The 1,153,433-nt window shown below is 40.3% G+C and overlaps 2 protein-coding genes across 7 annotated transcripts; one reads left to right on the top strand and one right to left on the bottom strand.

The window, feature by feature from the left end:
* The first annotated feature begins 281,981 nt into the window (after positions 1-281,981).
* On the top strand, positions 281,982-782,325 carry IMPG1 (interphotoreceptor matrix proteoglycan 1). Of its 2 annotated transcripts, none has more exons than XM_063443013.1 (17): positions 281,982-282,232; positions 350,769-350,990; positions 375,038-375,204; positions 389,768-389,796; positions 411,225-411,295; positions 420,640-420,713; positions 430,421-430,570; positions 450,971-451,029; positions 489,381-489,401; positions 489,789-490,018; positions 500,420-500,490; positions 500,912-501,692; positions 648,033-648,796; positions 682,130-682,349; positions 699,890-700,100; positions 742,188-742,272; positions 781,528-782,325. In XM_063443013.1, exons 1-16 carry the CDS (start codon positions 282,166-282,168, stop codon positions 742,231-742,233), a joined length of 3,183 nt encoding a protein of 1,060 aa, XP_063299083.1. In that variant the 5' UTR covers positions 281,982-282,165; the 3' UTR covers positions 742,234-742,272; positions 781,528-782,325. The 2 variants fall into 2 exon arrangements, with proteins under 2 accessions (XP_063299083.1, XP_063299082.1); XM_063443012.1 differs by having other exon boundaries at positions 500,414-500,490.
* A 3,390-nt stretch (positions 782,326-785,715) lies between these two features.
* Positions 785,716-1,043,493, bottom strand: MYO6 (myosin VI). Of its 5 annotated transcripts, none has more exons than XM_063443007.1 (36): positions 1,043,362-1,043,493; positions 976,879-977,023; positions 975,470-975,539; positions 963,931-964,004; positions 957,356-957,485; positions 954,260-954,365; positions 951,534-951,589; positions 948,877-948,974; positions 934,277-934,441; positions 925,866-925,946; positions 917,115-917,295; positions 915,016-915,160; positions 889,669-889,826; positions 886,908-886,999; positions 861,198-861,270; positions 858,323-858,450; positions 857,469-857,564; positions 855,489-855,659; positions 853,295-853,333; positions 848,726-848,819; positions 837,091-837,221; positions 836,844-836,921; positions 834,310-834,439; positions 831,130-831,220; positions 828,251-828,401; positions 820,678-820,886; positions 820,478-820,556; positions 817,864-818,024; positions 812,938-812,979; positions 812,468-812,497; positions 799,798-799,836; positions 796,512-796,615; positions 795,395-795,526; positions 793,679-793,705; positions 788,656-788,874; positions 785,716-787,613 (listed from the first exon to the last, which is right to left on the bottom strand). In XM_063443007.1, the coding sequence occupies exons 2-36, from the start codon at positions 976,993-976,995 to the stop codon at positions 787,414-787,416; spliced, it is 3,897 nt and encodes a 1,298-aa protein (XP_063299077.1). In that variant the 5' UTR covers positions 976,996-977,023; positions 1,043,362-1,043,493; the 3' UTR covers positions 785,716-787,413. The 5 variants fall into 5 exon arrangements, with proteins under 5 accessions (XP_063299077.1, XP_063299078.1, XP_063299079.1 ...); XM_063443008.1 differs by having other exon boundaries at positions 1,043,366-1,043,493; XM_063443009.1 differs by lacking the exon at positions 793,679-793,705.
* Between the last annotated feature and the right edge of the window lie 109,940 nt (positions 1,043,494-1,153,433).

The raw sequence follows: 1,153,433 nt of genomic DNA, 5'->3' as shown, positions 1-1,153,433 counted from the left end.
GATTCCAGGTCTGCACTGATGGTTCCCAATAGTTGTGGGAAGTTAGCCCCGTATAGAAGCTTGTTGTGGGGAGTGATATTGACTCCCAAGTATTTAATGGACTTTGGCGCCCATCTGAAAGCATAATGTGCCTGTAGTCGTGCTTTGTCCACGTCTGGTAGTGTGAGATTTAATATTTCACATTTATCTATATTTATTTTAAAATTGGACAGATTACTATATTCGTCCAGGAGTCCTAATAGCGTGGGAAGGGATTTGTGTGGGTTAGCGAGTGTGAATAACAAGTCATCTGCAAATGCCGATACCTTGTACTGGAGTTTACCCACTTCTATACCCTCAACGTCCATATTGTTCCTTACTGCGTTCAATAGTGGTTCCAAACTCAGAATAAACAGCAATGGTGACAGGGGGCACCCCTGTCTTGTGCCATTTGTTATTTGGAAGGGATCAGACAATACACCATTGATCTTCAGCCTTGCTGAAGGGTGAGAGTATATTGCTTGGATCCATTGCATCCACCTTTTCCCAAAACCTAAAGCCTCCAGCGTTGACAGGAGGAAATCCCAATCCACCCTGTCAAACGCCTTTTCCGCGTCAATAGCTAATAAAATAGATGAGGCTCGGTTTCCATGGGCTCCATGTATTAGGTCGATAATCTTTGTAGTATTATCTTTGGCTTCCCGTGAGGGGACAAATCCCGCTTGATCAGGATGTATCAAGGTTGGGAGCATAGGTCTTAAACGCATTGCTAACATTTTTGTAAAAATTTTTATATCTACGTTAATTAACGAAATTGGTCTATAATTACTGCACATATCAGGATCCTTCCCGGCCTTGTGGAGAAGAGTGATATTAGCTTCCAGGCTGGGTTTGGGGATGGGCTTGTCGGGGCCTATGGAGTTAATTGCGTGTAGCAGATGGTGGCCAAGCTCCTGTATGTACGTTTTGTAATAGGTAGCTGAATAACCATCCGGACCTGGGCTCTTGCCTGCAGGGGTAGTTTTGATTGCATGTGTAAGTTCAGTGAGCGTGAAAGGTTCGTCTAGGGACTTCGATACTGCTTGGGGTAGGACTCTGTCAAATTTGTCTAGTAAGTACGCTTCTATACTAGCCTTGTCCTGAGACGATTTTGTTATGTTATAAAGTGAGTTGTAAAACTCCCTAAATGTTTTTGCTATCTCCTCGTTTGATTGTACAATATTGTGATTCGTCGTTCTAATTTGAGGGATGTAAGTTCTCACCTGTTGGCGTTTTAACGCGTTAGCCAAAAGTTTCCCGCACCTGTTCCCATGGGCATAAAAGGTTTGTTTAGTCCATACCAGTGATTTTTTAGCCTTTGATTGTAATAGGATGGACAGTTCTGACCTGAGGGATAAGAGTGTTCGGTAGACAGATTCAGACATAGAATTCTTATGTGCTTCCTCTAAGTCTTTGATATCTGCTAACAATTCTGTTTGTCTTTTAATTTTCCGCTTTTTGAGATATGATCCCCATTTTATTAATTCCCCTCTTACTACACATTTATGTGCTTCCCACTGGAGAAAAGGGGTTGTGTCTTGTGTGGCATTCTCTTTGAAATATTGGGAAATGGAGTTGGCTATAGCCTTTTTCACTGTTGTGTCCTGTAAAATTGTTGTGTTTAGCTTCCACTGACCTTTGCCTTGAGCCAAGGAAGGGATTTTAAGTTGTATATGGATCGGTGCATGGTCCGACCATGTGATATTGCCAATTGATGCTAAGGTTATTAGTGAGAGGTCTCTATGTGTGGTAAGGAAGAAGTCTATCCTTGTGTACGTGGAGGCTGATCTCGAATAGAATGTATAATCTTTTGTAGTGGGATGGAGCGCTCTCCAGCAGTCCACTAATTGATGGTTGTGTAGAAGTCGTTTGAGTTGTGTCCTAGTCGCTTGTAGATGGTTTGGGTGCCTGGCCGTGCTGTCTTTCTGGGCGTCTATAGAGATATTAAAGTCGCCTCCTATGATTAATGTCCCTGTAGTGAGTTGTTGAATTTTGTTTAGTATTCTACGGAGAGTATAGCATTGGCGCTGGTTAGGGAGGTAAACGTTCACAAATGTGACTGGAGAGTTGCTAATCAGGCCTTGCAAAATAATGTATCGGCCTGAGCCATCTATGTGATGATTGCTGTATACGAATGGTATCGTGGCTCCAATCAAAATTGCCACACCCCTAGATTTGCTTTGTGTAAAGTTGTTGTAATAAGCTTGGGGATATTTTCTGTTGGATAGTTTGGGTGCCCCCGGTCCCTTAAAGTGCGTTTCTTGCACAAAAACTACATCTGCTCGCTGACTGTGGAACTCCCTAAGTGCCATATTCCTTTTTTCAGGAGAATTAAGTCCCCGAACATTGTATGAGAGTATTTTTATAGTGTCTATTAGAGGTGTGTTTGCTGTGAGGGTGGTCATGGTAACCTTTCTTGTGGCTCTGGCCAACGTCCAGCAATAAGTAGCTTATCGGTGAATGCGAAGTAAAGAAAAGAGTAAAAATAACTAATCTAAAACGTAATATAACCAGTTAACTAGGAATTTAAAGAACTGTGATTTCTAAGTCTTGAAACCACTTATAACAATTAGTGTATCCACTAACTATCTAGGAGTCGGTGCTATATGACTTACTCCGTCAGCCTCTGTAGCTGAGTCGGGACTTCGTATCCTAAATATTACAGTCGTTAATGCACCGCTCGTAACCTTAAGCGGTTACCAGGGGTATGAGAAAATAAGTTTCGTAGAAGCAAATCATAAAATTGTGGCTTCTAATTGTATATGCCTGTTGATTTATATGTATAGTGTAACGGTTCTCTGCAACCGTTCGGATTGCACTTATATTTTAGCGCCGCCAAGCGCATGAGATGATGTGTTTGAGTTTATAAGTGAGTGGGCCAGTGAATCACACCTTTCAGTGAGGGCTGTACAATGCAGTAGTCTTATCAGAATCATATATATGAATATGACCCTCGTGCATAACATGTGCAGCTGAATATCTCTGTCCTCTTTTTTTTTTTTTTTTTGTTTTTTTTTTTTACAGTGGCAAACACTAAAATATATACAAAGAAATATAAAGCAATATAAACAAATATTGAGGGTATTTCCTTCAACCTCTTAACTGCGCCCCACACTCCCTCATAACCTTATCTACCAAAGCAACCTATACAAAAGGTAGTTTAACCCTTCAGCGCCCTCACTCCACCCCCACCCTCCCCGGTCTCCCTTTCCTCTATGTTGGATATTACTGTAAGATGCCCCACATAAAAAAGACAATGTAAGGTACAAATGCCCAATCCACACCCGGTAGTACTTGGTGAAAGGATATAATACTTGCGTCCATAGGTGCATGTACCCTCGGGGGTCGTCGTCGATGGGATTATAGTAAGTCCAAATTTGAGTCTGGGGGCATCCCTCTAGGGGGGTGTTAGGATGGGAGAGAGTTCTGTTCCGAAAGGTGTCAGTGTAGATCATAAGTTCCAGATGAAGAGTGTGCTTTTCAGGTATTGTGCCCCACTGCTTGCAGTCGGGAGGTTGGTGTGAAAGGCAGCCTTTTCCCGGGTGTCCTCCTCTTCTCCATCGTTCCCCTCCACCTAGATCGTTGAGGTAAGGCTTGTGCAGCTCCTTGCGACCATGGGTCATACCAGTCCTGGATCTCCATATGTGGAAAATCGAATGCCTTTAGAAAATCAGGCACATCTTGTATAGTTGCAATGTTGTGTTGCACCCCTTGGTGTGAGACATTTAGGGAGAACGGGTATCCCCACCGGTACCTGATGTCCTTGGCCTGGAGAGCCTGAACTATAGGCCTCAGTGCTCTCCTCCCTTGGAGCGTCTGCCATGCCAGGTCTGGGAGTATTTGTATACGGGATTCAGGTGTGTTTAAAGCTGGTGAATTCCTCGCTTGTCTAAGTATGTCCTCTTTCATGGTGTAGTAATGCACTCTGCACACTATATCCCTCGGGGTCTCTTGCGGTAATCCCCTAGGTTTCGCTGCTCGGTGTGCCCTGTCCAGTAGCAATGGAGTTTCTGGAGCCCTCTGAAGGATATTATTGAAGAGGGTTTGGAGTATGCCTTTTACATTTTCAGAGTCCCCTTGTGTCTCAGGCACTCCCCTGATACGAAGGTTGTTTCTTCTGCTCCTATTATCTAGATCTTCTGTGTGGCGCATTATCTGAATTATCTTGAATTCCTGCGCTTCTTGCCTCTGTTCAATGTTGTGTATTTTGAGCTGTATGTTGTCTCTGTCCCCTTCTAGGTCTCCCCCCCGGAGCCCTATCTGGCGTACCTCTGTGGCGACCGAAGACAGCTTCTCGTTCATGGAGGATTCCAGCTTCGCTAGCATGGATGCTATGTCCTCTTTCGAAGGTAAGATTTGTAATAAATCTTGGAGTGATGTGGGCCCAATCCGGCAGAGAGAGTCAGAGCTGGCCGGGCTTGCCGGCGGAGAGACACGTGGCGAAGATGGCGGCGCTTCAGAGTCCGTCTCTGCTAGCACTTTCACTTTGTCTCGAAAGTAACGTTCCAGATCTCCCGGTTTTTTATTGGAGACAGAGCCCGGTGTGTCCGCGGAGGCTTGCTGTTTCTTTTTATTACCCATAGTTGTATTATTTAATCGCTCGGCGGCTTAAATTAACTCGGAGGAACGGGAGCTCTGCAGAGATGCGACCGTTCACATGTAGAGTCAGGTCACGCCCCCCAGAACGACTATTTATATCACCCAAACCAGCTACCAAACTCATATCCACAATTTATGCTTCAGAGAATGTCCGACCTCAAAAACACCCTCCTTCCTACATAGCGGCGTGGGAAAAAGACATTGGAAGTCGACTCTCAGATGCTCAATGGCGACTTATCTTTGAGACACATAAAAAACTGACTCTCTGCACGACCCACTTGGAACTCGCCTGAAAAATATTATACAGATGGTATTTGGTCCCGACACGCCTCAAACATAGCTTCCCTAATGCATCTGACATTTGCTGGAGGTGTCACAAAGACAGAGGCACCATGATGCACATATGGTGGCAATGCTCGGAGCTCCAACATTATTGGCAACAAGTAGCTGACCTAACGATCAAATGCACCAACGTGCAACTACCACACCGACCTGAAACCTTTCTGCTACTCTCGCTGCCACACACACCGAAAAAATACCAAAGATATCTTGCTTACCATATTATTATAGCTGCACTAAGCGTTATTAGCAGGAAGTGGAAACAACCCCCCCCCCCCACTATCACCCAGTGTGTTAATGTAGTGGACACAAACAAAACCTACAAAACTATGGCAAGGGGCACACAGCACAAAACCTCATACTGGTCCGTAGGATGGGAAATCTGGGATGAACACAAGCCTACCCAACATGTCAGTTAAGTGATCACTATAGAAAAGTACCTACGACCTCCCGGCTAGAGGCCACAATAACTATGCATACCTCTACTGAACCAGGAGTAATCATACCTAGAACTCAAACCATGTCATCTGCCTTCCAACTGAGATTAACTGTTTCCCCCACCTTACTTCCCCTCCTTCTCCCCAGACCTATTATAGTGACTCCCACTGACCACCACACACGCATCTACACCCCGAACGAGCCTCATCTCATGAACCAAGTGATGTCAACGTCTTACCACATAAAACCAACATCACCTTTACTACATGACGCTACCCACTGACATAATATGACTATCCAAGACACAATGCGCATATACAATGTTGATATTACAATGTTTATCCAAAGCAACTTTCATCCCCCTTCTTTTTTCTTCTGTACCCCAACACACTCACAATGTACTAACGATAACTGCAAACTTTACCCACCCCCTTCTTTTCTGTATCCCAAGGAATTATGTTTCATGCCTTGAAGTGACAAAAAGAATAAAAATTGTCAAATTCAAAAAAATAACTCTGCCAGAGCATCTAAATAGCTGCAATAATGTAAATGAGCATCTACAATATAGTCTTGTTTTCTTGTTTTGGTACCCCAAAAATATAACTTAAATTGGCAACATCATACTGAACAGGAATATACTGTAGATGTAGATTTGCATTAGTACAGCTCTTTAATGGGTAAAGTTATATTAAAAACAGTAGACAATAGAAATAGTTGAATAGTTTCACAACAAAAATATTAGAGCAATTGATGACCAGGCAGCTGAACTGGGTAAATGACATTGATGTGATTTCAAGGTTGATTTTAGGTTCTTATGCATAGTATATAAGAGTGGATAAACAGACTGCTGCCACTGCATACGTTGACAGGAAGGTGAACAGATAAACTTTACTCTATTTGATCCCACTGAAAAACATATTTAAAGAAGTATAAGGAGATATTGAGTTTGGACTTTTTTAACTGGCTTCTTACACCAACTCTGTGAAGACACAAAATCCTAATACCAGGACAGCCAAGTGCAATTTGGCCTTGACTGAAATTGATAAAGTTGGACATTTAGTAATCAACTCTTTAATTATCACTTTGATGTAGGGCTGAGAACTATAAACGTAACAGTCTTGTATCCAAGTATATCACTTTGGAAGAGAGCTTTTCTGGGATTATCAACCTGTTTTATTTGACCGCACAATTAATGAGCCTTGAAAGACGGGATTTTCAAAAACTCAATTTTTTAACTGTTAAAGGGAATATCTGCTAACTAGACCCAGACACATATATGAACTAGTATGATGATAATAAACAATTTTAGCAAAAATTACCATTGCTTGTCAAAAATTTCTATTAATTAAATGATATTAATTTTTGTTCAGGATTATTTACTATATTGCAAGTTGTTAGGAACAGACCAGGAAATATTACTGTTAATGCTAAAATAATAAATAATACCGGGTAATTATTTCATATTTGACTATTTTCAGCTATATTTTGAAAAGCCTTGTTTTTTTGTGCAAAAAAGCATATATTAGTGAAAAGCATAAATTAGTGAAAAGCCCTGTTTTTTGTGCAAAAAGTCTATTTTTGTTGATATTAATGACTGGGAACTTTTGATAAAAGAAAAGTTGTATAATAATGTATGTCACATTTCAATAGTAAACAAACTTGTTTCAGTTTCTGTGTATTTTTACCTCTATATTGCTTAGCATATATATATATGACTACAACTGCACATTCATGGTATTTAAAGAATGTGTAATAGGTTGTAAACATCAAATAACTTATTTTTCACATATTGAGAATCTTCTGTATATTAGTACTTACTAAGATGTACATGTTTGTTCTTTCTACAAATATTTTGACACTCTTTATTAGTGATTTTTTTTTTTTTTATTCTTTATTTTTGTTCATGCATGAATTAACATTTAGGTCTGTTACCCCACAATAGCTGTATGAGACTGTTTGTTTGTCAACAGGTTGTAACATGGCGTAAAAAATACGGTGCACACATTTTAAGTAAAATACAGGTTAAATCAAGACGTGTCAGTGAATGAAAATACGTAAGGATTGATAAAGATATGTTTTGTAGTCTGACACGGAGTAGCTAAATACAGCAAGGTGATATGCATTGAGATTAATAGAAACAGGAATAACTTTGTGTATGTTTGCGATATCATGAGCGTAGTCGTAGTAATACAAGGTGTATGCACTGTGTGTGCCTATAGTGAGTTAGTGGAAACTAACATAGTGCATATTAGATTGGGTTACTCGCTTAATGGTTGTAGTGGAGGTTGATGCACAATGTATGCTTATGGCGAGTTGCTAAAGACAGAGATAAATATACCACAGTGTGTGCTAACTTATATGAACAGCGTGTCGGTAGTGGTTAAAGTATATGCACTGTGCATGTTTGGCCGTCGATTGTGAACTAAGTTGTATTATAAAGCATACTACAGCCTATTAATATCTGCTCTCAAGAGCATTGTGATATGTCATGCATGCTTGGTGTAGGCTGTGAAATATCCTGCTCGGCAGTCCCATGGTGTAGGTATAACCCTGTTATATGAAATCAAAATAGGTAACGCTAATGGGGCTGTGCAGGCTAATCTCTGGCTAACACATACATATGTAGGTGCAAGATATAATAAGATAGATGGTGGGGTGGATGGCCATTCACATGCTAAACATGCTAGGTAAAGCTAATAACATGCAGGTAATGCTAGGTAAGTTATCCTGGTTAATATTCAAGGTAGCGTTACCACATGCACTATACATAAGTATTAACTGCTTTGTTAAGGTTAACTAGTTGTTGAACCAACAGGTAGTCACTTGGTTGAAACAATGCCCACAGTCTATTTATCACATTTTGCTTATCTGAGTTCCGTGAGGTCGAGGCAAGATCACAGAAGTGTGGGCTAGAGTCCAGGGTGACCGTGTGGATGCGGTGGCGTGGGAGCGGGCCAGCTCTCAGTGAGGTAGAAACGTTCAGCCGACTCCTGTGATCGGTAAGGACCCGGCCTCCCCACCTAAGTCCTGGGGGGCTTCAGGGTTGCGGGTCGTGTTGTGCCGTCTGCCCCACTTCTGCATAGCTGTCGGCGTGCCCATATTGTCTGCTGCTGTAGTGGCCCGCCGGGCGGCGGTTCTCTCACTTGTTGCTTGTAAGTCTAGCTGTGAGGGTCTTAGTTGTGGGTTCTCTCGCCCTTTGGTCCACGCTCTCTCTCCCGTGCGCCGTGGTGGGGGATCTCCGTCCATGTCTCCCGCTGGTGTTAGGCCCTGCTGCCTCCCGGTCAGCCCCACGGCCGGCACTGCGGGTTCTCGTGTGGGGGGTAGCGCCTTGTTTCGTGAGGGTCGTTGGGGCCACTCGGGGTAGAGCAGGTCGTGCTCGCTGGTAGGTCCCATACTGAGGCGTGAGGGTGTACTTGACGGCGCCTAAGGTGCATGGCACTGTTTCCCTCCGTGCAGGTCTTTGGTTTCAGTTCAATCGAGGGGCCGCTTCGGAGGTGCGAGGGGGATTCCCTCCTAGGTGGCGCCGAGTCGCCAGTCGGATCCATGCCGCCACTGCTTTCATCGCCCTCTGGGCATGAAGCTTTGTCCACAGGCTGGCACAAAGCATATTGTAGAACTCCCCTGTGTTTCTGGGAGGTTTGTTAAGCGTGCGGTTCATCGAAGGCTGTGACTGCACCGCCATCTTGTTTGGGCCTGGGCTGCCCTGTCTTGCGGTAGGCGTCGTCACTTGAGCAGGCTGTGGTGCGAGAGATATCGTCTCCAGCGAGGACCGGGATATCCCCCGCCGGTCCGGGGTGGGGCAGCAGGGCAGTGTCAGGTCCACGCTTGTGAGCGGGTCCACGTGCCAGGGAGATCGGCAGTTTCCCCCAGGCTTCATGCTTCGCTCATGTATAGGCCGCATGGCCCGGTCTGGGTTTTTCTTTGTTGTTTCGGTGCTGGACCGGTATCATTTTGTTGCTCCTTCGTTTTTGGGTTGGTCTGTGGTCACCTTGTGCTGCCAGCATTAGTGGGTCGGTCAAAAATTGAGTGCTTATGCGCTGCATGGCTGGAGCTCTGAGAATGTGCGACCGGCCATCTTGGCTGTCAGGCCCCGCCCCCAGTCATTTTTAATATAGCACATCACAAGAAACAAAGGTATAAATAATAAAAGTTGTACATTTAACTCACTATGAAACTGTGCGTCAGCAATGCAGAACTTGACTGCAAATGCATGAAAATGAAACGTGGTTGAGACAAAGGAGAAAATAAATCCTTCCAATACATTGCTAGGTTATATGGATAACAGGTCTGTACTCTATATTGTAACACCTCAGATTTTAACCTGAAAATAAGGATGTGTAACACGGGTCAAGTAAGAAATAGTGACTGGGACAGATAAAGGAAGACTAATATTTACCCTGCATTCATTTAGACAGCTGCACACCCTCAAAGATTGAAACACAAAATATGGCAGGTAGAAATATGCATTTATGCACATTTGTCACGTTATAATATAAGTAATTTTAGATTTTTTTTTTACGTCTAATGCCCAGTTAATAAATTCACTGCATTCACTTTTCCTTTCATTTTTTGGGGGTTGTGAGGGATTTCTGTGCCTATATTGGATATGTAGATGAATAATTATAATTTAGATTTTATAGACCAGGGTTGCTCAAAAGGTAGATCCCCAGATGTTGCAGAACTACAGCTCCCATCATGCTTTTCATTCCATTAGAATGCCTTTAGAATGGCAAAGCATCATGGAAGCTGTAGTTTTAAAACAACTGTGGATCTTGACTTAGGACACCCCTGTTATAGACCATCTAACATTACAAAGTGTAACTAATGAGCAAATATGTCTTGTGTATTGCCTTATGACTTTGCAATTTTCTTTATATTCTTTACCTTTTGAAACATACAAAAAATGCACAGTGTTCAATGGACTTTCTTCTCTCAGAACACAATTATCAGAATCTGAAGGCTAGAGTCCCTGAGCAAAGTCTTACCTTAAGGTTTTAAAATGTTTGTGAACTGTTTAACATCTGGGATGCACCCCTGGTGGTTATTTGTGAGCACCTGTCCCTTCTCTGCTCAGACACCTTACTGAGCAGAGGAAGGAATAATTATAAGCATTGAGTTCCACTGACATTTCCAGATTATCAGTGGCCGCACATTGGGAATAAATGTATGTACTGTTCTGATTGCAGTCAACTCTGCTGTCTGACAGAAACTAAGTTTGAATAGTGCCCCTTTGAGTAGTGAATTTAGCTTGCTTATAGATTTGCTTCTAGTTCTACTGTACTTACAGTCTGCACTCTCTGCTCTGGCTAGTCTCCACATTAGACAATTTAAGCCTAGTCAGTATACAGGCTTAAGGGCTTAGTAGCAGACTTGAGCGGACACCTGGATGTTCGGGTCCGGCGGGTTCGGGATCGAACTTGACCCCAAATTTGACCCCGAACCCCATTGAAGTCAATGGGGACTCGAACTTTTGGGCACTAAAATGCCTCTAAAAAAAGTCCTGGAAAGGGCTAGAGGGCTGCAAAAGGAAGTAAAATAGGGGTAAGAGTAGGACAAGTGCCCCGCAAACAAATGTGGACAGGGAAATCACTTAAAATAACATAAAATACTTAAAATAAGCAGCCGCTTAGTAAATAACTCCCGAATTCCCACGGTATTAGGGAGCCATCTACCAAAAGGCTGAAAGACAGCGAGTAGCAGTCTAAATAACAATCTGTCCTCCCCCTCCAGCCCCATTTTAAACAGCGTGGGAAAGTTCTTTGGAATGTTCCCACGCTGTGTAAATTGACATAGAGCACTTTGATTGGTGGATTAAGTAACCAATCAGAGTGTTATGAGTCAAATTACACAGCGTGGGAAAATTCCAAAGAACTTTCCCACGCTGTGTACAATGACACAGAGCACTCTGATTGGTTAGCTTAAAATCCATCCAATCAGAGTGATCTGTGTCATTTTACACAGCGTGGGAAAGTTCTTTGGAATTTTCCCACGCTGTGTAAAATTACACAGAGCACTATGATTGGTAAGCTTGAAATCCAGCCAATCAGAGTGCTCTGTGTCATTTTATACAGCGTGGGAAAGTTCTTTGGAATTTTCCCACGCTGTGTAATTTGACTCATAACACTCTGATTGGTTACTTAATCCACCAATCAGAGTGCTCTGTGTCATTTTACACAGCGTGGGAAAATTACAAAGAACTTTCCCACGCTGTTTAAAATGGGGCCGGGGGAGAGGACAGATTGTTATATAGGGCCCCCACCTGCCACACAGATTAAGTAACCACAGAGCACTCTGATTGGTGGATTAAGTAACCAATCAGAGTGTTATGAGTCAAATTACACAGCATGGGAAAATTCCAAAGAACATTCCCACGTTGTGTAAAATGACACAGAGCACTCTGATTGGTGGATTTCATGCCAACCAATCAGAGTGATGTGACAGGTCAAGTATTTAGCCACCTGGGGGGGGGTTACATTTTTATTTAGGGCCCCCACCCGCTGCTAGGAGGTGGGGGCCATGGGGGGAGGACAGTAGGACCCCCCCCAATTTTTATTTATGGCCCCCACTCACCGCTCAGGGGTGGGGACCACGGGGGGAGGACAGTAGGTCCCCCCAACAATTTTTATTTATGGCCCCCACCAACTGCTCAGGGGTGGGGGCCAGGGAGGGCAATAGGTCCCCTCTTTAGTTTAAAAGCCCCCACTCGCGCGTCGCGGGTGGTGGCTTAGGAGGGGGGATTGCCACAGGCTGCCACAGGCTGCCACAGGCTGCCACAGGCTGCCACAGGCTGCCACAGGCTGCTCACTGTTTAATAGACATGCCCCTACTCGAGGTATAGCGAGTAGGGGCATAATTTAATAATACTAAGTAAGCAGCTTATCTAGGGGCTGGGTCACATGCTGCACTGGGCAATCACAGCCATGCCATTAGTAGGCATGGCTGTGATGGCTTCTAAGGGCACACAAGTCAAACACTTGTTGATTGGCTGCCCTGCAGCCTTTCAAAACGCATCATTAAATCGCCGAACACCGAACTCCAACGCGAACATACAATCATATGTCTGTGTTTGGGTCCTGGATCCAAAAAACATAATGTTCGGTACGAACCCGAACTTTGCGGTTTGGGTTCGCTCAACTCTACTTAGTAGTTGCTGGATATCCACCCTGCTGAATGATTTTTACATGAGGGCAGGACAAACCATAAGAGATCTGGGGTTGCAATGCAGACATAATTGCAGTTGCAGTCTGCATTACACCCCCACTTCTTTAATGTATTTCAGCACAACTAATTGCTGATAACTACAAACCGCATACATTCTCTAACTTTTGGGATCCTGTAGTTTATGATATCAGAGTCATGTGACTGAGCTCCAAGCAAACAGCCTAATGTATCTGTCTGTTGCCTGCAAAACGCGTGGCCTGAGAGAGACTAATGAAACAACAAAGAGAGCACAATGCCACAAAATGTCAAGTACTTATACTGGATTAGTAGGAAGGCTTATTCTTTACATGAATTAGATATTAAACAGCTTGAAATAAAGGGGTGGCAATGAGTTATTGTGTCACCCTATGCCTTATATTAACGATGCCCAAGTAAAAGCTACACACAGCATCTATGCAGGGAGATGGGTAGCTGGACACAACAGGCATGAGTATCAACGTTTGTGTATGGCACATATGAATGAGTGTCTATGTGTGTGCAAGTATGTGTCTATTTTCTAAGTGGATTTGTCTGTGTGCACTTAATTATGTATGTTTATATGTGATTGGTGAATTAGTTATATGTGAGACGTAAGGGTATATGCTTTTGGGTAATGTTTTGTTTTGAGAAAAGGTAACAGAACATATTGAACCAGCTCTATATAAATACATTGATTCTTTATTTGAGACTGTATCATTCTATATGCAATCAATATCGGTACCAAGATATTAATCAAATGCCACTATTAATGAAACTACAGATATTTAAATTGTAAACTGTAACTGCACATATTTAGATTTCACACATTTCCCTGGATCTCTAGGTGCTTTGCAGATGTAAGAACGTCTAATGCATTGAAAGCTAATGTATAATCACAGTTACATATATTACATAGTTACATAGTTACATGGGCTGAAAGGAAACTTTGTCCATCAAGTTTAGTCTTTCTCACAGTTTCTCACAGTTCTACTACAGCTGAAATATTTAATCTGATGGAATAACAAAGTAAGAAAAGAAACCATGTTCAGTTATTCCTATCCTTCACCTCTGTAAATTATACTTTTAAGACATGATGTGAAAGTATTTTGACAGAGTGTTCTCACAGGCTAATTGATTTGATTATAAAATTTCACGCAGCTGAATTGGATGCTAATATAAAAAGTAATTGGATGAACTGATTGGTTCTTTAAAAAAACATAATGCTTGCACATTTTAAATTTAAAAACGATGAACTCAAACATGAAATAAATAGGTTTAATAAATTGATATCCGGCAGGAGAAAAAAAAGCACAAGCACAAATTTTATATCCTGTGGGTAAAATTAAATAATTGTAAAAAAAGGTATAAAATGTATTTGAAGAAATTGTAATATTCTTAGTTACATATTTAGTGAAAGCATAACCCCCTTTAACACCTCTCCGACCGCGGATGTATCAAGTACATCCGACAAAAAACGGTCCTTAAGGACCGCTGACGTACCTGCCGAAACGGTCCTTAAGGACCGTTGACGTACCTGCCGGGCTCCATGCAGCGTCCGGCAGTTAAGCAGAGCATCGTAAGCCATCGGGCAGGCTTCCGATGCTTTGCCTGTGCTGAGTGCCTCATGGGGCTTATGGGGGTGTCCCTAGCCTGCCTTATCATAGAGGAAGGCTAGGGACATCCAATCAGCTTGCCCCTATACCAATGTTTATTCTAGCTCTGATCCCCATTTGTCTGATCAGGTCAATAATGCTCAGTGTGGATCTCCCTCCCTCACTTCACTTGTGTTTTAGTGAGAGAGGGAGAGAGATCTGTGTTTTAGGTAGAGAGATGTAGGTAGTTTTAGGTAGTTATTTGTAAAATTATGAGACTGAAAGGCTCTTTTCAGAGCCATTAACCCCCATCTTGCCAGTGATCATTATAATCACTGGCTCTTGCACAGCAGCACTTTTTTGCTGTCTGTGCATTTTGTTAGGGGTTCATTTTTTTGTGATTTTTTTTTTTTGAGACCCAAAAGCTCTTTTCAGAGCTGTTAAGCCCTATCCTGCCAGTGATCACTGTATAGATCACCGGCCCTTGCACAGCAGCATTTATTGTGCTGTTTGTGCATTTTTTTAGGGGTTAATTTTTGTTAGTGTTTTTTTGTGACAAATCACTAAGTAAAGTGATTGTGATCATGTCACAGAGGTCATATAGCGCTGAGGAGGTGTATGCCAGCCTTGAGTTAGAGTCATACTTCAACCCTGATTTTGACCTTGCCAGGTACTCAGATACATTACTAGATACAGTGTCTGCTGCTAGTGATGTATCTAGTTATGATGTATCTGTGGCTGCTAGTCCCCCTGCCAGAAGAAGACGTGGTGCTCCATCTGGCAGTACTGCTGCGGAGTGGGTGGTGCCTCATCGCCAGAGACCAGATATCCCACCCTTCACTAAAAATCCTGGCATCAATGTGAATGTCGCAGGATTTAACCCTTTAGCAGTTTATGGTGTTGTTTCTGGGTGATGATGTATTGGGGAACATTGTCGCCCAAACTAATTTATATGCCAATCAGTTCCGTGCTGGAAAGCCTGACTCTTTTTTGGCAAAGCAGCAATGGGCCCCCATCGATGTGCCAGATTTAAAAAAATTCTGGGCATTGACTATGCTGATGGGCATCATAAATAAGCCATCCATCTGCTCCTACTGGAGCAGTAGGTAGCCCCATCTGCTCTACCCCCATTTACTCGCAGTGTATATCGAGGAAGAGGTATGAAATGATTCTACATTTCATGAACTTCTGTGACAACAGCCTGTGCCCCCCTAGGGAGCATCCACAGTATGGCAGGCTGCATAAAATCCACTCCCTTGTTTTTAAAATCCCCCCTACTGCGGCAAAGCAGAATCCCCCAAAAAGATGCAGAGTCTGAGGGGGATGAGAAAAGATACCGTATATTACTGTACTGATTGCCCTGGACAGCCTGTATTCTGCATTGGGGACTGCTTCAAACAATACCGCACACTGGTCCATTTTTTTTTTTTTTACATTTGCCGTTTTTTGGGGGGCTACGTTTACCCTATGTATAGGGGGCATGGGTGTACTCAGGAGGCCTAGCAGAAAACAAACTGGAGTGTTTTCTTGCAATAACAAACAGCAGGTTTTCCTAAATCACAGTCAAAAAGCAATGTGTTTGTAAAAATAAAAACGGAAAAATTACCACCACACACTTTCTCCAATATGGGCTAGAACGGTTGCATCAAAGGCATCAAAGCACTCCATATACAATACCTCGGGGTGTCTACGTTTCAAATATATACACTTTCATGGCAATAAATAAAACTGAAGTATGTGATAAGCCCCAAACTAAGGATAGGCCTATCAGAAGAAATACTCTCAATTTCAACTCAAATTACAAGTCATACAATTGTAACTAAACATTCCCCAAATCCTGACAAAGCTATGCATGGGGGCATGGGTGTACTCAGGAGGCCTAGCAGAAAACAACCTGGAGTGTTTTTTTGCAATAACAAACAGCAGGTTCTCCTAAATCACAGTCTAAAAGCAATGTGTGTGTAAAAATGAAAATTGAAAAATTACCACCACACATTTTCTCCAATTTTTGGACTAAAACAATTGCATCAAAGTCATCAAAACACTCCATATACAATACCTTGCTGTGTCAACTTTTCAAATATATGCACGCGCATATTTCGATATCTAAAAAGGCCCCAAAAAAGAAGATAAGCAAAGAAGATATGTCAAATTTGAAAAACACATGTCAGAAGTTTGGCATTGCACCCCCCAAACAACCCAACAAAACTATGCATAGGTGGTATCATGGTACTCTCGAGAAGTTGCTGTACACATATTGGGGTTTTCTTTGGCGGTAATACCTAACAGGAGCTGAGAATCCATGCCTAAAGTCGAATGTGAGAGAAAAATAATACAAAAAAATTACTACCCAAAAGTTTGACAAAGACTGGTGGCAGAATTGGTGCAGGTAAAATGTTAAAATGCCCTAATTTGAAATACCCTAGGGTGTCTACTTTTCAAAATATATGGTTTGATGGGGGTAAATTACATTGGCCAGCTTCAAAAATGTCCCAAATGGGACATGGGTGCATGATGACCAGCTGTGAATAATCCAAGTTGGAAAACTGTAATGTGTACCTTCCAAATAAGGTATTTTAGCCCACAGAGAACCTGACAAACCTGTACATGGGTGGCATCACTGTACTCAGGAGATGTTGCTGAACACATATCGGGGTGTTCTTTGACAGTGACACCTAACAGAAGCTGAGAATCCATGCCTGAAGCTGAGAATCCATGCCTAAAGTAGAATGTGTCTGACAAATAACACAAAAAAAATGACTACCCAAAGGTTTGATAAAGCCTGGTGGTAGAATTAGTGCATGGAACGTGTTAATATACCACCATTTGAAATACCCTAGGGTGTCTACTTTTCAAAAATATATGGTTTGATGGGATTAATTTACATTAGCAGGCTTCACAAATGTCCCAAATGGGACATGGGTACATGATGACCAGCTGTGAAAATTCCAAGTTGGAAAACAGGAATGAGCACCCTCCAAATAAGGTCTTTTGACCCACAGAGAGCCAGACACACCTGTACATGGGTGGTATCACTGTACTCAGGAGATGTTGACACCGATTCTCACATGTTATTTGGCAGTAACACCTAACAGGAGCTGAGAATCCATGCCTAAAGTAGAATGTGTGTGAAAAATAACACAAAAAAATGACTACCCAAATGTTTGACAAAGCCTGGTGGTAGAATAAGTGCATGGAAAGTGTTAAAATGCCACCATTTGAAATACCCTAGGAATATGTTAACATTGGGTATTTCTACAATCAGGACAAAATTTAGAAACTATGTAGCATGGGTGTTTTTTGACGGTTGTAGATGCGCAACAGATTTTGGGGGTCAAAGTTAGAATAGGTGTGTTTTTTTTACATTTTTTCATCATATTTTATATTTTTTTATAGAAAATTATATGATATGATGAAAATAATGGTATCTTTAGAAAGACCATTTAGTGACGTAAAAATGGTATATAATATGTGTGGGTACAGTAAACGAGTAAGAGGAAAATTATAGCTAAACACAAACACCGTAGAAATGTAAAAAGAGCTCTGGTCCTTAACGGTAAGAAAATTAAAAAGTGGTCTGGTCACTAAGGGGTTAAACCATTTTAAAGTTATTGCATAAATATATGCTCCATTCCAGAGTTGTCCAAACAGTGACTCATGGACCTTAAGCAGACCACCAGGCTCTATCCTGCTTCCTGCTTTTAGTATTTTCTATTTTAACAGTGGTGGGAATTATATATGTCATGTGTGAACTAATGTTAAAATTCCAAAGACTTATAGGTAGGACCAATGAATCCTGCGAAATCTTATTAAACTACTTTGGTGATAATCCAGAGTTTCAGTTTTTTCTTAAAATTCCAGAAGGAAATCAAATAAAATGCATGCACATTTCCCTTTTTGGGGCCCTGCCCCTAAAAAAAAAAAAGTTGGTCCCAGAGGTTGTCTTCCATTTTGAAAACTAACTAGTTGTTGAAATCTGGCAGACAGAATTAAGGATGCCAGGACTAGACAGGGTACTAGGACTTACATACATTGGATATAGAAAAACATGTCCTTTTACATTATTCATCTCTACATCCACTAGTAAGATATTTCCTCCATAATCAGCCTAACAGTTTAAATTCACTGCTTTGTACAGACAACCCCTTTTTTTACATAATAAATAAAATAATAAATTAAAAAAGTTATTAGATTAGACTGTGAAAGAACTGGTGATACCATCACCTCCACTAACTATCACCAACTTGTGGCGATGTACTCTTCCATTTTGGCAATGTGTCTTAATATGATGCATAGACAAGTTAAAGAAGGGAGCACAGATGTTGGCATATAGTTTTTGTTTTTTTAAACTATATGATACATATTGTACATTGAATTTTTGCTAAAACTAGGAATTAGGTCCAGCTTAATGAGAGATACACATGTGCACAAGGGGAGCAGACTGTGAACAGGGGACTTCAGAAATCCATGATGAGATTATTGGAATATTAGATGAATGTAATTAAATGGATCCTATAGTGCCAGGAAAACAAAGTCATTTTCCCGGCACTATAGGGTTCATAGGCCCCCTCGTGCCCCCAACTCCCGCAGCGGGGAAGGGGTTAAAACTCCTTCTGCCACTTACCTGAATTCACTGGGCACTTGTCACTGGTTCAGGCTCTGCCCACGCTCCTTCTGATGTCGGCGGGGGAGACCTAATGCGCATGCACCACAATAGCTTTCCAATGGGGAAAATCTGACACTGGAAGTACATGAGGACGTCCAGCGTCAGATAACAGACCAAAAGTCTGTTATGATTCCAGAAGTGCCCCCGGTGGCTGTCTGGCAGACAGCCTGGCAGACAGCCACTGGGGGCAGTCTGGCAGACAGCCACTGGGGGCAGACTTAGAACTGCGATGTAAACATTAGTGCTGAGCAAAAATAAGTCGCAAGAGTGCACTGAGGACGGACAGCAGCTGAAATAGCCTTCCCTTCGGTGGGTCCCCGCTCAGAACTCAAGCTGGTTTTAGCTCATCTTGTGCCATTACAGAGAGAACATATCTGAAGCATATCAGACTGGTCCCATCCATACGGGCAGTCCAGATCCGAAATGCCAGCAAGTTCTCTCTGCACGAGAGACACAGCAACACCAGACGATCGTTTCAACCTTGTTAGGCATCATCAGTGAGGCATAGCTGATATCTCTCTAGGCACCGTGAGCAAGGGGTCCACGTCTGGATTACCCTTTAAAATTGTGGAGAGCAAAAATAAGTCGCAAGAGTGCACTGAGGACGGACAGCAGCTGAAATAGCCTGCCCTTTGGTGGGTCCCCGCTCAGAACTCAAGCTGCTTTTAGCTCATCTTGTGCCATTACAGAGAGAACATATCTGAAGCATATCAGACTGGTCCCACCCATACGGGCAGTCCAGATCCAAAATGCCAGCAAGTTCTCTCTGCACAAGAGACACAGCAACCCCAGACGATCGTTTCAACCTTGTTAGGCATCATCAGTGAGGCATAGCTGATATCTCTCTAGGCACCGTGAGCAAGGGGTCCACGTCTGGATTACCCTTTAAAATTGTGGAGAGCAAAAATAAGTCGCAAGAGTGCACTGAGGACGGACAGCAGCTGAAATAGCCTGCCCTTCGGTGGGTTCCCGCTCAGAACTCAAGCTGGTTTTAGCTCATCTTGTGCCATTACAGAGAGAACATATCTGAAGCATATCAGACTGGTCCCATCCATACGGGCAGTCCAGATCCGAAATGCCAGCAAGTTCTCTCTGCACGAGAGACACAGCAACACCAGACGATCGTTTCAACCTTGTTAGGCATCATCAGTGAGGCATAGCTGATATCTCTCTAGACACCGTGAGCAAAGGGTCCACGTCTGGATTACCCTTTAAAATTGTGGAGAGCAAAAATAAGTCACAAGAGTGCACTGAGGACATTAGTGCTGGTATGTTTAAGGGTCACAGCACCCAGACTACTTCAAGTGGTCTGGGTGCATACAGTGTCCCTTTAATCACAGTTGCATCTTTCATGTATGGGAATTACCACTAAAAGAATAGATAATACATCAACACATCCAGATAAAGACATTGTCAGGATTATTAGTATTGGTTAAGTATTGGTAAAAAAATTGCATGTTTTCAAAATAATACCATAGCCCCCTTGAAATAAGGGATGTTTGATCATCTATATATAATGTGATCGAGACGGATTGTGGTAACTTTAAAAAGTTACTACACCAGGTGTTTTAAATGCACCCAAATGATTAGTGAAGGTGGATAACATAAATACATAAATAGGCAAAAGAGTAACAAAACTGACATTATCTTATACTTATTCTTCTTAATGTACTGAGGTGGTTAATAGTGACCAAAACCAAAAATGGCATACACAAGTGAAACATAAAGATGTTATCAGCTATTATTTATTCTCCTGTAATCCATTTGCCTATATTTACTGACCATATGATGACATGCGGTGGAAGTCTCCTGGAAGTCTCCCTAAAAATAATATTTGAAACATTTCTATAGTAGGGGCTTTCTTCCCTGTTAGCCAGTTGTCAGATATAAATGAATACTGCACATGCCACCCTTTTATTGCCAGTTTGATGAAATCAAGTTAAAGTGTTTCATTTGTGGAAGCGACTGGTTGTGTGCAAGCACCCACTCTGTCGTTTCCAGGATGCTACTTTGTCTGAGTATTAAAAATATATATTTAATATTATTTTAATCCACACATTAGGTAGTTGTTTCAAAACATAACATAGAAATTAGATCTATATCTTCCTGAAATTAATCTTGGCCTTTGTGAATTGTGAATGACAAGTTCCTTTTACAATACAATATTGAGTGCGTAATAAAATATCCATATATGCTTTCATAAGCTGCTGCATACAATTAATCAACCTACAGGGATACCTTGAACATGCATCCCAACAGAATACATTTCTTGACATGTACACAATCCCTAATTTACATGAATAATAAATCATGCTTTACGCACACATGCAAATACAGAAAAGTCCAGTAAGCAAACAGCAGATAAATTATGTATTTAGTGGAGGTTTGATGATTTCATGATAATTAACCTATTCCTCCAGATGTCAGTATATATAGGACTTGTCAAATAGAGGTAAGTTTAATCCAAAAATTATATATATATATATATATATATATATATATATATATATATATACACAGTATGTCACAAAAGTGAGTACACCCCTCACATTTTTGTAAATATTTTATTATATCTTGGAATATATATATATATATATATTGATTGATTAATTGATTGATTGTCGAGAAATACAGGCACTCCTGGGTTTGTAGAAAGTTATTCCTTTATTGTCACAAGTAGTCAACGTTTCAGTTCTTCGTTTGGAACTTTTATCAGGACAGAACAACTTATTGTGAGAGCATTACATACAGGACAAACAAATTAGTAACATAATTAATTACTCACCACCCCAGCTGCTCCTCGTCTGGTGGGTTGGTCTCTGTGTTCCAGAGTCCAGGCACATATACACAGCACCTGGGGATCTCACCCCCGTCTGCGGCATTGTCCGCCCTGCCATTGAGTCCATCCAGTGTTGTTGCGTAACCAGAGCAACCGCCAATGCTCCTCGGCTATTGGCAGCCTGCACTCATACTGGCGCAGTTGGGAGTTTCACACCACAAGGCAGCACAAAAGGTCCGCCTAACCGCTGACGTATGCTGGGATGTGTCTCCATGACTACTGGAGCATGTCAACCTCACCAGACAGACTTTAAAAAAAATCATCAATTCACATAACAAGTCCCTATATGCAGAGGCTATAAACTATGGCATATGGACATTTTATGAAAAAAAAAACATAGGATACACAGAATACTGAGACCCACTAATTAGAGAAGAGATAGTACTGTGTGTGTATCCTATCTTTTTTTTATACTATGTCTATAGCCATAGCCCCTACTTATCATTCAGCTGGAGGTAAGAGTGCAAAAGCTTGGATATATATATATATATATATATATATATATATATATATATATATATATATATATATATATATATATATATATATATATATATATATCAAGCTTGACAAAGACTTCATTGAAATGTTGCATTGTTCCACATGTTCTAAAAGAGGTGCCTGAAGACATTGGAGTGTCTGGACCCTTTTTCTAATACTGACATTAATTATCTTCTGGGCTGGTGCTGGCCCTTGGTTCAGCTAAGCACCCTGTCTTAAGTGAATTAAGTATGGTTTCTTTTTCCATTTTTTGAAATGTATTTTGGCATATCTCCAAATTTTGGGGTTTATAATATTTCTGTAAAATCAAATAATAAGTGGTTGGAATCTTATTATAGATAGTAGAAACCACAGAACATAATACTGACAGTCACTGCATAGGTTAATAAAATATGATTTTGGAAACCACTGCCACATCACTTAATCAGTAATGCTATTAGGTTTAGTCCTTCTAGCACTTAGCATTTTAATACATTTCTGATTCAGTTTGAAGCAGAATCCCAATACATCAAAGGAAGCTTTCCAATTTCGTGTTTTCCCATATTTTTATTTACTGTAGAACGTGATTCAATAGTAAAAAAAGACAGCCTTATTATGCTACTTATATTGCAGGCAATGACTTTTTCAATAGATGAGACAGGATTTACCCTGCCAAATATGAAAAATTTTCAAGCATTGTGACTTTCAATGTTTCAAAAGCTTGCATAGCAAGGGACATATTTTTAGGAACTACTTTTTGACAATTTGCCCGTCTGTTATTCAAGAAATTGTGAATCTGATAAGAGGCATGGTATAGTAAAACAGTTTTCTGTGTCATTCTTTGATGCAGAAACAAAACTGACTTAATTCTATCTAGAAAATTGTATTCTTGTAGAATTTTGCGGATATCAACTTAATTTTGTTTTTCTTGCTTATAAATGAAACAAAACATTCACGCCTATGAGACCCTGGGTACAAGCTGGGTTTACTGGGACAAACACTCAAATCCATAGCTTTTTCTATTTTTATGACATGCTATCCTATCATATAAAAATAGAGTGAACACAGCTAAATCTATCCACTAAAAGTGAACCCAGTGGAGTACTAAACAGATAAATGTATCCACACTTACACACCTAAATACAAAGGGGGTGTGATGTTTTTACAATATTCCTAAAAAAGGAAAATAGCAAAATATGATATAGTATATCAAAACTTAAAAATTGTGTGTGTGTGTGTGTATATATATATATATATATATATATATATATATATATAAAGCCACCCTCACATGGTACGGAGCACAACATGGATAGGCTCAAATCACATTAGCAGGGATATATAAAGTAATACCAGAACCTCCTCTTTAATCTTGATTCAAAAAGCTCTCAAAAAAGGAAGAAGAAAAGACAAGATAAATAAGCAAAGTGTGATACTGTTAGGGACCAGGAACCATACAGAGACAGAATGTAGATGCAAAACACCTCTATAATAAAATAGCAAAAAGAGAAAATAGTCCAAAAGCAAAGTACAGGAGGCAAGCAAGGGTCAGACAAGCCAGAATCAGGAGAATAGAGAGAAGCGGAGTCAGGAACCAGAAATACACAGAAACAGAAACAGGACATCTTCTGGGAAACAGGAAACCACGTAAGGGCAAGGAGGTACTGGGACTTGCTGCTTAAATAGGCTGTACTGATTAGCAACAGGATGGCTACTAACAACCAGGTGAATAACCATGGCAACAGTAGTGAAATAGCTGATCATTAAAAGAAACTGAATATATCAAACACAGAGTAAGGAAAGGTTGCTGTTTAAAACAGCATAGGAACCCTGACAGATACCATATATATAATGTACAAATCCTAAGTGCAAGTGTAAGTGACTACTTAGTGGTCAATTATACTAGGCTCTCAGTGTAATGGTGTATGTGCCTTTAACGTAGCACAACCCTTCTTTACAGGAATCAGTAATCAGCAAAAATCCACTGGACTTCAACGCAGTTTAATATACTTTATTCATCATCAAAATGTAAAAAATAAAATAAAAATATTAAAATACCATTCCAAATATTAAAATACCAGTCCACTATGATTCTGCCCTGTCAGAGACATGTTTCTTCTGAAAGCTTAATCAATAGAATTGCTGTTTCCTGGTAGGCCTTCATCTGCTGTAAAGGAGGATTGTGCTCCCTTGAAGGCAAATATACCATTACACTGAGAGCCCAGTATAATTGGCTCTCAGAAAGGTGAGCTTGTGTCACTTGCACTTGCACTTAAGATTTGCACCTTATATTTATGGTATCACACTTTGCTTCTTTTTCTCATCTTTTCTTCTTTATTTTTTAAAGCCTTTTGAATCATGTTAAATAGAAGGTTCTGGTATTACCTAATGTGCCCAATGTGATTTGAGCCTATCCATGTAGGGCTCTGTACCATGTGAGTGAGGTTTATATGTGTATATACACCATTTTTAAGTATTGATATACTACACCATATTTTGCTATTTTCCTTTTTTAGTAATATTGTAATAACATTGCAACTCTCTTTGTATTTAGAAGGGTACGTTTGGATAATTATATCTTTCAGTGCAGTGTTTCCCAACCCAGTCCTCAAGGCACAACTACCAGTCCAGGATTTAAGGATTACCCATTTTTGTCTAAGGTGTTTTTTCTTTTTTTTCCAAAAACACCTTAGACAAAACTGGGTAATCCTTAAATCCTGGACTGGTAGGTGTGCCTTGAGGACCTGGTTGGGAAACACTGTTTTAGTGCTCCACTGGGTTTACTTTTAGTGGATAGATTCCACTTAGTTAACTTTATATTAATAAGATATTGTGTTTAGTTGAAGGTACTAACACGAGTGTTGGGCTGCTGTATTTTCTAGTGGTGTTTGTTTTTTTCTATATAAGCTCCTTAATTGCACTGTACACTTTCTTTTATTTTATGGTACAATGTAGAGTCCTCTTGTTCAGTGGATTGAACAGATGTCTATGTTGATTTACCTGTGCCTGGTGATCCAAGGTGTAATATAATGAAGGCTTATTATTATTATTTATATAGCGCCAGCAAATTCTGTATCGCTGTACAATGGATGGACTAACAGACACATAATTCTAAGCAGACAAATGGACGCACAGGAACAGAGGGGTTGAAGACCTTGCTCAATGAGCTTACATGCTAGAGTGGGGTATAGTGACACAAGGGGTATAAGTAGGGATAATGAAATAGGTTGCTAGAAAAGTATTCACTGAGAACTTAGTAGGTTATTTTTGACAGTTGCAGGAGAGGAGTCATGGGGGAGGGGGAGATGAAAACCCGCTAACAGTTTAAATGATATGCTTTCCTGAAGAAGTTTGTTTTCAAAGATTTTTTTGAAGGAGTGGAGACTGGGCGAAAGTCTAACAGAGAAGGGAAGGGAGTTCCAAAGAAAGAGTGAAGCCTTTGAGAAGTCTTGGAGGCGAGCATCAGATGTGGGAGTACAGACAGAGGATAAACGTAGGTCTTCATGACCATATTAACCAAATGAACAATAAAACATTAAATCCAGTGTGAATCAAAGAATAACAATACCACTAAGATTATAAGTATATAAGTATATTTTGTACCATAAGCAAAATTTCTCTCTGCTTATCTAATAACGAAAGCTCTATTTATCTTTATTTTCCTCTCCTATTTAGAGACCTATCAACCTAGAGTCATAGCCTGGCCTAATCTGGACAGTAAGCCAGTCATACAATACGTAAGTGCAGATGACGGATCATAAAATAAGCTTCCTGGATGCCGGCTGCTGCCATTTTGTCACCAATGTGTATCCCCGGTGTTGAGAATTTTAACATTTGCTAGAATTTTAGTGTATTGAATAGAATCTGCTCCTTTGGGAACTTACATGCCAATAAATTGAGTATTGTAAAACTTCTCCATGTTGAATTATTATTTTTTATACAGTGTATTATTTAAATAAATATTAGTTTCCTTTGACAATCTTCTTGCAGAAATTATGCTTTATGCAATTTTGTACATTTCCTTGCAAAGGTTGCATAATTATTTTCTTACCAGTCCGGCACATTCCTTCTTTTTGTGCCTTCGTGAAGCTGCTAAAATGTATAATCTTTATGTAATAAATTAAAGGGATGAATAATCATGTAAGTCAAGATGAATGAATCTAGCAATAGTAAAGAATTTCCAAAGCTAGCCCTTTTCACAGATCTCTGAAGCAAATTTCAAATTACTTGCTTCACCCTCCAAACATTCTGCGCTTTCCTCAAAATGATAATATAGATAATCTTCTAAATAAATATGCAGCTTTTGGTGGTTGTTTTCAGTAAATCTCTCATTTTCCATTAAATAGGATGACACTTTATATGTACACACATATTAATATTTTCTACATTTTATGAGCCAGTAAAAAAGTGCCTGAATTATATATAAAATGCTGCCAAGACATTTACCCCTTCATCGGTTATCACTGAATGACATCAGTCAATGGGGAAATATGTGAATAAACAAGTGTGCATATCAAAGCATATGAACAGATGAAGTCAAGCAAGGAAACCCCTCAGGAAAATTAACACATTTTCCCTATTTAAGTGACAGAGAACTTGATTGGACCAGATCATGGGTGTTGGTTCCTCTTTGCAATTAATGTTTTGGTTTGACAGCTGCTGACAATCATAGGCTAAGCCTATGAAATCTTTAGATTTAAGACTAGATGACCAGTGAAACTAAGAATATGATAGTTCCAGGAAGGACTGGAAAAAAAGATATACACTGGCCCCGTATGAATGTATTCTGTATACTCATATCAGAGGCAAAAGCAAAAAGGATTACATACTTGGAAAGGAAATTGATTATGCATAAAAGGAAAAATGATTTAATGATTCTGGAACACGATCTTTTAATCTAGACAATAAGAATGGTCAAATACATTTATTCACGTGATTAGGTGGAATTTGACAATACGTACTGTGTTAAAGATGCTGAGATCATAAACAAAAAGAGCACACAAAGATCAATTTGATTAATATGCAGAAATAACAAACAGAAATAACAAACACTAAATACTGGGGAGAATGCAGTGAACAAGTAGTACATATGCTGTTATTAAATCTAGACAATCAAACTGTAATGGTGCCAACTAGTGGAAATAACTGTTTAAGACCTTGTGTATGTGATATCATGGACATATTGGTGCTGATGCACACATGACTAGCATTGCATGTCTCTGGATGCAAATGAAATAGAAAGAAAGAGGGATAATGGAGAATCATGACACAACTCGGGGGAACAAGGCTACTGTTGTTATCAGGCAGTAGTATTCTATCTGCAGTGAAGGCATTGCATGGACGTCCACCCAAAGTCATGTCTGAGGTCTGCATGCAGGGCACACAATACCAATAAATTACAAAGAGCAAAACTACAGAGATTTCATAGTCTTTCTCTAAGCTCTTAGACCAGTGGCAGACAACCTTCTGCACTACAGATGTTGTGGACTATATCTCCCATGGTGCTCCTATAGCCAAAATCAAAATGCTGGCAAAGCATCAATGGAGATGTAGTTCACAATATCTGGACCGCTGAAGGTTGCCTTCTTGTCCTATAGACTAGTTGCATGTTTTCAATAGATTTAGAATAAAATGCGATCATAATTAACATTTAAAATTTAGTTCCTGCTTGCTTAAAGAGGGACTTGTTGTACAAGGTCAGGGAGAATGAAGAAATTGTGTGTCTAATGCAAAGTAACCATTAGCTTACAAATGTCATCATTGCAACATGCACACATTCTAGATACTTAAGAACATAATCCGTACATTTATCAAATTAGAGTGACTAAGTTGCTGTTGCTGCTTGAATGCATTTCATTTTGCTTTAACATATCATTCAAAGTACAGAACCTAGCCATATTGTAAAGTTATTTGAGCAGGACCATCGTCACCGCTAAATATCCCTTATATACTTGTGATGTGCTGCACAATATGTGTTTACTATATAAATGCTAATAATAATTACAACCTTAACCCTACAGCCCAACACCAAAAGTGTTCACATACAAATATTTTCAATGCAGTTATAAGTAAAGAAGCAACATTCGACTTTCTGACCCACACCATAAAATATATTGTTCAGTGGCTCTGTTACTGTATGGCACCCAGACGCCTGATGTAGTATAAGTGCTATCTCTATGAAATACTCATTAAGGACGGTGGAGGTGGGACAGAATCGCTTTAATTGTATAATGCTAACAGATACGTAGGTGGCACACTTCAATATAGTGCATATTAACCGTTTTAAGTTTGATGGCATGGACAATGGAACTTTGTAAATAATATGCCATTATTTAAGGGCTCTTAAAGACGGTTCTTTATATTTATTACTCGATTAATCTTTCTATGTTTGCCTGTGGGAATAGTGCTGCCACATGTCAGCTTATCTATTTTTCTAACTTTCAGAAGCCACATTGTGCTTGGCAGGCAACTTCATCTTTTCTTCATTGTAGAGGATGAGGGTTTATTGAGTTTGGTGCCCTACAGGGATGACTGTATTGAAAATGAAAATTCTCTGGATGTGATGTGAATGCTGTCATTCCTTTAGTGTGATTGACCCAGCCATGCATAGGCATGGATTTCCTTTAAATCTGAACTGCTGATGGTACATGAAGGGAGACCTAGATGCATAATGAAAGCTACATTTTGTTTACCAGTCCCTCATTATGTTTTATGTCAGTTCAAGTAAATAAGTTTAATAAAAGTGTTATTGTTGTTTACTGAAGAGATTCAGTTTTGCAAATCAATCAACATCGAGAAGTTCATTTACAGAACACAGGACTAAAAAGCATTGATTTTTCATTTTTTTTTTGCATTAGTTTATGAACAAAAGAAAATGTAGTTTGCATTCCCTTATCAGTCTTAACGCTAATCATAAACAATCAATTGAAGTATAGATAGATTTGTCAAACACATTTCAGATGCTTCTTCTTAGTAAAAAAAATAATAATAAGATATTCACCTTAAATTGAACTATGGCACAAATTAATTATGAAAGGAAACATGTGTGAATAATTTTGTTTTTTTTAACATTTGCCACTAAGGATATAATTTAGTTTCTGTATGATAATAGGCATAATTATTATAGCAAATATAATACAACAATATGCTAAAAAATTACGGCTCTGCTGAGGGATATGTTGATGTTTAATGAATCAATCAATAATCAATACAATCCACTGCTTTGTTTGAGAAACACAATCAACTAAAATAAACTTCTTTACACTTTCACTCCACTGGCTGTTCTTATTTAGTCATATACTACTTTGTAAAACTGGGGTTCCAGTCAGACCCAAAGAATTATTCATCAAAGTGAATTAGCATGCAGACTAATTATAATTAGTTCTTATAGGCAGCCACATCAAAATCTCCACTCAAATCATTTTTGGTTTTGAACTTGCAAGTAAAGAGCACACCAAGTCCTGCTCAACCAATCAGCAACTCCAGTCTTGCCTATATCATTCAATGTAACTTGTACCTTTAGATGTAAACTGAGAATTACAGAACTAAGAAACACCAATAATAGTTTACCACATTAAAATCTGTAAATGCATAAATTCTTAACATGCATCCTTTCCTTCTTTAGCTGAAAGACAGTGTGAGATTTTCACCACCGGCATCCAATCCTCATCTCTTAGCTCCAAGCCATTGCTCAGGACCAATTTCAAGGAGATGTGCTGGGATGACATGTTTTGCTCCTGTTGGATTCATCAGATTACTCTTAATGTTGCAGAGTGATAAAACATTAAATCTCCTTCCTCCTTTCTTTACTATAAATGAACCAATATGGCTTGCAGAGTTAAGTGTTTTTGAATAACAGCCAAAGAGGAGAAGGCTGGATTAATGCTGTGTGGAATATGTGGAGGTTATATTCAATGTTATCAATCAGTAACGTTTTGTTGTTTGTATTTTTGTTTGAGAAGCTACAAGACATTACAAGAACCTTTAAAAAATAAATAAGGAACTGCACTCAATCCCATCACACTGAGCAAGGGTGCAAGTGAACCAGGACTCAACACTAGGTCCCAGATACAATATGGAAAAAATACAAAGAGGTTCAGGCACCCCAAGGTTCAGAACTGCAATTTATTAAAACCCAATATCACACTACAATGTTTCGACTTACACAGTCTTTGTCAAGCTATCAAATACACATCCCACAAATAATTTCTAGGCACACAACATCATTCAATTAAACAATAATCAGTGTAATTGGAATAATAATTATAATTAACTTATGTGAGACATACTTATTCATAAGCAGTGTCAGTTGTGTTGGAGACTTCATATCCAATAGAAAGACTTCAAGGGAAATTAAAAAAAAAATAACAAATGATCTAAAGATAATGTACCGATAAATGGACTCTAAAAGGCATCCCCCCATAGGAACGGACCCCTCCAAACGATCGCAGCGCAACAGTTGCGCAGCCCACACACAATGTCCCAAGGAGACAAAAGACTCCACTGCGCATGCATGCGCACGGCCAACGCATGGCACCAAACACACACACACTGCTCATGTATAGAGTAAATATACTCTGTGCATGCATATATAAACTGATGCCCCAACGCTAGCATCATGTAAATACAATTGAGATAAATGTAACAGATAATTAGACGTCTCATATTGACAGATAGTCTCCCCCACAGATCACTCCTTTACAAAACAAAACAAAAATGATGTATTCCCACAGGAAGAATGTAATAATTCTGGAATTAAAATACATAACATCAGTACAATATTAGAATTGATTGAATCTTATGTTACATATCAAATAAATATTCTATCCTCATAAATCAGCAAATTAAAAACATATATAATACTTCTCTCTACCTTCCCCTGGAGTATTTGTAAATGAAATTTTCTACGTCTAGGATGTATGATGTGTGTGACTATATTTGTTTGACTTTTTTATATGGATGTAATGAAGCATGATCATATGACACTGTATGTCTTTTTCTGCATATGTGATTTGTAGAAAAATGTTTAATAAAAAATGATATTTAAACAAAAAATGATGATAACTGAAGTTAAAAGAACAAAACAAAACCAAAAACAAATGTATATAGACTATCATATTGAACAAGATCAATAACCAGAAATTATTTTACATATTAAATAAAAGAGCCCAATTGAGTCACATAAGTGTCAAGTAAAGTGCAAAGACATTAGTGCAAATATAATATCAAATTATGTATAAAAGTACAACCTATATTATTATTATTATTATTATTATAGCAATTGAATAAAATATAGGACTGATATTAAGCGTGTACAATCCTGATTAAAGTGTATAACAAGAACGAAGTGCATAACCATAATAAAGTGCCTAGGTTTTGAGAACCCTTCTTTGTATTTTATATTACAACTTCTGACATTGGTTATGACAGTCAATTATTTTCTGTTTAAGGATGAATTCTTCATTCAGATGAGAGGTACTTTGATGGGTTCCAATGTGGCTCCCATATATGTTGGCATATACATGGCCCAATGGGAAGAGAGTATCATTTATAAAAAACAACTTATTAAAAAAAATATGGTGTCAAGTATTTCCAACCACCTTTTTATCAACGTATTTAATCGACGGATTTAGTCTCATTGTGTTAAATTTATATTTCTTTTTCTTTTCTTCTTCTAATGTAAACTTGTGGACATAAAAATGTATATATAAATATCTTTTTAAATTAAGTGTAGAGTATTTCCAACCACCTTTTTATCTACATATTTAATTAACATATTTAATCTCATTGTGTTAAATTTATTTTTCTTTTCCTTTCTCCTTCTGATATAAACTTGTGCACATAAAAATTTATATATAAGTATATTTTTAAATTAATTTTGTTAAGTCTGTGCTTGTTAAACTGTCCCATTATTTTTTATAGTTGTTGTTTATAAAAACCATATATTATGAACTGTGGATAAGTGCTGTCATTGCTAGGATATATAAACATGTGTCATAAACTATAAATAGTTCTTCTAGTACCAACATAAATGAACACAAAAAAAAACCTTTAACCTTATAATCTATCACATTAATTTTGTATATGCATTGTTTTTGTCTTTCTTCTTCCTTTTCCTTTGCACCTCTATACATATATATAGCTTTAGACTTTGAATATTCACATGGATATATGTAAGTATATTTCTGATAAAAAAAACAAAAAATTGTCTCTATTCCAGCGATCTTCTTAATTTCATGTTTGAATTCTTGCTAACCAGCTCTTTGCTTCATCTACATCAGTAAAGGAGAGTCTTTCTTGTTTCCAAGTAAATTTCAAAGAAGCCGGAGTATTCCACTGGAATTTAATATCTTTTTCCTTCAAAAAGTCCATTAGCGTTGAAAAGGACTTTCTCCAAGTTCTAGTGGTGTAGGATAAATCTTGCAGAAAATATATGTCTTTGTAGGTAGAATTTGATAGAGGAATGGTACGTCTGGCTTTAATCAAGTTGTTTTTAGCTGAAAGTGAACAGAAGGTCACTATAACGTCTCTTGGAAGATATTCTGCAATTATATTGGGTTTTCGAATACGATGGAATTTTTCAATTTGAAATTCGGTTGTCTCGTGGGAGATTTCTTTGAATAAATTGCATAGATAATCTTTTCGTTTTTCCGTTGTTATATCTTCAGGTATCCCTCTTAAATTGAGTTCTCTTGATTTGTCTTCTAGTGCTGCTATTTTCTGTTCCAAGATTGAGGTTTTGTTCGTTAATAACTGCACTGTTTTATTGACTGTACCTAATTGGTTATCAACCAGTCCTAATTTATTTTCCAGTGCTTGCACTGATAAGGCAATTCTGTTAGTGTCTTGTTTGATATCTTCAAGACTTTTAAGCATATCTTGTTTTAGGGTGTTAAATTGTACTTCTAGAAAAACTTTAAGTTGTTCTTGTAGATTGTCTTTCACTGTTTCGGGAGCTAGTGATGTTCCTTGCCCCACTGGGAGATCCATATTGATGCTGGGAGTGTCCACTGAATTTGTCTAATTTTCACTTTTACGCTCTTGTATATCTTTAGAGGGGGTTGAGAAAAAACCAGACATCCTTTTTTCTGTTGGGTGTGCTGACTTATTTTCTTTCCTTTTCTCCGTGGTATTTTTTCTGGTTGCCATTTTGTTAATCTCACAGTGGTTGTTGCAAAACTGCCTTTACGTTTTCTCTCCCTTTCTTTTTCCTTTTTCCCTTTTTTTTACTTTATTTAATTGGCTTATAGAAGCCTGTGAAGTCCATCCAATTATTGTGGCGTTGTTGTAACACAGATGGTACTTTATATCATATCGATTTGTTATTGGTTTTCTGCCTTTATTTTAATAAATTTAATTGGCTTAATTAGGCTTATATGTTTACAGCTTCAATTTAACTCCCTTTTGTTGTTATTGGTGAAAGACAATACAGTGTTGAAAATTACACTGTTTCTAACTTTCAGGCTGGATAGATTGTGAATTGTATATAAATATATAACTTTACTGAGAAAAGGAAAAAAAAAAAAAAGCTTGGAACTAAAATTTAAATTCCAGACAGATTTTACTTTGTTTAAGGTACTCACAGAATTTTCACCTTCATTTCATTTATGAGTCAGCCTTTATTGCTTTTCTTTAGCACACCGACAGCAAGGACTATCAAGTGAGTCTGGTGATCATATCTTCCTTTCTTCTTTCTTTCGTTGGTCTCTTTTTCCTCTCTTGCTTGTTTTCCTCTTAGCTTTGCTTTGCTTTGATAATTAACTGACTCTAAATTGTTTGGTCAGATATTAGTCAGTTATTTAGTCAGGCCAAGACGCATATGTCTTTCCGATGTGCCTTCTGGTCACTAAACCGCCAAACCGCCGAACATACTCAGCGAGACAACCTCTCCTCCACGCTGCTCCTCTCAGTCACCGGTCTTCCGGATACGCCCACCTCCTGCACGTGTTACGTCGTCACGTACATTTTCCCTCCTGCTACCATGTACCATGAATATCTGTAGTATTCCCTAAAGATATTGGACAACAATTCAATAATTTTTATAGCAAGCTATATAATATTCCTCAAACTTTAACAGCTGAAGAAATAAAAAAATATCTGGAAAAAACTAATAAGTTTCAGCTAACAGAATTTCAAAGTGCAGAGATAAATAAAGATATAACTGATGTAGATTAATTTAGAAATAAACAAATATGTTTAAATGTCTATCTGTTCCTGTCCAAATCTGAGATGATTAAATTGTGTATACGCAGAAGTAAGTTCACACTGACACATGGAGTTCAGGTTAAAAGCACTTCAGAAAATGTAATGCCATCTAGTTGGAAAACAGTTATGCAGACCTTTTTAACCCCTTAAGGACCAAGCTTCTGGAATAAAAGGGAATCATGACATGTCACACATGTCATGTGTCCTTAAGGGGTTAAAGGCAAAATGACATCATCATTGAATATCAGATAATAACAAATAAACATCATTAATTGGATTAAATGTTATGTGACTATATCAGTGTCCACCCATCAATATTATTAATTGGCTCAGGGGTTTGAGTGACTAGCTAGGTGTCCTCCCACCAGGAGGTGGTATTGTTCTGGACAAGGGTGTGGACAGAAGGCTCAGGCGCCATCTTTCCCAGCATGAGGTTTACTCGGTGGAAAGGGGGGCTTGAGCGTCATTTTACACAGTCAGTGATGTCAGGTCTTGTGGTCAGGTGCAAGGTTCTTTTATGAATAGAACATTTCATTAGTACAGTGTTCTCATGGCCTTGGCTCTGGCCTTGGTTATACTTTGTTGCATGTTACAGGAGATTCAATAATTCCGGAGTCAGCTATGTCTTTATAGAAAATACAGTCTCTGTTCATTGTATTAAATGTTGCTGGGAAATTCTGTCATGTAATGTAGTTTTAAAATGGAGAAGTCAGGTTATGAGGACAAAATGGAGGATTTGTCACAGTATGGGGTTAAAATGGAGTTAGTGCAATAATTCAATACAGGTTCAATAAAGATTTTTAATAATTCTACATCATAACCATGGATGAAATACTGCAAGCTATAAATAATTTAGAAACGTTAAAACCCCAGGTCCAGACGGTTTCAGCAACTTATTTTATAAAACATTTAAATAATTAATTTGTCCTTATATGATCAATGCCTTTAACACGGCAGCCAAAAGAGGTTTCCTTTCAACAGAGATGTTAAAAGCAAACATTTTACCAATTTTAAAACAAAATAAAAACCCCACTGACGTAAAGAATTATCGTCCAATATCCTTGATTGACGTTGACACTAAACTGTATGCTTCAGTGCTTGCTGCTAGAGTTAAAAAACTCTTACCATTGATGATACACCAAGATCAAATAGGCTATGTCCCAGGCAGAAATTCATATACTAGCATTAGGAAAATTATCAATATTTTGGATAATGCTAATAGAAATAAGGTTCCAGTTTTGGCTCTGTCGATTGATGCTGAGAAAGCATTCGACAGAGTCAACTGGACCTATTTAGATGCCGTATTAATGCAGTATGGTCTCGATGGATGGATCAAAAAAGCCATTATGGCTCTTTATGTAAATCCATCAGCACGTACCAAAGGACCAAATATTATTGCTCCATGGTTCCAATTGAATAATGGTACGCGACAGGGGTGTCCGCTTTCCCCCTTACTGTACCTGCTTTCCATCGAACCTTTAGCTGATAAAATTAGAAATAATAAAAAAATCAATGGCTATAAAACAGCAGACATAGAACAGAAATTAAGTCTATACGCTGACGATATCTTAATCACCATGACCAATCCTGATACTTCATTGAATAATCTAATGACAGAAATCGAAAGTTATAGTAAAATATCTAATTATAAATTAAATATAAATAAATCTACGATTTTAGACATCAATTTGGATAAACAAACCAAAAATAAGATTAAAGATAGATATAATTTTCTATGGGCAGTCAACAGTATGGATTATCTGGGAGTTAAACTGACTAGAGATGTAAATAGGATTATGGAGACAAACTTTCTAGATCTATTACAAAACCTTAAAAAATCGAAGAAATTTAGAAATATCCTTTTGGGGACGAATAAATGTAATCAATTCATATGTTATTCCAAAATGGAACTATATGTTTCAGATGCTGCCATTATATATTTCAAATCACTGGTTGGAACTAATCCAGAAAAGCTTTACCCAATATATTTGGAAAGGCAAAAAACCAAGATTGAGTCAGTCAACATTATCTCAAAAATTAAGCAGAGGAGGATTAGCTTACCCCTTAATATCAAACAACTATAGAGCAGCTGTAATCCTACACATTTATAGGATGCAAATGGAAGAAAATGAAAACGAAGGATGGCATAAAATAGAACTTATAGCAGGAGGGACTCCGTGTTTGAACTGCTTAATTTGGAATACTAACAAACTCCCTTCAAAAGACTATCCCAATTCAATTTTAACACATTTAATGACTAGCTGGGCCAAAATAAAAAAAACTCTAAAAATAGAAAATAAAATCCCAAGTCATTTAAAATTGGAATTTGTGGAACAACAAGTTGCAGATATAAACCTTAAAAACTGGAAACAAGCAGGAATTTTGCGTTTGTCTCAACTATTTACAGAAGACATAATTAAAACCTTTGCTCAATTAACACAAGAATATAATCTACCATCAAAAGAGTTGTTTAATTTTCTTAGACTTAAAAGTTTTTTGATGTCACACTTAATAGTTTTAAAAGCAAGTTTAAACACAGAGATAAATATTCTCTTTAATACAAACAAAATAAATAAACCACTCTCAAAAGCTTTGATATTAAGCAAAATGTGCAATAAATAAAAAATACCATCAGCTATAGTCACTTGGAAAGAAGAATTAAACATAGATATTAACATTAGACACTGGGGTTCTTCATTGATAGAAGTTTCAAAGAATATTCATTCATTAAATTTACTAGAAACCCATTTTAAGGTATTAAACAGATGGTATCTGGTCCCAGATAAACTAAATAAAATGTATCCCACAATAAACCATTTATGTTGGAGATGCGGTATAGTCACAGGTACTTTTAAGCACATTTGGTGGGAGTGTAGTAAATTAAACAACTTGTGGAGTAAAATACAATGGTTTGTGTCTATAGTTTTGAACCTTAAGCTGAAGCTCTCTCCAGAGATCGTCCTACTCCATCTAAACTGGCCAGAAATGTTGCAGGATTTGAAAATTATTCTTATTCATCTCTTCTTAGCAGCCAAAATTGTGATTGCTAGAGGATGGAAAAATGATGGGAATGTCCTCTGGGAGCATGTCAGAGCTCAGCTTAAGTTTCAAATAAATATGGAATTAATGCTGAGCAAACAAAAACTAAGTAAAAAAACAACTGTTTGGATGAAATGTTGGGAGCTGATCAACAAAGAGAGTTCTTAATAATATTGGGGCTATCAAAAATTTTTCAATTCTTTTTTTTTCTCTAATTAAAAGTGAATCCGTGTTTGATTGTTTATACCTTGGATAATATAAATTATAAGACATTCACTCTCACCTGATATGTTTCCTCCCCTCTCTTTTGTTGCATTGTCTTGTTTATGTAGACGTGTAAGTTAAAGTATTGTCTGTTTTAGGTCAAATCTGTTAGTAATCACTGCAATGTAACGTCCTGTATGTATTGTCCTTTTGTATGAAAAAAAAGAGAAAAGAAAGGGTAACACCTTTACAATAAAGATTAAGAAAAAAAAAAAATGGTGTCAAATGGTGGCGATATATCGATGATGTGTTGGCATTGTGGTGCGGCCCATTGGAATCTCTTGTAGAGTTTTTACGTTGAAGAGCATCCGTTTATATATTTGTTCATATATACTTGTTCATATATACTATTGTTCATTTTTTTGAATTCCAATTGACATCTTTCTATTGGCTATGAAGTCTCCACCACAGCTGACACTGTTTATTAATAAGAAAGTCACATGAGTTAATTATAATTATTATTCCAATTACACTGATCATTGTTTAATTAAATGATTTTGTGTAAAACAAGTTACCTGCGCTCTCTCCTTAATCCCTATGTATTTTTAAACAAATGGAGGTTTTTTAGTCTAACCATTCACCTTGCTTCCTTGAGCCTCTGGCAAAAATCTCTAATGAGACAGAAAGGGGTAAACTTGTTTTTCTTTGGTTTTTACTATATATTGGGGCTGATGTGTACTGTAGTCATTGCAGCCGCCCAGTGATGGGAGTGAGCGCAGGACTTTTCTTTCTGAATTTGTATCCATTTTTTTTTATTACTCAGCCTTGTTGCAATGCAGCCGCCCATCCCATTTTTTTATATACACCCCTATACATTATTAACCCTTAATAGGGACCATTAAGGGTTAATAATGTATAGGGGTGTATATAAAAAATACCCCTTTCTGTCTCATTAGAGATTTTTGCCAGGGGCTCAAGGAAGCAAGGTGAATGGTTAGAGTTAGGACCCACCTAGGGGGGTCTGCCTTGACCTTGGCAGGTGGGCTCATCCTCTCATGGCCATTGGAGGTAACTAAAAAAACTCAATTTGTTTAAAAATACATAGGGATTAAGGAGAGAGCGCAGGTAACTTGTTTTTCTTTGGTTTTTACTATATATTGGGTCTGATGTGTACTGTAGTCATTGCAGCCGCCCAGTGATGGGAGTGAGCGCAGGACTTTTCTTTCTGCAAATGATTTTGTGTGTCTATAAATTATTTGTGGTATGTGTATTTGATAGATTGACAAAGCCTGTAGGTCGAAACATTGTGGTGTGACATTGGGTTTCAATAAATTGCCATTTTGAACCTTGGAGTGCCTGAACCTCTTTGTATTTTCTGCATATTACAAAAGAACAACAAATGGAGTCACGCTGCAACTATTGATAGAACCATGGAAATTGGTGAGGTGGGTTAAAGGGAGTATTATTATTATGTTATGAGAGATGGAAATTGAAGAATAAACAGATGGGTTGCACTAGATGAAGCTAAATTGAGGAGTTGTTTAAAATAAAGATAAAGTAAGAGATCAAATAGGGGAGGCTAGAGGACAATGGAAAAGAAGATGCATGAGGGAAACTGAATTAGAAAGATATAAATAATAAGCAAGGGTATGGAATAAGAATAGGAGAATGAAGATGACACTTGGAGGGGTCAGTAAGTGAAATGAGAAGGGAAATACTTAGCAAAATTGTATACAAAAAAGAGAGGGATGATTGAATATTAAAGGAGAAAGGATGAAAAGAGCAGATGGTCAAGTGGAGGAGTGGAATAAGAATGAAGAAGGAAAAACTGACATTGAATGAGGAGAGGATGTGGAACAAGTGATGGAAGAAGAAGAAATAAGGATGTGAGTATTGAGAGTTGAAATGAGAAAGGGAAATGCTAATTTATATGGAAAAGGTACTGTAGATAAAATAAAATCCAGAAGACAGAAAACAAACAATATAAATAAATGGAATAAGAAGGAGCAAATGCATAGAGTGAAATGAGAGGAGCTGTAGTAGAACAGGAAACATTGTGTCTGTGAGAGGAAGATTAGATGAACTAATATGTGAGAAGTAAAATGTTTGAGGGAAAAGGACTGGTAGGATTTGTGGTAGATATAAAACAAAAATGAGAGAAAAGAAAAAATAAAGCTACAACAGAGGTCAGTTGGTGAAATAAATCTAGGTACTGGGATAAATCAAGCTAGGGTAGATATTAGACAAAATAACTCTAGATAGGTATTTGGTGCCAACATTATGCTAGATTTGGGTGAAGAAGTACAATGGATAGCAATTAGGAGAAGGATGTTCCTTACAGACCACATCTTTCTCAAATACAAGTGGAACAAAAGGCACATGATGAGGCAAGTATTGTATAGCTACCCCACCTAGAAAATTGAAGTAAAGGATAGCCCAGGTAAAATATTCTGAGATAAAATTAGGAAGGTCAAAATAAAGTAAGAACTAGTTCAATTGGGAAACAAAATAATAAAATAAATAATATAATGTAAAAAAACAATAAAACACGTACGCATTTCGCCAACTGCTATGCTTTCTCAAAGTGTTTACTTACTTTGACTAACTTTAAGAAAGCCTAGTAGTGGGCAAAATGTGTTAGTTCCCATACTTCAATTTCCTAGGTGTAGAAGATACCACCTAAGCTTTATAGGATTGAGCAAAACTTTACTTTGCTCTCCTTTTGGGGGTATACCACTATACCACCACTATTTTCTGCTTTTACATTTCTCTGCTGGTGTATCTGTAATGCTTAAATTCAACACACTGAAAGAAAACATCTCTGACAGGCCAGAGGAAATATCCCAACAAAGGGACCAAGACCTATACCAGCATATCCATAGATGGGTATCCAGGGCCAGTGCAAGGATTTTTGGGTACATAGGCGAAGATGCCCCCCCATCTAAAAATAACATCTTCACCTATGTGCCTCTCAACCAGCCCCCCTCCCCTTCCCGTCCATTAGTGGTCCCCTCCCTTCCCCATCCCTTAGTGTTCCTCTCCCCTCCCCCTCTTTTCCCTTTCCCTTGGTGTTTCTCTCCCCTCCGTGTCCCTTGGTACAGCCCCACCCCCTTAGTGGTCACACTCCCCTTCCTGGTGTGCCTCCTACCTCTTTTGTAGCGTTGCCGAGTAGAGCAGATCCTCTACAGGAGCTTCCGTATTCTGTACCCGGCTGGACTAACAGGAAGTGCTCTCTCAGTGAGCAGCTCATGTCAGTCTGGCCTGGTACTGGAAACAGAAGCTCCTGTACCGCGCTCCGCTCCGCCATGCTACACTCAGTGGCATATGCACACTAACAGTCACACACACTCAATGACAAACACACAGACGTCACTGACAGACACAGACTCATTGATCTGACATACACTAATTCATTGACACACACGCACTGGCAGACACACACTGATTGACAGACACACTGATAGTCACACACAGACTTAATGACAAATACTCGCACTGATTTGACAGACACTCACAAACACACACTGACAGACACACTCACACTGACAAACACAATCATACACTCACATGCACACACATTCATATAATCACTCACACATACACTTACAGACACACACACTCACAGACAAACACACTCACACATACACTTAGACACACCCACTCACAGACAAACACATACACACACTCACACATACACTTACAGACACACACACTCACAGACAAACACATACACACACACATACACTTACATGACACACACTCACAGACAAACACATACACACACTCACACATACACTTACAGACATACACACTCACAGACAAACACACACACACACACTCACACATACACTTACAGACACACTCACACACACTCACACACACACACTCACACATACACTTACAGACACACACACTCACTGACAAACACAAGCACACACTCACACATACACTTACAGACACACACACTCACAGACAAACACACACACACACACACACACTCACACATAGACTTACAGACACACACTCACAGACACACACAATCACACATACACTTACAGACACACACACTCACAGACAAACACATACACACACACACACACTCACACACACACTTACACACACACACACACACACACACACACACACACACACACACACACACACACACACACACACTCACACATACACTTACAGACACACACACTCACAGACAAACACATACACACACTCACAGACAACTATGCAAACACACTCACACATACACTTACTGACACACACACACACACTCACAGACAAACTGTCACATCCTGCTCTGTTCTGCTGAGATTTCTGGCAATGGTTTCTGGTATCAAGTACTCTTTTTACAATTCTTGTTTAGTTTTTCTTGGATTTTCTGGTTTTCTATTCCATGTCTGGTTTTCTTTTTGCTGGGTTTTCTGGGTTCATTCCCTTATTCCGTTACTGGAATTCCCAGTCTCCTGGATTCCTTTATATGTTTGTTTTATGTTGCCACATCCTTCCCTTTTCCATTAATCCTTTTGTTTCAGTTGGTTCCTGCAGGCAGTTGTTTCAAGTCCACTGCCTTTTCTTTGCAGGTAAGTGCTGTGTGTGTTTTACTATTGTTTATTTAATCATGCATATCTAGGCAGTCTAGGAAACCACCTTAATTGGAGTACTTTGACATAGTGGTGGGTTGTATACATCTTGGCCATTTATGTATGTCTATATCTCCAATGTTTTACATATATAGTACTTAGTTATATCTCCTCTTGTTTTGCCTTGTATCTCTTGACTTGTTTTATTTAGTCTTGTATTCCCAGTTCATGTACAGTCCTGTCCTGCCCTGTTCTTGTTTTCCTCATGTCTTGTGCACATGTTCTGGGTTCTGCTTTCTGTCCTGATCTGGTTCTGGGTTCTCCTAGTTTTGTCTTGTTTTCTTGTATAATGTCTATTCTAGTCTTGCATTGTTTCTGTACTGGATACATATCTGCTGCAGAGCCTCCCTATTCAGATTCTGGGAGGTCTGCTTCTTGTCATCTGGCACCTGGGATCCGCAGAAGCTGCAACAGGGCCCTGGCATGTGGCCGCACAAACGCTGGTGCTCAACACCAGGGTGCGTGTGGTTAACCTGCACCAGGCCCGAATATCAAGATCAGGCATACTGGGTCCCGGTGACCGGACCTCCACCCCTAAAACAAACACACACACACACACACTCACACATACACTTATGGATGCGCTGGCCCTGCGGGTATCATACAGTCCAAGCAAATACATTTTGAACTGATTTTCAGCTCCAGAAATACCAGCAATACATAGTACCAGCAATAAAACTACTGCACTATATTTCATTTTATGTTCTTCTTATCATTTCATATCACCCTTAACCCAATTGGATTTGAGGACATTACTGAAGATGCTGCTTCCCTACATCCCATTTTAACATTTATTTAGAGCCAGAAGGAAGATACTCTGGTTTGGGAAGTCCGAGCAGGCATTGCACACACACTAGAAATCCAGTTTCTTGTACCCAGATCAGGGACAGAGCCAGCCGCAGCAGACTGAGAGTTTACTATATTTAGGAGTGCAAGTGAGGGCCAGTGGGGCTATATACAAGTTTGTGTTCCTAACCCCATAGTGTTCCTTTAAATCAAATCTGAAAAAGTAACTTCAGTTACATTGATAATGTGGAGAATGGTATGGAATTTGGAAATTGGATGTAATCATATCACTCTCAATTTCATGTACTTGACAAAATATGTAAATATATAATTGGGATGGAGGGTACAGCTAGAGTTTAACACTCTGATAGATTAATTAAATTGATATACAATCAGAGGCATTGGTAGAGATTAGCATTAAGGGTTAGAGCCTGTGGACACTGTGTCCTCTTCTGATGCCTCCCGTTTTTTCAGTACTGTCCTATCTCAAAGTTACACAGTGTATCATTCTGGTACTGTTCTATCTAATATTCTTCTTATTTTTTTTTTTACTCATTTTCATATTGAACATAGATATGACAATGACAATAAAACAATCACAGTATAAAAATGTATTGTCAATTAGATCCAAATAGTTACATAAACTTTCACATACACAGACAAATCTAAATCTTATACAAAATAACACAAAACAGAAAAAAAGGGTGCGCCTCAAAACAGATGGTAAAAGTATTAGTAATAGTCCAGATAACTTATCATAAATCCAGAATGATACAATCCACGCTTATAGGGAGGATTCTTGAAATATAAAATGGAACAAGTCTTCACGGATATGTACTTGAGATTCGGTGAAGCATATGCGGAAATAAAATAAAAAACAGGACTCCAATGGTACAGTATGTAGACAAATTAAAATAATAAAATAGTGGTGATCAGTATTACTCACACTTTGCAGAGCTAAAATCCAGCTCTGGTATTGGATGCGTGAAGTGGAATAATCCCCACTCAAGGATATGTGAAGTGGTGCTGGTTGGCAGATATATTGGACGAATCAGAAGTCCAGTGTTGGTACGGCCCAGCCCAAAATTAAAAAGAGTAAAATATAGTGCTCTCTGTTTTATGGATAAAAAGAATTTAAGAAATATGAAATGTACTCACAATATGTAGAGCAGGCTATACTGCTCGATGTAAGCATATGGGTGGTATAATCCCCACCTACGGATTCTTTGTGCTTCTTTTTTGAGTGCTGAATATCGATGTAGCCAGGTAAAAATGTATAAAATAAAAAAGAATAATAAAAAAGGAATATGGCAATAAAAATGTTTTGTGCCAAAATAATTCCTTTATTACAATATAATAAAAACAATATCTAGACGCATTTCGCCGAAAAAGGCTCCTTCAAGTAGATAATAATAAAAAGAACATAACCTGACATACATCACTGCCAATGATTTTCGACTTCAATAACAAAAGTAATGTTATGAAGAAGATTATAAAGAAACATTGGCATATATTAAAACAGGATAAGACTTTAGCTGAAATTATCCCTGACAAACCACATGTTATATTTAGAGGGGCACCCAGCTTTAAGTCTATCCTCACAAGTAACTATACTAAGCAAAAATATAGTACCCCTTCTCCTAGCCTTTCTACTTTTTTAACTAAACCCAGCAGCTTTTTCAAATGTAATAGTTGCATAGTATACAAACATACGAGTTACACTATAAAATTAAAAAAAACACCTCTTTCAAATCATAATCCACACAGAAAATATATCAGATAAAACATTTCGTTCACTGTAACACGAGAAATGTAATTTATTTATTGGAATGTCCATGTGGGCTACAATATGCTGGTATGACCACTAGGGATTTAAAAACCAGACTGGCCGAACACTGTCGAAACATCTTAAAAGGCTATGAGAATCACTCAGTGTCTAAGCATTTTTTACAGCATGGAAATAATCCAAAACATCTTAAATGCATTGGTATAGATATCTGTAATGTCCCATGGACAGGTGGAGACATAAAAAAGGTTTTAGGCAAAAAGGAAATGGAATGGGCTTACAATCTGAAAACGCTCGCCCCAAGTGGTCTTAATATAGACTGATCTTTCTAATTTTTTATAAACAAAATATTTTTAATTAAAAAAAATTCTTAATTTTTTAGTATAATTGCTATTGCTTATATCTGTACCTTCCATGCCCCTTTGCAGGGCCGGCCTTAGGCATTTGGGCGCCCTGTGCAAAAAATCTTCACAGCGCCCCCCCCTCCCCACTCCTTACCCCTTCCCACACACCCTGTCACACACACACACACACAGGCAGGCAGACAGCCATACACACACACACACACACACACACACACAAACACACTCAGGCAGTCATACACAGACAGCCACACACAAACACACACACAGACATAGAATGTGACGGCAGATAAGAACCATTCGGCCCATCTAGTCTGCCCAGACAGTCACACATAGGCAGTCACACACAAACACACACACACACAGGCAGACAGCCACACACACACACAGGCAGACAGACAGCCACACACACAGCCACACACAAACACACAGGCAGACAGCCAAACACACACACACACACACACACACTGGCAGACAGTCACACACACACACACTGGCAGACAGTCACACACACACACACACACTGGCAGTCACACACACACACGCGCAGACAGTCACACACACACGCGCAGACAGTCTCACACACACACACACACACACACACACAAACATAGGCAAACAGTCACACACACACAGGCAGACAGCCACACACACACAGTCAGACACACACACTCACTAACAGACAAACACACTCACAGACACACACTAACAGACACAGACACACACTAACATACACAGACACACACTTACATACACAGACACACCCTAACAGACACAGACACACACTAACATACACAGACACACACTAACATACACAGACACACACTAACATACACACACACACTAACAGACACAGACACACACTAACATACACAGACACACACTAACATACACACACACACACACACACTAACAGACACATACACACACTAACATACACACACACACACACACACTAACAGACACACACACTCACCCACATTAACACATTTTTTTTAAAATTTATTTAGACAACCCCCCCCCAGCCTCCTTACCTTTGGGAATGCTGGGGGGTCTCTTCCTCCCTGGTGGTCCAGTGGCTGCTGGGCTGGGCGGGCGGCTGGCGAGGGAGCACTGCGGCGCGTGAGGGAGCTGAGCATACAGCTCAGAGGAAGTGCTCCCTCGCCAGCCGCCCGCCAGCGCCGCCCGACCGCCCAGCAGCCCGCCGGCATGTCTGTTAGCCGCAAGGCTAACAAGACATTTGCCTTGGGCATTTGGGGGCGGCTTTTTTTGCCGCCCCCTGGAAAATGCCGCCCAAGGCAAATGCCTTGTTAGCATTGCGGCTAACAGACATGCCGTGTGAGCTATGCAGCCGCAGGGCGCCCCCTGCACCATGGCGCCCTGTGCGGCCGCACAGCTCGCACACCCCTAAGGCCAGCCTTGCCCCTTTGTATCAATATTTTTATTAATATTTTAGCCTAATTTCTTTGAATATAATGCTTCCATGTTTTGTATAAATTAAGTAACCATTTCTGTATTATTTATAATATATATTAATGTATATAATATAATATATATTGCCTCTTTAAGTATTCAGGTTTTACATCATGCAATCATACATATTACTGTGTATGGTTATATGTCTATTTAAAAACTCACTGTATTTAAGTGCATCCCTTTTTGTTAATATTTATTGTATATATATATATATAAGCCGTGTACTGTGTATAACATAACTCTCTGTGGCAGCCTAGCGCTGACTCTCCTCTCTGTTTTCTCCAAATCTAAACTGAAGCAGCAATGGGAAATAGTTCTCTCTCATATTATTGCAGTGAATCATTCTGACATACATTTTGACACAGGACATTGCCCTCCTACTTTTATACTAGCACTACCTTGCACCATTTTCAAGGGACAGGCATCCTTATATAATTTCAGTGACACCTCAACATACCTTTTGGCAACAGTGAAGTGACGCTGGCCTAAGCCATTTTCAGGAACACCTATTTATTATTTTTTTGACATTCTTTATTTTAACGTTTTCAAAAGTACATATTTTTTTTTAAATGGTATAAAAGTTGCCGACAATTCGGGATACAACAGTTTACTAGTAACAATGTATAGTCCAGTCATGGTAACAGCGCCCACTGCCTACCATTATTCCAGCGGGGGTTCCCTTGTTTGTTCAGGACCCCCTCCCCCAGGTTGAGCTTCAGAGACGACCCAAACCCGGGGGTCTGCTTTCTGTGTGACTGTGTCCCTGAAAGGGGGTGATAATTAAGCGTTATCGCTAATGACTGGGACGAGTGGCTTATCACCCCTTTGTGGGTCGGAGGAGGGTTCCAGCTCTCTGCCCCCCAAGCTTCTGGGGACTACTTTGCCTCTTGGCCTCCCATCCCTGGCCAGCCCTTTGCAGGGCAGGGGACCTTGTCTACAGTTAGCTGATGTGTGGGTGTTATCATGTGAGGGTTTGACTGTTCCCCCACTCCTGGCATCTCTTTCAGTGGACGAGGGGCGGTGGTGGGCGAGTGCCCTTTCGTTTATGTACGCCCCCTCCCTCCGACCCGCAAGTCACTCCTGGCCTCCCCTCCGAGTCCATTGTCTTCCGTCCTCTAAGTCACCGAGAATTTCTCTCAGGCTGGGAAAACAGGGGTATGCCATTCTCTTGTTCGTGGGGCTTATGTTTGTGGGTCTGCTTTGTTTGGAGTCACGGGAACAGTCGTTCGTTGTAAACTCGGTAACGTGAGTCAGTAGTCAAGGGCGTGTTGCAGTTGTGGTCTGTGTGGATGTTCATAGGCAAGTAGCTGTGCGTGGGTATCTGTCCAAGGGAGAGTCTACTAGGTCCATCAGTCAGTAGGTGGTCAGCGAGTTAGGGGGGGGACAAGAAAAATAAAAATAAAAATAAAAAAACGAGGAAGGAGGAAGAGTCCCACGCGTCACCAGCCAGAGCCCCACGGGTCCCTACTCAGCCACCTGTCCGGGCCCCGACGGTGTCCGCCCCGGCCCCCGCCCGGCCTCATGCACGATCCAGGGCCCCCATCTCCGAGCGTTGCGTTCCTGAGTTCCCCGTATCTCAGCCGTCAGGGACTCCATCACGAAGATCTCCTCCACCTTCGCCATCCATTGTGGCAAGGTCGGGATGTCTTTCGATTTCCACCTGGGAGGAATGAGGCTTTTGGCGGCATTGAGTAGGTGTCTTGTTATAGTTTTCTTGTAAGTGGCCAGTGGAGCCTGCGTGTGGTTGAGGAGCATGGGTAGCGGTTCAAAAGGCATGTCGGAGTCTAGTATTTCGATGAGCTTGTTGTGGATCTGTCGCCAGAAGGCCACAATCGGGGGGCACGTCCACCAGATGTGAAGGTTGTTTCCCTCATCTGCCTCGCAGCGCCAGCACATATTGGTCGGCACGATCCCCATTGCGTGGAGTCTGGTTGGGGTCCTGTACCACCCGGTCAGGAGCTTGTAGTTGAGATCTTGTATTTTGGAGCTGAGTATTCCTTGATAGGAGAGGACATGAATCTTTTTCCCATTGTTGGTCTGTGAGAGTCGTTCCGGTGGCCTGTTCCCACTTAGAGTGGAAGCGGGTCGGGGGGTCCTGTTCTGCAGCTTGGAGTAGGGAGTAGAGAGTCGAGACCCCCCTGGTTAGGTGCTCCTTGCGTGCGCAGAGGGTTTCAAACTGTGTGGAGTCCCTGTGCAGGAGATGCCTCCCCGGCAGGGCGGCGTAGAAGCGTTGCACCTGGTGGTATCGATATCTAAGGATGCCCGTAGCCTCTGGTTGGGACAGCATCTCCTCCATCGGTCTTAGTGTATTGTTGACGAGCCATGCGCAAAGGTTTTGAGCCTCACTTCCACTGAATCCCTCGATGTCTCGCAGCGTCAGGCCTCTGGCGATATCTGGGTTGTGGATGATCGGGGTCAGGGGGGACGGGTTTGTTGTAAGCCCCATCTTATACCTGAGCCTCGACCAAATCCCCAGCGTCGCCCCAATATAAGGTTGGGTCCTTAGATCACAATCTCATGTTGGGTTCTGTGTCCACGTCACTGGGGAAATTCGGCCACCTGCTTGCACTCATTCAATGTGTACCCATTGCTTGTCCGTCGTGGGGACGTGCCAGTCTATAATCCACAGGAGGTGGGTGGCTAGGTAGTAAGCTGGTAGGGACGGCAACCCCATTCCCCCTCTGTGTCTCGGGAGGATTAATTATGTATGTTTAATTCTCAGGGGGCCAGTCGCCCAGATGAACCCAGAGATTGTGGTGCGCAAGGTGCGGAAGTAAGCCGGCGGGATCGTGATTGGGATAGTTTAAAATAAGTACAATAGGCACGGTAGCAGGTTCATCTTCACTGCGCTAATGCGCCCAAACCACGTGACATACATACGTCCCCACCTCAGTAGGTCTTTGCGTAGTGTTTGGAGCATGGGGAGGACATTTTTCTGATAGAGCTGCATGGGTTCCCTCGTCAGCCATATGCCTAGGTACTTGATGCTATTTGATCACCATTTAAAGGGAAAGTTCGCTGTTAGCCTGTCCACCAGCTCCTGTGGGAGGGATAGAGGTAGTGCCTCTGATTTGTCCTGATTTAGCTTAAAATTGGAGACCGACCCATATCTAGTGAACGCGGGTAGGAGGTTAGGCAGTGTGACCGCAGGGTTACGTATGAAAAAGAGCAAATCGTCGGCATATGCGGCTACCTTATGTTCCCTGCCGCCATGGGTTATCCCCTAAATGCCCCCGTCCCATCTGACCGCCTCCAGAAATGGCTCCAGAGAGAGGGCAAACAGAAAGGGGGACAGAGGGCACCCCTGCCGCGTTCCGTTCCAGATGTCAAATGTCTGGGAGAGGACTCCATTTATGCACAGCTGTGCCTTCGCGGCCGTATAAAGAGCCAAAATCCATTTTTGGGGATTTGGGGTCCGAAGCCCATAGCCCGCAGTGTGGCTTGCAGATAGTGCCAGTCCACCTGGTCAAACGCCTTTTCGGCATCTGTTGAGAGGAGATGACCCCCCGCTGGGTGGTTTGAAAGAGGTGCATGATGTTAAGCGCCCTGACAGTGTTGTCCTTTGCCTCTCTCCCGGGGATGAATCCTGTCTGATCCGGGTGGACCAGGGTCGGAACTAGTCGGCCTATTCGCTGCGCCAGGATCTTAGCGAAGAGTCACATTTTGTTCCAGGTATTCTTGCATCAGTCTTTGTCTCCATCGTTGCGCGTGATCCGTCACTGCTGTTGGTAAGTTGTATAGCTTTGTGTAGAACTTCTTGAATTCTCCTACAATCCTGTCAGGGATCTGGGTGAGGGGACCGCTCAGCGTTTTGATCTTGGTGATTTGGCATCTCCGTCTTTTTAGTTGGAGCATCCTCGCTAACATGCGGCTACACTTGTTCGATTATTCATAAAAATGTCGGTTGGACTTTCGGAGTGCGTGGGCCAATTTATGCGACAATTGTTGTAGTTCCCCACGGGTCTCCATTAATTCCCGGTACGTGGTCTCCGATAGAGAGGCCTTGTGTTCTGTCTCGAGTTGGGCAGCCCTCTTATGTAGCTCCACGATTCGCACATTCTGTGGCTTTTTCCACGCTGTGCTGGTCTTAATAAAATGCCCCCGTACCACACACTTGTGAGCTTCCCAGCGGGTCAGCTGTGGGGTCTCTCCTGCCCTATTGTCATCTAAGTAGTGCCGCAGGACTGTTCTAGTTTCCTCGAGGGCCACTGGATCCGTTAAGAGCCGTTCATTTAGTTTCCATTGTCTGCCCTTGGGTTTATGAAGAGGCGAAGTCAGGAGGGACAGCATTGGCGAGTGGTCCGACCACGTAACGGGCAGGATGGTGCTGGTTTGCAGGAGTGAGAGGTATTCCTGTGCTATCAGTATGTAGTCGAGGCGGCTGTAGCCGCGGTGTACTGGGGAGTAATAAGTAAAGTCCCTGTTATCGGGGTGGAGGACCCGCCTGCTGTCCGCCAGGCCTGCGTCTCTGAGTGCGGCTTGTGTTGTCCTGAGGCACGACGGAGGCAATGAGCATTGTCCTTTGGAGGTGTCCACTCATGGATCCATGGGTAAGTTGAGGTCTCTGGCCACTACAAGCAGTCCCTCTCGGAATTGTTCCAGCAGTTTGAGCGTTTTGTAGATGAAATTGTGTTGCTTAGTGTTTGGTGCGTAAATGGAGGCGAATCTATCCGCGATCGTGCCCTTGAGGAATAAGTATCGCCCCAGAGGGTCCGCTTTTTCGTCCGTACAATTGAAGGGTGTGTGGCTGGCGAAAAGGATGGCCACTCCGGCTCTTTTAGCCTCCCTATGGTTCGCAAAGAACCCCTGTGGAAATCTCTGATCCCTAAGCGTGGGGCCGTTCGGACCCCGAAAATGCGTCTCTTGCAGAAATGCCACCAATGCCCTGGCCGTCCACAAAGACCGCAGCAGGTGCGACCTCCGCTCTGGGGCGTTCAGGCCCCTGACATTGTTGGACCAAAGGCACAGCGGCGCAGGGGCAAACCCCCCGGGACCTCGGCTAGCCATGAGGGCCGGCTCCAAGACGCCGGCCGGGGGGGTGAATCAGAGGGATCGTCAAGGTGGGTGGGTGAGGGGGGGGCGAGTGTCTTGGACGTGTGGGTCGAGTCTGTGGATGTTTGGTCCTCCGCTGTGGTCTTGTGTCAGAAAAAGGGGGCGGGAAACTTGTGTAACTATATACAATACCAGACTTGACTGTCTAGGGGGGGTGAGTCTGGGGGAAAACCCTCCGGTCTATTAAATAGTCTCCCCGGTCTGCACCCCATCGTAGTATATCCCACAGTTGTCTACGGGTGCGTGCACAGCCCGAGGCACAGGTCAGGGTGGTGTGTAGGCACAATTAAGCTCTCAGTAAGGATTTACTGTAGTCTATCTGCCCCTACCACTCCCTCCCACCGGCCTCCAGGCTAGTACTTCCTCTTGCCCCCCAGGGCACCGCCAAGACACCCATGGCCCCAACCCACCCCGATGTCCCCAGGGCGTAAGAAATGAGTGAGTAGCCACAGATTCGGGGGGCCGCGTGGATATGCTGCTGGTAGGTCAGCCCGTCCCCCGGAATCCCACGGGTACTGGTATCACCCTGTTCAAGGCTCAGGTGGGCATTCTGAGCTCCCACAGACCCTTCATTTATTCCCTCCCCCATCAGCCCACTCCCTGCACTGCAATTCTCGCCTCAACTCCCAGCCAACCCGACATCCGCCTCGTGCGTGTGCCCTCACCCCGTCAGCCCGCACGTGTCTCCACGTCTCTCCCCAACCCCGACCCATCCAGTGTCCCCCCAGTGCTTCCTGTAGCAGGGCTGCAGTAGTTCAGCAATCCATCACAGTCCCATTGTCTAGGATTATCGAATCCCATACCAACCCCGTGGAATCCTTAAACACTCCTTGTCCCTACTCTATCCCGGGTAGGGGGAGGGGGTGGGGGGTAGAAGGGTCAAGTGCCCATGCGGCTAGTGTCCAGCTGCCATTTCCCTCCCTACCTAAGATAGCCTATTCCCCCTAGGGCGAGGTGCTGGCCACTTCCCGGCAGTACCCCAGTACCTTAGGGCCGGCTGATGCCCGGCCCGCTCAGGCCTCACAAGTCTGCTCATTCTTCAGCCCCTCCAGGGCCACCCCACATCCTGGGTGTCCGGGCGTCCTCCCTCCGTGGCGCTGTCTGGCGGGCTTCTTCCCTTGTGCCATGCTGCGGTGCCAGCGGGATTTCCAGCAGCCAGTTGCGAATGCGGAGGTTTGGCAGCCGTAGGGCTCTGGTGATCCTGGGGACTTCCTCCGGCCAGCGGACCTGGAGCCATGCGTTCCCCTGGAGACTAAAGGGGAACCCCCATCTGTAGGTGATCCCCCTGTCTCGCAGGGTCGTGGTCAGCAGCCGAAAAGCGCATCTGGCGTCTAATGTGAGGCTGGACAGGTCTTGGTAGAACACCACCTCTGTGCCCCCGAACTGGAAGCTGTTGGAGCCTCTTGCTGCCGCCATGATCTTTTCTTTTAGGCTGTAGGAGTGTAGGCAGCACAGGACATCCCTGGGGCGGCCGTCCGCTCTTGGCGGCCCCAACGCTCTATGGATCCGGTCATACTGTATCTCTGCTGGGCAGTCCCGGCCTAGGAGCTGCTGGAACAGCGTGGTGACCGTTTCTGACAGGGGTGACTCATCTGGCTCAGGGAGGCCGCGGATCCTGATGTTGTGGCATCTGCTGCGGTTTTCCAGGTCTTCTACCTGTCTTCTGAGGGAAAGGAGCAGGTTTCCCTGGTGGGTAGTGGCCAGCTCAGCCGCCTGGTGCTGTGTGCGGCTCGCCTGGGCCTCAGTCTCTAGTGCTTCCACGTGGACCTCCACCGCCGACAGGTCGATTTCCTCGCAAACGGCCGTCCGGAGATCCTGCAGAAGGATGGAAGTATCAGCATTCCTCAACATTTGCCCTGAGATCGCGGCCAGCTCCTGCCGGATCATCGCCAGGGTGTCCTCCTGTGTGTCGCCTTCGGTGGCGCTTCCTCCCCCGGGGAGTCAGGCACCATGTTTCCCAACAGCCGAGGACTGCCGCGGGAGCCCGGGGTGGACACGTAGTCATCCAGCGTGCCGGTTTGGCAGTGTGGGGAGCCTCCCAGGGTGGCAGTCTTCCTGTTGCGGACCATTTTGGAGGGCTCCGTGAGAGAAGAGGTGCTGAGTTATCGCGGTTTAAGGGCCGGGAGGAGAGGAGCTCTATCTCTAAGCGTCCTTCACCATGCTCGGTCCGGCCACGCCCCCAACACCTATTTATTTTTGCTGTTCTGTATTACCTGTACCCTGTTGTAATCTCTTGTATTCCTTGTGTTGTTAATATTGGTTCTGACCCTACTCTGTTTAAATACTCTGATTTATGTTACCTTTTGACCTTGGCTTGCCTTTTCCTTGAGTCTATCACACCATTGTTTGAATATGTGTCTATTTGGAGATAAATATTAATTTTGAATCTATATATGCATGGTGTTATTGGACCAAGTGACCACAGAAGGTGTATAAATACACGCCAACATAATATTTTCATAAATATGTTTATAATTGGTGTGTTTGGTTTTAAGAGTGCATGCATTCTTATGACATTGAATGAGATACCACTGGTGTAATATAACTGGTGATTAAAAATGTAAGCACTTATTAAATTTGATTCATCAAAGAGTAGTTGAATTTTGAAAAAAAAAAAAAAAAATAACATTGCAGTTCACTTGGTCCTGATTAACACAGTGATATCTAAATGACCAACGGTCATATGTTACCTGTTCACATGAAATCTCTTTTTTCCATATGGACTTGTATCAGATGTTCCACTGACATAATTTAACTGTAATAAATACCTCAAACCTAACAAAATTAGAATCTCTAATGTTAATGTTTTCAGCCTTTTGTAATCAATAATGTGTTTTTACTTTATTGCATTGCAGTATATATTGAACATTATTAATTGTTGTTTGCACACCCTTCCCTGTTTCCCTGAGTGAAGGAGATGATTAATAATTTTCTAATTATAAACTTATGCTACAGACATATGGTATTGTAGCTTGCGGCAGCATGTACAAACTGTTTTAAAATAAATACAGGTCCTCCTTAGTTGTGAAAAAGACTATAAAACACATTAGTTGTCAGACATCTACCAAAAAAACAGTATCATCTGCGCTCCTCCCCACATGTTTCCTTTAATTATAAAACTTTTTTTTACAGTCAACCATGTATTGTATAATACTTTTAACATATTTTTTATCACTTTTATGATATAATATTTTAACATAAGATGGCAATGGTCTCTGATGATTCAAAATTCCTATTCAGGTTGCTGAGGTGGAAGAATTAGAATCTGTTACATAGTTATAAACCTTTCCAAAACTCTTAACTGCTTACTGAGTAGCTAATATTGTAGCCATTAGAATGCCTAAATAAAGAGCTGTTTTGGACATGCTTAAGGAATACCTTACTAATGTAGCATATGGTCTGCATTTTTTTACTGCCTTGGTATTTTGTGAACATGGTCTTCTTAAAATGACTTTTTCATTGAACATGTAATACTGTGGTTCATCTAGGAGCACACATTTTACTGTATATTAAATAATTGTACCATTATGCTCTGTAATTCCTCTTGACTTATTGACCAATGATTGTGCTGCTCTCACTCAAACACTGAAAAACTTAATATTCTGGCTTCATATTGATGATGTCTCTCAGAACTATCTATAACTGGAAACTGCAACAAAAGGTCACTGGGAAAATAGATCCACTCTCTGACCTTAATGAAATTCAGTAACTAGTCTGCAGTCCATGATATCAACTATTATAGAACCTTGACTTCAAGAGTACCTGATTTTAACAGTTATAATGATGAAAAACTCATGCCTTTGTGTCTCAACCAATAATAGTTTTTTTTCATTCTTTTACAAAAAAAAACTCAGGCATTAGTGTTTGTCCATAAACCTTGTTTTGATCATATGTATCGACTCGATCACAATGTGTCCATATCTGACAGAGCCTCCCTCCCCCAATCACGTGTGGTGTTCACTGTGAATGGGAGAGGGAGGCAACATTATTCATTAATGTTGTGCCTAATGTCTGCAAAGCCTCACCTGTACACAAATGTACACAGACGACATTATAATCTATGCTCGCAAACCAAATCTACAACAGCTTGAGGCTGTGCTCTCTACCAGTTCACAGAGGTAGAAAAGTGGATAGCGGAAAACAAACTTTTCCTACACACTGCAAAAACTGTCACAATTATCTTTGGAACAGTACCTGAATTTCATAAATTACCAAATTCCCAACTATGCAATAGAACAATATCAAATAGCACACTGAACCGTAGTCAGTTCTTTCAAATATCTAGGTTTGTTAGTAGATCCCCTAATCTATCTTTTGTCATCCACATTGAAAAACTCTCATCAAAACATTATACTAAACCAGGTGCCCTTTTCAGAAAACAAATCCTGCCTAAGCCCCATAGTAAAGAAACAGATGCTAATGTTAGTCATTGAATATGGGGATGCAGTGTGTGCACCTGCATCACAAACCCACCTCCATAACCTTTCTACATTGTATAACTCGTGACATGTTAAAAGAGCTAAACTAGCTATTGCTGAAATTCAGAGGCTCCATTCATTTTTACAGCCTTGTGTTTCAGAGATTTTCTGGGAAACTTCAACCCTAACTGAGTAGAATGCTCTGCCTCCTATAACCTCATATTCAGTACATACTTTATTTAACATACGAATATAAAAATAAAGTTGCTCAATGCTCATTTTCCTACAGAGCACTGCAATTATGGAATAACCTCACAGACACAGTCAAATCTTCATATAAATCTAAAATCATCATAAGATAAATATCGCAGCATGTCTCATTAAAAAATGCACCTGTAATCATGCGTATATTGTAGCTATTGTAACAATGCAATGTTTGTGGGCCCAGGTCATACTTGAGAAATCTTAATGTGTCTTTCCTGGTAAAATATTTTATAAATGAATAAATAAAAAGGCAATTCAAACAATCACATGATACAAAACAACCAATACATGTTCATAATATATTACCAGTAGATGAAATCTATTCATCAGTCAATATAAAATATGGTATAAAAATGTCACGTGATATGTAAGTGTCGTGTGACAAAGACAGTCAATCAACAGTAATATACAATCATGTGACAATAATATATTTATGTGGCTATAATATAGTTACATGTATTTCAGTATTGATGTGTTGTATAATGGGATCTGTACAGATGAAGCTATAATCACATGCTTCTGTGCTAACATTACTATCCCTATTAGAAATATTAGAAAATAATATATACAATGTACAATGTAATAATATAAACAATGTACTCTTGTTATGCTCCTATATTTCTGTAAAAGAGTAATGGGTATGTGTATGTGCTAGCTATACAACCCATGTTTCAAATAAATGTGAATTTATCTTTTGACTGAAATACGTGATAGTGAATAAGCGAATAGATCATTACATGCAATGTTATTATTAATATCCCAAATTAAATTTTATTTAATATTTTACTTTTCTAGTGGTTTTACAAATTGTATCATGCTTCCATCCTCATTCCTAAAACCGTTTAAATCCGTCTCCTGTTTAGTTTCTGTGAGCATAAAAGTATACACAATTCATAATGTGGTTTTGAAACAACAATATGTTTGAGTACCTGGGACATTCAGAAAGGAAACTGAAGGCTAACCAATAACATAAATGTGGAGCACAAGTTGTAAAACAAAATGTACACCATCTCTGGCGCTTCGGTTTTTGGAAGATGGTTTAAGCAGTAGTGCAACTATGCAGACACCAGAAGCCGATTTTATGTCTTTCTGTATATCTATGGTATATATAAAGATGCTGTAATTCCTACTTTCTCATGAAAAACCAAGAAGACCTTTCCTTCAGTTTATCTAAATTATGATGGTAAATTTAATTGAGGACATAGCTCATGCTACTTAAATGTATTTACTGAACTTCTTGCTTCAAAAAGATGGTCTTAAAGGGACACTACAGGCACCCAGACCACTTCTGCCCATTGGACCTTTTTTGAGCCCTGTCTTGTTCCTCAAATAATGTGTGACTCTTCTTTGTTCTGGCTTTTAGAGCTGATTTAAGCATTTTCTATAAGAGGGGCAATTTTCCCTGACAAACATGCTCTCAATCAATATTTTATTTATCCCTTGCTATAGCAAATTTTTTTGTACATACATTTTTCAGGAGGAATTAATTTTTTTTCTCTCTATTTTAGCATAAGTGAATATTATTTCTTATTATTTTCTTTATTTATTTTACAATATTGAACTATGTATAGCTACAGTTTGCTTGCAAGACTAAATATCTGACTAAAAAAAAAACAATCAGTGACAATACAACCTCTGTAATGTTAGGGGTTTATGAATATTTAAATGCAGAACACTTTCAAAATAGGGAATGAAACAGTTACCCAAGAAATTCTGCCATGTCTTCTGTGTAGGAAACTTTTTCTAAATCTGTAGCTTTAGTCTTATCCAAAATCCAATCTGACTTACCCAATTCCCCTGACCCCTCTATCCAATCCAAATACTTTTAGCCAAATGGTGATCTCAAAGCATGATGTCTTGTGGTTTTAAGACATTTTTTTAAAAAATTCTTTATTTTTGTGGGTATGCAGAATTCAAACTTGTTTTACATCAGGTGCATATATAGGAACATAGGTATACAATACCTTTAGCAGAAAAAAAAACTTTGCATATTGGAAATATTAGCACCCTTGCCAATCCACCCTTTTTTAATTTTTAAATATTCGCCTCAAAACCTCCACTCGCTTGACCAATTTAAGCAATACTGCGTGTTTGGAGGTCACTTGTATCCAGCTATATGAGCTCAGCTTTAGGATGCAGGAAATAATTTTGCGCACGAGCTCTCAGTTAACGTGCTGATAGTTCTGAGGTACTTGGCTTAAACAGTGGAGAAGGGGAGGGGGGGGAAAGGGGGGAGGATGGGGAGGGGGAGGGGGAGGGGGGGGTTGTCATCTTGTACATAATTGCCGGCTATTTGCTTACGGAGCCAGTTTCAATAGATGCAAAAACTTTACAAGTTATCAGCGATGTGCAGGTTGTCATTGGGCACATGTCAGAAAAATTAACTTGCTAGGTGAAAAGAAAAAAAAGAAGAAAAAAAAAAAAAAAAACAGTATACACACAAAGTCAGCGGGTACATCAAATGCAAGGGTTTGTACTGAGAGTCCAATTTGTGGGCCTGCAGAGGAGTGTAGCAAAGGCCAAACATGCCCACAAGAAGAGTCTCAGGTCAGGGAGCCTGTCGCCGTCTGTGCTACGGCTCTGGGAGCAAACGGGGAGACGTCCTCCATATTCCATACTTGGCGTGCGCCCACCGATGCCGCCGGCATGGAAAGTCCCAACGACTGTAAGAAGGTAGATGCTTCAGTGAGATGCGACATGGATAGCTGCTTTCCATCTTGTTCCGTCGTGAGGCGGTGTGGGCCCCATTTATATGGGATGGATTTCTCTCTGAGCTGCAAGGTAACTGGACGGAGTGTCCTGCGCCACATGAGGGTCTGTCTGGATAAGTCCCGGTATAGCGTTAGGGTATCACCCTCAAATGAAACTGTAGGTGAGCCTTTTGCCGCTCCCATTAGGGCCCCTCGGTCTGAGTCCCGGATAAATTTAATGAGCACATCTCTTGGTGCTTCCTGGGGCGCCTTGGTCGCTTTAGGGAGACGAAAGCAGGAGTCCATTCCTACTTGTTTTGCTTGTTTTGGGACTAATAACGTGGCTATGAGCCTCCTGCAATAATGTGGCAGTTCCCCGGTGCTGATTGTTTCGGGAACTCCTCTGATCCTCAAATTCCTTGCTTTGGCCTTGTCTTCCATGTTGGCCAGTTGGGCTGTCAGCTTAGCACATTGTTTTTGCAAGGAGCCTAGTGTGGTATCCGTGGCCACTTGTGCCACCCTGGTGCCTTTAAGGGACTCTTCGATGGACCCTACTCGGCTATTAAGTGTCGAGACCTCATCTCGCACTTGCGCCATGTCCGCTTCGAATATCGCTTTAATTTCTGTCACTGGCGCCTTGATGTTGGCCTTTGTAGCTGGAGCCGCGTCCCCTAGCTCGTGAGGTGGGAGGGACAAGGTTTGTGTTCTCCCGGGAGCATGAGTAGGAATAAGGTCCGAAGCACTATCCTCGTCCGAGGATTGGGAGGCATAGGCCTCTCTCGGCGCCATCTTGGCGGGCGCATGCCGTTGTGCCTGGCGCAGAAAAGTGCCTATATCTTGGGAACCGGGGTCCGGATCGGCTCGGCTCTTCTTTGTCTTTTTCCCCATGGTGTGCGGGGTTTTATGGACCAGTTTGCAGGTCCCAGAGATAGTTCTGGACGCTGAAATGTTTGGTTTAGCGGGTCTGGAACACGGAGCTGTTGTGTAGTGCGACTTGCTCGCTCAGGTGCTGGCTCCGCCCCCGGTTTTAAGACATTTTGTTACAGGAACCCAGAAGAAACACCATTGCTTTGTCAGTAAAACTAGTGCTCTAGAAAAGCACAAGACTCAGAGAAAAAGTCTAGGATACCTTTAAGATTGCTCTAAGTCCAAGATACCCCTAGTGTGCCTCTAAACAATTCTTAAAACCCTCTGCCCAAGAGTGAGGAGCAAATCAGGCTCATAAATCCTTAAAACAAATTAAAACTGTTTTTTTTCATAGTGGCTTGCCTCCAGCTGAAGATGACAGTGTATATTCTAATACATCTGCAGTTTCTGTTAAAATAAATCACAGACAATATATTCTGTAGTTCCTGAAAGTTCAGTAATTCCTTTTTTATACTTTGATCAAATTAAATACCCCAGGTCTTATAAATGGTTGCCTCCAATCTTAAAATATGTAGAAGTTTGACTCAATAAAATAAACAGCTGAGTGCCGAACCCGGAAGTGTTACTCCATGACACCGATCCAGACGGACCTCCAGGGAATTGCGGATGCTCTGGGACAGGTGAGTACCATTGTTGAATGTGACACCAAGACCAGTACTTGCTCTCAGTATAAATGGGCCATGATTTCAGAGAGAAGAAAATATACAAAATGTGATGCAAGTAAAATATAAAATTCAAAAATCTATGTATTCAGTTACATTAAGGTTAAGAAATAACAAGTGTAGTTAAAAGAATAACCATAGTAGTCATGCACATTTTGTCATTTCTGGGACCTTCTCAGGGACCATTTAAGTGCAAACACAGTGCAAAAAAATCATACAAATCCCCCCTCTCCTCGTGTCCTTTTAACTCCCCTTAATTGTCCTCATTCCACACTGATTGGTGCTTCTTTCTTCCAGCTGGATTCAATCTCTTGTTTCTGATTACCATGAACCGGCCACAATCACATCATTGCAACACTATGCATTCCAAGCGTGCTGTCCTTCTGCCAGGAGCAGAAATTATCCTCTCTTATCACCAGGTTGCTGCTGCATCAATGTCATTGCTCGGAGTGCAACAAATTTGCACTCTAAGTGTGCGTTCCACCTGACAAAACTTGATGTTTTCAGTTTTGTGATGCATTCCACTTCATTGTTTGAAAAATTCATACAGTTCTTTGAACAGACGATCATGTCTTCAAACATAAAGGTGGGATGGATATAGAGGGTTTAACATACTTAAATTTGTGTGACCTCTGTTTTGAATTCTAAATTAGTCCAGGTCTCAGCAAGTCAGGAAAGAATAAACATAAATGTCTGGGGATCATAAAAGACCCATCAAGACAAGTTGTTAGATGTTGTTTGATCTCTTACTAAAATGTTTTATCTTGCTTGTTTTTTTGTTTTTTGTTTTTAAAGATGCACTCAAAGAGCTTTCCAGCTTTCTTTTCACCAGAAGAATTTAACACAGTTATATATTGTGCCATGTTTGGTCAAAAATAAAGTCAGATGTTTGGGATCGCAATACAGTCAAAGGCTACAAAATAGATTCTTCTCTTCCTCCAGTTCAAACTTTCATTCCTCTTCCAATAAGATTTTCCAAAGGAACATCAATGGTTAGTAGATAATGAAGTTTCAGACCTTATTTCCAAAGCAATCATAGTTCAGGATTCTGATCTAAAAAGAGATACAGGCTACAGGCCAGTCACAAATTTGAAGACCCTCAATGGCTTTATGGCCCACACTCACTCCAAGATGGAATGTATTCATTTTCTGAGAGATCTTTTGAGGGCTCGGTTCAAGGTGTATTCTAAATGGGGTTAGCCAATGAGCCATTCATCTATTTTTAGATCACCTGTGATACACTTGGCATCACTGGCATGCCCCAGACCAGTGGCGTACACATGACCCATGGGGCCCCGGTGCGAAAATTGATCCGTGCCCCCCCCCCCCCCCTCGTGCTTACTCTGGGCGGGCCGGGGCAGCAACACATGGCGGCGGGCACCTGGTCGCAGGGGTTGCGACCGCGGTATGTACGCCACTGCATGCAGATGCACACACACTTAAAGGACCACTACAGACACCCAGATCACATCAGCTCAATGAAGTGGTCTGGGTGTCAGGTCCCTCTAGTTTTAACCCTGCAGCTGAAAGCATAGCAGTTTCAGAGAAACTGTTATGTTTCACTGAGGGTTAATCCAGCCTCTAGTGGCTGTCTCACTGACAGCCGCTAGAGGCACTTCCGCCATTTTAAGACACTGAACGTCCATAGGGAAGCATTGAGTAATGCTTTCCTATGGGCGGTTGAATGCATGCGCGGCTCTTGCCGTGCATGCGCATTCGGAGCTGAGAGGCGGAGGGATCCCCAGCGCCATGGGAGTCTGGCGCTGGAGAAAGGTAAGTGCTGAAGACACACACACACTCTCACGAACAAATGCATACACACTAGCTAACAGATACACACATTTACTGACAAAGACACACTCAGCGGCAGACATACATACACACTCACTTACAAAACATACACTCTCACTGACAAACACACACTCACTAACAGACATCAAACAGACTCACTAACACACACACACACAAACACACTCAGTAACAGACACACACAGTAACACTCACTAGCACACACTCTAACACAAACACACACACACACACTAACGCTCACACACACTAACACACACACACTAACACACACACACTCACACACTAACACTCACACACTAACACTCACACACTAACACTCACACACACACTAACACTCACACACACACTAACACTCACACACACACACATTAACACATGTTTTTTTTTTTTTATTTAATCCCCCCAGCCTCCTTACCTTTTGGAGTGCTGAGGGGATTCCCTGGGGTCCAGTGGTGCTGCTGGGCTCCTGGGGGGGCCGGTCACCCGGCGGGCTGGCTGGTCCTGCGGGCGCGCGAGGGAGCACTCTCCCCTGAGTGCTTCCTCTTCAGCTCCCTTGCGCGCCGCGTACTGATACCGGCGCCGGAAGATGACGTCATCACCCGGCGGCCGGCTCGTGCGCGAGGGAGCACTCTCCCCTGAGTGCTTCCTCTTCAGCTCCCTCGCGCACCAGCCGGCCGCCGGGTGTAAGCAGGGCCAGCCTCGGGGGGCCCGGAGGTGGCCGGCTCCTGGGCCCCCCAGGAGAAGAGGCTGGCCCAGAGCGTACATACCCGGTCGCAGCCGCGACCCCTGCGACCCTGGTATGTACGCCACTGCCCCAGACATCCACCAATCCACTTTCCACTTTCCACTTTCCAGATTTTATACCATCCAATGTTGGAAAGTATAGAACTTCTAAATTCTAACTTCTAGCACTCAAATGTACCGTGCATTAATTACAGGGCTATGTGATTTTTATTTATTAAAGTGTATCTACAGCCACTGAAGCATACATACAGTATTCATCAAACATTATTTTTATTTTGTGTCTATGTACACACATATATGGTCTCATATATAGACTCTTTATTAGGCACATGCAGGTAGGAACCAATTTGCATCCAGAACAGCTTGGATTCTTTGTTGCATGAATTTGACTAGGTGCTGATAATATTCCTTGGATATTTTAAACAATAATAAAAATGGACAGTCTGTGGCACGGTAAAAATAATTGTATACTGTGCCTTTCAAATATTGCACACATGGTATTAAAGGGAAATTGTCCCTTGTTTTTTTTATTTAAATCTCTGTAAGCATTTTTAAAGCACATGCAAATTCATTGTTGACCATTCCGTGTTTTTTTTTCAGGACTGCCATTTTACGTGGTATTTAATAAAATGCAGCAGTTACCCTATCAAAGTTTGCTCTCCTTTTCACATTGTAGTGACATTACTCTCCTTTGTCCAGTTATAAGCAATCATTGGCAAGAATGCATTAGGCTCATGATGTGTTAAATGCCCAGAGACCTCAGCAAACATGGCAACTCAGTGCTACCACCATTTTTAAAGATTACAAAATGATTAATTGTATTTCTTTATACCGGAAGCAATTTAAAATAGAATTGAAGTGTGGGTGGGTGTAACAAACTGTGACAGCCTGTATTTGTGAGACAAGCTATGTATGTTACTGTACTGCTTTGAGGAAATATTTAAATACATTTGATACATACCTTGTACAGGAACTGGTAAACTGACTGCAAATACAGTAATGATTGGATCCCTATGTACCGAACATCATAAACTGACTTCATTTTATTTCAGCAGTACATATTTTCACAATGTGTCCAAATAAAATGTAAAAAATCATTTTCTTATCGTCTTAACCCCATCCCTCGCTATATATATATATATATATATAAATGTATTTTTGCTTATGCCTCTCTTTTACCTTACTGTTTGCTGCAGAATTATTTTTCATATTTTAGAGAATGAAATATGTATTCCAGGGCTTAATATATTTTCTCTACATTCCACCTGCACTATGTTAGTTTTTAAGGTTACATTTCACTAATGTGTTTTAACAACAAGCTGGTGGGGATGGATGTAGGAGGGCTCCGAAAATATTGTGTGAACAGAACACCACAGGGAATATTTGCACATTGCAGTAACAGCTTGCAAACCCAAACTGAATGTAGTTATTACACTCATATGCCTTTATTATTTGTACGTTCTTTTGCCAACCTACATTGTTAAAAATGTCTCTAGTTTCCTTATAGATATCAATACAAATGTTAATTTGCCATATTGTGAGAAAACAGGTGCAATTTTTGTGTACAAGTGTTAAATGTTGGAAGATATTCTATTGGTTTCCATGGTAATTGCACTTTATTTAGTACATTAGCACAGAATAGCACCTCATTTTACATTGATAAATCTCCCCATTTATGTCTAAAACATGGCATCTCTCCTGATATCCTAGAAAGAATGAATGAATTAATGAAAAATAAAAATATGTATAATCTAATCTAATAGATAGATAGATAGATATATAGATAGATTTTGAACGTTTGTCCACTGACAAATAAATGATCAGTCTATAATTTAGTAAAAGTGAGGTGTATTTTAACTGTGAGAGACAGAATAACCCCCCCCCCCCAAAAAATCCAGAAAAACGCATGTCAAAAAAGGTATACATTGATTTGCATGTCAATGAGCAAAATAAGTATTTGATCCCCTATCAATCAGCAAGATTTCTGGCTCCCAGGTGTCTTTTATACAGGTAACAAGCTGAGGTTAGGAGCACTCTCTTAAAGGGAGTGCTCCTAATCTCAGCTCGTAACTGTATAAAGGAAGCAATAAATCAATCAATCAGATTCCAAACTCTCCACCATGGCCAAGACCAAAGAGTTGTCCAAGGATGTCAGATACAAGATTGAAGACCTACACAAGGCTGGAATGGGCTACAAGACCATCACCAAGCAGCTTGGTGTGAAGGTGACAACATTTTTTTTATATTTTTATTCTTTTGAATTTCTTTGATTTTTTTTAAGAATTTTTTTTGACTGTTTATATATTTTTTTGACCCTTTGTGTGCTTGTTTTTCTTTACTATTCACTAGAACTACTTCAAGAAAAACAAGCACACAAAGGGTCAAAAAATATATAAACAGTCAAAAAAAATTATTTCAAAAAAATATATATATAAATTGGCAACAGATCAAGCACTATATATTAGACTGTGTCTTTCTGATGCATCGATATTTCCTTTAATAAGATCCATATATCAGATATTTTTTTATGATTTATGATGACCCTGCTTTAATGCTATTTATACACTGGTATATATTTAGGTCACTAAGTCTAGAAATAACAACACCAGGCAACCAGACGTAAGTGAGAGCCAAGAGGAAATGTCCCCGAACATAGATTAGAGGGGTTCCCTGCAGGGAAATTCCCCCCGAACATAGATTAGAGAGGTTCCCTGCTCCGGAGCGTTCGTCTATGTTCTGAGAAGTTTCCCTGAACATAGACAAGCACACTAGAGCAGGGAATCCCTTAGCTTCTCACTTACCGACCAATTAGTTCTATGACCGGGTCATAGGAATGGAACCCGGTCAGTAAGTGAGGAGTGTCTGTATATTTTTATAACCACTTTTCTCATCACAATAGTGTATAAAGACTTTATTTGAATGCTGGACCAGTCTTTTTGAACACATCTCACTTTACTTTTTAATTATGTTTTTCTACACATATTTGCATTCCTTTGTTTTTGATGCACTTTGTTAGTTTGTACATTTCACCACTTTTGGGCTTTTCCTTCATGTTATCCTATGGCCTATTTCTCTCAAATATTTTTTACAAATCTATTAGAAAATACAGCAAGCTACTATGTTTGCAGTCTTTGAAAGGGAATAACCCTTAGTATAAACTGAATTAGTAGATGCAGACATTGCCCACAAGAAATTTATATACAAAAAAAAGTGCATATTAAAACATACCATTTATTTCATACATTTGAAATAGAGAGAAGATTTATTAGCTCTATGAGGAGTGAGTGATATTGTGAAAGAATGATCAATTTAAATTTTAATGGTAGCTGTATTTTAACAGTGAGAGACAGAATAACAAAAAACAAAAAAAACGCATGTCAAAAAAGTTATAAATTGATTTGCATGTCAATGAGTGAAATAACTATTTGATCCCCTATCAATCAGCAAGATTTCTGGCTCCCAGCTGTCCTATATACAGGTAACGAGCTGAGATTAGGAGCATTCTCTTAAAGGGAGTGCTCCTAATTTCAGCTTGTTACCGGTATAAAAGACACCTGTCTATAGAAGCAATCAATCAGATTTCAAAACTCTCCACCATGGTCAAGCCCAAAGAGCTGTCCAAGATTGTCAGGAACAAGATTGTAGACCTACACAAGACTGGAATGGGCTACAAGACCATCACCAAGCAGCTTGGTGAGAAGGTGACAACAGCTGGTGCGATTATTCACAAATGAAAGAAACACAAAATAACTGTCAGTCTCCCTCAGTCTGGTGCTCCATGCAAGATCTCACCTCGTGGATCATGAGAACGGTGAGAAATCACTACCCGGGAGTATCTTGTTAATGATCTCAAGGCAGCTGGGACCATAGTCACCAAGAAAACAACTGGTAACATACTACGCCGTGAAGGACTGAAATCATCGAGTTTCAATGATCATGAAAAGGTGCGGAATCACTACCCGGGAGGATCTTGTTAATGATCTCAAGGCAGCTGGGACCATAGTCACCAAGAAAACAATTGTAACACACTATGCCGTGAAGGACTGAAATCCTGCAGCGCCCACAATGTCCCCCTGCTCAAGAAAGCACATGTACAGGCCTGTCTGAAGTTTGCCAATGAGCATCTGAATGATTCAGAGGAGAACTGGGTATAAGTGTTGTGGTCTAATGAAACCAAAATCGAGGTCTTTGTCATCAACTCAACTCGCCAAGTTTGGAGGAGGAGGAATGCTGCCTTTGACACCAAGAACACCATCCCCACCATCAAACATGGAGGTGGAAACATTATCCTTTGGGGGTGTTTTTCTGCTAAGGGGACAGGACAACTGTACCGCATCAAAGGGAAGATAGTGAGGCCATGTACCATCAAATCTTGGGTGAGAACCTCCTTCCATATGCCAGGGCATTGAAAATGGTTCTTAGATGGGTATTCGAGCATGACAATGACCCAAAACACACAGCCAAGGCAACAAAGGAGTGGCTCAAGAAGAAGCACATTAAGGTCCTGGAGTGGTCTAGCCAGTCTCCAGACCTTAATCTGTGGAGGGAGCTGAAGGTTCGAGTTGCCAAACGTCAGCCTCGAAACCTCGAAACTTGAAGAGGAACTGCAAATAGTAGTGGGACAAAATCCCTCCTGAGATGTGTGCAAACCTGGTGGCCAACTACAAGAAACATCTGACCTCTGTGAGTTTTGCCACCAAGTACTACGTCGAAGGAGTCAAATACTTATTTCACTCATTGACATGCAAATCAATTTATAACTTTTTTGACATGCATTTTTCTTTTTTTATTCTGTCTCTCACTGTTAAAATACACCTACCATTAAAATTACAGACTGATCATTTCTTTGTCAGTGGGCAAACGTTTAAAATCAGCAAGGGATCAAAATACTTTTTCCCCTCACTGTATATACATATCTATCTATCTATCTATATATATACATATATATATACATATATATATATATATATATATATATATATATATATATATATATATATATATATATATATATATATATATATATATATATATTCACCAAATAGCAGTCTATGTGCAAAATTGCTGTACAACCTTTTTAAAATGAAAAGTGCTTGATGGAAAAAGATTAATGTCAGATAATTATCCATGACTGTCACATATGAGAACATTTATCTAAGCCTTTCTCAACAAATGGTTAAACCTAGCTCTTACGAATTTGATGTGCACACTGTAATCACAAACACAGCCCCTAACTTTTTGAGCATAAGTAGGTTACTGTTTGCATGTAGAAAGCATGCTGTTAATCAGTCTCTGTAAAATAATGCATTATTTCTGCTTTATTGATTTGTTCTTAATCTCTCACATGTAGTTGATCTGGAAAACTAAAACACAAGCCATATTTTTATCTTGGAAAATACTAATTGATGGGCTTCCAAGGTTTATTTTACATGTTTTTATTAATGATCTAAATATTATATTAAAAAGAGAACACATTTTGAGCACACATGTTTTATATTCACAACATGAAATATATGTGCTCATTCCTATTAATTGGTAAATACACTTAATGTAAATGGTGCAACTTGTAGTTGGCTTTATCCTTTAACTATTGAAATGTACATTTGGCTTCTACAATCAGTTTCTTAGAGAGAACCGTAAACAAGTTATTCATTAATAACAAATGTTCCTCTTGTAATGACTGCCTTGACCATTCACACTTTTGTATGGCTTGAATTCTCTTCAAGTATTACGTATACTGAGATCGATCATTAGTGCAAGATGGCAAGATAAGGTTAGATAACATTGTAATAACAATCCAAACTGAACAACCGTGTGATATAAAAGTAAATTTGAAGCCTGCACTACATGTAGACAAGCAGCTAAATATTTTTTTTTATTACTGACAATTCTCACTTTAGTGAATAACCCTGAATTAGAAAGATCAATTGAATTGCCCCTTGAGAGATAAATCTGAATAATAATAAATAATCTAAATAAAACTGATTGTGTACAGAGAATTATTAGCATTTTATGGTACCAATGCATTCAATAGTTTTTTACAATTATAGAAAGGGGATATTTGAAAGCCCTGCTCACACAAGTTTGCAATCATTGAAGTGTGCCGATATATATCATTAGGTGTCTTGCAGAAGGACTTTTACTAGTGAGCATGTCTGACCCAGTTCTAATGCAGTGACATTACCACTGCCAAGAGTTGTGAGGTGAATGATAACAAGTTTCTATTGAAGACCCCTGTACCTTTCCCTATCATCTGACTTGCAGAAATTAATAAAATGCCCGGATGTCTCCATGACCTTCACATCTCACATGTGTGTCACCACTTCAGACGCGTAGTACCCTCTAGACTGAGGTTCTCCTACTTGGTTTTCCATATATAGGTAGTGGAACTGCACTCAAACCCTCTCAGGAATCCTTAGGTGATGACCGGACCAGTCCCAGTACCAAGAAGGACCAAATATAGAATTTAAATGTAGAAAGTAATCCAGGCACTCCAAAAGTCTTCCAAAAATAGGCAATTTTATTGGACCCAAGAACCAAAATACTTGGGTACGTGCTTAGGTCCAATAAAATTGCCTATGTTTGGAAGACTTTTGGAGTGCCTAGTTGACTTTCTACATTTAAACTCCTACTTGGTTTTGTCATTGTTTCCCAGTTCTAATGCAATGACATTACCACTGCCAAGAGTTTTGAGGTGAATGATAACAAGTGTGGTTTCCATTGAAGACCCCTGTACATTTCCCTATCCTCTGACTTGCCAAAATCCATAAATTAATAAAATGCCCGGATGTCTCCATGACCTTCATATCTACACTTCAGATGCGGTAGTACCCTCTAGACTGAAGTTCTCCTACTTTTTTTTGTCTGTGTGTACCTTTGTAGTAATGTACCTGATCAGAGTAAGAAACATTATTCTGATTACCTTTCTTTTCAAATCTTCGATCCATCGAAAGTTTGAGATTTTTTTATAACGAGTCTAATGAGCCTGTAGAATTTCTGAGATGAACAATAATTATTTTTTGCTACTTCTCTTCCTCAAATACATTTTGCTAAATCAGCACTCTCTTCATATGTGATTGGCAGTAGCCATGACAAAAATCACTACTACAAACACTGCAGCTTGTAGTGAGGAGAAAGAATTCTTGAAACACTCCTGAAAGTGAAGGACATATTTTCTGAAGTACTCAGTCTGTCACCAAACAGAAAAAGTTTTCTTGCCATCTGCTCTGACAGAATCACATCATGTAATTACAGAAGTCTGATGTTGATACATTTCACCTAACTCTAGCATTTTTTTCCCCAAAATGAAGCAGTGACAAAGAAAATGTCATAAAGTCATAAATATGACAACAATATAAATTGCTGCACATTTCTCCTTAGAGGGAAAAGGAGACATATAAAATGAATAATAAAAAATGTTGCTGCAATCCTTCAATGTGCTGTAAGACTGATGCACTTATTGCGATCTGAAATAACTATTTGATTTCATAGTTGGGCAAAAGGTAAAAAAATGCTTCACAAACAAGTATAGACGATTAGGTCTCAAAAACAACAACAACAACAAAAACCCAGAACACAGTACTGAAGATTTTTTTTTTTAATTCTTTATTTTTGATGTGCATTAAAGATACATGCATGCCGGTAGTGCCACAACAGCAAATACTAGCAACTCAAAGTGAACATTAATATGGCATGAGTATAGACTGCACAATTTGTATAAATACCATGCTTGTAAGAAATGTAGCTCAGTGTATACAAGAACAAGAAAATAACATGATTGCTATGCCTGTGCCACCTTATGGACGTGTCAGCCCTGTCTGTACTAAAGATTTTAATGTAAAACATGTATATTTATAAATGTGTTAGATTATTGTGTAATGTAAATGTATTAGAATATATATATATTTGTCGTAGAAAGATCTCTTTCATATAATTTAACATTTTCTGATAATTTGTACATATATATTTGTTTGTGCAGCTATTGTATATTGTCTCATTATTTATCCATCTAAAAAAGAATACACAACACTGCAATGATTTGTAACATAATAGTCTTGTGCTGTAATCATTAGCAACATACAAGCTAAAACTAAGTATGTTGATACCTCTGGTGATATGTCAAAATATGCAATCTCTTATAGCGTTGGTGTTCAACTGGCAGCTTCTAACATGAATAAAAACAGGTTTATTCAATAAACTCAGGAGTTTATCAGATTTAATCTGAATAGAATTGTAATGAACTCCTTGTATTTCATATACTCCCTTCGTCCGCACACTTCAGAAATGCTAGAGGCTTAAGTGATTATAGCTCGTTTGCATACTACGCTGGTTCGTACTCTCCTGAAATCCTAAGGTCGTGGGAAAAATCAATCGGTTCGCATACCAAAACATCAATCAAGACTTAATGTAGGGTACAACTGTACGTGTAATGTTTTATTCCTTCCAAATGGCCTACTTATATAGACAAACCCCCAGTAGGGGGTCTCAAGCAAAGACATAATATAACACGCCCAAAACACTCCGACAACATGCCCTTGAGTCTCTTGCAGGCACTAGAGGTATAAAATATAAAACACCACTTCAGGTAAGAAAACATTAAAATATGATTTTAATGTAGTTGTTATGGCTCAAATACAGTTCCCTTAATGTCATCTATTCATCTTTATAATTTTTACGGAGGGGCCCATATTCGTAATAAATAAATGATCATGCAAAAGTTATAAATAAATACAATGTGCCTTTACCTCAAAAATGTACTTACTTCACATCTGTTTTGTTAGAGATTTACTTGTATCTAATACCTTATATATTTTTTTTTAATTTTTATAATCTTTTCAACTCGCATACATTTTTGCTTAAAACCTCTTCACTCATAGAAGAGGAAAATAGAAGTATGAATGACTATTGTGATATTATAATGCTTTGGAACTGAATTCAAAGACAAATTCATACATTATTTATTAGATACAGGTGGTCCTCAGATGTACATCAGGCTTGCTGTCATGAAAAGGTAATGTAAGTTGAATCTAACTGAGTGGAGATAAACTGATATATAAATTATAAATATGGATGTAACTTATTCACCAAGAAATGTATTATAAAATTTTACTTAAGTTATTGATCAAGGAATTGAAACTCAAGCTGCATTTTGAAATGACCATAAGCTTATGTTACCTAAATCAACAACGTATAGGATATAACTTGTTTGTTAAAGATTATTGCTACAAATAGACAATTAAACAAAATCCCATGAGAATGCAGATACATTGCATTTCTTAAGTGGAGAGGTGGGCTGCATTAATGTGTGATCAGTTATCACGTTATTAAGAAGGCATCATTATGCAACTCATGACTTTACATAGTAAAGTTGAGAACATTCTTTATACAGATATGGATTTTTGTTGTGTTATCAAGAATGATATGTTTCCTCCAAATTATTTTTATTCATATTTTCATTGCAGTCTTGTTGTACCTCTAGTATCCAAAGGATCTGATTATTGTCTAATATATTGGTTTAATTAGGTCCTTTTTAATTTAATTTGAAATTACCTATTATTGTTTATTTTACCATGTTTTGGGGCTCTTTGTGCTAAACAGAAATATTGATTCTTAAATTAGTTGCCCCTGATACAATATCTTAACTGACTTTATCTATCAGGTAAAAATAAAAAGACACATGTCTAAAAGATCACAGAATCTGTTATTCCACACACTGTTCGAGTGTACACCTTACACATTCTGTTTAACATTTTAGTTAGCATCTTTATTAAGCAAAAATTATGGAGAGAAGATAGTAGAATTTGCATGTATTCACTTTGCCACTATGAGTAGCACATTCAACTGTTCATAGTATGTTTTCTAGCAGGCATACAGTCTTGTAGGCACATGCATTGAATGTGCCCAGGTATTTAGTTAGTCTGTTGCAGTTAGTGTGTTGCAAAAGATTGTTATTAATTTAGTGTGATCCCAGCAGCCTCCTCTATGGTGGGGCGTCAAGGTGAGGTTATAGTACTAGGCGCTCTCTTTTGTAGGTATAGTTTGGATGATCTTTTTTTTTACTTTGTTCTCAACAGCAGTTTATTCTAGCAGTTTATCAGTGTATCTCTACACCAATCTTATAATTCCTGGGGGCTATTTACTTATTTTTGGTATGTAGGTGTATCAATTGTTTTAGGGAGTTCCGAGGTACTGTTATATATTAAGGCTAGTGTAGGCTATTCCTTGTTTGCTGCTCGTCACCTCTATACTTTATAGCTACTGATTTTCCTCGTTGCCATTTTTGCTTTACCTCCGCTCTGGTATCTCTTGTTTTTTTCTGTGGCTTAGTTTATGATCTACGGATATTAGGAGCGTAGAAAAATGCTAATTGATTTATTCACCTTCTTGCCGAATAGTGTGTTTTTCAATGTTCCCTTGAAAACCGTTTGGCTCATGTCCAAGTTTATTTAACATTTATCCTCATGTTTAATCTTTCAATAAAGTTATGTTTAACTATTTTATTCCATTACAACTATATTTAACTTTATCTGAACCTTGTGTCCAGTTCTATGCATTTTCTCATTTTTTGATTTATTACAGACCAGGCCCAGAACTGGTATTGAGGCATTAGTGACTTTTCTCAATGATTTCTTCCCTTTATGGGAAGACAACCATTGTAGACACACTATACTAGCACATGAAAAAATATAATATACTAAATGTATAAGCATTATGATTAAACTGCATATAGGAAGTAAAAAGAGCACATAAGTAAATAATGGAATTTATATAAAATAAAATCCACATAGAAAATACAGTCAAGAATATAAGTAAAATACATTTAAAAAAAACAAAAAAACATGCAAAATATAAAATTGCTATTTAAAAGCAACATTATCTAGTAAATTCTCTGTCTTATTAACTGTTACGGTTGCCTCCAGGCTGGCTGGAAGTTGGACCGTAGAAATGGATGCTCCTAGCGCTTACCCAAGGACCATCAGCACCGCAGCCACCATAAGCACTGCAGACTCCACGAACCACCGCTGCTGGGCTGGTATCTCGCCGTCTGCTCTGCGCCCTGGACCTACGACCAGGCTCCAGGTTCCAATAGGCGAACCTCTTCCTTCTGTCGAGCGAAGCAGGATCAGGAACAAGAGCTCTTACAAGAGCTCAGTAGCTAAGGGAGTATGAAGAGCATAGCAATCCCTGTAGTGATTATAGCTGTCCCCTACAAACATGAGTCGAGGCTGCAAGTTAGAGGGTCAGAAGAGGTCTGAGGTGCTGGAACACCCAGCCTGGTTTTTATTACCATTTTGAAAATACAGGACCACCCACAGGGCGGGACAAAACAACCAATCATACACGTACATCATTAAAACCACTCCCAGTAATTACACACAAAATCCTCCCCTATGTCTGTGATATAATTATGCTACACAAGGGATTAACATAATTATCACAGACAGTAAAAATACAGTTTTTACACAACATTCATAACTCCCAAAATATACATCACATTCGCATAAAAATACATATTCACAATCAATCCATTCAGGGGAACAACATACTCAAAAATCATACGAATTGGACCAGGGGTTCAGAAGTTAGTAAAAATGTGCATTTGACCTTCTGGAAGCATGGTTTTACAGGGCCCTCTATCCTGGAGACAATGGGGGGAAGTAATTCAATTATCCAGGACTTGAGGCAGACTCCATTAACCACATGGTTGCAAAACAACATAAAACACTTTAAAATACATAAAGTCACATTTTACACATAACACACAGACATTTCACATATCCCCAGATAGCTAGGATCTGAGCGCACAAAACTACCGAATAGCGCGCAGATCCTATTCACACAGTTCAATTGCCACGGAGCTAAAGTCTTTCCCATAGTCTTTCATTATATGAATAGGCTCCATGGCATAGCCATCTGGGGTATCACCGCTCACACAGGGCCATAGTCATAAGGAAGGAGGCTGGCAAATAGGCTTCTCCACAATCCAGGGAAGCAGGGCAATTTTTCATTTAAAGGGCCAGTTACAAATAGCGATTTGTAACACATCTCCCCTTTTGGAGGGAGACTAACCAGGCACCTGACCTTCTGTCGGTCAGTGCCTAAGTTAGTCTCGCAGCCCACCCACAAATAAACATTGGCAGAGAAGCCCCCCCACAATAAATAGTACTGGCCTGTAGGTCCCAGGTTGTAGGGTAAACATGCAGCACTCGCTGCCTTCCGGGTGCAGCTGGGCAAATAGCTGGTAGTACTTGGGGGGCAGAGGCCAGCGGCACTCTGCCCTGGTGCCAGCGCTTCTGCTGGGGGAATTGGGGCATAGTCCTGCCCGGGGGCAAAGGGAACTGTTAACCCTGGGCCCAGGTTAGAAGTTAGCTGAGGAGGGGGGAATTGGCTTACCTCCTCCTCCTGATACTCCTGCGGCCGTTGAGAAGGGAGGTCGATGCTCTCCGCTTCTTGTGGAACATGCTGCGGCTGGGGAGAGAGACCGGTTGTCTCCTCTCCCTGGAAGGCATACTCCGGCTGGGGAGGGTGGTCGATGCTCTCCCCTCCCTGTAGCTGGGTCTGCCGCTGGGGATCTGGGCCGCCTGCCCAGCATCCCTGTAGGGCCGGTAGAGAGACTGCGGTCCCATCTCCACCTGCCTGCTGGGGGTCCTCCCAGGACCATTCTATGAGGCCTGCTGCCTCGGGTATCTCTGGTTGGGGTTGGGGAAGGAGACCGGTTGTCTCTTCCCTCTGCACGGTGCACTGCCGCTGGGGAGGGAGGTCGCTGCTCTCCTCTCCCTGTAACTCAGGCTGCCGCTGGGGATCTGGGCCGCCTGCCCAGCATCCCTGTAGGGCCGGTAGAGAGACTGCGGTCCCATCTCCACCTGCCTGCTGGGGGTCCTCCCAGGACCAGTCTTTGAGGCCAGCTGCCTCGGGTACCTCTGGTTGTGGTTGGGGAAGGAGACCGGTTGTCTCTTCCCTCTGTACAGTGCACTGCCGCTGGGGAGGGAGGTCGCTGCTCTCCTCTCCCTTTAACTCACGCTGCCGCTGGGGAGGGAGGTCGTTGCTCTCCTCTCCCTGTAACTCACCCTGGGGTTGGGGATCTGGGCCGCCTGCCCAGCATCCCTGTAGGGCCGGTAGAGAGACTGCGGTCCCATCTCCACCTGCCATCGGAGGTTCCTCCCAGTATACCCCTACGATGTCCTGCCAGCTGAAGGGCTCTCGACCTGGCTCTGCTGCTGTGCTCTCCTGGGGTACCTCTGGATGCTGTGGAGGAAGGGGACCGGGTGTCTCTTCCCGGGACCCATCGATGAGGTGCTGGTACTTCCACTCAAGGTCACATTCGTTGGTGACTAGGTACCGCAGATCTGCCTCTAGGTTAATAGTTCTAGGGAGGCCCAGCTTGTCTTCCCGGTCATCAAACAGGTCCCAGAAGCGTGAATCTGTAGCCCTACCAAAGTCATCATCGTCCATATTCTCCCAGAATAGATCAGGGCCATCGTAATCCCCACACTCTGGGAATTCATACTCAGCCATCTCTGGAGCGAGCTGAGTTGCGTACCACTGTAGCGCCTGGTATGCGGTGTCGAGCCACAGTTCGTTGTATACTAGTTTCTCTAGTTTAGCTACCCACACTGGAAGGGGTTGTTTGCCCAGGAAGGGCATCCGCTCTGCCATTCGAGCCTGGATTTGCTGCTCTCGGCTGATACTACGATCTCCTCGCCAACGTTGAACTTCCTGTAGGGCTTCTTCCCACAGCTCAAATCTGGCCTCATGTCTGTACCCACACATCTCCTCTTCTGAGACTTCCCCATCTCTCCAGGATAGGAAGCCATGCAATCTGTTGAGGAACCTCTCCTCCATTTCGGCTGCTGTGCACGGACTGGCTGGCTCCATGCTGCTCAAGGTAGGGACGCTGCGCAGTGGCTAGCGTTGCCCTCAATAACTCTCATACGATACCAGTGCTGTTGGGGTGCTGCTCCTTGCGCTAGGACGCCATCCCACCGCTGCCACCAAATGTTACGGTTGCCTCCAGGCTGGCTGGAAGTTGGACCGTAGAAATGGATGCTCCTAGCGCTTACCCAAGGACCATCAGCACCGCAGCCACCATAAGCACTGCAGACTCCACGAACCACCGCTGCTGGGCTGGTATCTCGCCGTCTGCTCTGCGCCCTGGACCTACGACCAGGCTCCAGGTTCCAATAGGCGAACCTCTTCCTTCTGTCGAGCGAAGCAGGATCAGGAACAAGAGCTCTTACAAGAGCTCAGTAGCTAAGGGAGTATGAAGAGCATAGCAATCCCTGTAGTGATTATAGCTGTCCCCTACAAACATGAGTCGAGGCTGCAAGTTAGAGGGTCAGAAGAGGTCTGAGGTGCTGGAACACCCAGCCTGGTTTTTATTACCATTTTGAAAATACAGGACCACCCACAGGGCGGGACAAAACAACCAATCATACACGTACATCATTAAAACCACTCCCAGTAATTACACACAAAATCCTCCCCTATGTCTGTGATATAATTATGCTACACAAGGGATTAACATAATTATCACAGACAGTAAAAATACAGTTTTTACACAACATTCATAACTCCCAAAATATACATCACATTCGCATAAAAATACATATTCACAATCAATCCATTCAGGGGAACAACATACTCAAAAATCATACGAATTGGACCAGGGGTTCAGAAGTTAGTAAAAATGTGCATTTGACCTTCTGGAAGCATGGTTTTACAGGGCCCTCTATCCTGGAGACAATGGGGGGAAGTAATTCAATTATCCAGGACTTGAGGCAGACTCCATTAACCACATGGTTGCAAAACAACATAAAACACTTTAAAATACATAAAGTCACATTTTACACATAACACACAGACATTTCACATATCCCCAGATAGCTAGGATCTGAGCGCACAAAACTACCGAATAGCGCGCAGATCCTATTCACACAGTTCAATTGCCACGGAGCTAAAGTCTTTCCCATAGTCTTTCATTATATGAATAGGCTCCATGGCATAGCCATCTGGGGTATCACCGCTCACACAGGGCCATAGTCATAAGGAAGGAGGCTGGCAAATAGGCTTCTCCACAATCCAGGGAAGCAGGGCAATTTTTCATTTAAAGGGCCAGTTACAAATAGCGATTTGTAACATTAACCAAACCTAATGGCTATTTAAAATGAATATTAAAAATAAACCTCCAAATATTGGCATTCGTACAAAGATACCAAGGGCACACCTTAATGGGAAACTCTAATTCCAAAAATGCATATAATAGATATAATCATCTAATTTATTGTTGTAAAAATGCATTCACTATTTGCAAAAAATAAACGTACCTTTCATAAGCTGCAGAACTAGCCGCTTTAGCTAATGAATATCTACCCCATTTTGCCATTTACTTACTTTATTGCTAGTGCTGGGTATTCTCTAAGCAAATGTTTCTCAGAGAGGACAAATAACCAGTCCAAAGCTTCATATAGATGTGGGTGCAAACCACAGCATAAGGTTGATTGAAGTTAAATTCCACACGGACTATTTAGCAAATGATTGCTTTAATATTACATGCTGTCATATCCATTTTAATTCCTAGTAGCCCAAGTCAAAATCTCACTGAGCATGACCAAAGTTGTAGTCCAGCAAATGATAACCTCACTATTACATGATGTCATATCCATTTTAACTCCTAGTAGCCTCAGTCAAAATCTGAGCAGTTGTAGTTCAGCAGTGGCAAGCAAATTGTTGTATTCAATTAGATAGGATCCACTGGCGTACATACCGCGGTCGCAGGGATCGCAGCTGCGACCAGGCCCATCACTTCAGGGGGCCTGGCCGCCCTGCAGACCCCTGCGACAGGGTGCCCACCATCATCATTTCCAGCCCTGGCCTGCGCGTAAAGGCGCCGGGGCCGCATATTAAGGGGTCCATCGGGTGGTCATTTCCTGTCAGTGCTGGGCGCTTTAACAGCGCGACCGGGCCCCCTGTGATGAGATCATCACTGCTGGGAGGAAGTGACTGCATGTCACTCCTCCCAGCTAACACACAGAGCCTGCGCGGGAGGAAGAACAGGGAGTCAGAGTTGGAACTCTGACTCACATCAACCTGAGCCACCACTGGACTCCAGGAAAAGTCACCCTCCTGCACCTAAAAGGTAGGAAACAGGAGGGTGACTTAAATATTATGTGTGTGTGTGTGTGTGTTTGTTTGTATGTATGTGTCTATCTGTCTGTATGTATGTGTGCCTGTCTGTTTGTATGTATGTTTGTCTGTCAGTATATTTGTGAGCCTGTCTGTTTGTATGCATGTGTCTTTGTATGTATGTCTTGGGTGTGTGTGTGTGTGTTTGTCTGTCTGTATGCATCTGTCTGTCTGTATGTGTGTGTCTTTGTATATATGTGCGTCTGTATGTGTGTGTGTCTTTCTGTACGTATGTGTGTGTCTGTCTGTATGTGTCTGTGTCTATCTATCTGTCTGTATGTATGTGTGTGCTTGTCTGTTTTTATGTATGTATCTGTCTTTGTATGTATGTGTGTCTTGTGTGTGTGTGTGTCTGTCTGCATGCGTGTATGTGTGTGTCTGTCAGTCTCTATGTATGTGTGCCTGTCTGTCTTTATGTATGTGTGCCTGTCTGTCTGTTTGTATGTATGTATGTGTCTTGTCTGTATGTATGTGTGCCTGTCTGTTTGTATGTGTATTTGTATGTATGTTTGTCGTTAAAGATGTCGCGAACATAAAAATTTCCGTTCGCGAACAGCGAACGCGAATTTCCACAAATGTTCGCGGATGGGCGAACCGGGCGAACCGCCATAGAATTCAATAGGAAGGCGGATTTTAAAACCCACAGGGACTCTTTCTGGTCACAATAGTGATGGAAAAGTTGTTTCAAGGGGACTAACACCTGGACTGTGGCATGCCGGAGGGGGATCCATGGCAAAACTCCATAAAGGGCATAAATCACCTAACATTCCTAAATTGTTTGGAATAACATGCTTTAAAACATCAGGTATGATGTTGTATCGATCAGGTAGTGAAAGGGTTACGCCCGCTTCACAGTGACAGACCAAACTCCCCGTTTAACGCACCGCAAACAACCGCAAACAGTCCATTTGCACAACCCCCATTTGCACAACTCCCCATTTGCACAAGGTTGGATACCAAGCTAGCCATGTCCCGTTCCTGAAAGGTTCTGGGTACGTGGCCTCTGAACACTGGGTATTATTCTAGGGCCAAAGGGAATCACAGCACCACGACCACGACGGCCCCTGCGGGGTGGCCTGCCTCTGCCTGTCATTTTTTTTTTTTTGATTAGTGGTACTATGCGTGCAAGCTACTGTGACAACAGATATGTGTGGCACTGTGCACTGGCAGAGGTTGGCAGAGTAGACGCTGTAGGCCTGACACACACGCTTGCAGACAACTAACTGCTATTCAATCTATTACAGTCAAAATATATATATTTTTTTTAATGTACACTACTGTTACACCAGATATGAGTTGCACTGGTGTGACACTGTGCCCTGGCAGGCCCTGAAATGCACACGTGTGAAGGAAACTGACTGCTATTATATTACAGTCAAAAAAGTTTTTTTTTTTTTTAAATGCAAGCTATAGTGACAACAGATATGAGTGGTGGCACTGGGCAAGTGGGCACAGTATACGCTGTGAGCCTGACACACACGCTGGCAGGCAGGCAACTGCAATTAGATTACACAAAAAAAAGCAGACTGATGTTCTAGCCCTAAAAAGGGCTTTTTGGGGTGCTGTCCTTACAGCAGAGATCAGATGAGTCCTTCAGGACTGTAGTGGACATTGAATACATTAGCCTAGCTATCGATTTCCCTATTAAATCAGCAGCAGCTACACTGTCCCTCCTCTCACTAAGAATGCAGCTTCTGGGGGGCGGGGCCTAGCTGTCATGGAGGAAAGACGCACTTCGTGTGAGCTCCCTCTATATCTCACTTTAAGCAGCTATCAACAAGCGGATTTCACCCCAGAAGGGGATGACCCAGCAATGTTGCTCCTACCTGACCGACCCGACATGCTTAATAGCGGTCAGCAACTCGACAGAGTCTTACTTACCTCCGCGTGGCAAGTGTGGCCTAGTGCTCACCGGGCGGGAGAGGCGGCCGATCTCCCGATCCTGGGATGCCCAGGAGCAGTTACTTCCCGTTACCCCCTCCCTCGGACCGGTGGGGGTTATCCCGGTCCACCCGTGAGAGGCTGTCTGGAGCTAATGGACGCACAGAGCACAGAGCACAGCCGCCCAGGCTGACATACTCATCTGCAAATCTCCCAATATGGCGGCAGCCACGTGTCCTCCTGGTACCAGCAAAGCATGGCAGGATATTGAGTCTAAGCTTTAATCAATTTTGGAAGCAAATAACAAGCAGGAAGCCCCAGCAAGCTCCACCACGGCCCCAACAAGCTCCACCACAGCTAAGTGAAGCAGTCCCCATTAAAATCCACCAACGCAAAAGGCGTAGAAGATGGGACCGGAGGCACAAACAGAAATGCAGAGCCTGCCCCACATCAAGCACTCGCCTCCACCTTAAGCCACCACAATCCTGCACCGGACGTGAAGCACCACCGGGACAGATCTGACCACCCGACAAAACAAACTTCCACCACCTCAAGCCGCGAACCCGGCACTCAGTCAGAGACTTGCCTTTTTTGTTCCAGGTATCAGGGACTCCCAGGGTCTGCACCTGGCGCCCAGAAGGGATTGGATGAGCACTAGCAGTAAACAGCAGCCTGCCAAGCATGTCCCATGATAGCCGATTCTCCACACCATACCTTTGATCACATGAACTGCTCTCTGCACATTAACTAATCATAAAGTAGCAAGCATTTAAACATGTCATTATTTCACCTCCAGAAGAGTTTATTGTCGTAGTTCCTTACATGCCTTTACCTTAACCGTTCATGTATTATATTATTCACTAGTCTCATCTCATGGGGCGACTCACACTTGATTTATAACTAGTGGTGGAGCTGCTGATATAAATACACAGTTGATAACGTGCAAGCTACACCCTAAACATGACAGCCATCTTTCACAACAATGTACTGCTATATACTCCTACCCTCAATGCAACTAGCCATGATAAACGCACATTCAGCCTAGCATGCTCAAATATAACACACTTCTGTCTAAAAAAAAAAAAAAAAAGAATGCCGCTTCCGAATGAATCTAAAATGGATGCTGTCCAGGAGGTGGGAGGGTCTGGGAGGGAGGGTCTGCTGCTGATTGGCTGGAATGTGTCTGCTGACTGTGAGGTACAGGGTCAAATTTTACTCAATGATGACGAATAGGGGGCGGACCGAACATCGCATATGTTCGCTGTCTGTGGGGAACGCGAACAAGCTAGGTTCGCCAGGAACTATTCACCAGCGAACTGTTCGGGACATCTCTATTTGACGTGTGTGTGTGCGTCTGTCTGTCTGTATGTGTGTGTGACTGTCTGTTTTTATGTATGTATGCGTCTTTGTATGTGTGTGTTTCTGTCTGTCAGTATGTGTGTATGTGTGTCTGTATGTATGTGTGTCTGTCTGTTTGTTTGTATGTATGTTTGTATTGTCTGTATGTTTGTGTGCCTGTCTGTCTGTTTGTATGTATGTGTCTTTGTATGTATGTATGTGTCTGTATGTATCTGTCGTTCTGTGTGTGTCTTTGTATGTATGTGTGTGTCTGTCGGTGGAGTTAGAGGGGAGGAACAGGGAGGTGGGAACCCATGGATCAGTTTCGCACCGGGGCCCCATGGGTTATGTGTACGCCACTGATCAGATCTATATTCCCAAAATATTGTCAGCAAAATATTGCAGGGCCCTCAACCCCATCAGTTTCTGTGCATCCAACTCATCTGATTACAAGTATGTGTCTGTTAGACCACCCATTGTACAGCGCTGTAGAATTTGTTGGCACTTTATAAATAATAATAATATATGTGTTATTAAAGCCAGAAAAAACAATAGCCATATGATTTGGTAATATATGAAGATAGTTGTAATTCTAGAAAAGTTAAGGATATACATTTTGTCCATCGTTCAAGTTTTACTTACAGTATTAGTGGAGAAGGGATTTACAGTCACGCATTAGTGATACAGAATTAAGCCCTTGCAAGCAGAAAAATAAATGAAACTTTCTAGGCTAAAGTCAATGTTGCATTGCATTTCAAAACATAATTTTACACAATTATATTCATTTTTGGAATGGCACAAGGTTAATCCTTATGTGGTTATAAGTGTTATATAGTAATAAAGTCTTTATATCGCTAAGAAAGTTTTTATTCTATTACCTTCATATAACTGTAATATGGGCTCAATATCGTTTGGTTTTAACACTCAAGAATACATTTCCGTTAAACTCATAAAAAGTATATACTTTCACAATGACTGAATGCAGGTAATTTGGGATTCTTAAAGAATTCTAAGTCATTATATTACAAAACATAGTGTGGGAGCAATTATTTTGAATATAAAATCTCTAAACAAATTATCCCTTAAGATTTGGGAATTGTTATAGTATATTTAGAACAGTGATAAAATATTAAAGAAGAATTGAGAAAAAAATGTTCTTTGCAACTGAAGGCATTTGTTAAATTATAAAAAAGTTTTTTTATTAAATCAATTCTAAAAGGAAATTACAGAACTTACATAACCGGTAAAAAACAGCTTGGAATCCAAAAGTTAGACTGAAAGATTTAAAAGAACAAACAATAAATTGTAAATTTAGAAGGCTTTAATATCAATGTGTACCTGCAAACAGAAAATTAATAAATGCATAAACAACTTTTATAACAAGCAACAATAATTAAAATAGTAATATTGTTTTGGTTAGTTTTACATATTTAATATATTTGTGTGTAGCAATATTGTTAAGTAATTGTAGATTATGTTAACGTAGTATTCTTATAATCTTAATTTTAGTAATGACAGGAGGCGAGTAATTGCATTACTATCTTTACTATAAATCTCCAGCAGCACAGATCATTCAAGTTTAAACCAATCAAAAACAAGTAACATCACACATATAAGTTAGTCCAGCCCCTCAATCTCCCTCTTTCTTTGATGTGAACGGAGATAGTCAATGTAACATGAACGAAAAATTGATGAACTTGGTAAAACATTCAGGTAATTCCAAAATATAACTTTCTGTGGCTGGTGCAACTTGTCCACTTGGTAATAGGTGGTATATTATACTGAAAAGAAGAAGAAACAAGTGACACATACTTGAAGTGATCTTCATGCAATGTATATATCATAAACAGTACACCTAGTATTACAAAATTTGACTGTATTAATAAACTAGATAAACTCATCTACATATCACCAACATACGGTAAAATCTAAATCTACTATATAATACCAGATAATGTTGCTCTAAACACATAATAACCACATATAAGTGAAATGAACGACAAATATGAGAGAATATAAGAAAAAATGGGTGGAAGAAAAAAGGGGAAGGGAAATACTCGCCTCCTGTCATTACTAAAATTAAGATTATGAGTACACTACGTTAACATAATCTACAATTTTACCAAATGACAGGAGGCTTCATATTTGCATTTTTAGCGCTCATCAAGAAGAGAAACGGCTGCATGAGAAGGACGAAAAAAAAATATGAGAAAGGTATCTTCCCGACACCAATCCGCCGAACGCATGATGTTGGCGAGAGAGGCACCCAATGAAAAAGTGCGTGTAGCTGCTGGGCTGCGTACGGAATGTGCACCGAAAATGGTCTCGACACCTGCCAAGGACAAGATCCAGCGTACCCACCTAGCAAGAATGGTGGTGGACACTGGTTTATGTGGCTTGGCATATGACATGAGAAGAGGACCAGACTGGGAGCCTCGCAAAGGAGCAGTAATCTCCACATAACGCATCAACGTTTTGACCACACAAAGGTGTGGGTAAGTAGGAAAAAATGGGTAAAAACCCATATTAGAATTAATCTCGTAACCGAAAACGTCCCTTCAGGAGTAAAAGATAATCCTTCCACGTCAAATGCCCTGACATCCTCAACTCGACGGAACAATACCAAACAAAGTAACAAGGTAAGTTTCACCGAAAGTTGGCGTAAGGACAAAAATGTATTGTCTGGCCAATCCCGCAAAAAAACGCATGACATATTTTGGCATTGGTGGCCGCGACAAGCGAATCCCTCTCAGTAGTCTGCAGATCAAAGAATCCTGACCTCCCTGGTTCTGCCAGTTCTGGAACAATGCGTGCACTCTGGATCCGGTAGCCAACTGAAGAACCTTTGACGTTGTTGGTTGGTCCATGATGCAAAGAGGTCTATAATCAGTGGGCCCCTGTGTTCGAATAGAGTGTTGCAGATTGTTAAGTGGAGTCACCAGTTGCTGCTATCCCTCCAATGTCTTGAGTACCAGTCCACAGTGAGGTTGGCTATGCCCTCTGATAGAGCCTGAGAGCGAGCTCCTCCCAGGCGGCTGATATACTGGACCGCAGAAATGTTGTCCATGTGGAGTAGTATGCAGCAGTTGGACATATGACTGGCTGTGTTGCGCATGGCAAAAGAGCCTGCTATCAACTCCAGACAGTTGATGAGCAGGTCCATTTCCTCCTCTAACCAGATACAGCCTGTGGATGATCTTGCGCAATGAGCTCCCCAACCCCATAGGCTGGCGTCGGATTCCAGTACGAAGTCCAGAGTGGAGACAAATATGGCCTTCCTGTTCCAGGCCTGCATGTGGAGGAGCCATCAACAATGTTCCACGGCCGTGAGAGGTATAATTTGATCGAAAGAAAGAGTCCGGAGCGTAGGTAACATGCTTTCAAGCGTTGCATGGCTCTGTACTGTAGTGGACCCTAGCTAGAAGGCGTAGCAGGATGTGATCCATGTGAAGTACCTTCCGGACTTCCTTCCTCATGGCAGAGATCTTCTTGAGGGATGGACAGAGTGTGCAGGAGGTCGAGTCTATCTCGAATCCCAGGAATGGGACCACTTGTGAGGGTTGCAGTGCAAATTTGTCTAGGTTCACCACAAATCCTAGTGATTCAAAAAAATCCACAACCAATTTTGTGTGAGAGTTCAGGCGTGATGGGGTGTTGCAAAACAGTAGTAAATCGTCTGAGTAAATGATGCAGCTGATGCATAGTGAAAGTAATCCTCCTCCTCCCACGACCACGCCGGCAAGGACAGGACGCTTTACAGACGTGTTGTTGATGGAGGACATGCAGAGCTATTTAAGTCCTACGCATCGCCACAGCCCTTCGGGGTCCACCCTCAGAGAACGACTCGACCGACAGGTAGCAGACTACCTTGCCTTAGCTGCAGATATCGACACTTTGAGGAGCGATGAACCCCTTGACTACTGGGTGTGCAGGCTTGACCTGTGGCCTGAGCTATCCCAATTTGCGATAGAACTTCTGGCCTGCCCCGCTTCAAGTGTCCTGTCAGAAAGGACCTTCAGTGCAGCAGGAGGTATTGTCACTGAGAAGAGAAGTCGCCTAGGTCAAAAAAGTCTAGATTACCTCACCTTTATTAAGATGAATGAGGGATGGATCCCGAAGGGACTGACAGTGGGCGATACATTCGACTAAAAAAGGCCTGATGAGGGGGACTACTTAACACACCACTCCTATCTGGTGGCACATTAGATTGCACGCGCAGTGCCCCAAATTTGAAGTAGGAGGACCGACCAAGCATCTTTTTCCATTTCCCACTTCCTAAAATCAATGCCTTATATACACGTCCCTTGATAGGGGACGTAACAGGGATTAAACTGATAAGAATAGTACTACTTAACACACTACTCCTATCTGGTGGCACATTAGATTGCACGCGCAGTGCCCCAAATTTCCATCTCCCGCTTCCTGGTTGAAGGAAGAGAGACCTTCAATGACATCAGTGAGGACAAGGAACGGGACATGGCTAGCTTGGTATCCAACCTTGTGCAAATGGGGAGTTTGCGGGTTGTGCAAATGGACTGTTTGCGGTTGTTTGCGGTGCGTTAAACGGGGAGTTTGGTCTGTCACTGTGAAGCGGGTGTAACCCTTACACTACCTGATCGATACAACATCATATCTGATGTTTTAAAGCACGTTATTCCAAACAATTTAGGAATGCTAGGTGTTTTATGCCCTTTATGGATTAAGACCAGACTCTGCATCAACTATGTAATTTTCCATGGGAGTTTTGCCATGGATCCCCCTCCGGCATGCCACAGTCCAGGTGTTAGTCCCCTTGAAACAACGTTTCCATCACTATTGTGGCCAGAAAGAGTTCCTGTGGGTTTTAAAATTTGCCTGCCCATTGAAGTCTAGGGCGGTTCGCCCGGTTCGCCCGTTCGCGAACATTTGCGGAAGTTCGCGTTCGCGAACCGAAAATGTTATGTTCGCGACATCACTACCACTTGGTAAATAGGGTTGGCACCCTGCTGTTTATCTGCATAAAATTTGAAATGATCAGCCACAGTTTTGAGAGCAGAGTGAACCTTGGTCCAAGTATCATGAATAGAAGCAAGGTGGTCATCCAAAGCAGGAATAGCTGTGTCAGAGAAAACAGCCGGCAGAACAGTAGGATGACGACCGTTAATAAAGGGGCACTATAGTCACCTGAACAACTTTAGCTTAATGAATAAGTTTTGGTGTATAGAACATGCCCCTGCAGCCTCACTGCTCAATCCTCTGCCATTTAGGAGTTAAATCCCTTTGTTTATGAACCCTAGTCACACCTCCCTGCATGTGACTTGCACAGCCTTCCATAAACACTTCCTGTAAAGAGAGCCCTATTTAGGCTTTCTTTATTGCAAGTTCTGTTTAATTAGGATTTTCTTATCCCCTGCTATGTTAATAGCTTGCTAGACCCTGCAATAGCCCCCTGTATGTGATTAAAGTTCAATTTAGAGATTGAGATACAATTATTTAAGTTAAATTACATCTGTTTGAAAGTGAAACCAGTTTTTTTTTTCATGCAGTCATAGCCAGGGGAAGTGTGGCTAGGGCTGCATAAACAGAAACAAAGTGATTTAACTCCTAAATTACAGTGAATTGAGCAGTGAAATTGCAGGGGAATGATCTATACACTAAAACTGCTTTATTTAGCTAAAGAAATTTAGGTGACTATAGTGTTCCTTTAACAAAGAAAGGACATGATTAGCATTATTCCTAGCAAACGCGGCAAATGCAATTCTAATGACTGGTTAGCCCTCTCAGCCGTGCCATTGGTTTGGGGATGGTAAGAGGAAGAAAATGACAATTCAATGCCCAACTGTTTATTGAAAGCCCTCCAAAACCAAGACACAAACTGATAACCTGTGTCAGAAACAATATTGAGAGGAATGCCATGCAGCCGGGCAATTTCTCGTACAAAAATAAGAACCAGATCTTGAGAGGCAATTTTTTGAGTGGAACAAAATGAGCCATCTTAGAAAAGTGGTCAACCACCATAAGAATGGTGGTATAGCCATTAGAACTAGGAAGTTCCACAAGGAAATCCATGGACAAATTGAACCATGGAACACTAGGTACTGGAAGTGGATGCAACAACCCACAAGGAAACTTATGAGGGACCTTAGAAACTGCACAAACTGAACAGGCCTGCACATATTCCTTAACATCACTTCTGAGAGATTGCCACCAAAATGATCTCATGATTAATGCCTGGGTGTCCAGCAGTCAAGTTGTTGTGGAACACTCTCATTCTCTCTTTCACCCAATAAAAAACAAATAATTTATCTAGTGGTTTACTATATTGTGCCCGAGACTGAGCCTCCTTGATAGCACCAAGCACAGGAGAAGATAATGATAGAACAGTGGAAGCGATGATACACTCAAGTGGCACAATAGGGGATGTCTTGTGTTCCTGTACAGACTCAGTATCAAACTGTCTAGATAAGGCATACGCCTTCATGTTTTTGGGACCAGGTCTGTATGTTATAAGAAAGTTAAAGCGAGGCAGAAACAAAGACCATCTAGCCTGTCTAGAAGACAGTCGTTTAGCATCCCCTATATAAGCCAAATTCTTATGGTCAGTAATGATCAAAAGGGGATCCTTTTGTCGCCACTCTTTAAGCGCTAAGATAATGGCCAATAATTCTCTGTTGCCAATATCATAATTACTCTCTGCATTTAACCTTTGTTTAAGAAGTTCAAAAGATTCCCTAGCTTCCTTAGACCATATCCTACAACTAGCCTCCTTACGTATCATACTGGTGATGGGAGCTATCACAGAAGAGAACCCCTTGATACATCTCCTGTAATAGTTAGCAAACCCAATAAACCTTTGGATGGCTTTAGTCAGTTAGGCAATGGCCAATGTATAACAGTCTTTAGGATCCATCTGAAAATCAGAGGCAGAAATGTTATACACCAAAAACTGTACATCCATCTGATCAAACAAGCATTTTTTCCAGTTTGCAATAAAGTTTATTTTCCAGCAAAGTTTGCAAGACTTGTTTAACATGTTTGTGGTAGGTTTGAAGGTCAGGGGAATAAATAAGGATATCATTCAGGTAAACCAGGACAAATGAGTAAATTTAGTCCCTGAGTACATCATTAATAAAATCCTGGAATATGGCCAGTGCGTTGCATAGCCCGAAGGGCATAAAAAGGTACTCATAGTGCCCACTTCTAGTATTAAGTGCTGTTTTCCACTCATGATTTTCTTTAATCCTTACCAAATTGTATGCTTCTGATGTCAAGTTTAGTAAAGATACTAGCACCCTGGAGTCTATAAAACAATTTGGAAATGAGAGGAATGGGATAGGCATTCTTAACGGTTATCTTGTTTAATGCTCTGTAGTCAAAACGTAACTCTCCATCTTTTTTTCTACAAAAAAGAAGCCTGCACCAGCAGGTGAGGACAATTTACATATGTGACCCTTACTTAGGGAGTCTTTGATGTATTCTTCCGTTATTCTACTCTACTGTGGCGATAAGGCATACACTTCTCCTATAGGTGGCATAGCGCTGGGTAGCAGATTTATGAAACAGTCATATGACCTGTGAGGAGGGAGAATATAGGTCTGTCTCTTACTAAATACCTACTTTACCTACCAGTATTGTATGGGAATCCCAGGAGTCTGAGGCATTGTAGTGGGCAAAGTAATGATGCCCACTCTTTTGGTACTGGGTAATACACATCTCTCTGTACATTCTTTACCCCATTCCAGTATTTCCCCCTTTGCCCAGTCAATATGAGGATTATGCTTAGTGATCCAAGGAAATCCTAATATGATGGGACAAGAAGGAGAAGCAATTATCTGGAATGGAATGTCTTCCTTGTGTAGAGCTCCAATAGAAATGTTAATAGGCAAGGTTTCATGGGTAATCAAGGATTGAGAGAGATGCCTCCCATCAATAGCCTCAACAGCGAGAGGTGATGATCTCTCCTTGAAAGGTATTAACTGTTTTTTAACAAAATATATGTCAATGAAGTTTCCTGTTGCACCTGAGTTCATCGGGGCTTTGCATGAAAAGTTATTTTTGTTACACAGGACCATAATATCAAGGAAAAACCTATTTTGGTTGTTACCATAGGATGTATCCATTACACCTAAGACCTGTCCCCTTAAGGTTCTTAGGTACAGAAGTTTTCCGGATATATGGGACAAGCACTCCTCATGGTTCTTTTTCTACCACAGTATGGGCATAGATCCACTTTTCTCGTATATTGTCTTTCTGCCTCTGACAGTCTAGTGACCCCCAACTGTATAGGTTCGGGTTTGGACTGTGTAGGGAGGTCAGAAACAACAGGTCTGGAGAAACGAGGTGCCAGTGACATAGTCATATGTCTAGTTCCGTTTCTGGTAAATTCTCTGGTTCTTAATCTAATATCAATTTGCATAACAAATGTGATAAAGTAATTTCATTTTTAGGTAGATCTTTGACAGCAATCTCGTCCAGAATTGCTTCGGATAATCCTTTTTTAAATGCAGAGTCCAGTCCAGTCTAATAAGTCCAGTCTACCTCAGAAACCAAGGTGCGAAATTCTATGGCATAATCTGAGATAGACCGGTTCCCTTGTTGATATGCATTAGGGCAGTGGAGGCGTCATCCTCCCTGCCTAATGGTTCAAATGTTAATTTGAATTCTGCAAGGAACTCCTGGTAATCATGTGCAATACTCCTATTACTCTCCTATAACGGATTGGCCCAAGCTAAGGCTTTACCTTTAAGTTGGTTCATTAGGTAACCAATCTTAGCTCTGTCTGAGGGAAAAGAACCCAGTGAGGCCTCAAAATGATACTCAATTTGATTCAGGAATCCCCAGCATTCTTGGATATCACCATCAAAATGCAGGGGAGGAGATAGGGAGATAGTAGATGCGTTATGTACTATAGGTGGAGGTACACTAGGCAGAGGGGATGTAGTCGGAGAAAACATAGGCTGTGGATGTGCTGTTCGGGTATGTTACGGTTGCCTCCAGGCTGGCTGGAAGTTGGACTGTAGAAAGGATGCTCCTAGCGCTCACCAAAGGACCATCAGCACCGTAGACACCATAACTACTGTGTAGACACCATAAGTACTGTAGACTCCAGAAACCACCGCTGCTGGGCTAGGATCTCGCCATCTGCTATCCACCCTGGACCTACGACCAGGCTCCAGGTTCCAGTAGGTGAACCTCCTCCTTCTGTAGAGTGAAGCAGGATCAGGAACAAGAGCTCTTACAAGTAGCTAAAGGAGTATGAAGAGCATAGCAATCCCTGTAGTGATTATAGCTGTCCCCTACAAACATGAGTCAAGGCTGCAAGTTAGACGGTCAAGTCATTCTGTTTATTGGCACCCAAAGGGTTTTCTTTTATGCAGGTTTCCCTTAGATAGGACCACCCACGGGGTGTTACAAAACAACCAATAACACACGTACATTACAGAAAACACTCCCAGCAATTACACACAAAATCCTCCCCTCTGCCTGTGATATAATTATGTTACACAATGGGTTAACATGATTATCACAGACAGGAAAAATACAGTTTTTATACATACACTGTAACTTAAAAAATATACATCCAATCTTCATAAAAATTACATATTCAAACTCAGCACACTTTAAACATAAACACTCTCAATCATACAAATCCCTCCAGTAGATAAAAAGTTAGATGGAAGTCCTTTTTGACCTTAATGGTCACCTTCGTACAGCTGGGCAGTGAGCTTGGTAGCCCAATGTTAGTGAATCCACTGTGGGTGCAATAGGCTATATTCCGGCTAACTGCGGGAGGCAGAGGTTGGGACGTAGGGTCATCTACATGCGGCATATCTGGGCTAGTCTGGGCCACTTTCATCTATATGTGTGGTGGTTGACCAACGTCGGGTATCTATGTGTCAGCTGACCCAGTGGGTCCCCTTGGTGTGCACTGGGGATTTATGCCTGTATGGGGTAATATTGAGTAATATCGAGTTGCAGCGTATTTCGTGTGTGTCTACCCTGTAGCCGAGCTGACTGCATGTGGTTTCTTCTGAGCCTAATGCTGCCAATTTGTCCCACTATATGGGGTGTTACTTCTCTCCGTCCTCACCTGAAGAGCGGTGTGGGGGATATGCCTTCCCTTTGTGTCTGTGCCTGGCTGGGTGAGGGGTGCGTAAGGAAGGTTGGGGTCCTCAACCAAGTTTGATCTCTGATCAGAAGTCCATTAGGTGGGGTAGGGGTTCTGTCCCTGCTAGCACCGGTATGTATTAATGTCCCTGCCAAACTCTAGTCTAGTCAGAGGGTATCGTGTGGTTGTCTCCCTAAGTGGGACCTGGGGTTGTGACTCCGTCATGGTCCTCCCTGCACTTCGTCTGGGTGTCCTGTCCGTTTTGTCTCAACGGGTGAATAGTCATCTGCCAGAACTAAGGTGGTTGTGCAGGAGGGTGCGTGGGGAGGAAGATGCAAGAGCTGAGGGGTTAAGGGTACAGGGTAGGGGTAGCTGGTGGGTCAGTGACCCGGAGAGGGGTTATGCTGATGGGGTATGGATATTAAGGCGGGCACAACCCCCCTGGACATGAATTCCATCCATGGGTACCAGGTCAACGCACATCTGTCCGAGCATCCCTGCAGTGAGGCCATCATTATTTCCATAATGTATATATCTTCCACCCTATTTACCCATTGCTGGAAGGTGGGAGCTTCCATGCGCTTTCAGTGTGTGGGGATAAGGGTGAGCAGGTGAATGGTAAGGCCCTGTTTATATGCCTTCAGTGAAGTGTGTGTGTGTGGTTCAGTAGCATTGGCAGTGGTTGTAGTGGTAGGTCTGTGTCTGTGATTTCTCTGATGGTTCGGTTAATCATCTGCCAATATGGGACAATGCCTGGGCACGTCCACCAGATATGCAGTCCCGTTCTAATGTCAGTTCTGGATCTCCAGCAATCACCAGGTATTGATTAATGCACGTGTCGCAGGACATTGAGGTTCCTGTACCAGTACGTCAGAATTTTATAGTTACATTCCTGTTACTTTGAGCTTATGGATCCTTTATGGGTTAGCATGAAGATCTTGCTCCACTCCACTCCACTCAACTCCTGTTTCCCATTTCCATCTCTCCGTGTATCCCAGTGGGCCCTTGTCTCCATTGGTGAGGAGTGCAGAGTACAGGGTTGACACCCCATGGGTGAGGTGCTGCCTGGCTGTGCTTAGGTGTTCAAGAAACAGGAGGTGTCGGGGAAGGTGGCCGTTCCCCTTCATGGTGGAGTGGTAGGTCTTGATTTGATGATAGTGGAATCCATTGAGCTTGGTTGGTCTGCGGTCCGGCATCAAGTCTACCAGGGTTTTAAGGTTCAGTCCGCTGCTCTATTGACGCAGGTAGGTCCAGTCCATCGCCTGAAATTTTTCAGGGCACTTGGGCTCAGTCCCCCAGATAGTCTCGGGTATTTGTAATAGGTGTGAGCGGGTTGGGGGACGTGGTTAGTTGTTCGGAGAAGCACACTCCGCACCACACCCTGAGGGTGGCATGGACCATCGTACTGCCCATTCTCATGACCCCGAGTGAGGCGCCTCTTAGCCACAGCAAGGCGGGAATTTTCCCCTCTGCTTGGTGGAGTTCCATGTTCACCCATTGTTTGGTAGTTGGGCTGGCGTGCCAGTCGACCAGACGGTGTAGGTGTGCCACCTGGTAATATGTGAGTACGGATGATAGTCCCGCTCCTCCTTCGCTCTTCGGTCGCTCCAGAATCAACCTTTGTATCCATGTGGGACGCTGGTTCCACACGAAAAGCCGGATGGCTGACGTCAGAGTTTTAAAGAACATCAGCGGTATGGTTGTGGGTAGAGTCTGAAATAAATACAGTAGACGAGGCAGCACGTCCATCTTGACCGCTTTAATGCGGCCAAACCATGAAAAATACCGGGACGACCACCACCGTAGGTCCCCCTGCAGGGTCGCGAGGAGGGGGACAAAGTTCAGATGGTACATAAGCGTGAAGTCTCTTGGCAACCAGATGCCAAGGTATCGGAGTTTGGAGGAACATATCTTGAACGGGAAGTGCGCGTGGACATGGCGAGTCAGATCGGTGCCCTGTGCGATTGGCATGGTTTCCGATTTGTCTACATTAAGTTTCAGGTTGGACACCTCGCTGTACCTGTCAAACGCCTTCAGAAGGTTAGGGATCAAGATCCTTGGCTGTTCCAGGAAGAAAAGCATGTTGTCTGCGTATGCCGCCAACCGGTGCTCGTCTTTGCTCAGGCGGAACCCTGTGATACCCCGTTCCCATCTGACCACCTCGAAAAAAGGTTCAAGAGAGAGGGCAAAAAGGAGTCTCCCCTCCTTTTAGCCCTCTCATTAAAAAATTCACTTCCTAATAAAAAACGGTGGGTTGGTCTTGAACATATGATATTTGGCTGGGATCACCCATCCCTGTATATGTGGCTTCCTAAACTGCATCGACCTTTAACCATGTCAACGTCCCCTACCACCACCTACTCTTTAGGTCTATGATATAAGTTGAGGGACAGATACAACTTGTCAACATTTCTCTCCCCTTTAACTGCTCTCCTAGGGAACAAACAGTTCCCCTAAGGCCTCACAAATAGTTTTGCGCATTTTTGATGAACGGAACATCTCCCACCTGAATAATCTTTATCAAAAAAACAAAGTTATATAATACGAAGAAATCCCAGATAAATCCATCTTAACAACTTTTGGTCACTTCCTATACGTTTAAAACCAAAGCTTTACCTGAAGCCCCATTATTTAACAAGCAGGTACATCCCCATTCGAATGAGATTGCTTAGAACACACTTCAGGAAAGGACAAATTCCAGACCTCTACACAACATTGGCGACGCACACAACACAGATTTCAATCCTGTACATTTTAGTTTGGGAATCTGACTTGGGATCTCCTGATGAACTCACAGACTGGACAGGCATCTACTACTACTGCATCAATTTCCTAGCTACTGCATCAATTTCCACTTGTGTAACACATGAAGAGCAAGCCTACAAAATGGTATTCAGATGGCAATGACTGGCCATTGTACATCAATCCACTTCCAATCTATGCTGAAAAAAATGTGGAGAGATGGAAACATTTTTCCACTGCTGGTGGTCTTGCTCAAAGCTAAAACCACTATGGCTTAATATCACTGGGTACTTATAGGATGGCTATAGGTCTATAAAATCTAAGGTCTAAAATAGTAACCCAGGAACAAAATGCAAGAAAAGAGATGATACAATACATCTTTGCAGCAGACGCGTTTTGGCTATATCAGCCTTCAGTGCTTACAGACCTCCCCCACTTATGTAGTATTTATGTTATAGATGAACAGAAAACAGGTTTCTCTCATTTCTGGCCGTTAGTCCTATACACAACATCATTTCCAGCTTTTGCTGATGATGTTTTCTCTGTCTCACATACAGATGTTACTTCCTCCTCCATGGAACACATGTCTGGAATGCTGCATCACTGCAGTCCATTACGTGACGCATAACCTAACAAAACTGGTGCTCCAAATTTTCATTGAATGGATATGCATTGAAGTTCTGCACATGCACAGAAAAGCGCATTGCTTTACATTCAGCCATATCATTCAAGGGCAAATTGTGTAACTATTTATATAATGAAAAGGGCAGATTTATTTTGAATTGGCAGTATCAAAAGTATCTAATACAATAGGCATAATACGAATATGAAAAACGTGTGCTAGCACCTACTCAAAAGAATAAAAGAAAGATAAAAATTAGTTTTAAAAATCTTCTTTAAAAAATATATTTTGTATTTTACAATATATATATATATATATATATATATATATATATATATATATATATATATATATATAATTTATATTTTGGTTTTATCTGTTTATTTAGATATATGTTAATTTTTAATTATCATATTTCTTTGGGGTTTTGTATATTTTGTAAAATACAAAAATATATTTTTTAAAGAAGATTTTTAATACTAATTTTTTATCTTTCTTTTATTCTTTTGAGTAGGTGCTAGCACACGTTTTTCATATTCTATGCTAGCACACGTTTTTCATATACTAATGGTTATCTTTCTTTTAGGAATATATACTTAAAAGGAAATACAAGGGTGGAGATGTAAAAATAAAAAGTTAAAAATCTAGGATAAAATATATTTATTTTCCTTTATATAAATATAAAGACATAACATATCCATGTGTATTAATAGCAGATAGAAAACTTTAGAGTTTAAAAATTATAAAAAAGTGCAAACTCAAAATCCATTTATTTGTAAAAAGGGTATCAATATATAATTATTAAAAATCCATTTACTCTCCACTGTGACGAGACCAATCTCGCCACTGTGCATTGGAGGAGCATGGTTGCCTGCCTGCAGCCTTTTGACTATGGACCGGCATTTAAATACTTTATTTTCCTATGCAGAAAGGTCTATTTCATGTATGTCTGCCCGGGCGTTCGGTAGATTCTATCTACCGAACAAACAGCCATCTATTGGCCTACCCAGGAGCTGCGGTTAGCTGGCAGGCGCCGTTAATTGGCCGCCCAGAAGCCGGCCAGCGCCGCCAATTAACCACCCAGTAGCTGCGGTTAACCGCAGCTTAATTAACTATACCGGGTGGCTGCGGCTACGCATACTGAACACTGGATGGCAGCAGTCTGCAGTTCACACGCGGCAAGTTCATTCACGGATTTACTGAATGAACTAATTTAACCCAGATAGCTATGCCATTGAGCCTATTCATGTAATAAAGGACTTTGGCTCCATGGCAATTGAACTGTATATGTGTGGTCTGAGTGCCATTCAGTAATAATGTGCGCTCAGACCTAAGCTATCTGGGGATATGTTGCATGTCTGTATTTTATGTAATAAATGTAACCTTGTGTATTTTATTGTATTTTACTGTCTTTTTACTGCCATGTGCTTAATGGAGTTTTGCCTCTGTTATTGGAGATAATTGGATTACTTCCCAATTATCTCCAGGATAGAGAGGAGGGATTGTGAAGTCATTATGGGAGTGTTTTACTGTGTATTACGTGTTTATTGGTTGTTTTACAAAACCCAGTGGGTGGTACTAATGTTTAAGAATGTGTATATAAGAACAATAAACCCACAGCTCTGTCTGTTCCTACTTGATTCTGAAAACGGAGCCTTGTCTCGTTCTTGGGGGGAATTTATTGTATGCTTTTCCAGTTCGACTCCTAGGAGTGTAAACCTATTCATATGGTTTTTCCTATTCGGCTTTTTACGGCATTCAATGGTTTCCTGTTCGGCGGATTGGTGCCTTTGGTAGCTGCCTGTATATCTGGAAGTGCAATATCTACTAAATGGCTTTTAACCCCTTTTATGCCTGGGTGTTTCATATATCTCCTCTAGATATTTCCTACGTGTTCGGCAACTCTTTTCTTAAAGGCCCTAGTGGTAATTCCTATATATAATCTGCAAGGGCACCAGAGGAGGTATGTGACATTAGAGAATTGACACATTAATAACTGTTTAATTTTAAAAGTTTTTCCAGTTGAGAACAGGTCAAAATCTAAACGTCTGATTTTTACATGCTAAGCAAGAATAGAAAAAAGTTTAGTCATGCGCAACTGATATCAAAGTGCACACCCTGGTGCTACCACCTTTTATTAGACGGGAAATGTATAAAACACAGACGTTTTGGGCAGTAGCCCTTTATCAATGCTAATGTCCTACGCAAATTTGCAAGGATAGAAACCTCCTTCTCCTCTGAAAAAAATCACTAACCTGTCTAATGTCCTTAATGTAACTAGTAGTTAACTGCTGCTTCAGTTTCTTCACTCCTGTATAAATTATATGTGTTTTTCTCCTAAAATATCTTTAAAATTAGGGCCATTTTTAAAAATGTGCCAATATATACTTATAGCATGTTTAATCTGTTTAAAATTCCTATTATAATCTAAAATAAGAGGTTTATCTGTTTTCCCTTATTTATACATTTTATTATTGTTATTCTTTTTATTTTTTTTATTTAGAAGGGTTTTCCTATAAATTGTTTGCAATTCTTTAATACACTCATCTATTTTTTAGGGATCATACTTTTTTCTTTTAACCTAATTTTTAAAAATCATGCCTGATTATCAAATGTCTTTTTATCACCACTGTTCGTTATGCATCACCACTTAAAGGACCACTCTAGTGCCAGGAAAACATACTTGTTTTCCTGGCACTAGAGTGCCCTGAGGGTGTCCCCACCCTCAGGGTCCCCCTCCCGCCGGGCTCTGGAAAGGGGAAAGTGTTTAAACTTACCTTTTTCCAGCGGTGGGCGGGGAGCTCTCCTCCTCTGATCCTCCTCTTTTCCTCCCCGTCAGCTCAATGCGCACGCGCGGCACGAGCTGCGCACGCATTCAGACGGTCACATAGGAAAGCATTCATAATGCTTTCCTATGGACGCTTGCGTGCTCTCACTGTAATTTTCACAGTGAGAATCACGCAAGCGCCTCTAGAGGCTGTCAATGAGACAGCCACTAGAGGAAATAGGGGAAGGCTTAACCCATTCACAAACATAGCAGTTTCTCTGAAACTGCTATGTTTATGAAAAAATGGGTTAATCCTAGAAGGACCTGGCACCCAGACCACTTCATTAAGCTCAAGTGGTCTGGGTGCCTAGAGTGGTCCTTTAACGTGTTACTGGGAATACTAGCAACTGCCGTTGGGGCACTGTGAGCAATTTTGCATTGTTTTAACTCTGCACCAAAAATAAAGAACAAAAAAAAAAATAAATTTATTTTTATCACTACATTTCCTATAGAGACTTAATAATTGACATTTATATATTCTGGAACCCAGGGCTTTAATGGCATCTTGAAGTATTAATACAACAGTTTGCATCCACCTTCTTAAAAAAAGTTTTAATTTCTATCTGATTATTTTTAATATATATTTATATGTCCAAAAAGTGGATGCTCTCAAGGCTAGATGCACTAGTGAAGCTGATCCATCTATTATTACTATTCATATTATCTAAAAAAAACTTTTAAAGGTATTTTTATTTGACTGTCAAATAAAAAAAGATGTTGTCTATAAATCTGCAATAGAGGACTAAGTTATTAGACAGGATTAATTTAATACTGTCCAAAATAAATTCAGTTTGTTCTTCTTTTGTTTTATTGTTTTTTTTTTTTTTTAAATATTCAATTGCTATATTGAATTCAAGTGATATGCTAGTATATATACTAGTCACATAACAGGTTACTAGATAAAAGTTGTCTTTCAACTTAACCTTCAGAAGTAATTTTAGAAGTTAAATTGAATCTGTTGAGCATGAAGGTTGAGAAGTAAATATGTATGCACATACTCTGATAAATTACTTAAAGTGAACCCACCCCTGATACTATCAGCCTATCCTTTGGGTTCTTGGCATCCTTATGGATTTTTGGAAGGGTTCAGAATACTGCGATTCTCTGACTCACAACATCGAAATACTGGAATTCTTCTTTATTTAGAATGCCCAGTACTCTAAACCTATCCAACAATAAGGAATATTCTTTTTTTAATCATCCAGTGAGGTAATTTTCTAATTTTAAGCATGAGGATAAATAATTAAGTTGCCTTTAGATTTCTTTGTAGTAATTTTATTTGCTTTGAATTACCACACCCACACCATTGTCAGCTGGTTTTATTACAAAATTGTATCTGACTGTAACTGCTTAATGGGAAGCCTCTGTTTCACATTAAGGTTAGAACTCTTATTCTTTTTAATCTTTTTGGTCTCATCAATCACTAACCGTTAAAAAAAACAAAAACCTTCATACCTCCTTTAAATAAAGTTGTTTAGGAAAATAATTTTGATTTATTTTTCAAGGCAGTGTAAATAAAATCAATCTGAATCAATCTGAGTTCATCTATAGGTTCACCTTATGGAAATTTACTACAAAATTGTTTCACGCACAGCTTTCTTATTTATTTATGTATATATATATATATATATATATATATATATATATATATATATATATATATATATATAAATATTTTAAAGGATTCACTAAAACAGAAAGGGATTCATTTAATATCAAAATACAGTTAGAATAAAATTATATATATATATATATATATATATATATATATATATATGTATATGTATATGTATATGTATATGTATATGTATATGTATATGTATATGTATATGTATATGTATATGTATATGTATATGTATATGTATATGTATATGTATATGTATATGTATATGTATATGTATATGTATATATATATATATATATATATATATATATATATATATAAACACATACATATATATATATGTCATTTTATTCTAAATGTATATATAAATATCCAAAATGATGGCTGCACTCCTCGGACTTCATTAAAATCCCAAAAAATTATTAGATATACATTAAAAATACGATCAACGTTTCAGCCCCACTGGAGGGCTTTCCTCAGGATCGTGTATGTATTTTTTTGATCCTGAGGAAAGCCCTTTTTTGGATTTTAATGAAGTCCGAGGAGTGCAGCCATCATTTTGGATATTTATATATACAGTTAGAATAAAATTACATATACCGTATATACTCGAGTATAAGACGAGTTTTTCAGCAAATTTTTTGTGCTGAAAAACACTCACTCGTCTTATACTCGAGTCAGTTGTCTGTATTATGGCAATTTGCATTGCCATAATACAGACAAGGACCGGGGGCTGTCAGGAAGCTGTAACTTACCTTCACCGCAGCTCCTGTCAGCTCCCTTCTCTCTCCTCCGTCCGTGCAGCTCCCAGGTCAGCTCCCTCTGCAACTCTCGCGAGAGCCGTGGGGTCAGAGCGTTGCCACGGGTTACCGTGGCAACGCTCCGCACGACCGCGAGAGTTGCAGAGGGAGCTGACCTGGGAGCTGCACGGACGGAGGAGAGAGAAGGGAGCTGACAGGAGCTGCGGTGAAGGTAAGTTACAGCTTCCTGACAGCCCCCCTCCTACAGCCCATCCACTGGACCACCAGGGAGTGAGAGCCCCCCTCCCTGGCCAGCTAAGAAGCAGGGAGGGGGGACGAAAAAATAAATAAAAAAAATAATAATAATAAAAAAAAAATAATAACAACATTAAAAAAAATATATCACAATAATAATTAAATAATAATAAATAAAAATGCCCACCCCACCAATGCTCTGCACTCACACACACACACACTGCACTCACACACACTGCATTCATACACACACTCATACACACACTGCACTGCATTCATTATATACACACACTGCATTCATACACACACTCATACACACACTGCATTGCATTCATTATATACACACACTGCATTCATACACACACTCATACACACACTGCACTGCATTCATTATATACACACACTGCATTCATACACACTGCATACACGCACTGCATTCATTATATACACACACTGCATTCATACACACACTGCATACACACTGCATTCATACACACACTGCATTCATACATACACACATACACACACTGCATTCACACTGCACTCATACACACACTGCACTGCATTCATTATATACACACACTGCATACACACTGCATTCATACATACACACATACACACACTGCATTCACACTGCACTCATACACACACACTGCACTGCATTCATTATATACACACTGCACTCATATACACACACTGCACTGCACTCATATACACACACTGCACTGCATTCATTATATACACACTGCACTCATATACACACTGCACTCATATACACACTGCACTCATATACACACTGCACTCATATACACACACTGCACTCATATACACACACTGCACTCCATTCATTATATACACACTGCATTCATACACACACTGCACTCATACATACACACTGCATTCATTATATACACACTGCATTCATTATATACACACTGCACTCATATACACACACTGCACTGCATTCATTATACACACACTGCATACACACTGCACTCATACACACACTGCACTGCATTCATTATACACACACTGCACTCATGCACACACTGCACTCATATACACGCACTGCACTCATATACACGCACTGCACTCATATACACGCACTGCACTCATATACACGCACTGCACTCCATTCATTATATACACACTGCATACACACACAGCATTCATATACACACTGCATTCATACACACACACACACTGCATTCATTATATACACACACTTTAAATAAATATTAAATTAATATAATTTTTTTAGGATCTAATTTTATTTAGAAATTTACCAGTAGCTGCTGCATTTTCCACCCTAGTCTTATACTCGAGTCAATAAGTTTTCCCAGTTTTTTGGGGTAAAATTAGGGGCCTCGGCTTATATTCGGGTCGGCTTATACTCGAGTATATACGGTATATATATATATATATATATATATATATACATATGGGAAACATGGGGGGATGGTTGCACTCACCTAAACATGCTTAAATGGGGTGCTGCTGGGGGCCATATTATACAATAAATACACAAGATCCAGCACACTCTCCTATCTACTAAACAGCAACTTCAATGTCGACAGACTTTATTAGTCTGTAAAAGTTTTTTTTAAAAAACACCTAATCTAGGCAAAAAAATGGGGATTTAGTTACATTATATGATCATACATTGCATAAGCCTGCCACAACGTCAATGTACCCCATCTTTGGCAGGTCCTACTCTCACAGTCTAATGTCTGCTCTTATGAGATTAACCACTTACTTGGGAAAAAATTCCATCTGAGGCTCTCTGCAGTACAAGGCTAAATAGGGACCTGAGATGAGGCACCTGTAACAGGGAGGGGTGCAGAACCAAGGAGTTGGCTAGACTCCCAAATATATATGGGAAACATGGGGGGATGGTTGCACTCACCTAAACATGCTTAAATGGGGTGCTGCTGGGGGCCATATTATACAATAAATACACAAGATCCAGCGCACTCTCCTATCTACTAAACAGCAACTTCAATGTCGACAGACTTTATTAGTCTGTAAAAGTTTTTTTTAAAAAACACCTAATCTAGGCAAAAAAATGGGGATTTAGTTACATTATATGATCATACATTGCATAAGCCTGCCACAACGTCAATGTACCCCATCTTTGGCAGGTCCTACTCTCACAGTCTAATGTCTGCTCTTATGAGATTAACCACTTACTTGGGAAAAAATTCCATCTGAGGCTCTCTGCAGTACAAGGCTAAATAGGGACCTGAGATGAGGCACCTGTAACAGGGAGGGGTGCAGAACCAAGGAGTTGGCTAGACTCCCAAATATATATGGGAAACATGGGGGGATGGTTGCACTCACCTAAACATGCTTAAATGGGGTGCTGCTGGGGGCCATATTATACAATAAATACACAAGATCCAGCGCACTCTCCTATCTACTAAACAGCAACTTCAATGTCGACAGACTTTATTAGTCTGTAAAAGTTTTTTTTTAAAAACACCTAATCTAGGCAAAAAAATGGGGATTTAGTTACATTATATGATCATACATTGCATAAGCCTGCCACAACGTCAATGTACCCCATCTTTGGCAGGTCCTACTCTCACAGTCTAATGTCTGCTCTTATGAGATTAACCACTTACTTGGGAAAAAATTCCATCTGAGGCTCTCTGCAGTACAAGGCTAAATAGGGACCTGAGATGAGGCACCTGTAACAGGGAGGGGTGCAGAACCAAGGAGTTGGCTAGACTCCCAAATATATATGGGAAACATGGGGGGATGGTTGCACTCACCTAAACATGCTTAAATGGGGTGCTGCTGGGGGCCATATTATACAATAAATACACAAGATCCAGCGCACTCTCCTATCTACTAAACAGCAACTTCAATGTCGACAGACTTTATTAGTCTGTAAAAGTTTTTTTTAAAAAACACCTAATCTAGGCAAAAAAATGGGGATTTAGTTACATTATATGATCATACATTGCATAAGCCTGCCACAACGTCAATGTACCCCATCTTTGGCAGGTCCTACTCTCACAGTCTAATGTCTGCTCTTATGAGATTAACCACTTACTTGGGAAAAAATTCCATCTGAGGCTCTCTGCAGTACAAGGCTAAATAGGGACCTGAGATGAGGCACCTGAAACAGGGAGGGGTGCAGAACCAAGGAGTTGGCTAGACTCCCAAATATATATGGGAAACATGGGGGGATGGTTGCACTCACCTAAACATGCTTAAATGGGGTGCTGCTGGGGGCCATATTATACAATAAATACACAAGATCCAGCGCACTCTCCTATCTACTAAACAGCAACTTCAATGTCGACAGACTTTATTAGTCTGTAAAAGTTTTTTTTTAAAAACACCTAATCTAGGCAAAAAAATGGGGATTTAGTTACATTATATGATCATACATTGCATAAGCCTGCCACAACGTCAATGTACCCCATCTTTGGCAGGTCCTACTCTCACAGTCTAATGTCTGCTCTTATGAGATTAACCACTTACTTGGGAAAAAATTCCATCTGAGGCTCTCTGCAGTACAAGGCTAAATAGGGACCTGAGATGAGGCACCTGTAACAGGGAGGGGTGCAGAACCAAGGAGTTGGCTAGACTCCCAAATATATATGGGAAACATGGGGGGATGGTTGCACTCACCTAAACATGCTTAAATGGGGTGCTGCTGGGGGCCATATTATACAATAAATACACAAGATCCAGCGCACTCTCCTATCTACTAAACAGCAACTTCAATGTCGACAGACTTTATTAGTCTGTAAAAGTTTTTTTTAAAAAACACCTAATCTAGGCAAAAAAATGGGGATTTAGTTACATTATATGATCATACATTGCATAAGCCTGCCACAACGTCAATGTACCCCATCTTTGGCAGGTCCTACTCTCACAGTCTAATGTCTGCTCTTATGAGATTAACCACTTACTTGGGAAAAAATTCCATCTGAGGCTCTCTGCAGTACAAGGCTAAATAGGGACCTGAGATGAGGCACCTGTAACAGGGAGGGGTGCAGAACCAAGGAGTTGGCTAGACTCCCAAATATATATGGGAAACATGGGGGGATGGTTGCACTCACCTAAACATGCTTAAATGGGGTGCTGCTGGGGGCCATATTATACAATAAATACACAAGATCCAGCGCACTCTCCTATCTACTAAACAGCAACTTCAATGTCGACAGACTTTATTAGTCTGTAAAAGTTTTTTTTTTAAAAACACCTAATCTAGGCAAAAAAATGGGGATTTAGTTACATTATATGATCATACATTGCATAAGCCTGCCACAACGTCAATGTACCCCATCTTTGGCAGGTCCTACTCTCACAGTCTAATGTCTGCTCTTATGAGATTAACCACTTACTTGGGAAAAAATTCCATCTGAGGCTCTCTGCAGTACAAGGCTAAATAGGGACCTGAGATGAGGCACCTGTAACAGGGAGGGGTGCAGAACCAAGGAGTTGGCTAGACTCCCAAATATATATGGGAAACATGGGGGGATGGTTGCACTCACCTAAACATGCTTAAATGGGGTGCTGCTGGGGGCCATATTATACAATAAATACACAAGATCCAGCGCACTCTCCTATCTACTAAACAGCAACTTCAATGTCGACAGACTTTATTAGTCTGTAAAAGTTTTTTTTAAAAAACACCTAATCTAGGCAAAAAAATGGGGATTTAGTTACATTATATGATCATACATTGCATAAGCCTGCCACAACGTCAATGTACCCCATCTTTGGCAGGTCCTACTCTCACAGTCTAATGTCTGCTCTTATGAGATTAACCACTTACTTGGGAAAAAATTCCATCTGAGGCTCTCTGCAGTACAAGGCTAAATAGGGACCTGAGATGAGGCACCTGTAACAGGGAGGGGTGCAGAACCAAGGAGTTGGCTAGACTCCCAAATATATATGGGAAACATGGGGGGATGGTTGCACTCACCTAAACATGCTTAAATGGGGTGCTGCTGGGGGCCATATTATACAATAAATACACAAGATCCAGCGCACTCTCCTATCTACTAAACAGCAACTTCAATGTCGACAGACTTTATTAGTCTGTAAAAGTTTTTTTTTAAAAACACCTAATCTAGGCAAAAAAATGGGGATTTAGTTACATTATATGATCATACATTGCATAAGCCTGCCACAACGTCAATGTACCCCATCTTTGGCAGGTCCTACTCTCACAGTCTAATGTCTGCTCTTATGAGATTAACCACTTACTTGGGAAAAAATTCCATCTGAGGCTCTCTGCAGTACAAGGCTAAATAGGGACCTGAGATGAGGCACCTGTAACAGGGAGGGGTGCAGAACCAAGGAGTTGGCTAGACTCCCAAATATATATGGGAAACATGGGGGGATGGTTGCACTCACCTAAACATGCTTAAATGGGGTGCTGCTGGGGGCCATATTATACAATAAATACACAAGATCCAGCGCACTCTCCTATCTACTAAACAGCAACTTCAATGTCGACAGACTTTATTAGTCTGTAAAAGTTTTTTTTAAAAAACACCTAATCTAGGCAAAAAAATGGGGATTTAGTTACATTATATGATCATACATTGCATAAGCCTGCCACAACGTCAATGTACCCCATCTTTGGCAGGTCCTACTCTCACAGTCTAATGTCTGCTCTTATGAGATTAACCACTTACTTGGGAAAAAATTCCATCTGAGGCTCTCTGCAGTACAAGGCTAAATAGGGACCTGAGATGAGGCACCTGTAACAGGGAGGGGTGCAGAACCAAGGAGTTGGCTAGACTCCCAAATATATATGGGAAACATGGGGGGATGGTTGCACTCACCTAAACATGCTTAAATGGGGTGCTGCTGGGGGCCATATTATACAATAAATACACAAGATCCAGCGCACTCTCCTATCTACTAAACAGCAACTTCAATGTCGACAGACTTTATTAGTCTGTAAAAGTTTTTTTTAAAAAACACCTAATCTAGGCAAAAAAATGGGGATTTAGTTACATTATATGATCATACATTGCATAAGCCTGCCACAACGTCAATGTACCCCATCTTTGGCAGGTCCTACTCTCACAGTCTAATGTCTGCTCTTATGAGATTAACCACTTACTTGGGAAAAAATTCCATCTGAGGCTCTCTGCAGTACAAGGCTAAATAGGGACCTGAGATGAGGCACCTGTAACAGGGAGGGGTGCAGAACCAAGGAGTTGGCTAGACTCCCAAATATATATGGGAAACATGGGGGGATGGTTGCACTCACCTAAACATGCTTAAATGGGGTGCTGCTGGGGGCCATATTATACAATAAATACACAAGATCCAGCGCACTCTCCTATCTACTAAACAGCAACTTCAATGTCGACAGACTTTATTAGTCTGTAAAAGTTTTTTTTAAAAAACACCTAATCTAGGCAAAAAAATGGGGATTTAGTTACATTATATGATCATACATTGCATAAGCCTGCCACAACGTCAATGTACCCCATCTTTGGCAGGTCCTACTCTCACAGTCTAATGTCTGCTCTTATGAGATTAACCACTTACTTGGGAAAAAATTCCATCTGAGGCTCTCTGCAGTACAAGGCTAAATAGGGACCTGAGATGAGGCACCTGTAACAGGGAGGGGTGCAGAACCAAGGAGTTGGCTAGACTCCCAAATATATATGGGAAACATGGGGGGATGGTTGCACTCACCTAAACATGCTTAAATGGGGTGCTGCTGGGGGCCATATTATACAATAAATACACAAGATCCAGCGCACTCTCCTATCTACTAAACAGCAACTTCAATGTCGACAGACTTTATTAGTCTGTAAAAGTTTTTTTTTTAAAAACACCTAATCTAGGCAAAAAAATGGGGATTTAGTTACATTATATGATCATACATTGCATAAGCCTGCCACAACGTCAATGTACCCCATCTTTGGCAGGTCCTACTCTCACAGTCTAATGTCTGCTCTTATGAGATTAACCACTTACTTGGGAAAAAATTCCATCTGAGGCTCTCTGCAGTACAAGGCTAAATAGGGACCTGAGATGAGGCACCTGTAACAGGGAGGGGTGCAGAACCAAGGAGTTGGCTAGACTCCCAAATATATATGGGAAACATGGGGGGATGGTTGCACTCACCTAAACATGCTTAAATGGGGTGCTGCTGGGGGCCATATTATACAATAAATACACAAGATCCAGCGCACTCTCCTATCTACTAAACAGCAACTTCAATGTCGACAGACTTTATTAGTCTGTAAAAGTTTTTTTTAAAAAACACCTAATCTAGGCAAAAAAATGGGGATTTAGTTACATTATATGATCATACATTGCATAAGCCTGCCACAACGTCAATGTACCCCATCTTTGGCAGGTCCTACTCTCACAGTCTAATGTCTGCTCTTATGAGATTAACCACTTACTTGGGAAAAAATTCCATCTGAGGCTCTCTGCAGTACAAGGCTAAATAGGGACCTGAGATGAGGCACCTGTAACAGGGAGGGGTGCAGAACCAAGGAGTTGGCTAGACTCCCAAATATATATGGGAAACATGGGGGGATGGTTGCACTCACCTAAACATGCTTAAATGGGGTGCTGCTGGGGGCCATATTATACAATAAATACACAAGATCCAGCGCACTCTCCTATCTACTAAACAGCAACTTCAATGTCGACAGACTTTATTAGTCTGTAAAAGTTTTTTTAAAAAAACACCTAATCTAGGCAAAAAAATGGGGATTTAGTTACATTATATGATCATACATTGCATAAGCCTGCCACAACGTCAATGTACCCCATCTTTGGCAGGTCCTACTCTCACAGTCTAATGTCTGCTCTTATGAGATTAACCACTTACTTGGGAAAAAATTCCATCTGAGGCTCTCTGCAGTACAAGGCTAAATAGGGACCTGAGATGAGGCACCTGTAACAGGGAGGGGTGCAGAACCAAGGAGTTGGCTAGACTCCCAAATATATATGGGAAACATGGGGGGATGGTTGCACTCACCTAAACATGCTTAAATGGGGTGCTGCTGGGGGCCATATTATACAATAAATACACAAGATCCAGCGCACTCTCCTATCTACTAAACAGCAACTTCAATGTCGACAGACTTTATTAGTCTGTAAAAGTTTTTTTTTAAAAACACCTAATCTAGGCAAAAAAATGGGGATTTAGTTACATTATATGATCATACATTGCATAAGCCTGCCACAACGTCAATGTACCCCATCTTTGGCAGGTCCTACTCTCACAGTCTAATGTCTGCTCTTATGAGATTAACCACTTACTTGGGAAAAAATTCCATCTGAGGCTCTCTGCAGTACAAGGCTAAATAGGGACCTGAGATGAGGCACCTGTAACAGGGAGGGGTGCAGAACCAAGGAGTTGGCTAGACTCCCAAATATATATGGGAAACATGGGGGGATGGTTGCACTCACCTAAACATGCTTAAATGGGGTGCTGCTGGGGGCCATATTATACAATAAATACACAAGATCCAGCGCACTCTCCTATCTACTAAACAGCAACTTCAATGTCGACAGACTTTATTAGTCTGTAAAAGTTTTTTTTAAAAAACACCTAATCTAGGCAAAAAAATGGGGATTTAGTTACATTATATGATCATACATTGCATAAGCCTGCCACAACGTCAATGTACCCCATCTTTGGCAGGTCCTACTCTCACAGTCTAATGTCTGCTCTTATGAGATTAACCACTTACTTGGGAAAAAATTCCATCTGAGGCTCTCTGCAGTACAAGGCTAAATAGGGACCTGAGATGAGGCACCTGTAACAGGGAGGGGTGCAGAACCAAGGAGTTGGCTAGACTCCCAAATATATATGGGAAACATGGGGGGATGGTTGCACTCACCTAAACATGCTTAAATGGGGTGCTGCTGGGGGCCATATTATACAATAAATACACAAGATCCAGCGCACTCTCCTATCTACTAAACAGCAACTTCAATGTCGACAGACTTTATTAGTCTGTAAAAGTTTTTTTTAAAAAACACCTAATCTAGGCAAAAAAATGGGGATTTAGTTACATTATATGATCATACATTGCATAAGCCTGCCACAACGTCAATGTACCCCATCTTTGGCAGGTCCTACTCTCACAGTCTAATGTCTGCTCTTATGAGATTAACCACTTACTTGGGAAAAAATTCCATCTGAGGCTCTCTGCAGTACAAGGCTAAATAGGGACCTGAGATGAGGCACCTGTAACAGGGAGGGGTGCAGAACCAAGGAGTTGGCTAGACTCCCAAATATATATGGGAAACATGGGGGGATGGTTGCACTCACCTAAACATGCTTAAATGGGGTGCTGCTGGGGGCCATATTATACAATAAATACACAAGATCCAGCGCACTCTCCTATCTACTAAACAGCAACTTCAATGTCGACAGACTTTATTAGTCTGTAAAAGTTTTTTTTTAAAAAACACCTAATCTAGGCAAAAAAATGGGGATTTAGTTACATTATATGATCATACATTGCATAAGCCTGCCACAACGTCAATGTACCCCATCTTTGGCAGGTCCTACTCTCACAGTCTAATGTCTGCTCTTATGAGATTAACCACTTACTTGGGAAAAAATTCCATCTGAGGCTCTCTGCAGTACAAGGCTAAATAGGGACCTGAGATGAGGCACCTGTAACAGGGAGGGGTGCAGAACCAAGGAGTTGGCTAGACTCCCAAATATATATGGGAAACATGGGGGGATGGTTGCACTCACCTAAACATGCTTAAATGGGGTGCTGCTGGGGGCCATATTATACAATAAATACACAAGATCCAGCGCACTCTCCTATCTACTAAACAGCAACTTCAATGTCGACAGACTTTATTAGTCTGTAAAAGTTTTTTTTAAAAAACACCTAATCTAGGCAAAAAAATGGGGATTTAGTTACATTATATGATCATACATTGCATAAGCCTGCCACAACGTCAATGTACCCCATCTTTGGCAGGTCCTACTCTCACAGTCTAATGTCTGCTCTTATGAGATTAACCACTTACTTGGGAAAAAATTCCATCTGAGGCTCTCTGCAGTACAAGGCTAAATAGGGACCTGAGATGAGGCACCTGTAACAGGGAGGGGTGCAGAACCAAGGAGTTGGCTAGACTCCCAAATATATATGGGAAACATGGGGGGATGGTTGCACTCACCTAAACATGCTTAAATGGGGTGCTGCTGGGGGCCATATTATACAATAAATACACAAGATCCAGCGCACTCTCCTATCTACTAAACAGCAACTTCAATGTCGACAGACTTTATTAGTCTGTAAAAGTTTTTTTTAAAAAACACCTAATCTAGGCAAAAAAATGGGGATTTAGTTACATTATATGATCATACATTGCATAAGCCTGCCACAACGTCAATGTACCCCATCTTTGGCAGGTCCTACTCTCACAGTCTAATGTCTGCTCTTATGAGATTAACCACTTACTTGGGAAAAAATTCCATCTGAGGCTCTCTGCAGTACAAGGCTAAATAGGGACCTGAGATGAGGCACCTGTAACAGGGAGGGGTGCCGAACCAAGGAGTTGGCTAGACTCCCAAATATATATGGGAAACATGGGGGGATGGTTGCACTCACCTAAACATGCTTAAATGGGGTGCTGCTGGGGGCCATATTATACAATAAATACACAAGATCCAGCGCACTCTCCTATCTACTAAACAGCAACTTCAATGTCGACAGACTTTATTAGTCTGTAAAAGTTTTTTTTAAAAAACACCTAATCTAGGCAAAAAAATGGGGATTTAGTTACATTATATGATCATACATTGCATAAGCCTGCCACAACGTCAATGTACACCATCTTTGGCAGGTCCTACTCTCTGCACCCCTCCCTGTTACAGGTGCCTCATCTCAGGTCCCTATTTAGCCTTGTACTGCAGAGAGCCTCAGATGGAATTTTTTCCCAAGTAAGTGGTTAATCTCATAAGAGCAGACATTAGACTGTGAGAGTAGGACCTGCCAAAGATGGGGTACATTGACGTTGTGGCAGGCTTATGCAATGTATGATCATATAATGTAACTAAATCCCCATTTTTTTGCCTAGATTAGGTGTTTTTTAAAAAAAACTTTTACAGACTAATAAAGTCTGTCGACATTGAAGTTGCTGTTTAGTAGATAGGAGAGTGCGCTGGATCTTGTGTATTTATTGTATAATATGGCCCCCAGCAGCACCCCATTTAAGCATGTTTAGGTGAGTGCAACCATCCCCCCATGTTTCCCATATATATTTGGGAGTCTAGCCAACTCCTTGGTTCTGCACCCCTCCCTGTTACAGGTGCCTCATCTCAGGTCCCTATTTAGCCTTGTACTGCAGAGAGCCTCAGATGGAATTTTTTCCCAAGTAAGTGGTTAATCTCATAAGAGCAGACATTAGACTGTGAGAGTAGGACCTGCCAAAGATGGGGTACATTGACGTTGTGGCAGGCTTATGCAATGTATGATCATATAATGTAACTAAATCCCCATTTTTTTGCCTAGATTAGGTGTTTTTTAAAAAAAACTTTTACAGACTAATAAAGTCTGTCGACATTGAAGTTGCTGTTTAGTAGATAGGAGAGTGCGCTGGATCTTGTGTATTTATTGTATAATATGGCCCCCAGCAGCACCCCATTTAAGCATGTTTAGGTGAGTGCAACCATCCCCCCATGTTTCCCATATATATTTGGGAGTCTAGCCAACTCCTTGGTTCTGCACCCCTCCCTGTTACAGGTGCCTCATCTCAGGTCCCTATTTAGCCTTGTACTGCAGAGAGCCTCAGATGGAATTTTTTCCCAAGTAAGTGGTTAATCTCATAAGAGCAGACATTAGACTGTGAGAGTAGGACCTGCCAAAGATGGGGTACATTGACGTTGTGGCAGGCTTATGCAATGTATGATCATATAATGTAACTAAATCCCCATTTTTTTGCCTAGATTAGGTGTTTTTTAAAAAAAACTTTTACAGACTAATAAAGTCTGTCGACATTGAAGTTGCTGTTTAGTAGATAGGAGAGTGCGCTGGATCTTGTGTATTTATTGTATAATATGGCCCCCAGCAGCACCCCATTTAAGCATGTTTAGGTGAGTGCAACCATCCCCCCATGTTTCCCATATATATTTGGGAGTCTAGCCAACTCCTTGGTTCTGCACCCCTCCCTGTTACAGGTGCCTCATCTCAGGTCCCTATTTAGCCTTGTACTGCAGAGAGCCTCAGATGGAATTTTTTCCCAAGTAAGTGGTTAATCTCATAAGAGCAGACATTAGACTGTGAGAGTAGGACCTGCCAAAGATGGGGTACATTGACGTTGTGGCAGGCTTATGCAATGTATGATCATATAATGTAACTAAATCCCCATTTTTTTGCCTAGATTAGGTGTTTTTTTAAAAAAAACTTTTACAGACTAATAAAGTCTGTCGACATTGAAGTTGCTGTTTAGTAGATAGGAGAGTGCGCTGGATCTTGTGTATTTATTGTATAATATGGCCCCCAGCAGCACCCCATTTAAGCATGTTTAGGTGAGTGCAACCATCCCCCCATGTTTCCCATATATATTTGGGAGTCTAGCCAACTCCTTGGTTCTGCACCCCTCCCTGTTACAGGTGCCTCATCTCAGGTCCCTATTTAGCCTTGTACTGCAGAGAGCCTCAGATGGAATTTTTTCCCAAGTAAGTGGTTAATCTCATAAGAGCAGACATTAGACTGAGAGTAGGACCTGCCAAAGATGGGGTACATTGACGTTGTGGCAGGCTTATGCAATGTATGATCATATAATGTAACTAAATCCCCATTTTTTTGCCTAGATTAGGTGTTTTTTAAAAAAAACTTTTACAGACTAATAAAGTCTGTCGACATTGAAGTTGCTGTTTAGTAGATAGGAGAGTGCGCTGGATCTTGTGTATTTATTGTATAATATGGCCCCCAGCAGCACCCCATTTAAGCATGTTTAGGTGAGTGCAACCATCCCCCCCATGTTTCCCATATATATTTGGGAGTCTAGCCAACTCCTTGGTTCTGCACCCCTCCCTGTTACAGGTGCCTCATCTCAGGTCCCTATTTAGCCTTGTACTGCAGAGAGCCTCAGATGGAATTTTTTCCCAAGTAAGTGGTTAATCTCATAAGAGCAGACATTAGACTGTGAGAGTAGGACCTGCCAAAGATGGGGTACATTGACGTTGTGGCAGGCTTATGCAATGTATGATCATATAATGTAACTAAATCCCAATTTTTTTGCCTAGATTAGGTGTTTTTTAAAAAAAACTTTTACAGACTAATAAAGTCTGTCGACATTGAAGTTGCTGTTTAGTAGATAGGAGAGTGCGCTGGATCTTGTGTATTTATTATATATATACATATATATATATATATATATATATATATGTAATTTTATTCTAACTGTATTTTGATATTATATCAAAATTCATGTAGAATGAAATTTTATATAGATCTATGTATATATAAATAAATAAAAATAATACTAAAAATATATATCCATATACATAATTACATAAATAATTTTGTAAATATACACGTAGACTTCAAATATATAAATATGTATATATATATATATATATATATATATATATATATATATATATATTTAAATTCTATGTGCATATTTATGTAATATTTTTACATAATTAAGTAATTTTATTGATTGCAATTTGAGGGACCTGCCTGACAACCTAGGCCAAATGTCCTGAGAATTTAATTTGCTAGCACTGTATTTAACCCTGTAACTTTACATGACACCCTAAAAGATGTACATGGGGGTTACTGTTTTACTCAGGAGATGTTGCTGAACACAAATATTAGTGTTTCAACACAGTAAAGCATATCACATTGATGATATTGTCAGTGAAAGTAAAATTTTTGATTTTTTCACACACAAACTGCACTTTCACTGATGATCTCATTGTTGTGATATGTTTTACTGTTTTGAAACACTAATATTTGTGTTCAGCGACATATCCCGAGTATAACAGTACCCCACATGTACAAGTCTTTTAGAGTTTTTGAAAGAGTCAGGGTCAAATATAAGGCTTGATTTTCCGTTTGACTCTACATTGAAATTTTCCAGATTGGTTATGTTGCCCCCACGATGGTATACCATTTGCAAAAGAAGACAACCCAAGGCAAGTGGGGTATGTTCATACTTTTTTAGTAGCCACCAAGTCACAAACATTGGCCAAAGTTAGCGTTCATAATTGTTTTTTGCATTTTTAACACACAAACAAATATAAATGCTAACTTTGGCCAGTGTTTGTGACTAAGTGGCTACTAAAAAAGACTGGACATACCCCATATTGAGTCTACTTTAAAAAAAAATATGTACATGTGAGATGTGATTCAGATATTTATGACAGATAACAGTGTTACAATGTCACTACTGATACATTTTTAAAATATATATTTTGAAACAGCAATGTCATATTTGCACTTAGAACCCTATAGCTTGCAAAAAAAGCTAAGAACATGTTAACATTGGGTATTTCTAAACTCAGGACAAAATTTAGAAACTATTTAGCATGGGTGTATTTTGGTGGATTTGGACGCGTAACATATGTCAAAGTCCGAAAAAGATAGTTTTTTCATTTTTGTCTGAATATTTTATAAAAAAAAATATAGTAAATTATATGATATGATGAAAATAAGGGTATCTTTAGAAAGACCATTAATGGCGAGAAAAAACACTGTATATAATATGTGTGGGTACAGTAAATGAGTAAGAGGGAAATTACAGCTAAACACAAACACAGCAGAAATGTAAAAACAGCCCTGGTCCTTAACGGTAGGAAAATTGAAAAATTATCTGTCACTAAGAGGTTAAACATCTGGAATATAAACATCTATAAAAATAAACGAAATAAAGAATTTAAAAAAAAAAATCCATAATATTCCTATGCTACTATTAAAAGAAAAAAGAAAAACTGGACAGCAAAAACAAAATGACAGGGAAAAAAACAAAACCTCAAAGTAACAAAAATTAATCCATGTTGGCCTATCAAAGGCTCCAAGACTGAGCTTACATGATGGGAAAAGCCTGCACGATTTCCCATGATATGCAATCCCAGTCAGAGCATTCTCATTGGTTGGATTAAGTAACCCGCCTTATAAGGGACTTTCCAATCACGTATCCTCACTCTGCGTGGAGCCCTCAATGTGTCAACATTTCAATTTTTGTTGTTGTTAGTTTTTCTTTTTATTTTAATAAAAGTATTTATTTTTCCTGGCCATAGGTAGGGGCGCAGAGACACTATGTCCCCCTACATTATTATTTAATTTGAGTCCCAATGTAGTAATGACAGGGGCTGAACACTATGTCTCCCCCTATGTCTTTAATTAAAGCTTCACCATAGGAAGAATGGACGTTTTTTTAAATTGAAGTACATATCTAATACCCATGGGTGGGGGAACAAAGAGGTAAACAATATCCCTTTAAATTCCTAGTCCTTTATTACATTAAGCAATTAATGGCTGCTAACTGTTTAGTGCGATCATGGGGAGTATAAAACCTCTCTAGTACCAATGTACTGACACCCAGTGGCATTTATTACATTTCTTTTTTAAATAATTAGCAGGGTTAGAAATTAAATACCATTTATCCCCACCACTTCCTTTTTTTTTTTAACCAAGACTAACCAGCAAAGAGTGAAAGGTTAAAAACTAAATTGATTTGTTTGAAACATGAATATGTAAATGAAATTTGGGCAAATTACTGGTTAATGGTGCCGGCCTTTTTGGAATTCATAAGGAAATACCTTTTTGAGAGAGTGTTGCTTCAACAAACTTAAATTGGTTTTACAACTAGTGTTATTGTAAATAGGCTGACTGTTCTAACACGTGACCTGACTTGCTAAAATAAGTGTAAAATAGCTAAAAGAGAGAACAGTCAGCGTTCAGTAAAGGCATTGGTGTCTGAGTTGGTCAAATCAAGTTCAAGATGAAAGAATAGGTGTTTTTTAAAAAAAAACTAACAAAATCTGTCAGCACCGAAGTTGCTGTTTAGTGGATAAGGGAGTACGCTGGATCAAATTATTACCCTGTCCAGAGGAACCCTATTAATTACCAACAAATCTTCCATATAAGGAAATATGAAGAGACAATTATTTAAATATTTAATTTTGACTTTAGTATTTAGAAAAGAAAATATTACAGTGATAAAAAAAAGAAGGAAACAAATTTGTCAAAATGAATTATCACAATTATCAATTCTTATTATACACATACTAGAAGGATAATTGCAGTGAATGACATGTCACGTTTCATGGCAGCTTGTAATACGATTTCACATTGCAAATTTAACATATGCACATTTATATTTTGGCTCAAAAAACTTATTAAATATAATAAATAAACACATGTGTGGTAACAATGTTTTCCGAAGAGCTTTTGAAGCTGTTCAAATAGAGAAATCTTGTGTTTTCTAACAATATAAGGATCCAACTAATTACTGGGAAACTGCAAAAATATGGGAACATGACCGTGATACAGACAGCTGCTAGACACAGCCTATTATTTTTCTCAGTGCTTATCATCCTCGTCTCTAATGTGCCTCTGTCATACTTCCGAACCGAGAACACTTTCACTAAAACATATGTTTTCTATTGTCAAATGGAAACATCCATAAACAGGTTTTGCTTGTTCATTGATTTTTCTAGTGTTTGTTCTCTATTCAGAATTTAGCAAAGGAACTGCTATATTTGCAAAGTGCGTGCAATCTACAAAAGTAGGAAGTATTGTATCACTCTTCTTTTATTTATTGTAAAGTCAAGCACCTACATATGTCAGAAACTCCATCTTTGTGGTTTGTAATCATTACACTCATTTTAAAGAATGTTTTCAAAGCATTTTGATGTACTCATATCACTTATTGTAAATAATCTGACCCCATTTATATGAATAGATGGATGAGGCTTGGATATGGCTGCTATTAACATTGTATAATCCAGTAGCGTACCAAGGAGGGGGCAGGAGCACATTTCAGCCCATGTGACAGACAGAAGACGAGTGAGCAGTGTACCTCCTCTCTGCACTGGCAGTCCTTGTAATTTGTGTGTGCTTGGTCAGCATGTCATGCCCCTGTGTATTGCACCAGTTTCCTATCAGGATCAAACTGGGTTTAAAAAGCAGCCCTGAAAATGTTTTATACCCACCCAATCTTTTCACATAATACGGAGACATAAGGCATAAAAAACATACAAGTTATAACATGACTTCAAATAAACTAAACAGCTGCTTAATTTTATGCAGAAGTGAAACAGTATGCAGTCAGTATTTATTTTGACATTCAGTAATGGGACAAAACATCTGATATGTTGACTGTATAACATTATTATATACATATTGGTTTGCTAACTGTCCTTGTTTCTAAAAGTAAAGTGCCACTGGCAAACACTAGAGCACACGCTCACTGACACATTTTCATAGACATATGGTTTCACACATATAAACAAACATGCTGTTACATATAAACACACATTTTCCACTTATATACATTGTTATATACATTGTTAAACATATACACACACAGCTATTACGCATATACATGCACATGGATAAATATGCGGATATCTACACAGACACTGTTACACATATGCACACAGAAATACGCATGTACACACTCATACACTCGCAGATATATACACACAGATATACTAATATATATATATATTTGTGTTAAGGGCTCATGATAGTACAGAAGATACAAACACTGATAAGTGTAGGATGGTATTAAAAGAGCAAGTCGGTTGTGGTGTGCCGGAACCGACGATGAGGTAGGCCTGTAAATAAAGAGGGCCCACCAAGAAGAAATGTAAAGAGAAAAGGAGTTAATAATGAGGAGTGGGTGGGAGGGTGATGCAGCGCTGACCTCGAACGATATGGAGCCAGGTAAGGGGTGTCCCTTAAGTAGGGAAGAGGTGTGTCATACGCCCCTCCCACAATTACAGGCCAAAAGGCCTTAATACTTGTGTTAAGGGCTCATGATAGTACAGAAGATACAAACACTGATAAGTGTAGGATGGTATTAAAAGAGCAAGTCGGTTGTGGTGTGCCGGAACCGACGATGAGGTAGGCCTGTAAATAAAGAGGGCAAAAGTAGAAAATCTAATTTATTACATACCAGCAATATACATACTTTAACCAGACATGTCTTGAAAGGCATTTCTTACTTCTTGTACCGGGTTAGGTATGTATCTAGAGTAAGCCGATGATTTCCAGCGCCCTAGTGACTTGATAACATGAACTGGAATGTTTGCACTGGATGCTGTGGAGGCCGCTCCTATGCGGAAGGAGTGGCCCGAATAGTTAGCTGATTTGAGGCCCAGCTGTGTAAGTAAAGACCTGACGTGTGTCATAAAGGTGGTGGTAGTGAGTACCGAACCTTGTAGACTGAAAGTGGTTGAGATGGTGGTTCGTTGTTATGCTGGGTATATGAGTCCAGTAGTTTGACGGGGCTCCACCTGTTGTGAGTAGGATAGTACTTAACCTCTACTGAAAGTGCATGTTGACTGGTTTTGGAGTGAGGCAGAGTCAAGATATAATAGTCCATGTGTTTTGTTAAGTGTGAATGAAGTAGGATGTGAGTGGACTGTGTTGTGCTGATGGCGGTAAATTCTCTTGGTCTCAAGAAACCATAAACAAGGCTACGTATATGGTGGTTTTAACGATGAGGTTTGTGTTGTTGGCAAAGGGTTTAAATCTAGTGAATTGTACAAGTCTTTAAAAATATGGAAATCTATGGGTAGCCTCTGGGCCGTACGTGGGGGTTCGGATCTCTGAATACCCCTAAGGATGTTCTTAATTTGTAGGAGGACACTTGATTTGTCTGGTTGTAAAGTTAGCATGTGATGTTGGATGCCTGTCAGATATGGTTTGATTGTGTTGTATGATAGTTTGAGTTTGAGGTGGCAAAAAGAAGCAAAGCCCAACCAGGATGTCACGATGAAAGGTTGTAAGATGTTGTGTTCAGAAAGGAATCTTTAAATCAAATGAAAGCTCTATCGTAAGTTTCCCGGGTATTAGTAGACAGTGCTAATTGGGATAATGTTCTGCTATGTTGCATAATAGCATCTAGTCCATTACTAGATGGTGGAATAGTGGGGTGTTCGTGGCTGTGAGTGCGGCTGACGGGAGTATTTGACGAAAAGCCTGGAAATTAAAGCGAGACAAATTGTCAGCAGCAGTGTTACATACACCTGGAACATGAATACAAAACAAGAGAAAATTATGACATGCAGCCAGCCAAGTGAGTTTCCTCAAGAATCTCATAATAGTCAGTGATTTGGATCGGCCTTGTTTATAATGTGACAAGTTACTTGGTTGTCTGAGTAGCAACGTACAGACGAACCTGCCCATAAATGCACCCATGCCACGGCAACCGTCACGATGGGATATATCTCAAACAGAGCTGAGGTAGTGGAAAAACCCTCCAGGTCCTGAACTTCTGAAGGCCAGCTGCCCCAAAGCCATTCGTTCCTGAAAAATTGCTGCAAAACCTGTGGTAGACGCCGCGTCTGACCAAATGGTAGGTGAGGAGTCAGACAATTTTGGAAGGAACATGCTTTTACCATTCAAGGTGGTTAAAAATTTTCTCCACATAATTACGCCTGCCATGGCTTGGGTATCCAGGGGTGACCTGTGTCCATCATTTCTAAAAGTGGGAAACATGTAAAGGAGTTGTGAGATGAAAGCCCGGCCTTGAGGTATGATGCGAATGGCAAAATTCAGTGACCCAAGCAGAGACTGTAATTCTTGCGGTTGCAAGTACCGAGTTGTATGTAGAGATTATGTTGATCAGAATGTTTTCTACCTTGGGCGTGGCAGGCTAGCTTGCATGGTGGCTGAGTTTAGTATGATACCCAGGAATGTGATGAAGGTATCTGGTCCTTCAGTCTTGGTGGAGGAGACTGGGACACCCACCTGTTCGAATAGACTGATGGTTTCTTTTAGGATACTGGGAGGGGAAATATTCTCCTCGACCAGTAAGAAATCATCCAGATAATGTATAACTGTAGGGCATCTGGCTATATTTAATAAAACCAGCATAGGGTTTCGGCGAATACGTCGAAAATGGCCGGACTACTTTGGAACCTAAATGTTAAACGTGAGCAAAATAGTAGTTCCCTGCCCACTTGATACCATGCAGATGACACAGTGTAGGGTGGATAGGCAGTAACTTGAAAGCATTGTGATATCAGTCTTACTGAGCCATGCTCCGGCCCCTGCCTGCATGATAGCCGTAATGGCGTGATCTATGGTGGAATATAGCAGTGAAAATTCCTCAGAGGGTATGAGGGAGTTCAGACTAGGAGTGGCAGAGGTGTGAGGTGTTGATAGATCAATGATAAGTCTCTGTTTGTGAGATTTCCCCGTGACATTACCGATGGGGTTTGTCCGCCATGTGGTGAATCGAGGGGACTGGAAGGGCCCCCATAGGAAGTCCTCTGCCACTTCCTGGCTATGAGTGTCTCCACCGCTGTAGGGTTTGTTGTGCGGATTGTAAATTAGGACATTCCAGGATTCCGGAAGGCATGTGTATGAGGCCTGTGTGAATCCTTCTGATAGACCCGAGATAATGAATTCCACCATATGTCTATATGGATGATGTGGCAGTAATGTCGTAAGTACAGAAATGTTTATTGATGTTAAGTATAGTTTTGGTATACATTTTATTTGGACACAGATTTAGCATGTGCCCTGAAACAGATGGCTGGAGAAAGTGATTGCAACTCAACCAGTGCTGGAGGGGTCGCAGCGGCCGACCCAGCCATGGTAAGGGGTGTAGTGACCGATTCCCCAGGGGTGATACTGGCAGGCTAACTAGGCCTGAAAGGCGAAAAATTAATCTTGTTTTGTGACAGGTGAGGCCCTGCTAGTTGCCAAGTGGCTATGAGAGGCTCTGTCTATGAGTTGGCGCGAGGGGTTATTGAGGCCACCCGTCGTAGTGGCAGGAATCGTAGGCCTCTCGTGATAGTAAAAGAAAACAGGGGGAGGGAGTGACAGGTGAGGCCCTCTCTATAATATTGCGAGGCGGCTAACTCACGTGTGGCCCGATGGCGTTTGCCTCCGAAACGTTGAGGCGGGGTGTTGGCCTCGCGGACCACTAAACGATAGGCAGAAATGCCAAGAAGGGAGGTACCTATTTGGGCCTATACCCCTAACTTGCCAGTACTCTATGGCCTAGAAGAATGAAACGTATGTGAACTACAACGTGAGCAGGCTTACGTACCTGGTAGTATGTATGAAGTTTTGAGATTCGACAGGTATGAAAACCTGGATAAACCTAAAAAGGGATAGAGTGAGAATGGATCCTGTGAGACCTGTGTAATCTGTATAGGCTGGGATTAGGGCTTCTAGCAGTATGTGTGGGAGGTGTAAAATCTATGAGTATGATAGTGACATGACTGCCCATGCTTGGTGACAAGCGTTACGCTGAGTCCGATACCTGGCAGCAGGGGATTGGCCGTGTAATGTGTATATATGGAAGGTGATCAGATGATATGCATGTCCCTAAACTGATCTGGGAATGCAAGGGACTTTTTAATGTGAAGTGACAATATGCAGAATCATAAATGTTGCTGTAAAGTGACGTATGAATGTATGAACCAGAACGTGTGATTCAAAAACCGAAAGTCTTGTGAGACGTATATGCCGTGTTCTTAAATACTCGTGTTACGTCGTCTGAGTGTGTCAAGAAAAGGCCTGAGTTTGTAAATGCCATGTGAAATTATGTGAAATGACAATCTATGCAGAAAATGTTGTAACGTGACGTATGAGTGGTTGAACCAATGCGTGTGATTCAACCCGAAACCCTCTGTGGAAGGTAGGACCGTGTTCTTATATACTCGTGGTATATCGTATGAGTATGATAAGAAATGGCCTGAATAGTTAGTGCCATGTAATCGTAATGTACATGGTTGTAATAACATCATATCTCCATTATACTCTTTGAAAATAGGACCGTGTCCTTGAACTCGTGGTATGTCGTACGAGCATGACAGAAAAAGGAGCCGTAATGTAGGCTAACCATAACAGTAATATACATGTAATATCTGCATTGTAAAATAAAATAACTATTATTATTAAAACCATATATATATATATAATAAGCAAACTGAAACAAAATAGACAACCTAAGATCGTGTAAAATAAGTATTTGAAAGTTTAACCGATTACTGTGCAGGAAACGTATGATTGGTTGGATCAGTACGTGTGATTCAACCCGAGTATGCATGAAAATGAATTAAATCCTTGTGTCATGGTTAACAATAAAGAAATGAGGCCTGTAACGTAGGCTGATTTAATTGTAATGAAATGGATAATTATAAAAAAAACTCCAGTAAGCGTGGGAGTCCAATGTCTATACAGAAATGTTAGCTGGTTTCATACCCTTGATGTAATAAGTGATACCTTAAAAATAGCATGAAAATGGTCTGTCTATTTAACCAAGCAACTTTTTAACCAAATGTAAATACATGAAATGATGAAATGTAACTGACGAAAAAGATCTATGTGAATACATAGCAGAATAACCGAATCTTAGTATGAAGGGAAACAGAAGTTAGCATGAATAGCTTAACCGTATACATTTTAATGCGAACAGCAATCGTGCATAGAATATACTATGAATAAGTGCCGACCAGGAAACACAAACCGAAATGACAATCGTTTAAATGAAGCAAGGTTGGTTTTTACATGAAATGCAATAATGTCTGAGAAGCCTGTAGTACACTGAATGACCGGTAGGGGTCAGTGTGTAGGCGAAAATGCAGTGGTTCGATGGTTTGTACATGAAATGCAATAATGTCTGAGAAGCCTGTAGTACACCGAATGACCGGTAGGGGTCAGTGTGTAGGCGAAAATGCAGTGGTTCGTTGGTTTGTACATGAAATGTGATAATGTCTAAGAAGCCTGTAGTACACCCAAAGACCGGTAGGGGGTTTAAACGAATGATATGCATGAACATGCAATGGTTTTAGAACAGACTTAGACAAAATGCAGCCGTAAAGTGAGGACCTGACCCGTGCATGGTGCCGTGGGACTGATGCCTGGCATAACGGGTAGGTTGACTTACAGTTTGTGAGTCACTTGGACACCATCCACGGCGATGGATTGAAGAAAGAAGGTGGTAGGCCGGAAAAGCCTGTGGCTGGATTCCTGACACAGCTCTGCTTAAAAAACCTCATGGAGTAATCAGGTAAAATGGCGTCTGGATGACCCGGAAGTGGAAATGATGCAGCGCTGACCTCGAACGATATGGAGCCAGGTAAGGGGTGTCCCTTAAGTAGGGAAGAGGTGTGTCATACGCCCCTCCCACAATTACAGGCCAAAAGGCCTTAATACATATATACATATATGTACATATATATGTATATATACACACACACACACACATATATATATATACATATATATATATATATATATATATATATATGTATATATATATATATATATATATAAAATGAAGAAAAATACCGGCACTCTAGGTCTTCCAATATATGTAGTTTAATTTGTCAATCCAAAGTCAACGTTTCAGCCTGGTTCAGGGCTTTCATCAGGACACATATATATATATATATATATATATATATATATATATATATATATATATATATATAAAAGGAAGAAAAAAAACCCAAAAAGGGATGTCTTATATAAAGACCGCCCAGAGGGTAAATACCCAGTCCATTCTCAACAGTAGTGTAGTTGCCAAAAAAATATAAAAAAGCCTTTATTGAAATCTATTAAAAACCTGGGTTATCAGTGATGGACAGAATAATATAGGGAGAAATATGTATGGTAGGTCACTTGGCAGATATGGATTGACACATATCCTAAGGATCCCTGATACACACTGACACAGAGCAGAATAGATACTGTTCCCCCTACATAGGGTCACTTGGCAGATATGGATTGACACCTATCCTAATGATCCCTGATACACACTGACACAAATAGGGACTGTTCCCCCTACATAGGGTCACTATGTGCCTTTTTTTTGGTTTGTTTTTTGAAGCCACAGTGCAGCACCAGAAGGTCGAAAAATTAGGCATGTACACATGCCTGAAAAATTAGGTATTGTTGCAGCCGCTGCTGTGGCAGCGGCCATAAAAATTGTTGTTTGTTTCCCAGGCAGAAAGTGCCCTAAAACATTGCGGCTTGAACCCTAGTTGGTGGCGGATAAGTCACGCAAGTCAACCGGCATTCAGAGCTAAAATACAGCAGCGTGTGGACCATTTTTAGCCCAAGGCAGCTCATCTCATCAGGCCTTTTTTAGTCGAATGTATCGCCCAGTGTCAGTCCCTTCGGGATCCATCCCTCATTCATCTTAATAAAGGTGAGGTAATCTAGACTTTTTTGACCTAAGCGACTTCTCTTCTCAGTGACAATACCTCCTGCTGCACTGAAGGCCCTTTCTGACAGGACACTTGAAGCGGGGCAGGCCAGAAGTTCTATCGCAAATTGGGATAGCTCAGGCCACAGGTCAAGCCTGCACACCCAGTAGTCAAGGGGTTCATCGCTTCTCAGAGTGTCGATATCTGCAGTTAAGGCGAGGTAGTCTGCTACCTGTCGGTCGAGTCGCTCTCTGAGGGTGGATCCCGAAGGGCTGTGGCGATGCGTAGGACTTAAAAAGCTCTGCATGTCCTCCATCAACAACACGTCTTTAAAGCGTCCTGTCCTTGCCGGCGTGGTCGTGGGAGGAGGAGGATGACTTTCACCTCTTCCCCTGTTAGATTCCCGTTGTGCTGTGACATCATCCTTATACGCTGTGTAAAGCATACTTTTTAATTTATTTTGCAAATGCTGCTTCCTTTCCGACTTGTTGTAATTCGGTAACATTTCCGCCACTTTCTGCTTATACCGGGGGTCTAGTAGCATGGACACCCAGTACAGGTCGTCCTCCTTCAGCCTTTTTATACGAGGGTCCCTCAACAGGCACGACAGCATGAAAGACCCCATTTGCACAAGGTTGGATGCCGAGCTACTCATTTCCCGTTCCTCCTCCTCAGTGATGTCAATGAAGGTATGTTCTTCCCCCCAGCCACGTACAACACCACGGGTACCAAATAGGTGACAACGAGCACCCTGGGATGCCTGTTGTGGTTGGTCTTCCTCCTCCTCCTCAAAGCCACATTCCTTCTCTGACTCCTCTTCCTCACAATCCTCTTCCAGTGTTGCTGCAGGTCCAGCAAGCGATGCTGATAAGGCTGTTCCTGGTGGTGATGGTGACGACAACTCTTCCTCTTCCTCTTCACGCTCATCTACGGCCTGATCCAGCACTCTTCGCAGGGCACGCTCCAGGAAGAAAACAAATGGTATGATGTCGCTGATGGTGCCTTCAGTGCGACTGACTAGGTTTGTCACCTCCTCAAAAGGACGCATGAGCCTACAGGCATTGCTCATGAGCATCCAGTAACGTGGCAAAAAAATTCCCAGCTCCCCAGAGGCACCCCGGTCATACAAATATTCATTAATGGCTTTATCTTGTTGGAGCAGGCGGTCGAACATTAGGAGTGTTGAATTCCAACGTGTTGGGCTGTCGCAAATCAAGCGCCTCACTGGCATGTTGTTTCGCCGCTGGATATCGGCAAAGTGCGCCATGGCCGTGTAGGAACGCCTGAAATGGCCACACACCTTCCTGGCCTGCTCCAGGATGTTCTGTAAGCCTGTGTACTTGTGGCGAAACCGACCTCGCCACGTGTCCTTGGAGGGGGCTGATTGCCCGCCTCTTGCCTTTGGACTATGGACCAGACTTTATGGGAATGTGATACCCCAGATAGCCATACCATGGAGCCTATTCATATAATGAAAGACTATGGGAAAGACTTTAGCTCCATGGCAATTGTACTGTGAGAGTAGGATCTGCGCGCTATTCGGTAGTTTTGTGCGTGCAGATCCCAGCTATCTGGGGATAGGTGAAATGCCTGTGTGTTATGTGTAAATGTGACTTTATGTATTTTAAAGTGTTTTATGTTGTTTTGCAACCATGTGGTTAATGGAGTCTGCCTTTAGTCCTGGGTAATTGGATTACTTCTCCAATTAACTCCAGGGCAGAAGGGAGGAAACCAGGGTGCATTGTGGGGATGTTTTTCTGCCAGCCAGAAAGGAACAAAAGATACTTAGTAACTTTTGAACCCCTGGTCGGATTCATGCCATTTTTTAATATGTTGTTCCCCTGAATGGATTGATTGTGGATATGTATTTGTATGTGAATGTGATGTATGGTTTTAAAGTTATGAAAGTTGTGTAAAAGTATATTTTACACTGTATGCATAATGGGATTATGTGTCACACTAAGGGGAGGGGATGTGTGGGAGGTAACATCTATGTCATTGGTTCTTTTATGCCTCCCCCTCGGTGTGGCCTGTATGTGTGAGTTGGAAATAAAAGCCAGGCTGGATGAGCCAGTCCAGAGTTCCTGTTTTACCCTCAAAGTGATGTGTCGTCTCATTATTGGGGGAAGGATTTATTGCATGCTGTTCCAGTTGACTGCTAGGAGTACAAGCCTATTCGTATGGTTCCTATTCAATGGTCTACAGCATTCATATGCTTGGGAGAATTTAAAGGTTTCTCGGATTCGGTGATTGTGGTGTCTGCCAGAGTGCTTGGAGTCCTCAGGAAGCACTAGGAGCATCCATTAACGGAGGTACCAAGTCGGGGTGCCAGGCGATCCGTTACAGTACTTATGCACAAAGCGTTGTACGATCAGATTACACACATGTGCCATGCACGGCACATGTGTCAACTTGCCCAACTTCAATGCCGCCAACAAATTTTTTCCGTTGTCACAAACCACTTTGCCGATATCTAGTTGCTGCGGAGTCAGCCACTTTTCCACCTGTGCGTTCAGGGCGGACAGGAGTGCTTGTCCGGTGTGACTCTCTGCTTTCAAGCAAGTCAAACCCAAGACGGCGTGACACTGCCGTATCCGGGTTGTGGAATAGTACCTGGGGAGCTGGGGGGGTCCCGTTGATGTGGAGCAAGACGCAGCAGCAGAAGAGGACTCAGCCAAGGAGGTTATGGAAGAGGATGGAGGAGTAGAGGAGGTGGCAGCAGTCCTGCCTGCAAGTCGTGGCGGTGTGTCACCAACTCCTCTGCAGAGCCACGCATTCCATGCTTGGCAGCCGTCAGCAGGTAGGTGATATACCTGCCCTGACCATGCTTTGCACCTCATATCAGTGGTCAGATGGACCCTTGCCCCAACACTGTGTGCCAGACATGCCATTACTTCCTTTTGCACAATCGAGTACAGGTTGGGGATTGCCTTTTGTGCAAATAAATTTCGTCCGGGTACCTTCCACTGCGGTGTCCCAATAGCTACAAATTTTTTGAACGCCTCAGACTCCACCACCTTGTATGGTAAAAGCTGGCAGGCTAATAGTTCGGACAAGCCAGCTGTCAGATGCTGGGCAAGGGGGTGACTTTCTGACATTGGCTTCTTACGCTCAGACATGTCCTTGACAGACACCTGACTGTGGGCAGATGAGCGTGAACTGCTCAAGGCGGGAGACGGAGTGGCGGATGGTTGAGAGGGGGCAAGGAGGACAGCAGTGGTTGACGTGGCTGAAGATGCTGGGCCAGGAGGAGGATGGCGGCTTTGAGTTTGCGTGCTGCTTGTACTCATGTGTTGATCCCATAGGCGTTTGTTATGTGCGATCATGTGCCTATGCAAAGCAGTTGTACCTAGGTGGGTGTTGGACTTCCCACGACTCAGTTTCTTTTGGCACAGGTTGCAAATGGCATCGCTGTTGTCAGAGGCAGACACACAAAAAAATGCCACACTGCTGAGCTCTGCAATAACGGCATTCTGGTGGTGGACACAGCATGCGTTGATTGGCGTGCTGTCGGGCTGACCACGGGTGCCGATGCATGCTGTCTGACTGTGCCACTAGCTCCTTGTGATGACCTCCCCCTGCTTCCAACTCGTCTCCTCCTACTCCTCTCTGTCTCCCCATCTGAACTTTCGTCCCGTTCTTCTTCTTGCCAAGCGGGCACCCACGTGACATCCATGGACGCATCGTCATCATCAACCGCTTCACTTGTATCTGACAACTTAGCAAAGGAAGCAGCAGCGGGTACAACATCATCATCATTACACCGTACGTCCATGTGTGTAATGCTGCCTGCCTGAGACATATCCCTGTTATCTACATCCTCTGGCAATAATGGTTGCGCATCACTAATTTCTTCAAATGGATGTGTGAATAACTCCTGTGACATACCAAGTGAAGTGGCTGTGGTGCTAGTTTTGGTGGTGGCAGCAGGTGGGTGACTAGTAGCTTGAGAGGTGCCCGAAGCTAAACTGGAGGAGGATGGTGCGTCAAGGTTCTGAGCGGAAGCTGTAGAAGATTGGGTGTCCTGTGTTAGCCAGTCAACTATGTCCTCATAACTTTTCAAGTTCAGGGTACATGGCCTCTGAAAACTGGGCATTATTCTAGGGCCAAAGGGAATCACAGCACCACGACCACGATGGCCCCTGTGGGGAGGCCTGCCTTTTGGATTAGTGGTGCAAGCTACTGTGAGACCAGATATGAGTGGCACTGTGCAGTGGCAGAGGTTGGCAGAGTACACGCTGTAGGCCTGACACACCCGCTTTAAGACAACTAACTGCTATTCAATCTATAACAGTGAAAAAAGTATTTTCTTTTTAAAGGCACGCTATAGAGATACCAGATATGAGTGGCAAAGTACACTTGCAGAGGTTGGCAGAGCACACGCTGAAGGCCTGACACCCAGACGCTTGCAGACAACTAACTGCTATTAGCTTACAGTGAAAAACTTTTTTTCTTTGTAAAGGCACGCTATAGAGACATCAGATATGAGTGGCAAAGTACACTTGCAGAGGTTGGCAGAGCACACGCTGAAGGCCTGACACCTGCTTTAAGGACACTGACTGCTATTAGCTTACAGTGAAAAACTTTTTTTATTTGTAAAGGCACGCTATAGAGACACCAGATATGAGTGGCAAAGTACACTTGCAGAGGTTGGCAGAGCACACGCTGAAGGCCTGACACCCAGACGCTTGCAGACAACTAACTGCCATTAGCTTACAGTGAAAAACTTTTTTCTTTGTAAAGGCACGCTATAGAGACACCAGATATGAGTGGCAAAGTACACTTGCAGAGGTTGGCAGAGCACACGCTGAAGGCCTGACACCCAGACGCTTGCAGACAACTAACTGCTATTAGATTACAGTGAAAAACTTTTTTTCTTTGTAAAGACACGCTATAGAGACACCAGATATGAGTGGCAAAGTACACTGGCAGAGGTTGGCAGAGTACACGCTGAAGGCCTGACACCCAGACGCTTGCAGACAACTAACTGCTATTCAATCTATTACAGTGAAAAAACATTTTTTCTTTTTAAATGTCAGGCTTAAGCTATTGTGACACCAGGTATGAGTGGTGGCACTGGGCAAGTGGGCACAGTATCCACTGTGAGCCTGACACAGAAGCTGGCAGACAACTAACTGCTATTCAATCTATTAAAGTGAAAAAAAATATATATTTTTAAATGTCAAGCTTAAGCTATTGTGACACCAGATATGAGTGGTGGCACTGGGCAAGTGGGCACAGTATCCACTGTGAGCCTGGCACAGAAGCTGGCAGACAACTAACTGCTATTCAATCTATTACAGTGAAAACATTTTTTTTTCTTTTTAAATGTCAAGCTTAAGCTATTGTGACACCAGATATGAATGGTGGCACTGGGCAAGTGGGCACAATATCCACTGTGAGCCTGACACAGAAGCTGGCAGACAACTAACTGCTATTCAATCTATTACAGTGAAAACATTTTTTTCTTTTTAAATATCAAGCTTAAGCTATTGTGACACCAGATATGAGTGGTGGCACTGGGCAAGTGGGCACAGTATCCACTGTGAGCCTGACACAGAAGCTGGCAGACAGCTAGCTGCTATTCAATCTATTACAGTGAAAACATTTTTTCTTTTTAAATGTCAAGCTTAAGCTATTGTGACACCAGATATGAGTGGTGGCACTGGGCAAGTGGGCACAATATCCACTGTGAGCCTGACACAGAAGCTGGCAGACAACTAACTGCTATTCAATCTATTACAGTGAAAAAAAAATATTTTTAAATGTCAAGCTTAAGCTATTGTGACACCAGATATGAGTGGTGGCACTGGGCAAGTGGGCACAGTATCCACTGTGAGCCTGACACAGAAGCTGGCAGACAACTAACTGCTATTCAATCTATTACAGTGAATTTTTTTTTTTCTTTTTAAATGTCAAGCTTAAGCTATTGTGACACTAGATATGAGTGGTGGCACTGGGCAAGTGGGCACAGTATCCACTGTGATCCTGACACAGAAGCTGGCAAGCAGGCAACTGCAATTACATTACACAGATTGCTAGGACTTGAATCTCTCATGCAGGACCGTCTTTAACGCGGGGCAAATGGGGCAGCAGCCCCGGACCCTTTTACCTCTGGGGACCCAAGGCAGCTGCCACGTGGGCCCCGCTGCCCTCAACAACTTTCTCCCCCCAGCCCTCCCCCCATGGGCCCCCAGTGCATCCTGATCTTGGGGGCGCACACAGGGGCCCACCGGGTAGCCCATGCAGTAAGGGCCACCCGGTGGGCGTTTGTAAGCAGGGGCCCGGTCGCACTCTGTGGCCCTTTAACAGCACGACCGGACCCCTTTGCTTTTTGGCAGCATGAGAGGAAGTGACTGCCGTGAGTCACTTCCTCCCAGAGAAAGACGCGTGGGAGTGACCACACCAGGGAAGCAGAGAGGAGGGGGACTGGTCCAGACTGCCAGTCTGCAACCCCCAACAGCCTCAGCCACCACTCTGGCCACCAGGGAAGCAATCCTTCAAGGTAGGAAACGGGAGTAGACTTAAAAGTGTGAGAAGAGGTTCACATTTTTCTTGTCTGTAGTCATTGGGGTGTTTGTCATCTGCTGGTTCCCTTTCTTTTTTACATACACCCTCTCTGCTATATGTATGAGCTTTTCACCCCTGATAATTTTTCTTCTGGTTTGGATACTGTAACAGCTCTTTGAACCCAGTGATGTACACCATATTTAATCAGGATTTCATTTAAAAAGGTTTTATGTAAAGGGGAGAGGAGAAGGATTGTGTAGTGCTGGGGGAAGAACATTTGCACCATGTAAATGTATTTTGTACCATGCAGTAAGACCAATATTCCTAATATGATCCTCCTATATTCAGTTTATAAACAAGTCACTATTAACCCTGTATGTACCAGGTGTCTGAGAAAAGCATTTCACACTCTCTAACACTCAAGTTAAGAGTTAAAACAAATATAAATGCTATTTCATTACTGAAGCAAAATTCTCTACCAGTTCTGGCAAGCATCTCATGATCATTCATATATATTTCTTAGAGAAAGTCTGATACCGGAGAAACTGACGGAAGCGAAGCACAGAGAGATGGACACAGGTTTCTTCAGGAAGGAAGAGATTCTTTATTGGATCACCGATCGGGACTCAGAGGGACTAGCGTCACCAAAATACAGCAAGTTCTGAGCCCCGGACAATAGTGCAGGCTCCTTATATAGGCACATAACTCCCATATTAAGCTCCACCCGCACATTCTCTTAACCAATCAATACAAATAAGAATTAACTTCCTGTTTGACCGCATGGCTTGTCCAGCACAATGGAGGAGGGGGAATACTACATCCTGTATTCTTGCACATGCTCCGTACACTACTGATCGTATCTTGCCTCGTGCAACCAACTGATCGATACGTCAGCATATGCACGTACACATGCCACGAGGTAATCTCGGCCTACTAAATTTATTTTTACCGAGATTCCACCACATTCCCCCCTTTGATGCCTCTTGATATTTCACAATTACTTGAGGCATCACTTAACCTTGGTTTGCATACACCGCAAGTTACCTTGAACCAGACCAGACTTATCTTATGATGTGAATCTTTTAACACTCATCTTCCTGCATTGGTTCTCCCTGATCTAGAGCCTTATACTTATAAATCGCCATTATCTGTGCAGCAGCCTTCCTCTCTGCTATATTTTCTATCAGGCTTTGCACAGACCTAACTACTAAGGGTATAAGACACGGCAGGAGTAGACACAACATTAAAATCAGTAGGACTCCACCTACCACTCATACCAGCTACCAAACCAACTACTTGGATTATACCCTTTCCATACCTGAGTAGGCACATGCGCTAGTTTAACCATATGGCTAGTAAGCTCAGCTATCGCTTGCCCTTCGTCATCTATTTGAAGACAGCAATTGCTCAGGTTAAACTTCCCACATACACCTCCCTCTACTGCCAAAAGGTAATCCAAGGCTAATCTATTTTGGTAGACTGCCGTCCTCATCCTGGTGTTATGCTTCGCTAGAAGATTGAGCGCTTGTGATGTCTCGTTGGTGATAATCTCAACCACCGCCTGTAATCTTATAATTCGGTTGAGCATATAAATAGGGGTTCTGTAACCAAAGGTACCATCCTCAGCCCACGTGGCTGGCCCATAATAATCTATGATACGCTGGGGCGGCCATTCATCATCTTCCCAGGCGCCTATCTCTATGGGCCCCCTTTTCTTCCTATGATTCACATCATACACTTTAACACCTAAAGTCTCACCTGTTTCAATCGGTAACCAAAAGAAGGATGGTTTGAGCATACCCAACACACATGCCCCTTCCCAGTCCTGTGGCAACTCCGAATAGGCTTTCTTACCACAGATCCAGTACAAATTTGCTGGGGCTCTCCAGGTAGATGTGATGGATAAATCAAACCACACATCCTTTAAATTGGCGTATCTAGCAAACGGGTTAGATGGTTCTGAGACATTTGAAGCCGACCACCAAGTTGTATTCTTTGTATCATCATCATAAGCTTTTTGCCCTAGACAAGTTAATTCTCCTACAGAAGTGTTATACATTATTCCTTTCCTTGCTATGCAAACATAACCTATGATGGAGGTCTTTAATCTCCACTCAGATTTACCTCTAACACTCATATGATAATCGGTTTGTGTAGATATGAGTTGGTCAACTGCCTCAGAACCGGACATTACCTCCTTTGCTTCCCAAGGCCATTGGTCTCCCATGTTAGTACCTCCACACACATAGCAGTTGGTAACATTAAGACTACCGGCAATACTTTCAGCTAAGTCAATGAACAGGTTTTTAGCATTATGGGGGATCTTATTATCTATACTCATCTCTTCATAAAAGGAATGGTATACTTGATGAGTTTGGGAGGATACCGTATCAGTCTCTATCCCTATAAACAATACTGTCCCAGGATCTAAACCCGTCCCGTATATCTGAAACCCAAATAAATTGCCATATTTGTCTAAGAACTTGTCGGGGTTATTTATAAGTATATGGATGGGATTACATTCCATAGACTTACAATATGGGCTAGTCGGCAACTTAGTCACTATCATGTCTTTGTCTACTGTCTGTCCCCAAGTCGCCCACCCCACACAAGACCAATATGGGCAGAAGTTATAGTCTTTATTTGGGCATCTAGGACTCACATATTTATTTTTACTACTGGGACAAATATATTTATCATTAGACCCATACGTCCTCTCCCATCTAAGATCCCCACATACATTCCACGGCTTTCTACCACTCGATATCGCTTTACACGCATCAAATAGCAGAACACCCGAAGAATGTACGGATTCTAACACCGTTTTATTAATTAGGGTCCCCTGAGGATCTCCATTCCTGAGAGTCAACCAAATTGTACGAGGTTGATACTCCGGACTGAAGCACTTAGGTTCTCCTACTCCTAAATGGCACACACTATAGTCTATATTTAAGTATCTACATCTCGATACATCTCCTTTACACTCGTATTGTGAATGCCAAATTAGGGTTTGGGAAATATGGTTACATGTTCTCGTAGTCTTAATGCATACCTCACAGCTAGGAGTGTCGGTACCTCTACCTTCCTGAATATAAAAACACACATAAATAAACACTATCAAAAACACATCTTTCACCGTCATCCTCAGTCTTCGTCCGTGCGAAGGCACCTCAGCTTCCAGGATGTAAGGGCTGCAGGGAATGGAGTTCTGCTCGTCTTCACAGGAGTCCCTTCGAGACTTTCCCTGGCTTATAAACTATACGTCGGTGGGCGGACAGGCTTTATTATGGCCTTCTCACTCACGCACCAAATCCCAAAAATAATAAAATTTGTAATCCACAATAATTCCTCGTTACTCCGACTGAGTAGTGCGTTTTAACCGGATCTTGCAGGGATTCTCTGGATCTGCTGTAACTTGCCAAGAATCGACTGCTGCTGGTTTAACCCTGGAGTGATGTATCCACGGAGTCACTTCGGCTACTTTTATCGCTGTAGGGGTAGACAAAAGAACAACATAAGGACCTCTCCACTTGGGCCCTAACGGTACATTATTCCACTCTTTAATCCACACTTGATCTCCTGGATGATAACTATGAACAGGGGGATAAATATTCACAGGTAATCTATCTTGTACCCATTTCTGTACCTCCTCCATAGTCTTACCCAACTCTACAACCTGCTGCCGGGTAATTCCTTCTCCCAACTGACTCAAATCCCCCCTTAAGTTACCAAGTACGGGAGGTGGTCGCCCATACATGATTTCAAAAGGAGAGAGGCCCATCCTTCTGGTAGGGGTACTGCGGATTCGCAATAGAGCTATGGGTAAGAGAACGTTCCACTTAAGTTGGGTTTCCTGACACATTTTAGCCAACTGGTTCTTAATAGTTCTATTCATTCTCTCTACCTTACCAGAGCTCTGGGGTCTATATGCAGTATGAAGCCTCCACTTTATACCAAGCATATGAGTCAGTTGTTGTAGGCACTGATGAACAAAAGCTGGACCATTGTCCGATCCTATAGAACAGGGTAGTCCATATCGGGGTATTATTTCTCGTAGCAGGAATCTCACAACTTCTCCTGCTTTCTTTGTACGAGTAGGACATGCTTCTACCCAGCCTGAATAGGTGCACACAATTACCAGCAGGTAACGATGTCCACCCGATTTAGGCATCACTGTAAAGTCTATTTGTAGATCGGACATGGGGAGTCCCCCCATAAACTGGACTCCTGGTGGCTTTACTGGTCCTTGTCTTGCATTATTTTTAGCACACGTTACACATCTTCGTACAATGGCCTGAGTCAAGTTGGACAATCTTGGTATGTAGAAATGTTTTCTGAGAGATTCTTCAGTACTGTCTCTCCCAGAATGTGTCCCGTTATGATAATTTTGGACAATTTCTACCGCTAGTGATGCTGGTATGACTATTCTTCCATCTTCTAGCTGATACCACTTGTTCTCCAAATACTTTCCTGGTTCAGTCTTTAACCACTCCTCTTCTTGAGCTGTATAAACTGGAGTCCATTGGGACAGTGGAGTTGGTATAAGAGCAGCTATATGCCCCACATACTCCTGTCTTCCTGATTCAGCAGCACGCTTGGCTGCACTATCTGCCATCCGATTTCCCTTGGTTACATCACCATCTCCTCTCAGATGCGCTCGACAATGTATGATACCGACTTCTTTCGGTTCCCACACTGCTTCCAATAGTTGTAAGATTTCAGCTGCGTATTTGATTTCTTTGCCTTCTGAATTCAGTAGTCCTCTTTCTTTATACAAAGCTCCGTGGGCATGAGTGGTTAAAAACGCATATTTGGAGTCCGTGTAGATGTTCACTCTTAAACCTTCAGCCAATTGTAACGCTCGTGTCAGTGCTATCAATTCTGCCTTTTGTGCTGATGTTCCTTTTGCCAGTGGCCGAGCTTCTATCACCTTGTCTATTGTTGTCACTGCATATCCTGCATAGCGGATCCCTTCTTTCACATAACTACTGCCGTCGGTATAATATTGAACATCGGGGTTCTGGATGGGAAAATCACGAAGATCTGGTCTACTTGAGAATACTTCATCCATTACTTCCAAACAATCATGTTGACTTTCAGTAGGTTGTGGCAAAAGGGTAGCTGGATTTAAGGTGTTTACAGTCTCTAAATGCACTCTGGGGTTTTCACACAACATTGCTTGATACTTGGTCATACGGCTGTTACTAAACCAATGATTTCCTTTGTAATCCAACAACGTCTGTACTGCATGTGGGACTCGTACATAAAGTTCTTGACCCAGAGTGAGTTTATCGGCTTCAGCTACTAGCAGGGCGGCTGCAGCTACGGCTCTTAGACAAGGTGGAAGTCCGCTGGCCACTGCATCCAATTGCTTAGACATGTAGGCAACAGGTCTTTGCCATGATCCCAAGTACTGTGTCAATACTCCCACAGCCATCCTTCTTTGCTCGTGTACATATAAATAGAATGGTCGTGTGTGATCAGGTAGACCTAATGCTGGGGCACTCATCAAAGCCTTCTTCACATCTTCAAATGCCGTTTGCTGTTCTTGGGTCCATAAGAAGGGGTCGTGCTCTGTACCTTTGATAGCTGCGTACAGAGGTTTTGCCAGTATCGCGTAGCTGGGAATCCATATCCTACAGAAGCCTGCTGCCCCCAAGAATTCTCACACTTGTCTTCTATTCTTGGGTATTGGTATTTGGCAGACAGCTTCTTTTCTCTCTGGCCCCATAATTCTTTGACCTTCAGAGATATGGAATCCCAGATATTTGACAGTTGGCAAACACAACTGAGCCTTCTTTCTAGACACCTTGTATCCTGCCTTCCAGAGAATGTGTAGTAGATCGTGCGTTGCTTGCTGACAGATTTCTTTTGTAACTGCTGCTATCAACAAGTCATCTACATATTGTAACAATACACACTCTCCTGGGATGGACTCGAAATCCAGTAGATCTTGACTTAGGGCTGAACCAAATAGGGTAGGTGAATTTTTAAACCCTTGGGGCAGTCTTGTCCAAGTCATTTGGGCCCGTTACAGCGTTCTCCCATTGGAAAGCGAAAATACATTGACTTTCTGCGGCAATTCGGAGGCAAAAGAAGGCATCTTTGAGGTCTAAGACTGTAAAGTAAGTAGCCCCGCCCGGAATTAAAGCAAGCAGGTTATATGGATTGGGTACAACTGGATGTATACTAACAACCGCATCATTGACTGCTCTCAAGTCCTGCACAGGTCGATACTCATCTGTACCGGGCTTTTGAACAGGCAGCAATGGGGTGTTCCAGGGGGAAGTACAGAATTTTAGGATACCATACCGTATGAACTTATCCAGATAGGATTGGATGTTCTTCTTAGCCTTCTGCGGGATGTGGTATTGTCTTAGGCTCACTGGATAACCCCAAGTTTTAGTTCAATTTTTATAGGTGGAATATTGCGGGCCAGTCCTGGTGGGTTGTTCTCTGCCCAAACTCCTGGTATGTTAAATAATGTCTCATCACTCCTAGGGTTTTGGATAGTCAACGCTGTATAAAGTCGCCACTCTTCTTCCTTTGGTACGGATAATGTCATGATACCTGAAGGTCCATTAAACTTTAAAGATGTTGTTCCATTTGGTAGGAACGTAATCTGCGCTTGTAATTTTGATAGCATATCACATCCCAGCAATTGGACTGGACATTCAGGCATATAAAGGAATTGATGTTTTACTACGTGGCCTCCCAATGAACAGAGTCGACTTTTAAGAACCGGTTTTTCAGCACTTCTTCCAGTTGCTCCTATCACAGTAATAGTCCTTCCCGATGGAGGAGCAACTAGATTAGTCACCACTGAATGTTCAGCACCAGTGTCGATCATGAACGCACTCCTTTTTCCCCCTATTGATACATCGACCATAGGCTCCGCTCGACCAAGGGGGATGGAGCCCGGTCGGTATCAATAGTCCTCCATGACCGTGTCAGCCAATCCTACAAAGTCCCTACCTTCTCTATCGCGGGACCTTTGCGCTGCTGGAATATACCTGTCTTCCCTAACACTTCCTCTGTTCCCATTATTCCCTCTATTACCATTACTCCCTCCGGGGCCTCCTCTACCTCTCGCTCTGCCTCTAAAGTTTCCATAACCTATCCTAGGTCTGTCTTTCTCACACTGTTCTCTTCGAGGACACTCATTTCTCCAATGCCCTTCTTCCCTACAGTATGCGCACTGATTTCTACTTAGAGGTTCCTCATTCCATCTACTATCGCCTCTATCTGGGCCCCGTCTATCTACACCTGCGATCGCTACCGCTAGCATATCAGCCTTTTTACGCATCTTGCGCTCTTCCTCTTTCTTACTTTCTGTTTCCCTATTCATATAAACCTTATTCGCTACCTCCATTAGTTGGGTGATTGACATACCTGCAAACCCTTCTAACTTTTGTAGCTTGCGCTTAATATCTCCGTAAGCTTGGCTGACAAAGGCGGAGTTCACCATTCGGGAATTGTCTGCGTCTTCCGGATTAAAGGGGGTATACAAGCGGTATGCCTCCAATAATCGGTCATAAAAGACACTGGGCGCTTCATCACTTTTCTGAATCACCTCAACTGTCTTTGACATGTTAATAGCTTTCTTTCCTCCGGCTTTCATGCCAGCAATTATAGCGTCTCTATAGGCTCTGAGTTGAACCATATCAGCACCATTTACATTCCAATCGGGATCGGTGTTGGGATAATGTGTTGCGGCCCATGCTGATGGATTGGCTTGGTTTAAAGTACGGGCTTTATCCTCTAGTGCTTTAATGGCCGCTTGGTTAATCCTTGTCCTTTCCTCATTGTTGAATAAAGTCATTAATAACTGCTGGCAATCAGCCCATGTCGGGTTATGTGTCTGTACTATTGAGGTGAACAGATCAGTCATAGCTTGTGGTTTCTCAGTATACGAGGAATTGTGGGTCTTCCAATTTAAGAGATCGGTTGTCGTGAATGGGACATATACAAAGACTGGGTCAGCATGTGCCATTTGGCCTGCGGCATCGATATAGGCTGACCCAGGATTCAGACGAAGAGGCATCTGATAGTGTTTTAATTGTTGGGCACCGGTCAACTGTCGGGTCTGTATGGGGCTACGTGGAGGGGCATCAGTCATAGGTTCCAGTCGGGGAGAAATAGGGTATGGGGATGTGGGAGCTTGGTTTTGGGAAAAGGTTGTAAATAAAACACTTCGAGCCGAGCTAGATGAAGCTTGACCGGAAGTCTGAAGTGGCGCCAAATCAGGATATTCGTTTTTAATGGGGGTTGGTTCTGATTCCGGAAGGGGAGATTTAGTACGAGGGGGGGTGGATCCTGTACTGGAGGAGGAAGCGGAAGTGGATGGGGGTAATGAGGGGAGGGTTGCAGGACTTCCTGCATTTGCGTCACTTCCTCTTAACGGAAAGTAAGGGGGCGGCAAAGGGATCTCGGACTCAGGAGGCGTGTCCAAAATGGGCCTAACACCAGTCCTAGTGGACGAACAAGTCCTAGCTACCATGAGGCGACACTGCTCCTCGTGGCATGTCTGGAGCCATTTTGGCGAGTCATTTACGGCCTGTCTCCAACAATCAATATAAGGAAACTGGCCGTAAAGTTCAGGCCTACCCGATACAGCCACGTGTAAGCGCTGTACCAGAGTTGGATCCAAACTGCCACGTGGCGGCCATGCCGCAACCAAAGTAGGCCACTCCCTAGTACACAAAGTGACCAAACGTACAGGAGACATTTTAACCCCAAAATCACATGTCTTGAATCCCTTTTTAAAATTCTTCACCATACAACCTAAGGGATCCGGAATCGTTGACTGCGACGCACCCATACTTAACAATGGAACGTCGTCGACAACGAATACTATACATGCGTACTATTCAACAGTCACACCCGTTTCCTCTGGCAACAGCACCACGTGGTACGGTTACCAAGTGAAACGTACACAATAACACAATAAACACTCAGGGAATTCCCGTAAACACACAGCTGTTACACCAGTCACTAGATAATCAATATTATGCCCTTTGGCGTAACTATACAGTCACCCATGCTATAATTCTCTATATACGAATTACCCGTCTATAACACACCCAGTAACATCGTCTTTTACAAATAGCGGTTACAGTACGGTTAGCATAGGTCAAAGCACAAGTTAAGGTCACAATACAATTATTAGTGGTTATGGTGTTAAACATGCAATGGACGACAATGATTAGTACTTATATACAGTGTCAGTAAATATACAGGGTTATAGTACCGTGCACTATAATACAGCAACACACTATTAACACTCTCGCTAGACGGCTGAGCTCGCGCTATCTAACAAGATATACACTTTACTAAACAATCTTTATCACATTTACAATTCCCAACTAAACTATTGGCCAGTACCTTGAATGGACTACCTAAAAACAATCTACATACGTTTTGGTTAGCCACACTGCCCAATCACCATATATAGCGAGTTAGAGGACCGAATTTACACAGACGCCTCTTAGTCGCACTATCAAAAGTCTAGTGGGTTTCAAATTTACACGCCTTCCCACTTAGCCCAGATAGGATGAGAGCTAGCGAACCGAATTTACACAGACGCCGCTTAGTCTCCCGGTCCCTCCGACCTAGCGAACAAAATATACACCCTAGAACGCTAGTCTAGACAAGACACCGGTGTCCGGCTAGGGCTATTTACACCAGAGCCCCGCCTGACTAACAGAATCAAATGGTCTGACTAAAGAGCGTTCGATCGAGCGGTGCGCCTTCGCTCCTTCCCTCCGACAGAGGGGGCAGATACACAGATTCAAACCCCTTTGGGCCTACCGCACAATCGGTATACCCCTAGTGGGTTCTGCCGTCTAAAACAGCAGTTGTCTTACCTCCTCGTTCCTGAACCTGAGTTCACACTCATCGACGGGGACACCCCAGCACTTCTCACGTAGAGGCCGATGATCTCCTGGACAACAGACCAGTGGCGCCGAGACGAAGGGAGGTCCACGCAGAAGTTCAGGGGTGCAGCCGTAGAGAACGTGGGCAAAGATAGACCGTCTCACGCCTCTGCCTCTCAGCTACCGTTGAACGATGAGCTTCCCGGCCAATGCACCAAATGATACCGGAGAAACTGACGGAAGCGAAGCACAGAGAGATGGACACAGGTTTCTTCAGGAAGGAAGAGATTCTTTATTGGATCACCGATCGGGACTCAGAGGGACTAGCGTCACCAAAATACAGCAAGTTCTGAGCCCCGGACAATAGTGCAGGCTCCTTATATAGGCACATAACTCCTCCCATATTAAGCTCCACCCGCACATTCTCTTAACCAATCAATACAAATAAGAATTAACTTCCTGTTTGACCGCATGGCTTGTCCAGCACAATGGAGGAGGGGGAATACTACATCCTGTATTCTTGCACATGCTCCGTACACTACTGATCGTATCTTGCCTCGTGCAACCAACTGATCGATACGTCAGCATATGCACGTACACATGCCACGTGGTAATCTCGGCCTACTAAATTTATTTTTACCGAGATTCCACCACAAGTCCTTTATTGTTTTAATAATATTGCCATTTTATTGCAGTGTTTGCAACCTATAAGCGTCACAAATCACTTTGGGGTATTTTCACTAAACAGTGAATTTCACTGAAAAGCTAATTTGCAAATGTTCAGTCTGAAATATTCAAGCTGGGATTATGTGTAAATTGGAATATGCTATATTTGGGGCCAAAACTTTTAAAGAATTAAAGAATTCTCTGTTTTTAATTCACTGTAATTCACTGCTTAGGATATAGATCACAATGTGTTTGCTCTTCCTTTAAGGTTCTACATACATTTTTATTTTATTTTTTTTCATTTTGAAAGTAGATATCCTTTTCTCCATACAAGCAAAGTATTTACTGATAGTGGTTTTAAGCCTTCAAGTGTCAGTGTGCTCCCTGCACAATAACAAGCAGTGCACAAATAGTTAACATGTTTCTTTGTCACTTAGTGGTTAAGAGAAGGCCTGGTGAAACATTGCCTGGCAGGAACGTTTGGGGTATGTAATGTGTAGACTTAGTTGCAGTGGCTTCCAGCACTGAACAGGTTAATAAAAATGATGCAAAACAGCAGCAGGGATTTCAGTTCAGATAATAAAAAGTGCAGATTAAAGAGCAAAACTACACATTGCCCACCCATAGGCTTGGCATCGGAGTCTTCAATGCAAAGGGGAAATCTAAACATCATAGGGCTTAGCCCTATGCGTGTTTTGCAATGCATTGGGCACGCCTCTGGCACTCGAGGGGTTAACTCAGGTTTACAAAATGTCTCTCTAACCATTTCCAGTAATAAATGCAGAGCTATATGTTGCACTTAAAGGGCCACATGCTGTAAGGGACCCTCACACAACCATAAGCTTCCCAAAACCAGTTTGGATTGCAGCTTCCTTGAGATTAAAGGGACACTATAGTCACCCAGACCACTTCAGCTCAATGAAGTGGTCTGGGTGCCAGGTCCCTCAGGTTTTAACCCTTCACATGTAAACATAGCAGTTTCAGAGAATCTGCTATGTTTACATTTGGGGTTAAGCCAGCCTCTAGTGGCTGTCTTTCGGATAGCCACTAGAGGCGCATCTGCGACGCTGGAGGCGAATTTTGCCTCCATCGCACAGAGCTTCCTTAGGAAAGCATTGAGAAATGCTTTCCTATGGACACTTTGAAGTGACGTTGGACGGGGAAGCTGACGTTGGACGGAAGGAGAGGTCACCAGCGCCGAGGGAGCCTGGCGCTGGATTAAGGTAAGTGGCTGAAGGGGTTTTAACCCCTTCAGCGCCACGGGAGGGGGACCCTGAGGGTGGGGGCACCCTCAGTGCACTATAGTGTCAGGAAAACCGCTTTGTTTTCCTGACACTATAGTGATCGTTTATGTATCCACAGGATCTTGGGGACGCACATTAAGGAGGCCCACCGGGTTGCTCATGCAGTAAGGGCCACCTGGTAGGTGTTTGTAGGAAACTGAGTAGATTTAAAAGTGTGAATCTGTCAGTATGTCTGTATTTCTGTCTGTCAGTATGTCTGTGTGTCTGTCTGTGTGTCTCAGTATGTCTGACAGTGTATGTGTGTCAGTAGGTTCTATGTCTGTCAGTATGCCTGTCAGTGGGTATGTCAGTATGTCTGTCAGTGTATGTCTTTGTGTGTGTTCGTATGTCTGTCAGGATGTGTGTGTGTGTGTGTGTGTGTCAGTATGCCTGTCAGGGTATGTGTCTGTGTGTGTCAGCATGCCTCTCAGTATATATGTGTGTGTGTCAGTATGTCTGTCCGTGTGTATGTCTGTGTAAGTATGTATGTGAGAGGTGCAATTGCATGCCAGGGAGTGGGGGTGCCCAAGGGGGCCCAAGAAAATGCTTTGCCCGTGGGGCCCAAGAAAATGTTTTGCCCAGGGTCCTAGTGATATTAAAGACAGCCCTGCTCTCATGTTCATGCTCTTTATTTGTGTATTTAATTGTTTGTCTCTATGCTTTGTCTCTTATGTATTCCTAGTGCATAGCAGTGACACAATACAAATACAAGGAAATTGAGACAGAAGAATGGAGGAAAATCTTTGAGCAAAAATGCAAGATTTCCATATGTTTCAACATTTGTGAAAATAGTTACAAATCAATATCATTCTGTCAAACTACACCACATTTATCCAAACCACTCACTGGTTTGTACACAAAGATGCTCGAATCTTGAGCCCTGCATCCACATTTGATAGGTATGCAGCTTACTTGCTGAATTTTTTATTTTGTTTTTAGCTTCATCAGTGAAATTTTGGTGATGTCCATAAGTCCTGATCTAGGCCCAGGTCTCTTGAAGACTTATTTGGATTCCCTTCATCTACATTCCAAAATTCTTAATCTGTGTAGCAAAAAAGGGAAAGCACTGGATTGGCTAAAATCGTCATGGGCCAGGGCCAAATGCTGTTTTGGCCAATCAGGACATCCTCATAGAGATGCATTGAATCAATGCATCTCTATGAGGAAAATTCAGCGTCTCAGTGCAGAGCTTGGGGACGCTGAACGGCAGGGCTGCTTACTGTGCAGCCCTGAGCCAGGGAGCCCCTCCAGTGGCCATGTAAGGAGTGGCCATTTGGAGGTGTCCCTAGGCGAGATGTAAACACTGCCTTTTCTCTGAAAAGGCAGTTTTTGCATGAAAATGCCTGAAGGGAGCTATTATACTCACCAGAACAACTACATTAAGCTGTAGGTGTTCTGGTGACTATAGTGTCCCTTTATTGCTTCTTTTCTCTTATACTTTTCTCTTATACTCCTTTCTTAACTTAAAACTACAACTTTTTTTTTAAATAAATAAAAAGCTTTTCTTTCACTTTTTATTTTTCTAACTCTATTACTTTGTTCTTTGTTAACTTGAACCCACAACCTGTGCTGTGGACTTTCTTTTTTGAAATGTTTAATAGGTATACTATGAGCAGCTCTAATTTTATGTCTTATATCAGCACTCACTGTATCCTTATTATGTGCTTCACTTTATTTATTATACCTGCTTCTCTCTCTTAATAAATACATTTAAAAAATAAATAAAATAAAAAATAAGAAAATAAAAATGATGACTGGCATATGGCATGGCAGTTCATATGACCGCAACATAAACTAGCAAAATCACTGTAAGCCTACGGTTAGTCCTACTGGTCTAGATGGTAAAGAACTTCTATGACCATGATTCTTTGCCAGCCTTGAATTACTTTTAGTTCTATGAGCTACTCGTTTACCCCATAAGAAATAGGTCCGCTCATTACATTGTATTTCTGTCATGCTTAAAACAGTCAGCATAATGTACCAATAGAAATTAGCTCTGTTTTCACTTGCTTACCGTTTTATTGCATTGATCCAACAGCATTTGACATAAATTACATTACATTGTATTTCTGTCATGCTTAAAACAGTCAGCATAATGTACCAATAGAAATTAGCTCTGTTTTCACTTGCTTACCGTTTTATTGCATTGATCCAACAGCATTTGACATAAATTCCCTTACAAGTTATAGTTGACTTCAATTTGGAAAGCAAGCACAATTAACTGACATTTTTTTCAGCAATTTGATTGAGTTTTTATATATCCTATGATCATGAAAATGAAAATGATAAAGTAGTGCTGCACTAAACTCATTTTAAATTTACCATAAATAAAACAGTAAAATTAATTACTTTTAAAACATATCACAAACTTTGATGTTTACATATTTGCTTTGCCCAGAAGAATTCTAGTTTGCTATTTGGCATACAGGTTGTCAGCTTCTAAGCTGCATTACCAATCACTGATGAATCATATTATCTGTGGAAAAAAAAAAACATGATTAATCACGTTTATTTTTCTTTAGAACACTACAGTGTTTGAATGCAAATAGCTTGTAGCTTACTAAAAAGAAAGACAAATATTTGTGTAAATTATGGATATGTATTTACCAGCCAGCAAAACAATTGCAATACATTATAGAATGTCATCCATAAATGAATATCAGGAGAAGGTTGGCAAGGGGGCAGAAGTCAATTGTTATCGGGGTCAGTAGTATGAAGGGGTTGTGGGCAGCTGCTTCATAGCAACATTCTACTGCTGTAAACGTAGCAAGAAGTGAGTTGGGATGTCTATTGGCAGAACATGGCAGGAGCAAGCAAGTAGGAATAGTATAGGTATTTTGCAAGCACAGCACAGGTTTGTGCTCCCAAGACATGGACTAGCCCACTGGAATATTTAATGACAAACTGCAAACTTTGGGATGATCAGGATATCAGAATATGTACAGTGTCAATCAGTGGAGTACACACGACCCATGGGTCCCCGGTGCGTAAATTGAGCTGTGGGGTCGCAGGGCAGCGACCCCTGCGACCGCGGCATGTACGCCAGTGCATGCAGATACACATACACTTAAAGGACCACCCAGACACCCAGATCACATCAGCTCAATAAAGTGGTCTGGGTTCCAGGTACCTCTAGTTTTAACCCTGCAGCTGAAAACATAGCAGTTTCAGAGAAGATGTGTTTAAGGGTAGCTCTGGGATGTCTTGACAGTGATGATACATTAAAAGTTAGCTAATTTCAGATAAGAAAGAGACTGAAATTTGAGGGCTTGTCAGAATTTGGGAAAGCACATGCAGGTTTCCCCATTCCCTATTCCTTTCTGAATAAGCCCCTGGAGTGTTGGGAAAGGAGTCAGGGAGAAGAACTCATTCCTGTCCTTTCTTGATGCCAGAAATGACCTGTTTGCCAATTTGCAGCACAATTGCCTGTGTGTAACTAGGTCTTAGATGTGAAGAAAATCCACCTGTGATCTACCTTGACCATGACTACTGTGTCCTAGAAGGATCCAGAGTCTGTGATGTACAAGCCACAGAGAACTTCACTAAGGATAGATGACCAATGTGTATATGTGGTTTAAGGGCTAATGCTGCACTCAATAGGTCCCTTATGGAAATTAACAGGTAGTTATTAAACCCTTGTCTGGTAAAGCTGGAGTCTCCTGGTCCTGCTGTGACATCTACACTGCTCAAAAAGAACACGAATGTTATCCAAATGGTATGCTCTAACTTTGAAAATCTTCCTCTTTACTTTCCTGATTATCTCTGCACAAATTGCAGAACATTTAATTCAGCATTACTTTTTTTTTACATTACAATATTTTTTAGGGATGTGCATGGCCAAAAAATGTGGTTCGGTTCGGCATTCCGAAATTCGGCACTTCAGCAATTCAGGACTTCGGCAATTCAGCACTTCGGCAATTCGGTTCGGCACTTCCGAAATTCGGGACTTCAGGAATTTGGCACTTCAGGACTTCAGGACTTAGGGTAAGTGTAGGCTTAGGGGTAGGGTTAGGGTTAAGTTAGGGGTAAGGTTAGGGTTAGAGTTAGGTTAGGAGTAGGGTTAGGGTTAGGGCTGGGATAGGAGTAGGGTTAGGGTTGGGTCAGGAGTAGGGTTTGGGTTAGGAGTAGGGTTAGGGTTAGGATTGGGGTTAGGGCTGGGTTAGGGTTAGGGTTAGGAGTAGGGTTAGGGATATGGTAGGGTTAATATAAATACAAAAAGATAAGTCATGCGGTCACTCCCATCACTACTGGGCCGGCAGCAATGACTACAGTACACATCAGCCCAAATATATAGTAAAAACGAAAGAAAAGAAAAAGTTACCTGTGTTCTCTCCTTAATCCCTATGTATATTTAGACAAATGGCAGGGTTAAGGTTAGGAGTAGGGTTAGGGTTGGGTTAGTAGTAGGGTTAGGGTTGGGTTTGGTTAGGTTAGGATTAGGGTTAGGAGTAGGGTTAAGGTTTGGTTAGGAGTAGGGTTAGGAGTAAGGTTAGGGTTGAGTTAGGAGTAGGGTTGGGTTAGGATTAGGGTTAGGAGTAGGGTTAAGTTAGGAGTAGGGTTAGGAGTAGGGTTAGGGATAGGGTTAGAGTTGGGTTAGGGGTAGGGTTAGGTTTGGGTTAGGGTTAGTAGTAGGGTTAGGGATGGGTTAGGATTAGGGTTAGGAGTAGGGTTAGGATTAGGGTTAGGGGTAGGGTTAGAGTTAGGGTTAGGATTAGGAGTAGGGTTAGAGTTGGGTTAGGGGTAGGGTTAGGATTCGGTTAGTAATATGATTAGGGTTGGGTTAGGATAAGGGTTAGGGATTGGGTTAGGATTAGGGTTAGGAGTAGGGTTAGAGTTAGGGTTAGGATTATGGTTGGGAGTAGGGTTAGGAATTGTTATTCACATGACTATAGTTATATATATAACTTAATAATAAATCATTATTATTTATATGCATTGTTTTCTGTTTTCTTTTCTTAATATATATTTGAATTTATAAATATATACAGTAAAGCTAAAATTCTTGTTATGCATACTGTTTGATAGGAAACCATAAAGAAGTGGAAAAAAAACTCCTGACAGTGAAATTACACACCATTTACCTATTAACCTCAATTTTTTATTTTTTATTTTTTTAATTGGGGTAGCCCCCAAAATATTGGGACATATAAAAAAGACAACTCTGTTCCGCAGAGTAGCTGTTGGCATTATAGTTGCTCAGGCACTTTGTTGACTCTAGAGAACCACGGGCCAATCGCACATCCCCTTGGCGGCGACCTTGCATGCAGATGTCATCCATATCAACTTTTGCTGCCAGTTTCTGTGCCTACTATGGTGACCACAGGCAATGGGGAATCAGGGTTCCATTCCGTACCGGGACCCTGAGAAACGGCTACCACATGCAAGGAAGGCAGCAGGCGCGCAAATGACGCGGGAAGGTAGTGACGACAAATAACAATACAGGACTCTTTAGAGGCCCTGTAATTGAAATGAGATGACTTGAAATCCTTTAACTCTGATCAATTGGAGGAAAGTCTGGTGCAGAGCCACTGGCCCATGCGTGCTGCAGCTGAAACTCCACTATTGCCTGCTGCTGCTTCACAGTCTCAAGAGGCAGCGAGCGAGAGGGCCGAAGTTACGCTGCAGCGCAGACAGGCGAGCATCAGCAGGGTGACAATGCCAAAAGTGCGCACAGTCGCTACAGTGAATGTCACATCCTGTTCCAAGTTGCGGATCAATCTGATGATGGCTTCTGGTATCCAGTACTCTTTTTACTGAAACTGCATCAGGGACCTGGTATGTGGCAGCACAAACGCTGGTGCTCAACACCAGGGAGCGTGCGGTTACCCTGCACCAGATCCTGCTAATCCATTCCACACTGTGACATTAGTAGGCATGGCTGTGATGGCTTCTAAGGGCACACAAGTCAAACGCTTGTTGATTGGCTGCCCTGCAGCCTTTCAAAATGCGCCATTAAATCGCCGAACACCGAACTCCAACCCAAACATACAGTGATACGTCCGTGTTCGGATCCGGGGTCCAAAAAACCTAATGTTCGGTACGAACCCGAACTTTACAGTCCGGGTTCGCTCAACTCTAATTAGAATATACAAAATTATATTATAATATATACAATTATAAAAAAATCCAATTATAAAAATAGTGCTTATGTCCAATGTACTTTACGTTCTAAAAATGTTTGAATACTATAATCAGAAATAGCAATACTGTGCTACTTACGTAAAGTATACTTAATATTGGGTAGTGCATACTGCATACATAGATTAAGAGAAACTGATTACAATTATATAATTAATATAAAGAAACTCTATACCATATAGATGTCCCCTAACAACAATCTGAACAATCAAATATACATAAAAACAATATCATAAATAGAAATGAAACAGTTATATCATGTTATCCATCAGTCTATCATGTTATCCTATATAAGATCTTGTTAATACCCATGGACATGATAAATCAAATATAAAAGTTCTACATTGTCATAATTTATAAGATATACCCTGAATACGGACAGAATTGATTTGGGATCCCTACGAATCATGAGAAAAGGTTAACATGATTATGATAACTGGAAGCTACTCCCCCTGCACCAAAAGTTATGTCTTTTGAAAATGTTCCCGAGGATATCTATTACTTGTAACGCTTCTGTTATAATTGAATGCTGTGATCTCAAAAGTACAGCTTTGTGTATTACGTTATCTATGGCGAGGCCTGTGGGCCTTCTCTTTCATTACATTTCTTCTGTAAGCTCTCTCAAAATATTTTTTTATAAGATATCAGTTTTATATCAAATGTATAACAAATATATGTATAAGTAAATAGTGCACCACAAAAATTGTACTTTAAAACATAAAATATAAACCCAAAACATAAAATTATACAAAACATCAATATAGGTGAATTAAATCATTCACCTACAGTGCCTTACAAAAGTATTCACCCGTCTTGGCATTTTTCGTGTTTTGTTGCCTCACAACCTGGAATTAACATTGATTGTTTGAGGATTTGCATCATTTAATTTACAGAACATGCCCACAACTTTGAGGATGATTTTTTTTTTTTTTATTGTGAAGCAAACAACAAATAGGACAAAATAACAGAAAAGGTCAATGTGCATAACTATTAACCCCCCTAAAGTCAATACTTTGTAGAGCCACCTTTTGCGCAATCACAGATCCAAGTCGCTTTGGATAAGTCTCTATGAGCTTGCAACATCTTACCATTGGGATTTTTTACCATTCCTCCTTGCAAAACTGCTCCAGCTCCTTCAAGTTGGATGGTTTGCGCTTGTGAACAGCAATCTAAGTCTGACCACAGATTTTCTATTGGATTGAGGTCTGGGCTTTGACTAGGCCATTCCAACACATTTACATGTTTCCTCTTAAACCACTCAAGTGTTGCTTTAGCAGTGTGTTTGGGGTCATTGTCCTGCTCGAAGGTGAACCTCCGTCCTAGCCTCAAATCACGCACAGAGTGGTACAGGTTTTGCTCAAGACTATCCCTGTATTTAGCACCATCCATCTTTCCCTCAACTCTGACCAGTTTCCCAGTCCAGGCTGCTGAAAAACATCCTCACAGCATGATGCTGCCACCACCATGTTTCACTGTGTGGATGGTGTTCTTTGGTTAATGTGATGTGTTGGGTTTGCGCCAGACATAGCATTTTCTTTGATGGTCGAAAGGTTAAATTTTAGTCTCATCAGACCAGAGCACCTTCCTCCATACATTTTGGCGTGTTTCCCACATGCCTTTTCACAAACTCAAAACATGTCATTTTGTTTTTTGCTGAAAGTAATGACTTTCTTCTGGCCACTCTGCCATAAAGCCCAACTCTATGGAGCGTACGGCTTATTGTCGTCCTATGCAGATACTCCAGTCTCTGCTGTGGAACTCATCCAGGGTTACCGTGGGTCTCTGTGCTGTGTCTCTGATTAATACCCTCCTTGCTCAGTTTTGGTGGTCAGCCATCTCTTGGCAGGTTTGCTGTTGTGTCATGTTCTTTCCATTTGGTTATGATAGATTTGATGGTGCTCCTGGGGATCATCAAAGATTTGGATATTTTTTTATAACCTAACCCTGACTTGTTCTTCTCAACAGCATTGTCCCTTACTTGTTTGGAGAGTTCCTTGGTCTTCATGGTAGTGTTTGGTTAGTGGTGCCTCTTGCTTAGGTGTTGCAGCCCCTGGGGCCTTTCAAAAAAGGTGTGTATATATAATGACAGATCATGTGACACTTAGATTGCACACAGGTGGACATCATTTCACTAATTATGTGACTTCTGAAGGTTATTGGTTGCACCAGAGCTTTTTATGGGCTTCATAACGAAGGGGATGAATACAAACGCAAATGCCAATTTTCTGTTTTCTATTTCTGAAAAATTGTTTTATGTATATATTTTTCTCATTTCACTTAACCAACTTAGACAATTGTGTTCTGATCCATCACATAACATTCAGATTAATAAAACATTGAACTTAAGGCTGTAATTTAACAAAATAGGTAAAACGTCAAGGGGGTGAATACTTTTGCAAGGCACTGTATATTAAATCTATATAAATCAAAGTCTCAGTATAAAACAAGAATGAAACAAATTATATCAAATAGTGCAATTAATTAAATAGCACACTACATTGTTACAATTAATTAGTCCAGGTCACAAGAAAGTCTTGACCATATACTGTAAACTCCTAAAAAGAAGTATAGATAAAAAAAAATACTTAAAATGGGATGAAATACAAATAAAAATAAATGCTTCAACACCTCCCCAGTGCAAGTGAAACACAAGTTAATGTGAAAAAAATTAAATTACCCTTTTTCACTAATGGATGTAGATTTACAAGGTTCCTCAAAAAACAGAAACAAAAAAGCAAAAAATCACAAACTGCATATAATGCTGACTGGAGATAAAAATGTAGGCACCAAGGCATCCAGTGGTATGGAACAATGTAACCAGAGGGAGACCACTAAGAATTTGAAATAACAGGAAGTGTCAACACAAAAATAAACTAACTCCAACTAATAATAAATACCAAACTAGCCTTATAAGGCTACTCCCATGCCTAAGTAAGTGAGGGGATAAAGTTACTAGATACCTAATTCTGCAATATACATATAGGCTTTATTAGTCCTGGCCCTTTAATGCATAGGGTGTTAGTAGACCGCCCCTTAATTCCTGAGCAAACAGTAAAAAATGCAAAAGGGAGAAAGGTTACTGTCTAGAGGACCAGCAGCACTAATAATCAAAAGTAGGACAGATAAAGTAAAATGAAGTAGAGAAAGCCTCTCTCCCTGTTAAATTTACTAAATAGTCATAGAAGAAAATTTTTTAAGGAAAAGCTTAAATCATAACAAAAATATGTACCACACAGTGCAGTGAAGTGCCCATGTGTGTGCAAGTTAAAATTGACCCATAGGAAAGAGCCTGACGCGCGTTTCGGTGCAGTACAGGTTCACACAGAATCTTTCTGCCTTCAGACGAGAAGTGAACGACTCTGCAGAGACTGCACTGAAAGGGTGAAACAGGTTCTGCGAGGACGTTTTTTTGTAATAAATAATTTCCTCTTTTACCGAGGGAAAGAAACAAACATTTTGCACTTTAAGTAGACAGAAGCAGTTAATGTGCACATTACCTAGGTAAAGTGCGGAAAACTCTCGATTCCACACTTTAACTGAGCAAATCAGTTAATCTGCAGATTAACTAGGTAATGTGCACATTAACTGATTTCTCACTTTAACTGTAACATATATAGAAATAAATAAAAATAATATGAAATATATATATATATATATATATATATATATATCCATATACATAATTACATACATAATTCCATAAATATACATGTAGACTTCAAATATATAAATAAATATGTAAGTATATATATATATATAGACTATGTGCATATTTATGTAATATTTTACATAATTAAGCGATTTTATTGATTGCAATTTGAGAGACCTTCCTGACAACCCAGGCTTAAAGTCCAGAGAATTTAGTTTGCTAGCACTGTATTTAACCATGTAACTTTACATGACACCCTAAAACCTGTACATGGGGGGGGGGTACTGTTTTACTCGGGAGACTTTGCTAAACACAAATATTACTGTTTCAAAACAGTAAAGCATATCACAGTGATGATATTGTCAGTGAAAGTGAAGTTTTTTGAATTTTTCACACACAAATGGCACTTTCACTGATGATATAATTTTACACATTTTACTGTTTTGAAACACTAATATGCAGAGGCGGACTGAGAGAGTCATGGGCCCTCGGCCAAAATTAGGACCTGAGTCCCCTGTGATGCACCTTGTATTTGCATGTAAAGTGGATGTATGTTTCTGTGTATATTCACTGTAAGTGAATATATGTATGTCTTTGTGTGACGTGTTAGGATATTAGGATTCAAAATATATTTGATTGTATGTGCATGTAAAGTGAATGTATGTTTCTGTGTATATTTACTGTAAGTGAATATATGTATGCCTTTGTATGTCTTGTTAGGATATGAGGATTCAGAGTATCATTGAAGTGGTCTAGGTACAGTATCCCAGGTCCCTTTACCCGGCAAAGGAGGGGGGGCACTGTTACTTTCATGCACGGCAGGCGGGAGGGCCCCCTAGAGCCTCGGGCTCTTGGTCCATGGCCGATTTTCTTGAGTGCTCAGTCCGCCCCTGCTAAAATGTGTATTCAGCAAAGTCTCCTGAGCTTAACAGTCCCCCCATGTACAAGTTTTATAGTGTTTTTGAAAGTTACAGGGTCAAATATAAGGCTTAATTTTCCGTGGTTTCACATTGAAATTTGTCAGATTTTTATGTTGCCTTTGAGAGTGTATGGTAGCCAGGAATGAGAATTACCCCCAGTCTTTTTTAGTAGCCTCTCAGTCACAAACACTGGCCAAAGTTAGCGTTCATAATTGTTATTGCATTTTTAACACACACATATAAATGCTAACTTTGGCCAGTGATTGTGACTAAGTGGCTACTGAAAACACTGGACATACCCCATATTAAATACCCTTGGTTGTCTACTTTAAATATGTACATGTGAGGTGTGATTCAGAGATGTATGACAGATAACAGTGTTACAATGTCACTATTGATACATTTTAAAAATATATATTTTCAAACAGCAATGTCCTACTTGAACTTATAGCCCTAGAACATGCAAAAAAAGCTAATAACATGTTAACATTGGGTATTTCTAAACTCAGGACAAAATTTAGAAACTATTTAGCATGGGTGTTTTTTGGCGGTTGTAGATGCGTTACAGATTTTGGGGGTCAAAGTTAGAAAGAGTATGTTTTTTCAGCATATTTTATCATTTTTTTATTAGTAAATGATATGATATGATGAAAATAATGGTATCTTTAGAAATACCATTTAATGTCGAGAACAACTGTATATTATATGTATGGGTACAGTGAATGAGCAAAAGGAAAATTACAACTAAACACAAACACCACCCCTGGTCCTTAACGGTAAGAAAATTTTAAAACGCTCTGGTCACTAAGGGGTTAAATACTTGCATCTTGTGAGTTTAACTTAATAATGCAGTAACTTAATTTTAATTACAGTGTTGAACTATTTCTGCTTTTATTTCCTTTTAATGCATGCATGAAGACTCAGTCCAACAGCACGGACCGAATGACAACATTAGGATTTGATGAGCCTTTTCCCATATTTGGATATGTGAGTTTAACCTTGAAAGGATTTTAATTTAAGTCTTATGAACGTATTACACTATTTGGTCTCTTGTTTTATTTCTATGTAGATCTACCTTTGTACATCTTAGAATGGGGTGAAGTGGGTTTGGAACAAAGGTAAGCTAGAAAATAATGGTTGTTAAATGATTATCAATAATGGTTAATAATGATAAATGATTAATCTACTGTCGGGGGCTAAAGTTGTATATTTCTAAAACCACAGTATCTCTTGTTTCCCTATTTTTTTAAAAACAATATTCTTACCTCTTCAATGTTTTTTTTTTTTTTTTTTAATTGACATAAAATTCAAATGTCTTGGATTACTGTGGTGAAATTGTTTAAAATATGCAGACACACACTATGGTGAGTTTACTGCCTCTTAATGTTTCTTATGTGATATGAACATGAAGGGGTCTAGTGGTCCTGCCTATATATACACAATGTCATGGGAATCTGAAAGCACAAATCACATGACTAGAGTTACATGTAATGAGACTAGTAATTTTTTTAAATTGTTTCATTTTTACAAGTGAAGTCTAAGATTCTCATTTTCTTTACATGTATGACAGTCTCCACACTGGAAGAAGTATACATTACAGTTTTAAAATGTGTATGGGTATTCTTTTTACTTAAAATAAATGTAAGATTTTTTTCCCCTCTGAATAAAAACCTATGATTCAATAAAACATTATATTTTTTATTTTTTTTCAATTCATATTTTATTGAAAGTTTTAGATAGTTTAACATCATTATCTGTCTTATGCGTTGCATAGATTCTTATGTGACAAGTAATGTAAAACAACTAGTATACATATGGTTAGTGTATAGGTGTAGGACCATTAATGTAAAACAATTAGTAGACATATGGATAATATATATGTGGATAGGTATGCGGGGAGTGAACTCTCGTTATGTTAGCAGCAGTCCTGGGTAATAGACACATTTTCAATACATTTAATAGTGAGTCACTTAGCGAATCTGCGTTCTGGCTCCCCTTTGGCTGCAGGTGTCAGTCTCTTTAGTGTCACAGTGCCCGGTGCCTTGTTTTGCTTGTGTTTGTGGTAGAGACAGAGCTCCGGTTCCACTAGCGCATCTTCGGGCAGAGGGGTCCCTTGCTGTTGCCTTGTCGTCAGTCCTGCGTGTTGTAAGAAGCTGTCGAGGTCATCTGTTGAGGTGAGTGTGCGGCTTTCACCTGTGATGACAGTGGTGAGGGATCCATCCATGCCCCAGCGGTATCTCAGGTTAGCGTCTCTTAGTTTCTTGGTCACAGGCGCCAGTTTCCGCTTTTCAGTTAGTGCTGAAAACGGTGTATCAGGGTACACTGCTACTCTGTGGCCTTCGTGGGTCATTGTGCCTAGTTCCCTTGATCGGGTCATTATTGCGGCCCGTACGGAGATGTCCCTGGTAACAATGATGAGGTCTCTAGACGCTTCTTTGGGCACTGCTGCGGATTTTCACACCCTGAAAGCATGGTGATTTGTGCCCTGTCTGTAAGGCCTCTAATGCTCATGGCTGTCATGAGGTTGTGGACATAGGGCAGGAGCTGTGTGTCTTCCAAGTGTTCGGGGACACCTCTAAGGCGCAGGGTTTTCCGCCTGTGCCTTGCCTCTATAATAGACATCGAGCGTCTCAGGTCGCGTACCTGTAGTGTGAGCACCTGTAGATTCTGATCTGTGTCAGATAGTTTTTTGTCCCTGGTTGTCTCCCGTGTCTCCAGGTCATGGACTGTGCGGCGCACGTCCTCTACTTCTGTCTGGACCTTCTGGAGGTCCTCTTTCCAGATCTGCTGTAGGTCGAGCAGGAGCCTCTTGATATCCCCTTTTGTGGCTGGGGTCTCGTCTGCTTCATGGTCCGGCGAGCTGTCTCGGACCTCTGAGCGACGTGAGGGCAGTGAGTCCTCTTCTTCTGCGGAGGCTTCTGGTGTGTAGCAGGCCTCAGGCGCCATTTTGGGTCTTCGTGGAGGCTCAAAGGAGAGTCTAATGTCGGGCTGCTGGGGCGTAACTGAGCCCAGATTTTTTCTATTTTTCTTCCCCATAGTCTCTGTTTGGGGGTTTTGCTTGTCTCGGGTGTGTAGTTTTTATTTTTCCCGTTGTATAGGGCCGTAGTGTCTATGATTGCGAGCGGAGCTCCGTGGAGAGACGTCCGCTCGATTCAGCCGCTGGCCACGCCCCCAAAACATTATATTTTAATAAATCATCATATGTTGGACTATGCCAATTTTTCTTTATAGTCATCTTAATAGCTCAAATATTGCCTTAATAGTTTAAATGGTAATGTCTTCAAAGGCTTTGGGATTTTTTTATATTCTAGTGTTCATATTCATCTTGCCTTTTTTGTCTAAAAAGTATTTTTTTTTTTTTATCTGTTAACCTGCTTTAAAAATCATACTCATGTGCAATTCACTTTGATCATTGTAGCTGACCGTTGAGGATATTTTTCAGCTACAATGGCATTGTAAAACTCAATATGTCCATTTACGTCCACTTGTTTAAAGTTAGTTTTAGTGGTGATTATGCCTTCTTTATTAAACATATTTAAATCTAAAAACATTGACACTGGTCTTTCTGTTTTACCAAGTAAAAATGTTTAAATACTTTTTAAAATTATTGTTCTATTCCTCTCCAGATCATAAAAAGATTATCAATGTATATTCAATAGCACACAAGTTTGCCTTCATGCTCTGTTGGCCATATATAAAGGTCTTCTCAAAATGTGCCAGAAAAATATTGGCATAGATGGGGTCAAACATCGTGCCCATTGTTGCTCCCGTTACTTGCAGCAAAAAGTCTCCATTATACCAGAAATAATTGTTTACCAGTATCAGCTTTATGTCTTCCAGTAAAAAATCCACAGGAATCTGAGATATATCTGAACCAATCAAAAATTATTTTGCTGCCTCCAAACCAAGGGTATGCTGTATATGGTATATAATTATGTAACATTGCTTGTCACTAAATATGAATCATCTTGCCATGACTTTTTTTTTTTAATTCATAATACTTCTAGTGATTTTTTCAAATAAGACTTGCATTGGTCCCCTTGTGATGACCTAGCATGCCGGAAGCTAACGGCAGCTGGAAGAGACAAGGGAACATTCCGAAGCATGAGTGGATTTGCCACAGGAGGAGAAATCAGAGCCAGAGAGAGCCAGATGCAACATTCGGCAACATCCAGCGACTCTTGATGATAAACAACAGGCAAGTAATGCCTGCAACTTGTTAGTGACACTGTGCAGATATACTGGCTCCCATAAGCTCATACTGGCTTACCTCTATCTTGGGAGCAAGGTGAGCCTGTTGGGTTCCCGGTTGGGAGACAGTTGTCTAAGGAGGAGGGCGAAGGAGCATGCTGGTGCCTGGTGCTTATCCACTAGCTTTCCTTATAAAGTCTCACCCTGATACTAGTGAGTTATAATATCTATAAAACCTATAGAAGTTACAAGGCTATCCACAAGGTTATCAAGTATTTAATGTTATTTAAAGTTAACTAGCAAGTAAGCTAACTGACAAGAACTGTTTCTCCATTTTGGATAACCAGCGAGAATTAAGCATGCATTAAGCATGTACTATACATATATTAAGCACACAATAAGCAAATAGAAACTCAAACATTTAATGAAATTTAAAGAAAGTAAAAAGTAAAGAGTAAGAGAGCAAACGATTTTTTAACTCTGGAATAAATTGACTTTTTTTTTATTTAGGCGGAATGTATGCGATTGTAAATTGACAAACTGACAACTATCTCTTAGAGGAAGTTTGTTAAACTCATTGCATTAACTAATTTTATCATGACTGATAGAAAGTTTACTTTTTGAACTGCTCAAGAAATTTCTGCTATTGCTTGCTTGCATAGACTTATAAGCACGACAAGTTTATACAAATCTCTCAACTTAAACGTGTGATTCAAAGGAGACAACCTGTTCTTTGTTTCTTTGAAAAAAAATTATCTATTGGAAAAGGAAAGAAAGCCCCAAAAAATTACATGCATATTTGATTCATGAAGGTGCAGAAGTGCTAAATACAAAACAAAAAATAACAGCACCTCACCAAGCTACACATGACAAGAAGAAGAAGTTCATTTAACAGGGGCTGACATTTCTGCAACGGCTCTACTAGACAATGAAATATTCATCAATAAAATTAGATCAATAATGCAAGAACTGAGGAAAGATCTACATTCGGACATAACACAGTTAACTGAAGAATTTAACAAATCTTTAAATGACTTGGGAGAAAGAACAGAAAAATTGGAAACTAAAGTGGATGACATCACTGAAGCACACAATTCTGTAATTGCATCACAGAGCAGAATGATAGAACAAATAGAAGCATTACAAAGAAAACAAGCTGATATTGAAGACCGATCCCAATGTCAATAATATAAAAGGGACACTCCAGGCACCTAGACCTCTTCTGCCCATTGGAGTGGTCTGGGTGCCAACTCCCATCACCCTCAATCCTGCATGAGTAATTATTTCAGTTTTTATAAACTGCAATAATTACCTTGCAGGGTTAAGTCATCCTATCAGACAGCCACTAGAGGGACATCCATGTTCTTAAAACACGAAAAGTGTTTTAAACGACACTGGACGTCCTCATGCTATGCATGAGGACCTCCAGCATTGCCGAAACCACCATCGGAAAGCATTGAATAATGCTTTCCTATTGGGAGGTCTAATGTGCGTGAGAGGCTATTGCTGACGTTGGCGGAGGAGGAGCGTGGGTGTAGACTGACCCTGCACTGAGGGACATCGGCGCTGGATTAAGGTAAGTCACTGATGGGGTTTTAACGCCTTCAGCAACATAGGATGGGGGGTGGGAGGGAGGGGGCACTACAGGGTCCTGCAGTGCCAGAAGAATGGATTTGTTTTAATGGCACTAGAGAGTCCCTTTAAGATATGAGGAACATCAGACTCTATACCTGCTTCAAAATTAGAAGATTTAAAAAAAAAATATCTTGCTTGCATCATTTAAGACATACTAATACCAGAAATAATAATTGATAGGATCCACGGACTTCCAAAAAGTCCAAAAGCCCTGCCTGAAGCATCTAGTTATACCATGGTTAGAATCCATTTTTTTACCACAAGGTTAAAATCATGGCAGCAAACCGTTCTTTTATGAAAAAAAAGACAGAATAAAATGTGTCAACATCCAACTATTCCAAGACCTTTCATTCTTTACAACAAGTAAAAGTAGAGAATTCAAAGATATCACACAAGCTCTAATAAACCACAATATAAACTACAGATGGGGCTTCCCATTTAAGCTAATAGCTATAAGAAATGGAATAACCAAAGTGATATTGTCACCAGAAGGACATTACAGTACAACTACCATCTGAAGAAAAGGATGAGAAAGACAAAAACTTAGAAGATTGTCAAAAGAATGGACATCACATATAACGACACATCTAAGATCTACCCATAAAAAGAGGAAACACAGAGGCAAGACCTAGAAGCTGGAAGAACATGTGGGCAATTAAAAACAAAGAGAGAAGAACCAAAAGGGAAGGAGAAAAATAAGGAGAAGAAAAAAAAAACTTTTATCTTTTATCCCCCTCACTAGTCAATTTTTTTTCTCTCTCTGTGTGGTATACCCTCGAAAACAAATTTGTAAATATGTAAAATATGAACGAAAAAGAGGGGGAAAAGGGAAAAAGTAAAAAGTATAAAGAGAGAAATGGGAAAGGTAGGGACAGGGGAAGGAAGGGAGAAGACATGGGAAATAAGGGGGAGAAAGGAGGAAAGGAAGGAAAGATAAATAAAAGAGAAAAAAACAGAGTAACTTCATAGGGGAAGCTTTAATTTGGGTTTACCAAATGCCTCAAGGAGACAAATGGTATTAACTAAGTCTTCAAAGTGTGAGAATCTAGGACCCCAAATTAAAGGGTCAAAAGAGATACTCACACATGCTACTAGAGCACAATTGTATATAATTTTATTTTTGTATGTAATTAATGGTTTGAACTTATGATACTTAACTTTTGTGTGTTTTTTTTGGTACCCTGTTATGAACTGACAACACATTGTAAAACCGGTATCATTGGAGTGAGAGCCGAGCCAAGATATAATCTTAGAGAGGCAATAAGAACTGTTTCAGACTCTTCATACTGTATAGAACTCAAAAAAGATCTAATTCCTTCAACCTATTGTTCCTGTAAATTTGTGTAATTGTCTCCTTTATTGCTAAATCACCCCCTTTGATAATATTGTAAAGCCCAACGGACTATGCTGGCGCTATATAAATACCAGTAACAACAATAATAATAACGAATGACTCTGAATATACTGTCCATGCAGGCTACTATGGGATACAGCAGCAGAATATGATGCCTCCATAATTTGTGTACAAGAGACATATTTAACTAAAGGAAAAATCTAGGCATGTGCATGGGGAAAATTTTCAGTTCGGTTAGGCATTCCGAAATTCGGGATTTTTGCAATTCGGGACTTCAACACTTCGGAACTTCGGGAACTTCGGAACTTCGGCGCTTCAGCACTTCGGAACTTTGACACTTCGGCACTTCGACACTTTGGAAATTTGGCAACTTCGGAACTTTGGCACTTGAGCACTTCGGAACATCGGCACTTCGGAACTTCGGAACTTCGGCACTTTGGAAATTCGGCAACTTCAGCAACTTCGGCTCTTCGGAATTTCGGAATTTCAGAACTTCGGCATTTCGGAATTTCTGGACTTCGGCACTTCTATTGCAGCCGCTTAGTAGATAACTCCCTAATTCCCACGGTATTAGGGAGTTATCTACCAAAAGGCTGAAAGACCTAAATTGGTCTTTCAGCCAAATTTACTAATACTAAGTAAAAATTACTTAGCATTAGTAAATGTTGCCCCTACTCGCTATTCCGTGAGTAGGGGCATGTCTAATAAACAGTGAGCAGCCTGTGGTGGCGAAAAATTATGGGGGGGACCTATTGTCTAAATTGGAATAAGGGGGGACCTAATGTCCTCCGCCTGGCCCCCACCCCTGAGCGGTGGGTGGGGGCCCTAAATTGGAATAAGGGGGGGACCTAATGTCCTCCCCCCTAGCCCCCACCCCTGAGTTGTGTGTGGGGGTCCTCAATACTAATAAGGAGGGGGACCTAATGTCCTCCCCCCTGGCCCCCATCCCTGAGCGGCGAGTGGGGACCCTAAACACTAATAAGGGGGGACCTAATTTCCTCCGCCTGGCCCCCACCCCTGAGCGGCGGGTGGGGGCCCTAAATTGGAATAAGGGGGGGAACTAATGTCCTCCCCTAGCCCCCACCCCTGAGTTGTGGGTGGGGGTCCTCAATACTAATAAGGAGGGGGACATAATGTCCTCCCCTCTGGCCCCCACCCGTGAGCGGCAGGTGGGGGCCCTAAATTGTAATAAGAGGGGGACCTAAAGTCCTCCCCCTTGGCCCCCACCCCTGAGCGGCGGGTGGGGACACTAAATACTAATAAGGGGGGACCTAATGTCCTCCCCCTGGCCCCTCCCCTGAGCGGCGGGTGGGGGCCCTAAATTGGAATAAGGTGGGGGACCTAATGTCCTCCCCCATGGCCCCCACCCCTGAGTGGTGGGTGAGGGCCCTAAATACTAATAAGGGGGGACCTAATGTCCTCCTCCCTGGCCCCCACCCCTGAGTGGTGGGTGGGGGCCCTAAATACTAAAAAGGGGGGACCTAAGGTCCTCACCCCTGCCCCCCCCCGAGCGGCGGGTGGGGGCCCTAAATACCAATGGGGGGACCTATGGTCCTCCCCCCGGCCCCCACCCCTGAGCGGCGGGTGGGGGCCCTAAAAAAATGTGTCACCCCCTCCCCCCAAAAAAAATTATCCCCCTACCCTCCCCCCTCACCCTAAAAATAATGAGGGGGGACCTTTAACTAAGAACCTGTAAAAATTTGACTCATAGCACTCTGATTGGTTACTTAATCCACCAATCAGAGAGTTATGAGTCAAATTGCACAGCATGGAAAAATTCCAAAGAACTTTCCCACGCTGTGTAAAATGACACAGAGCACTCTGATTGGTGGATTTCAAATCAACCAATCAGAGTGCTGTGACAGGTAAATGTAGAGACTTACCTGTCAGAGTGCTCTGAGCCTAATTGCAGGGCGGGGCAAGGCTTTATAAGTCTTCCCCCACCCTGCAGCGCTCAGTCTGCGCGGAGCCCTCCATGGGTGAAGATGGATTTTTTTTTTTAGTGCGTCGGTTATTATGGCTTTTTATTTGGCCTTTTTTGGGGGCTGAAAAAAGAAGATTTTAGAAGAAAGAAAACATCGAATGGTAAGTTTTATTTTTATTTTACAGGTACTTAGTTAAAGGTGCCCCCATCATTATTTTTAGGGTGAGGGGGTTATGTAGGGGGTAATTTTTTTTGGGGGGGGGAGAGGTTGACTAGGGGTTTGGGGACCCATAGTCACCTGGGAGGGGGGTTAACATTTTTTTAGGGCCCCCACCCGCCGCTCAGTGGTGGGGGCCGGGGGGGAGGACAATAGGTCCCCCCTATTGATATTTAGGGCCCCACCCACCGCTCAGGGGTTGGGGCCAGGGGGGAGGACATTAGGTACCACCCTTATTAGTATTTAGGGCCCCCACCCACCGCTCAGGGGTGGGGCCAGGGGGGAGGAAATTAGGTCCCCTCCTTATTTTACTGTAGGGCCCCCACCCACCGCTCAGGGGTGGGGGCCAGGGGGGAGGACATTAGGACCCCCCATTTTACTGTAGGGCCCCACCCACCGCTCAGGGGTGGGGGCCAGGGGAGAGGACATTAGGTCCCCCCTTTTTAGTATTTAGGGCCCCCCACCCACCGCTCAGGGGTGGGGGCCAGGGGAGGACATTAGGTCCCCCCTTATTATAATTTAGGGCCCCCACCCACCGCTCAGGGGTGGGGGCCAGGGGGGAGGACATTAGGTCCCCCCTATTCTGATTTAGGGCCCCCACCCGCCACTCAGGGTTGGGGGCCCGAGGGGAGGACAATAGGTCCCCCCATTATTTTATATTAGGGCCCCCACCCGCCGCTCAGGGGTGGGAGCCAGGTGAGCTAATAGGTCCCTTTTTTTTTAACAGTGAGCAGCCACAGGCTGCTCACTGTTTACTAGACATGTCCGTACTCGTGGTATAGCGTGTAGGGGCATAATTTACTAATACTAAGTGATCTTTACTTAGTATTAGTAAATTTGGCTGAAAGACCAATTTAGGTCTTTCAGCCTTTTAGTAGAAAGCACCCTAATACCGTGGGAATTAGGGAGCTATCTACTTATTCATTCCTGTCATTACACTGACTGGCCAAGTAACTTACATTTTATATGAATGTATGTTACTTGATTGTTGTAAGTATTGCAAATGCTTACAGCTGAATCCTGGCTATGTTTGTATACTTTTTATTAAAAATTGTATACAATGTAACATTCTTCTTCTTTCACTGGGTAAGTATATAAGTACTTAGGCAATACTATGCTTTGGAACTTCGGTACTTCGGCACTTTGACACTTCGGAACTTCGGCACTTCGACACTTCTGAAATTCAGTAATTTCGGAACTTTGGGACCTTGGCAATTCGCCACTTCGGCAATTCGGACATTTGGAAGTACCCGAATGTCCGAATTGTCCGAAATTCGTCCGAATTCATATTCGGACCGAAACGAATTGCACATGTCTAGAAAAATCCCCTATTTTAGAAACAAAAACTATTCTACCATCATTCATTCGTTAAATATAACTAAAAAATGTGGCACCACAATGATATTTAAAAATAACTTACATTTTCAAACTTTGTCCCACTTTAAAGACCCCTCTGGTGATCTCAATATTGCATCATGTATTATAAACAGAGAAGACTTAAAGATAGCTAATATTTATTTACCACCACAGAACCCTTTTGCTTTATTATAAAAGGTATTCCGCAAGATTCCTACAGGAAGACATCACCAACTGGTTATATGCGGATATTTTAATCTAATTGTGGACACAGACTTAGATGCATCAGGATTTCAAACCCATAAGGCAGAAAAAGCAGCTCATAAAAAGGCAGGAAATTTGGAACCATAATGCAGGAACAAAATCTTTTTGATGCATGGAGCATCAGGCCTGTGTGACTACTCATATTACTCTCATGTGCCTAAAAAATATACCCGTATAGACTACTATTTTGTTAATTGTTCTTTTCTTTATAATTTAAAAAGTATAACAGTATGACCAATAACATGGTCCGACCACAGCCCTATCCTGTTGAAATTAACACTGACAAAAACATTAAGACCCTTTGTAAGCTGGAAGATGAATAATAAAATACTTCAATGGCCAGAGACAAAAAATGTAATAGATTCTGCATTGAACGAATATTTTACTGTAAACGATACTCCTGATATTGGTCCATAAGGTTTGTAGCTGGCTCACAAAGCAGTAATTAGAGTTAAATTGATATCCCATACATCATATATAGCTAAACAAAAACAAAAAAGAATTAACAGACCTTAAAATCAAATGAATAGAACTCGAAAAAATACATAAAACTAGACCTCTAGAAAACTTACAAGAAATACAATCAATCAGAACAAAGATAAACCAACAAGAATTGGAGAAAACAGAATATTATATGAGACGGTTAAAGTAACAATTTTATACAAATGGCAATAATCTTCTACTTGGGATAAAAAAAATATGACCCACAAATTATGTCGGAATTATGCTCAAAATATTACTCTTCTCTTTATAATATAAAATTATGTGCAGAAACACACCAACCAACCTCTAAAGAAATTGCTGATTACCTTTCTAATATTCAAATTGATGGAAATAATACATCTCAAACTCAAGCTTTACAAGAGCCAATCACAGAAGAGGAACTATTACAAGCCATTAAAACTTTGCCACAGGGAAGATCACTGAGCCAGGATGGGATATGAGCTTTATATTATAAACAACATTTTAATATGTTTGAAAACTACTCTGTTAGCATCTTGAACTCATGTCTTCAGGAACAATCCTGACCGAGATGTTAGAGGTACACATTGTTGCACTGCCAAAACTGGTGAAAGCCTCTATGCAGTGCAGAAATATGCATGGATCTCCCTTCCTAACAGACTATAAAATATACGCGAAGATAATAGCAGCTAGAATATCTCCCCTATTGCCTTATCTTATACAACAAGCCTCAGATGCAACCAGGAAAATAATAAACTTGATAGCTGAGGTATAAAGAAGCAAAGTCGAATGCCTTCTCATGTCACTTGATGCTGAGAAGGCACTTGACCGCTTACACTGGGATTATTGTTTCAAACTTTAATGAAATATGGTTTACCAACAGGACTCATAAAAACTATAAAAGTATTATACTCAAACCCCACGGCATTTGTACTCCTACCAGGATCTAGGTCAAATTCATGTGGGATAAGCAATGGATGTAGACAAGGTTGTCCCTTATCTCCTATCCTATATACCCTTGTTTTAAAACCCTTGGCAATTGCAATTTGAAAAGAAATTAATATAAGCGAGGTCTGCATTCCAAACATGGCTCAACAAAAACTAATACCTTTTGCAGATGCTGCATTGAAAGTATTAACTAATCCTACCCAATCTATAATATATTTAGAAAAAAGTATTACTCATTATGGGAAATTTTCCTACCATAAGGTTAATAACCAAAAAAACACAAGTTCTCCCACTGAACATTAATGAATATCAAATGTCCGACTTTAAAAAAAAAAAAAAAGTATAAAATGGATTGGAAATCAACTTATATATTCAATATTTAGGAATCCGCCTATATGCAGATTTCTCTTTTATATCTGCTCTAAATTTGAAATATGTTTGGGAGAACCTAAAAGAGCTTTTAAGATGGGGAAATATTAATATATCATGGATTGGTTGAATTGCTTCAGTTAAAATTATGATATTACGGGGGCGGAGCCTGGCTTCCGGGCTGCATGGACGTGCTGCTACAGAGCTCCTGAACGCAATGGCACAATTTGGGGCAAAAGCCCCAAAAAACAAGCACGTACAGCACCTGGAGGGTGATAGAAACGTGGGGGACACCCGGACAAAGCGAAGGATACCAGCCGTTAACCCACTGCCTACCGGGAACCGGCACCAGCAACTTGAGGCCTACTTGAGACCCTGTAGGGGAGAGGCGGCCGCTCTCCTCGCGGGGAACCCAGTGCATGGAACCCCCACGCTACTCACCTCCTACCCCCCCCCCTTTGGACCGGCGGGGGTCATCCCGGTCTGCAAAGGGTGTTCGCATCCACCAGCTATACGGGGAAGCGAGGCGGAGACAAAGCAACGCCAGCACCCACACAGCTCCTCCAAGATGGCGACAGCCGACACGCTGACTGCAAATAATGAGCTACAGCTAAAGTTGATCCGACGAGACACAGCTCGGCGCCTGAACGCGATATTCAGCCGTTTCTGGGCACAACTCAACGACCGCATAAGAGCAGCACAAAGCACTCAGGAACCTGCACAGACGGCGGGTAAGAGAGGCAGCTGGCGGCAGGGGCAGGGAGGGGAACCCTCGGGCATAGCGACAGGCAACCCACACACCCCCACACCACAGAGCCCACCCGGGCTGAAGGCCAAAAGGGAGAAACCCCGGACGCATCGTCCACAGGCAAGGAGGCGTTATCGCCGCAAGCGGCCAAAGACCAGCAGGCCCTCCATTGCCCCCGAGAGGGGAAGCAACTCAAGCTCCAGTAGTCTTCGAGTTCGTGGCACCGAGATGCAGGCCTACAAAACAGCCTGGGGCTGGAAGGATGTCACCACACTGCGCACTGCGACCGCGGCCTTCAACATCACACCAACCACCACTTACTGTCCCACAAGAGAAGGCATCGGCTGATAGAGACTATCACTGAACCAATTGTATGGCGGCAGCCTGCAGAATCCCAATGACGAACCCAAGGTGCCTTTACCACGCCACTTACCAAGCATATGGACTGTACCGGGCAGCAGGACACTCTAGAGTCACTTGAGTATACCCCAGACAACAATGAACACTTATTATGGGACTCATCCAAGGCTAACTAGTTTCTTGAAAAATATTATGTTTTGCACTGCTAGCTAGTCTCTCCCCAAATTGTTAAGGAGCTCAGCTGAATATAGCTGTGTCTGCTAAAAGTGACCCTGCTAGTTGAAATCTTTATGTATGCCTATATTAACCCTTCTGCTCCTAAGGAACTCTACATGTCTTAATGTTCTAAGCCTGTAACTAACCAGCTTGTATTTAGCTTCTATACACCTTTAAAAAATTGTGCGACACTCAGAATGCCATGTAACTGTTAACTAATAATTGTTTACAAATTACATGTGATTACTATTGTGGCATTGCTAACATGCATATGTTCTTTCGTGCACAACAAAAATAAAGAATATAAAAAAAAAAAAAAAAAAAAAATTATGATATTACCAAAGCTTTTGTATTTATTCTGAACTATTCTCATCTCATATACTATTTTATGTTAAAAGATATACAGAAATTTATAATACAATTTATACATGCAAATAAAAAAAAACAATAGTACCCAAACAACATTTTACAATACTAAAAAAGAGGGTGGATTAGGAGTACCTAATTTGATATACTACTCTGCTGCATCCTTTTTAGCCCAACCAGTATTATTTTTTTTCAGAAAAAGTGTCAGTAGCATGGGTAGACATAGAAGACTTATACCTGGACAAGGGCAGAGTGTCTCAATTGCTATGGTCACCAAATAGACTATATCTGTCAAATAAAGGTTACAGACAACTACTCACAGTTTGGAAACATGGGCAAAATTACAATAGAAACTAATGTTGCTCCAACTAGGATCACGATAAGCCTCAATAAGAACATTAGAAAATATTATTTCTGATTTTGACCTCTTAGACTGGGAGTTATTTATAAGACCGAAAAAATATTACATGGAGAAGTGATACTGACATTTTCTGAAATAAATTTAAAATTTAATATCCCTCACAAAGATTTTTATAAATACTTAAGAATAAGACACTATCTTACTACTTCAAATTTATCCTTAGAGCTGAATCTAGAGAACTCTCTAAAAAAATGCTACAACAGGCCCCAAAGGTTAGTAAACCACTGTCGATATGCTACAATAATATAATCATAGCTTCATATTAAAAAATCCTACGTATAGAAAAAGTTGGGAAAAAGAGATAGGCAAGCCATTTAAGAGGGAGAATGGGACTCCTTAGTACATTTCACTGCTAACATCTCATGCTCAACAAATCACGTGGAAGTCTCTTATAAAACCTTAACAATGTGGTATTTAATTCTTGCCCGCTTATCTCATACATATCCTAATGTTCTAAATGCATGTTGCGGTGTGGAGAGCCCGGTACATTGAGCCATATATTGGGGTCATGCATTAAAAATAATGTTGATTTGGAGAGTATTATATGATTTGATTGAATCTAAATGACACTTACAGATACATTTTATAATGGAAGTTGCAATTTTGAATAATTTTCCAACCACAATTTGTTCACATGAAAAAAAAATGTATCTTTTTTTTCTGACAGTAAAAGCTTGTATTGCCAAAAATTGGAAAAGCGAAAATACTCCAAACATAAATATTTTTACAGATATGGTACAATATACTTGCCAGATGGAATATATGGCTCATCAAGCTAGTGACACCTTTATGGTATTTAGGGAAATTTGGGGGAGAGTTCTGATAGGAGGGGAAGAGCAGATGGGGAGATGGTCGTAATTGGGCATAAGGGGACAGATAAAGGAACGGGATGAGGTGGAAAGGAAAAGATGGAGAAAGAAAATGAAATGGGAAAGGAATAAAGAAAAAAAGAAAAGGAGAGAGAAAAAGGAAAGAAAGGAGAAGAGAAAGGGGAAAGAAAAATAAAGAAACGGGAAATAACAGGATGCTAAGTTAATCTTAGTTTAAATTTAAGTTGTAATTCATATTTTGTTATATATATTTTGTTTGTTTATATGTGTTTTTCTTTTTTTATATTTGCTAATTCAAAAATCTGCAAAAAGGTGAAAAAAAATAACAAAACAAACTGTATATAATGTATTTTGGAAAAAGGAAAAAAACTCAATAAAAATATATGTTATAAAAAAAGGTAGTGAAAATTGCACTGTGAATTGCCTTTGCACAGATTAAATAACAATTTAACTGAAAAAAGAAGACTTGCATTGTTGTCCAAACCTTGAAGCAGTAAATCAACATATTCAGACAAATGACCTATTATAGATTCCCAAAATAATTGGACACCCTTGTGGGCATGTTTGTTGTTTGTGAAGCTTGGGCAAAAAATGAAAATAGGAGGCATAATTTTTAAATACTTACATTTTAAATGCTTATTCATGTTCACTTATTCTCAATCCTAAACCTTTATGCATGGACACTGTAACTTTGTCTTTAATTTAAGGGATACAATTTTTACTTTAATTTTTATATTACCGTATATACTCGAGTATAAGCCGACCCGAATATAAGCCGAGGCCCCTAATTTTACCCCCCAAAAATGGGAAAACTTATTGACTCGAGTATAAGACTAGGGTGAGAAATGCAGCAGCTACTGGTAAATTTCTAAATAAAATTAGATCCTAAAAAAAATATATTAATTGAATATTTATTTACAGTGTGTGTATAATGAATGCAGTGTGTGTGTATGAATGCAGTGTGTGTGTATGAATGCAGTGTGAGTGTATGAATGCAGTGTGAGTGTATGAGTGCAGCGTGTGTATGAATGCAGTGTGTGTATGAATGCAGTGTGTGTATGAATGCAGTGTGTGTATGAGTGCAGTGTGTGTATGAGTGCAGTGTGTGTATGAATGCAGTGTGTGTGTATGAATGCAGTGTGTGTGTATGAATGCAGTGTGAGTGTATGAATGCAGTGTGTGTGTATGAGTGCAGCGTGTGTATGAGTGCAGCGTGTGTATGAGTGCAGCGTGTGTATGAGTGCAGCGTGTGTGTATGAGTGCAGCGTGTGTGTATGAATGCACTGTGTGTATGAGTGGTGTGTGTGTGTGTGTGTATGAGTGCAGTGTGTGTGTATGAGTGCAGTGTGTGTGTATGAATGCAGTGTGTGTGTATGAATGCAGTGTGTGTGTATGAGTGGTGTGTGTGTGTGTGTGTGTGTTGCAGAGCCTTGGTGGGGGTGGGCAATTTTTTAATTTTTTTATTATTTTAATTTTTTTTATTATTATTATTTATTATTATTTTTATTTATTTAATTTAATTATTATTTATTTTTTATTATTATTTATTATTTAAATTTTTTTTATTATTACTATCTTTTTTTTTTCGCCCCCCCCTCCCTGCTTGATACATAGCAGGGAGGGGGGCTCCTTCCCTGGTGGTCCAGCATTGGCAGTTCAGTGGGGGCTGGCAGAGCTGTAACTTACCTGTCCTGCAGCTCCTGTCAGCTCTCTCCTCCTCCGCGCCGTCCGTGCAGCTCCCTCTGTCAGCTCACACTGTAAGTCTCGCGAGAGCCGCGGCTCTCGCGAGACTTACACTGGGAGCTGACCGAGGTGCTGAACGGACGGCGCGGAGGAGGAGAGAGCTGACAGGAGCTGCAGGAGAGGTAAGTAAGATCTCTGCAGCCCCCACAGCCCCATTGTCTGTATTATGGCAATGCAAATTGCATAATACAGACTATTGACTCGAGTATAAGCCGAGTTGGGGTTTTTTAGCACAGAAAATGTGCTAAAAAACTCGGCTTATACTCGAGTATATACGGTAATTGTATACTTGTCTCCCTATCAATAAGCAAACACATTGCTTCTTCATGGTGATATTGACTTCATGATTTTTATACCTCTACCTTCATTTGTAGGATTATTAATGACAGACTAATTTGACCTCCATTCCTTTAATGCTAACCAACTAGTTACTTTTTGTTTGTATTTTTGTGTGCTTTTCTATCTTCCTAAAAACATTATAAACCAGTTTTAAAGGTCTACATGGAATGGCTCTCTAGATGCTCTGGAAAGAACAAAGATGTGTTTCTCAAATGTGTATGTTTAATTCTGTGTGGCAGCTTTTTCCTGTTTATGTTCACAAAATACTTTTTTAAAACAAACTTTTCTTATGTATTCATGTAGGTCTACATACATAGAAAAATGACAGAAAATAAGGGTAAATGCTCAGAGGATGTGCCCTTAATGTCAAAACTAACAAGGTTACCACAATAGCAAATAATATCAAACACAATGTAGACAGAGTTATTAAAATATGTTTGTAAATATAGATCTTTATTGAGATGTGGTAACAATAGAATACATCCTGGTTGGACATGGAGGTCCCAAATATTCCAAATGTAAATTAAAAGAGTAAGTGAATGTAAGGCAAACTTATAATTAAAAATAATGCTTCTCACATATATTTAGAGGTTGCAACAGCAGAAAAACATGATGATGCCCATAACCTGCATCTTATAGAGTTAGCGAACCAATTTCAGCCATACATCCTCCATTCCTATTTATTGGATTACCAACACAAAAAAATGCAGTTGATGTGTTAGAAAAGCATACAGAGGTCTGAACATTACCCCTGTATAACAAATTAGAAAAGGATAAGGAGCAAGCCAGGCCGGAAGATAAAATATAATGAGGATTCAGACGCTAGTTCCTCACAGATATCAATAAGGAATTATGCCATCAGTCTCTCTTTTTTATGTAACTTTCTCCAACCCCCCCATCCTCCTCCGACAGGCCATACCCCAACATTAAATCTTCTAATCAATAACTGTATTGTTTGAGTTCAGAATGATATCAGTAGCTGGGAGCAGTAGATAAGAAAGCAGAGAGCTAAGGAGGGAGGTAAGAGAGAAAATAGAATTAGGAAGAGAGGGAAGAAGACTTCTGCAAATATCGTTAAATACTGCTAAAAATAGCTTTAAGAGCCAACATAACAATGAAAGGGGTTCTGTTTCTCCAGTATCCAATGCTGCTGAAATGTCTCCTATATTTAGTGTAAGTCAGGGGCGGACTGACCACTCGGCCAGGCTGGCTGCACAACTATGCTCTGGCTGGGGAGATCAGATCAGAAAAAGCCATAATTCGACATATTCCAGCGATAGGTTACCCCTGCAACCTATCGGACTCGAAGTATCCCCCTCTGCCTGCCCTCCACCCCCACCTTCTGAGTGAGATCTGGCAGTGATCCTGCAGCTTTTGCCAGCTCTCCTCCATGCCATGGCTGTACGGAACTCTGTGTGAGGGGAAGAGGCGGGGCTTTGGAGATGGGAAGTTATTTCACTTCCTGCCTTTCCTCTCCTGCAGAATCTGCTGAACCCTGGCAGACAGCAGGTATGTAAAACAAATCTAAGCAACTATCCACACTATACCAGCCACCTATGCCACCAATAACAATCACAGCCCCTGTGCTCCCTTCACCCAGCTCAAACCTTATGCTCCCCTTTATCCTTTCCAGCCACTATGCTTCCCTTACCCATCCCAGCCACTATGCCCCCTTTTACCCATCCCAGACACTATGCCCACTTTCACCCATAGTGTCACCCAATGTGATGTCACCAACAGACACAGAGGAAAGGTGTAATTAAACTTGCTTTATTCCTTTATTTTAATGTGGGGGCATAAGGGTTAACCAAAAAACACTGTTTTTGATTGGATTAACCCCTCAAAGTATATCTGGCCCTGTTTTGGTGGGTAGGGGAGGGAGTCAGGTGTGTGTATCAAGAATGAGACTCTCACACAGCCATTCTGGGTACTGGGTACTGCGCACATAATATCTGTGTGAGAGCTGCACAAATAGCTGCACAAATACATTGCACAAAGAGGGGGGCCCTTGATATATTGACCAAGGGCCCAGTGAGTTGTTAGTCCACCCCTGGTGTAAGTGTTCACTAGCAAGCACTGTTAGGCCTCTTGATAAGTCCATGTGGTGTAAGACACAGAAACTAGGAATCTAAGTCCAGGGTTCCATAAAGCACTGGGGCCAGGTACAGCTGAAATCCCTGAGATGCCTGAATTTGAACACCGCTCACCGCTTCATTGTGTTTTGCCCACAGAAAACTGGGCTTTCTCAACATAGGCGAGACAGCGTTCAAAAATATATTTGTATTATAGTATCTTTAAAGAAACACTGTCTAATATTCGTCATGTTTCTCATGTTTCTCAGTATTAAACTACACTGCTCAAAAAATAAAGGGACCACAAATATAACACATCCTAGATCTGAATTAATTAAATATTCTTCTGAAATACTTTGTTCTTTACATAGTTGAATGTGCTGACAACAAAATCACACAAGAATTAAAAAATGGAAATCAAATTTTTCAACCCATGGAGGTCTGGATTTGGAGTCACAATCAAAATTAAAGTGAAAAAACTAAACACTACAGGCTGATCCAACTTTGATGTAATGTCCTTAAAACAAGTCAAAATGGGGCTCAGTAGTGTGTGTGGCCTCCACGTGCCCTTATGACCTCCCTACAATGCCCGTGCATGCTCCTGATGAGGTGGCGGATGGTCTCCTGAGGGATCTCCTCCCTGACCTGGACTAAAGCATCTGCCAACTCCTGGACAGTCTGTGGTGCAACGTGACATTGGTGGATGGAGCGAGACATGATGTCCCAGATGTGCTCAATTGGATTCAGGTCTGGGGAATGGGCGGGCCAGTCCATAGCATCAATGCCTTCATCTTGCAGGAACTGCTGACACACTCCAGCCACATGAGGTCTAGCATTGTCTTGCATTAGGAGGAACCCAGGGCCAACCACACCAGCATATGGTCTCACAAGGGGTCTGAGGATCTCATCTCGGTACCTAATGGCAGTCAGGCTACCTCTGGCGAGCACATGGAGGGCAGTGCGGCCCCCAAAAGAAATGCCACCCCACACCATTACTGACCCACTGCCAAACCGGTCATGCTGGAGGATGTTGAAGGCAGCAGAACGTTCTCCACGGCGTCTCCAGACTCTGTCACGTCTGTCACATGTGCTCAGTGTGAACCTGCTTTCATCTGTGAAGAGCACAGGGCACCAGTGGGGAATTTGCCAATCTTGGTGTTTTCTGGCAAATGCCAAACGTCCTGCACGGTGTTGGGCTGTAAGCACAACCCCCACCTGTGAATATCGGGCCCTCACACCACCCTCGTGGAGTATGTTTCTGACCATTTGAGCAGACACATGCACATTTGTGGCATGCTGGAGGTCATTTTGCAGGGCTCTGGCAGTGCTCCTCCTGTTCCTCCTTGCACAAAGGCGGAGGTATCGGTCCTGCTGCTGGGTTGTTGCCCTCCTATGGCCTCCTCCACATCTCCTGATGTACTGGCCTGTCTCCTGGTAGTGCCTCCATGCTCTGGACACTACGCTGACAGACACAGCAAACCTTCTTGCCACAGCTCGCATTGATGTGCCATCCTGGATGAGCTGCACTACCTGAGCCACGTGTGTGGGTTGTAGAATCCGTCTCATGCTACCACTAGAGTGAAAGCACCACAGCATTCAAAAGTGACCAAAACATCAGCCAGGAAGAATAGGAACTGAGAAGTGGTCTGTGGTCAACACCTGCAGAACCACTCCTTTTTTCGGGGTGTCTTGCTAATTGCCTATAATTTCCAGCTGTTGTCTATCCCATTTGCAGTGTTGCTTCCTAAGTGGACAGTTTTATTTCACAGAAGTGTGATTGACTTGGAGTTACATTGTGTTGTTTAAGTGTTCCCTTTATTTTTTTTGAGCAGTGTATATTCCCTCATTGCCTTTACACATATGAATTACAAAAATAACCTTATCTTCATATCAATTAAAAACCATATGTAAAATATATTCATGTTATTTAAATACAAATGCAAGAACATATAGAGGGATCAGTGTAAATCATTTGTTCATATACCGTATATACTCAAGTATAAGCCGACCCGAATATAAGCCGAGGCCCCTAATTTTACCCCAAAAAACTGGGAAAACGTATTGACTCGAGAATAAGACTAGGGTGGGAAATGCAGCAGCTACTGGTAAATTTTAAAAAAAAATTAGATCCTAAAAAAATTATATTCATTGAATATTTATTTACAGTGTATGTATATAATGAATGCAGTGTGTGTGTATGAATGCAGTGTGTGTATGAATGAATGCAGTGTGCGTATGAATGCAGTGTGTGTGTGTGTATGAATGCAGTGTGTGTGTATGAGTGCAGTGTGTGTATGAATGCAGTGTGTGTATGAATGCAGTGTATGAATGCTGTGTGTGTATGAATGCAGTGTGTGTGTATGAATGCAGTGTGTGTATGAATGCAGTGTGTGTGTATGAATGCAGTGTGTGTGTGTGTGTGATGCAGAGTGTGATTCAGAGCCTTGGTGGGGGGGGGGGGGCATTTTTGTTATCATTTTTTAATTATTATAATTTTAATATTATTTTTTTGGTTACATTAATATATTTTTTAATTTTATTATTATTATTATTTTTGTATTATTATTAATAGTTTATTATTTATATATTTTTATTATTTTATTTTTGTCTCCCCTCCCTGCTTTTTAGCTGGCCAGGGAGGGGGGCTCTCACTCCCTGGTGGTCCAGTGGTGTACACTGTGTAGGAGGGGGCTGGCAGAGCGTTTACTTACCTCTCCTACAGCTCCTGTCAGCTCCCTCCTCCTCCGCTCCGGCCCGGTCAGCTCCCTCTGCAAATCCCAGTGTAAGTCTCTGACAGGAGCTGCAGGAGAGGTAAGTAAATGCTCTCTGCCAGCCCCCCTCCTACACAGCCCCCTGTCTGTAAATTGCCATAATACAGACATTGACTCGAGTATAAGTCGAGTTGGGGTTTTTCAGCACAAAAAATGTCCTGAAAAACTCGACTTATACTCGAGTATATACGGTATATCAAATTATTTTATATTTTAAAAATTATGTACATTGGACAAAATTATAAACGCAATACTTTTGTTTTTGCCCTAATTTTTCATGAGCTAAACTCAAAGATCTAAGACTTTTTCTATGTATAGAAAAGGACTATTTCTCTCAAATATTGTTCACGAATTTGTCTAAATCTGTGTTAGTGAGCCCTTTTCCTTTGCCGAGATAATCCATCCACCTCACAGGTGTGGCATATCAAGATGATGATTAGACAGCATGATTAATGTACAGGCGTGACTTAGGCTGGCCACAATAGAAGGCCACTCTAAAATGTGCAGTTTTACTGTATTGGGTGAACCCGGGGGGATCTGGTGGAGTCAGAAAACCAGTCAGTATCTGGTGTGACCACCATTTGCCCCACGCAGTGCAACACATCTCCTTTGCATAGAGTTGATCAGGTTGTTGATTGTGGCCTGTGGAATGTTGGTCCACTCCTCTTCAGTGGCTGTGCAATGTTGCTGGATACGTTGGATACGCTGTTGTATACACTGATCCAGAGCATCCCAAACATTCTCAATGGGTGACATGTCCGGTGAATATGCTGGCCATGCAATAATTGGGATGTTTTCAGCTTTCAGGAATTGTGTACAGATCCTTGTGGATAAATGGCACAACAATGGGCCTCAGGATCTCGTCACTGTATATCTGTGCTTTCAAAATGCCATCAATAAAACTTGTGTTCATTGTCCATAAATACGCCTGCCCATACCATGGGCCACTCATTCCACGACGCCATACATGCTGTCTGCCATTTGCCCTGTACAGTGAAAATCTGGATTAATCCGTGAAGAGAACACCTCTTCAAAGTGCCAGACGCCATCGAATGTGAGCATTTGCCCACTCAAGTTGGTTACAACGACGAACTGTAGTCAGGTCGAGACCCTGATGAGGACAATGAGCATGCAGATGAGCTTCTGTCATGTCCCTGAGCAGGACAGAGAAGAGATGATTGCCAGGGTTATTGGTTGAAACTTTATTTGTCTTTTTAGACAAAACAATTTACTTGAAAGAAATAATTAATGCAACATGACACAAACAGGATACTTCGAGAGTAAAACAGAATAAAGGCAATATGCCACAAACAGGATATCTTGAAAGTAAATGAATAAAGTATTTTATATACAAGTAGGTTTGAAGTTATTCCCAAGTAGATTAGTAGTTTGTGGAATGTCACACTGCACCCAGGTTCAGGATGATACAGGGTTGAAATAGTTAAAGCTGGTAAGTACTTTCAGTTTAATATAGTACAGGTTGCTTACAGGATTATGCAGAGTTGCAGTAGTTGAGGCAGTTAAGTATCTTCAATATGGTATTTCAAGCAGGTAAGTCTCTTCAGATTTAAATAATGCAGATAAATACAGGATGTTTTCAGGAGCCAGGATCAGAAGTTCTATGTCAGAATACTGACTTCAATGTCAAGGCCCTGTTGTGTGCAGGGTGTAGACTTATGAAGCCTCCTCATCTGTTAATACAGGTGAGGATGTTAAAGTGAGTGAAGAGATTAGTGGCTAGGGAGGCCACTAGAGGCGAAGATCATGAAGTTCACTTAAAGGGCCAGTAATAAATTAGAAAAGCCTTGCTTGTCAGTTTTAGAATCTGACAGCTTCCCTGAGACAATTTCTGACAGTTTGTGCAGAAATTCTTTAGTTATGAAAACCGTTGCCGCAGCTGTCCCGGTGGCTGGTCTCAGATGATCTTGGAGGTGATGATGCTGAATGTGGAGGTGCTGGTCTGGTGTGGTTACACGTGGTCTGCAGTTGTGAGGCCAATTGGATGTTGATATGTCATACTTGGCAAAGTGGAAGTGCTCACTAACACAGATTTAGACAGATTTGTGAACAATAATTGAAAGAAATAGGCCTTTTGAGCACATAGAAAAGGTCATTAAAAGCTCATTAAAAATGTGGGCAAAAACAAGTTCTGCATTTATAATTTTGTTCAGTGTATGTTTATTAAAATGTATTCTTATATTATAAACATATTCTCCCAACCTTATTTTTAGTATCATTTTAGTTTGGCCCAAAGAGAAGCTAATTCAATTTAAAAAAAAACAAAAAACTTTTTAAATGGCACATTATGCTCTTTAATTTAAATATATTTCCTGGTTCAGGTGATTGGAAAATAGTTATTTTACCTTATGGAGAGAGAGGGAACTATTAAAAAAAAATTGTGTTTAAAAAGTGTCTATCTGGAGCAACAGATCTTTCTTATAGTGGAAGAAACTCTTAAAACTAACTTAGGTTGAGGGGGTAAAAAAGGGCTAAAACAGGGTCTTGCATCAATATATGCCAATGTTTTTTTAAAGTTCTTAAAAAGAATAATAAAACAAAACAGTGTCTTTCACAATATCATAAAATAAAGTGCTTAAGTGAAGAAAGTGCATGTATTAGATAAAACTCTTCTTTAAAGAAAAAATGAAGTGCATGTATTTAGACACTCAAACTTCCCTTCTAGCAGTGGAGTCACCCTTAGACCTCCTTAAATCTTCAATCAATACAAAGGCAAAATATAGGGGTGGTCCAGCTAGGGAAAAAAAGATTAGCATGACATAGTGCAAAACTGTATAATCAAGTGGTGGTGTATATCAAGTGCCAATTGGCCACTCAACGTGTGAATGGCCAATTAGCATTTAATGTGCTGTTCTTGCTTTCCCTAGCTGGATCAACCTTATATATTGCATTTAAAAAAAAATTAGACTGAGCACTAAAATTAAACATTATAGGTAAATTTATATCCTTAGAAAAACCTGTTTTATTTTCCTTATCCTAAGAGGGAATTAAAAGGTCATTAAATTAACTTTATCTACAGCTTCATTAAAAAGGTGAGCATAATAGTTCTTTTCATCAAATTTAGATTTTATCTTCTCTATTTGTCCTCGACATACGGCTGGATCAGTACATTTTTCTTAATCCTCGGAAACTGTCCATAAGGGACATTGAAAAACCATGGAGGATAGTGACAGCTGGCTGTTAAAATAAAACTGTTAACATGCACGCTTTTAAAACGAGTTTTGGATTTTAAAACATTTTCTTCACCATATAGTTTCAAATCTAAAAATCAATACTATTAGAACTGTACTTGTGTATAAAAGAAAGATATTATATATATTTTTGTTTATGTAAGATAAAACACATGCTAGATTTTTACTCTCCCTGATAAAGAAGTAGTCGTCTATGAAACATTTATATAGGACTGGGTTAACTACCCAGGGATGTCCCTCCCAGATGGATTAATATTTCCAATGGGACATAAATATATTGGCAGAATTGGGTGCAAACCTAATCCCCATAGCATTACCAGTTTGTATATAAACACAATTCTGGTACTTAAAAAAAATATTAGTAAGAATAAAATGAATGCATACAAACTCTACTTGCTCCATATACATCTTGGAATCTACATATAGAGTTTGGCTAACCACTTTCATTCCTATATCATGTTTGATCACTATACAATGGTGTTCTTCCAAGAACAAGCACTAGATGAAAAAGAAAAACTGGTGGAGAAAAACTACCATGGTAAATCAAACATCACAGAAATCAAACATTCAGACAGAAACCACCTGTTAAAATATAAAAATACAGAACAAAGTAAAGCTTTTATTCTGCCTATCATTTTAGATTTTAACAAAAAAAGTTTTAAAATGAAAAATATATATAAAAAATCTCAGAAACCATCTCACCAAATACTATACTAAAAAAAAAACACACTCAAAAATGTATTTTAATCAAACCAAACTGCTTTTACAAATGCAAATGTTGTTTGGCATCCAAAAACACCAATAAAGATGACACTAAAATATCCATGTTTAGGTCAAGATATTGAATTTCTACATTGCCGAGATACATGGCAAATATTAGATCATGTTTCTTTAACGATTTTATTACCAGATACTATGAATATATTTTTTCAAGCCACTGCGCTGTTGAAAAAAGCAACGTTTTCTGCAGGCAAAACACATTTAAGCGGTGAGCATTTTGCAGATTTAGGCATCTCATGGATTTCAGCTGTACCCGGCCCCAGTGTCTTACGGAACCCTTGTCTGAGAATCCTGGCTTCTGTTTCTTACAACACACAGACTTACCTGCCCAACAGAGCAGTGCTTGTAAATTTAGACTTACACCAAATATAGGACACATTTCAACAGCATCAGTTACTGGATAAACAGAACCCCTTTTATTGTTTTATTGTCTCGTAAGGCTGTTTTAGCAGTATTTATTAATATTTGAGAACTCTATCTACATTTTTTTTATATTATTCATTATTGTGGTAACCTTGTTAGTTTTGATATTTAGGATATATATAAATACTTACACTTAATTTATGGTATTTTATGATACTAAAACTTGATGAAGATTGCATATTATTTATGTTTAATATAACTCATTTGGTGAGTGCAGTCCTTTTGGTTTTATACATAAATATATTTGGGAGTACAGACCAACGCTTGTGGCTTTGCACCCCTCCCTATCACAAGTACTTAATTTCAGGGCTATAGTTACCCTCACACTGAAGAGAACTCCAGAAGGAAGGATTTCCCAAGTGGGTAGATTAATGTTATAAAAGCAGGCATTAAGTTGCTAGGATAGAACCTGCCCCCTTAGTACACCTTGCTCCCATATCTTCCCAGGTAAATAATGCACATGCACCAAACCAACCACCTGATCTAAAAGAAAAAAATCAATTTTCTTTCACTGCTTCATTGTCCAGACATGATGCTCATATCCCCATTGAAGGCACTTTTAGTGGTGGACTGGAGTCCTCATGGGCACTCTGACCAATCTGTGGCTAAACAGCCCCATACACAGCAAATTGGAATGCATGTTCTGAGACCTTTCTATCATGACCAGATTTTTTTCATCAATTTAAGCTACAGTAGTTCTTCTGTGTTATCAAAACAGACAAGTAGCCCTCGCTGCCCACATCAATATGCCTTGGGTACCAATTAATCTGGTTGCCCTTCCATTCACACTTTTGGTAGGTTACTACATGTCGGTTTCGGCACACCACAATCGAGTTGCTTACTACTAACTCACTCCCCATATTATTCATATTACCACTAACATGCTTTCCATATTATTCATATTATTCTTATCAGCTTATTGTCCCAGACCACAAATATATATTTGCTTTGTTTAGGTAATAAAATAGTTAATGTTCCATGGAGAACCAAGGAATGTGGTCAGTGTGTTGTTGTTAATTAAGCATGTGACTTAAGAAAACATTTCCTTTTGTAATTTTTTGACTACTGGGTTCTGGTCTAACTATTCATGTATATGCATTTGTACTTGCAGCTCACAAGCAATGAATACAGTTCCAGCAAAAATTATTTAAAGAACAAAACATAAGATTATTTTTGACAGTGAGATGCTCTTTTAGATTAATTATATGTGACCTGTAATTAATTGCAATAGTACTTAGGGAAGAAACTGTCCCTTGATAGTTCTTTGTTGACCATAATGAGTGTTTATTATTAATAACATTTCCTATCTTTTTTATCAAAGTTGGTACAAAAGTACAAAGAGAATAAAAAAGGAATATTTAGAATGAATGTGCCTTGCGAGGGAATAATCATTTTAAATTATTCATGACTTAAAAGATTGCCTGCAATATGTGAGCTCCCGCTGAAGTCTTTTCTTAGGCTTTTGTGACTAATAATGCAGCCAAATAGTTTCTACATTTTTCTGTATTACAAGAAAAACATGATAGCACACAATACAATTTTAATGCTCCATGCAGTGAAGAAAGATGTTAAATAGAAGATGCATGGAATGGAGATCTCTATTTGGTCTGAACGTGAACAGAAAACCAATAAAATATGTTGCTTAAAGCATTTTATACATGTGCAAAGAATTGAAATTACTTTTTTACTTTGTTCCATGTATACTATGTTTACTCATCTATATATTATAACTGGATTTTTACACTTAAAAACATATAGCACTGGTTCAAGTTGTTTGTTTTCTGTATTGTTTTTTGTAGGAATAAAAAATGTGAGCATCTTTAATAGTCTTAAGAACATGGCTACTAAGGAGTTCACCTCCTTTCCAGATTGATTAATACAATGCCTTCAACTGAGCTTAGCAATAACAACACCAATATCCCACAACATGTAAAAAAAAACTTCTCAATACATTCTTGTCATATAGTTTTTTTTTTTTTTGTAATTCTTTATTTTTGGTGCAATGGCAACAATACAGACATTGGTAAGAATGCCACAACAGCATTTGCATAGGATAAGGTAACATTATGTACTGTCAGTGTGCTGGGCTGAGGTGAGCTCTGCACTTTTTAGTATAATGGGCTAGGTGGTTGTATCGAGAGTGTGAGCTGTGCCCTTGGTGTGGGTATTGTGAGAGGTTGACGCTACCCCTTAGGGTCTTTGGGCTATGGTTTAACCCCGGCACAAGGTGTGTGCTTGTGAATTCCCATGTCCCATGCGTGGCGTTAGGTTATGTTTGCATTTTTGTGGTAGCGTGAGGGCTGGGTTCTGTGTTTCGACTATGTGCAGGTTTATCTGGTTTGGGAGCTTGGCTATCTGAGCCTGACGGCTGTCGATAGGGGTATCTCTGCGCCCGTGTACCCATCTAGTGGTGCCTGATGGAGCTCCATGATTTTACTATGCCCTGTAACCCCAGGGCATGAATGGGGGGGGGGGGGGGGGGTAGGAGTCTGTTATCTGTGTGCGGCTTCACTACATGGCCCCCTGGCCTCGTCTGGTTCATTAAATTTGGTTTTAGTTGGGAGTGTTATGTGTAATCTGGTGCAACAGTGCAAAAGAAACTCGAACAAACAAAATATAAAATATAAACGTGATTTGTGGCTTGTGGTCACTGCAGGCTTCAGGTCGTGGGTCCTGGATGCTCGGCGGGTGGGGCCGCGTCGTTGTCGGATATTCCCAGTGTGGCCAGGAGAGCTGTGCCTTCTCCTGGGTCAGTGAGCTTATAGTAAAGTTCATCTTTAGTCACCCACAACGTTTTTGGGGTTGCCCATCTGTATGGGATGCCCGCCGTTTGCAGCGTGGATGTGATGTGGTGCATGCTCTTGCGCCAGAGTAGAGTGTCTCTGCTCAGATCCTGGAAGAAGGTAAGTCGGTGTTTTTCAAATTCATGTGGTGAGTTCCCTTTTATGGCCGACATTAGGGCTATTTTGTCCGTTAGCGACTGACATCTCAGTATAATGTCGTGTGGGGCCGTCTGTGGTGCCTGTCTTGGTTTTGCTATGCGGTATACGCCGTCGAAAGTGAATTGTTTCGCCTGCCTATTGGAAAGGAGTGAGGCCGCCAGACGCCGCACAAAATGGGGCAATTCCTCCAGTGGTACCGCTTCTGATACCCCTCTTATTTTGATATTTTTCCTCCTGCCCCTGTCGTCTAGGACATTGATTTGTCTATTAGTGTTAGCTTGCGCGGTTTGTATCTGGGTGACTGTCTCTTTTAGGGAGGTGAGGTCTTGGCGCAGGTCTCTCACCTCTTGTTCCGCGGCTTGGGTGCGGGCCGAGACCGTCTGCACCTCTGCTGCCAGCCCCTTCAGATCCGCCTGCCACATTTGCTGCAAATTTCTTTGGAGTCCAGTCAGCATTGTTTGAATGTCCCCTTTGGTTGCTGGAATTGATTCCTCAGTCGTTTGTGTGCATGTGCTATTAATAGCTGCTGTGGCCGTGCTGTGTGTGGAGTCTCCATCCTCAGACCGCTCGGGTGAGACAGCCGTGGCATTTCGGCTCTTTATCAGTGAGGGGGTTTGTAGCATGCTGCCTATATCCCTGTGCGGTATGGATGTACCTGGGGCTGGTTTGTGGGATCTCCGTCCCATTTCTTCAGGGGTGTAGAAGTCCGCCTCAGTGCTGTATGGGCTTGCTCCGAGCCACGATGTCAGCTCCCTGGGAAGAGCCTGGTCGCGTGTGCGGTAGGCCCCTGTTCCTTTGGTGCGGCGTTTCGTGCCCGATTTCTGCACGAAAGGCATCTGCGTGGTCCGCCGGGTGTCGGGGGTAAGTACCCGTTGCTTTTGACGACGGATGGGTTTTGACTTTTATTATTTTCGGCTTTTTTTGGCTCCGTTTTACCGGAGCTGCTGTAAATGGCGCCCTTCTCCTTGCGCTGCTAGCTCCGCCCCCCCTTGTCATATAGTTTTTGTTAAAGATTTTTTTCAAGTTTTTACAAACTAACAATAATGACAATTAAAAATGGCAAAGGGAACAGGGGAAAAGGGAGACCATTTTTGTGTATCTAGTCATATAAAATGTACATATGTCTTTACATTAAAAACATCAAATACACTCAGCCCAGTGAAGAATGCTTCTATATGGTGAAGCACTCACTCGAGCGGATTCAAAGGTGCTTTCAACACTTCTGGGTATTGCTGGAGAAGTACATGGCTCCAGCACTGAGCCGAGGGTCCAGAGGAGAATGCCCCCTAAGAATCGACCTCCCCGTGGGAAGTCCACCCATCGCTGGTGGCAGAAGAACATCTGGGTCTCCACCTGCGCCCAATATGGGAAAGATTCAGACTCACGCAGCTACTGAGTCTGTGGTTCACTGATCCTGCCTGGGGCCGGAGGAGGACCTCATCGCGCCTACATTGCCCTGTTATGCTCTGCAGCCTACACGATCATGTGGACATTCTGCCAAGATGAGGCATTGGCTGATTGTGGTTAGATTGCTTACTAGTAGTTCACGTGCCGCCATGTGAATGTTCCTGTTGATAAGCCACTTAAAGCATTTGCTACCTTTATTACCCCCACTCTGAGTTTATGTGATATTCCTTTGGGGCATGCAGAGTCCTAAACACCTTAACAAGTTCCAGTGCCACACTCAGCATGATGGTTATGTACCTAGTATTGTGCTAACTCGTGATAACATAACCTGTTATGCAGCTTTACTGTTTCATATAAAAATCCATGTCTATCCACCCATCTGCGAGTTTAGCCTATGTTCACATTTTAGACATGGCATTTACATATATAGCTTTTATTGCTTCTATAATTTGTTTAATAAGAAAAAAAAATGAGATGTTATTGTCCCGCAGAAGTGACAAAGTCACGACTTAGATTTTACATCATTATGTCAAGCTGTCAAACTCCAATATTATCTTGAATAATGTCTATCGTACACTATCATCTCAATAAAAAATAGATTGACAAAAACATAAAATAAATACCCAAAGTGTGTAAATTAAGAGTCCTAAGACAACATAATAATCACAACATATACATTTTAGCACAAATCTCTATTCCAAATTTACATATTACAAAAAAAATACCTTGTTTTCATGTTTTCGTTCCACTCAGTCATATTATAATTTGTGTAATAATGGTGATGGCTTTTATGCCTTTTTTTTAAAACGCTAGATTCATCAGAATGTGAACCATGATTATTTTATCAGTTTTATTTGTTGAATCTGGAAACTGTTTGAATAATTCCATTTCAGATGTGAAAGAAGTGATAGATGGGTAAACCTTCTGAATTAGTTTGCATATATCCTTCAAGAATTTGGTTAATTTAGAACATTATCGCCATATGTGAGACATTGTCTCTACACCTCCACATTCTCTCTAACATTAAGGGCCAAATTAACATAGGCATATCTTTACACTTGTCAAGATTAGTTTGCAGTGTATTTGACCGCATATATTTGATTGCACATGTTTTCATTTTTGGTCCCTGAGGAAGGGAAATGAAATGTGTAGGACCGTTGTTTATTACTATTAATTATATTTTATGCCAATAAATTCATTTTTTTACATTCGACCATTGGGAGCATGTGGACTTCCTGACTTCGGAATTGGCGTGATCACCAACAAAAGGACATACCCCCCTGATCATAGGGGAGGCACCCTGAAGGCTTTATATATACAATCAATTTTGAACAAGCTGGATCCCTGTTCTATTTTGTACCCCAAATTAACATAAAGGCTGATGGTGCTGCAGCTCCACGCCCATGCTTATGAAATAGGTCCCTTGATTTAAAGGAAGAAAATGCTCTTGCTTAAGTATGAAAACTCAGGAGGAATGTAGGGTAACAAAACTGATGTGGACTGATTGACAATGAAATTAGATAAAGTAAAACTGACTTTGTGCACTATTATTATTATTATTATTATTATTATTATTATTATTGCCAACAGATTCTGCAGCGCTTATGCAACTGCTCTTGCTGCTTCAGTCTCTCTAGTACTGTGACATGTCCCTTTCTTCTACACTCACTGCATACATCTTTTCTATATCCCAGACTGTATAACAGGAGCTTCTGTCTACTAGTAAGAAGATTAGGACCTATAACTTATATATTATTAAATTAAACTCTAGTAAACTTTGATCTAATAAACCAATTTAAAAAAAAAAATATTAAATGAATGCTTTAATGGAACTGTGTTGTTTTATCAGCCTCCATCTCTAACTATCATGGCCTGTTAGTATTTACATTCAATTTAGAGATGGAGGCAGTGTTTGTTGTGTAGTAATATTTCTGAAAATCAGAAACTACTAAACCACCAGTCAACATAAGATGTTGCAAAGTTGTTAGTTTCACCCTACTTGGTTTGTTCCTATGAAAGTTCAAATCCACATAATTTCTCCATCTCTTTCAAGTTTTGTGCGTGCATCTTGGTTGTTTTTGTACAGATTTATACTAAGGTATTAAAAAAAGGATGCTCTACATTAAAAAGCATTTTCCTCTGTTATTTTATCTAGATTGACTGTGTTTTGTGGGAATTAAACTTATAATATGACACTTCACCAAACTCCTTTACAATGGAATCATGGAATCAAGCAGGTTAATAGATTTAAACATTATTAAGTCATCCACCAATTTTGTGGACTGTATTAAACAAACAGTTATGTCTTTTATTTCAGGTGTTTGTCTTATTAATTCAGCTAAGGGTTCCATTGCCACAACAAATATTAATGGTGATAATGGACAGACAGTCCATTATCAAATGTCAGACAGTCCCCCTGCTGGTGGGAAGAATAACAAAAAATATTAGACAAGTTTAAAATTAAAATAGAAATGTAAAACATTGGTTAAAAATTTGGATGTGGTGGAACAAGTAAAAAAGGCACAGTTATGATTGCGGGTGATTTTAATTGTATTCTTGATACTTTATTGGACAAACAACTAGCTAAAAATCAAAAAATAGACAAATCCCTGAAAAGACAGGCAGCATCATTAAACAGAGTGATAAAGAAAGCAGAGTTGTTTGATTGCTGGAGATTATTCCATCCTAATGAAAAGAACGTGACGCATAGATCAATCCCGCACAACTCAGAAGCTAGGATTGATATGATCATGGGTAATCTAAATTTAATACAGGCGATGTCTACAATTTCTATCAAAAAAAGAATGTAGAGAAGACTCTGTCCGATCTTTATATAGAATTTTATAATCTTGCTAAAGCCAATAAGCAATTTTTTTCAGAGAGTAGAGCATCAGCTATTAAAATCTGCCAAGAAAAGATAAATGAACAGATTAAAAACAGGATAGAACGTAATCTAAAAAAACTTAATATTAAATATTATTACAAGAATAACCGTGTTGATTTAATGCTAACAAATAAACTAAAGAAAAAAAGGACTGAGCAAAAGATCTCCAAATTAGGAGATGGTACAAATTTTATCTATAAACCAGATGAAATTGCTAGTAAATTTAGGTCCTTTTACGAGAAGTTATATAAGTTGAATAAGTCCCCTGATATAGGCTCATTGGAGAAATACTTAGAAAAATCTAATTTGTTAAAATTATCGATTGACCAAAAGGAAAGACTTAATAGAATTATATCTCAGAATGAAGTTGAATCCGCAATTGATAAGCTTGTTAATAGAAAAGCCCCTGGTCCGGATGGATATACGAACTTGTTTTATAAGGTTTTTAAAAAACAACTCCTCCCGTTGTTAATGAAACCCTTTAATGAAATGGCGACTAAGGGGTCTGCCTCTTTAGATCTATTAAGGGCACATATCATTCCGATTTTGAAACAAGATAAAATCCCATTTGAAGTTAGTAACTATCGCCCTATTTCTTTGGTTAACGTTGGTGTTAAACTTTATGCCGCAATTTTAGCGTAACGATTAAAAATAGTATTGCCATCACTCATCCATCAGGACCAGATAGGTTTTATGGAGGGTAGGCACTCATCTAATAATACGCGTAGAGTCCTGAATTTGCTGGACTGGGCCCGGGCTGAGGGAACCCCACTCCTGACCCTGTCGGTGGATGCTGAAAAAGCCTTTGACAGGGTCGGGTGGGGGGTTTTGAGGAGAACTCTCTCACAATTTGTTTTTGAGGGGTGGTTCATGGATGCAGTTTATTCTAACCCTTCGGCTCGTATAGTAACTCGCAATATATGTTCAGACTTGTTAAGTATTAATAATGGGACAAGGCAGGGGTGTCCCCTTTCTCCCCTACTATATATTCTATCAATAGAACCTTTGGCGAATAACATCAGACAAAATTATAGGATTAAAGGAATGGGTACACAAGATGATGAATGGAAGATATGTCTGTATGCAGATGATATTTTAATTTCCATTACAGACCCCCATGTTTCTCTCCCATATTTAATGCAAGAATTTGATAACTACAGTAGTGTTTCGAACTATAGCTTGAATATGAATAAGACAATAGCTATGTCTATCAATATACAAAGAGACAAATTAACATTATTAAAGAAAGATTTTGAATGGACGGAAAAAGAGTTTCCATATTTAGGGGTGATTATATCTGTAGATACAAAAAGGACTATGGAAATAAATTTTTTTAAATTGTTAAAAGAAACTAATGCTATATTAAAAGAATGGAGAGTACATGAAATCACCTGGTGGGGAAGGATTAATACCATTAAAGCCTATATAATCCCAAAATGGGCTTATCTCTTTGGGATGCTCCCCCTCTCGATATCTACTCACTGGTTAAGCATGCTACAAAGTAGTTTCACATCTTATATATGGAGAGGTAAGAGACCAAGAATTAATACATATACCCTATCTAGGAAAGCCCAACAGGGGGGATTAGGATACCCCTTAATTTCACAAATATATCAGGCCAATATGCTGGTACATGCCAGCAATCTACAACTAAGTGATTCTAAAAATCAAGCATGGTATAAGATCGAAGCAGCTAGAATTTGATTAAATAATCTGGAATTTCTCCTTTGGAGAGAAGCAAGTCAGAATAATCAAACGGCTGAGATACCATCTCAATATCCTCTATCCTTATTACAAACACTAAGAGAATGGAATATTATAAAGAAAAAACTAAAAAATTAATAACAAACTTTATGAGAATTTGGGTTTAAGCTCTTTGGAACATTATATGTTGGAGATTAATCTAATACATTTGTATAAGGATCCTAATTATAAGATAAAAGATCTTTATAATGATCAACAATTAAAAAGCTTCGAAGTTTTGCTGGATTTACCCCCTAGAGAAATATTTAATTATCTTCGTATAAAGAGCTATCTTAAAGATAATTTATTCGTCTTAAATGGTCAAACGGGAAAACTGTTTGGGAAAATTTTCTCCGCCTCGAGGGCAAAAAAGGTGTTCTCTCTTGCGATAGAATTGATAAAACTTAAGGGCAATCCAGATATCCCTAATGCCTTAACTAAATCGGAAAATGACCTGGCAATCCCTATTTAATTTAATAGGTGGTGTAAATCTTTTATGTTGACTAAAAAAGTTATACATTGTTTGAATTTTTTAGAGACCCATACTAAAATTATGTATAGATGGTATTTGGTACCGACTAGATTAGCAAAAATATCTAACTCCAATCCATCAATTTGTTGGTAGTGTTTCCAACAAGACGGCTCTATGTTCCATATCTGGTGGGCATGTCCCAGAATTAAGCCTTTGTGGAAGATTTCATTCAATTTAATATATAGGTTTGGTGGTCCCAGATTGGAGCATAGAGCAGAAATTGCCCTCATCCATATTATGGGTGAAGAAATAAAGGATACTCAAGAAATTGTAATTATACATTGTTTACTAGCAATTAAAATTCTTATTGCAAGATTTTGGAAAAGTATCTTGATCCCTAATAGAGACCAAGTTATAGCCCTATTATTATATCAACTGGAGATGGAAAAAGGGATCATACTTATGAATGATTACCCTAATGATGATACTCTAACGTTATATTCCAATCTTGTTGATGTGACTAAAAGGCTGGTATAAAACATTTGGACAAATATAAAAGATTATACATAGATTTTTAAGACTCCTAGCAATGGAGATTATCTTCTGGGCTCTCTGACCATATACTGACCATACATTGATAATAGTGCTACTCTCTACTTATATTGTTTTTTTTTTCTTTTTCTTTCGAATATGGAACTCTCGACCTGATATTATGTGTCTTTATTTTTGACCAGTTATATTTGTCTTATATGTGTTTCCACTCTGGGTAGTGAGATTCTCTGAAATGTGATGACTCGACTTATTTATATTGTAATTCAAATTTGTATGCACTGGAAGAGTTATCTCCTAGATATTTATGATGTAAATTGGATATACCCTTTGTGTCGTAGTCCCTTCCGAGAAAGATTGTTCCTTGTCTTTTGTAATACCTTTCCAGATGGGGTACTGTAAGACATTTCTCGTGTGGTACTGTATTTTCTGTGTTGTCATTGTCTTTTTTTACTATAAAACTTAATAAAAAGATTAAAGAGAAAATTAAAATAGAAATATATATATATATATATATATATATATATATATATTATATAAATGGTTGTAATAGAAGGCTGCACTCACGGATTCCATAAAATTTTACTTTTAATCAGTCTTGTTTAAAAAGTAAATCAACGTTTCAGTCCTACTTGAGGACTTTCATCAGTTTATCCTGATGAAAGTCCTCAAGTAGGACTGAAACGTTGATTGATTTTTTAAAACAAGACTGATTAAAAGTTAAATTGCAGCCGTCTATTACAACCATTTGGATGTTTGGATGTAGTGCACCCGGTTTGGGAACTGGAGTCTGAGTGCAAGGTACAGTTTTTTGTTTTTTTATTATATATATAATATATATACATATTATATATATGTAACATCATACAAAGTGTATTTTAATATTAATATAAGTATATAAATTTGTATTAAAATACACTCAGAATGACGTTACATATATATAATATGCATATATATATATAATAGATATATACACATATATATATTATATATATATATATATATATATATATATATATATATAATATATATATGTGTATATATCTATTATATATATAATATATATATGCATATTATATATATACATATTATATATATACGTATAATTACAATAATAAATAAATAAAATAAATAAATAAAATATTGAACAAAATGTAATATAAATTATATATTCTTATGTAATTTCATTCTAACTGTATTTTGTTATTTATATATATATATATATATTGGTAACAAAATACACTTAGAATGACATTCTATATCTATCTATCTATCTATATATAAAATACAAATAACCGCAAATATATATATATATATAGATAAATACATATAATTACATAAAAGATTACATTAGTATACACGTAGAATTTAAATACCTATAAATGCATATATATGAAAATTCTACATGTATATTTAAGTAATCTTTTAACATAATTATGTAATTTGATTAATTAAAATTTGATTGACATGCCTGACAACAACAGGGAGAAAGTGCAGAGAATTTAATTTGCAAGCACTATATTTGACCCTGTAACTCTCCAAGACATCATAAAACCTGTACATAGGGGGTACTGTTTTACTCAGGAGAACTCAAATATTAGTGTTTCAAACTGGTAAAATGCATTACAATGATGATATTTTATGTAAAAGTGACGTTTTTTTCATTTTTTACAAACGAACTGCACTTTTATGGACTATATTATTGTTGTAATATGTTTTACTGTTTTAAAACACTAATATTTGTGTTTAGTGAAGTCTCCCGAAAATAACAGTACCCCCCATGTACAGGTTTTATGGTGTTTTGAAAAGTTAGAGAGTCACATATAAGGCTTGCATTTCATTTTTTTGACATTGAAATTTGCCAGATTGGTTATGTTGCCTTTGAGAGCGTATGGTAGCCCAGGAATGAGAATTACCCCCATGATGGCATACCATTTGCAAAAGTAGACAACCAAAGGTATTGCAAGTGGGGTATGTCCAGTCTTTCTTAGTAGCCACTTAGTCACAAACACTGGCCAAATATTATTTGTTTTGCTTTTTTCACACAAAAACAAATATGAACGCTAACTTTGGCCAGGGTTTGTGACTAAGTGGCTACTAAAAAAGACTAAACATACCCCACTTTCAATACCTTGGGTTGTCTACTTTTTCAAATGGTATGCCATTATGGGGCTAATTCTCATTCTTGGGCTACCACACCGTCTCAAAGGTAACATTAATAATCTGTTCCATTTGAAAATGGAACATTCTATATTTGACCCTGTAACTTTCCAAAACACCATAAACTCATCTATATAGAAAACAAACTACAAACTGTTTTCCAGGTGATACCTCACATCTTAAACAATGTTCCAAGAGGTCTCTGATAAATGTTGGATATGTGAACAGGGTAGAGGAACTCTACTACACAAAAAATTTAAAAAATAATAAATACAAATGATTAAGATAAATAGTACAGACAAAAATGTCAATTAGCCCAATAAATAGAATTTGAAAGGATTTTACAGAAAATAAGGTTATCAGGAAGACATTTTAGATTTTAGAGCAGTGTATGTTTTAAAAAGTGAAAGGAGATAAAAAAATTGAAGAATAAATAAAATAATGAGAACAAAAGAGTACTATTTATTTGCGATTTGAAAAGCTAAAAAAGTATATAATTAAAAAAAAATTAACAAACACTAGAATCTTTTATTTTTTAATGACCCTTTCTCAAAACAAATACCTCTATTTTAAGAGAAAATAAATATGGTGCATACGTAGAGTTGAGTGAACACCTGGATGTTCGGGTTCGGCAGGTTCGGCCGAACTTCAGAAAAAAGTCCGGGTTCGGGCTCGAACTTGACCCCGAACTTGACCCTGAGCCCGAACCCCATTGAAGTCAATGGGGCCCCGAACTTTTGGGCATTAAAATGCCTCTAAAAAAGTCCTGGAAAGGGCTAGAGGGCTGCAAATGGAAGTAAAATGGGGATACGAGTAGGACAAGTGCCCTGCAAACAAATGTGGATAGGGAAATCACTTAAAATAACATAAAATACATAAAAATTTAAAATATAGCTGAACCATAAAATAGCACTCGATGGAATATTTGATTTTAGCTTTGGAAGAACATAAATCAAAATCTAAAGCATGGCTGTCAGGAGGATCACCAGAATTATCCATTTGAGAGAGGGTTGGAGTGCAGGGTATTCTCTTTCATTGTTCAAACTGAGCTCAACTCCTAATGCATGGAGTAAAGGCCTTTACAAGCCTCTACTATTGTGTACATAGTTTATACTAAGTGACCCATAGGTTGAGGAGGCGGTGACTGTGGCGGTGTAGGTGGAAGCGGCGGTGGAGGAGGAGGAGGTAGCCAACACTGTTTTTTTTTTTTTAATTGGGGTAGCCCCCAAAATATTGGGACATATAAAAAAAATAAACATTTGCGGCCTGCGGTGCATTTCTTGCGGTCCAATAACGCCATCAGGTTTTTAAAACTGTCCGTCTCCACTAGACGGAATGACAGCATTTCAAAGGCCAGGAATTTTGAAATGCTGGCATTCAGGGTCAGGGATCGCAGTTGGGTAGGGGGGTACTTCATCTTTCTCTCCAGTGTTTGGGAGATGGACAGCTGAACGCTTTCATGGAACAGTGTGGAGATGCTGGACAATTGTGTACCTGGCCTATGCTGGTGCAGGAACCCACCCTCTGAGCCACTTGTGCATGACTGGCCTGATAACCGTGGAATGACCCCTCTTCCTCTTCCTCTTCCTCCTGCGCCACATCCTCTTCCAACATCGCCCAAAGCATTTATTCATGTAGACATAGAAGCGGGATAGTAAGGGTGAGAATGGTGTCATCGGCACTGGCCATGTTGGTGGAGTCCTCGAAATAGCGCAACATGGCACACAGGTCTCGCATGGAGGCCCACTCATTGGTGGTGAAGTGGTGCTGTACCACAGAGCGATTCACCCGTGCGAGCTGCAGCTTAAACTCTGCTATTACAGTCTCTCCAGCATGTGCAAGGTGGAGTTCCACCTTGTGCGCACGTCGCATATGAGGCGGTGAGCGGGAAGGCCGAAGTTCCGCTGTGGCGGTGGAGGAGGAGGTAGCCAACACTGTTTTATTTTTTTAATTGGGGTAGCCCTCAAAAAAAAAAAAAGAATAAGTGCACTTGAGTTTAACAATGGCTGGGTGAGGCCGGTATAAATGTCTATTCTGCACAAGGTACAGACAAGTCTGGTGGGATCCATGCCTGGTTCATTTTAATAAATGTGAGCTTTTCCACGTTTACCATGGACAGATGGCTGCGCTTGTCTATGATAACCTCGTGCCGATAGCACATCCACGTGACGGCGACAACGTGTTCGGATGTCTGCCCTATCAACTTTCAAAGCTATTTTCCATGCCTACCATGGTGACCACGGGTAACAGGAAATCAGGGTTCGATTCCAGAGAGGGAGCCTGAGAAATTGCTATCACATGCAAGGAAGGCAGCAGGCGCGCAAATTACCCACTCCCGACGCGGGGAGGTAGTGACGACAAATAACAATACACTACTGTTTCGAGGCCCTGTATTTGTAATGAGTCCACTTTAAATACTTTAACTTGGATCAATTGGAGGGCAAGTCTGGTGCAGAGCGACTGACCCATGCGTGCTGCTGCTGAAACTCCACTATCGCCTGCTGCTGCTAACTGAAGTTGCATCAAGGTCCTGGTATGTGGCCGCACAAACGCTGGTGCTCAACACCAGGGGGCATGTGCACCAGACCCTGCTGATCCATTCCACACTGTGACTCCTAACTTCAACATCAGACATACTGGGTCCCGGTCGTCCGACCGCCGTCCAGACAGTATCTGCGTCCCCCCTGACTGTGAAACTGTGAATGGCTCATTGAATCGTTTATGGTTCCTTTTATCGCTCCATCTGTTACTTGGATAACTGTGGGAATTCTAAAGATAATACATGCCGATGAGCGCTAGGGGACGGCCGCTCCGCTTTTGCACCCTGCTCCCTCTTATGCTGTGCTGGTGCCTCTGTGCCTCTTCCTCCAAACTGCACACGTCCCTCGCATGATCTTCATTCCAGGTTGTTTTGGTGTTCTGTATATGAAGCGATCACAATAACACTTATTTTTCACTTTTTTTAAAAAGTCTTTAGACTTTCTTGAGATGCGGTAACTAGCCAGTGTTGCACACACACACCAAATAGGAAGTGCACACCCCAAATGTACTATTAAGCAGCCCAAATTTTTTTTTAAACTGCGCTGTATTTGACAGTTCTATTTGACTCTCAGATATGAAGTGCAGGCCCCAAATGTACAATTTAGCGCCTAAAGAATTTGAATGTTTAAAAATGCGCTGTAACCACAGTATTTGACGGTTCTATTTTACTCTCAGATATGAAGTGCACCGCAGGCCGCAAATGTACTATTTAGCAGCAAAAAAATGTGAATTTTTAAAATTGTGCTGTAAGCACAGTATTTGACAGTTCTATTTGACTCTCTCAGATACAAAGCGGAGGCACCACATTGACTTTTTAGCACCTAAAGAATTTGAATGTTTTAAACTGCAATGCCACAGCAATATTTGATGATTCTATTTGACTCTCAGATATGAAGTGCAGGCACCAAATTTAACTTTTTAGCACCTAAAGAATTTGAATGTTTAAAACTGCAATGTAAGCATCCTATAATACCAGAAATAAGAGAAGAATGTTTACACCTGAAATCAATATTTTAAAGCAACATTACATCAGATTCAGATGGAGCTTTCCTACGAAGATGATTATCCAAATAGATGGAAAAATGGAGACTTTCGATCAACCAGACAAGCTAAAGACATGTTTACAGAATAAATCACTAAACTAATTTCTAATAGGGACTTTCAAGGTTTTAGGAGGAGTTAGGTAGATTAAGAGGATGGAGAGAAAGAATACTTCTTTACAAGATGAATATTCTGAAATAGGCACACCTTATGGCATAAATAGGAAAATTAAGTATGGTTGTGGGTATTTGTCAACACCAAATTAATAAGATTTAAAAGGTGATAATTTCACATGCACAGTTTCTCAATCAATATACTTGTTTACTAATTTTGGTTTACTCATATATATTTAAAGGAAATACAAGTTATGTAAGAATAAGTAAAGCAAGGTAAAATAGAAAATGAAAAGGGAAGGATGGGGGGGAGAGAGGAAAAGGGGAGAAAGAGAAAAGAGAGGCTAAATAGGCACATAAGGGGATAAAGGGTATACAACGTTTTGTTTTTTTCACAAGATGAATATTTAGACACGCTTTCTGGCATAATAAAATGCTGAAAACGGTTGTGGATGCTCACTAACTTAAAGTTAACATGATGTAAATATGATAACTTCACATGTAAATTTTTTATTATTTACTATGTGTTCACGAATTTTATGTTCATTTTTTTTTACACTTATTTAAAGAAATAATACAAGGTTGGTAAGAACACTAAAGTAAAAAGAAAGGAAAAAGGGCAATGTAGGTAGAATGAGGATTAACTTATATACCTATATATAAATATACACAATTTAAATAAAAAAAATTGAAGTAGATAAATTAAAACGACATAAATTATTTGTTAAACACTCCATAAGTGTTTTTTTCTTTTTTTTTTTCTCTCCTCCTCTGCCCCTCACCTAACATATACAATTACATACTCCTAACTACGCCTTCGGATGCTTGACCTTAATCCCCTCTTTCTGTGATGTATTCACAGATATCTCTTAATCCTCTAAGTTGGAAGATCAAGTGAACCCATGGCCATCAGCCTTGTGATCTAAATTGTTAAATGTTGTTGAAACGTCGATGTTTCATCAGAGGTTTTTATGTTGTGGTTGGTGTTGTTATTTGTATTGTTGCACTAATTGGGCTATGGTCAGTCTGAATAATATTATTTTTGTGTTTCAAACCATTTGGTACTATCGAGCTAGTATTTATCAATTCCCTGAAAGCTAATGTTGAAAATTATGTCTATAAACGTGCGAGGTCTAAATACAAGGTGGAAAAAGCAAATGCTTTACGATTCCTTGGTGTCTAACCAAATACGAATAGCCTTCCTCCAAGAAACGCACTGGTTGCGTTCTGAGTCGCTAAAATGTGTGTGTGTGGGGGGGGGGGGGGGGGCATAACTATAACCATATATATTATGCATCTCTCCTAAATAATAAAAAATCTGGAGTGGCAATTATTTTTGATTCTAACCTAAAACCTGAGGTAAAATTAATAGATAGAAACCCCTGTGGCAGGTTTCTTATAATTATCTGCAAAATAGAAACCATAACTTACACATTGGTTAACATATATCTACCAAATATTAATCCAACCGCACTGTTTTCAAAAATTCTGAATAGATTAGAAAATAAAACTATAGGCACTTTGCTGACAGCAGGTGATTTTAACTGTGTTCTCGATCCAAAAATGGACAAAAAAACACATATTCAGTTAAAGTCTGACAGCCAGTTATATAAACAATCTAAAATACTGTCTAACTTATGTGCCATGCATGGTTTATATGATGCCTGGCGGGTAACACATTCAGATTTACAGGACTTTACGCATCTGTCTAAAGTCCATAACTCGTATTCACGAATAGATTTATGTTTAGTAAAAGCCAACACATAGAAAGAAATTAATACAATTCAAATTAAAGATAACACTTGGTCTGACTATAGTTTTGTAATATTAGAAATGGGTAGGGTCTTGCAGAGATCTGTGGACTCCTGGGGAATGGACGACTCTCTCTTCAAATCTAAAATAAATCAAGATTCCATAATTAAACTCTCAAGTTTTTTTTGGCTTGAAAATTCCACTCCTGATATTTTAGACTCCACTTTATGGTCTACATATAAAGCGGTTATTAGAGGCTACCTTATTAAAATAGAAAAACAAACTAAAACTATGATAAATAGAGACCTAACAGATTTAAACATTCAATACTTTAATGTGTCCAAAATGAATAAAGATTTCCCAACCATTCAATTAAGATCAACACTTTTAGAATTACAAAAACAAATTAATTTAAAGATAGAAGAAAAGATTAGAAGAACAATTAACAAATTGAGACTAAATACTTACCATCAAAGTAATAAAGCAAATAAGAACTTAACTAAGAGATTAAAAAAGCAAAACTCAAATAATAGGGTTAATAAATTGGTTGAGGATCAAATTATATATTCCTCCCCGGAAAAAAAAATTGGACAATTATTCAATGAATTTTATAGTAAATTATACAATCTGGATACATCTTCAGATAGCCAAGATATTAAAAAATATTTGGATAATACCGATATTCCAAAAATCAACAAACAAGATTTAGCTCAACTCAATTGTGAGTTTATGGTGAATGAGGTGGAAAGAGAGATCGATAGACTTGAACTAAATAAGACCCCCGGACCGGACGGATTTAGAAATTTCTTCTATAAAGTAATGAAAAAAGAAATAACTGCCCCTTTAACGGCTCTTTTTAATGAAATGGACAAAAAAGCTAAAATGCCAAAGGAGTTGCTACAAGCCAATATCCTTCCAATACTAAAACCAAATAAAGAACCAACAGACATTAAGAACTATAGACCAATATCTTTAATTAATACAGATATGAAAATATTCGCAGCAATATTAACATGTAGATTAAAATCATTTGTGGAGAGAGTCGTTCATTCTGATCAGGTCGTTTTTTTGCCAGGTAGATCTTCTGATACCTGCACCAGAAGAATAGTGAACATTTTGGATGGTGCACTCCGTCGGGGGATTCCATTGCTGACCCTTCTCTATATCTTAACTTTAGAACCCTTAGCAATTGACATTAGGGCTAATTTGAATATCAGGGGTTTTCTAACTAACAACTTAGAAGCAAAAATATCACTTTATGCCGATGATATATTATTAACACTTACTTCTCCAGAATCCTCCCTCCCCCAAGTCTTATCTGCTATAAAAAGTTACTCTAATGTATCTAATTACAAACTTAATATATCCAAATCAATTGCTGTAACCACTAATGTCGACATCCACAGTTTAAAAGACCTGCGAGATAACTACGATTTCTTATGGTCTAGCAATGTTTTTAATTACCTGGGTGTGATAATTTCAACTCAAGTTAACGATATTATGGAAATAAATGTATTGAATCTCCTGAAATATACAAATATAAAATTAAAAGACCGAATCCTCTTGGATCGGAAGGATCAACATAATTAACGCTTACATTATACCAAAATGGTTGTATTTATTCAGAATGATTCCTCTTCAAATCCCAGATATCTGGTCAACCATGATACAATCCAGTTTTCAGAAATCCATCTGGAAATCGACAAGACCCAGAATAAGTTCTAAAGTTCTTTCTAGGAAACCCCAAAATGGAGGTTTAAATTACCCAAATATCAGAAATTGTTATTATGCTAACATCATTGGTCACATATATAAACTTCAGGTTTAATCGTTTAAAACAGACACATGGTACCAAATTGAATCCGAGGTGGTTGGAAAAGATAGACTAGAAATGTATTTATGGCTTAAAAACAAAAAAAAAAAACGACAGAATTTCTATGTAGTAAATCATTAATCCTTTCACAAATTATTAGTGCTTGGAAAATGATACAAAAAACAACAAAAAATCTCCAATAAAATAATTAAGACATGCCATCTGATTGTTTTGGAAGATAGTATCGAGGATATTTCTTTAAATAACTGGTCCAAATTTCAATGGACGATTGGGGACATCCTCCAGGATGACCAAATTTTACCTTTTGCTGATATTCAAGCCAAACTCCTTCTCCCTAACAAAGAACTCTTTTCTTATTTAAGAATTAAAAAATTATTGAATAAGTTCTTACTAAATACGTCGCCAAAAATTGATATTCTTATTCAAACCATCTTTAGATATACTAAGGTTAATAAAATTATCTCAAAAGCTACTAACTTGTTATCCATCCTTGATCAACAACCCTTAAAGATACTTGATAAATGGAAAAAATATCTTAAATATTGACATAACTGAGAAGGAATGGTGTTCGTCTCTTAAAGACACCCATAAATATATTCATTGTCAGAACTTAGTTGAATGTCAATATAAGATTATGTATAAATGGTACCTGACTCCATATAAATTAAGTAAGATGTATCCAGGTCAAATTCCTCATTGCTGGCGTTGTGGTTATTTAGAGGGAACACTCGTTCATATATGGTGGCATTGTAGTTCAGCTAAAAGTCTTTGGGAGTGGACCTTTGAAATACTTAAATGTTTATTTAATATTACAATTAAAAAAGGCCCGGATACAGCACTGCTACATTTAAATTGGAAACTTTCTTCCTCTTCTTCTAAGTGCCTTATAAACCATTGCTTTTTGGCGGTAAAGATATTAACAGCAAGACAATGGAAGTCACATCTTCTTTTCCAGAGGAGTCAGCTTGTCAATCAAATTTTATTCCAACTCCGAATGGAAAAAGATTTACCGGTCTCCTCCATACATCTTATAAATAAACAAGACCAATACATTAATTGGATTCGAATTTTGGAAAATAAATGAAATATTTATTTTTATTTTTCTCTCTTTAGATTTCGATAGATAATTACATGATAGTGATATTTTTCTTTCTATGATGTTTAGACTGACCATAGCCCATATTTATTCTGACAGCAGTTCTACAAGAAAGAATTTATCTTTTTATTAAGATATCCTCAGCTGTTTAGTTGGGGAATTATCTTATACTTTAGACTAGAACAGTTGTAATAAATGTAATAATTATATGTTGTTATTGTCACACTTGTTTTTGTCTTGTATGTAAACTGCACTATTTTGTCATATGTACGATAAAATAAGAAAACGTTTTCAATTAAAAAAAAGAGGAAAAAAAAAACAAAAAAAAGGGAAAAAAAAACAAAAACTGCAATGTAAGCACAGTATTTGACGGTTCTATTTGACTCTCAGATATGAAGTGCAGGCCCCAAATTTACTTTTTAGCACCTAAAGAATTTGAATGTTTAAAACTGCTATGTCACAGCAGTATTTGACGGTTCTATTTTTACTCTCAGATATGAACTGCAGGCCCCAAATTGACTTTTTAGCACCTAAAGAATTTGAATGTTTTAAACTGCAATGTAAGTGCAAGCACCAAATTAACTTTTTTAGCACCTAAATAATTTGAATGTTTTAAACTGCAATGTAAGCACAGTATTTGACAGTTCTTTATAGAGGCTGGGTCACATGCTGCACTGGCCAATAACAGCCATGCCATTAGCTGTGATGGCTTCTAAGGGCACATGAGTCAAACACTTGTTGATTGGCTGCCCTGCAGCCTTTCAAAATGTGCCATTAAATAGATATGTCCGTGTTCGGGTCCGGGGTCCAAAAAATGTAATGTTCGGTACGAACCCGAACTTTACAGTCCGGGTTCGCTCAACTCTATTCATACGTCACAATTGTGAAATTACAAAAAAAACTAAAGAGGATAGTTAAAGAGTTTAAATCCCACCATGATAAAAAAGGAATACAAAATATAAGAATGTATCATGTTCCACAACAATAATGCCATCTTTGTATTAAAGGAACACTATAGTCACCTAAACAACTTTAGCTTATTGAAGCAGTTTTAGTGTATAGATCACATTTTTCAGGTTTTACTGCTCAATTCACTGCTATTTAGGAGTTAAATCCCTTTGTTTCTGTTTATGCAGCCCTTACCACCCCTCCCCTGGCTATGATTGACACAGCCTGCATGAAAAAAACTGGTTTTGATTTCAATCAAATGTAATTTACCTTAAACAATTTTATCTCTTGCTCTGTAAAATAAACCTTAATCACATACAGGAGGCTCTTGCAGGGTCTAGCAAGCTATTAAGGAAATTAAGAAAATCTAAATTAAACAGAACTTGCATTAAAGAAAGGATAAACTTTAGATTACTCTTTACATGAAGTGCTTGAGGAAGGCTGTGAAAGTCACATGCAGGAAGGTGTGACTAGGGTTCATAAACAAAGTGATTTAACTCCTAAATGTCAGGGAATTGATCAGTGAGGCTGCAGGGGCATGATCTATACACCAAAACTGCTTCATTAAGCTAAAGTTGTTTTGATGACTATAGTGTCCCTTTAATGTGTCCTTGTTACTATCGCTATGCAAGAATATCAACTAGTCTTCTAAACTGAGGAAAACGTTATAAATATCCTCAAATGAATAGTGTATGATTACATTTTAAATAGTATCACAATATAAACCCAGAAGGATTCAAATTTGAAGGATTTTAATAATTAGATAGGGTAGAGTAATTTATTTTTAAAGTATTAGAAAAATAAATGCAATAGATTTTTAGATAAAATATTAAGTTACCTAGATGATTAAAAAGTGGATTTCAATTGTGCCTAATCATTAAATTCATGAGATGTCAATATCAAAAAGCAATAATCAATTACCCTAAGGTTTTTAAAGATATTGGTGGGCACCAAAACCCTATTCGGGATGAGTGAATTGAGTATTTGAGAAAGGGAAAGACACTGACACAAAGTACTTGTCAATAATCAATACAAACTTTATTGATTAACAGAGACTTAATTAGTAAGTAATAACATTTAATCTATAGTGCACATTCAGTTTAAGGAAACGGTTTAATTATCTAGATATTGAGCTTAAGTTATACATCACCATTAGAGAAGCTTGCTGCACTTGACTAAGAGAACTTTTGGCAGTCAGGCTTGAAGGGATCCTCTGTTACTGGAAATCAGCAGAATCGACAATACGCGTCTGTATTACAGGTGGGTAGTACTCCAAGCGAGTGCCAAGCTTTCTCGTCTTTTATACTTTTTTTTACCAATGCGATGTATAGTCTGTACTTTTCCATCAAGTCTCCTTATCAGTGCAGCCCAGCAAAGACCTTGCAAAAGCGTTGGATGGGACCAGCAGCTGGCCATGCTGTTCAGGCCCACAACAATACCATGCCAGGTCTGTGCGGTTAATTATCTCTTATCTAAAAGCTAGCTCTGTACTAATAATTTTATAACATGACAGTAGGCTTCATATTTGCTTAAGTCTCTCTTTACTAGAACTCCACAGCAGCACATTAACACAGAGAAAATCAACCAATCAGAAAAAAAGTTAGATACAATAAAGCTCCCCACACATAACTTCCTTTTTCTTTGCTGCTCCACATCAGTACAGGTCATAGTACCACTTCCTCCTGATCTTAGTGGGTTGCTGTGGGATTTTATATTACTGATTTCTTGTACCTTTATTGATTAACACTTATTGGTATAGTTTCCCTATAGTTGCCTATAATTCTTGTGCACTTTCTGGTCACTATTTCTATCCTTCTATTCTATTTCTATTCCTGTCATTATACTTTTCCTCTCATGTCTACATACTTAACTTTATTTCAGCCGTATTTTGCTTTTCTGTATTATTTTGTTTCTTTGGTGCTTTGTTTTGGAACTTTGTTTTCCCCTGCTCGGGACTTCAAGAGGCCTCTCCTCTGGCCTCCTCCAATTTCCCAGGCTCTCGAAGACCGCAGAGAACGTCTCCAGCATTTTCCTCAGGTAGCCGGCTGCCATCTTGGATCGCGCGCACTGGAGCAAGGTCCCGGCAGCCATTGTTTTTTCTGTTTCTTAGACTATGGGTTAATTCGACTTGTAATACTGCTTCCTTATTTGAGGGTGACCCTCTTATAAACACAACCCTATGCTGTTTTCATACCGATGCTGGTCAGTTTTTTTGTTTACCTTACAGGTTAGGTCAGTACACGATACTGACTTCATTATTAGAGGGTGAGCCCCCCATCAAAGCTCAGCCCAATGCTGATTGTTAGACTGCTTCATATAAGTTTCTTTGTTTACCCTACAGTTTACATCAGTACATGATTCCGATTTTTTATTAGTAGAGGGTGAGCCCCTCTCATTCTCTCAGCCCTACACTGATATGGATCCTAATTACATTATTAGAGAGTGAGCAGTATTGATATTTATTCTGCCTCCTGTCAGTTCTCTGTTTTGACTACAATCTGACAGTATATATTACTGACTTCTTTATTGGAGGGTGAGCCCCCGACCATTCACAGACCAATATGGATAGTTTTCTGCTTCCTGACAGGTTATTTGTTTTGTTACGGTTTATTAAAGTACATAATACTGGAGGGTGAGCCCCTCTCATGAAGACTACCTCATATCAACTGGGAAGTTGGGGGCGAGCCCCTACATTACATATTAAAGCTCAGCTTATTATATTTTATTGATTTTTATTATGAGTCCCCTGATTTCTAAGAGTGCCCCTATTTACTACTATTACTGGAAAGTATTCTGGACGAATATTACTGGGTGAGCCCCCGTTATTACAGATATGTATATAATTTACCCTAGGGGATGCTGTCTGCTACTATACAGGCCTATATTCTACACTATTTTACTGGGGGTGAACCCCGCCATCATATTATTACATATCCTGATACCTTGCCTTGCCTGGTTTTGTGCTATTTGATCTGGCTGTCACTGTTTCAGCTCCGATGATTGGCCTGCTTTGTCAGTGCCACTGTACCTGCCTACTGGATATTCTCCTGGAGGTTTTATTATTACTGGGTGAGCCCCAGTTACTACAGATATGTATATTGTTTACTCTAGCAGATGCTGTCTCCTACTATTACTGGCCTATTTTATATACTTTATTACTGGGGGGGTGCACCCAATCATATTATTACAGATCCTGGTACCTTACCTTGCCTGATATTGGCTATTTGATCTGGCTGTCACTGTTACAGCCCTATGATTGGCCTGCTTTGTCTGTGCTACTGTACCTCCCTACTGGATATCCTCGTGGAGGTTGTATTATTACTGGATGAGCCCAGTTACTACAGATATGTATATCAGATATGTATATCATTTACTCTATAATCTGCATGGCATTGATCAGACTATCACACACGGCTTTTATTTATGCCTCAGGCATTTTCTCCTGTCCGAGGAATCAGAAGATTCCAATGCCTCCAAATACAGACATACACAACCCCGCAAGTGCTACTGGACAGGGGAAGACCCACTACTCTATGTCGGAAAGTGCATGGCACACACCAAGCGCATGAAAAGACCGGAGTCTCTGGTCAGCTCTACGGTTCCTACCCAATATCTATTTGGGATAAATGGCAGGAGGAATGCTCAACCTCTGAGGATGAGGATAGCTGACAAGCTTCGGAGGTGGAGGACTCCCCCTTTGTACACGAATCATTCCCAAAAGCTTCCCTTCATTTCTCCTGCGCAACCACCTATGTCAGGTCCAAACAGCGACCTCTGCTTGGATTCGATGAGGGAAACCCCTCTTCGACCTGCATTCAATTCGTCACCCTAAGTCATCCGAAAGCTGGCTCCCGATCATTTGGCCCAGTATGTACATTACTGGACTCATAGATCCCTAGACCGGGAAGTGCACAGATGATTCGGGCTGAATGCTCAGACCATCTCTTTCCCATAAGGTCGCAATGACCCCAAAGTGCGACTTAGGAACCTACAGATACATACACACTGAACGAAGATGGGTGATGTTCCTTCATATAGATGCCGAGATTGCAGACCCTGAATTAAGAATGGGTGCCTTGGACTAGGACCTAGGCTTTGGAGAAACATTATTAAAGAATTCATGAACACATGTACTTACACACCACACTCTATAGAGCCCACTCTTCAGTGTGACGAGCATTTAATCAGAACCCATCTCGGTTTTTCTGTCTGCTACTGATAGCCTTTGGACGCTGGGAAGCCGACTTCCACATCTTTGGTCCAAAACTGTTCGCAGGTTTTTCTTTCACAAACTCAAGTTACACCGATAATTTATCAGACTGTTGCATCCTCCTGAGAATGGACACCATATTGGGATTGCATTACATCGACCGCCTTGGCGGAGCCCAGTCACATGTTACCAGGTACAGTGAATCCTCCGGCGGATTGACTTTTTCCCGGGATTGGAGGAACATTAACAACTGGCGTCTCTGTCGATCGCATTTCCATCACATCTCGCTGTCAAAGGATCCATCCAAGACAAATCCATTAGCCTCCCAGGATAAATACCAACAGAACAAGCATTGTTTGCTTTGTTGACTGAGCGTTAAAACAGCAAATATGAAGCCTCCTGTCATGTTATAAAATTGTAGATTATGCTAGTTTTAGTGTACCTATAATCTTCATTTTATTAATGACAGGAGGCGAATATTTCCCTCCCAGTTTTTTCATCCCTACCCTTGTTTGACCTCTGGTCAAAAGTTTGGGGTAATCAGGTATATATGCAACTCTGCATGTTGTTTCTGCTACCTGTCGCTTTTCATGTTACCGTTTCTTACATAGAACGGTTGGGATCTCTATACATTACAGCAATACTGTTTGTCACACTGGGTGACTGCATACTTTTTCAGAGTACATTTCATTATCTAACCAGCCTTTTCGTCTATGTTTTTCTCATTTCAGTTTATAATCTGTCCGTGGCACCACGTTTGAAATTTCCTCTCGGCTGGATGACATTGTTGGCTTCACTGCCTACAAGGACTTATGTTAAACTGCAGGGTATTCTGTTTCTTATTCTGTTCTGTCGCAGCTTGAAAGAGGATGTTATGTGTGGGGAGGGGAGCTTTATTGTATCTAACTTTTTTCTGATTGATTGATTTTCTCTGTGTTAATGGGATGCTGTGGAGTTCTAGTAAAGAGAGACTTAAGCAAATATGAAGCCTCCTGTCATTAATACAATTAAGATTATAGGTACACTAAAGCTAGCATAATCTACAATTTTATGTCAAGACATGGAGGCTCATATTGCTTATCCCTTTCTTTACTGTCCAGCAATAGCAGCAAAAAATACAAACAGTAAGAAAAAATGGTAACTATAGTGATAAGCCACTCCCATACCAAGTCCCAGTATAATAGTCAGCACCTCACCACATATTTCCTCTTTCTTTGCTGCTCCACACAAAGATAAGTACATAAAAAACTTACTATTACCTATAACTGCTTTGATTAACTATTATTTTATTACGTCTTCTTCTTATATTTACATTATTTTTACTTTATTATTTCTTATAGTAAAACTGATTTTTTTTCTCCTCTTTATTACTTCTGTTGTTGTGTTATTTGATGTTTATGTTTGTTAACTTTGAGCCCAGGGTTTCAGATCTTCCATGGGAAACTATTCCTTGCACCCCTCTCTCTTGAGCTTTACTTTGTTGCTCTTACCTCCATGTTTCCTTTATTCTCTCCTTATCTCTGCCTTTTTGGCTCTCTTCCCCCTCTCCCTGTCTGTTTGGCACCCTTTTGCGCCTGTTTTCCCCTTCTCTGTTCGGCTGACTTCATGTATGACTCAAGCCCATTCGGATAAATTCATCACGAATCTATGTCGTTCGCTAGTTTGACCGGCATATAGTACCGTTCGACTGTTTGCCGCATTCGACTATTTTGCAGCGAATGGGTTTTTGTTAGTCTGTTTCCTATATTTTTACCATTTGTTTGTTTGTTCCCAAGAAATCATCCTGTTTTGCTGAACGTTCGGTTTGCGAATTGGACGCATTCACAGGATTTTGTGCCGCGAATCTCGCGAGACTGTCAGCGGCCATTTTCTGACCTTCTTTCCTTCTTGCTCTGTGCTTCCACCTCGTGTCTCTTCCTGTCTGCCAGTCTTAGCCCTGGTAAGCTCCCCTATCTAGTCTGGAGTGATTAACTCCAACTAGCATGTACTGTTTTATTTTGTTTAGACTGTTTGTTCAGAACCAGATATTTAGTTAGTCACAGCATCCAAATGTCCAAACCTTAAGTGCCTGCCTATCCCCTTTCCCCTGGTGAGATGGACATGCCCCAGGGCTTTGGGAACCCCGCTTCCATTTCTAGCTTCCCTTCATCTACGGTTGACCCTATGTCTCTGCCTGATGAGGCTCAGTCCCTGGCGCTACAAAGCTCAGTCACTGATGCCATTATGGAAGCTATGGGCTCTATGTCCTCTGCCCTCTCCCAGACCATCTCCCAGGCTTTACTCCCACGCCCACTGGCCATAGAAAGTTTGGCCACACCAATGCACATAACATGTCGGACCTTGCAGGGGACACATCCAAAAGGCTACTGCCAAATCCAGGCACTTAAAGCCCTCTGCCTCCAAAACCCATATGACTGGTGTACCCGAGGTCACCCATGATGGCATGCCCTTATCACGGAAAAGGGCCCTACCGCGCCAGGCAGAACGGAAGTCATAGTTTTCTGGAAGTCATAGTTTTGACCGACCGTGCGCATAGTATTATGCCAAAAACAGTTCCAGGGAAATCAGTGCTTACAGTCTGTCAGGTTCGGTAGTCTTTTACATGTTTCCATGCAGGGCCCATAGTCTGTGGGCAGAAGGCTGGCAAACAGGCCCCTCTAAGAACCAGTGGAGAGATCACTTTCGCAACAGACGTGTACTTGACGGTCCCAGTGGCTGAGACGTCCAGGGTTTTATTACGCTTCCACTGGAAAGGCGACCATTGTCGCTTCACATGTCTTCCCTTTGTACTCTCGTCGGCACTCTCGTCGGCACCTTGGTGCTTCACAAAATTGGTGTACCCAGCCATGGCTTGGTTGCGCAGTCGAGGAGTTTTCGGTCGGTATCGTATCCAAGCTTTCCAGTTACTCAAGCGTTGTGTCAAGTGGCTTGTTTGCAGGAATATGAGCTTTGGATGAGTGCACGTCGTCCCCACAGCTTTTTCTCTTGATTCATCAACTATTTTCCCCTGTGTCCAGTACTACCTTGGCTCGTTGGGTGAAATGGGTGATGTCGCTGGCTGGTGTGGATATGTCCATCTTCAGTGCCCATTCTTCCCGGGGGCATCAGCCACGTCTATGGTGATTTCAGGAGCGCGTCTGGAAGACTTGATGAGGATGGCGGACTGGTCCCACGCGTCCACTTTTCGCAAATTTTATTTTCGACTGGCCCCTCATGTTTTTTCCTCGGTTATTGATCAGCTTTAAATTGAAATATGAGCCTCCATGTCTTGACATAAAATTACATGATTTTGCTATTTCATGACGAAAAGTTATGATTTTATGAAAGACACTGAGGCGAGTATTGTCCCATCCTTCTACATTTATTTAATTTGATTCTACCTGCCTGTGATTTTCTCTTTCATGTAGGATTCCTGGGTGTGGTAGGTATTTGTGCAGCACACTGTGTTTATTTTACCATTTATGCTCACATGTGACCCGGCTATGTTTTATGTTTTGTCATATGTCAATATGATGTGTCTTGGCATGCGCACTTTGGTTCAAGTACTGATTTAACCATTGGGCTCCTGTTTTTTATTTTTTCACAGGTTGATTCTGTGCTGCTTGGGGGTCTGTAGGATATGAATATCCATTTTACTATCTATCCTAGCTGTTCATATAAGGGTTAATTTGTTATTACAATTCCCAGAAAAAAATTATAATATCATTTACGAGATGACCATACTGATTACGAAATGTTCTTGTTAATTGTCCAAGATTTTGGTATTTGTAAACATCTGTTTTTTATCAAATATACGTGCGTTATATAACATAGGATATAACAAGAAACAGCTGCTCATAACTTGTGAAAAATAATCTACGTAATTAACACGCCCATATACTCATTTCCTCCCGCCCTTATTGCAATGAAGAAATATGTATAAATATAACTGTTTATCATTAACCCCTTCGCAACCGCGGACGTACAAAGTACGTCAGACAAAAAGTGGTTAACGACCTCGGACGTACCTGGTACGTCTGTGACTATTTTGAGCGCTGGAAGCTATCGTGATCGCTTCCAGCCGCTCTTAGGGCATTACATGATGCCTCGATATCGAAGCATTGTGGAATACCCCCCTACACTGCCGGGGAACCAAGTGATCGCCCCCCCTGGAGCGATCACTTCCGGGCCTGCTGCACATGGTGCCCGGCAGTGTAGGGAAGAGAATCTGAAGTCATCCCCTGGCTTCAGATTCTCTTACCCTTACTGAGTGACTCGAGGGGTTGAGGCACTCAGTAAGCATTATAAAAATAACTATATTGAAGAAAAATAAAAAAAAAAATAAAAAAAAATTACCCCTTCCCCATGTACTTACCGATCGCCGCATTCACCCGCCGGCGATCGCTCTTCTTCTTTGGGGGGATTCTTTGGACTGAGCCCAGAGAGTCCCCCCTCTCCAATTTAGGACCCCCAGGGGCCATGTGACCACTCTAAAAGAGCGATCACATGGCCCCCATAGGTGTCCACAGTATTGCCAGCAGGGGGACTGCCTGAACTGACAGACAATCCCCCTACTGGTGGAAAAGTTAAAATAATGTAAAAAACAGTTAAAATAAAGTTAATAAAAGTTTTAAAAATGTGTATATATATATATATATATATATATATATGTATATATATATGTATGTATATATGATATATATATATATATTATATCTATATATAATACGTGTATATATATCTTATATATAACATCATAACGTTATTTATAAGATATATATATATACGTGTATATATAACGTTATATTAATTTAAAATACTCACATGCATATATATAAATGTAATATATATATATAATTTTATATATTATGTATATATTATGACAAATAAATAATAATAAAAAATAAATAAACTGTAAATAATTTTAAAAAATTCTGTATATAAATATGTCATTTTATTCTCACTGTATTTTGTATATATTTAAATCAAAATACACTTAGAATTTAATTATATATATATGTCTGGATTTTTCAAATTAAGAACTTTATTTCCGTGTTGGCTAAATGAAGGCTTTTCATATACTTCATTTATATCTGATTAAACATACTGCCTTTTAGATTTACAGCACACTTTTATATATATATTAAATAAATACACCACCACTTTTTTAAAACCAAAATACGTCCCTTATGTCTTTCTTTGCAAATATACCCACTTCATGTATTGGCCTGTTTTAAGTATATATGGCTTTAAACTTCATTATAGTTATGATTGGTGCTATAAGATATGCAATAGGATTATCTATATGACTGCCATTACATTTTATTATCATTACTATTATTAGTACTATTGTCTGAAAACATCATAAGAAAACAGCAGCTTCACTAAGAAATAGCTTGTTATAAAATATCAAATGAGAATATAAAACTATATGTTTCAAAAAGGCTTTATTCAGACATAAACGTTTCAGGGCATGCCCTGATCAATGTACAACAGCATGAATCTAGTGTTTGAACAAGCAGACAAGATATAGTGGACGCGCAGGTCCCATCGTAAATTGTGTGAACAACACTCAAACTGTGTTACGTATTATACAGATATGGTATTTGAACCTATTTCACACGTTAGGGCAGCCATATGAGTGACCTGATTGCAGCTCAAGGAGAGGTATACCCATAGGTTTGTACTTTGTATCTGCCTATTGGGTTCCGTTAACATTTCCTTATCATCCCTGGGCCTCTTTCTCTTTGGGATGGTGTAGGCTATTGGTCTGGCGTTATTGATCAGCTGCTGGTCATGAGTGTGCATTATTCGTGTTGTGTGATCACATGATAGAGGTGTTTGCGTCTATTTTGATGTGTGAGTGTAGGTGAGTGACACAGCTGCTAGCAATCTCGGGTTAAGGAGGGTTGCGTCTGTTATTCAATTAGTTCAGAAATCATTATTGGGGAAGTTAGAGAGAAGATGAGTGAAAAATGAGTGAAAAAGAAGAGAAAGAGAGAGGGGGCATGGGGAGGAGGAAGCGAATTGGGGGAAGGATGGGTAATGGGTGATGTGGTGGGGCGGGGGTGTCCCATCGCCTGTGCCCATGGTGTTGCACGTATCGTACCAGCTGTCAGTCCCCATCTGTGGGGGGGGGGCGCGGGGCTCCCTGGGGCTGTAGACGGCTATTCCTATCAGGGCTTCGGTCCGCTATGTAGAGTAGCCATGGGCACCACTGTTACGGTTACCCTTAGTCTTGCTGAGAGCTGGACCGCTTAGTAGTCTGGATTCCTATTGCTGAAGAGGAGGGGAAGCTGCTGTCCAAATTATTCCATACGAGTCCTGTAAGTGTAGAATAATCCCACTAGCTATAGCACAGCTAGGATACCCTTTTGCCCACAAAACGAGTCGAGGCTGCGATTTGAGGGTCAAACAAGAACTCAGGACTGGAATACCCAGCCTGCTTTTTATTAGGATTCAGTACAGAAAGAACACACCCAGGGGGAGGCATAAAATCACCAATCCAGTACAGGGTACAACCCACACATCCCCTCCCCTCAGATAACCAGTTAACATAATTAAACGTACATTATTTTACCCAAGTTCTGGATGTACCCCAAAAACAGGGGGTACAGCTTTAAATCTGGTATCTAGTTCAGGGGACCAACATTTTTAAAAATCAGTCCATTCGGATAAATAGTTCGTGAGATACAGGGTTCCAAAGTTTTGACCGACCGCCCAGACCAACTAGCCGAAAATAGTTCCATGAGTTTTGGCCTTGCGGTCGGTCTCCGTTCGCACGGTGAAAAGACACGAAAACCTTGCCATCCATTCGAATCTTTATAGTCGCCAGACTCCCCATAGTCCATTAAGTCTTTCTACCGAACGGTGGGGTGTTCGGTAGTTTCTGTACGAATTCATGGAGGTCTGGAGGACTCAGCGGTGTTCGCCTGTTCGTGTATCCGTTTTTAGTTCCATGCGGTTACAGGCAAACACTGCTGCTCGTGTGCAAGATGGCCGCGAACACGTGTAAAGTCCCAAAATGGCGGCCACCTATTCCGAGCACAAAGAATTAGTGCAAAATCATCCGAACGGCTGCATAGGTAAAAATGGTACTTAAAGGTGCACAATAAAACCAAGGCTTCTGTAACAACCACCTCTCCACATGTTTGTCCTCGAGACCCATAAGGGTGGCCTGCATTGATTCCGCTCTATATATGTCTTCCACACGTTCCATCCATTGCCCTATCATCGGGATATTCGTTTGTTTCCAGTATAGTGGAATCAGTGCCTTGGCCGTGTTAATTAGGTGTCTGCGAATGCTCTTCCTATATGCCCCTATGGGGTCTGGCGTGGAGTGTAAGAGGACTGCCTCTGCGTTGAGGTTTCCTTCCGTCCCTAAGATTTCCCCTATTTTCTGTAGAACTTCGTCCCAGTATGGCTTAATGAGTGGGCAGTCCCACCATATGTGTAGGGGCATACCTCGCTCATCCCCACATCTCCAGCATGTGTCAGGTATATTTGGGAAGATCCTGTGTAGGCTGTCAGGCGTTCTGTACCAGAATGAAAGGAGTTTATAGTTTGTTTCTTGGTATTGGGAGCTCGATGAACATTTATGGTGTAATATGAGGATCTTATCCGATTGGGACGCGGTGAAGGATGTATCTAGCATGCGTTCCCAGCGCCTTCGGAATTGGTCGTTGTTGGTGAGGTGCCCCGTTAGCATGTGCTGGTACAATAGGGATATCGCTCTATCTAGGGTAGTCTTGCGGTCGCAGAGTGTTTCGAACCAGGTCAAGTCCCTATGTAGCTTTTCCTTGTCCGGGAGTGTCCGATAGTATGATCTGAGCTGCACATAACGGAAGGTTTGTAGGCTAGTGGGTTGGTTGCCTTCCAATAGGTCCCTCAAGGGGGTCATGCCCGTGTTGGTTAACACCCTATGTATGGGGAATGATTCCCCTTCTCCTAGGAAGGACCATGCTATCTGCGGCAGCCCTCCTCCTATCCGAAGATTGTGCTGTATCTGGGTCATCGGGCTTGGTGTTGGAGATACATGAGGAGCTCTCCTGATAGTGTCCCACGCTTTCAGTGTCTGTGCAACGGTAGAAGTTGGTTCCAGAATCATCCGCGGCATCCTCTTCGAATTCCACACCGATGCCAGAAAAGATGGGCCGATATGGTGTTTGTCTAGTTCGATCCACTGTTTATGCACCGGTTGGGTATGCCACTCCAGTACACGTTGTAGTACTGTTGCATGGTGGTAGTTCGGGGAGCGCCAGTCCCCCCCATGCTCGAGGTAAGCATAGGACGTCCTGTCGAAGTCTTGCTGTTAGGACCTGCAGTAGTGATGGTGCTGCGGTCCCTTGTTCCTTTCCCAGCTGCTGAGTATTAGTGATTATAGCTCCAGCAGGGGTAGAGATGAATACAGCTTCCCAGACAATCCTTCCCAGTAGATAGAGTATTCTTTCCCCAAACATGAGCCCAGACTTCATGAAGGGTGTAACAGAACTAAAGCTTTATTGAAACAGGCTGGCTTTTATGGGGGATCCTCCTGCAAGAGGACCTCCCAAAACAAACAAACATATTACCAATCACTGTACAGTATTTTCTTAATATACGAAGATGGGTGATGTTCCTTCATATAGATGCCGAGATTGCAGACCCTGAATTAAGAATGGGTGCCTTGGACTAGGACCTAGGCTTTGGAGAAACATTATTAAAGAATTCATGAACACATGTACTTACACACCACACTCTATAGAGCCCACTCTTCAGTGTGACGAGCATTTAATCAGAACCCATCTCGGTTTTTCTGTCTGCTACTGATAGCCTTTGGACGCTGGGAAGCCGACTTCCACATCTTTGGTCCAAAACTGTTCGCAGGTTTTTCTTTCACAAACTCAAGTTACACCGATAATTTATCAGACTGTTGCATCCTCCTGAGAATGGACACCATATTGGGATTGCATTACATCGACCGCCTTGGCGGAGCCCAGTCACATGTTACCAGGTACAGTGAATCCTCCGGCGGATTGACTTTTTCCCGGGATTGGAGGAACATTAACAACTGGCGTCTCTGTCGATCGCATTTCCATCACATCTCGCTGTCAAAGGATCCATCCAAGACAAATCCATTAGCCTCCCAGGATAAATACCAACAGAACAAGCATTGTTTGCTTTGTTGACTGAGCGTTAAAACAGCAAATATGAAGCCTCCTGTCATGTTATAAAATTGTAGATTATGCTAGTTTTAGTGTACCTATAATCTTCATTTTATTAATGACAGGAGGCGAATATTTCCCTCCCAGTTTTTTCATCCCTACCCTTGTTTGACCTCTGGTCAAAAGTTTGGGGTAATCAGGTATATATGCAACTCTGCATGTTGTTTCTGCTACCTGTCGCTTTTCATGTTACCGTTTCTTACATAGAACGGTTGGGATCTCTATACATTACAGCAATACTGTTTGTCACACTGGGTGACTGCATACTTTTTCAGAGTACATTTCATTATCTAACCAGCCTTTTCGTCTATGTTTTTCTCATTTCAGTTTATAATCTGTCCGTGGCACCACGTTTGAAATTTCCTCTCGGCTGGATGACATTGTTGGCTTCACTGCCTACAAGGACTTATGTTAAACTGCAGGGTATTCTGTTTCTTATTCTGTTCTGTCGCAGCTTGAAAGAGGATGTTATGTGTGGGGAGGGGAGCTTTATTGTATCTAACTTTTTTCTGATTGATTGATTTTCTCTGTGTTAATGGGATGCTGTGGAGTTCTAGTAAAGAGAGACTTAAGCAAATATGAAGCCTCCTGTCATTAATACAATTAAGATTATAGGTACACTAAAGCTAGCATAATCTACAATTTTATGTCAAGACATGGAGGCTCATATTGCTTATCCCTTTCTTTACTGTCCAGCAATAGCAGCAAAAAATACAAACAGTAAGAAAAAATGGTAACTATAGTGATAAGCCACTCCCATACCAAGTCCCAGTATAATAGTCAGCACCTCACCACATATTTCCTCTTTCTTTGCTGCTCCACACAAAGATAAGTACATAAAAAACTTACTATTACCTATAACTGCTTTGATTAACTATTATTTTATTACGTCTTCTTCTTATATTTACATTATTTTTACTTTATTATTTCTTATAGTAAAACTGATTTTTTTCTCCTCTTTATTACTTCTGTTGTTGTGTTATTTGATGTTTATGTTTGTTAACTTTGAGCCCAGGGTTTCAGATCTTCCATGGGAAACTATTCCTTGCACCCCTCTCTCTTGAGCTTTACTTTGTTGCTCTTACCTCCATGTTTCCTTTATTCTCTCCTTATCTCTGCCTTTTTGGCTCTCTTCCCCCTCTCCCTGTCTGTTTGGCACCCTTTTGCGCCTGTTTTCCCCTTCTCTGTTCGGCTGACTTCATGTATGACTCAAGCCCATTCGGATAAATTCATCACGAATCTATGTCGTTCGCTAGTTTGACCGGCATATAGTACCGTTCGACTGTTTGCCGCATTCGACTATTTTGCAGCGAATGGGTTTTTGTTAGTCTGTTTCCTATATTTTTACCATTTGTTTGTTTGTTCCCAAGAAATCATCCTGTTTTGCTGAACGTTCGGTTTGCGAATTGGACGCATTCACAGGATTTTGTGCCGCGAATCTCGCGAGACTGTCAGCGGCCATTTTCTGACCTTCTTTCCTTCTTGCTCTGTGCTTCCACCTCGTGTCTCTTCCTGTCTGCCAGTCTTAGCCCTGGTAAGCTCCCCTATCTAGTCTGGAGTGATTAACTCCAACTAGCATGTACTGTTTTATTTTGTTTAGACTGTTTGTTCAGAACCAGATATTTAGTTAGTCACAGCATCCAAATGTCCAAACCTTAAGTGCCTGCCTATCCCCTTTCCCCTGGTGAGATGGACATGCCCCAGGGCTTTGGGAACCCCGCTTCCATTTCTAGCTTCCCTTCATCTACGGTTGACCCTATGTCTCTGCCTGATGAGGCTCAGTCCCTGGCGCTACAAAGCTCAGTCACTGATGCCATTATGGAAGCTATGGGCTCTATGTCCTCTGCCCTCTCCCAGACCATCTCCCAGGCTTTACTCCCACGCCCACTGGCCATAGAAAGTTTGGCCACACCAATGCACATAACATGTCGGACCTTGCAGGGGACACATCCAAAAGGCTACTGCCAAATCCAGGCACTTAAAGCCCTCTGCCTCCAAAACCCATATGACTGGTGTACCCGAGGTCACCCATGATGGCATGCCCTTATCACGGAAAAGGGCCCTACCGCGCCAGGCAGAACGGAAGTCATAGTTTTCTGGAAGTCATAGTTTTGACCGACCGTGCGCATAGTATTATGCCAAAAACAGTTCCAGGGAAATCAGTGCTTACAGTCTGTCAGGTTCGGTAGTCTTTTACATGTTTCCATGCAGGGCCCATAGTCTGTGGGCAGAAGGCTGGCAAACAGGCCCCTCTAAGAACCAGTGGAGAGATCACTTTCGCAACAGACGTGTACTTGATGGTCCCAGTGGCTGAGACGTCCAGGGTTTTATTACGCTTCCACTGGAAAGGCGACCATTGTCGCTTCACATGTCTTCCCTTTGTACTCTCGTCGGCACTCTCGTCGGCACCTTGGTGCTTCACAAAATTGGTGTACCCAGCCATGGCTTGGTTGCGCAGTCGAGGAGTTTTCGGTCGGTATCGTATCCAAGCTTTCCAGTTACTCAAGCGTTGTGTCAAGTGGCTTGTTTGCAGGAATATGAGCTTTGGATGAGTGCACGTCGTCCCCACAGCTTTTTCTCTTGATTCATCAACTATTTTCCCCTGTGTCCAGTACTACCTTGGCTCGTTGGGTGAAATGGGTGATGTCGCTGGCTGGTGTGGATATGTCCATCTTCAGTGCCCATTCTTCCCGGGGGCATCAGCCACGTCTATGGTGATTTCAGGAGCGCGTCTGGAAGACTTGATGAGGATGGCGGACTGGTCCCACGCGTCCACTTTTCGCAAATTTTATTTTCGACTGGCCCCTCATGTTTTTTCCTCGGTTATTGATCAGCTTTAAATTGAAATATGAGCCTCCATGTCTTGACATAAAATTACATGATTTTGCTATTTCATGACGAAAAGTTATGATTTTATGAAAGACACTGAGGCGAGTATTGTCCCATCCTTCTACATTTATTTAATTTGATTCTACCTGCCTGTGATTTTCTCTTTCATGTAGGATTCCTGGGTGTGGTAGGTATTTGTGCAGCACACTGTGTTTATTTTACCATTTATGCTCACATGTGACCCGGCTATGTTTTATGTTTTGTCATATGTCAATATGATGTGTCTTGGCATGCGCACTTTGGTTCAAGTACTGATTTAACCATTGGGCTCCTGTTTTTTATTTTTTCACAGGTTGATTCTGTGCTGCTTGGGGGTCTGTAGGATATGAATATCCATTTTACTATCTATCCTAGCTGTTCATATAAGGGTTAATTTGTTATTACAATTCCCAGAAAAAAATTATAATATCATTTACGAGATGACCATACTGATTACGAAATGTTCTTGTTAATTGTCCAAGATTTTGGTATTTGTAAACATCTGTTTTTTATCAAATATACGTGCGTTATATAACATAGGATATAACAAGAAACAGCTGCTCATAACTTGTGAAAAATAATCTACGTAATTAACACGCCCATATACTCATTTCCTCCCGCCCTTATTGCAATGAAGAAATATGTATAAATATAACTGTTTATCATTAACCCCTTCGCAACCGCGGACGTACAAGGTACGTCAGACAAAAAGTGGTTAACGACCTCGGACGTACCTGGTACGTCTGTGACTATTTTGAGCGCTGGAAGCTATCGTGATCGCTTCCAGCCGCTCTTAGGGCATTACATGATGCCTCGATATCGAAGCATTGTGGAATACCCCCCTACACTGCCGGGGAACCAAGTGATCGCCCCCCCTGGAGCGATCACTTCCGGGCCTGCTGCACATGGTGCCCGGCAGTGTAGGGAAGAGAATCTGAAGTCATCCCCTGGCTTCAGATTCTCTTACCCTTACTGAGTGACTCGAGGGGTTGAGGCACTCAGTAAGCATTATAAAAATAACTATATTGAAGAAAAATAAAAAAAAAAATAAAAAAAAATTACCCCTTCCCCATGTACTTACCGATCGCCGCATTCACCCGCCGGCGATCGCTCTTCTTCTTTGGGGGGATTCTTTGGACTGAGCCCAGAGAGTCCCCCCTCTCCAATTTAGGACCCCCAGGGGCCATGTGACCACTCTAAAAGAGCGATCACATGGCCCCCATAGGTGTCCACAGTATTGCCAGCAGGGGGACTGCCTGAACTGACAGACAATCCCCCTACTGGTGGAAAAGTTAAAATAATGTAAAAAACAGTTAAAATAAAGTTAATAAAAGTTTTAAAAATGTGTATATATATATATATATATATGTATATATATATGTATGTATATATGATATATATATATATATATTATATCTATATATAATACGTGTATATATATCTTATATATAACATCATAACGTTATTTATAAGATATATATATATATATACGTGTATATATAACGTTATATTAATTTAAAATACTCACATGCATATATATAAATGTAATATATATATATATAATTTTATATATTATGTATATATTATGACAAATAAATAATAATAAAAAATAAATAAACTGTAAATAATTTTAAAAAATTCTGTATATAAATATGTCATTTTATTCTCACTGTATTTTGTATATATTTAAATCAAAATACACTTAGAATTTAATTATATATATATGTCTGGATTTTTCAAATTAAGAACTTTATTTCCGTGTTGGCTAAATGAAGGCTTTTCATATACTTCATTTATATCTGATTAAACATACTGCCTTTTAGATTTACAGCACACTTTTATATATATATTAAATAAATACACCACCACTTTTTTAAAACCAAAATACGTCCCTTATGTCTTTCTTTGCAAATATACCCACTTCATGTATTGGCCTGTTTTAAGTATATATGGCTTTAAACTTCATTATAGTTATGATTGGTGCTATAAGATATGCAATAGGATTATCTATATGACTGCCATTACATTTTATTATCATTACTATTATTAGTACTATTGTCTGAAAACATCATAAGAAAACAGCAGCTTCACTAAGAAATAGCTTGTTATAAAATATCAAATGAGAATATAAAACTATATGTTTCAAAAAGGCTTTATTCAGACATAAACGTTTCAGGGCATGCCCTGATCAATGTACAACAGCATGAATCTAGTGTTTGAACAAGCAGACAAGATATAGTGGACGCGCAGGTCCCATCGTAAATTGTGTGAACAACACTCAAACTGTGTTACGTATTATACAGATATGGTATTTGAACCTATTTCACACGTTAGGGCAGCCATATGAGTGACCTGATTGCAGCTCAAGGAGAGGTATACCCATAGGTTTGTACTTTGTATCTGCCTATTGGGTTCCGTTAACATTTCCTTATCATCCCTGGGCCTCTTTCTCTTTGGGATGGTGTAGGCTATTGGTCTGGCGTTATTGATCAGCTGCTGGTCATGAGTGTGCATTATTCGTGTTGTGTGATCACATGATAGAGGTGTTTGCGTCTATTTTGATGTGTGAGTGTAGGTGAGTGACACAGCTGCTAGCAATCTCGGGTTAAGGAGGGTTGCGTCTGTTATTCAATTAGTTCAGAAATCATTATTGGGGAAGTTAGAGAGAAGATGAGTGAAAAATGAGTGAAAAAGAAGAGAAAGAGAGAGGGGGCATGGGGAGGAGGAAGCGAATTGGGGGAAGGATGGGTAATGGGTGATGTGGTGGGGCGGGGGTGTCCCATCGCCTGTGCCCATGGTGTTGCACGTATCGTACCAGCTGTCAGTCCCCATCTGTGGGGGGGGGGCGCGGGGCTCCCTGGGGCTGTAGACGGCTATTCCTATCAGGGCTTCGGTCCGCTATGTAGAGTAGCCATGGGCACCACTGTTACGGTTACCCTTAGTCTTGCTGAGAGCTGGACCGCTTAGTAGTCTGGATTCCTATTGCTGAAGAGGAGGGGAAGCTGCTGTCCAAATTATTCCATACGAGTCCTGTAAGTGTAGAATAATCCCACTAGCTATAGCACAGCTAGGATACCCTTTTGCCCACAAAACGAGTCGAGGCTGCGATTTGAGGGTCAAACAAGAACTCAGGACTGGAATACCCAGCCTGCTTTTTATTAGGATTCAGTACAGAAAGAACACACCCAGGGGGAGGCATAAAATCACCAATCCAGTACAGGGTACAACCCACACATCCCCTCCCCTCAGATAACCAGTTAACATAATTAAACGTACATTATTTTACCCAAGTTCTGGATGTACCCCAAAAACAGGGGGTACAGCTTTAAATCTGGTATCTAGTTCAGGGGACCAACATTTTTAAAAATCAGTCCATTCGGATAAATAGTTCGTGAGATACAGGGTTCCAAAGTTTTGACCGACCGCCCAGACCAACTAGCCGAAAATAGTTCCATGAGTTTTGGCCTTGCGGTCGGTCTCCGTTCGCACGGTGAAAAGACACGAAAACCTTGCCATCCATTCGAATCTTTATAGTCGCCAGACTCCCCATAGTCCATTAAGTCTTTCTACCGAACGGTGGGGTGTTCGGTAGTTTCTGTACGAATTCATGGAGGTCTGGAGGACTCAGCGGTGTTCGCCTGTTCGTGTATCCGTTTTTAGTTCCATGCGGTTACAGGCAAACACTGCTGCTCGTGTGCAAGATGGCCGCGAACACGTGTAAAGTCCCAAAATGGCGGCCACCTATTCCGAGCACAAAGAATTAGTGCAAAATCATCCGAACGGCTGCATAGGTAAAAATGGTACTTAAAGGTGCACAATAAAACCAAGGCTTCTGTAACAACCACCTCTCCACATGTTTGTCCTCGAGACCCATAAGGGTGGCCTGCATTGATTCCGCTCTATATATGTCTTCCACACGTTCCATCCATTGCCCTATCATCGGGATATTCGTTTGTTTCCAGTATAGTGGAATCAGTGCCTTGGCCGTGTTAATTAGGTGTCTGCGAATGCTCTTCCTATATGCCCCTATGGGGTCTGGCGTGGAGTGTAAGAGGACTGCCTCTGCGTTGAGGTTTCCTTCCGTCCCTAAGATTTCCCCTATTTTCTGTAGAACTTCGTCCCAGTATGGCTTAATGAGTGGGCAGTCCCACCATATGTGTAGGGGCATACCTCGCTCATCCCCACATCTCCAGCATGTGTCAGGTATATTTGGGAAGATCCTGTGTAGGCTGTCAGGCGTTCTGTACCAGAATGAAAGGAGTTTATAGTTTGTTTCTTGGTATTGGGAGCTCGATGAACATTTATGGTGTAATATGAGGATCTTATCCGATTGGGACGCGGTGAAGGATGTATCTAGCATGCGTTCCCAGCGCCTTCGGAATTGGTCGTTGTTGGTGAGGTGCCCCGTTAGCATGTGCTGGTACAATAGGGATATCGCTCTATCTAGGGTAGTCTTGCGGTCGCAGAGTGTTTCGAACCAGGTCAAGTCCCTATGTAGCTTTTCCTTGTCCGGGAGTGTCCGATAGTATGATCTGAGCTGCACATAACGGAAGGTTTGTAGGCTAGTGGGTTGGTTGCCTTCCAATAGGTCCCTCAAGGGGGTCATGCCCGTGTTGGTTAACACCCTATGTATGGGGAATGATTCCCCTTCTCCTAGGAAGGACCATGCTATCTGCGGCAGCCCTCCTCCTATCCGAAGATTGTGCTGTATCTGGGTCATCGGGCTTGGTGTTGGAGATACATGAGGAGCTCTCCTGATAGTGTCCCACGCTTTCAGTGTCTGTGCAACGGTAGAAGTTGGTTCCAGAATCATCCGCGGCATCCTCTTCGAATTCCACACCGATGCCAGAAAAGATGGGCCGATATGGTGTTTGTCTAGTTCGATCCACTGTTTATGCACCGGTTGGGTATGCCACTCCAGTACACGTTGTAGTACTGTTGCATGGTGGTAGTTCGGGGAGCGCCAGTCCCCCCCATGCTCGAGGTAAGCATAGGACGTCCTGTCGAAGTCTTGCTGTTAGGACCTGCAGTAGTGATGGTGCTGCGGTCCCTTGTTCCTTTCCCAGCTGCTGAGTATTAGTGATTATAGCTCCAGCAGGGGTAGAGATGAATACAGCTTCCCAGACAATCCTTCCCAGTAGATAGAGTATTCTTTCCCCAAACATGAGCCCAGACTTCATGAAGGGTGTAACAGAACTAAAGCTTTATTGAAACAGGCTGGCTTTTATGGGGGATCCTCCTGCAAGAGGACCTCCCAAAACAAACAAACATATTACCAATCACTGTACAGTATTTTCTTAATATACGCCCTCCCTCTGCCCGGGAGATATTGAGATAAGTTAAGGAGTAAATCAATTATCTCCAGGCAGAGGACACACATTTTACCCAAAAGTTGGAACACCCCTTTCCCCACAAGGTATCCCCACAAAATACATATCCCCTGATAGCCCAGATCTGGGAGGTAAACATATCCAAATTTCACCCAGATCGGTTCAGGGGTTCTTAAAAAGTGTGGAAGTCTTGTTTTACCGACCACACACGAGGCTCCTGCCCAAAACAGTTCCACGAATTCAGCGTGTGCGGTCGGTCAATGGGGAAAAGGGCGAAAAACGGTCAAAGTACCGAAGATACCCTCCTGGCTCATAGTAGCGATTGTTCCCCTGGTCCGTACGAACATAACTACCGAATGCCGCTCTTCTGGCTGTTCGGTAAGTAGGAGAAGCGGGCGTTCGGTAGTTCTCAGCGGTACTTCGTGCGGTCGAGTGTCCGATTTTAGTTCCAGACACTCGACGACCAAGTCCTGCTGACTCGCCTCGTGCGAACAAGATGGCCGCCATTTTCTCCTCCACGTGGCGTTCGGCTATACGAACAGCGGCCACCCAGGGAACACTTAATTGTCGGTGCTTTAGATCCTAACAAGCCAGGAGGGAGGTCGGGGTTCGGTAGTTGCAAACTGCCGAACTAGTAATCCACTAGGCAGGAAAAAATGAAACAAAATACACAAAAAATAGAAGGAAAGGTCGGATGAAGTCCCCTTTTCTTCACATTACTCCCCCTTAGTTCCATGGGTCGGCAGACCCGCCTAGACCCTGCCAGGTTGGCTAGGGGATGTCCGGGTGATAGCATTAAGTGTCCAAGTCTGTCTGACGGGAAAGTCCATCAGCATTACCGTTCTGTTTGCCCGGACGGTACTGTAGTGTAAAATTGTATGGTTGCAACACTAAACTCCATTACAGCAACCGGGGATTGTCTCCAGAGACTCGGTTGAGCCAAATGAGGGGGTTGTGATCAGTCAGTAACGTAAAAGCACGGCCATAGAGGTACGGTTGAAGTTTCTTTAAGGCCCATACCAACGCCAAACATTCTTTTTCCACGGTGGCATAGCTGACCTCCCGTGGTAGTAACTTCCGACTGAGGTATGCCACCGGGTGTTCCATGCCATCTTCCCCCACCTGGCTCAGCACGGCTCCCAGCCCAAACATAGAGGCATCTGTGTGAACAAGAAATGTCTTATTAGGGTCTGGGGCCGCCAATACTGGAGCTTTGCTCAGAGCTGCCTTAAGGCTTTGGAACGCTGCTGCACACTCCGGGGACTACGATACCTGCTTGGGTAGGGCTTTTTTGGTTAGATCGGTGAGGGGCTTGGCTAAGGTGCTATACTCGGGGACAAACTTGCGGTAGTACCCTGCTGTACCTAAGAAAGCTAATACCTGGGTCTTAGTGCGGGGTTGGGGCAAATTTGCTATGGCCTCTATTTTGGCGGGCTCGGGCCGCTGCTTACCCGACCCTACCCGATGCCCTAAGTACTGGACTTCTGCCATGCCCACATGGCACTTCTCGGGTTTCAGGGTAAGGCCGGCTTCTTGTAACTTGTTAAACACCAAATTCAAGTGACCCAGGTGAGCTTCCCATGTGCCGATGTAGATGGCGATGTCATCCAAGTAGGCACATGCGAAGTCCTGCATTCCTTCCAGAAGTCGGTCCGCCATCCTTTGAAATGTAGCCGGGGCATTCTTCATCCCAAACGGCATAACCTTAAATTGGTATAGCCCGAATGGGGTGACGAATGCTGACTTAGGGATGGCGGCCGGGTCTAGCGGAATTTGCCAATAGCCTTTACACAGGTCTAGGGTAGTCAAGAAGTGTCCGCTGGCCATGCGATCGAGCAATTCGTTTATCCGTGGCATAGGGTAGGCATCCGTGATTGTCCTGTCGTTCAGTTTCCGGTAGTCAATACAGAAGCGAGTCGTGCCGTCTCGCTTTGGTACTAACACTACCGGAGACGCCCAGGGACTTTGGGAAGCCTCAATAACCCCTAGTTCGAGCATTTCTTGGAGTTCCTTCCACATGCTCGTGCGTACTGCTGCCGGTATACGATAGGGCTGTTGTCTCAAGGGGGTTTCCCCTTGGGTCTCTACCCGGTGTACTGCGGCGGAGGTGTATCCGGGTAGAGAGGAAAATAGCCCACCGTATTCCTGCAGCAGGTGCTTAGCGTCTGCCTGCTGGGGGGGTCTAGCTTGTCTCCTAACCCGACCTGTTCTACAGTCCCGGGGTTAGCTGCTAGTAGGTCCGGTAAGGGGAGTCCCTCACTATCATCCGTGGATGGGGCGCATATGGCAGCCACATCTTCCGAGCGCTCGTGTTCACATGAAAGGCTCGTCGGACCCATTCATCTGAACATTTGGCCACGATATACGTGGTATCGCTAATTTTTTCTACTATTTTAAATAGCCCCTGCCATGCGGCCTGGAGCTTGTCCTTTTTGGAAGGTCTGAGGGCTAGTACCTTTTGCCCCACTTCCAGGTTCCTATCTCTTGCCCCTTGGTCATACCACTGTTTCTGGCGTTTCTGGGCCGCCTGCAAGTTCTCCCGAACTGACTCGGTTAGGGCTTGCAGGCGGTCCGAAAACTCCAGCACGTATGGCAGGACTGGGACTCCCTCTTCTCCTGTGTTGCCCTCCCAGTGCTCCCATATGAGGTCCAGGGGTCCCCGAACATTTCTCCCGTATAGGAGTTCGAAGGGGGAGAACCCAGTGGACGCCTGAGGCACTTCCCGGTAGGCAAACAGGAGGTGAGGTAGAAACTTCTCCCATTGACCGTAGGACTCTGTGAACGCTGTGAGCATTTGTTTAAGCGTGCCGTTAAACCGTTCACAGAGTCCATTCGTCTGGGGGTGATAGGGGGAGCTAAATAATGGCTTGACCCCGCAGCTCTGCCACAACTGTTGAGTTACAGTTGCCGTGAACTGGGTCCCTTGGTCGGAAAGTATTTCCCGGGGAAAACCTACTCGGGAAAAGATCTTAACCAGAGCCTCTGCAACCGTCTCCGCCTCAATGTTGGAGAGCGCCACCGCCTCAGGGTATCTGGTGGCATAGTCCACCACCGTGAGGATGTAGCGCTTCCCGGAGGAGCTGGGTTTGCTGAGGCCCCACCAGATCCACTTCCACCCGGTAGAATGGCTCGTCAATTATAGGTAGGGATCGTAGCTTGGCCCTAGGGTGATCCCCCCTTTTTCCTATTCTTTGACAGGTATCACATGTCCTACAGTAAGACTGCAAATCTTTGGATATCCCTGGCCAGAAGAACGTCTGGGTCAGGCGGTCCTTAGTTTTCTTGATACCCAGATGTCCGGCTAGCGGGATATCATGGCTAAGCCTTAGAAGTTCTGCCCTGTATTTCCGGGGTACTACCAGCTGCCTCTTTGTAACTTGCGCTGCCCCTCTCCCCACTCCCCCTGTGACCCTGTACAGCAACCCCTTATCCCATTGGAATTCCTCGTGGGTATTACCTTCCCTGGGTGTCCCTACTGCCTTCCGGTAGCCGGCTAAGGTGGGGTCTGCTTGTTGGGTTTGGCCAAAATCTTGGGGGGTGCCCCAGAAGGGGATAGGGTTAGGGGCGGCTACGGGGTTTTCAGTTCCTACCTGTGGTTCCTCGGAGTGTGTTGGTCCAGCTCGGCGGGCTTGCGCCCTGGTAGTCACTGCACAGGCTCCAGCAGCTTCGGATTGCACCAGCTGTGAAGTCAGACAGCCCAAATCATTCCCCAACAAAACTTCCGCTGGTAGTCCCGCCATAATGCCTACTTCCATCGGCTTTGCGCCATTGCCCCAATTTAACTGTACCCGGGCGGTGGGTATCTTGTGGATGGCACCCCCGGCCACTCGTACTGCTACAGTCCTGTGGGTGCGGGCCTTGGCAGCTACGGTGTGGGGTTGTACTAGTGTAAGGGTGGCGCCCATTTCTCGGAGCGCCTCTGCTTCTTTACCGTCTATGGTGACCAACTGTCTGTGGTGGACCCGGTTGTCGACTTCGGCTTGGGCTAGGTCTACCTCATGTAGCACGGCCCACTGTTCTGAGTCGGGTGATGGCTCTTCCACAGGGGTGTGCTGATAGTGATGAGCGGCCGCCCTCGGGGTTTGTGGTGGCCGCTCCCAGCTGGTTCGGCTCCGCTGAGGGCAATGGATTTTGTAGTGCCCGGGCTGATTGCACTGGTGACATACCAGTGGAGGTCTCTGGGCAAAACCCGGCTGGGTTGTGGGGGCCACTGTGGGTGGTCTGGGGTTGGTCACAGGTCCGGGTGGTGGAGCACTGGACCTTACCAGAGGGCGGTTCCCACTTGCTTCCCCTTTGCGGCCCTCATGATGCTCATCCGCCAGCTTGGCTGCAGCTTCGATTGTAGCCGGCTTTCGGTCCCTGACCCAATCCCTGGTGTCTGCCGGGGTGTGCTCAAAAAAATGTTCAAGTAAGAAGAGTTGTAGTACCTCTTCCAATGTGGTGGCCAGGCAGTCCTGTATCCAGTTTTGGGCTGCCCGATACAGCCTAAAAGCCCATTCAGTGTAGGAGTCTCGGCCCCCTTTCCGTAATGCCCGAAATTTCTTTCTGTAAGTCTCTGGGGTCACGGCATATTTGGCTAGCAGAATTTCCTTTACCTTGGCATAGTCATGTATGGCTGTGTCAGGAACTGCTCTGTAGGCCTCTGCTGCTCGGCCTGTGAGCTTGCTGCTTAAGATCGAGGCCCACTGCTCCGATTCCAGACCCTCCAAAGCGCATTGACGTTCAAAATCCTGTAGATATGCATCAATCTCTGTTTCTCCGTCCGCAAAGCTTTTAAATGCAGCATAGTTAATTTTTCTCCGCTGCCCTCCATTTATAGATCCTGTTAGGGACGCGTTGTCTGCTTGGTTCAAGCTTGCCTGTAGGGCACTGCGTTCTGCGTTTACTTGTGCCAGGATTTGCGTTATTGCCTCAGGTGGGGGGTTCGGCCCATATAAATTATGCCTCCACATCACCTTCTGTTGGAATTCTGCTTCCTCTCGGCTGACGTCCGCCCTGCTGCTGGTTTGGTCGCCCTCCATCAGTTCTGCTATGAGGGTAGCTTTCTTCTTGTTGCCTGCCACCTGGCCTCGGGCTTCCAGTATATCTTTTAGCGTCGTCTTTTTTAGTTTCTCGTACTGCTGGGCCATTCACCAGTTGTCTCTCTGTGTTCCATTCAATCCCGTCGCTTGCCACCAGTTGTTAGGACCTGCAGTAGTGATGGTGCTGCGGTCCCTTGTTCCTTTCCCAGCTGCTATTAGTGATTATAGCTCCAGCAGGGCTAGAGATGAATACAGCTTCCCAGACAATCCTTCCCAGTAGATAGAGTATTCTTTCCCCAAACATGAGCCCAGACTTCATGAAGGGTGTAACAGAACTAAAGCTTTATTGAAACAGGCTGGCTTTTATGGGGGATCCTCCTGCAAGAGGACCTCCCAAAACAAACAAACATATTACCAATCACTGTACAGTATTTTCTTAATACACGCCCTCCCTCTGCCCGGGAGATATTGAGATAAGTTAAGGAGTAAATCAATTATCTCCAGGCAGAGGACACACATTTTACCCAAAAGTTGGAACACCCCTTTCCCCACAAGGTATCCCCACAAAATACATATCCCCTGATAGCCCTGATCTGGGAGGTAAACATATCCAAATTTCACCCGGATCGGTTCAGGGGTTCTTAAAAAGTGTGGAAGTCTTGTTTTACCGACCACTAAAACAGTTCCACGAATTCAGCGTGTGCGGTCGGTCAATGGGGAAAAGGGCGAAAAACGGTCAAAGTACCGAAGATACCCTCCTGGCTCATAGTAGCGATTGTTCCCCTGGTCCGTATGAACATAACTACCGAATGCCGCTCTTCTGGCTGTTCGGTAATTAGGAGAAGCGGGCGTTCAGTAGTTCTCAGCGGTACTTTGTGCGGTCGAGTGTCCGATTTTAGTTCCAGACACTCGCCGACCAAGTCCCGCTGACTCGCCTCGTGCGAACAAGATGGCCGCCGTTTTCTCTTCCACGTGGCGTTCGGCTATACGAACAGCGGCCACCCAGGGAACACTTAATTGTCGGTGCTTTCGATCCTAACAAGCCAGGAGGGACGTCGGGGTTCGGTAGTTGCAAATTGCCGAACTAGTAATCCACTAGGCAGGAAAAAATGAAACAAAATACACAAAAAATAGATGGAAAGGTCGGATGAAGTCCCCTTTTCTTCACACTTGCCTGTTTCCCATTCCAAACGAACTTCACCATCGCGGAGCGGAGTGACGCGAAATATGCCGTCGGTAGGGCTTGCGGGATCGTCTGATACAGATATAATAGCCGTGGTAGTATATTCATCTTGAGAATTGCGATCCGGCCGAACCACGAAATGTGTGGGTATGTCCACGTTTTCAGATCCTGTTGGATTCGGTGCAGCAATGGCAAGAAGTTTGTACGGTACATGTCACCCAGGTCTCTGGATATTGCTATACCTAGATACTGCATGTGGTTCACGCACCATCGGAATGGGAACAGTTTTTTCAGTGCGTTTACTTGGGCTGTCGGAATGGTGATGTTGAGTACTTCACATTTATTCATGTTCAATTTGAATCCTGAGACCTCTCCGTAATTCGTGATCATAGTGACTAAGTGGGGCACTGTTGCCTCCGGGTCCGTGATAAAAAATAAAAGATCATCCATGTATGCCGCGACTTTGTGTGTTGTATTACCGGTTTTGAAGCACGTGATTGCATCCGAAGTGCGCACCGCTTCTAGGAACGGTTTGAGGGCCAGGGCAAAGAGCATAGGGGAGAGTGGACACCCCTGTCTTGTCCCATTGTGGTTCGTAAAGGAATCGGTAAGCGCCCCGTTTACTCTCACCTTCGCATTGGGGCAGCAGTAGAGTGCATCAATACATTTCATCATGTTCCCACCGAAGCCCATTTCCCGAAGTGTGGCTACGAGGAATGTCCAGTCAACCCGGTCGAACGCTTTTTCCGCGTCCGTCGGCAGTAGTAGAAGCTTAACAGTTGACCTCTTCGCCAGGTGATGGATGGATTGTACTCTAAGGGTGCTGCCTCCCTCCCAGGGATGAACCCCGTCTGGTCTGGGTGGACCAGTCTCGGGAGTATTCTCCCGATTCTGGTGGATAGAATTTTGGTGAAAAGCTTCACATCCACATTCAGCAGTGAGATTGGTCTATAGCTGCTGCACAGTTCGGGGTCCTTCCCCGGTTTCGGGAGGATCGTTATAGTTGCCACCAGGGTTTCGTGTCGGAACTGGGCACCGTCTACCAAAGCGTTGAACGCGTTGGTGAGTTTCGGGAGTAGTATGGTTCAGAATTTCTTATAGTAGTCCAGGGTAAAGCCGTCAGGGCCTGGGGCTCGGCCCGTTTTGGCATTCTTGATTGCTCCTGCTACTTCCGCTTCCTTAATCGGTGTATCCAGCAACTCTGACTCCCCTTGCTGCAATCGCGTCTTCAAGTGTGATTCGATGTAGCTCCTTATTCTGTCCCGTCTGATTGCCATCTCCTCTGGGAGTGTAGGTCCCGGGATGTTGTATAACGAGGCGTAGAACGAGCGAAACTCGGCCGCTATTTTATCCGGGAATTGTGTGGTCGTGCCGTCCGACGTCCGTAGCTTATGGACCTGGGTCATGCTCTGGGGACCTCTAAGCATTCTGGCCAACAGCCTCCCTCCTTTGTTGGCGTGCTGGTAAAAGAAGGCCCTCAAGCGCTGTATAGAGCTGTAGTATCGGGTCGTCATGTGGGTATGTAGTGATCTTCGGGCTTCCAGTAATTCTTTATATGTCTCTTCGAGTTGGGAGCGTTGGTGTTTCAATTCGAGGTTATTTATGCGTGTCAGGAGATCCGTCATATGTCTCCGGGATTCTCTTTTCTTCTTAGCAGCTAAGTGTATCAGTGTGCCTCTGAGCACACTTTTGTGGGCTTCCCATATCGTGGTCGCGGAGAGATCGTCTGTCGCGTTCAGTGCGAAATAGGAAGTGAGTTCCTCGGTGACCTTTTCTTTCACCGCTGGGTCTAAGAGTAGGGAGTCTTGGAGTCGCCATGTCCAGGTGGTTGGGCGCACCCTGGGGGAGTCCATTTGTAGAGTCACAGGTCCATGGTCTGACCAGCTTGCTGATCCGATTTCTGCTTTTTGGATGGTGTCGAGGTGTTCCTGTTGGAGGAAGATATAGTCAATCCTCGCGTTTATGTATCACTGAGTAGTGGGTGTATTCCCTGTCCGCTGGGTGTATTGCGCGCCAACAGTCCACCAGCCTAAGGTTCTTAAGCGATTTCTGTATGCTTCGGAGGGCTCCATGGGAGATGCTGCTGTGTTCCGTGGACGGATCTACTAGAGGGATGAGGGGTACATTGAGGTCTCCCCCAACGATCAATGTGCCCTCTGTAAATGAGGAGAGTCTGGAGAGAGATTTACGTATGAAGTGTAATTGGTTGTTGTTTGGAGCATAGTTCGTCGCGAGTGTGTACCTACGATCCTGTATGTCTCCCTTAAGGAACAGGTATCTGCCGTTTGGGTCAACCATCAGTTCCGCTTCCTGGAACTGTAGTTTAGCATGGACGAGGACCGCCATGCCTGCCTTACGTGCAGTTTGGTGGTTGCTATGGGCCGCATTGGGATAGTGTTTGCTTTTCAACAGCGGAGCATGTCCTTCCTTAAAATGTGTTTCCTGTAGGAAAGCAATTGAGATGTGTCTAGAGGATAATTCCCGAAGGAGCTGCGATCTGCGCTCTGGGATATTTAGGCCCCTACAGTTCATGGTTGTGACGCGTAAAGGGTCAGGTGCGTAGGCCATTTGTGGTGGGTGGGAGTGGTTCACTATGTCCTTTGACAGTTTGTGTGCAGTTCCAGGGGGAGTCTGCTATCGAGTTGTATCCCGTCCCCGTAGGAGGTCTGCGGGCACGAAGGCGAGGGGGGGGAGTAATAGCGGGGAGGGTAGGGGGGGTGTTGGGTCGTAGGGAGGGTGAGGTAGGGGATAGAGAAAGGTTTGAGATGAAGTATGGAGAGACCCCTGTCTGCACGACTGTGCCGGTGGGGGTGTGAGGGTGAAGGTGGATTTTCTGTCCCCAGAGGGAGATGGTTACGGCACCTAGAGGTAGGTGTCAGAAGTCCCTCCGGCAGTCGTGTCTGTCAGAGAGTATCTAACGACCTCCAACTATCGACTCCCCTGTTCACGCGAACTTGATGGGGGTTAGTGGCCGTGCCTTTGTTTTATCACCAAATTAGGATGTGTGTACTGGTTGTCGTTTTAGGTATATAAGTCCGAGATTACCTAACGTGTGTGCCACCATCATGAGAGCATTCGAACGTCTTTTGCTTGTGTTAGTGTTAGTAATGGGCCTCATCTAGGGTCATCAGCAGCTGTCAGTATTGTTGTTGTTTGTGGCCTATCTAGTGGGTATCGTGTGGGTGCGGAGGCGTGGGTCCCACCCCGTTATATTCCTTGTTCGACCCCTCCCCTGGGGCGATAGGGTGCAAATGGCCACGAGATGATGTGGGACTATGTACAGTCAAGGGATATAGAGTTGTCGGTCGGGAGGGTGGCCAACGTAGTGTATCCAGACAAAGTAGCGGTCGGGGGTGACGTGGTTAGTCTCGGTCGGGGATTGGCGGCCGGGATCGAAATCCACATTGTGTCGAAGTTAGGTCCGGGATCGGGAACATGGGCAGGGCGGTGTCCCGGTGGGCCGTGTTTGTCGTGTGATCTACAGGGATGTTCGGCTGGGTCTGGGGGGAGGCGAGGTCACCATTAACCATCTCAATGGGGGAGTTGTCGTGGCTAGTGTCAGGGTGAACAATACAAAATGCATATGATACATCATAATACATTCCCCCCTCACCCGGACCATAGATTAGGACATATATACAGTAGGTGTAGCATTGAGTCCCCTTTACATTCCCCATAACCCCTCCTTCTGTGACTCTCCTATCCCACCCCAGCGTATCTTCTTGCAACCACATCTAGGCCTGAGGGGTATGTGGTGGTATCGTTCACGGTAACCTCTAGCTATGCCCCCTGTATCTACGGTCTATCTGCGCCAGGCACCTATTCAATGATATTCTAAATTCCCCCTCCAGCACTCCCGCATCCTCCCCCACCCCCCCATCTCAGAGCTGCTGGCCTAGGATCCTGGCTATTTGTGTCTCGCTGGATCTAAGACATCCCCTATGCAATCGTAAACAGTGCTGTGAGTCTAGTCCCCTCCCCCTGCTCCCCATATAGGCCCATAATACTTGGCCTACCCATTGTTCACCGTCCCCCCCGAACCTGTTGGTATGAGTCCTCCAGATTGAGACATCTCTGCCGGAACGGGTGTTCATACCCGGATCAGACTCTTGTGTCGGCCCAATGGAAGCTTGGTAATAGATCGGGACAGGTGAGCCGGCCCGTGGTTCCTCAGCCTCGCATGAATCCCCATGTGGCTATCACAAGCCTTCCCCCCTCCCAAACGAGTCTTGTGGTGATGCCATCCCCGTGGGCCATAAGCTATGGAGAGGTGGGTATAGGGTGGGAGTCAGCACGGCCAGGTGGGCCTTTCAAACCGGTGACCGTCAGTTCCATCTCCTGTGGTCAAAAACATGTTACGTCCCTCCCAGTCCCCACCCAAACTGTATAAGTCGCAAGGTGTGTGCACACCCTGTGGCGAAACCAACCTCGCCACTGGGCCCTGGAGAAGCCTGTTTGCTAGCCTCCTACCTACTGACTATGGCCCCTGGGTTATTTGGGGCATATTGTACTGTATATTGCTGCTACTGGCCCTTTTAACAGCATCTATGGACATATTGGGACTTTTGGGACTACTGTCCCTTTAAGACTGTGAAGCATATTCAAGTGTACTGCCTGTAATATTATATATGTATTTATAGATGTGTTAAGTTTATCCTGGGTGATTTGTATGCAGCATTCTGATTGTTCGGTAGAATCACTCCATTCAGTATATTGAGTGAAACTACCGAACAACCAGACCACCCAGGAATGAGTGTGCCTCCAATTACCGTTTGCAACAATGTTGCAAACGGGTAATTGGCAATCAGTGTAATGTATTCTTTGTCCTCTGGGTGGCCGCCATTCAGGAAACAAACACGTGGCGGCGGCCATCTTAAACTACCGAACAGCGGTGTTTTGCCGTCGAGTGTCTGGAACTAAAATCGGACACTTGACTAGGCAAACACCGCTGAGACCTCCATACTTCCAGAAATTCGTATGGAAACTACCGAATGACCCGCCGTTCGGTAGAAAGAGCCCCATAAACAAGGGAATTCATTCAAACCCTCTCCAGGCTCTATAACACAGGCAATTCGCCTGTTTTCATTCCCTTGTTTGTGACCGACCGCAGGGCCAAAATGCATGGAACTGTTTTCGGATACTTTACCCATGCGGTCGGTCAAATCTTTGGAACCCCATATCTCACGAACCATTCATCCGAATTACTTGAATTTTGGATATGTTGTCCCCCTGAATAAGGGCTATCCAGCGATGCTGGATTTAAAGGTGTACCCCCGGGTTTTGGGGTACATCCAGAACTTGGCTGAAAAAGTGTACCGGATAATTGAGTTTAATGTTATCTGAGGGGAGGGGATGTGTGGGCTGAACCATGTATGTGATTGGTTATTTTATGCCTCCCCCTGGGTGTGGCCTGTATGTAGATTAGTGTAATAAAAGCCAGGCTGGATGAGACAGTCCAGAGTTCCTGTTTTAACCTCAAAGTGATGTGTCGTCTCATTATTGGGGGAAGGATTTATTGTATGCTGTTCCAGTTGACTGCTAGGAGTACAAGCCTATTCGTATGGTTCCTATTCAATGGTCTTCAGCATTCATACGCTTGGGAGAATTTAAAGGTTTCTTGGATTCGGTGATTATGGTGTCTGCCAGAGTGCTTGGAGCCCTCAGGAAGCACTAGGAGCATCCATTAACGGAGGTACCAAGTCGGGGTGCCAGGTGATCCGTTACATTGGTGGCAGCGGTGGGATGGCGTCCTAGTGCGAGGTAAAGCAGCTCGGAGACACAGTGCGTTTGGATTTACAATTGAGGGCAACGCTAGCAGTCGTGCAGCGCCCCTGGGAGCAGACAAGTATGGAAGGTTCTGGCTCTGGAGATGATTGGCTGGCCGAGGTGAGGCAGCGAGTGGCTGAGTATGGGGATGATATACCCATGGAGACACGCCGGGTGATCTGGAACCAGGTCATGGCCGAGCGAAACACAAGGCTGGACCGAGAATTCCGGTTGGCAAAAGAGAGGAAGTATGCTCAGCAGCAGGAGCGTTACAGCAGCCGGGTAGAGGCTGCATCCGAGGAGGTTAGCCGTCTTTCCCTGAGGCGGCGGGAGGAACCCGAAGTGGGGGTCCTCATAGACTGGTCCTGTGAGGAACCACAACAGGCAGGTAGAGATGGGACCAAGGTCACTCCACCGGGATGCTGGGCAGCCGGCCCAGATCCCCAGCAGCAACCAGAGTTGCCAGGTGGGGAAGCAGGTGGCCCTTACTCACAAATGTTGAGGGGCCTCACGGATTGGTCCTGGGAAGACCCACCAATGGCAGGTGGAGATGGGACTGCGGTCTCTCTACCGGCCCTACAGGGATGCTGGGCAGTCGGCCCAGATCCCCAGCGGCAGTGTGCGTTACAGGGAGCTGAAGGTGCCGTTCTGGCTCCCCAGCGGCAGTCTACGGTGCAGGGAGAGGAGCCTGTTATCCCCTCTCCCCAGCGGTTGAAGGTGTGTAAGGGAGAGGAGTTTGTTATTCCCTCTCCCCAGCGGCAGCACAGCTCACCAAGGGGAGACAGTAAGCCCCTCACCAGCGCAGATGGGACCGTGGTCTCTGCGCCCTGCCTACAGGGAGTACAAAGGGTCAGCCCTGCTCCCCAGCGGCTGAAAGTGTGTAAGGGAGAGGAGTTTGTTACCCCCTCTCCCCAGCAGCAGCTTAGCACACCAAGGGGAGACAGTAAGCCCCACACCAGCGCAGATGGGACCGTGGTCTCTGCGCCCAAGCTACAGGGAGCTGAAGGGGCCGTCCTCCCTCCCCAGCGGCAGTGTGATTTGTTGGGAATTGGGAGCCCAGTCTCCATTCCCCAGCGGCAGGCTGAGTTACAGGGGGCAGAGGTAGTTGGTCCTACCCCCCAGCAGCAGAGTGATATGCCGGGAAGGCAGTGTGAAGTGCAGGGAGAGGAGAGCAGCGTCCTCCCTCCCCAGCGGAAGGCTGAGTTACAGGGGGCAGAGGTAGTTGGTCCTACCCCCCAGCAGCAGAGTGATATGCCGGGAAGGCAGTGTGAAGTGCAGGGAGAGGAGAGCAGCGTCCTCCCTCCCCAGCGGAAGGCTGAGTTACAGGGGGCAGAGGTAGTGGGTCCTACCCCCCAGCAGCAGCGTGATTTTTTGGGAATAGAGAGCCCAGTCTCTATTCCCCAGCAGCAGGACACTGAATTGGGAGGAGAGACAGTCGGTCTCCCTCCACAAAGACTGAAAGTAGGCATGGGAGAGGAGATTGTTACCACCTCTCCCCAGCGGCAGATCATCAATGGGCAGAGTGTTCTAATGGGAGAGGAGCTGGTTACCACCTCTCCCCAGCGGCAGCTTAATGTACCAGGGGGAGACTGTAAGCCCCACACCTGTGCAGATGGGACCGTGGTCTCTGCACTTCCAGCACAGGGGGTAGGGACGGTCGGTCCTGCCCCCCCACAACAGGGCTGTTTAGCCAAAGGGGAGACAGTCTGTCTCCAGCAGCAGAGCTGTGTAACTAAAGGGGAGACAGTCGGTCTCCAGCAGCAGAGCTGTGTAACTCAAGGGGAGACAGTCGGTCTCCAGCAGCAGAGCGGTGTAACTCAAGGGGAGACAGTCGGTCTCCAGCAGCAGAGCTGTGCAGCTAAAGGGGAGACAGTCGGTCTCCAGCAACCAGGCTCCAACCAGACTACTCCTGTAGTAGTGCTGGCACCAGGGCAGAGTACCGCTGGTCTCTGCCCACTCAGCAACCCACCAAAACAGCCTACCAGTCCCCCACACAGCCGGGGTGAGGCACCTGGACCTGGACAAGTTTTTCCATTACTCAGGTGTAGTAACCATTCATTGTGGGTGGACTGTACTGCTGTTTCTGTTTTGTGGGTGGGCTGCTGGACTAACAAGGGCACTGACCGGCAAGAGGTCAGGTACCCTGTTAGTATGTTTGGAAAAGGGGAGAAATGTGGCGAAACCAACCTCGCCACTGGGCCCTGGAGAAGCCTGTTTGCTAGCCTCCTACCTACTGACTATGGCCCCTGGGTTATTTGGGGCATATTGTACTGTATATTGCTGCTACTGGCCCTTTTAACAGCATCTATGGACATATTGGGACTTTTGGGACTACTGTCCCTTTAAGACTGTGAAGCATATTCAAGTGTACTGCCTGTAATATTATATATGTATTTATAGATGTGTTAAGTTTATCCTGGGTGATTTGTATGCAGCATTCTGATTGTTCGGTAGAATCACTCCATTCAGTATATTGAGTGAAACTACCGAACAACCAGACCACCCAGGAATGAGTGTGCCTCCAATTACCGTTTGCAACAATGTTGCAAACGGGTAATTGGCAATCAGTGTAATGTATTCTTTGTCCTCTGGGTGGCCGCCATTCAGGAAACAAACACGTGGCGGCGGCCATCTTAAACTACCGAACAGCGGTGTTTTGCCGTCGAGTGTCTGGAACTAAAATCGGACACTTGACTAGGCAAACACCGCTGAGACCTCCATACTTCCAGAAATTCGTATGGAAACTACCGAATGACCCGCCGTTCGGTAGAAAGAGCCCCATAAACAAGGGAATTCATTCAAACCCTCTCCAGGCTCTATAACACAGGCAATTCGCCTGTTTTCATTCCCTTGTTTGTGACCGACCGCAGGGCCAAAATGCATGGAACTGTTTTCGGATACTTTACCCATGCGGTCGGTCAAATCTTTGGAACCCCATATCTCACGAACCATTCATCCGAATTACTTGAATTTTGGATATGTTGTCCCCCTGAATAAGGGCTATCCAGCGATGCTGGATTTAAAGGTGTACCCCCGGGTTTTGGGGTACATCCAGAACTTGGCTGAAAAAGTGTACCGGATAATTGAGTTTAATGTTATCTGAGGGGAGGGGATGTGTGGGCTGAACCATGTATGTGATTGGTTATTTTATGCCTCCCCCTGGGTGTGGCCTGTATGTAGATTAGTGTAATAAAAGCCAGGCTGGATGAGACAGTCCAGAGTTCCTGTTTTAACCTCAAAGTGATGTGTCGTCTCATTATTGGGGGAAGGATTTATTGTATGCTGTTCCAGTTGACTGCTAGGAGTACAAGCCTATTCGTATGGTTCCTATTCAATGGTCTTCAGCATTCATACGCTTGGGAGAATTTAAAGGTTTCTTGGATTCGGTGATTATGGTGTCTGCCAGAGTGCTTGGAGCCCTCAGGAAGCACTAGGAGCATCCATTAACGGAGGTACCAAGTCGGGGTGCCAGGTGATCCGTTACACACCCCAAACATCTCGTGGAGCCGCCATCTTAAATCCGGAGGTTGTGAGCTATGGGTGGTAGCCGTGGGCTACTGCTTGCGTCCATACCATCTCGTGCAGCCGGGTCTCTAGTAGCATAGTAGAGCTGAGACCGGTGTCACCGGGTAATGGCTATTCCTCTGGGTTGGATGGGTGTGGAGGCGCATCCTGTATGCAGTTCTCCCTGGGGCCCCTCCGTGGGGTCCGCGGCTGTCTCTGGGGTCTGGGTTCTCGGTCCAGTGGTTCCAGTATCCAGTCCGGGATCGCTATGGGCGGGAGGTCCAGCCTTTGGAGGAAGCGTGGTATTTCGTCCGGCCAGCGCGCAGTGACCCATTCATTATGGTGCCTCACTTGGATGCTAAATGGGAAGCCCCATTTGTATGGGATATTGCGTTCCCTCAATGCTGTAGTGATAGGCCTGAGAGCGCGCCTAGCTTCCAGCGTGGTGGGCGAGAGGTCGTTGTACAGGGAGACCTCTGCCTCTTGATAACGCCACATGGGTTGGGTCCTGGCATGTTGCATTATGTGGTCCTTAAGGGGAAATGAGTGTAAGTAGCAGATAATGTCTCTGGGGTCCCCATTCCTGATCCTGGGTCTCGGGCCCTATGTGCCCGCTCAAAGCGTATATCTGGTGGTGCGCCGGTCCCAAGGATTTGGAGGAAGAGCCCAGTGAGCAGCTCTTCCACATTTTCCTGTCCCTCACCCTCTGGTACCCCCCTTACCCGGATGTTTGAGCGGCGGCTCCAGTTATCCAGGTCCTCTACCTGTCTGCGCAGGGCCAGCAGCATGTTGCCCTGCCTTGTCAAGGCTTTGTCTGCAGCAGATGCTTGGTACTGTGATTCTAGGGCCTTGGTTTCCAATGCCTGGATGCGTCCGCCCTGTGCCTCCATGTCTGTGCATAGGGCTGTGACCGCTGATGTGAGGGAGACCGTGAGGGTGGCTGTCAGGGACTGTAGATCGGACTTGGTGACCATATTGGCCGCCAGTCTCCTGATCTCTGCCCCAATATCGTCCAGAGTAGGCTGGTCGGGCTCCGAGCAGGAGGAAGCTGGAGAGACGGGCGCCATCTTGGATCTGTGTGCCTTGCGGCTCGGTCCCAGCGAGGTTTGCAGGAACCCGTTCATCGGTCCTGATGGCGGTGCCGGCGGTGCTGTCCTGGGGGTATGTTGGGTCTCTTGCCTTTTTGTGAATCCCATTTAGACAGGCTAGCGGGTGTCAGACGGCTAATGGTGGCTCGGCGGCGAGGAGCTCGGGCCTTACATGTCCATGCCTGTTGGACTTCAGGCCATGCCCCCTCTATATATATATGTCTATGTATAATTTCCCCTTGACAAACTAGGTACGTCCAACAAAAAACGGTTGTTAAGGACGTACGCAACAGGACATCCGTGATAGGAGCCCTGGACCGACGATCTGCATTGATCACGGTAGGGGAGGACTGCCAGAGACCCCAGCAGTCCCCCTACAGCAGCTCCGGTCACCTCAGCCCTCAATGGCCATGTTATCACCATGAACACATCACCGCAATAGGACTATAGGAGCTGCCAGCAGGGGGACTGTCTGAGCGGTCATACAGTGCTCCAGGCTGCTAAAAAAATAATAAAATAAATATATTATACATATACAAGTGGTCCTCATTTAGCAACCTACCTGTTTTACCATGGCTCGCACTTACGACCAGGCATTAGACAAACGCACCAGAGCAGGGAATCCCTCAAATCTATGTTGGGGAAATTTCCACGAACAAAGATTAGAGGGATTCCCTGCTCTGGTGCGTACGTCTATGTTCGGGGAAGTTTATCCGAACATAGACAAATGCACTAGAGCAGGGAATCCCTTAACTCCTCACTTACCGACTGATTTGTTCTACGACCAGGTCATAGGAAGGGAACCCGGTCGATAAGTGAGGAGTGTCTATATTATATATGTGTAATATGTTATAAAATAATGAAATCATTTTATAATATATTATACATATATAATGCATCTATATGATTTCATTATAAGTATACTTTGAAATATATCTCAAAATACACTTATGATGAAATCATAGATGCATTATATATGTATAATATATTATACAATGATTTATTATAATATATTATACATATATAGGAAATAAAAGTGTGTGTGTGTGTGTGTGTATATATATATATATATATATATATATATATATATATATATATATATATATATATATATATATATACAAATTAAAAAACAAAACATTTATACAAAAAAACTATAAAACCGCTAAATTTGGCCAGCATTTGTAACTAATTGGCTGCAACATAAGACTGGAAATACCCCATTTGGAATACCCTGGGTCGTCTACATTTTAAATTGGTATGCCAGGATGGGGTTATTTCCCATTACTGGGCTACCATATGGTCTCAAAAGGCAACAAAGGTCCAGCAAACCAATCTGGCAAACTAAATCGTGCAAGCCCTATATTGACCTTGTAACTTTCCAAAACACCATAAAACCTTTACATGGGGGGGTATTGTTATACTCGGGAGACTTCGTTGAACACAAATATGAGTGTTTTAAATCAGTAAAACGTTTTCCGACGATTAAATCACCAGTACTCGGGAGATGTTGCTGAACACATATTGGGGGTTTCTTTGTCAGTAACACATAAACGGAATTAAAAATCCATGCCTAAAGTACAATGTGAGAGATAAAATAACAAAATAAATAACACAAAAAAAAAATAACTATCCAAAAGTTTGACAAAGGCTGATGGTAGAATTAGTGCATGGAAAGTGTTAAAATACGACCATTTGAAATACCCTATGGTGTCTACTTTTCAAAAATATATGGTTTGATGGGGGTAAATTATATTGTCCGACTTCAAAAATGTCTCAAATGGGACATGGGTGCATGATGACTAACTGTGAAAATTCCAAGTTGGAAAACTGGAATGCGCACGCTCCAATTAAGGTTTTTAAGCCCCCAGAGAGCACGACACACCTATACATGGGTTGTATCCCTGTACTCAGGAGATGATGCTGAACACATATTGGGGTGTTCTTTGGCAGTAACCCTTAGAGTTCTCAGTACATATATTCTTAAATTGCTATGTTTCTCAAAAAAATCACCAATTATTATTATTATTGTTTTTATTTGGCATCGATTGGTGGTAAAATGGCTGTATGAAAAGATTTGAAATACCCCAGTTTTAATACCTTAGGTTGTCTTCTTTTAAAAAAATATATACATGTGAATGGTTATTCAGGTATTCCTGACAGATATCAGTGTTACAATGTAACTTCCATTAATTTAAAAAAAAAAATGCTTTGGAAATAGCAAGTGCTACTTGTGCTTATAGCCCTATAACTTTCCAAAAAAAGCTAAGAACATGCGAAAATTGGGCATTTCTTAACTCAGGACAAATTTTAGAAACTATTTAGCATAGGTGTTTTTTGGCAGTTGTAGATGCGTAGCAGATTTTGGGGGTCAAATTAAAAAAAAAGTGTGTTTTTTTAACTTTTTCATCATATTTTATAATTATTTTTATAGCAAATTATATGATATGATGAAAATAATGGTATCTTTAGAAAAAACATTTAATGGCGATAAAACCAGTATATAATATGTGTGGGTACAGTAAATGAGTAAGAGGAAAATTACAGCTAAACACAAACACCACAGAAATGTAAAAAGAGCCTTGGTCACAGCGGCAAAAAATTTTAAAAATGGCCTGGTCACTAAGGGGTTAAATGAGTTGAGTTGGATATGGAACACGTCTCTGCTTTTCATTTCCAATTTCCGGAGCTCTGTACGAGTTGGCAAACATCCATTTAATCAGAGGGTCCCGTATATAGCTGATTTATGCCCAACAAATTGGTGTCAGAAGTGGGATGCAATTGGAGACGGAAAAAAAAGGGTAAGAATCATTCATTCTTTTCCTTTTTTTGCTCCCAACTAGTGATGTCGCGAACATAAAATTTTCGGTTCGCGAACAGCGAACGCGAACTTCCGCAAATGTTCGTGAACAGGCGAACCTGGCGAACCGCCATAGACTTCCATGGGCAGGCGAATTTTAAAACCCACAGGGACTCTTTCTGGCCACAATAGTGATGGAAAAGTTGTTTCAAGTGGACTAACACCTGGACTGTGGCATGCCGGAGGGGGATCCATGGCAAAACTCCCATGGAAAATGACATAGTTGATGCAGAGTCTGGTTTTAATCCATAAAGGGCATAAATCACCTAACATTCCTAAATTGTTTGGAATAACGTGCTTTAAATCATCAGGTATGATGTTATATCGATCAGGTAGTGTAAGAGTTACACCCGCTTCAAAGTGACAGACCAAACTCCCTGTTTAACGCACCGCAAACAACCGCAAACAGTCCATTTGCACAACCGCAAACTCCCCATTTGCACAAGGTTGGATACCAAGCTAGCCATGTCCCGTTCCTTGTCCTCACTGATGTCATTGAAGGTCTCTTCCTCCACCCAGCCACGTACAACACCAAGGGTCCCCGAAAGGTGACAACAAGCCCCCTGGGACGCCTGCTGTCCTCAAAGCCACCTTCCTCCTCTGACTCCTTTTCTTCAGACTCCTCTCTCTGCATTGCCTGTCTCTGCATTATAATAAGGTGTGTTAAGTAGTACTATTCCTATCAGTTTAATCCCTGTTACGTCCCCTATCAGGGGACGTGTATATAAGGCATCGATTTTAGGAAGCGGGAGATGGAAAAAGATGCTTGGTCGGTCCTCCTACTTCAAATTTGGGGCACTGCGCGTGCAATCTAATGTGCCACCAGATAGGAGTGGTGTGTTAAGTAGTACTATTCCTATCAGTTTAATCCCTGTTACGTCCACTATCAGGGGACGTGTATATAAGGCATCGATTTTAGGAAGCGGGAGATGGAAAAAGATGCTTGGTCGGTCCTCCTACTTCAAATTTGGGGCACTGCGCGTGCAATCTAATGTGCCACCAGATAGGAGTGGTGTGTTAAGTAGTCCCCCTCATCAGGCCTTTTTTAGTCGAATGTATCGCCCACTGTCAGTCCCTTCGGGATCCATCCCTCATTCAACTTAATAAAGGTGAGGTAATCTAGACTTTTTTGACCTAGGCGACTTCTCTTCTCAGTGACAATACCTCCTGCTGCACTGAAGGTCCTTTCTGACAGGACACTTGAAGCGGGGCAGGCCAGAAGTTCTATCGCAAATTGGGATAGCTCAGGCCACAGGTCAAGCCTGCACACCCAGTAGTCAAGGGCTTCATCGCTCCTCAGAGTGTCGATATCTGCAGTTAAGGCGAGGTAGTCTGCTACCTGTCGGTCGAGTCGTTCTCTGAGGGTGGACCCCGAAGAGCTGTGGCGATGCGAAGGACTTAAAAAGCTCTGCATGTCCTCCATCAACAACATGTCTGTAAAGCGTCCTGTCCTTGCCGGCGTGGTCGTGGGAGGAGGAGGATTACTTTCACCTCTTCCCCTGTTAGATTCCCGTTGTGCTGTGACATCACCCTTATACGCTGTGTAAAGCATACTTTTTAATTGATTTTGGAACTGCTGCATCCTTTCCAACTTTCCGTAATTCGGTAACATTTTAGGCACTTTCCGCTTATACCGGGGGTCTAGTAGCGTGGACACCCAGTACAGGTTGTTCTCCTTCAGCCTTTTTATACGAGGGTCCCTCAACAGGCACGACAGCATTAAAGACCCCATTTGCACAAGGTTGGATGCCGAGCTACTTATGTCCTGTTCCTCGTCCTCAGTGATCTTGATACCGGAGAAACTGACGGAAGCCAAGCACAGAGAGATGGACACAGGTTTCTTCAGGAAGGAAGAGATTCTTTATTGGATCACCGATCGGGACTCAGAGGGACTAGCGTCACCAAAATACCACAAGTTCTGAGCCCCGGACAATAGTGCAGGCTCCTTATATAGGCATATAACTCCTCCCATATTAAGCTCCACCCGCACATTCTCTTAACCAATCAACACAAATAAGAATTAACTTCCTGTTTGACCGCATGGCCTGTCCAGCACAATGGAGGAGGGGAATACTATATCCTGTATTCTTGCACATGCTCCGTACACTACTGATCGATACGTCAGCATATGCACGTACACATGCCACGTGGTAATCTCGGCCTACTAAATTTATTTTTACCGAGATTCCACCACATTCCCCCCTTTGATGCCTCTTGATATTTTACAATTACTTGAGGCATCACTTAACCTTAGTTTTGCTTACACCGCAAGTTACCTTGAACCAGACCAGACTTATCTTATGATGTGAATCTTCAACATTCATCTTCCTGCATTGGTTCTCCTTGATCTAGAGCCTTATACTTATAAATCGCCATTATCTGTGCAGCAGCCTTCCTCTCTGCTATATTTTCTATCAGGCTTTGCACAGACCTAACTACTAAGGGTATAAGACACGGTAGGAGTAGACACAACATTAAAATCAGTAGGACTCCACCTACCACTGCCTTAAGCCCTCCAAACCACTCATACCAGCTACCAAACCAACTACTTGGATTATACCCTTTCCATACCTGAGTAGGCACATGCGCTAGTTTAACCATATGGCTAGTAAGCTCAGCTATTGCTTGCCCTTCGTCATCTATTTGAAGACAGCAATTGCTTAGGTTAAACTTCCCACATACACCTCCCTCTACTGCCAAAAGGTAATCCAAGGCTAATCTATTCTGGTATACTGCTGTCCTCATCCTAGTATTATGCTTCGCTAGGAGATTGAGCGCTTGTGATGTTTCGTTAGTAATAATCTCAACCACCGCCTGTAACCTTATAATACGGTTGAGCATATAAATAGGGGTTCTATAACCAAAGGTACCATCTTCTGCCCACGTGGCTGGCCCATAATAATCTATAATACGCTGGGGAGGCCATTCATTATCTTCCCAGGCGCCTATCTCTATGGGTCCCCTTTTCTTCCTATGATTCACATCATACACTTTAACACCTAAAGTCTCACCTGTTTCAATCGGTAACAAGAAGAAGGATGGTTTGAGCATACCCAACACACATGCCCCTTCCCAGTCCTGTGGCAACTCCGAGTAGGCTTTCTTACCACAGATCCAGTACAAATTTGCTGGGGCTCTCCAGGTAGATGTGATAGATAGGTCAAACCACACATCCTTTAAATTGGCGTATCTAGCAAACGGGTTAGATGGTTCTGAGACATTTGAAGCCGACCACCAAGTTGTATTCTTTGTATCATCATCATAAGCTTTTTGCCCTAGACAAGTTAATTCTCCTACAGAAGTATTATACATTATTCCTTTCCTTGCTATGCAAACATAACCTATGATGGAGGTCTTTAATCTCCACTCAGATTTACCTCTAACACTCATATGATAATCGGCTTGTGTAGATATTAGTTGGTCAACTGCCTCAGAACCGGACATTACCTCCTTTGCTTCCCAAGGCCATTGGTCTCCCATGTTAGTACCTCCACACACATAGCAGTTGGTAACATTAAGACTACCGGCAATACTTTCAGCTAGGTCAATGAACAGGTTTTTAGCATTATGGGGGATCTTATTATCTATACTCATCTCTTCATAAAAGGAATGGTATACTTGATGAGTCTGGGAGGATACCGTATCAGTCTCTATCCCTATAAACAATATTGTCCCAGGATCTAAACCCGTCCCGTATATTTGAAACCCAAATAAATTGCCATACTTATCTAAGAACTTGTCGGGGTTATTTATAAGTATATGGACTGGGTTGCATTCCATAGACTTACAATACGGGCTAGTCGGCAACTTAGTCACTATCATGTCCTTGTCTACTGTCTGTCCCCAAGTCGCCCACCCCACACAAGACCAATATGGGCAAAAGTTATAGTCTTTATTTGGGCATCTAGGACTCACATATTTATTTTTACTACTGGGACAAATATATTTATCGTTAGATCCATACGTCCTCTCCCATCTAAGATCTCCACATACATTCCACGGCTTTCTACCACTTGATATCGCCTTACATGCATCAAATAGCAGAACACCCGAAGAATATACGGATTCTAACACCGTCTTATTAATTAGGGTCCCCTGAGGATCTCCATTCCTGAGAGTCAACCAAATTGTACGAGGTTGATACTCTGGACTGAAGCACTTAGGTTCTCCTACTCCTAAATGGCACACACTATAGTCTATATTTAAGTATCTACATCTCGATACATCTCCTTTACACTCGTATTGTGAATGCCAAATTAGGGTTTGGGAAATATGGTTACCTGTTCTCGTAGTCTTAATGCATACCTCACAGCTAGGAGTGTCGGTACCTCTACCTTCCTGAATATAAAAACACACATAAATAAACACTATTAAAAACACATCTTTCGCCGTCATCCTCAGTCTTCGTCCGTGCGAAGGCACCTCAGCTTCCAGGTGTAAGGGCTGCAGGGAATGGAGTTCTGCTCGTCTTCACAGGTGTCCCTTCCTGGCTTATATACTATGTGTTGGTAAGCGGACAGGCTTTATTATGGCCTTCTCACTCACGCACCAAATCCCAAAAATAATAAAATTTGTAATCCACAATAGTTCCTCGTTACTCCGACTGAGTAGTACGTTTTAACCGGATCTTGCAGGGATTCTCTGGATCTGCTGTAACTTGCCAAGAATCGACTGCTGCTGGTTTAACCCTGGAGTGATGTATCCACGGAGTCACTTCGGCCACTTTTATCGCTGTAGGGGTAGACAAAAGAACAACATAAGGACCTCTCCACTTGGGCCCTAACGGTACATTATTCCACTCTTTAATCCACACTTGATCTCCTGGATGATAACTATGAACTGGGGGATAAATATTCACAGGTAATCTATCTTGTACCCATTTCTGTACCTCCTCCATAGTCTTACCCAACTCTACAACCTGCTGCCGGGTAATTCCTTCTCCCAACTGACTCAAATCCCCCCTTAAGTTACCAAGTACGGGAGGTGGTCGCCCATACATGATTTCAAAAGGAGAGAGGCCCATCCTTCTGGTAGGGGTACTGCGGATTCGCAATAGAGCTATGGGTAAGAGAACGTTCCACTTAAGTTGGGTTTCCTGACACATTTTAGCCAACTGGTTCTTAATAGTTCTATTCATTCTCTCTACCTTACCAGAACTCTGGGGTCTATATGCAGTATGAAGCCTCCACTTTATACCAAGCATATGAGTCAGTTGTTGTAGGCACTGGTGAACAAAAGCTGGACCATTGTCCGATCCTATAGAACAGGGTAGTCCATATCGGGGTATTATTTCTCGTAGCAGGAATCTCACAACTTCTCCTGCTTTCTCTGTACGAGTAGGACATGCTTCTACCCAGCCTGAATAGGTGCACACAATTACCAACAGGTAACGATGTCCACCCGATTTAGGCATCACTGTAAAGATCGGACATGGGGAGTCCCCCCATAAACTGGACTCCTGGTGGCTTTACTGGTCCTTGTCTTGCATTATTTTTAGCACACGTTACACATCTACGTACAGGCCTGAGTCAAGTTGGACAATCTTGGTATGTAGAAATGTTTCCTAAGAGATTCTTCTGTACTGTCTCTCCCAGAATGTGTCCCGTTATGATAGTTCTGGACAATTTCTACTGCTAGTGATGCTGGTATGACTATTCTTCCATCTTCTAGCTGATACCACTTGTTCTCCAAATACTTTTCCGGTTCAGTCTTTAACCACTCCTCTTCTTGAGTTGTATAAACTGGAGTCCATTGAGACAGTGGGGTTGGTATTAGAGCAGCTATATGCCCCACATACTCCTGTCTTCCTGATTCAGCGGCACGCTTAGCTGTACTGTCTGCCATCCGATTTCCCTTGGTTACATCACCATCTCCTCTCAGATGCGCTCGACAATGTATAATACCGACTTCTTTCGGCTCCCACACTGCTTCCAATAGTTGTAGGATTTCAGCTGCGTACTTGATTTCTTTGCCTTCTGAATTCAGTAGTCCTCTTTCTTTATACAAAGCTCCGTGGGCATGAGTGGTTAAAAACGCATACTTGGAGTCCGTATAGATGTTCACTCTTAAACCTTCAGCCAATTGTAACGCTCGTGTCAGTGCTATCAATTCTGCCTTTTGTGCTGATGTTCCTTTCGCCAGTGGCCGAGCTTCTATCACCTTGTCTATTGTTGTTACTGCATATCCTGCATAGCGGATCCCTTCTTTCACATAACTACTGCCGTCGGTGTAATATTGAACATCGGGGTTCTGGATGGGAAAATCACGAAGATCTGGTCTACTTGAAAATACTTCATCCATTACTTCCAAACAATCATGTTGACTTTCAGTAGGCTGTGGCAAAAGGGTAGCTGGATTTAAGGTATTTACAGTCTCTAAATGCACTCTTGGGTTTTCACACAACATTGCTTGATACTTGGTCATACGGCTATTACTAAACCAATGATTTCCTTTGTAATCCAACAACGTCTGTACTGCATGTGGGACTCGTACATAAAGTTCTTGACCCAGAGTGAGTTTATCGGCTTCAGCTACTAGCAGGGCGGCTGCAGCTACGGCTCTTAGACAAGGTGGAAGTCCGCTGGCCACTGCATCCAGTTGCTTAGACATGTAGGCAACAGGTCTTTGCCATGATCCCAAGTACTGTGTCAATACTCCCACAGCCATTCTTCTTTGCTCATGTACATACAGGTAGAATGGTTGTGTGTGATCAGGTAAACCTAATGCTGGGGCACTCATCAAAGCCTTCTTCACATCTTCAAATGCCGTTTGCTGTTCTTGAGTCCATAAGAAGGGGTCGTGCTCTGTACCTTTGATAGCTGCGTACAGAGGTTTTGCCAGTATCGCGTAGCTGGGAATCCATATCCTACAGAAGCCTGCTGCCCCCAAGAATTCTCGCACTTGTCTTCTATTCTTGGGTATTGGTATTTGGCAGACAGCTTCTTTTCTCTCTGGCCCCATAATTCTTTGACCTTCAGAGATATGGAATCCCAGATATTTGACAGTTGGCAAACACAACTGAGCCTTCTTTCTAGACACCTTGTATCCTGCCTTCCAGAGAATGTGTAGTAGATCGTGCGTTGCTTGCTGACATTTTTCTTTTGTAACTGCTGCTATCAACAAGTCATCTACATACTGTAACAATACACACTCTCCTGGGATGGACTCGAAATCCAGTAGATCTTGACTTAGAGCTGAACCAAATAGGGTAGGTGAATTTTTAAACCCTTGGGGCAGTCTTGTCCAGGTCATTTGGCGTTTTGAGCCCGTTACAGCGTTCTCCCATTGGAAAGCGAAGATACATTGACTTTCTGCGGCAATTCAGAGGCAAAAGAAGGCATCTTTGAGATCTAAGACTGTGAAGTAAGTAGCCCCGCCCGGAATTAAAGCAAGCAGGTTATATGGATTGGGCACGACTGGATGTATACTAACAACCGCATCATTGACTGCTCTCAAGTCCTGCACAGGTCGATACTCATCTGTACCGGGCTTTTGAACAGGCAGCAATGGGGTGTTCCAGGGGGAAGTACAGAATTTTAGGATACCATACCGTATGAACTTATCCAGATAAGATTGGATGTTCTTCTTAGCCTTCTGCGGGATGTGGTATTGTCTTAGGCTTACTGGATAAACCCCAAGTTTTAGTTCGATTTTAATAGGTGGAATATTGCGGGCCAGTCCTGGTGGGTTGTTCTCTGCCCAAACTCCTGGTATGTTGAATAAGGACTCATCACTCCTAGGGTTTTGGCTAGTCAACACTGTATAAAGTCGCCACTCTTCTTCCTTTGGTACGGATAAAGTCATAATACCTGAAGGTCCATTAAACTTTAAGGATGTTGTTCCATTTGGTAGGAACGTAATCTGCGCTTGTAATTTTGATAGCATATCACGTCCCAGCAATTGGACTGGACATTCAGGCATATAAAGGAATTGATGTTTTACTACGTGGCCTCCCAATGTACAGAGTCGACTTTTAAGAACCGGTTTTTCAGCACTTCTTCCAGTTGCTCCTATCACAGTAATAGTCCTTCCAGATGGAGGAGCAACTAGATTAGTCACCACTGAATGTTCAGCACCAGTGTCGATCATGAACGCACTCCTTTTTCCCCCTATTGATACATCGACCATAGGCTCCGCTCGACCAAGGGGGATGGAGCCCGGTCGGTATCAATAGTCCTCCATGACCGTGTCAGCCAATCCTACAAAGTCCCTACCTTCTCTATCGCGGGACCTTTGCGCTGCTGGAATATATCTGTCTTCCCTAACACTTCCTCTATTCCCATTACTCCCTCTATTACCATTACTCCCTCCGGGGCCTCCTCTACCTCTCGCTCTGCCTCTAAAGTTTCCATAACCTGTCCTAGGTCTGTCTCTCTCAGACTGTTCTCTTCGCGGACACTCATTTCTCCAATGCCCTTCTTCCCTACAGTAAGCGCACTGATTTCTACTTAGAGGTTCCTCATTCCATCTACTATCGCCTCTATCCGGGCCCCGTCTATCTACGCCTGCGATCGCTACCGCTAGCATATCTGCCTTTCTACGCATCTTGCGCTCTTCCTCTTTCTTACTTTCTGTTTCCCTATTCATATAAACCTTATTCGCTACCTCCATTAGTTGGGTGATGGACATACCTGCAAACCCTTCTAACTTTTGTAGCTTGCGCTTAATATCTCCGTAAGCTTGGCTGACAAAGGCGGAGTTCACCATTCGGGAATTATCTGCGTCTTCCGGATTAAAGGGGGTATACAAGCGGTATGCCTCCAATAATCGGTCATAAAAGACACTGGGCGCTTCATCGCTTTTCTGAATCACCTCAACTGTCTTCGACATGTTAATAGCTTTCTTTCCTCCTGCTTTCATGCCAGCAATTATAGCGTCTCTATAGGCTCTGAGTTGAACCATATCAGCACCATTTACATTCCAATCGGGATCGGTGTTGGGATAATGTGTTGCGGCCCATGCTGATGGATTGGCTTGGTTTAAAGTACGGGCTTTATCCTCTAGTGCTTTAATGGCCGCTTGATTAATTCTTGTCCTTTCCTCATTGTTAAATAAAGTCATTAATAACTGCTGGCAATCAGCCCATGTCGGATTATGCGTCTGTACTATTGAGGTGAACAGATCAGTCATAGCTTGTGGTTTCTCAGTATACGAGGAATTGTGGGTCTTCCAGTTTAAAAGATCGGTGGTAGTGAATGGGACATATACGAAGACTGGGTCAGCGTGTGCCATTTGACCTGCGGCATCGATATAGGCTGACCCGGGATTCAGGCGAAGAGGCATCTGATAGTGCTTTAATTGTTGGGTACCAGTCAGTTGTCGGGTTTGGATGGGGCTACGTAGAGGGGCGTCAGTCATGGGTTCCGGTCGGGGAGAGATAGGGTATGGGGATGTGGGAAGTTGGTTTTGGGAAAAGGTTGTAAATAAAACACTTCGAGTCGAGCTAGATGAAGCTTGACTGGAAGTCTGAAGTGGCGCCAAATCAGGATATTCGTTTTTAATGGGGGTTGGTTCTGATTCCGGAAGGGGAGATTTAGTACGAGGGGGGTGGATCCTGTACTGGAGGAGGATGCGGAAGTGGATGGGGGTAATGAGGGGAGGGTTGCAGGACTTCCTGCGTTTGCGTCACTTCCTCTTAACGGAAAGTAAGGGGGCGGCAAAGGGATCTCGGACTCAGGGGGCGTGTCCAAAATGGGCCTAACACCAGTCCTAGTGGACAAACAAGTCCTAGCTACCATGAGGCGACACTGCTCCTCGTGGCATGTCTGAAGCCATTTTGGCGAGTCATTTACGGCCTGTCTCCAACAATCAATATAAGGAAACTGGCCGTAAAGTTCAGGCCTACCTGATACAGCCACGTGTAAGCGCTGTACCAGAGTTGGATCCAAACTGCCACGTGGCGGCCATGCCGCAACCAAAGTAGGCCACTCCCTAGTACACAAAGTGACCAAACGTACAGGAGACATCTTAACCCCAAAATCACAAGTTTTGAATCCCTTTTTAAAATTCTTCACCATACAACCTAAGGGATCCGGAATCGTTGACTGCGACGCACCCATACTTAACAATGGAACGTCGTCGACAACGAATACTATACACGCGTACTATTCAACAATCACACCCGTTTCCTCTGGCAACAGCACCACGTGGTACAGTTACCAAGTGAAACGTACACAATAACAATAAACACTCAGGGAATTCCCGTACACACACAGCTGTTACACCAGTCACTATATAATCAATATTATGCCCTTTGGCGTAACTATACAGTCCCCCACGCTATAATTCTCTATATACGAATTACCCGTCTATAACACACCCCAGTAACATCGTCTTTTACAAATAGCGGTTACAGTACGGTTAGCATAGGTCAAAGCACAAGTTAAGGTCACAATACAATTATTAGTGGTTATGGTGTTAAAACATGCAATTGACGACAATGATTAGTACTTATATACAGTGTCAGTAAATATACAGGGTTATGGTACCGTGCACTATAATACAGCAACACACTATTAACACTCTCGCTAGACGGCTGAGCTCGCGCTATCTAACAGGATATACACTTTACTAAACAATCGTTAACACATTTACAATTCCCAACTAAACTATTGGCCAGTACCTTGAATGGACTACCTAAAAACAATCTACATACGTTTTGGTTAGCCACACTGCCCAATCACCACATATATGTAGCGAGCTAGAGGACCGAATTTACACAGACGCCTCTTAGTCGCACTATCAAAAGTCTAGTGGGTTCCAAATTTACACGCCTTCCCACTTAGCCCAGATAGATTGAGAGCTAGCGAACCGAATTTACACAGACGCCGCTTAGTCTCCCGGTCCCTCCGACCTAGCGAACAAAATATACACCCTAGAACGCTAGTCTAGACAAGACACCGGTGTCCGGCTAGGGCTATTTACACCAGAGCCCCGCCTGACTAACAAAATCAAACGGTCTGACTAAAGAGCGTTCGATCGAGCGGTGCGCCTTCGCTCCTTCCCTCCGACAGAGGGGGCAGATACACAGATTCAAAACCCCTTTGGGCCTACCGCACAATCGGTATACCCCTAGTGGGTCCTGCCGTCTAAAACAGCAGTTGTCTTACCTCCTCGTTCCTAACCCTGAGTTCACACTCATCGACGGGGACACCCCAGCACTTCTCACGTAGAGGCCGATGATCTCCTGGACAACGGCCCAGTGGCGCCGAGATGAAGGGAGGTCCACGCAGAAGTTCAGGGGTGCAGCCGTAGAGAACGTGGGCAAAGATAGACCGTCTCACGCCTCTGCCTCTCAGCTACCGTTGAACGATGAGCTTCCCGGCCAATGCACCAAATGATACCGGAGAAACTGACGGAAGCCAAGCACAGAGAGATGGACACAGGTTTCTTCAGGAAGGAAGAGATTCTTTATTGGATCACCGATCGGGACTCAGAGGGACTAGCGTCACCAAAATACCACAAGTTCTGAGCCCCGGACAATAGTGCAGGCTCCTTATATAGGCATATAACTCCTCCCATATTAAGCTCCACCCGCACATTCTCTTAACCAATCAACACAAATAAGAATTAACTTCCTGTTTGACCGCATGGCCTGTCCAGCACAATGGAGGAGGGGAATACTATATCCTGTATTCTTGCACATGCTCCGTACACTACTGATCGATACGTCAGCATATGCACGTACACATGCCACGTGGTAATCTCGGCCTACTAAATTTATTTTTACCGAGATTCCACCACAATCTCTTCCCCCCAGCCACGTAAAACACCACGGGTACCAGATAGGTGACAACGAGCACCCTGGGATGCCTGTTGTGCTTGGTCTTCCTCCTTCTCCTCAAAGCCACATTCCTCCTCTGACTCATCTTCCTCACAATCCAGGTCCAGCAAGCTTTCTGATAAGGCTGTTTCTGGTGGTGATGGTGACCACAACTCTTCCTCTTCACGCTCATCTACGGTTTGATCCAGCACTCTTCGCAGGGCACGCTCCAGGAAGAAAACAAATGGTATGATGTCACTGATGGTGCCTTCGGTGCGACTGACTATGTTTGTCACCTCCTCAGAAGGATGCATGAGCCTACAGGCATTGCGCATGAGCGTCCAGTAACGTGGCAAAAAAATTCCCAGCTCCACAGAGGCTGTCCTAGCACCCCGGTCATACAAATACTCGTTAACGGCTTTTTCTTGTTGGAGCAAGCGGTCGAACATTAGGAGTGTTGAATTCCAACGTGTCGGGCTGTCACAAATCAAGCGCCCCACTGGCATGTTGTTTCGCCGCTGGATATCGGAAAAGTGCGCCATGGCCGTGTAGGAACGCCTGAAATGCCCACACACCTTCCTGACCTGCTTAAGGACGTCCTGTAAGCCTGGGTACTTATGCACAAAGTGTTGTACGATCAGATTACACACATGTGCCATGCACGGCACATGTGTCAACTTGCCCAAATGCAATGCCGCCAACAAATTTCTTCCGTTGTCACAAACCACTTTGCCGATCTCTCTGCTTTCAGGCAAGTCAACCTCAAGACGGCGTGACACTGCCGTATCCGGGATGTGGAACAGTACCTGGGAGCTGGGGGGGTGCCGTTGATGTGGAGCAAGACGCAGCAGCAGAAGAGGACTCAGCTGAGAAGGTTATGGAAGAGGATGGAGTAGGAGGAGTAGAGGAGGTGGCAGCAGGCCTGCCTGCAAGTCGTGGCGGTGTCACCAACTCCTCTGCAGAGCCACGCATTCCATGCTTGGCAGCCGTCAGCAGGTTTACCCAATGCACAGTGTAGGTGATATACCTGCCCTGACCATGCTTTGCAGACCAGGTATCAGTGGTCAGATGGACCCTTGCCCCAACACTGTGTGCCGGACATGCCATTACTTCCTTTTGCACAATCGAGTACAGGTTGGGGATTGCCTTTTGTGCAAAGAAATTTCCGTCGTGTACCTTCCACTGCGGTGTCCCAATAGCTACAAATTTTTTTGAATGCCTCAGACTCCACTAGTTTGTATGGTAAAAGCTGGCGGGCTAAGAGTTCAGTCAAGCCAGCTGTCAGACGCCGGGCAATGGGGTGACTTTGTGACATTGGCTTCTTACGCTCAAACATGTCCTTGACAGACTCCTGACTGTGGGCAGATGAGCAGGAACTGCTCAAGGTGAGAGACAGAGGGGCGGATGGTTGAGAGGGGGCAAGGAGGACAGCAGTGGTTAACGTGGCTGAAGATGCTGGACCAGGAGGAGGATGGCGGCTTTGAGTTTGTGTGCTGCTTGTACTCATGTGTTGATCCCATAGGCATTTGTGATGTGCGATCATGTGCCTTCACAAAGCAGTTGTACCTAAGCGGGTGTTGGACTTCCCACGACTCCGTTTCTTTTGGCACAGGTTGCAAATGGCATCGCTGTTGTCAGAGGCAGACACACAAAAAAAATGCCACACTGCTGAGCTCTGAAATGACAGCATTCTGGTGGTGGCAACAGCATGCGTCGATTGGCGTGCTGTCTGGCTGACCCCGGGTTCGGATGCATGCTGTCTGACTGTGCCACTAGCTCCTTGCGACGACCTCCCCCTGCTTCCAACTCGTCTCCTCCTCCTCCTCCTCTCTGTCTCCCAATTTGAACTTTCCCCCTGTTCTTCTTCTCTTCTAGTATGTACCCACGTGACATCCACGGAAGCATCGTCATCATCAACTGCTTCACTTGTATCTGACAACTCAGCAAAGGAAGCAGCAGTGGGTACAACATCATCATCATCATCATCACACAGTATGTGTGTAATGCTGCCTGACTGAGACATATCCCTGTTATCTACATCCTCTGGCAATAATGGTTGCGCATCACTCATTTCTTCCAACTGATGTGTAAATAACTCCTCTGACATACCAAGTGAAGCGGCTGTGGTGCTAGTGTTGGTGGTGGCGGCAGGCGGGCGAGTGGTAACTTGAAAGGTGCCCGAAGCTAAGCTGGAGGAGGATGGTGCGTCGAGGTTCCGAGCGGAAGCTGTAGAAGATTGGGTGTCCTGTGTTAGCCAGTCAACTATGTCCTCAGAACTTTTCAAGTTCAGGGTACGTGGCCTCTGAACACTGGGCATTATTCTAGGGCCAAAGGGAATCACAGCACTACGACCACGACGGCCCCTGCGGGGTGGCCTGCCTCTGCCTGTCATTTTTTTTTCGATTAGTGGTACTATGCGTGCAAGCTACTGTGACAACAGATATGATTGGCACTGGTGTGACACTGTGCCCTGGCAGGCCCTGAACGCACACTCGTGAAGGAAATTGACTGCTATTATATTACAGTCCAAAAAGTTTTTTTTTTTTTTAAATGCAATCTATTGGGACACCAGTGAGTGAGTGGTGGCACTGGGCAGGCCCCGAAATGCACACGAGTGAAGGAAACTGACTGCTATTATATTACAGTCAAAAAAGTTTTGTTTTTGTTAAATGCAAGCTATTGGGACACCAGTGAGTGAGTGGTGGCACTGGGCAAGTGGGCACAGTATACGCTGTGAGCCTGACACACACGCTGGCAGACAACTAACTGCTATTCAATCTATTACAGTCAAATTTTTTTTTTTTTAAATGTACACTACTGTTACACCAGATTTGAGTTGCACTGGTGTGAAACTGTGCCCTGGCAGGCCCTGAAACGCACACTATTGAAGGAAACTGACTGCTATTATATTACAGTCCAAAAAGTTTTTTTTGTTAAATGCAAGCTATTGTGACACCAGATATGAGTGGTGGCACTGGGCAAGTGGGAACAGTATACGCTGCAAACCTGACACACACGCTTGCAGACAACTAACTGCTATTCAATCTATTACAGTCAAAATTGTATTTTCTTTTTTTTTTAAATGTACACTACTGTTACACCAGATATGAGTTGCACTGGTGTGACACTGTGCCCTGGCAGGCCCTGAAACGCACACTCATGAAGGAAACTGACTGCTATTATATTACAGTCCAAAAAGTTTAGTTTTTTTTTTTTAAATGCAAGCTATTGGGACACCAGTGGGTGAGTGGTGGCACTGGGCAGGCCCTGAAACGCACACTAGTGAAGGAAACTGACTGCTATTATTGCCAATTATGTATTTGGGTATGGGGACAATTAAATCTAAATATTTATTTTTTGGCAACTGTCCAATTTTCAGTTCTACCCAGGTCTGGACTGCTTCTGTTCGCTACCTCCCAGACCTGTAATTACATAGGGTAATCCAACAAATTTCTTAGGTTTTCCATGAATTAAAGTGGCCTCCCAGGTTAGGCAATTCTTTGTGTGCGAATTCCTTTTAAATTGGGGTACAATGAACTCACTTTCCTTTCCCCACTTGCCTCCATCCTTTCCAACAAGTCTTGCACTTGCTTGCTAATTTCACCAAGCTTTTTGAAGTTCTTTTCCAATTCCTCCCCAAATTTCCCTGGCAAGTTAACCTCTTCTCCTCCTGGCAAAAGAGATGCTATAGGAATCAAAGCAGGTAGCTTTGGTGGCTCCTTTGCCTGGGGAAAGGATTGTACTTTATCTGGCCATCCACAAGGTGTTGGAGAATCTGTCTGTCACGGCTAGTAATGTGGTCCAGCATGCAGAAACTATGTAAACATATACATAAGTAAGAAAAGGAAAATAACAGGATAGAGCGTAAACCAGACCTTAGAATGGCCGGACTAATACGCTAGAGACAGAGAATGGTCAAAGGGAAAGCCGAGGTCAAGGAAGCCAGAAAATACTCAATACCGTTTAAACAAGCCAAGTCAGGGAAACCAGAGATCAGAATAACCAGGGAAAAGCCAATATCAGGATACCAGGAAATCAGAAACACGAAAATAGCACTCTCAGGAAACCAGGAAACGGAAACCACGACAGGGCAAAGTACTGGGGTGAATTAGGGGTTTAAATACCCCTCTCTAAGCTATGATTGGTCAGAGGGCGACCTCTGACCCCAAAACGTGCGTGTGCGTTGACGTCGTGACGTCACGCACACGTTGGTATAACTCTCGGGGGCGGGGCTATCCATAGACGCGACCACGTGGTCGGCGCCATATTGGATTCGGGCGTGATGCCCGGAAGAACTGAGTGCACGGTTCCCGGCTCGCCGACGAGCAGGTAAGCTTGTGTAGTCGGTGCGGTCGTGCCGGTCGGGCACGGCCGTGAGGCTCGGCGGGCCGGTGACCGCAACACTGTCCATAGATTATTTACCTTGACTCCTTTATGAAGTCCCATTTTCTTGTGTAATCTCCAGAGAGTGGGAGTTTCTTTCCCATCAATATCCTCTTTACTTACCCTTTTTTCAGCCATTTTTTTTATACTTACCCTGTTTTCAGTATTTCCATGCTTTGGTGTCCCAGATGGTCTAAATGTTGATAAACCTGGTCTTGGGAAGCCTCCCACACCAGAGTTCTTGGGTGCCTGGGTACTGGGTGCCCAGTCTCCCAATTCTCCCAATTGCATAATGGCTTCAGTAACCAATTGCAATGTGTTTCCAGTTTGATTTATGAGCAGTGTCATTATCATCTGCTTATATGCTGGAGGGGCAGTTTTTATAATCTTATTTCTCATTTTAACTGTCACAGGCATTTCCATAAGTCTACCCAGTTGTTCTGAATTCTGGATAGCCGGTCTGACCATCTCCTGTTTCAGTTTCCTTAGTGCATCTGTCAGCCCATACCATGGTTTGTCATTATCTGGCCTGTCACTGACAGATGGATACCGCAATTTTAAACCTATCTGGACAAGCTCCAGGAGAGTGAGTGAAGCCGGATTCCTTCTATTGCGAGAGGTCCATTTAACAACATCCTCCTGACATTCTCATCCTCTGAGATAGTAGCCAACTTTGGTGAGTCTATGGCATCAAGATTTATGCCTCCTGCCCCTGTTTCAGCTAGTCTGACAACTCACTCATCCAGCGGTTCCTTTGACCGCTGTCTGAAGGTGGAAAGAATATCAGCCATCTCTTGCTGTGTATAGTCTTCCATAGAGGTCCTGCTAACTTGCCCCAGGTCAGTGTGCTCCAATTTTCTTCTGACCACAGGCAATGCATTTACCCATTTAGACTCTTCATCTGAGCTCCAGATGTTTCCATCCCAAGTTTCAGGATCCCAATCGGGTCCTACTTCTGCTAAGCACACCTGCATCTTCCTCTTGCTAATCTTATGAGTTCCAACCTTTCCCTTGGCCCTAGTTACCTTCATCACAGATTTTTGCAACAACATTTCATACAAATGCTTTTCTTTTTCTATCTGACATTTATCCTTGTGTGCCTGTCTATATGCAGTAAGTATTACCCAACTTCTTTCCTGCCATTTATCTGTTGGAATCCCTTTCAGACAAGCAAGAAGGTTAGTAGGCATTTCACTTTTTTCACATTTATAGTCACATTTACCAGTTGAACGAGCCCATTCACTTGCAATCAATGCATTTGGCTCATCTTCCCATCCGGGAATGATGGCGTCATCACTCTGTTTCTTATTCTTTTTAAACATTGTGCAAATGTCCTATGGTTTTATTAAAAGAAATAAAAATAAATTGCACTCCTTGGGGATATGTGTTCTATGTGTTTATTTAATTTAACTTGAATGTGTACTAATCCAGACACCTAGTGTCTGGCTTATTGTCTTATTCACTCAAGCCTGCCCAGGTGACTATTCTGTCTGCAGGTTTGTGTGCCCCAACCACACTGGCTTTCTACACACTCCGTGAAATGTATAGGGGCATCTATGATCGAGCCAACAATTTCACACTTTCAGGAACAGCCATTCCATTCACTTTCCCAATCTGTACTGGCTTCCAGCACCTGTTAAGCTGTGTAGGTGCACTGTTACTGACCAAGCACAATCACCTATTTGTGTCAAAAATACCCCAAGCAATCTTGTACCTGGTATTGAGCTTATTGAATTAGCAGCAATTCAGCCTTATTCAGGACGCTAGCCTGTTTAAGGGCATCGCTCCCCACACCTTTAGGGTGTATAGGCATGTCTACTGACTGAGCACAATCTTTTTAGATCGAGCAGTCACACATCAATCTTGCTCTTGCAACGTCATACAATTATTTTCAAGTTTACACAATGTTCAAAAAACCGTAATGATTGTTATCTGATCTTAAAATCTCTATAGTATATTTACTGCAGCACTCGGAAGAAACTGAAAGGTTTTAAACAGCTTTTTTCCTTTGTGACACAGCAGAAACTAAACCTCGTAAGATGTTAGTTTCACTTTCACCTTCACTCAAAATCTACATTAACAGTTCTAACAGTTTATAAACACAATTTTCTTATTTTAAACTATTCTAGCACATTCCTAGCAACTATATTTCACAATTCTCAACTCAATTTCCACTCAACCCTGCTCACAGCTCCAAAATGTTGTGCCTAATCAGTAAATCTATGAAACGCCAATATTAAAAAGCAATAATCAATTACCCTAAAGTTTTTAAAGATATTAGTGGGCACCAAAACCCTATTCAGGATTAGTGAGCTGAGTATTTGAGAAATGGAAAGGCACTGACACCAAGTACAGTGCCTTGCAAAAGTATTTACCCCCCTTGGCATTTTCCGTGTTTTGTTGCCTCACAACCTGGAATTAACATGGATTGTTTGAGGATCTGTCTCATTTAATTTACAGAACATGCCCACAACTTTGAAGATTTTTTAATTTATTTTATTGTGAAGCAAACAACAAATAGGACAAAAATAACAGAAAAAGTCAATGTGCATAACTATTCACCCCCTAAAGTCAGTACTTTGTAGAGCCCCCTTTTGTGGCAATCACAGCTCCAAGTTGCTTTGGATAAGTCTCTATGAGCTTGCCACATCTTACCACTGCGATTTTTGCCCATACCTCCTTGCAAAACTGCTCCAGCTCCTTCAAGTTGGATGGTTTGCACTTGTGAACAGCAATCTTTAAGTCTGACCACAGATTTTCTATTGGATTGAAACCTGGGCTTTGACTAGGCCATTCCTACACATTAACATGTTTCCCCTTAAAACACTCAAGTGTTGCTTTAGCAGTGTGTTTGGGGTCATTGTCCTGCTGGAAGGTGAACCTCCATCCTAGCCTCAAATCACGCACAGAGTGGTACAGGTTTTGCTCAAGAATATCCCTGCAATTTAGCACCATACATCTTTCCCTCAACTCTGACCAGTTTCCCAGTCCCGGCTGCTGAAAAACATCTCCACAGCATGATGCTGCCACCACCATGTTTCACTGTGGGGATGGTGTTCTTTGGGTGATGTGATGTGTTGGGTTTGCGCCAGACATAGCGTTTTCTTTGATGGCCGAAAAGTTAAATTTTAGTCTCATCAAACCAGAGCACCTTCCTCCATACATTTTGGGCGTCTCCCACATGCCTTTTCGCAAACTCAAAATGTGCCATTTTGTTTTTTGATGAAAGTAATGACTTTCTTCTGGCCACTCTGCCATGAAGCCCAACTTTATTGAGCATATGGCTTATTGTCGTCCTATGTACAGATACTCCAGTCTCTGCTGTGGAACTCTGCAGCTCCTCCAGGGTTACCATAGGTCTCTGTGCTGCCTCTCTGATTAATGCCCTCCTTGCCCAGTCCGTGAGTTTTGGTGGGCGGCCGTCTCTTGGTTGGCTGTTGTGCCATGTTCTTTCCTTTTTGTTATGATAGATTTGATGGTGCTCCTGGGGATCATCAAAGATTTGGATATTTTTGATAACTTTTTTTTTTTAAATCTTTATTTTGGCAGTGCTTGATCAATACAGAAGAGCTTGCATTGCCACAACAGCATATGCAAGTCGGTCAATCAACATAGTTTAACAATTAGTGGCATTGGTAGTGTGGCACATTTTTAATTTAGTACATGACTATTATAGGTAACGAGTGAAACCGGTAGTTAATGAATATACAGCTCCTGCCGTGGGGATGTAAAATATCTATGTGTGTGCAAGGCAGTGTGCTTTAGATGCCTCAAATACCAAAGAGCTATATCAAGATTGGTGTACTGGGTACATGTTAGAGAGGCCGGATCCCCCTTACTTTACCCTTAGGGTGATAGTGTTAGTAGTTCTACAGTGGGAAAGGGGGGGGAGGGGTTAACTGGGGTAGTGTATAGAGGTATATAATGAGAGGTTCAATACTATTATCACATGTGATGAGCAGTACAAAGAGAATTATAACGGTAAGCTTTTAAAGTAAATAAACATGAGAGACAACTTGACAACAGACGGTATCATGCGCACACAGTTCAGGGCACCGAAGTGGATGCTGCTTCTTTCCGTTGTGCCGCTGGTATGAATGGGCACACTGTCGATGGATTCCAGGCTACAGAGGTTGTTGGTGTCATTGATTCGGCTTGCTCTGGTAGTCGTTTATCCAATTTGAGTTTCTGTAGCGTGGCTGGAATCTCTGCTTCTTCTTGTACCTTGATGGCCCCAGTGTCCCTGGGTATTATCAGGCTTTTGGGCATGCCCCAATGGTATGGTATGTTGTGAGATAAGAGCTCTTTGGTTAGGGGGCGCAGGGACCTTCTCCAGCCCATGATGGCTTTGGAGAGATCAGGGTAGAAGGTCAGGGAATAGCCCTCAAAGTGGAGGGGGGATTTGTTGCGTGTGGCTGCTATGGGGGCGAGGCGATCTCTGCCTTGTTGGAAGCAGATGATCACGTCGTTTCCACCCTCTAGGGTGCTTGTCGTTGGTCTGGAGATCCGATGCCAGCTATCCAGTGGCATAGATTTGGCCTGCTTAGCTGTGAAGAGAGTGCTAAAAAGCCTGCGGAATAGGTGCCGTAGTTCTGTGGTCTCCACCGCGTCAGGCAGGCCGCGGACTTCGACATTCTTCCAACGCCGTTTGTCTTCTAGCGCTGTTAGCTTATCTTGCTGTTACTGGTGGGCCTTTTGCAGGGTTAGCAGCTGATGTTCTACCGTCGCTAGTCTGGTCTCATGTGCGGCCGTGTTTAGCTCTGTATTTTGTAGTCGGGCCGACACTCCGCTTATTTCCTCACGGAACGTGCCGATGTCAGCTGCAATATTGCAGCGCAGCTCTACAAGCATGTCTCTCAGTGTCTCCTCCGTAATCAGTGGCTTTGCAGGTAAGTGGGTTAATTTGGTCAGCGCCCAGGCGCCATAGTCATCCTCCTCTGACCCAGATGCCTCGCTAAACGAGTTGTACCTGTCTTCCATCTGCATCACCATTGTAGGCCTCTGCGCGGTCTGGGGCCTCCGCGGGAGATCACCAATATCTGCGGTAGCCGGGTGTCTATCCGGCTTGGATTTTTTGTTGCATCGCCCCATACTCTCGGAAGGCTTTGCTGTGTCCAGGAGTGCTCTCAGATTGACTTTTTCCGCTGTATTTCGCCTTATTTGGGACTTATTTGCACGGAGCTCAGTGCATGTTCGTCCTCTCAGTATGGCTGCTAGCTCCGCCCCATTTATTTATAACTTAACCCTGACTTGTACTTCTCAACAACATTGTCCCTTACTGGTTTGGAGATTTACTTGGTCTTCATGGCAGTGTTTGGTTAGTGGTTCCCCTTGCTTATGTGTTGCAGCCTCTGGGGCCTTTCAAAAAAGGTGTGTATATGTAATGACATATAGTGAATCATTTCACTAATTATGTGACTTCTGAAGGTAATTGGTTGCACCAGAGGGCTTCATAACAAAGGGGGTGAATACATATGCACATGCCAATTTTCTGTTTTCTATTTTTAAAAAGTAGTTTTATGCAAATATTTTTCCCATTTTACTTCACCAACTTAGACTATTGTGTTCTGATCCATCACATAAAATTCAGATTAATAAAACATTGAACTTAAGGCTGTAATGTAACAAAATAGGTACAAAGTCATGGGGGGAGAATACTTTTGCCAGGCACTGTACTTGCAAATAATCAATACAAACTTTATTGATTAACAAGACTTAATTAATTTAATAAGTAAAATTAAATGAATAAGTAATAATATTTAATCTATAGTACGCATTCAGCTTAAGGAAGCAGTTTAATTATCTAGATATTCAGCTTAAATTATACATCACCATTAGAGAAGTTTGCTGCACTCGACTCAGAGAACTTCTGGCAGTCAGGCTTGAAGGGATCCTCTCTTACTGGGAATCAGCAGAACCAGCAATACACGTCCGTATTACAGGTGGGTAGTACCCCAAGCGAGTGCCAAGTTTTCTTGACTTTTATACCTTTTTTAACAATGGGATGGATAGTCTGTACTTTTCCACCAAGTCTCCTTATCAGTGCAGCCCAGCAAAGACCTTGCAAAAGCGTTGGATGGGACCGGAAGCCGGCCAGGCTGTTCAGGCCCACCAACAATGCCATGCCAGGTCTGTGTGGTTAATTATCTCTTATCTAAAAGCTAGCTCTGTACTAATAATTATCTCATGATGGTATTCATGAGTCATTCTGATGCTGTGTTTTGTGATTTTAATAACATTTTTAGTGCTGTGTATTAATAGCTGTGGCATCCAGGCGTGCATATAGTGATACTGCCTGTGTGTGCTTATGTGCTTACCGGCACCATCTTAACTCTCTATAAGAGTTTAATTTCCTCAATAGTGATTAATCAATCATTCTTACTTAATATGGAATATTATTATCACATATAGCAAACAAAAATAGTACGTAATAATACTGGTTTTATTTATTAAAATGTATGAAATGTTAAACTGTTTTTTTATTATTGAATTGAGTGTAGACATGGATGCAAACATATTGGCATTGAGAAAGGGCTTTCACCCCAAAAATTTGCTGTTTGTACTTTGTCCTCAAATAAACTGTGTTAGCACCTGAGTGTGCACACTTATACTGGACGTGCAGGACTCCTTTTACTTTATTGTTTGTATATTACACTACTGGGACTTATTTTGTCAGACTGTTATTTTGTAGGCATATTGTTTGCCTCTACCTCACCTCATGTATAGATCTGTTTAAAATATAGATACATGGGGGTGGAGCCAGCGCTCGACAAAGAAAGACGTGGTTTAATAGAGCTTCTTGGAGGCATCTTTCAAGGTACCACATCCAGGCACTACAGACCCGATTTTTAATTGACACACATTGCCTATTGGTGTGTGGGAATCATAGGGAGGCGAACAAAGAAAAGCCGGATCTTTCAAAACCCAGTGCACAGGATACTGGGTCTTTGTTGAGAGAAAACACAAGGCCTGCAGCATGGTGCTGAGTGCAGCTTACCTTTCAATCTTCTCAGAAGATCTGAGCTTAGAGGATGCTCTGGAGGAGCTTGACAGAGGTTCCTGTGCACAGTTTGCTTCTAGAGACTAAAGGGACATGGAACTATCCACAAAAGCAAACTGTCAGAACTTACAGAACCACAATTCCCATGAAGATACTTCCAGGTACCAATGTCATTGTAAACAGAACTCTACCCGTATGCGCTGATGTCACGCTCAGCCACGTTGGGAAGCCACTGTAACTTTAAATTGCTCAGTTAATTTGCAGCCTTAAGATAATAAGTTGCCATTTAAGTTCTCTAATTGCTGACTTATTGTGAACAGGACCCCTGCTTGACTTCTCAACTCTGCTGACTTCTACAAACCTCTGGTTACCAGACTACAGGCTGAAAAAAACTCTTGATTGCTGATTCTATTTTGTTTGCCTGCTTCAGCTTGATCAAATACAAAGACAATCTGCTTGCTGCCTGTATCAGTCTCATTAATTTCAAAGATCTCCTGATATTTCCTCTGCTTATTCCATGGATAGCAACTGCCATCAATCCCTCTACAACTTTTTGGAGATTGCACCTTAACCAAAAATATATTTAAAAAATGTTTTCCTTTTTTTAGTTCAATATTTTTATAGATTTTTTTGCAAACCTGTAGTTTATTTATATTCTTAAAGTGGTATACACTACTCCCATACTCTAACTCACCCTGCATCATCGCCCAATTTTTTTATGTCTTTGGGCTTAGAGTTGACTCCCTGCCAACTGATGTCTGCCACAAAGGGAATGTCCCAGATATTTCACCATTTGTTCCTATGGCTACTTCACCCATTCCTAAACCGAGCTATGGCTCAGATGCCTCCTATGTAACAGCTCTGTACTCATGTAAAGATCTAGCCTGGCTCTCTGAGCTAATGCTGCATAATCTTGTATTATAAATGGTTGTGAATTTCTTTATTTTAGTTATTATTTACAGCCTTACCTTTGTTGAGCCTTACCATAGGTTTATTAAAAGCATGTAATATTCACTGAAACAAGTCTTTTTACCTTTAAATGTTTTACCATACCAATATCTGTGTATTTATTGAACATGTAGATAGAGAAATAAATAAAATAATATATAGAGATACAATAATATTTCTTATTAGTATTTGTTTATGCCATCTATTTTCTCTTTTTATTTTATGTATTGTTGTGTTTTATAGAAAGTTCAATAAGTGTAAGAAATAATTGTGAAATGTAAAAAATAGACTTTATTATAAGTAAGTAAGTAAATGAAAACAACTGACATTTAAAAATCAGAAGATCCCTACGGCCACCCTTCTTATACCCAATTCCAGACCCCCTTGTCCATTAAAATCCATAATGGCACCAGGCAGGGCTGCCCTCTCTCTCCGCTCCTCTTCGCCCTCTCCTTAGAACCCCTTCTACAAAAGATACGAGACACCCCGCAAATCACTGGTCTCAAGGTGAGACACACCGAATATAAGATAGCGGCTTATGCTGACGATATCCTCCTCACACTCACGAACCCAACCCAATCCATCCCTCCCCTACTGACGCTCCTGGAAAAATACGCGGCACTTTCAGGATATAAATTAAACCTAGATAAAACGGAGACACTCCCACTGGGGATCCCAGAACGCAACCTAAATAACCTCCGCTACTCACACCCATTTAAATATAACACGACTAGTATCCCATACCTCGGCATCCTCCTACCGGCCAACCCTGAATCCACATACACGCTAAACTATCCCCCCCTAATTCGACAGGCCCATACAGACCTCCTCACCTGGAACACCATGCCGAACTTGTGGATGGGCAGGATTGCCTCCATTAAAATGAATTTGCTTCCCAAATTCTTGTACCTATTCCAAACCTTACCCATCCCGATTTCCCGGGGAGACTTCAAGACACTTCAAACAAAAATAGACAACTTCATATGGTCTAACAAACAATCCAGGATAAAAAGAACCACGATGTATAAAAGCACGAAAACTGGGGGTCTGGGACTCCCCAATTTCTTAACTTACTTCCAAGCTGCACAGATATCACAAATACAACAACTACACGCCCCCCCAGGTCTTAAACTGTGGGTAGACCTCGAGCACGACCTCATGGGAGGTGACCACCCTTCACTCCTCTTTTGGATACCCAAACACTCCAGACCCGACACTCCACAAACGTCCCCAGCCCTACGCACCTCATTCCAGATATGGGACAAAATCATACTGCACTCCCACCTTGTCAACTCCCCTTCTCCCTTGACCCCACTCTTGAGAAACAAACAGGAATGGCCCCTCGAGATTTTGCACATTTTGAGGACAATGAACTCTACCGCTTCTTCCACTTCTTCCGATCCAATCAAATGCTCCACTTCCCGGATTTACCCAGAAACACACTGCTAAACACCTCAGACCACTTCAGGTTTCTCCAGATCCGTAGCTTCCTACAGAACCCCCAACACTCCGCCACGGCAACCGCTACCCTGACCCAATTCGAACGAGAATGCATACGCACCCCGGTACGCAAGGGGCAAATCTCCTCTATTTATGCCCGACTTAACTCCTCATCCCCAACAGATGCACTAGCTTACACCAAAACATGGGAAAGAGACATCGGCCCCCCCAACGACCCTTCGGACTGGTCCGATATCTGGGAAGCGACGGCATCCCTTACCGTTTGTGTTAACCATAGGGAACAGGCCTACAAAACACTTCTCCGATGGTACCTGATGCCCCTGCGGATGAAGCAAATGAAATGCTCGACCACAGACGAATGTTGGAAAGGATGTGGGGCACAAGGTACCTATATCCACGCCTGGTGGTACTGCCCACGCATAGTGCAAATTTGGTCAGAGGTGGCGGACCTGGCATCAGCCCTCCTATATACAGAGATCCCTCTTGACCCGTGGATCTGGTTATTATCTAAACCCCACGCCCCCCTATTTAGGTCACAGAACAAACTACTCGCCAAAATAGCTCTGGCCACAAGGCGCACTATAGCCGAGCAATGGGGCAACAAAAACATACCCACCCTAGACACTGCACTCAAAAAAATAGAGGAAGCCAGGGAAATGGACAAGCTCTCAGCCTTACTCCATGACACAACCCACCACCACAACAAAGTTTGGGACCCCTGGGTCATATATAGGCTGATTCATCCCTACCCATTGAGGCCGGCCACCCCCGCACCCCTCCCCCACTACCTGCTCCGAAGACCACTGCCCGGTCCTACCCTAATCCCCAAACCTCTCACCACCCCCGTACACACTCACTAGATCACTTCCGACCACTCCCCAGAGGTTTCCATTTAATTTTCCACCCTAACACGGACTACCCCTCGACCCCGAATCGCTCAGCTAGGATAAGCCCATGACACTGAACCTGCCCGGGGAGTAGATACAATGACCTGGAGTACGCCTCAGTCTTCTACCCTCACAACCGTATTTGATCACACAACAACGACAACAACACGACCCCGACAACTTCACCCACTCAACACAGGGACCCCACAAGGAACCGACACCCCCATACCTCTTCCCCCCGGTCCTAACCATCAGGCCCACACCTTCCAAAATACACCCCTTGACCACAGACCACCACTGGCGCACACTGGCACGTGCGGCCCACACCCCACCCGACATGGCCTAACTCCTAACAACATCGCACGAGCCTAGTTTCTGGGAGAACAAAAAGATCTCATTTGAACTACAGAGATGTACTTCACCCCTCCACAAACCCAACCCATCTTAGTACCCCTCTGGAAATACACACCACAAGACCACATAATGCTGTCAAAACTGAAACTCCTCTACTTAGAACACCTAACGACCCATATCTTTGGGAACGGGAATGACGACTGACCGCAACAATTAGCACTCAAAGTTATGCTAATCCAGCCTATGTGACCTAATTTCTGAAGCAATAATGATTAACTCATTGTATTGAATGGCTCGCATTTGTACCCCACCCCTCTTTTACATTCTGTATCCCTCAGATAGGGTCGAAAGACTCAAAACACTGAAAATAAAGAATTTATAAAAAAAAAATCAGAAGATCTACAAGACTGGCAGAATACTAACAAAGAAGGTATTGAAAAACAGAAAGTGTATCAGGGTTGACATCACTGGAATACAAGTAGAGACAAAAACAAGACTTGGATGCCAAACACAAGCAAGGAAGGCATTGGACATGTGCTCAGACATCTAACGTTGATGAAACACAAGTAAATATAAGCCATGGAGGACAACAAGGGATGAAAGCCAATTTAAGTGTATTTAAATGGTCTTGAATGAAGGATGGTTAGAAACTGTCTGAAGAAGCCTGTCATTATAAAGGTGAATGTATATGTTTAACCCTATAGTATGCTTTTATTGCATTATTTGTTCTTCTGTTTAATAAATTGTGAATTAGATACCTGCATTTGTCGGATCTTATGAAAAACCAAGTGATTTACACTAAAGGGAGAAGGGGGTCTCCTGGCAAATAGGCACTAAAACTAAAGTTGTGTGATCTTAGATTAAAAGCTCCACATGAAATGAGTAGGTCTTCAACTGAGTGTATTGGCATCAGACATCTGTGGGTTATATGAGTTATATTATTGTTAGTTTTCTTTATTTTATGTTTTTTAGACATTGCAGTTTGTTTTTATACACTTTTTTAATTCTGAATAAAAATAACAGTAACAAGCCATTTGTACATATTTCAGAATCTTACATTTTTGTACAAGGTGACCATTTCCAGTTTCGGAACCGTTTGTAACAATTTATCCATATTACACAGTCCTACACTTTTGTACAAAACATTATAATTAGCACAGTAACACTCCCATATACACAGTAAAATCCCTCCCCTCTATCCTGGAGATAATTGGCTTAAGTGGCTGTAGTAAACTCAATTATCTCCAGGTACAGGAAATATCTCTAAGTTAAAACTGTAACAAAAACACATTAAAATACATAACTTATGTTTCACAGAACTGAACCCCCACATGTGACATATCCCCAGATATCAGATCCCACGAACATAGTCAAATCGCCATGGGGCTCAAGTTTCTATGGAGGTCTTTTTTGACTGACCGCAGCATGGATTTCCTGCCCAAAACAGTTCCACAGAATTTGGCTGTGCGGCCGGTCTATTTCCCATGTTAAAGTCAGTTCAAATAGACGAACAACCGTTCGTGCAAATGTGAATGTTAAAGTGGCGTTCGAATTGTTGAACACCGTTCGACTCCCGTCGAAGTTCAGAGTAGGTAAAGTTCAGCGGTGTTCGTGCCATTGAGTGTCCAATTTGAGTTCCATGAATTCGGCGACTAAACACCGCTAAACGCGTTTGACTGAATTAAAATGGCCGCCGCCACGTGTTCGTATGTCGAATAGCGGCCACTTCAACTACTTCGGCACTTTGGCTGTATCTGAAGTGCCACTTCAAAGCTGCAGAACTGCTCCAATATAATTTAAAAGGGCAGAAACAGTACTTTACAATCCAATATGCCCAAATGGAGTTTTTAAAGGGCCATACATCCCAGGGACCATAGTCACAGGGCAAGAGGCTGGCAAGCAGGCCTCTCCAAATCCCAGTGACTAAGGTACTTTTGTCACAGGCACTGTTCCCCTTGATTGATTTCAAGTGAAGAGTTACCCACTATTTTAACTCTTACAGACCCTGGAGTACATTTTAGTAGAGAATTTGTATTTCACACATTAATCACAAACTAATTATAAAAATATTATTTATTGTGTCAATTAATAATAATAATAATAATAATAATAATAATAATATGTAACATGCTTGACAATAATCAGTGAATATGTAGGTATAACAGAAGTATACAATAGGGCAATGGTTTTGACACAATTACAGATAGATCAATATCCACATAGATGCAATTTCAACCAGATTACTACAGAACACTTTCTTTGTAATTAGCTAGACATTCCTTAACAGAGAACTTTTCACAGTCACAACCGCACAGCATATAGCCATACAACTTTTTTAAGTCAGTTTAAATCACACTGATTTAACTCCCTCACTACTGGCTACAATTCTGACAGGAAAAACACCTTTAATATTGCAATTAACAAATACAATATTTCTCACACCAGATCAGCTTAACCATTCCTTCTCATCCAATAACAAAAGAATAATGCTAACAGATTTTACATTGCAGTTTATTAACTTTTCTGATTAGAGATGAACTATCCCTAAATTCAGATAAGTCAATATCTCTGGACAATAGCTTGATATGCTAAACTTGGCAAATTACCAGTAAATATATTTATTCCACCTGTAGTAATGTAATGCATATTTCCTTAGCTAATTATGATTTCATTAGATTTGAAATCTGACCAGCTTTTATCTAGGTATATTTCTGCTTTTAATAAAAATGTATTAATTTAAATTAAATAAAAACAGCACACTTACCAGCTTTCTTGGTAGAAATTATTTAAGCTTGGAGATATATTCCATGAATGGTGTAAGCAAGTATGAGTAAAGAGTTGGGGAAATAGGAAGTTATCAAGAGTTCAAAGTTCCTGAATTAGTTGGAAGAGCTACAGAGGGTTAGATGTGTCTAGATTTGGGTTAATGATCAAAGACCAAAGACCTCCTTGCTTATTGCTTCAGATCTCCAACTTAAGACCCTATCTTTGGCTCTCCTCAATTGTTAAAGGAAAAGCTTCCCTAAACTTTCTTTGTCACTAATTTAACGTAGCAAATGAAATCAAGTGGTTGTATCTTTCTTACCGGTTACCATCTAAACTTTGGTCAATAGATGGTATTGTAACACAACAAGAAATTCTTGTCAGGAAGTCCAACTACCGTTTTGTATAAGGGGTTAATTGTATTTTGTGATGCTTTTGACATCACAATTGTCTTTTCTTTATTGTCCCGTCATTCAGAGATCTGTCAATCTTCAAACGATTTTCTTAGACTGACCGTCTGGTTTTTGGGCTATAAAGTAGATTTTGACACATCTTGAACCCTTTTTCACCTTCTCTTACAATGGATCTTTTTAGCAAGCTATTAAATTTTAGAAAGTAAAATCCATTACTTTTATATTATCTCTTTCTAGTAATCCTGTGGTTACACTGTCTCATTGTGTGAAACTAAATGTAGTATTTAATAATGTGACAGCATTTGATATATACGTGTTCTTTTGCACACATTGAGCTAATATTAGTTTAATAATAATGGAATTTCTTCATTGGGACTATGTCCATGAATATTCAATATTATTAACATGGGTACTATTTATATAGGATTAAACATAATTTGTGTTTAAATATATTTATTATATTTCCATATAAAAAAACATAACAATCAAGAATGTCCATGTTACAGTAGTGAATCTTAGTTTGTAAACATTTTCTTTTTGCATTATACATTAATGTTTACATGAATAACTACATATACATACAATAATGGCAATGTACAAATTATTATTTGCCACTCTTTAAAATAAGAGTAGGCTATATGACTACGGTTCCTCCAAGTTCCTATAACAAGGAGGGACTGTAATAGTTGTTCTTGTTATGCTTCTCATTGTCATAGAGGCTACACAGAATCATACACACATAAAATACAAAATAGACATCAGAACATAATATGCCTTACATACCATCTGTCGAAGGTGGAGTGGGAACCCCCTAGCATGCTGCGGATTAAAGATAATTATAGTTAGTCTATGTATATCTATCTATATATATATTTCTACCCCGCTTGTTGCAGATATATATTCTTGCAAGTAGAGCCTTATCTCTGGTCAATGTTTATGTTAGCTGCATTCCTTTTCTCAGGGTTTGAATGAATAGAGTTACAGAGAAATAAAATGTGTCTGTCTTTGCATTTCTGTTACAAAATTGAGTCACAACTGCTAAGTGGTGACTTACAGTATACATTTTTCATTTTCTTAACACAAACTATCTGCGAGTGAAATATACTGACATACTGCATTGTTATTTGATCTTGAGCGATTTATCCGTTTTGGTTATGCCATCCTCACCGCTATTTCAATTGAATAGTAGCATATTTCTTTCTGTCTCCAATTGGAAAAGCAGTTGTTTTATAAATAGATCTTTCATTGGAATTATTACTTGCTTCCAGTGTCTAGCAATCCATAATTGTGTTGCCATTAAGCAATGTGTAAGCAGTTTCTGTTTTTTTAATCAGCAGTGTACCATTAGTATAGGATTTTAAATTCTAAGTCCCAAAATTGAACTATTCTAGGGCAATTCCACCATATGTGGAACATAATTCCTTCTCATTGAAAAGACCTCCAACAAACTGAAGAGTTGGAATGGGAAATCCTGGAGAGTCTCACAGGGACCATGTACCACCTATACATGCCTTTCACTTGTGTCTCAATTATGTTAAGACAATGAATATGTTTTTTTTAAGTTTTGAGAGTATTAAGTCCCATGCGCTGTTGCTTATAGAGATAGCCATGTCTCTTTCCCACTGCTTCACACCTGAAATGTTCGGTATAAGAGTTTTCACATCTATAAACTCCATTGCCCTAGTAATAGCCATTTTTTGGTTTGTGACATTGAATGTTTTATTAAGTTGGTCAATTATATCCTTATTATCCTTTAATAAATGTTCTCTAAGAAACCCTTGGACTCAATGGTAATGAAATAATTCTCGTGGGAGGAGGATAATTTTCTGTTTCAATTTATCAAAAGAAAGAAGTTGGTTGTTATCACATATTTCACTTATGGTATAATCACTTTGTTTGATCCAACTTCTTAGATCAATGTTAGGCATAAGTGTCTCCAATATTCGAATATTAGACCCTGTGTAGATCTTGTTATTTATTTAAATCTTTATTTAAATCTTTCTTTATACCTTGCCATTCTTTCAAAGTTTGTGAAATTAATAATAATTTTTCTAAATCCTTAGTATTTTTGTTTTTCACTATTTCATTCCAAAATAGATAAGCAAGGTTGTCAGAGCCCACTCTTCTTGCTTCCAATTTATACCACGCCTGATCCTTTGAATCATTGATTTGTAATTTATGGACGTGCATAATCATGTTCGCCAGATAGATATTTCTAATTACCGGGTATCCTATTCCTCCCTGATTTAGTTTTTTGGCCAGAATCCTAGTATTTATTTGGGGTCTTTTGCTTCTCCAAATGTAATTGGTAAAACTGTATTGTACAGAATCAAGCCATTGTTTTGAAATTGCTAGAGGGAGCATCTGAAATAAATATGCCTACTTGGGGAGGATATATTATTTAATAGGATTGATTCCCCCCCACCAGGACATTACATAGTATTTCCATTCTCTTAGTAGCATATTATTATGTTTAATGAGTCTCAAAAAATCTACTTCAATAATAGCTTTTAGATCTGTGGTAAAATCAATAGCCAGGTATCGTATAGCCTTCGTAGTCCAAGTAAAATCATAATCTTTTTAAGTCTATTTAGGTTGGTAATTTCAATATTTTTAAATAGGGTTGATGTTTTATTCGTATTTTTATAGTTTGATACTAGGCTGTATCTTTTAAATTCCAGCATTAGATAGGGCAGAGAAAATATGCTTTTTCATGACTGTCACTAAAGTGATGGGCATAGAGAAATGTTATACTCAGATAGCCCTTCATGGTGTGACCTTGCAATATTTGGCTGCTTGGCTTAGCATGGTGATTGCACACTAGCTCCACTAATGCTTCCCTGTGGGATAATGATAACCTCATAGGGGAGAAGCAACAGCCGCAGCAAGAATGGCACACCTGGGGGACGTGGGATGTCTTAAGATAAGTAGTTATATTAATTATTTAAGGGGGGCTCAAACATCAAAGTAGCTAGGGAAACCAGTCTAGCATTAGAATGTTCCTTTAGGGGAATTGTTTGCAGAATGTGTAGTTAAACGCACTTAATATTCAGTGCTATCTGTATCTTCAATTGATGCCAGTTCTAGATTCTTTACTATGATTTTAATATCCAGTTTTTATTTGATTTAGTGTATCACAATATTCCAGATCATCAAAGTTAAACTTTGTTATATGATCTTTCATACTATGTATATTTTTTTTATATTTTGCATTCTTATTTTATTTTTCACACTTAAAACAGATATGTGTTTGTTTCTGTGTTATGTATATTATTTTAAATTTTACTTCAGATTTTTGTATTTTATTATTTTGTTTGTGATAGCTACTCAGATCATAATTCCTTTTGGCTTCTTTATCTGCTCTGCAGGGGATTAAAAGCTCACATGAGATAGCAATGTCAATATAAATATATTTCATGTTAATTTCCGTTTAGTTATGTGACATTTGCAGGCTGCTTATGTTTTAAGTTAAATATTTTAACAAATCCTTTCAGATTTAGCCTTAAGGTAGAATACAACTTAGTGAGTATATAGAAAATCACTTTACTGCCATTTTCCAATTACGGTAAATAAACCTATGTCTGGATATAGCAAGCGCACAATATAAATCTAAATTAGGAGCACCTGTATAATTTCATTTCAAGTATATATGTAGACAGGCTTCTTCTTTCCTTCATAAAAAAAAAAAATCTGAGTCAAACATGGATCATGATCTGATAAGAAACACTCAGTGATCCTTGTCAAAATTCATTAACCCAAAGTATAGCAAACACTGAACCATTTGCTGCTTCTATGATCGTAGCTGCTGTGTGTGATCACGTACACATGTGATTATGAGAGGTCATGTAACCCTTTCTATCACACTCTGACAAAAGCAAGTGAAAAAAACTGAATATTTGTCCTTGTAGAATTTGCACTTGTAGTTGGAGAATCAATTGTTTTTGCATAGTGGCTGTAGGGACCATCACTTGCTAACTGTGTTTGGAGAGCTCTTCACTTGTGTGACAAGTGTAGAGACCTACACCTCTTGTGTACATAGTGTAGAGACCTACACCTCTACCATGATTATAGTTATATTTACATGTACAATGTCATTGCAGAGATAATTGCTTGCATGCTGTCCAATTGTGATTGGTATTGTTGTGGCTATAATGGTGGCAAGGTTACCATCAGTGTATATATAATTCAAGCAGGAATTGTTTTCCTGTTTTGTGGCATACTTGGAAATGGCCACAACTAGATTGTTCTGCTTCTTTTGAATCAACAGCATAAAATAATAGGTTTCAAGGTTAAACCCTTAGTGACCAGACCATTTTTAAATTTACTTACCGTTAAGGACCAGGGCTGTTTTTACATTTCTTCAGTGTTTGTGTTTAGCTGTCATTTTCTTCTTACTAATTTACTTTACCCACACATATTACATACTGTTTTTCTCACAATTAAATTGTCTTTCTAAGATACCATTATTTTCATCATATCCTATAATTTACTATTAAAAAAATTATAAAATATGCCAGGCACCATGTGGGGCGCGATCACCCGGCGGCCTTGCAGTCAGAGGAGGTATTGCAGGATGCATCGACATCAAGGCATCGCTGCAATACCATTAGAGCAGCAGGAAGTGATCACGATTGCTTCCAGTGCTCAAATTTGCCGCGGACATATCAGGTAAGTCCAAGGTCGTTAACGATCATTTTTTGTCAGACATACCTGATAGTTCCACGGTCACCAAGGGGTTAAACTTGATGGGCTTTATTTTTTTCAACCTAGACTCCTATATACCTATGTAACTATACAATCATGGGAAAAAGAAATAATGCACGCTTTAAATTCTATGGTTATACATATCAGGTCATAATAACAATCATCTGTTCCTTAGCAGGTCTTAAAATTAGGTAAATACAACCTCAGATGAACAACAACACATGACATGAGTTGATTTATTTAGCAAAAAAAAAGTATACCTTACGAATCAATAGCTTGTAGAACCATCTTTAGCAGCAATAACTTGAAAAAATAATTTTCTGTATGACTTTTTCTGTTTCTCACATCGTGGTGGAGGAATTTTGGTCCACTTTTCTTTACAACATTGTTTGTTTATGCACTTCTCTTTCATGGTCCTGCCACAGCATTTTCGGTTGAGGTCTGTACTTTGACTGGGTCATTGCAACCTTGATTCTTTTTTTTTTAAGCCATTGTGCTGTAGATTTGCTAGTGTGATTGAAATCATCCTATTGCATGACCCAATATTGCCCAAGCTTGAGTTGTCAGATATTTGGCCTCACATTTGACTTGAGAACACTTTGGTGTACAGAAGAGTTCATGGTTGACTTAGTGACTGCAAGGTTCCCAGGTCTTGTGGCTCCACAATAAAGCCCACATCATCAACACTCCACCACCATGTTTGACAGTAGCTATGAGGTGTTTGTGCTGATATGCTGTGTCTGGGTTTCATCAAATGTGCATCATGGCCAAATATTTCTACTTTGGTCTCTATAGGACACTGTTACAGAAGTATTGTGGATTAATCAGATGCAACTTTGCAAACCTAAGCCTTGGTACTATGTTCTTTTTAGAGAGAAAAGGCTTTCTCCTGGTAACCCTACCAAGCAAAGTATTTTTCTAATTGTATTGTCATGAACTTTAACATTTAACATGCTAACTGAGGCATGCAGAGTCTGAGATGTTTTTTTGCTATTTCTCTTAACATTGCATGGACTGACCTTAAGGTGAATTTGCTGGGACTTCCACTCCTGGGAAAATTGGCAACTGTCCTGAATGTTTTCCACTTTTGAATAATCTTGCTCTCTGTAGAATTATGATCTATACATTGTTTGGAAATGGCCTAAAATGTCCCTGTTTGATGGGCAGCAACAATTGCTTTTCTAGGATCATTGCTGATGTCTTTCCTTCTTGGTACTGTGTTAAAACACACCTGAATGCTCCAGACCGGTGTTTATAGAGGGGGTTACCCTTGCTGATGATCATTTAATCAAGGGCATTGATTAGCAGCACCCATTTGCTTCTTAGCCTCTCAAATCCTATGGAAGCAGTGAGGGTGTACTTAGTTTTTCACACATGGCTTTTCCGTTTTGGCTTTATTTTTGTTAGATAAATCATGATACAGTGTAATATGTCATGTGTTGTCGTTCATCTGAGGTTGTATTTCCCTAATTTTAAGACGTGATAAGGAACAGCTGATTGTTATTATATCCTGATATGTAAAACCATAGAATTCAAATGTGTACATTCTTTTTCCCATGACTGCATATATATGTGTATATATGCTATGTAAGCATTACTTTTAAATATATTTGAATAAATTTTTCATATTTTATATAAAGTATTGCACTGTTCCATCCCTTATATCTGCATAACATAAATAAAATCTTTGCACCTCTTGATCAAATTTTCTCTTTGAGTGCACTATGCTAGGACACACGCTATGCTACTTCAAGTACTTCAACCACACTAATGTTCATTTGTAAAATATAGATTTTTTTCCCTGAATCTCTTTTCTCACTCTGAGAGAGACAGGATGAATTTAAAAATATCTAAAACCTATCTCCCCTGATCTGGTTTTCTCCTGGACCTAAAGGAAAAGTTCTCAAATGGAAGCATTTAATTCAATTAATTTAATTAACCATACAATATTCTAAAAAACATGCATTTTTAAAGTAAGCAATAGTTTTACTTAGGGAACTTACGGTTTGTACAGGATAGGATATGGACAATACAAATATTAACAACTTTTAAAGAAATGCTTATGTTTCTCTGAGGCATGAGGTTTTTTAAGTTTGCGTGCTTTCCACTGTACTGTTTTGCATGCAATTAATGTATTTTATTTGCATTAACACAGATGTCCATAACTTGGATTAAATACTTACAGTGAGTACTCCATATCTTCCTACTGCTTCATTGCATTCTGGATTCATTTCTAGATTACGCTCTACTCATGCTTTAGATGTACTCCTAAAGTGAGTGATGGGATTTTGAGCTGTACCAAAATTAATAAGGGCAACTAAAGGTTCTGCAACCCAAAATACGTTCTGCTGTCTGAAGAGACCATGCAAAACTCTAGTGGAACAATGGCAGAATTAATACATAAGGGTACTTACAAATTTAAAATCTAAAAATTATAAGCTATAAAACATATTTCTGTATTTAGATGTTTCATTTAATTTATATTACCACTTATTGAATATTCATTATTTCATATACGATAAAATATATATTCATTTTTGTAAATCATTTCTCTGACATTAGACTTTATGTAATTAGTTAAGTATTGAAGGTTATTATACAGGGCAGTCACTTACCACCGGGATAGATAACGAATGCTTAACAATAATTGTACAACAATAATCTGTTTGCATTTCCAGTTATTTGTTAAATGGGCAAATTAGTGTTTACAGAACATGTCACTAGGAATGACAGTGTTTATTTAATTAGGCCTTTATCACTTTAGTAGTGCATTCTCATTAGGATTAACACATGCCACTCTAGCAGGTTAATAAGATGCAGAAAGCCCTTCCAGCTGTCCCATAAGAAGGATTATGTCTGAACAGAAGATAAATTGATTACGCTAGATAAAAACACTATATGTAATGTCACTCTTCTTTCAATTAGTTCTACACAATTAATGGCCACAGATCTCCATTTTGTGAACACAACACACCGTCATCTTTGGTTTCTTCCTATTTTTATGACACTGGATTTTTATCTGTTGATTTAGTGATAAAATTAAAAAAATATATACAGATATATTTTAGTATATGGACATATCTGAATAAACATCAGCAACAATGAACTGTCGGAGTGGAGTTATACTGATTCTTATTTGCTTATCCATTCATTATTATGAAAGCAAAGGTAAGTTAACAATTACTAACATACAGTATAAAATGTTATGTTAAAACCACATTGCTAATTGTTGCATTTTCTTTTAATAACTTTAATATTTGTATTCAATGCGGGATGTGTTGAACTAAATAGACATGTTGTAGTATACAGTAATTAGTTTGCAGTGTTTGTGTATGTACATAGAAACACATGTATGATGCATGCAAATAAATCCAAATAATATTATTAACGATGAGTGAAGAGTTTAATATTGTTAAACTAAAAAATCTGATAATTTATTTTTTATCTAAATCTGTGCTCAGGCGACCTGTCCTCAAGAACATTTTATTAGTTATTATGTGAGAAATCAAACAGGTAAATTTTATATTTAAACAGATATATGAAAAAATATTATATTATATATATAAAGTTCTTAAGAGTAATCTTTCTAAAGATTACTCTTGAGAACTTTTTAACACTATTTAAGTGCATCTGGTAGACATGTAAATAAGGACTTAGGATGGTGCAGTAAGACTGAAGATTGTATATCTATAGCTTTTGCCTCAGGTTATGAGTTGTACATAAATTATGTGCATGCCATAATGAAATGCAATTATTTTAAATGAGTTAACGTATGTTTAAGTTGGTTTCTTCAAAAAAAGGATGAATTTATTATTTGGCTAAATTATTTGGCTTCTAACGTTCTTGAGGTCTTTAAAGAATATTTCAAAGGATTTTTTTAAGAATGAAGTTTGGCAAATTATTTATTTGTTTATTTCTCAGCATCTTGCTCTTGACTCTGGAATATATTATGGATAAATATATGATTCTCATTTTATTTTATTATAGTAAAATATATTATATTTAGATTATCATATAGGGTATAATATTCCTACCATTTACCCATTAATTTGCCTCAGGTGGGGGTTGAGGTGTTAAAGAATGGGTTTGGCTTTAGTTGTGCTGAGTTATCAATTAATTATTTGGGGATTGAAATTGCTAATGATGTAAGCAAAATAATGGAACTTCATTTCTTACCACTTCTTTTTTTAATAATAATGTATTATTGTTTTTTTCTTTAGTAACAAATATAAATATAAATACATATCATACGTTGCGTACATTGCATTGATATCTTACAATGTGTGCATATCAAATATAATAAATAAAGACAAAAAAGAAAACAGAGCATATACATTACAAACTCCACAATACAAAAATACAGATATACTGACAAACATGAAGACACAAGAACAAACAAAGTTGACCGCCCTATCCTATTCTTTCAACTCTTTCCTCAGATAACATAGAATTAGGTTAGATTTGCATTCCTTCAAAAATTGCCACTTAATTATTACAAAATATGTACTTTCCAATATTAGTTCTCTAGGGCCTTTATCCAATTATCCCAAATCTCATATTGTCTAATATTAATACTTAGATTGGAGGCTATTCCCCTTTCCATTTTTTATTGATTGACAATGGATGCCTTAATTTGTAACCATGAATCAATCGTTATGCTTTTCCAATTTTTTGCAATAGCCATTTTAAAGGCCATCAAAGCGTGGATCAGCAAGTCTCTCTTATCTTTAGTTAATTGTGGCAAATTTAGATGTAAAAGCAGGTTGTCTGGAGTCCACAGATAAGTTATATCCAATAATTTGTTTATATGGCCCATAAATTGGGCCCATGCTTCCTTAATTGGTGCACAATCCCACCATATATGTAATTCATTAGCTTCCTCTTTTCCGCATCTCCAGCATATAGAGGTCCCTGCCTTTGCAAATTTCTGGATTTTATTGGGGGTTATATACCATCTGTTAAGTATTTTAAAATGAGCTTATTTGTTTATTTCTCAGCATCTTGCTCTTGACTCTGGAATATATTATGGATAAATATATGATTCTCATTTTATTTTATTGTAGTAAAATATATTATATTTAGATTATCATATAGGGTATAATATTCCTACCATTTACCCATTAATTTGCCTCAGGTGGTGGTTGAGGTGTTAAAGAATGGGTTTGGCTTTAGTTGTGCTGAGTTATCAATTCATTATTTGGGGATTGAAATTGCTAATGATGTAAGCAAAATAATGGAACTTAATTTCTTACCACTTCTTAAATATACAGCTAAAAATTTCAATGAATGGAAAAAACTTGAAATATCTTGGTAGGGGCGGATTAATGTAGTAAAATCCTATATTGTTCCAAAATGGCTATATCTTTTTCGGATGGTACCGCTGCCTTGCCCAGACAGTTGGGTTACATTAGAACAATCTCTCATTAATAAATATGTCTGGATTGGGGAAAACCCCAATTGTTTATCTTTAAAAGTCAAATTAGGTGGACTGGGGGTGCCTATCTTGAAAGATTATAAAAAGGCCTGTAGTTTATCGCATGCTTTCATTACTCAGCTAAAGAGTTCTACAGTGGACATATGGAATAAAATCGAGCAAGATTTAACTCAATTTGAAGGACCCCCAGTAGAATTAGGACTCTTATTTTGGATAATTCAGACAAAACAGGTTAGTTATATCCATATACATATAGGAGGCAGCCTTTATGCGTTGAGTGAGTGCAATATAGAAATCTTTTTTCCTCTGTGCACAAACACACACAGATCAGTGTGCACTCTCTAGCATAGCCTGGCAGCTCGCATTAAGATTAAGCCCTTGTATCACGGTTACTTTGCTGCAGTCCTTGCTTCAGCTGAAGATTTGCAACATTTTCAGAGATCTATACTATGGGATCAAGTACACTTTGTTGCAGAATGTAAGAGACACAATTCTCTCTTTTTCCTCATACTCTGTTATTCCTCATATTCAGCTACCACAGAGTCCTATATCCGTTACTGTCTGGTGCCGTATTTTTAGCCCTAGCATATATATATCTAGCCTCCATATATAGACTTTATGTCTACAGAGGCATACTCTATATTTATTTAGCAGGGCTACCCTCTAGAGGCATCTATTCAGTCCCCTGTATAGACAATCTATATTTTCCTGTAGACCCTGTCTTACTTTAGCTCCCTCCCCCACAGTTTGGGTGTATAGTTGTTATGGTGTAGTAAGTTTCCTTTCCTCTATATATTTTACTGGGATCATATTTTTTTTATGATGCCCGCAATAAAGTTCATTATCTCTTAAGGTCTTCTCATCAGATACAATTGCTACTGCAGTACTACTTTCTAGTGTCCCTAAAGCCGTTCCAGCTTGGGTTCACATTTCCTTTTTCTGTATATATACAAGGGTTATGCCCTACTAGTACTGCAGACACACCCTAGTTCCCACTTTTGGGAACCTCAGCACTTCTGTGCCCTCCTTTTCTAAAACAGGGTAGTTCACTAACATTTAGTTCTAATAGCGTCACTCTAAATTATATCTTGGCTTGGTTGGTGAAAAGCAGAAAAGAGATCAATTTGTATAACAAGTTAATCCCATCTCGCCCACTGTCATATCTTGCATATTACATGCCAGACTTAAAGATACACAAGAGGTTGGATAGTGGTGTGGTAATAATAGATAATCTAATAAGTAATAATGCCTGGTCTGATTTCAATTTGTTAAGTTTGAAATATAAATTAGACTGTAATGAAGTTTTCAATTATCTTAGGATAGAAGGTTTCTGTCAGGAATTTGTCTCTAGAGAAAAATTGAATAAAATAATATTGCTTGAAAAAGTATTAAATAAATTTCTGCCGAAACAATTAATAGCTGATTGCTTACAACTTATGTTAAGAGACTTTGATAAACCTTAGAAGCAATCATTAACAAATGGCAGTCTGATTTAAATGTCCATATTAGCTGTGAACAGTGGAGGGAGGCCTTATCTTTAGTTTCTAAAAATATTCAATGTCTTAATTTAGTTGAATGACAATATAAATTGGCAAATAGATGGTATTTGGTTTCGAGTAGAATGAGTAAATGTATTCACAATCAGGATCATATTTTCTGGCGCGGCAACGCAAAAAGAGGGGACTTATATATATGGTGGGATTGTGGTCCACTTCAGCTATGTACTTCAGCTACTTCAGCTATTTGTAAGATGATATTGCACAAGACCATGATTGTTGTGTGTGTAGGATATTGTGTGTCATGTTTTGTTGCTTTTGGAGTCTTTTTTGATTTTTTTTCTCTTTTTCTTTATGTGGATACAATTATTAGGCAACTAAAAGGAAGACAAATTGATTAGCTTTGTTAACACAATCTTGTAAATGCGACAATAATATTAATATAGAAGATTTTTGCTAAATATGATTTAAGACCTTGCAAAAATACGTAACGTGTCTTCTGCTTTGTAAATGTATATGATGACGACTCTATTAATGCAATGCATTTTGTGTAAGTATTAAAATATTTAATAAAGATTATAAACAAAAAATATTCAGTACCTGTCCCTTTGGTGTTTTTAGAAAGGAGCTGGAATATTGGTGGTAGCCCAATATAGCAATAGTACCTCCCAATATTTTCTCTTGCAGTCCATGTGCTGCTGCCCTAAGATTAGGGATCCCTACATTGCGTAGCACCATGCATTGCTGATTTTAATGCCCAGTGTGACATCACACACAGTGCAGTATGGGATTTGAAAACATGCTTAAATATTGCAGTGTTGCATATAATTTAACATCAAACATTTTACCATGCAATAAAAAATGTATTCTTCAACTGCTGCTCTGGAGTGTGACTCCTATTTTTCGAGGACAGGCCAGGATACATATGTCCTAGTACAGGTTTGTGCTTGTGTGTATGTGTGCGTCAAATCATCTATGTATATGTTTGTATGTATGTATGTGCATAACCCTAGATTAAACACTAAGCGTATCTCAATTTTCAAAAATGTTGCAAACAGATGAAAAAATAATAAAAAATAAATAACAGTTGAACAAATTCAGGATAAACATAATGGTTTTGGGGACATTTATAAAACACCCATCCTTCAGTATTGTAGTTAATGATCCCTCAATCGCACTATTTTCTCATAACACATGCATTACCATTATGTATCCTTTCTGTCTTTTTTCTATATGTCTCAATAATTTAAAATACATGTACATTTGTACCTCTTCCTGTCATTCGTATATGTTAAACAGATCAGTCCTTTAACCCCTTAAGGACACATGACGTGTGTGACATGTCATGATTCCCTTTTATTCCAGAAGTTTGGTCCTTAAGGGGTTAAATACCATTAGGAATCCAAATATTAAAACCTAGTAAATGGCTACACAAGATTGTGTCATTTTGCATGTTTAGCAGATCTAGCTGAGCTTTACATGTTAAGAAGATTTATTACACTTTGCAGAAGCATGTCAGATTATGTTCAATCCCCAAAACAAAGCAAAGCCAATTTTCCAGTCACAAAAACATTGGTAAAGCAGTGTGTTAAAGAGGTCGCTATAAAACATACCTATTCAATTTAATAAAAATTGTAAAACAGTAATCTGCAATTAATATACCTACGCAACAACATGAAGTTTTGCAACTTCCTTTGCTTGGTTGTTTTTTTTTTAAATTAATTATGCAACATATACATGTAAAATTTACTTTTCGTTACTTATTTTACAATATTTTTTTTTTTCAAAGCTCTTATTTTGCCCAGCTATTAAGTCATTGGTATCCTTGAAAGATCTGGTGGTTCTGCTCTAAGTTTCATTAATGGGAAAAGATTCAGGAAAATAAATTAGATATTAAAAAAACATGAAAATGGGCCAATCAATGCTGCAAATATATACAATTTTTTTCCACAATATTTTGTGGGGACTACTTATATATATGGCAGCACAAAACTCAGGCACCCCCTCCCCCACGCACCACCCCCACCCAACCCTTCTCCCCACCCCACCTTCTAAATACACACACACATTCACTGACAGATACGCATGCACTAGCTAACAGAAACACACATACTAACAGACACACAACACACTCACTAACAGCCACACACACACTCACAGGAAAACACACTCACACTAACAGACACACACATTCACTAACAGACACACTCCCTCACTGACACACACAGACAAATACTAACAGACAAACACTAACAGACACACACACTAACAGAAACACGCACACACACTGACAAACACACTAACAGACACACACACACACTAACAGGCGCACACACACACACACTAATAGACATACACACAAACTAACAAACACACACACACACTAACAGACACACACGCACACACTAACAGACACACACACACTAACAGACATACACACACACACACACACACACTAACAGACATACACAGACACACCCACTCACATTAACACATTTTTTTTTTAATTTAACCCCCCCAGCCTCCTTACCTTTGGGAATGCTGTGGGGTTCTTCTTCTCCCTGGTGGTCCAGTGGCTGCTGGGCGGGCAGCGCTGGCGGGCCGGCGGCTGGCGAGGGAGAACTTCCCCCTGAGCTGTCTGCTCAGCTCCCTCGCGCGCCGCAGAGTGAGGCTGGGAGGCGGAGCTGGAATATGACGTCATATTCCGCCTCCCAGCCTCACTCTGCGGCGCGCGAGGGAGCTGAGCAGACCGCTCAGGGCGAAGTTCTCCCTTGCCAGCCGCCCGCCTGTGCCGTCTGCCCAGCAGCCCAGCATGTCAGTTAACCGCAAGGCTAACAAGGCATTTGCCCTGGGCATTTGGGGGCGGCATTTTTTTCCGCCCCCTGGAAAATGCCGCCCAAGGCAAATGCCTTGTTTGCATCGCGGCTAAAACTACATTTCAGCTCAGAGTTCATACAATTAACCGAGTGGCCTAAATTCAGATGAATTACAGTTCATAACAAAATGAATCTCCAAGCCTAATTAATTTTTTGTTCAAGCAGGGTCCCCATCGACATATTGTTCCTGTAAAATTTGTCAAAGTTTGTCTCATTTATTGTTAAATTCCCTCTATATAATATTGTAAAGTGCTGCAGAATAATTTGGCGCTAGATACATTATAATAACAATAACTGTTTGTTCTTTAGGAGACTAACTTATCCTATTACTAATATCGTTTTCACTTTAAAGCAAAAAAAAAAGAATCACATGATGATTGGAATTGCTGACATTAGAGGATTTGAACTGCTTATAGAATTAGGCATATTATAATGCAGAGATGTACATATCTGTCCATGTTTTATCATCATACTTAATGCACACGATCAGTACAATCAATTAGCTGTGTAACCATTAACTTTGGAAAAAAAATCTTAGTTTTTCCATTTGCACTTTTAATAAATTGGATTGTTTATATGAATAATATTATAGCAACACTGAAGTTCTGCTTTGGGAATCTGATATAATTGTTTCCATCAATAAACCACTAATGAGCCATTTTGCCATTTTTATTGTAACATGTTTTCATAAAGGACAATCGCAGGGAGGGTGATAAGGGTATTGTACAGATTACTACTGTCACTTAATTAATACTATACAGTTATCATTTTTTTTTAAGTTTGAGTGTACATTTTTTTTCAATAGTATTTTGTAGATATTTTCAATAATATACTAGCATTTCTTTTTCCAACTATTATTAAACAAAAATGTTCAAATAGATGGCTTTGAAGTGTTAAAATTTCTGTTACATAATAGAACAGATTGGTTAAAATATTGTAACAGATGTTAGTATCTACTTGATACAGTTCCTTCATAATTAGCACTTAAAGATAGGCTTATATACTATTTTGCCACATGCAGTAGGTGTGACTGAATAGATAAAGAAAACCGCTTAGCTATGCTATTTATAGGTACTTGTAAAGATCATGATGGCTTTTATAGGATTGCAACTTCCTAAAAATGTACCCAGATTTAAAATGTCATGTGACAAAACAGCTTCAGGCTATTTATGCTTATTGCAGTAATCAGTAAACACAGTTAAATATGTAAAGATCATTTTTAACAGCCTTGTACAGTATGTTAACATATCACATCAGTCAAAAAGTTTTAAAACATATTTAGCAAAAATAAAATAAGATGTATTCATTTTTAGTAAGTAGACCAAGTATATTACATATTGTGGCTTTATTTTTTTATTTATTTTTTGTCATACTTTTATTCTTGAGCTGACATTTGCACAGATAAGTAATCCTGATTGCATGGTGCTATAAAACATTGTCTCTCGACACGAATTTTATTTCAGAAAATTCAGAAATTATCATGCATTGCACTACCCCTGACCTTTCATCTAATTTACTTTCTCAGACTCACAGCTGTCTCACAGCTACTTAACTGCGGACGTCACAGCATTACCTAAAGCCTAACTTACCAGCAAACAGATCTACAAGATTTTCCACATCACTTAAACTTCACTGATTAAATTATGCAACCTGCATGATCAAGTCATTCTGTACAATAGATTGTTATTGCGTTGTTACAGAAACAACACTAGGGGAAAAGAAGCAAAACTCTGCTCATCTAAATGTATAACTGGGAATTAGTTTCAAAGACAATCTTCATATGATAGCAAGGTTCCACATTATACACGGGTTTTATATACAATCAGGGCGATGTTACACTAAATCCGGAAGTTGAATCTGTTAATGCAAAAGCAGTGTCATTTACATTGTTTACTATGTTTCCTTACAAGCTAATTCATTTCACAATAGCTGAGGAAACTCAATATAAATTGGGTATGAAGATGATGGCATTAAGCTGATATTACAACTTTGGTTTTAAATGAACAGAAGTCACATTGCAATTACAATAATTGCAATTACAAAAATTTATTGTTGTATGTGTAAAGAAAACTAAAATAAAGTAAGTAATTTAATCAGATTTTTGTTATGAAATATGAAACAATATCCTTAATTTAATTGCATTTTTTACTGTGTGACATCTGTTGTAATAGTTTTGAAATAATATTTTGAGGTATTTGATATTTATTACAGCGCCAGTCATATTAGTAAATTCTTTCTTTACTTTTAATATATTTGAAGAACGTAAAGGGACACTATAGTCACAAGAACAACTACAACCTATTGAATTTGTTCTGGTGAGTAGAATCATTACCTTCAGGATTTTTGCTGTAAACACTGCTTGTTTCAGAGAAAATGCAGTGTTTACATTACAGCCTAGTGATAACTTCACTGGCCACTCCTAAGATGTCTATTAGAGATCCTTCCTGGGTCATGGCTGCCTAAAATGCATCAAAACATTCAGTGTCTCCTCCCTCTGCATGCAGATACTGAACTTTCCTCATAGAGATGCATTGATTCAATTCATCTCTATGAGGAGATGCTGATTGGCCAGGGCTGTGTTTGAATTGTGCTGGATCTGCCCGTCTCAGCCAATCCTATGGGGAAGCATTGTGATTGGATAAGGCTACCACTTCTGATGATGTCAGCAGGCAGTGGGCAGGTCTAAAGGAAACAGGGACAAAGTAAGCAGCTGCAGACTTGAATACAAGTAAGATTTTACTATATTTAGGGAGGCATGAGGGGACCAGGGTGGCTAGATGGTGGTTTTAACCCTATAGGGTCAGAAATACATGTTTATGTTCCTGACCCTATAGTGCTCCTTTAAAAGATCCGTATTTCTAATCTGTATCATAAGACATCAATGTTTGGCATCAAACGTTGTGGAATAAATTGATTACACAATAAAAATGAATCTGTAAAACTTTAGGTATGTATGGTTGATTATAATATTTTGTCATTTCAAACAGTAACCAATAAAAAAAATGTTAATGTATAAATGTACTTAACCACTTTGAACTTAATAGGTGTTTTATATATTTGAGTCATACAAAAAACAAATAATATCCCTCTTACATTGGCTTGGAAAAAATATTTGAGACAAGGATATACGGATCACTATTTTCTCAAAATCAGTTTTTGCATTTAACAAGTTGTGATCAATAAAAAGTTCAAAGACAGTTAGATACAAAGTGTTACACTCCTTAGCAGAAGATAGCCAAAGATCACAGAAACAGATCAAAGGAGTTCTTAGAAGTGTTATCAAACTTCAATGAAATTTAGATTCTAGTAAGCTATGTTTGCTCACAAGTCTACAAGTCTATAAAATAGTAAATTCAGTGTGTGATTTTCATAACATTATTTTAAATGTTAGCGCATACATTATCCACTGATCAATTTGCTCAAGTTAAAGTAAGAAAATATCACTAAAGACAATGTTTTTAGAATTGCCAGCTGTAAACATTAAGGAGGATTTAAATGATTTGCCTTCAGCAATGATAATTCATACACATAATAACATATATTAAATAAGAGAAGACATGCATGGGAGTTCCTCTCTGCTAGTTTTCCATAACTAGCAAATTAAATTTGTTATAATAAGAACACTAAATATACAGTTAAAGTTTTATTCAAAGCATCATAACCACTACAGTCCACTTCAGTGGTAATGATGCCAGGAGTACCATGGAATCACTCCCAGTTAGGGAGGCAAATGGTATTACACTGGTTTGCCACTTATTTAGGTCCCACTAGGCAAGAGTAACGATGGATGATGGCGGAGTAATATGTGGCTTCCACAGAGCTGTAGAAGACAGATTCTGATACTGACATTCCTTTGTTGGTTCAGAGCATCAAGCTGGGAATGCCAGCCAATAAATAAGTTACTGTGCATAGGATACATGCAAAATAAATATAAGAATGCCTGGAACTCTTGTTCTGTGCTAGTTAATTCAATCTGTTGGAGATGGCTTTATATATTTGGTAGCAAGCTGCAATATCTCATACTGACACATACAAGGTTACATAAAAGGCACCATGGACACTTTAATACACTGTGGCCACAGTGCTTAAAATAACCTATTAATAACTAAAATAAAGGAAATGAGATTTTTAATAAAAAATGTATAGGTTAAAGGTGTCACGCCAATGGTGCATAATTCATTGTTGTAGTATAGAATATTGCTATTTGATGAGATTTGGGAAGTGCATACATGAATTGACTGCCTGGTAGAGGTGGTATTGTTATTTTAAGCACAAGAGGGGTTACATTTGATTGTGTAGGAATGTGATAGATTTCAGAAGGTGTAAAACATGAATTCCTCTTTTAAAGCTGCGACTCCAACCAGAGCTCTTCTGCAAGGTGAGAAATGCTGCACATGTTTTTCCTCTAAGTCTAGCTCCAATGTAAACTAGCTGTCTAATCTAACATATCCCTACATCCACTCTTAGATAGTATTTTTTTTTTATAGGCTAATGACCTAGAATTCGCGAGAACTATTGTCTTCCAGTGTCATATCCAAAAGAAACATTATATAATAACCCCCAGATGAATAATCATAGTTAGAATGAGTAAAGCACAACCTACAAAAATAATATAAATATGGCTAGTGCGGCTCAACCCCGTTGGAAGGAATAGTGAGGTCCATTGTTTTAGGTCATAAGTAGAAAGTGTGGCATATGAATGGAATAGCAAAATTGAAACAGATTCATAGATGCAGTCTTGAATTCTGTGGCAAGCACAAAGGAGGAAATAAAATCAAAAGTTTCTATTTGGATTAATGTTGGTCTGAAACACAAGTGGGAATTCACCTATTGTTGCTCTAGGTATGCCTTCTCCTCCACTTATACCACCTTAGGCTGGCTTGGAAACCTAGGATGAATACAGGAAGTGTAAATCTAATGTTTAGTGTGTAGGGGCCTAGACCTAACTTTGACACCATCTTTCCTTGCCAGAGAACCCGGGGCAGAAAATACTTTACAATCTAAGTGAGTAGTTAGGTTTTCTGTAAATTTTTCCTTTTTATTTTTAATTGTTGTTGTTGTAAATAATGTACTTGTATTTGGTGGGTTTTTATTCACATTTTCTTGGTGGTCAAAGACACCCCATTTATAAAGTGTCTTGGTAGTGTCAAACTTGAGATTAGACTGAGATTCAGATAAAATTATTTATGTTATTATTATTATTATCTCTGGTCTAGTGCAGACAAATAGTGAAGTTTGACTCTTTCACCAACAGAACCAAGTCACATGCACTCTTGGAGTAGTGTGCATTCATGACAAAGGGTACCTGGATAATTATATTGCATTAATAAATATTGAGCTTGTGGAACAAATCATTTTTTATTTTATATTTTTATTCATCAATAAATCAAATATTTATCATAGGTCAAAATTAATGGAAATTTAATAACAAAGTAAGTTTACTAGAAATGGATGTGATGGAATAATTGAGGTTGGATTACACGGTAGCAAATAATAATTTATTCTAGACTAGAAGGTAGGTAATCATGAAAAGGTAATTCATAATAAAATATAAGGGTTGTAGCTTAAGATACTTAGGCTGAGTTTTTATTATTATTATTATTATTATATTTATTATGATATTTATGATATTTATTATTATTATTATTATTATTATTATATTTATAGAGCGCCGTCAAATTCCGCAGTGCTTTACAATGGGTGGACGAACAGACATGTAGTTGTAACCAGACAAGTTGGACACACAGGAACAGAGGGGTTGAGGGCCCTAGCTTACATGCTAGAGCAGGGGTTCTCAACCTTGTCCAGGGTTTAGGGATTACCTGGGTGTGTCTAAGGTGTTTAGAAAAAGAAAGAAAAAACACCTTAGAGTCTAAGGTGTTTTTTTTCTCCCTTTTTCTAAACACCTTAGACACAACCAGGTAATCCCCAAATCCTGGACTGGTAGGGGGTCCTGAGGACTGGGTTGAGAACCCCTGTGCTAGAGGGAGTGGGGTAAAATGACACAAAAAGATAAGGATAGTAATAGACTAGTGACAGTTGCAGAAGAGGAATCAGTTGGGAGCAATTAACAGTTTAATTGATACGCGTTTATGAAGAAGTGGGTTTTTAATGATTTTTTGAAGGAGTGGTTGACTGGGTGAGCATCTAACGGAGGAGGGAAGCGAGTTCCACAGGAACGGTGCAGCCCTCGAGAAATCTTGAAGGCGAGCAACAGAGGTGGGAGTACGGACAGAAGATAGATGTAAGTCTTCAGCAGATCGTAAGGGCCTAGACGGGACATACTTGTGTATAAGGGAGGATAGATAGGTGGGAGCAGCATTATGTAGAGATTTGAAAGCAAGAACCAGAATTTTAAATTGAACTCTATATTTTATAGGAAGCCAATGTAGGGACTGACAGAAGGGTGAGGCATGGGAGGTGTGTGCGGACAGGAAGATGAGCCTCACCACCGCATTCATTATGGACTGTAACGGCGCAAGCTGGGAGCACATAAGACCACTGAGAAGTGGATTACAGTAGTCAAGGCGAGAGAGGACAGTGTAATGGACCAGCACCTTAGTCGCATCTGGCGTTAAGTAGAACGAATGCGAGCAATGTTTTTGAGATGGAAATGACAGGATTTGGTGATAGATTGAACATGAGGCTTGAAGGAGAGGTCAGAGTCAAATAGAACACCTAGGCAGTGAGCCTGCATGGTGTTGCTGATGGTAGCACTGTTGACTTGGAGGGAGACAGACACAGGAGTAACAACACTTGAGGGAGGAAAGACCAGAATTTCAGTTTTGGTCAAGTTTAGTTTAAGGAAGTGGGCAGCCATCCAGTTAGAAACAGCAGAGAGGCAGTCAGAGACACTAGTCAAGAGGGACGGGGAGAGATCAGGAGATCTATGCGGTCATCTGCATAGAAATGATATTGGAAGCCAAAGGAGCTAATGAGTTTATCAAGGGAGGCAGTATAGATGGAGAACAGTAGTGGAACAAGGACTGAACCTTGGGGGACACCAACAGAGAGGAGTTGGGGAGAAGAAGCAGAGCCAGATAAATAAACACTGAAAGAGTGCTGGGAGAGGTAGGAGGAGCACCAGGAGAGAGCAATATCTTGTAGACCGATATTGCGGAGGATGAGAAGAAGCTGTTGATGATCAACAGTGTCAAAAGCCGCAGACAGGTCAAGGAGAATTAGGATAGAGTAGTGACCACGAGATTTTGCAGTGAGTAGATAATTGGATACTTTGGTCAGTGCCGTTTCCACATAGTGCTTAGCGCGGAAACCAGACTGAAGTGGGTCTAGCAGAGAGTTTTTAGAAGATAAACTAACAAGGAACGTGCTAATTGAAATAATAATTAAAACTTATCAGCTAAATTTATTAAGTATGCATTGAGAACCTAAACTAATAAAATACAACCAAGGAGAAAGTAAACAAAATATATACAGAGAAGCTAACCTGTATTAGCTAAATATAAAATAAACAGATGAGAGGCTAACAGCTCCTACCATTCCTAATCATCAATAGCCACGCTACTTCAACAGGCTCAAAACCAAAATAACCTAAACCAACTGCAAGCTCCAAATATGAAGCAATAGTCATATGTGTTCAGTGTTGTAGAGGGACCTGGAATGCAATGTTAGTTGACTTAAAACCACAAACTATCTCATTATGGGGTTAATAAATTAAGAGACTGTGGAAACAATCATGTTAAAGATGAAACCAACACTGACAGAGAACAGTGCACTCTTTCCAGTACGTGCTTTATTTCTCTATCTCTTAACACAGCAAAACACACTATGTGCAGAGAGCAGGTGTGAAACAAAGAATAAAAGATAAAATAATTTATCTCTTATAGGATTTTCCCAGGCTGCCTCCAATGATAACAGCAACAATAGAACATTTGTACTTCCACTTAAACCAATGCAATAGGTGAAGTAATATTTAAGCACACATATACATTATGCAAGCTCAATTTCAGTGTTTCTTAATTTAAATAATTTAAAGCCACTCATACATGGCGAAAAAATGTGTTTTTTTTTTATTCACTATACACAGATTTTGTTTAAATTTAGGTCAAATTAGGTGAGTTGAATTTTAGAATTTGTCAAATGCAGCTATAGTGGCGTAAATGTTACACTCATTGTTTAGTGAAGAAATTCCTTTACATGCTATAGTGTGTGCAAATCTATAAACACATCTCAGCAGAGATGATAAAAGGAAATAAATATTGATGCACCATGCTTGGTCCCAGAAGGGTTCCTGTCCTTCTCTCTACTGATGTAAGGAAGGCCCTTTAACCCAAAATAAATGGGAATTCTTATTTTCTACCTAAACATTTATGGGCCTAGGCTTCTATAGGTATCCTAGATGAAGATTATCTATACTATTCCCATTACCACCATATCGGATTGCTTCATATTAATTACTCTTTATCCTTGCCCTTGAGTTGTTCATTGAGGAGCATACACATGGGAGACCACAAACACAAATGATGTACTTAGGTATATGACTTACTGCTAATCTTCAAGATTTATTTAACCAAAAAGATATACCCATGTTAGCTACTTTCAAGAATGACATAAAGACCATATCATGAAAGATAAACACAAATCATGGTTGGGCCTGGAGAATATAGTAAAAATGTGCTTCCTCCATCACCTTTTGTAACTGCAATTTCACACTAATTTCTTGCAAGTTCTGAATGTTGAAGCAGAAGCCGTCAGGGAGGAATCCTAGACAGAACATTGCTCAGCTACCCTTGGCTTACCTAATACTTGAGGAGGACTTTTGATTTTGGATTTGCAACACACATTATTCCCTTGCACAGCTTGTTGTAATATAGGGAAAGAGCCATTCTCCAGTGGTTATTCTATTGTGCCCATCACACAACAAGATCAGCTCATATAAGTCATGTCTGATGACAGAATTGTGCCCACGTCACGTTTGGAACGCTCAATGCATTCCAAGGGAGAAACACAGCAGAAATGATGAACTGAAAATGACAAACCGGAAGTAAAGGGAAGACGACGGATTTAAAATTAAGGGAACTCAGTTACGCATTACAACTAACTGAGGCAGCCCCATTATAGGGGTAAAACGCATTTTAGACTATTGTGGACATTTTAGGACTATACTGTACATATACTTACATGAGGTTTTTGTGCACTTTCGTTTTAAACTTACCTCAATTGACTGGACAACTTTCTAACTTAGATTCCTTCAAACACATAATTTCTTGTATATATGCTGTACTTTAAAATCAAAGGACTACGCAATTCTACGCAAGACTTTTATGATGCAAAATTAACTTATTACAGGAGAAAATGATGCACACTACTGCAGATACTCAGTGGTTTATTAAAATGGAAGAGTTCAATTCTTTGAAAGTGTTAGCATTCTCTGCAACAGAAGGAATGAAAACATATGCATTGACTTGGTCACATATATCCAAATCAGATCAACTCAATAATCATGACACCCACTGATCCTATTAATTTATGAAATCCTTATTAAATCCTAAATGTGATTTATTCATCTAAAGTTGTTTTTTCTACTTCAGAATCAGTAAAGTTCTAATTTAGTCTATTTAGTTGTTCCTTAGAAACCTTAGGAAGGTTATATTTCTAAAATAATTTAAATAGTTCCACAGAGGACTGTCTCTCAGGGAGATTATGCAGAGTAGAGTAGACGTTTTTAAAATGCCTGCCCATTTTTTTATGGATGGCAAAGAATATCCCTTCCTTGAGTTATCTGTGTGACCACTTTTTTTTGCTCTATAATTTTTTTATTTATTAGTTAGTAGTTTATCAGCTTTATTCCCTTTACAGTACCAAGTTCTCTTGAGACATTAAAGATTGTGATATGCTTTCTGGATTAAGATGTTATTAATGTGATCCCTGACAGTTATTATCTTATCACTTATTTTCTTTGAGGGGTCACTGATGCTTTCCCTCTCCAAATCATCCAGAACACTATACAGTTCAGCTAGATTCCGATTATGTCAAAAATTTTCTTGAGTGCCCAATTTGATTAGGTGGCCTAATTGTACACTTATAGGCACACCATTTTGTCAAAAATGGGATATCTGGGGATTCGTTTTCTTGAAAAAAAAAAATCAGAAGTTTCTTTGATCAGATTTAAATTCTGTTTATTTTGCAAGATATTGTAATTTTAGCTCCACTGAGATCGAGTTTTAACAATTTTGTCATTAATGACCATTATGATTGCATTATGATCTGACCAAGGGATAGTTGTAATCAGAGTTAAAAAAAAAAAAAAAAGTATTTATTTCTTTTCATTCCGGTAATTTCAGATACTCACAGGATTCGGTAAACAGTACAATCAAACAGTATAATCAGCCTTATGCTTTGGTGCAGTGGTTGCTTGTGTACAGTACAATGTCATCGCGTTACATTCAGGTTATACAGCATTAGGTACATATTTGAGACATTCTGTATATTGCAAACTAGCCCATCTAGTAGGTGGTTAAGATCCTTTGTTGTTGGTCGCTAACTCTATGGCCTACATGCCGCTCTATGTAGGTGTGCACTCTGAAGACCATTATGGAGCTGCATTTGGGTGCTTTAAGCCCCTGTGTAGTGCCTTGTCTGTGTGGACACCGGGTTTTTTCAGGAATTTTTCATCTCTGGGCTGGATTAAAGGACTCATATAGAGAGGAGAAAGAGAGAGAAAGAGAGAGGAGGACTTAATAGAGACAGGTGTAGTGCCGATGTGGGGCTTGTTAGTAGGGGTGGGGGTAGGTGGTGGTGAGAGTCCCTGTGGGTTCAACTCATTTCAGGCTGTGTTGGTGGAAGGTTTCTAGTTTGACTCCAATTTCCCTTTGTCATGGGGTTGTTACATCTGGGGCTACAGTACTTGGGTACGTCTTCCCCTTCAGCCATTCACCCCATTTGCTCCAGGCAGCTAGTCTTTTGTTCTGTCTATTAGAGCTCTCATGAGCCATGCTTTCATACTAGCTGTTGAGAGATTCCTGTTAAACCATTTCACTTATGGGGGGGTGGGGGGGGGGGGGGAGGGGTGGCGTGCTGTAGTGGATTTTCACCTCCTTGCTAAAAGCAAGTTTGCAGCTATCAATATGTGAAATGCCAGGCTCCCTTGTTATTTCGAGAGGTGGTCAGGGAACATGAACAGCAGGAAGAATTCTGCTGATCTCTGTATCGGTTTGTGTATAACTTTCTCAATTAGCTTGGCTATTTCCTCCCAGTAATGTCTGATTATTGAGCATTCCCACCACATATGTATCATTGTTCCTTTGTCAGTTGTGCATCCCCAACATTTGTCTGAGGTGTTTGGGAACATATGTGCTAACCTTGCTGGTGTTAAGTACCATCTGGTGGTTATTTTCCTAATTAATTCTACGTGAGAGCTGCATCTCATGTATTCTTTGTGTATCATAAAGGCCCCAGACCAGGCAGCACCAGATATCACATGGCTTAGCTCTTTCTCCCAGTCCATGGCATATTTAGGCATAGGGAGTCTGCCATCCCTCAGAATTGTGTCATAACAAGGTGATACTTCGAAACTTCGGAACTTCGCAACTTTGGCACTTCACTACTTACGAACTTCGTTAACTTCGACACTTTGGCACTTTGACACTTCGGAACTTCGGAAACTTCGGCACTTCGACACTTCGGAACTTCGGAATTTTGGAATTTCGGAATTTCGGAACTTCTCTTGCAGCCGCTTGGTAGATAACTCCCTAATTCTCATGGTATTAGGGAGTTATCTACTAAAAGGCTGAAAGACCTAAATTACTTACAGGTAAGTCTCTACATTTACCTGTCACATCACTCTGATTGGATAGCTTGAAATCCACCAATCAGAGAGTTATGAGTCAAATTACACAGTGTGGGAAAATTCCAAATAACTTTCCCACGCTGTGTAAAATGACACAGAGCACTCTGATTGGTGGATTTCAAGGTAACCAATCAGAGTGCTGTGACAGGTAAATGTAGAGACCTGTCAGTCTTGTCATTTACCTGTTAGAGCACTCTGATTGGATGGCTTAAACGCACCAATCAGAGTGCTCTGAGCCTAATTGCAGGGCTGGGCAATGCTTTATAAGCCTTCCCCCGCCCTGCAGAGCTCAGTCTGAGCGGAGCCCTCCATTGGTGAAGATGGATAAAAAAAAATTGCGCTCGTTTTTTTTTGTTGTTTTTGTTTTTTTAAAGTGTATCGGTTATTATGGCTTTGGTATCATACCTGTGCACGTTTTCTCTATAGTGGACATGGTTTGCACTGTGGGTGGGTTGAGAGATCCGAATTGGCTAATGGTTTGCAGTAGGGATTTCAACTGTAAATATGGTAGGCAGCCTATCTTTGGTAGACCATGTGACAGACTGAGTTGGGGAAAAGGAGTCAATCCTTCCCCGCTCCATATTTGGTGGATAAACTCTATTCCCCTGCTTTCCCATCCTCTGCTGTCAAAGGTGGGGATGTAGTATTTGAAGCATTTAAGTGGTGTAGCTAACAAGATCGGACTCCAGGAGGAGATCTTTTCGGTCATCCCATGTCTTTAGCATCAGGGCCGTGGTGGGCAGTATGTTTCACATTTGTGGTCATAGGGGATTTGGTATCCAAAATAAGCAAGAGATCCCCTATGCCAAGGACCAGTGAGACTCAATCTCCACCCAGGGGGGTTTATTTTTTGTGTCTTGAGCTGCAATGGCGTGATTGAGTAGTGTGGCTGTATGGTATGCTAGAATGTCTAGTCTGCGATTCAGCCCAACCAGAAAAGGAGTTTGTCTTTCCATTTATACATGCTTCATCGGATGTTGGAGGCTACTTTGAGGTAGTTGGCTTTGACTAGGTAATTTGGGTTCCTAGTCAGTTTTATACCCAGGTAGGTTATGTGGTCGTCTCTCCAGTCGAAGTCGTAGTGTGTTTTGATGTGTTGTCTTGTGGGCTAGATTAATTGGCATGGCCTGTGTTTTGGTCGTGTTCAGTTTGTAGTATGATAATTTGCTTTATTCTGCCAGAACATCCGTGAGTGCCGTAAGGGATATGTCAGGTTGTGTGATGGTGAGGAGGACGTTGTTTGCAAAGAGACTGAGTTTGTGTTTTTTTTTTTTTTTTTTTTAATTCTTTATTTTTGTAGTGCGAAAATTACAACAAGCTCACAATGCCACGATAGCTAATGTAAGATTTCCGGATCAGATAATGATAAAGCATTTGATACAGCTGCACATTTTTACAATATAATAAACAGGCTAAGTCTACATATGAAGATATATGATGTTAGTAAAACATGTTGCTTTTTGTCGCTAGGTTGTACCATCTTCTATGAATGTTAGAGTAAGTAAAGTAAACAGTAGTTGAAATCTACGCTTATTCAAGAATAGGCTATACATATCATGGACGTTGCGTTGCAGTGTGCTGCGACAAACACCGAGAGGTGAAGTAATAAAAAAAAAAAGCATTGAAGTAAAATAGAAAAAAAAAAAATAATGAAAACATAAGTAACATTGACATTGAGCCATTCGATGGCAAGTAGTGGAGTATTAGGCTAAACAGTTTACATCAGCGCTGAGCGTATAATTAATCATATAATGCGAGTGATATCAAAACATGCTCGATATGCCACGGTAGCTACTCCCCGCATAGTAAAAACCATCATGAAGGGTGGTTGGCCTAGCATGCAAACACCCTGCACATTTTAACCTTTTATGCAACTACATATGAAGATATATGATGTTGGTAAAACATGTTGCTTTTTGTCGCTAGGTTGTACCAGCTTCTCTGAATGTTAGAGTAAGTAAAGTAAACAGTAGTAGAAATCTACGCTTATTCAAGAATAGGCTCTACATATCATGGACGTTGCGTTGCAGTGTGCTGCGACAAACACAGAGAGGTGAAGTAATAAAAAAAAAAATAAAAAAAAAGCATTGAAGAAAAATAGGAAGAAGAAAAAAAAAAGGAAAACATAGGTAACATTGACTTGGCGCCGATCAATGGCAAGTAGTGGAGTGTTAGGCTAAACATCAGTCCTGGGAAATGACTCAAGTGAGTTTGTGGTGCTTCCGCCTGGGGATGTTCAGCCTATGCCAGTCAGTGGCTGGCCGGTAGGTTTGGTAAGCATAAGTCCACAGTGGTGTATGGGCTTGTTGGATCGGTCGGTCTCTGCTGCTCTTAGGTTCATGCTGGTGCTGGAGTATCTGGTAGTAGTTGTGAGGCATGCTGGTGGCCTTGAACTTCGGTCGGTGAACTGGCTGTCATCTGTCGCTGGTTCGTTTTGGCGGTGAGTGTTTGGAAGTCCTGTGCGGGTCCCTGGGGCTGAGGGGAAGCTGTTTTGTTGCTCGTTGTGTCTGTGAGTACAGGGCCTTCCGGTGCAGCGCTGTTTCTCCTCTGGGGCCGGGTGCTTGAGGGGGATGTGTTGCGGGGGTAGCCCCCGGATGAGTCCCTTGTGAGATTTTAGGTGACTCACCCGTGGTCGGGCTTTGAGGTGTCGTTGCTTGTTTCGGGCTTCCCGCCTCCTTCTCCCTGCTGCCCAGGTCCCCCTTGTATGTCGTTTCGGCACTGCTGGTGTCTGCTTGGGGTCTCTTGGGGCTGATGCCGCTGGGGCCTCCTCCGGGGTAACCCCACGGCTCGAGATCTTGGCCCAGAAGCTTTCGAATAGTCGGTTTAACCTCTCCGACAGTGGGATCAGGTAGGCCTCGGATGTGGAGGCCCACGTGGCTGCCGCCATGTTGTTTGCCGTTGGCCCTGCAGCGTACCTCCGTCTAGGGCTACATGCTGTGGGCGCCGGGATATCCCTCACCGGCAGGGGGGGGGAAGTGGTGTCCCAGGGAGACCTCCCGCTGTTTGGGCTGCAGACGGCTGGGGGATCGGCCGTCTCCCCTGTACCTTCTGGGTAGGCTGTGGGTAGGCCTCAGGTCTCTCTCCCGGTCGTGGACGCCCGTTTTGCTCAGGATCTCGATGCGTCCATTTCTCCATGTTGTACCCTTGTAGCTTGGGTAGGTAAGCAGTCTTTTTGTGGAGAATTGTGGGTTAATCAACGGGTTTTGGATCGTTGTGTCCGGAGCTCGTCCACAGTGCGACCGCTCTGTTCGGCGTCCAGGCTCCGCCCCAGTTTGTGTTCTTTTTGTCCTACGTGCACACCCTGTATGTCAGAATGTGCTCTAATTTAGATTGGGGGGCCAGACTTTTACGGAATTTTTTTATAATAAATGTTAGACAGCCCATCTTGGCCCGATGTTTTGTTAGCTGGGAGATTTTTTTTTATGGCAGTCTCAATTTCACCTATGGTTAACGGTTTAGATAGTAGGCATGTGCATGGGAAACATTTTCGGTTCAGTTCGGCATTACGAAATTCGGGACTTCGGCAATTCGGCACTTCGACACTTCGGAACTTCGGCAATTCAGCACTTCGACACTTCGGAACTTCACAACTTTGGCACTTCGCCACTTACGAACTTCGTTAACTTCGACACTTCGACACTTCGACACTTCGGAACTTCGGAACTTCGGAACTTCGGAACTTCGGAACTTCGGAATTTTGGAATTTCTGAACTTCTCTTGCAGCCGCTTGGTAGATAACTCCCTAATTGCAATGGTATTAGGGAGTTATCTACTAAAAGGCTGAAAGACCTAAATTACTTACAGGTAAGTCTCTACATTTACTTGTCACATCACTCTGATTGGTTAGCTTGAAATCCACCAATCAGAGAGTTATGAGTCAAATTACACAGTGTGGGAAAATTCCAAAGAACTTTCCCACGCTGTGTAAAATGACACAGAGCACTCTGATTGGTGGATTTCAAGGTAACCAATCAGAGTGCTGTGACAGGTAAATGTAGAGACTTACCTGTCAGTCTCTTCATTTACCTGTTAGAGCACTCTGATTGGATGGCTTAAACCCACCAATCAGAGTGCTCTGAGCCTAATTGCAGGACAGGGCAATGCTTTATAAGCCTTCCCCCGCCCTGCAGAGCTCAGTCTGCGCAGAGCCCTCCATTGGTGAAGATGGATAAAAAAAAATTGCGCTCGTTTTTGTTTTTGTTTTTTTTAAATTGTGTTGGTTATTATGGCTTTTCATTTGCCCTTTTTTGGGGCTAAAAAATAAGATTTTAGAAGAAAGAAAACATCAAATGGTAAGTTTACAGGTACTTAGTTAAATGGTCCCCCCTCATTATTATTTTTAGGGTGAAGGGGGTAGGTAGGGGGTTAATTTTTGGGGGGAGGGGGTGACTAGGGGTTTGGGGACCCCAAATCACCTGGGGGAGGGGGGGTTCATTTTTTATTTAGGGCCCCCACCCGCCACTCAGGAGTGGGGGCCAGGGGGAGGACATTAGGTCCCCCATTCTAATTTAGGGCCTCCACCCACCACTCAGGGGTGGGGGCCAGAGGGGAGGACACTAGTTCCCCCCCTTATTAGTTTTTAGGGCCCCCACCCACCTCTCAGGGGTGGGGGCCTGGGGGAAGGACATTAGGTCCCCCCCTCATTCTAATTTAGGGCCCACACCCACCACTCAGGGGTGGGGTCCAGGAGGGAGGACATTAGGTTCCCCCCTAATTAGTATTTAGGGCCCCCACCCACTGCTCAGGGGTGGGGGCCAGGGGAGAGGACATTAGGTCCCCAAACTCATTCTAATTTAGGGCCCCCACCCATCGCTCAATGGTGGGGGCCAGGGGTTAGGGGTTAGTTTCCCCCTCAGTCTAATTTAGGGCCCCCACCCACCACTGAGGGGTGGGGGCCAGGCCATTAGGTCTCCCCTAATTAGCATTTAGGGCCCCCACCCACTGCTCAGGGGTGGGTGCCAGGGGGAAGGATATTAGGTCCCCCCATCATTCTAATTTAGGGCTCCCACCCACCGCTCAGGGGTGGGGGCCAGGGGGAGGACATTAGGTGCCCCACCTTATTCTAATTTAGGGCCCCCACCCACTGCTCAGAGGTGGGGGCCAGGGGGAGGACAATAGGTCCTCCCTCCATTATTTTACTTTAGAGCCCCCACCTGCCGCTCAGGGGTGGGGGCCGGGGGGGAAATAGGCCCCCTCTTCAGGTTATAAGCCCCCACTCGCACGGCATGGGTGGGGGCTTGGGAGGGGGGACGTGTTTTTTGTTGTTGTTTTTTTACAGTGAGCAGCCATAGGGTGCTCACTTTTTAATAGACATAACCCTACTTGCGGTATAACGAGTAGGGGCATAATTTACTAATACTAATCATTTTTACTTATTATTAGTAAATTTGGCTAAAAGACCAATTCAGCTCTTTCAGCCTTTAGGTAGATTGCTTCCTAATACCGTGGGAATTAGGGAGTTATCTACTTATTTATTCCTGTCATTCCATTGACAGACTAAGTAACTTACATTTTATATGAATGTATGTTACTTGATTGTTGTAAGTGTTGCAAATGCTTACAGCTGAATCCTGGCTATGTTTGTATACTTTTTATTTAAACTTGTATACAGTGTAACATTCTTCTTCTTCCACTGGGTAAGTATATTAGTACTTAGGCAATACTGTACTTCGGCACTTCAGCACTTCGACACTTCGGAACTTCGGCAACTTTGGAACTTCGGCACTTCAACACCTCGGCACTTTGACACTTTGGAAATTCGGTAATTTCTGAACTTCAGGATCTCGGCTATTCGGCACTTCGACTATTTGGACATTTGGAAGTACCTGAAGTTGCCCGAAATTTGTCCAAATTCATATTCGGACCTAAAGGAATTGCACATGTCTATTAGATAGTGATTCCCTCTGGTCGGCTGAAAGCGTGGTAGTGCTGATGTGGTCTAGATAGATAGTGGATTCCCTAACTGTAGTGTGGTAGTGACCCTGATCGCTCTGTATGTTGTATAGTTTTTTGTAAAAAGAGGCAAATTCCTTGCTAATGGCCTCTGGGGAGAGTATCTTTCCGTTTCTGTCTGAGTGTATATATGGGATCCTGGCTCTAGTTTGGAAGTCTTTTAATGTGGTAGCTAGTTTTTCCCCGACTCTGTTGCCTTGAGTGTAGTGATATCATTTTAAAACTTGGAAACTTGTCTGGTGCAATTGCACCTCTTGAATACCCGATTGGATCTGCAGTATTTGTTTCCTAAGGCGTTTGGAAGATTTTAATTGGTTTTGGTTGTTCAGCTGTCCTTGAGTTTGGACTGTGAAGTTATTTTAATGTGAGCAGCCTGTTTTATGAACAGGCCACGCACAACTGCTTTGTGGGCTTGCCACAGTGTGTCTGTAGACATCGTTGGCCTGGCATTAACAGTGAAGTATTGGTCTATTTCTGTCTGCATGCATTCTGTAAATTAGGGTTTTTGGAGGAGCAATTTGTTTAGTCACCATGGGGGTTTATTTTTGAAGGCAAAGTTGTCTGCGATCGTGAGGATGACCGGAGCGTGGTTTGACCACTCAATGTTTCCTGTCTCGCAGTCTGAGATCTGTGTTAGGTGTGTGCCTTTGACGTATCATCTGTCTTGTGTAGTAATTATGTACTGATGAGTAGTATGTGTATGTTTTGTCGGATAGGTTTCTGGTACTCCAGACTTCATAGAGATTGTAGGAGTTAAAAAGGGCAGTTAGTTGTCTGGCCAACTTTGACAGTGTTTTGAGTCTCGTAGGTGTTTGTCAGATGTAGAGTCTAGTTTTGGGTCTTGGACACAGTTGAAATCTCCCTCCAAGATAAGGAAACCTTGAAGTATGCTATCGATTTTGACTAGGACCTTGATTAAAAAGTCTCACTGGTGATCATTTGGGGCATATACATTGGCAATTGAGTATTTGACATCATTGATCAGAGCTATAACTATTAAAAAGCGTCCCTGGGGTCTGCCACTTTTTTGATTAAGGGAAAGGATACTTGGCTACTGATAAGTGTTGACACCCCCTTGGATTTTGTGTTGGAGGTAGCATGGAATTGATACAGGAATTTCTTTATGCCAAAGCATTAAAGCATGGGTCAGATTTGCGGACGTGCATCTCTTGCAAACAGATAACGTCTCCCTGCCTTATTTCTTTGTAGAGAACATGTCTTTTTGAAGGGGTATTCAACCTTTTAACATTATGTGCCACTATACTCATAATGTGTGTTCGTTCGGATGTGATAAAATACCCATATAGCTGTGCTTCCCTCACCGCCGTATCTCCTGCAAAGAAAAAGGAAGAGAGGATAGAAGAAAGAAAGATAGAAGATGAAATATAACATGCCGAGCATCGTAGAAGTGAGCACTCGGGGATGACTCGGGGCTGTTCCCCATTGAGTCAGTCTAATTTGCCCTACGGCAAACAGTATTATATTTGACTGTACTGATTTTTGCACCCAGTTCCCTTTGAGGGTCAAGGTATATTGTGTGGGCTCGGCTATCCACACCCCATACAGGTGGATCCATGCACATATCAACAATATTATCAGATCCCAACTCGACTTTATATACTAGAACTAGAATTTAAAAACCTGAGATTACGCCTGGCAGATGTCTCAGAGAGGACTCCTCCCTGCAGATAGACCTAGACAAAGTCAGTGTCCCTGTGTGAAGGCGTATGTAGTGGGTATTCTCAGTCCACTATTGACAGGAGACATCTCTAGCAGTGTTTAGGGAGTCTAGTGTCAGATGGTGGATAGGCCAATCTTGGCATTGTGCATCGAGGAATACGCAGGCCGGCGCGATGACTCCCTTTTTCAACCACTCCAGAGGTTTGAGGTAGCTTCACCTGGCAGCTCTTGTAAGGGGTGCTTGAGCATCTTGAAAGATACGTGATGGAGAGAACAAAGTCTATAGAAAGCTTTGGAACTTGTGGGAAAAGCCAACAGTTGCTTGAGAGGACATGTTTCGTGTGACGGTTAGCGTCTCGCACGCTTCCATTCAGGAGACAGCGTGATAAGAACTGGGGATGCATTTGCCAGTTGTATGTCCCATTTTTGTAGGAGTTATATTCTGGCTCCTGGATTGAGTACCGTAGAGGCCTGCCCATTCCGAGTGACTATCAGCCTGGTGGGGTAACCCCATCTGTATTGGATTTGGTGTTGTCTTAGGGTGGTTGTCACTGGGGTGAAAAGTCACCATGCGACCAGTGTAGCTGGAGAGATGTCAAAAAATATTTGGATATCTTTTTAGACTTAAGCCAACGGTTTAGCTGTTCTACTGGCCCTGAGTATCTCCTCTTTAATGTGGTGATAGTGTGCGCGGAGTAGCACGTCTCTGGGTGCGGATGCTGGTGCTGCCCGCGCTTTTGCCACCCTGTGGATGCAATCAATGAGGAGCATCTGGATAGGCAAGTCAGGGCAAAGACTTTGAAACAGGCCCATAGTGAATGCCTGTAGGTCTCCCACCGCTACAGATTCCGATATCCCTCGGAGCCTCAGGTTGTTCCGGCAGGACCGGTCTTCCAGATCGGCCAGTTTGGTATTGTACAAGGACAAGTGTGCTTCTAGTTGTTGAATTTTGGCTAACATGGTATTGTGCGCGGACGCATGGGTTTCCACTTTACTTTCTAGGTGTTCTTCTGTCCTGTCTCCTATGGCTTGGATTTCTTTTTTTCAGGTCAGATATGGATGTGTGTAAGTGGGTCATAAGCATTTGTGATTGGGCATCCAGCATCTTTTGCAGAATTGATTGTGTAATCCTGCCCTCTCCCTCTTGTGTGGGGAGTAGGGGGGAACAGGAGTCCTGACTCTCTCAGGAGTCATTGTCGCCATCTTGGAGGCCTACCTGACTGGCCGACGGCATCTGCTGGTTCTTTGCGGTGAAGAAGAATGAACGGTCACCTTTCCCCTTTCCTTTGTGGTGTGACATCATTCTCCTCAAAGTTTTACCCAGTTGTGTGTGGTCGGTGGTCGAGTTGGGCTCGTTATACTTGTCTGCCTAGCACGAAGCTCTGGTCTCACGCAGCCATCTTGGTCGGCGTTCAGCTCTGCCCCCTGTAATTAGAGTTAATTTTAATCAATTTAGCCGTATCTCTCTAGGACAAAAAATAATCAATTCTGGAATATAGCTGATGGGAAAGGAAAAACAGGAGTAGTCCCTCTCTTGGGGATGGAAAAAAACGCCAAACATCACTGAGGCCATTAAGTCTCAGAATCACATTAAGGGATTTAGCAAGATTGACAATATAACTCTGATTGTCCTTTTTATTTGAACTGTTCCTATCTAATGATCCAAGAGCCAATTGAAATCTCCCAGATAGAGGACCCTCCTTACCCTCTACCAGAGAGACAGTCCTTTGTATGAACCTTATTTGGTTATTGATTTTGCATATGAGAATATGAGATCTCCCTTCCAAATCTGATTTTTGATTTAGTAATTTAAATGCAAGTGTACTGGAGATTAACCCCTTAGTGACCAGACCGTTTTTCCAATTTTCTTACCTTTAAGGACCAGGGCTCTTTTTACATTTCTGTGGTGTTTGTGTTTAGCTGTAAGTTCCCTCTTAATCATTTACTGTATCCACACATATAATATACGTTTTTTCTCGCCATTAAATGGTCTTTCTAAAGATACCATTATTTTCATTGTATCATATAATTTACTATAAAAACAATTGTAGAATATGATGAAAAAATGTAAAAAAACACACTTTTTCTAACTTTGACCCCCAAAATCTGTTACGCATCTAAAACCGCCAAAAACATCCATGTTAAATAGTTTCTAAATGTTGTCCTGAGTTTAGAAATACCCAATGTTAACATGTTCTTAGCTTTTTTGGAAAGCTTTAGGGCAATAAGTACAAGTAGCACTTAGCTACTTCCAAACCATTTTTATTTCAAAATTAACGCAAGTTACATTGTTTTTTAAAACAAGACAACCTAAGGTCTTAAACTTGGGCTATTTTGACTCTTTTCATGCAACCATTTTACCACCAATCTATGCCAAAATGTAAAAAAAATAATAATTGTTAATTGATTTTTTTTGACACACATAGCAATTTAAGAATACGTGTACAGAGAACTTTAAGGGTTGCTGCCGAAGAACACCCCAATATGTGTTCAACTACATCTCCTGAGTACAGTGATACCACCCATGTACACGTGTGTCAGGTTCTCTGGCGGCAAAAATACCTTATTTGGAGGGTGCACATTCCTGTTTTCCAACTTTGAATTTTCACAGCTGGCCATCATGCACCCATGTCCTATTTGGGACATTTTTGAAGCCGGCCAATGTAATGTACCCCCATCAAACCATAACTTTTTGAAAAGCAGACACCCAAGGGTATTTCAAATGGTGGTATTGTAACACATTCCATGCACTAATTCTACCACCAGTCTTTGTCAAACATTTGGGTAGTCATTTTTTTGTGTTATTTTTCTCTCACATTGCACTTTAGGCATGGATTTTCAATGCACACCCTAATATGTGTTTAGCAACATCTCCTGAGTACAATGATATCCCCCATGTATAGGTGTGTCAAGTTATCTGGGGCTAAAATTCCTCATTTAGAGGGTGCACATTCAGTTTTCCAACTTGGAATTTTCACAGCTGGTCATCATGCACCCATGTCCTATTTGGGAAAAAATTTTAAGCCAGCCAATGTTATTTAACCCCATCAAACCATATATTTTTGAAAAGTAGACACCCTAGGGTATTTCAAATTGTGGTATTTCCATGCACTAATTCTACCACCAGTGTTTGTCAAACTTTTGGGTAGTAATTATTGTGTGTTATTTTTCTCTCACATTGTACTTTAGTCATAGATTATCAGTTCCTGTTATGTGTTACTGACAAAGAAGAACCCAATATGTTTTCAGCAACATCTCTCGAGTATGACAGTGCCCCAATGTACAGATTTTTTTTTTTTTAATTCTTTATTTTACTTGTTCATGGAAATTTACATATAGCACACCTTGCCACAACAGCCAGAGTATGCAGAGTTGAACAAAGGTTTACGGCAGTTAGGCAGTGGAAAAAACTTTGCACATTTTTAAATTTTTTAACGCTTAACAATGAGTTATGTCTAGGCTGATTATTGATAAAAATAAGAAACTGGATTAGCTCAAAACAGGTCATAATGGTGATAGAGAACATTGCAGGCTAGTCGTTCAAGCGTACGTTACTATGTAATAGATATGCTAGTGGTTAGCTGTATCTGGCTAAACATGCTGAAATGGCTAAAGTTATTATATAAACAGGCTGTAGCTTTTTTTTTTTGTTTACTCACAATTTTTATATTCCTACTAGCTTGACTAAACAGCTCTTTTGTCAGAGTAATACTAGATAAGATAAAATAAAAGTTAAAATGAAAGTAAAAATAACAATAAAAATAACAATAATATGTGCTCAACAATGCTAGGTCAGTTGAGTTAATATAGGCATTATGTATTAGCATGGTTTGTGTACTAGCCATATCCGACTAACATATATTGTATAGATGCTCCATGCCGTGTGTGTTTAGGCTATGAGGTGTTGAGTGATGAGTAACATTGCTGTAGCTTGTTTGGTGTGTGTAAGTAAGTGTGAGGTTACTTGTATCTGTAAGCTATTACCACTGTAGGATGCGGACATGTTGTGCAGTGTAGTTAGTGGAAGCTGGTGTATGGTGTGGCAATACATTACATAGAGCTCAATTAGGTAGTAGAGTGTCCAGGTATATTATAAACATTCTAGTCCCGCTGTGTGCAGTTCCAACCCCACACTGCAGCTGCATCTCCCTGCCAGACATATCATCCGATTCCTGTACGCAGGTGGGTATAGGAGCAGTCGAGGATATACAGCAAGTCGGCTAAGCAGCCCTTTGTGGACATGGTGCCTCTTCAGCCCTGGGTCAGTGTGAGGGCTGGTACCTTCCTGCCACGAGCCTGGGGTCCTTTCAGGTCCAGAGTCTTTCCCGGCGGGCGGGTGCTTTGGGCTGTGCATGGGTCTGGCGGGTGTTGCGTCTGCGGCCCTCCGCTTGTGTGGCCGGTACCTGCGAGTCACTCCCCTCCTTGCCCTCTGTCCAGGTGGGCGATTCTTGCGAGTTGCTGGTGCTTGGCGGTTTTTAGTGCCCTTCTGAGGTTTCCCAATCCTCTTGGAGCCGCCTGCTAGTGCTGTAGGTGGGCCAGTGAGAGGTATGTCAGCAGCCAGTCTTGTGTGGGCCAGTAGCTGAGTCCAAAATTTATCAAAAATTGCGTCCAGAGAGTCTCTCACCGGTAGATTGAGGTCTGGTGATGCAGGCTGCTGCTGCTTTCCAGGAGTGTAGTCGTCGTTTATGGCCGCCATCTTAGAGGCCTGCTCCTCCAGTCCGTCGGCTGAGGTTGCCGGCTGTATCAGCAGATTAGGGACCGGGCTGGTTCTGTGTGGCGGGGACCAGGATTAATCCCCAACGGTCCAAAGGGGGGGGATGATTTGTGCTTGTCTGCGGCTCTGAGCGGCTAGCGGGAAGCGTTCCGCTTCGGATCCCGGGCATTCTGGGTGGCAAGTCAGGTATCTGCAGGTGTGCACTGGGTTCCCCTAGCTGAGTAGCCTCGTTTTGCGGGTGTTCCAGGGTTTCCCCCCCCCCCCCGCTGATTTCTGGCGTTCTGGTGTTGCGGTCTGGTGGGAGCTCGAGCAGAGCACGTCTTACTCGCTTGCTAGTCAGGCTCCGCCCCCCCAATGTACAGATTTTATGGATTTTTGCAAACTTACAGGGGTCAAATGTAGGGCTTTCCCCTTTTACATGTTTGTACATTAAAATTTGCCAGATTGGTTTGCTGGGCCTATGTTGCCTTTGAGACCGTATAGCAGCCTAGTAATGAAAATTAACCCCATCATGGCATACCATTTATAAAAGTAGACAACCCACGGTATTCAAAATGGGGTATGTACAGTCTTTTTTAGTAGCCACTTAGTCACAAACACTGGCCAAAGTTAGCGTTCATATTGGGTTTTTTTGCATTTTTTTACACAAAAACTGCACTTTTACTGGTGATTCCATAGTCATGCTAGGTTTTACTGTTTTAAAAACCCTCATATTTGTGTACAGCAAAGTCTCCCAAGTATAAAAATACCCCCCATGTACAGGTTTTATGGTGTTTTGGAAAGTTACAGGGTCAATATAGAGCTTGCCTGACTCAGTTTGCCAGATAAGTTTGCTGGGTCTGTGTTGCCTTTTGAGACCATATGGTAGCCCAGGAATGTGAAAGAACCCCATCATGGCACACCATTTTCAAATGTAGACAACCCAGGGTATTCAAAATGGGGTATGTCTATTTTTTTGTAGTGACCACTTAGTCACAAATGCTGGTCAAAGTTAGGGTTTTTATTTTTTTTATATTTATTACATGTGTGTGTATAATACGTGTGTGTATGTAATGGAAGGCACCTTGACCCCTGGCTCAAGCTACTAAGATGACCGGATGTCCAGTCTGTTTTTACTTTCATGTTATGCTTTGAACTTTTAGTCTAGTCTCGAGTGTCTGACAAGTAAGCATAAGTAAGCATACAATATGTGTGTATGTATGTGTATATATATATATACACACACACACATATACATAAAATATGTATGTGCGTGTGTATATATATATATATATATATATATATATATATATACACACACACACACACACACATTTTATTTCCTATATATGTATAATATATTATAATTAAAGCATGTTATAATATATTATATTTATATAATGCATATATATTATTTCATTATAAGTGTATTTTGAGATATGTGTATATATCTCAAAGTACACTTATAATGAAATCATATATACATTATATATGTATAATATATTATAAAATGCTTTAATTATTTTATAATATATTATACATATATAATACAGACACTCCTCACTTACCGACCGGGTTCCGTTCCTATGACGCGGTCATAGAACGAATCGTCGGTAAGTGAGGACTTAAGGGATTCCCTGCTCTGGTGCATTCGTCTATGTTCGGGGAAACTTCCCCGAACATAGACGAAACGCAACAGAGCAGGAAATCCCTCTAATCTATGTTTGAGGAAATTTCCCTACTTTTGCAGTGATGTGATCATGGTGATCACATGGCCCTGGAGGGCCGGTGTGGCTGGAGCTGCTGCAGGGGGACTGCTAGGGTCTCCGGCAGTCGCCCCCAACCAGATCGCCGTGGATCGCCGGTCCAAGTAATTCCAGGGCTTCCGATGTTGATATATATTTTTTCTTTACTCCTCTACGACATCCAGAAGAGATCATTCTACATTGTTAACTTGCAACCATTTTGGAGAGAGAATGAATCCCTAAATAATTCAGGTTTATGGCCCATTGGAAAAGACCAAGAGTATTTTATCCCATTCTTTCTTAGGATCGCAGTTTAGGGGTGGAATGTTCTTCATGTATTTCATTAAATATCTTCAGCAGATCACAAGTGGAGCCTTTCAGATACTTTTGTCTCATAGCTGAGATAATAGATGACTTACATTTAAAAGAGTAAGCATGCAATAAGGTCTTGCGAGGCTTCAGCTGGTAGAGAGTCAGGTTTCCGGATCCTGGGAATTCTTTCAATGAAGTTAATATTATTATCTCATTGGAGGCCTAGAAATTTAACATAAATTCCTCCATGTATTTCTCCAGATTCTCCCTCGAAATGATTAAAGGAATTCCTCTTATGCTATATTATTATGGCAAGATCTGTCTTCATAGTCAGCAAGTTTAGTTTTAAGCTGTTCACTCTTGTGTTCAAGTTGAGCAATCTTATCATGTTGGAAATTATACTGTAAAACTGAGTTATCCAACCTTTCTCCTAGACATTGAATTTTAGGTGTGAATTTCGACAATTCATCTTGGAATTTATCTGTTATAATATGGATCTACTTTTTAATTTTACTGATTTGTGTATTAAAACGATCATTTAAATTTTCCTGATCAAAATACTGAAGATCTTTTGTGGAAATATTGAGCACTTCCTTATTGCGTTCCTTGTCCATGGATAACAGTGGATTGCACTCTTAATTACCATGGCTTAATAAATCATGTTGTCTTGCTCTTCTAGTCATGATATCTTGTAGTGGGGAAAATAAATTAGAGAGATGTTTGTCTCCTTTTTTTATCACTTTTCTTTCCTCTTTCTTTTCTATTTTCTTGTTTAGGATTGTTTTTTTTTTTTTTTTTGTAGCCATTGCTGCTCTGTATTTGACACCACCAGATATATTTATTTGTTTATGTTCCCCTTAATAATGTGAAAAAAAAGTTGTCTGCAATTCCTGAGGCCCACGCAGCTCAATTAAACAATCACTCTACTTGTTGTGCATCTAGCAGGTTTGAACTATTTTAGAATCCAACTTTCATCATGCATAGCCGTACACAGGTTATGTGTTATAAGTTGAATTTGACAAAAATTCAGCGAGGAAAAATAGTTTGTGGAATTCAGCCTCACCCTACTCCTCCCTCCAAGATTTCAATTGTATAAAAATCTTATGGGAAAAAGCTCAAGATAGAAAAAAGATGAGTCAGCTATATGTAACAGATGTAACAGGTGTAGCATGATAAAGTGTTGGCTTCCCAATTCAGCTGGTTTGAGCTAAGTGTGAATCCGGGTTGAAATCAAATTAAATCAAACTAATTTGCCATATATTGCACCATCCCAAGTTGAGCAGGCTGTCTATCAATGTTACAGATTCCAGCAGCCTCAAGCTAAATAGTAAACCAACTCCCAGCCATGCATTGGCCAACCGGCTTATTTAGTTTGGAGGCAGAGGGCATCAGTAGGTTTCCAAAGAAGAAAACAAAAAACAAAAGTAAAACTATAAAACAACACAGACCTTTTAAAGAATACGAACAGGGCACACAATTAAAATATTGTATTCTTTTAAAAGCCACCTTTTCATAGTGCTGTGTAACGAGGAAAAGTATTTGGGATTATAAGGAGCAAATTTGTGATAAGAAAAAAAAAACAGCATCTCTGTGAAGTGCTGTAAATGCTGCAGCCACCAATCCAATATCAGTCCAACTATTATTACTCTCAGCCATCCTTATGCATGTTGACAGTGTCAGCAGTTAAATATAGCATATACATTCTATAAAGTAGTTTGGCAGATTTTGAATAAATAGCCAGAGAAAATTTAATGAGTTGATGCACAGCAAAATTTATATATGATAAAATAAACGTTGAACATTCATTTGAGAAAGTTTTAAACAAACAAAAAAATATATTTTTTTGGTTGCTTTTGCCTGCCAGTTACATTTTGATCAGAAGATCTTCCAGGGATCCCAGTATTAAAGTTCTACCTTCACAGGCTTCTTGTAGGCTCCTGCATGAACTGTTCTACTGTCAACCTTCCCCTATGTCTTTCTAAAATCAAAGTTGGGCTTTGTGTAACAGTCAGTGGGAAATTGAAGGATGGCCACCAACATTTGTATACTGCCGCAAGCTCTGTGGTGCAGGCAGCTTGTGCCCTTCTTTTTCCCACTCAAGTTGCATTCTACATAGACCAGGTGTTCTGCAACATCAGCGCAACTTGGCCTGCGTGCATGGCCACATCAACACACCCCACCACCGTGAGTCATTGTCTGTGTTTTAGAGGTTTTGGTAGTATACAGTATACTACCAAGCTTTTAGCCGCTCAAGCCATCAACTAAACAGGTGCACCAGGAGAAACAATTACCTTTCAGGCATTAATTAAAGGAACACTCAAGTCTCTTAAAGCATTTCAGCTGAGATGCCTTAGGGGTTATTGGAACACTGACTTTTCATTTTTTTTGTAATTCTTTATTTTTGCTGTGCATGAGAATACAGTCAATCTTGCTGTATCACAACAGCAAAAGCAAGCTTGGTGATAACAATAGATGTCATGGCATTTAAGAGAAACAGCACCATATTTTAATAGGAAGAAAGTTAAGTGGGGTATGCATGAGTAGACTTAGAGTTGCAAGAAAAAGTATGTGAACCCTTTGGAATGATATGGATTTCTGCACAAATTGGTCATAAAATGTGATCTGATCATCATCTAAGTGACAACAATAGACAATCACAGTCTGCTTAAACCAATAACACACAAAGAATGAAATGTTGCCATGTTTTTATTGAACACACCATGTAAACATTCACAGTGCATGTGGAAAAAGTATGTGAACCCCTAGACTAATGACATCTCCAAGAGTTAATTGGAGTGAGATGTCAGCCAACTGGAGTCCAATCAATGAGATAAGATTGGAGGTGTTGGTTACAGCTGCCCTGCCCTATAAAAAATACACACCAGTTCTGGGTTTGCTTTTCACAAGAAGCATTGCCTGATGTGAATGATACAAAAGAGAATGAAGTGTAAACCTAGGACAGAATGTCCAGGAAACACTAATGAGATACTGATCTGAGTGGCTTGTCACTTAAAATTAAAAATCATTTAATTGGTATACAAGACCATGAACTAAAATAACTGAAAATGCCGGGGGTCGCGTAACTAGTTAGCATAGAGGAGTTGACAGATTGGAAAGGATTGACAGATTGATAGCTCTTTCTCGATTCTGTGGGTGGTGGTGCATGGCCGTTCTTAGTTGGTGGAGCGATTTGTCTGGTTAATTCCGATAACGAACGAGACTCCTCCATGCTTTTTATTTTAAGTGACAAGCCACTCAGATCAGTATCTCATTAGTGTTTCCTGGACATTCTGCCCTAGGTTTACACTTCATTCTCTTTTTTTTTTTTTTTTTAAATTCTTTATTTTTGTGTGGTGGGGAAATGCCCACCGGTTTTGATGGAAATTTACAAACATTCGTTACAGAAAGTTAAAAGTAGTACAAATAATATGAATCAAACAATACAGCAAGTAATAAAACGTATTAGTCTCTCTTGGTCGGACATGTTAGCGTCTCAGGTGTATTCAGTGACAATTATTTAACACCCCTCCTGCTCGTGAGGGTCTAGATTCAGTTCAGGTAATATGTCTTGATTGCTGGTAGGCTGGGTTTAGTATGAGCAGTGTGGTGTAGGGTATTTGGGTTTAATTGTTGGCAGCTTAAACGGGCCTGGTGCATTCCGTACCGGACTGTGTACCGTGTAGCCAGGGAAGGGAAAGAATTGTTTTGTACGTGTCTGATAAGATTAAAACATAAGATCAGATATGTGCTTGTGAGACACGTCCCTGACATGGTGTACTTAGTAATTGCACTATTATAAGTCTAAGTCGGGTTGAGCGAGGGCCCGGGAGGGCAATACAACCTAGTGGGGACATATAGGTAGTGGCCATAATAAAGGGCTCCCTCTTCCCGGTCTATGTCACTGTTTAAGGCCAAGTAAAAGCCCTGTAAAGATGAGATAAGTTTGTCATATAGTATGCCCGCAGCACCTGGCACGTACATATACAGTCTCTCTGGGTTTTTGTGATAACTCAAAATTTAAACGATCTAAGCAATCATCTCTAACGATATAACAAATTACATTGCTATCAGCTCGTCTAAATATGGAACAGGTAAGAACAACATGCTTATACCCTATGCCACAACGACATGCCTCTATGTGACTAAGAGGAGTCGGGCCAGGCGTCTAACGGGCTGCCCAAGTTTTATGTTATGAGACTTTCTCGGTAATAAAACTTAAAATGAAGGAAAATGTTATAAATGTAGCCGTTGCACACTAAGTGCTGATGAGTTCTCTGTGTGAAGCACTGTAAATATGCTGCATTCCTAGCATACATCAATATGTTATCTGAGGATTGGTAGACTGGGAGTTACTGAGACGCTCATATTTAAGGAAATAAAAAAAAAAAAGAGAAGGAAGTAAAGGGGGAAAAAACGAAAATCTAAAGCATACGTATATGGCATGTTGCACCCCCAAATCCGCACTTGAAACCTCATATGACTGGAATAGACAGTCAACGGGCCTATGACATAGTCATGTTAAGCATTCTTATCTAAAGACACAACAAAGTACATTGCTATCAGCACAACCAAATATATAAAAGGTAAAAACAACAAGCGTATACTATGTACAACTACGAGATGCCTCTATGCAACATCTAAGAGGTGGCCTAGGCGTTTAACAGGCTGTACAATTTGTATGTTATAAAGCCTTCTTAATATTTAGACTGAAAATTAACTAAAAAGGTACTCATATATTCGCTGCACACCAGATGCTGACGGGCGCTCTGTGTTAAACACTTTGAATGTGCCGCATTCATGTTAAACAGTATTATGGTATCTGAGGATTGGTAGACTGATAGATACTGAGACATTCATATTTAAGAAAAATTAAAAAACATCATAAAGACTAAAATATATGTATATGGCAAATTGCCCCTCCAAGTTCACCTTTGAAGCCTCATGTGACTGGGTTAAGCAATCAAAGGGCCTATTTAGTAAAAAGAGATGTGCATATTAAGGTTTTTGGCGTATGTTATACACTGGTAGTCCCTATGGGCTTTCAAAGACATGTGAGCTGATATACTATCACTGGGACCAACATCCACATATATCACAAGAATACTAGGCAATAACACTTCATTCTCTTTTGTATCACAGTATAAGGGTTATCCCCTCTAGAGATACGATCTGGACACACTGAATTTATCCCTGATTCAAGGGATATATTCTCCTTTCTATTTCTGATGTGAATGATTCCTCGCAAAAAAAGAGCTCTCAGAAGACCTACGATTAAGAATTGTTGACTTGCATAAAGCTGGAAAGGGTTATAAAAGTATCTCCAAAAGCCTTGCTGTTCATCAGTCTGCGGTAAGGCAAATTGTCTATAAATGGAGAAAGTTCAGGACTGCTGCTACTCTCCCTAGGAGTGGCCATCCTGTAAAGATGACTGCAAGAGCACAGCGCAGACTGCTCAATGAGATGAAGAAGAATCCAAGTGTATCAGCTAAAGACTTACAAAAGTCACTGGCAAATGCTAACATCCCTGTTAGTGAATCTACAATACGTAAAACACTAAACAAGAATGTATTTCATGGAAGGATACCACAGAGGAAGCCACTGCTGTCCAAACAAAACATTGCTGCACGTTTACAGTTTGCACAAGAGCACCTGGATGTTCCACAGCAGTACTGGCAAAATATTATGTGGACAGATGAAACCAAAGTTGAGTTGTTTGGAAGAAACACACAACACTATGTGTGGCGAAAAAGAGGCACAGCCCACCAACATCAAAACCTCATCCCAACTGTGAAGTATGGTGGTGGGGGCATCATGGTTTGGGGCTGCTTTGCTGCGTCAGGGCCTGGACGGATTGCTATCATCGAAGGAAAAATGAATTCCCAAGTTTATCAAGACATTTTGTCAAAGGCCATCTTTCTACCAGCTGAAGCTCAACAGAAGATGGGTGTTGCAACAGGACAATGACCCAAAGCATAGAAGTAAATCAACAACAGAATGGCTTAAACAGAAGAAAATACGCCTTCTGAAGTGGCCCAGTCATAGTCCTGACCTCAACCCGATTAAGATGCTGTGGCATGACCTCAAGAAAGCGATTCACACCAGACATCTCAAGAATATTGCTGAACTGAAACAGTTCTGTAAAGAGGAATGGTCAAGAATTACTCCTGACCGTTGTGCACGTCTGATTTGCAACTACAGGAAATGTTTGGTTCAAGTTATTGCTGCCAAAGGAGGTTCAACCAGTTATTAAATCCAAGGATTCACATACTTTTTCCACCGGCACTGTGAATGTTTACATGGTGTGTTTATTTAAAGGAAATTAATAAACAGAAACAAATGGTGGGTTGTTAGCAACAGAGATCTATAAGCAGTGTATTGACATGTAAGAAGAGTTTCAGCCATGCGGTCAGCCTACTCCTGTTATGGGTACAATGTGATGCCAGTCGAGATCTCCAGACAGCTGGTCCAGTGCTTATAGTGTCAGCTGTAGGCTCCCTGCGATAAGCTGCTGTCCTCTCCGTCCTGCTCTCATCCTCACACGCCTCATGCTAGCCTTGGGAATGCTTAGTGCTGACGATGACTTGCCGCCTACCTTCCTTGCGGTGCATTGGTATTATCTTTGCCACCTCAGGCGAGCTATGCAGCATCGGGTGCTGCAAAGTGGTCTCAGGGGTTTTAAAACATCCCCAGGAACCGGTGAGGGTCTCCTGCCACACAGCCTCTACTAGAAGGCTAAAAACAGTGCGTCTAGCCTCTGTTTAGTGTCAGGTACTCTTCCCAGAGAGTTAGGGTTACACGCTGCTTCCACGATCTTAGATGTACCACGGTTGGGTTTGTCAAGATCTGTCGTGAAGGGCAGCTGCCGGGTGGGGTAATGGGACACCAGCTAGGTTCTTTGAAGTCCTGTCTGCGCTGCTGGGGGAGAGCGGCCTCCTCTTCCTCCAGCAGCACCCACTAGGCCCACTTGCTTATCAGTGTCTGGTAAAAAGCTTGCAGATGGTGGGAAGTGTTTCCAGGCCAGTCAGACATTTCAGTAGGTAGATTATATGCTGCCAGGTGTATAAGTATAGCTAGATCAGACAAGATGTGTCATTTAATGAGTATCTCCTGAGGAGCTCACAGTAAACACAACCAGTCACCATTACAGTTAGGCCCTGCCCCCCGACTTTTCTTTTTAATATCTTAATATATTTTTATGTAATACCATGAAATATTTTGTTTAAATCCATAAATACTGACATGTATTAAGATATTTTTCAACACCCCAGTGCTGCTATTATGCAACCATTATGTTTCAAATATTGTCTGTTCTTTCTGTCTCAGCATTTTATGTAAGGTGAAGTTGAAAAGCAAAGGACAGTTGCTAAGTAGTTTGCAATGGGTCAGATAACTATCAAATAACAATCTGACCAGAGGTTAATAAAAAATAATGAGATTTTACATTATAACATAATGATTATAGAAAGATATTAAAGATTTTTGATTTCAGTATTTCTTTAACTATGTGTCCATGCAGGCTTATTTTATGAGTTTAGATTTCAAAATAAGTTGGCACTCCTTAATGACACCTCCTCAATGTCTAACAGACATAACAGTCAGACGCAAAGGTTTTTTTGCCTCAGTTCAAAGTGATAGTGGGTGCTTATCATACAGAGTCACTGGTTTCTGGGGTGAAAGGGACAAATATTAATACCTGCCTACACTAGATCCACAATAACAATCCCTCTTAAAACCGCCCACATTTAAATCTAGTATCAAAAAGCTGCCAGCTGCAAGGCAATTTATATACAGGGCACTTCTTAATCATCATCAAATCCGTGTGAAAAACTCACAAAACATAATTTAGCAAAATAGCTAGACAATCAAAATTACTATTACAATAAACTATATGTCAAGTGGAGCACCTATCAGGAGATAAATAAAATACTTTAAAACTGAGAAGAAAAGGTGTGAAAAAAATAGGTAACCTATTACCTAGGTGTGAAACAAATAGGTAACCTATTACCAATTACAGACATAATATTGCCATATTGAATTCACTCAATATGAATTGATTTTAAACAATTACTATTAAACTGATTTTTTCAGGTAATGCGACTCCTATGACTGTCAAAGGCAGAACTTAATAAAGGAGCATTTATTAGGAACAAAAGTAGTCACTGTGCATACATACAAAATAGACAAAAAGCTAATTAATTGGAAACAAAAAAGAGCAACATCTGTCCTTCAAAGTATATGTTAATATACGTTATGATAGAGAAAAAGCAGTTAAAAGAGTATCCTTTATTAGATAAAAATGAAGAAAACTTAAACCATATAAAGGTAAGGGGGAGTGAGGTAAGATACACCTAAGTGAGAAATGTATATCAAACAATTAATAAATAAAGCGATGCTGCCTAATAGGTACCTAAGTGGCAGCACAAGACACCTAAAGAGGTGAATAATCCTAATACCGATCAGGGTACCTCACGTACTATTATCACAATTTGTAGGACGTGCTGATTATAACCACACTGCACCTATAGTTATCTCTTACTGATTTTTCTCTTACATCGCTTTACTATACCTGGTGCCCATGAAGGCACCATTCCATCTACTTTTATCTATGTCTTTAGCTCTCACAGTGTTAATGCTACCAACTTTATATATGGGCTATGGTGATTGGAATGTGCAGCTCCCAGCATTGCATTAATCTACCGTATTAGTCATTTATCTCTTGCACTACTTTGCCCATATTATTAGCCGGTTTGGCGTGCCCGCATTGTGAGCGTGGGCTTTGGGGAGTAGGTGTACGATATTGATGGAGCTTTCTGGTACACAGTATCATTTGGTCTGTGTACAGTAGTACTAGCCCGAGCGAATGTGCAGCCTTATGATCGTCTAATTATTACGTATTCTATCATGACGAGTAGGTCCTGCTAGCTCCTATTCACTACTAGCACTTTACTCTTATACCCCCATTATGAGATAACGTTTCCTGAGGGAGTTCGGTTTTAATCTGACGTTTTAATCAGTTTATTGTATTCCCCTTTCAGCATTTTGTAACACCGTTGCCAATCATCATTTGTTTTCTTATATAGCAAACTATAAACTATTTGTCATAGTTATAGACTTGTTTTTGATACACTGTTGCATCAGTGTTCATTGTGCAAATATTCACCTCTTTGTCTTGTGCTGCCACTTAGATACCTATTAGGCAGCATCGCTTTATTTATTCGTTGTTTGATATACATTTCTGACTTAGGTGTGTCTTACCTCACTTCCCCTTACCTTTATATGGTTTAAGTTTTCTTCATTGTTATCTAATAAAGGATACTCTTTTAACTGCTTTTTCTCTATCATAATGTATATTAACATATACTTTGAAGGACAGATGTTCCTCTTTTTTGTTTCCTATTAATATCATTAGGGTTACCCCCTGTTCTGTCCTTTTGGACTGTTTCTGGCCAATCATTCTCTATCAAGCTAATTAATTGCACTCACAAACCATAAATCCTAGTCACTCACTTTGCTTGTACTGTAATTGTAACTACTGTTCCAGCGAGCTCTGGTAAGAAATATGTCCAAGCCACATTTTCTCACCATGCTCAAGTCTATAACCTTTACATCTGTGAAATTGTCATAATTGATCAATTCCAAAAACACCTTACAAGACTTTCTGTGACTTAGAATAGCTGACTTCCCCAATCCCCTCAGCATTATGCATTTGTATCACAGGAGGCATGCTTATTAATCTCTAGATTATTATTATTATTATTATTATTATTATTATGTTATGGCTCTAATCAGAGTTATTGATTCTTGATGCATAATTGTTTATTAGCATAACAAAAAGGTCAGAGGTCTGCTAAGCAAAGTCACCCCGAGGGTGGGCAACCAACAGGTGTGAAGATGTATTAAACACTCCATATATAAATGTAAGGGTTCACATCTAGCCAGTATGAGACAGCTGATGAGTACAAGACAGCTGAACCCCAATGTTCAGTTCTTGAATCTCTTCTGTTTTCAGTTTACATCACCTCTCTAACAAACTTTATATCTCAGTATTATACATGTGTTAATAACACTTTTTCCAATGCCTATCTTCCACTTATCTTTATCATTCTCTCCTGGATAATGTCACAAAATCCCTTGAACTTCCATCTAACTGCTCAATTGTCATTTTGTTTAAATTCAGTCTTTCCAAGCAGGGTTTCTCTTTCCTCTATTCTACCCCTTTCAATAACAAACATTACCCTTTAAATTTCACTACTATGGAGGTATGTTTGGCTTTGACTTTTTGTTCGACCATAACATTAAACATTGAGACTCCAAATGCTTGTTTTGACCCTTGACTTACATTAATCTCCTTAAAACACATGGTACAATTTCATCACATGTCTATGCTCTTCTTTATTGTCTCCAGTATTCTGATTGGTCCTCCTATTACTTGCATTTTTCTAAGACATTCCAAAGAATATGCCACGTTTATCTTCATCATTCAATGCTCATCATTCTCCCCTTTTGTTTTTATTTTGGAATATTTACAATTACATTTTAAATCCTGATTCTTAGTTACAAATCTCTCAAATCCATATTAATATGCAGTGGGTGTTGCTGACTGTAACTGTGCCTGCCTTATGTAAGTCTTTGGATGCTGGGCAACCAATGATTAACACTATTTGTAGCATTTGGTAAATTGTTATGTAAGGATTTTGCTGCTTTTGAATGTTCTAGTCTTTCTTGTGCTTGCCCTCGTGCTTGTATCCTATTCTTCCTCTGTCTGGGTGCTAAAACATTTAAGATCTCTTTAGATCATTTTACGGGTACAAATAATTAAAGTATGAAGGTAATGAGGGGTCAATATTAAACCAAGTGTTTTGAGTTTTTTAGTAACATAGTCACTATTTATTGAATCTATAATTAATAAAGTTTCAAATATTGTCTTGTATTTCCAGTCCCCTTTCCAGTCTTCCCTGTGCGAAGGTTAGTTGCATTGAACTCAGCCTGCCTTTCCTGGTGACTAGAAGAACACAGCTGAAATCAGTTATTGTAGTACTGTTATGTACTTTTGACAAGTTAAATTGCCCAAGGCAGCATTGTATGTTTGCTTGATCTTTTTTTATTCTTCTTTCAGTAATTTAGTCTCTTTTATATTTTGTCGATAATAAAACTTTATTTTCAGAGATTTTAATCCTCTACAGTTGATTTTACAATTGATTTTTTTTCTTACTCAAAAGCAATGTTTTCTCTTTATTTATCTGTAAACCCCAATTTAAAATTGATTACCACAATATTTTAAGTCTTAGCAAATTACATTGTATTATACATTCTAAATTCATGAGGCATTCCAAACCCAGTGGTCATGTTAATCATACTTGGAAATTAATTTTGTTTTTTAAGTACATAAAATATTGCATTTTAAAATATCTGAGAATTAAAGAGAAAAAAAATGTATGTACCCACAGTGACAAATATTTAAATACAAACACAATAATATGGCATAACAATTGATGGATCTATGAAAAATGAGATTCAAAATATGTAAAAATAAATAAATAAGAAAAAATATGGAATATTGAGCATATCAAGAGGTCTGACTTGGGACCAGTTGGATGCTAGATTGCTCCAAAAGTGAAGTGGACAAGTTAAAGGGATTCTATAGTGCCAGGAAAACATAGCCATTTTCTGGCACTTTAGAATCCCTCAGTGCCCCCCTCCCTCACACCCCCTTCCTACGGAACTGAAGGGGTTAAAACTCCTTCAGTAACTTACCTGAATCCAGCGCCAGCCAGGGGGGGAGACCTAATGCGCATGTGCGGCAATGACCTTGTTTGTGTTAGGATTTCCCCATAGAAAAGCATTATTCAATGTTTTCCTATGTGAAAAAAACTGACGCTGGAGGTCCTCATGCAGAGCGTGAGGACCTCCAGCATCAGATAATGGACCAAGGGTCCGTTTCATTTCAGGAAGTCCCTCTAGTGGCTGTCTACCAGACAAGAGGAGTTAACCCCTCAGAGGTAATTATTGCAGTTTCTCTGAAACTGCAATAATTACCACTGTGGGGTTAAGGAACATGGGACATTGCATCCAGGTCACTTTAATGAGCTGAAGTGGTCTGGGTGCTTACAGTATCCCTTAAACTTGAAGAAAAGCTGGCAATTCAGTTGAATTGAGTCAGTTTCAAAGACACATATTTGCAGCAGAATATAACTATTCAGCCTTTTCATATTAGGTACATATATGCTAAAAATAAAAGAATTCACTTACCCTTCATGAGGATAAATATTTACATAGCTTGACTCTAAAATCAAAAGCTTGTCGTGCACTTCATGTGAATATTGTGTTCTCCTTTTGTTCTGAAAACAGTAATGCATTAAAACAATCAAATAGTTTAAAGAACCACTAGTCAGTCAAGCCTGTAGTTTTAACTCGACGATGTAAAAGATTTCAGTTTTTTAGAAAAAAAGAGGAGGGAGTAAGCTGTAATTTTTTAGAGATATTTAGAGAGGTAAGCAGCATTGAGGGAGCCTTGTCACTGGAATAATGTAAGTAAAATACTAAATAAAAATAAAAGTAAAAAATATAGTAATACAATACTGAACAAAAAGCCATATTTAATTGCAGCAATTTTGGTAGTTTGTAAAAAATGCTATTAAATTGTCTTTATAGCTAGGTAGGTTCTGGTTGGTGTTCTGCTCCCGTTTCTCTCTGTCATGTGTTGCCACTCTTGTATCTCTTTTGCATCTACAATTAGATACAGTTTTTGATTTTTCATCCATCCAAATGATTGAATTTTCTTCCTAGCATTTGCAGGAGGAAAAATCACATCTAAATCTGTGAGGTTCAGTGAAAGGTGAAAGTGAGATGAAGAAATGTGTATTATATTTCAGAAAAGAGAAAATTTAGATAGGTGGAACTAAGGTCTTTGCTAGTGAGAATGAGCAATGACTTGCTCACACATAAAGTCTGATGTTTATGTTTATATGCAAACTTATTAATCAGTGCAGTGCTCTTTGATTTTAAGTCATTTCAAAGAAGGTAGACTTGAGATCAGTTCTGTTACACACAATAATTTGTCTGAATTTGGGCCGATCAGGTGATTGTGAGAATTCCTCAACTCTGCGCATAAACGTACCAATATTACAAACCAACCAAAACAAGCAATGGCTCAGTATGTTCGTTTTGGATCATGATTCTGAATTCTGTCCATGGTGCCAAAACAAAAAGATGATTAATAGAAAAAATAGATGATTGATGATTAGGGGACAGTTACTAAATGTTGATTTAATTCACAGATCAAGTTTGAAGTAAGCAATAGTTGGTAAAAAATGAAGAGCAGTGAAAAAAATTAATCTCTATTTATATACAATATATTTAATAACTATAAAATATATAAATATGTAAATATAGACTTATTTTGTGCTGCCCCTTCTGTTTTTCCCTCTAATTGTTACTTTTTGATAGAAATTGATCCTGTCTTGACACTAACCAATTTTCACACCCTTTTGGTTCATCTGATTCAGTCCCTGAACCATATTTTCAATACTAAAATTATGTTGTGCCAAACTAACATTAAGCAGAAAGTCGACAGTCACAAAAAATGTCTGTTTTCTGGAAAATTAGTTTAGGCGAGCCAAATTTTAGGCGAGCCAAAGTCTAACATCAGGTCAATGGTAATATCAGAAATTATTTTACAGGGTTATTCACTAAAAGGAGTATTGTCAGTAAACCAGAGTGAATTCAAATGAGGTTATTTAGTAAAGTGAAAATGTCAAATTTAAGGCCAACATTTCCAAACTTGAAAATCAGCTATGCTTCAAATTTTGAAATTCGCTTTCAGGGTTATTCACTATAGTGAGAATTCAAAGTGATTTTCAAATTTAATGCCAAAGTAGCTGAACTGGAAGCATAGATGAATTAGAGAATATTTCCTGTTTGCTATTTTGAACTTAAATTTGAAATTCTCTTTGAATTCATTTTGAGTTCTCAGTTTAGTGAATTGTCAAACAATTCTACAGTGAAAAACACTGTATGTACCACAAGAAGTCAGATGTGGGAGTAGCTCCCAATGGTTGCCATCTAGCCAGTATTTTACCAGCAAGCTGGTGTTTGAGGCTGTGTCCAGGGCTTGCATTGCAAACAAGCAATATTTTTCTCTGATGGGACTCTGGGAGAGTGGTGAAAGAAATTAAGCCAGAATAGCCACCTTTAGTATACATGGCAGGTACAGATATTGCTATATACACACAATTACACCAATACAGATAGTAGACACACAGTGACAAACACTGCCACACTCAAAGAATACATACATTGACACACACACACAGACACAGTATGCAAAGACTGGTATACATGACACAACATAGCAACAGTATGCACACAATTAGACAATGACACACTGATATACACACACTACTATACACATACTCATTTACACAGTATGCACACACTGTTACATATAAACAATTCTACATTCGCAGTCAGCCATAGTACATTGTAAGTAGTTTATTAGTGATTTATGGAATTTTCTCCTCCATGTTTTTCTTATGTCACACCCTGAGATATTACATAACATCAGGCGATGTTGCTTTCAGTGATGCCAGGCATATAAAATTAGTTGTGTAAATTAGCATGGCCAGTATTTTTTCCCCAAAATGGTGGCAAACCTAGAGCGTAACCACTAATAAAGAAGGATATTATGTGGGTTAACCTCTGCATTAATATATATATATATATATATATATCTATATTATGGTTTTAATCATGACTATTCAATGTCATTATTATGTAAATTAAGTGTTGTGTGTATAATAAGAATTTGTAGTAATTATAGAGTTATATGAATATAATTGTTGAGAATATCAAAAGTCATGTAGGATTAGTAATGTGTTTCAGTATGGAAAAGGAATGTGATTATATGGGTAGTGATATCAGCACACTAAGATAGGGATGCAGAGAGAACATGATCTTTTAGCTAGAACAGAGCAAGGTAAGTTTTAGTTTTATTATTTTTTTTTCCATTTTGGGTTTGAAGGGAGGGATTCAGGATAGCAAAAGTTACTGTAACTAAAATACTGTCTTATTTAACCCCTTAAGACCGCAGCCAAATGTACAAGTTGTGATCCAAACAAAACGTAAACAAAACCTGGCATTTGCGCTATATGTCTGTCCAAACGTAATTCACCTCTTTCATATTAAATGCACCCACACTTATTATATATAATTTTATTCAGGAGAAACAGGGCTTTCATTTAACATCAAATATTTAGGTATGAAACATATTTTAATATGAAAAATATATATACAAATTTTCTTAGTTCTACGTGACATTTTAACTGATAGTGTCAGAATACTGTTTGCTTTTACTGCAGTAACATACACATATTTGTATTCAGCGATGTCTCACCTGTAAAACAGTAACCCCTATGTACAGGTTTTATGGTGTTTTGGGAAGTTACAGGGTCAAATATAGCACGTTACATATTTCAGTTTTTTTCACATTGAAATTCACCAGATTGGTTACGTTGCCTTTGAGACCATATGGTAGCCCAGGAATAAGAATTACCCCCATGATGGCATACCATTTGCAAAAGTAGACAACCCAAGGTATTTCAAAGGGGCATGTCCAGTCTGTTTTAGTAGCCACTTGGTCACAAACACTGGCCAAAGTTAGTGTTAATATTTGAAAATGCAAAAGACTAATTTGAACGCCAATTTTGGCCAGTGTTTGTGGCTAAGTGGCTACTAAAAAAGACTGAACATACACCATTTGCAATACCCTAGGTCGTCTACTATTGCAAATGGTATGCCATCATGGGGGTTATTTTCATTCCTGGGCTACCGTACGGTCTCAAAGGCAACCTGGTGAATTTTAATGTGAAAAAACTGAAACGTAAGCCTTATATTTGACTCTGTAATTTTTGAAAACACCATAAAACCTGTACATGAGGGGTACTGTTATACTCGGGAGACTTCGCTGAACACAAACATTATTGTTTCAAAACAGTAAAACGTATCACAACAATTATATCGTCAGTGTAAGTGCCATTTGTGGGTGAAAAATGCAAAAAATGTCACTGTCACTGACGATATCGTTGTTGTAATACATTTTACTGTTTTGAAACACTAATATTTGTGTTCAGCTAAGTCTTCCGAGTAAAACAGTACCCCCCATGTACAGTTTTTATGGTGTCTTGGAAAGTTACAGGGTTAAATATAGTGCTAGAAAATTAAATTCCCTGAACTTTCGGCCTGGGTTGTCAGGCAGGTCCTGCAAATTGTAATTAATAAAATGACCTAATTATGTAAAATTACTACATAAATATATACGTAGAATTATTATAGATATATATATATGTGTATATATATATAATTTTTTTATTATTTTTATTTATATATAGGTATATATATAGTGATATATACGTATATACTTATGTATATAAAATATACAAACCAGTGCACTCGCTTATTAACTAAACAGTGATTTCAAATCCTAAATAATACTATTTAAAAACACCTCACCTAGGTAGAAAATAATGAGGGTTTGGTTACATTATATGATCATACATTGCATAAGCCTGCTAACTGCATCAAAGTACCCCATTCTTGGCAGGTCCTACTCTAGCAGCCTAATTCTTGCTCTTATGAGATTAATCCACTTACTTGGGAAATGCTTCCTTACTGGGACTCTCTGCAAGTCAAGGCTAAATAGGATCCTGGCATGAGATACCTGTGACAGGGAGGGGTGCAAGACCCAGGGGTTGGCCTAGACCCCCACAATTATAAACAAAGTCAGGAGGGCTGCACTCACCTAAACATGCATATACTACAGGGTGCTTCTGGGACCAAAATACAAAATATACAAACCAGTGCACTGGCTTATTAACTAAACAGTGATTTCAAATCCTAAATTGTACTATTTAAAAACACCTCACCTAGGTAGAAAATAATGGGGGTTTGGTTACATTATATGATCATACATATCTTATGTATATAGATATATATTATTTCGTTCTACATGTATTTTGATATCAATATATATGTATATTAATTTTTAAATACAGTTAGAACGAAATTACGCAGGTATATATATTTTTTATCTATTTATTTTTTATTATTTTTTTTAATTTTATTTTTTTAACGTATTTCTATATTTATTTATTTTTTATTATATATAAATATATATATAATGAAAATTATATATATATTTAATCAATATCATTGTATGTGTATTTTGATATTAATATATATAGGTATAATTATGCATATATTAATACTAAACTACACTTAGACAGTGTATATGTATGTGTGTATATGTGTGTATATATACTTAGATCATATATATAATAAATGTATTTATGATCTAAGTATATATTATTTAATTTTACACTGTTTTAACATCTTTTAATTTTATTTCCAGGCAGCAGGGGGAGTAACTGTCATTACAGGCACTCCCCCTGCTGGCAATGCCTTGGACGGCTGTGCCGTCCATGTGATCGCGGGGTCCTCGCAAGGACCTCGCGATCACATGGCCCAGGGGGGCTGAAGAGGACGGAGGGGGACTCCCTGGGCTCCCAGGTAAGTCCACATACCGCGATCGTCGGCGTGAGGTCGCCGGCGACCGTGTAAGAACAAAAGATCGCAGGGCGTTCTATGCCGCCCTTTGGCGTTTAGAGCCATCTAAATAAGGATGGCATAGAACGCCCTGCGGTCTTAAGGGGTTAAAATCAAAAACAACAAATTGTATTTGGGTGGAGCAACGCTTTAAGTCTCATTAATCGTCTGCAATAATAGAAAGTAAAAAAAGGCATTAAAGTATTATTGGATCACTTAACCCCTCAGTGACCAGACCGTTTTTAAATTTTCTTACCGTTAAGGACCAGGGCTGTTTTTACATTTGCAGTGTTTGTGTTTACTTTATTTACTGTACCAACACATATTATATACCGTTTTTCTCGCCATTAAATGGTCTTTCTAAATATACCATTACTTTCATCATATCATATAATTTCCTTTAAAACAATTATAAAATATGATGAAAAAATTTAAAAAATACACTTTTTCAAAATGTGAGTCCCAAATCTGTTACGCATCTACAACTGCCAAATAACACCCCTGCTAAATAGTTTCTACATTTTATCCTGAGTTTGCTTTTTTTTTACACAAAAACTGCACTTTTAATGGTGATTTCATTATTGTTATATGTTTTACTGTTTTAAACACTGCTATTTGTGTTCAGCGATGTCTCCCGACTATAACAATACAGGCACAGGTTTTATGGTGTTTTGGAAAGTTACAAGGTCAATATAGGACTTGCCCAATTCAGTTTGCCAGATTGGTTTGCGTGGTCTATGTTGCCTTTTGAGTCCATATTGTAGCCCAGGAATGTGAATTAACCCCATCATGGCATACCATTTTCAAATGTAAACAACCCAGGGTATTGGCTTGTTTACATTTGAAAATGGTATGCCATGATGGGGTACGTCACCAATCCGGAAGGGGTTAATAGGAAGCCTACAGAAAAGCCAAATTGTAAAGCCTGCCAGTAGGAAGAACAGTCAAATAATATACCAAGGTTCTATATGTATGGATATAAGCTGGGTCAATACAGCAAAAGGACAATATACAACACTTTAGGAACACAACATTGCACCTGAAGGAGAGAAGCAAGAGAGGTGAGAATTTAAATGCAGCAACTTACTACTATTGGTCACTCTATTCGGGTGCACCCAAAATGTGTTATACCATTTTCAATGACAGAAAAGGGCAGAGCTTATAGCAGTGATTGACATGGATCCAATATAGACTCAGGTCTAGGAAAAAGAGAAATACCAAGGTAAGGACATTTATATTCAATTTAGTTTTTCAGACCTCACAAGCACGTGCTTGTTAAATATGGTAGATAAGTACCATTACAAAACCTGGAAAGTGACAGTTCCCCTTTAAACGATATAACATGTGTAGTTCCTTTTTCATTTGAGTGAGGACGTGAGGAATATCATATTGTGTTTGCACCGAGATTGTAAGTTATACACAGTTAATATCCCTTGATATATTTTCATATCAACAATTTCCTACAGGCATCAATTGCATGAGGAAGAATGTTTGATTTCTTCCATATTGATGTGTAAGGTCAACATGGTGGCAGATCCAGAGCCCAGTTTCCCAAGGGGCTGCGTAAGATGATTTAATTGCAAAGCAGATACCCACGCCTCACCCAAACAAAAACAAACAAATAATAAAAAAAAAAAACACAGTACTTCATGTTACTGTTTATTTTATTATTTTATTGCTGTGGACTGTGTGAGTACAAGGAGTTTTTGTGTAGAGTGTTAGTTTTTGTGTACATGTGAATGCAGAGATTTGTCCATGGAGACCTGGTGTATGTGTATGTTAATGCATGGGTACCGAGGCATGAAAAGGCTGTTTGGCACCAGTCACACTCAAACACACAAACTCACATACAATTACACCATTGAAAACAGACACACACACACACATTTTATACCTGCAAAACACACACAAATGTGTACACATATACACAAATACATCCTCATAAATATCTACTGAACAAACTTATAAACGGAACACTTTTGTTTTTGCCTCCATTTTTCATGAGCTGAACTCAAAGATCTAAGATTTTTTTTCTATGTACACAAAAGGCCTATTTCTCTTAAATATTGTTCACAAATCTGTGTTAGTGAGCACTTCTCCATTGCCGAGATAATCCATCCACCTCACAGGTGTGGCATATCAAGATGCCGATTAGACGGCATGATTACTGCACAGGGGTGCCTTAGACTGGCCACAAAATATTATAATTTTGTTCAGTGTATATATATACAGGGGGGAGGGAGGGGAGTGCATAAGTAGGTATATAGTTTCCATTATATTATCGTATATTGTTTTATAACAGTATTATATCGTTTGCACCTCCACCAACTAGGCTAACAATGTACTGAATACGTGACAAATTTGACAGAACTGGATCCATTTGTAATGCGCCGAAAAGTGGTCAACCAATGAATGTTACTACTGATAAAAATAAAATGTTAGTAGAAATGGCATTTGCTCAAAGTCCCAAAAATAAAAAAAAGAGAGCTTCTGGAGAGTTCTACATTTTCCTTAGATCTATGGGTCATCTAATGCATTGGCCAAGACGAATCCATAGATTATAAGATTATAAGAGGATGATCCAGATCGGCATTTACAATTCTGTGAGGCATATTTTTTTAAATCATTGTTTATTGCATTTTCTGTTTTGTTTTCCGTAGAAAAAGGAACAGGTACAGTTCAGTACATTGTCTAATTTAATAGTGTATCAGTATCTTTAAATACAATTTCTTTGTCATTGCAACATACCTGTGCATGCTTGTTCTTTAATATATGTGCGTATAAGTCTGTGTATGTGTGTATATACACTGCTCAAAAAAATAAAGGGAACACAAAAATAACACATCCTAGATCTGAATGAATTAAAAATTCTTCTGAAATACTTTGTTCTTTACATAGTTGAATGTGCTGACAACAAAATCACACAAAAATGAAAAAATGGAAATCAAATTTTTCAACCCATGGAAGTCTGGATTTGGAGTCACACTCAAAATTAAAGTGGAAAAACACACTACAGGCTGATCCAACTTTGATGTAATGTCCTTAAAACAAGTCAAAATGAGGCTCAGTAGTGTGTGTGGCCTCCACGTGCCTGTATAACCTCCCTACAACGCCTGTGCATGCTACTGATGAGGTGATGAGGGATCTCCTCCCAGACCTGGACTAAAGCATCTGCCAACTCCTGAACAGTCTGTGGTGCAACATGACGTTGGTGGAGCGAGACATGATGTCCCAGATGTGCTCATTTGGATTCAGGTCTGGGGAACGGGCGGACAAGTCCATAGCATCAATGCCTTCGTCTTGCAGTAACTGCTGACACACTCCAGCCATATGAGGTCTAGCATTGTCTGGCATTAGGAGGAACGCAGGGCCAACCGCACCAGCATATGGTCTCACAAGGGGTCTGAGGATCTCATCTCGGTACCTAATGCAGTCAGGCTACCTCTGGCGAGCACATGGAGGGCTGTACTCCACACAATTATTGACCCACTGCCAAACCGGTCATGCTGGAGGATGTTGCAGGCAGCAGAACGTTCTCCATGGTGTCTCCAGACTCTGTCACGTCTGTCACATGTGCTCAGTGTGAACCTGCTTTCATCTGTGAAGAGCACAGAGCACCAGTGGCGAATTTGCCAATCTTGGTGTTCTCTGGCAAATGCCAAACGTACTGCACAGTGTTGGGCTGTAAGCACAACCCCCACCTGTGGATGTCAGGCCCTTATACCACCCTCATGGAGTCTGTTTCTGACCGTTTGAGCAGACACATGCACATTTGAGGTCATTTTGCAGGACTCTGGCAGTACTCCTCCTGTCCCTCCTTGCACAAAGGTGGAGGTAGCGGTCCTGCTGCTGGGTTGTTGCCCTCCTATGGCCTCCTCCACGTCTCCTGATGCACTGGCCTGTCTCCTGGTAGCGCCTCCATGCTCTGGACACTATGCTGACAAACACAGCAAACCTTATTGCCACAGTTCGCATTGATGTGCCATCCTGGATGAGCTGCACTTCCTGAGCCACTTGTGTGGGTTGTAGACTCCGTCTCATGCTACCACTAGAGTGAAAGCACCACCAGCATTCAAAAGTGACCAAAACATCAGCCAGGAAGCATAGGAACTGAGAAGTGGTCTGTGGCCACCATCTGCAGAACCACTCATTTATTGGGGGTGTCTTGCTAATTGCCTATAATTTCCACCTGATGTCTATCCCATTTGCACAACAGCATGTGAAATTGATTGTCACTCAGTGTTGCTTCCTAAGTGGACAGTTTGATTTCACAGAAGTGTGATTGACTTGGAGTTACATTGTGTTGTTTAAGTGTTGCCTTTATTTTTTTGAGCAGTGTGTATGTATATATATATATATATATATATATATATATATATATATGTGTGTGTGTGTGTGTGTGTGTGCTTATTCATACATACATACATACATATATTTTGTAGTTTGTCTCGTTATGCATGCTAAAGCTAGTTTTGCCCTGCCCTACTCATCATTGTTGGTTTGTTAACTTAAATGTTATTCAACTATCTGCTTTTCTCTAAATACTTTTTCTGTTATTTATCCCCCCCCCCCCTTACTTTTTTGATACCCACCCAAATGGTCTTGCTTGACCAATGCTCATCTCCTCTGGGCATCTCCATTTTATTGCAGGCCTTTTTCGACCCTATCCTCTCTGTTTTTTCCACAGTCTGAGTTTTAAAATTTCCCTACAGCAAACCAGGACATTGCTCAGAGCCCCTGCCCTTTCCTTTACTTCCTTTGAAGTTCACACTGTCCGCCTTTTTAAGTCCACTCCTTTAACCCCTTAAGGACCAAACTTCTGGAATAAAAGGGAGTCATGACGTGTCACACACGTCATGTGTCCTTAAGGGGTTAAGATTGTCATCATCTATTGGCCTCACGGTCATCCTAGGCTATTCATTGAACACTTTTCTTCCTGGCTACCCCACTTTCTATCCTCTAGCACTCCCTCACTCATACTTGGGGACTTTAACATCCAATCAACAACCTCAATTGCCCTGATGCCTCCCGTCTGCTCTCTGCAACCTCCTCATTTGGACTCGTGCAGTTGTCTACTTCAGCAACTCATACAGCAGGAAACACTCTTGACCTCATCTTCACCAATCTATGTACCACCTCAAATCTCTCCACTGTTTAATTTCCTTTGTCTGACCACCATCTCCTAACATTTGACATTAGCATATCCTGTACCCAAATTTCACCACCCTCAACTCTTCAATTTCGCAGAAACCTCAACTGCCAAGATCTCCAGCATTTCTCCACCGAACTCCAAACTCTCCTTTTACCCATTTGCCGTAACTCTGCAACCTCACTCTACAACTCAACTCTCTCCTCTCAACTCAACATCATGGCACCTTTTCCAATTAAATGCAGCAAGTGCCCCCAATTACAACCCTAGCACACCAAGCTGACCCGTAACCTCCAAAAATGTTCTAGAACTGCTGAACGCTGCTGGAGAAAGTCTCACTTTGCATCTGACTTCCTCCCCTATAAATTTATGCTATGCTCCTACAGCCTGGCTCTCTCCACTGTAGAAGTAAATTACTTTAACACCCTCATAAGTACACTGTCCCATCAACCAAAACACCTATTTCACACTTTTGCTCCTCTTCGCCCTTTTACTCCTCCTCCTTCTACACAAACTTTGCATTTCACTTCACTGAGAAGATCTCTACAATCAGAGAAGAGATCGGTAATTGCTCTCCTTCTCCTACCAATACATCACTCAACCCCTCCACCATTCTACACTCATTCGCACCTGCTACAGCAGAAGAGGTTTATGCTCTGCTCCGGTCCTCCCACCTTTCCTTTACTTCCTTTGAAGTTCACACTGTCCGCCTTTTTAAGCCCACTCCTTTAAGATTGTCATCATACCCCCACAGCGGGAGGGGGTACCTGAGGGTGGGGGCACCCTCAGGGCCCTATAGTGCCAGGAAAATGAGTATGTTTTCCTGGCACTATAGTGGTCCTTTAATGGAAGCGAATTAGAGATAACAACACACGAAAAGGACTTGGGAATTGTTGTAGACAACAAACTATGCAACAATGTGCAATGTCAATCAGTGCCAGTAAGGTATTGCCATGCATGAAAAAGGGCATTCATCCCTCTAAATCCACCTTCCTTATTGAAATACACTGTGTTCCCTCCTCGTTGAAGCCTCTGCAGAAACTTAATTTGTTGAATTTACGATAGCACCCAGGGGAAAGTGGGCTGGATACAGCATGAAGTTATATTACCAAAAAAATTACAATGTGAGGAGACTGTTTTTTAACACAGCATCCCCACACATTGTCACTTCCACCAAACACACAATATATTGTCAACCCTTAGTCACTCACTTCCCTTCACCCTGTCCCATCACTCTCCCTTACAATCACACTCACCCCCAACATTGGCACAATCACTACCCCTCTCATCCTACCACACTAATCATGTAACACTCACATCCTCACCATGTCACACTCATACCACTTCACCCTGCCACACACCCTGTCACACTTACCGCTATTATTTTAGCCCTGCCAGGGATAATCGGCACAGCTGATTTGGTGGGGTGAATTAGAGCTGGCAGTGTGAGGTTTGCATCTCTAGCTCTAGTGGGTGTAGACCTAATTAATGGCTCTTTTGGGATATGACTGATTTATGCTTTCTTCAGCATATTGTTGCACGTGAGAAAGCAAGAATAGGTGATTGCGCAGTTAGGGTATAGTTCCACAAAATTGTAGGACCTTCCTAAGTTCTGTAAGGATAAAAGACCAAACATAGGGTAATACGTTTAGCACATATAGTACATTAACGAAGCTTGGTCAAACTCACAATTTGATGAGCATTTATAAGTTTGCTCTAAACTGTATAGGCAGAGTAAATCATTGAGATGTACACGGATCACAGGCCAGGTCCCCCAGGAGGTGTTGATAGTCCTCAGTCAGGTAAATCAGGAACCAGGTAGTCAGGCACAGGTGAAAAATGAATTTATTCTCAATATAAAATATATTTAAAAAGCACAACGCGTTTCGACCTTACACACAAGGTCTTCCTCAGGTGCATATCAAAAACAGTACCACAACATTCTTATATAGCATACATAATGGATAAAATTACTTTGCAAAACATTAACAGCTGTGTAATTGATAGTCCATCCTCTTTTACCATATAAGGAATATTTCCGGTTGAAATCAAAGATTATTTGCCTCTTCCAAGATGTCTGCTGTGTCCTTATCGGCTATGGAGGTACATCTGACCTCCCAAAGATGGCCGCACGTCCTTGCCGTCTAGTTGTAATGAGCACTTCCGGTCTCGCCCGGCTCCAGTCACGTGACTCAGCTCCGGTCACGTGATTCGAAAGGGGGGGCGTGGTTACATGGTTCATTACGCGGCCGTATGGAGGAGTAATGATAAACACAGTGTTCCCATGGGAACAGAGTCCGTTTTTCATCCGGTTATTTGTAAAGATAGAAGAGGGGAAAATGGTAGTGTTTAAATAATACACTCACATTATATAGTTTACAAAGATGATGGCTAAAATACAAAATAATAAATATTGATAAAGAGTACATATGAAACATAAAACATATTAATAATTATTAAAATAGGGAAGAGAAAATATATGAGATATAGAGGACTTGTCTAATATGCCAAATCATATAAAATATAAAGGTGATAATACTTTTAACCCCTACACCACCTGTAGGGGAGGAGGTAAAGCCAAATAAAATTGAATGAATTTCTACAGTAAATAAAAACATGTAAATAATAAACTCTATGTATAAAAAATATATATATGTTACCATATTGTAAAATAGACAGGATGAGCTAGGCATACATAATTAAGACTACATCATAATAAACCACATAGATATTATAAAATGGGACCTATCTCAAAATCAATGTTTAGCCCTTTGGGACATAGGGTATGGAGTTCGAAAATCCAGCTGGATTCTTTTTTGCTTAGATTAAATGTAATGTTCCCTCCTCTCCAATGAGTATGAACTTGTTGAATTGCTACGAATTCTAATTCATTAGGATTTGAATTATGTTTGGTTAGAAAATGATTAGATACGCTGTGATTAACAAAACCATTTCTTATATTCCTAACGTGTTCATATAGTCTAGTCTTAAAGGGTCTCGAGGTCTTACCTATGTATTGCAAGCCACAGGTGCATTGTAGTAGGTATATTACGTTTTTGGACTCACAAGTAATAAAAGAGTTGATATTATACTTTTTATTTGTTATATTAGATACAAAATTATATTTCTTTTTTGTGTCTACTTTGGTGTTCTTACAAGCATGGCAATTCCCGCAGTGATAAAAACCTTTAGTTGTCTTAGACCAAGTGTTTAAAAAGTTATTACTCTCTCCTTCCCGTTTATCTACATAGTTAGACGTTAAAAGCTGTTTAAAAATGTTTGCCCCTCTGAAGATAAACTTTGGATTATCACCAATATATTCCTGGACATCTTGGTCTTGCTTTAAAATGTTCCAATTTTTGTTTATAATCTTTTTTAATGCCCCTATATTGCTGCAATAATTGAAGACAAGCGGAATTTGTTTGTTTGACATATTGTGATCTCTCTTTCTATAGTTCAGTAATTGGGGTCTATCCAAAGTAGTTACTTTACCTATGTCTTCCACAAGTTTTTCTTCGTTATATCCTTTTTGTAAAAATTGTTGTTTTAAAATAGACGACTGTATAGTAAAATCTGCATGATCTGAGCAGTTTCTTTTAAGCCTTAAAAATTGACCCTTGGGGATATTCTGGAGCCAAGGGTCGTGATGACAGCTGCTGGTCTCTATAAAACTATTTACGTCCACTTGTTTGAAGAATGTTCGAGTCTTTAGACATTGATCAGAGACATAAATATTAAGATCTAAAAAATCTATAGTATTTGGACTTACATTCTTGGTAAGAATTATCCCCCAATCATTGTGATTTAAATAGTTAAAAAACACATTAAAATCAGCTTCAGATCCTCTCCAGATGATAAAAATGTTGTCAATGTAACGTTTGTACAGGACCAGGTTTGCATCCCAGCTATGTCCTTGGTATATAAACATATGTTCCCAAAAGGACATGAATAAATTAGCATAGCTGGGGGCAAACCTGGTCCCCATGGCCGTACCTCTAGTCTGCAGGTAAAAATCACCCACAAACCAAAAAAAATTATTAGTTAAAATCATTTCTATTCCTCTAACAATAAAATCAATTTGAATATCCAAAAACTCCTTTGTCTGCTTGAGGAAAAAAGTTACTGCCTCTATACCCTTTGGATGATCTATTATGGTATATAGGCTTGTAACATCGCAAGTGATCAATAAAAGAACTTCCTCCCATGGTTGTTCTTCTCAAATTTGCAAAAGACTCATTGAGTCTTTAAGATACGAAGGGCAGGTTTTGACTATCGGTTGGAGATAAAAATCGATAAATTGAGATAAAACAGATAAAATTGAATCAATTCCAGACACGATCGGTCTACCAGGTGGATTGGTTAGACTTTTGTGTATTTTGGGTAAAATATACATGACTGGTATTTTGGGATGTTTGGTCTGGAGGAAAGCTAGCTCATGGTCATCTAAAACTTTATTTTCAAAGCCTTCTGCTAATAGACCCTCATACTTTTTCATTATATCGATAGTTGGATTTTTACTTAGTTTCTTATAAGTTGTATTATCCTGAAGTTGTCGTTTTATCTCATTTATATAGTTATCTATGTCGAGAACTACTACCCCACCTCCCTTATCTGCTGGCTTGATTATAATACTGGGATCTTGTTTGAGGTCTTTTAGTATTCGTTTTTCTCTCAAAGTCAAGTTTTGTTGGTACTTTGAGAGAGGTTTTACACTATACAATTCTTCAAGGCACGCCTTTTCAAATACTCGCATGCTCTGTGATTTAAGGTGTAAAAAGTTGATTTTTTCTTATAATTAGTATGTATTATCCTTTTGTCAGAGGTTTCAGGTATTTGAATTTCTTGTACATTCATCTCTTGTTTATTGGAAAAAAACTTTTTTAAACAGAGCTTCCTTGTAAATCTATTTATGTCAATAAATGCCTCAAATTTATTAATTTGGCAACTAGGGGCATACTTAAATCCCTTCCTTAGAATTTTTTCTTCTATTGGTGAAAGGATCTTTTTAGATAAATTGAAAATTGTTATCTCATTAATATTGTTTTCTTTCTTACTTGATCTATTTCTCCTTCCTCTGCTTCCTCTTCTGATATCCTGTATCTTTTTGTTGGAGTTTTGTGTTGATCTACTCGTCTCCTCCAACCTTCCTCTAAAAAAACATCTCCATTTTTATCACTTGTTTCTTTGTCCCTAAAGGTCTCAAACCTGTTCCTAGTGGGGATATGAAAGGGTCTATCATAATCGTTTCTTCTTTTTTGAAATTCTCTCTTAGGTTTTGGTGAACTTGGTAGAGATGTTCTATCGGTATATTTTGGTCTATAGTGATTAGCTTTAGGAGGACTCTTCCAATGTACTTTTTCTACATATGGAAGAATCTTCTTTCTTACCTGCATGGGGGGAGGGGTTTTGGGTTCATATCTCAAATCCCTATTGGTCAAATTCCTATTAGAGTATGTTTTAGTCTCATATCTATTGTTGATTTTTTGAGGATATCTCATTTTATTAGAATCCTTGATCTGTCTGTTTGCAAAATCACTAACAGCTGTTAATGTTTTGCAAAGTAATTTTATCCATTATGTATGCTATATAAGAATGTTGTGGTACTGTTTTTGATATGCACCTGAGGAAGACCTTGTGTGTAAGGTCGAAACGCGTTGTGCTTTTTAAATATATTTTATATTGAGAATAAATTCATTTTTCACCTGTGCCTGACTACCTGGTTCCTGATTTACCTGACTGAGGACTATCAACACCTCCTGGGGGACCTGGCCTGTGATCCGTGTACATCTCAATGATTTACTCTGCCTATACAGTTTAGAGCAAACTTATAAATGCTCATCAAATTGTGAGTTTGACCAAGCTTTGTTAATGTACTATATGTGCTAAACGTATTACCCTATGTTTGGTCTTTTATCCTTACAGAACTTAGGAAGGTCCTACAATTTTGTGGAACTATACCCTAACTGCGCAATCACCTATTCTTGCTTTCTCATTTGTATATGTAAGTGTATTGAGTGACTATACACTAAGGTGTTTTTTTGCTGCATGCTACTATATTAGCACATTTTCCAACTAGCGCCATCCCTTTTCCTTTCTTTGATTTCCTATATTGTTGCACGTATTATAACATTACTAATTTATCTGCCCAGAACATTGTTTATTTATGAAAAATAACACAATAAACACAGTAATGCAAAAAATTATTTATATTGAGATATGCGACCTTTGCCTTTTCACTATTTGGAGACTGTAAATAATAAGGTCAGCACCCAGTATCCATCAGAAACGTATTGTTATTTGCATGAGACTAATGTCTGGTTTGAGGCTAAAACTATATTTACACAGATTTTTCAGCAAAGCACAATGTTATATAATGACCACTTGCAACAGTTTTATTCTCTACATGTTTTCACTCATTAACCGTTACTCTCCAAACACTATGTATAAAAGTGCTATCTTACCTAATGAATTATAAAGCAACGAAAAAGAGATATATATGAACCTCCCTTTTCCTTCCTCATGCTTTAACCCTGGAAAGATATGCATTCCTCTGCAAGGGCACCATTCCTTGCCACTGCATCTCTGTAGAGGATCTGTAAATGCTCCTTACCTCAATACATGCACAAACTACAGTAATCTTTGCAAGTAAAATGTAATGTTTTAATTCTAGTAAGGTAAGGAAATTAGACATAGAGAGAGGTACTCTAAATAGTTTGGAACTTGTAATACATGGTATAGTGCATATGGTGTATCTTTCTGCACTTACTATATGTTAGAGATTCTCCATATACCGACATTATTTTTACATTTTGATTTAAAAAAGAAGTTATGTAGCTGCATTTTCAGAAATGTCAAACAGATTATTTACAAATACCAATTGTGATGAACTGAACCTCGTCACGGGTTCTTGGAGGGGCCTGCTTGCCAGCCTCCTGCCTTAGGACTATGGCCCCTGCAATAGACCTGGCTAAAAATACTTTTAAAAGGCTCTGTGGGATTATATGGTTCGGTTTCCGAACAGCCTCACAATCCAGAGACCACCAGGGAGCTTGTTAATCCTAATTGACAGTTTGTAACACTTTCCACCGCAAGTGTTCGTCTGGGTGGCCACTGTTCGCATGAACGACCACAAGGTTGCGGCCATCTTGTTTCCGCTAACGCAGGCAGTGGTGTTTTGGTCATTGACTTCATGGAACTGTTTTCGGATACTGAAACTCCCGAACACTGCTGGACTTCCAGGATCACCTGCGTTCGGTTCTACACAACTTAGAAGGGCACTGTTCGTTGGGAATGTTCCCATGAACAAGGTGAACAAGCTCCAGGGTAAGAACATTGACTATGTTCAGTAGTTTGTTCGGTTTTTAAACTACCGAACTAGACCGACCACAAGCCCTGAGTCTCTGGAACTGTTTTGGGCATGGGACCATGCGTGCGGTCAGTCAAATTATGACTTCCAGGAAATTCCTGAACCCTTGAAACGACCTGGGTGATTTTTGGTTATGTTGGTCACCCAGATCGGGGCTATCAGGGGATGTGACGTTTGTGGGGATTTTGTTTGTTTAAAGGTATTTTTAGGGTTTAGTAAAAAATTATGTTTTCTGTGCCTGGAGATAATTGAGTTTAATACAGTGCTGACTCAATTATCTCCCAGGCACAGGGGAGGGATTTATCTATTTTGTATGGGAGGGTCCTGGACCTGAGATCCAATGTAATCGTGTGTATGTTTTAACTGTAGACTTCTCTCAGGTCCAAAGGGGCAGGCCACTTGAATGGGGGCTTGCATATAAGGCCAGTTGTGACTGCCATTAAACAGATTTGTTTTACTCTTAATGAAGTCTAGGCTCATATTTGGGGGATTGGAGAGCTATATTCACTATAGGGATTGCTATAATCACTATACTCCCTTGGATTATAACAATTGTAAGAGCAGCCTGCTTTGCTTTCTGGACTAGGAGAGGTCTACCCCCTGGAAGCTAGATCCTGGTCTTAGGTCCAGGGTGGGAGGAGTACAGCGAGACCCCAACCAAGCTGCGGCGGTTTGTGGGGTTTAAGGTAGTTATGTTGTCCTGTGCGGTGCTTATGGTACTCAAGGATTACTAGGAAGCAGCGATTGATGGAGGTACCAAGTTAGGGTGCCAAAGCTGTCCGTCACACCAAGTATAGTATTTGTCTACTTTTTTCCTACATACTGTATTTGAGAAAAACTTTACCACTTCTAGACATGAGTGACTTCTCTATCTCCTTTGTCAATGCCAGCATAAATGAGGAGAAGAGAATAGATAAGGAGCTTTCTAGCTTTTAAGAACTACCGTATATACTCGAGTATAAGCCGAGTTTTTCAGCACATTTTTTGTGCTGAAAAACCCCAACTCGGCTTATACTCGAGTCAATAGTCTGTATTATGGCAATTTGCATTGCCATAATACAGACAGGGGCTGTGGGGGCTGTCAGAGCTGTAACTTACCTCTCCTGCAGCTCCTGTCAGCTCCCTCCTCCTCCGCGCCGTCCGTTCAGCACCTCGGTCAGCTCCCAGTGTAAATCTCGCGAGAGCCGCGGCTCTCGTGAGACTTACAGTGGGAGCTGACAGAAGAGCTGACCGGACGGCGCGGAGGAGGAGGGAGCTGACAGGAGCTGCAGGAGAGGTAAGTTACAGCTCTGACAGCCCCCCTCTCCCACCCACTGAACTGCCAATGCCACTGGACCAACAGGGAAGGAGAGCCCCCCTCCATGCCATATATCAAGCAGGGAGGGGGGACGAACAAAAAATATAATAATAATAATAATAAAATAATAATAATTAAATTAAATTAAAAATAATAATAAGAAATAATAAAAAAAAAATAATTAAAGGCTCTGCAACACACACACACACACACACACATACACACACACACTGCACTCATACACACACACTGCACTCATACACACACACTGCATTCATACACACACACTGCACTCATACACACACTGCACTCATACACACACTGCACTCATACACACACACTGCATTCATACACACACACACTGCACTCATACACACACTGCACTCATACACACACTGCACTCATACACACACACTGCACTCATACACACACTGCACTCATACACACACACTGCACTCATACACACACACTGCACTCATACACACAAATTGCACTCATACACACACTGCATTCATACACACACACTGCACTCATACACACACACTGCAATCATACACACAAATTGCACTCATACACACACTGCATTCATACACACACACTGCACTCATACGCACACGCTGCATTCATACGCACACGCTGCACTCATACACACACTGCATTCATACACACACACTGCACTCATACACATTGCATTCAAACACACACTGCACTCATACACACACACTGCACTCATACACACACACTGCATTCATACATACACACTGCACTCATACACACACACACTGCAGTCATACACACTGCACTCATACACACTGCACTCACACACACTGCACTCATACACACCGCATTCACACACACTGCATTCATACACACACACTGCACTCATACACACACACTGCACTCATACACACACACACTGCTTTCATATACACACACTGCATTCATTATATACACACACTGTAAATAAATATTCAATTAGTATCATTTTTTTAGGATCTAATTTTATTTAGAAATTTACCAGTAGCTGCTGCATTTCCCACCCTACTCTTATACTCGAGTCAATAAGTTTTCCCAGTTTTTTGGGGTAAAATTAGGGGCCTCGGCTTATATTCGGGTCGGCTTATACTCGAGTATATACGGTACATCCTAAGACTTTTATCTTCCGAGGTTTAGTTCTAAAGTATATTCTACCTTTTGGCCATCCTTGAACTAGAGAATATGTGTCTGTGTCTAAATATGGATGTTTGTTGCTAATTAGGTAGGTGTGTAGCTAGGTGTGTGTGTGTGTGTGTGTGTGTGTGTGTGTGTGTGTGTGTGTGTGAAAGGCTAATTAGGTATACAGGTGTAAGTGATTAGGTGTGTGAGTTGCTAATTAAGTGCATAGCTAACTATAAAAAACTATATCACTATATAACTATAAAAGGTAATATAACAGCTAATTAGGAAAATGTGAGGTGGCTGTTGTCAATACTGTATACATATGTATGATTACATGAGTGGGATAGCTTGTGGAAGTTGGGTTTGACAGAACAGAAATGGGGACCCAATTTTAGTCTTGAAATCAGTCAGCAAAATGTCTTAGGCAAGCCTCGATTCTACAGGCAGAACCTGACATTTTATTTTAAACCAATTTTATTAGGGTGTGCCCCTCAGTTATTTCACTATCTTATTTTTTTCACATTTATATTAGGTGAATATGTATTAAAGGAATACTACAAACACCATAGTCAATACAGCCTGCCATAGTGGTTATGGTGCCAGGGTTGTACTTGTGTTCTTTTAAAGTAATTTATCATTTTGTTTTAGAACAGTTTAACAACTTAATTGGTTCCTGCTAAATTCCCACACCAGAATCATCTACTTTCAGATCACCTTACAGAGAAATCTGTGCTAAGCAGGAATATGCTCATTGAGTCAGAGCATCATTGGAGGGTTCTCAATCAATGAGGGCAGCCCTGTATAAACCATGACTTAGCTGTATGAAGACATCCGGCATCTTCTATAGGAGATCTCTAGATGTGGCGTGGCATCTATGTAAATTGTCAAATATTTGTAAAGGTTACATTGGCACTACTCACTCTTGGCATTATAATTACTTGGAGTTTTCCTTTAAATACTCAGTCACAAGACTTTTTATCTAACAAACCAAAACAGTGAGGTGTGTGTGTGTTTGTGTGCATATGTATGGAATGTGTGTATATATGGAATGACTGTGTGTTTTTTGTAGAAGTGTGGTGGCTGTAAGTGTAGAAGTTGTGTGCGTCATATCTGTTTTGTCTGTGTGATATATGTGGCAGTGTGATATGTGTATTTGGCTGTCAGTGATGTGTATGATTTGTGGGTAGCTGTGATTTATGTGGCAGTGCATGATGTTTAGGAGTGAATGTTGTATGTGTAGCTGTGAGTTATGGGTGTAGCTGTATGTGGTATGTGTATGTGGTAGCTGTGAGTGATGTGTGAGAAGCTGTTAGTGATGTTTGTGGCAGTGTGTGGGTAGTTGTGAGTGGTGTGTAGGTAGCTGTGAGTGATGTGTGTGCATTGTGTGGGTTGCTGTGAGTGATGCTTTTGATGATATGCATGTAATTGTGAGTGATGTGTGTTAAAAGAGTGTGGGTAGCCTGGTGATGTATGTATATATATATATATATATATATATATATATATATATATATATATATATATATATATATATATATATATGTTAAAACAGACAAAGATAAAGATTGCGCCAAAATAGAACAATAAAATATAATATAAAATGTAATAGGATGGGATTTAGGTATAAAAGTCTTAGCTGAACAGATCTTCTTTAGATCACATAGTCTTTAAAGTGCTTGTTCAGGAACAATGTCCTCGCTGTCCTTTCCCAAGAGGATCCGGTATTATGAAAAGATAAAACAGATAAAAAGCAAATAGCGTAGTATGTCCAATATGGTACAACAGATAATAAAAGAAGATGGTAATGCACTCACATGTATTAGAGCTATAGCGAGCTCTAGTATGAAAAGCGTACAGCGGTATAATCCCCGCTTATGGGATATGCTGCAGGCCTCTTCTTGCAAAGGTATGTTCAACACTCAAATAAAACAGAGAGAGACGACCAATAGTGCTCACTGGATAAAACAGTGTAAATAAAATACATACAAAGGTACTCACAAGAGTGGAGCAGACAGACTGCTCCTTGACAACAGCGTTGGTGGTATGATCCCCACCTCAGGATGACTTGGAGTCCAGAATGATAAAATGCCAGGTAAAAATGATAAAAAATATATAAAGTGTATTAAAAGATAATTGGCACATTAAACGGTGACCAAAAAATCTTTAATAGAATAAAATACACAATATAAATTTAAAAGGTGACCAAAAAAATCTTTAATAGAATAAAATACACAGTATAAATTTAAAAGGTGACCAAACAATCTTTAATAGAATAAAATACACAGTATAAATTTATAAATTTATACTGTGTATTTTATTCTATTAAAGATTTTTTGGTCACCTTTTATTGTGCCAATTATCTTTTAATACACTTCATATATTTTTATCATTTTTACCTGGCATTTTATCATTCTGGACTCCAAGTAATCCTGAGGTGGGGATCATACCACCAACGCTGTTGTCAAGGAGCAGTCTGTCTGCTCCACTCTTGTGAGTACCTTTGTATGTATTTTATTTACACTGTTTTATCCAGTGAGCACTATTGGTCGTCTCTCTCTGTTTTATTTGACGGTTGAACATACCTTTGCAAGAAGAGGCCTGCACCATATCCCATAAGTGGGGATTATACCGCTGTACGCTTTTCATACTAGAGCTAGCTATAGCTCTAATACATGTGAGTGCATTACCATCTTCTTTTATTATCTGTTGTACTATATTGGACATACTATGCTATTTGCTTTTTATCTGTTTTATCTTTTCATAATACCGGATCCCCTTGGGGAAGGACAGCGAGGACATGAACAAGGTTCCTGAACAAGCACTTTAAAGACTATGTGATCTAAAGAAGATCTGTTCACCTAAGACTTTTATACCTAAATCCCATCCTATTACATTTTATATTATATTTTATTGGTCTATTTTGGCGCAACCTTTATCTTTGTTTGTTTTTATTCCTGTTGTATTTGAAGGGTTTTTGAGGGATTCCCTTTAAGGGTTGTAGCCTTATTGTTATTTAGCGCTTACTCTCTTTCTTGATTTTATATATATATATATATATATATATATATATATGTATTCTAAATATAAAGATGACAAAAATGTAGTGATCCTTAATGTAATTTTTATATATTTATTACAGAAGTTGTATCTGAGTCAAGACAAACTGAAAATCTGATTACAAGTACCTCCCTACCAGATGGATTTTTAAAGATGTCAAAAGTGTCAGCACTAAGAAGACTGTTTGATTTGAAGCGACACAGAACAAAAAGGTCATCGATATTCCCAACAGGTGTCAAGGTTTGTCCTCAGGAGTCCGTGAAGCAAGTACTTGCCAGTCATCAGGCCTACTACAGATTACGAGGTAAGAAAAGAGGATCCACAGGATCCACAAATCATTCAAACACGGAAAGCAGTGACAGGATAAAGTCCCAACTCTTGATTCTTGGAAACAATGCAAGGATGGATTGTAATTAGCTGAGAAAACGTATACAAAATAGGAAGGCCAGAAAGCACCATTATACATCATTAAAGGACCACTATAGTGCCAGGAAAACAAACTTGTTTTCCTGGCACTATAGTGCCCTGAGGGTGCCCCCACCCTCCTGGCCCCCTCCCACCGGGCTGAAGTTGGAGGAAGGGGTTAAACACTTACCTTTCTCCAGCGCTGGGCTCTCTCGGCACTGGGGACTCTCCTCCTCCTTTGGACGTCATCGGCTGAATGCGCATGCGTGGCAAGAGCCGCGCGCGCATTCAGTGAGTCCATAGGAAAGCATTCTCAATGCTTTCCTATGGACACTGGCATCTTTTCACTGTGAAAATCACAGTGAGAAGCGCGGAAGCGCCTCTAGCGGCTGTCAATGAGACAGCCACTAGAGGCTGGATTAACCCTAATGTAAACATAGCAGTTTCTCTCTATCTTAGACTTGCCTTGTAATGTGTATAGATATAAATATCCCAAGCCAATCAATCACATTGCTGCGACTTAAATTTAAGCTTGAGTGCTCATTCAATACAGACTCCTCCATGGGTAAAGATGAAGTATGTGTAACGCATCACAGTTTTTAATTTTGTGAGATTTGGGTCTTTTTGTATTTTTAATAGTTTCACTGGTTTATGATCCTGTTTGGAGGTGGTCTAATGTTAAGTACAAAATACGTAATTGTCCTCTCCTCACAGTTAATATCGGGAGTAAGTAGGGGCATATCTTGGAGCAGATAGAGGCATGGGACCTCAGGCCACTGGGGGCACATGAGAGATGCCCATAATTTAGATTTATAGGCCTATGAGAATAGACATCAAATAAAGGGCCTGGAAAGTTAGACATATCCTGCCTTTATTATTTATGCTATCCACCCAGTCCATGAGGTAGAGAAAGACGAGGAAACATTATCAAGGCTAACCAGTATATTGTCTATGTACCTGCACTGTATAAATGATTTCTGTCAATATATACATTTCATTTCATGTTAATATTAATGTAAGTGTGGTCTACAATGTAACATTTTGTAATACCATGTACAAATGATAATGCCAAATGCATTTAATTAAATGAAGTATTGATTTATTGACACTGAAACATTATGTCCTTTTGAGTCTGCAGCATAGGACTTAAATGGCTGTTTCAAATTACAAAAATTGAACAAAAGAATAAAGCATATATTGTAATACAGACATAATTCACTAGAATTGTTATTTCCATTTGTTGCAATTTATAATTAGATTCACATTTGTACTCAAGAAAAATGCACATATTCTTTATTAAATGCATTATATTTAAAACACCTCATTCACTTGTTACATTAGAAAATAATTAATCCATGTTTTATGTATGAATTTTATTGCAATAGTGTATCGATTAGTTATCATTCAATTGAAATGATTAAAATCATATATTATTAAGAGAGAAACATTTGAATAATTGTACTACATAAATTGCTTTATAAAGAATTAAAATACATAGCTCGGAAGTATTTATAATTTTAATATTTATAAAGTGTTATTTTGTAGAACAGGTTTCAGTTACTATAATTAGCTGGGGTAGCAGCTGGTACATACTCATTGGTTTATAGTAGTTTTTTTTTGGCTTGAATAAAATTTTATTGGAATAACATACCATATTAACTCTTCACAGTTATGAATTAGCATCATCTCTCATACTGTTGTATTTGAAATTACCTGCTTACTTGTTCATAGTGTACACATTTCTCTTTTTTCTCTCTTGTGTAAATTAAATATTTATGTTTTCCAGAACCAGCATTTGATTTTATCTGTGATGTTTCTAGCATATAAAATGTTGCAATCTCAGAGGGTCATGAAGATTAAAATATCTTCCATTATAGAAATGTGTACAATAAAGCCTGAGAAGAATTATAAAATATTAGAAAAGAGAATACTGGAGATTGCTTGTCAAATACAAGAAGCTAACTGCCCTAAGGGACAAACCTTTATCTTGTCTTTTAACATTTGATTGGAGGATAGGTTCAATTTGGTAATAGGTAGATTTATCTTGTAAATATATCTATAAAGACGTTGGTTCATAATTTAATCAGTTTTTATACCAATGCAACTATTCAAGCATTAAGGAGAAACCATATTTTAAAAATTCAAACAATTTTATTCAAACAAATGATCTGGCCAAATCAACAGCAATTGAAGAGTTTTTCATTCCAAACAAAAATAATTTCTCACAACATACCACATAAACAGTTCAGTTTTGTTTGTTTTTTTAATATATAAACATGTTAAAAAAAATAGGAATAAGAATGGGAATACATTTAATAATATTATTTTTACTATTAGTCTTTTTAACTATCAAATCCATTGAAAAACACATTATGTCGATATTGACACTGACTATTGGAATGTAATTTGCTCTTTACATGTACTCATAATAATAATAATAATCTTCAGATAATTTAATCTATTTTTGGTGCTAGCCAAATTAGCAGATATTTTAAAATGGTGTTCCTTGTTCTGATTCCAGAGACATCCATTACATTCTGCCACAAGAAACATGTTGCTGGACAGGGGCAATGTAAAGATGAAACTATTATCAGATGAAAAGTGTACTGTCATGTAATTACAAATAAAGGGAACATTTAGTAAAAAAAAAGAATTGTAATTTTCTGTTTACCCCTTTTGTCCTGCAAAAATTAAAGAGACACTATAGGCTCCCAGACCACTTTGTCTCATTGAAGTGGTCTGGGTGCAGGGTTACTGTTCACTTAACCCTGCAAGCAGTTTTTGAGAAACCAGACAACCACCAGAGACACTTCCTACAGTCCCACGGAGTTTGACTCATTGAAACAATGCTGGGCATCTTCACACTATGCATGAGGACGTCCAGAATCCAGACAATTGAGGCAATGCTTTCCTATGGGGAAGGCCTAAATGCATGTGTGATGCACACCACACATGCACATTAAGTCATTAGGTCCCCCTATTAACTGATGTCGGCGGAGGAGAAGCATGACACAGCACAGAGGGACATCAACGCTCGAATCGGGTATGTGTAAAAGGATTACTTTCACCTCTTCCCCTGTTAGATTCCCTTTGTGCTGTGACATCACCCTTATACGCTGTGTAAAGCATACTATTTAATTTATTTTGTAACTGCTGCATCCTTTCCGACTTGCGGTAATTCGGTAACATTTCAGGCACTTTCTGCTTATACCGGGGGTCTAGTAGCGTGGACACCAAGTACAGGTCCTTCTCCTTCAGCCTTTTTAAACAGCGTATACAGGCATGACAGCATGAAAGACCCCATTTGCACAAGGTTGGATGCCGAGCTACTCATGTCCCGTTCCTCGTCCTCAGTGATCTCACTGAAGGTATGTTTTTCCCCCCAGCCATGTACAACACCACGGGTACCAGATAGGTGACAACGAGCACCCTGGGATGCCTGTTGTGGTTGGTCTTCCTCCTCCTCCTCAAAGCCACATTCCTCCTCTGACTCCTCTTCCTCACAATCCTCTTCCAGTGTTGCCGCAGGTCCAGCAAGCGATGCTGATAAGGCTGTTTCTGGTGGTGATGGTGACCGCAACTCTTCCTCTTCCTCTTCACGTATGATGTCGCTGATGGTGCCTTCGGTGCGACTGACTAGGTTTGTCACCTCCTCAAAAGGACACATGAGCCTACAGGCATTGCGCATGAGCGTCCAGTAACTTTGCAAAAAATATCCCAGCTCCGCAGAGGTTGTCCTAGCACCCCGGTCATACAAATACTCGTTAACGGCTTTTTCTTGTTGGAGCAGGTGGTCGAACATTAGGAGTGTTGAATTCCAACGTGTCGGGCTGTCGCAAATCAAGCGCCTCACTGGCATGTTGTTTCGCCGCTGGATATCTGAAAAAGTTTGCCATGGCTGTGTAGGAACACCTGAAATGGCCACACACCTTCCTGGCCTGCTTCAGGACGTCCTGTAAGCCTGGGTACTTAAGCACAAAGCATTGTACGATCAGATTACACACATGTGCCATGCACGGCACATGTGTCAACTTGCCCAAATTCAATGCCACCAACAAATTTCTTCCGTTGTCACAAACCACTTTGCCGATCTCCAGTTGGTGCGGAGTCAGCCACTGATCCACCTGTGCGTTCAGGGCGGACAGGAGTGCTGGTCCGGTGTGACTCTCTCCTTTCAGGCAAGTCAACCCCAAGACAGCGTGACACTGCCGTATCCGGGATGTGGAATAGTACCTGGGGAGCTGGGGGAGGTGCCGTTGATGTGGAGCAAGACGCAGCAGCAGAAGAGGACTCAGCCGAGGAGGTTATGGAAGAGGATGGAGTAGGAGGAGTAGAGGAGGTGGCAGCAGGCCTGCCTGCAAGTCGTGGCGGTGTCACCAACTCCTCTGCAGAGCCACGCATTCCATGCTTGGCAGCCGTCAGCAGGTTTACCCAATGCGCAATGTAGGTGATATATCTGCCCTGACCATGCTTTGCAGACCAGGTATCAGTGGTCAGACGGACCCTTGCCCAAACACTGTGTGCCAGAGATGCCATTACTTCCTTTTTCACAATCAAGTAGATGTTGGGGATTGCCTTTTGTGCAAAGAAATTTCGGCCGGGTACCTTCCACTGCGTTGTCCCAATAGCTACACATTTTTGGAATGCCTCAGACTCCACCAGCTTGTATGGTAAAAGCTGGCAGGCTAAGAGTTCAGACAAGCCAGCTGTCAGACGCTGGGCAAGGGGGTGACTTTGTGACATTGGCTTCTTACCCTCAAACATGTCCTTGACAGACACCAGACTGTGGGCAGATGAGCAGGAACTGCTCAAGGCGAGAGATGGAGTGGTGGATGGTTGAGAGGGGGCAAGGAGGACAGCAGTGGTTGACGTGGCTGAAGATGCTGGACCAGGAGGAGGATGGAGGCTTTGAGTTTGTGTGCTGCTTGTACTCATGTGTTGATACCATAGGCGTTTGTGATGTGCGATCATGAGTCTTCGCAAAGCAGTTGTACCTAGGTGGGTGTTGGACTTCCCACGACTCAGTTTCTTTTGGCACAGGTTGCAAATGGCATCGCTGTTGTCAGAGGCAGACACACAAAAAAAATGCCACACTGCTGAGCTCTGCAATGACGGCATTCTGGTGGTGGCAACAGCATGCGTTGATTGGCGTGCTGTCTGGCTGAGTGGCACTGTGCACTGGCAGAAGTTGGCCGAGTAGACGCTGTAGGCCTGACACACATGCTTACAGACAATTAACTGCTATTCAATCTATTACAGTCAAATTTTTTTTATTTTTTTTAAATGTACACTACTGTTACACCAGATATGAGTTGCACTGGTGTGACATTGTGCCCTGGCAGGCCCTGAAATGCACACGTGTGAAGGAAACTGACTGCTATTATATTACAGTCCAAAAATTTTTTTTTTGTTAAATGCAATCTATTGTGACACCAGATATGAGTGGTGGCACTGGGCAAGTGGGCACAGTATACGCTGTGAGCCTGACCCACATGCTTGCAGACAACTAACTGCTATTCAATCTATTACAGTCAAAATTGCATTTTTTTTTTAAAATGTACACTACTGTTACACCAGATATGAGTTGCACTGGTGTGACACTGTAACCTGGCAGGCCCTGAAACGCACACGTGTGAAGGAAACTGACTGCTATTATATTACAGTCAAAAAAGTTTTTTTTTGTTAAATGCAAGCTATTGTGACACCAGATATGAGTGGTGGCACTGGGCAAGTGGGCACAGTGTGCGCTGTGAGCCTGACAAACACGTGTACAGACAACTAACTGCTATTCAATCTATTACAGTCAAAATTGTATTTTATTTTTTAAATGTACACTACTGTTACACCAGATATGAGTTGCACTGGTGTGACCCTGTGCCCTGGCAGGCCCTGAAACGCACACGTGTGAAGGAAACTGACTGCTATTATATTACAGTCCAAAAAGTGTTTTTTTTGTTAAATGCAAGCTATTGTGACACCAGATATGAGTGGTGGCACTGGGCAAGTGGGCACAGTATACGCTGTGAGCCTGACCCACACGCTTGCAGACAACTAACTGCTATTCAATCTATTACAGTCAAAATTGTATTTTATTTTTTTAAATGTGCACTACTGTTACACCAGATATGAGTTGCACTGGTGTGAGACTGTGCCCTGGCAGGCCCTGAAACGCACACGTGTGAAGGAAACTGACTGCTATTATATTAGAGTCCAAAAAGTTTTTTTTTTTTTAAATGCAAGCTATTTTGACACCAGATATGAGTGGTGGCACTGGGCAAGTGGGCACATTACACTCTGTGAGCCTGACACACGCGCTGGCAGGCAGGCAACTGCAATTAGATTACACAGGAAAAAAAAAAGCAGACTGATGTTAAAGCCCTAAAAAGGGCTTTTTGGGGTTCTGTTCTCACTGCAGAGATCAGATAAATCCTTCAGGACTGTAGTGGACACTGAATACACTAGCCTAGCTATCAATTTCTCTATTAAATCAGCAGCATCACACTGTCCCTCCTCTTACTAAGAATGCAGCTTCAGAATGAATCTAAAATGGATGCTGTCCAGGAGGTGGGAGGGTCTGGGAGGGAGGGTCTGCTGCTGATTGGCTGGAATGTGTCTGCTGACTGTGAGGTACAGGGTCAAAGTTTCCTCAATGATGATGAATAGGGGGCGGACCGAACATTGCATACGTTCGCCGTCCGTGGCGAACGCGAACAAGCTATGTTCGCCAGGAACTATTCGCCAGCGAACCGTTCGGGACATCATATGGTTCCACTTTGATACTTAAACAAAAAAATATTATGTATTATGTAACCTTCACAAGCTGATTTTATAACAAGGTTTAATAGATATGCCCCTAATGTGGTTGACCCCCAGTTCCATATACAGTTGTTGAGCCAAAGCTAGGAGATTGTCGATGCTTCAATGCCCAATGCCCATGCCCTACTGCCAAGCCAGTATAACTAAAATCTTACAACTTAGGCTGGTAGGATAAATTGCTTAATGGTGTTATAAAATGGACTGATTTACTTGATACCTGATTTACTTGATACTTGATACCTGATTTACATTGTTTTTATTCATACACATACTAGAATAACATTCTTAACAATAGTAGGGGTATGCATCAGGTGATTAGGATGGAAATGAATAATTTCACAGGATCAGGTTTAGCTGATTTTACTGTTTACCTTAGACATTTCCCAAATAATTCTTGGTGTTGGAGTTTGGATTTCTCTGTCCTTTTCATTTAGTATAATAATGTACAAAAGCTTATCTTAGTGGCCTTTGTCTTCAGCTTCTTGATTTAGACTCATGGGCTAACTTATTAGCTAGACATGTGGATCGGTTACCCACTCACTTTCAGACATTAGTCAGTAAAATTACCCTGGAAGCAAGAAGGGTTTTAACATGTGATTGATAGTGAGCATTGGTGCCTCTTGAGCCATAGTTGTTAAAGTAGACAACAATCACCTTATGGAAAAGACAACCTCTTTGGTCAATTTCACTCTACCCTCACATTACAAAGTATAAAACGAGCATAACAATATCCTGTTAGCCAATTCATGACACTGTTTAATATGCTAAAGTTATCTTTAAATCTGTTTTGCAGTGGCATAACCCCTTTTTCATTCCCCCAATTTTTTTTAACCTTTATTTGACATTATTATTTGTATTATATACAATAGGGCTTTTTTCTATAATAAACATTTTTCAAGCCATTTCTTGGTATGTTTTGTGCACTATTTTAAAAAAAAATCTTTAACTGCAAAGCTTTTCATAAAGCTGCATTACTTGGAGACAACAACATGTTTTGTACTAAGGTGGAGCAGGTATATTGTAAACAAAACAACTTTACCAGATTTTTTTTTACTTTTTTAATTAGCACCTAGCTAACCCCCTAAAATTATATAAATCTATTATAGTCCTTAATTATAGAAAATAAAAATAAAAAGTTGGAAGTTGCCACACTACATAGCATATACATTGAATTAATTCAAAATATGCTTGGGCGTCCATAGGATGACATTGATCTTTGAGTAACCAAAGCGTATTCAATGATACACTGTGATTGCTTGGCTTTAACACCATGTGATTAAAAGATCGCTAAACTGATTTGTCAATGCATATAGATGGCCATATTTTCTTTCCATTTTTTATTTTTTTTCAGCAATTCAGCTGGAAGGTTGGAATTATTTTTTTAGTCCCATTTCTTTTTTAGACACAAGGATTAATTTAGTACCTCCGGGTAAGTATGTGTTTAATCTATTTTTTGTGCTGGCAAATTCAAAGATTAAAAATATATACTTACCCAAGGATTAAACTATATCATATGCAGACAGAAAGGTACATTTAAAAAAAAAAAGAAAAGAAAACTATGCCATTTCACTAAAGCTTGAAAACTGAATTAATAAATAAAATCTCTGAAGTTGTTTGAGATATAAAATAACTTTCATTCGTCTTCTTATTTCACGAGAAAGGTGATGCTTCACGCTGTGTGGATAAACATTTGCAACATTTATTTGATTATGTTTAATGTATAATTATCAACTGACAGATGAGAACTATATATAGGCATTAGCTAACTACACTGAGCGTGACAAATATATATACTTTTTTTTTTTAAATGTTGTTTTCCCCTGGAAATTAACTGGAAGTGTTTTGTGCAATATTGGTGCAAGTGTGTTTCTTTAAAAACCTTAGAAATATTTTTTTTCAAGAATGGAAAATGTGTCATTGTTTTGCTAGTGTCAACCTGCTGGATTGTTAAACAATATCTGAATTTGATATAATAGGGAAAACTGTGCATTGCCTCAAATGTGGGGACTGCCAAAGCCAGTTGAGCATATTAAGAAAAGAAAAAAAAAACCACACACTTAATTTGTGCCTTTCATAGTAATGTCTTTCATTCTTCAGACATTTGTAGAATAAAATAATAGCTCCAGTATTTCCATTAAGGTCAACATTCAGCATTTTTTTTTAAAGATTTCTTCTGCAGTCCTTCCACACTGACTGCTCAGGGTTATAAAGCTCTTTCATGAAAACACATATGATGCACCTGTTGCCACCTGTCAATACAGAAATCCCTGCGATGCTGACGCATGATTGTCTGCCTCAGGGAAAGAGATTGTTAACTTCTTTCATGTATCATTAGAATAAAAAATCTGTTACTCCATCACTCACCTCAGATGTAAAAGATGATATAACTCAATGGTCCATCATAAGAGCTTGCCTGAAGACTGGTTTTCATTCTTGAAGGTTATTGTGGGAGAAATATAGAATTTCCCAAAATTATGTTGTAAATTCATATTTTTTCAGCATCATACTTCAGATATACTCTAATTCAAAATGGCACACGTGTAGTGTGTCAAAACCTACACTTATAATATAAAATACCAAAATCTGAAATGGTGAACAAGCCTAAGGTAATTTTACAAGGCCTCCATCACTGCTAAACAACCCACTCCATGCCGTGTACTTATCTCTAACAAGGGGTGACCTACAGTTCCTCGTGAGATAGCATTGGAATAAAAAAAAATGCGATCTGGTCGCATCAACAACATTGTGGTCTTCTCTGCCACCATGATATCACAGCAGATGTGTACTTTACATCATGCATCTAACATGCCAGCTGTGTGTAATATACAGTCAGAGGAGAGACACAGCAAGCACTTTGTTTTCATGAGTAGTGTAGATTAAGGGGTAAAGAAAATTAAATTAGTAAGGGGGAGTAAGTGCGTTCCACATGTGGCCTTCTGGATGGCCACCTTAGGGTGTCCCAAGGCAGGAAAAGATCCATTAGTCACATGCTTCACCAGATGGCAGGTACCTATTCTGACAAAATACAGTGTTAGGGTGGGAGAACAGAGGTTGTGTCAAGGGAGCACTGATGCCTGCTCTTCCTCACTGCTACCTCACGCACTCTGTGGTTATGCATTTGGGGCCCACCAACTAGCACATGCACTTAGAGCAAACCCCTAACCAGAGACACTACAGGCTGTTAACACAGACCCTACATAAGTTAAGGAAATTTGAGTAGGGAGTTCTGGTCCTATGCGAGGACTTTAATCTTGCGCTGGACCCAAGGTGGGACGCCTCAGACATCTCCCACATCCCGACACAACACATATCAATGATTAAATCGCTATTATCTAGCGCCATATTGAAAAAAACAGAGGGAGTTACTACCCACGCACCAAGAAAGACTTCTAACACTACAGAGGGAACTGACCCATCTGCTCCAGACCAGATATCATAGAGACACATAGAGGCACAATGCGTTCTTCCCCCTACATGGGAATAAGAGCGGCAGACTGTTGGCACGGATTCTGGCTAAACGTAGACAGATGACGTATATTGACTACATAAGAGATAACAAGACACACCGACTGCCCACAAAGATTCAAGAGGTGATTACGCAGACCTATACTCCCTGCCATGACTGCAGACGCAGGTGGCAGACAAATATCTGCTGGACTCCATCAATAATTACATCACTGCACACACGCTGCCCTCCCTTGATAGGGAAACGGCAGACCTGCTTGACGACCCTATCACCCCTAAGGAACTGGCCATGGCAGTAAAGCAAACGAAACCTGGCAGGTGCCTAGGCCCTGCCGACCTGCCGCTGTGCTATTACAAAAACTTTGTAGACATACTCTACATACCACTTTTGGCCACATACAACGCCATCAGGGAGGGCCACAACTTTCCGAAGCAATTCCTGGCGGCACACGTCACCATTCTCCCTAAGGAGGGCAAGGACGGAGAGCACTGTGGGGAGCTACCGACCCATATCTTTCATAAATTGCGATCTCAAATGAATGACCAAAATTCTGCCCACCAGACTACAAACTCACATACCCACACTGGTGCACCCAAACCAGGTGGGGTTCGTGATGGGGAGGGAGACACGGGATAACACCATGCGTACTCTTACACTGATGCACAGAAGTGAGAGCAGCCACAGAGGCCCTCTCCTGCAATTCACCGATGCAGAGAAGGCATTGGACAGGGTATGCTGGAAATACTTTATCACACATCGGTTTGGGCCCCAAGATGCTGGGATGGATCAAGGCCCTATACACATAACCCACTGCTCAGGTGGTGGTTAATGGCACCCGCCAGGGATGCCCCCTGTCCCCGCTGCTCTTTGTCCTTGCCCTCAAACTCCTCCTGGTGGCCATCAGAAACAACCCAGACATTACGGGGGTGACAGCGGGGAACACACACCACAAGATAGCCTTGTACGCCGATGACTTACTCTTCTACATAACAAACCCGGAAGTGTCACTTCCTAACATACTAAAAGCCTTTCGCGACTTCGAAACACTGTCCAACATAAAAATAAACTCCAAATCATACATCATAAATGTTAGTGTCCCAGAACGTAGGGCAATTCCAATGCGCCAGCACTACAACTTCCAGAGGGGAACCCCCAAAAGCAGACATCTGAGCATATGGTTAACACGTAAGGAGGGAGACTTATTTAAAGAAAACTTCGCCCTGATGCACGCGAAGTTCCGCACGGACATGCAAGAGTGGGCCTACCCACACATCTCTTGGCTGGGTAGGATTCAGGTAGTCAAGATTAATTTCCTCCCACGCCTACTATACCACTTCCAAACCATCCCCATAGCAATCCCACACCCCTTTTTACCTCACTACAAACGGCCCTTGGACACTACGTCTGGAATGGGAAAAGATCCAGAATAAAACACACCCTGCTAACCCAACCAAAAGATAAGGGCAGCCTGGCGATGCCCGACTTCTCACTCTACTACAAGGCCTGCCATCTCCTAAGGATAATGGAATTGTCCAAACAGAAGGTACACAAACCATGGAAACAGGCAAAGAAGAGCAAGGTGGGCATCCACATTGCTTTGTTGCCATGGCTACCACCCAGGGCCACAGGGGGTGAGGGAGAATGCTCCTCATACATGAGAGCCACCTTACGGGTATGGCATCATGCAAAGGGAAAACACGCTATCTCCCATTGCCCCTACTCCCATTGACATACAACCCAGATTTTCCACTGTGACTGGACCCGAACGCTTTCAGAACGCTTATAGACAACCCCATACTCCAACTCAGACATGTATAATTGACAGCGGGTTTTAAGAAACTAGCTGACATGAGGGGTGATGCGAACATTACCTTTCTTATGCGACTAAAACACAAACAATTGCAGAGCTATATTGCAACACTCCCACAAGGGTCAGTCCTATCCCGGGCCCCCACCATATTCAAAAATGCCTGTCTGGAACCTGAACCATTGGCTTATGGGGTCTCCTTCATATACACTCTACTGCTGACACTCACCCCTACTGAACAGCCAAGCTTTATCGGAAAATGGGAGACGGCCCTGGAACGCACATTTGACAAGGCAGAGTGGGAAAAAAATATGTTACCTCACACACCATTGCTCTAGATTTAGCAAAACACAGGAGACAGCTTACAAACTGTTAACCTTCTGGTATCGTACTTCCTCAACACTACACAAGATCACCCCGGATCACTCCCCATTATGCTGGAGATGTGAAGAGGAGAGAGGCACACTCCTCAACATCTGGTGGGAATGCAAGAAGATCCTCCTGTTCTGGAAGGGGATACATACAATGCTAGAGTTATTCACGGAAAGTCCACCCCCCTTAAAACCCACAGAAATGCTTCTCCATTATACCAAGACCCCTAAAACCCTCTATAAGAAATCTTGCACGATCCGCATATTGCCAAATTGGTAATTCCTCAACACTGAAAACATCCGGTAACTCCGCCACCGAGGTCATAGTTCTCTAGAATGGAGGAACTAAGAGCCCTGGAGGACCTCCACTCCAGCACAGCAGGCACACACCAATCATACTTAAACATGTGGAAGTAATGGCTGCTGACGACAAAGAAGCCAGACTTTGCTGACAAGCTACGGTACTGAATGACATGGACGGACCACGGACATGACCACAACAATGATTCTGGACACCGAGGACTCCCCGATGCCCCAGAACCATCCACATGGCTTCTGAGAGTCTGTACCCTGTTTCCCCTTTCCTATTATACTCCTACACAAATACCACGGCACTAACTGAGAAACAGGGACCAGCCAGAAGGATCTGCTGCAAGGACTCTTTCGGTGCAGTAGTTTAGGAGATTCATAACATAGGAAGCCCGAGAACTGAAACAAGCATAGCAATCATAGCAGAGCATCGCAAGGTGAGATAGGGGCACCACGAGCCCATCACTGGCGGGGCAGATTAACCCAAATGCAGGCCCACCTTCTAAGACAATTGTTAACCCCTACACGGCCCTCTGGAGACCAGTGGACCCCGCACTGATATACACCTGAATTCCTGGGCTATAACCTAGTAGTAAATAATGAATTACAAACCAACAAACAAGCAACACATTGCCATTGCTATACTGAATTTTTTTTTTATTTTTTGTGTATGCAGTGTTCCTTAATTGGTATTTTGTATACATGTTGGTCTCTATGGCAACACAACTGCTGAGAAAAGCATGTTCCAGGTCTGCCCCAATTCTCCTTTTTTCTACACATTGTATTTATATACTGTTTGCTCACACTCCTTTCTTTGTTAACTAGACATGCAGCCCACATCATTGGCCAAGCTCCTTGTAGATCATGTCATAGTGTTGAGCTGATTTACCCAATGAAAACCAAGATTTCATATTTTGAATAAGATTTTCAAATGATTTTAGAGCACACATCTTCGAATTGCTGCTCATAGAGCAATGTGTTGTTACAGGGTAGTGGTACAGCACTATACGCTCTAAACTCTGCATATTGTATACTAAACCAGTGTTCAAAATTACAAGTCCTATGCTACTAGACAGGTTTAAAACTCACAAGCCACTACAAGCCTGAAGGGTGTAACAAACACTCACCAGGAGGTACATTTTAAATGTTAGGGCTGAATTTTACATGCCAATGGCTTGTCATTGAGTGGACATTTTTAGCCCTGTTTTAAACTAAACAAGGACACTTAAGATGTTGTGAGCTAAACATAATGTTTTTGGGCTGGTAAAGTAAGGTACTCAAAACAAACCCTGAACATGAAGGATATATTGCCCATATACCAATTACCAAAACCAGTGTAATGTAATGCCCAACCCAGCGGTGTAATTAAAAGCAAACTCTTATGAGCTCTATAATAAGCTGTTATGAATATTGCACCATGACAATAGTGCCATGTTCCCGCCCAGCATTTTAAATACCATTTTGACAGCACCACTTTAAAATGATGTTGTGCTCAGCTACATATTCAAATATACAATTTGCTGCTGATGCCTGTCTAAATTCTTCTAGTTTTTTGTCTGTTTTAGAGAAATTACTTTTTATGCCTTGTTGCTTACTGTCTACTTTACTATTGCTAATTCCAATTTATTTCAATATTGTAATGAAGACTTTAATGAAACATGCAAAACGTGGTGCTGTTTAATACAATACAAAATGAGTTCTTTTAGAAAACTGCACTGATGTGCAATAAAAAGTGATGAATATGTTAAATGATATCAATATAAAAGCATTTAGTCTTAAATTAATCCACACTGGATATATTAATATATTCATTTTAAAAATTGTTATCTTCATTATTACGAACTGTATTAAATGTTACAATTAAAATTTAAATATATGCTTTTAGCACATTTAGTCTCTGAGATATTTTAAAAATGAAGAGCTGCAGGAGATGAAACTATTGAAAATCGTAGGTGATACCTTATGAGCAGTGGGAGTTGTCGAGAACATACTTGAAGATAAATGTTTTTTCATATATAATACGTTTCTGAATCAAGTATACTTATCAAACTGTCTCTGTCTGCTAGGCAACTATTTAACCATTTCAGTACTGAGCACTTTTTGATTTAACAAATATTATCACAACACTGATTTTATTATTATTATTATTATGATATTTATATATTTATATATATTTATATTTAAAATATAATAGCAGTCAGTTTCCTTAACACGTGTGCGTTTCAGGGCCTGCCAGGGCACAGTGTCACACCAGTGCAACTCATATCTGGTGTAACAGTAGTGTACATTTAAAAAAAAACAAAAAACTTTTTTGACTGTGATATAATAGCAGTCAGTTTCCTTCACACGTGTGCATTTCAGGGCCTGCCAGGGCACAGTGTCACACCAGTGCAACTCATATCTGGTGTAACAGTAGTGTACATTTAAAAAAAAACCTAGAAATTTGACTGTGAAATAATATCAGTCAGTTTCCTTCACACGTGTGCGTTTCAGGGCCTGCCAGGGCACAGTGTCAAACCAGTGCAACTCATATCTGGTGTAACAGTAGTGTACATTTAAAAAAAAAAAAACAATTTTGACTGTAATAGATTGAATAGCAGTTAGTTGTCTGCAAGCGTGTGTGTCAGGCCTACAGCGTCTACTCTGCCAACTTCTGCCAGTGCACAGTGCTACTCATATCTGTTGTCACAGTAGCTTGCATGCATAGTACCACTAATCGAAAAAAAAAAATGACAGGCAGAGGCAGGCCACCCCGCAGGGGCCGTCGTGGTCGTGGTGCTGTGATTCCCTTTGGCCCTAGAATAATGGCCAGTGTTCAGAGGCCACGTACCCTGAACTCGAAAAGTTCTGAGGACATAGTTGACTGGCTAACACAGGACACCCAATCTTCTACAGCTTCCGCTCGGAACCTTGACGCACCATCCTCCTCCAGCTTAGCTTCGGGCACCTCTCAAGTTACCACTCGCCCGCCTGCTGCCACCACCAACACCAGCACCACAGCCGCTTCACTTGATCTGTGAGAGGAGTAATTTACACATCAGTTGGAAGAAATGAGTGATGCGCAACCATTATTGCCAGAGGATGTAGATAACATGGATATGTCTCAGTCAGGCAGCATTACACACATGGACGTACGGTGTGATGATGATGATGTTGTACCCGCTGCTGCTTCCTTTGCTGAGTTGTCAGATACAAGTGAGGCGGTTGATGATGATGATGCCTCCGTGGATGTCACGTGGGTGCCTGCTAGAAGAGAAGAAGAACAGGGGGAAAGTTCAGATGGGGAGACAGAGAGGAGGAGGAGCAAAGTTGGAAGCAGGGGGAGGTCGCAAGGAGCTAGTGGCACAGTCAGACAGCATGCATCGGCACCTGGGGTCAGCCAGACAGCACGCCAATCAACACATGCTGTTGCCACCACCAGAATGCTGTCATTGCAGAGCTCAGCAGTGTGGCATTTTTTTTGTGTGTCTGCCTCTGACAACAGCGATGTCATTTGCAACCTGTGCCAAAAGAAACTGAGTCGTGGGAAGTCCAACACCCACCTAGGTACAACTGCTTTGCGAAGGCACATGATCGCACATCACAAACGCCTATGGGATCAACACATGAGTACAAGCAGCACACAAACTCAAAGCCGCCATCCTCCTCCTGGTCCAGCATCCTCAGCCACGTCAACCACTGCTGTCCTCCTTGCCCCCTCTTAACCATCCGCCACTCCGTCTCTTGCCTTGAGCAGTTCCTGCTCATCTGCCCACAGTCAGGTGTCTGTCAAGGACATGTTTGAGCGTAAGAAGCCAATGTCACAAAGTCACCCCCTTGCCCGGCGTCTGACAGCTGGCTTGTCTGAACTCTTAGCCCGCCAACTTTTACCATACAAGCTGGTGGAGTCTGAGGCATTCCAAAAATTTGTAGCTATTGGGACACCGCAGTGGAAGGTACCTGGCCGAAATGTCTTTGCACAAAAGGCAATCCCCAACCTGTACTCGATTGTGAAAAAGGAAGTAGCAGTGTTGGGGCAAGGGTCCATCTGACCACTGATACCTGGTCTGCAAAGCATGGTCAGGGCAGGTATATCACCTACACTGCGCATTGGGGAAACCTGCTGATGGCTGCCAAGCATGGAATGCGTGGCTCTGCAGAGGAGTTGGTGACACCGCCACGACTTGCAGGCAGGCCTGCTGCCACCTCCTCTACTCCTCCTACTCCATCCTCTTCCATAACCTCCTCGGCTGAGTCCTCTTCTGCTGCTGCGTCTTGCTCCACATCAACGGCACCCCCCCAGCTCCCCAGGTACTATTCCACATCCCGGATACGGCAGTGTCACGCCGTCTTGGGGTTGAGTTGCCTGAAAGCAGAGAGTCACACCGGACCAGCACTCCTGTCCGCCCTGAACGCACAGGTGGATCAGTGGCTGACTCCGCACCAACCTGAGATCGGCAAAGTGGTTTGTGACAACGGAAGAAATTTGTTGGCGGCATTGAATTTGGGCAAGTTGACACATGTGCCGTGCATGGCACATGTGTGTAATCTGATCATACAACGATTTGTGCATAAGTACTCAGGCTTACAGGACGTCCTGAAGCAGGCCAGGAAGGTGTGTGGCCATTTCAGGCGTTCCTACACGGCCATGTCGCACTTTTCTGATATCTAGCGGCGAAACAACATGCCAGTGATGCGCTTGATTTGCGACAGCCCGACACGTTAGAATTCAACACTCCTAATGTTCGACCGCCTGCTCCAACAAGAAAAAGCCATTAACGACTATTTGTATGACCGAGGTGCTAGGACAGCCTCTGCGGAGCTGGGAATTTTTTTGCCACGTTACTGGACGCTCATGCGCAATGCCTGTAGGCTCATGCGTCCTTTTGAGGAGGTGACAAACCAAGTCAGTCGCAGCGAAGGCACCATCAGCGACATCATACCATTTGTTTTCTTCCTGGAACGTGCTCTGCGAAGAGTGATGGATCAGGCCGTAGATGAGTGTGAAGAGGAAGAGGAAGAGTTGTGGTCACCATCACCACCAGAAACAACCTTATCAGCATCACTTGATGGACCTGCGGCAATGCTGGAAGAGGATTGTGAGGAAGAGGAGTCAGAGGACTAATGTGGCTTTGAGGAGGAGGAGGAAGACCGACCACAACAGCCATCCCAGCGTGCTCGTTGTCACCTATCTGGTACCCGTGGTGTTGTACGTGGCTGGGTGGAAGAACATACCTTCAGTGAGATCACTGAGGACGAGGAACGGGACACGAGTAACTCGGCATCCAATCTTGTGCAAATGGGGTCTTTCATGCTGTCGTGCCTGTTGAGGGACCCTCGTATAAAAAGGCAGAAGGAGAAGGACCTGTACTTGGTGTCCACGCTACTAGACCCCCGGTATAAGCAGAAAGTGCCTGAAATGTTACCGAATTACCGCAAGTCGGAAAGGATGCAGCAGTTCCAAAATAAATTAAAAAGTATGCTTTACACAGCGTATAAGGGTGATGTCACAGCACAAAGGGAATCTAACAGGGGAAGAGGTGAAAGTAATCCTCCTCCTCCCACGACCACGACGGCAAGGACAGGACGCTTTACAGACGTGTTGTTGATGGAGGACATGCAAAGCTTTTTAAGTCCTACACATCGCCACAGCCCTTCAGGGTCCACCCTCAGAGAACGACTCGACCGACAGGTAGCAGACTACCTCGCCTTAACTGCAGATATCGACACTCTGAGGAGCGATGAACCCCTTGACTACTAGGTGTGCAGGCTTGACCTGTGGCCTGAGCTATCCCAATTTGCGATAGAACTTCTGGCCTGCCCCCGCTTCAAGTGTCCTGTCAGAAAGGACCTTCAGTGCAGCAGGAGGTATTGTCACTGAGAAGAGAAGTCGCCTAGGTCAAAAAAGTCTAGATTACCTCACCTTTATTAAGATGAATGAGGGATGGACCCCGAAGGGACTGACAGTGGGCGATACATTCGACTAAAAGAGGCCTGATGAGGGGGGCTACTTAACACACCACTCCTATCTGGTGGCACATTAGATTACACGTGCGGTGCCCCAAATTTGAAGTAGGAGGACCAACCAAGCATCTTTTTCCATCTCCCGGTTCCTAAAATCGATGCCATATACACGTCCCCTGATAGGGGACGTAACAGGGATTAGACTGATAGGAATAGTACTACTTAACACACCTTATAATAATGCAGAGAGAGGCAACTCAGAGAGAGGAGTCTGAAGAAGAGGAGTCAGAGGAGGAAGGTGCCTTTAAGAAGGTGGAAGACCAAACACAGCAGGCGTCCCAGGGGGCTTGTTGTTACCTTTCTGGGACCCTTGGTATTGTACGTGGCTGGGTGGAGGAAGAGACCTTCAATGATATCAGTGAGGACAAGGAACGGGACATGGCTAGCTTGGTATCCAACCTTGGGGAGTTTGCGGTTGTGCAAATTGACTGTTTGCGGTTATTTGCGGTGCGATAAACGGGGAGTTTGGTCTGTCACTGTGAAGCGGGCGTAACCCTTACACTACCTGATCGATACAACATCATACCTGATGTTTTAAAGCACGTTATTCCAAACAATTTAGGAATGTTAGGTGATTTATGCTCTTTATGGATTAAAACCAGACTCTGCATCAACTATGTAATTTTCCATGGGAGTTTTGCCATGGATCCACCTCCGGCATGCCACAGTCCAGGTGTTAGTCCCCTTGAAACAACTTTTCCATCACTATTGTGGCCAGAAAGAGTCCCTGTGGGTTTTAAAATTCGCCTGCCTATTGAAGTCTATTGCGGTTCGCCCGGGTCGCCCGTTCGCGAACATTTGCGGAAATTCGCGTTCGCCATTCGTGAACGGAAACTTTTATGTTTGCGACATCTCTAATAGGCACCAGAGCAGGGTATCCCTCTAATCTATGTTAAAACATGGTTAAAATAAAGATGTAAGTGATTAGTACCTACATTAAGTAGTTCCCAGAGTGCTTTTATACTCCAAATAAACGAGGAAGCACATAAGGAATAGTTTGGGTACTACAGTTTTATATGGTGAGATGATTAGTTAAAACTCTTTCTGTCCCCCTTGTTATAACATATAGTTCCAGGAATTGATTGTGTCATTGTGCAGCAGTTAATATCCAAGTGTCCATAAATACATTATCACAGCTTGTTAATGTCTTATATTTTGAACAATGTTATCCATACCAAACACAATGTACATTGTACTCTATTATAACAAGATAGAATGGAGCATTTCTAGATATCTATGGCCTTTTATGCAATAAAATAGAGTATTCCATCTTCAAACTCTTCTGAAAGACAATAGTTTCAGAGACAGACATGCCTATGAGGGCTAGGCTGTGAATTAAAGCAGCCCTAAAAAAAAATTCTATACCAGCCCAATAATGCAATAATGTCACACTACCATAGAGGTGAAAGAGATAAAGTAAAATGTAAAACTATTACTCCTACGTGAAAGTATGCACCCATAGGGATTCAAAATAAACAAAAGAGCTGCAAATGTATTATAATAAGACATGAATCTGCCTATAATCAATCTTTCAGCCCAACTACCTTGACATAGTAAGGAGAGTTTGGCAATGAGACTGAAATTGTGAATTTATGCTATTGCACAACTGTAAAAAATGAAGTTATCTTGTTTATTTTGCAGTCATATGTGTGTGCTCTTCATTTTGAATATGTTATTTGTGCACCTAGCAACAAGACTGGGCCAATAAGTGCTTGTTACATATATGGTATATGTTAATGACATTTCTGTGTGCATGATGCATATATACATGTTTATTAATATATGTGTAAATATTATAGGCATAATGTTATATCGTATTTACTTGAATCTAAAGCGCTCCTTTATTGGCAAAATAAAGTTTCCAAAATTTTAATGCGCATTAGATTTGAGTATATCTATCCCTGGAAAGAAGACGGTTCTCGCTTAACAACCATTGTAGGAATGAAACTCTGTTGAGGAGCAATTTGAGTTAGAAGGAGCTAATATAAAAAATAACTAAAAAATAATAATGCATAATGTTGTATAGTAGTATATTCTTGTACAAATGTGCATTACATTCAACAGTGAATAAATGTTTAAGCTTTCAGGTTTAAAAAATTGAGGTGCGCATTACACTTGATGGCGCATTAGATTATAGTAAAAACGGTATATCACTAATGCTCACTGTGACGTACAGAACCTCATCACGGGTGCTTGGAGGGGCCTGCTAGCCAGGCTCTTGCAAAACGACTGTGGGCCATGTCAATGACTGTAAAGACATATATTTTATTCCCCCTGGTTCGGCACTTTCTATGAAACCGAACGCTAGCTTCCTGGCGGACGTTTGCATGGACCAAACCGCAAATAGACATCAGAGGAACTTAGCCACGAATGCCTTGAACTGTTTTTTGCATGTAGACTTTGCGGTTCCCGGTCGGTCCTCCAGTGGCACTTAGCCGCGATTCTATGGAACTATTTTCGGCATGAATACTTCACGGTTCCCGGTCGAAAGCCAGCGGCACTTAGCCGCGATTCTATGGAACCGTTTTGGGCATGGGGATGTAACTTTTGTGGGGATATTATGTGTTTTAAGGTATTTTTAAGGTTTTGTAAAAATGTGTGTTTTTTGTGTTTGGAGATAATTGAGTTTAGTATAGTGCTTGACTCAATTATCTCCTAAATAAATGGGGAAGGCTTATTGTATTGTATATGGGCGTGTCCTGCATTGTAACCCTGTTGTTATTGGTTCATAATTTTGCATTGTAGTCCCCAGCAATGTCCAGATGGGCATACCCCTTGCATGGGGATTGTCATATAAGGCCAAGTGTGGCTCCTATTAAACTGAGATTTGTTTACCCCTTCATGAAGTCTTGGCTCATGTTTGGGGGATTGGAGAACTACATTCACTCTGGGGATTGCTATATCACAATACTCCCCTTATAAGAGCTGTTCCTGCTACCCTCTCTACACAAGGAGAGGTCTACCTACTGGAAGCTCGATCCTGGTCTTGGGTCCAGGGTGTGTGGAAGACACCGAGACCCGAACTAAGCTGTGGCAGTTCGTGTGGTTTACGGTGGTTATGGTGTTCCAGTACAGCGCTTATGGTGCTCGCAAATACTAGGAAGCAGCAATTGACGGAGGTACCCGGTTGGGGTGCAAGGTGGTCCGTCACACACACACATATATATATATATATATATATATATATACATGCAAATATATAAGTATATATGTATTACTGTCAGAATCACATTGTTACATTGTGTTAGCAGGATTGCTAGCAAAATGTATATTTTGAAATAAAAACCTAGAAGTCTTACTCTCACCTGTTAATCAACTCTTCCACTTGAGATACAGGGAGATCAGGTGACACAGGCAAAGTTGCGTCCCACCCCACAAAAAAATGCACCTTCACCTGTGTTTGTTTCCCCCTTCTGTGTTTCGTACCCCCTCTTTGATTGTTTTAGCCGCTTTAGTGTATCTTATCCTCCACCCCCTGTGTCTCTTTCTTCCCCAGCTCCTCTGCGTGTCTCATTTTTTCTCCCAGACCCTTCATATGTCTTATTTACCCCCCACCCCGCCATGTGTCTCATTTACCTCCAGACCCTTCTTGTGTCTCGTTCCTCCCCCAGCCAGTCTATGCATTTGTCTCATTTACCCCATATGTCTCATTTACTCATCCAGCTTTTTCATGAGTCTTAATTACCCCCTTACACCCTCCTGTGCCCACTGACCTGCATGTAGCGTGGCCAAGCGGACTGTGGTAGAGGATCTTCTGTATCCTCTATCTGATCTGACAGGAAGTGCTCTCAGTGAGAATATTCACCATCGTAGTCAGCTTGGCCACACTAAAGACACAGTCTCTCAAAACATACACTACAAATATGCACACACATATTGCACTAAAAACTGTCCCATCCACACAAACACACACATCTCCACAATAGCCTTCCTCCCACACATGCAGCCTCCAATATACATGCACAACTCCCCAAGCAGTGTGCCCAGAAACATGCAACACCAGAAATAGCCTACCGCACATATGCAAAACCACAATCAGTTACACCCCCCACACGCAAACTATACAAGTAGCATAGCTTCTCCATTATTATGCAACATCACAAGCAGCTAAGTACAAGCATCCCCACAAGCAGCCTCCACACTCACACATATGTACCATGCTCTCACAGAGAGTGTCCCTCTTATCATCCAATCATCCACTTAGTCACATTCACCATCCAATCACACCCCAGACTAGTCATATGCACTCATTCAGTCACATACACCAAACACCAAATTTACAAATATACATAAATGTGATTCTTTGTTGAGCTAATTTGCATATGCCCACCCATAATCCTTTGCAGTAGTAACATCACTGCAAATTGGAGATTAATGTGGGAAAAGCAAATCTTATTGCTTGGCTGGTGTGCAGAACTGTACTTAACAATGTATTGACTATATATATATATATATATATAAATATATATATATATATATATATATATATTATCATGGATAATTTCATGAAGGAACAACAAGTAAAAATAGTGGAATTTTATTTTCAAAATAGCAGGTCAGGTGAGAGAATAATTTAAATAGATTGCCAGATTAATTGGCCACCATGCTCACCCGAACTTTCAGCTCCCAATTAACTCCTGTGGGGATATCTGAAAGAGTGGTTGTACATGAACAAACCATGTACACTTGAGCAGCTCAAGGAGAATATCTGTGCAGAAACTTGTGCAATAGAGCCTTAAACATTAGCTTATATTATGAACAATGCAATCAACAGAGATTTGTGAGGTGGCAAATGAATCTCATTTAAAAGATAACATCTTCTGTACCTAGTCAAACACATTTTCACACCTTAAGCATTCATTGTATGTAATATCACTGAAGTTGGTAACTTGCTATATTAATTAATTAATTAATGAAAAAGTTATTGACTCCTCAAACTCTACTCTGAATTTTGTCCCACCCTATATGGGTGCATTAACTGGCTTTGGGGCAGCAAGGATGGTAAATCTGGTCCTGAACCTATGACTCTTTAAGTCAGGGTTTACTTAAAACATAGCAACATTCACATATTAGGATTAGCTTGAATTTGTGTTTCTTGACAATGATAAGCACATTATGACATCTGACTGGAGAGAACTTGTTCATATGCTTATTTTTGGTCTTTTTTCTTTCAGTCTGCCAGGAGGCTGTGTGGGAAGCATTTCGGATATTTTTGGACCGTATTCCACAGACCACAGAATACCAGCACTGGGTTGACACATGCCTACAAGAAACGTTCTGTATATTTGACATTGGGAAAAACTTTAGCAACTCCCAAGAACATTTGGACATTATTCAACAGGTAAGATTTAGCTTCAATTTCAAATAATTTTACGTTTGAATGCATTAAAATTATAGTATACGTTATCTTTTATGCTGCAGATTCCATAGTTGGTGACATGGAGATAGGTCAGACATGGTCAGTGATAAATCTGTAAATATAGAGTGTAATAGAAACTTCCAAGAAAGATTAAAAAAATAAATAAAGGAACACTGCATGCACCTACATATGTTTGGGTAAAGTGTTCAGATTCAGTTAGTAATGCTGTGTGCTATATTTTTTACTTTTATTTTTTTTTCTTATGTATGTTTTTATTAACAGAAAATTAAAAGTACAAACATGTATACATACTGATAAACATATAACAAAAGTCCATAGAGCAATCCAGGGCCGTTTGAATGAATTTGGGGGCCCCAAGAAAAATGGACATGGAAGCCCCCCTAAGCCCCCCCAACCTCCCCCCCCCCCCCCCCCACACTCACACGCGCGCAAAGCCTACAGGAACCACAGCATAGCCATACAGTTTAAGTTCGCCCACACTTTATATAAATAAAAAAGGTTTATAGTGCAAATACTGCTGTTGCATATACTGTGCATAAAACATTTTCAACAATTTGCAAAAAACACCACTGTACCATAAAATCAAATATACATTTAAAAAGTGCACAATAACTAAATCCAACATACTTAAAACACACACACTAAAATTTTTGAGTTCTCACAAACATGTGCAAATTCTCTAAAACTGCTCCACCTTACTCTCATCCCCCCCTCCCTGTGTCCTTCTTACTCCCCTCCCCCCTCCTTGTGTCCTTCTTACTCCCCTCCCCCCTCCTTGTGTCCTTCTTACTCCCCTCCCCCTCCCCATGTTTTTTTTTACTCCCCCATGTTTTTTTACTCCCCCCATGTTTTCTTTACTCCCCCCTCTCCATGTTTTTTTTACTCCCCCCTCCTCCTCCCCCTCTCCCTATGTTTATTTTTACTCCCCCCCATGTTCTTCTCAGTTGCCTCCCCTTCCTTGTAGCGTGGCCGAGCTCCTCTTCCTCCTAGCTTTCAGTCCGGCCCGGATTCAGTTTCCTGTTCCCGGCCGGACTGAAAGAAAGTGAGAACACAGTGTTGACAGGAGGAAGAGGAGCTCGGCCACGCTACAGGGAAGGGGAGGTGACGAGAGAGGCAGTGCTGCAGCTGCCTCAGGCTCTCTATAGAGTGCTCAGACGGCTGCAGCCTTATAGGAAACACCGGCTCTGCTTGGGTTCCCAGGCCAGCTCGGGGCCCCAAGCAATTGCTTGGTTTGCTTGCCCGGTAGCAACGGGCCTGGAGCAATCTACTATAGTAAAACATAAGGCAAGCGGGCAATAAGAAACAAGGTTATGCATGTGGGCAACAAGAAACAAAAGAGATAAAAGGGAAAAGCAGTTAGAGGCAAGAGAGAGTAGGGTAAGGAAGACTGAAGTGAGAGGAGATAGAGTCAATAGAGCTTGCAGGTGTAAAACTTAGTATAGTTTATATACATAGTATAGTTTAATACTCCGAGATATACAAATACGAACGAAAATATGATCCAGCTGAAAACAGATCTACAAGTAAAAAAAAGCAATACATGCATATAACAACAGTTTCTGCACTTTAAATAGTTGCACTAACAGGAAGATTTTTAAATTGTTCTATGGGTGCCTCCGATTGCATGGGGGCCAAAAGTCTTTATCGCCTTAGAATCATCTACTTCAGGAATGGAGTCAGGAAACCAGATATAGTAAAGTGAACAATTATTTTATTATAGTAGCTGTAGCGGAGTGTAATGTTAAAATCCCTGATCTCCGCTGGTTCCACAGGTAAATCCACAGTCAGCGCTGAAAAGTAAGGCAAGTTCCCAAATCCTCCCAATAACCGGACGAAACACAGTTTGGGAGTCAACTAACTGGCTTTATTCACAGCTGGCATATTTATACAGTTCCCCATGCAAGGGGTTTCCATACAGTAAATCCAGGGGATTTCTCCCATCATGCAATGTAACTTTCCCAACAGGCTGTGCTGCACGAGAAGGGTACTCTCGTGCAGCAGAACTGACAATCTGTATTAAAATAAGTTTTTTACATTCTATTCGGCAGATTTAAATGACCGAACGTTCGGCAGGTAGCTGGGACCTGAGCGCATCTTTTGGGAGAATATCGCTCAGCTCCCAGCTGAACTGACCGAACGCCGCATAAAATACACTTAGCCATCGAGTTCGGTTTAAAACTACCGAACACCAATGGGGAACACAATGTGATGAGAGCGGAACTCCCGAACGCTCTGGAAGTCCAGCGGTGTTCGTATCATTGAGTAGCCGTTTTTAGTACCAGGCACTCGACGACCGAACACCGCTGGAGAGACAAAGGATACAAGATGGCCGACCGCCGCATGGTCGGTAGTCGAACGACGGCCACCTAGGAGAGCCTTTAATTACCGATTGCAACATTGTTGCAATCGGTTAACGAGCGCCACACGACTTCTAAGTGTGTGGTCTACCTGGGGAGCCCGTGTTCGGTTGGCGAACGGCCCGGATGGCCGCAATTCGTCAAACGAAGGGTTTGTATGCTGGTAGCTTAGGGCTGCCAGCATGCGAACGGTCCTATAAAATACACACACAATATAGAAGATACAGTCCCCCCTTACAGCTTATGGACAACCTCTACATATCATAGTCCAGAAGTGGCTAGGTTTGCCACAATGCTCCCCCAGAACCAAGCCGGCATACACAGTCTGATCCCAAGGGATCGGCTTTGGGATGTCCAGGGAAGTACTCACAGATCATTTTTCAAGTTCAGTTTGTCTAGATAACCCGTCGGCGTTACCGTTTTGCTTCCCTGGGCGATAATGGATTGTAAAGTCAAAGGGCTGTAGCGCCAAACTCCAGCGCAACAGCCTGGCATTGTCCCCAGCCACACGGTTCAGCCATACCAATGGGTTGTGATCTGTGAGTAGGGAAAAGGGTTGTCCATACAAATAAGGTTGCAACTTTTTGAGGGCCCACACCACGGGCAGGCATTCTTTTTCAATGGCGGCGTAGCTTACTTCCCGGGGTAACAACTTTCGGCTCAGGTAAGCTACGGGATGTTCTCTGCCATCTGCTCCTACTTGGCTTAGCACTGCTCCCAATCCAAACATTGAAGCGCCTGTGTGAACAAGAAATCGTTTAGTTGGATCAGGAGCGGCAAGTACAGGAGCATTAGTCAAAGCAGTTTTGAGTTGTTGGAATGCCTGCTCACACTCTGGGGCCCAGATCACCTGTCGGGGAAGGTTCTTGCGGGTCAAGTCAGTCAGGGGTTTGGCCAGGGCACTGTAATTGGGCACGAATTTTCTATAGTACCCTGCGGTACCTAGGAATGCTAACACTTGCGTTTTGGTCCTGGGGGTAGGCCACTTGGCCACAGCTTCAATTTTAGCCGGCTCGGGTTTCTGCTGCCCATACCCCACCCGGTGACCCAAATACTGCACCTCTGCCATCCCAATATGGCACTTGCTGGGTTTCATGGTTAGTCCTGCCTCCCCAATACGATATAGGATGGCCCCTATATGCTGTAAGTGTTCCTCCCAGGTCTGGCTAAATATGGCAATGTCGTCTAAGTACGCACATGCATAACTTTGGAAACCGTCCAGTAGCCGATCTAACATCCGCTGAAAGGTTGCCGGGGCGTTTTTCATCCCGAATGGCATGACCCGAAATTGGTACAGGCCAAACGGGGTGACAAAGGCCGACTTCGGGATGGCATCATCGGCTAGGGGAATTTGCCAGTATCCCTTACACAAATCGATGGTAGTGAGATACCGGCCACGGGCCATCTTATCTAGCAGCTCGTCTATCCAGGGCATCGGGTAGGCATCAGACACGGTCTTGTCATTTAGCCTCCGGTAGTCGACGCAGAAACGCGTCGTGCCGTCCTTCTTAGGTACCAGCACTACCGGCGATGCCCAGGGGCTATCGGAGGGCTCGATAACCCCTAGCTGCAACATTTCGTCCAGCTCAGTTTTCATATGTGCCCTCACTGATTCGGGGACACGATATGGAGCCTGCCGTATCGGTAGCTGTCCCTGGGTTTCAACTCGGTGGGTGGCCAGCGGAGTGTACCCAGGTAAATTGGAGAAGGTAGCCCCCTTAGCTACAATCAGCGCCTGTACCTGGGCACGCTCTTGAGGGCTTAGCCGCTCCCCCAGTTGAACCCCCTTGGAGGGCTCTGTCTGTGCCTCTGGTTCTAAGAGGTCGGGTAGGGGCAGATTCTCTTGATCCTCCGAGGCAGAGGCGCATATCGCCGTCACATCCTCTATCCTCTCATGGTAGGGTTTGAGCATGTTCACGTGGAGCATGCGTCTTTTCCCTACCCCTGAGCAGGGGCCAATCACATAGGTGGTGTCACACTTCTGTTCCACCACCTGGTATGGGCCCTGCCAGATGGCCTGCAGCTTGTCGGTGCGGACTGGTTTTAAAATCAAAACCTTTTGTCCGACTTGAAAGCTGCGGTCTCTGGCCCCCCTATTGTACCAGCGGCGCTGGCGTTGTTGGGCTGCCTGGAGATTGGTGCGCACGGCCTGAGTTAGTGCCTCCACTCCATCGGGACTACTCTCCCCCTCCCAGTGCTCCCGAATTAAGTCTAGCGGGCCCCGTACCCTCCTCCCGAACAGGAGTTCAAACGGGGAAAACCCTGTGGACTCTTGGGGTACTTCTCTGTACGCGAACAGTAAATGGGGTAGGAACCTTTCCCAGTCTCTATGGGCCTCTCCAAATGTGCAGAGCATCTGTTTCAGCATACCATTAAACCTTTCGCATAGGCCATTAGACCGGGGGCGGTACGCTGAATTTACTATTGGCTTAATGCCACAGAGTTTCCATAATTGCTGGGTGACCTCGGCGGTAAACTGGGTGCCCCTATCAGATATGATCTCTTGGGGAAACCCTACTCGGGAGAATACCTTCATTAGGGCCTCTGCCACTGTTTCGGCATGAATATTGGAGAGGGCTATAGCCTCGGGATACCGGGTGGCATAGTCTACTACCATTAAGATGTATTTTTTCCCGGAGGGGCTAGGTGTTGGCAAGGGCCCCACTATATCTACGGCCACCCGACTAAAGGGTTCTTCTATGATGGGAAGGGGGCAGAGTTTGGCTTTATGTCGGTCACCCCGTTTGCCTACCCGCTGGCAGATGTCACAGGACGTGCAGTACTGTCTTACGTCCTTAGAAATCCCGGGCCAGAAGAAAGCGTGGGTCAACCTATATCGCGTACGGGTCATCCCTAGATAGCCAGACAGGGGAATATCGTGTGCAATCCTAAGCAATTCCTGCCTATACTTCTGAGGTACCACTAACTGTTTAGTCGTTACTGTGACTGACCCTCCAATTTCGCGTTCAGCAATGCGATACAGTAGCCCTTTCTCCCACATGTATCGCTCCCCCTCTGACCCTGCCTGGTCAGTGTGTACCCGGTCCCTGTATATCTGTAGCGTGGGATCTGATTTTACCTCGGCCTCAAACTTAGTCGGGGTATCCCAGGATAAACGTGTCGGGTGGGGGTCTTGGTCTCTTACCTGAGCCTCAGAGTGTGTTGGTGGAGCCATGGTGCGAGCCTGTTGCCGGGTGGTTACTGGATGGGCTTCCTGGTAGGGAGCCTGTGGAACAAAAGCAGAGGTCATCTGGCCCAAATCATTCCCCAGAACAACATCTGCCGGTAAATTCTGCATTAGTCCCACTTCTACTGTCCCCTCTCCCGCACCCCAGTTCAAATGTACTTTTGCAGTGGGTAGTCGGTACACAGCTCCCCCGGCTACCCGGACTGCCACAGATCCGCCAGTATGCGTCCCCTCGGATACCAAATGGGGTGCTATCAGGGTTAAGGTAGCTCCCGAATCCCGCAGTCCCTGAACCTCTTTCCCCTCAAGGGTTACCAGCTGCCGGTGATGCTGCCGGTTATCGGTGGCTCGGACCGACATCACTTCATGCAATATACCCAGGGGTTCCTCCGCATGAACACTCCACAACTCCTGAGTGGTTGGTTCCCTCTGATAATGGTGGGCAGCAGCCCTGGGCACCGGGTTTGGGCGCCCCTGATTCCAGGTGGGCTTGCCACGGTTTTGGGTACATTCCCGGGCCATATGCCCCCATTGTTTGCAGGAGTGGCATTGGATGTTGGCCCGCCCATTATATCTGGAAGGTGGAGGTAAATTCCCTTGGGAAGGACGAAACGGGGCTGTGTGCGCTGGAGGTGGTATAGTGCTAGGTAGTCCTGTGGGTCGGGAGTAGTTTTTGGCTATAGGTCCCTGGTGTCTCCGTGCATCAAAGTGTTGGTCGGCCAATCTAGCTGCTTCAGTTAGGGTGAGGGGTTTCCTGTCCCGCACCCATTCTTGTGTCTCAGGAGATAGTCCATTAAAAAACTGCTCCAGCAACATCAGCTGGCGTAATTCCTCCATGGTGGTGGCTTGGCTGGCTTGTATCCACCCTTGGGAGGCTTGATCTAGCTTGTGCGCCCATTCAGCGTGTGGACTCTGTTCGAGCCAGTGTGTGCTGCGGGCTGTGTGCCATTACGTATTCCTGCACATTTGCCATCACCAGATTCATCATGGCATCCGATACAGGCTGCGGCAAAAATGCTAGCCTGGTCCTCATTTCTCTCTCGTAGAGAGTTTCTTCCATGACTGCTGGGGGTGTAGCGCTGCGGGCTTGGTCTCCCTCCATCAGCTCGGCAATTAGTACTGCCTTGGTTTTGCTGCTGGCTACTTTACCCCTGGCTTCCAGTAGTTCCTTTAACGTCTGTTTCTTTAGTTTAGAATAATCCGTCTCCATTCACTTCGGCAGTCGGTTCTTTCGTTGAATTCTGCTTGCCATTCCCTTTTCTCATTCGGCAGTTGTTATTTGCACGAATTGCGCTTTTTCGGCTGTAAGGTCGGATCCCGTCGCTTGCCACCAATTGTAGCGGAGTGTAATGTTAAAATCCCCGATCTCCGCTGGTTCCACAGGTAAATCCACAGTCAGCGCTGAAAAGTAAGGCAAGTTCCCAAATCCTCCCAATAACCGGACGAAACACAGTTTGAGAGTCAACTAACTGGCTTTATTCACAGCTGGCATATTTATACAGTTCCCCATGCAAGGGGTTTCCATACAGTAAATCCAGGGGATTTCTCCCATCATGCAATGTAACTTTCCCAACAGGCTGTGCTGCACGAGAAGGATACTCCCACTAAAATGGACGATTAAGTGGATTATCCCCTCGTGCAGCAGAACTGACAATCTGTATTAAAATACGGTTTTTACATTCTATTCGGCAGATTTAAATGACCGAACGTTCGGCAGGTAGCTGGGACCTGAGCGCATCTTTTGGGAGAATACCGCTCAGCTCCCAGCTGAACTGACCGAACGCCGCATAAAATACACTTAGCCATCGAGTTCGGTTTAAAACTACCGAACACCAATGGGGAACACAATGTGATGAGAGCGGAACTCCCGAACGCTCTGGAAGTCCAGCGGTGTTCGTATCATTGAGTAGCCGTTTTTAGTACCAGGCACTCGACGACCGAACACCGCTGGAGAGACAAAGGATCCAAGATGGCCGACCGCCGCATGGTCGGTAGTCGAACGACAGCCACCTAGGAGAGCCTTGAATTACCGATTCCAACATTGTTGCAATCGGTTAACGAGCGCCACACGACTTCTAAGTGTGTGGTCTACCTGGGGAGCCCGTGTTCGGTTGGCGAACGGCCCGGATGGCCGCAATTCGGCAAACGAAGGGTTTGTATGCTGGTAGCTTAGGGCTGCCAGCATGCGAACTGTCCTATAAAATACACACACAATATAGAAGATACAGTCCCCCCTTACAGCTTATGGACAACCTCTACATATCATAGTCCAGAAGTGGCTAGGTTTGCCACAGTAGCATATAACAAACACAAATAAAAAGTAAAAATGTATTTTAAAAGGTTCTAAGGTCCTACTCGTTTTGTTCTATATAAGATCCCTCAGGGATCAAAATTGAGTAAAAACAAAGTAAAACAGATTGAATGTATACAAGCAGCCTAGAAATCCCTCCCCCACATTTCCCTTATATAGAGCTTGTCCCCAAAGTTCATTGTTGGTTCAGTGAGTGTGTATGATATCCTTGTCATGGGTTGGTTCTTCTAGAAAACTGATCACTTGTTCGTAATTAGTGTTTACCCAATATTATGGGCTCAACATGGATCGCATACGCCAACGTATTTGTTCTCCAGTCATGTCATTTACTGCAACGCACTTCTGTGCATTCCAAATACGATCTTCTGGCTTGCGTACTAATGGCTGTCCTGAGTGGTTCGAGGATTGCTCTTTGACGCACTTTTGTTAGTTACAAGAAGTGTCTTGATTTGCATTTGAACAGAAGTCCCTTTTATTGTTGTGCAGTCCAAAATCCACCATATATATGCGTTGCACTGTTGTCATCTCCAAATTTAACCAAATAGACCAAAGTTCATTAACACAATGATGAGTACAAATTGTGATCATTCTATAACAGAAATCAATCGCCTCAAAAAAAAGAAAATATATATTATAAATCATATTTTAAAAAGCATACAAAACAATCAATAATATATATATACAAGGTGAACAATACCCACACCAAAAAGTACTCATAGTGTAGTTATTTTCTGTGAATCCAAAAGGTTTCATGTTGGGCTAATCTTTTAACTCTATCCCCTCCTCAACAATAAGGTAGGATTTCCTCAAGCCCTTATTTGTTTTCCTATAATCTATTATATATCCGGTTATAAAGACATGTTTGAAAAAAATATTTAGATTTTTGATTTGTGTGATGATCCATGAGTAATTAATTGATATCCTTCTTAATAGCTAGTCTGATCTCTTTATCAATCAAATTTGTATTATATCCTTTTTGGAACCATATTTAACATGGTTTGCCTTACATTTGAAGTCCTGTGTGTGAGAGCAATTATCTCTGACCCTAGTCATTTGTTCCTTAGCAACTTCTTTCAGCTACGATTGATGATGACAGCTATATTTATGAACATAGCCATTACCATCAGTAGGCTTAAAATAACACTTAGACACTACATGATGTTTGTCAAAAGATACGGTGACATTCAAAAATATATATGTGATTTTTATTGCAAACCAATGTGAACTTCAGATTATAATCATTTAATTGTAAATACTTAACACAATCATCAAACCATATTTGTGACCCTTTACAGATAAGGATAGTGTCATCAATATACCTCCACCAGAGCACCAGGCTCTCCCTCCAATCATAATCAGGCCACATGAAAAGATCTTATTATCTCCTCATGTCAGTGTTGGCATACCTTGGGGTGAATATGGTGCCCATGGTGGTACCCGTGATTTTCAAATAAAAAGTGCCCTCAAAATAAAAATAATCATGTTTCAAAATGAATTTAACTGATGACAGAATAAAAGTTTTCTAAAATACAACTGTCATAGCTCACATAATATTCAATAGCTTCCAAGCCCAGGTCATGGCTGATGATTGTATTCAATGATGTCACATTTAATGTGGCACAAATATACTCTTCTGACCATTCAATGCTTTCTACCTATTGCAAGTAGGATATAGTATCTTTTGTATATTATCAAGCTACTTGTATACGATCGATTCTAGAGATATTAGTGGTTACAGAATCAAACGATAGGGAGCCCGGGAGAGGGGAGTAGTAAGCGTATGTGGGTCTTCGGTAAGAAATAAAAAATTAGAATTGTAGTAATTTCTTTAACCAATTTTATTTTAACATTTTGTGAAATAAGTAGTTTGAAAGCTAAATTCAACATTTTTATTAAAATTAAAGTTGAAGGATGCTGTAGGGTAATTTTCCATTATTTTGTAAGTTGTTTCATCTGCCAAAATTCTATAAGATTCCTGTAAGTAATATTGCTACTTCCTAATCACTATCCCCCCTCTCTTTTAGTTATTTTTTAAAGCACATTCTTTTAGTTAACTTATTATAAATTCTGTTTGTTTTTGGTGTCTATAAGTTTCTTAAATTCGTTATCTACTATGTTTTTAAAGCTTTCCAGAAAAGGTCCTTTACTCTGGGTGCGGTAAAAATGGGACTTGGTTTTAAATTGACTAGTATCAGAATCTACGCTCCCCTGTTCAATACATTGAGGTGGTAGGGGAAGTTTCAAAAAAAGTATTTTAATTCTTTCCATCCTTTGTTTCTTCTTGGATAGAGTTTCTATTCAAGTAAGGGGAGAGTATCGGTTGTATTATTTACAGATGTATTCACCTTATTTAAAGGTGTCCTGGAATTATGCTATTTCCTATAAGGACAACTGGGCCTCATATTTTTTTTTTTTTTTTTTTTTACTGAAAATCCTATTAATTGTAGAGATTTCATTATGAGCTTTGATATTTCTTACTTTAGTATCTGCAATTTTTTCATGCAGATTTTTAAGCTTTATTATTCTTCATTCTTATAATTTACACTCTCTAAATATACTGAGCTTGAAAATAACAGTTACACAAGATTTCATCCCATTTAAAAAAAAATGTAATTATCCAATCTGTCCATTGCAGTAAATCACATGACCGAAGGCCAAATACATAATTGGAATCAATCCGGGCTGGACCCAGAATATTGGGTAAGCAATTGGTTTTCTTGAAAAACCAAGGACAAGGATACCATTCACACTCACTGGACCACCAATGAACTTTGGACCACCAATGGACTAGCTCTATAAAAGGGGCATGTGGGGGGAGTGATTTCTAGGCTGCTTGTAGCATTTGACCTGTTTTTACACAATTTTGGTCCCTGACGAAGTTCTTATATAGAACGAAATGAGTAGGACTATGAACCTTTTTAACTATATTTCCTTTTTTTTATTTATGTTTATTATATGCTACTATAATAAGATCACTGTTCACTTTACTATATCTGGATTCCTGAGTCCGTTTCTGTGCTGGACGATTTCAAAAGGCTAATGGCTCCCCATTCTATAGGGAGGGGGGAGGGATGTGCACCTATAGAATGATTTTACATTCCATCTTCCTGTGAGTGCAACTATTAAAGTGCAGAAGCTTTATTTATATGAATTATTGCACTATGTCCTGATGTTTTTTTCTTGTAGATCTGTTTTCAGACAAATCTTAGTTTCATTTATATTTGTATATCTTGGAGTGCTAAAGATATCTAACTATGAGGTAACCTTGGGAGGCTGAATTATACAGAAAGTTAAGTTATTTTACTTTACATTTCACATATAACACTATGATATACAGACATGTACCCATTATCTGTACATTGCACACAGAAACCTACAGGCACAGTAACATGTCACACACTCGCAAGTGTGGAGGTAGCAAATTGTGGGAGGGGTGGTGTGGGGAAAGGTGACAGTGTGGGGGTGGCAGTGTGTGTGTGTTTGTAAAAGTGTGGGGGGGCAGTGTATGTGTTGGTGACAGCGTATAAACAGAGTGTGTATGTTGGTGATAGTGTGGAGGGGCAGTATGTGTGTGTTTGTGATAGTGGGAGGGGGCAGTGTGTGTTGGTGACAGTGTGGGGAGGCTGTTTTAGTGAAAAGCCTCCCCACATATACATACTTTATTTTTCTGTTATAAATTCCCTAGTGGTCCAGTTCCCTCCCTGTTGGTCCGATGTGCAGCTCTCTGGTATGCAGCTCCACCAAGTGCAGAGCTATAGGCCATGCAAGACTTCTGTCACATGGTCTGCAGCACTGCACCTGGCAGAGCTACAGACCGTAGACACTCTCTCTCAGGACAAACTGATTGGAGGGGCCCTGCACCCGGCGGCATAAAGCCACCTGGTGTCGAACCCTCAGTCATGGATCGAGGACCCGACAGCTCAGTCTACCCTAAAATGGTTTAGGTGGCTGCCTAAATCACCTAATTAGAGAGCCATTTCTGGCATGTAATGACAGGGGTGGCAAGATGCCACCCCTGTCAGAGCGGGCCCTATGGATGGACAGTGACCTATGAATGGGCCAACCCTGCAGTAAGGTATTGTCATGAATAAAAAAGGACATAAATGTTTTGGATGAAAATATAATTTTGCCTTTTTATAAATCAGTGGTAAGATTATACCTTTAATATGCTTTGCAACTTTGGGCACCTGTTCTGAATAAAGATATTATGGCACAACAAAAATTGTAGAGGGAGACTACAAAATTAACAAAAATAATTACATTTTAGTTATGAAGAAAGGTTAATAAAATGGCACCTCAGAGGGGATTTGATAACTATATAGGTAGCATAGGGAAAATATTTTTCATATGACCATTTTACACATGATATAACAAGATAAAAATGTTCTCTTTTCCCAAATTATGCAAATTTCACACACGTTCCTCTGAACTCAATCTTGCTCCAGCATTGCAAATACTTATGAGCTGGAGGCAAAATACACTGTATTCTTCCACACCAATGTGTGTAATAAAATAAAAACAATCTATTTAATTCCTTTTAATTACTAGTAAGGCATTGTTTTCTATTCTAAAGATAGAGAGGACACATTTCTCATTATGGGGAATCTGCAGTGTTATCTTTACTTAGAAGGCATTTTATCGTGTTTTAGAATGGAGCTCTTAGTAAAAAAAAACCAAATATATATATATATACATTCAAGAGTAATATCTACCTGGGCTTAAATTGAACCATTATGATTCTTGGAAAATAAGACAAGAGAGAGAAAAAAACTATTTAAAATCAAATAAATTAATAGATCATATCTTGTTACATAAATCAACAGATCTTCTAAAGTGCATGTGTACTATTTGCTATCAAAAATGAGTGAGTCAACTCTACCCCCTCTTTCATAGCATCGCCACAAGGGTGTGACGGTCGACAGTTGCCTCGTTAGATTAAAACTTACCCCACAAATGTCCCCCTGCCAATTGTGTAATTCCATTGTGAGCCAGTGGCTGTACTGACATCACTGGGTCTGTCTTATTGACTAGGCTGCCCAGGCAGACACAGTGATGGATAGTAAAACTGGTCAGAGGCTGGACGCTGTAACCTGCCACTAAAGCTCCCCCAGCCAGAGAGCAGCCATTACTTTCAGAGAGTTTGTCCATCTGCTGGCCACTGGTGCCTGTAGTACACTGCACAAGTTAAATAGTGTACGTTTCTGGTGTCAATATACACGAGGGTGCAATATCAGTGCACTCCTGCCCCCTGCCCTGTGCTTGGAGACGTCAAAGTGGGAATGGTACCACAGAAAGAAGCAGGCAGCAGTGAGTACACTTCTTGAAAAGTCGCATACACAAGTGGGAGGGATGAGCCTACTTCCTTTGCTTTCCCTAGCTCCTCTTGTAAGTGAGACTAACCCCCACCCTGTATTTGAATGGATGTGGGCATATTAAATGTGGGTAATAAGGCTTGCATGTGGGTGTAGCAAAATTTGGGAAATGCTGCATGGAATTGGTCATAGTAAAAATAATGTATAGCATGTTGGCAGTGTAGCATGAAAGTGGACAAAAAACCATGGAAGCAAACTGAAATCTGTGTAGGAAATGTGGCATTAAGTGTGCAAAAAACAAAAAGGCAAATTAAAAAATACATAGGCAATATGAAAGGATGTGGGTGTAACAAAAGGAGGGCAACTGAATAGATGTAGGAAATGTGGCATGATGTAGGAATAATAAAATGGAGGTAAACTGAAATAAACGTAGGCAGTGTGGCATGAGGGCAAAATCAAATGGAGGCAAACCAAAATGTTTGTAGGTAATTTTACATGGATGGAAATAATGAAATGTGGGCAACGTGGCATAGATGGGCATAATACAGTGTGGGGAATGTAACATGGATTATGCTGGCATAATATGATGGAGCAAACTGAAATATTTGTAGACAATGTAACACTGATAAAGCTTATCCTTAACACTGTTTGAATTTCTCTAACCCCCTCTCTCCCATACAGTCTCCTCTGAAACTCTGTCATCCTTTCTCTCTTCTCTTTTACTTTCTTTGCACTTGTCTATTTTCTCCTCATTTTTCCAGTTTCATCACTTTACTGTTATCACTAATGATTGCTAAATTTTCAATGTATGCTTTATTTTACGTATATACATGTTCTAATGGAAGCATGCCCCTATTTACAAAGTATGTTTGGGACCGCTGAAATATTGTGCTGCCATTATTCTCAATCAAAAATGTGATGATCGAACATCCTAAGAACCATTATATTTAAAATGAGCAAAGTAAAATAAATGCTGATTTAAGCAAAGTTTTATTACAAGCTACAACATTTCAATACAAGGCAATGTGAGTTATGATGCTGAATAATGCAATGCTTAATGCAAACAAAGCAGCATCTTAGGAAAAGATGCTGACCTTTTTTGGCTTAGTAAAAGTATTTTTATTGTAATTTTCTATTAAGCCTGGAAATTACAATAAGGTACAATATTTCAAATGGTAAACCAGTAATCAGCAAACTTGCTTTTAAGTATTTATCTACTTTATATAAATTTGGAAGACTTTTAAACATGCTATGTGTTCAGTATGCAAATATTAATGTATTGAAATTCCTTTGTTATATGTATATTTCCTACTGTGAAAATAGCTGGATAATAATAATAATTCTCTTTTTTTTCCAGAGAGTAAAAGAGAAGAAAGTCGTTGACAGGTAAGCATCTCATAACAACAATATGTATAATGACAGGATATATCTATACCGACTTTGAAAGCAATATAATTATTATGTAATAATTATTATGCAATTAGTGGTGTTGTCCAGGGCAATTTCATTACATAAAGTATATTCCTATGTAAACAACAAAAGAGGCAGAGATGCATAACATCACAGGTAAATGCACCTTATAAATTGTTTATCTGCTGCACCTGTCTCTGAGTTCCTTCACTGGCTTCTAATTCACAGCAAAATTAAATTCAAAATCCAACCCTGACCAACAAAGCCCTTGCCCCAGTACCTTTCCTCACTAATCAACAAATATACTGCAGCCCGCCCACTAAGAACTAACAATGACCTGCTCCTTGCAACTACTATTATCACCTCTCCATGCTAGACTGCAGGACTCTCAGGGGCCCCAGCCATCTGGAATACACCTTTCCACACTGCCTGAAGACATTCTTATTCAGGGAAGCCTACCACTCAACTCAGTAACAAACATATTCCACTTAACCAATAAATTACCTAATCTCCCTCTGATTTAACACAATTCTCACATTTGCAGTCCCCACCTCCTATTTCTCACCCCTCCTATAAATCTAGATTTCAGTAGTTCCCATGGGGATAGAACCTCAACCTATATTTGTTTGTCAAATTTTGTATTGTCTCTGATATTTTGTAACCTGTCTTTTTATTTATTGAACCCATGTTAAACACTGTGGAATGTGTTGCTGCTTTATAAATAAAGTATAATAATACAATAATAATAAAAATAGGGTGAAATAAGGAATCACTGTGTCAATATCTTGAATTAATCAATTAAAGACTGTCCAAAAACAAGGGTGCAACACAAACCAATTGCACCATGTCTCTGACCATGCACCTGACTGTGTGTGACTATGAATATTGAAGTGTGTACCTGTGTGTGTATTTGTGAGAGTATTTCTATTTGTGTATTGCTGATCTTTTGTCTGTGTTTGAGTCTATCAGCATGTCTGGAAGCATATATTTTTATGTCTGTGAGTTGGTGTATTTGCATGTGTATCTGGTTGGGTGCCAGAATGGGGGGAGGGGGAGGGGGGGGGGAGGTTACATGCAGTTGATCTCTACCTGTATTTCCCACCACCACCACCACCTCTGTGAAATAGAATAAAATGTAAAAGGTCAGCTTTTAGGGTAAGGATCTGTAACATGACTTACCCATCCTTGTGCCGGCTGTGATCCTCCACTTGAGTCGCACTCCTGCCTCTATATGGGCGGGTAAGGTATGGTCCCGCACCCTGAATTACATATCTAAGAACGCTGATCGCAACACAAGCATGTTCTTAAAGGGTCAATAGGAATCCCAAGTCACTTCTGGCTCCCATTTGTCCATGTCATTCCAGCTCCTCCATTCACACATGTTTTGGGGTTGCAGGCATGACATGGACAATCAAAAGTAACACAAAGGGTTTTGAACTTCACTGGCCCAATTTATTGTTCCCTTTTGTGGATTCTGTTCCCAGTACCCTTTAGTGTGTTTCTTGATTCCTTGTAAATATTCTGGTATTGACCTTGGCTTTGTTACTGACCCCGAGTTAATCTTTAACCCTTTCCTGTGTTGTTTGCCTGTTAGACTGAGTACTGTGTACCTGACTCTGGCTTGTTCTCGTTTTCGCTGTTACCCTGACCTCGGCCTGTATTTTGACTATGCTTTTCTCTCTGTCTAACGTTAAGTCTGGCCTCTCTAACACCCAGTAATATGTTTATTTTTCTTGTTTCGTTAATTGCTATCCTAAACTCTGCCTGTTGTGGTCTTACCTTGTGACAGGATCATATAATGGTATTTCACACTATTATGAACATGCACTGAACATATCATAATAAACTACAGGTATGTTCACTATAAAAAAAAATCCCCAGCTCACAAGAGTAGGAGAAGTGTTTTTTTTTTTTATGTCTATATTGTTCAATTCTGCTATGTTGACCTATGTAGTCAATGTCAATTATTTTATCTTCACAACTTTAGACCTTATTAGATTAGGTCCTTCACGGTAACTTGCATTGTTTGCGAAACATGGCGGTCTTGAAAAGACAGCATTTTTCATAAAGTATGGTAATATGAGATTTTCCTTTGTGGAAAACCCTATGTAGTCTGAAAACTGCATAGAAAAGCCATGTATTATATAATTGCATATGGAAATTCACATGCTGTAAAACCAGTAGCTATTACGCATAACTACATAGTCCATCCTTATTCATCAGAAACTAGTTTCAATTTAGCTGTTGGAAGGTCTTCAAAAGAGCAACATTTACGTTTTTCTAACATTTTGTTTGAAAATTATACATATTATAGCCAGATTACTTGTGAAAATGCAACATAGAAACACAATGAGCACTGGCTGTGATGTATTTTTGTATGTAAAAAGAAAACAGTGTGAATGCAGAAATATATATCTTTTATATATATATATATATATATATATATATATATATATATATATATATATCTTAGATATGAGTGCTTTCCCACATCAACTTGCTAATGCAATTTTAATTACTATTTGTGAAAAAGGGATTAATCACTATAAAACAGCAATAAATCAGAAAAGAGCTTCCAAAAGCATACCTTACAAACACCCAAAAACAAAGTGAACAAAGTAATATATGTGAAAGCATATTGAAAATCAAATACTCTAATACATAAAACACACAGTGCAGTAATAAATTATATCATATCTTTCAATATGCAAAATCAGAGAAAACAGCAAATAGTGCAATATTAAACAGAACATTGAAATGGATAAATGCATGTACAAGAGAGCAGATAAAATAAGCAAGTTGTTATTCGCTCATGCATCCTTTGGTGCGATTGGGGCATGTGTCCCACATTCTGTCAGCCATGAGCTGACGAGCGCGATATTCAAAGTCCAGAGAATACAAGACAACTTTACCTCTACGTTCCATTCAGAACATATCAAGAATGATATCAGACCTAGCATATATACACATGTATATTAATATATGTGTGTTATATTAATATGTATATGTATTGTATAAATATTATAGTCAACATAATAATTTATAACCAAAAATGCATTAATATGCATGTATATGAATATAAACAGTCCTGATAACAGCTAAGTATAACACTGTAAAAAAGCTAAATCTGTGTTTTGAACTATCCCTGATAGCTCTCCTGATGATCATAAACCTTTTTTTTTTTTTTTTTTTTTTAAATGCCTACACCCAGTTCAGTAAATCAGTAAGAATGAATGAATGAATGTTACAAAAAAAATGTCAGGTGATCAAAAGACAGGAGGAAGCAAGAGTCTTCCTTCACCATCCCTCCTACAAATAAAAATGGCAGAATGCAGTACACACACATTCATCTTCCCCCATCATGTGTGCAGGATAGAGTGTTAACATGAACAATAGTGATCTAGGGCTACTCTGAACTTACATGGCCTTTAGTCCACTGTTTGAGAGTAAATACAGTGAGGGAAAAACAAAATTTTTTACTTACCGTAAATTTATTTTTCCAGAAGATTAGAGGCAGTGCTTTACGACTGGGATTTCATCACCTAAAGCAGCGGTTCCCAAAGTGTGGGTCGCGACCCACTGGTGGGTCGCAGGGCGAGTCCCAGTGGGTCGCGCTGACCCACACATCCAGGGCCGCCGGCTAGTCAGCCCTGTATGCCGCCGGGCTCCATCCAGTCAGTCTGCCCAGCAGCTCCGGTCTGCAGCTCCGCCGGGTGCAGAGCTGCAGACCATGTGATAGAAGTCTCGCGAGCTCCCAGAGCGTTACCATGGCAACACTCTGGGAGCTCGCGAGACTTTTATTACACTGTCTGCAGCTCTGCACCCGGCGGAGCTGCAGACCGGAGTGTTAACCCACCGGACCACCAGGGAGACACTGGACACTGGACAGGGATGTCTAATGGAGGTAGGGCACACAGCCAAAACAATGCCCCCCCAATGTAACCCCTTCATCCCCTGCCCCCCATGTAACCCCTTCACTCCCTGCCCTCCCCCCATGTAACCCCTTCACTCCCTGTCCCCCATGTAACCCCTTCACCCCCTGCCCTCCCCCCAATGTAACCCCTTCACTTCCTGCCCCCCAATGTAACCTCTTCACTCCCTGCCTCCTCCCCACAATGTAACCCCTTCACCTCCTCCCCGTGTAACCCCTTCACTCCCTGCCCCCTCCTCCAATGTAACCCCTTTACTCCCTGCCCTCCCCCATGTCACCCTTTCACTCCCTGCCCTCCCCCCAATGTAACCCCTTCACTCCCTGCCCCCTCCCCACAATGTAACCCCTTCACCCCTGCCCTCCTCCCCATGTAACCCCTTCACCCCCTGCCCCCCCATGTAACCCCTTCACTCCCTGCCCTCCCCCAATGTAACCCCTTCACTCCCTGCCCTCCCCCCAATGTAACCCCTTCACTCCCTGCCCCCCATGTAACCCCTTCACTCCCTGCCCTTCCCCCCATGTAACCCCTTCACTCCCTGCCCCCCATGTAACCCCTTCACTCCCTGCCCTCCCCCCCATGTAACCCCTTCACTCCCTGTCCCCCCATGTAACCCCTTCACCCCCTGCCCTCCCCCCAATGTAACCCCTTCACTCCCTGCCCCCTCCCCACAATGTAACCCCTTCACTCCCTCCCCGTGTAACCCCTTCACTCTCTGCCCTCCCCCCAATGTAACCCCTTCACTCCCTGCCCCCTCCTCCAATGTAACCCCTTCACTCCCTGCCCTCCCCCATGTCACCCTTTCACTCCCTGCCCTCCCCCCAATGTAACCCCTTCACTCCCTGCCCCCTCCCCACAATGTAACCCCTTCACCCCTGCCCTCCTCCCCATGTAACCCCTTCACCCCCTGCCCTCCCCATGTAACCCCTTCACTCCCTGCCCTCCCCCAATGTAACCCCTTCACTCCCTGCCCCCTCCTCCAATGTAACCCCTTCACTCCCTGCCCTCCCCCCAATGTAACCCCTTCACTCCATGATTGCCATGATGTAACCTAAAGCTTATTGCCATGCTGTGCCAAGTTTATGTATTTAAAGCTGCCATGATGTTCCAATTTTATGCCTCTAAAACTGATTGCCACAATGTTCTGAATTTATGCCTCTAAAGCTGGTTGCCATGGTGTGCCAATTGTAAGCCTCTAAAACTGATTGCCATGGTGTGCCAATTGTATGCACCTAAAGTTGCCATGATGTGCCAAGTTTATACATCTAAAACTGATTGCCATGATGTACCAATTTTATGCATCTAGAGCGGATTGCTATAGTGTGCCAATTGTATGCATCTAAAGCTGACATAATGTTCCAATTGTATGCCTGTAAAGCTGATTGCTATGGTGTGCCAATTGTATGCCTGTAAAGCGGATTGCCACGGTGTGCCAATTGTATGCCTGTAAAGCTGATTGCCACAGTGTGCCAATTGTATGCATCTAAAGCGGATTGCTATAGTGTGCCAATTGTATGCCAAGTGGTTTGCCATGGTGTGCCAGTTTTATGCCTCTAAAAGTAATTGTCATGTTGTGCCAATTGTATGCCTCTAAAGCTGATTGCCATGGTGTTCACTTTGTAAAATATGCATTAAAAGCAAGTGGGTCTCGAAAAATTACCGTTTTGAAAAGTGGGTCTCGACCCATAAAAGTTTGGGAAGCCCTGACCTAGAGGGAAAAAAAAGCAGGCAATCTCCAAAACTTTTCAAGAACCTCCCCCAATTAACCTTTGGCCTTATAAATTGCTTCCTATCCAAGACATCCCCAGAAATTACAAAAGTCGAATAACGGTACCACTCAGACTATGAACAAATTTGGGGGGGAAAGTAAGTACTGCCTCTAATCTTCTGGAAAAAGAAATTTACGGTAAGTAAAAATTTTTGTTTTTCCCTTCAGATTAGAGGCAGTGCTTTACGACTGGGATCTCCAAAAGCAATCCCTTAGGGCGGGACTCAAGTCTCACTGCAAAAAATCTGCAACCAAAGTTGTATCTTCCAAGATCAACAGACCAAAGTGAGAGATGAGATCACCTCGTGGCTGTTATGAAATCGAGAGAATGTATAGCAGAAGCCCTCAGGCAACCGATCTGAACATAACTGATCGAAGGAGCTTCAATGGAGATAGGTGTTAGATGAGAAAAACTCTAACGAATGCAGACCTTCAAGGTAACGTAGACGAGAACTAAACGCCCAGGCAGTGGAATTAGAATTTCAAGACCCTAGAACGCTGTTGGGAAAAGTTAGAAAAATAATGTTAGATGGAAGATTGAGATGAATTAAAGAATCCAACTTAACTCCACTTTCTCATGCTGTAAACAGAAACTTGAAGTCCTTTGCAAAATATTTTGGGCGACTACCCCCAAGGACCTAGACTGAAAACTCAGATCAGCAAAGTAAAAAAAACCCAAAAAGAAGATCCCCTGCGGAAAAGATTCCTTGAAGATAGGAACTAACCACGAAAGAGCCTAGCAGATACTGGTGATTTGGAGACAAACCTCTGAAAATCAACTGACAACCGCAATTTGACCTTGAGGATCTCTGGCTTTAAACCATCTGCAAAGCCCATCCGGAAAAAAAAGAAAAGGTGAAACTTTGAAGCGGATGCCTGTTTTTCTAAGAACCAATATCTTAAAAAACAACACCTTCCATACTTGGACTAAATCTTGGAACAAGATCCATTGTAGTAAAAGAAATTGTCAATAATTTCCTGAGACAAAACATTATCCTTCAGTATCTGGTATACATAAACCAGGTCGTCAGCTTGAATTACAACAAATTTGAGAAGCGGTACCCTTGAGAATTCCAGGATGCCTATTTACAATTAGGGTCCCCAAAGATTCCTCCAGAAAAATTTTGATGAACGTTGAAACAGCTACTTGCCACCAAGGGAGGAAGACTATCAATCTCACCTTTTCCATCCTATAGGATCTTGGGGAATAGGGAACCAGGAGGAAACTATAGGTTAGACTGGAATTCCCATGAAAGAAAAGGAAACCAAAGCTTACGGCTCTGTCCAAGCTTGTCCAATGAAACACTTCATGCTGTTTGATCTAGAAGTCCCAGTTCCATAACTGGAAAATCAAACTCTTACTATCGTTTGGTTGAAGATCAAGGAGTATGAACCAATCTGCTTTGTATTAAATGTTGACTACTCAATGCTACAGCTAAACAGAGGAATATTAAGTTCTATGCATAAGAGAAAAGACCTAAGAAAAACTAACCCAAGCAAATCCTGAAACAAGATTATTCAAACAAGATGACCTTGTTCGTACATAATTGCTACCATGTAGAACTATCTGACCAGATCTGGATAAGATAAAACTTGGTCTCTATCTGAAAAGCAAAGAGCTATCCAGCTACCCTTCGGTCCTATTTAGTTGTATAATTACAATTTATCTCAGCTAATTTCCCTTCATCCCTATGATAACCTAGCTGAGACCTTAAGCATCAGTCGTAAAATTCTGAACGATCGATTTGAGAACTAGAACAAAAAGTAAGAACCGTCTGGCATCCTTTATTTCTGCCTGGTTCAGAAAGGAATGACCGAATTATAGGATTTTACTGCAAAAACTTATTAGCAACTGTATCTGGCCACTGAAGGACCTGTAAACAGTGCTATACCTAAAGAAGCTGAAGAGACCAAGCAGGTTCTTACAAGACGGGAACCAATATTATTTCCCAAGTATCTTGTCTACTGAAGTAGAAGAGAGTTTTCAGGTGATGATGACAGAGAGAACCACAATTTTTTTCTTCAGGGAATTACCATTCTCTGAGAGTCAAAAATCCTTGTCAAAATATTTACACCTGACCCGTTCCTTGACAAACACCAGAACTGCACACCTCCTGAAAATTGAATTATTTATCAGAAGATTGATTAGCATCCACTTGCATGCTGTAGAAACACCCTAACCTTTAGGGGCTGGTGTACAAAATTTTATTAGATGCCCCTGAGGAAGCAGAATTGTAGAGATTCAACAAATTTATTGATGGCAATATTTTGCATAGTGAGAGAATCTCAAGCGGCAATTGCCATAAGCATTTAAAAGAAAACTGCAGACAAACCTAGGCAATAAACCATCTCAGACATATCGTATCTATTTGCAGGGAACAAATTGAACCTGGTGGAACTACACCATGATCAATAGGCTTGCAGCTGTACTAGAATTTGCTTCAAGCCCAGTAACATGAGGAAGAAATACATTTCCATGAAGACTAGTTCATACAGGTTTTTTTTTTGTAAATCTGTTTTTATTGAGAATTTGTTCAAACAATCAATACATTTGTTAAGAAGATTTGCAATTTGGGACACACAGGTCTCCAACATACAGTCAGTTTGAGGGTACTATTCACATCATGTTAAGATTACTGACTAGGTCAAGGTTCAAAGTGTTAATATGATCCCCTGGTTCTTTTGGCTTGTTAGCAGAACCTTTTCCATGTCCCTCAGTCTGTACCTCTCTGCGAGGCACAGGGCATCTATCTCTGAAACTAGTGTGCGTTCCCAATTTGCGGTCCTGCCTTATCCGTTAGTTATGCTTTGGGTTCGGAGCTTGCGCTGCCAGTGTTTAGCATTTTGTCGTCCCCGCTAATGTATTATGTACCAATTTGATATGTGTTCCCTGTTATTCGATCTAATGGGGACGCGGTTGTTGCTTTCATTTGGGAAGTTATGTAAGTGATATCTAGAATGGGCAAAGGTGGCGTTCTAAGGCTTTCAGGCATCTGCCCTACTGTTTTTTTTTTTTTGCGATCTGTGCGTTATGTGTGTGTGTAAAGGATCCTGCTATCCGTGCAGGCTGATCCTTGTAGCGTCTCCCGAAATCCAAGCTGAAAAGAGTGAAGTAGTGATTATAGCTCCCAATCCCCCAAACATGAGTCGAGACTTCATGAAGGGTTAAAACGATCTGTTTATTGATGGCCAAACTCAGCCCTTTTATGATGGTCTTCCAGCAAGGACACTCCCACATGGGACCTTATGGATGACTGTAACAAAATATACAGAACCAATCAATGTACATTACAATTATTACACACACCCACCGGAAGAGTGTAACCCCTCCTCTCTATCCTGGAGATAATTAACTTAAGTGGTTGAAGAGAACCTAATTATCTCCGGGCAGAGAGAAACATATTCTTTTTATTTTATAACAAAACAGTATTAAAATATATAACTTATATTTCACCGAACATAATCCCCATATTCCACATATCCCCATATAGCTTGGATCTGAGCGCATATTATAGGCGAATAGCGCTCAGATCCCACGAACACAGTTCTCAAAAACGTCGAGCAAAGTCTAAGTTCACCAGTTGTTCGTGCAATTCAATCCGAAGAGAGAGTTCCATAACTGTAGCTACCTGGGGTCGGTAGGTCTTGGGTGAAAGAAAGTCCCGAACGGCAAGATGATTAATATGTTCGGGAGATATTATCCGTATGGACGAGGACTCGGTACTTATCAGAGGTGGGTGGCGGAATAAGTGTCCGAAAATAGTTCCATAGGATTGTTGCCTTTCCACCGCTGAGCGTTCGACGGTTTTAAAATGGCGACCGCCACGTGTTCGTCAAATGAACGAGGGCCACCATGCTTTTCGTCAATTAACTTGCAGTTAACCACAAGATCTGGGAGGTAAATGAGGGGCACACAACCTCAGTGGGAGGTCGAGTGCTTCGGTAGTTTTATTCGGTTCTTTAGTATTATACAAATTAAGCATAATACGCATGGTCAAACAAAATGCTGTTTCTGAGGCTTGTTAAACAGGGATTTCGTTACAGTGTGTATGATATGTGCCCACTGGTGGTGGGTGGATTCTGCTTGGTGAATTGTACATGTGTTGCGTCAGTTATGTGATGTGGCGCGTTTTCGGTGGGAGGTAGTAGTCCCTTCTGTACGTCAGATTTTGCTCAGTCTTACCTATTCAGAGTATGAGTGTGAGGGGAGCAGGGTTAGGTGCGGGAGGGAGATAGGGGGAGGAGAAGAGGGGATAGGGCTAGAGGGAGCAGTGTATGGTCCATGCTAAGGGGGAGTCGGAGCCCGTGCGCCGCCTCTCGGGTCCCCCCCATTCCGCGGGTATTGAGAGATATACATAAACCAGGGTTGCCATGCTTCCACGTGTTTGGTTTCCCTGCCTGTCAGGGAGGCATGGAGCGCCTCCGCACCCTGAATGTCCTCCACTCGCCTAACCCACTCCTCCTTCGTCGGGATCCCCGTCTGTTTCCAGTATGCCGGTATGGAGGCCTTAGCTGCGTTTAGCAGATGGCGCATGATCGATTTTTGTAGCTCGATATCGGTTGTTGAGAGATATGCAGGAGTGCGAGTTCCGCAGACCAGTCTGGGACTTCTCCCAGTACCAGGGATATCTCATTTTTAATCATTTCCCAGTACGGGGCTATGTCGCTACAATCCCACCAGATGTGTAGCAGTGTGCCTCTTTTTTGTTTGGCATCTCCAGCACGTTGGTGGAGTTGTTGGGAAGATTTGGTGTATCACGGTTGGCGTTCTATACCAGGAGGAAATCAATTTATAGTTAACCTCCTGGTAGTGAGAGCTCATGGAGCTCTTATGTTGCCACAGGAGTGCCTTGTCCCATTGTGGTGGTGTGAATGTTCTACCGAGCAATTCCTCCCACTGCCTTCGGAATGTGTTATTGTCCGTGCGGTCATTCGTGACTAGATGTTGGTATAGTATGGATACTGCGTGGTCCAGTCCAGAGCCTTGCTCACAGAGTTGTATCGGAGTGTAGTGAGTGCAGTCCGCGGTCTACCCTCCAGCAATGAATCCAGATCTCGGAGCCCACCATCTCCTAGGGCCCTTCATATGGGAAGATATTCTCCGTCGCCCAGGAAGCTCCACGCCCTAGCTGGCAAGCCTCCGCCTATTCTGCTATTGTGTGTCACCGGTAGAAGGGGGCTGGGTGTTGGTGAGATGTGTGGCCGTTCCCTTAGTGATTTCCAGCTGCGTAACGTTTGTGTCACCGGTCCGTCACCCACTGCTCGTTCTCTCGGGCCCTGTCCCCACCAGATCATATTTTCCAGTGTCTTTTTGTTAATTGTTTTGTCTAACGATACCCATTGCTTCTGTGTGGGTTGTGTATGCCAGTCAAGAATGCTTTGCATCACAGTGGCTTGATGATACTTTTTAAAATCCGGCAATGCCAGTCCCCCATTGGGTCTGGGGAGGCAGAGTATGTCATGCCACAATCTGGATCGTTCGCCTCGCCACGTGAAGCGTATGACTGCTGTTTTCAGGGAGGAAAAGAATGTTGCTGGTGGCGTGAGGGTTATGGTTTGCATAAGATATAGGACTCTAGGGAGCACATTAATTTTGAGCACCGCTATACGCCCGTGCCAGGTTATGTGAGGGAGAGCCCATCTAGTCAGGTCTGCAGTGATTGATTGTAGTAGAGGTTGAAAATTATGCTCATATAGTTGTCTGGGATCCGTAGGCACCCATATGCCCAAATATTTCATTTTACCATGACACCATTGAAACTCGAATTGTAATTCCAGGGCCGTATATTTATCAGTGTGCATCGTTGGTTCAGGACTTCACATTTCGTCAGATTTAGCTTGAACCCGGACAGGTTACCGAAGCGTTTGAACTCCGCGAGGAGGTTTGGCAGAGTTAAACGTGGTTGGTTGATGAAAAAAAGCAAATCATCTGTGTAAGCCGCAACTTTATGGGTCGTTCCCTGTCCCTCATAACCCCGAATATCTGAGTTCAGGTGGATTGCCTGCAGGAGTGGTTCAAGAGACAGTGCGAACAGCAGTGGGGAGAGTGGACACCCTTGTCGCGTTCTGTTTCTAATCTCAAAGTCGTCTGTCCGTGCCCCGTTGACCTTCACCGCTGCCCTCGGGTTGCTGTATATGGCGGATATCCAAGTTAAGAGCTTATGCCCCAGCCCCATCTCCCTCAGCGTGGATGACATGTACATGGCCAGCCTTAGTGGTGTGCGAGCTGTGCGGCCGTACAGGGCGCCATGGTGCAGGGGGCGCCCTGCGGCCGCATAGCTCACACGGCATGTCTGTTAGCCGCAATGCTAACAAGGCATTTGCCTTGGGCGGCATTTTCCAGGGGGCGGCAAAAAATGCCGCCCCCAAATGCCCAAGGCAAATGTCTTGTTAGCATTGCGGCTAACAGACATGCCGGGCTGCTGGGCGGTCGGGCGGCGCTGGCGGGCGGCTGGCGGCTGTTTGCTCAGCTCCCTCGCGCGCCGCACAGTGAGGCTGGGAGGCGGAGCCGGAATATGACGTCATATTCCGGCTCCCAGCCTCACTCTGCGGCGCGCGAGGGAGCTGAGCAAACAGCTCAGAGGAAGAGCTCCCTCGCCACTGGAAGAGACCCCCCCAGCATTCCCAAAGGTAAGGAGGCTGGGGGGGGGGTGTCTAAATAAATTTTAAAAAATGTGTTAATGTGGGTGAGTCTGTGTGTCTGTTAGTGTGTGTGTGTGTGTGTGTGTGTGTATGTTAGTGTGTGTCTGTGTATGTTAGTGCGTGTGTCTGTGTATGTTAGTGTGTGTCTGTGTCTGTTAGTGTGTGTGTGTGTGTATGTTAGTGTGTGTGTGTGTATGTATGTTAGTGTGTGTGTGTGTATGTTAGTGTGTGTCTGTGAGTGTGTTTGTCTGTTAGTGAGTGTGTGTGTCTGACTGTGTGTGTGTGGCTGTCTTCCTGTGTGTGTGTGACTGTTTGCCTATGTTTGTGTGTGTGTGTGTGTGTGAGACTGTCTGCGCGTGTGTGTGTGTGACTGTCTGTGCGTGTGTGTGTGTGTGTGTGACTGTCTGCGCGTGTGTGTGTGTGACTGTCTGCGCGCGTGTGTGTGTGACTGTCTGCGTGTGTGTGTGACTGTCTGCCAGTGTGTGTGTGTGTGTGTCTGTGTGTGACTGTGTGTGTGTGACTGTCTGACAGTGTGTGTTTAACTGTTTGTCTGTGTGTGTTTGACTGTTTGTGTGTGTGTGACTGTTTGTCTGTGTGTGTGTGACTGTGTGTGTGTGTGTGGCTGTTTGCCTCTGTGTGTTTGGCTGTGTGCCTGTGTGTTTGTGTGTGGCTGTGTGTGTGGCTGTCTGCCTGTGTGTGTGTGTGTGGCTGTCTGCCTGTGTGTGTGTGTGTGTTTGTGTGTGACTGCCTATGTGTGACTGTCTGGGCAGACTAAATGGGCCGAATGGTTCTTATCTGCCGTCACATTCTATGTCTGTGTGTGTGTGTTTGTGTGTGGCTGTCTGTGTATGACTGCCTGAGTGTGTTTGTGTGTGTGTGTATGGCTGTCTGACTGCCTGTGTGTGTGTGTGTGTGTGTGTGTGTGTGTGACAGGGTGTGTGGGAAGGGATGGGGGAGGGGGGGCGCTGTGTAGATTTTTTGCACAGGGCACCCAAATGCCTAAGGCCGGCCCTGGTCATGTACTGCCAGTCGACTCGGTCGGACACCTTCTCCGCGTCGGTTGACAGCAGTAGAAGGCGCTCTCCCGTTTTCCTCGCCTGATGTTGGATGGAAAAGAGACGCAGAGTGCTATCCCTCACCTCGCGTCCAGGTATGTAGCCCGTCTGGTCTGCATGGATCAGGGATGGGAGGAGAGGCTGCAGTCTGGTCGCAAGTACTTTCGTAAATAGTTTTGTGTCGACGTTTATGAGGGAGATTGGGCGATAGCTGCCGCAATTCATTGGGTCTTTTCCCGGCTTGAGTAGTACGGTTATGGTCGAGGACAGGGATCCCGGTCCGAATCTTCCACTGTCGGCCACAGCGTTTAGAGCTTTTGTGAGCCAAGGTAGGAGCTTTCCCGCAAACTTCTTAAAGTATCCTGTAGAGAAGCCATCTGGTCCCGGTGCTTTTCCAGTTTTGATATTCTTGAGGGCCGCTGCCAGTTCTTCTGAGCTGATAGGTGCGTCTAGGGCTGATGCGGAGTCCGGGTCAACCTTCTCGGTGACATTAGTGTGTAGATAGTAGTTCATTGCTGTGGCTCTATTCAGGTTGCAGTCATTCACTCCGGGTGTGGGGAGATTATAGAGGGTTTGGTAAAAGTTCTTGAACTCCTCCGCTATCTCCTGTGGGAAGGGGGAGATGGCGCCTGATGTAAGACGTAATTTACGTATCTGGGTGCGGGGCACCGTGCCCTTCAGGAGGCGTGCCAGATGTTTACCTCCTTTGTTAGCATGGGCATAGTAAAAGCCTTTGGAGTGTTGTAACGAGCGAAGGTGTTTTTTCAGTATGAGGTCCCTCAATGTTGTTCTGGCCTCTGTGAGTTCGCCGTATATCGCGTTGAGGTGGGATCTTTTGTGTTGTTGCTTCAGCGTCGAGATGGATTTATGGAATTTCGCAATCTCCTGGGTTGCTGCCTTCTTCTTCTGAGATGCAATACGTATGAGCGTTCCCCGAATTACGCTCTTGTGGGCCTCCCAAAATGTGATAGGCGAGGTTTCTGCTAGGTCATTTTCTCGGAAATAGAGATCAAGATCTTGTTAAATCTGTTCCCGTGTCAACGGGTCCAAGAGCAGTGCTTCTTCAGCCTCCAGGTCCAGGTGGAGGGTCGGAACAGAGGTGATTCCAAGTCTATTCTGACTGGGCCGTGGTCCGACCATGTAGCTGGTTCAATGGTAGCCTTTAATAGGCGAGAAAGGCCTTCTTGTTTGACGAAGAGGTAGTCGATCCATGCTTAACGGTTATGGAGAGCGGAATAATGTGTGTAATCTTTACCAGACGGGTTGAGGGTCCTCCAGCAGTCAACCAGCCCTAGCCCATTCAGCGCACGTCGAATAGATCTGATGCATCTCTGGGGGATACAGCTATGTCCCGAGGAGGAGTCCAGCGTTGGGTCTAGGGGTGCGTTAAAGTCACCCCCCACTATTAGCATGCCCTCTGCAAAGTCCCATAGTTTAGCTAATGCTCCTTTGAAAAATGAGGCTTGGCACCTGTTGGTGACATAGATAGTTGCGAGCGTGTATATTTTGTCTGCTATAATCTCCTTCAGGAATAGAAAGCGCCCTTGTGTGTCTTGGACTCGGTCCAGTTCCTGGAGTTCTAGATCTCCTGCTATTACGATGGCCACTCCGGATTTGCGGGTTGTGGGATGGTTGCAGAAATAGTTGCTCGGGTAAGATCTGTCGCGCAACTGGGGGGCTGCGCCTTCTTTAAAGTGTGTTTCCTGAAGCATCGCCACCGCGATGTGTTTCCTCTTCAGTTCCCGTTATAGGTGTGTTCTGCGTTCTGGGATATTCAGGCCCCTACAGTTAAGTGTGAGGACAGACAGTGGCGCGCTGCGGTATGCCATTCCCCCTATGGGCAGTTGGTCTTTTCCCACAAGTTCTGGTATTTGGAGACCCCCGGTTTTACAGTGGCTGCCCCGAACCCCGCACCCCCGTCACAGACCAAGAGAGAAGGGGGTTGGGTGAAAGGTTGGAAGTAGGGGGAAGTAGGTAAGAGTGGAATGGGCTGTGTTAGTGAAGGCGGTGTGGTGTGTGTACGTGTTAGTGGGTGGTACACCAGTCAGGTGAAGACCACCCCTGGGATTGTATAAATCCCGTGTCTACCCCCTCTTATTAGGAGGATACTCGTGCAGCAACTAGAGTCGTCAGGGTCCCCCTCCTCCGTCCAACTGTGTTGGTCCCCCACGGTCTAGTCGCAAGAGATTTAGCACGAGTGTGTGTTGGGATACGCAACTCTAGCACCGCCCAAAGATAAGTCAACAGATGAGAGGTGAATCCATCCGCCCCACCATGCCCCTCTCGTAACATGACAAGTATCATTACCAAGTTACATTTTCAATTAATATATACACGTAAGAAGTCATAAAAAAATGATCATAACATTGTGAAATTAAGTAAGTAGAACTGATACCAACATTCCTAGAGCCCCAACCCATGAGCGGCGCTGTGTAATTTAACTCATAACACTCTGATTGGTGGATGAAGTAACCAATCAGAGAGTTATGAGTCAAATTACACAGCGTGGGAAAATTCCACAGAACTTTCCCACGCTGTGTAAAATGACACAGAGCACTCTGATTTAGTGGCTTGAAATCCACCCAATCAGAGTGCTCTGTGTCATTTTACACAGCGTGGGAAAGATCTTTGGAATTTTCCCACGCTGTGTAAAATGACACAGAACACTCTGATTGGCTTAAACCAACCAATCAGAGTGTTCTAAGCCTAATTGCAGGGTGTGGCAAGGCTTTATAAGCCTTGACCCACCCCGCGGAGCTCAGTACGCGGCATGCCCTCGAAGGATGAAGAAGGATTAATTTTTTTTGCGCTAGTTTTTTTTTTTTTTTTTTTTTTTTTTAAGTGCGACGGTTATATTGGCTTTTTATTTGGCCTTTTGGGGGGCTGAAGAAAGAAGATTTTAGAAAAAAGAAGACATCTAATGGTAAGTTTATTTTGATTTATTTACAGGTTTTTAGCTTTTTTGACTCCCCCCTCATTATTTTTAGGGTGAGGGGGGTAGGTAGTCACCTGGGGGGACATTTTTTTAGGGCCCAACCTCAGGGGTGGGGGCTGGGGGGAGGACAATAGGTCCCCCCCTATTGGTATTTAGGGCCCCCAGCTGCCGCTCAACGGGTGGGGGCCACGGGGGAGGACATTAGGTCCCCCCCTATTGGTATTTAGGGCCCCCACCCGCCGCTCAGGGGTGGGGGCCGGGAGGGAGACATTTGTTATCTACCGTGCAGCACAGATACTTAAATTATTCAGGCTAGAGTCATTTAAGATAAAGCAAAAAGGCTTACCTTAAATGTCCTCAGAGTGTGTTGGAGGTTGGTGAGAACACACTTGCAACAGATTCTGAGTGCACCTGGCAACAGTTAGTTGCTGCTGAGTAAACAGCCTCTCTAAGTCCTGGAAACCAATATCTTGACCCCGGAGAGAAAAAAAACAAAGATATTGGTGCCTGAATTTAAAATCACATTACACATGTCCTGCATTTTGCGATTCCACAGTGGAAAAAAACATAACCTGTACGAGTGTTCCACCGCCAGGACTTCCCAGCTAGTGCCCAAATGTGCACCATCGTCTGTCCGGCACCTGGCTCGGTATAGACAGAATTAATACAACCCAGGGAGAAACAGCCGTCTGGAGTGTTAACCCTGGCTGATCTCTGAAAAAAATATTTAAAAGAAGTAGAGCCTCCAGAGCCTCAGCCCTCTCACCATACTTCTAGGGAGAAAACCTGACCTGACACCCTCCTCTGCCGGAGGCAGGCAAAGAACTGGGGATGTCTTGGGTAGGAAGCAATTTTTAAGGCCAAAGGTTAATTGGGGGAGGTTCTTGAAAAGTTTTGGAGATTGCCCGCCTGTTTTTTTCCCTCTAGGTGATGAAATCCCAGTCGTAAAGCACTGCCTCTAATCTGAAGGGAAAAAGTATTTGACCCCCTGCTGATTTTGAATGTTTGCCCACTGAAAAGGCATGATCAGTCTATAATTTTAATGGTAGGTGTATTTTAACAGTGAGAGACAGATAAAATCCAGAAAAAAACATTTAAAAAAGTTATAAATTGATTTGCACGTCAATGAGTGAAATAAGTATTTGACCCCTTCAACTTAGTACTTGGTGGCAAAACTCTTGTTGGCAAACACAGAGGTCAGACGTTTCTTGTAGCTGGCCACCAGGTTTGCACACATCTCAGGAGGGATTTTGTCCCACTCCTCTTTGCAGATCCTTTCCAAGTCATTACAGATTTTCTATGGGATCAAGGTCTAAAGCCACTCCAGGACCTTAATGTGCTTCTTCTTGAGCCATTCCTTTACTTGCCTTGGCTGTGTGTTTTGGATCATTGTCATGCTCGAATACCCATCCACGACTACCCATTTTCAATGCCCTGGCTGAGGGAAGGAGGTTCTCACCCAAGATTTGACGGTACATGGCCGCGTCCATGGTCCCTTTGATGCAGTGCAGTTGTCCCGTCCCCTTAGCAGTAAAAAACACCCCCAAAGTATAATGTTTCCACCTCCATGTATGACGGTGGGGATTGTGTTCTTGGGGTCATAGGCAGCATTCCTCCTCCTCCAAACACGGCGAGTTGAGTTGATGCCAAAGAGCTTGATTTTGGTCTCATCAGACCACAACACTTTTACCCAGTTCTCCTCTGAATCATTCAGATGTTCATTGGCAAACTTCAGACGGGCCTGTACATGTGCTTTCCTGAGAAGGGGGACCTTGTGGACGCTGCAGGATTTCAGTCCTTCACAGCTTAGTATATTACCAATTGTTTTCTTGATGACTATGGGCCCAGCTTCCTTGAGATCATTAACAAGATTCTCCTGTGTAGTTCTTAGCTGATTCCTCAACATTTTCATGATCATTGAAACTCCACATGGTGAGATCTTGCATGATCTTACATGGTGCACCAGACCGAGTGAAACTGACAGCTGTTTTGTGTTTCTTCCATTTGCGAATAATCACACCAACTGCTTTCACCTTCTCCCATTCCAGCCTTGTGTAGGTCTACACTCTTGTCCCTGACATCCTTGGACATCTCTTTTGACTTGGCCATGGTGGAAAGTTTGGAATCTGATTGATTGATTGCTTCTGTGGCAGATGTCTTTTATATAGGTAACGAGCTGAGATTAGGAGCACTCCCTTTAAGAGAGTGCTCCTAATTTCAGCTCATTACCTGTATAAAAGACACCTGGGAGACAGAAATCTTGCTGATTAATAAGGAATCAAATACGTATTTCACTCATTGACATGCAAATCAACGTATAACTTGTCTGACAAGTGTTTTTCTGGATTTTTGTTTTTGTTTTTTGTTATTCTGTCTCTCACTGTTAAAATACACCCACCATTAAACTAATAGACTGATCATTTCTTTGTCAGTGGGCAAACGTTCAAAATCAGCAATGGATCAAATGTTTTTTTTCCCTCACAGTACATGTGCTTGGAGTCCAGATAATGGCATTAAATTTTGCTGTTAAAGCTGAAGAGCTCATATGAAGAACAGACAACTGACCATTATATATTCATTGGCACTTACATTCATTACATCACAAATCTTTCAAAGCTGATTTCTTTTTAAATACTTACTAATTTCATTGTATAGTTATTCAGGCATAAATAGCAATTAAATAGAAATCTCTGAGTTGAAGAAATGAAAATAGCTACCTAACTGTGCTTCAAAGATTAAAAAGTCTATTTCTAAAGAACATCTTAATTGTAGCAAACCTGGTTCTTTAAAGTCAGTGGCAATAACTGTTTGTAGTCTTGTTTATGTTTAGTACATATATTGTGTGAAGTTTTTTCTCCAACATGACTGTTACCCATTGTGGCGAACTTGCCCTCGCCATAAGCTCCTGGAGGAGCTTACTAGTTAAGCGCCTGTTTCTTCCCCACACATATCAGGAGAGCGTCGTTCGGTACGTTTGTTCGTATGAACCATCCGAACAAATTCTACCAATCAGCCCGAGTGTGCGTTCAGTATTCCATTTGCATGGAACCCCCGCAGTTGACCGGCCAAAAGCACAAAACGCCTGGAACTTTTTGGGGCATAGGACAATGTGTGCGGCAGGTCAGAACTTCCACATGGTGGCGTTTTGGCTCTATTCGTGGGATCTGAGCACTTTTTGGATATATTGGGCGCTCAGATCCAGGCTATCCAGGGATGTATAGACAGTGGGGGTTCCTATGTGGGAAATATGTATTCTTATGTGTTTTTAATATTTTGTATTTTATGCTGAGTCACAGTGACACTGTATTTTGTGGCCCATTGTGGGTGTGTTTATGGGTGTGTTTGGGGGCATGTCACTGTGCTCAGTTTCTGTATATAAGTGAGCCATTTGGCTGGGAATAAACCGTTCTTCACCCTTTACTAAGCCTTGACTTGTGTTACTGTGGGTGATACTATGGTTACCCCTTCAGCAGTAACTATAATCACTACTCAGCAATACCTATAATCACTGGCAGCTATAATCACTCTGGAGCTATCACAACTAGGAAGGGGCAACCACAGGCGGTAGAAACCCATTTTCAAGATGGTATACCACCACACCCATTGTTAAACAAGAAGTATAAACTTAATGTAAAATGCACATAGCCAAATTTGTTCTGACATCACTTTAGGTATTTTAAGCTGTTATACTGTCACTGGATACTATATATATATATATATATATATATATATATATATATATATATATATATATATATATATATCATATATATGATTGAGCATTCTTGTATCTTCTATATATTACTTTGTGACATTTTACTCAGTTTTATTTATTGCCATTCGTCTCTCAAAAGTAAGGGAAAGAAAATAAACCTATAGAAAAACAAATAATGTGTACAATTGGCAGGTTTCTAAATTGATATTTACCACAAATCAAAAACATTTGCCATTTGTACAAAGAATTTGTTACCTTGTTCAAAAAGACTCTACGGTGTAGCACTATACATTATTTTCACAATATAGGACCTTATATATTTATTACTAAAATGATATAATATAGCATAACAAAACCTATACAATAACAAAACCTATTGTGACATCATGCAGGCTCTGTGCCACAAAAAAATATATATAATAAAAAAATACAAATAAAGAAGCAAACTGAGAAAATATATGTGACAATAAAACTAAGACCAATGCAATCCATTTTATGAAGAGCACAATGGTGTGTGGTTTTAAATGACCATTAATTTAGAACATGCTACCATTCTCTACAGTACTATTAATTGGGTGAATCAGACAAGCTTTATTTACATGATAAAGAGGTAATGGGGGTACCACTCAAAAAAAGCTTGCAATCCAAAAATCAAGCACAAAAATAGATATCAATTCCCCTGACAGGTATCTTAAGATAGCGCTCTAAATAACATAACCAGTGCAGTTGTGTTATTGACTAGAGTATCTGGACACCATGCCCTAGTTGTATGTCAAATCAGTTACAAGAGGTTTGAGAAAAATAATAGTTCTTACCTGCATTAATAATATAGAATTAGCACACCTGCATCATCACTGGCATTTTTGGTGTTGATGATTGAGAGTGCTAGGGATATGTTAGCCCGGTGATTGCAGCTTATTAATGCCATCCATTTTGAACAAATGGGCAATGATAATGCAGACATGTTCTTAATGTGGCTGATGATGGTCTCTGTGTGCCACTGAGAGCGCATTTTGTTTGACAAATTGCATCTACAGAATATGACACTAAATCAGGGGACAGTGCACAAATCCCCCAAACAACATAACCACTACACTAATCTGTAGTGGTTATATTGTTTGGTGTGTCTCGTTAAATGAGGGATGAAGGCAAATGTGATTTTTGTAAAAAAAAAAAAAAAAAGCAAAGGTTTAATCAATGGAAGCTACGGGGCAAGGTGTTTCTTTTGGGTGTTTGCCTACAAAAATGGTTAGCCAATGCACACTCATAGCTTTGTTTTGCAAAGCCTACATTGTTTTCATGAAGATGTTCACCCATGAATAAAGTTTTACATTATTTGTTTTTGTACATTATCTATTAGGAATGAAGAGATACTGAAAGAAGGTACTTCAGCTCCTGTAATTGTAGGGCAAACTGTGGCATCAACAATTGGTAAGCTCTTTAATTTATTCAGTAAGTTGTTTTTTTTTCTAAAGATTTAGATGATCATTTTTCACCAGGCTGTACTTCAAATATATGAACATATATTTCCAGTGTAAAAAATAAACTTTAACGCATAGCTTTTTTGAACTATCCCTGATTTGCCTCTTTATAAATATTGTGCTCATATATATCTATTGATGTAGATATATAGCACAAATATAGGTATAAACAAAAATACAAAACTGTAGGGTGTGCCAGGGGGTAGGGGGTGATGTATTACTAATAACAACTGAAGTAAAACAGATAATACGTGGTTAGTAAAATAATATAAAATATGTACTAAATAAAAGCAAACAAGCCAACACAGTCCAGAATGAGGTATATAGTTAAGTCTATAAGAGTTTGCCTTTATCTCCAGGTGAGTATGTTCTTCCAAATGATAGAGGTCCAGGTACATACAAGAGAAGAAAAGAGATCCAATAGTGCAACATGTTCCAAAAGTGTTAAGGTTAGAATAAAATAAAATATAATCCAAATGGCCTACTCACATGGAATAGAGCTTAAAAGTGCTTGCAGTGGTATTGTTCAGAGATTTGATGGGAGGTATAGACCAAAATGTTTCTTGTACGCAGGATATGTGAAAGTAAAAAGAAAGGTACAACAGATCTCTGTATAAAATATAGCCAGTAGGAGAAATAAAAGATTAATACTCACATTCACCTGAGCAGATATCACCGCTCACTATAATCAGCGTGGGTGGTATAATCCCCACCAAGGATGCTTTGTTAGGTCCTCACTGGGAAAATAAAAACTTGATGCCAGGTAAAAAAATAAAAGAAAAAGCCAAGGTATATGGTACTAAAATGGGTAATAAAAGATACCAAAAACCTTTATTTTGACAATTAAAATGTAAAATATATTATCCACAACGCGTTTCGCCCACAGTGGGCTTTCTCAAGTCAAAATATAGTTATGAAAATTTAACTAAGCAGGCACTGTTGAATGCAAACCTTATTGCTAATCATAAGTACACAAATAGATATAAGGAAAAAACATCCCACTAAGTTGTAGATTGCCTTACTAGTGTAAAATTAAGACACGTATTGTCAGTTTAAAGTCGTGGTTTATAAAGTGTACAAAAGAAAGAATATGGTCAAGCACGTGTACAATAGTCTCCAGCTGCTTGAAAACATATTGCCTGAAAATATTACTACCATCTATGTCAATTATCACTGGGTATGATGCCTTAATTGATTCAGAAACACCTCAAAACAGCTTTATTAATGTGGCAGAACCAGCCCCGACACTTGCCAGCCTCTTGCCCTGCGACTATGGCCCTTCGATGTATTGCCCTTCTAGGAATTGATTTGGGCATGTTGTATTGTATTATGCTGCTACTTGCCCTTTAAGAACCATCTGGGGACATATTGTGGAGTTACTGGGTGGCCACCATTTCATGTATCAGAGGCACATGGTGAGAACAATGGATGAAGCACATGGTGAGAACAATGGATGGCGGCCATTTTAACTTTTCTACACGGTGCCATCTCGCCGGTATTTGGTGCACAAAGACATCGTGCAGTAGTTTTAAACTATACAACAGGGGACACATTATACAGTAATTATTTTTCATATAGCCTGTATATGTTCTGCAGAATCTGCATTAAACTGTATCTTCCAAACTACTGAACGGATCTGGGTGAATTTTGGATATGTGGTTCACCCAGATCCCCCGGTTCTGAGGATATATATTTTTATGGGGTTATTGCATGTTTTGGGGTCCCTGTGATGGGTTTTAGAAAACTGTATTTCTCTGCCTGTGATAATTATATTACCCATTGTGTTCAGTAATCATATCACAGACAGAGGGGAGGATTTTGTGTGGGAGTGTCTGTGTGTATTGTACGGATTGATTGGTTGTATCTAAAAACCCTGTGGGCAGTACTATGTTTGTGGATTGTGAATAAAAGAGTCTGTATGTGCCAGTACAGTCAGTTCTGCTTGACCTCAAAACGAAGTGTCGTCTCGTTATTGGGGGAATTGCATTGTATGCTGATTGCCAGGAGTGTTAGCTGATTGTATGCTTTTCCTGTTCAGCTGTTTACAGCATTCACATGCTTGAGAGCATTCGTATGCTTCTCTGGTTGTGGTGTCTGCTGCAGTGCTTGGAGTCCTCAGGAAGCGCTAGGAGCATCCTTCAACTGGTCCTACTCTGACCCTTCAACTTGCTTCCTTGAGCTTCTGGCAAAGATCTCTAATGAGACAGAATGGGGTATTTTTTATATACACCCCTATATACTTATTAACCCTTAATAGGGAACACATGGGTTCCAGGTAGCTTTTTTTCTTTGGTTTTTACTATATGTATTGGAGCTGATGTGTACTGTGGTCGTTGCTGCTGCCCAGGAGTGATGGGAGCGAGCGTAGGACTTTTCGTATTGTATTTGTATTCACTTTTTGTATCACACATCTAGGTTACAATGCTGCCGCCTAGGGACGTGTTAGCCGAGAGGCAAACAAGGCATTTGCCTTGGGCTGCATTTTCCAGGGGGCGGCAAAAAAAGCCGCCCCCAAATGCCCAAGGCAAATGTCTTGTTAGCCTTGGGGCTAACAGACATGCCGGCGGGCTGCTGGGCGGTCGGGCGGCGCTGGCGGGGGCGGCTGGCGAGGGAGCACTTCCTCTGAGCTGTCTGCTCAGCTCCCTCGCGCGCCGCAGAGTGAGGCTGGGAGCCGGAATATGACATCATATTCAGGCCCCGCCTCCCAGCCTCACTCTGTGGCGCGCGAGGGAGCTGAGCAGACAGCTCAGAGGAAGTGCTCACTCGCCAGCCACCCGCCAGCACCGCCCGACCGCCCAGCAGCCACAGGACCACCAGGGAGAAAGATGATCCCCCCCAACATTCCCAAAGGTAAGGAGGCTGTTCCCTATTAAGGGTTAATAGGTATTTAGGGGTGTATATAACAAATACCCCTTCTGTCTCATTAGAGATCTTTGCCAGAAGCTCAAGGAAGCAAGTTGAAGGGTCAGAGTAGGACCCGTCTAGGGGGGTCTGCCTTGACGTTGCCCGCATTCCCTCCAGTGGCCATTGGAGTAACTAAATGACCTCCATTTGTTTAAATATACATAGGGATTAAGGAGAGAGCACAGTTAACTTATTTTGGTTTTTACTAGACGTACCAGGTATGTCCGCCAAAAAAACGGTCGACCACGGATGTACCTGGTACATCATTTACTAAATCGCTACTTAAAAATGCAAAAATAAACTAATAAAAACGCTAACTTTGGCCAGCGTTTGTGACTAAGTGGCTACTACAAAAGACTGGAAATACCCCATTAAATACCCTGGGTTGTCTACATTTGAAAATGGTATGTCATAATGGGGTTAATTCACATTCCAAAAGGTCTCATAAAGTAACATAGACCCAGCAAACCAATCTGGCAAACTGACCTGGGCAAGCCCTATATTGACCTTGTAATTTTCCAAAAGCCTTAAAACCTGTACATGAGGGGTTTTGTTATACTCGGGAGACTTTGCTGAACACAAATATGAGTGTTTAAAACAGTAAAACGTGTGACGACAATGAAATCCCCAGTAAAAGTGCAGTTTTTGTGTAGAAAAATGCCAAAAACAAATATGAACGCTAACTTTGGCAAGTGGCTACTACAAAAGATTGGACATACCCCATTTTGAATACCCTGGGTTGTCTACTTTTTCAAATGGTATGTCATGGTGGGGTTAATTTTCATTTCTGGGCTGCTATACCGTCTCAGAGGCAACATAGCCAATCTGGGAAATAGCAATTTACAAAACAGAAATTGGCAAATCTTATGTTTGACCCTGCATCTTTCCAAATCACCATAAAACCTGTACTTGAGGAATACTGTTGTACTCGTGAGACACTACTCTATACAAATAGGAGTGTTTTAGAGCAGTAAAATGTATTATACTGATAACATCATCGGTGAAATGGCAGTTTATGTGTGAACAAATGCAAAAAACAAATATAAACGCTAATTTTGGCCAGGATTTGTGACTAAGTGGCTACTAAAAAAGACTGTACATACTCCATTTTGAATACCCTTGGTTGTCTACTTATACAAATGGTACAATGGGGCAGTACACAGGCAAAGAAAAAAACAACTTTAATTTGACTATCAAAATTTATATATGAAATCCGATCTCAATGTCGGTAACAATACAATTACACAAAATCATATTTGTAATTAAAGGTGCCATCTCTACAGGTTTATAGTACGTGGAAAAACAAGGCAACTGCAGTTTGATTTTTTTTCTTTCTGCTCCATCTCTAATATTTATGTGAATATAATAGGGATTACAGACTCAATATAGTTCAAATGATGTACATAACACATATACCTTAATATAAAAATTCATGCTTTTCTAGCATCCGTTGTTGAAAATAATTGCCATTTACACTGTTTGCATGCACAACACGACAGATCAATATTATAGGATGTTACAAAATAAATGAATGCTACTGTGCCTTCTATATTTCAAAACATTCCGCAGTGTAGTCATTTCTTTGTTCTTAAATAAAATATATGTATTTAGACCCAATAGGCCTCCAGACATTGAATGTATATACTTTCATATCCAAAGGAATCATTTATCATTGTATTCACTGTGTACAAAAGTAAAATGTGGATTCTAATTTTTTTCAAGACTGTGTTGAAGTGGCTTCTGCTTAAAAAAATACAATATATTTGTTCATGACTGATATACTACATTATTCTTTCACTCGTTTAAGTGATTGAATGGCATTTCTTTTAACAAATGAATGTGTAAACAACTAATTAAAAAAAGCTGAGAATATTTTCTAATGACTCTTATTTTTTGTACCTCGAAAGAGCACTTTTATATTAGAGAGCAAAAAAAGGTCATGTTTTCAGGGCAAATATAAACATAGGCACATATATTTGTGATCCAGAAGGGAAAAATGGTTAATTAGCAAAATCGCTAAGATAGGGCCCTGGGGTTGATGTTATTTGCTTTATCCCATTTACAACTGAAGAAGGCTTGACTTCAAGTGCATAAACTGTAATATTTTCTCATGTGGCAAATAAATAATTAGCAAAACTGCTTAAAGTTAAATTAGATGAAAAAAATGTACTTTAGTTACCTTTTTGTGAATGTGTATGTTGAAGAGACACATTTTATTGCTCTATTCAGCTACATTATTTTAATACTGATATATAAATGAGTACTAAAACAGTGGCTAAAGTGACAAGCCATATTGCTTTTTTGGTAGATACCTGCATTTAACGAGCTCACTGTGTTGGAAAATTCTTAGTCATATTGATCCCTGGTTTACACTTTACAAAGCATGTTAAGACGGAACCGTTACCTCTCTGGAACGGAGAGTCCCTAGTTCCTTCACCCCTGTAAACAATATTGAAGCACTTACTCTGTATTAATCCTTCTGGCCTTGGTCTAATGAGATTTAGAACATTGTCACTTGCGAAGGCACTTCACATGGTCTCCATGCACTGGGGACACAGACAAAATGCACCCTGGATCTACTGCTCTAGACTGTTGTAGTCCAGTGAGGGACATATTCTATCTCCTAACTAGCCCAGGAATGGAAAGAGAGCCCTCTTGTGTCCAGCATGGGCAAGCTGAAAAGATCCTTTGATCTCTTCTGTCAGCTTTGGCCAAAGTCAATTAATAACCCCCAGGCGTTTGCAAAATTCCATCACAAACTGTCTTAAGGCAATTTCGATAATCTATCTTCCCACTAGCCCATGAATGGAAAGAGAGCCCTCTTGAGTCCTGCATGGGCAAGCTGAAAAGATCCTTTAATCTCTTCCGCCAGCCTCGACCAAAGTCAATTAATTCCCACTAGGCGTTTGCTAAATTACATCACAAATTGTTTTAACGCAATTTCAAATTATAGAATTCAGACAAAGCAAATATAATCACATGCGTAATATGTAGTAAAGTTATATTTACTATAAATCGTCTTAGCAGGTCAGTAACTTCTCTGATTTTTATTCCCCTAACATATGTGTGTGACATGTTCAAGATGACCTGTAACCTATAGCAACTTTATTTTACTCAAAATAACACAATAATCTAGCTTCAAGTTAAATTAACAACTTAGAAGGTGCCATATCTATTATTCAAAATAATAGGCATGTGCATGGGTAAAATTTTCGGTTCGGTTCTGCATTCCGAAATGCGGAATTTTCGCAATTTGGCACTTCAACACTTCGGCAACTTCGGAACTTCGGCATTTCGGAACTTTGGCACTTCTATTGCAGCTGCTTAGTAGATAACTCCCTAATTCCCAAGGCATTAGGGAGTTATCTACCAAAAGGCTGAAAGACCTAAATTGGTCTTTCAGACAAATTTACTAATACTAAATAAAAATTACTTAGTATTGGTCAATTTTGCCCCTACTCGCTATACCGCGAGTAGGGGAATGTCTAGTAAACAGTGAGCAGCCCGTGGCTACTCACTGTTTAAAAAAAAAACAAAAAAACAGCCCCCCCGGCGGGTGGGGGCCCTAAAGTAAAACGATGGGTGGAGACCTATTGTCCTCCCCCCGGCCCCCACCCCTGAGCGGTGGGTGGGGGCCCTAAATACTAATAAGGGGGGGAACTAATGTCTTCCTCCCTGGCCCCCACCCCTGAGCAGTGGGTGGGGGCCATACAGTAAAATAAGGGGGGGACCTAATCTCCTCCCTCCTGGCCCCCACCCCTGAGTGGCGGGTGGGGGCCCTAAATACTAATAACGGGGGGTGACCTGATGTCCTCCCCCCCTGGCCCCCACCCCTGAGCGGTGGGTGGGGCCCTAAATACTAATAAAGGGGGGGACCTAATGTCCTCCCCCCTAGGCCCCCACCCTGAGTGGCGGGTGGGGGCCCTAAATACCAATAGGGGGACCTATTGTCCTCCCCCTGGCCCCCGCCTCTGAGCGGCGGGTGGGGGTCCTAAAAAAATGTCCCCCCCAGGTGACTAGGGGTCCCCAAACCCCTAGTCACCCCCTCCCCCACCACAAAAAAATATTCCCCTACCTACCTCCCTCACCATAAAAATAATGAGGGGGGACATTTAACTAAGAACCTTTAAAAAAAATAATAACTTACCATTCAATGTTTTCTTTCTTCTAAAATCTTATTTTTTCAGCCCCAAAAAAGGCCAAATAAAAAAACATAATAACCGACGCAATAAAAAAAAAAAAAAACAACCGCAAAAAATAATAATCCTTCTTCACCCATGGAGGGCTCTGCGCAGACTGAGCTCTGCAGGGCGGGTCAAGGCTTATAAAGCCTTGCCCCGCCCTGCAATTAGGCTCAGAGCACTCTGATTGGTGGGTTTAAGCCATCCAATCAGAGTGCTCTGACAGGTAAAAGAGACTGACAGGTAAGTCTCTGTATTTACCTGTCATAGCACTCTGATTGGTTGGTTTGAAATACACCAATCAGAGTGCTCTGTGTCATTTTACACAGCGTGGGAAAGTTCTTTGGAATTTTCCCACGCTGTGTAATTTGACTCATGACTCTCTGATTGGTGGATTAAGTAACCAATCAGAGAGTTATGAGTCAAATTAAACAGCGTGGGAAAATTCCACAGAAGTTTCACACGCTGTGTAAAATGACACAGAGCACCCCGATTGGTGGATTTCAAACCAACCAATCAGAGTGCTGTGACAGGTAAATGTAGAGACTTACCTGTCAGTATCTTCATTTACCTGTCAGAGCACTCTGATTGGATGGCTTAAACCCACCAATCAGAGTGCTCTGAGCCTAATTGCAGGGCGGAGCAAGGCTTTATAAGCCTTCCCCCGCCCTGCAGAGCTCAGACTGCGCGGAGCCCTCCATGGGTGAATAAATATATATATATTTTTTAATTTATTTTTTTATTTTATTTTTTATTTTATTTTTTTATTGCGTCGGTTATTATGGTTTTTTATTTGGCCTTTTTGGGGCTGAGAAATGAAGATTTTAGAAGAAAGAAAACATCGAATGGTAAGTTTTTTTTTTTTACAGGTTCTTAGTTAAAGGTCCCCCCCTCATTATTTTTAGGTAGGGGGATCATTTTTTGGGGGGCGGGGAGGGGGTGACTAGGGGTTTGGGGACCCCTAGTCACTTGGGGGGACGGACATTTTTTTTAGGGCCCCCACCCACCGCTCAGGGGTGGGGGCCGGGGGGAGGACAATAGGTGCCTCCCCTTTATTAGTATATAGGGCCCCCACCCACCGCTCATGGGTGGGTGCCAGGCGGAAGAACATTAGGTCCCCCCCCTTATTTTACTGTAGGGCCCCCACCCACTTCTCAGGGGTGGGGGACAGGGGGGAGGACATTTGGTCCCCCCACTATTACTATTTAGGGCCCCCACCCACGGCTCAGGGGTGGGGGCCAAGGGGGAGGACATTAGGTCCCCCCTTATTATAATTTAGGGCCCCCACCCGCCGCTCGGGGGTGGGGGCTCGGCAAGGGGGACCTTTTTTTTTTTTTTAACAGTGAGCAGCCACAGGCTGCTCACTGTTTAATAGACATGCCCCTACTCGCGGTAAAGCGAGTAGGGGCATAATTTACTAATACTAAGTAATATTTACTTAGTATTAGTAAATTTGGCTGAAAGACCAATTTAGGTCTTTCAGCCTTTTAGTAGATAGCTCCCTAATGCCGTGGGAATTAGGGAGTTATCTACTTATTCATTTCTGTCATTACATTGACTGGCCAAGTAACTTACATTTTATATGAATATATGTTACTTGATTGTTGTAAGTTTTGCAAATGCTTACAGCTGAATCCTGACTATGTTTGTATACTTTTTATTTAAAATTGTATACAATGTAACATTTTTCTTCTTTCACTGGGTAAGTATATTAGTACTTAGGCAATACTGTGCTTCGGAACTTGGGCACTTTGACACTTCAGAACTTCGGCACTTCAGCACTTCAGCACTTCGGTAATTTCGGAACTTCAGGACCTCGGCAATTCGGCACTTCGGCAATTCAGACATTCGGAAGTATCCGAATGTCCGAATTGCCCGAAATTTGTCCGAATTCATATTCGGACCGAAACGAATTGCACATGTCTACAAAATAACCTAACCATCACAGAGTTGATTATTCAAAGATATCAACAAGGTTGGCATGTAACCTCCTTCTGCTAAATCATTGATTTAAAAAGCTCCCCTAATGTTTGCATAATTTGTCACTTTAAAAATTGTGTTTTCAGGATATGATATGAAGGGATCATTAAAAAATGATGTGATGCAAAAAATTACTTGGTGACATAAATTAACGGAAAAGCAAAAATTGTAATCCCTTATAGATGATATTTTTAGACTTATATAGATAACCTATTTTTTTTCCCCTCAGACCTTCATCTTCCAGACACAGCTACTGATGTCCTCTTTAATGAAATCATGAATGATACAAAGCCTTCTGTGAAGGTGAGAAAACATGTTTTGTGACTTCAAGGTTTGCGGCTAAAATATATCCATATTATATATTGCCACATGAATCATAATGTTCCATTATATATACTCTGTAGAGATAAGACAGGTAGGTACCTTTTTAAACTGGAGCACTCTTCACTGCATTATATGGTAATATAACCAAGGCCTACATCTACAAAGAAAAAAATAGTTCTTCCGTACATGACGAATACTGATAAATATGCTAAGTTGTTGATGTAATAACCCAGTTTGTGTAAATAAATGGCAGAACCCAAGCCTTGTCAGAGCTAAAATTATTATTGTTATTATGTGTTTGTAGTTGCCATTCATATGGTATAGTTGGTCAAGAAAAAAGCTCAATTCAAATAAAAAACTAATTTTTACAAGCCAGAATTCCACATGAAATCATAGATATCCAGTGCCATTTGGTATTCACTAAAAGAACTGTTATTTCCCCAATGTTGTATATTTTTATCAAAAGGAAATAGATCATCTGGCCCAGCTCAATTGTGCTAGTAAGCCAGCCTGATCACAGATCTTTAAACAGACTTACTTACATGCATAACTGATTTTAGCAGTGGTAGAGCTATTTATGCCACTTAGCAATTTGATGTGGAAATATTTAAATGCATTTGAGAATAGTAACTGCTTGCATGTTGATTTGTTTGTGTCTGTGAAACTGAATTTTTCACATGCCGCAGTTTCTCGTAGAAACATAGAAACATAGAATGTGACGGCAGATAAGAACCATTCGGCCCATCTAGTCTGCCCAATTTTCTAAATACTTTCATTAGTCTCTGGCCTTATCTTATAGTTAGGATAGCCTTATGCCTATCCCACGCATGCTTAAACTCCTTTACTGTGTTAACCTCTACCACTTCAGCTGGAAGGCTATTCCATGCATCCACTACCCTCTCAGTAAAGTAATACTTCCTGATATTATTTTAAAACCTTTGTCCCTCTAATTTAAGACTATGTCCTCTTGTTGTGGTAGTTTTTCTTCTTTTAAATATAGTCTCCTCCTTTACTGTGTTGATTCCCTTTATGTATTTAAATGTTTCTATCATATCCGGTCTCGTCTTTCCTCCAAGCTATACATGTCAAGATCCTTTAACCTTTCCTGGTAAGTTTTATCCTGCAATCCATGAACCAGTTTAGTAGCCCTTCTCTGAACTCTCTCTAAGGTATCAATATCCTTCTGAAGATACGGTCTCCAGTACTGCGTACAATACTCCAAGTGAGATCTCACCAGTGTTCTGTACAATGGCATGAACACTTCCCTCTTTCTATTGCTAATACCTCTCCCTATACAACCAAGCATTCTGCTAGCATTTCCTGCTGCTCTATTACATTGTCTGTCTACCTTTAAGTCATCAGAAATAATCACCCCTAAATCCCTTTCCTCAGATGTTGAGGTTAGGACTCTATCAAATATTTTGTACTCTGCCCTTGGGTTTTTACGTCCAAGATGCATTATCTTGCACTTATCCACATTAAATGTCAGTTGCCACAACTCTGACCATTTTTCTAGTTTACCTAAATCATTAGCCATTTGGCTTATCCCTCCTGGAACATCAACCCTGTTACATATCTTAGTATCATCAGCAAAAATACATACTTTACCATCAAGATCTTCTGCAATATCACTAATAAAAATATTAAAGAGAATGGGTCCAAGTACAGATGCCTGAGGTACCCCACTGGTGACAAGCCCAAGCTTCGAATATACTCCATTGACTACAACCCTCTGTTGCCTGTCACTCAGCCACTGCCTTCCAAACAATATTGGAATCCAAACTTAAAGATTGCAGTTTATTGATAAGCCTTCTATGTGCAACAGTGTAAAATGCCCTACTGAAATCTAGGTAAGCAATGTCTACTGCACCACCCTGATCTATAATTTTAGTTACCCAATCAAAAAAATCAATAAGATTAGTTTGGCATGATCTCCCTGAAGTAAACCCATGTTGTCTCTGATCTTGAAATCCATGTGTTTTTAGATGTTCAACAATCCTATCCTTTAACATGGTTTCCATCACTTTCCCCACTACTGAAGTAAGGCTTACTGGCCTATAGTTGCCCGACTCCTCCCTATTACCTTTCTTGTGAATGGGCACAACATTCGCCAACTTCCAATCTTCTGGCACTACTCCTGTTAACAATGATTGGTTAAATAAATGTGTTAATGGTTTTGCTAGTACACCACTAAGCTCTTTTAATAGCTTTGGGTGTATTCCATCAGGTCCCATTGACTTATTTGTCTTTACTTTTGACAGTTGAAATAGAACCTCTTCCTCTGTAAACTCATGTGTAATAAATAACTAATTTATCCTTTTTCTTAACTGAGGTCCCTCTCCTTCATTTCCATCTGTAAATACCGAACAAAATTATTAATTGAGGCAGTCAGCTAGATATAAAGAATAGCGTACTACTGAAATGTCATGAGGGCAATGGAAAATTGATGAATGACTTGTTGATGTTTGGATAGTTAGGAAATAATAATCAACTGTATAATTTTTGCTGGAAGGTCAATCAAAGACTTTATAAGTTGCAATACTTTGTGTCACAACTAGTAATGTGGTCCAGCACGCAGAACTTATGTAAACATATACATAAGTAAGAAAAGGAAAATAATAGGATAGAGCGTAAACCGGACCTTAGAATGGCCGGACTAATACGCTAGAGACAGAGAATGGTCAAAGGGAAAGCCGAGGTCAAGGAAGCCAGAAAATACTCAATACCGATAAAACAAGCCAAGTCAGGGAAACCAGAGATCAGAATAACCAGGGAAACGCCAAGGATCAGGATACCAGGAAATCAGAAACACAGAATCAGCACTCTCAGGAAACCAGGAAACTGAAACCACGACATGGCAAAGTAATGGGGAAAGCTAGGGGTTTAAATACCCCTCTCTAGGCTATGATTGGTCAGAGGGCGACCTCTGACCCCAAAACGTGCGTGTGCGTTGACGTCGTGACGTCACGCACACGTTGGTATAATTCTCGGGGGCGGGGCTAGCAATAGACGCGACCACGCGGTCGGCGCCATCTTGGATCTGGGCGCGATGCCCGGAAGAACTACGTGCGCGGTTCCCGGCTCGCCGACGAGCAGGTAAGCTCGTGTAGTCGGAGCGGTCGTGCCGGTCGGGCACGACCGTGAGGCTCGGCGGGCTGGTGACCGCAACAGTACCCCCCACTCGAAGACCGCGCACCGGGCGGGAAGGACCCGGCTTAAGAGGAAAGCGGTTGTGAAATGACCGGATAAGACGGGGCGCATGGACCCGGTCAGCAGGAACCCAACAACGTTCCTCGGGACCATAACCCTTCCAGTCAACGAGATAGGACAAGACACCTCTGGATAATTTGGAGTCCATGATAGAATGGACTTCGTATTCTTCTTGATCACCCACTACCAAGGGCGGAGGAGGAGTGGATACCCTGGTGTAGCGATTGCAAGTAAGGGGCTTGAGCAGAGACACATGGAAAGTATTCGCTATTCTCATATGAGCCGGTAGTGCCAAGGAATAGGTCACTGGATTAATACGTTGGGTAACTCGAAAGGGACCAATGTACCGAGGGGCAAATTTCATGGATGGGACCTTAAGCTTGATATGTCTTGTGGAGAGCCACACCCTGTCACCTGGAAGATAGACAGGATTAGCGCCCCGTTTCTTGTCAGCTTGGACCTTTGCTCGGAATGAGGCTTTTTGCAGAGCTGAATGGACGGAATCCCAGGTATCATGAATCGATTCTAAACGGGTGTTCAAAGCGGGGATATCTGTGTCTGAGAATGCAGAAGGTAAAACAGTGGGGTGATAACCCTGATTAACAAAGAATGGACTGTGATTAGAAGATTCATGAGTGGCATTGTTTCTGGCGAACTCAGCCATGGGTAAGAGCTCATACCAGTTAGATTGATTGGCATTTATAAAGCAACGTAAATAAGCTTCTAAAGACTGATTCGCCCTCTCTGCTGCTCCATTTGTTTGAGGGTGATATGCTGACGAAAAGGAGAGTTCGACGCCCAATTGTTTGCAAAAGGAACGCCAAAACCTAGAAACAAACTGGGTACCTCTGTCAGATACTATGTTTTTGGGTACACCGTGCAACCGAAAGATCTCTCTCAAGAATATTTGAACTAGATCTTGGGCAGATGGTAATTTTTTAAGTGGGATGAAATGTGCCATCTTCGTGAATCTATCAATAACCATAAGAACTGTATTAAACCCGTTAGAACTGGGTAGATCCACAATGAAATCCATGGCCAAGTGGGTCCATGGAGCACTAGGTATGGGCAGTGGTTGTAACAGTCCAGGAGGTGACCTAGGAGGAACTTTAGAAACGGCACATATTTGACATGCCCCAACATAATCTTTGATATCGTTTCTAAGAGCAGGCCACCAAAATCTCCTGGAGACGGCTGAGAGAGTTTTATGGACTCCAGGATGGCCCGCTGTGAGGTTGTCATGGAACAAATCTAGTACCTTCTTTCGAAACTGAGGTGACACATACAGTTTGTCCGGAGGTTTCCCCACAGGTGCCTGAGTTTGATCTGCTATTATGGCACAGAAGAGTGGAGAAGACACTTCGGAAACAGTAGTGGCAATGAGGCATTCAGGAGGTACAATAGGATATATCACCTGTTCTGGTACTTCATCTGTCTCAAACTGCCGAGAAAGTGCATCTGCCTTGGTGTTTTTAGTACCAGGCCTGTACGTAATTACGAAATTGAATCGGGAGAGGAACAATGACCACCTAGCCTGACGAGAGGACAGTCTCTTAGCGTCCCCAATATAAGCCAAATTCTTATGATCAGTAAAGATCAAAAGTGGCTCTTTGGAACCTTCCAAGAGATGCCTCCATTCCTTAAGGGCAAGTACAATGGCCAAAAGTTCCCTATTCCCTATGTCGTAATTCCTCTCTGCAGGTGTGAGTTTGCGAGAGTAAAATCCACAGGGATGTAAAGGCGTATCAGGACTTTCTCTTTGAGACAGAATGGCTCCAACTCCTGTCTCTGATGCATCCACCTCGAGGATAAATGGTTTGGATGGATCAGGATGGGTCAGGACAGGTGCTGAGGAAAATAAAAATTTTAATTGTTCAAATGCCTCTCTTGCTTCTTTGGGCCAAGATATACAATTTGCTCCTTTTTTTGTTAAATTGGTTATAGGGGAAATCACGGAGGAAAATCCCCTTATGAATTTGCGGTAGTAATTTGCAAAACCTATAAAGCGTTGAGTAGCTTTAAGGCCCTTGGGTAATGGCCACTGTAAGACTGCCTCCAGTTTGCGAGGATCCATCTGGAAACCAGACTGAGATATAACGTATCCAAGGAATTGTATCTCCGTTTGGTCAAACTGGCATTTTTCCAGTTTACAGTAAAGGCCGTTTTGTAACAGGGTTTTCAGTACAATTCTCACATGATCGTGATGTGTCTCTAGATCTGGGGAATAGATGAGAATGTCGTCCAAATACACTAGAACGAACATGTGAAGGTACTCTCTTAGGACATCGTTAATAAAATCCTGGAATACCGCTGGAGCGTTACATAATCCAAACGGCATAACCAGGTATTCGTAATGTCCCATTCTGGTGTTAAATGCGGTCTTCCATTCGTGACCGTCCTTAATCCTGACTAGATTGTATGCACTTCGGAGATCGAGCTTGGTAAAGACTCGAGCTCCCTTCAATCTGTCAAATAGCTCTGATATAAGGGGAATAGGGTAGGCGTTTTTAATGGTAATCCTATTCAAACCCCTATAATCAATACAAGGGCGTAGGTCTCCTTCTTTTTTAGAGACAAAGAAGAATCCAGCCCCGGCTGGTGAGGAGGACCTACGGATATGACCCTTTCTGAGAGCATCCTTAATATATTCCTCCAAACAAAGATTTTCCTGGGGGGACAAGGCATAGATTCCTCCCTTGGGAGGCATAGTCCCTGGTAATAAGTTTATAGTACAGTCATAAGGTCTATGAGGAGGTAACCCTTCTGACTGGACCTTGATAAATACCTCTTTCAAATCCATATACTGCTGTGGAATTTGTGTGGTCAAGGGAGGTGTAACAGGAACATTGATGGTGCCAATAGGTTGTGGGATTTGCTTAAAGCAAACACCTTTGCATCTCTCACCCCAACTCATAATCTCTCCTTCAATCCAATCCAAACGTGGATTGTGTTTCAGGAGCCAAGGAAAACCGAGTATTATCGGCACTGTAGGTGAAGATATAATTTGAAAGGTCATTTCTTCAGAATGGAGAATACCCACTGAAATAGTGATTGGCAGAGTTTCGTGTGTGATGAAAGGCTGGGTAAGAGGCCTTCCATCAATGGCCTCGACTGCTATAGGTTTCTCTTTATGTCTTAAGGGCATGAGATGTTTTGCAGAGAATTCTTTGTCTAGAAAATTCTCCGCTGCCCCAGAGTCAATCATAGCCTCACACTGAACAGTAGTGTTCTTGAAAGATAAGGTTACTTTGACAAGGAAACGGTTCTTAGTCAATTTAGGGGACATATACATCACACCTAAGGTCGGTCCCCGTACGTGCCTTAGGTGTGCAAGTTTTCCGGCCGAACCGGGCATGACGATCTTAGATGTCCCTTCTTGCCACAATACATACATAACCCCTCGTTACGTCTGTGTTGTCTCTCTGCCTCAGTGAGTTTAGCGCTACCCAATTGCATGGGTTCAGGTTCCGGAAGAGGCGTTTGGCTACTCACCACTGGGTTAGAGAAACGAGGGGCTATGGACAAATTAGAACGTCTGTTACGTTGTTTGTTTTTCTCTCTCTCTCTGAGCCGGTTATCAATGTCTATCATGTATGCAATAAACTCGTTAAGATTAACCGGAAGGTCTCTAGCTGCAGTCTCATCTTGTATACTCTCAGCTAGACCCTCAGAGAAAGCAGCCACCAGACCACTATTGGTCCAATCAACCTCAGATGCTAATGTCCTGAACTCTATTGCATAATCGGCTACAGAACGACTGCCTTGCTTGATTCTCATAAGGGCTTTGGCAGCGTTCTTCTCCCTGCCTTTAGGTTCAAACGTAGCCTTAAAGGCCGTAAGAAAAGTATTGTAATCACGGGCTACTGCGTCACCACTTTCCCATAAGGGGTTAGCCCAGGTTAAGGCCTTTCCTGTTAATTGGTTCATCAGATAGCCAATTTTCGATCTATCTGTTGGGAATGAACCTGGGGAGGCCTCAAAGTGGTATTCAATTTGGTTTAAGAAACCTCTGAATTCCTTGGAATCACCTCCATAGCGAGGGGGCGGTGACAAGGTTATGGACGGTGGTTTATGTGGTACGGGAACCACTATAGGTGGCGGAACCACAGGTGGTACCGGAGGAACCTCTAAATAGGCAGTCCTCTGGAGCAAGGTCTGAAATGCCTGGGCAAATTGGTCTAACCTGTGGTCCATATCCTCCACCCTACTCTCACATGCGATCATATGCTTGCATAGTTCTGCAGGATCCATGGCCATGTCGTAATGTCACAACTAGTAATGTGGTCCAGCACGCAGAACTTATGTAAACATATACATAAGTAAGAAAAGGAAAATAATAGGATAGAGCGTAAACCGGACCTTAGAATGGCCGGACTAATACGCTAGAGACAGAGAATGGTCAAAGGGAAAGCCGAGGTCAAGGAAGCCAGAAAATACTCAATACCGATAAAACAAGCCAAGTCAGGGAAACCAGAGATCAGAATAACCAGGGAAACGCCAAGGATCAGGATACCAGGAAATCAGAAACACAGAATCAGCACTCTCAGGAAACCAGGAAACTGAAACCACGACATGGCAAAGTAATGGGGAAAGCTAGGGGTTTAAATACCCCTCTCTAGGCTATGATTGGTCAGAGGGCGACCTCTGACCCCAAAACGTGCGTGTGCGTTGACGTCGTGACGTCACGCACACGTTGGTATAATTCTCGGGGGCGGGGCTAGCAATAGACGCGACCACGCGGTCGGCGCCATCTTGGATCTGGGCGCGATGCCCGGAAGAACTACGTGCGCGGTTCCCGGCTCGCCGACGAGCAGGTAAGCTCGTGTAGTCGGAGCGGTCGTGCCGGTCGGGCACGACCGTGAGGCTCGGCGGGCTGGTGACCGCAACACTTTGACATAAATGGACATTGTACGCAATGATAAAATGAGTTGACCTTGTTCCATTAAAATAATAGGTTAAGGAATAAAACAGTGGGCACTAGGGAATTGAAAACATGGCAAAATGTTGTCATGCCTTCTTGTTTCCCACTGTTTCTCTATGATGGACCTACATTATGAAGAGCAAAATTAAATATATGAATAAGAAAATGCTGGATGATAGGTAGTGTAATGTACGGAGTGCTTTCACAAAATGTGTTGCGTCCACACCAGGTACAAATGAAGATAATGGTTTATAATTTCTGCATACTATAATGGTAAAGTCAAGGGGTGGTTCCTCAAATGAGACAGTGAATTAAGATTACTGCAATGGTATGCCCAGTTCACTATATCTAAATCAATTTACACATTTTAGAAGTTTGATGATCCAAGTATTAGAAAGGGTTTTTCATAGTTTGTACATTTGCAAACAGGAAAAAAAAAAAATAAACAGGAAAATAAATAAATAATAGAAATGTCAGTTTTAAAGCTCATCTGTCTCTTTTCAGTATTTATGAAATACTGAATAAGACTGAATTGGAATATCACTAAACTTCTAATGGAATCTAAAGATAAAGATTCAGGAAAGCGTATAAATTAAACTGTTAGGAGGTTTCCATCCCCCCCTCTCCCCATGACTCCTCTCCTGCAACTGTCAAAATAACCTACTTAGTCCTCAGTGAAAACTTTTCTAGCAACCTATTTCGTTACCCCCACTTTTACCCTTTGTGTCACTATACCCCACTCTCTCTAGCATGTAAGCTCATTGAGCAGGGCCCTCAACCCCTCTGTTCCTGTGCGTCCACTTGTCTGGTTACAATTAATTTTCTTTTAGTCCACCTATTGTACAGCACAAATTTGCTGGGGCTATATATAAATAATAATATAATAATAATAATAAGATATAATCTTTATGAAATACTGACTAAGACTGTGTTGGAATGTCACTGAAATTCCAATGCAATCCAAAGATAAGTCTGATGTTGACAAAAGGAGGAGCTCCTCTGTTAACTGTGGTCCAATCCCTGCATCCTTCACAAATGATGGCTGTGTGATTCAGTGTTGTACTCTTGCACATACACGAGAGTATAGCACTGACATGGATCCTGGCAGCTGAAGTGTCAGGAGCTGAAGAGACATTAAGATTGCAGCGGTCGCAAGAGAGAACCGTAGGCAAGTAAAATAAAAGTGAAAAGCTTATCTGGCCTACTGGAATCTAGAAAACTAAAGGAACCTTAGAAAAGGTAACTAAAAGCACCTAGTGCTCACAATCAGATTTAACTAAATAGTAAATTATTACGTAAATAGGCCTCATTACTTACTGACAGTAATGTGGGCATTGTTAAGCATAGTATGACCCTCAAACATACACTCTAAGCAGCTTATTGACCAAGGAGTCTTTGGGTGCAGTCCTTTTAATATTTGTACCATTTGCACCTTGTAATTCTGACCGCCTAAGAAAGTCTATGTTTTGAAGATAACCTTGGAAATATGTACCATTAGCAGAAAAAAACATTTGAAAAATATAATATAGGGTTTTTTGCTACCTCTTTTTTTTAGGAATCAGACATTACTAATCTAGTTCCTGAACAACCACAACAGCAGGTAGTGGAGTTCACTGTCACGTTGAAAGATCAAGGATATACAGCTGAATTGAGTGATCCTGAGTCTCCTCAATACCAAGAACTAGCTTCTAATTTTCAACAGCAGGTCAGTAGTCATTTCTATTTATCTAATTTATTATCCGTACTGTGTTACTGAGATGACAGGAAACAGGAAATTATTAAAATGTTCACATTATCATCAATACCGTTTTTCAATGTTGACTGAATGTGAGAGGAATTCAATTGACTTTAATTGAGTTTAATAAAAGAGAAAAATAAAATGTTGATGATGTAATAAATGAAGATCCATTGTATAGAAGTGTTTCTGTAAAGTAATCTCAAAATAAATATTTTTTTGTGATATGTTTCACAGACTGGTACATGACTTTCTGTCATTTAATAAATCACATTTCTAATTTACAAGAAATATATGGTAGTTACAGGGTTATAACAGTAAACAGCATTGATTGATTGCCCAACCCGATACCATTCAATTCAAGCCTACTCACTTATTTATTTTGAATTTAAAGTACATTTTTCAAATATATAGAGAACTGTGTATTATGTGAGAGTAATGCCATAAGTGTTAAGGCACTATAGGGGTTAATGTTTAGTGTTTGTGTAGAGGTTAGTGTGCAGTGTAGGGGTTAAAGTTTAGTGAGAGTGTAGTTAATTTGCTGTTTTGTGTGACAAGGTAGTGCAGGGGTAAAGCGGCTCTGCCACCTTCTCGGGTCTTTGCTTATTTTGCAAAGACCTTAGATGGTGACTGCTCCACTTGAATGCTGTTGGCAATGGGTGCAGGGTAGTTGCAGAAGAAGTTAGGTTTTATTTACCTGAGTTTGTCCCGCAAGAGTGCCACCATTTTATTCCTTAAGGTCCTCTTCATTTTCTAATGCTTCATCTGCCCAGATGCATTGTCAAGCCCTTAGCCTCCTCGATAGACATCAGTGTTGTATCTTTTGCATGTGTAAGAATACAACACTAATGTATATGAGGATCCTGCAAGAGGCTAAGGCCTTGACAAGGCTTGACAAAAGCTCTGTCTTTTGTCAAGCATAAGAAATATACATAAGACAAAGTAGTCCCTACATTTTTTATGATAGCATTTGATTGGATTGAAATTCAGTGAAATTCCAACACAGTCTGTAGAAGCATTACATAAAGAGTTTATCTTTACTAAATGGTCATTTTTGGAGGCTGGCCAAGAGCTTTTACAGGATTACTTTACTGTAAGGGCAGCATTGGGTATTTATACAGAGATTAATGAGAACTACTGCCATGGGCAGCACCTATTTCAGTGTCTGTTTATTATTATGGAGACAACTGCACAGATAACATCCATGTAGTGTAGGATTCTAAAACACAATATAATATATATACATTTGTTAAAATAGTATCATTTAAAATACATTTTACCTTGTCATGTACACATGACACCAGCAAGAAAACTTGTAACAAACATGTAATGTGGTTAGATTAGCATAAATCTAATCATTGTTTTTATGAATATATATGGTTATTTATTTTTCAAAATTGAATCACATGCACATTATTACATGCATCACTGTGAAAGCTACAGTATGCAAACATAAAAATCCATTAACAAACCAATTCTGGATGCAGGATACATTATGGATGTTCTCCTTACCTGGACATAAGCAATATACTTCTACTGGATATATGTCCGCCACTTAGCAATGCTTTCAAGAGGGCCGAGCAATCCATTACAAGGCATGGAAATGGGAAACAATTAAGTACAAAAAAAAAAGGAAAAATGAGAACATTAACCCCTTAACTTCCATTTTTTAGTAGTACACATTTATTGTAAACATGAAATTGTACGTAAGGTGAAATCACAAGCAACAATCGTTTGAGTAGATTGCTGCTTGAGATAAAAAATAAAATTAATTTCAGAAATATTGAGAACTATACTCATCTTATATTGCTCATCTGACAGAGTCTGACATCTTATCAGTGAAGCAGAAATACAACTTCTGTCACAGAGGACTAAACATATTAATATATATTAACAAACAATATTAAAACTGCAGTGTAACCAGCTCTCCCCTTCTCCAGCCAAAAAACATGCACATAAATGGAGTTGATTAATTTAATAATTGAACTTTGCCTACATGAAAACATCTAAAATAAAAACATATATTCATATTTGACAACTGGACATATTTCTGTATGTAGTGTATTGTGTTTGAATCTGTGAGTATAAAGAGTGTATGCAGATGTTTAAATGCATACAGGATTAAAACATTTTTAGAACTGGTTAGGGTTAAGGTTTGAAATGAGTAAACATTAGAGTTAGATTGCATAGGATATTTAGAGTTAAGATGATTAAAAGCTTGAGGGTGGTTACAGCTGTGTTTCGGATTATTGAGTAGAGTGTGGTTAGATTTAGAATAAGGGTACATTGAGTGTTTGCTTTAATACTAGATTTAAAGGAACACTATTAGGTCAGTAACACAAACATGTATTCCTGATCCTATAGTGCTAAAACCACAATCTAGAACCCCATGGCCACCCCTTGCCCCCTAAATATAACAACATTTTACCTAAACCTTTATTGCATTCTGCTGCTGCTGGCTATGCCCCTAGTCTGCCTGCTTGGCTGACATCACAAATCTAATCACAATATTTTCCCATAGGAAAGCATTGGATTGGCTGAGACGGCCAAGGAGGCAGATCAGGGGCAGAGTAAGCACAGCCCTGGCCAATCAGCATCCCCTTAGAGAGATGCATGGAATCAATGCATCTCTATGAGGAAAGTTCAGTGTCTCCATGAAGAAGGTGGGAACACTCAATGTTGGTGCTGCACAGTGTGCAGTGTGCAGCACTGCCCCAGGAAACACTACTAGTAGCCAGCCATCTGAGGCGTGGTGAGTGGAGGTATCCCTAGGCTGTAATGTAAACACTGCATTTTCGCTGAAAAAATTGTGTTTACTGCAAAAACCTGAAGGGAATGATTCTACTCATGTGAACAAATAGAATAAGCTGTAGTTGTTCTGCTGATTATATTGTCCCTTTAACTTATCTTGAAAACAAGTTTTTCTTCAGGTATAGGGTCTAGTTGCTAAAATTTGTGACTAGGAAAAGAGTTTGTTTGGATTTTGAGATGGGTTAAATTTAGGAATAGGGAAAATGGTATTTAGGTTATGCTGTGTTTGAAGGGCTGTTTGCAAAGTACTCAAATCCAGTTTGCTGTAATCCAGAAACTCCCCTTTAATTGATTGTAGAGCCACATGTGCTATTACATAGTGTGCACCACTCAGTGCTGTCCTATGATATACAGTGTGAATCACTCAGTAATGTCACTGCTCCTCCTGCATTTCCTGTATGAGATGCTGTTAGTGAGCAGATTCCTTCCACTTCCTGTCCAGCCTCATACACAGACACTGGAGGAATTTGGACAGCATTGAGTTTTACAACCTCTTTAACAGTTCTTGCAGCTTTGCTATCCAGAATAGGAGGCTGAGTGGACAACAGAGGACACTGACCAAGTCACCAAGAACATATCTCTCCTAATCAACTGTGTGGGAGGATGGTGCTTGTTAAATTGAATATGTGGCGGTTTCATGTGTTTGATGGTGAGACTGTATGTAGGTTTGCCCACATGTGAAAGGGGCTGTATGTTGTGTACAATGTCTGCATGTGTGTGGAAGAAAGTGTTTGCCATATAGTGTTTATAAATAAGGACTATAGTGTGTGTTTCTGTGTGTGGATATGGGTTGTAGTGTATGAATATAATGGCTGTAGTGTATGTGCCTAGAGACTGTAATGTAGTGTGTGTTTGCATACTGTAGTATTTGTGTGTGTTAGTATAGAAACAGTACAGACCAATTGTAATGCTCCTTCCTGTAAGGCATTACAGAAATCTCTCTCTCAGATAAAGGGCTAATCTCCTGTGCTCTCAGCCTACCATTGGCTTCCGACTTGGACTGCTGTGGACAGGATTTTGAAGTGGGTCCCTGGAAGTGCTTGATTTTTTTTAATCAACTGCTCTAAAAAAAGGTTTGACAGAGTATCAAGGAAGACACCCAGGCTCATTTTGCTGTGAGATCTACTAAAATGTAATGTATGTTACAAAGCACTAAATACAAAAATAAAAAACGTTTACAGTAAATATCATTATATAGCATCTGTACTTTTGTAAACAGCTACAATTATCAACAATAGGCTTGAATATAAACTAATTATAACACTGAGTTGAATGTTTATTCATTTTGTGTTCCTCCTACCCACGCACTATGGAAAAACTCCTATGCATTATTCACACTTTTATTAATTATGATAAAAGTCCTCATCACCTCCATACAGTGCTTATACAAATTCAGGGCAGCCTTGGCCATTCACATTGTGCAAGAAACCTCATTTTAGTTTTTTTTAATTTTCTTTTCCCACACATATCCTGGGAGAACAAGATGCAGACTGCGCGATGATTTAATTTGCAAAATTAATTTAACAAGGAAACTGATAGAAATTGTAGATGCGTGAATTTTTCAGTAAAAATGAAACAGAATAATAAAATAAATAAATAAATGCCATCGCAATGTAAATTCGGGCCTGCTTCTAAAGAAATATATAGTTAGAATGGAACTTAAGGCCTAGTTGTTATGCTGCTGCCGATTTTAGGGTCTACTAAAATATTCATTGAATGATAATTGTCCTCGTAAGATAATCCCAAAGTCCCATGAGTTCTCATTTGTGAACAGAGCCTATTATCATTTTGCATCTGCCTCTTACATTGTAATCAATGCTAAAACTTTAAAGCTGACGTCGCATGAAAACTATTGACCTTAAGAAATATGGTAATATTTACCATAACGTCTAATACTTACTTTGTGTTCATTTTTGTCTTTTTCCAAAATGTGAATTTTTAATGACATTCAACCCGAGTTCATTAGTGAGCATCTGTGATTTGCAATTTTCTCAAAAAACATTTGCATATTAGAGAGTAGGATTTGTACTAATGTTTCTATTCCTTCATCCTTAGCAGAATTTTAAACAATTCTGTATTTTGCTTACATTACATTTCTCGTGAGAAAATATTATGTGTAATAGTTTGCAAAGTGTGCACAAACCTTAGATTTTTTATCACAAAACTTAATGGAAAACTCACGGGATATATTGACTTCATACTGCTAATAAATGCATAACATATCTTGTACGGATAACTTTTAAACTGAATAATTTTTAATGTAGTTAACTTTACAGAAACATTACATTATTAAAAAGGAATAAAAATTTGGTGCTCACAATTTTAAACAATCTGTGGTTTTGTGAAGATATTTTAGTTTTAAAAAAAGTTGTATTTGCATTAATTATCTTATCTGCTTAGAAAAAATATATATATAAGTAGGCCCATGTCCTACTTTGTATTGGTTAGTTATTTTTAAATTATTATATTATTATTATTATTATTATTATTAAAAACAGAACCCTGAGATGAACCCTAAGTGACACCCATTGACCATCCTGTCTTAACCACATTAATAATGTTTAAACTCCAATTTACCACAATTAGGTGTGAATTTGGCCAACCTGGAATTTAATAATAAACTAAGAACACTATGGTATGGAATTTGTGCAGGATATAATTTCAAAGGAAGAAAATTACTTAACTAAAGAATTGCTATTCTATAGCATGGAATAAAACTAGGTGAAGTTTAAAGAAGCAGTGATACTTCTCCTTAAAATGCAATCTTCTAACTAGAGAATGACATAGAACAGGGAATAAATGTCTAAAAATAAATGTGTATCTTTTTTTGTTTCCCTACTTTGTATTCCTCAGATCATCTATTTTCTCCCAAGCTACTTCTTTTGCTGCTGAAGACATTCTTTGTTTTTTACTGCTGATAATTTAAAAGTTACAACTTTGGTTGTTATGCATAGAAAGTAGAGAACAAATAAAATTAACTGGAATAGTTCCATGGTATATTTAAGATGCTACCTAAGCAATCTGTACATTATCTACTCCTCTCCCCATCTCAATATTGATAGCTTGTGTGCTGCACCATGTATCAATGGAATAACTATGGCTCCAGTGGGTAATATAACATTTGGAATGGCCAACAGTGATTGCTAAAGAGCATAATAGTTGATTTTAAGTATTGAGTTAAAAGTAATCTATTGATAGCCAATTACAATCCCTGAAATATCAGAATGGAATAATCAGTATGTAGCTAAAAGGACACTCTGGGAACATACCAAGCACCAAAAAAGTGCACTTGATTTTGACCACATAGTTACATAGCTGAAAAGACACTTGCGTCCATCAAGTTCAGCCTTCCTCACATTTGTTTTTTGCTGTTGATCCAAAAGAAGGCAAAAAAACCCCAGTTTGAAGCACTTCCAATTTTGCAACAAGGTAGGAAAAATCCTTCTTGACCCCAGAATGGCAGTCAGATTTATCCTTGGATCAAGCAGTTATTACCCTACATTGAAAGATTATATCCTTGCATATTCTGTTTTTGCAAGTATGCATCTAGTAGCTGTTTGAACATCTATTTGGACTCTGATAAAACCACTTCTTCCGGCAGAGAATTCCACATCCTTATTGTCCTTACAGTAAAAACCCTTTCCTTTGCCTTAGACAAAATCTTCTTTCTTCCAGTCTAAACGCATGACCTCAAGTCCTATGTAAAGTCCGGTTTGTGAATAGATTTCCACACAATGGTTTGTATTGGCCCCGAATATATTTGTATAATGTTATCATATCCCCTCTCAGGCGACGTTTTTCTAAACTAAATAGGTTTAAATTTGTTACCTTTCTTCATAGTAGATATGTTCCATTCCTTTTATTAATTTTGTAGCCCGCCTCTGCACTTTTTCTAGTGCCATAATATCCTTCTTTAGAACAGGTGCCCAAAATTGGACAGCATATTCAATATGTGGTCATACCAGTGATTTATAAAGAGGCAAAATTATATTCTCATCCAGAGAATGAATGCCCTTTTTCATGCATGACAATACCTTGCTGGCCTTAGCCACTGCTTCATGCATTAATTTCTTCCACATTCAAATTTCTTCTGATTTGCCCCCAAAAAAGCAGCATTCCGCATTGTAACACTGCCTGCCCCTAAACCCCACTTCCACTTTTCACAAAGTAACTTCCTTGTTAGTTAAACTCTAGTCATGTATTCAGTTTAGCCAATTGGAGATTAGTGTGAGATGAGTTGCTGACAAAACTCCTCACCACAGTCAGTCACTGTCCTCTTATTATGTGATGCTTTTCCCCTTGGCACAGCATTGATACTATACAGACAAGAGGACAGTGATTGGCTGTAGGATGGAGTCAGGTCAGCAGTTTGGCTCACACTAAATTCTTATTGGCTAAGCTACACAGTGTTTGACCTACCAATCAGAAAGATGTTTTGTGAAAACTGCAGGCATAGCTAAGCTATTCAAGAAACTCTAATGATCTTTAACTCTATGTCATATAATAAGGTAAATAAGGAAAAAATCACAAGCTCTTCTAATACATTTATCTCCGACTAACGTTGTAACTCTTAGGTCATTATATCACTTTGATTGACGTCTGAATATGTATCTGGGTATACAATTATGCTCTTTAGTGTGTAGGATGACAATTATTATCTTAAATATAGTATAGTACTCAATCAAAATGTACTTGAGCAGCTAGTCAAGATATCTCTTGACTTAGGAGAATTGCAGGGGTAAATTGATGGTGCTGCCTGAGGTATTGTATCTTTTTCATACAATTCCTCTTTAATTTCCAGTAAAAACGCTGAAGATTATACAGCAGGTACTAAATAAATATGTGTATACTTCAAAAACATTCAGGGTTAAACAATTCCCAACCATGGTAATTACTATCGGGCCCCGGTTTTAGTAAATGCCATTGAAGGGTTGAAAAATATTTTTCTTTCTACAAAGCCCTTCAAGGACACTTTGTCTTGTAAATAGCCTTAGCCAGCAGATTATATTCTGCTACTGTGTTCTTAAAAGATCCTTTTGTTAGTAGGTTAACGCTAGCTCTGACCAGGTTACTGCTACGTAAGCTTTGTAGATAAGAAAATAAATAAACATGCAATTTAGCATTTACGCCATAATGGCAAGGCCCCTCATTATGATAATATTTTTCTTTATTATGACTGCACAAACATCTCAACCTGTTATGTACACTCCTTAATCATGCATAACACGTATTGCTTAATTATGCACTGTAACGGACCGTTTCACTTACAAGAGGATAAAACCCAGTTTAGGCGATAATCCCCTTTACAGATGCACAGGCAGCTACTGCAAACACCATTCTCCCGACTGGAGACACACGAACACTGAATCCGAGAAACCTTTTAAATTCTCCCAAGCATATGAATGCTGTAGACCATTGAATAGGAACCATACGAATAGGCTTGTACTCCTAGCAGTCAACTGGAACAGCATGCAATAAATCCTTCCCCCCAATAATGAGACGACACATCACTTTGAGGGTAAAACAGGAACTCTGGACTGGCTCATCCAGCCTGGCTTTTATTTCCATCTCACACATACAGGCCACACCCAGGGGGAGGCATAAAATAACCAATGACATAGATGTTACCTCCCACACATCCCCTCCCCTTAGTGTGACACATAATCCCATTATGCATACAGTGTAAAATATACTTTTACACAACTTTCCTAACTTTAAAACCATACATCACATTCACATAAAAATACACATCCACAATCAATCCATTCAGGGGAACAACATATTAAAAAATGGCATGAATCCGACCAGGGGTTTAAAAGTTACTAAAAGTATCTTTTGTCCCTCCTGGCTGGCAGAAACACATCCCCACAATGCACCCTGGTTTCCTCCCTTCTGCCCTGGAGTTAATTGGAGAAGTAATCCAATTATCCAGGACTAGAGGCAGACTCCATTAACCACATGGTTGCAAAACGACATAAAACACTTTAAAATACATAAAGTCACATTTACACATAACACACAGACATTTCACCTATCCCCAGATAGCTGGGATCTGCGCGCACAAAACTACCAAATAGCGCGCAGATCCTACTCACACAGTACAATTGCCATGGAGCTAAAATCTTTCCCATAGTCTTTCATTATATGAATAGGCTCCATGGTATGGCTATCTGGGGTAACACATTCCCATAAAGTCTGGTCCATAGTCCAAAGGCAAGAGGCGGGCAATCAGCCCCCTCCAAGGACACGCGGCGAGGTCGGTTTCGCCACATGCACACCTCTTGCTTTGTTCTAATAAACTGGTACACCATGAACCTCCATCTTTTCTAGTGTCTCTGTTCATGGAGTACTGCCTAAGCCTTGGGTGGAGAACTTTGGCTGATAGAACTATAAGTTAGTTCTTGTGCTCACCAAGGAACATAGTTACACAGTTACATATTACATAGTTACATAGCTGAAAAGAGACTTGCGTCTATCAAGTTCAGCCTTCCTCCCAAAAGAAGGCAAAAAGCCCAGTCTGAAGCACTTCCAATTTTGCAGCAAACTAGGAAAAAAATCATTCCTGACTCCAAAATGGCAGTCAGCTATCTCCTTGGATCAAGCAGCTATTACCCCACTAATTAGAAATTATATCCCTGTATGTTATGTTGGAAGTATTTATCCAATTGCTGTTTAAACATCTGTATGGCCTCTGATAAAACCACCTCTTCAGGTAGAGAATTCCATATCCTTATTGCTCCTACTGTTAAAAAACCTTTTCTTTGCCTTAGATTAAATCTCATTTCTTCGAGCCTAAATGCATGACCTTGTGTCCTATGTATAGCCCTGTTTATGAATAGATTTCCAGATAATGGTTTGTACTGGTCCCAAATATATTTGTATAATGTTATCATATCCCCTCTCAGGCGATGTTTTTCTAAACTAAATAGGTTTCAATTTGTTAACCTTTCTTCATAGCTGATATGTTCCATTGCTTTTATTAATTTTGTAGCCCGCCTCTGCACTTTTTATAGTGCCATGATATCCTTCTTTAGAACAGGTGCCCAAAATTGCACAGCATATTCAAGGTGGCAACATTATATTTTCATCCTGAGAATGTATGCCCCTATTTATACATGACAAAACCTTACTGGCATTAGTAACTGCAGACATTGCATATTGCTGCCTATTTTGTTGTCTATAACAATTCCCAAATCCTTCTCGTGTGTGGTTACCCCTAATTCACTACTATCTAGGGTGTAAGTTGCTTGTGCATTCTTGACCCCGTAGTGCATAACTTTGCATTTCTCTATATTAGATTTAATCTGCCATTTTAGTGCCCAGTCCCCCAAGCTATCTAAATCCTTATGCAGAAAAGCAATATCCTGCTCACATTTTATTACTTTACAAAGGTTTAAGTCATCTGCAAACACTAGAACATGGCTTTCAATGCCTATTTCAAGATCATTTATTAATACCGTATATACTCGAGTATAAGCCGACCCGAATATAAGCCGAGGCCCCTAATTTTACCCCAAAAAACTGGGAAAACTTATTGACTCGAGTATAAGACTAGGGAGGGAAATGCAGCAGCTACTGGTAAATTTCTAAATAAAATTAGATCCTAAAAAAATTATATTAATTGAATATTTATTTACAGTGTGTGTATATAATGAATGCAGTGCGTGTATGAGTGCAGTGCGTGTATGAGTGCAGTGCGTGTATTAGTGCAGTGTGTGTGTATGAGTGCAGTGTGTGTGCGTATATATTAATTGAATATGTATTTCCAGTGTGTGTATATAATGAATGCAGTGTGTGTGTGTATGAGTGCAGTGTGTATGAGTGCAGTGTGTGTGAGTGCAGTGTGTGTATGAATGCAGTGTGTGTGAGTGCAGTGTGTGTATGAATGCAGTGTGTGTATGAATGCAGTGTGTGTATGAATGCAGTGTGTGTGAGTGCAGTGTGTGTGAGTGAGTGCAGTGTGTGTGAGTGCAGTGTGTGAGTGCAGTGTGTGTATATGAATGAAGTGTGAGTGTGTGTGAGTGCAGTGTGTGTGAGTGCAGTGTGTGTATATGAATGAAGTGTGAGTGTGTGTGATGCAGTGTGTGTTTGTGTATGTGTTGGTGGGGGTGGGCATTTAATATATTATTAATTATTATTTGTTTTAATTTTTTTTATATTATTATTTTTTTTATATATTATTATTTATTATTTAATTATTATTTTTTAAATTTTTTTTATATTATTATTTTTTTGTATTATTATTTATTATTTAATTATTATTATTATTTTTTTTTAATTATATTTTTTTTTCGTCCCCCCTCCCTGCTTGATACATGGCAGGGAGGGGGCTCCTTCCCTGGTGGTCCAGTGCCATTGGTAGTTCAGTGGGGGGGAGAGGGGTGCTGGCAGAGCTGTACTTACCTGTCCTGCAGCTCCTGTCAGCTCTCTCCTCCTCCGCGCGGTCTGTGCAGCTCCCTCTGTCAGCTCCCAGTGTAAGTCTCGCGAGAGCCGCGGCTCTCGCGAGACTTACACTGGGAGCTGACCGAGGTGCTGAACGGACGGCGCGGAGGAGGAGAGAGCTGACAGGAGCTGCAGGAAAGGTAAGTACAGCTCTGCCAGCCCCCCTCTCCCCCGGTCTGTATTATGGCAATGCAAATTGCCATAATACAGACTCTGACTCGAGTATAAGCCGAGTTGGGGGTTTTCAGCACAAAAAATGTGCTGAAAAACTCGGCTTATACTCGAGTATATACGGTATGTTAAATAGAAGCGGTCCCAAAACAGAACCCTGAGGGACACCGCTTACCACTTTTGTCTAGCTTCAAAATTTACCATTAATGACAACTCGTTGTACGCTATCCTTAAGCCAGTGTTCTACCCAAGAACAAAAACATTCATCAAGACCAAATTCTTTTAGTTTGAAGACTTACTTATTGTGAGGAACCGTATCAAATGCCTTGGCAAAATCCATGTAGCTCACATCCACTGCAAGCCATGATCTATACTTCAATTTACTTCTTCATGGTATGCAATTAGGTTAGTTTGACATGACCTATGTTTCATAAAACCATGCTGATTATTGCTAATAACAAAGTTCTTCCCAATGAATTCCTGAATATTATCCCTTAACAGCCCTTCAAATATTTTCCCAGTCACAGAAGTTAAACTCACGGTTCTATAATTTCCAGGCAAGGATTTTGAACCCTTTTTAAATATAGGAACGACATCTGCCTCCAATCATCTGGTACCTTACCTGAAACAAAATAATCTTGAAAGATTAAATGCAGATTTTCACTTATTTCCCCACTTAACTCCTTAAGTACTTGTGGGTCAATACATGTTCCAACAACCATTTTAATTCATTTCCCATAATGCTCTAATTGCTGGTTAGATATTGAGGATGCTCTGGTATTCCCACAAAGGCTGTGTTATTATTTTTGGTTGATGTCTCCATCTAAATTGCCCCTATGATGTAGTCCCATTTCACTCCATGTGTATTTGGCTTGGGAAAGCTGGGTACAGCTCATCAAGATTTAGTGTTATCAAGAGTTACTCCATTAGTGTTCTTGATATTGAGTGTTGAATCATTAAATGTTTCAGGATACAGCAAAATGGGGGTAGATGTAATTGGATTTTTTTTCCATGGCTTGACGACAAGTTTTCAACAGACCCAGGATCAATGGGAAATCCCTATTAAGGATTTATTTCGATATTTACAAAATCGTTCAATATTTACAAATTAGAGACTACCTTAGAAGAGATAGTAATCATCTAAGTCAAGGGGTTCTACCCTTCCACCAGATAATTTCCTTGCACACTAATATTTACATTCTATCAATTTTTGATTCTGTCAACTACCCCAGCCAAATTGTCTTACATGTCTGCATGAGAAAAGGAGTTGAAGTGTTCTTTTAATATTGATGTGTGGAATGGAGCTCTTCTTTCTAAAGTTTCTAAATGTATTACTCACTAATTCAAACAAGAGCATTTAGTTTTATTAGTATTTACTGCCAACACTACTGGTGCACATACTTCCTCTCAGTGTAATTTACGTTGCCATGGCTATAGTATGCCTGGCATATGTGCACATATTTTGGGGTTTTATCTTCTCTAGTGCAATTGTGGCACTTAATTCAAAAAAATACTTCATGTAGATGTAATTCTCCCATTTAATATTTAGGTTTTCTTATTAGGTTTTTACCCTTCATATCATAAAGGTTTTAATTCTTACTAAGCTAAATTGGGGAAATCATCTGCTATACCCACTATTTCTAAAGTACTACAGCATTTAGAACTGACTGAGAGAATGAAATATATGATATATATATATATATATATATATATAGATATAGTAATAAAACAAATGGCATGCACTCACGGTCTTCCATAGAAAAGGTTTCCTTTATTCCAAGATGTAGATCAACGTTTCACTCCTCTCAGGGACTTTTATCAGGATCAAATCAAATCAGGGACATTCATCAGTATTGTGACGAAGGCAACTTGGCCACTGGCTTTTGGAGGGGCCTGCTTGCTAGCCTCTTGCCCTGTGCGGTCGGTCAAATGTGACTTCCACAAAGCTTTTGAACCCCTGCTCTGATCTGGGTGATTTTTGGATATGTTGTTCACCCAGATCAGGGCTATCCAGAGATGTATGGGGATATGTGGTGTTTTGGGTTGTTTTCTGTGTTTTGTGAAAAATGTGTGTTTTCTGCCTGTGAGAGTTAGTCCATTGTGTTTGTTAATTGTATCACATGCAGAGGGGAGGGTTTGTGTACAGTAACTGGGAGTGTTCAAATGTAAAAACTCTGTTTTTATTGGATTGCACATTTCATGTCCTGTGCCCCACAAGGTCCATGTGGGCGGTAACCTTGTGGGGTAATACTGTATAAAAGAAGCAGCTGTACCATTAAACCTTGAGATCTGCTTAACCCTCAATACGTACCCTTGCCTCTTTATTGTAGGGAACTGCTATATTCACACTAGGGATTGCTATACTTTGTATACTCCCCTGGGCTCTAATCACTTAGCTCTTTTAAGAGCTGTTCCTGTTACGCTCTCCTGGAGGAGAGGTCTCCCCGCACACGGTCCTGAATGTCAGAGGTTGATCCAGGGTGGAAGGAAGGCAGCGAGACTCCAGTTAAGCTACGGCGATTGTGGAGTATGTGGTGGTTGTGGTGTCCGGTGCTTATAGTCCTCAGCGTCAGCTAGGAAGCGTCCGTCAATGGAGGTGCCCAGTCGGCGTGCCAGGTGATCCGTTACAAGTATGATTTGATCCTGATGAAAGCCCTGAGACCACTGAAACATTGATCTACATGTTGGAATAAAGGAAACCTTTTTCTATGGAAGACCATGAGTGCAGACCATTTGTTTTATTACTTTGTATGCTATAGCCACAGGACTGGAAACCGGCATTATATTTATATAAAAAAGGCAATTTTGTATCCTGAGTGCAAGGACTATCAGTTGTTTATACAATATATATATATATATATATATATATATATATATATATCTATATATATATATATATATATATATATATAAAACTATTGTCTCAAACGTATGTCTTAGACACTCTTTAGACTGTCGCATGATATTGGATAATAATTGGGAAGAGAAGAGGAAAAGAAAAAGAAAAGTGAGGTAAGATTAAAAAAAAAAGGGTCTGGAAAGAGAAGGAGAAAATTATAGTAGAGAAGTAAAACAGCAGCAAGGAAAAAAAAGAGAAAGAGAAAGTAAAATGAAGTGAAAGTTAATTTTCCTAGAATTTTACATGCCCCCCTTCCCTAATACCTTTTTTTTCTTGCATTTGATGTTGTAGTTTGTTTTGAAGGCTATTTAGAGAAATTATACATACATCTTGAAACTGTTAATGAGATCATTTGTAACTTTATATTAATAATACAAATTTTAATTACAATATCAACAGAAATGAAAGATGTTTTGTAAAACATTTTTTAGATATGGCTTGACCATTTTTTCAACAAATGATGTGTCCTCACAATTAAAGATTCAGTCTTATTAAAGGTTTGATGATGCTTTTTCCTTAAAAAGATGGAAGCTTTAAAAAAGCTAATGTCAAGTATTAAAGTACTTTTTGTAGTTTCAATTTTCATGAACAGAAGTACATTCTCCCAAATACCTGCAATACTACCTGTTATAGGATAGCAAGGTGGATTTTCTCCAAATTAACATAGGGCTTGTGATTTAGGTTTTATACATGAAGGATATTAAGTTTGGCAAGAACCCACAAACCACCGCACCCTAGAGCCAAGACCAGGATCTAGCTTCCAGTGGGTAGACCTCTAGACCTAGTCCAGAGAGTGAAGCAGGTTGCTCTTACAAGAGCAAGTGTTGTGATCCAAGGGAGTAAAGGGATTATAGCAACCCCCAAAGTGAATATAGCTTTCCAATCCCCCAAACATGAGCCTAGACTTCATGAAGGGTAAAATGAATCTGTTTAATGGCAGCCATAACTAGCCTTATATGCAGGTCCACACGCAAGGGGCACTCCCCCTGGACCTGAGAGTAGACTACAGTAATAACATATACACAAATTACATTGACTTTCAGGTCCAGGACACTCCCATACAAAATAGGTAAATCCCTCCCCTATGTCTGGTAGATAATTGAGTCAAGCACTGTATTAAACTCAATTATCTCCAGGCACAAAAAGCACAAATTTTTACAACCCCCCCCCCCCCCAAATTACATTAAAAAAACCCACAAAAATCACGCATATCCAAAAATCTCCCAGATCAGTTTAGGAGTCCAGGAATTTTCTGGAAGTCATAATTTGACCGACCGCTCGCATGGTCCAATGCCCAAAACAGTTCCAGAGAATCAGGGCTTGCAGTCGGTCTAGTGCGGTTGTTTAAAAATGAACCAGCTACCAAACAGAGTCAATAGTCTTACCCTGGAGCTTGATCCCCTTGATTGTGGGAACATTTCCACTGAACAGCGCCTTTCTAAGTATTGTAGAACCGAATGCAGGCAATGCTGGAAGTCCAGCTGTGTTCGGGAGTTTCTGTGTTCGTTTTCAGTTCCATGAGATTCATGCCCAAACACCGCTGCCTGCTTTCATGCGAACAAGATGGCCGCCACCTTGTGGTCGTCCATAAGAATTGTGGCCACCCAAACAAACACTTAGAACACTGCAGTGGAAATTGCTGCACAGTAGCAATTAGGCTTAACAAGCTCCGGTTCGTGCACCTGTTCGGTTCCCGAACCAAATATAAAATACCATGAACCAAGTCTGTTCACATAGTTAAAGGGCCCATAGTCTTTGGTAAGAGGCTGGCCAGCAGGCACCTCCGAGCACCAGTGACGAGGTTCAATTCCTCACACAAAGGTTCAGGCAGTGTAGTTCAAAATCATAGGATCCTGATTTTCCAATCTACTTTCGGTAGTGGGCAAAGCTTAAAAATGATGATGTTAACTGTGGGTGTTAAAAAAGATGTAGATGCTGTTTTTCAATATTTTTTGTAAATATATGAAATTGAATGTGTCAATTCTAGCCTATATTGCACTTTTAAATCAATTTCTTATAAAAACATTGCATGTCAATGTTGGTGCTTTAATATTATGCTTATGATAATTTGTTACTAATTTTTATAATATTTTTACAGTGCAATAAAGTTAAACTTTATTTATACATTTTTTATATTTACATTTGTATATTGCACAGCACTAATACAGTTATAGCATTAAACAAAATAACAATTAGTCCCTATAATATATATGATGACCACTAGATACAGTCCACTGCATTACTTTTCAAGTTACTAAAGTTAAGTAACCACTCAATAATGCAAAAGTATATAACAGCTCATTAAATATGCTGCATAGCTAATAATCTAATGTGTAACAAGATATCATGTCTCAACTGGCCAACTGCCTGTTAGATCTAATTTCCATTAACCCAAATGTTGGCTCCTAAGCGACAATACGAGAGGCATACATAATTTACAAGATGTACAGTCTATTGTACTGCATTTGCACCTCTAGGTTATATTACTGCCATATCCAATGCAAAAAATCACAGAAAAAGACACTAAACTACAGAGCAATGAAGTGTGCTGAAAAGGCTCTAGATTGCTATATTAGTTTGTAGCACAATCATTTAGAAAAAGCTATTTCATAAGTTGCAGACGAAGCAGAAATATAAACTGCTTAACTGCATGTGATCCAGATTAACCCAACATTCTAGTTACAAATCGCATCATCCCATCTGATAATGAATAGTCTCATAGTACACATAGCTTCTGTTTGATTTTATAACTGAGTTAATTAGTTTTTCACTTACCTTCTATAGAATATATCTAAACCTAAATTAGAAACATAATGTGTGCAGGGATTTAACCTGGCCAGACCTATGCCTATGCCGTCTGACCAAAGGGACACACACCAGTGATTTTAGAAAGTGGTCCCAAAACTCAGACTAAAAGAGGCATCCGTGAAGAAATCCAAATCAGAATTAGACAAGAACTCTTGCCCCCAGATAGACTCCCCATTAAAGGACAGCAGAAAGACATCCCAAACCATTAAGGTCCGTTTTCAATTCAGAGGACAGCCATACAAAATTATGAGGCTTACAGATCCCCGCCATGGCAAATTATAAATAACACTCAAGGCAAGATTGAGTTTCTCCAACAGAGACTGCATGTTCCTGAGAGTCACCTTCTTCAGAAAAAAGCGAATAGACGCCTGAAGTTCATCTAATTTGTCCAGAGGCAACTTACAAAATTTGTGGTCGGCATGTATCTCAATCCCAAGAAATGTAATCACAGACGTAGGGCCTTCTGTTTTCTCTGGAGAGAGAGGTACCGCTAAATTCCCCATAACCCAGAAAACAGTCTCCAATAAGGTAAAACAGACATTGCAGTGAGTCATAAAAAATCACCCAAATAATGGGTTATAGAGTCAACTCCCGATAAAATAAAAACAATATTAAAAACCCCATAGGTAGGCATTTGCCTACAACAAAATTAACATCAAGACAGAGGTGCCAACAGTCTGGATGAACAGAAAGCAAGCAAAAAGCCGACTTAATTTCAGTTTTTTCAATGAGGGCACCTGAAATTAACAAAATCAACGGCACAATCGAAAGCGGTATAACTTACCACACAAAGTTGCAGGTCTATTCCATCGTTCACCGATCCACTCCTAGGATGAGACAAATGAGATGTTCTTTTTTTTGGAACAAGATCCAAAGGAGATACCCAGGAATCAGGAACAGGGTAAACGCAACATTCCTATAAGCCACCACAAGGGTGAACTTGCAAAGAATGCAGATTAGCCATCACAACAAAAACTTTTCTGGAAGTAAAAGGAATGCGGAATCCAAAATAATAACTGTCATCCAAATGGGCTGAACATGACTGTTAGGTACCCCAGGATCCGGAGCACTCATGTTGAAACCTGCACATAGCACCCCATCTGCACTATCCTTCATTGTAACTCCAACGCACTCCTGACTTGTGGGCAGTCAATGAAGTGACTGGGTTAACTCTACTGGCCGCTGTCTGAAAGGGTGCAGACCTAGGTGTCGGTAAAATAGTCTTACCAGTGGTCAAAAGGTTAAGACAGAGGCTTAGGTCCTTATGATCCTAACTCAACGTTAGATGTACAGAACGACTCTGTCAAAATTGTTGGTCATAACTGAGCCAGAAGTTGCTGCCATACACCTGAAAAGCCTCCCTGATAGAGTCAAGGAGACAGAACAGACCAGAGCACTGTTCTGGAGCCTTTTTCCCCAACAACACTAGCCATAATAGCAAAAAAACATGAGTGTAACTAAAAATGGGGAATACTTCCTTCAGGGTGCTCCAGAAAGGAAGGGCCAATACCTGAAGCCATTAAATGCAAGAAAAAGAAATATCCAGGCACACATCAGGTTTCTTCTAAAAGGCAGTCTTTTTTATTTGACACAATGAAGTGGATACAACATTTCAACTCCTCTCTGAGCCTTTATTGTCTTGAGTATTCCCAATTTTTAGTGTGTGCATTACATTCAAAATCCCTCAGACACACAAAAACAAACACAGACACACATGATGGTCAGTTTTAGCCACCCTGTTTCTTACCTTTTGGATGGCTGGGACTGTTGATATTCAGAGTCGGCCTCTCCTCCGCCCCTTCCTTTTTCTTCCATGCTTCCATGCGCGGCTCAGTCTTTGTTATCTGAGAGGAAGTGGCAGGCTTTCACTCCCAGGCTGCTGATATGAGAGGGGCCAGATCGTACTGTTAAGGCACCACATGCATGACTGGGCCTCTGATTACACATGGCCATCTGCTGACCCTAAGTGAATGGGCCACCCAATCAGCCCCCTCAGCATGTGGGGCCCCGGTGCAGCTGCACCAATGGTAGTTCCACCGCTGCTCTGACTCTTCCATTCCTTCTTTCCCCTTCCTGGCTGCAAGAATATAGATTTGACCAAAAATGGGGTTGTTTCTTTGTTTGTCATAAAAATGCAACTTTAACAGGATACTCAAAAGGTTCCTTTAAGCCTATTGAATATAGAGTACATCTTTGTCTTTTTTGTTTGTATTGAAAGTTTGCAGTCAATATCTATTTTTACCACTTAACACCTAGCTGAACTAGGTGTAAAGTTTGGTGAACTATCAATTGCATTCAGCATGGTGCTAATTTTTACTGTCTAGCATGGCAACCAGGTGCTACTAAGAGTTTTTTATCTCATTAATTTCTTTGAGCAGCATTAAAAAAATATATATCAGCCACTGATTATCAGTCTTTAAGTGTTTAAGTTTTTAGCATAGAAGCAGACAGTATTCAGTAATGATAGCAAAATCTATTTTAGAATAGAAAAGAGGTGGGGGTGGCACTCTGTAATTAGAGATGCATAACAAGAGAATGGAACTCTGGCAGAGAAATGTGTTTCTCTGATCTCTGCAGATTGTAAACTAACGCTTGAGCAAAGGAAAGATTACTGTCATTTGTGAGAGAAGGGGTTAATTAATTAAACAAGTCAAAAACATGAATTAGGAGATATTTTTGTATCATCAGCTCCTGTAAAATTTTACACAAAAAAATAAAATGGATATTAAAATCCGGGCTGCTAAAAATATACAGGCTGTTTGACATGCAGCCATATGCTCACAGTAACACCATTTATGTACAGTATTTACATTCAGTTGTAAGATAAAAAAAAAAATGTTTTTTTTGTCATGTTTTATATCAAATAGTCTGCCCTTACAGCTTGAATTGTTAAAAAAAAAAGAAGCAAAAATGACACTACTCTAGAGTCAGATAAAGTAGGGTAGGTCTGGTAACCTGAATTAAGTGAGGAACCAAGAGTAAACAAAAACTGTATGAATTTGGTGAACAAATTAACATGCTCAACTTTACAGTAGCTTAAAGTCTTCGATGTCGTGAAGGAATTTTAACACACACACACCCATACAGAAACAAATACACACACACACTCACTCTGTATTGTTTTTAAAAACATATTAGTGCAATTCCTAACATACAACATTAATTCTGAGGCAATGCAAAATCTATGTTGTCATACTTGTGTCAAACAAAGTGATTATTAAAATCTGTTATTTTTATAGATGCAAAAGGTGTTTGAGAAACTACCCGGATTCAAAGATATACGGGTCCTAAGATTTAGGTAAGTGACATGTTTCAGTAATAATGTTGTCATTGCTAGCTATATATTTATTTCTAATGTGAATCCAACAAACAAGCTTTATAATAAAACAAGGTTGCAAATATGTTTATGTACGTAAAATAGTTCATGAAATATAATGCATTTACAGATACATATCAGTACAGATGAAGGTCATGTTCTCCCATGCAGTCAGTGGCGTACATACCGCGGTCGCAGGGGTTGCAGCTGCGACCGGGCCCATCCCTCCAGGGGGCCCCGCCGTATGTATGTACGTATGTATGTATGTGTGTATGTGTGTGTGTCGGGGGGAGGGAGTGGGAGGGAGTGGGAGGAAGAGGGAGGGGGAGCATGGATCAGTTTCGCACCGAGGCCCCATGGATTGTGTGTACGCGACTACCCATGTTTTCAGCAATATAGAAAATACATTCATTTTCATTCACCCAAACAGTGTAAAAACAGTTCCATTTGTCAATTTGTAGTTTGTTTATTGGAATATGTTGTTTGATCATTGATTAACTTTAAGGTTCACCATATGGACATGGAAGTCTCTATTTCAAAATATAGATAATATAAGAAGAATATGTAATAAATGGCAATCCAGTTTTAGGAATTGAACCATTGGTTTCCAAAATCTTGACTGACTTATGGAATAGCGACAATTCCTTATACCTCCGAAGGAAGCAATAGATTAAAAATGTATTAAAGTATGAAACAACATGGAATTGCCAGCATTTAAAAATGTTGGAGCCAATGCAGATTTAATGGTCAAGTTTACTGTAAATGCTTATATTTATGTATTTTCTTTTGTATATCACAATTTTTACTCATATTTACAGTGTTTTATATATTTGTATGTGTTCATAAATTCGGGAAATGTACTGTTGTGCATCACTTATGTATAACATGACAATCCTTAGAAAAAGTATTTGGATGTTTTATAAGTGCTTATGCATGTTTGTTTAGTTTTGTTATGTGTTAATATGCCTCTATTCACATGAGCCTGCTACCTCTTTCTATGCAACATTTGACTTGCTGTATTCATAGCATTGATACACTTATCCACACTACAATTATGTATTGATTTTTGTTGTGTTCTGTAATACGTCTACATACCACATGTTTCTGCTGTCATACAAACCACATTTAACTAGATGATGTCATTGTACACATGGGATTTGTGGCCTGTGTTTTTTTTTTTAAAGTGAACCTGTAATGAAAAAATGCACTTAACAGAAATCACTCCTGTATACACCATACATCACACAGATACATTGTGTTCAATGGCAAATAAATATTTAATTTCCTTCGTTCCAGCGCAGCTTTGTGGGTGTTACTCTTTGTGCAACACCCACTGCCAGACAACCCTCCTCATCACCTGCAGTCTTCTTTGATTTGCCCTGTTTTGGATGCATTCTCCTCAGTGTCATTAGCATTCTGACTTCATTGCCAGTGTACCAGTGTTGGAACGGAGCGGCATGACTATGTTTCTATACTCCCTATCCAGCTCTATAAACGCTGACTAGGGAGTTTCTATAGCACCAACATCACATGCACTATGGTTGCTATAGGTGGAGAGCAGACGGACCTTCTTTTCTGCTCTTCCTTGTCAGTCAATGCTTCAACAGTAACTTTGGTTTTGCAAATGGGTGATATAGTTTAGGCACAGTAAACATGTTCATTTATAGCCATTAATTAAATATCAAATAACTATTATCTTCACTAAGTGTACTTTCTATTAAGCTCTAACCATAGGTGTGATTTTTGAAGGTAAATCTGTGTAAATCTGGGTTATTTGTCTTCTGGAACAGTGCTTCCAACAAACATAGTCCAACCAGTGGGCAAATTGGTAAAATAGACTCAGTTGTGTAATGGTTTACTAATTTAGCTTTAAGCTAGTCAGTTCTCGCTAAAGAGGTGCGACCCTCCAATACTGACATGCACTCACCCATTGCCTGGTTTTGGATTACAAGATGATCAGTTTCAGTACCTCTCTTGTTCTATTACAGCCCCATCTCAAAGCTAATGGGATAGGGCCTTAATAGAATGGGAACCAGAAGCAGGTTCCCTTCTCATTAATCTAATATAAAGTATAAATTATTCATCCATGTTAATGTATATTTTTCAGTCTGTTTTATTATTTTTAAATATTATTAATATTATTAATATTATTATTATTATTATTATTAATGATTGTATTGCTCAAGTTCTCGCCCTACTATAAATGTAAAGGAATGCTTCTTAAGTATATTTTGAAAAACATTGCTAGCCGATTTTCAAGAGATTTTTATATTTGTCTTTTGACTTAAATACTGTACTGTTGACTTCATACATAAATGTTAAGGCAGGTGGCCAACATGCAGGCAATTTCCACATAACATGCTTTCTTTGTAATCCAGACATTAAAAACGTTTGCACCAACTGTGATGTTATACAAGTTGTTTCTATTTCAGATTGTCAGCTGCACTCTGTTTTAATGAACTTTGAGAAACTTTTTGAAATAGTACAATTGTCTAGATTTCTACAAATAGACTCTACTGCACAGCATTAGAATGTGTTTAATTAGAGTAAAAACATCATGTGCTTCATTTTTCTACCTTTTGTGTGTGTGCGTGTATATATATATATATATATATAATATCCAACAAAAAAATTGAAATGGTCTCTTTTTCTCAAGAGCTGTATCTATATATTGTGACAAACTTACTTTCCTGTGTGTGTTTGTCCAGGATCTTTTGGCAACTGCACAGCCCTCTAGGGTAAGAAAACCAGGTCAAGACAAAGTCCAGTTTCAAAAAGGCCTCTGGACTGTTTATTTTCTGTTGTTAAGAAGTAACAGTATACAATAAACAGCAAACCTTCTTTCTCCACAAAACACTTTCTTTCTCCACAAAACACTTCCCTCGCTCCATCCTGCTTTAACTGCAGTAATATAGCTGCTCACAGCCCCTACAGGTGAGGCTAATGACCTTGTTAGGCAGTGAGCCAGAACCCCTTAGAAAACCTGGGCTTGACTCATGCACAGCCACTCTGACAGTGGGTGGAGAATCGGCCCACCCTGCTCTTCCGAATACTCCACCCCAGGGACCCAAATAACAGAGGGAAAAAAAAACTACATTTAAACTTAAATGGGGCTGCATGTGCTTACCCACATGTCAGGATAGTGGCTGTGCAAAAGTCTGGGTGCCAGATATACACCTTTGACCACCATCCCCAACACTCTGTCACTATATATATATATATATATATATATATATGGTTGGCAGCCATTCCATTCCAGTATCTACATGATTGGCAGCCATTCCATTCCAGTATCTGTTGGATTTAAGCACAGGCACACCTCATTCTACTTAGCGAGGTACTGATTGTCACGAACGCCGCTGTCACCAATTTATCATGAACGCACCCTACTCTAAGAGTGTGTTGGTGAAAGGGTTAAAGTTCACTATTTGTCTGCACTAGCCTGAAAATAATGATGAAAAACCCCTTAACACCACACACACTTAACCATAATGTGATGAAACCACCATGTTTATTCAGGACTTTTAGTTTTTTTGGTTCGGTAGTTGAAACTACCGAACAATGACCACCCCCCTGACTCATTAACTTCAAAGAGAACAGTCGATTAAGTGCTCTCCCTGTGTGGCTGCCATTCGTATAGTCGATATAGGCTATCTTGTTTGCACGAAAGGAGGCAGCAGGACTTGGTCGTCTAGTGTCTGGAACTAAAATCGGACACTCGAGTTCCCAAACACCGGTCAAACTTTGCGAATGCCTGCTTCCTTTTCCCAAACAGCCAGGAGAGCGCTGTTCGGTAGTCTTGTTCCCACAAACTAGGGGAACAAATGCTGCCATGAGCCAGGGGGTACTGTTTGAGTATTTGTTCGGTTTCAAGACTTTCCGAAATAGACAGATCGCACAACCTAAATTCATGGAACTATTTCTGGGCAGAAGCCTAGTGTGCGGTCGGTCAAATTAAGACATCCATAGAATTCCAAAACCCCTGAAACGGATCTTGGTGATTTTTGGATATGTTGGTCACCCAGATCAGGGCTATCAGGGGATATAACATTTATTGGTATTTTATGTGTTTTGGGGTACTTTTTAAGTTTTATGGAAACTGTGTTTTTTTTCTGCCTGGAGATAATTCAGATATTACCGAATCTGACTCAATTATCTCCCAGGTGGACAGGAGGGATTGTGTGATATATAGGGGAGTGTCATACTTTGTTACCTTGTTGTAATTGGTTGTTAACTTTGTGTTGGAGTCCACCACAAGGTCCATGTGGTAGTGCCCCTTGCATGGGGATTTGCATAAAATCCAATGTGGCACCATTAAACTTCATTCCTGTTGTACCCTTCATCTAGTCTGGGCTGATGTTTGGGTAACTGTCTACTTGCTGGGGAGAAACTACTTGGATGCTGCATTCGTTGGAACCATTCAAATCTACACCCGAACTGCGAGCTATAATCACTCAGGCTTCAGCAGTTCGGGTGGAAATAGGCAAATGGGTATCTACCATACTAGCATTCATAACACATAATAATATAAATACTTCTATTTTAATGCTGCCACCACCAAGACAATTCATAAATGGGGTGCCTTGGTCCCCTAGGTAACATAATATAAAAGCCCACCAAATACAACTTAGCACAATATCTATGAAACTGTAAAACTCTAATTATTCTCTTCAGGTAACATGATTCTTTACCAGACAAAGGCAGAACTTAATAAAGGAGTATATATTATGAGCAAAAAATTGTCACAGTGCATACAAAAATACAGATGACAATCAAATTAGTTAAGCCAACAACGGATAAAAAAACAAAAAAGATAAAATAACATAAGTTCCAATCACTTACTCACTTAGGTTTTCCCAGGGGGTCTCTGGCAAGGAAGATGGTGACTCACTCAAAATTAGATTTTGACCCCACGCAAGTACAATACACATTTCAATATCATTGGATATATACCCTGTGGATCCCCCTCAAGTTACCAAGCCTGGCCCAGAGGTGGAGATTAGGCACACCTATAGAAACAATAAGTGACCACCCCCTTGTGTTCCAGACCAACATCAATTCATATGGAAAGTTTTGGTTCTAGCACCTCTTTTGTACTTGCCACAGAAATAATAATTGCATCTATCAATTTGTTACCATTTTTCCATTCCATAGATATGTCACACTTCTTACTTGTGACATAATATAGCGGACATCACAATCAGGGCCGGACTGGGGATACAAAGCAGCCCTGGAAAAAAAAAATCTATGCCAGCCCCATAAGTCTTGCGTCACGTATTGTCACATGTAATATGTACGGCTATGTGTTGCCATCCAAGATGATTGAGTAATATATAAACACATATATATATATATATATGTAATTTATCATCAGATCAGGGGTTCCAAATAAATTTTTCCCATGGAACACTGACATAGTGTATGAACATTTCAGCAGGAGGATCTTCAGTGCTGCTGGCTGAGGTTGGTGTGCTGCTCAGCTCTCACTGCTCCCTCTCCCTCTCCAGTTGGCGCACTCTGTGTGGGAAGAAGTGCTGTCCCTTCCTCCCAGCATCCAATACTACAGGGGTCCAGGCGCAGTTTTAGATGACCACTGCGACGGACCGGACCCCTATTTAGCGATACCCATCAGATGACCCTAACTGCTTGGGGCACCCGACGTGCAAATCGCCGTGGAAGCAAAATTTTGTTTTTGCGTAACCCTAGGGTAATTGGGAAACGCTGCATTAGATGATTGAGTAATATATATAAACACATAATATACAAGACATGCATACATATACATATATGCCTTACATATTATTGATATATATTTATTTTTCTAATATGGTGGGTAGGGGTTCTGTATCATGGGTAGGGTTGCTGTATGGGTGGGTAGGGGGGGCTGTATGGTGGGTAGGGGGAATGTGAGTAGGTAGCAGTTCTATAAGGTTGGTATGGGGACTGTGTGTGGGTAGGGGGCTGTGAGTGGGTAGGGGGGCTGTATGGTGGGTAGGGGGACTGTGAGTAGGTAGGGATTTTTTAAGGTGGGTAGGGGGACTGTGAGTGGGTAGGGGGCTGTGAGGTGGGCAGGGAAGCTGTGAGGTGGACTGTGAGGTGGGTAGGGGTTCTGTATGGTGGGTAGGGGTTCTGTATGGTGTGTAGGGGGCAGTGAGGTGGGTAGGGGGCTGTAAGGTGAGCTGACAGTGGTAGTGGGCTGTGAGGTGGACTGTGAGGTGGGTAGGGGGGCTGTGAGGTAGGTAGGGGGGCTGTGAAGCGGGCTGAGAGGTAGGTAGGGGTTTTGTGTGGTGGGTAGGTGGGCTGTGAGGTCACTTCCATCCCTTAATACACTTCTGACCCCTCCCCCTAATACACTGCTGATCCCCCTCCCCTTTCTAATACACTTCTGACCCCCCCTACCTAATGCACTTCTGACCCCCCTCCCCCTATCTAATGCACTTCTGACTCCCTCCCCACTATCCAATACACTGCTGACCCCCCTTTCCCTAATACACAGCTGCCCCCCTCCCAAATACACTGCTGTCACCCCCTCCCATATTACACAGCCGACCCCCCCCCCACACTCTCATATACTGCTGATCCCTCCCCTCCCCTAATATACTGCTGACCCCCCTCATATACTGCTGACTCCTCCCCTAATATACTGCTGACCCCCTTCCCCTCCACTTATATACTGCTGATCCCTCCCCTCCCCTAATACACTGCTGACCCCCCTCCCCTGATACACAGTTGACCCCCCCTTCCCTAATACACAGTTGTCCCCCCTCCCCTACCTTAATACACAGTTGTCCCCCCTCCCCTCCCCTAATACACAGTTGTCCCCCCTCCCCTCCCCTAATACACAGCTGTCCCCCCTCCCCTCCCCTAATACACAGTTGCCCCCCCTCCCCTCCACTAATACACAGTTGTCCCCCCTCCCCTCCCCTCGTCCTAATACACAGTTGTCCCCCCTCCCCTCCCCTCCCCTAAAACACAGTTGTTGTTCCCCTCCCCTAGTACACAGTTGTCCCCCCTCCCTGAATACACAATTGTTACCCCAATACACAATTGTTCCCCCCTCCTCTAATACACAGTTGCCCCCCCTCCCCCTATACACAGTTGTCCCCCCTCCCCTCCCCAATACACAGTTGTCCACCCAATCCCCTAATACACAGTTGTCCCCAACCCCCTATTGCAATACACAATAGGTCCCCCAACCCCCTTTATTCTTACCTGTACTAGAAGATGTAGCTCAATGGTGCAGAAGGGAAGAGATGCCGCCATGCGGTGCAGTCAGTGGAGAGCCGCCACCGCACAGCCGCCGGATGTGACGTCATATGCCGCTCACATCTGGCGGCTGACAGGAAATGTGTATGGTCTGCTCCAGCCTCCTCTGACCGCAAACAGCAGAAGCAGCGGCTGGCACGAGCGGCGGCGGTTGCGGCAGCGGCCACATGGACTAACAGGAAAAAAATATTTTCCTGTCTTGTGGCTGAGTGCAGCCACATCTCAAAGCGGCCCTAGGGCCGGCAGCCTACAGGAAAATTTCCCGGTGTCCCGGTAGGCCCGTCCGGCCCGGATGACAATCCCTTCCCAAATGGCTTAAGTTATGCAAATCATGTTTAGGCTTGATGAGAAGATTGTGCATGTCCCAGTCTAAGTATAATAAAACAAGAGGGTTAATTATTAATTTGTGGGTAAGTATTAATGTTTCTTTTGGTTATGATATTGGAACACAAGCATTCTCTTGAAGGCTAATGGCCATTAACATATCAAAGAAATGAACTATCAATTAAGAGTTTTAGGCCATATGGTCGAAGTCAGTTAGTTTACATTGGAACTAGGCATACATGCAGTTCACGTGGCACTTTCACACCTTGCAGAGGCTTTTATTAATCAAAGGATCAATTCATGTTATAAACCATCTGATACAATTTACATTAACCCCTTCTGACATCTGTCCTCTATAACTAAATTGGCCCTTCCACCTCTAACCAATTCATATATGCACTACAAAAATTACATTAAATAGCAACATTCTATAGTGCAACAATGAATTATGTACCTTGGCGTGACACTTATTATCTAAAGTAAAATTTTAAAACCACTGAAATGGTCAGCACTATCCTCTTGCAATAGGACCAGCTGATGGCAAAAACAGTGCTAGTAGTACCTCAAAAGTTATTGGAATCAAGAACATTTATTAGCCATCCCAAAAGAGTTTAAAAGTAAGATTTTTGGGGAGGAAAGGATGCTTACAAGATGTCAGTTCATAAGAACCATGTCCAGCATCAAACACTGGGGACAAAAATGCTACAGAGGTGCAGAGGACAGAAATAACTTTCCACTGACTGGAATGAACTCATTTGAATGTCACTCAACATGCATAAGATGACATCAAGTGATCTACAAAAAGAATGGCAAATGGCACCTGGGGTGAAGTGCACGGTGATAATGGTTTGAAACGGGCTTCTACGGCAGAGCTGAAGTCATGTAAAGCTAGTCTGCCAACAATGAGAAGCAGAAGCTAGGCTGAGGTTTGCAAAATACCATAAGGATTGGACCACAGTAAGGTCATTTCTGATGAGTCTAGTTTTAGCACTGTGCCCAACATCTCATTGTTTAATAAAAAACAAGAAGGGAGCCGGCAGCACCAGTGGCTGCTCGCTGTAATTTAAGACTTAATATAAATCAGTATGGGGGTCGCTATGACCCCCATATTGATAAAAAGGAGGTTAAACCCCACCGCATGCCCCTACTTGCAGCATGCCATGAGTAGTGGCATGTCGCCTAAACAATTTTAAGATTGTCACAGTCACTAGTGCTATAATGGGGGACACAGGTCCCCCCCCCATGGTGGGGATCACAAATACCTAAAATGGGGAGGGCCATATAAACAGGGAACCTTAATTAAATAAATAATAAACAGGGGATCTTAATTAAATAAATAATTTAATAATAATAACCTAATGTCCCCCACCAGGTCCCCACCCATGAGCGGCGGTTGGGGACCCTAATAAATTAAAGAGGGGACCTAATGTTTCCCCAGGTCCCCACCCATGAGTGGCAGGTGTGGACCCTAATTAAATAAATAATGAGGGGACCTAATGTCCCTCCTCTGGTCCCCACCCATGAGTGCTGGGTGGTGATTCTAATTAATTAAAGGAGGGACCAAATGCCCCCCCTGGCCCAACCCATGAGCGGCGGTTGGGGACCCTAAATAAATAATGGCGGGTACCTAATGGCCCCCAGATCCCCACCCATGAGCGGCGGGTGGGGATCCTAATTAAATAAATAATAGGGGGACCTAATGTAATAGTTTAGGGGGGGCAATAAACTAAACCTGTAAAATAAAATTTCATACTTACCATTAGATGTCTTCTCTTCTCTTAGATATATTTTCTTTCTTCAGCTGCAAAAATGGGCAAATAAAAATCCATAATATGTGTCACAACTGTTCTTTGGAATGTTCCCATGCCGTGTAATTTGACTCACAACTCTCTGATAGGTTGCTTTCTTTTTTGAAAGCAACCATCAGAGGGTTATGAGTCAAATTACACAGAAGAAGAAGACATCAAATGATAAGTATGACATTTTATTTTACAGGTTTAGTTTATTGCCGCCACCTCCCTATTATTAGGGGGCTAGGCAGGGTATTTTTATTGGGGGGGAGTGACTATGGGCTTGGGCACCCCTAGTCACTTTATTATTTGTGATCCCCACCCGCCGGTAATGGGTGGGGACCTGGGGGGGACATTGGCACTATGTCCCCCCATTTTAGGTATTTGTGTTCCCCACCATGGGGGAATATGGGGACCTGGGCCAGGTTCCCCCTTATTGCACTAGCGACTGGGTAGAAAAATTGCTGTTTAGACGAAATGCTTCTACTCGCAGCATGCTGTGAGTAGGGGCATGCAGGAGGATTTAACCTCTCTTTTATCAATATGGGGGTCATAGTGACCCTCATACTGATTTATATATTTAGTTTTGTGACAGTGAGAAGCCACTGGCTGCTCGCTGTCATTTCAAATCGGATATAAACGTATCTTGTATTAAAGTGTAAAGAATACGTTAAGAGTATGTGTAAAAAGTAGCTATTTAGATTTAAATAGCTACTTTTTCAAATTGCAACATTGTTATAGTTTTTACTTTAACTTTTGGTTACATGTACTCTTCCATCGCTCTCTATCACTTCTATATAAGATACAGATTTTTGTATCCAGTTTTAAATGACATGCTTTAAATGTTTAGGCAAAATGGGGGAGACCTGGCACAGGTAAGGGCATGTGGCAGGATTTATCCTGTGCCAGGTCCCCCCTCATTGCACTAGTGACTGGCCAGTCACTAATAGTTTTAAATTTGTTTAGGTGAAATGGGATTGTGGGAGGATTTAACCTGCCTTTTATCAATATAGGGGTCATAGTGACCCCCATACCGATCGCTGTTTAGGCAACATGTCCCTACTTGCGGCATACCGTGAGTACTGGTATGCGGGAGATTTAACCTCCCTTTTATTAATATGGGGGTCACAGGTTTAATGCAGGGGGGAGGTAGGAATAGTTTATTACAAGGAGGGAGCTGGTAGCGCTGCCAGCTCCCTCTTTGCTTTTTTTTTTTTTTTAATGGACAAAAACAAATTATTTTTTAACACATTTTGTTTGAAAACGAATGCTTTGCGGACAAAATTTGGGATTGCTGAATGAAATTTGTATTTAGTCCGAAATAATTTGTACAAAACAAAAATCTCTCTAGTGCACATGTCTATTGATTTCTGAAGTCTTCCTGAGTAAACACATTAGTATTTTGCTGTTCAACTATGAAGTTGAACTTATCTTCTAAGCATGATTTGAGGTCTGGAAACACTCCATATTTTTTTCTCATTTTGACCAGTTCTCATTTTCTGCAAATACATGCTCATCATTCGGAATTTGTGAGAAATGTGGTCAGTGGTTTATAGAATAAAACAGAAATTTTCATTGTACTCAAACACATACCTATAAATAATAATGCCAAAGGAAATTATAATGTTGCAGTGGACTCTTAATTAGCTCAAGAGATAGGTAGGTAGACAGACACTAGTGGTATAAAGTGTTATATTATTAAAATTGATAACAGGAGAAAAGATACAGAGAAATCGTGATTCTGTGAAATTATAGATAAAAGGTCTGCATTGTGGACCTCTAACTGGGACTAGACATAGGAACCATGGTCACTTTGAAATCACCGAATATCGAGTTCATCAATTGTCTGTGTTGATTTCTTACATTCTTAGTAACAGGAGACAAGTTGAAATAAAGACATAATGATTTGAGGGACACAATACCTTTTCTATGTTATGGAAATATAAGGCAAGTGCAAAGCCAGGTGATTATTAAGCCAATAATTGCTTCACTTTTGCTCAAGCTGCATATCTAGTAAAGTTCACTATATCAATATTAATAGCTGATAAATTGTATATTCCAGTTACATTGTAACAATAATTAATATTCATGGAATGCAATTCACTTTTGTCTAAAAGTGCCATTTTACTAACATTTCTAATTATAAATATAATTTACTGTGGCATACACTATTATTTATACTAATATTTTGTATTGTAAATAACTTTAATCCATTATTATTCATTAAAATAGCATGTGAAGTTAGTCAAAATATGTCCCCATTACATCAACACTATATTTTTTATTATACATTTCTAAATAGCAATGCTACATCCAATCAATTTCATGCACAATTTGTTCACATTTTTGTTTGAATACTGTGAAAAAAGAGGTCATTTAGCATCAGAGATGTGATGGGATATAAAGCAGAAAAATGTATGTTTATATAAGTAACTTCAACATTCTTTTGTACATTAAGCACGGAAAAAAAATTACTGTCTTCACACAAGATATTATGGGTAAATTAAGCTCTTGAAACATATTATGAGATCTATATTTGCTAACTGTTTATATGAAGCAATAAAAGCCAGCTAGATATATGAACATGTATCCTATTATTATTCACTCATACATCAGAGAAGGAAAATTGCATGTGCAAAGGTTGTAAAAGTCATATATAAAAAAAAAATAGTCAGTAAAATAGTCATTTTTAAAATAATAATATATTCTAACCACTATTTCTCTTTTGGTAAAATAAAATGGCATATTTAGCAATAGTTTTTTTTTCTTCCTATAAAACACCCAGTTCACTTTATTCTTGTGTTTAAATTGGCTTTTTAGGTGGATTTGTTTTAGTCATTATAAATTATAGTCTTAATTGTTTTCTATCTACATAACAGTTAAACGGTGGTAGCAGACTCTGTGCTATATGTTAAATACATGTGTAAAATGTTAGTTTGTACACATTATCCTGTTGTAAAAGTAAACAGCTTATTGAAGAGGTGTAGAAAATGCAGATTTTGAATGTATAAAAAAGGCAGAATAGGATAGTTACTTAGCATACTTAAAAACAAAAAAGCCTTTGCATCTCATTATTTCTAAAGCTGCACCCATTGCGTAGATAACAACAATTATAGGTTTTAGTTATATGCTTTTTCTAAATATTAATGATGCTTATCTACATAGGCAGCACATTTCTACACCCAGGAATTTGTTCCCTCTATCCCTGTGTTATTTTTTTTTTTTTATGTTTTATAATGTTTTAATAATTCTTATTAAATGATTGTGTGTGTCTTGTGTAGGTTGAATGTAAAAGTTGTAGAGATGTGTGAGGTGTGTGTTGTGACTGTCTGTGTGTGATGTGTGTATACTGTAGGTCACTTGTAAATCCAAACTTTTCTTTTGGATTCAAGAATATAAATAAATAAATAAGAAGGCCTAACATTCTCATACAAGTACACACATAAGAAGTCACATAGGCAATAATTTTGTACATGCACACAGGCACACACTCACAGATGCACACATACAAAAACACAGACATATACATAATACAGCATCATAGTCACACAGATACATTAACACAGATAGACAAGGATGCGTACATAAGTAAGGTTCAAAATTTCCACTCACCGCTTACCATTGGAAACTGAAAATAAAGCTATGGCAAGAAGAAATCCCCCCCTTAGTGAGTATATGATTTGCAGTGGGGCCAAACTGAGAACTAAAAGCAGCCCTGGAAAAAAATTATATGCCAGAATACCCTATATACCCTGTATAACCAGTATATCCTGCATACTCAGCATAGTGTGCAGATATAGAAGTGGAAAAGATAACTTCAAATGATTTCTCCAACGAGAAGGAAAGCACTCATAGGGCTTCAAAATAAACAGCTGCTTTTTTTTAAAACAGATATGCATTATCATATAGTCAATGTTACCCCCGCTATTAATGTATTAAGAGGCCCATTTCCCCCAGTAACTGGATGACACTCGGTTCCAGGGGTACAACGTTTGACAACCTTTATTTTGGCGCCGACCCCGCAGGGGGTCTCTATCCAACACAACACAAATCCCAGGCAGGAGGGGGCTGGGTTGCAGATAACCATCTCCGGCTCTGGGAGATACCACTAGCACACAGGGACACACATGCCAACACATTAAATACAGAGGGGTAGACTTTGGACTTGGAAGGGAAGGGGTCCCACAGATAAAACATATATTTGCAAATAGCCCCGGGTCCCATCTGGGATCCCTGCAAATAGCGGGGCTATCGGGTGTACAGAGTCCGAGATACCAGCATCTAAAGTCTGGGTCTCGAGGCTCTGTACATCCCCAGGATCAATTCCACAGTGTTGCTTGGTTTGGTCTGGTGAATTCAAACTTCGCGCCCAAACCAAGCAACGGCCAATCCGCTGAAAGGAACGAAACCAATTTGCGACAATCAGCGCTCGGGTAGGAGAGTGGTTTCGCCGCCCAATCAGAAGAAAGGGCGCGACACCTGATTGCACCAATCTGCTGAGAGGTGCAAAACCAATTCGCGCCAATCAGCACTCAGGGAGGAGAGGGGGTTCGCCGCCCAATCAGGAGAAAAGGAACAAAACCCTGTTTGAACATGCACTCCTGCTCTGATTGGTCGCCGGCTCCTTGCAGCGACCAATCAGTGCTCCCTTGGGCCGACCAACTAGGAGAATGACGCAAACCCAGTTTGAATGGGCGCTTCTTCTCCCATTGGTCGGCACAGACTTCCACGCGGGCCCTGTGGCTGCGAGACCGACTCACAGCCCCAGGGATTCCCTATCGGATGGATATCCCTACGTTGGTATCTACCTGAGAGAGCGCTTTCCTGTGCAGCCACGAGCCTAGCCTCGTAGCTCCCAGGTAGTGTTGTAAGGGTGATTATAGCTCTGTTGGGTGCGAGTAGGATGATCCCCGACACAGGGATCGAAGCCAGTGCGCACAGGCCGGTTTGGGAATGTGAATGCTCCCCCTGGTGGACATTCTGTGGTATGAACCGGTGGCCACCCAGTGGAAACATGCGCCACTTGTTTCCCTTGTGGAATGCAGTTTTCACACCTCTTTAGGGAGGTGTGAACGTTCTAACCACACGTTCGAAATGGAGTATCGAGGTGGTCCGGCGTACAGGATGATGTGCATGTGCTTTGCTGCCCAGAGACAGTTTTCTGGTGTCCTTCTAAAGAGAACATAGCTGGACGGTGAGGCAGCACCCCAAAATTGGGATTATCCTGCCGAAAGTGGTACAGTTGGGAGGCAAGCACATATTACTGTTGCTGCTAGCACTGTTATTTGTCATTTCCCTGTATTGCAATCCAATATTGTAATCTTAGGCCTGCCAATTAAAGGCAGGTGAGAGGTGCCCCAAAAGCAGTCCTCCAACTTTTCCCACGCTCAACATGCGGGGCACAGAATAAACAGGCACATTTTTTAAATAATAACAAGTAGTAACAGTCGCTTGTGTAGGTAGCTTGGTTACTATAGGCTAGGTCTATGCATTGGCAATGCTTTCGATATCTAGATAGTGTTGGCTTACAACATACATTGTGAGAACAATTAAGAATATAGTGAGATATTGACAACGTTAACTATACTAGGCTAGCTAAAGTAGGTAAGTAAGGATAAACTAGAGCCTATGCATCAAGATTACGTTAGGCTAAGTGGATTTGGTCAGTGGTTAGACAGTTAGTTAAATGTTTTGCCCCGATCTATACATTTTAGCTATGTACTGTACTGATCAAGGTGGAGTTAGACTGTTTTTAAATACAGATTCACGTTTTCCTGACATTCAGTAGGCTATACACCCTTTGTATGCTAGCAGTCACTTAAGCGCTAAATAACTAATATATGCTGTAACATCAGGCGCCAATATAGAGGCATGAACATGCCCACATGAAGCAAAATTGTCCTACCCGGAGAATGGAGGGAAGTTTGGGACGTTAAGGCTTGCGCAAGGTATGGCAAGATAAGGGGTTGCCTAGTGACTGGCCTGGTGCACTTGCTGACCCGGCTATGTATATGTCAGTGTAATGTCCATCTAGTGTTAATGTCCGCAAATAGGTTGCAAGGGAATGTTGACTTGTCCAGCGCCCTCTACGGTGCCGCGAGTCTTAAGTAGGGTTGGTGCCTCAAGCTCGCCCCTCTTGTTGCTGCTCCGGTCTTTCAGCCGATGCCCCTGCAGTGTTCGTTGGTTACTCTCGTACACAATCCATTGCTAGGTGCAGCATTGTGCTGTGGGTGTGGGGTGCTTCCCCCGCTGTGGGGTTGCCGTGAAGCCGGATGTCTGCTACCTTGCGCCCGCTGTCCAGTGGGGTCCTGGATTTTCTTGGGGGGGTTGTTGCTGTGGGCACCATGAGGTGATAACGGGTTGTGCCATTTGCCCTCTGCAGCCCTTTGCTTATGTGGCTGAGATGTTTGGCGTGGTATGTGGCTGCCTAGGGTCTCACTCCGGTGTTGCAGTTTGCGCCTTATTTTCTTTCGCCAGTGTGGGTGGCGTGTAAGGTTTACACCCCATGTGGCTCTGGGCCCAGTTTGGGGCGTCCTCAGCTGTGCCCTAGTCCGTTGCTCTTTAGGGCGAGGAGCCCTGTCTGATTGTCTTGTTGTGGGTGAGTTTGCTGTGGTACCGCCCGTCGGTGACTTTAGAGGCTGTTGTTTGACCTCCAGGCTGGCCCAGAACCGCCTGCATATGGCCTCAAACCTGGTTTAAAAGTCAAGTGCCCATTCGCTGGGGGTAAGTCGGTTTGCGCGGGTGTCTGTGACTTGGTCTTTTGACTCTAGTTTGTCAGCAGTCTGTGAGTGAGTACCTGCCTGTATCTGGCCTCCACGCTGTGCTTGTGTCTGTGGGTTTTGTTGGGGTGCGTCCACCATTTTGAGAGGCTCTTCTTCCCCATACCTTTGTGGCAGTAAGCCAGCTGGGGCCTGCTTTGTTGTCTGCTGCGGGGCGTAGGGAACCGGGATGACCCCCACCGGTCTATAGGGGGGGGGAACGGGGTCCCATGCCGAGAGTAGTTGCGCACTGTGGCCGAGGGAGAGCGGCCGTCTCTCCCGCGATATCCGCGTGCGTCTCGCTTCAGGCTAGGCCGCCGGGCCTATCTGCGGTTCTGTCGGGGTCAGTTGCAGGATTCAGGTGTCAATGTGTGCCCCCTTGGAAGCAGACCGGCCACCGGGTCTCGGTGGGTTACTCTCGGGAGGGAAATTGTCGTATAGGCGATGTTTACAGGCCGCGATGTCGGAGCTGTGGGTATACACGTCCGGTCATCTTGGCTGCCAGGCCCCGCCCCCTCTCTGCTTATATGTTTTGAACATATTAGACAGAATACCCACTGCATGCCTTTTGGCTAATCACAGAGAATATACCGGATATACTGCAGACAGTGGCAGATACAAGGGAATTCTGCTATGCAGCCTACTTGATCATGTCAGCCATCAGTATATATATATGTACCAGTTTTTGGATTCTTTGTGGTCAAAGTTTAAAGGACCACTCTAGGCACCCAGACCACTTCAGCTTAATGAAGTGGTCTGGGTGCCAGGTCCTTCTAGGGTTAACCCATTTTCTCATAAACATAGCAGTTTCAGAGAAACTGCTATGTTTGTGAATGGGTTAAGCCTTCCCCTATTTCCTCTAGTGGCTGTCTCATTGACAGCCGCTAGAGCCGCTTGCGTGATTCTCACTGTGAAAATCACAGTGAGAGCACGCAAGCGTCCATAGGAAAGCATTATGAATGCTTTCCTATGTGACCGGCTGAATGCGCGCGCAGCTCTTGCCGCGCGTGCGCATTCAGCCGACGGGGAGGAGAAGAGGAGGATCGGAGGAGGAGAGCTCCCCGCCCAGCGCTGGAAAAAGGTAAGTTTTAACCCCTTTCCTCTTTCCAGAGCCGGGCGGGAGGGGGTCCCTGAGGGTGGGGGCACCCTCAGGGCACTCTAGTGCCAGGAAAACGAGTATGTTTTCCTGGCACTAGAGTGGTCCTTTAAGCGTATTGGCTCTATAAATGATCACTGTGTGTATAGACAATGGTGAAATATATGCACAAAACAAACAAAATTGGCCAAGGCCCAATATTTCTATGAAAATCTGAACAATAACATCTCAAACCCTAGAAACTTTTGGAAAGTCATAAATAAACTACAAACTCCCCCAATCCACTCCCAACCCTCCACTGTCAAAGTGGATAATCAAACCCTGCAACTTCCTTTAGATGTAGCAAATGCCTTTAACAATTATTTTGTCAAATGCTCTTCTGCCCTGATTGCCAAGCTAATAAATGGCACACATCCTGAAACTACAAATGTGGATCAGGTCTCACTAAATTTGCAAAGTCCCAATATAGACAAGTTCATTTTTAGACTTGTACCTGTTAGTGTCATTGAAAAACATCTTAATAATCTAAAAATGAAAAAGCAGTCCGGACCTGACCAAATCCCAGCAATGCTCAGTGCGCCGGCAATTGCTAAACCCGTCGCAACTCTAATTAACGAATCCTTGGTGTCAGGATACATACCCAGACTTTGGAAGACTGCGAGAGTAGTGCCTATCCAAAAAAGTGGTGACACTACTTTGGTTTCTAACTATCGCCCTACATCATTGCTCCCGGTATTGTCCAAAATCTTAGAAAAATGTGTCCATACGCAACTATGTGAGTATTACCAACAATCAAACTATCTGACCCCTGATCAATCGGGCTTTCGCCAGAATCACTCCACTACAACTGCCCTCTTAAAAGTTTGCAATGACATCCAAACTGGCATGGAACAAGGAGACCTAACTGGAGCTATTTTCCTTGATTTTGCTAAGGCCTTTGACACAGTAGACCACAACATTCTACTGCACAAACTCAAAAACTCAGGTATTGGTGATCATTCGCTAAACTGGTTTCGATCGTATGTATCAGATCGCTCGCAATATGTGTCCATTTCTGACAGCGACTCCCTCCCTCTCCCAGTCACGTGTGGTGTTCCCCAAGGTTCCATTCTCGGCCCCCTACTATTTATATTATTTATAAAGGATCTGCCTAATGTCTGCAAATCCTCAAATGTACACATGTACGCAGATGACACGGTAATCTATGCGAGCAATTCCGATCTACCGCAGCTTGAGGCTGTGCTCCAAGACCAGTTTACAGAGGTAGAAAAGTGGATCGCAAAAAACAAACTCTTCCTGAACACTGACAAAACTGTCACAATGATCTTTGGAACAGTACCTAAATTACACAAATTACACAATTCCCACCTATCCATCAAAACAAATTCAAATGGCACACTGACCGCAGTCCACTCTTTCAAATACTTGGGTATGATGTTAGACCCCAATCTATCTTTTGGCCTGCACATAGAAAAGCTTGCATCTAAACTTTATCCAAAACTAGGGGCCCTGTACAGAAACAAATCCTGCCTAAGTCCTACAGTAAAAGAATAGATTGTACAGCAAATGCTGTTGCCAATCATTGATTATGGGGATGTAGTATATGCATCTGCATCGCAATCCCACATTAATAAACTCAATACATTGTATAACTCGTTCTGCCGATTTGTGCTACATTGTAATTACAGAACCCACCATTGTGACATGCTAAAAGAACTAAACAGGCTGTCGCTGGAATCCATATGCACCCTTCATCTTTCCAGCATTGTGTTTAAGAGCTTTTCCAGGAAACTCCCACCCTACCTGAACACAATGCTTTCCCCGGCTGTTCCCACTTCCTATAACCTCCGATCCAGTACCAACACTTTACTTAGTCTACCTCAATACAAAAAGAAAGCAGCCCGACCCTCCTTCTCCTACAGAGTACCGCAATTGAGGAATGACCTCCCGCACAATTAAAATCTTCCCTAAGCTTAACCTCCCTGGCGGTATTCCCGAGCGTGACTCGGGGTTAATTTTCACTGCCAGAAGCGGTAACCCAGAGTCACGCTCGGGGTAGATAACAGAGCCCCCGGAGGTAAGATGTACTTACCTCCGCCGCGATCCGCTTCGGGAGGACTGCCTCACAGCCCAGGCAGCCCTCCCACGGCAAATCAGGCCCCCGGGGGCCATGTGATCGCTCTCAAAGAGCGATCACATGGCCCTCTATAGCTGGCTGTGGATCTGCCAGCAGGGGGACTGTTTGAAATATCAGACAGTCCCCCTGCTGGTGGGAAGTATAAAAAAATAAATAAAAGACAAGTGTAAAAATAAATTAAATATATTTTTTTATATATATATAATATGTATATATATTATATATATAATATATATATACATATTATATATATGTCACGTCATACAAAGTGTATTTTAATATTAATTTAAGTATATATATTAATATTAAAATACACTTAGAATGACATTACATATATATAATATGTATATATATTATATATATAATAGATGTACATATATATATATATATATATATATTATATATAAATACGTATAATTAAAATAATAAATAAAATAAAATAAATAAATAAAATATTGAAACAAAATTTAATATAAATTATATATGCATATGTAATTTCATTCTAACTGTATTTTGTTATTAATATACATATATATATATATATATATATATCGGTAACAAAATACACTTAGAATGACATTCTATATATATCTATATATATATATATATATAAAATACAAATAACCGCAAATATATATATATAGATAAATACATATAATTACATAAAAGATTACATTAGTATACACGTAGAATTTAAATACCTATAAATGCATATATATTAAAATTCTACATGTATATTTAAATAATCTTTTAACGTAATTATGTGATTTGATTAATTAAAATTTGATTGACATGCCTGACAACACAGGGAGAAAGTGCAGAGAATTTAATTCGCAAGCACTATATTTGACCCTGTAACTTTCCAAAACAACATAAAACCTGTTAATGGGGGGTACTGTTGTACTCGTGAGACATCACTGATGACAAATATGTGCATTTTTTTGCAGTAAAAAAAAACAGTATTATGACATTCACAGTTAAAATGTCAGACGGAAATGCAAATTTAAAAAAAAATCTTATTTTCTCAATTTTTTTTTACTTTTATTCATAATAAATGATGTTCCATATATGAATAGTTAATGATAGATTAAAGCCCTGTTTCTCCTGAACAAAATGATATATAATAAGTGTGGGTGCATATAATTTGAAAGAGGGGAACTACGGGTGAACAGACATATAGCGCAAATTCCAGTTTTTGTTTACGTTTTGTTTTGATCAGAACGTGCACTATTGACTCCGTCCTGAAGGGGTTAACTTCTCCTTGCGATCCAGCGATGTCCCCGCGCTGTGATTGCCGGTGAGAGCCCTGGCGGATGCCTCCATCTGACTTCCTGGTTCCGTCTCTGTGAGCCGCAGAGGCTCATGGGGGCGGAACTGGGCGGGTAATTCAAATGCAAAAAAATGGTACCGCTTTTGGTACAAAATTCCTGACATAATCATACCGCCAGGGAGGTTAAAGTCCTTTAAGAGATCCCTCTCTACATACCTCAAAACAGAATGCACCTGTCAGGGTTGATTATATATTTCCTACCTGTTCTATGTTAAATTTTGTATATATTGTATATTAATATTGTTTTTGTATTTTATTGTACACTAACTGTAACAATGCAATGATTTGTGTACCCAGGACATACTTGAAAATGAGAGAAATCTCAATGTATCTTTCCTGGTAAAATATTTTATAAATAAATAAATATATATATATATATATATATATATATATATATATTTGTGTTCGGGGCATTCTCATATGATATGGAATACTCTGGTGGAGAGTAATACAACAAAAGGAAATAGTCGGTTGAGGTGTGCCGAAACCGATGTATGCTGGAGGCCAGTAAATAAAGTGGGCAAAAAGAGAAAAGCAAGATAACCATTTATTTGGTAAACATAAATACATAAACACATATACATTATTATGTAGACATCTTAATGAAAGCCCTCCTAAGCTCTTGGACTGGGTGCGGGATGTAGGTGGCGTAAGCTGCGGACTTCCAACGACCCAGTGTTTTAATGACATGAACGGGAACGTTTTGGCTAGAGGCTGTGGAGGCCGCTCCAATTCTGAAGGAGTGCCCCGAGTAGCTACTAGGGTTCAGACCAAGCCTGGTGATAAGCATTCGAACGTAAAGCATGAATTTTGCCGTGGTGAGAATGACATCGTGCAACATAAGTAGAGGCCTTGCGGGTTGTGTTGGTTTCGTTGCTAAGAAAACGTCTAGTGCTTTTACTGGGCACCAAATGTTACCCGTGGGGTAGTAGTTTATGTGGACTGGTTCCCCCATCTGACTAGTCTTAGTCTTAGGTAGAGACAGGACGTAGTAGTCTGTGTGTTTCATGAGATGTGATGTGAGGAGGCACCCTTGGCTATGTAGTTGACCACTAACGGTGAATTCTCGTGGTCTAAGAAACCCATAAAAGGCCAGATACATGGCGGCTTTAATAACCACATTAGTATTGGGTTCAAATGGTGCCTGATCGAGTAGGTTGGACAAGGATTTGAACATCTCTATGTCAATAGCCAATCTTTTGAGTGTTGATGGCCCGTCTGCCTTTGCTATACCCTTCAGTAGTGTGCGGATGGGGTATGAGGTTAAGAACCCTTTGTGGTTAGGGAAGGAGTAATACATGTGGTGTTGTATCCCCGTGAGGTAAAGCTTAATGGTGTTGTGTGAGAAATTTAACTTAAGGTGGCAAAAGGATGCAAACGCCATTAGTGACGATACCTCGAACCAGTTGGTTAGGTGATGGTCAGATATGAATCGTTTATATAGGTGAAAAGCTCTATGATATGAGTGTTGAGTGCTAGTGGACAAAGCTAATTTTGTGAGAGTGAGGCTGTGCTGGAGTAGTTCCTCTACTCCATGACAAGGTCTTGGAAGATTGGCGCTGGGGTTGCCATGCGAGCTGCTGAGGGTAGGGACCGTCTGAAAGCCTGAAATTGGGGATAGCTGGTCAGCTGCTGTATTGTATATGCCGGGAACATGAGAGCATACAATGTGAAAGTGATGGGTAGCTGCCAGCCATGTCAGTTTCCTAATGAAGTTCATAATTATCAAGGAGGAAGAGCGGCCTTTGTTGATAATGTGGCATATTGCCATGTTATCAGAGAAACAGCGTACTGACTGACCTTCCCACAACCTACACCAAGTGACAGCTGCGGCAACTATTGGGTATACCTCAAAGAGGGCCGAGTTAGTGTGAAACCCCTCGATGCCCTGTGTTTCTGTTGGCCACGTGCCCCAGAGCCAATTTGTGCCAAAAATGGCCGCATATCCCGCGGATGATGCTGCGTCTGTCCAAATGACAGGTGACTGAGAATCCAGCTGTGGAAGGAACATGCTCCTACCATTCCAGTCAGAGAGGAATTTGTACCACATCTGAAGGTCGGCAGTCGCAGGGCAGTCCAAGGATATGCGGGCATAGTCATTGGTGAAGGTGAGGAACAGGGCGAGGAGCCTGGAAATGAAAGCCCTGCCCTGGGGGATTATGCGCATGGCGAAATTTAGTGAACCCAACAGTGATTGTAGTTCCTTACGGTTGCATGACCCCCTGTGCATGTAGTGGTTAATGTCATGTAGGATATTATCAATCTTTGTACTAGGGAGGCTGGCCATCATCGTTGCTGAATCCAGCAGAATACCTAGAAAATTGATGGCTGTGTCTGGACCTTCAGTTTTGGTGGGTGATACGGGGACCCCGAGTGCGGTGAATAGTTTGACAGCTTTGTCTAGGCTACACGGGGGGTTGGTATTGGCTTCGATGAACAGGAAATCATCCGGATAGTGTATCACATTTTGGCACCTACAGGTATTAAGGAGCAGCCAACACAAAGCTTCTGCGAACGTGTCAAAGATCCTTGGACTACTCTTGGCCCCAAAAGTGAGTTTTGTGAAAAAGTAGTAGGCTTCTTGCCACTTAACTCCATGCAGGTGCCATAACGAGGGGTGTATAGGTAACAGTTTAACCCCTTAAGGACCAAACTTCTGGAATAAAAGGGAATCATGACGTGTCACACACGTCATGTGTCCTTAAGGGGTTAAAAGCATTGACTATATCCGTCTTGCTCAGCCAGGCCCCCACCCCTGCTGACCTGATAGCTGCAATAGCGTGGTCAATAGTGGAGTACTGTAAGGAAAACTCTTCAGAAGGAATCAATGAGTTTAGGCTGGGGATGGCTGAAGAGTGAGGTGCGGATAGGTCAATGATGAGCCTTTGTTTATCTGAATTTTTGCTTGAGACCAGCCCGATATGGTTAGTTCTCCAGCTGGAAAAGGGGGGATTACCAAAAGGCCCAATGACAAATCCCTGGTCCACTTCCAATTGTAGCAAGTTAGTGACTGCAGTAGGGTTATTAGTGGCTGACTGTAAATTGTGACATTCTAACACCCCTGTTGGCATGTAAATGAGCCCCGTGTGAAACCCGTGGGTGAGACCTGTGCATAAAAATTCCACCAGGTGTTTAGAGGGGTGAGAGGACAGCATGTGTTCAAATGCAAGAATGTTCACTGGAGACAAATAAGGTTTCTGAAACATTTTATTTGTGCACATGGATTTCACATGTGCCCAAAAACAGTGTGAGCACACGTGTAATAAGCGGCAAGCGCTGTAACCACAGGACCCTTCATTAAAATTGTTGCAAATTTGTGACTTGCCTAGGTACACTACCGGACGACCCAATTTGTCTCTGGTCTGTTTCTCAGCTTTAAAGGGGTGCTGTAGGGACGTGCTGGGAGCGCCGTCTGGGCAGAGAGGGCACAAATAAGCTGAGTGAGCGGGTGACGTACATTTGGCACAAGCTGGTGTCCTGAGCCCCGCAAAGTGTCTGAGGAACAATTCATTGTCCAGTTGGCTCCAATCTATCTGGATGCCATACTGGGACAATGTGGCTGACACTTTAGATGAAAAAGACTTATGATAGTCGTAAAAAGTGTAACCACCATATTTGCTACCCAGGTCCTGCAGCTTATGCATATATAAGTCCAGTTCCTCTCTCCTATGCGGATGAACTGTGCACAGGATATCCCTAAAGATACCAAAAGACAGGACAAAATCGTGAATGGTCAATTTCTTACTGAGTCTGGGGTCTCTGGCTTTTAGAACAACAGAGATGTCCCCGTAGTCGTAAGAGCGGTTTTCCACTACATCCTGGGAGGCAATGAGCAACGAGACCAAGTTAACGTCCTTGCCCTCCAGGATGTCTTTTTTAAGATTAGCCGGAACCATGTGGGCAGGGTTAATAACGTGTGCCGCTGCCTTGTTAGGTATAGGATTACCCGCTATTTCTGTGGGTATGACCGGGGATGCTACAATGAGAGGCACAGGTGGCTCTATGGTGGAGCTGCGTGCTTCCAGCCTTTCCAGTCTGTCGTTGACCTTCCCCATAGAAGAAATTAGGGAGGCAACCACAGCATGGAGAGTCGGGTCCTGGGAGCTACTAGTGCCTTCCCCCGCGTCCGTAATAAGGGTGTTTGTTCTAAGCAACTTGAACAGTTCTGCTTTCCTGGCTGTGGCCGGGAAAGGGATACTGCGTTTGCGCAACTCCGCCGTGATGCGAGGGATAGTCCACAATCTGATGGATGAGGGACTTCCTATGTCGTCCTTACGTGTCGGGGTAAGTGACCTAGCCGGGGTGCTAGGGACTGACATGTCATCACCATCGCCTGGGAGCAGAGACATACTGAAAATATGTATAGGCATTGTTGGTGGTTTGTTGGGGAATAGCCGGTAGCTAGCTAGTGCCAAATGGCGAAAAATTAAATCTAGGTTTCGTGGCAGGTGAGGCCCTGATAGTGCCAAGTGGCTAGAGAGGCTCTATCTATGAATTGGTGCGAGGGGTATGGTAACCTGCCCAGTGAAACGGGATGTTGCCTCTACAAGGGTAAGTAGGGAGGAAAAAGGGGGGGGGGTTGGTAGTGACACATGTCACCCTCTCTATATAATTGCGAGGCGGCTAACTATGATTTGGCCCGAGGGGCGTAAAGTACCTCGAAGTGGAGGATGGGAGTTGGCCTCGCGGACCTCTATGATTAAGGGGCAGAGAGTTAACTAACAAGGCCTTGTAGAAAAGAAGAGTGTGTGACCAACATACCTGCAGAAAATTGAGCACCGGTTCTGTGCAAGAGATTCGGGTGTCTCTTGAGTAGGGGGGGTTTTAGTTTAAGTGGACCGTCCAAGGTTATGCAGATTCCTGGGGGTATGAGAATTTTTAGATCATGTACTCTCGTATGGGACTTATATAAAATAGGCGTAGTTCAGGGGTGGGGGGAATAGCAGCGAAATATCACCCCCTCCCCCCCCCCCAACATACATAATGTATGGCTTAGACTCAACGTTACTATTCTACTTGCAGAATAACTCTTAATATATCTTAAAAACCAATAAGTAACCATATATGACATGTATCATTTTTTAACAAGCAAATCATACATTATATTTAAAATGTTTATAGTTTACTTTAACCAGCATCCTATTTATCAATATATGCGTAAAACACAGATGGTTTATAAAAAAAAAAATATATATATATATATATATATATATATATTACTTCATGTATGTTAATACTAATACCACATATACATATAACAGTTTGTAACCATTATTGCCTATCTATGCATAACAAATGGTGGTGGCTGGCTGAACTAAGGGTCAACCAGCAGCAGGATTTTATGAATATATATATATTACTTTATGTATGTAAATACTAATACCACATATACGGGGAGTGCAGAATTATTAGGCAAATGAGTATTTTGACCACATCATCCTCTTTATGCATGTTGTCTTACTCCAAGCTGTATAGGCTCGAAAGCCTACTACCAATTAAGCATATTAGGTGATGTGCATCTCTGTAATGAGAAGGGGTGTGGTCTAATGACATCAACACCCTATATCAGGTGTGCATAATTATTAGGCAACTTCCTTTCCTTTGGCAAAATGGGTCAAAAGAAGGACTTGACAGGCTCAGAAAAGTCAAAAATAGTGAGATATCTTGCAGAGGGATGCAGCACTCTTAAAATTGCAAAGCTTCTGAAGCGTGATCATCGAACAATCAAGCGTTTCATTCAAAATAGTCAACAGGGTCGCAAGAAGCGTGTGGAAAAACCAAGGCGCAAAATAACTGCCCATGAACTGAGAAAAGTCAAGCGTGCAGCTGCCAAGATGCCACTTGCCACCAGTTTGGCCATATTTCAGAGCTGCAACATCACTGGAGTGCCCAAAAGCACAAGGTGTGCAATACTCAGAGACATGGCCAAGGTAAGAAAGGCTGAAAGACGACCACCACTGAACAAGACACACAAGCTGAAACGTCAAGACTGGGCCAAGAAATATCTCAAGACTGATTTTTCTAAGGTTTTCTGGACTGATGAAATGAGAGTGAGTCTTGATGGGCCAGATGGATGGGCCCGTGGCTGGATTGGTAAAGGGCAGAGAGCTCCAGTCCGACTCAGACGCCAGCAAGGTGGAGGTGGAGTACTGGTTTGGGCTGGTATCATCAAAGATGAGCTTGTGGGGCCTTTTCGGGTTGAGGATGGAGTCAAGCTCAACTCCCAGTCCTACTGCCAGTTTCTGGAAGACACCTTCTTCAAGCAGTGGTACAGGAAGAAGTCTGCATCCTTCAAGAAAAACATGATTTTCATGCAGGACAATGCTCCATCACACGCGTCCAAGTACTCCACAGCATGGCTGGCAAGAAAGGGTATAAAAGAAGAAAATCTAATGACATGGCCTCCTTGTTCACCTGATCTGAACCCCATTGAGAACCTGCGGTCCATCATCAAATGTGAGATTTACAAGGAGGGAAAACAGTACACCTCTCTGAACAGTGTCTGGGAGGCTGTGGTTGCTTCTGCACGCAATGTTGATGGTGAACAGATCAAAACACTGACAGAATCCATGGATGGCAGGCTTTTGAGTGTCCTTGCAAAGAAAGGTGGCTATATTGGTCACTGATTTGTTTTTGTTTTGTTTGTGAATGTCAGAAATGTATATTTGTGAATGTTGAGATGTTATATTGGTTTCACTGGTAAAAATAAATAACTGAAATGGGTATATATTTGTTTTTAGTCAAGTTGCCTAATAATTATGCACAGTAATAGTCACCTGCACACACAGATATCCCCCTAAAATAGCTAAAACTAAAAACAAACTAATTAATATCAAATATCAAAGCTGAATATTTTTGGAAGTAGTTTTTAGTTTGTTTTTAGTTTAGTAATGTTATGCTCCAGTGCCTAAAATCCATAAAAAGGGCTGCTATAAATGCAGTGGCTGTGTCACTTGCAGCCACATGCTGACTGGAACCACATTTGCTCATCCCCACAGTGGAAAACGGATTCCTATTAACCATTATATCTCATGTAGGACCACACATGTGGTATACATGATTACATGCCCATGCGGACTATCTTACGTTGGGAAAACCGACATGACCTTAAGAGACCGGATCAGGGGACATCGTTCGGGGATAACTACAGCCTTTAGGGATCAAAGAACGGATAAACCAGTGGCCAAACATTTTTTATCAGCACAACACTACCTACCGACTCTTCGTTTTATAGCAATTGACCATGTCCCGAACCCACCAAGAGGAGGGGACAGGTCTAAGCTATTACTCCAGCGGGAAGCCTACTGGATCCACAAATTAAATACAGTGACCCCAAAAGGACTAAACGAACATCTTGTCCTCTCGATGTTTCTGTAGAGTATTTTTTATGTCCACAGGTGTTTGGACTTTGATACATTTTTCTTGATACAGTTTTGTGATACTTCTTGATATTGTTTGATACTTTGTTTCATCTTTTCTTGGTCTGTTTTTACAGACTTGGAAAATAAGCGATTCTAGTTTGATATACACTATACATTCCATGTAGCTGAAATAATAGTCATTGCGTGTACCTGTTTTGCTTTGTTCTCTTTATGTTAGATAGAGTACTATGATTCTATGGGCGTGGGGCGTTGATACTGCCAGTTGATATGCCAGGGAGTATAATTGATAATTATAGACCATACAGAGGCTTGTGCCCAATAAGAGGAAGTGGATTTCACTCTGGATGGTAAATTAGCTCCCACCCCCATACAGTAATAGTGATGATGGTATCTGATGCTTCTCCTTTAATTAACATCACATGAACATATATGTTTATAGTATAAAGTAATTGTGTTACTCTGTGCCAATTTCAGTGAACATAGAAAGATCTGATATAGTATTCTATTTGATATGTTTTGTATGTTTGCAGTTTAGTTTACTGCACCCCAGAGATCTATGTGATCTGTCTTTTATTTATTGTTTAGACTCTATTTTTTCACACATTACTCACTGCTGATGAATTTTTTGCACTTTTTGCACTTTGATGTCACTGACAGATCTTCTAGATCTCGGGATTTAAGGTAACTCTGTCCTCCATCACTGATGTTTATGTCCGATTCTCTGTTTCTGTCGTAGACAGGAACATTTGCACTGTTTGTTTGGTTGCGTAGCAACCCGGTCACATGCACTTCTGTGCAGGTCAGGTGGTAGCTCCCACGTGGTCTTTCTACTTCCGGGTACCCCGGCTTGCCGGCCACCGGATCCTTTCACTGAAGTATAGACATTGTTTGTTCGGTTGCCTTGCAACCAGGTCACCTGCACGTGCACGTGTGCACTCCTCATGGGGCTCCCTCACTTCCGGGTTCTTCAGCTGTTCGGCTGTCTGATTTTTTAATTGGTAAGCGTTATTACACTGAGATGTATATATTGCACACATTAAGTATGTTTCACTGTGATCTTGATAAAGACCCCAGAAGGGTCGAAACGTCGATTCTTTTACACAGGATTTGTATTATGATTTGATACAGTAAAGACCTTTTTTCCACGATTTAAAAGTCCTAGTGTGCTCCCTTTATTTATTATTGTATATTTGGGACGCGGGATTGCACCTAGGCAGTTTTTGATTTTTGTTTATAAATTCAGGAGGAGTGCCTTGCTTATTTATGTTTTATATATATATATATATATATATATATATATATATATATATATATATATATACACTTCGTTTGATACACAACATATATATATATATATGTTGTGGATCAAACCAAGTTTATTTGAGTATCTGCTCCCTTCCAAATTGTTACAATAAATGCGTGCACGCTTCTGAAGTAAATCACACTGAGACACAGGTATCAGGTTAATGAAAAACTTTGGAATGTTTAATCAGGGGGGCGACAAGCCCCTTATAAAGGCAAAAATACATCATATGCAAAAATGTAGATAACAGAGAGTATACATCTTTAATTGGTTAAGTTTTATCTAATGCACATCCTACAAGGCGTGATGTCACTATCATCCCGGGATTTTACTCCGGATGTAGGCGCCATCTTGTTACACGAGGTAGTTAGTCGGTGGGAGGAGGTGCCCTAGCAGCCATATTGAGTAAATATTGAATACAGGTATACACAGTAAATAGACATTTTACTATCACTAATGTATATATATATATATATATATATATATATATATATATATAAAATGATTGGAAATGATTGGAAATGACTGCACTCAAAGGACTTGTTGATAGTAAAAATAAAATATAACTTTTATTCTATATCATTTAAAAATAACGACGTTTCAGCCCCAATACATGGGCTTTCATCAGGATGGCAATGCAATACACAAATACATATAACATACTTATATAGCAAAACATATAAGGATACTAACCAGCTTCATGTGTGAGAGAACCGAAATGGCGTTCAAACTGCACGTGCAACAGTTGATCAGAGTGCCTCAACCGAAGTTGCTAGGCACTGCGTTCCATTTGGTTGCTAGGTCAGTGGAACGTAATTTCACCCACGATTGCTATGCTGTTAGATCGGTAAACACAAAGCTAGTATTGGTGTGCTGTGTGTACCGATCGTGAAATCATTCCCTTTGCCTGCTACATTCTTGCACTGTGCCTGGAATGCAATTGATACAAAGTATCAGTAGGCACCATACATCGATGTGCTGCTGCACTAACCGGATAGAGCCCTTGACAGGACTTCAGTCTGGCAGAGTGCAAATACCATCACACTCAGCCAGCATGGGTCTTCACTTCTCACAAATAGAGGGGGGATATAAGTGCCGATTGTGAGATCTTATCCTCTGCCTGCTAATTTCTGGCACTGTGCCTGGAATGCAGTTGATACAAAGTATCAGTAGGCACCATACGTGGATGTGCTGCTGCACTACCAGGATTGAGACCTTAACAGGACTTCAATCAGGCAGAGTAAAAATACCATCACACTCAGCCAGCATGGGTCTTCACTAGAGATGTCACGAACATAAAATTTTCCGTTCGCGAATGGCGAACGCGAATTTCCGCAAATGTTCGCGAACGGGCGAACCGCCATGAACTTCAATAGGCAGGTGAATTTTAAAACCCACAGGGACTCTTTCTGGCCACAATAGTGATGGAAAAGTTGTTTCAAGGGGACTAACACCTGGACTGTGGCATGCCGGAGGGGGATCCATGGCAAAACTCCCATGGAAAATTACATAGTTGATGCAGAGTCTGGTTTTAATCCATAAAGGGCATAAATCACCTAACATTCCTAAATTGTTTGGAATAACGTGCTTTAAAACATCAGGTATGATGTTGTATCGATCAGGTAGTGTAAGGGTTATGCCCGCTTCACAGTGACAGACCAAACTCCCCGTTTAACGCACCGCAAACAACCGCAAACAGTCCATTTGCACAACCGCAAACTCCACATTTGCACAAGGTTGGATACCAAGCTAGCCATGTCCCGTTCCTTGTCCTCACTGATGTCATTGAAGTTCTCTTCCTCCACCCAGCCACGTACAACACCAAGGGTCCCCGAAAGGTGACAACAAGCCCCCTGGGATGCCTGCTGTGTTTGGTCTTCCACCTCCTCAAAGCCACCTTCCTCCTCTGACTCCTCTTCTTCAGACTCCTCTCTCTGCGCTGCCTCTCTCTGCATTATTATAAGGTGTGTTAAGTAGTACTATTCCTATCAGTTTAATCCCTGTTACGTCCCCTATCAGGGGACGTGTATATGGCATCAATTTTAGGAACCGGGAGATGGAAAAAGATGCTTGGACGGTCCTCCTACTTCAAATTTGGGGCACTGCGCGTGCAATCTAATGTGCCACCAGATAGGAGTGGTGTGTTAAGTAGTACTATTCTTATCAATTTAATCCCTGTTATGTCCCCCTCATCAGGCCTTTTTTAGTTGAATGTATCGCCCACTGTCAGACCCTTCGGGATCCATCCCTCATTCATCTTAATAAAGGTGAGATAATCTAGACTTTTTTGACCTAGGTGACTTCTCTTCTCAGTGACCATACCTCCTGCTGCACTGAAGGTCCTTTCTGACAGGACACTTGAAGCGGGGCAGGCCAGAAGTTCTATCGCAAATTGGGATAGCTCAGGCCACAGGTCAAAACTGCACAACCAGTAGTCAAGGGGTTCATCGCTCTTCAGAGTGTCGATATCTGCAGTTAAGGCGAGGTAGTCTGCTACCTGTCGTTCTCTGAGGGTGGACCCCGAAGGGCTGTGGCGATGCGTAGGACTTAAAAGTTCTGCATGTCCTCCATCAACAACACGTCTGTTAAGCATCCTGTCCTTGCCGGCGTGGTCGTGGGAGGAGGATTACTTTCCCCTGTTAGATTCCCGTTGTGCTGTGACATCACCCTTATACGCTGTGTAAAGTATACTTTTTAATTTATTTGGAACTGCTGCATCCTCTCCGACTTGCGGTAATTCAGTAACATTTCAGGCACTTTCTGCTTATACCGGGGGTCTAGTAGCGTGGACACCCAGTACAGGTCGTTCTCCTTCAGACTTTTTATACAAGGGTCCCTCAACAGGCACTACAGCATGAAAGACCCCATTTGCACAAGGTTCGATGCCGAGCTACTCATGTTCTGTTCCTCGTCCTCAGTGATCTCACTGATGGTATGTTCTTCCCCCCAGCCACGTACAACACTACGGGTACCAGATAGGTGACAACGAGCACCCTGGGATGCCTGGTCTTCCTCCTCTTCCTCAAAGCCACATTCCTCCTCTGACTCCTCTTCCTCACAATCCTCTTCCAGCGTTGCCGCAGGTCCAGCAAGCTGTGCTGATAAGGCTGTTTCTGGTGGTGATGGTGACCACAACTCTTCCTCTTCACGCTCATCTACGGCCTGATCCAGCACTCTTCGCAGGGCATGCTCCAGGAAGAAAACAAATGGTATGATGTCGCTGATGGTGCCTTCGGTGCAACTGACTAGGTTTGTCACCTCCTCAAAAGGACGCGTGAGCCTACAGGCATTGCGCATGAGCGTCCAGTAACGTGGCAAAAAAAATCCCAGCTCTGCAGAGGCTGTCCTAGCACCCCGGTCATACAAATAGTCGTTAACGGCTTTTTCTTGTTGGAGCAGGCGGTCGAACATTAGGAGTGTTGAATTCCAACGTGTCAGGCTGTCGCAAATCAAGCGCCTCACTGGCATGTTGTTTCGCCGCTGGATACCTGAAAAGTGCGCCATGGCCGTGTAGAGACGCTGTTTAAGTGTATCCAAATATTATATATTGGGTAAGATTAAATTCATATTTGACTAAGATGGCTAGACATAATTACATTAAACTTTTGATTTTACAGATATAGTAGTTAAACATATTGGGTGAATACAGAAAAAAAATCCCCTAACCCATTGTTTTGAGTGAGGATAGTTCTGAAAAAACTTCCATCTAGAGCGAAAAAAATAGATGGAGGAGAGATAAATGTAGGTAATTAAATCCCACAGAAAGGGGAAAAAATACCCATAAATAGTACATTCACAGAGTCACAACAATCTATTGGTTATAATAAAGATAGATCTATAGAAACATGGACAATGACAGTTTTTCATTAAGACCTTTAGGCCACACTGTGTCTAATGTCCTAATCCAGAATGTTTCACGCTGTTACAAGAGTTTTTTTCCGATCACCACCCCGTAGCAGGGGAGGTACATGATCAATAGCTGTGAATTTGAGAGTCGGGAGTTGGTGTCCCATTGCCAAAAAATGTTTGCTTTTTTTGTCCCTGTATGCCACTCTGATATTAGACCGATGGTTCCTAATTCTTTCTCTGAGAGGTAGGTCTGTTTTCCCTATGTAGGATAATCCACATGGGCACTGCAGTTTGTATATGACAAAATCAGTCGTACATGTCAGTCTGTGACATATTTTATATTGTTTCCCTGTGTGTGGATGGAGGAAGGTTTTACTAGGAATCATATGGCCACACGTGACGCATCCCAGACATCTGTAACAGCCCACATTTGTTTGTTGTTGTTCCTTCATGTAGCAATGTGTGGGGTCCGTTTTAACTAAAAGATCACGGAGATTCTTGCCCCGCCGATAGCTCATCATAGGTGGTTGTCGGAATTCTGCTGGCAATGTTGGATCGTTGGTTAGAATATGCCAATAGGAGTCCACTGTTTCTTTCAATTTGGATGACATTGCGGTGAAGGTGCTTGGAAAAACCAATCTAGAGATATTTGAAGTGTCTCTGACGGTATTCATCTGGCATTTATCCCATGCCTGCTGTAGTATTTGATTGCTGTAGCCTCTTTCCTCAAACTTATTCCACATTTGAATGATTTGTTGTTGTGCTGTCTGGGGTTCCGAGTTATTTCTAAGTACCCTTAGGAATTGTGAATATGGTAATGAGGCTTTAAGGGGTTTCAGGTATATATATATATATATATATATATATATATATATATATATATATATATATATATATATATATATATATATATATATATAATTTAATATAATTTCCAAGTTCTAATATTAATTCATTCATTCTTATGTACATTCATCAAGATTCCGATCAACTGACCGGCACCATGTGTGGTATTTATATATCATGCAAACACAAATCATGCTCCTATGCTCCAACAATTAGCAGGCAATGTGTATGCTGCCAGAAACTGGTGTCTGGCTATACATCTTGTTTGCAGCAGTACATAATAGCAAAAGAGTGACCTGCTAAGTACTAAATATACTTACCATGAAAGGGTTAAAACTGGAGAAATCATTATAAGTTGCATTTTCAGTTAAATTTGGGGAAACAACTTGAAGTATTTATTGTGCTGAGCTATTTCAATTGCTTTTGTTTGATTTGTTCATTGAAAAAAGCTGAAAGTCTTTAATTTTTGACAATAAAACTGATTTTCAATAGGGGTTGAATAATTTTGAATACAACTGTACATGTTTAGCTGATGGTGGATTTGGCTACCCAAAGTTACTACATGGCAATTTTGCCTTTAGTCAGACTGACTCTACTAGATATCCACAATATCCATTAACTACCTTCATTACATATTGCACAACACTCTTTAAAATATTAGCAAATGTGTTTTAATCAGTGGAGACAGATTTCTCTCTGATTTAAATCTTAACATTCTGTACGGAAGACAGCACAATAAATTGCAAAATAACAAGCACTGTTAAATAATTTAGGACATCGTAATTGCAGAGATGTTTTAATGAGCTCCCAAATCAAAACCTGACCTCCACCTCACAAAAAATCCTTTTATGTACTTTACTTCCCATGGGAAAATAAATGTCCTGTTTCAAGGGAACATTAATATGTATATCAGAATTATCTCTCTTCTTGCTAGTAATATTGTAATTAATTAAAATCTTGTATGAATATGACATCCATCTCTAAACTATAGCCTTATAAATGCATGCTCTATAAAACTTGCTATGGCATTGCCATGGCTATTGCTATATCATGCATATTATCATGTTTCATTCAATTATTATGTGTTTATCTATGAGTGGAGGTTTATGGACACAGAGTGAAGACTAGGGATGTGCATGGGCAAAAAATTTGCTGAAAAATTCGGGACATCCGAAATTCGGGACTTCGGCAATTCGCATTTTGGCACTTCGGTCCAGTTCAGCACTTCTGAAATTCGGCACTTTGGCAATTCAGCCCTTCGGTTAGGTTTGGCACTTCCGAAATTCGGGACCTCGGCAGTTCGGGACTTCGGCAATTCGCATTTTGGCACTTTGGTCCGGTTCAGCACTTCTGAAATTCAGGACTTCGGCAATTCGGCACTTCGGTACTTCGGCACTTCGGTTCAGCACTTCCGAAAATTCGGGACCTCGGCACTTTGGGAATTCATGAATTAGGGACTTCGGCAATTCCCTAACCCTACCCCTAACCCTAATGAAGGGAATGATGACAGGAATCTAACCATAAACCTAACCCTAGCAGTAGGGTTAGGATTGGGGGTATGGTTAAGGGTATGAGTAAGTCTAGAGCTAGGGTTAGGGGTAAGGGTAGGGGTAGAGTTAGGGTTTGGGGTAGGGGTAGGGTTAGGGCTAGCATTAGGGTTAGGGTTAGGTTTAGGTTAGATTCCTGTCATCATTCCCTTAATTTTCTCTTCCTCTTCTGTTTTGCCACTTTTCAGAAATCCGAAGCACTTCCAAAATTCGACACTTCGGCAATTTGTTTTGGTTCTGCACTTCCGAAATTCGGCACTTCGGCAATTCGGTTTGGTTCGGCACTTCCAAATTTTGGCAATTCAGACATTCGGAAGCATCCGAATGTCCGAATTGCCGAAATTCGAGCGAATTTGAATTTGGACCGAAATGAATTGCACATGTCTAGTGAAGATCACTGTGAAGCTCGGTATGATATGTTCATATGCTGCGGTTTACTAGCTGTATCCATTTATACCTGTAGTGTAAGCCTTGGTGACTATGGACCATAGTGCTGTACAATTGAGCAAAAAGACTGTACAATAGAAACACACCAATACAAAAGGTAAAGAGCGCCCTGCCTGTGAGCTGAGACCGAGCCACTGAAGCTCCTTTACACAAAGTACTTTGCTAAATAGTCCATAAGCTTACAATCTAAATGCTAAAATACGTTGAGGCATTGAGGCAAGAGGTAGAAGCAAAGGGAATTTGGAGGTGATGACCAGAGAGAACCCAAATGATAATTGCAGCCACAGTAACATGTAAAGGAAATAAGGAAGTAATTGAGTGTGTTTGGAAAATAGCTGAAGAAGCATGCTATAAATTTAGAAGAACCCAGGGTGAGTGGTAGGAAGGAGTGGCTTAATCTTAGTGGAAATAAAATGGCTTTGTTTCTGTTAGCTGGTTTGTGGAGTGAGGCCTCAGGAATTGAGATAGACACAGCTATTTGGGGAGTTGGGGATGTAGAGCAAACATTTGATGTATACAATTGAAATATTTGCCAACCAAATTCTAACAGACAAAATATGAAAAACTATATGTAAATGAAATATTGGTGAAATACATTCACTGGAATTAAAAATAAAAAAAAAACTGCATGCACAATAACATTAAACTAAAGGAAAAATTGTAACATTGTTATAGTAAATAAATAAAAATATGGTTATGTGCATAGAATCAATCAGGTGGAGTCAGCAGGAGAGGTGGAAATTAAAAGACTCCGTTACTGTTAGCTAGTTTGTGAAATGAGGCCGTACTGAACTGGATGTAATTTGTTAAATTAATATTACATCATTGATATATATTTTGCACAGTCACCTAATGTGGCAATGCATTTCAAACATCAGTGACTAGTTTAATTTCTGATGACTTAACGTTTCTGATTACTTAAAGGACCACTATAGGCACCCAGACCACTTCAGCTTAATGAATTGGTCTGGGTGCCTGGTCCATCTAGGATTAACCCTTTCTGCTGTAAACATAGCAGTTTCAGAGAAACTGCTATGTTTACCTATGGGTTAATCCAGCCTCTAGTGTCTCATTGACAGCCGCTAGAGGCGCTTCTGCGCTTCTCAATGTGATTTTCACAGTGAGAAGACGCCAGCGTCCATAGGAAAGCATTGAGAATGCTTTCCTATGAGACTGGCTGAATGCGCGTGCGGCTCTTGCCGAGCATGCGCATTCAGCCAATGACATCAGAAGAGGGAGGAGAGTCCCAGTGCCAAGGACAGCACTGGAAAAAAGGTAAGGGATTAACCCCTTCCTTCCCCTTCAGCGCCACGGGAGTGGGACCCTGAGGGTGGGGACACCCTCAGGGCACTATAGTGCCAGGAAAACAAGTTTGTTTTCCTGGCACTATAGTGGTCCTTTAAAGGTAGGCAGACAATGTAATAGAGCAGCAGGAAATACTAGCAGAATGCTTGTATAGGGAGAGGAATTAACAGTAGAAAGAGGGAAGTGCTCATGCCATTGTACAGAACACTGGTGAGACCTCACTTGTACGCAGTACTGGAGACCCTATCTCCAGAAGGATATTGATACTTTAGAGAGAGTTCAGAGAAGGGCTACTAAACTGGTTCATGGATTGCAGGATAAAACTTACACAGAAAGGTTAAAGGAACTTAATATATATAGCTTGGAGGAAAGACGAGACAGGGGGGATATGATAGAAACATTTAAATACATAAAGGGAATTAACACAGTAAAGGAGGAGGAAGAAAAACTACCACAACAAGAGGACATAGTCTTAAATTAGAGGGGCAAAAGTTTAAAAATAATATCAGGAAGTATTACTTTACTGAGAGGGTAGTGGATGCATGGAATAGGCTTCCAGCTGAAGTGGTAGAGCTTAACACAGTAAAGGAGTTTAAGCATGCGTGGGATAGGCATAAGGCTATCCTAACTATAAGATAAGGCCAGAGACTAATGAAAGTAGTTAGAAAATTGGGCAGACTAGATGGGCTGAATGGTTCTTATCTGCTGTCACATTTTATGTTTCTATGTAATGAAACTGCAACTGGAGATGTTTTGGGACAATATTTCTCTAGATGACAGCTTCCCGTAAGGCCACAGAAAATATGCTAAAGCTAGTGTGGACTATTTCCTTTTACTGAGAATGACAATATGTTTGTAATATCTAACACTATTTTGTTAATTAAAACTAAAGTTTCGAAAATTTATTGTATCTTTTTTATTTCTTTCCTTTCCATTGTGTCAAAAAAATCAAGACAGAAGAAGGAAAAAGACGGGTAATGTGTTTACTTTACAGTAGCTTAGTATCTAAAATGGGCATGTATGTATGAAGAATGAAAAATAAAACCTGCTGATCTACTATAAGCGTATTTTTCACCGTTGCTATTAGCTAAAGTTCTACATATTCATCAATAATTTTTAATAGACAGTATTTATAAATAATCAGGCAAAGGTTTTGGAAAGATCACAAATTATTTGTTTAACATGTTTTTTTAAAAATATCTACTGTTAATTTTTAGATGAAAAGAACTGTATTTGTAGATGTATTTTTGGACAAGAAAACTAAATAATTTTGATTTTCTAAATATCTTTTGGACTGGCAACCTGAGTACAGTTCAATTTAAAGAAAATGCAATCAATATGCTTGCTTTTTCATGCTGCAGATCTGATAGCATTGTAGTGCGTTATGCTGTGGTCTTTGAAAGAGGCAGCTCTGAATCTAAAAATAACATCGAGACACCTACTATCGCATCTAACAAAGTTGAGAATGGTAACAATGAAGAGGGAAGAAAAATGTCATATACTGTCATAGAACTGCAGAACATGGTTGCCATGGCACTGAGAGATGATCGATCCCTACCTATGGACCTCCAAACACTGTGGTTTTTAGATGGTACGTAAACACATTCATTGTGGTGTATTCTGTTATAGTGTACACAGAGCAATAATAGCTAATTCTATTTTCAACTCGAAAGTTTTGTTTCTACACGTATGGTACTGATAAGGAATATTGGCAATAATCCGCAGTTCTTTTAATATGAAGATCTTCATGTATTTGCTATTGTTTTTCATTTCCTATATTTTATTTGAAAACTTGGTAATATACAACTGTATGAAAGTGTAGTTACAGATAGGAGAGAGTTTTGAAATGTCATTTTCTATAATATGATACTGGAAATAAAATAGACTTACTAGCATCACAAGAACATTTACTGCAAATAAAATAGAACATTTAATAACACTATACAGCCAAACCCTTATGCCATACTCAAACAAAAAATCTTATATACATTATGATAATAAAAAAAACAGTTATTTTATGTCACAAGGTAGCCACTAGCACATCATGAGACTATTATATCAGAGCCCAACAGGTTGCCAATTTGCAGTAGCAGCAAACTGTGAAAGAAACTTCCAAAAATCTCTTACTTTTCATTTGTAATTTACAATAGTGATGAGTGAAATAAATGAAAAGCGAAATATACAACAATTGTTACCTTTTGTCTTCTGTGCGAGTTCTTACTAAAATCCACACAAAGAAATGTCTTTATCATGCAGCCAAAACTGAAAATAAAAAAAATAAAAAAAAACTTAAAGGTGAGCAAAATGTGTTGTTCTGCTAAAAAGTTCAACAAGTAAAAACATATTTTTTTCAAAATGATGTTCTTTACTTTAGTTTTTTGTTTGTTTTTTATATTTGTTTTTTTAACTTCTCAATTCATTCTTCTATTTGTTTTTGACTAGAAATACCCCAAGTAGATTATTTTATGGTTAATGAGGGTTAATAGGACAGTTGTAAAATCATTTATTTAAACCGTGAATAGAAGGCTATTAAAGGGACACTTTAGTCACCTGAACAACTTTAGCTTAATGAAGCAATTTTGGTGTATAGAACATGCCCCTGCAGCCTCACTGCTCAATCATCTGCCATTTAGGAGTTAAATCCTAGTCACACCTCCCTGCATGTGACTTGCACAGCTTTCCATAAACACTTCCTGTAAAGAAAGCCCTATTTAGGCTTTCTTTATTGCAAGTTCTGTTTAATTAAGATTTTCTTATCCCCTGCTATGTTAATAGCTTGCTAGACTCTGCTGTATGTGATTAAAGTTAAATTTAGAGATTGAGATACAATTATTTAAGGTAAATTACATCTGTTTGAAAGTGAAACCAGTTTTTTTTTCATGCAGGCTCTGTCAATCATAGCCAGGGGAGGTGTGGCTAGGGCTGCATGAACAGAAACAAAGTGATTTAACTCCTAAATGACAGTAAATTGAGCAGTGAAATTGCAGGGGAATGATCTATACACTAAAACTGCTTTATTTAGCTAAAGTAATTTAGGTGACTATAGTGTTCCTTTAAATCATGTGATATAGTATCTGAGTACTTAAAGAGCCACTACACTTCTTTAACTCATGTTTCATTCATATATTCACTTTACTACCTGTTAGTGTCAGTACGAAGCATGTAGGAAAATCCAAGTCCCTGCCAGGCTCTCATTGCTTCCCACAGTGTGAGACCCTTCATTTTGTATGCAGTCACTACAAGTGCACTTCAACTATGACTCACTTTACTGGTGACATGCAAAAATAAAGTCTCATTGCTGTAGATATGTGTGGCCTAATAAGCTGTGGACTTTGTATAATTTGGCATGTTTGTGGATATATCTGTTTTCTCGATTTCTCATATGCAGTTGCAGACAGGTAGCATGAGTATTGCAAAAAGAGGGCAATCGGACACAAAAAGTATACCGAAGCCTTAAGGGTTAACTGGTAATCAAAACGGGGATAATCCTAATTATGTAACTGCAAACAAATGAAAAAACAACACTATATTGGTTCAAATCTCAAAAGATTACAATCATGCTATAAAACACTTTTTAGAGGTAAAAGGAAATACACTTTATTAATTCAATTTAATATAAAGAAGAAACTGAAAAAAAAACAAAAAAACTAAAAGTTTCTTGTGTCAAACATATAAGTGAAACAAGAATCACTGGTGCGTTACACTTAAACTATGAGTACATAGAGGGACACTATAGTCACCTGAACAACTTTAGCTCAATGAAGCAATTTTGGTGTTTAGAACATGCCCCTGCAGCCTCACTGCTCAATCCTCTGCCATTTAGGAGTTAAATCCCTTTGTTTATGAACCCTAGTCACACCTCCCTGCATGTGACTTGCACAGCCTTCCATAAATACTTCCTGTAAAGAGAGTCCTATTTAGGCTTTCTTTATTGCAAGTTCTGTTTAATTAAGATTGTCTTATCCCCTGCTATGTTACTAGCTTGCTAGACCCTGCAAGAGCCTCCTGTATGTGATTAAAGTTCAATTTAGAGATTGAGATACAATTATTTAAGGTAAATTACATCTGTTTGAAAGTGAAACCATTTTTTTTTCAATCAGGCTCTGTCAATCATAGCCAGGGGAGGTGTGGCTAGGGCTGCATAAACAGAAACAAAGTGATTTAACTCCTAAATGACAGTGAATTGAGCAGTGAAATTGCAGGGGAATGATCTATACACTAAGACTGCTTTATTTAGCTAAAGTAATTCAGGTGACTATAGTGTTCCTTTAACCCCTTAAGGACACATGACATGTGTGACATGGCATGATTCCCTTTTATTCCAGAAGTTTGGTCCTTAGGGGGTTAAACACTCATATAGTTGCAATCTAGTATTTCATTTTTGTTACTTCTTATTTTTGTTACTTAGCAATCTAAGCCACAAAATTGAGAGCTATCATAAGGAGCATAGTTACATTCTAGCAAATGAGTGGCCTGGATTACACAATCATCAGGTAAAAATAGAAACTGCTAGGGAAAGTCTCTACTCATTAACCCCTTAAAGACCAAACTTCTGGAATAAAAGGGAATCATGACATGTCACACATGTCATGTGTCCTTAAGGGGTTAATACAGATTTTCAGACATTAAAGTGATAGCAACTGCATTAAAGGGAAGGTATGTGATCAAAGTTTCTGAAGTAAAGTAACCTCAATCAGATAGAGGTACAGCTGCACAGATCTCCACACCCACCTACTGTCCATATATTTCTTTGGGGTGAATAAAACCTAGGGAGCTAGCAGCTAAGATATAAATATGTACAAAACTTTATTTCAAACAGAGCGCCTGTTGTAATATTCACAACTGAAATGTGGATAGGAGCAAGTCCTAATTGTACTCAGAACTCCTGTATTAATACTTCCCATCAACCTAAATAATATTAAAATATAATGTATGAGCATATAGATGGAGGGGCTCAGATGAGGTCAGTAATTAACTAACTGCTAATTCAAGATAGAGGACTCTTCCAAACCTTAGCCACCCACCTTCTGCTCCAAACTAATTCCTCCCTCCTTGAACTGCTTCTAGGCAGTCCCCATTAAAATATAATAAAAAGGTCTCCAGAATTAATCTCATTGTGGGTAAGCCTACAGAGTTCAGCTTTAAAAACAAATTAACAAAGTAACAGTGGGCCGCCAGGTTGACGCGCGATTCTGCGCAACTGCGCCTTTCTCAAGAGCCACAGAATTTTTTTTTTTTGTTATTGTTCTAGTTTATTGACCTTGTAACGGCTATAATGTTGTTAAAAAAAATGGGAGTGCTTCTAGAGAGACGCAAAAAAAATCTCAGAGTGACAAAGGTCACCATTTAGTAGCAAATCCTTTATTACTTCTTCATTTAAAACTGATATTTAAACTTGTTTTAATTTGAATATAAAAAAGCTGCTCCCATGATTCTCTGGCTATCTATTTCATTCAAAGAATCATGGGAGTTGTAGTTCAGCAACATCTGCAGGTCCAGAGTTTGGAGAACCCTGGCTTAGGAAATGAACCCCACGGAAGACGTCAACTGATTTCAGATGTCTCTAGTGTATTAAATGTATTTGCCCTATTGATGTGTCCATTTATTTTACTGCCTGTTCATATTTTGGTTTAAAGTGAGCCAGAATATTTTTATTCTCCTAGAATCTGAGAAACTTTAGCCTGCATTCATTTGTCTTCCAGAGTTAAAATACATTTTTGACCTTCTGTCACACCTGCTGGGGTGCTTGGGAATCATATGTTCCTCCCGTATTTCTTCATAGCAGCAAGAACTTAGTTCCTTAAGGTCCCTAAAGAAATATAAAAGGATGAGATAATAAATCTCCAAACTCGAGGCTAGAGCACATGTATGGGATTTATTCACTAAACAGGAAAACGTGGTCAACTGAAAACCTAATTTTCTATTTTTAAGTCAAATTAGGGGCTTTAAATATGTTTCATCATATATTTTAGCTTAGCCTAAATTTTTCCAAAATTCACTTTTTAAATAATAAATCCCTATCTGAAGGGATTCATGTAGCTATAATACGCTCATCTCAGCAAATATTTCAAAATATATAGTAATTCAAGGCTAATATACTAGAATAGTAGAATATACTAGAATAGTTTAGAATATATTGCTTTTTTGTTTGTTATATGCTTTAAACAAGGGATGCTCAAAAGGTAGATCCCCAGATGTTTTAAAACTACAACTATGCCATGTCATTCTAAAGGCATGCAAAGCATCAAAGGAGTTGTAGTTCTACAACATCTGAAGATCTACCTTTTGGGAACCCCAGTTTAAACAAATAAATAAAAATGTACCTATCTTCAAGCCAGAACATTAAGGCCCCCTGACCTGAAATGCCAACTTCAATGGATACTCTAAACACCAAAACAGGTTTAGGTTAATGAAGACCTTTTGCAACTTTAGGTTAATAGATCGTGCCCCTGCTGTCTCATTGCTTCATTCTTCATTTTTATCCCCTGCTTTGTTGATTGTACTTTAATTACCCACAAGAAAATAATAATAAATATTATTATAAATAATATAATAATAAATAATAATAAATATTTAATTAAAATGTTTGTGCAATAAAGGAAGTTTAAACATTAGAGTTTTCTTTTCAGGAAATGTTTAGCAACAAATGGACAAATGCAGGGGAGGTTTGACTAGCGCTGTATAAACAAAATTATTTCATTCCTAAATGACAGAGAATTGAGCAGTGAGACTGCAGGGGCATGACATATACACTAAGACCACTGCATTAAGCTACAGTTGTTTTGGTGCTTATGGTGTCCTTTTACATAAACATTCCAAGCACCATAACCACCATAGCACTCTGTAGTTGTTATGATGTCTCAAGTGCTCTGGTGCCCCCCTTCCCTCCTCCCCCCCCCCCCAATTAAAGTAGTCGAACCATTTGAGAACAGTTTGATTTGTTACCTGGGATCTTCCAAGCACTGAAATCCTAAAGCTATTGCTTAGATCTGAGCCATGAGATGCAGGAGCAGCTTATTGACTGAAAGCACCAGTTAATCACTTTCAGTCAATAAGCTAAGTCCTGCACTGCTGGTTTTAGCTGAGAGAGCTTCCAGGCATTTGTCGGAAGTAGTGGAGGCAGCGAGTGCCATAACTGTGTTACTTAAAGTACTGTCCAGGCTGGGTTTTCCGTGTTGGATGCAACTCGCTTGTAGATAACCAACTTGTTGTACTTACAAAGAAATAGAAAAAGGTCCAGGAACTCCAGGATACAGAAAGGCAAATTTATTGAACCCACCACCTTTCAGGTGTGAGTGGTGGTGGGTTCAATTAATTTGCCTTTCTGTATCCTGGAGTGCCTGAACCTTTTTCTATTTCTGCCTCATCAAGTATTTGGTTCCTGGTACTGGGACCGGCTTGGCTGCACCCAGATACATAGTATATGGGCATTGAGTGCATTTCCACACCCTTGTTCTTTGGTTGTACCTACAAAGAAAGTCACCTGTGATTTTAATCATTTTTTTTAGTTTTTTTTTCCATTTGGACCTCAGCCTCTTAAGAATCGCATGAGAGTCTATGCTGTCATGCAGTGCAGACTTTAAAGCTCGTTGACGTCATAGACCATTAAGCAATAAAAGTACCAAAGAGCACCAGGTATCAATGTACACCTGAGTGTTCCCTTTTTATGCCAGAACCACAATTAGTGGTCCAGACTGACAGATAAGCTAAGTGCTGCGTTCACAGTGAGTGCTCCATATAGCCCATTAAATATTTTAAAATACCATGGCTGAGCTGTGGTGTTTCTAAATGTGTTGTGTCTCCTGTCCGGGTGTCTCTGTGGAGTGTATCTCCGTGTTGCCCGGCTGCATTCAATGGCCACTTGAGCAGGCTCGAGGCAGCGTGTAGGCCGGGGATGGCAGTTTTTGCTCACCCAGTGTGATAGGCTTCTTGCGGGTATCAGATTGAACCTGGGGTCTGTCTCCGTACAGTGGTATCGGTGAATCTGACTTTGAAGTGGTCGGTATCGTCTTTTTGTGCCCTTTTCACGGGCTCAGGTCTGGAGCCTAAACAGATGGCCTCCAGCCGGCTCGGCCCCGCCCCCTTACATCAGAATATTGGATACATCGAGAGTCACCTAAGTATACTGTTTATACTGTGGTATTTGCACGTATTGATGTGTACAGAGGCCAAGTGTCCTAAATGTGCCAGCAACTTGATCAAAGGAGCCCAAGGTATCTTTCAACACCTGAGGGTGCCGTCTGCCAGCTAGGACCTCAATTTGTGGCCCTGAACTGACAAATAAGCTATGTGCAGCGCTCTCATTTTTTTTCTTTCATTTTCTTAGATTGTGTTAATATTTTGTTCATAATTTAATATTGTGTAATGTATACATATATGCTATCAAAAGATATCTCTATTTTCCCTCTAACAAATGCTATTTAATATGTATGGGTGTATTTAAACAGAAGGAGGAATTGTGATAGAATGAAGGTATGGAAAAAGTGTGAAAAAAGCCTTTTCAAAAATGTGTTGCATTTCATAAAAGACCTGAGGTCTTATCTTAATAGTCATTGTCATGTAAGAATTAGAGATGTCCCGAACGGTTTGCTGGCGAATAGTTCCTGGCGAACATAGCTTGTTCGCGTTCGCCACGGACGGCGAACATATGCGATGTTCGGTCCGCCCCCTATTCGTCATAATTGAGTAAACTTTGACCCTGTTCCTCACAGTCAGCAGACACATTCCAGCCAATCAGCAGCAGACCCTCCTTCCCAGACCCTCCCACCTCCTGGACAGCATCCATTTTAGATTCATTCTGAAGCTGCATTCTTTTTTTTTTGCGTATATCATGGCTGAGGGTATGAGTATATAGCAGTACATTGTTGTGAAAGATGGCTGTCATGTTTAGGGTGTAGCTTGCACGTTATCAACTGTGTATTTATATCAGCAGCTCCACCACTAGTTATAAATCAAGTGTGAGTCGCCCCATGAGATGATACTATTGATTAACATAATACATGAACGATGAACGGGTAAGGTAAAGGCATGTAAGGAACTACGACAATAAACTCTTTAGGAGGTGAAATAATGACATGTTTAAATGCTTGCTACTTTACGATTAGTTAATGTGCAGAGAGCAGTTCATGTGATCAAAGGCATGGTGTGGAGGATCGGCTATTGTGGGACATGCTTGGCAGGCTGCTGTTTACTGCTTGTGCTCATCCGATCCCTTCTGGACGCAAGGTGCAGACCCTGGGAGTCCCTGATACCTGGAACAACAAAGGCAAGTCTCTGGCTCAGTGCCAGGTTCACGGCTTGAGGTGGTGGAAGCTTGTTTTGTCAGGTGGTCGGATCTGCCCCGGTGGTGCTTCACGTCCGGTGCGGGATTGTGGTGGCTTAATGTGGAGGCGAGTGCTTGACGTGGGGCAGGCTTTGCATTTCTGTTTGTGCCTCCAGTCCCGTCTTCAACGCCTTTTGCGTTGGTGGATTTTAATGGGGACTGCTTCGCTTAGCTGTGGTGGAGCTTGTTGGGGCTGTGGTGGAGCTTGTTGGGGCTTCCTTCTTGTTATTTGCTTCCAAAATTGATTAAAGAGTCTGTCCAGCTTAGACTCAATATCCTGCCATGCTTTGCTGGTACCAGGAGGACACGCGGCTGCCGCCATATTGGGAGAGTCGCAGATGAGTATGTCAGCCTGGGCGGCTGTGCTCTGTGCGTCCATTAGCTCCAGACAGCCTCTCAGGGGTGGACCAGGATAACCCCCACTGGTCCGAGGAGGGGGGGGGAAACGGAGCTCCTGCCGGGAAGTAGCTGCTCCTGGTCATCCCAGGTTCGGGAGATCGGCCGCCTCTCCCGCCCGGTGACCACCAGGCCACACTTACCACGCGGAGGTAAGTAAGACTCTGTCGAGTTGCTGACTGCTATTAAGCATGTCGGGTCGGTCAGGTAGGAGCAACATTGCTGGGTCACCCCCTTCTGGGGTGAAATTCGCATGTTGATAGCTGCTTAAAGTGAGATATTGAGAGAGCTGACACGAAGTGCGTCTTTCCTCCATGACAGCTAGGCCCCGCCCCCCGGAAGCTGCATTCTTAGTGAGAGAAGGGACAGTGTAGCTGCTGCTGATTTAATAGGGAAATCGATAGCTAGGATAGTGTATTCAGTGTCCACTACAGTCCTGAAGGAATCATCTGATCTCTGCTGTAAGGACAGCACCCCAAAAAGCCCTTTTTAGGGCTAGAACATCAGTCTGCTTTTTTTTTTTTTTTCCTGTGTAATCTAATTGCAGTTACCTGTGTGTGTCAGTCAGGCTCACAGCGTATACTGTGCCCACTTGCCCAGTGCCACCACTCATATCTGGTGTCACAATAGCTTGCATTAAAAAAAAAACAAAAAAACTTTTTTGACTGTAATATAATAGCAGTCAGTTTCCTTCACACGTGTGCGTTTCAGGGCCTGCCAGGGCACAGTGTCACACCAGTGCAACTCATATCTGGTTTAACAGTAGTGTACATTAAAAAAAAAAAAAACTAGAAATTTGACTGTGAAATAATAACAGTCAGTTTCCTTCACACGTGTGCGTCTCAGGGCCTGCCAGGGCACAGTGTCACACCAGTGCAACTCATTTATGGTGTAACAGTAGTGTACATTTAAAAAAAAAATACAGGGGGCTTGTTGTTACCTTCCGGGGACCCTTGGTGTTGTACGTGGCTGGGTGGAGGAAGAGACCTTCAATGACATCAGTGAGGACAAGGAACGGGACATGGCTAGCTTGGTATCCAAACTTGTGCAAATGGGGAGTTTGCGGTTGTGCAAATGGACTGTTTGCGGTTGTTTGCGGTGCCTTAAACGGGGAGTTTGGTCTGTCACTGTGAAGCGGGCGTAATCCTTACACTACCTGATCGATACAACATCATACCTGATGTTTTAAAGCACGTTATTCCAAACAATTTAGGAATGTTAGGTGATTTTTTTCCCTTTATGGATTAAAACCAGACTCTGCATCAACTATGTAATTTTCCATGGGAGTTTTGCCATGGATCCCCCTCCGGCCTGCCACAGTCCAGGTGTTAGTCCCCTTGAAACAACTTTTCCATCACTATTGTGGCCAGAAAGAGTCCCTGTGGGTTTTAAAATTTGCCTGCCTATTGAAGTCTATGGCGGTTCGCCCGGTTCGCCCGTTCGCGAACATTTGCGGAAGTTCGCGTTCGCCATTTGCGAACGGAAAATTTTATGTTCACGACATCTCTAGTTAGAATAGATTTTTTAAAAGTTGATAGGTAAATTGACTTTTTGTTTTTAAATTATTATTTTCTAAGTGTCTGCAATCGTACAGTAATCTCACTTCTACTTTAAATCTCAGTAACTCTTCTATACTCACACATCTATTTCCTAACTACTTCCTAAGCAACTCAGTACAAATCATTAACACAGTTATTCACTAAATTATGTATTGAAAGTGAATTTCAAATTTAAGGTTTAAAATAGCTGAACTGGAAAAATGCTCTAATGCAGCTACTTCCAGCTTGGTTACTTTGACCTAAATATGAAATTCCCTTTGTATTTACTATTATTTCTCATTTTAAAGAATACGCCTGTAGATATCAATCAAATCATAGAAACATACTTAGATATAAGTCTTTGTTATTTTAAAGTGATTTAATATTTTGTTTCTTAACAATAAACATCTATTTGCACTTAATGGCTAATAAGTCACCGCATAAAGGAAAAAAAAAAAACACTATTGGACAACACTGTCCCAATCTATTTTAACTTTGTGAGATATGATAAAAGGTTGCTGTTATATTCAAATTAATGACTTCTCTAGTGCAAGAAAAGTCCCTAATGGAATAAACTATTTATCCCATGTCCCATGTGGGAAGACAACATTTGACCTTGAAATGCATTGGTGTGATGGTTATTGGATATACCTCATGGTTAAAGTGTTAAAATAACCAATAAACATGACCAGAAATATACATAAATAATGAAATCTTTTTCTTTTATTAGATCTAGATAAATCGTTGGTGAATTTTGAAAATGATGTGTCATCCCCAGCACCTACAGCTGAAATGAAGACTGATTTGGTAAATCTTATAGGTTTTGTATATGTATAGGCAGGCCTTAAATGTTGCTCACCAATGCAAGTCATAGTGTGCTCGCAAGGGAAGAAATTCTACTCACCAGGGTTAAATTTTTACTTATCAAAGGCTTGTGGTAAGTGGAAATCTTGAGTTCAGATGAAAACGTATTCTCTGAAAACGAATGCCAAAAGTCTAGTCTATATCATTTCAAGGATAATGTGTAGTCAACGGTGTGCAGTTTATAAGAAGTCATTCCAGAATATTAATGTTTCTAATTAATATACCCGAGTAATTACTTACAACACCTATTTTATATAGGTATTAGAATGTTCAACCCCTTCATAATGTAATTTTTAAATAATGCATATGCTTAAATAATCTGTATTTGCACAATTTTTTAACTAAGTTTTCCTTTCCTTTGGAGGATGAACTCTTAAATGCTGAACAACCTTTAGGTAATCCTACTTCAATAACTGAAGACAAAGATAAAGGCGACAGTTTTAATGCAATGCTGGAGAACACAGTGGAACCTGCTAAAGAACTATCAGATTCACCCGATGTCCATAATACAATTGATAGTAAAGTGGCTACTGAACCCATACAGCCATATTCTTACTCAACAAAGGAGTTTGTTCAAGAAGCTGTACAAGAATTAACTACACAACAGATACTAGTATTTATTGGTCAGAAGAGTCCCACAGTGGAGGAGAATGCTGTTGATGTTGCCAATGTTGTAAGTGAAGGTTTTACTGTGCCTTTTAGTGCTTCTGATGCCAATGATAAAATAAACATACCAGGTGAAAACTGGTTGGAGAACACGCCATCACCTCTGGACTCAGTTAACCAGATTATTCCCATAACAACTGTTAATCCTATGATAGAAAATCCTTCCTCATCCTATGTGCTTGAGGATGGAGAAGATCTTAAGAAGCACTCAGATACGACAGACTACAATGCAGTCCATATTAAGCCTCAGGAATCCATGGAAACATCTGGTGATTATCCAGTGCCAGAGAATGAACATACAGATTTTAATACAATTACTAACTCTGTAACTAGAGCAACCAGTTCACATGTAACATTGGGGACCACTGTAAATGATATGCTGTTGGATGCAAAGGAAAGCAGCACCCCCAGTTACATATCTTACATGGACGAGAAAACTTCTAAAGTGCCATTGTTAATTGAAAGTCTTCCTGGAGATGGTAAGTGAAATATACAGTGTACGATGAATGTCTGCATGTTGATAATTACTCTTCCACATGAGGCAAATTTATTAAATATCAGCTACTATTCTACTGTAAAGATTTAAATGCCAAATAACTGGTAGATCTCAACATGTATTATTATCATAGAGCAACATTGATGGGAGAAACTCATTAAGGTTTGCTATTATGCAGAATATTATTGTTTATTTGTTTTTATGTTGAATTAGTTTAATCATAGACATGATTAAACTATTCAAATTATAAGGGTAGAATAATGGATCAATGGATGAATATAGTCTGGTAAATTGGTGACTAATTAATATATAAACATATTTGATAAAAGTCCAGGAGTGCAAGTTGCTTTATGATATTAGTAACAAAAAATTAATTTAAAAAAACACTTAAAAGAACATTTAAAATTATGGCATTGTTGCACTAAGCACCATGATCACATTAATCATTTAAAGTGGTCCTGGTGCTTAGAGTCCACATGTGGAGCTTTTCACATAAAAGGTACCCATCCCTTCCTGGCATCAGAGGACAGATGTTGGCAGGTACACCCTTAGTGCCACTTTAGGTCACTAAGTGCCCTCCAGGAAGTCTCTTCTTCCACAGTTAGAGGGGTTATATCATAGATGGAGGATTGGACTTCAGGGAGACCTTAGGCATGGAATTGCAGGTCAGTGTTTGCTCTTCATCTGCGTTCAATGAAGCGTCAGCCAGTGCTGGTACAGGTAAAAATGTAAAACTGCGCATGTGTGACATCTTTAGATGCCAGTTGGTCTTTTCCCCCCACTTACTTGAACTTGTGTTGTGATTTTTAATACACATAATTTGCGCTCTTCATAGATATGTGACAATAGTATTTTAGACTAATATCATGTGACTATTTGCAATCATGTGATTATTTCTACACTTATGTTATGTGACCTTTTTAGTGGTTTTTCTATCACTCACCTATATGCACCTAATTCAAATCCACATTGTTTATTACACTCTTTTTTTGCATTATTTATCTTGACCGTAAATGTTGTACTGCTGGTTAATTTTGATGTGAATATAAGCATACTGTCACGTCTAAACTTTTGTTATGAAGGAACACAACTGCAGATTTCGTATAGTTTGAATATTTATTATAAAAAGTAAAAGGTAATGACTTTAATTCCAATTTACAGGTACTGTAGCTTTAAGTAGTAAATGATAACTGAAGTCCACAATTACAGGCACTGTAGCTTTAAGTAGTAAATGATAACTGAAGTCCACAGTTACAGGCACTGTAGCTTTAAGTAGTAAACGATAGTAAATTGCAGACACTGAATCAATAAGGAGTCTCTTAGTAGAGTTAACGGTTTAGGTGATAAGTAATTACAATAGCTGTTCCATACTTTAACTGAAGCAAGACAGATGCAGATAACTGATATGAAGTATGAGTTGAAGTTAGCTGTAACGGGATTGTTTTTACCGAAGGACTTTTGGAGACAGGTAATAACAGCTTTTAGATGCAACTCTTATCACATTGGTTTTACTTAGCTTCCGGCATATAGAACACTGGTTCCCGAGATCTCCTCAGAGGCGTATGAAGAGTGTTTAATCTTTAGTCGTGGATGAGGAGAGGTGAAGGGAACTTTGCAGAGTCTTTCAGTCCGGTCTGGTAGCAGAGGCTTTCACAACGAAGTTGTAGCCGGGTTGTGAGTAAGGAACGTAGTTCAATAATCCAGCCCTGATCAGCTGGTGCAGTCAGATTAAATAGGCAGACCGTGTCATAAAGGGGTGTGGCTAGGCTCCGTGGAACCAGGAAGTAAGAGGATACCATAGTTAAGGCATGACACATACAAAAGTTGGAAAACCTATGTGAAAGTCTGCCGCTATCTAAAAAATTGGTAATGTTACTTAAAAATACCTGTTTTTAGTTCATTAATATGGGAGGTGTTGTTATAAGATTTTTTTTCCAGGTGATTATAGGGGTCAATAGTCAGCATACGTAGATCCAATAACTTGTTTATATGAACCTATAATTAGAATGATAAGTTTCAGTATGTTCCATCAAAACATCTGTACTTTTTATCTTTGTTTGATAGGGATGCCCTTTTGGATCTGAACTGTATCTAATTAATGTTGTTGCTAACGTTCTATTTAAAGAACAAAAACTAATGGGGATAAAGGGCAACCTTAATGAGTATCCTTATGAATTGAAGCATGCCAAAGATTCTAATTTTTGATGAGCTGCCATCTAGCATAATGTACTAAATTTCATAAGACAAACATAAAGAATTAATGGTGTTGCTATTTGATTTTCTTGATATCTTTGTATGATACAGGAGGAATATTAGAATAACCAGTGCGTTTACATAATTATACATTGAATCACATATTGTTTTATACAGCTCCGAATAGAATAAAGCATTACACTTTGTCCTTTTCTACCAATGTTGGAAGGACATGAGACTGACACATTTCCAATATATGTTGCACACGCATTAAAAGAATGTGCAAAACTGTCAGTTCACAATCAAATAGATTTAGATTTTGTAGTATATTATCTGCAGAGAAATGGCTTATATACGGTACAGAAAGATCTTTGAACTTAATACAGTTATTCACTCTTACACATTGCAAGAAGTAGAAGACAGCTGAAACTTTAAGCACATCTCTATAGGGGAAACAGCGAATAATAGACAGTAACTATCACCACAGATTGGCATTTCTTTGTAATTTCTAATCTGAACTGTTATGGGCCAGGATGTGACTAATGAAATAAAAAAGTTTTAACTGTCTTGAAATCCTGCAGAGCTACAAACTCTAAAATTACCACTTATGAGATTTCCCAAGGCAACTTCCTCCTGTGCATTTTGAGTTTTAGTGCCGGAATAGAGATCGGTAGGTCAAGGTAGATTGAATTACATTGAAGCAGAGTTGGTGAGAAAGAGGTTGATAGCTTTGTAGTTTGATATAGATACATTTTAAAATTTATATAAAAGTTCCGAATAATAATTTCCGAGTACTAGATGGGGAAGAGGCAGCCAAACAATTCCTATAATATTGCTATCTATTGTTGTAGGATATATGTGGATTAATTATTATTAATTATTTATATATTATTAATTATATATATATATATATATATATATATATATATATATATATATATATATATATATATATATATATATATTGCAGTAAAGGCTTGACAATATATATAAAATATATATTAAATATATATTTTATGCCTTTACCGCAAAACCATAGTTGAAAATAAAAAAAATTATAAGTGTCAAACTTTATTGCAACATCCAGTAAAAACAATGTTCACAATACAACCTGTCAAAGCTGTCAGGGTTAGTGTAGCAGTAGCTCAGTACGAAGTAATAGGCAGCAGTAGTTAAACCAAAGAGAAGTACCAATATGGGGAAGGCAGAAGAGTACCAAGGAGCAATAGGTCGATCCAGGCAGGACAGGTTCATAACTGGGAAATCAGGCAGAAAAGTCAGGTATCAAGATTTCAAATAGTTTAAAATTGAATAATGGTTGTAGCACAAGGGACCACAATGCAACTGAGTAAAGAGCACTGGTCCAAAAGGGCAGCCCTATCAAACAAAGATAAAAAGTACAGATGTTTTGATGGAACATACTGAAACTCATCATTCTAATTATAGGTGTATTGAAACAAGTTATTGGATCTACGTATGCTGCGTATGCTACAACCATTATTCCATTTTAAACTATTTGAACTCCTGATACATATATATATATATATATATATATATACATATATATATATATATATATATATATATATATTTATATATATATATGAGAGAGAAGCATGCATGCCCCCGCACACCCTCTATTCTGTTCTGTTTTGACCTTACCACTCTTTTGCCAATCTCCCTATCTGTATCTGAATGCTCTGCATTAAGCCCAGTGATTTTAAGGAGGAAAAATAAGCAACTGCCCTGTGTATTCTATTCTGTCATTTTGAATTGAAGTCATGCATGTTGGGTCACTACGACTTATTGACACTTATTTAGCAATATCTCATTAATTAACCTCCTTTAAAGTATATGTTATATGCGTATTAAAATATCAGCCTGCCTAACCATGCATTTATCTAACTTGAATCTCATCTGTCACTTGTCTGCATTACCTTTTAAGACATCCAGATCCCACTGAAGAAAAGCAATTCCAAGTTAACAATTTTGTATATTTTTATATTATCTACAAATAGCAACTTCACTTTTGACTTGCTTATTGTAAGATCATTAATAAACAGCTAACGTAAACGTTGACACAGGATAGAACACTGAACCCAATCAACTGGAATATATTCTACTGACAGCGACTCAGTATTCAGTCCAATGTTTAGTTCATGAACAATCATTTGCATCTAAAGCTATTTCTTTCATTGTGTGCAATAAATGTATTTTAGTGAGCAATTTAATTTAATCAGATATTTATTTTTATATTATACTGATGTTTTGATTTTTAATTGTGTTATTCTTATTATGATCATTACTAAAGTAAAAAATGATTTAATAATAATAATAATAATAAGTTAAATGCAAATTAGCAAAAAAAATCCACACTGTTAATATAACTAGTGCTTTATCAGACATGTATCTTGGTCACAAATAAATAGAATCACAATGGCCTGGTCAAATCACAATAGACTTTAGACTTGTGCAGGGTGAGAAAATTTGGTTTGGTTGAACCATTTTTTCATAAAAATATAAACATTTATGCAATAAAAAACATTTTCATAAGAGTAGAAAAATGGAGGTCTGCTCAAACTGTAAAGGTGGGCCCACCCTTGAGCTACCACATTTTAATTGAAGGACCATGTACAAAAAGCGACCATGTACAAAACGTTTGCAAAAGGACATTAACTTTGATTAAGGGCTTTTGCCCAAAACTTTTGCTTTTTGTACATTGTCCTTCAAATAAAATGTGGTATACACTGGCGGACCTTTAGTGTGGGGTTACTGCAGCACTGTTCTATTGCACTTTCTATAGGATATTGTAGGCACCAGAATTACCTCTACCTGATTATTTTTGCTTTTTTTTTATAAACATTTTCAGGAGGAACAACTTTTAGCTATATGTCAGTTTGGCAGAATTTCAGTAATGAAAAACTGATTCTGGAAATCAGGAATCACACAAACAAAAAGGCCAATTGGTGTACTGCAAACTTTATACATAACATAAAATTATAATTTTTCACAAGGGGTTGGTTGTTGCACTTTTAGTAGACAAATGTGTAAAAAAAAAAGGAGAAAGAAATTCCAATGGTGGAGTATATCAGGATACTTGAATACTGTGAATATGAAAACCCACTTACATTTAATAGAGCTTCAGGTCAGCTCTGGAATTCAGGCATGGGCAGAACAATCTCCACCATGGGATATATGAGTGCATTTCTTAACAGATAAGAGTCCTCCTCAGTAGAATATTGGTATACTTAGTAATCTATTTGAAGTGCAATCACCAACCCCTTGTGAAGAACCTTCATTACTTTAGCCAAGAAGAGAGAACCTTGCAGTTTGTTGCTGCTACTTTAAATCGATAACATAATATTATGTATATATTTTGCAATAAACTTAGCTTTTTTCTGCAATTTGGAACTCAGATCAAGTGAGATAAAATAACCAATAGAGGCAAAAAGAGGAGGAGCAGTGAAACAAATCTGTGGATATATATATATATATATATATATATATATATATATACATTTTATTTTTCCCTCTGTTGCTCATTTCTCACTTGATCTGTGAATAAAATCAACATTTAAAGGGGCACTATAGTCACCAGAACAACTACAGCTTATTGAATTTGTTCAGGTGAGTAGAATCATTACCTTCAGGCTTCTTGCTGTAAACACTGTCTTTTCAGAGAAAATGCAGTGTTTACATTACAGCCTATTGATAACTTCACTGCCCACTTCTCAGATGACTGTTAGAGATCCTTCCTGGGTCATGGCTGCCTAAAATGCATCCAAACATTCAGTGTCTCCTGAACTTTACTCATAGAGATTCATTGATTCAATTCATCTCTGTGAGGAGATGCTCATTGGCCAGGGCTGTGTTTGAATCGTGCTGTCTCTGCCCCTGATCTGCCTCATTGTCAGTCTCAGCCAATCCTATGGGGAAGCACTGCAATTAGATCAGGCCACCACTTCTGATGATGTCAGCAGACTGCTTGTTTTTTTTAGACAAACAGCATGCAGATCCACGGCTTCTGGCTTGAAAACAGTTTTTGCTATATAAGATTTTGCTATATTTATAGAGGCATGAGGGTCCCAGGGTGGCTAGATGGTGGGTGTAACACTATAGGGTCAGGAATACATGTTTGTGTTCCTGGCCCTATAGTGATCCTTTAACCCCTTAAGGACCACATTTCTGGAATAAAAGGGAATCATGACATGTCACACATGTCATGTGTCCTTAAGGGGTTAATGAGAACCATTAATTATCTTTTTTCACATTAATCATCTCTTTTTTGGGCTCCACAGGTGGAATTACAAATCAAAACAAACATGTTCGGCCATTGCACGGCTTGTTTGATTTTGAGATTCAGGTAAATGGGATCAGCCCAAAATTTAATAAATTGCAGTTCGGTCCAAAACAATCTCGAAGTCTAGAAGACACTGATTTCATACCTAGAGAATGTGAACTGCAACAAATTTGTGTGCATGTCGTGCTGCTTTTACCTCACAATTGATGTAGTTTTACAATCAGAATGGATATTGTAATTGGGTGGGTAAAAAATGCTTGCAGAGAAAGTAACAAAAGATATGAGCAGCATGGGGAATGAGCTGTACAACTGCAAAGAAAAGGAATGGTATAAAATAGTGACTTTAAAGCCCTTGAAACAAATGAATCTCACAAAAGTCATATCAGGATGACCTACACTCTCATGAAGCCTAGAGATTATGCATGGAAATTGTTGCCTGTGATGTCATCAGAGACAAGAGAAAGTATTAAAGGGTCACTTTGACTCATAATATCAAACATGTCAGTCCTCAGAAGAACAAGCAAGCTAGCAACTGTATTTTTCCCAGAATCAAATTACCTTATTTTCACACAGATACGCCTGAGGTAAATCTACTCTCTTGGTAGACTAGTTACTATATTATCCACAGTGGATTTTCTACATAATAATGTTTACGGTATTTTATTTTTATTATATTTGTCCAATAAATCTAATAACTAAAATAAGTATACACACAATTACACACATAAATAGAGAAAGAGAGAAGATGCGTAACACTGAAGAGTGTTTTCGGGGGTACTGATGGATCTGTGATGGATCCAGTCTGTATTCATTACAGACTGGAGTGGGGCAATGCGGTTTTTGGGAAGACAAATTAGGAGAGGGTTACAATAATCCTTGCAGGAAATTACTAGAGCATGGACAAGCTCCTTAGTAGCATCTTGCATAAGAAAGGGGCGGATGTCGGCTATGTTTTTAAAGTGGAATCTACAGGACTTGGTAGCATGCTGGATGTGAGACCAGAATCAAGTATGACACCAAGACAGTGAGGATGGACTGATGTAGATACCACTAACTTGAAGGTAGAGTGAAAGAGGAGGATGGTTATTAGGAGGAGGAAAGACAAGGAGCTCAGTTTTAGAGAGATTTAGTTTCAGAAAGTGGGAGGACATCCAGTCAGAGATGGAAGAAATGCAAGCAGTAACCTGTTGCAGGGCAGCAGGGAAGAGGTCTGGGGAGGAGAGATATATCTGGGTGTCATCAGCGTACAGGTGGTAGTGGAATCCAAATGAGGTAATAAGTTTGCCAAAAGAGGCAGTATGAAGAAAAAATAGAAGGGGACCCAGAACAGAACATTGGGGGACTCCAACCGAGATAGGATGAAGGGAGGAGGTATTGTAATGGATCACCTGGCACCCCGACTGGGTACCTCCGTTTAACGATGCTCCTAGCACTTCCTGAGGACTCCAAGCACTCCAGCAGACACCTCCAGGCATTAGACGCAACTCAGTCCTGGGAACTCTGGAACCAAATTGGAAATTAGCTCTAGTCCTTATAAGGACTTTCCCTGGTGAATCTCCTGTAAGCTCGAACAGCAGACACAGGAGCAAATCTTCCCTCCAATAACAGGGCGACACACAGTTTTGGAGTCTAAGCAGGAACAGACTGAGCCGGGGTTTTATTGCTTCTTTTATACATATTTCTCCACAAGGTAACCACCCACGTGGCCTTGTGGAACAGCTAATCAAACACATGATAATACAGTCAGACACTCCCAGTTATGACGCACAAACCCTCCCCTCTGCCTGTGATATAATTACTGTACACAATGGGTTAACTTAATTATCACAGGCAGGAAAATACACAGTTTCATACAAAATTCCTAAAATATACATGCAATCTCCATAAAATCTCCTTCTCACATATTCTGAACCAGCATATGCGGTATACAAACATATGTCAAAATCATACACATTGGTCCAGTGGTTCACAAGTTAGGTGGAAGTCCTATTTGACCGACTGCAAGCATGGTTTTCCTGCCCAAAACAGTTCCACGGATTTAGGCTTTGCAGCCGGTCTATCTTCTCCTCTATCCTGGAGATAATTGGCTTAAGTAGGTGTTGTAACTTAATTATCTCCAGTTCAGAAAATATCTCCATTTACAACAACAGTAAAATTACATAATTCCTATTATACTGAATAGAACCCCCACATTCAACCTATCTCCAGATAGCTTGGATCTGAGCGCTTAATATATCTGAACAGCGCTCAGATCCCACAAACAGAATAAAATCGCCATGGGGTTGAAGTTTAGCAAGGGCTGATGAGAGATTGAGGAGGGACAAAGCAGCCAGTTTAAACTGGTCTGGCAGTGTCCCTGGGACAAGCCCTGCTGGAGGAACAATAGACAGGAAAAAGGGGAGGGGAAGAGGCACATTTTGGAATTAAAGGGGCAGAAAAAGTGTGTTACAATCCAATATGCCCAATTACTGTTTTTAAAGGGCCCAAACTCCCAGGGGCCATAGTCAGAAGGCAAGAGGCTGGCAAACAGGCCCCACCAAGAACCAGTGACGAGGTCACTTTCACCACAGGTATCATTAGAAAAGGAGACACTGAATGAGCATTGGGAGAGATAAGAGGAAAGCCACGAGAGGAAAATCACAGAGACCAAGTGAATGAAGAATTTGAAGAAGGAGAGCATGATCAATGGTTTTAAAGGCAGCAGAGAGGTCAAGAAGAATTAGTATGGAGTAGTGGCCTTCATGATATAGAAAGACCACACCTTGTCACGTATAATCATATGAAACTCAGAATGAAGTACTTGTACTTGCAGAAAAAAATTATAAACAAAAGTCTGATGCAAATAATCCAATTGGGGCAAGGCAGAAGCAAGAATGAAGTACAATGGTCAAAATCCAGACAGCAGAGCTTCAACAACGGTAAGGCAGTCCAAGGTCAGGTAAAACAGGAATTATGGAGATCAGGAATACAGGTAATAACAGGAAGGTAGTGCAGAACAACTGAGCAATAAAAAGCTCAGCTGTTCAAGGTTTAAATAGTGTGCAATACAAGATTTGGTGTATGGGACTGTCTTCCACTGTGGAACAATCATGAAAGTGTCCCAGGCATCTGTCGTTACCTGGGAGATGTGATCAGAGTTCATGGGTCGTGTTCCGCCTCCTCCTTTCGCACATGCACGTGGGCCTGTGTATCTTTGTCTGAGCAACGAGGCAGCGGAGATAAGTCTTGACACACCTCAGGATACGGCTGCTGGCATTTCTGCGGACAGCTTGTGTGTAAGCATGAGTTTTGAGGGATTCACAGACCTTCAGGAGTCTAAATTAGGGACAAACTTCCAAATTAGAGCCTGCTGTCCATTCTCTCCGACCTCCTGTCTCCTGCCAATATTTGCAATTTTTGCTGAATTACCGCACCACTCCCTCCCCTCCCTGGATTAGGGTGTGCATGTTCTTTGCCCGGCAATAGATTCCAAGTACTTAAAACCCTTTTTTTCAGCTTTTATTACTCCCATAAACTACCCATATACTACTAAATGGACAATATAGGCACCACTACCCATATACTACCATTGGACAATAAATTGTCCCCCAGGACCGGCCCGTCCATAGGAAAGACTGTGCAATGGCCCCCAACGGCACTTAAATAGGGGCAGCATTTTGCCACCCCGGCCTTTAGGTGCCCGGGCCACCTCTGCGGCATATATATGCAATGAAATGTAGAAAGTAATCCAGGCACTTTGTCAAAGACCTCAAGGGGTCGAAACATTTCATTTTGGTTCTTGGGTCCAATAAAAATTGCCTATCTTTTGGAACACTTTGGAGTGCCTGGATAACTTTCTACATTTCAAATTTTACATTTGGTCCTTTTGGTACTGAGACTGATCCGGTCAGCACCCAAGGATTCCAGGGTGAAGGTACAGTTCCACAACCTGTATATATATGCAATGAGTCGGCTCTCTAATCAGGCAATTTAGGCAACTGCCTAAATCGCCTTGGGACAGACTGACCCGTTGGGTCCTCGGTGAGGACCTGACACCAGGAGGGGGCCCGGTGGAATGCCCTGTGTGCCGCCAGGTGTGCAGCCCCTCCAGCAGTCTGCCCTCCGGTCTGCAGTTCCGCTGGGTGTGAGCTGCAGACCAGACTCATGAGCTTACAGAGCATTGCCGCGGGAACGTGAGGTATGCGTGGAACGTGAGGTATATGAGTGTGGGGAGGCTTGTGACAACCTCCCCAAATTCTGCCTCTCCCACTGACACCCCCATACCCTGCCTCCCCCACTGTCACCTCCATAAAATCTGTCTCCACCACTGTTATCCCCATAACCAGCCACCTTCTGCTAAGCGGTCAACCCCACACCCTGCCACCCACCATACTGTAACTGTCACCCTCACATCCTGCCACCCATCACTGTCACCCTCACACCCTCCCCCCACTATTGCCACCCCCACTCCCTGACCCCCACTCCTGTCACCTCCACACCCTGCCCCCCCACTACTGCCACCCCCACGGACAGTCATTCCAACACTGTAACTGTCACCCTCAATCTGTCAGCCCCACAGTCTGCCACCCTCACATCCTGCTCCCCACTATTGTCACCCTCACAGCCTGCCACCCACCGACCCTGCCTCCACTATACACACACACACACACTTACACCCCCACAGCCTGCCCCACACTACTGACACCTACACAGCCTGTCACCCTCACACTGTAATTGTCACTCTTACATCCTGCCACCCACCACTGTCACCCTCACATCCCAATCCCCACATAGTCACCCCCACACCTTGTCCTCCACACTGTCACCCCCACACTGTCACCCTCACACTGTCACCCTCACATCCATCCTGTCACCCCCACAGCCTGCCATCCCCCACTGTTGCCCCCACAGCATGTCACCCTCACATCCTGCTCTCCAGCACCCACCCACCGACCCTGTCTCCACTATACGCGCACACACACACACAGACCACAAAACAGACAGTGCACCCATGACACACAGATACTGCATCAAAGACACACAGACACTGCATCCACTACACATAGATATTGCATTCACTACAGACAATGCATAATATAATAGATGTTGGCGTGCTGTTGGTGGAAAAGGCATGAGGCTGAAGGCTGATAAATTCAGACTTCTGCCCCCACACCTCCACACACACACTACACAGCATAATTTGTCACTACATGACCAGGGGAACAAGTGCCCCCCCCGCCTCCCCAGCGCCCTACCAAACATACTTTGCATCCACAACAAACACTCTGCATCCACTACACAGACACTGCACCTAATACACAGCATCCACTACACAGACACTGCACCCATTACACATACACTACATCCACTACACAAATACAGACACTGCATCCAGTACACACTCTGCATCCACTACACACACACTCTCTGTATTCACTATATACATGCACACTCTGCATCTCCTACACAGACACTGCATAACGTAATGGATGTGCGTGAGGTTTGGGGGTGGGCGAGGGGCAGCATTTCATCTTTCGACCCAGGCAGCATAATGTCTTGGGCCAGCCCTGACTACCCCTCTAGTGGTTGTCTACCAGACAGCCACTAGAGGTGCTTCAGGGTCCTTAGTAGACTTTTGATATGCTATATAATGCTTTAGGCAAAGCCTATGGTTTCCATTTAATAGCTGTAGCCCTCACACGTTCTATCAAACTTTTAATTCAAGCATATATGTTATCATTACTTCTTAAAAAACTGTTCCATCTGAGAAAATCACAGTTTATTTTTATTACTATAAATATAACATGAATTTTGAACTAACAAATGGCCTCTGTTTGTTTTGGGTGTTTCAGCTGTAAATATGTATTCACACTGTGTGCTGTTTTGTTACCTTTGCCGTTAAGCAATCTGTAAATGAGCAATGTATGTCAGTAAACCATTACATTTAACTCGGTGTAATATGCATAGTATGACAATCCTATCTGACTCTTCTGAATTAAATGAGAATATACTGTGTTGGCTTCTATATAATTTTCTGGGGAATGATCAGCTTTATTACATTCATCAAACCTATGAGCAAGATAAAAGCTGACAGACTTTATTTTGTGTCTGACAGAGTTGCTGTCAGTATAAACTAGCTTTGAAGGAGGAATTTACTCAAGTGAAGGAATATCATGGAACATCAAGATTTTAATGTAAACTGGGTAATGCGTCAGGCATGATTTATACATCAGGAATTAGCTTCCATTCCAGTTATTACATATATTTAAGGAAAGGGACATTTCTGTGAAGACTATTAAATATTTGTTTATCCAGTCAAATGAAAAAGCAAATGCAGTGTAGCTGGCCTGATTTTTTTTAAATCCCATAAACAAATACCGACTGATATTTATAAAAGGGGAGTAAATAGTTTGATTGTTTTTTTGTCCATGGGCATTGATTTTTAAATGTGTTATCATTACCAGAAGGTTAAACAATCTTCTTATATATATATAAATACCTGCAATTCTAATAAAAATACTTTTATGGACACATGAGAGAGGACATGTCAGAGCCTGGCAGCCGTTGGTACTACTGTTGTTGCAAAGTGTTTACAACAACATGTAATTTGCTAGATATATTATCTATGCTGCATTGGTAATTAAATAAATACAATTAAAAAAAAAGCTCATAATGCAAGTGAAAGTGCTCCATAGAAAACTAAAAAAAACAAAATATTGTTAAGGCCAATGCTAACCAAACAAGACACCTCCAACATGTTATGTTGCTTCCATTCGCGCAAATCAAGGTCTCTAATTATAAGCTCTACACAAGTCACAGGAGTAGATAATAGAATTTGATTTTGAATATTGAGCTCTTGTTGTTTGTGTTCCACAACCTCTCAATTATTGGGTTAGTCACTCTTAAATTGTTGTAAATTCGCCTGTCACACCAAAATAAATAATAGCGTTCAATACTCCAAATGTCAGACTTCTCCATCTCCAACCAAAAAGGTCTTGAGGGGGATGAATCATCACATGCCAGGAGATGGCCCAACTTACTGGTGTTATATCATGTGAGAATGTGTGGAAAGGCAATACTGCCTTTCCGTTTCACGAAGAGTGCTTACTGAGATCCTGGGTTTCCCTTCATGCCACATATATTGATATTTTGACCAACATTCAAGTAGGGGAGCACTTGGGAAATAGTGATCACTATACGGCATCATTTAAATCAAAGCCACATAGGGTATACTAAAACATATTATTTGAAAAATGTTAATTTCAATGAGATAAGGGCAGCTTTAAAACATATTGACTAGCATAAACTCTTTATGGAAAAATACATTAAGGAGATATAGAATATATTTAAACAAATATTAGAAAGATACATTTATCCGTATGTATCATTGGGAATTAAATATAAAACAAACACATTAAAACCAAAGTGGCTTTGTGGGAAAGTAAACAAAGAATTTAAAATTGAGAATAGGGCATTCAAAACATTTAAATTAAAAGTAAGGTCACAGCTGGGTGAAGGGCAGAACCTAGAGTTAAGTAGGCTTCTATAAGATCTGCATCCGTGCGTTTCTGCTTAAGCTCCATTAGATATGCTATAAAATCAATAGGCAAAGTTGTTCTTTTTGCCATTCTGATAACCTCAGCATCTATTTTAGGAATGGAGTTCCAAGCCCTGCAATTACTATTAGCATAGGGATATACCCTTGCAGTCTTATTTATTAAGGTGTAAAGGTAGGTCTAGGAGGCTTTAGGTCCTCAAAATATCTATCTGCTTCTGATTTCTCTTCAGTTAGACAGATAGTATCTCTTATCAGGTTAATGAGCCTATCAATAGATCATGAATCCAAGGATCTGGAAGGGTGATCTACCGCCTCATCATCTTTCTCAGAGAACTCCAAATTAGAGTCTTCTTCCTGGGATGAAGAATTTGGTTCTGCTCTATGTCTCTTAGATGATCCAATCTTTTCAGAAGTAGAATTGAAATCCTCTGCTATCGCTTGGGATATCCATCTTTTTAGATCTTCGTGTTGGGGAGCTCTTTTGGAAACCCTCCACTACTTCCAGTAAACAAGCTCTGCAAAGATTTCTCCCATCTGGGACATTTATGTTGCAATTCATGCATTTGTTCTATTTTTCCTTAGCCTTCCTGGGTGGAAAGTCCAAACTTTTGTTGGGGCTGAAATAAGAGGCCATATATAAACATTACTGGCCCATACTGGCACTCTTATACTTTGACTCACCTATGTTTCCTAGATAGAGATCTTCTAGAGGCAGAAGGAGAAGCCATACTCTTATATAAGAACCTATTCTTATATAAGAGCAGATTTACAGAATTGTACAAATCTGAGATTTTTTTTTTTTTTTACCTTAAGGATTGGAATCCAAACTAAGGGCAGTCAAGAGTCCATCAAGCTTCATTCTAAGGTGGGAGAGGCTCAGACCAGAAATTCACAAGAAATGTTGGAATGACAGAATAATATCCTGTAAAGAGAGTAAAGCCTTGCTCTGTTTTGTAATATCCCAGCATTCACACACGCGGAGATATAATGGAACACACGCTATGCATTCCAAGATGTGACTTAATCGCGACAAATGAGCGCCCCAGAACAGATACTTAGCTCAGATGCGACTGGTGGGTTACACAATTGGACACAATTGGACAGATTGCATCATTAATTGAGCCCTGGAGCGAAAGCTATGTGTTCCATGACTCAACTGGGGCCAAAAACCTCAATACCATCATATTACCCAAAAACATTTGAAGGAAGCAAATATAAGGCCTTCAGGAGGAAGGGAGACAAAGTATAACTAAACAGACCCTGATTATACCCCTAATTAAGGGGTATTATACCCCTCCAAAAGCCACTGTCTCATAAGGGGAAGAAATGCCCCTGTAAGATGGGGGTAATGTTTCAAGGGTATTTTTAAAGCAAAACCAACCCCTTTTTCTCTGGAGGTAATTTATATAGGGTCATAACCTTAAGGGAGTCTGTTAAAGGAATATCTCACTTAGTAGTTCAGTTCCTAAGCTGAACTTAACCCAAGGCTGTTTATTGGGTTCTTGAAACAAAGAGAGACTTGAACTTTGTTTTGTAGACCCACAGTAAATGCAGGAGGTGGCCAAAAAAAAATGTTTACTAGGAAAGGAAAATTCCTGTTTGTTAGTCTAAGAACCGTAAGACTGTGGTGAAGCAGGGACCTTTTATACCTCTCAGTTTGTATAATTGATTTCATTAATTAATCTCCTGTGACAATTTAGGGAGGAGCTACTCATTTGTGATGCTGCCATGATTAGCCAGGAATGAGAGATTGATAGCCAAAGAGAGGAAAACCATCCCCAAATTAGTTAATGAAGACCAAGAAAGGGCAGAAATTTTAAATAACTATTTTAATACAGCATATATTTAGGAGGATCCTATTGCAAGATAAAAATTGGCAGATGGAAGAAAATTGTCAGATGTGGTTCCTATATTTAAAAAGGTTTAAAAATCTTTGGAAATTATAGACCCATGAGCTTAATTTCTGTGGTTAGGAGAGTATTTGAAGCATTATTAAGGCATAATATCCAGGAATTCATTGGGAAGAACATTATTAGTAATAATTATCATGGTTTTATGAAACATAGTTATGACCAGTATAAAGCTGAGGGTTACTGCAGTACCCAGAGAAAATCAAAATACTAACTTTTCCTCTTGTGCTGGTGACACCTCCCTCTGCAGCTCCAAGGGGGGTAAAGTAATCTACAAAAATAGAAAAAATGAGTGCAGCGCAAACAATTGCAAATGTGCACACCAAGTGCTACAAAAAGATTTATCTTCAAGGACATAAGGTACAAACGTTTTGGGTTATCCCCTTTATCAATGCATCCTTGACATGCATTGATAAAGGGGATAACCTGAAACGTTTGTACCTTATGTCCTTGAAAATATATATTTGTGGAGCACTTGGTGTGCGCATTTGCAATTGTTTGCGTTGCCCTTATTTTTTCAATTTTTATGAAACATAGGTCATTTCAAACTAACTAAATTGCATTATACAAAGAAGTAAGCCAAAGTATAGATCTGGATGTTGCAGTGGATGTGATCTACTTGGATGTTGTGTTTAAACTAAAAGAAATTGCTCTAGATTAAAATTCTTGTTCTTGAATAGCTAGAGTACAGAGAGCTGTCATTAATAGTAAATGTTCAAGCTGGATAAAAGTGGTAAGTGGTGTCCCTCAGAGTTCTGTTCTGGGTCTGCTTCTATTTAACATATTTATAAATTATCTTGAAATAGTCATTAAAAACATATTTCAGTGTTTGCATATCACACAAAACTCTGTAAAGAAATACAATGTGGGGGCGGGGGCAGACCGCTGAGCTGAGCGGTCGCAGGACAGATCAGCTCCTGCCAAATATGGCCTACTAAGCTTTAAAGTCGTGCTTTTGGAGGGAATAAATGACCATCAACTGCGTCCCTTGATATCCACGGGCTACCGGAGCTGAGGAGAGGCTTGCTCCTGGAGTTTTAGTCCCTCAGAGGTGGGGTCCCTGTGGCGTCAGGCGAGACCTCACCTGGCGGTGAGTGGAGTGGACGGCCGCCACTCCACTATCCTGCCCTACGGAGCACGCAAATCTGACGAAAATCTGCGGACCCGGTTCTGATCCCCCTCCCTTCTGGACCGGGGGTGTGATCCCGGTCCTGGCCATACGGCCTCACAGCCGCAGTCGGAAGCACCGCCGTACCAACTGACAGGCTTGAGGCCTAGATCTAAGATGGCGGGGGCCATGTGCATGGGAGCCGAGCTGTGGAGCCTGAAAGCGGACTATGGACACCATCTGGCTTGACATATAAAGTGACTAGTACCAAACGACCCAGCCCACACAGCAGCTACTATGTCCAGAGACACACCGGGCACATGGCGCCAGTAACCCAGCACGACGCACCACCCCCGTGGCATACGCTGCCGACGAGACTGCTCGCCCTTCATCTGAGCTGCGCGCTCACCGGGAGGAATCCTCCACAGCCTGCCATACCCCCAGGGAGAAGATCGAGATCCAGCGGAACCATGGGCCCACGATCCTGTTGATGGGATCAATGGTGAACAGGCGCAAGCACCCACTAAGGCCTCAGGCCAAAGATAGGCGGTCCCTGGACGAAGTGACACCATGACCCCAGGTAGAAACAGCATCTTGGTGAACTGGTGCAGGTCTCCGACCCAGCAAGGACTCAAGCTGCATCCAACACGAGAATGAACGGCATACCTTGCGGAGTGGGCTTAGGGCTTTACAGGACACTAACGAGCACTGGTCTCAGGTCCACTATGGAGACAGCAGAACTGGGGCGCATCGACCCAGGCCCAAAACGCAGCCTGGAGCACACAGGATGGCGAGCCCCGACCCACACACAGAGTTACTGCAGGAACACAACCGGACGCATCCATGGGATCCCAGGGGCCACACGGCCATACCAAGCCGGGGCACTGGCGGACAGTGCCACATGTCCCCGAGCATGGTACCCGTGCATATACCCAAGGACTGGTGCCGCCTTATAGCCTGTCAGGTTGTAGACAAACATCATTGTTAATTCTGTGCTTCATTATTTTTCTGTCTCACTACGTTGCCTGCATAAACAGGGCAGCGACACAGGGGTTAAACCCACAGTCAGTCAGCCTGCAAACATACCTACAGCGGGTTGTCATATATACCCAACACATAGGTCGCACCATACAGTCTGTGCTAGAGAGCCTTACATGCTAGACGCGCCTGCGGGCATGCCCCCCCCCCCCCCTTGCGCATATATGCTACACCTAGGTATACCCTACCCTATCTTCACATGAATGCTCGATGCCTTATCTAATTCCCCTACTCCTAGGAACGTACTAGTAATGTTAAGCGAAGCTCGAAAGTTATCTTAAAAATCGCTGCTCAATCTTGATTAATACTTCAGCAGGCTTATTGTTAGCAATGTTTGTCTATCCTCTCTGATCAATACTAGTCTCGCTCCCACTCAACAGAAACTAACTTGTAATTATCCAGGATTAAATGCATATTAAACATGAATACATTCAAGATTATTATTATGCTAAACTTGCTATTAATCCTCTGTAACGCTTAATTAATATAAAACGAGGCTGTCATTCATAGGAGATGTTGCACTGTGTCATTATGCTCCCAACCTGTATAAAAAACATACATCCCCTCTTCTTTATTCTGTACCTCCTTCAAGGCATGCCTCAATAAAAGAAAGATTTAAAAAAAAAAATACAATGTGAGCAGGATATTGCATTGCTGCAGGGGTGATTTAGATCGATTGGGGGACTGGGCACTCAAATGGCAAATAAAATTGAATGTAGAAAAATGCTAAGTTATGCACTTTGGTTAGAGAATGTACAAGCTTCTTATACAAGCTTATTACACCTTAAATGGTAGTGAATTAGAGATAACAACACACGAGAAGGATATGGGAATTGTTAAAGACAACAAACTAGGCAATAATATAATTTTGCCTTTTTATAAATCACTGATAAGACCACATCTTGAATATGCTGTGCAATTTTTGGCACCTGTTCTAAAGAAGGATAATATGGCAATAGAAAGTAGCAGAGGTGGGATACACAATTGATAAAAGAAATGGAGCGTTTTAGTTATGCAGAGAGGTTAACAAATTTAAATCTCTTTAGTTTGGAAATACGGCACCTCAGAGGGGATATGATAGTATTATACAAATATATTCGGAACCAATACAAACCATTGCCTGGAAATCTGTTCATAAGCAGGACTATACATAGGACACGAGTTCACACAGGAGATTTAATCTAAGGCAAAGTAAAGGTTTTTTTTTTTTACAGTAAGAATAATAAGGATGTGGCATTATCTGCCTGAGGAGGTGGTTATAAGAGTCTATACAAATGTTTAAACAGCAATTAGATAAATACTTGCAAAAAAATAGTATACAGGGATATACTTTTTAATTATTGGTGAAATAGCTTATTGATCCAAGGAGATATCATTCTGTGGCCAAGAAGGATTTTATTCCTAGTTTGTTTCAAAATTAGATGCTCTTCAGACAGTTTTTTTTTTTTTTGCCTTCTTTTGGATCAACAGCAAAAACAAATGGGAAAAATGCTGAACTTGATGAACACATGTCTCTTTTCAGATATGCAACTATTTAACTATGTAATATATTAAAATATCTGTCAATATATTAAATAATTTTAAAAGTTTTCAAAAATATGAATTCAAGGCTATAAGGGCCAAATTATGTGTGCTATATTTTATTACCTGGTCTGATAGATTTTTTTAATAATTGTTACGGTGGTTTATTTGTAAATTTCTTAAAAAATACTTTTTACAATGTGCTGATTCATGGAAAAAATATACTAGAACTTTAATTTGCAGTGTTGCGACATTAGCAGGGAATTATTTTGTTCTTGTATACTTATCAGTCTGAACAGAGTGATGGACAACACTCGTCTAACTCTGTATCTGAGTTAATATTCGATACAAAGCAATTTTTCTACTGTTAAGAATTCCCAGCAAGTCTCCAAGGAGTAGCAGGCATGTACGTTAATTACTTCTGTTTCGTGTAGTTTCTCACAGCAAGATCTGTTTGCTAAGAATGGGAATACAACTCATGTTGTTTTACCTTATTTTTAAAGAAAAGGACAATGGATAAAAACCCATGTTCATATCTCTAACATAATCCTATCCTACATTTGAAAGGGGATTTGTTACAACAGACAATGTTGTATTATAAGATAATAAGTAATACTTTATATATACTGGTATTACACTAATGGTTTCTGCAAAGCTAACTAGACTTGGAGATTCACTTCGTTCTAAACTGCAATTCGTCCGAATTTTGGCAAAACATGGTAGAATCACAAAACAAATAACTCACAAATCACATGTTCATTTTAATTCATGATTTGGAGTGCTGTTCATGACACCAGAAAAAAAGTGGGATGGAATGGAGTATATGCTGTTTTTGTGTGTTTTGGTGGTGGCAAATAAGACGTCTTCCCAATCATGTGGGCTGTATCTCCTGCCCAATCATGTGGGCTGTATCTCCTGACTAATCAAGAGCTGGAAGACAAATGTCAGTTTTCACAGATCCAGTGACAACTGACCAAAAGAGGGAGAAATGGAGGAGCAGTAAAACAATCTATACATCCAAGCAGGATTCTTCTAAATACTTTGAGTGCAACTACTGAGGAAGCAATACTGTGTGTTGTACTTTTGCTGTGCCTATGTGGGAGTGTAAGATAGTCTGTGTCAGTGTAGTTTGAGACTAGGTTTAGCTTACTGATGTATTTACCTAGTTAGCTACTGCATGGGGCATTTAAAACAACTTTTAGTGGGAGACAGGCGATTAAATGTGTCATTGATCCTAGCGTAAGACTAGGTTACCAATTTACAGTTTGTTAACATTTTTTTGTAGTGTTTGTAAAACATAATATATTTTCAGGTCGGCTTTCAGGCAACAATAAAAATTGAGAAAACCATTCAGACACTCAAAACAACAGGAAAACATAACTATGACTTTGCTAACATACCAGAATGACAACAATATTGCCTGACCTAATGGCTGCGCAATATCAGTCAATTTAGCTAAGTCAATTGTGCGTTGCCAAAATCACAGTATTATAGTTCAGGATTAAAAAAGAAAAAGTAAGTGAGAGAATGTTTCAATGATTGATTTCAATATATTTCCTTTGCTACCTTGTATTTTAAAAAATAGGGAGCAAGAGTAATTTAAACTTCTAAATAGGGGATTTATTAAAAACTGAAAGGAAAAAGTCAGTGGGCAATTGAAAATACACTCACCCATTCCCCCCTGACAAGTACAAAGCTTTCCCATACATCCAGTATGTAGCGTCAGTGACCATCCTTCATAGAGGGTAATAATCAGACACCAAGGGACTCAGTCAGTGAGGGAGAAATCACTATGGTGAAAGGCATTTGAGAAAAGGAAGAGCCGTAATTAGCAGAAGCAGTAATTCCATGTATTTATTAATTTTATTTTAGGTAGGCAAACTAAAGGATGGCCAAGAGCATCACCACCAGCATATTTTAGAATACTATTTCTACAAAAAGTTTATTTTTTTTAAAACTGCCACACTCAGAACAGGCTTCACTTGTGCAGTAAACAGCCACACACTCTGTATATTACTGAGGGTAGAGGATTGCAAATTTCTAATCACATGCAGTGGCACAAAAACACACTGCAAATTAAATTGTATATCTCTTACCAGAAATGTAAAAAAAAAAATCCCAAATCAGTAAAGCAATTCTAAACCTGTTAGTAAATGTGGGTGTACATGGTAGTGCCATTATGAGCTGTAAAAAATGAACTTTTGTTCCTTTTTTTTTCTGATGAGGAGTGTAACTATTCCTGTTCAAACTGCCTCATTTAACTACTGGCACTATCCTCACCACCCCCCCTGCTCTGCCTGAGGGTGGTGGTGGTAGTAGTAGTGGAGGTAGCTTTGGCGGTAGATTGTGATAACTCAGGAGAATCAGATACCGCATCAGTGAACCTGCTTCCTTCCCTAGTGCGTTCCTATTTTGCTTCTTTCCTTAGTAATATAGGGAAACTTTACTTCTTTGGTGTAATACTTTAGCCCCCACCATTTGCCCTTTTGCTGATAAAGATGTAGATTTGGATCAATTGCAATGGAAGCAGTTGTCTCACTAGCGATTACAGTAGCACTTGGTTGATGCTAATGGAAATGATCGTGGTGCCAGTACAGGTGACGTTGATGGTGGTGATCTCCAAATCTAGTGACAGATAGCCTGCTTCATTCATAATAAAAAAGCAGAAAAAATTGTACAGACCACACAGCTGCAAAAAGCAGATGTATTGAACTGCATATAACTGGAATTAATCAAGTAGTTAAAATGAAAAAATGAATAATAAAGATAGATAGATATGCTAGATATCCCTGTGAAATAATAAAGCTAAAAATTAGATAGGAATATTGTATCATATGCCCCTCCTAATAAGAATCAATATTATAGTCTATATAAGCATACTAGACACAACAATTGAGCTTTAATATGTCAGGCTCTATGTGGTCCCTGCTATATATGGTTACTGTGACTAATAAGACAAAAGAAGGGCAAAGAGGATGTATTTAAGTTAAAGACTACCACTTAATTTAAGTCTTCAAAAGGAATACTTCCAAGAAAAGGTCCAAATAGATATATGAATATATATAATGATCTCAAAATACAAAATATTGGACAAAAAGATGCAAACACAGTAGGAAGTCCAAAGGAGACTATAAGTATATGCAAAGAAAGAGGTGAAAGGATTATATAGATATCGTGATGCTTAGAGTGCTCACGGCATATCTATACACAGAATAAATAGTATGAACGGATATACAAAACAAATGTAACTAGAGTTGCTAAATTTGTAACTCAAAGTAATAGTAGCCTAAATAGCAACAATGTTTCTAGTAAGATGTAATCCGCTGGTTACATGTCAAAAACCTCCAAAAGTGGTAGAAATTAATACCTATCCATTAAAACATAGAACAGAGATGAATAGAATAATTACAGTGTCATACTGTGAATATGTGAACAAAGTGTGATGTCTAGAAAAGATAGACAAACGCCTGACGCGCGTTTCAGTGCTGTAACAAGCACCTTCGTCAGAGGCAAAAGAGCTGCTGCTCGGAATATCCTTGAAATACCCTGTGTGGTGGGTTCGTTATCCAATAGGCGTCCTCGCTCAATGAGGGGCGTGGCTAGCTTTTCGGCGCGAACATAAACCTATTCTGCATAATCTGCTCGGAAAAAAATGGGACAGGCAGAGTATACAGCTTAGAATAAGCTCCTCCCACTCTACTCCCTATGTGGAGACTAACTTAAGGCAATGTCTACTACATAGTGAGTCTTAATATGTCAAATAAGTAAATATGCCGAAATGTTATAATACTATGAATCCAAATGGGTCATGGGTATGTACTAAAAATATAATAAATAAATCAAAAATACCCATAGTGCATAGAATTAATCCAATAGGATAACGGATTCAGTATATAGATATTACCTTTGTGGTATACATACACTACATTCGTTATGCCAATAAATAAATGGTTGGCAAAAGTACCAAGGGTTCAACATTATTAATAACTATATATGAAATAATATATAGAATTAGGGTAATAGGATATATATGTTATAAGAGAGCAGACTCAAAAAGGGAAAAATAAAACATAAATAAATAAAACAACATCAAACATTATTTTAAACTACTTGTGTGTAATAATATAGTTGAATCATGTAATGCAAAGAATCATATTCTATTCAGAGATAAATGGTGTGAATGAGAAACCCTCATTAAGACCCATGGGGGAGAGGGTTTTCAATTTATAAATCCAAAGACTCTCTCTTTGTAAAAGTTTTTTGTCAAGGTCACCACCCCTCGGGCCAAGTGTAACCTTTTCAATTCCACAAAAACGTATATTTTGTGCAGAACCTCCATGGTGGAGTTTTAGATGTTTTGAAATAGGAGTATCGACTGGTCTCCTAGGGTTAACTGATGTAATATGTTCCCGTATCCTTTGTTTAAATGCACGTATGGTCTTCTCCATATAGTAACAGCACTCCCCAAGAACGTAAATCATTGAAACATTTACAAGGCATATGTGTTTGTGGAATTGAAAAGGTTACACTTGGCCCAAGGGGTGGTGACCTTGACAAAAAACTTTTACAAAGAGAGAGTCTTTGGATTTATAAATTGAAAACCCTCTCCCCCATGGGTCTTAATGAGGGTTTCTCATTCACACCATTTATCTCTGAATAGAATATGATTCTTTGCATTACATGATTCAACTATATTATTACACACAAGTAGTTTAAAATAATGTTTGATGTTGTTTTATTTATTTATGTTTTATTTTTCCCTTTTTGAGTCTGCTCTCTTATAACATATATATCCTATTACCCTAATTCTATATATTATTACATATATAGTTATTAATAATGTTGAACCCTTGGTACTTTTGCCAACCATTTATTTATTGGCATAACGAATGTAGTGTATGTATACCACAAAGATAATATCTATATACTGAATCCGCTATCCTATTGGATTAATTCTATGCACTATGGGTATTTTTGATTTATTTATTATATTTTTAGTACATACCCATGACCCATTTGGATTCATAGTATTATAACATTTTGGCATATTTACTTATTTGACATATTAAGACTCACTATGTAGTAGACATTGCCTTAAGTTAGTCTCCACATAGGGAGTAGAGTGGGAGGAGCTTATTCTAAGCTGTATACTCTGCCCGTCCCATTTTTCTCCGAGCAGATTATGCAGAATAGGTTTATTTTTGCGCCGAAAAGCTAGCCACACCCCTCATTGAGCGAGGACGCCTATTGGATAACGAACCCACCACACAGGGTATTTCAAGGATATTCCGAGGAGCAGCTCTTTTGCCTCTGACGAAGGTGATTGTTACAGCACTGAAACGCGCGTCAGGCGTTTGTCTGTCTTTTCTAGACATCACACTTTGTTCACATATTCACAGTATGACACTGTAATTATTCTATTCATCTCTGTTCTATGTTTTAATGGATAGGTATTAATTTCTACCACTTTTGGAGGTTTTTGACATGTAACCAGCGGATTACATCTTACTAGAAACATTGTTGCTATTTAGGCTACTATTACTTTGAGTTACAAATTTAGCAACTCTAATTACATTTGTTTTGTATATCCGTTCATACTATTTATTCTGTGTATAGATATGCCGTGAGCACTCTAAGCATCACGATATCTATATAATCCTTTCACCTCCTTTGGATTTCCTACTGTGTTTGCATTTTTGTGTCCAATATTTTGTATTTGTAGATCATTATATATATTCATATATCTATTTGGACCTTTTCTTGGAAGTATTCCTTTTGAAGACTTAAATTAAGTGGTAGTCTTTAACTTAAATACATCCTCTTTGCCCTTCTTTTGTCTTATTAGTCACAGTAACCATATATAGCAGGGACCACATAGAGCCTGACATATTAAAGCTCAATTGTTGTGTCTAGTATGCTTATATAGACTATAATATTAATTCTTATTAGGAGGGGCATATGATACAATATTCCAATCTATTTTTTAGCTTTATTATTTCAGAGGGATATCTAGCATATCTATCTATCTTTATTATTCATTTTTTTCATTTTTACTACTTGATTAATTCCAGTTATATGCAGTCCAATACATCTACTTTTTGCAGCTGTGTGGTCTGTATAATTTTTTCTGCTTTTTATACATAATTTGGGGTTAAGCCCCGGGAGACCTCTGGAGTCTCTAGTAGGTACTGGATAAGTCTACTGACACCGGTAATGCTGACTTTGTTAGGCGCTACATGGTAGCGGTTTACTTCTCCTATTCATAATAGTAAGGAAACTTAACAAATTTGCAAACTATTTTTAGATTTACCCCAATACAAAATGTATAATTAATGTAAGGTATGTTTTCATTTGGGGTATATCTACCAGACAGTGATTTTTATTTATTTTGTATTTGGGCAGTGGAGTGTCCAAGTGTTTATAGAAACAAAAATCCATTTATTTTTGGAGGGGGGAGTTCAGTATTTTTATTTTTTTTTTAAAGGGGAAACAAAGTCCCTTTTGCCTAGATTCAGCCACAGTGGCAGTAATTGCTTGTAAATTTTCAGAGAGGGAAAACTACCAAAATATCAATTAGAAATATTTTAATAATAATAACTAATATTTTAATAATTTAATAAATAAAATTCCAAGCTGGGGCTAAGCAAAGGGGGTAGACACTATGAAGATGATGCTTTAGCAATTCGGGCTTTGGTAGTTCATGAGAGGCTTAATCTAAATGAAGAAATAAAGGTATCATTTGTTTTATAATTTTTCATTTAATTACCGTTTTAGGAATCTTTTGCTTCCTAAAACTTTAGTTTCTAATGTTTTGCCTTTGTGTTTTTTCATGAACAGCATTACTTGACTCCCAAGAGTTATGTTGTTATTTATCCTTAGCACTTAAGTTTGTTGCACACTTAACATTAACTTAACACTAACTTGGAATCACCAATTTAGAATTTGACAGGTTTTTTGTTGTTGAATGTTTGCAAAGTAAATCCACCAAGCACCAACCCATTTTGCAACACAAACCTATTTTAGCTGGATAAAGATGTGTTACTTTACACAGTGGAAATCATTCATATCCCAATTATATTAAGACACAGCACAAAACAAGGGAGGGAGGAGAGATACATTGATCTAAGCCTAAGTAAAGACAGCAAATGTAAAAAGTTGTGTGGTTGTAAATGTTTGTATGTCAAGATGATGAACCTCCTAGACTCTCTGTGGAAAAAATAAGAATAGGAAGACAATATGAGATTAGCAACAATTAATGCACAAGGGATCAATTCATAATTTAAAAGATATACAATTCTTGTATTTTTGAAGAAGGAGCAAATACATATAGCTGCTATCCAAGAAACACATTGGAAATTAGAAGAACAAATAATACCGTATATACTCGTGCATAAGTCGATCTCATGTATAAGTCGAGTGCAGTTTTGTGACCAACAATTGTGAAATATGCTATGCCTCGTGGATAAGTCGAGGGTAAAACTTGGGGCTATGAAATTCTGTGATTTTTATAATTATATACACACACACTCATACAAACACACACTCTGCATTATACACACACACACGCATACAAACAATATGCATTATACACATACACTCATACAAACACACACTCTGCATTATGCACACACACTCATACAAACACACACTCTGCATTATATACGCACACTCATACAAACACACACTCTGCATTATACACACACACACTCATGCAAACAATCTGCATTATACACACACACTAATACAAACACGCACTCTGCATTATGCACACACACTCATAAAAAACACACACTCTGCATTATATACGCACACTCATACAAACACACACTCTGCATTATACACACATACTCATACAAACACACACTCTGCATTATATACGCACACTCTGTGTATATATAATGCAGAGTGTGTGTGTTTGTGTGAATGCAGTGTGTGTGTTTGTATGAGTGTGTGTGTATATAATGCAGAGTGTGTTTGTATGAGTGTGTGTGTTTGTATGAGTGTGTGTGTATATAATGCAGAGTGTGTGTGTATGAGTGTGTGTATATAATGCAGAGTGTGTGTTTGTATGAGTGTGTGTATATAATGCAGAGTGTGTGTTTGTATGAGTGTGTGTATATAATGCAGAGTGTGTGTTTGTATGAGTGTGTGTATATAATGCAGAGTGTGTATTTGTATGAGTGTGTGTATATAATGCAGAGTGTGTGTTTGTATGAGTGTTTGTTTGTATACATGTGTGTTTGTGTGTGTGTGTGTAGTGTGTGTGTGTGTGTGTGTGTAGTGTGTGTAGTGTGTGTGTGTGTAGTGTGTAGTGTGTGTGAACTGGGTGGGGGGAGGGCATTTTTATTATTTTACATTTTTTTATTTTAATATTTAAAAAAATATATATTTTAATATTGTAATTTTTTTATTTTAGTATTTTTTATTATTTAAAAATGTTTTAATTTTAAGATTTTAATTTATTTTATTGTAATTTTTTTTTTTATTATTTCATTTTTTTGTCCCCCCTCCCTGCTTGTTAGCTGACCAGGGAGGGGGGCTCTTATTCCCTGGTGGTCCAGTGGATGTTCTGTGCAGGAGGGGGGCTGGCAGCGAGCTGTAACTTACCTTTCCTGCAGCTCCTGTCAGCTTCCTTCTCCTCCATGCCGGTCAGCTCCCCTGTAAGTCTCGCGGTCTGAGTGCCGATATATAATTTTAGTGTGTGAAATTAACAATCAAAAATATACGTTGGCTAATATATGTGCCCCAAACCAGGCACAAGTCCCATTTATTAGAAAAGTGTTTTGCAGAATTGATCGCGTAAAAATGGGTCAAGTCATTATTATGGGAGATTTCAATTGCGTCTTAGACGCAGATTTGGGCAGAAGTCCCAAATTAAAAGGTAGTAATTATAAAAAAATAAAGATCAATGGGAAAAAAATTCTGAATTAGTCAAACAAACTGGTTTATTGGATTTTTGGAGGATATTCTATGCGAAAGAAAGAGATTGTTCATGCTTCTCTAAAACTTTCTGTTCATACTCCTGAATTGACTTAATTTTAGGTGATAGAAATTTAGCAAAACAGATTTAAAAAATCTTCATAAGAACTACAACGTGGTCAGATCACAACTCATATTAGAACTAAAAGAACAGTTTGAGAGAAGTTTGAGAGAAGCATTGAATTTGTCCTTTATAAAAAAAATTGGAATAATACCCAATAAAATGCTGTTCTTAAACTTAAACCTTGATTTGATAATCTCAATTAATTACTTTAATACAATTGGAATGCTGAAGTCTAAAAATTTTGTGGACCCCGATAAATTTTTTTTTTTTAAAAGCGAAACCCTTTATAGATCCCGATGTCCAAAAAGCCACCCGTTCTGTATGTGTGTGATCATGTTTTAAAACGGTACAGTTATTCCACTTAAACAATCTTTATTTTTCAGAACAACTAGGAATGAAATAGGAGAAACAAAATGAATTACTATTGTTCTAAAGTGCTTTGTTTAATACAGGTTTCGGAAGAGTCGTCTTGCTGTGTTAAGGTTGCAAATGGCCTCTGATAAGGGGCAGCAAATTGTAGACATATGTTATATTAAGTTGCCCTCACTTGTCAGGTCTCGGAAACCCACTTATTTTATTGCAGATGCCTCTATGATACCATGTTAAAAATTGACTAAGCATACTTATTATTATCCTATTTTATTTTAGTTATTTCACATTGTGCAGCCTATGCAAACAATGTCTAGGTCCCAACTTCAGCTTGTACACCTCTAAGAGCAAGCATTAATACTGTTTTATCACTCAAAACTATATATATATAGTATTAAAACATGAACCATCTGTGTATTAGGCTGGGGTTGTTGGGTGTGGGTATAGGTTGGAAGCTGTGGTTGTTATTGAGGAACCTGCCAGGGTGGGTCCTTGAATGCTAGCTGGGTCAGGTTCCCCTTACCACCGGGTTCTCATTTGTTTCCCTGAGCACCAGGTTCACCATTGTTACCCTTAGGTCCAGGGGAACCTCCGGGGCCTTGAGGTCCAGGAGCACCACAGGCACCAGGGAAGCCAGGGGCACCAGCAATACCAGGAGTACCAGTGGGGCCAGCTTGACCAGGAGAACCGGGTTTACCACAAGCACCTTGGGATGAACCCCTGCTATCCACAATTAAAACAGTGCCGAAGTTGCCACCTCTATAAACGTTAGACCCTTTGATCAAATCCTCTACCTCTGCCTCTAAAACGTTTCTGATTCAATCTCCTATCACCTCCCAAATGTCTTTGTCTTGCCTGCTCAGGGTCACAATGCTGTAAACCCTGTGATTGAGTAACCAAACCACACATTTATCACAATAACCATTTACACAGAATAAACTTTTAACAGCTGTATTCAGAACATATTATTGTAAGGTATACCAATTTTAGTTTGTATCAAATTTATTTAAGAGTTTCTTTTTAAAGAAGGGATCCCATACGGCCATATAACGCGTTTGACTTAAACATTTGTATAACACTTGCATGAACCAGTTGCAACATATGTACCCTGTCAATAGAATTTCTCTCTTTTACACTTATAGAACATTTGGACCAGATTACATGGTATCACCTGCATTTGTCAGACCTCTCAAAGACTCAAAATATTTTTACTACTCCATGTTAAAGGCATGGCAAAATTTTGACCGGTCAATTTGAGTTCCCAAAAGTCATAACAACACAGGTAAAAACCTTTGTCCATGGTTTTCTGATCCTACATTCCATAACCAAAAATTTAAACCCACTTCTGCACATGGGATCTAGAGTTTTGGGTCGCAATCAATAAAATCTCAGCATCCCCATACAACAATTTACAGATTTTCACAATGCTACAGAATACATACAATTTAAAGCATATACAACATATGATGTACTGTAATTACCTGTACCTGTACAAGTACATGTAGCAAGCACAAGCTAGCTTACAGCACAAAATGAAGCATGTGTTGGACTGCTGAAAATATAAATTTTGCTCTCTAATTTATAATCATCTACATATACAACATGAATTATCTGCGACGAACACACAGGGCAGAAAGAATGTGGTGTTTGAAGTTTTGAATGAAGTGACTTTTTGTCCAAATATGAAAATAAAGGGCTCATCATATAAACAATCACGTGAAAAAGTGTAGTGGGCTTATAGTACTTTTGTCCAAGTATAAAATAAAGGGCTTATTATGCAAACAAACATACATGCAGAGAAATCATGTTAGTTCTAGAATTTGTAGCCCCCCCCTTAAATAACCTCTATTTCTATCTCTTCTTCCTCTTTATCATCATCACCTTCACTTTTACTTTTGACATTCCCTTAATCATTTTATTCCCTTAATTATTATACCTGTATTGTACACCCTCAGGGCTTCAGAGGAGCTGCCCAATCCTTTCTTCCTGGGGAGGGGGTAAAAGGGAGCTTTATGGAGCAGTGGGTACTCCTTGATATTGATATTTTTTAGACTGGGAAGTACCTATTTCAAAATCACAGGCAATTAAGACTTTATGCTTAAAATCAGAGTTGCACAGTCACAGAAAATAGCACATAAAGTATCAAGCTGGAGTAATGCCAAACATCCATCATACAGGGTTTAAACAATATTCCCTTTTAACCCCTTTTTTTGTAAACCATTTTCGTCTGCAAAACCCACATGTACATTACATTACATGACAGCCTGCCAAAGGCTTGAAAATATTTTTACCACCTGCCAAAGGTGAACCTCTACCAAAGAGGAATTGTCTATCATAGACAAATGTGCACAATACTGCCTGACAAAGGCTTTCCTCCTACCCAAAGAGTCTTAAAAGTCTACCTTCGACTTAGAAAAATATCATGTCTATCAAAGACATTATGCAGTGAAAATCCCCTTTAAAACATTTTTTTTTGTTTTTTAAATATGCAAAGTGTGGAGGATGAGAGAAGGAAAAGAATAGGTGTCTGAAAGACACCACCCCTTACCTTCCGTCTCCAATTTCACCCAAACTTCTGACACCAATTTGTTGGGGATAAAATCAGCCTGGGCCCTTTGTGGCTGATGGATATTTGCCAACTCATTCAGAGCTCTGGAAATTGGAAATAAATAGCAGAGACGTGTTCAATAACCAATTCAAATTTTATTCATACATCAGTTATATTTATACCCGTTTTCATAGCAGGATGGGAGGGAGAAAAATGAGCATATGGCGTGACAATGATGATAATGACAGATTGTTTTTCACAAGTTATAAGCAGCTGTTTCTTGTTATATCGCACGTATATCTGATAAAAAACAGATATTTACAAATACCAAAATCTTGGACAATTAACAAGAACATTTCGAAATCAGTACTTTTCCCGTAACTAGGATTTTAGATAAATTTTATATCCGAGAATCGGAGATACAATTCCAAATTTATTCGCGTTTAATCAATATAAAGGAGGGATAGGATTCCCAGTTATACAGCAATACTATAAGGCCAGTATCTTCTTTCACAGTATCATCTCGCAATTGGCAGGGGCTAAACTAGAAAGGTGGTATGTGGTGGAAAAGGAACTAGCAGACGGTAAAGATCTACTAACACTTTTCTGGTTTACTCAAGAAAGAGAAACAAATAAGATTCAACCAAGATCTGACAGTGTGGTAATATAATCTATTAGAGGAATGTGGGATAAGATTTAAAAAAAGAGCAGGATTTAAAAACTGCATTATTAACATCCTGCCGATTTCAATACTGGAAAATAATATGCAAGACCTAAGATTAAATAACTGGAGGAGCGCAGGCATACAAACCATAGAAGACATAACAACAGGACCCAGGGTTAATTTGTTTGCACAAATATGTACCAATTTTGGTTTCCTAGAAACTGCGAAATTCAACTATATGAGGATTAAAAGCTATTTGAATAAAACCCTAGATAAAGAGAAATGGGAATTTAATAATACATTGGGAAACTTATTAAAAGGAAAATACATGAAAAATCTGTTAAATAAATGCAACTCGGTATTGAGACAGTTTGAGGGAGATCCGACGTTCCCTGTGGTAAGAAAATGGGAGAAAGATTTAAAAATTAAAAAAAAAATATCGATGGACAGGACTTGAATAGGGCTTGGTTAACAGTTATTAAGCGTATTAAATGTCTAAACTTAGTGGAGCTACATTTCAAGATCATTAACATAATCTATTTGGTCCCTAATCATTTAAATAAAATAGACCAGAGTATAACAAATGTATGCTGGAGATGTGAAGAGGGAGTGGGAGATTGTGTACATATTTGGTGGAGCTGCCCCCCACTAAGGGAATTTTGGAAATTGTTCCTGTCTAAAATTAAAATGGTAACTGGATCTAATTTCCCCTTTTCCCCGGAAATGTTTTTACTACACTTAAATATTCACCAATATAATTTAAATATGCAATATTTTTTTACCCACGCATTAATAGCAGCAAAGATTTCTATAGCTAGAAGGTGGAGAACTAAAACGCTACTGTATTGGTAAATTGTAAAAAATCAACTAACCTCGCAACTTAGGATGGAGGGAGGCATAAATAGAAATCTGAAGAAAAAATAAATATTTGACATAAATAAGTGGTTAAGAAAACTGACTGTGGTGGACTAACACACATAGAAGATAAGAGAAGAGAGATAGAAACAAAAGAGCAAGGAGAAAAACAAACTAAAGAAAAAAAGGGAAGAAAAAAAGAGAGGGAAGAAGGGAAAAAGAAAAGTGAAAGAAGGGAGAAAAAAAAGCTAACTCATATAGTAGAGCTAGGAATAGTAATGCAGGGGGACTAGAGAAGAGGGTTTCATCATCTTGCGTGAATGGTGTATATATTTGTTTTATGTTTTTTCGTTAATGAATAATATTAAGGTTTTCTTTTTAAACTAAATTAACGTTATATAATTAAGAAAAAGATTGGAGAAGGAAAACATTGATGATGACTAAAGTACCAATGCCTGGGATACAGGAAGTTTAAAAGAATATATGAGGCTGGTATTGTCTGAAATAAAAAAAGAGAAAAAAAAAGACAGCACAAACTTACCATCTTCATTACATCTTAATTTCATTAAGCAACTGAAGAATGGTATGGGTTGTTTTCTCCCACCCACCATCAGCAGTTGTGCCTTAATATTTAAGAGTCGAAACACCTCTTCCTCAAACATGAGGACCTATGACACCTCCACCACCATTGCCTGCAACACCAACATTATTAGAAATATTCAGCTTCGAGATACTGAGATTAGCAGTACATCCAATTCAACACAATTTTTTTTTCTTATCCTTTTATTGCTGCAATAACTTGTGCTGCTACTTCCACAGGCACAGCAGCTGCTCCTACCACAGCTTGTTATAGCTTTTTAGAGTCGCCCCCATCCCCTCCACCCCTCAGGCTGCACCTAAGGGAAAGTTCAGCACAGTCTATTTCATTGAGGTCATCAGTCACTCTTTGGTGAAGACGTAGAGTACCAAAGTAGCGTAGTCAATATCTGGTTTTGGTGGCGGTGATGAATCAATTGATTATAACTGTTTACCCATCTTTGCAGATATAACAAAATTGCTTTTGGCCCAGGAGCTACACAACTATGATGAGAATTGAAAGAGGAGAGTGTGCATAGTACAGCAACACAGTATCATCTCTCGCAGCTAGTGTGCACTCACCTCTTGCATCTTCTTCACCAATAAAAAGTCCATCTGTGTCTGCTTTGGAATTTCCCCATATAATGTGGTCAGTTGTAACATCAGCTGAACTTGATACTAGTATTTGAATTTAAAGAATGATCCAGGCACTCCAGCATATTCCAAAATGTAGGAAATCTTTATTGGAACAAGGAACCAAAAAGCAATGTTTCGACCCCTTTAGGGCCTTTGTCAGGTTTCGACCCCTTAGGGCCTTTGTCAGGCTTGACAAAGGCCCTAAGGGGTCGAAACTTTGCTTTTTGGTTCCTTGTTCCAATAAAGATTGCCTACATTTTGGAATATGCTGGAGTGCCTGGATTATTCTTTATATTCAAATGCTTCAATTGGTCCTTTTTTGGTACTGGGACTTATCCACTAGAGCACCCTGAATTCCAGACGAAGGATTGAGTGCACTTCCATCACCTACATATGGAACTTGATACTAGTGGCACAAGTAACTCACCCACTATCATTGTTACAATCAACACAACAACCAACACCACCACTATCAACATGATCATTTCATCATTACCACCACCATCAACGTTCCCATTAAAATTAATCAACCGAGTGCTTGTGTACAGGCCTGTGTTGTGCAAAGTATTAGTGTACAGGCTAGTGTTGTGCACAATGCAAATCCACCCATATCATCAGCAGACTCAAGGCAAAGGATTTAGATTACTGTACTACACCATTAAAGCAATCTTTCGGATACCTTTGAGTGCCACCAAAAAGGCCAACTTGCAAAGTACAAATTGCTCTGCAAGGAAGTGAGTAGGGGTGAATGAAGGGTCAACTCACTAGTGCTGGTATGAAAGAACATCTACAAAGACACCACAAGTCTTTTTAACTAAGAAAAAAGCAACTTACTACGGCAGGCAGCACATCCACTGATGCTGTATCTTTGTCTGAGCAGTTGACACAACTTATGATCTGCTTTACCTATCCTGCTACTACTGCCACCACACATAGGCAGAGCAGAGGGGATGGTGAGGATAGTGTCAGTATACAACCAAGGTAGGTTGGACAGGAATAGTCTCTCTCCTCTTCATCTGAAGAATTGAAAAATAAATTGAGAAATTAATGATTAACTCATGAGTGGTTCATGATTGTATATTTTATCTTTAAACCTACCAAAATTATTCCACTGATTCAAAATACATTTTTGATCTCCAAACAGTTCCTCCTAATTTGATGGAACGGACTTGTAGATGCATTTTCCGACCATTGATGTTCATACCAACTCCTCCTATTTTTTGTAACTATTATGGTCAACATAAAAAAGAATTTACACGTAATCTTAAATTAATTTCCTACCTGTGATTTTCTATACACTATAGTCACCAAAATACCTTTAGCATTATGAAGAAGTTTTTGTGTCTAAATCATGCCTCTGATTTTTAACTGCTCAATTCACTGCCTTTTAGGAGCTAAAACAATTTTGTTTCTATTCAAGCAACCCTACCCACATCTCCCCTGGCTGTAAAGGACACAGCCTGCATGAAAATAAAATGGTTTCATTTTAATCAGATGTGACTTTAAGCATCTTTATCTCCTGCTCTGTAAATTAAACTTTAAATAGCAGGAGACTCGCTACAAGCTATTAACAGAGCAGGAGATAAAACATTCAAAATTAAACAAAATTTGCAATAAAGTATGTGTAAACATTAGATGACTCTTTACCCTCTTAACAAGTGTTTAGGAAGACTTTGTACGTCACATGCAGGGTGCAGGGTGGGGTGCCTAGGGTTGCATAAACAAAGTTATTTAACTCCTGTATGGCAGTGAATTGAGCAGTAAAACAGCAGGGGCATAATCTATACACCAAAACTACTTCATTAAGCTAAACTTGATTTGGTGTCTATAGTGTACCTTTAGGTATTCCTTGAACAACTCAAGTTCCTGCTCTTTTCCTTGCCAAACAAATATAATGTAATCTATTAAACATTTCCAGAAGACCAATCTCGCCACCAGGTACCTTCATCAGATGCTCTTTCTCCCAATCTCCAAAAATAAGTTGCCGTAGCTTGGGGCAGACTTGGTTCCCATGGCCATTCCACACAGCTGCAAAAAGAATTTGCCTTCAAAAAATTAATAATTGTGATTCAAAATATATTTAGTAGAATCAAACAAAAAAATGGATATGGTGGTCATACAAAATACTATTTTCTCTAAATGTTCTACTGATTGCATGAATCCCTTTTTGATGCTCATATATAAATGTCATATCCGCACTTAAGAATAGGCTCAGGCTGTTTGATCCTCAAGATGAACAGCAGAAGGAACGCTCTCTCGTAGTTCATCCTGATAGGATAATAGCATTTATGGTCCTGAATATTTCATCCACGAATAGGAACCGCTGCCCAAGAGTTTAACTCCCAGATAGACTGGGATATATGTGTCATGGTATTGAGTTTAGATATTCCGTACTTCATAGTAGCAGGCATTATCACCCTGCCTTCCATTTAATATTGTTTCAGACAGAGGTCAGTCACCCTTAATATTAATATTTTATTAGTAAACTCAGTGAAATGCAAGTAAGTTGGAAATTACTCCAAGAAAAAAGAATTACAGAAATATATAAGGGAATAGTGATATAAAATGAGCATTTAATGTTTGTTTTAAAATATCACAATCTATCTGCTTTGTTAATCTCGAAAATCCATATTCTCTTTATGTGAAGTAATTCCTACAACATTTCCTTAGCACTAGAATAAAATAATCAAAAACGCAATATCCTTAGATACACACGTGTATGATGCTCAAAGATGCCAAAATGAATTTAAAGCATCATTCGCTCAGGCAGTTGATTTGAAGTTGCATTATGCTGGCACACTTTACTATGACAGCCAGTATAATGTGCATTAGTGTAAGTGATACTTGTGGATATGAAATTTTCATCTTTAGGTATCACAAAAGCCTGAAACATTACTTATGTTTGGAATCTAGTATCATTCTCTCCTAATGCTAAGATATACATATAATGCATTATATTTGCTAAAGGGGATGTAGTACACTTGCCTCATTAACAGCACATACAATGTTTTCTCACAATCAGAATATAATTGATGTTGTCTTACTGTCCCTTTAAAATATATATTTTTAAAATGGACTGTCTATCCCTCACAGTTGCATCAGTGGATATTTAAGTTCTGTATGGTAATTGAGTAATGATTGTGATCATGAGTGCCCATAAATAAGCATGGTTGTGCTATTTGTGTTCAACGAACATTAATAATGGCACTAACTCGAAAAAATTCAAGCCCATCATGACTAGGTGGTGCTATGGTGTTCTCTGGGTATTATTTTCACTTGTATGCCTATTCTTTCATAAAATACTTAACCAATCATTTAGATTAGATACTATTAATATAAGGATGAAAACCACCATTAGCTAACTTGATAAAAAATATAATTTTTTGTACACTTTACCAGCAGATGGTGCTCCGGTACTCTTTGCTTATTATTTCCACTGTTATTTTTAATCAGTTATCGCTGATTAAAATAATTTCCAATCACAAAGCTCTATAATTTTCAGGTAACCTTGTACTCTTTTGAAGTTTCTTTGCTCACAGCACACAGTATGCAATGCCATGAGAATTGTTTAACCATTGTTTAGTTCACAGTGTAACCTTGTATTATTTCCTCAGTGTTATTGAGTAAAAACGTGCAAGAACAATTAAAGTTAAATCCTAATATTATACAATGGACTTCCCATATAGAAATATACGCGCACAATTTAGTTCAACAAATAACCTCAGATTGTGATACAGTTGGAAGAAAGAAAATTAACATTGACTAAAATTATAATAATGTAAATATGTATATTTTATTACATAATTCTTCATTATATTATACTTTGGTTGACTTTTAAAATAATTTTCAAATATATGTTTTAGTCAGTAAGTCGCTGATTGAGATAATAAAGAGACAAATAGTCATCTCAGCAATACCAGGAAATATCAATCTATAATAAAAAATATTATAAACAAACAAATAAAATATAAAATGTCCAAATGTACTCAAGTAGTGATAGAGATATTCCTATAACCAAATAGGCAATAGCACTTCCAAGCACACTTAAAGGAACACAATAGTGTCAGGAATACAGATATGTATTCCTGACACTATAGCTGCAAAAACATATTTTAGGTGACCAGAAGTGTAAAAGTCATTTTACTCACCTTTATTCCAGCACCCTGTTGGTCTCTCTGTGGCTTGCTCTGCCCCTGCTCCACCTCCTCAGCTAAGATCATCAAAATTGATGATCTCAGCCCATCCAATGCTTTCCCGTAGGAGAGCATTTGAAGGCTATTGCTCATGCAATGCATGCATCTACTCATATAGATGCATTGAATCAAACCACCTCTATGGGGAATGTTCAGTACCTCCATGTAGACCATGGAGATGCTGAATGCCAATGCTGCACACTGTGCATCTCTGACCCAGGAAGCACCTCTAGGGGCTGTCCGAGTGACTGCCATTAGAGGTGTTCCTAGGCAGTAATGTAAACACTGCTTGAAAGGGTTAATATATCATGCTATATTAACATGTAAGCTTTAATGTTCTGCTGATCTAATATTTTCTGATCGTTTGTTGCTCTCAAAACCAACTTAACTGAACATTCTAACAGCACGTTTTCTAACAGCACTTTTTGTATCTAACAATTTTGATCCTATGCCAAATATTATAACTCCTTTTGTTTTTGTTTGTTCCCTTTCAAGGTTAAGAAGCTTTCTTTCACATTCTGTTGTATGCATAAGTTACAAGCCTATAATAACAGTATGCTAATACATAATAAACGAAAGTTGTGATTTAGGGCAGATGGGTGTCTGTCTGAATTATTGTTTCCCAAGATTGAGGGTGTGACAATCAGATTTGAATGCCAACTTGTAGCTGCAGCGTAGGAAATGTCTCCCTGGGTCAAGAAGAGAAGCCCCAACACCACATTTTCTCTGAAAAGGCAGTGTTTACATTAAAAAGCTTGCAGGCACAAGCTATAGACACCAAAACAACTACATTAAGCTTTAGTTGACCTGGTGACTATAGTGTTCCTTTAAATAGTGCTAGAAATATATTTAACTCAGCTTGGTCTCAAGCTAGTGTGAAGTTAGTATAAAGTGAGTATGAATCTAAACGATGAAACATTGTTGCAACAATCTCAAACACTTGGTGCACCAATCTTACACAAAACTTAAATTAAGCTGTTGCTATGTCTCAGATGTCTACTTAGACTATTAGGAGGATTTCAAATACATCAGTGACAAAAATCTCAACACCCACATATCAGGGAAATAGTACAGCACTCTCACATATAGTGTTAGAGATACTGAATGCTGCACTATGATCATAGTCCTCGTGGACTCAATGAGGAGTTAAACTTTACACCTTTCATTCATGAATGAGGGATCTTGTGACTTTCCTCACTGCAGTCATTAGATGCTGTTTTAGGATGTACATTAGGGATCAGCCTGCATGCCCTGATCCCAGCTAAACCTGATAACATGGAGGCAACGTGATTTATGCATCTGAGAATACAAAGATAATTCACATTTAAGGCCAAAATAGCCAAACTGGAAAAAAAATCTCTTAGCTAACTATGCTTTTCTTTCAGCTACTCTGACCTTAAATTTGAAATTCAGTTTGGATTCACTTTGAATTGTCATTTCGAGCAAATTAACCCTTTGCCTGTATACCCTTTAATTGTTTCTCAGCTTAATATAGAAGTACCTGTCATACTCATTTTCCTGTACATAATTTGAGTGGATGTTTCAGAGACAAGAAACATACTGAACTCTCAGTAGGCACAGCTGGACCCACACCAGGTGGAGCAGATGGCCTTTTTGAAATCAATCTGTTCAATCTTGTTAACCTTTCCTTAAGGTTGTACTGTGATTAGAAACGTATATCCATTCATACATACATTAAGAAATCCTGATGTGAAAATAGCATGCGGAGATAGTTTTTGCAATTAAAAATAACTATATTAATTACATTGTTCTGAAATATAAGATTATTGTATGTAACTCTGTCCTCTCTATAAATATAGATATGTCTATATAATAATTATAATAATAATAGTATAATGTCATATAACAATATGTAACAAGAAATTTAGCTCCCTGTACCCCGGCTGGGTACCTCCGCCAAGGACCGCTTCCTAGCTGGAACAGGGGACAAACCGCAGGACTTCTGCTCACAGTCGCCGTGGCTTGACTGGGATCCTGGAAACGCTCCCTCCTTGAGCCGAATGGGCAACTCACTCTATCCACCCCCAGGCACTGGACGACACTCAGTCCTGGGAGCTCTAGTCCTTAAAAGGACTTTCCCCATTGCATTCTCCACACTGGAACAGTGATTAGTGATTAGCCCTTTTCCCCTCCCAGTAACCAGATGACATATAGTTCTGGGAGTACAAGCTGGAATGTTTTAATCTGGCCAGATGGCCTGCTTTGATACAATTCTGAACATAGTTAAGCACGCCCCTGACACTCCCACACAAACAAGACAATCCCTCTTCTGGACCTGAGAGGGGACTAGTTACCAGTCCCAAATTCCTCCCCTGTGCCTGAGAGATAATTGAGTCAGGAACTGAACTAACCCAGACACAAAAAAAACACAATTCACAGACATCCCCAAAATACATTTAAAATACATAAAAACCCCACAGTTACATCCCTTGATAGCCCCGATCTGGGTGACCAACATATCCAAAAATCACCCAGATCGGTTCAGTGGTTCGGGAATTTCCTGGAAGTCTTAATTTGACCGACCACACACGAGGTTCCTGCACAAAACAGTTCCATAAAATCAGGGCTAGCGGTCGGTCTAGTTCGGTAGTTTAATACCGAACATAGTCAGTATTCTTGCCCTGGAGCTTGGTTCCCTTGTTCGTGGGAACAGTTTCCTTCTAAGTCTTGTAGAATCGAACGCAGGTGATTCTGGAAGTCCAGCGGTGTTCAGGAGTTTCAGTTCCATGAACTCGAGGACCAAGCACCGCTGCCTGCGTTCGTGTGCAGAAGATGGCCGCCACCTCATGGTCGTCCATAGGAAATGCAGCCACCCAGACGAACACCTGGTACACTGCGGTGGAAATGTCTACAAATTAGCAATTAGGCTTAACAAGCTCCTGGGTGTTCTCCGGTTCATGAGGCTGTTTGGTTCCCACACCATATAGTCCAAATACACGAACAGAGACTTTTACAGGGCACATTACAGGGCCCATAGTCTGTGGGCATGAGGCTGGCAAGCAGGCTCCTCCAGGAGCTTGTGGCAAACTCACATGGGAAGTGGAGTTTGTCACATGTGGATTGCCAGAGATTAACCAAGAAGAAGATGTTTGTGTTAGAGAGAAAAAAAATGTTTGTCATGATTATATCTGCAGTTTTCTTATTCGTTTATTGATTAATGATGCTCCTAAGAGGCTGAGTTACTCATTGTGTTTGGATTTTGCAACTTTTAAATGTAAATCCCTCAAACAGACTTTGCATTGGATCAGCAAATCCTGGACAATGTAAATGACAGCCTTGTGCATTGTCCTGCCTTCGTGGGAAGTCATTGAAAGGAGTCAGATTTCTTTAAAAAGTTGTTGTGTCACAAATTATTGTATATTTAAGATGATGGTATTGAACAGAGTATGATGCCTCTCTGGGTTAGGGGTTAAGTACCCTGGGTTAAGTGGACACAACACAAAAAAGTATTTAAACTTCATCAGACACCACTGAATTAAGGAGAAACACATAGTCATATATAAATATAAAATCTGTTTGCTTTGTTTGGTTCCCATACTCCTATCACTCTGAAATTTTTATATTTTTAGACAATGGACTTATTCCACATCTTTATTTAGACAGTCAGTTAACCTAAATAGTAGCAACCCTTAGAAAGCCCAGACAATTCTAACTTTCAAATTAAGTAAACTATAGAAAAACAGTGCAGTATAATCTAGCTGTGTAACTAACACTCCCCATTGGAACATATGTTAACCATAGTGGTATTTCAAAGCAATAGATGAGTAGCAAAAACAAGAAACACAATAATATTGTCTACAAGCTAATGCAGAGTGCTGTGTTAAATTGAAAAACAATCTACTAAGTTAAGTAAAAAGCTGTTATATAGCTATTTGAGTCTAGGTGTGAACGTATCATAAATGACTGGACTACAAGTAAGTCTTTGATGGAAAAGCACCACATTACATTGCTCGTTACTGTATTACATATCTTCTTTAGATCAAAATTAAAATTAATCTGGAGGTACAGTCTGATATTGTGACATTCTGTCGACTGGGTACCATGTTGGTGTCCCTCTGGGTGCCCTCTGTGCCTTCTGCTGTCTGTCTGTATTCTGCAGTCCCACCTCCTTTTATGGCATGTACAATGTTTACTCAATGCACACTTCTAGTGTGATGACATAATCATGGCTGTGCACGTATGTTTCAAGGGTGCAATATGATCATTGCCAATTGGAGGGTTTGTGTGCCTATAACTATCCTCTTGATTTTATGCTTGCCCTGTTGTAGTTCTCAATCTGGTAATCTGAGAGCTTGCTAATTTATATTTAATTTCTGTTTTTTTTTTTATCACTGCTTGCTTCAACCATTCTGATTTCTGTATCCCTGACCACAGCTTGCTTATCACTACTGTGTACCTCTACAATCCTTGACTTTTGGCTTGTATCTTGACTTTGCTTATTCTCTGTATTTTTACTTTAAAGGGAACACTATAGCATTAGGAATACAAATGTGCATTCCTAATGCTATAGTGCTATATACACCATTTAGGTGACGGAACTCCACGTGAGGGTATAAAGTTAACTCATTGAGAGGTAACTCACCTTGTTTTCCACGTCATGCTGCTTTGTCCACGGCTGATCCTGCCTCCTTGGCTAAGATCATCAAGCACGTTGTGCCAATCAGATGATCTCTCTGATACTGAAAGCAACTAGAGGCAAGTTAACCCTGCAAAATGGCAATGTTATCAGCTGCAGGGTCATTCAGATAAAGTGATTGGGGTGCCTATAGTGTTCCTTTAAGCTCAGCCACTCTAAGGTCTGGTAATGGGTATCTTTCTATGTCATTGTCCTGTGTGACTATTCTATGTGTTGGTTGATGACCTATGTTGACAGGTATATTTTTGGTTTACTTACTTTTTGTTTTAGTTTTGTTTTTAAATGAAGTAAGCCTCACACTCCTGATTATATGGTAGCTGCCTTTAGCATATTTTTTTGCAATGCCATTCTGAGAACCAGTATTTATTATTTATATTGGTTTTATAGAGATCCGTGAATAAATATTAAAATACTTTATTTTATTCATCTCCATGAAAGATCCTTGGAGAGATCCGCTTACATGGATTTTTTTGTAGAGATACAGTAACTCTGGAATAACTTGTATCGACGTAACAATTATTTTGTATCAAAGTTGAATGCCAAACAAGTCTATAGAGATAATAAATGTCCACCGAAGTGTAAAAGCCTTAAATATGTCAATTAAACAGTGATGAAGTAAAGCCCAAAGAGAAGGAAGTGTTTTATTGAAATGTATAAAGTTCCAAATGAAATATAATGTGGAAAATGTAATTACTGTTTCTATATCACAAGAGATTAACAAGAGATTGACAAGAGAGCAGGGAAGTGAAGTAAATGGATTTAAGATTGGAATACGTTTCATGTTCTAGAACTGTGCTTTGAATTACTAAGTAAGCCCTTTCTCAAAAAATGACACACTGCTCATCTGTGTTCTAAATCTTCCTTATATTTTAGGAACCACCAACGTATGTTTACTTAATGTGCAGAAATTATTATAATGCTTTTCTATATCGATCACTTTAAATAATAGGTCTACTGCTTAATTAGGATTGCACCTGACGTTTTCCTAAATGCATACTTACCTATACCAGACATCACTAACGGACAACAGTTCACCCTGTAGAAATACAACACTGAGATTAGATGTTCCATTTTGGAAGGGGTACTGGCTGAACAGGGTACATGACTTAGTCATTGCGAACGAATAAAGCAGCAAGCCTTTATTTGTACACAGAGAGATATCTGAAAATGTTCTGCTATTATTGAAGTGATGACATGTTGCAACTGTATTTTTTTACTATTTTCTGTATAATGTGTGAAATTTACATATATAGAAATATAGAAACATAGAATGTGACGGCAGATAAGAACCATTCGGCCCATCTAGTCTGCCCAATTTTCTAAATACTTTCATTAGTCCCTGGCCTTATCTTATAGTTAGGATAGACTTATGCCTATCCCACGCATGCTTAAACTCCTTCACTGTGTTAACCTCTACCATCTCAGCTGGAAGGCTATTCCATGCATCCACTACCCTCTCAGTAAAGTAATTACTTTCCCCACTACTGAAGTAAGGTTTACTGGCCTATAGTTGCCAGACTCCTCCCTACTACCTTTCTTGTGAATGGGCACAACATCCGCTAACTTCCAATCTTCTGGGACTACTCCTGTTAACAATGATAGGTTAAATAAATCTGTTAATGGTTTTGCTTGTACACCACTAAGCTCTTTTATTAACTTTGGGTGTATTCCAAAAGGTGACTTATTCGTCTTTACTTTTGACAGTTGAAACAGAACCTCTTCCTCTGTAAACTCATGTGTAACAAATTACTCATTTGTCCTTTTTCTTAACTGAGGCCCCTTTCCTTAATTTTCATCTTTAAATACTGAACAAAAATATTAATTGAGGCAGTCAGCTAGACCTTTATCCTCTTCTACATACCTTCCTTATTTTGTGTTTAATCTAACTAATCCTTCTTTTACTTTCCTTTTCTCATTTATGTATCTAAACATATATATTTATAGAAGGCTGGGCCTGTAGTTATGGGAGGGGCTTGATTTCCCTTCTTAAGGATGCCAGACCGCTCCTCATTATCGTTCAGTCTGGTGATTTGCATACCGTGACTTCCAGTCAGTGCAAATTGCTATTTACCTACCTTCAACTGGTGGGAACGCTTACCTGGTCCTGCAGACCCTGGTCATCCGTTTTGCTGTCTTGCAAACACTCCAGAGCCTTGACGGGACACCCATACCTGCTCCAGTCGCTTCATTAACTGATTTGTCAAAACCATGCGTCGAGCCATCTGTCGCGCCTCAGTCGCGGGCGCTCAGCATCATCCAAGCCGGCTTTATGCTTTACTCTCATTTGTATATAATTGTTTGTTTCTCTGCATTTCATGGCTATGCGAACGATTAGGCTACATTACTATCTTTTGGTTAATTCCAGCCTGTTCGTAACTCTCTTAGGTTTAGAGGGTTTTCGGGAGCATGCGCACGAATGCACTTGTTCGGCTCAATACGTATGAACACCAAGTTGTTATATTTCTCATACAGTTAATATGTGTGGGTTTTCTTTATTCTCAGGACGTTCTGTTATATACAAGGGCCATTTGTATATTTACAACCGAATGCCCTATTTTATCAGGAGGTTTTACACGACATCATATAAAATGTTTTTTTATTTTTTTTATTTTTGCAGTGCATAAAATCGATACAAGCAGGACTAGGGTGCCCCAAAGGCAGTCCTCAAGCTTTCCTCGCTTAACATGCGGGACAGATGAATGGCATGCACAATTTTATATTATAAGCAGGCTTAACGATATACATGTATAATGACATACTTGTAGTACAGTGACATGGAAGCTTTGCATAATAGTATTTCAAAAGCAGGCTTAAACATCCATTGTGTCACAGAGAGAAGAGATTAGATTGCAGGAGTAGATAAACATGCGTGTGTGTAAGCTTGAGTAGGTATGTGTGTGACATGGATATCTGCAATAAGTGATAGATGTTAAATGCGCTTCTGTGGTATTGTGTGGGAGAGGGAGATAGCATAGACACAGCCACAAACATAAATGTGTTAGAAACCCTGGTATGCATAGTCAGTGTCCGTGAGCATCTGGGCAGCGTTCATTAGTGAGCGTGGGGGGAGCCGTCCGCTTGCTGGATAATCACCCCATTCCTTCAGGTGGGAACCGTGTCTGCGGCATTGGAGGTTCACGGTGGTAGGCAGTCAGCCAGGAGTTAACCGGTTGCGCCCTCCAGCTCCGGGCCTGTAGCATGGCCGGCATCTTTTGTCCACGGATTCGGGTACCTCTGGGGGCCAGATCCTTCCCTGTCGGGACAGGCCTGGAGGCCTGTATGTTGGTGTTGCGCCACCTTCGGCGGGCCGGTCTCCGCCTGTGTGGGTGATGCGCCAGGATTGGTCCCCTGGTGGCCTGCGGTCCAGATGGGCTAGCGTGGTGAGGTGTAGGCTGCTTTATCAAGGCTTTGCCCAAGGGTAGCCCAGGCCCACTCCGGTCAACACCGCCACGTTGATCCCCTTCACTCCAGTTCTCCTGCTTCTGTTGCTGCTCTTCCGTGTGTCGGGTCTTAATTCGTGCCCAGAAGGTTTTGAACAGCTCGTTCAGGCGGGTGGTGAATGAGTCGCTTGGTTTGGGGTTGTGTTTCGGCAGCCTTTCTCCTCCACATGATTGTGCGTCCGCCATTTTAGCGTGGCGGGCTGCCTGCATACCTGGTGCGTGGTTAGTGCTGTTGTCAGCCTTTAAGGGCCACAGAAGTGTGCTGATCGAGAGTCTGTGGACCGGGATAACCCCCACCGGTCCTGGGGGGGGGAAGCAGCTGTGTGCTGCGGGCGTTGCATGTATTTACAAGCTGGGAGAGCGGCCGCCTCTCCCTTGCCCTGCTTGGCATAGGCCTCAGGCCTCGGCTCGGTCATTCCGGCGGATATGCTGGGCGTCTAAGGGTATCCCCCGGGTCGCCAGTTGCTGCGGAGCAGATTAAGTTGAGTTGGGGTTCAAGATTGGGCAGGTTGCCCCCGATTTCAGCCAGTATTCAGACCAGGGCCCAGGAGCTCATAGCATGTGCGACTGTTCAGCTCCACAGTCAGGCCACGCCCCATATAAAATGTTTTTAATTCATTGTTTCGGCTAAATACTGCTTGTTATATGTTGGCCTCTAGTGGTCAGTTTCGATATTGCATGGGTATATTTTCGAAGTTTGTCTGTTATTTCAAAGTAACAATTAATTCAGGTCTGACAAGCGCATTGCTTAATTATTTATTTTTCACATTTTATTAGTAAATCGCTTGTTTCTCTTTGTAGGTGACTAGGTTAGTGGTTATATTTATTGCGGCCACATCTGGCCATTATTTTCTATTCCTTACTGTTTATTTTCTACATTACTAGGTTATCAGAAAGTTTTAAACTTAATCATACGAAAGGTATGAAATTCTTTGTTTTGGTTAATGCTGAATGTTTACAGCACTACTATTTTATCTTATGTCTGTTCTCTACCCACAAGGAGATCCCGGGCTGGACCAGGCACATACTCCTCGTATATTTCATTATATCATTAGTTTCATTAATTAGAACTACTGCTTTCACTTGTCCCTTATACTATGCTAGTTAGGTAGGTCTGTTATAGATTATTCAGTTGGGTCCACGGGCTTTTTAGGTGGTAGGTATCTATGATTTACGACACTACCTCCTACTTATGATTAAACCTATATTCGCTACTTATCCTGTAGGCATACCAAGATATCTATATTTTTACGTAACATATCACGATTCCTACAACGTCTCATTACCGCCTAGGTATACACCTTCTTGTGTCAAACTGCATTACTGACTACTCATTCTCAGGTTTGTCAACAATTACACGTACTTATTCGATTCCTTGCCCTGCCTCCCTTAGTTTCGTTACTGACTGTCAGGGCACCAGGAGTCCATTAACTAATACTTTCTCAGGCCTGTATGCCTTACGTTAGTGGTCCCGCAAGACCAACATCCATCCTCATTCTCGGAGGTACTACGTCCATCGGCCCAACTTACAGTTAGTCACCTTGCATGGTGGCATAGATAGGGCCTCACCTGTCACTCCTATTCTATCTTATGCTTTAAAAATCACAGAGAGGCAGGCACCCCACCACAACGTCCAGTGGCCATGAAATCCCCTTGTGCCAAAGCATAGATAGAGCCTCTTAAGCTGCTTGGCATCTAGCAGAGCCTCATCCGTCACCAACCAAGTGTAATGGTTTTGGCACTTGGCAATAGCCAGTAAGCCAGTACGTTATGAAGCTATACACAACTACTTCATGTTATGTAACATATGTCAATGACAAGTAGATGGTAAGTTATGTCCCTGCCCAGCACTCCTACTGGGTCTGATACAACTTCATGCAAGGGACATAGCTAGTCGTACGCAGGGGTCAAGTCCTGGGGAATAAAGTGTGGGAATTCACTCGAGTTCCACCCCCACCCCACCACCAAAAAAACCCCAAAACTTGTATGCATATATAAACACGTACACACACACTCAGGTGCACACATACACTTACAGACACACACATACACTCACAGACACACAAAGACACACACAAACACACACACAGCCACACACACAAATTCACAGATAGACACACACACACTCACAGACACACACATACACTCCCAGACACACATATACACACCCAGACACACACATACACACCCAGACACACACACTCCCAGACACATACACACAAACACTCACAGACACCAACACACAAATACACATACATACACTCACTCCCAGACACACACTCCCAGACACATTTACACACACACACACACACACACTCCCAGACACATACACACACACACACAAACACACACACATACATACACTCACAGACACACACACTCCCAGACACATACACACACTCACAGACACACACTCCAAGACACATACACACACACTCCCAGACACATTCACATACATTCACTCACAGACACACACACTCCCAGACACACTCACTCACAGACACATACACACACACATACATACACTCACAGACACACACACTCACTCCCAGACACACACATACACACACTCCCAGACACACACATACACTCCCAGACACATACACACACACACACATACACTCACAGACACACACTCCCAGACACATACACACACACACTCCCAGACACATACACATACATACACACTCCCAGACACATACACACACTCCCAGACACACACACTCCCAGACACATACACACACACATACATACACTCACAGACACACACACTCACTCCCAGACACACACACACACACACTCCCAGACACATACACACACACTCCCAGACACATACACACACACTCCCAGACACATACACACGCACACATACATACACTCACAGACACACACAGACACATACACTCCCAGACACATACACTCCCAGACACATACATAGACTCACAGACACATACACTCCCAGACACATACATACACTCACAGACACACACTCCCAGACACACTCACTCACAGACACATACACACACACATACATACACTCACAGACACACACACTCACTCACAGACACACACTCCCAGACACATACACACACACACATACACTCACAGACACATACACACACACACTCCCAGACACACACACTCCCAGACACATACACACACACACACACACACACATACATACACTCCCAGACACATACACAAACACACACATACATACACTCCCAAACACATACACACACACATACATACACTCCCAGACACACACATATACACAAGAATTGTTGCATATTTTTTTTTAAATTAAAAATGTCCACCCAGCCTCCCTACCTGGAGAGCTGGCGTGGACCTGTCCCTGGGGTCCAGTGCAGCCGGCTCTTGTCTTACTGTCAGCTCCCTCTCGCCGCGCGGGCTGTCTACTGATGCTGGGAGCCGGAAATTATGTCATATTCCGGCTCCCAGCATCAGCAAACGGTGCGCGGCGAGAGGGAGCAGAGAGAACACAGCTCCCTCGCCGCGTCTGACAGCAAGACAAGAGCCGGCCGGGGGGGTCCTTCAGGTGGCCATTAGGCCACCTCTTGGGCCCCCCATGACAGGGGAAACACAGGGGCATTTGGGGGCGGCAATTTTTGCCGCCCCCTGAGTGCCTGCAGGACCACAAACGGGAACGGCGTTCCTGCTCTAAAAAAAGTGCAGGAACGCCGTTCCCACGTGTTCCTGCAGGACTCGAGCCCTGGTCGTACGTCTGTTGATCTTGGACTACACCTCGCATCACAGCTGAACTTTTGAATGGCACATAAGGTACCATCAACAGCTATATAAACAAAATTTTCAAATCACACACATATATATACATATATATAGCTACTGCTAAATGGGCGTTTAGAAAGGAGGCAACTGCTTAGTGTTAGAACCATGTCTAGTATTAGAAACCTACCCTGTTGTATAATTATAATAAGCAAATTTATAGAGCTTGCATGTAATTCAGTGAGACCTGCCAAATTGATGTTGTTTAAAGTTATGTGGCAGATACTATAAGGTAAAGGCAAGTTCCTTCTGTTATAATAATACTGTATTAAAGGGACACTATAGTCACCTGAACAACTTTAGCTTAATGACGCACTTTTGGTGTATTGAACATGCCCCTGCAGCCTCACTGCTCAATCCTCTGCCATTTAGGCTCTCTTTATTGCAAGTTCTGTTTAATTAAGATTTTCTTATCCCCTGCTATGTTAATAGCTTGCATAGTTCCCTGCAAGAGCCTCCTGTATGTGATTAAAGTTCAATTTAGAGATTGAGATACAAATATTTAAAGGGACACTATAGTCACCTGAACAACTTCAGCTTAATGAGGTTGTTCAGGTGAGTGCTACAGCTCCCTGCAGCCTTTTTCTTGTAAGCACTGTATTTTCTGAGAAAATGCAGTGTTTACATTGGAAGCTTGGAACACCTCTTGTTGCAGTCAATCAGACGGCCACCAGAGGGACTTCCGAGTTCAGAGGCCCTAAAAAGGCCTCACATCTGACGTATTCACGCATGGGTGAATACTTCAGACGGGCTATCAGCACACAAAGCACTGTGAACGCGCTTTGTGTGCTGAGGCTGTCAGCACTGCTGTGGGCGTGGGACGCTTTCTGGCCACAATAGTGGTTGAGGGGGGGGAGACCTACTCTCCTTCCCCCCACCGGCCCCCACCCCTGTGCGGCGGGTGGGGGCCCTAAAATTAAAAATAAGGGGGGGACCTACTGTCCCCCCCGGCCCGCCCCCCTGTGCGGCGGGTGGGGGCAATAAAATAAAAAATAAGGGGGGGACCTACTGTCCCCCCCGGCCCCCACCCCTGTGCGGCGGGTGGGGGCCCTAAAATTAACAATAAGGGGGGGACCTACTGTCCTCCCCCGGCCCCAACCCCTGAGCGGCGGGTGGGGGCCCTAAAATTATCGATAAGGGGGGACCTATTGTCCCCCCCCGGCCCCCACCCCTGAGCGGTGGGTGGGGGCCCTAAATACAAAGGGGGGGGGACCCTAGTTAACCCTTCCCCCCCAAAAAAAATTATCTCCCAACCTACCCCACTCACCCTAAAAATAATGAGGGGGGGACATTTAACTAAAAACCTTTAAAAAAAATTAGATAAAAACAACTTACCATTCGATGTTTTCTTTCTTCTAAAATCTTCTTTCTTCAGCCCCAAAAAAGGGCAAATAAAAAGCCATAATAACCGACGCAATTAAAAAAAAGAAAAGAAAAAACCGAGCGCCAAAAAAATAATCCATCTTCACCCATGGAGGGCTCCGCGCAGACTGAGCTCCGCAGGGCGGGGGAAGGCTTATAAAGCCTTGCTCCGCCCTGCAATTAGGCTAAGAACACTCTGATTGGTGGGTTTAAGCCAATTAGAGTGCTCTTTGTCATTTTACAAGCGTGGGAAAGTTCTTTGGAATTTTCCCACGCTTGTAAAATGACACAGAGCACTGTGATTGGATGGATTTCAAGCCATCCAATCACAGTGCTCTGTGTCATTTTACAAGCATGGGAAAGTTCTTTGGAATTTTCCCACGCTTGTAAAATGACACAGAGCACTGTGATTGGATGGATTTGAAGCCATCCAATCACAGTGCTCTGTGTCATTTTACAAGTGTGGGAAAATTCCAAAGAACTTTCCCACGCTTGTAAAATGACACAGAGCACTGTGATTGGATGGATTTCAAGCCATCCAATCACAGTGCTCTGTGTCATTTTACAAGCGTGGGAAAATTCCAAAGAACTTTCCCACGCTTGTAAAATGACACAGAGCACTGTGATTGGTTGGCTTGAAATCCATCCAATCACAGTGCTCTGTGTCATTTTACACAGCGTGGGAAAATTCTTTGGAATTTTCCCACGCTGTGTAAAATGACAGAGAGCACTCTGATTGGCTTAAACCAGCCAATCAGAGTGTTCTTAGCCTAATTGCAGGGAGTGGCAAGGCTTTATAAGCTTTCCCCCGCCCTGCAAAGCTCAGTCTGCGCGGAGCCCTCCATGGGTGAACATGGATTGTTTTTTTTGCGCTCGTTTTTTTTTTTTTTAAATTGCGTCGGTTATTATGGCTTTTTATTTGGCCTTTTTTGGGGCTGAAGAAAGAAGATTTTAGAAGAAAGAAAACATTGAATGGTAAGTTGTTTTTATCTCATTTTTGTTTTTTACAGGTTTTTAGTTAAAGGTCCCCCCCCTCATTATTTTTAGGGTGAGGGGGGTAGGTAGGGAGATCATTTTTTTTTTGGGAGGGAGGGTTAACTAGGGTCCCCTCCTTTGTATTTAGGGCCCCCACCTACCGCTCAGGGGTGGGGGCAAGGGGGTGTGGTGACATTCTGTCATCAAACTAACATGGTGACCAGGGGTCATGTGATCAAGTTCATGTAGATCTTTCTTACAGGGGGATAAGCTTTACCCTTTGATATGTTAAGTAGGTAATTCAATACCTTTACAAGTCAGGAGAGAGATAGCCACTCCTCTCTATCTTCATTTTCTCTCTGTTCCTTCTTGGCTGTTCTACTGAGCAGATGTGCAGACGCCATGTGCTATCTTGGTGAACCATGTTATACTCTGTTGCTTCCTTTTCTTCCTTGGTGGATGTGATGTTGAACTTGCAGCAGTGAGCCATTACTAGATGGTGAAGGCCTAACCGTGGGTGAGATCAAACGTGTGGGGAAGGGGATTACTATATAGATTGATAGATTTAAAAGGGTTGTTGCTCCGTGGGTCTGGGCTGTGTGTTTGTGATAGTATTGTGTTGTTGTCTTCTAAATAAATACCTTTTAATGTAGACGAACCTTGTGTAATATTTATATTAATTTGGTGATACACCACATATGGCGACCAACGAATTTTAGACTTCTACAAAGGTTATTTATGAGGTAATAACACATTAATAGATAGTCAGATTTACTTTTTGGGGAGGAAAAAAAAAAAAAAAAAAAAAAAAAAGTACTTTGTTTAATTATCCTCTGCATGGGAAATCCAGGGCTGATTGTGTTTGGAGTCTAGTTCAGGCCTCCATTTTAATGTACCAGATTAGGCATCAGGCCTCCATTTTAATATACCAGATTAGGCATCAGGCCTCAATTTTGGATGATGTTTCAAATATCTGAGTTGAGTTTTATTGGGTTTTTGGCTATCAGAGTACAGGCCTAGCCCTGCATTATAATAGGCTTGCATGCTGCTTCTTTTTTGTATTTGAATGCTGATTTGATTCTTTATACAAGCTTGGGCATCAGGCCTCAATTTTGAATAGAGTATTAGTCTTTTTGCGTGTTTCAAATATCTGAGTTTGTTGTGTTTAGACTACCATAGTTCAGGCCTAGTAGTTTTTAAGGCCTTCATTATCAGAGTACAGGCCTAGCCCTGCATTTTAACACACTATAGTAGGCTTCCATGCGGTTTCTTTTTGTATTCGAATGCGGATTAGTTTTTTTGTGTGTTTTCTCAGGCCTTCATTTTATTTTATTTTAATACACTACCAGCATAGGCCTCAATGTTGAACATACTATTGTTTTTTGTGTGTTTCATATATTTAAGGTTGAGTTTTGTTGTGTTTTGGCTATCATAGTACAGGCCTAAAAAAAAAAATAAAAAAAAAAATGTTTAATTTTTTTCAGGCCTGCATTTTAATACACTATAGGCTTCCATACTTTATACTTTTTTTGTGTGTCTTGAATAATCTAGTTTAGGTACCTACCCTCCAAGCCTTGCTATTATATTTTAATATGCTAATTTGGGCTAATTTACTGGTTTTGAAGTTAATTAGCAAGTATTACCTTCACCATACTAAGGTAAATATAATTTGCATTGTGTTTACATGATAAAGGTATTGGGGCTAATACAGTGTGTTGGCTACTGTTTAGCCAGGTTAACATTTACATTTTTACACTGGAGTGTGTTTAATAGAAAATGAACAGTTTGTATTTGAGGTAAATATTATGAAGTAAAGGTGCCTATGTTAGATTGTTATATGGTTGGGAATTATCATTGTGCTGAAGTTACAGTCAGGTATTTTCCAGTTCCCATCTCTTCCTTTAAGTCATTCTGTTTATTTGTAACTCCCTCCTCCTCCCCCCTACTGCACTTAAACAAAGGCAAAAGGGTGGTTTTGTGTTTTGCTTTCTGTGGGCATTTGTTGTATTGAAACTGTGAAGTTTTTTTCTTAAAAGACAAGAGTTTGTTTGAATAGGTTAATGTAATTAAGTTTCTCAAATGGTTTAATCTCTTTGGAGCCAGTTTCAGTTTTTTTTAAATTAATCCCATTGTTAAAGACTCAGGGAGAGCTCAGTTTTAAAATGTCATTTCTGGGTACTAAGTATTTTTCTGTAGAAGTACTAGAGTACTTCAAGAATGACATTGACAAACATGGTGGACCATATGAGCTTCCAGAACCAGCAGGCCCCAATTGTGGAAAATATAAAGGTTTTATGGATGTTTTGACACAGATTGTTACTAATAAAAAGTGCAATATTAAGAAAAGGAAAAGCTTGGTGGCACAAGCGGTTGTTGCTGCAATAGGGGGTTTGGCAAGCATGGTACTCGAATTGCAGCAAGCTAATTTAGTAACCACTAATAAAATGGAAGATGCTCTTGATGAAAGAAATTGTTTTAAAATAGCTGCCCTAAGAACAAACAAAATGATTGAGGGGTTGGAAAAGGAGTTAAGAGAAATAGAACAACAGAGAGATGCATATAGTGCTAAGATCACTGAACTCCAAGACCTAGTCATGGAATATAAAATGAAAATTAAAGAAAACACAAATAAATGGGATAAGGAGATTCCTAGAGTATGCCCAGGCCAGTCGTATTTTATTAAAGAACCAGTAGTGGGAACAAAACACAATGGAAATGTGCCAATTGTGAATTGTGTCCCACAAGCCCCTATAATAATAACTGAACATTTTAATGTAAGAGAAATGCCTACTAGCTTCTCTAGACAGACAAGGACTATGTCAATCACAGACAAAGATAATTTCCAGAAATGGTGGGGAAGTATGCCAACTGACGACTTTAACACCTTTACACATTGGTTTATGAGGGGAGCAAATAGAGCGAAAAAAGGAGGTCTTAACTTAGAAGAATGGACAGAACTGTTAGAATATGCTATGGGTCCTTTGGCTAGCATACTATTTGGATTTAATAACAGTGTGTCTGATCAGGCAGGAAGAATTGCTGCAACAAATTTCTATTTACTCAGCATTGAGAAAGAAATTGCGAATATTACGATGAGGCCAGCAGATGGTCCTAGAGAGGTAGCTCAAAGGATATTGTTCTGGTATACGCTACGCCAACCTCAGCAGCCTCTGGTCTTGGGCTCACCAGAACACATTGCTAAAGTAATGGAAGCCCTTCCCTGGGAGTGTCAAGAATTTGTGAGGCTTTTTGATCCAACATTAGCAGACTTAGAAATGGTACTAACTAGAGCTGACAATTGGTGGATCAAGCATCCTTCCTCAGAACAGGCCTTCTCTGTTTCAGCCATAAGAACATTCAAGGTTGACTCTGGTAGAGATATAAGTGGTAAATGGAGAAGCCAGAGGTGGGATGTACCCCAGAACAAGAGGGATAATGAGAACTGGAGACCAAAACAGGACTTTGACAAAAGATGGAGAGATCCACAGAGGGACCATAGGAATAGGGACAGTGCTAATGGAAGTAATGTAATGGGAGAGAATTGGAGAAATAGATGGGAGGGGCCTAAGGTAATCAATAATAATTGGAATAATAAAAATACCTGGGAGAGGCTAAAAAGGACAGATAATCACAATTGGGGAGAAAAACGGAGAAACAACAGGAACAGTTATTGGGAGAATAATTGGAGAAGGAACCATAGATGGGATGAGCATCAGACCAATAGACGGGACTGGGATCATTGGAGGAATAAAGAAGGGAATAGAGACTACTGGGACCTAAAGAGACAGACTGAAAGATTGGAGGCAGATGTGAAAGCACTGAGGGAACAGATGAGAGAGGAGGAAAAGATTGTTCAATTGGGGGGTCCCAGCAATCAATAACTCTCATAATTTTTGTATCTCTCTACATCTGTATGTATGTTTGTTTTTCTTTTGTTTTGATTCTTTCTCTGAGTTTTCCAGTCTCCCATATAGCTATACATTTCTAATGATGAGATCTAGTGTTCCCACAGAGCAAGGCAAAGAGGATGATGATGTGTGTCAACAGAAGATTGTGGTGGATCCTTGTTACAGGATGGATAAGTATAAGCTGTATCACAGTAGGGATGGGAGACAGGCAATGCGGGCAGAAGATACTCCAAATAAGGGAGTCAGTTTAAAAAGATTAGTCTACATTTTAATAATCCTTCTATTCTTCCAAGGTGTCCGGAACAACGGCGGCAGTGGTTTAGGCAAAGCAGGGAGTCAGGAAAAACTGGACATATTTGCAGCCCTTCTGGGAGGAATCGGAACTGGATTAAGAATATGGAATTCCGCAAATATCACATCCAGTCCTACACACTCTACAAACTCTGCCACTAGTAAATTGCACATACATACATATTTAACACACACACACACACACACATTGACCTAAATTTCTTTTTTTTTGTTTTGTTTTGTTTTTTTGACAAATTTGTATAAAATGTGAATTGACAGCCATAGGAAAGTACAGGAGAACTTATGTCGCTGAGGGAACTATTCCGGAGGGACGGTGGGTTGAATTTCTCCTGTATATCAGGTTTTTGCTCCCACTAGGTTCTCTTGTACTAGAGGGATAACTAGATACCTTTACAAGTCAGGAGAGAGATAGCCACTCCTCTCTATCTTCATTTTCTCTCTGTTCCTTCTTGGCTGTTCTACTGAGCAGATGTGCAGACGCCATGTGCTATCTTGGTGAACCATGTTATACTCTGTTGCTTCCTTTTCTTCCTTGGTGGATGTGATGTTGAACTTGCAGCAGTGAGCCATTACTAGATGGTGAAGGCCTAACCGTGGGTGAGATCAAACGTGTGGGGAAGGGGATTACTATATAGATTGATAGATTTAAAAGGGTTGTTGCTCCGTGGGTCTGGGCTGTGTGTTTGTGATAGTATTGTGTTGTTGTCTTCTAAATAAATACCTTTTAATGTAGACGAACCTTGTGTAATATTTATATTAATTTGGTGATACACCACAGGGGGGACAATAGGTCCCCCCTTATTGATAATTTTAGGGCCCCCACCTGCTGCTCAGGGGTGGGGGCCGGGGGGACAGTAGGTCCCCCCCTTATTGATAATTTTAGGGCCCCCACCCGCCGCTCAGGGGTGGGGGCTGGTGGGGACAGTAGGTCCCCCCCTTATTGATAATTTTAGGGCCCCCACCCGCCGCTCAGGGGTGGGGGCCAGGGGGGGGACAGTAGGTCCCCCCCTTATTGTGAATTTTTTGGTCCCCCACCCGCTGCACAGGGTTGGGGGCCGGGAGGGGACAATAGGTCCCAACCTTATTGATAATTTTAGGGCCCCCACCTGCCGCTCAGGGGTGGGGGCCGGGGGGGGACAGTAGGTCCCCCCCTATTGTGAATTTTAGGGCCCCCACCCGCCGCTCAGGGGTGGGGGCCGGGGGGGGACACTAAGTCCCCCCCTATTGTTAATTTTAGGGCCCCCACCCACCGCTCAGGGGTGGGGGCCAGGGGGGATAGTAGATCCCCGCCTTATTTTTAGTTTTAGGGCCCCCACCCACCGCTCAGGGGTGGGTCCGGGGGGACAGTAGGTCCCCCCTTATTGTTAGTTTTAGATAGCGAGCTGAGCTGTCAGTCAGACAGCTCAGCACGCGAATGCGCATTCCACGCACATGCGCGGTAAAGCGCTGAATTTCTTCATAGTCTATGCCGCTCTATGAAGAACGAGATTGGTGCAGCGCAAAGCCGCGCATGCGCACCACATCGCGATGACGCTTCTCTCAGAGAAGCGTCCTATTGGGCCCCGCGATTTCGTCATTTTGACGAAAAAGGGGGCGCGGCATGGCTGGGAGCTCGGCGCTGGAACGGAGGTAAGTTTTTAATATAAAAACCCTCCGAAAATTATTTTTAATCAATGAAAGTTCATATAAAAGCAAGAAGGAAGGCTGGGGGACCTGTCTTTCTTGCTTTTTTTTTTTTTATAATCTTTATTCGGAGATATCAACTCCTTTTCTTTCTTTTTTTTTACAAGGTAAACATTATTCACAAGAATAGTAAAAAACATCACATAGCAAACAGTGAGCCAAACTAACAATCGAATTCCTATTACATATAAGTAGACGAAGTAACATTGTTTGTTCTGAGCACATCCATAATTTATCTAAAATTCCCACTGTAGACAACCCCACAAACAAAAACATACAAAAAAACAGAAAACGACAAAAAAAAAAACACCAATTGGTCATATGAGGTCACACTTAATAGAAATATCAGTCTCGATCATGGACCCAAAGTATTTCAGAAGAGTATCTATAAATCACCAACAAACATCTAGCCTCCCAAGCCAGGAGTTATAGCGCTCTTGATATTTTCTATTTAATCCAGCTTCCATTTTTAATTGATATTTAATTTGTTCTTTAACTATCGACCAGGATGGCACTAACGCCATCTTCCAATACCTTGCGATAGATAATTTGGCCGCTAAAAGAATATGTAGAATAAGCGGAAGTGAATTGTAACTAGCCTGGCGGATATCTAATTGTAGAAGACACAATTGTGGTACAGGGGATAATTGAATCGTGGTGATATGTTTTATCTTAGCCAGGATCATTTTCCAAAACTTCTGTATATAACCACAATCCCACCATATATGTAAATAATTGCCACAGACCAGAAGTATTAAACTTCTTAATTTTGCTAGGTACCATATACCATCTGTTTGCAATTTTAAATTGGCATTCTACCAGATTAAGACAATGAATATGTTTATAAACCAAGTTTAACCCCTTAAGGACGCTGGACGGTTCAGGACCGTCATCGGCATTTTTCACTTGCCGACCGACGGCGGTCCTGAACCGTCCTAAATTTAAAATGTACTTACCCGATCACCGTCGTTCCCCCGGCGGCGATCGGCGTTGCTCCCGGTGTGGGGAGACTGCCTGCAGCCCAGACAGTCTCCCCATGGCGGTTTAGGACCCCTGTGGCCATGTGATCGCTCAACAGGGCGACCACATGGTCACAATAGGTGTCCTAGTCTCTGCCTGCAGGGGGACTGTCTGTGCTGACAGGCAGTCTCCCTGCAACTGTAAAATCAGAAATAAATTTAAAGTGAAAGTTAATAAAAAAAATATATTATAATATATGTGTATATATATGATATATAGACATATATTATACCTATGTAATATATGTCTATATATCATATATATATAATGTTATGCTAAGTGTATTTTTATATTAATATGTACATATATTAATATAAAAATACACTTATAATTAATTTACACACGTGTATATATATATAATATATATAATAACTATATATATTGTATATATATATTATTATAAAATACGAATAATAAATAATTTAAATTAAATTAAAAAAATTAAAAATAATAATACAAATTAAAAAAAAATTATATATCTATACGAAATTTTATTCTAACTGTATTTTGATATTAATATATATATATTTATATCAAAATACACTTAGAATGAAATTGTATATATATTTATGTATATATAAATAAATAAAAAGAATGCAAACTATTCATATGTCCATATACAAAATTACATAAATAATTATATAAATATACACGTAGACTTCAAATATATAAATATGCATATATATTTAAATTCTACGTGCGTATTTATGTAATATTTTTACATAATTAAGTTATTTTATTGATTGCAATTTAAGGGACCTGCCTGCCAACCCAGGCCGAAAGTCCAGAGAATTTAATTTGCTATCACTGTATTTTACCCTGTAACGTTCTACGACACCCTAAAACCTGTACATGGGGGGTACTGTTTTACTCGGGAGACTTCGCTGAACACAAATATTAGTGATTCAAAACAGTAAAACATATCACAGCGATGATATTGTCAGTGAAAGTGACTTTTTTTGCATTTTTCACACACAAACAGCACTTTTACTGATGATATAATTGTTGTGATACATTTTCCAGTTTTGAAACACTAATATTTGTGTTCAGCAAAGTCTCCTGAGTAGAACAGGACCCCCCATGTACAGGTTTTATAGCGTTTTTGAAAGTTACAGGGTCAAATAAATGGGTCAAATATTTTTACATTGAAAATGGCCAGGTTGGTTACGTTGCCTTTGAGAGCGTATGGTAGCCCAGGAATGAGAATTACCCCCATGATGGCATACCATTTGCAAAAGAAGACACCCCATTTGCAATACCTTGGGTTATGTCCAGTTTTTTTTAGTAACCACTTAGTCACAAACACTGGCCAAAATTAGCGTCCAATTTTGTTTTTTACTTTTTTCACACACAAACAAATATGAACGCTAACTTTGGCCAGTGTTTGCGACTAAGTGGGTACTAAAAAAGTCTGGACATACCCCATATTGAATACCCTGGGTTGTCTACTTTTAAAAAAATATGTACATGTGGGGTGTTATTTAGCAATTTATGACAGATAATAGTGTTACAATGTCACTATTGATACATTTTAAAAATGTATGTTTTGAAACCGCAATATCCTACTTGTACTTATAGCCCTATAACATGCAAAAAGCATGTAAACACTGGGTATTTTTGAACTCAGGACAACATTTTGAATCTATTTAGCAGTTTTTTTCATTCGCTTTTGTAGATGAGTAAAAGATTTTTCACATAAAATTCAAAAAACGTGTATTTTTTAAAATTTTTCAACATATTTTTTCATTTTTTTTTTAAATTAAATTACATGAGATTATATAAATAATGGTATGTAAAGAAAGCCCCTTTTGTCCTGAAAAAACAATATATAATTTGTATGGGAACAGTAAATGAGAGAGCGGAAAATTACAGCTAAACACAAACACCACAAAAGTGTCAAAAAGATGCCTGGTCGCAAATGTACAACATCGCAAAAAAAGTCCGGTCCTTAAGGGGTTAAAGCTTCTCTCCATTGTTTACAAGTAATCTGAATATCCAGGTCTTTTTGCCAGGAATTTATTATGGCTTCCAAAGGTTTATCTAGATCTTTTTGCATTAGGCTTAATCCCATAGATAATATTTTTTTAGGAGAATCTCTGTTAAGAATATTACCTAAATCTTTCAGTCGATCAGAGTTTTCTGTGGTAACATATTGATTGCAAAAACCTTTTAACCTAAGGTAACTAAAGCTCTCCTTATTATCTATTTTATATAATTGTTTTAATGTCTGAAAATCCATCCGCCCATTACTATCCATTAGATCTTGAAATTTATATATCCCCTTCTCGATCCAGCTTTTTGAATTGAAGTTGAGCATATAGTGTGATATATTCCCTAAGGGAAGGAGGGGAATTAGCTTATTGTAAAGACCTAGGGAATTTTTAATTTTCCCCCACTCTCTTAGAATATTATTCAAAACAATACTAAGTGATATGGTGTTTGGCTTATGATCGATCCTTGATTATAAGGGCCAAAAGAGCGGAGACAGATCCTCCAAGGATCCCTCAGTGGGAGTAAGATCTTGTTCTAGTTTGTACCAGATCTCATTCTTACTATCGTTTAATTGAGTAATGGCCGCGTGTGTAAAAGTCGCGGCTTTTTGATAATCCCTTAGGATAGGGACCCCCAGACACCCCATTTTCACTTTTAAGGATAAACGGCTTAGGGCTATTCTTGGAGGCTTATGTAGCCAGATAAATTTATTTAAAATGGATTGAGCTAAACGTAACCAGCTGTCTGGGCACGGTAAAGCCACCATTCTGAAAAGATAAACCCATTTTGGGATGATGTAGGACTTGATTACATTAATGCGGCCCCACCATGAGATCTCTAAGTTTTTCCATTTTTTCAATTTCTTTGCAGTAAACTTAAGAAGAGGTAAAAAGTTTAATTCCATAGTTCTATTAACGTCGTTTGAGATTTCAATTCCCAAATAGTTAAAGGATAAGTCTGCCCAATTAAATTCAAATCTTTGACTAAGACTAGCCCTCAATTCCTGAGGAAAATTCACTGCTAAAGCAGTAGATTTGTTAACATTGAGTTTATAACCTGAGTATAATGAGTATTCATCTAAACAGTTAAAAAGAGCTATTGAAGAGTTTAAAGGCTCTGTTAATGTTAATACGACATCGTCAGCGTACATTGTTAATTTAATACAGTCGTTTTTAAGATTAAGGCCTTTTATTGCTTCATTTTTCCTTATTGATAATGCTAAAGATTCTATTGTCATTAGATAGAGAAGTGGTGAGAGCGGACAGCCCTGTCTTGTCCCGTTTTTCAACGGAAAAAAATCTGAGCTGAATCCAGCCCCCATGACTTTTGCCGAGGGAGTTGAATATAAGGCCATTATTGCATTCCTTATGTTCCCTAGAAGACCAAAGGCTTGTAGGACCGCATCGAGGAAGTCCCACCTGACCCTGTCAAACGCTTTCTCTGCGTCTAGAGACAGGATCAGGAGGGGACATTTCCTCGACTGGGCCCAGTCCACTACATCTATCAAACCTCTAACATTATATACCGAAGATCTTTTAGAAATAAAACCCACTTGATCCCTATGGATTATATCCATCATAATCGTATTTAATCTACTTGCCATTATTGATGAGTAAAGTTTTAAATCTTCATTCAGCAGCGAGATAGGTCTATAATTAGTTATTAACTCTGATGATTTTTGATGTTTAAGAATAGGGATTATATTAGCCTTTAGCATCTCCGGCGGGATCTTACCCTTTACCATAAACTCATTAAAAGTATCCGTTAAACTATTTACTAAATTTTCCTTCAAAGACTTATAGAATTTATTACTAAAGCCATCCAGGCCTGGGGTCTTAGACGTTTTTAATTTATCTATAGCTTGGTTAACTTCTTCTAAATTAATAGGTTCATTCAGTTTTTGCAGTTGGGAATTCGATATTTTAGGCAGATTTAAATTCTCTAAATATTCTATTAAATTTACTGGGGATTGTCTATCCGGGAGATTATATAATTTGGTGTAAAATGATTGGAAAGCTTGGCCTATTTTTGATGGATCTAAGAGAACCTTATCCTCTTGGATAATCTTGGTTACCCTCATCTTGATTGAGTCTTTCTTCAACCTATTCGAGAGTAATTTGTCCGCTCTATTACCCTTGTAATACCATGATCTTCATAGTTTTTCTAATGAAAAATTTGCTTTCTGAATCAGTAAATCATTGATATTATCCTTAATAGTCGACAGTTTTTCAATAATATCTATGGAAGGGTTGTTCTTATTTATATACTCTAGTTTATCTAATTCTATATAGAGGTGCACAAGGTTATTAGAGTTCTTTTTTTTTTCTAGAGACCCCAACTTAATGAGGTGTCCTCGAATTGTACATTTATAAGCGCACCAGATAATAGGAAAAGATAGATCATCTTTGGTATTTTCTTCAAAAAATAAATCAGTAGTTAACTTAATTTGACTTAAGCAGTCCGGAATATTTAAAAGACGATCATTCAGTCTCCAATTAGATCTATTATCGTTCAAACCATCATCTAAAATCATTATTAACGCATTATGATCTGACCATGAAATGTTTTTAATAAAGACTTTTTTCAACATTTTTGAGATGCTTGGATCTGAGACTATCAAGTCAATCCTAGAGTATACCTGATCTGCCTGTGAGAAACACGTGAAATCATGAAGAGTGCGCCAGAGATCCAAAAGGCCCCTATTCTTTAACAAATTACTAAAGGATTTTGCTGAAATTTTTAGCTGTTTATTGTGATTATCCCTAATTAAACTTCTCCTATCTAATTCTGGGTTAAGAATACAGTTGAAGTCCCCCAGATAGATTACCATGCCCTGACTAATTCTGTCAACTTTATCCAACAATTTCCGGATGAACCTTATTGGGGCTTGATTTGGTGCATAAAGGTTCACAATCGTATACACCTTATTAATTATTTCACAGATTAATATATGATACCTGCCTTCTAGGTCCTGTATTTGGTGAATAAGTTTGAAAGCTACTCTAGAAGAAATAAGGGTAGCAACTCCTCTTTTTTTTTATCATATAAGGAGGAGGAGAAAATAAACGGGTAATCTTTAAAGTTTAAACATGACTTTCCTCTCCGTTCCCAATGTGTTTCCTGCAGCCCACAGATGGAGATAGACTCATCTTTCAGAAATTTTAGGAGGATATTGCGCTTTTGTGGTGAGTTTAAACCCCTAAGATTTAATGTTAATACTTTTATCATTGAAATACCAGTTTGAAATTTAGACAATCTCCCCTGGAACCATCATGATGAAAAAGACCAGATATGACCAAAACATAACTAAACAACAAGCACGTACAAAATACATTGAATCCCCAATGGCTCCCTGCCCTTCCTTCCATAGGAGCCATCCTTTACCCAATATTGACCGTTACCTACCAAGGTGCAGATCAATTAAACTCAACCGCGTATCGGTTGGGGGGAGCAGAAAGAAAATTATACATAATTATCAACCCGTAAGCTTCATTTATAGAGTCCATTTAAGGTACATTACATCTGTTTGAAAGTGAAACCAGTTTGTCAATCATAGCCAGGGGAGGTGTGGCTAGGGCTGCATAAACAGAAACAAAGTGATTTAACTCCTAAATGACAGTGAATTGAGCAGTGAAATTGCAGGGGAATGATCTATACACTAAAACGACTTTATTTAGCTAAAGTAGTTTAGGTGACTATAGTGTTCCTTTAAGGATATCATGGGTTAAACTATATTAGGTAAGTACATTAGCTGGTTATCAGTACATGGATAGGCCTTTCATTACAATACCATTCTGGTAGTGGCCATTAGCAGGTTAGATATAGAATTATATAACTGGTTACCCTATGAATTTTGGTTTCAGGTATCCAACTTTACATTTCATTCACGTGCATATCAAATTCAATACCTCACTCTGTTCTCCTTTACGTCTTACAAATACATTCACAACTCTGACTTTAACAAGGGGTTGTCTCTTTATGCTGACCCTTGCAAAGTCCTCCATATGCATTTAAGCATATGTTACATAACTCAGTATTCAGTATATGTTTCTGTACATTCAAGAGGTCCAACAGGATATTTACTATCTGTCTACATCTCAAGTAGACTAGAATACAGATTTCATGCATTGCAATGCAGATATGAGATATATCTATTATGCTAATAACTAGGTTAAGCCACTTCCCCCTTGTACATAGAAACTGCTATATACATTCAGGGCGAATTTCACTACTAGCACAATTCAGCTTCACATCTAAACATAAGCATCACAGCATGCCTCTTTCAGCTTACATTATTGGGGCCCTTACTAAGACATATAATTTTCTATACTATGTCCTTCAATTTGGCTCCCCTGAATTGCAGGTGTCGCAACTGACTAGATCAGGGTTATGCCTGGCTCGAAGCTATAGATAAGCATGATATACAATACACATATCTACATTTGTAAGTTTATAGGTAGGTATATGATGGGTGGGGGTGTGTGTAAGCACGTATATGTATATTTATATATATATATATATATATATATATATATATATATATATATATGTATACAGTTGCAAGAAAAAAGTATGTGAACCCTTTGGAATGATATGGTTTTCTGCACAAATTGGTCATAAAATGAGATCTGATCATCATCTAAGTCACAACAATAGACAACCACAGTCTGCTTAAACTAATAACACACAAAGAATGAAATGTTGCCATGTTTTTATTGAACACACCATGTAAACATTCACAGTGAAGGTGTAAAAAGTATGTGAACCCCTAGACTAATGACATCTCCAAGAGCTAATTGGAGTGAGATGTCAGCCAACTGGAGTCCAATCAATGAGATGAGATTGGAGGTGTTGGTTACAGCTGCCCTGCCCTATTAAAAACACACACCAGTTCTGGGTTTGCTTTTCACAAGAAGCATTGCCTGATGTGAATGATGCCTCGCACAAAAGAGCTCTCAGAAGACCTACGATTAAGAATTGTTGACTTGCATAAAGCTGGAAAGGGTTATAAAAGTATCTCCAAAAGCCTTGCTGTTCATCAGTCCACTTTAAGACAAATTGTCTATAAATGGAGAAAGTTCAGCACTGCTGCTACTCTCTCTAGGAGTGTAAAGATGACTGCAAGAGCACAGCGCAGACTGCTCAATGAGGTGAGGAAGAATCCTAGAGTGTCAGCTAAAGACTTACAAAAGTCACTGTCAAATGCTAACCTCCCTGTTAGCAAATCTACAATACGTAAAAAACTAAACAGGAATGGATTTCATGGGAGGATACCACAGAGGAAGCCACTGCTGTCCAAACAAAACATTGCTGCACGTTTACAGTTTGCACAAGAGCACCTGGATGTTCCACAGCAGTACTGGCAAAATATTCTGTGGACAGATGAAACCAAAGTTGAGTTGTTTGGAAGAAACACACAACACTATGTGTGGTGAAAAAGAGGCACAGCACACCAACATCAAAACCTCATCCCAACTGTGAAGTATGGTGGTGGGGGCATCATGGTTTGGGGCTGCTTTGCTGCGTCAGGGCCTGGACAGATTGCTATCATCGAAGGAAAAATGTATTCCCAGGTTTATCAAGACATTTTGCAGGAGAACGTAAGGCCATCAACTCAATGGAAGATGGGTGTTGCAACAGGACAATGACCCAAAGCATAGAAGTAAATCAACAACAGAATGGCTTAAACAGAAGAAAATACGCCTTCCGAAGTGACCCAGTCAGAGTCCTGACCTCAATCCGATTGAGATGCTGTGGCATGTCCTCAAGAAAGCTATTCACAACAGACATCCCAAGAATATTGCTGAACTGAAACAGTTCTGTAAAGAGGAATGGTCAAGAATTACTCATGACCGTTGTGCACGTCTGCAACTTCAAGAAACGTTTGGTTGAAGTTATTGCTGCCAAAGGAGGTTCAACCAGTTAATAAATTTAAGGGTTCACATACTTTTTCCACCTGCACTGTGAATGTTTACATGGTGTGTTTAATAAAAACATGGCAATATTTCATTCTTTGTGTGTTATTAGTTTAAGCAAACTGTGATTGTTTATTGTTGTGACTTAGATATTGTTGTCATCAGATCAGATCACATTTTATGACCAATTTGTGCAGAAATCCATATCATTCCAAAGGGTTCACATACTTTTTCTTGCAACTGTACGTGTGCTCGAGTGTATTCACACATGGTCTAGTTCATATATTTCAAACAACTGTTTTCGCTGTCATGTTGGTAATATGCGATTAGGTTATCCTCGATTCCTATTTCATAATTCAAGAGTCGTTCAATTGTTCTGGTTCACCAATGTCATACCTTACGTGTCTACATGTGCCTCGAGCAGATCTTGACATATGCAAGTCATGAGAATACTGACTTTGTCAACTGCTATTAACTACATTCTTGATATAGGACCATATCCCAGAAATTGACAACTTTGTCACTGATCACGTATCTTGTTCATCATTACAAGCTTTCTTTCGAGAGTCTACTTTTTCACCGGTTGGCTGGAATTTAATATTGTTAACAACCTTTTGAGTACTCCGGTTGATTTTACTTCTTTTTGCCACCTTTACTTAACACATTTTCAACACTACTAAATGATATTTAACAATGTTCTGTCATCTTATACATTAGAATCATGTTGTTAGGCGTTAAACATCAAGTACTTTTCTTCCACCCTCTATATTACCTGTCCTCAGATATCTTGCCGGTCACGGCCCTATCTCATTGACGTGGCACCTTTCGAACCACACACAATCATGACATAAATACTGCCACTTATTTAGCTTTTTTTGGTTCCTCAGTTCGAGAGAACTTACTTCCATGTATGTCACCTCACTAGACTACATTAAGATATCTCAACACAAGAGACAAGACCACTACGTATTACCCTTCAGCCATACAAAATCTAGCCTAATCCCTCATTACCCTACATATAAACAATGTGCCCAGTATTAATCCTGAATAATGACCCAACCTCTGTTCAAGGTTCCCCTGGACTGCTCCTACTAGCCTTACATGACAAATACTCTTGCGACAAGTACATTTCAGACTTTATCTCAGGATATCACTGCATGATCAGATTCAGGTAACTAAGCAGGTCAGTTCTTCCACATCAGTGCTGACAACCATATCACCGGGAATATTTCAGTACATATTCCTGGGACTTTGAAAATATGGAGGCCCTCCACTTACTCCAGATACTTACATCAACCTGTTCTTAAATGTATTATATAGTTACATGCTTAATTTGTAGGCTGTATAATCCTGTATGGTATATTCTTTTTGCCCTCATTTTATTACAGAGCCACCGCATCATCAGTTCTGGCACACCACCACCAATTTTTTTACTATATGTCTCATACAGGGACCTCACATACCTACTTCTAATATGCTCATTATGGTTTTTGATACCACGATCAATAATGGAAGGCTGGGCCTGTAGTTATGGGAGGGGCTTGATTTCCCTTCTTTAGGACTCCAGACCACTCCCTATTTTCGTTCAGTCTGGCGATTTGCCCCTACCACCACTCATTACGGCTTTTGATGCCACAACCTTTAGGTTCAAGGGCCTTATTATTGAATTTGATTTATATAATTTACTTCATGAATTTTAAATTTGTTCTTAGATGAATTTTTAATTTGATATGAATTACTTTCCCTTGTCTCTTTTCTCTTTTTGCTAGTAGGTGTATTTATATAACTATATATATATTTATATATTTCAGTTTAGTATCTCTTTAAGACTAAGTATGTTCTAATATATGTAATGTGTTTATGTCACTTTATCTTTGTTTGAAATATTTATTGGGACAGACATTTATTTATTATCAGTATTTGTTTGGCTGTTATTATTTTTATCATTTTCAGCCATATTTCATCCATTTTGTACAATTTATGGGATTTCACTATACAGACATTTAGGGGATCTACCCCGTTTATATGAGACTTTGGTTATCCATTTATTGCTATAAACTCCACGCCCACAATATGGGCTTTAAAAGCCAGGACCAGATACATCAGGATGTGATCTGAGGAAGCCGATTGGGCGAAACGCGTCATCACGTTCGCATACGACGTCATCACGTTATCACGTGATCGCACGGAGCTCCGAACCCGGAAGTGCCTTGCATAGTGCCACAAGCTGTAAAGACCACGGAAATTTGGTGCATTCATCTCTTGAATTGGACACTGGCCTGCTATGTGTTAAAGGGAGCTTTTTATTGGAAGAAATAAAGATCGTTTTTATTCAGCTGGCGTCCTGCTGTTTTTACTATCATCAAAGTCCTATGCTGTGGACTACATGCTGGAGAAGTTAGAGCAGACTTTTACTGCTCTTCCCTTGTGAGTTTTATTCAATTTTCTTGATTCCCTTACATAGTTTTATACAGTATTATGGTATGTTTCTTTTTCTTTTTATGTACCATATCTCCTATCTGGAATAACCGAATGCCATTTATTCTGAAACATATTTTCCTGTTGTAAGTTATTATTTTTATTTTTTCACTTGCAATTTTGCACATTTGCTATATTGGAATGTGATTATATTGGACAGACACTCCTTTTTGCACTATTTCAATGCACTAATTTGCACTTTAAATTTTTAAAGGTACAGCGCACCTTTCTATTTATATTGTTTGTACATCTGTATATGCCAGTATGTGTATCGGTGTGTCTGTATCTGTATCTGTATGTGTGTCAGTGTGTATCTGTTTCTGTATGTGCACCTGTTTGTGTGTATCTGTGTGTCTGTACATCTGTATGCGTGTCATTGTTTGCATCTGTGTCTGTGTATCTGCTTGTATGGAAGTGTGTGTATGTATGTATCTGTACAACTGTATGTGTCAGTTGTGTTTCTGTATCTGCATGTGTCAGTATGTGTATCAGTGTGTCTTAGCAACTGTATGTGTGTCAGTGTTTGGATCTGTATCCGCATGTGTATCAGTGTGTCTGTGCATGCATTTCAGTGTCTGTATCTGTGCATCTAGTGTGTGTATCTGTGTGTCTGTACATCAGTACTTGTGTCAGTTTTTGCATCTGTGTCTGTGTATCTGCATGTGTGGCATTGTGTATCTGTGTGTCTGTATATCTGTATGTATCAGTATGTGTATCTGTAGCTGCATGTGTGTCAGTGTGAGCATCAGTGTGCCTTTGCAACTGCATGTGTATCTGTATATCTACATGTGTCATCATGTGAGTCTATCTGCATGTGTGTATCTGAATGTGTGTTAGTATCTGTATGTGTGTATATGTGTGAGCATGTCATTGTTTGGATCTGTTTGTCTGTATATGTGTCAGTGTGTGCATCAGTGTCTGTGCAACTGTATGTGTGTCTGTGCATTTGCATGTGTTTCATTATTTGTATCAGTGTGTCTGTGTATCTGCATGGGTGTCTGTGTGAGTGTGTCATTGTTTGTATATGTGTGTCTGTACAACTGTATGTGTGTCAGTGTTTGCACCAGTGTGTCTGTGTATCTCTATGTGTTTGTATCTGTGTATCACCATGTGTGTCATTGTATGTATCTGTGTGGCTGTGTATTGCATGTGTGGCAGTGTTTGTATCTGTGTGTCTGTACATCTGTATGTGTGGCAGTTGATGCATCTGTTTGGGTATCTGCATGTGTGTTTACGTTTGTGTCATTGTTTGTATTTGTATGTGTGTATGTATCTGTATTTGTGGCAGTGTTTGCATTTGTATGTGTGTCAGAATATGTATCAGTGTGTCTATGCAACTGTATGTGTGTAAGTGTTTGAATCTGTTTATCTGTATGTGTGTGTTTGTATCTGTATCTGCAAGTATGTCAGTGTGTGTTTTAGTGTTTGTATCTGTGTACCTGCATGTTTGTCAGTATTTGTATCAGTGTCTGTGCATCTGTATGTGTCAGTGTTTGTATCTGCATGTGTTTGAGTGTTGGTACCTGTATCTCTGTATCTGTGTGAGTGTCATTGCTTGGATCTGTGTGTCTGTACTGTAAATCTGTATGTGTGTCAGTGTTTGTATCTATGTATCTGCCCATCAGTATAATTGTTCGTATGTATGTCTTTGTGGGATTTTCTGAATATGTATTTGCATGTGTGTCAGTGTGTATATTTGTATCTCTGTGAGCGTGTCATATCTTGGATTTGTGTGTCTGTACATCTGTATGTGTGTCAGTGTGTGTATCAGTGTCTTTGAGTGATTTTGTGTGTCTGTATCTGTATCAGTGTTTATATCTGTGTATCTGCACATGTGTCAGTGTATGTGCCTGTGTATCTGCATTTGTGTCAGTGTGTCTATCTGCACAGTGAGAAGCAGGGGGAGCTTGGAGAAGTAGAGAGAGCCTTGGGCAGAGGAGGAGCAGGGAGAGCTTGGGCAGTGGAGGAGCAGGGAGAGCATGGGGCAGAGGAGGAGCAGGGAGAGCCTGGGGCAGATGAGAAGCAGAGGGAGCAATGGGGCAGAGGAGAATCAGAGGGAGCCTGGGACAGAGGAGAAGCAGGGAGAACCTGGGACTGAAGAGAAGCAGGGAGAGCATGGGGTACAGGAGAAGCAGAGGGGGCTTGGGGCAGAGGAGACGCAGAGGGATCCTGGGGCAGAAAAACATATACATTTGAAATAATAGCAACTATTATAATGAACAAACATTTCACTAATATGAGGGGTACGATTTATGGAAATGGGCTGCCAAGGGGTACTCAATTGAAAAAAGATTGGAAACCACTGTGCTAGAGGTATAACTATAACAAAAAAAAACTGTACAATGCCTACAAGGCCTCAACAGAATGCTAGAAATGAATTGTGCAAGTGGCATGTTGCCATTTTCTATGGCATATCTCAAATAGACACCTAGCTTAAATAATCCTAAAAAGCTCAGGTTTTAATGTGTGTAAAATAATTAATGGGATTTTAAGACTACCTAGCATTAGTTCCCCAATCTCATATTGTCATTGAAGAAAGACTGAGAAGTGTGTGTGAATATTATGTTATCATTTATGGACTATCACAAGTGACAGTAATTTGAACTGATAGCATAGATTTTCCTTTCCTTGCTCTTTTGCGTGTTATTGTATGTGCTGGATATAATGCCTTTGGTCTGCTAGTGTACATTACAGAAAACAATTTATATGGTCCATATACTCTTCATTGACAGCTAGTTAAACTAAATGACTAAATGACTAAACTAAGCTAAACTACACCAGTAAAACGTCAAGCACGATAACTACTACAGTACTCTGTATTTATTATGGTATTCTGGCATCCTCCCAGAGTAAGTTGTCAAACTATTTGGGAAATTGGCCAAGACAGCACAGCTGATGCTAATAAGTGTCCCAGCACTGCTCAGTAGAGTTAATGGAAGCTTCTTGTGGGAACTTCTAGGTCCACAAGATCAAGGCTGTGACTGGTGATCCACACATCTTTACCAGATATCTACAATGTTTTTAATGTTACTTTGACACCTACCTAGAGATTGTTGCAGACTGCATACACCTTTTCATGGTAATGGTGTTCCTTGTTGGCAGTGGCCTCTTTCCGTAGGATAATGCACCATGCCACATTACACAAATTGAATATTTCAGGAATGGTTTGAGGAACATGACAAAGAGATCTAAGTGTTTTTTTGGCCTCCAAATACCCTAGATCTCAATCCTATTGAGCATTCATGGTATGTGCTGGAGGACCCACCTCGTAACTTGCAGGATGTCTTGGTGCCAGATATCACAGGACTTGGTGCTAATGTCTTGGTGCCAGATATCACAGGACATATTTAGAGGTCTTGTGGCATCCATGCCTTGACACATCATGGTTATTTTGGCAGCATGAGGGGTATATTAGGCAAGTGGTTTTAATGTTGTGGCTGATCACTCTATCTATCATTAATATGATTATTAGTATTATTTATATAGCGCCAACAAATTCCGCAGTGCTTTACAGTGGGTGGACTAACAAACGTAATTATAACTTGACAAGTTGGGCACACAGGATCAGAGGGGTTGAGGGCCCTGCTCAATGAGCTTACATGCTGGAGGGAGAAGGGTAAAGTGACACAAAAGGTAAGGATAGTATTAGAGAAGTAATGACTGTTGCAGGAGAGGAATCGGTTGGGAGTTTAATAGATATGCTTTTGTGAAGAAATTAGTTTTTAATGATTTTTTGAAGGAGTGGAGACTGGGTGAGCATCTAACAAAGAAGGGAAGGAACAGGAACAGTGCAGCCCTATAGAAGTCTGGAAGGCAAGCAGCAGAGGTGGGAGTTCCAACAGAAGATAGATGTAAGTCTTTGACAGAGCGCGGGGGCCTAGATGGGACATACATGTTTATTAGGGAGGATAGATAGGTGGTAGCAGCATTATGTAGAGATTTGAAAGCAAGAACCAGGATTTTTATTGAGCCCTATATCTTACGGGAAGCCAATAAAGAGAATTTAAGAGGGGTGAGGCGTGAGAGGTGCGGGCGGCCAGGAAGATGAGCCTCGCCACCACATTCATTATAGAAACATAGAAACATAGAAACATAGAATGTGACGGCCCATCTAGTCTGCCCAGTTTTCTAAATACTTTCATTAGTCCCTGGCATTATCTTATAGTTATGCCTATCCCACGCATGCTTAAACTCCTTTACTGTGTTAACCTCTACCACTTCAGCTGGAAGGCTATTCCATGCATCCACTACCCTCCCAGTAAAGTAATACTTCCTGATATTATTTTTAAACCTTTGTCCCTCTAATTTTAGACTATGTCCTCTGGTTGTGGTAGTTTTTCTTCTTTTAAATATAGTCTCCTCCTTTACTGTGTTGATTCCCTTTATGTATTTAAATGTTTCTATCATATCCCCCCTGTATTGTCTTTCCTCCAAGCTATACATGTTAAGATCCTTTAACCTCTCCTGGTAAGTTTTATCCTGTAATCCATGAGCCAGTTTAGTAGCCCTTCTTTGAACTCTCTCTAAGGTATCAATATCCTTCTGAAGATATGGTCTCCAGTACTGTGTACAGTACTGCAAGTGAGGTCTCACCAGTGTTCTGTACAATGGCATGAGCACTTCCCTCTTTCTACTGCTAATACCTCTCCCTATACAACCAAGCATTCTGCTAGCATTTCCTGCTGCTCTATTACATTGTCTGCCTACCTTTAAGTCCTCAGAAATAATCACCCCTAAATCCCTTTCCTCAGATGTTGAGGTTAGGACTCTATCAAATATTCTGTACTCTGCCCTTGGGTTTTTACGTCCAAGATGCACTTATCCACATTAAATGTCAGTTGCCACAACTCTGACCATTTTTCTAGTTTACCTAAATCATTTGCCATTTGGCTTATCCCTCCTGGAACATCAACCCTGTTACATCTTAGTATCATCCGCAAAAAGACACACCTTACCATCAAGACCTTCTGCAATATCACTAATAAAAATATTAAAGAGAATGGGTCCAAGTACAGATCCCTGAGGTACCCCACTGGTGACAAGCCCAAGCTTCGAATATACTCCATTGACTACAACCCTCTGTTGCCTGTCGCTCAGCCACTGCCTTACCCATTCAACAATATTGGAATCCAAACTCAAAGATTGCAGTTTATTGATAAGCCTTCTATGTGCAACAGTGTCAAAAGCCTTACTGAAATCTAGGTAAGCAATGTCTACTGCACCACCCTGATCTATAATTTTAGTTACCCAATCAAAAAAATCAATAAGATTAGTTTGGCATATATATAGAGGGCCATATCTAAAACTCAGAAATTAAAAACCCCAGGCCCAGATGGATTTTCTAATTTATTTTTCCATACTTAAAAAGATATATTAAGTGCCCAATTGGCATTAGCATTTAATAATGCGGTTCAAATAGGAAGTTTCCCTGAAGAGATGACAAGGGCAAATATGCTTCCCATTTTGAAACAAGGAAAAGATCCATCTGTAGTGTCTAGTTATCGTCCCATCTCTTTAATTAATTCAGATGTAAAAATATTCTCATCTATTCTGGCAGACCGCCTTAAGAGTATTATTAAAACGCTTATTCATAACGACCAAATAGGTTTTATACCTGATAGATGGGTGGGCTCTAATTCAAGAAGAACTATAAGCATTTTAGATAATGCCAATAAGAAACATATCCCTCTTATGACTCTAGCAGTCGATGGAGAAAAAGCTTTCGACAGGCTGAACTGGAAGTTTTTAGAACTAACTTTAGAAGCATATGGAATAGATGGATAGATGATAAGAGGAATCATGGCCCTATATAAAAACCCTTCTACTAGAATAGTAGGCCCAAACGTATGTTCCGATTGGGTACCAGTAAAAAATGGAGTGAGACAAGGGTGTCCGCTCTCACCTCTACTATACATCCTCTCAATAGAACCTCTAGCGGAAAACATTAGTAACAATGTAGATATAAAGGGATATAGAACAGGAGATAAAGAACTAAAAATTAGTCTCTATGCGGATGATATCCTTTTAACAATCACTGAGCCAATTAGATCATTGAAGTATCTAATGGAGGAAGTTAGGCGGTATAGCCAACTAGCAAATTATAAACTGAATAATGAAAAAACAGTTGTTTATGCATTTACATGGGCACCCCAGAAATTTGACTGTTTAGTAATATCTTATACGAAGAATATAGAGAGAATGATGGAAGAAAACTTTTTGAGTCTCTTAAAAAGTACAAACTTATTACTAAAGGACTGGAGGAATATGCAGATTACGTGGTGGGCCGCATTAATGTCATCAGCTCTTATGTTATCCCTAAGTGGAATTATCTATTTCAGATGATTCCACTCAGGGTTCCAGATAGCTGTTTGACGCTATTACAAAATAACTTGGAGAGCTTTATTAACAAGGGCAAGAAGAATAGAATAAATAGAAATACCTTATCACTAAAGACCAAGGAGGGAGGACTAAATTTCCCTAATATAAAATTTATATATTGGGCTAACGTGATAACGCATATGTATAGGTCCCAAACGGCGGCGGCTAAAGAAGAAAGATGGTTTAGTATTGAAATGGAAGATTTGAGACTAAAAAATATAGAGGGTATACTTTGGAATACGAAACCATTAGAGAAGATGAGGATTGATATTAAAAATAATATTATATGGGCTCAATTGCAGCCCGTTTGGGAAGAAATTAAAAATAAAATGGGTCTTAAATATACAATTTTAGATACAGCAAATCTGCGCGTAATTGAAGTCAATATGAGCGATCTTTGTTTGGATAGCTGGCGTACTCATGGAATACACAAAGTCTCGCAGATATTAGGCTCAGTCAATATATTGTCTTTTGATACTATTTTACAAAAGTATCACTTATCGCAGCGAGAGGCATTTACTTATTTGAGACTTAAATATTTTTTGCAGAAATATCTTAATAAAGATTCCGGAAAAGCTTCCATAATGATAAAACGTATATTTTCACATCAGAACGTACCGAAAGTTTTATCCAAAGCAATAGAGGTGGTAAGAAATATTAATGAGGTAGTTAGTTTTCCTCAGAAGATTAAGTGGGAAATGGATCTGAAATGTCTTCTAGAACAAGAGGAATGGTGTAAAGCTATAAATAATACCTGTCGACAGGTGCAATGTCTAAATTTAATAGAATGTTACTATAAGGTCATCTACAGATGGTATTTAGTTCCCAATAAGCTATCCCTGATGTATCCAGGGGTCTCTCCTAAGCAGTGGCGTACACACAACCCATGGGGCCCCGGTGCGAAAACTGATCCGTGGGCCCCCCCGCGCGCTTACTCTGTGCGGGCTGGGGCCGCAACACATGGCGGCGGGCACCGGGTCGCAGGGCTGCGACCTGTGTGACCGCGGTATGTACGCCAGTGCATGCATAAACACATACACTTAAAGGACCACTACAGACACCCAGATCACATCAGCTCAATTAAGTGGTCTGGGTGGGTGCCAGGTCTCTAGTTTTAACCCTGCAGCTGAAAACATGTTTCACTGAGGGTTAATCCAGCCTCTAGCGGCTGTCTCATTGACAGCCGCTAGAGGATTTTCTGCGATTCTCACTGTGAAAATCACAGTGAGAAGACGCTGAACGTCCATAGGAAAGCATTGAATAATGCTTTCCTATGGGCGGTTTGAATGCGCGCGTGGCTCTTGCCACGCATGCGCATTCGGAGCTGAGAGGCGGATCGGGGCGGAGAGATTCCCAGCGCCAAGGGAGTCCGGCGCTGGAGAAAGGTAAGTGCTTAAGACACACACACTCTCATGAACAGACGCACACATTTACTGACAGACACACACTCAGTGACAGACATACATACACACTCACTAACAGATGCACACAAACATACTCAGTAACAGACACACACACTAACACACACTCTAACACACACACACACATTAACATACACTCACACACACACTCTAAGACTAACACACACAATCTAACACTAACACACACTCACACTCACAAACACACACTAACATACACTCACACACTAACACACTCACACTATAACACACTCTAACACACTCACACACACTAACATACACTCACACACTCACAAACACACACTAACATACACTAACATACACTCACACACTAACACACTCACACTATAACACACTCTAACACACTCACACACACTAACATACACTCACACACACTAACATACAAACACACACTAACATACACTCACACTCACAAACACACACTAACATACACTCACACACACTAACAAACTCACTAACATACACTCACACACACTAACATACACTCACACACACACTAACATACACTCACACACACTAACATACACTCACATACACCAACATACACTCACACTCACAAACACATTTTTTTTTAAATCCCCCCAGCCTCCTTACCTGTGGGAGAGCTGAGGGGATTCCCTGGGGTCCAGTGGTGCTGCTGGGCTCCTGGGGGGCCGGTCACCCGGCGGGCAGTCAGGCTGGCCGGTCCTGCGGGCGCGCGAGGGAGCACTGTCTCCTGTGTGCTTCCTCTTCAGCTCCCTCGCGCGCCGCACTGATACCGGAGCCGGAAGATGACGTCATCTTCCGGCTCCGGTATCAGTGCGGTGCGCGAGGGAGCTGAAGAGGAAGCACCTAGGAGACAGTGCTCCCTCGCGCGCCCGCAGGACCGGCCAGCCGGGTGACAGCAGGGCCAGCCTCGGGGGGCCCTGAGGTGGCCGGCTCTTGGGCCCCCCAGGAGAAGAGGCTGGCCCAGTGACATACATACCGGGGTCGCAGGGCGGCCGGGCCCCCTGGTGGGCCGGGCCCGGTCGCAGCCGCGACCCCTGCGACCCCGGTATGTACGCCACTGCTCCTAAGTGTTGGAGATGTGATAAAGAGGTGGGCTCATTTACCCACATTTGGTGGAGTTGTCCAAACATCCAGAGTCCTATCAAGATTATGCTAAGATTTATAAAAGCTAATACTGGGATAGATCGAGATATGAAAGCAGAGGTAGTTCTGTTACATATGCATTGGCCAAAGATGTCATATAGTAATAGTAGCTTTATTATTCACTGTTTTACAGCATTTAAAATTATTGTTGCACGGAATTGGAAATCTAATAAGCCAATTTATTGGGATACTATTAAAGATCAAATCCATCTCCAGATGAGGATGGAAAGAGATCTGAGCATCCCATATTTGAATTCCCCTAAAAGAAGAGACCTATGGCAAAGTTGGATCGATAAAATAGAAACTTAGATTAAAATCATATGGAGATATACTAGACCTATTATCTAAGGAATAGTTAGAGCCCTGAGCGTAACGAGACTACCTCCCAGTGCCCGACCTTGCAGTTAACGGTGTAATTGTGTTTATGTATTGTAATTGTGCGGACTATGTATAGTATGTACTGGACATGTCTGGTCCTATTGTTATATGTATTTTTGTAAAAAACGAAATAAAAGAATTTATACAGAAAAAAAAAAAAAAAAAGATTAGTTTGGCATGATCTCCCTGAAGTAAACCCATGTTGTCTCTGATCTTGAAATCCATGTGTTTTTAGATGTTCAACAATCCTATCCTTTAACATGGTTTCCATCACTTTCCCCACTACTGAAGTAAGGCTTACTGGCCTATAGTTGCCCGACTCCTCCCTATTACCTTTCTTGTGAATGGGCACAACATTCGCTAACTTCCAATCTTCTGGGACTACTCCTGTTAACAATGATTGGTTAAATAAATCTGTTAATGGTTTTGCTAGTACACCACTAAGTTCTTTTAATAGCTTTGGGTGTATTCCATCAGGTCCCATTGACTTATTTGTCTTTACTTTTGACAGTTGAAATAGAACCTCTTCCTCTGTAAACTCACGTGTAATAAATTACTCATTTATCCTTTTTTTTAACAGAGGTCCATTTCCTTAATTTTCAGCTGTAAATACCGAACAAAAATATTAATTGAGGCAGTCAGCTAGACCTTTATCCTCATCTACATACCTTCCTTCTTTTGTTTTTAATCTAACTAATCCTTGTTTTACTTTTCTTTTCTCATTTATGTATCTAAAAATAGTTTTGTCCCCCTTTTTTACTGACTGTGCTATTTTCTCTTCTGTGTGTGATTTGGAAGCTCTTATAACTTGCTTAGCCTCTTTCTGCCTAATCTTATAGGTCATTCTGTCTTCCTCACTCTGGTTTTTTCTATAATTACTAAATGCTAACTTTTAGTTTTTTACTATTTTGGCCACATCTGTGGAGTACCACAGTGGTTTCTTGAATTTTTTGCTTTTACTGACAAGCCTAATGCAATTTTCTGTTGCCTTCGGTAGTGCAGCTTTTAAATAATCCCATTTATTTTGGACTCCATTTAAGTTGCTCCAGTCTGATAATGACTCATTTACACATATTCTAATTTTAGAAAAGTCTGTTTTTCTAAAGTCTAAAACTTTTGTTTTTGTGTGGTGTGACTCAGTCACTGTTCTTATATTAAACCACACTGACTGATGATCACTGGATCCTAAACTTTCACCTACAGTAATATCTGATAGCAAATCTCCATTTGTTAACACTAAATCTAGTATGGCCTCTTTACGAGTTGGCTCCTCAACGACTTGTTTTAGAGACAATCCCAGTAGGGAGTTTAGAATATGTGTGCTTCTGGCACAAGTAGCTATTTTTGTTTTCCAATTCACATCAGGAAGATTAAAGTCACCCATGGTGATAACTTCCCCCTTCATTGTCATTTTAGCTATTTCTTCAACTAGTAGATTATCTAACTCTTCAATTTGTCCTGGGGGCCTATAAATCACACCTACACGAATTACTGTGTGATTACCAAATTCTAACGTAACCCAAATGGACTCTATGTTCGTCTCACTAACCTTTATTAGGCTAGATTTTATGCTATCCTTCACATACAGGGCCACCCCTCCCCCTTTCTTGCCTTCCCTGTCTTTTCTATATAAAGAGTATCCTGATATTGCTATGTCCCAGTCATTTTTTTCATTATACCATGTCTCAGTAACAGCGACTAAATCTACACTATCAGTTGCCATTATTGCCACAAGTTTATGGATCTTATTCCCTAAACTGTGAGCATTTGTAGACATGACTCTAAGCTTATCATTTTTTAACACACTTGCTACAGGCACCTTCTGTCCTTGTTTTGGGGGACAATTGGATTGATGTTTTATCACCCTTTTGCCCCCCCCCTCCTAGTTTAAATACATCTTAGCAAAACCTCTGAACTGCTCACTGAGAACATTTGTTCCCTTTTGAGAAAGATGCAAACCATCTTTTTTGTACAGTTATTTCCATTCCAAACAGAGCTACCATGAGCAATAAAGCCAAATCCTTGCTCCCGACACCATTCACCAAGCCACAAGTTAAAGTCCCTAATACGCATCCGCCTGTCATTCTGAGTGTTATGCACAGGCAGACCTTCAGAGAATGACAGTGTGGAAGCAACCTGCCGTATATCATTGGCAAAAACACTAAAAACTTCCTTAACCTCTGAAACCTCATTGCAAGCCAAGTCATTTGTCCCTAAATGGACAAGTACATCCAATTCCCCTTCCTGCTTTGCTTGCTTAACAATATTACAGATACGTCTCCTGTCTCTGTGAGCAGTAGCTCCGGGAAGACACCTCACAAGACCACCATTGTCCATCTCCACACCTCTTATGATGGAATCCCCCAACAACAACTGCTTTCTATTAGGCCTCACCATAGTCTTCAAGCCTCTCTGCACAACACCACTAGCCTCAGTGCCTCTCTGCACAACACCACTGGCCTCAATGCCTCTCTCCACAACAGCACTAGCCTCAGTGCCTCTCTCCACAACACCTCTAGCCTCAGTGCCTCTCTCCACAACACCTCTAGCCTCAGTGCCTCTCTGCACAACACCTCTAGCCTCAGTGCCTCTCTGCACAACACCACTAGCCTCAGTGCCTCTCTGCACAACACCACTAGCCTCAGTGCCTCTCTGCACAACACCACTAGCCTCAGTGCCTCTCTGCACAACACCACTAGCCTCAGTGCCTCTCTGCACAACACCACTAGCCTCAGTGCCTCTCTGCACAACACCACTAGCCTCAGTGCCTGTCTCCATGACACCATTACACTCTGAAAGTGCAGAAAATGAATTATGTAGAACAACAGACTGTGCAATATGCCTTTTATCCACAACTCTAAGTCTACCAGATCCTACAGTAATCCATCTGCCATTCCTAGTATGTCTCTGAGGCAGTGGCTTTGAGTTTGTTTACCAGATAATTTACAAATCTCAGACTTCAAAAATACAATCTCCTGCCGCAAGATAGAGAACTGTCTACAGATTAGACAACAACTAAACCTCCAAAAAGTGGAACGCGAAACAAATGCATAGCAACTATTACACTGAACTAAGTCTGCCATTCCAATGAGATCAATTATTTAAATCAAACGCATCTTAACTTTTTATTTATCCTCCTGAATACCTCAGATTACCTCCAGTTTATCTCCAGAATATCTCCAACCACAGACACTTAGAAGCAACACTCTCCAGAATATCTCCAACCACAGACACTTAGAAGCAACACTCTCCAGAATATCTCCAACCACACACACTTAGAAGCAACACTTAGATGAAGCAACCAAGCTCTATTAGCCAAGCTACTGACAACAGCCCTTATATACTCCTAAATTCACCTCCCACTAGGAATGTTTAACACCTGGGTAGGCCTCTGCTTATTAGCAAACAATAGCTAATTTACACAGCAATCAATAGCAAGTAGCTAACTAATCAAATCAAATGCCTTATAATTGCCAACAGGAAATCAAACCATGTGCAATCAGTAACCTTTTCCTACAGATGAATCTTACCTGTAACAGTAAAAAAAGAAAACTCTTAGCACAACTCTTAGACAGTTGAAGCTTCTGTAAAACTCTCCAGAATATCTCCAACCACAGACACTTAGAAGCAACACTTAGATGAAGCAACCAAGCTCTATTAGCCAAGCTATTGACAACAGCCCTTATATACTCCTAAAATCACCTCCCACTAGGAATGTTTAACACCTGGGTAGGCCTCTGCTTATTAGCAAACAATAGCTAATTTACACAGCAATCAATAGCAAGTAGCTAACTAATCAAATCAAATGCCTTATAATTACCAACAGGAAATCAAACCTTGTGCAATCAGTAACCTTTTCCTACAGATGAATCTTACCTGTAACAGTAAAAAAGAAAACTCTTAGCACAACTCTTAGACAGTTGAAGCTTCTGTAAAACTCTCCAGAATATCTACAACCACAGACACTTAGAAGCAACACTTAGATGAAGCAACCAAGCTCTATTATAGACTGTAAAGTCGCAAGTTGGGAGCACATAAGATCCCTAAGAAGTGGATAGCTGTTTTCAAGGTGAGATAGGACAGTGGCATGGACCAGCACCTTAGCCACATCTATCGTTAAGTAGGGGCAGATGCGTACAATATTTTCAATGGAAGCGGCAGGATTTGGCTATAGACTAAACATGAGGGGGGAAGGAGAGATTGGAGTCAAAGAGAACACCTAGGCAGCGAGCCTGCGTGGTGAAGCTGATGGTAGCACCGTTGACTTGGAGGGAGACAGACACAGTAGTAGCAACAGGAAACACAACTGCTAACTGTAATAGAAAACAGAAAAGAGGGAGTCAGCCTGTTAGGCAAAAGCTCTAAAACTGGAAAGGTATAGGGATTCACCAAAAAACCTAGAAGAAAATATAGACAGATGGTGGCTACTATACAAGATAGTAACCGTTTATCCAGGAGCTAACTTAGTAGTATGAATAAAATAAATTAAATAAATAAGAATGAATAGAAAATTGGTCAAATTGGACTAAAGGATGAAAAGATAAGAATCTAAAGTGCAGGTTACGTAACGTCCTTTGATATATTTAGTATGGATTAACCCTTAATCGTATGATTTAATCGTATAATTAGACCCAGTTATGTGGGACCTAAGTGAGTAGAGAAGGCAAAAAAAGGAAATAAGATAGAATGTAACCTAAATACTCTGTTACAGAAAAAAATATAGGAATAAGTATCTATTAAGTGGATACAATAACCAAATGGTTAAAATGTGTTCACAAAGTATCCACTATTTTCTATTCAAACAAATGGTTTCTTAGAACAGCAAGAAGAAACATCCACAAGTTTTATCCAGCCAGGGTACCTGTACAGAAGAACCTACCTATCCCGGATCCCAGGCGCACTATTGACATCGCCGCGAGAGCAATGCTGTTCCCCCGAAGTGAGGCTCGAGGTGGAACGCACTGTGGAACGCACGCCGTCCTCACCGGCAACTAGGATCTGGGCAAGAGGATCACACACAGCATCCGGATCCATCCATACTTTTTAATAAGGTGGTCTTGCATTTTTTACCCAGAATAGACTGGCACCAATATTGTGGATGTGTTATTAACTTTATTTTTTGAATATTTGTTTTTTAACTATATTTTTAATAAATAATACATTTATACCTACAGTTGTTTTTAGCGATATATATTTATATTGCCTAATATAAACTAGTTTTATTGCACTAAGCCTATTCACTCTAAGAAACCATTTGTTTGAATAGAAAATAGTGGATACTTTGTGAACACATTTTAACCATTTGGTTATTGTATCCTCTTAATAGATACTTATTCCTATATTTTTTTCTGTAACTGAGTATTTAGGTTACATTCTATCTTATTTCCTTTTTTTGCCTTCTCTACTCACTTAGGTCCCACATAACTGGGTCTAATCATACGATTAAATCATACGATTAAGGGTTAATCCATACTAAATATATCAAAGGACGTTACGTAACCTGCACTTTAGATTCTTATCTTTTCATCCTTTAGTCCAATTTGACCAATTTTCTATTCATTCTTATTTATTTAATTTATTTTATTCATACTACTAAGTTAGCTCCTGGATAAACGGTTACTATCTTGTATAGTAGCCACCATCTGTCTACAGTAGTAACAACACTTGAAGGAGGAACGACCAGAAGTTCAGTTTTGGTCAAGTTTAGTTTAAGGAAGTGGGCAGCAATCTAGTTAGAAATAGCAGAAATCTATCTATCTATCTATCTATCTATCTATCTATGTAATATATATTGTGATCGGTGGAACGCAGTAAAGCGGTTTTATTTTTTAGGGGTTCTGGGGAACCATGTAAATTGCACATTGGTTTATTTGGGATAGTACATAGCATGGAACATTTGCCTAATTATGGGTCGCCCACATTTATTAAATCATTTCCCATTTCATATCACAAAATGATGGAGAGGGTATAAAATTGCATACCTGCCAGTTTATTTTCATCAATACACATGTTGCCACAATTTGGGATTTCAGTGTTGGCGACTTCCGCTGGGCATTCCTAGTTCAAACTAAATTTGGGAATACGCACTTGATTTTCTTTTTCTTTGTTCTTCTATTTCTCAATCAGATGTGAGAGGATTAGAACTCTCCTGTCCGTTTCTGTTTGCCTAAAAGCATCTGTTTTTATTATTAATATATAGTGCACTTATCTAAAAAAATATTACAAATATTTTCGGACTATAAAATAAAAAATAAATACAGATATAACAGTAATTAGTAACCTAATGTCTGTCTGTCTATCCATCTATAACATACAAAACAAAAATAAATATAACAGTAATAAATAAACCCCGCATCATTTAACAATCTTTTTCCTTTGTCTAAATGTAAATTGGGTACAACACGGAAAATATTTGAGATGTTTACCTTCTACATATTTTATGAATTCATGAAAGTTAAATTATAAACAGGATTTGGATTCAAACTTCCCCTCTCCCCCGATCCCTAAAAACAAAACGTAAAAAACAAAGCACATGCGGCTCAAAGCAACTAATTTAACCCAATCACCATCATTAAACCCTGCTACATTCCCATGTTTTTATAATGAATCTCCTTAAAGCAAAAAGGAAACAATATTGAAATGAGTTGTGTTGTCAAGCAAAATAAATTTATATATTTTTTCACACTGATTCAAATAATCATGAGACAAGCAATACTGATATCCGCAACTGTCATCACTTCCCAAGCCTCTGGTGTGTGAGCCAACAGCATATTAAAAATGTTAACATATGCAAAAAGGAAATGAAGAGATGGAAATAACTGTATTACATGCGAGCTCCTGCTAAACAATAAAATATAGCCTCAGCTGCCTGACACATCATTTGTTCTCAGGAGATGTTCAGTGAGCAGTGCAGTATTGTTCTGTATAATAACATGGTCAGAAGCTGACTGACTGGTGCTGAAGACATTATGCTGTCTCAAGCAAATTGCTCTTAGCAGAGCTGCTTAAAAATTATATTATGAAAGGCCAATGGCACCACACAAGGCTGCATTACTGTGAGTCTGGAAAGTCCTAGCTGTGACACAGTTACTAATGCAAAACTGATTGAAAGTGACACAAAGAAGTGTATGATCAAAAAAGACTATCTTTGCATAGTCATGAGGATATAATTTTTTAATAAAAATCCAGCAATATGGAAGATGTAATGTGTGTTAAAAAATCCAGCTCAAGGGGAAATTGTGTATTACTAAGATAATGTGTCACAGAAGGAGAATGGCATTGTTCCTGCAATTAGCAGGCATAACAAGGACCACAGACTAAGCTTTTGAGCCCAGGTTACCATAGATTCAGGTTACTGATGAAAATGAAGCACATTTTATATATAAGTTGGCTGGGTGATTTGTCTGTAATATATATTTACAGATCATGCTGTCCAATTGAAATCATTTTCATTTACAAAAAAAGTGTTTATGTTATAGATCGGCACAGTCTAAGGCAATACAAAACTTTGCATAGTTAGCAGTGAAATAAAAGTAACACAAATGTCAAAAAAGTAACCCCTATTTTTACTAAAATGTATAGAAAATAAAGCATAAGTTAAACAGTTTGTTTTTAGTTTCTAAAAGTGTCAATAGAAGGCAATCAGGTTGTAAAAATGTATAGAGTGATGTGTCTGTGTGTGATGTATGTGGCTGGTTGTGTGTGATGCCCTTTGACCATGTGAGCTATGAGTGGGTAGCTGTGAGTATTATATATAGATAGCTGTGTGTAAAGTGTGTGGCAGTGCATGATGCGTGGGTACTGTGTGTGGGTATGGCTGTGAGTGATGTGTGTTGCAGTTTGTGGGTGGAAGTAAGGGATATCTGTGGGTAGCTGTGAGGGATGTGTATGGATAGCTTTGATCGATGTGTATTATTGTTTGTGGATAGTAGAAAGGAATGTGGCTGTGTGTGCGCAGCTGAAGTATGTTGCTGTGGATATCAGGAATATGTGTGGGTAGCTATGAATTATGTGTGCTCTGTGTGGGTACCGGTGAGGGATGTGTGTGGGTGGCTGTAAGGGGTTTGGGCTGTGTAAATAAATAACTAAGATGTTTTTAACCCCTTTTTTTTTTTTTGGAAGGGGGTTTTGCCCCCTATTCCCCGGTGGGTCTGTGTCCTGCTCTCTATCGGTCCATTGGGCAGATCTCATTGTTTACACTTTGAGAAGGTGCAGATCACTATACATGCTCCTTTCTGTTTGGAACCATTTGGAACCATTTAAAACAGATCTACACATATCATTATTATTGTTATTATTGCCATTTATTTAGCGCCAACTGATTCTGTAGCGCTTTTCAATATTATGAGAGGGGGGGTTTAAATAGGACAATTACAAGAAAACTTACAGAAATGGTAGGTTGAAGAGGACCCTGCTCAAATGAGCTTACATTCTATAGGAGGTGGGGTACAATGGATTTGAAATGAAACAAACACGATGTGCTTTAACTGCAGACTTTCAGCTTTAATTTGAGGGTATTTACATCCAAATCAGGTGAACGGTGTAGGAATTACAACAGTTTGTATATGTGCCTCCCACTTTTCAAGGGACCAAAAGTAATGGGACAGATTAACAGTCATAAATCACACTTTCACTTTTTAATACTTGGTTGCAAATCTTTTGCAGTCAATTACAGCCTGAAGTCTGGAACGCATAGACATTACCAGACGCTGGGTTTCATCCCTAGTGATGCTCTGCCAGGCCTTTACTGTAACTGTCTTCAGTTCCTGCTGCAGGTCAGGTGATTGACTTGGCCATTGCATAACATTCCACTTCTTTCCCTTAAAAAACTCTTTGGTTGCTTTTGCAGTATGCTTCGGGTCATTGTCCATCTGCACTGTGAAACACTGTCCAATGAGTTCTGAAGCATTTGGCTGAATATGAGCAGATAATATTGCCCGAAACACTTCAGAATTCATCCTGCTGCTTTTGTCAGCAGTCACATCATCAATAAATACAAGATAACCACTTCCATTGGCAGCCATACATGCCCACGCCATGACACTACCACCACCATGCTTCACTGATGAGGTGGTATGCTTTGGATCATGAGCAGTTCCTTTCCTTCTCCATACTCTTCTCTTCCCATCACTCTGGTACAAGTTGATCTTGGTCTCATCTATCCATAGGATATTGTTCCAGAACTGTGAAGGCTTTTTAGATGTTGTTTGGCAAACTCTAATCTGGCCTTCCTGTTTTTTGAGGCTCACCAATGGTTTACATCTTGTGGTGAACCATCTGTATTCACTCTGGTGAAGTCTTCTCTTGATTGTTGACTTTGACACACATACACCTACCTCCTGGAGAGTGTTCTTGATCTGGCCAACTGTTGTGAAGGGTGTTTTCTTTACCAGGGAAATAATTATTCGGTCATCCACCACAGTTGTTTTCCGTGGTCTTCCGGGTCTTTTGGTGTTGTTGAGCTCACCGGTGCGTTCTTTCTTTTTAAGGATGTTCCAAACAGTTGATTTGGCCACACCTAGTTTTTGCTATCTCTCTGATGGGTTTGTTTTGTTTTTTTCAGCCTAATGATGGCTTGCTTCACTGATAGTGACAGCTCTTTGGATCTCATATTGAGAGTTGACAGCAACATATTCCAAATGCAAATAGCACACTTGAAATGAACTCTGGACCTTTTATCTGCTCCTTGTAAATGGGATAATGAGGGAATAACACACACCTGGCCATGGAACAGCTTAGCAGCCAATTGTCCCATTACTTTTGGTCCCTTGAAAAGTGGTAGGCACATATACAAACTGTTGTAATTCCTACACCATTCACCTGATGGGATGTAAATACCCTCAAATTAAAGCTGAAAGTTTGCAGTTAAAGCACATCATGAGCATGTAATTTCAAATCCATTGTGGTGGTGTATAGAGCCAAAAAGATTAGAATTGTGTCGATGTCCCAATATTTATGGACCTGACTGTATAAAATCCATTATAGCAGAGTTTATAAGATTAAACTAAATGCTTGCATATATCATTAATAGGTTAACATACCCTTCTGAACATGTCATCATGTCAGCCTCTCTGTCATTTTAAGATGGAGCAGCGTCTGTCTCCAAGTCTCTCCTCTGTGTCTTAACATTTAAAAGTACACCTATTTATACCTTAGGTGTCTTCATTTTAGGGTCACCATAGTTCATATATGAAAAAGTAACACTTCTTTTACTTTATTCATTTTAGGACCTCCCTTAACTTGGCAAAAATACAAGTCCATAACTAAAGGGTGTATACGTCATGAAATTTTCCTGACTTAGTTCAAGATGGCATCTTAAAGTCTGAACATCCGTATCTACTTAGGCTACCACAGTATATTGTGTACTGAAAGAGTCATAGAATAGCCTTGAAGCTTGTTTATGCATTATTGTTATTGTAATTTGTCTGGGACAAATAGGCGCAAACATAATATGCACTGTAGGTAGGTAAGATGTTATTGCTTAAAGAAACAGTTATGAAAAACAATATGTTCCATTTCTAAAACCTTGTCAGTTTGCAATATCTCTTTTTTTTGTATTCTTTATTTTTGAGTGCAGTTATTGACAGAACAACTTGCCTAGCCACAACAGCCATGGCAAAAACGTTATAGGTCACAAGCATGTGTCAGTAGAACAAATGCATTTTTTAAAATTATATAACAAGTGGTTTCCGAAGTGCAACTTTACAATGTTATGTACGGTCAGTCTGTCTAGGAGCGAGAGTAACTAGGTGGTAACTGTGATGTCTCTAGACAAGGGACTGTTAACTATTGATTTATAGCATAACTTCCTCACGGGTCGAGCATAGGTAATCTGTAGCTTAGTCGAGAGTGGTAGATAGGGGTGTCTAGTCTGGGTACACTTCTGTGTTGTCCTTGTTGGGATTGGCCCAGTTGTGCATTCCTTAAGTGTGGTATCCCCAGTTTATTCACCCGAATAGCCCGGTCCGGTGTATAGAGGTGTGCTCATAAATTATCGTGCTTATGTCAGGCTGAGGGAGTGGTTGCATATCGTGCGGGGTCTGGGCCTTATGGCCAAGATGCAGGTTGTGGATAATTAGTGTATGCATGCAAGTTTAGAACCCCCCCTGACCGAGGGGGTTGCGGGGGGAGGGTAGTGCCCGCCACTGACTGTGGTCTTGTCGTCCTCAGTCACAGTCGGCGTGTTTGCATGTTAGGTCTGTACCTGAAGGAGCTTAGATTGATTAACAATTGGTAAACTGATAACTAAAAATTCAAACAAAATAATAATGTTATAATGGTATGTGAACTAAAGTTTGTGCTTGTCAATCGTGGTTGTCCGTTCCTTGCGGGTCTGTTGCTCTTGGAACAAACGGCTTTATGGATGCGGGATCCCATGCCACCGCCGGTGCTCCCGAGGTGGGGGGGCACGTTCGGGTGTGGCAGCCCTAGGGTCTCCAGGAAGGTCGACGCTTCTGCCAAAGAGGGCAGAGTATGCACAGTCCCGCCTTGAGTCACAGTCAGGGAGCCATTCAGCCACCATCGGTAGGTCAGTCCTGCTGCACGGAGCTGTGTTGTAACCGGGCTGAATGTCTTGCGGAGAAGAAGCGTGGGCCGTGTCAGGTCCTGGTAGAATGTAAGGATCGAGTTTTCAAAGGTGAGGGGTGTTCTGCCTCTTAGTGCTGACATGATCTGGAGTTTGTCAGGTAGGGAGATGCAGCGGAGGATGACATCATGTGCCGCATTGGGATGGAGGTGAGAGGGGCTTGGGAGATGGTACACACTGTCAATTGCTACCTTCTTAGCCACTGTGTGTGGCAGGATTGTGGCCAGCAGTCTCCTGATATAGTGGGGTAACTCCTCCACTGTAGTCGTTGCGGGGATGCCCCTTATCTTGATGTGAGTACGTCTCTGGCGGTCTTCCAGTGTGGTAAGCTTAAATGATAGTGATTGTTGTTGAGTTTGAAGTATTGTTATAGAGTCCTTCACTGTAGACAGGTGGGATTGTACCTCTGTTAAGGCAGTTTCAGTGGTTTTGACTCTCTCTGATACTGCCCGGACCTCTTTTTTAAGGATGGCCGAGTCTGCTGCAAGTAATTTGTGTATTTCGGCTAAGAGGAGTTTTAGGTCCTTTTTGGTTGTCGGTAGAGATGTCGCGAACATAAAATTTTCCGTTCGCAAATGGCGAACGCGAATTTCCGCAAATGTTTGCGAACGGGCGAACCAGGCGACCCGTCATAGACTTCAACATGCAGGCGAATTTTAAAACCCACAGGGACTCTTTCTGGCCACAATAGTGATGGAAAAGTTGTTTCAAGGGGACTAACACCTGGACTGTGGCATGCCGGAGAGGGATCCATGGCAAAACTCCCATGGAAAATTACATAGTTGATGTCGGGTTTTAATCCATAAAGGGCATAAATCACCTAACATTCCTAAATTGTTTTGAATAACGTGCTTTAAAACATTAGGTATGATGTTGTATCGATCAGGTAGTGTAAGGGTTACGCCCGCTTTACAGTGACAGACCAAACTCCCCGTTTAACGCACCGCAAACAGTCCATTTGCACAACCGCAAACTCCCCATTTGCACAAGGTTGGATACCAAGCTAGCCATGTCCCGTTCCTTGTCCTCACTGATGTCATTGAAGGTCCCTTCCTCCACCCAGCCACGTACAACACCAAGGGTCCCCGAAAGGTGAAAACAAGCCCCCTGGGACGCCTGCTGTGTTTGGTCTTCCACCTCCTCAAAGCCACCTTCCTCCTCTGACTCCTCTTCTTCAGACTCCTCTCTCTGCATTCCCTCTCTCTGCATTATTATAAGGTGTGTTAAGTAAAACTATTCCTATCAGTTTAATCCCTGTTACGTCCCCTATCAGGGGACGTGTATATGGCATCGGTTTTAGGAACCGGGAGATGGAAAAAGATGCTTGGTCGGTCCTCCTACTTCAAATTTGGGGCACTGCGCGTGCAATCTAATGTGTCACCAGATAGGAGTGGTAAGTTAAGTGGTACTATTCTTATCAGTTTAATCCCTGTTACATCGCCCTCATCAGGCCTTTTTTAGTCGAATGTATTGCCCACTGTCAGTCCCTTCGGGATCCATCCCTCATTCATCTTAATCAAGGTGAGGTAATCTAGACTTTTTTGACATAGGCGACTTCTCTTCTCAGTGACAATACCTCCTGCTGCACTGAAGGTCCTTTCTGACAGGACACTTGAAGCGGGGCAGGCCAGAAGTTCTATCGCAAATTGGGATAGCTCAGGCCACAGGTCAAGCCTGCACACCCAGTAGTCAAGGAGTTCATCGCTCCTCAGAGTGTCGATATCTGCAGTTAAGGCGAGGTAGTCTGCTACCTGTCGGTCGAGTCGTTCTCTGAGGGTGGACCCCGAGGGGCTGTGGCGATGCATAGGACTTAAAAAGCTCTGCATGTCCTCCATCAACAACACGTCTGTAAAGTGTCCTGTCCTTGCCGGCGTGGTCGTGGGAGGATTACTTTCACCTCTTCCCCTGTTAGATTCCTGTTGTGCTGTGACATCCCCCTTATACTCTGTGCAAAGCATACTTTTTAATTTATTTTGGAACTGCTGCATCCTTTCCGACTTGTGGTACTTCGGTAACATTTCAGGCACTTTCTGCTTATACCGGGGGTCTAGTAGCGTGGACACCCAGTACAGGTCGTTCTCCTTCAGCCTTTTTATACGAGGGTCCCTCAACAGGCACGACAGCATGAAAGACCCCATTTGCACAAGGTTGGATGCCGAGCTACTCATGTCCCGTTCCTCGTCCTCAGTGATCTCACTGAAGGTATGTTCTTCCCCCCAGCCACGTACAACACCACGGGTACCAGATAGGTGACAACGAGCACCCTGGGATGCCTGTTGTGGTTGGTCTTCCTCCTCCTCCTCAAAGCCACATTCCTCCTCTGACTCCTCTTCCTCACAATCCTCTTCCAGCGTTGCCGCAGATCCAGCAAGCGATGCTGATAAGGCTGTTTCTGGTGGTGATGGTGACCACAACTCTTCCTCTTCCTGTTCACGCTCATCTACGGCCTGATCCAGCACTCTTCGCAGGGCACGCTCCAGGAAGAAAACAAATGGTATGATGTTGCTGATGGTGCCTTCAGTGCAACTGACTAGGTTTGTCACCTCCTCAAAAGGACGCATGAGCCTACAGGCATTGCGCATGAGCGTCCAGTAACGTGGCAAAAAAATTCCCAGCTCCGCAGAGGCTGTCCTAGTGTCAGGATCGGGACAGGGATCCAACACGCAGAGTACAAACAGGTACAGGGTACGTATACCGGTCCTTAGAATGGCCGGGCTAACGTACAGAGAGTATAGAGAATGGTCAGAGACAAGCCGAGGTCGAGGGAACGAGAAGACAGGTAAGCGAGGAACAAGCCGGGTCAAGGATAACGGAGGTAAACAGAGTAAGGAAACAAGCCGGGTCGAAACCAAAAGGATAACTGAGAAACACCAGAGCACTGTGTGACTAGACAGGCTAGAACCACGACAGGGCAATGAGCAACAGGGCGAAGTATGTTTAAATACCCTGGCTAGAGAGGATAGACACGCCTCCGACGAAACCTGATTAGTCTGTCTCGGACTGAGTGACAGGTCGTTCCGGATTGGCGTGATGACGTCGGCCTCCGGGCACCATGCTACAAAAGGAAGAGACTCCCTCGCGGCCGGCGTTTGTGTGACCGGGTCGACCGCGAGGAACAGAGGAAACATGGCGTCCGGACGGATGAACGTCTAAGTCTCTACCTCTCTCGGAGGTAGAGACTTCAGGTACCCTGACAGTACCCCCCCCCTCAGATACGCCCACCGGGCGGAAAGAACCGGGACGAGATGGAAAGCGAGAGTGATACGCCCTGCGGAGACGAGGAGCATGAACTTCCTCCTGAGGTACCCAACTCCTCTCCTCAGGACCGTATCCCTTCCAATCGACCAGATATTGTACTTTCCCCCGGGAGATACGAGAATCAATAATAGAGTTAACCTCATACTCCTCCTGACCCTCCACCTGAACAGGACAAGGAGGGGCTATTGTGGAGGAGAACCTGTTACAAATAAGAGGTTTCAGCAACGACACATGAAACGAGTTAGGGATGCGTAAGGTATCAGGAAGAGCTAGACGATACGCAACTGGATTGATACGAGACAACACCCTGTAAGGTCCAATATAACGGGGAGCGAACTTCAGGGAGGGCACCTTTAAACGGATGTTCCTCGTGCTCAACCATACCCTATCACCCGGAACAAAGAGCGGAGCCGCCCTTCTACGTTTATCAGCATGTTTCTTAACCAGCATAGAATTGTGCGTAAGGATTTGCCGAGTTTGATCCCACAACTTCCTCAAATTAGCAACATGAACATCAACCGACGGCACCCCCTGGGAAGGAGAAGCCGAAGGAAGAATAGACGGGTGAAAGCCATAATTCATGAAGAAGGGGCTTGAATGAGTAGAATCGCAAACGAGATTGTTGTGTGCAAACTCTGCCCAAGGAATCAAACCGACCCAATCATCCTGGTGTTCGGAAACAAAACATCGCAAATATTGTTCAATTTTCTGGTTGGTACGTTCAGCAGCTCCATTAGACTGAGGGTGATAGGCAGAAGAAAAGTTCAATTTGATACCAAGTTGCGAACAGAAGGACCTCCAAAAACGGGAAATAAATTGGGAACCTCTGTCAGACACAATTTGAGAGGGTATCCCATGTAGGCGAAAAATCTCCCTAGCGAATATCTCGGCCAATTCGGGAGAAGATGGAAGTTTAGGCAGAGGAATGAAGTGTGCCATCTTAGTGAATCTGTCAACCACGGTGAGGATAACAGTCTGTTTTTTAGAGATAGGTAGATCGACAATAAAGTCCATGGCCAAGCAGGACCACGGCTTCTCTGGAACTTCTAAGGGGTGCAGGAATCCACAAGGAAGCGTATGAGGTTGTTTGGTCTTAGTACAAACCTCACATGCAGCGATGAAATCTTTAGTATCCCTACGTAAAGCAGGCCACCAGAAATCCTTAGAGATCAACGCAAAAGTCTTGCGAATACCAGGATGTCCCGCCATCTTGCTGTTATGGAAACACTGCAACAGTTCCAGTTGAAGAGCAGGGGGAACGAAATGTCGACCCACAGGAGTCTGTCTAGGTGCTAAATGTTGTAGCTTAACGATCTCGGCCAGTAACGGAGAATGAATCCTGAGATTCGTATTAGCAACAATATTGCATTTCGGAACTATAGAGGAAAGTACCGGCTCAGGTACAGTAGAAGGTTCATACTGGCGAGATAAGGCATCGGCTTTAGAATTTTTTGAACCAGGTCTATAAGTCAGCACATAGTTGAAGTGAGTCAGGAATAAGGACCAACGAGCCTGCCTAGAGGACAGGCGCTTAGCCTCCCCAATGTAGGACAAGTTCTTGTGGTCCGTCAGGATAGTAATAGGGTGTAAGGTTCCCTCTAATAAATGTCTCCATTCCTTTAAGGCTTTAATGACTGCTAAGAGTTCTCTGTCGCCGATGTCATATCTGCTCTCAGGACCCGAAAGTTTCTTAGAAAAAAAACCACATGGGTGCAATGGTTTATCTACCCCCAATCTTTGTGACAGAACCGCCCCTACTCCTGTCTCAGAGGCATCGACCTCGAGCAGGAACGGTAAGGTCGTATCCGGATGGACTAGTATTGGAGCAGAAGCAAAAAGTTCTTTGAGACTCTTGAAAGCAGCTAGAGCATCAGTAGACCATGTCTTAGTATCCGCCCCTTGTTTGGTCATATTGGTGATGGGCGCAATAATAGACGAGTAGCCCTTAATGAAGCGTCTATAATAATTAGAGAAGCAATAAATCTCTGAATAGCTTTGAGTCCCTGAGGCAATGGCCAATCTAAAATAGACTGGAGTTTGTCAGGATCCATCTTAAAGCCCTCCCCAGAAATCACGTATCCAAGAAAGTCTATCTGGGTCTGGTCAAAACTGCATTTCTCAAGTTTACAGTACAAACCATGTTGTAAAAGTTTGTGTAATACCTGTCTGACTTGTCGATGGTGGGTCTCAATCTCTTTAGAGTGTATGAGTATGTCATCCAGGTAGACAATAACACAATCATGTTGAAATTCCCTAAGAACTTCGTTAATCAAATCTTGGAAAACTGCAGGTGCGTTACAGAGACCAAAAGGCATGACCGTATACTCATAATGACCATAGCGGGTATTAAACGCTGTCTTCCACTCATGGCCTTGCTGAATTCTCACCAAGTTGTACGCCCCTCTGAGGTCCAACTTGGTGAAAATCTTAGAGCCCTTTAACCGATCAAAGAGTTCTGTAATCAAGGGGATAGGATAGGCATTCCTGATGGTTATTTTATTCAACCCTCGATAATCGATACAAGGTCTGAGTGACCCATCCTTCTTCTTAACAAAAAAGAACCCAGCCCCGGCAGGAGATGAGGATCTCCTGATAAATCCCTTGTCTAAATTCTCCTGAATATACTCCTCTAAAACAGCATTCTCTTTAGTGGATAGAGGGTATACATTGCCCCTAGGAGGCATGGTACCAGGTAATAGGTTAATTTTACAATCAAAGGACCTGTGTGGAGGTAGAGTATCAGCGTTCTTTTTATCGAATACTGCCTTTAAGTCCATGTACAAAGGAGGTATCTGTCTCTCTTTAGGCTGGGTAGTAGTGTCAGGTGTGTAAATTACAGCCAAAGGGGATACCTTCCGTAAACACCTCTCCTGACAACCCTGACCCCACGAGAGTATCTCCCCTAACTCCCAATCGATAGTAGGGTTATGTCTCTTTAACCATGGATACCCCAGGACTATGGGAACGGAAGGGGACGAAATAAGCATAAGAGATATACTCTCCTCGTGTAAGATACCAACAGACAGGCTCATGGATATAGTCTCACGAGTAATAACAGGCTCGAGTAGTGGTCTACCATCAATGGCCTCAACGGCCAAGGGGATCTCTCTAAACTGGGAAGGAATAGTGTGCTTAGTGGCAAAGGCTTGATCGATAAAATTCTCAGCAGCGCCGGAATCTATCAATGCCACGGTCTTAAGTACTTCCCTCTTCCAAGTTAAAGAAACTGGTAGTAAAAGCCTGTGATTTTTGTAATTATGCGTAGAGGACAAAATAGAAACACCCAAGGCCTGTCCTCTAGAGAAACTTAGGTGCGGGCGTTTCCCGAGCGAACAGGACAATTCAGGCGTAAATGACCTCTGACTCCACAATACATACACAATCCCTCCCTTCTCCTGTACAGTCTCTCCTCTTCTGAGAGATGAGTATTGGACTCAGGACTTAGAAATGCAGGTGCTAATTTAAAGGCAGGTCTTAGGTTCCTCTCTCGAGTGTTCTGTCTTTCTCTTATACGTTCATCAATACGAGAAATGAACGAAATTAAGTCCTCTAAATTCTCTGGTAGCTCCCTAGTAGCAATTTCGTCAAGAATAACATCTGATAACCCGTTCAAGAATACATCCATATAAGCCTGTTCATTCCACTTAACTTCTGACGCCAGAGACCTGAACTCTAGTGCATAATCCACTAATGTTCGGTTCTCCTGTCTCAGGCGCAACAGTAATCTGGCTGCATTGACCTTTCTACCAGGGGGGTCAAAAGTTCTTCTAAAAGCAGCTACAAAGGCAGTATAATTGTATACCAACGGGTTATCGTTCTCCCATAATGGGTTAGCCCATCTCAGAGCTTTCTCAATGAGTAAGGTGATAATAAACCCAACCTTTGCCCTATCGGTAGGATAGGAGCGAGGTTGCAATTCAAAGTGAATGCTGATCTGGTTTAGAAAACCACGACACTTCTCAGGTGACCCACCATAACGTACAGGTGGAGTAACACGGGAAGAAGCACCTACAGTAGCTACCTCTAGGCCTGAACCTACAGAGGAAATAGGAGTAGGACGCGTCTCCTCTGGAGGATTATTAGCACGAGACAACAATGCCTGTAGTGCTAAGGCCATTTGGTCCATTCTGTGTTCCATGGCGTCAAACCTGGAATCAGAGGAACCAACCTGACTGTTTGTACCTGCAGGATCCATTGGCCCTGTCGTAAAGTCAGGATCGGGACAGGGATCCAACACGCAGAGTACAAACAGGTACAGGGTACGTATACCGGTCCTTAGAATGGCCGGGCTAACGTACAGAGAGTATAGAGAATGGTCAGAGACAAGCCGAGGTCGAGGGAACGAGAAGACAGGTAAGCGAGGAACAAGCCGGGTCAAGGATAACGGAGGTAAACAGAGTAAGGAAACAAGCCGGGTCGAAACCAAAAGGATAACTGAGAAACACCAGAGCACTGTGTGACTAGACAGGCTAGAACCACGACAGGGCAATGAGCAACAGGGCGAAGTATGTTTAAATACCCTGGCTAGAGAGGATAGACACGCCTCCGACGAAACCTGATTAGTCTGTCTCGGACTGAGTGACAGGTCGTTCCGGATTGGCGTGATGACGTCGGCCTCCGGGCACCATGCTACAAAAGGAAGAGACTCCCTCGCGGCCGGCGTTTGTGTGACCGGGTCGACCGCGAGGAACAGAGGAAACATGGCGTCCGGACGGATGAACGTCTAAGTCTCTACCTCTCTCGGAGGTAGAGACTTCAGGTACCCTGACACCTAGCACCCCGGTCATACAAATAGTCGTTAACGGCTTTTTCTTGTTGGAGCAGGCGGTCGAACATTAGGAGTGTTGAATTCCAACGTGTCGGGCTGTCGCAAATCAAGCGCCTCACTGGCATGTTGTTGCGCCGCTGGATATCTGAAAAGTGTGCCATGGCCGTGTAGGAACGCCTGAAATGGCCACACACCTTCCTGGCCTGCTTCAGGATGTCCTGTAAGCCTGGGTACTTATGCACAAAGCGTTGTACGATCAGATTACACACATGTGCCATGCACGGCACATGTGTCAACTTGCCCAAATTCAATGCCGCCAACATTTCTTCCGTTGTCACAAACAGGACGGACAGGAGTGCTGGTCCGGTGTGACTCTCTGCTTTCAGGCAAGTCAACCCCAAGACGGCGTGACACTGCCGTATCCGGGATGTGGAATAGTACCTGGGGAGCTGGGGGGGTGCCGTTGATGTGGAGCAAGATGCAGCAGCAGAAGAGGACTCAGCCGAGGAGGTTATGGAAGAGGATGGAGTAGGTGGAGTAGAGGAGGTGGCAGCAGGCCTGCCTGCAAGACATGGCGGTGTCACCAACTCCTCTGCAGAGCCACGCATTCCATGCTTGGCAGCCGTCAGCAGGTTTACCCAATGCACAGTGTAGGTGATATACCTGCCCTAACCATGCTTTGCAGACCAGGTATCAGTAGTCAGATGGACCCTTGCCCCAACACTGTGTGCCAGACATGCCATTACTTCCTTTTGCACAATCGAGTACAGGTTGGGGATTGCCTTTTGTGCAAAGAAATTTCGGCCAGGTATCTTCCACTACGGTGTCCCAATAGCTAAACATTTTTGGAACGCCTCAGACTCCACCAGCTTGTATGGTAAAAGCTGGCGGGCTAAGAATTCAAACAAGCCAGCTGTCAGATGCCGGGCAAGGGGGTGACTTAGTGACATTGGCTTCTTACGCTCAAACATGTCCTTGACAGACACCTGACTGTGGGCAGATGAGCAGGAACTGCTCAAGGCGAGAGACGGAGTGGCGGATGGTTAAGAGTGGGCAAGGAGGACAGCAGTGGTTGACGTGGCTGAAGATGCTGGACCAGGAGGAGGATGGCGGCTTTGAGTTTGTGTGCTGCTTGTACTCATGTGTTGATCCCATAGGTGTTTGTGATGTGCGATCATGTGCCTTCGCAAAGCAGTTGTACCTAGGTGGGTGTTGGACTTCCCACGACTCAGTTTCTTTTGGCACAGTTTGCAAATGGCATCACTGTTGTCAGAGGCAGACACACAAAAAAAATGCCACACTGCTGAGCTCTGCAATGACGGCATTCTGGTGGTGGCAACAGCATGCGTTGATTGGCGTGCTGTCTGGCTGACCCCGGGTGCCGATGCATGCTGTCTGACTGTGCCACTAGCTCCTTGCGACAACCTCCCCCTGCTTCCAACTCGTCTTCTCCTCCTCTCTGTCTCCCTTTCTGAACTTTCGCCCTGTTCTTCTTCTCTTCTAGCGGACACCCACGTGACATCCACGGACGCATCATCATCATCAACCACTTCACTTGTATCTGACAACTCAGCAAAGGAAGCAGCAACGGGTACAACATCATCATCATCACACCGTACGTCCATGTGTGTAATGCTGCCTGACTGAGACATATCCCTGTTATCTACATCCTCTGGCAATAATGGTTGCGCATCACTCATTTCTTAACTCCTCTGACAGATCAAGTGAAGCGGCTGTGGTGCTAGTGTTGGTGGTGGCAGGAGGTGGGCGAGTGGTAACTTGAGAGGTGCCCGAAGCTAAGCTGGAGGAGGATGGTGCGTCAAGGTTCTGAGCAGAAGCTGTAGAAGATTGGGTGTCCTGTGTTAGCCAGTCAACTATGTCCTCAGAACTTTTCGAGTTCAGGGTACGTGGCCTCTGAATACTTGGCATTATTCTAGGGCCAAAGGGAATCACAGCACCACGACCACGACAGCCCCTGCAGGGTGGCCTGCCTGTGCCTGTAATTTTTTTTTTCGTTTAGTGGTACTATGCGTGCAAGCTACTGTGACAACAGATATGAGTGGCACTGTGCACTGGCAGAAGTTGGCAGAGTAGACGCTGTAGGCCTGACACACACGTTTGCAGACAACTAACTGCTATTCAATCTATTACAGTCAAAATTGTATTTTATTTTGACATGTACACTACTGTTACACCAGATATGAGTTGCACTGGTGTGACACTGTGCCCTGGCAGGCCCTGAAACGCACACGTGTGAAGGAAACTGACTGCTATTATTTCACAGTCAAATTTCTAGGGTTTTTTTAATGTACACTACTGTTACACCAGATATGAGTTGCACTGGTATGACACTGTGCCCTGGCAGGCCCTGAAACACACACGTGTGAAAGAAACTGACTGCTATTATTTCACAGTCAAATTTCTATTTTTTTTTTTTATGTACACTACTGTTACACCAGATATGAGTTGCACTGGTGTGATAATGTGCCCTGGCAGGCCCTGAAACGCACACGTGTGAAGGAAACTGACTGCTACTATATTACAGTCAAAAAAGTTTTTTGTTTTTTTTAAATGCAAGCTATTGTGACACCAGATATGAGTGGGCAAGTGGGAACAGTATACGCTGTGAGCCTGACACACACGCTGGCAGGCAGGCAACTGCAATTAGATTACACAAAAAATACAATAAAAAAAAAAGCAGACTGATGTTCTAGCCCTAAAAATGGCTTTTTGGGGTGCTGTCCTTACAGCAGAGATCAGATGAGTCCTTCAGGACTGTAGTGGACACTGAATACACTAGCCTAGCTATCGATTTCCCTATTAAATCAGCAGCAGCTACACCGTCCCTCCTCTCACTAAGAATGCAGCTTCCGAATGAATCTAAAATGGATGCTGTCCAGGGGGTGGGAGGGTCTGGAAGGGAGGGTCTGCTGCTGATTGGCTGGAATGTGTCTGCTGACTCTGAGGTACAGGGTCAAAGTTTACTCAATGATGACGAATAGGGGCGGACCGAACATTGCATATGTTCGCCCGCCATGGTGAACGCAAACAAGCTATGTTTGCCAGGAACTATTCGCCAGCGAACTATTCGGGACAACTCTAGTTGTCGGCGCTGAGTCGTCAGCGGGTTCCTGTGACCCAGTGTCAAGGCTTACCTTGGTGGGAGTCCAGTGTGCAGAGATATGCTCACCCTTGCAATTAAACACAGGCCAAGGTGGTCAGGGAAGAACTCACCTGGCCTGTGAGTCTGTGCACGGGGGCTGTTTCAGGATAACCAGGTCGAAGTACAGACAAGGACAAGAGCAGGAGAATCGTCGTGGGTAAGCCGGAGGTCAGAGGATGCCAGAATACAGGATCAACAAGAACAAAGCCAAGGTCAGAAGCCGAAAACTAACAGGACAACAGGAACTCGAAATAACAGGAACCAGAGTCAATGAACTGACCCTGCCTTCTGGGAGAGGCAGTGTTATATACCTGGCTAACGGCCATCAGCTTCAGGTGTGCTGAGAATATTGGACCAGCCACAGATAACGGCCAGCCCCCAGTGCTGGATACAAGGCAAGATCGGAGTATGGGCAATACTTGAACTGTAAGGTGGCTTTGAGGAGAAACAACAGGCCCAGGACTGCAAAGTACCCAGGTTCAAATCCCTTGTTGGGCACTTCTGGGGCGACCTCGTCTTGCAGTCTGGATGTCGCGGCGAGAACCGTGACACCCAGCTTGTGTTGCTGGTGAGTGTCTCGAGCCTTCGGGCTCGTTATGGCACTGTTTAGTACCTTGATCCCTGTCGGGAGTGTCGCCTGCGGCAGAGGGCCTAGGTTGTGCTGGCCTTTGGAACATGGCTCCTATGTCCCTGCCATCCGTTGGGGCGTGCGTCTTTTGGGAGCGCCGACCCATGCCCGGCATTGTTGTTGGCGATGCAAGCGGTGTTTGGGTATATGGCGTCTCAGCCCTGGTCTTTGCGTTGCCTCCCAGGAGACTCTCTAGGCTTTGCAGCGTGCGGTAGGCCCCGGTTTTGTGTTTCCGTCGGGCTGACTTTGCTGGTTGAAAGCAGGCATCTATCGGTTCTGCCTGCTCTGCGGAACCTGGTCGCGTTTGTGTGGTGGCTGGATTGGGCTCGGTTCTGCAGATATCTTCTGGATTAGATTTGTATTTTAGGGAGCTTTGAGAAATGGCGTCTGGTCAGGACGATTGGTAAGCCCCGCCCCCCAGTTTGCAATATCTCTTAAACACAAACTACACAGTTTAAGAAATACAACATTTCATTCTAAAACTTGTAATATTTGCATTTGCCCATAACAGCATTAAACCAGAACCACTCCATTAAAACCTTACACCCACAGTAATACACCCACACGATGCTGTGTAATTATCTCCAAATATGGTACAAAAAAGTGGCACTTTCTTAATAAATGTGAAGGCTTATTTCCCTCTCAGTATTAAAATGAGCTCTGGATTAACAACAAAATATTGGACAAAATTAGACGTAGGGATTTTCAGGATCCCATTTGGGACTCAAGTTGCCATGGCGACACTATTTCTCTGCACAATAAACATTGCAATGGCACAAAGCTGCTATGATGCATAGTGTGACCCTATAACTACTAATATTGTTCAAGAGGTGTGGAGCTGGACAATGGTGGTCTTGTGAGATGTCTTCCTGGAGCTACTGCTCACAGAGACAGGAGACGTATTTGTAATATTGTTAAGCGAGCAAAGAAGGAAGGGGAATTGGATGTACTTTTCCATCAAGGGCTAGGATATCATTTGTTGATCTTGGTCAAATGACTTGGCTTCCAATGAGGTTTCAGAGGTAAAGGAAGTTTTTTGTGTTTTTGCCAATGATATACGGCAGGTTGCTTCCACGCTGTCTGCCTGTGCATAACACTCAGAACGACAAGTGGATGCGTATTAGGGACTTTAACTTGTGGCTTGGTAAATGGTATCAGGAGCAAGGAACTTCTGTTTAAAATGGAAATAAACTGTACAAAAAAGATGGTTTGCATCTTTCTCAAAAAGGAACAAATGTTCTCAGTGAGCCATTCAGAGGTTTTGCTAGGATGTATTTAAACGAGAGGGAGGTGGGGGGGGGGGGGGGGAATGTGATAAAACATCAATCCAATGGCCCCCAAAACAAGGACAGAAGGTGCCCGGAGCAAGTGTGTTAAATTCCCTACTGGGATTGTCTCTAAAACAAGTCATTGAGGAGCCAACTCGTAAAGAGGCCATACTAGATTGAGTGTTAACAACTGTAGGCGAAAGTTTAGGAGCAGCATTCAGTGTGGTTTAATATAAGAACAGTGACTGAGTCACACCACACAAAAAAAAAAAAAAAACACCCGGATGCCTATCACACCCACTCGAACGATGCAACCACACACCACAACACCCTGAGATATCGCTTACAGCACAGAGAGCGGCTGGAGCAGTGGTACTAGCACATGGGTTCTTGCAAAGGCCCGGGGCTGGAGGAGCGATCAACAAAGGACTCACAGCATGGCAATCACAGAGTGCAGGAGACCTCCCAATGCATCAGTTGAACAGAGACTCCACTGTCAGTATCATGACTAGATAGGGATTTATGTTCTCCTCTCAGAGCTTTTCAACAATATTGAATATTCCATGGCTAGTGTGCTAACTATGACCTAGCATGTTACCTCATGTTTTCATCTTCACACCTACTTTAAATTGTTTATCTAGCATGTCACCTAGTGTGTAAGACTTACCAGTTCCAATAGTGCCTTGCCATCGGCCCTGCAGAATATTTTCAGTAGAATAGACACGTTTATCTAACATAATTATCATGATTAGAATATTACTTGTCAGCCTAGCATGTAACCTAACATTATTCACCAGTTTCAATTGAGTCTTGCTTACCGTCCCTGTAGCGTATCCTCAGTAATTTAGACATGTCTATCTACCAGTAACATGGTAATGCATGTTACCTAACTCGACTCTACTTACTAAAAAGAATCTGTGTCGTTTAACACTTAGCATGATTAATTTGCTATATTTTTAAGCATTAACAGCACAGTTTGAGTACTCTTTAATCATTCTCTAAACTTTGCTTGTGTTAATATGCTCTATAAACTGCGCTGATCTACCTGTTAGCTACTATACATCACTGTATAGAATAAATTCATATCCCTAGCAAAGGATCATGTTAACTTTTACATAAAAAATTAGACATTCTGCTCAAGAGTTAATATGTCATATACAAAGTTGTAAAAAGTATGTGTACATTAACTCAATTTTTCCTTTCTGTACCGAAATACATAACATCTCAATAAAATAAAGATTGCCAAAAATAAATATGATAAAAAAATTCTACATTAAAGGACCACTCTAGGCATCCAGACCACTTCAGCTTAATGACGTGGTCTGGGTGCCAGGTCCAGCTAGGGTTAACCCATTTTTTTTATAAACATAGCAGTTTCAGAGAAACTGCTATGTTTATTAATGGGTTAAGCCTTCCCCCAAATCCTCTAGTGGCTGTCTCATTGACAGCCGCTAGAGGCGCTTGCGTGATTCTCACTGTGAAAATCACAGTGAGAGCACGCAAGCGTCCATAGGAAAGCATTGTAAATGCTTTCCTATGCGACCGGCTGAATACGCACGCAGCTCTTGCCGCGCGTGCGCATTCAGCCGACGGGGCGGAACGGAGGAGGATTGGAGGCAGAGAGCTCCCCGCCCAGCGCTGGAAAAAGGTAAGTTTTACCCCTTTTCCCCTTTCCAGAGCCGGGCGGGAGGGGGACCCTGAGGGTGGGGGCACACTCAGGGCACTCTAGTGCCAGGAAAACGAGTATGTTGTCCTGGCACTAGAGTGGTCCTTTAAAAAAAGATCTATAAGATTAGGCAGAAAGAGGCTAAGCAAGTTTTAAGAACTTCCCAATCACACACAGAAGCCAAATAGCACAGTCAGAAAATAAAGGGGATAAAACATTTTTTTAGATACATAAATGAGAAAAGGGAAGCAAAGCAAGGATTAGTTAGATTAAAAACAAAAGAAGGAAGGTATGTAGAAGAGGATAAAGGTCTAGCTGACTGCTACAATAAATATTTTTGTTCAGTTCAGATGAAAATGAAGGAAAGGGAAAAGGAAAAAGGACAAATGAGTCATTTATTACATGTGAGTTTACAGAGGAAGAGGTTCTATTTCAACTGCCAAAAGTAAAGACAAATAAGTCAAAGGGCCTGATGGAATACACCCAGAGTTATTAAAAGAGCTTAGTGGTGTACTAGCAAAACCATTAACAGATTTATTTAACTAATCAAACTAAATGTTAACAGGAGTAGTCACAAGAGATTGGAAGTTAGCGATTGTTGTGCCCATTCACAAGAAAGGTAATAGGGAGGAGTTGGGCAACTATGGGCCAGTAAGCCTTACTGCAGTAGTGGGGAAAGCAATGGAAACCATGTTAAAGGATAGGATTGTTGAACATCTAAAATCCCATGGATTTCAAGATCAGAAACAACATGGTTTACTTCAGGGAGATTATGCCAAACTAATCTTACTGTTTTTTTTTGATTGGGTAACTAAAATAATAGATCAGGGTGGTGCAGTAGACATTGCTTACCTACATTTCAGTAAGGCCTTTGACACTGTTGCACATAGAAGGCTTATCAATACTGCAATCTTAAAATTTGTATTGCAATATTGTTGAATGGGTAAGGCAGTGGCTGAGTGACAGGCAACAGAGGGTTGTAGTCAATGGAGTATATTCGAAGCATGGTCTTGTCACCAGTGAGGTACCTCAGGGATCTGTACTTGGACTTATTCTCTTTAATGTTTTTATTAGTGATATTGTACTAATCTTGATGGTAAGGTATGTCATTTTGCTGAAGATATGTAACAGGGTTTATGTTCCAGGAGGAATAAGCCAAATGGCAAATGATATAGGTAAACTAGAAAAAATTGTTGTGGCAGCTGACATTTATTGTGGATAAGTGCAAGATAATGCATCCTGGACATAAAGACCCAAGATCAGAGTACAGAATATTTAATATAGTCCTAACCTCAACATCTGAGGAAAAGGATTTAGGGGTATTTATTTCAGATGACTTAAAGGTAGGAGGACAATGTAATAGAGTAGCAGGATATGCTAGCAGAATGCTTGTATAGGGAGAGGTATTAGCAGTAGAAAGAGGGAAGTGTTAATGCCATTGTACAGAACACTGGTGAGACCTCACTTGGAGTATTGTACGCAGTACTGGAGACCGTATCTTCAGAAGGATATTGATACCTTAGAGAGAGTTCAGAGAAGGGCTACTAAACTGGTTCATGGATTGCAGGATAAAACTTACCAGGAAAGGTTAAAGGATCTTGACATGTATAGCTTGGAGGAAAGACGAGACAGAGGGGATATGATAGAAACATTTAAATACATAAAGGGAATCAACACAGTAAAGGAGGAGACTGTATCTAAAAGAAGAAAAACTACCACAACAAGAGGACATAGTCTTAAATTAGAGGGACAAAGGTTTAAAAATTATATCAGGGGGGGCGGAGTCTGACCGCCAAGCAGCACGGACGTGCGGGGAAAGAGCTCCCGCCGGGCGGTCAGCAATAACGCCGATACCGGCGGCCACAGAGCTCGTACACCCATCGGGGTGCGCCACCCGAGACGGGGGTGCACCACAGCACCAGAGGAACCTTTTCCTGAGCCTGTCGGAGCCTGGGGCCCGACACACGACTTGCGGCCTGCGGGAGTGGATGCCGGGGAGAGGCGGCCGCTCTCCTCGACGCCGGAACCCCGAGAGTCAATACCGGTCTCCTACCCCCCCCCCTCTGGACCGGTGGGGGTCATCCCGGTCCCTATCAGAAAAGCGGGCACAGATTGAAGCAGATAAATTCAGCTAAACAGTTGACTGAAACGGAGGGTGTCTGAGCATGCCTAAAATGGCCGCCCAACAAGGGCCAGTGAAAAAGCACACAGACAGCTACCCACACTCGCAGCACCTAGAAGCACTGGACCGACTTTGCTCGAAGTTCTATATTATACTATGCGATAGAGGGGTGCTGTACCTTCAAGCGGCTAAGATGGTCTCCTCATGGCTCCGTCCTGACACCCGCCGACGCCACTACGGAGCCCCACTGCGGGCCTTCGGGGAGGACAAGCAGACCAAACAGCACCGGCAACAACGGCGGCGGACGAAGGTACGGAGCAAATTGGGTGCATGCCACCGCTCACATGCAAATAAGAGCGGGACAGCCAGGCAGCCACAAAGCCCCGGCAAAGCACCTAGACCACCCTCAACCAGCCAGCCTATACTATGCAATCGGGGAACACAGCAACCTACCAAGCCCCAGTACAGCCTAATGCCGCACACGAACAAGCCAAAGAGGAACCCTGGCCCTCCCCAGTTACAGAGACTGTCTATCCCAAATGGCCCATATGCGGGGTCGGCTGATCCGGGACTAGACCTGGTGTGATCGTGAAAGGCATGGACGGACAATCCAATCCCAAGAAAAAACTTGCATTCATATAATATGTTAACATTTGTCGCTATGTTGCACCATATCGTTTTAACGTTTTAATGCTTTAACATACTCAGCAGGCAGAAATAATCAGCAAATCTTGTTACTGTGCCTTTAATACCCAAACAACACACAAATGTCATCTCTTGTATTAACTTGTGGAAAACACGCTAGCATGTATGTAAATTCTTGTTATACTCATGTCATTAATATAATTAATCTAGAACTGTTAAACGTTGACCGTCCTACTTTACTTTATTTTACTATTGCTAAGTTCACCGTTTAGCTATGCTTAAAAATACAAAAAATGTGCAATTCCTCATGCCACTGTCAAACTCCAGTACATCTCTTAACATGCTGATGTGGCGTATGTCGCTACCATGTAACTCCCTGCACAACAAAAATAAAGAATTCAAAAAAAAAAAAAAAAAAAAATTATATCAGGAAGTATTACTTTACTGAGAGGGTAGTGGATGCATGGAATAGCCTTCCAGCTCAAGTGGTAGAGGTTAACACAGTAAAGGAGTTTAAGCATGCGTGGGATAGGCATAAGGCTATCCTAACTATAAGATAAGGCCAGGGACTAATGAAAGTATTTAGAAAATTGGGCAGAATAGATGGGCCGAATGGTTCTTATCTGCCATCACATTCTATGTTTCTATGTAAGAAAAAAAAAAATATATATATAATCTTCAGTTTATTTATTTATTACTGGTATTTATAAAGCACCAACAGATTCCGCAGCACTGTACAATTAGTGGAGAACATACAATTGAGCTGAGTAGAATTGTAGAGGCTTGCAGTAGGGATGGTAAGAAAAAGGGGCCTAGGGAGGGAGTAGAGATAAACAGTTATATCAAGGTATTTACAGCTAGGAGTGGCAAGCATGGGGGGAGGAGTGGGAGGGGGCAAGAAACAGTTGTGATTAACAATTTAGAATTTTGCCAATCAAATCCTAACAGCCAGATTATTAATTAATGTGTGTAGCTGCAAGTACAAGATACTACAGTAGTACACTATAGATAACAATGAAAATATTATTATAAAGAAGTAATCTAGTGGTAAAGGTGAAAGAAATCCAGTGGAGCATCTTCTGAATTCCAAATTTGTACCTTAAAGCTGTACCGTTCAATTTTAGAGGCTTGCAGTAGGGATGGTATGGAAAATGGGCCTTAAAGCTGTAGTGTTTAATTGTAGAGGCTTGCAGTAGGGATGGTATGGAAAATGGGCTTTAAAGCTGTAGCGTTGAATTGTAGAGGCTTGCAGTAGGGATGCAATGGAAATGTTAAGTTTGACGCAAAAATATGTATGAGTGAAACATGTACACGTGTTTAACCCCTTAAGGACACATGACGTGTGTGACACGTCATGATTCCTTTTTATTCCAGAAGTTTGGTCCTTAAGGGGTTAAGCATGTTATTAAGTGGAGTTGCAGTATGCTGTGACAGTGCTATTAATACAGAAGCAAAGTCTAAATATCCACAAAATGCTTAAACTGTATAAACATGACATTCTCATTAACTATATCAATTTTCTACATGACACAAACATGCATTAATGGTATAAAATAATATAAGATAATTTTGTAGTTGAATATTGCAAGAAACATGATGTAATGCTATGATATATTGGGTAGTCATCTTCATTTGTAGCAGGAAAATATTTTGGCAAGCACAGAGCAATATTAACTTCTGAACTTAATGATCTGCAACAAATTACTTTAGCAAATTGTTTGATTTGTTTGAACATTTTGATAAAACAAAGTTTGTTTGAATTTTCATTCTGCTAGAGCTATATATAGATCAAATGCTATAGAAGTTGTATTAACTTTTTATATATCACGTAATGAGCCACCCACATTGTTCTCTGGCCTCTTGTGTATGCAAGGTCTCCAGAGGTAACAAACTTTGAAAAAATAAACTTTGCTGATCTGGCTTCCAAAATCAACAAGGTTTTTTTCAATAACGTCCGTACTAGCAAAACCATCCGGCTACACACGGGGCTATTTGGAATTCAATATGCAACCTGAATTTGGTCTAGATTTAACCCCTTAAGGACACATGACATGTGTGAGATGTCATGATTCCCTTTTATTCCAGAAGTTTGGTCCTTAAGGTGTTAAGCCAGACTGAACACCTCCAGAATGCTGAAATATGGACCAGATGCTTCAAATCCAAGCCTGGATTTAAAAAAAAAAAATGGTTAATTTAAAAAAAGAGGGTTAATTATGTGGCAGCTGGCACGCATTCGGCCATGGGGATGGGCCTGTGAATTAATGGGGGAGGCGTAGAAGTGAGATGTCCTTCAAATGGTTACTAGCCAACCAATCAGAGAGCTCTTGGTCATATTGCAGAGTGTGGGGAAAAATGTGGAGCAGTAAAAATAATCTAAATTTATATATTGTATATTTAATAAATATATAAATATAGATTTTCACTGCTTCTCTTCTTTTTCCCTCTTTTTATAACTTTTTCTTACTTTATATGTGAACCAAATGGCGTAAAAATTAATCTATCACTGATATGCCCAATTTCACAGCCTTTTGGTTTATCTGATTCGTTTTCAGAATCTTCTTTTCATTAGCGAAGTTTGAACAATCCGAACTGCAATATGGCCCGAAATTTGGAAAATAAGTGTTTTTTTCCACTGCATACTTTTAGCTATTCATTAAATAAACCCTGAATCATCCAGCTATACTTACAAAATGTGAAGTGGTTAGCAATTCCACAGGATGAAGCTACAACTCCCCCCCATCAGGATTGTCAAGGTTAATACAGAGATACGGGAAAGCGAATAGACAGAGCCAAGGTCAGGGAGCCAGAAACGAGAATAACCGATAAACAAGCTGAAGTCAGGAACCAAAGAAAAGACAACTACTCAGAACGCACTCTCTGGCTATAATAAACCATGACAGGGCAAGGAAGTGAGGTCAGAAGGAGGGTAATATAGGGCAAGGTGATTACTGATAGGCAGGGACAGAATTGAGGGAGGTTGTAAATAGATAGTAGCAATAGGCTACTATCTCTTTAAATTGATTTCACGTCACCCCTGCCGGTTACCTTGTGCGCGCGCATGTCCTCGGACACTTTCCCGGATGCGCGCGTGCAACGCCCGCCAGCGATCCACACCGCCCAACAGGAGAGGACGGACGGCGGGACCGGGGCGGCGCGGGACACAAGGTATGACAAGGATTACAAGTTGATCCAGCATGCAGTACTGTGTCACACCTAGGGCTAAGGATAATGTTTAACCGGACCTTAGAATGGCCGGACTTAACGTCTCCAAGAATAGTCAAAATACTTGACGAGGTCAGGGACACAGGATCAGACACAAAGAAAGCCAAAAGTCAAGCATACCAGGGAAGTCAAAACAAAGCCAAAGTCAAATACCAGAAAATCAAGATCAGGAACGCACTCTCAGATAACCATAGGCATGAAACCATGACAGGGCAATGAGCAAGAGGAGAATTGGGTTTAAATACCCCTCCTGTGGATCTGACCCCAAAAGTCATTACCAGGTTTCCATTCGCATGATTGCTGCTCAGCACAATTTTTCCTGTCAGGACAGCAAATGCCATTAACCACATTTTTATGTGCGGATGAATACGTGACACTCCCTCACCCTACAAGAAAGTGAAATATTATAGACCTTGATAACAAACTATAGTATGACATTTTTTCAATATGTTAACTAGACTTGTGTATTCAGTTTCATACCAATTCCGATGCATCCAAATTTTGAGCGACTCTGATTTGTCCAAATTCTGAAATCCAAATCACAATATGGACAAATCACAATTTTGGACAAACCAAACTTTTTTTGCTGTGTACAAATTTTATCTACACAATCATAATCCCATCATTCCAGTAAAGGTTTTCCCATTATTGGTTCCATAAAAAACAGAAGAATCTTAAGTGACACACTGAAGAAAATGTATTGACTTATAAATGGAATAATGTTTACCTTATCAAATTCAACAGCAATCGATCGGGCACCGTGACATAAAGCAAATAAAGTACACATAGGCACTGTAACACTGTATAACAGAGGAATTTATAGCACAGCTAATACACATCTACAATATGTCTAATATGTCCAATTTGAATATGCTTAACCCCTTAACGACGAGTGACTGACGAGGTCCGTCACTCAGAGGATTGCCATAACGACGAGTGACCGTTAAAATTAACCCCAGATTGCCGCGATCACGGGGTTAATGGTGCTCCGGTCTGCCTCTGTATTAGAGGCAGACCGGGAGCACCGACTTGCGCTGTCCCAGCACATGTGCCCGCTCTGACAGCATGTCAGAGCGAGCACATGTGCTGTGTATACTTACCTTCCACCTCCCTGCACTTTCGGGTTCACTGTGAAGTGCAGGGAGAAGGATCATCAGTGATCCTGCCCCCTGTTAAAAAAAAAATAAAGTTAAATTAAAATCCTTTACCCATTTTAATAAAAAAATTAACCCCTTCCCTGCCAATTGATCACTGACTACAGTGATCAATTGGCAGGGATTACTATGATCTGATTTTTTTTTAACCCCTGAGGGTTAATTCTTTTTTTTTTTAACCCTCAGGGGTTAAATTTATTTTATTAATTAATTTAAATATTTTAAAATTATAAATTTAGCTAGCTGGGGAGGGTGGAAGTTAGTGGGGAATTGGGGGATTTAGTGTTAGGCTAACTAGGGGTTAACATTAAAAAAGTTTTAAAATAAGCTTTAAAAAGTTAAAAAATTAAGTTAAAAAAGTTGTAATAACGTTTAAGTCAAAAATTAAAAAAATAAACCCTTTACCCAGTCCAAATAAAAATTAACCCCTTCTCTGCCAGTCGATCACTGCCTACAGTGATCAAAATACAGTTCACAGTATTATACTGTGATCTAATTTTTTTTAATCCTGACGATTAACTTTTATTTATTTTTTAACCCTCAGGGGTTAGATTTATTTAATTAACTAATTTAAATATTGCATAATTAAATATTTTGCTAGCTGGGGTGGGTGGGAGTCATGGGAAAATGGGGAATTTACTGTTAGTGCTGCTTACTGCTAGTTAGGGGTTAACGGTAAAAAAAAAGCTTACAAAAATGTTAAATCTGTAAAAAAAAGTTTTACGAAAGTTTAGGAAACTTTAAAAAATGAATAAGCAAAACAAAAGTTTAAAAAATAGTTTTAAAAAGTAAAAAAAGTTTTTACAAGTTAAAAAATACATTTAATAACGCTCATTACCACTACACCTGGAACAAACTGGAGAAAAAATGATCCCAAACCAAGGTTCCAAATATGCCTTTTGAATTACCCCAGGGTGTATTCTTTAATAAATAGTATGTGTTTGTGGGGAAGTTTCAATAGCCAACCATCTAAACTACTCCAAATTGGAACATGGACACAGCATAAAACTTCAACGTTAGAAAAAAACTGAATGACTGCGTCTCAAATGTGCCCCTTCAACATCCAGATATACCTGGCAAAGGTACATACGGGGGTATTGCTGTACTCAGACCACATAGCTGAGCAACATATGAATTATTATACAGTGGTAGCACACATAAGGTTTGCAAAATATACTGTGCAAACTCACTTTGTGTGTCAAAAAGGCAGCAAAAACGCTTATTACCACTACACCTGGTACAAACTAGCGGAAAAATGATCCCACGCTAAAGTTCAAAATATGCCTTTTGAAATACCCTGAGATGTCTTCTTTAAGAAATGGTATGGCTTTATGGGGTATTTGGATTATATAGCCTGGTAAAATACTCTAAAATGGGACATGGGCACAGCGTAAAAATTTAAAGTTTGAAAAAAAATGGAATGGCTGTGTCCCAAATGTATTAATTTGTAGATTTATTATAAATACATTGTATAATATTTCAGTTCAGTTGCCAACGAATAGCTACACAAAAGGTGATTATCCTGGTGTTCTACACATATACCTGGCAAAGGTACATACGGGGGTATTTTTGTACTCAGCAGACATAGCAGACATAGCTGAGCAACATATGAAGTATTATACAGTGGTAGTACACATAAGGTTTGCAAAATATACTGTGCAAACTCACTTTGTGTGTCAAAAAGGCAGAAAAAACGCTTTTTACCACTACACTTGGTACACGCTAGCAGAAAAAAGATCCCACGCTAAGGTTCAAAATATGCCTTTTGAAATACCCTGGGGTTCTACTTTAAGAAATGGTAGACCTTTGTGGGGTAGTTTGAATTTAAAACCTGCGAAGATGCTTGGAAATTGCACAGAGGCCCAGCGTCAAAATTCAAAGTTCGGTAAAAACTGATATGGCTTGGTCTCCTATATGGCACTGTAGCTTCACGAAATAGTGCCAAAGACATTCATTGGGGGTGTCTTTTTACTAAGAAGACTTAGCTGAGCATAATTTGGGGGTTTTGAAGTTAGTGGAACATATGAAATATACAAAATGCCCAGCAAAAATGCAATCCGTATGTAAAAAAAATGCCCAAAATAATTTTTTACCACATACTTTGGCATATATTGGTGGAAAAATGGGGGCATGCTAAGGCACAATATGCACCTTATGAGATACCCTGGAGTTTCTACTTTTACAAATGGTAGGCCTTTGTGGGGGTTTTATGAACAGTCAAACTGTTATAATACCCCAAATGGAAGCATAGGCTCATTAAATCCGTCTCTCAAAACTCTACTGTGAATACTGAAAAGGGCAGGTCTCCTGTATGGCACTGTAGCTTCACGAAATAGTGCCAAAGACATACAATGGGGGTGTCCTTTTACTCAGAAGACTTAGCTGAGCATAATTTCGGGGGTTTGAACTTAGTGGCACATATGAAATATACAAAATGCCAGGCAAAAATGCAATCCGTATGTAAAAAATGCACAAAATCATTTTTTACCACATACTTTCTCATATATTGGTGAAATAATGGGGGCATGTTAAGGCACAATATGCACCTTATGAGATACCCTGGAGTGTCAACTTTTACAAATGGTAGGCCTTTTTGGTTTTTATTTGAACAGTCAAACTACTATAATACCCCAAATGGAAGCATAGGCTCATTAAATCCATCGCTCAAAATTCGACTGTGAATACTGAAAAGGACAGGTCTCCTATATGGCACTGTAGCTTCACAAAATAGTGCCAAAGACATACAATGGGGGTGTCATTTTACTCAGCAGATGTAACTGAATACAAAATAAAACTTTGTACAGGAATAGCACACACCAACTTTACAAAATACACATGAGAAGTTCTTTGTTATACGTTTGTGTGCCAAAACCCCCCCAAAATACAATTTTACTCCAATATTGAGCAGAGGTTGGCGGTGAAATGGCTACGTAGAAAGTGTCAAAACAACCTTAGGTAAATAGCCTGTGGTGTCTACTTTATATAAATATATACTTTTGTGTGGCAATTTTGTTTTCTTTTATGGCTATTAAGCTTACAAGACAAACAATTCTAAAATCGCTCCACATTAAAAGTTTATTTTACTCCTTGTGCTTTGTGACCTGTAACTACCAAAAAAAACTGAAAATCCCAGACACATTATATATTCTGTAAATCAGAACAACTAAATGAATTTATTTTTAATTACTTTCCTTAACCTTCACTAATTGTGCACACATTATTATTGCAAAAACTGTAAAGAAAAAGAAAAAATTCATTTTTTTTGCATTTTTCTGTATTTTTTTTTATAATAAATAAGCATTTATGTATATATATATATATATATATATATATATATATATATATATATATATATATATATATATATATATATATATATATATATATATATATATATATATATATATATATATATATATATATATATATATATATGTTACATCAAATTAAAGCCCTTTCTGTTCTTTAAAAAAATGGTATATAATATGGGTTGGTGCAATAAATTAGTAAAATGCAAATTGCAGTTGAACGCAAACAGCAAAAAAGTGCAAAAAATGCTGTTGTCATTAAGTGAAAGACAAGCTCCTGAAGCTCTGTCCTTAAGGGGTTAAAGAAACATTATTATTATTATTATTATTATTATTATGTTATTATTTATATAGCGCCAACAAATTCCGTAGCGCTTTAGAGTGGGTGGACGAACAAACATGTAGTTGTAACCACAGAAACAGAGGGGTTGAGGGCCCTGAGCTTACATGCTAGAGGGATGGGGTAAAGTGACACAAAAGGTAAGGATAGTATTAGACTAATGACAGTTGCAAGAGAGGAATCAGTTGGGCGCTATTAACAGTTCAATTGATACGCTTTTATGAAGAAGTGGGTTTTTAATGATTTTTTGAAGGAGTGGAGACTGGGTGAGCATCTAACGATGGAGGGAAGTGAGTTCTACAGGAACGGTGCAGCCCATCAGAGGTGGGAGTACGGATAGAAGATAGACGTAAGTCTTCAGCAGAGCGTAAGGGCCTGGACAGCACATACTTGTGTATTAGGGAGGATAGATAGGTGGGAGCATTGTGTAGAGATTTTAAAGCAAGAATCAGAATTTTAAATTGAGCCCTATATCTTACAGGAAGCCAATGTAGGGACTGACAGAAGGGTGAGCCTTGGGTGGTGCGGATAGACAGGAAGATGAGCCTTGCCGCCGCATTCATTATGAACTGTAACGGAGCAAGTTGGAATTATCAAACCCCAATTGTTCCAAAAGTTGGAATTGATAAAACATACAGGCATATTAATGTGAATTTGGACCGCAACAGGTTAATGACACATATACTAACTATGATCATCACCACTGCACAATAAATAGAGTAACACAGATAAGTCAGACTTTTTATCGCAGTTAACCTTATGAACTCAGAGTACCAATTTTGAGATCAAATGAATACACATTATGAGTGAAGTTAACCTTGTTTTTAATTCAAAAAGGACTTCTAAGTATGTTGGTATTGCCAGTAGAATAGAGCTGAGACATTTTTTGATTGTGATCAAGTTGACAACAAATGAAATTCCAACAAGACTTCAAAAAAACATCACTTTATCGCTATCGTGCTGGATTAGTATTAAGACCACAGTGTTTGATATCACTATTTATGCCCATTAAATTGTAGTGGAGCTGCAAAGGGTAGTTGTAGAACACCAGGATAATCACCTTTTGTGTAGCTATTCGTTGGCAACTGAACTGAAATATTATACAATGTATTTTTAATAAATCTACAAATGAATACATTTGTTAGTCAAGAACTATGTAAAGTTCAAGGGAAATTTAGATTAAATTGGTCCCTTTAAATTATATTTTGTCTGATGAAATAGTTTCATTCTTCGTCATAGTTTTATTTGTACATAAAACACACCATAAAACAAGATGTTAACAAAAAAAATGTAAAAGAAAAATACACACGCCTACAAAATGCACAATATTACTATAATGTAGGAATTGTATAAAACACAGGGATATAGGGCAAAGGTAATTCCTAGTGAGCATTATTCAGAGTCTGGAGAAAAAAAAAATCATAGTCAAAATAAATATGTAATTATTCTATTTTTTCAATGCAAGTCTCAAAGGTAAATTAAATAAATTATAATAAAAGTGGGGATTTAACTACTGTTAAATACTAATACCAGCTATGTTTAGTAAACATATAATGTTCTAAAATCAAAAATAACTTGAGAGTTGTGGTTGGCAAGCTGTCAGATAGTAGCAGGTCTTGCAGCTATAGTTCTTATATAAAGCATATTTTGAAAGATGTGTGTGCGTGTGTGTATATATGCTGAACTGCCACAACATTAAAACCTGTCTAATATTAATTAAGTCCCCCTCATGCTGCCAAAACAGCTGTACTGCATTGAAGCATGGACTCCACAAGACCTCTGAACATGTCCTGTGGTATCTGGCACCAAGACATTAGCAGCAGATCTTTAGGTTCTGCAGGTTGTGATGCGGTGCCTCCATGGATCAGATTTGATGTTCTAGCGCATCCCACAGATACTCAATCGACTTAAGATTCAGGGAATTTGAAGAATATGGCAATGCCTTGAACTCTTTGTCATATTCCTCAAACCATTTCTGAAGTATGGCAGGTTACATTATCTTGCTTAAAGAGGCCACTGCCATCAGGAAACATCATGGCCATGAAAGAGTGTACGTGGTCTGTAACAATCTCTAGGTAATTGGTATGTGTCAAAGAAGCATGAATGCCAGGACCCAAGGTTTCCCAGTAGAACATTGCCCAGAGCATAACAATTTCTCTGCTAACCTGCCTTCTTCCATAGTGCATCCTTCTGCCTTCTCTTCCCAAGGTAAACGACACACATACACCTGACCATCTAAAAGAAAACGTGATTCATCAGACCATGCAACCTTTTCTATTGCTCCATGGTCCACATCTGATGCTCACATCCCCATTGAAGGCATTTTTGGCAATAGACAGGGAACTTTAATTTGTCTGTGGCTAAGAAGCACCAAACCCAGCAAACTAAGATGCACTGTGTGTTCACACACCTTGCTATCATGGCCATGGTTATGTTTTTCAGCAATTTGAGCTACAGTAGATCTTCTGTGTAATTGGATCAGATGGGCTAGGCTTCGGACCCCACATGCATCAATGAGCCTTGAGTGCCCATAATCCTGCCCAGTTCATTTTTGCACCACTTTTGGTAGGTACTAACCACTGCATACTGGGAATACCCAACAAGATTTACTATTTTGGAAATGATCTGACCCAATCGTCTAGCCATCACTATTTGACTCTTGTCAAAGTCACTTAGATCTTTTCCCCCATTTTTCCTTCTATGAAATTTAAGAACTGCGTGTTCACTTGCTTTTTGAAACTGTTGGTGTGAAGGTGAAAAGCATTAGTATCTAATTAGTGTTTTATACAATTTTTTTTTGTTTTGTTATTTTGGTTATAAACACAACAATTTTTTTGTCAGATCTGGACCTTCCTGTTTTTATCGCTAAAGATTTTTGCCTGGAGGATTCATACTTCAATTTCCTAGGTGGGGAAGATAGCACCACCTTCTAAATATTATTCCGTGAGAGATAGAGGGGATTTTATGTTTTATGGATAGTGTAACAGATCACCTGGCACCCCGACTGGGTACCTCAGTTGAAGGATGCTCCTAGCACTACCTGAGGACTCCAAGCACTGCAGCAGACACCATAACCACCGTAGACTCCTCCAGAGAGCAAGGCAGGAACAAGCTCTTACAAGAGCTTAGTAGTGCTTTAGCAAGGGAGTATGACAAGCATAGCAATCCCTTGTAGCAGATTCCCCCAATAAGAGATGGCACTCCAAATTGAGGATGAAGTAGAACTGAAGCTTTTAATCAAACACTCTGCTTTTATGCACATTTTACACACATAGTACTGCCCACAGGGTTTTGCAGAACAACCAATCAATATGTACAATACACTCAGACACTCCCACACAGAGGCGGCTCTCTAATTAGCTGGTTTAGGCGGCCGCCTAAGGCCTCGCGCTGTGCGGGGCCTTGCAGCCATCCAAACCGCAATAGGGCAGACTGACATGTCAGGTGCGAGGCCCCTCCTGTCAGTCTGACCGGGAGAGCCAGCCTTCAGTCTGCAGCTCCGCCGGGTGTGAGCTGCAGACTGAAGTGTCTCGCGATCTCTAGCCAATCAGAGGGTTGCTGCGGGTTACCACGGCAACGCTCTGACTGAAGATCACGAGACCTTCACCATGTGGTCTGCAGCTCCCAGCAGAGCTGCAGACCGGAGAGCCCCACTGGACCACCAGGTAGTCTGCCACCACTGGACCACCAGGGAGTCTGCCACCACTGGACCACCAGGGAAAAAGGTACCAGCCACCCCATCTGCCACCCCCCTCACCCAGTCACCCCATCTGCCACCCCACCTGTCACCCCCTCATCCTGTCACCCCATCTGCCACCCCCCTCACCCAGTCACCCCATCTGCCACCCCATCTGCCACCCCCCTCACCATGTCACCCCATCTGCGACCCCCCTCACCCTGTCACCCATCTGCTACCCTCTCACCCAGTCACCCCATCTGCCACCCCACCTGTCACCCCCTTCACCATGTCACCCCATCTGCCACCCCCCTCACCATGTCACCCCATCTGCCACCCCCTCACCCTTTCACCCCATCTGTCACCCCCTCACCCAGTCACCCCATCTGCCACCCCACCTGTCACCCCCCTCACCATGTCACGCCATCTGCCACCCCCCTCACCATGTCACCCCACCTGTCACCCCCCTCACCCTGTCACCCCATCTGCCACCCCCTCACCATGTCACCCCATCTGCCACCCCACCTGCCACCCCCTCACCATGTCACCCCATCTGCCACCCTCCTCACCCTATCACCCCATCTGCCACCCTCTCACCCAGTCACCCCATCTGCCCCCCACCTGTCACCCCCCTCACCATGTCACCCCATCTGCCAACCCCTCACCCTGTCACCCCATTTGCCACCCCCTCACCCAGTCACGCCATCTCCCACCCCACCTGTCACCCCCTCACCATGTCACCCCATCTGCCACCCCCCTCACCATGTCACCCCATCTGCCACCCCCCTCATCCTGTCACCCCATCTGCCACCCCTTCACCCAGTCACCCCATCTGCAACCCCACCTGTCAACCCCTCACCATGTCACCCCCTCACCATGTCACCCCATCTGTCACCCCCTCACCCTGTCACCCCCTCACCCAGTCACCCCATCTGTCATCCTGCCTCCCCACCTGTCACCTCCCTCACCCTGTCACCCCATCTGCCACCACCCTCACCCAGTCACCCCATCTGTCACCCTGCCACCCCACCTGTCACCCCATCTGCCATCCCCCTCACCCTGTCACCACATCTGCCACCCCACCTGTCACCCCCCTCATCCTGTCACCCCATCTGCCACCCCCCTCACCCAGTCACCCCATCTGTCACCCTGCCACCCCACCTGTCACCCCATCTGCCATCCCCCTCACCCTGTCACCGCATCTGCCACCCCACTTGTCACCCCCTCACCATGTCACCCCATTTGCCACCCCCCTCACCCTGTCACCCCATCTGCCACCCCCCTCACCCAGTCACCCCACCTTTCACCCCCTTTACCCAGTCACCCCATCTGTCACCCTGCCACCCCACCTGTCACCCCATCTGCCATCCTCCTCACCCTGTCACCCCATCTACCACCCCAGCTGTCACCCCCCTCACCCTGTCACCTCCCTCACTCTGTCACCCCACCTGTCACCCTTCTCTCACCCTGTCACCCCACTTGTCACCCCCTCTCACCCTGCCACCCCACCTGTCACCCCCTCTCACCCTGCCACCCCACCTGTCACCTAGCAAACCCATCTGTCACCCTACCTGTCACCCCCTCACCCTGCCACCCCACCTGTCACCTTCCTCACCCATTCTCACCATGCCACCTCCCTCTCACCCCCTCTCACCTTGTCACCCCACCTGTCACTCCCTCACCCTGTTACCTCCCTCTCACCCTGCCACCTCACCTGTCACCCCTTCTCACCCCACCTGTCACCCCCCTCACCCTGTCACCCCACCATTTACTCTGTCACCCACCCTGTGACCCCCACACTATGTCACCCACCCTTACTCTGTCACCTCACCCTGCCACTCCCCAAACAATATGTCACCTCCTCTCAGCCTGTCACTCCACCTCACATTGTCAGCCGCTAACACTATGTCACCCCCTCTCACCATGTCACTCCACCTCACATTGTCAACCCCTAACACTATGTCGCCCCCTCTCACCATGTCACCCCACCTCACATTATGTCACCCCCTCTCACCCTGTCACCCCACCTCACATTGTCAGCCCCTAACACTGTCACCCCACCTCACACTGTCAGCCCTTAACACTATGTCACCCCACGTCACACTCTGTCAGCCCCATCACACTCTGTCAGCCCCATCACACTCTGTCAGCCCCCTTTCACTCTGTCACCCCCCTTTCACTCTGTCACCCCCATACACTAGGACTCCCCCCTCACACACTAGGTCTCCCCCTCACACACTTGGTCTCCCCCTTGACACACTAGGTCACACCCTGTCACCCCCTGTTACTCTGTCACCCAGCCTGTGACCCCACCACACTGTCAGCCCCATCACACTCTGTCAGCCCCCTTTCACTCTGTCACCCCCCTTTCACTCTGTCACCCCCATACACTAGGACTCCCCCCTCACACACTAGGTCTCCCCCTCACACACTTGGTCTCCCCCTTGACACACTAGGTCACACCCTGTCACCCCCTGTTACTCTGTCACCCAGCCTGTGACCCCACCACACTGTCACCCACCCGTACTCTGTCACCTCACCCTGTCGCTCCCCACACACTATGTCACCCCACCTCACACTTTCACCCCCTCACACTATGTCACCCCTCTTATTCTGTCACCCACCCTCTTACTCTGACACCCCCTCTTACTCTGTTATCCACCTTCACTATGTCACCCTCCCTCTCACTCTGTCACACCCCTTTACTAATGTAACCCTCTCACACTGTCACCACCCTCATACTCTGTCACCACCCCTCACACTATGTCATTTCCCCCACACACTCTGTCACCACTCTCTGCGCACACTGACACCCCTCCATACACACTGTCTCTCCCCCCTCCCCCCCATACACGGGCACCACTCTCCGCACTCGGGCACCTCCCTTCATTCTCATTGTCAACCCTCAACACTGTGACACCCACCTCCATACACTTTGGCACCCTCCTGCTCTTTTACACTCACCCTGCCACAGTTACCCCTTTACTCACCCTGTCACCCCCTGAAGGCAATAATTATACACACTGTCATAAAACATAGCTCCGCCATAAACTCAGTGCCAAAGGCCACAGGCAGTACACAAACATACACATGCTCAGAGAAACATGCATACATATACAAGGATACTCACTGCCAGACACACAGAGGTAGACAATGCAACAATGTATACATAGACTAGCTCTCTATATACAGTGCTGCAAGCTCCCTTTTCAATATATCTACAGCTTCTTATACATACAAATCAACTGCTATTTTATCAATAATGGTGTTAGTGGGGGCCTCATGTATGAGTCTCGCCTAAGGCCTCGCCAAGTCTAGAGCTGCCATTGCTCCCACATAAAATCCTCCCCTCTGCCTGTGATATAATTACTGAACATAATGGTCTAATGTAATTATCACGGGCAGGAAAATACACAGTTTTACACAATATTCATAACTCTAAAAGTATACATCACATTCACATATCTTATATTTTCAGAATCAGCATACTCCAAATACAAACATACATCAAAATCATACAAATTGGTCCAGTGGGTCAAAAGTTAGTTGAAAGTCCCTTTGTTAGCATGGCTTGGGTGTGGTAAGCCAATACTTCCAGCATACAGAAAATAGCTCTATTCACAACAACAGTAAAAACACATAATTTTTATTATACTTAACAGAACCCCCACATTCAACCTATCCCCAGATAGCCTGGATCTGAGCACTAACTATATCCGAACAGCGCTCAGATACCACAAACACAGTCAAATCGCCAAGAGGTTAAACCATAGCAACAAGTTCCAACTGGTCTGGCAGTATCCCTGGGACAACGCCCTGCTGGAGAACAATAGACATGAAACGGGTGAGGGGCACGGGCAGAAAAAGTGTTTAAAACACAGATAGTATTATTATTATGAAATATTATATTATATGAGAATTAGTAATATAATAGTAGGTGAATGAAGGAATTAAAACAACACCTCAATCTAATTATAAAACCTGCAGATAAAGTGGAGCTGGGTATTGTAATGTTAAATAGGAATGACTATATAAAAGAGGCTAATCGGTTACTGGGGAATCAAGAATTTTATAAACCTTTAACTTTTGATCCTCCAAAAATTATTTGTTCCAAACTAACTAACTACTGTGTGGAGGCCCTTGAACTAAATCCAAATACTAATAATGAGTTAAATATTTACTCTCAGCACAAAACGGTAGACCCTTTATATACTCCATTGGTTCTGTTATAGACCTCTTACCAAGTAAATTGATTTTTATTTACAAAATTATGTTAAGCAAGTGCCATATTTTATTAAGGATTCTAGCCATCTACTAACACAATTATTTGATTTTAGATGATGCCAAGAATTTATATGGTTAACTACTGATGTTAATGTCTTATAATGTATAACAATTAAAATAATTCACACCCATTTAGAAAAATATACAGAGTAAAAAGGATATACCACCTATTGCAGATATAGATATGGTGGTTACATCTGTAAAACAAATGAGACATACATAGTGTTTTCCATATAGGTAAAAACAAACAATTGTATCATATGAGGATTGAACTCACAAGGATGGAGCCTCTTAGGCTCTATGTACTTCGCTCTCGGGTGCCTATTCAGGCTTTCGATAATTTTCAGTTGAAGACCCAGACTCCACGAATTCAAGAGTAAATAAGGGTTTATTAATTGATGAAATATTATATTAAAATATTAATAATATAGGACAAAAATAGGCAGATATATGTATAGAATACAGCGTGGTATGGTACTGCATGGTACTGCACTACCATACCACGCTGTATTCTATACATATATCTGCCTATTTTTGTCCTATATTATTAATATTTTAATATAATATTTCATCACTTAATAAACCCTTATTTATTCTTGAATTCGTGGAGTCTGGGTCTTCAACTGAAAATTATCGAAAGCCTGAATAGGCACCCGAGAGCGAAGTACATAGAGCCTAAGAGGCTCCATCCTTGTGAGTTCAATCCTCATATGATACAATTGTTTGTTTTCACCTATATGGAAAACACTATGTATGTCTCATTTGTTTTACAGATGTAACCACCATATCTATATCTGCAATAGGTGGTATATCCTTTTTACTCTGTATATTTTTCTAAGTGGGTGTGAATTATTTTAATTGTTTCACTTTACCTTTAGGTGTTAAGGGATTACACCTTTCTGTCACACTTACTTTTATTGTCTATTTTAAGTTGGAAGCGCCTACACAACTATACACCTTGTGTATATTTTGTCTTATAATGTATGCCTTATAATGCCTTATACATAAACATTCAACACAAGTTTGGTCTTGAAGCAATGAACAACTATTTATTTAATGATCCCCTATTACCCAAGTGTCAAGCAGATACTTTGATTGATTTTATTCAGTTTGCCCATCTTTATAGTTATTTTTTTTTTATTAACAATTTTATCTGCACATACAAGCAGCAACAATGGGAGAAAGTTTTGCATCCTCCTATGCCAATCTATGTCTTACTTTGAGGAATGTTATGTATGGCAAAACAAGCCATAAAGGCACAACTTGGCCTTCTATCACCACTTCGTTGATGACATTTTAATAGTTTGGTATGGGGATAATGAAGATATAAATGTTTTTTTTTTTTCCATTATATTATCATGTTCACTTCTCAAAGGGAGATCCATGAATTCAGTATTACCATATGTTACTATATTATGGATGAACAAGAAGCCAGACCAATTGGTATTAATCCAAACACTTATCAGAAGGCAGTAGATGTTAATAGCTATTTCTATTTCATCAGTGCCCACCATCCTCAGTGGATAAATAATATACCTTATAGCCAATTCATTTGCTTTAGACAAAATTGTACACACATTTATGATTTCAACAGAGAGGCTAAGGGTCTAATTAACTGGTTCATGGAAGAGGATTATCCTGAACATTTGAAAATAATTGCCTATTTGAAAGCCAGAGAAAAATGGGTTTACCCTAATTACTAATTAACTAGATAAAACAAATTATAAGGACAAAAAGACCCTTAAAAAGGAATGGAAAATCAATATAAAACTCTAAAGGCACAATACCAAAGAATATACTGGCAGTGTTTTCTAGAAGTATGAAAAGTGGTAACTAAAATAAAAATGGAAATATTAACAAAAATAATACCCAATTAAAAATATCAGGTAAAGATATGATGACACAGACCACAAAGACCGGTATTTGTGACTAAATGCAATGATGAATATCAACAGATTATAGAGACCTTAGTAAATATTGGTCCATTCTCAGAAGTGATCCATAGTTATGTCTCAACGTATCAGATATACCCCAAATCACTTTTAGGAAGGTTGCCAATCTCAAAAATATTTTAGCTCTCGCTTAACTGACAGTTGACCACTCAAAAACTGGATTAAACTTGGAAACCTTCATATGTGGTACCTCTAAATGTATAATGTATAATCACATTGACGTTTGTCTTTAATGCAACCCTCTACTGATATACTGTAGCCCAAAGGTTTACATTTAATACATGTTAAGGAATTTATATTTTGACATGCCTGTGTTGATTGCAGTATGTGGGACAGATACACTGGAAATATTTTAAATTGCTGAATCCATTAATTTCAGAGTATGTCTAGATAGGAAAGAGATCTAGACTTAAATTAAGACCCATTGGTGTACATGAGAGGTGGATTAGGCCTTCTCTCCTTCACTAAATTCTACCATGTTACACATCATCTTAGAAGCTATGATCAGCACACAGAAGCCCAATGACCTTTACTTAGGATGTGAAGAACAGTAGTACCCATTATGCCTCGTAAGCCAAGCCTACTCAACAGAAGTTAAACAAAACCTCTTACTTGTAGCCAATTTTCACATTTGGTATTCTATGCATTATAAGTACACTCACACATTGAATACCAGTTCACTGATATCCCTGTTATTTAACTTTGATTTCCCTGTAAAATTTGTGAGAATTATCCATTTTATACCCATGCACACTTTATCAACTTTCTTTAATAATAACATTTAAAATCAGTGGCTGAACTACTTACAGACTACAAAACTACTTACAGACTCCCAACCCTCTGCCATTTCCACAATACCAATATAGGCAGATTCATAATTTTTAAATAAAACACAGTTTAATGACTTACTTTAAAAGAATGAACGTCTAAGGTGACAGGTAGAAGAGAGGTATCTATTAACCAATCACTGATTGACCCATTTCCTCCCCCAGCATTTGTTCACCAGTGGACGGTAGCAGTAGACATCAACCTTTTAGAAGTCCAAAAGATCTCTATCCTAAACCTATGAACAGTTCCATGAGCCCGAAATTTGAACAATTTTAAATTAATGTGCTGGTGATATGACACACCCCACCTGCTATTGTACATATGCCATCAACATTTGAACGTTTGCTGACAGTGTGGTCAGGTTGTGGGAAAACATTTTCTTATTTAGTAAAACAGAATTCCTTTCTGGAAAAATATGCTAGACTGCCATTTTCATTTCCCCCAGCTGCAATACTTTTTCATTACAATGGGGGATATGAACAGAAGACATTGAAACCATGGAACTCACTTTCTCATAGTACAGTAGGTATGAAAAGTATTATGCAATATAGTTTCTTCGACTCTGCTACACAACCACATTTACTACTGATCCCCTTGACATGGGTTGACTGGTGGCTAATTTTCTGTCTTCTCCCTTTAAAGGAGCTATTTCCACTGTTTCCTTTCTTTACTTGTGTTTCACTCCCTTGTTTCTCATACCACTCATACTTTCAGCTATCTCCAATGTATACTGCCTTCACTTTTTCCTTAAATCTCCTTAGAAATCATCATAATCTCCTAACTGGTGCACTGTAATGGTTCATTGTGGATTATTAAACTTATACAATAAGCAGAGTTGATTAATAAGGATACATACAGGTGATACTCAAAAAATTAGAATATTGTGACAAAGTTCATTTATTTCAGTAACATAGGCGTGCGCACGGGGTGTGCCGGGTGTGCCTGGGCACACCCTAATCCCCGCGGCACGCCTGTGAGTCCTGCAGGAACGCTGTTCCTGCAGGTACTCTGCCGCCCCCAAATGCTTTCCTCCTCCTCCCCCCGTCATGGGGGGGAGCAAGAGGTGATGGACACCCGGACACCCCCCCCCCCCTCCGGTCGGGCGGCTCTCTCCATACAACAAGCGGCGAGGGAGCTGTGTGCTCTCTGCTCCCTCTCGCCGCGCGCCGTTTGCTGATAATGGGAGCCGGAATATGACGTCATATTCCGGCTCCCAGCTACAGCAGACAGCCCGCGCGGTGAGAGGGAGCAGAGAGCATACAGCTCCCTCGCCGCTTGTTGTATGGAGAGAGCCGCCCGACCCACTGGACCCCAGGGACAAGTCCACACCAGCTCTCCAGGTAGGGAGGCTGGGTGGACAATTTTTGTAAAAAATAATAATAATTTGTCAATGTGTGTGAGTGTGTGTGTCTGTGAATGTATGTATGTGTGAGTGTCTGTAAGTGTGTGTGTGTGTGTCTGTGAGTGTATGTGAATGTGTGTGTGTCTGTGAGTGTTTGTGTGTGTGTCTGTGAGTGTATGTGTCTGTAAGTGTGTGTGTATGTGTGTCTGTGAGTGTATGTGTCTGTAAGTGAGTGTGTGTCTGTGAATGTATCTGTGTGTGCCTATAAGTGTGTATGTGTGTCTGTGAATGTATGTGTGTGTGTGTCTGTGTCTGTAAGTGCGTGTGTCTGTGAATGTATGTGTGTGTCTGTGAGTGTATGTGTCTGTAAGTGAGTGTGTGTCTGTGAATGTATGTGTGTGTGCCTGTAAGTGTGTGTGTGTCTGTGAATGTATGTTGTGTGTCTGTGAATATATGTGTGTGTGTCTGAGTATGTGTGTGTGAGTGTGTGTACGCGTGTATATATATATATATATATACATATATACACACACACACACACACACACGAGTGTATATTTTTTTGGGGGGGTGGGAATCTTGGGAGAGATCCCACACTTTATTCCCCAGGACTTGACACCTGCCGGCAGGGGAGATCTCCGGATCTCCCCTGTCGGCTCATGCAGAGCTGGCGCTATCTAAGTGCCGGCTCTGCTCTTAGCCTCCATGGGCCGGCGGGGAGATCAAAGATCTACCTCACCAGCAGCATGGAGGGAGGCAGGAGAGGACCCGGGGAGCTCTAGACAGAAGCTCCACCAGGTTCCTCTCGCGAGATCTGAGCGTTGCCGCGGCAATGCTCAGATCTCGCGAGAGTGAACTCTAGGCCCGCAGGCTAGAGTTCACTCTCCCTTGGACAGCAAGGATCCCCCCTCCCTACATAAGGTAAGAAGGGAGGGGGTTATTTACTAATCTGCCCCCACCTTCACAATCCCTCCAAGCATACAGCACACACACACACAGCACCTACACACATACAGCACCCTAACACAAACAGCGCGCACACACGGCACCCTTACATACACAGCACACAAACAGCACCCTCACACACACAGCACACTAACAGCACCCTCACAAACACACACAGCTCCCTCACACAAACAGCACACTCACAAATACACGACACAAACAGCACCCTCACACACACATATCACACAAACAGCACCCTCACACACACAGCACACTAACAGGCCCCAAACACACATACACAAACACCCTCACACACAGCACACTACCAGCACCCTCACACACAGCACACAAACAGCACCCTCACACACATAGCACACTACGAACACCCACACACACACAGCGCACCAGCAGCACACACAAACAGCAGTATATGTATGTGTGTGTATGTATATATATATATATATATATATATATATATATATATATATATACATGCGGCGTGTGTTTGTGCTTTAGGGTGCACACCCTAATGCAATAGGCTGCGCACGCCTATGTTCAGTAATGCAACGTAAAAGGGGAAACTAATATATGAGATAGACGCATTACATGCAAAGCAAGATAGTTCAAGCCATGATTTGTCATAAGTGCGATGATTATGGCTTACAGCTCATGAAAACCCCAAATCCACAATCTTAGTAAATTAGAATATTGTGAAAGGTGCAATATTCTAGGCTCACAGTGTCCCACTCTAATCAGCTAAGTAAGCCATAACACCTGCAAAGGGTTTCTGAGCCTTTAAATGGTCTCTCAGTCTGGTTCAGTAGGAATCACAATTATGGGGAAGACTGCTGACCTGACAGTTGTGCAGAAAACCATCATTGACACCCTCCATAAGGAGGGAAAGCCTCAAAAGGTTTGATGTTCCCAAAGTGCTGTATCAAAGCACATTAATAGAAAGTTATGTGGAAGGGAAAAGTGTGGAAGGAAAAGGTGCACAAGCAGCAGGGATTACCCCAGCCTGGAGAGGATTGTCAGAAAAAGGCCATTCAAAAGTGTTGGGGACTTTCACAAGGAGTGGACTGAGGCTGGAGTCAGTGCATCAAGAGCCACCACACACAGACAGATCCTGGACATGGGCTTCAGATGTCAGATATTCCTCTTGTCAAGCCGCTCCTGAACAACAAACAACGTCAGAAGCGTCTTACCTAGGCTAAAAAAAAAACCCAGACCTTGTCTGTTGCTCATTGGTCCAAGGTCCTCTTTTCTGATGAGTGCAACTTTTGCATCTCATTTGGAAACCAAGGACCCAGAGTCTGGAGGAAGAATGGAGAGGCACACACTGCAAGATGATTGAAGTCCAGTGTGAAGTTTCCACAGTCTGTGTTGATTTTGGGAGCCATGTCATCTGCTGGTGTTGGTCCCCTGTGCTTCATTAAGTCCAGGGTCACTGCAGCCGTCTACCAGGAGATTTTGGAGCACTTCATGCTTCCTTCCTCAGATGAGCTTTATGGGGATGCGGACTTCATTTTCCAGCAGAACTTGGCACCTGCCCACACTGCCAGAAGCACCAAAGCCTGGTTAAATGACCATGGGATTACTGTGCTTGATTGGCCAGCAAACTCGCCTGACCTGAACCCCATAGAGACTCTATGGGGAATTGCCAAGAGAAAGACATGAGACCAAATAAAGCTTAAGGCCGCTATTGAAGCCTCCTGGTCTTCCTTAACACCTCAGCAGTGCCACAGGCTGATAATGCCACGCCGCATTGAGGCATATAACTGCTGCAAAAGGGGCCAAAACAAAATACTGAGTCCATATGCATGCTTATACTTTTCAGAGGTCTGATATTGTTCTATGTACACTCCTTGTTTTACTGATTGCATGTAATATTCTAATTTACTGAGATTGTGGATTTGGGGTTTTCATGAGCTGTAAGCCATAATCATCGCACTTATGACAAATCACGGCTTGAACTATCATTCTTTGCATGTAATGCGTCTATCTCATATATTAGTTTCCCCTTTTACGTTGCATTACTGAAATAAATGAACTTTTGCATGATATTCTAATTTTTCAAGTATCACCTGTATAAGAAGAGAGTTGACCTTATGACAAATGTCCTTCGCACTGTTTCTGTTGCATAATACTTGTGTTGACATTGTTACCTGTTATTTCCTTCATTTCCATACTGTTCTTGTCTTCATAATTGAACAAAATATACATTCAAAATAACAGAAAGTCAAAACAAATATGGAGGAAGATACACCAATAATACTTTATAAGGGGTTATAGTGAGCACAGTAACTGCAGTAGATTTACTTACTATTTAATGTATAGAATGAGGGATTTGTTATAGTGCTTTACTGAGGTAGGAGTTTGCAGTAAAATGAGACCAAAGAGAGATGAACAGAGTCAAATGTGCGACAGCAGTGCAACTCAACAGCCATGAGTTTGGTGGTTAATAGGACCTGGAAGAGTGAGGTGGAATGGAATGATGTCATGTCATGGGGGGAAATTGTATTGCAAGGATGAACTGTTGAGTAGATTTTCTAGTTTCTAGTTCCATTTTATACATTTGTAGGTGTAAGGTGACAAATGAACACGATATCCACATGTGGGTGATGATTATGTTAAAAATATAAAATACTAATGCAATTAGAAAATGTAACGGAAAAGAAGAAACTGTTGAATATTAATCTTGACATTGATTCCATTGATTGCTTTCCATGGTTTCGCTCATTTTCATAGTACCCATTTTTTTAGTGTGAGGTGTTTCTCTCTTTAACTATATGAAATCAGTATATCCGACACTAATAATTATATAGTAACCGAGTGATAACTTGAATTTAAACTGCAATGCTGCCTCTATAAAAGGACATTATTTTGTATCTTTCATTTAACCAGAGGTCAAAACTGACCATGTTTAAAGTGGCTCTGTTACCTCACACTTACCTTTCCTTGTATCTTCTTCTCTCAGAATCTGTTCTTTCCTTTCTTCATTTCTAATCTATTTCTCTATAAAACATAAGACAAGATAGGACTACTTTGTCTTCTTGTGTATTTTCCCCACGCTTGTCAATCCTGACAAAGGGTGTAGCCTAAGGCACATTTAAAACTTTGTTAGCTTGACAATTGTCAGGAATAAGAAAAATACACGAAACAGTAGTTTCTACTTTGTTTTATATTTTAAAGAGAACTAGATCAGAATTAATTAAGAAAATACGATTCTGAAAGTGGAAGAGAAGATAAATTGGAGAAAGGTAAGTTTAAGATGATAGAGACACTTTAAGATTTGTAAAACACATTATAAACATATTTAAATCATTTGCATTTATTAAACATCATCCTATCATCAGTGATAGGGTCTTTTTTTGCTCTCCAAATAGCTCTGTGCTAAGGACAGTTCTGTTTCCAATGTAAAATTAGATATTATAAGCTACAAATAAAATGTGTAATATATTTTTCTATGTAATGTTTGCACACTCAATATGTTATTGTACAATACATGTATTACTAAAGGTGGTATAAGGAGCTGATACAAATTTCTATGTGCGGTATCCCATGTTCATTTTTTATGTCACAGTTATGTTTTGTTGTCTGTTTGGTTGTTTGTTTTTTTGCTGCTTATTTACTTTGTTGAATTTTTACTACACAAATGAAAAATGGGAAGAAATAAAAACTATGGTTAAATTATATTCTGCTTTATTACCCACACCACACTTCCAATCCCCAATAAATATTCACTTTATCCTGATCCTTAATGTATACTGCATAAGTAATCCAAACACATGCAGCAAAAGGAATGAGTTTTTCTCCAATCCACTTTTGGCTGGAATGTGATTTGACAGAAGCTGATGTTTTATGTTTGGGGAGAGTGTGTGCAATCTTATCAGGCTTCACCTCTCTTTCAGAGAAATATTCAAGCATCTCAACCAAAGAACCAGTTATTTATGGTGTATTACTTTTCATAGTGCTGTATCAGAAAGTGATTTAAAAGCAATATCCATTGAATTAAATATTGGATCTCTGAAACAGATAACCGAATGAACACTTTAACCTTAGACATGGTTCCAAAAATATCTGCCACCATCGGTTACGTAAAATCTGATTTATTTTGCATGTCAAAAATATTAAGATTAAACTACACTGACTAATCTAAAGCTTAAAATGCATTATATGGTTATATGTCTAATTAATTATTATGCAGAGTTTATCCATTATATTACTGTGGTCTAGATGCTGAATGTTGTCCAAAAGTTTTTCTATACATATTAAATGCTGCATGAAGATCAGGCAATATTATATTTACATTCCTGCAGATTAATCATTTCATTAATAACACCTTAGTAGTATGGCATGCCAGTGTCAAATTTAAAGGTTTGGGGACACTGCATTGTATTATACGAACAATTAATAGTTATGTTAAAGGGAACACTATAGAGTTAGGAATGCAAACATGTAGTCCTAACATTATAGTGTCCTGTAGATGTTTTGGTGTCTGTTCCCTCACTTCCCCCTGGAGTGCTTGAGGAAGATAGATTTACTTGCCTTTTTCCCCCCGCTGTTCTTCTCTATTAGCAGCATCCCCACCTCATTGTCTGTGAAGCATTTGGAGGCTAGTGCACATGTGCAGACTTGCAACTCCATTCATATACTGCTTTATGAGCCGCATTTTATTGAATAATTGAGAATTCGGTTTGGCTCGGTTCTCAATGTGGAACTGTCTCTAGTGGCTGTCAAGAAGAACTTTGTAATGGAAACATTGCAGTTAATACAAGACATTTTGAAATGTTTAACACTGAAGTAGCACCATGATTGCAGTCAGCGCTGTTACCTGTGTCCTTCTCCTCTGCCATACAGTACAGGAAAATTAGCTTGGGCAGCTCAGCGTCAGCTAATTATCTCATACTATTACTGGCTGCCCATTGTAAGTTTCAGAACATCATGTTGTGGATGGCAAATGATAGGCTGAAACCATCAGCTGACACTCTCAGCCTATCACCAGCCACCAAAGCAAAATGTAATGAACAGCAGCTAGAGGAGGACAGATGGAGGCAGCACAGTTAGGTTCTTGGAATAGATTAGCAATTGAAAGTAAGATATCTGTAACCCCTCTTTGATCACTGTAATTTCTACTGTATCATTGGCTACCCAGTAGTTTCGATGCAGTGACTAGTAGATGGTGAGTTTTCGGGCACATGGCTGGATATATCCAGGACTCTATTTGAGTCTTAGTTGAGAGCTGATACAAGAAGTAAAAGACCCCTGCTTAACAGAGAGAGAGAGACATAGGATTGAGCCTGGCTTGATTCAATGCTCAGATGAGTGCTGGAGCATCCTGCAAGAGCGTTCCAGCAAACAGATGTAACCACCCCAAGATGCAGATCTGTGAACAGGGAAGAATTCTTAGCAGCAGTTAAAGGTGCAGGTGCTACCCTTCCTGAACTGATTGTAAAGTGGTAAGATTAAAACCTCTCCCCCTGTTTCACAATTTAAAGACATTGATCTCCAGTTTTACTGTCCTGATAAATATATATATGTATGGAACATGGGGGGGGGGGGGGGGGTGGCTGCACTCACCTGAACATGCTTAAATGGGGTGCTGCTGGGGGCCACATTATACAATAAACAAGATCCAGCGCACTCTCTTATCTACTAAACAGCAACTTCAATGTTGACAGATTTTATTAGTTTTTAAAAGGTTTAAAAGGTTTAAAAGGACCTGCCAAAGATGGGGTACATTGACGTTGTGGCAGGCTTATGCAATGTATGATCATATAATGTAACTAAATCCCCATTATTTTTTGCCTAGATAAGGTGTTTTTAAAAAAAAAACCTTTTAAAAACTAATAAAATCTGTCAACATTGAAGTTGCTGTTTAGTAGATAGGAGAGTGCGCTGGATCTTGTTTATTGTATAATGTGGCCCCCAGCAGCACCCCATTTAAGCATGTTCAGGTGAGTGCAGCCACCCCCCCCCATGTTCCATATGTATATATTTGGGAGTCTAGCCAACTCCTTGGTTTTGCACCCCTCCCTGTCACAGGTGCCTCATCTCAGGTCCCTATTTAGCCTTGTACTGCAGAGAGCCTCAGATGGAATTTTTCCCCCAAGTAAGTGGGTTAATCTCATAAGAGCAGGCATTAGACTGTGAGAGTAGGACCTGCCAAAGATGGGGTACATTGACGTTGTGGCAGGCTTATGCAATGTATGATCATATAATGTAACTAAATCCCCATTATTTTTTGCCTAGATAAGGTGTTTTTAAAAAAACCTTTTAAAAACTAATAAAATCTGTCAACATTGAAGTTGCTGTTTAGTAGATAGGAGAGTGCGCTGGATCTTGTTTATTATATATATATATATATACACACACAAAATACAGGATCCAGTGCACTCGCTTATTCACTAAACAATGCCTTAAAATCTTAGAGATTGTAACAGTTTTATTTAAAAACACCTCACCTGGGCAAAAAAATAATGGGGGGTTTAGTTAAATTATATGATCATATATTGCATAAGCCTGCCACAATGTCAATGTACCCCAGCAGCACCCTATAATGTAGCATGTTCAGGTGAGTGCAGCCCTCTAGGTGTGTGTGTGTGTGTGTGTGTGTGTATATTGATCAATAGACACTTGTTAATATAATAGTGCCCATAGATTGGTGATTTACAGTTCACTAGAATATTATACATATTCTAATCTCTATGTATACAACTAATTAATGTCTTTATTCTGTTGCTCAAGGAGAGACATGTTATTTTTTAAGTATTTTGAGGAGGACGATACAAAGTGACAGATACAGAACAATAAACAAAAAAATATCAAAAGAGCACAAATGCAAAGTAAAGACATTGCAATTTTTTTATAAATGCACAGAAACAAAAATGGAAAGACAGAGGAAGAAGGATAGAAGGGGAGAAATGTGTGGAAGAAGGTGGGGAAAAAATGGAGGAGAAAGTTCAAAGATAGTGGCAAATATCAGATGGGAGATAAGCAAACACACAGGAAAATGTTGGTGTTGCTTTAATTCTAAAATATAACTTGTGTCTATATCGTATAACATTTATTAGCACCTAAATTCCTTTTTAGCAGATGTGAAGGAATAATTTTAATTAGTTAACATAACAATACTATAACATATAGCAAAGGATGATTGCAAAATTGTATTATCTTATTCGTTAACATGATAAAACAATAGCACCGTTATATTAAAAGAGACTCTTATAGTATAATTTAAAAATCATTCAGAAACTAATATGATGCTAATATACAAATTGATAGAAAATTCAGATGACAGCAATTCATTTACTTTTCATTTTGTTCATTGCTGTATTAGGAGTATTACGGTATATACAAAAACAGGTAATAGTTGCAACTTTGTTCAGGATTGAAACATATTGAAAAAAATGTTGCATGGCTTGATTCCAGATTATATGACTATTTGATAGTTATGATAATCAAAGCATCTTAAATTTTGTAGAACTTTATTGAAAGAGACAGTGTCTTGTGTTGACATAAATGTTTTAATTATTTTCCTATATTATTACAATTAATTTTCGCAATCAATGTATTTAGAAAATTTAGCATCAGACAAGAATAAACCAGTTACACTTGAAAATATGCCAGTTGTATATTTTTCCAACTAAATGTTGAGTGGATTAGGCGTATATTTGTGTCTGGTTTGTGTGTTATTTTAATTTAAATGTGACAAATGACAATTCCCAATACATTTTACGAGTTAAAAACCCCACACCATAATTGCTCATCTGTAACTACACTGGAATATAATCCATTCTAAATAATTTGAAAAAAGCAATAGCACTCGCACAGAACCATAGAGCTCATTAAATATTGTATGATTTCTAATGATTAAACAGAACACAAATATTTGAGACCCATTTTAATTCTGGTTTTGTGAAGTGTTTTATCAGGACTGCAGTTTCAAGGACATTACATTGTTGACTTATGTTTTTATTTACAGTGGAAAATTAAATTGATGTCAGTGAATGACAATAGCCATGCTTTCTAACAGATGTCTAATTGGGTGTGAAATATATAGCAGCACATCTAAATTCTAGACGACATTCTCGATGTGTAGATGGCTGGTGTTTTGTCTAGGTGAAAGGATATCTTGAAATACATGCTACTATTTTCCCATTTCTTTTGTTTCCCTCTTTTCTAACTAAACCTTTATTAGAATGTCTTGTGTTTTACTAAATATTTTTAGCATCAAATTGATCACCTTCCTCGTTTACTTAGTTTTGATCATTGCTCATAATCAATTAACCAAATCCCTTGACATAGGATTGGTTAATTTGGATGTGCTTTGTATTTAAAGGGACACTCTACTGCCCAAATAGAATAAAACACTGTTTAGTAGATATATCCCAAATTAAAACATGCATGTATTCAATTATGCATTTTACACTGGGGGTATATCTAAAACAGCTTCCAAAAGCTGCAATTGCCTTTGCAAGCCCTCCCCTTCTTCAGCAGCCCATTCTTTTTGCAGCTGTCTAATCGCAGACTTCCTCATGCAGATTATTGAGAAGTCTTTTCAAGGCGGGTGCCCTGAGCAATTGTGTGCCTCTTGAGTTTAGCTCCACTGAGCAAATCAACCAACATGACCAATTGTCTGCTTGAAAGCTAAGGGGTCTAACAAGGTTAATTTAAAAACGTGCCAATTTCTATTGAAATCTGTACTTTTTGTAATAAGAAAACAAGAGGAATACTCTTTACACATAATTTCCCCTTAGGGAGCTGCAAAACAGGGGGTAAAAAAAATATTATCCTGCTCTTTCTTTTTTTTTTTTTTTTTTGGGTGGGGGGAGTTTAACAAAAGCACAGTAAGCACATATCTGTACTTTCCTATATCCCTCCTATATTTTTTGGTATCTGCTCCTAAACGTTCCTGCTTCATGTCTATCTTTATATTAAATGTGACAATTCCCATGTCATGCCTGCTCCATTTTTTTTTACTCATATCTTCCTACTTTGGCCCGCAAGAAATCAGAATGGAAAGGCTTGGCTGCAGATGGGGATGTAACAATAACACCAACATAATCATAGGAGTGATATCAGTTAGTGTAACTCGTATGTAAGATTTCATACACTTTCATACCAAGTTGCCTGTCAGCCAGCCATTCAGGTATCTGTACATTGAACTAATATATGCTGCATGTGTTCTTACATATCTGAGTACCAGCAGTAAAGAAATTAAATTGCTTCTTTCACACCGTTAACAGAGCTAGCTGTGAGCCCAGCATATGCATTGGCTTATCTTTCAAGTTAGCTGCCATGCTTGCCAAAATGATAGCACTGACCTTGGTCATGACAAATTATGGGAATACACTAGTATTGCTTTTTGTTTTACATCTGCACTTGTTTCACTATATGTTTAAACAAGGCATATTTTGTGACTAGGCATTGGCATAGATAAATATTGGTTTGCTGCTGGAACTTAGTTCCAATGCATGAAGCAATAATGAAAAGAAACATAGGTAACTGGAAACATATAGTCTATGGGGCAAGTACAAACAAAAGGCTTTTACTCCACAGGCTATATATGGCTATTTACCAAATTGTGAGGGACTTTCAAGTGTACGGTCAGAGCAGCCAAACTGAAAGCTTGGCTGATTTAGAGACATTTTACAGTTCAGCTATTTTGACCATAAATTTTAAATTTACTTTGTATTCGCTTTGATTTCTCACTTTATTGAATAGCCCTTTATAGTGTGGATGGTCCTACTCACACAGATAATGCAATATATGTGTACAATAGAAGAAGATTGCTAGGGTTTGTACTATTTGACATCATATCTTTCATCCGTAACATATACACAGCCTGACACAGACTTCCAGGTATGTGAACATTCCAAAAGAAGCAGACTATGTTTCCCACAACTCAAGTTGCTACCAAAGACACCCATCATGTATTATGAATATAGTAAACACTTTATCATCTAACCCTGCAGATATAAACACCTCCAGGGACATCATATATACTCATCATAGAATGGCAGCGTAGTCAACCCCTAAAATTACAGTCCACTGTGAAAAAGACCACTGCGACCTGAAGACCATTGAGTTGTTGAGCCAACAGCAGATATTTAAATGCTGTTACTAGCAAAGACTCTGCACAATTCATACCTTCTGCCTCACTCAGCTGAGGGAATTCCAAATTATCTCCTGCTGTTTTAATCCACAGAAAAATCAATGCTAGCAGCCTGAGGGCAAGGGCTCCCCTATCTTCATGCCAGCCCTCCCATGAACATAGAGGAAGAAAACCACATAAAATACACATGGATTCTGCATTAACATTGCAATTTATAAAAAGTTGTTTTTATTTTTAAAAATCAACATTGCAATACAGTTGCTAACTTAAAAATATTCAACTTTCATCAGTATTTAATTACTCTTTATGGAAGTTACTAGAAACATTTCATTTAAGGTTTAATCGTGCCAAAAACATCCAAAGCTGATTTTTATATTATCAGTTGTCATGAAACTGTTGCTATTTAATTTACTTTATCCCACCAATATCATTAAAGTTGAAAATGAAATGGACTTTGAAAAGTATTTAATGAAAACCCTAAGTCCAGATAATCTGATAGACAAGCCTTCTAATGACATATCTACAATGCAATTTTATAAATCTTTCTACTTAACTTACTTTTTCCAAGCATGCCCAATGAAGAGAATAACAAAACTGTTTCAGTGCTAATTTCAGGTACTCTACTAGAATGCTATATACCATCAAAGAGGAAGATAGGAACATGGTCAGGGATCATGTCAACATGAAGAAAATTGTTGACACAATACCTATAAAGTTTTATTATTGACAGCCCTATTAAACAATCTATAAAATAATTATAAATACATATGCATACATGAAAAAAAAATATCTAAGGGTGAGGCATCTTTGATATTCCTAGAATACCTAAGATACTAGAATATTCTAGAATATTCCTAGAATATCCCACAGAAAGGTTTGTCTTGCCATAAGACCTACTCATTTTTTGCAGCCTTGATCTGCTGATTGCATTCCTTTAGCAGTTCATCTTTGAGAGCCATTTTTTGGATGTACTTGTGGATTCTCTGTATTAAATACATGACTCTGACCTTGACACTCATCAGGCCCTTATCTCATGCCTTCTGGCTGGTGTACTGGGCCTGATTTCGGGTGAAATCCCTCCTTCATCTTGATAGCCAAGGGATCCAGCTCTTATCTTAGACAGGTTATTATTATTGCTGTGTATCTGTCTGGCAAGCTGTATATGTTGATGGCATTTATCTTTGTTCTTGCCATTGAGCTAGGATTTCAAGACCTGTCTGTCTCTCTGGATTTACTTGGATGTTGCTGTCCTCCTTGCATTTTTGTCATGGTTGCCAGGTGTTTCTGGTATCCCCGGGTACTTGCAGCTGTTCTCTATATCTCCTAATTGACCTTATTGCACTTCAAAACTTTCTGTCCCTATTTTTGTTATCATCTGCCAACAGCTATCAAGTATAAGTCTAGCCAATCAGTATGCTGCTAGGCTTTCATGTAGCATTATTAGTTTCTTTATCTAGGAGATATGGATCACGTCAGCTCCTCGTGCTGACCACCTCTTTGTTGGATATCTCCCACTGTGATGTTTACTGGTTCCTCTTCTAGAAGCATGCAGTGGTATGCATTAAGGTTTTCTAGCCACTAGGCCTTGGTGTTATGTATTGCTTAAATTCTCCAAGATGTTCTTCCAGTACTGATCCCGTCTCAACTCTGGGTGGGTCTTGGGTGACTATACATTAGATGTGGTTTTTTTTGGGGTTTTTTTTTTGTAAACAGTGCATTTATTCTGTTAGGTCCTGCTTCTCTGATGTATAAGCTCAGTTTGGTGTACAATGTCGACAGGCTGTGCTTAGCTAGAGCATCTGGTATTAGCATACCATTGCATTTCGTCAGTGTAACAGTCTCCTAGTACTCTGACTAAATACCTCAGTTACTTCATGGCTTCCTTCGCTATTTCCAGACCATCCGATATTGCCATGCTGAGTACTCTTATAGTACTCTTGATCTTGAGAGTGCTGAGATGCATATCTTGAAGTTGCCTGACCAAAATTCATAGGTGAAATGTAGTGAGTAATTATAGCCATACCCTCAAAGTATGAGTCAAGACTACATGTAGGGATCAAAACAGAACTCCCTTTATTACAGCTATAGAAACATAGAAACATAGAATGTGACGGAAGATAAGAACCATTTGGCCAATCTAGTCTGCCCAATTTTCTAAATACTTTCATTAGTCTCTGGCCTTATCTTATAGTTAGGATAGCCTTATGCCTATCCCACGCATGCTTAAACTCCTTTGCTGTGTTAACCTCTACCACTTCAGCTAGAAGGCTATTCCATGCATCCACTACTCTCTCAGTAAAGTAATACTTCCTGATATTATTTTTAAACCTTTGTCCCTCTAATTTAAGACTATGTCCTCTTGTTGTGGTAGTTTTTCTTCTTTTAAATATAGTCTCCTCCTTTAGTGTGTTGATTCCATTTATGTATTTAAATGTTTCTATCATATCCCCCATGTCTCGTCTTTCCTCCAAGCTATACATGTTAAGATCCTTTAACCTTTCCTGGTAAGTTTTATCCTGCAATCCATGAACCAGTTTAGTAGCCCTTCTCTGAACTCTCTCTAAGGTATCAATATCCTTCTGAAGATACAGTCTCCAGTACTGCGTACAATACTCCAAGTGAGGTCTCACCAGTGTTCTGTACAATGGCATGAGCAGTTCCCTCTTTTTACTTCAAATACCTCTTCCTATACAACCCCCATACAAGCTATGTAGAGGTATTTATACCAGAAGAGGATCTTTAGCATATAGATGTGTAATTAATAATATATGAAGTTCCCCATCAAGTTCTCTTCTCATAACTTCTTGTTTTTCTTGCAAAAACCAGCCCTTAGCACCAGCAAAAAACAGATACTCAGTGCAATCATATCACTCTTGTTAACAAAATATGTGGATTGGACGCAAAAGTCTTTGTTCTCTATTTGACCAACATGCCCATCAAATATAGTCCAAACAACATGAAATATACTTTTTTTTTTTAACAAATGTCCATCCCTCCCTCATCATGTGTAGTCAAATCCGTAATCAAGTAGTAGATTCAGCTTACTAACTTCCATATGTATCTTGGAGTCTTAGCCTCCGTGGTTGCCATTGTTTCTCTTTCAGCTTAACCTTGTAGTCAAGCTGCTGGAGGACCACTAATGCTGTGGCATATATAAATTTGTTGGTCTCTGTGATAATGGTGGTTGGGATTGTAGATACTGCATTAGTAACCAATGCTGACATACTGTCTGATGGAAGTTTATCTGTCATCTTTTTTATCAGCTTGCTTTTCTCTAATTATCTCTCTTGTATCTGCTGGTTTGCCATGTTGACACATGAATGATGAATTTTGGCTTCTATATCTATCTATAAGGGAATATTAAAGGACAGATGTCATTACATTTTCACTTTTTTTTAGGTTTATAACATTTACATGGCATAGGCATCTGGATACCATGAATCCGCCATTTTAGATTCAACTTCTGGTCTAGGAAATAGCGTTTCATGGAGTCTCAGAGTTGCCACAGTTGTAGAGGCCACAGTGTGTGGACCGTGATTTCCCCCACTGGTCCAGAGGGGGGGAACAGAGCCAATTCCACATATCCTTGGATGTCCAATTCGGTACAGGTAGGCAGGATAGCAGGGCAGCGGCCGTCTACCCCACTCACTGGCATGATTAGGCCTCATCGAGAAAGATATCCCTCCAAGGGACTAAAGCATTAGTTGCTAGCCTCTGAAAAAATCAATATACATCATTTAAACAAAGTAATTAAGTTTCATTAAATGTAATAAATTAAAAAAGAGAGAGAAAAAATCAATACACATCATTAAAAAGTAATTATGTTTCATTAAATGTAATAAACTTTAAAATAATGAAAAGTGAATATTTGATGACAGTTGCACTTTAAATACATATAAGAGATATATGAATCTCTGTGGTGGAGCTCTGTGAGAACAAGAAGGATGCACAAGGTTTGGTGGGAAACCAATCCATTTTCATGGATTTACCCAATATTAAAGAATAAAAACTCCCAATAGTATATAATCTTGAAAATGATAAAAAAAAATGTTCTTAAACAATCAAGCTGAAAAGTTCAATGGATAGAAGGTGACTATACCACACCTAAAGGCACATAAAACATAGAAAATTGGGATATATTGTCTAAATATCTTTAAAAAAAAAAAAAAAAAAAATATATATATATATATATATATATATATATATATATACCAGTCCCACAGTTTACAGTTTAAATGCACCTTCCAATTATTCATCGAAAATTGGTATGGATAAGTATAACAGAAAAAAAGACAACATATGTAGCAAACTGTCACAAAATTACATTGAAAATAGGGTCACAAAATTGAGACAAAGTTGCAACTGGATCTAATGCTTTAGAGATGCTGTCAAAAGCACCAACACAGAAAGTACCAAATTATGAAAAATTACCAATAACCATTAAAATAGGTCAAATGTTGATTTATATGAATTAAAACATCACTGGATCTGCAAAGAAGAAGAAAAACGTTTTGTTTGGCTGGTCTCCCTTTGCCAGAAGAAAAAAGACTCCTGGCTGGTCTCCCTTTGCCAGCTTATGAAGAAATACAAACCTCCCAAGTTTCCACAAAATAATTGTGTTTGTGCCTTATATTCAACATAAGAGCTATATGACATATTATCTATATATACTGATCAGCAACATCCAATTGCCTAATATCGTGTAGGTCTTCATCTTGCTGCTAAAACAGCTCTGATATGTCAAAACATTAACTCCACAAGACCTCTAAACATGTCCTGAGGTATCTGGCACCAATACATTAGTAGCAGATCTTTTAAGTCCTGTAAGTTGTGAGGTGGGCTCCATGGATCAGATTTGTTGTTCCAGCACATTCCACAGATGCGCAATTGGACTAAGATCTAGGGAATTTGGAGGCCAAGGCAACACCTTGAACTCTTTGTCATGTTGCTCAAACCATTCCTGAACAATTTTGCAGTGTGGCAGGGTGCATAATCCTGCTTAACCCCTTAAGGACACATGACATGTCTGACATGTCATAATTCCCTTTTGTTCCAGAAGTTTGGTCCTTAAGGGGTTAAAGAGGCCGCTGCCATCAGGGAACCCCATTGCCATGAAGATGTGTACGTATATTCATAAAAGTTTGTAGAACTGTGCACAAATGTTTTTCAAGTGATTGCAAATGCCTATTATTATATGCCCGAATGAATTGATCCATCCGGCAATTTACCTGTAGAGGCTTATTCATTGAATATAAACTCATAGATATATCACTGACAAATTGATTTGTTCAGGAGCAGATTAAAAGGCATTTGATCATTTGTACCATCTGAAATGCATTTGTGTATTGGTCTACTAAATATTATGTAACAAATTGTAATACATACCCACAGACACCACTACCAGAAAGAAAAATGCTATAACAAAAAACAAACAAACAAACAAAAAAAGGTTCCTGGGAGTGAAAAAACAAACAAAAGTGAGTTATGAAACTTAAAAACCTTAAACCTAAGAGTAATGAAAGTCTAGTAGTTAATAAGGTGAAGCCATCAACACTAATGGCTTTTTTTTTTTTTTTAAAGAGTTGTAACATTCGTGTTTACTGTACTTGTGCTAAAGTCACCCATGATGATTTTTCTGATGGGTTTTCAGTGAAATAAGTATAATGACAATAAAATGAGTATCTCTTTGACAGCAGAGTAAATATGATGAATGTGCATGATAGAAAATAATTTTCAAATTAGAATAGCCCTGGGACATTTGTCTGTTGTGCGTACCTTGCCATCCCACCTATGAATTCATTGCATATGGTAACTAGGATTTGTGATGTTAATATAAACTTATAACAATCTGATAATTTTTTGTTATTATTTGCAGGGGAGAAAAAACACATTTCCCATAAGTTAAACATAAGTGATGGCTTTTTAAATAACTCCATCTGTCTCATTTCCATGTTTTGAAATATGTTACACATGCGATTCAGTTATAAAACACATGTTTCTTTCTACTTTAACACATTTACACACATAAAATATGCTGTCTGCTATGTTTTAAGTTAAAGTGGGAATATCACTACGTGAAAAATGTCATTCAAAAAATACTTTGACTGTTCTGTTTTCACATTTCACATTTCAGGTAGCACCTTTTACTACTGTTGTCTTTATAGAAAGAGTGTTCTTGTCAAGTGACAACATAACTACACAGTTCAACAATAAATGGACATAGTATCATGAACACACAATCACATCCTAAATAAATCATATATATTTTTATTGCAGATTTTGAGATATAAATTACATTTTAAAATATTTTTTCTGCAACTGGCAATGCCGAAATTCAATTGTTTGACTAAGAGCTGTGTCCACAACCTAATGGTACTGTAACCACTACCTCTACATATATAGTGGTTATGGTGCTTAGACTGCATCTTTAACAGTCTCCATTACTTGTTGGTGATGTTGCTTTTGATTCTGTCCTTAATATTATTTACAGTTACTAATGGTTTGTGCCCAAAAGCATAAAAATGCCATGTCTGTATTGGTGTAGTTTAATAATTGTTTTCTTAACTTATTGAAATATCTAACTCCTAATCATTTACTGCAGTAATTTATACTGCAGAAATATTTGCAATTAGGTGTTTACTAAAAATAAAACTATATAAAAAAAAAAATATTTTTTTTTTATTTGCAGATGAATATCATGTCGATATGATGGAAACTTCAGGGGATTCTTCATATATTAATATTCCTACATCTACAAGTTCTTTTTCATCTCATCCACCATATTTAAATCTCAATACTATGATAACAGAAGATATATCACCGGCAGATTCGGGTTTCATTGGTACTGTTGAAACATCCCCTGCTTATCTAGATAGTTATTTATTCTCAACCACGCCAGCCTTTAATATATCACCTGTGGAAACTTCTGAACCCAGTAACCAAGCTACTCCACGTATAATTCCATTGTTCGAGGACATTACCTCCACCCCTGAACCACAAATTCCTATTCCAAGAGACAACATACTTGAATTTTCGAACACTCCGCAGCCTGTTGACAAAGTCAGTACTCAAAACGTAGATGTTTCTGCAGTTCCTGTAACACTGGGGGCAAATGATCTTCTGATAAAAACTACTGTCTTTGTAGAGCCCACTGTCATGGCACCAGTCACAATTGCTGAGGTGACTGGTGTTTCCACCGAAATATGGACTAAAATGTATGATACTAATGCAGTACCAGATATAGACTATGCTACAGATTTAGATACAATATTCAACAGCACAGACTCTTCTGCAATAGAGCATGTATCACAGAGTTCCCAAGGATCTGCTGATAAAGGAAAAGAGCTTGTTGTGTTTTTCAGCCTGAGAGTGACTAATATGCCATTTTCTGATGACCTGTTCAATAGAAGTTCTCCAGAGTATAAAGCTCTTGAACAGCAGTTCTTGCACCTGGTGAGTTAACATTAATTACTAGGAAAAAGTAGTAATCACTGCATGATTGTGATATGTCAAGGCTACAATTTAGTTGTAGTCCCAATGTGAATTTACTCCAAGCGCAATCCACTTTGTGGGTAAAATGTGATGAAAATTTCCAACAAAAAAAGCTAAAACAAGCCAAAAGGTTTAGAAAAGAGAATCTGGTATGTAATTTCAGAATGCATGTGTATTTTTATAGAACTGATTCTAATCTACCTGAACTGTAATAATATGTTATGTTTCCAACTACCCATGCAATCAATGTACTGACACATTTAATGATTACTCTGTGAAATTATTATTATTTGTATTATTATTATTATTATTATTAAAGTAATTCAATTAAAGTTTGTGGTAATGCAATATGATACTAATTCACTGGATTGTTTTCACTGTAATTTAGAAAGCCGACTCTGAATTTCAGTTCAATAATTAGAATAAGTAAAAAAAAAAAAATATATATATATATATATATATATATATATATATATATATATAAAGTATATTTGATGCAATAAAGGAATTTTCAATGTAAAAGGACCGTGAGTGCAGTTCCAGACCGCTGTTTATATATATATATATATATATATATATATATATATATATATATATATATATATATATATATATATATAAAAGAACACAGAGGTCCAACAAATCTGGGGGGACCTGCTCAGAAGACCATTCTCTAGCATAGCTATTTAAGTGTATTAGTAATTTATTTAATATTTTTTTACTATCTTTAAAGGAAGGGTGACTGTACACTATATGACACTGTACACTGCACTGTAGACATGGATCCATTAATCCCTGTAATCATATTTTAACCCTGCATCCACCTTTCATGGGATCTCTGACTGGCTCTGGTGATACTTCAACCCTTCTTTTGTGCCTGTCCTTTCAGTGTGTTATTTTTGACCCCGCTTGCCTTGACTACGCTTCTGTTCTCCTGCCCTTGTGTATTTGACCTAGTCTGTTTACTTTCCTGACTGCTTCATGTTCCAGTCATCCAGCTTATCCGACTACCTGACCCGTACACTAGTTTCTGGCTTGACACTACTGGTCTCTGTTCTCCTGACCTGTGCGTGTCTTGACTACGCCTTGGTTTCAGTGTTTCTGTTACTGGTCTGTGTCTGGTACCATGTATTTTGTATCTGTATTTTTTGTGTTTTGCATTCTTTTAATTTTGTTCCTTTCCTGGTCTGTAGCCTTCTGTAACGAACCCCTTGTGCTTCATAAAGTATGTTCGTTCGCACACTCCCGAACTGCTATAGGCTTAAGTGATTATAGCCCGTTTGCATAGTACGCTGACTCGTCCTCTCCCGAAATCCTTAGGTCATGAGAAAAATGAATTGGTTCGCCATTTTCATACCCAAACATCAGTCGAGACTTCATGAAGGGTACAACTTTAATGCTTTATTATGGACAGATGTTCCACTTTTATACACAGACCCCCAGCATAGGGTCTCCAGCAAAAGTATGGTAAAACACACCCAGGAGTCTCTGTGTCTGGGAGATAATTGAGTATACTTTGCTTAAACTAATTACCTCCCAGGCACTAGAGGTACAGCAAATAAAACATAAAACACCCCAAAATACACATAGTACACATAGGTACCCCTACAAGTATTATATCCCCAGATATCCTGGATCTGAGCGCCTAACATATCCATATAGCGCTCACATGGCTTCTGCCTAAAATAGTTCCAGAGCAAAAGTGGTAGCAGTCAGTCACTTTCGGGAGTTCCAAAATATCGAATGGTTCCCCTGGTTTATAGGTAGGGATTGTTCGCTTAGTTCGTGTGAACAATCCCACCGAATAGCGCTCTCCCGGCTTGTTGAGAATCGAAGCAGGCTTTCGTACAAACCGGTGTTTGCGGGGTCGAGTGTCCGACTTGGAGTTCCAGACACTCAACGACCACTGCCTGCTTTCAGAAGACAAGATGACCGCCGCTTTCCAGCACACATGTTGTTCGGTTATACAAACAGCAACCACACAGAGCGAGCACTTAAGTTTGTGGTTTTGAAGTTAAATGAGCCAGGTTGGGGGTCAGTGTTCGGTAGATCAATTTACTGAATACAGGGCAAATAACAAGGTCAAGGAAATACAGGGTTTTGTCACATTGTGTATTTTTTATTTTACATTTTTGTGTTTTGTATTTTTTGTATTTTGTTCCTTTCCTGGTTTCTAGCCTTCTCTTAAGCTAGTGCTGTTAATTTATAGTTCTACTTTTACATTAGCCCGGCCACTCTAGGGTCCAGTAATACACCTCTCTCTCTCTGTCTTTGCCTTTGTTAAATTGCTGACTCTCACCTTGCTTCTAAAAAGTCTCTATAATAAATGTATTTCTCGAGTAATTCTAAATGTGTCTGTTCATCTGTGTTTATGATGAATGTTTTTAGTGTTCAGTTCTGCAGGTTAAGAGCATTCACTAAGGTGAAGACAAAGAAGTGCACTGCACATTTTTTTGCAGGAATATATTTGGGACCTCTCTAGTTGTTTAAGTTGGAATGCATTTCCCCCTTTAGTAAACTCATAATTACAATCTGTTCACAGTAGACAATCTCATACTCTCAAGCAGCACTGGAAATAGCAAGCCATTACAACTATAACTATAAGAGATTAATTTTTTAACTGCTGGCTCAGGCAATAAAGAGAGAATTCACTCCAGTATCTCTAGCATCAATAAAGACAGCGCGAGTTGCCTCAGCTGGAGCTGTTACAGATTTCTTTAACTGAAGGCAGTCATAATTAATGTTTGGTAGTTCTCTGTTATATCTGGAATGTATAGCACATGCTCTTTCATTTCTCTGTCAATTTAACTAGTGGCTCTGAAACTGTGATGACACGCAAGTTAGAAAGCATGGCAGCCATCTTAAGTCAGTCAGAGTGCAGAGCAGTATTGTTGCAGAGGATGTAAACTTCTGTATTCCTGTCAGTAATAATAAGCTAATTATACAATAAGGGTGTAACAATAAAGTAGGTTATATATAACCATAAAGCATTATATCTGAAGACAAGGAGTATAGAATTCTCATCATTTCTGGCAATAAATCCAAAATATATGAAATTTAAACAGTCGTAACATGTTTAGAAATCCAAACAGAATTGCTGGAACATTCCATTAAAGAGATGGTAAACTTAATTGCAGTGAGTATATTTCATGGGAAAACCACATTGTGACAAATTAAATAAAAATGTGTCTCCACTGTATCTGGGAGAGTGGTGTGAAAATAAGGGCATTTTACATGGAATACAACACTGGGAGTTGATATATTTGTGTCCACAGTTGGAGGTCTACTTTAACACATGTGGTCAATATTAAAGCCAGATATGTGTTTCAGAAAACATGTTAATAACATGTAAAAAATACATTGATTGAAAAAGAAAAGCATGCAAGAAACGTCATTGTTTTTTAGAGCATTATCTATATAATAGATTAGAAATGCAGGTCATTTTAGTATGGGGTGTTTGTTTATCACAACCGCCTTATGTATGTTAGAGAGCCACCATAGATTTAAGTAACCCATGTATGGTTTTCTATTATATTTTATTGTTATTTTTTTCAAGAGATCATTTTTACTATTTTAAAGTCTGCCTTGAAATCTGATACTTCATTAGAGGAATAACAATCTAAACACAGTAGAAAAAATTGACAATGTTATAAAAAAATAATAGTTTGGTGTACATATGGGAATGGTCTATCAGTAATATATCAGTAATATTTAAGAGGAAATGTAAAACATGACTTAAATCTGATCCTAATATGTCCTCTCACACATGCTCATCTGAATAAAAATTTGATAGAGTGTATTTTTCCCTCAAAAAATGACATATTTATGAGAGAAGATCATTCATATTGAAGAGAAAAAGCTTTGTTCTGTCTCTGATACTTTTGGGGTCAACATAAATGTATGCAGTTTTTTCAGTTGAAAAAACTCATCCATATTCATCACAAGAAAAGGTTCAAATATGCATTTCTAACTTATTTTAAGAAAGACAAAATTAAAGACAATGAACATACACATTCTTTAAGCTAAAGACAGACTCTGAATCAATCTTGAGGCAAATATCATATTAAAACATATTTTTCAATGACAAGTATTTCCAAAATACTGAAGAGGTGTTTTTACTAAATATATTTATTTAGACTGAAAGGAGCAATCATTTAAAGGAGGGAGCCTTGTAAAAGCTGTCTAAGTAGAAAATAAACCATTTGACAATTGAAGATTATACTAGCTTTAGTGTACTAATAATCTTAATTTTAGTAATGACAGGAGGCGAATATTTGCATATCTTTCTTTACTGAAAACTCCAGCAGCATAGAAACAGTAACAACCAATCAGAGAAAAGATATGGTGCCCATAAAAGGCCCTGTCTATGACATCACTTCCTCTTTCTTTGAAGCGAAACAATAAATAGCAACAATAAACATAATCATATTACGTCAACAGTTCCACAACATATTAGAATAATCAACTCCGGTAGTTCCGTGATGTAGAGTTATGGAAGGCGAATTTTTGTCTTGATGAGAAGACGTTCACGCTGTAAGAAAAAGAAAAAGGTGAAAGGACTCTGGCGTGGTAGCTTGTCCGCATAAAATAAACATTAAGAATCTGATATACCAATGGATACTAGAATGAGTAACATATCAATATATATTAATTCTATTAATTATATTAATTCTAAAGCAATGATAATTAAGAATCTGTAAACACAACGTAATTCAAGGTACATGTCTAATTATTCAACCTATAGTCTCTCAAGCCACATATCTAAGTAGCAAACATACAACCATAACGTACTTACCTTCCTGAACATAGAGGGCATATTCAGTTCAACACGAGAAAACATGGGAGGGATCCTATAGGGTGGGAAATATTCGCCTCCTGTCATTACTAAAATTAAGATTATTAGTACACTAAAGCTAGTATAATCTTCAATTTTACCACATGACAGGAGGCTTCATATTTGCATTTTTAAAGCTTAGAATTGACCAGTGTGAAGGAAGTATGAGATGTTTGCCGAAATAGAGCGTTCTAAACGTACCCTCTCGCGCTCAAACCGCGCATCGTATAATGTCGGTTAGGGAAGCGTCGGCCGAAAAGGACTTGTGGGGCCACCGCTCCCTTGACCGAGTGGGCTCCGAAACAAGGTTCGACGCCCGCTAGATGCAATAGCCAGCGGATCCATCTGGCCAGTGTAGCGGTAGACACCTCTCCATGAGGTTCCACGTAAGAAGTCAGGAGTAGACCCGTCGCATGAATACGAAGGGGGAATGATTTCGGTATACCCCATTAGCGTTCCGACCACACCTAGTTTGGAGACTGACACAAAGTATGGGTATGACACCGAAGATGAACTGGACTTAGTTCGTCTCGATATGGTAAAGGTAATCCCGCCTGGTGTGAGAGAGAAAAAACATCCATATCGAAAGCCCTAACGTCCGTCACCCGTCTAAATAAGACGAGGCATAACAAGAGGGCTAGATTGGCTGAAAGTTGTTTTAGTGACAAACAAGGATTGTCCTGCTATTCCCCCAAGGAATCACAGCACCACATCCACCTGCCAGAGGTGTGAATACTTGGGTGCCGGGTCTCGATAATTCGGCACCCCGTAGTAGTCGACAAACCAGTGGATCTTGACCTACTGGTCCGCCCTGTACCGGAACATGCGCCACCGATATGGCAGATCCGATCACGTTGAGGGATCGATATGACTGCCCCAACGAGACCAGGTAGGACAGATAGTTAAGGATCGGTGGGGCAAGTGCGGTAAAGGGATCGGAATCCCTTTCCACCCACCAAACACTCCAGGCCGATCAGGCAGAAATATAGCATTTCCTGGTGCCAGGAGCCTGAGTCCCATCAGAGGTCTTAGTTGGGGTACTAGGTCGTGGACATTTTAGGAGGCCCTGAAATCGTCCAGTCCACTAGTGCCAGTCGTCCTTCCATGACAAAGGAGTGGGCTTCCCCTTGATGTCCCGTCCAAAGTAGAGGGAAGGTAGGGAGTGGTAGAGGGTCTCCGCGAGACGCCCCCAGGTGATCCGGGAACCACGGTTGGCATTGTCCGAGTGGTGTCATGAGCAGGAGCGATATCCTGTGTGTGCGTGTGTATCGAAGCACCCTTGCCATTGTGGAAAGCGGTTGGGTCCATTTGTATGGGTGCATCCACCACTACGCATCCGGAGGAAGAGTCAAAGATCGATTTGCCAATCCAAGTTTGCAAGTGAAGTAGTCATCATCGGAATTCCGTCCTCACTTCTGCCGACAGTGGGATCCAGTGGTCGCATGAGTGACCGGCGTGTACGTGTCTAGCCAGCAGTCGATGCATGGCCCTGTAGTGTAGTGGGTCAGGGAATATCGATTGTACAGAGGAGGAGAGGAATCCCACAATCCGGTGAGTATTCCGAGAGGAATCGTATCCAACCTTAGAGCGTGTCCGATATCCATCCGTATAGGGGTGATCTTGTCGGGGACCGACGCGGAACGTAGTTCTCCAAGTCGATGTCGAAACCGAGGAACTGACCCGACACAGATGGGGGAGCGATTTGTCTGCGTACTACCAAAAAACCCGTGGAGTCCAGAACGTGAACGTCAAATTTGACCGCAAACGTAGCCTGGATTCCAGGTACACGAGACATCGCACGTCCAAATTCGCGGATGTGAGCCCTCACCGGCTTCAGTAGCCTTGTAGGTACCACGGAGTCGTAAACTGCTGTGTTAGTCCTCATCACTGGGATCGGAGGAAAACTAGGTAGTTTAGGATAGCGGATATTGACAAGTATGTGTCCTCGGGGTCCAGATGTGTAAACCAGTCGCTATCATTCAGGAGGTCTAGTAGAAGGTTGATTTTCTCTATCCTGAAGCATTTGCATACCACGTAGGAGTTCCCTTGGTGATAGGCTGACTCACTAGTAGATGAAGTGGTTGGTGGTTCGGTTCCGCTACCGACCAGTCCTCCCAAAAACACCTTTCCCCGAAGGGGTGTGGAGGGTTTGCTTCAGCGAGGTTTGGGCTAAAGTTAGTGTGGTGGGTAAGTTCCCGCCGTCCAATAGTAGGATTTGTGATTCTGGGCCGAATACTAGTCGTTCTCACGTTCCCCTTCCTCAGATGGCGATGTCCAACGTGCGTGGTGGGTAGTAGTCTTCTTTGTCGGAAGATTGTGGTGGACAGGGTCGCGGATTCCCGGTGTTCCGTCTACTTGGTCTGTTCGATGGGCGACTTGCCTTAGACCATAGTGGCAGGGGGTGTGGGGGGTTGGAGCACTTCCCTTGCCGTTTTGACATGAAGGCTCGTGGGGCTGGGATTCGAACCCACGCCTCCAGAGAGACTGGAGCCTAAATCCAGTGCCTTAGACCGCTCGGCCACGCTATCTTGCTGCTGAGGTCTCCAGCAAGCAGTTTGGGGCAGAGTTCATAACAAGAAACCTTCTCCACTGAGGCCGCTACTGCGTCGTTTATCAATGCCTAGAAGTCCTAGGGGGTTGAGAGTGTTCTCCATGACCCGTTCTCGTCCTGTTGGGAGATAGTGGTAGTCAGTGGGAGTAGTGTTTGAGGGTCAGCACGTAGGGGTGCTAGACTCCTGGTGGCACTGGGGGTCACCCAGGTAAAGCGGCTTGAATTGCCTGCATCAGATTGTCTGAGTGTATGAAATACTCGTGTCAAGTGTAGAGGGGTCATCTCCATTGGTTTAATCCGGCCATTGGGAGCTGTGGCGTAGGCGCGATTGACCGGTAGTGCTAGTCCGGTTAGCCGGGTTCACCATAAATGCACGCTAGAGCTGTATGCACGGATGTAACTATACAGGCTTATAATAGAAGCGCGTGGGACCTGTCTCCATAAGGTCTGCAGCCGCAGGGCCCACGTGTATTCGACTGGGGTCATCCCAGGTGGTGTGCCATGGTAACCCAGAGGACACCCACATTATAATTTTTGGCACCTTACAAGTATTGCATGCATGTCTGGGGGTCACCCCAGGTGGTGTGCCATGAAAATTTACTCAGAGGACACCCACGTTCAATATGTACGCCAGGTACAGAAACTGTACAGATATGTATCCCTGTGAAGGGTACTCCGCAATACACTCAGTTCACTCATGATCCTGCCTGCAAATCGTATCCAGCAAGGTGGTACTGTTGCTTTAATGTAAAACTGCCAGGCAGTGTTTAAACATCCATATATGTATGCAGTAATCAGTGATAAAGTTGAGGCGTAGGACTTCGTGTATTCCATCGGGGTTCACCCCGGGTGGCGTGCCGTGGTAATCCAGAGGACACCCACATCAACGTAATGGTCTATGAATGACCTTGCATGCCTATCTGGGGGGTCACCCCAGGTGGTGTGCCATGAAAAATACCCAGAGGGCACCCACATCAACGTATTGGTCTATGAGTGACCTCGCAAGCATATCTGGGGGGTCACCCCAGGTGGTGTGCCATGAAAAATACCCAGAGGACACCCACATCAATGTAATGGTCTATGAATGACCTTGCATGCATATCTGGGGGGTCACCCCAGGTGGTGTGCCATGAAAAAATACCCAGAGGACACCCACATAAATTTGCACCGTCAGGTACAGTAGTATAATATGACCCTATGTAGGGTACAATAATATAATATAATATGCCCTTTGTAGGGTACAGTAATACAAAATGCCCTTTGTGGGGTATAGTGATATAGTTGATCTTGTTATAGGTACAGTATATGTTTTGTATAACAACTGTGATATTGTATGGCTTCACAATAATACATAGATTGTGTGCGTGCTCAACATATAATCATCCAGTGTAAGGCACTATGAGAGATATATCCGTGAGAATAAAAAATGTATAATTGTATCAATAAATGAATGTGCCCAGAGAGGGGAACCCCTGAAGGGGTTAATCCAGCTGCAGGGCGCGGTGATCGGGTGATTCCTGTAGGGTATAGGAAAAATATTGTGTCCCCTTTAATGCCTGCATGTAAGTATTTGTTTGACAGACACTGTTGGCAGGCACTGTGGCAAAGAAATCGCAACAGGGAAACGTTAAGAATATCAGCACACCTGATCCTCTAGCCAGTGTGTAATTACACAGCAGATTATAATATGACCCTGTGTAGGGTAATTAATCTAAATTCCCCTTGGAAGGGTACAGTATTGTCAAATCCCCTGAGGGGTGATGTAATATTCCATATGTCCCTGCAGGGACCCTTTAAGAAATATGCTCAGTATAAGGGCAGATAGAGAAACAATAGTGTCATATAGCCTTCATAAGTTTGCATGCTTGTTTTCCCTTTGCAAGGGTTATTTTACTTGGTGTAATCCTAATGCCAGTGAAAGAAGAGTTAGGGGAGGAAAAAAATGCCCTGAGGGCAATCCCCAAGCTCGTTGCGACGGTCGGGTGATTCCCAGACCGCCGTGAGGATAGGGCGGCCGTCGCGGGTCTCGCGAGCCGCGAGATCCAAGATGGCCGCCGGCCGCATGAGCAAGAACTACCCGCGGCTGCGAGCGGGCCGGAAAAAAACGCGTAAAAAGGAGAATTTAACCCCGGCTACCCCCCACCTGTCCCCACCCAGCCCCCTGTAGGTAAAGAGTGCCGGTCCACGTGGCGAGCGCGGCACAGACAGCCATGACGCCCGCGGACCGCCGCGAAAATACACAAGCACAATAAAATCACAAAAGATAACAAAACCGGTGAAGCAGGGGAACTGAATAAGGGAAAGGGAAAGGGACAGGTTATAGGTAGCAGGGTGAGAATAAAGAACAATAGATAGGTAATAAAATGATAAAAGCTGTAAATAAATAGAGAGGTAATGAATACTCTGACCTGTTGATGGCTGGAGCAGCAAAGAAAGAGGAAGTGATGTCATAGACAGGGCCTTTTATGGGCACCATATCTTTTCTCTGATTGGTTGTTACTGTTTCTATGCTGCTGGAGTTTTCAGTAAAGAAAGATATGCAAATATGAAGCCTCCTGTCATGTGGTAAAATTCCAGGTATGTTTTAGATTTACACTAAATCTATTTCTGTTAACATATAAACTAAATTTTGAATGTTGTAGTTACCACTCACAACTCTTTCTATTACGAATACATACTTTAAAATCAACCTATTTGAAATAGGTTAACCAGGTGCCACATTACCAATAAATTAATCTCATGTATCATCTAGGGTCACTGTACATCCCATTGTATTAGAAGAGGTGCCGTTATGGGTCTCATTCTGCAACTTACTGCTGCTACAGCACAATAGTTATCAGTGACAGCCAAGCATTAAATGTTCTTCTCTACTGGTTTTTACTGTAGTACTATCTAATAGTGGTACTATACCATTTATGGGAGTGTCCACAAACATAATTTCACTATAAATATAGTAACTCCAATTATAATAGGTTGATATGTATTAGATCCCCTCACAATTCAGATGACTAATTTCTGTGGCAATTTTCAGAATCAAACTGGTGTTGCTGTCTGTGACATTACTATCATGCACAAAATAACTTGTCAAGGAATAGAGTGCCATAGTGCCATATTGCACTATTGGTTTGCCTCTGTTTTTGCTTCCTTTTCATATTCTGCTATTAAGCGAAGCTACCAAGAAAGTCCCATGCCAGGACTAGAAGATCTATTGCCACCTTTAAGAATGTGCCGTACAATTTGGTATTTTTTATTCTTTTAAGTTTTAGTGTGGAATTTTTTTTTTTATATCCTGTGGGTTTTTTATTGCTCTTATTGATTTTATTGTTCTTATTATTACATACCATTGTGTTTGGAGTATTTTTTTTTGGTGCTACCTGTATATTGTTGTTTAACAAAATGACTTGAATAATAATATGGTCAGGAAACAAGGTCAGTATTATTATTATTATCATCATTTATATAGCGCCAACACATTCCACAGCGCTTTACAATGATCAATCGAGCCTACAATCTATGAGGAATGGGTAAATACACTCATCAGAAATAACAGAAATAACAGAGGAGGTAGGGATTGATGGATAAGATGCATGTGTCAAAATGGCACTGGAGGATAGGTGAAAACCTGGTGGCATGGAGTAGCAAATGCTAAAAGTAATAGGGCAGCCCTTGAAAAATCTTGCAGGTGAGAGTTGGCAATGTGGATTAAGAAATTGACACGAAAAGTGCATTTACAGAGTGAAGGGAATACAAATTGTACATTTGTTGAGTAAAGAGGAAATGTAGTGATGAGTGGAGTTAGTTATGGCTTTGTAGGCTAGCGTTAGCAGTTTGAATTGTATTCTGAATGTTACAGGAAGCCAATGTAATGATTGTGGTTGTAGCAGTTGTCAGGAAGATGAGCCTGGCTGCAACATTCATTACAGACTGAAGAGGTGCAATACGTGTATTTGGAAGGCCCATGAGTTGCAATATTCAAGTTGGAAAATGATGAGAGCATGAACAAGTGCCTTAGTTGTATCTTGAGTAAGAGAAGGGTGAATGTGGGCAATATTTTTAAGGTGAACGATACATAATTTGGAGACAATGCTAGTGGACAATGAGATTTAAAATATGCATTAGGGATGGGACTAGACAAGGGGAAAGAGATTGGACAAAGTGTTCCTTATAGTTATGGTGAAGCGAGGGGATAGTAGAAGTCTTGAGACTTCTAGCTCAGAGACAGAGGGAAATTAGTTAACAGTGGAAATTGGGACAGAATGGAAGCTGAGTATTGGAGGGGGGTAGGAAAGAGAGGGGGCTGCATTTCTAATTTGGTTGATCTTGTCAGTAAAGTGACATGCAAAATTACTAGTTGTGAGGTTAGTTAAAGGTGAAGTTGCAGTGAGGCAAAAAAGAGAGTTCAAGGTATGAAAGAGATGGTTGGGATCATGAAAGTAGGTAATTATCAGTGAGGTAAAGTCTATCTACAATTATTCTCCCGTACTGCAGAACATTGGGAAAAGTATTGCACGATACCTAACTTCCTACATTACAAATTCATGCTACTTCTGCCATCATCCTTGCTCTGTAAGAGTTCAATATAAATATGTGAATGGAAATGGGGCATGCTCTTTTTACATGTTAGATAAAACCTAGGACATCTAGGTTCTACAAGGTAAATAGACATGTCAGGCAGATAGATTTATAGATAGGAAGATAAACAGACATATTTATTCTGCTTACTGAATAGCATACTTCCCATAGACCTTAATGGAGGTATTGTTATTTAGTAAGTAGAGTAAATCTATATTCTGCTAAGAGAATATATTTTCTGTTCCTCTCTCTCTCTCTTAATTTGTTACCTTCCCAACACAGAGCACATCCAGCTTATGAAGATGGTTAGTACAGGGCTGAGGTTGTGTTGATGTAAGGTTACTGTTAAAGGGACACTATAGTCACCAAAACAACTTTAGCTTAATGAAGCAGTTTTAGTGTATAGGTTGTGCCCATGCAGTCTCACTGCTCAATTCTCTTCCATTTAGGAGTCAAATGACTTTTGTTTCTGTTTATGCAGCCCAAGACACACCTTCCCTGGTTGCTACTTACACTGGCTGCTTGAAAAAAATGGTTTCATTTTCAATCAGACATAATTTACTTTAAAAGTTATCTCCTGCTCTATAAATTAAACTTTAATTACACACACGAAGCTCCTACAGGGTCTAGCTATTAAAAGAGCAAGAAATGAAAAAAATTCTAAATAAAACAGAATTTACAATAAAGGAAGTGTAAACATTAGTTGACTCTTTACAGGAAGTGTTTAGGAAAGTTGGGTAAGTCACATGCAGGGAGGTGTATCTAGGGCTGCAGAAAAAAAAATAATTTAACTCCCAAATGACAGAGAATTGAGCAGTGAAACTGCAGGGGCATGATCTGCACACCAAAACTGCTTCATTAAGCTGAAGGTATTTTGGTGACTATAGTGTCCCTTTAACTACTACTAAAAAAGATCCTTGACATATGAGGTATTTGACAATCACAACTGATACATGAATCTAACGGTGAACAACACAATGTGCTTTATAGGGTTTAGATTATATTTACCCTCCTTTTACAAAACACAAAAGTGTATAGTGCAGCCCTAATAAGAACTTTTTTGTGCAAACAAGTCAGAGCTTACCCATAGGGTTATGCGGCATAAATGATTTTGTACAAACAAAGATTTAAAAAAAGGTATATAATAGTGAGATATTGTTAAGATGGAGTAAACAAAAATAAATATAAATGAGGGAGTCTCACACTTGTAGAGCCTTTTAAATGTTATGGCTCTGAACGTGCGGGCTTTCTGTGCCTTATTGGTGGCAACAGCATCCTTCTTCTTTATATTCTTTTAGGAACTCCAGTGGAATATATATGCAACATGAGACATAAGGTGCAGGATGTTCAGATATCAATTATACAGTAGATACAATGATCACCTTATTCTGGAGCCTATACGATACTGGCTCCAAGTTTTTCCATATTCTTGCCAGTAGTGATGTACCGAACTGTCCGCCGGCGAACAGTTCCCGGCGAACTTAGCGTGTTCGCATTCACCGCGGCGGGCAGACACATGCGCAGTTCGATCCGCCCCCTATTCGTCATCATTGGGCAAACTTTGACCCTGTGCCTCTCGGTCAGCAGACATATTCCAGCCAATCAGCAGCACTCCCTCCCTTCCACACCCTCCAACCTCCCTCCCAGCATCCATTTTCGATTCATTCGGAAGATGCATGCTTAGTGAGAGGAGGGAAAGTTTAGCTGCTGCTGATTAGATAGGGAAATTGATAGCTAGGCTAGGGTATTCAGTGTCCACTACAATCCTGAAGGACTCATCTGATCTCTGCTGTAAGGACAGCACCCCAAAAAGCCCTTTTTAGGGCTATAACATCAGGCTGCTTTTTTTTTTTTCCTGTGTAATGTAATTGCAGGTGCCTGCCTGCCAGCTTCTGTGTGAGGTTCACATTGGATACTGTGCCTATTTGCCCAGTGCCACCACTCATATCTGTTTTAACAATTGGTTAAGCTTTACATTTAAAATAAATATATTTTTTTCACTGTAATAGAAGAGCAGTTGCCTGCCTGCCAGCTTCTGTGTGAGGTTGGATGCCTTGCCCATTTGCACAGTCAGTGCCACCACTCATATCTGTTTTAACAATTGGTTAAGCTTTAGATTTAAAATAAATAATTTTTTTTCCACTGTAATAGAAGAGCAGTTGCCTACCTGCCAGCTTCTGTGACAGGTTGGATGCCTTGCCCATTTGCACAGTCAGTGCCACCACTCATATCTGTTTTAACAATTGGTTAAGCTTTAGATTTTAAATAAATCATTTTTTTCACTGTAATAGAAGAGCAGTTGCCTGCCTGCCAGCTTCTGTGTGAGGTTCACATTGGATACTGTGCCCACTAGCCCAGTGCCACCACTCATATCTGTTTTAACAATTGGTTAAGCTTTAGATTTAAAATAAATAATTTTTTTTCACTGTAATAGAAGAGCAGTTGCCTGCCTGCCAGCTTCTGTGTCAGGTTGGATGCCTTGCCCATTTGCACAGTCAGTGCCACCACTCATATCTGTTTTAACAATAGCTTAAGCTTTAGATTTTAAAGAAATCATTTTTTTTCACTGTAATAGAAGATCAGTTAGTTGTCTGCAAGCGTCTGGGTGTCAGGCCTACTTCAGCGTGTGCTCTGCAGACCTGTGCCAGCGTGCTTTGACAGTTGCCAATCATATCTGGTGTCTCTTTAGCGTGCTTTTACAAAGAAAAAAGGTTTCCAGTGTAAGCTAATAGCAGACAGTCAGTGTCCTTCAAGCGGCTCTGTCAGGCCTTCCTTCAGCGTGTGCCCTGCACAACCCTGCCAGCGTGCTTTGACAGTTGCCACTCATATCTTGTGTCTCTATAGCGTGCTTTTACAACCAAAATTTTGTTTCCACTGTAATAGAAGAGCAGTTGCCTGCCTGCCAGCTTCTGTGTGAGGTTCAAATTGGATACTGTGCCTACTTGCCCAGTGCCACCACTCATATCTGTTTTAACAATTGGTTAAGCTTTAGATTTAAAATAAATATTTTTTTTTTCACTCTAATAGAAGAGCAGTTAGTTGTCTGCAAGCGTCTGTGTTTCAGGCCTACTTCAGCGTGTGCTCTGCAGACCTGTGCCAGCGTGCTTTGACAGTTGCCACTCATATCTTGTGTCTCTATAGCGTGCTTTTACAACCAAAATTTTGTTTCCACTGTAATAGAAGAGCAGTTGCCTGCCTGCCAGCTTCTGTGTGAGGTTCACATTGGATACTGTGCCCACTAGCCCAGTGCCACCACTCATATCTGTTTTAACAATTGGTTAAGCTTTAGATTTAAAATAAATATTTTTTTTCACTGTAATAGAAGAGCAGTTAGTTGTCTGCAAGCGTCTGTGTTTCAGGCCTACTTCAGCGTGTGCTCTGCAGACCTGTGCCAGCGTGCTTTGACAGTTGCCACTCATATCTTGTGTCTCTATAGCGTGCTTTTACAACCAAAATTTTGTTTCCACTGTAATAGAAGAGCAGTTGCCTGCCTGCCAGCTTCTGTGTGAGGTTCACATTGGATACTGTGCCCACTAGCCCAGTGCCACCACTCATATCTGTTTTAACAATTGGTTAAGCTTTAGATTTAAAATAAATATTTTTTTTCACTGTAATAGAAGAGCAGTTAGTTGTCTGCAAGCGTCTGGGTGTCAGGCCTACTTCAGCGTGTGCTCTGCAGACCTGTGCCAGCGTGCTTTGACAGTTGCCACTCATATCTTGTGTCTCTATAGCGTGCTTTTACAACCAAAATTTTGTTTCCACTGTAATAGAAGAGCAGTTGCCTGCCTGCCAGCTTCTGTGTGAGGTTCACATTGGATACTGTGCCCACTAGCCCAGTGCCACCACTCATATCTGTTTTAACAATTGGTTAAGCTTTAGATTTAAAATAAATATTTTTTTTCACTGTAATAGAAGAGCAGTTAGTTGTCTGCAAGCGTCTGGGTGTCAGGCCTACTTCAGCGTGTGCTCTGCAGACCTGTGCCAGCGTGCTTTGACAGTTGCCAATCATATCTGGTGTCTCTTTAGCGTGCTTTTACAAAGAAAAAAGGTTTCCAGTGTAAGCTAATAGCAGACAGTCAGTGTCCTTCAAGCGGCTCTGTCAGGCCTTCCTTCAGCGTGTGCCCTGCACAACCCTGCCAGCGTGCTTTGACAGTTGCCACTCATATCTTGTGTCTCTATAGCGTGCTTTTACAACCAAAATTTTGTTTCCACTGTAATAGAAGAGCAGTTGCCTGCCTGCCTGCCAGCTTCTGTGTGAGGTTCACATTGGATACTGTGCCCACTAGCCCAGTGCCACCACTCATATCTGTTTTAACAATTGGTTAAGCTTTAGATTTAAAATAAATATTTTTTTTCACTGTAATAGAAGAGCAGTTAGTTGTCTGCAAGCGTCTGTGTTTCAGGCCTACTTCAGCGTGTGCTCTGCAGACCTGTGCCAGCGTGCTTTGACAGTTGTCACTCATATCTTGTGTCTCTATAGCGTGCTTTTACAACCAAAATTTTGTTTCAACTGTAATAGAAGAGCAGTTGCCTGCCAGCTTCTGTGTGAGGTTCACATTGGATACTGTGCCTATTTGCCCAGTGCCACCACTCATATCTGTTTTGACAATTGGTTAAGCTTTACATTTAAAATAAATATTTTTTTTCACTGTAATAGAAGAGCAGTTGCCTGCCTGCCAGCTTCTGTGTGAGGTTGGATGCCGTGACCATTTGCACAGTCAGTGCCACCACTCATATCTGTTTTAACAATAGCTTAAGCTTTAGATTTTAAAGAAATCATTTTTTTTCACTGTAATAGAAGATCAGTTAGTTGTCTGCAAGCGTCTGGGTGTCAGGCCTACTTCAGCGTGTGCTCTGCAGACCTGTACCAGCGTGCTTTGACAGTTGCCAATCATATCTGGTGTCTCTTTAGCATGCTTTTACAAAGAAAAAAGGTTTCCAGTGTAAGCTAATAGCAGACAGTCAGTGTCCTTCAAGCGGCTCTGTCAGGCCTTCCTTCAGCGTGTGCCCTGCACAACCCTGCCAGCGTGCTTTGACAGTTGCCACTCATATCTTGTGTCTCTATAGCGTGCTTTTACAACCAAAATTTTGTTTCCACTGTAATAGAAGAGCAGTTGCCTGCCTGCCAGCTTCTGTGTGAGGTTCACATTGGATACTGTGCCTACTTGCCCAGTGCCACCACTCATATCTGTTTTAACAATTGGTTAAGCTTTACATTTAAAATAAATATTTTTTTTTTCACTGTAATAGAAGAGCAGTTAGTTGTCTGCAAGCGTCTGTGTTTCAGGCCTACTTCAGCGTGTGCTCTGCAGACCTGTGCCAGCGTGCTTTGACAGTTGCCACTCATATCTTGTGTCTCTATAGCGTGCTTTTACAACCAAAATTTAGTTTCCACTGTAATAGAAGAGCAGTTGCCTGCCAGCTTCTGTGTGAGGTTCACATTGGATACTGTGCCTATTTGCCCAGTGCCACCACTCATATCTGTTTTGACAATTGGTTAAGCTTTACATTTAAAATAAATATTTTTTTTTCACTGTAATAGAAGAGCAGTTGCCTGCCTGCCAGCTTCTGTGTGAGGTTGGATGCCTTGCCCATTTGCACAGTCAGTGCCACCACTCATATCTGTTTTAACAATAGCTTAAGCTTTAGATTTTAAAGAAATCATTTTTTTTCACTGTAATAGAAGATCAGTTAGTTGTCTGCAAGCGTCTGGGTGTCAGGCCTACTTCAGCGTGTGCTCTGCAGACCTGTGCCAGCGTGCTTTGACAGTTGCCAATCATATCTGGTGTCTCTTTAGCATGCTTTTACAAATAAAAAAGGTTTCCAGTGTAAGCTAATAGCAGACAGTCAGTGTCCTTCAAGCGGCTCTGTCAGGCCTTCCTTCAGCGTGTGCCCTGCACAACCCTGCCAGCGTGCTTTGACAGTTGCCACTCATATCTTGTGTCTCTATAGCGTGCTTTTACAACCAAAATTTTGTTTCCACTGTAATAGAAGAGCAGTTGCCTGCCTGCCAGCTTCTGTGTGAGGTTCACATTGGATACTGTGCCTACTTGCCCAGTGCCACCACTCATATCTGTTTTAACAATTGGTTAAGCTTTACATTTAAAATAAATATTTTTTTTTCACTGTAATAGAAGAGCAGTTAGTTGTCTGCAAGCGTCTGTGTTTCAGGCCTACTTCAGCGTGTGCTCTGTAGACCTGTTCCAGCGTGCTTTGACAGTTGCCAATCATATTTGGTGTCTCTATAGCGTGCTTTTAAAACCAAAATTTGTTTTTCACTGTTATAGATTGAATAGCAGTTACTTGTCTTCAAGCGGCTCTGTCAGTCCTTCCTTCAGCGTGTGCTCTGCAGAACTGTTCCAGTGCACATTGCCAATCATATCTGGTCTCACAGTAGCTTGCACGCATAGTACCACTAATCCCCCAAAAAATGACAGGCAGAGGCAGGCCACCCCGCAGGGGCCGTCGTGGTCGTGGTGCTGTGATTCCCTTTTGCCCTAGAATAATGCCCAGTTTTCAGAAGCCACGTACCCTGAACTTGAAAAGTTCTGAGGACTTAGTTGACTGGCTAACACAGGACACCCAATCTTGTACAGCCTCCGCTCTGAACCTTGACGCACCATCCTCCTCCAGCTTAGCTTCAGGCACCTCTCAAGATAGCACTCACCCACCTGCCGCCACCACCAAAACTAGCACCACAGCCGCTTTACTTGGTATGTCAGAGGAGTTATTCACACACCCGTTTGAAGAAATGAGTGATGCGCAACCATTATTGCTAGAGGATGTAGATAACAGGGATATGTCTCAGCATTAAACACATGGAGGTACGGTGTGATGATGATGATGTTGTACCCGCTGCTGCTTCCTTTTCTGAGTTGTCAGATACAAGCAAAGCGGTTGATGATGACGATGCGTCCATGGATGTCACGTGGGTGCCCGCTCGGCAAGAAGAAGAACAGGGCGAAAGTTCAGATGGGGAGACAGAGAGGAGGAGGAGGAGACGAGTTGGAAGCAGGGGGGGGGTCGTCGCAAGGAGCTAGTGGCACAGTCAGACAGCATGCATCGGCACCCGGGGTCAGCCCGACAGCACGCCAATCAACGCATTCTGTGTCCACCACCAGAATGCCGTCATTGCAGAGCTCAGCAGTGTGGCATTTTTTTTGTGTGTCTGCCTCGGACAACAGCGATGCCATTTGCAACCTGTGCCAAAGGAAACTGAGTCGTGGGAGGTCCAACACCCACCTAGGTACAACTGCTTTGCGTAGGCACATGATCTCACATCACAAACGCCTATGGGATCAACACATGAGTACAAGCAGCACGCCTACTCTAAGCCGCCATCCTCCTCCTGGTCCAGCATCTTCAGCCATGTCAACCACTGCTGTCCTTCTTGCCCCCTCTCAACCATCCGCCACTCCGTCTCCCGCCTTGAGCAGTTCCCGCTCATCTGCCCACAGTCATGTGTCTGTCAAGGACATGTTTGAGTGTAAGAAGCCAATGTCACCAAGTCACCCCCTTGCCCAGCGTCTGACAGCTGGCTTGTCCTAACTATTAGCCCGCCAGCTTTTACCATACAATCTGGTTGAGTCTGAGGCGTTCAAAAAATTTGTAGCTATTGGGACACCGCAGTGGAAGGTACCCGGCCGGAATTTCTTTTCACAAAAGGCAATCCCCAACTTGTACTCGATTGTGCAAAAGGAAGTCATGGCATGTCTGGCACACAGTGTTGGGGCAAGGGTCCATCTTACCACTGATACCTGGTCTGCAAAGCATGGTCAGGGCAGGTATATCACCTACACTGCGCATTGGGTAAACCTGCTGACGGCTGACAAGCAAGGAATGCGTGGCATTGCAGAGGAGTTGGTGACACCGCCACGAATTGCAGGCAGTCCTGCTGCCACCTCCTCTACTCCTCCTACTCCATCCTCTTCCATAACCTCCTCGGCTGAGTCCTCTTGTGCCGCTGCTTCTTGCTCCACATCAACGGCACCCCCCCAGCTCCCCAGGTACTATTCCACATCCCTGATACGGCAGTGTCACGCCGTCTTGGGTTTGACTTGCTTGAAAGCAGAGAGTCACACCGGACAAGCACAGGTGGAAAAGTGGCTGACTCCGCAGCAACTGGATATCGGCAAAGTGGTGTGTGACAACGGAAAAAATTTGATAGCGGCATTGAAGTTGGGCAAGTTGACACATGTGCCGTGCATGGCACATGTGTGTAATCTGATCGTACAACGCTTTGTGCATAAGTACACAGGCTTACAGGACGTCCTAAAGCAGGCCAGGAAGGTGTGTGGCCATTTCAGGCGTTCCTACACGGCCATGGCTCACTTTGCCGATATCTAGCGGCGAAACAACATGCCAGTGAGGCGCTTGATTTGCGACAGCCCTACACGTTGGAATTCAACACTCCTAATGTTCGACCCCCTGCTGCAACAAGAAAAAGCTGTTAATGAATATTTGTATGACCGGGGTGCTAGGACAGCCTCTGGGGAGATGGGAATTTTTTTGCCACGTTACTGGACGCTCATGCGCAATGCCTGTAGGCTCATGCGTCCTTTTGAGGAGGTGACAAACCTAGTCAGTCGCAACGAAGGCACCATCAGCGACATCATACCATTTGTTTTCTTCATGGAGCGTGCCCTGCGAAGAGTGCTGGATCAGGCTGTAGATGAGCGTGAAGAGGAAGAGGAAGAGTTGTGGTCACCATCACCACCAGAAACAGCCTTATCAGCATCGCTTGCTGGACCTGCGGCAACGCTGGAAGAGGATTGTGAGGAAGAGGAGTCAGAGGAGGATTGTAGCTTTGAGGAGGAGGAGGAGGAGCAAGACCAAACACAACAGGCATCCCAGGGTGCTCGTTGTCACCTATCTGGTACCCGTGGTGTTGTACGTGGCTGGGGGGAAGAACATACCTTCAATGACATCAGTGAGGAGGAGGAACGGGAAATGAGTAGCTCGGCATCCAACCTTGTGCAAATGGGGTCTTTCATGCTGTCCTGCCTGTTGAGGGACCCTCGTATAAAAAGGCTGAAGGAGAACGACCTGTACTGGGTGTCCACGCTACTAGACCCCCAGTATAAGCAGAAAGTGGCGGAAATGTTACCCAATTACAACAAGTCGGAAAGGATGCACCATTTGCAAAATAAATTAAAAAGTATGCTTTACACAGCGTATAAGGGTGATGTCACAGCACAACGGGAATCTAACAGGGGGAGAGGTGGAAGTCATCCTCCTCCTCCTCCTCCCACGACCACGCCGGCAAGGACAGGATGCTTTAAAGACGTGTTGTTGATGGAGGACATGCGGACCTTTTTAAGTCCTATGCATCGCCACAGCCCTTCAGGATCCACCCTCAGAGAGCGACTCGACCGACAGGTAGCAGACTACCTCGCCTTAACTGCAGATATCGACACTCTGAGGAGCGATGAACCCCTTGACTACTGGGTGTGCAGGCTTGACCTGTGGCCTTAGCTATCCCAATTTGCGATAGAACTTCTGGCCTGCCCCGCTTCAAGTGTCCTGTCAGAAAGGACCTTCAGTGCAGCAGGAGGTATTGTCACTGAGAAGAGAAGTCGCCTAGGTCAAAAAAGTCTAGATTACCTCACCTTTATTAAGATGAATGAGGGATGGATCCCGAAGGGACTGACACTGGGCGATACATTCGATTAAAAAAGGCCTGATGAGATGAGCTGCCTTGGGCTAAAAATGGTCCACACGCTGCTGTATTTTAGCTCTGAATGACGTTTGACTTGCGTGACTTATCCGCCACCAACTAGGGTTCAAGCCGCCATGTTTTAGGGCACTTTCTGCCTGTGAAACAAACATCAATTTTTCTGGCTGCAACAATACCAAATTTTTCAGGCATGTGTACATGCCTAATTTTTAGGCCCACTGGTGCAGCACGGTGGCTTCAAAAGCCAAACCAAAAATTAAAATCCTCCAAGATGGCACCAATATACCAGTGGTCTAAGCATCTTCCCACCTTGGCCTAAAAAGGGGAGGTGATTCAACAATTAAAAATCTCTGCCATTTACACGTCCACTGATAGGAGACGCGGAAGGTATTAAACTGATATGAACAATACTCCACTCCTATCAGTAGGTCCATCCCATTGTGATTTATGCCCCCCACCCACCGCGCAGGGGTGGGGGCCGAGGGGGGAGGACAGTAGGTCACCCCATTGTGATTTATGGCCCCCACCCACCGCGCAGGGGTTGGGGAGGACAGTAGCTCCCCCCAGTGTGTATCAGGGGCTTTGAGGACAGGTGTCAATCCATACCTGCCAAGTGACCCTATGTAGGGGGAACAGTCCCTATTCTGCTCTGTGTCAGTGTGTATCAGGGGTTTTGAGGACAGGTGTCAATCCATATCTGCCAAGTGACCCTATGTAGGGGGAACAGTCCCTATTCTGCTCTGTGTCAGTGTGTATCAGGGGTTTGGAGGACAGGTGTCAATCCATATCTGCCAAGTGACCCTATGTAGGGGGAACAGTCTCTATTCTGCTCTGTGTCAGTGTTTATCAGGGGTTTTGAGGACAGGTGTCAATCCATATCTGCCAAGTGACCCTATGTAGGGGGAACAGTCTCTATTCTGCTCTGTGTCAGTGTGTATCATGGTCTCTGTGGACGGTGAACAGTCTCTATTCTGCTCTGTGTCAGTGTGTATCAGGGGTTTTGAGGACAGGTGTCAATCCATATCTGCCAAGTGACCCTATGTAGGGGGAACAGTCTCTATTCTGCTCTGTGTCAGTGTGTATCAGGGATCATTAGGATAGGTGTCAATCCATATCTGCCAAGTGACCCTATGTAGGGGGAACAGTCCCTATTCTGCTCTGTGTCAGTGTGTATCAGGGGTTTTGAGGACAGGTGTCAATCCATATCTGCCAAGTGACCCTATGTAGGGGGAACAGTCTCTATTCTGCTCTGTGTCAGTGTGTATCAGGGGTTTTGAGGACAGGTGTCAATCCATATCTGCCAAGTGACCCTATGTAGGGGGAACAGTCTCTATTCTGCTCTGTGTCAGTGTGTATCAGGGGTTTTGAGGACAGGTGTCAATCCATATCTGCCAAGTGACCCTATGTAGGGGGAACAGTCTCTATTCTGCTCTGTGTCAGTGTGTATCAGGGGTTTTGAGGACAGGTGTCAATCCATATCTGCCAAGTGACCCTATGTAGGGGGAACAGTCCCTATTCTGCTCTGTGTCAGTGTGTATCAGGGGTTTTGAGGACAGGTGTCAATCCATATCTGCCAAGTGACCCTATGTAGGGGGAACAGTCTCTATTCTGCTCTGTGTCAGTGTGTATCAGGGCTGGGCTTTGAGGACAGGTGTCAATGTTAGGTGATTTCTGCCCTTTATGGATTAAAAGCAGACTCTGCATCAACTGTGCAATTTTCCATGGGAGTTTTGCCATGGATCCCCCTATGGCATGCCACAGTCCAGGTGTTAGTCCCCTTGAAACAACTTTTCCATCACTATTGTGGCCAGAAAGAGTCCCTGTTGGTTTTAAAATTCGCCTGCCCATTGAAGTCAGGGTTCGCGACAACACTACTTGCCAGTTATGGAGTGGCAGAACCCCCTCTTTATTGGTGAAAAGAATGCTGTGCCAAAAGGACTTGTGGTATTAAAATAAATTAAAGGGACACTATAGTCACCCATACCACTTCAGCTCAATGAAGTGGTCTGGATGCCGGGTCCCTCTAGGGTTAACCCTGCCTGATGTAAACATAGCAGTTTCAGAGAAACTGCTATGTTTACATTTGGGCTTAAGCCAGCCTCTAGTGGCTGTCTTCCGGACAGCCACTAGAGGTGCATCTGCGACGCTGGAGGCATTTAATACCACCATCACACAGAGCGTCCATAGGAAAAGCATAGGAAAAGCACAGACGGGGGAGCTGACATCGGCGGGGGAGGAGAGGTAATGGTGCCCGGCGGTGGAAGAAGGTGAGTAACTGAAGAGGTTTTAACCCTTTCAGTGCCATAGTAGGGGGACCCTGAGGGTGGGGGCACCCTCAGGGTACTATAGTGTCCGGAAAACCGATGGGTTTTTCTGACACCATAGTGATCCTTTAACTTTATTGTTTAAAATTACAAATACAAAATCTCCCAATAGGAGGTAAAAGTAACAATTCTAATAGACAAAATATACTGTCCTCGGGGTCTTGGAGACGTGTTTCGCCTGGTGTACAGACTTTTTCAATCGATTGGATCGATAATTATTGGAGAACCCACAGAGTGCTATAGCTGCTAACATAATATAGCTTTTAACTTATCATTAAGGACCTTTTTTTTTACAAACAAAGAAAATCTTTTTTGATTTTAATACATTAATCTATTTTAAGTTATTAATATTTGGTTTCACTTAATGTGTAAATATTATTATTGGCAAAACTGTGAAACGCGTTTTCTTCCATGTTTTCCCATTTTTTACATTTTATTCAGATTAAGAAAGCCTCAAATTACAGAGGCTTCTCTGGTTTTTTTAAATTCTTTATTTTTCGCAGTCAACTTGTGATAGACATTGCGTGTAACATATATTCTTCAAAGCGTAACAGTTTGATCAACAATTTACATGCATTTGTTAGGGTATCATTGTTGCCTGCAATTTTTATTGTTAATAGTAAAGTGGCTCGTTACCGCCGTATACATGCCTCAAGTATTTGCTGTAATAGGTGTAGATGTCTAAGGCATGTATGGCTGTGTGTTTGCAAAAAGTGAAGGGTTAACTGGTGTGTACCTAGAGCGGACTGGACGCTATGTGAATGCAGCTCCACAGGGTTGAGTGGGTGTATGTGGATACTAGCATGGACTTGGGGTGGGAGGTAGGTGGTATTTAAGGAGCTAGTGTTCCCGGGGTAATCCCAGTCATGGCACGCTTTGGCCTGAAAGGTAGCAGAGGCGGGTAAGGTCCTTTCCTGCAATTATTGCATAGCTTAGTATATAACGTGGTATTTAAGTGGTGCATAAACAAAGGGAAATACAACAATAACTGTAAACTTATGCTTCGTCAGATGTGCAAATGCAAGAGACTGGCCCCATGAGGAGCCTGAGCCCTAAGATATAAAAAGGTAAGAGTTAAGTAAAAATATAAATAATCGCCAGAGTCAAGTAATCGCCCGGCTGGGTAAGTTTTGATTCACCGGGATGAACGGGATAGTGTTAGCTGGATCCCATGCTGTCGGTGCAGGCGCTGCAGTGTGGTTCAGGCCTAGAGTGGTCAGGGTCGCCTCAATCTCCGATGCCTCTGCCACCTTGAGCTCCGGGTTCTGATGTTGAATGATTAGGAAGCGTGTCGGGCCCCAGCGGTATTTGATACCCTTTGATGATAATATGGATGTGAGGGGGTGCAGTGTTTTCTTCCACTGTGGGGTCGGACAAGAGAGATCGGAGTAAAAGGTAATGTCCATTTCCTCGAACCGGAACGGGGGTTTTCCTCTTATTGCGCTCATGATGGCTGCCTTGTCCTGGCCATTTTGGAATTTGACCAGTAGGTCGCTGGTGTTGGAGGCGGTGGCTGATGGAGGCTTGGGGAGACTGAACATCCCATCCAGTGTGATGCCCCTTGCTTGTTTGGGAGGTAGAAGGGCTGTAAATAACCTGCGCAGAAAGTGTGGTAGTTCTGCCTGGGTAATACTGTCTATGAGACCCCTAATTTTCAGGTGTTTTCACCTTCTTTATCCTCCATGGCTGCAAGCTGGTGGCTCAGCATGTTGTGAGCTGTGGTAAGGGTGCCAATCTGTTTCTGTAACTCCAGAATGTGTGCTGCATGTGTTGTGGTGGTCTGTTCAACTGCGTTCAGGCGCCCATTGAACCCCTTAAAGTCTTCTCTAACCTGTGAGATTTCTGATGAGAGGTTTTTATCGGAGATCCTCCAGGAGGCTGGTAAGTATTTCCGTGGTGAGCGGTGATGGCCCTTTGTCTGCTGGCTGGGCAGGCTTTGGTGGCTTTATTCTCAGCTCCTCCATATTGTGGAGAGAGTAGTCTTCCGATACGTCAGAGAAATCTCCCTGGTCCACCGCCATGTCAGATCTCCCTGCACCAGGCGGCCCTCTCAGGAGGTCGCTGATATCGGCGCAGAATCTGGGTCGATCCGGTCGGTGATTTTTAGTTTTTCTCACCATCTTCTGGTAATACCTTCTGGTACTTTTTGGGGGGAATACACCCCGTGTTTCAGCTTATTTTAGGCGTTTTTCGTGCACGGCTGTCGGAGCTCAGGGAGTTTGCGACCGTTGCGGCTGAGAGCTAGCTTCTGTGTTTTAATGTGGTTCAGAAGTTGGATATTTGCATCTGTCCTTAAAGGGCTTTGCTTATTCACTTCATTTATTTGTTCCTATATTCACTCTCTTCTCACTTTCCACTGCCAAATCACTGTTAACATTTTGCTGCTGTCAAATTCAAACAGGTTTTGAGAAAAAGACAGAGGGTCTGTATTATATCTACTATTATATTCTGCATTGGTTATGGTATTTTGAGTATTTGGTGATGATTTGAATATCTATAAAACATTAACTGTTATTGCATTTCTGATCTAATACAACAATGATTATCAAACCTTTTCAGCCCAAAGCACACATCAACAATAGAATAATTTCCAAGCATACCTGTTTTTTTTTTTTTTTTTTTTACTTATTACTGTCATCAGCAGCTTATAAATGTCACATATACCTAAAATCTCACTAGAGATATATATGCACGATTACAGCCATTTTAACCCATTATTAATTTTATTAATTAATTATTAACTGTGAATTTCAATTTTAATGATGATGGATTAAAAAATAAAATGTATTGAGTGCATTCAATTAATTCAACCCTGAAATCACTGTGCATATGGTACACTTTGAGATGGCTTAAGACACACAATGTGCCACAGCAAATCTCTGCTATAGAACACTTATTGCACTCCCCCATCCCAGTGATAGAAATAATATTTTCAAAGATACATTTACCATTTGGTTCTTGCATTGCAGCTTTACTGGAACTATCTATGAAAATCTAGCACAGTATTGCACAGTATATACACTGATCAGCCACACCATTAAAATTCCTTGCATTATATCAAGTGCTCTTGTGCTCCTTAAACAGCTTTGATGTGTTAAGGCATTGACTCTACAAGACCTCCTGGGATATCTGGCAGCAAGATGTTAGCAGCAGATCTTTTAAGTCCTTCAAGTTGTGAGGTAGGGCACACATGGATTGGATTTAATGTTCCAGAAAATCCCACAGATGTTCAGTTGGATTGAAATCTGGGTATGACAACCAGAGTTTTTTTTCCACTTTCCACAAGGTTTTTGATCCACCAGGTAGGGAAAGAAGCACAGATAGAGCTCTGATGAGAGTCAAACATTGAAACAAATCGATAGCCAACTATTCTATTAATTTGCACACTTGCATTTGTGGTTGATTGGAGAAATAGTGGTTTGGTATCTGTATACATGGAAGGGGTGAACTATAACATTCTAGATGAGGTGACAAAATACATGTACAGAGGAATAGAGTAACACATCTTGCTGTAGCTGTAACTCACAGGGTCACAATTCCTGATACTATCAAACTCTTAACTCAAGCAGTTAGGGGCAGCCAAATTAAAAGAGGCAGATAAACAATATAGGAGAAAAGAGGGGCTCTGCATGTATTGTGGAAATGAAAGGCAGCTCAGAATTGATTGTCCGGTGCATCCAGGAAACTCACACTCAAGGTCACATAGGTGAGAGGCATTTAGATGTGACAGAATCGATTGCTTCTACCTTTTGCCTTGTCTTGGAAAAAGAATTCAACTTTTGATTGATTCAGGAGCAGCTAATAATTTTATAAACAAAGGTTTTGTTTAGATCTATGCAAGGGGATACCCTTGGTCAATCAAGCCATCGTAGACCCTTGTACTGTTTTAACACATGAGATTGAGTATCTGGATCTGCGTTTTGCTTTATTGCACACAGAGAGATTGTGTTTCCAGATAATTTCATCTCCCTCTTCTCCAATAGCTCTGGGTTAACTATGGTTATGTTTACATAACCCCAATGTTGATAGGAGAGTGGGGCAAATTATCACTTGAAGCTCTCTATGCCAGGAGAAGTGTGTAACTAAGGTTACACCTTTGCATTTTATTAACATTCCTACTGCTCTACTCATTAATCACTGATACCCCCTTACATCTGTTTTTATAAGAAGGAGGCAGATAAGCTACAACCATAGACACCTAAACCACCCCAGGAGAATAAAATCATGAAGGAGTATATGAAGGAGTTATTGGGAAAAGGGTTTATACGTGGGTGTTCTTCTCCGGCAGGGGCTGGTTTCTACGTGGGTGTTCTTCTCCGGCAGGGGCTGGTAGGTGTCTACGGCCCTGCATAATCAATAAAGGACTAAATATAATCACAATAAAGAATGATATACCCTATCCCCTTAGTCACAGAATTGTTTGACAGACTAAAAGGGGCTACTGTGTTTACTAAATTAGATCTTAGGGGTGCGTACAACGTGGATATAAATTAAAGAGGGACATAAATGGAAAACCACATTCAATACTAGAAGCAGACATTACTAGCATGCCGTCCTGTCTACTAGTCTCTGTAATGCTCCTGTAGTATTCTAAGATTTTATTAACCCCTTAACGCCGTTACGGCGTTCTATGCCGCCCCGCATTAAAAGGGTCCTGTGTACTCACCTCTGCCGCGATCCTCTTCTGGAGGGCTGCCTGACAGCCCAGACAGCCCTCCCCGGCAAACAAAGCCCCCGGAGGCCATGTGATCGCTCTCAAAGAGAGCCCCCTATAGCTGGCCCCCTATAGCTGGCTGTGGATCTGCCAGCAGGGGGACTGTCTAAAATGTCAGACAGTCCCCCTGCTGGTAGGAGGTGTAAAAAAAAAAAAAAAAAAAATGACATGTTTTAAATAAATTAAATGTATTTATATATATATTTATATATATATATATATATATATATATATATAATATGTATATATATCATATATATAATATATATATACATATTATATATATGTAACGTCATACAAAGTGTGTTTTAATATTAATATAAGTATATATATATATATATTATTATTATTAAAATACACTTAGAATGATGTTACATATATATAATATGTATATATATATTATATATATATAATAGATATATACACATATATTATATATATATACGTATAATTACAATAATAAATAAATAAATAAAATAAATAAATAAAATATTTTTTTTTAATTAAAATAAATTATATATACATATGTAATTTCATTCTAACTGTATTTTGTTATTAGTATATATATAGTGGTAACAAAATACACTTAGAATGACATTCTATATATATCTATCTATATATAAAATACAAATAACCACAAATATATATATATAGATAAATACATATAATTACATAAAAGATTACATTAGTATACCCGTAGAGTTTAAATACCTATAAATGCATATATATTAAAATTCTACATGTATTTTTAAGTAATTTTTTAACATAATTATGTGTTTTGATTAATTCAAATTTGATTGACATGCCTGACAACACAGGGAGATAGTGCAGAGAATTTAATTCGTAAGCACTATATTTGACCCTGTTACTCTCCAAGACACCATAAAACCTGTACATAGGGGGTACTGGTTTACTCTGGAGACTTCACTGAACTCAAATATTAGTGTTTCAAACTGGTAAATTGTATTACAACGATGATATTTTAAGTAAAAGTGATGTTTTTTGCATTTTTTACAAACAAACGTCACTTTTATGGACTATATTATTGTTGTAATATGTTTTACGGTTTTAAAACACTAATATTTGTGTTTAGTGAAGACTCCCGAGAATAACAGTACCCCCCATGTACAGGTTTTATGGTGTTGGAAAGTTAGAGAGTCACATATAAGGCTTGCATTTCATTTTTTTGACATTGAAATTTGCCAGATTGGTTATGTTGCCTTTGAGAGCGTATGGTAGCCCAGGAATGAGAATTACCCCCATGATGGCATACCATTTGCAAAAGTAGACAACCCAAGGTATTGCAAGTGGGGTATGTCTAGTCTTTCTTAGTAGCCACTTAGTCACAAACACTGGCCAAATATTCGTTTTTTGCTTTTTTCACACAAAAACAAATATGAACGCTAACTTTGGCCAGTGTTTGTGACTAAGTGTCTACTAAAAAAAAACTAAACATACCCCACTTTCAATACCTTGGGTTGTCTACTTTTTCAAATGGTATGCCATTATGGGGGTAATTCTCATTCCTGGGCTACCACACCGTCTCAAAGGTAACATTACTAATCTGGCAAATTTCAATGTGAAAATGGAACGTTCTATATTTGACCCTGTAACTTTCCAAAACACCATAAAACCTGTTAATGGGGGGTACTGTTGTACTCGTGAGACATCGCTGATTACAAATATGTGCATTTTTTGCAGTAAAAAACAGTATTATGACATTCACAGCTAAAATGTCAGACGGAAATACAAATTTAAATAAAAAATCTTTTCTCACATTTTTTTTATTTTATTTATAATAAATTATGTTCCATATATGAATAGTTAATGATAAATTAAAGCCCTGTTTCTCCTGAACAAAATGATATATAATGAGGGGGCGGAGCTACGACACAGAACTGAACGGTCGCAAGCTTGAAGTGCTCCGTAGACAGAGGCCTATCAATCGAGTCAATACCGACCCCAGCCTCAATCAAATCGATCATAACCGGACCCCCGACAACACACATAGGCATGGGTCGAAAAATAAAAAAACAGAGGCCAGACAAGCCGAAACCAGGCACCAGTATCGGTGATCTGTGGAGACAGGCACATGGCGCCTCGATGCCTAAGATGGCCGCCTATATGGAAGAAAGTTCAGATTTCTCGGACGACCAAAGTTTGGAGCCCGTGGACCCCCACCCACCTGCTACTCGTAAACCGAATCGGAACCCGACACCGGTAACCGCTAAACCGTATTCCACACCAGTCACCAAGGCCGACATGCAGGAACTGCTGGCGGGCCTGCGGAAAGATATCCAAATGGACATGGCGACGTTCCGTCAGGAGCTACAGGGACTAACGGGTTGCATAAGCACAGTGGAAAATGACTCACACAATGCACAGGCACACATCACCCAACTGCAACGAGAGGTTCACGAGCTGCAGAGACAACAAACCGCAGCAGAGCGCCGGTTTGCGGCAATGGAGGATTCCAGGCGTAACAACAACCTGAAAATCAGGGGAATAACAGAATCAATTCCTGACGCGGAGCTGCCGCATTTCCTCAGACGGCTATTAAATGCAACCCTGCCCCCTAAACAGGCGAAAGCGGTGATACCAGTTGATCTGTACCGGATCCCGAAACCAACAAAGGCACCTGTCACAGCCCCACGAGATCTGATCGTCCGATTTCAATCAGGACACGACAAGGCTACGGTACTGGGAGCCCTAAAGGGTAAAACCCCCTACAGCTTTGAAAGCCTAACACTAACCTTTTTCATAGACTTATCAGGAAGCACCTTGGCATGGCGCAAAACATTACAGCCATTCACAGTACTCCTTAGGGACCGGGGCATAACATATAGGTGGAAAGGATCGCGTACCCTAGCAGTCCTCCACGGTAACACCCCCCACCTTGTCCAGACCTTTGAGGAGGCAGCGGCCATCTTAGAGACTCTGGGTCTCCCACGAGACTCCCTGACCGGCAGTGAGCAGAGGACAGCGATCACGACGCATGTCTGGGACCCGGCCGGCACAGTCCCATTCGTACCGCGAGTACCTTCGGCAGATACCTACAGGGCAGCCACTACCTGACCTCCAGCGGCCGGACTTTATGGGGAACCCCATACCAACCTCCTGCTATAATATCACGGACTCACAACAAATGCAGTCTAACATTTATTTTTCCGTTACCTTTGTTGCACTTTCTGTTATAGGTCCTGCCTCCACTAGGCCACCCTCACCCAGGAACTGCCATTGTGCCCACGGCACACCCCTTAGATCATAGGGCGACATACCATACCTCTACGGGTACGGCACACCACAAGTATAGAGCCCCCGAACCCTGGATACCGTTCCGTATCGCTTCCCAGCGAAAAAACAGTAAACTAAGCTTATAGGTTATTCACGACATACATCGTCCTACCTAACTTACCTAGACTAACATACCGAAATGCATAGGCAGTGCCTTTACATAGCTTAACCCTGCCCACCAATCCTACTTTAGGGCTAGCGCCTATTCAGCAGGATTTCTAATGTATATAGTTTGTTGTTCATAGTTTCAGGCCTGCATACATCTGACATGCACCAACTCTTGCCATGATGCCCGACAAGCTCCACATCACACTAGTAACGTACGGCGCCCAGGTTGACAGATGGGTAGCCAATGATTTTAACGGGTACTTCGAGGTATCATGACATGAATCTAGAGACCCAAAAACACACGTTGCTGAGCAACACACCTTGGTTACCCAATATAAACTAGCTAGGCAAACACCAACCACACATTACGAAGTTATTATAGAGTTTTTCCAAGTATGCTGCACACATAACTACTTATGGCTACCTGATTGCTTAAATCTTTGACCACAACACCTAACCACTTTAACTTTGGCACACATTAGAAAAACTGAATTTGCCCATAACTTAAAAATGTGCATGCTTTTCCCTGCCAATGTTCTGATTGTTTACAAATGTGTACGCTGTTGTGGCGTTTTTGATGATGATGTGTACTCACCTGCACAACAAAAATAAAGAATTACAAAAAAAAAAAAATGATATATAATAAGTGTGGGTGCACTTAATGTGACAGAGGTGAATTACGGGTGAACAGACATATAGCGCAAATTCCAGTTTTTGTTTACGTTTTGTTTTGATCAGAACGTGCACTATTGACTCCGTCCTGAAGGGGTTAATGTTGCCATATACATTCATTTGTGATTGTGTACTTAGATCATATTCTGATTCATTCATCTGATCTTTGTACAATTTATTGCAAACACTTCTTACTAATGGCAACTACTGTAAATTGGAAAAGTGTCTGTTCATGGGTTACATGATATCTGCTTCTGGATTCAGAATGGTCATTAAGTAGTTGTCAGCAGTAAGCAGTAGAGTGGCCATTTCTTCAAGGTTTGAAACTGATAAAAAGATTAATTGGTTTTGCCAACTATACAGAAGATTCACCAAGAAATACTCAAATAAACAAGTAATATGCATATCCTCAATAAATGTTTCAGCCCCATCTGTGCCTTTCTTATGAGATTATATATATATATATTGTTTTTATAATTTGGATTTTTGAAGTTGAGGTTTTTTTGGCCTGTAATTTTGTCTCTCATTAATTTTTGTGACTTTTTTCAGCTACTCCCATACCTTCAAACCAACCTCACTGGATTTAAGCAACTTGAAATCCTAAACTTTAGGAAGGGGAGCGTGATTATAAACAGCAAGTTGAAGTTTGCTAAATCTGTGCCCTACAATGTTACAGAAGCTGTGCATTGTGTTTTGGAAGATTTCTGTAATACTGCGGCAAAACGTCTAAATCTAGAGATTGACAGCTATTCTCTGGACATTGAACCAGGTAAGGTCATGCAATTCACATATATAACCACAGCAGCTCTCAAGATACAGTATAAAAAAAAAATCTTTATACGTCACAATAAAAATGAAACCATGAATGCAGTCACATGGGCTTCTTGAATGTATCCACAACAATATTACCAAAATTAACAAAAATTAAATAGCAATTTTACAAAATGTGTAAAGAGACATACACTAAACAGGTGGTCAATAGAGGACTACCTTAGAAATTATGACAGCAAGCTGCAAAATATCACATTCCGGCTCACAGCCTCTGTCAAGGGTAAAGCACCATCTCATAAACATCGTTATATAGTATAAGTCGATAATCACATGTGGGAAAACCAATTATGACTAACCAAATTGAACAATCAGTGTACTGTAAAATATATACATTAAATATATATATATATATATATATATATATATATATATATATATATATATATATATATATATATATATATAACAATATATGTTGATTTTTTTGTTTACTGCTCCTCCTTTCTTTACACTAGTGGTCACTCCTCAACATTTAGTGGCTTCCCCTAACCACCAATCTTCTTTTTTGAAGGGGTAGGTGGGCACTGTCGGAACTCCAAATTCTGAAACAAACAAAACAGTTCATCTAATGTCCATTTAGATTGTTTTGTAATTCAACCATAGATCAAGGTTTCAGATGAATTGCCCATCACTGCAAAATTTTGACGACTTGTAATTCATTTAAAACTGAATGCCAAGTCTAGAAACTACCTTTATGAAGACATAAGAAAAAAATGTAAATGCCCTTGACCTGATTACAGACCATATAAAAGAGGTGAAAAGGCGCACACAATGAATTTGATTGTCTCCTGTAGTTAAAAAACCTATATGACATAAAAAAGAAATATCATAGTGCAGTATGTATGTACAAAAATAGATCAGGAGAGGGGGTGTTGGAAAAACTCTTTCCAGTTGGCTCTAAATTGTGGAGGCATCAAACAGAAAACCTTGCTTCAGGTAAGCATGGGTCTCAGAGAAAGACTTGCAGTTACACCTTGTTTCAGGTTAATTGAGGTTTCAAAGGTAGCTGGATGGTAGCAGCATAAAATATATCAGGAATCAAAATAATAAGGTAAAAATAACATTTATTAATATATACTTTAAAACAAATTAGAATAAAGCATAATATAGCAGCACACCATGTTTCAACTGTTAAACAGTCTTCATCGGGTGTATATGTACATTTAAAAACAAGTATTGTATATATACCCTTCCTTTTACTCTAAATTGGAATTCCACACAAATTTAATTGACAAGGGAAAGCTTATGTTTCCCTATATGTAAATAGGCAGTAAGCAATTCAGAATATAGAGGTTGTGTATTTCTAAATTCTGTGTAATTGCCAGTCCCAAGATGGAGTAGTTCTCATTAACCACTGTAGGTGTAGTCTTTTTTTTTTGTGAGGAGGGGCTATTTGCCCAATCCAGGACATGTAACCTCTCACGACCTCTCCCAAACATGGAGATGCATCTGCTACTCCCCCTCAAATCCGTCCCACCTCCGTCTGCCTCCACCAACATGGAGTCACTTCTGCTTCCTTGTCCATTCCGGCAAACTCCCCTCAAAAGAAACGGAGGTGACGCTAGCTGGGTAGCTTGTCATGATTACACCTGGCATACACCCATGTAAACTTCTTTATTTTATTCCTGCTTTATAAAATTGTTAATATTTGAAGTGAATCCTCTATCACATCGTACCAAATAAAATATTTAATGCTTACATTAATGGATATTTTTTAAAATAGTAAAATTTGTAAAGCATTTTAATTTATTATGATAAATAATATTAAAAAGATGTGTATTGGGAATATAATTACTAAGATATGGGCCAATTCATACATATGTTGACAACGTGTACTGCTCAGGCTGACATGTGAGAGTAAATTAAATAATCACTGGATGGGAACAGAAGACTTTTAGAATTGGATAAGATTTTTTAGATATTTTCTTCTGCTTTCATATTCTTTGTGTTTTTACGCTGTCGTGCACAGTGTCAGAGATTAATCTTTAATTTATTTGGTCCATAGGGACCTTAATTTGCTCAAAGCTGTTGTTATTTATTTTTATTATCCTGAGCTCATCTCTTGTTTGATATAAGTGTAATCCAAGAGCTGTTTGAGGTGTTCAGCCTTTGGTAAAGAGTAAAATCCTTCAAAGGAGTTATTTAAATAAAGTACATTATTATCCGATAATGAATGCTAATCTTTAATGCTAATGTGAATAATGCTAACATTGAATAACCATCCTAAACAATCAACGAGTGGTGTCCTTACATAACCTTTTCAAAAAATTAAATAAGAAATCTAAATGAATCATTGGTGATCTAATTGGAGATTTAAGTTCAGAATAATTAGCTGTACTAAGAGCAGGGCCGGTGCAAGGATTTTTGGGTACATAGGCGAAGATGAATTTTTCCGCCCCCCCTCCTCTAAAATTAACATCTTCACCTATGTGCCTCCTAACCAGCCCCTCCCTCTTCCCTGTCCCTTAGTGTTCCTCTCCCCCCCCCCCCTCTTTTCCCTGTCCCTTGGTGTTTCTCTCCCCTCCCCTCTCTGTCCCTTGGTGCGGTCACACTCCCCTTCCTGGTGTGCATCCTACCTGTCTTGTAGCGTTGCGGAGCAGATCCTCTACAGGAGCTTCAGTTTTCTGTACCTGCCTGGACTGACAGGAAGTGCTCTCTCAGTGAGCACTTCCTGTCAGTCTGGCCGGGTACAGGAAACAGAAGCTCCTGTACTGCGCTCCGCTCCGCCACGCTATACTCAGTGGTGTATACACACTAACAGCCACACACACTCAATGACAAACACACAGACGTCACTGACAGACACAGACTCACTGATCTGACACATATTCATTCACAGACACACACTCAATCACAAACATACTCTCACTGATTTGACAGACACTCACAAACACACACTGATAGACACACTCACACTGACAAAACACACTCATACACTGACAGACACACACATTCATACAATCATTCACAGACACACACACACTCACTCAGAAATGCATAAACACACTCACACTTACAGACACACACTCACAGACAAACACATACACACACAGACACACACTCACACATACACACACTCACACATACACACACACACACACTCACAGACAAACACATACACAGACACACATACTCACAGACAAACACATACACAGACACACACTCACAGACAAACACAAACACATACACAGACACACACACACACACACACTCACAGACAAACACATACACAGACACATACACATACACACACTCACACTCACACATACACACACACTCACAGACAAACACATACACATACACACACACTCACAGACAAACACATACACAGACACACACTCACAGACAAACACATACACACACTCACACATACACACACTCACAGACAAACACATACACAGACACAAACACTCACAAACACATACACAGACACACACTCACAGACAAACACTCACACATACACTTTCAGACACACACAATATATTAATAATATCCACCCAGCCTCCCTACCTGGAGAGCTGGCGTGGATCTGTCCCTGGGGTCCAGTGGGGCTTCAGTGCAGCGGGCGGCAGCGTTCTAATGAGAGGCGGCGAGGGAGCTCTAACCTGTCTGCTCTGCTCCCTCGCGGGCTGTCTACAGATGCCGGGAGCCGGAATATGACGTCATATTCCGGCTCCCGCAGAATCAGCAAACGGCGCGCGAGGGAGCAGAGCAGACAGGTTAGAGCTCCCTCGCCGCCTCTCATTAGAACACTGCCGCCCGCCGGGGGTCCAGAAGGTGACCTGGCAGGAGGGAGCGCTTCCCTCCTGCCGGTCACTTAAATCTGGCGTCCCCAGAGCCGGTGCGCCCTAAGGCGGCCGCCTGTGCTGCCTTATGGACACGCCGGCCCTGACTGTTAAAGGGACGCTATATTCACCAAAATAAATTTAGCCTCATGCCATTTAGGAGTCAAATCACTTTTTGTTTTAAACCCTAGGCATTACCCCTGCATGTGACTTTCACAGCTTTCCTAAACACTTCCTGTAATGAATAATCTAATATTTACACTTCCTTTATTACAAATTCTGTTTAATTCAGAATATCTTATCTCCCGCTCTGCTAATCACTTGCAATACCCCATCAGGTGCCTCCTTTATCTAATTAAAGTTAAATTTACAGAGCAATAGATACAAACTTTTAAAGTAAGTTACATCTGATTTAAAATGAAACCATATTGTTTTCATGCAGGCTGTGTCATAATGGGTGCATTATCATAAACAAATCTGATTTAACTCTCAAATGGCATTGACGTGAGATGTGAAACTTCAGAGGCATGATCTGTAAACTAAAACTGAGCAAATAAGTTATCAGTCAAAGGGAAAGCTCTGACCAATAGCTAAGGAGGGGTTACAGGGGTAGTATAGGGCTTAACCCTAAATATATAACTATCAAAAAGGAAAGGAAGTGAGGAAAGCTCCTCGTAGAAACGGGGTCCTTAATCTCACAACCACTACCCCCAATTTCAGTGTCAAAACAGTTAAAACCAAAAATAACAAAAGCTTTAATAGAACACAAATTTTATCAAATAAACACACCTACTTTATCACCCCAAAATGTGAGGATTAAAAGCAAAAAAAATGATAAAAAGCGACTGTAAATATAAACTGGCAGAACAGTGCGGCAGAGAACCTTATGGGGTACAAGCAGCAACAACAGTCACATAGATGCAACTGGTATATGAAACATCTAAACAAAGTTGCAATTGTGAGGAAACGTAGTTGCTGACAAGACCTCCCATGGAACTTCAGCCTATCTGTAATTAGTTTATGCCAGGAGACAGCAAAAGAGAGAGGGATTCTCCCAATTAAAGCAGTCCTAGGGAAAGCCAGGGTCTGGGTTTCCCTATAGCGACTTCCGATATTCCTAAGGTGTGTATGCTTATCTGTTGCCAGTTATCAAAATACCTGGTATATCTAGTGCCACCAAAGGAAAATAAATCAAAAGGATAGCGAGATCAGAAGTAGAGGAAACAAAGTAGTGTGGAAAGGGCTGAGTCTAGACAGAGCTAAGAAAGAGGCTCAGTCACCATAACAGCTACTAACTCAAAATTGTAGTAGTCCCTCTAATATAAACCTCAGACTGCGGGGTATCCAACAAGCTGTCAAAGCAGTCGACAAAAGATTGTCCAATTACAGGATCATTTCAGATAGCGTGAAACAAGCTGCCCAACGCGCGTTTCGGCGGTCTAACCGCCTTTCTCAAGGGCAAGTAGTGCATACTAAGCCTCTCCTTTCATCCCTTAAATACCCAGAAGTCCCTACCTGTTAAGTAGGGGGTGGGATTCAAAAGTACCCGCCAGCCGAGTGCGCTTGATTGAAGCTGGCGGTATGCGCATGTCCGTATCTAGTTACTGGCGCATGCGCGGGGACTTTACTTTCGTAGATGTATGTCTTCTTTTGCAGGCGCATGCGCCTGGACTTAGTCTCCGGGCAAGGCGATTAATCCACTAGAGGAGATGCGCATGTCCGTATCTAGATATTGGCACATGCGCGGGGACTCTACGTTCGTAGATGTGTGTCCTCTTTTACGCGCATGCGCCTGGACTTAATCTCCGGACGAGGCGATCAAACCACTAGAGGAGACTGATCCACTTCCTATAGAAAGTAGGTCAGCTACGTACAGCTACGTACTTTTAAAGTAAGTTACATCTGATTGAAAATGAAACCATATTGTTTTCATGCAGGCTGTGTCATAATGGGTGCATTATCATAAACAAATCTGATTTAACTCTCAAATGGCATTGACGTGAGATGTGAAACTTCAGAGGCATGATCTGTAAACTAAAACTGCTTCATTAAGCTAAAGTTATTTTGGTGACTATAGTGTCCCTTTAAGAATTATATCATTATACTTCACATGAAAATCTTTCACCAGGTAGCACTGGAGTATCCTCATTGGATCGCCTATTTTTATTACAGATGATTAGATTAGAGATATCCTAATATTTGATTGTTAGAGATATATTGTATTTATCTTTATTTATATCACTTATATCCACAACAGCAATCAAAGATTTTGGTGTGTATTCTGGGTTTTAACTCACTGAATAGAACTACAGATGGAAACTAATTCCACTAATATCTCTCAGCTAAGACTGTATAAATGTTTGTGGAATATAGTAAGTAGTGAATTTACTGAGCGGTGGAAAATACCCTCGCGCTTATAATGAATTACACTCCAAAGTAAGAAAAAGGTCAAATGACAATTACTTACATGTCATGTAATGTGAATATAGTGGTAATTATAGCCACAATTCCTGAAATGTCTTGCTACTTGTGTCCATAATGCCAGCAACCCCAGGCCTCATTTTACCATCCCAAAAACAATATTGAAGCTCTCCATTTTCCAGTAACTCCCAGTCCTATCCTCACACTCCCAAAAACAACAATACTGAAGCTCTCCATTTTTTCTCAGCACTACCCACCTCCCCTAAAGATAATAAATTAAATATGTCTAGAGTCTGTGAGACCCCAGCATTTAGCAGGTCAGTTGAATGATTCTCTTAGTCTCGTCTGTTGAACCATCAATATTTACCTATAATCCTAAATGTGCATTGGGTAAGCCAAAAATATATGCCATGTCGGAAACCAGTATACTGCCCCTATTCCCTTCATCTACCCCATGTGTAGTAGAGTGGAGGGTAATATAAAAGGTAGGGGCCTTGGAAACATTCCTGTTCCATTCCTCTACCAATGGAACAAGGTAGCATAGTATTGGGGTTAGTGTGCCACAAGATCGCTAGCCAAACAATAACAGCACTAAGAGATGTCATAATACCCACAGGGTCAGAGAGTGGCCAGTTCCTTGGTCCTACAATGTTAGCCTTCATCCCTTGGTGGTTATGGGTTTCCAAGCAAACCAATCAATTTCCCCCAAAAATGTAAATACCACATTTGCTTCCTCCTTTTAGGAATTATTACGGAGGGACGACTGTAATGCAAAACAAATAATGTAAAAAATAACTCATACTTACTTGAATGTATTCTATTTTATTTATTTTGTGAAACAAAAAAAAATATTGTCATACCTGTACTAAAATAAAAATAATGGAACCAAATCCCACAAAAAAACTGCTGTACAAAAACCTTAACAGAAAAAATTAAGAATAATCCAAGCAGCTAACTGAAATATTAGAGGCTTTTCCCCTCCATCTCCATATCCATCATAATGGTTTCCCAAGCAAAAAGTTCAAAGGTTTTATGATTGAAAATCCATATTTTCTATACATCCCTTCTCCACTCCCACCTACTGTTTCCCTCCCCCACCTATCTACCAAGAAATGTCTTTAAAAATGCCTGTTGCCTACTTTCAACAATATTTTTTTTCCTTCCATCTCCAGATTCACCATTAGGATTTCCCCAGCAAACAATGCAGTTTCGCTGTCAGTACCTCTCCTCCTCCTTTCTTTATCTTTCACAATCATGCAGATGCCTCTAATCATAACTAAGTATCTCTTAAGCCCCACTGAATATGCATATTTCCCTTGATCTCTGGCCATTACTTCAGATAAGCTCTTATGTGTCTAGTCCTCATTATTATGGCCAGTTTGGAAGCTGAAGTGTTTTCTTGCAATGCACTTTGTATAAGGGTACTGTACTTCCAAGATTGTAAACAGGGTATTCTGTCCCTTTCGTATCAAGACGTGCTCATTATTTGTCTGTATTCCCTTTATTGTACAACATTTCAGAATGGTTGACGTTATATAAATACCCATAAACAAACTATAATAAAAGGGGAAAAAAAACAATATAGACTTTGATATACACACTGTCTCCAACTTGAAAATTCTTCAGGACATTGCCACCGTTTGGCTTGCAAAGATAACCATTTACAACAAATTGACAGTCAAGCCTCACTCCCACCAGGCTTCACCAGCAATGTATAAACAGGTTATAGATCTATAAAAAAATATGTGCACCCCTTTCAAAGAAATCTCAGTTGGTATAAAAAAGTAAAAACTTCCACAATTTAACATTTTCAAAGTACTATTAGTGAGACAGCACAGATACAAAATTGCACACGTTTCACACTTCTCATTTCTGTATATTTCTCATGGATTCCCCTATGCAGTCGCCTTTGGGACACAAGATCTTTGTACTAGTGTTTCACTGTGATCATTTAAAAATACATTTTATTTCACAGATGTACTTGACAAACCGCAACAGTTCTTCCTTGATAAACAATTTGATATGATTAATACTAATAATCAATTTATCAAATAGCTACTAAACCTGCAGATGAAGGATCTTAGGGTAATGTCTATGTCTATAGTGTTTTCAAAAACACTAGCTGTAAATAGGGATTGTTGCTCGAGTGGAATTCTAGATCTGCATTTTACAAAAAATGTAGATTTCTTAGACAAATGCTTTTCATAATTAGCAGTTGTATTACTTATGTAAAACGTGTCAATGTTTAAGGAATGATTAAAATAGGGGCTGATGGAGCTGCAGCTTCAAACACATGGCCATTGATAAAAGCCCTCTTGGTTATATATATAACCAAGAGGGCTGCACTCACCTGAACATGAATACATTATATGGTGCTGCTGGGGCCAAAATATACAAAATGCACAATCCAGCGCACTCGCTTATTCACTAAACAATTATTTAAAATCTTAGAGATTGCAATAGTTTTATTTAACCTCCCTGGCGGTATGATTATGTCAGGAATTTTGTACCAAAAGCGGTACCATTTTTTTTGCATTTGAATTACCTGCCCAGTTCCGCCCCCATGAGCCTCTGCGGCTCACAGAGATAGAACCAGGAAGTCAGATGGAGGCATCCGCCGGGGCTCTCACCGGCAATCACAGCGCGGGGACATCGCTGGATCGCAAGGAGAAGTTAACCCCTTCAGGACGGAGTCAATAGTGCACGTTCTGATCAAAACAAAACGTAAACAAAAACTGGAATTTGCGCTTTATGTCTGTTCACCCGTAGTTCCCCTCTTTCAAATTATATGCACCCACACTTATTATATATCATTTTGTTCAGGAGAAACAGGGCTTTAATCTATCATTAACTATTCATATATGGAACATCATTTATTATGAATAAAAGTAAAAAAAATGTGAGAAAATAAGATTTTTTTTTAAATTTGCATTTCCGTCTGACATTTTAACTGTGAATGTCATAATACTGTTTTACTGCAAAAAAAATGCACATATTTGTACTCAGCGATGTCTCACGAGTACAACAGTACCCCCCATTAACAGGTTTTATGTTGTTTTGGAAAGTTACAGGGTCAAATATAGAACATTCCATTTTCAAATTGAAATTTGCCAGATTGGTAATGTTACCTTTGAGACGGTGTGGTAGCCCAGGAATGAGAATTACCCCCATAATGGCATACCATTTGAAAAAGTAGACAAGCCAAGGTATTGAAAGTGGGGTATGTTTAGTCTTTTTTAGTAGCCACTTAGTCACAAACACTGGCCAAAGTTAGCGTTCATATTTGTTTTTGTGTGAAAAAAGCAAAAAACGAATATTTGGCCAGTGTTTGTGACTAAGTGGCTACTAAGAAAGACTGGACATACCCCACTTGCAATACCTCGGGTTGTCTACTTTTGCAAATGGTATGCCATCATGGGGGTAATTCTCATTCCTGGGCTACCATACGCTCTCAAAGGCAACATAACCAATCTGGCAAATTTCAATGTGAAAAAAATGAAATGCAAGCCTTATATGTGACTCTCTAACTTTCCAAAACACCATAAAACCTGTACATGGGGGGTACTGTTACTCTCGGAAGACTTCACTAAACACAAATATTAGTGTTTTAAAACAGTAAAACATATTACAACAATAATATAGACCATACAAGTGCAGTTTGCTTGTAAAAAATGCAAAAAACGTCACTTTTACTTAAAATATCATCGTTGTAATACAATTTACCAGTTTGAAACACGAATATTTGAGTTCAGCGAAGTCTCCCGAGTAAAACAGTACCCCCTATGTACAGGTTTTATGGTGTCTTGGAGAGTTACAGGGTCAAATATAGTGCTTGCGAATTAAATTCTCTGCACTTTCTCCCTGTGTTGTCAGGCATGTCAATCAAATTTTAATTAATCAAATCACATAATTACGTTAAAAGATTATTTAAATATACATGTAGAATTTTAATATATATGCATTTATAGGTATTTAAATTCTACGTGTATACTAATGTAATCTTTTATGCAACTATATGTATTTATCTATATATATATATATATATATATATTTGCGGTTATTTGTATTTTATATATATATAGATATACCATATATACTCGAGTATAAGCCGACCCGAATATAAGCCGAGGCCCCTAATTTTACCCCAAAAAACTGGGAAAACTTATTGACTCGAGTATAAGACTAGGGTGAGAAATGCAGCAGCTACTGGTAAATTTCTAAATAAAATTAGATCCTAAAAAAAATATATTAATTGAATATTTATTTACAGTGTGTGTATAATGAATGCAGTGTGTGTGTATGAATGCAGTGTGTGTATGAGTGCAGCGTGTTTGTATGAGTGCAGCGTGTGTGTATGAGTGCAGCGTGTGTGTATGAGTGCAGCGTGTGTGTATGAGTGCAGTGTGCTTATGAGTGCAGAGTGTGTGTATGAATGCAGTGTGTGTGTGTGTGTGTTGCAGAGCCTTGGTGGGGGGTGGGCAATGTTTTTTTTATTTTTTTTTATTATTTTAATTTTTTTTATTATTATTTATTATTTTTTTATTTAATTTAATTATTATTATTTTTGTATTATTATTTATTATTTAATTATTATTATTTTTTTATTACTAATTTTTTTTCCGTCCCCCCTCCCTGCTTGATACATGGCAGGGAGGGGGGCTCTCCTTCCCTGGTGGTCCAGCATTGGCAGTTCAGTGGGGGGAGAGGGGGGCTGGCAGAGCTGTAACTTACCTTTCCTGCAGCTCCTGTCAGCTCTCTCCTCCTCCGCGCCGTCCGTGCAGCTCCCTCTGTCAGCTCCCAGTGTAAGTCTCGCTAGAGCCGCGGCTCTCGCGAGACTTACACTGGGAGCTGACCGAGGTGCTGAACGGATGGCGCGGAGGAGGAGAGAGCTGACAGGAGCTGCAGGAAAGGTAAGTACAGCTCTGCCAGCACCCCTCTCCCCCGGTCTGTATTATGGCAATGCAAATTGCCATAATACAGACTATTGACTCGAGTATAAGCCGAGTTGGGGTTTTTTAGCACAAAAAATGTGCTAAAAAACTCGGCTTATACTCGAGTATATACGGTATATAGAATATGTACATCTATTATATATATAATATATATACATATTATATATATGTAACGTCATTCTAAGTGTATTTTAATATTAATATATATACTTATATTAATATTAAAATACACTTTGTATGACGTTACATATATATAATATGTATATTATATATATATAATATATATACATATTATATATATATATATATAAAAATATATTTAATTTATTTTTACACTTGTCTTTTATTTTTTTTTTATACTTCCCACCAGCAGGGGGACTGTCTGATATTTCAAACAGTCCCCCTGCTGGCAGATCCACAGCCAGCTATAGAGGGCCATGTGATCGCTCTTTGAGAGCGATCACATGGCCCCCGGGGGCCTGATTTGCCGTGGGAGGGCTGCCTGGGCTGTGAGGCAGTCCTCCCGAAGCGGATCGCGGCGGAGGTAAGTACATCTTACCAGCTCCAGCTCTGTTATCTACCCCGAGCATGACTCGGGGTTACCGCTTCTGGCAGCGAAAATTAACCCCGAGTCACGCTCGGGAATACCGCCAGGGAGGTTAAAAACACCTCACCTAGGCAAAAAATAATGGGAAAAAAACAATTATCCAGGAGCTTACAGAATGCAGATGAAACTATACCATTCAACTGTACAATTTAAAGGTATACAAAATCTAAATTGTATAAATCACAAAAATTGTAACCTTATCTGTAATATTGCAAACACAGAGTACTCAGGATAGCGGAATAATGATCTATGTAGGATACTTTGATTTTGTATAGCAGCAAATAGTCCAAATGTCAATATATAAGTCCATAATTTGTTCCATAGTCTAGACCTGGGGTAGGCAACATTTGGCACTCCAGATATTGTGGACATTATACTGTAATGGCATTATGGGAGATGTAGTCCACATCCACATCTGAAGTGCCACATTTTGCCTTGTCTAGAAAAAAAAATCTAGCCGCATCCTTAAAATCTGTGTTTTGTATCATTGGTATCTGTCAAGAATAAAGTATTTTTATGCTAGATATTGTAGCAAATGTAATGTAAAATTTATATCCTAGTTCAGCAGAGGTCATGGTCATCAAAACTATATGACGTGAATCACATAGCCAGCTAAGAAGTATAAAAACCTATGTAGTTCAATATAAAGAAATGACCTTACCATCTTGAAAATATTTTTCCTCTCTAAGTTAACCCTTAGAGAGATCACCTTTAAGTCATCCATCTGATTTCTTTATTACATAGTGCTACAAATTATCTACATCCATTGCGCACTGTACACATCTTCTCTGTTCAGCTAACGAAGAGATGTTGGAAAAAAAAAGGTGTAAATAAATGCCAGCATTTCTAACTGATCCATGACCTTTAAAGCTTAACAATAATGAAAAATAAAAATGATTTGCAAGATATTTATATAATACTTGTTAGCTAATCTGTTTTTTAAACAAGGTTGGATATCATAACAAAATATATCATTGTAATGGCTCAATTCTCTGTACCTTGCTTCTCCAGGCAAATTGGGTTCTTAATAGCATCTCTTTTATTATGCTTACTCATAACAATGCCATAATTCTAAATATTTATTTAAAATCATATTAAAACAATCATACATAAATTCTTAGTCCCTATGTGCCGAGAATTAATGTTTCTTTTTCTTGTGCAAGCAATTCAATGAGAGAGCAGATTTTGAAAAAATAAAATAAAACAAAAAAGCTGTGAAACATGAACACAATAAATGTGTAATTAATAGATGCTTCAAAACATTGATATTACAAATAAGCTCTGTTGATGGATAGTGTCTTTTTTCTTGGCTTTCATTCACATAGCACAGCATAAAACATTATAAATAAAAGAAATTGGTCAATCAACGCTAGAATTTCCAAAAATGTATTCTTTAATTCTTTAATTTTCTAAAAAGGACTGATGCTATTTTTCTTGTTGGGTTGATTACAGTAGTCCAACTTTAGATTTAATAAGACTTCATTATTATGCATGCATTTCACAAGTTTCTTGAGGTTCGATCACAATGTCTTGAGGGTCATTTAGCAACTAAATAGAACAGAAATGTACAATGTGTGCTAAATTGTGCTTAATGGAGAAAGTAATGTCTGTAAAGTTTGTAATCAGCAAGAAAGCTCAGTAGAAAACACTCCAAAAAACAAAAAAGTGAGTTGTGCTCTAAATCAATAAATCCCTATATTTACATTCATATTTTTGCTGCTTCCTACTCACACTTTAACGAGCTTCTTCATCAGCTCTCCAACAAGCGCCCCACCGGAAACGGGCTATCATCTCACTTCAGATGTCTTGCTGTCCAGGCTTTCTGGGAGTTGTGTTCTTTTTACACATACTTCCATCACAATAAAGAAAGCGAAAAAATACAGAGATGGGGCCATAGCACCATTTAAAAACACAATAAGTGTGTATTACAGAGCTCACACACGTCTCACTACCATGTGCGAAAATGTCTAACTGTGAGGTGACCATATTCCACCTATATTCTCCTAGATTAGGACGTAGCTAACACCTGCCAGGCAATCATAACCATCCCATTATATTCAATTAGAATTCTAAGGCTTTCAAATTAACACATAAAATTGACTATCGTATTTTATGAATATCTATTAATTTATATATGAAGCAAAAATAAAACATACTATTATATATCAGCTGCTTTCTTCCACATATGATAATTTAATGGATACAGCTTTTGCTAATTCTGCCCAGTTTGGTTATATATAGTCTTTCTGCACTGCTTGCTTGAATATTGATATTTTCTTCCTAGTATGGTTGGGGTCTTAGTCAGTTATCAAGGATGAGTTCATGCAGAAAGGTATCGTACAGATTGATTTATTTGCTTGTACACACAGAAGTCAAAGAGCAATGGGCAATTTGGCTCAAATTCGTTGAGCACAATTACAAAATATAACATTTAACTAAAAGTCTATATTAATCCAAGTAAACTGACCAAATGAAAATTGATGTAACATTAAACAGAAGCTGATGAAATGCTCTCCAATATTATTAAGTCAAAGTCTGTGCTAATGCTTGTGTTTTAATATCGTGCTAAAGTGTCTGATCAGCAGACAGTACATCAAATAATTATAAAACAAGTTTATTTTAAGAAAACTAGATGTTGCAGTGAATAATTCAGAGTAGTTGTGATCTATCTATGGTATCCAGACATCTTGTGACTATGAGACCGTATTAATAGCTTGTCCTCATTTTCTATCCATTTCTGCTTGATCAGTAATTTTTTGCATTGTGAGGTACAATGTTATTGTAGCTTATATAACATTTATAGTTACAGTGACTGAATACAAAAATTAACCTTTACAGTATGCAGGCAGTGTCTGCCTTTTGGCTTCCATTGTTCAGTGGTTCTGGATTTGTTTACTCCACATATCTTCAAGGTGATGGATTTAATTTGTGGCGTGTGCCCATTGGTGTTCTAATTAGTCTATTTATTTATTTATCTGTGTATCTCCTTCTGGTTCACCAGTGACCAGTTCTCAATGGCCAGTGTCCCATCTGCGTATCAACGTTTTCCACCACTTGCTGTATCTTTTCAATATGAGAGCCAGGTTTAAAGTCATAACTTGCATACTTCCTTTTGCTTTTCTATCGGGTCCTGTCAGATCTACAAGTTTGGGGTTCAACAGATCATCATTTATTGAAACTACAGACTTCTGATTTGCTTAAATATGTTCACAAGCCTCATACTCTTTACACTCCAGTTATGTTGAGTCCAAGCTGCTCCAAGGAAGATGGTGGCTCAAAGGGCAGACATCAAAGCCCCCGCGGTGCTGAAATTGTAAAGCATTATTAAAAAAAAACATTTCTTTTTATGAACATGCCCTTTTAGCATCTGCCTTTCCATAGATCTTTACTCCCTAGCTAAATAATCTTTGTTAACATATCCATGAGAGTCTCAATACTGGACAACTAGGAAGGTCATGAGTCAGGGTATTACATTAAAGTAAAAAATATATCCATGCTATTGGCAGCTTTGCGTTTTCTGCACATTTGGATTTCTCTTTACCCTGCAGATGAAATGTAATGATCCAATTTCTAGGTTTTCTCTGAGATTTTAAAATCTTGTATCAGGACAAATGTCTTAAAAGCTATGGCTTACAAAGTGGGCTGGGTAAGCTGCAGTTAGAAGACCAGCAATAACTGGTATATACTGAGAGCGAAGTCATTTGTGATGTAATTAGAGTTTTCTTAGAGTACATAGAATTACTTTAGTAAGGAACCTATCTCCTTCATATTTGATTTAATTCATTAACCTGGCTATGAAGCAAGCTATTGTAACAATTTAGTTTTTTTTTTTTCCATGAAACAGTGAGTCACATTTCACCTACCTGGATGTACTATTTTAGGTTGATAAATATAATTTGGCACGCCCATTCCAATGTTTGGAAAACATTGCCTGGGCTATTTTGGGTAAACAAATCGTCACAGCTTCCTTCAATGACAATACTAGCCCACCTTTACCCTTTCAAACTTCACATTACATTTTGTGTTGCACTGGATCTCTTCCAAGCAGTGCCGCTCATGCATTTAAAGGTAAATTTCACGCAACACAACCGCTACAGCTTATAGTCCTAGTGCTAAGGGGCTATAAATAGGATACCTTGAGCATTGGTCACATTATTTTCAAACACCTGGAAGATTACCTGGCACTTAAAGCCAACTCCTCAACTTGCTGTGTCATTATGGAAAAATGTCACTTCTTAATACATTAGAGTGTTTTACTGCATTTTCCAGTACAGTTAGAGAGTTTTAGTATTGAGGTATAGGATGATGCAGCTGCACCAATATTACACAGTCTTTTTGATAAGACCAAGTCAATGTAAGCCCTTTCAGAAAGCTGTAGCGGTTATGTTGCCAGGAGTATCCTGTCACTGTTCCTCTTTAATTGGGCAAATGTTTTACAATGTTTGCCCTCTTAGCCAAGTCCTGCTGGGTGTCACTTCACCTCTGCAAGCATGCTAATGACATCTGGCATCTGTAGTTCTGATGCCAATATTGCTGCTCATTCATTGGCTGGACCATCAGCTGATCGTTCTCAGCCAATGAATGAGTGTCTGTGCATAAAACTATGAAATTTATGCCACAGGGATGCTGCCGGGTGTGGAGTTACACCTCCAGAAGCAAAGGGATTAAACTCGGTACGTGCAGTGTTTCATAGGGTAATGATGCACATACAGACTCCAAGCACCATGACCACTTCAAAGCAATGGCGCTTGGAGTAAACAATTAAAGCAAAAAAGGAAGTATACCTTTATATGTATGTGCACAAAAATTGCAACATACTCAGTTAGCCAACCTTTATCTTACTGAATGAATAGTCCTGGGACAGTGTTGTAGCCATCGCACACTTCTTCATAGATACACATAGATGTTCTTATTATTTTATGCAGTTCTCAGCAGAAAGTCAAAATCAAAGACAAAAGTAAGTCAAAATCAAAGACAAAAAATGTATCATTCAGTGGGTTCACTCAATGTATGTAAACGTATGTATATTTGTGAATGTTATAATGCACTATTTTGGTAGCTGTAGCTTCACTTTAACTAAATTAAACTGAACTCCCTAAAGCTGGAGTATCAGCATTTGTGATAGAATTGTCCATCTGGAGAGCTGAATATATTTTCTTTTGTCAGCTGGTATATGCCAAAATATAAGAAAATCATGGAACGAACAGGTGTAGCAGTGATTTGCCTGTGAGCCGTTGAATATGGTACCACTGGTTAATGCCAGATTTACTAGTTATATAAAGAGCAGTCCAAAGTATATTCATTGTTATATGTTTTTATTTTATTTTTTGTTAAATTGTATTGATCTTTGGAATGTAGAACGTCTGTGCTACATCACAACCCCAGGACTTATAAAAAAAATATATAGATTTAAAATGGTAAACTTGAAATATACCCTTTGTAGCCAAATCATTGCATTATATTATTTTAGTATTGAAAGGAATATGATCATAAAACTCAAGTCACTTAGTAGCTCAAACAGTGCTATGTAGTAGTTATGTGTTGCCAACATATTGTAGGATAATTTTACTAATCCCCATAAATACATCTGAAATTGTAGCAAAACATAAAAATGTATTTGATTTAGCTATTGGCAATTCTTCTAAGAGAAACTTTCTCTCACAGTTGTGCATGCTAGGGAACGAATTAAAATATGTTTATTGTCTTCTTACAGCTGATCAAGCAGACCCATGCAAGTTTTTGGCATGCGATGAGTTTTCTGAATGTTCAGTAAACACCTGGACAAAAGAGGCAGACTGTCTTTGTAAACCTGGTTATATAACTATTGATGGTCTCCCATGCCAAAGTATTTGTGATTTGGACCCCGATCATTGTGCAGTTGGAGAAAAATGTGACATTATCGCTGGAAGAGGAGCAGTCTGCAGGTAGCAACGTCTAAATGATTTAAAAATCAGACCTATATTTGTAGCTTTGACAGTAACAGAGAAACATATGATAATCACTAATGCGATATGTGGCCACGATTGATTGTGTCAGATAGGAACATATTTCCTTCAGCTTGAAACTCGCAGAGTAGAAAGTCTCTTGTTTCTGTGTATGACATTTCATTCAACCAAGTTTCAGCCTGCATGGAAAAAAAAACTGGTTTCACTTTCAAACAGATGTAATTTACCTTAAATAATTGTATCTCCATCTCTAAATTGAACTTTAATCACATACAGGAGGCTCTTGCAGGGTCTAGCAAGCTGTTAACATAGCAGGGGATAAGACAATCTTAATTAAACAGAACTTGCAATAAGGAAAGCCTTAATAGGGCTCTCTTTACAGGAAGTGTTTATGGAAGGCTGTGCAAGTCACATGCAGGGAGGTGTGACTAGGGTTCATAAACAAAGGGATTTAACTCCTAAATGGCAGAGGATTGAGTAGTGAAGCTGCAGGGGCATGTTCTATACACCAAAACTGCTTCATTAAGCTAAAGTTGTTCAGGTGACTATAGTGTCCCTTTAAATGCAAAACAGCTGTAATGCTAACACACGTTAATACTTCCTCATTTTATTATCTTTGTTTTCAAAGTATAAAACACCTAACACTACTTTACCATCACTCCTAACTCTACAATACTTGGAAGTTGGAACTGGCTTTAGTATGAAAATTAAAGAAATACAAAATCAGCATTAAAAGCAATACTTTATCATTAAATGAACACTTCACTGAGGAGGAGAGCCTTGTCATAAGTAGCATTCACTATTTGCCTAATGGAGATGTCAGAAGATCATACTTTTTCCATGATTGGCAGGGTATTTAAGCATATTTTATGGTGGAAAAGTAGTAGACAGTACTCAGAAATGTCTCACTGCTGGGACCCCGCCACATAAATACAAAGGAGAAAGCAAACATATTTTGACTGTGCAGTCTTCTTTCCTGTGTAAGTCACGCTCCATTTATATCCAAAGTCCCTCTCACTCTAGAAATGATAACGAAAGCAAGACGTGGAGAAGCAACGCCCTCTATTTCCCAATCCATAGCATGTACTTTGTATTCCATGTCTGTTCCAAATCCTATCCGCCAGTGTTCTACCTTAGGTCACTTACAGATCCTCTGTAGCTGTTCCAATCGTTAAATCGCCATCTTAATGGAATCTATCTAAATAGATATAACACACTGACAAATCCAATTCTACATGACACATATGAAATACACATCACATATACAGATATCATTCACTATATATGCATAACATTTATCACACATAATATGCCACAGTACAAATGTGTAATACATGGCATTTAGAACCATGGAACAGTTTGATATAAATTACCGGTGAATGAATTGGTGTTTCTTATTAAGCACAAAATCATTTGGAAACTTTTGAAAATGTTTCAAAAATCAATAAAACAGATGAATAATTGTTAGTTGACAAACATTTCATTTAACAATAATCTATACAATGAATGGTTTTATTTTATGAGCCGCTCACTATTAAATAACACTGTTACATTAGTCCCTCCAATTCAAAGGTTTGGTTTTCTTTTTCTTTTGAAAGTGCTTGAAATGGTTATTACAAAATACCGTTGCTGTGTAGAGATATGCCATGACTTGAATATGCCAATCAAGAAGATTTGTCAATACTGCAAATATAATATTAGAGCAGCATGCAAGACCACCAGTGGAGGGGGGGGGGGAGACTTATGGTTGCATAGCGTCAATACATACAGTTCTGTTGGTGCAACAGTACTGACAAGGTTATAAATAAATAGTTTGATTATTTTTACTATTTTGCAGCCCTATATTGGATATGTTTACCAACTTTAGTATATATTTACCAACTACGTTATGCTTGTCATGAATGGAAAATTCTCAGGACTGCTTTTCTTAGCAACATTAATTTTTTTTTAAGTATTGTAAATGTTAATGTAGAACATTTCTAACTACATTTCCTATAATTAAAATATAGATTATTAGGTGGTATAAACAATATGCTAACTATGTTTTGTAATGCTGTAGTCTGCAAATTTGCCATGTATAGAACAGCATATAGCAGACAGATTTATTTAATAAATCCCTTCAACTATATATTTCGTCAACCAACTAAATATGAGATTCTTCAGACCTCTAAAGTCACCTTTTCTTCATTGTGGTCCTTGTTGATGTTGCCATGACTACTGATTTTGTGCCACTTGGATCTCTATTTGTTACATGCCATCATTAACATTACTATGTGTAAATCTAGACATGTCAATCTAGACATGTCTAACATACAAAGTATGTTTTTTTTATCAGTACTCTGACAGGCCTGGGCAGAATGATGTGATTAATAATGCATATCTTACACTTGCTCTACTCATATGTGATAAATAACTAAAGACAGATTACTACAATCCATCTGATAGAATGCTTTCTCAACTGCCAAATCAAAAGCTACTATTACTGAAATAATCATCCGGTGCTTTAATCAAACTGATTTAAGGTGACGTTTTATAGTTAAAAATAAGATACAAGTAGTGTTATGAGCTAGAACTTGATGGGCATTACATAACTTTGCCAAACAACATTTTTGTTTTTCATACATTAATGCTGCTTATACAGAGAGAGAAGAGGGTAAACCATCCTTCTCACAAAGATCAATTCAGGCGAGGATAAACATTCAGTGACCTCAGCAGTCAGTCTGCATTCAGAAGCTGTGCCACAGGGGCTAATACTATGATTTCCTATGAAGATGCTTTGTATGGAAGCTTCACAAACTTTTCACACATGCACATGTGATCTTTATTGATTTATTGATTTATTTCAAAGAGCTCCACCCAGGCTCACTAACTGGGCCATGGAGAGCTAGAGTGGATCCTCTCCATTAGGTCCAGTGGGAAACTCATGGTAGCTTCCTGCAAAGCTCCCATAGACTCCTTATACAGATGCTGAGGCCAGGCTGATGTCAAATATCAGCTCCCAGTACTACCACAGTGAGCGTGAGGGAGCTGTTTTCAATGCCCCACCCAACAAGCATAATCAATTGTTGCACTATAGAATTATTGCTATTAAATGTAATGTGCACAGTCAATACATGAGTTGGTCACCTAGTAGAGATTCAGATTAGAGTTAATTTGTCAGTATAAAAATGTACTGTGTGTAAGATTAAAGGAAAAGATTTGAAAAATAAATTATCCTTTTGAAGACAGATACCCAGTGGTGTCTCTCTGTGAAATTGTACACCCATATTTCATGTAGACTTATCGTTCCCTAGACTAGTTGGTTAACATCCAATTTGCATGTCTATCTTCATAGACCTTGGCTGCTTTGATATGCTAAGTGACCGTTAGCAGTCAGGAGAAAATTCTCCTCCAAGGGGTATTAACAAAAGACAAATGAATAATCCAGAGTTGATTATTTATACCCTAGAAAAGTAATACAAACATTACTAGGTAGAGTTTGAAGGTACTGTGAAGTCTTCTGCATGTTGTAGACACAGTTGTAGATAGGAAACATAGCACATCTATGTGATTCATCATTTGCGACAAATTCACAGATGTAAGAAATATTTGTGTGGCAGTGGACAACATTTTTCTATATAGATTGGTGTTTAAAACAAACAAAAGGAGAATAGAGGAGTGGTAAGTGACCTAGATTTCCTACAGTTATGCCTTCCCCTGCCTTGTACCTCCTCTCAAGCCGGCTTGGAAATTTGAGTTGGGTAAAACGGTGTTAAATCCATGGAATGTTAATAAGCCATGTACTTACTGGAAGATAAATCTAATATGGTGTTGTATCATACAGGGAAAAAAAAAACATTACTGTACAGCTAATTGAGTATTAGGATTTTTGTTTATTTCTCCATTTTATTTATTTATTGTATTTACTTTTTTGAGACTATTATATATTTATTAATGGCATGCATGTTTGATCAGGATGACAATTTGAAAGAGCAGAGCTATGAATAAAAGATTGGACTAAGTGCGATATTCAAAGAGAAGAAAATACAAAGAGAAGTTAAAACAGTCATTATTGCATTGCCTATAATTGCAGGCTATTAACTTCTGTGTATGTGAATTGGAAGAATAGATTTGAGTAGGCTGTGTATTATCGAAAAAACTTTATACACTTTTATCATCAATTAGGTTATTTCTTTTATTATTAGATTTCATACTTTTTTTTTTTTTTGCTGTGCAAAAGATTTACAAACATGCTTACAATGCCACAACAGCACATATAAGCGTTTCAACATAAATAATATAATGGCATGTGTTAGGACTGCCCATTTTTCAATATAATAAACATGCTCAGGTATAATACATGGATGACTGATGGGCAAGTCAGCCATATTGACTCTCGGCCTAGAAGGTGAGCATTGTATCTAAAGCCTGCTGGAGTTTTCCACAGTGGTGGACAAGGTAAGTGATTGCCGCCTCTGTCGGGACTCAATCTGGGCTCAAAATGTCCTGCAGATGGCATTGAAGGCTGCAGTTAACCTGGATGCCCTTAAAAATGTCAGAGGCACTTGTGGTATGGCGGCCATCTTAGATATACCACTTGGCTTTGGGGAGTGATATCAGTGGGAATCTCTGTGCCTCTTGTGAATTAAAAGCTTACCTAATGGGGACTGGGATATCCCCCACCAGTCTGGGGGAGGGTGAATGGGATGACAGCTGTAAATATCAGAAACACTGCTTCGATCATGCCGGAAGCTTGTACTTTTTTCCCTTCCATGGGCCTCGGATCACAGTCAGACTTTAGGTAGTACAAGATGGATGCAAGTACGCTCAAAAGAACGCTCCAACCCACCGAGTCACAGATTTCTTTTAAAGGTGAAGTCATGGCTAAAAGTCAGGATTTGCCACCTGTATGTAAGGAGTACATTCAAAGCACATCTGTCCACCATACTGGCCAGGCCTCACCCCTCCATTTTATTTTTAACTGTTGGTGGTGTAACAAATTAGTGTCATCTGTTTATCCATTTTGACTATTTTTTGTTTATACTAAATATTCCTTTAATAAGTTCTGCATTTCTGCTCTGATAAAGGATCACATTACCGGAAGAGACCAATTCAGTAGTATTTTCCAACTGCCAAGATATTGTGGGTTTGTGGGTTTTTAATCTGCTTTGCTTGGGGAACCAAGGCTCTTTGTTTTATAAATTGCTTGTGTTAGGCAGGATTTTTAAAAAAAATATTATTATTTTTGATTTAGTACAGGCAAATAGTGATTATTATCTCTTTCACCCCTGCAAGCAACTTGCATGCTTGGAGTAGTGTGACACTCCATCCCACTGGTACTTTGGGAAGAGTAGGCACCTTCCATGAATTTCCTGTCCTAATGTGTTTTATACCCCACTTCCTATAGCAGTGATGGCGAACCTATGGCACGCGTGCCACAGGTGGCACGCCAGGCCCTCTCTGTGGGCACGCGGCCATAGGTCGCAATCAATGCCTACTCTGCTTCCGTGTTGGGAGGACAGGGGGATGGATCTGAGAAGCAGCTCTCCTGTCTTCACGCGAGCAATCTGTGTGGAGCATTGGCACACGTTACCATGGCAACGCTCCACACAGCATCACGCGGGCGGGAGGACGCGAGGACAGGAGAGTTGCAGGACCCCCAGGGATTTCCACCACCGGACCCCCAGGGATTTCTATGTCACCCCCCTCCTTCACAAAAGGTAAGAAGAAGGGAGGGGGTGATACAGATTGTATTAATACATTTCCAGTACTACCCCCCCACATACAGCACACACACACAGCACCCTCCCACACACACAGCACCCTCCCACACACACAGCACCCTCCCACACACACAGCACCCCCCACACACAAAGCACCCCTCTCACACTCAGCACCCCTCCCACACAAACACAGCTGACTGACACACACACAGCACCCCCCCACACACACAGCACACACACAGCACACACACAGCACCCCCTCACACACCGTACCCCCTCACACACACACACAGCACCCCCCCATACACACAGCACCCCCCACACACATACACAGCACCACCCACACACACAGCACCCCTCTCGCATGCAGCATCCCTCTCGCACACAGCACCACTCACACATACAGCACCCCTCAGAGACACACGGCACCCCTCATACACAGCACTCCACACACACTCCACACCCGTACACACAAACACATACACTGCACCCCTCAATGCAGTATGTGTGTGTGTTTGTATGTATGTATTATCCCTCCTTCACAAAAGATAAGCAGCAGGGAGGGGGGATAAAGATTGTATTAATACATTTGCAGTATTATGCCCCACACACAGCACCCCCCCCCCCCCACACACACACACACACAGCAGCCCCCCACACACACAGAACCCCCCACACACACAGCACCCCCTTAAACACACACAGCACCTCTCTCACACACAACACCCCTCCCACACACACAGCACCCCGCACACACAGCACCCCCCCACACACAGCACAAACACAGCACCCCCACACACACACAGCACAACCCTCACACACACACACACAGCACCCCACCACACACATACAGTACCCCCCCACACAGCACCCCTCTCGCACACAGCACCCCTCACACACACACACACAGCACCCCTCAGAGACACACGGCATCCCTCATACACAGCACTCCACACACACTCTGCACCCGTACACACAAACACATACACTGCACCCCTCAATGCAGTATGTGTGTGTGTTTGTGTGTATTTATTCAGCAGACTGTGTGTATGTATTCAGCATTTTGTGTGTACTCGGCAGTCTGTCTGTGTGTGTGTATTCAACAGTCTGTCTGTATGTGTATTCAGCAGTGTGTCTAATCAGCAGTCTTTATGTATTGAGCAGTCTGTGTGTGTGTGTGTGTATTTAGTGGACTGTGTGTACGTATTCAGCAGTCTGTGTGTATGTTTGTGTGCGTGCCAGTATGCAGCGGACTGTGCGCATGTATTCAGCGGACTGTGCGTGTGTCGGTGTGTATGTATTCAGCAGTCTGTGTGTATGTATTTTTTGTATGTATTACATTTGTTGGAGATACTAATACATATAAGCCTAATTTTATCTATATTATTTTAATTTTTAATTTTTTTTAAATTTAATTTTTATTCCTGTGATTTCTGTGTAGGCAGGGCCCCAGTGCACTGCTTTGCCCGGGGCCCATAATATGGCACTGGTGGGTGGGATGGAGGGCTGCGAGGGAACACTGACTTACGTGCTGCTACAGCACTGCACACACACAGTGTGCTGTGTGTGTGCTTTAACAGCACGATGACATCAGAGGTGGGAGGAAGTGACAGTCCTGGTCATGCCTCCCAGCTTACACAGAGCGCAGCCGTGTGCGTGTTTATGTGTCTGTGTGTGTGTGTGCGCGTGTGTGTGTTTTTTGTATGTATGTGTCTGTGTGTCTGTATGCCTGTGTGTATGTATGTGTGTGTGTCTGTCTGTGTATGTGTATGTGTTTGTATGTACGTGTGTGTGTGTCTGTATATGTGTCTGTGTGTGTGTGTGTTTGCATGTATGTGTCTGTATCTGTGTGTATGTGTGTGTGTATGTGTGTCTGTGTATGTGTTTGTATGTACGTGTGTGTTTGTGTCTGACTGTCTGTCTGTGTATCTGTATATGTGTGTGTGTGTGTGTGTTTGTAGGTGTGTGTGTATGTATGTTTGTATGTGTGTGTATGTATGTATGTGTGTGTGTTTGTATGTATGCCTGTATGTGTTGTAATTGATCAGAACAGGAGTCTGAATATTTGAATATCTGCCCCTTCCAAATTGTCACCAAATGCGTGCACGCTTTCCCTACAAGTTATTCACACCGGACACAAGTTGCTGGTCAATGAAAAACTTCAGGAACTGGTTTATTGATGATCAATGGAAGCCCCTTATAAAGCAATAATACGTCACAGACGTAGTCATACACAAGATAACAAAGTATAGTTCAACAATTGGCTACATAGTTTAAGGGGGTCTTAACACCATCCCACTGGGCGTGGCCTAAACGTCACATTACTACATTCCTTTACAGCCCGTCGCCATTTTATACACGTGGTGATCTCATTGTCTGAAGCGGCCATTTTAGGTGATATCAGAATATAGTAAATAGGCATTTTAGCGATATAAATTCTTGTCCATAACAGTCCCCCCTTAAAATGGCTATTTACACAAGTAACAATCATTTCCATTCCTTATACTGTCCCTAGTGAAAAATAACAAACGGCTATCACGCACATCTGTCCAAAGTAGGCCTCCATCATTTCTCTGTGAGGTTGGCCAGCTGGTAGCTGATCTACCACTTCTTCCCCACAGTTTTACCTGTTTGGAAAGACGCTGTCCCTAAGTATCTCTAACCAAAAAACTTTAGTTTTTAATACGGTGTGATTGTAAAGGTTTATGAGGAGTATCACGATTTGTGTCATCTACCTCTTGATGTAAAAAGGTTGGAGTAGTCTGATCAATCATCTGGTCTACTGTCTTCTGCACACATTTCTTGAAGCAGGGTAACACACAACAAACAAGGAAGGCCAAAATTAATATAGTGATAAAAATTGCTACACCTATCTGTGCCACGACACCTTGCCATCCAGTCATCCTTCCAAACCATCTATCCCATGGACCTTTAGCCCCAGAATTCATTTTTAACTCATCTGACAGGGTTTTTAATTTCTCTATCGCCAGAGTTACCTTACCCTTAGGGCCTGTATTATCTGGTATATACTGTCAGGGTACCTGAAGTCTCTACCTCCGAGAGAGGTAGAGACTTAGACGTTCATCCGTCCGGACGGGCTGTTTCCTCTGTTCCTCGCGGTCCATCCGGTCACGTAAACGCCGGCCGCGAGGGACTCACTTCCTTTTCTAGCATGACGTCCGGAAACCGACGTCATGACGCCAACTCGGAACGACCTGTCACTCAATCCATCAGAGACTAATCAGGACTCGTCGGAGGCGTGTCTACCCTTCCGAGCCAGGGTATTTAGACTTGCTTCTCCCATTTGCTCATTGCCCTGTCGTGGTTCTAGTCTGCCTAGTCACACAGTGCTCTTGTATTTCTGTTATCCCTTTGGTTCTGACCCGGCTTGTTTGACTTACTCTGTTTATCTCTGTTACCCTTGACCCGGCTTGTTCCTCGCTTACCTGTCTTCTCGTTCCCTCGACCTCGGCTTGTCTTTGACTATTCTCTATATTCTCCGTACGTTAGTCCGGCCATTCTAAGGTCTGGTATACGTATCCTGTACCTGTTTGTACTCTGCGTGTTGGATCCCTGTCCTGAGCCTGACATTACGACAGGGCCAATGGATCCTGCAAGTACAAACAGTCAGCTTGGTCCATCTGATCCTAGGTTCGAAGCCATGAAGCACAGAATGGATCAGATGGCGCTAGCACTACAGGCGTTATTGTCTCGTGCTAATAACCCGCCAGAGGAAACGCGTACTACTTCTATTTCTCCTGTGAGCTCAGGCCTAGAGGTAGCCACTGTAGGTGCCTCTTCTCGTATTACACCACCAGTACGTTATGGCGGCTCACCTGAGAAGTGTCGTGGTTTCCTTAACCAGATCAGTATCCACTTTGAATTACAACCTCGCTCCTATCCTACAGATAGGGCGAAGGTTGGATTTATTATCACCTTACTCATTGAGAAAGCTCTGAGATGGGCCAACCCATTATGGGAGAATGATAACCCTTTGGTATATAATTATAATGCCTTTGTAGCTGCCTTTAGAAGAACTTTTGACCCTCCTGGTAGAAAGGTCAATGCAGCTAGATTACTGTTGCGCCTGAGACAAGAGAACCGAACTCTTGTGGATTATGCACTAGAGTTCAGGTCTTTGGCGGCAGAAGTTAAGTGGAACGAGCAGGCATATATAGATGTATTTTTGAATGGGCTATCAGATGTAATCCTCGACGAGGTTGCTACTAGAGAGCTTCCTGAAAATTTGGAGGATTTAATTTCATTCATTTCTCGTATTGATGAGCGTTTAAGAGAGAGACAGAACACTCGAGAGAGGAACCTTAGACCTTCATTTAAATTAGCTCCCGCATTTCAAAGTCCTGATTCCACTACCTCACTATGTCCTGAACCTATGCAGATAGGCAATACTCACCTCTCAGAGGAGGAGAGGCAGTACAGGAGAAGGGAGGGATTATGCATGTATTGTGGAGTCAGAGGTCACCTACGCCTGAATTGTCCTAATCGTTCGGTAAACGCTCGCACCTAAGTTTCTCTAGAGGACAGGCCTTGGGTGTTTCTATTTTGTCCTCTACGCATAATTATAAAGATCACAGGCTTCTGCTACCAGTTTCTTTAACTTGGGAAAGGGGAGTACTAAGGACCATGGCTTTGATAGATTCCGGTGCTGCTGAGAATTTTATCGATCAAGCCTTTGCTACTAAACACACTATCCCATCCCAGTTAAGGGATACACCCTTGGCCGTTGAGGCCATAGATGGTAGACCTTTACTTGAGCCTGTTATCTCTCGTGAGACCATCCCAGTTAGCTTAACTGTTGGTATCTTACACGAGGAAAACTTATCGCTTATGCTTATTTCATCCCCTTCTGTTCCCATAGTCCTGGGTTACCCATGGTTAAAAAGACATAACCCTATTATTGATTGGGAGTTAGGGGAGATACTCTCATGGGGCCAGGGTTGCCAGGAGAATTGTTTACGGAGGGTTTCCCCATTGGGTGTAATTAACACACCAGGTAGTTCTACCCAGTCTACAGAGATACAGATACCGCCCCTGTACCTAGACTTAAAAGCAGTATTCGACAAAAAGAATGCTGATACTCTACCTCCACACAGGACCTTTGATTGTAAAATTAACTTACTACCTGGTACCATGCCTCCGAGGGGCAATGTGTATCCCCTATCCACTAAGGAGAATTCAGTTCTAGAGGAGTATATTCGGGAGAATCTAGACAAGGGATTCATTAGGAGATCTTCTTCTCCTGCCGGGGCTGGTTTTTTTTTGTTAAAAAGAAGGATGGTTCACTAAGACCTTGCATTGATTACCGAGGTTTGAATAAGATAACCATCAGAAATGCCTATCCGATTCCCTTGATTACCGAGCTGTTTGATCGTCTGAAAGGCTCTAAAATTTTCACCAAGTTGGACCTCAGAGGGGCATAGAACTTGGTGAGAATCCAGCAAGGACACGAGTGGAAGACAGCGTTCAATACCCGTTATGGGCATTATGAATACACGGTCATGCCTTTTGGTCTTTGTAACGCACCTGCAGTATTTCAGGATTTGATTAATGAGGTTCTTAGGGAATTTCAACATGATTGTGTTATTGTATACCAGGATGACATACTGATACACTCTAGAGAGGTTGAGACCCACCACAGACAGGTCAGAAAGGTATTACACAAACTCCTGCAACATGGCTTATACTGTAAATTGGAGAAATGTAGCTTTGACCAGTCTCAGATAGACTTTCTTGGATACGTGATTTCTGGGGAAGGCTTTAAGATGGACCCTGACAAACTCCAGTCCATTTTAGAATGGCCTTTGCCTAAGGGACTCAAGGCTATTCAGAGGTTTATTGGTTTCTCCAATTATTATAGGCGCTTCATTAAGGGATACTCTTCTATTATTGCACCGATTACCAATATGACCAGACAGGGGGCTGACACTAAGACTTGGTCTAATGAAGCTCTCGCTGCTTTCAAGACTCTCAAGGATCTTTTTGCTTCTGCTCCAATTCTAGTCCATCCTGATACGACTCTGCCGTTCCTACTCGAGGTCGATGCCTCTGAGACAGGCGTAGGGGCTGTTCTGTCGCAAAGGTTAGGGGTGGATAAACCACTACACCCTTGTGGTTTTTTTTCTAAGAAACTGTCTGGCCCTGAAAGTAGATGTGACATTGGCGACAGGGAACTCTTAGCGGTTATTATGGCCTTAAAGGAGTGGAGACATTTATTGGAGGGGACCTTACATCCTGTTACTATTCTAACGGATCACAAGAACTTGTCTTATATTGGGGAAGCTAAGCGACTGTCCGCCAGACAAGCTCGTTGGTCCTTATTCCTGACCCACTTCAATTATGTGCTTACTTATAGACCTGGTTCTAAGAACTCCAAAGCCGATGCTTTGTCTCGCCAATATGAACCTTCTACTATATCTGAACCGGTTCTTTCCTCTATAGTTCCGAAATGCAATATTGTCGCCAACACGAATCTCAGGATTCACTCTCCGTTACTTGCCGAGATCATTAAACTGCAACATCTAGCTCCTAAACAGACTCCTGAAGGTCGACGTTTCGTTCCTCCTGTTCTACAACTGGAACTGTTGCAATGTTTCCACAACAGCAAGGTGGCTGGACATCCTGGTATTCGCAAGACATGTGCTTTGATCTCGAAGGACTTCTGGTGGCCTGATTTACGGAAGGATATTAAAGATTTCATCGGTGCATGTGAGGTTTGTACTAAGACCAAGCAACCTCATATCCTTCCCTGTGGATTTCTGCACCCCTTGGAGGTTCCAGAGAAGCCATGGTCCTGTTTGGCTATGGATTTTATTGTCGATTTACCTATCTCTAAAAAACAGACTGTTATCCTTACCGTGGTTGACAGATTCACCAAGATGGCTCACTTCGTTCCGCTGCCTAAACTCCCGTCTTCTCCCGAATTGGCGGAGATATTCGCAAGGGAGATTTTTCGATTACATGGGATACCCTCCCAAATTGTATCTGACAGAGGTTCCCAATTTGTTTCCCATTTTTGGAGGTCCATCTGCTCTCAACTGGGTATCAAATTGAATTTCTCTTCTGCCTATCATCCTCTGTCTAACAGAGCTGCTGAACGCACCAATCAAAAGATTGAACAATATTTACGTTGTTTTGTTTCCGAACACCAGGACGATTGGGTTGGTTTGATTCCTTGGGCGGAGTTTGCACACAACAATCTCGTTTGTGATTCTACTCGTTCAAGCCCCTTCTTCATGAATTATGGCTTTCATCCATCTATTCTTCCTTCGGCTTCTTCTTCCCAGGGGGTGCCGTCGGTTGATGTTCATGTTGCCAATTTGAGGAAGTTGTGGGATCAGACTCGACAGATTCTTCTGCACAATTCTATGCTGGTTAAGAAACACGCTGATAAACGTAGAAAGGCGGCTCTGGTGTTTGTTCCAGGTGATAGAGTATGGTTGAGTACAAGAAACATCCGTTTAAAAGTGCCTTCCATGAAGTTCGCTCCTCGTTATATTGGACCTTACAGGGTGCTAACTCGCATTAACCCAGTTGCGTATCGTCTAGCTCTTCCAACTGCCTTACGCATCCCTAACTCATTTCATGTTTCATTGTTGAAACCACTAGTCTGTAACAGATTTTCCTCCACATCATCCTCTCCTCGCTCTGTTCAGGTGGAGGGTCAGGAGGAGTATGAGGTTAACTCTATTATCGATTCTCGAATCTCCCGGGGGAGAGTACAATATCTGGTCGATTGGAAGGGATATGGTCCTGAGGAGAGGAGTTGGGTACCTCAGGAGGATGTTCATGCTCCTCGTCTCCGCAGGGCGTTTCACTCCCGCTTCCCATCTCGTCCCGGTTCCTTCCGCCCGGTGGGCGTATCTGAGAGGGGGGGTACTGTCAGGGTACCTGAAGTCTCTACCTCCGAGAGAGGTAGAGACTTAGACGTTCATCCGTCTGGACGGGCTGTTTCCTCTGTTCCTCGCGGTCCATCCGGTCACGTAAACGCCGGCCGCGAGGGACTCACTTCCTTTTCTAGCATGACGTCCAGAAACCGACGTCATGACGCCAACTCGCAACGACCTGTCACTCAATCCATCAGAGACTAATCAGGACTCGTCGGAGGCGTGTCTACCATTCCGAGCCAGGGTATTTAGACTTGCTTCTCCCATTTGCTCATTGCCCTGTCGTGGTTCTAGTCTGCCTAGTCACACAGTGCTCTTGTATTTCTGTTATCCCTTTGGTTCTGACCCGGCTTGTTTGACTTACTCTGTTTATCTCTGTTACCCTTGACCCGGCTTGTTCCTCGCTTACCTGTCTTCTCGTTCCCTCGACCTCGGCTTGTCTTTGACTATTCTCTATATTCTCCGTACGTTAGTCCGGCCATTCTAAGGTCCGGTATACGTATCCTGTACCTGTTTGTACTCTGCGTGTTGGATCCCTGTCCCGATCCTGACATATACGTACAACAGGTCATAGTATCCGGAAGTATTTTACATACCCCTCTTTTCTCTGCCAAAATCATATCTAAGGCTATCCTATTCTGGAATGTAATTTGGGAAGTGACTTGTAGCTGTTCTGCTAATCCCTGGAGGGCATCTCTGGTATAATTTACAAACCGTTGTTGGTTATAATATATATAATTAATCCAATTCACATTTTTATTAGTCGTTATAATCGGGATTATAATTTACAAATCCTGTGGATACTTCATCTCTAGCCTTAAATTCGTCTGGCACCCCTCTTGGCACTCCTATAGAATCTATATAAATATGTGGATCAAAACTCCCCTTTACAGGATTCTCTCTTTTTGCTCTAATGGGTGGATGTAATGCACTTAAAGGGTTGTGGTATTTATCAGAAATTATGTGTATGGGCATGATTACCTTAGCCATAGCGCATTCTCCCCACCATATTCCTTCTAACCTCGTTCTTACCTTCATATCTCCACAAATCCAGTATATGTCTCCAAGAGATCTTACTTGCTGCTGGATAAAAGCTGGTGATATTGGACTATACGTAGCACAATATTTACCTGTAAAATTCCCTACAAACTCACCTACACCATCATATATACCATAGCAAGTATAATTTCCTGGATGGATATATTACAATACTATTGTCTAGCTTGATATCCTTGAGGATAATTGGGTATTCCTTGGTCCATGCCTCACACTCTCTCCGATCAGTCTTTGCTATGCTATAAAGACTTAAGACACACATCTCTATTTCTGGTGGCACATATAGAGGGACAGTACCTAAATGGGGCCTTGCCCCCCCCCCCACAAACATAACAATTAGATCTATTGTGTTTGTTAGCATTGTACCTCATCCATTCATGCCATAAATTAACATCAGAAAATCCTGTTTCTACCGCCATTGTATCTTCAAATGTAGGATTAGCTATGGCCATCATATCTTTCAGTGTCTTAATGTGTGGTTTGAGAGGATTAGTAGTCATGTGTACGGAACCTACCCATTCAGATGATTCATACATATCCCGCAAATAAAAGGTTCCTTGTTTGTTATATGTTCCACCTCCTTTCCAATACATACCCATTACATACCTTCCAGTATCTCCAGGACTAGGACGTTCTATATTTAGTGCTAATTTCATAGGTGTTGCACCCCCTGGTTTCCTAAATGTCATCCTACTCAATAGTGATTCTCAATTCTTGTCCAGTCTATCTAAAGCACTCTGTGGTTTATATCCCAAGGCCGGCCCTGTATTCCAGCCTGCTGCTTTCCATGAACTACATTCATATCCCCAATAGTCATCTGTCACGCATATGTATGGATCTTTGCTCTTAGGTATGTCTTTATATACTGTTGACAATAGTGTTGGTGGAAATGTACAATTTACAACATCACAATAGTCAAATGTAAATGTGGCTACCCGTGTACTTGAAGAATTATACTAAAATGTGAAAATATTATTGTCTTTGGTTATAGCAACTTGTTGGGCCTTCATCTGACCCAACATCAAAATCAAACACACAAAAAGCATGATATGGCAAGATCTGTGTCCTCTGGAGCTGGAACCTTCTTACAGTGTGATGCGTGTATCCAAGTGTTTTTCCCGGCCAACTTCACGGAAGTGGATGTAACTAGAAGCACTTAGAAGGGACCATCATATCTTGGTTCAAGAGTATGTTTTCTCAAAAACTTCTTGACCAAGACCCAATCGCCAAGGAGTAGATTATGAGTGCCTGTGTCTGAATCTGGATCTGAAATGGAAGAAAACACTTGGGCATGTATTTTGTTTAACACTTGAGAGAGAACTGTCACATATTTAACCATAGCATCAGACTGTAACTGAAGTTGTTGAGGAGTATAACAACCTACTCTGGGGGCTGAACCAAATAGAATTTCATAAGGGGACAAACTAAACTTCCCTCTCGGTGTGTATCTTACACTAAACAAAGCTATTGGAAGGCTTTCCGGCCAGGGCATATTAGTCTCTTGGGCCATTTTAAGCATTCTTGCCTTTAGGGTACCATTCATACGTTCTACCTTTCCACTACTCTGTGGATGATAGGGGGTATGAAATGCAAGGGTCACTCCCAGGGCTGCCCAGACTTCCTTAGTCAATATTGCAGTAAAGGCCGGGCCCTGGTCACTCTCAATTACTTCAGGAACATCATATCTACAGACGATTTCGGTAAGTAGACGCTTGGCCGTGGTCTTGGCAGTCATATTAGTAACGGGAAAAGCTTCTGGCCACCCTGAAAACACGTCCACTATGACTAAAGCATATTCCTATGGTCCACTCTTTGGCATCTGAATGTGATCCATTTGAATTCTTTGCAATGGAAATTGAGGCTTCGCTAAATGTTTAGGAGAAACTTTCTCCATTTTCCCTGGATTACACTTAGCACAAATAACACAGGATCTGCAATATTTCTTGGTCAAGGAGGTGATACCTGGAGCTTCAAAATATTTGTTAATCAGAGAATTCATAAGAGTCTTAGTGTGCTACTCCATGGGCCCATTGGACCACTGCTGGATACATGCTTTGTGGTAAGCAAAATTTAAGGTTGTTCATGTACACCCCATCTTGTAATGTAGCTCCTTTCTTCTTCCAACCTTCTTTTTCTTCTTGGCTTACAGCTTATTGTTGTTCCCTCAGAAGTTTCAAATCTGTCAGCAGAGTTTGTATGGTACAAATTGGAATCTCTTCTTCGGACACTCTTCTGTCTACTTCTCTTGACTAACGAGCTGCATCTTTAGCAGCTTGATCGGCTTTGCAATTACCACGTGCCTCTTCTGAATTCAGTTTACCATGGGCTTTCACTTTCAGTATAGCCACCTCTTCAGGGAGGAGTAAGGCATCCATTAAATTCTTGATAGAAGTTTCATGTTTAACTGGCGTACCAGTTGCTGTCAAAAACCCTCTTGTCCTCCAGATCAACCCAAAGTCATGTGCCACACCTAAAGCATATCTTGAGTCAGTGTAGATATTAACACGTTTCCCTTCTGACAATTGACATGCTACTGTAAGGGCTGTCAACTCAGCTTCTTGAGCAGACAAAGATGAAGGAAGTGGAGATGCTTGAAGTATCTGGTCCACTGTAGTCACTGCGAATCCGGTGTGATACTTTCCTCATTCATCCGCTTATCTGGAACCATCCACAAACAAGGTGAAATCAGGGTTTACCAAAGCTACTTCATGCACTGTAGGAAGATGGGTCGTTTCCATCTTCATTTGTTCAAAACAGTCATGTGGTGCATCTAGATCAAGATCTACAGGGGAGCTTCTTCTCGTATCTCTGTGTGATATTGCGGGTAACCAGTAGTCTTACAATTTATAATTTGTTTAACAATCCCTTCTGTTCGGAGATATTCTTCATCTGCTGTTCTTTCCATGCAATGTCTGGAGATTTTGTAATAGAAACATGAGGAACTGCTGTATCCCAGTGATGATACATATGAGTTACTTATGTTGGTAATAGAACTGACAACACAGTATTACCTTTTGTATCACAAAACATCTCTATCAGATTGAGGCGTACTTCTACTAATTTGAACAGGTTATCTTCGTATTGGGAATCGGGTCCTGGGCTTTCCTTGAACCACAAAATGACATCAGGATCTATATTGAGACTGTACCAATACTGTGATACTCCCCCCCTGGGAAGTGGCAGAAGAGTGGCCGGATTCAAAGAATAACACCGTCGTAAAGTAACATTGTCAGGTAAAAGAAGAGACTTCTGTAATCGAAGATGTCTCTGAGAGGAGAGATGTCTGGGCTGAACTTGACTGAGAATCGCAGAGATGTCATGGGGAGCAAGGATGGTGAGTTTGTGACCAAGTATAAGGTCATTCGTTTTATCCAAAAGGACGCTTGCTGCAAACACCGCACGTAGACAGGAAGGCCCCCCTCTGGCCACAGGATCCAATTGGCAAGAGTAATAACCAATTGGATGTTGACGAGACCCATGAGATTGTGTCAGGACTCCAGAGGCATGTCCCATCCGTTCTGAAACAAACAACTTGAAAGGTTTCCTATAGTCAGGTAGTCCCAGTGCAGGAGCAGTGGAAATAGCACGTTGCAGGGCGTAAAAACTGGAAAGTGCTTAAGCAGGTAATAGGAAAGGTTCAGTCTTGAGAGCATCATAAAGAGGCTGCATATAAATGGAAGCTTCAGGAATCCAGGCTCTGCAATAGGAGATAAGACCCAAAAATGCATGTAGTGGTTTATGGGCTATAGGAGGACAAATAGCCGTAATACCACGTACTCTGTCTGTTGTAAGATGACGGGTACCATGTGAAAGGCAGTAACCCAAAAAGACCACAGAGGGTCGACACCACTGCAATTTCTTTCTTGAGGCCTTACAACCTTGAGCAGCAAGGAAGCAAAGCAGGTCTTCAGAAGTACATTCAGCAATGGGGAGAAGATCATCCACATATTGTAAAAGAACTACATCAGGATGAGACTCTTGCCAGGGTTCCAAGATATATGCCATAGCTTTGGCAAAATGGCTCGGAGAGTTCTGTGCTCCTTGTGGCATAACAGTCCAGGTATATTGTTGACGGTCATGTGTGAAGGCGAACAGATATTGGCAGGAAGGGTGCACACTAAAGAAGGCATTTGCCAGATCCACTACGGTAAAGAACTTAGCAGTAGGGGGAACCTGAGACAAAAGTGTATGAGGGTTCGGAACAATTGGTGTTTCCATTACAGTAACATCGTTAACTGCTCTCAGATCTTGGACCATCCTGTATTTATCTGGTTCACCTTTTTCTGTCTTTTTCTTGACTGGAAACAAAGGAGTGTTACATGAGACACACTCAACTAAAGCACCAGTGGCAAGTAGATTTTCAACTTGTTTGGTAATTGCAAGAGCCTGAGCAGGTTTAAGAGGATATTGAGGTCTTCTTGGTGGTTGTGCGCCATGAAGTAACTGTACAATCATCCAATATCATCCGGACCTGTAGACCACAGTTTTTCTGGAACCCTGTCTAGCGCACTGGGAGAAACTACTGGGACCCTTGCATTCTCAGAGTTAGTGGTCATAGAAAGTAAAAGGGGAATTGAACAAAGTGTAGACTTATCTGCACTGGATAAAGGGGTTAGTATCTGAACTTGACCATCGGGGGTAAAGGATATAGAAGCCTGCAGGCGAGAAAGGACATCAGCACCTAACAGGTTAATAGGATAGGTAGGGGACACCACAAACTGGGTAAGGAGGTCGGGGAAAGTACCTACACATAAAGGTTTAGTTAATGGATTATTACGGGGAGTCCCGTCTACACCCACACAGGAAGTATCAATATTAGATAGGAAAGAAATGTCAGGCAGGTCTCGTTCTCTAAGAACACTACGGGCTGCGCCTGTGTCGACTAGAAAGGTGGATGGATGACCCTCCACAGGGAGAACAATAGTAGCTAGAGGCCCCCCTCTATTCCCTGTAGACACTGCCATGACAGGGCAAGATGACACAGGTTTGCCGATTTCCTATGGAACCAAATCTAGGTGCTCCCGACCTGGACCTGCATACGGACGATTAGGTGGTTGTGTATGCAGCATAGGACGTGGTCGAATGGGAATGGGACATTCAGCTAACGGGCCATCAGGGGCAAATCCATCTGGAATGGGATTACCAGCATAATTGGGAGCAGCGGGATAAGACAGTCTATGAGACTGGGAATTTTGCCTGTAATTTCTAAAGGCTGGGAAATCCCTTCTCATGTGGCCTGGGCGACGGCAATGACAACAAACTCCAGATTGGGGTCCTATGTACTGATTACCATAAGGACCTGAAAAGGAAGACATGGGATATCCTATAGGAGCTGGAGCATAAGTAGGGTCAGGGGATACATACATCACTGGGGTGGGTTTCTTGGTCTGGGATGGTTGTGTGGATTCTAATACCTTTGCAACCAAGAGCAATGTATCCAAGGGAATTATCCTATACTCCGGACGGGATAAGATGAGACCCTTCTTAATATAATCTTTAAGACCAGCTACAAAAGCATTTGAGTGTACAACATTTGAGTGTGGGCTTTCGTATGTACTGTGAAACCCAAATCATGAAATGTTTGGGTCAACCTAGAGTGATATTTCTCTACAGACTCTGTATTATCTTGAACAATATCATTAATACTGGTCGCTTGATCGGCCAGTTTATCTTGAGCCCACACTCGAAGCTGTTCGCAAAAATCTATACCTGACTGATAGTCCGTCTCACTAGTAAGACAGGCAGAGTTAACACTCCTCTCCATAATGGGCCAATACATGTCCCCTGCTTTGATTTTGCATAAACTATACAAATCACGCCATGCAGCAGAATAAGTTTTACGAATCTGTGCAATCCGTCTATAGAAAGGCATAGGTTGTCTCTCTGGGTCTGGGAGGGAAGTAACTAAGACTGCTGCTTGGGATGGGTAAAAGAAAACATATAACGTGGGGGCTCCTCTAACTGGATTGGATAGGCGCGGTGAGTCTTCCCCACACTCACTACCATCTTCAGATTGAAGGAGAGGTGGAAGGGGCGTGCGGGGATTGTAGCGAACCGTATCGGCAGAACCAGATACTTGTGCATTTCCCAAGACGAGTTGAGGTTGGGGACTTTTATTTGTCTGGAGGTGGACGGAACCTCAGCAGTGTCAGATCCGCTAGACTCCAGAGTCATCACCGGATACGAAATACCATGAGCCATGACTCTAAGGGTAGGAGCAGGACCAGAAGGAGAAGTAGTCACCATAACGGGAGTAATCGGGACAGAGGTATCAGAGGACAGGGAAGTAGGAACAGAAATAGGAGTAAATGCATAGAGTTGGGTAGAAACGTTAGACATAGTAGAGTCAGAGGTAGCCGGAACCGGAAGGGAGGATAAGGGGGGACATTGTGTTACTGGAGTAGACAAAGAAAAGGAAGGAAAGATGGAGGTTTGGGGGGAAGAAACAGGAAAAGGAGGTGTGGCCTGAGCCGGAACTGTAGAAATGGCGGGAGACTGAGACAAAGAAAGCGAGGGAAACATGGCGGACTGAGTAGCAGAAACAGGAAAAGGAGATGTGGCCTGAGTAGGCGCGGGAGAAGGAAAGGAGGCCGGGAAATAATAGGAACCATCTGTCCCAAGAATGGGATACAATGGGGCGGGTACTCATGTTACTTGTGTAACGGTCGGGGAAGTTTGAGCAGGAACAACAGAGGGTAAGACATCTTTCTTACCTTTCTTCCATCCGCCATCATAAGGCGGTGGCGAACTAACAGTTTCCTCATTCACATCATCATCACAAACAATTCTGTGATACAAATAAACTTTCTGTCCCTCCATTTCCAGTTCTTCCTCTGTCCATCCCTCACATTTAACTACCTTTGCTACTTTGTACCAAGCCTCTGCCGCCTTCATTAACCCCTTAACATGTAACAACCCCTCTTTTTCCATCAACATTACCCTCCAACATTCAGGTTGTAGCCGCCCGCTAAGAGGCATATCATCACCACATATTTTTACAATTTTCTTTATCTTGTTAATTGTCTCCTCACCAGCTCTCTCCCTCACAATCTCGCAGGCTAACTGGCCCTTAGGGGGCTTAACTAAACTCCTGTCCCATTTCCACTACGCGAGTCTTCACCCGAAAGTAAAATTTTCAGAAAATGGGATAGGAATCTGCCAATACTCTATATATATATATATATATATATACGATATACCTATATACTCTATATGTAGTCTAAACTAACATACAACTATCTAAAATACTAATCTACTTAACTCTATCATCTAACACAGTCATAATTTAACCCCTTAAGGACACATGACATGTGTGACATGTCATGATTCCCTTTTATTCCAGAAGTTTGGTCCTTAAGGGGTTAAGATAAAAATAAAGAATAGTTCTTCAATATATTTAAAGAAAGAAAGAAAGAAAGAGTGTCAGTATAAGAAAAAGTAACAAAGAATACAGACAAACAAAAGACTCAACTTTCAACCAAAGCGCACCAAATTACACACACTCAGAAATCATATTCACAGGAATTCCAACACAATAACAAACCACAAAAGATCATTACATAAATCCCTTCGAGCTCGGATCAACTAATTCAAATAAAAACGCGAAGTCTTGAGCCTACCTGTCCTCCACTGACGTTAACCAAATAAAACTTAAAACACCCTTTTTATTCTAGGCCAATCCGGCATTTTCTCCTCAGGCGTTAATCAAATAAAACGTATAAAACCCCGTTGTCTAACTAGGCCTATACGCCCTTCTCCGACGTAAAAGGAAACGTAAAATGTTCTCCCAAAGAAAACGTGAAGACTAAACCTACCCGCCCTTCACTGGCGTTAACCAAATAAAACTTAAAAATCCCTGGCATCAAGCCAGTCCCGCCCTTTCTTGGCATTAAATCTAAGCCTACCCACCATCACTCCTCATCAGGTGTAAAACCAAATAAAACTTATAAAACTCGTCTTATACTAAGTCTGTACGTTCTTCTTGACGTAAATCAAATGAAGCTTATCATGTCAGACAAAGAAAACTGTGAAGTTCTAAACTTACCCGCCCTTCACTGGCGAATAATAGAAAGTAACCTTAATAAACTCTGGCATCCAGCCAGTCCTAAAATCTAAGCCTACCCGCCTTTTTTCCTTTAGGCGTTAATCAAAGAAAACTTTAAAACCTGTTCTAACTAACTAGGCCTATACGCTCTCTCGCGTTAAAGGAAACTTAAAGCGTTAGTCAAATAAAACGTGAAGTCTAAACCTACCCGCCCTTCACTGGCGTTAACCAAATAAAACTTAAAAATTTTACTAACTAAGCCTACCCGCCACCTATTGGCGTTAATAAAAGAAAACTTAATAAAATCTACTATTAATTCTTCTTTTCCCTAACGTAAAATAAAAACTTAAAGGACCACTCTAGTGCCAGGAAAGCATACTCGTTTTCCTGGCACTAGAGTGCCCTGAGGGTGCCCCCACCCTCAGGGACCCCCTCCCGCCCGGCTCTGGAAAGGGGAAAGGGGTTAAATCTTACATTTTTCCAGCGCTGGGCGGAGAGCTCTCCTCCTGCTCTCCTCCTCCGATCCGCCTCTTCTCCTCCCCGTCGGCTGAATGTGCACGCGCGGCAAGAGCTGCGCGCGCATTCAGCCGGTCACATAGGAAAGCATTCATAATGCTTTCCTATGGACGCTTGCGTGCTCTCACTGTGATTTTCACAGTGAGAATCACGCAAGCGCCTCTAGCGGCTGTCAGTGAGACAGCCACTAGAGGAAAAAGGGGAAGGCTTAACTAATTGATAAACATAGCAGTTTCTCTGAAACTGCTATGTTTATAAAACAATTGGTTAACCCTAGCTGGACCTGGCACCCAGACCACTTCATTAAGCTGAAGTGGTCTGGGTGCCTAGAGTGGTCCTTTAAACATTAGTAATTAACCATCCCTCCCTTTAACCCCTTAAGGACCAAACTTCTGGAATAAAATGGAATCATGACGTGTCAGACATGTCATGTGTCCTTAAAGGGTTAAACTATATTAAACAACAAACTCATACAATTCTTTAAATCCGCACACTCCCTTACACACAACACATACACAATTTCAGGAAGCAGATATTCAATCGACAGGTTCATTATAAACGGGGCTCTGGGCAAGTTATTTACCTGTCTTTGAAGCCCTCCGGTTGCCGATCGTGGACAGGGAGTCCGGGCAATCACAAAGACAAGGTATATATACGTAAGATGCTAATATGCTGTCATTACCGTATATTCAGAGTTGATCAGGCTCGTCCTGTCTTTGGAGTCCGGTCCCCAGTCCTGTTGACGGCTATCCACTCGGGCAGAACCACGGAGGCCCCACGTTGGGCGCCAAGTGTAATGGATCAGAACAAGAGTCTGAATATTTGAATATCTGCCACTTCCAAATTGTCACCAAATGCGTGCACGCTTTCCCTGCAAGTAATTCACACCGGACACAAGTTGCTGGTCAATGAAAACTTCAGGAACTGGTTTATTGATGATCAAGGAAGCCCCTTATAAATAATATGTCACAGACGTAGTCATACACAAGATAACAAAGTATAGTTCAACAATTGGCTACATAGTTTAAGGGGGTCTTAACACCATCCCACTGGGTGTGGCCTAAACGTCACATTACTACATTCCTTTACAGCCCGTCGCCATTTTATACACGTGGCGATCTCATCGTCTTAAGTGGCCATTTTAGGTGATATCGGAATATAGTAAATAGGCATTTTAGCAATATAAATTCTTGTCCATAACAGTGTGTGTCTGTGTGTATGTGTCTGTCTCTGTATATTTGTGTATGTTTATGTGTGTGTCTGCATGTGTATCTGTTTGTCTGCATGTGTGGGCAGTGGTGTATTTCCCACGAGGCTAACAAGGCATTTGCCTTGGGTGGCACTTTTAGGGGGTGGCAAAAAAAAAACATGGGGGCATGAGGAAGCATGGTCCTCCGAGCTCTTCCTGCTCAGCTCCCTCGCCCCCCGCAGTGATGCTGTCAGGTGTCAGTGTGTATCTGTTAGTGAGTGTGTCTTTCAGTGAATGTGTGTGTCTGCCAGTGTGTGTCAGTCAGTGAATGTATGTCACTTTGTATCAGTGAATGTATGTCACTGTATATCTGAGAGTGTGTGCCTGTCACTGAATGGGTGTGTCAGTGTGTGTCTGTCAGTCAAACTGCATGTTCGTCTTAAACAGGTAGGGCTGGAGAAAATTTAGATTGGGGGGCTGTCCGAGTTTCATCCTGCCTAGGGCAGCACATATCCAAAATACACCACTGTGTGTGTGGGGGAGGGGGCAACTTATGGGAGGAGGAGGGTAGATGTATGGAGGGGATAGATGTATGGGGGGGCCCAGGACAATTTTCGCCCCGGGGCACCATGGTTTCTAGTTATGCCTCTGTGCATGGCCAAAATACAATTGGTTATTGGCAGATTATTGATATTTGTTGTCAAGGTTGTAAAAGAGTTGTACAAACCCAAAAGAGGTGCAAAAGACTCCTACTTGATTCACAGTTTTTAAGATTATTTAAGATCTATATTTCTGACAATAGGTTGTTGCTTTTAATTTAAATTTGCACTATTTTTGATTGTGTGGAAACAGTAAACAAATACCAATATTATTATGAGTGTATTACTTGCAACTCAGCTTTTCTAGCATTTTTTTTCCATTTAGTTTATGTAGAGGTTATATTCCCTTGGATTGAGACATAAGTACTCTCAAAGGAAATATACTAACAAGATAAGACATTTCCCTTTGTGCTGGCAATAACTTCACTATGAAAGTTTATAGGCTTCACTTATACAAGAAACTATAAAGACAACTAAATTAGCATTTAATTCCATTCTTGTGATTTTCAATGTTACAATAGTAATATGGCAATCACGTCCCTTTAATGGGTATGAGCAATTGGAAAACTCATTGTGATGCCAGGTTGTTAAGGAAAAGAGAATGCCAAAGACAGCTGTTGCTGCCACTTCATACATTTGAACATATCACACCTAAGGCATATTCAACTAGATGTCAGAACTGTGCGTGTAAATAGTCAAAAGACAAATGAATAAAAATAATTGTCCAAAAATGCAATCAAAAATCACTCTGAAGGAAAACCTCAAAGCTATTTGCGAGAGAAGGATTGAAAGGAAGGGCGTAAATTTTCCATTTTCCAATTTATCAGTGGTTTAATACAGTAAAAGAAATAAACAACACCAATGAAAGACTATTTTTTTTTCTATAATGTGGGTAATATCGGTGACATGTTTATAGGTACCTTGGCGTAATAAAAGAAATCAAATGTAGGTAATGTGACAGAGTAAAAAAGATGAAAATGAGGCATACTATTCCTAAAGGAAATACATTATTGAAGACTACAGAGAATTATTTGTTCTTTTTCCGCTGGCTTGTCCACTAAAGAAAGAGTTTATGTGTATTTTCTTACTGCACTCAATATAATAGATTTCTATATACCTTTCATCACTTAGATAAAAGCTTGTATTTGTATCAAGAAATATATATTTATATATAAGGGTTTCCTGGATATCTTGCTCACTAGCGGACACTATTGCATGTTTATGGTGTATGGCATATGTTTGTACTATAGAGGAGAGCATATGAGGATTGAAGAGCATGTTCTATGGGGCCATCTATTTCAATAATGACCATGTCATCCCCAATCTTAAAGGACCACTATAGGCACCCAGACCACTTCAGCTCAATTAAGTGGTCTGGGTGCCAGGCCCCCCTAGTTTTAGCACTGCAGCTGTAAACATAGCAGTTTCAGAGAAACTGCTATGTTTACATTGGAGGATTAACCCAGCCTCTAGTGGCTGTCTCACGGATAATAAGCAAAAACAAATCTGGGGCAAATTTGCAAATAAGGAGCAATCACCATGGAAACCAATATACTGTGTCTGAACACATGACTTTGCACCCAAAATATCACATGTTTTGTCTTGGTATATCTCTCCAGATATATTTTTCAGATATGTCCTCTTGTAGCCATCATCATTTTAGAAGCAATGGTTGAAAGTTTAATTTTTTCTTCTAAAACAGATTTTTATCTTACAAAAATATTTTACAATGCCAATTTTTATCACTTAAACTAATAAATACAAATAGCTGTATTATGCGTTTTAACATATAACCTAAAACAAGGGATTCTACAGACATTGACTTGAATTATTAACGTGTACTGTGTTTTGTCTTGTGACCTTTATTCACAACTGCCCTTTTTCATTTCAAAATGTCCAGTAATCTTAAGTAATAAAAAATACAACAAATGGCATATAGAGCTTTCTAAAAATTAATTGCCAAGGCTGTCACCTGTAAACAGGCCTGAGTTATAGTGAATCTTCCATTGAAAATACTACTAAAAGAATATATGTTCTCAATAAATCACTGAATTTATTATCCTTTCACTGTATCAGAGAACTAAATCTCCTCTCTTAGAAAACTGATGGTTTAAACAGCATTGTGGATCAGAAAGACTGCAAGAATTAATGCTATTCTTAGTGGAAATCAAAAACTGAGAAAACTGCAAAAAAAAGTACAGATTTGTTTGAATGCTGAAGCAGAAAGAGTTGTTTAATGAGATTGTTTTAATTTCAATGTGCTAAGCACAACCCAGAGACACACAGTGAGAGACAGAGGAATATTTTGGCAAGGGACTTAAAGAGAAACAATAATTATTAATTTGACGTGTATGAAAAGACAAAGTGGATTTTACACTTTGAAAAGTATAATACAAAAATATTTCTGTTAAACCTTATTCTGTCTTAACTGGATACATTCATCATAGTTAGTAACCGTTGAGTTTGAATATAAAATAAATCCATTTGCACCAACTGAAAAGATTAAAAACTGTGACCAAATAGCACAGAAATTACATAAAAAACTATATAAAAAATAAGGGATGAAGGCGAAACCACCTCGTACCAAGACGGGTCGTTCTCCTTCAAACCACCCCAAAATAAACGTCTATAGAAAATAAATAAATTTTATTAAGAGTAACAGTATAAAAAACCAAATAGCCTAAGGACTCATCAGGAAAAACTGGCCTATTGTCTGCAAAGTGTATCAGTCAACAGTAGATATTACAATATAGACTTAGGCGGAGTTAATGCCAGAAGTGGTAAAAGTAGTATAGACCACTATTAAGTGTGGCACTCTGAACTTAAATTAAGTAAAGCTAAATGCTAAGAATGATAATTGTAATGTGGACTAGACTTTGCAGAAGGCCAAGGATTACAAGATTACTAGCCTAAAATTAAAGTCAAAAGAAAAGGGGGGCGGGGAGGGGTTATGGGTTTTAAGGGAATAGTATGAATCAATCACTTAAGACCTATGTAGAGTTACTGCTAGATGTGATAGTTATAATAACATATCGCTGTTTGGATGTAGCAGTTTAAACAAATAGATACTTCAAAGTGATGGTTACAGTACCGACCAAACCTTGTATGGGGTCAGAAAGTGCCAAATGGCTAGCACATAATAGAAATCGAAAGGATAGAGGAGATTATGTAGTAGAAGAGGAAAATATAGGTTAGGGATACATCCAAATACACAGGGACTGAATATATCTACCTACTAATAGCTCTATATCAAAAGCTCAACTATCCCAACGTAATGCCAAACCCAGTTACCTCAAATCACCCCAAAAGGATCACCCCAAAAGAAAAAAGGCTGTAATCAACTGGAGAGTTCTATTTTACTATTGGTAAAGTAAAATCAAAGTCAAAGTTAAAGATTACATCGGGTAAGAAAGCCCGACGCGCGTTTCGGCGGACTGACCGCCTTTCTCAAGGGCTAGATAGGATGTATCAATTAGAACAGCCCCCCTCCCTCCATTTAAATACCTCTCGTAATTCCTATCAGCCGTTACTGATTGCTGTCCGTAATTCGCGCATGTGCGCCAGCTGGAAATGACGTCCGCGCATGCGCGCGAACTTGGAGTGTAGAAATACTCCAGCGGTGGAGTTCACGCATGCGTGTAGACTTGGCGTCCGCGCATGCGCACGGACTTAAGTATGGAGATCATCTCTCCATTGCGCCTGCCTCATCGCCTTGTTCGCGCATGCGCGCGGATTAGGAGTGACGTCCGCGCATGTGTGTGGACTTAGAATATCAAAGTATTCCAAAAGACGCCGTATGCGCATGCGGATGCGCATGCGCACGGACTTTAAAATTTACAAAATTGCAAACTAGTCGTCCGCGCATGCGTACAGACTTTAAAGTGTACAAACACTTTAAAATATGTGCGCGCATGTCGGGAGCAAGAGAGACAGCGCAAAAAAGTAAAGTGGCACCGGGCAGTACATCAAGTGGCATGATATAGAGTGCCAAATATATAAAGGTACAGTGGTACAAAGCAGCACATAAAGTGGCATGGAGTGGTACATATAGTAAAAGATGGTTGCATTGGTACCATAGACTTTATACATATGGGTTGACAGTCCCCCCCAAATCCTTGGTACATCCGGGCAAAAAGTAATTGCCCTGACTAGAGGAGATCAGGGTGTCAAAGTGCCCTTGTGTAACGTGGATAGAAGAAGAAAGGAGGGGTAGAGAGAAGAGGAGAGGGAAAGTTGTTTTAAATTATATTTAAACCATATACATAACAAAAAAGCAATAAAGTATATAAATTATAGACAAAACAAGAGTGGTAAATAGTAGAAACCTTTCAATGGTGCTGGTGATGACAAAATATATACAGTGAGAGTGCTGAGGGAAAAACCGAGATGTTATGTTTATTTATATGTTGCTCAGTGCCATAGGTTGGTTATATGAAGGGGGCAAAAGAAAAGCCCTCGTTCAAACCCAGAGGTTGAAGCGTTTTGAGTTCATATATCCATCTCGATTCCCTCTGTCTGAGTGTTTTATCAATGTCTCCGCGTCTGGGAGTCCTTTTTACTAGTTACAGTCCGCAAAACCTAAGGTTATTAGAGTCCCCCTGGTGAGATTCCCTCAGATGTCTCGAGATAGGTGTCTCGAGACGATTCCTAGGGGATCTCACATGTTCCATGATCCTGTCTTTGAATGCCCTGAATGTTTTCCCCACGTACTTCTGTCCGCATGTACACGAAAGTAGGTACACCAGGCCCTTTGTGTTACAGTTGAAGCACTATTAACCCCTTAAGGACCGCTGACGGTTCAGGACCGTCAGCGGTAAAACGTGCGTTTGGACCGCTGACGGTCCTGAACCGTCATAACGGTTTTGGGCAACTTACCTGATCGCCGTCGGTCCCACGGCGGCGATCAGCTCTCCTCCCGGTCCAGGGGGACTGCCTGTCTGCCCGGGCAGTCCCCCCTCGGCAGATCAGGACCCCACGGCCATGTGATCACTCAATCACATGACCGCAATAGGGGTCTGTGTATCTGCCTGCAGGGGGACTGTCTGTGCTGACAGGCAGTCTCCCTGCATCTGTAAAATCATAAAATAAAGTGTAAAAAAAAAGAAATCAGTGTAAAAAAAAAAATATGTGTATATATATATATATGCTATATATACATGTATTATATCTATATATACCTATATATAATATATGTATATATATAATATATATAATGTCACACTAAGTGTATTTTTATATTTATATATACGTATATTAATATAAAAATACACTTATATTTAAATTACACACGAATATATACAATATATATAATAACTATATATGGTATATATATATTATTATAAAATACAAATAATATGTTAATAAAAATAAATAACAAAAAATAAAAATAATTTTTAATAATTAAAAAAAAATTATATATATATATTCAATTTTATTCTAACAGTATTTTGATATTGATATATATATATTTATATCAAAATACACTTAGAATGTAATGATATATATATCTATGTATAAATAAATAAATAAAAATAATACAAAATATACATATGTCCACATACATAATTACATAAATAATTTCATAAATATACACGTAGACGTCAAATACATAAATATGTATATATATTAAAATTCTACGTGCATATTTATGTAATATTTTTACCTAATTAAGTAATTTTAATGATTGCAATTTGAGGGACCTGCCTGCCAACCCAGGCCAAAAGTCCAGATAATTTAATTTGCTAGCACTGTGTTTAACCCTGTAACTTTCTATGACACCCTAAATCCTGTACATGGGGGTACTGTTTTACTCGGGAGACTTCGCTGAACACAAATATTAGTGTTTCAAAACAGTAAAACATATCACAGCGATGATATTGTCAGTGAAAGTGAAGTTTTTTGCATTTTTCACACACAAACAGCTCTTTCACTGAGGATATTATTGCTGTGATATATTTTACTGTTCTGATACACTAATATTTATGTTCAGCGAAGTCTCCTGAGTATAACAGTACCCCACATGTAGAGGTTTTATAGTGTTTGTGAAAGTTACAGGGTCAAATATAAGGCTTGATTTTACTTTTTTTTTTTTTATTGAAATTTGTCAGATTGGTTAGGTTGCCTTTGAGAGCGTATGGTAGCCAAGGAATGAGAATTAGCCCCATGATGGCATACCATTTGCAAAAGAAGACAACCCTAGGTATTGCAAATGGGGTATGTTCAGCCTTTTTTAGTAGCCACTTAGTCACAAACACCGGCCAAAGTTAGCGTTTTTTGCATTTTTAACACACAAACAAATATAAGTGCTAACTTTGGCCAGTGTTTGTGACTAGGTGGCTACTAAAAAAGACTGGACATACCCCATTTTGAATACCCTGGGTTGTCTACTTTAAAAAATATGTACATGTTAGGTGTGTTTCGGGGATTTATGACAGATAACGGTGTAACAATGTCACTATTGATACATTTAAAATATATATATATTGAAACAGCAATTTCCTACTTGTATTTATAGGCCTATAACTTGCAAAAAAAAGCAATAAAGCATGTAAACACTGGGTGTTTTTAAACTCGGGACAAAATTTTTAATCTATTTAGCAGTTTTTTTCATTAGCTTTTGTAGATAAGTAAAAGATTTTTCAAGTAAAAGTCCAAAAACATGTTTTTTTTTTTTTTTTTTTCACCATATTTTATTATTTTTTTAAATACAATATATGACATAATATAAATACTGGTATGTAAAGAAAGCCCTTCTTGTCGTGAAAAAAACAATATATAACTTGTATGGGAACCGTAAATGAGAGAGCAGAAAACTACAGCTAAACACAAACACCACAAAAGTGTTAAAACTGCTCTGGTCCTTAACGTACAAACATCGCAAAAACAGGCCGGTCCTTAAGGGGTTAACCTACATAAAAAACTATTTTGGATTAGTGAATAAGCAAGTCAATAAATTATCATTTGACTACATGGTGTAAAAAATTGTGTAAAAAAAAATCATAATAATACTATTGAATTCAGGTGAATAGTAATACATATATATACAGTTGCAAGAAAAAGTATGTGAACCCTTTGGAATGATATGGATTTCTGCACAAATTGTCATAAAATGTGATCTGATCATCATCTAAATCACAACAATAGACAATTACAGTCTGCTTAAACTAATATCACACAAATAATGAAATGTTGCCATGTTTTTATTGAACACACCATGTAAACATTCACAGTATAAATCATATGAATTCAATTTTTACTCCATGTAGTCAATTGATCATTTAAAATCTTAATAATACTATAGAATCTAGGTGAATAGTATTATATATTACTATATATATTATTTATATTGTAGCGAACCCAGGGTAACCCGGCTGGTTACCTCCACTAATTCCCTTCTTTTAGTAGGTCAGGGGCCATTTAGAATATAAAAAGACCCAATACCACCACCCTGCTTCCCCCAGTAAATGGACAACACATAGTCCTGGAGGTACAACAACATTTTATTGGCGACACACGGCTATTATTCATAACCTCATGCAAGGGGTGTACCACATAATCCTACAAGGTTACATCCCAGGATCCTCCACATCCCTGGGGCTCTAGCGCGGGAAGGGACTCCTGTAGCGGAGCGCTAGTTTAACATTGGTTTTCCTCCGCTGGTATTCCAACAGTTACTCAGGAACAAGCAGGATATTATAAGAAGCACAGCATAAGTAGTAAATAAATCCACAAATCTTCCATTACCCTTCCCAATAACTGGACGACACTCAGTATCAGGAACAGAACTGCTTTTTAATGCCACACACTTGGCATTTATGCAATTCTCCCATGCAAGGAGAAAAATAGGAATTATCCAATCACTAGCTGGTTACAGTACACATATTCCCTCCCCTCAGCCTGAGAGATAACTTAATTATCTGTACATTTTAAACACACATTTTTCCCCAATTCTTAGATGTACCCCAAAACTATAACCTACACCCATAAATCACATATCACCTGATAGCCCCTGATATCATACTTAAAAATCACCCAGATTGGTTCAGGGGTTCACAAATTTCCTGGAGATCTTAGTTTTACCAACCGCACACGAGGTGTATGCCTAAAATAGTTCCACATGAAAGGGCTGTACGGTCGGTCTTTGTTCGACTAGCCAAAACTAATGAAAACCAAGGGTTAAGGCGTTCGGGACTTAGTTCGGCATAATCCCCACGTTCGTATACTGAATCTCAGAAACTACTGCTTTGTTCCGTTGGATTTTCACGAACTTCCATGAGGTTGGATGTTTTAGCGGTGTTCATGCTGTTGAGTGTCCGATTTGGGTTCCGTACACCGCTGGTGTCCTTCGTATGCCAAGATGGCCGCCACCACGTGTTCATCTATACGAACGATGGCCACCCTGAAGATCACATAGGGGTTCGTGCATTTGCGGTTACGTAGATATGCTGAAGGTTAATGGGGTCAGTTGGTGCCACACTCCCCTCCTGGGTGGCCGGGATGTACGGTACTTAGTTCATTTTGACGAACCATATAGGTGAATCCAATATAGCTGATGTTAGTACCGAACAAATAGCCGAAATAACATAGGAACACACTGTTACAATAGAGGGATACAAGTTAACAGAATAAACATACACACACAGTGGTATGTTCAGCTTCTAATACCAAAACGGGGTACTTACCTATAGTCCATTTCGCTACAACTCCGTTCCCTTTGTCCCCAAAGCCTGCCACAAAAAAAGCACAGGGTTTCCCACCCCAGCCACCAGGGGGTATTCTTCCCAGGAGCCTCTGTGCCTGGGAGTCCAGGCTTGGGAAAAAGCGATCATCCTGTTGTCTCCTAGGCACAGGAAAGCCCATCCGCGGGAAAAGAGTTGGTCTCTCGTCCCTGCAGGCACTGAAAAGCCTGCCAAACTCGCTAGTGCCCCAGAAGTGCCCACACCAATCCCAGGGACTCTGCCTTTATACCTTCCTCTACCAGGCTCTGTTCGCAAGGTCCCTGTGTGAAACCCTGCAAGGGAAGTGTCTCCTTTTGGGATATGAATGCTCCCCTTAGACGGCATTAGTCTTTACGAAATGGCGGGTACTTAGGGCAGCACACTTAGGGCAAGGAATTACTTCCCTTGTGCTTTCAGACCTATGTTGCCAGTGAGAACGTTCTGATTAATTGGTGTGAACTTTCCAATGGGGCACCAGGGAGGTCCTCATTTGGGAGACGAATGAGTCGGGAAAAAAGTCACAAATGCTCCCCTTGGCTGGCGTTCATCTGTACGAATGGCATCCACCCACACTCACTAATTGTTTCCCTCTGTGGTTTGACACCTATGTTTAGAGGTGTGAACGTTCTAACCTAATATTCTAAATGAGGTATCGGGGTGGTCCCCATTCGGGAGTTGAATGAATTCCCTTCATGGAAGCACTCCCGAACGGGGTGCAAGCATAATACACAAATGGATAGGAAAACACACACAATATGACAGAGGGTAATTCACGGACAGGCAGCAGATCCGCCACAGCAGATCTTAATAATACGGTTGAATTCCAGTGAAAGCATTATATATATATATATATATATATATATATATATATATATATATATATATATTGAAAAAAAATGCTTTCACTGGAAATCAACAGTATTATAAAGATTTGTGCACCAAGTAGTCAATTGATAATTTATAGACTACACCATTTTTTTATTTTGGTTTATTTATTGTCTGTATTTGAATCAATATTTGAGTTTATTATTTTAATGAGTATTTATATTTAAGAGAAGAAACGTAGGTCATATAATTATACTACATTTTGGAAATATATGTTTAATTCTTGAAACTAGCTTTATTACAGGAAAAATAGTTTGGCAAAGATAGCTTTATGCTTGAGCAATAGGTGTACTTCGGCATTGCTGTACTTCCCCCAACAAAGAACCCGCTGGATCATATACATAAAGTGAGAGGAAGAACGTACATTTGCTTTCCACAGGATAGTATGAGGTTGAGGGAGCCACTGTGCCTACTAATCTCTCATCATACAATCTAGATGGTGTAGAAGGGGCAGGGGAAGGGATTAAGGCATGACCTTCTTAATTCTATTCTCATAAAATTGAATTCTCGAATTAGGTAAAATGGGATGACAGGGAGTAAATTGAATAGAGGAATATAAGGAAAGAGATACTCTTTTTTAACTTAGTTGATCATTTCAGGGAGGTTTCTGAGGAATTTTCTCAGTGACGGCACTGAGCAGTTACTATTAAAGTCAGACATGCCATCTTTAGCACGGATTTGGAATTATTATTGCCCGATGCCTGGAACATATAGTTATAATGGGCCATCAGATTATTCTGCCTTTATCCCTGCCGCAGATAAACAGCAGAGCTGAGACAGGGACTATGTGGATTCGCAGTCCTAGAATTAAATAAAGTTCACAAAAATTTTGGAGGCCCGTCTGTTGTGGACCAAGCTGCTGTCCCTTCCCTCTGGACAACCTCAGGCTCCAGTTCATGTTGTGTGTTTTTGGAGCGGGCAGGACATGTCCATGACTGGCAGGAGACATGGAGTCAGACCTATAGCTCTTTCAGGTTGTATCAGCAGTGTGGACAGAGAGACATGGAGAGAATGGTATTATATTCAAGCAGTGACAAGACCTGACAAAAAAACTGTCTCAGTTCTCATTCTGGTTCCCACATAGCCATACTACCAGCCTGAGATGCATGGTAGGAGATACAATATGTAGGTTAAGAGCAGAAACACAAATTGGGGTGAGTTAGGGACAGGGACATTAACACTGTCTGGACAGGTGTGCAACGTCAGTGCTTGCTATTTTCAGCAGATATGACCCTGATTTGTCCTCAGTTAGGGGAAAGAAATAATTTTCTGTATTCATCCTGTTTAGTATCCTTGAAACTGACTGTGTTCTTTTGTTGGTACCATTTACCATTTTTATACAATTTACTATTACTATATGCTTTTTCATAGAAATTCAGATTAAGTTTAATGTCATAATGTATCCTATTGAAATTCCCAACTATATCACTGAATGCGCTTGATGAAATTCAGTGTCTGGTTGCTGTCTGTTCATTTGCAATTGATTCTATTTTTGTAAATGTTTCAAGCAAAGCACACGCAAGCAAATAGATTGTATATTTATGCATTTTAACTGAATTGTCAAACAATTCAATTTAAAAAAAAATGTTTTATTAACTAAACATTGATTTGAAAGTTATGTTTACAAAACCAAGACAAAAATATCTGATCTGGCAAGTTTGCCACATTCTTTACTAGTTTGTTTTATTGCAGCTCTAGCTTTTAATTTTGATCAGTTCACTATTCAGTGACTCCTGTGCTTTTTTTAAGCTTAAACATTCCACCCGTAACTGTGAAGATCAGATGTAATGTCAGATACAGAGTTAGTAAATATTAAAGTCCTGCTTGCTTTCAAAAACTGCACCTGTAGACAATCAGCAAATATGAGGTTTGGTTTATGCTCCCTGGATTAACACCTTATGGAACAATGACAAAATGATTCTGTCATGGATGCCCTTCCCTTAAGAACTCATGATGGAATCATTCCATTTTGTAGTATTTTACAGTGGTCCTACTTTCACTAATGAGCTGTATGCAGCGCTTAAAGTGAGCGCTGCATACATGCCCTTAAATGGGTATTAAAACCCCCATGACTATAACGTGATGTAAGTAGGTTTATATCAGACATCAATCGGTTTAGGTTTAGGATTAGGACCAGCAAGGGACTCCCTCAGCTGAAATCAGCAAGGCTTTTCTCTGCTGACATCAGTCAAGGGAATCCTCCTAACAGTATTGCGAGAATTAAGACTAGGCTTAGAATTCAAGCTAGGGTTCGGTGTATGATTATGATTCGTTTTTGGATAAGGATTGATACTAAGCAAATGTGTACAATTTAAGGGATTTTATTACAGTGGCACACATGAGATTTTTAAAAAGCAGCAAAAGTACATTTGTATGTAAAATTTTAAATACAAAATTATTATCACAAACTTTGAAAAGATGACACCTCAATAACACTCTAAATATATAGTGAGAGGACGCATTGTGTCCACATTTGTAAATGGTAAATTGTATTTATAGAGAAATTTATGCTCCAAATGCACCATAGATGAGAGCTACAAAAATGCTCCAAAATGGACCATAAACCTATAATATATGTGCCCTTAAAATTGTAGTGATTTGAATACATAACACACTAAATTGCAATATACATGTGAAAATAAAAGGCAAAAAAAAAAATGTGACAGAGCTTTCGTACTCAGACTGAGTACCTCCACTAAGGCAGCTTCCTCTCTGCTACCAGGCACTCTGGTGCACTTCAGACCCAGTTGCTGATACTTGACTATGAACATATTGTGGGGTTTTGTACAGAAGTAGCACACATCAGGTTTAGAAAATACACATTAAAAAAGCCTGTTATATATGTGTATGTTAAAAAAAAAAACATTAAAAACCACACAATTTTACTACAATTTTTAGCACAAATTGGCATCTAAATTACAACGAAAAAGTGTATACTCTGGTAAATAACCTGGGATATTTATATAAATATATACATTTGTTTTCGGTAATGGCTATTAAACTTAGAAGACAACCTACCATATTCAAAAATCCACATTGAAATATTATTTTACTCCTTCTTTTTTGTGACCTGTAACTACCAAAAATAAACTGAAATCCTAAATATGTGATGTACTCTTTAAATCATGACAAATCACGTCATTTATTTTGAATTAATTTTTCCTTTTCCTAATCTACTGTATTTTAATTCTATGCTATCCCCCTATTTAACCATTCTTTCTCTTGATGTCATCTGTCACCCCAATTAACATTCTGCCCTCTTCCTGGAGCACTTCACAGTGTGGCTCCTGAATTTCCATTTTTCTAACACTCTTCTTAATTTTGTCCTCTTTAACATCTCCAAAAACATCTAAATAAACACCTCTGTCAGCTTCTTTCCATGAATCCTGCCTGTGATCTGACACAGTGGACAAACTCTCCCATACACACTTGATATCATCTTCTCTAACCTGTGTTCACGATCTGCTATCACCAAAATAACTTTCTGCCTATTAAATTAACACATTTTGTCATGCATATCAGTATACCCTCTAATCAAACTCACACCCATAACCTGCCATAGCCTTACTGAAACTTTTGCTTACTTGAATAACAAATCTAGAGATCCCCAGTCTATTCTCAAATGCTTCCTGTCTCAACTCTGTAATGTTCTTATACAACCCCATCTTTTCGTGCTTACTAGAGAAAGCAATATCAAAAACTATTTGCATCAGAACACAAACTCTTACATACAAAGTTAAAGGGACACTATAGTCACCAGAACAACTACAGCTTATTGAATTTATTCTGGTGAGTAGAATCATTACCTTCAGGCTTTTTGCTGTAAACACTGGCTTTTCAGAGAAAATGCAGTGTTTACATTATAGCCTAGTGATCACTTCACTGGCCACTCCTCAGATATTAGATATCCTTCCTGGGTCATGGCTGCCTAAAATGCATCCAAACATTCAGTGTCTCCTCCCTCTGCATGCAGACACTGAACTTTCCTCATAGAGATTCATTGATTCAATTCATCTCTATGAGGAAATGTTGATTGGCCAGGGCTGTGTTTGAATCATGCTGGCTCTGCCCCTGATCTGCCTCCTTGTCAGTCTCAGCCAATCCTATGGCGAAGCATTGTGATTGGATCAGGCTACCACGTCTTATGATGTCAGCAGACTGCTTGCTTTTCTGAGTCAAACAGCATGCAGATCTACAGCTTCAGGCTTGAATACAGTAAAATCTTGCTATATTTATGGAGGCATGGCAGGCACAGGGTGGTTAAATTGTGGTTTTAACACTATAGTGTCAGTTTGTGTTCCTGACCCTATAGTGATCCTTTAACTTGATACCTCCAAAGGAGCTCAAGAAAGGTTGAGCATAGCTGTCGGAAGTCCTGTACTATACCCGACTTCTATCACTATAAGTTAATGCTCCTATAACTCAGCCAACTTTCTTGGCTGCAATACTACTTTTATTCCCTAATCACTACCTTCTATCATGATTCTGTATCTCCTCTCTACCGTCAATATTTTACTTCATCTTATTGCTGCATCCTGCTCACAAAACCTAGATCTCCTGACACCCTATTTTACTTATAAAAATGTATATTTTGCTATACTAAGCTCACCATCACCAACTAGGAGAAGATTTCCACTTATATTCAGTCGTGCCACCCTACCACATATCATCTTGACCCTTTCTCACCAAACTCTTCAAACTCTCTCTCTTCTGGTATTTTTCAAGTTCTTGATCTCACTGCTGCTTTGGTCACTGATCATCACCAGCTTCTGTTTCTCTGCAACAGAGAAACATAGAATGTGATGGCAGATAAGAACCATTCGACCCATCTAGTCTGCTCATCTAGTCTGCAAGCTTGACCTTTGTGTCACATTACAGTATTCTACTATGACATTTACCGCCACTTTATAAAAATTGGCTGATGTTAACTACACCAATCAGGCAACCAAATAAACATTTTCTAAACAAAATAATGACAGCCACTAGATGAGCAGCACTGACATTCAGTATCTCCACACTCTGCATGGAGGAGCTGTTACATTGATAAGCATGTGCAATAGCCTCTCAATGCTAGCATTGGCTTGACTGAGATCATCAATTTTAATGATCTCGGCCAAGGAGCCAAAGTAGGGACTGAGCCAGCTCGACCACTCCTGCATGGCACTGGAATAAAGGGGAGTTTACAATTTTTACTTCCCTGACAGAGGGGTGCGGGACATAAATAGCGATATTAGAACTATAGTGTCAGGAATACATTTGTATTCATGACACTGCAGTGTTCCTTTAAATTTGCACTCCAAAAATTCTAGCCCCTCTAAATGGGAGCTCCAGGGTAAAAAGAAAATAGCCTTTGAGAGAGGATTACTTCAGGGATCTGTTATTTGACTAATTTAAATAATATCTCAGAAATATACTGCAGCGTGTGTTCTTGCCTTAAACAAGCAAACAAACAGACAAAAAAAAAACATGATTATCTAATTCTTACCACTATTTGTATAAATGTGATATAAACATGTTCTTCAGGTGATGTTTTCTTGCTGTCAGTTATATAACACCTTGTCCATTTTAGATGTCTTAAAGGTATGCACTGGTTTTACAATGGAGACCATTGTTCATGGGGGGACAATGTAAGCCAAATTGCGATCGCCGCTTCATTTGGTGGCTTATTTCTTGTGTATCTGCTCATCAAACTAATTGGGAAAATGTATGGAGGATGTAACCACAAGACAAAATCAGAGTAAGCTTACCAAAAAAAATATAAAAAACAATCAAAATAATACATATTTTTTTAAAACCAATGATTTAAAGGGCCATACATACTCACCAAGAATAAAATATTGTATTATAGAGATAATAAGAAAAGCTACAATCTCCAAAGTTCGGGGAAAATAAACCCTGCATTTTACCAGGAAGAAATGGGGAACAAGGTTGACTGCACCTCTGGTACTACAAGTGCTGGAATGAGGGACATTGACCACAGAAGACTCACACCTCAACACACACAGATCAGTGTGCGGAGGTAAAATCATATAAAGTGAACCCTTACCACAGAGGGTTTCTTGCAATTAATTCCAAATATATACCGTATATACTCGAGTATAAGCCGAGTTTTTCAGCACATTTTTTGTGCTGAAAAAACCCAACTCGGCTTATACTCGAGTCAATAGTCTGTATTATGGCAATTTGCATTGCCATAATACAGACAGGGGCTGTGAGAGATGTTACTTACCTCTCCTGCAGCTCCTGTCAGCTCTCTCCTCCTCCGCGCCGTCCGGTCAGCTCTTCTGTCAGCTCACAGTGTAAATTTCGCGAGAGCCGCGGCTCTCGCGAAATTTACACTGTGAGCTGACAGAAGAGCTGACCGGACGGCGCGGAGGAGGAGAGAGCTGACAGGAGCTGCAGGAGAGGTAAGTAACATCTCTCACAGCCCCCCTCTCCCCCCCACTGAACCACCAATCCCACTGGACCACCAGGGAAGGAGCCCCCCTCCCTGGCACGCTAGCAAGCAGGGAGGGGGGACAAAAAAATTTAGTAATAAAAATAAATAAATAATATACCAAAAAAAATGAAAATAATAATAATAAAAATAGTCATAAAAAAAATAATATAACAAAAAAAATTAAAAATAATAATAATAATAAAAAATATATTAAAATGCCCACCCCCCACCAAGGCTCTGCATCACACTCTGCATCACACACACACACACTGCACTCATATACACACTGCATTCACACACACACACACACACACACACACTGCACTCATATACACACTGCACTCACACTGCATTTATACACACACACTGCACTCATACATACACTGCACACACTGCACTCATACACACACACTGCATTCACACACACACACACTGCACTCACACTGCATTCATATACACACTCATATACACACTGCATTCACACACACACACTGCACTCATATACACACTGCATTCACACACACGCACTGCACTCACACTGCATTCATATACACACTGCACTCATGCACACACTGCACTCATACACACACTGCACTCATACACACACTCTGCAAATAAAAATTAAATTAATATAATTTTTTTAGGATCTAATTTTATTTAGAAATTTACCAGTAGCTGCTGCATTTCCCACCCTAGTCTTATACTCGAGTCAATAAGTTTTCCCAGTTTTTGGGGGTAAAATTAGGGGCCTCGGCTTATATTCGGGTCGGCTTATACTCGAGTATATACGGTAATAGGCATTAGGTAGTTTAGCCATCATTCTTGCTACCCCCTCCAAATTTACATTACTGACATTATGCTATTATACCTCTAACAGACCCCAAATATGCTACGACAAAGCTTGCTTACAGGAACCCAGCAGCTATCTATGTAGGACTTTTAATTCTATCGCCATTCTATGCATCTTAGGTATATGTGTTTATTAAGACTTTGTATTTTATGTTTTATTTTTCAGATTACTAGATTCTGCTATCAGCCCTAACATGAATAGAGACGTATGAAATGTTTTTCACCTGCAATTTTTATAAACAACAAAAAAGGTTGGTTTTTAGTTTACAATTGTTTATCACGATCTATGACAACTTATTTTTTAACCACATGGCAACTAATGCTACAACATAGGAACACCTGTCAGCAATTTTTTGGATTCAAGGCAACGATATATATAATGCTATCCAAACTCATAGAAATACGAGACCGTGACTCTTGCAAAATCCCTCACTGGTTACTCCAATGTTTTATATAACTGGAGCATTACTGTGTATAGTGCTGAGTGGCAGGGAGTCAGTTTAGTTGACCATTTTACCAAAATGCTCAAGCTTTATGTCTTGTGGTGTTTTTGCTACTAAATGTAAATGTTTTTGCCACTAAATATGTTGCAATCATTGCCATCATTTTAAAATTACTTACACTTTATGCAAATTCCCCATCCAACTAACATGCAATCTTCCTACCACTTTTTACATTTAAGTTTCACAAATGGCTACTACATATCAGACTGACCAATTTTCTACCTCACCATCTCCAGTAGGGTTTCAGGCCTCGGTGCTCTTTTGAAACCGTTCTAAACAACATGATCAGATATTTAATTACTGGCAAATTTTAAAGGTCACTCTTCTCTATTGCACGTTCTTAATCGCACTGTTGTTTTGGTCACTGCTGATCACCAGTTTCTGTTTCTCTGCAACCTTGGTCTGTGTGTCACATTTACAGTATTGTACTATGAAATTTACCTCCACTTTAGAAACAATATATAAATAATAATATATTATATCATAATTGTATTATAAGAAGAACAGGATCATTTTATTGAAATCTATACATTTTCTCTAAACCGTACTAGAAATTCTACTGATCTGACACAGATACATTGCTTTAACTGGGAGATAACACTCAATCTACAAAGATCATTCACCAACTAAAGCCTAACTAATATTATACTTTCTGTTGCTTTCTGATTGGCTGATGTCAGCTACATCAATCAGGCAGCCAAATGAACATTTTCTAAACAAAATAATGTCAACACTTAAAGGGACACTCTGTAGCTTAATGTAGTTGTTCTGTTGTATATAGTATGTACCTGAAGGATTTTTATTGTGAATAAAAAGGCTGTATTTACATTGTTGCCTAGTAACACCTCCAGTGGCATTCATTCAGACGCCCACTAGAAGTGCTTCATGGGTCAGTGCTGCTGACGTTCAGCATCCCCGCCCACCCCTCCCACCGAGGTCAGGTACTTTTACATCTGTTATATCAGCGGTTACCTTTTAAACTTTTGGATTTTTTATATTTTTTTGCAAGTTTTTTTTTATATACTTTTCAATACAAATTTGTTTTTGCATATTTGTTTAAAACATTTCTCTTAGAGAGGGGTATTTATCCAGTATCTTACATTAACTATAGTTTTTATACAATTTACATGCAATGTTATAAAAGGGTTTTTCACTAAGATTTGCAACATTTAGTTGCTCAACCCCCTTTGTGTTCACATCTACTTTCCCTTTGAACTGCTACATGCTACTTCTGTATTAATTGAAGCTGTTGCAGTTTTTGGCAAGTATATGTTATGAACCAATGTTAGAATTGGATACAGTGTTTATTTAGTGTGATATATGTCCCACCTAAGTGTTATTAAATATATCTAGGGTAATTGTTTTTCATTGTTTTAGCTGGTATTTTTTATTAAAGGTATATATTTTTTATAGGAATGTTCTTTTGTTTCCTCTAATTATTTGTGGAGCGCACATGCTATATATTTTTAGTAATTTTTTCTATTTGCCAAGTCGCTAGCTGGTATGTAGTTGCCCAAATTTATTATCTATCTTGGTTACCACCCCCCTAGTTTAACCCCTTAAGGACCGAGGACGGTTCAGGACCGTCATCGGCATTTTATCGTTGCCGACCGGTGACGGTCCTGAACCGTCCTAACGGTCAGATGTACTTACCCGATCGCCATCGTTCCCCCGGCGGCGATCGGTGGTGCTCCCGGTGTGGGGAGACTGCCTGCAGCCCAGACAGTCTCCCCATGGCGGATTAGGACCCCTGGGGCCATGTGATCGCCCAATAGGGCGACCACATGGTCGCAATAGGTGTCCATGTGTCTGCCTGCAGGGGGACTGTCTGTGCTGACAGGCAGTCTCCCTGCTAGTGTAAAAAAAAAAAGGTTAATATTAATAAATAAAAATATTATTATATATGTGTATATATATATATATATATATATATATATATATTATATATAGACATATTTTATATCTATATAATATATGTCTATATATCATAAATATAATGTCATGCTTAGTGTATTTTTATATTAATATGTACATATATTAATATAAAAATACACTTATAATTAAATTACACACGTATATATATATAATATATATATAATAACTATATATATTGTATATATATATTATTATAAAATACAAATAATAAGTAATTTAAATTAAATACAATTTTTTTAAAATAATAAAAAAATTAAAAAAATTATATATCTATATGAAATGTTATTCTAACTGTATTATGATATTAATATATATATATATATTTTTATCAAAATACACTTAGAATGAAATTGTATATATATATCTATGTATATATAAATAAATAAATAATAATACGAAATATACATATGTCCATATACAAAATTACATAAATAATTATATAGATATACACGTAGACTTCAAATATATAAATATGCATATATATTTAAATTCTACGTGCGTTTTTATGTAATATTTTCATATAATTAAGTAATTTTATTGATTGCAATTTGAGGAACCTGCCTGCCAACCCAGGCTGAAAGTCCAGAGAATTTAATTTGCTAGCACTGTGTTTTACCCTGTCACGTTCTAGGACACCCTAAAACCTGTAGATGGGGGTACTGTTTTACTTGGGAGACTTCGCTGAACACAAATATTAGTGATTCAAAACAGTAAAACATATCACAGCGATGATATTGTCAGTGAAAGTGACTTTTTTCGCATTTTTCACACACAAACAGCACTTTTACTGATGATATAATTGTTGTGATACGTTTTCCTGTTATGAAACACTAATATTTGTGTTCAGCAAAGTCTCCTGAGTATAACAGTACCCCCCGTGTACAGGTTTTATAGCGTTTTTGAAAGTTACAGGGTCAAACATATGGGTCAAATATTTTTACATTAAAAATGGCCAGGTTGGTTACGTTGCCTTTGAGAGTGCATGGTAGTCCAGGAATGAGAATAACCCCCATGATGGCATACCATTTGCTAAAGAAGACAACCCAAGGTATTGCAAATGGGGTATGTCCAGTCTTTTTTAGTAACCACTTAGTCACAAACACTGGCCAAAATTAGCGTTCAATTTAGTTTTTTTACTTTTTTCACACACAAACAAATATGAACGCTAAATTTGGCCAGTGTTTGCGACTAAGTGGCTACTAAAAAAGTCTGGACATACCCCATATTGAATAACCTGGGTTGTCTACTTTTAAAAAATATGTACATGTGGGGTGTTATTCAGAGATTTATGACCGATAATAGTGTTACAATGTCACTATTGATACATTTAAAAAATGTATGTTTTGAAACCGCAATATCCTACTTGTACTTATAGCCCTATAACTTGCAAAAAAATAGCAAAAAAGCATGTAAACACTTGCAATTTTTAAACTCAGGACAAAATTTTGAATCTATTTAGCAGTTTTTTTCATTCGCTTTTGTAGATGAGTAAAAGATTTTTCAAGTAAAAGTAAAAAAACATGTATTTTTTTAATTTTTCATCATGTTTTTTTTTTTTTTTTTTTTAAATTCTTTATTTTTGTAGTGCATAAGCTTTATACATTCGCTTGAAAGGTACCCCAAAGGCAGTCCTCCAGCGCATTATATGACATTTAGACATAGAGGTACAGGATTAAACTTGCACATTTTTTTTTATAAAGTTGAGTTATGCGATATCCGATATCAATTGGCACTACTTAAACATATTCATGACATATAATTAACTAAAATAAGCTAGCTTGGCAACGCTTAACTTGCTGCTCGTGGGATAAGTGAGTAAGATGCTGTATCCAGCGTTATGATAATTATACGATTAAACTATTGTGGTTAATTCCGTTTGAAGAGTCGCTTAATGGGGTCACGAATCAATGTGAAACACAAGTTTTAGTGCAGGTTAGGCAGATTATGGAGTGAGTACAGCAGTCGCGATAGCATTTACATACGCTCTCTCAGAACTTTGCTCTTGAAGATAGATTACCTTCAGCTATAGCTAACCAGGTAAAACGTATACTATTACATTGGAAAAGAGAGTGGATGCAGGCTTAGTCATTAACAATCGGTCCCTAACAGTTAATAATAGTTTGCCACATCATACATTATTTACATCATAAAGCTTAACGTTGCACTCTTATGGTATAATGTTAACACACTAAACTAACTAAATAAACAGGCCATGCAAACAAGTCTGACCACAAGCTTAAACGGATGAGAGTCCTCATGTTTTCCCCCATTGTTATAGGCAAGTATGTGACTCCTGTGGAGACCAGGCTCCATGCTCAAATCAGAAGAGTCACAGTCGATTAAGACAGGAGAGAGTCTGCGGGATCTGTAAGTGCTTAATGATGAGGCATCAGTCCGTCCCTCAAGGAGGCATCGAAAGTCATGGCACTTACTGGAGAGTCACTGGGGAGAGGACTGAGTCGGGTCTTCACTGTGTGTTCAGCCGACCCCCGCCACGGGTATCTCTCTGTGGGGCAGCCTAGTGGGGTATAGGATACCCCCTTCTGTAGCTCTCCTCCTGTGGTCCCCTACCGCATCTGCCTTCCCCGTTTTCCGGTCAGCGTCGCGGCCTGTAGCGTGGGTTGTTCTGTGCTGGGGCACCTCACCCTGGGTGTAAGCTGCCGGGGTCATTTGAGGGCGGGTGAATCGGGCGTGCTGGTGGGTCCCACTTCGGCGTTTGGTGTCCAGGTTGCCTTGCTTTGTGGCCCGCCGTGCTGGTTTGCAGCTTATTCTGGAGACTCGAGGGAGATTTTCTCCAATGCGGCGGCGGATTGCCGGGCGGATCCATTCCGCTATTGCCTGCATCGCCTGTTTGAAGAGCAGCCTCCGGGTGCGTAGTTGTAGCCATATGCTGGCTCTGAGGCATGTGTAGAACTCGAGTGTATGCTTGGGGGGTTCGGTGAGTGCTCGCTTCGTTATGGGCTGCTTCTGAGCCGCCATCTTTGTTGGGCCTTGCTCTCCCCTCTTTGCTCCGGGCTTTGTCGCTTGGTCAGCCGTTTTTTGAGGGGTAGTCGCCCCCAGCGAGGACCGGGATATCCCCCGCCGGTCCAGAGGGGGGGGTGGTAGGGCCGTGTTCAGTTGCCGTTTGTGAGGAGGTTCTGTGCCGGGAGATCGGCCGCTTCCCCCAGGCCTCAGGCTCCATTCTGGTATAGGCCGTGTGGCCGATTCAGACGCTGGTGTCGTTTTTTGACGCAGGACGGGCATCATTTTGTTCCTCGTGTGGTCCTGGTACCTTTTTGGGGCGTCCTGTATAGGTGGCTTAGGCTGGGTAGCCATGAGGGTTGTTTTAACGCCTGCTGGTGTAGGAGCCCTCAGAATGTGCGTCCGGCCATTTTGGCTGCAGGCCCCGCCCCCCTCTTTCATCATGTTTTTTAATTTTTTAAAAATTAAATTACATGAGATTATATAAATAATGGTATGTAAAGAAAGCCCTTTTTGTCATGAAAAAAACTATATATAATTTGTATGGGAACAGTAAATGAGAGCGCGGAAAATTACAGCTAAACACAAACACCACAAAAGTGTAAAAAGATGCCTGGTCGCAAATGTACAACATCGCAAAAACAGTCCGGTCCTTAAGGGGTTAAGTAAATTCCTAATAGCTATACAATGATTCAATGCATCTCTTTGAGGAGATTCCGATTGGCGCAGCACGGCATATTGTTGCACATATGCTGTAGCCTAACAATACTTTCCTGTGGAAAAGCGTGTATTGCCTAAAATTGTCAGTTTTGATTATCTCAGCCAAGGAGGTAGAGCGGGGACAGGGCCATCTGCAATTGGACCTGCGCGGTGCTGAAATAAATTGATTTGAAAGACACATAACTGGTATAAAATAATAATAATAATAATAAAACAAGTTATTTTAAGCAACAACAATAATAGAATTGCAGCAATATATTATGCAGCAATATGCCCTATACCGTGTATTGTTCTGAATGCTTTGCAGCTGTGTAATCATGAATTCTTATTTTTGCAATCATTAATTCCTCTTCTACATTTCCCTTGAAACCAAAGTGAGAGAATAGATGTGGCTTTGCTCTTCAGCTCTTGCAGGTGTGAACAATAAGGATTCAACTAATTTATATACTGAAACTGAGACACATAGTAAAGGGTAAGGGGTGCGAATATATATCCTCTCATTTCACTGCATACCCAGAATAGTCAAGCCAAAATAAATGATTGAAAGCACTGTGATATTAACTTGATTGCCTTAGTAAGAAGAACTAAAGTAACAATAAATAAAAAAGGACATATTGACAAAATTAAAATGAAGTAGCCCTCTTTGTTACAGTAGCACTACAACATTATGCTGACCAAAATCCATAGTATTTTTCTATGTTGATAGAAATCCTATAAGGAAACACTGTGTTTTCTGATTTAAGGATGAATAGAAGTCATCTTTTATATTCTGAGCTAAAGAAACTTCAATGACATTCAGGATAGACTGTGAAAAAATTAACTTGTTTTGATTGTAAATACTGTATGAAGTTTGTTTTAGATATCATCAGGATGTTACCATGGTGATACCAGATCAATGAGCAGTTTCATGAAGGGTCAGGATAGCAGAATTAATTTCAATTAAATAGATACTAAGGCTGATTGAGGCCAGTTCTAGGCAAATTCTTAGGATTTAAGACTAAATTCTCTTTCTAGGAACTTAAAAGTATATAGTTTCAAGTATATCTACATATATCTGTGGCTGGGGACAATGTCAGATGGAGAAAGTTGGATGGGGTGTGCCAAAACTCATGTGTGGGTGATCCTATAATAGAGAGCTCATCTAGGAAATGGTTAGGAATTATGAATGAATGATAACACTGGACAGCAACCTATTCAACCATCCTAGTGAGTATAAATCAGCCTGTGAACCCCTTGTAGAATTAAAGGCTACTACTATACACAGAGGGTGAAAACAGGTACACTTTACTGGTACAGTTAGGAAATCAGATCATTGGTGACTACAGCTACATCCTAGTCTAGACAGTGGACATGTTTTTCAACAGATGTCTTTTGCACATTTTCCATTGTTAATGCAGCTTGGGAATCTGCTTAGGGGCACATACGAGCTAATCCCAATGCTTATACATTATATACACTAGTAACTTTTGAAATTTAGACATGCCCATAGGGGCAGATTGAGAAAATCCACTCATGTACAGATTATTTCTATCCTTAATGGGTAACATAAGCATGAGGTATGAATTTGAGAACCGAATGTTCATAAGTAATGGCAACCAGCAGGATAGGTTTACAACCCCATGCTGATTATCCCCATTAAAGATTTAATGTTCTGTACATGAATGCAATTCTGGCACTGCAACTCCAAACTAGGCTACATTTCAAAAGCTGCCTTCACGTGCTGGAAGATCAATGCATAAACTGGATATAAAATAAAAAGTTATTATCATGATTTATGATCAGTATTTGCATGATTTCCACACACATATTCATAACTGAAAACACTGATTGAAAGAAATCTACTATAAGTTAAAGTTTGGACGCGAGACATAATGCAAAAATATCTCCAGTTATTGCTAAAAATTGCAAAATTCAATGTTATTTACACATTTATTAATTTATTTAAAAGTGTGTTATAGAAATAGCAAATCAAATAGTATGATACTTGTACCACCCTTGTACTTGAAGCACTATGCTGATTTCAAACCACAATAAAAAACAAACTTTATGCCCAACAACTCTAGAGACAAAGATACATTTAACACACACGCACGCACACACGCACGCACTCGCACATATGTATATTTGTATTATTATTATTTTATTACTTAAATAATAAATTCCATAGAGCTGTACAATGGTTGGACAAACAGACACGTAATTGTAACCAGACAAGTTGGACGCACAGGGGGCAACAGGGGGCCCTGCTCAATGAGCTTACATGCTTGAGGGAGTGGGGTATAGTGACAAAAAGGGGATAACTAGGGGTAACAAAGTAGGTTGCTAGAAAAGTATTCATTAAAGGCTTAGTGAGTTATTTTTGGCAGTTGCAGGAGAGGAGTCAGGATGTGGGGGATAAAATCCTGCTAACAGTTTAATTGATACGCTTCCTGAAGAAGTAAGTTTTCAATGATTTTTTGAAGGAATAGAGACTGGGTGAAAGTCTAACGGAGAAGGGAGTTCCACATAAAAGGTGCAGCACTGGAGAAGTTTTGAAGGCGAGCATCAGAGGTTGGAGTACGGACAGAGAATAGACGTAGGTCTTCGGCAGAGCGCAGGGGCCTATACATGACATACTTGTGTATTAGTGAGGATAGGTAGGTTGGAACTGCATTGTGTAGGGACTTGTAAGCAAGTACCAGGATCTTAAATTTAGCCCTATTTCCTACTGAAAGCCAAGGTAGGGACTGACAGAGGGTGATGCGTGGGAGGTGGGGACGGACAGGAAAATGAGCCTTGCCGCCGCATTCATTATAGATTGCAGTAGTGCAAGCTGGATATATATGTGTATATATATATATATATATATATATTTATATATATATATATACACTCTAAAGCTGACACAATTAGGTTGTTATGCTGCGAAGAGGCCCCCTTGGTGCACTCTTCCTTTTTTTCTTGTGCTCGAACGATTGGCCCTTCCACTTCCTCTGATGGTCTTAGATTACAATTAGGAATCTTTGGACCAGGTTCTGCTGATAGACTAATGATTTAAGCCCATCACTATCTCTCCATTCATTAAAGTGAGTAAAAATTTACATATCGTTTTCACTCTGTTTAATGAATGGATTGCTACTGGGGCTTTCCTACTTGAAGCCTTGGAAAATAAGGTGAAGTGGAGGGGACGCGAGATCAAGAGCCATCTTCCATAGCAATTTAATTTTGATTAAGTTATTATGGTGCCTGAAGTGGTCCTTTAACTCTTGTTCCTGTCCAGATAATGAAAGCTTTAAAAAGTGCAGTTACACTTCTGGTGGCTAGTTGCAATATCACAGTATGGGGATATTTAAACACTGCACATATACACTGCATCATGATCACTTGAAAACAGGGAATGACAAATTAAATATATGGGGTGAGACAATATATTGTAAAAAAAAACAACCTTTAATGCATCTGTGTTAAAGAAAAATCAAAGCTAAATGATTTAAAATAATTGGATAGAAAGGACAAATTACAATTTTATTCATTGTTTCAAATTATTCCATTGGTGCATTTATAGTCCATCTCTTTGCACTGCTGGGTGGAAGGTTAAACACAATGTAATTTTCCCAGTTACCTATTACAATAAACTGGATCTGTCATCCACTAATATAGAGTGTGGATGACACAGATAATCTTCAGTATACATGAAACTGGAATACAGTATTTTAATAGAGAACATTTAGTCCAAAATATGTTACCTGAAGCTTGCTTCTGCCTCCTCTTTGATGCCAAACGCCGTATCCCAGAATGCCACATCCGTGAGCTCCTGAAATAGAGCAGGTTTCTATGGAAATGATATCAAAGGTAAGTTTTCTGGTAGTAAGTGTCTTCAGTGGTCTAGGTATACAATAGACAAGATGTGTATCAAAGGAGCTAAAACTTTAAAGTGCAATGTATCTAATCAAGGCTGCCATCAGAATGGGGCCCCTTACACAGTTCAAGGGCTGGACCTCCAGAGTGTGCTTCAAGGATGCAGTGCATGTGTGTGTAAAGGATACAGTGTGTAGAAAGTGGATGTAGACACTGGATGTAGTGGATTTTTTAATGTAAGTGTAATTTGTACTTTATTCCACCACCTCTGCCTCTTACCTGTAGCCAGAGAGGGAGGGGGTCAGTATATTTCCTGGCGGTCTGGTGGCACAGTGCAGGCTTCCAGCTTGTTTTTATAGTGAAGATATATTTATAGCCCCTTACAGCCATATTGTTTATACTCCCCTGATGGTGACCTGTACATTATTACCCATTACGTTAAAAAAGATTTAAAATCTTTAGATATAAAAAAAAAAAAACATTTTTATACTTTCATCAATATGTTTGCCACCACAAGGAGCAATGTATAGTCCAGATCTGATATAGTCCATACCTGGTTTTGAGAAATGACCATGTCAGACTCAAAAAGTCAATGCTAAATGTAATTTTGATGATGGAATGCATACAAATATTTTCTTCAAATAAGTCCTTTGAGTGCCATTATCTATATCAGTATTACACCTAATTATTTCACATGATCTACCAGGCACTGCATGATGGATGACATCAGTTGTACATTATTAATCAATATATTGCATGGTTTGACTGACACCATTCAGTGTAAGATCCTAATCTTCCTGTAGGATCTTGAATGAACATGGATGAATAAGAGACCATCATCTATCCTAACACCAAAACAGCTGGTTACACAATGTTTGAACATCTTCAAGAGAAATCTAGTGTCACAACTGGACGTAAATGGACTACATAAGAAATATATATATATATATATATATATATATATATATATATATATATAAACAGTGTAGATTCGATACGCCACTCACCCCCCCTCGCTCCCCTTCCCTAACATCAGTTGTTGTAAGTGTTAAACTCTATCAGATTGATTAGTTTTGCTTCAGACCTGAGGAAGAGAGGAAAACTCTCAAAAGCTTGTTTTTGAAATATTATGTTAGTCCAATACAAAAGGTATCATTGCATTCTCCAATACTCTGGTATTTCGGCATCTTCGTTCCCATACCAACTTTTGAATCTCTCTTTAACCCCCATATCCCCTTGTGCTTCTTTCCAGCGCCACCAACCTCTTTGTGTGCATTTTATTATCCAGTCACCTCCTTGACTCCCTCACCTTCTTCTGTCTCTTCTTACCTACACTCACTCCGTTTGTGTCCTTATTCTTTCAACCATTTGTACATGTGTCTGGGAACATGGCCAAGAGGGACTGTGGAGGAGGCTATTTATAATGCAAAGTCTTTGCCCAGTTGCTCACTACTTAAACTCAAAAACGTGCTGTATGCAAGGTTTGTGGCAATTCTGTAAGAGTTGTGGAAGGTTTGTGGAATTTTGGTAGAGGTGTGGATACACATTTTCTTTGAATTGCTTTTACTAAAGTCTAACTTGAGACATGTAGATTATATTCAATAACAGTACATTTTGAAATTGTGTGCGTGTGTGTGCGTGTGTGTGCGTGTATATGTATATGTATGTATGTATATATATATATATATATATATATAAGATACTTGATAATCCCCCGCACTCACGCTTAGTTATGTATCCAATTCGCCGGGTGCCTGGCATGAACTCCAATCGAAATATTACTGCAAAAAACTGCCGCTCACCGGTCTTGTAAAAGTCCAAAATTTTATTGAAAAATAATTAAAAGAGAGACCAACGTTTCAGTCCCAACGCGGGACTTTCCTCAGGGTAACAAAACAATAAATACAATTACAAAATACCGACAATATATAGGTAAATCTAATTGGTAAAACTCACCCAGGTGCAGTGAAAACGTGTCAGCCGTGTACAATAGCCCTTCCGGGTATGCGCGCGCACACCCGCTAAGACTCCTCCCACTATACGTGCACGTGATACGTGCTGTGACGTGCCTTGTATCTACAGTTGCTAAGCAACATTCTGTGTCCAAAATCTGCAGGCTGAGCAAGGATATAGTGAAAGGTCTTAAACAGTGTGATATCATAGAAAGATACACCCACGTGACAACAATGTGCCCAAAATCTACAACCTGAACGAGCATATAGTGAATGATCTTAAACATGTGATGTTATAAAAATTTTTTTACATAATCCAGACAACAGTGTATGTTCCGCTGTATTGCAGAACTTAATAGTGAATGTGATAGATAGCCATGAAAGTGTAGAGGTATGTATATGCCCCAAGAGCAGTGTCGATAATGTATGTTCCGCTGTAATGCAGTACATAATTGCAAACATAATCAATAAACATATGAATATAAATATGCCTTTGTAAAAATACCACCCGTGCGAATGACACCTGTTGCAGTGTGGGATACGCTGCCACTCTTTCTGCAATACAGGTGTATGTACTAAATAGCGAAACAAAATATAAAAAGTGAATATAATAAGTGAATATAATAATACCTCATAATACATATCTCTCTATGTAATAAGAGCAATTACCCGAGTACGCTATAATTCACAATACATAACTTAATGATAAATAATACACTATAAAAATTGATACAAGCTATAGGAGTTAAATAAATGCATAATATGGGATATTTTCATTTAACCCTTTCGGAGCCATAGTTCCCAACTGATAAATCCAAAACGCTTCTTTTTGGAGCAGCATCCGACCCCTGTTACCACCCCTTTTAGGGCAAGGTACATGGTCTATACTCACAAATTTGAGTGAGGATAATGGATGTGCTTTCTCCAAGAAATGTTTGGCCACCGGTTTGTCAGATTGGCCATCTCGATAGGCCAGCCTGATACTTGACCGGTGGCCACGTATACGTTCACAGATGGGGGTTTCCGTCTTACCCACATAATAAAGCCCACATGGGCACATGAGCTTATAGATGACATAGGGTGTCTTGCAGGTAATGGTGTACCTGATATCATACGTTTTATTGGTGTGAGGATGGCAAAACTTCTTAGATGGGATCATGTGCCCGCAAGTAACACACCCCAGGCACCGTACACAACCGCGTATGTTGGACTTCAATGTCTTCGTGTAACTGTCCACAGGATCTGTATGTACCAACATGTCACCTAAGTTTTGATTTCTTCTGTAACAGATCATTGGCGGTTCCTTAAAAATCTTTGGCAAAGAATCATCCGTGGATACCATCTTCCAGTTGTCCTTGATTAGTGCTGTAACCTTGTCTGCAGAGTTATGGAAGGTCAATGGGAACACCATGTGTTGTGAAGAGTGAGCCTTGTCCTTACTTGGGGCTCGTCTGGCTTGGATGAGTGCTTCTTGCAGCACTCTATCTGCATAGCCTCTGTTCACTAACTTCTGGGTCATTGATTTCAATTGTATCTCTGCTGTCTCAGTATTTGAGTTATTCCGTATAACCCTCTGATATTGCGCCTTGGGTATAGATTTTTTCAAAGCCCACGGGTGTGCACTCTGAGCGTGCAAAAGGGTGTTTCTGTCAGTTGGTTTTGAGAACAAGGTATACTCAACTCCATTAGTTCCATAGGACAGTTCCAAATCCAAGTATTGGACTGCATGTTCACTAATATTAGAAGTAAACCTGATCGGTGTAGGCAACTGATTCAGTGTATCCACCATATTCTGAGCTTGTTCTGCCGTGCCGTTCCAGATTATAAGGAGATCATCAATGTAGCGGTAGTACCCCATTATTGATCTTGCATATGGGGTTAGTATGTGTTGTATTTCATACATATACATGTATGCGTTCGCATATCTTGGTGCTACTGCCGAACCCATAGAGGTTCCCGCTGTCTGTAGGTACCATTTGTCTTCAAATCTAAAATAGTTGTTACTCAAAATAAACAATAATAACTCCAGTGCAGCTTCTATAGGGGGGCCTTGATATAGTGATGTGTTGCATAATACTTGCCGCATCGCCTCTACCCCTTCTGTATGGGGGATGACTGTGTATAAATTGGATACATCCATAGTAATAAAAATCGGTGTTGTGTCTTCAAACTTCAAGGCTTTAAGGTGTTGTAATAGAGACTGTGTGTCTTTGACACAAGTATACAGGGCTTCAACTGGTTTTTTGAAGAGAAAATCTAGCCACTGTGCAATAGGTTCAAGTATGCCATCAATGGCTGAGACGATGGGTCTCCCAGGTGGTCTCTGAGCATTTTTGTGTATTTTAGGAATACTGTATATCACCGGAGTGCGGGGATGGGTTTTGTTCAAAAAATGATATAATTCTATATCTATGTATCCGGCCCTTAAAGACATATCCAATATGTCTACAAGTTTCTTCTGTATTTCTGCTGTGGGATCTCCCTTTAATTGGAAATACGTGTCACTGTCCATCAGCTGTCTTTTCAAATCATCAGAATAGTGTCCATAGTCCATAAGGACGATACCGCCTCCCTTATCCGCTGGGCGGATAACTATTGTGGAGTCGTTAGACAGTTCTTTAAGTAAAGATCGCTCTTGTTTGGTTATGTTGTGCTGTGGTTTGAATCTGCGAGAAAAAATGTCCTGGGACATCTTAGCAGTAGAAGATAAAAAAGTTTTGATCGTGTGTTTGGTACTGTGCGGATCAAATGTAGACCTGGTCTTGAATCTACCGGTTCCCGTCTCAGCCATAGATGACTCCTGTATTGAAGTATTTTGAAAAAACTCCTTCAGTCTCATTTGTCTCCCGAATTGAAATAATTCAGTACTCCATTTGAATATGTTAGGGCCACAAGTAGGTATAAACGACAGCCCCTTGCTTAAAGTGCTTATTTCAATAGAGCTGAGGGGTCTCCGGGAGAGATTGAAGATGGGATTTACCTCCTGAGCGGCGGTTTCCCCTTGGGCGCCGGATTTAATCTTACGGCCTCTCCTGATCCTATGTCTTCGTCTCCTCGGTTTCTGCTTCTGGTCATAGTCCCTGTGCCCACCTTTCCTAAAAAAGGAGTGGGTTCTGATTGTACGTCACTCTCAGATGCTGACTCCCCTGATGTAATATCCACCGTGGGGATGTTGGGGCGCACAATTCTCTTCCTAAACCTTCTAGGTCTAGGAGGGCGATCACCTGCAAGCCATCGATATACACGATGATCGTGATAATCTTGCTGTACTCTCTCAAACTTTTGTTTCTTAAATTTCACCAACTCAGTTTTATATTTGAGTACTTCTGTCTTGAGCTGCTGCTGGATCTTGACGCCCTCACTGGAAGCTAGTAATACTGAGTGTTCTATTTCCAACTCTGCTATATTACGCTTAACATCTACCATCTTCTTTGCCAAAGATTTTTAAGGAACCGCCAATGATCTGTTACAGAAGAAATCAAAACTTACGTGACATGTTGGTACATACAGATCCTGTGGACAGTTACACGAAGACATTGAAGTCCAACATACGCGGTTGTGTACGGTGCCTGGGGTGTGTTACTTGCGGGCACATGATCCCATCTAAGAAGTTTTGCCATCCTCACACCAATAAAACGTATGACATCAGGTACACCATTACCTGCAAGACACACTATGTCATCTATAAGCTCATGTGCCCATGTGGGCTTTATTATGTGGGTAAGACGGAAACCCCCATCTGTGAACGTATACGTGGCCACCGGTCAAGTATCAGGCTGGCCTATCGAGATGGCCAATCTGACAAACCGGTGGCCAAACATTTCTTGGAGAAAGCACATCCATTATCCTCACTCAAATTTGTGAGTATAGACCATGTACCTTGCCCTAAAAGGGGTGGTAACAGGGGTCGGATGCTGCTCCAAAAAGAAGCGTTTTGGATTTATCAGTTGGGAACTATGGCTCCAAAAGGGTTAAATGAAAATATCCTATATTATGCATTTATTTAACTCCTATAGCTTGTATCAATTTTTATAGTTTATTATTTATCATTAAGTTATGTATTGTGAATTATAACGTACTCGGGTAATTGCTCTTATTACATAGAGAGATATGTATTATGAGGTATTATTATATTCACTTATTATATTCACTTTTTATATTTTGTTTCGCTATTTAGTACATACACCTGTATTGCAGAAAGAGTGGCAGCGTATCCCACACTGCAACAGGTGTCATTCGCACGGGTGGTATTTTTACAAAGGCATATTTATATTCATATGTTTATTGATTATGTTTGCAATTATGTACTGCATTACAGCGGAACATACATTATCGACACTGCTCTTGGGGCATATACATACCTCTACACTTTCATGGCTATCTATCACATTCACTATTAAGTTCTGCAATACAGCGGAACATACACTGTTGTCTGGATTATGTAAAAAAAATTTTATAACATCACATGTTTAAGATCATTCACTATATGCTCATTCAGGTTGTAGATTTTGGGCACATTGTTGTCACGTGGGTGTATCTTTCTATGATATCACACTGTTTAAGACCTTTCACTATATCCTTGCTCAGCCTGCAGATTTTGGACACAGAATGTTGCTTAGCAACTGTAGATACAAGGCACGTCACAGCACGTATCACGTGCACGTATAGTGGGAGGAGTCTTAGCGGGTGTGCGCGCGCATACCCGGAAGGGCTATTGTACACGGCTGACACGTTTTCACTGCACCTGGGTGAGTTTTACCAATTAGATTTACCTATATATTGTCAGTATTTTGTAATTGTATTTATTGTTTTGTTACCCTGAGGAAAGTCCCGAGCTGGGACTGAAACGTTGGTCTCTCTTTTAATTCTTTTTCAATAAAATTTTGGACTTTTACAAGACCGGTGAGCGGCAGTTTTTTGCAGTATTATCTATATATATATATATATATATACACATGTATTCTATATAGGTATGTAATGGTAATATACAAATATAATATAAAACTTCAGCAGTTTAGTTTTGTGCTCATATTGTAAAAGCAGTTGGAAATGTGAGACTAGGAATTATAAGTTACTAGTTCTAGTTCCCAAAGCTCACTGGCTTGTAGCACGGGATGCATGGGATGATCAAGGTATCAAGGTATGGTTAATGACAGTTGTAAAAAGAAACCACTGTAAGATAACTTAGATCAGGGGTTCCCAATTAAATAATTGGACAGATACATACACACACACACACACACTGGCACATAGATACACACACCTTGACACACAGTGTGTATCTGTGTGCGTGTCCCTGTGTGTGTGTGTGTGTCCAGGTGTGTATATGTGTGTCACAGTGTGTGTGTATATCTGTGTTTGTATGTGTCTGTGCATCAAGGTGTGTGTATCTGTGTTTGTATATGCCAGTGTGTATGAATCTGACACACAGATGCACACACTTTGGCAGATAGTGGCACACAGATACACACACTGACACATATACACACAGCTTGACAGACAGTGTGTATCTGTGTGTGTATGCATCTGTGTGTCAAGGTGTGTGTATCTATGTTTCAAAGTGTGTGTATCTGTGGTTGTATGTGCTGGTGTGTGTCAAGGTGTGTATATTAGTGTTTACAAGGGCCAGTGTGTGTATCTCTGTGTCAGTGTGTATGTGTGTGTGTGTGTGTGTGTGTGTATATGTATCTGTCACACAGATACACACTGGCACATAGTGGCACACGGCACACAGATACAAATATACACACACTTAGATACACACTGACAAACACATCTTGACTCACAAATACACCCACACTCAGATATACACAGTGACATAAACACACACTTGCACCCACAGATACACACTGGCACATACACACACTGACACACTCAGATACACACACACTGCAATACACACACACACACACACACACACACACACACACTTAGATACACACAGTGACACATACACAAACCTTGACACACAGATACACACACTAACGCACTCAGACACACACTTTTTGACAGACACACATACACTCTCACTGACAAACACACATATTATTATTTTATTATTTATATAGCGCCATCACATCTCTAGCGCTGTACAATGGGTGGACTAATGGGTAGACATGTTATTTTAACCAGACAATTGGATGTACAGGAACAGAGAGGTGGAGGGCCCTGCTCAATGAGCTTACATTCAGGAGGGAGTGGGGTATAGTGACACAACAGGTAAAAGTAGGGGTACAAAGTAGGTTGTTAGAAAAGTATTAATTGAGAATTTAGTAGGTAAATTTTGACAGTTGCAGGAGAGGAGTCATGGGGGATAAAAACCTGCTAACAGTTTAATTGATATGCTTTCTTGAAGACGTGAGTTTTCAATGATTCTTTGAATGAGTGGAGACTGGGTAAAAGTCTTACGGAGAAGGGAAGGGAGTTCCAAAGAAGAGGTGCAGAAATCTTGGAGGCAAGCATTAGAGGTGAGTTAATGGACAGAGGATATACGTAGGTCTTTGGCAGAGCATAGGGGCCTCGACAGGACATACTTGTGTATTAGGGAGGATAGGTAGGTTGGAGCAGCATTATGTAGGGACTTGTAAGCAAGCACCAGAATTTTACAGACACACATACAAACACATATACACTCTCACTGACAAGAACACATACATTCTCACTGACAAACACACTCTCACACGTTCACTCTCACTGGCAAACACACATATACTCTTTGACAGACACACAAACTCCCTAACAGACACACATACAATTTATTTTTATTTTTTCATCCACCCAGCACCCCAAACTTTAGGAGTGTTGGCATGGAGTCCCTGGGGTCCAGTGGGGCTGCTGAGCGGCAGGCGTGCAGGCTGTGAGGGAGCAGTGATCTCCCTGCTCAGCTCCCTCACTGCCTCTTAGTGATGCCAAAGTGACGTCATATTCCCGCTCCAGCATCACTGCTGTACGCGCAAGGGAGCTGAGCAGGGAGATCACTGCTCACTGCTCCCTTGCCGACTGCGGCCATTTTATTTTTTAAACTTTTGGCGGAACCCCAATTGTGTTCTTGCGGAACCCTAAGGTTCCGCGGAACACCAATTGGGAAACACTGACTTAGATGCTTCCCCTTTTAATATTTTTAATAATTCATGATACAATGTGCTGACTGCATTTAAAATTACTGCTAATTTTGTTATTTTTGTACGTGCTCTCTATATGGATCACTGAGCTTATGAATGTATATAGCAGTAACTTATAAACTTATGATATTTGTATTGTATTTGCATCATGTTTAGAGCAAAATGTTTTCACAATCTAATATAGAAGTTACAAACTCAATACAAAATATTTTTCTGTGAACAGCAAGTCTCCATGTATAGTTTTATGTTTTTTGTTCTGAAGTGGCAATATGTATGTGAACAGGTTGTTGATTAAAGGAGAAATCTGATTGCCATTATGGAGTCAAGATGGATTGCTTTTCCTTTTTTCATGTGGCATAATTGGCAACAGTTGGGTTTTTTGCCTTCTTTTAAAGGATCACTTTAGGGTCAGGAACACAAACATGTATTCCTGACCCTATAGTGTTAACACCACCACCAAGCCCCCCTGGGTCCCTTATGCCTCCATAAATATAGTAAAAACCTTACTGTATTCAAGCCTGAATCTGTAAATCTGCATGCTGTTAGACTCAGAAAAACAAGCAGTCTGCTGACATGTGGTAGCCTGAGCCAATCACAGTGCTTCCCCATAGGTTTGGCTGAGACTGACAAAGAGGCAGATCAGGGGCAAAGCCAGCATGATTCAAACACAGCCATGGCCAATCAGCATCTCCTCATAGAGATATACTGAATCAATGAATCTCTATGAGGAAAGTTCAGTGTCTGCATGCAGAGGGAGGAGATACTGAATCACATGATGCTGTGCACAGTGCTGCCCTGTACTCTGCTGACAGCAGATCTGAGTGGATGGAAGTCCCTCTGGTTCACTCTGAGTTATTGCAACTGGAGGTTTTCCTAGCTTTCCATGTAAACACTGTATTTTCTCAGAAAATATAGTGATTACATGAGAAAGGCTGCAGGGAGCTATAGTTCTCACCTGAACAACCTCATCAAGCTGAAGTTGTTTAGGGTACTATAGTGTCCCTTTAAATCAATAGCATACATAATTGGGTTTCAAGGGTTAAGCTTGATGGACTCAAACTTTGTTTTCGAGTGTAGTGGATGCATGGAATAGCCTTCCAGCTGAAGTGGTAGAGGTTAACACAGTAAAGGAGTTTAAGCATCCATGGGATAGGCATAAAGCTATCCTTACTATAAGATAAGGCCAGGGACTAATGAAAGTATTTAGAAAATTGGGCAGACTGGATGGGCTGAATGTTTCTTATCTGCCGTCACATTATATGTTTCTATGTTTTAAACCTAGATCTCTATGTAACTATGTAATTAGAGAGTCCTGTTTAAAAGAACACTAAAGGTATGCATCCCTATGCTATAGTGCAGGTGGATGCTACCACCCTCACTATGAGGTTGTAAAAGATAATCTTTATTTGCCGTTACTCCCTTACAACGTGTGCCCCACCTCCTTATCTGAGATGATCAAACTTGATTAGTTCAGCCAATCCAATGCTTCCTCATATTAAAGCATTATGGTTTTCCATATAATTGATATTTGGCATTATTTGTGCAGCTGATTTTCTATCAAACTCTTCTATGGTTGGAAATTTTGTTTTCTACATTTTTATCAAAACTTTACAGTATGGAGGCAAACATTATATTTGTGGACAAGGAATGTTCTAGTTAGGAGATTTCCTGAATTGTTTTAATTTACATCCCAAGGCCGGATTAAGATGTTATTGGGCTTGGTGCTACGATGGGACTAATTACAGAATCTTATCGACAGAAATGAGTGAAACAGTCATACCTCCCTGTTTTGTATCTGGTGGAGGTGGTGTCAAAGGAAGTCAGAGGATGCATTTATAAGAAAACACATACCCCTATGCTAATCTCTCCCTTTTATCTCTCAACCAAATCCATACCACCGACATTGGCATCCTGTGAAACAGGATGTTGGTTGGCGGAATAAAAGGATGTAGGCCAGTGACACGAATAACGTAACCAGCATGTTCCACACACACAGGTTTCTCAATTATTGTGGCAGTTAATGGGATACATTTGGACATACATACATTTCCTTAACTACATTTTGACCATGTCTGAGGTAGTTAGTCCATAACTTGAAATTACTGGCACAAAAATATAAAAAAGTAACTTTAAAAGATGAGTATGCATTGCTACTATTCTCTGTTTCTATTTGAAGCTTACCAGTAATTTTTACTGGCATCACATTGTGGTTGTGCATTTCTTGTACAGTGTACGTGTCAATGTACAAAACTACCAAAATGTATTTGTTCAGCTACGCCCTCGGTTTAAAGCTTACTCACTTGTTTGGAGGTAACAACGCAAATTTGGGACATATGCATAACTCTTTTCAACCATTACTGGTTTCATTAGGTAACCAAAATGTACAAGTTTTCAGAAAGTATAGCCCTTACAGTACTTAAACCTGACGAAATTCATCCAAATTTAAATTCGGACCGAAACGAATTGCACATGTCTAGTAAAAACATCGGACCAGTCACTTTCCTCTAGTTGCACACTTCCCATTTGAATTTGTAGTGTGTGTTAGGCTTAATATGTTAGGAGCATTATATGGAAATCAGGCCTGACTTCTTATGCAATAGTCTACAAGTAATCTCATAAAAAGTGGGATTTTTCTTCAGGGTATTCTCTTAAGAGCATACAAAGGGGAGAGACCCAAAATAATTCTGACTGGTGAAATTGAAACTACCCCACCAGGTGCACCTTAATTGTCACAGAAACCCAGGCAACTAAATGTCTGACCTCCATAATACCTTTCTGTATCCATCATTGAAAAGCTGAAGAGGGTAACCCCTTGGCGAACGCAGGATTATAATTTACTGTCTTCTGAGGAGAGGTCACCTACCACCCTATACCGTTTCCGTAATCATAAGGAGTGCTGGACCGGGGATAGGATTTTATAAGAGCTGTGTTAGGGTGTCATAAAATTGACTGTAATGGGACAACAAGGATCCTCATCTCTTCTTCCAAGACTAATGTATTTAAATTAACATGGCAAATTGAGTGGCCTTATAGTATGCGAATAAATGTGGAACGCCCAAGAAATTGTCACTTTTCTAAATTAAGTCTAGACTGGGGAAGAAGGGGAGGTCTTGCAAAGGCTGCAGACAAGAAAGCTGCAGCTTTTGCAAGCTGTTTTTACATATACCTAATATTTTATGTCAGGACATAATAACAATCCTGTTCCTTAGGAGGTGTTAAAATTAAGTAAATACAACCTAAGTTGACAACAGACTAACACATGGCGTATTACACCGTGTCATTTATTTATCAAAAATAAAGCCAAAATGGAGAAGCCATTTGCGAACAACAATTGCTTCCATAGGAATTAAGAGTATAAGTAGCAGACAGGTGCTGCTAATCATATTTCCTTGATTAACTGAAAAGTAGAAAACAATCAAGACAGTTGTCAATCTTCCCAGGGGTGGACGTCCCAGCAAATTCAGCCCAAGGTCAGATCTTGCAATGAAACATAGAATGTGATGGCAGATAAGAACCATTCGGCCCATCTAGTCTGCCCAGTTTTCTAAATACTTTCATTAGTCCCTGGCCTTATCTTATAGTTAGAATAGCCTTATGCCTATCCCACGCATGCTTAAACTCCTTTACTGTGTTAACCTCTACCACTTCAGCTGGAAGGCTATTCCATGCATCCACTACCCTCTCAGTAAAGTAATACTTCCTGATATTATTTTTAAACCTTTGTCCCTCTAATTTAAGACTATGTCCTCTTGTTGTGGTAGTTTTTCTTCTTTTAAATATAGTCTCCTCCTTTACTGTGTTGATTCGCTTTATGTATTTAAATGTTTCTATCATATCCCCCCTGTCTCGTCTTTCCTCCAAGCTATACGTGTTAAGATCCTTTAACCTTTCCTGGTAAGTTTTATCCAGCAATCCATGAACCAGTTTAGTAGCCCTTCTTTGAACTCTCTCTAAGGTATCAATATCCTTCTGAAGATATGGTCTCCAGTACTGCATACAGTACTCCAAGTGAGGTCTCACCAGTGTTCTGTACATGAGCACTTCCCTCTTTCTACTGCTAATACCTCTCCCTATACAACCAAGCATTATGCTAGCATTTCCTGCTGCTCTATTACATTGTCTGCCTACCTTTAAGTCATCAGAAATAATCACCCCTAAATCCCTTTCCTCAGATGTTGAGGTTAGGACTCTATCAAATATTCTGTACTCTGCCCTTGGGTTTTTACGTCCAAGATGCATTATCTTGCACTTATCCACATTAAATGTCAGTTGCCACAACTCTGACCATTTTTCTAGTTTACCTAAATCATTTGCCATTTGGCTTATACCTCCTGGAACATCAACCCTGTTACATATCTTAGTATCATCCGCAAAAAGACATACCTTACCATCAAGACCTTCTGCAATATCACTAATAAAAATATTAAAGAGAATGGGTCCAAGTACAGATCCCTGAGGTACCCCACTGGTGACAAGCCCAAGCTTCGAATATACTCTATTGACTACAACCCTCTGTTGCCTGTCACTCAGCCACTGCCTTCCAAACAATATTGGAATCCAAACTTAAAGATTGCAGTTTATTGATAAGCCTTATATGTGCAACAGTGTCAAAAGCCTTACTTAAATCTAGGTAAGCAATGTCTACTGCACCACCCTGATCTATAACTTTAGTTACCCAATCAAAAAAAATCAATAAGATTAGTTTGGCATGATCTCCCCGAAGTAAACCCATGTTGTCTCTGATCTTGAAATCCATGTTTTTTTTAGATGTTCAACAATCCTATCCTTTAACATGGTTTCCATCACTTTCCCCACTACTGAAGTAAGGCTTACTGGCCTATAGTTGCCCTACTCCTCCCTATTGCCTTTCTTGTGAATGGGCACAACATTCGCTAACTTCCAATCTTCTGGGACTACTCCTGTTAACAATGATTGGTTAAATAAATCTGTTAATGGTTTTGCTAGTACACCACTAAGCTCTTTTAATAGCTTTGGGTGTATTCCATCAGGTCCCATTGACTTATTTGTCTTTACTTTTGACAGTTGAAATAGAACCTCTTCCTCTGTAAACTCACGTGTAATAAATGACTCATTTATCCTTTTTCTTAACTGAGGTCCCTTTCCTTCATTTTCATCTGTAAATACCGAACAAAAATATTCATTGAGGCAGTCAGCTAGACCTTTATCCTCATCTACATACCTTCCTTCTTTTGTTTCTAAACTAATTAATCTTTGTTTTACTTTTCTTTTCTCATTTTTGTATCTAAAAAATGTTTTGTCCCCCTTTTTTACTGACTGTGCTATTTTCTCTTCTGTGTGTGATTTGGAAGCTCTTATAACTTGCTTAGCCTCTTTCTGCCTAATCTTATAGGTCATTCTGTCTTCCTCACTCTGTTTTTTTTATAATTACTAAATGCTAACTTTTAGTTTTTTACTATTTTGGCCACATCTGCGGAGTACCACAGTGTTTTCTTGAATTTTTTGCTTTTACTGACAAGCCTAATGCAATTTGCAATAATGCAATAATGCAATTAAAAGAAGAAAAACTACCACAACAAGAGGACATAGTCTAAAATTAGAGGGACAAAGGTTTAAAAATAATATCAGGAAGTATTACTTTACTGAGAGGGTAGTGGATGCATGGAATAGCCTTCCAGCTGAAGTGGTAGAGGTTAACACAGTAAAGGAGTTTAAGCATGCGTGGGTGTCAGGGTACCTGTTGTCTCTACCTCAGAGGAGGTGAGATACTTAGACGTTCATCCTCTCAGAGGGGTTGACTCACTCGTTCCTCGCAGTTCTCTCGGCCGTTTACACGCCGGCCGCGAGGGACCCGCTTCCTTTTATGACGCGGCGCTCAGTAGCCGACGTCATGACGACAATCCGTTCCGACCTGTCAATCAAGTCCCGACCACGAATCAGGACTCGTCGGGGGCGTGATTACCTATCTAGAACCAGGGTATAAAGTAGGGCTTTATGCATTTGCTCATTGCCCTGTCGTGGTTCTAGCTTGTCTAGTCACTCAGTGCTCTTGTTATCTATTTGTCTCTTTGGTTTTGACCCGGCTTGTTTGTTATACCCTGCTTACCTCTATTACCCTTTAACTCGGCTTGTCTCTCGCCTATCTGCTCTCTCGTTCCCTCGACCTCGGCTTGTCTCTAGACCATTCTTTGCTTACTCCTTACGTTAGTCCGGCCATTCTAAGGTCCGGTATACGTACCTACCTCCTGTTTGTACTTTGCGTGTTGGATCCCTGTCCCGATCCTGACATTACGACAGGGCCAATGGATCCTGCAGGTACAAACACTCAGGTTGGTTCTTCCGACTCTAGATTTGAGGCCATAGATCATAGAATGGATCAAATGGCTCTAGTGCTGCAGGCTTTATTATCTCGTTCTAATAATCAACCAGAAGAGATGCGTACTACATCCATCTCCCCTGTAAGTTCAGGTCTAGAGGTAGCCACAGTAGGTGCTTCTTCCCGTATTACTCCTCCTGTACGTTATGGTGGCTCTCCGGATAAGTGTCGTGGTTTTTTAAACCAGATAGGTATTCATTTCGAATTACAACCCCGCTCCTACCCTACTGATAGGGCGAAGGTTGGATTCATTATCACACTACTCATTGAAAAGGCTCTGAGATGGGCCAATCCATTGTGGGAGAATGATAACCCGTTCTATAATTATAATGCCTTTGTCGCTGCTTTTAGAAGAACTTTTGACCCTCCAGGTAGAAAGGTCAATGCAGCTAGATTATTGTTGTGCCTTAGACAAGATAACCGAACCCTTGTGGATTATGCACTAGAGTTCAGGTCCTTGGCGGCAGAAGTTAAGTGGAATGAACAGGCTTATATAGACGTATTTTTAAACGGACTATCAGATGAAATTCTAGACGAGGTTGCTACAAGAGAGCTTCCTGAAAATTTGGAGGATTTAATTTCTTTTATTTCTCGTATTGATGAACGTTTAAGAGAGAGGCAGAACACTCGAGATAGAACCCGTAGACCTTCCTTTAAACTAGCTCCCTCATTTCAAAGTCCTGAATCCACAACCTCAGCTTTTCCAGAACCTATGCAGATAGGCAATACTCGCCTCTCAGAAGAAGAGAGACAGTACAGGAGAAGGGAGGGATTGTGTATGTATTGTGGAGTAAGAGGGCACCTACGCCTAAATTGTCCTAATCGCCCGGGAAATGCTCGCACCTAAGTTTCTCTAGAGGACAGGCCTTGGGTGTTTCTATTTTGTCCTCTATACATAATTATAAAGATCACAGGCTTCTGCTACCTGTTTCTTTAGCTTGGGAGAAGGGAATACTAAAAACTTTGGCGTTGGTAGATTCCGGAGCTGCTGAGAGCTTTATTGACCAAGTTTTTGTTACTAAACACTCTATTCCATCCCAGCTAAGGGATACACCCTTGGCTGTTGAGGCCATAGATGGTAGACCATTATCTGAACCTGTTATTTTTCGTGAGACCATACCTGTTAACTTAACTGTTGGTATCCTACACGAGGAAGGCATATCTCTTATGCTTATTTCGTCTCCTTCTGTTCCTATAGTCCTGGGGTATCCGTGGTTAAAGAAACATAACCCTATCATTGATTGGGAACTAGGGGAGATAGTCTCATGGGGTCAGGGTTGCCAGAGCAGGTGCTTACAGAAAGTCTCACCGGTTTGCGTAGTTAACGCACCGGCTAATTCTACCCAGTCTACAGACGTACAAATACCGCCTCTGTACCTGGATTTAAAGGCAGTCTTTGACAAAAAGAATGCTGACACTTTACCTCCACACAGGCCCTTTGACTGCAAGATCAGACTCCTGCCTGGGACCATGCCTCCGAGGGGTACGGTATACCCTTTATCCACTAAGGAAAACTTAGTCTTAGAGGAGTATATTCATGAGAACCTAGACAAAGGATTCATTAGGAGATCCTCCTCCCCTGCCGGGGCTGTTTTTTTTTTTGTGAATAAGAAGGATGGCACGTTAAGGCCTTGCATTGATTATCGAGGCTTGAATAAGATAACGATTAGAAATGCCTACCCGATTCCTTTGATTACTGAGCTCTTTGATCGCCTAAAAGGCTCCAAGATTTTCACCAAGTTAGATCTCAGAGGGGCGTATAACTTGATGAGAATTCAGCAGGGTGACGAGTGGAAAACAGCGTTCAATACCCGATATGGGCACTATGAGTACACGGTAATGCCTTTTGGGCTCTGTAATGCACCGGCAGTATTTCAGGACCTGATCAATGAAGTTCTTAGGGAATTTCAACAGGATTGCGTTATTGTATATTTGGATGATATACTAATACACTCTAGAGAAATTGAGACCCACCACAGACAAGTCAGAAGGGTATTGCGCAAACTTCTACAACATGGGTTGTACTGCAAATTGGAGAAATGTAGTTTTGACCAATCTCAGATAAACTTTCTTGGTTACGTGATTCCTGGGGACGGGTTTAAAATGGATCCGGATAAACTCCAGTCTATTTTAGATTGGCCATTACCCAGGGGTCTCAAAGCCATTCAGAGGTTTATTGGATTCTCCAATTATTACAGGCGTTTCATTAAAGGATACTCTTCTATTATTGCCCCTATTACCAATATGACCAGACAGGGGGCTGACACTAAGACTTGGTCTACTGAAGCTCTCGTTGCTTTCAAGACACTCAAGGAACTTTTTGCTTCTGCACCAATTTTAGTTCACCCTGATACGACTTTGCCTTTTCTACTCGAGGTAGACGCCTCAGAGACAGGGGTGGGCGCTATCTTGTCTCAAAGGTTAGGTGTGGATAAACCGTTACATCCATGTGTTTTTTTTTCCAAGAAATTATCTGGGCCTGAAAGCAGATATGACATTGGTGACAGGGAACTACTAGCGGTCATCATGGCTTTAAAGGAGTGGAGACATTTATTGGAAGGGACCTTGCATCCTGTTACTATTTTGACGGATCACAAGAACTTGTCCTATATTGGGGAGGCCAAGCGCTTGTCCGCCAGGCAAGCTCGTTGGTCCTTGTTCCTCACTCATTTCAATTACGTGCTCACTTATAGACCTGGTTCTAAGAACTCTAAAGCCGATGCTTTGTCTCGCCAACATGAACCTTCTACTATATCTGAGGCGGTTTTGTCTTCTATAGTTCCCAAGTGCAATATTATCGCCAACACGAGTCTCAGGATTCATTCTCCGTTGCTGGCCGAGATCATGAAGTTACAGCATCTGGCTCCTAGACAGGGTCCTGGGGCAAGGTATTTCGTTCCTCCTGAACTCCAACTGGAACTGTTACAGTGCTTTCACAACAGTAAGGTGGCTGGGCATCCTGGCATTCGCAAGACCTGTGCCTTGATTTCCAAAGATTTCTGGTGGCCTTCACTACGTAAGGATATTAGGGATTTCGTCGGAGCATGTGAGGTCTGTATGAAGACTAAACAACCTCATACGCTTCCATGTGGGCTTTTGCATCCCTTGGAAATTCCCGAGAGACCGTGGTCCTGTCTGGCTATGGACTTCATTGTCGATTTGCCTGTTTCTAAAAAACAGACTGTTATCCTCACGGTGGTTGACAGGTTTACTAAGATGGCTCATTTCGTGCCCTTACCTAAACTGCCATCTTCTCCCAAATTGGCTGAGATATTCGTGAGAGAAATTTTTCGTTTACATGGGATACCCTCCGAAATTGTTTCTGATAGAGGTTCCCAATTTGTTTCCCGTTTTTGGAAATCCTTCTGTTCTCAACTGGGCATCAAATTGAATTTCTCTTCTGCCTATCATCCCCAGTCTAACGGAGCTGCTGAACGCACCAACCAAAAGATTGAACAATATTTACGTTGTTTTGTTTCCGAACACCAGGACGATTGGGTCGGTCTGATTCCTTGGGCGGAGTTTGCACACAACAATCTCGTTTGTGATTCCACTCATTCTAGCCCCTTTTTCATGAATTATGGCTTTCATCCTTCCATTCTTCCCTCGGTTTCTCCTTCCCAAGGGGTACCGTCGGTTGATGTTCATGTTGCCAGTTTGAGGAAGTTGTGGGATCAAACTCGACAAATTCTCCTGCATAATTCCGCGTTGTTCAAGAAACACGCTGATAAGCGTAGAAGGGCGGCTCCGGCTTTTGTTCCAGGTGATAGGGTATGGTTGAGTACCAGAAACATTCGCTTGAAGGTTCCTTCTATGAAATTCGCGCCTCGTTACATTGGCCCTTACAGGGTTCTGACTCGAATTAACCCAGTTGCGTATCGTCTGGCCCTTCCATCTGCCTTACGCATTCCTAACTCCTTTCATGTTTCCTTGTTGAAGCCTCTAGTATGCAACAAGTTTCCCTCCGCTGTATCCTCTCCTCGCGCTGTTCAGGTTGAGGGCCAGGAGGAGTATGAGATCAACTCCATCCTCGATTCTCGAATCTCTCGGGGGAGGTTACAATATCTTGTTGGCTGGAAGGGATATGGTCCTGAGGAGAGGACTTGGGTACCTCAGGAGGATGTGCATGCTCCTCGCCTCCGCAGGGCTTTTCACTCTCGTTTTCCATCTCGCCCCGGTTCCTTCCGCCCGGTGGGCGTTTCTGAGAGGGGGGGTACTGTCAGGGTACCTGTTGTCTCTACCTCAGAGGAGGTGAGATACTTAGACGTTCATCCTCTCAGAGGGGTTGACTCACTCGTTCCTCGCAGTTCTCTCGGCCGTTTACACGCCGGCCGCGAGGGACCCGCTTCCTTTTATGACGCGGCGCTCAGTAGCCGACGTCATGACGACAATCCGTTCCGACCTGTCCCGACCACGAATCAGGACTCGTCGGGGGCGTGATTACCTATCTAGAACCAGGGTATAAAGTAGGGCTTTATGCATTTGCTCATTGCCCTGTCGTGGTTCTAGCTTGTCTAGTCACTCAGTGCTCTTGTTATCTATTTGTCTCTTTGGTTTTGACCCGGCTTGTTTGTTCTACCCTGCTTACCTCTATTACCCTTTGACTCGGCTTGTCTCTCGCCTATCTGCTCTCTCGTTCCCTCGACCTCGGCTTGTCTCTAGACCATTCTTTGCTTACTCCTTACGTTAGTCCGGCCATTCTAAGGTCCGGTATACGTACCTACATCCTGTTTGTACTTTACGTGTTGGATCCCTGTCCCGATCCTGACAGTGGGATAGGCATAAGGCTATCCTAACTATAAGATAATGCCAGGGACTAATGAAAGTATTTAGAAAACTGGGCAGACTAGATGGGCCGAATGGTTCTTATCTGCCGTCACATTCTATGTTTCTATGTTTCTAATTTTCTGTTGCCTTCCAAAGTGCAACTTTTAAATAATCCCATTTCTCTTGGACTCCATTTAAATTGCTCCAGTCTGATAATGACTCCTTTACACATATTCTAATTTTAGAAAAGTCTGTTTTTCTAAAGTCTAAAACTTCTGTTTTTGTGTGGTGTGACTCAGTCACTGTTCTTATAATAAACCACACTGACTGATGATCACTGGATCCTAAACTTTCACCTACAGTAATATCTGATACCAAATCTCCATTTGTTAACACTAAATCTAGTATGGCCTCTTTACGAGTTGGCTCCTCAACGACTTGTTTTAGAGACAATCCGAGTAGGGAGTTTAGAATATGTGTGCTTCTGGCACAAGTAGCTATTTTTGTTTTCCAATTCACATCAGGAAGATTAAAGTCACCCATGATGATAACTTCCCCCTTCATTGTCATTTTAGCTATTTCCTCAACTAGTAGATTATCTAACTCTTCATTTGTCCTGGGGGCCTATAAATCACACCTACACGAGTTACTGTGTGATTACCAAATTCTAACGTAACCCAAACGGACTCTATGTTCGCCTCACTAACCTTTATTAGGCTAGATTTTATGCTATCCTTCACATACAGGGCCACCCCTCCCCCTTTCTTGCCTTCCCTGTCTTTTCTATATAAAGAGTACCCTGGTATTGCTATGTCCCAGTCATTTTTCTCATTATACCATGTCTCATTAACAGCGACTAAATCTACACTATCAGATGCCATTATTGCCACAAGTTCATGGATCTTATTCCCTAAACTGCGAGCATTTGTAGACATGACTCTAAGCTTATCATTTTTTAACACACTTGCTACAGGCACCTTCTGTCCTTGTTTTGGGGGACAATTGGATTGATGTTTTATCACCCTTTTGCCCCCCCCCCCTCCTAGTTTAAATACATCCAAGCAAAACCTCTGAACTGCTCACCGAGAACATTTGTTCCCTTTTGAGAAAGATGCAAACCATCTTTTTGTACAGTTTATTTCCATTCCAAACAGAGCTACCATGAGAAATAAAGCCAAATCCTTGCTCCCAACACCATTCACCAAGCCACAAGTTAAAGTCCCTAATACGCCTCCGCCTGCCATTCTGAGAGTTATGCACAGGCAGAACTTCAGAGAATGACAGTGTGGAAGCCAGCTGCCGTATATCATTGGCAAAAACACTCAAAACTTCCTTAACCTCTGAAACCTCATTGCAAGCCAAGTCATTTGTCCCTAAATGGACAAGTACATCCAATTACCCTTCCTGCTTTGCTTGCTTAACAATATTACAGATATGTCTTATGCAGTAGCTCCAGGAAGACACCTCACAAGACCACCATTGTCCATCTCCACACCTCTTATGATGGAATCCCCCAACAACAACTGCTTTCTATTAGGGCTCACCATTGTCTTGAAGCCTCTCTGCACAACACCACTAGCCTCAGTGCCTCTCTGCACAACACCACTAGCCTCAGTGCCTCTCTGCACAACACCACTAGCCTCAGTGCTTCTCTGCTCAACACCACTAGCCTCAGTGCTTCTCTGCACAACACCACTAGCCTCAGTGCCTCTCTGCACAACACCACTAGCCTCAGTGCCTTTCTGCACAACACCACTAGCCTCAGTGCCTCTCTGCACAACACCACTAGCCTCAGTGCCTCTCTGCACAACACCACTAGCCTCAGTGCCTCTCTGCACAACACCACTAGCCTCAGTGCCTTTCTGCACAACACCACTAGCCTCAGTGCCTCTCTGCACAACACCACTAGCCTCAGTGCCTCTCTGCACAACATCACTAGCCTCAGTTCCTCTCTGCACACCACTAGCCTCAGTTCCTCTCTGCACACCACTAGCCTCAGTTATCTCCAACCACCACTAGCCTCAGTGCCTCTCTGCACAACACCACTAGCCTCAGTGCCTCTCTCCACAACACCACTACCCTCAGTGCCTGTCTCCATGACACCATTACACTCTGAAAGTGCAGAAAATGAGTTATGTAGAGCAACAGACTGTGCAATATGCCTTTTATCCACAACTCTAAGTCTACCAGATCCTACAGTAATCCATCTGCCATTCCTAGTATGTCTCTGTGGCAGTGGCTTTGCAGCAGTTCCAGCCTGAGTTTGTTTACCAGATAATTTACAAATCTCAGACTTCAAAAATACAATCTCCTGCCGCAAGATAGAGAACTGTCTACAGATTAGACAACAACCAAACCTCCAAAAAGTGGAACGCGAAACAAATGCATAGCAACTATTACACTGAACTAAGTCTTCCATTCCAATGAGGTAAATAATTTAAATCAAAGGAATCTTAACTCCTGAATACCTCAGATTACCTCCAGTTTATCTCCAGAATATCTCCAACCACACACACTTAGAAGCAACACTCTCCAGAATATCTCCAACCACAGACACTTAGAAGCAACACTCTCCAGAATATCTCCAACCACAGACACTTAGAAGCAACACTTAGATGAAGCAACCAAGCTATATTAGCCAAGCTAATGACAACAACCCTTATATAACTCCTAAAATCACCACCCACTAGGAATGTTTAACACCTGGGTAGGCCTCTGCTTATTTGCAAACAATAGCTAATTTAAACAGCAATCAATAGTAAGTAGCTAACTAATCAAATCAAATGCCCTATAATTAAATAATAATTAAACCTTGTGCAATCAGTAACCTTTTCCTACAGATGAATCTTACCTGTAACAGTAAAAAAGAAAACTCTTAGCACAAATCTTAGACAGTTGAAGCTTCTTTAAAACTCTCCAGAATGCTCAGAGAGATTGCAAAAAGCCAAAGAGCTACATCTCAGATGCTACAGGCCTCGGTTAGCATGTTAAATGTTAAAGTTCATGACAGTACAAATAGAAAAAGACTAAAGAAATATGGTTTGTTTGGAGGGGTTGCCAAGAGAAAGACTCTTCTCTCTAAAAAAAAACATGGCAGGTTTGCAAAGTTGCATCCGAACAAACCACAAGAGTTCTGGAACAATGTCCTTTGGACAGACAAGAACAAAGTGGAGATGTTTGTATTGCAGCCAAAGGACCTTGGAACCTTGCCGTCAATGAGTTGACCATGAACTACTCTGTATACCAAAGTATTCTAGAGTCAAATGTGAGGCCATCTGTCCAACAGCTAAAGCACACCAGTAAAACTAAAACAGAATGGCTGAAAAAGAAAAGTATGAAGAACACAAAACTGTATTCCTAACACTATAGAGTCCCTCTGCCCCCCACTGAGCAATAAAAAGATTACAAAATTTTCTCCAACTGCGCCGCCGTCATTGTGAGGGGGAAACTAATGCTCATCCCATGGGGATTTGCATGATGCTAGATGTCCTCATGCAAAGCGTGAGGACATACAGCGTTAGTTCAAGGAATTTAACTCTGTGAAAGGCCTGGAAGAGCCTATAGCAGTTGTCTGGTCGATAGCCACTAGAGGCAGTATTAACCCTTTAATGGAATAATTGCAGTTTCTCTACGTTTCTGGCACTGCACCCAGACCACTTCAATTAGATGAATTGGTCTGGATGTCTATTGTGTCCCTTTAATATTTCTGTAAAATATACTGGCTAAAGAAAAAAAAATTGTGTAATTTTGCAAAATTGTAATGCATATCTGAACTGCAATCTGTATTTCAAATAGTCCTATTCCTGCATTTATTCAATAGCAAAATGTTTTTTTTTTCTTTTTAAATGAACGTTATGTTTATACTTTGAAAACAAAAGGTAATTCAAGGGGATAAGCAATGGCATTGGAATAGTTTCTTTCAATCATACAAAGGTTTTTTATAATGGTTTAATCGGGAGCAAAGCATGCACAACTAGAAAGAGCAATTGATCCACCTTTAATATTGAATAGCAACTTTGTTTATATTTATCAGGTGGAACTGCTGTGATAATAGCAGTAGGGGTACCATTCGAACTAGTCAACAATGTGGACGTCCTTATCTCCCTTACTACAATAATATAATAATCAAGGTGTCTGAATTGTGCAAGTAGCCAAGGGACCGCTCACAAAACATCATTATTTTTCCAATTATTTATTTATTACTGTGTTATTTATTATGGGAAATGGTTGTTAACAACAGTGCTTTCTGAAAGATGGACATAACAATCTTACCATGAATGAGATAATCATATGTTCAATACCCAGCATGTGTATGGTATGGATAACCTATTAATCACTGCTCCATAGAGATAAGAGTAGACTTCCTGGCTTGACAACTTTGAAAGCCAAGATAGCACTGTGGATATTATCCTATAATATTGATTAGTTTGTTAGCTGTGGACATATACTAAGAAATATTTTAGAATAGAATACGGCTTATTGATGCAGAAGATCAAGCATGATGATGGGGGGGGGTGGATGTTTACCGCAATATGAAGTCCAGAAAGTCACAGCATTAGGTCCATAATGGTTTTACATATGCATTTTCATTTAGTTCACCAAGTTACTAAGGCTGGAATTATTTTCCTTGATTATAACACTGAAAAAAAGTATCAGCATTTGGTGTTTTATCTGGTGTCTTATTCCATGGGTATATACAGCAACTTTAATATATTAATGTATTTGTTTGCCCTTATTATTTTATATATTGTTTAGAATAGATTTATTAAATTTAGCATATTTATTCCAATGTTATTGAGTTTATTTTTAATAAATATAGGCCATCAAAAACACTAATGCATACCTAAGAAATACATGTATTTTTTTTCTACTATGCTCTCTCGTAGATTTATTTTACTATTCATTATAACTACTATTTCCATATTCTTTTCTTTATTACTGATCTAAGTTAATTTAGAGATTGCAGTAATTGAAAATTAGATTATCTCCAGTAATATTATATCACTTAGTCTACTTAATATTCATCAAGATGTAAATAACTCCCTAAATTGCTGCTCGTATTTTGTCACATTAACAGGGTTATTAACTAAACACCAAATGTTTTCTTTTTAAACATAATCCATAGAAAATGACCGAATTACGACCGCAGTGGAAATTCCCATATTCACTAAAGTCAAATACAGTCAGATTTCGGTCAGCACAAATAAATCTGCAGAAATCACCTGGATGCAAATCGGTGCTTTTGCATCGAAAGTTTACACAAAGTATATGATTCTTAAGATTCACAAAGCATCAATATTAATAAAATTCCAAAGTGAATATATTCTGTCGGATGAACATTTTCACAAAACTATTCACTTGTATTTTTGAAAGTGAGTAATAATTTTATATGATTGCAGGCAGCATGTTTTGAAGCTATTTGAAGCTTTCAGATTTGGATTTCAGCCACCGGACTAGGCCTAAATTGAAAAATTCGGACATTGTTGAATAGCGTGAACAATCATAATGAGAGGAGTAGTGTTAGGTATGGGGTGCTTAACCAATGCCATAATAGGTTTTTAAAGGTTTTAATGTAATAGTTAAACTAGTAAAATAGTTAAAATAACATGCTTTGGTATTTAAACAATAAATAAATACAATAATAAGTAATATTTTTTCTGATTAAAGGGACACTCCAGGCACCATAACAACTTCATCTCAATAAAAAATTTTATGGTGCCCGGAGTTCCATGAAGGCAATCTTCACTCAGGGGTTAAACCATTCTCGAACAATTTAACCCCCAAAGATGCCTCGAATATCAATGTCCACTCCCCCCAGTAGCATCGGTCACCTGAAATTTCTGATTCAGTAAGCGTGGAGTTCTACCGGGTAGGAGTGCTGCTGATTGGCTGAGAGTGGTCTGCTGATGCTCTCAGGCAATCAGTGACTTCCCATTCAACAAACTGCCTGGCAGCATTCTGCACTTCATGAATTTAAAAATTCTATATCCAGATGCCACCTGGGGATAAGTGAACATAGCTGCTGGAGAAAACTTTGGGGTTAGACCATTTGAAAACGGATTAACGCCTGAAGGTAAGAGTGTATCTAGGGGCTTCCTGGTGCCATAACAAATTGATTTAGATTAAGTTGTTTTAGTGCATGGAGTGTACATTTAAGATAAAGCTGTTTTAGGTGACAGTCAGCCATCACATTCCTGTTAATATACACCCATGTGAATTGATTTATCACATAAATCCTAAACAGATCTAGTTATCCAGGTGTAAATTAACAGGTATTTGATTCACTCACAGCAGATGATGTGTGCATACATCTAATAATCATTATAGATGTGCACAGAAAGAATTTTTAAAGAGTTGCACAAAAACAATTTTATTTAAAATTTGTTCATTTGTGCCGAATTTTTCTTTTAATGGAATTTCATTCACCTGACTATTTGAAGTAGCTATCCATCTATTCTAAATAGGAAATGTGTTAATATGTTTTGTTCATTTAATGAAATACACTCAGCTGTTAATCTCCATGGAAATGAATAAGTTCTGTTTGTACAATTACATAGGAGTACATTTACATAAGTAACAAACTGTAACGTGCCTTTATGTTTAACCTTAACAGGCAATAACGTTGTTTAAAATGAGGAAAAGAGGAAATTAAAATAAAATATTTTGCAGTTAAATTGTTAACAAGAATAGATGGACTTGGCCGTGGTGTTTATTTAAAGCTTAAAAGAGGCATACCATCATAACATGATAATGGTTACATATTCACATAAATGTTTCCCTTTACTTCCAAAACTTTTAACTTTCACCATCACTTCATTGCCAGTCACTCATAGCTAACCTGACTGCCTTTTATATACAACCATTTAACACATGTCCCTCTTCAGAACTTGAAACCGAGGTTGGCTTTGCCCCAATGCTTTCCAAAACCACAACAATAATTATAAAGAAAGTTAGCAAGTAGGGGAGGGATGGCGGGGGTCCATCCATGCTTCTCCTGTCCTGAAAGACCTCTGACAGGGATTGCACTGGCGCTGCCACTTTTATGCTTACCTGGCTTCCCGCTCTTTTTCTCACTCAGGCCAGCAACCAACCCCCAGCCAGCTCTTGCCCCAGCAACAGCTGTGTCATCAAATCTGCCCAGTGACTTGTCCTACTCTGCCCAACAACCTAACCAGGGGTCATGAACTTTCACTAACAGGACAACTTAAACCTTTATTGCCACCATACGTATATGCCACAATGCTTAATGCCTGTGGCATCTTAATTCTTTATATTTGGGCCCTTAGAAATGTAGAATCAAAAGTGTTGTATTATGTCTGAAATATATTGTATACAATGAAGTATCTCTTGTATGTGACAGTATTTTGTTACAAGCATTTCAACTCAGAAAAAGTACACATTGTAACTAGAGCCTACTGATGTAGTCAAATAAATGCTGATCTGCAGTAAAATTAACATTAGCAAGTCTATGCCTTTTATAGTTTTACACTTAATCAATGAAATTAAATTATATGTCTGTTAATGTAACGTTATATAAAGATTCTTTATTTTGAATTTAATATTGGAGTCTGGAATCACTTTAGATCATTATAGTTGGGTAAAAAGCATGTTCACTAATAAATAAATAAATATATATACACACTGCTCAAAAAAATAAAGGGAACACTTAAACAACTCAATGTAACTCCAGGCCAATCACACTTCTGTGAAATCAAACGGTCCACTTAGGAAGCAACACTGAGTGACAATCAATTTCACATGCTGTTGTGCAAATGGGATAGACAACAGGTGGAAATTATAGGCAATTGGCAAGACACCCCCAATAAAGGAGTGGTTCTGCAGGTGGTGACCACAGACCACTTCTCGGTTCCTATGCTTCCTGGCTGATGATTTGGTCACTTTTGAATGCTGGCGGTGCTTTCACTCTAGTGGTAGCATGAGACAGAGTCTACAACCCACACAAGTGGCTCAGGTAGTGCAGCTCATCCAGGATCGCACATCAATGCAAGCTGTGGCAAGAAGGTTTGCTGTGTCTGTCAGCGTAGTGTCCAGAGCATGGAGGCACTACCAGGAGACAGGCCAGTACATCAGAAGACGTGGAGGAGGCCGTAGGAGGGCAACAACTCAGCAGCAGGACCGCTACCTCCGCCTTTGTGCAAGGGGGAACAGGAGGAGCACTGCCAGAGCCCTGCAAAATGACCTCCAGCAGGCCACAAATGTGCATGTGTCTGCTCAAATGGTCAGAAACAGACTCCACGAGGGTGGTATCTATGAGGGCCCGACGTCCACAGGTGGGGGTTGTGCTTACAGCCCAACACCGTGCAGGATGTTTGGAATTTGCCAGAGAACACCAAGATTGGCAAATTCGCCACTGGCGCCCTGTGCTCAGATGAGCACATGTGACAGACGTAACAGAGTGTGGAGATGCCGTGGAGAACGTTCTGCTGCCTGCAACATCCTCCAGCATGACCGGTTTGGCAGTGGGTCAGTAATGGTGTGGGGTGGCATTTCTTTGGGGGGCCGCACAGCCCTCCATGTGCTTGCCAGAGGTAGCCTGACTGCCATTGGGTACCGAGATGAGATCCTCAGACCCCTTGTGAGACCATATGCTGGTGCATGGGTTCCTCCTAATGCAAGACAATGCTAGATCTCATGTGGCTGGAGTGTGTAAGCAGTTCCTGCAAGACGAAGGCATTAATGCTATGGACTGGCCCTCCCGTTCCCCAGACCTGAATCCAATTGAGCACATCTGGGATATCATGTCTCGCTCCATCCACCAACGTCACGTTGCACCACAGACTGTCCAGGAGTTGGCAGATGCTTTAGTCCAGGTCTGGGAGGAGATCCCTCAGGAGACCATCCGTCACCTCATCTGGAGCATGCAAAGGCATTGTAGGGAGGTCATACAGGCACGTGGAGGCCACACACACTACTGAGCCTAATTTTGACATGTTTTAAGGACATTACATTAAAGTTGGATCAGCCTGTAGTGTGTTTTTCCACTTTAATTTTGAGTGTGACTCCAAATCCAGACCTCCATGGGTTGAAAAATTTGATTTCCATTTTTTATTTTTTGTGTGATTTTGTTGTCAGCACATTCAACTATGTAAAGAACAAAGTATTTCAGAAGAATATTTAATTAATTCAGATCTAGGATGTGTTATTTTTGTGTTCCCTTTATTTTTTTGAGCAGTGTATATATATATATATATATATATATATACATACATACATACATGATACTGATGTAACTGCAACAGTGTATGTCTTTTGTTTGTGGTTTTTTTTTTTCTCTCTGCAAGAGAAACTAATTTACAAAAAAAAAAAATAACAATCTTCATATCTTCTTCTACAGGTGGACATTGTCAGACTATAGAAAATGAAAATTTTCTGCATATCTCTACCAGGATGTTCCACGAGCAGAATATGCGTTTTCCAGAGTATAAAGTGATATTTGTTTAGAAATTAAAGTGATATATGTGTTAAACATTAGAAATTAGTTGTTTGAGTACTAAAAGATACATTTAAATGTGTGTGTGTGTCACAGAAGAGTTCACACTTATAATACACAATGATTCTTTCAATTATTGGTGAATTATTGTTACACATTTTATATTTACAGATGTAATACATTATCTAATCAAATACCAATTAGTATTATATTAATAGGTTAGTTACTAAAGCATCCCATAAAATAGCATGCACGTTAGCATATTGTAAAAGGAATAAGTGTAGATTACACATTTATTGTATAAAGCTTTTTAACTGTGTGTGCTTAATCTAGTACCATGTACACTTTATTTCAATAAAAGATTCACAAGAGACCTACGTACAACATAACATCTCTAAATGTCATGTTCATTAAAACAAATATCTAACATTTATCAATTGTTAAAATAAATAGTATTTCATACTTGAGAGAAATTGTAATAGTTATGAATTTTGTCTCTTGCACATTTTAAGTTTGTATGATCAGTATAAAAACTCCTGTGATCACCGTGAGATATACTCATTCCCTGGTCATATAATGGCAAAAAATGGTCCTAATGTTAAGTATTAGTATTCATGGTCTCTAAACAAATTCCATACATTCCATGTTTTTCTGGATTTAAAAGTTATTACTTATCAAGAATAAAACGGATTGTACACCTTTTATTGTGATTTCTGGAGCGTATTTTACAAGGCATAGCTGGGAGTGAGATTTTTTCTTTTTTGGTAACATGTTTAAAAGAAAGACATATCAAAGAGTAATTACATATTAGCAATTGGCAATGAGTTTCCTTCTTTAATCTGGATGATTGCTAAATGGCAAACATAACATTTGTAAAATATGCTAAATAATTCAGTAAATTGAAATGAAGAATAGTGTAAAAATATGCTACCAGAGATATGTATTCTCAAAAAATTAAATATATAAAATTTAAAAAAATCTAGATCTGATCTTGATAGGTAAAAAGGTAAAATGCACCCAGTGGGTCTCCTCTTCTTATCTGTGTATTGAGCACTGATTTTACCTTGTTCAAATTTAGATTTCTGACATGCAATGCTTTTTTATGTAGAGAGTTCTTGAATCACATTTCAAATATGAGCTTATGGAGATAAGTTTTAATATTCATTTTCTCAACAAATTATTTTGGTATGCATTATTTATACAGGGCCAGTGCTAGGATTTTTGCCGCCCTAGGCAAAAAAAATGTTGCTGCCCTATTTGCTCCACCCACTCATGCAGACTGACATACACTGACACAAGCAGACTGCCACATACCCATGCAGACCGACACACACACACACACACGTACTGACCCATGAAGACTGATGCACATGTACTGACACGCAGACTGACGCATACACGCTGACCCGTGCAGACAGACGCACACATACACACACACTGATGAATGCAGATTGACGTGCACACACACTGACTCATGCAGACTGACGCACGCATACACTGACCAATGCAGACACACACTGACTCATGCAGACATGTACACTGACACACACTGACCCATACAGACACACACTGACCCATACAGACACACACTGACCCATGATCACACAAAAATAAATTCAGCGCGGATGCAAAATGATATTAATCCAAAAGCAGCTTGAACACCAATATGGAGTCTCTCTTTTCCGATCAGAAAACTGGATAAAAACAAGGGGGTAGGTGCAGCGCTTCAGTAATCCTTGATAAGGTATATATGGAGAGAACCAGAGAAGAAATAATAGTGTAGTATTTAAAAATGTAGTGGTGATAGGTAAAATAAAAGATCTGCACTCACACTTTCCTGGAGCTTCAATACAGCTCCAGTATATGCGCATGGGCGGAATAATCCCTGCCCATGGATCAAGTGCAGAGGTAATTCTTTGAGTTATAGGTGTGTTAGGGGGTATCCTCATAAAAAATAAACAAATAAAAATCGTATATGGTGAAATATGTAGAGCTATAAAGCAAGGGTAGGTAAAAACTATAAAATTAGTTATAAACAATACACTTAACGTGTTTCTCCTTGGATAGGCTTTATCAAAAGTGTTCACTTTTTGATAAAGCCTATCCAAGGAGAAACACGTTAAGTGTATTGTTTATAACTGTTTTATCATTATTTTATTATATATTGTATTACTTTTATTATTTTTTTTTTATATTAAAGTACTTTTTGAATTGGACCTAACTTTGCTGCTGTTGGATTGTTTGGAGCTATATCCCTGGTGGGGATCATACCACCCAAGCGCTTTGGATTGAGCAAACCGGAACTTGCTCTTTAGCATGTGAGTAGGTTTAACTTATTTATTTCTGCTTATACTCCTTTTTATGGTGTACACTATTGTGGTTCTGTTTGTTTATCTCCACATATATACGAGTGGAAGAATTTATATTTACACCTGTATGCTTGAGTGGCGATCATACCACTTCAAGCTCTATCAGAGGAGCCAGGTTTTACGGCTCCATTACATGTGAGTGTACATTTTATAGTTTTTACCTACCCTTGCTTCATAGCTCTACATACTTCACCATATACGATTTTTATTTGTTCATTTTTTTATGAGGATACCCCATACCACACCTATAATTCAAAGAATTACCTCTGCACTTGATCCATAGGCAGGGATTATTGCGCCCAGGCGCATATACTGGAGCTGTATTGAAGCTCCAGAAAAGTGTGAGTGCACATCTTTTTTTTTCCTATCACCACTACATTTTTAAATACTACACTATTATTTCTTCTCTGGTTCTCTCCACATATACCTTTTCAAGGATTACTGAAGCGCTGCACCTACCCCCGTTTTTACACAGTGCAGACACACACATGCAGACATACACTAACCCATACAGACAAACACTGACCCATACAGACACACACATACTGGTATACACTGACCCATACAGACACACACTAACCCATGCAGACACACACTGACCCAAGCAGGCTGACATACACAAGCACAAATTCTTTGAAACACACATTGTGATGTCCCATTGACCCTCTTACCGTAATTGCATGTATGACTTTGCAGTCTAAATGGCAGCTTCACTCAGCCTGGCCGCCTTCACTCCGTCTCAGCCCTGCCCCATGCTATGCTCCCGCCCACGTGTCCTCACATACAGGGAAAGGGTCCGGAGCGAGAAATTGAAGTGCCCTCGCGCTGCAGTGACAATGGAAAGTCTTTGTGGGGGGCCTGGCTGAGCAGGCTGAAGTGGATGCCGCCAGACTAGTATTATACCGGACGCAGCAATGTAAGTGCTCTGTAGCATCTGGTAACATGGCCGGCGGCACGATTTGTATAATTTCTCCAACATAGAGGGATGGCCATACAAGCAGAGCAGTAGAGCTCCTGGTGGCGCCCCCCTTTAAGCAGCACCCTAGACGGCCGCCTAATTTGCCTATAGGAAGTGTAAACATTATATTTCAAATTACAGGAAGTGTTTAGGAAGGCTGTGTAAGTCATATGTGGGAAGGTGTGACAATGGCTGCATAAACAAAGTGATTTAACACCCAAAAATTCAGATAAGTGAGATTCAGCTAATGTTCTTTTGGTGACTATAGTATCCCTTTAAAATAGAATTGTAGTGAATTGCACACTTCAGGCCAAAATAACCAAATTGGAAAAAAGTCCCGGTATAGTGAGTAATCCTGTTGGGTTTAAATCTGTTCCAATACCTCAGTATGCTAGTTGTTTTATGCCACACATAAGGAAATCCATGTTTTCTCTAGACTTTAGATCTAACTTTGGCAATAATTGTTTATCATAATGCAATAGGAGGCAGACTTGCTGAAACAAATGTAAAACCTACACATATTTCAAAAAGATTGATAAAAAACATCAATCAATAAATAAGACTCCACATGCAAATCCCAGAAAAATCTATTAGTCTGGGTGTACATTAAAAGGATTTTGATTTGGATAAAATAAATTTTTTTTTGCACAAACTAGCCTTTCTTAGTACATATTCAACATGAGAAATATTGTTTAGATTTGCTCAGTAATGATTTGGCAGTTATTTTAAACATGTTTTTATTAAATTTTAACTCATAAAGACACATTAACTGGGGAATGTTTTTATTTTCTAACAATGCAGTACATTTATAAGAGGTACTTCCCGGTAAAACATAAATAAAAAATATACAATTTAGATCAAGTTTTAAAAGAAATGCTTTGAAAGATGAGGATTTAGGAGATGACACAAAATAAACAGTTGTACAGACCAGTTCAATTTGTATTATAATTGATAGCTATTTATCTTACCATTTCCAAACGAGGTGTGCAATTGTGTGTATAAAAGTTAACAAACAGTAGTTATAGGTCTTGTTTTATTAGACTATTTTCAAATGCAAATTTACTTTCTATTTGTTAAAGTCAGAAATAAATGGTTATAGTGGACATTAACACCAAGATCACAAATCTAAATTACTATACTGCACAGTTTTTAGAGAAAAATGTAATGTGCATATTTTGCAGTCTTCTGATATATAAAGGGACCTGTCACCTAAAAAAGACTGGAGTAACCTATGGTTGATTTTATAATTTAAAGAAAGTACTAATTGCATTTCAGCACCCTCCAGAAACAAGCACAAATAAAATGACACAACTACTAGACTAAATGTAAACAAAATATTACCAATTGCACACACTCAAAATGGATGGTGATAATTTTTCCTTCTAAAATGTTCAATATTTATTGATCTACAGAATGTTAAAGGAAAATTATATGCAAATAAATAATGTGCTTTAATTAAAATTACAAATATGAACTATTTGCTACCATGACTCTTTTTAAAGTGCACAGCTATTGTTTCTGAGCTTGTTTCAGTGTCTGTGATAATAAGCAGAATTATCCATAGCTGTTGGAATTATTCAGAATCCCATCACACAAGACTCTCATGCGGTTTTATCACATACTAAAAATTAGTAACTAGACTGTTTCTAACTTGTGAAAATGTAACCTTGGCTGTAGTTTGAAAAAAGAAAAATAGCAGCTCTCAAAATTATTTTGATGCATTTAGTCATATAGCTCAGTAGAGTGCAGTAAAAAGAAAAAAAAAACAGCAGGAGACTGAACCATTTAAAAAGGGAACTATGCATGTCTCGTACTTTTATCTTGTGAATCCTCTTTTCACACAGCTGGAATGTAGTCATTTCAAATCAAATCAGTCAAGTGTTTCAATATAACTTTGTTTTAAATCTCGCTGCAGTATTATATATAGTATTACACTACCTTATTAAACTTTTTGAATCTCTCTATTTTTTATTTTAAATGAATTAGTCTACCAATAAACAAGACATTCATAAGGCACAAGGAAAATAATGGTAGCCAGACAGAGGATGTCTTTAAGATCAGGGATCATATTTGCAACTGGTGTAAATGGGGACAACGTCAAAGGTCACACAACCTGACATTCACTTAAAACAGGTTGTGAGCTGTCTGGTGGAGGTGTCAATGCCTTTTTGCACACTGGAGATACTACATATGAAAGGTAAGGCCTCACAATTTAAAATGTAAGTTAAATAAAACAGAAATAAGGCTAAAATGCCTGCTAGGTTCACATCACTATTGCACTACTACACCAAAGATAAACAACAAAAGGAATTAAAGCCCCACAATTAATAAAACCTGTTCACTTTATATTAAAACTTCTCTATTACACAATCTTGGAATGTCTAGAATCTCCCATACAGAGAGTTGTTCCCTTTATGCCAACACAAAGGTATTAACTTTCAGAATGCGTAATTGACGTAAGACCTATTTGGTTGCATTCTGGAGCATTGCTGTTGCATATGTTGGCCGGGCTTGTCTATTTTCAATCGCCTTACTCAGGTACTGGATTCCTCCACAGCGCTCCCAAATCTCTTCAAATTGTCTGGGCAATATCTCTGCACCCCTTTTTCTTGTTAAACCTGTTTCATTAAGATTAAGTTCACACATCTCCATGTCATCCTTTCCTGAACAAGGAAAAGAAAAAATAGTAGATTTACTTTTAAAATCACAATCAATGCAGTTCGGTGGATTTGCTTCCAATTTGCATGAGAAAAATTGACATTGCATTTTGCAATAAACTGTAATTTTAATGTTCACATAGGGAAAACAATTTTGATTTATGATAAAAAATAATGGGTTTAACAAGGACCTACATGTGTCCTTAAATCACAACCTATTCTTCAAAGATAAGATTAATTGTTAATTTGTACTTATTAAATAATTGTGCAAAACATTGAACATTGAACGCCCCAGTAAAATTGATCTTTGTTGCACTAGAGAACAAAGTATGGTTAGTTTGTTGAGCCCAACAAATTTCAAATATGATGTGTCATTCCCAACCAGTGCATCCAGTTTTAGGTCTACGCCCACTGGTTGAGAACTGCATTACTTTTATTACTATTAGATTAAAAAAGGTTAAAGGGGCACTATAGTTTTAAAACCAACATTTATGTATCAGCCTCCCCTTACCTCTTGTTAGAAAGGTGATTTACTCTGGGTTTCTTGAGCCTGGCCCCACCCCCTATCACATCCTTGGCTGAACTAATCAGAATTGATCATCTCAGCATATCAAAATGCTTTCATATATGGAAGCATTGGATTGGCTAAGATAGTCAATTCTGATGATCAAGCCATGGAGGCATGTCGCAGAGCCAAGCGTTGCCCTGGCCAATCAACATCTCCTCATAGATATGCATTGAAGCAATACATATCTATGGGGAAAGTTCAGCATCTCCATGCACATTGTGCAGCATTGACCCTAGAAAGCACCACTAGTGCCTGTCTGAGGAGTGGCTATTAGAGGTGTTCTTAGGCTGTAATGTAAACACTGCCTTTTCTCTGAAAGCCTGCAGGGGCTGACTATATGCACCAGAACAATTACAATAAGCTGTAGTTGTTCTGGTGACTATAGTGTTCCTTTTAACATGATCACTTTCCAATATATTGTTAAAAAGGAGTTGGCTCTTACATGTGTGTTAAATCTAAAAACAGTACTTGTATACATACCAGCTACAAGCAAAATCGGTGGCTTGTCTGGATGCAGCTCCATTTGGCGAGCAATCCAATCACCATCAAAATGTGCATACCACCATCCCTTTTTCTTGTTCTGAGGTTCCTTGTATTGATCAGCTGGACGAATAAATGGAATCCGGAAGTAACGCTGCTGCCGGTTCATCTCAATTTCCTGTTGCCTAGCTGGTAACTGCACAACAGGGTTCTGTTGGGCTGTTTACGTGGACAATGAAAGTTAATATCAGAAAAGCAAACAAATCCAAGATTTAGAACATCATTAAACAAAATGTAGTAGAAAGAAACACACTAATTTGAGAGAATACATGTATCTACTACACATAGGTCACTTCAATTTGAAGTACAAGATTGCACATAAATAAAAGACATTGTACGGGAGATAAATAAAGAAATTATCCTACTTGAGAGTAAAAGAAAAAAAAAAACTGCATATCCTTTAATACAACCACCATAATGGTATTAGAAATTTATGGTGAAATAATGGGCCAGAGATTTATTTTGTCCTTTCATATATATATTATTCCTTAAAAAAGAGAGCGTGGCTGATTATGAGATACTTATTACAGTAATTTTAGAACAGCACTATGATTTCAGGCCTGAATGAAAAATTGACTACTTTTAAAATAGTTGAAATTGCATTACACGGCTCAGTACTTTTCTTTCATTTTGACTGCAGTTATATGAAGCTCAATTACGCCTTTAAGAAGTGGTGAAACAAGTTTCTCTTTCTACAAGAGAAGTGATTTTTTTTAAGTTTAAGAAACAGTTGTCTATCTGAGCAAAGTTTCAGGCAGGATTAAGGGTTTTGTCCTATGATTGCACATGAAGGATTTCAGTTAAAACTGTGATAAAGAAGGGTAAGGCCAGTGTGATTTTAAAATTGAAGAGAATCCAATACCACAGAATAATTGAACTATCCTTTTACATCCTCTCTATCAAATTCCAATTGCCAGTAAGGGCATATCTCTCGTGTCTGTAAAAAAATGTATCAAAGATCTATAGAAAAAAATGGGGGGAAAAAACTATCCAGAGAGATGGAACACTAGTCCTTAAATAGTGCTAATATTATTATATGCGGGATGCACACAGTGAGCTAAAAAGCCAATAAAAGCCAATTGTTTAAATAAAGACTTTCATGAAAGTGCAATAAGTTTATGTGAACATATGTTGCAGTGTTGGGTGGAATAAGGTCACTACACATGCAAATTAGAACCCAAATGCTCTTCTGTGACATGCAATTGATTGGACCATCGCGGAGGGTTGATGACATCATGGGAGGCAGATAGGTAAGCAGTGTTGAGGATGCCTCGGCGGGGAAAGAAAAGTACCGGTAAGTAAAACTTTTAATTTTTACATTTTTATGTTAAACTGGTGTAGAGAGGGCACCTTCATAGAGTCCTGATGCTATAGTGTTCCTTTAAGTGTCTGTGTTACAAACTTGCCACAAAGACAATTTGCTAACAATGCTACTTTGTTCCACTTTTTTTTCTTTGAAATGATTGACTGCTATATATTTGTACATTTCAGAACTCAAAGTAATAATTCATACCAATTAACTTGTTTAAATCTCAAATCTCACCTGCCCTAACACTGCAACCTCCTCTACAACTCCACTCTCTACTCTCAACTAGACATCATGGCACCTCTTACACTTAAACGCACTAAGCGCTCCCAATTACATCCCTGGCACACCAGGTGACCCGATACCTCCAAAAATGTTCCACAACTGCTTAACGCTGCTGGAGAAAGTCTCATTCTGCGTCTGACTTCCTACACTATAAATTTATGCTGCACTCCTACAGTCTGGCTCTTTCCTCTTCAAAAGAAAACTACTTCAATACACTCATAACCACACACTCCTGTGAGCCCAAATGACTTTTTCATGCTTTTAGCTATCTTCTTTGGCCTGTCGTGCCTCCTCCTCCTACCAACTTGACCCCTTACAAATTTTGCAACTCACTTCACTGAGAAGATCTCCCATCTCTCTCCATCCACTACAAACTTTTCCTCTATCCACACTTCCTCAGCTGCCATATGCTCATACGCACCTGCTACAGCAGAAGAGGTTTCTGCTCTGCTCCATTCCTCCTGCCCAATCACCTGTTCCCTTGACTCTATTCCCTTGTATCTCATCCATATTTTGTCTCCTTCTCTTACTCTGCCACTCACTAAAATTTTCAATCTCTCCCTCTCCTCTGGCACATTTTCTCTACCCTTTAAACATGCAACAGTAACCCCAATTCTGAAAAAGCCCAACGTTGACCCTAATTCCCCGTCCAACTACCGCCCTATCTCACAAACTTCCTCAAATTCAACTCTCTGCTTGGCCTGCTTCAATCTGGATTCCACGCTGGTAACTTTCTTAGCACTGCTAAATCTCATGGCCACTACTCGATCCTAATTCTCCTCTACCCCTCTGCTGCTTTTGACACTGTTTATCATCAACAGCTTCTTCTCATCCTCCGTAATCTCGGTCTACGAGATACCGCTCTCTCCTGGTGCTCTTCCTACCTCTCCCGGCGGTCATTCAGTGTTTCTTTCTCTGGCTCTGCCTCTTCTCCCCAATCCCTCTCTGTTGGTGTTCCCCAAGGGTTTGTCCTTGGTCCCCTATTGTTCTCAATCTACACTGCCACCCTTGGTAAACTCATCTGCTCCTTCGACTTCCAGTATAATTTCTAAGCGGATGACATGCAAATTTTTCTGTCCTCCCCTGATTTCTCACCACACCACTTGACTCGTGTTTCTGGCTGCCTCTCTGCTATTTCCAACTGGATTGCTGCTCATTTCCTTGCCCGCATCCGACCCTATTTAACACCTGATACGGCAAAGGTGCTTGTCCATGCTGCTGTCCTCTCCCACCTTGACTACTGTAATCCGCTTCTCAGTGGTCTTACGTGTTCCCAACTTGCCCCGTTACAGTCTAAAATGAATACGGCAAGGATCATCTTTCTGTCCACCCACGCCTTGCGCCTCCCACACCCCCCCTCCTTTGTCAGTCCCTCCATTGGCTTCCCTTAAGATATAGGGCTCACTTTAAGATCCTGACACTTGCTTACAAATCTCTACACAATGCTACACCTACTTATCCTCACTAATACACAAATATGTCCCATCTAGGCCCCTATACTCTGCCAGAGACCTACATTTAACCTCTGTTTGTACTCCTACCTCTGATGCTCACCTTAAAGTTCTTTAGGGCTGCACCGTTCCTATGGAACGCCCTTCCCCTCTCTGTTGTACTCTCACCCAATCTCCACTTCTTCAAAAAATCTTTGAAAACTTGCTTTTTTAGGAAAGCATATCAATTAAACAGTGAACAGCTTTCTCCCGCACCCTGATTCCTCTCCTTAAACGGTCATCAAAACAAAACACTAAGTCCTCAATAAATACTATCCTTGCAACCTACCTTTTTACCCTACCCTTACCTTTTGTGTCAGTATACCTCACTCCCTCTAGCATGTAAGCTCATTGAGCAGGGCCCTCAACCCCTCTGTTCCTGTGCATCAAACGTGTCTGGTTCACAAATACGTGTATGTTTGTCCACCCATTGTACAGCGCTATGGAAATTGTTGGCGCTTTATAAATAATAATAATAATAATAATAATACCAGCATTTTGTGACTCAAATGTTGCAATACAAAAGAAACATGGAAATGATGCATGTTTCAGATAATATATATTTTTTTTACTTGATCTGCATCTTTATAACTTGAGAATCTTCAAATTTTTTAGGTGTACTGGGTTAATAACTTTGTAAATTGTAGAACTAAATATTTTACTTGTAATAAAATCCCCAAAAGGCAGAGTTGAGCCACTCTGTAAGTCGGTACTCAAATGATAAATCAAGGGAAACCATGCTGTGGTTACAAGATGCAGTTAGAAACTATTGTCTTGTAACATGAGCTAATAGATGCTTACAACCAGAAATGCAGCTGCATTTGATGCTTCTCAAATATTTTGGCACAAAAATAAATCCAATGGTATAACGGGTTCTTGAAAACCAAAGTGCAAAGTATTTTTCTAAAATATAAGTTATAAGTTAAGTTTCTTCTTGACACGTATCGACACGTTATTTCACAGAAATGTAATCAAAAAGTTAACCATTTAGAATGCTCAGGGTTTTAAGATTTTCAGTGTTGGAAAGCAAAGGTATATATACAAAACCTAAAATAAAAACTAAACATTTCATTTATTAATTCTTTATGCAGAATGTGTTTTTCACAAGTTACAAAGTATAAAATGCAAATGTAATCAAATTCCACTGTTTTAATTCCCATAAAAAAGATTAATGTGAGGTACCATGTTCTCAGATTCCATTATACACCATAGCAACAAAGTTGTTTTAAGCATTTCACAATGCAACTGATGCATTTTAATCATCCAGTATACCACAGTGTTAGCTAGGCAGTTAGAGCTTTATGTTGTAAACTGCATGAATCCATCACCTTATTATGGCATTTCACTCATTAAAGCACTTTGCTACAGTTATATGTCTGGAAATAATCTGTGATTCTTACTTAAGCATCACAATGTAATATCAGGTTTTTCATTTTTTTCTGTTAACCGTTATTTTTATTTACATTGAAGAAACCACCTTGTGCATAGTACGTCCATTGAGATGGGCTGCATTGCAGCTGCCAAGCAGCGCACCCTTCTCCCACAGTAACGGAAAGCTTGGTAGAAGCCAGGAAAACAATACGAATGCAAAAGCAGAAGCAGAGAAATTAGCCAAATTGACAAAGACGTTGTAATAGACCATAGTGCATGATATCTCTGCAAGTGGACTGGTGGGCATGTAAATCATAATCCAGAAAATTGTAATATTTTATTATGGATTGTTTTTCTAATTTAGATGAGAAATGGCCAGTGTTGACGAAAAAAAGCATTGATACTATTGTTGTATTCCATAACTGTAGCAAAGAACTAATAGGTTAGTAGCACCGAGCTTAGAGAGTTCCCTCTTCCGGTAAGTTAGCCCTTTTACCATCTCCACACTTACGTTTGTTGTTCATAAATGGAGCAAAATCTGCAAACAAATATTGTTTCAATTGAATACATGCAATGTATGCATACGTAATTAAACAAATCACATACCAATTACTAAGTGTCTTTCAATTTGTGGAACAGTCTAGTAATTATAAACCAGATGCTTTCTGAAATGAAGTACCTTCTCCATGTACCATATATTAAAGGGGAACCTAGGTTCTGACAAGATTAAGTTGACTGCTTCTACTGTAAAGTATTAAAAATGTGTCATTTAAAAACACTTCGGATTAAAAGGGCGGAATTAATCATATTTTATTTAATGTCATGAACCACACAGAAACAATACAGACTCTAAGCAATTAATTCACCCAATTACATTCCTGTAGATTATTTTCATCAGTGAACATCAACTCATTAAATGTATGCAGCAAACAAGTCAATAAACTGAAAGATAACAAAATGACCATGTACAAACTTTTCACAAATTATGCAATATACTGTGAGATGGATTTATTTATTTTTTTTATGGAAAATAATATTCTTTTCTGAGTATTTACTGGACACTCAGGGCACCAACACAATCAGTTTGAATGTTATAACTTTTGGTCTAAACAGCTGTATTTTGCATGCTTCATTTTGTATAAAAATAATAGTTAAGAAATACATCTACATCTTTACTCTGCTTGTTCTGCTCCATCTCCCAATTTTAAAATAATCCATTCTTGCTGTTCCTGTACATGCATGCAGCTTCCTTTCGGTTTCCAATAACACAGTTGTAAAGATTGTCAGGAAACACAGCAAAGCTTTATAGTAGTTTTAGCTCAGCCGACAGACTTCACAAGTAGGAAGGTGAACATTTAAATGGACACTATAGGCACTCAGACCACTTCATCTTATTGAAGTAGTCTGGGTGCAGTGTCCCTAACCCCCTTAGTCCTGCAATCATAAACATTGCAGTTTTTAGAGAACGTTTACATTGCAGTGTTAAGACTGCCTCTAGTATCTGTCTTCCGGAAGTAGAGGCACTCCCTGCAATTTCATGGAGTTTAACTCTGTGAAGCGACACTGGACACCCTCAGGCTTTGCACAAGGATGTCCAGTGCTAGCCGTGCATGTCCATTAGCTGCCCCTATTGGGTGACATCGATAGAGGAGGAGCAGTACCCAGCGCCAAGGGATATCAGCGTTGGAATTAGCTAAGTGTTTAAGCCCCTAAGGACCAAACTTCTGGAATAAAAGGGAATCATGACATGTCACACGTCATGTGTCCTTAAGGGGTTAAAAGGATTATGTCCCTAAATCCTCTGCTCTAAATAAAACTGTGCCTGGTAGAGACAAAATTATGCTAAACAACAGACCTTTACACTGCTGGAAAAACGTAGTCAATTTCAGCCCGGAGTGCCCCTCTAAGTTATTGTCTAATACGTATCATGAGCGTCTAATGTTGGGTAAATATAGTTATTAAGGCAACATTAATACAACTTCTATTGAGGTGTACATACATTGATAAAAGACAGCAATTCCTTTTTATTAGAACCAAAACCACTGGATATATTAGGATGAACACAAAAGTATACGATAATTAAAAGAAAAATATTCATACACTGTTTTTTGGGGGAGAAAGAAATTAATATGTTAAATTTACAGAAATATGCAAGTACAATATGTATTTACAAATACTTATCAAAGTATTTATTATAAAACTTACAACTTTCACTTTCTTAACATACCATAATCAGTGACGGATTTAGGAGCACGTTCCTCAGTTTCTGTGTTGCGCTTCTTATTCTTGGATTTCCAGGCATGGTAAACCTTCAGCCGCCGGTGAAACTCCTCCCTACAGGCTGCCAGCAGTTCAATATCTGTGCAATTTTTATTGGGAAACTATATCAGTTACTGCTAAGCAAACTGGAATATTTAACAAAATGCAACCACTGAAAATTGCTAAATCCAAGCTGCTGAGGATGACAACTACTATGGTTAGCCAGCCAACTGTAACATAATACTAGCTTTTAAAAGCCATCTAATAATACAACATATTAGCAGACCAAGAGCTACCCACAATCTCTTATTCGGCATATTTAAATTTATATATTTTTTAATGGTGTTTGAATAAGGTGTCTTTAAGAATGAAAAATGAAAATGTATTACATTCAACTAATCTCTGTACCAAATACAGATCATGTTACAAAGAGTAATGAAAATAAAATGTTGACTGTTCAAATAGGTATATTAGGTACATTGCATTCTGAGAAATATCATTGCCTAAGTACAAGAGGTGGATAATATCAGTGCTTATGCTTATGTTGTTAAACTGCAGAACATTTCAAAAAATGCTAAGGCATCACAAAGGCTACATGCTCTAATGATTCCTTAATTTGCTCTCCACTTTAAGGAAAGTTCAATATGCATACTTCACAGTTTTACAGGATTTTGAAGAATAGAATGTATAAAAAGCTATGCAGATATGTGTGGACGATATCTAAAATGATGGGAAAGGTAGTCCATAAATCTATGTGAAACCATGGTTATCCATCACTTCTCAAGAATACGTAAACTCTATGATTTCATTTTTAAAGACTCTGTTAATCTGGAAATAACGATTTGCTCCAAGATAGATCAGCAAGGTTATGCTACTTTTCCCAATAAGATTTGTCCAATGTGTGCTTATATTAACATTACTGGCAGTAAAGGTAGAATTATATTCTTTAAAACTCTGAAGTTGGCAAAATAGAATGCATCCTGCCCTATGGGAGTTGGTAATCAGATGAAACTAGTTTACTAAATGAGCCTACCCTTCATTAATTGCTGCCCTTCCACGATAATCACTAAGCATTGTTGACTTACCGCATGAAGTATTGATTGCATCTCTAAGCTCTGCATATTTCCATTTGCTCAAGTCATGCTTTTTGATGCTTGCAGCAGATCTCGTGGCTTGAACTTGAACTCCCCTAAAATAGTCACAGAGAATAGTTATTTTATGCAAGTCACTGAATACCAACCTCACAGCTAAACACAAGCATTTATGTTGGCTCTTAGAAACAAAGGACTATATGCCTGCTGAGGCTTCAAACAAACATAATATGCAGTAACCATATAGAAGGTTTACTTCGGATTTCTACTTTCGAGAAACAAGTTGATTTCTTTCTTCCAAAGCTATTTTCTCAGAACAGTAAAGATGTGTTTGATCCCCTGTGGCAGCATTCAGTGCAAACAATCACACCAAGACAGATACGTACCACAATGTTAATTATTTACAGAAAAAAAGAAGCAGGATTCTTCATATAAAATAACCAAGTGTCAGGGAACGAGAAATGTTTAAACCTAGAGTTTTTTTAAAGAGAATATCCAAACTGATAATTTTCTTGTCTTTGATTGAGAATATACTCTGCTAACTTTCTTACATACGGGTACTAGCATCCATTCAAATAGGCACATATACTAATAGCTCATGTACAGTTACCCAAATAGCCAAACTAAATTATACTAAGGACCAACATATAGCTTACTTACCATCACTACCTTACACTGTACCCCTAAACTCAATTTACCTCTGTATGTGTGATCATATTATTTGGACTGTGCCACCAAATACTCCCATATAAGCTATCACCACAGCCACAGGATACTGAAGTATTACTCTTATCAGACAAAAAGAGCAACAGTCAGGTCTAGAGACAGTAGGCAGTCAATGTGAGAGTTAATCAAAGTATTACTCTTATCGGACAAAAAGAGCAACAGTCAGGTCTAGAGACAGTAGGCAGTCAATGTGAGAGTTAATCAAAGTAGTACTCTTATCGGACAAAAGAGCAACAGACAGGTCTAGAGACAGTAGGCAGTCAATGTGAGAGTTAATCAAAGTAGTACTCTTATCAGACAAAAAGAGCAACAGACAGGTCTAGAGACAGTAGGCAGTCAATGTGAGAGTTAACTGTTAGTTCCAAATTCAGGTCGTAACAAGTGAAGGTAGGCTATGGGGAACAAAAGAGGGCTAAATGTAGGAAGCAATCCCTTTGGCAAATATGTCCCTAGGATAAAGTGCTATAGTAAATGATGGAAAGTGGTTAATTTGCTAAGATGCATCTGTTGTAAAATAGGTTTTACAAACAATATATGTAAATAGAATATGTTTCTGCTTCAACTTGCATTTTCTTCTTGATTATTTTTTTTCATCTTCCTTTTCTTCTATCTCAGTTTTCAATTACATATTTATTGAACTAAATAAAAATTACCCTGAGCATAAATATGGATATCAGAGATGGTAAACCTGACTGAGATTTGCACACTAGTTAAAGAGGATGGCTAAGAATGATTACACGGTGAATTAAACATGTAGGAGGGCTCATTAAAGGATAGCAGGCAGAACGATTTATAACCTGAATATTTGGTTAAACTCTGCTAAAGGCAATAAACATCTATGACAATCCATGCAAATTACAAAGATTCTAAAGATAGTCCCAGGAAATATCGCTGGCAAGAAATACAGAACAATTCACTTTCATTACCTTGCACAGTGTATGGAAAAGAAAGGTCTATACATTGATCTGCTTTCAAACAAATAATTTACAATGGCATCGACTACCATGATAAATTCACTCTACCACTTTTTACTAGGGCTGCAATTAACATGTTTTACAGAAAACACAATTAGGATAGTTAAAGATAATTAAGAGCATGCATTACCAGAATATCACCCAAGATTTACTAATATCCTTTCACATCCGAGAACCAGCGACTTAAAATTAACATAATGAAACATCAATGAAAATTGAATAAATCAACAGTTTCTGTTCTAATTTACCCTTTTCAATTTTGACCATTTGCTTTGCATGTTGAACAAACGTCTAGCTATCCATATAACGTTCAAATAGTTTAGTTTAAGACACAAAGTGATTAAATACTTGCACACAAAAACAAACTCAAACACTCAAATTCAAACACCATACTTAGAAAGATTGATGCTACCTTGACAAATTGCCAACCCTAGGACAATGGTGGGATACATGACTGAATGTTGGGACCATCCTGAACAAATTGGGACAGTTGTCACATGCATGCAGACCCACACACACACACACATGCACACATATACACAAGTACATGTTATTCGTATTAGAGTAGCCACAAAGGTGAGAAATATGGTGTGCAAATCAAATATATACACGTAAAAGAAAAGTATGGGGATTTAAGTAGTTTGAGAATCTGAATAATTCATCACAGTGTAGTCGATTTCCACTTTGCTCTCCAAAGGGATAAAACGGGTATTTACATATTATAAGCCAACATTTCAAGCATTGCTTTTATGTGAATGTCAAGCCTTGTTTGCATTGTGATCGATGAAATCTAAACTACAGCTATACACAGTCAGTTATATTTGTAAAATGAGTGGATAGGCAGGTTATTTTTTTTTCATTCCACAGTATGGGAGCCGAAATGAGAATGTGTGTATAATTAAATCAGTATGCATACTCAGCAGCTGTAAAGATTAGAAAAGAAGGAAAAAAAATGTTTAGCACAAAACAGTATTCAACCTGTATCTGTGCTTAGTTGGTTTAAATCCTAAAATGTTTTGTAGGCGAGGTAAGGCTACTTATCAGATGGAATAATCTACTGCAATATGTTCTAATTCTTTCCTTGGAAATGATAATCTTCTGCAGAATACAAGAGCATTTATAATTTCAAACCCAGCCTTTGTTTGATGTGAAGGTGTATTTTATCTCTATTTTTTCTCTACAATCAAACAATTCAGCGATATGTAATATGCTCATTTGCTGCACTGCAGTGTTCTTGTTGCCACTTGAACAGAAGAATCATAACAGATAATTTCACTTGCTCTTCCCCAAATGAGAAAAAATGAGTTTTATCTCTGCTAACAGATACAAAATATCTAATAATTAAATGTAATGATCAATTTAAGTCAATTACGATTTGCTTGCAAGCATTCTGTGATATTGAGTCGTAAAATTACAGTAATTATACTTCACGTTGGCGATCAAATAAGATGGAATTTTGTTTAGAACATTCAAATTAAAGTGCATATAAGGCGTATAATATTTTTATTATCATAAATATTTTTATTACTAAGTCAAGATTGGACTTGATTAAACAGATTATGCATGCTTTTTTCACCCACCTAGAGAGAATGTCTGACATTTCCTTTGCCATTTCATCCCTATAGGAAAAGGTTTATCAAGACAAGACAATGACCCATTTGAACCAGAATACAAAAGCATTATAAATGTTTATCATAGAGCAAGTAAACCAACATTTTGTCTTATTGTGGTAGGCTCAAAACGACTGCTGCTTACAAACACATGACTGCTTTTAGTTCCTAAAAGAGTCACATATACTAAAGTATGTAAATAGCATTACAAAATAAGAAATTATAAATAAGTATAATATATCTAAGCTGCTTGTTCTGCTGTAGCACATTTGCACATAGTCTATTTTGTGTACCCCTTTAAAGAACTCCTTAGTTGACAATCAAGTGAAAGATGAAGGCAATAAGTTTAATCAGAAAGGGAGGGGAACAGCGCTACAGTACTGATCACAAGGGGGGATAGAGCTGCACACCTGAAAGGAAGGGTAACCCTCAAACCCTTCAGAGAATGGAGAGAACAAAAGACAACAAATACAGGGTGCGCTAAATAAAATAAAGGGAGATGAAAAAGTCTCTATAGGTACAATGTGGGCCTTGAGTGAGTGTTCTTATGTTCTTTCTTTGGGATCTCAGTAGTCGAATATGGAACACAAAAGCAGAGAGGGGAGACCAATAGTGCAAAACCGTAATGCGGAAAGGATCACGAACAACACAGACGTGGAGAAGTGCCAACTTACAATTTAAAGAGCTAAGCCCAGCTCTAGGTAAAACAGCATACAGTGGTATTTAGTACTCCCCACATGTAGGATATTGCTGGACAATTGGAGGTGTCTTCACAAGATACTTTACACCATCCCAGACAGACGTCAGCATATAAAATATATAAAAGATGGAAAAACCCAATGGTGCAATAACTTTGGTAATACTGCAACAACAGACTGGTGGGGATTATTCCACCTGCGCTTGGTTCATAGAGCAGTGTGGCTGCTCTGAACACTGTAAGTACGTTTCATTTTTATTCCACTGTCATTTTATATATGGAAAACACTATGGGCCCTCTCTTGTGATTTTATTTTCATAAGACCGGCACTGCAAGCATCATTAGAGGAATATCCTACACGTGGGGAGTTAAAATACCACTGCATGCTGTTTTACTCAGAGCTGGTCATAGCTCTTTAAATTGTAAGTTGGCACTCTTAGGACCTCAGTGTTGTCTGTTGTTGCAGTATTACCAAAGTTATTGCACCATTGGGTTTTTCCATCTTTTATATATTTTATATGCTGACGTCTGTCTGGGATGGTGTTAAGTATCTTGTGAAGACACCTCCAATTGTCCAGCAATATCCTACATGTGGTGAGTACTAAATACCACTGTATGCTGTTTTACCTAGAGCTGGGCTTAGCTCTTTAAATTGTAAGTTGGCACTTCTCCACATCTGTGTTGTTCGTGATCCTTTCCGCATTACGGTTTTGCACTATTGGTCTCCCCTCTCTGCTTTTGTATTCCATGTTCGACTACTGAGATCCCAAAGAAAGAACATAAGAACACTCACTCAAGGTCCACATTGTACCTATAGAGACTTTTTCATCTCCCTTTATATTTTATTTAGCGCACCCTGTATTTGTTGTCTTTAATAAGTTTAATCAGGCTATTTTAGAAATACATGTTAAATAAATACAATGCATGTGACTGGAATTATGTTGCAATAAACAAACGATTTATTTAAATGAAAAACACTATCCGGTTTAGGCTACACCTATCATATTTAGAAAATGTTATTTAAAAAATAAATACATAAACCCCAATAAATACATCTCCCCAAAAAAGATGATTTTATTTGGTTGTATTCATTTAATGAAGCAATAAGGAATATATATTATAAATGACATCCGTAATGGCAAAAAAATGCGAACTGCACCATTTTAGGAACTCTTGATAGTGAACACCTGAAGCATTGCAATAGCATTATGTATTTGAAATGCTTTAAAAAGTTCCCTATGACTTGCCCAGCATTCAGTGTCATAACTAGTACTTATAAAAGCCCATTAGAGCAGCAAGATGAATTTCAAACTTTTAAGACCTCCAAATATGTAAATTGTCAATCACTGATGGCTGATATCATCTGCATTTTATCATATAAAAAGCAATAGACAACAATTTAAAAAAAATATAAAAGCCAATTATCACACAATAGACAAACTGCCTTCATTATACTAGAATTGTGAATCACTAAAGGACCTGCGAGACCAGTGACGCTCGGGGCCTGCGCGCCCACATTATGCTGTGATTGTTTATGGTTATTGTTTAAGGCTATCGCCCTTTCTCCTCTCCGGTAAAAGAGGGACCTGCATGTCCTGTAACACATTCTCTACATTCTCCTTCTCCTCCTGAGTACGTTAAAACTATAAAAAATTTATTTACAAAAAAAAAATTTCAAAAATGCTCATGGTCAATAAGACGATTAAAAAGCAAAAGGAAACGTATAACTGTCAGAAGGAGAAGAGGAGAGAATGTGAAAACAGCACTAGCCCCTTAAGGACACATGACATGTGGGACATGTCATGATTCCCTTTTATTCCAGAAGTTTGGTCCTTAAGGGGCTAGAGAAGAAGAAAGAGGAAGTCAGTAAAGCACAAATATGACAATTTACTAAATTACTAATTTCTAAAAAGGGAGCGTGCAAAAGGTGCAAAAGAAGGATGAGCAAACATGGCAAAACTAGGTTAGAACTAAAGAGGGCATCGTGTAAGAAACTGATATAAATGTATGAGTGGTGAAAGTTGGAAAGAGAAAAAAGAGAAAAAGAAATGGAGTAGAAAATATTAGAAAGGGGAAGCTGAACAAATGAAAGAGGATCAAAAAAAAAGTGAGGGTACAGAAAAAGCTAGAAAGAGAACTTAGAAATATGAGAGTAAACAAATAAGAAAGTATAGAAGGGAAGCATAAAAGGATAGGAAAATGAGGAGGAGACAAACAAAATGGAGCCTGGCCAATCCAAAACGAGAGATTTTTAAACTGTCTGGAAACTCAAAGACCATGTGAAGGAGCTATCTATGTTCTTGGGGGGTTCCAATAATCCCAAGGGTTAATCAAATCATTAATTTAGGTTTCCCGGCAATAAAGGTTACCTTGGAGAAATAATTGGCTAATATCAGGTACTAGGTACCACCATGTAATTTGTGTCATCATCATATTCTGTTTTTATTGCGGCTGTTGCAATTTAGTATATAATCTTTTGACCAAAAACATATGTTCTATAATACATAGGAAGCAGGGCCGGACTGGGAGAAAAATTCGTCCCGGGCATTTTTCTATCACAGCGGCCCACTAAGGGGGCGGGGCAGAAAAGGTGTGTTTTGTCATCACCAATGACAAGCACGCCCCCTCTCAAAGTGAGCATGTTGGTTCAATGCTCTTCCAGGGCAGACCATGCAAAGAGCTCTGCTGAAGAGCTCTAGCATGAGAAAAAAAGCCCTATATTTGTTCTGCACGGCGCAAGCAAATTTAATAACATGCTTGCACTGTCACTACTTGCAATTTGTCTCTGGTGTCTCTATAAATGGATATCCAGAGACAAAAATGCCAGGAAAGAGTACTGTGCATGTGTTTGGAGCCTGCTTGTGGTATTGCGTGTGTGTAGAGTGAGCTGATTGTGGTGTGGTATTGTGTAATAAGGTTGGTTTTAGTCATGTTGTGTTTGTGGTGTTATGTGATGCATATGTGGCTAGGGGCTGTAGAGAATGTGTGTATAGGGGATATAGCAAGTGTGTGCATACAGGCTATAGTGTGTGTGTGTGTGTGTGTAGGTGATGTAGTGTTTGTAGAAAGTGTGTGTTTAGGGGTGTAGTATGTGTTTGCTTACAAGGAATCTAGTGTGTGTATAGGGGATCCAGAGTGTGTGTGTTAAGAGTGGTGTGTGTGTGTGTATGTATATGTGTATGTGTATATATATATATATATATATATATATATATATATATTTGGAAGTATTGTGTATGTGTGTGGTGCAGTGTGTATGTGAGGGGTGCAGTATGTGTGTGTGATGGATGCTGTGTGTGACAGTGCTGTGCGTGTGATGTGTGTGATAGTGCTGTGTGTCAGAGTGCTGTGTATGCTGTGTGTGAGTGCTGTGTATGCTGTGTGTGAGTGCTGTGTGTGAGAGTGCTGTGTGTGTGAGTGCTGTGTGTGAGAGTGCTGTGTGTGAGAGTGCTGTGTGTGAGTGCTGTGTGTGAGAGTGCTGTGGATGATGTGTGTGAGATTGCTGTGGATGATGTGTGTGAGAGTGCTGAGTGGGATGTGTGTGAGAGTGCTGAGTGGGATGTGTGTGACTGATGGGTGTGAGAGTGCTGTATATGATGTGTGTGAGTGCTGAGTGGGATGTGTGTGACTGCTGTGTGTGAGAGTGCTGAGTGTGATGGGTGTGAGTGACAGTGCTGTGTGTGAGAGTGCTGCTGTGTATAAATGTTAGAATGGATTGTGTGTGTGTGGGGGGGGGGGCTGTAAATAAACAAATAAAATAAAAGGCATTATGTTCCCCCCTCCCTTCTTACCTTTAGCCTGGGAGGGGGGGGACCAGCACGCTGGTACCTGGGACTGGGAGGCTGGGTGGCGGTGTTCCCTGGTGGTCCTCGTGGTGAGTGAACTCTAGCCTGCGGGCTAGAGTTCACTCTCGCGAGATCCGGTTGTTGCCAACGTTCCGGCTCTCGCGAGAGGAAGCCGGCGGAGCTGCAAGTTAGAGCTCCGCCAGGTCCTCTCTCCGGGCAGGCTGGCTCCCTCCCTCTCTCCCCGCCGGCGGCCGCATTTCTATTCAAGTGGGCCGGTGAGGGAGATCTCTGATCTCCCCACCGGCCCGTCATGGAATACAGCGGGGCTGGCGCTCTAATAGTGCCGGCCCTGCATAGACCGGCAGGGGAGATCCTGTGACCTCCCCTGCCGGCCTCGGCCCATGGCCACTGCGGCCCACCGGGCTATTTGCCCGGTGTGCCCGATGGCCAGTCCGGGCCTGATAGGAAGCCACATAAATGGAACAGTAGTGACTAGGGAGATTCACAGTTGGCTAGATGGATTTTTGGATGTTACAAGAAAGTTTAATTTATCAAAATAAATTTAGAAGAAATGCAATTGCACTAATAATAGGATCCTATTTAATATTAACATGTATTGGAAATTAATCAAGAAAAACCAGGAGCTATTTTGGGGCACAGGGCTTAAAGCTGATAGACATTTTTTTTTTTCCATGCTGATTGCTAGTTATTTTGCACTTTTCTACAGCACCTGTTTTTGCCTTGATATATCACCCCGTAATTTTCTTATTTTATTTTACAAAGTAGAAATATACATGTTCTTCAGAGTAATATGAAATAAAGACCTTATAATGATAAAAGGTTGCTGTAGAATGTGAGCAAATTGTCACATACATGACACTCAATTAAAAAAAATACTTTTCTTTTCCTGATTAAAAATAAGTACATTTGAATATCTAGGACAGCATTTCAGATATAATCTAGTCTAAACTTGAAAATGAAGTGGGTGTAGAGACATGTCGATGTAACGTTAGGTGTTGTAAGATTTTACTTTGAAGTGAAAGCTTTCTTAATACTCGATAACCTCATTGTGCAGAGAAAAAGTATAAAAATGAATGCATAATTGGATATTATTTTAACAGCAAGAAAGTTAAACCACAGAGCACATTGTACAATAAAGCACCCTAGATTATTTAGAATGCTATCTTAAATCTCCTGTATTGTTTGTGTGCCTATATCAATCATTTTAAAATTATGGCCCTCCTGACAACCTAAAACCATCTCTATGCTTAGTTTTGGTTGCCGAAGATTCATGGAAGTTGAATCTCGAGTCATAAGACTTGCTTTTCTCACAGAAATATCTCATTTGCAGTGATGTTACTACTGCAAGGAATTCTGGATGGGCATATGCACATACATTTAACAAAAATATCACCTTTTTGCCTAATTATAGCATTTTAAACATGGGTTCCTTGGAGTCTATGTTTGCTATATACAGCAACTTTGAAAGACAACTCAGTAAGAGATGCAAAGTCAGTAAAGGTGATACTTTGTTGAATCATTTGCATGTGTCCACCCAGAATCCCTTGCATTAGTAACATCACTGCAAATTTGAGATTTATGTGGGAGCAAGTATTATGACTTGACTGGTGTGTGCAGATATGTTTAACAATGTAACCAATATATATATATTTATATGTAACCAAATTATTTGCTTACATTAAGAATTGTCAAATTGAAAACTTAAGAAAACTTAAACTTAAGAAATAATGTAATTCTGCATTCCCATATCTGGAAGGAGGTATATTAAGACTAAGAATAGATTTCTTACTGGATCTGACTCCTTTAAATTAGGGTTTGCTGCTGAAATTTGAGCATAAATCAAGAGCAAAGCTCATGATAACAAAATGGGGAATGGAGTTTATCAGGGTTTCAAATAATAAAAATGGAATTCTATATATGCTATACACTGCCACTCTCAGATTAGGAAAGACAGTGTGCTGCTAAATAGGTTCTTGGTAATAATACAACTTCTTTAATTTATTGAGTATGTAATGAATTTGCCAACACTAATCCTCATATAAATCTTTGCTGCACGCAAAGGAAAATGAAGTAGCTTGTTAATTGACTCGTCTATATTTCCAAAATGGGAAATTGAAAAAGGCAGCTTGCTTATTATATTTATACATTGCACTATGCTCATAATAAATAGTACATTGAGTTACTGATGCAAAGGAAGACACCGCAGCCTTTACAGTGCTCTACCGACTAAACTGTGTTTACAGACTGAATGAATGCTAAGCTTTAAAATGATCTCTACTCTGTACTAGTATAATTGCAGGAAATGTACGATTGTAGGCGTAGGTATAGAAAGACAATGGAGCAATTAACTGGTAATATGCAAAGCCTTTATAACGACACATTTTACAAAGTTAAATGGATTAAAAAAACTTGTTTGTGAAAATGTAAAGACTCACGTAGTCATGTCACAAGAATGGCTGATATTACTTACAAGCAGTGCAGTGAAACAATTGAAAAGCAGAGGCACTAACAGATAATTAGATTGGACAGACATCAGTCTACAATACCTAGAAACATAAATCCACTGTGTTATTACTGCATGTCCAACTATCTCGCAGGTTTTATAAATCATGCGTAGAAAGCGAAACACTTTTTCTTTTTAAACGGAATTTGGAGTGTATAAAAAGCCCAAGTTGTCTTTCCTTCATGCATGCAGTCTATTCTTTTCATTATCCATCCTCAGCACAGGATTACTTGCAAAGAGCACATCTACAGCTCAAGTGGTGTCACAGCATTCAGCTTGATACCAGGTCAAGATAATCAGGATGGAGAGTTTTTAAGCACACCCTTGCTGTTACATCAAGAGCAGAATGCCATAGCTACTAAGCAAGGCAGTTAAAAGGGTACAGGATGTTTATGTGGAACCTCGGCTTTGTGGAGTGGCAATCAGTCTGGATGTAATGTGATGTTTCCAATATATTAAGCCTTATTTCATGCAGCAACGTGTTTACAAGACTATACTGATTTAGAATACAATATTTAAATTTCCAATGATTTATTTTTGCTCTGGGGATTCCTGAACATCCAGTACACCATGAGAATCATGTTAGAACAAAGACATGAGTGGATATTACTTTAAGAATAATTGTGGCTTTCACATAGATAACCTTAAATCATAACCACTTTTGCTAAAGCCCTTTTGGTAACACCACCATTATGAACACAAGTGCTAATCTTAAGAATGATCTGAGTAACCTCACACTTAAGGACATTCCAATTAAAGTCACATCCTCTATTTTCTATCATATATTATTATTATTATTATGATCTTAATATTTCTTTAATGACAAATGGTTAACCCTTTGACATATTTAGCTCTAGGGCATTGTTAAGAGCAGCGCTCAATCAATGTGTTTGGCTGTATAGGTGTTATATTAGGCATATGTTTTCTCCATATTTACATTTGCGGTAATAACACAACTCTATGATTCACTATATTCTCACAAGTAAATATGGATTTGTAATTTGTTTAAAATTAATTAATTTTTTCCCTTTTTAAAAGACATTATTTAAGCTGATGATAGGTCATACTTAAATAATGTCATGGGAGGAAACTTGCCCTTCATAAATTCTTCCAAATGAGAGATGAGAAAAAAGCCAAAGACTTAGGCTTCGACAATAGGGAATATCAATGCCTGTTGGATCTAGTATCCCTCCTTGAGTCTAATGACAATATGTCCCCCCCACCATACACGGATCTGCATCCCAAGAGTAAATTCACTCCAAATATCCGGGACTATAAAAATATTGATATGTTCGTTGAATCAACTACCAATATGATCAGAAATCTAGATATAGATACTCTAAAGATCAAACCCAGACATAACCTCACCAAAAAAGAATGGAAAGCTATGACTGATTTGAGAGACAACGAACATGTCATTATTAAACCGGCAGACAAGGGGGGCAATATTGTTATTCTCAATAGACCCCACTATATTCAGCTGGCTGAAAGAATCCTGAATGATGAAAGCACATATAAAGTTCTACCATCCAATCCGACCACAAAATTTCTGTCTGAGTTCAAAGTCCTACTTGACAGAGCATTTGATGACGGAATACTTACCAAGGAAGAACATGCTAGCATTTATGTAAAAAATCCAGTAATATCGACATTCTACTGTCTTCCTAAAATACATAAGGGTTATGAACCACTTACGGCAAGACCAATTGTGTCTGGTACCAACAATCTCACATGTATAGGCAGTAGATATGTCGATAAAATCCTTCGTCCGTATGTGGAGGAACTACCGTCCTACCTTAGGGACACCAAAGATACCCTAAGATGTATTGCGTCTATTGAAGTACCCCAGGGAGCCATGCTATGTAGCCTCGATGTGGAGGCACTGTACTCCTCAATACCACATCTGGGAGGAATACAGCATACAGGTTCCTTCCTCGAAACAAGGGGCCCTAACCACTCACGTCATACCACATTTGTACTCGACCTCCTCAAGTTCATCTTGACCCATAACTTTTTTCTCTTTGACAATAAATTCTACCACCAGGTGCAGGGGACTGCGATGGGGACGTCTTGTGCCCCCTCGTATGCAAACCTGCACCTGGGCTGGTGGGAAAAACATATCGTCTATTCTGAACGTATGAAACGCTATATGGACTTTGTCCACGTCTGGAAACGTTATATTGACGATATTATGGTCATTTGGACAGGCACAAAGGAGCTCTTTATTGAGTTTGTGGGGGTTCTGAATGATAATGATCTCAATTTACGTTTGACGATGGAAATTGGGACATCTTCATTGAACTTTCTTGACTGCACATTCACTATCACTAAAGATCTAAAGATACAAACCTCTCTCTACCGTAAACCTACATCAACTAATAACATGCTCAATTGGAGTAGTTACCACCCTAACCCTCTGAAAAGGGGCATCCCAGTGGGACAATGCCTTCGACTAAAAAGGAATTGCTCCACTGAGAAAGACTTCATAGAAAAAGCGGCACTGCTAAGAACGAGATTCAAAGCCAAGGGTTACCCTAACAGATGCCTGAAACAGGCATACCAGCGGGCACTCTTGAGTGATCGTGAGGTGCTGCTTGACAACATCCCGAAACCCGCACCCCCGAAAGTAATCCGCTGTGTGGCGAATTTTGACGCAGGCTGGGATATCTCCAAAAAAATTATGGCTAGATTCTGGCCATTACTCACACAAGATAGACATCTTAAAGATGTGATTCCATCACACGTCTCCATAACAGCAAAGAGGGGTAGGAATCTAAAGGACTTTCTAGTCCCAAGCCATCTGTCTAAATACAGTAAACAGAAGAAAAATTGGCTTAATGTCTATGGCACTTACCAATGCGGACGCTGCGTAGCCTGCAGCTACATAGATAGAGATTCCAAAGCTATAACTGATTCCTCTGGGGCACATAAGACCCTGATTAAACAATTTTTCAATTGTAATTCAACGGGACTGGTTTATCTCCTCACATGCAAATGTGGCAAAAAATATGTGGGGAAAACAATACGTCCCTTCAAGAGGCGCATGATGGAACATGTTCACTCGGTTGCATCCGACAGAGACACCCCTGTGGCTAGACATGCTAGAACACACCAGGGTGATACATCTAGATGCTTCAAATTCGCAGGGGTAGAAAAAGTCCATGTGGGCAAAAGAGGGGGAGACCTGGATCTGATCCTTAGGAGGAGAGAATGTTTTTGGATTCAGACATTAAACACCATGTCCCCAAATGGCCTCAATGAAGGCTTTTCCTTCACCCCTTTTATTCTATAATGAGATTTCTCTCTATAGTTATTAATCCTTCACATGTTGTTACACTTGTCTGTCTGTTTATGTACACATTAATTGTACACAACACATCTTTATCAGGTCATCATTATGAACTAAACTGCTAGTGGCCAAACCTAAGTTCTACCAGTCAGCTACTAATATGAATCCCTTTACAGTATCCATTCCTGATATGAGAATACATGGATACTGTAAGGTTTATCCTTCAGCTGGGCAAGGTCTATTTAACTCCCAGCTTTTTCTATAAGGACTCTACTATTATATATTAAAAGTTTATTAACAGATTTATCCCACTGCTGTCAAACTCACAAGGCACTCCAGCCGACGAACCTGTCAGTATTACATAGTGGGTATCTGTTTCGGCACTTAGTCCCGCCCCCACCCGCACCGATTGGTTAGAGCCTGCAAGACGTATGGCTCGTATACCAATCACGGACGGGGGTGGATCTATCTGGAGCTCCGACTCTTAGTCCCGCCCCCCATCCGCTCTGATTGGTCAAAGTCCGTAAGATTGACGGCTCTGACACACATCACGAACGCTGGGCGGTCCTTATTGTAACTCCGCCCGTGCCGACTACTGATTGGCTGGATCTCGGCCACCTTCTCATATTTAAAAAGTACTCTCGAGCATTTGCTCATTGACAGCCTTTGAGAAAGGCGCTCTTTACAGCGCCGAAACGCGTTAGGCAAGCAGGCAGCAAAAGATGATGATTTTATAATCACGTTTGATTTCCACTTCACTATGTTTGGGGTGTTGTATTAGGTTAAGAGGAGCTGGGGCCTGTTTGGAGATTTTTTGGAGGGAACAAGAGAGTAGGACTATTATAACTACTAGCCGGTGTTTTTTTGGTAGGATAGATAAGTGTACTATACTACTCTACTAGCCCCACTTTGACCAGTCAGTTCAGACAGCACTGAGGCTAGTTCCAAGTAGTTGGGTGTCCGGTGATGTCTACTAGGGGGACTGTTTAGTCTCCTTAACTATCATTCATTGGTTCTAAACCAGTGACATCCTTTCACACTATCTACCTATACTATATGCTTATATAGGAACACTCTACATTGTAGAAGCCGTCTATCCCATAATTGGGGGTTTTCCCCTATTGGCATTTAATTATTCATGTGTGGCCATATGAGTTTTCATGTAACTCCTTATGTTACAATACCCTTTAGTGTAACTCTGTGGAGACGTTTATGTCTCTATACCTCTATATGACTATACGGTTCTTGATCCTGGCTGGCAATTAGTAGCCAGCGTGTCAGACTACCTGGAGGTTCCTTTTTACACTAGTTCTCAGCACTTGTATGCTACTGGGGAACCACATCATATATATTTTATTGCTGTTGGTCCTACTAGCACTTAGTGCCTCACTTATGGCCACATTTACCTGTATGCTACACTGCTTATTGCAGCACCCGCAAGTGTATATTTTGTTGAGACCTCATTGTCTCTATACTTCCATATGAGTACACACGATTGTGGTTCTACGCTGCACTCCCTAAGCTTTGTGTCATACTAGCGTATGCTTCCTTAACCAGCACCTTAGGGTTTGGTTCTGTCTACGCATTAGCCGGTTAGTAGATTAGTCATTGTCTTCTACCACTTATATTCCCTATCATTGAGGTATATATCCAGTACACATTGGTCTAAATTGATACCTCTCCCATTACTCCCTGAGCCCCTCAATATCTCCTCTTTTTGTTTTACCACTTTGGTGTTTTTCTATTTGTCTACTTAGTATATTTTTTTCGTTATGTTTTATTGATTGTTCATGATTATGTATACCTAATTAAAGATTATAATTTTAACAGACAGCAGAGCCTAGTATCTCACCGGTGTTACCTAGACCACTGGTCGTTGGTTTACACCATCTACTTTCTCCTTTTGATGATAGGTCATATAGACAACTGATCTAAGATCCACAACATTATACATGCGTCAAATATATATAAAAACCATATCACGAGAAAGGGGATAGGACGGAGAAATAGGGAGCCCCGAGTCCAGGGAATACACTCAACAATTTTCTTTTCTTTTAAGTTCTCAGAATGCATGTAGGGGTAAAAGGCTGGAATACAGGAAACTGTGCCCCAACAACAGCATAGGGACTAAAGATGAATCCTCCTTACCTAGTCATGCTCCAAGGGATCTATTTATCAAGCTGTTTAATTATTCTTATTGTGCATAATTGTGCATAACATGAAGTCACTAACGTGTTTATTTAGCAGCAGTGGTGTGAGCATTTAAACCTGGCTTGCAAATAAAACACAAATTAGTAAAAATGATACTAATGGTCAATAAAAAATAAAACAAATATTTGACATACATTGTCATTTTGGTCTTTTCACTGCCAGCCCTGGAAACAGAAGACATGCTAAGTTAGTATAAAATACTTTTCCAATTAATCATTTTTCTGGCAATCTCTAGATTTGAAGAGGCCACCCCATGCACCCAGTCCCTTTTGATTTAATATATAATGATCTCGGTTTGAGGTCCGCAAAGGATTATGAAATATTTTCCACTTTGCTTTAATCTTTTCAACTATTCCACAGGATAAAATGATTAGTAAAAATGAAATTACCAATAATTAAGAAACCTTTGCTTTAGCAATTATTTCTACCAACCCCCCGCAAATTCTTTTATTCTCTTTGAACTTTCTCAATTCTCATAATTGTTTATTCATTTGCATTGATTTGTTATTAATTTGATTTTTTTGTCCTTCAGTTCAAACTCATACATGCAGCACACACGAGTAATTACAAAATAAATATTTGTGTAGGAGGTAGTGCTTCATACTTAGAATATACTGAGGAGGGCTGAATGCTTTCCGCCTTTTCACTGTAGGGAGAGAGCAGGAATAATTTCACAGGAAGAACAAAGAGAGGACATCATGCAAACACTAATAATATAATAAATCTGTTTCAGTAAAGTAAGTATAAAAAAACAAAAAACATTCAATCACCATTCAAGTGCATAGAACCCTTTCTTTTTGCCGCTCTTGTTTTCTTTAATTAATTGAGTCCATAAACAAATCGATTCGTCAGAATCTAAATCCTTTAAATCCACACCAAAACAAATTGATTCGTCGGAGAATAATTTATTTCCTGGACGAATCAATTTGTTCAGATGTGGATTAAAAGGTCTTGATAGATAGACAGATATAGACAGAGAGATAGAGAAATATAAGAACACGCTCATTTGAATAAAAGCAGGTAAACTTTCCTTCATGCATTGTCCTAGCAGAATTGCTAACAGATGTATCGATTTTAAACATGTGCATTTATTGCAATCTTCTTTAAACAAAATGATTCTCTGGACGACAAATTGACTAGTCCGGCATAGAACCCCTTTGATGACGATTTGTTTGACAATGATTCGATAAGTCCAGCATAGAACCCATTTTTATTAGGTTTTCAACTGATTCTATGTTCTCTTATCACAGCTTCCACTGCCCATGCAAGGTCAATAGACCTGTTTATAAGCAATAATTGGCTAGGATTTCTAATATCTAACAGTAAATTGGAATGGCAGTGAAACATATATCAAACTTAATTCCATAGGCAAACAATTTATATAAAAAAAAAAAAAAAAATAACCTAATCTGCTTTATTCGTTCTTGCATTAAATTATTTTTCCATCTCTTAGTAAACTGTTTGCTGTCTCGGTCTCTTTACCAGTGGGAAATAAATGGCTGCTTAGTCGCTGGCATTCAGAACGCAATCTGTATTAGCTTAAGGCGATTGCTCATACTTTTTTTTTTTTTTTGGCATTTAGTGCAGATAACTGCAATCAAAGTATCCAATGTCAACATATTGAAAATTGAAAACTAAGAAAGCAAAATATAAATTGATACTTCTGTTAAACCACTTTTAAAATAGAAACACGTCTTTACTTCATTATAAATTTACTGCCATAACTGTTTATATATCAAGTAACAGGAAAAAGCTATTTTACTCAGGTAACCGCCAGCTTGAAATCTACCTAACTGGATTGCTGTATCCAACATAAAGTTAAACTCATGCTAATGTATTGTAACTCCCATGACCTTCAGTCTCAGACAGATTTCAACACGTCACTTAATGCTACTTGTTTGTCACACAAGGTTAGTTATTGGACAACTCTGTGGCAAATAATGGGATTTTATTAATCTTTACAGAAGAATTGAAATTAGCAGATCTGACACAAGCAAAATGTATTTCTAGAATGTAATTGGAATTTTGAAGAAGAAGTCCAGATTTCCCAATACACCTGATTTCATTGTTCCACCATTCTGATTTTGTTCCCTAGAGCCCCCAGGTGCAGGACAACTGTCCTCAGGCAGCACAGCGCGATAGGAACATGAGAAGCGATTGCGCAGTGAACAGGTACTAGAACCTTGCTTTAGCAGCACTCTGTGCATGGTCCTATAGGTTGGGGGCCAGAAAGATAGACCCCTTTAGTGGGCATCATTGCCCCTTTGTCAGTTGGGCCTGCCCATTAAGGTTGTCTTGCCTATGTTGATCTCATACCTACTAATGTTGAGAGGTCTGTGTCTCCCACACAACCAGCATACAGCAAAGGAGGTTATTTCTGAACTGGTAATTGTGGATAATTCAAAAAAGAATTTTAGATCAGATTGCTAAATTGGAAAAAATTGCTGAATTGGAGAATGTTCTCTATTCCTCTACTTTAATTTAACATTTACAATTCCAAAATCTATACAACGCAATTTTAAGCTTATCAGACATTGCTGTCCCTGTTATTTTAAAAACGGCATACTATTTTAATCAAAATTATTAGTGCATTTCCAACAGAACTGTAACATTTTCTTTTAAACAAGAAATATTTGACATTTTGTGGCTCCTAAATTAATTTTCTCTGCATAAAATTAAAGGAATACTACAGTCTCAGGAATACAAATGTATATTCCTGAGTGTTAAAAACACATGTTAGATGGACGGCCCACCCTTAAAAATGGTTAAAACTCCCCTTTATTCCAGCGCTGCGGCGGTCAGCCGGAAATGGCTATGCCCATGCCCCGCCTTCTTGGGTGAGATTATCAGAATTGATGATCTCAGCCAATCCAATGTTTGCCCATATAAATTGCAGTGGTGCACCAATCAGCATCTCCTCATAATCAGTGCATTTCCACAAATAATGTTTGTCATGGTTTCTCCATTTTGGCTTTATTTTTGTTGAATAACTCATGACACGGTGTAATATGTAATTTGCAGTTGTTCATCTGAGGTTGGATTAAACTAATTTTAAGACCTGCTAAGGAACAGATGATTCTTATTACGTCCTGATATGTAAAACCATAGAATTCAAAGAGCGTGTTTGTTCTGGTGACTATAGTGTCCCCTTAAGAATTTGTATTCACACTGTTTACTATTGCATTATATTTATAAAGACAATGCAATAACATAGAAATAAATAATTCACAGTTAGAAGTTCTTGCTTCTCCCTTAAATTACTACAATTTGAAAACCAAGTAAAAATTTACTTTTTGTGTATCCAAATTTTTGTTGACCAACGTGGTTTGCATGGTATTAGATTTTATTAAAAAATAACTATTGCAGACACGTGAACATAAAAAAAAACAATGATAAGTAACCTTTGCAGCAATAAATGCACTAATATTTAATCTCCGCATTGATTGGCTATCGAGAAAGTACAGATTTGCATTATATGTATATGTCCAATATTTCTACAAATATATCTTGTATGTGATAAATTCTTTTGACAACGTTTTGTGTTTTCAGCGCTTGTCTACAAATAAAACACATGGTACAATTTTTCACTGTGTCAGTTGAGGAATTTTGAAGAAATGTATAAAATGAACTTTCTTCACAGCGATTTCATTGACCTTGTTTAAAGATAGAACGGCATCTGGCAACATGTATTTATTTCTGGTTCTTTGTCCACTGGGAAGAGATTAGTTCTCTCACATATGAATTGCCTTTATTAAACCGCTATCTTCGTAGACCACACAACTTATGTTAGAAATCCAAAATACATAGCAAAACAAACACAAGATTCCATCTAAAATTATTTCCAAAGACAAGTTAAAGAACGTACTCAGATCCTTAAGGATGGAAAAGTTTGCTAATGAACCTCTGAAGCAAATTAAGGTCCATAAATATTAACGACTAGCTAATTGCAGTTTCTTACAGTAGTATAAAGTGGTGTATTCATCAACATAAGCATGATATATTAACACATACAACAATACTAAATTACTATATACTACATCATTCTGTTTAGCTAATTAATGAAGCGGAAGGCACATGAATTCTAATTGATGGATTACCTTAAAGATTAACACTGCATGTACATATATAAACCTGACTTAATAAATAAACTACTATTTTCTGCACTAAAGTAGACAAAATAGGGTATGTGTACAATGGTCTTTATATAAAACCGTCTCCCCTGGAGTATTTGTACACCCTAATAGGTAACTAAAACTCATCTCTGTTTTCTACTATTTAAAAAAAGGGTTTGGTTGGTGTTTCTTTTGCTTTGTTTATGGGCACTACTGCAACATCAGGGCATGGGTTGCAGATATCTTTGATCCTCGTGGTCAGAAGTGCATGGATTACTGGAGTGCGCATAAGCAAATATGTCATTTCTTCGGTGGTTACCAAAGCGCATATGAGATATTGAGGAGATTGTGGGTCTGCACTCAAAGGTGCTATTTTTTACTCTTAGCTCTGCTTCAATCTTCCTTCCCATAAACACTTCAATAGCATTTATTAGTGTGTATGAATTAGGAAATGCCACTATCAAAAAAGCAGCAGGTCCTCTTAAACCCCCCCATGCAAGTGCTGCATTCTCTGCCATTTATCCAAGCGTCTCCCCAACTAGAAAATAAAGAGTTTGTGATATTTTCAACCTTGCTCATATTAATGTGATTCTTAAACAATAAGTTTCGAGACTCTTGAATGTTTAGCTGGTTGTATTCTAATCTGTTCTTAATTAAAATATTGAGTAGCAATAACACAGAATAATTAAACAAGCAACACCGATCCGAAATCAGATTATCTTCTTTAAACCACTAAACTATGAAAATGGAGAGGCTATGTATGCACTCCTTGATCATATACAGATGAGGAACAAGAGGTACGTAAATGATTTGTCATGACATGCGGCAGAATGAGTGAAAGCATGAACGTCACAAGAGAGAATGATGTGACACAGTAAATCTCACTGCACATCAGAGACGCCTGAACGCTGGTTTGCATTATTTCCACAATGTGCTTGAAGGTAAAAATACACATATGCTGCAAGGGCACACAATACAGAAACATACACCATTCACATCATTCAAAAGAACTCTTTAAATAAGAACATATAGAAAACCAAGACTTGGTAAATTAGAATGATCTTCATTAAATCCCTTCAGCCCTGGCTTTAAGCGGTTTTAATTCCCTTCTGTTTCTGGGAATAAGGGGGTTAAGGAGACTAGTGATTAAAGTAATTCTTTGCTTTGTACTGGGAGATTCAGGCTGCATGATGCTATAAGGTAATATATTCAAAACAGACTGGCTGGAGGCATTGTATAATGTGAAAGAAATAATTCCACATCTAACTTACCAACACAGTTCAACAAAGTCACTTTGAGAAACTAAAGTACTGCTTCCTTTTAAAGAATGGTTATATTGTCTGGGTGGACAGAAATATATATCCGAGTGCAGATGACAGATAGATAAGATAGAGTGGGTCAAACAAATGACAATGTACCTGCGGAGAGATGCATCTTGGCCAGATTCCTCATTGATTAGCTCAGCATCGCTCTGGGCAATCCTCATAGCCAGCTCCCGATCTCTGCGCTCCTGTTCAAGGATAGTCTGTTGCTGTGACTCCTCTTCGCGTGCTTGTGCCAGCTGCATCTCCACCTCTGCCTGCACAGGTCCATAAAAACATGACATTTGTTAACAGAGCATTGTAGAAGCAAAATTATTTATCTCAAACTTTCCTGTGTAAACTAAATATGTATATGAAAAAACAGATATGTAAAAAGGTGACGCATAAACCTTTTCTTTGCTATTTACATACAAGCTGATCATTTCAACAAAGATAATGTCTTTGAATGATATGGTGCTGTTTTAGCGATTTGCTGAATGCCAAACAGAGAGTTATGTACAGCTAACTGATACATTAAAATTGACCAAGGTTGTAAAATTGACCAATGTTTCCTAAATGTACAGACAGATGATCGGTTCCAATAGGTTAATGTACAAGGTGGGCCAAAATTCAGAGTAGGATTTGAGAAGTCAATAACGTTTTAATTAATGAACCAGTGTCAGTGATATTACATACACTGAATTCTTAACATATGGAGATTTGTTTGACTAGGTACTGAAGATGTGACCTTTTAAATGAGATTAATTTGCCACCTTGCAAAGTTAGGCTCTTTCGATTGCATTGTCTATAACATAAGTTCACATTTGAGGCTCTAGCATTCAAATTTCCGCCTGATAGCTTCTTGTAAGGTCACACCGCCCCAGATGGTGCATTTGGTAGGGTGCAACTGTCGTTGATGAATTATCCATGGAATTTCTGTACCACAGAAATGACAGTTTTGCTTATTGACGAAGCCATTTAAAAGAAAATTTGCTTTGTCAGACAGAATGAGTTAATGAATAATACTCATTGTTTTCTCTGGCTAATTCATTGTGCCTTCATGAAATTACCCATGATGAATCTCCCAAGTTATAATATATACATGCAACAACAAAAATGTAACTACTAACAAATGAGTTATTTACCTGTCAAATCACACTGTGATTCCTACTTAACAAGCACCAAGTCTTGTAGCTAAAGCCTTATGCGGAGGTAGCATTTCTGGAAGATCAATTCTCACCCAGCCCAAGGTACTCGCTATCTATATAGATAGTACTGATCACCTGTACTTGCAAGATGACAGGACCAGTATTGTTCCTATTAACAGTAACTAAAGGTATGTTGGAATGTCTACTAGCAAAGTACTGCACGTGTCACACAGCACAAACTGCTCTTCTGTCCAGGAATGGCCAACTAGGAAAATTCCTGTGCTATGGAATCTGTGATTTCAGTAACTAAAAGTATGTTGGAATGTCTACTAGCAAAGTACTGTAGGCGTCACACAGCACACACTGCTCTTCTGGCCAGGAATGGCCAACTAGGATAATTCCTGTGCTATGGAATCTATGAGTTTGATATGGAAAAAAAAAATAATCTGTTTGCATTTGTCCCCCAGGACAAAGTTGCCAGTCCTTCCCAACTTTATAGCTGACATTAAATTGGAGGTACTTGTAGAGGATAGACATTACAGTATGAAATATAATATGTAAGTAGACCATCTACCACTTTATTCATTGCTGAATATAATCACTTAACATTTTTTATGGTGAGGCTTGTGGAATGACTGACTACCAGCCCACTCCTACTCTGTGATGTTACAATTATTCCAGCCACTTCTACATGATGCTACGCATATAATGTAAAGCAGCCTTTATCTCGTGTTGAAATGTTGAAGGTTGTTTGAAACTGATTTATTTATATACACATAAATATATAAATCAGTTTTGAACAACCTTCACAACTAATTTATGTTTTCATTATTAGCTCTATAGAACTACGTAAAAGTGTTTTCTTTTTTTTTTAAATAAAAGTCTGCCAAGAGCATATGTCTATCTATGCCCATCTACCTAATATTATGTTCTAGATAGCTAGTGAAAGGATTTTGAACATAAACTAATCTTCGTTAAATCACGAGACAGAAAATGGGCGGCCTCAACCAATTTTTTGCCCAGAGAAAATATTAGCTGTCATTTTAAACACAGTTTTTATTATAAAGTGATAGTGCAGCTTTAAGTAGGCACATGCCCACAGTGGAAGACCATATCACTATGAGAAGAAGATGGAGTCAGTACTATGTATTCTGTTTTCACATCTTCTGCACATTTAAAACCATTAACCATTTCAAAGGGTTTTAGTCAAAACAGAATGTCCCCAAAATAACGGCTTATCTGCGCAGGCCAGATTTTCATTATGAAAAACAAAAACACTAAAATAATAATATCAAAATGTCAGTTGGTGTACTAGGAGGTCCCTTCATTAAACACCACCATTTATTATCTTTTAGCATACGCTATTATTCTTAATAAACAGAACAAAACGGAATAAATCAAGGCTATTAGAAATGTTTGTGTACTATATTCGTCTAGAATTACAAAATATACTTATGCAAGACTAATAAAGTATGCAACTGATGCGACGAGCTGCACAGCTCAATTTTAAAGGCAATGACATGCCAGGAGAGGAAATAATTATTTTCTAATTATAATTCATGCCAGGTTCCTAAAATACCAACCTGAATTCGCTTTTCGTCTTCTTCCCTTTTTTTCCTCTCTTCTTCTTCCTGTTTTCGCTTTGCCTCAATCTCTGCTTTTCTACAAGAAAACCAATCAAAGGTTGGGAGCTGCATAAAATTACAATACACATAATAAACAATATAGACATTGTGCACACAACCTTTATAAGCACAAATGCTTCTTATTTAGATTTACTCACAATCGACGGTCGTTTTCCTCCTTTCTACGGCGTTCCTCCTCAGCCTCTAATCGTTTCCTCTCCCTTTCCATTTCTTCATGAATACGACGCAAACGTTCAGCTTCTTCTTCCTCTTTTTTCTTCTTCTGGAGAGCACTTAGCATTTGGCCAGAGCTTTTCACTAAGGCATCATATTCTTTGTCAATCTGATCTCTGGTCATTATGGTATTCTGCCAAAAAAAGGTACATTCATTTTCAATATTTTATTCCAGTATTTTATTTTATTCAAAATTTTTGTGTAAAACATAAGACCTTGGCACATTGCAATTGCAAAGATTGTGAATCCTGACACTCTGCGGTGTCATACAACAAGTTGTATTGTCAAAGTCATCCAAAAATAATAGCAGACATCAACTCTATTCAAACATTAGTACTGCTTTAATATGTAACAAAATGTTTCTACAGCAGTCTTTTTTTTTTTTAATTCATCTTACGCTACATTAAGCATCGACTCGTGTCTTTGTTACAGCTGGATCACAACTCCAGTGATCACTGTAATAATGTTTCAAATTAAACTATCATAATGCTCTGTAATGGGTTACTGCTTCAATGATTGCAAAAGTTTGTCGCTGAGCTAACAACGCAAAAACAGCAAGTCATTATATCTGAGCTTTAACCACAGTGTGGCAATGAGAAAAAAAATACAAAAGATAATTTCGATATAATCCCCTAGAATAACTAAATAGTTTGACAACCAATGATACAGTTCAAGAAAAATAATCAGTTTGGTAGACCAAGGAAAGTATACAAATATAAGGTATGTAATTTCTAAGGTAAACATGCTAAATGTATTATACTGAGTTACACATAATAAACATATTATATATAGTCATACATTATCTGCAAAAGTCACTGTACAGAGACAAATAGATAGACATCACAGTACTATCTTATCATCTGCTTGCCAGCTGATCATCTGCTTACAAAAAAAATAATTGTCTACTTGAAAGAAAAAAAAAATCCATACACAATTCTTAGAAACCAGTAACAAATATGTTATGCCCTTTAGTTTTAAGGACATGCTTTTCATTTAGGTTTGTTTACACTGACACTGAAGATTTATAAGTAGCTATATGATTATATACAAGTGCAGCACTGAATATTCAAGCTTAGTACAAACACACTCAAGGGACTTAATCATATAAAGAGTGCTATAGATGACAAAAGGGCACCATGAAAGGTCACAGAAATTGAGAATTTATATTGCATATCGGAAATTATTTTTTACTGAAAAGCAATTAAATTGTGGTCTTCACAAACAGCTGAAGAGTTGTGTTGGTATACAGAGCCGAAATCTCAGTTAGTGCCTTTTAAAAAAAAAAAAATGTTTATTATTAATTGATTAATGGAGAACTACAAAATAAGAAAACAAATGGGTAAAAGTTCACAAAATGTATGAATAATCAGTTTATAAGTAGTATTAATAATAATAATAATAATAATAATAATAATAATGCATGCATTTCAGCACATATAAGATGAAAAAAACATCTGTAGATCAAGTATAGAAGGTACATATAGTAACCCTTGCAGCACATAAAACCAGGAGGCTTATTTGACTACGGGGAGACGTGTGTGCACATCCTTATGGTTTAGTCCTGGTTAAAAGCCGATTTGTACAGCAGGGGATAGAGACAGAGCAGACACATCAAGGAACTACTATATCTGCAGGGTGTGGAAAAATAAGCCATGTACTATATTGCCTTGCCTTCTTGGGCAGAAAGGATGGAAAAATTCTGCTTTGGTAAAAACCCACCTGCCCTATGCATAGCTGCTCAATAAAAAATGCAATGTAGATGGCAAGGGTGGTAATTTACCTGTACTTGAAAACACATCAATTATGACTATTAGCCTCTCCTCACCTGCTCATATGACACACTGCATGCCAACTAACCCTTCACCCATACACTCTATCATATGATAATAGAAAGATAATTTTAAAAATCCCAATACACCCCACTAATAGGGAGAGCAAAAGGATGGGAAAAGTTAGCTTAAAAAGAACCCTAGCTTTTATTGTGATGTTAAAAAGGTAATAGACTAAAAATAGCTCAATATTAAAGTTGTAAGCCTAATTGGGTCTAAGGAATGGAGGAAAAAGGTGGAGTCACAACAGTTACTCATACTGCTGTATAGAAAGCCGCCTCATGATATCCATCATGGGGTAAACCAGAAGAATCCCCCCTGTATAATATACCACCTACTAGAGAAAGGTACAGGGTCTCAATGGGAAAATCCACAAGAAAAAAGCTAATATAGGTAAAGAAAGAGAGACTCCAGCACCCAAGCGAGGAACACCTCATAGGGAGTAAAGTGGAAAGGAAAGGAGGGAGGACTAAGAGTACACACAGAACATAACCGTTCTAAACTATCCACCACATAGAGTCTCTCAATCATGACGATTCAGACATATTGGGATTCAGGGGATAAGTAAAAGAGCAAAAATAATTGCTATCCCTGTTTACCTCAGCACCCTGTTTACCTACCTGCACCAAAAATCCCTATAGACTACAAATAATATACTTAAATCAAAATAGTGCTACCTAACTTGTAAAAAAATATAGTGACAAAGAAAAGAGCCGCCCGCCGGGGGTCGCATAACTCATTTTCCCATCCAATCTCCTTATCTATAATAGAAACTCCCCATTCTCATAATAATGTTCTCCCTGCTATTTTTCACTTTTACCATTACTTCTCTCATTGCTAAAATCTCTCTATCTGCTTACCTGTTCCTGCTGACATCATTTTAATCCTCCATAATACAAACTCTCACCTGAAACATTTAAATCTTACTCCCACCTCTTCCTTTCTATCCTTCTTCTCCTGGCAGTTGGTGATGTCTCTTCAAACCCTGTGCCCTCCTCTGCTAACCTACATAACCTAAAATAAACTACACCAATCTTTCACCTATCTCATGTAACCCTCCATTTAAGTCTTTCTTTCGCATTTCCCACTGGAATGCACGCTCTGTATGCAACATCAATAAACCAACTGCTGTCCATGACAGCATTCATCTCACATTCCCTAAATGTACTAGCTTTAACAACATTGTTGTGTGGTTGCTATCTCCTCAATGCCATTCCTACTGTTTTCATACCCCTAGACTGTAAGCTCGTTTCAGAAGGGTCCTCATCAACCTATTTTTCCTATAACATCGGTGCTATATAAATGCCAAAAATAATAATAATAATTTAAATTGGTAAGTGTAATTTCTGTTTGGGTCATATCCCAAAGGAGATTATCACCATATTTCACTATTTTGTATTTAGTATCCTCAAGTCAAAATCCATGCATGTCTAGGCTGGTAGAAAAAAGGGTCTGAAGGCAAGAACAAAGGGCAATGGAAAAAGGGGTCAACACAAGTATGTCAATACAACGCTAGAGTCTAAGACAGGAATCTGGATACAAAGCTAGAATAAAGGTGGCAAACATGAATTCCCAATTGACACAGATAAGAGACTTCTTCAACTAAAGTACACCCTAGCCCAATGTTCACTAACCCAGTCCCTATGGACCACCAACAGTCCAGGTTTTGTCAGTATCTCCATTGGAATAAAACAGGGAAATACATAAATCCTGGACTGTTGGTGGTCCATGAGGACTGGGTTGGGGAACACTGCCCTAGCCAGATTTAAGAGTCATGTGTATAATTCACTATTTTAGTGGTATAGTTGCTAGCATTTATGTGGCGGATAAGGTCACCTGATCTGATAAAAACAGTTTTAGAAAAAAGTGTTAGAATCATACAACCCAACACAAAAACATAGATCAACTTTACACAAGGAGGATAGAATAGTAGAACACTAACATGAAATACTATGACCTTAGAGAGTCAGGACTAACAAGTACAACGCCAAAGAAGTAAAAAAGTAGACCAAGGTGGTTGTAACAATATAAGCAAGTAACTTGCTGGGTCAGGATAACAAAAAAAATCATAAAAACTAAAACTTTAAGTCAATCAAATTAAGTCAATTGACAGCAGAAAACAGAATAGTCAAACACTGACCATATTAATATTAGGAACACAGAAACTAGAAACACAATTTGAAAAAAAAAAATGTCGGTAAGTCTAGTGGTTGTAGAATATACTGGCCTGAAAAGACCGATTGCATCAGTTTGGATGTGCAAGTGCACGTTTGGTAGCAATATAGCACAGATGAACTGAAAAGAGATGTAGTTGCCATAACAGCAGTACATCCATCAGAAAACAATGTGATATGTGCTGCTGTTAGAATGAGAAGACAGCAGGGAAGACGCATTATAGTGGCGTGGGACACGCTGAGTGCTTGAGAAACAGGGTTAGTGGACTCTGCTAAAAGTTTGGAGCTATGTTGGACAATTTTAGGCAAGCAATTTAGGAGTGCCCTGATACCATCCCATGCCAAACCATTTTAAAATGGATTTACAATAACCTCCAGTCTGGGCCCCATTTCCGATATGTCTGCTCGAGATATTTTATATTTCATCCATATTTGGATGAAATGCATAGGCTGATAGCATTAGCTGATGTACCCAGTCAATTAATTTTATCCAAATGCATGAGGAGGTGACATCCCTAAACAACTGCAGAAGTGGAGGTTGGAGTGAAGGTGCCAAAGTGAACCAGGCAGCAATTTGGAAACAGTTTGACTACTTACTAGGGGATGTGCCAAGGTATTCGTAGCAACATAAACTCTACCGTGTGGTAGAGTAGGTGTAGTGCAAATGCTTTGTGACTGCCCATGTAAGAATAGTCAAGCATCATAAAAATGCAGAGAAGTACAAAAATATGGTTGCTGACCAAATACATAATTTTATAGTCCATGTCTTCCACTTGACATACCGAGCCACGCAGAATAATGCACTATTGCCACAAAGCATAAATCAATTCAAGCTGGTTTTCATAAAATTACAGTGATGTAGGTTTACTCCATTGTACTGTACTGTGTGGTGGATTCACATGCTGGGGATTCACAGACATGCAACATGATAATGTAACTAAAATCCTGCAAGAATTGCATGATGCCACCATCATTGTTTGTAAGAGACTACAAGTCAAAGTTATTGCAACATAATTGAGGATGACACTCTCATTCACTATAAAAAGACTTTTAGGTTTAACCTAAGGCTCTCTAAACTCTGGTCAGACTGTAATTCACATCACTCTCAGCCTGTTAATAGATGGCTGAAAATAAAAGACCACCACATTCATTTAAAACATTTCCTTAAGAATGGCAAAAAAAAAAAACTTTCCTTATGAAACGATAACATTCATAAGTGATGGCAGTGACCGTGATCCATCAATTTCTTTTTATACTAATGATTCAGGAATGGATTAAACTCATTACCCATTACAGTGCTATATTATAACAATTTGCATATATGCAGTCAGTGTTGTTGCTAATACGGCTTCATTTTGCATGTAGAAAACAAGCACAGCTGTTAAAATGATCTGCCAGCAGCTCAGCTTGCAGCTGTGTGGAGTATGACTGGGACTTAAATGTAATAAATCTTCTCCTGGCATAGGAGGTCTGCTTCAGCAATACATTACCAGAATCCAGTCCAATATACATTGAAATAGTGTACATCATTTATCAAAACCTTTCAATTAGAATAAAAAAAAATAGTGCACATTCACCTAGCTACTGGCAAAAAGACACTTAATGCTATCGATTGATGATAAAAAGTATATATTGCATGCTGTAAGAATGCTAAAGTGCAAATGTGCATATGATCACAAGAATATTTGTTTTTAAAAATATTTTTAAAGAAATATTAGGTATTTTTTTTAAATTGTATTTCTCCTATAGAAAAATACAAAAAGGTTTCTCCCTATATGCTTTACAAAGAAATCTTCCATTTAAGGTTAATTCGGCAGTATCCCTGGTATAGATTAAGGTTTTCTACTCTTATTTAATGTCTGTTTACAAGATTTATTTCATGTTGGGCTTTTCCACATCAGAAGAATCACGTGATTTTTTTTACAGCAAAATACAGTGTGTACACAATAGTGTTCTGTGTAAGGATCTGCATGGGAGGTAGAACAGCTACCCAACCCATGCATTATCTAGGCGATTATTTAGCTTTATTTTATTAGTTAAAACTGATTGTGCACACTTTGCACATGATACTTTTCATTGATATACATATGCAAAAGGCTGGCCTCGATTTAATAAGCTTTCCAAATGATTCAACACTGTTAGAAAAACTAGTGATATATCTGCAGAAGGCCCGTCTCTTTTGCTGAGATCATTGAGATCTACCATAGGAGAGCATCAGGAGGCTAGTGTGCATGTGCAGCTGCGCCAATCAGATGGTCACCTTGAGATAATCCGAAAGAAACGGTGGAGTTTTACTCGACTATTTCGCAAAAACACCTCTAGTGGCAGTGAGTATGTAAACATTGCCATTTCATTGCTGAAGTCAGCTGGGTGCCTATAGTGTCCGTATAAATCAAGGCCTCTCTCAGCAGCAACAGCCTGTAAGATCAGCATTGCAAATAACAAGTTAATGTGCGTTGTGTACTTTAACCCCCTAAGGACCAAACTTCTGGAATAAAAGGGAATCATGACGTGTCACACATGTCATGTGTCCTTAAGGGGTTAAACAATATGTAACTAAAATATGTACATTATACATGTGTATGTATGTGTTTACACATTGTGTGTTTACAAATTTGCAGTGTGGAGTGAAGTTGTGGTAAGCTGATGTTTGGAGAGGATTTATTGTATTAGTAAACACTATTTGATAAGGAAACCAGCTTTTTAACCCCTTAAGGACACACGACATGTGTGACATGTCATGATTCCCTTTTATTCCAGAAGTTTGGTCCTTAAGGGGTTAAAGGTCTGAGAACAAATGAAATTTTGATAGGATGTGAAAAGTTATTCCAAGAGATTGGGTAAACCCTAAAGAAAACCCTACGTATGGATGCAGAAATGAGAGCAGAGAAGGGGTGAAAGTTGCCATCAGAGGAGCGGGACAAGGCATTCACAGGCATCCAAAATTGCCATATTCACCAAATGATGGTCAAAATATTTATGTTATAAGAATATAACTCTTCACCTTGAATGTTAAGGCAAATATACCGCAAATCATAGAAAAAGAAATTATTCCATTAAGCTCTGCAGAAATATATTATTTACCCATAACACATGCGGGTGTAGTGGAGTCATATATATCTCAAAGCAGAGAGAAGCGTTAAAATAAAAATTGATGGCCCGATCAAGTAACCCTGTAAGATTTTGATTTATATTGTGTTATGTTCTGTAAAAACAAACACTCAAACAGCACTTCAACATTTTGTACCTGCTCACAAAAATGTAAACTACTTCAAGCACAGTAAGAATATCATCATTGATGAATGTTTTATGGCCATCATTACAATTTATGTCTTTTTATACAATTACAAGAGACAAATAGCATGCACAGGCCCAGGCAGTGTGAAGACATTTATATACAGTATTTTGCGACTTCTGGAAGTCTATTTTGCATAACGTTCTTTTTCAAATAATGTACCTGGAGCAATTCAGTGCACATCTGATCAGCTTCTTACCTTTATCTTAAAAAGCAGAGAATCAATGGAGGATTCAAGGTCTTTCACTTGTTTGCTCATTTCCTGCTTCCCTTCTTTAAGAGCATTTACAACTTCATTAAATTTATCAAGTCTTGTCTTTAGTGTCCGTACTTTCCTCATACCGTCAATGCTGTAAAAAACAAAACAAAACATGAAATTCAGATTTCAGTAAATGATCCTGCTATAACATTAAATCTACCTGGTGCACGTTTTCATTCCTGAAACAGTTTGTTCCAATGAAAAAAAAAAATAACCTTAACAAAAAAAAAAAAAAAAGGTAAAATAGAAATATAAAAATTCATGGGCAGTATAAAAGGAATAAACATTGTGCCATTTCAGAAGGGTTACACTTCATTACTGTGATTGATTTTGGGGAAGCATTTCAATGTACTAATATGAATCTAAGCGGAGATGTATTGATGGGCTTACAACATGAAATGAAAGGCATCTGCAAAAATAAAGATAGTTGCTAAAGCGTAGAAGCAAAATGACAGCAGTTACATTTATGGTGTTTGTAGAGGGAGCATATCATTCAGTCCGCCAGCTGATTGGTATGAATTGCTCAATTTAGAAGTTTATGATGACTGTCTTCCTGCTCATAGGTATTGAACACCTGCTCTTTTTCGCTCTACATCCTGAAATCAGTCTGTTATTGTGAGTTTTCCACATAAAAAATAAAAGCACACAATGCACTATACTACTTTTTATGGTAGTAGAAAAAACACTGAATGTTGCATATCAATAGATATTATTGGCCAAATTTCTAAATGTGGTTTAATAACCCATGCAAACCAATGGCCGTTTCCAACAGAATGCTCCACTCTCAGAATATTATCTTAGTGATTCTCATAAAGTGTGCTAGCTGTCAAAGGAAATTGCAGAGCCCATTGCAAAATAATATTCTGGATCCCACCGGCACACATGGACAGATATGCACAAAAATACATACACACAGACAAATACACATTTCCAAACATACACAGTTATGAACACAGACTATAACACAATAAATATACATTCCATAACCTGGTCCTAAGAGTGAGAGGGTTAATGGTGGAGGAGTCAGAGAGGATGCCAAGGTCAAGGACAGGAGAGATACAGATAAATGTTAAAACAAGCCAAGGTCAAAGGACACCAGGGACAGGAGAATTGAATAAACAAACAATATCAAAAACCAGGAGATACAAAGAATGCACTCTTGGGCTACTAGAGCCACAACAGGGCAACAAGGAGTGGGAGACGTAAGTATACATAGTTTGAGCTTAATTTCTATTGGTCCACATCATAAGTAAATTTGTTATGATAAATGGACAGTGGAAATTCTTATTAGCATATTTGCAAACGTAATTTTTGTGAGATGAATTTGGTCCGCCAAATTAGCCATTAGGACCCGAATTCAGTCTGGTGAAAACACCTGAACCTGAATCCTGAGTCCCAGAAAACCCTGAAGCTCACAAAGGTTCAGTATCAAAGAGAGCACTGGGGGATTTGTAGGAGAGGTAAGCAATCCTTACACCTACTAAAAGTGGTGCAAGAGGACAACCGGCGAACCGGCATAAGGGCAGTTGGTGCCCAATGCTTATTAATGCATGTAGGTAGCGAAGGTGCACACAGAAAAGCTACTCTAGCTCAAATTGCTGAAAAACTTAATGCTGGCCATGATAGGAAGGTTTCAGAGCTGTGTATGGGGCTGCATATCACAGACTGGTCAGACTGCCCATGATGACCACTGTTCATCACTAAAAGCACCTTTAGTGTGGACATGAGCATAAGAACTGGACCATGGAGCAATCTAAGAAGGTCGCCTGGTCTGATTATTCACATTTGCTTTTAGAGCAGGTGAATGGCCGGGTGCGTCATTTACCTTGGGAGGAGTTGGCAGCATGGTGTACTATGGGAAGAAAATATGCCAGCAGAGACAGTGTTATGCTCTGGGCAAAGTTCTGCTTGGAAACCTTGAATCCTGGTATTCATGTACATGTTACTTTTGCACACATCACCTACCTATTGTTGCAGACTATGTACACCCCTTTATGATAATGGTGTTCCCTGGTGGCAGTGGCCCCTTTCAGAAAGCTAGTGCACCCTGCCACACTACAAAAATTGTTCAGGAATGGTTTAAGGAATATGACAAAAGGTTTTTAGGTGTTGCCTTAGCCTCCAAATTCCCCTCAATCGATCTCAATCCGTCTGAGCTTCTGTGGGATGTGCTGGAACAACAAATCCAATCCATTGAGGCCCCAACATGCAACTTGCAGGACTTAAACGATCTGCTGCTAATGTGTCAGATACCACAGGACACATTTAAAGGTCTTGTGCAGCCTATGCCTTGATGCATCAGAGCTGTTTGGCTGCTGCTATTAGGCAGGTGGTTTTAACGCTGTGGCTGATAAAAATTTGCTCTGAAACACATACAAAAATACACACAGATATACACTGCTACAAATACACATTTCCATACATACACTGCCACAAACACACATTTCTAGACATACACTGCCACCGACAGAAATAATTGCTGTGGAGTGAAGCACATTTTAGCCACCCTTCTGTTTCCATACCTCTTGTGTGCAGGAGGATGTCTTCCTTGGGGTTCACTGAGATATGAAGGTGTATGTTGCTGGCTCCTTTGTCCCTCTCTCTTGATGCGGCACTTTGGTGCTGGAAGGGAGTGATCAATTATCGCTTCCTCCCAGTTCCAACACTGCTGCGTGAGAGAACCGCCAGGGTAATGCTCTTCCTGTCAAGCCCTGGTCCAATGTAGCCTCTAAACAGGAAAGGTTTTCATGCCTAGATGTGTTCCCAGGCTTCATAGATAAGGTCAGGCAAGTAATTTTAAATTCAGTATAATAGCTTACCGGGGTTTGTGTTTTCTTTTGCACAGCCACATCCGAATAGTCTTCTGCATTTTAACACACGCAGAGGCTCTGTATTGAATTTTGTTTTTCACTAAAACAGAAGGTTGAAATTAAATAGGAGTAAGCACTTGTATATGTGGTGATAAACCCTATCCTGTACAAACATGTAACCAATTTAGGATAAGGTCCAGTTGAAGTACATAGGGTATATTTATTTTAATAAAAAGATGCACATGCAATTTGTGATGAAATTAATGGTTTGCTAATTAAGAATAATACATACCTGTAAACACACTGTGTCCAACTCTGAACACAAATTTCTTATATGAACTTACTAAACTAACCATGAACTACTCCATGCTGTATTAAACCTGAACCCTCCACATTAACCCCCAAACTTGCAATACTTAACCTGCACCCTAGTGTATTAATTATATTTAACACCAAATATGGTGCACTGTCAAAAATATGTTATTGGAGATGCTATCATTCTTTCAATCGTACCGGGAACTCATGGATACCAATAAGATTGTTCCAAAACAAATCTAAGGCATTTGAAAATCCCATTAAAGGATCCAGCCTAGTTCAGAACCCATGTCAATAGCATATAGGTATTATGGCAGTTTGCTAAATTGCAATTTATTTCAATGTAGAGCATGGCACAAAACCCCAACCTGATACTACAACTTCAAGAAATAATATTCACTAAAGAGTAATCCCGGTTAGTGACTGTAAAGCTTTGTATGTATATATTGTAATATCTCTCAAATGTGTTTACAAATGCCATCATCACGTGTTCTGTTTCTTATTGCCAAGATTGTTGAATATTCTAATACAGCCTTATGGGGTATAATGAAGACAAGGAATAATAGGATAGTGCTATTCTATAATCAATGTGTCAACCTGCTCTTCCCATAGAATAGCATCTTTAGAGATTGCGTTATCTGAATGGACTGATAACAACTGAAACAGAAAACCTTAGTATTTTGGCTGATTATTAGAAGCTTGTACTTGTTATTCCAGAGAGAGTGAATTTGCATACACTTTGTGACACATTCTATTAAACATACAGATATAACCTGCTTTGCACAATAATGTGAACCGGTGTGCCAATGCAATCTTTTCACTAATGCACCTTGCATTTCAGTATGATTTGCAGAACAAGACAGATCTTACTAAGCAAATCGTAGCTCTACCATTAACTTACTAAGAAAAGAGGATCTCAGTAATCTATACAGTTTAATGTGATTTTCAAAAGGCCATGTGTGTATATAGGAAGGATAGATGTAATTATAAACTATGCTTCTGTTAAGACTGCCTGGTGCACATTTCCGTAACTGAAAAAGATTGTTGAATTAAAAAGGGATTTAAAAATGCTGGAAAGGAAATAATAGAAATATTATAAGAAATGATAAAAAAAGAAATATCAAAGTACATGCACGAACAGCATGGCATTCCTCCCCCATAATAGACGCTTCACTGTTATAGTAACATAGTTGTTCAAGTTTAAAAAATACTAAAGTCCATCAAGTTGAAAGTTGTTATTTATATTTTATATAACATGATTTCTAAGGAGTAGGAGTGGACTGTTATTTTAAGGAAAAATAGGGATAAGCAGCTTCCATTAGTCGGATTCACAAACAGCGGCAGGGGAGAGGGGGAGAGACAGCAACAAAACTGGCCGCACTGCAGTCTGTAAGATCCTTGCTCTAGGGAAGTGGCCGACTACCATTTGGGAAGCATGTAATGTAATCTGGATGTGGGGAGCATGCCATCTGGGTAGTGTCATGTAATGTAGATGGGGGGCATACAATGTGGAAGGAGGGCATGTTATGTGGAAGGGAAGCATTTAATGTGGATGAGGGGTTTTATTGTGGATAGTGGGGCATGTTGTGGTTGGGAGGTTAGTAGTGAAGAATGGAGGAATGTAATGAATATTGGGAGCATGTAAAGAGGATCGGGGGCATCTAATGTTGCACTCTGGCAACAGAGATAAAAATCTTCCTCTTGCAGGCAGAGCACCTGCAAAGGGAAGATAGCTCTCCTCTCCCAACTTCCCTCACTGTGGGTGCTCCCTCCCACCTCTGTCTCTGTCTTCCCCATCCCTTCCCTCCACCGGCTCTGAGCACGCATATGCGCTCTGAGATGCAATAAGTCCAATCACAGGATTCTCTGTGAGTGTGACCACTGTGTGTGAACCTTGTAACGTCGGATGGGGCACGAAAGATTCATAGTGAGTAAAATGCTTTTTTTTACTGTCTTTACTTAAAACGGTGGAGGACTTCTCCAAATTTCCCAATATGGCATATTACATGGTAAAGGCTCCCAACACAAGGGGTTAAAGTAACTCTTTACTTATTTCTCATGCTCTAAATTCCTTCAAAAACTAATTTTAAATCTTAATTTTCACATAAACAAAGCCATTCATAAATCTGTTGCCCCACACCTTTCTGATATAATAACTTCTATAAGGTCTATATATTATTAGCCTTCCATTATGATCTCTTTGAGATCTCTCACTTTTACACAGCTGTCATTATCTCTGGAACTCCCTTAAATTTCTCTCCTTGACCAATGTTTAAGAGGTCCTTCAACATGCACCTCCCCAATGTGCCATTGAACTACAATCAAATTGCAGTAGTCTAACCTTCACCTGAATGGCTTTCTTGTTTTCTTTCTCTAAGAGGGTTATTCACAGCAGATTGAATTGTTCATGGTTCAAACATGAACAATTGAATTTAAAATGAATTAATGTTAGGAACTGTAAGCATTTTCCATGTTTTCAAATGAACTATGTTAACCAAAGATGTTTTAACCAAAGATATTTGAGTCTGCATTCCCATTATTCTGAAGTCCTCAGCATGGTCCTCCAAATGTCCACTATAAAAATGATTTTGCGGTTTCATTTAAATGGTGAAATCAACAACACCTTTTTGAACAGCTTTGGAACCAATTATTTATATAATAGGATTGCTAGCAGTGTCCATCCTATATTCTGAATTGGTCCATCTTCTTATGCCAAATTAAAAATGTAATTTCTTAAAAGTCTAGTATTAAGCGCCATGTAAAATGTTAGAGCTATATTAAGAAATCATAATAAAGTAGCTTTTCGAAGGGTTCATAGAAAATACATTTTTATCAAACCTCCATATCAAATGTGCCCATGCAAAGTGTACTTACATTTTATTACTGACAGCGCACACCACTGGACCTTCTTCCAGCGACTGCAGATAAGCCAACGATTCACACGCTTAATAAGCTCAGCTAAATGATCTGGATCAGACTTCATGATCTGATCAAATTCTGCAAACTGAACAGAAGGATAATATTTAGTAAATTGGTATCATGTATAGGAATATTCATGTTTACAAGAAGAAGTGTAAAGACCAAACGGTGAAAACTGTTGTTTAATTGGCTTTCAGAATAATAAAGGAAATGGGAGGGATTAAAGGTTCTAAAAAAATGCAAATGATTTCCATTTGAAGCAAAAGCTTCAACAAAGAATACAGCTTTACATGACACTGGGCCAAGATGCAAAAGAGAATTTAGGACATGCACGCACGCACAAAAAACAAACAAACAAGTCTACTTCCCTGAGCCAAGCAAATAAAAAAGGGAATATGAAAACTGAATAGTAGACTATACTAAATAATGCAACTAAATAGTAGTAACACCATAGTACATACCTCCCAAGTATCCCTATTTTAGGAAAGGCAGTCCCCTATGTGGGCAAAAATCCAACTATCCCTCCTTTTTGTCCTAATGTCCCTCTTTCCTAGGAGCTCCATATTGTTGGTGTGTCTGAGTTAATACCAGAGCGTCATAGCAATAATACTCCAAACAATGTGTCTTTGCAATGTGTTTTAAAATCACTCTTTGTAAATAAGATAATTTCTTCTTCTTCTAAACAACATTTTAGTTGCATACATTGTTCTTAGTAAGTCACCTAAAATTTCTCAGAACGGTCTTGTCCACTCACACCACTAAAATTAAAGTGCCCCTCTTTGTCCATTTGAAATGTGGGTTGGTATGATAGTATACAGACATATACTGCCACCACTGGCTGACCCTGCACTTTATCACCACTTATAATATAGAAGCCCCCTCCTTTTAGCATTGCTAATAAAAACGCAACAAAGCACTTATTCTGTTTGCTGGAAAAAGAACAGCAACTTAATATAAAAATGTAAAAGTTCTTTAGATATTGACATAAATTATTTGTCTTAATCCACCATTGCACAAGCATGTCTGTCTCAATGCATTACACCATCAAACAAAGCAGTAATATCATGCGTGGTGATGTTGAAACCAAGCCTGATAATGTCAACAAGTATTATCCCAACAAGTGTAACTGGCATTTCTTTTTTGTAAATTAATTATACAAACCACTGCAGCACTGGCTGAAACTAATATTTAGTTAGAATACAGGTGATTGTGCCGAATCTTATTTTTATAAGACATCAGGTTTTACATAGAATGTGACGGCAGATAAGAACCATTCGGCCCATCTAGTCTGCCCAATTTTCTAAAAACTTTCAATAGTCCCTGGCCTTATTTTGAGACAGTGAATCTGAAGCTTGATATGTTTAATTATATATATGATGCAAGGGGAACTTTCCCTTCACTTGAATTTACACGATTGAAAAAAACACTTGAAATCACTTATAACATGTGCTAAGTCCTTCATAAGATGATCTGTTTTCTTTCAAATGTACACTTTGTTAAATAGTTAGCAAATTACATCAGAATTCAAAGTCAGACCAAACATTACAAATGAAGCAATGCATATTTTCAACCCTTCTTTGTATGTTTCCTCTATGCTGACTGCCAGGTGCAAGGTGCAAAGCTTATGACAATGACTGACAGAGTCAGACCTAAAATGGAAGCACTCTGTTACAGGATAAAGAGGTATAAATATCTACATTTAAGTTTATTTTTAACATCTAAAACATACATATTTGTTAAATATGGGGATAGGTAGATGTAATATTAACAATTCAGAGAAGTGACACATCCTCTTTAAAGTGGACTGGTTTTAATGCAAATTACTGCCACAGGTGCATTTACTTAATGATGAACTTGGTTTGATTGACTTGTTCTCATTAAATACAATAAGCTTATATTTTATAATATAATTATATTTTATAACCAGACTCAAAGGTGCAAAGGAGTTCTGACTCTGCACCACAGGAACCCTTATTATTTAAAAAGATCCAAAAGATCAAGACATATGTGCTTCCATTAACAAGTATATTATCTTCATTCTCAGGTTTATGCTAAAATGTTCAAAAGGATAATCCAGACATGGACCCCGTGCTCACTGTGCCTAGGGGGTATCAGCTACACCTCGCTGACGAGGCCCAAAGACGGCCAAAACAGTCGTCCAGAGTTTATCAGGAATATGCGTAGGATCGCAATATAAACTAAAACCACGCTTCTGGATGTAAATATAACCCATCAAGTTAGGTAAGTAGTTGGGAATGTAAAGATACAATTTCTCAGTTGTTTCTAGCATAATAATGGTGAACATTCACAATGACTAATAATTCGTTTAATACACACGCATTATGTGAATTTCAAGGGTAAAGGAATAATTATTTGCACATAAAAGGAAAGGTTAATATCACAGGTTGAATAAATCATCGTATGATTTTAAATGACAGCATCCTTATTCTGGAATGACCAAATTGAATATTAAAAAAGCAGATACTTACCTTGCCGGGCCTAAAAAACACCTTCGTTAACCCAAATTTGTAATCATTTTCATTTAAGCCCAAGGCTTTGAACAGAGCCTGTAACATAAAAGAAACACATTAATAGGCTTGAATTTATACCTCTTAAAATAGTCTTCAAAGCGCACAATAAATTATTAAAACATGAACAGTTTTACTAGATGATTTTACACAGCATGAAAAGGATTTTTTTGGTACAATTAAAATTGCTATTCATGACAAGAAATACCTTGCAGAAAAGTCTTGGGTCCAGTCGAGACATTTTTGCAGGCATATACTTCTTGTACATATTGTACAGCTCGTGAAATGAGGCTCTTGATGGGAATCCTCCCTGCATTAGATCTAAAACTGACACCATCCCTATCAAAGCAAAGGAAAAAAACATAAAGTGAAATTATTGGAACCCCAATATCATACAAATTATAGTGTTGTTTTAATGATTTTTGTATTGTATATATGGGGATTTATATGCATAGTGCTATTTTGTCTTATGTTACACAGAACAAAAATAAATAATTTTAGATGCAAATATGCTTCTCATATCTATCAAAGTTTCACTGTTGAACAAAAAACATTATGCTCTTAACACTTTGGCTGCTAATTGGGTATTTGTGCTGAATTGAAATGATGCTTGGTGTACCAATTGCAGAAGAAGATGAATAATCACAAAAAGGATAAGCTATAAAACAAAATACAGACCTTATGGAATGTGATTAATTCACATTCCCTTGGAATAAAAAAAAAACAAATTTAGAAAATAGAGCACAAAGGTTACAAACAATTTTCTGCACTCAGTGGACCTTTTGCGCCCCCCATTACTCCTCACTCCCATCTCCTCAAGCCTAAATCAATTTGCTTCACTAATCTCGCTAATCTCTCTCTATACTAGTATCATCGCAACCTCCTTTAAATTTATGGTCATCCCATCCTAAAAAAAACCTTTCTCAGTTATATCTTTCTATCAAGCTACCATTTTAGTTCCTTATTACCTTGTGCATCAAAGCTTATAGAACAGCCTGAACAGTATTATAAAATAACAGCTCACATCCATCCTTTTGTTAAACAAAATGCAACCACAGATCCTGCTCGCGCACTTTTTATTACCTAACTTGAATACTGCAAAATTCAGTTCATCAATCTCACATATCCTAGAATCCCCCTGAGGTTATCAAAATTACATTAATCCCACTACTTTTCTCACACATTATCTCTTTATCATTTCTTACAATACTATCTAAATGCAATGTGGACATCATGTATGATGACTAGTAAGTACTATCCTACCTCCAACTCTCACTCACCTCTCACCCTATCATACTTTCTACTAGAGTGCAGACCGTATATGTATAAACATACTGCTTATTTAGGAAAGCTTACTAAAGGGACACTATATAAATCATGGTTTTGGTGTTATGAGTCTAGGGGGCTGCACCCTGATTTATGTCAAACCGGTTTGAAACACTGCACACTCTGTACTCTGAACCCTCTGCAACTGCACTAATAATGCAAAACGTACACTTCGACGTGTGAATCCGTCCGACACAGGATGGACATGATAGGCCGAGAACACCGGGACCAGTTACCCCAAAGGTGTCTGCATATCTCTGCTGTCCATGATGGATTGGATTTGCTCACCAACATGTGTACATGTTCTCTGTCTTCTTTGTGGCAGAAGGTAATAAAGGACACTGAGATTTCACAGTTCTGCTGATGAAAAGAAGGCGCCGCACACAAAAAAAATGACAAGCGGCAAACGGATGCCCACTAATGACAATCTGATAGGATGAAGTGGGATTGTAAACTTTATAGCAGGTGTAAATAGAGGTAAGCATAACCTTTAAATGTATTTATTATTATTGCTTGCCAATAAAAGTGGATTTTATTTTTTTCTTTAAGTCAGATTTATAGTACGTTTTAAATGAGATTATGATCTTAGTTGATAGCAAGACATGGTTAGTTGGCAGAGCCACTTTATGATCAGTAATAAATTGAAATAATGATGTAGTTTATAAACAACTAATACCTTGTTAATATGACAGCAGAGGGGAAGCTCAAATCATGCCTGCATGGAATGCCACATAAATAGGAATGAGGCTGAGCATTTGGTTACACAGCCTAGTATATACGGTTTAGTTTTGTGCCCAAAATCTTTAAAAAGAGTATTTATCATGGCAAATACAACTTAATATTGTAACATGTTGGCATTCATGGTTCCCTCAATGAACTGTAGCTCCCCAGTGCCGGCAGCACTCATGCAGGCCAGACCATGACACTCCCACCACTATGCTTGACGGTAAGCAAGACACATTTGTCTTTGTACTCCTCACCTGGTTGACACCATCTGAACCAAATAAGTTTATCTTGGTCTCATCGGACCACACGACATGGTTCCAGTAATCCATGTCTTAGTCTGCTTGTCTTCAGCAAACTGTTTGCAGGCTTTCTTGTGCATAATTTTTAGAAGAGGCTTCCTCCTGGGCAGACAGCCGTGCAGACCAATTTGATGTAGTGTGCAGCGTATGGTCTGAGCACTGACAGGCTGAGCCCCCACCCTGTCAACCTCTGCAGCACTCATACGTCTATTTCCAAAAGACAACTTCTGAATATGACGCTGAGCACAGGCACTCAAATTGTTTGGTTAACCATGGTGAGACCTGTTCTGAGTGGAACCTGTCCTGTGTTCTTGACCAACATGCTGCAGCTCAGTTTTAGGGTATTGGCAATCTTCTTATAACCTAAGCCATCTTTATGTAGAGCAACAATTCTTTTTTTCAGATCCTCAGGAAGTTCTTTGCCATGAGGTGCCATGTTGAACTTCCAGTGACCGGTATGAGATAGTGTGAGAGCGATAACACCAAATTTAACACACCTGCTCTCCCTTCACACCTGAGACCTTGTAACACTAACAAGTCACATGACACCGGGGAGGAAAAATGGCTAATTGGGCCCGATTTGGACATTTCCACTTAGGGGTGTACTCACTTTTGTTGCCAACGGTTTAGACATTAATGTCTGTGTGTTGAGTTATTTTGAGGGGACAGCAAATTTACACTGTTACACAGGCTATACACTCACTACTTTACATTGTAGCAGAGTGTAATTTCTTCAGTGTTGTCACATGAAAATATATAATAAAATATTTACATAAATGTGAGGGGTGTACTCACTTTTGTGAGATGCTGTATATGCACAGTATCATTAGCACTGAGATGAGGATATTTTAAGTAAAAGTTTTCACCAGCAATAACTGCACTGACCTAAAGATTTGTACATATCTTTTAAAAGCTGGACCAAAAATCTATGCCGTAATGCCCATGCTTTGAAAGCACACATATATGTAAGCAAACATACATTAGGGTGCAGGGACGGACTGACAGCCTTCTGGGCCCCCGGGCAAAATCGTATCATGGGCCCTACAAAGAACAAATATTAAGTATTAAAAGGGACCTATAATCACCAGAACAACTACAGCTTTATGTAGTTGTTCTGGTGTCCACAGCCAATCCTTGCTGGCTTTTCAGAGAAAAGGCATTGTTTACATTACTACCTAGGAATACCTCTAGTGGGAGGCACTGATGTTCAACGTCCCTACACACTGCATGGAGACTTAAACGCTTCCCACAGAGTTGCATTGATCCAATGCATCTCTATGAGGAGATGCTGATTAGTGCAGCAGGCCTTTTGCCGCGCATGTGCAATTGCCTCCCAATGCTTTTCTATGAGAAAGCATTGGATTGGCTGAGATCATCACATCTAACAAAACCGGCGCAGCACAGGAATAAAGTTGAGTTAAAACACTTTTTACTCCTCTGACAGGGGGCTGGCCTTTTAAACTATGCTTTCAAAAATAAAGTGTCAGAAATACACATTTGTATTCCTGATGCTATATTGTTCCTTTAAGTAAATGTTAAATATATCTTTCAAAAAACCCGGTCAGTTTTATTCTCTCAAGCAAGAATTGCTGGGAAAAGGGAATTTTAAATTATAGGCCTAAATAGTTGTATTAGAAAAATTCTCCAGGCCAATTTTGTTGTTCACTTTGATTATTTAGGCATTCAATTTGAAATTTGAAATTCAGTTTGAATTTCAGAAAATTCTTGCTTTAATAAATAACCCTGTGTCCTTTTACAATTTAATATTATTATTCTATGTGTCAAAGTAGGAGTACATGTGTGTGTGTAATGCTGATGTGTGTAAATCCTACAGCATAATTTGTGTAGTACCAGAGAGTATGAAATGCCGACGTTTACTTGCATGTAGTAAATGTGTAAATGCATTGTTCTATGAGTAAGTAGAGCAGATGTTTGTAAAAGCAGGAGTGTATTTGTATCTAACGTTGAATGTGAATGCAGGGGTGTATTTTGTGGAGGACTTGTGTGCGAACACAGGGGAATGTTGGTGTATGACTGCCAGTGTGTATTAGTGTGGAAAGTCTGCATATGAATGCCAGTATAGATTTGTATGGATTGTCAGTGCGTGAATGCAGTATGCTTGAACAGTGTGTATGTGAATGCTGTACTGTATTTGAATGTGTGCAGAGTGTAAGAGTGTGAATGAGGGTATGTATCAGACATCTGTCTGTGTATGTGTGAATGAGGGGTGCATCTAAAACCTGGATCAGAGTGTGTGAATGAGAGGTGTATTTGTGTGTATTTGTGTGTATGTGAATCATATTAAGTCAGTGTCAGCATGTGTAATGAGGCATATTTATATGCTGCAAGCATTTTTGTTGTTGTTTTTTGACTCTCCACCTTCTTATAAGTTTCTCTCTCTCTCAATCTTCACCAATCTGTATGTGTGTCTTCCCATTAACGTCTTCTTGTGACTCTCTAACACCACTTTTCACCCATTTCTGTCCTTCTCTGCACCTCTTACTTCTCCTTTCCAAATTACCCACATTTGTCTTTCATCTCACTTAAAGGGACACTATAGTCACCCAGACCACTACAGCTCATTGAAGTGGTCTGGGTGCACTGTCCCAGGTCCCTTAACCTTGCAAAGGTAATTATTGCAGTTTTTAATAAACTACAATAATTACCTTTGAGGGTTAACTCCACCTCTAGTGGCTGTCTACAAGACATCCACTTGAGTGACTCCCGGGTGATTAGGCGAATATTGATCACCTAACTCAAGGGTTCTCAACCCGTGGTACGCATACGCTCACATTAGTACTTCCCCTAAAGGAATTACTATCCTGTTTGCCACATTTACATATTCCTAAGCATAGGGAACTCGCTTAAACAGCAAAATAAGTAATATAATAGGGAGTTGTACAAAATAAATGATGTAAGCAGGCAAGCAATATGGTAATGGCACCTTAGTTAAACTAATAACAAAAAATCCCTATTAGTGGAAAACTCATGAGTTCTCAATTGAAGATAAAAACACACATCAATACATATTAGAGAAAAATATGAAGAAATTCGAACAAATAAAAAGAGAACCAACCAAAATATGTTAAAACAATAAATAAACAAAAAACAAATCATTGAGGTGTCTCACCACATCTATCCCTCATCTCTACCAAACCCCTTTGTGCCTCTGCCCTTCACCCCAAGCCTGCTTACCTGTACCAGCCTGAGTATTTTTCCTCCTTCCAGCTTGGGAGGATCTGCCGTTCTCACCCTCCATCCATGCTGTGAGTGCTCCGTGTGAGAGGGGAGCAGGGGGTGTGATGTCACTTCCTGCCCCCTCCCATCCTCACACGGAGCACTGAGCACCAGCTACAGGGAGAGAGAGAGGAGACCTGGCAGTAAGAGCAGGTAAGCTGCCAGGTCTCATGCTGAATGGGGGGATGGAATTGCAGGGTGACAGGTCGCTGGGGCCCCCTGTATCACCATGGGCCCCTGCAACCTTCCTTCGGACGTGGAGATCTCTGATCTCCACACAGTGGTGTATCCTGGTTTTGTGCTGCCCTGGGCAGGACAAAACTCAGGTGCCCCCCCTCCCCCCGCGCCACCCCCACCCAACCTTTCCCCCCGCCCCGCATTCTAAATACACACACACATTCACTGACAGATACGCATACATTCACTGACAGATACGCATACACTAGCTAACAGAAACACACACTCGCTAACAGAAACACACACACACTAACAGACACACTCACACTCAGTAACAGACAAACACACTCACTAACAGACACACACTAACAGACACACACTCACTCACTAGCAGACACAAACTAGCAGACACACATCCTCACTAACATACACACACACTCACAGGCAAACACACACCAACAGACACACACACTAACAGACACACACAGTCAGACACACACACACACACACTAACAGACACACACACTAACAGACACAGACACACACACTAACAGACACAGACACACACTAACAGACACAGACACACACACTAACAGACACACACACATTAACAGACACAGACAGAAACACTAACAGACACAAACACTAACAGACACACACACACTAACAGACACAGACAGAAACACTAACAGACACAAACACTAACAGACACACACACTAACAGACACAGACAGAAACACTAACAGACACAAACACTAACAGACACACACACTAACAGACACACACACTAACAGACACAGACACACACTCACCCACCCACGTTAACACATTTTTTTAACATTTATTTTTAACACTTTTTTTTATTTATTTTTAACACATTTTTATTTATTTATTTTTAACACTTTTTTTAATTTTTTTATTTTTTATTTATTTAACACCCCCCCCCCCCCCAGCCTCCTTACCTTTGGGAATCCTGGGGAGGGGGGGTGTCTCTTCCTCCCTGGTGGTCCAGTGGCTGCTGGGCGATCGGGCGGCACTGCCTGGCGGGCGGCCGGCTGGCGAGGGAGCACTTCCCCTGAGCTGTCTGCTCAGCTCCCTCGCCAGCCTCAGAGTGAGGCTGGGAGCCGGAATATGACGTCCTATTCCGGCTCCCAGCCTCACTCTGCGGCTGGCGAGGGAGCTGAGCAGACAGCTCAGGGGAAGTGCTCCCTCGCTGGCCGCCTGCCCGCCAGGCAGTGCCGCCCGATCGCCCAGCAGCCCGCTGGCATGTCTGTTAGCCGCAAGGCTAACAAGACATTTGCCTTGGGCATTTGGGGGCGGCTTTTTTTGCCGCCCCCGGGAAAATGCCGCCCAAGGCAAATGCCTTGTTTGCCTCGCGGCTAATACGCCACTGTCTCCACAGCAGAAGCATGGCTTTGCTGCCGGGCCCCCTGACTGCCTCGGGCCCTCGGTCCATGACCGATCTGCCCGACCTGTCAGTCCACCCCTGTTAGGGTGATGAGACAGGTAAAAGACAGAGACTAAAGACTAGTCAGGGATGACTACAGGAATGATCTACAATGTTTTTGTTTGGTATAAATAATTAGTTGCACCATAAATGGTATAAAGAACAAGTTGCATATAAATTGAAGACTTCAGAAGAAACTAAGATTATGGCAGGTGAGCTTACATTTGAATGGCCTTTGCAGTTGTACTAACATGAAAAACATCTTATTTATATGTGGATTGGTATATGGTATAGTGTGCAGGTAAACTTTTTTTACTTTTGTTCTATGTATTTGGACTGATAAATACTATAGCCATTGCTGCCAAGTGCCAAGAGTAATGAGAGTGTGAGCGCTTAATTTTGAGAGTTTGCTGCACCCACGTATATCGTATATGGGGTAATAAGGGTGTAGAGGTACATAATAATACCCCTTTCTGTCTAATTAAAAATTTGGCATTGAGCAGCTAAACCACTGATCTAAGTCATACACTGCAGGACTTAGCACAGATAAAGAGCTGTTGACTCTGTTGGAAATATTGAAAACAGGAAACTGAGCACAGAAGACACCAAATAAAAAGTCAAACCATTCTAAAACAATTTGTCTCAGTCCAATGGGAGAAGGTTCCAGGACACTTTAATATTGCAATTGTTATAGTGCCTGTACTGTTTTTTTAAGCGTAATAAGCTGAAGTCATGAAAATTAAATCCTTAAGCAGTCCTGGATTTAGGGCTTCACTGGAATGGACCTGAATATGTTGATGGTCCTAATGAGAGAATTTCCATTTCCGCTGTCACAATAGCTGTTATGGACTACATGAGTGACATATAGCAAACCTACAACTAATCCACATCTCCTCTGGATTTTCCCACCGGTGTGACTGCAGTGTAGATGATTGACTTACCCCAACCCCCCAAACAAAGTTATAAAATTACCCCTTCAATAATTGGGGTGCCAAACATAAAACATTGGTGGCATTAAAACTTCCAATTCCCAGAATTCAAAAAGAACAGTCTGAGAATAAAATATTGTAGTTTACAGATTGAGAGCCAATGGTACAAAGTAGATCAAGAGATGGCTCAAGTTCAAAGCTATGCTGTTTGTTCAGAAATGTTTTGCGTTAACATATTAGGGGTAGATTCCTGAATAGGTCTGAGAGTTGTGTTAGACTGTACTGGTATAAATAATTGTACCCAGTGGCTTTGTATAGAAGGTATTGCACTGACATATTACCTAATCTATCTTTATCCCACAAATGAAAGTAAGCTATTTGGGAAACAATTCCCCCTGGCCTTCTGTTATCTACTCACGGCACTAATTTTAAATCAATAAAACCACATTACCCTCCTTCCCTTGTGCTGTAATCTGATGTGAGCAGCTGCTTGTGCCATTGGTGTTCTATGCATCTGATAATTCTCAGCAGCTTTCGATGCCGCAATATTAACATTCACCTACCTGTGACTTTCTGCAGACCCATGCAAATTGCGACCTTTACAGTTTTCATTCAAGGGTATATGCAGATCTCTCACATTTACAACAAAATTCTACATTTGGCCACATCAGCTAATCATACCTTATTTAATTTTATAAGGTGCTTAGCTAAGAAATAGCCACACGGGTCAAGAAATACCAATATGCATGAGATCTTACATCTGTGAAACATAATTACAGAAAGAACAGATTATACACTGTGCCATGAGCATTCATGAAATGGATTCTTTTTTGCATTGCTGATACATTCTAACTACATAATGCAAAGCAGCAGTAGACCCAACACTTTGAGATTAGGCATGGTTTAATTTATCAAAGTATTATACATTTTGTTTTCAAAGAACATGAGACGTTAAAATGTGATTTTAATTATAACAATCCACAAACCCTAATGAGGAAGTATGATCGCTACACCAAAAGAATACTCATGCTAAGCTTAAAATTGTGAAAATCAACAGAAATAACTTTTCCTATGAAGCTTTAATTCAAATGCAGGTGAACACCGTGGAAATAAATTGCCTGGGGCTCAAGTATTATTTCTTTTGATGTCATCCCCTCATCTGCAGCTTAACTAAACTGAAACAAATCCTATAGAGAGAATGCGACAGTTCGGTAGGCTGCAAAGAGGACAGAGTGACTGCAATGATAAGCAGCTTGCATTAAATGGAAATGTCTACATCTGCAAAAATACATATTCCATCTACGGGGTTTATTTAAAAAAAGAGTGAATGGCGCTCAACGAAAAAAAAACAACCCTCAACTGACGTGTGCACATATTGTAACTGGATATTTGTATTTTTCAAAATCGTCAAACTTGGTCTAAATTTTGTGGGGTTTTTTGTCCACTTCAATTCCCAATTTAGTATATAAACTTGTCAATTTCACAGCATGTTTTATTACCAGCCCTTATACAGACCATTAAATACACACTGAGCAATTTATCTAGTTCCACTTGATTGATGAATGTTTTACACAGTGAAATAGGCATAATTGCAAGAGTGTAGCAAAAGACTTAAATATAATCCCAAGTAGCATTTGGAGCGCACATAGCACGGGCAGTGCTTTTTCTATAGTGTCTATCACATAGTTCTTGGACAAGAGGAGAGTACTGGCTAATATATTGCTGAATTCACATACCATTGAATGGTGAGGAACTACTAAGTTTAATATCTCAGGAAAGGTGATTGATGATCATATGTTACTTTGAATAACAACAAATGACAAAGCCATGATTGGCTCTGCCACTACAGACATCACTAAGGAAACTACTAATTTCTTCATTTAATATAAATACGTCCAGGGAGCCACATGGCAGAGACTGTCCTGCTGCAAGGTTTCATGGATGTTGGTTATACAGTCTTTATGTATCAGTACAAGTGCTATGACATGTTAAATGTTCAATTCTTGAAGAGGAAATGTTACTAAAGTTTTCCAGATAAGACGTTGCTCACTGATCAGTAATGCGTAGTTTGCGTACGGTGCATTGTTTCATTTACATGTTATGCAGCAATTTGTAAATTGCAAGTCACATTTCGAGCCTGAAAGACAAACTTTCCCCATCCTGTTTTATATTTCAAACATAGTGAAGATACATGTGTGTACTAAAGATATTTGTCAGGCTGGCACTGAGATACTTGTAGTAAAGCAAAGCTCAACATTAATACTAGAAGCATACATGGTTTGGGCCAGATACGAGTAGCCAATTAGTAGATGGACAAGACTGCTGTAGATAAACAGGTCAAGTAAACGTTGGCATAAATAGGCTTCACAGATCATACTTCACGTTTAGTTGATATTCCCACTGGAACAAAATGATGCAAGCCTTAAATCCTATATTTTTCTCGTTGTTCATAAAGACGAATTGAAAAGAATGGGTGTAGAGTGAAGTAAGACATTTCAGATACTGATTGTAGAAGCTGTTTCAGAAAACTTTTGTTTTTTTTTGGAGGCAATTACAAAAAAATATGTATGAAAACATTTGCTTTACTGGAAAAATCTGAAATAGATATGTCTCCTACCATTTACTGCCATATCCTAATTTTTGTATGAATATCAGACTAGTTCCATAAATGTGTCCACATATTCAATAGTTTTTTTTTTTTTGTTTTTTTTAAAGCAAATGGCCAAATTCCTGTTTTCTTCTGTTACAAATTTACAATAAACATCCTGTGGTTTGTTCACATAATGATCAATTAAAGGGACACTATAGTCACCTGAACAACTTTAGCTTAATGAAGCAGTTTTGGTGTATAGAACATGCCCCTGCAGCCTTGCTGCTTAATCCTATGCCATTTAGGAGTTAAATCCCTTTGTTTATGAACCCTAGTCACACCTCCCTGCATGTGACTTGCACAGCCTTCATAAACACTTCCTGTAAAGAGAGCCCTATTTAGGCTTTCTTTATTGAAAGTTATGTTTAAGCTTATCCCCTGCTATGTTAATAGCTTGCTAGACCCTGCAAGAGCCTCCTGCGTGTGATTAAAGTTCAATTTAGAGATTGAGATACAATTATTTAAGGTAAATTACATCTGTTTGAAATTGAAACCAGTTTTTTTTTTTCATGCAGGCTCTGGAAATCATAGCCAGGGGAGGTGTGGCTAGGGCTGCATAAACAGAAACAACGTTATTTAACTCCTAAACGACAGTGAATTGAGCAGTGAAATTGCAGCGGAATGATCTATACACTAAAACTGCTTAATTTAGCTAAAGTAATTTAGGTGACTATATTGTTCCTTTAAAGGAAGGAGTTTGAGAAGTTCCAAAATGAAGAAACTGTAATCAGAGGTGGACCCAGGGTACAAATTTAGGAGGGGCATTGGCAAAAAAGGGAATGGCACTGCCCCAAGATAGCAGCAGCAGTTACTCAGAAATATATAACAATATTAATACTTCAATCCCTACTTCAATTTAGTAGATGGGCCGAGCAGCACGGAAAGTACAGTCCTGAAGCCTCAATTTCAAACCTTCCAATTATTAAAATATCTTTTTTTTCTTTTTTTTTTAAACCTAGGACCCAGGACACACATTTAGATGAAGTTGTTAATAGTAAGTACTATGTTCCTTTAATATATATTTTTTTAAAAATACAATAAATATGTCTTACCTGAACATTGCAGCTGTGACAGAATCTGGGCTCCTTCAAACTGATGACTTGTCATTTTTAAATTAGGCTTGATGCAACGGATAAAGCTTGATCCCTATGGGAATCCCAATAAATAATTTGTTAAATCAAAAATGTAAATTAAAATCTATACACTTTTGCACTTTTATGACTGGAGTGTACAAGTAGAATCTAAAACTAGGTCATCACATACAAAATGTGCATAAGCAAAAATAATTAGCAGTTACTAAAATGCAGCAAAAAAGTTTTACAAAAATACACATGATGCATTATTCTTAATTTCCCAGCTCAGCATCTCGATAATGTATATTTCACACAGTTCTTTTTATCTCTTACATTGATAATGATCTTTAAAATATAATGAGTACAAAAAAGAAACTATGCAAGTCCTCCATCCACTAACTTAAAATGCATACGGGTAATGAAAACAGAAGAGAACTGTCTCTCAAAATGTAATGTTTTTATTGATTGTCCTGACTTGGCAAAAGTTTTACATTGTTGGTGATAAATGACCTTGGACTGGTTCTGAAAGGCCATTGTTAACTCACAGAATATTATATACCTTTGAAACGTGTCTGACTTTTTAATAGATTGACATAGAGACTAGACTTGCTTCTGAACAAAAATGATGGAACAAAAGGAAGCAGAAGCAGAAAAACATACACATTTTCAGTATTTTTTTTATATGTTCTTGAGCATATTTGATAATTTCTAGACAAAAATCTATAAGATAAAGATAAACAATTCTGTCTTCTTTTTTTACATTTTAACATGATGATATAGAGCTTGGGTAATATGCATATCTCCAGCTAGCCTGGACAGTAGTCCTGATGGGAATAAACATGAGATCATGTTTATATTACAAGGGATATTATCAATACTAGGCATGTACAGAAAGGCATAGTAACCGGTTTTATCTTTGCATAGGAACAGTGAATTCCAATCATGTAAAACATGCAGCTAAATTACCAATACAACAATTTGTCTTCTATAATTGCTCAGTGTGAAACCCATTAATGTGTGTATCACATAATTAGCCAATGTGCATGAGTCAAAATAATACTTCTAGCGCTAAACATTCTTTAAAAAACAGAAAACCGGAAACAAAATGGATGCATTTTCACACAGCCCTTGAATGACAGCAACGCGATTGTAGTATTTGCCTGTGGATTTTATATAGAATCTACGTGAATGGTTACATTGCTGTCAAACCGATTTCTGTACAGTAAATAAGTGAAATCTGCTGTACATTCTGGGCTTTTGCGGTCTCAAAATCAAAATTAGTCTGCCAGATCTCGAAAATATTGCCGCAGCTACAGTTAAGCTGCAGAAATGTGGCTGACCTTTCAAGAGAATTATGTCAACTTCAACAGCAGACATAAACATACCTGCTTAGGAAATGTCATCTAGCATTAGGTGTTCCTGTGGCTACTCTACGTGATGCAAACAATATGTAATGTGGCAAACATATAGAAATATACATGATTGCATGAGATGCCACATGCATCCTCTTCACACACATAAGGTTAACCCATTCAGTTCTGAAAGAATCAGACAATGCATTCTACTGCTCAGAACAATGCGCTGTAGAAAACTCTCTTCCAATCACATATTGGGCTGAACAGGGAAAATCACTAAGATTTTTATAGGAACTGTGAATACAACTTCATTGCATATATATATATATATAAAATAAATGAAGTGACAAGCTTATTGGGTGACTTTGTATCAGGAGTGCACCCACAGTGGTGTTTTCGCTGGAACTGTAATAGGTATGTTTTCATGTGTAAGATGGGCATGTAAGGGAACCAGTAAGAATGTGCTGTGTCTATACTCTAAGTGCACTACACAAAGCAATACTAAATATTGATGCCATGAAAAAAGGACCGATGGGAGAATAATGGTAGAATTAATAAGTTGGAAGGAGAGATGAAATACAAGGAGAGTGAAAAGGGGAGATTGACTGAGATAAATTGTTTGAAAGGATATACGGAATAAGTATAGCGAGGTAAGACAGAAGAATAGGGAAATGGAATATTAAAACATGAATTTATGAAAAGTGTTGACTGGACAGAGAGAAGAAAAGTATAAAATAATAAGCAAGGAAAAGATGTGAGGGGAATGATTGGGGAATGATTTGAGTGAACAAAAAGGGCACATCAAAATAAGAATGAGGGATAAATTACTCGTACAATATGGAATATGGACAACAAGACAGAATGAGAAGAGGAGATGGGAAAGAAGGAATCGGGACGAAAGAAATGAGGAGGCAAGGAGGCAGAATAAATAGAAAACAATACTTAATGTTAATGGAAAGAATCAATGTGACTAGATGGAAGAAATTAAGATTGGGAACTGAAATGTGGTTTGAAGTCATGCAATTGAGTAGGATTTGATGGAGAAAAGTAACTCCAGGTAAGAGAAAGAAATAAAACTGGCATAGGGGTTTTTAGGAGAAATGGAAATTGGTTGGTAACAATCAAGATGTAGTAAGGATTTGAGAAAGGCGAGGGTGAAAATGAAACTAATAGCAGCTAGAATATATTTACGTTTTCATAATAGACTTGTCATGATATCACACAATGTAGAACTAATTGCACTGAGATTAGATTAAATCAGAGTTCCAGATAGGAACCAGACCAGAGCACAGTACTTATTAGCTTATAAACAGTGTCTACTACGAAATAATTCATTCTTCAATGCCTGTCAGATCACACAGTTCCATCTCAAGGTAGGATTTTCAAAAAGTTAGGAATACTTACTCCCAATCTCATAAATCAAAATATTGTAAGTAAATCAGTAGTTCAACATGGACAAGTCACAGAAATACTAACAATTCAAAGCCTCAGTTTTGGACAAAACAAAGTTGCTAAACTTTACTTTTATATTATCATTTCTAAGAGATACAAGCAACAAACTGATGAATCCCTCCATGGTTTATAGAATGAAGAAGGGATTCTCTTGGCAGAATGCTTATGACTATAACTTTAATGCTGGTACCTTTATCTTCTTGCAAATTAGTTTTTATTTATAGGGCTATTGCACTTCCTTACAGCTTATCCTGTGTAGCTGCTTATCAGCATTACTAGAGCATTCATGGAGACACATTGCTGGCAGATTATCAGGCTCCTAAAGACATTATCAAAGTGTGTTTGCAGGCTACACTAACATTTTGTAGGTGGAAATTTGGATTTATAATCAGCGCTCTGAGTATTTGGTAATGTAAATTTATTGTCACCCATGTTTACGGAGTCCACAAAGGTGCAAAGCTGTCAGGAAATATGCTGACAATAGAATTCATCTTTAAGTAACTCATCAGCCTCTTAAGCGAAGATGGGGTACCTAACTACAAAACCTATTTATGATGCAAATTTTCTGTGCGTATTTGAATTACAGTTGAAAATATTGCTAGAAAATCACTTTGCAAGATAAGTCCAACGGTAAAAAAATAAATCTAACACTATTTAAATTAATGCCACGTATAAAATTTCCTATAGTTGCTCAAAATTGTTATCACCAAGTGATTGCATTTCAGGAAAATCAGAACAAGGTAGGACTTGGATATTATGATATATAATGAATGAGGGACATGTCTTGCTGAAACTTCTCTAGCAGCTCTAATTAAAATATCCATCTAAAAAAAACTTTCCCTTCTTTTTATGCTTTTTCTAGTTTATATATTTCCACATGAATGAAATCTAATAACAAATTATCTAGTTGTGAAGAGAAATATGCTAATATTTTTTTCTGGTGCTGCACGTTGTGTGTGGCATGATAACTAAATGCATAACGGTATGATGTGATGCCCCAGGGTCCTCATCCATTAAAAGGACACTATAGACATCCAGAGCACTTTAGAGAAACTGCAATGTTTACATTGCAGCACTAAGTCCATGTACAAAATGTCCTATAGTTGCTCAAAATGATATAGTGGCTGTCTACCAGCAGGCGCTTCCTGCTTGCTAGGTGACTTTTGGCTGCCTAACTGATGCTGGATGTCCTCACGCTCTGCATGAGGACATACAACGTCAGAGGACTCCCCAAAGGAAAACATTGAAGCAATACTTATTCATGGGGAGGGTCTAATGCTCTTGCGGTGCTTGCAACCTTCTCCCCACTGGGATCTGGTAAGTAAATAAAGGGTTTTAACCATTTATTGGTGGGGGGCACGAGGGAGGAGGGAGGGAGAGGATGCTATTTTGTTAGGAATACAGTATTTGTATTCCCAACACTACAGTATTCCTTTAAAGTAATAGACTAGAAGGAGATCATGGTATATATGGAAAGTTGTAGGGTGACTACTCTGTTGGCTTGCCCCACCATATAGGCAGCTCAAAAGCCCAGCAGTGCCACATCACGGTATCTATATGATATCAAGCAGCCTGTGTTGCAGCACAGACCCAGACCCTCAAATGTGACCTTGCATAGAGATTTCAATAATGCTATACTGGCAGAGAATGGATGAAGTGACTCATCAGGAGTCACTTGCACCATTCTGTCATAGTTTACCATTGAAGAACAATATAGAAAGGTCCAGCATTGTTTACTTACCGTGCTGCGAAGTTTTTCAAGTAGCAAATTTAACTGAGTCTGTAAGAAATGAGAAATGAATTGAGTGCTTACTCTAAACACATAACAGTATATTCTTTGAATTGTTGTTGACGTGCATGCAGTATGGTGATTGTTGCATGCATTAAGATGGCAGGACATGTTTACATTTGATATGACATTGCAGGTCATGGCACATGGAAGTGCAGCCAGTGCAAAAATGGGGATCACAAAAGCTACATTAAAGCATAAATATTCATGTGCAATACACGTATAGCTACTCACTAGCCAAGAGATGAATAGCTGTATTTTTAACTATTTTCTGCAAAAGAAGCATACAAAAATCCACTAAATAGAAACATTCACAATACATCGAAAAAAAAATCAACATTTAAAACCTGTGCTTTCATTTTAGTATTCATAATAAAAATGTAAAATAAAAATATTCATTCTTGGCCATAAGCTAGCATCGCCAGCATAGTGCCACAGGCACAAAATTGTGCTTTTCAAATTATGGAGACAGTGCCCTGACAAGCTAAGTAATGCCTGTTGTGTCATAAGACACGATTCTGGCTTGGCTCAGCACTAGTCTGACTTTGAAGCACAAGCTATATACATAAAATTGACTAAATTGGTTTTGTCTATTTTTCACAGCTAGTTTAACACTAAACACATGTTACAATGCATTGACATCTAAATGGAAAAGCTGTAGTTCTCCAATTTAGAAAGCATTAAAATATATAATGGCATTTCCATGTTTTGTCATGCCTATCGGGTGGTCTTTTTTATTTATCTTTATTTATAGTGACCGCCATGGAAAACTAGCAGGGCTATTCACTAAGTGAGAATTGCCGGGAATGCAAACTGAATTAACACAATTAAAGTCAACATAGGTGAACTAGAAACATTCTAAATCTTTAAGTCTGCTAGGCTCCCAGTTTAAATTTTAAATTCATTTTGAATTCACTTTGAATTTCTGACAGTTCTCGCTTTAGTAAATAACATAGTAATTGAAACAAATGATTTACACAAAACATAAAGAATCCAGAGCATCCCAACATTATTCAATCTCTAAAAGTTCAAAAAAACCATCTCAACTGAAAGGCATATGAAACCTTTTTAAGTAAATTATTTAATAAATGATTTAGTAAATTCCTAAAACGAACACAATTTTAGTGTGTCCCTTTTGGCAGCATGGTTTTCTGGGAACATAGGTCAAGTATTCTAAAGGATATCTTTAATTTGTTCAATGACGTTAACAGCAGGTGAGCCGTACACATATATGACAAGGAAGTCCTTTTCTGGAGTGAGGTGGCTTGGCAAGGGGCAGGCTAAAAGTGCAGCATTCTGCCAATCTATTTATTTTTTGTGTAAAAACTATAAAGATTGCAAAACATAATATAGCATTTTATGTTGTCAAAACCTTTCAAATGTATTAAAACTGCATTGATACCTGGAAGACTGTTTAGTGCAGGGATAGGCAACCTTCGACTCTGCAGATGTTTTGGACTACACTTACCATGATGCTTTGCCAGCATTATGTGTGTAAGAGCATTATGGGGGATGTAGTCCACAACATCTGGAGAGCCTAAGGTTGCCTATCCCTGGTTTAGTGGGACATACTGCAATAACTGCATCTCAAAGGTTGTCTTTTATTATGCCTTTTCACTTAGAGTTGTGCAAAAATTTAGATAGAGAAGCACGATTTCTGAGTGTTCAGAAAAAAAAATCTACTTTCATACACTGTTAGCATATTATGCTAATGTACAGGATATGTCTAAATATGCTAAATATTACAAAGGTTCTTTATACCGTTGCACATACATCTGTGAATGGCTGAAAATATTGAAAATACTTATCCATATAACATGGTGCAATCTACCTGCTATGGGAAATCTCACAGGTTTTTATTAGAAAGTCTAATGGAATGCTGTAGTGTAGTAGAACCTGTGATTTTCTATCAAGCTGAGTGGGAAATATATAAAACGTACTCACTGCTCCAACTAGACAGTGCAGATGCAGAGGTAATAGAGGTTTATTAATTTCCGCTAGAGACTCCCGTATAAAAAAACGCATACGCTTTTCAGTAACTGCGTGTCCTGCAAAGATCCCGCTAGTTACGTGTATTAAGTGCCTTTCGAAAATTCAAAGTAGTTTTAGAAATCACTTATTCTACCCAGTTCTGAATATGCAGTACCTTGAACTTGTTGCCAACGCTGATGAAACTAAGCTTCCCGGTCTTCTGCTTGGTATCTTTATAATTATTGGCAGTTTCAAATAATTCACGCACAAATTTATCCTTGGACTCACAGATGAGAGATTCAAGCGACATATGCAGTGCATCATTATTCTTCTCCACAAACTGCATCTGTTGACAAAAGAAAAATGGTACTATTTTTTTAACCCCTTAAGCAGCAAGGCTCCTTTGAGATGCGAAACATTGCAAGGACTTTTTGACACTTTTGCTATGTGTCCATTTTACCACAATTTCACCATTTTGCTTAAGTGCACCCCTACATATCATATAGCATTGTTTTAAATGAGAAATAGGGATTTCTTTCTCCTTGATACCCTATATGTATACCCTTGCACAACATTAAATTTGGATAAAATATTTTAAAAGCTAAAAAAAACTAATGTTTTCTCAATTTTATATTTAATAATTTCTACACAATGAGTGCAAAAAAAACTAACAAAAACTAACTCAAAATAGATTCACTAATTAGTCCTGTCCAAATGCCCAATGTGTCTAGGACTTCAATTAATATTTAGAAGTTATAAAATAAATATAGCAAGGAGTAAATTACTGTTTTAAATCAAAACCTTGCAATGTTTAGTATGCTGATAAAATCACAGGATCAAAACTCAAAAGTATATATTTATTTAACTAATAATAAGAGCATTTTAACACTTCTCATCTATACATGTTATCACAAACCCTGTAGGTAGGTATGTAATTCTATACAGGCGTGCATTATTTCAATGGTCGGGACAATACATTTTGACATAGGATCTTTGAAATGATTGGGACATTCTCTTTTTGATATAAAATCTATGAATTTATGTATACTGTGACATTGTATCACTGGTTTTAAGGGGTTAAAATGCATACTTTGTTTTTGTGATGGTGTGAGGAGTGGGTATCATCAATTATCACCAATTTCGTAAATGCAAAATTTTCTTTCTACAGTGACCAGTCCAGCACTTAAACTGTTAATACAATGCCACAAATCAAACCATAGAGCAGTGCACAGTTAAAGAGTAAAATGCATGCTTTATAACAAGTCTTCCTTTTTAACTGATTCATTGCTGAACATTCACCTTAAACTGAACTCTTCTTTTTCACTCAGGAATCCAAAAATGTATGGGGGGACTAGTTAAAAAAAGAAATCTAAAAAAAAAAAAAAAATGCTATCTCCCTTAAAATGTTAAGTCAACAAATCTGAACTTCATTGTGACCAGCTGAATGAAGTATTCACATGGAACAAATGTGGTATAGAGGACCAGGAAAAGATGTGAAATTATAACTCTTATTGTAACTTCGAGTCCTTCAAGCATGAAAAAACGCCTGTGACTGCGCTCCCTCGTCTCCAGAACACATTGGTCTTGTCTGGTTTCACTCAAACCTGGGACGTGATGAGCATTTTAAGTCAGTAAGCATCTTTGTTCAGCTCCTAATTTTCAGGAACATGTAGTTCCTTTTAGATACACACAGAGCTTTAACATGAATTTAGGTAAGAACAAGTCAATAAGGTAGTTAAGAAAAGTAGGAATGAAACAAGGAAACATAGACCTGTTTACAACATGGCAGTTTCATTTATTTTAACGTCTTGATTAAGACTACTGCACACACAGAGTAATTTGCCATCCGCTCAGGTGCACCCACTATGAAACCTGAGTTATTGCTCATATAATGGTTTGCTGAATGTGTTACTTGCACTGGTATTACCTATGATGCACACATGCAAACCTTCTCATAATAACAGTGACAGTTTGAGTGACAAAGGATTGAATACCAAGTAGCTTTGCAGCCAGCGAGCTAATCTGGGAATGGTAATACATATAAAGTCTCAATACTTTTTAATAATATATATCTCAGATATGGATTCTCTTTTTCTCACCATGTAATACTCTTCACGTTACTGCCTACAACCAAATTTGACAGAATAAAGCTTACCGTTTCATAGCACACGGCTCCTGCGAAATGCCGAACAATAAAGCCCTCATCATCTCTGATATTCCTGTGAACAGTGAGCTTGGACTTTCTAGGAATCTGTAATAAAAAATGTATTATTAAAATGAGATTTTATTTTTTAATAATTTTCTTGAAGCTGTGGTGCACTTGCTATTGCATGTCCTCTGCTCTCAGTGAAGACCCTTATTGTGTTTCAACATAGTACAACTTATTGACCTGAATTGCATGCAGACTGTTCAGAAATCAAGTGAAATTACATTTTGGCTGAGACTACCTGCTTTTGGTAATGCAGGAATAGGATCCTTATATAATGGACTGGCAAACATTTAAAGACAATTCTGTTACAAGAAAGGCACAAAATATAAACATTCACATTTTTTTATTTTATGAGCACTCTATCTTTTCATAAAGCAAAGTATGTACCTTATAAGAAATGAAGATATGCAGAAGGAACAATCTATCTTTGTTTCAATAAAAAGATTTATATCATACTCAGAACAATAAGAAAATATATAATTCCCAACAGTCCTGAACGCAGCACCCTGTCAACAGCAAATAAGGGTATTTCAATGTTGACATCATTGAAGCCATCTGTAGTATAAAATTAGGGATAAATGTACACTTTGTGTATTATACACACGTATGCCTAAATACCACAGTTGAATAAGGAACAGAAAAGCTATTTTAAAAAATATTCACGCTAAAACAAAGTGACAGCTGAAAATCCATGCAAATCAACTATACAACCAATAATGTCAACCTATTCTTTAAGGTAAGGGGTTGAATATATACTGTGGATATGTTTTGTTTCCTTATTTGTAAGCAGCATTACTTACAGTGAGGCGGAAGTGGTCCTTGTGTTTTTGATGTACCACAGAAGTGAAGTGCTGGTCACTTGGCTGAGGCAGTCTGTTTTCTTCATCCAGGATGTCAAGAATACCAACTAATTTTGCTTCAATTAAATCTAAATGTAAAAAAATAAAATAAAAATAATGCATCTTAATATATTTCCATGATCACTAGTAATCATAATTAAAGAACATGGAGAGAAAAGCGACCCATGTGGTCAGAAGAAGGGTAGTAAGTCTAACATGGAGGATCAAAGTTCACACTTGTATTGTGATCTACATTACTTCTTTCCATGTCCACAAAATGAAAGCCTTTAGAGGGCTCCAGTGTGTGCCTTTCTTTATTTATCTAAATGTACGCCTTCTACATAGACAGGCTTGGGGCCACATATTTTAGGAAATTGGAAGTGCCACTTCAATGGACACCAGACAATTCTGCAGTTCACCCTCATTCATGAGCTGGATGCTGGTCTTCAAATGTACTTTTACATTCCAAATGCCAAGCTCATTAATTAAGTAACATTATCTATATCTGTCTATGTATAACAAAACACTAAAAAAATATATATATATACAGAGTCACTGCCCCGGTGCTGCTCCAGCAGTATGACACATCACCCAAAAATGTATTCAACAAAAAAATGACAAAATCAGTTAACAACATTTTGTACTCACATGCCCTTTTCAAGCCTTTGGGTTACATATATAAAAAATGTGTCCTAGAATATTATATATATATATATATATATATATATATATGGAACATGGGGGGGGTGGTTGCACTCACCTGAACATGCTTAAATGGGGTGCTGCTGGGGGCCATATTATACAATACACAAGATCCAGCGCACTCTCCTATCTACTAAACAGCAACTTCAATGTTGACAGATTTTATTAGTTTTTAAATTTTTTATTTAAAAACACCTTATCTAGGCAAAAAATAATGGGGATTTAGTTACATTATATGATCATACATTGCATAAGCCTGCCACAACGTCAGGCTTATGCAATGTATGATCATATAATGTAACTAAATCCCCATTATTTTTTGCCTAGATAAGGTGTTTTTAAATAAAAAAATTAAAAACGAATAAAATCTGTCAACATTGAAGTTGCTGTTTAGTAGATAGGAGAGTGCGCTGGATCTTGTGTATTGTATAATATGGCCCCCAGCAGCACCCCATTTAAGCATGTTCAGGTGAGTGCAACCACCCCCCCATGTTCCATATATATATATTTGGGAGTCTAGCCAACTCCTTGGTTTTGCACCCCTCCCTGTTACAGGTGCCTCATCTCAGGTCCCTATTTAGCCTTGTACTGCAAAGAGCCTCAGATGGAATTTTTTTCCCAAGTAAGTGGGTTAATCTCATAAGAGCAGACATTAGACTGTGAGAGTAGGACCTGCCAAAGATGGGGTACATTGACGTTGTGGCAGGCTTATGCAATGTATGATCATATAATGTAACTAAATCCCCATTATTTTTTGCCTAGATAAGGTGTTTTTAAATAAAAAATTTTAAAACTAATAAAATCTGTCAACATTGAAGTTGCTGTTTAGTAGATAGGAGAGTGCGCTGGATCTTGTGTATTATATATATATATATATATATATATATATATATATATATATATTCTAAGACATGTTTTCCTCACGGTAATGAAACAGTGAGTACATGGTTTCATTTATATACAGTCTTGTAATCTCAAAGTATGATAAAGTCCTAAGAGGGTACTAAAACATTGACCTGTTTATAACCCTGGTCTGAAAATGTGAAAACAAAAAAGATAAAAATTCACGGAGAAGACCTGTGTGTGAGCTCTCGGAATATCTGAGAACATTACCTGTATAATTATGTGAGACACTGCACTAATGTGTGATACATAGCCTCATGAGATATATCTGTGTGATTCACATGGGTTAGAAACTTTGTTTAGTTCTACTAGAATTTGTGATCTACCACTCAGCAATATTCCAATGCAGCATACATTTTAAAGGCATTTTGAAATGCTAAGGATAACTCCACCAGATAATTATCTTTGGAAAGTGAATTGCACATCTGTCTCAGGAACACAGAGAGGAAATTAAACCCAAAGCAGCATTTTAACTGTTCCAGACAGTATACTAAACTCTTGTAAATTAGAAATATGTTTACTTTCAATATGCTAATAGTTACTCTGGCACCCACACTCAGTAAGGAAAGGAATAAAAAAAAGATGAATTGCAGAGAATATAGGAAAAACGTAGAATACGATAAATACATAGTTTTACTATTCATATGGACAATCAGGAATATATTCTTCTAGCATGCTTAAGAGTCGCTGTTCATGTCACACGTGCTGTCAATGACAATCCTATGTGATAAAAACCAAACATTCCTTAGGGGCTCAAACTCACTTCATTGAGGGAATGGTTAGCATAAGCAGAATAAAACACCCACCCAGGTACTCACTTTTGCACATGTCCAACAATTCTAGATTGAAATCAATAGGAGCCAGTGGTACATTTGCAGGGAAGCAACAACTGACTTTCATGCACATCAATGGAAGCCATGTCAGTTGTTCCTCACAGATTCACACATGTAAGAAGCTAATCCTAAAATGCTGGGCATTCACAGTAGCAAATCCTAAGTTGTATGCCTAGCGCTGCACATGCCCAACCTCTACCTCGACTTAAAGCAATTTGAGTCTTTCACCACTGGAATGTGTGGGAGCCACACAGGTATACATCAATGTTCTCCTATTGGATGGATGGACGGACAGACAGAGAGACAGATCATTTTGTATCCCATGGAATAGTCCTTAGTATGTATAGATTGTTATATAAAATAATATATGAATAAATCTGATAACGGAGAACATATACCTATACAATCTTGATTATCTACATAGTGCACTTCATTGACACCAAGGCCTTCTTTTTGATAAAGTTCTTGCTCCTAAAATATAAAAACACATGAAAATGTTTATAATTAATTTGAATGCAATAACTAATTTCACCTTTATCTTGGATGTTCAAAACATTCTTTAGCACCACAGGCCATGAAAAGATAAGACAAACATGAGTAGTGTCTAACTGATAAGGAATATACCAAATTCTGGATTTTCTTATAAGCAATCTAGGCATTTGCCTGAAATTTGTACATGCTGTCACTAAGTATTTAACATAACAGGAATGGCTTTGCCTGCAATGGTTTTTTGTGCTTCTTACCAAGTTCTGAAGATATAAAAGTTGCCTTATTTCTTATTAGTTACTGTAGCTTTGATTAATAAGGGGATTTGATGTCCACTATTAACTAGGAGAAAATGACCATAGACGACAAGCTAATCAAATATTTTAATAGTTATGTCTCAAGACAGGAGATTGAACAAGAGAGTGTCTGTACTCCTGTCCCAACAAAAAGCATTCTTGGTCAATTCTCTGACTCTGATCCATCACAAAATATAGAACAGATATTTTGAGTTTTAATTTTCTTGCGATTTGATTACATATTTCAGAACAATTCTGATCTATTTTGTAAAATTATGATAAATAATTATGGACAGACATACTGCATTGTAGTACAACATAAAATATTACTGAATGGATGTAATTATGACCATGGGCAGATAAGTTGATATTAGAACTCTTAATTACTCCATAAAATCATAAAAGAGCTTTATAAATATTAAACACACTTCCTAACTCAGGGAATCTTAACAAGAAACCGTCACTGCAAATCCAGAATGCATTATTGACAAATCTTGACATGTTTGTGTTCATTTTTCATTTCACAGTATCTTGGTAATCATATCACCACAATATAGATATATTTTTTTTATTTTTTTTATAGATAATGACTTATTAAGTATGTAATTTTTTACAACAGTTTACAAAAAATGACTGCACACAGACTGTATATGCTAAAAAAAGACCCCTTAAGAACTAATGTCATAATAATTGTGCCATAACAAACCAGCCTTTAAAAAGCATGCACATGTTTGAGAGCAGAGTGCCGTTCTGCCTATTACAGCAAAGTGAGCACTGAAGTTCCGGCTCGCACTGCAGGTAATGCACTGGAACTTTAGTGCTGAACCTTCCCTTAACCCTGAGTGCCCAGGTATCCCCTCCACACTCCTCACAACACCCCAGACAAATTAGAATTTGGGGCGGCCTCCCTTCCTGCCCTGGGGAGCGGCAGAGCGGGGAAAGTGAAGGCTTTCCCCAAATGGTTATTATTCTTTTAGATAATGACAGGGGTGGTAAAATGCCACCCCTGTCAGAATGCCGCCTGGAGCTATGGCTTCACCACAGTCAATGGACGGGTCGGCCCTGTCCTCACCGACCTTCCTATGACAACGGCGCACAATCCAAGCATGGGTATCGGCTAACGGTGGGCAAGTGTATCTCTACATTATGCTTTGAGACTCACTCTGTGAAGTTTTTGCTGATGCCATCCTGCCATAATGGAACTTACTTAACCCTATTTCCTAATCACTGCAATGTTGGTTACTTTGTCTCTCTCCTTCTTATGCCTGACACTCTTGTTTTATGAGGTACAGGGTTCTAATACCATAGCAAGTATCAGTGACTTAACTGACACGAGCACATACCATGTTGTGTGGCACTATAACTACCCAGCAAGTACGTTTATTTAGCTTGTTATATTCACCACTTCTCTTCCCTAACATATCTTTCACAAGCATGTTTATTTTAGTTTATTTTTTAAAAAGTGTGCATTCCACTTGTATGCCTCTGTTTATATTCAAATGTGTGCTTAAGCTTATTTGCGCTGTTGTGGCGTTCCAAGCCTGTTTTGTTCATGTATGCATGGAAAAATAATACTGACAAAAATGTTAATGTTATTCTTATTTAAGTGTTGTAGATGTGTAGCATGCTACAAATGCAAAATAAGTAAGCCATTCTATATTCACTCATGATCTCTAGGTATCAGATTGTGATCCTTAAGGGGTAATCAGAATTAATACCTGACTGATACATACTTAATCTCAAAACTCTATAATATATATAACTAGAAAAGCTACAATTTATGGGGAAATTGTGTGAAGTGTTCTTGCCTCCACCAGTAGTCTACAACTGGAGTGGGCGGAGTAACTGTTATCATTTATATAGCCCATTTAATTGCAACGTTGTTGCCCAAAGTGCTTCACAGTTACATTAAAACATACAGTTATAAAAACATTAGCAGGTGCAAATGGCCCTGTCTATGACATCACTTGCTGCTGCAGCCTTGCACAGGTCAGAGTATTTTTGCGGTTGCCATCTTCAAACGGTCGTATTTTAAAAACTATAATTCCTACAGTGAAGAGCTTTATATTGTGAGAATCACAAGACCCAGACCTACATTTTGATGTATAGTATGTCTCTGAGATATTAACAATGAAGGCACAGTCGCAGTTTAGAAATTGCCCTTCAAATGTGAGCTTTGCAGAGTGGAGTTTCAATGAATGTCAATGGAAGGCGTGAGTTGCAAACAAATGGTCATATTGTGAAAACTATCAGGACTATGGCTTAGCCGTGGACATTTCTAGTGGCAGCAGGGATAGCTGAACGTTTTGATATAAGATTTGTGTAGGTGGGCCCGAAAATGAGGGAGTGGTGGCAGTTTAGAAATCATGTCCTGATTTTTCAGCTTTTGCCAGCTCCCACTCTAGCTTTGCCATTCATTCCTATGGGACAAATTTCGCCACAAGAACGACGATATTCCGTGAACCATTCGGCGAAACGTTCCACAAAGTAATAGCAATCCGATCGGGAACAATCTGCACGTTTTGGTATATTTTTGTCTATGTAGTGTAAAAACTGTGGGAGGAGTTAGGGTGGCAAATTTGGCTATAATAATAATAATAATAACTAGAAAAGCTACAATTTCTGGGGAAATTGTGTGAAGTGTTCTTGCCTCCATCAGTAGTCTACAACTAGAGTGGGCGGAGTAACTGTTAGTATTTATTTATATAGCACATTTAATTGCAATGTTGTTGCCCAAAGTGCTTCACAGTTACATTAACCCCTTAACACCGCAGCCAAATGTACAAGTTGTGAACAGAACAAAACGTAAACAAAACCTGGCATTTACGCTATATGTCTGTCCAACCGTAATTCACCTCTTTCATATTAAATGCACCCCCCCTTATTATATATCATTTTATTCAGGGGAAACAGGGCTTTCATTTAACATCAAATATTTAGGTATTGAACATAATTTAATATAAAAAAAATATAAAAAAATGGGAGAAAAAAAGAATTTTTTAATTTTTTTTTGTTCTATGTGACATTTTAACTGTGGATGTCAAAATACTGTTTGCTTTTACTGCAATACAATACACATATTTGTATTCAGCGATGTCTCACGTGTAAAACAGTACCCCCTATGTACAGGTTTTATGGTGTTTTGGGAAGTTACAGGGTCAAATATAGCACGTTACATTTGAAATTGAAATTCGCCAGATTGGTTACGTTGCCTTTTAGACTGTATAGTAGCCCAGGAATTAAATTTACACCCATAATGGCATACCATTTGCAATAGTAGACAACCCAAGGTATTGCAAATGGGGTATGTCCAGTCTTTTTTAGTAGCCATTTGGTCACAAACACTGGCCAAAGTTAGCGTTAGTATTTGTTTGTGTGTGAAAAATGCAAAAAACACCAATTTTGGCCAGTGTTTGTGACTAAGTGGCTACTAAAAAAAGTCTGGACAAACCCCATTTGCAATACCTTGGGTTGTCTACTATTGCAAATGGTATGCCATCATAGGGGTAATTTTCATTCTTGGGCTACCATAGGGTCACAAAGGCAACGTAAGCAATCTGGCGAATTTTAATGTGAAAAAAATGAAACACAAGCCTTATATTTGACGCTGTAACTTTTGAAAACACCATAAAACCTGTACATGTGGGGTACTGTTGTACTCGGGAGACTTCACTCAACACAAATATTTGTATTTCAAAACAGTAAAAAGTATTGCAGCAATAATATCGTCCGTGTAAGTGCTGTTTGTGCGTGAAAAATGCAGAAAACTTCACTTTTACTGGCGATATCATCGTTGTAATACATTTTACTGTTTTGAAACACTAATATCTGTGTTCAGCAAAGTCTCCCGAGTAAAACAGTACCCCCCATGTACAGGTTTTATGGTGTCTTGGAAAGTTATAGGGTTAAATATAGTGCTAGCAAATTAAATTCCCTATACTTTCGGCATGGGTTGTCAGGCAGGTCCCGCTAATTGTAATTAATTAGGATACCTAATTATGTAAAATTATTACATAAATATATGTGTAGAATTAATATATGTATATATATATACATATGTGTATATATACGTATATATATATATAATTTTTTTTTATATTTTTATTTATATATAGGTATATATATAGTGATATATACGTATATATTTATGTATATAGATATATATATATTATGATATATATATTATTTTGTTCTACGTGTATTTTGATATAAATATATATATTAATATCACAATACAGTTAGAACAAAATAACACATCTATATATTTTTTAATTATTTATTTTTAAATATTTTTTTAATTTTATTTTTTTACGTATTTACATATATATTTTTTATATTATATATAAATATATATATAACAATAATTATATATATATTTAATCAGTATCAGTCTACGTGTAATTTGATATTAATATATATATATATATATATATATATATTTATTAATATTTAAATACACGTCGTGTATGTGTAAATGTGTGTGTGTGTGTGTGTGTGTATGTGTATATATATATATATATATATATATATACTTAGATCATATATATATATATATAATATATATGATCTAAGTATATTTTATTTGTAACTGTAATTTTTTACATTTATTTTTTGAACTAATATTTTTTTTTTTTTACAGGACAGGGGGCAGAGACAGTGTCAGCCAGTGATTTCACATCACTGGCTGACACACAGGATCAGTGATCACAGTGACTGCCTGTCACTGTGATCACCTCCTGCAGATTGGGTAATTGACCACAGGGGGGAGTGCCTGGGTGGTACAAGCACTCCCCCCTTCCAATCTGCAGGGGGATCACTGTGCCAGTTACATGTGTCAGCCAATAGGCTGACACATGTAACACTGATCGCAGTGACAGGCTGTCACTGCGATCAGAGTGCTTTGAGATCGCAGTGACAGCCTGTCACTGCGATCAGACTTCGCAGATCGCGGTCACTGACCCCAGGGGGACTGCCTGGGGGGCCAGGTAAGTCCCCCGACCGCGATCTGCAGAAGGGGAAAGCCGCCGGCCGCATGTGTCAGCCGATTTGAAATCGGCTGACACATGCTTAATACTGGTCGCAGTGACAGCCTGTCACTGCGATCAGAGACTGCAGATCGCGGTCACCGGCCACAGGGGGGGTTGCCTGGGGGGCCAGGCATCCCCCCCGACCGCGATCTGCAGCGGGCGATTAGCGCCGGCCACGTGGGCGGCCATTATGGCGAGGACGTAATATTACGCCCGCCGGCGTTTAGAGCCGGTTCCTGCAGGACGTAATATTACGTCCTCCGGACTTAAGGGGTTAAAACATACAGTTATAAAAAATTAGCAGGTGTAAAAGGCTTTGTCTATGACATCACTTGCTGCTGCAGCCTTGCACAGGTCAGAGTATTTTGGCGGTTGCCATCTTCAAACGGTCGTATTTTAAAAACTATAATTCCTACAGTGAAGAGCTTTATATTGTGAGAATCACAAGACCCAGACCTACATTTTGATGTATAGTATGTCTCTGAGATATTAACAATGAAGGCACAGTCGCAGTTTAGAAATTGCCCTTCAAATGTGAGCTTTGCAGAGTGGAGTTTCAATGAATGTCAATGGAAGGCGTGAGTTGCAAACAAATGGTTATATTGTGAAAACTATCAGGATTATGGCTTAGCTGTGGACATTTCTAGTGGCAGCAGGGATAGCTGAACGTTTTGATATAAGATTTGTGTAGGTGGGCCTGAAAATGAGGGAGTGGTGGCAGTTTAGAAATCATGTCCTGATTTTTCAGCTTTTGCCAGCTCCCACTCTAGCTTTGCCATTCATTCCTATGGGACAAATTTCGCCACAAGAACGACGATATTCCGTGAACCATTCGGCGAAACGTTCCACAAAGTAATAGCAATCCGATCGGGAACAATCTGCATGTTTTGGTATATTTTTGTCTATGTAGTGTAAAAACTGTGGGAGGAGTTAGGGTGGCAAATTTGGCTATAATAAGAATAATAAGAATAATAATAATAATATATATGTGAGATAACATTAAGTGGTCTTGCTTTGCAAGAACACTTAACTAGAAAAGCTACAATTTCTGGGGAAATTGTGTGAAGTGTTCTTGCCTCCATCAGTAGTCTACAACTAGAGTGGGCGGAGTAACTGTTAGTATTTATTTATATAGCACATTTAATTGCAATGTTGTTGCCCAAAGTGCTTCACAGTTACATTAACCCCTTAACACCGCAGCCAAATGTACAAGTTGTGAACAGAACAAAACGTAAACAAAACCTGGCATTTACGCTATATGTCTGTCCAACCGTAATTCACCTCTTTCATATTAAATGCACCCCCCCCTTATTATATATCATTTTATTCAGGGGAAACAGGGCTTTCATTTAACATCAAATATTTAGGTATTGAACATAATTTAATATAAAAAAAATATAAAAAAATGGGAGAAAAAAAGAATTTTTTAATTTTTTTTTGTTCTATGTGACATTTTAACTGTGGATGTCAAAATACTGTTTGCTTTTACTGCAATACAATACACATATTTGTATTCAGCGATGTCTCACGTGTAAAACAGTACCCCCTATGTACAGGTTTTATGGTGTTTTGGGAAGTTACAGGGTCAAATATAGCACGTTACATTTGAAATTGAAATTCGCCAGATTGGTTACGTTGCCTTTTAGACTGTATAGTAGCCCAGGAATTAAATTTACACCCATAATGGCATACCATTTGCAATAGTAGACAACCCAAGGTATTGCAAATGGGGTATGTCCAGTCTTTTTTAGTAGCCATTTGGTCACAAACACTGGCCAAAGTTAGCGTTAGTATTTGTTTGTGTGTGAAAAATGCAAAAAACACCAATTTTGGCCAGTGTTTGTGACTAAGTGGCTACTAAAAAAAGTCTGGACAAACCCCATTTGCAATACCTTGGGTTGTCTACTATTGCAAATGGTATGCCATCATAGGGGTAATTTTACCACATGACAGGAGGCTTCATATTTGCATATCTTTCTTTACTGAAAACTCCAGCAGCATAGAAACAGTAACAACCAATCAGAGAAAAGATATGATGCCCATAAAAGGCCCTGTCTATGACATCACTTCCTCTTTCTTTGCTGCTCCAGCCATCAACAGGTCAGAGTAATCATTACCTCTCTACCTATATACCTGTCTTATCAATTATTCCATAATACTATTGTACTTTATTCTCACCCTGACTACCTATAACCTGTCCCTTTCCTTTCCCTATATACAGTCCCCTGTTTTCATTGAATTTGTCAGATTTATTGTTTTAGTGTATTTGTATTTTGTCTCCGTTCAGCAGTCCGCGGGCGTCACGGCTGTCCGTGCCGCACTCGCCGCGCGGACCTGCTCTCTTTTACATACAGGGGGCCGGGTGGGGACGGGTGGGGGGTAGCCGGGGTTAATTTCGCTGTTTGCCGCATTTTCTTCCAGTCCGCTCGCGGCCGCGAGCGGGCAGTTCTTACACACGCGGCCGGCGGCCATCTTGGATCTTGCGGCTCGCGAGATCCGCGACGGCCGCCCTACCTCACACACGGCAGTTCGGAAATCACCCGACCGCCGCAACGAACATAAAAGATTGCTCTTAAAGCATTCTTTTCTGCCCTAATTCTCACTCACTTGCAGTTGTATACCACTGAGTGATAATATCCTCAAGCCCTCTAAGGACCTTTTTCTATACGGAATCTATGTGAAGGATGTAAAAAGCATGCACTATTTATGATTTATAAGGCTGTGAAGTGTATTGTTATACACATACTATGTAAGGGATCCCTGCAGGGACATATAACATTACACCTCCCCTCAGGGGATCTGGTACTACCATACCCTTCTGCACTGGGATTTTTCCTCCATGAGTTCAACTCCCCTGTGCAGCAAGAGTTTAATCTGCTGTGTAGTTACACTCTGGCTAGAGGATCGTGTGCTGATATTCCTTAACGTTTCCCTGTTGCGATTTTTGCCACAGTGTCTGCCAACAGTGTCTGCCAAACAAATATTTACAGGCAGGCATTAAAGGAGACACAATGTTTTTCCTATACCCCAGGATCTTTATCTCTTTGTGCCTTACTCAGGGTCACTCTATACTACTACACCCTGCACAGGGTTATACTATATTACTATACCCTACAGGAATCACTCGGTCACCGCGCCCTGCATCTGGATTAACCCCTTCAGGGTTCCCCTCTCTGGGCACATTCATTTATTGATACTATTATAATTTGTTATTCTCAGGGATATATTTTCTTATGGTGCCTTACACTGGATGATTATATGTCGAGCACGCACACAATCTATGTATTATTGTGAAGCCATACAATATCGCAGTTGTTATACGAAACGTATACTGTACCTATAACAAGATCAACTATATCACTGTACCCTACAAAGGGCGTTTTGTATTACTGTACCCTACAAAGGGCATATTATATTATATTATTGTACCCTACAAAGGGTCATATTATATTACTGTACCTGACGGTGCAAATTTATGTGGGTGTCCTCTGGGTATTGTTTCATGGCACACCACCTGGGGTGACCCCCCAGATATGCATGCAAGGTCACTCATAGACCAATACGTTGATGTGGTTGCCCTCTGGGTATTTTTTCATGGCACACCACCTGGGGTAACCCCCCAGATATGCATGCAAGGTCATTCATAGACCATTACATTGCTGTGGGTGCCCTCTGGGTATTTTTTCATGGCACACCACCTGGGGTAACCCCCCAGATATGCATGCAAGGTCATTCATAGACCATTACGTTGATGTGGGTGTCCTCTGGGTATTTTTCATGGCACACCACCTGGGGTGACCCCCCAGATAGGCATGCAAGGTCATTCATAGACCTTTACGTTGATGTGGGTGTCCTCTGGATTACCACGGCACGCCACCCGGGGTGAACCCCGATGGAGTGCACGAAGTCCTACGCCTCAACTTTTATCACTGATTACTGCATACATATATGGATGTTCAAACACTGCCTGGCAGTTTTACATTAAAGCAACGGTACAGCCTTGCTGGATACGACTTGCAGGCAGGATCATGAGTGTACTGAGTGCATTGCGGAGTACCCTTCACAGAGACACATATCTGTACATTTACTGTACCTGGCGTACATATTGAACGTGGGTGTCCTCTGAGTGAATTTTCATGGCACACCACCTGGGGTGACCCCCAGATATGCATGCAATACTTGTAAGGTGCCAACAACTATAATGTGGGTGTCCTCTGGGTTACCATGGCACACCACCTGGGATGACCCCAGTCGAATACACGTGGGCCCTACGGCTGCAGACCTTATGGAGACAGGTCCCACGCGCTTCTATAATAAGCCTGTATAGTTACACCCGCGCATACAGCTCTGGTGTGCATTTATGGTGAACCCGGCTAACCGGACCAGCACTACCGGTCAATCGCGCCTACGCCACAGCTCCCAATAACCGGATTAAACTAATGGAGATGACCCCTCTACACTTGACACGAGTATTTCATACATTCAGACAATCTGAGGCAGGCAATTCAAGCCGCTTTACCTGGGTGATCCCCAGTGCTACCAGGAGTCTAGCACCCCTATGGGCTGACCCTCAAACACTACTCCCACTGACTGCCACTATCTCCCAACAGGACGAGAACGGGTCATGGAGAACACTCTCAACCCCCTAGGACTTCTAGGCATCGTTAAACGACGCAGTAGCGGCCTCAGTGGCCCATTGTACAAACCAAGTAGACAGAACACCGGGAATCCGCGACCCTGTCCACCACGCACGTTGGACATAATAGATCACTCACACGAAGACAACTCGCCATCTGAGGAGTGGCATAAGAACGACTAGTATTCGGCCCAGAAGCACAAGACCTACTATTTGACGGCGGGAACTTACCCACCACGCTAACTTTAGCCCACACCTCCCTGAAGCACATCCTCCACACCCCTTCGGGGAAAGGTGTTTGTTGGAGGACTGGTCGGTAGTGGAACCGAACCATCAACCGCTTCATCTACTAGTGAGTCAACCTATCATCAAGGGAACTCCTACGTGGTATGCAAACGCTTCAGGATAGAGAAAAAATCAACCTTCTACTAGACCTCCTGAACGATAGCGGCTGGTTTACACATCGGGACCCCGAGGACACATACTTGTCAATATCCGCTACCCTATACTACCTATTTTTTCTTCCGATCCCAGTGATGAGGACTAACACAGCAGTTTACGACGCTGTGGTACCCACAAAGCTACTGAAGCCGGCGAGGGCTCACATCCGCGAATTTGGATGTGCGATGTCTCGTGTACACGGAAGACTTGCTGACCCCTTGCGAATCCAGGCTACGTTTGCAGTCCAAGTTGACTTTCATGTTCTGGACTACACGTGTTTTTGGTAGTACGCAGACAAATCGCTCCCCCATCTGTGTCGGGTCAGTTCCTCGGTTTCGACATCGGCTTGGAGAACTACGTTCCGCGTCGGTCCCCGACAAGATCACCCCTATACGGATGGATGTCGGACACGCTCTAAGGTTGGATACGATTCCTCTCAGAACATTCACCGGATTGTGGGACTCCTCTCCTCCTCTCCTCCTCCATACAATCGATATTCCCTGGCTCACTACACTACGGGGCCATGCAACGACTGCTGGCTAGATACGTACACGCCGGTCACTCATGCGACCACTGGATCCCACGGTCGGCAGAAGTGAGGACGGAATTTCAATAGTGACTACTTCACTTGCAAACTTGGATCGGCAAATCGATCTTTTACTCTTCCTCCGGATGCGAAGTGTTGGATGAACCCATACAAACGGACCCAACCGCTCTCCACAATGGCAAGGGTGCTTCGATACACACGCACACACAGGATATCGCTCCTGCTCATGACACCCCTCGGATAATGCCAACCGTGGTTCCCGGATCACCTGGGGACGTCTCGCGAAGACCCTCTACCACTCCCTACCTCCCCTCTAGTTTGACGGGACCTCAAGGGGAAGCCTACTCCTTTGTCATGGAAGGACGACTGGCACTAGTGGACTGGACGATTTCAGGGCCTCCTGAAATGTCCACGACCTATTGCATCAACTAAGACCTCGGATGGGACTCAGGCCCCCGGCACCAGGAAATGCTATATTTCTGCCTGTCTGGCCTGGAGTGTTTATTGGGTGGAAAGGGATTCCGATCCCTTTGCCGCACCTGCCCCACCGATCCTTAACTATCTGTCACACCTGGTCTCGTTGGGGTGGTCATATCGATCCCTCAACGTGATCGGATCCGCCATATCGGTGGCGCACGTTCCGGTACAGGGCGGACCAGTAGGTCAAGACCCACTGGTTTGTCGACTACTACAGGGTGCCGAATTATCGAGACCCGGCACCCAAGTATTCACACCTCTGGCAGGTGGATGTGGTGCTGTGATTCCTTGGGGGAATAGCAGGACAATCCTTGTTTGTCACGGAAACGACTTTTAGCCAAACTAGCCCTCTTGTTATGCCTCGTCTTATTTAGACGGGTGACGGACGTTAGGGCTTTCGACATGGATGGTTTTTCTCTATCACACCAGACGGGATTACCTTTACCATATCGAGACAAACTAAGTCCAGTTCATCTTCGGTGTCATACCCATACTTTGTGTCAGACACCAAACTAGGTGTGGTCGGAACACTAATAGGGTATACCGAAATCATTCCCCTTCGTATTCATGCGACGGGTCTACTCCTGACTTCTTACGTGGAACCTCATGGAGGGGTGCCTACCACTACACTGGCCAGATGGAGCCGCTGGCTATTGCATCTAGCGGGCGTCGAACCTTGTGTCAGAGCCCACTCGGTCAAGGGAGCGGTGGCCCCACAAGTCTTTCTCGGCCGACGCTTCCCTAACCGACATTATACGATGCGCGGTTTGAGCGCGAGAGGGTACGTTTAGAACGCTCTATTTCGGCAAACATCTCATACTTCCTTCACACTGGTCAATTCTAAGCTTTAAAAATGCAAATATGAAGCCTCCTGTCATGTGGTAAAATTGAAGATTATACTAGCTTTAGTGTACTAATAATCTTAATTTTAGTAATGACAGGAGGCGAATATTTCCCACCCTATAGGATCCCTCCCATGTTTTATTGGGTTGAACAGAATATGCCCTTTATGTTCAGGAAGGTAAGTACGTTATTGTTGTATGTTTGCTACTTAGATATGTGGCTTGAGAGACTTGTATAGGTTGAATATTTAGACATGTACCTTGAATTATGTTGTGTTTATAGACTCTTAAATATCATTGCTTTAGAATTAATATATATTGATATGTTACTCATTCTAGTATCCATTGGTATATCAGATTCTTAATGTTTATTGTATGCGGACAAGTTACCACGCCAGAGTCCTTTCACCTTTTTCTTTTTCTTGCAGCGTGAACGTTCTCTCATCAAGACAAAGACTCACCTTCCATACCTCTACATCACGGAACTACTGGAGTTGATTATTCTAATATGTTGTGGAACTGTTGACGTATTATGATTATGTTTATTGTTGCTATTTATTGTTTCGCTTCAAAGAAAGAGGAAGTGATGTCATAGACAGGGCCTTTTATGGGCATCATATCTTTTCTCTGATTGGTTGTTACTGTTTCTATGCTGCTGGAGTTTTCAGTAAAGAAAGATATGCAAATATTCGCCTCCTGTCATTACTAAAATTAAGATTATTAGTACACTAAAGCTAGTATAATCTTCAATTTTCATTCTTGGGCTACCATAGGGTCACAAAGGCAACGTAAGCAATCTGGCGAATTTTAATGTGAAAAAAATGAAACACAAGCCTTATATTTGACGCTGTAACTTTTGAAAACACCATAAAACCTGTACATGTGGGGTACTGTTGTACTCGGGAGACTTCACTCAACACAAATATTTGTATTTCAAAACAGTAAAAAGTATTGCAGCAATAATATCGTCCGTGTAAGTGCTGTTTGTGCGTGAAAAATGCAGAAAACGTCACTTTTACTGGCGATATCATCGTTGTAATACATTTTACTGTTTTGAAACACTAATATCTGTGTTCAGCAAAGTCTCCCGAGTAAAACAGTACCCCCCATGTACAGGTTTTATGGTGTCTTGGAAAGTTATAGGGTTAAATATAGTGCTAGCAAATTAAATTCCCTATACTTTCGGCATGGGTTGTCAGGCAGGTCCCGCTAATTGTAATTAATTAGGATACCTAATTATGTAAAATTATTACATAAATATATGTGTAGAATTAATATATGTATATATATACATATGTGTATATATACGTATATATATATATAATTTTTTTTTATATTTTTATTTATATATAGGTATATATATAGTGATATATACGTATATATTTATGTATATAGATATATATATATATTATGATATATATATTATTTTGTTCTACGTGTATTTTGATATAAATATATATATTAATATCACAATACAGTTAGAACAAAATAACACATCTATATATTTTTTAATTATTTATTTTTAAATATTTTTTTAATTTTATTTTTTTACGTATTTACATATATATATTTTATATTATATATAAATATATATATATAACAATAATTATATATATATTTAATCAGTATCAGTCTACGTGTAATTTGATATTAATATATATATATATATATATATATATATATATATTTATTAATATTTAAATACACGTCGTGTATGTGTAAATGTGTGTGTGTGTGTGTGTATGTGTATATATATATATATATATATACTTAGATCATATATATATATATAATATATATGATCTAAGTATATTTTATTTGTAACTGTAATTTTTTACATTTATTTTTTGAACTAATATTTTTTTTTTTTTACAGGACAGGGGGCAGAGACAGTGTCAGCCAGTGATTTCACATCACTGGCTGACACACAGGATCAGTGATCACAGTGACTGCCTGTCACTGTGATCACCTCCTGCAGATTGGGTAATTGACCACAGGGGGGAGTGCCTGGGTGGTACAAGCACTCCCCCCTTCCAATCTGCAGGGGGATCACTGTGCCAGTTACATGTGTCAGCCAATAGGCTGACACATGTAACACTGATCGCAGTGACAGGCTGTCACTGCGATCAGAGTGCTTTGAGATCGCAGTGACAGCCTGTCACTGCGATCAGACTTCGCAGATCGCGGTCACTGACCCCAGGGGGACTGCCTGGGGGGCCAGGTAAGTCCCCCGACCGCGATCTGCAGAAGGGGAAAGCCGCCGGCCGCATGTGTCAGCCGATTTGAAATCGGCTGACACATGCTTAATACTGGTCGCAGTGACAGCCTGTCACTGCGATCAGAGACTGCAGATCGCGGTCACCGGCCACAGGGGGGGTTGCCTGGGGGGCCAGGCATCCCCCCCGACCGCGATCTGCAGCGGGCGATTAGCGCCGGCCACGTGGGCGGCCATTATGGCGAGGACGTAATATTACGCCCGCCGGCGTTTAGAGCCGGTTCCTGCAGGACGTAATATTACGTCCTCCGGACTTAAGGGGTTAAAACATACAGTTATAAAAAATTAGCAGGTGTAAAAGGCTTTGTCTATGACATCACTTGCTGCTGCAGCCTTGCACAGGTCAGAGTATTTTGGCGGTTGCCATCTTCAAACGGTCGTATTTTAAAAACTATAATTCCTACAGTGAAGAGCTTTATATTGTGAGAATCACAAGACCCAGACCTACATTTTGATGTATAGTATGTCTCTGAGATATTAACAATGAAGGCACAGTCGCAGTTTAGAAATTGCCCTTCAAATGTGAGCTTTGCAGAGTGGAGTTTCAATGAATGTCAATGGAAGGCGTGAGTTGCAAACAAATGGTTATATTGTGAAAACTATCAGGATTATGGCTTAGCTGTGGACATTTCTAGTGGCAGCAGGGATAGCTGAACGTTTTGATATAAGATTTGTGTAGGTGGGCCTGAAAATGAGGGAGTGGTGGCAGTTTAGAAATCATGTCCTGATTTTTCAGCTTTTGCCAGCTCCCACTCTAGCTTTGCCATTCATTCCTATGGGACAAATTTCGCCACAAGAACGACGATATTCCGTGAACCATTCGGCGAAACGTTCCACAAAGTAATAGCAATCCGATCGGGAACAATCTGCATGTTTTGGTATATTTTTGTCTATGTAGTGTAAAAACTGTGGGAGGAGTTAGGGTGGCAAATTTGGCTATAATAAGAATAATAAGAACTAGAAAAGCTACAATTTCTGGGGAAATTGTGAAGTGTTCTTGCCTCCACCAGTAGTATACAACTGGAGTGGGCGGAGTAACTGTTATTATTTATTTATATAGCACATTTAATTGCAACGTTGTTGCACAGTTACATTAAAACATACAGTTATAAAAACATTAGCAGGTGCAAATGGCCCTGTCTATGACATCACTTGCTGCTGCAGCCTTGCACAGGTCAGAGTATTTTTGCGGTTGCCATCTTCAAACGGTCGTATTTTAAAAACTATAAATCCTACAGTGAAGAGCTTTATATTGTGAGAATCACAAGACCCAGACCTACATTTTGATGTATAGTATGTCTCTGAGATATTAACAAGGAAGGCACAGTCGCAGTTTAGAAATTGCCCTTCAAATGTGAGCTTTGCAGAGTGGCGTTTCAATGAATGTCAATGGACTGCGTGAGTTGCAAACAAATGGTCATATTGCGAAAACAATCAGGACTATGGCTTAGCCGTGGACATTTTTAGTGGCAGCAGGGATAGCTGAATGTTTTGATATAAGATTTGTGTAGGTGGGCTTGAAAATGAGGGAGTAGTGGCAGTTTAGAAATCATGTCCTGACTTTTCAGCTTTTGCCAGCTCCCACTCTAGCTTTGCCATTCATTCCTATGGGACAAATTTCGCCACAAGAATGACGATATTCCGAGAACCATTCAGCGAAACGTTCCACAAAGTAATAGCAACGCGATCGGGAACAATCTGCACGTTTTGGTAAATTTTTGTCTATGTAGTGTAAAAACTGTGGGAGGAGTTAGGGTGGCAAATTTGGCTATAATAAGAATAATAATAATAATAATATATATGTGAGATAACATTAAGTGGTCTTGCTATGCAAGAACACTTAATAATAATAATAATATATATGTGAGATAACATTAAGTGGTCTTGCTTTGCAAGAACACTTAATAATAATAATAATATATATGTGAGATAACATTAAGTGGTCTTGCTATGCAAGAACACTTAACTAGAAAAGCTACAATTTCTTGGGAAATTGTGTGAAGTGTTCTTGCCTCCACCAGTAGTCTACAACTGGAGTGGGCGGAGTAACTGTTATTATTTATTTATATAGCACATTTAATTGCAACGTTGTTGCCCAAGGTGCTTCACAGTTACATTAAAACATACAGTTATAAAAACATTAGCAGGTGCAAAAGGCCCTGTCTATGACATCACTTGCTGCTGCAGCCTGGCACTGGTCAGAGTACTTTTGCGGTTGCCATCTTCAAACGTTCGTATTTTAAAAAACTATAAATCCTACAGTGAAGAGCTTTATATTGTGAGAATCACAAGACCCAGATCTACATTTTGATGTATAGTATGTCTCTGAGATATTAACAATGAAGGCACAGTCGCAGTTTAGAAATTGCCCTTCAAATGTGAGCTTTGCAGAGTGGAGTTTCAATGAATGTCAATGGGCCGCGTGAGTTGCAAACAAATAGTCATATTGTGAAAACTATAAGGACTATGGCTTAGCTGTGGACATTTTTAGTTGCAGCAGGGATAGCTGAACGTTTTGATATAAGCTTTGTGCAGGTGGGCTTGAAAAAGAAGGAGTGGTGGCAGTTTAGAAATCATGTCCTGATTTTTCAGCTTTTGCCAGCTCCCACTCTAGCTTTGCCATTCATTCCTATGGGACAAATTTCGCCACAAGAACGACAATATTCCGTTAACAATTTGGCGAAACGTTCCACAAACTAATAGCAATCCGATCGGGAACAATCTGCACGTTTTGGTATATTTTTGTCTATGTAGTGTAAAAACTGTGGGAGGAGTTAGGGTGGCAAATTTGGCTATAATAAGAATAAGAACTAGAAAAGCTACAATTCCTGGAGAAATTGTGTGAAGTGTTCTTGCCTCCACCAGTACTCTACAATTGGAGTGGGCGGAGTAACTGTTATTGTAGCGGATTGGTACCGGGCTGTCCCACAACATGTATGAGAATAAGTGTATTTAGTCATATTGCTGGTTTAATGTGTGTGAACATGTATAGAAATCATGGTATCCGGTTATATTGACAGTTAAATGTATATAAAGAACTGTATTCCTCTAGTTGTTCGGTAGAATCATTCAAATAATGAACAACCAGACCACCCTGTGTAAAGTGTGCCTTCAATTACCGTTTGCAACAATGTTGCAAACGGGTAATTACCTATTCAGGCAGTGTGGTCTTTGTTCTCTGGGTGGCCGCCATTCGGGATGCGAACACGTGGCGGCGGCCATCTTGGACTGCCGAACAGCGGTGTTTTGCCGTCGAGTGTCTGGAACCAAAATCGGACACTTGACTAGGCAAACACCGCTGAGACCTCCAGACTCCTAATACTTCGTGGGGAAACTACCGAACGGCCCGCCGTTCGGTAGAAAGAACCCCACAAACTAGGGGATTCATCCGAATCCCCGTCAGGCCACTTAACAGTAATATTTCACCCCTTTGCATTCGCCTGTTTGTGACCGACCGCAGGGCCAGAATACATGGAACTGTTTTCGGATACTTTACCTCTGCGGTCGGTCCAAACTTCAAAGTCCCATAACTCCCGAACGCTTTATCCGAATGGGCTAATTTTAAAGTATGTTGGTCCCCCAGAATAGAGCTATCTGGGGATGTTGGATTTGTGGATGTACCCCAAGTATTTAGGGTACATCCAAAACTCGGGGAAAACTGTGTACACGATAAGGGGATTATGATGCTAGAGGAGGGGAGGAGATCTGTGGGAGGTTACTGCTTGTAGATTGGATAATGTCTTAAGTGATAGAACCTCCTCCCTTGCATGGGAGAGGGCTTTATAAGGAACTGTGAAATAAAGCTAGTTAGTTCTACTCCTGAAACTGTGTGTCGTCCAGTTATTGGGATTGCGATGGGGATATTGTTGTATTACTCTACCTGCTGGAAACCTTGCCTGTGGACTTAACATCACCTTGTTCCTGAGCCTCACTGGGATCTCTAGTGGAGAATAGCTGTGCAAGATCGGCTCTCCGCTACAGTTATTATTTATTTATATAGCACATTTAATTGCAACGTTGTTGCCCAAAGTGCTTCACAGTTACATTAAAACATACAGTTATACAAACCATTAGCAGGTGTAAAAGGCCCTGTCTATGACATCACTTGCTGCTGCAGCCTGGCACAGGTCAGAGTATTTTTGCGGTTGCCATCTTCAAACGGTCGTATTTTAAAAACTATAAATCCTACAGTGAAGTGCGTTATATTGTGAGAATCACAAGACCCAGACCTACATTTTGATGTATAGTATGTCTCTGAGATATTAACAATGAAGGCAAAGTCACAGTTTAGAAATTGCCCTTCAAATGTGAGCTTTGCAGAGTGGAGTTTCAATGAATGTCAATGGACTGCGTGAGTTGCAAACAAATGGTCATATTGTGAAAACTATCAGGACTATGGCTTAGCTGTTGACATTTTTAGTGGCAGCAGGGATTGCTGAACGTTTTGATATAAGATTTGTGTAGGTGGGCCTGAAAATGAGGGAGTGGTGGCAGTTTAGAAATCATGTCCTGATTTTTCAGCTTTTGCCAGCTCCCACTCTAGCTTTGCCATTCATTCCTATGGGACAAATTTCGCCACAAGAACGACGATATTCCGTGAACCATCTGGCGAAACGTTCCAAAAAGTAATAGCAATCCGATCGGGAACAATCTGCACGTTTTGGTAAATTTTTGTATATGTAGTGTAAAAACTGTGGGAGGAGTTAGGGTGGCAAATTTGGCTATAATAAGAATAAGAATAAGAATAATATATATGTGAGATAACATTAAGTGGTCTTGCTATGCAAGAACACTTAATAACTAGAAAAGCTACAATTTCTGGGGAAATTGTGTGAAGTGTTCTTGACTTCAAAGATGTCTTCCTATCTGTTTTCATAAGCATTACATACTATTAAGTGCTTGGGGCTTCTTTAATATCTTAATATTAACAAAGTATTTAACCAGGAAAGGTACATTCATATTACTCCAGTTTCCAAGTATGTCCTGGGGATGTTATGTTTGCCTAACATCCGGGAGATGCTACTATTACCCAATTTAATGGGACTAATTTTATCTACCTCGGTTGAGTAAACCCTACCAGGATTGGAACCTGCAACCCCCAAGGGTTGAACAGATTCTATTGTTTATACATTAGCCCACTGAGTTATCTCGCTGGCCTAGTTGCCTTTTGCAAACTGACCCTCTTTCTTTCTCTTACTTTGGAGAACAAAAATAAATTATCTAATACAACGCTGTCTTTATACATGTAATTTCCAATAAAACATATATGATACATAAAGGTACTAGCTTCTATTAATAACCTTGATACCAATAAAATTAAATGCATTTAAATACAAATATATACAAGCATACAATTGTTTGTCATAGTGAAAAGAAACGATTGTCTGCATATTCTAAACACCATTGTCATTCCAAAGGTGAAATAAGATTGTTTACGCTCTGGAATACAAACCCACTGCATATCAATATTGTGCTCCACGCTTCTAAATAAACCCAGTTTTATTGCTATGCATATAGTGAGAACAGGGTGTTTACTTAACAAAAAATTCTAGGACTTACTAAATCAATGTCTGCAATGCCTTATCACTTTTTAATGTCTCTCGATAGCATCTTTATTTTCAGATGTGCAGTGAAAAAAATGACAAAGCAATGGATAATACTAATCTGTTTTGTGGAGGAGATATATATATAAATAAATATATACTCAGAGTGGACGAGAACATATGTTTTATATTTTAGACATATAAAAAAGTCTCCACCAGCACTAACAGAATGATAATTGCATTCAGTATAGGGAATTATTCAGTTCTAAGATGATAATGAGTTTGTACTATATTTCTTAGCCTTCTATCAAATACAGGAATTACAGAATACATTAATAACATAATATTAGTATGTATATAATATAGTGAAAACTATACAACTGGAGTCTAAATACATGTTATAAATACCGGTAGGTAAATGATTTTTTTGTTTGTTCTTATTCTGAAAGAGTTATTCATTTATCTAACATAATTACTTTATCACCTAAACGCCCCATTCACTTCGTAACAGTCTTTCTCACCCACACAGTTACTTCCCTTATTTATCTATACGGACCTCCAACCACCTCTGCCTTCCTTTCTTTTATATTGCACTCAAATTTGTTATATAATATGTCATTATCAAGCTTTGGTGAAATCAATTCCAAATAAATCTTTATTTTTGCTAGTATAGTGAAACCCCCTTTATTTTGACAGTTCTTGTTTTTTTCATTTATCTACATACATGATGCAGACATTATAAATCATTTTTATGCCAGTCCGGAAGCAGGTGTCACTATCTGAAATTAAATCCTCTGAAGTATACAAATCTTGAAATGCCATTCTCTATGGTTTGTCAGTTTAATAATTTAAGTATTGTTCTTGGCCTGAAGCTGAACGGTCACAGAACAGCTTGTTTAGATCCTAAATTGCCGAAGGTTTCTGTCTAAATACATTTGTGTGAAAAGTCCAATCACTTCTGAGAAACGGACTCCCAGCAAGTTGAACACAGGTATTATATAGCATAGATGGTATATATTATTTATAATAAAATGCACATCTTTGCAAAATGGAAGAAGTCTGGCTACTTAATATTTGCAAAAAAAACACTGGAAATTTACTGAACTGATCTAATTTTAGACCATTTTTTGCTCTCTGTTCACGGTTTTCAACTAAAATAATCCTCAACTGAGCAATCCAAGCACAAAAACAACTTTATCTTTATGAAGTGGTTTGGTGCCTAGATCCAGACCCTGCAGTTTCACTACTCAACTGTCTGCTTTTAGGAGATAAATACTTTATTTCTGTATCTCTAACCACACATATCCCATGACTGTGACTCCCACGCGTTCTGAAAAGAAGCGGTAATTTTCAAAGTGTCCTGTGTTGATTGTTTGACTTTGTTTTGCTCTCAAATTAAAAAAAAATAAACATAACCTGGTTACTATTATAAGGCAAAATGCACTAATTATTATTACAAAATGGTTATTGTTTGTTATATAAAAAAATATATAGCCTATAAACAACTTTTAGGTAAGCAAGTATAGTTATTGTTTGCAGACATTAGGTGCAAGTATAGTCAAAATATTTAAATTACGATGGCATTTTGGAAATTTGCATTCCCATAATCAGAAGCATCTTATTTTTAAACATCCATCAGCAGATCAATTGGGTTATATTTACTAGTTATATAGTGTCCCCTAATATTCTAGCTATGTAAAATAAATATAGTATGTGTGTGTGTGTGTGTGTGTGTGTGTGCGCGCCCCACATTGAAAACCAGAGAATCTACATATTGATCCATCCCATTAAATTACATTTAGTTTTTTGTTTTGTTTTTCCATAGCACACAGGTGTTTCGCTATTCAATGTAGTTCCTGCTGGACTTTCCAAGACTAATTAGTTTAGAGTTTCTCCTGGCATGCTCAGTGAGCATGATTCATTGTTCATAGCAAAAGTATTGTTAATCAATGTAGTGTGTATTCATTGTGAAAATATTGTTAACCAATGTGATGCGTGTAGTGGATGCAAGGAATGGTACCACCAATATAGGTACAAGATAACTTGTATGACTTCCACTAGAATAGAAAGACTCACAGGAAAAGGGTCATAAATGAAGGACTATTTTACTGTGGTTTTTTTTTCGGTTGGTTGGTCTTTATTACTGCATTATCGGATAAGCTGTCAGAAAAAGAAAGAGAGAGCTGAGAAACAACAAAACACTTAAAAAGTATATTGTAAGTTCAATGAGTGGTCATTCACGTTCAGTTTTAGACAAGATTTTAGAGGCTATTTTTGGGAACTACAAACGGAGGATACCGCCCTCACACTTGGGAACAGGTGTTATCAGGGGCAGGGTTAGCAAAACCCAGGTTAGTAGATACAATACATTATGTATAGGCACTCGGGATTGCTGCAGAAAGGCAGGATTATTTTAACAAAAAATTCAACTTTTCGGCCTATACAGAGGCCTTTATCAACGTTGCACTTTTTGTTCCAATAAACGGTGTCCTCACAGTAAGGAACTGAATCAATGCTTTCCTGTGGGGGCTTTGAAGCTGCTGCAAAGTGTTAGGACATCCAGCACCGTTTCACAGAGTTAAACTCAGTGATGCAGCAGAATAGAAAAAGCAGAAAGACACTAGAGGCAGTCTTAACCCTGCAATGTAAATATTGCAGTTTCTTTAAAAATACAATGTTTTACATTGCAGGGTTAAGGGGACAGGGACATTGCACCCAGACCACTTCAATGAGATGAAATGGTTTGGGTGCCTATTTTGTCCCTTTAAAGGAACACTATAGTCACCTAAATTACTTTAGCTAAATAAAGCAGTTTTAGTGTATAGATCATTCCCCTGCAATTTCACTGCTCAATTTACTGCCATTTATGAGTTAAATCACTTTGTTTCTGTTTATGCAGCCCTAGCCACACCTCCCCTGGCTATGATTGACAGAGCCTGCATGAAAAAAAAAACTGGTTTCACTTTCAAACAGATGTAATTTACCTTAAATAATTGTATCTCAATCTCTAAATTGAACTGTAATCACATACAGGAGGCTCTTGCAGGGTCTAGCAAGCTAGTAACATAGCAGGGGATAAGAAAATCTTAATTAAACAGAACTTGCAATAAAGAAAGCCTAAATAGGGCTCTCTTTACAGGAAGTGTTTATGGAAGGCTGTGCAAGTCACATGCAGGGAGGTGTGACTAGGGTTCATAAACAAAGGGATTTAACTCCTAAATGGCAGAGGGTTGAGCAGTGAGGCTGCAGGGGCATGTTCTATACACCAAAACTGCTTCATTAAGGTAAAGTTGTTCAGGTGACTATAGTGTCCCTTTAAACTACTGAATGATGATTTTATATAGACTATGATTAAAGTGACAGGCATCTTACAATATATTCTAAATACTGGGGGTGGCTACCAGGCTCTTCAAAATAGGAAGGGCTGGGAGCTGGACCTCTTCTGACATATTTTTGCCCTGGCACTCAGTTCTGCTAGGGGATTTTTGTACCTGAGCTCTTCACCATAACGGCAGTCACAACAATTTTATCTTTTTTTCTCCTAGAGAATGACTGAAATTCCGTTTAGCTTAATTACTGAAAATATATGGACATTTTTGACATATCCATTTAAGAATAACACAAAATAAATTTTCACATAGTTGAATCTATTATTACATATAATGTTCTCACAGACTGTGGGAATAATCTGTATTATTTTCAAATAGATCTAATATTACTGAAGTGCACATTTTAATACACCCAACCAAAAGATACAAATAAAGCTATATAAAATAATTATACCCAATTCATAGTTATATTTAACTATTGCAAAAAAATAGTGTATGCAAAAACCACAAGGATACGCAACCTATTTTCTGTAGTTGGAACAAAGAAGTATGGAATTAAGGTTGCTTGTGTCCCATATAATTGAGTTAAAAAGTGGTATTGATTTCTTTCAACATTATCCAAGAAAAGGCTTTCTCTGCTTAAAGATTGTACAATGTTTGTGCCAGTAATGCAACTTCATTTGCAATTTTTAGCTCTGGCAAGCACACAATAACAGAAGTATAGAGGATCACCATTGTAAATCTATGCTCCCATGTTCTACATTGGTTGGAAAATAATGTAAGAAACGTGAAATGGGTAAATAATAATAAATAAGTAAAGGATACAAATTTAAATCTCTCGGAAAGATTGGCCAGGTTCTACCTATTAATCACTTTGTCCAAAATTATTCTTTTTACTGCTGTGAGCTTTAAAGGGACACTTCGGACCCCTAAATCATTTTAGCTTGCAGAAATGTTTTATGTGTGAAGAGTGAGTTCTCTTTTTACCATTTTACAAAAACAGCAGATTTCAGTAGAAATTGTGACTTTTACGCATTCAAGCAGACAACAGGTCATATTACTTCATGGTTTGGTTAGCTCAGTGGATCTAAACTCAATAGGTAGTAATTGCCCAGAACACCTGCCTTGAAAAGATTTCTTATTGAGCTGCACTGGGAAGTCTGTGATTGGACAACCACAGAAAGTGTGGGCAGGGTTAGAAGGGGAGGGCTTGCAAAGACAGCAGACAAGAAAACTTTTGCACGCTGTGTTTTTAATATACCCCCAATGAAAAAAGAAATAATTAAATGCATCCAAGTTTTCATAGGTATAGCTACTAAACAGTGGTTTTTTTTTTTTTTTTTTGTATTTTGGCAGTGGAGTGTCCCTTGATAAAACATATGTCTATGATATATGTCCTCTGATATTTACAATACATACTTTTATTAAAGGTATCACCTGCACTTATATGTAGTAAAATAAATGCCTGGCAGATCAATGCCTGCTTGTAATAACTGATTATTATAACAGCTCCAATCATGCTCCTGCATTTAGGATGAATACAAATATCCTGATGTGGACAGATCTGTAAATAGTGAGTTGCTACCTTTGAGGATTTTGGGCTTACGAATTGATAAAATTAGAGTAGCATGGATTTATAAAGACCTAATTAACAGAGATGACAAGATAACAATAAACTGTGAATTAAATAAGCTTATTAGATTTTGAAAAGTTTAGCTGTAAAAGTTGTTGCTCAACAAATGTATATGGTTACTTCTACAAGTTATTGACTAATAATCACTAGTCACTTTAAAACTCTAAGATATTTCATTTATGTTGCATTACTTTTGTAAATCTCTCCATGAAACATATTTGAATTTGTACTCTTTCTTTAGCCTTGTGGCTTCACAAAATTTAAAATAATCTAATTTACATATTTTTGCATACAGATGACACTATACCCCCTTCAAACATTAGAAAAATATAATTCCTGAAATACTCTACAGTCTCTCATTAAAGTGGAAGAGTAGCCGGATTTAAATTATTCTTGGGACCCTAGCCTAATAAAATATTAGACATGCGTCATCCTAGAAATAAACGAGTACATCTACAAAGTTTTACAGCTGTTACATGTCAAGTAATTAATTTGGGATTTGGGAAGTCCCAGAGTCTGAAGCTAGTCTTGTTCCTTTATGTTTCACAGGTAACATACAAGGTGATTTCTCCTTACCTCTTTGAGGATTCTTTCATTAAAGAACTGTTGCAGCTTCTCATTACAGTAGTTAATACAAAACTGTTCAAAACTGTTGTGTTCAAAGTACTCTGGAAACAAGTAAAATAAAGTAAAAGTGAATTCCAAACATATCATTTTTAGAGTAAAATGGTTGGCAGTACAACTACAATCCAGTTTATTACTTTTAAACACAATTATAATATGATGGCAAAGCAAAACTATCAAGAAATTGTTTTGAGTTACCAAAGCATTATATAGGAAAATATTGTACACACAACTGGGATGTGCAGAACTAGGTAGGACGTAATCGTTTTACAGGTTTTATTTTGATTTGCTTTCTGTGCTAACATTTGTGTATATGTAGGTACTAATTAAAATCAAAGTCTGTCATTCCTGGTAGCAACACCAGAATACTGATTGGTTCTTCCTGATGTGTAACTTGATTAATGGCTGAAATTGCTGAAGTTGTGAGAAAGACACGGAGGGCTTAAGCACTGGAAGCTAACTAACTCACTGAGAAACAAAAAGCTGTCAATCACATCTTCAACCTGATCCTAACATTGTTGACTTCTTTCTAGATTCAGGATGACCTGGTGGAGAAACTCGACTGGACATAGCAACGTTACTGCATAGTTGACCAAGCTCAAAACTGACCATCTGGTCTGGGATCTATATGACCAGAAATATTAAGTTATTTCAAAGTTCCTGTCAAGGACACAAGCCACTTAGAGAGAAAAGTCTTAAGATCCCACCATATAGGAATCTGAAGACACTGAAACCTTGTGGAGAGAGGGAAGACCCACCTTTAGAATGTTGTCACAAGATTCCCTCTAAAGTTCTATAACCACACTCAATTAAGCATTTACGCAAACCCACTAGACAGAACCTCATCATGCAGCCCGACATTCTCATGATCATAGTGAATAAGAACAACATGAGTCTTCTACTATTTTCAAATCCTTTTCACAGAAGGAAACCACAAATAGTGGAAGATCATGTTATTTAAGTTTCTCTACAATATCCAAGCTGCCAATGCACAGTGTTCAAACTTTGGAAGATTGTTTAGTTACATTCTGGAAGCCTAATCACTGTTTTTATTCACGTCGCTGAGCCTAACTTTCTGTATCTCCAACCTATTTGGTTTCTCCTCATAATGTTTTCCGACTGCCAATGACCCAGACCTTGGAACTACCTCTGACTAGGCTGCTCAAATTTGATTCGGCACGGATTACTGATTGCATAATGATGACCTAGCTCTTGGATTAATGGTAAATGTTTCTTCATATTCAATATATTTTAAAAGTTGAAAATTCTTTCATATATTTATGAAGAATGGTGGTCTCAAAATCCTTATCACCTTTGTTATGCCATAGAGAGAGGTACATAAGATCTACATAATGAACGAGGCCCCTTCGATTCAGTGTCAGCCTATATTCATTAGAACATTAGCAATCCCAAATACCAGACCAGTGTTTTTTTTTTTACATTTTTTCTATTTACAGTATTACGTAGTAGATAATTTATATATTGCTTCTGGTTCCTCTTGCTTCTTTGTTTTCTCCACTGTCTAAAGATGCCTTATTCTTAGAAAATCCGCATTTGTGAAATACAGTTTGAGAGTATGAATAGCATAAGTCCTATGTTTATTTTGATGTATTTTGTTTTTAAAATTGACTGTAATTAAAAACAACAATAAAAAAAGATCTGCAGAAAAAAAAGCAGTAGATGGAACATTTAAACTCACACTGAGTCAGTATCAACACAGACACACAGGGAATCCAGAGGCAGCGAAAAGCCATTCAGAACCATGAAACAGAAACATAGAAAATGGAAAGGATAGATGAGACAAGGGAAAAGGATATTATACTAGAAATAAGAAGCATCAAATAATGCACTTGAGGAAGTCAAGTAAGTCATGAATTATAGTCTCCTGTGATGATGTGCACAGACAAGCTCAAGGGACATCTAGCACAGTTCTAATCCAAGACTCATCTGATGCATGGAATCTGTCATTTCTCTGCACCTTTCCTTCTCAAATATATGTACTCTCTCTCCAGCACACCTAATTTGTAACTTGTAATTGAAAACGCCTCGCCAAAGACACGGAAACTAAAGGAATGCAAATCCTCGTTAAACATTTCAAATAATTATATTAAAAATGACAGTCAAGAGAATTGTGGCAAGAAAATTAAAAAGTTTAGTTGTTGCTTTAGTACATTTGGGTTGCTTTGGCAAATGAAAACTGAGAAATGGCCATATGTGAGTGCTGCAAACATTAAATCTACTTTTTCATGTACTCTGACTAATTTGCATGAGCTTGTCGTACCGGTGATAAATTATGGCTGATGGAGAAAGGTGTGAGTATGACCTCTGTAGCAAAGCAAATGAAGGGTAAAGAGTCACATCTATTAGTGTCTATTTATTATTTTAATTTTCTTTTTTTTTCTCTACTAACGAAGCTTGAAGCAAATTAATTGTGTCTTTTCGTCTCTCAATTTAGAGTGCAAAAATCTGTCAACATGAAGTGGTGTGTTATTACAGAATGCACCACAGTCATTAATTATTAACATGCAGTGCTGATAATAAACACATTTAACCAAAAACACTTATTATAAACCAGGCCGGCATAATTCACATGTATTTTATCTAAAATTGTGCTAAGACATGTGAGTTTTGTTCATAACCAAAGACTTGAAGGAAAAAAATGTATTAGGCAAAATGTAAGTAGGAAATAAAAAAGATAAAGCATATTACGTACCAAAACCAGCAATATCTAGAACGCCAATAAAGAAAGATGAAGTCTCAAAAGGGAAGCACTGGTTTACCCGGTTAACCACATGATCAAATAGGCGACTGTAGACTGCTTTTGCCAAAGCATCACGTGCATTATTTGCCTGTTCCACTTTTAATGGAACCCTAAAATAAAATAGATAGTAGTTAATGTACACAATCGTATTTGTATATGTTGGTATACAAATCATAGAACAAGTTCTAGAGACCTCTAATATGACCGGTCTAAAACATGTGAAAATATACATAAAGTGACACTAGAGTCACCAAAACAACTTAAAGCTTAATGAAGCAGTTTTTGTGTATAGATCATGTCCCTTCAGTCTCACTGCTCACTTGAATGTCATTTAGGAGTTACATCACTTTTGTTTCTTTTCATGCAGCCCTAGCCACACCTCCCCTAGCTGTGACTGACACAGTCTGCATGAAAACAAAATGGTTTCATTTTTAAACAAATGTTAACTTGCTTTAGCAGTTTTGATGTCCTGCTCTGTGAATTGAACTTTAATCACACACAGGAGGCTCCTGCAAAGTCTAGTAGGCTATTAACATCGGAGGAGATAAGAAATTTTCACTTAAGCAGAATGTGCAATAAAGCAAGTGTAAACATTAGATGTCTATTTACAAGGAGTGTTTAGGAGGTGTGACTTGGGCTTTGTAAACAAAGTGATGTCCCAGAACAGCACCTATTTTTGCCTCTATAAATCTCCCCCATAATATTTTGCAGCCTTTCAAAATAACAGCAAATACAGATTCATAAATATATCTGCAGACTAATAATCATGCACATCACACTCAAACAAACCCCTTGACATTTTTATATTAGTGTTTATTAGAGCCCTTCTGCACATACATGTTCAACATACATACACAAATATTGTTACACTTTTGATCATCATAACATATAATAATATGTACTGAGTAATTGTATTTAAAGAAGTACTTCATATTCAATTTTTGAGCACTTGCATTTTAAAGTGACCAAGAAAGGCATCTAGGCCACTTCAAAACCATGCTTGTCTGTAGCATATAAATAATACAAATCAAAATAATCTTGCTACAAATTATCAATGGCTCATCAGTCTTGACCCTGACAAATCCATCAGAACTACTCGTCATATTCCATCCTCCTCTTTCAATATAAATTTGTTTATTACATGTGGGTATTAAAAATGATATTTTCAATTCAATTGAGTGCAGATGTACAGGAAAAGGTAATCTAAGGAGTATTGCTATGTTGGCACCTGCACAGAAGCTAAGCACCCATTTTATTTTACTATTCCTAATTTGCATTACTTACTTCCCTACTGCCCCGTAATACACGTATACTATTTTCTGTGATATCATGTTTTTGTGAATTGTCCCCGTCAGGATTCTGTTTTACTCCTTTTGCTAAATAAAGAAATTCATGATTCATTGGATCTTTAAAAAAAGCAACTAATCAAGGTTGTGGTCTTAGGCGAACCTCTGAGACTTGTTAATTGACTTTACATTGTTGCTACAAATTAGGGAAATTGAAATTATCCAGTGAACAAATTTGGAAACTATATTAACATTCTAATACATATATATATATATATATATATATCAGTTACACAGCTTACAATGTTGCAAGGTTATAGCTTCCACTAGCCAGATATCTGATCACTTGAAATTTAGACTAATGTGCAAACAGTTTACTTGGATGAGATACTGGAAACAGAAATGTAACTGAAACCTGTTAAATGTAAATGCTAATATTATGTAAGCTGTATCAATGTGAAAGTGAAGAAACTAGAAACTGAAGCAATATTCTCAACAATGGAAAGAACGTCTAATACATAGATTTTATAGCCAATATTCTAAAATCCAATCCTGCAGAGACCTGCTACAATGTGCATAAAGTGATACAAGTATGTGCTGATGCTGAAGCAATTTTGTCCCAGACGTTAAAACACAATTCCAACATCAAGTCAGATCCACTTTGGCCAATAGATTAAAGCACAGTAAAATATAAAGAACAGAGAAGTCTGGAGGCAAAGCTAACACAGAGATAAAAATATAGTTACATTTGAAAAACCAAGGACATATAACAAGAGGCAATGTTGCTTTAGAAGGGACCCTGGAGAGCCCTTACCCACAGGATGTTAAATGCAAGACACAAGCATGCCAAGTACGTATGTCATAGATACAAAATAGTTGTATACACCCAATGGACAATAAAAGGAGTTTCAAACGACTCAGACAATGATATATGATCTAAAATCTGTATTGAAAAATATAACATAACCAAGATAAAACAAAACATAGCTCTCGCTATATCTATATATCTATATATACACTCACATACACACAACATATACATTTCAATGCATATATATATATAATCTACAATAAAAAAATCAAAGTTAAAGATACATACATCTATTTTTAACATTAGTTACGTGCTCTTTTAAATAAACAAGTAATATGCAATGAATAGGATATAAAAAGGATCTTTGAATTGACAACGTGCTAATGTCTCATTCTTGGGAACACACACTTTTGAAATGTCAAAGCATGGAATGTGTCAACTCCAGCAATTAAAGGAGAGAAAGAACTAACAAAATGGTCTGATGGAGAATTTATTTGGCTGTATAATTGATTGGCCATAAATCTAAAGACATTTGTGAAGTCTAGATGAAACGATTAAATCTTGTTCTAATAAGAGCTTCAGATGCTTTATTTAACTATTCTATCTCTAACACTGTAGACATTTCTAAAAAGTACATTTTATACAAAATCATACCATCAGAGCTTGATCATCCACAAGGCCCAGTGATAATGTATGATGCATAATATGACATATCATCTAACGTCTCATCATAAGAACAAGAAAAAAAGAAAAAAAGAAAACAAGCTAAATACAGGTAGGTTAGAAAACTTGGACATTTAACTTAATTCATTTTGCATACCTGAGAAGCCTCTACATTTGTCAGATAACTAGTGCTGACCGTAAATTGATGGGGCTGGCATTACATTTTGACTGTTCTCTGTCCATATCACTCAATAAAAAAAAATTATGTTCTCCTTTTCTTTGTCCGTTTTGTCTGCTTTTCATCCTAAACCCCCTTATTTGGCTGTTTCTTAATTTGTATTTATTTATTTATATTTAGTTATTGTACATGGACGGTTCTACCAAATCAATTTCATAGAAGGCACAACCAATTAATAGTCTGACATGATGAAGCCATAAAGCTTGGAAAGTAACATAGTCCCTATATTTGCACAAGCTGACATTTTTGTGGCATTTAGCCAGATTTAAAAAAAAAAATTGCTGCTGTCACAGTTGCACACAAAATATCCACTCATCTCTTAACTTGATTAGAGATTTCACACCGCACTTTATTCCCACTTTCCAATTCTGCTACTTTCCCAACTTTTACTTTGGTGTTACCTCACAAACTGTCCTTCCTCTTTGTTATTATACTCCACCTCCTATAGATTGTAAGCTTGTTCGAGCAGGGTCCTCCTTAATTTCTTGTTTCTATCAAAATGTGTTTGTCTCATTGAATGCTAAATCCCTCACTTTATAATATTGTAAAACATTATGAATTAAGTTGGCACTGTATAAATGCCAACAATAATAATAAAATGGCAGCCTACAGACTTATATCATACTTCCACTTCACAGGATTTGAGGAATATGACTTGATGATAGACACTGAGCTCCCCTTACTTAGCTCTCTTTTAAGCAAATGTTACATTTAGTCCCACTCCTATTTTTTCTACTCTTCCCTCTTCCTTCCTTTTTTTTTTTTTTTTTTTTTTTTTTTTTTTTTAATTATGGTGTACCAATTTCTGGTTGATTACATCTGCTGATTAAAAATTGAAAACGGTCTCACTCCTTTATTCATATTATGTACTGCTTTGCCTTCATACATAAATTATATATTTAAAAAAAAGAAATCAAAATGGAAGTCAGCTTTGCTCAAAAGAGCAAATAACCATATTTTGATAAAGTTTTCTATTATGCTATTTACAAAAATGACAGTTACACTAAAGAAAGACACAAATGTATTCACTAGAAAAACTTTACTCCAATTATATAAACGTGATGGCTTATCTTGAAAAGTAAAAAAGGAAATTAAAATAAAGCAATTTAAGGAAATATCAGTCAAATTTGATAGTCATATGTATTGATGTTTAATCTAGTGGTTAGGTTGTGTTACATTCTGCTTAATAGTGGCTGCAATTCATGTGATTTATGGTCTCTAGTAGTATTATTGGAAAAAGCAATTATCACGCTGATGAATTTTTTTAAATTGTCTCCTCCGTTCTTCTAAATACACCTCTACACTTAGCCGATGTCAAAATCAAAAGCAGACTGTGAAACTACTTTAATTATCTTATCGTGTTCATATTGCGCTCTTTTATTGATTTATTGCCTTTAAACAAAATTGAGTTGACTCAGTTGAGCCAGGATTAACGTCAGGCAATTAAGTGTGAGGCTTTCATGATGAAAAAGCTGAGGGATAGCGATTAAAAAAATGTTTTTGCTAAACAGCACTGAACTGACCCTTTAATTTCCTAAAACAAAAACCTATATAGCAATACGATTTTAAGTGGTATCAGCAAAACCCCACAAAAAACAATATCTATGAAACGGTTCCTTAAAGACCCATGATCAATCATGAACTGAGCTAAGTAACATTTTTATTAGGTTGCTTGACCCTAACACGTCCCAATTTATTCAAGTGTCACTTGATTGATTTATTTTATTGTGGCATTTTGATTCTGGAAATGATACCATTAGTCTTGATATATTGATCAACATGTGTTTTTTAAATGACCTTGCACATTAAGCAACTTTCAGACCTATTTTATTGCAGGTGAAGACCTGGCTTGAAACAAAAGAAGTGAGGTTGAGGAATAAGAATTAAAGGGACACTCCAGGCACCAAAACAACTTCATCTAAATAAAGCTGTTATGGCGCTAGGAGGCCCCTGTGGACAATCTTACCTCAAGGGGTTACACCAATGGTTTAACCCCTAAGTTGTCTCAAGCTGCGGTTCAGTCCCACCTAGATGCATAGGCGTGCGCACGGGGTGTGCCGGGTGTGCCTGGGCACACCCTAATCCCCGTGCGCCGCGCATGGATCGAGGCCGGAAGGGAAGATCAAAATATCTCCCCTGCCGGCTCAAGCACAACAGATTAGCCCGGAGAGAGGCTCTGAAGTGCTCCGTTCCGTTTTGGATACGGAGCAAAGCGCCTCCAGGCTGCACGCAGGGCAGCCCTCTCGCAATCTCCGATATTTTGTGGCAACGCTATGAAAATATCGGAGATCGCGAGAGGAAGGCATGGTCTGTACCCTGCGGAGGTACAGACCACATCACTAGCCCACTGGATCACCAGGGATGATCAGCAGCTTGCTCCCTCTTCCCCCCTGCAAAGTAAGGTAATAAGGGGAAAGGGGAGTAAATGTGTAGTTTTTTTTTTTAATTTAAATTCTGAAACAATCAAAATGAATTATATTAATTATATAATTAAGTATATAATCTATACCCCACCACTTACTCACTACACCCTATATACACACTGCACTTACACACACTATACACCTTATATACACCCCCTGCACCTACAAACTATACCCCCTATACATCCACACTACACCCCCTACACCTACACACTATACTCCCTATACATACACACTACACCCCCTGCACCTACACACTATACCCCCTATACATACACACTACAACCCCTGCACCTACACACTACACCCCCTATACATACACAGTACACCCCCTACACATACACACTATAACCCTATACATACACACTACACCCCCTGCACCTACACACTATACCCCCTATGCATACACACTACACCCCCTGCACCTACACACTATACCCCCTATACATACACACTACACCCCCTGCACCTACACACTATACCCCTATACATACACACTACAACCCCTGCACCTACACACTACACCCCCTATACATACACAGTACACCCCTACACCTACACACTATAACCCTATACATACGCACTACACCCCCTGCACCTACACACTATACCCCCTATGCATACACACTACACCCCCTGCACCTACACACTATAACCCTATACATACACACTACACCCCTTGCACCTACACACTATACCCCCTATGCATAAACACTACACCCCCTGCACCTACACACTATACCCCCTATACATACACACTACACCCCCTGCACCTACACACTACACCCCCTGCACCTACACACTATACCCCCTATACATACACACTAAACCCCCTGCACCTACACACTATACCCCCTATGCATACACACTACACCCCCTGCACCTACACACTATACCCCCTATACATACACACTACACCCCCTGCACCTATACACACTACACACTATGCCCTCTGCACTCACACACTCTATACCCCCTATACACTGCACTCAATCACTATACACACTCTATACTCCCTATAAACACACGTATTACACTGCATACACACACAAAAGCACTACCCACTCTATACCCCTCTATACACCTCCTGTGCACCCACTGTGCCCCTATGCACACACAACTCCCCTAAACACACACTACACCCCCTATTATTACCACACCAATACACACATGTGCACAACACCTATACGCATACACACAATGGCACCCCCTGCAATTCCTAGATACAAGAAATACAGTCCTTACATGCAAACGCAACACACCGCTAGGCACAAACACTCTCTAAAGGCCCTATAAACACACACACAAACACACACACACATATAATATACAGCCCAAAAACACACCTATACACTACAGGCCCCAGCTACATATTATACACCACAAACAGACCCCTTTACACTCTACAGCATAACCGGTCTCCTCTACACACATGCAATCACATAAAAAACATCCAAACATATATAACACAGCAGGGAGCATTCCCACACGTGCAAAACACACTTTAACAATACTTTTCCACTTGTGTTCTCCAGTACCCACTACTGGGGACATCAGAGACAAGTCACTTTTTTTCCATCAGACAGCACTGAATGCTCTGGTGGGGTATCACACTAACATAACAATTGAGAGGGCGGGGGGTGCTTGTCTTGGTGGCTGATATAACGCGCCACATTTATGGCCCACCTTTCCTAGTGGGCTGCTCTGTCTGGGCTGACTTTTTGTCCCAGTCCAGCCCTGCTCACCGGCCCACAGGCAGGAGAGGACCAGGGGAGCTCTAGCCAGCAGTTCCGCTGGGTTCCACTCGCGAGGTCACACTAGGACCACCAGGGATCAGGCATGGCAGCACACACACACACACTAACAGCACCCTAACACACACACACACAGCAGTGTATGTGTGTGTGTATATACATACATATATACGTGGCGTGTGTGTTTGTGCTTTAGGGTGCACACCCTAATGCAATAGGCTGCGCACGCCTATGCCTAGATGGCATCCCGCTTCTACAATGTCACTTTCAGGAAGCGCGGAGTGCTGCCAGGCAGGGCACCGCTGATTGGCTGAGAGCGGTCAGCTGACGCTTTCAGCCAATCAGTGATTCCCCATTAACAAAACTTGGAGACAGTATGCTCAGTAACTGGCCATGCAGGTCACTGGTATGGAGTAGGGATCTCACATTTTGACATCAACTCATGAATATAAACAGACAACTATAATGTTTAATAAATGTATGATATATTTCTGTGATGCCCACAGTGCTATTTTTAAAAGGCCAAAAAAAAAAAAAATTCAAATGTTATATTCTATAATAAATAGAGGTGGTCATTTCTGGAAGCTAAGGTGTTTGACCAACAATTATTATGATAAAATATAAAAAAACATGCATTGATTTCACTTCAAGATTCACGTACATATGCATAAAAATACATAGCAGTGATCATTTATATATATATATATATATATATATATATTTTTTTTTTTTATTTTTTTTTTACATGAACACAGACTATGTACATGTGAATTGGCAATCTAGCTTTCGGTAAAGTAAAAATTAGCTCACAAGCCATTAGTATCACATACACAGTTATATCAGCTATATTAGACTTCCATCCCAGGTGAAAACCTATCAGTGAGCGCAAGTAGTAAGTAGCCAACTTCACAATATATCTTCTTTGCCCTTTTTCATTTCCAGTTGCCATTAAGTAGCAAATAGAGAATCAATATTCTTTATGCTGCATGAACACAGCTTTTGAAATAAGATAATATTTGTTGTCAGACCCATTAGAAAGAATGACAAAACATGTAATCCGAGCTGTGTCTTTTTCTTTGAAGTCATTTCACATTGCAGATCATGTGCTATAGAAACGTTCCCTCTGCTTATTTCTTTTCTATAGAACAACTCCTTAGTAGCCATAATCTAATTTAAGCATGTTATGCTTTATACGCTTACAATATCTGCTGTAAGGAGTGTGTACTATTTTCCATAAATCCTATAATCCAATCACAAAGCAATTTTTTAATCATTTAAACACTGGCCTCTGGAACGGCAAGGGTTTTACTGCTAGTTCTACCAGCTGGTTTAAATCAGTTAATGAGTTATTATTTGAATTACCTTATCCTTTTAATAGGCCATCTCTAGTTATACAGCCATAATATGATTATTTGCTAACAGAATTATAATATGAGGAGTTTAATAGTTAGTATATTACTTATGCTTCCATGATCTATATTACTCAAACTGACATCATTCAAACTATCTTCACTGCTTACTACAGCTTATTTATTTAACTAAAAGTAAAGGAAAATTAGCAATATAAAGAGTAAGACATAACTGTATTTTAGCATTTCTATTTTATGTGTGATTTATGTTATATATTTTTATTTTTTATTTTTTTGCTTTGCTGTTTCCAATTGATATCTTCAAGTAAAAAAATTAAAAATATTTTTAAATAAATCTGGCATTAGAAATCATGACAATACAACAAACTAAAGAATATACATAAAGGACACCATGATTGGTATGAGCTATTGGGTAATAATAAGTCCTTTTTTAATACACAGCTTGCAAAATATACAGCATCAATGGAATGACAGGAAACTTATAAATATAGATAGAGAGGGTGCTGTACCTTGACAGTGTCTCCTCATAATCACAGATCAGCAAGGCTAATCCTCAAGGTTTATGGTGATTCACAAGCTGTCCTTTTATGTAATATAAGGTACCAATGTCATTGAGCCACTCAGCTAGACATCAAAGGATGAGCAGTTCAGAATCTAGAAGCTAGCAACATGTTCAGCAATAAAGAATACATTACACTAAAATGTTATAGATGGGCGAAAAGGTCATGATGAAAATGGTTCATTTATCAAAAATATTATAGCTCCACCATATATTATATATAATAGTCTGTATATTGTGTCGAAAAAAAAAACCCAGAACTAATTTAACTTTTTTTTAAACAAAAAGTTGAATTAGTATATGCACAGTAAATCCCGGTATTTGATTGGTTCTGACATCACATGCCGTAAGTAGCTTATTTTTTGTGTATCACTAACTGTCTCGGCAGATTCTGTTGCAAAATGATGTAGCTAAATGATCATAAACTCTATCCAAAACTAGTCATATCTTGAGGTGGCATAGATTGCAAAAAATTGATTTGTGTAAAGAATGTTTCATGTGACAGGGTCACTTAGATGTAATGTAACTTTAGGTGATAATTGTAGTTTTTTAACAGAACTATAAAAAGAACAAACAACAAAATGTATTAATGTGGTAAATAATTACGTAATCAAGCTTCATATACTTATGTATTCGAAATTCTTCAGTTTATGCGTCAAAGTGCTCTGTTTACAGTGTTCTGTCTTGTTCCAGCTGTCTGCTTCGCCTCTGTACTGAGCAATTCACACATCAAGGCAACCACAAAACCAGATAAAGTATCAGAATAAATGTAGACATGGCAACACTCCAACCCAATAAGAGTCTGTCAGGCTTGATAAAGACTCTAATTGGGTCGAAACACTGCCAGGTCCACATTCTGGTGGAATAAATCCATTATGATCTGGTGTTATGGCTGCCATTATTTATGTCTTATATGCTGAAAATATGTACGAAGTCCTGATTTAAAAAAAAAAACACACAAAAAAAAACAGAGCTTATGCGTGGAGTGCTGGGGTCTGGTCCTCTCCTTATTATGTTCACCTGAGTACTGATGTAGATGCCAGCCTTTTTATAACCCACATCTAAAATTAACATTTTCTGAAATGTTAAAAGGACAACACATTTTTTACATTTTAATTTTTTTTTTTACTTTAAAAGGGCAAGACATTTTACATTTTCTGAAATTCAAAAGGGTGACAAAACAAATAGCAAAGGAGAGATGTCACCAGTTACAAATATAAATAAATTCTACTTTGTTAGAAAACGTTCCAGGTGGTTATGTGTGCCATAGAGTTTAACAGGTATACTTAGTATAATGTGTTATTGTAATGCTAAGTTGTCTTACTTCCACTATTACTATTGGAATGTAAACTGCTAGTAAAGGCTCCTGGTAAAAAATTTTCAGTATGAGGTGTTGTCTGTCTATTTGACAAGACTTCAGTGATACTGTGACACTGTGATTCCAGCTGTGTTTCTGTCAGCGCTGTATCTTCCGCGAGGCTAACAAGGCATTTGCCTTTGGCTGCACTTTCCAGGGTGCGGCAAAAATTGCTGCCTCCAAATGCTCAGGCAAATGCCTTGTTAGAATTGTTTTAAGTGGGCCCCCTCATGGCCTGCTTTGCGCGCCTGACCGCCTGCCTGCCTGCACGGCTGCCTGTCTGCCCAACAACCCGGCCATCAGCTAGCCCAGCAGCCCCACTGGACCACAGGTGAAAATATCCACCCAGCTCTCCCAAAGGTAGGAAAAAAATAACAGTAATCTGTGAGTGGGGGGGGGGGGGGGGGGGGAAATGTATGTGTATGTCTGTCAGTGAATGTGTGTGTGTATAGCTGTCAGTGTGTCTATGGGTGAGTAAGTGTGTGTCTGTCAGACTGTGACAGCGTGTGTGTCTGTGAGTGGGCATGTGTCTGTGAGTGAGTGAATGTCTGTCAGTGAATATGGGCGGGGGTGTGTCTGTGAGTGAGTATGTGTGTGTGTTTGTGTGTATGTCAGTGAGCGTGTGCATGACTGTCAGTGAGTATGTGTGTCTGTGAGTGAGTGATTGTGTGTGTGTCTGTCAGATTATGCCAAATCAGTGAGTGTGTGTGTTTGCCAGTGTATCTGAGACTGTGTGACTGTCAGTGAATGGGTGTCTCTGAGAATGTGCGTCTGTCAGTCAAAGTGTGTGTTAGTCTTTAACAGGAAGAGGTGAAGTCCTGACAGGAAGGGCCAGGGCAAATTTAAATTAGGGGGTGCCCGAGTTCTGTTATGCCTAGGGCAGCACAGATCCAAAATACACCACTGGTTTCTGTCTATCTATGTGCAAAATGTGTTTAATAGAGTATGGTCCAACTGTAAGTCTTTGTCTTTTCTAATACAACTATACTTGCAGTGCCAATTCAAAAAACGCAGTTATGTACTTGAAGCTCATTGTCTATTTGGTTAGCAATATCCCACTTAGAGGGAGACTCCAGACCCCTAAAGCACTTCAGCTGCTAAAGTGCTTTATGTGTGAAGAGTTAGTCCACTTTTCATTTTACAAAAAGTTTAGATTTCAATCACGCATTTATACATTAACCCTGTTCCACTCCCCTGGCTGTCAGGGGAACCAGAGGGCCAAAAGACCAGACCAGTAACTTTCTGGGTTGGTTAGCTCAGTGGAGCTAAACTCAAAAGGCAGGTAAGAGCCTTGAGCACCTGCCTTGCAAAAACTTTTATTGAACTGCATTGGGAAGTCTGATTGAACAGCCACAGAAAGTGTGGGCTGGGATAGAAAAGGAGGGCTTGCAAAGGCTTTAGACAAGAGAATTTCAACATTTGCAAGATGTTTTTAGGTATAACTCTAATGAAAAAAAAATGCATAATTAAATTGGTGCATGTTTTCATGTGGGTAATATCTACTAAACAGTGATTTTGCAAAATATTATTTTGTTATTTTGCTACCATAATACATTATCATATATTTTACAATGATTATTTTCTCAAATCGGACTGGGATGTGACATAAGGCAATGACCTTTAAACTTGAAAATAATCTTGAAGAAGACTGTACAAATGGTTTGTACCCACACCTCAAGGACCACTAAAGGTCCAAGACTGAATGTATTATCCAATTCTATTTTAAAGGGACATCAATAAAAACCAGATAATTTGTCAGACATTGAGGACAGTTGAAAAAACTGCGTGTCTAAAATTACGTGAGTTCTTTAACAGATAGACACAAGACTTCATCACGTTTTACACTAATCCGCCCTCATTATGTTGGATGCCATATTTAGCCTGGGATTTCCCAACACCGAATCTGATTTGTGCTATTGATAGATCCTGACAGGAATCTTCTCTCTTATCAACTTATTCAATTAGCCTTAAATAACCTATACCTAATATTTTTGTTATTTGGGCTTTTGAATGTCCCTTTAAGTTAACTATTTTGGAACTTCCAGTCGTGACAATTAAACACTATTAAAGACATTTGGACAATTCCAGACCCGTGATCAGCATTATAAAACACATTTCTCAGGATTTCAAATTTTCTAATGCTCTTATTGTATAAACTGTTTCCCTGCCCTATTTGTAAGTAGAGAAAACTGTGCTCACAAAACGGATTAGAACATTTTCCTTTGATCTGTATAAGTCCCAAATAAAACATTGTAATTTCTAAATTTGTATTTTCTTATTGTTTTTCAAAATATTCTTCAGTTAAGGAAATATAGCACAAAAAAAAGTTTAAATATGGTGCATATATGTTTATACGTTATAACAGCAAATATATATTTAAAAAAAAAGATTAATGTTAGAAAAGATATTAAGAAGGCGATTTGCAATTGGCTCTGTCTCATAAGTAAACTTCAAACTGTCCACATTAAGTCTGTGAGCCAAAAGATGAAACTGTATTTTCATCAGCCAAACTGTTGATGAAAAGCCAATGATGCTTTGAAATTCTACAGATTTGCTTTTATTTGCAATTCATATTATCAATATTCTCTGGGTAGCAAAGATGAGGGAAACAAGAAGGGAAGAGTAGAACTTCTAATTAACTTCCAACTTGAACAACAATTTGTCCCAAAGGCACAAAAGGGAAACCCACAGAAAAGCACGCTAATTAGTTACACAGCAAGTTCAAATGTGAAACTGTACATGAATTTGTCTATATTCCTTTTTTTTTTTTCTAAAGAAAAACATATCACTGCTGCCAGCATGCAACTGCGTCAATCTCTAAAATCTCTAAAATATATACATACATAGTATATAGATATATATAGATCATTTTTTCCCTCATTTATCTTTAACCTAAATTAATATAGAACCCATATTTAAAAAAGCCTTCCCGTATGAATATATAAATGGTGAAAAATAATCAGATAAACACGTGACGGAGAAAATACAAATATTGTCTCAAACTCCAATTAAAATAAAATGAACATGATTTCTTCAAATACGCAGATCGTTCACATTCACTGCTCCATATGGTCACGAAGAGTGATCAGAAACACTTCTCGATAATACATCATACAGAGAGCTCTGCGTGAATGTATACTGATCACGTACAACTTCCTGTATAACTATAAACAATGAGCTCATAAAATGCTCTACACGAATATGAAAACTGAACATATACGACATTCTGTGTGACTACAAAAGACAAATCACACACAATGCTCTAAAAGAATTACCACACAATGCTATAGTATTATTAAGTCTGATCACATACAATGCTATGTGTGAATACAAAGAAAGATTATATAATATACTGTGCATGAGAATAAAGATGGATCGCAAATAACTACCTGCATGAAAACCCTCATGTCATAAATGTATTTCACATAATGTTCTACATAAGTATAAAGAAAAGATAAAACTCTGTGCTACGTCAATCTGGTATATGCCCCAGATCCCAGCAGAATATATCCACACACGAATGTGAGCCTTTGCCCTTTTCATTCTTTCTTTTCTTGTTGTATACTCTTTACATGCTTAGCCAAATACTCCTTGAGTGAGGCTGCATGTCCTTCCCTCCTCTCTGTCTTTTATGCAACCTCACTTCTTTACTCCGTGGAGGCTAAAAAAGACATACAGCCTCCCCCTCCCAACCCCCCCATCCCCACTGCTGCCATAAAAAAAAAAAAAAAATGGAAGTCACCCAAACAAGAGCCAGTTCCCTGCAGTAGCCTACCATAAAATATACATAATTCCAAGTAACCAATTCTTCCCTGTTGAAAATAAAATTGCTACATTCCAGCAAGGTGGTCAGAACATCTTCATTCCTCACTTTGCTTCACTCTGCTTCTCTGGTATGCTCAAGACCAGAAAGTGCTCAGGAAGGAAAAAGTGCACAGTGGACATTTTGCTACCATAATACATAATCATATATTTTACAAAGATTATTTTCTCAAATCGGACTGGGATGTGACATAAGGCAATGACCTTTAAACTTGAAAATAATCTTGAAAAAGACTGTACACATGGTTTTTACACTAATCCTCCCTCATTATGTTGGATGCCATATTTAGCCTGGGATTTCCCAACACCAAATCTGATTTGTGCTATTGATAGATCCTGACAGGAATCTTATCTCTTATCATCTTATTCAATTAGCCTTAAATATCCTATACCTAATATTTGAAAACAATTTTACAATTCTTTCGTTAGCAATGTTTGATAAATTATCAGGCGAAGTGACAATCAAAGAACATATATTTATTTGAATCCACTTATTTCTCACCTAACTCAAATATGATTGGCATTTGCAAAAGTTCCATCTGCTTTTGAAACTCCCCATACACCGACATATCTTGTAATAAACTTATTACACTATGAATAATAAGATAAGCTGGATCACTTATGTCAAATTAATAGCCAAGCTATGAAATAATAATAAATTTATGCACTGTTAAAGAAGTGAGTTTGCACGAAAGAGTGTAGCTTAATTACCTTATACTCGAGTATAAGCCGACCCGAATATAAGCCGAGGCCCCTAATTTTACCCCAAAAAACTGGGAAAACGTATTGACTCGAGTATAAGACTAGGGTGGGAAATGCACTAGCTACTGGTAAATTTCTAAATAAAATTAGATCCTAAAAAATTTATATTAATTGAATATTTATTTACAGTGTGTGTATATAATGAATGCAGTGTGTGTGTATGAATGCAGTGTGTGTGTATGAATGCAGTGTGTGTATGAATGCAGTGTGTGTGTATGAGTGCAGTGTGTATGAGTGCAGCGTGTGTGTATGAATGCAGTGTGTGTGTGTATATGAGTGCAATGTGTGTATGAGTGATGTGTGTGTATGTATGAATGCAGTGTGTGTGTATATGAGTGCAGTGTGTGTATGAGTGCAGTGTGTGTATGAATGCAGTGTGTGTGTATGAGTGCAGTGTGTATATGAGTGCAGTGTGTGTATGAGTGATGTGTGTGTATGTATGAATGCAGTGCGTGTGTGTGAGTGCAGTGTGTGTATGAGTGATGTGTGTGTATGTATGAATGCAGTGTGTGTGTATATGAGTGCAGTGTGTGTATGAGTGATGTGTGTGTATATGAGTGCAGTGTGTGTATGAGTTATGTGCGTGTATGTATGAATGCAGTGTGTGTGTATATGAGGGCAGTGTGTGTATATGAGCGCAGTGTGTGTATGAATGCAGTGTGTGTGTATGAGTGCAGTGTGTGTATATGAGTGCAGTGTGTGTGTGTGTGTTTAGCTGAGCCTTGGTGGGGGGTGGGCAATTTCATAATTTCTTTTAAAAAATATTTTAATAATTTTTTATTATTATTATTTTTATTATTTTTTTTAATTTAATTATTATTATTTTTTTATTATTTTTTATTTTATTTTATTTTTTTTCGTCACTCCTCCCTGCTTGATACATGGCAGGGAGGGGGGCTCTCCTTCCCTGGTGGTCCAGTGGAATTGGCAGTTCAGTGGGGGGAGGGGTGCTGGCAGAGAGCACTTACCTCTCCTGCAGCTCCTGTCAGCTCCCTCCTCCTCCGTGCCGGTCTGTGCAGCTCCCAGTGTAAGTCTCGCGAGAGCCGCACTATGACCCCGCGGCTCTCGCGAGACTTACACTGGGAGCTGACAGAGGTGCTGAACGGACCGGCGGTGGAGAAGGGAGCTGACAGGAGCTGCAGGAGAGGTAAGTAACCGCTCTGCAGCCCCCACAGCCCCCACAGCCCCCTGTCTGTATTATGGCAATGTAAATTGCCATAATTCAGACATTGACTCAAGTATAAGACGAGTTGGGGTTTTTCAGCACAAAAAATGTGCTGAAAAACTCGGCTTATACTCGAGTATATACAGTATGTTCTCTAGCTAAAGGCATCATATCATTTAATGTATAGAATTTAATTATAGGATACTTTATATAGACAAATCACTAAACTGTTGAACTCTCTAGAAAAGATGGTAGCTTATATTGTCTTGATTTCCAACTCTTCCACATAAACTCAAGTGTTACCCTCCAACTTGTATCACTGGGAATCTGTAGTGGTAAAATTAGGCACTCCAGGGCCCTTGAAATGCAAGCCTGAATACGATGGAGTATCATCAAAAACTCACTATGTATTTTTAATTTATTTTTGCATTATGACAGATGCATTGTTTTTGCACTTGCACTTCAGCTTAGAGAACATACAATTCTCCCATACCAATTTACAATTGTACACACATTTAATGAAAAACACTCATGCAAGTGTGTATGCAGGTTTGCAGAGACAAGAAATTATTCTTTTTTTTCTTTCAAAAGCATGACATTCTGATACTCGTATTTTTCACTGACTTTTTGATTTTCTATATGGTTTTCATAAAATCTTTTAAAAATACTGTACCACAGAAATGGTAAGCGAAGACCACAGTTGAGTGATCTCAAATCCTGGTTAAAAAGGAAGTTGTTGCAAAAGAGAGCTAGGGAAGAGTACAGGTACAAATAATAGACTTGTCAGATTTACAATTCTTCAAATCTTCCAAGCAGGAGCATCACAATTCGTATCAGCTTTGACAATGACACAAACTGACACAAGAAACAAATACAGATAGGTTGCTTCTATACAAAAGAATACAGACATAAAAATGAATGTTTAGGGTAATTGAAAAATTAGATGCAAAATAGTTAAATGCAATTTGGGAATACAAACTAAAAAAAAAATAAAAAAAAAAAAAATTCTAAGCATAGTTAGGTTAGAAAAATATTTCCAGAAGATTTATAATTCAATCTGCAATTTAGTCTGAACCCTAAATCGGTCTAACTCTATAACATATTTATGCCTAAGAAAAAAGCATTGACAAACAGGAAAAACGCTTAATCTTTTTGAATTACGTTAGTAAAACCTTACTATAAATAGGATTAAGTAAGCTTAAGTCATAAGGAAAAAGAAAATCACAAAAAAAGGAAAACACCGGAAGACGGCTTACATAATTAATAATAGATTGAATAGATATAGTATATGAGACATGCTGATTAGGAAGTTAGGCAAGAAAAAGTGGGGTTATTTAAATTAGAAAAGATCAGTAGAACAATGTACAACAGTTCAACAGAAAAAAGAAGGCGGTTATTCTGTGATCCTCAAGGGGGCAGATTAAAACCTGCTTTATAAAACACTGAAAGCGTGGCTAAAGCAGCAACTAAACATTTTTTTATTTTAAAGCAATGCTTTCTAAAAATGTAATAACAGGTTCATATCTCTAAATGTGTTTTTCATTTCGAAGTAAGGGACTATTCTTACATCTATAGGACCTGTACAAGGCACCCAAGGCAATGGCTTTGGGCGGCAGGCAGGCAGGGGCAGCCAGGAGTTTTGCTCGCCTAGGTTTGAGCCAAGACTTTTGAAAATGGTCAATGGTGGGAGGGCGTCAGGATCAGAGCTCCCTCTGTTTCCCTTCCACTTTTATTTGCTCTTGTATAGTTATCATGTATAGTTATCATGAGCCCCTTGCTGCTCTTCAATCACTGGCAAATACCATATATATTATACAATAAATACTGTATACGCTGCCTGGCCAAAAACAAAGTTGCCACCAAAAATAAAAGGTCACACACGCTAATATTTCGTTGGACAGCCTTTAGCTTTGAGTACGACACACATTCGCTGTGGCATTGGTTCAATAAGCTTCTGCAATGTCACAAGATTGTTTTCTGTACAGTGTTGCATTCATTTTTCACCAAGATCTTGTATTGATGATGGGAGAGTCGGACCACTGCACAAACCCTTCTCCAGCAAATCCCAAAGATTCTCATGGGGTTAAGGTCTGGACTCTGTGGTGGCCAATCCATTTGTGAAAATGATGTCTCATGCTCCCTGAACCACTCTTTCATAATTTGAGCCCGATGAATCCTGGCATTGTCATCTTGGAATATACGCGTGCAATCAGGGAAGAAAAAATCCATTGATGGAATAATCTGGTCATTCAGTATATTCAGGTAGTCAGCACTTTGGGCACATAATATTGCTGAACATTGACCTGACCAACTGCAGCAACCCCAGATCATAGCACTGCCCCACAGGCTTGTACAGTAGGCACTAGGCATGATGGGTGCATCACTACATCTGCCTCTCTTCTTACCATTCTTACTTATCATTCCTATTTAAAGTGTTCCATCATCTACAAATGTGCATAGTTACATACTTCACCAATATGTTTTGTTCATATTACACAATATTTTTAGGTTATTGTTGGTGTAAGTGCAAAGGCATTATAGGGCCTAATAGTTAGTTTTGGGATACTCTTCTAGCGTTGGTTTAGTGTGTAAGGCTAAAGCAGAGGTTAACTTGTTCCAGAGATGCCGGCAATTAGTTGTAATTAAACTCCCAGACATCATCTATTTCAACTCTTGTAAATAAAAATGGCAGAAAGCACTGTAAGTGAGTGTAACTATCCATAGACTATGGGAAACTAAAATATGATCTGTAACTTTATATATATATATATATATATATACGCATATATTCAGAAACATAGACAATCATCAGCATATGTTCATTGCTGTGCAGTAATAATTAACAGCAGCCAAGGAGAACCTTAAAGGATGTAGTAAGTCATTTAATGTGTAGGTTTTATCTTTACTATTTATTACAGAAGAGAACAAGACAATGCTTCTTAACTGTTATGAAAAGTTTTAGCAATCTCCAGATATCATCTGACAAGATGATAGTTCTAAGCATAAGGAATTATAACTTAATTACTGTGCATATGGTCTCAAATGGATTTCTCGTGAAAGCCTTTATTGTGATAACAAGCAACAAATCCACAAACAGCAAATAAACAAACATTCACTGTGCCATACTTAGCCTACCCGGTATGCTAGCATAAGATGTCAAAGAAAGGTTCACTTTTTTTTTTTTTTTAATTAACGCAAAAAATATAAATGTATTTCTATGTAAAAAAAGTTGTTTGTTGTGTTTAACTCTGCTCTGATCCAATGATGCAATCTAATCCATCACCAAGTCATAACATCAGTTGTAACACTCATCTCCTATGAATACCTTATGCCTGGCAATAACATACAGAAGTAATAAGTACCGTAAGTTCCATTACTGGCCATAAGTTATGCCATTAACACAATAAAATACGTTTTTCCAAAGCAAAGTTTGAAAAATCCCTTGTTGGGGCTAAAACATTGCTAAAACATGGAAATACGTGTGTGCTGGATATTCTTCTTTTTGTTTTCGTCCAAAGTAAAGTGCATATCCCCCTATGACTTTCCATTCAACTTTCTGACTTTATTGTCAGCACAAAGAAAGTATAATTTAATTACAAATAAACAGATAGTTCCTATTGTTTTATTGATGAGTGGCAGTAGCATACTTTCATATAAAATTATACTTATATAGTGTGTCAGTTTTCCAGTAGAGGAACATTAAACATGCACTGAAAGGGACTCTATAGTCAACATACAAAAGCAAGAAAGAAAGGTCCCCCAGCCTTCCTTCTTGCTTTTATCTGAACTTTCATTTATTAAAAATAATTTTCGGAGCGTTTTTATATTAAAAACTTACCTCCGTTCCAGCGCCGAGCTCCCAGCCATGCCGCGCCCCCTTTTTCGTCAAAATGACGAAATCGCTGGGCACAATAGGACGCTTCTCTGTGGCTTCGCGCTCCACCAATCGCGTTCTTCATAGAGCGGCATTGACAGCCGCCCTATGAAGAAATTCAGCGCTTTACCGCGCATGTGCGCGTTCGCGAGCTGAGCTGTCTGATTGACAGCTCAGCTCGCTTTCTATACCCGCCCCCTCCTACTCCAAACTTTGTATGCAAACACTATATATATAGATTTGTCTATATATAGTGTTTGCATACAAACACACATTTTGTTAAACATACACACACACTTTAAATAAATATTGTTAAACACATACACACTCTATTTCTACTTCTTTCTATTTATCTATATCTATTTCTTTCTATCTATCTATTCCTTTCTATCTACCTAATTATTTCTATCTATTTCTATCTAATTCTTTCTATCTATCTATTTCTTTCTATCTATCCATATCTATCTATTTTTATCTATTCCTTTCATCCATATACATCCCCAAATCCATCCACTCCCATCAACCATATCATCCATCCACTCTCATCATCCACATCCATCCCCAAATCCATCCACTCCCATCATCCATATCATCCATCCACTCCCATCATCCATATCATACAATAAGGGGGGGACCTACTGTCCACCCCCGGCCCCCACCCCTGAGTGGTGGGTGGGGGGCCTAAAACTAACATTAAGGGGGGGGGCTACTGTCCCCCTCGGCCCCCACCCCTGAGCGGTAGGTGGGGGCCCTAAAACTAACAATAAAGGAGGGACCTACTGTCCCCCCCCCCCGGCCCCCACCCCTGAGCGGTGGGTGGGGGCCCTAAAATTAACAATAAGGGGGGGACCTACTGTCCCCCCCAGCTCCCACCCCTGAGCGGTGGGTGGGGGCCATAAATACAAAGGGGGGGGGGACCCTAGTCACCCCTCCACCCCTAAAAAAAATTATCTCACTACCAACCCCCCTCACCCTAAAAATAATGAGGGGGGACCTTTAACTAAAAACCTGTAAAAAAAATGAGATAAAAACAACCATTCGATGTTTTCTTTCTTCTAAAATCTTCTTTCTTCAGTCCCAAAAAAGGCCAAATAAAAAGCCATAATAACCGACGCAATAAAAAAAAAAAACTGAGCGCAAAAAAAAAAATCCATGTTCACCCATGGAGGGCTCCGCGCAGACTGAGCACTGCAGGGCGGGGGAAGGCTTATCAAGCCTTGCCACGCCCTGCAATTAGGCTAAGAATTGGATGGCTTGAAATCCATCCAATCACAGTGCTCTGTGTCATTTTACACAGCGTGGGAAAGTTCTTTGGAATTTTCCCACGCTGTGTAAAATGACAAAGAGCACTCTGATTGGCTTAAACCAGTCAATCAGAGTGTTCTTAGCCTAATTGCAGGGCGTGGCAAGGCTTTATAAGCCTTCCCCCGCCCTGCAGAGGTCAGTCTGCGCGGAGCCCTCCATGGGTGAACATGGATTTTTTTTTTTGCACTCTTTTTTTTTTTTTTTTTATTGCGTCGGTTATTATGGTTATTTATTTGGCCTTTTTGGGGGCTGAAGAAAGAAGATTTTAGAAGAAAGAAAACATTGAATGGTAAGTTGTTTTTATCTTAATTTTTTTTTTTTTACAGGTTTTTAGTTAAAGGTCCCCCCCTCATTATTTTTAAGGGTGAGGGGGTAGGTAGGGAGATATTTTTTTTGGGGGGGAGGGGTGACTAGGGTCCCCCCCTTTGTATTTAGGGCCCCCACCCACCGCTCAGGGGTGGGGGCCGGGGGGACAGTAGGTCCCCCCTATTGATAATTTTAGGGCCCCCACCCGCCACTCAGGTGTGGGGGCCGGGGGGGACAGTAGGTCCCCCCCTTATTGTTATTTTTAGGGCCCCCACCCGCCGCACAGGGGTGGGGGCCGGGGGGGACAGTAGGTCCCCCCTATTGTTAATTTTAGGGCCCTTATTGTTATTTTTAGGGCCCCCATCCGCCACACAGGGGTGGGGGCCATGGGGGACAGTAGGTCCCCCCTTATTTTTAGGGCCCCCACCCACCGCTCTTCGGTGGGGGCCGGGGGGGACAGTAGGTCCCCCCTTATTTTTAATTTTAGGGCCCCCACCCACCGCTCAGGGGTGGGGGCCGGGGGGGGACAGTAGGTCCCCCCTATTGTTAATTTTAGGGCCCCCACCTGCCGCTCAGGGGTGGGGGACAGTAGGTCCCCCCTTATTTTTAATTTTAGGGCCCTTATTGTTATTTTTAGGGCCCCCACCCGCCACGCAGGGGTGGGGGCCGTGGGGGACAGTAGGTCCCCCCTTATTTTTAGGGCCCCCACCCACCGACAGTAGGTCCCCCCTTATTTTTAATTTTAGGGCCCCCACCCACCGCTCAGGGGTGGGGGCCAGGGGGGGACAGTAGGTCCCCCCACAATTTTGTTATTTTTAGGGCCCCCACCCGCCGCACAGGGGTGGGGGCCGGAGAGGGGGAGAACAGTAGGTCCCCCCCTCATTATCTTCATGGCCCCCACCCACCACCCAGGGGTGGGGGCCGGGGGGGGAAGGAGAGTAGGTCTCCTCCCCCCCCCTTCAACCACTATTGTGGCCAGAAAGAGTCCCTGTGGGTCCTCCTCTTCGGTCTTCAGCTGTCAGCTGAAGCCACTCCCACAGCAGTGCTGACAGCCTCAGCACACAAAGCGCGTTCACAGTGCTTTGTGTGCTGATAGCCCGGCTGAAGTATTCACCCATGCATGAATACGTCAGACGTGAATGAGGCCTTTTTAAGGCCTCTGAACTCGGAAGTCCCTCTGGTGGCCGTCTGATTGACTGCAACAAGAGGTGTTCCAAGCTTCCAATGTAAACACTGCGTTTTCTCAGAAAATACAGTGCTTACAAGAAAAAGGCTGCAGGGAGCTGTAGCACTCACCTGAACAACCTCATTAAGCTGAAGTTGTTCAGGTGACTATAGTGTCCCTTGAAGTAACGTTAAAGGATAGCAGAACAGTCCAGAGATGGGTCCTCATGCTTATTTCTGTCTGCTAAGCCACCGGTAAATATTTACAGATGCATTTTTTACTTAAAAAAAACAGATTTTTTTTCTTGCAAATCTAAAATAATTTATGGCAATCATAGCACCCAGTCGGGATCATTCATGAGGAACAATTGTGGAGTAAGGTTAAAAAAAGTGAAGCAGTCGTCATAGAAACTAATGGAATGTTCCTGCTGATTGTTCCACTTTTAGAATTTTACCTGTAAATTGCTTATCAGAAAATAGTCTCATTATGTACTTACTATATAATAAATGGCAATATAGTAAATCGTTATCAAAGACAGGGTTATAACCTGGTAATAGAGAATACTACATATGAGATTCTTTAAAAAGACAAAATGGAACCATGAGACTACAAATTCCTTAGAATTGAACATTGGGATCTCCTACCTGAATAGGATGATAACAAGAATGAGTGTTTGGAAAAAGAAAAACTAAATTGAATAAAATGAAGAATCAAGGTGTAATAGTGATCAGTATCGGGTTTTGTACCCCATACACATTTCAAGGTGTCATTGAAATCCACTTATAATTGAATGCAGTGCAACTACTAAGCTACCAGAAAATAGAAGTTAAGTAAAACACAGTATATATAAACTGTGCATTGTATAATTAGCTATCAAAATACATCAAATTGAATTGCAAGCAATATGTGTAGTAAAAATGAAATTGATAGATCATAGTGACACATTAATATAGATTAAGCTCAGTGTGCACACATTAATGGCACAATGAAAGGAAGAATTGCTTATATGAAAATGGGGAAAACCATTGTGCCACCCAAATCAGTGTTAGAACGGTGTGCTTGCTAACGGCACACAATGAGAGAGATATTCAGATTTTAGACATATTCATACATTCACTTAGGACACAAAACAATTTCTAATGATAACGAAATAGAAAAGTGTAATATACAATGGATAAAAATAAAAAAATACAACTATTATCACATAACAATATTATCACTCTAACAATAGCATGAGTGCTTCTCTGGTTACAGCTTAAGCGTTACGAGCTCCATCTTCTACACTTAGGTTTTCATGTTATCACTTCTATAATTTAATTTTTATAACAGAATTTCATTAATTTTGACCCCCCCCCCCAAAAAAAAAATTACAACAATAAGCATTAAATAAGGAGTTGTGTAGTGGGAGTAGAAAAATGAATACTACTCTAACTTTTTTTTAAAAAGCCAATGATCCAATGTAAGCCTTGGAATTGAATGTCTTCCCTGTCATGTGAAGTAATGGCCCTAAACCTTTTGCTTCAACCTAGAATGTAAGTGATTCATGACAGGCGTGTAAATAGCTTGGAGGTGAAGTGGATCATTCCAAACATCAGGTTCACAGGTTTGAAACATTATTGCCAACACTTTTCCTGAAAGGGAATCGTGACCAGGGCAGACCTACCTGGTGTGCTCGTGTACACTGTGGAAAAAAGCTATCCGTGCATAGCAAAAAACAGACACTTGGGTTTGTGGAACTAAAACTCCCATAATTTCTTGCAGGATATGGATTGCTTGGAATTATGGGAGCTGGAGCCAAAAATAGTTGATGGAGCGATATTGTGTATCATTCTACACTTCTGCTGGTACATAGGTTCACAATATGGGTGTTATTTTTGTTCTACTAAATAAACTGTTTTCCTTTAACCCCTTAAGTACACATGACATGTGTGACATGTCATGATTCCCTTTTATTCCAGATGTTTGGTCCTTAAGGGGTTAAACAATGCATTAAGATTTCTCTTTTTCTCAAGAGGAAGTACACTTTATAATTGTGTGCAATATATGAGAGACATATTTAGTCTTTTTTTTTTTAACGTGAAAAAAAAAAAAAAGAAAGAAACAGGGCAATCAAGAGCATGGTACATTTCAAAACCTGGGCAAGCAAAGAGTTAAAGAAACCATAATCTGCTAAATACGTTTCATACAGCTTCCCTCTACAAAGAAGGTGGCTCATTACTGGATGGGATTTACTAATGTGAGCATTACTTCAAGTTACTGCAGCTGCTACCGGGCAGAGAGATAAGAAAATAAGAGTTCTATAGAGCAGAGCTGTTTGTTTCTTATTTCTGCACAGGAGGATGATATAGTATTAAAGATATACTGCTGGTCTTCCTCTGTATTGTTTGCGCAGGAGAAAAGGAGAGGTGTATCGAATGAAAAAAGCTAGACTGGTCTTACTTGATCACTGTGCCTTTGGTGCCCCCTGCTGTTGTAAGCATAACCCGAGAGGTTAAACTGACACGCAGATCATCTTCATCCAGCCCCAGGAGCTTAGAGCAGCACTGCAATGAATTGCTGGACTGGTTTTTCAGGTTACAACCACCTGGTGAGCAATGCAACAAACATGTCATCATAATCAGATTCTCACAGTGGGTACATCATCATTTAAATGTGATAGGCATTAATGAACAATTTTAAAAAGCATTTGAGAGCAAAAAAATGAAAAAAAAAAATCTGTTTTATGCAAGCTGCTCTTTTTATCCTTTCCTCTGGCAAAAATAAACACACAGTACCAGACACATAATAACAATAAAGTGCCTGGCAGCTTGTGGGAGAAAAACACAAATGTTTACTGTGCTGTGGGTAAAGGCAAAGAACATACATTCCTATATCATTGTCAAATGAATATAAATTCTACTGACAGATTAGTCTATTAGCAATAGGCAATTCTAATGCCCATTTTATATATATATATACTCTCTCTCTCTCTCTCTCCTCATCTTAATTCCCATTTAACCCACTAAGTGCCAGAAGTGTGGCCATATGTATACGTAATTTACACATTAACCTGCAAAAGTATATATATATATAAATATATATTTATTTATCTGGAGAATCTATCTTTACCCTCTCTATGCATTCCACTTAGCCATAACAGTGATTGTCTTTTTTTTAACATTAGAGGGAATGCTGATTCATGTGGAATACCGAGAGTTATTTGTTTAAAGTCCTTTACAAGAAGAATGAAGTAAGACACTAACAGAAAGTTAAACTCATATTAAAAGGAGTTTCACTGCAGTAGAGCTCTGTGATCCCTGCCACACAAAGATTCAGAGTTCTATTAACCCCTTAAGGACACATGACATGTGTGGCATGTCATGATTCCCTTTTATTCCAGAAGTTTGGTCCTTAAGGGGTTGAAGGAACATAGACAGTAGATCCAACGGCATAAAATGTAGTGCCCAGCCAATTATTTCAAAATGGATGAGACAACCCGACCACTAAATAAACAGTGAGCTCTCCTATTTTCTTTGCTGATACACCTGTGGAGAACCTGCTGCACTGGACACAGCTAAAACAAACAAGTTTTGCATGAAAAAAGTGAGGGTCTTTAACAAAGGGGAAAGCTATTCCACTAAATCGTCACGTACTGCTGTATATTTTGTCTAATCTACATTGTGTCCAAAGTGAATGTACAGCTGGAAACCATTGCCCTGTGTGAAGAGATAAAGCTACTCTGTGATACCAATTCACATCCTATAAAAAATAAAAACTCTCTTGCGGTAGGTACATTTTATTCCAATGTCATCAAATTGAAGTTTATGAGTCAGTGAGTGGAATGGTGAATGTTTCCCTGTGCTACTCTAACATTCAACACATGCAACTTGCTGCTGCCGCACTACAATATCACACAGCTTGTCAAGGGCAAACAAAGTTGTGTCACAAACTCACATCGGTTCGAGTACAGCATTTTCTTTATATAAAACATTTCATATGCTGCATTGATAGCTTTCAGTTTGATTTTTTTTTTCTTTCTGCTGTGATGGATATGAAAAGAAAAAAGTAGGTTGCAATGGAGATTAACCCTTTCAAGATTCAGAGAGGGATGAATCCAACACAGTTTGTGTTACTATACTGAAAAAGCTACAATAAGTTCACGCTGGTAGTGTGGTCAACCACTTAATAATCCCCAAGCATTTATTTGTGAAAGGGTCTGCACTGCAGTGCACCTGCATTGCAGCAGTCAAAGGGCTGTGCATTTTTATTGTTTAGAGAAGACCTTTACAAATCAACTCTGCAGATGGCTGTTTCATTTACTTGTAATCAAATCAGCCTTTTCATTTACTCAAACAGGTAAGCGATTTCAAAATCCATTTGTCGCTTAGACTCACTAAGTCCTTGGCGTGCTCGCCTAATAAATTTCAAAAATGCAATTTCAACAGAACACTCCACTCTCCCTTTTTAAAAGAACCTTGTGCTTTGTGACTCAAATCAAACTCAAAGCCATTCAGATGACATTTACACTGATATACTCATAGAATAATATGTCTTCTAACCAGAGGTGCTCCCGGCTTCTTCAAAATCAATATTTCCAAGGTGCAGGACACCGGCAACCACTCTGAAAAGATCAAGCTTTTCCGTGTCATCCAAGCCAATCTTTTTCATAGCAACGCACATGCGATTGAAATCTCCATGATCATCTAAGAGAGGATCCTTTAGGGAGCCTTGTTTGAGGTACTGCAGAAAAAAAAACAAGAAAGAAAGAAAGAGAAATCTTTACTACTACATCACTAGGCAAACAAAAAACGTCCAAAATCTCATCATTCTTAAGGTGGGCAACCTGTGTATTCTTGATGTATGACTGTGACCAATGCAACAAAGTAGCTGTATTGTCAGATGCTTGGACCCTCTCTAAAAAATGATCCAACTAAAGTCTAGCAATAAGCTCCTATTAGTAGAAAATACAATAGAAAAGCACAAAGTGCATGCATAGCTAACACAAAACAAGCCATGAAATATCTAGAGCATGATTTCAGGCATTTAAGCACATCAATAAAGAACAGCATAACAGAGAAAGATTGCAAAAAGAAAAAACAAAAAAGGATTACAGATTTGAATGAGAGTCTTAAATCAGCTAAAGTATTTACTTTGCTTTATGGAGAGTTTGTTTTTAATTATAAATGAAACAACCAAGCTCTATATAGCATATGCTTGTGAATAGACGTTCACCCATAAAGCAAAGGTGCATGCAGAAATGAGTTAATCCATGCTTTGAATTTAAAATAAAAAGATTTAGAAGGCGACCACAAAAGGTCATAGTGTGGCTTGCTCACACGAAACATCATGCATATGCAAAGATAAAATCATTCCACGTGTTTCTACACAACACCAACACTAAGCTAAAAGCTGCAGGTAAATTGTGAATGAAATACCTCATCTTCCTGATAATATATGGTAAAAGCAAGGGAAAAGAGCATTTTGGATTGTTAATTGCACTGTCCAGATTAAAACAGAAGTGTACATAGAACAGACAGTCGGTGTTGTGAGTTCTAGATAAAAGTACACGTTTAAGTCTGCAAAATTGGGAAGCTAACAGAAAAACAAGCAATGGTTTCCCAGCACTTTAGTAGCTCTGACGAAACTTAAATGCCAGAGAAAGATGCCTAAGAGCAAATTTTCTATATTAATTGTGTGACTACGACATACAACATTATATCCATTGGCAAAAAGTATCTGTTAAAAATGTCTTAGACTATGGCCAAGAGCTTAGCACAAAGTGTATTAGAGAATCGATTTAAGCAATGACCGATAGATATCAGGAGCCATGCCAGAGCATCAAATATAGAAAGAAGGATGAGAAAGTAATCTAGTACGTCAAATCAACAATCAGAATGAAACACACAGGGTTATTCACTACACGCAGTGCTGTATTTAGCACAAGAAAAACAAGGCATTTGCAGGGGGCGGCAAACTACATTGCCCCCCCCCCCCCAAGTGCTCTGACAAATACTTTGTTTGCCTTGACTTTAGGGGGGGCCCAAGAGATGGCCGACTGGCCATCTGAAGTCACTGTCTGTCAGTGAATGTGTGTTAATATTTGTGAGTGTGTCAGTGAGTTTGTTTGTCAGTGAATGTGTGTTTCAGTGAGGGAGTATGTGTGTTTCTTTGAGTGAGTTTGTGTGTGTGTCTGTCAGTGAATGTGTGTGTACGTCTGTCAATGTATGTGTCTGTCAGTGAATGTGTGTGTATGTTTATCAGAGTGTGCCTGTGAGTGTGTGTGTAGATATCTGTCAATGTGTGTTTGTCAGTGAATGTGGGTCTGTCAGTGAGTGTCTGTGTGTCTTTCAGTGCGTGTCTGAGTGATTGTGTGTGTCTGTCAGATTGTGTCAAATCAGTAATTGTGTGTGTCTGTCAGATTGTGTCAAATCAGTAAGCGCGTGAGTATGTGTGTCTGCCAGTGAGTGTATGTCAGTGTATCTAAGAGTGTGTGCCGGTCAGTGAGTGGGTGTGTCTGTGTGTATGTCAGTCAAAGCGTGTGTTAGTCTTTAACAGGAACAGGTGTGGCCTTGACCAGAAGGGGTGGGGCAAATTTAAATTAGGGGGTGCCCGAGTTCCGTCATGCCTGGTACAAATTAAAAATACACCACTGACTACACTCTGAACTATACTGAATTAAATCTGAGTTACAAAATTCTAAATAGTAAAACTAGCTGTGACTATACATAAACAAGTAGAGATAGTGTCTCTATATATTCTCTTTAACCCCTTAAGGATGATTGGACTTCAACAATATTAGGATCGCATGGAATATTTTGGTGTGAGCAGGGTTAGATATCTGCTCAAACCGGGGAGACATGTATTAATTCTCTGCTATTCTCTGGTAATAGTTCTTCTCTGTTAGCTGGAGTTAAATAACAAAGGAAGGCCTAGGTATTGATCAATATATGTGGCTCCCCTCTGTTTGTACAGATGAGCTGGTTACAGCATATATGTCAAGCAGACATGTGTATGGCATCCCAACTACAAATTATGGGTACATGGGCTAGTACCAGCAGACCATATTCCAAAAAAACTAAGAATTGTGGGACTACTATTTCAGCTGTTCATGTACTGAAACAAAAGCTTATTTACATAGAATAGAAACCTAAGCAACTGTGAATAGATGATGTAACAATACATTTGCAAAGTTGAATGTACACACTTCTGCATCAAAGATATCAGGTTGTATTTTCACTGCTCATCTAATAACGAGTGTGCTATATTAATACAATATTGTAATTAAGCAGTTATTCTAGCCAAGTTCTTGGAAAAAAACACATCATCTTGTTATTCTCTGCTGTTAACATACTGCATTTTAGTAATGTGACATTGTATTCTCTATCTGAAAAACCACAACCATTATACCATGACCTGAATCCATGGAACATTAAGCAAGTATTTCTAGCTTTTGTTTTATGTTCCTATGCATTTGATGGATATTTGACAGATGTAGTGATCGTTTGCAAGTGTAAAAACACCATTTACACAGACATGTGAATTTACAGAACGGCTAGTAAGGTCCCAATAGTTTTTGAGTGCTTTGATGTGTTTTAATAAAATAAGAATTTTCATAAAAGAATACATGAGAACTCTCTGAGACTGACCCTGAGCCTTAAGGCTTTCAATCTAACCTCCTATAGTCACCATTTAATTTTACAAGATAATTGTTTCCTCAATGCACTGAATAATTCTGTTTAGGAAATGTAGAAAGCACTTATTTAAAGGGAGACTGTATGTACCATAACTACTACATGGAAGATACGGTGCCAGAATACCATAATTGCAGTCTTTTATTTAGATAATTTCTCAAATTGATAAAATGTTGCTTTAAGTAGCTCGTAACTCCTCTTTATGAGGAATTACACCTCCTGGCTTACAGTACACATACTCCACAGAAGCGACTTTGCAAATCCAAAGGCTTTCCTTGTCTCTGTGATAACTGGTGTTGAGTGCACACAACCACTGCAGCACCATTCATCAGATCCACAGGGACAGCTTTTGGACTTAAAGTATTTGCTCCTGGGCATTAGCACTTGCAAGCTCCTCTACTTCAGCAGCGACAAGCTAACGCATTGGTAGTTCCCAGTCCACTGACAATGACTAGTAGTCAGAGCATCAATCTGTAAATAGTTAGTCCATCCACAATGACCACTTCTGCTTTTAGAGATGTCAACTGTCTATATGTGTAGACTTCATATAAATAAATAATTGCACTTTTGCATATTAATCCTGTGCAAAAATGAAGTCTGTCGTCGGACTACAAGTTGCAACAAATGAAATATGCTTCTCTTTTGCAGGCAGCGCACGTGCAATGGGAAGCATCAGTATGCCCTCCTTGACTCCCTCCATGATGTTAAATCCCACCCATGTTTATCCCACACTCCTCTACCTCCTTGGCTGAAATCATACAATTTGACAATCTTAGCCAACCCAAGGTTTTCACATAGGAAAACACTGAAAGGCTATTGCGCATGCATGGCAAAATACCGCACTGCGGCAATCAGCTTCTCCTCATAGAAATGCACAGAATTAAAACTATGAGGAACTTAACGCAGAGTGTGGAGAAGCTGAACATTAATGCTGCACATTGTGCATCACTGATCCAGGAAACACCTCTAATGGCGGTCTCAAAAGGCAGTATTTACATTAAAAGGCCTGCAAGGACAGGCTGTAGAAACCAGAATAACAACATAAAACTGTAGTTGTTCTGGTGATTACAGTGTACCTTTAAGTTAAAGAACTGTCACCTCTCAGGATGTTTAATATTAGTTTTACTTACCCTCTATATTTAACAGATATATGTTATGAGGTGTGAAAGTAAACTTAAATGTAGAACTCAACACCTCTTGATCCTGCAACAGGATGCCTCCATCTACGCTCACTGTTATAAGCTCTGTCATTTGCACTTGGCAGTCTACACAGAGAAAGCATCTAAAGAAGAGATAAAATGAAACAATGTTCCTATATCTTCTCCTAATTTGCATTTGGTGCCCTGGCTGTGCCTTGACTGTGATGGATTTTGATTACCTTTAATATACCTTAAAAAACATATATCCTGTATAAAAAAAGTGAAAGGGTTACCCCAAGCACCCTGACCAAATAACTACTTCAGCAATTTGTCATTAGTAAGGTAGTCATGGTGCTTGGATTCTGAATGTGCAGCATTTTGCTATGAAACATTGCAGATACAGAGTTTAACCTCTTTGCTGACGGAAGTGTGGCTCCACCTCCCAAAGAGCTTTTGGGGCATTATTAGTTAGCATGAATCAAGAGTTACAAACTGGCTAATACCAGTTCAAGGCATGTTTGGTATCTGCCATCAGGACACACAGAATGTTGGTAAACGCCAGCCAATGGTAGCACGTCCACCCATCTGTGCTACCATGATCTCCCGTCAGCTTGCCCATCAGCGAGGGGAATAGGTTTCAGCAAAGGTGGATCCATCTGAGGGAGATCTTGGCATTGTAACCTTGACACTGTTTTTTTTTTCTTTTTTTGGAAGGGTTACTATAACCAAAGATTGTTTTCTTAAAACACTGGTTTTAAGAAAACAATTGTTTGGGTGGAGTAAACCTTTAACACCAGTTATAGTTGATTTCTTTATACAAAAGACTGCAGGGATGGTTGCCTGGCACTATACCCACTTCAATAAGCTTCAATAGATATGGTGTCATGTGTTTTCCTTTAATAAGGAGGCTAGGTGAGTGCCATCAGCTTTTCTGATTTACCTATGTAAATGTTAATGCCAGCCTCCTGAAAAAAAGAGAGAGTCAGTCAATAACGTGTCCCATAGGGTTGGATTATCCTTGCAGAGTAAGGGTTTATTCTACTTACTAAAGACAAATTCTTACATTGAAGCCTATAGGATTAAAACTACTCAGCAAACAGGGTAAATGCTACCTGGGCTAAAAATAATCAAACTCAATGTCTTGTAATAACCACGGGAAAAGAGGGCACGTAGAGACCTTGGCTAATCCCAAACCAGATTACTGTTACTTGGATTTCAAATTGCAAAATTTAATTTGGCTACTAAACATGTGAAACAACTACAAATTGTTGTGATCAATGCTTTCATTAATAAACCTTAGCATCAACAATATAGAATGCAGTATTGCAGTATTGGCCTTGAGATGTCATGCAGAGGAGCATGTGTTTATTAACAAGTTAACACATGTGACAATAAGAGCAAGAGTAATAAGAGTGATAACGGTAACTGAGAACTCGTTTCTTATTGATAAATTAGTCAAATATGTGTTAAAACTTTACATCCTAAGGCACTCACACTTCCTCAATAAGCAATGATGGATGTCGTTTACCAGCATAATGCCTTAAACGATATTGTGAAGCAACTACAGTTTCCAAATATAGATTATTATCAAATATGTAATCTATATTTATTCCTTAACACCAATGAGGATCTATCAATCGGTTTCTGCTCAAGCAACAACAAAGTCCATTTAAATTACCAATGTCAATATTTTCCTTCTGAGAAGGCAATATAGATAGGACCACTTATTATAACCTTGTCATGCTAGTTGAACGACCCCATGAGCTCACATGTTATAGCACGTGTTACATTTAAGAGTCTTTGCATGTCTGTGTTATGTGTAACATTGTTGAACAGTGATGGGTATCAGGTGCAAGAGGGAAAAAAAACAAAGCAAAGTGTTAATTATAACTGCATCATTTTTAAGGCATAACAATTAGTGGATACAAGCAATGATTTCAACAGCTCAGAAGCGATAAATTCTTGTGAAGAAACAAACAGCTGCAAGCAATCACATAACAACCCCTTGCTTCAGGGTGGCAGTAAAGATTTTTCCATTAGCATTAATTTTCTCATCACATGCAACAGTATGCACTACACAAGGAGGTCGGTTTATTAGCTATACCAATGTGTTCTGCCGGTTAGAAATCTGGAGATGGCCATTAGGAGGAACTGAAATGAAGCTATGTTGAGCAAAGTCATGTATTGGGATACCATGTTCTACATGTTATACACTCAGGTACACTATGGCATTTTCTAGAAGCTCAGATGTTATTAAAAGGCCCTACCCCCTGCCCGACACAATGAATCTATGGGTTCAGGCAGTTAATGCCTAGTTATGATGATACCCCCTGTCAAAGCAGAAATCTAGAATGTAACTGAACCTCCCTTCCTCTTGTCATTTCTGTTACCAGGGGTAGCAGCAACCTGACCCTCATCATCTGTCTGAGACAAAGGAAAAACGACATGCTTTACAGAGTAACTTGCAGGCTTTCTTCTTACTTGGGTATTATGCTTTAAAGGTTTTTTTGTTTTTTTTTAAGATATTTGAGTACATTATAATTTGACTTTTTTTTTTTTATTATATATATATATATACACACAATCCAGCACTGCATTGTGTATTTCTATGTATAAATTGGCCCCAGCAGCACCCTATAAAGTATGCATGCTCAGGTGAGTGCAGCCCTAGCCATCCTTGGTTTTATTTATTTATATATATATATATATATATATATATAAAATTATAATTTATATATATATATATATATATATATATAAAATTATAATTATATTTATCCATATATTATTTTAGAAGACTTTTATTAAATTGACTATTTTGCAGAAAATTCCTCAGTTCTCAGCATTTGCTTCATTGTGGACCTGGACATATTTCAGACAATGCTAAGTTTTCAATCAATCCTGTGAGGAAATATGCACATGTATGACATCACAGGTGCATGCTCAGTTGTTATTCCTATAAATGAATGCACAGCAGCATCTGATTTAAAAAAAAAAAAAAAAGGAAAAATAAAATAAAAAACACTGTTGACTTTCGGTCACCTCCATTCGTGTTTATATGTAAATGATGCACAATGATGCACAAGCAACTGTATTAAACATCTGCTGAAATCGTAAAACCTCCCGATATTTCAAATGACCACAGGGGATGCATTTTTTAATAATGTAGATGGAGGTTTTACTAACAAGTGGGATTGTTCTTTAACATTCTAGGTGACAATTGCCTGCTGTAAAGATGTTTTATTCAACTAAGTAAATTTCTAAAAGAATTTCATTAATGTTCGTACACAGCAAAATGTTGAACTTCAAGAAAGGACACACGCATACAGAATAATTGGAAGAGAGATTTTGATCCAAAAGTGGGAGATTTGGGAAAACTGCTGCACAAAAATTCAAATGCAATATCTAAAAGGCATAACTATAACTAATCCCTTTAGTATTAAGATTTCTATAAAATGTATAAGTCAAGGTATATGTGATACAAAAGCTGTCAACAAAGAATAGAAGTAGATCAGATGCATAATGGCTTTTGAATGATTTTAACAAAAGTTGACACATATTATAAGCACTACTAAAAATGAAAGGTTATTAACTTGACAGATATTTTACATTTGTAGTCAGAAGGATGTCAATTTGAGAGAAATGCAAACCATGGCAAGTGCTACAAATTTAGAAAAAGGCAAACAAAACATACTAGTCACTATGTGCCCATATATATCTGCTTAATTATAATTTATATCCTAGTAACCTAAAGACAAATCTATGCTTCACAAGCACACATTTAAAGAATGTATTTTATGAAGTAAACTCCTAGCACAGTAACACCGTATGGAGAGAATATATAAACAAAATACCACTAGGTGCTATTACTCCCAGGTACTCCCTCAAGTACCTAACAAACATCAAATATATTAAGAAGAGAATGCGCACTAGAAACACTAGAGACATTAGAGAAAGACACACTAGAGAAATGTATGCAAATACTTTAATAGACCAACAATTGGTACAATAAGCATAAAGCACAAATACAAAGTGACCATATAACGGCATAACAAAATAAACAATAATAATTACCACAATTCTCACAAGCCTATTATGGCAGAAACACAAGTACCCAATAACCCCAATGTTTCGGCACCTACTGTCTGCCTTTTTCGAAATGTTGGGTGTATTGGGGACTCTTGTTTCTGCCATAATAGGCTTGTGAGAATTGTGGTAATTATTATTGTTTATTTTGTTATGCCGTTATATTGTCACTTTGTATTTTTGCTTCATGCTTATTGTACCAATAGTTGGTATATTAAAGTATTTTCAAAACTTTATCTAGTGTTTCTAGTGTGCATTCTCTTCTTAATATATTTAATGAAGTAAACTCCTGTCATGTTTTTGATCTACAATCTCTCCCACCTGCAGCTAATGTTCAAAAACAGTTTGTTTATACATGTAGGAAGTACATATTAATAAGCAAAGCATACTATACCTCTGGACTCTTGCGGTTCTTTAGGATCTGCTTGTCAGTATCTTTGGTAGCAAAGTACCTTGTGCAGCCGCGGTTCAGGTACTGTGAAAATATATGAAAAAAGAGTAAAAAGCTAACCTCAATGGGAAAATATCAAACTAGAAGAGAGTTTTAAATTGTTAACTTCTACGCAAGTATACCATCGGAGACAGACAATGTTAAATTAGATACATTATCCACAAAGGACTCTGTGAGACCACCTATGGCCACATCTCATCAGGCAACAAATGTTAAACTGCAAGAGAAGCATTGTTTTCGAAGGTACAGACTCCAGAGATCTAAAAAGGATGAGTGAGAATTTTTCAGGAGAAGTGGGCTTATTAACGTCTTTGTGGCAAAGGCAAGTTACATAGCACTAAGAAAGGGAAAATGGTAGGTTAGTGTAATGGTGAATTTGGAATTAAATTTTAGGATATGCTGGAGATAGAGACAGAGTTTATTCAATCAAGGCAATACACCATATCTATTTGAGTACCACTATTCTTATCAAACAATGCATCACTCTGCTGGATGGAAAATAAAGACATTTTGAGAATTTTGTTTTATATAGCACCAAAGCATTCCACATCACCTTACATAGTGGATACTTAAGGTGAAGAAGGCCTTGCTCAAACTTGCTCACAATCCATGAGATTTCAGGTAGATGGTATACTGGTATACTATTATTGGTAAGATGATTGGCCAGGTCTAAGGCAGTGATATTATCACTGATCTAACCAACCTTCTTTAATCAGGATAGGTACTTGCCTTGGGCTAGTGATTGTGCAGACACAAACAGTATATATTTTGTCTTTTTGTTCTCATACATTAATATATGCTACTACAACAAAAAAAGTAAAAAAAAAAGAAAATAGTTTCTATGTCACAACTTTTTGCATGGAAAACAGTTCCATTTTTCTTTAAATCCAGCTACAGGATGGGCCAAGCACCTGCAAACTCACCTACATAGATATTTATCAATCTGTAACCAGAGTGAAGCAAACCTTTTATATTTTATTGTAATTCTTTGTAATATGGAAAGTTTATAAATTGATAGAATATTGTATTCCTGTATCATTATGTTGCTAAACTAAAATATTACATTATCAAAAAGGGTGAACTTCCTGTAAATGTAACTGGGGAAAACAAAGCATAATTCTATTATGTGATTTTATATTAAAATGCTCGTGGCATCTGATTGTGGATTATGGGAGCTATGGTCCAATGGGATTGGCCCAGCGCTGAAAATTTGCTCCTTTAAGAGCTGGAGGGGTTATTCAATGAATAATTACATTCACTAATAAGTAAAGTTTGGAAAAAAAAAATTCATCTAATATGCCAGACATGGGAAAAAAAAGTTGTAAACTGTTTTAAATCTTGGCTACTTCTGGCCCAAAATTAGCATTTTGGTTTTCAACTAATGGAAAGGTCATATCAGTGGTCTAAGGAGATATGATATTCACTGCATCATTCTCAAAACTCTAGTAATTAAACATATTAACTAATGCTACGTATAGAAACAAGGCAAAGTTTTGTTTGCAAATGTCTGTGTTTGAGCTGGAACAAAAAAAACGTAGAAGTGGTGCTATTGATCAGTAAGTCATCTGAAAGCTGACAGATGTAGTAACCATGCAAAAGAAATACACCTAAATGTTGGCAAATCCGTTAACAAATAAAATATAACACTGTAGTTCTCTATGGACAATATTGCAGAAATATATATACACACACACAATGTAGAGGCGTGAGGAAAAAAAAAAAAACTAACAACATATTATTATCAGCAGCTTACCCTGCAAACTCTCATTTAGAGCTTTATCGTCTCAGAGAGGAAAAAGATTATCGTATATCACCAGAGACATCTACAGGACTAGAAAGTTAAACATCTTATTCATAAGCTTGGCTACAATTTATCTTTTAAAGTAATTGCAGTTTCAATAGACCTGACATTTCAGTTTGCAGTATGCAGCCCACTGAGAGACACCTTCAAATGGGTTTTATTTCAATTTAAATCATTTTTTTTTATAAATTGTTCAGACTATTCTGGAAGAATAACGTTGTAAGCTTACAAGACCCACACGACATGTTTCTAAGACTAGATTATCCTGTTTGAGGACTCTTTACAGCTTGCTAATCAACACAGTCACCACTCAAAGCCAGGGGTAAGCACAAGGGTCAATTACTAAAATATTCTCACTTATCAACCCAATATCACTAAAACAAATAACGTTTACTGCATTACATCCATAAAACGGATGTATAAGACTGTCAAAACACCAGTCTACTCATCAACTTTCAGCTAAATTAAAATTGTTGGTTGGTTTTATAAGAATGAAAAGTCCATCAAAACCCATAAATACTGGCGCACGGCCTGACCAGGGTACTGCACGGATGCCATTTCTTAGAGTAAAATTCTCAGTTTTAAATCTGACCTAATCCTCTCAGCTCAAGCCAATTTAACTACATGACAGCTGCTAGGAGACCATGCGTTTGAGTCCAGTAGAGTCCATATGTTGTAATTTCTGCCTCTATTTGGTGTCTTAAATGGAAGCAGCAACATGCTTGAAAAGAGAGCGGCTCACAAGATCAATATGGTCCCCATCTACCCAGTTCTCACAAGTTACACCTTACCTTCCTCACAGACAAATAACACCAGGTCCTCTCAATCATGGGACATACCGCTCACTGTCGCTCAGATTGCTCACACGTCTCCAGCATTACCCTGTGAGCAGCCTTCATCACAGGCACATTAATGCTTCTTACGGACAAATCCACATTTTATTTATGAACCATAAACACACACACACACACACACACACACACAAACACTAGATAATCCCTATTATTGGTATTAACATATATATTTTTCCTAGTTCTCCCTCAGTTTCTTACAATCATCAGCAGACTGATTTTACAACAGGATCATGTCTAAAACAATGCATAGTTTAGGTTTAGCCAAAGAGGCATTATTCTTTCCTAAATTCATGTCACTTGTTGCTTGCAATATATACTCCTGTATATGTTTTCATTTGTTGTGTACCATTTATCCATATAATGTGTCCACAGGTCTGTATCAGGGATGTGGAAGCAATATCCTACCAAATGATTATTTTCCTTAACCTTGCCTTCATATGTTGTGCTCTTCCTAATATCACATCATCTGCTATGCCTACGCAAACTATACATCATTAAAACCCCATCTGTTTTCACCGTCCTGGATAATGCAATATGTTTTATGCCTGTTGTTTTGTAGCCTGTGTTCTGTTCTTTTATAAAAAAGATATAAGAAAGAATAAACAAGTTATATACAGTAACTGATAAAAGAAATGAAAGATTTTCATTTATTTTACAGTAATACAGCACTATAATAAAAAATGTTTTCAAAAAAGCACCAAAACAAAAAACAATATCTTATTTGTTTCTCTTATTTCTGATTTACAGTTCTTCCTGGGTTAAATAGCTACAAGAGGAAAGTCATAGACAACAAAGTATATATACAATCAGGGCCAGTGCAAGGCAATTTTACTCCTGAGGCGAGACCAGCTACTCACACTCCCCCCTAAACACCCAACAAATATTGCCAACCAACTTTGTGTGTCTCTTTCTCCCCCAACTCCCTTGTGCGCTGCAGTTTTTGCAAGCTGTTTTTAGATATAGACTAACAATTAAAAAAATGCATAATAAAATGCATACATATTGTCATTGGGGTTGTATCTACTAAAAGTGATTTTGATTTTCCAGGATTTGGGCAGGTGACTGTACCTTTAAAATGTATTTATAGATTTTAAAAAAATATTCTTAAAATGTCAGTATATAGGTAAACTATTTAAAGTGATAAAATAATTAATGGTCACATATACAATAATGTTGGCAAATCAGTTCACTGAAAAATATAAACATTATATATATCTTCCCATAGACTGAAAACCCAACATTTAGTGACTGTCTCTTAATGAATCAATCTGGTTTCCCACCAATCATCTCCCTTATTGGTGCCACAGACAGAACTCTGACTCACAAAACAGACGAACACGCCTGTCCATTGTCCGGCATGTTTGTTTATGATACATCAGTATTCCATTTAAAGTTACAGAATTCAGACAACACGCCAATTGCCAGTGGCGGAACTACCACAGTTGCAGGGGTCGCAGCTGAGACCGGGCCCATTACTCCATTGGGCCCTGCCGACCCCTGCGACCGGGATGCTCGCAGGCATTGTGGTGCAGCTTTGGTCGCGCAGAGCAACCGCTGATGCCGCAATGAAAGGACTCATCGGGTGGCCCATGCTCTTTGGCCATCCAATGGCAATGGATTTTCTTGGGGCCAGGTCTGCACTGAGGCGCTTTAAGAGTGCGACCGGGCCCCATTGATGACGTCATAGCACCTGCTGGGAGGAAGCCGTCACTTCCTCCCAGCATACACAGAGCCGCGAGGGAGGAGAACGCAGGGAAAGAAGAGGAGGGAGTCAGAGTGGGAGCTCTGACTCTCATCAGCTGAAGGCAGCCACTGAACCCCAGAGAAATCACCCTCCTGCACCTAAAGGTAGGAAACAGAAGGGTGACTAAAATTGTTAACAGTTTGTGTGCGTGTGAATGTCTGTATCTGTGTGTCTGTATGTGTGTGTGTCTGTGTGTGTGTGTGTGTGTATATGTGTGTCTGTATTTGTGTGTGTGAATGTATGTGTGTCTGTGTGTGAATGTCTGTCTGTCTGTGTGTGTCTGCATGTGTGTGTGAATGTCTGTATCTGTACATCTGTGTGTCTGTATGTGTGTGTCTGTATCTCTATGTGTGTGTGTGTTTGTGAATGGCTGTATCTGTGTGTCTGCATATGTGTGTTTGTCTGTGTGTGTGTGTGTGTGTGAATGTCTGTATATGTGTGTCTGCATGTGTGTGTGTGTGTGTGTATGTGTATCTCTTTGTCTGTATGTATATCTCTTTGTTTGTGTATCTCTTTGCATGTGAGTCTGTATGTGTATCTTTGTCTGTGTATCTGTTTGTCTGCAGGGCAATTTTCTCACCGGGGCCCTGTGGTTTCTAGTTACGCCTCTACCAATAGCTAAAACTTCTGATGAATCCCAGTTGAACCAAATGCACAAATCTATATATCACCGATTTATGAAATGTAGTTTCTACATTCATTATTTTTAATTTCTATTTACACATCTATTGACATTCATAAGAAGAATTTACATATGATTTGCTTTGTTTGTTACTTTTACAAGAGTAAGTACACAAGTGATGCACACATAAAATATCTCAACATTTTCTAAAAATTGATGTTACACACTAATTTTCAAGGAGAACACAGAAGCCACATTTGGGAACAGTGGAAAAGTTGATGTTCTGTAGAGGAGAGAGCTCATGTAGGGTGAGATTACAGAAGAGAGAGGTTCAAAAACAAAAGTGGTGCAAAAGATGGTGTTGTAATGGAAGAGGTGGAGGAAAAGTGGGATTATAGAAAAGGTTCATAGTGAAGGCAGAAGGAGAAAAAAATAATTGAAAGGATAAGGTTTCCACACTTTTCCTTGAACAAAAAAGAAGAAAGAAACAAACATGACATCTTAAATTACTCATAGCACAACAATCTATTTCATAACGGCATGTCCTTCAAAGCAACTCAATTCGTTTCCAGAAATCCACACAAAGTGTTTTTTTCAAATAAGCTTTAAGTATTTGTTTATGTGCTTTTCTTCTTACATACATTCTCTTTAATCTTTAGTTTGTTGGCCTTTCAGAATGCCAAGATGGAATGTGTTCTACGTCAATTTTTTTACTTTTTTGAATAAATGTACACCTGTGAATGTTGGCAAATTAGATTTGACCTCTGGTACACAACAACAAAGAAAGTGTGGATTCAAGAAAGGAAATGTAAGCATTTGGATAAATTCTTATCTGATTCAATACACTACTGAGTAAAAGGTAAAGACCTATTGATTTTTTCTGAGTTCTCTTAATGTTGACCTTGCATTTAAAATTACCCCTGTAAAATGAAATAGAATGAAAATACTAGTGCTAGCACATTTAGATAAACAGTCCTTTTCCTATAATCAACAACATGAAAAGCTCCTTTTGGTGGGGTGATTCTAAATGTATATACTGTATTCTGCATGTCAGCCAAATAGCTAGCAAATATATACTGCTATTTTATCTAGAGAAATGCTGGGTCCAAAGTTCAAATCACAACCTAGTGATCAGGTGACACCACAAATTCCAAATAAAATCCTAGATTTTTTATATTCTTGTTTCATCCTGTGAATGGAATGTCAGTGCGTATGTGAAAGTGGGTGTGCAGCTGCACCTTCTTACTCTACCCCATGTCATCTGCATTCTCCTGATGCATGGTAAGCAATGACTGTGACTATGTGGCAGTTAATCACACGAGCAGGATCAGGGCCAGATTAAGATAGGGGCTGATGGAGCTGCAGCTCCAGGCCCAGGCCCATGGACTAGGCCCATTGAAAAAAAAACTACACTACGCACTACTCTTAGGTTTGCCACCTGACTGTTATTTTAAGGCACAGTCGGTATTTGAGGCTGCCTGGCCGTGATGGTATTGCTGTAATATCGGCAATACAAATTCAAATATTTTTCTCAGTATAAACAGAGATTACTCTGCAATACCAGCACCAGCCAGTAGGGGTCACTGTGTATGGAGAGAGGCAGGGATAGGAAGTTGCAGCATCTCCCTGCCTCTCTCTACTCACTGATCCGCAGGGGAGCAGCTACACAGCACAGACAGTCCAGATAACTAGCCTGCAGAGACAGACTACAGCTCAGGTATGTGAAGGATGGGGAGAAAGGCAGCAGGGAGACTATGGGGATACATGGGGACACTGAGACACTAGGGGACACGGGGAGATGTGGGGACACAGACACTTGGGGAATGGGAAACATGGGGACTCTGAGACACATGGGGACGCTGTGAGACATAGGGAGACACATTGGGACACAGAGACACTAGGGACACAGTGTCTTCATGTCTCCCAGTGTCCTCATGTCTCCCAGTCAGTGTCCCTAGTGTCTCAGTGTCCCCTTGTGTCTTAGCATCCTCTCAGTCAGTGTCCCCATGTCTCTCAGCCAGTGTCTCAGTGTCCCCATGTCTCCCAGCATCTGTGTCTTCATGTCTGTGTCCCCATGTCTCCCAGTGTCCCCAAATGTCTGTGTCCCCATGTCTCCCAGTGTCCCCAAGTGTCTGTGTCCCCATGCCTCCCAGCCAGTGTCCCTAGTGTCACAGTCTCAGTGTCTCCCAGTGTCTGTGTTCCCATGTCTCCCAGTGTCTGTGTCCCCTAGTGCCTGACCCCATTTCTCCCAGTGACCCATATCTGTATCCACAAGTGCCCCCATGTCTCCCAGGGCCCCAATGTCTCTCCTCGCGCCAGTGGCTTACCCTTTTACCCCGCCCATTGACTTCCTGCTTCACTGGACACTGCTGTTCAGGGCCAGATTAAGAGCCCAGTGGGCCTGGTGCTGACAATTATGATGGGCCTAATTACAGGATCATATCGACCAAAAACACTAAAGCAGTCATGCCTCTCAAGCATCATGTATCTGATGGAGATGGTGTTGGAGGGAAACTCAAAGAAGCAAGTGTAAGCAAAAAAAAACAATATGATGTTCAAAGCATTGTATGAAGTCTTACACATTCACTGCTCACTGTTGTAGTCGTATGTAGCAGATGCAGGATTTACATTACAGAACTTGTGTTTGTCTAGCAGTTTGGATAAATAATTCTACAAAGGACCCAAGAAAGCAAGAGTTTGTTATGGAAACATTACTGCAGACAAGAGAACCATGGTGGGTAAGTTGATGGTCAAACACACATTAAACTCACAAAAACCTACATAACTATGGGTTTACTAGAACTTGCAGTTATTTTCAGTGGATTATAGCATATGATATATAATAATATACTAGTACTGATGTCATAAATAAGATAAACATATAAACAAACTAAGAATAGGGTTCTTCGATCTGCTGGTTGATAATGTATTTTATTTTGCCCACCAAGGAAGTCTCATTTTAAGAGACTGCACATATACTGGTTATCTAAGAGCGGATCTTATACCATACCTTTGAAGACTTGAGGAAACAACAGTTTTGTTGTGGGTTACGTGAAATACAGTTTTATACCAAATAGTACATATGATAAAAAATTAGGTTGGATGCTTAGTTCAAACATGTCCTTGAGGCCAGTAATATAAGAAGTATAATCATAAACTGGTGTTTTTAAATATAAGGTAGATATCCAATAATTTTTTTATTATTTTTTTAAATAAAATCTAAAGGCCTAATGCAAATGTATACAAAGTGTAATGCCTTTCAAGGGATGAAAAAAAAAAAAATTATAACAAGCAACTGTGAAACAAATACTTTAGATGACACAGTATACACACCCTAAAATGGTCAGGGGAGTTTAAGAAGAGTTTTTCTCGGATGTCCTCAGGTGCTCCAGCACACAGGCGATAGAAGATGTGGTAATTTCTTTCATCCTGACCTTGAACGCAGATTCGAGATTTCTCCAGAAGATAGTGAGACACAAATCCTCCAACCACTGAATTCTGGGTAGGAAAAGAAATTGGTTTAATGAATAAATTAAGACTTGTATAAACTAAAATGTACTTTTTTAAAAAAAAAAAATTAGTTTAATATCTAAGTAAAAGGTACTCTTTAATATTATAGATGTAACATTTACAGAATCTTAACCTTTCTTAGCAGTATAAAAATAAATCTGGTTGAGAACAAAGTAAAATACACTTTCATAACTTAAATATACAGTATAATGTTACAATATAAAATGGGTGGCTCTATTCTTGATGTCATATAAACACATGTGAATTGAGATAGCTTCCTAAATTCAACAGGGAAATATGAATTAAAATACATAAAAAAAAAATGTTTTATATAAAGCAGTATATACTGTACATATTGAACAATCTAATGATAAAGAGGGGAAAGAATATACAAAAACAATATCGAAATCATTGACTTCTAGGGATATTGGATATAGGAGATGAAAAGCACAAGCATATTTGGTAATCGGCGCTTAATGTGAATAAATACTTATATAAATAGCAACTGCTGAAAACCACTCTGTGGATACTCCTGTAGACCACACAATAGAGTCACAAATACAATTTTAGAACTCAGTGTTTAGGTAACACGTATCTTTGGCTAGGTGATTGCTCCATGACTCCCGTGGGGACTGGGATATCTCCCACCGTTCCAAAGGTGGGGGGAAACAGGGCTCAGAACAGGCATGCTTCAAATTAAGTTCAAGGATCGTCCGACTCCCCGTCCCTAAGCTTAACTGCAGGTATTCTGCAACAGGCTGTATCTGCCTGCCATGGGCAAGAATGTTCCAGATGGTCAGCAAGACTTTCCCCAGGCCTGGGCTCAGGATTTTAGTCGAAATAGGTGCAATAAAGTCAGGTTTTGGCCTAAGAGTTGGATTTCTCTGATGAGCTCCAACACCACGTGACTTTCCGGGTTGGCTAGCAGGACCCGCACCCTAAATTATTATTTATTTTAAATGTTGAATATAATCTGTATAAACAATTTGTGATATATACATTTATTAAGTTTTCTTCGTACACGGAAATTACAAAATTAATAGATAAGGTCATGTACAATTATTTTACTTTATAATATTACCTTGTTTCCCCTATTTATTTTTTCCCTCCCCTTTTGATTACTTTAATTTCTTAAATGAGTTATCCGTTTATATGTTTTTATTAATCATTATATAGAATTGGTATTATATGTATTAAACATATTGTTTAATTTTGTAAAGATTTCTTAAAACAAAAATTAAAGAATTTTTAAAATAAATTAAAAGCAAAATTATAGATCTAATGTTAAGGCAACACTAAATCCACTAGAAGGCATAAAATATAGCTTAAATAATTACACATAATAGTTGCCAACTGTCCCGGCAATTTACTCTCCCGGGACAGTCCCAGTAACTTGCTGACCATGTGCTTTTATTATTTTAGGAGAGAAGTGCTGGGAGATGCTGGGGGCTGCTGAGGGCCGGAAGGAGCACTGGCAGTCTAACTTCTGATTTCCCAGCAGCTTCCCCTTCACACATGCTAATGCTCTCCCTCGAGGATGCAGGCTCCACCCCCACATCATAAGCTCCACCCATGCATGCAAGCTCAGCCCCCCTGCATCAAGCTCCGCCCTCATGTTAAGCAGGAGACCTTGCTACAGAAAATGGCCACCTGATCTCCCAGCAACAGCCTCCAGTGCCAGGTAGATTGATATACTCAGCCTTGTGTGTGTGTGTGTGGGTGTGTGTGAGAGAGAGAAAGCTTGTGTGTTTCAGTGAGCTTGTGACAACTCACCACCACCAGACCACCAGGGCACAGCACCCCTCACACACACACATAGTAAACCTGACACAAAGCACCCAGCACACACACACACTGCACCCCTCACTTACACACCCTGCACCCCTCACTCATACACCCTGCACCCCTCACACACACACCTCTCTAACACACAAACAGCACCACTGACACACAAAGCAACCCTAACACGCACAGCACCCTCACACACATACACAGGACCCCTCACACACACTGAGCACACCTCACACAGTGTGCATATTCAGCAGTCTGTGTTTGTATATTCAGTAGTTTGTGTGTATTCAGCAGTCTGTGTGTTTGTATTCAGCAGCCTGTGTGCATTCCACAGTCTGCTTATGTATTGAGAATTCTGTGTGTATTCAGAAGTTTGTCTGCGTGTGTGTGTGTGTATTCAGTGTACTGTGTGTATGCACTGTATGTGTGTGTGTATTCAGCAGCCTGTGTGTGCATTCAGCAGTTTGTGTGCATTCAGCAGTCTGTCTGTGTGTACTCAGCAGTATGTCTGTGTTATCAGCTGTCTGTGTGTACTCAGCAGTCTGTCTGTGTATATTCAGTAGTCTGTGTGTGTGTGTGTGTGTGTATATATATATAAATATATATAGTTGGCAGGCTTATGCAATGTATGATCATATAATGTAACCAAACTCCCATTATTTTTTTACTTAGGTGAGGTGTTTCTAAATAGTACTATTTAGGATTTGAAATCACTGTTTAGTTAATAAGCGAGTGCACTGGTTTGTGTATTTTGGTCCCAGTAGCACCCTGTAATATATGCATGTTTAGGTGAGTGCAGCCCTCCTGACTTTGTTTATAATTGTGGGGGTCTAGGCCAACCCTGGGTCTTGCACCCCTCCCTGTCACAGGTGTCTCATTCCAGGATCCTATTTAGCCTTGACTTGCAGAGAGTCCCAGTAAGGAAGCATTCCCCAAGTAAGTGGATTAATCTCATAAGAGCAAGTATTAGGCTGTATTGTAGGACCTGTCAAGAATGGGGTACTTTAATGCAGTTGGCAGGCTTATGCAATGTATGATCATATAATGTAACCAAACCCCCATTATTTTTTACCTAGGTGAGGTGTTTTTAACCCCTTAAGACCGGAGGGCGTACTATTACGTCCTTTTAAAAGCGGCTCTAAACGCCGCAGGGCGTAATAGTACGCCCTCCGGTTTTTAGTAACTTACCCGGTCGCCGGCGGTCCCACGCCGGCGATCGCGGTTGGGGGGACTCCCAGGGAGCCCCCCCGGGGCACATCTTCCTCCTCCGGTCCCTCCCGGTCATGTGAGAGTGAGGTCCTTGCGAGGACCTCACAATCACATGGCCGGTATAGCTGGCTGCAGCAATGCCAGCAGGGGGACCAACTGTAATGACAGTTGGTCCCCCTGCTGGCTGAAATCAAATAAAATAAATGTTAAAATAAATGTTAAAAAAAATTTTTTTATACTTAGATCATATATATATATATTATATATATATGATCTAAGTATATATATATACACATATACATAAACACACATACACAGTCTAGGTGTATTTTAATATTAATATATATATATATAATTATATATATATTAATATCAAATTACACGTAGACTGATACTGATTAAATATATATATAATTATTGTTATATATATATTTATAAATAATATAAAAAAAATAAATATGTAAATACGTAAAAAAATAAAATAAAAAAATAATTAAAAATAAAATATTAAAAAATATATAGATGTGTTTTATTTCGTTCTAACTGTATTGTGATATTAATATATATATATTTATATCAAAATACACGTAGAACGAAATAATATATATATCTATATACATAAATATATACGTATATATCACTATATATATACCTATATATAAATAAAAATATTAAAAGAAAAATATATATATATATACGTATATATACACATATGTATATATATACATATATTAATTCTACACATATATTTATGTAATAATTTTACATAATTAGGTATCCTAATTAATTACAATTAGCGGGACCTGCCTGACCACCCATGCCGAAAGTATAGGGAATTTAATTTGCTAGCACTATATTTAACCCTATAACTTTCCAAGACACCATAAAACCTGTACATGGGGGGTACTGTTTTACTCGGGAGACTTCGCTGAACACAAATATTAGTGTTTCAAAACAGTAAAATGTATTACAACCATGATATCGCCAGTGAAAGTGACGTTTTTTGCATTTTTCACGCACAAACAGCACTTACAGGGACAATATTATTGCTGCAATACTTTTTACTGTTTTGAAACACAAATATTTGTGTTCAGCGAAGTCTCCTGAGTACAACAGTACCCCTCATGTACAGGTTTTATGGTGTTTTCAAAAATTACAGCGTCAAATATAAGGCTTGTGTTTAATTTTTTTCACATTAAAATTCGCCAGATTGCTTACGTTGCCTTTATGACCCTATGGTTTCAATTTCAAATGTAACACGCTATATTTGACCCTGTAACTTCCCAAAACACCATAAAACCTGTACATAGGGGGTACTGTTTTACACGTGAGACTTTGCTGAATACAAATATGTGTATTTTATTGCAGTAAAAGCAAACAGTATTATGACATTGACAGTTAAAATGTCATGTAGAACGAAAAAAATCAAAAAAAATCTTATTTTCTCCCATTTTTTTCATATTAAATTATGTTTCATAGCTAAATATTTGATATTAAATGAAAGCCCTGTTTCCCCTGAATAAAATGATATATAATAAGGGGGGGTGCATTTAATATGAAAGAGGTGAATTACGGTTGGACAGACATATAGCGCAAATGCCAGGTTTTGTTTACGTTTTGTTTCGTTCACAACTTGTACATTTGGCTGCGGTGTTAAGGGGTTAAATAGTACTATTTAGGATTTGAAATCACTGTTTAGTTAATAAGTGAGTGCACTGGTTTGTGTGTGTATATATATATATATATCAAGGTGCGTGTGTGTATTCAGCAGTCTGTGTGCGTGTGTGCATTCAGCAGCCTGTATGTATGTATGTATTGCATGTGTTGGAGGTACCAATAATTATAAGCTTAATTTTATTGATAATTTATTAAAGGACCACTATAGGCACCCAGACCACTTTAGCTCAATGAAATGGTCTGGGTGCCAGGTCCTTCTACTCTAAACCCTGCAGCTGTAAACATAGCACTATCAGAAAAACTGCTATGTTTACACGGAGGGTTACTGTCTCACTGACAGCCACTAGAGGCAGCTTCCACGATTCACACTGTGTTAAATCACAGTGAGAAGACGCTGACGTCCATAGGAAAGCATTGAGTAATGCTTTGCTATGGGCCGTTTCAATGCGCGCGGGGCTCTTTTTTTCTTTTTTTTTTTTTTTAACTATATTCACTTCCCAATATAATTATTTTTGTGAACTAATGTATGTTCTATGGTGTAGACACAACTCTCTGACTGAAGCACATCTGCACAAGGTCTTTAAATATATTTGAATTGACAGTGTCACCACTGATACCGAACTCACCTAAAAGTGATAACGTGTACCTGCCTGATATAGATGCTGTGAATGTATCTATCGCACACCAAGGATGCATGGTACTGTTGGTGGGAACTTGGTGTTATAAAGGTCTACTCAATAAAAAGAATTGCAGGGAATTGTGAGGGGAATTTCAAACTTTAGGTCGAAATAGTGTGGCTGAATGAAAGAATGTTTCCAACTCGGCTACTTTGGCCTTAAGTTTACAATTACCATCTCAATTCCCTCAAATTCTCTCTTTAGTGAGTAGACCCTGTAATTAATTAATTATGTGGGTTGTACATAGTGGGTAGAGCTTTGCAGCAGTGGGTGTATTTTCAAGGTAGTAACTGATAGCTGTGCTGCAAAGTGTCCCTGGAAATTTTTAAAAAAAAATTGCCAACTATATTTACAGGTTAAATTTTTTGAAATACATGTCTCCATGAAGATGAATTCATGGTTGTTATTTCAGTATCCTCATGAATACATGTCCAAGCTCTCTCCTGTGTAGAACTACAGTACCATTTCCATGTTCTGCAAGCAACTTCTCCACTATAAATTCTTGAGCTATTTTGGAACTAAAACTCCTCCAGAATATAACCAGTCTTTTGGAACTCCAAGCTCCGTCATTTCCAGCACTGTCAACTCAATATTCATCAAGTCTGAAAAATGCATACTGCCAAGTTCAAAGCAATGGGAAGTTGTCATTGCAACATATTTTTTGATAAGCTTGTGGTTAGATCCCTCGAAACCGATGGTGTTGGTTTGCTGTTGTCAGTTGAAGTCCTTCAATAAATTTCAATTACTGCACGTAGTTCTGCCGACAGTGATAAATGTTTATAAATGATAACTGCACAGAACTTGGCAGCATCCAAACTTGGCGAGTATAATGCTGATGATAACACTTTATGCAGCTCTCATTTAACAAATCAAATGCATTATACGTCTACAGTTTCCTGTCAATCACCAGGACCACCTCAGAAAAACGAAAAAACAGACAGTAGCAGAGTTGGAAAAAATCTCCAATTGTGCTATATTACCAATCTTAAGCAAACAGAAGCCATGATGTAACAAGCATGCCACATACAATAACTCTTATTGAAAAAGACCTTATTGATCACGTACAGAATCAGGATTAAAGAGCAGCAGAATGGGGGAGCCAAAAATGCAAATGCAATATTATTCCCAACCTGCCTATTTTGGCCTGAACATACAAATTTAGGGTTTCAATTAATTACCATTCACGTATTAATTACAGGCATACTCTAATCACCAAAACAACTTTAGCTTAATCACGTGTTTTTACTGTATGTCATGTCCCTGCAGTGTCACTGCCCAATTCTATGCCAAAAAGGAGTTAAACCACGGTATTTGAGCAGCCCTAGCTGCATGTCCCCTGGCTGTGACTCACACAGTCTCTACACACTTCCTAAAAAAACTAAAAATGTGAAATGTCTCTTATTGCACAGTGTGATCAATTTAGAAGTTCTTATCACTACCTCTGTTAATTGCAGGCTTGAGCTTGCAGCAGCCTCTTATGTGTGATTAAAGTAATTTTTTTAAGAGCAGGAGATAAAAACTTGCTACACACACTGTGCTGTAATATCAGTTTGAAAATGAAACCTTTTTTTTGCCATGTAGGTGTGGCTAGGACCGCATAAACAAAGTCATTTAACTCCTAACTAACACAGAATTGAACTGTGACACTAATGATAACCTATACACTAAAACGGCTTCATTAAGCTAAAGCTGTGTTGGTGCTTAGATAATCTCTTTAAAATACACTATGACTCAACAGACTCCACAACATTCCAAAAAGAAAAGTAAAAACATAAGCAACAAATAAAATAAAGCCAGTGCACCAGAGGTCATTCTAAAATAATGGATATAAAACATTTTTTTTTAAATTCCCTGTATTTCAGGAACAAGCAAAAACAGTGCTTAGTATTTCAAAGACACCCACAAGAGTGAGATGAGAATACTGACATTTTCTTTTTAACAATACCGTAATTATTTTAACAAATCTTAGAGTCTGGAGTCAGATTGGCATTTTACATCCTACTAAGCAAAGGTATTGGCCAATGTGTTCAGAAGTTAAGAATAATTAATACAATGACAGAAAGCAATTTAAGCAGAAACAATATAGGCACAGAATAAAACAGGCAACAAATAAAAAAAAAAAAAGTTTTAAAAAAGAAAGTAAAAAAAAAAGGTTTTTATTTTGTTATTTTTAAAGTATAATAATTAAAATTGCCTGTTTCAACACTATCACTTATTGGAAGGTATTTTTCCTATCCATTCCTCTGTACATATATGAAACTGCAGTGTTCTGTTCACATTATACATATAGAGGGTCTAAAAACTCTAGTCTTTCCAGACCAAACTTAAACACAATACATGATATCTTCTATAATTTTTTTTAATGTGTAGTTATTATATTGCATGGGTTTCTAAAGAGTGTGAATTGCTATACCTTTGAAATGTAATAAGGACTTAAAGCTGCTAAAATACTTAATTTTAAGGAAATGACAGGGTTCCAAATATTGGAAACTCTAAGTTAAGATACATAATGTCAAATAATTCTTGATGACCAAACCCTATTACAAGTCTTGGATCAAATGTACATTTTTGCTGTATATGAGCAGGACCAGCCAGCATTCTGCTGCCTGGGTCCATAGATGAAAATGCAGTGTGTGGATGTCGTGTGTGTGTGTGTGTGTGTTTGTGGAATGGATGTAGTGTGTGTGTTTGTGGAATGGATGTAGTGTGTGTGTGTTTGTGTAGTGGATGCAATGTGTCTGTTTGCGTGTGTGTATGTCTAGTGGATGCAGTGGGTGTGTGTCTGTGTACTAGATGCAGTGTGTGTATTTGTGTTGTGGATGCAGTGCGTGTGTTTGTGTAGTGGAATCATGTATAATAAAATGTATTCCCCCCCCACACACACACACCTTTTACCTGTGGGCAGGAAGGGGGACATGAGATTCCCTCATAGTCCAGTGGCACAGGAAGGTGTCTAGTGAAGAGGGGGGGGGGGCAGATTCTCCATCTCCTCCATCAGGTCCTTTTCTTTTGGGAGCCTGAGAGCGTTGCCGCTGGCTGCCATGGCAATGCTTTGGCATGCATTGCGTGCTGCACGGAACTTTGGAGATAGTTAAAGGTACAGGGGCGGGATAATGCCGCCCCTGTCAAATCGCCACCTGGAGGCATTGTCCCAATGGGACCAATGGTCTGGCCGGCCCTGAATGTAAGTATACTAATGTGATCTTCTAGTAAGTGTTGTTAATTTAGCTAATGTGTAGAACACTATGCAGCACTAAAACACTGATGTGGTAAACCACCACAATCCTTAGAACATACAAAGCAATACAATAAAAAAAATGTGTTTACACAAGTTAAACTACTTTGTCTTATGTATTTCTCCTTCGCTTGACAAATGTGACAAAATAGTATGTCAGAGCATGTGGTGGAAGATCTGTACACTTTTAGATGCAAATATTTGGGTGCTGTACAAGGACTTCAATGGGTCACTTTGTGCTCCTCAAGTAATGACTGAGTTTGGTCCAACAGAATTAGGCTACCGTGTATGTATGTATGTATGTATGTATGTATGTGTGTGTATCTATCCTAATTCTATTGGACAAAACTCAGTCATTACTTGAGTATATATATATATATATATATATTAGCCTAATTATAGCTACACATATAGCTATCTGTGACCTTGTAACATGATCATTGTCTATAAAATGTTTGTTTATTTAATTATACCCTTGTCCATTGAAATGTTCATTAGCATTGCAAGTTACTACGGACATCTTATAAGGAGTTTCTCCTCTAGTATTACATCTACCACTAACATTTGAGACCTTGAGATAAGACCTTTATTTCTCCTTTTATCTTATAGTGCACCCTGACACTAATTGTCCATTGCCCAATAGGGAGTCACAATATCTTGTCGTACATTGATAGCATCAAATGTCTCCCTCCAATAAAGGTCTTTTTTTCTTTCTTGCTTCAACTATGTTTTTACATAGTGACCTGATTTCCTCAACGTGGATGCTTTGTCTCCTTAATATGACCTTGTTTAAACTATCTTAGTGGACAAACTCCCTTCAGAAAGGATAATGACAACAGTTTTATCAATATCTTGCTTGCTTCTGGAAAACAATTCCTAATTTTATATATATATATATATATATATATATATACTTTTTAGGTGCCTTTTAAGCCAGTTTTATTGCCAAAGGAGAGAGATAGATAGATAGAGATATATATATAAAATTCCTTTTTTAAATAATTTTTACTTTCCTGCAGTGGCTTGGTTTTCGATAAGAAGTAGCTTTTATCCAAAATGCAACACAACAGTTCTAGATCTAGTACAAAATATGAATGGCTTAACAGACAACCCTTGTGAGAGTGTAGCATCTGTAATCAGGTTATCTTTTGCTGTCCTACCTATTTCACGGGCCAATGGTTGGAGATAAAATGTCAAATCTAATTTCTGTTTGTTTGCTCAATGAGATGTGGTAGTTCCCATAAATATCTACAGTAGCTACTGGACTCATTTTGACTGCCGTAGAGAAAAAAGGAATTACGTACACGATTTATCCAATAATACAATGCTTCTAGAGAATCTGACCAATATCTTTAAATTTCCATGTGTTACATATTGATGAATACCAACTACAATGGACACACTAGGTCTCTTGCACACTGTTCATATTTCTGCATTTTTAATATGTTAAAGAAGTCATAGCCTCCTGTGTGAAACTTATTATGAAATTGATTCCTGCACTGTTGGAGAAAAATGCAATCTGGTTTAATTTTACCGTAAAGGTTTCTCAAGTTATCTGACTTGGCTTACAAATAATAGCTCACTCAGAACTGAAATAACCTTTTCTCTGATAAGCAATGCAGATGACACTAGGAAACAAAAATATAGTCTGTTTTCTAATTATTTTAAAAGGGCAGGTTGCAAGATCAGGTTTGACAATATTAAAGGTTGCAACCTTTGGCAATAGAATAAAACTGGTTCAAAAGGCACCTAAAAAGTAAATATACACTGCTCAAAAAAATAAAGGGAACACTTAAAAAAACACAATGTAACTCCAAGTCAATCACACTTCTGTGAAATCAAACTGTCCACTTAGGAAGCAACACTGAGTGACACTCAATTTCACATGCAGTTGTGCAAATGGGATAGACAACAGGTGGAAATTATAGGCAATTAGCAAGACACTCCCAATAAAGGAGTGGTTCTGCAGGTGGTGACCACAGACCACTTCTCAGTTCCTATGCTTCCTGGCTGATGTTTTGGTCACTTTTGAATGCTGGCGGTGCTTTCGCTCTAGTGGTAGCATGAGACGGAGTCTACAACCCACACAAGTGGCTCAGGTAGTGCAGCTCATCCAGGATGGCACATCAATGCGAGCTGTGGCAAGAAGGTTTGCTGTGTCTGTCAGCGTAGTGTCCAGAGCATGTACATCAGGAGATGTGGAGGAGGCCGTAGGAGGGCAACAACCCAGCAGCAGGAACGCTACCTCCGCCTTTGTGCAAGGAGGAACAGGGGGAGCACTGCCAGAGCCCTGTAAAATGACCTCCAGCAGGCCACAAATGTGCATGTGTCTGCTCAAATAGGCAGAAACAGACTCCATGAGGGTGGTATGAGGGCCCGACGTCCACAGGTGGGGGTTGTGCTTACAGCTCAACACTGTGCCGGATGTTTGGCATTTGCCAGAGAACACCAAGATTGGAAAATTCGCCACTGGCGCCCTGTGATCTTCACAGATGAAAGCAGGTTCACACTGAGCACATGTGGCAGACGTGACAGAGTCTGGATACGCTGTGGAGAACATTCTGCTGCCTGCAACATCCTCCAGCATGACCGCTTTGGCAGTGGGTCAGTAATGATGTGGGGTGGCATTTCTTTGGGGGGCCGCACAGCCCTCCATGTGCTCCCCTGAGGTAGCCTGACTGCCATTAGGTACCGAGATGAGATCCTCAGACCCCTTGTGAGACCATATGCTGGTGCGGTTGGCCCTGGGTTCCTCCTAATTCAAGACAATGCTAGACCTCATGTGGCTGGAGTGTGTCAGCAGTTCCTGCAAGATGAAGGCATTGATGCTATGGACTGGCCCGCCCGTTCCCCAGACCTAAATCCAATTGAGCACATCTGGGACATCATGTCTCGCTCCATCCACCAACGTCACGTTGCACCACAGACTGTCCAGGAGTTGGCAGATGCTTTAGTCCAGGTCTGGGAGGAGATCCCTCAGGAGACCATCCGCCACCTCATCAGGAGCATGCACAGGCGTTGTAGGAAGGTCATACAGGCACGTGGAGGTCACACACACTTCTGAGCCTCATTTTGACTTGTTTCAAGGACATTACATCAAAGTTGGATCAGCCTGTAGTGTTTAGTTTTTCCACTTTAATTTTGAGTGTGACTCCAAACCCAGACTTCCATTGGTTGAAAAATTTGATTTCCATTTTTTTATTTTTGTGTGATTTTGTTGTCAGCACTTTCAACTATGTAAAGAACAATGTATTTCAGAAGAATATTTAATTCATTCCGATCTAGGATGTGTTATTTTTGTGTTCCCTTTATTTTTTGGAGCAGTGTATACAATTAGGAATTGTTTTCCAGAAGAAACCAAGATATTGATAAAACTGTTGTCATTATCCTTTCTGAAGGGAGTTTGTCCACTAAGATAGTTTAAACAAGGTCATATTAAGGAGACAAAGCATCCACGTTGAGGAAATCAGGTCACTATGTAAAAACATAGTTGAAGCAAGAAAGAAAAAAGGCCTTTATTGGAGGGAGACATTTGATGCTATCAATGTACGACAAGATATTGTGACTACCTATAGGACAGTGGACAACTAGTGTCAGGGTGCACTATAAGATAAAAGGATAAATAAAGGCCTTATCTCAAGGTCTCAATTGTTAGTGGTAGATGAAATAATAGAGGAGAAACTCCTTAAAAGATGTTCGTAGTAACTTGCTATGCTAATGAACATTTCAATGGACAAGGGTATAATTAAATAAACAAACATTTTATAGACAATGATCATGTTACAGGGTCACAGATAGCTATAAGTGTAGCTCATTAACAATTTAGTGAAGTGGCGTAGTATAGCCCGTATTAAGAAACAAATTAGGTAATGCAGATCGCTTAGCAGACAGTACCATAATAGGAAAACACTAACAGACTCTAGACGCCTGATCAGGGATCACTGCCGATGGGCAATAATCCCAGTCAAATCAGTTGGCATTAGCATGCCCTGTTTTTTAGAGTTGCCAGCTTCTGCTTGTAGTAAGACTGAAGCACCTAGTTTGTTTAGGAATGTCTCAAAATTTTTGGATAAGGTCAGAGCGATGAGCCCATCGCCATGTGTAATCAAAAGGAAACCTTCCACAATGCAGCGGTATTTCACTGAGTGGTCCCTCAATCTTCTGGCAACCGGTGCCAGCTTTCTCTTTTCCACCAATACTGAGAACGGGATGCCCCCATAGATTGCCACTGTGAAGCATTCATAACATATTTCCCAGCTCTCGTGATTACTATGGTATCTCTGGGAGCTCCCTCGGGCACTGCTGCAGATTTGCGCACACAAAAACCTGAAGTGATCTGCGGGGGCTCTGTGCACTCCTTTATGCCCATAGAGGAGGCCAGATTCTGGGTGAACTGCAGTAGCATCTCACCTCCTACTGTTACTGGTACACCTCAAAGGCATATGTTTTGGCATCTCTGGCATGTCTCTGATGATGTCACCACTCAACTCAGTGTTGTACTTGTAAGGTAAGTCCTTCTATTTAGTTTTAGCCTCCTGGAAGTTAATATCTCTGGCAATCTCTCTTGCTTCCACCTCTCTAACTTTCTGGTGGATTATTCCTATTTCAGTTTGTGCCTCCAAAAGTTAAGCCTTACAGACCCTCCTTAGGTCTATTAGTAGCTTTCTGATATCCCCCTTAGTTGATGGAAACGAGTCCTCATCTGACTTTGATGGTTGGTAGACACCTCCAGACCAAGGTTGAGGTAAGAGACCTCTGAGGCCTCCGGTTCGACATCTTTGATTCTGTCTTCGGTGCGGTTCTCTCAAAAGAGAGCCTTATGTCTGGCATATGGGGAGCTTCTGGGCAATAGTGCTTTCTGTGCTGGGGAGTGATAATGATAACATATTCTGGAAGTTCTTAAGAGCGCGGCTTAGGTCAATTTTTCGTGGGGCCTTTGCAGACCTCAGAGAGACATCTGGTCTGTTACTCAGTCGGCCATGCTCCATGTGATATATTTTTTATATTTTAATATGTTAAAAAAAATATTTCAAAAGTTCATCACAAAATAATCGAGGCCTATGTAGGAGAAATGGGTGTCTATGGCTTTTATCTGCTCATGAACAAACACTTCAAAATAATTTGGGGGTATTGGGGTTATAAGGAAGAATTTTGAAGCCTTTTTCGAGTCCTTTGACACTTTGAACTCACTACATTCAATGGTCTCTTTAACATATCGCTAACTCCTCTTCAGCAGGATTTTGATCACTAGAATTTGTTTATTTAACATTAGATGTGGGGCCCATTTTTAAGGTGGGATTGTTTTTGCATCAGGAGACATTAAAATGTCAAATATCAGATATGAAATGTAATTTCCGTAAAAATTTAGTGGCTTTGATCACTAGAAAACAACTTCCCTTACAGCCCATTATCTGCCAAGGTAAGCAACAATATCTACTTAATCTTACAAAGCTTGCCAGACAGACAAATTAGACTGTAAACTAATTTGAACAGGGTCCTCGTCAACCTATTCTTCATGTAACATTTTGTTTGTCTCATTTATTGTTAGATCTCCCCCTTTTTATAATATTGTAAAGTGCTGTGGAATAAGTTGGCATTATATATATATATATATATATATATATATATATATATACCAATAATACATATAAATGTTGTCATTCTCCTGAATTGCACAAAATCATGCTAAATAACTGCATTATGGTCTAAGTTGCATTTTTGCAGTCTGTAATTTAAAAAAAAAGTCTATTTAACAATTGAGAAACATTCTACAAATGTTGAAAATAGGAGTAAAATATTAAACAGTCCAATGTCATGGAGACAGTAGAACATACCTTTTCATTAAAATGAATTTCTACGAATTTTCCAAAACGACTGCTGTTGTTATTGCGGACTGTTTTAGCATTTCCAAATGCTTCTAAGAGAGGATTGGCTGTGAAAATACAGAAAATAATTATAAACTCCAAATTCTAATGGGTGATATATTTTAGAAAAAGTGTAATACCAGAAGAAAAAACAAATAATACCATTGTAAACTCAAAAGGTCTATGTGCTTGTTCAAAGTTTGTGAGTACGAATGTCACTTCCGTCTCATACTGGTTGTACATACTGTTCTAACTTACAATACTAACAGGTAAACCTATAATGACTTGATATCAAATTAAAAATGACCCATACTGCATGTCTGCCCTATGGCATGCTCACTGTCTACACTCTACACACACAATTTAATGAAATTAATAGACATTGCTGGTTATTGTACTTCTTAAAATGATAACTTAAGAAATAATGAATTTATGTTCATTAATTGTGTGAAGTATTTATAAAGAAGCTGGTTGTTTATCTTTTGCGTGTGTATGTGTACATACATACATACACACACTTTGTCAGTTAAATCTCAACACATTAAAAGCCTAAGAATGATAACAGTGCCTAAGAACACATCCCTAGCTGTCAGAAATAATGCTTTAATATTTCATGTTATGTGTGCTCATTTTTTTTTATCTGCCAGCTTAGTTATTTTATGAAGCTACTTTTATGAAGACCTTTTGGTTTTCAAATGCCCGTGGTGCTACTTTCTAGTTAAGTAAGACAACTGGGATTTAAAAGGCCAGTGTTCTAGTTCTTGAGATTGAAATTGGTCTTTCTTTTTTCATATCATCTTGAACAAAATAATTTTGTAGCCTCGTGATTCACCATAACACGGCGTATCAACACTTTCTGCTGCGTTTGCATTTAGAGAATTAAGAACAATTAATTTTACACTGTAATCCTTTAGTTTACTTTTTTTTTTTTTACTGTCTATTTTTAAGGAATTGTACATCTGGATAAAAAAAATGCACTGAATTTAATTTTTGTTGGGAATAAAATAGCTCTTGAATATTGGTACTAGAGAGTATTGACAGGATTTTAAAAATATCATAATAAATCATGACATGAAATGTTAAGTGGTTTATGAATGTCTCTTGACTGCTGAAATGGTACTCGATTCACCTAAAACAAGCTTGGTTATTATTTTATATAACTTACGAAAATATGGTTCTAGTTAGGACTAAAGTTCCTTTATAGTGCGCACCAGAACCACTACAGCTTAGAACCACTCATGTCCTTGCTGTCTCATTTGGAAACATGGTACTTTCTTTGAAAAGGTAGCATCTAAATTTGTCCCTAAGGACACCTCTAGTGGCTGTTACTCAAACAGTGATTTGTGGAGGTTCCTATTCTGGTACTGCAATAAAGATTCCAAATGCTCACAATAGAGATGCAGTGGTACACTACCGAGTGAGGTTTAAAATTACTTCCTACTGCAATTCTATAATGTGATATTGGAAATACACAAGGTGAAGTTTTATGTGAAGTCTTATGTTTGTTTAGTCATTAAGTTCTCGGGAGTCTCACAGACCTGTGCATTCCTAGGACCAGAATTGCCAACAGGCACTGGCATAGCGCCAATACTGTGGGCGCAAGAAGAGAAAGCAACCAGAGTGGGGTTGAAGGCTCCAAAGTTTCCTATCTATTGTAAAAGCAGGCAGCTGCTCAATCCCCAAGCTTGAGGAAGACTTACATTTTTTTTTAAATGGTGTCTTTCTATTTTGATGTCTGAATAAAACACCATTATACCACATTGCTGAGTGTTGCGGATCTTTTTACTTTATTATAGGGCAAATATAAAGTGTTTTGTAGTTTTGTAGTGGTTATAGTGCCAGGAATCTTGGGTGTTGTCCTCCGGTTTTGTTTTTCTATTACCCCAAGCCTGGCAGCCATAGGTTACGTACAGATAGCATGAAAGTTCAGATTACACATTCACAGAGCTGCAGGAAGGGTCAGGCTTTGGGTGAAAATCTGTTTTGTTTTGTTTTACAAAAAAACAGGTGGATGAATACTCTGCCTGTACAACTGGCTTTAGTAGGTACATTGCTTAAAGCAAAAACCAAAGAAAAACAAGTTACCTGTGCTCTCTCCTTAATCCCTATGTATTATTAAACAAATTGATTTTTTTTTAGTTACCTCCAATGGCCATGAGAGGATAAGCCCACCTGCCAACCCCCCCAGGTGGATCCTAACTCTAACCACTCACCTTACTTCCTTGAGCTTCTGGCAAAGATCTCTAATGAGACAGAAAGGGGTATTTTTTTATATACACTCCTATACATTATTAATCCTTAATAGGGAACACATGGGATGGGCGGCTGCATTGTAACAAGGCTGAGTGATACAAAAAATGGATACAAATGCAGAAAGATAAGCCCTGCACTCACTCCCATCACTACTGGGCAGCAGCAAAGACTACAGTACACATCAGCCCCAATATATAGTAAAAAATATATAGTAAAAAGCAAAGAAAAACAAGTTACATTGCTTAAAGCACCCCTTTAATGTAGATTTAAATAAAGCTACATACATAATATTTAACATTACAATTTTCATTGTGTGTTGATACCTTTACTAGAGACAGGATAATACATATGATCACACATGGTATTGAATTTACCTTCCACAATCCTTTCATCAATGTCTTGCCCAGATCCATAAGACTCTGTCAAATATCTACAAAGTAAGTACTATGTTATTGTCAAGAATATGTGAACCTTCTTTCAGTCACAGTTTTGTGTACATCAATTTTTTTTATTGCAAGTGAGCATCTTTTATTAGTCTCAAATAATAATTTGACAATCTAAGCAATGTGTCATCTCTAAAAAAAATATGTAGGAGTTGGGATGGTCTGGTATTGAAAATGATCAATTGTTGGGAAATCTCAATAGGTACAATACAGAAAAAAGGGTGCGCTGTGTCTTTAAGACGAAAAATGTGCAATGTTTCTTTAAAAGTACTTAAGTGCTTATCTCAATAGGTAGTCATACCAAACAAAAAAAGACAGTTATGAGGGAAAACCTTATTGGACATTTTTAGTTTGCATATCTAGCTTTAGTTCTCGTCTTAACTGCCATCACCCACTGGTTGAGCCCCCCACAGGGGCGTATTAGCCGCGAGGCAAACAAGGCATTTGCCTTGGGCGGCATTTTCCAGGGGGCAGCAAAAAAAGCCGCCCCCAAAGGCCCAGGGCAAATGCCTTGTTAGCCTTGCGGCTAACTGACATGCCGTGCGGGCGGGCGGTATGCTGGGCGGCGCTGGCAGGCGGGCGGCTGGCGAGGGAGCACTTCCTCTGAGCTGTCTGCTCAGCTCCCTCGCGCGCCGCAGAGTGAGGCTGGGAGCCGGAATATGACGTCATTTTCCGGCTCCGCCTCCCAGCCTCACTGTGCGGCGCGCGAGGGAGCTGAGCAGACAGCTCAGAGGAAGTGCTCCCTCGCTGGCCGCCCGCCAGCACTGCCCAGCAGCCACTGGACCACCAGGGAGAAATAGGACCACCCCCCCCAGCATTCCCAAAGGTAAGGAGGCTGGGGGGGGGGGGGGGGGTAAATTAAAAAAAAAATGAATGTGAATGTCTGTTAGTGTGTGTGTGTGTGTGTGTGAATGTCTGTGTGTGTGTGTGTGTGTGTTAGTGTGTTAGTGTGTGTATGTCTGTTAGTGTATGTGTCTGTCTGTTAGTGTGTATGTCTGTTAGTGTGTGTGTGTGTGAATGTCTGTTAGTGTGTGTGTGTGTGAATGTCTGTGTGTGTGTATGTCTGTTAGTGTGTGTCTGTGTGTGTATGTCTGTTAGTGTGTGTGTCTGTCTGTTAGTGTGTCTGTACATGTCTGTTAGTGTGTGTGTGTATGTCTGTTAGTGTGTGTGTGTGAATGTCTGTTAGTGTGTCTGTGCATGTCTGTTAGTGTGTGTGTGTATGTCTGTTAGTGTGTGTGTGTGAATGTCTGTTAGTGTGTCTGTGTATGTCTGTTAGTGTGTGTGTGTATGTCTGTTAGTGTGGGTGTGTGTGTATGTCTGTTAGTGTGTGTCTGTGTATGTATGTCTGTTAGTGTGTGTGTGTGTGTGTGTGTGAATGTCAGTGTGTCTGTGTATGTCTGTTAGTGTGTGTGTGTGTGTGTGTGTGTGTATGTCTGTTAGTGTGTGTGTGTATGTCTGTTAGTGTGTGTCTGTTAGTGTGTGTGTATGTATGTTTGTTAGTGTGTATGTCTGTTAGTGTGTGTGTATGTATGTCTGTTAGTGTGTGTCTGTTAGTGCGTGTGTATGTGTGTCTGTTAGTGTGAGTGTGTGTGTATCTGCTAGTGAGTGTGTGTCTGTTAGTGAGTGTGAGTGTGTCTGTAAGTGTGTGTGTGTTTCTGTTATCGAGTGTGTGTTTCTGTTAGCTAGTGTATGCGTATCTGTAAGTGAATGTGTGTGTGTGTATTTAGAAGGCGGGGCGCGGGAAGGGTGGGGGTGGTGCGGGCGGGGGGAAGGGTTGGATGGGGGTGGCGCGGGCGGGAGGGGGGCGCCTGAGTTTTGTCCTGCCTAGGGCAGCACAAAACCAGGATACACCACTGGCCCCCCATACCTGTTAATGTGAAGAATATGAATGTTAATGACAGGTATCCTGGCTGGACATTACAGGAATAATCACTGTGTCTAGGTACAGTAGTCAGAGCTAAAACATGAACTATCGACTTAATGCAAAGATTGGAATCAGAAAATAATATCTGTATGTGACAAAGGACAGCAATAGTAGACTGTGCTTCGTTGGATAATGCAGAGATGTAGAAGGATAAACATTAGACCAATCAAAAGAAAGGCTTGAACATGTTGAGATCAGATACAGAGCAATACTACACTTGGCTAAACATGATAACAGTGGGAAATGGTCTCAAACACTCTCAAGGTTATCATGGACTGCTCCATATTCAACGTACCAGGACTGGACGTTGCTGCCATTCATAGAGAAACCCATGAAATCACAGGCTCCTCGCTGACAGGAATGCACAGAAAAGGTGCTCAGAAATAATGAGAGCACAGGGAAAGGAATAGAAAGAGATGGCAGTGAACCCTTATTGTCAAACACTGCATGTATTGGGTTGTGACGTGATGTATAGTTGTCTGCAGCCAACTTTGCCTTATGTCTAATGAATGGCCTTACATCAGTAAAGACAGAAGGAAAACAGCGAGATAACAAAAAATAAACCTTTTTATTACTTACTAAACAAACCTATGACAAAGACACTATCAAAAAAGTAAAGCAGAGTACAAATGAAATACTGTATTTAAGGCTCTCACACACCGAGAAATAAACCACAAAAGCAATATTTGAAAATAATAATGAAGAAATCATTTTAAATATGTCACATACAAACCTCAGAACAAACTTTGTGTTTTCTGTCTTTCCAGCTCCAGATTCCCCAGACACAATGATCGATTGGCTCATCTTCAGCACTTTCATGTCACGGAAGGCTTTATCAGCTGGAACAAAACAGATTTTATTAATCAGTTTAACGCTCTGACAATTCTAAGTGAATTCATGTTTTTAAATGTTATTTATACCATGTTTGCCTTTGAGGAAACAAATATAACAAATAAAAGTGCTTTATAACTGGAGAAAAGATTTATAAAACTAATGGATTTTAATGGTTTATGAGATGAGATAATACTTGAATATGGCTCAAAATGATAGCTGTCCCGGACAGAGGTGTCTGTGCCTTTAGCCTCCAAGGATTATTTCATACATATTCAAACATGGAGCTTTATAGCTTAAACCAAAGTTGCAACCCTAGCCACAAGGTCTTACACTTGTTTGAGTCTCTGTCTTTGAGAGGAAATAAACTCCATCTGTATCAGCATTTATGCTCTTGAAGGCCACATGACTCACCTCTCTCACTTAGAGAACAATGTTGGGGAAATTATGGAAAGTGATGAATATATACAAGTTTGATGGACATTCTCACGGTCAGAGTTAGGGGCACTACTTCATCTTTTTAAAAAGTTTCTTCGCTCCGGTTAGACTATGACCTTGGCTGACTTGGTCAAGGATTTGTCTATGGGAGGGAACATGTTAGATGGATTTGGGGGCATGGCGTGGTATCTCTAAAATGTTTATTTTTTCTTTCTTTTGCTTTTTTTTCTTGTGACAAAGGGTAATGTATGTATTAGATTTTTGTATTCATTTTTGGACGAATTGCAATTAGTTCAAATTTAGCTCAATTAGGCAGATCATCTAAATCCTGTGACTCCGAAGAACCGTATAAACATAAAACCGAACAAATGACTTGTGCAAAGGACAATAGTGCTTGTTTGATTTGTGATTTATGATCTATGGCACTAAAAGAAAGAGATGATTTGCGGGAAAGAAGATGATTTATGGTTAGAGGAGAGCCACTAACATGGTTATTCACTAAAGTGTGAATTCAAAGTGAATTTCAACTTTAAAGCCAGGTTGATCTATTTTGAGCTTAAATTTTATATATATATATATATATATATATATATATATATATATATATACTGAATAACCCTGTAAATGTTTATTTTATTCAAGGATCAAGTAAATGGGGAAAAAAAAATAAAAATAAAGCAATCTATATTTAAATAGTATATATTTAAGAAATATATAATGTTTACCAATGTATAAATAAAGATGTCTATAATACTCGTTCTTTTTCCCTTCTATTGGTTCCTTTTTTCATTTTATCTGTGAACCAAGTGGCAGAAAAATGCACCTATCAGTGATAGTTGTATACACGGCTGGTGCGTCCATAAGGCGGCACAGGTGGCCACCTTAGGGCGCAACACGAGGGGGGGGGGGGGGTCGCAAAAATCCGAATCCTGGGCCCTTGGCCTAGGACTCGAATTTTAAAAATATTTCCTGCTCATGGTTTGCTGCTCAGTTCTGCTCTAATATGTCAGAGGAGACTGATGGGAGTGACACATCCTCATCCCTGCATTCCAACTCCCCGGTGGTCTCAGCTGAACTGAGCTGTTGATGGGCCTGGCAGCATCACCAGTGAGGAGGTAAGGAGTGCGGCATTTCAAATATTTAAATTAACCCCCTCATAGTCCTGTGTCACTCTGGCCCCCTAGCCCTGTGTCACTATGTCCTAATGCCCCCCAGCCCTGTGTCACTGTCCCCCTAGCCCTGTGCCACTGTGCCCCTAATCCTCTCCCCCTAGCACTGTCACTGTCCCCCTAGCCCTGTGTCACTCTGTCCCCCTAGCCCTGTGTCACTATGTCCCCCTGCCTGTGTCACTGCCCCACTAATTCCCTGCCCCCTAGCTCTGTGTCACTGCCCCTAGCCCTGTGTCACTATGTCCCCCCACCCCCAAGCCTTGTGTCACTGTCCCCCTAGCCCTGGGTCACAATGCCCCCCTAGCCCTGTGTCACTCTCTCCCCCTAGCCTTTTGCAACTATGCCCCCCTGCCTCCTAAGCCTATGTCACTGCCCCACTAATCTCCCGCACCCTAGCCCTGTGTCACTATGTCCCCCTGCCCCCTGGCTTTGTGTCACTGTCCTCCTAACCCTTGGTCACTATGTCACTCTGTCTCCCTAGTCCTGTGTCACTATGTCCCCCTGTCCCCTAAGCCTGTGTCACTGCCCCACTAACCTCCTGCCCCCTAGCTCTGTGTCACTCTGTACCCCTTACCTCTAGCCCTGCATCACTGTCCATCTAGCCCTGTGTCACTATGTCCCCCTACCCCCTAGCCCTGTTTCACTGTCCCCATAGCCCTGCTGTGGATCTCTGGGATTAACTCATACACAACACACAATACTGTGAATTTGTAATGCCCAGGATCAAGGTATATGAGGAAAACCCAGTCCAAAGCAATACAGCTCACAGAATTGTGTGGCATGATTGAGAATCAAAAACCTTTAAAGCAATAATCTTTGTGTTTGTAAGTAGCGCCTCTGTATACATGAAGGGGGTGATGGGGCAGCAAAATGCATCTCCGCCTGTGTACCTAAAAATTTCTGTGGGAAAAGCAAGTCTTATGGCTTGACTGTGTGTGTATGTATATATATATATATATATATATATATATATATATTTATTTTATTTATTTTATTTATTTATGCAGTAAACTGAAACTCAAATATTCAGCATGGACAATTGTTGGACGAGCTGGACTGTTACATGGAAAACTATCGGACTACCCAAACTGTTGTGGTTTTTATTCCCGCAAAGTGATTTAACTCAACCAATTTTCAGCAGGACAAAAAAACCCACAACTCATAGGCTTAAGCTAGTTATGTATAACTACTAGGCTTATGCTAGCTATTTATTTATGCTGGGAAAACATATCCACTGGCTAAGCTGCGTTTTATACTATGAGACCAGACTGCAAGCAATAATAGTAAATACCATGAATCTTTAACATTTATTGCAAAACTAACTGACTCCAGAAGCAGAGCTTGGTTATTTCTTATCTATAATAGTGAAGACAAAGGCATGATATTCTTACCTATAGCATACACATGAGGAGGTAGCGTTCCTAGAGACCTTCCATTATATTTTTTTATGTAGTCAGATGTGTAAAGTTTTGGTACATCAAAATAAGGATTCACTGCTATCAGGATGTTGGCCACGTAAGTCTAGAAATAGAAAGGAAAATATTTCAGAAAATAACACTTTAGTCATACACTAAATCTCAGCCAATAGACTCGGAGCATATATTTATGGGAGTACTTAGAGTTTCATTCAGACACTAAATATAGATTATTCAAACTTAAGTTCACACTTTTTATATTATATTTGCAGATGTATTCTTTAAAGTGAGAACAGTTTGGAATTCAAGGTAAATTTCAAATTCAAGGCCAAAATAGCAAAGATGAAAAATGTCCAAGTCAGCTATGCTTCTAGCTTGGCTACTTAACCTTAAATTTGAAATACACTTTGAATTGCCAAACATGCTCACTGTAGTGTAGTGGATAACCTTCACTGATTTGTATTTCAAGAAGATCAAAAATATACTTGAGGGCAGGCCCGGACTAGCCATGGGGCATACCGGGAAAATGCCTGGTGGGCCGCGATGGCCATGGGCCAAGGCCGGTAGGGGAGATCACGGGATCTCCCCTGTCAGCCCATGCAGAGCCGGCACTATCTGAGTGCCGGCCCTGCTGTGTGCCTTCATGGGCCGGTGGGGGGATCACAGATCTCACTCACCGGCCCACAGGCACTGACATGTGGCCGGCTGGGTAGGAAGGGAGGGAGAGGATGACCTGGGGGAGCTCTTACCTGAAGCTCCGCCGGGTTCTTCTCGCGAGGACAGAGCGTTGCTGCGGTAACCACGGCAACGCTCAGATCTCGCGAGAGTGAACTCTAGCCCTGCAGGATAGAGTTTACTCACCACTAGGACCACCAGGGACGGCAGCACGGTCCACCCTCCCAGGCAAAAGTTAAGATGGGCGGGGGTGGGGGGAGATATAAAGTTGTTGTTTTTTAATTAAAAAAAAACATATATTTATTATATTTAAATCTGCCCCCCAACACACACACAATCCCAAACATATTCACACACACACAGATCATTAACAGTACCCTCACACACACACAGTCCACTCACACACACAGCACACACAGCAGCCCCCCACACACAGCACCCTCACACACACAGCACCATCACACACACACACAGCACCTTCACACACACACAGCATCCTCAGACACACACACAACATCCTCAGACACACACACAGCCCACTCACACACACAGCACCCCTCTTATACAGTGCACCCCTCACACACACACACTGCACCCTTAACACACACATGCTGCACCCTTCACACATACACACAGCACACTCACACACCACATTCTCAACCACACAGCACCCCTCTTACACACACACTGCACCCCTCACACATATACACATGCTGCACCCTTCACACATACACAAAGCACACCCAACACACTGAGCCCCTCACACAATACTTCCAAACATGTATATATATATACTACAGCACTCCTCACACTGCACCACTACACACATTATGCTCCAAATACACGCTAGATCCCTTACCCAACTCTGGGTCATCTAATCTACACACACACACACTAGATCCCTATATACACTCTAAATCCTCTACACACTAGATCCCCTACACACACACACTGCACTACCTACACACAATACATTCCTGACATACAAACTATGGGTTCCCCAATGCACACACTACATTCCTTGTGAGCAAACACATACTACATTCTCTAAACACACACTCTCCACAACCCCTACATACACTACGTCACCTATACACACACACTACAGCCGGATGCACGCACTCGCTACATCCCCTATAACACTATGCCCCCTATACACATACTACAGCCCCTAGCCACACATATTACACCACAAACACAAATAAAATTTACCTATTTACACAATACCACAATCAGCTCACTCGACACACACGCAATCCCACAAGCAGGCTCCAAACACATGCATGCTTTCCTGGCCCTTTTGTCCTCTGGTATCCCACTTATGGAGACACCAGAGACAAATTACAAGCAAACACAGCGCAAGCATGTTATTAAATTTGCTTGCACTGCACAGAACACATGCAGGGCCTTTTTCTCATGCTAGAGCTCTTCAGCGGGGCTCTGCGCATTGAACCAACATTCTCACTTTGAGAAGGGGCGTGCTTGTCATGAGTGATGACAAAACACACCCTCTCTGGCCCCGCCCCCTTATCAGAGGGCCGCTGTAATTGAGAAATGCCCAGGCTGAATTTATTTCCCAGTCCGGCCCTGCCTGAAGGTGTTAAATGCAATTTGTAAAATATATACTTTTTGTTGTTGTTATATGACAACTTTTTTTAACTGGATTCAATATTAAGAGATTTGTGTGTGCTTGTCTAAAGTAAGATTACATTGATTACAGTGAGATTTGTGTCTCTAAACAGCACATGGTAAGGTCTGTACGTGGCCAAACTAGTAGTTGCTTATAAACACTCTAGAGCAGTAGTTCCCAAACCAGTTCTCATGGCCCAAGTCATATTTCAATATAAACATCTGCAGTAAAATGCAGGACAAAACAGCATTTTGAATACAAACAAGCAGCCCCACATGTATGTTCTTCACTAAAGACTTGATTTTGTAACATACACATTTAACCAACTATAGATCACAGTAAGATAACACTTCTCTTTGGTAGTAACATAAGCAAGCTAATTTCACAGGTTACTGAACAGGTGTATCACGTGTGGTTTCAAAGAAAAAACATCCAATAAAATCAAGACGAAAAGTACAACATGCAGCAAACAAACATAGAACTAGACTATTCATCTGGGAAAAAGAAAAACAGAGCAACACAGAACAGACACTTAATACATTGTTCTTTATAATTTATTAGGGAAAAAAAAAACGTATAGAACAAGGAAAGTCAAAAAGGTGGTCACTAAGTGTCAATTATCATAATTTCTCTTAGGAAATATTCAATGTGAAACCTATATTACAGCTGTCACTATTCTGGCAGATGGCAAGATTACTTCTGTAATTTGGTCAGAATTAATTAAGCACAATTAGGTAATTTGATAGTAGTATAAAAGATTAAGCCTGTCATTTGAGCCTGTAGGTGTCAAAGGAGCACTGTGTGTGCTTCTTTTAAAAAAATAAGGAAGAGGAAAAAGAAGGAGATAAGCCAAGCTCTGCATTAGCAAAAAAATAATCTACAAAGTAGCTGCTTTCCTTTCAATGTGACCCAAACACATATAGTAAGAACAAGGAAAAGATGCTTTCTTCCAAACACGCTAAAAGTCTCCTTTTGATAGATTTCAAATGTGAACATTGTCATGGGAACAAGAGGAGACTTTCTCTAGATTTGAAAATTTAAGGGAAAAACAACATTATTTTTGGGCAACCCATGCTTAACTAATTATGGCTTCTAATTAATATTTTTGGATAAGCTTTTCAAATAATTTTACATTTTAATTCTTTATTTTTCTTGTGCATGTTTTAAAGACACGTAAACATAAAATGTCACAACAGCAGCGACATGTGTAACAGAAGCAAGTCGTAAAAGGAAAAGTTTGACATTCTGAAGCATAGCACATTTTTCAATATGAAATAGCACTTTTTCAGTACAAGATAGCACATATTGCAATAAAAATCTATTATTAGAGCCTATGCGTGTGGTGCGATAAGAAGTTCCCAGGGTCTAAGAGTTGCGTGGTGCGGTGTAACTATCTAATGCAGGCTACTTCTTCGTGCATGATACCTAGTGATCTTGTCATCTTACAGGCTCTGTCAGGTCACACCATCCATGTCTAAGACGTTGCCAGTGGTGAAAAATATTTTAACATTTTAGAGGGTTGCTCAAACCTTTTTTGAAAAATCTCAATATCATTGTGCAATGACGTGATGTGCATTAGAAATTAAGTCCCACTGTTTAAAACCCTATAAAAGTAAGCATAACCTGCAATCCAGCACCGGGCAACATTTCCCAAGCAGATTTCCATGTCCCCACAGCCACCTTTGCGAGGTCTAATATGATGCTTCTCATAGAAAAGGATCATATTGAAATGTTCGCCCTGGCCCAAAGTACATGCACGCATTCTGAGCAAGTAAGGGGAGGGAAGGAGTGTGGGTGGGATTTTAAGGCAAAATGTTAAAACTGTTGAATACTAAACTGTGAGAAGCCAACGGCATCTCACTGTATGTATAAAATAGTGACTGAGCAGCCACTGCTGGCCACTTGCTAGAAATATTGGGGTGAGGAGCGAGCCTGGGCCTCTTGTGCCCTCACCCATGGGCATTGGGTGGGGCTTTAAAACAAATTCCGCAGCACTTTACAGTAGTTGGACGAACAGACGTGCAGTTGTAACCAGACAAGTTGGACACACAGGAACAGAGGGGTTGAGGGCCCTGCTCAATGAGCACACAGGGAGTGGGGTAAAGTGACACAAAAGGTAAGGATAGTATTAGACTAATGACAGTTGCAAGAGAGGAATCAGTGGGGAGCTATTAACAGTTTAATTGATACGCTTTTATGAAGAAGTGGGTTTTTAATGATTTTTTTAAGGAGTGGAGACTGGGTGAGCATCTAACTGGAGGAGGGAAATGAGTTCCACAGGAATGGTGCAGCCCTCGAGAAGTCTTGAAGGCGAGCATCAGAGGTGGGAGTATGGACAGAAGATAGACGTAAGTCTTCAGCAGAGCGTAAGCGCCTGGACGGGACATACTTGTGTATTAGGTAGGATAGATAGGTGGGAGCATTAGGTAGAGATTTGAAAGCAAGAACCAGAATTTTAAATTGAGCCCTATATCTTACGGGAAGCTAATGTAGGGACTGACAGAAGGGTGAGGCGTGGGAGGTGCAGGCGGACAGGAAGATGAGCCTCGCTGCCGCATTCATTATGGACTGTAACAGTTGGGAGTTGGGAGCACGTAAGACCACTGAGAAGTGGATTACAGTAGTCAAGGCGAGAAAGGACAGTGGAATGGACCAGCATCTTAGTCGCATCTGACGTTAGGTAGGGTCAGATGTGCAATGTTTTTGAGATGGAAACAACAGGATTTGGCGATAGACTGAACATGAGGCGTGAAGGAGAGGTCGGAGTCAAAGAGAACACCTAGGCAGTGAGCCTGCATGGTGGAGCTGATGGTAGCACCGTTGACTTGGAGAGAGACAGACTCAGGAGTAGCAACACTTGTTGGAGGAAATACCAGAATTTCCGTTTTGATCAAGTTGAGTTTAAGGAAGTGGGCAGCCATCCAGTTAGAAATAGCAGAGAGGCAGCCAGAGACACTAGTCAAGAGGTACAGGGAGAGATCAGGAGAGGACAGGTAGATTTGCGTGTCATCCGCATAGAAATAATATTGGAAGCGAAAGGAGCTAATGAGTTTACCAAGGGAGGGAGTATAGATAGAGAACAGTAAGGGACCAAGGGGGACACCAACAGAGTTGGAGAAAGAAACACTGAAAGAGTGCTTAGAGAGGTAGGAGGAGCACCAGGAGAGAGCAATATCTTGTAGACCGATATTACGAGGATGAGAAGAAGCTGTTGATGATCAACAGTGTCAAAAGCCGCAGACAGGTCAAGGAGAATTAGGATAGAGTAGTGACCACGTGATTTTGCAGCGAGTAGATCATTGGATACTTTTGTCAGTGCAGTTTCCACAGAGTGCTTAGCACGGAAACCAGACTGAAACGGGTCTAGCTGAGAGTTGGACTCAAGGAAGTCTGTCAATCTCGCATACATAACTATTTCAAGGATCTTGGATGCAAAAGGCAGTACCGAGATAGGACGGTAGCTGGATGGGGAGTTATGGTCAAGGTTGGGCTTCTTTAGAATTGGGGTTATAGTTGCATGTTTGATGGGCGATGGAAATAGGCCCGAGAAGAGAGAGAGATGGAGAATTTTAGTGAGAGGTGGAGAAAGAGAAGAAGACAGATTATGGATGAGATGTGAGGGAATTGGATCTAGGGAGCAGGTGGTGGGGTGGGAGGACTGGAGCAGAGCAGAAACCTCTTCCACTGTAGCAGGTGCGAATGAACAGCAGAGGGAGTGAGGTAAGGGGAAGAAGAAAGGTGAGAGATCTCTTCCCTGATTATAGAGATCTTGTCAGTGAAGTGAGTTGCAAAGTCTGAGGCGGTCAAGTTAGTAGGTGGAGGAGGAACAATAGGGCGACGAAGAGTCTTTATAAAATTAGGTTTTATAAAACCTAATGCCTCCCACCCATTGGCAGGGGGGGGTATTCATTTTATAATACCTGGGAGACCTAATGTTCACTTTATTTACATAATTATTTATTTATTTTGTAGCTATATTCTAAGCTTTTTGCAAATCCATAGATGGCAGTTAGGGGCTATTCATTGTACAATACCTAGCAAGATCTAATGTCCCCCTCCAGCCCACCCATTTGCAGCAGATGAGGGCTAATAAAACATAGAAGTGGTGTGGACATACCATTGTCCACCTACTCAAAAGCTTGCCACAGTCAACACTCCCAATATTCCCAGGGTATATATAAATATATATATAAATTTCGTGTGCTGGTAAACTTGAGAACATAATCAGAAAATCACTAATACTTACATAGATTTGATCTTTACTGTATCGGACTTTAACGTTATGAAGGAGTGTGGCTTCATTCAAATACATCAAAGAACCTAAAATGAAAAGAGCACAAATTAAAAAACAGAATTTTGCTGTTTATTCCTAGTATGTCAACTTAGAATATGTTGATTTGTGAGTTGAATTGCCTCGGACTAGTATCTTGCCATTCCTGCCTTTGGCTCGCCTCATTAAACCTTAATGGAGCTTCACGTTAGTTATCACATGCTGAAAACTGTTTGGAAGAAACAGCATTGATGGTATTGGTAGTGAATACTGAAACAAGAAGGGTTCAAAATGCAAACCTTACATTCATCAAGGGCAAGTGATATCATTAAACAGTACTATTATGATCAAAGGGCACATATTTCTAACTAACACAAAGTGAAAAACTTTAATAAAGATAACCAAATTAGACAGATCGTAGGAGAACTGCATGAGTCTGAGAACAGAGAATAACTCAAACAACTTGTCCTTTGGTGGATGGGTCCCTGTTTAGTATTCATGATAGTTACAACTCAAATGTGAGGAAGGCTGAACTTGATGGACGCAAGTCTCTTTTCAGCTATGTAATTATTTAATTATGTAACTAATTTGTGCTACTACAAGAAGAACCTGAACCATTTCAAATAAAAAAATATATATTTAAATTAGTAAGAGCACAACTGACCTGTAAAACTATCCAACTTTCCAAACTATTCCAAACTATTATCCAGCAATAACGTTCAACATACAATATTAATAATTTGACAAGAACAAAATATTGATGTTGATCCCCTGGCATGGGACACGCTCCCATTAGAGAGCCCACAGCAGCCCAGCTGCCCCCTCCCCTTTGCGAGGTTATCCCGGTCTTCACAGGGGATACTTACTTAGGCAATGCAGCATGAACCAGAGCACCAACCACGGGATCCTGGGATGCACAGCGCAATGCACAGTGATGTTCCATTCAAACTCAACTTCGTGAGCATATTTATAATATCAGGAGAGGTTTTTTAGATCATAACGTTTCACTTCATTTTTTAAATTGCCACTTCAATTCTGTGGCATTCAGTGTGTGCAAAACCACTGGAGAGGCGGTAGTCTGGAATCGATGTTGAGTCATTGTGAGACGAAGTCAATGTTTAATTTAGAAACTTTGTCTCCCAATGGACTCAACATCTATTTCGAGATGTCTGCACTCATCTAACCATTCTTACAATTTTTGCAAATTACCATCCCAGTTTTGAATTTACTACTTTTCATAGTATTCTTTATAGTATTTTTATATTATATATACATTTATTTATGTATATTTTTTATAATTACTATGTTTTATATATATATATATATATTTTTTTTTTAAATGTTTTATTTCGTTTCATTCATGATTATTATTAATTTTGCTTTTTTTATAAATATACTGATATCCATAGATTAATATATCTCCAAACTATATTTAATCTGGTCTGATCTTATAAAATTTTATTTTATTTTTTTAAAGATCTATTCTCCTTTTATTATGAATCTCTAATATTGTAAATCTTTTCATGATATTAGTATGATCTATTTACAATTCAAGTTATTAACTATATTATATCCCATCGGTTGATTAAAGATTACGAACAAATTTACTGTTTTGCCCCATTTCAAAATAGCATTTTATACACTTCCGGGATTGTCTGTACGCGAAAGTATGGGAGAGGCAACTCCAGTATGCCGTCATGATGTAATTACGCCAATTGCCGTCATCACCCTGAACGGAACTGAAAGAATGCGAAAATGATTACGGAGCACCAAACAGCGCGAAATTCAATTTCCGGAAGGACAAATTAAAAGACAGCATGGAGAAAAGTCTATTATACACCTTGAAGAAGACCGATCCAGGTTGAAACGCGTGTGTTTGAGGACTTTTATTTTATCTATATTTTATTTACAGCTTATGTTGTTGCTGTATTTTATATTTGTTTTTATTTGGGTAAAATCTCTTCACCTTTACCTATGTGGTACCATAAAAGGAGAATCTCAAAGAGTGGAGCTGACAGCCAGAATAAGCTTATTATTCAACTACCTACTTGTTGTGGCTCTGGAAAGTATGAGTGACCCATTACCTCTATAATTGATCTATTTTGATTTTATACAGTATTATGCTATGATTGTTTTAATACTGTTTTTGCAGAACAATCAGAAGGTTCTATACTCATACTAATTAAGTATTTATCACTGTGTGCTGTTGATCACATTTGCACCACCCATTATTTATGTGTTTTTATCTATGTATTTAGTGTCATTTGAGTGATTTAAGACACTGGGGTAGTTGCATTTATACCTGCACTTTAGCATCAATCCACCTATATTTTATCCTTTCTTGGATTTAATATTTTATCTTTTTATTAAGTTTACTAATCTCCAGCTATATAGTTTTCAGCATATTAACTACTTTTTTTTAAAAAACAAGCCAAATGTAGTTATGTGAGTTGTCTACACTCTACATGTTTAGCTAGCATAGCACTCAACAAATCACATCGCGATTTAGATACTAAAGAAGTATAAATAAAACCAGTCCTTTGTAGGCAATCCTTAATCTCCACTTCTCCTCTCTCCTACAAAGGACTGGTTTTATTTATACTTCTTTTTACTATATAGTTCACTTTTAAATAGTTTTATTTATTCTGTTTATTAATAAAGATTCTGTTTTAATACCCAGTCATTCTTGAGCTCCTTATACTCTCACCATCACTCTGCTGTTCCTGATCTACATATATCCCTAGGTGGGGATTGTTCCACCTAAAGCTCCATACACTAGAGCAGGTCATTGCTCTAGCAAATGTAAGTAGGCCAAATATTATTTACTTATCCTACTTTTACATACGTACTGTACCATTGGTATACATCCTTATTTTTTTCATATGATGAATCGCACTACCTTGGGAATCTGATACCAGCAAAAAGAAATCCTTAGACGGGGATTGTTCCGTCCAGGCTCCTAAAATAGAGCTTTATAAGCTCTGGAAAACGTGAGGGCCCCTTTGGAATATATCTTTATAACCATATTATTCATAACATACTGCACTATCATTGTACTTTTATTTCCCTTTTTTTAAGAGTAAGACACACAATTGCGAAATCTGCTGCTACCTGTGTATGTATGATTTTATTATAATAATTCTTAGCGCTGTCCACCTAATTTACTTGCTTGTTTTGTTCTATTGTTCACAAGGTAAAAGGAACTCCTTGTTGGTGAATAGCTGCTTTATTGGATAGAGAGCACTTATCACTTTTTTCACTATCTGCGATTTAGATACTGACTACTAGCTAGACATACCCAACTTGCCTTGTTTTTCACTAACACTTACTTGATAGTACTAAGTTTACTACTTAGTCTGTGTAGAAACATAAAATGTGACAGCAGATAAGAACCATTCGGCCCATCTAGTCTGCCCAATTTTATAAATACTTTCATTAGTCCCTGGCCTTATCTTATAGTTAGGACAGCCTTATGCCTATCCTACACATGCTTAAACTCCTTTACTGTGTTAACCTCTACCACTTCAGCTGGAAGGCTATTCCATGCATCCACTACCTTCTCAGTAAAGTAGCACTTCCTGATATTATGTTTAAACCTTTGCCCCTCTAATTTAAGACTATGTCCTCTTGTTGTGGTAGTTTTTCTTCTTTTAAATTTAGTCTCCTCCTTTACTGTGTTGATTCTCTTTATGCATTTAAATGTTTCTGTCATATCCCACCATCTCATCTTTCCTCCAAGCTATACATGTTAAGTTCTTTTATACTGTATACTGCAACATGTACTTAGTATCTTCATTAATAAGTCCCTCATGATATAATATTATCTACTGCATGATAACCCACATTAGTGCTAATAGCTGGTCTCTTACTCTGTCCGAAAGCCTGATTTACGCAGCACAATGTTTTACCCAAATCTTGCTTGTTTTCTTTAATTAAAAATGAGGCTTGTCTAACCTCTTAGAGATCATGCATTTACAGTTAATTAACCATGCTCACGCACTTATCTCTGCTCATGTATAGTCCATCATTGCATATTCTGCAAAAGTTGTGATTGTACCACTGTAATGTCTGTTCAACTATGCCTCAATAAAAACAAAGAATGACAAAAAAAAGATTGAAAAAAAAAGTATATTTATTTTAAACTTTATAGTGTCAATTTGGGTAATGCCACTCATTGGCGGTAAGAAAAAAATGCTTCACTCTGGCACTACTATATTTTCATGGATTATTAGCGTTACACATTTTAAAAAGGTCATGTCTAAGGGAGAGGAAGAAGCGTATAATGTGTTCCTTATTGAACTTTGTACGCCTATTGGCTTTGGAACAGTACAATGTGGCAGGTATTGAGGTAATGCTGAAATTAGCAAATAGTCTTGTTAATAGGTAACTTGTCTGGGAAATTTTTAACAATTTGAGCATGAAAGCTGTCCCTATGGTTAAATAAACTGCTTGGATGAGAGAACTTACTGCTGCATGGGAATGGTTTCCATATTGTAATAGACTATTTTATATCCCATCAACATAAATTGATGCAAAGCTTGCACTGTGACAGTCTGCGGGGTACTATTTAATGTCATTTCATTTAGAAATTTACTTTAATAACCTTGCATCCGTGTTCTATGTATTTGTTATTGTTAGGAAAGTTATGATAACTGCAAAGCTCCCACTGTACTATAGATATAATACTCACTTAACAATCTGTCAGAATCGATTTAAGCAGCTTTTCAGAATTTTACAAAAAAAAAGCAACTAGTTTGTATATGAATCAGAATTGTGTATCTCTTTGCTCACCATACAGCATACAATATTTCTATTTCGTCCCATGTTGCACTGCTAGTTGGAGTTTCAGTAAAATAAAATTACTTGTTTAATTTATATTGTTTATTTGTTAAAACATATTTTATATATGCATTAATATTTTTTTTTTAATATGTTGGTGCCCTGAAAAAAAACAGCAGAACCTAAACATATTCTTTCTGGTAAATTACTTTTAGAATTTCTAATAACTTATTGCAAAGTCATGCAAGTTTCCAAAAGGACAAAATCACAGGAGTGTATATTCTTCCCATTGGGAACATATTAGAAATTAAAATGGCTCTGTCACCCTCTCCCCCTTACAAATAAATAAATATATAAATGAGCTCTTCACAGACATGAGATCTGTGGAATGCTTATAAAAACTGTGTTGAAATTTCACTTAAATTCCAACGCAGTCAAAAGATATCATTAGACATATTAGGGACTACTTTGTCTTACGTGTTTTCCTCACACTTGACACAGGGCGGCAAAAACACAGATCTACCATTAACAAGATTTTCAAACCCAATGCTGTCCCTAGTGACAGCTGATAGGAAAAACTCTTTATCTATGGTGGTTCTCACGGGATCAAAAATGTCTACACTGTCTTATTTACACTGTCATTATTATACACCCTTATTGTTTTGTGCATATTGATTTGCAAACAGATTTTTTTCACACAGCACTTTAATTGTAAATATCTGTCTATGCTAGTTAAACTATTTTTTTATATATATAAGCCATTTGGAGAGGAAATCTCTGAAGTGCCTGGGCCTATTTTATTGTGCAGGTAAAGTGTGCTCAATCCTTCCTGGACTGCATGCACACTTGGGGGTATTTGGAGCATGTGCCATCCTATACCTTTGTACAAACAAAGGGTCTGGTTTCTAGCTTATCATACTAACATGGAAATTACATTTCTAGATTAGAATGTCAATTTTATCCAAATCTGGGCAGCATGGTCTGGATAACGTTCTCAAATAATCACTACTGTCCACATTTGGACAAAATTGATCATGCTAAAGAGACAGTATGGATTATGTAGTAATAATAAGGGTTAGGCTGCTAATGTCAAACATTGATTTACACAGAATTAATGAACAGTGCCATTCGCCTACAAGCATTATAACCAATACAATGGGCTTTAGAGGTTTTGGTGCTTAGAGTCTCTCTTTATTTATTTATTATTGCCATTTATATAGCGCCAACAGATTCCGTAGCGCTTTACAATCTTTAAAGGACAAACTGGGCAACCAATCGGAAAAAGAAGGTCAGGAGAGTTATATACTCTCTTCTAAGTATATGAGACATTTACTGCAAGGAAACTTATGTTTTGGGCAAAATATGTATCGCTTATCTATGTGGTATTTTTTTTTAATGAGAAATGTTTTATTATTGTTGCTTATTGTCGCTTATTATTAGGTTGTTGTTTTTGGGGGTGTAGAAAGCGGTTTGGCAGGTTCACCTTAAAACCAAACTGTCACTCTTAAGGAAATTACACCATTTAACAAAACATTGAAAATCACCTATGTGTTTAACCTTTTTGTGATGTTCCATTTTATTTTATAAACATACTATGTATTAAAGACTTAGCACGTAACATCACAATCCCGTTCAGTTCAGTCAGGGAACACATATTAAAGAACAAATACAGTGTTAATTTTCCTCTTCCATTTTGTTCAATGGCAGAATAGATCCGAATGTCTAATGATTCTTGACAGGGAGCCAAGATGGAGGCACCCAGTTGGAGGATGCATGTGTGGATTTCTATATCAACAGAGTTATTCACTAAAATGATTTCAAAGTGAATTTCTAATTTAAGGTAAAAAACAGCTTAACTGGAAACATTCTCTAAGTCAGCTATGCCTCTAGCTTAACTACTTTGGCCTTAAATTGGAAATTCATGTTTAATTCTCACTTTAGTGAATAAATCCTGTTAATTTCATTTTTTCAGTCTTCAAAAAGCCATATTTGCTAAATATAGGGGATAGGTAAACAACATATTAAACATTCTGGGAAATAGCAGTTTCCTTTTAAGATCACCCATTCAATGATATGCAGATCTATTATGTTAGATAAGATACTTACTGAAGCAATATCCAAAACAGTATTAAACAACACTGTACTGCTCATCTTGTTACATTTCAATAATGTAATTCAGGCAACTGGCATTACTTCAGTAAGCAGATATCAAGTTGCCATTCTGTTTTGAGAATGGAAATAAGTTTTCCTATTCCTTTATATGAAATGGCAATTAATAAGATTAGCAATTTACAGCAGTAATTGGCAAGAAAGGATGAGCTCACAGTGTAGGAGTGAACCAGACAAACAGGATTTTCGACATGATTAAATTCTGGACAAATTGTGCATTTCACCTTCTCCCACACCCACATAGAACTAAAATAACTTAGACCTATGGTTCAAAAAATGTTAACCTTACATTCTCCACTAATAAAAATAACTTGTTTCTACAGTAACAGTCAAAAAAAATAATGCAGGTTTTCCCATAACATTTTATCCATGATAAAAGTGATAATTGATATATCAAATCCAGAGGCAGCGGTGTCATTTATCGAGAACCATAACCTTTAATCCTGCCTAAAGCATCCACCAACAGCCCGGAATTGTCCTGCTTTGTCATATGGTCACTAATAATGGCTCAGTTATTCTAAACAGCAACCATGTACTACTGAAGGCAGATGTTCACATTCAGGTAGTCCTGATAAAGGCATATGGAACACTGATATATGACTAACATCTGAATGCTGTGATTGTTGATTTAGTTGACTAATGAAAACAGCAGGTTTTCACAAATCTATTATAACATCTGTAATTAGAAACAAAAAGTGTATATATATATATATATATATATATATATATATATATATATATGATGGTTTGTACAAAATGCTTAGATTAATTGAATATGTTCTGTATAAGATAATGTCCATAAATATGCTTCTGTACAACTTGATTCATTTCTTTCAGTTTGACAATATTGTTTGTGTATTGTATGTTTTGTTTTATGAGTGTTTTCACACTATGACTCACTACTGCACAAGGCTGGGCCAATAACGTAGAAATTAATGCATGCATTATACAGGCAGCAAGTGGGGAACTGGGTTTTAGGTTCCAAGAATAACCCAGGTTTTTGCCAAGCCTTTTGAAGTAGTTTTTTTCCAAATATTAGTAGGTGGTACCCAAATAGTCTTTTTGCACTAGAATGTGCTATAGAAGTCATGATGACAATATTATGTACAATATTTAGGAGCAAGGCTTAAAACCATGACCAAAATAGGTACCAAAATACTTTCAGCTTGAGTCTAAAGCAAAACTCAATGACGTCTCCTCCATAGCCTGTCAACTAAAGCCACCAACCAATTTCTCAGTTTGCCCTCTACTTAAACTTGGTAATTTTATTTTCCCAGGCTGTCATTTAATGATATAACGCATAATCACACAGCAGAGGACATTTTATATCCACTAACATTATGTGCAGAAAACATTAACGGGGTTAATTACTAAAGTAAGTAACCAAAGAGAAAGCATAGCTGACTTAGAGAATTATTCCAGCTCGACTTTTTTGACTTTAAATGTGATTTGATTTCACTTTGAATTATCCCTTAATAAATAAGCCTGTGTCTCAAACTCTCCCCTTTTCACCCCTGCCCAAATCTTAGTAATCACTGAAAGAGGGACCTGAGGTTACTGAAGAGTAACCACTTGCTGATCTTTTGGGAGGGCCAGCTGAGCTGCAATATGTTTTTTTTTCCTTTTTACTGGGCTGCTTTGCAGGCACCTGATATATGAAAAATTGCATGAGTGGTACACTGAAACCATTCACCACTAAAATGAAGGGATTAGGTGATAATGACACCCATAGTGGGGCTTCAGTCCCTTAAATCCTCTAGGGATTCCTTTGATAAAACATTTCTAAAAAGTTACATTACCTTCTATTAATAGAACCAAATGTAAAAGATGTGGATTTAGATAATCATTATTAAAGGGCACCATAACAACTTCATTAGAATTAGGCTGTTATGGTTCCAGGAGGTCCCTGGCACTTACTTAGCTTCAGGACTTAAACCTTTAACACAGGGTTTAACTCCAAACTTGAATCCAGTGCTAGTTAGCTCCACCCAACTCCTTCTGCTTTTGTCTGAGGCTTGAATGAGGAAATCTCAGACAGCCTTCAACAGGGGCGATGCTGATTGACTGAGAGCGTCAGTTGATTTTAAGCATGTCAATAGCTCCTCATTCACAAAATTGCTTGAGAAAAAGACATATGTGTAAAAACTAGAAAATTAGACTACAGTTGTGTTCAAAAGTTTGCATACCCTTGGAGAATCGTTAATATATGTACCATTTTTAAAGAAAATATGAATGAGCAGGCAAACACATTTCTTTTATTTCTTATGGGATTCATATTCAACTGTAGATTATAACAGAATGGCACAATCATAAAACAAAACATGGCATCAAAGAAAAAAATGAAATGACCCTTTGTCCAAAAGTCTGCATACCCTTAGTTCTTAATACTGTGTATTGCCATCTTTAGCATCAATGACAGTATGCAGTCTTTTGTAATAGTTGTCTATGAGGCCCCTAATTCTTGCATGTGGTATAGCTCCCATTTGTCTTGGCAAAATGCCTCCAGGTCATGCAAAGTCTTTGGTCATCTTGCATGAACTGCACAATTGAGATCTCCCCATATGTCTGATTAAGGTCAGGAGACTGTGATGGCCACTCCAGAACCTTCACCTTTTTCTGCTGTAACCACTGGAGGGTCAACTTGGCCTTGTGCTTAGGGTCACGGTCATGCTGGAAAGTCCAAGAGCATCCTTTATTCAGAAGAATTCAAATTGCATGCAAGTATTTTCTGATAAAATGCTGCATTCATCTTGCCATCAATTTTCACAAGATTATCTGTGCCTTTAGAGCTCACACCCACCAAAACATCAGTAAGCTACCACCATGCTTCACAGATGGTATTCTTTTCACTATAGACCTTGTTGACCCCTCTCCAAACAAAGCGCTTATGGTTGTGACCATAAATCTCTATTTTTGTCTCGTCACTCCAAATTACAGTGTGCCAGAAGCTGTGAGGTGTGGCATGGTGTTGTCGGGCATATTGTAAACTGGCTTTTTTGTGGCATTGGCACAGTAAACGCTTCTCTCTGGCAAGTCTACCATGCAGCTCATTTTGGTTCAAGTATCGTCATATTATGCTCCTTGAAACAACCATACAGTATTTTTCCAAAGCAGCCTGTGTTTCTCCTGAGTTTACCTGTGGGTTTTTATTTGGATCCCAAACAATTCTTCTGGCACTTGCGGCTGAAATCTTTCTTGGTGTACCTGACCTTGTCTTGGTATCAAGAGATCCCTGAATTTTCCACTTCTTAATAAGTGATTGAACAGTACTGACTCGTATTTTCAAGGCTTTGGATATCTTTTTGCATCCTTTTCCATCTTTATAAAGTACCATTACCTTGTTACCCAGGTCTTTTGACAGTTCTTTTCTGCTCCCCATGGCTCAGTATCTAGCCTGCTCAGTGCATCCACGTGAGAGCTAACAAACTCATTGACTATTTATACACAGACACTAATTGCAATTTAAAAAGCCACCGGTGTGGGAAATTAACCTTTGATTGCAATTTTAACCTTTGTGTCACTTTGTGTGTCTGTCACAAGACCAAACATTCAAGGTGATGTAAACTTTTAATCAGGGCCATTTGCATGATTTCTGTTATCATTATGATTAAAAAAGGAGCCAAACATTGATGTGATAATAAATGGATTCATATGATCGCTATCCTTATACTATCCCTATATTTTCAAAATCAGTGCCAAAATTTCACAATTTCTGCCAGGGTATGCAATCTTTTGAGCACAACTGTATATTGACCACAACATAGCCAAAACTAGTTTGGAAAAATGTGTCATGGTCTGGTTAATCTGGAGTTCTTAAACAACTTCCAAAAGGTAGGGTGAGAATGTGTCATGGATGTCTCCAAAGATCCATCATGCCCTGAGAAAACAGTACACACTGGTGGTGGAAAACTTTAAGCCCCTCAATACCAACTGAGAATCAACTGAAAGAAACAGCTTATCTAAAATGACCATGCACATCCCTTCATGACCACAGTCTACCTATTTTCAAATGGATATTTTAAGAATGTAAAGTTCAATATAATAAACCATCATCTCAGTCAAGCTGGTTCAACAGACATCAGTGTGTCATCAGCATACTTCAATGGACTACACAGTCAACAGATCTCAAGCATCGTTGGAAAGGTGTAGAACACAAACAGTATTATTTTCTAAACTGATCATTCAAAGGGAATTCCAAATTTAAGGGCACAATAGCTGAAAGAACAACTAGCTCAGGCATATTTTTTTAAATCAGCTATTTTGACCTTACATTTGAAATGTACTTTGAATTCTCAATTCTTTAGTAAATTACCCTGGAAGTCTGCAATGAACATGTGGCTAAACACTTGCAAAAGCCATCAAGTTAGCATGGGCCTACATTTCTAAAGAATGTTTGTAGGACCTACGTTAAACTGTTTATTGAACAAATTGGTCAATTTTGGACATTAAAAGAGGTCGACATAAGTTTTGATAGTGGATAATTAAGACACTTAATATAACTAAATATCAGTGAAAGTTGTATAGTTTGTTCAATTACAGCTATATATAACTTGTATTTTATACTCACAGTTGTCTTCTACATGTTTGTTTTTGTCTTCTTCTGCAGGAAACACTTGGTTTATAGCAGCCAAAAATGTCTGTGCAATAAACAATAATAATATGTGAGGTGCAATCATAAATGGCACGTTTTACATGAAAATACATGTCAACATTATATAACAAACAACCAGATCAAAGAAAAATTTTACTCATCACTACAAACTAAATATGACAGTAAAAAACAATTAAGACAATATGAGTTTTGTGTACCTTCCCATGCATTTATGCCATGATATACCTCCTTAAAGGAACACTGTAATTGCTATAACTATTTCAACTTATTGTTTGGCACTGTTTCCCCATTCAGTGTTCAACTTTTTTGAGCAGATTAACACTAAATAAGTGTCCCTAGCCACACACAGCCTGGAAACTTCTCGGGGTATGGCTAGGGCAGAGATTACATACTTATTTTTGGACATATCAGTTCATATCACCAATGGGCTCTGTGATAGGATGAAAGCAGATATCTGGCATTCTCATCCAATCACAGCCAACCATTGCTGCTTAGGCTAATGCTTCCTTATTAATTCATGCTGCTCATATTGCATGGGCTGCTAAAAACTCTTATTTAGAATTAAAACATTAAAATGGTTTAACACCAAATAGAAATATGGTGCCAGGGGACTCAAGACAATGTGATCACCTAAATGAGCAAAAAAATAATAATGTCAACAATATAAAAATACTAAGAAAAAAAAGCAGTCAGCTGATGCTCTCAGCCAATCAGTGACTTCGCATTCACTAAACTGGCTTTGAAAAGATACGTTTCTTCCAAGTAAATTTAGTGAATGGGGAGTCACTGATTGGCTGAGAGCGTGAGCTGAATCCCACTTGGGGGAGGATGGACATTGCCACTGGAGGCAACTTTGGGGTTAAACCATTCAAGGACGGTTTAAGGTAAGAGTGGCTCCAAGATATTTGGTGCCTGGAGTGTCCCTTTAAGCTAAAGTTGTTTAGGTGCCTACAGTATCCCTTTAAATTGATGTTAAAACTTCAATAGTGTTCTAACATATTCTTTATTAGTTTTACATAATCTTTGCAATGATTCCATTCATCAAAAATAACAGTGCTAATAAAAATACAGAATATTTTATGTTTATGAGTTTATGTTTATGAGTTTTACTAATATTTACTATATTAGTAATTACTAATCATGTAACCAAATTATCCATTCACTTAATTTTTAGATTCTCATTTATGCATCTTCATTAGCTACTTTTCCATGGATGGGCAAGAACAATAAATGTTATAAACAAATAAATTAATTAGTTTTGGTCTGTATTTTTAGATTTGGCCTGTAGAACTGGACTTGAAATGGGATCCCAAATACATGAAATACATTCAATTACATATTTTTATCTGCAATTGGTAACTTACCTTTCCCTTTTGATTTAAGGGCTCAATAGTCAGGGAATCTGGTCCGATATCAACAATATTACCCAACTGAAATCCATCTGTCGGATGTGGCGCCCACACTGGCTTCCCATCCTCCATGGTGCCGTGCAATTGGTCTCAATTCTTGCTGTGTAAGGAAAAAGAAGAAACAGACTGAGACATGCATACTTTGGTCTATATTTTTATATTTCACGTTGTATTTCTTCAAAGTTTAGTATTGTTCTTGTGAGTGTGAATGTCATTGGTAAGTTTATAAAATAACCGGTGTGTTTTGCATAAGGCATAGACAAATGGTAGAATGCCATGCTGAAAATGTGGGTCGAACAGATTGGTCACATATTTCTAACATAATAATGAAGAATCCGCTTCGAATTATTAGGCTACCTTTGGCACTGCAGATGTTGTGTACTACCTCTCCCATGCTGAAGGATGCCTGTACCTTAGTTAGAGCATCAATATGCTAGAACCTTAGTCCCTACTTATCCTATGTTAATCTGTGATTTACTATTACGTTGACATCACAGATTAATTTACATTTTGGCCATACACTAATTTCTAATACTCTGTTAATGTTACACTGCCCCTTTGGATATCCAATTGTGCTGACCCTTTTTTCTTCACCTTCACCGAACACCGCTTTTCCCATAGTCCACTGCTGGATAGGTAAGTTTGGGGTAAAATTAACCACCATTAATCAGAATGAGGCACTCCTGATTGTCCAAATAACACACAAAAGAACACTTTAAAATCTACTTTTTCTTTGCTTTAAACTGTTTCCCAAAGTTTTTCAATGCATTGTCTATATAATAAATTAAACATATAAGGTATTCTTTTACACATACAGATTATTTTAGTGATAACAAAGAACTCTTGTAATACATTGCCTTTCCGTAAATCTAGTTACACAGGAGAGATGTATTGTACTTTAAAGAAATTGCATGTAAGAAAAGCGAGATGAAACAGGATTATTTTCACATGGACAGCACAGACATAACTCTCAATTAAAACCTGCAGATGTGCATTAAAGTTTCAGTAGAAATGAATCTCTCATTAGCAGTTGCCAACAGTTTTAGTACAACCCTCCAAGGGCATATTGTACTATACAGACAGGAGTTTCAAAATCAATTTCTACCTCAGATACCTCATATCAACCTTAGAAATACACAAACCAAGCTGAGGGACACATGTTATCAGGATAAAGGGAATCTGGTTCCTACGCTGGAGTTAGGGAGTTGAAAGAAATAACAATACTTTAAAAAATATATCACATTAGAAGTCTCCTAGATCACACCACACACATGCACGCACACACACACCTCAGATGGTCTCACACACCTTGGATGGTGTCAGATGTTTCTGAAGTGCATTTGCTTTGATGCTCAACCAGTCAAAATGATGGCACAGACATTTTTTGGCTGCTATAAACCAATGGGAAATGTGGTTCAATAACCTCTGTGGTACTTAAGTGAGCCATCACTACTTTAACCAAATGGCTTTCAAGCAGAGGTCTGTAGACCTCTCCAACTGTTCCCACGACCATCTGTGGTGTAATAAAAAAAATATGATAAAAACAAAATGCTTGACATGAATGTAGGTGTTTTTTTGTTCTGATTTTTTTTAGGTTACTTGCATTTACAAATCATAAAGTATACGCTTTAAATTTAACTTAGTATAATATTTAAACCATGTATTTTATTTCATTTTATTTTAAACCAGAATTATTATTTGCTAAACAGTGAGATGTGGTAAGCTGCCTATCAAGAAAGCGCATAATAAATTAAAAATAGGATAAAATAATACGTTGGAAAACTAAAATCTTAGAAAGTACAGTTTTAGATTTATTTTAATTCTTCTATTTTTTTTTTTTGCTCTGTATCTTTCTGCATTGCAGCAAGTTATTAATTGACTACTAACTGAACAATCCCTATGTCACAATGTCACATATTTAGCTTATTTGTTCAATTATATAATAAATATGTTTAAAGTTATCTGTTTATTGTAATTTATTCAGAAAAAATATATATATTTTTGTCTACAGTGTTAAAATATAAATGAGTAATAAATAATGTGCTTCTGGTATGGTTTTGTAACAAGCTACAGAGATTTAATCATTAAAATACCTCATTATCCCAGTCATATGGTAATAGTTCAATAGCCAAATCCTTCCAAACAAACTGTACATTCAAGTCAAGTTGGCATCAGTTCACAAATTACTTTTTAAACATAACCTATCTGATTGTAACTATGACATCTATGACAATAAAAAGGAATATATCTATATATATATATATATATATATCTATATATATATATATATAGATATATATATATATATATCTATATATATATATATATATATATAGATATATATATATATATATATATATATATATATATATATATATATATATATATATATATATATATATATATATATATATATTATTTTTTTTTTTTTTTATAAAAATGTGTCTAATCGACCTGGGCTTTATGTGGACAACTTAGACATGCATCATCATTAGACAGCTCCTCTGTACATATAGTACTTTCTCTCCCTTATACAATTAAATGATGGAAGATAATACATTTAGTTTTACAAATCACAGAACTTTGAGTACCCTGTGGCTGCTCTCTGAAGACTTATTTAAAAACTTCCATATTCTCAAGCTGTGGTTACTGCAAAATGTATAGCTTGGCTTGATGAAAATTATTTTGATCTATTTTGAATAGCTTTAACTTTATTTATGTAAACAGAACTTGAGGCTAGAGCTCCTATAACATTAAGGGGTGTTGGCTTAAGAGTTTGAGAAAAACTAGTGATTTGCATTTTTTGGGAGCAAGTAAGAAGTGCCACTTCAAGAGATGTGCATGCAAAATATGGCCATTGAAGGATGAGCATTTGTTAACTTTCCTTCAATGGTTTCACTGACACATTTACATACTGTATGATAATTAGAGATTAGTCTAGTGTGCAATCTTGAAGTCCCTCTCCTGTCCAAAACCATGGGGGGAAATAGTAGTAAGAGGAAGTGCTATATGGATGGAAAATAGTATATAATCTTTATTTAACATACAGTTACCATTAGCAAGTAAATGACCGACACATAATATTTTTGACTAAGCTTTTCCATTGATTTCACATTTTTGGATAAACTTTTAAAATTATTCAATATATTGAAAAAATATTGTAATATTTTAATATTTTTGGTATATTTTTAATATTTAATTCTTTTTTTTTTTTTTTTTTTTTTTTAAGGATTATCCAAAAAAATCAAATCATCTGATAAGTTTTTCAAAGATAATAAATTAGGGCCATAGCATTTAAAAATACATAAGGTGAACATGCACAATTTCTGTATTGTTAAATATTTTATGCTCTGAATTTAAACTATCGAATGATGCTTGGTACCTGTCTATAGTTTTGTTAGTATCAAGTAATTACTAGCCTGTCTGTACCACAACACTGGGAATATTACATAAAAGATATTTTTAAAAAATCATTTTAGTGCCAAAATCAAGGCACCAACGTTATTATGTGTAGTTCAGGCTTGTCCAATCTGGGGACCGAAACTGCTAGTATTGCCAGGAGGCGAAGGAGGCAGGAAGCCCTTTACAAACTGTGCTCTGTCTGCACATTTTTGTTTATGTATGTTTGTGACTGTGTGTCTGTGATTGTGTTTGTGTGTGTGTGTGTTGGTCTGTCTATGTCTGTGATTATGTGTTTGCATGTATGTGATTGTTTGTATAGGTCTGTGATTGCATGTGTGTGTGTATGTCTGTGATGGTATGTGGGTCTGTGATTGTGTGTCTATATCTGTGATTATGTGTGTGTGTATTTATGATTATGTGTATAGGTCTGTGATTGTATGTATGTGTGGGTCAATAATTGTGTGTGTATGCCTGTGTGTGTACATCTGTGATTCTGTGAGTGAATGTATGTCATTGTGTGTATAGGTCTGTGATTGTATGTGTTTGTGTATGTGTGTATTTCTGTGGTTACGTGTGCATCTGTATATACATGTGTATGTGTTTAGTGGATAACTTCCTAATTCTGTATCCTTAAATATGGTAATCCCACATAAGGATAACAAATAATTGAGTTATCTACTAAACAATTAAAATATCAAAATTAAGAAAATGGATTTTAAATTTGTATTACTTATATACATTAACTATATTATATATTTGATGAGTGGCCCAAGTTAATTCCTCTTTGCTCAAGGAACCCAAAAGGTTGGACATGCATGGTGTAGATTAATTACCTAGTGGCTGTACAAACCTCTCACTCTACCAGAATTGGTCTTAGGCCTCAGGTTCCAGGCAAAAAGCCTAGAAGTGACCATTGTCAGTATATCTGTACATGCATGTTCCTTGTGTTTGCATGAAATATAATTTAAGCGCACATGTTGGTGCTCCTGTATGTGTGCAATATAAGTAATTGTATAAGATTGCATACCGATGTGAGTCAAATGCAAGTAATTGTGTATTTTGATATTCCTGTGTACCTGGAATGTCAGTAAATGCCAGTGATCCTGTTTGTGCAACGTAAGGGCAAAGTTAGGTCATGTGACACCATGAATAATGTAATGTGCAGCTGCAATGCACAATTTCCACAATGATCTGCCACACTTAAGAGCGAACTTTGTATTGTAGCAACTGTAGTTGATGACCTTTTTAAAGGCCACACTCTCCCTATATTTGTAAAGTGCTATTCCCATGATGCACATTGTTGTATGGGTTGGCTGAGCATCATGAAAATTGTATATCACATAAATTTTTTATTAACTCCCAATCATCTCTCCCTACCACCCCATCATTCTCTACTAGTCCTCTAATTTTCTCCCTTATTTCCCTAGTTCACACAGCTATGTCAATAGCTTCTTCAGTTCTCTACCTAGACCTCCAGTAATCTCACCCAAGCCCACTCCTAATCATTTGCTAACCTCCAGTTATATGTCTCTAGCCCCCAGTTTTCTTCCTAACCACCCAGTTATCTTTCCAAAGACCATCCCCAATTATTTCGTCCCAGCCGACTCCAAGTTATCTCTGCCTAGCCTGTCCCCATTATTTCTTGGTAGCACCTTCAGTTTTTCCCTAGCTCTCCCAGTTATCTCTACTTAGCCCCCCTAATCATATCTGCCTCATCCCCCTAATTATCTATCCATAGTGTCCCTGATATCTCTACTCCTCCCCTCCAGTTATCTTTCCCTCAATCTTTCCACTGTCACAGTACCTGTAGTGTTGTCATGCTGTCTTTGCTTAGGAGAGTATTGTGACTTATTTCTTATCCCTTTAAATTGTTAGCTCGTTTGGGTAGAGTCCTCTTTATTATGTCAAACATATTTTGTTAGAATGAAATGCATGTCTTGTTTACCTACTATACATTTCTCTTTTATTTTATCATTAAAGTAGCAGGGTCACCAGAAAGCATCCAGCACCATCATACAACAATTTAAATGCTGTCCATACATGCCATTGGAAAACAAATATAAAGAAAGCACATTCAATCAAGTTGGTTAATTAGTCAAATAATGAACAATAAGAAAAGGGCATTCAAAATACTGAAATAAGATAGGTCAATAGCATCATATAACAAATATAAGAGAGTCAACAAGGTTTGCAAAAAGGCAATTAGTCTAAACCAGAAAAAAAAACTTGTAGCCAAAGAGAGTAAGATCAACTCCAAAAAGTTTTTAAAATATATTAATGTAAACAAGTCAAGAGTGAAAGTGTTGGTCCATTGGACTATGAGATGGTCTCAACCTAGTGTGTTAGGACAATTTAAGAAAATTAATGTAAACAAAGCTCCATGGCCATATGGTATTCACCCACTTAAAAAAAATTGCAAGCCTGACGTGTGTTTCAGTGCTTCATTACGCACCTTGATCAGAGGCCGAGGAGAACAAATTAACAATTAAGTAATTAAGTAAGTTTCCCACACTAGGAGGTACGTGGTCAACCAGTCAATCAAAATCAAAGTAGGCGGAGAGGCTCAATTAAGCAAAGAATGTGACCAGCCCCCAGATGATTTGTTCTGAAGTAGCCAACAATGGCATAAAGGGGAGTGTCAGATAAAAAGGTCTACAGTTTCAGACCATGTAAATGAAAATCTTTTGAACAGGAAAAAAAAAGTAAACGTATAAACAGGTTTTAAATTACAGTGCAGGACTATAGCATCAGCTACCTTGCCGAGCAAGGCCAAAGGAGGTAGGAATGAGGTAACCATTGGCAGGCTAACTTACTCAGTTCCACCCACCAAACTCGTCCTGCATAAACGCACATTCAACAAATAATACAAAATGCAATGCAAAGGTATGGTAACTACCAAAAGGAACCACTCCGCCAATGCAAACTATTATCCAAAACCTATAAAAGCTCTTATAGGGACACTATAGTCACCCAGACCACTTCAGCTCAATGAAGTGGTCTGGGTGCCAGGTCCCTCAGGTTTTAACCCTTCAGATGCAAACATAGCAGTTTCAGAGAAACTGCTATGTTTACATTTGGGGTTAATCCAGCCTCTAATGGCTGTCTCCATCGCGCAGAGCGATGAGAAATACTTTCCTATGGACACTTTGAATGCGCGCGCGGCACTTGCCACGCATGCGCATATGGCTCCAGTGACATTGGACGGGGGAGCTGACATCGGACAGGGAGGAGAGGTCACCTGCGCTGAGGGAGCCCAGCGCTGGAGTAAGGTAAGTGGCTGAAGGGGTTTTAACCCCTTCAGCACCACGGGAGGGAGACCCTGAGGGTGGGGGCACCCTGAGGGTGGGGGCACCCTCAGGGCACTTTAGTGTCAGGAAAACCGCTTTGTTTTCCTGACACTTTAGTGACCCTTTCACTTATGTTGGCAACCCTAAGGGTAAAAAATGAACAATGTATAATTCACACATTGAAGCATCCGGCTTCTGAATCTGAGTTTCTGGAAGCATGCAGTGCCACCAGGCAGGGGCTCTGCTGATTGGCTATAGCAGTCAGCTGAAGCTCTAAGCCAATCAGTAGCTCCCCGTTTATAAAAAAAAAAAGGTTACCTAGTTTTTCAATAGGGAGCTACTAAATGGCTTAGAGCCCCTGCCTGGTGGCACCCCTTCGATTCCTGAAATTTAGATTCAGAAGCTGGATGCCCAGAAGCTTCCTGGCACAATGACAACTTAATTTAGATGAAGTTGTTATGGTAACTAGAGTGTTCCTTTAAGTCAGCTATACTTTCAGTTCAGCTACTCTGGCCTTAAATTTGTAATTCACTTTGAATTCTCATTTTAGTAAATAACGCAGGCATATGCACTATTTTTACTAGAACTTAAGTGAGTTTCTTACATTCACTATGTTATTGTGAAATTACATGTTCAAAAGTAAAATGCTGTAATTAATGTGAGTGAGGAATAATGCCTCATGACAGAATCTAGAAATTATGTATGCACCTCAGCAACTATAAATCTGATTCTCTAGAGACGAAGAATGTTAAATGTTAGAAAGGGAATATTAAACTTACACCTTTCTTGATTTGCATGAATTAGCTCTTCCAATAATGAAATGAAATGCAGTACTCGTTATGAATGCTAACACCTTTAAAAGTACAATCTGTTCTCCTTGGTTTCAGAAAAACAGAAAAATTATTATATATATATATATATATATATATATATATATATATATATATATATATATATATATATATATATATATATCTTAATACAGCTACAATCTCTACATATATATATGGAAAGGTTTTACAGCATGCAGGATGCTGGACACAGACTGGCTGGTGATATATGATCTCTGAAAGATCGTCTTACTATATAAGAGGACTGCATCCTCACAGCTAAATTAACTAATTAAGTCAATTGGAAAGAAGAACCGCTTGAGGTTGAAACTGCAGATAGGATCATATCACAGTATTCCAACTTATAAACATACAAGGTGTGACAGCAAGAAAAGCACTTTAGAGGTTGGAAATGGAGGTATATCAAATATGCATGCATTCATTTCTGTAACTAAACAATATGCTGGAACTCTACAGCCTCTTAACTGACTGAGATACAATTTGCAAAGCGCTTGACCTTTCAGCATGGGTCACACCACTGTAGTGACTAAAAATGTCAGATAAACATTTTTTTGTGAAAAAATACCAATTATGAAATAAAAATAATCAATAACAAAATGTGAAATAAAGTGTCATTCATGGTACATGATAAAAGTCATTTAAGGCTTGTGCGGGTTAAAGCATGCCATTTTTCACTCAAGGGTTGTTGCAAATTCCAGTGTTTGTGTAACTCTGTGTGGTGTGTGAATTTAGCAGACAGCCATTTTCATTCTCCTTGAGTGTGGTCAAGCAATGTGAGGAGTACCAGGCTATTATCATAAACCTTGACAACCTCCAATTGTGAAAAAATTGAAGATATCTTTCCAAATCAGTTAAAATCCAAAGTCATTTGTTTGCCCCATGGACCGTTACAACCAAAATACACAGAGTATAGGTATGCTATAGCAGACAGAGCAAAAATGGCAACTTTTGTTTTTTTTACAGGCTTTATAAAGACAATAAGATAGCATGTTTAAAAGCAATTGAAATGAAGCCACCGGTTCATAAACACCCCACTCCTGTGAACACCATATAGACAAATCACTGCCATGTTCATCAACAAAATGTGATAAGCATGGCAGTGATCCTAAAAATTACAATGACTATACATTGTCACTCTGTTTCCTTCTTCTCCCAGTGGTTACCGGAGCTGTAAGAATGTTATCTTCATATCTTGTCTCTTTTTTTGGCTATTCAATTTATTACATGTATCAAACATTATCTTGTATCTTTTTTGACTATTTAATTTATTACACATCAAATGGACAAAGACAGTGTTTTACACTGGGAATGTTTAGCTTATTTGCTATAACTGACTATTATTTCTAATGTGATCGTGGTAGGGGTGCATTCTAACATGCTATCGAATTGTCTTGATGCAGTATATAAACAAACATGTAGACTATGTAAGCTTTTATTTATTTTTTTGCTATATCTACGGTCTCAAGCCTAAACTTGATGCTGTGGCTTTTTTTTTTATACATTGTGGGTTAAATGTCCTATAGAGATTAATAGATACCAAAATGCCCTTGGATTTTAATTGATTTAGGAGTTCCTATCTTTTGATTTTTTTTTTCCATGGTCAACCGTTGTTGTGGGTCACTGAATATGTGAGTACTTGTAACATGTGAATGTCTACTGGATTGTATTTTAAAGCATGTATTGGGCTTCTTGTAAATGTGGTGTATAAATGGATACAGCGACATTCTTGTGGTGTTGGTTTTGGGAACCCCCAATTATGACTGAGTATACAAGGAGAGACACTTAGAAAACATACATTTTCCGTCCTTAAAAGATAAGAACATTTCCACAGATTAGCTGAATACTTGGAATGTGGTGAGGATACTGATGTTAATTATTTAAAATATAACATATGGAGAAATAAACCTAGGTTTAGGATTTTACTGACATCTTAGTAAATATAAATTGAATAATGATTACAAATATAAATTATTTTTATAAAGAGTAAACTGAAAATTGTACAGTGATTCCACATATATTTTATAAAAAGGCTTGACTGATCTGATTGATAAGGGATCACAAAACTGGACAAACTCTACACCTGGGCTTGGGGCTGGAAGGACTCCATGTAGGGAAAGAAACACAGAAACATAGAACGTGGCGGCAGATAATAACCATTCGGCCCATCTAGTCTGCCCAATTTTCTAAATACTTTCATTAGTCCCTGGCCTTATCTTATAGTTAGGATAGCCTTATGCCTATCCCATGAATGCTTAAACTCCTTTACTGTGTTAACCTCTACCACTTCAGCTGGAAGGCTATTACATGCATCCACTACCCTCTCAGTAAAGTAATACTTCCTAAACGTATTATTTTTTTATATATATAATTCTTTATTTTTGTGCATAGGAATTCAAAGTCTAGGTGTATGACATTGGTTAAATCTGCAATTTGAGAACCTAAAATTAATTTTAAACCTTTGTCCCTCTAATTTAGGACTATGTCCTCTTGTTGTGGTAGCTTTTCTTCTTTTAAATATAGTCTCCTCCTTTACTGTGTTGATTCCCTTTATGTATTTAAATGTTTCTATCATATCCCCCCTGTCTCATCTTTCCTCCAAGCTATACATGTTAAGATCCTTTAACCTTTCCTTTAACCTTTTATCCAGTAATCTATGAAAGTGACATTGTCGTATATATTGCTATACAATTCTTTAATTCAGATGAATTCCCTGTATTTTACTTTAAACGTATTATGGATGTTGACCATTTTCATTGAAACTGGCTTAAGTTTAGGTTTTCTGTGTTTTATTTAAATTCTGGCAATGCATGTTTTATTTTTATCAAAAAAACAGAGAGAGTGGGGTAGAGAATCCACCTGCATAAAGCGGGTGGAAAAACGAATCCACTGAACTATACCTCCTAGAGTCAAATGTCACATAAATAGGGTAAATGAACCTTTATTAGAAAAATATAAAAATACTAAATACACCAAAATAGTGTGTATAAATCGTGATAAAGTGGATGCCAACACCGATAAAAACTTGGGCGGGCTAGACCTACAAAGTACCTTCACTGAGAATGAGATAAAGGTAAGTAAAAAGTATTAATCTTAAGGTAATCACTGTAATAATCACCTAAAAAAAAAAACCTTTTAGGGCAGCGGTGGTGGTCTTCTCCCACCACCTAACCCCTCTTTTCTCCTTTTCTCTGTTTTATTTTTATATTTGTCATGTAAACATTATTTTTTATATTTCTAAGGTTGAGTTCATTGTAGTCGTTATGATGCCAGGAGAACCCTTACCTCAGTCCTCACCATGCTCCATGTCTACTGGAATGGCCTATTCTACAGATCCAGGCTCCATCCATTAACTGAGAGCTTCAGCTCACTAATTGCAGCCAATGAATGGCACACTGTGCAAATATATTTTCACAGAATTGACATTAACCAGCCTAGAACGTTTTACTCACCAATGATGCTGGTGAATGTGGAGTTATACACATACAGACACCAGGCACCATGACCACTTCAAATCCCTGAAGTAGTCATGATACGTGGAATAACCCTTTAACGTTTAACCCCTAGTTTCAGTCCAGCTATTTAGGTTTCAGGGTCCCCATGTTTTCCCAGTATAAATTAATTCAATTAACTAGTTACATGTAAACCAGGTCAGACACAGCCTATTCTCTGCAGCCCTGTTCACTTCCACTAAGGTCATTAAGCTTGAAACATTATGTCCAATGCAGTGATTCTCAAAGATAAGCTATGTGGACTTATTGTGCATAAATCACCAAGATGCATCAATCAAATGCTTCTCTATGAAGCAAGTTAGAGACTGAATCTGTTTTTGTTAAACATCTAGTTTTAAGCAATATATCAGACACGTTTTATAATATATTAGTGGTTCCACAAAGTTAGCAATAAAAATAATAAATATAAGAGTCAGGCTAAATGATAGCATGTTAGCTGCTGCATGAACAAAGCAGTTGTTAGAGATACATCCTTTGTCACTTAAAGGGAAACTTTAGTTGCCAGAACAATGACAGCTTATTGTAGTTATTCTGGTGAGTATAGTCAGTATAGGTTTTTTAACCCCTTAAGACCGGAGGGCGTACAATTACGTCCTTTTTACTTACCCGGTCGCCGGCGATCCCATGCCGGCGATCGTGGTTGGGGGGACTCCCAGGGAGCCCCCCGCGGCACGTCCGCCCTCTTCAGCCCCCCCGGGCCATGTGAGAGTGAGGTCCTTGCGAGGACCTCACAATCACATGGCCGGGATAGCTGGCTGCAGCAATACCAGCAGGCGGTCTAACTGTAATGACAGTTAGTTCCCCTGCTGGCTGGAAATCAAATTAAAATAAATTAAATAAGTGTAAAAAAAAATATATATATATTATATATATATATATATATATATATATATATGATCTAAGTATATATATACACACATATACATACACACACATACACTGTCTAGGTGTATTTTACTATTAATATATATATATAATTATATATATATATATATATATATATATATATATATATATATATATATTAATATCAAATTACACGTAGACTGATACTGATTAAATATATATATAATTATTGTTATATATATTTATATATAATATAAAAAAAATATGTAAATATGTAAAAAATTAAAATAAAACAAATAATTAAAAATAAATAATTAAAAAATATAGATGTGTGTTATTTCATTCTAACTGTATTGTGATATTAATATATATATATATATATTTATATCAAAATACATGTAGAATGAAATAATATATATTTCTATATACATAAATATATACGTATATATCACTATATATATACCTATATATAAATAAAAATACAAAAAAAATTATATATATATATATATATATATATATATATATACATACATATATTAATTCTACACATATATTTATGTAATATTTTTACATAATTAGGTATCCTAATTAATTACAATTAGAGGGACCTGCCTGACAACCCATGCCGAAAGTATAGGGAATTTAATTTGCTAGCACTATATTTAACCCTATAACTTTCCAAGACACCATAAAACCTGTATATGGGGGGTACTGTTTTACTCGGGAGACTTCGCTGAACACAAATATTAGTGTTTCAAAACAGTAAAATGTATTACAATGATGATATCGCCAGTAAAATTGACGTTTTTTGCATTTTTCACGCACAAACAGCACTTACACGGACAATATTATTGCTGCAATACTTTTTACTGTTTTGAAACACAAATATTTGTGTTCAGCGAAGTCTCCCGAGTACAACAGTACCCCTCATGTACAGGTTTTATGGTGTTTTCAAAAGTTACAGTGTCAAATATAAGGCTTGTGTTTCATTTTTTTCACATTAAAATTCGCCAGATTGCTTACGTTGCCTTTGTGACCCTATGGTAGCTCAAGAATGAAAATTACCCCTATGATGGCATACCATTTGCAATAGTAGACAACCCAAGGTATTGCAAATGGGGTATGTTCAGTCTTTTTTAGTAGCCACTTAGTCACAAACACTGGCCAAAATTGGCGTTTTTTGCATTTTTCACACACAAACAAATACTAATGCTAACTTTGGCCAGTGTTTGTGACCAAATGGCTACTAAAAAAGAAGGGACATACCCCATTTGCAATACCTTGGGTTGTCTACTATTGCAAATGGTATGCCATTATGGGTGTAAATTTAATTCCTGGGCTACTATACAGTCTCAAAGGCAACGTAACCAATCTGGCGAATTTCAATTTCAAATGTAACCAGTGGCGGATCCAGAGCCTGATCTCGGGAGGGGCACTTGTAGATTATTTAAAAAAAATAATCCTAGCACAATAACCACTACAGCTCAGTGTAGTAGTTATGGTGCCAGTAGTGCCAGGATCCCACCCCAGAGTAAGTAGTCATACCGTTTAAGAACAGTTTGACAACTTACCTGGGGTCTGCTGGGATATAGGGCATAGGAGAAGTGGTGTGTGTTAGGGGTGAAGTGTGTGTGAAAGGTGCAGTGTGTGTGAGCGGTGAAGTGAGTGTGAGTGCGTAAGGGTGGCAGTGTGTGTGTTAGGGGGCACTGTATGTCTGTGTGGGGCAGTGTGTGTATGGGGGGCACTGTGTGTATGTGTTTGGGGCAATGTGTGTATGGGGGGGCAGCAGTGTGTGTAGGGCACTGTGTGTGTATAGGTGTGAAGTGTGTGCGGGGCAGTATGTGTATGGGGCAGTGTGTATGGGGACAGTGTTTGTGGGACAGTGTTGTATGGGGACAGTGTTGTATGGGGACAGTGTTTGTGGGACAGTGTTGTATGGGGACAGTGTTGTATGGGGACAGTGTTTGTGGGCAGTGTGTGTTTGTGGGCAGTGTGTGTATGGGGGGCAGTGTGTGTATGGGGGGCAGTGTTTGTATGGGGGGCAGTGTTTGTATGTGGGGGCAGTGTGTGTAGTGTTTGTATGTGGGGCAGTGTTTGTGGGTCAGTGTGTGTATGGGGTCAGTGTGTGTATGGGGCAGTGTGTGTATGGGGACAGTGTGTGTATGGGGACAGTGTTTATATGGGGACAGTGTTTATATGGGGACAGTGTGTACATGGGGACAGTGTGTATATGGGGACAGTGTGTATATGGGGACAGTGTGTGTATGGGGACAGTGTGTGTATGGGGACAGTGTGTGTATGGGGGCAGTGTTTGTGTGTATGGGGGCAGTGTTTGTGTGTATGGGGGCAGTGTTTGTGTGTACGGGGGCAGTGTTTGTGTGTATGGGGGCAGTGTTTGTGTGTATGGGGGCAGTGTTTGTGTGTATGGGGTCAGTGTGTGTATGGGGTCAGTGTGTGTGGGGTCAGTATGTGTGTGGGGTCAGTGTGTGTATGGGGTCAGTGGGTGTATGGGGTCAGTGTGTGTATGGGGTCAGTGTGTGTAGTGTGTGTATGGGGTCAGTGTGTGTATGGGGTCAGTGTGTGTATGGGGTCAGTGTGTGTAGTGTGTGTATGGGGTCAGTGTGTGTATGGGGTCAGTGTGTGTAGTGTGTGTATGGGGTCAGTGTGTGTAGTGTGTGTATGGGGTCAGTGTGTGTAGTGTGTGTATGGGGTCAGTATGTGTAGTGTGTGTATGGGGTCAGTGTGTGTATGGGGTCAGTGTGTGTATGGGGTCAGTGTGTGTATGGGGTCAGTGTGTGTAGTGTGTGTATGGGGTCAGTGTGTGTATGGGGCAGTGTGTGTATGGGGTCAGTGTGTGTAGTGTGTGTATGGGGTCAGTGTGTGTATGGGGCAGTGTGTGTATGGGGTCAGTGTGTGTATGGGGGCAGTGTGTGTATGGGGGCAGTGTGTATGGGGGGAAGGGGAGGAGGGAAGGGAGGCTTTTTCATAAAAAAAAAAAAATGTATTTAATAAAATATATTTATGTCCCCCCTCCCTTCTTACCTTTATTGAGGAGGAGGGGGGATATTTATGGATCCCTGGTGGTCCCAGTGGGGATTCATTGGTGGTCCTAGTGGTAGGAGTGAACTCTAGCCCGCGCTCCAGGGCTAGAGTTCACTCTCGCGAGATTTGGAGCGTTGCCGTGGTAACCGCGGCAACGCTCCAAATCTCGCGAGAGGAGGACCCGGAGGAGCTGCTGGTAACAGCTCCCGGGTCCTCTCTCCCTCCCCTGCCGGTCGGCTGCCAGTAATGTGCCTGCGGACCGGGGAGGGAGATCACTGATCTCCCTCCCCGGTCCGCAGGCACATTGCAGGGCTGGCGCTTGGGCAATGCCAGCCCTGCACTAGCCGGCAGGGGAGAATCTCGGGGGGGGCAATTGCCCCGTTGCCCCCCCCCCCCTGGATCCGCCAATGAATGTAACATGCTATATTTGACCCTGTAACTTCCCAAAACACCATAAAACCTGTACATAGGGGGTACTGTTTTACACGTGAGACTTTGCTGAATACAAATATGTGTATTTTATTGCAGTAAAAGCAAACAGTATTATGACATTGACAGTTAAAATGTCATGTAGAACTAAAAAAATAACAAAATTTCTTATTTTCTCCCATTTTTTTCATATTAAATTATCTTTCATAGTTAAATATTTGATATTAAATGAAAGCCCTGTTTCCCCTGAATAAAATGATATATAATAAGGCGGGGGTGCATTTAATATGAAAGAGGTGAATTACGGTTGGACAGACATATAGCGCAAATGCCAGGTTTTGTTTACGTTTTGTTTTGTTCACAACTTGTACATTTGGCTCAGTCCTTAAGGGGTTAATGTAAACACTGCCTTTTTAGAAAAAAAGGCAGTGTTTACATTACCGCATAGGAACACCTCCAGTGACAGTCACTCAGGCGGCCACAAGAGGTCATATCTGGGTCAGTGCTGCATGCAGCATCTTCACGCTCTGCATGGAGACACTGAACTTTTCCTGATTCAATGCATCTCTATGAGGATATGCTGATTGGCCAGGATAGCATTTGGCTCTGCTCCGCCTCCTTGGCTGAGATCATTAGGATTGACAATCTCAGCCAATCAAATGTTTTCCTATGGGAAAGCATTTGATTGGCTGAGATCATTAATTCTGATGATGTCAGCCAAGGAGGCGCATGAGGGCACGGCCAGACTGGAGGAGCCCTGTGCGGCGCTGGAAAAAGGTGAGTAAATCACCTTTCTAACCCCTACATGTTGGTTTAGAACTATAGTATCAGAAATACAAGTTTTTGTTCCTGACACTGTTCCTGATACATCACTTTGATACATGATGACAAGTGGCTTGCAACTCTATTTGCAGTTGGATACAGCATCTTGCAGAAACACAAAATATATACATTTACACCTTTAAGGAACTGAGTATCATCTTGGTGCGATAAAAATACAAAAATATTCAGAGGTGCAAGAAAACAAGCAAGTTAATAAGACAGAATGTAATGATGCAGAAATATGTAACTGCTGAAATACATATTGAAACTATTAGCCAACTTCCATTAAAAATTCTCATTAGTACAAAATGAGAAAATGTTATTGTTTAAGTAATTTGAATAAATATGAACTGACAGAACAAGCCAAGATTTGTATAAATATTGTTTAGCATACTATGCTTTGTGTATGATTGAGCGTAAATTTAAAATTACACTTTAAATTACCACCTGGCGTAAATGGATACACATGTAATGTATTTTGATTTAAATTTCCGGAAGACTTATTAAAATTAACAAAAATGTTTCATTATGTTGTGTCAACACAGAACTGAATATCCTTTAAATTACTTTTTCAGAGTGAAGAAACACAAATGCTATCAACCATAAAAAGGCTATTTTCTTTTACATAGAAGTAGCATCTAATATCTAAACTATTATATGTCACTGCAATTCCCGCAATTCCCTCAAGCTACATTGTACATTAATCGGTTAAATGTAAAAATGTCAAAAGTAATATTCCTGAGGTCATAGAGATATGCATTATTTGATTTTTGTCAGCAAGATTTAGATGGTACTTGTACACTGTTACAAAGTTTGTTGTTTACCAAAGTGTGAAATGTCAATTAGCAGCTGACAAAGCCAGGAAGTACGGTAATAGTCAAGGACAAAAAGGGAATGTGGATTTATGGTATGAAAGCAGAATCTTTCATGTTTATAAATCATAACTATGTAGGGGTTTAGAAAAATACCCCGCTCTGTCTCATTAGAGATTTCTTTGCCTGAAGCTGAAGCAAGCGAAGTGAATTGTTAGTGTAGGACCTATCTAAGAGGTTTGCCATGACATGGCAGGTGGGCTTACATCTAATTGTTATTGGAGTTACTAAATAACTTCGTTTTAGTTCGCAGGACAATGATGCCACCCATCCCATGTGTTCTCTATTAAGGATTATGTAGGGGTTTAGAAAAATACCCCTTTCTGTCTCATTAGAGATTTTTTTTGCCTGACAAAATGAATTGTTAATGTAGGACCCACCTACGAGGTTTGCCTTGACGTGGCAGGTGGGCTTACATCTAATTGCCATTGGAGTTACTAAATAACCTACATTTATTTAAATATGCTAGTGCGCAGGACAATGCTGCCACCCATCCCATGTGGTCTCTATTAAGGGTTATGTAGAGTTTAGAAAAATACCCCTCTCTGTCTCATTACAGATTTCTTTGCCTGAAGCTGAAGCAAGTGAAGTGAAATTTAAGTGTAGGACCCACCTAAGAGGTTTGCCTTGATGTGGCTGGTGGGCTTACATCTAATTGCCATTGGAGTTACTAAATAACCTACATGTATTTAAATATGCTAGTGCGCAGGACAATGCTGCCACCCATCCCATGTGTTCTCTATAAAGGGTTATGTAGGGGTTTAGAAAAATGCCCCTCTCTGTCTCATTAGAGATTTCTTTGCCTGAAGCTGAAGCAAGTGAAGTGAATTTTTAGTGTAGGACCCACCTAAGAGGTTTGCCCTGAAGTGGTAGGTGTGCTTACACCTAATGGCCATTGAAGTTAATAACATCCATTTATTTAATTAATTAATTAATTAAAATAGGGATTTGGGCTAGTGCGCAGGTAACACTTTTTTATTTTATTTTTTATTTGTTGTAAAATACCACCAGGACAGTTAAATGCCCTTGCTACCATCACCAGCAGTCAGCAAATATCCCAATTACCCAGAGTTTAATAGTTCCTTACTGCCACAGCTTCATTTGCTACAGCACATCATACCTAACTATGCTATACAGTGCTACTGTAAAGGAGCCAACAAACACTCTCATTGCTACTGAACACAGAGAGACCATGCAAAATGGCAAATAAACATAATTGCAAGTGCTATGAGCAAGGGGATTTAACTTTCTTCAGTAATGTCAAATTCTTGCATCACAGTTTTGAAGTATAGCATATATGATGCATATCTATTAAAGTGGCTAATGCCAATTTGTTCCATATGTAACACTGCAAATTGCCGATAGTCATTTTTAAATTATGGCAGTGTGAGCTTAGTCTTCCTGTTTCCAAAACTAAAGCCAAGAGATCTTTTCAAAATGTAACTGTATTATAGTCCTTGTAGTTATTTCACTGTTTCCAATCAAACAAATACCAGTTATCTACTGTGCGCTGACTTGACATTTTACTATTACATTTTCTTTTTTGATCTTTTTTTTTTAAATATTACACAAGGCTTGAGTTAGTATTATTTCTATAGATACTCTGTTTTTATAGAATTGTGAAAATAATGCTTAGTGTTAATATATCAATACCTTAAAACAAAATTAAAGAGTTAGGAATACAAACCTGTAAAGTTTTTTTACTTACCTTTACGTACCTTTTTCCAGCGCTGAGGCTCCCTCATTGTTGTTTACCTCTCCTCCTCCTCCCGCTACGTTATCGAGGAGCATTAAGAACCTGGTGTGCATGTGCTGCAAGTGCCACTCGTTATTTTAGGTTTCCCCACAAGAAAGTACTAAATCAGTGCTTTACTATGGGGGCCTTCCTGTCACATGAGCAAGGATTTTTGATAAAGCCATTGGAGGATTGTTTTACCCCTCAAGGTGAACATTTCCATTTCTGCTAAACGGTAATGCTATACCTTGAAAGGTTAAATTGACAGGACCACCGTACCCAGGACACTTCATTGCGATGACTTTAGTTGTCCTTTATTAAGTAGCTACTGTGTTTTATGACTACTTCTGTAACTGTGTCCTCAAAACCTTCCCCCGGTAGTTACCAAGGTGGATGGCTGACAGTACTATACTCACAGTTATCTAGTTATCAAGCTTTATTTAAGCCATGCAAACAATGTATTTCCTTTTTTTTAGTGGAAAACTCTGTAATTATAAAAACAAAACATTTAATAATACTTCGAGGATATATCAAATTCTGCATATCAAGAAACAAGTTATAAAATGTAAATTATGCACATTTTTTATTACTAAAGCTTCAGTAGTTGGGGTTCCCCATGCCCAAAATACTATATATATTTTAATGTACAGAATTAATATCACTGCAAAAAAAAGACATGCATTTGCTTTGCAGAACAGACACTTTTAATAGATAACTCTCATGGGCAACTTGTTCAAAGGATCTGGGGGTAAGCATCTGCAATAGTTGCTCAAACTGATTTTACCAGTCAGGAAAAAATTATTCCAGATGACTGACAGCCAAGTGAGGCGGCCCTACATTCAGGAGAAAAAAAAAATGATTGCAATCTGTATGCAATTTGATCACTACTAAATGTATTAATTAGTGAACACCAGTCCAATTGTATGGAAGCGCAAAACAACAATGCAAATTATATAAGTTAAGGAACTACAGTCTATATGGAAGACATCTAAGGGCATGTTTTGGTGAAAATAAATTCAGCATAGCAGTCTATTTAACACTCTCATCTTTATCAAATTAAGCAGTTCTTTAAAAATACACATGGATGTTATTCTGGCAAAGGTAAAGAGGGCTAGAATAGAAAATGTGCAAATTAAAGAAAGCATGTTGATTCAAAGAGATAATTGATTGTCTGTTGAATTCCATAATTAATTGTTTCTCATTTTGAAGAGGTACATGCTGCTTTATCCTTTGGCTAGTTAGATGCTACCTATTTTAACCTTTGCATCTATTATTAATTAACGATTCCCATTACACTCCCAGTCTTCAACTCTTAAGCATGCCTTATTACTTCAATAACTTAATCATAGGCAGAGGTGTAACTAGAAACCCAAAATTGCCCTGGGCCCCCCCCAAACATCAACCTCCTACCACACATGTCCCCCCCCCCCCCCACACATGCAAACAGATACACATGCAGACACATACATACAGACACATACACACACAGAGACCCATACATACACACACATACACTCATATACACACATGTAGATATATACACACGTACACTCACAGACACACACACTCACAGACACACACACCCTCACAGATACATATACATTCAGACACACACATACACATTCAGACAACGGCACCCGAGGGAGCAGGGCAGAGAGAATACAGCTCGCCACCTCTTGAGTCCCCCTATGACAGGGGGAACACAGTGGGGGCGGCATCTAAGCGGACCACGGTTGCAGGGGTTGTGGCTACGGCCGGGGCCCCTGCAGTGAGGGGCTCGGTCGAAGCTGCGACCCCTGCGACCGTGGTAGGTACGCCACTGATCATAGGTGTGCCTGTTCTCTACATCTTATTCTTAAAAGTGGGCACTATAACCATTTCAACTCATTGAATTGGTTATAGTGCCTGGAAAGCACTGGCACTGTCCCTCCATTCAGTGTTAAACCCTTTTAGAACACTTTAACACTAACTGAGGATCCCTGGCCACCCACAGCCTGGCCCATAGTGCAAAAAATATGATATAACAAGCCAGGGCAGGATTACAGAGGTCAGAAGAGTCAGGGAATATATAATACACTATACTTGGAACCAAGAGGAAGCCACAATAGGAAAATAACTATGGGGTTAAAACTTTATTTAAATACTGAGGTGGACACTGATTGGTCCACATCCACTCTGCAACCCCCCAAAAAGCAGGAACAGGATCGCAATGATCATATCAGTAAAAGTAGAAAGGAAGTCTGAATGCATGGGTCAATCGGAAGGCGTACTTCATGATCGATGCATACAGCATGCACAGGGAAGTCGGAGCAGTGTGTCAATCGTGTAAGTACCGCATCACCCCAACATTACAAAATGGGTATCAGGACTTGCGATACTGAAATGTATAATCTTAAAGGCCTTTCAGCTCTCATCTGCAACTTACTTTACCATGATAACGTGCCATATTCCTGTATGCAACAGTGTTTCTGTACAAAACTGGGCTTTAATTGCTCCAGTAACATCACTGTATATTAGCAAAACTTGTTCTACCTTTTACCCCTGTTTCTGGAACACACTACCCTTAGCACTCCACAACTATGAACTCTTCACAATATCAAAGCTGAAGTAAGACCATATCCCTTGTATGTATACAAAACACAACGAGGGAACCGGCTGGTAGCCTAAATAGAGATAAATACAAAAGGAATATAGTGTAATAAAGTTTTACAAAAATGACATTGCGCAATATGAAATGCACTCACATGATCTTGGACAGTTTCAGGCATTTATGGTGCCTCCCCTGATCGTATGGGGGGCTGGGGGAGTTCCCCTGGACACTTCCCTGGATATTTCCACCAAAAAGCAGGACTCCGGGTGAAGGTATGAAAAAGCGGCTTTAACTTTCAATAAAATATATAAAATAAATACAATAAATATCCCTTGTATGACCTGTTTTAAAAACCAAACATGTGGGTATGTATAAATAGATTGTGTGGCGAAACCAACCTCGCCACTGTGCACTGGAGGAGCCTGGTTGCTCGCCTGCTCCCTTTGGACTATGTCCCTGCAGGTTAAAGCTTTTATTTTCCCTGCAGAAAGGCTTGTTGGTGCCTTTCTGCCGGGGTGTTTGGTAGATTCCAGCTACCGAACAAACTACCATACGAGGGACCACCTAGGAGCTGGAGTGTGCCGTCAATTGACCGCCCAGAAGCTGCGGTTAACCGCAGCTTCATTGATGAACGCTGGGTGGCCTTTGTTCGTTTGCTGAACACATGGCAGCGGCCATTTTAACTCCCGAACGGCCAGCGGTGTTCAGCGCTCAAACTATGGAACAGAAAGCGGACACTTTATTGCGCGAACAACGCTGAGCCGCCAGCCTCCTTACCTCGGCATTCGGTAGTGGAACCGACTGGCTGTTCATGCGGTAGTTTGACCATATGAACAGCCTCACCCCAGATAGCCATGCCATGGAGCATATTCGTGTAACGAAAAACTATGTGAAAGACTTTGGCTCCATGGCGATTGAACTATATGTATGTGATCTGAGCGCCATTCGGTAATAATGTGCGCTCAGATCTAAGCTATCTGGGGATATGTTGCATGTATGTGTTTTGTGTACTAAATGTGTCAGTGGGTAATTTTGTGTCTTTTACTGTCTTTTTGTCTGCCATGTGGGTAATTGAGTTTTGCCTCTGTCCTTGGAGATAATTGGATTACTTATACAATTATCTCCAGGCCAGGGAGGAGGGATTGTGATGCATTGTGGGATTGTTTAAAGGTGTAGGTCTGTGATTGGTCCGTGTCCTATATGTTTCCCAGTTTCCCATCTGGTCCCCTAGGGGAGTGTCCACCAGGTGGGAAACCTGCATAAAAGCCGGGCAGGTAGCCCCAGTAAAGGAGTTCCTGCTTAACCCTCAAAGTGAAGTGTCGTCTCATTCTTGGGGGGGATTTGATTGTATGCCGATTGCCAGGAGTATAAGCTGTTCATATGGCTTTTCCTGTTCGGCTGCTTCTAGTGTTCGTGTGTCTCTTGTTCGGGAGTTGGTGAATTCGTGTAGTTTGCAGTTCGGGAGATTGGTGATTGCAGTAGCTGCTGGTCTATCTGGAAGGGGATTATCGCCTAAACGGTTTTTATCCTCTTGTGAGTGAAACGGTCCGTTACAGATTGAATAAGAGCAACCATTAAACTGGAAGTATTTGATCATCTTCTGTGGATATCTAATGTTAGTCAGCATCAAGTAAGAAAAATTCAGATGAGAAAGATTTGATTGTATCAGTGAATTACCGTACTGAGTACACAAATGCAATTCTAAGCAATGGTTTGTATTAAGCAATATAATAACATTTTCCAAACATTTACAGGATCAATACAAGCAACGCTCTCTGGTGACCTATTCAATAACATCACTGAACAAAGAACAAGATGCTACTGACTGAGATTTTAGCAAAGAAGATTTCATTGAAAACAATAAAGCTGTGCAATTCCCTACCTACAGGTTGTTCAGTAGTTGTCTTTGTGTTTCTCTGCTGCTTATTTTTTTCCTTTTTTGATATGTATTCATATATTATCTCAAGTTGTGAATTACTTAGACTTTGCCCTGCTGGTTTAATATTCCTACAAGGTAGCAGCTCTGCCAATGCTGTTATTTGAGTGCTCTACTTGTGAGATCATTATAGAAATATCTCCCTGTGATTTCTTATTTTTCATGTATTTATATTTTTTTTATTTCTATTTTAGCCTATGTTTCATTGTTTCTTGAACCCATACTTTACATGCATACTGTAAAACTCAAGAAATACTAAACTGAGAAAAAAATGTCTGGATGCTTCTTTTTGCAAAGCATGATATAAAATATGTTATTAGTTCATTTGGACATTATTAATAGCTTGCTGATGCAATGTAATTTCTATTTTAAAGTCAAGAAGTAATTGTTTTCTTTTTGAGGAACAAATCATATCTTGAAATTGGGTTGTTTTTTTTTAATCAAAAACAACAAGGACCAGGTGAAATGTTAATTTGATAGATTTAATGTATTTTTCCCCCAAAATAATTTACTATGTTTACTGTACTGTTATATGATCCCCCCCCCCTGCCCTGCCACCTTAGTGCTATTAGTGTATAATCCACACCTTGTCACATTGTTAGTGTGGCAGAGATATTCTATTTCATCACCTGTTAGATAAAAAACTGTATAATTTGTGCATGTTCTCAAACATTATGCAACATAACATTAACTTATGCCTGTGTTGTGTAAAGCCTTGATGTCAGTTATTTATTAAATTAAATGAATGCATCAATAAATACTGAAAGGACCACAGACCTCTTATCTTTGTAGAATCTGCTTTTCTTGCTACAGTTGGCTCACATTCTATTCAACTCGGCTGACATCCTGAACTGCACTAAAAGGCTTTTTACTGACAAATGACAATCCATCAAGGCATTTCAACAGCTCTCAGGAACCCAAATTACACCACATTCAAGACGCGCCTCACCTCCACTGTGGTCATGTCAAATAGCATCAAATCATCTAATGGCATTACCTAGCTGGTTGCGAAACATTCACTCTAACAAAAAATGTCATTTTTAAGAATACAAAATATTTTGCTTCTATTTTCTGAATATTAATGTTATTCATGCTTCCATAAAGAGGGGTTAATTAAAACTCATCAATGCAAATGCTTGGTTTAATCCAATACTTCATAATCCATGGGTCAAACCAGTGGATCCCCAATTTAGGACAGGCGCATCAAATTTACAAGTATCAAGGCTACTTCCACCGGTAAACCATTTAATGTAGTCACCATTTCTTTTCCTAAGTGACGCTCTGTAACACTGGGAAGAGTCTAATGAGAATCTTTTGCAAAATGTATATAAGAATTGTATTTATTACAAATGAATAATAAGTAACACTGTGCTAATTGCCCTGGCTCTGGAGTTCAATCTGTAAGGGGGATGCTAGACTTGTCGGGTTAATGTTAGACCAGGCATCTAACCGGTCTGTGAAAAAGTAAGAGCAAAATCTGTCATTAAAAAGTAGCTGTCAGGCACTTACGGGTCCCTCTGCTCCATGCTAGCAGTGGAGATACCATAGCAACCACAGCACATGCGCTCCTCTGGGAAGTCTCTTCTGCTTTTCCTATTAATCAATTCTTTGGCACATAGTCTGTTTATAATATTTATTTTCTCCCAATCTATACATTTGCTAGCAAAACCACTAGCACAATGCATAGTTGAAATTATATGCTCTTTAAAAAGAGCATGAGTAGTATGGGGTGTGACATGTTCACTTTAAGCCTCTTCACCCCTTTGTTAAAGGACCACTCTAGGCACCCAGACCACTTCAGCTTAATGAAGTGGTATGGGTGCCAGGTCCAGCTAGGGTTAACTAATTTTTTTATAAACATAGCAGTTTCAGAGAAACTGCTATGTTTATCAATTAGTTAAGCCTTCCCCTTTTTCCTCTAGTGGCTGTCTCACTGACAGCCGCTAGAAGCGCTTGCGTGATTCTCACTGTGAAAATCACAGTGAGAGCACGCAAGCGTCCATAGGAAAGCATTATGAATGCTTTCCTATGCGACCGGCTGAATGCGCGCGCAGCTCTTGCCGCGCATGCGCATTCAGCCGACGGGGAGGAACGGAGGCGGAGAGGAGGAGGAGAGCTCTCCGCCCAGCGCTGGAAAAAGGTAAGTTTTACCCCTTTTCCCCTTTCCAGAGCCGGGCGGGAGGGGGTCCCTGAGGGTGGGGGCACCCTCAGGGCACTCTAGTGCCAGGAAAACGAGTATGCTTTCCTGGCACTAGAGTGGTCCTTTAAGGATGATCTTCAGAAGCAGCAAAATAGCAAGTATGTTTGTATTGTCAGACTAATTTTTACATGCTCCCCCCTTCCCATACACCTTTTTACTATACATAAGTTATCTCTGTAGAGACACACATAGAGATAAGAAGGTTGTGGTGAGCCACACTTCTCATTGATTTGAAGGCAATTACAAATCACAATGAAGTTATGAAACCATGAGAAGCATTGCATTGAATCCCTTCCCTTCTCTGTCATTAACAATTCACCACACAGTAACTTTTCATACCTTGTTATTTTTTCTTTATTTTGCAACTTGTATTTCTGATGCCGAATCTATTTTCATCAGTAACTCTTCATTCACTTATCTCTGCCTATCAGGTTTTTAGTTCTTTTTAGGGGTTATTCAATAAACACCAAATTGTTATGCACTACAACCCAAAATGGAAAATGAAGACAGTAAGTGCTGAATTGGAAGCATTCTTTAATTCCACTAAAGTAACAGATTAGTTCTATTAACCTAATTTGTGAAAACTGATTTTCATTGCATTACAGTTCACATTTTAGTAAATATACCCTCTAGCATCTCAGCAATTACCACTTATCACTTCTTTGTTAACCCTCCCTGTATGTGCATGTATTTCCTGTTTAATCATCTACAAACTCTTACTTATTCGGACATGCATCCCCTTTAAATCATAATAGGATTTATTCAGTAAACTCTGAAATGAATTCCAACTCGGTTAATAAAGAGTGATTGAGAAGGACGAGAGACATGGAGCTAAAGATAATGAATATCCAAACGATTACAAATGTTATAGATGACGAGTGCAAGTACTGACATGGGGTAGAATAGGAAAAGACATTTAATTGTGCATGTTTTCATTTGGGGGTACATCTAAAACCAGCTTGCAAAAGCTGCAGATCATGTGTCTGCGTCATTTCCAATCCCTACCCTTCTAACTAAGTCCAGACTTTCTGTGACTGTCCCAATCACTGTCTTCATAATGCAACTCAACGAGAAATCTTTGCAAAGTAGGTGCTCTGAACCATTTCCATGCTTCTCTGAACTAAGCAACCAGTAAATAACAGAACGGGTTTTATGATTGACAGCCAGGGGGTGTTGCAAGGTTATTTCTAAAAGTACAAATATCTTATGAAACCTGTACTTTTTGTAACATGCAAAAAAAGGCTCGATCTTCGCACAAAAAGCACTTCAGCAAGTTGATGTGCTTTACGGGTCTAGAATGTCCATTTAAGTACTGACATTGAGGAAAGATTTACTAAGAAGTGAAAGGTTGTAAATTGAACACTCCAATTTAATTTACTGTGAAACAATGTATGAGTTTAGAAAAGGTAATCTTAGGATAACAATGGGTTGTTCACTTCCCAATTTATTTATATGTTGATGTCCAACAAATAATAAAAAGTTAACTCTGTAAATGTACAGGGTGGCCCACAAGTCCCTACCCATCCAGCACACAGATACACTGGATACATAAGATATATGGGTAGGGACTTACAGGCCACCCTGTAGGGTTCCACTCACTCATGCTAAGCTCACACTCATATTTATAGGCACACAGCAGGCAGTTTTAGATCATTACAGAGTCAGGAGTCCATTAACTAAACTTGCCGCAACTAAGAACTCTAAGTTCGGCAAATGGATCTCAATAGTTCTGTACATTTGTTGTGACAAATAACAGCCTATCTTGGATTGTTTGTCACAATAAGACACCGAAATCTGCACCAGAAAATTTAGTTGGGGGAAGGAATGGATCTTAGCTTTGGCAAGCAACCAAATGCTTATTTTCAAACAAAAGCTTGCATTGTTATCAGGCAAACTGTGAGAACACTAGCAATGACACATCAAAGCTGGCAACTTCCATGCAGGAAAACACCATACTTTACATTATATTAAAGCACTGGCACTTGTGTCTATTGTAAAGTTCTGTCATTTAATATTTAGGAAGGCTATGGCAAAACCTTACAGAACAAATACTTTTAAAAGAAACACATGCAAACAAGTAAATGCCCTGATTTCTTTAAATGGAAACTATAGTGCCAGGAAAACAAAGTTGTTTTCCTGTCAATATTGTGACCTACAATTCCCCCTTCCTCGCCCCCTCCCCTGTGGCGCTGGAAGGGTTAAACCCTTCAGGTAATTATCTAATTCAAGTGCCAATTTTCTTCTACGCTGGGTTTGGCTCCACCCCTGTTTTTCTTCTGCCTACATGAGCAGACAGGGGGGTCCTAAAGCACATGTGCGGCAATTGCTGCATTCGCATTAAGACTTCCCCATAGGAAAGCATTGATCAATGTTTTCCTATAGGGTTTTGGCTGACGCAGGATGTCCTCAAAAGTCGCCTAACCACCTGGAAGTGCATCTAGTGGCTGTCTGGTAGCTAGCCACTAGGGGTGGAGTTATCCTTGCAAGGTAATCATTGCAGTTTATCAATAACTGCAATAATTACAATTGCAGGGTTATGGGGACTAGGGCAGTGCACCCAGACCACTTCAATAAACTGATGGGGTCTGATGTGCCTACAGTGACCCTTTAACCCCTTAAGGACACATGACATGTGTGACATGTCATGATTCCCTTGTATGCCAGAAGTTTGGTCCTTAAGGGGTTAATAGAAGTGAGATACCTGAAGTAGAAAAATGAAATAGCTCCCAAATGTGCTAAAAACCTTAGCTACAGAATATGTTTCTGGTGCTGTAGACATAAGGTGATTTGGATTATCCCTAAACACAATTGTCATTGAAATACAGAAAATGGAAAACAGGTTATCTTTAAGGAGTAGTTCTGGGCCAAAGTATAGCAAGTGTCAGAGTTGGTAGTAATAAAAAACAATCTAAATATAAATTTGTATATACATTTGTATATATTGCGATCCCTTTAATAAACGAACATGAACATAATTCTGCCACCACTTCCCAATCGTTTTCCTAGTCTGCTAAAACAAAGTAACAAAAACCGCGACAGCAGATTAGAATTATACGTGGCCACATAGGAAAATCAATTCATTACCTTTGCAAAGCAGAAGGCACTGCTTTTCGCTTCATGGATGATTAGATTCTTTTGAAAAACACAATTATCTTTATACATGTTTTCACTTACTGCTAGTTTCTTTTATCCGGTACTGTGCTAGGGAGATTTGAAACACATTACAAAAATGTCAAAATATTGTTCTAAATACAAAATCGTAGTATCTATCTGCCAAATGTGCACAAAAAAAACAAAAACAAAAAAAAATCTACTTTGCATATAAATTCAAGGGATTGTTTATGTTTTGTAAACAAAAGTCAATTGAAGCTAAAAAAAAAACATGAACAAATGCAATTGTGTTTGGATAAGAAACCAACCTCAGTGAAATGTGAGGGATTCAAATCAGCTAACAACAGCTTCAAACAGCTAATAAACTCATTTATTAAAAGGGAAAAACAATCAATTAACGTTATTGTCTTTTGCATTTATTATCAAGAAAATCTCATTAACAAGCACGCATAAAACGCGTTCATATTTTACTGTGATGCTTGAAGTTATGAGAAAGCAACTGAGGGATGATATAGTACATAAAAAGGAAGCAGCAGGATTGATTACATCTATACAAATGTCCAGGTTCTCATGCAAAGGCTCAAGTGTGAGAGGAAATCTGATATTCAATGCTTAGAATAGAGCTGTCACTTCCTAGGAGTTTGGTCTCCAATACTTAAATACATATTTCTGTGCTGTAAAAAATTATGTATTTACCTCTAAAATGGAACAGAGGGTCACGACTTATTATTATTATTATTGGTATTTATATAGCGCCAACTAATTCCAGAGAGCTTTACAATATTATGAAAGGGGGGAAATGTACAATAAATGAGACAATTACACAGTGACACAGGAACAAGAGGAATATGAGGGCCCTGCTTAAGCGAGCTTACAGTCTAGAGGACTTGAATTTGTACTGTTACAAGCACAAGCACCACAAGCACTGCCCCTTTCTATTATTTAAAAAAACAGCACTTACACCTGTTAGCCAACATGGACACTTCTCTCTCCATAGTTGAAATGAAATACTTTCCTTGAAGCAGAGTGTAACATATTCATCCTCACCTTGCGGTATCTGCAGTAATTGCCTTCCTAAAAAGTACGGAAGTGCCGTTCTGCGGCCATGCGTCAATGTATCTGACTCCTGCAGCATATTGGTGGATTCCGGCCGCTGCGGATCCACACCAATTTGTAACCCCACGTCAGCCCAAGGTATTGACGACGTTGGCATGCGTGTGATGTCACGTAAAGGAAGCACACGCACGTTCTGGGGTTAAAGGCCAGGTGCGGCCAATCGGATCTGAAGGAGGCTTATTTAACCCCTTAAGGACCAAACTTCTGGAATAAAAGGGAATCATGACATGTCACACATGTCATGTGTCCTTAAGGGGTTAAACTCCTTCTGCCTTTTCCTCATTGCCCTGTCGTGGTTCCCCTTAGTGGTTGTCCGAGAGTGTGTTCCTGAGCATTTATTTCTGGTTATTGACTTTGGCTTCGTTTTGACTTCCCTGTATTCTGGTATCCCTGACTTTTGGCATTCCCTCATCAATGTGTCTCATTCTGTGTCCCTGACCTTGGCAAGTATTCTGACTATCCTCTGGTACGTTGAATCCAGCCATTCTAGGGCCCGGTAAGACGTTACCTTTAGTCCTAGGTGTGATACAGTTCTGCATGCTGGATCAACTAGTAATCCTGACACAGAGATAGTCAAGGCCAAAAACAAACACAATGAGGCACTCATCTCTTCTTCTATTGTCTCCCAGTTTCCCTACTGCAATCCACTTTTGGCTGGTGTTGTGAGCTGCAGCTAGGTGTAAATTGTAAAATCTTCTAACAACCTCTTACCCTTACCTCTTGTGTCATTTTACCTCAATCCTGTAGAATATAAGCACATTAAAGGAGGGCCCTCAGCACATTCTGTTTTAACTTGTCTGGTTGCAACTACTTATTTGTTAGTTCACACACTGTATAGCTCTGTTGAATTTGTTGGCACTAGTGATGTCCCGAACGGTTCGCTGGCGAATAGTTCCCGGCGAACATAGCGTGTTCGCGTTCGCCATGGATGGCGAACATATGCAATGTTCGGTCCGCCCCCTATTCGTCATCATTGAGTAAACTTTGACCCTGTACCTCACAGTCAGCAGACACATTCCAGCTAATCAGCAGCAGACCCTCCCTCCCAGACCCTTCCACCTCCTAGACAGCATACAATTTAGATTAATTCTGAAGCTGCATTCTTTTTTTTTTTTTTTTTTTTTTTTTGTGTTTATTATACATTATCCTCCAAGGCCAGTAACCTGTGTTTATTATACATTATCCCCCATAGCCAGTAACCTGTGTTTATTATACATTATCCCCCCATAGCCAGTAACCTGTGTTTATTATACATTATCCTCCCATAGCCAGTAACCTGTGTTTATTATACATTATCCCCCCATAGCCAGTAACCTGTGCTTATTATACATTATCTCCCCCATAGCCAGTAACCTGTGTTTATTATACATTATCCTCCAATAGCCAGTAACCTGTGTTTATTATACATTATCCTCCCATAGCCAGTAACCTGTGTTTATTATACATTATCCCCCCAGAACCAGTAACCTGTGTTTATTATACATTATCCCCCCACAACCAGTAACCTGTGTTTATTATCCCCCCCATAGCCAGTAACCTGTGCTTCTTATACATTATCTCCCCCATAGCCAGTAACCTGTGTTTATTATACATTATCCTCCAATAGCCAGTAACCTGTGTTTATTATACATTATCCTCCCATAGCCAGTAACCTGTGTTTATTATACATTATCTCCCCCATAGCCAGTGACCTGTGTTTATTATACATTATCCCCCCACAACCAATAACCTGTGTTTATTATACATTATACCCCCACAACCAGTAACCTGTGTTTATTATACATTATCCCCCCATAGCCAGTAACCGGTGTTTATTATACATTATCCCCCCATAGCCAGTAACCTGTGTTTATTATACATTATTCCCCCATAGCCAGTAACCTGTGCTTATTATACATTATACTCCCATAGCCAGTAACCTGTGTTTATTATACATTATCCCTCCCATAGCCAGTAACCTGTGTTTATTATACATTATCCTCCCATAGCCAGTAACCTGTGTTTATTATACATTATCCTCCCCATAGCCAGTAACCTGTGTTTATTATACATTATCCTCCCATAGCCAGTAACCTGTGTTTATTATACATTATCCTCCCATAGCCAGTAACCTGTGTTTATTATACATTATCCCTCCCATAGCCAGTAACCTGTGTTTATTATACATTATCCCCCATAGTCATTTATCATTGGACCTAGGCAGCATGATGTCTTGGGCCGGCCCAGAGAGTGAGTGAGTGAGTGAGTGAGTGAGTGAATAATATAATATATATGTTCCGAAACATATTAGTAATATATGTAAATCGGGTTCATGCAAAGAGGGTGAAAAGGTATTAAAGAAAAACACACTTATTGCATCAAATTTACAAAGCCAAACTTTTAAACGCTTTCCTCATTTCTTTCTCGGGATGAGGAATATATCGGTTGTAGACTGAGGATTTCCATCTGCCCAATCTTTTAATAATATGCACTGGAGTGTCAGTGTTGAAGGAGACCGAAGCTGCCCCTATTCTAAATGAAAGACCCGAGACATGGATACAACCCAATCTTAGGAGTAGTGTTCTGATGTAGAAGATGAATTTAGCCGTAGTCAGAGGGATTCAGTGAGAGTAGTGGTGAAATGTGTGTGGCATGACTGAGTGTGGGTAAGTAAGAGTCAAGTATTTTAACTGGGCACTAGTTCTAGGTGGGATAAAGTGGTATAGCGGATGGATGAGTAGTTTGGTTCGTTTTAGAGGTTTGTAGAGAAAGTATATAGTGATCATGATTTTTAGCGATATCCAATATTTTTAAGGTGGTCCCAGTGCCACCACTCATAAAACAAACCAGAAATTTGACTGTGAAATAATAGCAGTCAGTTTCCTTCACACATGTGCGTTTCAGGGCCTGCCAGGGCACAGTGTCACACCAGTGCAACTCATATATGGTGTAACAGTAGTGTACATTTAAGAAAGAAATACAGGGGGCTTGTTGTCACCTTTCGGGGACCCTTGGTGTTGTACGTGGCTGGGTGGAGGAAGAGACCTTCAATGACATCAGTGAGAACAAGGAACGGGACATGGCTAGCTTGGTACCCAACCTTGTGCAAATGGGGAGTTTGCGGTTGTGCAAATGGACTGTTTGCGGTTGTTTGCGGTGCGTTAAACGGGGAGTTTGGTCTGTCACTGTAAAGCGGGCGTAACCCTTACACTTGAACAAAAGAAGTAAAAAGTGTATAAAAATATATATAGATAAAATAAGCAATAATAATAAAATCAAGTAAAGTTCATCCGGATGTATAGAAAAATAAATATAAATGAAATTGAAACAGTCTCACTGGTGTGTAATGATACGGTAATAATCCTCAAGTGTTGCTCCGTCCGTATGGTAGGTAGTCCATATATGTGAAAATAAAAGAGAAAAGAAAAAGCTGCCAATGGTGAAATATTGTATGTCCAGATGTGGTATATATTCAAAGGAAATGTATTTCACTCACATTTGTTGGAGCTTTAGCCAGCTCTAGGAGAAAAGACACTTAGTGGTTTGATCCCCACTATCGGATGTACTTAGATGGTTGGTCCGTCTATCCGGCTTGGGATTCCTGTAGTGTAGGCTAGGACCTACTCAGATATGCGTTGTTCTTTAATGCTGGGGAGATAGGTCCGCCTTTCCGGTATTGGATGGTAGATGTCCACGGAATATATATAAAACAGCAAATAGTGCTCTCAGTGTGAACAACAAGGTAATATATTTAAAAGAGTTATACTTACAAGAATAGAGCAGACAGGTACTGCTCTATTGCCACAGCGCTGGTGGAATTATCCCCACCTAAGGATTTCTTTTGACGGGATACACTCCGAATAAAAAATAAAAAATAGAAGGATAAAAAGTAATAATAAAACTATAATATGATAATATAAAAAATATATAAAAAATATAAAAAATGCCAGGAGTAGAAAAAGTGTATAAAATACAATAAAAATAAGTATACAATTGGTCCTAGTATAAAAGGTAACCAAAAATAACTTTTATTGATTAAAATACACTTATTAAAACCATTTACGCGTTTCACCTTTGGGTTTTTTTGAGAATGAATTTTGAAGGTGAATTTTGAGAAAACCCCAAAGGTGAAACGCGTAAATGGTTTTAATAAGTGTATTTTAATTTATTTATTACTTTTTATCCTTCTATTTTTTATTTTTTATTCGGAGTGTATCCCGTCAAAAGAAATCCTTAGGTGGGGATAATTCCACCAGCGCTGTGGCAATAGAGCAGTACCTGTCTGCTCTATTCTTGTAAGTATAACTCTTTTAAATATATTACCTTGTTGTTCACACTGAGAGCACTATTTGCTGTTTTATATATATTCCGTGGACATCTACCATCCAATACCGGAAAGGCGGACCTATCTCCCCAGCATTAAAGAACAACGCATATCTGAGTAGGTCCTAGCCTACACTACAGGAATCCCAAGCCGGATAGACGGACCAACCATCTAAGTACATCCGATAGTGGGGATCAAACCACTAAGTGTCTTTTCTCCTAGAGCTGGCTAAAGCTCCAACAAATGTGAGTGAAATACATTTCCTTTGAATATATACCACATCTGGACATACAATATTTCACCATTGGCAGCTTTTTCTTTTCTCTTTTATTTTCACATATATGGACTACCTACCATACGGACGGAGCAACACTTGAGGATTATTACCGTATCATTACACACCAGTGAGACTGTTTCAATTTCATTTATATTTATTTTTCTATACATCCGGATGAACTTTACTTGATTTTATTATTATTGCTTATTTTATCTATATATATTTTTATACACTTTTTACTTCTTTTGTTCAAGCGCAGCCCTTGACCCCCATTCTTGCATTTTCTTGTTGTCAATAAAGGGTTTCCCGAGGGATCTCCCTTTTAGGGTTGCTGCTTAATTGAATTAGCGCAGACTCTTCCTCCTTTTTGTGTAACCCTTACACTACCTGATCGATACAACATCATACCTCATGTTTTAAAGCACGTTATTCCAAACAATTTAGGAATGTTAGGTGATTTATGCCCTTTATGAATTAAAACCAGACTCTGCATCAACTATGTAATTTTCCATGGGAGTTTTGCCATGGATCCCCCTCCAGCATGCCACAGTCCAGGTGTTAGTCCCTTTGAAACAACTTTTCCATCACTATTGTGGCCAGAAAGAGTCCCTGTGGGTTTTAAAATTAGCCTGCCTATTGAAGTCTATGGCGGTTCGCCGGGTTCGCCCGTTCGCGAACGGAAAATTTTATGTTCGCAACATCACTAGTTGGCACTCTATAAATAACAATAATTCACAAACATTGGTGGCAAAAAAAGAACAGACGGGCTACACGTTTTGTCGTTTTTTGTCGTTTTTGTGGTCTGGGTGCCTGGTCCAGCTAGGGTTAACCCTTTTTTCTATAAACATAGCAGTTTCAGAGAAACTGCTATGTTTATATTGGGGTTAAGCCAGCCTCTAGTGGCTGTCTCATTGACAGCCGCTAGAGGGCTTGCGGGCTTCTCACTGTGAAAATCACAGTGAGAAGACGCAAGAGTCCATATGAAAGCATTGTAAATGCTTTCCTATGAGACCGGCTGAATGCGCGCGCGGCTCCTGCCGCGCATGCTTATTCAGCCGGGGAGGCGGAGAGGAGGAGGAGAGCAGGAGGCGAGCTCCCCGCCCAGCGCTGGAAAAAGAGGTAAGTTTAACCCCTTCCTCTCCATCCAGCCCGGCGGGAGGGGGTCCCTGACAGTGGGGGCACCCTCAGGGCACTATAGTGCCAGGAAAACGAGTATGTTTTCCTGGCACTATAGTGGTCCTTTAACTTGCAATAGAAGCAACAGATGAAAAAACAGCAAATGTTATAGTTTGCAGCTAAATAAACTGAGAATTAGATATAAAAGTGTTGGCCTCTTCCATCATTTCTATACCAATATTGGATACAATATACCATCCATTGTTTTAAAATAAAATAAAAAGAAAGAAGATAAACCAGAGAAAATAAGGGAAGAAAAGGAGGGAAGGGTAATGTGCCGCCATACGTATAAACAATTTAATTTGCAAAAATAGTTGGAAATAAACTGGACTTAACTATAAACAGTAAAATTATTTTTTAATTCGCACAGAAGCAGGTAATCCATTTATTGCAGTAAATTGGTGGTGTAGAAACACCTTACAAGTGCTGCTGGCTAAAAATTAAAGTCAACATGCCAAAATTCTAAGAGAAAGATGATGGTTAATCCAACATGGCTGTATTAAGTGGATTTATTGAAGATCAATCAGGTTAAGTGATATACATTCCGTAAAGCAATCTTTACATGTGATCCAAATGAGGGCTTCCGGCACTATGGCCACAATTCAGTAAGACCATCTTTAATTGAATCAATTACCAAGATGTTGTGATTATCAGTATCTATGTAGGGTAAAGAAATAACTAGTGAGTAATTTAGTTGTGCTTTCCTAGTTAGTTTTCAGTTCTGTGAATGAGTATCAGAAACCACCCTTTAAATACACATCTTTCATACCCGGGGACTTACAATGCCTAGATAGAAACAGAAAAACATATAATGTGACGGCAGATAAGAACCATTTGGCCCATCTAGTCTGCCCAATATTCTAAATACCTTATCTCATAGTTAGGATAGCCTTATGCATATCCCATGCATGCTTAACATCCTTTACTGTGTTAACCTCTACCACTTCAGCTGGAAGGCTATTCCATGCATCCACTACCCTCTCAGTAAAGTAATACTTCCTGATATTATTTTTAAACCTTTGTCCCTCTAATTTAAGACTATGTCCTCTTGTTGTGGTAGTTTTTCTTCTTTTAAATATAGTCTCCTCCTTTACTGTGTCGATTCCCTTTATGTATTTAAATGTTTTTATCATATCCCCCTTGTCTCTTCTTTCCTCCAAGCTCTACATGTTAAGATCCTTTAACCTTTCCTAGATTGTATATATTTAACCATAGAAGTGTCAATCAGGTTAGCAAATACAAGATCAGACTGTATATCAACATCTTCACAAGAACTGGGTCTTGGAAAACAAAGTTACCATGCACAGAAACTGAGCCCAGGGCTCTAGGTGGGGGTCTCAAACTGGCATCCTGCTTAGGGCCCTGGACAATCTTAACCTGCTTCATCTCTTTGTGCAACATGACAATTCTGAGCTTTGACAGACAATCCTGGTGGTTGCAAACTCATTGTGACTCTTATCAGGTTCTTTCAACTTGTAAGCTGCCTCATCACTGGCACCCTTCCTGTGGTGAAAATTGCCCCATCACTGGCACCCTTCCTGTGGCCCATTCACAAACTATTTCAGTTATCTGAGAACACTGGATTTTCTGGAATGCTTCCTGATCACTACACATTATCTCCATGTTCTGCACCACTATACCTCTTTATCTCAATACATTTATACCCACATGTATATTTAATACCCACATATATACCTCTTCATCTCACTGCATTTATACCCACATATATATTTAATACCCACATATATACCTCTTTATCTCAATACATTTATACCCACATGTATATTTAATACCCACATATATACCTCTTCATCTCACTGCATTTATACCCACATATATATTTAATACCCACATATATACCTCTTCATCTCACTGCATTTATACCCACATATATATTTAATACCCACATATATACCTCTTTATCTCAATACATTTATACCCACATGTATATTTAATACCCACATACATACCTCTTCATCTCACTGCATTTATACCCACATATATATTTAATACCCACATATATACCTCTTCATCTCACTGCATTTATACCCACATATATATTTAATACCCACATATATACCTCTTTATCTCAATACATTTATACCCACATGTATATTTAATACCCACATACATACCTCTTCATCTCACTGCATTTATACCAACATATATATTTAATACCCACATATATACCTGTTCATCTCACTGCATTTATACCCACATATATATTTAATACCCACATATATACCTCTTCATCTCACTGCATTTATACCCACAAAAATATGTAATACCCACATATATACCTCTTCATCTTACTGCATTTATACCCACAAATATATGTTCTTATGATATACCTTAGGTAGCTCCCTACTTAATGGGATTTAACTAGGCATCATTTCTCTGATAAGAGTTTTCTCCTTCTAAAGATGAAACCTGCATTCTACTTTTGCATTCATAGATTGTAGTATCTATTTTGCCAAAGATATTTTCCATAACCCAGATGTATACATGTCTGTGGAATGTGTATTAAAATAAAGTACGGTATACTGATCAGTGACAATCTAGCACTATGATATACATTAAAAAGGAAACAACCTCAATCCAAGCCGCCCAAGCCACACAAGGCAAGATCACAGAAGGACGTTGGAAAAGAATGTTCTTATGACAAATGGCAGTACATCTGGCAAGCAAATGCAAAACCTCTTTATATGTAAAACACACATAAAAACAGATATATAAAAAGTTTGCTGAAATGTTAAAGCTGATCTATCATGACTTGAGTCTTCACGGTTTTGTTGTCCATTTGTACATTTCTTAAAATATGAAAAACATTCAAGTTAGATTTCTGTTATCAAGATGAAGCTGGTTGAGATAATGTTCTTTTCAAATCCCATTCATAGAAACAAGTTTAACGAAAGTGTGCATGATTGATTCATTCATAAACACATTTTAAATTACTGAATAAGAGCTAACTGCAAAACTGGCCCTTAGCCATCTAGTTTGTCTAAATTTATTTAAATGTTTACTCCAAGTACCATGACCACTTCAGTGATTTGAAGTGGTCATGATGCTTGCAGTCTGTATGTGTAGTGTCTCACTAAAAACAAAGCAAGAGTTCTACAACCAAAAAAATGAGTTTTATTAAAACACACATTTGGTTGGAGTAACCCTTTAATGTGGCCAGCTATTACCAGTCTCATGTGGCTCAAACTATGCAGAGTTACAGCAGCTGTCAAAAGGAATAATCAATCAAAAATATTCTGCAAGGATTTTCGACAGTATCTCTTTAATTGTTTTATTTTATCACTGGTTAGGGGATGTGGGAGGCAGGTCCTGAGCTTCCTGCTTAGGTAAGTGTATTCCTCTATTGTATCACCGAGGGGAAAAAATAATTTAAAAGCACTGATCTGGAAGAAATAGTTTTGACATAACATAAAGGCATAAGGCATAAGATTCAATTGTATGCTGAAACTGTGATTCCTAAAACAGATCAAGTCACCAAAGAAAAGTTAAATATTAAAGCTAGAAGTCGATTACACACACCTTTCTTTAACATCTGTAACAGACATTATATTTTAGCAGAAAATTAATATATAAAGAACTGGGTGTCATCTTAACAAAATACCAAAACAACTTTAACTTAACCATAGCACTGTCCTCAGTTCCCAGGGAGAGCTCATTTGTAACTTCATGGTACTGCCAAGCCTATTAACATTGGCCAGGAGCCCAGTTTGCAATTTTAATCTATACATAAGCAAGACCCCCGATGAGTAACAATAATACTCCTTTTCTTATGTACTGTAAATAGCCCACTCAATGCCTATTCAATGCTTTGTAATTTTTCAACAAAATCAGTGTGAAACTCAGCAATTTTCTAGGTAAAATCCATCAGATGTGAGTAAAAACTGCAAGTGTTCTAATAAAAACAGCAATTAGAATAAAGCATTTTTATTCTAAATCGTAAATTATTCTGAAAATGATTCAAATAATCCTATTGTCCTATTGTATTGTTTGTAAAATGCAAAGAACATTTACTCTTCCCCATAGCCTGTCAGAAGCAGTGTGATTAAAAGCTATAAATATTTCCAGAATACATTTATATTACTGCAGCACTCCAGCCGTTTGTTCTATAACCAAGGTCGCTGCTAGGTTGTAAAAGTATCTGGGGTTTGAGCCCAAATCAAAACTTGAATTGCCCTGCTCCTGGTCCTCCACATGCATCCATCTCCTTCACAGAAGTTGTATATTAAGATATATATTTAAGAGTGCAATTTGTGTGCTGTGTGTGATAAAAGGTGTGCGTGTGTGTGTGTGTTTGTGCATTTGATTTAAGGTTGTATGTTTATGATGTATTTGTAGCTGTAGCGTTGATATAATATGCATACCCAATGTACAGCGCCACGGAATGTGATGGCGCTATATAAATAATAAAATAATAATAAAATAATAATAATGGTGGGGATATTGTGTGATTGATTTTGGTAGATGGCGTAATAAGAGTTGTGAATGTGCTACTGTGTGTATTATGGGAGTTGTATACAATGTTCTATGCGCTGTGTGTTTTAGGAGTTATATTTGTGTCATATGATCACACAACAGTCATTAGGACTCCTGGGCAGGAAAGGCCAAAACCAGTAAGTCTTGTCTGGACATATGCAACATCCTCTGGCAAAACACATACTTGTATCTGTCAAATAAATGTAATATTCCACCCATTTCTCACTTCCCTAAAAGCAGCGCTTCTAAATGTATGTGAAATTGTAATGACATCTGTCAGGAATGAATAAAAAACCCATAGACTGATTTCTAAACACAGTGATTGTAGTAGCTTAAAGGCACATTAGCTGTGAGTAAGTTTGTTGTGGAATGAACAAGAAATAGTTGAATAGTCTCCCCCTTATGAGCCTCTAATCCAGGCGAAACGCGCGTCGGGCGTTACATAGGGTATTAGTTACATGGTAGTAATACGTTCCCGGCTTCTCTCTCCACGTAGAACTATTCAGAATTGAGAAATTATATCTTTCTCTACCACTGTCCCTTGGGTATTACTGGCGCTATCATACAGCCTCCCTGGGACCCGTTTCATTGCTGACGGCCGACAGCCGTTCTCAGCCTGAGCGATAAGCCGGATACTTACCATGGTATTGATTAAGATCGTCAGTTTTTGACGTGTAGAATCCCTTTACAACCATTTGTTGATTTAGAGCTACCTTACTCTATTATCTCCTTTCCACACTCTTTCCGCTATACCTAGTGCCCATGAAGGCACTATTTCACCTATTACTCATTCTTAACCTTTTACTACTGTTAGGTTATTGTGTCTAATTAGGGGCTACGGGTACTGACGATTTTAGCCCCCGTCCCCAGTATTACACGAGCAGAATTGCTGGTGGGAGTCTCTTGTCTGTATATTTGCATACAACTGTGACTTTCTCTTGCAGATCGTACATTCCTGCAAGTTACGTTTAAACTGACTATCCCTAACTAAAGTGACTGATCTTAGGATCATATTAACCTGTCTGCCGCTTTACAGAATCTGTTGCATGTTTACTATTGCACCTGCCATACATTGTTATATTCTCAATCTCGTGAGCCTATTGAACACTGCCAGTGCTTCATGAGTAGCTCTAGATTGATACATATATCTCTTTGGATACATTCTTTGCGCGGATACTTTCAGGTTACTACTGTCTCTCCATCTAGGATACAGTTTCCCTACCCACCTTTCTAGGCATTTAGCACTTTGTATAGCCTAGTTTTATTACTCCCTTCTCCCTCCCCCTTATTTTTCTTTCCCTTCCCTTGACTACGGTCTCATATACTGCATTAGACCGTTAGCTATGGTTAGGGTTATATGATTATTTATATGTTTGTGCTCACTTCTTATCTATCTTCGTATTAATAAAGTACTATTTTTAACTGCCTTACCTACTCTACTACACACAGTTATATCTACTATCTTGAGTGACAGACTCTCCTCTCTCTTTTTTTTTTATTGTTGTGGAACTCTTTAATCCAATCAGACACTCCAACAATATGGACCTCGACAACTTCTTGAGTGCATGTTTTGTTTTTAAATGTTCTTTAGTAGTACAGATATTGTTGAAGTTGATATAATCATGAAAATGTTTAATCAGCTCTGCAAAACATTAACATGAACGGCAAGTACATTGTACATTGGATTCTTTATAATATGTCTGCATTCTGTCCCTTTCCCAATAAATTTCCTAGCCCTGAACATTGGCAAATTGAATATAAATTGAAGGATGATTGAATTCCCCTACACATGCACACTCTGAATTAGTGTCATTATAAAAACTTGTTCTTAAATATGTTGAAATATCATTTTCTAATTATGCAGATTGCAGTATTCCGAAACCTTGCTATCTTTGGATGCACTAATCATATAAAATGTGCTTGTTCCAAGTTCAAAACGCTCTGCAGAAAACGTTAAAGAACTCAATGTCATTGTGCAGGTCACTGGGGAAAAAAAAAAGTCTGTGGTTGACTTATTTAGGATTTCCACCCAATCTTACACAAGAACAGTGGTAATCATATTTCCAGAAGAGCTGCAAGTTTCTCAAAAAGGTTAACAAGTCAAACATTTTATACTTTGGTTCCACAGATGGCGGATGATTTGCTCAAAGACAAAAGCATGTCAGCCAGGTGTATGTTATTTGATCTTGGCTGCCCATGGAACAAATTACTAGTTTTATAAGACAAACTAAAATACAGTACACATTCAGTCCAAATGTACAAAAGATCGGAAGTTTTCAGAAAATTTGAAGCTATAGGAATTACAGGACTCTAGACTTTTAAAAGTACTATACAAGTGAAGTTTAAAATTATAAAGAGAAATATACAGGTATGGAACTATATCTTTGTTATGTCAGAATACCTTGAGACAGATAACTGAACTGTGTTTCTTTTTTTTTTTTTTTGCATTTACCAATAATTATTCAGGCCTACTTAGCTACTAGTTTATTCCCAATCCTATTTTCTTTTCCATGTGCTAGCCATTTTACTGCTGGGAAAACAATCAGTTCCATGTACTGGCATTTAGAAAGCTTTTTCCTAAACCCACAATTTCTTTGCTTTAGCATTTCTAGGGACAAGGCTAATATAACACATATTTACTTTCTACACTCCCTCCTCCACTTTTCCTTTTACCTATTCATTGAATACACTGGAATACTAATTCTACCCACAAACATATGAAACAGTAATCTTAAAAATAAAATAAAAAAATCATAGTCTTTATATTTCTTTTTCCTAATTTTCTAGGCACTCAAAGAAATATATTTTAATGGCTATTCACTAAAGTGGGAATTTAAGGTGAATTTTACATTTTAGGTTAAAATAGCTGAGCTAGGAACATTCTCGAAGTCAGCTACTCTGGCCTTGAAGTGGCTCTGTCAACCCACCTCCCCCTAAACAAAACAAGCATTTCATAAAGATAAAATCTTTATGAAATGCTGGTATAGATAGTGTTGGAATTTCACTGAAATTGCAACCTAGTCAAAAGATATCATAAGACAAAGTAGAGACTACTTTGTCTTATGTATTTTTCCTGTGCTTGACAAGCTTTACAAAGTGCAGAGATACCAATTTCAAGCCTTGTCAAGCCCTAAGTTGTCATTGGTTACTGCTCAAGGGGGGAAGGCTCTATGTATGGAGTATTCGGCAGTATTGCGGGATTGAGTATTGCGCTGACATGAGTGTTGTACTCTTGTGCATGCACAGCAGTAGAATACTGTTGTGGGCTCCTTGCAGATGAAGTGCCAATAGCTGAAGAAGGTCCAGTGGACATAGACGATGGTGCCCACAGGAATAGCTTCTTGTTAGTAAAACGAACCTCCCCTGTACCCCCGGGTCAGAAAAAAAGGCTCTACCAATGGAGCATCCTGCAGTCTTGCGAGATCCTCTAGAGACATCAGTGTTTTACATGCACAAGAGCACAACGCTGATATTAGTTCCTGGTAAATGACGCACCAGGAACTGAAAAGAACCTCAGGGAAGAAGACGGTGACACCTCAAAGGAGCATGTCCTGGTAAGTAAACACTCTACACTTTGAATTATCGCTTTAATAAATAACCCTGTCTATCTCTTTTTCACTGTCTTATAGTGTCCTTCACATTATTCATTGCAGTGTATTTGATGACAATAATGACTAATGTATTCATACAACTTTTCCCTTGCTATCCAAAAGCTTAATGGACCACTATAGTGCCAGGAAAACAAACTTGTTTTCCTGGCATTATAGTGTTATTAGGTCCACCCCACCATCAAGGTCCCACTCCCGCCGGGCTCTAGGGGTAGGAAGGGGTTAAACTCTTACCTTTCTCCAGCGTCGGGCTCCCTCGGCGCTGGGGACTCTCCTCCTCCTTCCGACGTCATCGGCTGAATGCGCATGCACGGCAAGAGCCGCACGCGCAGTCAGTCCATAGGAAAGCATTTCTCATTGCTTTCCTATGGACGCTGGAGTCTTCTCACTGTGAAAATCACAGTGAGAAGCGCAGAAGCGCCTCTAGCGGCTGTCAATGAGACAGCCACTAGAGACTGGATTAACCCAAATGTGAACATAGTAGTTTCTCTGAAACTGCTGTTTACAGCAGGCAGGGTTAACCCTAGATGGACCTGGCACCCAGACCACTTCATTAAGCTGAAGTGGTCTGGGTGCCTATAGTGGTCCTTAATAGTGATGTCCAGAACGGTTCCCGGCGAACTGTTCGGGACATCACTAGTCCTTAATTCCATTTTCCTTCATGTTTCCTGCTGTCCACCTCCCTCTGCAGTAATCTTTGCCTTTACATTGAACACTTTATTTCTCCTTTCAAATCTTGGCTGACTTTTTTCTCCTCTTATCATTCATGTCTTTATTATACCTAATTACACATTTATCATTTTTATATCTACCATATACCTCATTTTCTCACAGTGTGATCATCATCTGCTGATCTATGAAAAATGTGTTCTTGCACAATCTTGATACACATCATCAAACTCTGCATAGCATAGACGATAGTCTATTGGTCTTCAACAATTTTTCCTCATTATTCCAACCTTTGAATTATCCTGTTAAAAATAGCTTGGCCCATAATCCACTCGCTGACAAATCAAAATGCCAGATGTATTCCTAACACTAAAGTGACCCTCTGCCCCCAGGGCTCCCGTGGCCCCCAAGCCCGGTTCATAAAAGGATTACAAGAAAAATAAACTTTAATTTACTTAACTGATTTCAGAGCTGAGGTCCCTCTGCACTAGGTTCCCATTTTTCCTCTGCCAACGTCAGTTGACGGGGAGTACCTAATGTGCATGCACAGCAAGTGCCATGCACTCTTTTGGCCTTCCAGATAGAAAATTGTGTTTTGCTTGACACTGTATGTCCTCATGCAGAGCATGAGGTCTTCAGTATCATTTCACTGGGTCAAATTATGTGAGACTGCAGGAAGTTCCTCTAGTGGCTCTCTGGAAGAGGCAGTCTTAGTTTCTCTAAAACTGCAATGTTTTACATTGCAGAGCCAAGTGGGACAGGGACACTACACCCAGACCACTTCAATGATATGAAGGGGTCTTAGTGTCTATAATATCCCTTTAAAATTAGCATGTTACCTCGAATACTATTTAAACAACTCAGCACAGTTGGAGGAAGTCTAAGATTCCATTCTTCTTCCTGTATTACAATTCAGCCCTTACCACTAGTGTCCATAAAATAATGGAGAAAATATGAATACTATCTGCCTCTACCATTCATTTCAACTTGGCTGATTTGGCTGTTATCTCTAGTTAATGAGCAGGACATTTATGAACTTTTTATCTCCTACTCCACCACCTATTTCTACAACCTTGTCATAACAAGCCTTACGTTGTGTATTACTTCCCTAGCATACACCACGGATTTCTATTTTTCTTTTTACATTTTCTTTAATTGGGTTTCCTTGCTCGGTGCTCTGCTGGAGCCTGGTGCCAAACAAGGAAACCCAATTGTGAATAATGGCTAAATCACTGCTAAATACAAAGGTCACTAACATATAAGACATCCATTCAATCTCCAAGTACTTACATTGCTATCTTAAATAAATATATAAGAACGTATTATTTTCCGTATGAAATTATGCAATCCAGTAACCAGCATTAGACAACCCCAACGGTGTCTTTTACAGTCTGTAACACTGCTGATACCAGAATTAGCTGACACTTTTCTCACACCTAGGAATACATTGACAAATTTTAAATAAAAATAATGTTTTTATACCTGCAAGATTAGATACAATGAGTAAAGAGATTACCAGCAATTAGTTTGACAGTGCAACATGAATGAAGTATGGTTTGAAAGTGCTACATACAATCATATAGATATTTTTTTCTGTGAGAGAAGATGTTCTGTTAAATATAGCTTTCAGAGAATGGCTGTTACATTTTAAATAAGTAAGCTTAATTAAGAAAACACCTTTCTCCCTGTGTTAAACTTTATCATCACTTAGGAGTATGTTTTGTTTGTTGACTGCTCTGAATAATATATTGATGCCTTTTATGTTAAGATAGCATTCATTACTATAGCAAATGTCTTTTATTTCATAAAAGTGCAAAACATATTAGTACTGATCATAGCATTATAACATAATAAGTACGTATTAAAACAGTCTGAGAGCTGTATAAAAATTACAGCAAGACAGAAATGGGTGAGTCTGCAGGTTCTAGCGCCTTTGTCAGATCAGACAAAAACCAAATATTTATAGAATCACTATTATGTGAGGAATGAGTTTCTACAAAAAAAAAAAAAACAACAACTCCATGTTAGTTAATTAGCTACAAATATTTGAAAATCTCTAGTACGGCCTGTGTGGGAGGGGACAATGTATGCACAAATTGTAGCCAACAAAACATTGCTGGTGGCAAATAAACGAGTTGAGTGGGGGAGAGTCTCCCTGCTGTGCATTCTGCACATTCTTCAGTTTTATGCAGCAATCAGTAAACTGTGTACATTGAATACAGAAAAAAGCAGGATTGAAATAAAATCCCGGACGTAAAAGAATAATGTATGCTCAATACATAATTAAAAGTAAACAAAAAACAAAAGCAATGTGAAATGAGCTCATGGTTGGGCATTCATTCAATGTGGCATTCAGGTTCTCAACATGTTCAAAGTGATTGGTGTTTAATACTTCCGTCAACACTGTGTAGCTCTGTTCTCAAGGACTGTTTACATGGAATCTTTACTTACTCATAACTCCTTCCACTTGGTATGGTAAATAATCGGGAAAAATATCAATTCTTTCTCATTCTGCATATGCCTTCTTTAGAAGAGCGTTGTTCAAAAACCAATTTCCATTCTACAGTGAAATGTATTATTCAGTTCCATATTAATACTCAACATTCAAATCAACATTCAGTTAGGACACTGATAAACTTACAGTGATTTTAGATGTTTAAAAAAAGAGGGGTTTAACCTAATATAGACAAATTCATTTTTAGACATGTACCTATTAGTGTCATTAAGAAACACCTTTATAATCTAAAAATAAAAAAACAGGCTGGACCTGATTAAATCCCAGCAACGCTGTTGAAGCTCAGTGCGCCGGCAATTGCTAAACCTGTCACAGCCCTAATTAATTAATCCTTGGTGTCTGGATACATACCCAAACTTTGGAAGACGGCAAGAGTAGTGCCTATCCATAAAAGTGGTGACACTACTTTGGTTTCTAACTATCGCCCAATATCATTGCTCCCAGTATTGCCAAAAATCTTGGAAAAATACGTCCATATGCAACTATGTGAGTATTACCAACAATCTAACTATCTAACTCCTGATCAATCGGGTTTTCGCCCAAATCACTCCACTACAACTGTCCTATTAAAAGTTTGCAATGACATCCAAACTGGCATGGAACAAGGAGACCTAACTGGAGCTATTTTAATTGATTTTGCAAAGGCCTTTGACACCATAGACCAGGACATTCTACTGCACAAAATAAAAAACTCAGATATTGGTGATCGTCCGCTAACCTGGTTTCGATCATATGTATCGGATCGCTCACAATATGTGTCCATTTCTGACAGCGACTCCCTCCCTCTCCCAGTCATGTGTGGTGTTCCCCAAGGTTCCATTCTCTGCCTCCTACTATTCACATTATTTATAAATGATCTGCCTAATGTCTGCAAATCCTTTAAATGCACACATGTACGCAGATGACACAGTAATCTATGCGAGCAATTCTGATCTACCGCAGCTTGAGGCTGTGCTCCAAGACCAGTTTCCAGAGTTAGAAAAGTGGATTGCAGAAAACAAACTCTTCCTAAACACTCAAAAAACTATCACAATTGCAACAGTACCTAAATTACACAAATTACACAATTCCCACCTATCCATCAAAACAAAATCAAATAGCACACTGACCGCAGTTCCCTCTTTCAAATACTTGGGTATGAAGTTAGACCCCAATCTATCTTTTGGCCTCCACATAGAAAAACTTGCATTTAAACTTTATCCAAAACTAGGTGCCCTGTACAGAAACAAATCCTGCCTAAGCCCTACAGTAAAGGAAAAGATTGTACAGCAAATGCTGATGCTAATCATTGATTATGGGGATGTAGTATATGCATCTGCATCGCAAACCCACCTTAATAAACTCAACACATTGTTTAACTCGTTCTGCCGATTTGTGCTGCAATGTAATTACAGGACCCACCATTGTGACATGCTAAAAGAACTAAACTGGCTGTCGCTTGCATCCAGATGCACCCTTCATCTTTCCAGCCTTGTGTTTAAGAGCTATTCTGGGAAGCTCCCACCCTACCTGAGCAGAATGCTCTCCCCAGCTGTTACTGACTCCTATAACCTACGATCCAGTACCAGCACTTTATTTAGTCTACCCCAAAACAAAAAGAAAGCAGCCCGATCCTCCTTTTCCGACAGAGCACCGCAATTATGGAACAACCTTCTGCACACTTTCAAATGTTCCCCAAGCCTAAAGTCCTTTAAGAAATCCCTCTCTACATACCTCAAAACAGAATGCACCTGTCATGGTTGATTATATATTTCCTACTTGTTCTATGTAAAATTTTGTATATATTGTGTATTGATATTGTTTTTGTATTTTATTGTACCCTATTGTACCAATGCAATGTTTTGTGGACCCAGGACATACTTGAAAATGAGACAAATCTCAATGTATCTTTCCTGGTAAAATATTTTATCAATAAATGATAAATAAATAAATATAACACATTTTAACTTGAATTTCAGACTATCGACATTAATTTGAGGACATTTACATGTAAATTGGTTCCATGGTTTAAGAATTACCACACATGTAGTCCCCTCCTTTTCATCGGGCCAAAAGCAACTGGACTATTGAGTGAGAAGCTGCTTCATGGACATTGAGCTAATTAATTAATTAATTGATGATGAAGCAGCACCCCCTCCCCTTTGAGTATTTGATAAAGATAAACATTTTATGAAATACACACATTCACAATTTTGGAACTTTACTGGAATTCTAACACAGTCAAAAGATATCATAAATAAAGTAGGCATTACTTTGTCTTATATATTTTCCTATACTTGACAAATGGTTATCGCTGTCAAGTTCTGTCAATACCTAACCCGAAACTAGTATTGTCTGTAGGGAAAAAGTATTGTCTGATCATGAGACAATACTGGCTCCCGTGGTCTCTCAGGATACTGTAACGGAGCTCCAGTACTCCGACCGAGTACCTCCGCCAAGTCTGCTTCCTTGTAACTATCAGGGACCCTGAAACACTTCAGACGACACAGGATGAAGGTTAAACAGCAACTCCTTTATCAATCAGCACACATGCAGCAAAACAACTCCTCCCCAGAGGAAAACAAAACGACAGTTAAAGACAGACAGTGTTTGAAAATATGACAGTTATTAAGGGTTTTAAACTGGTGTTCTAGGAGGGAGGGGAATAAAACAGTCAAACTAAGCCCATAAAACAGGTTTTCTCTTCACACTCTGCATCCGAAGTGCATAGCAAAACTGCAGATCCTTTGTCAGAGCATTTAAAGGGCCAGAACCAGTCTAATAAAATCCACTATGCTCAAATATCATACAGTTCAAATACAGGCAATAATCAATGCAAAAGTCTCTTGTGGCTGCTTCTGCCACAGATACTCCATAGACAGCTGTGTTGTATTGTTGCCCATGCATGAGAGTAGAGGACTGGCATTGACTCCTGGCATATGAAGAAAGAAGTTGGTGGTGCCAGCGATGAGATAAGTATATCTCACCTACGGTGCACCTCCAGGCCACAGAGATGGACTGCAGATGTGGAATTTGCATTTGGAAGCTGCTGCTGTAAACCTTAAAATATCCAAATGAACTCGACTATTTAGGTAAAACAAAAAAAAAAAACATCACAGGAGCAGAAATATTAGGAATAGTCAAATCAACAATCCTTTATTTGTATTGGTAATATGAATGAATACTAAAGCATATAGGGCTATATATACTATTTGCTCAAATTCAGCCAAATGCTGCAAAACTGATGGGATAATGCTACACAGTAAGATGGGGAATGGCCCAAACGTACTGCCAAAGCAACAAAATTGTACAACCCCTTCAATTGCTGAAGACAATATTGAAAGTAGAAAGAAAGAAGCAACTTAGGACAGATGCAGGAAAGGCCTGGCAATGCATCACTAGGGAGAAAACAAGAATTTAAGGATGTCCATGGGCTGCAGACTTTATAAACAGTTATTCACTATAAAGGGTTTTCAATCAACAATTAAAAATCATAATTTTATTTATGATTATGTTCGTCCAATTACTTTTGAACCTCTGAATGTGGGGTCAAAATAATTCAAAAGTGTACTGCAATTCTCAAGAGTTCGTTTAATCCAATTGTTAAACTCCTTGAACTAAATCTGACATTCTGTACTTAAATCACATCCTGACTGCTTTATTTCAATAACACTGGTGGCGTACAGAGACAAAAGTCTTTATTCGAATATCTATACGTCTAACTGGGCAACTCATGTTTCTTCCCTATGATGGGAGATTAAAATTTAGAAGAGGAACCAGGTTAATTAACTATTTTTTTAATTTATTTTTTTACAAAAATGTGTCTGTAAATTAGAGGTTTCTTTACAAATTGTGTTTCTTTTCATAATTTGTCTTACCCTCTTTCAAGCAGCATTTTAAAAGTTAATTGGATGCAGAGAGGCAATAAGGAGACACCATTATTTTATTCAAATACAGGTAATCAAACCAATATAAATGAGAATTTAAACACAAAACAAAAAACTATTAAACCAAAATATATTTTTACATCTTTAATTACACCAATAGATGTAGTATTGTAATATTCTATTGCTGAACATTCAAAGCAATTTGTTTGGAATAGTAAAAAGAACATAAAATATTCTGTGCTCTTCTCTTGGTGAGTTAATGCCTTATTTTAAAGCAACGCTGTCATAAAAATTATATTGTCCTATTTAGAAATCGCCTAAAATGGAGTAAAAAAATTAAATAAAATATAGGTATAGATGTCATAGCTTATAAAACTTAAATCTCTTAAATATTGCATGCTTTTTGAATTGTTCTTCATTTCCTCCCCATGCTAAGTAAATCTGCCAAAGTCTTATTAAACTAGAGGACATAATATAAAGTTATCTGCACTGAGGATCAATAGCAGAATCAATGTTAGACTGCATACGGGCCAGATTGAATGGTTCAATTGTTTTTAAACACATCACAACCAATGATATTGTTTAGTTTACTGCTGTAAATATAAGGAAGCGAGGGTGTAAACTTACGGTATGCTTGACTTGTGCCTATCTCCCGCTAAGTGGAATGAGATTTCTCCATATTTACTAGGAGAGGATGAGATAGACATGGGTCACGTTGTTCATTAGCAGGTACAAAGAGTAGTACCATATAAACATGTTTTTTAAAATGAGAACAAAAAAAATGTAATTTATTTTTGCAAATGTACATGCATTCATTAAAGGAACACTATAACGATAGTATGTCCTGCTACCTATTTAGGTATGGCCCACATCCACCGTGTAAGGTTTTGAGAGGTGAGCCTTTCAACCTCTTTGGCTGAGATCATCAGTGTAGAGCAGGGGTGTCGAAAAGGTAGATCCCCAGATGTTTTAAAACTACAACTTCCATGGTGCTTGGTCATTCTAAAATCATGCAAAGCATCAAGGGAGATGTAGTTCTGCAGCATCTGGGGATCTAACTACTGGGCAGCCCTGGTGTTTATTATCTCAGCCAATCCAAAGTACACTGTGCTGCAACAATCAGATTGTCTCTGTTTCACTCAGATATTGCAGACAGAAACGTCTCTCATGGATGTCAGTGTGACAGCCACCAGAGGCATGTTAACCCTGCAATGTAAACATTACTTATTCCTAAAAAAAATGGCAATGTTTTCAGCTGCAGGGTTAAACTACAGGAACATTGCACCCAGACTACTTAATTGAGATGAAGAGTTCTAGGTGCCTTTAGTGTCTTTCTAATTATATTTCACCGCAGTGCCCCATTTAATATTTGGTTCATGCATGATTGCCTGGTTTAAGGGATGTAAAAATGAACCAGCCGCTAGTGACAAATTAACGCAGTTTCATAGATCACTAAGCAAGGATTCTTACTACGTGATGTCTTCAAATATACCAAGCTCGGTAAAACGCCACTTCAGTCACATAACTCGGTTATACAAATTAGCTTAAATGTCTTAAGTCAATGAATGACAGAGTGTGCTTAAAATAACTATTGGTGGTTCTTATCATAATGCAGTATCAGAATCAGTAGCTTCCCATTGAAAAAACTGTGTGAAAATATACCCCAGTGCCCAGTGCCTCCTGGCAACATAACACATTCATTGAAATGATGTTGTTGTGGTGCTTCATTTAAATATTAACTGCTACAAAGGCTATATAAGAAGGACATTTATACTAGCAAAGTGACTATAGGGACCAGAATCTGATTACATCATGAAATATCACTGGTTCTCTAGGGATTAAAGAGAACAAAATTACTTTTATCCCGTTATTACAAGCTAAACAGAGCTATTTACTGATATTGCCAAACCAACATCTTACTAAGACTATTTCGAATAAGCTGAGTCCCTAAAAAAACTGCGATTTATACATCAAATGAGAAGAACTATTGTAAGGTCAGTTGCTGTGAACATGGCACAGACACAGATTTATAGAGATATTGTGTACTTAAAAAAGTAAGAAATCATTACAATAAAAATCATTATATTTCCAGTACTCTGCAAAACCAACCCCCGCCTCTCAGACAACTGTAATGTAAAGCGGTTTCGCTTAAATGACTGGAGAATTAAAAAGAGAAATCATTCAATGTTTAAAATTCAACTCTCCAGGCCTGACCTATGCTCTATTCCTTTGAGTCTTGGCAACAATCACTCTGTGTAGTGGCCTTCTGTTCTGAAAATGCTTGTTTTACAGATTACACTACAATTTTCTTTGCCTTTAGGGCAACAAGATCAAGTTCAAAATAGCACTTCTCTCTCATGAAAACAGAATATATGTAGAGCAAAATATCAGATCAATGCTATGCGACAAATCTAAAATAGACAGACGAAACAGTTTGTTATATATCGATTTTTTTTAGAACTTTCAGCATGTATCTTTGTTATTTAGACTTGTGACAAAAGGCCTAAATCACACTTGTGATACGACAAATCTACTGGATTCTATCCTTGTTACCACATAAAGCATGTTGATGTTCTTTGGTCAGAACATATGTTTCATACGCACATGCTTATTAGTACTGTAAAAACCCTTTCTAGAAGTCTGAAACCTGTTATAGAGGGACACAAGTATAGATGAGTGTGGTTAAAGCAGAATGTAATGTTTGGTACCACACCCTGGCCTCATGAGCCTCTCTTGCTGTGGTTTCCTTACAAATTGACTACACCATATTTATTAGTTCTTTAAAATAAATTATGGCAAACATGACTCTTTTTTATAACCTTTTAATATGCTTTAATATTTTTGACTAAACATTTACAATAATTTTGTTTTTCAAAATATTAAAATATGAAAAAATAAAGCAATATATAGAAAATTATCAAAATATTAAAGTATTTTTAAAAATATTAAATCGTTTAAACAGCTCACCCAAAAATATTAAAGGAACACTACAGGCACTTAGGGGCGCTTTTGCAAAATAGTCGAGTACAACTCAACTATGTCAATTAGCGAAGCGTTTTGCAACTCATGCACAATGTTTTCCTATGAGAAATCATTGGATTGGCTGAGATAATCGAACCTGATGATCTCAGCAAAAGTAGGTGCAAAGACGGAGCTGTGAGGGAGAAAATGTAAGTAAAATTACCTTTTTTTTTCCTTGGCAGCGGGGGGACGAGTCACCTAAATTGAATAGGGGCAATTGGAATACACGGTAAAGGGTTCCTATGGTTCCTATGTAGTACTGTAAAAAAGGTACAACTACTAACACACTCTACATAGATCAAAAATTCCAGTTTGAAATAAAGTGAATGTGTGATATCTGACGCAAAACCAATCTGAAGAGAAGAATTAATGGGCCGGTATAACCAGCTATAGTCTGGGTGGAGTATATGCATTCTTTCTTGCTTCTATTTTTAATTAACATTTTAAAGGTGCACTCCAAGCCCCAAAACCACTTCATATTTCTGAAAATGGTATGTATATATTCTGTCTCTTTTCTGTGGCAATGTAAAACAAGATTCAAAAGAAACTTTGATCTTTAGATTTGGCCAAAAAAACAGTCAGGCACTTCCTCATTTCAACTACTGCACACTTTGAATGCTTAGCACAAAGAAGTATTAAATTCACTGCTTCTCTATGAGAAGTCTTTCAATTAGCTGAGCACAGCTATTGCCAAGCATGCCCAGCATGTTCCTAATACTGCACTATGAGAAAGATGTACTGCTTCTCAATGAGAAGCATCCGATTAGTTGAGTGCAGCTATTGCCAGTAGGTTCCTAATACCGCTCTATGAGAAAGATTCACTGCTTCTCTAGGAGAAGCATCTGATTAGCTGAGCACAGCTATTGCCAAGAATGCCCAGCATGTTCCTAATACTGCACTATGAGAAAGATGTACTGCTTCTCAATGAGAAGCATCCGATTAGTTGAGTGCAGCTATTGCCAGTAGGTTCCTAATACCGCTCTATGAGAAAGATTCACTGCTTCTCTAGGAGAAGCATCTGATTAGCTGAGCACAGCTATTGCCAAGCATGCCCAGCATGTTCCTAATACTGCACTATGAGAAAGATTTACTGCTTCTCAATGAGAAGCATCCGATTAGTTGAGTGCAGCTATTGCCAGTAGGTTCCTAATACCGCTTTATGAGAAAGATTCACTGCTTCTCTAGGAGAAGCATCCGATTAGCTGAGCACAGCTATTGCCAAGCATGCCCAGCATGTTCCTAATACTGCACTATGAGAAAGATTTACTGCTTCTCAATGAGAAGCATCCGATTAGTTGAGTGCAGCTATTGCCAGTAGGTTCCTAATACCGCTTTATGAGAAAGATTCACTGCTTCTCTAGGAGAAGCATCCGATTAGCTGAGCACAGCTATTGCCAAGCATGCCCAGCATGTTCCTAATACTGCACTATGAGAAAGATTTACTGCTTCTCAATGAGAAGCATCCAATTAGTTGAGTGCAGCTATTGCCAGTAGGTTCCTAATACCGCTCTATGAGAAAGATTCACATGAGTGGCTGCACAATAATGGATTACAGGCGAGTAAAAACTGTTTTTTTTTTTTTTTTTTTTTTTATGGGATGAGTAATGATCTAAAAGTAAGGATCACTAACATTAAATTTATAAAATGTCAGCATAGTCTTTTAATCCTGAACCACAATATAGAAATTCTTGCAAATAAGGTCGACTACAAACTGGGAAGACATAGTATGCAGCACTTATTAAACAAAAGTTATAAATACAATATATAGGGTTTTTCACTTATGTGTAAATTTTTTAATAAATAAATTCATTCCCATTTGTAGGCCGGTACTCCATGTATAGCGTGACTGCCCTTTTATCCTATTCCATAAAAAAAAAAAATATCCATCCACAATTTTAAAACCAAGCATGAATCCTACCCTTAAAGAAAAAAAACACTGCAATAATGTAAAATTAAACAAACATAGTGTCACCTGAAAGCACAACGGAAACCTAAGCATTTCATTAATCCTTTCACCATAGCCTTGCAATGGTGCTTATTTACAGGTTGCAAAATGCAGTACGATAAAAGGTTGACTGAGACATTTTATGCAAAACAGAGCCAACTTTAAAAGAAGTGTTTCAACTTTTACAATCACAATATATTGTTTCCCTTTAAACAAGGTCACTGTGGAGTAAACTAAAGTCCTAGAGGCGTTTCAGTGATTATAAACTATACAACAATGCCACACCTTTGCTAAATAGAGCAACAGTCTCTGCACATAACGCATGGACAATAATAGGTTTAGCAGAAACGATTAGTCATAGTAATGTTCTTATTAATATCAGATATAACTAAGAGACATTTACATAATAAAGCATGACTGTGGTAAACAAACTGGCCATACCTGTTTATTTTGTGAACATTTGTTAGGAAACTATTGCTAGCACGAGGTAGACTAAAATCCAATAGGGCCCTCACCAAGATATCAAATTAGGGCCACTATTACTTGCAATCATACCCTCAAATCACAGCACATTAATACACGAACCAACATATGAAATGAACAAATGGCGGGATGTTCTGAGAAAGTGTAGCTAACTTACTAATAACAATTTATACAAGTTAAATGTAATTTAGAACAAAAACAATATATGTTATTTACACATTTATTGTAGTTTAAAGACACATTACTGTGTTATTGCTGTGTAGCTCTGTTACACACTCAAATACACCAACAATATGGAGCTCAAAAAAGAGGGACATTAGGATATAAAAGAGGGACACAGGGATGTGTGCCTAAAATAAGGATGATCCCTCTTAAATAGGGACACTTGCTAAGGTGCAACTAAAGAGCTACAGGAAATGCTGTGTGAAGTGTGTATATATTATCATAGGCCCTGGACAGAATACTGACTTTTTGGGGCCTACTCCTTGCACACAGATGTCCAATTGACATTAGTGCAGGTATGTATAATAACCTTAATGCTACGTTTTATGTCCTTTAAAATGGCATTCTATGGTCCATGACTGATAAAGCACACTGCAGTAGTTATGATGTGGGGAGTTCCCTGGAGCAGTTCCACCATTAAAGTGTCACACTGTTTTCTGTGTCTACCTGTGTACCCTAGACACCAGTGGTCAAGCCCCTCTTCACAGATACTGCTAAAGTGGAAGCTCTGCAGCTCGTAAGTGACCCAAAAATATTTTGGTGTATAAAAAAAAAACGGCGTAAAATAAACAAACTAAAACAAATAAAACACCAAAAGATACTTGCCTATCATTTTTATTGTTTGCTGCAAGATCAGAAAAATGTTTTCAATTATTTCATGAAAATCATACATTGACTAGCTTTTATAAATAGCTTCATTCATCTTTTTCATGAATGACAGATGCAATGTATGTACATATGCAGTATTGTCTCTCTTGTGGAAAGCTGTGAGAGCCCATAGATTAGAAACTGAGGTAGGAAACCTTCAGAACTCCAGATGCTGTGGACTTACAGCCATAGGGCATAAGGGGAGATATAGCCCACGATATCTGGAGTGCCGAAGGTTGCCTACTCCTGGGTTAGAACACAGCGTACTGTGCCCATGATGAACAAAGAAAGTTTTCATCTGTGACATCACCAAGTTATGTGTAGGTTTTACCTTTAGGTACAAGGGACAGATTGCCGGGAGACAAGGACTTGGTAATTCCATGCAACACAGCCTAGGCCATGAGCATAGGTAGCAATGGTTCTTGGATTGTTCCATTAAGACATCATTTTCTGAAAATAAAATGTCCTTCCTTTCATCATTCACATAAGAAAACAACTTAACAAGTACCTTCCATTACCTCAGGGAAAGCATCACCATAATTACCCTTACCAATGATTAACTGGGAGTCACAAGATGACTAAATTCCCAATTGTGGTTTTACATATAAAATTTCTAAACAGAATGTAAGAGCTAAATATTGTTTGTGCCATTAACTATGGTTTGTGACATACCAATTCATTAACCCCTTAACCCCTTAAGGACCAAACTTCTGGAATAAAAGGGAATCATGACATGTCACACATGTCATGTGTCCTTAAGGGGTTTAAAGGGACCCTATAGTCACCAAAACAACTTTATCTTAATGAAGCAGTTTTGGTGTATAGCTAATGCCCCTGCAGTCTCATTGCTCAATGAATTGTCATTTAAGAGTTAAATCCCTTTGTTTATGCAGCCCTAGTCACACATCCCTGCATGTGACTTGCACAGCCTTCCTTTAAAGAGTCATCTAATGTTTACACCTCCTTTATTGCAAATTCTGTTTTATTTAGAAAATCTGATTCCATGCACTGCTAATAGCTTCATAGACTCTGCATGAGTATCTTGTATGTGATTAAAGTTCAATTTACATAGCAGGAAATACAAACTTTTAAAGTAAGTTACATCTGACTGAAAATGAAACCATTTTGTTTTCATGCAGGCTGTGTCAGTCACAGCCAGAAGAGGTGTGGCAAGGGCTGCATAAAGAAAATCAAAAGTGGTTTAACTCCTAAATGGCAATGAATTAAACAATGAAACTTCAGAGGCACGATCTATACACTAAGAGGGCTTCATTAAGTTAAAGTTGTTTTAGTGACAATAGTGTCCCTTTAACCCCTTAAGGATCAAACTTCTGGATAAAAGGGAATCATGACATGTCACACATGTCATGTGTAATTAAGGGGTTAAACAAGAGAGGAAAGCTGGTGGGGAGATTCTGATGCGCATACCTGCTTTGTAACATCCAGATTTAGAACTTTAAAAGGACCCATGCTCCTTCCATAGCTTATGCTATAACCGCCTCCCTGTACTTACATATCTGCATTATTTTGGGTGCTGTAGCTATTTGCAAAAATTACTGCAGTTATGATCCCAATTCCACCCCACATATTGAGTTACATTATATTATAAGGCAATGCTTCTCTATGCCTGTAACTAACAGTGCCACATATTTCTCAAAACAAAACAAAAAACACAATTGAAAAACTAAGCTTGCCTTAATTGTTTGTTGAAAAAGCTCTCCAAATTAATTAGATTCAGTTTATCCTGGCTGTTAGTTTTGGATAAACAGGCTCCAGATACGCATCTCGGTACACTATTGCTGCTGTGTAAAACTAAATCTGGGGTGGACACTTAGTGGAAATCCTGAGACTATATTGATATTATCTGTCTTCTAGACACTAAAATTAAGCAATTAAAATAATTGATCTTTTTTTTTTTTTTTTTTTTTTTTTTAGCTAGCGCTAAACACTTATCTTCTTTTTCCCGGGTACAGCTTAAATAGAACAGAAGAAATGATCAAATGCGCCTCCAGTGTCTAAACATCATCCAAAAACCTGATACAAACTTCTCAAAGGACAGACAAGCTGCTGGATTGTGTTTCAGATGATACGTTGTATTTCAGTTCTTTGTTTTCTTGGTATAGTGTGGCATTCTTTTGTAGTGACTACAACAGCATGGGACCACCTGTGCACGCTAACTAGTTGGCCAAATATGATCAGGAATCAGTTTGTTTATTATCCTATTAACATTTTAAAATATTATTTTTTTTTATGTTTGAATTCTACAGAGGTCAGTAGATTAGGAGTAGCCGACAACTAGCGTTGTGTATTTTACCATATTTCTCTCCCAAAGTCTGACTAGGAATCATGGGATTCCATGCCCTAGTAAACTGGTCTATGTTCGGGTGAATTTCCTCAAACGTAGATCTGCTTTCTTGCACATGCTTGCTACTGTTTTTCCCCGAAAATTAAGACATTCCCAAAAATAAGCCCTAGTGCATTTTTCGGGGCAAAAATTTATATAAAACCTGATCTTTTTTTCGGGGGGAAATGGTACTAACTGACACAGTTATTTACTAAATTGAGGATTCAAAGTGAATTTCAAATTTAAAGCCAGAGCAGTTGAAATGAAAGCATAGCTGACTTAGAGAATTTCTTCAATTTGGCTATTTTGACCATAAATTTAAAATTCACTTTGAATTATTATTATTATTTTATTATTTATATAGCGCCAACAAATTCTGTAGCGCTGTACAATGGGTGGACTAACAGACACATAATTGAGATCAGACCACTGGACGTACAGGAACAGAGGGGGGTTGAGTGCCCTGCTCGGTGAGCTTACATGCTAGAGAGAGTGGGCTATAGTGACACAAAGGTTTAAAGTAGGTGAATTAAATAGTTTGTTAGAGAAGGGTATATTGAGTGCTTGGTATGTCATTTTTGACAGTTGCAGGAAAGGAGTCATGGGGTGGGGGATGAGAAGCCTGCTGACAGTTTTATTGAAGAAGTGAGTTTTCAAAGATTTTTTGAAGGAGTGGAGGCTGGGTGAAAGTCTGAGGGAAGGGAGTTCAACAGAATAGGTGCAGCCCTGGAGAAGTCTTGAAGGCGAGCATCAGAGGTGGGGATCCGGGCAGAGGATAGGCGTAGGTCTTGGGGTGAGCGCAGGGGTCTCGACGGGACATACTTGTGTATGAGGGAGGATAGGTATGTTGGAGCAGCATTATGTAGGGATTTGTAAGCAAGCGCCAGAATTTTGAATTGGGCCCTATATCTAACTGAAAGCCAATGCAGGGACTGACAGAGCGTGGAGGCGTGGGAGAATTCTTACTTTAGTGAAAAAGCCTGTGTATGAATGAATCTAAAATGCATCATCCATTGGGTACTGGGTCTAGATTGGGATTATGAACATGTAGTTCCAAACTTTTGTTAAACTACAAATCCCAAGATTCCCACACCACATGGTAGAGCAAACGCTTGCAGTATCAGGAGTGCGGATAAAGTAGCAACTTAATGGCTCTCTTAACTAGAGCATAGCTGAGAAGCAGAAAGAGACATGCTGCAGTGAATGTTGCAAAAGTAGGAGTGGGTTTTCTTTAGACAGAGGGTAACGCGCACATTTATTACATTTACCAATAGTCGTAGCGTTTAGGTGGAAATATGACTGTGCAACAGAACTTCCATTAAACTGAATACAGAGAAGCAGATTTCAATTCTGTGAGTATATGCAAATCTACACAATGCCTGCAAGTCAATGTAATCTTGTTTAAATTTTAAAGAAGACAGCTGGCAACCAGGTGCTCCCTTAATGCTACATTACCTAGGGAGAAATATGACCCTGACCACAACATTGCTCATAGAAACACAGAACAGCTCTTGAACTCATTACTGCTTGATTCATTTTATAGAGCGAAGAAGAAGAAAAGTATCATTTTTAAAAAAAAATTGAAACAACTCCTAGGGCATTTTCTGGCCACTGTTATTAATAAAATATTTTAATTTGTACCTCTAATTTCTGCCTTTTGTGAGAACAAGCTATACAAGGAATTCATTTTCTTTTTTTAAAATATAATTTTATTATGTAAACACTGCCAACTATTTAATTTTCCTTTCCAAAAGACATGAATAGATGCATCATTAGGTTCTGTATCCATCGTTCCCTGCATTCATAAAAAAATTATGTAATCCTTTACAAAAGAGTAGCAGAGATGTTCCAACATTTCTGTTCTACACCGTCCCCCATCCACAGCCATCCAAAATTCCAAGGCTACGCATTTTTAGACTTACGTAAAAAATTACAAGGAAGACTATGGTCAAAAAATAAAATAATCCAATAGCAATAAAATCCAACACAGAGAAACAAATATTCAGATCCAAATTAGTTCCAAATAAACAAATTTGAGATGCAAGAAATCTACTTACCGAGGGGCCTTTGAATTGTTTTAAATGGTGTCTTTTATTTTAGATGTTGTGTTTGTTTAACAGCTGGACAGCTACAAATGAACTCCATACAGGAAATACAGGAAAGGAAAAAAAACAAACATTCCAATAACCCTAGGGATGAGTCTAGCATGGGACAGGAAGCATGACATTAGGATGGGAATATTAAATAAAGGTTATATTCCCTCTTACAAATAAGGAATCAGAAGCATTTTTTTTTTTTTTTAATCTTGCAACATTTTATTTGGTTTCAAATTGTATACCAACAGTTATAGATAATATCTATCATGTGTTTGAGTTTTCTTAAATACAGATATATACCAATCAATATTTTTCTGTTGTTTCTTTTAAAGAAATACTACGTTTATTTACAATAGTAAGAAATGGAAACTGAAATTGCTAATTGTAGGCTAAAATAGTCAAGACAAAAAAAAAATAAAAAAAATAGGATTTGTAATCATCTAAGTATCAAAAATAGACATTTCTAGCTCACAATTTGTAAAAGTATGGTTCTCTGCACACTGACAATGCCATTTTTTGGGGCATTCACTGTACTGATTATGTATATTAAAGTGTTATTCAAGGCTTTTTTTAACTGTTATTTTTGTTTAATCTCTAATCCCCTATTGGGCACTAGTATATTTATCCATATAATTGGACCTATCTCCAGGCTCTGAGCCCATGATTGCACTGATCTCTAGGCTCAGAGACAATGGACAGAGGGAGGGGGATGTTAACAACAACAACAAAAAAATAATAAATTACAATGCAGGGAGGTAGGATGGGTTGGAGAGGGATTTTGAAAGATTTTCTTAATGTCATCCCTTTGCAAGAAGTAGTGCTTTGATACTATTTAAACCTCAATTAAAGTAAAATCTAAAAATAGATAGTATGGTATGGAATGTTTCATGTAGATATGTAGGCTTATTTAAGATTAACAAGACATCCCATAATATAGAATACTATTATATTATGTGAACAAGCATGGGAGGGGACATCCATGCTTCCCCTTGCTGGCATGCTCACAGCGCCGCCTGCAAGAATATAGGCTAAATACGTCTATTGCCAGCGCACTGTGCATGCTGACGACAGACGTAATTTTTTTGCACAGAAAAATAACATTATCCAACCCGAAACAGAGTTCTGTGCTTCCTAAGTCACTTGTGCCAGCGTAGCAACTTGGTCCCAGCACAAAAGTGCAAATATCCCTGAGTGGTCTATCAAGCTGCAATGCTGTAAATACAGATTCTTTGCTCCAAGCAGAAGTGGTCATGGAGCCTGGAGTAACCCTTTAAGCACCTCTGATTCATTATAAGTTTTGCAATCAAGCAAAGTCTCTAATGGGAACAACCTGTTATGCATAGATACAGGTGATCAGTATTCAATTTTTTGTTAAGTTATAGACACATGATATGTCAATAATGTTAGGTTTTAACTAATACGTTCACTTTAAAGGATGCTAAAAGCACTATAACCACTTCATCTCACTGCGACATACCTCCATGTCAAAATAATTTTCAAATGGTTTATAACTATACGAGATCCCCAGCCTCTAGCTGCCCAACCTGCATTAGCCAGAACAGAAATGTACACAAGTTATTAGCTAAAGCCTATCACAGCTTCCCACTGTTGGTTTGAACAAATATGGAGTGCAATCTCTCCCTTAGCCATACCTTTAGTGGGCACCTTACCATGGGCAGCTATGGACCCTCGTTTAGCATTAAACTATTTGAAAATAGTTTTGAAGTGGCCAACAATAATTCAAATACGGTGGAGTGGGATCAGATAAGGGGGTAAATCTAAGGTGAGTTAATGGCAAAAAGAGAAATTAATTAATATACATAAAATATATCTCAAATGTTTCTCTTACAATTAATTTGGGACAGATTCTCTCTCTTTTTGCCACTATTTGAAAATAGTTTAACAATGAACGAGAGGACATTAGGCACTATAACCACTCCAATGAGGTGAAGTGGTTACAGTGCCTACATTGTCCCTTTAACCCCTTAAGGACCAAACTTCTGAAATAAAAGGGAATCATGACATGTCTCACATGTCATGTGTCCTTAAGGAGTTAAAGGAAGAAAAACATTTTATTAATAATTCTATGCTTTATTTTGTTTTTGCTTAGAGTTAACGTTTCTCTGTAGTTGAGGCTTTATATTTAGAAATATTATTTGTATTTTTTCCCAGCAATTGCACAAAACAAAGCTACTGTAAACAACCACTCTATTGCTGTTCAAAAGGGAACTCCCAACAATATAAGTTATTAATTCAGAATATGTTTTGTTTTCTTGTTTTGTTCCTGTTTTACTGTATGAAATATATTCAAAAAAGCCCCAAATAGGCCTAATAGACAAAGTAGAGAACAGATAGTCTATAGCCAAAAGCCTGGAGGACAAAAAGGAAGTCCCTATAAATCTGTATGTACTAAAAACGCGCTTTTATTGGGCTCTACTTACATACAATTTGAGAGTTACCCCCTTTGTTGTCCCTTTACACACATTCTAGATCCCACTTGGGAACTAGTTTTCTTTCTCTAATAGGCAAAGTGATGCATCTCAAGGATAAATCATTCAGTCTCACTCAAAGCAACCCTTAAACATTGCTGTGAATTGGGGTGCTGTGGATAAAAAAAAGTATACTATGGATACAGCATTCTACACAATGGTTAAAAATAAAAAATAAAAACTTTTTTGAAAGATCAAACTTTTTCTGTGATTTTATCCTTTAGAAATCAATTAGAGTACAATCTAAAATGCATAGTTTGGTATGACATGTTTTATGTAGCCTATTTAAGATGAACAAGACATCCCATAATATAAAATACTATTATATTAAGTGCACTTTCTGGTTCCTTTTGTTGTGGTAATCTATGTACACAGACCAGAAAATCCAGTATTTCAGAATTTGAACACATTTCTAGAATATATTCACTAAACACCAAATTGGAGTAAATTTTAAAAACCAAATTGCAAACTTTGGGTAAAACCAGCAGATTTGGAAAAGAAAACTCGGCTATAGTACCAGCTCAGATAATTTAGCTGAAATTTTCCCAATTCAGTTATCAATACGCTGCAATTCAGAGCTTTCATCAACGTAAAGTCAGACAAGTAGTGTAACTTATTAGTATATACACAAAGTGAGCTCTATATAGAGCATGTACTACTAGGAATATAGAGTTCTATGTTACATAAATCTAGAAATATCAATTTAAATTTAGGCAATTCTAACACTAAATACATTTTTTAAGTTTTGGGTAAATTGAAATGCGTTCGTTACAGTATTTAAATTTTTAGCAAAAAGAGATACAGAGTTCGGCCTTCTGATCCTCGACACAATAAAGGAGTTAGACATAATATATAAACACATTTCACAGCACTAAGTATGATCTCGTATCAAGTATGGTCATTTTTGTGAATCATAATGAACCATAAGACTGATGGCATACATAAAGATGAAAATACAACTTTCCACGAACAGCTACAATGTCATAGGTTTGTGTCAACCGAAAAAAAAAGGAAGGGAAAAAGGGGGCTAATTGCCTTTCTGCACATCCAAATAAAAAAAGAAAAAAAAAAACCTGAACTATATTTTTTTAGAGTAGAAAATAAATTAAAACAAAACGACTGACTTTAGAAGGCCAAGTAAGCAACATAAGTGAAATAAATGTAAAAAAATAAATAAAAATCATAAATCATACAGGCCAGCAGATATCACAAATAAAATATGGCTTTCAGAAAGCTAGGCTATTGTTTTTAATAACAGAGCTGAGGTTTTATATGAATCAAACAGTCAGATATCTAAGATAATAAGCAATTGGCTCTTCAACTGTGATGGAACTACAAGTCTCATGATGCTCAGTGATCATCGTAAAAAAATAAATAAAAAAAATTTAAATAGAGAAACTAATGGCGCTCTATAGGAATTGTAGTTAAACAACAACTTGTTAACTTTGCTGATCCACAGACTATTCAAGAAATCTAAACCTCAACCATGCTTTTTTGATGGTGGTGATAAACTGCATGAGCCAGTTGATCTATGGACTTATGTTGAGTGGATATTTGTGAAGGAAGTTTCTCTTGAGCAAGATTAGTCTGGAAGTCTGTTAATTAGTACACAGATGTAGAGTGACTTACATCTAATGTCACCCTTGTACTCTGACATCGGTCAGCTTTACATACAGGCCACATTTATGGCCTTATTGGAATTCCAAAGGAAATTAATGAGATCGTGATAAGAAATTATCACTAGGACTGTCGACTTTACTATAAATAAATATATATATACACACACACATGTTATAGATTGAATAGGATTATATAACTGACACAAAGTTTAATTTTTACCAGTCACCTAGTAAAACGCAATTATACAACCCTCAGTAAAAAAAAGAAAAGAAAAATGTCATGGATTATAGATTAAATATGATATTCTGCTTGAACAGCTCAATACATAACACATACAATATAATGAGAGTATTTTCACATTATATCCTCATACAACAGGCATTATTTATAAAAACACAGAGAAAACAGTGAGCAAGGTTCTATGCTGTGTCTAGCTAACTACTGGAAACTTGGTGTCAATTTAAAATTCCAAATGTAGCAACCCCCTCACATACAGTGAAATCTACAGACAGGATCCCAGAAAATGTAAAAAAAAAAAAAAAACAACTAAAACTAAATGTATTCTGCATAATAAATACTGTTCTCAGCTGCTCTAGTGACAGGGGAGCTGTGTGACACAACAGAAACAAGACTGGAGAGTTGGTTCAATAGGGCAAACTTTCTGAATGGAATGAAAGGGAGATCCAGGAAGAAGGCTGGGAGGGAGAGGGGCTGTGCAGGACACAAACAATAAATGGAAAGTAAAGGAAACATTGCAGCCAGAGGCAGCACATAGGATGAGGACTCCATACAGGCAGAGGGAAGGCCTGTGACAGACAGGCAGAGATTCCTGAACTAAGTGATGGCAAAGATTAGCAATGTATCCACAGGCAGGGATCATGCCGGCTTTCCAACGCACAGGATGTCTCACTCACCCACCCTGAGCACCTCCTGCAGCGCTTCACCGGCCGGGGACACCCAGATGAGTCTATCTCCCTGTCTCTCTTTCTGACCCCCCTGAGTCCTGCTCCAGCAGCTTCAGCTCACCCTCACCGCCCAGTTCAGGAGAACAGCCACTGCTGACGTCACCGGGCGGAGCCAGCCATCCAGCATGACCGGGATTGAAGGGAGGTGCCTGGGTGCAGCACTCAGCACCTGGACAGGGACAGGCTCCGCTCACAGCACGCCCAGCCACACCTTGCTGGATGGGAGAGCTGGGAGACACCCTGCACAGGCAGATGTCATTTATAATGACAGCACAATATTATGTGATGGCAGTGCCAGGCTGGTGAATGCTCTGCAGTGGGTACATGACAACACCTGTAAAGGAATATGGGCTGACTGCAAAAATATAAATCTACTATAATATAATGGAATATAGATTTGATGGCCAATGCTTTGCAACCAAAAACGAGATATGAGAAATGTTAATGAAGTATTAGGGTGATAATCTTTGGGGTTTATTCAGAGAATTGTAGAAAATTATTATTATCATTATTAATATTCGGTTTTTATATAGCACTATCTTGTTCCGCAGCGCTTTACAATATTATAAAAGTGGAAAATGTAACAATAAATGATATAATAAAAGAACAGGAAAAATAGGTTGGACCCTGCTCAAACCAGTTTACATTAACAAGGGAGAGGCCAAATCTCAGATTTTGTTTTTCAATTTGCCTATTCCAGGCCTACAATCTGAAAATCCCTTGTCAATTCTATTTGGCTACCATTATTTTGAGAGTCAGTGCATTATTAATATGTGAGGCGAGTATGTATGGACTTATACTAGTGTCAGTGCCTCGCACAATTACATTATGAGAAGTAAAAGAAAAGAGAAAATGGGGAGGGCATTTGTGCAAAATAGAATGGCAACAGGTAAAAAAATCCATTATCAAAAACCTTGTCAGAGAAGCATAAATGTGGAACGAAGAGAACTTATTCTTAAATTCTGACGAAAACTGACAACCCCTAGCTAACCTATTGACTCACATACATTGGTCATTCTATCATACATTTCCCCATCTTACCATATTTTTTAGAGACAATCCATGCATCTATTAACCCACCTCCTACAAGAGTATATCATTGGAACTCACCTTGGTCCTTGGTGGTAAGGAAGAACAATACTCATGTCAGTCTATTCTATTGCATATTATAGAAGCATCCTTACATACCTTTGGTCTTCACATATTATTTCGACCTGGTCCTTTATAGATAGGAGTTTGAGACTGTAGAGACGGAACATGAAAACGTGTCTGTATTGTCTTAAAGCCACAACTCCTGTATCTTCAATTAGAGTATCTTAATAGATTTCAGTCTGAGCTTCTACTCCACATTGATCCTTCACGTACATTTTTGGTGTTGAGAGCCACCTGTATTATAATTATTATTATTCATCATGATGCCTTTAGTGATTAAATGAACACATCGCACAGTAGTGGTCAGGGCCGCCGTCAGAAATCTTGGGGCCCCTAACACAGCTCAGGGTCTGGGCCCCCGGTTCCCGCCTCCAAGCCCACCTCCAGGGTCCGCTTTCAAATCTCGCCCACAGGAATACACACATAGACAAATGCACTGATACAAAAGGACACAGACACACACACAGAAAGATACACACATACTAACAGACACACATACGGAAACAGACGCACACACATATACATACACAAAGACACATACTAACATACATGCAAACACACACATGCATAAGGAGATACAGACACACACACATACATACTGACATACAGACATATACACATACTGACATACACACACATAATGATACACACATATACATACTGACAGACATACATACTGACAATCATACATACTAACATGCAGACACATACTGACATACAGACACATACATACACATACTGACATAGATACATACTGGCATACATACATACAGACACATACATACATACATACTGGCATACATACATACATACATACACACATACATACTGACATACATACATGCTGACATACATACATACACACACACACACACACGTACATACATACTGGCAAATATACATACACACATACTGACATACATACACACATACATACATACTGACATGTATACATACACACATACATACATACATACATACTGATATATACACATACATGAAATACAGGGTGATGGTGAAGCGCTATATTTAACTCAAGATGTGGAAACAGGAGATAATTCTGAAGAAGTGTGAATGTACCTGAATAAAATCGTTTCTTGAAACCTTAACCTTGATATAATTTCCTTAAAAGTATAAACACAAAAAAACATATCATAGCGTAAAACTGTAAAATACACAATGCACGAGTGGGAATTTTCTCATAAACATATTGCATTGTGTATTTTACAGTTTTACGCTATGATATGCCGGAATATGACGTCATATTCCGGCTCCGCCTCCTAGCCTGTGTGTCTGTTAGTGTGTGTGTCTGTTAGTGTGTGTGTCTGACTGTGTGTCTGTTAGTGTGTGTGTGTGTCTGTTAGTGTGTGTCTGACTGTGTGTCTGTTAGTGTGTGTGTGTGTCTGTTAGTGTGTGTGTCTGTTAGTGTGTGTGTCTGACTGTGTGTGTCTGACTGTGTGTCTGTTAGTGTTTGTGTGTCTGAAATGAACCTTCCTTTCTCAAGTGATGAAGCATTTCTGAGCAAGACGACACATAAAATTCAAAGTTGAGTTGTGATACATATTCTAGTTCGCTTACTGTCTGATTTTACTTATATTGAACACATTCCTTCAATGTAACCACTGCATATATTCAGACACTACACATAAACAGTGTGGTGGACCCTGTCCCATCCCCGTTCGGTTGCCCATATCCCCCCTGTATTTCCCGAATGAATTGTGATGGCCGCTCGGCAACATGCTGTAACCGGATGGCCCAAGCGGCACTTAGCTATCATCACCCTGGAACAATTTTCAGCTAATTTTCCCTCACTTCCCCGGTCACTTTTACCCCTTGTTTACACCTTTCCCGACCAGACAGGAGAGTGCTAATTGGATGGAAGGTACTGGACAATTCCTTATGGATCCAGGCGCTATTTGAACAACTTGGGCGCTCGGACAAGAACTATCCAGGGATGTATGACATGTTGGATTCCTGTGTGTTTTAACTGTATTTTGACTGTATTTTGTTTGTTTTGTTTTTTAAATACTTGACATGTTGTACACTCTGTATACAGGAAATAAATACTTTACTGGTCAGCAACTCCATTATCTCCCAGACACAGAGGCGCCCCTAGGTGGGCACTGTGTATAGACAATGGAGACCCCATGCTGGGATCTGTGCATAAAAGGCAGAGTTTGGCTCAAAAACAGTTGTACTCCCAGAACTGTGTGTCCTCCAGTTACCGGGGGAATGGACTATATTCACTAAGCAGCGCTTTGTTCCAGCTCCAGAGGATTAAGGCGGAGATATTCGGTTTAAGGATTGCAGCTCCGCTACAAACAGTTTTTTGGACAAAATAATTTCAAAAAAATATGAAAAGAGGAGTTTAGTCTCAGATAAGTAGCAATCAAAATTAAAAATGCAAATGAAGAGCAAAGTTATTTTAGAATGATTGCCAATTAGCAGTTTGTTACAAAAGACATTGAAAATTACAAGTTTGATATGTGAGCTTTTAAACCAGCAAGAGGCAACTAAATCGGTTTTAAAGAAATATACGTAAGCTCGTTTGAGCAGGGTCCTCTTCAACCTATCATTCCTGTAAGTTTTCTTGTAATTGTCCTATTTATAGTTAAATCCCCCTCTCATAATATTGTAAAGTGCTACAGAATCTGTTGGCGGTATATAAATAGCAATAATAATAATAATAATATGAATGCAGCTGCACCAAAAAATAAACTTTAATTACAGCATTGATTTAATATTCTTGGATAAGCTTTTCAAATGATTACATATATTTGGATAAACGTTTACAGGGATTTTTTTCAAAATATTAAAATATATCTAAAAATATCAAAATATTAAAATATTTTACAAAATATTATGTAATTTTAAAAGGTTATACAAAAATCTTAGATCATTTGTAAAACATACCCAAAGATATTAAATTGAGGCCTATATTTGCCAAAAAAAAGGGTAACAAAACTACAAATGTAGGAATACTAAACACTACATTTTAAATCCAAATGGCAAAATTGTGGCTAAAATAGCCAGGCTGTCACTATGTCAAAGATGGAAAACTATTTGGATCTAATTCTCTAACATTAAATGTAATCACTGGAAAAGTGGAAAAATCTCACACTGTGTTTAAAGAGGACCAGTGGTCATAAGCCAAAGCTCAGTGACAGGGATACAATTACTTTTCACATGAGAATTACTAAAACTACAAAAGTACAGTTTGAATTAACACTGAAAGGAATCAGCATCACTGTGACCTAGTTTAAGAACCTGTAGATCACATCAGAGATCATTTCAGAGCTTCCATTAGGTACCTGTCAAGTAAAAAAAGCAAAATAATGCATTCACTTTCAAAATCGTGACTTCCAAATGTTGACGTTAAAAAGTTGTCATTGTTATGGTTACTGCCTTAAAAAAAATCTCCTTACATATTATAGTATATATCAGTGTATCCTAAACGAGTCCTCAACACTCATCAACAGTCCAGGTTTTGTCAGTATCTCCAATATAATAAAATAGGGAAATGCATACATCCTGGACTGTTGGTGGGCGTGAGGACTGGTTTGGGAACCAAGACTGGTTTGGGAATATCTTTGGCAAGAGTTAATATATCACCAAATACTCTTCTGTAATTACACAAGTTACAATAAGGAGAAGGCTTAGAGCTATGTAGTGTAATGTGCATCATCATCACCTTTTGATGTGTCGTTATGTTGGCACACAAAATACAACTCCAAGATGTAGATTTTTATCATGAAGTTTACACTTTTTCTAGTTCTGCAATATTTATTAAAACAGGTGTCAGCATAATCATGGTGGTGTCGTGCCATTGATTTATAAAGATAACGCAAGAAATTCTCCAGGCACTCAAGCCGCAGGCAGTTTTAATAGAACATGATTTATAAAGAGGCAACATTATACTTTGTTCACATGAATCCATGTCCCTTTTTATACAAGAAAGCATCATACTAGCTTTTGCAACGGCAGACCAGCATTGCACACTGTTGTCTAGTTTGTGATCTATAATTGTTGCCAAGTCTTTTTCAATTAATGTCATCCCTAACTCAACCCCATTTATTGTATAGGTGACATGTGAGTTCCTTATTCTAAAATGCATGACTTTCCATTTATCTCGTTGAATCTTCACTGACACTTGCCTACCCAGTTCCTCAATTTATCCAAATCTTTCTGTGGAGATGTTCTATAGCTTTGTGTCAACTGCAAACACAGACAAATGACTTTCAATGCCCACTTCAAGATCATTTATAAACATATTAAAGATAGGTGGACCTAGGACAGAACCCTGAGGCACTCCACTTGCCACTTTTGTCCGATTTGAAAGTTTTCCATTGTATTACTCTGTATCAACTACTCTTTAAGCCAGTGTTCTATCCAAGAACACAATATATTGTAAACCAACCAACTAGATTACTAGTAATCTTATATGTGGACTGTATCAAATGCTTTAGCAAAATGCAAGTAGATCACATCTACTGGATCATGCTGATCTATATTTCTTTTTTTTTTACAATCTTTATTTATTTGTTGTTTTCAAGTTCAAGTGGGGTTACAGGAATAAGAAAAAGGGGAGGGGAAAATGGTCAATCAAGTGATAAGGCCGTACAGTGTCAAGAACGAACAGTCACAATAACAGGGTAATTTTAACAGTAAGTGTTGAAAACATTCGTCAGGCTAAGGTCGAGTGGCAAAAGTGGGATTTGGTATGCATTTCCATAGCCCACTTGCACATATACAGTGTGCAATCCACATTACATTTTAATTATATGCTTGGAACCATGCTTCTGTAACAAGTAATGAGACTCATTTTGGGTGTGAGACCCCACCAAGGTCGAATGGTCAGTAGTCTGCATTTACGGAGCCCGGGCTATACCAGTGTGTCACCTGGTTGGATCTTAGTCTAGGGGAGCGGGGCTGTTGTAGTCGTTACCACCCTACCTATGTGCGAGTGGTCATGGTGTGTAAGGTGAGCCATCTGCATTGGCTATTTGGGCATGTGTGGCTAATTTTCCACCAGGGTTAGGGGTTAGGTATGTGTGCCTGGGCGGAGTGCTACCTGTAAACTATCATCCTTGGTAGGACAGGGTTGTGGTTCCAGAGGGATAGTGCTGTTGGTGTCTCCCACAGTGGGTTAGGTCATGGGCCCGGGGCAACCTGGTCGTCGTGTGCATTTGCATTATGTCACGGTAACTGGTCTGAGCTCTTTTTACTGGCTATTCCCAGTCCAGCAAGGGGTATGTTGCCTGTGTGCGATAACCCACTGAATGTCTGTTCTGTTCTTGTCCATGGTGCAGGGTGTCCGGTCGGGTGAAGGTCTGGGGGAGGGAAGGGGTAATAGGGAGTAGAGGGATAGGGTAAGCTAGAAAGAGAGAAAGAGCGGGGAAGAAGAGGGAGAGGGGAGGGGGGCCAGGGTTGGGATGTGGTTTTGGTGCCTGGTCTGTCCGCAGCAATGTACATGAGCCAAGGGGTCCATGTCAGGGTACACTCCTCGGTGCGGCCCTGCAAAGCTACAGTCATTGTCTCCATGGCATATATTTCTCCCACCCTATCTGTGCTGGAAGGTGGGGGTGCTCATCTTTTTCCAGAGAGTGGGTATTAGGGATTTTGCCGCAGTCAGTAGATGTTTCGTCAGGGACTTCTTATAGGTTTTTAGCGTCATGCTTGTGTGGTGCAGTAGCATGGGTAGGGGCTGGATCGGGAGTTCCGGATCCGATATTTCTCTAATTTTAGTGTTTACCATCTCCCAGAAGGGAGTGATATCTGGGCAGAACCACCAGACATGGATCATTGCCTCTCTCCTCTCAGTGCCTCTCTCCTCTCCACACGGCCAGCATGTCTCTTCGCTGTCCGGATCCATACAGTGTAATACATCTGGGGTCCTGTACCAGGCAGTTAGTAATTTGTAGCTCATCTCCTGGAATTTCGACCTAATAGAGCTTTTGTGTGTGAGTAAGAATATTTTGTCCCATTCCTGGGCAGTCATGGTCCCTCCAGTTTCCCTCTCCCATCTAGCGATGAACTATATTTACTCCATCTAGGAGCATTGCATACAGCGTCAAAATACCTCTCTCTACGTGCCACCTGGCCGTGCAGAGTTTTTTTGAAATATGTGAGGTCTCGGTGGAAGTGGCGTTTGGTTGCTGTGGCAGAGTAGTAGGTCATGATTTGGAGGTAACGGAACCAGTCAAGGCCTGTTAGGGTGGTGTCGGGGAGCATATCTACCAGGGGGTGCCATTGTTGCACCATTGGCACATGTAGATCCAGTCAGTCCGTGCAAAGTTTTGTAGGTCTGCTGGTGTTAGGCTTCCCCCGATAGGTGAGGGGCGTAAGCGGGCTGCTTTGTGTGGTCAGCGGCTGCGGGTATCAGAGGGAGCATCATACCTTCAAGGTAGCATCTATCAGGGGGTTAACCGTGCGGAGGGTGCTGAGTGGCGCCCCTGGCCTCCAGAGTAGCGAGGGCATCTTTCCCTCTGCCTGTGTAATTTCGGCCTGCACCCATAGTTTCTCCATTAGTTGGGCATGCCAGTCGGTGACCCTGAGCAGGTGAGTTGCTCGGTAGTATCCTATGATTGAGGGGAGCCCAGCACCACCACCCCGCTGATTGGATTGTTCTAGTTGGTGGTTACTGACTCTCGGTGCTCCCCGATTCCATACAAATTTCCAAATAGCTGTAGAGATGGATTGAAAAGAATGCTCTCGGGATCATGATCGGTATCATCTGGAAAAGATACAGGAGGCGCAGGAGAATATTCATCTTGATCGCATTAATACGACCAAACCAAGAGATGTACAGGTCTGTCCACTTATGCATATCCGCCTGCATGGAGGAAAGGATGGGGACAAAGTTTGCCTGGTAGAGTTGTGAGAGCTCTCTGGTAAGCCATATGCAGAGGTATTTCAGTTTTGTGTCACACCTTTTGAATCTGAATTGGGACAGTAGGTGCGTGTCAAGTTCTGGGAGGACCGAGATGTTGATGACCTCCAACTTTTCTGTGTTGAGTTTCAAGTTTGAGACTCTCCCAAATTCATGGAAGAGGCCCAAAAGGTTCGGGATGGAGGTCAGTGGTCTCTCTATGAAGAAGAGCATGTTGTCGGCATATGCCGCGACACGGTGTTCCGCGTGCCCTAGTTTATGTCCCACAATTCCCCCATCCATTCTGACCGCCTCTAGGAACGCCTCCAGGGAGAGGGCAAACAGCAGGGGGAAAGTGGGTACCCCTGCCGTGTGCCGTTCCGAATAGGGAACGAGTCTGAGAGGGCGCCATTGATTCGGATTTGTGCCGATGGTGTCGTGTAGAGGACAGATATACAGGTCCAAATATTGGGTCCGAATCCCATGTGCTGTAGTGCGGCCATGAGGTAGTTCCAGTCCACCCGGTCAAAGGCCTTCTCCGCATCTGTGTACAGGAGGGCCTGCCCTCCTCCCCATGTCCGGGCTGAGTGGATGATTTTAAGGGCCTGGATGGTGTTGTTCCGAGCCTCTCTGCCTGGTACGAATCCCACCTGGTCAGGGTGGACCAGTTTGGGCAATACCCTGGAGAGGCGGAGGGCCATGACTTTCGCAAATAGCTTAAAATCTGCATTTAGGAGGGATATGGGATGGTAGCTCGCACAGCATGCGGGGTCTTTTCCCTCTTTAGGCAGGACCGTGACTATTGCTCGGAGCGAGTTTTCTGGGAATTGCGGTCCATCTAGGATATAATTCAGGCCCTTCAGTAGGTGTGGTAGCAGGATGTCCCTAAAGGTGCGTAGGTAGCTCACAGGGAAGCCGTCCAGTCCCAATGCCTTGTTGGCTTTTGTTAGCTTGAGCGCAGCTCCTCAGGAGACAGGGGCTGTTCCAGGTCTGCGGCCTTTTCTGGGGCGAGCTTTCGAGAGACATGCCTGGTAAGAAAGCCCGCAAGTTCACGTCGGTGTTGTGCAGGGGTTAGTGTGCTGGGTGTGTCAGCCAGTTTGTAGAGGCCAGTATAGTAGTCCTGGAAAGTCTGCATGATCTCGGCCGGGAGTCGCGTTTCATTTCAGCCCAAAGTCTTTGTTGCATGGTCTGAGCCAGCAGTCTGCCGCATTTATTTGAATACTCATAGAAGTATCGATTGGACTTACGGATCACGTTAAGAAGTTTCTGGGAGAGCAGGTCCATGAGTTGCCTTGGAATGGTATTGTCTGCGCAAAGAAAATGGCTACTCCAGAATGTTTGGCATCCTGGTGGTTGGCGAAGAACCCCTGAGGGAATCCCCTGTCGCGTAACGTGGGGGCGTTCCCTTCCTTGAAGTGTGTTTCCTGCAGGAACGCCACAGACACCCTTTGGGACCACAGCGTCCTCAGGAGCCGTTTCCCCACTGTCTCCCCTCGCCAGTCATATGTCCTGGCTTAGTCCTGTCTGCGTCATGGCCTAGCGGTCGAGTGCGGGTCCCCTGACAGTGGCCAGGTGTAAAGGGCTAGACCCGTCTAGGTGTATAGGGTCCAGCCCCTTTGGTCATCATCGGCTGGGAATAGCGGGGTCTATAATTTCGGACTGCTTATGGATGTGTCTCCCAAGTCAGGGTTCCTTGGTGTGGTTATACCCATCTCCCCATCCCCCATCCCATACGGGCAGAGATCCCGCCATGGAATCCGCTATGCTGCATGCGCCTGGTGAGTCCGGCACCATCTTGTCAGCGGTTGCGTGGGTCGGAGGCCATCGTGGGTAGACAGGAATTCGTCCATGGGGCCCGTCGGCTGTTTCGGCGATGCTGTCCCTGAGGGTCCAGGGGTCATCAGGAGTCTGGTTTTCCCCATGTTCGGCAGCAGGAGAGCTAATTATTAGGGGCTATGTGAGTTGGGGTTGCAGAGCCTCTTGAGTGTGCTGCCAGCCACGTCCCATGACGATCTATATTTCTACTCACTTCTTCAAAAATGCAATTAAAGTTAATTGAATGGCCTTATAGTTGAATCCAGCTCACCATCCTGATTTGTAACATTTCTACAACTTCTTTGTGTTAAGTACAGCTTATTAGGGGGACAGGACCTGACTGCAATGGTGACTAGACGTCTTTTCAGAGACTACTTTGTGCATTATTGTAATTAACCCAAATAACTATACCTACAGCTCTCGTCTTGTGCCCAGCATCGACTGACCAGCTTGGAATTGCCTCCAGCAGTCATCTGAAGTTGTCTGCTTCACAAGCCCATACAATGCACTCACCTAAGAGGTTTATCCAACGACCTCGGGTCAGACGCATGGTCCCTGACCTGTGGGAGGTGCGGCGGCGAAGACAAAAATCGAGGAGTGCTAAGAATGCGCCTTGTCTGGAGACAAGCCCTGAGATCTCCATGCAGATTAAAGAGGAGAAGCCTATGTAGAGCATCGGAGGGGCCACCAGGCCTGCCTTTCACCACATCAATAACATCCTGGTCCCTCAGTCAACACTATCCTGCCAGCTGCAGGCATAGGCTGAATGGGACTCATACTTTTATGCCTCATTTGATCTGTGTATATCTGTGTTACCCCTCTTTAAAGGACCTACACAGCACTGGGTTGTTTTTCTCTTGCATTTCCCTTACAAAAGTTAAATAAGCTGGGGGTCTCTTGGATTTACCACTATTTAACTCTTCATGTCTAGATACTTTCTCTATTAACAAGTTTAATTCCAGGACATTGCTTAGACATCAGGGCTCGAGTCCTGCAGGAACGCGTGGGAATGGCGTTCCTGCACTTTTTTCACAGGTGGAACGCCGTTCCCCCTGCAGGCACTCAGGGGGCAGCCAAAAATGGGAGCTGTGTCCTCTCTGCTCCCTCTCGCCGCGCGCCATTTTCTGATGCAGGGAGCCGGAATATGATGTCATATTCCGGCTCCCTGCATCAGCAGACAACCCACGTGGCGATAGGGAGCAGAGAGGACACAGCTCCCTTGCCGCGTGTGACAGGAAGAGAGCTGCCCGCCTCACTGGAGCCCCACTGGACCCTATCCATGCCAGCTTTCCTAAAAAGTAGGGAGGCTGGGTGGGTGGGCAATGTTAATATGTATGTCTGTTAGTGTGTGTGTATGTCTGTTAGTGTATGTATGTGTGTGTGTATGTCTGTTAGTGTGTGTGTGTGTGTATGTCTGTTAGTCTATGTATGTGTGTGTATGTCTGTTAGTTTATGTCTGTTAGTGTATGTGTGTGTTTGTGTCAGTGTGTGTGTGTGTGTATGAGTGTATTTACGTCTGTTAGCGTATGTACGTGTTTGTGTATGAGTGTATGTGCTTCTGTTAGTGTATGCATGTATGAGTGTATGTACTTCTGTTAGTGTATGCATGTGTATGTTTGCGTGTATGTGCTTCTGTTAGTGTATGCGCGTGTGTGTGCGTATGAGTGTATGTGCTTCTGTTAGTGTATGCACGTGTGTGTATGTGCTTCTGTTAGTGCATGTTTGCGTGTATGTGCTTCTGTTAGTGTATGTTTGTAAGTGTCTGTCAAATCAGTAAGAGTCTGTTTGTCATTTAGTGTGTGTGTGACTATTAGTGTGTGTCTGTCAGTGTGTTTGTGCGTGTCTCTCTGTCAATGAATGAGTGTGTGTCAGTGAATGTGTGTGTCAAATCAGTGATGTCTGTGTGTTTGTCATTGAGTGTGTGTGTTACTGTCAGTGTGTATCTGCCAGTGTGGGTGTCTGTCAGAGAGTGTGCTTAAAGGGACACTATAGGCACCCAGACAACTTCAGCTCATTGAAGTGGTCTGGGTGCAGTGTCCCAGTCCCCTTAAACCTGCAAGTGTAATTATTGCGGTTTCCTAGAAACTGCAATAATTACCTTGAGGGGTAACTCCACCTCTAGTGGCTGTCTACCAGACAGCCACTAGAGAGACTTTTGGGTGGTTAGGTGACCAAAAGTCGCCTAACTGATGCTGGACGTCCTCACCCTGTGCATGAGGACATCCAGGATCTGCTAAATACCCATAGGATTTTAACCCCTTCAGTGTCGAGTGGGGGAGGGGAGAACATGAGGGAGAGGGCCCTATAGGGAATTATAGTGCCAGGAAAACAGCTTTGTTTTCCTGGCACTATAGTATTTCTGTAAAAGGAGCAGGAAAAGGTGGAGTCTAAAGAGGAAGGGGTGGGTTCCTAATCAGGAAATGGTGTGCCCTTGACAGGAAGGGGTGGTAAATTTAGATTAGGGGGTGCTCAGGTATAGTCACGCCAAGGACAGCACAAAATACACCCTGTGTGAGTGTCTGAGTATGTGTGTGCGTCTGTGAGTGTCTGAGTGTAAGTGTGTGTCTGTGAGTGTATGTGTGTGCACGCGTTTATATATGCAACATTTATATAAGTGGTTTTTTTTTGGGGGGGGGGGTGGGAGTTCCCACACTTTTTTCCCCAGGACTTGACCCCTGTTAGACATGAATGTTTCACTTGAATGTAATAGCACAAAAAATGTGCAGTTCTCTCAAAATGCTGACCAACTGTTATACTATGTTTTCCTCTAATACTTGTATGTGTTGTTGTGCTAATTTGTGTTATTTTCATGCACAACAAAAAGAATTAAAAAAAGAAGCTTATTCATCAGTGACTTTCTTCTCATTATACCTATGGAAGCATACATGTCCAATAGGAAACTGGATGTGGCTAACAGGAAACAGCATATAGAAATGTCCCATTGCTCTCAATATATACATATATATATATATATATATATATATATATTTGTGGTCGGGGCACAAAGGCCATATAGAGTGATAGGGAGAAAATAGGAATAGCGTGACAAGGATAGGAAAAAGTCAGTTGCGGTGTGCCGGAACCGATGATGCTGGTAGGCCTGTAAATTAAAGAGGACCCACCCTTAAGGTCAAAAGAAAGGCAGATTGAGTGTATAGAGGGAGTGGAGGAAGGGGACATGCAAATCGTTAGACCAGAAACGGTACAGGGTAAGTTGAGGAGGTAAATAAGCCCCTCCCACAATTACAGGCAAAATACAAAGTGGTTCATATATATATATATATATTATTTTTTTATTATTATTTATTTATATACACTTTTATATAATTGTGTTTTCCCAGTAGCCTGACTTGTTTATGAATTCTGGGGTGATCTAGCTGTATTGAAAGTAATTTCTAAACCCTTGATATGGGCAGGAATCATGATTTTCATGATTCTTTAAAATAGGGAGACATATAAGACCCCGAAGTGCCAGAGTTGAGAGCCTCATTGAAGGCACATACTATGATTCAGTTACACAACCTCGCCACGTGTGTAGATCTGTTGTCTGAGAAGGATTTGTTAATAACTTCCTCGGAGAGATATGTTGTCCAAACTGAGGAAGACATATATGAGACACCACAGTAAATTAAGGAGGCTTTTGTAATATACCTCCAACAAGAAAACAAGAGATAAATGGAGGTAAGCCTTCATTTCCAAATCCAGCAGCATCTAATGTTAAAGCCAGCCAGCATCAATTACCAGTCGACATCAATTAGCAGATTAAGCCATATGAAATTTGTTGAGCTGGATTCCATTGAGCATTTACATCTGCTTCCTACTATCTCAGGGGTGGCGATGTAATCTCCTGCTGACACAAAAACCGACCACGAATATTACTGCTCACCCATCTGTAGGTTCATGCAGTGTCATAACTACCACGGTCTCAGGGGTCGCAGCAGTGACTGGGCCCAGCAATCCAAGGGGCCCAGCTGCTGCTGCGAACCCCTGCCACCCCTGCGACCGTGGGCCACTCTATCTTCAGGGCAGGTGCAAGGCGGGGCCGTGGTTCCCTGGTGACTGGCAGGAGGGGACCACTGTGCTGCTCCCCTGCTGTCGATCTGTGTAGTGTTGCCAAGCACCACAGCTGACAGTAAGTGCTAAGTGAGAGACTACTTCCTGTCAGTTGGAAACCGCGGCAGCCACAAGCAGGTACACAGTACAGGAGGGAAGGGAGGTAATGGAGAGGCTTGGGAGGGGAGGTAATGGGACTAATGCAGGGGCTAGAAAGAGGGAGGTAATGGGACACATAAAGGGGAATGATACACATGGAGTGGTGGGGGGAGGGAAAGGAGGAGAGTGAATAATATACATGGAGTGGTGAGGGGGAGGGATTGAGACACATAGAGGGGGGAAATGAGATGCATAGAGGGAATGAGACGCATGGAGGGACTGTGTGGTGGGAATGAAACACATTGATGGATGGATGGAACTCATGGGGGGATGAGACACATGGAGTGGCTGAGGGGGAGAAAGAGACACCTGGCGGAAGGAGTAAAATGAGACACATGGAGGGGCATGGGGGGCTCCAGGGCAATTTTCGCAAAGGGGTCCTGTGGTTTCTGGTTATGGCTCCGGGTTCATGCATAGTATCATGGAAGTCAGAATAATTTTGCATAACTTCACACTTTAAAATACAAAATAAAAAACAAGGGGTACTTTTATATATTTTTTTTATAAATATTAATAACATATCATTTGTAAATGTGTACATACACACTTATGTGGCTTCAATTTTAATATCACAAACAAGTAAAAGAAAAAAATATATAGAATAGGACAGACTTACAATTTAGACTGGATGTTGTACTACCATTATATTTTTAGCACAGGGCCAGATTTACATGTTAGATAACTGTAGACACAAAATTCTAAGATACCCCGTGCCCCCTAAACACAAAATGAGGCTTATTAAATAACTATAATGAATTTATTAACTTTACGTTACATTTTACATTTTACATTTACATATTTACATTTATGTTTGACAATTACATATGTACAGTGTATATGTGAGTATGTATTTGCATATTTCGGCATTGCTTGTAATGTACTGTGTTTGAATCAGTGATTATAATGAGTGAATGTAGCTGTCGAAGTGCATACGGGATTAAAGAAGTGATTAGGGTAATGGAAGGTTTAAAGGAACATTATAGTGCTAGGAATGCAAACCTGTTTTCCTAACACTATAGTCAAGCTTAAAGGGACAATTCACTGCTCAAATCCAAGAAGAAATTAAAAATCCCTATTTAGTAGATTTTAGATACCTTAAATGAACGCATGATTCTGTTGAATTATGCATTTTCCATTGGGGGCATGTATAAAAGCAGCTTGCAAAAGCTGCAGATCTCTTTTTTGCAGCCTTTGCAAGCACTTCTTTTCTAATCCAGCCCAGACTTTCTGTGATGTCCAATCACAGACTTCCCTATGCAGCTCAATGAGAAGTCTATGCAACGCTCTTAGCTCTGCCTGCGTCTTGAGTTTAGCTCCACTGTGCTAAGCAACGAGGAAGTAACAGAACCGGTTGTCTGATTGAAAGGGGTATGTGAAAACCTTCATTTATAAAAGTGCACACTTTTATGGAAATCTGGACTTTTTGTGAAATGAAAAAAGAGAACACACTCTTCACACATAAAGCATTCCTCTTGAGGTGTCTGTAGAGCCTGCTTAAGTGATTACAGTCACTCCAGGTAACATTTATCAACTCATTCATGGGGCCACTATTCCTTATCCAATTTAAAAGCCAAAAGGATTCAACCCACCAGAGACAACAGTTCTTAACTAAAAAATACAAAACAAGTGAACAAATTCAACACTGTTTTTTGCAGATTAGCAAAATAAACACTGGATATAGTGTATCACATGTGATCACATAGCAATGTCACAAAACATTTCCTTAACAATTAAACCAAATAACATATGAATAAGTACTGTTATAGGATTACTAATAAAACTTCGCAAAATGCACAGCACAACAATGACAGGCCAAATGATGGCCTTGATTTAATATTTTTGGATAAGATTTTATAATATATCAATCAGTACCTTTTTGAGCTGTTCTTGTGAATAGAGTTACGTATGAATAAGTACTGTTATGTCAATCAGCGTCGCCACAATGGTGCCCGAGCTTTCTGTTATGAAGAATTTCAGAAAGTAGAAGGACGAGGGGTAAGAGTGAAACAAAGCTGGAGCACAGACTTTAGGGTTAAGCGGTTTAACCCCTAAAGGTAAGCCAGCACCAGTGACCTCTTGGCACTGTAACAACGTTCTTTTGATGAAGTGCTATGGTGCCCAAACTTTTTTTTAAATGGCTTAGGAGTGTCAGCTGGCACTCTCAGACAGTCAATTATGTCCAAGGATGGATTTATATTGCTAATAGTGATGTCCACTCAAGCAATATATGTCAAGACTATTGTCATCCTGGTAACCCAGGTGTCACGATTTCCCAAAACACAAAGTTTAAATGATAATAGATGTATTAACATATACCAGTTCTTAAAGTGGCCAGGCTTGCAATATTTAGATAGTAAATGGTTAGGGACAAGCCGAGTCAGGAAAACCAGAAATCGGTTTTACCAATAGCTGAATCGCAGGATAACAGAATGAAGAATAGTCAGAAATTACAGGCACTATTGGAAACCACAACAGGGCAATGATCCTTGCCCTATGCAGCTTTTTTATAGTATGTAACTTTAATTACATAGCCACGCCCCCAAAAAGGTTGAATTCAAACATTTTGGTGGCCATGACGTCTTTAGCGTCATGACATCAGTGCATGCTCTCATTTGTTATTGAAGGGGGCAGAGCTACAGTGGCTGGTGTCGAAACTGCTGAGTAGAAAAGAGGGACTTTAGAGAGTGTCCCTTTCCACCATATGGGCATCTTCAGACTCTATTACAGCCTGGGCAACGAAAGGTAATGTGACACCAGGTAAGTGTCAATTTGTTCAATAATAGTTTGACGCTAAACAATGAGACAATACTTAGTGAACCTGGTACCATAATCACTACAGTGTATTGTGGTCTAAATTCTTTAGACTTACTCTATATGTATATCTTCATTCATAATCATTTAAAGAATGGAACAAACTATATGGTGACTGTAACAGGATGCCTGGTACCTGACCCTACTACTCCATATGTCCCTTTGCTTGTGACACCAGGTACCTTGATAAGTTACGGAAGCAACTTGGTATTTTAGCACTACATGACTAGTCAAGGAGCATTGCTAGGCCAAAAAACACCCAGAGATTGAGCACAAAAATCATTTGATGATCCCAAGCAAAAGCCCCATCCTTGTATCTCCACCACAATTCCACCACTTAGCACACATCTGGACACACACAATTGCTTACAGCCACACACAGAGATCTACATATGCACACATAGACACATAGACACACGAAGACATGCACACAAACAGGCATCAATGTATACACAGGTAGGCATACAAAGGCACACACAGGCACACATATACAAAGACAGTCACTAGCAGGTACACACAGGCACAAGACATGCACAGACAGAAATAGACAGGCATAAACAGACAGGCAAACATGGACAAAGACAGGCACACACAGGCACAGACAGACACACATATTAAAGGCATACACAGACATATGTATATACAGTTGCAAGAAAAAGTATGTGAACCCTTTGGAATGATATGGATTTCTGCACAAATTGGTCATAAAATGTGATCTGATCATCATCTAAGTCACAACAATAGACAATCACAGTCTGCCTAAACTAATAACACACAAAGAATGAAATGTTGCCATGTTTTTATTGAACACACCATGTAGACATTCACAGTGCAGGTGGAAAAAGTATGTGAACCCCTAGACTAATGACATCTCCAAGAGCTAATTGGAGTGAGATGTCAGCCAGCTGGAGTCCAATCAATGAGATGAGATTGGAGGTGTTGGTTACAGCTGCCCTGCCCTATAAAAAACACACACCAGTTCTGGGTTTGCTTTTCACAAGAAGCATTGCCTGATGTGAATGATGCCTCGCACAAAAGAGCTCTCAGAAGACCTACGATTAAGAATTGTTGACTTGCATAAAGCTGGAAAGGGTTATAAAAGTATCTCCACAAGCCTTGCTGTTCATCAGTCCACGATAAGACAAATTGTCTATAAATGGAGAAACTTCAGCACTGCTGCTACTCTCCCTAGGAGTGGCCGTCCTGTAAAGATGACTGCAAGAGCACAACGCAGACTGCTCAATGAGGTGAAGAAGAATCCTAGAGTGTCAGCTAAAGACTTACAAAAGTCACTGGCAAATGCTAACATGCCTGTTAGCGAATCTACAATACGTAAAACACTAAACAAGAATGGATTTCATGGGAGGATACCACAGAGGAAGCCACTGCTGTCCAAACAAAACATTGCTGCACGTTTACAGTTTGCACAAGAGCACCTGGATGTTCCACAGCAGTACTGGCAAAATATTCTGTGGGCAGATGAAACCAAACTTGAGTTGTTTGGAAGAAACACACAACACTATGTGTGGCGAAAAAGAGGCACAGCACACCAACATCAAAACCTCATCCCAACTGTGAAGTATGGTGGTGGGGGCATCATGGTTTGGGGCTGCTTTGCTGCGTCAGGGCCTGAACGGATTGCTATCATCGGAGGAAAAATTAATTCCCAAGTTTATCAAGACATTTTGCAGGAGAACTCAAGGCCATCTGTCTACCAGCTGAAGCTCAACAGAAGATGGGTGTTGCAACAGGACAATTAACCAAAGCATAGAAGTAAATCAACAACAGAATGGCTTAAACAGAAGAAAATACGCCTTCTGAAGTGGCCCAGTCAGAGTCCTGACCTCAACCCGATTGAGATGCTGTGGCATGACCTCAAGAAAGCGATTCACACCAGGCATCCCAAGAATATTGCTGAACTGAAACAGTTCTGTAAAGAGGAATGGTCAAGAATTACTCCTGACCGTTGTGCACGTCTGATCTGCAACTACAGAAAACGTTTGGTTGAAGTTATTGCTGCCAAAGGAGGTTCAACCAGTTATTAAATCCAAGGGTTCACATACTTTTTCCACCTGCACTGTGAATGTTTACATGGTGTGTTCAATAAAAACATGGCGACATTCCATTCTTTGTGTGTTATTAGTTTAAGCAGACTGTGATTGTCTATTGTTGTGACTTAGATGATGATCAGATCACATTTTATGACCAATTTGTGCAGAAATCCATATCATTCCAAAGGGTTCACATACTTTTTCTTGCAACTATTCAGCGCTACGGAATTTGTTGGCGCTATATAAATAATAAAATATTAATAATAATAATAATAATAATAATAATAATAATAATAATAATATACACACACACACAATAAAAAAGGTGTGTATGTACCTTGCCAATAGTACTTTGCCTGGCCCGTTACTGTTTCAGCAAGGCCAGTGGCTGCAAACCTACTGTAAGGGGAGCCCTATGTAGAATGCTACTCTTCCCGGGTTTCTTCACTACCAGGTTGCTGCTCTGCTGTCCCCGCCTGCAAGACTTGGTCTCCTCAGTGACTCTCAACTGTGACAGAAAGAAGACCCTCTCTATCATATTCCCTGTGTGTCTCTATTCGTACACCACTTCTGAGCAGTGTGAGCAGGGCAGTTAGGGAAACAAGATCTGTGGCTATTAGGCCAGACATTGGGAGCTTGACCCCCATTCTCCATCTTACCCCTACTCGATAACTCAGCCTAGCAGCCTGAACTTTCCAGTGGTATCTCACTACCATCAGTCAATCACTGGATGGAATGGTAAATACTTCTCCTTACCTCATATCCAAACACTAGACAAGACTGTGTGCAGTAATAAAATAACCCATTTATTAAACAATTTGCAGAATATTTCTGCATTACAAAGTGTTATGTGTCCTGTAAAGGCAGGACAAAAACAGTGTTATATAAAGGCAGGAAGTAAAACAGTGCCACAACCTGGTGGAAGACTGCAGTGGCACAGTGGAAACCAGGATGCTGTGCATGTACCTACCCCTGGTTCCAGGATGTCTGTGGTATATTAGGCAAATGGCTGAGGGGGGTTGGAACCAATTACTATGACTATTCTAGGTGGGTAACAAAGGGGAGCTATTTCACAAACAGAGTGTACCCTCAATCCCACAATACCATCTGATCCCCATATACTAATAACATTGTTCCCCAGCTCCTATGTATTAATTTTGAAGTTAATCAATAAACAAAAATTTGTAGTGAATTTGTAGAGAAAAAATAGTCCACAACACACTGTGGTGGTTATGGCACCAGGTGCCCTTGGCATTGTCTCACTTGTTTAGAGTCAAACTATTATTGAATAGTTTGACACTTACCTGGAAACTCAGGATGCCTATGACTAGAGGCCATATTACAGGTATTGCTATAGTGGACTTCTGTATTAACAATATAAATAAGTTCCAGGAAGTGTACCGGCTTGCAGGAAAACTTACTCTTACTGTTGGTCACATCACCAAGTGAACCATGAGATGGGGATTGTATTTTAGACATTAAAACATATACATAATTATTATCCCATCCTTCCCACACAATGTTCATTTTTTGTGGGTCACAATAGTCTCAGTACTCATTAAATATAACCCTGACCGAGGTCTGCAATGCCACGTTGCATGGAGAAATGATCATGCTCCCCCCACTGGTCACCTGCCCATTACACGTCATTTGGACATTGCACCTGGATGATTTTCGGTAACTTTATTCCTGTCTTTACAATAGAGAGCTCTCTTACATAAATTTCACTGCCCTCAGGTGGTTTCTTCCAAGGGCAGTATGGAGGTAAAACATATGGCGGGCAGGATTCCATTATCCAGATACAAGATACAGAACTTTGCACACTTAGCAAATAATGATAAGCTTAAAAGCAATCATATTATGGAAGGTAGAATGGCCAAAGCAGGATTTAGTGAATATTGCTGGGCGGTTAAATAAAATAAAATTTAATTGATCTGACTGGTTATTAGGTTACAGCAAAATAAACAAAATTAATAAATATATTTTAAAAACCTAAAAGAATTGGTAAACATTCCAAGCACCATAACCACTACATAGAGCTATGCTGGTTATGGTGGCAGTAGTGTGCTGATACCCCTCAATGTAACTATTTCAATGGTAAATTAAAACATTCACCAAATCTTAGGAGCTGATAGACTAATAGTACTGGTTTAACCCATCCGCTTAGTGATCTCAGTTGTCCAAGGTTCTAATTCAACATTTAAACATTTAATTTATTTGTTATTAAAGGACCACTATAGGCACCCAGACCACTTCAGCTTAATGAAGTGGTCTGGGTGCCAGGTCCAGCTAGGATTAACCCTTTCTTCTATAAACATAGCAGTTTCAGAGAAACTGCTATGTTTACCTATGGGTTAATCCAGCTTCTAGTGGCTGTCTCATTGACAGCCGCTAGAGGCGCTTCCGCGCTTCTCACTGTGGTTTTCACAGTGAGAAGATGCCAGCGTCCATAGGAAAGCATTGAGAATGCTTTCCTATGGACTGGCTGAATGCGTGCGCATGCGCATTCAGCCGATGACGACGAGGAGGAGGAGAGTCCCCCACCCGGCACTGGAGAAAGAGGTAAATTTAACCCCTACCACCCCCTAGAGCCCGGCGGTAGGGTGGCCCTGAGGGTGGGGGCACCCTCAGGGCACTATAGTGCCAGAAAAAACGAGTATGTTTTCATGGCACTATAGTGGTCCTTTAATTTAAACTTGAACTTCACTTTTGTTGTACTCTTTAACCATATAATCTTAAGATTTAAATACTGAGATAGTGACTAGACTTGGAGATTTCTTTCAGACCCAAATGAAAAGCCTGATTTTCATGTCGCCTGGCAACGAATCTTTGGGGAACTAACTCATACAAGTCCAAACATGCTTGTTTTTTTCATTCTAGACCTGGAGTGCTGTTCCTGGCATCAGAAAGCAGGTTAATGGAATGGAGACGCTGTTGTTTTTATTTGGGTGGGGGGAGGGGGTGGGGGGAGGGGATGCAAATAAGCAGGTTAGTTTGTCATTATAGACATTATATCTGCTCAATCATGGGGGCTGTATCTCCTGTACAATCAAGAGGTATTAAACAAAAAATGGCTGATGGTTAAGGGCAGACAGTAAATGTTGATTTATAATTTACAGATCAAGTGATAACTGACCAATAAAGGGGAAAAAGGATGAGCAATAATCTATATGTCCTAGCAGCATGTTTTTCCAGACACTTTGAGTACAGTTACTGAGAGAAATGTACCAGCTGTGATATGTTTACCCTTGCTTTGTTTGTGGGTAGTGGGAGCTAATCTGGGTCATTGATTCTATTGTGAGAGTAGGTTTAGGTTGCAGCTGTATCTAGCTAGGTGACTATTGCCAGTGGTACTTGAAACAAGTTAGAGTGAGAGATAGTGAATTGCTATTTTGTCATTAATTCTTGGGTGAGAGTACATTTAGGTGGTTATTGTCAGGGGTACTTGAAACAAATTTGAGTGATAGATAAAAAAATGCTATTTTGTCATTGATTCTTGGGTGAGAGTAGGTTTAGGTTGCAGCTGTATCTAGCTAGGTGGCTATTGCCAAGGGTACTTGAAACAAGTGAGAGATAGGAAATTGCTATTTTGTCTTTCATTCTTCGGTGAGACCAGGTTACTAATATACAGTTGTTAAAAGTTTTTTTTTTCTTGTTTTTTTTTTTTAGGTGGTTTTATCAGAGTCCATACAGATGTTTAAACAGAAATTGGATAAATAATTGCAAAAACATAACATATAGGGATATAATTTCTAATTAGTGGGGTAATAGCTGCTTGATCCAAGGAGACATCTGACTGCTATTTTGGGGTCAAGAAGGAATTTTTTTCCTAGTTTGTTGCAAAATTGGAAGCGCTTCAGACTGTGGTTTTGCCTTCTTTTGGATCAACAGCAAAAACATATGTGAGGAAGGCTGAACTTGATGGACGCAAGTCTCTTTTCAGCCTATGTAACTATGTAACTATGTAACAGTTTCTAAAAATAAATAATATTTTTATGCTGTGTGTGTTATTTAGTAGAAAGCAAAACAAGTTCACTAGCTACTCCCACATTGGCACTCACTCAAACTTTCAGTGGTAGGCAGTCAGCTTTATTCATCCTAGTATGACATTGGCTATGACTAATGCAATGTTGCACATCTAGCCACAATTCCCCTTTAACACCAACTTGGAATCCCCAATTTACAGTTCTTAAATATTTATTTTTGGTTAAAAGAACACTGTAGTCACCCAGACCACTTCATCTTAGTAATAATGCAGGGTATACACTGCAGAGTTAAGTCCACCGCTAGTGGCTGTCAGTATGACAGCCACCAGAGGCTCTTCCATGGCACTGACTGAGTAAAACTGTGACTTGGAAGCCCAATAGGAAAGCATTGCAGCTTTTTTCTAAACCAAGAAACAGAAGGGTGGTGTATCCCTAATTATGTCACTTTTTGGGAGCTTAGGTGTAGCTCCAACTTTTGCGCTTGGGTGGAATGATTCCCGCCTAGGGATATAATGTGGTCACATGTCTGCGGGTAGTTCTTCTTTTAGCTGATTTTCTCGTCGGCATGTAAGGGGAAAAATTAGAGAAAATGTAAATACATTTTTTCCCCTTATATGCCAATGAGAAAATCAACTAAAAGAAGAACTACCTGCAGACCTGTGACCACATTATATCCCTAGGCGGGGATCATTCCGCCCAAGCGTAAAAGGTTACACCACCCTTCCGTTTCTTCATTTTTCTCCTCTGGAAAAGAAAGGCCCCGGATTTGGTGTTTGAGCCACCTTTTGAACTGTACCAGTAAACTACAAGCGCTAAATTCCCCCTCTGTTTCTACTTTTTTCTAAATAAACCAATCAAAGCCCTTGTAAGGACATTAACTGATAAACCCGCTCAGTCTGTGTGGAGCCCTCAATGGGCCTACATGGATCTATTTTTAAATGTGTGGGAGGCTTCCTGTCTTTTTTTTTTTTTTTTTAAATTCGTCACTTTCTTTACTTTCATAGTTTAATAGACTTTAATGGTTTTTTTATTTGTCCATCCCCATATAATAGATAATTTCTAGTGACTGGGCAAGTTGCCCAGTCGCTAGTTTTACATTTTTAATAGATATGCGCCCACCTGTCATACAGCCTCCCTTATAGTGCTATGAGGTCAGGTTATATGTTATAGACAACAGCTGGCCAGATAACATATCTTTAAACCTCGTGGTGCTGAGTTTTTTTTAAATTATTTTCTTGCTGGCTGCTAGCATCAGCATCCAGACAATCCTGGCCAGTACTGCAGCCATCCTGCCATTTGGAGTCTGCAAAGTAAAATCCAGAAATTGTTTTTAGTGTGAACAATGTTCACATTTTGCAGTCCGAATAGCCCCAGATGTATTTGGATGGTTTTGCCCCGTTTGGTATGGGGACATTCGAACTTTAGTGAATAATTCCAGAAGGTCGTATGAACATTTTGCAACCGAAAATGTCACCTGTATACTGCAGAACTAGAATACCAACCATACTTACATACTTGAAGATCTAGAAAAAAGGAAGAAAAAAACCCAAAAAGGGATGTCTTATATAAAGACCGCCCAGAGGGTAAATACCCAGTCCAATCTCAACAGTAGTGTAGTTGCCAAAAAAATAAAAAAGCCTTTATTGAAATCTATTAAAAACCTGGGTTATCAGTGATGGACAGAATAATATAGGGAGAAATATGTATGGTAGGAACAGGGCTAGTCAAGAGCCTAATATCCAAAAGGAACCCTCACAAAAACGGAGAGGGGATAGAAGGCAATATGTACCCCCATACATAACTCAGGTAACAAAGCAGTAGGAGAGAACAGGGAAAGGGAGAAACACACACTCCCAACCAAACAGTAGTGCTATGCTAATACCCTATCTCCTATAAAACACCTTCGTGGGTGTTCTAATCTAAATGCTGTCATAACATCTGAAGCCCCAGGTTACACACACATGCTAGAAAAACATAAATGAAAAAGGTGCTCAGAGCAAAGTGCTCAAAGAGTATTAAAAACACAGAAGAACCCGATGTACGTTTCGGCGTGACCACACGCCGTCCTCAGGGGTATCAGCAGTGAGCAGAAACTGTCCGGGTGGTAAATTTATACCGTAAGCTCATAAGCTTTATTGTAATCACCTGTGATTGTGTCTAAGCTGCTCTGGTCCTCCTGCGAATGGGGCTGTGGGGGTGTGGTGTAACACACCATAGTGTCAGCCCGCTGACACTATGGTGTGTTACACCACACCCCCACAGCCCCTGCTGATACCCCTGAGGACGGCGTGTGGTCACGCCGAAACGTACGTCGGGTTCTTCTGTGTTTTTAATACTCTTTGAGCACTTTGCTCTGAGCACCTTTTTCATTTATGTTTTTCTAGCATGTGTGTGTAACCTGGGGCTTCAGATGTTATGACAGCATTTAGATTAGAACACCCACGAAGGTGTTTTATAGGAGATAGGGTATTAGCATAGCACTACTGTTTGGTTGGGAGTGTGTGTTTCTCCCTTTCCCTGTTCTCTCCTACTGCTTTGTTACCTGAGTTATGTATGGGGGTACATATTGCCTTCTATCCCCTCTCCGTTTTTGTGAGGGTTCCTTTTGGCTATTAGGCTCTTGACTAGCCCTGTTCCTACCATACATATTTCTCCCTATATTATTCTGTCCATCACTGATAACCCAGGTTTTTAATAGATTTCAATAAAGGCTTTTTTATTTTTTTGGCAACTACACTACTGTTGAGATTGGACTGGGTATTTACCCTCTGGGCGGTCTTTATATAAGACATCCCTTTTTGGTTTTTTTTCTTCCTTTTTTCTAGATCTTCAAGTATGTAAGTATGGTTGGTATTCTAGTTCTGCAGTATACAGGTGACATTTTCGGTTGCAAAATGTTCATACGACCTTCTGGAATTATTCACTAAAGTTCGAATGTCCCCATACCAAACGGGGCAAAACCATCCAAATACATCTGGGCTATTCGGACTGCAAAATGTGAACATTGTTCACACTAAAAACAATTTCTGGATTTTACTTTGCAGACTCCAAATGGCAGGATGGCTGCAGTACTGGCCAGGATTGTCTGGATGCTGATGCTAGCAGCCAGCAAGAAAATAATTTCCCTGTTCCTACCATACATATTTCTCCCTATATTATTCTGTCCATCACTGATAACCCAGGTTTTTAATAGATTTCAATAAAGGCTTTTTTATTTTTTGGCAACTACAATACTGTTGAGATTGGACTGGGTATTTACCCTCTGGGCGGTCTTTATATAAGACATCCCTTTTTGGTTTTTTTTCTGCCTTTTTTCTACAATTTCCAGGGTTACCCCCTTTTAACCAGTCCAGGTGACCTCTATACTCTGGAGGCTCGGCAGTGGGATACGGGAGTGTCTTCCCCCCCCCCCCCCCCCCCCCCCCCCCCCACTTTCCAGCCTTTTGAGTTTCCCTTTTCTTGTTATACTTGAAGATCTGTCTAGACCAGTGGCTCCCAAGCTTTTTAGGTTCCAGGCGACCTTTATATTTCAATATTTTTTCAAGGCGCCCCAAGTCAAAACAAATTTCTACGTAGTATATATGTACAGAGCTGCGGCATATATTGTGCCCCTGTTTAGCAGAAATGTTTCCCGGTCAGGTGCGGATCCAGAACCTAATCTTGGGAGGGGCACTGGTAGATTATTTAAAGAAACAATCTAGGCACAATAACCACTACAGCACTCTGTAGTGGTTATGGTGTCAGGAGTGCCATGGTGCCCTCCCAGGGTAAGTAGTCAAACTGTTTAAAAACAGTTTGACAACGTACCTAGGAACTACCGGGATAGGTGCTGTAGTATGGGAAAGGACAGTAGTGTATGTGAAGGGTGCAATGTGTGTGGGGTGAAGTGAAGTGTGTGTGAATGTGGGGTGCAGTGTGTGTGTATGGGGGTGCATTATGTTTGTGATGTAGTGTGTGTGGGGGGTAAAGTGTGTGTGAGTAGTGCAGTAGGGGTGTAGTATGTGTGAGTGAGAAGGATGTAGTGTGTGTATGAGGGGTGCAGTGTGTATGAGAGTTGTGCCTAGTTTGTGGGGCAATGTGTGTGTGAGGGGTGCAGTGTGTGTGTGTGTATTGGGCTACAGTGTGTGACTGGTACAGTGTGTGCATGAGGGGTATATTGTGTGGGGGGCAAAGTGTGTGGGGCAGATTGTGTGAGGGGTACAGTGTGTGGGGGCAGAGTGTGTGAGGGGTACAGTGTGTGTGTGGGGTGGGTGCAGTGTGTATGAAGGGTACAGTATGCATGTGGTGCAGTGTGTGTGAGGGATACAGTGTGTGGGGGGGCAGTGTGTGTGTGGGTCAGTTTGTATGACTGTTACAGTGTGTGTGTATGGGGGCAGTGTTTGTGTGGGTGCAGTATGTGTGTATTGGGGTACAGTGTGCGTGTATTGGGGTACAGTGTGTGTGTGGTGCAGTGTGTGTATTGGGGTACAGTGTGCGTGTATTGGGGTAGAGTGTGTGTGTGGTGCAGTGTTTGCATGAGGGATACAGTGTGTGTGGGTGGGTAGTTTGTGTGAGGGGTAGAGTGTGTGGGGGCAGAGTGTGTGAGGGGCAGTGTGTGTGTGTGTGGAGGGGCAGTGTGTGTGTGTGTGTGGAGGGGCAGTGTGTGTGGGGGGGAATGCAGTGTGTGTGAGGGGTACAGTGTGTGTATTGGGGTACAGTGTGCGCATATTGGGGTACAGTGTGTGTGTGGTGCAGTGTGTGCATAAGGGGTACAGTGTGTGTGTATTGGGGTACAGTGTGTGTGTGGTGCAGTGTTTGCATGAGGGATACAGTGTGTGTGTGTGGGTAGTTTGTGTGAGGGGTAGAGTGTGTGGGGGCAGAGTGTGTGAGGGGCAGTGTGTGTGTGTGTGGAGGGGCAGTGTGTGTGTGTGTGTGGAGGGGCAGTGTGTGTGTGGGGGAATGCAGTGTGTGTGAGGGGTACAGTGTGTGTATTGGGGTACAGTGTGCGTGTATTGGGGTACAGTGTGTGGTGCAGTGTGTGTATTGGGGTACAGTGTGCGTGTATTGGGGTACAGTGTGTGTGGTGCAGTGTGTGCATAAGGGGTACAGTGTGTGTGTGGGGGCAGTGTAAGTGTGGGGGGCAGTTTGTGCGAAGGGTACAGTGTGTGTTTGGGGGGTAGAGTGTGTGAGGGATACAGTGTGTGTGTATGGGGGCAGTGTGTGTGTGTGGAAGGGCAGTGTGTGTGTGTGTGTGGAGGGCAGAGTGTGTGGGGGTGTAGTGTGTGTGAGGGGTACAGTGTGAGTGTGCGGGGGGTGTGGGCAGTATGTGTGTATGGGGGGAGTTATGTGGGGGTGGCAGGGAAGATTAATAAGTTTAAGGCCGTAAGGCCTGTATTTGTGGGAGGAGTTAAGCGTTCCATATAAACGCTACTCCCCCCCCCCCTCCTACCTGCCGTACGCACGCTGTTCACTCAGTGACAGACAAACTTCCGGTCCTCGCTCAGGCTCTTCCGGTCCTCGCCTCTTCCGGTCCGGCTTCCTCTCCGTTCCCCCGCTCCTCCTTTCGGGCAACAAACAGGAGAACGCCAAGGTAATCGGCAAATAGCCGCGCTCGGGCTATTTGCTGTTCGACGGATCTCCAGCCGTACTATCAGCGGTCCGGCTTGCCTGCTTACCGTGAGTCGTCTCATTCCGGTCCCCTCCACATCGCTGTGGTCTCAGGGGGGACCGGAACACACATGTCGGGGATATGATTGCTGGGCAATGCTATTCTAGCAGCATATAGTATGTACTATAGTTACAGTTTATTTCTGTTATGCCTAATTGTGGCAGCATCCTGGATTAATAGCAACTAGTGCAAATGTGCAGACACTCCTAACATAGGAATACCATTTGGTTGCATAAGCTCAGAAGCATTTTTAACCCATGTAGTGGCTGAGGTATTATTAACCCTCAGGAAGCCAATCTGCCGTTAGGTTACAATAATTAGTAATCACTATGTATATGTTGCCTGGGGCATACTTCCTACTTAGTTATCTTCCCCCAAACATACCACGCATGTTATTATTACCATCACCTATACGTTGTGTACTATTCTGGGCTGACAGCTCGTATGTGAATGTTAACTACATATGTATACTTATATGCGCAGTTGTTTTTACGTTGGGCCCGTATTGTTCCCCCTCGCTGTACTGACAATTCGCTTAACTACTGAACTGTCATGTCATTCTCCCCATACCCTGGGTACGCATGGACAAATTCCTCGCACAAATTAGTTATGCTGATCCATTCCATGTCATAAACTCTAAACTCCAAAAAATCCCTACGCCCATAAGTTCAATGCTTTTCTTACATGCTAATTATGTAGACCTAAATGTTTCAACCATCAGCATATGTTTTAATCTTGTCTCTTCCTACCTCAAGTGTATGGCATTTTGTCTCCAGCTTGTTCAAGCCCAATACTATGTCAGCTACAAGCATGGTAATGGCCATTACGGTTTCACGTCAGTACTGATACTTGAGCATTCTAGAGGTCTCAGACTAGACTCCTGGTACCGAGTTATGTACCTGTCATCATGTCATTTGACTCAGCAGGTACGTATTTTATCAAGATAAGGTTTTCAATCCCTACGTTTACCATGCCAGTTTTCATTTATCGTTGGTTACACCGCAGGGTATGCTACTGTCTAATATCGATCATACCCAGTTTATTGTTTCTCCCTAAACAACCGGTAACCTCTCAACCGATCTACGTATTGCTTGGCAAAATAGCCGCGTTCGGGCTATTTTTCCGTACGACAAGCTCAATCATATTGAACGTTTATTCCCCCTGCTTGTTTACACGAACAAACACTCAAATGGGCTAATAGGCGAATGCTGTTACAATTGTTTATTTGCAAGCCGAAATTCGGTACTGTTTTCCTATGTGTGGTATCAAAATATATATGATGGTAGATTTTGTTCATTTTACAGTTAAAAGCACTATGTTTGTGGGGTTATTATAAGAAAATTGCATACTGTCGTTTGTTATCATTAGGCAATCACCAGTTCGCTATTATCGCCTATTTCTGTCATGTACAATTAAGTTTCGTCCACATTTCAAACAACTGCCTCGACAAGGCCACGTTGTTACACGATGGGGTATCGAACCGACAAACAAACTAACATTCAGGTGATCGGTGGGAATAGCCTCGTTCGGGCGATTCCCGCCATACCACGCCTGTGCAAGTTATGACCTATATTTCATACGCTCAAACTCACGTACGTCCTAGCTCATTAATGCTTGAAACTCACGAACCACACGATTCGTATGAGACCGGCAATCAGGTTGCGTTTCGGCAGACTGATTGTTTTGGGTAATTATTATCAATTATGTCTGTATCTTTAAAAATGAAAAAACACACAGGATACTCGGATGTTACCCCTTAAAAAAGAAGGGGGAAACTACCAAGCCAGCTGGTAAGGATACAAATATATACATAGTATGAAGTCTTAAAGGATGTTAGACCAAATCTTAAATATAGCAAATAAATAGACAGAGGTAGCAAGTGTCTAAATCATGGGTCGTCAACCTGGTCCCTACCGCCCACTAGTGGGCGTTTTAGGATTTCAGGTGGGCGGTAGGGATTTCCAGGTTTTGACGACCTGACGACCGGGCGGACGGGCGGGCGGGTGCGAGCCGGCGGTACCCCTGCGACTGGGTACCGCCGTGACAAATTGCGGCTCCGGCCCGCGCGGCAAACCGCCGGGGCTGTATATGGAGGGGTCCATCGGGTGGCCCATGCTGTCAGGGCCACCCGATGGATGTGGATTGTGAGGGGGCCCGGTCAGCGCTGGGCGCTTTAACAGCGCGACCGGGCCCCCTGTGATGACATCGCAGAGCTGGGAGGAAGTGACTGCACATCACTCCTCCCAGCTAACCCTGAGAGCCGCGCGGGAGGAAGACCAGGGAGTCAGAGTGGGAACTCTGACTCCCATCCACCTGAGCCACCACTGGACCCCAGGGAAAGTCACCCTCCTGAATCTAAAAGGTAGGAAACAGGAGGGTGACTTAAATATAGTGTGTGTGTGTGTGTGTGTCTTTGTATGTATGTCTTGTGTGTGTGTGTGTGTGTCTGTATATATGTGTGTCTTGTGTGTGTGTATGTATGTGTGACTGTCTGTTGGTATGTGTGTCTTGTGTGTGTCTGTATGTATGTGTCTTGTGTGTATGTGTGTCTGTCTGTGTTCCTGTATGTGTCGGGTGTGTCTTGTGTATGTGTATGTATGTGTGTCTGTGTGTGTGTGTATGTCGTGTGTGTGTGTGTGTGTGTGTATCTGTGTCTGTATTTGTGTCTGTATGTGTGTTGTGTGTGTGTGTGTTGTGTGTGTGTGTGTGTGTGTGTATGTATGTGTCGTGTGTGTGTATGTATGTATGTGTGTGTATGTATGTGTGTCGTGTGTGTGTGTCGTGTGTGTCTGTATGTGTCGTGTGTGTCTGTATGTGTTGTGTGTGTCTGTATGTGTCATGTGTGTCTGTATGTGTCGTGTATGTATGTGTCGTGTGTGTATCTATGTGTCTGTATTTGTGTATCTATGTGTCTGTATTTGTGTATCTATGTGTCTGTATTTGTGTATGTGTGTCTGTGTGTGTGTATGTATGTCGTGTGTGTGTATGTATGTGTCGTGTGTGTGTGTATGTATGTGTCGTGTGTGTGTGTGTGTCGTGTGTGTGTGTATGTGTCGTGTGTGTGTGTATGTGTGTGTATTTGTCGTGTGTGTGTGTATTTGTCGTGTGTGTGTATGTGTCGTGTGTGTGTCTGTATGTGTGTCGTGTGTGTGTCTGTATGTGTGTCTGTATGTGTGTCTGTCTGTTATAGTGGACTATATAGTAAGTGGGCTACCTAGCTCAGCCTTCCTACTGGGCATTGCTACAAGGAAGGTTAAAAAAATAGAAAAAAGGGGAAAAAAAGGTGGGGAGGGGAATTGAGGAGGGAGAGGAGATGAGCTGACGCACAAGAAAAATCATAGAGAGATAATATGAGAAATCATATTATGCGCAAACAGAGAAGTCGTCTGAATATCACTGAAAGAGACCTTCGTTTGTTCCTTACGAAAATCGAACCAGATATCAAATATTTAGTCTCGCAGCATCAACCTCAAGGATCTCATTAATCACTAGTAAAGGTAATTTCAATTTACTTTATTGTTTTCTCATTACACTTTATAAAGTTAAAAACCTTATAAACCTGCATTAAGTAGAAATAAAAAGATAAATGTACGTACATTTATTTTTTGTAAAACACCCTCCTTTCTAAAAAATATTCTGCATTTGCGCGAAAACTGGTGGGCGGTAAGGAAATTTTTTCAACCAAAAAGTTGCATTAGTGGGCGGTAGGTAAAAAAAGGTTGACTACCACTGGTCTAAATAGACAGAGGGAGACAGCAGAGTCAAGATAAAAACTGACATAAAGTCAAAATATAACGAAAAAAATAATAATAAATTGTCTCCTATTCTGTTTCTATTTCCCTTGCTTCTGCTAATAAACACCTTCGTGGGTGTTCTATACTAGGTCATTAAACTAAATGCTGTTAGCCTGTCGTATGGAGTTAGACTCCAGAGAGAGTAATTCTGAGAAAACGAAAATTAGTAGAAAATCTGTCTCCCTCTGTCTATTTAGACACTTGCTACCTCTGTCTATTTCTTTGCTATATTTAAGATTTGGTCTAACATCCTTCAAGACTTCATACTATGTACATATCGAGTGTTATATCTCGCAATTGATTTACCACACAGAGATTTTTGAAGAAATTACGCTGTTTAGGGGACCTCTACCTATAACTCCCTTGGTAATAGCACTCAGAACAATGGATTTGCTTTTTGTACCAAGGGTAGACATTATAGGCAATTAGAGGAATCAGAGAGCTTTTTTATCGATACATAGTTGCTACTGTATCTCTTTTTCTTTAATAGGTTAATAAAGTCTCTATGTTTTTAGTGGATTTGGAGATACTTTTTATGCACTGTATCTATCACATTTAGCATTTCTCTGTAATTTATCCCCATCCATTTTCTTTCCTGTCCACTGGGCTCTAGATTCTAAGATTCATTTGGCATAACATTTATGTGTACTTATATTTCTATCCTTACCAGCTGGCTTGGTAGTTTCCCCCTTCTTTTTTAAGGGGTAACATCCGAGTATCCTGTGTGTTTTTTCATTTCTATAACTAAAGGGTTCATGCCCAACTGGGTGGAGCTGGTACCACCCACTCTGACCAATTTTTTCCTAGTCATAGATTTGACGTTTCGTGAATCTTAGACTAAGGAGAAAATATATCTTTTCTTTTCATGTCTGTATCTTTATGCAGAAATATGATCGTTGCAGGTACCACTTCCATGGTTTCTTTCACATTTGCAACTAATACATTGCAACCTTTATACAGTCAGTGTAATTGGGATTTCAGCGTTTTCCCTAGCGATTTTGCAATTTTCCTGTAACTGTCAGTTTCACTGTTTTAGGCTGCAACCAAACACTGGTGTGATACTTTAATAACATGGTTTAAACAGGTCCTCAAATGTTCTTTTTATCTATTGTGGTCCTACATTGTGGGTAATTCCGTTAGTGTTTAAATCGCGGTTGACTCAGACTGATGTTGACAGTACAATTGCCTGTCTCAATTGCGATTACGTAAGTTTCGCAATATTTTAATAACTGAGGTTATCTATTATTCAGCCGCTTCACCTTGTGGATAACCATTCGTTCACTGTTATTGGACTGCCTGTCCTATCACTCCCAGCTTTGGCTAGGGTGGTAATTTATGTAATACGCTTGTTGGGGGACTACTCTGTAAGTTATACTGTGCAGGCAAGACTTTAAGGTAAATGTTTTTCGTGTGTGTAATTTGAAGGAAAACGATCAAATGTTACATTTGCTTCACAATTACTATTGTTGTTTCATATTGTCATCTGCTATCGGTAGACAATTACTGGTTCGCTATTGTCGCCTGCTCCTAACAGGTATAAATGTGTTTTTTCGTTCACATTTCCTACAATTGTTACACAATTGGCCTTTAGTTAAACGATTATCACCTGTTTCTATCAGGTTTAATTTCTTTGGGTTTCCAAACAACTGCCTCTACTAGGCCACGTTGTTACACGATTGGGTTTTGAGGTACGGGGGCTTGATTCCTGCCTTGCCTCGTCAGGCCACGGCTCCACTCGACAACTCTTCATTCGTACTCGCTACCCGTAACAATCGTTTTGTTACTCACTACCTTGCTAATTTCACCCTCCTCTCTCCGTCAGCTGCTACAACGTTTTCTTGGCACGACGCCTTCTTACATCTTCTTTCGGGCTTATAGTAACCATCACAAGAATCTTCAGCACCCTCAGGGTCTATCGATACTATGCTATCAGCTATATCTCCATAGCACTTCACTATACTGCACATTATTTTCCTTCCCTCGACTTCAGTTCCTTTCCTCTTCTTTCTTCCCCTTCGTTTCCTCTGTCTCTGTCTGGGAATCTCCGGGTACCTATCATTAACCACAACTTGGGTTACCAAGCACGTTACATTGCCCCCTTATCAAGCCCCCGTCTAGGGTCAGAGAACTGGCTATCTAGGGTTAGGAGCTGGCCTCAGCTGTACAACGTAGCTGGTCCCGTGAGGCCAACTCCCCAATCTCAACATGGAGATTTTCGCCCCTCGGCCCAAATCATAGTTAGAGCCTCGCATTCACCCACCTATCGGGTTTATAGTTAGGGCCTCACCTGACACGGCCACACGTTTTTGGATCTTTACTGTCACCGAGAGGCCACCACCCCGCCACCACGCTAGTGGCTCGAGCCCCACGCCCAAATCATAGGTAGAGCCTCTCACCAGCCACTTGGCTACTAGCAGGGCCTCACTTGTCACGGGGTAGTGAGCTTTTCGCTTCAGCACTAGTTAGCCAGCCAGTTCTATTTTACTTAACTGTATTGTTGTTATTTGAGTTCATTGTTGTTGTCATGTTCTTTTTCAGGATGTCCTACGAAGGCAACATCGGACAAGGGATTGCAGCATTTTCGTATCTATTAGGGCCGACTAACCAAGAGTCGCTCAGTCTCGTACCTCTCCCAACTCACATCTCTCAAGCATAATCCGCATTTTAGCATCCCCTTCCGGTCACTCGGCTGTTGGGGCTCGACACAAGCTATCATCTAGAACATTGTTCGTTTGCTCTAAGATACATATAACAGAATCGTGACATTCTTCCTAGAATCAGTGGAGCATGACTTCCACAGGCATACTGATCACCCTGTAGTCTTTTTTCTACATTTTTGCCACCTTTTATTCAACCTTCATACGCACACGGTCGCACTATTCCGAACTGACATACACGTTTCTGACAAGCCTTTCAAACCATACCCCGTTTTTTACACAAGATATCAAAAGATAATTGGTTTATCGCTCTACAGTAACGTACGTACACAGATGGGAATACCGGGCAGTATCAGACTCCCTAAACAGCATTCGCGCCACACAACCAGGTCTTAAATCTATGTGCCTGCAACCATACAAGGGTTCGGGAACCCTACAACTCCACGATCACAACTAATCAGACTGGTAAGTCATGTCTCCCCAAGGAAAATTTAAGAAGGTACAAACACTACACCGTGTCACGTCAACATTCGAACCAGACAATCAAGACACTTGACCTACTAATCATTCCCTAACTTCTTCTAAATACGATTCTACATTCACACTCCTGTCATTAGAGTAAGTAGGACCACCGGCTCCTATTTTTCACATCCATTCTATAAGCACAACATCCAGTAGCAGTACGCCGGAACAAACAATTAGAGGCACTAGGAAGCAGCTATATTATACAGGAACATTCCCAACGCATGAGTAGTAAGACAACGGATTTTATAGTGCTATAAGTGTGTTTTTCTGGCATTTCCTTTTGCCCTCTTTTTCAGGCCTACCCTCTACGTCGGTTCCGGCACACCACACCGACTTAATTCCAATCACAAGGTATTTCACTATACGATATTAACCGACCACAAATATATATATTTATTTTTGTATATATATATATATAAAAAAAACTATCATTTTCATATTTCCCGCCCGTCTTATCTTATGAGCTGTTATTTGCTAGTGTTCTGATTCATATTTTCTAAACCTCAGCCAGCTTAAATAATGTACAATAGATCAATTTGGCAATACCAAATCAAAAGTCTTCCCTTACATTACTCTTCATAATTTTGTGTTCCTAACACTCAGGGTTAATTATTAAAAAAATAAAAAATAAAATTAAAGTGAATTTCAGACTCAGTGTCATAATAGCTGAACTGGAAAAATTCTCAAAATCAGCTATGCGTTCAGTTTGGCCAGTGTGGACTTAAATGTAAAATTCCCTTTGAATTCACATTGAATTCTCAATTTCGTAAATAACCCTGACTGTCTTTCAGTTGTCTGATTGATGTATGGCTCCTCTGATAATTGAATTCAGTTAAAGAAAACAATTCCTGTGTGTTCCTCTCAAGCTATTCTTATGGGCTTGTACAATATTTAATATTAGCAACTGACAAACTTTCAGTGTATACTTATATATTCTTAGATAGGCAGCATTATTACATATTAGAGATTCAAAATACACACAGGGTATGAAATAAAAGCTGAAGTCCACACTAAAGAATACATGCCCACCTCTCTACATGTAACAGATACTGGCAGATGGGGCATAAAATAAAAGCTCCTCTTTTATTTGCTCACTATTTAACTTTTATGTTGATATCCACAGTGTTTCTGCTTACACATCTGGATGGTAACATTTAATTCATTTAATTCATTTAACTCTAGGAAACAAATCCCCTGGGAATAGGGCTGTCTACAGTAGCAAGTGAATACAGGGTTAATTTAGGAATGGGTAAAAAAGTATGCATTTTCATTATTATAATATTATAATTGGTAAAGCTATCTTACATTTGGAAAATCCTCCTGGAACATGATCTAACAGCTAATTCAGTTGATCTCATATTAAATCAGCTCCAGTAATAATTATTGTGGCTTTTTTAAGAATTTACAGTGCCTTGCAAAAGTATTCACCCTTCTTGACTTTTTACCAATTTGTTACATTACAGCCTTAAGTTCAATGAAAAATATATACATAAAACTATTTTTTAGAAATAGAAAACAGAAAATTGGCATGTGCGTTTGTATTGACCCCCTTTGTTATGAAGCCCATAAAAAGCTTTGGTGCAACCAATTACCTTCAGAAGTCACATAATTAGTGAAATGATGTCCACCTGTGTGCAATCTAAGTGTCACATGATCTGTCATTACATATACACACCTTTTTTGAAAGACCCCAGAGGCAGCAACACCTAAGCAAGAGGCACCACTTACCAAACACTGCCATGAAGACCAAGGAACTCTCCAAACAAGTAAGGGACAATATTGTTGAGAAGAAGAAATATGGGTTAGGTTATAAAAAAAATATCAAAATCTTTGATGATTCCCAGGAGCAACATCAAATCTATCATAACCAAATGGAAAGAACATGGCACAACAGTAAACCTGCCAAGAGACAGCAACCCACCAAAACTAACGGACCGGGCAAGGAGGGCATCAAACAGAGAGGCAGCACTGAGACCTTAGGTAACCCTGGAGGAGCTGCAGAGTTCAACAGCAGAGACTGGAATATCTGTACATAGGACGATAATAAGCTCCATAGAGTTGGGCTTTATGGCAGAGTGGCCAGAAGGGACACATTTACATGTTTCCCCTTAAGCCACTCAAGTGTTGCTTTAGCAGTGTGTTTGGGGTCATTGTCCTGTTTGAAGGTGAACCTCCGTTCTAGCCTCAAATCACGCACAGAGTGGTACAGGTTTTGCTCAAGAATATCCCTGTATTTAGCACCATCCATCTTTCCCTCAACTCTGACCAGCTTCCCAGTCCCGGCTTCTGAAAACCATCCCCACAGCATTATGCTGCCACCACCATGTTTCACTGTAGGGATGGTGTTCTTTGGGTGATGTGAAGTGTTGGGTTTGCGCCAGACTTAGTGTTTTCTTTGATAACCGAAAAGTTAAATTTTAGCCTCATCAGAGCATTTAGAATGTGAACATATTTAACCCCTTAAAAGGACACGCTAAACACCAAAATAATTTAGCTTAATGAAGTGGTTTTGGTGTAAGGATCTGGACTGCTAGGGCATGATCTACAAACCAAAACTGCATCATTAAAGGGCACTATAGTCATCAGAACAACTACAGCTTAATGTAGTTGTTCTGGTGAGTATAGTCAGTCCCTGCAGCTTTTAAATGTAATGTAATGTACATTACTGCCTAGGAACACCTCCAGTGGTCACTCCTTTGACGGCCACTAGAAGTGCTTCCTGGGTCAGTGCTGCACAGTGTGCAGCAATGCTGCTCAGTGCTGAAAGATCCTCTTTGATATTCATTGATTCAATGAATTTCTATGAGGAGAGCTGTTTGGCTAGGGCGGCGCTTGGCCCTGCCCCATCTCTTTGGCTGAGATCATCAGAGCTGACTATCTCAGCCAATCCAATGCTTTCCTATGGGGAAGCATTATGATTTGCTAAGATCATCAATTTTGATGATGTCAGTCAAGTAGGCATATCCGGGATGGGCCCAGCACTGACAATTCCAAGCCAGCTGGAAATAAGGTGAGTTTTCTTATTATTTAAGTGGGACAAGGGTCGGCCAGGAAAAGGGGTGTACCATGGGGTTGGCGAAACCGGCGCCCACTGGGGGCACAGGCCAAGGGGGGGTGCAAAAATCAGAAGTCACTGTGACCAGTGAGTTTTGCGCCCCCACTCTGCCTGCGCCGCCTGCGCCCCCGAGTTCCGAGCTGCTCCATAAGGGAGCCACACGCATGGTACACTAACAGGGAAGTGTACCTCTGATGCAGGAACAGCGCGCCATGCCAGACACCGAAGCGGTTTTCCTACCCTGCCATGACAGGTAAAATGGCAGGGAGGGGGACATCACTCAGTAAGTGAGGAGAGCATTCAAATAGAGTGACAGCTCTGTGAGGGAAGCAGCTGAGTGCTCCCTCTGAGGGAAGTATTGAGGACATAGGTAGGGAGGTATTGAGGAAGGGGGAGGTTAACATGGGGAAAAGTTATGGGTGGAAGGAGGAGGTTTACATGAGGAAAGTTTTGGGTGGAAGGGAGAGGTTAACATGGGAAAGGTCATGGGTGGAAGGGGGAGGTTTATATGGGGAAAGTTATGAATGGTAGAGGGAGGTTAGCATGCGGGGTCATATGGAAGGGGAAGGGAAATATGAAAGGATGGGGGAGATATGGATCGTAGGGGGAAGGGAGACATGGGGGAAAGATAAGGATGGAATGGGAGGTTAACATGGGAGGGAGAAATAAAGATTGAAGGGGGGTTATCATGGGGTTAGAGATAAGGATGGAAGGGGGTTAACATGGAGAGAGAGATATGGATGGAATGGGGGTGTTGACATGGGGGGAGAGATATAAATGGAAGGGCATGGGGGGGAGAGATATGAATGGAAGGGGGGTTGACATGGGGGAGAGCTATTGATGGAAGGGGGTAGACATGGCGGGAAGAGAGATGGATGTATGGGATGGGGGAGAGATATGGATGGAGGGGGAGGTTGACAAGGGGGAGTGATATTGATGGAAGGGGGGTTGACAAGGGGGAGTGATATTGATGGAAGGGGGGTTGACATGGGGTAGAGATATGGATGGAAGGGGGTTGACATGGGGGAGAGATATGGATGGAAAAGGGGGTTGACATGGGGGAGAGATGTGCATGGAAGGGGGGTTGACATGGGGAAGATATATGGATGGAAGAGGGGTTGACATGGGGGGAGATATGGATAGAAGAGGGTTTTAACATGGGGAGAGATATGGATTGAAGGGGGGTTGACATGGGGGGAGAGATATTGATGGAAGGGGGCGTTGACATAGGGGGAGATATATGGATGGAAGGGGGGTTGACATGGGGGAGAGATATTGATGGAAGGGGGGTTGACATGGGGGGAGAGATGTTGCTGGAAGGGAGTGTTGACATGGGGGAAGAGATATGGATAGAATGGGGGTTTGACATGGGGGAGATATATGGAGGAAAGGGGGGTTGACATGGGGAGAGATATTAATGGAAGGGGAGTTGACAAGGGGGAGTTGACATGGGGAAATAGATATGGATATAATGGGGGTTTGATATGGGGAGAGATATGGATGGAAGGGGGGTTGAAATGGGGGGAGAGATATTGCTGGAACGGGGTGTTGGCATGGGGGGAGAGATAATGATGGAAGGGGGGCTGACATGGGGGAGAGATATGGATAGAAGGGGCTTTGACATGGGGAGAGATATGGATGGAAGGTGGGGTTGACATGGGGGGATATATGGATGGAATGGGGGTGTTGACATGGGGGGAGAGATATGAATGGAAGGGGAGTTGACAAGGGGGAAGAGATAGGGATAGAATGGGGGTTTGACATGGGGAGAGATATGGATGGAAGGGGGGTTGACATGGGTGAGAGGGGGGTAGACATGGGGGAAGAGATATGAATGCATGGGAGGGGGAGAGATTTGGATGGAAGGGGAGATTGACAAGGGGAGTGATATTGATGGAAGGGGGGTTGATATGGGGTAGAGATATGGATGGAAGAGGGGTTGACATGGGGGGAGAGATATGGATGGAAAGGGGGCTGACATGGTGGGAGAGATGTGGATGGAAGGGGGGTTGACATGGGGAAGATATATGGATGGAAGGGGGATTGACATGGGGGGACATATGTATAGAAGATGGGTTTAACATAGGGAGAGATATGAATGGAAGGGGGGTTGACATGGGGGGAGATATATTGATGGAAGGGGGCGTTGACATGGGGGGAGATATATGGATGGAAGGGGGATTGACATGGGGGAGAGATATTGATGGAAAGGGGGTTGACATGGGGGAGAGATATTGCTGGAAGGGAGGGTTGACATGGGGGAAGAGATATGGATATAATGGGGGTTTGACATGGGGAGAGATATGGATAGAAGGGGGGTTGACATGGGGGAGAGATATGGATGGAAGGGGGTGTTGCCATGGGGGGAGATATATGGATGGAAGGGGGGTTGACATGGGGGAGAGATATTAATGTAAGGTGGGTTGAAATGGGGGGAGAGATATTGCTGGAAGGGGGTGTTGGCATGGGGGAAGAGATATGGTTAGAATGGGGGTTTGACATGGGGGAGAGATAATGATGGAAGGAGGGTTGACATGGTGGGAGAGATATGGATAGAGGGGGGGTTGACATGAGGGGAGAGATATGGATAGAAGGGGGGTTTTACATGGGGAGAGATATGGATGGAAGGGGGGTTGACAAGTTGGGAGTGATATTGATGGAGGGGGGATTTGACATGGAGGGAGAAATATGGATGGAAGGGGGGTTGACATGGGGGAGAGGTATGGATGGAAAGGGGGGTTGACTTGGGGGGAGAGATATTAATGGAAGGGTTTGACATGGGGGGAGATAAGGATGCAGGGGGAGTTGACATGGGGGGAAATATATTGATGGAAGGTGGGTTGACATGGATGGGAGAGAAATGGATGGAAGGGGGGTTGACATGTGGGGAGAGATATTGATGGAAGGGGGGTTGACATGAGGGGGAGAGATATGGATAGAAGGGGGTTTTACATGGGGAGAGATATGGATGGAAGGGGGGTTGACATGGGGGAGAGATATGGATGGAAGGGGGGGTTGACATGGGGGAGATATATGGATATGATAGGGTGCATTCGTGTGTGGAGGGTGGGGGGGGGGGGGGCGCCAATACAGTTCCTCGCCAATGGTGCTGGAGATCCTAGGTACGCCTCTGGCCAGGAACCATACATGTGTTTTTAACACTATAGGGTCAGAAATAAACAAGTGTTTTCCTGACCCTATAGTGTTCCTTTAAGCTAAGACTGTATTGTGCTAAGAGTATCTCTATAAAAGCCAAATGTTTAATTTGGCTTTATACAAATTGAGCTTATGCCAACATAGAATCCCCTGCTTGCTTAGTGTAGGCAGCTCCATTGTTAGAGAGGGAATTCGAACTTTAGTGAATAACCCAGTATATTAATTTATAGTGAAATCTGCACTTTTTGTAAGATGAAAAAAAGAGGTCACACTCTTCATGCATAAAGCACTTCAGTAAGCAATAGTGCTTAGGTGTGTGAGGTGTCCCTTTCAACTTTTAATTCATTTAAAGGGACACTTTAGGAACCCAGAACACTTCATCTCAATGAAGTAGTTTCATGGAGTTTAACTTCGTAAAACAATGCTGGATGTCTTCACGCTGTGCATGAGGATGTCCAGCTTTTTCTAAATCCCCAAATGCGCACTGTAAGAGGAAGCAGAGACTTTTTCATTTTGACTTTTGTTAAATAAATCATGTCACGTTGTAATATGTCATGTGTTGTTCATCTGAGGATGTATTTACCTAATTTTAAGCCTTGCTAATGAACAGATGATTGTTATTATGTCCTGATATGTAAAACCATAGAATTCAGTTATTATGTCCTGATATTTAAAACCATAGAATTCAGTTATTATGTCCTGATATGTAAAACCATAGAATTCAGTTATTATGTCCTGATATTTAAAACCATAGAATTCAGTTATTATGTCCTGATATGTAAAACCATAGAATTCAGTTATTATGTCCTGATATGGAAAACCATAGAATTCAGTTATTATGTCCTGATATGTAAAACCATAGAATTCATAAAGGGTGTAGCACGTCTGGTTGTCAATTACACATGTCTGATGCTAGAAGCCAGCAGTTTATGTAGACATTTTTAAAGGATGGTAAGCACTCCTGGGACTTTGCAGTTAAAACTTAACTTTTGTTTATGAGGATAAGCTGAAATGTTGACATAAAATAAAAGTTTTGTTTTAATTGCAAAGTTACAAATGTATATCTACATTTATAAAAGATTAGTTGCTGCAAATGGATTAAGCATATTGTTATAACATTTATTAATATGTTGTTTTGGGGAATCTATGTTTTACTGAAAGAAAACCAACTGCTTGCTAATATGTATCATGTGTATTGTGGGGCTAAGCACAAAGTTTAGTACAAACAGGAGGTAAATGTAACTTTTTGTCTTGTGCAAAGTCTCATGGGAAACATTTGTCCCTGGCAGCATTTCTACATTTGAGATCATCAAGAGTGCATCATTTCTTTATCAATTTAGGAAACCTAGAGGAAGAAGAGCACAAAAATCTATAGGTTTATTCACTAACGCTTGGATTGTCAGGTATTGATAAATTTAAAAGTTTTTGTCAGAATAACTGCAGAAATTCTCCAACTGCACCTTGTTTTCAATTGAGCTTTTTTAACCTAAAATTTTGAATTGCCTTTGAATTCTCAAATTTTAAACTTTACTAACTAAGTTTGCTGGAACGAGTGGAACGAGTGGTGGTGCATCACTGCATATGCTGATCATACTTAGAGGCAGAGTGAAGGGGTGATCTATGTAGTTTGTGTTTATCAAGAAACAAGCAACCCCCTGTTCTAGATACAATATTTCTGAATCATATATAAAGAAACAAAAATGACTCAGGCAGCGGGACTGCCAGCTCAACATAAAGGAACACTATAGGGTTAGGAATATAAACGTTTATTCCTGACATTATAGTTGTAATACCAATATTTGGCACCCTCTCCTGCCTTTAGACATGTTTTACTCACCTTTTTTTCCAGCACTGCATGGATCTCATCGCGGCTGACTCTGCCCCATTCCACCTCCTTGGCTGAGATCATCAAACTTGATTTTCTCAGCCAATCCAATGCTTACCCATAGGAAAGCATTGGTAGGCTATTGTGTATGCGTGGCAAAATTCTGCACCAGTCAGCATCTCCTCATCACATTGCGCAGCACTGACCCAGGAATCACTTCTAATGGTCGTCGGAGTGACTTCTACTAGAGGTGTTACTAGGCAGCAATTTATACACTGCAGTTTGTCTGAAAAGGCAGTGCTTACATTGAATATCCTACAGGGAAATACTATAAACACCCTAACAACTACATTAAGCTGTAGTTGTTCTGGTGACTATTATATCCCTGTCAGCAGTGGTGTATTCTGGTTTTGTGCTGCCCTAGGCAGGACAAAACTCAGGCGCCCTCCTCCCGCCCGCCGCACCCCCACCCAACCCTTCCCCCTGCCCGCGCCACCCCCACCCAACCCTTCCCCCGCCTTCTAAATACACACACACACATTCACTGACAGATAGGCATACACTAGCTAACAGAAACACACACTCGCTAACATTAACACACACACTAACAGGCAGACACACACACACACACACACTAACAGACACACACACACACACACACTAACAGACACACACACACTAACAGGCACACACACACTAGCAGACACACACACACTAGCAGACACACACACACACACACACTAACAGACACACACACACTAACAGACATACATACATACATACACACACACACACTAACAGACACACACTAACACACATACAGACACACACTAACAGACATACAGACATACACACACACTCACTCACTCACATATTTAACACATATTTGTTTTTTAAATTTAACCTCCCCAGCCTCCTTACCTTTGGAAATGCTGCTGGGGGAGGGGGGGTTCTCTTCCTCGCTGGGGGTCCAGTGGCTGCTGGGAGGGCGGCATTGGCGGGCGGCGCTGGCGGGCGGCGCTGGCGGGCGGCTGGCGAGGGAACTCTTCCTCTGAGCTGTCTGCTCAGCTCCCTCGCGCGCCGCAGAGTGAGGCTGGGAGCCGGAATATGACGTCATATTCCGGCTCCCAGCCTCACTCTGCGGCGCGTGAAGGAGCTGAGCAGACAGCTCAGAGGAAGAGCTCCCTCGCCAGCCGCCCGCCAGTGCCGCCCGCCCGACCGGCATGCCAGTTAGCCGCGAGGCTAACAAGACATTTTCCCTGGGCATTTGGGGGCGGCTTTTTTGATCTTATTTCATTCTCAGTACTACATGATAAAAGAAAGAACTATTTAATAACAAAATAAATTTAAATCTTTAACAATCTGGCACTTGTGATACTTGTTTAACCCCAACATTCTTTCATTTCATTTTATTGAATGTTTAACATCATAATAACATAGGACTGTTATAGAAGGAAATTTTGGTTTAGGATATAGGGCATCATCATCTTACTCATAATGATTAATAGTCTCTATTTACAGACCCCTTATGGAAATGTCAGATTAACATCATTCAGCCTTTTATTCAAATGTTACCATGCATTCAGTAACTTATTTGAATTGGGTATATGGGAGGGTAACACGCATGAGGTAGTTGGATACAGTGGTGGGCTTAACACAATGAAGCCATAAAGTGTGAGAAAATCCATATATTTATTTGCTAAGGTACCTTGCTAAGATACCGTATATACTCGAGTATAAGCCGATTTTATAAGCACATTTACATTGCCATAATACAGACTGGGGGTTGGCAGCGAGCGCTTACCTCTCCTGCAGCTCCTGTCAGCTCCCTTCTCCTCCGCGCCGGTCCTTTCAGCACCTCTGTCAGCTCCCAGTGTAAGTCTCGCGAGAGCCGCTGGGTCATAGTGCGGCTCTCGCGAGACTTACACTGTGAGCTGACAGAGGAGCTGCACGGACTGGCGCGGAGGAGAAGGGATCTGACAGGAGCTGCAGGAGAGGTAAGTGCTTCCTGCCAGCCCCCCTCCCCCCCCCCACTGAACTGCCAATGCCACTGGACCACCAGGGAGTTAGAGCCCTCCTCCCTGCCATGTATCAAGCAGGGAGGGGGGACGAAAAAAAATAATAAAAATATTAATAATAATAATAATAATAAAATAATAATAATAAAATAATAATAATTAAAAAATAATAATATAACAAAAAACTATTAAAATAAAATAATAAAAAAATAATAAAAATGCCCACCCCCCACCAAGGCTCTGCATCACACACTCAAACACTGCATTCATACACACTGCACTCATACACACACACTGCATTCATACACACACTGCATCACACACACACACACACTGCACTCATACACACACACTGCACTCATACACACACACTGCACTCATACACACACACTGCACTCATACACACAAACTGCACTCAAACTGCTCTCAAACTGCACTCATACACACACACTGCATTCATACACACACAGCACTCATACACACACAGTGCATTCATACACACACTAGGATCTAATTTTATTTAGAGATTTACCAGTAGCTGCTGCATTTCTCACCCTAGTCTTATGCTCGAGTCAATAAGTTTTCCCAGTTTTTTGGGGTAAAATTAGGGGCCTCGGCTTATATTCGGGTCGGCTTATACTCGAGTATATACGGTAAGTGATATTAAGTAACCATGTATGAATTAAAACTGATTAAATCTATATTTTTTATACATTTTGGTCTTTTTAGCACCGCTATTTAAAAATGCATGTTCTGGGTCATTCCAAATTTAAAAATCGTAGACACCAAGGGCATTTTCAAATTTAGGCCAAAGAACTTCTTATAAAATTGCCTAATAAACTGTAAAGACGCACAATTGTGTTGCTACTCTAATTTTATTCAATAGGTAACTTTTATTTGAATTCTAATTATAAATACTTTCAGTTTGTCCAAAAGTACAGGTTGACCCAATGACATTTCTTATCATAAAAAAATGCTATATGCAACAGCGCTAGTCCTGTGCTTTGCTTTGCTAATAACCACCGTTGCTTCATTATGCATAATTCAATCCCTAGATGATGCAATCCTTGACCTGTTAACCGCATGGTGCATGGTGCTAGCATAATAAAATCAAGATATGAAAATACAGACCTGGATTTGGCAAATTCTCAGTCTGACAGGGTCTCCGGTATTTATCTGATAATGCTCAGAACACATTTTCCTGATCCGTGGAAAGTGAACGCGTACACCTTTAACCCGTTAAGGACACATGACATGAACTTTTATTCCAGAAGTTTGGTCCTTAAGGGGTTAAATAATCTGCTTTTAGGGCTTTTGAATTGATGAATTGAAGATGAAAATGTGTAAATTGTTCTCCCCCCTCCACCCCCCCAACAACCCACCCCTTCCTGTCCCCCATTCAAGACATGTTATAAATTATTCTCTCTGTGAAAAAATGTGTAATTTACTATCTCTTTAATACGGCTGATCTTTCTATGGTTCATTTAATATTATCCCAAAGCCCAAAGTCACTGGTGACTGACTACACTATATGGACCAAAAGTATTGGGACACACCTCTTAACTATGGAATTAAACTGTTTCAATCAGGCCCATTGCAAGTGTATAAAAGCACCGAGCCATGCAGTCTGCATTTACAAACATTTGTGATGGGTCGTTTTGAAGAGCTCAGTCCATTCATATGTGGAACTGAGCTGGGCCGGGGGGCAGGGAGGCAATTGCCCCCCAGGCCACCTTAAATCATTTAAAAACGGCTGCTGCAGGGCCGATCCCAGGCGGCTGCTCTGTCCGACCCCTGCTGATGTATATTGAGTGTAAATCCCACATCTTGCTGCTACCTGGTGGGAGAGTTGGGCTGAGAATCAGCACCTGCTTGGTCGCCTGCTCATGACATCACGGATGCTCGACCACAACCGGCCGTGGGCGGGCATTTTGCACGCGGAGCTCAGGGGAAAGGGTCTGAGAGCCAGGAGACAGGAAGGAGAGATGTACTGCGAGGAGTAGTATTTCCAAATGGTGGACAAAGGAAAGTGCCTGCTGTGGGATATCTATTTAGTAAAGGACATAAAGGGAGCATGAGGGGGGGGGGAGGGGGGAATAAGAAAGTAAACAGTAAATGTAAATAAAAGTCTAAATTATGGGGAGGTCTGTGGGCTTTTATGAGAGAAGCAAACAAACTGCCCCCTGAGAGTATTTCAAAAGAGGGGAAAAGAAGAGACAAGGACAATGGTCTCATGTGGCTAAGATTTTAAAGACTGAGCTGGGCACATGAGCTGAAAAGTATCCCATTATAGGGTATTAATGAGGAGTTGGTCAAGTTTCCCACTGTAAAATGCCTGTCTATATGATATTAATAGGAAGCTAGAGAAAATGCTGAAAGCTAAAGAAATGGGACAGATGCCACACTATAGATGTACATGCATAAGAAGTGACCAGCTGATAAATGCCCCAGTGTGGGGTATCACTTAATATTGCTACTGCCCAGTGCCCTGCATGCACTGAATTAACTGGGCACTCCTTGGAAATTCTGGTAATTGAAGTATCAATCTCTCTTTGTGGGCCAGCTAGCAGTAATCAGGACAATTGAGGTTGAATAGTTTTATCAGGGTCGGAGAATGGCAGGGAACCTGTGTAAATGTTTCTAAACATGATATTAATGGGGATACAAATTGTAAGACATCCATGTTAATATTTGCCCCAGTACAGGGCATGTATGTGTTAGAGATTATAAACACCAGAATAAACCAAGGTGTGTGTGACCATTAAAGACTGTTACTGTGCCAGGTAAACGTGGGCATGGGAGACGGTAAGGGAAAGTGCCAGGATGAGGCATCAGATGGCATTGTAGTAAGAAAGGGCTCATTGATAATGGCATGTACCCATTTTGTGCCAATACATCCACCTGTGAACAGGCTGGGTGGGGCAGATTAATTGGATAATAAACATTGCAGGACGCTAGTCTGCTGAGCTAATACTAAAGCTGAAAGTGGACAGACACCTCTGTCTGCAGCAATATACCGGCCGGGTGAAGAAGGAGGCAGGCAGCGGCGACGGAGTGCTGACTGTGCTTATGATCTTCTCTAATTTTTATTTTTATTTTACTATATATTTTTATATTTTTTATTATATTTTATTTTTATTTTTTCCTGTTTATTTTTCATATTTTATCTCCTTTTTTTTCCCTTTTGTGTGCCTTTCCACTGAGTCCTGTATCTATTATTGATTTATTTCAATAAGCATTTCCCAATTTTATATTGCTTAACCCCTGGTGGTGGTTATTTTCTACAAGCGATACAGTGGTTATGGTAGCTATGTCCAATCTTGACATTTAACTTTTAGAGGATAATTCTACCATTGTTTGGCGTTTATCCAATATTTGGTTGTTCGTTTTTGGAATTATGTCATATTCCGTCTCCCAGCATCGGCACAGAGGGATTTTAAATTATATGTGTTAAAGAAGACCTCATTTTGCAGTATTCTATATTTAGCATACAATGGGTTAATTTCAAACGATTAAACGATCTATCAGCTTTTTATCAGTATCCCTACAAATGCCATTTGAGGTTTTTAGTTCAAATAGAATGGTTAATATGGTATCCTTTCGTTATATTTGTTACTTTTCTCTATAACTTTCATTGTAGCGAATAAATATCCACAAAATTACATGTAACATTATGTATTACAGATTAATTATTTATATGTACATCTTTCTGCTGAACTTTTCTACCAGCTGCTGCAAATATTTTTCGTTATATATGTATTTTTAAAAAACAAAATTATCAATTAATAGTTACTATTATATTTACTTTTTATATATGCTTATACAACAACTTTTTTATCTTTAATTTTTTTATTATTAGAATTATGTCCTTCTATTATTCCAATTGTTATTTCTTATTATTATGAATTTATTCTTAATGCATTTTAAATATATGTGTTAAAGACTTTATACTGCAGTTTTTTACAAGCTTACAAAGGGTTAATTCAAAACGATTAAATTGAAAGGGTATAAAACAGATTGAAGATTTCAAGATGCCATCCTCTGATGAAGTGATCTGTGATCACGAAACGCGTAAGGCGGCATCTCTACACATCGGTTCCTGAGAGAAAGCATAGTTGAAACGCATCACTAGCCTCAGTGGAACGCACGCGGCTAAAATCCAGTGTTACTCAGCACGAGAAAGTCCGTATCCACTTCAGTCCGGCCGGCAAGGAAGTGTTTTTTACATCTTCGGACCAAAGTCTGCTCTACCTGGTATTGATGCTATCTCTATTTTTGCACTCTCATGTTGGGACTACCGTATTTTATTAGTTTTTACTAGTTTTTAAGACTACATTAATTTTAGTCTTTATATTTGTATTTTCTGTGCTTTTTTTGACAGTTTCATGTACTAATAAATTTCCAATAGTACTCTGTCTGTTTGCACTATATTTTCTCACATATATTTATGTTTTAACCCTTTGAGAGATTTCTTTTTGTATTGTTTTTTTCAGCTCAGTGGCTTATTCACTTACAATAGATTATCATTTCAGCCACTTGTAGACTGCATTTACCAGATACTTCAAGAGGGTATAACCTAATTAGCTGATATATTTATACTCATAATATCAGTAATCCTCTACCATTATCTCTATTTTTATTTTTATTTTTATTTTACTATATATTTTTATATTTTTTATTATATTTTATTTTTATTTTTTCCTGTTTATTTTTCATATTTTATCTCCTTTTTTTTCCTTTTGTGTGCCTTTCCACTGAGTCCTGTATCTATTATTGATTTATTTCAATAAGCATTTCCCAATTTTATATTGCTTAACCCCTGGTGGTGGTTATTTTCTACAAGTGATACAGTGGTTATGGTAGCTATGTCCAATCTTGACAATAACTTTTAGAGGATAATTCTACCATTGTTTGGCGTTTATCCAATATTTGGTTGTTTCGTTTTTATACATTTTACCACCTATCAAGATTGGATATGGCCCTAAATAGAAACCTGGATTTCATTAGAGAAAACAGGAGGAACACCTTTCATCAAATGATGTCTAATGAAATAAATAATACAAGGAGGGTTGAAGATCAAACCTCTTTGCCTCAACCAATTTGTATCAAATTGAAAATCTACAAATTAGGAGATCTGTTGGAAAAAGAAACCTAAATCTGGTGGGATATTACAAGTTTCGAATTTTATGTCTCCAACAACATAGTACCAAGGGGACTAAGACTACAGAAACCCCTAGCTTATAAAAAGAAAGATGAAAATATATTGAAAAAATTGGACCAATTATTGGATAAGGGGTCTCTACTTCTAATTATCTTTCTAATTGGGGAAAAAAAGAAAGAGTTTGAACAATTGGAAATAGAAATTAAGCAACTGAAAAGAGAATTATGTCCTGAAACTGAAGATGGACTACATGCAGAACTATTAGACAAGATTGAGAGAAAAGTAAAAGATCTGGACAAAAAAATAGGAGAAAGTTAAAAAAGAAAGATTATGAGAGACAAAGATGATTATGATAAAGGGATTCAGAGGAATTGGAAGAAACAGAATTTTAGAAAACAAGAATGGACAACTCACCATAAATGGGAAGAAAGTAACACTCCAGATAGGGTGAAGAGTTTATGGAGAAATCAAGAAAGCATGATGGAAAAGAAGAGAGTCAATTCCTCAAGAAACATACAAGAGAGATCTCATTATAATTACAATTACCATCATTCCCCCACCAATTCCAGATACTATCCAAGAAATAAAGAGAGATCAAGGGGAAGAAACAGATCAAAATCCCCAAGACACACACAAGGGAGATACAAGTACAATCAATTCCATCATCAATCTCCTACTAAAGTTAGAGCATATCCAGAAAATGAACATGGAAGAAATGAGAAATGGAGAAGCAGGACCCCATGGCAAGAAAAAAGGTCCTATAAAGATAGAAGGGAATTCCCTATTCAATCTCCTAGGACAAAACAATGATCTATTATCACACCCCAGAAGAGGGATTTTTTAGGGGATTTTTTAGAGAAGAGAGAAGAGACAAGGATGGCAGTAAAGAAATGATGGCGAGAGAGGGGGGACCCACCACGATCCCCAAGACAAAGGAAAAGATTAAGAAGAGAAGAAGACATCGAATAACAAAATCCAATATAACCAATTCAACGAGTTTGGGAGAAAACGATGGAAAAGAGAGTGTTTTTAACTTATCAAATCACCAATTGAATGATAATGAAATGAACATACTCAAAAAAGGTTTGAAATTTGCTCCCAATAAGAAAAATTCCAAATTCAATACTTTTATTGATCTTCACAAATTTATAAGGAAATTGACAGTCAAAAAATATTTTCTAGAAAACAAATATACCAAACAGACTGAAGAGGAAGGGTATACACACACAGATCATCACCCACAATCCATTTTTTACCCTAAACAAGTCAAGAGTGATAATATCAGGGTTTTTGAAAGATTAGTTGAAAAAGACTTACGAAAACTGAAGAAAGAAAGAAACAGCAAAGACAATCTAACCTTCAAAGAAAGACAAGTTTTGAAAGCACTCATGAATAATCCAGAGATAACAATAAGATCTGCTGACAAAGGAGGAGGAATAGTCATAATGAATACTGTGGACTATGAAAAAGAAACCACCAGACTGCTCAGCGATTCAAACACTTACCTACCTCTTACAGAAAACCCACAGAAGCTATTCATGAAATAATTTTTGGAACTAATAAATGAAGGCAAGGACAGATGAATTTTAAACAAAAGGGAATTTGATTTTATTTGGTGCAGACATCCAAAAACAGCAGTTTTTTATCATTTACCCAAGGTCCATAAAAATCTAGTTGATCCTCCTGGAAGGCCAATCATCTCAGGTATTAACTATTTGACATCCAATCTCTCCCAATACATTGATCAATTTCTACAACCCATGGTGACTCAACTTCCTTCATATTTAAAAGACACTACCCATATTATCAAAGCTCTATCAAATATTGAATGGAAGAAAGGGTATTTCTTGGTGACGGCTGATGTATCGTCGTTATATACGATAATTGAACATCTCTAAGGATGTGAAGCCATACAACACTCCCTTGCAAAATATTCTGAGCTGAAGAATGATCAGATCAGCTTCCTTGTTCAAGCAATTGCTTTTATTCTAGGTCATAATTCATTCTGGGCACAACAGAAATTTTATCTCCAAATAGAGGGCACAGCCATGGGAACCAGGTTTGCACCAAGCTATGCTAATTTGTTTATGGGAAAGTGAGAAGAAGAATTCATCTGGAGCAACACCAACCATAGTGCAAACCTGGTCCTATGGCGACGCTACATCGATGATTGCATTTTTATTTGGAAAGGGGACTTATCCTCCCTAAATGAATTCAAAAACTACCTCAATTTCAATCCCTATAACCTGAAATTCACCTTTACTCATTCACAAATCTCAGTGGAATTTTTGGATTTGAAAATCTATATCAAAGAGGAGAGAATATGCACAAAAACATTTAGGAAATCTGTTGCTTGTAACAGCTTCATTCTTTCAGGTAGCCACCATAAACAAGCGTGGCTTGATAATATCCCATATGGACAATTCAGGTGTATAAGAAGAAATTGTACAGAACTGGATATTTGTATCAACCAAATGGAGGAGATGAAAGATCAGTTTCTCAAAAAAGGATATGACAAAGATATGCTAACCAATGCAATGGACAAAGCTCTTAAATTACCAAGGGAAGAGACTTTGAAAAGTAGGAGTAAGAAATTCAAATTGGAAACAGAGACCCCAGCTTTTATCACGCAATTTAGCAATCAAGCACGATAGATCAGAAATATCCTCAATACACATTGGAAAGTTCTCAAAGAAGATAATACATTAGGTATGATACTGGATGACAAACCGAAGATTTTTTACTCAAGAGCTCCAAATCTTAAAACCATGCTAGCCCCAACAATAAAAGAAATTTAAGCTACCTAATACTAACCAAGAGACTGTCGGTTTTAGAAAATGCAAGAAATGCCTAGGTTGCCTTAATAATCCAGCTCAAAAAGCCCTGACTAAGAAATTTAAAAACATGAAAGGGGATGAAGAATTCAAAATCAACTCAGATTTAAGTTGTAATTCCATTGGAGTCATCTACCATAAATATGCCCTTGTAGGAAACACTATATAGGCAGAACAAAAAGAAAATTTAAGATCAGACTAGGAGTACACATTCGCAATATAAAGAAGGGACTTATGACACACAACCTTTCAAGACATTTTTCAAGTCACCATTCAAAGAATCCAGAAGGCCTAGAATTCTATGCTATTGAAAAAGTTAACCCACACTGGAGGGGAGGAGACTTTGAAAAAGCCCTTGATAAAAATGAGGCCAAATGGATCTTTCAACTCAATAGCCTAGAGCCATTTGGTCTAAATTTGGATTTTGAACTTAATGCCTTTCTTTAATTCTTAACTTCAATTTTTATTTTATTTTATTTTTATTTTTATTTTTTACTTTCATATATTTTTACATTTTATATTTTTATATTTTTACTAAAGCTGGTGGGCAAGCCATCCCACATCATAATTGGTTATTTTTTACAATATCATAATATCATAATATCATCTTAACGAATCATCATTATGACCACTTTTTATCCTATTTTTATACTGTATATTTTTGTAGATTGGTTAGATAACTAAAAAAAAAAATATATATATATATATATATGTTTTTAAATTTTAACAAATATATATGTTCCTCATTGATTTACTAAACACTTATTTAGTAAGAACAATTCAAGGAGATTATTATAATTTTATGATAACTCTTATATACATTGAAAGTCTCTATATTTTATTGTACTTTTTCTGTTTACTAATCTGAAACATCTATTCCCATTTCCCCAGGTGTGGGGATCTCCAAAGAAAGTGAAAGATTAAATGATGAATAGATAATGATTTAATCAATTTTAATCACACTGGTTTGAGCTCATAATATCTCGTTATCAGTTCTTTATTAGCACCTCTACAAATGCCATCTGAGGTTTTTAGTTTAAATAGAATGGTTAACATGGTATTTTTTTCATTATATTAGTTATATTTGTTATTTTTTTTTATAACTGTCATTTTAGCGAATAAGTATCCATACAATTATAATTATTATTTATTATTTGACATTATGTGTTATAGATTAATTTTTGTATGTATATCTCTCTGTTGAACTTTTTTACCGGCTGCTGCAAACATCTTTTGTTATATATGCACTTTTTAAAAACGAAATTATCAAATGACAGTTACTATCATATTTTTTTTTATATATACTTATGCAACAATCTTTATTTTTATTTTTAATTCTTATTATTAGAATTATGCCCTTTTATTACTATAATTGTTATTTCTTTTTATCATGAATTTGTTCTCAAATGTATCTTTCATGAATTATAAGCTGTATTTTAAATTATATGTGTTAAAGAAGACCTCATTTTGCAGTATTCTATATTTAGCATACAATGGGTTAATTTCAAACGATTAAACGATCTATCAGCTTTTTATCAGTATCCCTACAAATGCCATTTGAGGTTTTTAGTTTAAATAGAATGGTTAATATGGTATCCTTTCGTTATATTTGATACTTTTCTCTATAACTTTCATTGTAGCGAATAAATATCCACAAAATTACATGTAACATTATGTATTATAGATTAATTATTTATATGTACATCTTTTTGCTGAACTTTTCTACCAGCTGCTGCAAATATTTTTCGTTATATATGTATTTTTAAAAAACAAAATTATCAATTAATAGTTACTATTATATTTACTTTTTATATATGCTTATACAACAACGTTTTCATCTTTAATTTTTTTATTATTAGAATTATGTCCTTCTATTATTCCAATTGTTAATTCTTCTTATTATGAATTTATTCTTAATGCATTTAAATATATGTGTTAAAGACTTTATACTGCAGTTTTTTTTACAAGCTTACAAAGGGTTAATTCAAAACAATTAAATTGAAAGGGTATAAAACAGATTGAGGATTTCAAGATGCCATCCTCTGATGAAGTGATCTGTGATCACGAAACGCGTAAGGCGGCACCTCTACTATTATCTCTATTTTTATTTTTATTTTTATTTTACTATATATTTTTATATTTTTTATAATATTTTATTTTTTATTTTTTCCTGTTTATTTTTCATATTTTATCTCCTTTTTTTCGTTTTGTGTGCCTTTCCAATGAGTCCTGTATCTATTATTGATTTATTTCAATAAGCATTTCCCAATGATATAATTCCAGCCCCATTTCACTAAACAGTGTGAGGAAGGAGAGAGTAGCAGGAAGATCATGAAAGCCACTGGACTCCAGGGAGAGGACTCAGAGGACTCCTAAAGGTAGGCGCAACAAGCAATAAAATGAATTTTTGTGTGTGCAAGACTGTGTAAGTCTGTGTGTGTCTGAAAGTAAGTGTGTCTGTCAGTAAGTGTGTGTGTATCTGTCTGTCTGTTAGTAAGTGTGTGTGTGTGGGGGGGGAAGTGAGTGTGTGTATATCTGTCAGTGAATGTGCGTCTGTCAGTGAGCATGTGTGTGCGTGTCAGTGAGTGAGTGTGTGTCTGTCAGTGAGTGTATGTGTCTGTTAGTGAGTGTGTGTTTGTCTGTAAGTGTATGTGTCTGTGAATAATGAGAGTAAGTTCCAGTTTGTCTGTCAGCAGGGCCAGCCTTTGGGTGTGCAAGCTTTGCGGTTACGCAGGGCGCCATGATAGAGGCGCCCGGTGGCCAACACAGCTTGCAAGTTGGGGACACCAACCAAAAAGATTCCATGGTGGTCCACTGGTGCGCACCAGCAGTAGGTGCAGTCAGATCATATCCTCTCCCTCATGGTTCCGGCGCTCAGTTAGTGAGTCAAAGCACAGGTTCAGAGATTCTCAGCCTGTGCTCTGACAACATTGAAAGTCAGAGCCGCGAAGGAGTGGGTACGGCAAAGGGCTATTGATTAGCATAACATCAATATCCGTTATAAAACCAGGAAAATGTGGGCATGGATGGTGAGCTGATTTGGTGGTGCAATGGGCCACTTGACTGGATTTGCTCCCCAGGTCTAAGGCTGCCAGCCCTCGCCTGGAACTGAGATAGGATGACACCTTTACAATAAGTCAGTTTGTGAAATTTCATCTCTGCTAGATATTTCCTGGTGAACTGAAAGTGTGATTATTGGAAAGTGGAAGCGTTTAGGAACAGCAGCAACTCAGACATGAACTTATAACCATATAAAAACACAGTACAGAATCACCAAGCACTGAGGTGCCTCGTGAGTAAAAGTCACCAACGCTCTGTTGATTCCACAGCTGACGAGTTCTAAACTTCCAGTAGAATTAATATCAGCACAAAAACTGTGTGGGGGCAGCTTAATGGAATGGGTTTCAATGGCCGAGCAGCTACATGCAAGCCTCACATCACCAAGTACAATGCCAAGCGTCAGATCACGTGGTGTAAAGCATGCCGCGACTAGAATTCTGGAGTAGTGAAACGTGTTCCATGGAGTTTGACAGTCTGATGGGCAAGTCTGAGTTTGGAAGATGCCAGGAGAATGTTTTCTGCCTGACTGAATTGTGCCAACGGAAATGATTGGTGGAGGTATGCATATTGGTATGGGGCTGTTTTTTCAGGGGTTGAGCTAGGACCCTTACTTCCAGTGAAGGAAAATCTTAATGCTTCAGCATACCAATACATTGTGGACAATGCTATGCTTCCAACCTTGTGGGAACAGTTTGTGGAAAACACTTTTCTATTCCAGCATGACTGCACCAGTGCGCAAAGCAAGGTCCATAAATACATTGTTGGATGAGTTTGGTGTGGAAGAACTTAACTGGCCTGCACAAAGCCCTGACCTCAACCCCATCAAATACCTTTGGATGAACTGGAACAAAGATTGTGAGCCAGGTTTTCTCTTCCAACATCAGTGTTTGACCTCACAAATGCTCTACTGGATGAATGGGCACAGATACCCACATAAACTCTACAAAATCTTGTGGTAAGCCTTCCCAGAAGAGAGGAAGTTGATATAGCTGCAAAGGGGGCCCAACTATATAATAATGCCTATGCATTTAGAATACAATGTCATAAATGTCCCTGTTGGTGTAATGGTCAGGTGTTCCAATATTTTTGTCCAAATAGATATCTATTAATTCCTTATTTGTGTTATTCTTAAAACAAATATTATCAATGAGGTAAAAAAAACCAATGTATTATTATTAATTAGACATGTGCAATTCAGTTCGGTCCGAATGGAAATTCGGACGAATTTGGACATTCTGACATATGGATGCTTCCGAATGTCCGAATGTCTGAAGTGCTGAATTGCCAAATTTCCAAAGTACCGAATTTCGGAAGTGCCGAACCGAACCGAATCGCCGAAGTGCCGAATTGTTGAATTTTCCGAAATGTTGAAGTGCCAAATTTCGGAAGTGCTGAACCAAACTGAATTGCAGAAGTGCTTCGGACTTCTGAAAAGTGGCAAAATGGGTAGGGGTAGGATTGAGTTGGGGTAGGGATAAGGGTTGGGGTAGGGTTAGGGGTAGGGTTAGGAGTAGTGTTAGGGGTAGGGCTATGGTGGGGTTAGGTTAGGGTGAGGTTAGGAGTAGGGTTATGGTTGTGTTAGGAGTAGGATTAGGGTAGGGTTAGGGGTAGGGTAGTGTTATAAGTAGGGTTGTGTTAGGAGTATGGTTAGGGTAGGGTTAGGAGTAGGGTTATGGGTAGGGTTAGGGATGGGCTAGGAGTAGGGTAAGAGTTAGGGTAAGGTTAGGAGTAGGGTTAGGGGTAGGGTATCATTGCATGAAAGAATACAGAATGCGAGGTATAATTAAGGAAGAAAAGAAAAAGTGCAAAATATCCTTAAGATAAGACTTTCATGTATAGTAGACAAGCACAATTCGTTTGTTCCGAATGTCAATTTGGACGAATTTCGGGCAATTCGGACATTCAAAAAATTCAGAATGTCTGAATAGCTGAATTGCCCCCAGCTCCCACCCCTGAATGGTGGGTGGGGGCCCTAAAGTAAAATAAGGATAAGGGGGGGACTTATTGTCCTCCCCCCGGCCCCCACCCTTGAGCGGCAGGTGGGGGCTCTCAGTTAGAATAAGGGGGGGACCTATTGTCCTCCCCCCGGCCCTCACCCCTGAGCGGTGGGTGGGGGCCCTAAATACCTATTGTCCTCCCCCCTAACCCCCACCCCTGAGAGGTGGGTGGGGGCCCTAAATTAGCATAAGGGGGGGCCCTATTGTCCTCCCCCCGGCCCACACCCATGAGCGGCAGGTTGGGGCACTAAATACCAATAAGGGGGGACCTATTGTCCTCCCCCTGGCCCACACCCCTCAGTGGTGGGTGGGGTCCCTAAGTTAGAATAAGGGGGGACCTATAGTCCTCCCCCCTGGCCCAACCCCTGAGCAGTGGGTGGGGGCCCTAAATTAGAATAAGGGAGGGGACCTATCAGGGGAGGGCTGGCAGCCTTAGGCCTGGGGGGCAAAACCAGTCAAGTGGCCCATTGCACCACCAAATCAGTTCACCATCCATGCCCATCTTTTCCTGGTTTTATAACGGATATTGATGTTATGCTAATCAGTAGCTCTTTGCCATACCCGCTCCTTCACAGCTCTGACTTTCAATGTTGTCAGAGCGCAGGCTGAGAATCTCTGAGCCTGTGCTCCGGCTCACTAACTGAGCGCAGGAATCACGAGGGAGAGGATATAATCTGACTGCATCTACTGCTGGTGCGCACCAGTGGATCACCAGTGAATCGTTTAAATTGAATATGCTGGTGTCCCCAACTTGTGAGCTGTGTTGGCCGCCGGGCGCCTCTGTTGTCATGGCACCCTGCGTGACCGCACAGCTTGCACTACTTAGAAATCTCTGAATATTATTACAGACATCAGAGTAAACACCAATAAGCTGTGGAAACAGAGCTGATCCCCCCCAAATTTATAAAGATTTGCTTACTGGATTTGTTGTAAGATTAAATCATGCCTCCTCCTCTCTCTCTCCCATGCGCTGCTCTGTAGGCTGGGAGAAAGTGAAGAGTAATCACAATCTCCCAGGACAGCGGCACCTGTGGCTGCATGGGGAACAACTGAATTTGCCGCCCCCCCATGTGACATCACAATGCCCCACCCATATGATCTGCCATATGAACTAACGCCAATGCAGCACACAGTGTGTGTTTACATTAAAAAGCCTGCAGGGACCGGCTATAGACACCAGAACCACTTCATTAAGCTGAAGTGGTTCTGGGGACTATAGTGTCCCTTTAATGTGAGGTAAATTATAGATTAGTGTCACTAATAAAATACTAGATTGCCTACTTACAACCAGGTGAGGATGATGATGGGCTGCAGTTTGGCTCCACTGGTCTGGTGTAGAACAGGATCTCTGGAGGCTGTTTGCAACTGTGGTCACAAAATTAAATTTTCTGGGAGAATTGGAAGCAGCTCCATGTTTTGGGGGCCCCTTACATAGCTCAAGGTCTGGGGTCCCAGGGCCTGACGGCGAGTATGCCCACAAGGCCCACTCATAAGTCCACTTATATGTTCCACCCACCCATGAGTTCGCTCACAGGGAGTGGAGTGTGTAGGGGATGTTTTATGTGTTATTGTAGAGGATCTAATATGTGTGCTTATGGTATGTAGTGTATAGGGATACCAGTTTGTGTAGGTGATGCAGTTTGTTTGTGTGTAGTGGAAGCAGTGTGTATTTGTGTATAAGGGATGTATTGTGTGTTTCTGGTTGTGTATAAGGGATGCATTGCGTGAATCTGTGTTTGTATGCATAAGGGATGCAAGATGTGTGTCTGTATGTGTGTGCATTGAGTGTGTGTAAGAGATGCATTGCGCGTCTGTGTGTATGTAAGAAAAGCAGTGTGTGTGTTTGCATATGTGTGTAAGGGTTGCATTGTGTGTGTGTAATGGATGCATTGTGTGTTTCTCTGTGTGTAAGGGAAGCATGTTGTGTTTCTGTGTGTGTAGGGATGCATTGTGTGTTTTTGTGTATGTATAGGGATGCATTGTGTGTGTGTGTGTGCGCGTAGTGTGAAAGAGCCCCCTGTCTTACCCCCTGTCCTATAGAGCTGTCCCTTCTGTCCCTTAGAGCTCTCCCCTGCCCCTTAGTGGTCTTTCCTCTCCCCCACCCTCCCCTAGCGGTCTCTTCTCACACTCACCCACCCTCCCTGTGCTCTTCTCATCCCCCCTCCCCCCTCCATGTGTTCTTCTCACCTCCCCCCTCCATGTGTTCTTCTCACTCCCCCCTCCCTGTGTTCTCCTCACCTCCCCCCTCCCTGTGTTCTTCTTACCCCCTCTCCTCCCTGTGTCCTCCTCATCTCCCCTTCTCCTCACCCCCTCCCTGTGTTCTTCTTACCCCCCTCTTCCCTGTGTCCTCCTCCCCTCTGCCTCCCTGTGTTCTCCTCACCTCCCCCTCCCTGTGTTCTCCTCACCACCCATCCTCTCTGTGTTTTTCTCAGTCCTCCCCTTCTCCTCATCTCCCATTCTCCTCACCCTTACTCTCCCCCCTCCTAGTTGTGTTCTTCTTACTCCCCCCTTGTTCTTCTGACCCCAGTTTTTCTTACTCCCCCGGTCTTCTTCTTACCCCCCTTCTTCTTCTTACTCCCCCTCCTTATTTTTACTCCTCCCTCCTTCTGTTACTCCCCCCTTCTGTTACTCCTCCCTCCTTCTGTTACTCCCCCCTCCTTCTGTTACTCCCCTTCTATTACCCCTCTCCTTCTGTTACTCCCCCTCCTTCTGTTACTCCCCCTTCTGTTACCCCCTCCTCTGTTACTCCTCCCCCTCCTTCTGTTACCCCCCTCCTTCTGTTACTCCCCACTTCTGTTACTCCCCCCTCATTCTGTTACCCCCTCCTTCTGTTACTCCCCCTCCTTCTGGTACCCCCTCCTTCTGTTACTCCCCCTCCTTCTGTTACCCCCCTCCTTCTGTTACTCCCCCCTCCTGTTACTCCCCCCTTCTGTTACCCTATCCTTCTGTTACCCCCCTCTTTCGGTTACCCCCCTCCTTCTGTTACTCCCCCTCCTTCTGTTACCCCCCTCCTGTTCCGCGCGGAGTTTCTGGTTCCTGTACCCGGCCGGACTGACAGGAAGTGCACACTGAGTGTGCACCTTCCTATCACTCTGGCTGGGCACCGCGGACCGGAGAGGAGCTCGGCCACGCTACAGGGGAGGGGAGAAACAGCATTGCAGCTGCCTGAGGCTCTTTACAGAGCGCTCAGGCGGCTGCAGCATTAGGACCAGCCCTGGAGTGGCTGGTTTTAAAAAGATTTTAGGCGGCCTCGGGGGCAATTGCCTCCCTGCCCCCCGGCCCAGCCTATTGACCTATTGTCCTCCCCCGCGGCCCCTAATGAAGGGACTGACAGGTAAGTCTCTACATTTACCTGTCACAGCACTCTAATTGGTCAGCTTGAATCCAGCCAATCAGAGTGCTCTGTGTCATTTTACACAGCGTAGGAAAGTTCTTTGGAATTTTCCCATGCTGTGTAATTTCACTCAAAACTCTCTGATTGGTTACTTTCAATTAACCAATCAGAGTGTTGTTATGAGTCAAATTACACAGCCCTGGCCAATCAGCAACTCCCCATAGACATCCATTGAATTAATGCATCTCTATGACAAAAGTTCACTGTCTCCATGCAGAGGGTGGAGACACCGAATCACAGTACTGCACACTGTGCAACACTGCCCCATGAAGCAACTCTAGTAGCCATCTGAGGAGTGGTCAGTGGCGTCATCACTAGGCTGTAATGTAAACACTGCATTTTCTATGAAAATACATTGTTTGCTGCAAAGAAAACCTGAAGGGAGTGATTCTACACACAGAACAAATACAATAATATGTAGTTGTTCTGGTGACTATAGTGTGACTTTAAACAGAGGTCATAGAGTAAAAAGGTGTAATGGAGCACAAGCAGACAGTAGGAGAAGAAGTTGTGATATGAGAGAAAGAGGAAGACTTAGAGGGGAGTTAAAGGAAGATACCAAGCATATTAACAATTAACAATTACTGCTTATTGTAGTGGTTATGGTGCTGGGAAGCTAGAGTTCGGGTACCTACAGATATATCAAATACTTTGAAGGTGCTTGATAAAAAAAAATAACAGAGGATTCCTCACAGGTCAAAGCCCACCATCTCAAACATCATAGTAAAGAAATTTATTTTTTTATATGATCTATGTGTGTGCAAGAATGCATTGTGTGCTCACACTGCACTCTTGGGTTTGGAGAACTCAACCCTTTCTTGTAAAACATACTGCAGTAGGTTGCACTGGTGTTTGGAGAGTTGATTAAATAAGACACTTTCATAAAGTAGAGTTTTAGCAAATTATTATTAAAAAGTAGGGATAAGTCTGATATTCCATAAAAATGGGAAAATATGAGAACCCTAGCAAAATCCTGAATGTTATGAATACAAGTAGAGATCAGTTGAAATTGCTCATAAAGTATATAAATTGTGGTGATGGTTCTGTGCAAATTTTTATGAGAGAACCAACATTACTGAATCCATTGCACAATGCTACAAAATGTACTGGCGCTATATAAATAATAAAATAATAATGACACAGGGTGAGGTCTCTTTGGTTCCAAGGTATGATATAGATTATGTAAAGGTAGGTTTTAAGACGTAAATGGCCGATTGGATCTAGAGATGGACTATGTATGAGATCATATATAAATGCTGTGAGATGTTGCAGGAAAATATAAAAACAACTATGGGTAAGGTATCGATAGGTACACAAAGCACTGCAGCCATTGAAAACACCACATGTTGTTTCTTGGTTAATCAAACTAATACAGCTGGTCCATTTCCACCGGACCATGGTTCACTATAACATTCTAGGACCGTGAAGTTTCGATATAACTTGTGAAGTATAGCACCTCAGCTGCTCTGCTCCATTTTTAATAAGACATATAACTTTTTTCTTGCAATTGGTAGTAGATGTTCTTTTGTGTGTAAAGGAAAATCTGACACTTAAAGAGAAGAGTCATCAATGTGATGTATAATTCAAATAGCACAGGTGCATGATCCACTGCAGTGTCACTTATTGACCATGCTCAATACACTTGTGGTTTGAAACCAAATTGCAATTCATTTGAATTTTGAGCAATCGGCAGGTCGTTCAAATTCCGTAATTTTTAAAAAGCATATGTACTCATCACGAAACAAACACAGACAACGGCCAAACAGGTTAGTTTGATTCATCATCTTGAGTTCCTCTGGTGGCACCAAAAAAAGAGATGATTGACGGTTGGGGGGGACAGCCACCAAATCAAATAAATAAACAATGAAATAAACCAGGGATCAGCTCGGCCGAATGCTTAAAATACACAACTATATATTCAAAAGTAACCAAATGCTCAAAGTCACCAATATTGACTGATTTTGAATGGTCGGAAATTCACCAAATTCTGACTGAAATTTGCATCATACAAAGGGTGCAAAACTGAGTCTATCACTGTGCTGCAATATATATACACATAAATATTCTTATTTTTAACGTCCTTCTGGTTTGTTGAAATATGTTTTTCAAATTGTTAGCATGGACAATATTTGACATCGACACTGTTGTGTCGGCAAACTTCCATAATTTTTACACCGTGCACACGTCTAATGCAGGAAATTCATGGCATTAATATGTACAGGGTATCTATAGGTTACAGCCTTCTGCCCTTTCTTTGCTTTCTTGATCTTCAATGCATTCAGAAACACTCCGGTAAACACATTAGCAAATTTTGTTTTGTGGAAAGTCACTGTAATTTAAATACATTATGTTATCTGCATTTGAGATAATGTTATTTGCCATCAGTAAATTAAAAAAAATATATCATTGTTAAGTTTAAAATAAAGTGTACCTATATATGTATAATTTGTTTAAACTTTCCAGTTCAGTTAGTAAAGATCCAGGCATCAAAGCATCTTATATTTACACAAAGAAACATAATGTATCCCAACAAAACATCTGATGTAATGTTCTAGTAGCTGCAGAGCTGAACAGCAGTGCACCTCAGGGGGATATTTTAATGTCACTTCTGTTCTGAAACCGCCGTGCAAATGTTGACTAGAGATGCATACATTTTTTATGTCTAGTAATCTAAAACTTTTTTAGAAGAATTATTAACCGTTATTCTATCCCACCGTGAAAGCTAATACAACAGGAACATCTAATTAGTCAGCCATCCGATAGCCAAGCCTTTACACAATGGCTTGCATCTTCAAGAAGGCGCAATCTTAGAGATGTCCCACAATACACAAGTGATAGAAGAAACAAAGTACAAAAGATCAATAGAAAATAAAAGAAACAATAAAAGATGATCTTGATTTTCACATGAAACAAGTTTAACCGACATACCGGTATACATTAAGCACGGTTATTATCAATCTGCAGATGTTCCGGACATGCAGTAGCTTTCATGAAAAATAAAAAAAAGCTACGAAGTATTCCTTTGGTACTGTGTGCAATTCTTCTAATGTTATTTCAAATCTCCATGGTTTCCTGTCTCATAATTCTCAATTATTAACACATGATAATCCAAACAAGTACAATTGGACTTTCAATAATTTAAATAGCTTTGTGATCTCAAGGCTCCAAATACCACCCAGGAATTGAACACAACTAAATCATTGACAAAAATATAATATATTTAGCTATACGTTGCACGCTTTTTTATATATATCTTTACTTGAGGCAGGTTCAACCACATTGCATACAATGAAGCCCAGTTAGCACTATTTAGAAAAGCATGTGAAGCTGTCCTGGCACAGCCTGGCATAAAATTAAAAGGACATTGGACTGCTTCTAATTTATATATATATATATATATATATATATATATATATATATATATACGGACATTATATAGATGCATGCCCATGTAAGGTATCAAGGATGAAGTGCTCAAGTGTGCATTTTTCTTATACAGCACTTTGAAAAAGTGAGATCAATATATTTTTAGAAGATGACGGCGCCAGTACCTGCATGGGTACTTCTGAGCATTTTGGGAAGATGTCCAGCACTCAGGAATGGTGATGAAGTCTGCTTTGTACTAGCCAGTGTTGCACATTGCTGTAAAAAGGGAGCTATAATTATCAGGAAAAATACAGTATTTATCATTTAGAAAGTATAAAATAACCAGGCAGAAGTCATAATGTAATCTTATTATAAGAGAATATGCAGAGCGCTCCACAATATTGGCAGGCACTTTTGCTGATTTATTGCAAAATACAATATAATGGCAATTTTGATGCTCTGTGGATTAAAGTTTAGAATAAACTCACTTTTCAATGAAAGTTTTAAAATAAATCATGATCATAAAAGTAAATTATGAAAAAAGGATTCTCATCTTAGAATAGTTTATTTGCTAAAAATGCCCAGGATATGCAGTTTTTCTCAGTGCAGCCCGTAGATACCTTGAAGTGACTCTCTCAATCAATCTTGGTCTTCCATTGATTATAATGTAAAAACAGCATTACAAATCCCCCTGTGCTGTATGGGGTTTGCAATACATAAACTGCAGCCAGAGAACAGCATCACTTGTTTCCTTTTTGAGATTACTCTTTTAAATTGGAACTGTCAATCTTTAATATACATTTAAAAGAAACATGGTTAACGGTAACATTAAAACTGGTTAACATAAGTTCTAAGTGATGTTCACTGTTTTATTCAGTGCTATAAATTCCAGAGAAGTGACTGTCCCCTTTATGCTCTAGCTGGTGTCTAATTTACTCAAGTAACGGGTAACAATAATACAATCCTGCTTTTTTTAAATTGTTAGAAAATAAAACATCTTATATCATAAAGTCACATATTTATATTTATTAGCAGCTGGGACACCATAGGTTTTGCTATGGGCGAATGAAACCCCATTGATGCTGGGCTGCTTGACCCCAGATCTCTATCATTATTGAAGGAAGGATTTTGAAGGAAAGACGAGACAGGGGGGATATGATAGAAACATTTAAATATATAAAGGGAATCAACACAGTAAAGGAGGAGACTATATTTAAAAGAAGGAGAACTACCACAACAAGAGGACATAGTCTAAAATTAGAGGGGCAAAGGTTTAAAAATAATATCAGGAAATATTTATTTACTGAGAGGGTAGTGGATGCATGGAATAGCCTTCCAGCTGAAGTAGTAGAGGTTAACAAAGTGAAGGAGTTTAAGCATGTGTGGGATAGGCATAAGCCTATCCTACTATAAGATAAGGCCAGGGACTAATGAAAGTATTTAGAAAATTGGGCAGACTAGATAGGCCGAATGGTTCTCTTATCTGCCTTTACATTCTTTCTTTTTGTCAATCTTTATTTGACCTTATTTTTTTACATAGGAGGGAAATAGAAAAGGAAAAACTTGGAGCATATGTTATAACATCGGTCACATATACTATACCTCAATTTTCTTACTGTTAATTCAGTTGTCATACAAGGTTATAGTGAGTGGTGCGCATTACAGAGCTTAGTATCTGACTCAAGCCATATTTTGAGTGCCCTTTGATTTGGTCTTACACTATACAATAGGGGCATGATCTGGTTGATCTGGTAGTGTTTGGCCAGTAGGTGAGGAGTTGCGTTCAAATTGGTGTTCTGTTGGGTAGGTGGGTTAGGGGGAAGAGGTTGGGAGGGGATAGTGGAGCGGATAGTGGAGCGGGCTTCAAGGGGGGAGGTTGTAAGAAGATGTAGAAGACATGAATGTATGAGGGAAAGAGAAAAAAGGGATACGGAGGAGGGATGGTGGGTTGCCATAGTGTAGTTCAGGTGTCTGTTTTAGCAAAGTAGAGGTTTGTGAATGGAGTGTCATTATCATGTGGGTGTACTGGTTCTTCCCTGCCTTCAGGGGTCTAGGTGTGTCGTCTGGTCTTTCATGGGCTACCTTCTATTTGGGAGAACGGGCTTGTATGGATGTGGGGAGGTTTGTGTTTCAAGATGCCGTCACATTCTATGTTTCTATGAAGCAGGAGCATATTATTTGTTTTCTTAGTTATAAGTTTACATTAGGGAGCTACTTCTCAAAATAGTCACCTATCGAAAACAGAAAGAACAGTAATGTAGTGCTTCATCAGGCTAATAAGGGGGAGGCGCACCACCAGTACCTGTAGGGAGGGGTTAGGTGGTGCAGTGGGATTCTGCTAAATACTTGTCTGTGCAGCAGTATCAACAGTGAGCAGTTCATGGGTGGAGAAGAAGGGACATATCATAGAAAGTTGAGGATGTATCATGACATAGTCTGTACCTCTTTGCACCTCTTAATCATTAAGTCTAATATCTAGAACCCAGCAACACCCTTGTGGGACACTATTACCGATAAATTCACACATAACATATAGACACAGAGTACAGCACAGTTACCAGGCATATAGATGTATAAATACTCAAATACTCATAGGATAATTCTCTTTGAGAAGCCTTTGATTGGACTTTGGCGTGGCTCCCGTGATGTCAGATAGGAAATGCCAAGCAGTGCCAGTAGCAGTGGATTAAGGTAAGTCAAACCTTTGAAAACACTTTTCCTTTTTTCTTTTTTTTTGTCAATCTTTATTTATGTTGTGCAAGCGATAACAAAAACCTTGATAAACCACTACAGCAATCACAATAACAAACATTGACATGGCATTCAGATTAGCTGCACTTTTCTTGTGTTATAGTATGCAAAGAAGACATGTCTAATCTCTTAGTATTACTCAAAGCATGAAAAGTGTAGAAAACCGGTAGACATTATTGTATAGTCAAAGTTGTAGGCCACAGTAGGCTTGCAATAATCTGTCAGAGGGTGAAGTAAAAGCTTAATTAGCCTATAACATTACCCACTGAAACTAGCATCACTTTAAAGCTGCACTAAACCAGTTGATAACTTTAAAGACATGAGAGACAGAGATAGCATTATCTGGGTATCTATCATGAATAGCAAGAAAAACTGCAAACGACAGCTTGAAGCCCAGTAAAAAAGCATGTTATGTCCCAATGTCCGGATGAGGCTGATGCAGAGAGATATGACCTCTTGAGGTTTTTGGCCTGAGTCAGCATACGGTAAAGCAAACAGGCTCCTGTAGGGTTGTGTTGCTTCACAGGAGCCAACTCTCTTCTAGCACCACTGTTCTCCCTCTATTAGCTTTCCGTTCAGAAGGGGATGTACCCATGCGCTCCGAGAGCTTCAGCCAGAAGGCTCAGAAGATCTCGTTTAGGCAGGATTCAATTGAGTAGCATGACAACTCCCGGGATGGGCTCAGGCCCTGTGTGTTAGCAGTAATTACATCTGCCATTTTGGAGGGTCAGAAAAATTGCTTTGCAGTATCAGGAGAGTACAGGTCAGATGGTAATTGCAGCGATAACACCTCGAGGAGGTTCAGTGGGGTCCGAGATATCACCCACCAGCCTGAGGAGGGGATAGGAGCACTGTACAGCTGTGTATGGAGAAAATATCAAGGAGATTGGCCGCCTCTCCCCTTCTTCATCCCCAGAAGGCCTCAGCTAAATTTCTCAGGCTCCCGGCAGACTTAAGTCTCTGTGGAGGTCTCAAAGCAATGCCTGGGATTTCCCAACGTAAGCCGTGCAGTGTGGTAGGTAAGTCAGTGTTTTGACTGGATTTGGCACCCACAATTCAGCCAGTGAAGCAGGAGCACGCTTTACACATGTCCACTGCTCGATGGCCAAGCTCTGCCCCCCTTTAAAATGATTTTCAAGCGTTCTTTGGGGGATTCCTCAAGAATAATGCCAATAGGACATAATTCACAGATATAAAAAAATACAAAAATCCTTTAAGGGCACGGCTGTCAAGGAACATTTCAAATTTGACTGCTGCGAGCAAGGAATATAGACACTAGATATTGGTTTTAAAAACCTTGCCTGACCCAAGGTCTAGGGTTTATGGCTGAAGGATCCTTTTATTTTTGAGTTTTTATTTCTTTATTTTTTTTCAAATTTGTAAATTTCTTTATTTTTTTAAATGTAGTTCATTAAAAGAAAAATTCTGCTTCCTTACACAATGTAATGAAAGGATTATTATATTTAAAAATAGTTTTGAGGTGACAGTTTTCCTTTAATAACACATGATGAATGGAAACGGGACTACAAACTTTAGGCTAAAATAATCAAACTATTGCTATAATCTCGTTGAATCAAACTTTTGCTATAATCACGTGGAATAGCTAATCAGCTATTGTTGCCTAAAAATTTGCCATTTAATTTTCAGTTCTCTGCCGGTGTTTAGTGAATAAGCTTAATTGCAAAAATCCCGAAATTGTTCTGGTCCTCCAATAATCAATGCCTGGTCATGAAAGCATTAAGCTATCAAACTCAATCACTAAATGCACTAAACATCACTTGTAATTCATGCTGAACTCAACTGTCAGCACTCAATTCTATTATTACACAGCTTGCTTTAGTTCTTATTTGCCCTAAGGGGAGTCTGTGTGCCGTAAGGACATGTCATAATTCCCTTTTATTCCAGAAGTTTGGTCCTTAAAGGACCACTCTAGTTCCAGAAAAACATACTGCCCCCACCCTCAGGGTCCCCCTCCCGCCCGGCTCTGGAAAGGGGAAAAGGGGTAAAACTTACCTTTTTCCAGCGCTGGGCGGAGTGATCTCTGCCTCCGATCCTCCTCCGTTCCGCCCCGTCGGCTGAATGCGCACGCGCGTCAAGAGCTGCGCGCGCATTCAGCCGGTCGCATAGGAAAGCATTTACAATGCTTTCCTACAATTTACAATGCTTTCCTATGGACGCTTGCGTGCTCTCACTGTGATTTTCACAGTGAGAATCACGCAAGCGCCTCTAGCGGCTGTCAATGAGACAGCCGCTAGAGGCTGGCTTAACCCTAAAATAAATATAGCAGTTTCTCTGAAACTGCTATGTTTATAAAAAAAAAAAAAATGGGTTAACCCTAGCTGGACCTGGCACCCAGACCACTTCATTAAGCTGAAGTGGTCTGGGTGCCTAGAGTGGTCCTTTAAGAGATTAAAGGGCACTTGGGTTTTATTTACTAAACTGAGAATTGTTGATTTAAAAAAAATGACTAAAGAAATGTAAATTTTAAGCCAAAATAATAAGATTGAATATATTAACTATCACATCTATATTTTCAGTGTGTCTATATTGGCTTAGAATATACATCCACCTTGTACATTCATCACTATCTCCAGTTTAGCAAATAACTGGTTCTGGAGAGAACTGTGAAAGGTGGATTATTCTCAGCCATATAACCATGGATTTCTACTAAATGTATTTGCTTTGAGAAACACTTTCCAAGATATGTCTGGTGGAGAGTCAGGGTGAGATTTAGTTCCAGGTTTTTTTTTTTTTTAATTCTCAATTAAATCTCACTACACTATTAATTTAATTAGTTAAACTCCAAAACAGGGATGATCTTTATATTTGGTGAAATGGCTTTTTGATCCATGCTCTTCTGTAAATTGGAGATCTAGTGATTAACATTTCTGTTAATTTATTTTAAAATGTCTAATTGAGATTGAATGCTTTTGAATTATTAGTGTTATTGACAGACACACAGAACGAAGCTTCTGTTTATGAAAGTTCTAAATGTAGGGATCAACACAGATCAGCAGTTATGGGAAAAGAATTATCTTGGGATAGTAAAAGCTAATTTGTTGTTATTTTCACTGATGGTCTGTTTTATTTGCCCACAATTAAATCTGCTTAGCATTATATTATCTGATAACAAGTCCTGTGTTGTTATTTTAATGGAGCTTGTTAAAAAAAAAAGTAAGCTCAGGTCAATACTTCCTGTTGTGCTTGAGGGAATACAAGATTGTGAAATAAGTCCATTTTAATGGGATCGGATCGAAAGAGTTTATCAAATGACAAAGGCCTTGTCACAAAACATGATTTAAGCATGCTATGAAATTCATTTTTACAATATTTAAATGGGATCTGGCCCTTACATGGAATTTATACCATTGAATAAAGCAACACAAATCACTTGTCTAACCCCTTAAGGACAGAGCTTCGGAAGCTTGTCTTTCACTTTATGACAACGGCATTTTTTGCTGTTTGCGTTCAACTGCAATTTGCATTTGACTAATTTATTGCACCGATGCATATTATATACCGTTTTTTAAAGGACAGAAAGGGCTTTAATTTGATGTAACATATATATATATTACATACATGCTTATTTATTATAAAAAAATACAGAAAAATGCAAAAAAAAAGAAAAATGTTGTGTTTTTTGTACAGTTTTTGCAATAATAATGTGTGCACAATTAGTGCAGGTTAAGGAAAGTAATTAAAATTAATTAATTTAGTTGTTCTGATTTACAGAATATATAATGTATCTGGGATTTTCAGTTTTTTTTGGTAGTTACAGGTCACAAAGCACAAGGAGTAAAATAAACTTTTAATGTCGAGCGATTTTAGAATTTGGTATGTTTGTCTTGTAAGCTTAATAGCCATAAAAGAAAACAAAATTGCCACACAAAAGTATATATTTAAATAAAGTAGACACCACAGGCTATTTACCTAAGGTTGTTTTGACACTTTCTACGTAGCCATTTTACCGCCAACCTCTGCTAAATATTGGAGTAAAATTGAGTTTTTTTGAGGTTTTCGCACACAAACTTATAACAAAGAACTACTCATGTGTATTTTGTAAAGTTGGTGTGTGCTATTCCTGTACAAAGTTTTATTATATGTTCAGTTACTTCTGCTGAGTACAACGGTACCCCCAGTGTATGTCTTTGGCACTATTTCGTGAAGCTACAGTGCCTTATAGGAGACCTGTCCTTTTCAGTATTCACAGTAGAATTTTGAGAGACGGATTTAATGAGCCTATGCTTCCATTTGGGGTATTATAACAGTTTGACTGTTCAAAAAAACCCCACAAAGGCCTACCATTTGTAAAAGTAGACACTCCAGGGTATATCATAAGGTGCATATTGTGCCTTAGCATGCCCCCATTTTTTCACCAATATATGCCAAAGTATGTGGTAAAAAATAATTTGGGGCATTTTTTTACATACGGATTGCATTTTTGCTGGGCATTTTGTATATTTCATATGTGCCACTAAGTTCAAAACCCACAAATTATGCTCAGCTAAGTCTTCTGAGTAAAAAGACATCCCCAATGAATGTCTTTGGCACTATTTTGTGAAGCTACAGTGCCATATTGGAGACCAAGCCATATCAGTTTTTACAGAACTTTAAATTTTGACGCTGGGCCTATGTGCAATTTCCAAGCATCTTCGCAGGTTTTAAATTCAAACTACCCCACAAAGGCCTACCATTTCTTAAAGTAGACACCCCAGGGTATTTCAAAAGGCATATTTTGAACCTTAGCGTGGGATAGTTTTTCCGCTAGCTTGTACCAGGTGTAGTGGTAATAAGCGTTTTTTCTGCCTTTTTGACACACAAAGTGAGTTTGCACAGTATATTTTGCAAACCTTATGTGTGCTACGACTGTATAATACTTCATATGTTGCTCAGCTATGTCAGCTGAGTACAAAAATACCCCCGTATGTACCTTTGCCAGGTATATGTGGACATCGGAGGGGCACATTTGGGACATAGTCATTCCAGTTTTTTCCAACTTTTAATTTTTACGCTGTGCCCATGTCCCATTTTAGAGTATTTTACCAGGCTATATAATTCAAACTACCCGACAAAGGCATACCATTTCTTAAAGAAGACATCCCAGGGTATTTCAAAAGGCATATTTTGAACCTTAGCGTGGGATCATTTTTCCGCTAGCTTGTACCAGGTGTAGTGGTAATAAGCGTTTTTTCTGCCTTTTTGACACACAAAGATCACAGGATCTCCCCGGCCGGCCCCTGCAAAGATAATTAGACACATAGAATGTGATGGTAAGAACACCCTCACACACATGCTGCACCCCTCACACACATGCTGCACTACTCACACACAACACACTGCACTCCTCACCCAACACACTGCACCCCTCACACACACATGCTGCACACAGCACACCCAACACGCTGCACCCCTCACACACACATGCTGCACACAGCACACCCAACACGATGCACCCCTCACACACACATGCTGCACACAACACACCCAACACACTGTGACCCTTACACACACATGCTGCACACAGCACACCTAACACACGGTGACCCTCACATATACATATACATATATATTTGGATGTATATAGTGTGTGTGTGTATACTGTGTGTAACTAAATCCCCATTATTTTTTGCCTAGATAAGGTGTTTTTAAAAAAAAAACCTTTTAAAAACTAATGAAATCTGTCAACATTGAAGTTGCTGTTTAGTAGATAGGAGAGTGCGCTGGATCTTGTGTATTGTTTATTGTATAATATGGCCCCCAGCAGCACCCCATTTAAGCATGTTCAGGTGAGTGCAGCCACCCCCCCATGTTCCATATGTATATATTTGGGAGTCTAGCCAACTCCTTGGTTTTGCACCCCTCCCTGTCACAGGTGCCTCATCTCAGGTCCCTATTTAGCCTTGTACTGCAGAGAGCCTCAGATGGAATTTTTTTTTCCCAAGTAAGTGGGTTAATCTCATAAGAGCAGACATTAGACTGTGAGAGTAGGACCTGCCAAAGATGGGGTACATTGACGTTGTGGCAGGCTTATGCAATGTATGATCATATAATGTAACTAAATCCCCATTATTTTTTGCCTAGATAAGGTGTTTTTTAAAAAAAAAACCTTTTAAAAACTAATAAAATCTGTCAACATTGAAGTTGCTGTTTAGTAGATAGGAGAGTGCGCTGGATCTTGTGTATTGTTTATTGTATAATATGGCCCCCAGCAGCACCCCATTTAAGCATGTTCAGGTGAGTGCAGCCACCCCCCCCATGTTCCATATGTATATATATATATATATATATACAGGGAGTGCAGAATTATTAGGCAAATGAGTATTTTGACCACATCATCCTCTTTATGCATGTTGTCTTACTCCAAGCTGTATAGGCTCGAAAGCCTACTACCAATTAAGCATATTAGGTGATGTGCATCTCTGTAATGAGAAGGGGTGTGGTCTAATGACATCAACACCCTATATCAGGTGTGCATAATTATTAGGCAACTTCCTTTCCTTTGGCAAAATGGGTCAAAAGAAGGACTTGACAGGCTCAGAAAAGTCAAAAATAGTAAGATATCTGGCAGAGGGATGCAGCACTCTTAAAATTGCAAAGCTTCTGAAGCGTGATCATCGAACAATCAAGCGTTTCATTCAAAATAGTCAACAGGGTCGCAAGAAGCGTGTGGAGAAACCAAGGCGCAAAATAACTGCCCATGAACTGAGAAAAGTCAAGCGTGCAGCTGCCAAGATGCCACTTGCCACCAGTTTGGCCATATTTCAGAGCTGCAACATCACTGGAGGTGTGCAATACTCAGAGACATGGCCAAGGTAAGAAAGGCTGAAAGACGACCACCCCTGAACAAGACACACAAGCTGAAACGTCAAGACTGGGCCAAGAAATATCTCAAGACTGGTTTTCTAAGGTTTTATGGACTGATGAAATGAGAGTGAGTCTTGATGGGCCAGATGGATGGATTGGTAAAGGGCAGAGAGCTCCAGTCCAACTCAGACGCCAGCAAGGTGGAGGTGGAGTACTGGTTTGGGCTGGTATCATCAAAGATGAGCTTGTGGGGCCTTTTCGGGTTGAGGATGGAGTCAAGCTCAACTCCCAGTCATACTGCCAGTTTCTGGAAGACACCTTCTTCAAGCAGTGGTGCAGGAAGAAGTCTGCATCCTTCAAGAAAAACATGATTTTCATGCAGGACAATGCTCCATCACACGCGTCCAAGTACTCCACAGCGTGGCTGGCAAGAAAGGGTATAAAAGAAGAAAATCTAATGACATGGCCTCCTTGTTCACCTGATCTGAACCCCATTGAGAACCTGTGGTCCATCATCAAATGTGAGATTTACAAGGAGGGAAAACAGTACACCTCTCTGAACAGTGTCTGGGAGGCTGTGGTTGCTGCTGCACGCAATGTTGATGGTGAACAGATCAAAACACTGACAGAATCCATGGATGGCAGGCTTTTAAGTGTCCTTGCAAAGAAAGGTGGCTATATTGGTCACTGATTTGTTTTTGTTATGTTTTTGAATGTCAGAAATGTATATTTGTGAATGTTGAGATGTTATATTGGTTTCACTGGTAAAAATAAATAATTGAAATGGGTATATATTTGTTTTTGTTAAGTTGCCTAATATGCACAGTAATAGTCACCTGCACACACAGATATCCCCCTAAAATAGCTATAACTAAAAACAAACTAAAAACTACTTCCAAAAATATTCAGCTTTGATATTAATGAGTTTTCTGGGTTCATTGAGAACATGGTTGTTGTTCAATAATAAAATTAATCCTCAAAAATACAACTTGCCTAATAATTCTGCACGTGTGTGTGTGTGCATATATATAAATATATATACACACACACACACTATAGCACCCCTCACACTGCACCACTACACACATTACGCTCCACGCTAGATCCCTTACCCAACTCTGGATCATCTAATCTACACACACATACACACATCCCTATATACACTCTAAGTCCTCTACACACACACACACACACACAATTTCCTATACACACTCTGGGTCCTTTACACACTAGATCTCCTACACACACACACACTGCACCACCTACACACACGACATTCCTGACATACAAGCTCTGGATCCCCTATGCACACACTACATTCCTTGTTAACAAACACATGCTACATTCTCTAAACACACACTCTCTACAACCCTTACACACACTACAGCGGGCATGCCCACACTGGGATTCCACAGCACATGTTAGAGCAAGGTGGACCCGGTCCCACATATCCCAAAGAGAGGCTAGGTTTTCGTCCAAAGCGGGTATTCCCTTGTTTGAGAATACACCGGGAAGGACGGTAGGTTGTACACCGTAAGCCACCTGGAAAGGACTCAAGCCAGTGGAGGCATAGGAGGCCATGTTTCTGGCAAACTCAGCACACGGGAGGAGACGGGACTAATTATCTTGATGCTCATTCACGAAACAGCGTAAAAAGAGTTCCAGTGATTGGTTCGCTCTTTCAGCAGCCCTGTTTGACTGTGGGTGATAGGATGAGGAAAAGGACAAGGATATACCCATTTCAGTACAGAAACCCCTCCAGAATCTTGAGATGAACTGAGGGCTCCTGTCAGAGACAATATCGATTGGTATGCCATGAAGCCGGAATACCTCTTTTGCGAAGACCTCCGCTAATTGCGCAGCAGAAGGAAGCTCGGAGGGAGGAAGGTCCACTATAAAATCTATGGACAAGTGCGTCCAAGGCATCTTGGGCACTGAGAGTGGCATAAGGAGACTAGGTGGCTTGCTTGTGGGAGACTTGGCCTGAGTACAAATTTGACAAGCCATAACGTACTCTTTGACATCCTTCCTAACAGAAGGCCACCAGAACTGTCTTGTTATGTTATCATAAGTTTTTGTGATGCCTGGGTGTCCTGCTGTTTTGGACCTATGAAATAATGTCATGACTTTTTTTCCTGTCCCTTCCCTGTACAAACAATAAACCTGTAGGTGTTTCAGGTGGTGCTTGGTTTGATATCTCTTCACCTTATCTAAAAAGAGGGAAGAGATAACCAAGTGTGTAGCTGCAATAATGTTAGCGTAAGGGACTATGGGTTCTGGAGGGGAGAGGTTGACCTTCAGTGGTTCGTGTTGCCTAGATATAGCATCTGCCTTAATGTTGCGATATCCAGGTCTGTATGTTATGGTATACTGGAAGCGAAACAGAAATAAGGACCACCTAGCCTGGCGAGAAGACAGACCTCTGGCCTTGGCTATGTAGGAGATGTTCTTGTGGTCTGTAATCACCAGTATAGGGTGTTTGGAATCTTCCAGTAGGTGTCTCCACTCTTTAACCGTGTCTAGCAGTTTCTTTAGTACTGATCTGACATTTTTATGGTGGGTTCCAAATCAGATGAGTATACCAATATGTCATCCAGATACACAACACCACATATGTGCATGTAATCTCAGAGGACATTGTTGATAAAGTCATGGAAGACAGCAGGGGCGTTACACAGGCCGAAGGGCATCAATAAATATGCATAGTTGCCACTGCGAGTGTTGAAGGCGGCTTTCCACTCGTCTTGTTCTCTTATCCTGAACAGGTTATATACCCCCCCCCCCCCCCCCCCGAGATCCAGTTTAGTAAATCACTTGGAACCTTTTAAGCAGTCAAACAGTTCAGTGATAAGCAGAATTGGATAAACATTCCACACCGTTATCTTGTTCAGAACCCTATAGTCTATACAGGGTCTGAGATCACCCTTTTTTTTCCATATGAAGAAAAGCCAGTACTTGACGGAGATGAGGATTGCCTGATAAACCCTTTCTTTAAGGACTCCTCAATATATTCTTCCATGACCTTAATCTCATGCTCAGAGAGGGGACATACCCGACCTTTAGGTAGCATAGTCCCTGGTAGTAAATCAATCGCACAATCATAGGGCGATCGGGAGGGAGTTTCTCTGCCTCTCTTTTCTTGAAGACCTGGGCTAAATTAGCGTACTGTGGAGGCACTGAGGTAGAGAGTGGAGGGGCCGAGGGCAGGTTAAGTGAACAAACGGGATGCATAGGTACGAGACACTGTAGTAGACAGGTAGAACCCAAAGACAATATGTCCAATGTGACCCAATCTATAACTGGGTTGTGCTTTCTCAACCATGGAAACCCAAGGACTATGGGACATGAGGGGGAACTCAATACGTGAAAGGCAATGCTCTCCCGGTGTAGGACCCCTATGGTGAGTTACACCTCCTGAGTTTCGGGAGTCACCTTAGGGTTCGTGAGTAGCTTGCCATTGAGCGTTTGCACGGCTAGAGGTGAGGCCTTGCATACCAAGGTCATGGCGTGGGACTCAGCGAAGGACTGGTCTATAAAGTTGCCAGCTGCACTTGAGTCTAGTAAGGCCTTCTTATTTATGGTCTCACCGTTAAAGGTGAGGGTAAACGCTAGAAGTGGTCTAGAATTTTTGTTGTGAGGGGATAACTCCATAACCCCTCCTTTGGTCTTAGGTGCTGGTGCTTCCCTGCAGGTCAGGACATGTTGTCCTTACATGCCCCTTTTTTTCCGCAATAGAGGCATAGGCTTTCTCTCTATCTGCGTTGTTTCTCCTCTTCGGGTAACTTAATAGTTCCTAATTGCATAGGTTCTGGTGGTGGACCACAGGGAGGCAAAGCAGGTAGAAAAGCATAGGGCAAGGTGGGCAAGGTTTGAACCTGCATCCAGTTATAAGACTGTCGCTGAGAGCATATCTCTCAAATGCGATTGTCTATAACAATGTGATAGTCGATGAGATCATCTAATAAAATGGGTACCTCTCTGGATGCTATCTCATAGTGTAGGTAATCGGCTAATCTTACCTGAAAAGCTGTTACCAGAGAATCGTTATTCCATACCACTTCCGCCATTAGGGTACGGAATTCTATGGAATAGTCTATTACAGTTCTGAAATCTTGTTTGATGCGTAAACAGGCTTTCCCAGCGGTAGCTAACCTACCAGGCATGCCAAACGTTCTCCGAAAGGACAACAGGAAATCAGCATAGGTGATGTTGGGACCAGATTCCCATATAGGATTTGCCCATGCTAAAGCCCTGCCAGAGAGATGATTAATGGCAAAGGCTATTTTTGTCCTGTCGGTAGGAAAGGAGCTTGGATTTTTAACCATGTGTATATCAACCTGGTTCAGAAATCCACGACAAAGGGCAGGATCACCATTATACCTTTGGGGTGGTGTCATGTGTACCGAGTGAGAGGAACCTTCCTGTACAGGTATGCTAACAGGGGCCGGTGTATCGGCTTGTTGTGCCCCTGGTTGGAGGTGAGTGGTGCGCTGCAGAATAGTCTGTAATGCCTGGGCAAACTGATCCAAGCAGTGGTCTTGCTCCTCCAACTTGGAATTCTGAGCAGCTAACTGCTGCAAGATATCTACTGGGTCCATTTGGCCCTGTTGTAATGTAATGTTCACTAGGGAACCCTAACACGCAGACAGGACAGAGAAGAGAGAATTGCAATACTGATCATTAGAATGGTCGGATTATGCAAAAAGGGATAGTCAAAACATGAGCCGAGGTCAAGGGAAATAGAGAGACAGAATAACGAAAGACAAAGCCAAATATCAGTATCCAGGAAATCCAAATAACAAGTGCAACGCTCAATGGTAAACCAAAGGCCACAACAGGGCACTGAGGCAAGGGAGAGGTGAGCTTATATACACACAGGGTGTGTCTGATTGGCTAATCTCCAATTAGTGTTAACCACAACACATGGGAGAAGTTTCTTCTCTCCCTTGTGGTCTCTGAGGTCATCACTGTGTGCCGGGCCACATGACTGGGTGCAGCACACATATAAGAAGCTGCTCTAGTGCATGCAACGTCAGACACTCTGCCAGTCTGGAGACAGGGACCAGATGACGCCGCTCGCTGTGATGAGGTAAGCAAGGTCGCCGCAAGTGGCATGGGGGCGGGGGAACTAACATCTGACGATCGCAATGGGGGGACTTACCTGGTATCCCAGGGAATCCCCCTGCTTTTGATCCGGCCCTCCTGGGCCATGTGATCACGAGGACCTCACGATCACCTGGACGGAATAGCCGTCCATAGCAGTGCCAGCAGGGGGACTGCCTAGAATGACATGTAGTCCTCCTCCTGCCTGTAATAAAGTTAAATAAAAGTTAAAAACAGTTTAAAATTAAATAGTATATACTTAGATCATATATATATATATATATATATATATATGACCTAAGTATATATATATATATATATATATATATACACACACACACATACACATACATACACATACACTGTCCAAGTGTATTTTAATATTAATTTATATATAATTATATATATATATATAAATTTTATATATATATATATATATATATATATTAATATCAAAATACACGTGGTATGATATTAAATAAATATATAAATATGGTAAAATGAAAAAAATAAAAATAATTAAATAAATTATTAAAATATATATATATATATGTGTGTAATTTCGTTCAAACTGTATTTTGATATTAATATATATATATTGATATCAAAATACATTAGAACAAAATAATATATATATCTATATACATAAATATATATGTCTATATCACTATATATACCTATATATAAATAAAAAAAATAAAAAAATATATATGTATGGGGTATGTCCAGTCTTTTTAGTAGCCACTTAGTTACAAACACCGGCCAAAATTGGCGTTCAGATTTGTTTTTTGCACAGAAACAAATATTAACGCTAACTTTGGCCAGTGTTTGTTACTAAGTGGCTACTAAAAAAGACTGGACATACTCCATTTGCAATACCTTGGGTTGTCTACTATTGCAAATGGTATGCCATCATGGGGGTAATTCTCATTCCTGGGCTACCATACGGTCTCAAAGGCAACATAACCAATCTGGCGAATTTCAATGTGAAAAAACTGAAAAATGTAACATGCTATATTTGACCCTATAACTTCCCAAAACACCATAAAACCTGTACATAGAGGGTACTCTTTTACACGTGAGACATCGCTGAATACAAATATGTGTATTTTATTGCAGTAAAAGCTAACAGTATTATAACATTCACAGTTAAAATGTCATGCAGAACTAAAAAAATAAAAGCAATTCTTAATTTCTCACATTTATTTATATTTTATTCATATTAAATTATGTTTCATAGCTAAATATATAATGTTAAATGAAAGCCTTGTTTCCCCTGAATACAATTATATATAATAAGTGCGGATGCACTTAATATGAAAGAGGTGAATTATGGTTGAATAGACATATAGTCAAATTCCAAGTTTTGTTTACGTTTTATTTTGATCAAAACGTGTACATTTGGCTCAGTCCTTAAGGGGTTAACACAAAGTTGTGTTTCTATGAAGTGCTGACGTTTCAATGCAGCAGTGTGTTTTTTATGTTGAAGTTTGATTGCACGGGCATATTTGTGTGTAATGTTGGCGTTTGAATATTGAGATGTATTCACATATATATGTAAACTGCCACACACACACTGTGATACACATACTGACACTACCACACACAGACACTGACACTCACATAAACACAAATTGACAGACATACTGACACACACAGACACATACTGACACACACAGACACACATTGCCAGACATACTGACACGCACACACATACACTGACAGATATACTGATACATAGACACACATTGACCGACATACTGACACACACAGACACATACACTTACAGGCATACTGACACACACAGACACATACACTTACAGACGTAAACACACACTGACAGATGTACTGACACACAAGCACACACAAACACTGACAGACCTACTGACACACACACTGACAGACTTACTGACAAACACTTTTGATAAAGCCAGTTGATGGTTCACTGGCAGACACATACTGACAGACACACTGGAAAACACATACTGACAGAGACACTGACACATTCACTGACAGAGATACTGACACATGCAAAATTGACATTTCTGAAACCACCCTCCAGTTTCCTACCTTTTGCATGAGGGTATCTTCCCTGGGGTACAGCTTGAGGCTGATGGGAGTTGGGGGTCTGGCTCACCAGCCCCTCTCCTCCCTCCCACATGGCTCCTTTCTTTGTGGGAGGAAGTAACTCTTGCCTGTCACTTCTTCCCATTGTACCAAAAAGCAAGGGGGCTCAATCACGCTGTTAAAGGGCCACAGCGTCCTACCAAGCCCCTGCTGACAAATGCCCACCGGGGGACTCTAAATGCATGGGCCAACTTGTAGGATTCCTTAGCGTGCGGGCCCCTGGCTGCACCGGTGGGCCCATGGGGGGGGAAAAAAGAAATTGGGGGCAGCTACTTTGGACCCCCAAGACAAACTGGGCCTGGGGCAGCTGCTCCATTTGCCCTGTGTTAAAGACATCTCTGAACAAAACATCATACATGGGTTGAAGCAGCAAACAGAAATTCAGGTTAAACAAGGAATGAAAACACACTTAATTACATGTATTTTCTTAAGGTATCTTGGTTTCATTGTATTTCTGGAGTTTAGTCTCACTTACTCGGGACAGTCTTGTAAGTACTTGGCAGATGAACATAAACATAGGAAGGAGAAACAAAAACATAAATTTAAAATGGTATACAGAATAGCGGTTTGCAATTTTTAAGATTGGAAAAATACACGGGGAACGACAGGGTTGTCAGCAGCTTAGCTGGTGGGAGTGAATTACAACCCAGGCGATTGCCACGATATGTCAGCCTGCTGAGGTTTGCTAGTCAGCTGTCTCCGTGCGTCCCTTCTCTTGCTGTGAGGCCATCTGGGCTGCATCTAGAACAGTGTGCATGGTTGGAACCTCCAGTTTTTGGAGGAGCTTCTCCGGGTCATCAGCAGAGGTGAAAGTAAATGTGTTGGTTCCCTTTGGAACCACAAGATAACTTTCTGTGCACCAGCAGTATCGGATTGGAGTGCTCTCTCTGTCTCCTGGGCACTGGTTTCCTCTTGGTCAATACTGGGAATGGAAGGTCAGCATACATAGCCACATTGCATCCCTTGTGTAGTTCTGAGCTGATTCCTCACCGTTCTCGTAATCATTGAAACTCTACAAGGTGAGATCTTGATTGGAGCACCAGAAACTGAAAGTTATTTTGTGTTTCTTCTATTTGCGAATAATCGCACCAACTGTTGTCATCTTCTCACCAAGCTGCTTGACGATGGTCTTGTAGCCCATTTCAGCCTTGTGTAGGTCTACAATCTTGTCCCTGACATCCTTGGACAGCTCTTTGGTCTTGGCCATGGTGGAGAGTTTGGAATCCGATTGATTGATTGCTTCTGTGGACAGGTGTCTTTTATATAGGTAACAAACTGAGATTAGGAGCACTTCCTTTAAGAGAGTGCTCCTAATCTCAGTTCATTACCTGTATAAAAGACACCTGGGAGCCAGAGATCTTGCTGATTGATAGGGGATCAAATACTTATTTCACTCATTGACATGCAAATCAATTTATAACTTTTTTGACATGCGTTGTTTTGAGGTATTTTTTTGGTATTCTGTCTCTCACTTTTAAAATACACCTACCATTAAAATTATAGATTGATTACTTTTTTTGTCAGTGGGCAAACTTTCAAAATCAACAGGGGATCAAATACTTTTTTTCCTCACTGTAAAACATGCATAAGCATACATACAGTTACATCCATTACAAACGATGTTGTGGACAGTCTTTCATATTACGATATGTTTGATATGCACAGTACTAGTGTCTTGCTGATGGTTGGTGGCACAAAATAAACATTTCCCTTCTCTTTCCATATTATAGGCCATTTATGAATGGAGCATGAGCTGTTAACTCAAAGCATGATATAATAGGGCCAAATGGTCCTCAAGCTCATAGTCTTCATACTATGGTCCCTCATTAATGACCCTGGATTACACACAGGATACTTACAGTATACTTACATTTCTGACATCTGGAACAAGGGTTTCGATGCTATAATTATAGGTATTATATTTTACAACCTCCTCCCCCCGTAAGTGTATACTCAAAGATATTAAACCAGTTTTCATTAGTGTGACGGACCTCTCAAAAAGGGCGTGACTGGGAGCTATCCCCAACTTGTCTGGAACTCTACTCTACTTTGCCCATGAGCGGATAAAACTTTGAATAAGGCGCTTTTCGGCTCTGACCCACAGATCGGAGCACTATTCGGCCTGACTATGCTAGAGACTGAGAGGCATCCGATGACACCGATCTCGTAGGGGAATTCAACATATTCGTCGAGAGTACTGCAGTTGACTGCTGTCCAAGGAGTCCCACCCATGACACTGGAACTCTGTGCCGGATTGGTGGCTAGCCGCGTACCGCTGAACTTGGACCCTCCGTGTAATTCGGGCTAGCCAGCTCCGATCCAGGAGCTTTTTGGACATGGTGGGCACTCCCAGGAGATCTTTTGGGGGATATAAGACCTTGCCTAAGTCATGCATGTTTTATGTGTATTTTGATGGTTTCATATTTTTATGCTGAGTCACGGTGATATTGTATTTTGTGACATATTGTGGGTGTGTTTTTGGGCGTGTCTACTGTACACTGAAATATATATATGTGGGCCATTTGGCCGGAATAAAACAGTTCTTCACACTTCACTAAGTCTCGACTAGTGTTTTGGTGGTACCGCAGTTACCCTTCGGCATGAGACTATAATCACTGGCAAGCGGCTATAATCACTCTGGAGCTAATCACAACAGAAAAGGGTGACCTAGGCGGTAATAACCCATCTTCAAGAGGGTATAGCACCAAACTGGTGGCAACGTTGGGATGGTCCCCTTCCTTGGATCCAGAGTGAGATCAGCAGTGGATGGACCAGCGCTATAAATGGCTTGAAGCGCTCGACCCTCATAGACCTCCTGGAAGCTTGAGGACGGTCTGCCAGCAACAAGTCCATGGCAACCTTGCTTGGTGAGCTGATGGAACTCGATAATGCCTGTTCGACTTCTTCAGTGCCTCCTTCCACCACCTCAGAGGCTGAGGTGTATGAGCGAGACATCCTGTTCCTTGCTGGGTCCAAATCCCTCACCAGAATTTGTATTGCAGATGGTGGCGAGTGCAGATGCAGCGGACCAAGCCTGGAGGCTCCACGAGGTTAAGTTGTTGAGGCACAATGACCAGTGCCTGCCACGGATGTAACCCTGCCAACAACGACGAATAAAAAAACATTCACCGTGTTTAAAGCATTCAACGAAGCAGAATAGGAAATCAACGGGTACCTAGTTGATTTTGAGCAACAGTGTGCCCTCCATGGAATACCTCTCCGAGACTGGGTACCCATACTTGCCCGCAAGCTCATCGGAAAAGCTGCCGTCCCTGACGAGGATTTACAGAACTATAATCGGGTGACGGAGGCACTGCTGGCATGTGATAACCCCAGAGGCTTACTGATTAAAATTTTGGGAGTTACGCAAGGCCGACAAAGATTATGTTACTGACTGGTCCTGCCGACTTCACAGGGCCGCCATGAACTGGGTCCAAGGATGCCAATCCACGACAGTAGAGGAGGTGATATAGTTGATACTGCTGGAGCAGTTCTACACTTCAATCTCCTCTGAACTACTAGAGTTGGTAAGAGACCGGTAACCCCTCACTTTACCTGAGGCCGGCCGCCTGTCCGATAAGTACACAGATGCCAGGTGGTTAGACCGCCAAGTCCAGCGGATGCCACCCCGTATATAGACCTTTAACACCCTACCACATCCCCTGCCTTGGCCCATACTGGGCACCTCCGCCAACAGATGCTTCCTAGCTGACGCTGAGGACCGTAAGCACCGCACCGGACACCACAAGCACAGCAGACTCCCCAACCGCCGTAGCTTAGCTGGGATCTCACCATCTTCCTCCCACCCTGGACCAACCTCGGATATCCTGGACTGTGTGAGAAAGACCTCTCCTACTTCCGAGAGCGTAGCAGGAGCAGCTCTTACAAGAGCTAGTGATTAGAACCCATGGGAGTATAAGGAGTATAGCAATCCCCAGTGTGAATATAGCAGTTCCCCTCCAATCACGAGACCAAGCTACGTGTTGAGGGTTAAGCAGGAACTCAATTTTTAATGGAGCCACACTGGCCTTTTATGCAAGTTTGTATGCTACGCTCCCTCGCGCACCGCAGAGTGAGGCTGGGAGCCGGAATATGACGTCATATTCCGGCTCCCAGCCTCACTCTGCGGCGCGCGAGGGAGCTGAGCAAACAGCTCAGAGGAAGTGCTCCCTCGCCAGCCGCCCGCCCAGCCCAGCTCAGCCCAGCAGCCACTGGACCACCAGGAAGGAAGAGACCCCCCCCAGCATTCCCAAAGGTAAGGAGGCTGGGGGGGGTGTCTAAATAAATTTTAAAAAATGTGTTAATGTGGGTGAGTGTGTGTGTGTGTGTATGTTAGTGTGTGTCTGTGTCTGTTAGTGTGTGTGTGTGTGTCTGTGTATGTTAGTGTGTGTCTGTCTGTTAGTGTGTGTGTGTGTGTGTGTGTATGTTAATGTGTGTCTGTGTATGTTAGTGTGTCTGTGTATGTTAGTGTGTGTCTGTGTCTGTTAGTGTGTGTCTGTTAGTGTTTGTCTGTGAGTGTGTTTGTCTGTTAGTGAGTGTGTGTGTCTGACTGTGTGTGTGTGGCTGTCTGCCTGTGTGTGTGTGACTGTTTGCCTATGTTTGTGTGTGTGTGTGTGTGAGACTGTCTGTGTGTGTGTGTGACTGTCTGCGTGTGTGTGTGTGTGACTGTCTGCATGTGTGTGTGTGTGACTGTCTGCCAGTGTGTGTGTGTGTCTGTCTGTCTGTGTGTGACTGTGTGTGTGTGGCTGTCTGACAGTGTGTGTTTGACTGTTTGTCTGTGTGTGTTTGACTGTTTGTCTGTGTGTGTGTGTGGCTGTTTGCCTCTGTGTGTTTGGCTGTCTGCCTGTGTGTTTGTGTGTGGCTGTGTGTGTGGCTGTCTGCCTGTGTGTGTGTGTGGCTGTCTGCCTGTGTGTGTGTGTGACAGGTTGTGTGGGAAGGGGTAAGGAGTGGGGGAGGGGGGGCGCTGTGAAGATTTTTTGCACAGGGCACCCAAATGCCTAAGGCCGGCCCTGGGTACAGGACATTCCTGAAAGTCTCTTTTTGACCAACCGCAGGCATGGTCCCATGCCCAAAACAGTTCCAGAGAATCAGGGCTTGCCGCTGGTCTAGTTCGGTAGTTTTCAAACTACAGGGAGTGCAGAATTATTAGGCAAGTTGTAATTTTGAGGATTAATTTTATTATTGAACAACAACCATGTTCTCAATGAACCCAAAAAACTCATTAATATCTGAATATTTTTGGAAGTAGTTTTTAGTTTGTTTTTAGTTATAGCTATTTTAAGGGATATCTGTGTGTGCAGGTGACTATTACTGTGCATAATTATTAGGTAACTTAACCAAAAACAAATATATACCCATTTCAATTATTTATTTTTACCAGTGAAACCAATATAACATCTCAACATTCACAAATATACATTTCTGGCATTCAAAAACATAACAAAAACAAATCAGTGACCTTTCTTTGCAAGGACACTCAAAAGCCTGCCATCCATGGATTCTGTCAGTGTTTTGATCTGTTCACCATCAACATTGCGTGCAGCAGCAACCACAGCCTCCCAGACACTGTTCAGAGAGGTGTACTGTTTTCCCTCCTTGTAAATCTCACATGATGATGGACGATGATGATGGACCACAGGTTCTCAATGGGGTTCAGATCAGGTGAACAAGGAGGCCATGTCATTAGATTTTCTTCTTTTATACCCTTTCTTGCCAGCCACGCTGTGGAGGACGCGTGTGATGGAGCATTGTCCTGCATGAAAATCATGTTTTTCTTGAAGGATGCAGACTTCTTCCTGTACCACTGCTTGAAGAAGGTGTCTTCCAGAAACTGGCAGTAGGACTGGGAGTTGAGCTTGACTCCATCCTCAACCCGAAAAGGCCCCACAAGCTCATCTTTGATGATACCAGCCCAAACCAGTACTCCACCTCCACCTTGCTGGCTCTGAGTCGGACTGAAGCTCTCTGCCCTTTACCAATCCAGCCACGGGCCCATCCATCTGGCCCATCAAGACTCACTCTCATTTCATCAGTCCATAAAACCTTAGAAAAATCAGTCTTGAGATATTTCTTGGCCCAGTCTTGACGTTTCAGCTTGTGTTTCTTGTTCAGTGGTGGTCGTCTTTCAGACTTTCTTACCTTGGCCATGTCTCTGAGTATTGCACACCTTGTGCTTTTGGGCACTCCAGTGATGTTGCAGCTCTGAAATATGGCCAAACTGGTGGCAAGTGGCATCTTGGCAGCTGCACGCTTGACTTTTCTCAGTTCATGGGCAGTTATTTTGCGCCTTGGTTTCTCCACACGCTTCTTGCGACCCTGTTGACTATTTTGAATGAAACGCTTGATTGTTCGATGATCACGCTTCAGAAGCTTTGCAATTTTAAGAGTGCTGCATCCCTCTGCAAGATATCTCACTATTTTTGACTTTTTTGAGCCTGTCAAGTCCTTCTTTTGACCCATTTTGCCAAAGGAAAGGAAGTTGCCTAATAATTATGCACACCTGATATAGGGTGTTGATGTCATTAGACCACACCCCTTCTCATTACAGAGATGCACATCACCTAATATGCTTAATTGGTAGTAGGCTTTCGAGCCTATACAGCTCGGAGTAAGACAACATGCATAAAGAGGATGATGTGGTCAAAATACTCATTTGCCTAATAATTCTGCACTCCCTGTACAGAACAGAGTCAATAGTCTTACCCTGGAGCTTGTTCCCTTCATCCAGATGAATGATCTCACCGAACAGTGCCCTTCTAAGCTGAATAGAAACGAACGCAGGCGATGATGGAAGTCCAGCGGTGTTCGGGTGTTTCTGTATCCGATTTCAGTTCCATGAGATTTATGCCTAAACACCGCTGCCTGCGTTCATGCGAACAAGATGGCTGCCACCTCGTGGTTGTTCATAGGAACACTGCAAAAAAATAGAACACTGCGGTGAGAAACTTTCCAAGTTGTTAATAGGTGTTAACAAGCACCAGGGTGGTCTCTGTCCGTGCGGTTGTTCGGTAAAGGAACCATATAGTCCCAATTGCATGAACAGAGCCTGTTTGAAGTATTTGAACCAGGTTTATTGCATAGGCCATAGTCTCAGGGTAAAAGACTGACAAGTAGTACCCTCCAAATCCAGTAATGAAGTGGCTTTTGCCACAATCTCCTCTTCTCTTCCCGCAGCATCTCCTCTTCTCTCCCCTCAGCATCTTCCCCTCGCTACCCCGGCATATCCCTCCTCCCCCAGTCTATCCCTCTCTTCCTCCCAGCACATAAATAATGTTTCATTTTTTTTGGTGTGGGTGGTGGTTTGAAGTCCACCTAGGCTCCCTACCTGGTGGATCCGATCCCTTCCTGCTGCTGTGAGGGGGTGTGGGCGCGAGGGAGCACTGACTTATGTGCTGTTCCAGCACTGCTTTCTCTGCTGATGCCACCAGGAAACCGGAAATTGCATCAATCAGGTAGTGGTGTAGGGGTGCTGTGTGTGTGTGTGTGGGGGGGGTGCTGTGTGTGTGTGGGGGGGGTGCTGTGTGTGGGGGGGGGTGATGTGTGTGTGTAGGGGGGTGCTGTGTGTGTGGAGGGGTGCTGTGTGTGTGTGGGGGGTGCTCTGTGTGTGTGGGTTGCTGTGTGTGTAAGAGGGGTACTGTGTGTGGGGGGGTGCTGTGTGAGTGTGTAGGAAGGTGCTGTGTTTGTGTAGGGGGTGCTGTATGTGTGTGTGGGGGGTGCAAGAAATATATTTATACAATCTGTATCCCCCCCATCCCTTCTTCTTACCTTGAAGGAGGGGGGACACAGCCAGCCCTGGTGGTCCGGTGGTGGTAAGTATGTAGGACAGGTTCTGCAGCCTTCGTGTCCTCGCGGGAGGACAGGAGAGCTGCTTCTCAGATCCCTCACCCTGCTTCCATGTCCTCCCAATACGAAAGTAGAGTAGACACCTGCCATTTTGGGCAGGCAGGTGCCTACTCTGCATTGCAGCCGACTGGTGACCTTTGGACGCGTGCCCACAGAGAGAGCCTGGCATGCCACCTGTGGCACGCGTGCCATAGGTTCGCCATCACTCCTTTATAGGGAAGCTGAGCTGAAATCAAATTGCTTAGTGATTTTGCCTCGTGAAGAGAACGCTCAACCAAGCTCCAACTACGTTCTGATTTTTGTGTACCAAACCGGACTTCCACCTTGACTCTGCTGATCTCTCTACTCTTCGACTACTGCTTGGAATTCTACATCGCTGTAATCTCCTCTCCGAAGACCCGGTCTGTTAACTGGATTATCCTTCTCCTCAAAAGAAGCCAGGATTACAATTAGTATACCACTTCTGTTTAAAGTATCTTTTGCTTCCGGCTATTCACTACTATTGCTTCAAGCTTCTCTGCAATAATATTGTTTTTCACCTGCCTGCGATTATTCCTGCAAAATATATTGTGGACATTGTTTTCACCTGCCTGGTACTATTTCTGCAAAATATACTGCGGACTTTGTTTCACCTGCCTGCTACTGATTCTGTAAATATACTGCAGACATTGTTTTCACCTTCTTGCTACTATTTCTTGAATAAAAAACTGCGGACATTGTTTCTTTGCCTTTTACTACTTCTGTAAAGTATACTGCCGACCAACTACCTGTTGTTTCCTGCTTTTCTACCATTGCAAAACATATATATATCTCCAACTCACGGTTAGAATATTGAAAACGCCTTTAAAGGTCTCCAAACGAATCTGTACCTCTCCTTGAGTCCCTTAAAGGTACAGACATTATTTATTTCTGCAGTTGTGTTTCGCAATTGTGTTTGGGCTGGGGCTGTTCTGAGCCAGGTTGGAGAGGATGGAGGAGACCACCCCGTAGCATAAAGCAGCCAGAAACTTCTACCTCGAGAGGTCAGTTATGCTGCAGTGGTAAAGGAGTGTTTGGCCCTTGTCTGGGCTTTCAAGAAACTGAACCCTACCCTTTATGGCCGACAGTTTACCATCATTACTGACCACAACCCATTGGTGTGGCTGAACCAGGTCGCAGGGGACAACGCACGGTTGTTAAGGTGGAGCTTGGCCTTGCTACCATATGACTTCATTACCGACCCAGTAAGCAAAATGGAAATGCCGACAGGTTGTCCCGGCAGACCGAGCTTGTTACCACGGATTAAGACTACCCAGACATCCCCAAGTTCACCCGAAAAGGATCAAACTGTGTCTGCCGGAATGAGGTCAAGGGGGAGCCATGTGACTGACCCCTCAAAAGGGGTATGACCGAGAGCTATCCCCAACTTCTCTATTGGATTGGGTTAACACCACATGTCTGTAAAACTTAATTAAGGCGCTTTTCGGCTCTGACCCACAGATCGGGCGCTATTTGGCCTGACTATGCTAGAGACTGAGAGGCATCCGATGACACTGAGTTGGTGGGGGAGCTCCACATATTCGTCAAGAGCGCTGCAGTTGACTGCTGACCGAAGAGACCCACCCATGACACTGGAACTCTGTGCTGGATCGGTGGCTACTCGCGTACTGCTGAACTTGGACCCTCCGTGTAATTTGGGCTAGCCAGCTCCGATACAGGAGCTTTTTGGACACGGTGGACGCTCCAAAGAGATCTTTTGGGGGATATAAGACCTGGCCCAAGTCATGCATGTTTTATTTGTATGTTTGATGATTTCATATTTTTATGCTGAGTCACGGTGACGGATTTTGTGGGCATATTGTGGGTGTGTTTTTGGGCATGTCTACTGTACACTGAAATTGTATATAAGTAGGCCATTTGGCTGGAATAAAACAGTTCTTCTTCACCCTTCACTAAGTCTGAACTAACTCTTTTTCATAGAAAGGGAAAGTTGACATTTTTCCCCATGGCTTGAAAACGCTCCAAGGGGACAATTCTTAAAAATTATAAGAAATTGTACAGATCTAGAAACCTTTGAAACTCAGTCTAAAAAAAAATAAACAAGACTTTATAGAAAAGGGCTATGAAGAAGAAAAATTAGAAAAATTGAGACACGAAATAAAAGAAATTAAGAGAAAAAGCATTATGATATACAAAAAGAAAGAAGAGAATAAAACTAACAATACCCCCTTTATATGTAATTTCAGTTCGGAAAATTACAAAGTAAGAAAAACTGTTTCGAAATACTGGCCCATCCTTCTACAAGACCCCACTCTTAAAACTTTCCTACCAGAAAAACCTCGCTTTCTACATAGGGGAGTGCATAATCTCTGTAAATCCCTAGTTTTATTAAAGAAAAAACTAAGTCCAGCACTACCTTTTTGAATACAGAAAAAGGATTTTTTGGTTGTGGACAATGTCTAGTTTCTCTGAAACTGCTATGTTTATATAAAAAAAAAAAGGGTTAATCCTAGAGGGACCAGGCACCCAGACCACGTCATTAAGCTGAAGTGGTCTGGGTGCCTAGCGTGGTCCTTTAAACTCTATTCTTTGGACTTTAGCTGAATAGTGTTATTATTTTTTAAAGTATTAAATTGTTATTAAATATTTTTTTATATAAGTAATAAAGTATATACTTTTAATACACTATCGGCACTTTTTCCTGCTCCTATAAAGAAGTCATTAACCACATATACGATTTAAAGTGAGCCTATTGGATGGCTCTGGGTTTGTGAGTACACATTTGCACATTTATACCACCCACTCTTTTATTCAAACAATATTGCACTATATATCTTTCCTTTACACCTACTACTTAGGACAAATCTATAAGGAAGTTTGGACGTAAAGGAGAGGGAGGGTCGCCTTAACGGACCCTAAGGCACAAGAACTTGAGCTAAGTTGATTAGCTCAGAAAATTGTGAGTTGGCACTTAGCATTATCTCTTTGCACCTTATCTATACTGCACAGTTTGCACTATGATTTGTATTTGTATGCTTTATATTTAAAGGGATATACCTAAATATTTGTACCCCTGGGAAAGGAAATATCATTTTAAAGGGACATACCAAAATATTTGTACCTCTGGGAAAGAGAACACTATTTTAAAGGTACACTGTTGGACATTGGGCTACTTGATTATCACGTTTCTCACTATTTTTATATTGTTTGTATTCAATATTGTAATAAGTGCTTCACCAAGACCTTCTTCCATTTTCAAGTCTCAACTAGTGTTTGGGTGGTACTGCGGTTACCCTTCGGCATGCGACTATAATCACCGGCAAGTGGCTATAATTACTCTGGAGCTAATCACAACCGGAAGGGGCAATACTAAACGATCTTCAAGAGGCTATACTGCCACAATTAGAACAAGGTCTTCTACTCTTCAGAGGTAGCTTTATAGAAACGACAACTATTTCATTATTTGTGAATAGTTCACTGGGAGAGTTATCTCCAAGTCAGTAATTATACCCAGATGTATGTATATATGTGTAATTGTTGCAAGTTGAGATTAAGTTAGTGCCACTGCCAAGCTAGAACTTTGTTAATACACCTCAAAATTCAAGCAATACCACTAAGTAATTGCCTAGCACTAAACAGCTGGGAGCTTGCTTGCAAACAGACAGAAAGCATTAGGATGATTCACAGATCAAATGGCCAAGTTAGCACATTTGGGAAACAAATGCTTGAGTCTCCCATAAAGATAGATTATTCTTTGTAAAGACAGAGGAACAGTAAGATCGTTTTATTTTAAAATATGCATGAATGCATGAAACCGCTTTATTAGATAATACAGTACACAACAGGAGACACCTTGTAAAAGCAGTCTCTATCTTGAAGTAAGCAATCTGTATTTTTTGAAGTCGATAGCCATTACATTAAAAACTGGTTGCCTGAGATCCATAATCAAAATAAATCTACCACATAATATTCACTTGACAAATATTCTCAACAACCAAACGGAATATTTTAATAATTATTTACTTTTATCTGAAAGAAAATCCTTTGCATTCATCGTTCATCTACATCAGAATGAAACTACTACGTGCAGCCATATTTCTTTTCAAACAAAACAAATCTGGGAAAAACAGCTTTTGCAAGTTACCACAAAACAAGCCACGTTATCATGTTATCAGCAGGGATCTAAATGCTATTGATGTTTCCTGCGGACTACCAGCAAGAAATGTTATCCCAATACGAACATGTCTGTTATTTAACTAGATGGTTTTAGTTTGAAGGAACGACAGACCAATGTTCTCATCAACATTATTTAGATGACTTAACTCTAACATATCGAGGGAGAGAGAGAGAGAGAGAGAGAGAGAGAGAGAGAGAGTGTGTGTGTGTGTGTGTGTCTGTCTGTCTATAAAGGGAGGATAAGCAGAATTCTTTATTTTAGAACCTTAAACAAAATAAAGACAAATTGATGGACTCTGTGGTAAAGTGATCTGAGGTAGACTTCATTTTTTACTACCTCATCTCTCCTTTTATTGGAAAACAAGTCAGCTTTTTATTGGGAAAACGGCATGTCAAACATTCGGAAAATTCAGAAGCATCAAGTATCAATTGTATAGTGCTCAAAGAAAGTAATTAACTTTGATGTAGACACTGAGCGTCCAAGGAACAGCACTTTACGACAAGTGTGTTTAACTCTGCTGGTTTGGCAACCATCGACTGCATTCTTTGTACTGGGGGCATCCACACTGGCAGATGTTTTTCATTTACATTCAGTAAAAAAGGGGGACAAAACTTTTTTTAGATACATAAATGAGAAAAGAAAAGTAAAACAAGGATTAGTTAGATTAAAAACAAAAGAAGGAAGGTATGTAGATGAGGATAAAGGTCTAGCTGACTGCCTCAATTAATATTTTTGTTCGGTATTTACAGATGAAAATGAAGGAAAGGGACCTCAGTTAAGAAAAAGGATAAATGAGTCATTTATTACACGTGAGTTTACAGAGGAAGAGGTTCTATTTCAACTGTCAAAAGTAAAGACAAATAAGTCAATGGGTAGTTACAAAACAAAAATAGCAAATATGGCTGAACAAGCAATATACGCTAAAGAGAGGGATAGCACATCAAAATAGAAGATACAACCTTAAGATAGGGCGGGATCTTGCAACAGATCTAGAATAAAATGGAACAATATGGTGAAGTATGAAAGGGCAAGAAGTTTGATATCCAGGAGGTAGAAAACTTACAAAAAGTATAGCCGTTCTGCGCTTGTCTCCCTTAAAGGGTGTCTGTAGCAATTCAATGTCTGGCTTGCACGGTGAAATTCCTCCAGATATTGAATCCTCAAAAGGATAAAAAAGGAATATACATAGAGTAGTACTGTACAAAATTATCAAAAGTTTATTTCACTGATTGTACTTACATCAAGGTAACAATCAGCGAGCATATCTCCACTAGCAAGTGGACCAGGATGATAAATGGATAAGTATGCAGATGGTATATCGGCTGAAGTACCGTGTAAAATACAGGAACAAAAATGAATAAAAACAAATACAATAAAATATAAAATATAATATTGATACTCAATCCAACGCGTTTCGTCTTGGGAGACTTCTTCGGGGATGTGAGTGCTGTTCCGAAAAGTTCTTACTTTTGTATCCATGGATCCAGGTGATTTCTATTTGGTCTTCCGAAAAACCGGCGGGATCGGGCACTTCCGGGTTTTTTTCATTCGCTTTCTCATTGGGCAATCTCGAATTGACGTCGTGCGTCCTTACTGGCGTGTACATACTTCCGCGTTTCAGCAGTGGAACGCATGTCATCGTATTGATTCCTGCGTTCCAACCGTGGAACGCATGTAGTGAAACAAGCTCAAAGGTCAGGACAGCAGTGGGCGTAGGAAAAACGCTCACTGACAGCCAGAACCTTCGTGTAGAATATACATTAAATCCAAAGATAAAACAGAACATATACAATAAAACTATAAAACTGTATAATGTAAATGGAAAATAATAGGAATATAAACATAATAAAATAGTATCTATGGGGATCTAAAAAAGACCATTAACATCTATTAAGATATGTGACTACTAGGTACTCTCATAGAAGTGAAAAGATATATAGAGAGAGTCCTTATGCATACGGTTGGGACCACAGCTGGGGGGGAACCTTGTCCTATGGCGACGCTACATAGACGATGTACTTATTATTTGGGAGGGTGATGTAAATAGTTTGGAAATGTTAATTAAGAACATTAATTCCAATCAATACAATCTAAAATTCACCTCAAGTATACATAAAGAGACCATCGATTTTCTGGATCTCACTTTGTATGTAGAAGCAGGATCATTAAACACAAAAACCTTTTTCAAAAAAACCGACTGTAATACAGCCATTAAAAAAACTAGTCTACATCACCCTACGTGGCTAAATAATGTCCCCAAAGGACAACTAACTAGGATACGAAGGAACTGCTCCAATATACAAACTTTTGAAGAACAGTCAAAAATAATAAAACATAGGTATTCGGAAAAAGGGTACAACACACAACACATAGAAAAGGAAATCATACATATAAAGAAAAAGGATCGTTCAGAATTTCTAGTTGACAACAAATCAAAAATCAAAAAAGACAATACCCATATAGAGTATGCATTCATCACTAAATACAACATACATGCTAAAAAAATAGAAAAAATCCTGAAAAAACATTGGGCAATATTAAAAAAAGATGAGGTCCTGGGTAAGATCATACCTGATCGACCAACAGTTATCTACAAAAAAGCTGATAATTTGAAAAATCAATTAGCTCCAAGTCTCCTACCTATACATAATCCCAAGCCTAGTAAGAACTTCCTGCTTTCCCAAAAGACGGCGGGATTTCACAAATGTGGTACCTGTTCTACATGTACTTATCAAAAGAAGAAGACCACGACCTTTACAGGCACTTATACTAAAAGGACATATACTATCAAAAAATTTATCCACTGCACATCCACATATGTAATATATTTATTGCAATGTGGATGTGGAGCGCAATATATAGGCAGAACCACCAGACCAATACATGTCAGACTCCGAGAACACTTTAATAACATCAGAACTAATAAAGTAGAACATAGTGTTCCAAGGCACTGTAACACCTGCACATCCTTCAATTGGTCCAATATGATTGCCATTGGCATAGACTCTATTGAAAAACACTGGAGAGGAGGTAATAAAATGCAGGAGTTAGCCAAAAAAGAGGCGCAATGGATATACAATTTAAAAACATTGAAGAACGGGTTAAACCAAGATATTGATCTCATAGGATTACTATAATATTCCCTGTTAGGTAATTTTTTTCCTCTCTTTTTATTCAGTAGATTCTTTTGAATTCAGAATAAAATATTAAATATGTATCTAACTGCAATCTCCTCTTCTTTATAGAATATCTAAGAAGGGTGCGCCTCTAATATTGCTACTTTTATATGTGTGCAAGTTGGAAATACCACCGTATTAATTTGTATTTGAGTATACATATCTGGGGTTTTATCCTGATTTCATTTGTTTATTTTTGGAATGTACATATATGCGGATCTACATGATACCTCATCTTACTTTTTATACATATTATATATATATATATTTTATTTATATATTTTTTTTTATTTTTTTGTAATAATTTTTTTTTGGAGAAATGTCTCTCTATATATCTTTTCACTTCTATGAGAGTACCTAGTAGTCACATATCTTAATAGATGTTAATGGTCTTTTTTAGATCCGCATAGATACTATTTTATTATGTTTATATTCCTATTATTTTCCATTTACATTATACAGTTTTATAGTTTTATTGTATATGTTCTGTTTTATCTTTGGATTTAATGTATATTCTACACGAAGGTTCTGGCTGTCAGTGAGCGTTTTTCCTACGCCCACTGCTGTCCTGACCTTTGAGCTTGTTTCACTATATGCGTTCCACGGTTGGAACGCAGGAATCAATACGATGACATGCGTTCCACTGCTGAAACGCGGAAGTATGTACACGCCAGTAAGGACGCACGACGTCAATTCGAGATTGCCCAATGAGAAAGCGAATGAAAAAAACCCGGAAGTGCCCGATCCCGCCGGTTTTTCGGAAGACCAAATAGAAATCACCTGGATCCATGGATACAAAAGTAAGAACTTTTCGGAACAGCACTCACATCCCCGAAGAAGTCTCCCAAGACGAAACGCGTTGGATTGAGTATCAATATTATATTTTATATTTTATTGTATTTGTTTTTATTCATTTTTGTTCCTGTATTTTACACGGTACTTCAGCCGATATACCATCTGCATACTTATCCATTTATCATCCTGGTCCACTTGCTAGTGGAGATATGCTCGCTGATTGTAAGTTTTCTACCTCCTGGATATCAAACTTCTTGCCCTTTCATACTTCACCATATTGTTCCATTTTATTCTAGATCTGTTGCAAGATCCCGCCCTATCTTAAGGTTGTATCTTCTATTTTGATGTGCTATCCCTCTCTTTAGAGTATATTGCTTGTTCAGCCATATTTGCTATTTTTGTTTTGTAACTACTGTTTTGAGTGAGTGAGGTACACTCTTGGTGATAGCACACTCTCTATTCCTAATTTGGATTAAGGTTATAGTACACACCGTTAATAAGTCAATGGGATCTGATGGAATACACCCAAAGCTATTAAAAGAGCTTAGTGGTGTACTAGCAAAACCATTAACAGATTTATTTAACCAATCATTGATAACAGGAGTAGTCCCAGAAGATTGGAAGTTAGCGAATGTTGTGCCCATTCACAAGAAAGGTAATAGGGAGGAGTCGGGCAACTATAGGCCAGTAAGCCTTACTTCAGTAGTGGGGAAAGTGATGGAAACCATGTTAAAGGATAGGATTGTTGAACATCTAAAAACACATGGATTTCAAGACCAGAGACAACATGGGTTTACTTCAGGGAGATCATGCCAAACTAATCTTATTGATTTTTTTGATTGGGTAACTAAAATTATAGATCAGGGTGGTGCAGTAGACATTGCTTACCTAGATTTCAGTAAGGCTTTTGACACTGTTGCACATAGAAGGCTTATCAATAAACTACAATCTTTGAGTTTGGATTCCAATATTGTTGAATGGGTAAGGCAGTGGCTGAGTGACGGGCAACAGAGGGTTGTAGTCAATGGAGTATATTCGAAGCTTGGGCTTGTCACCAGTGGGGTACCTCAGGGATCTGTACTTGGACCCATTCTCTTTAATATTTTTATTAGTGATATTGCAGAAGGTCTTGATGGTAAGGTGTGTCTTTTTGCGGATGATACTAAGATATGTAACAGGGTTGATGTTCCAGGAGGGATAAGCCAAATGGAAAATGATTTAGGTAAACTAGAAAAATGGTCAGAGTTGTGGCAACTGACATTTAATGTGGATAAGTGCAAGATAATGCATCTTGGACGTAAAAACCCAAGGGTAGAGTACAAAATATTTGATAGAGTCCTAACCTCAACATCTGATGAAAGGGATTTAGGGGTGATTATTTCTGATGACTTAAAGGTAGGCAGACAATGTAATAGAGCAGCAGGAAATGCTAGCAGAATGCTTGGTTGTATAGGGAGAGGTATTAGCAGTAGAAAGAGGGAAGTGCTCATGCCATTGTACAGAACACTGGTGAGACCTCACTTGGAGTACTGTACACAGTACTGGAGACCCTATCTTCAGAAGGATATTGATACCTTAGAGAGAGTTCAAAGAAGGGCTACTAAACTGGTTCATGGATTGCAGGATAAAACTTACCAGGAAAGGTTAAAGGATCTTAACATGTATAGCTTGGAGGAAAGACGAGACAGGGGGGATATGATAGAAACATTTAAATACATAAAGGGAATCAACACAGTAAAGGAGGAGACTATATTTAAAAGAAGAAAAACTACCACAACAAGAGGACATAGTCTTAAATTAGAGGGACAAAGGTTTAAAAATAATATCAGGAAGTATTACTTTACTGAGAGGGTAGTGGATGCATGGAATAGCCTTCCAGCTGAAGTGGTAGAGGTTAACACAGTAAAGGAGTTTAAGCATGCGTGGGATAGGCATAAGGCTATCCTAACTATAAGATAAGGCCGGGGACTAATGAAAGTATTTAGAAAACTGGGCAGACTAGATGGGCCGAATGGTTCTTATCTGCCGTCACATTCTATGTTTCTATGTTTCTATGTTTCTACATTATTATACTTTATGAGCTTTTTATCTGAGTAATTTTTGAGTGTTTGAAATAAAATCAGTGAGTTGACCTTCTAAACTATATTGAATAAACTATATTAGCAAACATCAGATGCACCACCATTGACAACTTCCAAGTTAGAAGTATTTAATACTGGATAGTTTAAATCAATGTAAATGTTAAAGATAAAAAAGCAACCCGCTATTAAACTTATCTTTAAGTTAAACTGTCATGTCATCAATCATCTGTCTACAGCTCTATTACATACTGTAAATAAATCTGCAATGTAGTCAGTCCTGATGTTCACATAACGATCTAAAACACTAGACTTGCAAAGAGAAAAAGTTTGGTTTGGCTGAACCACTTTGTCTGAAAAAAAATTTTTGTTTGGCTTGGCCGAATATTGTCCATGAAAAATATTTGGAGTTATATTCAGACAAGACAAAACAGCACGAAAAAAAGTTGCCTATTAGTGTGCTGCAATATTAAAACAACTACAATTGTTAGGTACTGTCATACATTTTTGCAATGCCAGATCTGAGTAGTCAAAATCCACGAACACTATATCTGTATTTTAAAAAAAAGAGTAAGTGAGAGAACTTACTGTATATACTCGAGTATAAGACAACCCGAATATAAGTCAAGGCCCCTAATTTTCCCACAAAAAACTGGGAAAACTTATTGACTCGAGTATAAGCCTAGGGTGGGAAATGCAGCAGCTACTGGTAAATTTCTAAATAAAATTAGATCCCAACAAAATTACATTAATTGAATATTTATTAACAGTGTGTGGGTGGGTGTGTTTGTGTGTAGTGTTTAGTGTTTGTATATAATGAATGCAGTGTGTGTGTGTTTGTGTGTAATGTGTGTATATAATGAATGCAGAATGTGTGTGTTTGTGTGAATGCAGTGTGTGAATATAATGCAGAGTGTGTGTTTGTATGTGTGTGTTTGTATGAATGCAGTGTGTGCATATAATACACACTCTGCATTATATACACACACACACTTATACAAACACACACTCCACATTATATACACACACTGCATTCATACAAACACACACTCTGTGTGTATAGGATGCAGAGTGTGTGTGTGTGTTTGTGTAGTGTGTGTAAACCGGGTGGGGGGAGGGCATTTTTATTATTTTAATATATATTTTTTTAATATTATTTTAATATTTTATTATTATTTTAATATTAATTATATTATTTCTTATTATTTTAATATTTAATTTTGTCCCCCCCCCTCCCTGCTTGTTGCATCGGCTGGCAGCTGGCTGTTACATACCATTACTGCAGCTCCGTGGCAACGCTCTGACGGGCGCGGGTGTTGCAAAATTTACACTGGGAGCTGACAGGGGAGCTGCACCGAGGTGAAGGGAGCTGACAGGAGCTGCTGTAAAGGTATGTAACAGCTCGCTGCCAGCCCCCAACAGGACCGCCGGGCTTGTAATGAGCCTGTCGGTCTTGGTCTGTATTATGGCAATATAAGTTGCCATAATACAGCCACTGACTCGAGTATAAGACGAGTGGTGCTTTTTCAGCACAAAAAATGTGCCGAAAAACTCGTCTTATACTCGAGTATATACGGTACTTATATATAGTAATTAATTATTTTCCTTTTTGCAATAATGTATTGATGGAAACTGAAGAGAAGCAGAAGTAGGAGAAATTTTAAATTGTAAAAGGTGGATTTTTCAAAAAAAGAAAAGAAAAAGTTAATGGGAAATTCACGACCCACTTACTCCTTCCACCCTGAGAAGAACAAAGATTTTGCACAAATCCAGTCTGTAGTGTGATTGACTGTCCTTCAGTGTGGGGGGAAAAAACAGTGCCCCATCAGCTTTTACCAACTGCATCTGACTAACAGGCATAGTCACACTGCAAGATTCAGCCAGACACTACAATTAAAAACATTTGAAAATAGGGGGAGCATCAGCAAAAGTAATGTAATTTGAAACATATATATATATATATATATATATATATATATATATAGAATACACAAGATCCCCCCTTGTTTCATATATATATTTGTTAGTCTAGCCAACTCCTTGGTTTTGCACCCCTCTCTGTCACAGGTGCCTCATCCCAGGGCCCTATTTAGCCTTGTACTGCAGAGAGCCCCAGATTTAATTTTTTCCCCAAGTAAGTGGGTTAATCTCATAAGAGCAGACATTAGGCTGTTAGTGTAGGACCTGCCAGATGGGGTACATTGACGTTGTGGCAGGCTTATGCAATGTATGATCATATAATGTAACTAAACCCCCATTATTTTTGCCTAGATTGGGTGTTTTTAAAAAAAACAAATACAATCTTTCAACATTGAAGTTGCTGTTTAGTGGATAGATGAGTGCGCTGGATCTTGTGTTTTGTATAATTTGGCCCCCAGCAGCATCCCCATTATGTATTAATTAGAAGAGCAGATTAACCTAACTTGGGGAAATTGAACTTGAGGAAGGCTATTATCAGTTGCAAGGACATTTGTGGGTATTGTGGAATCAGAATGTTCCCTCTAACAGAAAATGCTCATTCATTCTGGACAATGGTTGTTGGACATGACAATAGCTGCTGGGCAACAAGACAGAAAGCAGGTAACACAATCTTCGTCTTATCACAGTAGCTCAGAGGTTCAATAGAAGGAGGCAATGAACATTCAAACTGGTAAGTTTAGCAACACAAATAGTTTATTATCTTATTGGCTGCTTACCGATTTACTCCTTGCACAACAAACAGCACATATGGACTCTTATGACTAAGAACCAAGAGGTCTGAAAAGCATAAGGATTTTTGGTGTGATCCTCCCTATTGTGTTTAAGGTGCCAAAAAAAACACTTTTTTGTATATTTGTCCTGTCATGTGTTATGCAGTGCTTCTTTCCCTCTTCTGCATTCCACTCCCCTTTTTTTGTGCCAGGAACAAAACTCTGAATCGGGAGGCAAATAAACATGCTTGTCTATTATGTAAGTAGTTTGTTCGATTATCCATTTATATGGAGATATGGACTTCGAACTTCTCGCCGATTGGCCAGAATATCGATTAACTAGGCGTCTTCTATAAGGTAGCACCCTTATTTAAAATGAACCATTCCTATACCCCCTCACCCTAATAGTAGTGTCTAATATCTGTAAAAAAAATTATATTTACCATCTTTTTTTTTTCTAAATCTTATCTTAAGCCCCATAAAAGACCAAATAAAAATCCATAATCCCATGACGCAGCTCTTGAAAATGATAACTACCACCTTGATTTAAAAAAAAACTGCAGAAAAATGTAAAATCACATTGCAAAAAAACGAATCTATTTTGCCCCATGCCAAGTAAAGCTTCAAAATGAGAAAAGCTTTTATAAAGACTTTCACACACATTGAATTTTTACTAGAGCTCTCTGATTGGTTGGCAGGTAAGCTAACCTATCAGAGAACTCTGACAGGCAAGTGTCATTTCTCTCCAGACTTGCCGTTGGATTCCAAATAGACCTGTACAGAATCAAATGCTTTTCCCCGTTTAGTAAGGGATAACTTGGACTATAGTAACTAAACCCCACTGTGTTTCTTTTTACCTTCTTTGACATCGACATCATTAACATGGAAGTTCTTCATTCTTTACTACTGGTAGCTGATATACACATAAGAAATGTAAATGAATAGACAGCATAAATGGTAAATAAAAGACTGGACGGTTGAATGGAAATGCCTCTGAATGGTATACTATCCTGCTTCATGGTGATCTAGCGTGAGGGAGCAGTTAAGTTAAGTACATTGTATCTGGAGCAATCATTTGCATCAATGGAGGCTGGTAGATAGGGAGAGGTGGGATAGTGCCCTCCCAGTTAGCTACTGGTGTGAAAATGAGATAAGGACTAATAATATGTATGCAGAAAAAGTAGTGTATATCATGATTGTTTCTGTAGATTCCCCCACTCTCCTGAAAATAAATATAGTATCAATCATAATTTTCTGCAGTTTCCTCCTCATGTTATTGATGCTGAGAGTGTAAACCACTAATCATGTCAAGATTTTTATGCCATACACAAAAAAGTAAAAATAGGGTGCTCGCTGTAATACCTAAAATATGGGGTAGTAGAAAACTGAAAAAGGAATCCCAACACTTGGTGGAAAAACAAAATATAAAACAACCAAAGAAAAGATAAATAAGTAATGCCTAAGTAATATATACTTCTATATGATTTAACATGCAGGAAATTAATATATATATTCTCTCTTAACATGTGTATACATACATGATATACTTAAAATACAAAACAAAGAAACAGAATTAGATCATAGGGTAATATGCATACTCTAAGTGAAGCTATAGTAAGCCAAAAACACACTCACTCTTTCAAGAGCTAATTCAAATTCGATAGGTATCAGCACACATGGTATAATCCCCATCGTATAATGCTTTTCAATACAGAGGATTGATGGGAGATAGAAAAAAACAAAACAGAGAAAAATTGCAATGGTGGAGTATGTATAAGAATAGGGCAATACAAATAGGAGAAAACCTACTTACAAATTACAGAGCAAACATTTGCTCTGGATATATAGCACTCTAGGTATGTAGTGGTATAATCTCCACTGTGCATAATAGGAATCATGGTGTCTGGTATGAAGAGAACTGACTTTACTGACCAATGTAAAAGATAAATCTATATATATCAGCAGAGATTCCCGCCACTGGTCGCTAGTACATTGCTATTTAAATATTAGCAGTCACAATGCAATTACAAACACCTTAGTGGGACAAAAGATCTGAGGAGGACTAAAATGTTAAAAACATTTAATAAACCATGCATGATACCCCACACTGTATTACATTATTTCTTTGAGGGTTATGCATAACAAAAATATTGCATTCACTGTCACATTTTTGCCAGGTTTGTGTGCTAGCGCTAGTTTCTTATACATAAAACTATTTCTCCACCTTTGTACATCGATGTAAATTTTTCCCTCCGTTTCTGCAATGCACCAAATAATTTTCTTTCTGTCACATCTCATTTATTTTCCCGATTTATTTACTTCAGAAAGAAAGGAATTTTCTGGTGCAAATAAGTGAATAAATATGCGCAAACAGGAAATGCACAATAAAAATAGCCTAGAATTTAACACAATAAAATTGGAAAAAATTCTAGACCAGCCCTGTAATCCGTTACACCAGAATAGATGTTGATTTACAAATGATTTAATATTTTTGTATACACATTTAAATTGATTTTATATTATGTAAATATTATAGATTTTATTTTTTTAATTTTTTTTATATATATTGACATTTTTTATTTATGGTATATGTTTTAATAATTTTATATTTTGAAACACTAATTTGAAAAAAATTATGCAAAAGTATTAAATCTTTTGGAAAACGTATCCAACAATTTTAAATCAAAGCCATAGTGTTCAGATCGAGCTGGAAAAGATAACTTAAAATTGAAAGTTTTTTTTCTCCATCACGAAAGAACGCACACATAGGACTTTAAAAGAGCTGAGACAGAGGTTCATTAACATTTAGTCACTGTTTCAGTTTTCGTTATGTAGTTACATAGTAATCTAGGTTAAAAAAAATACTAAAGTCCACCGAGTTCAGCCTTTATGTTGTTAATTCTAAAGAATGCAAAAAAAAAAAAAAGCCATTTCTATTTCTAAAAAAAAGCAAAAGAATCCCTCTTGACTCCATAATAGCAATCAGATTTCTCCTTGGATGAACAACCTATTCACATGCATATCAATTATATACTTGAATATTCAGTTTTTTTCAAAAAGGCATAGAAAGCCTTTTTAAAACGATCTATAAAATCTGATGACAACCTGTTTACATAGAGAATTCCACATGTTTATTGTTTTTACTGTATAGAACCCTTTCCACTGCAGTAAACAAAAACGCCTTTCTTCTTGTACCCCTTGATGTTGGGCATCACTGCTAATGAACAGTTTAGCACACAGTGGTTTGCATAATACCGTATATCATGTATGTTAAGACTTGAGTTTGCCAATAGGCCATTTACCTAATTTAAGCAATCTCTTACCTAAGATGTTTTTATCGTGCGAGTAATGCTCTTGTTATAGCATGCCAGTGATAAACACTTTAAGTTTATAATCCTGTATTTAAATTAATGTGGTAAAATGCGGTACCCATTTTTTTTTTTATTATTTGTTTAAATGTGTCAAGCTATGACACTCCTGTGGAACTTTGTTATAACTTGTAATGCACTTTTTATATACCTCAATAAAAAAAATAATAACTTTTTTTTTTAACTATTTGTCTTCTTCCTGCTAGCGCTGTCAGTGGCAAACAGCTCTTCAAATGATCAATCCACTTGCACAGAGAAAAGGAATGATTATTTGCAAACATGCATCCTGCAAATGAATGTTACAGAATCTGACCACATTTGGCAATTGCCAATGTTGTTGGAATTCAGTTTTTTTCACTGAAAACCCTGGTATTTAATACAAGATCTTGCCATTCAAATTCGCTTAGACTCCTGTGCTAAATAATTGCATTACAGTGAGAGCAGGAGATATTGCCTGCCGGCAGTCATCCTGATCTCCAAGCATGGCACTGGGTGGCCCATGCACTAAGGTTATTGTTGAACAGGAGTCCGGTCGAAGGCTGCAGCTCTTTAAGAGCATGACCAGACCCCTGTAGCAGGGCCGCCATCAGGCGGTGACAACCATGATGGTTGTCACGGGCCTAGTGGTCCTGGGGGGCCCAGACTGCCCTCTCGGCACATATATTAAGCAATGATCACTATATATATATGTGCAGCCGCGGGCCCCCCGGCTCCCTGTATTTGCAGAGGGGGCCCAGCAGACTGCAGCAGTATGTTACCGCTCTTCCCTCTCTCTAACTCCTGCGAGACATGCGGCCGTCAGAGCGTTGCCACAGGTTACCATGGCAACGCTTCGCACGGCACACACTCCACGCTCGCGGGAGTTAGAGAGAGGGAAATGCTGTAATGTCCTGCTGCAGTCTGATGGGCCCCCTCTGCAATTACAGGGAGCCGGGGGCCACCACAATGCCACCAGACCACCAGGGATGGATTTTCCCCCCTCCCTGGACCAGGTAAGAAACAGGGAGGGGGAATAGCTTGTATTACATTTAATGTTGGGGTGGAATGCTCCATTTACACAACATGCATACACTAGTAAAACACACACTCTGCTTTCATTACACTAACACACACACTGAATTCACTGCACTAACACACACTCTGCTTTCATTACACTAACACACACACTGCATTCACTACACTAACACACACTGCTTTCATTACACTAACACACACACTGCATGCACTGCACTAACACACACTGCATTCACTGCACTCACACAGACTCTGCATTCACTGCACTTACACACACACTGCATTCATTACACTAACACACACTCTGCATTAACTATACACACAGCATCCACTACACAAACATCCTGTATTCACAGTACACACGCTACATCCACCACACATTCAAACACTCTGCATTCACTATACAGAGACACTGCGTCTAATACACACACTGTATCCACTAAACACATTGCATCTTGTACACACAAACACTACATCCACTACTCAAACACACTCTGCGTTCACTATACACACTGCATCCGCTACACAAACACACACTGTATTCACTGCACAAACAGTATCTAATACACACAAACACTACATCCATCACACACATTCTAATTCAATTCCACTATACACACAACATTCAGTCCTGTATCATTGTCAGCAGACTAGGTAGGAGTCCTGTGGGCGGACTCGTGGGTGAGCCGGGGGGGGGGACGGACCTTGTGCTTTGTCAGGGGCCCTGTACAGCCCTGCCCTGTATTATCAATTAGCATGGAGGAAGTGACAGCATGGAGGAAGTGACAGTTAGTCACTTCCTCCCAGTTTCATACAGAGAGCGCCGCGTGAGAGGGAGGAGGCGACGGCAGTGGCGGCACAGGCAGCAAATGTAAGAGAAGCATGAATGAGCTGCTGCAGATCCTCAGACTCCCATCAGCCAACAGCAGCTGGATGCCCAAGTAAGCCATGCTCCAAGACACAAAAGGTATGCTAACAGGAGGGTTGCTGCAAATAAAAAAAATATGACGTGTATGTGTATGCATATATGTCAGTGTGTGCATTAGTGTGTCAAAGTATGTATATGTCAGTGTATGTTCTGTGTTTGTGTGTGCATCTGTATGTCAGGGTGTGTGCAGGGGCGGGCTGGGACGGGGGGCAGGGAGGCAATTGCCCCCCAGGCCGCCCTAAATCCTTTTAAGACCGGCCGCGGTGGTTTGGCCCTTTAAATGCTGCAGCCGCCTGAGCGCTCTGTAAAGAGCCTCAGACGGCTGCAGGACAGATCCTCCCCTCCCCTGTAGCGTGGCCGAGCTGCTCTCTGGTCCGCGGTGCCCGGCCGGAGTGATGGGAAGGTGCACGCTCAGTGTGCACGCTCAGTGTGCACTTCCTGTCAGTCCGGCCGGTTACAGGAAAGGAGGAGAAGTTTCCGCGAGTTTCTGTTTTCTGTAACCGGCCGGACTGACAGGAAGTGCACACTGAGCGTGCACCTTCCCATCACTCCGGCCGGGCACCGCGAATCGGAGAGCAGCTCGGCCACGCTACAGGGGAGGGGGTAAGAAGAAGGCAGGGGGGGAGTAAGAAGAGGGGAGGGGGGAGTTAGAAGAGGGGAGGGGGAAGAGTAAGAAGAGGGGAGAGGAGAGTAAGAAGAGGAGGGAGTAAGAAGAGGGGAGGGGGGAGTAGGAAGAAGGGGGGGTAAGAAGAGGGGAGGGGGGAGTAAGAGGGGAGGGGGGAGTAAGAAGAGGGGAGGGGAGAGTAAGAAGAAGGTGGGAGTAAGAAGAGGGGAGGGGAGAGTAAGAGGGGAGAGGAGAGTAAGAAGAGGGGGGAGTAAGAGGAGGGGAGAGTAAGAAGAGGGGAGGGGGAGAGTAAGAAGAAGGGGGGAGTAAGAAGAGGGCAGGGGGAGTAAGAAGAGGGGAGAGGGGAGTAAGAAGAGGGGGGAGTAAGAGGGGAGGGGGAGTAAGAAGAGGGGGGAGTAAGAGGAGGGGGAGTAAGAAGAGGGGAGGGGGAGAGTAAGAAGAAGGGGGGGAGTAAGAAGAGGGGAGGGGGAGTAAGAAGAGGGGACAGGGGAGTAAGAAGAGGGGGGAGTAAGAGGGGAGGGGGGAGTAAGAAGAAAGGGGAAGTAAGAAGAAGAAGGGGTGAGTAAGAAAAAGAGTGGGGAGTAAGAAGAACAAGAGTGGGGAGTAATTAGAAGAAGGGGGTAAGAAGAACAGGGGGTAAGAAGAAGAAGGGGGAGTAGGAAGAAGAGGGGGAAGTAAGAAGAAGAAGGTGGAGTAAGAAGAAGAATGGGGGTAAGAAGAAGAAGGTGGTGTAAGAAGAAGAAGGGGGTAAGTAAAAGAATGGGGTAAGAAGAAGAAGGGGGTAAGAAGAAGAATGGGGTAAGAAGAAGAAGAAGGGGGTAAGAAGAAGAATGGGGTAAGAAGAAGAAGGGGTTAAAGAAGAAGTGGGGGTAAGAAGAAGAAGAGGGGGTAAGAAGAAGAAGGGGGAGTAAGAAGTAGGAGGGTTAAGAAGAAGAAGGGGGGAGTAAGAAGAAGAAGAGGGGGTAAGAAGAAGGCGGGTAAGAAGAAGGGGAGAGTAATAAGAAGAAGGGGGTAAGAAGAACAAGGGGGGAGTAAGAGGGGAGGGGGGAGTAAGAGGAGGGGGGAGTAAGAAGAGGGGGGAGTAAGAAGAGGGGGGAGTAAGAAGAGGGGGGGAGTAAGAAGAAGGGGGGAGTAAGAAGAAGAAGGGGTGAGTAAGAAAAAGAGTGGGGAGTAAGAAGAA

The sequence above is a fragment of the Pelobates fuscus genome, chromosome 2 (assembly GCF_036172605.1).
Source record: "Pelobates fuscus isolate aPelFus1 chromosome 2, aPelFus1.pri, whole genome shotgun sequence".
Lineage (NCBI taxonomy): Eukaryota > Metazoa > Chordata > Amphibia > Anura > Pelobatidae > Pelobates > Pelobates fuscus.
The sequence above is the reverse complement of the archived record's forward strand: the minus strand, read 5'-3'. Positions and strand labels throughout refer to the sequence as shown.

What these genes read in the sequence shown, in the direction of transcription:
- IMPG1 (XM_063443012.1), top strand. Translation starts at nt 282,166, where the DNA reads ATGAACTGTCGGAGTGGAGTTATACTGATTCTTATTTGCTTATCCATT. An exon ending in ATTTGGACATTATTCAACAG is followed by an intron (nt 375,205 to 389,767) that starts GTAAGATTTAGC and finishes TTTTTTTTCCAG; the next exon opens with AGAGTAAAAGAGAAGAAAGT. An exon ending in ATACGGGTCCTAAGATTTAG is followed by an intron (nt 451,030 to 489,380) that starts GTAAGTGACATG and finishes AAAAAAATCAAG; the next exon opens with ACAGAAGAAGGAAAAAGACG.
- MYO6 (XM_063443007.1), bottom strand. Translation starts at nt 976,995, where the DNA reads ATGGAGGATGGGAAGCCAGTGTGGGCGCCACATCCGACAGATGGATTT. An exon ending in ACCCAAGACTTTTCTGCAAG is followed by an intron (nt 836,922 to 837,090) that starts GTATTTCTTGTC and finishes TTTATGTTACAG; the next exon opens with GCTCTGTTCAAAGCCTTGGG. An exon ending in TCCATTTATGAACAACAAAC is followed by an intron (nt 788,875 to 793,678) that starts GTAAGTGTGGAG and finishes CCACGTAAACAG; the next exon opens with CCCAACAGAACCCTGTTGTG.